The sequence below is a fragment of the Phaenicophaeus curvirostris genome, chromosome 6 (assembly GCF_032191515.1).
Source record: "Phaenicophaeus curvirostris isolate KB17595 chromosome 6, BPBGC_Pcur_1.0, whole genome shotgun sequence".
Lineage (NCBI taxonomy): Eukaryota > Metazoa > Chordata > Aves > Cuculiformes > Cuculidae > Phaenicophaeus > Phaenicophaeus curvirostris.
This window is the reverse complement of record NC_091397.1, coordinates 20131096-21143051: the sequence shown is the minus strand read 5'-3', so window position 1 is coordinate 21143051 and position 1011956 is coordinate 20131096. Positions and strand designations below refer to the sequence as shown.

Sequence of the window (1011956 nt, the reverse complement as noted above, 5' to 3'; positions counted from 1 at the left end):
TCGAAATTTTAAGCCGCTAGTGGAAAGCACCACTTGTTTTTTTTGTTGAAAGACCTCACAAAATAGGTGTGCATTTCTTATCTGGGAGTGATCAAGGATAAAAATGTCCAAATATTCTATTGTTCTTCATCCTTTTGCACAGTAGAGTATAGATGTTATTTGCTATTACAATTCAGAGGCCATAGACCTCATGTCAATTTAACAGTGCAGAATCCCAGGACTCATCAGAACCTGTCTTATCCTATTTGTGCTTGTTGTAACAATTTTCTACTGACCAATTCACTGTAGTCTTACCCCATTTTAGCCTAAGGTCTGTGATAACTGTTTACAGCAAATGTCTGAGAAAGTCTGTGGGGCTAGATGGGATCCATCCAAAGGTATTGAGGGAGCTGGCGGATGTGCTTGCCAAACCCCTTTCCATCATCTTCCAGTGGTCCTGGCTGACTGGGGAAGTTCCTTTGGAGTGGAGGCTGGCTGATGTTGTGCCCATCTATGAGAAGGGTCACAGGGAAGACCCAAGAAACTACAGGCCTGTCAGTCTGACCTCAGTGCCAGGGAAAGTCATGGAACAGGTGATCTTGAGTGCTATCATGAAGCACATGCAAGAGAACCGGGTGATTGCCCAGCCAACACGGGTTCACAAAAGGCAGGTCTTGCCAAACTAACCTGATCGCCTTCTATGACAATGCGACTCGGCTACTGGACGAGGGAAAGGCTGTGGATGTGGTCTTCCTGGTCTTCAGTAAAGCCTTTGACACAGTTTCTCACAGCATTCTGCTTCAGAATCTGTCAGCCTCTGGCCTGGACAGGCACACACACTGCTGGGTGGAAAACTGGTTGGATGGCCAGGCCCTGAGAGTGGTGGTAAATGGAGATAAATCCAGACGGGCTTTATTACATAAAGTTCAACTTTGTATTAATAGCACTGAAAGTGTGCTTTTCATTAAATCTCTCTGAAAATCATAGCTGGAAGTTTTCTCTATATTATTTTTAGAGAAATAGTATTTTTTGTATACCAAGATATCCCCTTATATTAAGTTTACTTAAAACTGCTGGAGAAAGGTTATTTGGGACTATTAGTTTCCATTTAGTCTTATTTATCAGGAGATATCAGAGCAATTCAGAAAACTTACCTGTTTACAGATGAGGAAATTGACATAAATGTGTATTTTGACCAAGAAAGCTTTGTAAAAACGTAGTTCCTGTATCTTTTTGAGGGGATAACTTCTAGTAATAAGTGGAGCAAGAGTGACTCCTGAGAAACCCTCCTCAATAGGAAAACTTGTTGAATACATTTATTTATTTTAAATCTGGTTACTAATAAGTTATGAATTCTGATACACACACAAAAAGAAGAGACTGTACTTGTAACTCCTTATTTAACAAATTTAGAAAATCAACTATGACCACCTTCAAAATAGTTCCCTTATCAGCTGGCACATAGCTGGGCACAATGCTGTTAATATTCGAAGTAAATTCACAGATCATCTTCTGAAAGGCTCTTGAAAATCTCTTTAGGTTTTTTTTTTCACATCTTCTAACGATAAAAAGCAGATTCCTTTAGGCACTGAATCGATCTTTAGGACCTCTTTAATGGAAGACTCGGTCGGTAATGATAAACTTCCCATCTTGGGCTTCTTCTGTTTCACAAGACACTTTCTGTAAACTCTGTTCATTCTTGCACACTGACATTTTCCAACCAAGAAAATGTCCACATTTGAGCATGCATCCACTCATTTTGAGTGAAGCAATTGAGTTGAACCTTGTCTCACTGTGACTGGTTAGAACAGGTTCTATAACCATCTTTTTGTCTCTTTTTCCTCTCACTCTTGGTTCCTGAACTATAGTGTTAGTCTTTTTTTTTTTTTTTTGTGCTCTGTTGAGACTCTCTCTAGGTCTTAACAGCCTAATTTCCAACTCTTGGGCACAAGGACATGTTTCAGGACTAAATATGAATATTGCTGTACTCACAGATCTGGTCTATAAGACTAGAGAAGATGAGCTCCAGGAGTACATTTAATACAGCTTGGTCTCATATTTGGTCCATGAAACCAGACCAGAGCTAGTTTGAGTTAAACACCTTGTGAAATGCATTAAGTCATATGATGTAATACTTCATGTTACACCACACATCAGGTCCTCGTCTCCGTGGGTTTCAGTTTACAGCTCTGCTCTTGTGAGACAGTGCTACTTGATAAATTAGTTACAGCTGAAGAGAGCTTAGAGGGCTGGGGAGCTGCTTATAGTAGAAAACAGAACCAAAATGCTTGTTGGAATGATGCGATAGAATAAAGACTTTCCTATCTGGAGAACAAGTCTTACGAGGAGTGGCTGAGTGGAGAGCAAGTCTCACAAGGAGCAGCTGAGGAAACAGGGGTTGCTTAACCTGAAGAATAGGAGGCTGAGGAAGACCTCATTACTCTCTACAACTACCTAAAAGGAGGTTGTAGAGAGGTGGGTGCTGTTCTCTTCTCCCAAGTGACAGGTGATAGGACAAGAGGGAATGGCCTTAAGCTGCATCAGGGGAAGTTTGGATTGGACATTAGGAAAAATTTCTGCACAGAAAGGATTATCAAGCACTGGAACAGGCTGCACAGGGAGGTAGTTGAGTCACTGTCCCTTGAGGTGTTTGAAAGCTGGATGAGCTGCTTGGGGACATGATTTAGTAGTAGACAGGTATGGTTGTGCTTGATGATCTCAAAGGTCTTTTCCAACCTAACGATTTTATGACTGAATTGAAGAAGAACATGTGGGAGCAGCATATGCTGAAATTTGTTTAAAGTTTTTGGACTGGAAAGTAAGTGCTAAGAAAATAATTATTTGGCTCTTGCTCCAATTTCTCTGAAGTAGATTGTAGGTAGGAGATAGAAATGGGGGGGGTTGCCTTATCGGAGTTACTTTATGTCAATTTAGAGTTTTGTCTTCTAACAGAATATTACTTTATGGATTAGAAAGACTTTTGGTATGGTTTTTTTTCCCCTCTTACTTTGGAGCTGAGAGAAGGGCAGCTCTGCTGAGCTTTTGACAATACAATTTTAGCACATGATACACATAGGGATCATATAAGTCTTTTGGGTCTCCCACTGATTATTTTTTCACTTTCCATTCTATCGGCACCTGTCAGCTCTTCTTGAATGTGATATGGTCTGTCATTACAAAGATAGAAATTATGCTAACAAAATGTTTCCTGAGGTATTACCTTATTTCACTCTGTATGATCTAGGACTTTGATTGACCTGATTTTATCTACCTCTCCACACCTTGCATAAATACTGTGGGGTTTTTCCTTCACCAGTTATAACTTCAGTGTTTGTGCTGTAAACTGATCAACACATTAAGTTTGGTTTTAACCTCTCAATTGATTTTATTAATTTCTTTCAGTAAATGGAGATGGATGGCAAGAATACTTACTCAGACTCCTTTTTAATCAAATGTATTAATATCTCAGTCCTCTTTCAAATTAACAACCGAATTAGTGCCACTTAAGTGGAAGTAGATGGTATGCAATTATTGCCTGTAAATTCTTGTTAAAAACTGATCAGTTTGGGGTTACTGTGATTGCTTGACTTTCTTCTGCTTTGTAGATGTCTTTCAGTTCCAATTTTGCAATTAACTAGAGCAGTAATGTGATAATATGAATAGCATATCTTTAGGACGGGGCTCTCGAAACAAAGGCTTGGGTAAATAGTTGTGAATTATTTTAAAAATATGATTTTGATGGTTTTCTTAATGACTGCGTAAAACTTTTCTTGCATAAACAATCAGAGAATCGTTTGTATTAAAAATAATAATGGTTAATAAAACTACACATTAGAAGAAAATGAGATAGATGTTAAAGGTGTATATATACTGATGCTGTAGTGTTCTCCACTCTGTTCATGTATAAAAATGTTATAATTTTGCCATTAAAAGGTTGTATTAAATTTAATGAAATTTTGATTTCTCTGAAGATGTGACTATGCTTTCTGTAAGACATTTTCTGAAAGAAAGTTAATGATGGCTGCAAAATTCGAACACTATTTTCAGATGGTGAAATTAATATCCCATTTTTGAGATCTCTCTTCTGTTTCATGTGTTGATAACTGGCTCTACAAAAACTTAATGAGAAATTACTAACTGCAATACATTTTCTGCATAAGCAGATAACTTTCTGTTGACATGAAAAATGGACTTAAAACGTAAAAATTTTCTATCCTTGCTTCAGAGCCTGTTTGAACCTCTTTATAAGACTTACCTATAAAGCTTAGATTAAATATCTGCAGTTTTTTTTCAACAGACTTGCTTAAACAAATGGAAAAGCTGAGAGGGCAATGTTTTTTTCGCTTACAAAAAATGAATTTTTTCTTGGCTTAAATGAAATGAGTTAGGCTAAGCAAGATAAATCTAGTTATGATGTAGATTCAAGCAGTTTTACTACTTTAACTTCTTTTTTCCTTTTCAAGTACTGCTTGTTTGCTAAAGTAAGTTTGAAAATAGACATAGCACCTTATTCTTCTTTTTCTCCTTTTAGTTTTTGATTTCTCTGCAAAATTTTTCTACTGTTTTCAAAAAGAAACAACTTGATTAATGCCCATTCTTCTGCTTTTCTGACATCCAGAATATTTTTACTGATTTATATATCTTCATTCTCTCTCTGCTCCTCTTTTTTCTGGATCTTGATTCTTCTTTCGGCTTGCAGTTCAGTACTTGAAATGCTTTTCCTTTTGACTTTCCTTGAGGGTCTTTTACAATAAGTTATCTTTTTATTCGTTTTTATGTTTCCCAGAGCCATCAAAAACTGTATTGTTCTTATTGCTAGCTGACAAGAGGGCTGACTTGTTGCATTTGTCAAGAAACTCTTCCTACTTGTACATAGCCACACACTTGCAAAAAAGACACCTTTTCTTTGGTCTTGCACTTTTTGTTTGATCTTCACTGAAATACAACTTTTTCTTCTTCACTAAAAATCCTTGGACAACATCCTAAATGCTTTCTGAATATTGGATAAGTTTTTCTTCTGTTTCCACTCATAACAGATCTTATGTTGATTCCGACTTTTTTGGGTTATGCAATTTTTCTTCTTATTAATGTTTTAGACCATAAAGAATAGAAATGGCTGAGACTCTGCTATAAATTACCCTCTTAGTCACAAATCTTGTATACAGATTTTATGCTACAGACAGAGTAGGAGAACAGCTTAGAATATTGCAGGAGAAATTTTAATAAAATGGGAGAGATCTGAAAGACCAGAAAACCCTGTCATTATGAAGTATGACAGTGTGAGAGGGAGCTTTAGAAGATGGAGGGAAAAAGAAAGAATTAGATGAAATATTGTATGTTGGAGAAAATAGTTTGGAAAATAAAACAGCTGAATAACAAAATATTGAAGACTTTAAAATGTGTTAGTATGACATACTATATGGAACAGGTTTTTTTGATGTAAGCTTCTAATCTAAGCTGTATGGAAGGGAAGCATACAACTTAATGATACACATTCTTGATGGACACTAATATTTATTTATATCAATGAACTCTTAACTCATTTATTAGTAGCTCTACTTTTCTTCAGAATGTTTTCCAGACAGCTCTATGGTCTGAGGACGAAGTGTTAAAATGAAGCTCATAAAGTGATATCCACAGAAGGATAGTGATGAAAAGGGTGGAGATGAATCAAATCAGCTGGAAAATGCTTTTAGGCAGAACTGAAACCTTTATTACAATAAACATATGTCTGCCTCTGGTGCTGGAGGTAATAGGAAGTTGTGTAAGACCTTGGACTGTTAGCCATCAGGCAATGATGAAAAAAAATCTTTGTACCCTGAAAAGAGATTTCTGACATTATGAAAATACAGATCTGCAGTGATTGATATGCCTCCAGACAGAGATGTTGGTTTTACTTTGTAGCTACTACAGCACTTGTGTTTCCTAACTAGCATACTTTACTTGCAGACATATACATAGTCTCAGTTCTGCTCACCAGAGCTAAAGTGCAAATTGAAAGTGTGCACAATGTGGGTGAGTAATTTGATCTTGGGAATTTACAGGTACAGAAATCTCCAGAGTTGCTGGCATCAGTTTCTTACTACAAACTGCCTACTGCACTTGGACAATTGTATGATCCTTTTAGTATGTAATACAACTACATCATAAAAACTGTTTATAGGAATAGGGGGATGAGTGCTACCAAGAAGCACATGCAAGAGAACCGGGTGATCAGGCCCAGTCAACATGGGTTCACAAAAGGCAGGTCTTGCCAAACTAACCTGATCGCCTTCTATGATAATGCGACTCGGCTACTGGACGAGGGAAAGGCTGTGGATGTGGTCTTCCTGGACTTCAGTAAAGCCTTTGACACAGTTTCTCACAGCATTCTGCTTGAGAAACTGTCAGCCTCTGGCCTGGACAGGTGCACACTCTCTTGGGTGGAAAACTGGTTGGATGGCCGGGCCCAGAGAGTGGTGGTAAATGGAGTTAACTCCAGCTGGAGACCAGTTACAAGTGGGGTTCCCCAGGGCTCAGTGCTGGGTCCAGCCCTGTTCAATGTCTTTATCAATGACCTGGATGAAGGCATTGAGTACACCCTTAGCAAGTTTGCAGATAACACTAAGCTGGGTGGAAGTGTTGATCTGCTGGAGGGTAGGGAGGCTCTGCAAAGGGATCTGAACAGGCTGGACCGCTGAGCAGAGTCCAATGGCATGAGGTTCAACAAGGCCAAATGCTGGCTCCTGCACTTGGGACGAAACAACCCTGTGCAGTGCTACAGACTAGAAGTCTGTCTAGAAAGCTGCCTGGAGGAGAGGGACCTGGGGGTGTTGGTTGGCAGCCGACTGAACATGAGCCAGCAGTGTGCCCAGGTGGCCAAGAAGGCCAATTTCATCTTGGCTTGTATCAGAAATGGCGTGACCAGCAGGTCCAGGGAGGTTATTCTCCCTCTGTACTCGGCACTGGTGAGACCGCTCCTTGAATACTGTGTTCAGTTCTGGGTGCCTCTCCACAAGAAGGATGTTGAGGCTCTGGAACGAGTCCAGAGGAGAGCAACGAAGCTGGTGAAGGGGCTGGAGAACGGGCCTTATGAGGAGTGGCTGAGAGAGCTGGGGTTGTTTAGCCTGGAGAAGAGGAGGCTGAGGGGAGAGCTCATTGATCTCTATAACTACCTGAAAGAAGGTTGTAGAGAGGCGGGTGTTGGCCTCTTCTCCCAAGTGACAGGGGACAGGACAAGAGGGAATGGCCTCAAGCTCCACCAGGGGAGGTTTAGGCAGGACATTAGGAAAAAATTTTTCACAGAAAGGGTCATTGGGCACTGGCACAGGCTGCCCAGGGAGGTGGTCGATTCGCCTTCCCTGGAGGTGTTTAAGGCAAGGGTGGACGAGGTGCTGAGGGGCATGGTTTAGTGTTTGATAGGAATGGTTGGACTTGATGATCTGGTGGGTCTCTTCCAACCTGGTTATTCTATGATTCTACGATTCTATGAAAATATCTAAGAGAGGACCAGGCTTACATGATTGTCATCTTAACTGTGTGCAGTTTTGACAGTCATTTGCCTTGGGCTAATACTATTGTAATCATCCTACTATCTCTCCTTCCTCTGGGTTTGGAGCATCTAAAATACTTAAAAAAATTCTGTGTTGCCTTGTGTTGCTACGCAGAACAAAACAAGTGGATTTAATCTTCTCACACAAGGCAGGATTTTTGCATGGGCTGGCCATCTCGCCACAATCATCCCCTCAGTCTGAAGATGCTCAGTCCATCCATGTAAAAGCTTTATCAGAACTGGTGTGTTTCAGTGAAACATAGTTGAGACATTCAAAGTTGATTTTGCATCAAAGGGATTGTAAGTCAGTGCACTGACTTTTGTCTCCTGTACTGAGTCCTTTTGTGCAAGGATGCTTTACTAATAGTCTCTGCTGGGGAAGCCCTGATTGGCTTACCATATTATGCATTGTAAACCTATTTACACAATGCAAACAGTCTTTTGGACAGCTTAATGAGGAGCTGTTTTGTTACCTCTGACTATACACTTCTTCTGTCCAAATGGAGTATTTCAGAACTAGTCATGCAGATTAAGGCAGGGGGAGATTTATATCTAATTCTACATAACCCTGGATAGAGGCTGAATATTTTGGCAGGGTAATATATCTGGGGTTGGTATTAATGTTGGTTTCCCTTAGCAAGGGATTCCTGCAATGGGCGGCAAATTATTATTGTTGTTGTTATTATTATTATTATTGTTGTCGTTATTGTTGTTCGAAACTTTCTGACTGTGCTTGTTTGTATGATGATATTGTTTGCTGGTCATAAGAATTCAGATACGTGGTCCTAAGTACCTCTAATTTTTCCTAACTTGGAAACTACTAGTAGTATCACACGAAATATGATTTTTCCAGAAAATACAGGAATCTAATATTTTCTAAAGTATTCATTAATAGGCAAACCATTCATGGATTTATGCAAATTGTGTTTGCAGATATGATTCCATTAACAACTAAGGACTCTAAAGTAATGCAGTCATTATTTACAGTTGTAGCCCAAGTCAATAATAGATAGATACCATTTTCAACTCTCGGCGTCATACATCTACAGGCTCTGAAAATTCTTTCCCTAGATAAGTCACTTATAATCTCTTTGATACAAAATCAACTTTGAATTTCTCAACTGTTTTCTAAATTCGATGCACAAACTCTTCATAAATTTTGTAAGTATTTGCCAACTCCCGCTGAGGAAAGAGAGATCTTTATGAATGTTTGTCACTTAATAATTCTACCCTGTGTCCCTGTTAGTTCCTTGTCTAATATATTTGCAAACTATCAGGCAATAAATCCACTCAATAAGTTAATGTTATACACTTGACTTGCATAGCATGGTCCAAATTTTTTTTTAGTCATAAAACAATGTTATAATTTAGTTAAATATTATCCAAAGACACACCAGTTTGAAAGACACTGCTTTGCAGAAGCCATATTTCCCTTAAGCTTCAGATTTGGAATATTAAGGTTCTGTGTAAAAATAGCTTTTTCAAAGATGCTTCATGACCAGTACTAGACAGTTAAAGTGACTTTCCTTTTTTCCATGTGAAAGCTTGGACAGTAGCATAGCCCATGAACATATTTATATGCTTCTGTGGTTTATGTTGCTTTACTCTGGCAGATATTCAGTTATCTACAGGAAGTGAATGTCAGCGTGATAATGGCTCCTCTTCTACATCTGGGGATCTGTGCATTTTCACCAACCAGTGTGAAGGCAGCAGTGATGAGAAACAAGGTAAGTCTCAGTAGGCTTCATCGTAAGTGGGATACAGTGTGGTAACTGAACACTGCAGCAGAGAGAACTGAATTTTTTTACTGTTACAAAAATAGTCTGGAGTTATTTTGTTTTTTCCCCACTCTCTTCTTCATCTGATTTTCTAAGACAGATTCTTTCTGCTTCGATTTGATTTTTCCTGCTTAATTTTCCGCCTCTGTACAGTACACCTCTTTCATGAATTTTCATACGGATATTAAGTAGCAAAGCAAGTGTTTCTTCATCCACTTAAAATTCACTGGTAATTTAACAAGTATTACTTTTTTCCTTAATTCATGGTAAAAGTTTTTGCTGAAAGTCAGGTTTCATCCAAAATGCATAACTCAAGCAACAACAGCTTTTTTTTTCCTTCAGTCAGGTAAGGGTGAAAATTTTCTCAAATTCATGAACTGATAGTCCTAGCTTATCCATTGTCAGCTTCAGAAACTATGAATATGCTTGTTGCTGTTTCACTAGGTGGAAACATGTAAGCAATGAGAGTGAATTTTACCTGCTACTGTCTGAGTATATTTACATCAGAGATCTATAGTATTTCCAGAATACTGTAACACCAAATCACGCTGCAAATAATTTCATACAATGCATAACATAGTCCTGCTCTTTGAGGATCTTTTTTTTTCTAGAGTGTGAAGAAGAGCTTGGATTTATGAAAAAATATTAATTTTAATTAAAGGCTTATTTAAGTTCTTCCATTCTCTGTACAGCAAAGAAGTTACTGTCTTTCTTGGGTTTTAGGGGTCTAGGTTTAAATTTAAAGCAGATGGTCTTTAAATGATCCTGTGTGTTTTTGTGCACACTTAAAAAGTGTAATTAGAGCATGTTAGTGATCATTGCATTCAGATGAAATCTGGGAGAAAGAACAGTAAAACACCAGATTCCTTTATTTAGAGTTGTGTGTGGAGCACAACAACCCTATGCAGTGCTACAGACTAGGAGAAGTCTGTCTAGAAAGCTGCCTGGAGGAGAGAGACATGGGGGTGTTGGTTGGCAGCCGACTGAACATGAGCCAGCAGTGTGCCCAGGTGGCCAAGAAGGCCAATTTCATCTTGGCTTGTATCAGAAACGGCTTGACCAGCAGGTCCAGGGAGGTTATTCTCCCTCTGTACTCAGCACTGGTGAGACCGCACCTCAAATCCTGTGTTCAGTTCTGGGTGCCTCTCCACAAGAAGGATGTTGAGGCTCTGGAGCAATCCCAGAGAAAAGCAACCAAGCTGGTGAGGGGGCTGGAGAGCAGGTCTTACGAGGAGTGGCTGAGAGAGCTGGGGTTGTTTAGCCTGGAGAAGAGGAGGCTGAGGGGAGACCTCATTGCTCTCTATAACTACCTGAAAGGAGGTTGTAGAGAGGAGGGTGCTGGCCTCTTCTCCCAAGTGACGGGGGACAGGACAAGAGGGAATGGCCTCAAGCTCCACCAGGGGAGGTTTAAGCAGGACATTAGGAAAAAATTTTTCACAGAAAGGGTCATTGGGCACTGGCACAGGCTGCCCAGGGAGGTGGTTGAGTCCCCTTCCCTGGAGGTGTTTAAGGCATGGGTGGATGAGGCACTGAGGGGCATGGTTTAGTGTTTGATAGGAATGGTTGGACTCGATGATCCGGTGGGTCTCTTCCAACTTGGTTATTCTGTGATTCTGTGATTCTGTGAGTTACGTGGGCTTTTTCTTCTCCCAATACGACTCCCTGTTTTATCCAAATACAATGCAGATATGTGTTTGGAACAGTAGTTTAGAACCTCCTCTAGGATATTAATTTTTGTTCCTCTGAAAATAAGACAGTTGCTAAGACTCTATTGGATATGAATACATTTCATAACTTTTTTTGTGCTGTACTGAAATGTATGAAATGTCAATGTCTGGAAATTATTCCAGCGGAATCCCCTGATGTGTGACTAACACATCTCAAGTTAGTACATTTTTTTTTATCATTTGCACAAGTGATGGTTATGCTACATTTAACTGTATAGCCTTGAAGTCCTCATTGTGCTTGGTGTTGGTTCTGCCAGAAAAGAAAATTTCCTCCAGGCAGCACTTTCTATTATGATTGCAGAATACGCAAGAAGAGATGCATTCTTCCATTAATTTTTATGGAGACTTTTACACTTTTTTGTTGAGTAAATACAGCTATAGACAAAAGCTTATTAGAAAGTTGAGAAATCAAAGTTGATCCAAAGAGTAGTTTAGAAAAATGAGCCTATAGGCTCTGTGTATTTAAAATATGGATGAGCAAGATGTGGAACCAGGCTCTGAGTGACAGCCCGTGGATGCTGGGGCTGCTTGGATAATGCTCAGGATCACTGCAGGGGAGAAGTTAGCTGCCTTGACATAAAGGTACAGATGAAGGTGTCAGTCAAAATTCATCCTGTTGCCATCCACTCTTCTATTTTGGGATTATTGCAAAATTATTTTTTCACTTAGGTTTCAGTGCCCCAATCTCATGTTCACGTCAGGCTCCCACTGTTTTCTCTGAATTGTATTCAGATTTAAGGATATTTCTGTGTTGAAAATATATCAGGGTTATAATTTAAGATGATGCATTTCTATTGCCATTTTTAACTTCATATATGCCTGATTTGTGCTTTTCCACAGCATTGAAAAAAGGAACAGAATAAAGCCTACAGTCATTTGGTACCTCTGAATTACTATTGCAAAATATTCACTAGGGGATGAATGAGAAGTAACTACTTTTAAAAATATTTAGTTCCCAGAGTACCCTAAACTGAAGTTTTAGTATGTACATATAGACTTAAAATAGAAACTTAAACTGTAGTTTGTTTCTGTGAGACTTGGAATTTTTCCACAGAGCTTATTTTAAATATTTGTTTTGTTCACAGGACAGTCTGCAAATAAATACCTAGAACATCCCACACACTTCTTCTTTCTGGTCTTTTCTTCTCTAAGAAATGACTTTATCTTTATAAATTTATCTTCCAGAAGATTTATAGTGCTTTGCTTTCAAGTCATATTTTCAGTGATAATTAATACTGCCTTGGATAATAATTGTGAATGATGAAGGAGATATATATATATTTAATTTAAAAAGGTACAGTTCTTGTTATTTTGTATGTATTGATTTTTGAATTGTATTTTTTGGCTATGAAGAAATTCCTGAGAAAATATTGGACATGATTTGGTGCATTTCATGTAGTGTGAAACAGATATGCCTCAGCAATGTCTGTGCTTTTGATGAACCACTGACGTGCTTTTCAGCCCTTTAAAGACCTGAGGAATAAGTGCAGCAACAAAAAGTTGGTTGATGAATCAACCAACCTGCACATTAACTTGAGTCTGTAATCCTTGTATGAATTATATCTGTTTTCCCCTCTTTTGCATTATAATTAATTGTTGCAGTAAGTTGATATGAATATGAAAACCATGAAATTGTACATCAGGGTGTGACTATAAGTGCTGCAGTTGCAAGTTTATTTAAAATGATGCATGAACTGTGATACTATAGAATTGACTGAAAGCATCAGCAAGGACCTGGAATGAGCACCTATTTCAGAGGGAGCTTGAAGGCATTGTAGCTCTTGTGTCTAGCCAGAATCCTGATTAGAAGGCAGAATCTTAACCTATACTCCTCTGCTGTTTAAGAGAAAACACGAGTGAACTGGAAGTTTCCACACTGTGCATGAAATTTGCAGACAGTCCCACATATCCACCTTTCCGCCTGGGAGGGAAGTTGCAATAAACTTGCTCTTCACAGTTGCATCTGATCAGACTGTTTTTAAAAATCCGTCCACCACTACACTAAGTGGTTCAAGGAACAGAGCTTTCCAGCTTCAGCCTTATGCAAGCTCTCTCACTCAGCTTTGATGCAATAGAAAAACAGCTGCCTGACACCAAAGCAGAAAAAAAAAATCTGTTCCTTCCTCCCAGTAAGCAATTATTTATCTGGTTGCACACCCACCTCAAATTCCTGAATGACTTGGTACATTGAACTGGGTCCTGTGACAGAAAGGCATGTTCTCTCTTTTCTGACCCATGCTTCCTTACAGGGGAACATGGAAGGGGTACAAGTAGTCCGTCTCCACCCCACTGTCAGAGATCAAGGTCAGAGGAAAGGCCAATGGGGTAACAACTGTCATTCCAAGGACTCTTTTCAGCTGTTCTCTGAGAGATGTGGTTTCTGCTTGGATGCAGCAGCTTAATAAAGTCAATGAGAACTGTTAAACTTTGGAGTATGTCAGATGATGAAAGCCTTGCCTTTCCATTATTATTAGGCCCTGGGGAATTTCTGGGAATGGGTTTATACTCCAAGTTGCCAAAAAATGCAGGCTGCAAAAATGGTGAAATAAAGAACAGTGGAATAAAAAAAAAATAAATAAATTGCTATTTGGTTCTTTCCTGGTGTTAAGTCTTTATTTTTCTATACATGAACCCTGGATAAACAGAGGATATACTGAAATTTATCAGTCACTACCTGCATTACATTTTAAGAACAGCCGCTGAGTATAAGCTATGATAAATTGGACTGTATCCTACAAGTAGGTAGCTACACAAATATTTGTAAAGAGAAAAGTGTAAGATATAATGATATAATTTAAATGGACTAGTTTGAACTCAGTTTTGCAAGAGAAGGTCTTGGTGGGTTTTTTTTGTTTTTTTCCAGGGTTCATTCTTTCTTTTCTCTTTTCCACTTCCCTCTTTCTCTTTTTTCAGGATTTAGAATTTCTGGAGCTTTTTACTTTTCTAGAAGGCAGTTCAGAGTGTTTCTGTGTAATAATTAAATAGCAAGTGATGGTGAAAACATATTCCTTTGCTTCTAGATTTGAGGTTTTATTTTTTTTTTTTTGGTTGGTTCAATTAAGATTTCTTAATTGAGAAGTGTGATTTTGAAACTGATCTATGCAAAGCTCTTCATGAACTGAATTTACAACATGGATGGATAAGAAGAAATGGACAATCTGGCATGGGACCACCGTATTCTGACCACAATGGGAATGACAGTGGTAAGAAACCTTATGTTCTTTGAAGGAGCCATGGGCATATACAAATCATGATGTTTTTTCTTTTATTTGGTTAATTTTACTAATTTCTTGAAGTTCAGTGGCATTCTGCCACTTTTTCTGAGCACTTCTGTCCAGGTTCTTAAATGATTTTAATTACAATAAACATGGATTCCAGAAAAAAAAAAGGAAAAATCCAGAAAGCAATGTTGTTGTCACAGAGAAACAAATATCTGTCATCAAGAGTTGTGCTTATCTATAGGAGTGACCTTTACCTGTTTTTGACACATCAGGTGATAATTTCAGTCTCGATGGTTGCGAAATTTAGAAATGAGTGTTGAGTCCCCCATTCTGAGACATATTTTAATCTCTTCTTGAACTAGTAAATGCCCATACTTTGTGCACGTGTTATGCCTGACTAATATTACTGCTCCAAACATTGCAAGAGAAGGTGGTTTTGCATCTGGGGATAGGAAGAGCTTTGATAGTCTGAGACAGTTCCTGCCTAAATTTTATTACGATCCCACTTTTCATCATAGGCTGTCTCTTAACTAAGTAATTCATTGCCCCTGTCCTCAGATAAAATATGTTCCTTATGCTTGTCTAATTGCCATGTTAACCCTGCTTTCTGAAACTGTTCTTCAACTTTTTGTAATACGTGATTTTCTTCATATCTTGTCAGTTAATTGGCATCACCATCTTTAGCAGCAGTAAGCTTTCTCCTGCTTTCCAAAGCTGTTAGAAAGCTTGTTTGTAAGAAGGCAAGGAACATGGGAAATAATTTGTTGAACCCTTAATCTCACAGTAACGTTGAGCTAGTTGAAGCCATCACCCTAAACTGTTTTATTCTCTTCTCAATATTTTCTGTTCTCTTTCCCTTTTTACCACCCACCCCTTCTCACCTCTCCTGTGCACAAGCAGAGGTGCAGTAGCACTCAAAGCAAACACCTGAAGGCAAAGACGCAGAGTTGAAGCCTGTACAGGAGTATAACCTTATGTGGGACTGAAATGTTGTTGTGAGGCTGATTAGCCTAGATGTTTTTCACCTTATTTCTGAACTATTTGGGGATGTGAAAATCTGTACTGTTCTGAAGCGTCACCTCCTACATGTTGCGTAAGCTACCAAAGAGGTAGAAGTTCCATACACTTATTAATGTGAATTGGTAGTTTAAAGTTGTATACATAGAAAAATAGCTTAGAAATCAGCAAAATGAATACAGTAAAAAACTTTAAAAAATTTCATGGAAAAAAACATCAACAAACCCCCAATATTTTACTGCAAATTCTCACTTCTCACATTCATGATTTTCACTCACGATTTTCATGATGCTCTGTAATTAGGAAACGTCACCCATGAAGTGTGCTGACAACTTCTTTTTTTTGCCTGTGTGTAGCATAAAATCATGTCCTGAAAAGCCAAAATCAATCTTTAATATGTGCAGCAAAAAAAAAGAGCATGGCACATATCAGACAAACTAATATCAAGACCAGATGAACTGATACCACGACCTGCAACTCTTAAAAGATATAAATTCCTTCTATTACACTCTGGTCAAATCTGTCCTCTGAAACCCTTCATGCCATGTGTTGAACTGTTGTACTTCGACTACAGCCAGAAACTAAGCACCACACAGCAGTGTGCTCACTCCCGCCTAGTGGGATGGGGGAGAGAATTGGAAGGGTAAAAGTAGCAAAATCATGGGTTGAGAAAAAACCTGTTTAATAATTAAAATTAAATAATAATGTTTTTTAAAAAAATTAAGGAAAAGAGAAAAAAATAACAGAGAGAGCAAAATAAAACCCAAGAAAGACAAGCATTGCAAGTGAAAACTATTGCTTACCACCAACTGACAAAGGCTCAGGCATGCTCCATGCAATGGCCCCCCTGCCACCCTTCAACCATGTTTTATCACAGACTATGATGTTATGTGGTGTGGAATACCCTTCTGGTCACCAGAGGTCAGCCAGCCTTGCTGTGTCCCCTCCCATTTTATCGTGCATACCTACCCCCCATGCTGGTGTTACAAGCAAAAAGGCCCTTGACTCTGTGTAAGCACTGCTCATCAACAACTAAAACATCCCTGTACTATCAACATTGTTTCTAGCACAAATCCAGAACATAGTCCCATACCAGCTACTATGAAGAAATTTAACTCTTTCCCAGCCCCAACCAATACACTGTACTTCACTTCTGAAAATAAATCTCTTTTTAAATTAATGTTGGTTTAAACTAACTTTAGCACAAAAAATAGAGTAACTACCAAAGTTTTTTCATTTCTATTATTTTTATTTCAAATATGTAAGTTGTGAAACACTTTAGAATAATAACAGCTTTTCTCATTGAAAAGCAAATAAAAGAAGAACACAGTGGAATAAAAATATAGTAGTCTTGGCTAGAATCATTATTAATTAACTAGGCAATAGAGTCATGCTCTAGCTAAAATGTCTAGGGTTTGTGCTTGATGGGTAGTGTACACCACATTAGGATGTTGCATTACCTGTATGAAATAAAAAAGTTTACCTTTATCTTGTGAAGAACTTGTGAGGAGGGGAAAATTTAACTTAAGCACACAGCCAAAGCCAGCAATAGATTGAGAAGCATCAACTTCGAGCGTTTGTTAAAGAGGAAGACAAAAGTCTGTTTGTTACAGGTGTTCCTTCAGCTATATATTACCATTGACTGTTTTAAGTGCTCAGTCACCATTGTATCTGCCAGGTCTACACAGTTAGGTAGCCATATTAATCTAAGTTATTTTGATCAGATGAAAGAAAGCTTGAATACTCGTACTTATTCAACTTCCTGCAAGTACTCAGGTCTGTGAACTGAATGGCTAAAGTGAGATAAGCATGTTTGGTTAGTTCAGTTTTTTTACTTGGAAAATGGCTAAACTGTACTTTCTTTCTCTGACTGTTGGTTTTAATTGCTACAACATATTTATCTCCTTATGGCAGCTATTCAGGTTTCCCCACTGATGATGACTCAGCAGACTGTGTAGTCAGTATGTTCATTTCTGCTTAAAGACTAGAAAATATATTGTATTGTGAAAACTGAGTGGAGTTTGTTTCATTGCAGAGTACTAAAGGAAAGAGTTCCTGCCATCAGTATAAGTAATTGCACACACATTAGTAGAAGAGCAAAGATCACTTGGTAGATGTAACTCCTCTGAAGATTTATGTAATCATTTACTAGAGCGTAGCAAGCTTTTTTTATCTCTGTCTCTCCTCATGATTCTTATTTTCACTGAAAATGCAGTTAAACAGACCAGTGACAACCATTAAAGAAAAGCCTCAAAGAAACCTGTTTTTGTTAGTTGAAACTTGTTACCTATGCAGAAGTTTAATGTAAAATCACTATTCAAATAAATTATTAAAATTATTATTTTGCCTGATCTGTGTAAGAATGAAAATTCCTGCTGCAGGTGAAATCTAACCTTGTTTATGAGTCTTAGATACATTTATCTTTAGGGAACTAAAAGAAAATATTCAAAATTTTATAGAAGTTAAAAGGCTGTGGAGTCGGGGATAGGGCTCTTCTGAGGTACCAAGCCATCTGTTGTGGGCAGATATCATATTCTTGCACTTGGCAGGGTCTGAAAGTGCTGTCTGAGCAGTCATGAAAGGCCTAAAACCTAAGGGGAGCATAGCTGCTGCTCTGGTAGTAAAATGTAAAATGCTTCTCTGTGGGGAATACTCAGCTGGCTCCAGAACTGAGCTAGTCATTGTCCTTTATCAGTGAATTTCCAATTGCATACAAGGATGACAGTTTAGAGTTGGGAGTTTTATAAAAGAAATATTTAACGTGCCTACATATCTGCTGATATTTAGTTTCTGTAGTGATCTTTATTTTTAGGAATTCTTTTCCTCTTCAGTCCTACTTGATGGTTTTGGTTTGCTTTTTGGTTTTTTTTTCCTTTCTTCATCTTTCTCCTTTCATTTACCTGGTAATGTCAGAGGACAGCAGTTTACCTAACATTGTTTGGAGTTTTAGAAAGGGTAAACAAGAGAGAGAAAGAAAAACTAAAGGTTAGTTGGTTGATTGGTTTGCTTTTTTTTCCTCTTGCATCCTTTAGCATGTAACAGCTCTGAAGTCTTCATGTTCAAGGGGAGCCGAATTTTGACAAGTGGTACTTGATATCCTAACATAGGATGCCTTCTGTCTTTTAGAAGATGTGAAACAATACTGTCAGGAAGAGGTACAATCAGTAAAAAAGCATCACAACAATCATATTTCACCGACTCCTGTTGAGCTGTTATACTTTCAAGTAAAGCTAAGCTTTAATTTGCATTTGTTTGGTAAATGGAAAAATATTGGTGTCCTTAATGGTAGATTCTGAGGACAGCTTTTCATACTGGGAGTGCGTACAGGGACAACGCAACTTCCTCTCTGTGGCAATGAAGCAGTTTTCTGAACAGCCAAAAATCAGACCCATGTCCAGTGGAAGAGAGGAACACCATAGCCTTCTCTCCCATCTTCCACCACCTCATTAACGACTTGAATTGTTGCAATAAATCTCTATTGTTGGTCACAATTGCGTTGTTGAGTAATGAAATACGCAATAATTGTAGATTAAGTTCTTAGGTCAGTTTGCTGAGTTAGTCTTATCTTTGAACCAAAATTTTGCATTTATTAAATATTCAAACCATCAGCACATTAAAAATTTTGGAACGCTATTTGACATTTAAGTGGGAATATGGAGCATACTATGTCAATATTTAACACGAAAAAAATCTTGGCATACAACAGCTGTAAGTATGATATGCATGTTTCAGGGTAAAACCTTCTAATTCACTTTTATTTATTAATTCACGGCTGGATATGTGCCTCTTCCTGTTTAACTGTTTTATTTTATATAACTTTTCTCCAAGCTTCTAAGATTTCTTTTTAAATTCCTTTTAATAGCTTACTTCCTCTCATTGTCCTCTGAAATGCAATCATTTTCTGCAACTTTAAGGACCAATGTATTCCTTCCAACTGATGAAGAACACATATGTCAGGTATTTTTATACATTGTCTTTGTATACAATTTTCTGTCATAGTGCTTCTCTGGAATAATCAGACCTATTTTTTCCTAGATTACATTTCATTATTGGGTCAGTCAAATGAGTGGAACACTGATGGTGGGGTTTCAAAAGCACTCTGAAGATACTATTACAAACGTCTGGAAAGATTCAGGAGAAGTGCAAAATCAGTGGATAACAAATACCATCACAATCAATAGCACTGAAAAGTATAAGGTTGGTAAATTAAGGTGACTGTAAATTGCACTTGTTTAAACGGTTTATAAGTGGTGGGGTTTTTTTAATAAATAAAAAGTAAATAGGAAGTATTATCATGAGGTAGAAGAGAGAAGAGTTTTTGAAGCTCATGGTCGGCATTAACAAATACCGCGTGTCTTTATCTCCTGTTGGTGTTAAAAATAATGCAAAAATCTTACTTAAACTGTGCGTGTTTCTTAAATGAAACAGTCTCCTTACATCATAAACTGTCAACATTCTTACAGGGATGATATACTGAGGTTCTTAATTTTCAGTACAGTATTCCCTTAAGCCTCAATCTAACTGTAGCAATAAACTCAAGGTTTAACCCACAAGGAATATGTATAGGAAGTACCATTAGAAATACTGTTCTATAGGGACACCTCAGGTGACAAATGCTGTGCATTGTCATTGCATCTTTAAGCCTTTGTCACAGAGAACATGTATACGGTTTTATTTTGCTCAAAACCGCTGAAAACCAGCATAAGTCTCATTGGATATGAGTCTCAATGTTTTTACATGTGCATTTACAGAAAACATTAGCACAGTAAATGTAACCTAGGGCTACGATATCGTGGATGATATATGCTCAATGTTTTGCATAATATTGGAGGGAAAGTGGGGAACAGAGAAGAAAATAAGAGGCATTTCTTCCTATAGTAGTTACTATGAAAATTTGGTCAGCATAAAGACCTCAAGGCAAGAAAGCACAACCTCTTTTTAATAAACCATATAAATAACATAATTACTTGCCTTGCAGAGATAACATGCTAAAGCATCTAACAAGATCTGGATTTTTTAAGTAATACTTGCCTACTTAACCCTGAATGAGAATGTGTGTTACAAAATGCCTATACCTAATTCAACACAAGTACCAGTGATGTTACTTATCAATAACTTTCTTTTACCTGATATACGTATAGCAATGTGAGATTGTACTGGAAGGGTTTACTTCTACATTTACTTTGCCACCTTTCATATTGTTTAGAAACTTGATTGAGTCTGATAACAGTTAATAGAATATGACATCTTCTTCCTCTAAATTGCCAGATCAAATCCTAATTATACTATTGCTTGCTAACCTTGTTATCCTTTGGCCTCTATCAAATGAAATGATGGGCACAGTCCAAGTTTAGAGAGGTATGTGTCAGAATTACTGCAGTTATCATTACAATTGGATAAGTAAATGTAGCTGCACACCTCACCAAGCCTAGAGACTGAAGCCAAGCAAACTTTCTTCTTTTGTATCACATTTTTCCTCAAGTGGCATCTTGCAAGATGCTGGTTACACAAGGGAATGTGATTCTCTTGCCCTTTTGCACTTGTTCTTTTGATGTGAGAAGGTCTATAGCCTACAGGGGTACCTGTAGCATCAAGCCATTCACTAGTGAAATAACTAGTAACCACACCGGTTATTGCAGCAGCATTTTGCAACATTTTGCAACATTTTGCAACATTTTTTCCTGTTCCAAATGTGTGAAATAGGAATACTTAAACTTATCGTGAAATGACATCCAAGTTTTCTTAAGAAATTGTTATGTTCATTGAATATTTTAATCTTATATTCACATTTCATAGTTATATTTCATAGTTATAAGATTTCTTAGTGGTAATTAGAGTCTATATGGGAAAAAATGTTGGGAAAAAGCCCCTTTTATTTGGGTGTAGAAATCTCTTTGAAATAGGGTTCTTGAATATTTTTGTCATTTTTGCAAGTGCATTTGGACTGTTTGTTTTCTTTGCCCATTTTGATGTTGTCTATTTAATAGTTTTTTGTGTTCCTGCTGAAAAAGAAATAAAAAAAGTCTTAATTATCTTTATGGGAAAAGGGATTTGGCTTTGGCTTTTAAAAATCTCCACCTGCAGGAATTCTGAAATAAAAAGATTACCACTGCTTTAGTTACTCAAAACACAACAAGGTCAGATGTCTGCTTTGGCTGATTTTTGAAGAACTGTGTAATGGTGTGCTCTCCTACAGTACTTTTCGCCATTTCTGTTACGAAAAAAAATTCTACCTCCCAGCATTCACTAAGGGAAATCTTTCTAGGCTTGGGGTTTTCTTTTGCCTTCATGCTTGATTCCTATGTTTTACTTTGGACTTCACTGCTGCATGGGGAATCTGTTCCCAAGGCTGCACTTTTATGGGAAGCCCAGTCTATATTAGACCTTCACCTCACTGGCACTACAGCTCTCCATATCATTAAGGGGACACCTTATCCTTCTCTACAACTACCTGAAAGGAGCTTGTAGGGAGGTGGTTGTCAGTCTCCTTTCCCAAGTAACAAGCAATAGGACGAGAGGAAACATCATGAAGCTGCACAGTTTTCTTTTAACATTGAGAAACTTCCCTGCATTTTTATAATACGAGGATGTGTTGAACGTCTACAACATCAGTCAGCAGGGAGCTCTTTGTAGAGACATTGATAACACAAACATTTAAAGCAAGCCTCTTATATCTATGATTTTTACTATATTGACCAAGTAAACAAACTTTTATGAAGAAACAATAGATGTTAAATGTTTTGTGTGCTCCAAAGGGTTACGATCTTCGTGCCACCTCTGATTGTGCCTGCTAAGTGAGATAGCACCTCTTTACACTGTTTCGCTTAAAAATAAAATCTGACTCTGAAGCCCTTACTGAAAGCTATATATAAATATATAATATAAATGAAGTTATTAATAACAAGATTCTGACTTCACAATGAAAAATCACTGTGAAAAGGTCAAATACTTGTTACATCCTTGATATGAAATAATATTTCTTTGATTTCTAATCATGAAGCAGTGCACTGGATTGCTTTAGAAGGTTATCTGCAGACACAATCATGGAAACAGTCAATATGTATATACTATTTGTCTTTCTACTGGTGATGTCATCAAAGTACATATTAACTATATATATAGTTGCAGCAACATTCAGCAATTCAAAATATTGTTTTCTAAAACAAATCAAATGAACAAATTTCCCAGGAATTGCTTTTCAGTCACATAAAGTTACTATTGAATGTGATGTGATTTCATCAACAATTAGTGTGACACAATTATTCTTTCCAAAAGGGCGTCAACATGAAATGAACAAAAATCATTATAATGAAATAATTTCATAGAATCATAGAATCACTAGGTTGGAAAAGACCCACTGGATCATTGAGTCCAACCATTCCTATCATTCAAACAGAAACTTATGTCAGTACTAACCCTATTTCTTCAAAACTTCTGTATTTCAACAAACTCCTTTCTTTCCATTGTGCTACAGTGGATCTAACTAGTATGAACACATAATGTGACTTCATTTCTTAACAATACCACATTGGAAAGATGCAGTGATCCATGTATCTGCTAACAGTGGTCCTTGTGGAGTAACTGCCAGAGAAAGTGGTTACTGGCTAAGCTTCTCTTTGCTATGTTAAAAATAATTACATATATATACATATAAATTAACAAGACATGGATTTCTAACTGGTAATACTGCAGTTAACATTACACCTCCCTCTGGTTATATAATGCTAGGATAAATTGACGTCACAGTTTGCCACACTTTTTTTTTGCAGGTCAACAACTCTTTAAATAAAAGAAATAAACAAGCAACCCCCAAAATCCTACCCACCCCAAACCCTAAACTTGTAACGTCGTGGTCATGCCCTTAGCTGAGTTGTGTCATCTTGTACAGTGTAATACCATATTCTTGATGTTAATTTATAGGATACATACATACAGGTTTTCTACTACAAACTCTTAAACTACATGCAAAATTGCCCTTGAACTCTAAAGTCAATGTTTGAAAACTTATTATTTGTTGAGGAATTTTTAGATCAAAATGGACACGGATATTTAGACGTGCACAACCCAGCTTTTGCACCTGAATAAAGTTAGCCTTGCAAAAGAATTAGTTACTGTAGAGGACACATTGTCTTTAAGGTTTCTCTCTGTATCATTAGAAAGTTGCTCTGTCTTGTACTCCTCTCATTTCTCACAGGAAGCTTTCCTCAGTAGTCCTTGACTTGTTATTTTGTGGACCAGAGTGCTCACATAACCGCTTCTCATGGGAAAGCATAATAATGTATGTGAACAATGATTGTTTACTACTAAAGGAGAACTGACGAATCAGCTTGTAACACCATGGCTTGCCTCAGCTAAGAGAGGTATAAATGTGTTGTGAACTCTGAATAAAACGGCTTCACTAGATCATATTGGTTGTGTGGTGTCCATATCCTCTGCAATTATTTAGCTAACACCATATAGTCTATTAAAAAATAAAATTAAACTAAATTAAATAATTATATGTAGATTGTGCCTCCAGGACTCTGGAAAAGCCTCGAGCTATAACAACCTAAGACATGGAATAGTTTAAGGGATGTTCATAATAGTGATTTCTTAGCTTGTTTTGATTGATATGGGTTTTTTTGGTTTTCCCAATGACTGTGATTGATTACACCACTGCAGAGAAACTGTGGTAGGCTCTACATTTACAAATGTAAATTGAAATTGGCCTCTATGATGGAAATGTAAAATATTTGTAGCATCTTGTATATAGAATTCTTTAGGAAAAAAATTATCAAAATACTTCTGTAATATTAGAACAGAATAACAGTTGACCTGAAAGGAGGTTGTAGAGAGGAGGGTGATGGCCTCTTTTCCCAAGTGACAGGGGACAGGACAAGAGGAAATGGCCTCAAGCTCCACCAGGGGAGGTTTAGGCTGGACATTAGGAAAAAATCTTTCACAGAAAGGGTCACTGGGCACTGGCACAGGCTACCCAGGGAGGTGGTTGATTCACCTTCCCTGGAGGTGTTTAAGGGACGGGTGGACGAGGTGCTGAGGGGCATGTTTTAGTGTTTGATAGGAATGGTTGGACTTGATGATCCGGTGGGTCTCTTCCAACCTGGTTATTCTATGATTCTAAGTACCCCTCAAGGTTTGTTTTGGTTAAAAACATGATGAAAAGCTTCTGACACTAATGGTGTTTGTTGCCCTGACTTTGTTCCAGTTGTCCGATAAATTTTGAAAACAATCAGAAAAGATTAACATTTCCAGTCTCTGGTGGAATAATGGCTTGATAAAACACAATATCATTTCTATTTCTTAGCTGCAGTGATCCTCGCTTAGATTTTAATGTATTTTATTGTGGTTTTCATATTCTACCTGTTAAATGCTACTTTATTCTTGAGTCAGATTGTTAGACTATATATCTGAGCTCACAAGCCACAGATATGTGAATAAACAAAGGATGGTAGTCCTCCAAAATTAAATGCACGATTTGAGTTCTCATATTTCTGATAGAAACTCTACCAACTAGACTGAGATTTGTTGCAAGTTTTTTTCTGTTTTCTGTGATGCTGGTTAATGACATTTCTTGTTGATTTGCTGTTAATCTCTGTAGGTCATCTTTTGGGGAATGGTGGAGACCCAGAGACAAGATGAAACTGTTGCCATTGATGATATTACTTTCAGTGAAGGATGTTCTCTGGCAAGTGGTAAGAATACTTGTTTTTCAGGAGGCAGATCATTTTACTTTGTCTTTCCCTGGCATTAGAAGAGAAAACACAAAGGCAAGCCTTTTGGTATACAAAGGCTTTGTTATCCCTTTAGGTGTTTTCATGTGGCTTATTTTAATTCCTCTAAACCATCATCTGTCACATTACATCTAGACGTAAAGATTGATAATAAATTCCTTAAGAAATCTGGTACAGTACAAATGTAGCTTCCTGCAGAGCACTTAAGCCTCACTGGGCAGAAAAGAACTACTGGTTTTGGCCAAAGAAATTATGTGTTCAACCACTACAGGAAATGCTTTAGAGGATACCCAAGGCACTTGTGTATAAGGTTAAATACGCAAAGGTCCTGATCCTTAGCTGTATTTTTTTGTTCTGCTCTGTTACATCCAAGAGCTGTAATATCAGGCTAATTTATGTCAGAAGCCAGAGCATCCATGAATGTTGAGATTCGTTAGCTAAATACTTCCTACTTCTCTTTTCAATCCAACATATTTTCATGGGAAAGGAATCTACCCTCGTATAGATTGCTTGCTGCTTTGTATTACACAAGAAGATTGCAGTGTGGCACCTACATCACATCCTCAGGTCATCACAGTCCTGATTCAAAGGACCCCTCTTTGTTTTCCTGCCTGAGTCATAGCACAGGACTGAGAGTTCAGTCTTTAAAATTAACATTGGGTATGGAATGCACTGTTTGTCACGGAACAAGCTAGGTTACTTGATTGGTTTTGTGTACTGTGGTCTAAAATAAAGCTTTTTAGATTTCCCAGTAGGAAAAACTATTGAAAATAAATGCACATGTTTATCAACGTATTAGAGTCTGAACAATTGTATGCAGATCACAGTAAAAGACAAATTCAGGCAGGCCTACATATTTTAAAGGGGATCTGTATTGGGGGAATGAAATTTCAGTTAAATAAACTTAGTTCTAAAAGACTTTCCATGTTTCAGTCTTACAATGGAGAATTATAGAAGCAAAAGTGGTATAAAGATTTTCTTGCCAGAGCCCATCTTGTTTTTCTGCTTTGTAGAGATTTTCTAGCAGTACTACTTAAATGAGCAAGGATGCTAATTTAAAACTTTGAGCGTACTTATCTATGAACTCAGGTAAATTTATTATGTGCTTTCTACGAAAAAATGAATTTTAAACTCACAATGAAAATAGGACAGATATGTGATACTCTCAACTCCTCTGTTTCTTGGAGGATTTCTGCAGATGAAATAGCAGGCTTAAAATGGGAAAAAAATGTATTGCTTGATTCTAGTAACCTGCATGATTGCTTAACCAGTTTCCACAGGAGGGTATAAATCCCTCGGTACAAATACATTGTTTTTTTTAATAAACAAAGTGCTTTTAAAGCAAACAAAAATAGTGATAATGAAGTCTGCCTTAGAGCTTAAATACTGTCTCAAAGAGATGAAGAAATAAAAAATTTGAACAGAAACAAAACCAGAACTTATAAAGGTGTTCAACTTACCTTACATGACAGCTGTTGAAGTACATAGTGTGGCATACAGATTAATCTGCCACACTGTTAAGTACCACAGGTATATTCTAATAAAAGCCAGCTCTTATCCTGTGCTTCCCTATTAGGAGAGTCATCAGGTGACACCTAAATTGCTCATAGCAGCCAAAAATGGGGTCAAAGGGTCTTAGCTTTCTCCCTGAAAGTAGAGTTCTACTATTGAATATTTTCCAATAATTAAAACAAAGGTCAGATTAGTGGTTGCTTGAATTAGAAATATTTTTTTCTCTGCTCCTTATGGAATGTCTAGGTAAGAAGACTTTAAGTGAAGACCACATTAACTACATGAAATTTGTAGTTAAAATTTGCATTTTTAATGTACCCATCATGATTATCAATCCCAGTGTAAACACACATAGGAAATTACCTGTGTATTTTTGTTCATTAGTATGATTGTGCTTTTAGGTTCATGAGCAAAAAGTGCTTTTATTTGTGCTTTTAGGAATTCCTTGATACAAACAGAGATAACGAAATATAAAATTAATTTCATTAATTTTTCAGCTTTTTTGTTCCTTTTTCCCATTCCCTGTCTCCCAAACTGTCCCCCTTCAGTCTCTTGTCCAGTTCTGTGAAGCAGTAAACTTTGTGCTTTTACAAAAATCCAACCAAAATCCTATTTTAATAGCAATTTAAGATACTTTACAGTTTATTATTTCCAAAACCTGCTAAATTGTTTCAGTTATCACTCAAAAACACCACAGCTTTTTAGTATATAATTGCATATGCACTGCAGAAAATATATTTTATCTGTAAAATAGAACATATAGAAGTTATATTCTAAAACATATGTAATACAAAATCTCCTTTAATTATACCTTTGGTAGACTTTCTATTAAAAGGCTTTATATTCTTATCCAACGGTTCAATTGCCCTGCAGAACTCCCTGTTGACTCCTGACGAATTACATATGCAAAAAGTTCCTTTATTAGGATTGTTGTTCTGATCTTGCCATAGGGATGAATGCAAAGAGACTCAAGGCATGAAAGCAGAGTGCTGTAAGGGAAAATTAGGGGTTTGTCCTCCTTAAATCACTTGTAATGCAAAAGTGGTATAACTTTTCTGCAAAGCTAAGGTGGTTTTTTTGTTTGTTTGTTTGATATTTGTTTTTTTCTGGAAAACTGGAGTAATTACTTATATTGTATAAATTGTGACAAAATTCAGTACGAATACTTCATCTGGAAATATCTCATTCTTAATGACTTAGATATTTCTAATCATGCAAAGATTTTAATATCAAAGGTGCAAAACCGGAGGCAGAGTCTTTCAGATGAGCTACTGCAAGGATGGGAGTCAGAAAACCCAAAATACTAGTCTTGCTGATGTCTGACATGCTGCAAAATTAAGAGCTGGAAAATGGGTATTTTGTTCCAAGAGGCTGAGATTATTATTAAAACACACAAACAGTAATTACAACTAAATTAAAAATACACATAATTAATAAACATATATTTAAACAGTTAAAGAGTCTTTAAAGAAGCGATTGACTCCTTTCTGTGTACTTGCAAATTTTTTCAAATACTGAAATTTGATAAAATGCATCCTTTTCTAGACCACTATAGAACGCTGAATTTTCCCTGGGAAATAAGTTTTCCACAATCGGTTCTGTCTTAATACATGTGGTTTAGAAAAAGTGCAGATTTTTATGCAACACAGGAACAAGGAAGAAATGAGAGGTTTGTAGCATCAGCTGGACAAGATCTTTTACAGACATGTCAGCACTATGAATAACAATAACTCTGAGACGCAGTAGACTAATATCTATGTATAACGACCTAAAAATATTTCTTCTGTACAGTTGGAAATCTTCATTTTTTCTGATTTACCTTGACCTCTATTTAAAAGTCTGTCTTAACCAGAAAATTGCCTTTCCCCTGCACTAACTTTAAGAAGTGGAACTTCCATTTTCACAGTACAGTCCTGCTTAAAATCATGACTTTCCTTCTGTAGCCATGATTAATTATACAAAAAATTGGAGCTACAATTTGGCATCTCAAACTTCATAGAATCACAAAATGGATTGCATTGAACAAGACCTTTAAAGATCATCAGTCCAACCCCACTGACATGGACAGAGACAACTTGCACTAGGTGCAAGGTTGCTCAAAGCCCCATCCAACCTGGCCTTGAATATTTCTGATGACACGGCATCCAAAACTTCTCTTGGCAATCTGTTTCAGTGTCTTGCCACCATCATCGTGAAAAGAATATTCCTTATATCAAATATAAATCTGCTCTCTCAGTTTCCCCTTGTCCTGTCACTACAGGCCTTGGTAAAATGTCTTTCTCCATTTTTCTTATAAGCCCCTTTAAGTGCTGAAACTCTGCAAGAACGTCTCCCCTGACCCCTCTCTTCTCCAGGCTGAACAAATTCAACTTGTTCAGACATTCTTCATAAGAGTGGTATTCCAGCCCTCCAATCATTTTTGTGGCCTTCCTCTGGACACAATCTAGTCCATGTCTTTCTTATGCTTGGGAACCCGGAGGTGGAGGAAATACTGCAGGTGGTTTCTCCTGAGAGCAGAGTAGAGGGGAGGAATCACCTCCGTAGTCCCACTGGCCACATTTCTCTTTACAGTCAAGGATGTGATTGGCCTTCTGGGTCACAGGTGCACATTGCTGACTAATATCCAGGTTTTCATCTACCAATATCCCCACATCCTTCTCTGCAGGATTGTTCTCAATCAAGTAATTCCTCAGCCTATATTGATACTGGGGGTTGCCCTGACCCTGGTGCGGGACCTTGAACTTGGCCTTGCTGAACTTCATGATGTTTACATGGGCCAGTCCTCAAAGGAAAGGTTTTCAAGTAGTTTAATAAGTATAATTCTAATGTGAAGTAGTCTCATAAATAATAACTTCTTAAGAAGTTAATTGATTGTTTTATTTGTCTTTTAGCACTGCAGACTTCCAGTTTTGAGCTTGGCATTTGTGTGTGGCGTTCAGATCTGCCTGCTGAGCCTGTTGTGTGGGCAAAACTGCAAGCTGAGCACAAGATTGCCCCCTATTCCTTCCTGAAAGACCGGATCAACAATACTGAAGGTGGGAAATTTAAGTTAATGCACAATTACTAGCTGTCATGAAGAATATGGTGCTTATTATGACAATGTGGGAACCCAGTGCAGAAACAGAACAAATACGTGAAAAGTAATTGTATGTATTTTGTACTTAAATTAGCTTTTACTTTAACAATTTAATAACAGTACTGTAAATACACATGCTGCTAAAACATGAAAGATTTTAATGTAAGAAATCCCAGATAAGCTCGTAATTGATTTGTTCTCCAGTTAATTTTTTGTACAACACCTATGAAATAATTTGGTGAAATTAAATTAAATCCACCTAAGCTCACAGCTCTTGTTTGTGTTTTTCTCTGGTTTGTTTTGATTTTGACCCTTAGCAGTTTTTTTATTTGTGTAGTACGAGTATGTTTGAGCATACAGTTAGGAATTCCACTTTAAACTTTTAATTAAGTAGGCAAACACTTATTATGCAAAATAGTTTATTACTCTTAGAAACAATAAAATAATTCAAGTTTCAATTTTCAGAGTAGCACCATGTGATTTTGTAGTCACAGTATAGCACTTGTCTGTGGATTTATGGGAAAGGTTTTTGAAAGCTTAATGGATATAAATGTCTAAGCATTTTAATTTGAATTAAATGTAGTAGTAGTCATGCCAGCTACATGTTTGGCATGACTACTGAGACCACCTTCAAAGGGCTTTTAAGTAGCACTAGTTGTAATGGTATAATTTGTGATGTAGCTTCTAGGAACTTAGAGCATCTAGATGACTGCTTGAACTCTGAGCCCCCACAAATGGAGTCTATCTCATCAATAGTAGCAGAATTGATGCTTAGATATTGTTTTCCTTTCAGAAAAAAATGTAAACCAAATTTAACATGCGTTTCAACATACTCTACTAACTAGAAGTCAAGTTATAATGGAATAGCAAGCAAAAATACTTGAACGGATACACTATTAAGATGAATTTTTGTGTGATAACATTTAGGTACAACAGAGAGCATATAGACTAATGAAGAAGATTTTTCTTTTCCACTAGGATGTCTAACAAAAATAAAACTTTTCATTTGTTTTTATTTTAAACACCTCCCTGAACAGTGTTGTATCAGTGTTCTATCAGTAACCTTAACATGTTGCCTCAAGGGCTAGTAATATGGATTCCCCTTTTACGGCAATATTGTCCTAACAGAAAAGATACTGAAATTTTATAAGTGGCTTAATGGAATTACAGGGCCAGGTCACAAGCAATGTGTATTGAAACAGAAGACATTTTGAAATGTCTGTTGTAAAGGTGCTTGGGCATTATTGCATAAATATGCACAGGTAGATGATTAGCACAGGTAGCCTGAACATAAAACGCAAACAACCGCCTGTGGGCATTTCCTGTGCTTCCACATCATAAAAGAGAAAAGTAAGTGTGAGAAGAAATGAGTGTCAGAACAACGCACATAATTTAATTCATAATTATCATTGAAAAATATCATTATATTGGAAAATATTGAAAAATCTGAACTCTGATTGTTCACCTTTCAATACTTCCAGTATTTCTATTCATACAGATTTGTTGAGGCATAAATGAAGCGGTTGAATATTAACTAAAATTCTAAAAACTAAAGAAATTATATGCAAATTGAAGAAATGCCATGCTCAAGGGCTCAAAATTGCAATGCAAATGCTTGCCTAAGCTTTAGTTTCTAGTTTTGGTCAAAGCTTTCACTACTATAAATAGAAGAGGGGTAAGAAACTAAATTATAAAACAGAGGTCTAGACAACTCTGTTTATAAAGAAAGGATTGCTTGTAGACTTTGACTAATCCTCCTTTCCTAGTGTTCTTAAATTTAGTAAGATACTTTCTGTCCTTGGTGGATATTCTTCCTTTGTTCTTTTATTGCTTCTTTTCTTCAGTGTTGTATTGTAAGCACTTTCTCTATGATTTTTCCTCTTAATTTATCTAGTGTCAAAAGTTCTTACAGAGGTTTTATATTCCCCTGTAATGCTGTTCAGAAAATACTTTGTTGTTGTTGTTTCCTTTATTGACATTTCCAGCATGTTACATAGTTTCCGTAGTTCATTCTTCTTACATTGCATTAATCTAGTTTCCTAAATCTGTGGTAACATTAATAATCATTAGATTATGAGATTCAATTACATTTGCTTCATAGAATCATAGAATCACCAGGTTGGAAGAGACCCATTGGATCATCAAGTCCGACCATTCCTATCAAACACTAAACCATGCCCCTCAGCACCTCGTCCACTTGTGCCTTAAACACCTCCAGGGAAGGTGACTCAACCACCTCCCTGGGCAGCCTGTGCCAGTGCCCAGTGACCCTTTCTGTGAAAATTTTTTTCCTAATGTCCAGCCTAAACCTCCCCTGGCGGAGCTTGAGGCCATTTCTTCTTGTCCTGTCCCCTGTCACTTGGGAGAAGAGGCCCTCTCCACAACCTCCTTTCAGGTAGTTATAAAGAGCAATAAATCTAAAACCTGATTACACAGCCACATACGGAAAATAAAAGGCTTTAAGGAAAGACATTACATTTTTCACTCTTTATCCTGGAAACAATCCCAGCATCTCTTGCAAGAAACACACATATCTCTGTGATTCAACAAGCCTACTACCACATCGGCAGGAATGAAGTAGCTTTTCTGGGGTTCCTGTTTTACTTCTAAAAACACGGGGAAGTTTGGCACTTCAGAAACAGGAAGTCATGAAAATTCAAGAGAACAGGACATAAATATCAGAGCAGAAACACAGTAGTATGCTATGCAATGTATTGGACTGAGGGAAATTCAGACCTCAAAGAAGAGCTGGAAAGTTTGTAATAAATGGACGAAAAACATTTCTAATACCATTGATCTTTAGAAAGCTACTCAATAGGTGTTGGCCAAAAGTAATAACAACAAAAATATCCCTCAAAGCATGGAAAAAAATAAGTACTTTAGTAGAGCACAGTTTATCGCCTGTCCAGTTAAACTGACACGGTTCTACTTCTACAGGCTTTGGTGAAGAGGGAAATGATGATGTTGTTATTAATGATGATGATGATGATAATAATAATAATAAGGTGTTTTTTTTGGCGTATTGAGGCACAGACTCTGAATGTTGATAGAAGACCTTTACTAAGCAAAAGCAATCCCTTTTATACCCCTGCCTTCTTGAGGCAGTGCTTCTCCACTTGCCCAAAGAGCTCAGTTTTGCTTTCTTGTTTTCCAGCCTTGCAAGGTCTGTTTTTAGCACAATTAGCTACAGCTCTCAGCAACAACTGGAGACTTGTGGACTCCTCCCTTCTGTATCCCAGGGTCTCTTGCCTACTAAGGCAATAATATCTTTATTGGTTTTGGTTAACAAATCACCACCTTGCCCCACAAAATACCACCCTGTATTTTCAGGACAGAGTTTCTGGAGTCTTTGTTTCTGAAAGCAGGCTTCAATTCATTTCTGAAGCATTCACAATACTTGCATAAAACGTATTGCCTGAAGAACAGTCAGTATCCCATTAGGACACACAATAACTCTGGATGTTTCATAGAACTTTTTTTTAATCTAGTGTTGTTCATTTGCTTTCTTATTGTAAAATCATGTCAGCTCCGCTTTGCCCTGTTTTTAGAGTTTCAGGAACTTAAGCTGAAAGAGGGAAAAGAATGCTAATTATCATTAGGCTAAGAGAATAAAATTGGTTGGTTTTATAATGGCATCAGAGAATTCTGAATTTGAATAAAGGATGTCTTTTCTAAATTCTAATCTTGATGTATATTTCTCTTCTGCACAAGGCAATAGTCAGAGAAGCACAGGTGCTTTGTTGATCTCTGTCAAACAGAATGCTGGGTTAAATCTATAATGTTTTCTTATATCAAGGTTAGCTGCTGTGGCATGAAATTACAAACCTAATTCAAATGAAATTGCAACCATATATTTCACTGTAAAATGTTGCATAACACAAGTAATAAACGACCAACAAAAGGAAAAACATGTGATCCCTTATAAAAATGATCATTTTCCTTGTGATCATTTCCCTTCAGCTTAAAATAAACTCTGTAACATCTGGATTTGAGTTAAGTTGCATTTAGAGACATGAAAACAGAAATAGCAGACTTAAGACAAATGAGTCCTTGTTTATTATTTCAGTAGCTGCTTCAGAAGGCAGCAAAACATTCAGTGATTCCAGAGAGGGAAAAGAAAACCCTCATACATTGGGTAAAAAAGTATTTAGCTTTTTTATTTCTGATAAACAAAAGACACTCTTGAGGGGATGGAGCATCTTAGACCTCTGTAGGAAAGCTTTTATAAGGGGCAGTAGGTCAAGAATAGAACAAATTGCTTTCTATTTCAGATGGAAAGACAATATACTTCCAACATTTTGTTGCAGAAATTCTGGTTGTGAAATAAAGACCTTAATAACATGGTGCAGATGCTACTGCCTCCTGTAGCAGTGAGGTAGAATACTTCCCACTTTCTTTCACTTTCACATTCCTGATTTGGTTGTTTTGGTTTTTTTTTTACTGTAAAATTACTGTAAAATGCATGTTTTCTGGAAGCTATAGTGCCCAGTTTCCAATTATTTTTGGAATTTAATTCAATTCTTTATTGAAGAGTTGCAAATATAAGGAGGCTGAGCTGAATGTTGGGGAAGCCGGTTAAAAGTGGTGTTCCCTGGGGCTCAGTGCTGGGTCCAGTCCTGTTCAATATCTTTATCAATGATCTGACTGAGGGGATCGAATGCACCCTAAGTAAGTTTGTGGATGACACTAAGCTGGGTGGGAATGTTGATCTGTTTGAGGGTAGGGACGCCCTTCAAAGGGATCTGAACTGGCTGCACCGCTGGGCTGAGACCGACGGCAGAACCATGAGGTTTAACAAGGCCAAATGCTGGGTCCTGCACTTGGGGCACAACAATCCTGTGCAGTGCTACAGATTAGGAGAAGTCTGGCTGGAAAGCTGCCTGGAGGAGAAAGACCTGGGGGTGTTGGTTGACAGGGACTGAACATGAGCCAGCAGTGTGCCCAGGTGGCCAAGAAGGCCAATGGCATCTTGACTTGTATCAGAAACGGCGTGACCAGCAGGTCCAGGGAGGTTATTCTCCCCCTGTACTTGGCACTGGTGAGATCGCATCTCAAAAACTGTGCTCAGTTCTGGGTGCCTCACTGCAAGAAGGATGTTGAGGCTCTGGAGTGTGTCCAGAGAAGAGCAACGAAGCTGGTGAAGGGGCTGGAGAACAAGTCTTACAAGGAGTGGCTGAGAGGACTGGGGTTGTTTAGCCTGGAGAAGAGGAGGTTGAGGGGAGACCTTATTGCTCTCTAACTACCTGAAAGGAGGTTGTGGAGATGGGGGAGCTGGCCTCTTCTCCCAAGTGACAGGGGACAGGACAAGAGGAAATGGCCTCAAGCTCCACCAGGGGAGGTTCAGGCTGGACATCAGAAAAAATTTTTCACAGAAAGGGTCATTGGGCACTGGCACAGGCTGCCCAGGGAGGTGGTTGAGTTACCATCCCTGGAGGTGTTTAAAACACAGGTAGATGAGGTGCTGAGGGGCATGGTTTAGTGGTTGATGGGAATGGTTGGATTGATGATCCAGTGGGCCATCCTAGTGATTCTGTGATTCTGTGATTCTGTGACTCTGTGATTCTGTGACTCTGGGGCTGCTTACAGCTTTACACATGCAATGTAACACGTTCAAGATACTGTCAACTGATATAGTTCTTAGTTGCTGGGTCTATCTGTGAGTCAAATGAAGATACATATCTATCTTTTTTATAGGAAATATCCAAGTCGTATCATCAACACGGCAATCAGATTCTGTTGTTTCAGGGACGAGTCCGTGGTTTAACTAAAGGAAAGCTGTCCTTATTTTAGTAGACTGAGAAAAGAAAAATGTTTTGTGAAAAAGTGATTATTCTTTTCTTCCAGGCCATTTTGAGTGCTTAGAAGCTGATGACAGCACATTGTATACAAGTGCTTATCTTAACAGCTCCACATGTCATTGCTCCAGCAAGAATTGCCGTTTTCAATTTCATTACTCCATGACAGAGAGCAGTGTTCTCAAGGTGGTACTGTTTACTAATCAGGTAAGGTGAAACATACATTTACCTTCAAAGAGTAAAGATACTGCAGCCCAGATGTTACCAGCCAAGATACAAGAAAATATGCCTGCTAGCACATGTCTGCCCCCTCTTGTTTTGTGCAAAACAGTAGCTTGGTATCATTCCACTGATTATGCAATTGTAAAACCTGGTATGCCATCTCAGCTATAAACTGATTTGATGGGTGGGTCTGCAATAAGACTTCAAGGACAAACTCCAGCTATTACAGAGTTGAATAATTTGGGGATTTCAGGGGAAAAATGTATAGTAGCATCTTTTCTAGCCTTCTTGCTCTGAAAATCAGAAAATAAGTGCCTTTGTCTGTGGAGTCACAGAAAAGAAGGAAAGGTGCTGCCTCAGGATGTCTGGAAATCCATTGCTTAGCCACCTGATTTGCTTTGCCCATGCTTTAGAGCAGTTATTTTCCTATTCTTCTTCCTATTAGTAGATAAAACAGCCATGTCAAACTGAAATAAAAATGCCAGTTGAGCAATAATAACTTCCATCTTTTCTACCTCCCTCACCTTGTGGAGGCTTTCTACTGTTAGATTGTTCCCTTTTGAAAATCTTATTTAATAACTTAAGAACAATGATACTGCATTGCTACTTAATGAAAGCAAGACCAGTACAGCTGGTCTCATTAAGTTAATGGCTCTCATATCTTGATGCTGGAGTTGAATTGTTATTACCCAACAATACTAGTATTTAAAAAGACAGGTCAATTTCATTCACAAAGATAAGATGCAAAGGAAACGTGTGTAACTCTATCAAGGGTCTAAATACATGAACAGGTAATAGAAATGACTTATTTCTTTTTCTTTGTTTCTTCAACTATTCACGAAAACAGCTCCAGGTCTTGCCCATTTTTCATTTATAAAAGGGTATAGTTGTATTTTTCTGTGACCAGTTACTGTATCAGGAAATTGTAGGATAATCAGCGTTCTGATTAGAATGCATGGAGATTTGTGGTATAGTACTTGCAAAAAAATTTCTAAGTATAGTGCACACAGCAGCCTTGAGAGAGTAGGATTACTGATTTCTATGGTTCACCTAAGTGCCATCAATGGTTTTGATTTAAGAGTTTTCTTTCCCTGAAAATAGAGCAAATATGTTTGCCAAAACTATGAGAAAAATGGCATTTGAATTTCCATAGTTCTAGGGGAATAAATGGAATTAATTGTTAATCGGTTCCTTACATATACATAGAAGAATGCTTTTGGCAGTTGTTATATCAGTTCAGTCTACTGTTTCCACAGCTACTCTTAGCCCTTTGATGTTTTTATTATTGAATTTCTCCTTCAGTCAGAAGTGCATTTATTGCTCATAGACCTATATCAAACTGATATGAGTTACTCATACTGCAAAATTTGTCCGAAAAACCTTCAGAAACACAAGCTTCTGCTGGAAGCTACATATATAAAACCCTACACGCTCATATTTAATACTTAAACTGAAAGAGAGAGGTAAATTTTACACATTTTACTACTAAATTTTTCTGTTGTTTGTGGGAAACAAATGAATCTTCAAAAGTAACCAAAGACAGAAACAGAAGTGCTGCTGCTGGCCCTGGAAGACAGCAGAGCTGCTGTCCTGGAGACCTTAATTCAAAACAACCTCTTAATTGCACAGTCCAGTTCCACGCACTTTCCCTATGCCCCCTTTCACTATTTTTATTGGTCAGAACCTCTTGTCTCTGAATAGCTCTTGCTGTATTCCAGTGCCAACAGGCCTGCTGCAAAAAGAGACTGGATTGCATTTAATTTACAGTTCTCAGTTCAGTTCTCAGAGGAAAAACACCACGGATGTTGAAAAAGTATCCCTAGCTTACCTCACCCTTTCAACAGGGAAAAACCAAACATGAGTGAAGATGGGGAATTTAAATTGTTCTTGGATATCAAGAAGTATAGGGAAAATGGATTATTTTTGTCAGCAGTAGTCTGTTGTAGACTTATATTTCTCTTGCAGTCCATGATAATCTGCAGAACTTTTCATGCTTTTTTTTCTGGCTTAGCAAAGTTGCTTTTCATTCAATAGTATTGCAGCTTACCATTTGATTTTTCTTTCCTAACTGTGGTACACATGACTTTGAACTTGGTGTTATTGGTTTGAAATTAGTTTTTGTGTAGTGAGATGATTTTGAATTTTAATGATATCCTTCAGAGTGCTTGTAATTCCTCTGAATTAAGTTCTACTCACTTTTTTAAAAACAATTATTTTTTTACTCCACTATCTGAGCAGTTAGGCAGTGCTGTAATTATATCGGGCCTTGTAACAGACCTATGTAAGCCTGATTATAATTTCATTCTAGTTTGAGAGAGAAATATTGACAGGTCCTGTTTTAAATAAAATTGCAGTACTATTTGTATATCCATTTGTACTCACAGTTTACAGTAATACCATCTGCACCAAGTGTCCTCAATTTGTTTAAAGGTTATCCTATGAGATTATGTTAAAAGCATTAACAAAGTAAATTAACTTTTACTTTTTCAGGTCTGTTTATGATAAAAAAATTTACACTGGCTGAATGTGTCTTGCTTCTCATCAGAAGCATCTAATGTAGGTTTTTTCACATTCTAGTTCTCTGGCTGCTTACAAGATTATTGTTAGCAATTTGTTCCATTGCCTTATGAGTTGTCAGCTTTCAGCAGATTGGCTATAATGGCATATTTTGTGTTTTTCCCTTAACTACAAAATAAATCCTTTGTTCTCCCACTTCTCTAGTTTCCCACATATTCTTCTCGGGTTCTCAGAGTTAGTAAGATTTTCCTTCCTTTATGTAATATTAACTTAAAACTTCCTGATCCACTTCAAGTTTCCATACTTCTGGCTTATATTTATTTGCAATATTGTTCTTCTGTTACAGTCTATGTTCACATTTGGCAATGTTAACTGTCTTAGTAACATAAAATATAAACAATATAAAATGTATATTAACTTTTCAATAACTTCAAAACTTTTCTGTGAAAATTAAAATAAAAGAAGATAATATTGATTTCAGTTTATCATTTGCCATTCATTATTTGCTCATTTCTCACATTAAGTATCATAGAATCACAGAATCACTAGGTTGGAAACGACCCACTGGATTATCAAGTCCAACCATTCCCATCAATCACTAAACCATACCCTGAGCACATCATCCACCCGTCTTTTAAACACCTCCAGGGAAGGTGACAGGTGTGGTCTCACCAGTGCAGAGTACAGGGCTGGACCTGCTGGTCACGCCATTTCTGATACAAGTCAAGATGCCATTGGCCTTCTTGGCCACCTGGGCACACTGCTGGCTCATGTTCAGTCCCTGTCAACCGTACCCCCAGGTCCTTCTCCTCCAAGCAGCTTTCTAGACAGACTTCTCCTAGTCTGAAGCACTGCACAGGGTTGTTGTGCCCCAAGTGGAGGACCCAGCATTTGGCCTTGTTAAACTTCATGCCGTTGGTCTCAGCCCAGCGGTCCAGCCTGTTCAGATCCCTTTGCAGAGCCTCCTGACCCTCCAGCAGATCGACACTTCCACCCAGCTTAGTGTTATCTGCAAACTTGCTAAGGGTGCACCCAATGCCTTCATCCAGGTCATTGATAAAGACATTGAACAGGGCTGGACCCAGCACTGAGCCCTGGGGAACCCCACTTGTAACTGGCCTCCAGCTGGATTTCACACCATTTACCACCACCCTCTGGGCCCGGCCATCCAACCAGTTTTCCACCCAGGAGAGTGTGTGCCTGTCCAGTCCAGAGGAAAGTAATAGGCTTATAATTCTTCCTTTTATCTTCTTAACCTTTATATCTTGTATGGTTTACAAAACAAACAGAAATTAAACAATAAAAGATAATTTTAGCTGATGTTTATATGTGCAAGCATATTTGTATCCTAACACAGCAAAATTTCTGGAAGTGTTTGCCAACACTTGCAAAAAATATCCAAAGACTCCCCTGCAGAAGTTAAATGTAAGCCATTAGTCATTGTGAGGGAGAACAAATAAGCATTTTTTCCAAATTATTCCCTGAAATGAGAGAAACGGGGAGAAAATGATGAGTGCTGTTTTACAGCAGTGAATGTGTCTGTAGTGATATGGAAAAAAAAATGTGGTATTTTATAAATACAGTTGATAAGGAAAAATCATGATTGTCTCTTCCATCTTTCAAATCTTAGCAGCATTATCTCAAATAAAAGAAACAAGTCTTGCCCATTTTAGCTTTACAGAAAATTGTTTACAAATACTAATATATCACAATAAGGGGAACAAAGTGAAGGTATTTTGAGCAGCTGCTTCCTTGCATCACCAAAATAAATCTAGAGGGAAAGTACTAGAAAAGCAGTACACTCAACACTTCATAAAAAGGCTAGAGATACAAGAAATGTGCTAGAGGGGTTATCTCGTTTGTACCAAAGAAGCAGAAGAATCTGACAAGCAAGATGAATACTATAGAGAAAATATTGTGAAGAAAGGAAATAATATTAGCTTATTGGAACTGTATAAAATGAGAAGGTAGTATTAGTTGCATAGAACAATAACAATAACAGTTTAAAAAAGTTGTTGTGTTTGAGTTGATTAACAGATTTTAGTATGAAGAACAGCATTAGAAAATCTGGATACTGGCTCATGCACAAAAACTCAAGTTTACTGCTACAAGCTGTTTGGATTAAAATAAATTTGGGAGAAAAAATGGTCATGGGGATGGGTATCTAAGCTGCTAATTGAATGTGAACAGAATTATAGTATCCAGATGCATCCAATAAAATAATCAGAAAATATAGAGTGTTCCCTCAAGGTATACGTATGTGTTTGAAAGGTTTGTATAGGTACGTGTTAGGGAATACATTAACTGAAATATTTCTGAAAGCAGGCCCTTAACCACAGGCTATGGTTTTAACCTGCTATGCAGTATTGTTCCTAGTACATCATCCTTTCCCGTGTCTGATATGTGGCTACTGCAGAACAATAGATTTAATAGATTTTCTTTGGAAACTGAATTATTCAGCAAAATGAAGCAAATTTTAAGCAGATGGAAATATCCTCGACATTGAAAGACTTTTTCTGAATATCTATCACATGAACAAGTCGACAAATACTCATACCCTGTACTGGTGTGGAAACTTAACAGCTGACTTTTATTTCTGAAATCAAGTGTATCATGTGGTTTATCCAAATCTGATCTCTCATGTCTTTTAGTTTCTGAAATTAGGCTATTGGCTTGGCCCCACCTTGCAGTTTTCCAAAATTGATTTTTGAACACATATTCAATAACAATTTAGTCTTCCATCTTTGTTAATACACTATAACAGTTGAACAATTGGCTGCTCATCACAAATCATATCTTTGTTTTTCTGCTGGGTCAGACCTCTCAATCAGTCAAACAGTAGACAGCATCTTCCTTCTCTTTCTCATGTATTACAAGACAGGAAAAAAGATAACTCTTTGTCTATAGTATTGCTAACATTTCACACACCTATTGTGTCCCCTTTTATTAATCTCCTGTAAGGTAGACTGTTTTTACTTTTCCAATTCCTCTCCGTACAGGTGACTTTCCTTATATTTTGTACTGCTTTGCATCTTTTTCTGAACTTCTTGTAATTCTATAATATTCTTTGTTGAGAAGGTATGACCAGTACTTTGCAAAATGTCCTAAAAGAAGTCTCACTATTCATAAATGCAGTGGTAAATCTGTTTGTATGTACATTAACTTTTCCTATGTTTTTTTCCTGTCTTTCTGGTTTTGCTCTATTTTGAAGCTAAATCGTTAAACTATTTTATTTAGGGATATGAAGTTCACATTGCAACATTTCTTTTATTTACACTAACCTCAGAATGTTCCATTTAGGATCATAACCAGAAGCAGAATGAGCATGAGCTGTTCTTGTCAGATTATTGGATCAATAAGGCTTGGAGGGCTTGCATAAAGGGATCCTTTCTGTAGTTGGCACTCTTGCTGTTATCCTTAGGATGTGGAGTGAAAATGGGAATCGAGGTAGCTCTGAACATGACAAGGACTTGTTAGGTAGTAGTCTGCCTGTTTGCCTTACAGATTAAAAAAAAAAAAATATGTTTTTAGCACAGTTGATATTGGGTAAATTTGACAGACCCCAAATCCAGTTCTAAGAAAACTAAGTCTAATTATAGCACAACATAATATGAACACTTATTTATGAAAAAGAAGCTAATGTAGAGAACACCATGGAAACATATTGTCAAATTCAGCAATAACACAACTTAATTTACATATTAATTCACTTCAATTCTATCAAGTTGACTCTTGATAATTATATTATTAGCTTGTTTAATCACAGCAAACATGTTTTGTTCACTCGCTCTCCCATTGAGTTCAGTGAAATGATTGCAAATGAATATTTGAAACTCTATTACTTTACATAGAGCAACTCTGTATATAGTGGTAATTTGGGCAGGATATGAACAAATCAAGGACAAAAAAAATCATCTCAATAATTTATAAAGGAATAAAAAATTAGCTTTATAATATAGTATCCTATATTTTACAGGAGGAACATGTCTTGTGGGAATCTAACTTCATGACTAAGAAGGAATGGGTCAAAGTGGATATACAGCTACCAACAGGGCTAGAAAAACTAAAGGTATAAATAAAAAAAGACACATAGTCAATTTTTGAAGATGCTTTACCTTATTGTTTATAAAGATTCTAGGACACTTAAAAATTTGTTAAAAATATATGAATGCTGAATGTCTTCCTAGTATTCATTCCTCAATGTGCATAAAGCTCTGGTTATACCTCAATGAAACATCTACACAAACATCAGGTGTTGAACTTTATTAACATGACAGAAAATGAATACAAATCTCACCATATTTTAATTAGATAACTCCATCCATTTAAATACAAATACTATTAATTGGGATGATGTGAATGTTATTTGTGGGATTTCAGTGAAATGAGGTAAACCAGTAATTTTGAAAGAATATCTTCTCCTTGAATTTTCAGGCAGAGAGAAGAACACAAAGTTGTAAATATTTAACTCTTAAATTAATTTATAAATTTCTATTTTAAGCAATTTTATATTTGCATGTATTTTTCATAGTTCTGTAATTCATCATTATATTTTACTGTTTCAACAACCACTTGAAAATATAATCTTTACATAAGGGCGAAGACTAAGCCTCTTGCAGGAACGGATACTTTGACATGTCTTAAAGTATTTCAGCAAGCTAGTAGGTTATAAGTACCTGCTGTTGTCTGTCTCTCCTTTTTCCACAAGGACAGGGGTGAATAAACAATAAGATATGTAGTAAGACTACCTATATTTTGTGCACCATCTGCTCATTGCAAGGGAGCTCTGTCAGAGAGAGAAATTGTCCTTTTATCTCTACGTCTATGCCAATAGCAGTAAAATAACCAGGGCCAGGACACAGGCCAAGATTAGGCTGTGATAGTCCGTATGATTAAGACATTAGCATGGCCCCTAGAAAGGTTTTGACCCAAGCAAATTTACTGTCTCCTAGACAGTGCCTGGAACTGTTTAAGTGTTGCCAACCAGCAGACAGGGACCAAACCCACTGCAAAGACTAGATGTAGCCATTTTATCTTAAGTGATGAAACAGATATCGGTTGTTAAGCTATGATGTGCAGTTGGTGTCCAAGAACAGTCCCTAACTCATTTTATTCACCTGTGAGTGTATCTAAAAATTCTTTTCTTGGGCAACTGCAAAATGACAATCCTGAAGAGAACTCAGAGCAGAAGATAGTCTTTAGGATTTTATATTTCAGGTCACTCTTCTAAAGCACAGGAGAACTGCAATTTTTTGCCAAATGGTTTTGAAATGAGGAGTTTTTCTTTAAGTGGACTTTTACTTAATTTCAATATTGGAACTAATCAAACCATTTTAGCTGAAAATTTGCAGAAATTTCAACCTGAGATAGTCAAAAATTTCAGCTGCTGATTTGAAATTTGCCATGGTTTTGTAATGGAAAGTATGCAGGCAGGATATCACTGTTTTATATAAATAAAAATCAGTTTCTCTCTGTTATCTCTTAATGGAAATATTTTGACTGTAACAATCCACAGCTTATGTTTAAAGGAACATTCCAGAGCAGGGAAGGTTTCATTTGTCTGAATAGCATTCAGCTCTTGGACACTACATCATCAGAGCCACCAGGTTTCTGCTCCTCTGAAGAATTCACCTGCAGTGATGGGCAGACCACAAAGCCTGGATCAGCCTGTGACTCTCACCCTGATTGTTCTGATCACAGTGATGAGGATCCAGCAGCCTGCGGTAGGTGAATTGCAATGCTTTAGAAGAACACAGTGCTTAAGTGAATTGCAAAACCTAAACAGGTCTATCCAACAAATGGCTAGGAAACCTGTATATAAGGTCTCTTTTCCTCAGAATATTTAATGATATACAGGCTAGTGACAATGTTCATAGCATTTTCTGTCACGCATTTTGCTTCTTCTCATTGCTTTCTATTTTTTTGTCTGTCCTCAGACATATATTTTGGATCCTGATAGTAATTTTAAAGTATCTGCAGAAATGCAACATTTTGCATATTTTTCTTGATTTGAGAGGGATGGAAATCTGCCTCAGGATTTGGGCAGTTGGTGAGTTATTGTCAGAAAATATGTTAGATGACATGATATTTGCATGGTGATACAAATTACCACACAAATTTGCTACAGTTCAGAAGCTCCTTCTTAGTCACGGCATTTTTGATTGAAAGTAACTTTGCTTGGAAGCTACAGTTTCTACTTATAATCAAAAGCAAAAGTAAGTAATTGAAATTACTGGAAGGTTTCTATAATAATTCTAAAATATCTTTAAAAGTAAGTTTAGAGATCATCTCACTTCTAAAATCAGTATTCTACAGTGTAAATCTGTGCATACTTTTGCCTGTGATACTAACACTTAAATATGTGTTACAGATTAAAACTATGCACATATTTAAGATATTGGTGGTGACATATATTGCTGCTGAGAGGTGCAAATTAAAATTTTGTGTGTCTCTAGATAGCAGGATGAAGAACACTGATAATGTTTTATTTCAAATTTCTTGAGAAGACTTTAGGAACTATTTGTGACTAGATTTATTTTTTTTAACTCTCAGTCTGAACCTTTAATTTTTTCAGTTACTTAAGTAACTATGCAAAAGCCATCTCATATATGCAAATGTTGAAATAACACTTTATATAGGAAGGTTTATAGAGTTTTATATATGAGTGGAAAATAAGCCAACATTCTAGTCTAAAGTGGCTCTCTCTCTGACATATACTTTCTTTTTTACAAGACTTGATCCTATTATGCTAGCCCTGTGTATTTGCTGGTAAGAGTGTGCAGTGTCTCCTCATGCTCTTCAGGAGGAGGGATGGAAAGGAGGAGAACAATACTTTATGAATTGGACTTTATTTTTCAGTGATTTAGTGTTCCCACTTCAGGAATAATGTGAGACGATTGTGGTGAATAATGACTACGCATACAGAGGAATAATTTTAAGGTTTAAAAGGAGAATAAAAAAAACATTGTCCCAGTAGAAAACATAGTTGTTAATAGTATACAAAGAGAAAATAAAGATAACTCTAAACATTACAGGCAATTATATTTTGCATGCAGTGCAGCACACTTTCTGATTTTATTTTTACTCCTGTGCCTCAGATATTGGACATCAGCACCAAGGAACCCAAAGATTGACAATTAACCTAGATACAGTCAGCATTTTAGAGTTAAACGAATATCACAGTGACTCTTTTGAGAATATTGCTTATGTCATGCTCATGTTAATGGGTCAGAAAAAATGAAGAGTGGGCAGAGGAAAGAAAAATCAGAATGGCCTGGGGTCTCAACAGCTTTGTGGCATCTCTGGAGTTAGGATGCTGGGACAAGGACCAGTGGTAGGCCGAGCCAATGCGAAGCCTTCTTCCATATTTTTGCCTAGTGCTCAACTGTCTAGCACTAATTCTTAGCTAATTCCTGGCATATCTCAATAAAAAAAACCCAAAACAACAGAACACCATGAAAACAAAACACACTCAGTTGAACCTGAGACATAGGGATTACGTGCTGCACTCTGTGTTGAGGCATTCACAGGTTGAAGATGTACCATTTTGTTGGAGCAATGCACTAAAACTATGCTCATGCTCTCAAAAAAAGGGCGAAAAAAGGTATTTTTCTAAAAATAAGAAACCCATAGCATTTGCATATTGCTCTTACTACTGAGAAGAAAGAAAATAAAAAAGTAACCACATTTAAAATAACAATAACTATTTTATAAGTTGGCTCATTTTACTGGCTAATATTGTCTTGGATACTTCACACAGTCCTTTCCAGGAAAGAGGACCATAAAGGTGAAATTTAGCTCTTCAGCCGTATATTCAGTGCAAAGAATTCATCTTTCTGTCGCTTTCAGTAGTCTTGAACAAAAGAGGCTTAAAGGAAAAATCATTCTGTATTTCTATCTTTTGTTCTTTTCCTCATATTATGTACATTTTCCACATGATCTTGAAATTGTCCTCGTGATACTTAGAGTAAATGATATTTATTAACACTAATTTTCAGTAAAAAATCCTATATGGTACAATGATGCATACTTTAGCTTCTATTCTTTAAGGTATTTGAGCACTTATCCTTGGACACATCCTCAGTAGTTTTCTTTGATGAAGTGCTCTCATGTACTCAGAGAGCTGACAGATCTCCATACTGAATGAAAACAACGGCAGGCAGCTGTTACTTAGCAATGTGAAGGATTTCTCTCTCGTTTGAGGATTTTCTTTGTTTTATTTTAATGGGGAAGGGAAAGTAATGTTTCTCCTTCCTTATGATAACTTGGCATGAGTGATCTTGCAATAACACATTTTTTTACAAGAACAAAACCATAGATGTCTTACAATGCTTTTGAAGTTTCTGTTTAATGTCTGCCCATTTATATAACTATAGTATAAATTTAAGTATATGAGACTTAAAAGCTCCAAAGAATTAGGAACTTGTCTCGGAAACACTGACTCATAAGAGTAACCACCTTTATTTGACTGCTTAGGTTGAAATCAATGCATCTAATGGAGTGACAAATCATGAAATTAATGTTTTTACTATTAAATTCTAGATTTTCACTACGTCTTATTTGACGCAACTTATGTGATGTCACTTATAAATTTCTTATTTTAGTGACTGATAATAAATTATCAAAACCCAGTAAATAAATTCAAAATGGAGAAAGTGAGATGCAGTACTCAGATCATCTGAAAGACTAAGAAGACCCATTTCGCACGGATGTCTTCTCTCTATTTCCCGCATAACGTAACAGAAGTTTTGTACTAAATGCTGTGCCAAAGAACAAATATTTCAAGCACTATACTTACTATTCTTATATATTATTTATATGGATCATACACAAGACATGTAAAAAACATCACAAATGAATCAGTAGCTAGCAACCCTAGCAACTTGGCAAGAACCCTAGCAAGTGCTTACTATTTTCAACTGGTTTCACACTTTGATGCAGTAGTGTTTCTGGAAATTGCCTACTAATCAGCATTCATGCAGATTCAAAATGATTGTGGGTGGGTCATCCTACAGCTGTTTCTCAAAGAATGTCACCTTCCATTTAGCTTAATTAGAAGCTTCCCTAAAGCACCTTTCCAGTTCCTCTAGTTTTAGTTTTGCATCTCTGATATTAGCTTAAATATTCTCAGCCTTTCAAGGGATTTGTACAATTTATGAATAGAAAATGTGAAGAAAGAAGGGAATTTGTATAGTACTAAAATCATGTACCTTTTACAGTACAGCAATTTACAATTACAAATCCTTGAAACCTTCTATAGCAGGTGGAAATCCTTTTATTACCATTCAGCTTTAAAGTAGAAGAAACGATTTTTTTAGTCTGAAACATCTGTTTTGCTACACATTTATGTGCTTCCTGTGATACATTAATTGCCTGGAATTGTCAGGATGTGTCCATCAATCTGGTATGTATATGTTTGAGGAAAAGAAGTTACTCCTGTATTATTTTCAGATTTCTTCTTTGCTTACGAACACTGTGTTGCATTGTGTTTCACAAGAACTGTTAACTCAAAGTGTTCCCTCTGCAGACCCAGGACTGACATGAGATTCTCGCAATACTACCAGCCTCTTAACCCTAAGCAAGGAGATGAGGGCATCTCACCTAAGGGACTAGAGTGTTATAAGAGATCTGCCTAACAGCTTCTCTGTGATCCTGCTGCATGAGTCCTTTAACAAATTCTAGAGAAATAAATTTAATCACAAGCTGATAGGGAACGTACACAATGAATCAGCAAGAAGGTACATGCGTAAGCCTTCCCTTTCCCCAAATGACATTAAACATCAGTCAGAAATGGCAAAATATTAATGGCAAACTAATCATACAGAGGTGCTTTGGTCACTAATCATACAGACAATTTATAACTCAAATTCCATAGGAGCTTGGGTGCTGCCACACTGAATGTGGGTAGCAGCCTTCCTCATTCAATACTGTTGGTCAGGGAAACACCTGCCTGATGGAGAGACAAGCTGTTTGTCCCCACTTGCGTTCATTTGATTGAACTTCCAGAGTAGGATTGAGAAGCTTCATCCAGCTTGATCCAAGCTAGCAAAGCTGAAGCAATGTTAATTGGCTGGTAACCCAGTGTGGCTAACAGGAATGCTTTGCTTTCACTCCAAGAAGATTAAGAGGAGTGAGGCTAGACAAAGTGGCAAAGCAAGCTTGTCAAACAAAAACATTTCCATTTAACCTCCCAGTGCTCTTGGAATATGTACTTTGTTTCCTGTTTCTTAAAAAAAAAAAAAGAAAGAAAAAAGAAAAGAAAAGGTTCGTATTAATTGAAAAATCTTTCCGATGTATTTTCTGGCTTTAGTGTGCTCCACTTATTTCTTGAAATGCAAGGACATGAGTTTTTGGACCATTTCTTTTTCTCAGGGTTACATCTCCAAATCATTGCTTTTGCAGAACTGGTCTAATAATTTAGTCCCTGACTAGTTGAGATATAGTGATATACTGATATAAGAAAAAGAAAGAGAATTATGTTTCAAGTTTGGCTTGTTGTTAAAATTAATTCAAGTTGTTGTTCCTTTTTAATTTCATTTCTGGTTTGCTGAATGTCCAAAGAAGAGAGTTATCTGGTTTTGCTTTCAGCTGTCACTTATTTTCCAACCATGGATACTGAAACGTTTTCTACAATTTTTTGAAAGTTCAAAGAAAAATGTAGAAAGAGGCTGTGAATAATAAAAATTATGCACTGTTTTGATGGGAAAGGAGCATTTCTCAAAGATTATTAATGTTCAAGCAATGAAAACATGCACTGAGATACTGTCTCATTTGGATTGGGGTTTCAGCCAAAGCGCAGAACTGTTTTTTGATTAAACATTTACTAGCACTCCTTAAGTTTTTAGAATTAAGTGGGGATAAAATTTAATTCAAACTTTCAACTCAGACAACTGGGTTTCACTCACCTTTATAGCCTAGCGTTTCTCTAACATATGAATACTTCTGAAAATGAAATATCACTTCAGGAATCTATCTATGGTGGAATATTTGGCCTCAGTCAATGACTCTGGCTGAGTGTCTCTGCACAATCAGATGTTTGTATAGAGTTTGTCATTTTAAAAACACAACTGTGGTGAAAAAAAGAAAATAGTTGCATGTAAAACATAGTTAAAATTCTCACATTTAGTGATCCGTAGCTACATTTCTTTTCATTACATTGCTTTCCCACAAAAAAGGACCCCAAACCCTAAAACCAAAACTGTAACATGTATCATCTTCCTACTTTTATAATTGTGTTCAAACTTGAATAAAATATAAAAAAATGACTGGGAAAAATAATTTGTTTTGAAATTGTGTCTTTTTGTGTGTGCATGTCCTTTTTTCCCACTGCTTATCTATTCAACTTAAATGATGATGCTTACACATTTCTTTCTAGATACGTAGTGTTAGAAGAAATTATAGTGGCTCCAATGTAAGAAATTATGATTTCACCAGACTTCTGTCTTTCTGTTGTCTATCAAGGGCAGTGATGGGCTTGTTCTGATCATAGCCTTACTGCCTCACCAATTCTTTTCATATACGATTTCCAAGTGCAGCTTCAACAGTCAGCATTTCACTACGAGCCAGGGGAAAACCCTGAATCACATTAAAAACTGAGTCCAATTAAATGTCAACAGAATTGGTGTCATGAGCACATGAAAGACCTTTTTCTTCGTATTGTGATAACAACTCTTCTTGTGGTCTAAGTACCCCTATTTAAAAAAGGAGTACCCCTACTATTGAGCTGTAAAATAATAATAATTATTAACATATTCATTTCTCTTTTGTTTTTAAACCATTATTTTAACTTTATCCTGGTATTTTTCCTTTGAAGAACATGTCTTTGGTTACTTAGTATACAACAGAGTAAGTTCTTTGTGTCTACACGGTCATTTATTGATGTCTTTTTGGATGTTACTCTGCAGCCACTGCAGTCAGCTTCTTATGCAGAAGACCGTTTGCAGGGTTTAGGGAAGCCTCATGAAAGACATGCTTAAGCAAAGTATGTTTAATTTTTTTGTGACATAGGTTATCTCAAGACTCCTTAGCTAAGGGAGGCACAATGCCTAGACATAGTATTAATTACTGTACAGTAAAACGGTGTTGTCTTGGATATCAATTTGCATATTCTACCTCAATGTATTAGGAGCTGAAGTTTAATTAACCAGGTACCTTGTAAAGAGCATGAGAATTTTGTAATTAATTAAGTTAAACAAGTTTTATGTTTAACTAATGTACTGCACTAAACAGAAAAGCATGCTCCATTCAATTTTAACATATACAGTGAATCCAGATAATAGATATTAATATCTGTTATTTATTTTGTGCCTTAGGATTTAACTATTCCAATAACCCTTTTATATCTGGAAGACAATTACTATGGGACTTTTCTACCATGGTGCTTCAACAAAAATGCATTTAATTTTGTTTTTGTGCAATCCAAAAATGGGAACAATATGTATAATCATTTCTGAGGCTGATATGACAGGATGAATGTGCTATGAAATCTGGAAAGTGCTAAGTAGAGTTCAAAAACAATTTTTACAACTGCAATAAGTGACCCAAAGAGTTAAGCGTAGCTCTTTGTGAAGCTGTTCTGGACTAGGAAAGAAAACTCTTAAATTATACTATTTTCTTATCAAAATAACTAATTGAAATGAAAGAGTATGTGAGACTTCTACAGGTTAAGTTGGTCTAATCCATGCCAACTGAGAAAATGGTCCTTTACTTTGCAGTAAAGTTTCCAGGAGACCTAAATAATTCATAAATTTAAATTTCATTTTCAAAAATAAATTAAGCAGAAACTTAATGCATCTTTGCTTTCATTGTATTTAAGGCACTAAATATATTTTATTTTTTTCCCATTTGTTAATAATAAACTTTCTGGTAAAATTAATCTTTTAAAAATATGCAATATTACTTTCATAATCTGTCAGCAGCCTATGTACAGGTCTCATCTTTAATATGATACAGTTTATTCTCTTATAGATGGTTTACTTCATGGTTCAGTTTAATTAAGAAGAAAAGGGCCCTGCCTGACCGGTTGCCTGCATTCTAGAACTTTTTGTCCATCTGAATAATCTGTATTTCAGTGAAATATAAAAGCACTTCATTAAGACTCTTTGTACATCCTTGTACTAAATAGTCAGTTCTGGTGTTAAATTGTTGCTTTAAATTCAGATTAATGATATTTTATTGCTGGTTTTCTTACAACAGCTAATTACACTATATGGGATTTTGAGACTGACCTTTGTGGATGGAAGCCACTAAGCTTAGGTGACGCTAACTGGAACATAATGAAAGAACAGGCTCTCCTTGATGGGAGACTCCCAAGTAGAGGTCTTACAACTAATATTGGACATGGTGAGATTTATTTTATTATTATTATTTTCCTATCTCTGTGATCATTATTTGTACATTTAAATGGTGACAGACTGATAATAATGAAATATTTGAAACGTGGATGCTATGTAGAATGTATATAACATAGGTACTATTAAAGATAACTAATCTTTTGGTGAGGCACTTTCTTAGATGTGATTTAGTTTCTATGCATTTGTTACCTTCATTTTCTGCTGGAACAATCAATGAGGCATGGGACTTGATGCAGCCTTCAGTTTTTTGAGATAGTAGCATTTGAACTGACAGCTAACTTTATTCATGCATATTATAAGCATCTTTCTACTCAATATTCACAAAGATGCCATTCTTAGAAGTGTTATTTGGACAAAATATCACTGTAGCTTTTTGTAGAGTACAGGTAAATTAACCTTTTTTGTCTGGAAAATAGAACAAACTTCTTCTTCAGCCCGTAGTTGCTACACAATGTATTCAGCTGGAAGGTGTTTACTCCAGTAGAGGGTTACTTTATTTTTCCAAAATGAAAATGTTATTATACTGCAATGTACAAAACTAAAACTGCCTAGCATATCAGCCATTGTCAAATAATATTGGCAAATATTCTGTGACTTTAATTTTATTAAAAATTTCTCTATTACACTGAGTCTAGTGGAGGTTAGGTTACTTTAAAATCTGATTTACAGTCCTGTACTGCTTTAAGTTTTTTTAATTATGTGTAGTCTCTTACAGCTAGACTTCCACACTTCTCTTTCATGTTCATGTTAAAGGAATTTGAAATACTAAGAACTCCATTAAAGAGTTACTCCATTAAAAAGAACTCCAGTATTAAAATTAATCTGAGCAAATGCTAGGGGGATGTGAGTCTGTGTGTGCATGCTATGTAACGATTTCAACTGCTCCTTCAGGTTGTGACAGTTTCTTGTGATACCACAGACTGCTTGTCTCTCTTCTCTCCTGGGGAGGGCAGCAGCAAATTTTGATTAATGAAGATCTTAATGAGATTACCGTAAAACCTTAGCTGCAAATTAAAAGAGGATCCTTTAAAGTATCCTTGCATTCCAATGAGGGGAACTTCGCTTACGTCACAGAGAGCAGTATGCCTGTTTGTACAAGGACCTGTAACGGTCAACCTCTTTGTGCCACTCTTGCTAAAGTGATGTGATTATTCACGTGGGGCTCGACTTAACCCCCTGCTTCATTATGTATCCATGGGAAATAAATGGCTAAGGAGTGTGTCTGTGGCAACACAATAGCTGATTTTCCAAGATGCAAGGCAATATGTGTAATATCCATGTGCAAACAAGAATGAGCCTTTAATGTTGTTTTGCATAGACTTTAATGAAAAAGTCTCAGTATTCAGTGAAGGCAGCACTGACGGCATTCAAAATATGCTGCTTTAGGGCCCCTTGAAGATGTTTATCCTTCCCTACCTTTGTCTGAAACACATCTGCTGTAGTTCACATCCAAAGGCAGTTTGTTTGCCAGAGTTCAGATTAGATCTTTAATTAAGCTTTCATCCCCACTAGCACAGACAACAATGTCAAGTCTGTGGACCCCATGAGAAAATATAGCTTATTCCATTGGCTCCCATGGTCTGCAACATTGTTAGCATGCTTAAAGCTGGCTGGACTGCACTGACAGTGAATACTGTACCCTAAAGAAAATTAATTTTTGTTCTAAATTCTGTTTGAAACATTACCTAAGCCAACCAAAATGTGCCCTTTGGGGATCCCAGCTGAGTTGTCTGGTGTTTCATCTACAGGGTACTCCATGCTGCAGCTCCTGCAGTCCCTTCACTCTACCAGCCTGTGCAGAGAGCATAAGGGCACTGTGCAAAGGTGATGGGAAGTAGTTGTAGCATTTGAAGGATGGAGGTTTTAAGGTTTTTACCTAAAGAGGACAGATAAAAAAATAAGCCCAGTGGATCTGCACACTGAAGCCCTCACAGAAAGGGAAACTGAATGTCTTTTGCAGTGCTCGGAATTCACTTCCTCAGGTCTAAGTGCTTACAGGTTCCATGTCAGGGTGGCCATTGCTGCCCAAATACCCTTTTTCCCTTCTTTCTCTTTCTTCATCTTTGGACTAAGTCACATAGATTTTTCTGTGGAAGAAAGAGGGAGGAGCATTTAGCAATTCTGTCTTTCCTTTGCCTCCATAGACACTGGCTGTCATAGCCTACTACAACACCTTCCTCGTTATCTGCAGAGACTGAACTGACAGCAAAGCTGCTTCATTTATGAATAAGTTTTATTTACCTCATGGAGGTCATAGTTAGCTCTCTGAGGTAACTATATTCCATTGGAGCATGACATATTTCTCATATTTCTTTGGTTTTTATTTACAGGAGCGTTCATTTACTTCAGTGGATCACCTCAGGTGAACACAAAGGTGGCCCTATCTCATCTAGGGAGCCCTTTCCTTACCAAGCTGTCCCCTGGGCTTTTCTGCTGTCAGGTAACAGTTTGATATTAACTGTCCCCACACTTGTAAGCTATCAGTCACCTAGTGGGCAGATATGGATTCTTCATGCTGTAAGTGCTGCTGCAGAAAAAAATAACTCCATTTCGCTGCCAGTAGAAGGAGTTACAGACTAATTCTTTGGGGGAAGGGAGGCACAGCAAACTCCCAACTGCTTTACTGCCAAATTTCAGATTATTATTCTGTCTAAAGCATCCACCAGGTGACTCAAATGTAAGACTCTGCTTCAGGATTTTGTATGGTATGACAAACTTAGCTGGACAACAACATTAGGGCCATATGAACACACAGTCTGCCTTTCGAGTGAAAGTTGGCAGAGTAATTCTCTCATCTGTAGTAAAGTAATACTTAATAGGGCACCTGTGGTCTGTAGTTGCTGTACAGTTTTACTACATTGGTGTGATCAGACACATTATATTTTAGTGATGGTTGAAGGAGGATGCTTTTTAAGCTGGTAAGCACAGTACTTGAGACTTTACCCTGAAGTGTCTTGATTTTTTTTGTGTCAAATATCTGTGACAAAAGCAACCAGTCAGGATGATGGTTGATCTGAAAAACTAGAACACTACCTGGATTTAAATGGGTCAGGAGGGCTAAAAAAATAGAAAAGTCTTACATGAAAAATGAAAAGACAGTTTTATAACCAGAAACTTATAATTTTCCACAAAATATGTAAATTTAAATCAGAACTTGAACAAATATATAGAATATATAGAATATATATAATTACAATATTAAAGAACACAATACAAGAAAACAGTCCTGATGGGTTCTTTATTAGTCTTTTTGTCCACTGAAGAAAATGAATAGATGCTGTACAGTTTTATAGGTATTTTATTTATATTATGAGGCTTTTTTTCCCCTATTCTGTAACTTTTCAAAGCTTAAGCCATACTGGGGGGAAGTTAAGTTGTATAGTTATGATGTTATGTTTTTTCTGCTAATGTGTAATGCCTCCTGATTTAAGAAGTAACAGAGAAGAAATGGAAAAGATAAGGAGAGCTTACTGAAACAATTTTATTGTGCTCAGTGGCAAAAAGAGGCTTTAGAGAAACAAAATAAAGTTTAGACTGTTTTCTTAATTTGTCAGACTCAATGTAGAACAGAAACTTTCATATCACTTAGGAAAACTTTTTTCAAAAATAAAAATGTCAGAAAAAACTGCATGGAGGAACTGCACTTAAAAAGCAGCATCTAGACTTCTTAGTTGTTGGATTATTTTCCTAAAACAAGTATTGGTTTAGATAAATCTGTTTTACTTAAGCCTGTAGCTGTCTTGGATTGTGCCCATCAATAAGTTACCAGAACTCAGCTGAATAGTTGCAACTTGCAGCTGAGGAGTAGAAGGATCTTAAATTATTTAAGAACAGCAACTTGTTGCTATTTAATGTACTCTGCCAGTTCTTAATCTTTGCATATCTTCTTAGCATTGTAAAGAATGAGAAATAAAATAGGTGCAGAATGAAATCAAGCAAAATGCTGCTGAAAGGAACACAGAAGGCCTCTCGGCATCCCACCAGAGCCCTGCATGTTGCATTACACTCAGGATACCAACAGCCTTTTTTCTCACAATGAATTTGTTCAGGCAATTCCATACCTCTTTTGTAGACTTTGATATTGAGTAAATAAGAACCTTTCAAGTTCAGATTAGTTTATTTCAGAATCTCTTGAGGTGAACTGGGCACAACTGCTATGCAAATCAACGAATGCTTCTGTTTAGATCTGCTGTAGAGTTTGGTCTGCATTCAAAATAAAAATAAATGCAGCAAGGATGCACATGCATTTCTGCAGTTCAAAGCCAGAAAATAAACTCTTTTTAATTTTGACTGTGCATATATTGAATGTATTTAAGTTTCCCAGGGCAAGTTCTTATCCAGCTATACATGTTTAAAAAGATATTTTTTTTGAAGACTAGAAGTCTGGCTATCTGCCACATTTTCCCCAGAGACTTTTGTTTTTGGGAAAAGCACCGAGTTTGAGTTGCTCGTTAGGGTCTGTATCAGTTTGTTATGCATTCTGTGTGTAAATGTGAGATGTTGTCCTCTGTTGGATGTCCAACTGAGAGGATAAAAGGATCCACATAAAGAGAGCTGTGTTTATTAATAGCTTTACAACTTCTTTGGCTCCAGTTATGTGAGGAAAAAAAGAAAAGAAAATTAGAGTTGAGGGATAACATTTTTATATTGTGCCTTACTGGCTAATTGAAGCTCAAGTTTTTGGAGTTGTAGAAATAAATTTCTACTCCCAGCTGTCTGTTTATAGTTCGTTAATCAAAAGAGTAGTAACTGTAAAGTAAAACATGAAAACACAGAGAGGGAGGGTCATTTAATTTCTTATGTAATGACAAGGTATTTTTGTTTGAAAAGCTGTTTTATAAACATACAACTTACATCTAGATCATTTAAGCTATAGTTCTTCAAACAGCTCATTTTGGAAAGTGTTTGCATTCCTCATGCTTTCCATTGCAGAAAAAAACAAGTTACATGAAAGTATTCCAATTTATTAATTCGTCTCGAGGGTTTGTTTTGTATAATACGTGTACTTTGAGTGGGAAATAAAAGAAACACTATCGGAAATTTAAAGACTAAGTCCTCCAGCCATGAAGCCATAAGATATTAAAAAGTAAGAGTGTGTTGTAATAAGAAGATTTCCACCAATAACAACAGATTTGCCTTGTGCTCTGTAACATAAGCTAAAAAGAAACTCCACTTTCAGACACAGCAGGAGTTGTTTCTTTGGTGTATTTACCAATTTTACCAATGAAATTCAGGGCCAGAACTGAAAAGTAATGAATCCATATGTATGACCATTTTCAGATTAGTCATTTATTTGAACAAGAGTTCTTAAATTCATCAGTCCTACTCTTCAACTTCCTTGGCACAATAAGAGTCTACAGCTTGAACTGAAATGTTAATATGATAATTTATTGAAGTAAAGACTTCTCTCAGAGTCTGATTACTCCGAAACAACTTGAAACTAATAAATAAATAAATAAATAAATGTTATGAAAAAAGATGTCTTGAGGACAAACAAGGAGGAGACATTGGGGACACAGCTGGAGAGGCACTTATGGAAGGAGGTGATCCATGCTGGAGGAGGTATGATTCTGAGAGGACTGCAGCTGCAAGTGACCTTTGCTGGAACAGAGACACCTCCAAGGGACTGTGGCTGTGGGTGACACATACTGGGGTGGGGACACCTCAGAGGGACTGTGGCCTATCAAAGCTCTGAGCTGAAACAGTGGAAGAAGGGTAAGAGCTGTGAGTAGAGGAGCGAAGCTCGTAGGGAGCACAAGGCAGAATCCATTGCTCAGTTGCCCAACTCCTGCTTCATCTGTTGCCTCACTAAAGGAATTGGGCCATATTGAGCACAATCTGCAACAAAATTTAAGGAAATTAAGAATAGGAGGGGGACAGGCCAAGCATTTCAATTAAAATGACCTGACAAAGGGGAAGAAAGGTGTTTGCTCAAGTGTGTGCTTAAGTGTTTGTTTTGTTCTTTCTCAGTAACCCAAACAGTGATTAGAAGTTCATGCTAATTAACAATGAATTAAATTATGTAAAAATGACACCACCGCCCTAAGACCCTATTGCCTGTTACAGTCCCTAATACAATGCCTTTCTACAACCTGTAAAGTCCATTACGTCAGCTATTTTTCCCAAATAAATGTATTTAATTGTTTAATGTCTCCCAGAAAGCTGGCTCACACATGCATCTCTGTCCTGAGGCTAAAGACAGTTTTTCTTGTATTTCTTATGGTCCTGCAAAAGAATACATAAATTTCATTTCACTGTCAACCCAAAATGATCTATATTCTTTAAGTCTGTTTGAAAGTTTATATAACATGAAAAAATAAAATAACTTTCTCACTGTAGTGTGGTGATCCAAAATTTACAGTGTAAGATCATATGAAGATGGCCAGAGAACTGTGTGGGAAGAGCTATTTTTACAACTCTTGTTTTATCTTGATGAAGACTCAACCATTATTCAAAACTGTTGCAGGGAGGTAAAGAGTCTGCAGTTGAAGAAATTTTAGTCTTTCACTATGTGAAGAAGCAGGAAGAACTCAGGGGAAATAATTAAAAAAAAAATAGCCTTTGAAAATCTTAAAATCTTCCCTGCAGTTCTCAGCTGAATTTTTGGTTTGGCGTTATTTAAAAAAAAAAAAAAAAATTAAGTGCATCAAATTTACTCTTTGTTTCAGGGGAGGCATAGTGAACTGGATTTCTCACTGTTTTGTGATCTTTGCTGCCTGGCAAGCATTTTTTTTGTAGCCTCATCCATCTACAGCTGTTATTTTTCCTTCATATATATTAGTCAATAAATTTATTTCAGGAGATCAATAGGTTATTTTAAACATCTGTCTTCAGATAACTTTCAATTGTGTTGCTTGTGGAAAATCATGAGGTTTCTTCTATATAAGCACCTCTACTCTTGCACTTCTGAGACTGAAATACCTATGAAGTTGTTCTATATTCAGCATTTGCAAAGAAAAATAATCTTTGAGAATTTTCTAAATCCTTACTAAGTTAAAAAGAGCTAAAGGAGGTCATATCAGTTGGTCTGCATCAGTTGAAACATACAAGTTAAAAATAAGTTTTAAAAATAAGTTTTGAAAATAAGCTTTACTGTTAACTGTGGTTTTATCTTTGGCCATAATACTGGTCCTCAACATGCCATAGTTTCATATATCATTTTCTTTTATGCCAAGGCTGTGTTTAGACCTGTGGTGTCATTCTGCGTTATAATGTATGTATATGAGTTGGTAATGATTTTATTGTAGATTGATGATATAGGTTTTAAAGTGTTTAATCAGAAACCCTTTCAACAGGTAAGGTTTTGGTACTGGTTATCTCAGGATTCCCAGCTTTCTGTCTTTAAGAGAACTGCATTGGATGGAAGTTTGGAAAAATTGCTTGACATTTCAGGATTGCCTGAAATGCAGTGGACAAAAGTGGAAATACTTGTAGAAATGGCAGCTGAGGACTTATCTTTTCAGGTAATTATAAATTACACTTACATTTCTTTCAAAACATTACTCTAAGTGGACCTTAATTTATTTTCGTAATAAAATATAAAAAGAGAACTTCCATTCTTTAATGCTCATGTAAAAAGATTTCCATTTATGTCTTTCAATGGATGTAGCTATTAAAGAACATCACCATTGTTTCAGTATTCTACACGTCAGAATCACCTTTTTGTAATCAAGTAGCAATAGTGCAGTAGCTTTTAAGAAAATGAACTTACTATAAAAACTGCTGAAGAGAGTGGAGGACTAATTGTCCCAGTTAAAGGCAGGAGAAGTGCAGATACTTCAGTTTGCAGCATTGATCACAGAAAACAGAAGGTTTTGAACTTAATTTTCTTTTTGCATAATCTCAGGCTGCTATGCTTTACTATAATTGAGAAAAGAACTGTCAGGGGAACGACCAACTTAAATATGAGGATTCAGTAAATAAATTCAGTTTTAGTTTTGAACTTTTTGTTTTAAGCCTCATCCCTAGAATAGTCTAAAGCGAAGGGCACTCAATTCTTCTTATTGGTATGTCATGACTGAACTTTCCATCATTTTATGAGCTCCTAAATATTTCCTTCTATTTAAAAATGCATCCTTACAATTCCTACATTTACAGTACCATGGGTAATGCGGTAGGACTATAAATATTCCTTCATATCATATATATATTCTTTTTATCATATCATCTTTAATGAGCTGATTTATTTCTTTGTCCTTACAGATTATTCTACGAGCTACTGTTCTTACAACAAATGCTACAGTTGCTGTTGATAGCATCAGTATAACAGAGGAATGTGGATTTGTGAATAAATCAATTCCTGCTGTCAACCAAAAAACTGAAGGCAAGTTCCATGGTTTTCTTTACATTTTCCCCAATGTCTGTTATGTATAACTGCGATTCAACTGATAACTTAAAGATAGTATTAAGAAAGTAGGGGATATTCTGAGGAAAATTATCTGCTGTAATCAATTATCTGTAATAAATCCTCTCATCTTATGTTACACACTAGCTGCTACCAGTGGTTTGCACTATCTCTGTGAACAAAGATGTGGTGGAAGCTTCCAGATACAACTTATTACACACTACCTCCTCACACTTGGAGGCAGAGACAGAAACAAAGCACCTTACACTTTCCACTGAAGAGCAAATTTCTCTGCACTATATTTAAGGCAAGACGGTGCTTCCATCTTTACTGTCGAATATCTAACACACAGTAAGTGCCCACCAAACTTGTCTGCATCCATGCACTCTGTAATCTTGAAGTGCAAATGGATGGAAATATAAAATACTTGTAACTTTCAGTCAAACTGCTACTTTTGGTCCACTTAAATATTAATAACTACTTTTCTAAAATTGCATGGGCTGATATGCAGACACTGTTAATACCGATGTGTTGTATCCACCACATATCTGAATTTCTTCTATACTGGAAAATTTAAAGGCATAATAGAGAATGTCAGTGTTGTGCTTTTAAGGCTACTCTGACCCCTACATACAGTCTGACTGATGGTAGCCAGATATTTGGAGAATCATAAACATGCTTTAATTATTGTCCCTACAAGTCCCTTATCTACACATTTGTCCTGGAGATATTATTTTTAGAAGAGAGGGCTTTTTAAAAAAAGCAGCATGAATATTAAAATAAACTAAGTTTAACAAAAAATGAAAAGTTGCATGACATTCTTCTCCCTTGTGCTCTTTCCAGGTATCTACTGAAGAAGAAAAGCAGTAGTTCTTGGCTTTTCATCTCCCCATTCATTGAAATTTGGGGTGTTTTCTAATGTGTATTTTGAGGTGTAAGCTAGTAGCAGTAGAACATTAAACTTCTGTATTCTTGGAAAATTCATTGTGAGCTGAACATAGAGAAAGCGCTGCAGGATTTTTTTTGAAAGAACTGGTCCCAACTGTGGAGCAAGCAGCAGGCCGCTGTACACAGTACCTTACCTCTGGACTGGAATTTGGCCGTGAAACATTAAGAGGAGTTAGACAATTTTCCACAGAAGTGTTTGACTGAATATTGTGGAGAATAATACATAATTTAGGAGCACTAGACACTAATTACAGCTGTCTAATTTAGTCCACTTCATAGGCGATACTATTCCATATGCTGTGTACATTATTAAATTCAAAGGAGACAAAAAATGCATCTTAGAATTTTATGTGTATGTGTTTTTACTTATATTTTCCTTTCTGATTTTTAAGGGGAAGCAGAATTTTCAGTTGCTAAAGCTCTATCTTTTTACTGTCCACCTGGACTTCTTTCATGTGGGGATGCACAATGTATTTCATCTGACAAATTTTGTGATTTTACTTCTGACTGTTCAAACAACCATGATGAAGCCAAGTGCTGTAAGTGAAAATTTAAAAATATAGGTTGCTAGGCTCCTTTAATTATGCTTGTTTGTCCCATTTGCCACAACTTAATAAGTTTATGAAGTCATGACTTTATGTTATTTAACTAACAGTAATAGCTCCTAAGATACATTTACTTCATTTTGATTCTATTCTGACTTTATCCCTTTTACTTTCTGTAGCACGTATTTCTCTCTTAGCATTAAAACCAGAAAAAAGGTCTTTGGATAACTGTTCATTAGCAAATGTTGCTTAAAATGCAGTATTTTACTTTATAACTCGTAAGATGCTAAATATCAGGGAAAGTGTTTTACTGAATAAAATATTAATCTAAGATATCAGAAACTGATTCAGGAAGGCACAACAACCCTATGCAGAGCTACAGACTAGGAGAAGTCTGTCTAGAAAGCTGCCTGGAGGAGAGGGACCTGGGGGTGTTGGTTGACAACCGACTGAATATGAGCCAGCAGTGTGCCCAGGTGGCCAAGAAGGCCAATGGCATCTTGGCTTGTATCAGAAACGGTGTGACCAGCAGGTCCAGGGAGGTTATCCTCCCTCTGTACTCGGCACTGGTGAGACCGCTCCTTGAATCCTGTGTTCAGTTCTGGGCCCCTCACCACAAGAAGGATGTTGAGGCTCTGGAGAGAGTCCAGAGAAGAGCAACAAAGCTGGTGAAAGGGCTGGAGAACAGGCCTTATGAGAATCAGCTGAGAGAGCTGGGGTTGTTTAGCCTGGAGAAGAGGAGGCTGAGGGGAGACCTCATTGCTCTCTACAACTACCTGAAAGGACGTTGTAGAGAGGAGGGTGCTGGCCTCTTCTCCCAAGTGACGGGGGACAGGACAAGAGGGAATGGCCTCAAGCTCCGCCAGGGGAGGTTTAGGCTAGACGTTAGGAAAAAATTCTTTACAGAAAGGGTCATTGGGCACTGGAACAGGCTGCCCAGGGAGGTGGTTGAGTCACCTTCCCTGGAGGTGTTTAAGGCACGGGTGGATGAGGTGCTGAGGGATATGGTTTAGTGTTTGATGGGAACGGTTGGACTCGATGATCCGGTGGGTCTCTTCCAACCTGGTTATTCTGTGATTCTGTGATTCTGTGAAGCCATTGCAAAGTAAACCAAACCAAACAGAACATGTGCACATGCTTTTGGACCCATGTTCTCACATATACAAAGTTACAATAAGAAATGTGAGGAAAATGTCTTACACTTGTACAAATTCAGAAATACTGTGGCACTGCTGTGTAAGATGCCTCTTCTTAAATGGTGAATGGTTGTAAAATTAGACCTGAGAAACAGTGAGACAGAAAATATTAAAAAGGTGGTGGTCACAGTCTCATGTACAAATCGCATGTTTTATGTACTTCATTTTGATGTGAAGATACCACAGCTGATCTAGTGAATAAAACATCTGTGTGCACACATGGTTAAAGATATAGTTTATGCTGTGTCAACATCATCTGCTCAGATGTGCCATGACTTCTGTCTGGGATATGTCCTGCATTTTCTCTACCTGGAAACTAACATGTGGGAAAATAGAGGGAGATTGTACATCTTGGATTTCCTCTCTACTGAATTTTCCCCATCAGTTATATAGAAGGATCATTCCATTGGATGTAGAAAGCCAAACCCTTGACACAATAAGGATGACCAAAAAAGATTAAGAAAAACTAGTAATAAATATTTGAAACACATGAGGAGCAGAAAGCCTGGCAGAGTCTGTAGGGCCACTTGAGGGTTAAAGAGAGCATGTAAGTAAATAAGAAATAGGAAGAAGGTAGAAAACAGAGTACTAGTGAATAAAACAGATCAGTGTGTGTGTGTTCACAGTGAAAGAGGTTATTGGACAACTGCGTAATTGAACTTCTATCAAGCAGCAAGAACCAAATGCATTTCATCTAGGCTCTACCAGCTTGCTCTGTTCTTGTGCCTTCCCTAGGTGTTAAATCGTTAGTCTGAGATAAGTTGAAGGTTTCAGGGTTATTTTATCTCAATGTATTTATCCGTGCTTAAGTTAAATGTGCGGTCTGATGCATCCTTTCTTTAATATTTTGTCTCTGCTACAATTACAGATGAAGGAAGTGTGAGCTCAGGTTTATGATTTTATTTGTTTATTTGCCTCTTTTGGTGTAATGATCTGTGTCCAAGGTTTGTCATGTTGTTTACTGTTGTTCTCCTGGGAATATGGGACAATTTCTTCCACTGAGCAAAAAGCAAATCAGAAATAACTCTCCATATTCTCTTATCATTATGTTCAGTTGGTGGATTCTCATTCATTTCCATCGTGCCTAGGTCCTTGAGTATTTGTACATGTTTTTAATACGCAATTTTATTCAATCAAAACATCCTTTTAAAAGTCTTCCTTCTATTTTTTTATTTGTCATATTTGATCTATGTAATTTTAACACTGACATTTCTGACCTACATACACCATATCTATAGGAAACTTACATTTTCTTGTGTATTTGTGGAATGATTTAGGTTTTTTTGTTAAGTGGCATTAATAACTGTGCATTTCTATGAGTGTTTCTTAATAATCCACAAAAACTTATATTTTTCCAAGCCCTAATCAACAACAATTTTAACTTATGTGGTTAATAATTTTTCATTCCTCTTGAAAAATGATATACACTTTAATGTGACACGATTCTTAAAGCAGAACAAAAAGAAAAAAAGAAAATCAACTGAAGAAACTACTGTATGAAGATAAACATTTATGTAGTTCCTGTTTCCAGAAGAATTAATTTGATTCTGAAATGTACATTTTCTGTAATATAATGGCTAGGCCACTGGAACTTGCAATAAGATATAAAATAATCATAGAATCCTGATAGTCACGGCTGAATATTTGTTTACTCGTTCAATGTATACAATCAATAAATTATTTCTTAAAAGTTCTTGAAATAATTTTCTCAGTGGTTTCCATTCAAGGCCTGCTATAATTACAGAGCTCAAGAATATAATTCTGTGATTTAAAGAGGATTTTTTTTAAGTACGGAAGAGGGAAACCTGATATTTCTTCATTTTATCATAATAAATATTTGTCAACTTACATTCTTTTGTACATGACACCCTTTCACTCCTTTCTTCCCTTTATTTTGTATTATACACATTTCCTAAAATATCACTGTTCTTTTAAATGAAGAATTGAAAAATGCAGCTGAATATGTTCTTCAAATCTTTTTCACTGCAGTAGTTAGTGTTTCAGAGATTTCATCTTTTTTTTTTTGTAAGTAGGGGAATGCTTTTGTTACCATTAGCATTCTTGCTGAGATTCAGGAAATAAGGGACTTGATTTCTGGCTCCTACATCACTTTCTTAAGTGATCTTGCAGAAGGCTTTTTACTGCTTTGTGCATTCTTCTGTTCCTTTTCTGTAACCTGAGGACTGTGAGGCCTGTTTTCAGTGCCTCCTTGTCTGCTTTGCATGCTTCGGCTGCAGTGCCTTTAGAAGGCAGCACTCATTTTACTGAATACATTGCATATAATGACCGTTTGGTTTTTCCTGTAGGACTGCTGTTTTACCCAGTTATTATGAAACAAATACCCTACCTTGTACTTTGTCTCCCCATCCCCCTTTCCCAGACTTCATAGAATATCTGTGAAATATTAGAAACATGTTATTTCCTTTTCATACTGCAAATCTTGTTCAGTAGTGTCATGTACAGGGATAAAAGAAATGTCTCTTTCCTCATTTCAGCTGCTGTATGTGACTTTGAAAGAGAAAGCTGTGGTTGGATTGAAACTGCAGATGCAGATGGATTTGACTGGGTAAGAAGTTCCAGTAGAGCTCTTACACCTGCTTTTCAGAAGCAAGCTCCTCTGCGTGATCACACCTTTAACAAATCTGAAGGTAAGACAAACCAGTCCTAGAAACAGAGAAGTGACACAGATACCTGCCTTTTAATCAGATTTAAAGTGAAGGCCATGAATGCTTTAAAAACCTTTAGAAACACTTTCTTTCTTCAGACTGAAAATTTGTTTTCTCTTTTATTTTGATAGGTCATTTTATGTTCATTCTGAAAAACAGCAGCAGCATTTCGCAAGTAGCTCGGCTACAAAGCCCGAAGTTCAGTCAAACTGGATCAAATTGCACATTGACCTTTTGGTATGAAATAATTTAAATTTAAAATTAATGGATCATTTCACATTGCTTGTCTTGGACTCAAATTGAGGTTACAGTTTGCAATAGAGATACCTTCTTCTCCAGTATTTATTTCTTTTTATTCATTATTCATATAGTCATCATTGTGAAAAATATATGGAAATAAACTGAAGTACTTAGAGAATGAAACAAAACCCTGGGATGACTTTGTTGCCAGACTTCAAGTAAAATAATGTTAAAGAATTGTGTCTGCATATACATAGACAAACACCACAGTTGTTTTGCTGATATTTCTACTTTGGTTAAGTAAATTTAAAAATGTTATGGAATTTTGTTCAGTAACAGGAAACAATCCAAAAAACTAGTAGCTTCTTGAGTCACCTATAGTATCCAAAATTAGACTGCATGTTCTTTAAGCTAAAGCTCCATTGCAAGAGTTGGAGCTTTGCTGAAAATCCTTTTTCTACATACATAGCGAACACCCTACCCCTTCCTTTCAGTTACTCTCTTGTCTCAGCCTCTGTGCAATTTTGTCAAACAGGGACAGAAATAATAAACTGAGATAATCTATGTGCTAAGGTGAAAAGTGGTACTACTGTTTAACGTTTTAGGACTGACTTTGATATTGAATGCAGCTTTTCTCAGTCATGTCAAGTACATTTGCCATAGGAAGAGGAAATACCTATTTATCAAAGACTCGAGACTTGAAATTGGAGTATGGGTCTGAAATTACAACTTGTTGGTTCTTTTCCTGCTTCTATTCCCAGTTTTATTGGATGATTGCTCATCTATATATGCATGATTTCTAAATGCTTTGAGATCCTCCAGTAACTCGGTAAAAACACAATGTGTTAACAATAGCACAAAAGATGTGCTTTTGAATTCAGTGAGTGTTCAATTTGTCCATCTTGAAACTTTACAACTGTGTATCGAATTAAATTTATAAAAAACATTATGCATCTGAGTGAGCAGTGTTTGTTGCTTAATATGAAAGCAAATGTTTCTCTTAAGTCATGGGTTATAATTTCATTAAGTATACTTCTCTCATAACCTTCAACTCTTGAAACAAGCTCTAGAGTGATGCAGCAGCCTACCCTATCACCATACAGCAAGTGGATTGAATTACAGGTAAACTGGAAATTGGCACAGTGGACTTCCTATGTTTCACAGGGCTATGACAGAAAAGATTTGGCCATTATACTTCATGTTGTCGACTCCCATAATTTACACCTTTTACTTTTTTGTTATCATTTTAGGTATTACAATTACGGAGAATCAGTTGGAGCAGCAGAGATGCATTTGTTTGTGGATGGGCTGAAACAGCCTACTGTCCTTTGGAGGGCATATTACAACAAAGGAAATCAGTGGCTGAAGGCAGTCATTCAGCTTGGACGCCTTCCACGTCCTTTCCAATTATCACTTGATAAAATCAGTCTGGGATTTTATGATGGTGTCTCAGCAATTGATGATATTACATTTGAATACTGTGCTCTTCCACCTCCAAAATCAAGTTGCGAAGGTCCTTATCATTTCTGGTGCAGACACACAAAAGCATGTATTGACAGTTTGTCAGTCTGTGATCTTGTGGATAACTGTGGGGATGGATCAGATGAAGACAACTGTAGTAAGTGCTTCCCATTTCTTCCCATTATTGCTTGCTTTACACTAAACCAAAATTTACTTGCCAAATGCATCCCTGGAGTAAAAACACACAGTATCATTACAGCCTATCAATGTTATAGCGAGTGATGATTCTACTGAATATAGTTACTGGAGAAAGACTCTGAAAATTTTTAGCTTAAATGCATATGATGAGTTACAACTGAGGGTAAATACAACTCAATCATCTCCTTTATTCAAGGGAGTCATATTTTGTTAATTTTTGTAAAACACACACATGCATTGCAAGTTTATTTTATCTGTATTGAGGATACTAATCACGCTGTGCGTAATTGTCCCTTTCAAAGAAAGAACTTGTAAGAACTGACAAAAGCTGTGCGTCATTCACATTTTTAACAGTCACCTTGCAGTGCCAGAGGGTGCTGTCTATGATATTCTCCCCAAAGCATACATTCATCAATTTCAAAAACTCAAGAGCATTAATATAAAATAAAATTAACTAGTAGTTGCTTTATCACATCCTGAGGTAAATAAATTATACAAATCACAATGTGTTTGAGAAACAGGATAACTTACATGCTTAAGGGTATAAAAGCCTATGCTGATAGTTGCTGACTATCAACTTAAAATTGATCTGAATTTAAAAGAAAGTGAAGGCTTTCCAGCCTATCTCAGTTTTCACACTTGTAAAATATCTATCTTCTTTATAAGACATTATGAGGTCTGTATTAAGAAAGTACTATATGACTTGCAGTTTTAAACATTATAAAAATAAAAGCCTAATAAAAAATGAATTTGGCTATTATGTCAGTTACTGTTTATGAAGAACAGGTGAAAAGATGAAACGCAACTTCTTCACCACTGATACATTTTTTATTTTTTTACATTAGAAGTAATTGGTCTAATCAATATGTTTTGCCTTGGTGTCAAATAATAAATTTCAGTTGTGTTATAAATGCCTCTCTTGAATTTAGCTTTAATAAAGCTATCAAGCCACTATTATTTAGCATAATAAACATCTAAAACTCCAACGGTATTTAGGACAGCTTCTGCCATTCAAAAACATATTGGGTCACTTATTACACATACTTAACAGCCTATATCCTGTTGTTTATTACGTACAATTAAACACAGTTTTAAGTCTTTTACTCAGTTAACTATCAGTTAAAGAACGTTGTGTGCTTTAATTCTAAAAATACATAAACTTAATGATATGAATAATAAAATGTTCTTCACAGTTCTTTTTATTCAATAAATTAATTATGTACAATTTGCCATATACATATATTAAAAAGGGAAGGTAATTAAGTAAAATGTGTCAGGATTTGTTTTTTTTTTGTCCAGGCAAGTGTATATTTTTATTTCAGAGATGAGTTTTTGCAAGGAGAAAAGTGCTTTTCTCTATATTAGAAAGAGTTTTTTCAAGGAAAGAATGATTTTTTCATAAGAAAAACTTTCATATCAGAAAGGTAATGAAAGTATATTAACGCATGATCATTACTTAATACTGCTTTTCCTTGATAGTCTATTCTGTTTACATTTCAGACCCTGACCTACAATGTAACTTCGAAAATGGTCTGTGCAATTGGGAGCAGGACTTTGAGGATGACTTTGACTGGATCAGAGTACAGGGGCCAACCCCCACTCTTAATACAGGCCCTTTTAAGGATCATACAACAGGCACAGCCAGGGGACACTATCTCTATATGGAGTCCTCCAAGCCACATCAATTCGAAGATAAAGCAGTTCTGCTTAGTCCTCTCTTCAAGCCCCCTGGCAAAAGACCCTGCATATTCCGCTTCTATTACCATATGTTTGGAAAGCAAGTTTACAAGCTGTCAGTCTTCCAGAGAACTGTGAGTAACAGCAAGGGATGGATGTTGTGGTACAAGTTTGGAAATCAAGGAAACAGATGGATCAGACAGACACTCTACATCAGCAGCTCTAAGCCATTTCAGGTATGATCCTTTCTGGGTTGAGAAGTGCTTATCTTCTACAACACATAGCCCTGCAAATATATAAATGACTGTGCAATCTCAAAGCTATTTGTAACTGTCTGATCAAATTGACATTGCAATATCTTTGAAGGGGTTTTTTTTGAGGAAATATGTATGATTTTTTTAATGTAATTTACTTTTCCTCCTAAAAAATTATTTTAATGTTATGAATAGGAACATGACATGGAACACTCTAGTGTATTGGGGTTGTGTAACAAGGCTTCGGCAGTGGGAAGGCAACTGCAGTGTCTTCTGTCAGAAGCTGTTAGAAGCTTCCCCTATGTTAGAAGCTTCTCATCCACCGGGATTCCCAAGTCCTCCTCTTCACGGCTACTCTCAATGAAAATTTATTGAAAAATACTAGCTTATGAAAGCTTATAAGCAAAATGAAACTGCAATTAAGTGGATGTAAAATGCATTTGCTATTTTCCTATTTTACAATTGGTTAAGAAAAGCAAACAACCAAATCCACTGTGGTTATTTTATTCTTATTATCAATTAGGTATTACTTTAGATAGTAATGGAATATTGACTGAAAATTAGAATGGTACATTTGCTATGAATATATAATAGCACTATGTTCTACAAATGCAAATATAAGGCAACCTTCTTTTTCCAGCTACTATTTTTAGTATGTTTTGTCTTATTTTTATGTTCTTCTCAGTGCAGAATCCAACCTGCTTTTATTTTAAGGGCCTGATTCTGAAACATTTATGCCCAAGTATGTTGATTATGGGGAATACTAGATTTCTCAAGCTCTTAAATAGCATTTTAAAGCACATATAATGGTCTAGCATATGACCAAACATGGGAAGACAGACAACTGAAGCACAGTTGACCCCCTTTCCCTTTGACTTGTACATTGCTATTTGTACCTTTGACACTCTAACATGATGTTTTCAGGTATAGTGGTCGCACCATTCATTGCTCATAAGTTAAAACAAGACAATTTTGTATATTCAAAAGTTTTAACAGTTTGGTGGAAAAAAAAATTCTGCCCTGAAACTGATCTCTGGTTTATTTAAAGCAAAATGTGAATTGTGTCTTCACTTTCTTCTAAAGTTCTGAATACCTCCATGTCTTATGCAGGCTGAGTTATAAAAGCGTAAGCTCTGACCAGACCTATCTCAGGTTTTCTCACATAAGGAACTTTAATGTTGGCATTTTACTGTGGGTTTTAAATGTATCAAAAATAATTAACTTAGTTGTCCTGTAAAATCTATTTGTCTCTTCTGGTGCTACATAGTATGATGTGAGTTGTCTCTTGCAGTATCTGCAAGGTAGAAATGTTCAGCATGACTATAGTTATAGATTTTTTTCTTTCTTTGTTTGTTGTCTTTCTTTTGCCTTTTGTTGTAGCCACCTGGTGCTGAAATGGGAGGCATTCCCTATTACAATCCCTGAGCATCATTTCTAGATCAGACAGCGGGAAATATATCTGAGAGCCACTAGGATCCCCTCATTCTTGCAGACATGAAAGCCTGACTTCAGGAAGGCTTTGTTTTACTTCACTACAACAAGATATTGTGTGAAATGTTACAAATGTCATCAGTCCCAACTTAGATGGAAAATGACCTTGGGAGTTTTAACCCTAATAGCTTTTAGTTTTCTGTTGAAAAGGAAACCTTGGGACACTTCCAAAGAAAACCGTAATAAAATTAATATTTTTTGCAATACTTTTGATGAAAGAGAACATTAGTTCTGAAATTATTTTCTGATTTAGTCTCAGCCTTAATCATGCTTTATTTGTGATCTGTATCAATATCATCAGATATAATACCAGTGGTATAGTTGTTCAAATGGGAAGGGTGAAGTGTTAGACCTAATTATTTCTGACACATAAATCCTGAAATAGACTTCTTGAATGATGTTAAATCAAGAACTGTCTTTATTTTCTATCAGCAGAATTTGTCTAAAAACACATAAGAATCCAAAGGAAGTTTTCTTCCTTTATGAGACACTAGATATAAGGTGTAGGGCCACGTAGCGATGTGTTAACCAAACCCAATAAAGATATTATTGCCCTAGTAGGCAGGAGATTGTGGGATACAGAAGGGAGGAGAACGCAGGACCCTGGTTGTTGCTAAGAGTTGTAGATAACTGGGCTAAAACCAGACTTTGCAAGGCTGGAAAACAAGAAAGCATAACTGAGCTATTTGGACAAGTGGAAAGGTACTGCCTCAAAGAGGCATGGGTATAAAAGGGATTGCTTGTGCTTAATAAAGTGGTCTCATTTGTCACCTCAAAATGGGGTTACTACAATAAGGTGATTTTTTTTAAAAATGTTATTTTAAATCTTCTTTTTTCATATTTTAATTCATATTATGAAGATATAGGATTTATTATACCTTTTCTTATGAAGATTTTTGAATTCAAAGGCAAATTATTGCACTCTAAACATTTTATTTTCAGTTGCTCTTATATTTCAGCCATAGAATCAGTTGTGGAGGTGCACAATTACGGATGAATTTTTAACCTTGGTGATAGGATTGTTTTAGGTTCTCCTTAATTATACCCAGCTGCTTCTTGTATCATGGTTCTGATATGCCCTTGACATAAGATCAATTTGATGTCAAATACATGTATAGTAAACTTATGTTATTTGCATGCAGGCTTTTACCACTCATCTAAAAAGAGAGACAGGAAGAGCTAAAATATATCTTTAAAGTACTACCAGGTAGCTGGTCACAATCACTTCAGTAGTATCTAAATTCTCACCCTCTACTCCCTCCCTTTTCATTTCTCAGTGAGATGAGATAGTGATTCTTCTTTGGAGGCTCTATAATAAAGGAAACAGGATCAGAAAGCTCACTCTGGTTATTTCTGCAGTTCTACCTGTTTCTTGCAATTACTTTTCTGAGATGAGAGCAAATAGGCTGATACCGCCATCATAACCATTTCTGTAGTGAGAAAAAACAGGATTCTAGTGGAAAATGGACTTTTTAGCATGATACTACTTTCTAAACAATTTTAAAAATGATTTTGAGTTCTGTTTCAAACAAAACCTTGTGCTATTGCAAAGTGTGAACTTTCAGAATTTAATGTTTTTATTTCATGCATCTGTAGTCGTGATAATTATATTTCATACATGAATAATATAGCAGGATTTGTTATACTCAGCTAAATACCCTTTATATCTATTTAAGAAAACATAATGACTTGCTAGTCTTCCTCGTCAGTTATAGTATGCTTGAAGTAAGTAAATTTCAGATTTCATTTCCTGCATAACAAGCATTAGAACTATTGAAATTACAGTTTCTAGGTCTCTTAACGCATTTCACATCACCTCTGAGAGAAATTTTCAGTGAGGTTTGTAATGTCAATACTTTTGTAGATAAGTGTGTGAGTTTTTCAATGTTCTCTAATCATTGACTGATAAGTGTCAGGCTGAGATTTCTGGTGTGAAAGGAAATGTAAGAAGACTGTTTCAGCCTGTTGCAGTTGCATAATAGCACATGTAGAGAGGACTTATAATTAACTAGTCATGAGTTGTTAGAAGAAAACTAGTTCTGAAGATTTTATACTCTTTGTTCTATATATCCTAAGAAAACAAATTAAATTAATTGTGTATTTGCCCTTATGGTAGAAATATTAAGGTGGAAATGTTTGACACTTTCTAGAATTCTTGGGCAAAGAGTGTTCCTCTTAGAGAGATGGTTTAAATGTGACAAAGGAACATTAAATCAACAGTGTCATAGAGAAGCTGCACGCAGAATGATCATTTACATTTTCTCTGAATACAGAGAATAAGAGGTACTCTGGTGAATTACTAAGCAACACAATCAAACCAAAAGGAAATATTGTTTTAGCATGCTCTGTTGTACAATTTATTGCTTAGGAAAGTTTTGGGTACAAGAAGGTATGAATGGGATCAAAAGTAACATGGAAAACTATTGAAAGAAAAGTCTGTTAAGGGCTGTTAGCACAACAACGAGGTTATAACCTTGTACGTGCAGCATACTGTCAAGAGTCTGGGAGCTACCACTTCATTCCTGGTTTGTTCTCATTGTGGCTGAGGCAGCAGTCCACTGGAAGACACACACTGCACACACTGAAGTTAGCTGGGCAGGTGGCTTAACCTCTAGTACATCCATCCTCATGCTGTGAGCCACTGCGCTGTAGAAGGCTTTCAATGCATGGAGAGCCTCACCCTTTTTGATATTCTAACTATGACTTCAGATTTCCCGCAGTTGCTTTCACCCTCACTGAACCAGGCTTATTGTTGCCAAGTGTTGTTAGCCTTGATTTCATTGTCTGTTTATTTCCTTGCATTTTCAGTGCATGCTGACATACCAGTAGGTGTTTGTTAATGTTTAGTTCATCAGATACATATCTTTCATTAAAATCTAGTGTTGAAGCAGCCCTGAATTTATCTAGGACTTCTCTGAGATGTTTATTATGCCTCTAATACTCACTTGTCATAATTTTGTTTTCATTTCTTTTGATCCATTCCCTAGTAGCAATTTTCAAACAAAGATTTAGTCATTATGGATTTTCACTCTAGCAACAGCTTCAGTTTCAACTTTCAAATTGCCTCATCTTCCTTTTCCTACTCTTTTCCTTTGCACTTTCCCTAATAATCTGCTGAGGCTAGTGTTCAGGGATTCTTTTTTTTTTAATTCTGCTTTTTATTTGTTTTGTGTCTTAAAAGTTTCCACATGCTTCTGCTGTTCCTTACTCTTCCAGTTCTATTCCAAATACATGGATATGAAGTCATATTTACTGCAGCTTGGTAACTTTCTTTCTGTGCATTAACTATTTTTCTTCAACTCTGACCTGTCTGTTGACTTCTTTCACCCTGATACTTGCATGCATGTTGCATGCTACTCCAGTTTTCAGATTTATATTGTGCTGTTGAATGCTGATCTGTTTATAGTCATCACTCTGTTTTATTTTCACTGTGGCAAAGCAAAGCCTGGGGTTGCTGGTTGATCTATACAGTTTGGTATGCAGTTCCCCCTAGAACAATTGTTTAGTATTTGGCTGGTAGCTTATTATTAGCAGGGAAATGCTACCATGTTTCTTAATCCTTCGTTGATCACAGTCTCACAGAGTCATAGAATCAAAAAACGGTTGGAGTTAGAACAGACCTTTAATGATGATGGAGTGTAACCCCACTGACATGGGCAAGGTGTCTTGTGCTAGATGCAAGGTTGCTCAAAGCCCTGTCCAACCTCACTTTGAACACTTTCAATGATGTAGCGCCTGTAATTTCTATTGGCAAATTGTTACGGTGTCCTACCAGCATGGTCATAAAAAATATATTCCTTAAGTCCAATCTAAATCTGCACTCTTTCAATTTAAAACTCTTGCTCCTTGTCCTGTCACTACTACCTTGGTACAAGGTTTCTCTCCATGTTTCTTATAAACCCCCTTTATATGCTGAAAGATTGCTTTTAGCCATAGAATCAGTTGTGGACTTGACCTGTCACAACAGACCCTGCTAAAAAGTTTGTCCTCATCATTCTCATAGGCTCCATGTAGGTACTGAAAGGCTGCAATAGCATCTCCCCAAAGCCTTTTCTTCTCCAGACTGAACAAATTCACCTCATTCTGCCTTTTTTCATACGAAAGTTGTTCTAGCCCTCTGGTCATTTTTGTGGCCCTACTCTGGAGTCCATCTAACATGTTCATATCTTTCTTCTGCTGGGGGCCCCAAAGCTCAATGCAGTACTGCAGGAGGGGAGGAGGGGTTGCACCTGAGGAGCACAAAGGGATAGAGTCACTCCTGTCAACCTACTCGCAACATTTTTTTTTAATTGAAAAATAAAATGTTGCTTAAAAAAAAAAAGAGTTGCTGTACTGCTGATGTTAAACTCACAGGTCTTGTTAAAATGTGTCTTGGCAGGGTATGATGCATAGAGATTATTACAGGATGTCTGGGGACTGTGCCAGAGGATACTGATGTCAGGACAAATCATATGTATTATTTCATTAGTCTGTACTGTGGAAGTATCAATGCCTTTTGATATGACAACTGCAATACCTGTGCTTGTATGACCTAGGCTCTTCTACAATGTCGTGTTCTCATGACCAGGATCAAGGACTGCCTTGAAGGGCTATAGAAGGCTAGGAACAAAAGCTGACATATCTCAACTACATCTCACGTCCATTCTTCATGCAGAACTTGTCTAGATACTGTCTCACACAATTCATGCTCAGGTTTTGTCACCAGTACACAGTCTAGGACATGTGTGGGAAATAGTGAAAAACAATCATGTTACTTTATAGTTGATGGTGAACTTTGTGTTGATTGTGAAGGCTATTAAGTGCTATGAAGTAAGTACAGAAAGCTTCCTGTCTTGAAAATGTGTGTATTTGAAATGCAAATGATATGGTCATTTTTTTAAAAACGTTGGTTTTAAATGTCACTATTTCCATTTTTGACAAATGGATTTCAGAGCATAGAAAACAATGTGAAAACAAGGAGGCCATATTAGAAGCCAGGAAAATATATTGTACACCACACAAACCATCAGGGATTATTTCGTGGTTTTAGTTCAGTTTTTTTTTTAAAGAAATTTCCCTTTTCTTCAGTTCTATTAAAATACGTAATACTATGAAGCTAAAATCCACTCTGTGGCAAGAGAAATAGTTTATTCTTTGTGCTATTGTTTTATTACTATGCCGTGTAAGACTTGCCATGATGTCGTTAAGTCCGCACAAAGCGGACCAAGTATACAAATTTGTAGGCTATCTTAACAACAACTTTTCTAGTCAATATTGTATTCTTAATTTCATATGTGTCATTCCCTTGCATTTTTTTCTGTGTAGAAAGAGGGCAGGACAAAGGGGACAGGTGTGGGTGTGTTTTACTTTATTCCCTGTTTACGTGGAGGAAGCTCAAAGGAAATCTCACAAGGTGAAAACAACCTTTCTATAAGCCAATAAACTGTCAAGTACTGCCCAGGTTTTAAATATGGAAAACTTGAAGTGGTAAAAGCTTTTCATCACCTTTCACAACCCACAACTCACTAGGAGATTGTGTTGAGTCAATTTAATCTTAAATTCACTGCTGACATTAATTTATTACCTATGACAAATTGCTGAAAACGAAAATAAGACTTTGATAACTTTGCAAAGAGAAGAAAAATGTTTGTGACTTTTTCCTCATTTCTTTACTAAATCTGGAAGCCAGCTTTGAAAAAGTAGCAAGAAGATCACAGGAAAGCTGTACTTTGCTGAAGCTTTAGTTACGTCTCTTCCCATAGCTCTATGCTTTACATCAAACACAGTGTGGGTTATGTTAGCTTTTGTAATCTTTTTTATATTTGTTGAGCATGCTTGTAGCAGAATTAAGAAATGATCCAGAAATTCTACACCCAATGAAGTACATAGCAGAACTCTCATTGTCTTTAATGAAGGCAGGATTTCATGGCAAGCCATATGTTCCAATGATATCCTTGTTATCATAGAATCATAGAATAGTTTGGGTTGGAAGGGACTTTAAAGATCATCTAGTTCCAAACCCCCTGCCATGGGCAGGGACATCCCACTTGATCAGGCTGTCCAAGGCTCCATGCAACCTGGCCTTGAACACCTCCAGAGATGGGGCATCCACAACTTCCCTGGCTCCATTGCCTCACCACTCTTACGGTGAAGAAATTCCTCCTTATGCCAAGCCTAAATCTGCCCCTCTCCAGTTTATATCCATTCCCCCTCGTCCTATCACCACAAGCCTTTGTGAACAGTCCCTCTCCAGGTTTCTTGTAGGCCGCCTTTGGGTACTGGAAGTTCACTGTAAGATCTCCTCGGAGCCTTCTCTTCTCCATGCTGAACAAGCTCAACTCTCTCAGCCTGTCCTTGTATGGGAGGTTCTTCAGCCCTCTGATTACCTTTGTAGCCCTGTCGTTTTCTCGCTTTGACAGGTGAAGGCCATATGCATAGATGCAGGAGCAGCAATTCTGTATAACATACTATCACAGTCAGGCAAAATCTGTTGCATAAAGAAAGGTCGACATCTCTAGGCAATATATTTAGTAGTGATCCCCCTACTCACTAGTTTTTGCTGCTAAACAGAGAACTGACTCGATTGCTGACACAAATGTTTTCATAAGCATTGAAAAGAATGTGATGCATGTCTTCTTTCAGGATACTCCTCAGCTCAATGTGAAGAATTGCTTTAGCAGTAAGCATTGCTTAGATCAGATAGAAGTCTGTCCCTGAAGACCCTATTCATGTTTGTCTGGATAGAGTTGTGGAGATATCTTTATGCAGCCCTTGACATCTAGAAATGCTGCAGGGTATGAGAGGCAGAGACAAAAATACTCAGGTCATAAGAAGCCATCCAGGACAACATAGAAGCCACCCAGGACAACGTAGGATGCATCTTTTAGGACTCTTAAGTCCCAGGAATTTTGTACCGTAATTCAGCCATAATCCTGTAATTTCATTTCATATTTGTTTGTTTGTGTATTTTTAAAATATGGGGAAATGGTGGTTGGGAGAAGGAAGTAATCTATGTAGTCTATAAGTGAATATGTGCATAAAGTACTGAACCTGAGTAGTCCTATTATGGAAGATCACCCTAGCAACAAAAACACACTAAGAGTAAAGGAGTGGTGATGAGATTGCATCTGAAAGTTCAGGGTAACATAATATGATTAGAGTCAATAAAAGTTGATCATGAAAGAGCATCATCAGTCTTGCCATTGCTTTGCTTTTCCCATACCACATCATCCATTTCCACTTGTATGTAACCTTGTCTAAACAGCCTATCAGTTAGATCCAGCCTTTGGATCCTTAAACTGTTTGCATGATTGACCACAAAGCTATCAGAAATGACTGATGGTCTACACCAAATCCTGCTCACCCCCGCCCCCCCTATTTATTCAGGAACACTAAAGGTATTTGTATTTTATATGTGGGGGAACATTTACAGTATTTTTGGCAGGGCAGGGGAGGGGGTTGGACTAGATTTGGCTTTGCTCAATTAACCATGAATGTTTTAGTAGCACCATTGAGCATATACTTAACTGTCAAGTGTATACATTAATTGGTCATTTTTAAGTAATTTTAAAAAACATATGATACATCCTGTTTAGAGAAGGAATTTATGTTTTTAATATTAGAAAAACTAGAATTGCTGATGGATATATATATGTCTTCTGGCCCCTGTAGCCAACTCAACAGAAATTAAATTAATTTTGTGATCAATAAATGTCTCCAGATTTAAAGAGATTTTTGTCCATTTTTCTGTGGTTTTTTCTGGGTTTTGACTTTTTTTTGGCCTTTTTTTTTAAAACTTCATATTTACTATCCGGATTGCTGTTGAAAATAATCTCATTCTGCCCTAATCTTGTGAAATAGAGGAGGCTTCTGTAAATCTTTGCAGATGAAGTCAAAACTAACCATGACCTTAAATTAGATTAAACATCGCTTTATCACTGAAATTACTAGATAGATGTTTCCCAAGAGGGAAAGCTAGCCAGGTTGTTTTATGCAGCTAGATAGTCAGAAATTTTTATGCACTGATATACTACTGCAATAATTCTTCTGTTAATATTACAGAGTGAAAACAGGAACTTTTCTCTTGAGGGAAGTTTTGTGGCCTTAATACTGAAAAGTAATGACTCCCACAAAATGTAAACAGTTATTAATATTATACTTGCCAGCAGTTCCACTGACATCAGCAAAGAGTCTGAAAGAGGATGGAAATGTGATTCTTCCACACACTTTAGAGGAATGCTTAGAAAAACATCATAAATCAGCATGAGGGTTCACAAGCTTATAGTGAAGCGTAATGAAGTGCTTTACTGAACTAGAACTAGTGTTTTTCAGTATCTTGTAAAGCCAAGCACTATAAAACATGAAATGTTTGACACAAGATTTTTCATATTCCATCTTTATGATCATCTGTGTGAAAGGATTTTCTTTCTACTTTTGAAATACTGAGACATGAACTTCTAATGTATTTTTGATGGGGACAAAAGGAAGGGGTTAATGGGTTTTGAAGACGGGCAGTGGAATCTTGAGCTTTTCTACCTGCATCGTTAAAATATTGTGATGACCTAATGTTGATAATTTTTCCAGCGGCTAATGGGCTGTCTCTACTTGTGCTTCCTTTTGGGGGCAGAAGGGCTCTCTCTATGCAACGGATAGTAGCTGTGACTGCTTGCTCATTCATCCCCTGAAGGGAAAGCTGGAACATACTGTGGCACCCCTTCTGCTAGTGCATCCAGGGTTTTTTTCCCCAACAGGAACCCTGGTGAGGAAGGTACAGAGGAAAAGTTCAGTGCTATGTAGTCAGAATGCAATTATGGGACACCTAAATGAGAGATTTGAGAAATGATCTCAGGTCTCACGATGCCTACTCCTTTGGCAGCAACTGTCAAGAGGGAATGGCTTCAAGCTCCGCCAGGGGAGATTTAGGCTGGACATTAGGAAAAAATTCTTCACAGAAAGGGTCATTGGGCACTGGCACAGGCTGCCCAGGGAGGTGGTTGATTCACCTTCCCTGGAGGTGTTTAAGGCATTGGTGGTCGAGGTGCTGAGGGGCATGTTTTAGTGTTTGATAGGAATGGTTGGACTTGATGGTCCGGTGGGTCTCTTCCAACCTGGTTATTCTATGATTCTATGAGGAAGCAAAGAAACAAAATCAGGGAGGAATAAATTCCCATGTTTGGACTCACTTATCAAAGAAGTCATTAAGTTTTATTTAATAGGAACTAATAACTCAAGAAGTAAAAATTAAATCCAAATTTCTTAGATTTTTTAAATCACAACTTCAATGCAAAAATATTGTTTGCTTCTTAAATGGTTTCCCTTTTTTAAGTACTTCCTGAAATATCATTATAGGAATATGTTAACATGTTCTTGAAAAAATCATCCTACAATGAAGACTTATTTCATGTGATTGTTGGATGAAGAGATCTTGATAAAAAAGGAGCTTTGAAGCAAGAAATTTTGACACAGATTTCATTCAATTCCTGGTTCTATGACTTGTCCTTTATCTGTAATTATAAAAGTTCCATTACCTCAAAAACAAATGTTACTTTTCTTGATGAAATGTTATAAGACATTTTCCTTATATTTATACATAACATTAAAAGTCGAAGTAGTTTACTTCAGAGATATGCAGTGAAAATTATGTGACTTTTTTTGATGACAAAGTGGTCCATCTGTTATTTTTACTGTTATCCACTTGCATGGTTGTTCTTTCCTCTTCCAACCCGATCACATTGTTTCTTTCCAGAAATAATCATAGCAAATATAGTCAAAATTAGAATGCTCTATCTACTAACAAAATCACTAAGCAACACATTGACCCTTCCTGTGACAAATCCGAGATATTGTTTGGATATATTACAAGACAAATACAGCAGAACTAATACCACTATTTCCTAAACATTCAGAAATATTTAGACTTTTTAAAAACTCACCTTTTTTTGAAGTAATTCCTTTCTAGTTTAAACTATGCTTGTATGGAAATTAAGATTTTATTTCGCTAACCTTCAGTGGGAATTGACTAGTGACAGAAATGAACATTTCTGTAGAAATGGAACATTTGTACAGAACAGTATTACCCATTGTAATTCCTTTTTTTTAACATTTGTTATAATGTTCCTTCACTTTTCAAAAACCTATTTAATTCAAAATCTTAAGGAATCAATCCTTTTCTGTATACATAGTGTCATTCCAATACATTTTGCATTTCTTGGAGTTATTTCACCCTTTTATTTTTCTGCGGTATACCTTTCACTACTTTCTTAGATTTCATTGAGACTGGATCTCTAGAATTCTGAAAACCGGAGAAATTAGTAACTATTTATCCTCATTCAAATAATAAATGAGTTGTGAAATGAGCTTCATGGTAGGTGAGTTCCCTGGAGGTTGTTTAATAATAGCTTATGAAGTCTGCAGAATTTCAGCTGGCAAATTAATTTAAGTGGTCAATGTTTAACAACAGCTGCAGAAAGTCTAAGTTTTGCACTGCAACACTAACTCATAAGTTGGTCCTATTTTCGGTCTATTCCTAAACCTCTGCACACTTTCTGTGTTACTTACTGAGTTCATGCTATATGCCAAAGTGTCAGACTACCCAAGTAAATACATAAATAAATTTAAAAAAAAAAAAATTGTGTGGGGACATTTTAAGTAATGCAATCATAATCTTCATCATAAGGACAAAGAAGTATTCTGAAGCAATTTACCCTTGCAGAACTGTGTCCTGCCACTTCCGTCTCTGAATACTTTTATGTCCTTCATAAAATTATTCCTTTTTAAGGTGCAGGAGCCCAGCCTCCTCCAGGGAAAGGTTGGTGGAAGATGATACATAAGGATGACTGTGTGAATGTCGTGGCTGGGGAAATGGGTGTGGGGAAATACAGGGGGGATTAGTCCATTCGCTTAATGACTAACATTTGCCAGAGAAGAGCACCATCCCATAGAAAAATAATGTACTCATGAGGGGGCTTCTGTTTGCCTTATAACTGTCTAAGTTGAGCTATCAACCCCCCTGCCTCTTTGTCTGATTTTTAGCTTAATTATGAGTAATTAATTGAGTAGATAATTGTTTATGCTTTGCAAACAAGGTAAAAATTTCATTAAAGCTGCAATATGTTTAATAGTCAAAACTACACTGAAAGGAATTTTTGAATAATAAATCTTCTTGCAGGGTATTTCCAAATTATAGATGTCTTTATTTATTCTGTTTCTAAGCCTTTTTATGTTATTTGTGCCAATACTGTAGCATTGCCTATATTTAAACCTAAAGAGGAAATGCAAGCCTAGGATAATATTTTAAAGAATTTTTTTTAACATTGTAATAAGAATCCAATACAGTGATGAGAGCAGTAAGAAACAATGCTGTCATTTACGGTTGTCATTCACATTGGATACATTTCATGCTAAGATAACCCATCTTCACCATATCCATAGTAAAGGGCCTATATCCATCTTCTTTTAGCCTACTCTTTTATTTTGTTTAATGGACACAAACTATAAATGAATTGTAATAATTTTTATTTACTCTGGTGATGTCAACTTCAGTAACAATTCTGCTGTTGACACACAGCTTTAGAATAGCACAAACAAATTTATTAGTGTTGCCATATTAAGACTGATATTACTCTTACTTTACAGTATTAAAGACATTCCTTGCACCTATTTTTTCCTCTAACTACATGTTAACAAATTTAAAGTATGACTTATAAAAGCCCTGTGTACATACCAGATGAACAATGGTTCTTAATGTGTAGACAAATTTTTCTGTTGAGAAACGTCTTACTAAATCTTTCCCTAATCACCTGCATGCATTTTTACCATTCAGTAGAAAAGAGGCTTATTCAGTCATCCAGAAAACATTTTACAAATACTTATGTCTTCCATTCCTTACCAGTAGCCAATTACAAGGAAGTAAGCATATACAGCTTTGGCAATTCTGATGAAATGCTAGAATATTTTTCTTTAAGAGGTTCTATAGCAAATCTCTAACCCGCTTAACTTTTTTCATCACAGTGGGATTTGTATAAGGATATATAATTTATTCACATGAATGTTATTATAATTAATCATGATTAATGTTATTACAATAAGTATCAAAGGAGCAAATCCTAACATGCCACTTATGATAATGTCTTGCTATCGTTTTATATCACAATGATGTTTCAGTGGACTGACACAGTTGTGAAGCCAACTATTCTGTTATGGTTCACTGTGATTAAAGCAACCACCACCAAAACCTGATAATAATTAGTCTCTATCATAAATGTGTCACTAAATAAAATATATCCCTTCAAAAATAATTTAATCTTATTTAAAATGTGAAACATGGTAAATGACTCCTTCATAAACTGATGTGAAATATTTAATGAGAAGAGGAAGTCAACTATACATTGAAAAACACTTTTGTAATTCTTGTTTCCCTAGATCTTGGTGAAAGGTACTGTAGGAGATGGTTTCACTGGAGACATTGGACTTGATGACATGTCTTTTCTAGGCTGTACTCTTTATAATGGTAAGAGCAGAGTTAAAGTGTATATCTCCTAGCTGTGAGCTGATTCTTTGCTGTCATTTGTATATATTGTTACTGGAAGAGCAGAAACCAGACGACTCATGCCTGACAAGGACATCCAGACTTGTTTCTCTGTTTCTCAGACCCTCATATCCAGTTATCAAGACAAAATATTTTCTGCTGTGCACATGAAGTCCAAAAAGAGACTCTCAGTAAGAAGTATGCAGCTTCGAAACTTTAAGCTAATCTTGATTCAGGGAAGGAAAAACAACTGTGTGTAAGCAAACTGACCTTTCTTTCAGCAAACTCAGATAGATACAGCCTTCCACGTAGCTCCAATAATTGTCCATGATTTTACTTTGCCGATTGCTCTGCCATTACAGCACAGGAAAAGCATAGATGATAGAGCAACCTGTCCTCAGAAGTCATTGCTACCTTAAGCAGTTCAATGTCTATAGAATTGTAAATACGATATCCCAAGATACGTGTATTTCGAGATACCAGAATTCAGACCTCTCACTTCCTCATGGAAGGGATTTTGAGAGGACTTTTGTTAGCTGAAGCAGCTGTTAATGTTATATATGGTGTGACAGTCACTGAAAAGTCATAATAGGGCTGTAGAACAGATAAAAATTTAGGACAGCATCTGAATATTTGTATCCTATTGCCAAAATGCCCTCGTGCAGATGCATTTTATTCTGCTACACCAAAAATTTCCTGTAGATATAATTAGGACTAAGAATATGAAGGCTGTAAGGCATGTTACTTCTGTAGATAATTATCTCACATTTTACCAAGTTTATATAGTGTACAATATTTATTACAGCATTTTGGATATAATTTTTTAAAATAGTCATTTGAAGTACAATGCTTTATATTTGAAGAAGAAAACCTTTAAAAAATAATCAGAAAATCCCTGACAGTTTTCAAACGAGATTAAAAAAAAGATTTTAAAAATAAACAAGAAAGTTGGAAATCTCAGAAAGTCAGAGTTTGAAAGTTGAATAATTTAAATATTAAAGCCCATTTTGTATGAAAATATAAAACAAAAATATTCAAGCAGAATGGTGGACAGAGCTGAATAGGAAACAGGTTTTGTGTTCTGTACATTTTTTAAATGCTTTTAGTATTGACAGCAAATTTTGAGATACACCAGGATCCTGCCTCTATTTTACTTCCTTTTCCCTATAAAAAAATCCCAGCAACCAAAAAAGAGTGAAAGTGACTGTGAGAATAGTCTTCAAAATTGCCAGAAGCTATGGCATATTCCACCATATCTAACACAAGTTGTACCAGGAACAAAGTAATGGTCCATGTCCCTGCACCCTAGAATTAGGCAGTAGCTACCCAGTTGCTCTTCTTCCACTTCAAATAACCAAATACTGACCAGGGAGTGACATGCTTGATATCTTGGTGGTAAAGTCTCTCATAAGTAATACTAAAGATGTGGAAACTTGCACATGTTGCTCTGATGAATCATTTGAACACCCTAACCAAACCTATTGAAAGATCCTTGATCATAAATTATAGAAAATTAATTATTTCAAAACAGAGGAAGGAGCAGATTCTCCTTTCTTTTTAGGTGTCATGAAGGTTATGGTTCAAAACTTCAGTGGATCAGAAGCAGGTACTTGAATGTTGTCTTTATGTTCAAAAATTTCTGACCAGTGAGGTCCTTGCTACTATTGTGAGTTGTAGGTTCCTTCCCCTTAGTCCTTTATTTGAGTCTTAGATTGTTATGGGAGTATCATTCATTCGAGTAGAGTATAATTAATTTGATATCATAGGCATGCTTTATACCTAACAGAACAGAAATTACTCCTGGTCATAGGGAATTTATTATCAGCCTTAGTACTCCAGGCCCCAGGGGAAAAAAAATTCTTTGCTATCCCAGACACATTTTATATAAAATGTCCTCACGCGTATTTTTTAATTAACTTAGGTGTATATCTCAGGTGTATTGTGCACTATGGCTAATAATTCCATTAATGATTAAATTTAAAGAAGGTGTTCCATAATGACAATTATTTTTTATGGAAAAAAATCATCAAGGATTTCAAGAAATGAGAGTAAGTCCAAAGAAAGGTGAACAGTAAAGAACAGGAGGAAAGACAAAGACAATTGATTTCAAACAAGTGGTAATGAGTTTGATTGAAACAAAAAGGAAGGGGCGGAACAACGTGATGACCTCAGAATAATTTTTCAAATGGGAAAAATATTAGTCTTTGCAATGTTGAAATTCCTAGGTAAGAAGGTTACACAGTTATTTCCAGTCATTTGCAATAACCAACATGTTAAAAAAAATCCATTATCATTGGAATAACCTATTAGTCATAGTTCACAGAGAAATTAAGTTATTGTGATTGTTCTGTCATTTTGCATGGAAATAGTTTTTTAAAATGACTCACTGGTTTAATCTAAACTTGAAAAACTGGTAAGAGGTACAAACTAATACCTACTAGAGTCGAGAATTGTATGAATGGTGGTTGGCTAGCATGACCAGCCTAGTGCTTTCCGCTGATGTAATGTTCAATTCAGTTCCTGCTGGGCACCATTTAAGTCATTCAACTTGGCCACTCAGGAATGTTTCCAATAAAGCTATACCATTGACAAAGGGTGGGAGTGGCAAGAAAGGAAATTATTACAAAACTAGAATGCTTCAGTCCCATTGCTCAGTGTTTTGTTGGTTTGTTTTTCAAAGGAAGCTTGCCAACAATCTCTACAACTGTTTCATCAACTTCAGTTCCTGCCACACTCCCCATGAACAACTGCACAAAGGAGGAGTTCATCTGCAGAGCCTCGGGCCATTGCATCCACTTGATCCAGAAGTGTGATTTTAGACCTGACTGCTCTGATAAGTCTGATGAATCATCTTGTGGTGAGCGTACTAAATCTTATACTTTGCTACCTTATTAGCTTGCAGCTCTTCAACACGTTGCTTCAACTGCTCTATATTTACATTTGCAACTCAGTGTTAATACCTAGATATTATTTTTAGTGCAATTTTCCCCATAATAATAATAATATTTTGCTCTTGAAGTGGGAATATGAGGTGTTATACACTTTCTGCCTTCTAATGGGCTGATTCAGATCTGACATTCTGATTCAACTAACAACTGAAATTGTGGGGGATGGGAATCCTCAGTTCCCCCATGACTGCTGATCTGTGATACATGATGATTTTTTTTTAAATGAGCGTATTTTCATATATTAAATGATATATGACATATTTAGCTTTTTTCAAATGTTCACTAATCCAGACTGGAGGAGTGAATAGCTTTGCAGTTTCATGTTTGGGGTGCACATCTGGGAGACTTGGGTCTCTGGGAGACTTCATTGAGTATGGCCTTGGGGTTTTCTTTTCTATTTAAAGTATTTTCATTAGCAGCAACAAATGTGAAATACTCCACACAGAAGTATGCCCCAGCCTGTAAATTCTTAAAACTCTGATGGTCAGATGGGAATGCTGGAACTGTGACAATGGGCAGGGGCACCACATGTTATCCATACGTCCAACATTTGTTGATTGCTTCTGAGTTGCAGCAGTTCACACCATAGAATTTTAGAAGAACCTTGTCAATAACTTCGTTTTGCCTTAAAGCACAGTTCTTGAAAATACTGCAGAAGATGGTTAATGAGGGGTGCAGACATCTAGAGACACTGACCTCATCAGCCTTTGCAAGCTAAACTATTCTCACTGAGGTTCAAAACTCTGCATTCATTACATGTTTTGTAGGGAAGTCAATCACCTCTCTCAGGGCTGAGAGCTCAAAGAGGAAAAGCAACATTAGACTCCTTCCGTTTCTTATGTGGCAATAAATCTCAAATAAATGAATAAATAAATATATATAAATATCACTGGGTAATTTGCTATAATGTGAAAAAACACCAGGCATTGAAATTCTGCACTGAAAAACTAATGGAGAGCCCTTTGGACAGAACTTCGTTTTTCCCCTCTCAGAAATGTACTTTACCTTGCAAAGCATCCTTTCATTCTGAGAGAGATAAATATTGTGGAGAATATAGCTTTACATATTCACTCTGCCTGAATCCTTCCACCACTACGGCAATAATGTCAATTTATCACTCGAATGACAATGCTGGAATAGGAGTTAGTTATGTCCTGACCAAGGGTAGAAATATGTTCTTAGCAGGATGTTTTCTTTATCAGAGGCATTTGAAACATAACATTTATAAAGCATGTTAAAAAAGAGGAATAAACACTTACTACTATGCCACTCATCATTGTCAAGAAACATCACAAAACTTTATATGGGTAATGCGTGAGATCACCGTAGCTGTGATTTCCTTCCTTATTGGAGATATACAATTAATACTCCCTCCTTAGTCCACCTTTTTGAGTCTCCAAGGAAGGAAGCGTCAGGGACATTCTGCTAATGCACGATGATTTCTTGATATAGAGGTTACCTCAGATATGCCAGCATATGAGCTTCATGGATTAAAATAAATTCTCGATTTTCTGCGCAGTTCTCACAGTGGTCACTTAAACTTGAGTATAACAATCTGTTTTAAAGTTCTGGAAAGTGACAAGATCACCTAGCAAAATTTCTGCAATATATTCAGAAAGATCTATTAGAGAATAAATCTTTCTGCAACATATTCAGAAAGATTTATTACAGAATAAATATTAATAGCAGAAATGGAAAATAAGTGGTTTTCTTTCATGTAGATGTTTTTAAAGAGGGATGCATTGTGAAGGAGGGATAGTAGAGAGCTCACTTTTCTTGTCCAGTTGCTCAAGCATCAAAAACTGAAGCACAGGCAGCTGGATATTTATTTAGTAAGATAATAATTCAGTATTTGCAACCAATACCAAATAGCTGTGTATTATCTGCCCTTCAGGTATTATGGCGACTACTTGAAATATTGATTATCTTTTTTTAGAGTTTTCATCATGGATTTTGTATGCAATGTGCAATGAGTTGCTAATGCCATCAGTCTACAGGACTGAAGAAAGAACCAGGCAGCAGCTGGCAGATTCATAGCTGATGAATTTTACATTCATTTCAGTGTATATCACAAGACAGCTTAGTAAAATGGCCTGAAAGTTGATCAGATCAGATATGAAGTTAGATACTAAGATGCAAATGAATTGGTATATTCCAAAATTAGAATATGCCTAATAGAAAATAACATAGAAAATATAATCTATATTTTATCTATAGAGGAAAAACTATGCACATTAGTGCTGTGTAAGTATTCAGGGATACTATAAATTGAATCTTTTTTATTGCCATATTGTTTATTTGATCATAGCAATAATTAATGGTTTCCAATTTTTATATAAACTTAAAGTATCCACTGTTCATCTCTAAAGTTATGGAAGTCTGTAACTTCGAAGACAAAAACCATTGTGGATGGCATCAACCAGCCTTGGAACAGATGTCAGGAAATGATTCCATCGATACCACAAACATATTCAAGTGGGAACTTGGAAGAGGGGCAGATCTCTACCCTGGGCAAGAAGAAGACCGCCCATTAATTGATCATACCACGTGAGTACAATTTTTCAGGTACTTGATTCTTTCTTGGACTGTGTGAGTTTAGCCATGTATGGATTGTCAGGGGTAAATCTGCTCAGTTCACAGCACTAAGGCCATTCAGTGATACAAATACAAATTTTCATCCTATTTTTATACTCCTATTCAAGCTGACTACTCCTTTTTTTTTGAAAGCTGTCTTTGCAATTCACTGGCTACTGTTTAATTTATTTGCTGGTTGTTATCATCTTGATCAGTTTGGGGCAAATATCTTCTCAGATAGTCTTTATTTTTCTACCTTACAAGATCACCAGGCAGTTTTGCTCAAGTGTGGGCAGTACAAGGTACCCCAGCAATGGGTCTTGTTAGTTCTGCTGCTCTTTAGTAATGATAATACAGTTCAAAATTACCGTAGTTAGAGATAAATTCAGTTTAGTTGATACTTCACCATTTTTCTGGTACAGTATCACTTCATAGTAAAATGAAAAATATTCCTGTTCTCTCAGTGAAGATTTCTATATTAATTTTAGATATTTATCATAATTTCTAACTCCTCCCAAAGATGTTCCTTTGATTTGTCTCAAGAAACAAAAATCAGCTTTTTTTCATGGAGATTTAGTTTATCCAAATGTATTTGCGTAGGTATTTGCGTTTGTTTTCCAGTAGTACGAACAACTTTCAATGTCATACAAATTCAATTCATCTAATAAGGAAATTTTTATACAGCGTCATTCCTCTGAACAGATAAATACTTGCCTAGTTCTAGTGAAAGGAAAGTTTACTTTCTGTGACAATACTCTGCAGAGTGCAAAAATGGACTTCGGCTTAAAATCATCCCAACAGTCTTTGGTATATTGTTGCTAGTTTAAAACTAGATTTATATTGCATCTACTTAGCCAAGAGTATATGTATAACTGTAAAAGAATCGGCTCAATGTATTGGTTTCACAGTGTACTTCATTAAAATAACAGTTTATTTAAAACAACACAAAACTACAAAACCTCCTTATTCAACAATAACCACAAAAAATTACAGTATGGTCTAATTGTTTCAAGGTCTCTGTATTATATAGAGACATTTAAAGGAAGTGTATTCCATAACAAAGAGTAACAGTTTATGATAAATTGGCTGTCAAATCTTTCATTGATTGCTATGTAATTGTTATATGTTAGCCAATACCACCACTGTATTTGTATTTAGTAAATATTTTCACTACAGATTTGCATTGACACAGGGATATATGACATTGTATTACTATTTTTCAACATTTTTTCAGGATCTAATGGAACTAAAAAGTACACTGAAAAGGACTGATGAGAAGAGAGCGTAAATGATCCATAGAGATTGTGGTTTTCAGACAACACTGAGACGTATTGCTGCTGTGATGTTTCACATGAGATGCAACTTGGTTGTACTGTGTCCCCATTCTCTTTGTTTATCAACCTATAGAAAAGAATGGGAACATGATACTTCCAAGACACAGCAGGAGATGCAGAGCAGTATTTTTGTTTAATTAAAACCCTGCAATCTTTTGTTTTATTTTCTCATCCATTTTCCCTGAATTCCCCTCCATTTAATGGAGTTAAATGAGAAAAGCTGTAATCCTCTGTGTTTGCTTCTTACAATAAAACATGCTGGATTATTTATAGAAATTATTAGGTTCATCCTAATGCAAGACCAGGTGACAGTGCAGCTTACACTGAATTATTTCAGCAGAATACCTGTGAATAGTTGAAAAGTCAAACCATCTGCTTCCCAGAGAATATGTATTTAGGCTAACCACATATAAGCTGATGAATTGTAAGGTGGAGGTCTTTGAAGCTGTAATTATATTAATTAGGCAAAAGTAATGACTTCAGAACAGCTTGTATGTGTACATATAAGCCCAAGGCTGAAGGAATAGAAGGCACTATGGGAGTCTGCTAAGGCAGCCTGACAGTCCTTGGCTTGACCTTGAGAAAGGCCAGCATATGTTTTGCATAGAACTAGGTGACACCAGCATTGTGCACGAAGTAAACCATTTTGCATACATGAATGTAGAGCTCATGTGGCATTTTTATACACTTAAAAAATGGGAATTCTCTATTGCAGTTAGGTTTTTAAATGCTATAAAAGTATCAGTTTCTGTAAGCTTAAACAAGTGCGCTCCTACTCACCCTTATAAGCCAATAAACAAAGGGAAAGGGGAAACAGCACAGTAAAATTACATCTCGTGTAAATGAATAGATGCCAGCAAATGGGTAACTCCATAAATTTATTTCCATTTTACAGAAACTGGTTAGTAATTTAGCAAGTTCTTTGACAAAATTAATGATACTTGCGTACAATTATAATCTGAAAACTTTCTAGGCACTTAATTGATATGATAAATCATATCCAAAACAGTCCTCAGAACTAATTAATAAACAAAAACTGATGTGGAAACAAAATTCTAATCTCACAAGATAGTTACTGCTGTGCAAATAGCTCCCTTGATAACCATATGTTTAACACAGCTGTCTTGATTTTGTGTCTGCTTTTCAGACAACAGTAATAAGAATTCAGAATTGGAAAAATTAGGAAATATTAAATGTTTTAAGTAATATATTTAAGACCAGGAATTTTTTTTCAGCAGTTAAGAATTGTTTTAAAGTTGAGAGTCTAAGAACTTCAAAATAAGTGAAGACAACTATAATTCTACAGGAAATTATTCTTAAAACATTGGAAAGAAGAAAGCTGAATTTAACTACTTGAAAGCACTTCTTTTTGTACTGCATTTCACTTCACTGATACAACAAATATCTAAAAATATTTCCAATATATTGTTAGTTCAAAGTGCCCTTTTTCTGTGCCACTGGCTGTAACAAAGAGACAATAAAAGGAACATTGACATCTACACTGAAATGCATTTTAGAATACATAGTAAACACTACGTTTTCTCCAAACTGGTTAAGCCCAGTTGAGGAATAGCTTGTGAATAAGTGAGAGACCTGATCGTGACCTGGGAATTGTTATGCAAGGAATATTAAGACAGCCTTATATGCACAAACCTAACACCCATTGTGATTAGAAATTTTGGTGAATTTTACACCTTGAGATATGTTATTTGAGAAAGAAACTTACTCCTCTTCTTTCCTTTTGCTTTCAACCTCACAGAATTTGCAGGGTTATGACAGAATGCTAATGAAATGTTTCAGGTTCATATGAGGCATGGAAACACCGTGAATTAGCCTCAGCTTTGTGTCAGTCAGAAGCCATCAGACTGAAATCTCCAATGGAGAAAATCCAACTAACAGCCACTGACTGTTGTGTTATGACCAAAACACGGATTCTTTAATCTCCGATGCCATTTCCTTTGTGTGGTCGTTGGTATGCTGCGATATTTTCAAGTGTCATTGGAAAATGTTGAGAGTGAACAGAGGGCCTCTGAGACCAATGCTGCTGACAGAATAAAGAAAAAAAAAACCAAAAAGGGGATTAGACTGGTTAATAACACACTAGTCTGTGCTGTACTGTTCAAATCTAAAGACCTATTTGTTTGCAGCTAAGTGTATTAGGCTTTAGCTATTTTAGCCTTCTGCTGGTTTAAGGTAGCCTCAAACCAACAATACAGTTCCTCCTCTTAAAGAATCCAGCATTTTATGCAGTCCTAAAGACACACCTATGCACTTTTAAAAGGCATACCCACAGCTCAGAGGTTTGAAGGTTTACAAAATTTGCAAATGTACAATCCATACAGGAAAGACACAACTGTATTTACAGGAGTATGTGGTCATATTTTGCCTGAGGAAGAACTCTAATTAGTCTTTTTGAAATGTTTGTTGCTACTTCCAAAATGTTGTTCTGCTCAGCTAGTGAAACAAGGAAAATGGGATTCGAAATACTTAACCAGTTTTGTGGTTCATCCAGCATTGTGCATTTTCCTCTGATTATAAACTATGTGTCAGAGCTGCAGTTCAGGTGTGATTCAAGCTAATGTGCGTATGGCTGCTCCAGCCCAATTTTGGCTATCATTGGTTCTGATTGCCATAATACAGGGAGTATGGCATTCAGCACTGTATACAAAATTGCCCTGCAGTGCTAAGCAAAGTCTTGGGTTTACACCTCACTAATCTCTGCTCTGCCGTGATTACACTACATCACTAAATAATCACTGAGTTGGAATCACTAGGTTGGAAAAGACCTTTGAGATCATTGACTCCAACCATACCTTTCTACTACTAAATCATATCTTGAAGTATTTCATCTACACTTTAAATACCTCCAGGGATGATTACTCAACCACCTCCCTGAGCAGTCTGTTCCAGTGTTCGATAACCCTTTCAATGAAGAAATTTTTCCTAATGTCTAATCTGAACCTTCCTTGGCCTGACTTGAGGCCATTTCCTCTTGTCCTATCACCTATCACTTGGGAGAAGAGATCAACAACCACCAACCCACCTCACTACAACCTCCACTCAGGTAGTTGCAGACAGTGATAAGTTATCCCCTCAGCCTCCTTTTCTCCAGACTAAACAATCCCCTGTTCCCTCAGCCACTCCTCATAACATTTGTTTTCCAGCCCCTTCATGAACTTCATTGCCTTTCTCTGGATGCACTCCAGTACCTGGATGTCTTTCATAGAGTGAGCGGCCCAAAACTGAGCACAGTACTTGAGGTGTGGCCTCACCAATGTCAAGTACAGGAGAACAATCACTTCCCAGGTCCTGCTGGCCACACTGTTTCTGATATGGGCCAAGATGCCATTGGTCTTCTTGGCTATATGAGCACACTGCTGACTCATATTGAGCTGGCTGTCAAACAACTCCCCCAGGTTCTTTTCCACCAGGCAGCTTTCTAGCCACTCTTCCCCAGCCCTGTAGCGCTGCACGGGGTTGTTGTGCCCCAAGTGCAGGACTCTGCACTTGGCCTTGTTGAACTTCACTCTGTCGGTCTCAGTCCATCAATCCAGACTGTTTAGATCCCTCTCTACAGCCTCTCTACCCTCAAGCAGATCAACACTTCCTCCAAGCGTCATGTCATCTGCAAACTCACTAGGGGCACAATCAATCCCCTCATCCAGATCATTGATAAAGATATGGAATGGAACTGGACCCAGCACTGAGCCCTGGGGAACACCACTTGTGACTGACCTCCAACTGAATTCAACACCATTTACCACCACTCGTTGGGCTCGGCCATCCAACCAGTTTTTAACCCAGCAGAGGTTGACAGAATAAACTGTAAAGAAGTTAATCATTGTGTGTGGGTAAACCTCTACAAGCACCTTTTCTTTCTAGAATTAATATCTATTATGTAAACATGGCATCAGCCAAAGTTGTTCTCAAAGCTTTATGTAGTACTCTTGCATCATGGTTAAAGAATTTAGCTCTTCTCTGTAGCAAGTTTCTTTTGAAATTTTGACTCTTACAGTCTGATAAGACATATAGTACACTTTGATTTAAGACAAGAATTCTTCCACACTTTCATGGTGATTTTTCTTCAAGTACCTTTCTAATTTTACTGTCCAATTACACATCTCTGTACGTGGCTAGTGCTTTGGTGGGTTAAACACCTTTCTTTCTGTTAAGTTTGAATTAACTATTGAAATTCAGTCCTGTATTCATATTCTAAAGTTTAGCTGCTCAAGATAGATAACTTTGCCTCTAGCACTGTGCCTTAGAATCCTTATACCTAATCCTATTTTAAAATTTATTTAGGAGACTGTGCTGACGTAGAGATGTTAGCTGGGAAATCATAGTAGATCAAGCAAACTTCTTCAGAAGCAGAACTTTCTTACTGGTTGGTGAAAAAGATTCTTCACAACTTTGGCAAGCAATACAATAAGTAAATAACGAATAATGCAGTAGGGATACCAAGCAGCAAATTTGTATGTCAGTGATACGCATGCAAATGATTATGTATACAGAGAGGATAATAAAAAGTGTAAAAAGAAGGTCTTACTTGTAATAAAGAGATAAGATCACTGATTTAAAGAACATTTCTGGTCCCTGTTAATGCAGAAAATTTTCTTAACTTACCTTAGCTAGGTAAGTAGTTTTCAAGAACGCTAGGTCATTTGCAGATGCAAATTTCTGAACATTGGTACAAGGAGAAAAGAAGGCAGTTGAGGTGCAGGAGTTTTTTGTCGTATTAATAAGATAAGAAAAACTTAAGTTCAAAATAATTGGATATGGATCTACATTTTAGTACTAATTTGAAGAAGTTGCAACTATTTTTATTAAATAATAAGCACACAGCCTGGTTCTTTGGTCCCAGATTTAAGCTGGGACTAATTTTCTTTTACAGACTTCCAACTTTTTTTTTAAAAAAGTGATCTTCCTCTCAGTACTAATTTCCGCTTAGTATATTCAGTTCCATGTCTTCTTCTGAATGCTTTGAATAGGGGAAATACAGTGAAGTATCTTTTTGTATGCTAACCACATTTTAAAAGATACTTGCAATATTAAGTCATTAATAAAGACAAGTATGACAATGTAGTCCAGTTGCTTATGTTGAATTTTTTACATCTTTTAATATGCTGTGAATTTCCCTCTGAAACTAATTAGAATTACTGCAGTAGCATAGGATTGTGTCTGTATATGGAATGATTGTGATACAGAGGTTAAATTAATTATTTTCAAAGGGTAAATATCAAATTTTTAATTGTATGTATCATAGCTGCCAACTAAAAGGTTTTCCTGGGGTAGTTTTCCAAATGAGCCTGAGATCTTGCAGCTACCAGCAAATGACAGTGCACGTATTTTATTGAATTTCCGCACTTATCCAAGATCTACATTGAAAGACCGATTTATTCACTTTTATACATGTTGAACAATATCTTGTTTTATACTTGTTCCCATTGACTTATTGAGGTCTCATTTGAAAAAAAGGAAAGAAGACAAGAAAGAGAAAGAAAAAAGAGAAAAAAGAGAACAGGCACCTTTTTAGAATAGGAAAGAAAGAACTTTATAAATGTTTGGATGATTACATCACACAATAAAGGAACTACTATCAGAAGATCACTAAAAAAGCCAAGATGAGGGGTAAAGAGGAGAACAATTGAGCAGAGTAAGACTGATAACGTAGGACTATGGAAAGTTTTAGAATACCTTGTGACTGAATATTTCTTACTGGTTTAAAATATGTGTAGGTCAGATAATAAATCTTTAAAAGTCACAGCTCAACAAACCGAACAGAAGATTGTATGTACATAAACTGGTTCTGCTACAAAAGATTTATACATAGAAGGTGCAGATACTCTAGCATGTAAACTATATGCAAACAGAATGATTTCTTTTTACTTCCTTCATACTCTTTCACATATACGATGTGCATCTCCCTGTAAATTCCACACAGGCTTGTATATGAGATATCTTAAGACAGAGAGACTTCTTTGCTCTTTGAGCAAACATTGTGCAAGTTAATGTCAGCTGCAGACAGTAGAAGAAAGCTTTCCTTTTAAATAGCAATGTGGTTAGGTCACAAGCATGTAAGTCTTGTACTCAAAGTGTAAAAATTTCTGTGATAGGATTGAAGATGAACAGTGATGCTTTACACATATCTACCCAGCCACTTCTGATCCTTCTGTTTCCTCTTACTTTCTTATGCATCCTTAATATGCTTATAACCAAATACTGTCACCATGTTTAATGTCTGTTGTTCCTTGATGTGTATTGTACAGGGGACTTTAATCTAATTTACTAGTTTTAAATGTGACATTATAGCGTATGCTGAAACAAGGGCAAAAAATTCACAACAATGCCCACCTTCTTAAGATGCACTATGGGACCAGTAGTACCTAGGCAGAGATGTGATTTTGGTCTGTCTTCCAGAAAAAATACACCTGACACAACACACCAAATAAGAGAGGAATGTTTGAATGTCATCATAGAACTGATTTTACTCCATCACAGTTTCAAACTAATCCCACTGAGAGGCATGTACCCAATACTGAATACTCAGGGAAGTATGAGGGCTCTATTGTTTTTCAGAGATCTTTATCATTCTGAATTTTATTCTAAATAAAGTGCTGACACTCTTAGACCTCATGAACTCGTGTCTGAAGGCATGAGCTCCCAGTAGAAGAGTAAATTCTGCATTTTAAAAAGTTTTTGCAAACCTTAAGAGAACTGGATTTTCTTTCACCTCCAGGCAACACTCTGGTAGAATACTCAACTTGGAGGAAAAAAAAAATATATATTGCTACATTGAAACAACAGGATTCTTCACTAGAAAGGAGAGAGATAAATGAATATTCCAAGTGCAGGCTTCTGTGAGACATCTGTAACACACATTTTTTCAAAGTTTTTAGTTATCGCTGTACATGCAGATTATTAGGAGAGATTGTTTTAACCAAAAAACTGTGTTTCATTTTTATTTGGGGATTATATTTACCTGATTGCCCTAACACTTGCATATATGTTACTCTATTCTGTGCTTATTTTCTGCAATAAGTTACTTCCAAATAGTTATACTACTCTCTCAAGGATAATGTAAATATATACAGTAATTATAAAGACGTCTGAGTTGCCAGCATACAGTGATAAAAGAAATGCTTCAACTACGCTTCTCTCATCTGTTTCTGTATGAAAAGAAAAATAAGATTCAGGTTTCCTCAGATGATTATGCTTCCCCCTAAAATCCCACTCAGCTGACTTTACTGCCTTTTGGCTTAACCAGCAATCCCCAGTGATACCACCTTTAACATGTCTGACTTACACGAAATAAAGGTCTGCCCCACGTTTTAAAATGTATTATTAGAATATATTGTTCCCCCTTCAAAAATATCTACTTATATGCAGCGGAGAAGGAAAAAAAATACTATAAACTGCTATTTTCTTTTACATGAAAGGAAAATTATAATTCTACTGAGTAGCTATTTCTATTTTATGGGTGCCAGTAGAAACGTTAACTCTTATCATGACCACTGTTTTCCTGCATGTATTTGATTTCTACCAAAAAACTATGTGCAAGAGTCTGTCTTTCAATTATGAATCATATGTACTTTATGTTCTCCAATTAACATGTAAGAAACTATCTGCAAAACTGTGTTATCTTTCTCAGCATATTTTTTTTTTTCATTTTAGGGGATATTTTAGTACTTCACTTTAAATGTAAATAAAAAAAAAAAAGGATTATATTAGTACTTTAGAGCTAAAAGTCATCTTAACTACAGAGAAATTATGGGAATAATTCTCTTATGTGCCTTTTGACATTTGCAGGTATTTTACAGACAAATCCTTACCAATATGTACACGTAATGGTTCTTTCATTCTTGCAGGATGGTTAAGGTTTTGGGAAATCTCTGTGTGTAATGATTACAGGATTGTGCTGTGGCTGATTAGTAAAATTATTCCTCTCACTTCTGATCCATAGAAGTGCTAGTGTTAGCCCTTCTGAAGGAAACAGCCTGGGATTTCTGTGCAAAAAGGTTTTATAATTACCAGAATTGACTTTCTATTTTCATCTACCAAAATATCTTCTGTAATTTCCAATGGCTATAGCAGTTGGTTTCTTGATCCTTTTTTTCTGGTGTGACACCAGCGGAGACAAAAACACTACTCTGCATAATGAGCAATGAAGCAGCCACTGATTTGCAAGGATTTTTGAAGGACTGCTTTGTGTCAGTGGTTCTTACTAGGTTTCAATTTTCCTATGAAGCAAAAATGTAATAGTCTTAAACATCAAGAAACAGATAGAGATGGAAAATTACTTGCATTTAAATGTACGCTTAAGATAAACCACAAGTTATAGGAAGGATAAAGAGATACTCTATGAAAATCTTTGTCCTGGTTAAAAGGAAGATCAGGCTGTTTGCCATCTATCTGTCAGTGACCATATTAGAAAAAAGTTTCTGCATATGTGATGCTAAGAATGAGTGAATTAATTAAAGGACTTCAGATCTGCAGAGGAAGTTGGTGTGTGAGTACAGAGATAAATTTTGCCTGTTCCTAGCCTACTCATAATATATCTTTATACTATGCACTACACTACTGTTCCTAAAGTGACTGAATAGACAATGGAATTCAATCTCTTCCTCCACTGTCAGTAATTGGCCTTAATTAGCATATATTAAAGTATATTGTGATTTTTGAGCGTAAATCATTCTGTACAGTAAAAGTAACCGTTTAGATTTGCTGTAATTTTACAGTGATAAACCTGTGCTAATTTGTAGTTATATTATCATACAGATCATTACCTGTTGAGTTCAATATAGACATTGCAATCTGAGGTAACGTGTTTAAATAGGGAAGATATTTCTTAAAATTTTATAGCATGTTTTAAAGAAACAGTTTTCTTACAAGATTTCAAAGATGCTTCACTAGATTACTGCAAAAGTTGCTTTTATAGTATTTATTTAATAATGCAGGGCTGTTGCAGCAAAAACTCCATCAAACTGAGTTCTTACACCACAGGCATCAAAGTCTTTTAGTTGTTTAGACTCTCTAAGTACAAAACCTTAGAGAGGGCTGGTGAAAAAAAACCCAAAAATAAACAAAACAACCCACAGTTCTTGAATCTATACTATCAAAGCCTGACTCTTCCCTTTCAGCAGGACATTGAGTCTGTAAACATTCTCTGGGCACTCAGTTTCTCTCTGCTGTGCTTGCTGGTTGTGGTCACTGCCTTCTCACAGCTGCAGTGGTGCAAATTTAAGGAGTGGGTGCTCAGACCTTGGCCAAACAGGAAAACTAAAAAGGAAGGAAAACTAACATCAGGACCTTTTTGAATATGCAGGTCCCGTTGTCAAGTTTGTAAGCTCTTTCTAGGAAAATTTTTCTTTTGAGGAGCACTGAGCATGTAGCAGGTCCAGTGAAGAGAATAGAGTCTTAGGTCAACAACTGTTTTTCATTTTGAAAAGCAAGCATTTTAGGAGCCAAATCTTACATATCCAAAATACTAAAACAGCACTTCTGGTCTCTCCATACACTCAGAATCTGATGCTTATTGTGTAGCCAGTCTCATCTTTCCCTGCAGCTCAGGAGAAAGAATTTCACTCTGTATCTTGAGTTTTCTTGACTGCAAGCCAGGATCAAACCATAAGTATCTCAATTTTAACTTTAACTAGAACTTAATTATGATTAAATGTTTTGTTTTAATAAAGAAAAACCTTTCTGTCTGAACAGGTGCACTGAAGAAGGCTGGTATCTGTTTGCAGACAGCTCAAATGGAGAATTTGGTGACACAACTGACATTTCTACCCCAGTCATCTCCTTTACAGGGCCCAAATGCAAAATCATATTCTGGAACTACATGAATGGTTTAACAATAGGTACTCTGGAGGTAACGAGGTGTTCTTTGGTTTGGGTTGTTTGGGGTTTTTTACTATCCGAAATTGCCGTGAGGAAAATTCATATCTTGTCATTCAGTTTCATTAAAGCCTAGGCTGCTAATAAATGAAAACAAACAATTACTAATACTCCACTGCTCTTCATGTGTTATAATCTGAAGGAAGCATTAGCTCAAGTAAGCTGGGGAAAATATAACTTTCCTCAACAATCAAACATCATTACTTTTATAGACATTTAATGATTGGAACTTCCATACAAGAAAAAAAAACTTGTACTGTACAATACCATTTGACACTGAAATGCATCAGTAGATATTTAGACATTGAGGTCTTTGGCTTAATTTGGGAGCATGACTGAAAGAAGTAATTGTATTAAAATTTGCTGCAAAATTTTGTAGAATCAGCTTATTACTCGGAAAGTTTAACATATACATTTCAGAGGTTAATTATATTAATGTAAGCAGCATTGAAGTATTTCTAGGACATAAAAGTAAGAAACTTTCTTATCCATATCCTTTTCTTCACTCTAAAATAAAAGCACTTCTGTAAAGGAAATGTAACTCATTCAGGAGCTTGTAGGCAGATCAAATGAGTCACTGCATAGTGAATGAATAAAACAGCAACACTGTTCTCAAGATTTTTTTGCCACACACTTGAGTAACTGTACTAGGATTTCCCATGAATATTACACAATCACTATAGAATCAGAAATGGACTGAAGCAAATACTCAGGATAAGTTGCCTGGTCATCTGTGCAGTCACTATCAAACTGGGTGTGCCCAGTGCATGTGGATTTAATTGTACAAATAAGTTCTTATTGCCTCTGTTACTCTGAATAACTGATTTTAAAAGCTGCAAGATTCAACTCTCTGAAGATGAAATTAGTATGTATGTTGATACTACAACTGAAATCTATGATATTGTGCCCTTCACCTCATGCATGTGACTTTCTAGATGTTTAAAGGAAGCATGTTCTGTGTTTTCTTGAATTATTCTTTTAATTTTTAAAAATATCACTGAATTTCCCATAAGAAAATGAAGGTCTTTCTAGGCTGCTTGGGAATTAGTCAAATTTTAATTAATCATAATTAGTGGGAAATCGGAGTATAAAGATGGTTTATCTTGTTTTAATAGTTGGAACAGATCAATTTGCATTGAGACTTCTTTGCATTTACTTTGGAACCTAGAGCTTTTTTGCAGTGTAGGAGTCCAAGTTAGTTGGAATCAGGTCCACAGAGTGTTTTCTGGAAATTAACAGTCAGTTTTATGTATCCATACTCAGTATTACCGCTGCAAAAGGCAAATGTGTATAGAAAATTTTTCCTCTGTTTCAACAGAGGAGACAATGATTTCTCTGTTTCCCTAAACTGATTCCCTCCCCACATAACTTAACTTATTTTAAGATGTACCAAAGGAGAATCACTAAACATTTGCATTTTAAACATTATAAATAATTACCTGGTTTCAATTGCTTAATTAAATAATTAATAATGAATGTTGAGAAGAACTTAAATATAAAATTATTTAGGTATTTTCTCATAATCTTCTTCATATAAATATTCATCTTTTCTGTGCTTAAAAATCATGAAAGGCCTTTTGGCCATCTCTTCCCCTAGAATGTCCACATTTTTATTTACAAGTTTGGATTTTTGCATGTTAGTCTGCATCTATAGCATTAAATGTCATGCAGGACATACTAAGACTTTCCTGCTGTTTGAATGAATTACTGCCTTCATATTTTTTTATGATATTCTTAAACATTGTCTGTCACTTAAAGATTAGCTGTCACTTTTTGTGTAACCTTGGTTTGAAAATTTGTTGGAACCATTTTTGCCTGGTTTCTGCCCTCTGACTTGGCATGGGCAACTCTACCAAAGGATTCGATGTACCTTTTCAATAACTTGTAATGTAATCAAAATGCATAGGGGTTCAAAGTGCATTAGGGTACAGGGAAGCTCTGGATTTTAATAGCAACAGATTTATGGGCATATTTAACTTTAAAATTATAGTGTTTATCATGGTATGATAGAAGTCATGGATTTCTAATGAAGGGCTTGTATTTATAATTTACTAGGTAATTTACAGTGTATGTAAAAGCATGTATATATTTAGCTATATAGTCATATATAGATTTATATTCATATAAATATATAGTTTGTATGTGGGTGTAAGAAAAGAATTTTCATATTCAGTGCCCTTTATTCTCTCAAATAATAACTGTAATTCATTTTTCTCTCCAATTCATTTTTTTCCTTAAAATTCATGTCTTCTGGAATCTATTCTTCTTGTCTATAAAGCCAGGTGTCACTTTGTTTTCCTTTTCAATTTAATGTATTACACCTGTTTCTATTGTTGCCCTGGAATGAAAGCTTTCAACAGTGAGGATCAGATGACTGCTTGGCAGAACTTACCTGTTATGCAATATCATATACAACCATGGGACTAGATAAATTTAAAAAAAAACCCCAACTTTCTTTTCATTAAGATGAAAAATGCCTGGGCTGACCTAAGAAGATTACACAGAGTAGCAATAAATCCTTGAAAACAGAAGTGGTCCAGACAACTGGTGAACTGATGTTTAGGTCTGTGAGTATTGGCTGGATATACAGCTTGATATAACTGATCAAACACCCACCTTGTCATTATTGTCAGCTCAGTTGAATTTGGGTGCCCAAGAGGTTGGAGCAAAGCATATTTAGCACTATCTGCTCATGTCAAAAAGTGTCAGCTTTCCCCAGTTCAATGACTATTCACAGGGGAAAGGGGATTTATGAGTCTTCTGTTGCTCAAGCAAATGAAATTTGGTCTTTGGAAGAAAAGAACAAGACTTTCTTTGTAGAAGAAACAACAAAAGAAAATCTACCCCAAAATAGAATAATTGAATGGATGCATGAACTACTATGTTTTTCAGTAACTCTTGTTGTTAATGTTGTTTCCATATTTTAGACATTCATCCCAACCCATTAGTGAGCTATCCTCTCTGAGTAAATTAATGGGATGTCATGTGCTGGCATGAGTATGTTTACAAAGAGAACAGAAAATCTTGAAGAATTGGTTTTTTAGAAAAGTCATTTATGCTGTCATATCCCTTTGTGTCAGATAGGACAATAGGAAAAGGTTCTTCACTGAGAGGGTGGTAGTTTACTGGAACAGGGGCCTCAGGGAAGTGGTCAGGTCACCAAGCCTGTCAGAGTTCAAGTAGCGTCTGGGCGACACTGTTACTCATACAATTTAGTTTTGGGTAGTCCTGCAAGGAGCAGGGAGTTGGACTCCACAATATTTATGGGTCCCTTTCAACTCCAGAATTCTATGATTCTATGATATTTAATGGTGATTTCAAGATAATTTGTACAAGATACTCTCATATTCTTGTATACCACTAGGGAATCTAGAGTGAGTTGGTAACAGAAAGATTTTTTGTGACCTAGAATTACTTCCTTTTTAGGTACTCTCTAAAACCAATAATAAGACTTTTAAACTGTGGACTCAAAGTGGCAGCCAAGGTCCACAATGGAACAGAGCAGAAGTATTCTTAGGAATTCGTTCAAATTTTCAGGTGTGTATTCCTATATTATTTGCTATCTAAACAGCTGGCTGTAGGTACTTTTATGTCATGCATTCTTTACCTCCTCATTTCCCCGTTTTTGCCCCATAAGCATAATGTACCTCCCCTTCTGAATAACAAAAGTCATCTTTTGTCTATCTGATAAGATCTCTGAGCTTGACACAACTTCTTCGAAATTTCTCACTCCATTTCAGTCTCAGACTAATATCCATTTTTAAGATGGAGAATCCTTCTATCTTTGAATCCAACTCAGGTCAAACTACCTCCCTGCCTTCTTACTACCTAGTAATATTACATCTGGTTTGTGAAAAAAGGGTCTTGAGCATGGTGTTTGCTTTGAAATATGAGATGATTCCTAAGCCTCCTAGAGATACTTAGTCATGGGTATGCTATGCTTAGTTGTATCATTATAAATAAACAGAGACTGTCAGGAACATATTTAAAAATGTGTTACATTCCCTGGTACTTCTGTCTTGGATGGCTTTTAATGAAACTTTAACATTCTTTTTGCATTAATGGGAATTGCTAATGGATGACTCGGACTTTACAGAAGTAGGTGGTACTCATGCTATTAATTTGGGAGAAGTGGGGACTAGCATCTGATGCATAGCTCTTTTTCTTTCCCTTTGTTTTTAATTGGTTGATGTTAGAAGATGGTCCTTTGATAACTGTAGTGACAGATCTGTACAAGCAGTAGTAGAAGCTTTCACAGGATTGTGCTATGACAATAAGAACTGACCCCTTCATAGTCCAAGATTTGCAAGGATTATTACAGTCTCATAGTGCCTCTATAGCATGTATAAGCTTTTTTATATCTTAATGGTGTCTTACTGTAATAGTTCTGTAATTTTTATTAGGTTATTTTCAGGGTAAAACGTGGTGTCAGTTACATGGGAGATGTGGCAGTGGATGATATTACCTTTGAAGATTGCTCGCCTTTGCTCAACACAGGCAGGCCTTGCACATCAGAGGAATTCACATGTGCCAACAAGTACTGCATTCCAAAGGACAGTCTGTGTGATTTTATAAATGACTGTGCAGATAACTCAGATGAGAGCCCTACTATTTGCAGTAAGTATGGTAATTTTTAAAATACAATTTTGATAAATGACTGACTGTTGTGAATTGTTACTGTTCGAATACTTTTGGCAGCTCATCAGCTAAGAAACCTAATAAGAAGGAAATAAATTCTTTTTTTGTCATTTAGGGATTTTATATTACATTCCTTACTTTGAAATCATGTGATAGAATATAAAAAGAGATGTTAGTGAATTTCTTAAAATAAGTAAGAAAGCAGCTGTCTTCAAAAGCAGAATAAAAATCTGCTTTCCACTTGAAAAGAATGTTTAATTTTGAAAAAAATACTTCAAGTGTAATACTTATGGGATATGAGGGACCTACTTACTTTGATATTTCAAGGATTTTCAAGTATCTTAACAAATAATTTTAATCCAAATACTGTACAATTTTGGATTTACAAGAGAGATCAAGAAACAGCATTTATAGTATCAGATTCAAAGAATGATGTTTCATATCAAATGGGTTCTCATCTGGAGAACTGGACCACATTATATAGTACTAATGCTTTCTTTTTCCTAGTGCAATTGTGGAAAAAGCTCACACAATCAAATCCATATGGTTTGGTATCATATGAACTCTTGCCTTATTTTAATTGAGATTATGAATACAGTTTAGCAATTCTCAGTGAACAGAATTCTGTGAATCTAAGGTATGTTGGTATCCTATGAAGCTAAGGTACACGGCAGACTGTTTTGCAGGTCATTTTCATACTATTAAACTTCTCAGTGATTTCAAAACCAGGAATAGCACGTGACTAAGCTTTATGGGGATCAGTTCAGATCTTCTGCAACTAAAAATCAGGATTACATCAAGTTGGAATTACTCTACTGAACATATTTTTGGCTTTTATTTTCTGAAATATTGAAAAGCTGTTTACGAGGGACTTTTTTGAGTTTTCTGGGTTGTCTGTATTTTCCATACAACACCATCAGCCACATAAGGAATGAAGCATTAGGGGCAAGATAGTTCAAATAGCCTCATGGGATTTAATTTTGCAACCTCCTAAAATATTTCCTTCTGATTCCCCATTGGAAAAGAAATTAACTGAAAGAATCCCACAAAGAAAATACTTTACTGTAAAGTGTTCTTTTTTAACTTACTTTAATCTTCTAACTTTAACTTTAATCCATTTTTAAGTTAAAAAATAAGCTTAAGAATTTGTTATAAAGTAAATTAGACAAGAACTTTCCTGGCTGCATTTTAACAGGAAGCTTTACAATAAAGCATTATGGGGCCTTATGAGCACAGTGGTGATTACTGGGATGAAACCTCTATATTAATATGCATTTTGCCTCAGATAAAAAAATAGTTCCGTTTCATTATGTCTAATTGAGCTGTAAAATGCTTGATGACCAATTAGGACTTCCCTTCTTAGGTCTAGGAGTGCTTTATTCAATAGCATTTTCAAGATCAGTGTCGGGAATTAGCCTAATTTTTCCTATCCTTTTTTTTTACTTTTATTTTTTCAGATTTGAAATAGATCTGCTGCTTTAAATTTCCACTGTGTGCTGGAGAACTTGGTTAGTGGTGCTGCCTCTGCCTTATATATCTAATAAAGTAGAAACACATGATATAGCACTCGCTGAAAATATTCCTCACAGAAAAATGCTAGTTCTGTTATGACAGCTTTTTCATGAGGTAGACTGCGTGCAAAGAGATCATAATAATAGGAAGCACATATTTCCACTCTTTGTGAAGTATTTTTTTCATTCCTTGCAGCCATGAGAGAAGAGTTGTTTCCTTGTTGCTGAATCATAGACGGGTAGCTTGAAAACCTCAAACTTAGAAGTCTGCGAAAAGCCTCAGTAGGGCAAAGCATGATATATCAAAGCATAGGAAACAAGAAATGAGCAGGTTTGTCCAGGCATTGTGTTTAAAAAACATGAAAACTGTGCAGCTTCAAGACATATCCAAAGTACTTTTCAGCAGCACGGCTTACTGGATCACTAGCTCTAAGTGTAGATGTTTGTTATGTGCATGAAGAGTCATCACATTTTAGTTAATTAAATCTTTCTGTTGAAAGAAATGAGCCTCTAATCTCTGTTCTGAAAGTCCAGAACATTAATAGGACTCTACCACATGATGATACTCAGCAAGTCTAATTAGCAATATCTAGACAAAGCCAGTGCTTCTGAGATATAATCTGTGTTTCATAAAGCTTTTAAATTACTATTGAGAGATCTGTGGCTTGGTTTTGTCGCTTTGTAGAGGGCTCTTTTTTAGCCAGATGCAAGATGCCAGTGCCATAAATAGATCAAGTACATATTTTAACAGATATACTGATTTGTCAAATGTTTAGAAGTGATTACATTAGACACTGAATGAGTGATCAATGCTCAGAGTTAAGTATAATGTCACTAGTACTATATTCTTGGTAAAAATATATGAGAACAAAATAAACCACAGCACTGCTGGAGAGGTAGGTAATGGATGGTAGCACTCTTTCAGCCTTGTTCAGAAACTGCTGAGGTTTGCCTCCTGTTGCTTAACATTATCAATATGTCAGAGGAAGACCTCTGAGGCAGCTCTGGTTATATTGGGTTCGTCATACCTCCATGAGGTAGAAATTATGTTTTATGAGATCTAGTAAATTAAATTTTCTAAAAAAAGGTGTGAGACAGGAATATGTTTGCAGTCTGAAATAAGGATTAGTGCCAGAGCAGGTGCTTGTACCTGGTAGATGTTTGGATTTATTTGAGCTTAGTTAATGTTTGGTTTAGCTCACCAATATTCTTCTGAAGCAAATATCTCAGTTAATCTTGTTTAGTAGGATTTTGTTTGCTCTGTAAAGTGCAATTCAAGCCTATGAACGAGGCTCTTTTAATTAGAAAATAAATTGAAAGGTGACCTCTAGCAGGAATTCAAATGTGTTCTAACCAATAGTGGTTACTCAACTCACAGGATTAGTCTATACGACCTCGGTTTTCCTTCCTCTGTCACCCTCCTAAATGTTAGCAAGTACCCAGCATCAGGTGTTTTGCTCTACAGGTCTGCTCCTATAGCCCTATACTGCTTGTTCATATAGGCATAGCTGTTTGGAATAATACAATTTTAAACAGTTTAAATTTTGCTCCATTTAATTACTTGATTTATTAGAAAGATTCATTGAATCCTGTGTGTTCACAAGACGCTATACCTACTGTAAGTGGTTTTCTTCAATTATTTATTTCTTATCTAATGCATTAATTCAGCAGCCCTGTGTTACTCTTCCACAGACTAAAGACTTACCTTTGCTTTTGTACTTCATTACTAATATTTCACAGTTATTCATAGAAACGTTGAGTAGCAAAGAGTTAATATGCAAGTACACAGCCACCTTCTGTAACTTGAGCTTCTAAGCAGGCAGCCTAAGTTCTCTTTTTCATCAGTTGAGTGACTCACTTACAGGCTGAAGTTCATGTAATTTAAAATCGGTTGTTTGTGTTAGATTAGATAAATGGTCCTATAGATATGACTATTTTTACTTTATTGACTATAGAAACCTTGCAAGGACATCTAAATTTAGATTAGGTAACACACAATATGTGCAGCATCAACAGGGATATTAAATGCTCATGCCTTAACATCTTGATTCTTGAAAACATACATTTAAAATAAAATGGTGAGTTGCATTGAGTCAAATTTGTAGGTAATTGAAGGAATTTCTTTACCCAGGATACTGAAATATCAAGTAATCTATGTTTTGCATAAATGATCAATGATAATCATCTCATTTAACACATTAGGTTTGGATTTTTTTTTAATTCTTATTTCAGATGGCATCATATTTGCAGAAAAAGGTAAAAGATAGTGAAGATATTTTTGCTAGATAGTCCATATTTTTAAAAGAACTTTCTAGCTTCTTCAACTTTATGACCTCCACAAGTTAAAATAAAAGGAAGAAATCTTTCTTCTGACTTAAGGCTGAAATTTTAGAGGTAGTTGAACGTATTGTTTGGTCCATGTGTAGATGCCATGGATTTTAGTTCCTTGGCCTCATTACTGATGCTTCTGATCAGCCACTGGCTAAATAAAGCTGCTTTTAAGTGCCTCAATTTTACCACATCACACCAAAAGTTCAGATTCTGTTTACCTTTCGTAAGAAATCTTTTGACATTTCTTATATTGTCAGATCACATTATCCATACAGTTTCCAAATTTGTCTTCAAAGCACTTTCCTTTCCAGCAATAATAATAAGAATATTCAGGGCACATTCAAAAGCCTCTTGAAGGCCCTGATGAAATTCCAGCAAGTTTAGTCTTACTTCACAATCATTATAAAGAAGTTATGGATGCGTAGAGGAAAAAATACGTGCAACTTATACTTCTGGAGCTGTGCAATTGACTTAACTTATATGAGCAGCTGATCAACCGTGCTGGCTGTTGTGACATTCAAGATTGAAAACTAATAAAACACATGCATGTTGTTTCATATAAAAATCAACCAAAATTATGACAGCTTTCTTTTTTCTTAGACATCATATACAACTTCAGGAGAAATGTAGATAATCATCAGTGTTTGTATATTGGCTAAGAAAATAAGTGTGTGAATTCTTCTACAAACATGCATGAGTAAATTAACTATGACTGTTATTCAGCTAAAAATTTGCACACCTACATTTAGTTTTTACCTCTATATGACTGTATGGAGGCTGTGTCTTTATGGTGCCCAGTATGTTCAATTGGATGGGTTTCTGTTTCCTGAAAAGAGAAATTTATTGTTTTCACCTCACCTTAACATGTTTCTCCTAAAAGAGTTTTCTGCAGATGCTTTGGATGCCTTGTGGAAGGCATCAGTTGACCTCTGCCTGTAAGACCCTAAAAACCACTTCAGCTTAACCTAAAATAGTTTGCTATATTAGGTTACTTTCATAACAAAAATTCTGTTGACTAATAATGAAATGACTCAATGATCCTGGAGGTGTTCCAACCCGGTGATTCTGTGATTCTGTGAAAGCACAGAGACCTGCCTTGCATATACACAGTTTTATCCTATCCCATTATTCTATCCTAGAGAATTAAAAAATGTTCTGTTTAATAAGATACATGTATATGTTTTTTCTCTTAAAGCATTGTTTTTTTAATGGATTTGAATACTAGGTTGTAGTGTATATACCTACTTAACTTCTAAAAAACCAATCTCTTCTCATTGTGTGCAACTGTTTTTCAGGTACATCTATTGGGCATTGCAATTTTGAGTTTGATCTTTGTGGATGGAAGCAAGATGAAAATGATGATTTTGACTGGAACCTGAGAACTAGCAGTACTACAAACATGGGCACTGGACCAGCTACTGATCATACATTGCAAGAGCCATCTGGACATTATATTTTTATAAAGACTACATTTCTTCAGTTGCCAGGACAGAAAGCTAGGATTTCTAGTCCTGTCCTAAGCAGAAGGAATAAAAACTGCAAGGTATGTGGGGTTGTGGTACTACCAGGAACAAAGAATTTGATTTTAAGTTTACATCAAGAAAATATTCCTAAAATGAATAAAGATTAAAACATTGAATAAACATTTCTTAAGAAAAAACTAACACATTGTAGAAGTGTTTGGGATTGATCTTATTTCCCTGAAATCATAAGGAATTGCACATCTTAATGGGGGTGAAGAGTGATTTCTATAAGCAAATAAGGACTCTAGGAGACTTGCATGAAGTTAAGCGTCAATGCAGCGCCTGGTTTAGAATAAATCTTATGTCACACTTGCCCTGAGTAGCGTAGAACTATAACATACTCCCACTCACTGCAGAGGGGTTGGGCTAGATTACCCTCATGGTCCCTTCCAATCCAGTGTCTTTACACTTACAGAAAATGTAAAATATTATTGGATATTATTGACAGGATATGTAATCATTTTACATTAGAATTTTGTCCTCAATAATCTCATTTTGCAAATTCACCTTTATTGTATTATTATCTATTACCTAGTGATTCCAAGAGGATAAATATGGTGGAGTAATTTTTTAAAAAAGATTTGATTTGAACTAATCATGTGATCACTGCACTATGCTCATAAAATGAAGATTGTCTTAAACTGAAATAGTCCTAAAAAGTTTTACTGTACATGCAGACGGCATCGCTGTTCAAAGTGTCATTTGCTTCAAGGTTCATTGGCGTCATGCTACTCAGGAGGAAAACCAAAACTCATTAAAGTTTGTCTGAAACTTGGAGTGTGTTTCTCATGCTTGAGATTTCTAAGCAATTCATTTGATTGATATTCTTCTGACTATTTGAAAACTCCCAAAACTCTTTATAGATAAGAAAGTCAGGAAGTATTCAACATAAATGACTTGATTTTATGATCCAGGCAAAGCTTAACTAATTTCAATGTCAGTAGCAAAACTTAATCAAGTCCTTATAAAATAGCTGCAAAATCTGATCCATGATCTCATGTTTGCTAAGTTTATTTTCTATCTTGCCTAAAATACATATATATTTTAAAAAAATCTGCTCACACAATCTTGGATATATTTGCTTCTTACTCTAGCACCATATTTAAAAATATCTGTTCCTCAAACTTATGTAGTTTTGATGCTTTAAAAAATAACACATCCATTATTTAACTTCTATCTATGAAAAATAAAACATATATGTATAGAAATGTAGAATAACTGAGAATAGCAAGTTCACATTTGAATATTTATGATGTTCAAAATAAATGCAATTCAATACTTGAAAAACAACTATTGGACACAACTAATTTTGCCACATTGAAAATTATTTACAAAAAACAGCAGGTGTATGCATCTTCTACAGACAAAACTTCTACATCCATGGTGTTGTATATTCATGAACTTTTTGAAGATTTTGACCAGTTCTGAAACTTCCATTTAGGCAATGCACCAAAGGATGTGAAATTTCTTGTAAACAAAATTGGACTAATTAAAAAACTACCTAAAGATCCATAACTTCATCTTAATGCATCGTGTGGTTCCTTAAAGTATTTTACTCCTTTCTGTGGGTTATTAGAGACGAAAATCATAGAATCACCAGGTTGGAAGAGACCCACGAGATCATCGAGTCCCACCATTCCTATCAAACACTAAACCATGCCTCTCAGCACCTCATCTACCCGTGCCTTAAACACCTCCAGGGAAGGTGACTCAACCACCTCCCTGGGCAGCCTGTGCCAGTGCCCAATGACCCTTTCTGTGAAATTTTTTTTCCTAATGTTCAGCCTGAACCTCCCCTGGTGGAGCTTGAGGCCATTTCCTCTTGTCCTGTCCCCTGTCACTCAGGAGATGAGGCCAGCACCCTCCTCTCCACAACCTCCTTTCAGGTAGTTGTAGAGAGCAATAAGGTCTCCCCTCAGCCTCCTCTTCTCCAGGCTAAGCAACTGCAGCTCTCTCAGCCGTTCCTCATAATGCTACATCATATATTAGAACAGATTTGTTTGGGATCTTAGGTCCATTCAGATCAATGAAAAGTGTACTTTTACATCAATGGAACAAGGGTGTTATGCAGAGAAAAGAAATATGCATCAGCAAGTACAAAGGGAGATACAAGAAATAAAAATGGGGCTTTTTTGTATATAAGACTTCCACAAAACAAGTTGGTTCTTCCAAAAAAATAGAAATCCAAAGGAAATAGTCTAATCAGAAAGGAAGTGAGACTTTGCCAAAATTAATCTGGGAATGAAAAGGGAGAATTCTGCATCATGGCATCAGTGATAAATAGTTATACTATCTGGAAATGTCAGCCCATAAGAAAACCATTAAATCTATGTATACTATTGTGAATAATAAAGGAATCATGTCAAAAATACTTAAAAAAATCTTACATACCTTATTTGGATTAATATTCACTGCAGGATATTATGTAGCTATACCAGCCTGAAAGCTGCTCCTTAGTACCAGTGTTGAAGCAGTCCTATTGCAGACTATGATGCCAAAAAAGATGTTGTTGGGAAAAAAAATCTTAAATCTAGTTGCAGTAAGTAACCAAAAGCACATGATATACATCTGGATTTTGAGGGAATCTAAGAATTAAGTAAAAGAGTTTTTCTTAAAAATAAGAAAGATGTCATTAATATCAGCAATTTATTTATAGTTTGCATAGTAGACAGAGGGCTGGGGAGTTGTTTGATTATTATAGCAAATATTGTATTTTTGCATTTCAGCCTTTCCAATTTTATTTCAGTATCAGAAAAGTAGTTACAAACAGAATCAATTGTTATAATTCTTTTAGTTTTCAAATATCTATAAGTTCTTCAGGATAGATCTGAAAAGATTAAGTAGCCAAGTGATGAATGACATGATCCAGAGAATCTTAAAGAACTAAGCCTAGAAAGCTAGTCTATGTTCTAATGCAAAGCAAATTAAGTATGGGAATGAGAACTTCAGATGGATTATAATTCAAGCCTCAGTAATGCAGGGCCCCAGTCCTGAAAGGACTTGGATGCTTGCTTATAGTTAAATTTGTGCATAATCAAAATTAAGATGACATTACCACTATATAATATATCTAGAAACCTTGAAAAGGGCCATAACTTTACATTTATCATGATATTCATTATTTTTCACCATTTCTGCAGTCCACGTAGAAGTTTTGCTCCCATATTGGGTTAGAGAAAATTATTTTCTAATTAGACTCCTGTAATCTATCCACAAAGACATTTAGAACCAGAAAAGTTTTCAGTAAACCTAAGTCACTTCCCATATTGTCAATACTACTACTCATTCTTGTTCATTCTTGTATATTTACATGCATAAGTTACTCAAAAGGATGCAAGATCATCTGTCATATTATTGTAACGTTGGCTTCAAAGTTTGGCTTATGGAATAGTTTCAAAATTTTCACTAGTAAGTCTTTTTGTGCAGGTTTTAATTAAATTGTTTTTGAATCAGTAAAATTGATCTGTCTGCTACTAACGATGCTAAATTTAATAATTAAGGTAAATACAACGGCAGAATGTTTCTGAAGTCCCCTCTTGTATACTTGATGCTATTGTTCTTGCTTACAGATAATTTTCTATTACCACATGTATGGAGCTCACATTGGATCATTGATTGTCTACCAGAGGACTAAGGCAAATCATGAAAAAATTCTCCTTAATCTTACTGGAAACCAGGGAAATTCCTGGCAGCGCAAAGCATTGATTCTGGCTGGAGATGGAGATGAAGATTTCCAAGTTGTCTTTGAAGGGGTAGCTGGACAAGGTCCTAAAGATGGCATTGCACTTGATGACCTCACATTTTCCAGGGAGTGCTTACCATCCCAGGAGTTTTTACCAGCAGAATCCACAACTCTGCCCCCAACAGGTATTTTCTTATTATGGAAAAACAGTCCATGTCTGTATATCTGGAAAGAATGGGTAGCACCACTGCTTTAATTTCTTTGTCTCTCCTTCAAAAGAGAAATAGAATACATAGTTTGCTAAAGACAGGATGAAGCTACTGTGCTTTCAAGTATCTCTTTGAAATTCTGATAAAATTATTTTATTAAATAATTCTTTGGATACTGATTCAACACATAAATTTGTGAGACTTATTGTCCAGCCATGTATTCTTAGACAATATCCTGCTTAATTCAGTGGGAATTATTTATCAATAGATGCAAAATATAGTGATTGTAAAAAAAAGAACTAAAAATAATGCAGAGTCAATAGAAACAGATTGTTGTAAGGCCAGCAGGCTTTAATGCTTTTTAGCTAGTGGGAGTTCTTCCTGATGCTGTTAAGGCACCATATCTAACTTTTTTCAGTGTGGTGTGGTGCCAGTGTTGGTGCTATTATTTACACCATTCTCACTTACTGCACAAGGGAAATAAGAGCCCCCAGATTTTACCGAAAATAATGAAGTTCTGATGGGGATGAAACCAAATAACCCAAAGGTAAGAGCTGCTCCTGAAAGCACTGATGTTGTTCATTACTAACATCTTCTTAGGCACACGTGATGCAGAAGAAATTCTTTGTGACAGAACAAGACAAATCTCTTTCCTCCTTCTACGTTTATCACCAGAGCTACTGAAATGTAAACCCCTAAACTGGAATTTAGGAGATGCATTATGATTCTGGGTCTAGTACAAACTTCCTGCATGGTTGCAACAAGTCATTTTATCTCACTTCTCTGTCTTTCTGATCAATAAAACAAAGTTAATATTTCCCCATGTCAAGGACTATTGGGAGAATGGATCATTAATTTGTGAGATGCCTTGCTTTGTTACTGTTACTAATGAGTAGCCTTCCCCTTCAGGATATCGTTAAGCACCACTCAGGCACTGGGAAATAACACTGATAAGACTGCATTAAACCTAAGGTATTACACTGTACTTTGTACACAAGATAAGCAGGAAAGATATGGGCAATGTTTTCCAGACATATCTCTGATAAGTTTCCAGTTACAGTGTGTAGTATTGGCTTTCTACTTCTGTCAAAACAGTCACAGAAATTTATTGCAAATGAGATTGGTATTTTAAAGTTCAACTTTATATGAACATTACCCCAAGAGGAACACTAGCAGAGATTTCTGCTTCTTTTATTTTTAATGTCTTCAGACTCGTAATAGTAGATGCATGTCCCTGTGGCAATGTAAGAAACTTTAAAAGCTTTGGTTTTGATAGTAAACAATGTTCCAAAACACTTTTCTGATGTGTGTAATAAAAAAGCTACTAAAATCTCAGGAAAAAGCCAGCAGACTGATTTCTTGGTGCATCCTTTCCGAGATGTATTTTGTGAACTTTGTAGATTCACAGGACTTTAAGATAATGGTGTAAATCCATCCTTATAGTGAACCATCTTTTCTGTATCAACCATTTTCATTTGTCCTGGATAAGAGTTTACATTACTCACTGAGGATTCCAACTTATAGCTATTATTTAACATTGGTATCTCTTTGGATCATTGCTTGAAATGTGGGCTTGGATACCTGAGTACGAAATCACTCCTGCCTACAGAAATTTTCTGAATCATGGTGTTCTGGAGATCGGAAAAAGTCCTTCATGAGGTGGCTTGATAAACTATAGTCAGCCAGAATCAGCAGGATGATCAGCTGCAAAACTCTGGAGTCGTAGACTTCTCTGCTTACATGTAGAGACAAAGGAGAGTTTAATTAAAACTGAAACACTTTTTTTTTTTTTTTTTTACATTTCTGAGGATGAGAACATAATGCAGCATAGAGGCAGCTTTTGAGGTCTATTCTCATTACATGACAACGCAGAATTGATACTGATGCTTACTGAATTTACTTAGTCTACTTTATTGGGGCATTTTTTCCTTTTCTCTGGATTTGCATGGAATGTTTCCTACATTTCAAGTACTCAGAATAGCACAGTGAATTGTAACTGTCATTGTGTTTTCCTCCCCTTCTCTTCGCCCAAATAAAGTTCCATTATTTCTCATAGTTTGAAAAGCTTAGTTTGTAACTTTTATGGCATATTGTTGTGGTTTAACCCCAGAGAGTAGCTAAGAAGCATTGCAGCTGCTCACTAACTCCCCCTGTGTGATGTGAGTGACAGTGACTGATGTGAGGAAGTCTTCCCAGTGCATAACAAGTTCTGAGTACAGTCACTTCAGCAATTTCATTTTCACAAAAATACTACTCCCGTTTTTCATAGTTCATGCTAGCTCATATCACCCAGAATAATTTCATATCATTAACAGAATTTCTTAACTCATTAGTCATGAACTTCATTGGTCTTTTATGAATAAGTATTAAAAAATAGAGCCTCAGAATATATTTTGGTTTGTGGTTGCTTTTTTGCTTGCTTGTTCCTCAGACCGACTTTTGAAAAATTTTAGTACAAATGGCTAATTCACAGGCATACATTCTCACAAAAAATGTAGAATTTAACAACATAACTAAAATTAGAATAAATAAAAGCAAAAGAAGAGAAGAGTCAGCAAATCAGGTTTACTGGAAGGTTTTTGTTTGGAATATTACTCAAAATGTAGAAGTGTACTCTAAAGATGGAAGGATAGTGTGTATATCATTTTTTGCAGATATAATTAGATATATAAAAATTTATAGACATATAAATACAAATAACCTTGGCAGTTATTCTAACTAATAAATAATTACAAGAACAATCACATTTTATGCTTCAGTGCATGTGATCTCCTACTGAAGAGTGGAAAAAATGTCTCCTTATGCACAACTAATTGAGTAAAAAAGCATATACATCTTCCTTTGAAGCAACCAGCACTGGCTATTGTCTGAGATAAGAGGATGTGAAACAAATTTAGTAGAATGTCTAAAGCACTTTAAATGGGTTCGGGAAAAAACAAGCAAATAGACAAAACTAACAATTACAAAAAAAACCAAAAACAAAACAACCAAAACCCCGGGCCCCTGAAGAGTCTTTTTAATTTCTGATGTGCCCCTGCACTTTTGGAAGATAAATACACCTACGTAGTTGCTGTAATCACATACAGCAGATAGCGAAATTAGTACTTAAACAGAAACAGACTCTCAGATGTATTTGGAATGAAATTTCATGTAAGCGTCTATTTTATTTTCACCTATGTAATAGTATGGAAAAATGGTTACATGGCTATAACCTAGACTTCTAAAAATAATAAATTGACAAGTTTAGTTTTTACTCTATCCTTTCTGGCACAAGATATAATCATTCCATACTTTTCAGAAAAATGGTGGAAATGCTGTAGAGTAAGTAGATTAATTTAGCGGGTGGACATAACGGCAGTCATGCATACAGGTGACTTGAGTTCAACTTCTATATATATTACCTAGCTGTTATGAAGATAATTATCCTTTTATTGTCAATGAAGGAGACAAAATATACAGCCTGATTTTTATGTTGTACTTCCTAATTCTAAGAGGCTTACTCCAGCTAAATTCCAAGTCAGTGCAAATATAATTATTGTGTTTTATCAGTTTAATTAGAAATATCTGCCCTTCTTTTTGTTTGGTGGTAGCTAGGACTGTTGGAAAAACTAATAGGACTATAGGACTATTACTTTTTTCTCACGCATCTAAAAGTAGAGTAATAATGTTGCAGTATGTGGCATTTTAAATTAAGTCTCGCAACAGCAAAAGTGATCTGAAAAAAAGTTATATTCCACATTATCAAGTCCTATTTTCTCTCTAGCTCAGTACCTCTCTGCTGGGCATCTGAATTGTCTAGAAATCCTGGAAAAAAATTTGCATGTGTGGTTAAGACTGCAAGCACCTCTGTGCTTACTTTCGCTCTACGACTATAGGATGCAAGCTGAACTTGAAGTGGCTTTTCAGCATATACTTATCAAGAGTCACTTTGGGCATTATTTTACTTTCCTAGTTACAGTGTCTATATTTTCAATATGGTGTACATTATATAAAGCAAAAATGTTATTTAGCATATTTGTAAATTTTATTTGAAAGCTCAGTTTAAATTTTGTTATTTATATCAAGGAGGATTTGAGGCAACTCACTGCACAGCTCCATTTTCATTCTGTGGTTTATTGTGTTCCCAAACTTTTCAACAGGATATGCCTCCCAAGTAGAATAGTATTGTAGCTTTCACAAGATACCTAACTATCACAAGCAGTGCCTGGATTGCTGTTTAGTGGTAGGATAAACAAAGTTATTAAACAAACAAGTGGTAAAAAGACTGTTAACTCTCAAAATGTATAAAGGATTCCTAAGCAGTGAAGGACCACATTTGGTTTATGCTCAAAAGTCATATCACCTCACGTGCATCACACAAGAGCAAGAGCTTGGAGAAATGGAAATTTTAAAGAAGTTCTTTTCTGATCTCTGGAAACTTCCAGCTATGCAGAATACAAGCAAAGTTGTGTCACCAGTAAGGACAGAAGTTGTCCTCAAGAAAAAATTATGGGAGGTTATTGACTGAGGCTGCATAGTCTTCACCGAGCACAGGGGAAAAACCACTAGATTTTCCTCTTCAGCTAGTCCTGAGAGGGAAGATATCAGTGAAATGGAGAAATCAAAGACTCTTTTATCCTTTAATATTTCTATGCTGCATTTTTGGATATCCGAAAAATAAAGTTTAGGGGAGAAGAGAGATAAATAAAGCCATCTTATTGTGCACACTGAACCCTTAGGCAAAGCAAATGCTAATTTTATCTCCACATTAAGACTTGAATCAGATGTCATGTATATCTAGGTGTATATCTTACAGAAGATGTATCAGGAATCTAAACTCCATTTATAGCAGATGTTCTATATTACTCTCTTGCCACCTAGCCACTCAGCAAAACTGAGTCGCACACATAAAGACATCTATTGTGATTTGTGATGCAGGCAAGTGTCTAAGGAATCCCCACAATCCTGATGGTAACAGGATGAATGGAAAGTATATGCCCTTCAGGGCTATCAGCTGGTGACAAAGAATGATGTCTTACACATTTTTAAAAGCTATGTGTGTGGTGAACCAAATCAAACACTAGGTTCTATTTTAGCACAATGTGATCACTCTTTGAAATCCAAAAACAGTTACCAAGATTCCCATCAGTTTCAATTGCAACTTAGACACTTAGCTTGCCTACCTGTGAACATAAAGGTATTTGTCAATTTGTGAGCCAAATGCCATGTAAGATTTTGCTTTTGATTTCTTTTTGATATAGTTTTATTTTTGTCACTTCTTACAGGTGTCATTCTTTTCCTAGGTTTAGATTTACTTTATCAGAAATATTTTTTTAGTTGTCTTGCTGCTAACTAAAGCAGAAATGACTGCCAAGTGATCAGTAGCTAGGTTGACAGCCTCAGAGTGCTGGAAGATATGAGTGTTTCAGATCTTCATCAGATCTTTCTGTTCTATTCTAAATCTTCTTCATTTTAAATTCTTTTGTTTCTTTCACCTGCTTTCACAAAGTGTCATCTCAGTCCCTCATCCTCTCCCTTTTTCACCTCTACTCAGACTAGATCATTGCCATTTTTGCATATGGAATTGCAGTAGAACTATTGTGCACCTAGATATTGCAAATATTCGAGAGTGAGGCATTAAGGAGACACTGATTTAGATTCAAGACATCAGAGTCACACTGAATCATCTCTGATAGGTAATACTATGGAAACTAACACCTCCATTATTATTGTGTAAAGATTTCACAGAAGAGGTTGAAAAGTTGATGGCTGCTACGAAGTCAGCTTCAGATGAAAATTTGAAAGGTCAGAATAATGTCTTCAAAATACCCGAAATTAAAAGATTAGAAATAAATAGCTGGCCTTCAAATATCCCTTCTTGTTTAGTGCATGTGTTTGTGTTCCTTTGGTTTTTTAATGACTTAGGTGTAATTGAAATGATGGACTAACATTCTGCTTGTTTTATGGAGGACTGCCATTTTCAACATACACCTAGTTAAAGATTTTTATCTTGATAAAATTCTTTGTGCATTGGCTACATAAAGCTTTATATTTCAATGCTTTTATAGTTCAGCTTGAGCAAATGCAAAGCATTGTTTACACATTCTGTTGAAGATGAGAATATGCCTTGTTTGACAGAGACGTTTCCAAACTACTATTTGTATTAAATGTCATTCCATAACTGAATTAAGTTACGAGGTGTGCTGCTAGCATAACAGTAGTCAAATGTCTGTCTTCTCACAGATTACTACGGTTGTATAGGATATGATATTTTCCAGGTTTCTGTTTATCATCTGGGTTTTGGGAGCTATTTGCAATTAAATGGAGTTGTAAGAAAAAAATGGAATCATTTTACAAACAGATGAAGTAGTTTCCATAATTCTACAGCTCAAATTCTACACTCTTTTTTTTTTATTCAATGTCTTTTCTCCAGTTGAGTATGTGCTTACATTTGTAGCACATTAGTGTTTACAAGCACATATTTCATTGAATATCACCTGAAGCAAATTGTGTAACTAGACAGAGAAGACAAAAACATTTAAAGATATGATATAAAAAATTCTTTTATTAACAAGATGAAAAATGTCTTGAAAAATTATTTTCTACAAAAAACAGCCTGTTGCATGCAATGAATTTGGGGAAGACACATTAAGATGAGGTGTCAGAAGAAAATTGCTATCAATTTCAGTGAATGAGACCCACAATATTAATGTAATTTTTCTCATAAGAATAATCCTAGTTTTCTGAAGAGTTCTAATAACATACTTCCATGCTAAGTATGCAATAGCTACCCAGAGAACTGAATGAAACTGGATGCTGAGATGCTGGTTTTCGACTGTGGTAAATGATCGTAGAATAAGGACCAACAAAAATGATTGAAAGTTTAGATTCTGAAAAAGAGTATGAATTAGTCCAAGATGTTTAGTGAAAAAAAATTGAGATACATAATTATTATTGCTATGCATAATTCATATAATTAATCAGTTAATTAAAACAGTTTAATTGTAAGCATTATTTATTTTTCTGTTCATGTGTACCAAAGATAAGAATGGAAATAACAAGATATTTTAACCTAGGGGGAAAGACAACAGAGAGATAGGCTGAAAAATAATGATGTTTAAAATTTTATAGTCTTCAGTTCTAGATGAAAGAAGAAAATGAAAACTAAATGCTTACTTAGAATAAATCTTTGCATCTAAATTTGACTGAATAGTTTTCCATTAGCAAATATCTCTTGGAATTTTTTGAAAACAGAGATGTGTCATTCATAAGCAGAAATTAACCATGACCATTTAATAGCCAGCTATCAAGTAAAAATTATCTATTTCTTGAGACACAGCTTGTCCACCATACCAGGAGTTGTATCTCCACTGTCCTTTCCTTTTGATTATGAGGTTTTAAGCCTACTTATCTCTTATTTGTAATTCCTATAAAAAATGTTTAGTGGGATATGTAAAATCGAAGTAGGATAATAGATAATAAATTAGTTTGTCTAGTGATCAGTAATAAGCAGTAGCTGATGTCATATAAAGTTTCACTATTTAAGAGGGAAATATTATTGTTATTCTTAGCATTTTTGCAGTGAGATAACAAATCCTTTATAAATACTGTCTTAAGCAAAAATCTTGCCTCTCTCTTCATACAAGGAGGAAAGGATCCTTTCTACAGCAGAGCTATTGCTGTTCTGTTGTGCCAGGCAGGGACAGAGATCGATTCATACACATCCTACAACTTACTCCCTTTGAAATCAATTTCTGTGAAGGAGGCTTATGTGATTCTGTGTAGTGACTTGTAGGAGATGTACAGATACATCCAAATGTAAATGCCCAAGAGGATGACTTCCAAGTAGGTGCTATACATTGGTCAAAATACTATTCCAGTCATGAAGATAAAGTAGTAAGGCTGCTATAACCAGCCCTACTGCAATTATTTCCTTCTGTCTGAGTTTTGAGAGAAAATTTGCTTTTTAGTGGACATAAAGGTTTCTAAGAGCTGAAATTGCTTATTGGAGAACTTGGATAGCCAGGCTATTATGCAGTATTTGAGTGCATGCAAAACATGATCTACTGATTTATGAACATGGAAAGACTCAGAGATCTATTTTAGATTTAAAAAAAAAAAATCTTGTATTTGTGTGCCCAGCTTCCAATCAGTGAGACCTAGTTTATTGCAAAGCAGAAATGCCACAGGAAAAGACTTTCTCACCATTTTTTCGATGACAGAAGGTATAAAATTATTATTATGTATTTTGAAGTTGTTTATGATGTGTAGCTAGGCTTCAAATTATGATTAGTATAAGGAAGTATTCACTTTCTGTCGGACTTGCAGATGAAGTTTTGGGTGAGGTAAACACGAAGTTTTCAACTACTATTGGGCTAGATTTCTGATTGTGCTTTCTTGTGGTTTTCCCTTACCTTCCTTTTGAGCAGAGGAAAGCTGAATGGCAAAGCTTGCATATAAATCAGTATAGCTGAATAAATTTATGCTAGAAATAAATTTATGCTAGAAAGGTCGCTTATCTGAAAACTGAAAAATAGCAGCAATGGAGAAATTAACTGGTTATACTGAAGGCAGAATTGCTTGAGGTGGTCACCTTTCATAAAATCACTAGACCTAGTGACTTGAGCAATATCTTTTAAAAAACAGGTTCCTATGAACTGGGATAAAATTACTTAATCAGGGCTCTCTTTCCAACAATAGCCTTTTCTGCTCTTTGCTTGTTTAGTCACTTGCTAAGCTGTGTGCTCCTATTTGCTTAACTGAAAGAGTGCTGCTAAACATGAATACATACTGAATCAATATACAGTTAATAGAGCTATTATTACTTGGGAAATAAATTATTGTGCTGGATTGGACTAATGGCAAATGATGATAAACAATAAAATATGCTTTTTTCTCTCATACTGACTAGAAAAAAAGTAACAGAACCACTCAATCATGTTAAGAGGGATTAACAGTACAAGTTACATTAGAGGCACAGGTTCCAAATGCAATTGTTTTTACTTATAGAATCTCACCTCCAACCACATATGCTGACGTATATGTATATTTTTCATCTTTTTCTTTCATTGTTGGAGGGCAAACATGACTGTAACACAGAAGAAAGGGGAAAACTGACTATTTTAAACTATGTTTCTTTGAGATACTGAGTGGTTAAAGACTTTGTTGGCATCTTTCTCTTCCATCAAACTTAATTCTCATTTTCCTATCGACCTTTCCAGTGGAGGCTCAAAGGTGTGTAGAAGGCAGTTTAAGACATCAATACAGTCTTTTAATCATCATGTCATCTTCAGCTCACTATAGCATTCTTTCTAATATAGATAGAAATTTTTGTAACATCACATGGTAAATACAGCAATTCTGAAACTTATTCCTTCTGAGTAGTGAGAGACGGAGTATTCATAGGAGTCATGAGATTCAATGTAATCAGTTTTGGAGGTATTTTTTTCTCTTGCAGCTGACTCTTATTCAAGTAGTGTTAAAGAGTTTAAACATAGCTGGTTTAAATGCTGTAACTGTTCAAACAAATTCTGTGTAAAATGTTACTTGCAGCTCTTTCTCACTGTCATCCCATCTGTACATAACTGAGAATATTCAAGGACAGATTCTTTTGTAATTTACAGTTGTGTTATTTGAGTATTATTACTGATTTAAGGGAATAGATAGGCATTAATAAATAGTAGAAGTCCCTAACTCATAATTGATACACATAATTTATCTTCCTCTTTGAATATTGGTCAGTCTTATGCCATTTTCAGCCATTCCTGAACGATCTCATAGTGTCTAACTTGTGAAAGAAAGTGCCAGTAACCTGGAAGAGACATCTGAGGTCTTGTGGGTATATGATACAATCATTCAGTGACTACTTTGTACTTTTATTGGTTTAGCCATGTGTTTTTTCATGCCTTTATTTGCCAGAGAAGAGGTTTCTAAAAGTATTTTGATTTATACTTCCAGCTGTGGAACTAGTATTTCTCAAGTTCTGGTCTCTATGTCCACTGCCTTCTCTCACCTAGGTCGGATTTTACTAGGAGAGTGTCCTTCCTCCTGATCTCAGAGTCAGGGTTGTGACTGTAAATGCAGGCTGTTTGGTCAGGCTTCAAATGGGATCTAAGGGAAGTATTTTCCACTTGCCACATTTACTGAGCGCAGTCCAGCAGTTCTGACAAGTTATACAGAGGGGATTTATCGCTGCACTGCAGCTCCACCTTCCACTCTATGCTTTGGTCAACAACTTGGAGTGTAATGGAAAACATGAAAAGAATGCACATTTCAGTGGAGCCAGTGCAGAGCTCTCCTCCTTCAGCCTGAGTTATAACGTTTAGTTTACTGTCTACCCGGCTTTCTTTTGGTGTCCTCATAGAAATTCCCTTCTGATGTACTTCAGCTGTTCAGAGTTTGTGCATCCCATCTAATGCTCAAACAGTTCCGATTTATGGGTTTCTGCTTTCCTTCAAGCCATCTTTCAGATTCAGTCTGCAGACTTTTCCCTAATCAGAGACACAAGCAGTGATGCCACTGACCAGATTTCACACTAGGCACCAAGCAATGCAAATGTCATACCTTCTTCCACCCTCCAAACAATCAGATAGTAATTGGACTGTTACACTGGAGGTCACAACTAAACCACTTTTGGCTCTAAGATAGATAAGATAGAGATGCCATCAGTTATACTTCAGTCTAGGCCTTGATAAAAGCACTACAACATTTAGCTGCTCAGTCAAGGAGTCAGTGCATATTTATACAATGTGTTTTAGATGAGCTGTTGATTTGTACTTCTAAAGTGCATGCTGCAACTTGGAATTGAGCCTGGAAATCTTCAGAAGGCAGCTTAACTGGTTTCCTTCCAGATCTGCTGTATCAGGATATTCTCATATGGCACAAGGCTTGTATGGCTGCCTTCTGTGGCGAAGAAAGCTGGAGATGCAAGACTGAGTTTAAATCTTTTGGCTTAAAATGCATAATACTACTAAAAGTCACAAATGAAAGAAAAAAATGTGATAAAAGGTTGGCTTATTTTAACATTGTGGTTTTTATACCTAAGGAACATCCGTTCTTCCTCTGCCTTTGCTAAGGAGATCAAGCAGTGAATATTTAGGTTGAATTTGTTTGAGACTGAACATGGCAAAACAAAATTTTGTTTTATTTCACTTTACTTATTAAAAGTAAACTCAGGTGAGTGAGTTTAGCTTTTCAGGTTAGTTACTATTTAATCTTTCTCATTGTAGTAAATGTATATGATAAGTTCTGTTGTTTCCAGAAAAGCTTTGCTTAAAAATTAAATGTGGATTACTTCTTATCTGAGCATTTCTTTGTCCACCCTCAAGAAGACAGGTTCTAAATTTCAACTTTGGGAAGGGAAGATTGTGTATAGGAATTAGTACATCCCTGTTCCCGTTATCCATAAGTCATGTTACAGCAGTTTTCCTTACCTTTTCGTCTCTTTATGTTGGAGACTTAAACAATTTTACTAACACTGGAATAATCATTATATGTATTGTGTCTTGTTTCAGTTTTCTAGCAAGGAAAAAAAACAGTCTTAAAGTTATCTCAATAGAAGGAGTATCTGCCAACGAGTCCAGGCATAGGTGTCCACCATGAGCATTTTCATCTGAAGAGATTAACCAAAGATTTCCTTCTAAACTGACCTGTTAGAATGTTTTATAGACTCAGTAGTGTAGAATTACTCCAGCAACGTGGGAAGGTATGCACTGTTTCTACTGCTGACAGTGGTAGTATACCACTACTGTAATAGTGGAGGAGTTAAAAAGAACTAGTAACACCTTCTCTAGTCAAAATCTGTTTTTTCATTTCTTTTGAGTGAATACACATTCAGATATGCCTAAGCACTTGAGGCTGAAGATTGTATTTTTATAATATTGTTTTTACAGTTTCCCTGTCCTGCCTATATTATATCAAATAAACTCAGTATGAAGAGGCAGTGTGTGCCCACCTTGCTTTCAGCAGGACGTGCTGGACGTGTTCCTTTATCAACTGGTCCCTGCTGGGGGTCTTCCTGAAGCTAGCCAAATCCTGTCCTACATTCAGCCCCTCTTATCCTTCAGAATTCATGTTAACGTTAAATAGAGCAAAGCACAACACTAGGGCACACTGAGTTCATCACAGATTGTATATGCCTTCAAGTGAATTGGGGGACTGATCCTTTTCTAATGAGAAATAATAAAGTACCAGTAAATGGAACAAAGAAGGTACTTCAATGCCCTGTCACGGATACAGGCGATAATGTTGAACAGGATAGGCTTATCTTGCTGTTTATTTATTTTATTCTTAATCGATCTGAGGATGAATATTACTGGAAAGAAATTACCTTGTGTTTACATGTAGAAATGAACAAGACAGAAGAGACTATTGTTGCTAGAGAAGCTTTCATCAGTGAAACTTAGAAGGTTAACAGTTTCTTAAAGTCCCTCTCGCAAATGAGCTCAAGCTGGGTTTTTTTGAACTTTCAGTTGCTCAGAATGCAAATAAATATGTCAACATATTTGAGAGGCTTACAAAACCAAAAATTCAAATATTTGCACTCATTTGTAAAAAAAAGAAATAGACTACTTACAAAGGAAGAACTGATAGTGTGTAGTAGTTTTTAGGTTTTAAGTCTTCTTTTTTCCAGCATTTCAACTTTTGAAAGGCTTTAAAAATTCTGGTAATTTCCAAAGCTTTTCTTCTGAAACAAGATGCATATTTCACATTCCTGTGCTGACAAGTCATTATTACTATGCATTACCAACTATGATGAAAGCACTTTATTCTGTCTCTTTGGGTTATACTGGTGAGATATTAGAGGAAAGATGTTCTTGTTAACAATGTCTTTCTTTTTTTTTTTTAAGGAGACGTACAATTCTGTTATACAGTAATGTCAACTAAGAGCAAGAATTATAATGGAGTAACTGTTGCAGGGAAAAACTCTGAAATCTATATTATCTACAGAGCCCCTATCCCTGGGATGCCAAACTCTGAGTCAGCTGATTAATTACTCTAGCCTCTATATCAGACTATGGTTCTACAGGAATTCTTGCTTTGATTTAGGAACAGATTTACTTCTAGATATGTGAATGTAAATAATTTCTTTTGAAAATATTTTGAAATAGATCTAGCTCTTCAAGCCTACTGATTTACTACTCACATACTTCTGACAATTGTAAACTATCCCATTAATTTTTATTGAAGCTAGGTTTGGAAAACGTAGAGGATGATACTACTAAATGTGATAAGTTTGAGAAGCAAAAGTTTGAGAATTTTTGGAACATCCTAACTACCAATCTCTTTCTTCTCATTCTAAAACATGAATTAACTTCTTGATTTTAAAGCACTGCTTATATAAAACAAGAACTGAAGAAAAAAAGTTCACATTGAGGTTCATGTTAAATGCTTTTGACTAGAGATGTAAGTATAGAATCATAAAATCATAGAATCATCAGGTTGGAAGAGACCCACTGGATCATCGAATAATACCAAATGCATTGAGTTTTCTAGAAGTTTTGATCTTATTTATCTTTGTCACTTTATGTCCAATAAGAAAAGGCATTTAAATTAGATTCAAAAGGATTGGAACCTAATGGATAAATTTAAGATTTTCATCTCTGTTCTGTAGCTGCTGTAGGTATGGATAAACATTAAGTTTATCTATCATAAATTCTCATAATTATGTAAGAAAATTAAGGTCTGCTACTGCACTTTGACTTTTAAAACTCAAAGACACTACATTTAATAAGTAAATTAACCTCCTGCACAGCAATAATCAGGTTTGCATCTAGAATTTTCTTTGATTTATCAAATGATCCTAAGTTAAACTAAAGCATATCTCTTGAGGAAAAAAAAAAATCAGTCTTTATTTAAAACCCTTAACTGATAGAGAATGTATTGCAGTCTCTGGTTATCTGTTCAATGGTTAATTACTCAGTCATTTTATTTTAATTTGAACTTCACTGACTTCAGTTTTCCAGCATGTAATGTTGAGGTTTTTAACTAATAGTTTAGAGCTTTCTGCTATCAGCATTTTTCTTCTTACAGGTAATTAGAGAATATGATCAAGCTAATTCTAATCTTATCTCTGATAAATTATATTAATTTGGTTTCATTTCATACAAGTGTGTAATCAGACAATTTCTTTAGGAATATTTCATGGCTAATCCAAGCAAATATGACAATATTTGTTTTCATTAATATTGAGTGGAAATTAAATTATTGCATACTCAGGTATAAGTCCAAACACCTTGAGAGAACTTGTAATGTATTTTAATGTATTTCAGAGAGGAGCTAAACAAACAATAATGCTATTACTATGATATAGAGTGATATAAAAATTAGCTATCTCATAGAAAAGCCCTGTTGTGATATAGGCTATGGTTTCAGAGATTAAAGAAAAATTTTTTCTCCTCTGAAATTACTTCTTTGACAACATAACCATTCTTGCCAAAGTTTGAAGCTTACATGAATAACACATATAGATGCTATTTCTTAATATGAATGTCTTTTCTGTAATTTATTGCTGTTCTGCCTCAATGCTGCAACATATATACAATGTTATTTTTATTATTACTCAAAGTTCATTGATGTGGAAAATAAATCTCATTTCCGCTCTGCTAGTGAAATTATTTTCTCTCTTGATTTCTACTTGAAAATTTTGTTCAAAATATATTTAAGAGAAGAACTTTTATATAAAATAATAGTGGTTAATCCTTGTCTGAATTACATATTTTAAAATATAAATGTTCCTTCTGTTGAGTTTTCTTAATGTATATAAAACAAGGGTATTATTGACTGGTGCAGCTGTTTTCCTCTGTTGTGTGAAACCTCCTCATTTCAGAGATTATTGATCTGAAAGACACTAAACGCTCCTCTGGGTCTGCTGCAACCTAGTGTGTTGATGCAGTTACCACATAAGGCAAAAAGTCTACTTGTTAATAATCTTTAAGAAACACTTCTTGGAGGAAAAAGTTACTGAACCTTGTTAAGGAGAATTTCCTCTCAATTAAATATCCCTATTATACTCACAGGCATCTATATAACAGTATGTTTGGATTGTTAGGGTTGAGAAAAATTAGAGAGGACAGGAAGAGAGCTCAAAAAAACCCTCATCGTTTTCTTACCAGAACTTATATGTCATTTAAAGAAAAAGCATACTATTGAAGTACATTCAGAAACAAGTCATGCTACAAACTCAGACAGTGAAATATCATTCATTACACATGCTTGAAAAGATTAATTCATGCTAGGATTCAAGATGGATTTTTTATTTTTCCTCAGAAAACAAGGAGTTCCATTTTTCAACTCTGTTTTTTTCTTTGACCTGAAATTGGAAGCAAAGCTACAAATGGACTGCAAAACACAGTAGTTACTGCAATTATCAATCATGATGAACCGTAAGAAAAAATATTTCCAACTACAGACCTCATCTTGAAATACAAATTCCTAGTTTTCTAACAAAATAATTTTTTGCTTAAATACTTAGTGAAATCACATAAAAGGTATCAGAATCATAGAATCATGGAATGGTTTGGGTTGGAAGGGACTTTTAAAGGTCCTCTAGTACAAACCCCATGCAATGAGCAGGGACATCTTCAACTAGATCAGGTTCCTCAAAATGAACCCAACCTTGAATGTTTCTAGGGATGGGGCATTTACCGTATCTCTGGGAAACCTGTGCCAGTGTTTCACCACTCTCAGTGTAACAAACTGTTTCCTTACAGTCTAAATCTACCTTATCTTAGTTTAAAACCTTTATCACCTGACCTGTCATAACAGACCCTGCTAAAAAGTTTGTCCTTGTCATTCTCATGGGCTCTATGTAGGTACTGGAATGTTGCAAAAACATCTCCCCAGAGTATTCTCTTCTCCAGAGAATATTCCATCTCTCTGATCATTTTTGCAGCTTTCCTCTGAACCCACTTCAACAGGTCTGTTTCTTTCTTTTGCCGAGAGTTCCAGAGCTGGACACAGTACTCTGAGTGGGGTCTCACCAGAGCAGAGTAAAGGGGAAGAATCACCTTCCTGGATCTGTTGGTCATGCTTAGTTTGATGCAGGCCAGGATATGGTTGGCCTTCTGGGCTGCAAGTGCAGTTTGTTGGCTCACATCCACCACTACTTCAAGTCATTCTCCACAGGGCTGCTTTCTGTCTCTTCATCCCTTAGCCTGTATTGATAATGGGGTTTGCCTCAACCCAGGTGCAGGACCTTTCCCTTGGCTTCGTTGACTCATGATATTCACATGGGCCCACATTTTCAGTTTGTCCAAGTCCCTTTGGATGCACCTCATCCCTCAAGTGTATCACCTACAACACTCAGCTTACAGTCATCTGCAAATTTGATGAGGATGCGCTTGATCCTGCTCTCTATGTCAGTGATGAAGATATTAAACATTACTGGTCCCAACAAGGACCTCTGAGGGACAACACTTGTTACTGACATCCATCTGAATATTAAGCCTCCGGATACAACCATCTGAACGATTCCTCGTCCACTCAGCAGTCCAGCCATCAAATTCATATCTCTCCAATTTAGAGAGAAGGGTGTTGTTGGGGACCATGTCAGAGTCCTTAAAAATGTCAAGATAGATGACATTCGTACCTCTTCCCCTGTGCACTGATGTAGTCACTCCCTCACAGAACAGCACTAGGCTGGTTCAACAAGACTTCACCTTTGTTTAGCTGTTCTGGCTGTCTTGAATGTAGATTCCTAATAGCTAGCTCCTAAAAATAGATGTCATTTCAATTAGACAGCAATTTTATACCATATATCTGTTCCCCTTTGGGAAACAATACAGATGCTTGAAATTCTGAAGCAGATTGACATAAAGACGTTTCTGACAGGCTCCAACTGTCTTATAGGTTTCAATAATTAGATACTGACTGATAACATCAATACAATTACTCCATTCTTTTGGCCAGGATCATTTTCAGCAATTGTGTATTAATAAAAATCACAATGATACTTTCATGAAGTTGTAACTGTAAACTAACAACAAGTCTTTCTCTTCCAGTCAGAGCCTAACAATTTCTGTCATTTTCAGGTCCTGAGACCTTTGCCTGACATTCTTGGCTTTCTAAGTCATTATCAGAGATTCATTCTGTCTTGTTTCTTTCTGTTCAGGATTTTTTTCTTCCTTTCTCTGAGCAACTGTTAAAAGCCAAATCATACACAGTATTCTAGCACAAACGCGATACATACTTTTATGTTACTAAGTAATCAGGCATTAAGAAATAATAATTTCCCTGGAAAATTTGCTAGCTCTTTCTGTGGTATTCTAATTTATTTATTTGTTTGTGTGTGTGTTTAAAATAAATATGCATTATGAGGATTTTTTTTCCTTAGAAAAGAGAGAGGTTAATGCTTTTTTTTCTTTAGCTAACATCTAATGATTCATGTCTTGTTTTCACTTTACCCAAAGGCTACAGCAAAGGACTGTGGCAATGCTTTTTCTCTCTCGTTTAGCATATTTGTAATTTAGAGTCTGGCATAAATAAAGTCCTCAGGAAGGAACTTGCCAACTCACTAACTGAATACCCCATCTCTTCTTTTCTTTTCGTTAATAAGTCTGTTATTCTGACCTATTAATAAATCCAGTCTGGTGTGAGTTCCATTTAGCTCCATCAGGTCCTTTAAACAAAGGCAGTAGGAATTGAAACATGTTTTTAACACCATTTGATTTTCAGCATCATTTAACTCAAATTCTTCCCATGTTTGTACAACTTTCATACATGTGCATATTTTAATTTTATGTCTGATAAGCTGAAACAGTGATACATTTTTTTTTGAATGAAACTATACTTGTGCTTTTATTTCTGTCAGAGCAGAATGGAAGAAGGAAAGCAGGAGGGCCCATTTCAGATTTTTTGTCCGTTCCTTACTAGAGAATGTACTGAATGGGCTAATTTTTATCCAAAGACCTGAAGAAACTGATCTGAAATGAATACGTGAAGCTTGGAAATGGGTCCTGTGAAATGAGACCTGCAACTTTTAGGCTGTACAATAACAGATTTATCCTTCAGTAATGCCAGGAATACTGCACAAAAAGGACATCTGAGTGGGGGGAAGGGGAAAGAAATCCATTAAAAGGCAAACCTCAGTAGTTAAAATAAAAAAGCTTTTTATTCCAAATTGAGGCTGCTAAACTAAGCTCAACTTTGCTGCTAAAATGAAATGGTTTAATCCTACACCACATGAAAGGAGAATGTCAGCAATTAAGTCAGACTAGAAAGCTTTGTTAGTGCAGGAATGCCTGGCTGGAACTTGCCCTCAAAAGCTTTAAAAGGGAAACAGTCATTTATTTAGGCAATCTCTTGACAAAGTACAAAAGAAATAAACTGATAATGGATTGGCACTTCAGGGGAACCAAAGACTTTTAGTAAAACTTCTCTGGACCACCCTCCTCAACCTCCTAAATATCAGACTCTCTTGAGATGTAACCTTCCAGTAACCTTGCTGGGATGCATGGCAGCGTGATTCACCAGGACACTCCTATTCTTCTCTTTTCAGGCTCCTGCTTACACGGCTATTGGCAATGTCAGAATGGCAAGTGTTACAGACCAGAACAAAGCTGTGATTTTGAAGACAACTGTGGGGATAATACAGATGAGAGTGAATGCGGAACTTCCTGCACCTTTGAAAACGGCAGATGTGGCTGGCAAAATTCCCTGGCTGACAATTTTAACTGGGTGCTAGGGGTCAGCTCTACTCAAAGTCTCAGACCTCCTGGGGACCACACGCTTGGAAATACAACTGGTATGCTGGCAGTTCACAAATGAGATGTAATTGTCTTCATGGACTTTCTCATACTTCCCTTCAGAGGCAATAAGGGGGTTCTAATGTGTCTAACCAGGTTATCATTTTTAATGAATTAAGTGTGTAACAATATCAAAATACTGATTATTGTTGTAAAAAAAAAATATTCTCAGCTGTTTCTTGTTTAAGTATTGCCGTATGAATCAAACAAGAAATTTCATTACCTGTCAAGAGAGAAGTATTTGGTCTAGCTGCAGCTTGCAAAGGTGAGTTAGATCAGCTCTGAGATCTAAAGGGCCCTTCTCCTCTAGAGCCTGAGCTCATTTCCAGGAAGTTCCAGCTCATGTTGGAACATGCTGCAATGTTCTGAATGGAAGAAAAATATTCTACTCTGGTATACAATATTTTGTATGCTCGATATTAATACAGCTGAGTTAGGACAAACTTAACAAAACATAATAAAAAATGTATTTCTGTAAAGGGTAATAATACATTTTAATCTGTTCCTGGGAATTTATTAGAAAGGATGCATGAATGTCTTTTTACCTTAGGAAAATTTTTTTTTGGATGCTTAATCATATCTAATGTGAGTCCTAAGGAAAGACAGAAAAAACTATTTGGGAGTTGAGAAACTGATTCAAAATTTTAATGTTACCTGTAATTCATAATCCACTTCTAGATAATTTCAAATAAATAAACCTCCTTTGTTAGTGACAGTACAGTTCCTGGCTTGTTTTGGTCAAAGCACTCAGTTATCTGTTCTTGTTCTTTCCACAAGCTCCATGCATTCATTCATCCTCTGCCTTTGAAGTTCTCGTAGGTCTAGCAAAGATGGTACTGAAGCTGAGTTTAGAAGTGGTTTTAAATTGAAGTATTCCACAGCACAGTTGCGCAAAGTCGTGGGACTTGTATTTAGTAGCTGTTATATTTACATGAACTACCAAAGGACAAAACCAGATAAAAGCAAAGTTTACTTGAAGACAAGTAGAAACTTAGGGGCTAGTAAATGCTTGCCAAGATAAATGAGGGTGAAACAGGCATAAATAATCACAAAGTTAATATGTTCATGTGTTTTTAAATTTGGAGAGAGTCGAGCCTGGCTGCATTTCACTGCTCTCAAAGTAAGATACAGTACAAGAGAAGTGCCTTTCAGTATGTTCCTGGCTTTTATTTGGCTTTCAAAATAACCAGTTCTGTTAGAACGCAGATTTAAGTATCTCTCCAGTATATATATTGAATCCTCTCAAAATACGAATAAAATGGCTGCTGATGTAACTCTCTAGCCTGGAAATTCACTCTATAATCTGAAGTTAAGTGGTTGTGTTGTGGTGAGTCACCAAAGAGGTCAAATTCTCCATTTTTTTACTCAAGAGCTGCTCTGTGGTCTTGAAATTATGCTCTCAAATAAATAAATTTATCATTCATTTCATTTTTCACAATTTTAATGTGATCAAATGTTGAAAGGTGATGTTGGTGTTTTGCCATGTCGTTATAACTGACAACACTTAATAATTGTGTTCATCATGAGAGAACCAAAAAAAACTCAGCTCAGTTTTTACATTTTTGTTACATGTTAAAGAACACTGCATACATGTTATAGGAAATAAACATTTGTTTATAGGAAATAATAATATATAATAATATATAATAATAATATAATAATAAACAAAATAATAAACAAAATAAAAAATGAATTTGATAACATGCAGAACTTAATATATTTCCAATTAAAAATAGAAATAGAAAACCTTTAAGAGCATAGCAATTTTGGAAAATAGTAACTGTGAGAATGTATTTTTGCAGTTTCTCCTGACTAAATAATTTAAATGTGAGTTAATACTAATATATTAAATAGTACAGATGCCCAAAAGTAATATGAATCGTTCAGTATACCTAATGATTTACAAATGTATGAAGGGGTTTCCTTGTCTGTTTCACATGGTTTTGTCTAATGTGGCTCATTGTTTTGAATGTTATCTTTCAGAAAACTTCCTCTTAAAATTCATCACAATTTGTCTATTTTATGATGCACTGTCAAAATAGCAACTAATGATGTTGGTCAAGGACAGGTAATCAGAGTATGTGGGAGACAACAAAGTACTCTCTCACTGCTACACAGGCCTATACAAATCATAAGCTGTTCCTAGAATATTCCTTATATGACAAGTACACAAAGAATGTGATCTGGTCATTTTTTATCCTAAGCAGAGGTTTCTTAGTATAGGGCGTATATGGGAAGCTTACTTCATATTTCTCTGCATTTACTTTGCTGAGTTTTGGAATCTAATTTGAAAGCCCAAAAGAATTTTTCAGTAGTATATCATTTAATTTCAGGCCATTTCCTGTATCTTGAGGCCACTACAATCGGCCTAAAAAATGAAAAAGCCCATGTGAAGAGCTCCAGATGGAAAGAATCAAGTAAGACTTGTATGATGAGCTTCTGGTACTTCAAGTCATCAAAAGCCATGGGACATATTCAGGTTCTGATTAAGGTAATTTTTTTTTTCTTTTGAATATCTGATATCTGTAAGCATGGGTATTGTTTAGCAGAGTGGTTTGGCACTATGATGTTCTATTATTCAGCTTGTATACTGGAAGATCTCCCACATACCACCTAGTTCAGTGCTGGTTTTTATTATTCAGATCCCTTAAAAATTCTTCTACCATTTCTCTTCCAAAAGAATTATCTCTGAAAAACCACAGAAAATCTTTTTCAAAGATCTTTCCATTTTCCCCCTTCACATACAGTAACTTTCTCTTTGATATTCTCCATGTGAGAGTGATTTTCATATTTTACTGCCATCTCTATTGCTATCAGTATTCAATCCTATTGTTCTGATGGAATTACATGCACCAAAAAAATTAATTAACAACCTGTAAAAAATAATAATAAAATACAAATACATGAGTCTATTATAATTATTTATCTATTTATATAGGCAGGCACAGAACGTATAATCAATTTTCTATAGAAATGGCATTTTCTTCCCTAAATGTGGGATCACCAAAAACTATTTAAAAAAAACAAAACCTATTTAGTTATTCACTTACAAGTGAAAACTAACACATTCCTTGAAAACTGGATGTTCCATTTATTGTTTGTTAAAGAGGCTTAAATGCTGTAATAGCAATCTTTAAATCATAATATGATTCTGAGTAAAATGTAGAAATTAATGAGCAGTGTAGAAAAACTATATATTTCACACACCCCTCCACTGTTGGATGCTATGCGTTTTAGGGCTGTCAGGCATCTTAATGGTGTGCCAACACAATGACAAAATATACCACTTCTAGAAAGCCTAGTAGAAACCTTTGCAAATGAGATTTTGTGTATTTGTGCTTGACAGTGTTTGTGCAGGTTATTCCGGTTATTCACGTATAAATTGTGACACAGTAATGCCAAGTAATGCAAGTAATGCCATGTCTGTTACCTTCTCTTTCTTTAATACCTCTAATAAAATCCGAGCATAGATATTATTCTGGTAAAGTGTGTTAAAATTTCCATTTTATTTCCAATGCACAAGTTGACTACCATAACATTTAATGATAAAATATATTTTGACCTTCAAAATAACCTCTTCAATAGCCTTCAACATCTAAAGATGCAACTTAGGCTAAGTCAGTTTGAAATATAAAACCAATGAACCCTTCGAAAACCATTAGGAGATTTTTTTCATGGGTTAGTCCAAACATGTAGAAATGACAACAGGTCACTCATCAAGTAGCTATATAGTTAATGAGATATATTTATACAGGTATTTTTCCTAGAAATGTTGAAATCCATAAAGGAGTCAAGGAGATTAAAAACATAACCTTATTGTTTGAAAAAAGCTTTACCTTCATAACGTATTCAAAAATTAAAACAAAAATAGATCCTATTACTTACAATGAATAAGGTGCAAAAATAAATGTTTATATTAACTCAAAGCCCAAATTATGTTCTCACCACATTTCTCAAAGATGTATCTCATAGCACGCAAATACTGCAATTATTAGCATTTTAGGATTGCTTAGTTTTAATTGTTAACTAATTTGCAAGCTAACTTTTCTGGAAAATAGATAGCACCTGCAGCATGTGTATGTAAGCAGCTTGCAGTTAAATCATCGTTGTTGATTGTGTACAGTAATTACCATATTAAATATGCTGCTGCATGGACAGTTGCCTTAAAAACTGAAAAATAATTATGTCTCATTTTATTATCTGCAGTAAAATTAATCATATGCATGCAAATACTTCAGCTAAAGAGAAAAAGTGAAATAAGTAAATTAAACAAACGTCAAGACCTAACATGAGTTTGAAAGAAACATTTATTCTCTATTGGAATATTGTTTCTGAAGGGTTTAAGTCCAGTAGTTAAAATTCTTAATTACTTTTTCCACCTTTAGGATGGAAAAATTATTTTTTAATTAATGTTTTTCACAGAATTGACATGAGCATAGTTTTATTAGATAGTTACCCCTGTTGATAAGAGCCTGTAAAGATTATTTTCTACTGTTCTCCTTAATATCTGTTTGAAATATAATGTTCATATATACGACTTTGATGGAATTTTCTACATGATAGGTAATATTTTCTTTCTCTAGGTTTTGGGAATATGCTTTGGTTTTTCTTTCTTTCATTCTTATTAGAGCAAGACATTGTCTTCTAATATTCACTTAATTTTACTATGCTAATAGTCTTTTCTGACATTATTTTTATCATGCATAAAATCCTTGTGTGCAGTGAGCTCAAAGACATTTTTAAAGACACTGTAAATAAAAGACATTTGATTAATGACTTATTATCCTGATTCAAGGCAAGAATTCTACATGGATGTAGAAAAAATTATTTTCATTACGGTATCTGGGGTTGTATGGCAGATTGACCTAATTTACCAGTTATGTTGCTTATAACGATTCACAAGTCAATACTACAACTGGAGTTTCTTTTTAGCAGTGTCTGTATGAACAGAATTTAATTAAACAACATGTAGTCATGAAAAGACATACTAAGGCTTCTCCTGACAGCTCAAACTGCAGTATCAGTACACCTCCATCCAGTTTATGTATCTACTCATTTAAGTTAACTCAATGTCGGTGGAAGTAGATCAGTAGATTATGAGTAGTTGAAAATGCAAGGAAGAAAAGTTGACCTGGAAAGGAAGTTTATGTCTCAAGTTTGACAGCTTAGCAAACTATAGCAAACTATTTATGAAAACTGCACATGCCATGGCAGAGTAGTGAACAACATGATGAGGCAATATTGTATGAGGGCAGTCTGAGGGAGATATTTATCCTCTTCCTCAGTATCACAGTGGCAGAAAAATGGTAATTAAGAGTTAAAAGCCTTTAAAAAAAAGATCATAGTTCATGGTATATGTTGGTGTCTTCCCTTAATATTTGCATTGCTTGCCCACTTTGAGGAAACTTAAAAACACTAGGGTCATAAAAGGGAGACAACAGCCAAGCATGAACTGGAGTATTTTCTCCTCAAATAGTATTACACACATTTCATATAAACCTCAGTATATGGAATAATAATCCAATCAAAAACATGGGTAAATGAATGACTTGTAGAAATACAGTATTCTTCAAATCAAACTCCTCAAGATTTATACAAATGAAAGATGTTGACAATACAGCTACTTATAGGGACTCACCATATCCAGCAAAATCCAACTCCACTATCCATTTAAATGGAAATTTCAAAGTATTTAATAGCAGTTCAAAAGTTCACCATGAGAACAACATATTACCAGAAGAGATTGGAATATAACTACTGCAATGACATCTTGTGATACTTCCAATCTTCTCTATGGTAGTTTTAAGAGAATACAATCTATTTGAAGACATATTTTGAGGCTAAAATGCAAAATATTCAGTATGCCTCTCTTAACAGTGATCATAGAATCATAGAATGATTTGGGGTGGAAGGTACATTAAACATCACCTAGTCCAACCCCCATGCAATGAACAGGGACATCTTTAACTAGATTGGATTCCCCAGAGCCCCGTCCAATCTGAACTTGAATATTTCCAGAGATGGGGCATCTACCACCACTCTGGGAAACCTGTGCCAGTGTTTCACCACACTCAGTGTAAAAAATTTCTTCATTATATCTAGTCTAAATCTACACTCTTTTAGTTTAAAATCATTACCCCTCATCCTATCATGACAGATCCTGCTAAAAGTCTGTCACCAACTTCCTTGTAAACCCCCTTGAAGTATTAAAAGGCTCCAATAATTTCTCCCTAAAAGCTTTCTCTTCTCCAGGCAGAACAACCCAAACTCTCTCTGCTTTTCCTACACAATGCATTCCAGGAGTCTCTTGGTTTGCCTACAGCTTGCCATGCTACTTTTCCAGAGTGTGTGGGGTGGTTCAAGTCCTCCAGCAGGATCCTTCAGCAGGCATAGAGCCTGTGAGTGTAATGACCTCTGTAGCTGGTGTAAGAAGGCTTTGTCAATAGCCTCTTCTCGATCAGGCATTCTGTAGTAGACACCAACAACAAGGTTCCCTTTGTTGTCTCTGTTTCTAATTCTTACTCGAAGACTTACAACCTGTTTGTGGCTGTTCTTCAGAGACAGCTCTTCACACTCTATCCACTTCTTGATGTAGAGGGCAAAGCCTCTGTCCATTATATGGTGGGGTTCCTCATTGACACTCAATACTGGTTTATTTTACGAATCAGAAGAAACCGCTATTTTTATACGTGCTTCTAAAGGGGTAAGCAAGAATTCTTAGCTGTAAGGAAGTATACATTTTACTGTTCTGCCGATGTGAACATCAGTTTCCTACTAGTGCTTAAGCTGTTTTTGTAACAAAGAAAGAAGCAAGTTTAAGATCTGACAGTGGGAGAGGAACAACAGTGAAAAGAAAGAACCATTTATTGAAGATAGTTTTTGTGGGATGAATGTTAATTGCTCTGCATATAGACATTGTAATTAAAAAAGCTAATTTAGGATTTAATACAGGTAGGGGAGGGTGTCTTTCAAGGATTTGGAATAAGCCCCTAGAAAGAAATATGTTGATGTATAAGGAAGGTGAAACCTGCCACTAGTAACTATCTCTGCTGACTGTGACAAGGCCAATATACACAGGCTCTCATATTAGGAAGTTCCAATGGACACTACTCAGGCATTTGTCATAGTGAATTAATTCCATCCAGTGAGAAATGAACAAAGATATACTGACGTTCAGGAGAACAAGAAGCCCCAGCTAGATCACAGCAGGTGAAATAGGGCTCCATTGACACCGCTGGAGTGACAGACTAACCTGGCTAGGGCAACAGGCAGCTGGAGCCAGTAGCCAGCCTCCTCCGGTTGCTCAGGTCTGATGCAGCATAGACTCTGTCACCTTGCTGCTGGGTGCTGCGCCTTCTCAGCAAAACCCAGAAACTGTCACAGTTGTTCCCTTGATATTGTTACTGTTTTTAGCTAGCCTAAGGTAGAGTGCAGAGGAGAGGGCTAGTGTTGTAAAAATATATAGCTTAGCAGGTGCCACAGCTCAGGTATGGGTGACTCTTGGTGGCTTTTGTAATTACCTGGTTATTTTTAGTGGAGCAGTCTACTGTCCTGAGCTGTCAAGAGGAAAGCTGAAAAAGAGATACTGCAGATGCCAGCAGATATATTCTGGACATTTGTATTTCTCAGATAGTGTAGTTTAAAATGTATTTTTCACAGATCAGTATAATTGACACTAAGTCTATGGGAAGCCACTCAAGAATAAAGTCTAAGTCAATAAATTATTCTGCATTTCTAACAATGGCTCTTCTCACTGGCTGTATGAAAAACAATCAACTCCTCACATTAATGTAGAAGCTATAGATTTCACTGGGTTCAGGTATTCTCAAAGCAGATGATCTGACCTCTCTGAAGCAAGAGGAAGAAGCTTTATACTTTCAAGGATTTGCTCAAGTTTTTTTTCTTAAGGATCCGCTGAACTTCGAAGTAAGTTCCAAGCAATGGAGAAAATAGATTTTTCACTAGGCACCTTAGACCTAATAAACATTTTAGAGAAATTCTTTAAATTAAATGCAGAAGTGTAAAGTTTTCTAGTATTTGTATATGCATGAAAGAGATATATGAACACATCTAGCTGTATGATCAGCAGCTTACATTTACCTATTTTTTTTCTTTTAAAACCTAGTATTTTGTTTATTTCAAATAATTTTCCTTTATTAAATCCAGTAAAAGATATATTCAGGAGAAGTTGGTTCCACATAGCAGCACATGAGTAATGGCTTTTATTAAACGAGTATCAATATAGTTCTCAAAAGTGACATAGTTTTAAGCCCTTTGCTCCCATTGTTGATCTGTGAACATCTATCAAAAGTTTGATCTGACTAATGAGTGAGAATAAGGGAGTACTACCTTAGTCTCAGGAGCTTTGAAGGAAATTAGTGGGGATACTGTGAAATATGTTATTCCAAGAAAGAAAGGAAGATTGATTTTTTTATGGCAGCTTTACTTCCCAGAGCAAGATAGGTTTATATTTCCTGAATTTAAGCAAAATCTGAAACAGCATTTTCCACCTTTTTAGGCATTGTGTCAAACAAACTTATTGTAGGTCTGGTATTGACTCCATAGCATAAGAATATCCCCAAGTAAATTGAGATTCAGATAATGATTAAATAGAAATAACTCAGTTTTCAGTGGAAGCATCATTTCTAAAACAAGGAAATACGTCTGACCATAGATAAGGTCAGACACCATTCAGGCCATTTTATTTTCTTAGAGAAGTACATTAGGAAATTATTTCAATCTTCTTAATTGCAAAGTATCAGAAGCATATAATTCATAGTATTCTTATACTGCAACCAGATGTAAGCATGCATTCCAAAGAGTGGGTGAGCTGGAATACTGCATTTGGACAAGAATTGAATGAAAAAAATTTTGCAGAATGGTTGAAGAACATTTGTATTTTGGAATCTTGCTCACAAGAGGATTTGTAATTAAAAATCATCAGAGGATTTCTAATTAAAAATCATCATGTTCCTAGAAACAGGTATAAGAGAAAATGTTTGAATGTGAATTAAGCACTTTTTTGTTTAAATTCTTTGAGAACTTGAACTTCTCCTCTAAGAGACGAGGACAGCAAGTGATAAAGAATTAGTGTGACTTAGGGCTTGTCTCTGTCATGTAGGGCAGTGTCTGAATGGAAAACTGAGCAGGCTGACTGGTTTAGACAGCACAATGCATACCAAATCTTTGTAGGAACACAACATTCTTCTGTAACATTACACCTGGAGTAATAAACCCTGCCTCTCAGAGCTAATACCACTCTTGTTTTCCATCCCAGCCTGGCACCATATTGCACAATGTGACATAGGTGAAAAATGAACTTTCAGTCTCCTCCACACTGCACTGTTTTCCAATGTTGATTCACTGAACTCATTCTCCAAATCAGAGATTTCTGGGAGTGATTTACTTTATTGATTTGTGGGCTCATAATCTCACAGAGTGATGATGGTTGCATTGCTGCTTTTTAGCACGTGGGGCTTTGAAGTATCTCTAGGAATTTTGACAGTTGGATTTCTTTTGCTCTTTTCTAACATTTTTCAGGGCAGACATGGCAAGTTATGATTTAAGAGTATCTGAGGGTAGTGTTCTTTTAAGGGTCACAGAGCTGCTGTTGAATGATTTTTACTGAAGAAATGTACATCAAAATTAGGTCTTTTTATATAGCAGTTGTAAAACAGACGTATCTTTATGAAGGCAAAAGAACTTTTTCTACATGATAGAGGAGTAGCCTTGAGTTTTAAGTATTTTTATTAGTTTTCCATGTCTCTTGTTCTAAACCGGTAAATTAGAAATTTAATTAACATAGTTTTTTTTTAAAAGAAAATAATTAATGCAATGTGTAGCCTGGTGCCTGCTGATATCTTTTAGACAACATATAGCATTGCTCCGATCTGAAATCTCAAAACAGCATCTAATTTTCATGATAAACAATTCTACTTGAAAAAAACAGTGAGCATTTCCAAGAGTTTAATACACAAAAGACGGAAAAAAATTCTATTTTGATTTTTTCCTTTCTCATTTTTTCTTACACCCCAAGATCCCATGGCCTTCCATCAGGAAAAGTATCTCCCTTTTGCCAAACACAGATTGAACTGGTGTTATATTAGCAAAACTTCAGCAAGCACCAATGATGCACAAGTGCTCAATAAACATGAACTTGTTTCAAGTTTTATCCTCCTTTAATGCAACATTTATTTTTAATTCACAGTTCATTTTTAGTGTCTTGGGGATGTTCTAGTTTCTGGTAGTCTTTGATCTTTGCCAGGCTTGCAATATCAAGCTGTAGTGTATTTAAAATTACTTTGATCAACCAATAAAGGGCCTTAGCGCAAAGAGTCTAATTTTTCTGCTTCCAGAAATCTTTTCAGTTTCTGGTCTACAGCTTTGAATCCACAGTAGTCTCAGAAAAAAAAAAAAAAAACCAAAACCAAATCCTATAACCATTCTATTTCTGTATTAGCTCTAATTTATTTCACAAAGATGGAAGTGTCTGATTATAATGCATTTCATGCAAAGGTCAGACTAGATATTTCTTTAGTATCTATATTTATTACCCTAATGTATTTGTTTGTGCATTGTGTATTTTTACACATTCTGTGTATTTGTTTGTAGGTCGACCCAATTAGTTTATTTAATGGTGAATAAAATGAAAGACAAAAGTCTTCTTTAAGTAGAACTGTCTAACCGTTGCATGCACTGGCATCCTACACAGTGGTAAGAGAAATTAGCATTTGCAGCAGAGACTTATAGCGTCAGTGTAATGGGAGCTTTGAGAAAATTTCCACTATGTTATTGTGGAGATGTACTTTTCTATAACTAGGTGTTGCTGGCCTATGAGAGTGCCAGTGAAGCTTAGAGATGAATTGCCTGTAAACTTATGGAAACCTCATAGTCCAGTAATAGGAGTATCTTAACTAGGTTCTTAGACACAAATTCTTATGACAGGTCCTTATGTTCACCTAAGGTTATCTGCCACCCTAACCACTTCCCACCTTTCCTAATTTTTTTGTAACTTGTTTCTACAAGATTTTCCAGGCTGTATTTGCAAAATTAAAAATCCTGAGAAACTCTAATAAGGAATTTTAGTACTACTCTTAAGACTGACAGCTTTTTCACAGAAGAAACCATGCTAATGCGATTTTCTGTTTATATAAATGAAGTAATGAGAGATGATACTATAGTACTACTAGAAACAGACATTAAAAAGACTGTTTGCATAAACACTTGGAATATGTGGGTATAACTATAGGGTCTGCAAAATATATTTGGTTTTGCCTTCAGTAGGACCACTAAAAGAAGGAAATTAACACTAAAAATTGTATTTCTTACCTCTCAAATGTCAGAATAGTTGAGGATCTTAAGCTACCTATAATACTAATTTTTCTTCATCTCTAGGAGTTTTAGATGACATGAAAGTTTTCAGAGGCCAATAAAAATGTAAAGGGAAAAAACCCCTCTATTAGAAGCTTGGAAGTTATGGAATTAACAAATCAAGAGAAATATTCAACCTTTAGCTATAATGCTGGACTCCAATCTGAACCAAGCTAATTGGGTATGTTCTAAATATGAGGATTCTGTTAGAAGAATTGTGCCTTGCTTTCTAGAAAGAGTGGAGACACTAGAAAAATCCCATAATGTACCAAACCCTGAGACTATACTGAAGAATGGTTTCTTCTCTTATTTTTCATAATAAATAAAAACAGTATGTGAAAAAAAAACCTCTTAAAATGAAGAATATTCTGCTGGGAAAAAATCTAGTAAAAATTATGTTTGATGGATGGAAGTCATTAAATAAAAATATAGTAAAATATTTTAAACTACTTTTAATTGTAGCACTCAGAATAACAGGAAAACAATTAAAACACAATGAACAAAAGAGTGCAAATGAATTTATTTTTGTTTCCTTGCAAAATTATTTATTTCTGCAAAGCAATTACTTTCACCACACATTTTTCATTATAATGGTATTAGGGAGTTTGATACCACAGGTGCCATTTCAGGATCAATAATTATGAACAATTCTGGATGCCAGTTGCTTTTACTCATTGAAATATAAGAAGAGACAGCTGTTGTGAAAAGGTCCTATGAAACCGCAGTAGAAAACTAGACTAATGCAATTGTACAAATACCATCCATTTAAAATAGCTAACTTCTCAATCATTCTATGGAAAACTGCATATTGTTATTTGAAATTACAGTGATATGGAACAGGCACTAAGTTTACATTTGGCTGAATCAATAAATCAAGGCACAAATATGAAGCACCTTTCACCTTTTAAAGAATTTGCTTAGATTTTTTTTGTTGTTGTTGTTCATTTATACTGTCTTATCTTGGTGGCTATAATTATTACTTGTTCTATGAAATGCTGGTAGGATAAAGCTACTCTGCCATTTATCCTATGAAAATCTGGAGTCTATATGTAGGTGTTATTTGGTGTTCTCCACAGCTACTCGCTATTGCCATTCACTGAATAACACAATATAGTATCTTACTGTTCTCTAGTTTAATTTGGCTTGATCTGTATGGGAGGAAAAGTTCTTAAAATAACAGTTTCCAATGTGATCCAGAGGAGGAAGTATTTAAATTTTAATACATGAGCCATCAAATTCATTTCATTGATCAGTGAACAGAAGACAACTCTTGTTATTTACGACACGGAAATACCTGAATACCTGTTAGATTTGAAGGACTCTGCTGTGCACAACATTATTCTGAGAATTTTAACAGCGTGATTCTGTTCAGAATGGAATGTTTTCAATGAAAATTCAGTTGGAATATATATCAAAAATTTTGTTAGCAGTCACAAAATTAATTAGGTGGATTTCCATCCCTTTAACACTTTATACACCAGCTCTGTTATTCAAATGTTACTAAAAGATTGAGAGTTCTCTTCTTTTATTACAGTCTAGCTGCTTTAGGATTATGTAGGCTACAGAAATGAATTAACAAGCAATGAGAATCTTCCTCAACTCACTAGCTTCATGTTTTTCACCTTAGATTTTGCCTTTCTCAATACTATTTTCTGTTTAAGTCAGTATATATGGAATGTAATCTCTATACAAATTGCAGTCTACTTGTTTCAAGTTGTACTAAGATTTGTTAAACAGAGAAAGGTAATCTCTTGACAACAGAGATGAAGTAAAATCTCTTCAAAGACACTGACCATCTTGACGAGAAGGATGTTAAAGAACCAGTCTTTTCAAGAAAAAAAGAAAGTTTTGCTCTGTGTAGCTGAAGAACCTGAATAAACTTACAGATAATATCCAGAGGTGTGGTCATCTGAAGAAGAAAGGTACAGGAGACCATGCATAGAGACAAAATTAGACACATAGAATCAAAGAATATTTTGGGTTGGAAGGCACCTGTAAAGGTCCTCTAGTCCAAGCCCATGCAATAAGCAGGGACATCTTCAACTAGATCAGGTTACTCAGGGCTCCACTCAATTTGATCTTGAATGTTTCCAGGGATGGGGCATCTAGCACCTCTGCTGGAAACCTATTTCAGTGTTTCACCACTCTGAGTGTAAAAAACTGCCTCCTTATATCTATTCTAAATATTCCCTCTTTTAGTTTAAAATCATTACTTCTCATCCTATCGCAACAGACCCTGCTAAAAGTCTGTCACCAACTTTCTTGTAAGCCCCCTTGAAGTACTGGAAGGCCACAGGGTCTTCCTGGAGTCTTTCGTTCTCCAGGCTGAACAACCCCAACTCTCCCAGCATTTCCTCATAGCAGAGGTATTCCATCCCTCTGATCATTTCTGTGTCCTTCCTCTGGACCCACTCCAACAGATCCATGTCTTTCCTGTGCTGAGGGATCCACACCTGGACACAATACTCCCAGTGGTATCTCACCAGAGCAGAGCAGAGCAGCAGAACCACCTCCCTCGACCTGCTGGGCATGCTTCTTTTGATGCAGCCCAGGATACAGTTGGCTTTCCAAACTGCAAGTACATATTGCTGGATCATGCCCAACTTTTCAACAACCAATACCCCCAAGTCCTTCTCTGCAGGGCTGCACTTGCAGTCCTTAGCCTGTGTTGGTACCAGAGGTTGGCCTGATCCAGGTACAAGACCTTGCTCCTGGCCTTGTTGAACTTCACTTCTTGAGTTTGTCCAGGTCTCTTTGGATGACATCCCATTCTTCTGGTGTGACAACTGTACCACTCAGCTTGATGTCATCTGCAAACTTGCTGTGGGTGCACTTGATCCCACTGCCTGTGTCATTGATGAAGATACTAAACAGTACTGATCCCAGTATAGACCCTTAAGGGACACTACTTGTCACTGATACGCATTGGGACACTGAACTGTTAATGATCATTGCATCACAGTAAACAGTACTAAATTACTTGAAAGTATGTCTGGTTTACATTTTCTGAGCATGCCAACCTGATGGCTTCAAATCTTACAATGGTGCATAAACGATGCCATTTCTATAGAAACTTGTTAGACCTCATCTTAAAATATATATTTTCCATACAAACATGATCAGACTGAATTCTGCTGTAGGAGGGATGGGGAAGGTACATTTTTCCATAAATCACTTGGAGTTCTCTTATTTTCAGTTGTTTCATCACTCAGTGGCTATATTTTTGTCTTGATTTACCTTTTAAAATGTTGAAATTGTTCCTTTGTTCACACAAAGCAATTTATATTCTTCTGATAAATAGCTCTGTGGTTATTGGCTGTAGGGAATATAACCATTTAGAAAATGCAGACAGATCTTCTGCACTGCCTGCATAATCTAGACAAAAGCTGAAGAAATTGAAACAGGGAATTGAGGTTATTATGTATACTGAAACTATAAACCTGAAGTGGATTATTTAACTGTGGCTGCACTGGGAAGAAATGGAAGGATATCTGAGTGATCTGAGGTATCTGAACAGCCTGGACTGCTGGGCTGAGACCAATGGCATGAGGTTCAACGAGGCCAAGTGCCGAGTCCCACACTTGGGGCACAACAACCCTGTGCAGTGCTACAGACTAGGAGAAGACTGGCTAGAAAGCTGCCCAGGGGAGAAGGACCTGGGGGTGTTGATTGACAGCGACTGAACATGAGCCAGCAGTGTGACTAGGCAGCCAAGAAAGCCAATAGTATCTTGGCCTCTATCAGAAATGGTGTGGCAGGCAAGACCAGGGAGGTTATTCTCCCCCTGTACCGCACCTCGACTAATGTGTTCAGTTCTGGGCCCCTCACTACAAGAAGGATGTTGAGGCTCTGGAGCGTATCCAGAGCAGAGCAACGAAGCTGGCGAGGGGGCTGGAGAACAAATCTTACAAGGAGAGACAGAGAGCTGGGGTTGTTTAGCCTTGAGAGGAGGAGGCTGAGTGGAGACCTTATTGCTCTCTGCAACTACCTGAAAGGAGGTTGTAGAGAGGACGGAGCTGGCCCCTTCTCCCAGGCAAAAGGGGTCAGGACAAGGGGGAATGGCCTCAAGCTGTGACAGGGGAGGTTCAGACTAGACATCAGAAAGAAATTTTTCACAGAAGGGATCACTGATCACTGGAACAAGCTGCCCAGGGAGGTGGTTGAGTCACTTTCCCTGGAGGTATTTAAAAGACAGGTAGTCAAAGTGCTCAGGGACATGGTTTAGTGGCAGATAGGAATGATTGGACTTGATGATCCAAGAGGTCTTTTCCAACCTGGTGATTCTATGATTCTCTTTGAAAACCAAAAATTAATAAAAAAGAAAAAAAAATGCCACTGCATTTGTTGATCTACCTTTGTTTAATTTTATTTGTTTGATAGGTTGAAAGTTATTACAAATTTCATTTTACATATTTGAAGTGTGTCTGATGCTTGCTCTTATGTTTATTTTCAGAGCTATCATTTTGCCCTTAGGCAACCTTAGGTGACCACAGGAAAGTCATTTTAAAAACAGATTTCTGTACTTTTCCTAGTCTGTAGATATCTTCTCTAAGATCTAAGTTCATATCACAGACATGCTAATAAAGCGTAATTTATCTCAATGTGGATGGGTTCCTGTTCCTTAAAGTCATAGATGACTCCTATGCAGCCACTGCAGCAGTCCCCTTAGCTTGTCGTTGTTGATGGTGAAATTTTATTCACTCTGTGAAAAAGATTTTTGGGTATGATTTATCTCATTCCAAAATAAGCATCCATAAGAGGAAAGGTAGCTATTGCTTTCCATGTAGCTTCCTGTAGACTGTACATACTAATATCCGATAAATATCATTGGGTTAATTCAGGAATGTTATTGGATAAATATCTGAATTTGGGGTGCTTCAGTACAAATTTTTGGATACTTATATTTCTTATCTGTGCTGGCAATGCAAACACCAGCACTCATGAATCAGTTTGCAAACATTCACCTTCTGCATTTTCACCATACTCTATGTATATATAACTTTGTATGTTTTTGAACATACAAAAGTGGTGATCACTGAGGCAAGAAGTAGGGAAAGAGAGGGAATCTGAAGTGTTTTGATATAACAAGATCTGTCATTTATAAGAGCCCTCAATTTGTAGAGAATATATTTCATAACTACAGATTTAAATTTTAAATGTGTTGTATGGCTCTTTGGCATTCTCTAAGAAATAAATAGTTGTATCCGTCAGATATTACAGAGACAGAGATTGAGGATTGCTCTTAAAGATGTCTCTTTCTTCACAATCAGTTCAGTGAAGATTAAAAATACATAATCAAGCTTTGACTACATAAAGATCTTACCATTTTTTCAGCCTTAGTGTTGTGATTCCCCCGAGCCTGCCCAGTACATCTAATATCCCAGAGGACCTGTTCTATATATCTACAAGCCCAAGCTACAGTCCAATTGAAAAGAATATTCTAACAGAATACAAATAGGCTGTAAAACTAAATGTCACAATGAAAGCAGTACAGATATACCCCAGTGAACAATCCACTACATCAAAACAGGGATGACACCTGACTGACAGTAATCACCCCCCTATACATCACAAAAAGCATAAGATCCTTTTTGACAATTAGTAGGGAATATTCTTGTCAATCCTTGCCCTGCAGAATTTTCACTATGAAGGAGTGACAGATGAAATATTTACATAATTTCAAAGTTTTTATGCTATCGTACAAGAATTAAAAATTACGTATGTTAATCTTAATAATTATTATTAGTCTTACCCTTAAAGAATCTTGTTTTGTTGTTGCAAAAAAAAAGTAGTTAGTTTACAGGAGATGCATGTACTTATTTTCCCTTTTCCTTTCAAATATTTTACTTTAGTCTTAACAGAATCCCCGTAAAGATATGTTTTCCCACTCCTTATAGTCAGTTTTATATACGGAATCAAGGTTATATTAGAGGTGAATTGTTAAACTAATTTAAAAATCCAAAATTTCTGAAACATTCCAGATGTTTTGTTTAGGTGAATTCTTCAAGACAGCTGCAGTCATAATGCTTTAAATCTTCAAATGCGAAATCCTCATATTTTGAAGATCTGGAAGGGCTTTCACCCAGACTGATTCTGCGATTCCCACCTCATGGAATTGATTTTTTAAATTATGTGAAACTGTGAATAGGAAAATGTTTCTGACCTTAGATACTAACTTTTCAGAGAAGAAAAGTTAGTCCCATCAGCACAGCTTCTACCTATCCACTGTGTCACTCATCTCTCAAACAGCACTTAGACCCATGTGGTCAACTAGAGTAACGTGTTCCAATTCCAAGCAGGTCTTTGCCCAGAACTGGGCAACACAAAGTCATAAATTGTTCCAAGATAAAATGTGTTGATGAACAAGGGAAATTTGCACCCACTGCCTGAAAAATCTGAAATTATTGTTCAATTGAATAAAATTGAAAATTGAATTTTATTGAATAAAAATCCAAACTAGTAAACACGTATCTGAGTCAAGCAATTATTCAGTCTTTATATTCAGTTTGTGTTAAACACCAATTCAGTGTGAGAACATCTAGACCAGATTAATTTCTTTCATTTTTAGGAGAGAACAATGTATTTTCTCTTGTTTCTGTGGCCACATAGAAGCCATTTCTTTGATTTAACTGAGCAATGTTTCCTGTCTTATCTGAAAGTTTTAGTCAGCATTCAGTAAAGGCAATGAAAGTACAAAGCAACTCTGTGCCATCTGACTTATTTCAGAAAATGTACATAAATGCATAAGCACAAACATACACAAAAAGAAAAGTGCTTCACTGTCTTCCTAGACGACATCTTGGACAAATATAGATTGGCAGTATCTGGTGCGAGCTGTGGTCCTGAGATATGAGTTCTGCCCATATCCCAGTTTCACCACGACCAGTCACATGCACAGACTTTCCAAAGCACTCAGCCATCTCCCTTCCTAGCTGGTGCTTTGAAGCCAGGATGACATATGGATGTCCCCACTGGTTGTAGAGTTATTAGGGACTTGCACCTCCTATTTGGACAAGTTTGTATTCTTCTCTCCTTCCATAATCCAATTGATAAAGGAGAACATTAACGGGGAAAAGATGTGTAGATGAGTTAAATGAGTTAAAGCTGCTTAACAAAAAGCTGAAATTTGACATATAATTTTGCCTTCTATCTTCAAACATGGGATTCAGAGTATTGTCTGTAGGAAAAAAAGCATAACAGATTTGAGGTTCTCTCATTTCTGCCTATGTCTTTTTACAATCTTGATTCATAAGCTGTTTTGTTTCATCTCTTACTGTATATGTTTTATGTTTAGACAGTCACCATAAGTAAAGTTTTGACTTTAATCTTATGATCCAAGAAATCAATCATCGCACAATGTTTAGAACACTGTCCTTAGGTTTATACCTATGGAGAGTTGTAACAGTCACCCAAAGTCTTCCTAAGAGTTTTTGTAGCTGTTCTCTTTCAAGCTTTCATTTTCCAAAGAACTACAGTTGCCTTGACTTTAAGATAGGAACAATCTGGGGAGACCTGTAAAAAACTATAAAAACAAAGGTGCGAGGAGTTTTGAGACAAGATGAAACTAAGTTGCTTTAAATGCTAATGGTCTTATAAAATTGCTTTGGTTACTCAGTCTTAGCAGTAGAACTGAAGAAAAAAAATCAAATTCAAGTGATAGCAACTGCATCCCTTAAGCTACCTAGAAAAACAAAATAAAATGAAGGTGGATTACACTATAATATGAAGAAGAAATCAGCATTTAAGGGGAAACAAAGGCTGGAAGGGGTAGAAAATGAAGGCAGAATGATGTAATACAAGGTGCCCAATGAATGCTCTTTCACAATGAATTGTTCTACTTCCCTGTTCTAATTTGAAAGCATAACATATAGGATAAAGATGTATTATAAGAGCCTAGGCACAAAAAAGTATATTTGTTGGAAAGAGTATAATGTGAACGTAGAAAGATGCAAACAAGAAATAGAATAGTTTTCTTGGTCATAAATGAAAGCTGGCTATAATGAAATCTAGTAGATTTAATAGTTGTGACAGGGTGAATCTAAGATTTAAGAAGGTGATACCCACAGGCTAATACAAAGAATATCAGTAAATTATTCTTCCCTTCCCAGTATGTAGTGCTTTTCCAAAATAAGAGGCTTAACTTATATAGAATTTCATCTTTGCTAATGAGCAGCTTAATTATCATTCCTTGAAATGCCTAACTGCTAGAAATAAAATCCTGTCTCTATATGAATTACCAGTAGCTTTTTATCAAAGTGCTTTTGAAACTTTTTTTCTCAACTCAGAACTTACAGCAATTAAGAATCAAGTGTCTACTATATAGCTCCTAGAATTATTGCAAGTGCTAGCACTCGTGACAGGATGAGCAGTTAATGCCTTCTGATGCTGTGAAGGAATTTACTATGAGATTCCAGACTTCCAAAACTGGTCCATTTTCAAAAAGGAATTTCATCAGTGGTATAAGCTTATTTATCAAATTTGTTCATTAGATGCACGTTCCTTGCTGAAATGCATATTCATTTATTACAGTGATGTTAATTCTGGGAATTGGAGAGAAGATTTTTTAGAGTGTGAAAATCATCTTAATGCTTCGCACAAAGGAGGAAATGAAAGGCATGGATGGATGGGCTTTGTCATTAACTCTTATTATGAAAACCTGCTGAGACTAATAGATGCAGACTGTCTAATAAAAGGCTTGAAGGCTGAAATATCTGTGTTTCATCTTACTGTTTTCCTTCTTTCTATAATGCACTGTGAAAATGCAATTATGTGATTTGCTAAGTTATCCTTAAAAGTGAAGCCAATTTTTCATGCATACTAATGTACTTACGCAGTACTGGATCAAATAATTTCTTAAAGATACCATTTGATCAGACTGATGTTTCTTTTTCAAGTGTTTTTATAGAAAGCAGATGCATACTAAGCAGCATTTCTAGTTCCAGTCAAAATAGAACTCAGAAAAATTAGAGAACCTCCTTTTTAGTATATTCTCTTCGGTGCTGATAATCATGAACTTCCATTGTTGATTCACTGGAATTTGAATAAATTAGTAACTTTCAGCTGTATATCACCAAGTAAAACTCACCCAGTAGTATTACTCATCAGTAGCACTTACCTGTGTTTTGGGACCATTACTCTGTAGACTGTTGTAGTTCTGTTATTTCCCTTTTTGTCATTTTCATCTTTTTTTTTTTTTTTTGCTATATCCATTTGTGGAATACTACAGAATCCTGCAGCATGCATCTTTCAGCATTTCTTATCTTAGTGAAGGAAAGTGTAAATTTTGAGTTTAAAATCTTTTCTTATATTGATTTTTTTTCTATTTATACCTCAGAACTATTCTAGGTAGACTTCATAATCATGTAATTAAGTATTTAATGCAAAGCTTCACCATTCACATAATTAGCAGCAATTTTCTAAATGTAATGGTAATCTAACCACAAGTGTCTAAGGGTTATTTAATATGAGAGACAAATTTTCAAAGCTGTAGCTAAGAGTAGCTTAATGCAGAATAGTAAATAACTACTGCTGTGCCTGGATTTTCCTACATGCCTAACAACATGTACAAATGTTTTATTTGGTTTGTTTGCATACACTTAACAACTTTGCACTTACAATACAGAGTATGCATCTTTCAGTAAAATAAAGTAGCCTGTCAAAGCTGAGATGAGGTATTATAATTAGTGCCATGATCAAGTGTCACTGAACTGTTTAGACTGAATTGTTATCACCTTGGTGACAGATAGTTTTCCATAGGACACATGACATAGAATCATAGAATCATAGAATCACAGAATGATTTGTATGGAAGTGATCTTAAAGAACATATAGTTCCAACCTTCTTGCCATGAGCAGGGACACCTCCCACTAGACCAGGCTGCTCAAGCTATCATTCAACTTGGCCTCGAGTGCTTCCAGGGATGGGGCATCCACAGCCTCCCTGGGCAACCTGTTTCAGTGTCTCACCACCCTAACGTGAAGAATTTCTTCCTCATGTCTAATATAAATCTTCTGCCTTCCAATTTAAAGCCATTCCCCCTCATCATATCACTACATGTCCTTTTAAAATGTCCCTCCCCCCCTTTCTTTTAAGCCCCCTGCAGGTACTGGAAGTCCACTCTAAGGCCTCCCCAGATCCTTCTTTCTCCAGGCTGAAGAACCCCAACTCTCTTAGCCTGTCCTTGTATGGGAGACATTCCAGTCCCCTAATCATCTCTGTGGCCCGCCTCTGGACCTGTTCTTTTGTTGGGGGTTCCAGACCTGGACAAAATACTCCAGATGAGGTCTCACAAGAGCAGAGTAGAGGGGCAGAATCACCTCCCCCAACTTGCTGGCCACATTTCTTCTGATGCAGCCCAGGATACAGTTGGTCTAATGGGCTGCAAACACACATCACCAGCTCATGTTGAGCTTCTCATCAACCAGCACCCCCAGGTCCTTTCCTACAGGGCTGGTCTCGATCACATCATCCCCCATCCTCTATTGAAAATACAGATTGCCCCAAGCCAGGTGTAGGACCTTGCACTTGGCCCTGTTGAGGGTGCACTCAATGCCGCTGTCGATATCATTGATGAAGATATTAAAAACCACTGATCCTAATACAACTCACATATTTTCTGCTCTCATTTTTCTTCATGTCACTGTGAAGGAAAGAGAGAAAGGAGAAAAGGAGAAAAAAACAAAACAAAGAAAAGAGGAAAGGAAAGAAAAAGTGAACTTCATATTCGAAATATAGGTGAACAGATCTTGACTTTGGTTCATTCCTTGACTCCCTTAAATAATTTTAATAATTTGTTACTGTATGTGGATTTATCTGATGTAGAGCTTTTCTGCTTGAATGAAATATCAGGCCTAACTCTGTAGGGTTAAGTTACTGTTTTCAAATAATCTAAGCAATATTATTTTAGGAAGTTAAATTTTGAGAGAAAATGAGTGAGAAAAGAAAAGAGCGATAGAATCTGTCATGTGCTTTGAAAATATCTTTAGATGAAGAAGACACAATAATTCACAGTTTTTCTTTTAAGATAAGAGATTCTGCTACACAGCATCAGTCCAGTTTTATTGCATTTTAGTGTGCTTTTTTTTTCAAGGTACATATGAGAGACAATCTGAGGAACTGAGATCTTTAAAAATAAGCAAGTATGCTGTGTACTAAGTGTTGAGGAAGCAACAGCCCAAATCTGTTAAGGAAATTGCTCTGAACCTTTTGAAAATAGGACTCACTCTGAAGCAATGAAAACTGAATAAGTAGATAGATGATATCAGAAATGTCAGCAAAGATATTAACTGTTCTGTGACTTGCAGAAATATGGCTTCATAGAAGAGGTCTTGGGTAAATGAGGAAAAACTGTGTGTTTTCTTCTTTCCATCTTCTATTTCTTTGATTTACATGTGAAAGTATAGAACTGCACAGTTGTTCTTGTTAAGTAAAAGGAGAAAGTAGGGAAGGAATATACCTCATCATGGGATCTTTAATCTGTAAATGACTTGGTCAGCTAGGAAAAGGCTTCAATGATGATACTACATCACAGAAATTAAAATTTCACTCAAATCAGGCTCATTAGTTAACTTCATTTGCACATCATGAAAATACACTTGATTCTAAATTAGAACAACAAGCCTGAAAAGTAAAATGCCCTCTGGAAAGTACTCTTGTAAAACAGAGGGTGTGCCTTGCATCAGAAGCCAGAGAAACGTGCAGTGACAGTTGTAGTCACATTATGTTCATTGTACACTATGTTTCTGTGCTTTGTATAACACATACCCTGTTTTTAAAATTCTTGATGTTAACAGCTTGCTGAGAGGACACTGTTTTCAAAGGAACCAGAAGGGGGAAGAGAAACCCTTTTTCCTAATGGTTTAAAAATTATGTAAAAAAATTTGACTTCTCTCAAAAGTCTGAAGGGTCCTGCAGGAAGAAAAACCTTTGATATACTGAATCTTGAAAGCCTTTTTATGGTATTAATAAAAAAAAGTTAATGTTTTTTGATGAATCACTTGAAAACATTCTGACTCTGATTAAAAAGTCTTCAAGTATATTTGGCTTGAAGAGTCCAGGAATATTTAGCAAACGTTTCTACTGCCTCCATCCATTTGATAAGCTCAATTTCATTTCCTGTGGCTCCGCTGAAATAAATATCAGATGCAAATGAACTACGGAAATATTTTGAACCTATCTCAGAACACAAATAGAAGGAGAGGTGCACATGAGGAACAAAATCTGGGTTTCACTGCTGTTTCACTGCAGATATAGCAAGGCAGATTGTCCCATAGTGGAACCTTTATAATTCCATATGGAATACCTAGAGTATTCTTCTAACAGAGAGTGTATTCACTAGAAGTTTATTTGTATTATCTTTTAATGATAAATTGTGTACTGCTCTTGCATGCTTTGTATGCATTTCTTAATATTATATTGATTGTATTGGAAATGTAACCTTGAGAACAAAAGTGGCCTCTGCTGCATAGGAAAAATATAAAACCAGGCCACAAACCAAAAATATTCAAAGATAGAAAGAAATCCTTCTCTCTCCTTCATTCATAGTATCTCCAGGTGAATTAATGAAGATATTGAGCCCAGTAAGATGTAGTTCTACCCTGAAGTTCTCAGAAGAGAGGTTATAAACATTTTAGATCATTCAGATGAAGACAAGCACGAAGAAGATTCAAAACTGCAGTGTAATGAAATCATTAAGAAATAATTCCCTTTGGACTATCAGAATTAATGATTCTGAATAGGAATTTTCCAGTATGGCTAGGCATGTAGACCTACAGATTTAAACATGTTCTTAGAAGTAATTCTGACATTTTCTGAGAGTCTTTATTACTTAGCACGATGGGATCCATTGCTACAAGTCAATAGAAGAACATGCATGTCTTCTACTGTTAAGATTTCCCTGAGGGCTCATCACCTCAGCTTGACCTTTGACTGTGTTCAACCCGTAGAGGGCAGTGACATGCAATTAATAAAACCTTTCTGAGCCTTCCATGAAAAGCACTTTCTTTCACATATGTTTCTAGTTGTCTCAGTGTGTGTTTTTGGCAAGAAATGAAATTTTGCTAGCTGATCTGTCAATAACATTGGACACTTATATTTTCTCAGGTTGACTTTAGAGGATTATAAAGTATAGAATTACAAAATAGATTGTATGTTCTGAGGAAGTTTCCACAGGTGTTGTCAAGTAGTATTCAGCATTAATAAATAATGGAACACCTACAACAAAAAAATAAGTCCAAAGTAGAAATATTTGTGAAATACTAACAGGTATTCCTCTACTGTAGCCCATGATCCACCCTGTAAAGCTTATGGATGTGACCAACAAATAATCTTCTTTAACAACTCTTATCTGTAACAAGTTTAGGTGATTATTAAGGCTATTGATACTGCTCTGTCCCTTCCCACTGTTCTGTGACTGAACAAATAAGCTTATTGCAATCTGGACTTATGATGAGGACACTATAGTTGAGTTTGACTAAATTTCTTTATTTTCTGCTATATGTAGAGATGTGTGTTAGAAGGTTAGCCTGTTTGATACCAAAATAACTTGTCTCTCAGGAGGCATAACTGGGCGACACGGTTATTCCGCTTCTGATCCATGGAAACATTTGGACTACGCTGGCTGCTGCAATTGTGTTTGTGTAGTGACACTTCTGCCTGCCCTTGTGACGATGTTCTGCAGCTCTTTTCAGTCTAGGATGTTCTAGTGGTTCCCTATGTATTTCCATAAGGAAAACATCTAGGATCCCATAGTAGATCGCATATAAAAGTTTTGAAAGGACACACAGGGTTTTCAAAGAAGCTATGAAATTCTCTTAGTAATGGCTGAGAGTCACAGAAGTGCATCCTCGACTTTGCTGTTGAAAAGATTATTTTCTAGCCGTCACTTGCAAAGGAAGGAGAAATATCTACAAAGTTATTTTCCCAGAATAGGTAACAAATGGACAATAGATTCCTGTACCATGAGTCAGACCAGCAAGGAAAGAACTTCTTAATAATAAAAAAAAAGATAAACCTGGTACTACAGTAAAAAAGGCACTTTAAAATAGTTTATTTTGGTACTAGAGATAAAATTCAGCTAAAGAATCTAAAATCAATCACAAAGATGTAAAATAATCAAAAGAATGGGCTGTGTAGATCATGAAACAAGAGTTGGACTGACTCAATGAGATGATGAGCATTTCTGAATCTTAACTTATGATGTTCTATAGGATGTTATGCAGGTGGAGTTTACAAAATATGAACATAAACTGCATAAGGATTTAGAAGGATTTTAGCAATGATAAAATTACAAGCTTGAGTGACAGGCAGATTGTGGGGCTGTTCACAAAAGTAGTGAAAGGAAGCATAAGAAAGAATGATTAAGCTATTTAAGCCACATTTCCCCTCAATTTAGGGAGACATCTGCAGAAATATGTTGAAGAGACAGTATGAGATTTTAGTCTGGACAGAAAAAAAAATATAGTGGTTGTCATGTGTTGATATTGATATAGCTGTCAAATGAGATCTCTTGCTAAAAAAAAAATAGATAAGTTTTTTGGGACAAAAATATTTTGCCTGTGCATTATGTGTCAGTGAGCTTTCAGACCTCCTCTCCTGTTTCAAAGACTTTTATACATGTAACAGACAGAAGTTATAATCGAGTCTCAGAGTTCAGAAGTGCAATTTAGATTTTTGTTTGTAAAGATAAGGCTTTTCCTTTCACATGCACTAGTTTTCCAGTGCTATTTTTTCATGTTACTTTGGAACACTCTCTTTGGCTGAGGATGACAGGCTGGTGGTGTAAGTGATGCAAGAATTTTATCTAACACTCTGCTTAGCTGGAGTAGAAATGCAGGCAATAAGAGAATGCAAATAGGAAAATAGATAATGACTTGATTTTAAGAATGCGAGTTAGAGCATGAGTGTAAACAAATCTGAACTGGAAGGAAGTCCAAGGCAAATGTAATGAGACATAAGGAAGATAATAATGAGGTTTTGATACAAAAGTGTTGGTGTGAGGAAAAGAGAAAATACAATTACATGCAATCCAGTGTACCAAAGAAAGACATGCAGAATCTAGGGTACGATGCTTACAATGCAGAAGAGAGCTAAAACTTGTGATATGGATGAATGGCAGCAAGGCAGATAACTTTTTCTTTTTTGTTGGTCAAGGACCACATGTAGCTAGACTCCCACAGGTTAAACGGAATATAGGTTTTCTGCCCTGACCAACAGTCAGTATGATCAACCCTCTCCACCCTGAGGCAGCACTGATACTGTCTGTCAAAGCCATAGATCTTAATCATCTTTTATCAATCTCTCAGAGCATAGAGTTAGACTGGGCCTTTTGCCAGCAGCCCAGGTTGAAGAGCAATCTGATACTCAGTATGACTATGTGTCTGTAGAAGAAAAGCCTCATAAAAACAGAAAGAAAGGTGACATTTTGTCCTCCACCCTCCTTTACACTGAAACATGTTTCTTCTGATTGTCATGTATCTCTTCTACATACCTCTCTTTTATAATAAGACATGCATATGAGAGTGAAAAAGATCAAAAGATTTCTGGACGGAATGGACAAGTCAAAGCACAGACTGATTATTTTCCTCTTCAGGACATATTTGTGTTTTGTTTTAGAAGCAAACACATTCCAAAGATATGAAAGAAATGCCAAAGCACCAGACAGATTGCAAAAAACAAAACAATAATTCATTAGACAGAATCTGCAAAGCTTATAAATTACGATCCTGTCATGCCAAGTATGCATCCAGAAGAAATGTGTAGCTTATACCCCTCAGCCAAGCCAGCATCATTGTCTGGGCCTTGGGAGGAGAAGAGAGCCAAGCTTCCTGTTTGTTTCTCCCTTTCCCACCTGTTTATTGGCTCTTTAGAGCAGACAATGTGCAGGGCTTGTGATTTTGAAGAGACTTTTCACTCTGCGATAGAACAATCTTCATGTAGTTATGCAGGGGATGAACTTGTTTTTCATTTTCTTACATAGAGTTGTAGCAGAGCAAATGAAAAATCAGCCTTTCCTACTTTATGAAGTACTGCTGTTGTATACAAACTGCTATTGTTAAATTCAGACAGGAAAAGAATTGTCTCTCTTCTGCATTTTATATGTGTACCCCTATTCAAGAACTTGTGAAGTGCAAGGAGGCTATGATTTCTGTTGTGAAATTTCTATCCGAAAAAAAATCTTCCTAGCAAAAAGTTCTCTCCATATTTCAGTGTCTCACTGTGAGAAAAAACACCTCATTTCCTGTAACTGCATAAATACTTGATATTTTTTGGTTATGACACTATATTCAAATTAATTGCTGCATTTTATGTGGATATGTCTAAAAAAAATGCGATTAATGTTACTTGCTACTTACAGCATCCTTCACTCCAAACTCAGCATGATAAACGCAACTTAAGTCTGAATAAAATGTAAAGTAATAAAATATAATGTGAAACCAACCAAAATCAGGCTAACAGTAGAATTGAGACTCGTAATCTGGTTAACTGTACTTCATTTAACATTTACAGATTTTATATAAATATCCATCTCTGTGAATTTTATGAAGTTCCACTGACTTCCATAGGTGCAAACTTACATGCATGTAATTTCTTTATAGATTTGTGGTTTAAAGTTGTCATATATACAAGTGTTTAATTTTTCTATCACACTTAAATGCACAAAAGGAATTCCCTCATAGTTTAGTATTATCATTGCTAACCACTTCAAGTCTCCTAAATATACCGCTAATACAGAGCACCAAACTATTTTTGTAAAATTAATTAGTAATTTCATATCAATAATGTTTGGAAAATTTTAACACTCCAAAGAGTTGTCAAAGGCAGATAGAAAAATTTCTATGGCAAGCAAACGAATTAAGTTTTAAAAAGTGTTTCTTTTCTAAGTTTTGTTTTGTATTCCATGTTAGTGACCATAAAGCCAAGTGTAACTCATCATAATTATTCATTTTATTTATATCATGGATAGATGAAAGTTGCTTCCAGACTAAACAAATCAGCCCAATAATATACAATACTCTTCTAGAAGTTATTAAAAAATATCAGAATTAATGGAATAGATGCTGTGGAATTACTGAAATAATTAAGTTGAATTGTTGACTATGTATTTGATAAATGAGAATAATACCATTAAAGTTAAGTTAGACTTGAAAAAAACTGTTTTTTACCACTATTAAAATCAGCTTCAATTACTGCATCCACTCTACTTTATCTCAGTGTTAATTTAAAGTCATCCATGGTGTTTCCAGGTTGAAATTTAAGTGGAATTTTTAGAAAGGTTATCCCATTGGTTCTGTTGTGAGTTCTCTTTAATTGCATTGATTATAGCCCTGAAAGGGGCTTGACCTACTTTATAAATTAATGGATCTCTGACATGAATGCATGTAAATAGAGTCAGGAGTCTTACTGGGAGAAATACATAGAGAAAATCATAACCTGTTGCCAATGACTGTGGAATTAGTGGTGCAAAGCACCAACAAGGTCCTGTTATATTATTTTCTCTTTAATGGGGTGTTTCATTTATTTAAACCAATGAGACATAGTTGAAGATGCAAGGCCTAAACTTGTCTCTGTAAGTGCTTATGTGCTCAGTTATTGTGACTTGTAAAGGGCTGCTATCATCACTGCTCCAACATGAATAGTCGTGTGCAGCAATAGAGTTGTTCTGTTGAATATCTCTGATTTTTCATGCAGTTATGGAGACCCTCCCCCATGTTTTCTTTCCTATTTAGGAATTTAAAGTCATCATTGCTTTCAACTAACTCCTTTACATTTAATAATGATTTTACAGAACACCATTTTTAAGCCACATTTCAGCCTTTCTATGTTTTGGTAGGTCTGAAGACCTCCTCCTAGAAGATACCAACAATTCTGTGGATTCTGTGATTCAGAAACAACTAATATAATATTTTTGTGCATGCTTGTTTGCACTTTACTATTCAGAATACGATATCTAAAGCATCAAGCTTCATTTTCTCGTCATAAATATGTATAAGAATTTTATTCATATAAATCTAATCTACCATGTTCACTATGTATAAAGAAATGTAATTGATTTGCTTATCTGCCTATTTTTACTTTTGTCTCTATTTTCCTTAGATTTTGCTTGTTTTCCTAGAACCTTCGTTGTTTATTACATTTAGCTGCCTGATGTATTGCACAGTCTTTTTATTAACCCTAGTTGGAGTACTAATGGGTTTTGATATGAAAACACTAGCAAAAAAAATCTCATTTACAGTTTGGATGATTAGTCACATAGTCATAAAGAAGAATAATTGAGACATATACAAAACGATCACAAATATTTACTTTCAGTGCCATCATATGTATGTGTCATCTATTCACAGCAATTGAAACTGGTGCATCTGCATTCTAGTACTACTATTAAAAAATTAAGCATGTTTACTGCTGACTTGCCAGTGAGATGACATGATTGGACATTTAAAGAACAGCTTCATAATTTATTAGCATATCTGAAAATCGGAATGCTCTACTTGCCTTCAAATAAATGATATGAAACATAAAATTATATTATGTTTGTCTGGGGGTTTTTTTCCCTTGTGCTACAATTTTCACAACTTTAAAAAGATTTTAGCTAGCTAATACACTGATTTTAAAATGGTAGACCAACCTTGCATCCAGTAACATATTCTAAACACAAAGAATGAATCTCAATGTTATGTAAAGTTAAATAAAACTCCACCAAAGCAGTCTATTTTGGAGTTCAATCATACACACAGTAATTTCTGTAGTGAGACTACTATCAATGTTTATGTGATTTGTATGGTAATCATCTCATTTCACTACTTTTCCTGTTCTTCTAGAACAGTATTTGGTTACCATTTCCTGAAAGAACTGAAGAGTTTTCTTCCAGTCTTTTCTCTGTTTTTTTTTTATTGTTGTATTTTTTTTTCCAAAACTGGTATTTGATAATCCATACTTACATGTATCTCATTGTATATGTTTTATTCAAAATTCAGACCGATGATGGAATTGTGAAAATTTGGAGTGACTCAGGAGATCATGGTGATGAATGGAACAAAGTTGAGTTACACTTGGGCAAACTGAGGAATTTTGAAGTTATCTTTGAAGGCATTCGTACCAGAGACCTAGGAGGAGGAGGAGCAATAGATGACATAGAGTACAAGAACTGCACCACATGTAAGTTCAAGAGGAAAGTTTCTAGAGGGATAATAAAGGAGACGTAAAATGCTCTTGCTTTAAATTCATCATGATGTCATTGTTTTTATTACAAAGTCACTGTTCATAAAAATTGTTATGAATACATTGTTTTCATTTTTAAGCCTTTGATACCATTTTCTATATCATTTTCTTCTCACCCAGAAAATCTTGTATTAGTGTTGTGTTTTCACAGTAAATTACTGCAGATAAATCCAAGAAATGCCTGAGATTTTGTTCTCTAATTTGGTTTTTGCTAGCATTTTCCTTCTTTAATTCTTTGGTAAATTATCAAGTCTGTGATGTTGTATATAATAATTTTATACAAATTATGTCAGATTATATCAAGTGAAACCTATAGTATCCCTGTTTTATTCTAAAGACTCTTGCCAGGAATATGAGTTGAGGCCACAGATGAACTATTGTCACTACTTTTTCCAGCTGAGTTCAAGTTTTAAGGTCAGCAAAGTAAAGAATACCTTTGACTCTCTCAGATGGGAGGAACAGAAATTTAAAATTAATTAAAAATTAATTAAAAAAATTTAAAAATTAATTAAAAAAAAGAATGTAGGAAAGTGTGTGACACAATATAAGTAGATTTGTTGAGTGAAGCATTCATTGTTGATATCACATATCAATTTTGGGGAAGTTATTTGGGTAAATTTTTATATTCTCAATGTCCATTATCAGTTGGAGCATGGAAAATGAACTTCCTAAGAACATCTTTTGATCTCGTTTCATCTGGAAAATGCCAGTTTTGTATTCAGAGATTGCTCTGTGGTGTAAAGCAAACAATGTAAACTGGATACAACTTGGAACCTACTTCAGAACTTCACTTAAATAAAACTCTAAAGCAGAAGGAAAAAATTCTTCACTGTGAGGGCGGTGAAACACTAGAACATGTTGCCCAGAGAAGTTGTGGATGCCCCATTCCCGGAAGTGTTCAAGGCCAGGTTGGAAGAGGCTTTGAGCAAACTGATATAACAGAAGTTGTTCCCTCTCATGGCAGGGGGTTTGGGACTGCATAATCTTTCAGATCCCAAAACCAAAACCATCCTATGATTTCAAGCCAAACCATCCTATGATTCTGTGTATCTTTACCTTTAAAAGCTTTTCCAGGCACATGAATGCTAGTGATTCCCTTGTGCTTTTTCTAAGTTTTTCATTGTCCATTGCCATGGACTTGATAGTTCTCCAAAGAACAAGGGTAGATGGATAAAGATGCCCTGGAAGGATATGGGAGGTCAATATTGTCCTGTCACCTTGAATAACAAAGATTATGCTATTCCCTCTTGCAATTTGTTGCCAAGTTGTGCTAAGATGAATTAATTCATATGGTGGAGTCTAGTTAAACCGTATTTCAGGGATTCTGTCCTATATGGTGGCTAGAACAACTTAGACACTTCATTTCACAGATTCATGAAGATATACAATAAATAAAAATACTGAGATTTATTTTTCAAGGAAGAAGAAATCTCCCTGATAAGTTCATAAAGACAGTATCAGCATATCTTCATGTAATAAAAAAATATTTTGCTTACTTTTAATTCCACATATTTTATAACCAGAAAATAGACATTGTACAAACATAACTGGAAATATTTCACAGAATTGTCACTGCAAGGAAGGAAATTATTTCTACAAGTAGTGGAAAAGCTGCCATTTGAAGGATCTTAAATCTCTTAAAATGTTAAGATTAATGAAATTTATATTAGTTTTACACTATGACCCTATGAAACTGAATGTTACTAGTATTTTATGACCACCCTTGCATTAAAATTCCTTTGTAGTGAAACAGTTCACAAAGTAACTTGGATTTATTATGATAGACCATCTATGTGTTTTACAGCACTGCTCCAGCAAGAAGATCTGTTGGGAAAGCTGTTGCACCATGTGCTCCAACTACTTTCACGCACTTACAGCTTTGCCATAGTAATATTCTTGAGTATTTTGCAGAAAATTATTGTTTATGAAGATTGATGATTAGAAGAGTCTCACAGAACTTTGAAATATACAGCTGAGGCTCAATATCATAGAATCATAGAACAGTTTGGGTTGGAAGGGACCTTAAAGTTTATTTGCTTCCAACACCCCTGCCACGGGCAGGGACACCTCCTACGACGCCAGGCTGCTCAAGGCCCCATTCAGTCTGGCCTTGGAAACTTATAGGGAGGTGTCATCCACAACTTCTCTGGGAAACCTGTTCCAGTGGCTCACCACCCTCACTGTGAAGAATTTCCTCCTTATCTCTAATCTAAAACTGCCCCCCTCCAATTTATCACCATTCCTTCTAGTCCTGTCACCACATGCCTTTGTAAAAAGTCCCTCCCCAACTTTATTGTAGGCCTCCTTCAGGTACTGGAAGTACGCTGTAAGGTGTCCTCGGAGTCTTCTCTTCTCCAGGCTGAACAACTCCAACTCTCTCAGCCTGTCCTCATAGAGGAGGTGTTCCAGGCCTCTGATAGTCTTTGTAGCCCTCCTCTGGACCCGTTCCAACAGCTCCATAATGTTCTTATGTTCAGGATTCCAGAACTGGACACAATACTCCAGGTGGGGCATAAGAAAAGCAGAATAGGTGGGCAGAATCACCTCCCTCAACCTTCTGGTCATACTTCTTTGATGCAGCTCAGGACATGGTTGGCCTTCTGGGCTGCAAGTGCACGTCACTGCTCATGTTGAGCTTCTCATCAACCAGCACCCCCAGGTCCTTCTCTGCATGGCTGCTCTCAATCACATCATTCCCCATCCTGTATTGAAATCATGGATTGACGTGATGCAGGTGTAGGACCTTACACTTGGCCTTGTTGAATCTCATGAGCTTCACATAAGCCTACTTCTCCAGCTTGTCAAGGTCCCTCTGGATGACGTATACAGTAAAAATAACTTCTTTTTTAAGATTTAATTAGAAAAATTGGAAACCCAAGATGCTAATCCTTTACAGATCTGTCACTTGTATGGTGGATGTTCTTGCACTTTAATAAGACACAATATATAATCAGGAAATGGTCACTTACAGCATCTCTGGTAGTGTCTGCTAGGCACAGCAGTGTTTTCATTGAAGTCTAGGTGTATGTCTTATGAGAATGGCTTTATGAATATCTCTTTCCTCTGCAGGAGAATCATAGCTCTGTCATATATTTGCTTTGTGTCTGTGCGTACGTGCATGTGTGCGAGTGCATATCTGTAAGAAAACCAAAAGAATCAAACCCCCAGAAAGCAACCCACCTTCCCACCATGATTTTCCTGTCTTTAAAATCATATTCGAGCTGAAACAAAAGTCAAGAGGGAATCATTACTTTGTCTTTAGCATCTTTCATACCACCTCCATGCATGATTTTCTTTTTTTTTTTTGCCTTCTACTCCACAAGTTGAGATCTGCTTGCTTAATTTTCTCAAGACTTTTGGTATGCTAACCTTCCTGTTGGCTGACGTGAAGGAGCCCGGTCTGACCTTTTCATTCTTGTTATTGATTCTTTTCCTTTGTAGAACAAACAAAATACATTTTGCCAGATTCTCAAAAATAAAATTTCCTGCCTGACCCAAGCCTGGGGCATTCAGGATAAAGCAAGCATGTCATGTCTAAATTGCTTTTTATGGAGCACAGTATTCCCAGTTTTATTGTGCCTGTTGTAACAAAGCTAAAAAACAGCAAACACAATCTTACTGTGACCAAACTCAAGGAGAAGAGTAGAATACAAACCAGAAGAGGTCATGGGTTTCTTCTCCAAAAAAAATACTTGATTTACAACACTTCTTCATGTACTATGTTTGTAGCTGTAGAATTGCTGTGCTAGACATATGACCAGGGTCCTCTGGGGAAGTGAAAGCCACGTCTATATTTTCCATTGAGACATTACATTAAGCTAAAATCTTATATTATATTCTGGATATGCTAGCCAAAGTAATCACATAAGCAGAGGAATAGACCATGTACAGAAACTGAAAATAATTAAAACTCAAGTAAAAGGTTTTAAATAAAAAGAAAGGAATGGAAATGAGAAAGCCTTAAATTTCACAAGAAAAAAAAAAAAATGCTTACTTCCCAGCAGATGGAAAATAGTGGTGGGGAAGGATTTTAGAGCAATTCTGGATCTTTCAGATAGTTTGGGATAGCCTGCTCCTCACAGACTGTCATTTTGGAAGCTAGAATGGTGTTCCTAGACCATGGTTTACAGTCAACACAATAAAATTTCTTCTTTGTAGAAATAATGTACTCAAGTGGAGAGAGTGAAGTGGGAGACAGTGTAGGGATTTTTAATGTGAATATTAGAACTGCTCTTTTTGCAGCATAGTTATATTGAATGGTTATAGCAGAGTTTGGTATTTTGGAAGACTTATTTTATTGTTCATATTTTTCCCTTCAGCTTGCTTTCACACAGTGTGTTACAGAACGAAGCTGTGCACATCATAATGGGACCTGCACAGAGATGAATTAGTTCTGCAGACTTCTTTGCTCTTCATTTACATAGCTGTGATTTACAGAGCTTCTATAAAGTGTGCATTTTCAACTAATAAAGGAGAACCTTTTCACAACTTCTTTAGTTAGTTAAAAGTTTCCATATCAGCAGAATACTACAGATAATGTTGTTTACTATGATCTGGGCTTCTGGGATCCTATCCTGCGAAGGCCATTTCCTTCAGGTCTCAATGATTTCTATGAGTGATGATCAAGAAGAAATTCTGGCTTTATTGGAAATATGAGAGGCTTTGGAAATATTGTAAGAGAGAGAAAACGAAAGGTGTAAAAGATTCTTGTGAGTTGGTAGCGAGAGCATAAGTTATGTTTTGATAGCAAAAATAATTTAAATTCAAAGTCTGATATATTTTTATTTTGCCAATTTAATTGAAAAATGTGAAAAATAATGGAGTTAAATCTCAGCCAGGGAAAGATTGCTGTTAATATTAAAATAATTTGCCAATTAATTATGTTTTAGGTTTTTTTCACCTTCCTGTACACCAATTCTTTATACAACTTTAGTGACAGACTATGTGATCTAAATGAAGTTTAGAGTGGTCATCTCTCATGCTTTTTAATAATTGACTTTGACCATGCATGAGGTTAACTGCAGGTTAGAAAAACATGCCTGCAATTTTGCCTTAATGAAAAGGTAAAATGCCTACGAGTATTGTACAGAATAATCCCCTATGATAATTTTATTTTTGAGACTTCTGACACCTCTGTCATGATAACATCTAAAAATCCTGTCAGAAATAAGCTATTCTCTGATAACCTTGAAGACAACTTCAAGCACTATTGATTTGCTTTTCCAGCTGATGGCTCTCTGCCATGTAATAGTGAATCAAGAGTGCAAATCATCACACATGTTGGTGCCAGGAGTTTGGATGTTTTACATTTGCAATTTTAAAGAAAAGGCATCTTTTACTCCGGGTACAAAACACACACCATAAGCATGGATGTATTACTTAGTCAGCTATGTCATGCACAGTAATTTTGGTGTCCAGGAGCACCACCTGAAAAACTAACAGTGTAAGACAAATGAAAATAAGTGAAACATAACTTTAAATCCAAATTAAACAGAAATTTCTGGTATAGTTGGTTATTTAGTTGATTTATGTATTTCTCCATGGTCTGTCAATTCAGTGTGATAAAAGCACAGGAGGAAGAAAGAGCAATTGCAGCTTCAGTGATTGTTGTGACTTCCCTGTTTGGGACCAGACTTCACAAGCTTTTCTTCTCATATTTAGGTTAAATAGAATACACATTCAGTCATACTTGAAGTGATATTATAAAGATGTTTGTTTTTTAAAAGAAAGTAAAATCAAAATGCTACAATGCTCCTATTAATAGGAAATTGTGTTACCATATAGAGCTGAACAGAAATTTTCTTTAAAATATAATAAAGCTTGCTTTGCCTGGTGGTAAACTTTTTCTTTCCCTTTCTCCTCATATATTTATAGTGCCCCTCACCTACTGTTTATAGCAAAGACCATAGGTGAAGGTACTGCAATGCTTTGAACAGCTTGGCTTCCATGCTCCCATAAAAATGCAGCTTTGAAAGCCTCAGCAGAGAAATCCAATCTCATTAGAATTCTATCCTAGCTTTCCAGATCACAGAGAAAACAACTAAAACATCCTAGTGTTTGGGTGTTCAGGTCAACTTTTTTCTTCTGAAAATAAGCCAGTGTTTCCTTTGAATCCTCAGCTATGTATCATGCAAAGCTTTACATTTAGTGGAGAATTTACCTCATTCCACTCCGACACTTGAGAAAATTCTCATAGGTTCAAACTCTTATAACAGAAATATTCAGTACAAACCTGGACCTGAAGTGAGTCAGTGAAGAGAATTTAGATAGAGAAAGCTGCCAGAGCTGATTTAGTCACTCAAGATATACGTTTTTATTCAGCCAGAATTTATGACCAGTTACCTGAAGGGGAGTGTGATCTTTTTTTTTTTCTCTTCAAAATATTATAATATTTTATGACATTTTTCACTTGTTTTCGTAAATAATTCATGTCAGAGTATTCTGATATGAAACACTTGAATTGCTAAAACTGGGACATTGGGTAAAAATTCTCAGTAAGTATACTGAAATTAATGGTAAAATTCTTATTTATTGTCTTGTGTTTAGGGTTTGCCTTTAGAAGGAAATGGTTCTTTAATTTCATGGTGAGCTGTCAATTTATGAACTGCTGATATCCATTGAATCTGCTTAACTGCAGAGTAAGAAAGCTTATTTTGAGAAGTCTAATAACTTTCGGTAGCTTTCACTTCATTTTTGTTCACAACACACTTTAACATGCATGCGCTTTATCATTTTTGAGTGAAAATCTTACAGAACTGAGATCTCATTGCATTCAGCAGAGGGTACAGATAACACACAATTTGGTTCTAGGCAAGAAATAATTTCCCTTCTGGAAATCTGAAAGTCAGCCCACAACTGCCTTCCACAGGACATCCTGAATGCCCTCATACAAAGGACTGTGGGGAAGGCAGCATACTGAGGAGGGATGTGGAGGAAGTACAGGCTCACTCAATCCAGCTTGACAGGGCAGACAGAGTTACACTGGGGGCAGATCTAAATACTTACACAAGTCATGTTATGCACAGGACGATGGCTTAAATGGCATTTCATATTAAGTCTTTCTAGAAATGTATGAAAAATACAAATTCATTAATACCGAAGAAGAATATATTATACACCCTGGCTTCAGAGAGTCAATCTGACAATCTCCTTTGAAAAGATTGAAGGAATAGGAAGAAGAGAAACAGCACCAGCCTAAAAATCACTCTACTCTGTATTTTTTATTGCACTGTACAGAAGTCATTTACTCACCTGAAATATTCCGATATTGCTTTTTCTGTTTGAGGTTATGTAAAAAATAAACCTGAAAGCTTAACAAATAGATTATTTTTGCCATCTTTCCTTCATTTTTGCAACTTTCAGATTGTTATTATTAAAACATTTGAGGTCATTTGCCACAGATATTGAATGAGAAACAAGTTCTGGCTTTTACTTAAATTTTCATGAAGAGACCTCAGTGGCTTTTTCAGTTTCTGTTTATTTCATGAGAAACTTTTGAAGACAAGTTGCTGACTTCAAAGATATTTTGGCTTGGTAGTAGGTGGCTGCAAAAGCAGCTTTTCAGTATAAAATTAAGTTCTTGTCATTTTTTCATTCACTTTACATACTGCTTGCTCTTCATATATGATTGTAGATGCCTTAACTCCATGTATTTCAAATGAAAGAGAAAATTTTTCATAGCTAGTAAAATATACAGGGTAGAGATGTCTGGATTTTAATTTTTTTAACCTTACAATCACTGTCTCTAAATGTGGTACTAGAATAACAAACACTGCCCCAGGCTGAGTTCCTTTTCATATGAGATTACTGTAAAAGGTAGGCTTCTTCCCATACAAATACACTGCAAATAAAGCCAGGATACACCTCCATGCAATGACACATCTAATGATGTGTCACATCTCATGATGATTCTGCAGAGCCAGGGAGGTCATTCAGCTGAGGAAGCGCCTCTTTGTTGTAGATAATTGCAACATGCATATGTGTGCTGTATTCCACTGCTCTGTCAAAACTCCTGTGAATTGTATCAGGACAATAATATGTATTAAAAGATAAAATATTCATAAGAAAAGCTTCTAATATATCTGTGGTAAGGAGAGAGAGTGTTATGATTGATTGGTTTGAATTGATTCTGCATCACAGTGGAAACAGCCTGACAGTAATTTTTTAGGGTAAATATCTTTGAAAAGCTCTAAAAGTAATATATTCAGCTGAACTTTCTGAGTTATAATGTAGCTCTACACTGGAATAAGGATGGAGAGGAGACAGGGAGGGCGAAAAGAGCTAAGTATTAGAGAACACATGTCAAACTTCTTCAGGAGATACTTTTCTCTGGTTGAACATGTTCATAATTACTAGGAAATAGAATTTTCTCCAAAAGCATCACTTGATTTGTTTTACCGTATCTCCTTTTTATCTTTCTTTTTCCATTTGCAGGCTCCAAAGAGATAAAGATTAGAACATCAGGGCCTCACTCATTTCTTAGTCCTCAGTGCTTCCCTATGGTGTCTTTTTTAGTATTAAGCAAAATATGGCAGCTCCGTGTATGAGGGTAGAGTGAGCATGAGCTCCTTATCCTGCTGGTACAATCTATGCTGTGGCTGGTCTTTCAGTCTTAATCAAATATAAAAACTTCTGTTCTTTCCTAGTGTGGGTTTATATACACCATAATATCAGCACTAGAAGTTGAGGAGAACCTTTTCCTACCTTTTGTATTGCTTGAGACATAGCCAGCTGCACATTTCCAGAACTAAAGATAGATTTTTTCATTCAGTTTATTTGGTGGACTTAGGCACCATAATGTTACTTGCTTTGTGGATCTTTAGGAAGTCCATTGGCAGACTTTTGTTATCTACATGTGAGATTCTCTCCTAAGAGTCAATATAGTTTGTTAGATCTGGTCTTTATGCCAAAGTCAAGACATATCTTTGAATTAAATGTAGCCTTTTAAATGATACATTCTGTGAAGGGAATACTCTATGGATTTTGAATTACAAAAGAACCTTATTTGGATTTATATCTTGCTTTCATGACTATAATCTTTTCATTCAGTTTTCCTGCAAAAGATTGCCAAGGTCATCCATGGACGGAAACATTATTGATGAGTTTGCTAGCAGAGTTTTAATGTTGTATAAAAAGCCAAGAAGAAAAGTGTAATGAACAATTGGGGTAAGCAAATAAAAACCTTGATGCAAATTGTGTTTCGTAATTTCTGAACTTCAGAGTACTAAGTATAGTTGAGTTCCAGTTCTAATGAAACCTTCTAGGAGCTTGTATTTTGTTCATTTTAATTTAAACAAAGGGTGAAACTTGGAAAGTGAAGTTCCTTTCACTGAATAATATTTTAACTTTTAATCTTTTTGTCTTTGGTTATTCCCATATATTGGGTATTGCAGAAGATGGGAGGGGAGTAATATAAGTACTTTCATTATACAACAGAATTTAAAGAACAAATAATAGAAAGAGGTGAATTTTCAACTATAATTTGAAAACATTGTTACTCAGAAAGAACCTTAATTTCTAAAAGGACAAATAGGGACAAAAAAAAAGAGTCTCATTTCCCTTGAATATGCATTACATGTTTCATTTCATACTGTTGACATGGTTGTAATATACTGTTGAGTGAGCGCATGCATTCCAGAGAAGGTGAGGCTCTTGGTAAAGAACAGCTTGGCGTACTTGACCTAGAGTTATATGTTGCTTTTCAAAACAGCTCAAGGTCTTATGCACTACAGCCTCTAACAACTATAACTTGAGATTCACCTTATGACTTTCACAAGATCATAGCACTGACAAAATATAACGTCTAATAACCAACCGACCAGTCAGACTCAACTCTTTGCCTGGGAAGATTGTGGAACAGATCTTCCTAGAAGCTATGCTAAAGCACATGGAGGACAGAAAGGTGACTAGTGGCGGCTAGCATGGCTTCACCAGGGACAAGTCCTGTGTAAACAATCTAGTGGCTTTCTGTGATGGCGTAAGCACAGCAGTGGATGCAGGAAAACCAACGGAAGTAATCTATATCTGGACTTACATAAAGCCTTTGACATGGTCCTCCACAACAACCTTCTCTCTAAATTGGAGAGATATGGTTTTGATGGGTGGACTATTTAGTTGGATCGTCATATTTGGAGAGTAGTGATCAACGGCTTGATGTCTAGATGGAGATGTGTGATAAGAGGTGTCCCTCAAGTGTCCGCACTTGATGAAATGTTTTCTTATGCTGGATATCTTAGCTTTCTTAAAATGTTTCATAGCATATTCAAAAATAAGCTTAATATTTATCAAAAGCATTTCAACTCCCTGTAATTCCTCTCATTTTCATTGTGCTATTTTACTGTTTTCCACCTCTGACATTTTCATACACAAAATCAGCTCATTCTTTTGCTTGCTGTGGCTCACTGATCCATTTTAATGTTGCATCTTCTTAGAGTTAACTTCAGAGTAGCACAGTGAGAAAAGTACAACTGATTTTTTTTTTACTATTAATTATCCTTATTTGCTTGGAGTGTATCCAACAGTATGATATTTTTTTTTTCTTCGAGTTTTCTTGAGCTGTTTTTAGAAGATAAAGGCATGAAGGAAAATTTTCCATGTTTTCTCATGCTGTTTCTGCTTAGAATAGTTTTTTTTTTCATGGAATGTTCTGAGTTAGACTATTGGGAAAGCAGTATATGTATAATATTACATGCTAGCATAATCAATCATTCAACACATCTTTCTGCTTACTGGTGTTCAGAGTACAACAGAGGAATATGATCAGTCAAAAAGCTATATTACATGCAATCCCACACAACCAACATACAAGAGGTAATGAAAATGTCTCATTTCATTTAAAATATCAGCTTTAGACATATCTTAAAGTGTTCATTAGGAGACGTCATTTTGCTATATACTGCAACTCCCGAGAGGGAGGTTTGAATACTGTTCTTGGAATCATCCTTTTCCAAATTCAGTAGTCAAACTCAGATTTTTGCACCTCTGTAATTTTGATGAAAAAATTAGAAATAAGCAAGACAATATTTTGGATGTCTTATCTTTTTCTTTGTTCAAAGTGGTTTCTAACACACATCCTTGTGAAACTGCAGCTCAAACCTCAGCATTGAGAACACATTTTCCAATACATCCTTCAATATATTTTTCTGATTAAATAGAACTGTTATATCATGTTTAAAGAATGTCTAGTAAAAACGAAACTTCTAAGTTGCAACTTGTCTGCGAACCTCTGTATAGTTATTGGCCTTGTTCATACTGAAAGCAGATTTCTTTGTTAAAACTCACCTTAATTCTTTTTTTGATTCAGATTTTATTTTGTCTACGAGTTTTGGTCAGAATAACAATGCACTCCGGAAAGTTTGTTTTTGACATGATTCTGAACAGGAATTTAGAATATTTAGTTTGTTCTTCTAATGCTAATGCTGTTATGTTTATTATTTCCATCTCAGCCAAAGGCTGTGGCAGTATCTCCATCATTATCATATACGTAACCTAATATCTCTAGAAGTGACATATAAACAAGGTCTTACTAAAAAGGGATAGAATTCACATATATGTGACTCACTATTTAGATGTCATGGTATTCATAGCTGTTGAAATATAAGATTTCATTATGACTGTGTATGGATGAGGTATTATTTCAGGACAAGCTAAGAAACAATTTTTCTTAAATGCTTGTTTCTGGTATGCTTGAAGTACTATAAAGTAGCCTATTAAAAAAAGAACAATTGTAATTAATATTAAGGCCTAAATATAAATGATGGAGCCTAAGTGTAAATAATGACAATCTCTTGATTAAAGGTGAAAAGAGGTAAAGGTGAGGAATACAATAAGTCACAAAGCCATGGATTTGCAAATGTCATTCCCCTGTACTACGTCTTTCATATGCTGTGAAATAAGATGAGAAAATTATTGTACCCTGATGGCTCTGCCATTCTATAATTTCTGTCATTATTTAACCTATTGCGTGACTTAAGGAAGTCACTTTATTTGCCAGTGCATCATTTCCAGTATGTGAGAGGGGATGGAGATAAGGGAATCAGGCTCTTTGCATAAGTGTCCCCTGACAAAATGGAAGGCAGTGAGCAAAAATTTAAAAGAAAAATAAAACAGGAAATTCCATCTACACACAAGAAAACTCTTTTATTCCTGTGAGAGTGATCAAACATAAGCACAGGATGTACAGAGAGGTTGTTGAGTCTTCATCTGTGGATATATTCAAAACCCAATGGGACATGATCCTGCACAACCTGCTGTAGTCCAGGCTGTGTGACCAAGGGGTTAGACTAGATGATTTTGAGAGGTCCCTCCCAGCCTCAACTATTTGGCAATTCTGTGGATTTCCAGTACTTAGAATAAGCAATATTAATCTATTTTTGGTAGTATTTTTAATCAAGTTTTATCGCATAGTTTGGGAGAGGCGTGAAAACTGCCTTACTCATACCAAATGCTTCAGTCACTTTTTTCTGAAGAGTCCACTCCTCTGCAAAGGGTGCTCTGCTACATGGATTCTCAGTAAAACGCAGCCATAGCTTTTCCTTGTTTTAAGGCAGTCATGGCAATGCTGTTGTCTCTGTATTCCCTGACACATAAACTGATCAAATTGAAAGTACAAAATTAAAAAACAAAGCAACAAGACAGGTATCAATTTAAAACCAGATTTTATTTATAGCAATACTCAGGGACATATGTATTCCAAAACTGAAAATTTTAGTAAGGTCCTGCAGGTAACTGACCTTAACACTGAGATTTTTTTGAACTATCCATTCTAAATATTTGAATTACATTTTAGTCCTGTGTTGTTGCTGTATTTAATATTACCTTGTGAGCATGTTTAAGCCAAATAAAAAAAATTAGTTCTCCTTTCCTATTTTTCTTCAAAGAGAATGTAATTCCTCAGTTTGTAAAATTCAGTAGTACCTCTGTTTGAGAGGATTCATACTCTGAAAACAATAATGTCCCTTACTGCAAATATGAGTCTGCACAAAGGTAAATATCAAGATGTTCTGTCCAGACGATGCTTAATGACGTGCTACATTTTAGTCATGTTTAAAGGAAAAAATTAAACATATTACAATGAATAGGGTCAAAATACATTATCCTAAATGTCTCTGTCCTAAATTTTCTCAGTTTGAAGTGTTCTTATTGTCTAAATGTTGTCCTACAACTATGAATAGAATAAAGACTTTAGCCTGTCTATTTTTCAACAGCTCACAGAACCTTTTTCAATGGAATATGTGTAACCAATACAGTGGGGAAACAGACATGTTGATACTAAACTGAATTTTCTTCCAGGCAAAATGTTGCACCCTGGAAAATTTGGCAAGGCCAATAGAGTTTGGACATGCATAATGCATCATTAAAAAGTGAGACCAAATAACATCTCTTAGAATCAGGAAATCAGTGAAGTCATGGTGTATAATGGCTAAACAAATAAAAAAGAGTACCCTTTGATTTAATTATAATATTGATTTAAATGTCTTCTTGGTTTCAGCTGGAGAGCATCCCAGGGAATGCCCTGCCCTCACTGATTTTGTGTGTAAGAATGAGAATTGCATAGACACTCAGTTTGTCTGTGACTACAAACCAGACTGTGAAGACCTATCAGATGAAGCTGACTGCAGTAAGTAACTTTTTGTGTATTTATGTAATATCCAGTTAAAATTATAACTTTAAATTCTATAGCATAGCTTAGGTGAATTCACACAGCTGCTTAAAAGATACTTCCAAGGAGGTTGCCTGCTCCCTCAACACAGCACTGACATTTTCATATCCTCAGAGATATTTGCTGCAAAAAGCATTTAAAAATAAACCCCAAAACAACAGAAAAAGCTCAAGGACTAATAGCATATTTAAGGAATAAAATCCATCAGTTATAATACAAATTAACTGAGAAGAAATGTAAACTCATTTATAACGTTGGCAGCATTTTGAACTGCCAACATTGAATGAAAAAGCTAAGTAAGCAAACTAATGCACCATAGCATTTAGACCCGATTCTGCTGTAAAATGTAGCTATTTAAAACCAGGCTTGTCTTTCATTTCAGATTAATCCTGTCTTTGTGATCTGAGTTGTGTCACTACTATGTACTATTGTTGTTTGTTCTTGCTGCTACTGCAAAGCTATGAAAACATTTTCTTCCTGTTATTCAATTACAGAACAGTTGGGTAAACTCCAGTTTGTTTATACTTTACAGTCCTAGCAAATACTGAGACAAAATTTGTCTGAAGGTATTCTTCACAATGCTGTTTTAGATGGAAGGACACAACTTTAATTTTGAAAATCTGGATCAAGTTAACAGGCTTTCCAATTCAGACTTGAGCCTCAAAAAACCAGTGGTTTTCTTCCTGCTCCATGGCTTTTTTTATTTGCACTCACTGTCTGGACCAGATTTGGGAGTAGGAAGATTAAGCAGTCCACGTATAAAGTTCGGTAATTAGTCTGATTCTTAAATGTTGAGCTGGGGGGCCAAATTCTGTTTTAATGCAGATATGATTGAAAGTAATCTTGGTAGACAGAGGAAGTAAATGTTTCACATTCATCAGTTCAAAACTCACATTATGTTGAAGGCCAAGTACTCAATTGAAATAAAGAAATACTTGGTGCTCCCTTGAAAATCAAAGGCATTTTCTCTCACATGAGATTGCTAAATGCTTGGACTTCACAGGATTACAAAAGTAATGACCGCTTACTGAGTGATGTAAATTACATTGGTTTAGCCAAAAAGCAGACTTACAACTTTGAATACACATGAAGATGTCACTATAGGAGATTTAACTTAGAGTTTCTCCCTCTTTATTGTTTTCATCAAAATAAATAACAGTTCTGAGGTATGCAGCTCATGTCTTTATTTCAGTTTTCTACCTCCAGCAGTGCTTTGTTTTCTAGAAAATTTTGTGAGTTATATTAATGGAAATTAATGTAAGTTGAATGATAACTTTAAAAAGACGGGTTTTTTTAAGTAGATAACATTTTAAGCAGATAAGATTTTAAGCAGATAATCTGTATTCCTTCTTTATAGTATTCATATTTTCTCCAGGAGTTAGACAAAGTAAGTGCAATAAAACACTCTGTAACTCACCCTTATTACATTTTACAGAACTAACAGAGACAAAATAAGTCTGAACCACTGTCCAATGTAAACTGCCCTCTAAAGATATTTCGAAAACTGTCAAGGCACTTGATTTATTCTGTAAATATTGTTATAGGACCTAGTAGCCTCATTGGGGGTGTATGTGTCTTGTGTTGTCTGGGAGGGTCATGATAGCAATAAATCTCTTTTCTTAGTCAGATAACGACAACATTTAAGGCTATAAATTAACTTGAATCACAATAATGCAAAACAGTCTTTGCTATACTGCACAAAAGCTTCTCTGAGGGGAAAAATACTCATATTTACTTTAAATAAATAGAGTGAAATACCTATTTATTGTCGATGGAAAAGCTATAATTACATCAAAAGGTTTTAATCAGTCTTTCGTTTTGCTTTTGCTGCAGAACTGATGAAATATCAAGTTAACATAAAGGAGAGATACTGTAATCTGACATACAGAATACCTAGATAAGCCTCATATATAATATTTCCCTATGTGCTATAACTTAGTTCCAACAAATAAGGCCTTATATTTGGATAAATACACCTTTCCCCTGAGCCTATATAAGTGGGAATAAACAACATTAATGGGCCCTTAATACTCTGTAGATGTGGAAACCTCATTTTTTAATGAAAAGGCAACAGGAGCTGCCTAATCAGAAAAGAGAGCAGAACAGTCACAGAGAAAGCCTTGCAGTCTAACCTGCCCTATAACAAGTGTTTACGGCCATATTTGTCTGTGATATTCTCCTTTTCTCTGAACTCAAGGTCCAAGCTTATTTCATATTCTACTGTAGTTTTATACCAGTGTAACTCCAAAGAAGCAAATGGACCATAATCTACTCTGTGCAGGATTTACAACAGAATCTGAATGAAATTAATTGTGTCCACGTAGGCTGGTGGGCATTTTTTTAAACAAAAAACGCAAACAAACTCACAGATATTATTTACTCTATGTTTTGTTCAATCCAGTCAGGCAATCTTGCAAAATTCTCATTCTCTTTCAGTAACCCACTGGAAGTACAGAGGTGAAAAAAGCACTCATAAGAGCAGTTTCAACTTTCATGAATTGCAGCCAATTATACACTCAGATTTGATTAACAGCAAACCACAGTATTGATGAAGCAACTAGAGGACTGCTTGAATTATTGAAATAAAAATAAAAAGTCATTTTTTCAGATAAATGGAACAATCCTCCTCTGGTGGCTTCACAATAGGTTCTGCTAACCCATAAAATATAATGTACCCAACAGGTGCAGATATGTTAGATGACTAAGTCAACACTGTAAGTACTGTTCATAAATATGTATTAATAATTGCCTTCAGAATGCACTGTAAAGATGTCAGGGTAAAATTTCTGAAGTCAGGTAATCTGTTATGAATAGTGTAAATTACAAATGCAGTTGGACTTTGGTCTTGCTAGAACTGTAAAAGAAAGTTGTACTTGCTGTTTCGATCAGAAAAAAAAAAATTCACAGAAAGGGTCATTGGGCACTGGAACAGGCTGCCCAGAGAGGTGGTTGAGTCACCATCCCTGGAGGTATTTAAAAGACAGGTAGATGTGGTGCTGAGGGGCATGGTTTAGTGATTGATAGGAATGGTTGGACTCGATGATTCAAGAGGTCTTTTCCAACCTTGTGATTCTGTGATTCTGTGATTAATTCTCTGCCTTACCTGCACATGAGGGTGTTTGCTGTTGGAGTTAGGCTTTATTAGGCTTACATTATGCTTGTAATGCAGCGTCAGTGTGGATGACCATTGCATGTGCATATTCCCTTCATGATTCCCTAAGGACATGCTGTGAATAGCAGAAACATAACAAGCACAGAACAGTTGAGGTGGGAAGGCACCTCTGGAGATCACCTAGCCCAACCTCCAGCTCGAAAAAGGGTCTACTGCAATAAGTTGCCCTGGACTGTGCCAGTCAGGTATTGAATTTCTCCAAGAACGAAGACTCCACATTTTCTTGGCTACTTCTGTTTGTCTAAGGTGACAATAAATAAACACAGCAGTTTTTTCTTAACCATAAAAAAGTACTTCCTGCATTTGTGGCCACTGCCTCTTGTCCTGACACTGGGCTCCACTGAATATTGTTTGGCTTTGTCTTCTTTGCACTCTGCCAATAAATATTTACACACACTGATAAAAATCCCGCTAAGCCTTCTCTTCTCCAGGCTGAACAGTCTGTTTTCTGAGCCTCTCTTCATGACAGGTTTTTTAATCCTTTGCACGAATACAGTAAGTGTATAGAACACTGTCGAACAGTACAGATCATTCTCCTAGTATAAACCAGGATATAGTTTATTCACTGGATCAAAATCATTCTTTTAAGATATTTGTCTTATACATTTAACCATGGTGACACAATTTTACAGAGAAGAAAGTCCACAGGTTTCCTGTCAGTGTATAAAGGTCTTTGTCATACAAAACAGGTTTATGATAAGGATAAGTTGTTTTTACAGAGAATGTAATGGTGTCAGTTGTTCTTGTAGGATCAAAGCAGAAAACTGGAAAAAATCCCAAAACAGATTACTCTAAGGGAATTAAATCTTTTTATCTGGATCCTTCATTCCTAAACAATACATGAATATTTATATTTTTATGAAGAATACTTCTAGATCAAGAAACATACTCTAAATCCTCAAATCCATTTGAGTTTCTGAAGAAGTCATTGTCACATCTTCTAAAATGCATGACTGCATTTAGTAGTTCAGCTGCTTTTCCCAGAGACTTCCCACAGGAATAGTGCTTGCTCTCACTCAAAAACCGCATTGCTGCCTATGCTTTATAGCTAAAGAAAAAAGCTTCAGAAGCCAAAGAAAAATTTGTGATGTTATTTGATTCATCTCTACCACAGCATTTTTATTATATTGTTGATTAATTACTTTTTCAAATCTACCTGAAACGTCAGAAGCAGGTCTAGAAATGGGAATTTTAACACAGACCTCATGAATTCAGTCAGTGGCTTGATCAGAACTTCTCTCTCATCTTAAAACAGTCTTCACGCATAACACTTACATGGATGAGCCAACCTATGTTTATGGAAAACACCACTGTGGAAGTGGAGTCAAGTTTTACTAGCTAATTTGCTGGGAATCATTCTGTTCATTCACCTTGAATAATAACTGCAATTGGTGGAGTCATTGGTTTCTCCTCAAGACTTACATGGGTATACACCTGTAATAACATTTTCGGTTATTTATACCTTCTCAGGAACTGAAGGATGAATTTTTTTTTCATTATTGACTACCACATATTGTTTAGGTTAGTTCACGTAACACCGGAATCATAGCAGGAGTCAAACAGAATCCTTTCCATTACCATGTACAGAATGTTCATTATAGCTTTTTACATCTATAAGATCTGGATTGGTAATCTACTTCTTGTTATATTTTCAGGTTACTACACAAGTATTCCTGGAAGCTGTAACTTTGAAACACAAGATCAAGAATGGACCACTGTATGTGGATTAATGCAAGACCCTAGTGATGATTTTGACTGGAATACTAGCAACAGTGCTATCACTGGGCAAATGAGTCCTGATACTGACCACACACCAGGTATTGGCATATGTTCCACATCACTTTTGCAAAAAAGTAATAGTCACTGAATTAAAAAAAAAAAAAATAATTCCTGTGTTTACCACCAAAGTAACTGCAAATCTCAGTGTGATTGGCTGGGCTTACTGTATGTGCAGAGAAAACATAGCAAGCAATTAGTGCTCCAACAAGCATTTAAATATTCTCTTTCATATTAAAACTACAATAGAGAATATGTATCACCAAAAATTCCACGCAAAAATATACATTAAATATCTCTGAAAGATCTTGTTGCTTTGTAGGCATGTTTATAAGTAGCTCCAAGAAAGTATGACTTTGTCTATCCAGCGTCAGCTTGCACACACCAAAGCAACATTAGGACATCTTGTTGACCTCTAGATAGCTCATGTTAAAGAACTGTTTTTTTCTTAGAGCCCCGCTAATCTGGAAAGATGTTAGAACCTCGTATCCAATGAAAACTGAAAAAAACCCACTAGAAGACAAATACAAAAAATTGATCTAGTTATAATGAAGGTGAATTCAGTCTTTTAGATCAGGATTTAGATCAAGAATTGAGCCATGGGGTTGCATCTTTCTTTGGAGCAGTTCAGCCACTCCAAAACATGTACTAAATCAGCTCTAATCTTCAGGTGTTTTTTCTTTTAGATTTAAGAGCATGTTGCCTGCTAAGGTCTTCCATGTGTTGTTGCTCAAGACAGCCCCTATAGATCCTCTCTTCTTTGTGAAAATTCTCTTCACCATAGAAGGTGTTGTCAAACTCTTCTCTTCACGCAGGATCAATCCTTGCTTTTACCGTAGCAGATAGAATTTAAGTTCATGACAAAGAAAGGGCTACTGCTAGTTAATTAAAAAAAGAATACAAACAAAAAAATCAGCAGCATGATTTGCCTCTTCAACCATGTGCTTTTGGTGGCACGTGTTCATTTTAGACAATAGACTCCGTTTGGATTGTAAGAGATTGGCACCTTGTGGTTCTTCAGCAGTAGCTGAACAATAGGAAATGTGGATATCTTGGCCCGCTAACAAGCCTCAGGCCTTCAATGTGTTCCCTTCTGCCATGCTGCATGACAGGGAATTTTCCTGGGTAAGAGCTATTAGCAAAGGTGCTCCTGACTCCTGCAATGTCAGCCTTCAATCGATCCTTGGAATCTGTAAGTGTCTCTGCTTGCAAAATGTTTTAAATTTGTTATTCAAATACAACTCAAGTGCTTACATAAGGACAAAAAAAAAGGCAGACTGAGCTCTGAGGAAGGTTAATACTGCATATAAAAAACAGAAATACCTGATGTATTAACATGTAAGATCTCTGTACACCCAAGGCAGGGTACAAGTGTACGTAGTAAATGATACCAATATGTATCTGTGTGGTATAAAAGCTTATACTGTGAAGCATCAAGTAGTACTGAAAAACTGTAAATGTTTTTTGTCTTCTTATTAAGGTAAAGGACAGCATTTTTTGTATGTAAACTCATCAACCCAGAAGGAAGGAAACAGAGCAAGGATAATTACTACCAAACTCTTCCCAGCTAGCCTTGGAGTCTGTAGGGTTAGGTTCTGGTTCTGGATGTTTGCTTCAAGGCAAACAGGAGTCCTAAAGGTAAGAGGAAGAATACTTCTACTACATTATGACATAGTAATATTTACTTCAGTAGTATTTGCATTTCTGTGTCTAGAATAAGCAAAATCTAAGAGCTTATATTAACAGTGCTTCATCACAACTCCTCTGCAGTTACACCTATATACAAAATTTTTGTGGACAAGATCAAGTAACGATTTTCTTTTAGTTTTAATTTCACTTGAAGTCCTTTTGCTACATATGTAAGAGTTGACATTGCATGTTTGACTACTATAATTAAACTTATGAAGCAACAACGCAGTTGTTCTCTGCACAATTCACTCTTTCGCACAAAATAGAGGCAGTTTCCAACGTTTAGGACAAACCCAAGATGTTTAGATGGTTTAAGTTTTAAATACATGAATGTCACATGTATGGAGGATGTTTGATTAATACAACTGGAAATAAAGCATTTGAACTTATCAACAATTATAGCTCAAGCTTCCTGAAAATGTCTTCTTGCTGTTCTCCAAGAATCTTTAATGGGCGTACTTTCAGCTGTTAACTAGCCTAGTAAAAGTTCAAGCAGTGATGTGAACCCTTGGCAAACAACACATTTCATGTGGGTTACTGAATAAATGTTACAAACTGCCTTTTTTTAGAGGCCTGAGTAAGACTTCTATCTGTGGGAGTTGGTTAAATTTTGAAATTACAAGTTATGTAAGTTTACTGCGTATGACAGATACAAAAATTTGCATATACTATCAGATTCCTGAACTAAATTAGTCTATGCTAAAAGTAAGCAAGAGCATTTTTGTGTTCTTGAGCATGGAATTTAGACAGGAAGCTTGGACCACAGTTTTTTGTACTTACTTTGTCTTTGGTCAGATTCTGCACTGTAAAGGACAATAATAGCAGGCTGGAAGGGCCTCAAGAGGTCTCTAGTCCAACCTCCTGCTCCAAGCAAGGTGAGCTACAAAATCACAATAGGTAGCTCAGGAATTTACCCAGCTGAGTCTTTAGAATTTCCATAAATGGAGACTACCCAACCACTCTGGGCAACCTCTGACACTGCTCAACTATCCAGCATGAAAAGATTTCACCTTATATCCAGCCAAAGAAAAATCTTAACTTGCATTCCACCTGTTGTCTATCTGTTTTTAAGTAATTTTTTTCAAGATGGGGTTTGCATCTTGGTTTTATCTCTAGCACCTTGTTCATGGAGACCTCAGGTATTGCTATAAGCTTAATCAATAACAACAAAGAAAAAAAAGCCATATTATGTGGTGTTAGCATAAGGAACAGATACTTCTGCTTTACAAACTGATTTTAAATAACTTTCAAGTTGTTACTTATTTTTAACATTTCTTCCTGTTCAGTAAATAAAAATGTTCATTATGTATTCTTCCCAAAGATACCTCAGTTATTCAAGATAACTTTTTAAGAAGTGTCTGCTATCTTGTGATTTTTTCATCAGAACAGAGCTTTTAAAGTATGCAACTATGTATTTCCAGTTTGAACTATTTATCTTTTCACACGCACAAACTTTGCATAATAGATTAAGAAAATTAAACAGTAGGTAAAGGTCGAGAGCAGTTCCACATTACATAGAAGTAAAAAGCAAACAGCAATTGATTTTTTGATCTGTTGGTGTCTGAAATAGTGTGAGATTATCTATTTTTATCTATTATCTATCTTGGGCATTGGAACAGGCTGCCCAGGGAGGTGGTTGAGTCACCTTCCCTGGAGGTGTTTAAGGCACGGGTGGATGAGGTGCTGAGGGATATGGTTTAGTGTTTGATGGGAACGGTTGGACTCGATGATCCGGTGGGTCTCTTCCAACCTGGTTATTCTGTGATTCTGTGATTCTGTGATTTGTTTAAATTCAAGTATACTGGACATTACAGCAGTCAAGATTTCAAGCATCACAGAACACTTTGAACTGGTAAATCACAAATGTGTATGGCCTATCTGTGAGTTAGTAGGCAGACAGCAAAACAGAGCCTGCTTTTTAATATTTTTTTTGCATTTCAAACAACTTGTTTAATTAAATCTCATTACCTAAAATTTCATAAAGATACTCATAAAGAAATGTCTTATTCCCACATTAAAATAATGTTCCCTGTTTATGGCTTTGCAACTTGTACTTTTAATGCAGAAACATATTAACAGCATGCATAACTGAATTAGCATCCTGTCATAGACCCAATTTATCTTCATGGACATTTTACTTTTTTCTAATAAAAAAAAAGAAAGGAAACACAAAAGCTACAGCCCAAAACTTCAAAGGCAGCAGCTTAGAGATTTCTGTTCGGGTCGCACTGGAGGTGGAAAAAGTCATAATAATAGAGTCATAATCTGAATAACGCATTTGAATATAAGAACGTGAGTACAAAAGATGATGTTATAACTTTTATCTGAAACACAGCTATATGGTCAACTCTAATTAAAAAAGAAGGTCTGCAGAGACCGAAGATACTGAGTTCTGGGATTAAAATTATATACAGAGAATCTGTAAAAAAGAAAAAGTAAAAATGAAGGATGCCTTGGTATAGGAAGTAGATATAGTAGAACTATACAAACTGATGTGAAGTTATGGGAATAATCCTATTTTTACCCAGAAGAGGAACTATTCACTGAGAACAGAAAAAAAGGAATTAAAAGTGCTTCTCTTCTGTGTTCACTATGCACATTTCAATTGCAGAATTCTACACTCATGAACTCTGTCATTTGTTCATAAGGAAACCAAAAGCATTTATAATTGTTATTATCGTTAAAAACACACCATGTTTTCAGCAACTCTTGCATTTATGGATGCTATTTAAAAGAAATCTGAGTAGTAATGCTTCAGGACATCTGTCAACTATTAGCCACAGGAGAAAAAAGTTGCTTCATAATGACTAAATACAAAACCATTAACTTTCCTTAGGAGTATGGTAACAGCCTTTGAGAGGTGAGTTAGTCAGTGCTAAATACATGACTGGTCTAATATATCAATTAATATGCTCTGAACAAGAACACTTTTTACTGCATTATGCTGCAAAAGAAAATTTAAAAAATGCATTTATCGTTACAATTTTATGACAATCTAGTTGCATTTAGTGAAGCAGCAGAGAAGTTTCAGCAAGAAATTAAGGGTTTTTTCATATCTGTTTTATTCCTGTGGTGATCATATTGGTCATCTGTCAGACAGACAGAAAACGTTCAGCTTTCAACTTCTGCATTCTGACTCTGTCCATTTACTTTGGGAGTTTGCCCTACAACTGACAATTAAACCCAACATTTCTGATGTGATAGTATAATTCTAGTATACCAATTTTCTGCTGTGATTTTTGTTGAACTAACCGAACTGAGGTATAATAAATTTTGGTGTATATTTTTTCTAAAATTGACTAAATTTTTCATAACTTCAAACTCACATTTAAAGAAATAATGGGAAAACAGGTAATAACTTTTTTTTACATGCTTCCATATTGTGACAGTGAATTGTGATACAATTTTGCTATTCTGATTTGTGGACTATAGAGAAACAATTTCAGTCTGGCTCTAATGTAACTTCAGCCCAAGGAAGATGTGCAATGATGACTGCTAAGGAATGTGAGGAGTTCAAAAGTACGATCTTAAGGTTGCAGAGCAGAAAACATGGTATCATTATTCACTGGAGTCAGTGGGAAGCTGACACAAGTCTCTGGTACCCAGTGAAGTGGAAATACATGTCCTCTTTTACAAGATTTTCCTGCTTCCTCAGATGGTAATTAAAGACTACATTTTGGGAATGATGGGACAATACACTTTATGCACCCTTCAGACCCTGGGTTGGCTTCTTGATTATTAGTTAGTTAATTAACTTTACAGATGGAATATAGTACCTTCCAGCATGTCAACTGCTAGAGTCAGGAAAGATCAGGAAGACAAAATGTTATCTTGAAATGTCAGCATGAGGGTACAATATAGCCACATGAGTGGTAACCGCTGATGAGTAAGTAGAAAATAGCTGTTCGTATTTCATGACCTTCAAAAGAACATGCATTTTCCTCATCTCCAAAATGAAATAGAAGTTGAAAAAAAGAATCCAGGAGTTCTGAATATACAGGACATGCTGTGGAGGATTAGAACTGAGTCATGATTTTAAGGAGGGACACAGGATTTGCTAAAGAATACTGTTCATGTATGGGCTACAAATAAACTGGTTGGCAAAGGCACCTTGGAGAAAGACCAGGAAGCAAGTATTAAAGCTTCACTCATGCATTTGTCTTATGTACATTATCATGCTAAGTTCTTCTTGAAATCACCAAGAAGTGTGTATTGGGTATCTTCACTTCAGACCTTTTCACTCTGCAGTGAATGAAGTCCTTGTGATTCTGATCGTGCATGTCATCTAGAAATGGTGTCAGCACAGAATGAGGAATAGACACATATATTGTGACTACTTAGTACAATAAATGCTTGTAAATTTTTAATTAAAACTATGGAATTTAGCCCACAACTAAGTGTTAGGTGGAACACCATCTCCCCAGACTGATAGATACACTGTTGTTCAATGGAACTTCACTACAGTTTTGGTTGGTTTTTTTCACTGCAAGCCTTACAGTGGGGGTCATCTTGCTAGCTTTTTCCTCTATCACATGTTAAATGGTTTCCGGTACCAGGGTAGATTGTATGCAATTCATAGGACAAGCACAACATAACGTGGCTCGCTAGGGAGATCATACCCGTGGGAATTTGCTCTGCCTTTCGTGTGCTGTATATGTTTACACAGGCCAGCAAAAATCTTGTATACACTAAGTGCATTTCCTGACCCAGAAGATGCTTCAAACTCACAGTAGCATGAATAACCTCAGTGAAGAATACACTATTGCATCTTCTATTGTTTCTTAAATTTTTCCTTAATCTCTTATCTGAGACAATATGGTCTGCATCCACAGGTAAAGAAGCAGTCTCCTTGGCCTCATTTTTCTGAAATCCTTTGTAATCTCGTTCAATTTAGCATATATTTTTAATTATGTATTGTTCTTCTAGAAACTTCAGCTAAATTTTTTTGAAGATGTATAAGAACACACACTCTTTCTTGACATTGTTATGGATAGGTAAAGACTTGGAGAAGTGAAATAAAAGTATTCAGGAGTACTTTGGAAGAAAGTGGGATTCAAGGGTTTCCCCAGGAGCGCACATAAGAAATGGGGCAGAGCTGTGAGCTCACCTGAGATTTCCTATGTAGCAGTTTAAAGAATTACAGTAAATGCTTTCAGTTTCCACAGGTTACCTATATGCTTGTTATGAGACAACATGCACCAGTTTTAAACTTTAGGAAAACCTGACTGAGGACGCAGACAGATAAATTACTACAATACGATAACTAATCCATAGAAATTGAATATTTGCATGCCCTTACTCAGTCCAGCAGCTATAAGGAAATCAACATTTAGAGATGAAAGGATAGCTTGAGATCCTTTTCAGACTTCTCTTCAGTGCTTAGGTGAATTTAGGGTTAGATCTTTATTCATTAGCTTCTATGTGTAAGGCCGAGACTGTTTTCCTGTTATTGATTTCCTGTTATTCCTGTTATTGATTGTATTAGCAGTCCTTTTTATTTTGTTTTATTTCCATATTAGCTTTTTATTTGCAGCTGAACTAGCATTAGCAATAGTATTCAGTAAAATTTGGTCACCACTAATGAAGTGTGGGTTTGAATCATATCTAAGGACCTAGGATCATATCTAATCATATCTAGGACCTAGCATCATATCTAAGACACCGAGGACCATGGTGGCCACCTGGCAGAAGATTAAAGCTGCTCCATGTGCTGCAGCAGGCAGGATGGATGCTGCCACCCAGACAGAGCCACAGTGGGTACATGCAGCTACCCAGACCCTGGGCTGCAGGCAGTGCCCCCCTCCCACACCAGCTCGTGCCTCTGGTACTGGCTCCACTTGTGAAAGCTGCGCTCGAGTCGGGGAACTCCTTCACATGGTGGAGGAGTTAAGGGAGGAGGTAAAGAGGCTGAGGACCATTAGGGAGTGTGAGAGGGAGATAGACCAGTGGAGTAGTGCCTTCTCACTAACTCAGCAGCCTGCTGGAGCTGGTGTGTCCAAACACCATCCACCTGCAAACTGCAAGGTTGCAGGAACAAGAGATGGGGAATGGCAGCAAGTTCCTGACAGACGAAAGAAACCTGCTCCCCTCACCCAGACAGCAAAACCCCAGATCCCCCTGGTGAACAAGTGCCAGGTGCTGCCGGTGGAATCCAACCCTGAGGATGAGGATGATGGCTCCCACAGCCTAGAATCTTTCCCTAGGCCGCACCATCCTCAGAGAAAGATAAAAACATCCTCCATTAAGAAGAAGAGGAGGGTGATTGTTGTAGGGGACTCCCTCCTAAAAGGAACGGAGGGACCCATTTGCAGACCGGACCTGCTCCACAGAGAGGTCTGCTGCTTACCGGGGGCATCAGTGAAGGAGGTAGCTAGAAAACTTCCTTCCCTGGTCCACGAGACAGACTACTATCCTCTGATAGTAGTCCAAACTGGTAATGATGATCTAGTAAACAAAAAGACCAAAACCATCAAGAATGACATCAGGGCCATTGGGAAAATGATGGAGGGCTCTGGGGCACAAATAGTATTCTGCTCCATCCCAAGGCTAAATAGAGAGGAGCAGGAAGTCAGGAAGAAGAACTCAATTAATGCCTGGCTCCGAGCCTGGTATGAGGAGAGGGGCTTTGGCTTCTTTGATCATGGGGTGGCTCACGCACCCCCAGGCTTTGTTACTAAAGATGGGACACGTGTGTCTCCTAGGGGGACTAAAGCCCTTGCTAAAAACCTAGCTAAGCTCATAAATCAAGCTTTAAACTAGATGTGAAGGGGGAGGGGGTTGAGCCCAGGCTAGACAGGAATGAGCCTGGACGTGGGGCAATGGAGATTCGGAGAGGGTGTGCTGGTGTGGACCACCAGTACCTCACCACACAGAAAGTGCTGGAGAACACACCTGAGGGTGCTAAGGGAGATACGGGCACTCTGGAGCTAGCTACTCCAGTTACCAGGCAATTGGGAATGAACTCTGTTCCCTCTAAGAGGGCTGAAGGCTCGGCAGCTCATCTGAAGTGCATTTACACCAATGCACACAGCACGGGGAATAAGAAGGAAGAACTGGAAGCTGGAGCCTATGATGTCGTTGCCATCACGGAAACGTGGTGGGATGACTCATATAACTGGAGTACAGCTACGGTGGGGTACAAACTCTTCAGGCGGGATAGGAAGGGTAGGAGAGGAGGCGGGGTAGCCCTCTTTGTAAGGGAGGACTTGGACACCGTTGAGATGGATTGTGGCAATGAGGAGATTGAGTGCCTGTGGGTTAAAATCAGAGGAGCCCACCAGAAGGTAGATTTTGTGATGGGAGTCTGTTACAGACCACCCAGCTAAGGAGAAGCAGCTGATGAGCTCTTCTATAAACAGCTGGGGTTAATCTCTAGATCAATGCCTCTCTTTCTTGTGGGAGACTTCAATCTTCCTGATATCTCCTGGAAGTACAATAGAGCAGAAAGGAAGCAGTCTAGGAGGTTCCTGGAGTGCGTGGAAGACAACTTCCTTGCACAGAGGGGGGACAGGACAAGAGGGAATGGCCTCAAGCTCCACCAGGGGAGATTTAGGCTGGACATTAGGAAAAAATTATTCACAGAAAGGGTCATTGGGCACTGGCACAGGCTGCCCAGGGAGGTGGTTGATTCACCTTCCCGGGAGGTGTTTAAGGCACGGGTGGACGAGGTGCTGAGGGGCATGGTTTAGTGTTTGATAGGAATGGTTGGACTCGATGATCTGGTGGGTCTTTTCCAACCTGGTTATTCTGTGATTCTGTGATTCTAAGAAGGCCAGTTGTACCCAGGCAGGTAGCTGCATGACTGGACTTGGGCTATGTTACTCTGGCTAGCTATCCTTCTCTGTTGCCTAAATCTGATTAATTTGCATCTCTTGGATTTCATTGTGGACAGGTATACACAGCTGAAGAACATGGAATGGATATTCTTATGTGGTCTTCTAGCAGAAATGAAGAAGACAAATGGATGTATGCAAATGTAGTCCTCTCCAGTAACAGCCCTTTCAGAGTTGCCTTTGAAGCTGAAGTAGGGTGGAGTGAACCCACAGAATTTGCTCTTGATGACATTTCTTTCACCCCAGAATGCATTTATGGAGGTATGCTCAATATATGTTTTCTTTTTAGAGGACAGAGGAAAAATGTGACATTTCATATTTCAGTGTATATCACAGTTAAAAAATCTGTAATTTTTTCTTTAGAAGTTATTGCAATACTGCTATGCTTTTACTTCATTCTGAAAATGTAGAAAAGAAATGGGTGTAGCACTATCATGCAAAGAAGTATGTGTTTTTCAAGGGAAAGAAAAATGTATAAAGGAATGAAAGACCAAATCTATCATATGTCCTTCATGGCAGATTTTTAACTAGAGCATTTTTCCCTAAATGAAGGAAGCTATTATACCCATCAGAAAGATCCCTAACTGTTTTTTTGCTTGAGTGCAGTATCTAAATGAAGATATATGCATGTGGATTTTGGAAAACAGTTTTGTGTTATAACTAGCAGTTGGACATATAAGTAAATATAGCAGCTCAGAATATTAATATCTACCAACCTGTCAGCTTCACTTCAGTGGCTGGGAAGATCATAGAACAGATCCTCTTAGAAGCTATCCTAAAGCACATGGAGGATGGGACGTGATTAATGGCAGCCAGCACGGCTTCACCAGGGGCAAATCCTGTATGACCAAATTAGTGGCTTTCTATGATAGGGTAACAGCAGCAGTGGACACAGGTAAACCAATGGATGTGATCTATCTAGACTACTGTAAAGCCTTTGACATAGTCCCCCCCAACATCCTTCTCTCTAAATTGGAGAGAGATGGATTTGATGGGTGGATGGTACAGTAGATAAGAAACTGATTGGATAGTCGTATTTAAAGAGTAGTGGTCTATGACTCAAATTCCAGATGGAGACCTGTGACAAATGCTGTCCCTCAGGGGTTCATACTGGGACCAGCGCTGTTTAATATCTTCATTAATGATATAGACAGTGAGATTGAGTGCACCCTGAGCAAGTTTGCAGATGACACCAAGCTGAGTGGTGTAGTTGCCACACCAGAAGGACAGGATGCCATCCAGAGGGATCTGGACAGGCTGGAGAAGTGGGCTTGTGAGAACCTCGTGATGTAGTAGTTTATCGTGCTCTATTATATATTGTATCATTACTGTTTCATCATAAAAAGAAACTGACTTTTCCTTGGACACTGGGCACTTTTAACTTAAATGCAGGATACTTGTCTTTGTACTCACTTGTAAGCTCCAGACAATTTCTATGTATTTTTAATGGTGATTTCTAAAGGCATAGGAAGGATCTGCACGTAAATTTTTTACAAAGCAGTGTTTTTATTAGTCTATTTCTATGCTCCTGCAAGAATGACATAAATTATATTGCCCTAAAAGCAGCCTAGGCAAGTCTTCAGGTGTGGCAAATGATGGATACCTAAAGAAATGTATTAGATTGAAAGAACACAGTAAATTCCATCCTCCACCAATTTTTCCCAATCTGCATTAATTTCTTAGAGACTTTCTGAAGCTCTGAAGGCCACACTTTTTGGTAGGTCTCAGCTGATTTTTCTTCTATGAACTTGCTAGTTCCTTCTGAACATGTACAAACTCTTAGTTATTATTGGAAAATCATTTATCATTTAGTTGTTCCTGCAAAAACATCTGCTGACAAACCCTGGTTGTAGAAGATGTTTTTCATATTTTTTAATTCACAATGCATTGTTTTTTAATGTCATGGTTTTTAATGCACTGCAGATCATCTTCCACTCATTTAAATTCATTACTGGGAATTCAAGTACAGAGTATTCTATCTCTACTAAGTTTTATTTTTCTTTATACGTACATTCATAACCTATACCCTGCATCAAATGTGCCTTTCTTCTCAGTCTTGATGCTTCTGCAGTTCCAAATTCTACTAATCCACCTCTTGTTCCTCACTAAACTGGGCATCCAATTTCTGGCATTCTATTCTTGCATTCCCCACACATTTTTTTGCCTCCATCAATCACTCCACAGTTGTATGTGCACTTTGACAATCCTGCCAGTTTCTCCTATCATCCATTCCCCTCCCCAAGTTCTATAGCCAGTCTTACTGTTGTATAATGGAAGGCAACCTCCTAATGAATTTATGCCTTGATGTATAAACTCCTCTCCCAACAAAAAATGGTATCTAGATGCTGTTACTTAAGTGTGCACTGACTTTCTATTATTTCATGATTTTGCACTGTCCAGGGAAGAGTCCTAGCCTAATAATACTTGCTGGCCAGGTAAGCCAAATCTGTGCTTTTGAAGAGTCAAAAGTACTACACAAAATTTGTATAATAAAATAAACCACAGCACTTTAAGATGAATACATTAGTTCTGACAAAGAGCAGTGACTTAAAAGGTGTTATCTTTTTACTAATAATTGTTTCTGAATAACCAGTTACAAATTCATACGGTAAAATTTGAAGATATTACCTGCAAATGGAATAAAATCACTGCTCTGTAGATATTCGGGCAAGAACTTTTCTTCTAACAAAAATAGTAGTAGTGTTTACTTACTGCACTGTCAGTGCTGCATTGATTTTTGCTTATCATGTTTATTCAGAAACCCAGCTCAAAGAGAAGTGTATTACCTGCAGTACAGGTTTTCTGCAATATTCTCCCTTTCAGAAGATACCTTTGCTGCTGCAGATCTTTCTTCTCTATATATTATTATTTTTTAGCTTCTCTTTAATTACTTTGAGTTTCCTGAGCAACATGTTCTAAACAGAAGCAATCATAATTTGACCGGTTGGGAGCTGTAAGCAATAAATCATTACCAGCACCTCTAATTTAGCTGAGACTTTTATTTGTTTAAGTAGTCAGCCCTCATTAGCCATGAAAATTTCTAAAGATCCAAGAAGAGTGGTCAAGCCACTCCCTGGCCTACTGCAGAAGTAACTTCTAGCTGTTGGCCATGCATGGAGAGCGCTGCAGTGCCAGCTGTCAGTGGCACAGGATGTTGCTCAGTTCAGAATAAACTGCTAAATGAGATGAACTCTTATACTTTTCAAGGTCTTTTATTCTTCTGCTGATAAGGGTGTTTGAAGATTTCATATTACAGGAATTAGTGCTTCTTGGGGACTTAAATATTTAGTTGTTACTCGGTTCTAAACATCTTCCTTAAACTTTTAAATACCCCAATCTCTTAAAAGATGCTTTATTTGTATTTAATCTTATTTTTTAAAAAACAAAAATTAAAACAAATTCCTTTTCATTTCTAGTTTCAGATTGACTAAGAATATCAAAGTACTGAATTAGAATTTGTTTTCACTATTTGTTTCCACTTGTCTCATAGTATTTTCTAGTTCACCTGAAATAGGAGACATCATGGAAATTCTTAACATTTTTGCTTCTACTTAATTTAAATCCCAACATTAACACAAATTTTATTCTGCTTATAAATCACAATGCTATGTTTCATCACTCACAGTAAGTAACAGTAAGAAAACAGTAAGTAGCCATTCTACAGAAGTTAATCCTCTTGTGATTTAAGATTAGAAACCACAGAACGAAAGTTACATATGCCTGGAAGTGCTCATTTCATAAAAACTTGACTAATTATTATTTGTTTCTCTTACATATTGAACTCTCTTTCTCCCTAATTTATCTCTGCTTCATGGAACACACTCTTTGAATCCTGATTGTCCATAAATCTTCCCTGATCTGCCTGCTACAGACTTCCATTTGCTTTGCAACAGGATCTCTGTGCTTATATACAATGACATAATCTTCAATCTCATTATAAAATCTCTATATCATTATATCATCTATGCCTCATTATTAAATCTGTTTATTTAATCTCTATTTTATTCAGAGCACCCTCTGGCTTTTCCAATACAGAGAAATTCTAAATCCCCGATGAGCAATAATTGAATGTTTTGGTTTTTTTCAGTGCACATAATGCAGATATACCTCTGAATGTAGAATTATTTATCTTTATGAAAATTTTTCTATATAGCATGCAGCTATACTGTCCAAGAATTTCAAAAATATTTGATAACTACTTCCATAATTACTTCTTATTGTATAATGCTATCCACCTGCCAACTAAAAAGAGCATAAACCAACCTCTATAATTCTGGAAATGTCCAAAATCTTTTTTGTTTTCAGAGTCATAAAAATAAAGAATCCTGAATTGAAACAAAAAGCAAAATAGGAAATGGCAAAAATGTTTCTCCTGCATTGACCCTAAACTGTCAGGCCAGCAAAGTATTACAGACAAAGTAGCCAAGTAAGCAGGCAGCCTAGAAATCATCCAGATAATTTTATATGCTCTCTGGCACTTTTGGTAGATCCCATTTCACTAGATCTTACAAGAAAAGCATAACTGACACCTGTATCTAATTAAGAGACAACAACTCAAAAATTACAAAGGGTGTTTGTGTGTGGTTTGTGGAAAAAAAAATAGCCCAGTGATGCAGAGAGGGACATGCTGAAGGCTGTATGTGTGTCCATCTGAGCATGCATGAACAGGAAGCAATAGTGAGAAAATTGTGCAGTGGAACAGAACTCATCTGACAAAGGTTTAGACAGTGTCAATGATCCATCCCTGAAACTCCCAGAGCCTGAACACTGGAGGTACTGGAAGGGTTAACTGTCTGAGTTGCTGATACTACAGTGTTAGATCATGGGGAAAAAACTCCAGAGGAGACTTTAAGCTGCAGAGCCAGGGGAATCACTGTTAGCTTGTCTGCTCATGCTTGCAGTGAAGCAGAAACCTCTCTCAGTTTGAGAGAGTAGGGAGTTTCTTTCCTCAGGGGCAAGGGATTATTCAGGAGGAACTGCTGAGGGAGGCTGCTTGTAAAAACAAAGGAGACGAAGAGGAAAGCCAGATTAGTAGTGACAGAGGACAGGGGATACCAGGCATATCTGTGAATAGTTTCTTTATTTAATTAGTTTCTCATCAAAAACAGTCAGGATAGGGTTTAGGTCTTCATTGCTTTGCAGAGGTAGGGCATTCCTGCAATTTTAAAGAGTAAAAATTCTGATCCAAGTCATAGTAGCTTAGAAACGTTCTTCAGCCTGTTTCAGTATCTTCCATTGCACAGACCTAGTTGTGAAGCCACAATTTTTTTGTGGATTTCATAGGAAGGGAAATTGGCAATAATTTTAAGATAAGATAGTTACAGTATAGAAGCTAGCGTAATTAGTGGCAAGTCCTGAATGCAATTGTCATGTATTTTTAAATAAAGAACTGTATTCTCTTGGTCCAAATGTTTCAGTTTATCTCCGCTTTCTTATATCTGTACAGGATACTGAAATCTGATTTAAGCTAGATGACTTTTGGGAAATTAAAAAATTTTGGATTTATTAATAGTGTATTCAAATACTTTCATTAATACTGAACCTCCAAAACCCATCTGTTTACACCAAAAAGTCCCAAGCAAGCTTCAAATCATAGAGATGATGTTTTGCCTTGCTAAGTTTTTTCATAAAAATCAACATATTTCCTTGGAGGAATGGAGAGAAATATTTTGGGGAATGAAATAGTTTCATAATACTATTCCAGAGAGAAGAAAATTCTTGGACTGTTCATTATGTGAAAGTTACCTGTCTCCTCAATATGACTATGTCACAAGTTCAGATTTATCTGAGAAACTATACAAAGTTTACCATAATTTTCTTCAGTGCTCTTCTCAGCTGATGATAATTTTGTACCTGTTGAAGGTATCTTTCTTTAGAAGTTCAGAAATAAAAAATTACATAGTATTGTGTTCCTACTCCGCCCATGAATATGTGTGTATTCAAAGAAACTGTTCCTTTCTCTGATCTAAATCTGTTCTTTAGTCATATCCACCTCATTTTGTAGGAAGATAAAGCTTCATGGCTTTTTTCAGTTCTTCATTGTTTCTAATAAATAAATAAACAAATAAATATATCACAATTGCAGGTATAGCTAACAATTCCTGGACTGTTCTTAGCAGAAACATGATAAATATTATTGTTTTCTGTCACAAGTAGTCAGTGTGTTCCAGACAGAAGTGGTAGTTTTCTGAGTGGAAACTGTAAATCATAGCTTGATTTTACTGGCAGTAAATTTTTCTGTTTTCCTCTATGTTTGTATGTTAGCAAACTGTGTTCATTTAAAAGAAATTCTGCACAGTTCTACACAGACATATAAAACCCTGAAGTTATTGGGCCAAGTTCTGTTTTCATTATTTTTGGCTTTGTAACTAGGTCTCTGGGATTCTTTTCAGCACCCTGCCTCATACTTCTGTGTTCTCACAAGAGGAAGGGATTTAAAAATTCAATTGCCTAGACTCAATTTACCCCCTTTTTCAGTTGTTTCAGAAGCTTTGAAATTTTATTTTCTGGTAGAAGCTCTATTGACACTGATACAGACTCAGTATTTGAACAACTTTAGTCCAGTTAATTTTCTTAACACTGTTATTTCCTTGCAACCAGCTTCAATGGGCTGATTTCATGCCCTGATCCAATGTTTACTAAAGTGAAAGTGAGCACTGCCACTTATTTCAACTTAATTAATGCATTGGATTCGACCTGTAATTAATTCATACTCTTGTCTTATTAAAACTGTTGGAGGGGGGTATTTTTGGCCTCTTTTAGCTCCATTTAATAGATCCACTGTTTTTATTAGACTTAGTAGGCAAATTACTTATGCAAATATACCAGACAGGTTGTTACTTTTCAAGGATCTGATGCAAGGCCCATTAAAATCAGTGAGTTTTCCCATTTACCTAAATGGCCTTTAGAGCAAGCTCTGATACAACTGAGTTGATGTCGTGTAATGGCACATGGTAACATTATTTCATGCTTCCTGATGTTGCCAGGAATACTAGCCATAATCAGAATTCTCTGTTGTAAGTGATATATAAATATAAATGGAGAACTGCTCTGCACCAGAGATCTTAGTACCTGAACAACAAAGGCGGAAAAGATGTAGATAAGGCGGAGGTGTTGTTTGATTCAAATTACGCATGTTTGTGTGTTTCTGGCTATGCTAATCACACACACAATTTATTTTATGTGTTAGCATTTTGGGTAATATCAGTTCTGTAGTTTCCCATGGCTGAATCCCTGTGATTCATGGGCAAAATGTTTACAGTGTCAACATTTAAAGTTTGGCATACAGTCAGGAAGCAGAATCAGTATCCTCCATGGATGGCAAATATATTAGTAAAACTAAGTATATGTGTACAGAAAATGTTCATTAAACAACAGTAAGCCTTTAAAAAATCCGTATCCCACAAATAAGTAAATATGTCCTTGACAATGAACACTTATTGACTCAACACTTTTCAAACTGTAAAGGTTCCTGACTCCCAAATCATCAGCTCATGAGCTCTATTTAGTGTAACAGATGGTCTAATCATCAGCATATTGAAATAGAAATGATTGGACTTGACAGTCTTAGAGGTCTTTTCCAAACTTAACGATTCTATGATTCTACGAAAAATATGTCTAAAAGGAACCATTTTATCTGATAATAATGAAATACAGACATATTCATCTGTAGTTATTGCAGCTCATGAAACAGTACATACCAAATTTGGCTTACTTTGCACCTTTACACACTGGTCTGATCTTTTTCTTTTTTTTAATCTACCTCAACTATCTAGTTTTTCTTCAAAGTTTGAGGATGATTGTACTGTAGCACTTCTTGATCCTTAGGTCATAACTCACCCAGCACAACTGCATGAGTCAGTTTCACAAAGGATTTGCAACAAATTACAATGTGATTTTTTTATGATATAATTCAAATGTCTTTTTTATGATGTACAAGCAGATGTTATACAGACATTTTCAAAATCTTTCTTTAATTTTGGTTATTTGCCATATGCAGTGTTAAATTTAGTGTAAAATAAAACACTGAGTGCAAAGTAAAACAAATATGGACATGTCCCCATCTTTCTATTTAAAAAATCATGATTGCTTTAGCTATAAGAAAACATCAACAATTTGCTGCTGTATTTCATGTAGCTCTTAATCCAAACTCACTGTTCTACACAGAGGAGTTCTTTTTCTCAGAAATTGTTTTTGATTGGTTTGCTTTTCATCTGTGTGCAAATACTGAATATATTCCTGAGGATCTCTAGTCCTGCTCTTCAGTGATCATGCAGCCTGTATACAGAAAGCTAAGCTTTTAGCCTGTGTTCTTTAAAACACATCGTTTTCAGTAGATTTATCTCCAAATCCTCAAACAGCTTCAAACAGATGCTACTTTTTTTTAAAAAGTAACCTCTACAATATCTCCTCTACTCTTGAATATGGTCTGAAAATGAAAGCACACAACATTCAGGAGATGAATACTGGGTTGGGAACATCTTTTCTGCATTTGGCAAAACATTTTTTGGCATGTCAATAATAGGCAATTGTTGAAACTAATGGCTTTAAGTAACTGAAATGGCTCCTGAGCCACAAACAGTCCAATTTGCATTAAAAAAACACGTCAGATTCTACTGTTTACGTAACCTTCATATATATCTACAAGAGTGGATACGGTCTTCATGTACATGCGTAAGCTGAAAGTTAGTTTCTAAGGCTTTCAGGTGAGTATACCGCTGGGTAACTCAGTGCAAAGGAGAGTATATATGATGAGTCTTTCATTAGTACTAGCTCATTTTTCACCACAAACCACATTGCAGCATTAACATTTTAGTTCAGTTCTGCCCAGGGGCAAGAAAACATGGTGAATATTGCCACTCTTTAGAACGAAACATGTCAGTAGCAGATACTGAAATGACAAGCTTAATATAAATAATAACAGAGACAGTAGCTATGTACACAAGGAATTAGTTTTGTATTAATATGTTGCTTGAGATTCCTTTTCAATTGGAGTCAGTTAATGACTTTCTAGATTTGTATATTCCTGATGACTAAACTTTAAATATAACCTAAGTGCAATATTTTTTTTACAAATTTTCAAAAATTACCAGGCACATTTAAATTATAGTTAAGAAAAGCATCTATAAGCTACTTAATGCAAAAAGATATACTGACCTTGGGAGTACAGTTTTGGCAGATCATGGCAACCGTTATGTTTCATATAATGTCAACAAGAGCACAGTTTTCCTATTGCATCTTAAATCAAACAGATATGAAATAATTAATACATAATGTCAGTTAATAAGCAAGGGGATATACTTATGATCTGAGAGGTATATTCTTATCTTATTGTAGTTCTGATCTAAAACAATTTTGCTGATTTCAGGGTATTGCTTTGGATTTTTATTAATGAACCGAAAACATAAAACAGATCTCAACACAATCCCTTGTCAACCTTACCACTAATTAAGCTCTAGTATAAATTTAAGATATCTTCACTGCTCTGAATGAATATTACCCACTTTAAAATAATTCGTATGCAAGTCAGGAAGAATTTTCTACACATTATTTTGTAACTGCAATAGGAAATAGTGATATAAGGTAGTAGTATTAGTAGTAATAATAATAATAATAATAACTAATTAATCCCCTTTTCAATAAGACATTCAATCATTTGCCTAATTACTGAATTTAGTATGGGATCATTTACATGCGTATGCATTTTATATGATTGGGACCATAAGGCTAAACTGATCCATGCTACTAAAGTCCAAAGACAGTTTAACACTCAAAACCTGATTTGTAATAAGCAATGCAGTTGAATATTACCGAGTTTAAGAGGGATTTTTTTTCTCTCTCAGCAGATTTGTGTAGAAACCTATAAGCAAACATATTATAAATATAACAGGTGTAGAGAATTAAACTGGGTCAAAAGTTCTCACAAATGTGCTTTAAATGCAATCTTTCCTAAAAACATAAACAAGCAACCATAGTAAAGCCAAATGTATTGGAGCTTTGGGGAATTAATTTCCACTGTATTCGAATAAACACAGAAAACTAAAACTGGACTACCCAGTGGCAAATATGCAGACCTAAACTGAACTGACTGCAGCTTAAAATACTCTCTAATATAATCATATCTTTATTTTCAGAGCAAGTGCAAAACAAAAATATGAAAGAATTGATTTCTTTTAAAAATCCATAGTGTAAGATTTCCCTTTTTTTTCGCACCCTAGTTTTGTATCAATAAGGAGAGAAAAATATTCTCCCAATGACTGCCCGTATATTTCATTGGTATAGCAAAATCATGGTCTTATACGTAAGTTCTTCATGATGAATTCATTTCTAACATTGTTACGTGCTACTGTTATCAATTATCTGCTAAAATATGAGATCAAAATCAGAAAAAACTGCAAAGTCTAAAGTGTTTTTAATTTCTTAAAAAATAAATTCACCATATGATTTAAATGTCTATCAGCAACTATCTAAAGACAATGTTCAGAAGTCTTTTGAAGTAGCAGAAATGAAAATAATTTTTTCATACTAACATATTTCTAAATATATATAATGGAAGTGCAATCTTTTCAATTGCATTTAAAAGTTTACATCTTTGATGGATTTATGATGTAATTCTGAATACAAACAACCCAAAAGATCAGTAGGTTAATGTTTCACTATGTCAAAATCCATAATTACTCTTTTATGCTTAGATTATATCCAGTGTATGTAAAACAGTAGCATGTAGTAGCATGATAGCATTTAACAACACCAGCAGTATGAAATGGTGTCAGGAATCTTCTGTTGTATGAAGCTTTTCAATTACGACTTTCTGACATGAAGTCAGCAATTCAAAAATTGCTTAGCTAGTAAGGGTCAATATCAGACTGCAATTTGAGCTCTTTTTTCTTGTGACTGTTTCACAAGTAACCAGACGGTAAAATATTTCTATTCTCTTTATCTGAATGCATTAGCAGTTCATTTTTGGTACAAAAAATACTATTGTTATTAATGATGCAAGTAATTTAGAAACTGAGCATGTTTCAGCAAAGTTCTCCTGCTGCAAAACCCCAGCCTGGTATCACACAAACATATCACTATGCACAGTGGATTAAAGGTAGTAAAATAATGCTAAAATCCATATATCTCCTTATAGCGTGTCATGCCTTAATGCAGCAGTAACATTTGACTTCTGAGGTCAGAGAGCAATGCTTGCACTATATCAAAGGGCAAGCTAAAACCCACACATAAATTTTTACATTTGATCTTCTCAGCTTCAGCCGAGGTCAATGTAAAAATTCCTCTGGTGACATTAATTTTTCTTTCCTTGTCTCTAGCAATCATAATATTATTTTCTTTCCTCACTCACTGCAAATTGACCTAGAAAAGATTAAATACATGGAGGCACATTCTGGAGATTTTTTTCCTTTCCTTGCACATAAAAGAAAAATTACAGGAATCCATCACATTGTTCCTATGGGAGACACTGTTGGTGTCAAGAACACACTGTGAGCATAAGCCAACTTCTTAGAACTCAGTTTGTTCAATTAGTTCTGATGCTTCTGCTGGTAAAATTCAGTTCCAATGATTTTCTTAGGAAGAAAGAGGGACTTAAGTGTCCAAGACAAATTTATTTGCATAAGTGATCACAGAAAGTTTTTTCCAGTATTTTTTTCCAGCAATGCAAGCAAGCATGGGATATTTCTTTTGTCAGCTGTCTGAAGTAGTTAAAGTCTGAAATGTAAAAATGTACTTTTTTCAGTTTTATCCTGGAAACTTTTCTCTAGTATTTTCTTTGATTTAATTCTGCATCTGATCAAACTAAGCTATAGAAACAGAGTAATAGTAAACTATCACAGTAAGAAAATTTTGGTTTTACTTTATGAAATTCTTTTTCTTACTCTCCTGAAGGTACAGACTCTATCACAGGGTAGTAACTTTCCAGGAAACAGGTTCCTTTCTGATCCGGGCTTACACAGACCTTGACTTTTGTTCACCCATTCAATATGCAAATAAAGAAAGGTTGTAACTTGAAGACTCTCAAGAATTTTTTAACCCTTTCCTGAAAGATAAGTTTTATTAATACTCTGGTATAAGCCCCTTTGTCCATACATGCTACAAGCAATAATAGTATCAAAACAAATGCTGAAATGCAATGGTTTTAATAGTGTGCTCTGTACTTTTGAGCTGTGGTTTTGTACAAGAGAGTGTTTTATTTATTTTTAGGTTTTCGTATTCTAAAATAGCTGCTTTCACAAAAGTCTCCATCTACATCTCAGATGCAGTAGAGAAGATTATCAAAAGAAGGGAATTGATATATATTCCTCCTGGGCTTTATTTTTCCCTTGTAGGATCAGCTGATCCACACCCTCCAACTTGCAGTAGTGACCAGTTCACATGTGCATATGTGCAGCGGTGTTTGCCTCTTTCTGCAAAATGTAATGGAGCGGAAGATTGCTTGGATGGAAGTGATGAAATTAACTGTCCCACAGAGATGCCTACCACCACATCTATGGGCCCCTGCAAGCCAACAGAGTTCCTGTGTCCTTCCAAAGGCTGTATCCCATCCCTCCTGAAATGTGATGGTGTGCCTGACTGCCACCTTAACGAAGATGAAGTTGGCTGCCGTAAGTTACTTCCATTGCTATAGATAAGGCCAAACTAAGTTCCTTTCCTAAAACAGTGTTGTGGAAAAGCAACATAGTGAAGTATTGTGTGAAATTCACTATTCCTTTATTAACAAAAATATTATTTGCATCACGTATGGTGTGATGCTCCAGAGACAGTCTACATTTGCATTAAGCATTGTTATTCCCTGGATATCAACTTTAATAAATGCCTAGAACTGTATGTATTGTATTTCTGTTAATAATTGAAAGCATTTCCACTTTTGTCTATAGATCAGACAGCTGCATTTGCATTGCCTCATCTCTGACTACAATATGACAGCTAGATAAGAGTTTTGCAATTCTGTAATTTAGTAACATTCCAGGCAATCCTGACCTTTCTAGGATTTAAAAATCAAGTCTGTTCATGCAGTAGCAGTAACCTCTGCTGCAATCAGGGAAAAGGGCTCAGAAGGAAACTGAAAGAACAGGATTTTGAACTCTGTAACTGCAATGAGATACCACAAAGCTTCAGATAGACACTAAAGTGAGTGTTTGCCCATTTCAAAATATTCCATTACTGGTAGATGAACTGAGACAAAAAAAAAAAAAGACCTTTAATTCCAGGAAGGTCTAAACAATTAGCTACTGGGAGTGGGGAAAGGGGGGAGCAGGGGAGTTAAAGAGTTTTTTTACATTTTAAAACATTTCTTCCTAAACTTTTTATTCTGCAGAAGTTTTTTAACATTTTATTTTTCATCCTTATCATAACCAACCAAACAGCAAAATATCAATTTCCTGTGGGCTAGAAATTTCAGTTCTTTAGTAATCTGTATCAAAAACACCAAATAGACATGCAGGCCACTGCATATGTCATTTCTTTTAAAAGATTACTCTATATAATTGGCATAGACCTTGCACACTACCTGTGCATGCCTTTCTAGGCAATTTGTTTAGAAGTGGGCTCTCTAGTTTTGTTGCAAGAAGCATGATTTTGGGTGATATCTTTTACCTTAAATTGCAGATGCCCTTAAGTTCAAATAAACCCCTCTTCATTAATCTTCATTCAGTCCTACCTCCTTCTCAATTTGTTCCCCACTACAGACCTCTCTTCTGTATCCTAGTACACAGACATCCCAACCACAGACCACAGCAGCTAATGTGTTCTAAAATATCAAAATCCTAAGGCCACAAGGTTTCCATGACTATCAGTACTCCTCAGACAACTGAGATATTGCTTCAGTGCCTTTGTCTTCTAAGCAACGCCCAGGGAATGAGGGAAAATTAAGGCATGGTCTGTTCAGAGAACAAAAATTCTCCCTAGACTACACAGCATGGGGTTTTGAGTTTGGTGGAAACTTAGTCAAATCTTTAATCACATTATTACTCCAAAATTCAGGTTTCACTGTATAAATATGCAATTTTTTTACAATTCTAGATAGGAATATAGTAGCAACAACTCATGTTTCTTCTCTGAAGATACTGGTTGCAGGGCAAAGCAAAAAGTTAGTGGTTAGTAGTAGTTCAGAATGGAATCAGTGAAAATCTATTTATTGACACAGTTCATTCTCCTATTAAATGTATATGCCATGAGAGTGTAGCATCCCCAACTGTCTACTTTTAATATGTAAAATGCCATGTAAGTTTATCAACAGAGAAAATTCAGAACAGGAAAAAGGAAATATCTCAAAAATCTGTTTATTTTTATTGAAATATTTGCATAATCTATAAAATCAATTGTTGTGCTAGTAGCTCCAGCCTATGCATACTGTAATGTTAACAAAGATTGGGAGTGCAGGTTTTTTAGATTTTAAATTGAAATTTAATTTTTTTTTTCCTAAGTTGTTCTGACACAGACTAGGACTTAAATTCCAAAGTTTCGTGATTTGGGGGTTGGTGGTTGGTTTGGGTTTTTTTTCCTTCCTGTTGATCAAATCTTCCTGATAATCCTGAAAAATTTCAAGTTAGGAATTACTGGCACCTTCCATTTTGTGAATCTCATGTCCCCTTGCAATTTCATTCATTTAACTGTAACAATAGATGGAAAAAAAGTGTCCTGGCTTCTGAATTCAGGAATTCATCAGAGAAATTTTTCTTCTGGGATGAAGATCTGTTGTCAAAAGGCATCTTGCATCATGCAGAGATTAAGTATAAAACCCAGAAGAAGCACAGAACAAAAAAAACAAGCAAAAAAATGCATTAGTCAGATCTCTGCTACAACCACAACTTCTGCCACAGAAATGCTTTTCTGCATGACTTTTGTGCAGACAGAATTTCCTGTAGAGTTCACTTAGTAGTTAGGAGATATAGTACTATGTTAATACAGTTTTATACTTACTAATGTGTTGGATTTTATTACTTTCTGCTTCTAACCAGCAAATCTTGGTACAGTTTTCCAGCTACAGATACTCTTCTTGCTCAGACCTCTTCTTGCTGTCAATTTTAATGAAGGACACTTTATCTCACATATTTAATTTAATTTTTCCAATTTTTTTTTTTTGCCTGATTGTAATGGTAACGGAATACAAGAAATATATAAGCATCAGTGAATTATATACACTACTTCTCCACATGCCCCAAACACCATCTCACTAATATAATAATTGCCATGAGTTAAATCCAATTTCTCAGTTCTCTGCAGTGCACCAAAATGCATCTGTTGTAGTCTGGTAAATTTTAAACACCTAGTAAATATTAAAAACTGTTTACTTTCAAAGGGGCTGTAATATTTTTAGCCTTTCTGCAGAATAATTTGGACTTGGAAAATGAAATATAGGCAAAAAGATATTTCACTTTCATTCTATGCTATTGTTAATGCCTCCATTTAATATCTTTATCTCAAAAACTACTTGAAGGCCTCTCATGAAAGTAAAAAATAACTAATTGGAGAAATTTGGGAATGCTTGTAACTGTGTTAACAGTAAGTATTATTAATGTTAGTTCCAATGCAATAGGAGAAAAAAAACCCATTATTTTTAAAATGTGCTCTTAACATTCTTCACCTCAGAACCAATACCTTAGTATCATTGCCCTTACTGTCTTAAATGCTGGATCTGTGCATCATATTCAGTAGTCACATCCATTGCTATAACTGTTCTCTCTGCAAGTGCTGTAAAAATCTCAGTGTAATGAGGTTGTTCAACGTAAAGGGACATACCAAAACCGCCTTGATGATCAGCACATGTAAATGGAACAAGAATAATTAACAGCTCTGTCTTACACTCGGGTATAAGTCCAGGGCTAGGGGAAATAATAAAGGCCTAAATGACACTTTCTTTTCTCACCACAACCCTCAATGCAATTTAGTGCTCAGGAACAGAATCTCTTCACTATTCGTAACATTTATGACACATTGTAAACTGTAGCCTATACACACAGTCTACAGCATCTTCAAAATACATGTGCAGGCCTAAAAGATCTAAAGCACAGAAGGATATTTTGTGTCAGATTTCCAACTTTGTTTCTGTAGACGTTATAGTCTGGATGTGTAATTACATTTACAGACTAGGTATTTATGTCCAAATGACCACTTATAAAACTGGTTCAAATGCCATTGAGACATCATCCCCCAGACTGCAAAAGTTGTCCAGGATTTTGATCTGATTGCACACAAAATAAATATGGGACTATCATTTGGTTAGGAAAGTGCAGCAAAGGGCATGAGACCATCAGTTACTTTCTGGAAAGGTGACAATCGTAAGAGATAGATGGTAGGATATGCTGCAAATGTGCAGTAGTGCTGTAAACTGCTGGACTTTTTCAGTCTATTGCAACCTGTTCCACCAGACTGAGTGATCAAGGGAATGGAAGGCAGAAAAGGCTTTTTTTTTTTCTTTATTCCTGTTGCTTTTATCCTGCTGTCACTGCCATCAAATTCCCTCTTCAATGTCAAGACTCTCCATTCGGTTGAAGAGATTTTGATACAAAGACACATAAAGAACCATATAGTGATAGTTAAAAATCAGCCAGAACTTTTAAGTTCTCATAAAGGTCAACTGAAATTGCAAACAAAAGCAAGCTCCTCTTCATAGTTACTGGTATTCTTTTACAGATTTTTATGTAGATGTTAGTAACTGGTCAGTGCATGCAATTAAAAGGTCTGATCCCACAAGCCCTACTCACAAGAGTAATTTCATAGTTCTGAAAGAAGATTAAAATTGGCAAGCACTGGCTGGCAAGATCAAAACTGGCAAGATTTGCTTCTATTGTTTTAGACTAAATTGAACTGCAGTATTTTAAATTTAGCACACTATTGCAGTCTGTACAGGCCAGTGATTTAAATTTTATCTAAGATAGGAACAAATATATCCTACAGGAACCTGGCTATCCACCCAGGAAGGCTTACTGCTTGTACGCTGGCTTTTGAAGCCAGGAACAGGATTGTGTTTATATATTATGTTTTTATAGTTCAAGGCAGCACAAGAGAACATTGTATGAGATAAAATGGCAAAAAACTGTTATAATCTACATGAGTCTGCAGGACCATCAGGTACATCCTGTAGATCAGCGATTCAGGAATAATTCAGTACCTGAAGGCTTATGTAATTTCAGCAACATTTACCCCTCATAATTCTTCTGAACATACATAGAAAATATAACTGAATGTCCAAGAATACAGAAGTACACACATTTAGATTTCTCAGCATATTTCTCTACTTTTTATATGTTAACTATCTCTTAGTACTTAGTTTCTTGTAACAAAAGAAAACTATAAAATGTCAATATTTTGTTTTATATTTAAAAATTAATTTCAGCATTCTAAAACTAGATAGTGAATGAGAGCTGATTACATTTTGTGATATATTTTATGGGTTTTCATTGAGGTTTTGCTTCTCACTCTGCCAATGTTTTAAGTAAATATACTCTCCTTTCCTTCACAAATACAATATGGGAAAATCCAGTTTCTGTAACATCTGTGCCCTGTGTTCATTTATTTATTTATCTATTCAATAGTAAAGTTGTACGTCTTTGAAGATGAAAGCTTGTAGAGGTCACGCAGACCCATGCTTATATACTACAGAACAAATCAAGTTTTCTGATATTTTTTTAATAGTAAGAAAAAGAAATATAGCTGCTCCTAACTGTCATGTTACTTTTTGTTTCAGCCGTTAAAGATTGTTTCAATGGTTCTTTGTTATGTGCATCAACTAGTCAATGCATAGCAATCTCTCAGCGTTGTGATGGCATTGTAGACTGCATTGATTTCAGCCTCGATGAGTCCAGCTGTTCAGGTATTCAGTTTTGCATAAAAATATCATTTGAAACAAAAAAATGCAGTAATTTTTTACTGAATCATTAGGCAGTTCACAAACTAAACTTAACTGTCTCTCCTAAAACTTAATCAAAAAATAAAATACATGACATTTATTTTAGCGCACTGCATTTCACACAAAATTCAGGTTTGTTTTGCAACAGGGAAATGCTGGAGAAAGGTAAGAACAGAATAATAATATAAATCCCATCTGAATCAGATTTTTATTAATGAAACCTAAGAAAAACATACATGATGATATACGTAATTAAATTTAAATTCAAAGCATGCAATTCTGTAACACAAAGTTACTGCAGGCCTTCCCCAAGCCAGTTAGGAACTCTTGGCCAGTTCTGTTAACAGTGCTCCCTTGACTTCATGAAAGTTATATTAGCTGAGAATTTAACTCTCTGGGTCTTTTAACTTCTTGGAAGTTATGTGATAAAGTTCACAATATATAGTATGTAGTATAATAATAGAATTCATTATAGTATGTTAGATGTTTGTGCACAAAAAAAAAGTTTAACTTTCAATTCTTGGGAGGGAGCATCCGCTGGTTTCTCTGGGAGCAGAACTTGCCTGCAAGTAATGTGTTCATTATATATGTTTATTTTACTTTTTTTTCCCAATGTGAGAGAGGAAATCACACTTTAACATAAAAAATTACAGTTTTACAATGCAGACAGATGCAGACAGAACATATGTCTGGCAAATTTGATTTATAAGAAGAATTTTAAATAAAAAGGAATATATTCAGAAGTTATTTCAATGTAGAAGAATATAGAACATATAAACTAGTAGGTTTACGTGACAGTAAATTACATATACACCACAATTTTGTCAGAAAGCACAGCTTTTAAGTAATATGTTTTCCACAATTTCTGCTTTAAAATGGAGCTGTCCACACTGAAGAGCACTGGCTTTGTGACTTAGTAAACAATTTTATGTGACATATACACAAAAGATGAAGAACTAGACCTAATTCTTTAGCTCTAATTTGCATTTTAGTTATTTTCTTACTAAAGAAGATTGAGGGGATTAATTATTGATTTTGAGTTTTTCTTACTATCAGGGTGTAATATAAAAATGTGGTAAAACTAAATCTGATTATGTAGAAATACACATTAAGGGATATCTAAAATTGATAATAGTATATTACTGATGGCCCCTCCTTCCTAAACACCTTCACTCGCTTCAAGATTGATTTTTATAGTTCCTATGAGAATTTGATTGTGTTAAAATTCTGGAAATCTCTAATAAGAAAGTTGGTGATACAGGAGTAGGAGTCTGTTCATCACACCTATATAAAGGCTATTACATAATATATGATGGAGTAGTCTTAGGTACTAATTAAACATAAGTTCAGGTCTTTTGACTCTTATTTTATATACTTCTATTTGTTTGAAATCAAATAAATGTCAAAAGCTCAATTTCTGGAGTGAAATGAAATTCTGACTTCAGAAAAATTAGAAACCTGTTCAAGTGAAGGACCAGGACTTCTATAGGACCAACAGGCACCCATTTAATATATTTGTGACTTTACACTTGTGTTAACAAAGTTATGGTCTAAAAGAACAAGTTTTGGAATTGTTAAGCACCCAAAATGACAGATATGAATGTTCTGCCATTTGAAAATCAGGCAATGACAAATATAATCACAAGGGAGAGAAATTTAAGTTATAATTTTTACTTTATGTTTGCAGTTTGTCCTGAAGAATATTGCAAAAACGGAGGAAGATGCATCATCAAAGATGACATTCCATTATGCCAGTAAGTTTCATTAGGGATTTGTTTGTGCTTGACATCAGGAAAAGAGCAATTTTGTTCCCCAAGGACTGAAATGTTGTTCATAGCAGTGTATTTTTTAAAATGTCTATATCTATATGCTATTATTATATACAGTTGCTGAGTGAAACCACATTTTGAGAATATTATTTATCAGATAGAATTTTCTGTAATTTTCATCTATCATTACATGACATAACCTGTTTGACTGACAGCTTAAGTTTTCTGTGTCCTGTTTTACACCAACATTTAAAAATATCTGTTTCTACAAAAACTGATGGCTTATATGCTGCAAATGTTGCATACCTTGGATGAGATTTACAGTAGGCTATGTTCTTATCTTTACCTGAACTTGAGATGTATTTCTGTTGCAATGTTATTTTTTGCATATATTTGGAATTTTTCCACTAACGCTAAAGAAAGTCTTAAACGTATACTTGTATTTTTTTCTGGAAATACTCTATACGAGAACACAAATAATGAAGAAAATTTTGATGTGGAATGTACAGGTCATTAGAAAGTGAATCAGGATATGCAAAGGGATTCATTTACACAAGATAACAGTGGTTCCCACTGGGAAATTACAAAACATTTTTGAAGTGCAAAGAGAGCAATGTTATACGTTATCACACTGTTGTCCTTCATATTCTCCAGTAGATCTTGCCAGAGAGTCTGCCAAATCACTGAAGAAGTGACTGTTTTATCAGAGTATCTATCTTAGCCAAGACCAGACAATAAGGTTTGTCTCCTAGTCTCTAGGAAACTCGCATTAATAAACCAGCTGGCAAAATTTCAGTTATTGTAGAATCTGTATCTTTCAAGATAGGTTTATCTTTTACAGGCTGAAGAAATGTGATGAATTACATACTCAGAATGTACAGGGACTTTCATATAAGGTACTTCAATTTAGACCTCAGAAAACACTGTTAATTACCTGTAGATTTCCCAAAGTACATCCTCTATAGAAGAACAGAAAAAGCTCTTTGCAAAAAGACTGGAATTTCATTAGGAGGTTATTTCAAAACTTGGACACAGAAAGAGAAATGGGACAAAGAAGAAAAGCATAGGGGATGGCTGTGGATGAAATGGAATGGTTAGCCAGCAGAAAATACATAAACCAAAATATCAGGTGTTCTTTATCCACAGAAATAAAAAGATAGTTGGAATAGTAAAATAGTAAATAGGATGCTTTCCATTTTAGTAAGAAACATGATATTGAGTATCAGATGCAATGCATAGGTAATTGGAGCCAAGCCACAGAAATGAAAATTACCTAATTGCTGAGCTAACATAATTTCAAGAGCTGTAAGTGCTTGAGTTAGAGAAATAGCTCATCTCTGTTCAAGAATACTAGAAAAGCAGTTCGTGTTGCACTAGTGGAAGGCTTTCTGAAAACTCTGCTATTAAGGCATGTGACTGGAGAATTACAAATGGAGAAGAAAGGGAATAGCCAGGACAACAGTTCGATATCAATACCATTTAAGGCTGTATAATATTTTGAAGGAATTATTGGTACATGTAACAGGAGAGTTAGCTTCTGCATGATAGTTGAAAATCCCACATGTCAACATCATGAAAAGAAAGAAAGGTATAAAAATGTACCTTAAATGATAAAAATTTAGAAGTATTCCAGTTTTCATTTCGTCAGGAAAAAAAAAAGAAATTAACATGGAAAACACACTATTTTTTTTAAGAAAACCATGCTTATTTTCAGTTCTAACCTTAAATTTCCTGAAAAAAAGGATGCTAGATTTACATGGAGATATCATCATATCTTGAGAGCAACTGCTTTTATAGACTTCAGGTTAAGTCAGGAGAAAAAACAGTGTGTGTAAGAATGCAGGAAGCCTGTGGGACAACAAGGAGACCCTTGAAAAGAACAAAGTACAGATACTGTCCTGAAACAGAACTGGCAGAGCGGGAGAGTCTTTTTAGATACCCAGAGGTAATTGTGTGGAGATTACAGTGATCCTAAAAGTGACTGAGTTTGACCAAGACTCTTCATTGATACAGTGGACAGTGGAAAATTTTGTTAACATATCCTTTTATTGCTGCTTTTTCTTATACAATGAATTCTGACCTTCCTCTGCTTGAGATGCTGGTGTTCTAGTTTCTATAACACAAAGCCTGAGACTAGAGTTTAAAAATCTCTTTAGACTCTCTGAGAACATTGGTTTCACAAAAAATTGCCAGGACAAGTCCCAAAGCTTCACTTGAATCAAGGTTCCATCCCATTCCATTAAAACCCAAAATTCATGCTCATGTTCCCTTAGTTTGCGATATACTGATGGAAAAGAATCCAGTCTCTGGAAAACATTTTTATTGGTGGTAAGGGGTGAGTTTTTCTGTGTTTTAAATGAAATATCGTTGAAGTGGTTAACAGTATGGACTCAACCTAGAAGTTTGATGTGTCAGCATGGGAACAGAGTGAATACTCAGTAGCTACTTAAACAAAAGAAATCAACTGCTTGAGGCGATTGAAAATGGACAGATTTTACACATTCAGTACTTCTCAAGATTCAGAGAAGCTGTACGTTTTAATATCTGTGCACTGCTACTGCTCAGATATATAAAATGCATACTTAGGATATCAACCAGACTTTCTTTGACTAGTAGATAATTAAGAGGAATCAGTAGAAGGTGGAGCATGAGCTCTGACACCCCTCTATGAAGAGATATCTGTACACCAGTTGGAAAAGATGATAGTGGGTAAGTCCAAATAAGTTTCAGAATACATTGGAATGGGTACCAGGGTTGGTACATCTGGTTTCTGTCATTTGTGTTCATGCTGCTGAAAACAACTTTTCTTAGCTCATGCATAATGATTGCAGTAACATCAAGTGAGAGGCCGCAGTATTTCAGAATGTGACAATTGACAAGATGGTGGATGTTCTCAGCAAGAGTTTGCAAGCAAATGCAGAGCAACGGTGCACTGCAGGGGATGGCGAGATTCCAACTTGAATGAAATGCAGCTCAATGGCTGTCCCGATCCTCTCTGATATTCAACTTTTGAGTTAGGTTTGAAAGCTGTTTGCATTTGATCCTCCTATTTAGTCAGGACAGTACTTGGATGGCATATCAAATATATTTATCTTGTTCTTTCTACTTTTTGAGTATCCTCTCAAGTGCTATGGCCACTCTTATTTCACAAAATGTTCTTTGTATTTGTCCAGAGTCCTCTTTTATAAAGCATGTACAGCCAATGCCTAGTACTGCCTATCAACTACTGTGACTGCACATGCAAATCATGATAATTTGAGCAATAATGGATAGAAATTTTGCAATTTCAATAGTCTTATTTCAAAATGATTCCTTTGATTACATGTGTACTTCCCCAATTGTTTGTCCAGTGTTCTTTTGTGGTTGTTTAGTTTTTTTAAAGTGAGATCACAGACCTCTAGAAACATAGGAAAGGAATATTGATGAGAACAAGCAAACTGGGTGAAGTGTGTTTGTAACACACTGAAGTGGAAAGGGCAGGCTTCAAAGTTCATACAAGTGCTGAGAAAAATGCTAAGAAGAGAAAAAATATTTTACTAGACTGATAATACATATTTTAACTATTACACAAGTCAGTAAAGATTAATACAATACATACAATATTTAAAATACACAAAAAATCACACAGAATATCTATAATACAGTGAAATATAATAAGTGCTTTTGTTAATGTCTGAACTGTAAGAAAGTCTCTATCCTTAAGCAGAAAATGTAATTACATTCACTGGCCTGTAATTAAACAATCATGTTATGAATTAGAAACACATCTTCATAAAATTTTAATTTAAAATTTAATTTTAAATTATATTGAATATGTACCATCTATCTAATTGAGCTGTGGAGATTAGAATTTCAAGGAGTCATTATATGTAGTTAACTAATTAAGTATATCTTTGTAGTTGTGCATCTAAATGCTGATTTGACCCAAAGTATAGAAACTGAATTATTTTGTTTGTTTTATGTCATGAAAGTGAAAAGATTACTTTCCTTTTTATGTTTTAGAACAGAATTGATTTTACAGGGTAATAATTCATTCAGAGGAAGGGATTTTTGCTTAAAAATGCTACAAGCTTATTTGTCCTCTATTATTCAACTATTTCCTTCTCATTTTTTAAAATGAACTTATTATTATAACCACAAATGGGCTTTTTTTAATGTACAAATAAAGTATTTTATCCCCAGTGGTACAATAACAAGTAGTATTCCACAAATTCTTTTAAAAAAATTTCTTTTCTGGCAGTTGAGATATTTTCTCACAATATGATTTTTTCTTCAAAACACTTATTTCTGGTAAGCAGAATACATTTTTGGGCAGAAGTCCTGTGAGGTGGCATGCAGTTTTAAATAATTTCACAGTGGATTCATTCAATACCTTTTCCAGTCAAGTATCACATATGTCAAAGTATGGAAATTCCACATCCTCTCTGGTCACTCTCTGGTCAATGTGTCCCAGTGAGGTATGCAGGATATTTTTTCTAAACACATTTGCCTCCAACTTAGTCTTGTATTTACTGTTTTACTGGAATTTTGAGGAATGGCAGTGGCAGTTATCTTTAGAAACTGTGTGAGGATTGTTTTAGTATCGCACAGCATGCCATGAAAATGGAGTGACAGTAGTATTCCTGCCTAATAAAATCAGATGCTTGGAAGCACCTAGCCTATGATTTGATGAAAATACAAAGCCTAGAGAATGACAACATAGACACATCCAATTAAGGAGTAAAGAGAGTTTACAATGGGAGAAGATGGCAGTTTCCACTTTAGTTGTTTGTCCTGCTGCTCTCAGAGATTCCGAACTCAGTTACATGGAGCTTTGCTGATGTCGCAGGCCAGGACAGAAGGGCTTTGAGCAACCTGGTCTACTGGGACGTGTCCCTGCCCATGGCAGGGGGATTAAAGCTAGATGATCTTTTTAAGGTCCCTTCCAACCCAAGTCATTCTACGATTCTATGATTCTCCAGTAACATTTTGATCACATTTCATAAAAAAAAAAAAAAAGCAGCAACCAGAGCTACGTAAACACAAGTATTGCAGTGAGAGTTGCAATGAGGTTGATAATTCAGTAAATTGACCTTTTAAAAGGATTTAAAAGGAGTCTGATCAAAATAATTGATGTTCTAGTATGAAGATACTATAATCATACTGAGAAGTGTATAGACAAATAAGTATAATTAACAGACACAGAGAAAACGACTTGGGCATATAAGTATCAGTACCGCTTAAGATGTTAAAGGCATTCAATCTTTGATAAATATCCTATATTTCTATTTTGATTTTCAGTTCTCTCTTCAAAAAGAGTCAAAGAAAATGAGGTAATGACAAGTTTAGGAAACTGATGAGATTTTGATTATTACTAATTTCAGTGTGACTTTACCTCATAATGACTTATATCCCAGAAATATAAGTATTATTACATCTAAAATTCAGAAGATAGGTTTGTCTATCATGGGGACAAGCTTAAGATTTGAAAAGTGTATCTGTAGGAAAAGGTACTTTTTGAGTAAGAGTTTTTTATATGGGAGAATGTTAATTAATGTTGGATATTGGATGTTTGCCAAAGTAGGGAGTGTTCCCTGAAGGGTTACTCCTACGAACTCCAGATACAGAAGAGTAGAAAACACAAATAAAAAGCTTTAAGTCACCCTATTTTTTTTTGTTTTGTTGTTCAAAAAAAGAGAAAGAATAGCTGTAAAATAGTAAATACTTTTCAAATGAGAGAAAAGTAGTGAACAATTTAAGAAATACATACCGATGAGGTAAGCAAAAACAAGAGAATTGTAAAGATTTTGTGCTGCACCGCCCTCCACTTTGCATTCATGTAACTAGCTTCTGCCCACAGAAATTTAAAAATACCTTTGGGTATATGTATTTATTAGCACATAAATTACTCTACGTCTTTTGGATTATATGACATCAATCAATAATTTACAAAGACACGGTTCAGATTGTCTTACTTAGCTTGAGTAACAATCTTCTTTCAGATTCAGTTTTCCTGGATTTAAATCAAATTAAGAGGCTGTACTTGGTGTGAAAATCAGTATTCTCATGCCTTAAGTTTGAGATCTGCATATTATCTGGATATCAAAACTTCATTGCCAAGAATCAATTCACCACTAGAGTCCTCTCCGTAGGAAGGAGCTGGAGGCTATTGGTTGGGAATAACTAATTACAATCCAAAATGTATCATAACAGTTGCAAGGGAGACTTTTGTAAAATATATATACCATCAAGCATGTTGGTAAGATTTTTGAACTTTTGCTACAGTGAGGAAGAATATGATGCAGATACGTCTGTGCTAACAGTAGCAGGAAATATAGGGATGGTGATCTGTATTTGAGAATCTGTGGGTTTGTGTAAGTTGTGTAGGAAACATGTACATCTTCTACTCTGTACTAACAATATGCTGATATGTGGCCTACTCAGTCTGACACACTAGACACACTGGAGTCACAATGTCCTCAAGCTATCTTGCATATTTGCAATATCCCCTCTTGTTCAGCAGTGTGAATTTAAGTCTCCAAGAATTATAGTCTTTGTGCTGTTGCTAGGTGGCTAAGGGATTGCCTAAAAGCAGAAAATTCTACTAAATTAAGGCCTTTTGATCTGTTCTTTCCAGCTTTTGCAGTGTTGACTCTTCTGAAAAGCCCCATGCACTTTTATTTTAAACACATATACAAACATAGAGAATTTTTTCTCAACACTTGGAAGGATCTTTTCATGTTTCCTATTTAGCTACTAGACTACATCTTTAAGAGGGAAGCAGTAACTATTCTCGCATAGATATTTGTATGTCCTTTGGGGAAAAAGCACATATACATTTAAGATAAAAATTTTGTCTGCATATAGTCTGCAAATAATATTCTCAACATACAGAAATATTTCTCTTTTAAAAACATATATTGGATTGTAAGACATATGTGCATACTGAAATATCATTTAAAGTCTGTCAGGTCAACTTGATTCATGTAAGAGTTACAGTATGAATCTCCACATCAGAATTACTCCAGGAATACACATCAGTCATCAATCTAGGCTTCAACTTGATTCATGTAAGAGTTACAGTATGAATCTCCACATCAGAATTACTCCAGGAATACACATCAGTCATCAATCTAGGCTTCATAATTTGGTAAACTGCAGGAGGCTGAGATTTTGCTTGTTTATTTTTGAATGATGGGAGTGAGAAAGGTTAGGATTTAAATGAATTATTTCTCTGTGGATGAGAATAGTAATTCTCCAGGATGCTTGATATTTTGTCTTAGTCTTCAGATGTAGTACGCATGTTTTTGTATCAGCAGACTAGATGATAAAAAATTACCATACGGCTTCCTAGCTGTGCTGAACTATACTGAGCCTTACCTCACCACATGGCCACATGCAAGCCAAAACTGTGTTGATTCTGTCTGTGGTCAGTGAGAAAACATTTTCAATGAGCCCTAAATGGCTTTTCCTCTTTTATCTCTAGTTCTCTAGGTACTTACAGCACCTTGTATAAATTCCTTGGATGGATTTCAGGTGTTAGCTGTGGATAAACACATACATTGCACCTTGGCTAATCCTTGACAAGTGTCTTTGTTGGAAAAGAAAACAAAATAGAATGGGAGCCAATGATATACAATGAGGGCTTCTTTGACGTAAATGCTAGGTGAGATTGTACAGTAAGGATTGTCTAAATTCTAAATTCTAACATTAAATTGTGAAATTCTAACAAACTGTTGTGAAAATAAACAAGAATTGCTCAGGGTTGTGAAATGAAGCTAACAACAAAAGGACTACCTACAGTTAAATGGAGCCTGTATCAAGCAGTCCTTGCATGCTTGAGTTTCCTGCACAAGCTACCAGTAGTGCAGATTTGCATGACTAGGAACTGAACAGAACATTTTAAAGCATTGTTATACAGAGCTGAACATCCTAACACTTGGGTTTTTACAGAGCAATTTTTAATTTATTAGCAGCTATTTCTCCTCTAGTAACTTTATTTTCAGATTTCACGTACTCTTTTGCAAACTGTTTTTTTTTAGTCAGGTGAAATAAAGTACATAGTTCAATTTCTACTGTAGTTTATTAAAAAAGCATCCATTATTAACAGCCTTCAATAGATGGAAAAAAGCATTTATTTCCTTTGCTTATTTTTATTTCTTCTGTAAACTAATAATACAGTTTATTAATGTGAAATTTCTTAGGACTTAGGAAACAGGAACTACAGATCTCCTAAAACTTGTTTAATATTTTAGTGCATGGAAAATACTGTGTCTACATAATCATTGAAATCCACAGAGATTACCTTCTCATCACTTTTGCTTCTAGAGGTGAAAGTGAAGTGATTTGGCAGAATGCATTTTGAGACTACATAGCAGCTATTCATTATTATTATAGTTCTAGTGTTTTTATAGGTGTCTCATCAGAGTTTTCTCAATTTGTCAGAGCTTCCCTTATGGCATCCGTAAACTCTATCAGTATATTTTTTTGTGATAAGATCAGCAAATAGCCACTAACTGAAAATGTCTGTAAGCAGCTGAGAATTTTTTTCTGATGGACCGTAAGATAGCAGAGGAAAGCTGAAAATGTGCATATAGCTGCATAACCAATAACATAAACTAGATTGTACCAGTATAGTAAGTATATTTCATTTAGCTTTCATATCTATCTATATAGATACAATGCTTCTACAAGTATCTTTCTAATACTCTGTACCTTTAGGATGCTTTTCAGCATGCTGTTACTACAGACAGAAAGATACAAGTCACTGTAAACACAGAGGTTGTTGATATACCTGATGCTTTATTATGACCTACCAAAATCACATTGCTACAGAGATATGAGCACCACATTTTGAGACGAGAATATACAACACAACTGTGTATTTAAATATAATACTGAAGTTGATAATTTACCAAATCACGCTTTCTTATCTTTCTAAAATTATTGTCATTAAAAAGGTCACACAGTAAAGCCAAAGAAAGACTTTAATAAGTGTCATAATATGACCCCAACAGTGGACCTTACAATATATTATTTCTTTCTATATATGGCAGAACCATTGTATATTTGAAAAAGACGGTGGAGATCTAATCATCTTTCTCTGCATAGCCTATGCCCATTACAAGGTCACTGCTACTTGAGCTTTTTTAAATCATCCTGAGATACTCTACAATTCTTCACTCTGAACTTTCACAGGCAGTTTGCATCTGTACCTCACAGGTTCTTTCTTGATTTTTCATTTTTAGATATGTTTTGACCTGCCAAACCTAACGAATATTCTACCCCAACTGTCATCATCAGGCATCTCAGTTAGCACAGCATTGCTCTTCCTTGCTTAGATGACTGCAGGGCTTTTAGGCTGATGTTCCTCAGAAAGCAGTGGCAGAGAGGCTTTGACCACATTGTTCTTTTTTGTGTCTCTGCTTGCTCTTTCTTATTGCATCAAATGTCAGTTATTGGTCCTGCTTTCAAAGCCTTCATAATTTATTCCCACTCCATCTATCATTCCTCATTTAGTAAGTATAATTTGAATACATTTCAAGTACTGGACGGTAATCCAAGGTGTAACATGGACAGCAGTGCACAACAATAGCAATAGATTTTATTTTTTTTTGACAGGTTTCTGCACCCTTCTTGAAGTTTATAGCACAATTTGACAAAATCCTTTATACTTTGTGAATAGAAATCAGGTATTTCTTTCAAAATAACTTCATTCTAAATGTGCATGAAACAAGAACTGAGGACAGGAAGGAATTAGGCATATGTTTTACTATAAATCCAGAGAACAAAAGTATAGTACCATAATCTTGCTTTTGACATTGAGCTTCTTTTACAATTTTTAAATTTTCAGTCTCTAACCTTCTTTTTTAATAACCTATTTTGCTAGTAGTATGAAGTCCTCACAGCTGATATTGGTGTGCAAAAGCTGGAGCAAATACTATGGTAAATTTTCAAAGCCATCTTTATTTGAATTTTTTTTCATATCACTGTGAAGAGCATACAACTATTCACCCAAAATACACAGTAGTGAATTGTAAAATTCCTTTATAAAGGCAGGCTAGACTGCAACATTCAAAGCTCATATGATGACATTTCAGACGCACACACATGTTGTAACACTAATCAAAATGAAAACTTTCTTCTTTCCTGGCTGGCTCAAGAAAGTAACTTGTAGTTCATAAGGTCTTCAGGAGTGAAAAGAAAAAAACAACAAAAATCCCCCAAGCAAATAACTCAATCAAAACCTTTATTAATGCCATGGGCTAACTACATTCATTTCTTTTTCTTTTTATGTGGAAGAATTTATATGCAATTTATAGGATACTAAGGACATAACATTATTTCTTAAATAAACAGGTAGATTTTACCCTAGTTGTGCAAATTCTAATTTGCTTAGATTTCGCTAACGCGATCACCTTCTATGACAAAGTGACCCGCCTATTGGATGAGGGAAAGGCTGTGGATGTAGTCTTCTTGGACTTTAGTAAAGCCTTTGACACAGTTTCTCACAGCATTCTGCTTAGGAAACTGTCAGCCTCTGGCCTGGACAGGCGCACACTCTCCTGGGTGGAAAACTGGTTGGCTGGCCGGGCCCAGAGTGTGGTGGGAAATGGTGTGAAATCCAGCTGGAGGCCAGTGACAAGTGGGGTTCCCCAGGGCTCAGTGCTGGGTCCAGCCCTGTTCGATGTCTACAATAACAAACATTTTAAAGTTTTCTCATTGAAAGCATAAATTCCAGCAAAATATTTTGCAAAATGCTGTCTAGCCAGAAAAGTGTCTACAAAATTATTTTTGAGGAAATCTATGGAGTAATTAGAAAGGAAGAATGCTTGTCTTCATTCTTGATTTCACCTTTCTGTGTTGTGGTTTGGTTTTGTTTTTACAAATTTTAAGGAAGTATCCAGTCAAGATTCACTGTTCTCTTCTATAAGCCTAGGCAATCACTGTACAAACACATCAGGAACATATATATGTTACATGATAAGGGGAAGAGGTTCACAGGAGATTGAGTACTTTTTCAACAGCTGAAAAATAATTTTCTTTGTTGTGAATCATGTGTGTCCTTATTACAATTTATTCCCAGCCATTATTCCAGAAGTCTGCCTTTTAATGTTACCAAATGCAGAAGTTGTCAAAAGATTCTTATATCTGTGGCTCATTTTCTAGTGTATCATCAGTGAAACAAGAAGCAAAGGAAATTGTCAACCTTTTTTTAGTGGTTTAAAAAATTACTGAACATAAGTATTCAGAGAAGTGCCAGCGTATACATTTTTCATGACTAATTCCACTCTTCTGCAACAAAGAACCCACATGGAATTTTTTTTTGCTTTTCTTAGGGGAGTTCAAGTAGTAGTTTCAGGAACAGATTTATGAAGCCTGGCAGGAAAAATGGCTGGACCTTTAAAAAACAAATTTCTTAAGTAAAAATAGTAAAATTCTAAGGCCACAGGTGAAAGTGCTTCAGCAACTGAGCACTTACTGTGAACACCCATTCATTCTGCTTCTTTGAGGGTATAAAACTAGTCCTGAGAATGCAGCACAAGTCTGGAATTAAGCATTTCTGATCTTGGCATGTGCAGCTCCCCTAATATAAGATCTTCCAAAGCACACAATAATTTAAAAGCCCATATTCTACCTATTTCCAAAAGGATTTTTATGCAATATTGCTTAAGTATTAATAAAGTTCATCCTTGTCCTCTCTGTGACTTATTTCTTCATCAGTAATGAGCTTATAACAGTGTTCCTTCTCCTGTAATTCTTTTGGTATATTTGTTTCAAGCTCTTAATCAGAAGGACTCTCTGGAGTTTTGTTTGTCTTGAAGAAATGGGACTCAGACATGATAGAAAACACAGGAATTGTGTTAGTGAATTTTAAGTACATAAATAAATGTTTAAGTTCTCCATGTTCTTTGAGACTTCTGAGTACCCTGAGAAGCCAGTAAAACAACCTCTGAAAAAAATCCTGTTATAAAAATTTCCAAGCATAATATGAATTCTTGCAGAACACTTAGGTTTTCTTATGTGCTTATTCAAAAAGTTGAAAACAAAATTAATTAACAGTACAGTTTTGCTATATATCTTTTAGTGTTACTGAGGCTTCTGGAAGACTAGTGAAAGAGTAAGGCAATAATAGATATATATACCAGTTTGATGAATAAACTTTGCTAGACTTTAATAATGAAGTACAAAACTCTAGTTAAGACTATTAAGTAAAGATTATTTTTAGTAATCTGCTAAAGCAAAACTGGAATGAGTTATTCTGCCTGGAATCACCTCTTAACTATCACCACTTTTACTTTCGTGTTCATAAAGTCAGACAGTATAGGCAGGAGTAAATCAAATATCCTTAGGCTAAAGAGCAATCAATATCTCTACATCTTTAATTTCTACTCACTCCTTCTATGTAAATGTTGGTTTATGTGTCCATTTCTGCTTCAGATAATTGAAGCTGACTGTGAACTAAACTCCTTGTAGGAAAATATCAATTATATTAATAGAAATTCCATATCTGGATCTAGAGAAGACTGCTAGCAATGAATGTATAAAGATTCATGTGTATTTTCCAAAGAATTAAATTGATATAGATGCTTTAGCTCTCTAAACAGTGCCAATCTTTCCCAGTAATAATTATTGAGCCTTCAGCCAGTTCAGGCAAACCATGGTTCTGTGCAAATCACAAAGGATGGAAAGATTATTGGCTTTTCCATCCACGTTCGTCTTGAAACCCTGTGTTTATAAAATGTCATGAGAAAAAGTTCGCATTTGCTAACTTTCCTTATGATTATCTAAGCTGGGGTTTAGTGGCCAGAGAATGGCTTTGTTCCATTGCATGCTTACCACAAAATAAGCACATATGCTGTAACTTTAAAAATGTGGATCCAGTAACACTTCCCTAATCACCATAGATATGGCACACAGGGCATTTCTCCAGTTCTTGGCTCTTGATTCCCAGTGAAGTCACCACCCACAAAGTATTTTCTGTGCAAGTCAAACTTTTGGCAGCAAGCTCAAGAGCAAAGTCTCAGACCCAAACCATAAGAGAAATGTCAGCAAACAGTTTAACTTCCTTTTTGCTGTGTGGGTGACCAGAGTAACAGGAAGGATGTTTTTATTGAATCCTCATGGAAAGTAAACTCTCAGTGTTTCTTTCTTGAGGAAGAAATCAAAGAAGAGCTGGAACGGAACTACTTAGGGACAAGAACCAAACCAGTATTAAATAATAAGGAAAAAAATAATTAACCTTAAAGGTAAATAAATCTGTATGACATGTTATTCACAAGAACAAGTGCATGAACACTAAGTGTTGGTCTCATATTAACCCTTAACCCTTGAAGAAAAGACAGAGAATAATCTGAGCTACTAGTAAAAAACCCAAAACTTAGCACTCAGTTTACAAACCTGAGTAGATCCTTCAGTTTACACTGATGTTCATACAAGATCTACTGATTGTACATGCCTGCAATAAATCCTGTTTTCACTCTTGTCAATACTTTGTCCCCATATACTTTGCATTTCTAGCTCCATTCTTGAGCACTAAAAGAAGTTCATAGTAGTAACACCTCAATAACAACTATACCATTTCCTCAGTGGATGTAAATGTTCTTATCTCCATCAGACATGTAAAGTGAAAAAGCTGAGCAACCTTTACCAATATTCACTCCACAAATTGGACAGGATTTTGTTAATGCCTTACCAAAAATTACTACTTTGAAATACAATTTTGTTTTAATTAGCTTCATGTCAGTCTTGAAGATACTGTTTTTAATTAAACCCTGGAGTTCATATTTCCTTTTAATTTTGGATTTGTTGCTAAATAGTTCTTCACAGAGTTAAACTTTGAAGTAACCAAAAATAAGATGTTGCTCTTCTCAATAATGAAATAATTTCATCAAGGTATTGGACTGTATAAACTACTTAAAGACAAGGCTTGACCATGCTTTTTTTCATCCTCTGATCTGAAGTTTATGGCAAAGCCCAGTTCTTCGATACATGTTTTGTGTTTGATTGGTAGCTGTCATTTTTGGAATATTCAAAGCCCATCATGCAGGATGTTTTCCTCTGGCTCAGCATTCTGCCACTTCCCAGCAACTGCACGTCTCCTCTTGAGCCTGGGCATGGAAAAACTCCTAGAGATGCAGATACTACCTGCGCCAGTGGTTTTTACTGGATGTTTTATCATGCCATCACACCCACAAGATGGGGTCCCAAAATGGAAGCTCCTGTTCTGTGGCTGCCAAGTTTGCAATATGTTATGATCTACCCTAAGGTCAAACCCAGGCTGAGAAAAACACATTTAACTTTCTTTTTTTTCCTAATATTATTCTGTTATTTTTTGACCCCTTAAGATGTACCTGGCAACAAGCTCTGTCTTAAAAGTAGATATGTCCAGACTGAACACAAAAAGGCTTTTAAACTAAAAGCCAGGTTTTACTGGAATCTGAATTAGAACACTATTTAAACTGAGAAAACTCAGTGTGGCTAGGGACAATAGAGTAGAAATAAAGGGATTTACTCACAGCTGTCTTCTTGCCTACTTGTCCTCAGAGATATGTCCTCAGTTCTCAGCTTGTTGCAATTAACTCAGACACTTTCTGAGTGGCCAAAAGCTCTGTTTGTTCTCCTCTGGCCCTGAGGAAGCATCCCCTTGGCTCTGAGGGCCTCTCTCTCTCTCTCCTTTCTGTTATTTCTCGGCCATTTCTATGAAAGCTGCTGGCTGGCAGCATTGTGCTGCATCTCCCTGTCCTGTCAAGCATGTTTTGCTCTGCAGTCTGCTTTCTCAGCCTCTTCTCTGTCTGCTAAGTAGTTTCCCAGGAAAGGAGCAACCTGCTTCTTCCATAAGAAGGTTCAATGAAGCTAATCACGCTAATTTAAGAGACTTAACATAAAGCTGAAAACGAACATGCAATCTATCTACATATTTATATTTGTAAAGAAACAGGCTGATTCTCAAATATTCAACATGAAAAACAAGCATTGCATGTGGTGTGGCAAAATGGCAAGAATGGCTACAATGCTAGCCTTCCATTAGCCTGTCATTATTTTCATGGCTTTGTGGGTATACTTGGTGCCCACACTGTATCTTCTGTACTTTAGTAGCCCAGGTCCAGACATAACATCAATTCTGATGTTGAGTTTTGTCTAATATCACAATATAACTAAAGAAGTTTTACTATAGAAGTTTTGGAAAGAGAAAAAAGGCACGATAGATTACTGAGGTCTAAAATTAAGAGTGCTTCCCAAGACAAGAAAAAGGACAGAAAAACTGGCAGGAAATTTTTAGATGACAGAATAGGCAACACTGTAAAGCAGGCCATCAAGTACATCACGAAAAGAAGGATAAAACTCTGGATTATTCTTGTTTTTACATCAACAGTTTCGAAAGAATTACTATGAGAAAAACCTTCTCGTAAAGAGTCCTTCTAGAAAATAAATTAGAAACATCTTATAAATGTGTAATCTCTTTCAAAAATGGAAAACTGTCATGTGCAAATAAATTCAGTCTCCTTCTATACATTACAGAGATGGGTAGCTCAGGCCATATTTGAGAACATATTTCAGAATATGCCATATTTTGATATGACATATTATCAATTTATTTATCGTAAATGTAAAAAAGTAATTGATGTGCAGTAATGTGATACATTTCTTTCTCTAATTCTCTGAAAAGATTTGAGAAATTAAGATATGTTTTCTTGATTTTCAGCTATTTGATGTGGAAGAATAAAGGCAAAGCATTGTATCAGTTTTGTAACTGGCTGTTTCAAGAGTAGTAAAACAAATGATCTGCTAGGAAACATGCAGAAAAAATTTACAATTTTTATTACATATGGAAAAAAGTTGCAATTCCTTGCATTCATAGAAGAAGTGAGTTAATTAATTCTGTTTTTTAGCTATACAAAAGCTGACTTTAGCTCATGTAAAAGTCTTAGTACTGTGCCTTAGTCCACTGAGAGTGTGCCTTTATGAAATGTAAATATGTCCTTTATTAAGACAGAATGTTTTTCATAGTTCCCTGCCACCTTATCCTAACAGTTAAATTAAGATCATCTGAAGAATAACAGAATATAGCAAAGATTCTTTGACCTCCAAGATTTTGGATGCTCTCTCTCTCTGTTAGGGCTGTTGACCAGCAGCACAGGTTAACTACATTTTTGTTCTGTCTGTTGGTACACATTATAGGATCATAAAGGCTGCTCTGAATTGTACAAATACAGTGATATATTGCACAGGCGCCCTACCATCAGGGAAAGAGTTCTCTGTTCTTCATTTGTACTGCATATTCCTTGGCTATGACCAAGGAAAGAGTATATTGAATGGATGCTGGAATGCTGGAATGCATAACAATATGTGATGCACTAATGATGATGGGAGATTTGCCTGAACATGTATGCATAAGGGTTTGAATTGAAATTGCATGGGAATCCTTAATTCCAGCCTCCCTAAATTTTCAGTCTTGAGTCTGTAACCATAACAACAGTAACAGAATGTGAAACTGGGAGAAAGGTTGTGATGAAATTATCTTTATTGCATCTGAAGTGTCAGTGGTTCTCATAAATTGTTTAAAGGTCATTTCTCTGAAGATTTCATAAATTTAAGTTGTTAGCAAGAAACTAGAGACTGAATTCCCCAAGCCTCTGTGAAATTCGTCTTTAATATCAGAAGAGACTGTGCAATTTATGCAAGGACAACATCCCAGCACTATTCTTTTTCATGAAGCACATCAACACATGTAGAACATCTTGCAGAACTTAAGCTTTTCTGGGGGATGTGTTATTCAAACGAATTTTAAACCACTGCCTTTGTATTACACAGCAGGTAAGCAAAAGACAGGTTTTGTGAGGTTTTTGTTTGTTTGTTTGTTTCTTATAGACATAAATTTCAAATACAAGTGAAAACTTTTAAATAATATGTTTGTGTTGATGTAATCTTAGCCTGTATTTGTGCACCTAACTTGTATAAAGTTAAGAAGAAGCAGCATTAGATGTTACTGTACAGTGTTGTCTCCCATGTGAGCAGATAAATTTGCGACTGTCTGAGAATGACAAAATTATTTTCAATCTCAAATATATACTACAACCCCCCTGCCAAGAGCAATTCCTTGTGTTGGCAAGCTCTGGTTAAAGCATATCATTTCAGCTGATAAAAATACTAGATTAATTCCAGAAAGGGGAAAGCAAATGATTTTATCACATTTTTTTCTTATGTGTGAGAAATATGTGGTTTAAATATGTGGTTTAATACAGACAAAACACTTCCATTGTTCAAGCTTTTTAAACAGCTATTTAATTTCACATGGACATTGCAGATTTATCCATATGAAAGCTATTCAGAGGGTAAACAGCAGTGAAAAGCTGATATGTGAACTGACAATACAATAAATATCTATTATTTCTTACTTAGCTTGTTACAGTGCAGATAATAAATGAGTGACTATGTAGTATTGCTGCAGTCTGATTAAAGGCAATAAGATCAAACATTTTAAAAAACCCAAATCCACAGTCTAAAAAAAAAAAAAAAGAAAGAAAAAGGAAGATTTTTCATCCATTTTCTACTTATACACAACCACATCTATCCTACCAAAATAACTCTAATTTAAGAATAAAGCATTCTTCTGTGAAATTAACGAGTCTAACTTAAAACTAGATGTCACTTCTATATTTTATTGCATTATTTCCTAATTGTACCTACATATGTAATTAGTGCCATTTCTGAAATCAAAAGAATTTTGCTACCAGCTGTCAGTAGAGCTGCACCATCAAGCTCTGTGTTAGGTCATTCCTTAATCTTCAGTCATTCCTCTAGAAGTTGCAGCTAGGGGCTGTATCTGGGACCTAAACATGTAAAAAGTGGGGTTTGGACATTTATGTTTCTCTTTCTCTCCTTGCTTTCTTTCTCTTTACACTCTTCCCTTTCTTGGAGTGTTCTTCAAGAGCAAATCAAGCATCAGCTCCAAGTCCATGTTCCTTAAGTAGCTAAAGGCAAGGAGGGAAAGAATAGATCAGAGAAACACAAGGGGTAGAGAAATAAAGGCAGGTAAGCTTGGACCAAATAAAACAGGAAACAATTACTGGAAAACAAGACTTGAAAACAAGATGGACAGGAAGATCGGAATGAAAGACTGGTTCTCAACTGTAAGCCAAGGCATATGTCTTCAATGAACTTTTTCTCTTTGCCTCATCAGTTCAGGTACCATGGTACTGATACAGACTTCTTGAGCAGGTTCACTTCATATTGTAAATTGTGATTTGTATTTGTTCAATCTCCTAGGTTTCTTAAAGACAGAATGGAGAAATATCCCTTTTCTTACAAGTAAAATGCACTCTTAGCTAGGCAAATCACTTGGAGTAGCCACACTAAACCACTCTCAGTCAGCAAGGTGTCAGCCCTACGCTCCCACTTCACTGTTTTATCCAAGTTTAAACTGGAAAGAGTTCTTTATGGACAAGTTTATTTATTCTGATGGTCACATTTTACAAAGCACAGCTCCAGACTTAACAGCAGTGGATTGAAACTCAGGACTCAGTCATAATTCAAACTCTGACCAAATGGTCAGTGATCAACATACCTACTACATTGTTTCAAGCTCTCTCTTTTCTCTTGTGTGAACTCACGTCGGCATTAGTTAGAAGTAAACAATAGGCTTTCTCTTGGTTTGACCTTTAAATAAAGTTGAGTCGAAATACTGTTTTTATCTTAGAGACAATTCTATTTTAAAAATAACTCTATTTTTTTAATGGAAGAAATTTTAGGCCTTTTCTTTTGTTTAATGACTAAGTGGATAGTCGTTTCCCTGTTGAATCTAGCACCGAATCTTTTCTTCAGTGCCAGGTGTAGCTCCATGATTTATCCCACTGGGGCTCTTAAACTTGAGTGTTATTTTATGGTAAAGAAAAATCTATTACCAGAAAACTGTTATTTCAGAAGGTGGGAAAACGTAGCATTTAAAAGACCATAATAGTTCAAAATGGCGAATTTCAAGTCTGACCATCTGTTGCAAGCACATACTTCTGCTTCATTGCTGTAGCTGAATGAATCTGTGCCATTAAATAGAGCATGCGCCACATATCAGAAGAATTCTGCTGTGGCCTGTTTCATTGAAGAGTAAAGGCACAAAAGCAAATGACACAGCAAATAATTTCAATAGAGATCTGCATTTTCTTGTGTCAGGATAAAATACACTGGAAAAAAAATATCTGTCATGTATAAGACTATCACACTTGTTTCAATCACAAACAATTTCAGTAGAGCCATGAAGTGATTTGGCTTTCAAATCACTGTAATTCTCAGAAGAGTAACTTCAAAATTTGGGTTTGTTCTGAGGTTTTTCGGATAGAAGCCAGACAAAAAAATTTAGAGAGGAGATCAGGCATATTTCAGACACTGACAGAATTTCTTTAAAATTTAAATTCAGATTTTCTGTGAGATATTATGTTTTTCATATATCAACTAATTTCAGTGAAGAATTAGTTGCTCTGAAATTTTCTGATCACCTCTATTTAAAATAGAAGCTGGAGATAGTATTACCTTTACCCTTCCCCCTTCAATAAACAGTTTGCCTGGACCTACTTGGATATCATTCACAAGCTGTCTGTGATAAAATGTTCATCTTCATGCTCCTACTTTAACATTAGACACTGCTTGTTTTCTGTTTAAACATTTAACAGCAAGCATTAAAACGTTGTTCCTCTAGCCTAGCTGCGTAACAACTAAATGCACCTATCTAACCTGAACTAGTCATTTTGACAATTATAGCCGATGATAAAGGGGCCAGATGAGGAGTCCTCTCTTTATTTCACATAGTCTAATTTTGTCTGAAGTGTCTCAAGGTACCTGCTTTTTCAGGTGGTAAATGCTTGAAAATTAAGTCCCACTCTAAACCTTACAATTAGTCACCATAGTTTCATTGTGTGTCTATATAAAAAGCAATTCAATACACTAAGTCCTTCCTTCGAACAGTTACATTTTCGTATTAAACACAGACTGTAATTAGAACCTCTCCTTGTGGCTATGAGAGCAGTGAGTAATCACAATGTCATGCTGAGGACCTGAGGATATCCTGGGAGCACAGAAAACAGAAAATACATGTCAATATGGGAATCTTCTTTCAAATTGCCATCAGTTAGCAGTTAAAGCTCTGCAGTCTCTACAATGTTCCATTCACTATTTTAAAGAGCTCTCTCCAGTACATATCATTAAGTTCTTGGCTTCTAAGACTCACTATGGCAAGGACTGTCCCAGATCAGTTAAGAATTTTGTGACAAATAGCTTCCTTATTATTAATTTTAAGTTTGGTTGAACATTCTAGAGAATAACAACTGCAAAAAATTTGTCTTCCATTTACCATATATCATCTTATTCACCTTCATTGCATCTGCTCCCACTAAACTTCTGTATAAATTAAATATGACCTTTTCAGTCTCTGACATATGATTTTAAACAGTGTAAGCTGCAATGTTTTCTGTCTTAAGCTTTACCCATAGTCATCCTTTTATGATACAAAGTGAGCAGCTGTTTTCATTGAATAATCTATAAGGATGCCCAGGTCCTTTCTCCAAGTGCTTGTATTTCATTTAGAATCTGTTTATAGCTCATAGTACTCTGCCTCATGTTGACCCTTTTGTATTTGCCAGTTATGGATTTTAGCAGTTTCCGGAATAAAAGCATATATTTGTGCCCTCAAAACCAGGTCCTTGTTATCACACACAGTCACATCATGTAATTCTGTTCAGAAGTTTAGTTAGCTTTCTTTGATGACCAATTTATTGGGAATCCTTCACTTGCATATTTCTTTCATCTTTGCTGTTTGTGTTACTGGGAGTTTCTTTGGAGTACGTGGTACCAGTGTCACAGTTTAGCATCAGCCCAGCTTGATTGACATATAAACGTGAGCAGCTGGGCTCCCAATACCCCTCCCTCCCATCCCCAGGGAAAAGGGAAATGAGAGAAAAAGACTTGAGAGTTGGAAATTAAAACTAAAACAGCATTAATGAAACATTAAAAATAATAACGAATGTGCTATTAATAAGAAAATACTAGAAGATGTACAAATATATGAAACTGCCCCCTCCCCCATCTTCAATGACTATATAACCACAGATGCTGTAGAGCAGGCATGGGGAAAAGGTTCTGGGCTGGGCTCAGTGGCAGAAGGGAGATGGACTCAGACAGTGGATTCAGGAACACGTGGATCTGGGATGAGGGAATAAAAGACAGATGAGGTCCTCACTGGACCTTGCCCATAAAAGAGAACTTGACCCTCATGATCCCTCAGCTTTATACTGAGCATGATGTACCTGGAATGGAATACTCTTGGTCAGTTTTGGTTCACCTGTCCACTCCTTCCTTTTTCACCCTTTTCACTTACGGCATTCCACCAGCTTGAGGTTTGCCTTGGTTTCTATATGAATTAGTATAAGCAATGGCCTTTCTGCATACCAGTGCCCTATGTTATCAGTTATAGAGAGAAACACTGCCTGAAAAACATGCAGTTAACATGAAAACTGTTTCTATTTCAGCTAAAACTAGAACAGTTTTTTTAACATTTTATTGGGTTCAACATAAAACATGAGGGCTCTTGAACAAAGTGAAACAAGTACAGTATATTGCCAAAAGCTAACAACTTTCAGAAATGAAAATGCAGAACACTGTTTTATACTGAACAATCTTAGTCACTATTGCAGGTACAAAAATGAAAGAGAAAAACCCCAAACACAAGAGATTTCAACATTCAGTTTTCAACATGCATCAAAGTCTTCCTCAAAAACACACCTTGTTGGAACTTTTTCTTCCCAAGTAGACAAGGAGCTACATTCATGCTTCTTCTCAGATGTCATGGACTTGATTCCCTATCGCAAAGCTCTTCTCTTGTCAGTTGCTACCCAAGAGGCATCTGTAATACTGATGCATTAGAGTGATAGCATTAATGTATTTCAGACTGGAGAAAATAATTGCACAAGTAAGGAATCAGATGCCAGGAGGAAAATGAGCAATCAAGTACACTTCTCTACTTATTTTGAGTTTTGCATATGCTACCTTTAACACAGTGCGAAGTTTGGTATTCTGAAATGCAGCAGCATATCAGCCAGACTTGTTCTTGTAAATTAAACCTGCCCTGGATAAACATCAAAACCAACAAAAATCTTGTCTGGTTTTTATTTTTCATTTTGTGTGAGATCAACCATAGCTGCAGGCACAGGATGCAGCAATACAGGCAGTGCTAAGTTCATTCCTCTGCATAACCAATATCTATATTAGGAAATAATGAGTTGGAAATCCTAGAAGAAAATCTGGAGGTTTAGCATTCTTCCCTCCAGGGTGACTTTCCCGTAAGAACTTGCTAATAGCAGAAGACATTTTGTCAGGCAGGATAGATTAGGATGTGCACTGGGATGGAAGTATTCAAGTGCTATTTCATCTGTCTTTCTCTCTTGCTCCTCCTGTTTCAACTATGAGGAGCTTCTTGTCTGAATGGATTGCAATGGCTATCTCTGTATTTCAGATAAGCTTAAGACTCATGTAAAATGTGCTGCTGCTAATTAGTCAAGATGTAATTAGTCTAAGGAAATTAATTGTACATAAATAACGTGGAATTTCAGTTTCATGGCTCAAGAGATAAATTCATAGCCTTTTCAAAGTTGTCCGTGTTAAAAATAAAATAGCAGAAAAGGATTATTAAGGAAGCTCTTCAAAATTCCCATTACCCTGCTAATGAAGATGTAATACATTGCCCAGAAGACATGGTTGATCTGCACTTTGTAAGGTCCTTCCACCACATCAGCATTTGCACATCCCCAACTGCTCTCATCAGCTAATAGTGACTTTGAAGAAGCAACTTATCTGCCTCCCAACTGAAAATAAAGCACTGTAAGTACAGTCCAAGCACAGCAGTGGATAGGTAATTAAGAGTGTTCTCCTTCATTAACTGGATTTCAAGTGAGCCATCTCTTGGGTGCATACCACAGGCTGTTCTGACCTACCTGGAGCTGTTAGAGTCATTAAAGTTCACTTCCGGATTCCACGTGTCAATGACTGCACAGTAGAAAGTTGAAGTTTAACTTCATTTCCTATAAAGCTGTCTAATTTTATTACTGTTATTCACTGGTACAGTTTTGCAGTAACTGACAAAGAACCAAGTCTGGGGGTTGAGACTGTATTATATGATTCCAAAGGCACAGGACTATGTATTCTATGCCCTCCATACAGGTGGCTAAGGAAACATCTTCCATATCCTCAATTCCACTATGAACTAATACCATGCTTGGTTTGAACTTGCCTTTCCCACATTTTTCCTGATTTTTTATTTTATTCCTTGATTAAAAAAAGGGAGGCTTCCGTTCTTTTATCAACCACCCAGTCCTATGTGCATTAGAGAGATTGTAAAGTATATGCGAAATGTCATTAGGAGAGAATAATTTCATTTTAACACTCACCTCTCACAGCTGCAAAGGACTGCACAGGTAGAAGGCTGCAAAGAGTCAGACTAAGGCAAGTGGGTACATGTATTTCATTCCTTAAGGTCAGTAGGTTCTTTTGCTGTATAAGTTTTGGTTAGCTTCCAAAATAGTTCTATTATTTGGTTACAGCCTGAAATGGCTTCTGAGTTTTGTATAGAGGTATATAGAGTTTTATAGAGGCATAGCACTTTCAGATCTGTAAACCTGTCTAAATCTGCATTTCTTATCAAAACCTCCCATTATCCTACTTAAGACCATGCACATAATATTTATTCATTTTGAAAATCCCCCTTAGCTTTTCAATGGAGAGAAATAACTAGATTAGATGTTTAGACTTATTTATATTTTATTTTAAATTCATGGTCTAGAAATGTTATCTTCTCTAATACGAGTTATCAGCAGATACTGGTGCTATTAAAAATCTCATTCCATTCTCTCCTTTCAAGTTAGAGAGCAGTTTCTCCATCACAGCTGTTGCTGTAGTAGGCTACTGTTTCTACAAAGGATATATATAAAAGGATCAAAATCTTGCAAGACATCTATGAAATAATATTTTTTTTATATAATTAAGACAAGTTTCCTGTATTTTGAGCACAGAAATGCTTGGCTTCAGTAAAAGCCAGAGGCAGTGCTTGTAACAGCTGAGAACCAAAGAAGCTAATGAACAATTTTCTCACTTTTTTTCTTACAGCTTACTGAAAGTTGCAGGATTCTCGGTGATCTGTAACTCTTATTTTCTCTTCTCCTTTTTTTCTTTTTTTCCTGAGAAGATGCCATTTTGTAAGTAATGAACAGCAAAACCGTAGGAAGAATTAAATGCATCTTCAAATTATAACCCAAATTTTTCTGATTGTCTTGTATTTTACATCAATATTTCTCACTTCTAATTTGTCCTAATTACCTAGCATGTTTCAGTGATACTATCTCTGTTCCTTTTTTTTTTTTTTTTAACAAGTCATAGCAATATTATAAGGTGACACTTTTGGTAGCATCTTATTTCTGCACAATGGGAAATCTTTTCACTGGGAACAATTATGCATGTTTATAGTCTGACTTCCGATTCCTAACACGTACATATCATGAAACATAAACTAGTACTGTTAGGATTTGGAGGAGAATAAATGACCAACCTAAAGTCGTAGTCGATTATAAAACCTGCATGCATGTATAAGATGATAAACTAGGTATCTGTACCACTAAAAGGTGCCTAACTTTTTTATCCTTAATTCAAACACAGCATGAATTTGTGGAAATATTTCTTCAATAAATGCAAATATAGCATATGGAGATATACTTAGTTATTATCAGGTAGTAGGATTTTGCCATATTCTTACCAGTACACACACTTGCTTTATGAGAACTACCTCTTTGCAGATCTGAGCTGAGCCATGCCCTGATGGCTCTAGAGCCGCGAATGCCCCCTCTCTTGCTACATCTGAGTAGTGCTTGTGCACAGCTGCAAATCAGTTTTCTCATTCTTTCTTTTACAGTCAAGAAACTTGTGCAGTTACGAGAAAGAGGACAATTTTGGTTAAAAGCGTATCTATCTCAACAGAAAATCTGGCAAATGGGGACAAGGGAAATTATACTATTGAGAGCAATCAGAAAATGATTTTGATGGGTGATTACTATCAGATTGCAATGTTTCTAGGTGGATCCGCAGGGGTTGGTATGAACCCAACTGCAATTTCACATTTATATAAAATCATCAGTCTGCATAAAAGAACAGTTTATGAATAACATGATTTTTTGTCGTATGCTGAAGAATAGGTACTGAAGGGGCCAGATATTTTCAGTCACTGAATACAATGCTTATCCCGACCCATCAGCTGAAATTATGACACAGTTTCTTTAAAATGAGCCTGTGAGAACATGCCACTGGCCCCCATCTCTAAAGATAGGATTCATTAGTATAGCAGTTGCTAACCAGGAATGAGGCAGCTCTTTAACGGGAGAAAACTCAGGTTTGTGGGTAAGGTGGATTAAATAAATCTCTCTGCCTAGTGTATTAGAGTAGGGCTGGTACTTTCCTCCCAGCACATACCCCACCCACTATTTTTCAATGGTCCCCTGAGTTGTAAAAAATCCCACATCAGCCTCTTTTGGTCTTTAGTGAAGCCACCTTCCTCCTGTCATGTCTGAGACTGGGATATAGATCTGCTTTCTAATATGCCCATATCTTTACAGGATTCCCCTAAATTTCACTGAGGCTGCAAACAGATGCTTATTGCTCCTATCACCCTACCTTTCCCCTTCCTACATTCACCTTGCTCAGATATTTTCTGGGAAAGTATGATACTCCCTTCAGAGTGCCTCATTTAACTTAATGTGTAACTGCTAGGATAAGGCATATATGCAGTACCATGTGCTAACCATGACAAACACAAAGCTCTCTCTCACATGTTTGAATAAAATAGCCTTAATATAAAGGCTTAATCATGTATATGTGAGATTTTGCATTATACATTTAAGGTCAAGAGAGGAAATCACAACTGCATAGCAGAAACTACCTTATAAAAATTGGTGGCTATGAAATAAATGTTGGTTTTACAGTGAAAAAGCAACTCAATATACAATCCCCTCCCCTTAACAGTTTGTGAAACTTTAAAGAGAAAAGTCATGAGAAGTGAAACTAGTTTCCTATTCATGTGACATTAGTAGGACTGAAACTGTACTACCACCACCACTCCATTCTGATGTTCCTTTAAAACAAAAAAAAGTTGAATATTTATGAAGCTTATAAACCACCAGCCATGCAGGTAATTGGAAAGCTGGTAGAAGTCATTCCAGTGCGACACTTAAGGTGGGTTTCAGCTCACCAAATGGGGTGCCTGAAAATTGAACAGCTTTACCTCTCACAACCCTTTACAATTTTAATCATTTAGGGTTTGCAAATGTAGGTGCCAACTACAATTTTTAGGTTCCCTGGGGTACCCAGAAAGGCTGTGTGGGGTGCTCCAAAATGCCACCTGTGTCAGAGGCAGCTGACTCTCACCTGTGTCTCCAAAGTCCCTTCATTCTGATGGAGAAGGCTACAGCCAAAGCATGTCACTGAAAGCTAAACTAAGACAAATTAAAATGAGAAATGAAATATACTTTTTTAGAAACTGTGCTTAGCTGCTAAGAAACAAGCATAAAGTAACACATAAAAGCTTGTGTTAGATTGTTTGCATTTTGGTTATTTCAATTAATGACTGATGTTCCTCTGAGATTCCTAGGTGAGATTTACTCAATGGTAAATGTGCTCAAAAGGATTTGCATTTCTTGTGTGCTTGTCATGGTTTACAATAAATGCTTCTCCCTTTTTGAAAACTTGTTGTTTTATTCACAGATGTAGAAAAGAATGGAAAGGAAACCGTTGCCACATAAGTGCTAAGCCTCTTCAGCCTCCAACTTCAAGTCTCCGTCAAAATGGTGGGTCTGTAAACAAGAAAGAAATATCCTTCAATTCATTCACTGAGTGTTTCCTTCTACTTATTTCTGCTCTTGATTGCTATGATTTTGCAGATCTTTGGATTGGGTTGGGTATCAGTTTCTTGCTGATTAAAACTACAGCGACCGCCTTGTATTTCATTTCAAAGAAGAAAGTGCCAGAAAAGTAAGTGAAACTTTTATTTTGTGTAATGCAGATAAAAATGTGGTACAAAGAAATGGATAACTGCCCAGTCTCTTTGGTTTCAGCTTTTAAATCACCCCACAGTCTGTTTGCCTTCATATGCAACACTAAGCATAAAACCTAGCTTTGTAACAAAAGCTGACCTTAGTGGACCCCAGTCTGGAAACAATGAGTTACAGCTTGAGGGCTTCAGATGTTTTGATCACAACACTGTATGATTATTCCTAAATTATAACATTCACTATTTATCCACCTTAACAGGAGTAGCCCTGATTTCTTTATATGACAATTAAATGTGAAAAATAGAAGGCATTTATGGTTTCTCAACACCTCCAAGACAAAATTATTTTTTTACAGTCAGATTCACAGCTCTTCCTGAAGCTACTGAGCGCTACATGCACCTGGGGGAATATGTATTTCACTATTAACACACATCTAAGGACTTTCTTTGTGATAACTGGATGGAATAAAAGTGGTGGTGGGATTCTATTTTAAAATATCACGGATTTTCATAAAAAGCTTTAATAGACTGGAAAAAATGCAAGCTGTGACACTGTTGAATTACACAACTTTTTTTTACAAAGGTTTGCTCTCTCTTTTAGTTACTACAGACACACCCATTATGTGAATTTCTGTTTTAATGTTTTATTAGGCATCTTAATTAATGGTTCTTTAGATGTGTCTCAGCCATGCTACCTTATCTGTTCCTTCCACACATTTGCCCTAGCACTTCAGCTCACACCCATTATCCACCTCTGCTGTATTGCACTAAGATCACACCAGTGCAGACCTCTTGGCTTGTGGTACAAGGACTTGTCTTACGCATAGTGAAGAAGTGCTCTAGATGGTTGTTTTGCGTTTTTTTCAAAATCTGTATTTCTTCCACCCAGTAATACGCTTGCTAATACTACTGTGCAAACAGCAATTAAAAATTATCTTCTGACATGCTACAGCACAAAGTGCATCCTCAGTAAAAGAAAAACAATCAGCAAAGTTGTTCGTGGTTTATTCCAAAATTTATTTATTTCAAATGCTTTGAGTAACAGTACTGGCAGTACTAGAGATATCTCTTCATCCAATTATTTGATTTCAGTGTTTCATTATTTCACAAACACTTTTTCCTAGCCCTTCCTGTCATCCCTCTGATAAACTGCTTTCTCTCTCCTCTCAAATTAAAGGTTTAAAAGCAGATGTTTTGCTGTTTCTTATTTTCCTCTAACATTTGTATTTCTTCCCTGCCTATCTTTTCACTTATTCTACTAGATCCTTCTCTGTCAGCAAGTACCTACCACTGTCCCTTCCCACTTTCAGCAATTCTTGTGCATTGCCTTGTCCATTTTCATGTTGTTAGATTTCCCTCACCCCTCATTTTCTTCTCCAGAATTCATCATCAAAGCTGTCTCTTTTCCTTTAAACGTGTTCTCTGCTATAGACCTTTCTCTCTTTAGGGATGTTGTTATCTCCCAATCCACTAAACTGTGCAGACTCCCATCCTGATGTTATTGCTGCTGACGTGTCTCCTAACACTGCATGCTACCCCTGACAGGTAGCTGTCTATGGACACAGAAGAAAAATGTTGAAGCAGGAACATTTAGTGGTTATGGTACTGTTAACTGAGTGCATAGCTTCATCCTCTTTCTTTATGTTTGCTTCCTCTTCTGTAAAGTGGGAATAATAGCATTTCTTTATCTTAATTCACAGGGGCTTTAAGACTTAATTAATTCACATTTATAAAACCTGTAAGGTAGATATATAGAAAGGGACCTCAGAAGTGCTAGATTAGTTGTATTATGAGAGCTACCTGATGGGATATTTTTTGTGATTTCAATTAATATTTTTTTAAAAAAACAAGTCTAATATTTTTTCTCAAAACATATTTGAAGGTGTTTTAATCAACAAATGATATTTTCTTCTTATTCCACTTCTGCACTCTAAACATTCCCTTCTACCTTTTTGTTTCATAAATGTCTGTTTAAGGGTTACTGCACTGCCAGCCATTTCTTTTCTACCCACAAATATGTATTCAAGGAATACTTTTTCCTTCCTTGCAATAAGATATGCTAAAAAATAGAGACTTTTTTGTCCATGAAAATGTACCTTGCTACAATATGATGCCAGACACTTAAGTGTCCTATTAGGTATGTAAAAAGAAAGGGATGAATGAGGATCTTCTTACTATGGCACTGAAAAAATATTACAGCCTTGAAGTGAAGAGAATCAAAGCTGTGAAACAGAGTATTAGATAGTTAACACAGGAAAGCTCATTCTGGTTCTCATGGTTTTCACTGGAGCTGCCCAAAAAGGTAAGTTGTGATGACGGAAGATTTTGTTCCCAAATTCTGTCTCTTAGGAACTAAGATTGTCAAATAATTTCACCCATGGAGTAGAATAAGAATTTTTATTTTAACTGTTTTTAATCACAGTTGACTTATCGTAAAGTTAAAACACATTTTGTAAGTATCATATGAAGAAATAATGTAGCTAATAAAATGCAATTTGATTGAAACTGTGGAAGAAATGAAACCTGAAACTTTGAATATGAGAAGATACGCTCATTCCAGCAGTTTGTCTCTCCCTCTTCAACTCCTCACAGCTGGAAACATAGCAGTAAATTGAGGCAAGTTATTCCTTAACAACTTAGTCAGTACTGAGAAGTGACTAGTCAAAATGCAGCCAGTGTTATCATACTGACGTTTGGATCTTTAAGGTAAAGATTTAGAATAAGGATTGACTTGTGTTTGCATAAGTCTGTAAAATGTACAATGTGACAGCACCACACAGAGGCATGAGGTATTACTCCCGATGTTTTTTCAAGGGCATTTGATGAACTCGAGCAATTTAACTAACTGTGCACATGAATGATACTTTCCTGCAACTCATTTTCAAAGGCTTTTGTCTGCTTTTAGCCTTCCTGGCTCATGTTGTTTTCTTAAAGTCATTAGGCAATAGAGGCACTCTAAGAGTGTCTGCTTGACCTTTCTTTTACAGGGAAGCTTTCACACACTTGAGCCTATATTTACTGCCTTTCGATAAATTCTTTTGCTGGGTATTTTTTAATAATTTATATTAGTGTCTCCTCTCTCCTTATTCTTATAGAACGACACATGCAGACATTTGCAGATGGTCCTCCAGCTGCACATTAACAGTTGAAGTTGCCAGCTCCCAGTACATTTTAAAATGGAGTACAGGTCTATCTATGCCTCAATGGAAATAGCACAGGAATGTGTACAAGAGCTGAAAGAGAAGTTTCAAAGTACAACAGAACAAACTTTTTCACCAGCAAACAAGATAGTAGGCAGTAGGGGTATGTTGATGACCCCTTAGACAATTGCTGGGTAGGAAGTTGTCCCTAGCAGAGACAAGAATATAAAAGTTACTTTTGTCTCACTTTTTCTTCACTGGAAAGACTCAAAGTGCCTTTACCTCTCCTTTCAACTGAGAAAGAATGTCCTGCTTTCTTTTTGCTTTCTCCGTCTCATCCTTCTTTAGCAAGAATTCCAGCTCTAACCTGCAAGCTTTAAACTCTTCAGTGCCCGAGTGGGTGTTACTGGAAGTTGTCATATTAGTTTATTTACTAATGGACAAAAGCAGCTCGCCACATGGTTTAGCAGCAGTGTGCTTCATTACCACGATGGCATTCAGATATGCAAGCTACTTCCCAGGTCCAGGCTGGGGATATATGAAACTTTTGTACGGAAACTCCAAATCAGAGGAAGCTAATAAATTTCTCACATTCCTCTTTGTGCCCTAGAGATGACATTTTCTAGTCCAGAAGGGAAGGCTGCTAGTTACTCCACTTCTTCAGCGGCATCTGTCCTTATTGACCAAACAGAAGCAAAGCTTCAATTTAGCTTCCATTTCATTGCATCTGCCTTCTCATGCTTTATTTTACTTTAAAAAGTGAGAATCAAACACTCTCCACCCAGCTAAGCTATGCTTCTTTGCTATTGCCTCCAAAGCACTCAATATCCCTGGATCCTTCCAGCTTGTTTCTTTTATATTCTTGATTTGTGCCATCAGCTGCAATGCTAAGGTACCACAGCTGCTATCAGTCCTGTCAGTCATAATGAACACAGAACACAAAATTTTCTGAAGTGTATTAACAATGTATCTTGCCACACTGAAAAATTGAGGTGCTCTGAGCTAATATTTTAAAACAATAGAAAATCATGGGAAAACAGGACCCACAGAGGCCATTTTTTTATTCCCGCCAGAGGACAGTCACAACTTTAGCACTTCTGGGTTTGCACTTGAAGACATCCAACAACACGAATTTGATGGCATCATCAGAGAATGTTAGTACCCTAGCTAGAAAGAAAGTTTGCTGTTAGATTTTTTTTCCCTAACTGTTAACATGTCTGTTTACAGTTTAAGTTCATTCTTATTCACCATGAACAAGAACACATCATTCCCTTCTTCCCTGCAAGAAGCTTTTTATGTACTTCAAGGCAGTTGTCATGTCTCCTTACAGGCTGCTTTCTTTAGGCTAAACAAGCTCAATGCTTTCAGCCTTTCCTCATGGTTAAAGTTTTCTTACAATTATGATGATTCCTAGTTGCCGTTGCCAGGACTTTCTCCAATTAGACCATATGCTTCTACAGATCTGGTGTAGAGGAACAGATATTGTATTCCAGGGGAGGCTCTCCAAGTGGATATGAAGGACTGCCAGAGGTCATTGCTGGCTATGCCTCTGTTCCTGCTTCCCAAAGTGATAAACAGAATGACAATAGCATTACATTTATTGAAGGTACTTCAGCTTCTGAACTGGAATGCAGATGGATACTGTTCTTTTGGAATGAGAGGAAAAGGTGCAATTTTAAAAGAAAAAGAGAAACAAAACTAGGAAACAGCATCCCTGTCATTTACGAGCTGTTTCATTAGTATAGTGCTGCTATCCAAATCCATTCCTTCCTCTGCAGAATATTTTTTTCTGAAGGAAAAGTAAGAAGTAAGTTAGCAAGTAAGAAGTCTTCAGTTTTTCTGAAAATGTACATCTCACAATCACCACACACTGCAAAGAAAGAAGAGGTGACATACTGAAAGAACAGAGCAAACCTCTTGGCCTACAACAAGATAACCAAAGTGAAAGAGAAGAAGGTCTGACTTTTTTTTTAAAAAAAATAATTAAGTTCCCTGAAGTGACTGAAAAGGTACAAAATGCAGACCTAGGAAACCAAGACAACATATTAATAGCCTAATCCAGGTGACTTGTCGATGAATCCAAATACAGCTTTTGGAAAGTCTGCCCTCTTTGCATCAAGCCTCCCATTTCTTCTGTGGGACGTGCAAATCAGCTTACTTCTGCAAACTTAAATTTAGTTTTAAAGTTTTATAAATGCTTTGGATATTGTGCTCTTGAGTTATAGTTTCTGTTTAGAACAGAAGCTTTAGAATATCTATAAATAATTCTTTTAAGGGATTATTTTAATTAGTAGCTTAACTGTAATTGACTCTTTGGCCTACTGGGATTTTGTCTTTGTTAAGGACCTGATGATAAACATTCTTCTAGTACTGTATTTCCTACAAATTTGTGTACTGTCTAAAAGAAATATTTGATTTTTCATTGAAAGGTACATTGAAAAGTACAAAATTCTGAGATAGTGCATACAAACAAATGAAATCTAGATGCTTTAATTTTCCATTAAAAAGCATGATTTTACTCAGCAGTTCCTTTACACACTTGCAGGAATTTTGTGGAACATACAGCTTTCTCCCATCTCTGTGAAGCTATAGCGGGCAAACCCATGACAAGGCAGTAGTTTTTGCTGCTAAAGAATGCTGATGAGCTTAGCAAAGCTATGACCCATATGACCTGATCCCAAGATGATTAAACCTTTCCTTTCCTACTGTGGTATTTCTGGTTATGTGAGAAAACCCATTTCTCTCTTAACCACATGTTTGATTCTTCTTCTTTTTTTTACTAAATCATCCTATGCCTGCCATTTTTAACACCAGTTCTGCCCCGTCTGGTGCAGTCTTCTGAACTTGGCAACTATGGGTTTTCTTCAAAAATGAGATTTATAAACATTTCATATGGATTAATTACTCTGGACCGTAATTTTTGTGAGGTGATGTTTCACTTACATCAAGTAACATTAAGCACTGCAACAATGAGCTTAACTCATGCAACTGCAATACATTTTGTTGAAGTGCCCGATCAAGCAGTTTAAACTTAGGGTGTAAACTGATGACCAAATGGCTAAATTCACCCCACAGTCTAACAATGCACTTTCATGCTTTCCTCAGCAGTATCTGTATTGGTGAGAGTACTGAAGTGGGCATACCATTGCTTTGCTTTAATAAAGAAAGCTTCATATTTCTAATTAACTGAAGATCTAATGTGTTGAGGTTTTTTCTATGGATATATGCACAACATGTAAAGTAATGTGAATATGTCATCTCAGTTCCCAAGTACAGACTTCTTGAGGCAGTTACCTACTCATCCAACTAATGGATTATAGCTCTTGTATGAAAACCTGATTAAATTTTCACCTGTATATTTTTTGGCCTTCTAAGTAATTTGAAAATATTTCAGAAATTTTTAAGGATAATTAATGTTATCCCTTAGAAAGAATTGTTTGCTGCATTCAAAAACAGGGTGTAACCTTATATATGTTTGTATAAATGCATTCATATCAGCATATATATATGTATGTACATGCATATATGTGTAACACATGTTATACATAATGTAACATATTCAAGGTGACTTCCAAAGCCCTGCTTTGGCAAAAAGTTTCCTAAGAACAGTAGAGAACTTAATAAAGCTCATTCTCCACTTCACTTAAATCTGGAGTACATAAATTCAACTAGTGCCAGTATTTCGGGACATAAAATTCCCGGTCCCTAAGATTAGGTGCCAAACAACAAATGTTCTTCCATGATTCAGATCTAAAGTGGAAGGACACCTGAAATTTGCTGGAGGACCTGAGTAACACTCAATTCTCATGCTTGGGAAAACCTCACATACACAGACAGGACCAATTTTACCACTAAACACAGTGACCACAGGCATACTGTGAAAGAACTCTTTTTGATGCCCACAGTTTGGCACAGTATCCTGCTGGTTAGTTATCTTCCTTGCAGAGGAAGCTGGAGATCTGTGTTCAGTGTCTTTCCTGTCCTCAGGACAGATCTAAGCACCCAGCATGTTCTTGCCTAGATTATATATATTCTTGCACAATAAGTCTAATGGCGTGTGGAGGAAGAAAGAGAATCAGATCTGTCCCTCTCCTTAGCATTTCCAATTGGCACATTAAAGGTAGCTCCCACTGTCAATTCCGTGATTTGCCTTGCCCTTTCGAAGTCTCTCCACTGACCATAAGCAGAACTGAACTGCTCAATTCCACATCATGCTGTTAGGCCATACAGCTGGTTTGTGATGCCTAAATGAACACTGAACTTAAGGCATACAAATCTGGCCTTTTGGGTAGTTATTTAGAAACAGAACAGAATTTCTTGGAAATTTCTTATCTGAGTTTCCTATTGGCTCAGGTTTTGTGAGCCATGGTGTGATCTCAGAGTAAAAACTCAGTTCTGCCTACATTTTGTGGATTTTATTCAGGAGGATTAGTATGCAAATATACACTTAGCAGACATATAAATAATCTAATACATTACAGTTTCACTAAGTTATCTAAAAGCATGAGAATATCATGATTTATTACAGTGAAGATTAGGATCAAGTGAACAAATCAATGAGTTCAAATATTCAGCTCTCCACAGTGCTGTGTCAGGTAATCAAACTGAATTATGAGGCTAGCATTAGAAGGAATTAATTTCTGTCACTCTTGTTGTAAAAGTTTTTAAGTCTGGTTTAACCCAAACCCAAACACAGTTTTTTTGCAATTATTTAACTCGTAAGGTGATAATTTCTGTAGCCCGCCTGTGCTTTCCTCCTAAGCATCCATTCTGATTTTATTTCTTTGCAAAAACAATCATGCCGTGTGTCTCCCCTGTGGTTCTTGCTAAGGAACAACTGCTTGCTTTCCCAATAGCTCCATCAGCTGTGTCTCAGTGACTACTCTTGTCCCCCTGGTCCTGCATACCACAGTAACAGAGTTCCTAGGGGTATGCTGCTTAAACCATTTGTAGGAGCACCTTCAGAATAGAAAAACTTCTTAATACAAGAAAATCCATCTCTCAATCACTGAGATTGAGTATTAGCTTTAGGGAACATTTTATTTTATCATACTGTGAAAACAGAGATTTCTAGGTACACAAAGGCACGTATATGCTTTATTCATAAAAGCCTTAGTAAAAAAACAAACAAAGCAAACCAACTAAATGCATCTCTTCAAAAGAAAAGATTAAAAAAAAGAAAGTTTGCTAATACAGCCATTGCTTTTTATAAGGTATTGGAACAGTTTTGATGATTGCAAGCATTATAGAATATTAGCAACCAGTGAATATGGGGGAAAAAATTAAACGTAGGCAGAAATTTCTATCCCCACATACCTTTTGCTTTAGCAGAATTAATGGGGTTAACTGCACAGGTCATAACTGCTTCTAAAAAAGGAATATGTGAAGGCCTCTGTCAGGAAAGCATGTCTTTAAACTTCTATCTTTAAACTTCCAGCTGAGGTAATGGACACGAGTCCCATAATTAGTACAATTTGTTCTATTAATCTATTATAAATTGCTTAAGGCATTGTGTTCATTCATGAAACCTTTACATTCCAATAATTTGAGTGATTCTTTAAATATTTCTAATTTTGCTGCAAGAAGTATAGGAAACTTCTATAGCTTTAAAATTAATTCTGATTATTTTGACCTAAAATGCAAGTTCTTTCTTAATTTGTTGGGAAAAAAAGAGTTCTTGTAACAATTAAATAACTAAAATGGTTTTGAACTCAGAGCCTAAACCCATGTTAATTACTGAATTGCTCATGTGATAGCAAAATACAGGAAGAACATGACCTTATTCCATGCAAACACAGTATGATAATGCAACTTTTTAGCTAATACCATGTTTTATTTAATGTTGAACACTGAACCTATATTTTATGAATACTAAATAGCTCTATGCATAACCAAAAGCATATGTCTTTTTAGCAGCAACAAATGAAAAGTTATTATTTTAACGTATCTATAGCTTACACAGAACATAGGTTTAAGTTAATTCATTTCAGTAGAGCTCAGTTGGAAACACATGTAGTCACCTATATTTTTTGACTCAAGTCTTTTCAACCTGAAACTGTTTGGTTCTTTGAGAAACTGTGTGATGTTGTGAGTGGTTTTGTTTCTTTGCTTGACTTTTCAAGGAAAGTGGATGAATCTGGTAATGTTTCATTTGCCAACCCATTGTATGAAGATCTTAGTTTATCTGGGAAAGTAAAGGTAAGTAGCAATAGCTGCTTTTATACATTCAGAAAAATGTGAAGCTCTAGTCCTGAAATAAGCTCTCCATTAAAACAAACGGTGTAATTCCTCACTGAATGCTATTTAATAAAAAAGTAAAAATTAAAAATTGAAGCATCACTCAGATGAGTTCCAGTGCATTTTCAAAACACAGGCAGGTTTGAAATCAACTCAGTTTTGAGAACATTTTGACGTTTATAAATAATACTGACTGAGGGTTGCTGAATGTGAGAAAAAAAAGTGATTTGAATGAAATATTTAGGCAGACATAGAGAAGAAAAAGCTCACTGATACTTGTCTCCTTTTCTTCTGGAAAAAAAACCCACAAAGCAAACATCCAATAACAAAAAAACGCCACCACCAACAAAAAGACAACATTCAGCTCCCAAGCTTCCTTTGCACCCTCACTTTCATAGAATAGTTTAGAAAACTTCCCAATACTTTAAACATGCATTACTATTCCCATCACTGTAAAATTCACCTTGATGCTAAACAAACACATCGTCACACAATTCCTTTATACTATTTGTTGATCATAATTAAGAGATTGCTAGAGTAACAAAGTTTATGAATAAAATAGATATATTTAAAAATTAACACATTGCAACAGAAGATTTCAAGTCAAGGCTTAATTATTAAACTTCAGTGGAAGCTAAACTTTGTATTTTACATTTAACAAGAGAAACATGTTTGACTCAAAATGCATCTGTCTCTGCTATTTGATTTGTCATTGAAAATAATATAGACAAAAAAACCTTGAAGGTAAAAGAAGAAGAAGAAAAAAGAATGTTTAAAATATCCTTCCTGCCGTCATTTTGTTACTACCCTTGTTAGCAGTGAAAGAACTACTCAGTATAAAACAGAAAATAAAACTTCCTTGTCCTTTTCACAGTCAGTAATGTGAGATTTTACTGCAGCAGCTTTGAATAAGATTAACTATGACATGCCATTTACTTTCTATAAAAGGTTCCTTACACCTGATTTTAGAGACATTAGATAAAATTAATTCACTTACAGGTTGGGATTTTTGAGAGCTCCAAGTTGGAAACATTCCCATTACAATCATGTCCAATTTATCAGGACATTTTTATTTTAGTTAAAATAGATTCCTGACAGGCTTCATTTAATAGCAAGTTGAAAAACAGAAGCACAGTGTCAGGAGAGACATATTCATAGAAGACAGCCCCAGGCACTGTGATTGAAGTCCAGTGCTGTATCAGATTTTCCTCTATTTTCTTTAATATTGGGAAAATATCTGTTGTCAGTAATCCTTCCTTTAAAAGAGACAAGATAAATGAGTTTTCCCTGAGTATGACGAGCCTTAAATCTGAATGGTATATCACCAATAAAAATACATGGTAAAACACAGGCAATAGCTCTTATCTCCAGCTGCATACCTACAAGTAATTCAGTTTGGGGCATCTATAAGTTTCATAAAGACAGAACCTTTCTGAACAATGAAATCTTGTGGGCCTAGTGTTACCAGACACTGGCCTACAATATTGCCTTATAGTTCTGGATATAGAGAGTGTACTACTCAGCCACATAGAAGAATATTTTCAGAACATTTTTTGCAGCTCACTAAAAAGATTCTGAAGCATCTCTTTTCTTTTTATAGTTGCCTGTGTATTCCACCTCACCCACTGTACAAATCAGTGTTTCTCCATGGCATGAGGTATGTAATAACATGTTTCTCTTACAAAGTAGGATACGTGTTGGGCTATTAAACAAAACCATTTGCAGAGGAAAGGGGAAAAAATCACTTAAAGTCAATGATATATTGCTTCTCAAAATGTAATCACCTCTAGAAATCTAAGAAAGATGACCAGGGTTGGATTGTCTGACAAGGACCTCATAATATAATAACCAGCTTCATTAATGTTGCTTACCATAGCTCATATTACACTATGCAGTAGTTCGACACTTTCCAGTGCAGCAGATGCTGAAGAAAATGTTTAGAACTACAGAAGTCCTTACTTGACGAGTTCATATTATCTCTTTTCTCATACATTCATCAGTCAAGAAAATTAGAACTGGTCATTTAAATTACAATGCCTTGTACCAAAATCAGTGACTCACTGCAATTATACTATTGTACACAGATTCTCCCAAAATAATACTTCATGTGTATTAGAGCAAGAGCTCTGGAGACAGGTAAAACAAAGTTGGGAATGGATGCAGAAGGATAAATGACGTATTCAAGTGTATACGGCAATTAAGGTTTTGGTGGAGCAAAGTTAATTTTTATTAGCTGAGACTCTGGTCTAAAAAAGTAAGGGATTTTATAGTTTTCTTTAAACTTAATATCATAAGTTACTCCTATAGTCAATCTACAGCTGTTGAGACATCCATTCTAACAAATTAACTGAAGTACTTTTTTTAAAAATTTCATTCTATGTTTTTTTCTTCTAGCATCCATTCAATGAAGATGTGAACGCTACTTCTTTTCCAAATCCTCTCTATGGAGTAACATCAGAAGACGCGGAGAAATTATGCAGTTCCTTAAAAATAGACATAAAATAGGATTAATATTGCTTGTAACTCTTCGCCTGAAGATTTCTTCTAAAATCTAAAAGTATGTCATAGAATCATAGGATTAGAGAATCATTAAGGTTGGAAAAGACCTTTAAGATCATCCAGTCCAACCACCAGGCCAACGTCACCATGCCTACTAAAGCATGTCACAAAGTGCCATATATACATGTTTTTTGAACAGCTCCAGGGAAGGAGATTCCACTGCCTCTCTGGGCAGCCTGTTCCAATACTTCACTACTCTTCTAGTAAAGAATTTTTTTCCAATGTTCAATCTAAAACTCCATTGGCACAACTTGAGGCCATTTCCTCTCATCTTATCCCTTGTTACTTGGGTGAAGAGACCAGCACCACCTTGCTACAACCTCCTTTCAGGTAGTTGTAGAGAGCAATAAGGTCTCCCCTCAGCCTCCTTTTCTTCAGGCTAAACAATCACAGTTCCCTCAGCCACTCTTCATAAGACTTGCTCTCTAGACACTTCACCAGCTTTATTGCCCTCCTCTGGGCATGCTCCAGCATCTCAGTGTCTTTCTTGTAGTGAAGGGCTGAAAACTGAATACAGTGTTCAAGCACTGAGTACATGGGCACGATCACTTCTCTGATCCTGCTGGCCACACCATTTTTGGTACAGGCCAGGATTCTTTTGGCCTTCTTGGCCACCTGAGCACACTGCTGGCTGTGTTCAGCTGGCTGTCAGCCAGCACCACCACGTCTTTTTCTGTCAGGAAGCTTTCCAGCTACTCTTCCCCAAGCCTGTAGCATCGCATGGGGTTGTTGTGACCCACGTGCAGGACCCAGCATTTGGCCATGTTGAATCTCATACAACTGGCCTCAGCCCATCTATCCAGGCTGTCCAGGTCCCCCTGCAGAGCATCCTGCCCTCGAGAAGATCGACACTCCTGTGCAATTTAATTTAATCTGTGAATTTACTGAGATAGTACTCACCTTCCTCATCTGGACCATTGATGAAGATATTAAACAAGACTGGCCCCAACAGCGAGCCTTGGGGAACACCACCTGTCATCATACTGTAGCATTTGCAGTATCAATGAAGAACTCTTCACAGAAAAACACTTTTATTAAAATAATTGCATTCAGAAAGAAACTTTACATTAAAAAAGAAGTCCATACATTAGTAAAACTACATATATATGTATAGCCTTCTGTGATTTCTGTTGGTGCAGAAAGAGATTGGTAACTGTAATTATGAATTGATTATACATTCACACAGTTCTAATGCTAATGTTAATAAAATGTTTAATCTAAAATATTTAATGTAAAATGTTTAATCAAATCCAGATTCTTGAGGTTTGGGAATCATAATTTTATGTCTATTATTTGAGAAATGATCACTTAAATATTTCTGCAATTTTGCATTATAAAGGGATTTTAAATGGCTATTTTAGTGTTTCAAGGGGCAAAAGCAAAGTCTTTGTATAACTAGAAACATATTGAGCTAAACCAAACATGGTCGTGAATTGTGGATTTGTGTATCAGCTCAGTGTATGAATGATCGATGTGGCATACTGGTATGCACATTTATTTAAAAAGAAATGTTTGTTATTAACCTTGATAGTCATGTCTGACCAAATTTCCTTCTGGTCAGCTCTACAGTGCTTACCACAGCGCTACTGATATAGTTACTTTAGTGGTTGACAGAGGGTGGAAACTAGCATGTTCAGGAAATCATATTTCTGCTGAATAGGTTGGCCTCCCACACAGCCGAAACTTGTATTGTCCCACGACTACATGAAAAGGATTTTGGGGGAAAATTCTGGATTGTCTCCTGATTTTGAGTGTCATCTGCAAGGAATAGCTTGTAATAGCGTTGACCCTTTGAATAACCTGACAAGATGTCATCTTCCATAATGCTCACTTGAATTATCTGGTGGTCCTTTTTAGCTTGAAGGCTTAAATGTTCCTGCTGTGCTTTCATTTTTTCCTCCCTTACTGCTTTTCTACAGCCAACATAATTTTAAACTTGTTGGCAAGTTTCAAAGATACTAAATTCCTTCAAATTCCATAAAAACAGACATCTGGATAGTAGACAGTATTTCTGTTAACACTTTCATTCAGAAAAAGCTGATATACTTGACAATTGTTAGACTTTCAAGACTCCAGGCACAATAGCACATTGAAGCCTGGTTTCATTCTACCATGCACACAACTGCTTGTTTTGGGTTTTGTTTGGGTTTGTTTTCCTTTCACTTTTTCTTAATAATGTAACAATAGTTGATAACTATAGCCGGGGCCACCAAACTACTTTTTGACTCAGGTTTTTATTATCTGACTGGCACATTTTTTCATGGGTAGCAGAAGTAACAAGTGACATACTATTTCTCTTTTCCCTTTTTTCTGTGATCCTCTGTAGTATCCTCAGTTCTTCCCCAAGCTCCACAGCCCACCTGAAAACTTTTCGTCTTGAGCTTGTTTCCCTGATATGTCCTAACCACTAATCAAAAAAGAAGCAGTAATCACTGTTCATAAAAGCAGTTCATATTGTCTTTTTATTTATGAAAAACATCAATTCATTATGCATTGGGGAAGAGGTTGTCAAGTTCAGAAAAATGTTTAGGCAATAAGATGAAGCAAAACAAGTTATCAGCCAGAGGGGAGGGTGGGTACTCTACTTTTCCAATGAAAATGGGAGTCTCTGAGGCAAGTCAGCAAGCATACTCAACTGGGTTAAATGTATTTAACATGGAGAAATGAGCACCAATTATTCAAGGGAATTCTTTAATCTTCTGTGTAATATTGTGATCATTCCCAGAACAAAGATTTTGATTGATCATAATGGAAGGAAAAGTCAGTTCACACTCAGCACAATGATTAGCATACCACAATGGAGAACAAAAAAGGAAAAAAAAGTGATAATCTAGTGCTTTAATATTTTCTGCATATTTTGAAAGTTTAGGAAACTGTCTAAATAATTTAAAGGTAATTATAAGTGATCCAGTTTGGTTTTATTTCCTCAAAAGAAAGCTGTTTTCACTTTCTCCATTTTAGTCTTTAATTTTGAGTCCTACTTCTTCAAGTCACACATTTTATTCAACCAGTTAATGCAAGTCATAAAACAGAATGATTCTGTATTTTATGACATATATGGTATGTGGATTTGTAAAACTTTAGTCAACGGTTTTAGTATCTAAAACTTAGAATAAAATTGACAGAGCTGCAAGGTATAGTTATGTTAGAAACATAGTGTACCAGCAGCATTGACATTACTAATCTATTTGGTATTTACACAGAAATGTTAGAAAGAAGTGGACATTAAGAAGCAATGCATTACAGGTGATCTCCAATGAAATTGTGTATTACAGCTACCTTAGTAGTTAAAGTATTCAGTATGATTTATTTAAAGTGTTGTCAGGGAATTAATAATGATTTGCTTCTTCTTGTAAAAAGCCGCTGTATTCATTGTAACAACATGATTAATCATGTAATAAATTAACTCAAGGAGGTAACTAGGACTCTCAGGGTTATGCGTTGCCTTGAGTTTATATGAAAAATTGCTACTGACACAAATAAAATTGAAAGGATAAAGGAATATACACCTAGGAATACAATCCTAGACACACACTCCTATAACCTATCCTGAATATCTGGAAGATAAAAAGGATTAAATTACTCTGCAGTTTCTGTTTAGCTGTCTTAGAATGCAGATGGTTTCTCTGGACTCCCTTGAGAAAATTCAGTGGCCAAAGCATGCTCAGGTTGAAAAGGTCTGATAACTCATAATAACTTCCTTTGCATATATTAACCAATCAGCTTTTAAAGGAGTGTTGCTGCATTTTAGCAACACTTCACCTGGTTCTTTAAAATCTAAAGTCTACCTATGTTACTAGTTTTGTGAACCATCTCTTGAATATCCGTTTCTCAAAGGTGAAAGACAGCATTGATGAACTTGTATTTAGTATCATTTTATTTTCCTATTTGAATGCCTTGTATTTCACTTGAAATTTTCTACCAAAAAGTAGATAAATGGGAAACTCTATTCAGTTCAACAAAACTGTCTTGGAATATGCATGCGGTAGAATTGTAAGAGGCAAGGGGGAGTGTTTATCTCAGTAAATATTCAACGTATTAAGGTATCTAGGAATCAATCTTTTATTTTCACATTTGTATCATGTTTGTGGCCCATTTCCTACTTGTAGATAAAAATCAAAGAATAAACTAGCATGCAAATCATCCTAAGAAAATTCTTAAGGCATCTAACTGGGGGGGGGGGCAGAACCAAACAAACAAACAACCCCCCTGAACAATTTAGACCAAAAACTGTGGATTTAAACAGTGGTAGGAATTTTTGAAAAAAACCTCCAGTAGAAGGTTGCTGCATAAATGATTTCCTATAAGTAGGCAGATGTAAGCTCACTCATATTTAGCTTGTCATCTTCCAATAAACAGCAATTAAACTCACTCACAACCCCATACATCCTTTCAAATCTCTCTGGAAATTAAAATTAAAAAATCTTGAATAATGTCACCTGATATTCAAGAGCTTCAACTACCTGTACGTCTTACTAAATCCAATGGGAACTGCAGCCCTGGGAACCTCAAGAAATTCCAGAAACGCTAAGGAACTCTTATTTAAAAGCCAAAATTTTGAGTGAAATTCCTAACTTCAGGCACCTTGGTTTCAATGTTTTAAATAATCACTTATATTTTGCTTTATCCCTGTCCCATTGCCTTTTCTCCTAGAAGAGACTTGCATCCTTAGATCAAATCACTTTCAGTGACTTCAGTTCAAAACCATGTTGTAGGAACTGCACCAAAAGCATACCATCACAGACATTATTGTTGTTCTTCTGTGTTACCCTATGCTACCTTGAGACAGTATGAGTGCAATGAGTGCTGTATCCTGCCTGATGTTTGAGAAGTTATACCTCTGGGAAAGAATGAAAGTCATTTAGTGGGGGGAAGAGCTCATTCCAGACAAAAATAATCTTCTGACACACCACAAAGTAAAGTAACAGTATAACAATAAAAAAGACAAGTTGTGACACTTTTGTTGCTTCTATTTGAATTAGCAATATGAGTAATACACTAACTTTCCTTTTCAAGTGACGTGGCTCTGGTGCTCATCTATCACTTTGATTTCTACCAGTTATCTTAGCATTTTGCTCTGCACCAGGGATTGGGAATGGCTGCCTATAAACCAGCACTGCCTAGTTAGCAAGATTAGATATAATTTTTATCTCTTCTAGTCAAAGAATACCACCTCAATGATGTTCAAAGACTTTGAGTCCCATTGAAAGACCATTGGTACCACCAACAGCATGGCATCTAGTAAAACATGGGGAAAAGCAAAGAACCTGGAGAATGGTTCAAAACAAGCAGTTCTGGAAGTGCTGGCAAAGTGACAGGCTAAGAAGCACTGTCAATGATGACATTTTTATATAGTCATTCCACAAAGCTGGATGCACGCTTGGTGTTCAGGTACCATAACTGTTGACTACAGGCCTTTTGTTAGTCCAATGGTAAGAATATAATGGAGTGAAGAATTTGCAGTTCTGAGTAGTTTTTACAAGTATGTTAATAATTTATCAGTGGTGTAATAAACTAGTATAATCTTTAGAAGCACAGAAGATGTAAGGAGTGATATTTTGTTTGTGTGATCATTTTTTCACTAGGTACATCCAAACCTTTCATAAGTTTTCATTCAGGAAGAAAAGAAGTACCTTATCTGTAATGTTATACCTCGCAGATCCTCCTCTCCTGAATGAAAAGGTCTTTGTTCACATGGATGAAAATGACAAGGATCTCTGCATTGTATAGTTTATTCATTTGGAATATCAGAATGTCCCAATTCACTCTCTTTTGAGAGTACATGCATCTATATATACACACATATATATCAAGTGATGTTGCTGTTGGAGAGCGTCAGGTGACACTGAAGAAATGTAGTCAGCAAAATAGAAGAATAGCTGGTTACTTGGGCCCTGTTGGGAGAGATGATTTGCAGGGATAAGAATGGGACAGATTGTTTTAGTTTTGGCTTTAATCTTTTCAAATTACTTAGCTTATGTGAAAGTTTGTCCAAATGGTCAGCAGCATTCCAGAGACCTACAACATATACTACGTACTACATAAGCATTTCTTTAATGAATGTTTTAATTAGTAAATTCAAATTCCTCAAAAAACATTTGAGGAAAGAGAAGGAACAATTAAGAGAAATTATTTTAATTTGAATCTTTGTTCTCTACTTGGCTTTAAGTTTCATGACACATTCTGACCCTAACTACACACGAAGAGGGAGCACATAATGGTACATCTATTTTATATTATGGGTTTATTAACTACAGAACTGTAATGCACCACAAAAATACATCACATCGTATTTCCATTTACATTTTGTTAAAGTGCAAATATGTTATGTAGAACCCAAGAACAGACTAACAAGAGGAGCCTGTATATCAGAAGATATTTTGTCCTTCTCTGACATGCACGTGACCCATTTAAAATACTGCCAGCACTATAAATCACACAGACAGCCTTTTCTATTTAACAAAGAAGTATTGCTATTCTAGTAAAGCTGCACTTTTTTTTTTGGTGATGGCACTTGCTACATTATGCAGCAGTCAACAGATCTCTGTATCAAAATAGATCATTGTGTAAACAGAAAGCAAACGTGCAAGTTTTCAATTGCAAAACCACTTCAGCTGCAGTACAGACACAACAGTTGCTTTCAATAGCTAAGGGGAAAAAACAGATTAATAGACATACCAGTCAAATTGCTGTAACTTCCAACCCAATAGAACAATGGCAAACTGCCCAAAGGAAATGGCCAAAATATTTGATCTGAACTATTATGAAGGACAGTGTATTATTGCTCACTGGGAACTTTTAACCTTAACAAACACGACTAAATTTAAAAAGAAGGATAAAAACCCTCTCCTACTGCTAAAGACACCTTGTCCAGTTTAAAAATTTAGCCAGGGACATTTTATATATACATATACTTCTGTATATGTTTAACAGCTCCCTATGAAATTATTTCCTTTAGTAATGTCCTCAGAATCTAAATTGTAAAAGAGTTGATTTTAACGTTTGTACATGCATAATATATAACTACCTTCCATTCTTGTTTATATTTGCACATTTTATATAGTATAAATAAACATTTTACAAAATATGTATTTTCTGTTATATTTAGGGGAGTGCATTAAATGTAATTTTAAGGTATAGTCTCATGAAAAGAAATACTCAGTTTGACTAAAATTTACTTAAAGTTATTTTATGTTAAACCTTATGACATAAAATTTTCTATATAATTTTTCAATGGAAAGTAACACTGCACATTGTTGCTGTTAAACACTAACGGCAGCCTTTAAAAGTTATGGAAATAGATCCTGAATTATGTTCAATGTTGTGATTTAACCCTAGCTGGCAACAAAGCATCATGCAGCTGACTGCACATTCACCTCACCACCACCACTACCCACAATGGGATGAGGAGAAGAATCAAAAAAAGTAAAACTTGTGGTCTGAGAAGAAAACTTTGATGGGACAACAAAGGAAGATTAGAAAAAAGATAAAGGAATATACAAAACAAGTGTAACAACAACAACACAATTGCTTACTACCTGCTACCAGTACTCAGGCCTTACCCAGCAGCAATCAATCCCAGACAACTCCCCACATTTTATCCCCACATTTTAAATACTGAGCACGACATCGTATGGTATGGAATATCCCTTTGGCCAGTTTGGGTCAGCTGTCCTGGTGGTGCTCCCTCCAAGCTTCTTCAGCACTTCCAGCTTCCTCATTGAGAAGGCATGAGAAGCTGAAAAATATTTGACTTAATATAAGCGCTGCTTAGCAACAACTAAAACATCAGTTATCAATGTTATTCTCATATTAAACTCAAAACACAGCACTATACCAGCTATAGGAAGAAAACTAACACTACCTAGCTGAAACCAAGACATTACACATTGAATGATCCAGTTTGCAGTGTACTTCTCCACAACATGTTTGTAATTGATCAAAAAAGAATAGATACACTAGTTCTGAAGCTAACACAAAGATGCCAGTGAATTGCCTTATCAAGCTTTCCCTCAATCACATTCTAACAAAGTGTATAGCTGGTGCTTAATTTTAAATACATCTGTAATTCAAGAGTATTCCCATCAAAATCAAGGTTATACAAATGATTTAAGACAAGCATGACCATAGGATTTTTTTGTGTGTTTATGGTCCTCATGCGCTGTAAGAAATGCTATTTGGCAAATCTACAATATCTTACTTTGTGATGACTTGGTATAGATTACAATGGATATCCTTATGTGGGACTCATTTTTTATCAAAAGATGTTATGTGAGTGCCAAAATATTAATATGCATTCTTAGAAACACAAAATTCTGAACTGTTCTTATAAGAAATCAGCTTTTTCTAAGTAGCAATAGATAAATATTGGCTAGCCTATCTAAATCCCCTAAAAGTTGTAATGCTTATCTATTTCTCTTTAATATCCATAAAATGGTGGTAAGCACAAGTTTTTAGTTATGAAGCAAAAGATGTAACTACAGTAAATGACAAAATTTGGACCAGTTCTGTTCAAAGGGAAGATTAAGTGACATTTTTAAGCACACATTCAACTTTGAAGCACCTGCTGAAAGTACTTGCTAAAGCTTTACTGGAATACATCCTCAAATTTCATTGCTGTGATTTATTCCTTAGCTGCCTTAAGCAATAAATGTCTGAGCCGGTAAAGCAGCAGTTCTGAAATGTTTTAAGACTGAATAGTTTTTTCCTTTTCCCTAATAGCTCCCTCACCTTCACATATCTCAGCGCCCTAAAACTCCTCACTTCAGCCAGTGGCTCACTATGACTTGGTAAGCACCTTGTCTGCACCTTGCATCTGGAAGTCAGCATGGACTACCATAGTTAGGTCCTAGTGTGCTTTGTGCAACCCAACAACACAAATGCTGCTTTCCAGCTTCTCTAAAGGACTCAGTTTGCACCCTCACTCTCTTCAGAAATGCCCTTCCATCTCTTGTCCTCCTCCATAACTATCCCTTGGCCTTGTACACAGAGATCTCTTCCCTTAACACAGCCCCAGTGCTGCATCCATTGAACCCCTGAGACTGCTTCCACAGAAGGAAGTATTGTGGAGCTTATGCGGGGCTGATACTCAGTCCATGCCCAGTGTGGAAAGAAAACAAGGAAAGGGAAATGACAGCAGATCCCAAACAGCTACAGTCACAAAATGATCCAAGGTTGTCTCCCACTCTACTCACTAAAAGCAAATGTCACACTGTTTAAGCAGCAAAGAATAGTAATGTCACACTGTTTAACCTGCTATCAAAGAAGCTAAATCTTCTTCAGGTTTGAAAACAATGCCACATAAGTGCTAAAATTTTTTAGTTTCACAGATGGAAATTAGAATTAATAATTACTGGACCTGAATATACAGATATTTTCCCTGAGTAAACATACTTTGATCCCTACTCTCTGCTATAGGCTTTGAATCAGGAAGCTCTGTGAAAGAAATCAGATATTCCATGTTCACTTTTAAACCTGCCACAACTGTCTAAAGAACTTACATGGCCCTTATGACCAGATTATCCAAACGCTTCTTCATCCTTATTAGATGGTCCACTCCTGACGCAACTGTCTAGTAGGCAGTCAGCAGCCGAGGTTCATCTTAAATGTGGGACCTGAGATAGAGTCCAAGGTCTGGATCTCCTTCTGCTCTTCATCTACAAGGGTTTTGATGTATGCAGTGCAGCATAAGGATTCAGATGACTTTATGCAAGCAAGTAAACTCCAAATACCCTGCCTTAGACCTGTGACAACTTTAGTGTCCTGCCTAATTGACAAAGTCTCCCTGCACCAGTCTGGTGAGCAGAGCACGCTTAACATCTTCCATGATGTACATGCTAGTACAATGGTCAAACATGGACCAATACATATGTTTACAAATATGAGCAAGACAAGTACCTGGTTGTTAATGTCCTTATCTCAGAATTAGTGAGATATGGATTCCTAGATTGTTATCCTCCTGATGAGATGCGATGAAAAGTACATAAGCAAGCGCAAGCTATATACGCTCTCCACAAATTTTCTGGCAAACACAAATTTTTAGAGTGAATGTGAGATTCACTGCCAGAGAATCAGAAGCAAGAGATTTCTGCACAGGAGTCTTGATTTCTGGTTCTTATCCTTCATGTATTTTCATTACTGATCCCTTGAAATAAAATGCATGTCCTTTCAGAGCTGGTATCAGACTCCAAGACCCAGTCCCCATCACTGATTAGAAGGGAATAAGCTTGTTATTCAAAATCAGCTCTAGGAAGGGGGTTTCATGCTATGAACTTAAATTTTACTGTCTGGGTTTCCAGGTAAGCACGTGGCCAAGTGCTAGATGGCACTGGGAAGGAACATAACCCTTTCTACTCAGGACTTCTCAGCAGCTGGCTTAACTGCTTCTCCCAACTGTGCTGCCTTGTGGGCAGCATCTTCCTCTGTACCTAGCTTACTTTTTTTACTTTACAGGGAAATTTGGTTGTTGACTTCTCCCACACCTTCCTCAGCACAGTGCCTTATTCATTGCATACCCTGCTCCACTGGCACACTCTTCATGAGTCGCAGACTTATGTGGGTTTGCCCAAGCCCTCATAAGCAGTACACTACAGGTAAGAAGATGAATCCGGGCACCCCATCTCGCAGGCTAGTGAATAAAAATATTTTTCTCTCAGTTCTAAGCAATCTTGGGTCCTGATGGAGCTGACCATGCACTAGGAGCTGTACATGCTATATGGTGAAGCAGTGACCACAGTGCCTTCCTCTGGCTCCTTTGAGCCCAGCACCTGATGAAGACCACAAACCAGTAAAAGACAACTTTCCGTTGGTTCTCACAGTTTATAAAACTGCTGTCTTCCATAAAAATCATCAACAGGTACAGCTGAACAAAGATTTAGCTTAGTAATAATAACTGACAAAGAATGTTTATTCCATCCAAGCTTTGATACTTAGAAGTGTGTGTCTGTTGCTAGAATAAACACCAAGTAGTCTGTGCACAAATGCTGCCATCCATCTGGAAATGGGAATCATGGAATCATAGAATGGTTTGGGTTGGAAAGGACCTTAAAGGTCATCTAGTTCAAACCACTCTGCCATGGGCACAGACACCTTCCACTAGATCAGGTGTCTCAAAGCCTCATCCAGCCTGGCCTTGAACACCAGGCATCCGTGACTTTTCTGGGCAACCTGTTCCAGTGATTCACTGACCTAACAGTAAAAAAATTCTTCCTAATATCTAGTCTAAATCCATCTTCTTTCAGCTTAAAAACGTTACCCCTCATCCTATCACTACACTCCCTCATAAAGAGTCCCTCCCCATCTTTCCAGTAGAATCACAGAATCACTAGGTTGGAAAAGACCTCCAGAATCATTGAATCAAACCATTCCAATCAATCACTAAACCAGGCCCCTCAGCACCTCATCCACCTGTCTTTTAAATACCTCCAGGGATGGCAACTCAACCACTTCCCTGGGCAGCCTGTTCCAGCGCCCAATGACCCCTTCTGTAAAAAATTTTTTTCTCATGTCCAGCCTGAACCTCCCCTGGCAGAGCTTGAGGCCATTCCCTCTTGTCCTGCCCCCTGTCACTTGGGAGAAGAGGCCAGCTCCCTCCACTCTGCAACCTCCTTTCAGGTAGTTAAAGAGAGCAATAAGGTCTCCTCTCGGCCTCCTCTTCTCCAGGCTAAACAACCCCAGCTCTCTCAGCTGCTCCTTCTAAGACTTGTTCTCCAGCCCCTTCACCAGCTTTGTTGCTCTTCTTTGGGCACACTCCAGAGCCTCAACATCCTTCTTGTGGAGAGGGACCCAGAACTGAACACAGTATTCGAGGTGCGGTCTCACCAGTGCTGAGTACAGAGGGAGAATAACCTCCCTGGACCTGCTGGTCACGCCATTTCTGATACAAGCCAAGATGCCATTGGCCTTCTTGGCCACCTGGGCTCACTGCTGGCTCATGTTCAGTTGGCTGTCAACCAACACCCCCAGCTCCTTCTCCAGGCAGCTTTCTAGCCAGACTTCTCCTAGTCTGTAGCACTGCACAGGGTTGTTGTGCCTCAAGTGCAGGACCCGGCATTTGGCCTTGTTAGAACTCATGCCATTGGTCTCAGCCCACCGTTTCAGCCTACTTAGCCCCACCTTTAAGTACTGGAAGGCTGTTATAAGGTCTCCCTGGAGCTTTCTTTTCTCCAGGCAAAATGAACCCACCTCTCTCTGCTTGCCCTTATACGGGAGGTACTCCAGCCCATCTTCATGGCCTTCCTCTGGCCTCGCTCTTACAGTTCCACATCCTTCCTATGCTGAAGTCCCATGAAATTGTGCACCTTCAGGTTCCTTAGATGGTTTTGCACCTGATCTCCTATAGTGGGTCATTCGTTCTCCCAGTCTCTTCCTTTGCCTTCTGCCCCTTGGGTGGTGTGGCTTGAGCCTTTGCTGGTGAAAGCTGAGGCAAAAATATCATTGAGTACCTCGGTCTCCTCCATATTCTGTGTAACCAGGTCTCCAGCTTCCTTCTGGAGAAGGCCCACATTCTCCATAGTATTCCTTCACCAGAGATGTAGCTATAGAAGTTTTTCTTATTGCCCTCGACATTCTGGGTCAGTTTTAATTCTATCCAGGCTTTAACATTCCTAATCTGATCCATGGCAGCACAGACAATTTTCCTGTATTGCTTGCAGGCTATTTGCCTTTGCTTCCACCCTCTACAGGCTTCTTTTTTGTATATAAGTTGTCCTGGAGTTCCTTGTTCATCCATACGGACCTTCTGGCATTATTGCCTGACTTCCTCTTTGCTGGGACACATTGCTCCTGAGTTTGGATGAGATGATCCTTGAGTATTAACCAGCTTTCTTGGGACCCTCTTTCCTCCAGAGCTTTATCCCACAGTACTTTACCAAGCAGATTTCCAAAGAGGCAGAAGTCTGCTTTCCTAAAGTCCAGGGTAGTAAGCTTGCTCTGCACCTTCCTTGCTGCCCTAAGGATCTTGAACTCCACTATTTCATGGTCACTGCAGCCAAGCAGTTTCCCTTGAGCTTCATGTTCTCCATTGCCCCTCCTTGTTGTTGAGAACAAGGTCTAGCATAGCATTGGCTCTTCTGTCACTTGGAGAAGGAAGTTATCATTGATAGGTCCAGGAACTTCCTCGATTGGTTGTGCCCTCCCCCTGTTTTCCCTCCAACAGATACTGGGGTGGTTGAAATCCCCCATGAGGACCAAGTCTTGTGAATGCTAGGCTGCACCTATCTGCCTATAGCAGACCCCTAATAAAATCTAGACAACACAACTTATACTTGCCTATGCCTTTCCCATTAGCAGAGATTGGATGTGCAGTGTGCCTTACCATGAAGGGTTAATACAACCTATTGTATAAAATCCACCAAATTCTGAAGTGCTTATTTGTGTCTGCAGAGATTAAAGATCTGTCTGTCCTCAGAGCAGACAAGATTATATTTGGTATCTGGATATATATTTTAAAAATGCAATTTGAGATACTGTGCTAGCAATATTTCTAATAGGAGATTTTATAAAGTGTTGAAAAGGTACCTTTATTTACCTTCATTCCTGAGCATCCAGACATTCTATTATGTTTTTATTCTTGTGCTGTACATTATATAATAAAGAGGAAGGAGGGGATTGAAGCCTAATTACATATTACTGTATAAGGAACAATGTTCGGCACAGGTTTTCTGCTATATATTTCCCCCAGAATGGTACATTTTGGGTCCTTATTAAAACAAAAATATGTCTCTGTATACCCAGCATAAAGATGATTTGTCTCACTGTCAGGCATTTTCTTCTTGTTCTCTTTCTAAACTTAGAATATACACACATAAAAACTCAAACAGATAAACAGAAATTTGCAAATGCTTTATACATTTAAAAATGCAATTACTTTCCTCACAGCATTTAAAATACAGTCAATTCAGAACCAAGATCTGAGGAAATAGCTTTGTTTTTATAACCACAGCAATCAATCAGAAAGTAGAATGAGATATTTTAGCACTGATATTTCTGAATAATGGTCAAAAAAACATTGATAGTTGAGATTTTCTTCAACAAATACATTTACCTCACCATTCTCCTGAAAGGTAAACACATTTATTTGTGAGCTGCAAACACAGGAAGATGGTTACATCTGATTTCAAGAAATCACTACTGAGACCAGTAATAATGCAGATCAATCACACGACGTCACTTTAAGATCTCTGTTCTTACTATCTTAATTTCAGTCAGAAGCAGAGCTTTAAGCAGATTTTGACAGAATGAATGTGTAACTTCTAGCTAGCTCTTATTTGACAATTAGAAACTTCTTCCCTCAGTTACACTGGCTGGAATGACCAAAGACACTACAGAAGAACACGCATTTCACTCCTTAGCAGCCATCTGGGAAGAGTTAATAACACCTCAGTCTGCTCTCCTCCCACTTCTTCCTCCTTACTCCTCCACCAAGCAGCTAATGAGGGGCAGCTGCTATAAAAGACCACGAATCATCTTGTGCAAATCTGATGGGAGAAAACACCGCAGGTGCCTCCAGAGTGGCTGTAGCAGCCTGGTGGGGAGAGGGGCCTCATCCACGGCAGGAGGCATCAGCAGGTTAACACATGCTGCAGACTGCAAAAGGCTGAACTCGGGTCTCAGTTTCTGTGCCCAAGGGAAATAATGGCTCCAAGATTAAAGGACTGATAATACAGGATTAATCCAGCCTCAATTTGATGTTACTCAGAAGTGTGTAATACGTTCTGTATGTAGGAGTAGTGCAGGAGAGACACCATGGAGCATGCCTAGATTTTGGCTGTTGGCACCCTTTCCTGAGATTAAAAAGAAACGCATAATTAGACTGAAATTGGTTAGAAGAAGAAATTGTTCAGTCTGGGTATTTTTCCTCTTTTTCATCTCAGAAGTCTCTCTTCAAATTCTTCTTTCTCAAAAGAAAGTGAATTCTGTACTATCATGCTGCACCAGTTCCCAGGACTAGGCTACATTCTGCTGTCAGTTGTAGCAATAAAACCATTAGGGAATGACGGCCCTAGTGAGGCATCACCTGAATTAAGGAGAGCAGAATCTCGTCTTCTGCGTCTGTGGTGACATTTGTTTTCACTTGAATAGCTTTTATGGCAGGGTTTACATTTTTTTGCTGATGTGTAGTGAAACACTTTTACTGTGGTTGGTTTAATTTTCAAAGCTTTAAAAAAATCAATTTGTTTCTTTGTACTCAGTATATTGGAGTTGAAAACCGTAATGTACTATTACTTTGGGGTCACTGCTTAATTTCTGTTGATCCTCTTGCCCATGAATATTTCCTGGAGTTTATTACTGCAGTCTATTTCCTGGATTTTTAAGCATGAACTTGCATTTCTTGTTCTTAAGTAATGACTATCAGAGTCTTTAAGAACAATGATTGATTTTAGGACAAAAACAATTGACCACATGCAGAAACACAAAGTCCATGAGACACTTCTCATGAATACCTATGTTCTTCTCTTTGTACTGTGAAGATTTTGAGAGGGGTGTAAGAGATGCAGATGTTTCAGAGCCAGCAATGCATGATAGGGAAAGAAAATGCAGCACATAAAGCAAATAGGATATATTAACAAATATTATTCTGTCCTTTGGGGCAATTGAATTAAAAACCTGCTATCCTGCTATTGCTCATGGTTCTTCAGCCAAGAGGAGGAAGACAAGGATGGTGCCACAACCATTGTTAAGCTTTGGAAAATACTTTGTCTGACAAATTACTAGAAATATTAAACATTTCAGTACAGGGAGGTCTTTAAGAGCAACTTAAGGTATTGCGAGTGGATTGGAGAGTAGCTCTGAAGGCAAACCAGGATTCCTGTTGTAACTGTCCAGGAAACGGTAGGCACACGGAGTTGCTTCCTTAAACACAGCTATCAGCAGAGCTGAAGACAACACATTACCCTGCTTACCTCTGTTGTTAAAGGGCAGTCTCTAGATTTTTTGACAGTTGTACCTATAATTACCACAAGGCAACTAAGTAATAAGATTTCTGTCTGAATATGTGCATGTCTATATTCATCTAATTAATTTGTTATGCTGTGTTAAAAACATCTAACTTTCTCCCCAGAAATAAGAAGCTGCTTTTTGTATAGGCTTCTAATGCCTCTCTTCTACTGGATTTTTTTTTTTATATCAATGTGATACATATAATGGATGACATCCCAAAGTTTCCTTCGCTGTAGATATCGTTTGGATGCTCTGTAACAGTATTTCTTATGAGCCTAATATCTCTGTGTTTTACAGGTTATAGTAATATAATGATGCTACATTAGTCACACCACCAATTCTCACCCTGTGTATCAAAGCAACCTTTAGGTAACTTCCATATGAGCCATGACAGTGGATAATCCATTATCCTCTTTGCTGGTCCTTTTGTCCTCTGAACAAAGAGCTTGATTCAAATTATTAAGCTGATTCCAGGATGCAGCAGTTAGGACTAGTGTTTTGAAAATGTTTTTTCCATGCTTGAATGGAATGAATGAGCCTCCTCTACTTGCTCTAGGGAAAGAGAGCAATGTATGGAGAATGAGCTGAATAACTGACCTTATTTAGCAGTGGAAAACTGCTGTAGGGAGAGATAATATTATGGGAAAAATTAAAAAAACCCAAAGCAAGGAAGCTGAATGCTACTTGAGGAAGGTGAGGGAAATGTTTTAATAATCCTGCTGTTTGTGTGAACATCAGAGGAGAAAAAGTCCAACAAAATATAAAGAAATTCTCAACACATGACCTGCAGCTTGACAGACACCAGGTCACCCTGGTTCCGAGGTGTGGGAATAGCACCATCTATTGCGCTGCTGCCCTTACCAACATGATGTCAGACACAGCCTTCCCATGTGGCCCTCACAGCAGCTTTGTGAGGTAAGGACACACTATTTTCTTAATTTAGGAGGGGGAATCAGCTTTCCTGGTGGCTTACAAATAGACAGTGATCATGCAGGAACTCAGCCCAGTTCTGAATGACAAGCTCATGCTGTAACTTCTGGCTCTATGCAGTTCCTCACCTACTAAGAAGTCACATCTGGTTGAAAAACTCGAAAAATTGGGCTAACAAGACCACTTGTGACTATATCTCTTTCCACTAATCTTAGGGAAGATACTTACTCTTATCTTCCCACGTATGAGCTATGCTGTGTTTCAATTAAAACTGCATTGCATTTTGTAGGCACTAGAAGAACCCTGAAAGTTTGTATTGGGCAACCATGTTTTGTAGAGTTGCAGGTACAAAGTGAGATAAAGGAAATTTATTGAGGGAAATGGAAAGTAAGAAAATATATATAAATACTAAAACTCTTTGAAGCTTGGAAAATAGCTGCCATTTTAGAAAGAAAAATAAAATTGAACAATTTTTTTCTTATTTTGTTGTAATCTGAAAGATTCAAGCAGATTTTGTGTCTACAAGAAGCAGGAAAGTTTCTTCTACCAAACAGAGTTTGACTTCTGACACCGACTGACCTGCCTCTTTGAGGTGCATTCCATAACATGCAGAAATTTATAGCTGCCAAAATACCAACTAAGTTCAATTTAAGATAAAATCCTCATAGAATCAGAGAATAGTTAGGGCTGGAAGGGACCTGAAAGATCATCTAGTTCCAACCCCTGTGCCATGGGCAGGGACATCCCACTAGATCAGGATACTTAAGGCCTCGTCCAACCTGGCCTTGAACACCTCCAGGAAAGGGGCATCCACGACTTCCCTTGGCAACCTGTGCCAGTATCTCACCACTCTCATGGTGAAGAAATTCTTCCTACTCTCTAGTCTAAATCTGCCCCTCTTCAGTTTATACCCATTCCCCCTCATCCTGTCACCACAAGCCTTTATGAATAGTCCCTCTCAAGCTTTCTTGTAGGCCCCTTTCAGGTACTGGAGGGTTCACTATGAGATCTCCACTGAGCTTTCTCTTCTCCAGGCTGAACAAGCCCAACTCTCTCAGCCTGTCCTCATATGGAAGGTGCTTCAGTCCTCGGATCATCTTTGTAGCTCTCCTCTGGACCCGTTTCAAAAGTTCCATATCCTTCTTACTTTGAGGATTTCAGAACTGGACACAATACTCCAGATGAGGTCTCACAAGAGAGGAACAGAGGGGCAGAATCACCTCCCTCAACCTGCTGGCCACACTTCTTTTGATGCGGCCCAGGATACAATTGGCCTTCTGGGCTGTGAGTGCACACTGCTGGCTCATATCAAGCTTCTAATCGACCACAACTCCCAAATCCTTCTCTACAGGGCAGCTCTCATTCACATCATCCCCCATCATGTACTGAAATCGGGGGTTGCCCTGACCCTGGTGTAGGCCCTTGCACTTGGCCCTCTTGAACCTCATGAGGTTCACACAGGCCCACTTCTCCAGTCTGTCCAGGTCCCTCTGGATGACATCCTGTCCTTCCGGTGTAGCAACTGCACCACTCAGCTTGGTGTCATCTGCAAACTTGCTGAGGGTGCACTCAATCGCGCTGTCAGTATCATTGATGAAGATATTATACAGCACTGGCCCCAGTATGGACCCTTGAGAGACACCACTTGTCACAGATCTCCATCTGGACATTGAGCCATTGGCCACTACTCTTTGAATACAACCATCCAACCAGCTGCTTATCCACCGTACCTCTCCAATTTAGACAGAAGGATCTTGTGGCGGACTGTGTCAAAGGCTTTACAGAAATCTAGATAGATCACATCTGTCGGTTTACCCATGCCCACTGCTGTGGTTACCCTATCACAGAAAACCACTAAGTTGGTCATACAGGATTTGCCCCTGGTGAAGGCATCCTGGCTGCCATTAATCACCTCCCTGTCCTCCATATGCTCTAGGATACCTTCTAGGAGGATCTGTTCCATGATCTTCCCAGGCACAGAGGTGAAGCTGACAGGTTGGCAGTTCCTAGGCTTGTCTTTTCTACCCTTTTTAAAAATGGGCACAACGTTACCCTTCTTCCAGCCACCAGGGACTTCTCCTGATTGCCGTGACTTTTCAAATATCATGGAGAGTGGCTTGGCAACCACATCGGCCAATTCCCTCAGGACTCTGGGATACATCATGTCAGGTCCCACAGACCTATATATGTTCAGGTTCCTCAGGTGGTCATGAACCTGATCTCCTCAACAGTGGGAGGGGGTTTAGACCCCTGGTCACCATCTTGCTGTCCCATGACTGAGAAGGGGTGAAGAGAGCAGTTATAGGTGAAGATTGAGGCAAAAAGGTTTTTAAGTACCTCAGCCTTCTCCTTGTCTGTTGATGTGTGATCACCATTCCCAACCATCAGTGGGGGTACGTTCTCTTTAACCTCCCTCTTTTGATTTATGTACCTGTAGAAGGTCTTGTTGTCAGTCTTTACTTCCCTTGCCAAATTTAGCTCCAGCTGCACCTTGGCCTTCCTGACTTTATCCCAATACAACCGGGCAGTGTCCCTATACATGTCTCAGGTTCCCTGTCTCTGCTTGCACTACCTGTGCAGTTCCCTCTTCTTTACTTTAACCAGCAGGTCTCGATTCAGCCACCCCAGTCTCTTCCCTTCCCTGCCTGATTTTCTGCATAGGGGGACTGAGCACTCTTGTGCTTTATGGAAAGTATCCTTGAATATTTTCCAGCTCTGTTCCACTCCCTTGTCTCGGAGGACCATGTCCCAGTGGATCCTCAGACTGTGTGCAACACCATTAGCGGCATAGACTTCTTGTTTTATTACTGAAAGGAAGATAAGAGAATTGTTTCTTTTGCATAATTTGCTTCCTTGATATTATCAAATAGCTACTTGTTGCCAGCATAACAGAATGGGTTCAGGAGAAAATGTGAGTTATGACTTCATGAGTTAAACAGCCTTCTGTTAACATTTTCATGTGTCGTCTGTTCCTAAAAATTCACTAAGTGCTTCCAAACTTAATGAAATATAGTCTCTTTTTTCTTTTATTTTCTAGGCTTCAAAACCTGCCGGTTTAGGATGCTATTTTCTATTTTAATTTTAAAAACCTTTTGGTTTGCAATCTGCACAAGCATAGTCAGTCTCCTATATACAATGTTCATCTTGCATTAGAAATAAAAGTAGTCACTGCTTATTGACGTTAATGGAGCAACTTTGACGGTTGCAGCTGGGCAACTCAGATCAGACTTCACAATGAAGCATAAAACTGAGTGGTTATAATCTCAGAAAATTCTTATATTTACTGACTGTAAAACTGGCTGGTTTTACTAGTCACTTATTTTGGAAATCCAGTCTGAGCTGGTGACATGACCATATTGGCAACATTTTTCAAACACTTATTTCTTCAGAATAATGTGACTGAAATAGATGCAACAAACTGAAATTGTAACCAAGCATACATTCAGAAACTTTGTACTTTGCCCCTGAAAAATGAGAACTCCCATTCATTAAGTGGCATCACACAAAAACTACTATAAAATTGTTTTTAATGATCATATGCAATAAAATTGTACAAAATTAATGTTAGGAGAAACAGAAGTTGACAAACCCACAAAACATTTGTGAATCAAGCTGAAGACCATGCTTCGACAACAGTAACCTCCAATTTTCAGCATGAGCTGGTATTTTGACAACTGATTATTTAAGAAAAATTAAGAAGCATATAATAACATGGGGGTCCTTGAAGTTGTCAGCTGCTCATCTTTTCCAGTGACGGGATCAGTTTACATTTACTCAGAGCTTTATTTTAAAATCTGGCTCTTGGAGGTAATATCCAGACAAAACATGGCACAGAATGATTAATTATCTAAGATTCCCAAACTTGTCTGAGTTCTCAGGCACCCAAAGGGTTTGTCAGCAATACCAGTCTGTTTGGGTTGCCAGAGAGAGAAGAACTTCTGATTTGTCAGAAGCTCCTGAGCAGATTTTAAACATCACAACAGATTAACTAGAAAACCAGAAGCTTTATTTACCAAAAGAAAAGGTTTTACAGAACTGAGAAACAGTCAATGTAGTCCTGAATCATGAAACCTGTAAGCTTCTTCCATACCACTTTCAGTGCCTTGGCTTACATGAGGCACACTTGGAACATTAGCATCTCCTGTTTTCATGTCTGGCTTATCTTGGAGAACCCTCAGGATTTATTTTTATTTTAAGGAGGTTGCTTAAGCTGGAATCTCCTTCTCTTTTCAGATCTCTTTTCTTAAGTCTATCATCTTTTAAGACTACACTAAGATAGCTCTTCAACAGTTATGACTACAATAACTTACTTTTCTCTTCCCCTGTTCAATACATCACACAAATTAAATACTGCAATGTTGGACATTTCCTGGGCTTATCTCTAGGATTTCATGGGAACTTCAATTAGCATTAAGTAAATACCCTTTCTGCAAAGGTTAATGTTTACATGATTCTTAAATGAGAAATACTAGCTGTAAAGGCATATTATCAAGTTCCTTAATCTCTGGGTCCATGCTAAAATCTACACAGGGACCATATGTGATCTAGCACATCTGTCATATTTATTATTCTAAATAGAAGTGGCTTTTTATCTGGAACCACGTTATTATCCTCCATCTTCCAATAGTATTAGACATTTGCAGTATCACAAAGCAAAGCAGTGTAAATAGGGTCATCCTGAGGTAAACATGTTAAGTGTGTTGAATTGTTGCAGTTGACTTTAAAAGAGGATGTAATGATCTCTCTCCACTGTCTAGACATTTCAAAGGGTTGTCAGGACTACAGCTACAGCTTACCAAGCATCTGCTTTTGCTCCACAGGGAGAGCTAAATCTTTGAGATCAAAGTCTCACGATAAACATTTAGCTGGGGCGGATTTCTGACATGAAAATTCATCAAGTAAATGCTACCCTTCAGTGGATTCTTGCTTACTGTTACTCTCATTAGGCATACAGCCAGGCTCCATGATGTACATGGAAGCCACAAAGAATCACACCTGGATGTTTATATGGGGGCTGAAGTGTTCAAGGGAATACTTGATGCAGGGGCAAATCACAGGCAAACTTTACCACAGAGGGGAGTGGAAGCTGTATGAGCAGGATATCTGCTTGAGGCAAGCACATTGTCTGGAAGATGGGTATATCTACCTTTGGAGAAACAATTTCTGTGTTTCTGAGAGACAGGAACCACTAGAGAAACCTTCTCAGTCTGCAGTATCCATGTAGGGACCACTTCAAAACAAGCTAAAAGGAAACATTCACCTGCTTTAGCCTCCAGCTGCTTCTGAAAAGTATTCCCCTACTTCAAGACTTCCTTGGCAAAGGAATTATTGCTAACAGTGACTGGAAAGAAGAAAACTTGTTAGGTTATACTCTCCTTTCAAAGTATATCCTCTCCTTAAACTTGTTATCAGCACAAGTTGCAGTGGCATTTTGTAAATCTGCTCTGAATTCCCACACACCAAATGTTTATCATGCATTTTAAGATGCTCAGTCACAACACAGGGTAAACACGCTAAGGCGAAATATGAGACAACATAGTTTCTAAATAACTGCATTTATCTATTTTCTTTATTTATTTTTTTTTGTTGCCAGATCAGCTCTGTACTAATGGTGATTTAGTTCAGTTTAATGGAAGCAATGTTAAATAAATATGTCTCTGGCAAACTCCATTCTTCACCTCCACAGGCTGCAGCCTCTGTGACCCATTTAACTGGCTCTCCCATCTTGGTGTGGTTCTGGAATGCCCATGCTGGGGATGCCCATGTGCTTCTGAAGCAAGTCTCACAGTATTAACATGCCATTCCTACATGAGGTTCTGATGTGAGAATCACTGAGGAAGAACATGCAGAGGTCATATGTGTAACTGGAGATCAGAGAGGACCCAAGAACAGGACTACCTCACTGTTGAAAATTCATTCTTTTCTCTTTGGAAGTGAGAAAGCCTCTTTCAAAACGATGCAGGTGAATGTGGGCCTCTAAATTCTCCTCTTTGTGCAGAGGACAAGGATACCAATGTAAACATAAACTTATTTACAGTCTAGCTGGCACCATCTAGCTATAGGGGTTTGCTGATTAGTTTGTTGGTTGATAAAGACTCTTCAAAACTGCTCCTTGAAAGCAAGCAAATTTCTCTCAACAGCTTTGCAGAAGAGATAAAAGTGGATACACAAGAGCGACACAGGGAAAAATCAGAGCTCTAACCTACTACAGCGAAACGCACATATTATCTAATAGGACTGTTGTGCTTGTCTAACCTATGTAAATATCACACTGATATATATATACACACACACACATATGTATAGGTCCAGAACAAAAGCATAAATTGCGTGTTTAATAAAGGAGGGGAGGGAGGAAGGGGAGGGGCATAGGCTGCAGAAATATTAAAGGTCAGCGTAAATTGTATTGTGGAGATGAGGATGAGAATAGGGAGTTCAGCACAGGATCTTGGATTTCAGGTATGTAATGCTACTCCACATAGCCAGACAATGATGTGGAATTGAGCTGAATGGAAAAAAGGTTGAATATATGTGAGAAGGGGCCAACCTTGAGTTGAAGGATAAAGATGACTTTTCCATGTTGGATGAATCAATGCAGGATAATCACCAGGTTTTGGCTCATCAGATATGACAGCTGTGCCTAGAGACAGCTGTCCATATGGTAGGGAAGAAGCCAAAGTGCTCTATTGCATAGACCCCATATTGTAAAGTGGCTGGTTGTTCAACAGTGTTATTTCTTCCAGGTATGAAATTGAAGAAAAAAAATGCAGTATATAAACTGTACTCTCACGTTGCACAATTTTGATGCCCATAATGGACTAAGCTGTGGCAATATAAACAATAGTGGTCTTCCTGACCACAAACTGCTACAGGAGTCTGTGGTGTGGTTTCATCTGCAAGCAAGCTGAGAAAAGGCAAATGGTCATTGAGCCGATGGATGTGCAGTAAATTGTTATGCTGCTGTAACTACTGTACGAAAATGTGATAGTTGTTTTCAAGACTTAACTCCTAAATTTTTGCTACTGGTTGCAGCTGCTCCACTCCCCCACCACCACAACCATGCGAAACGAGGCACTGACCCTTTCCAAGAGGTCTGTGCCACAGCTACTCCAGTGTCAGTTGTCTCAGCTAAGCACTGGTTAAGATCAGGCTTGCTGACCTGAAACCTAATCCTAACACATTTACTTTCTGTAACATCAGTCCTAACCCTTGACTGGCTTCCCCTGCTGTGCCCAGCAGTAGATTTTGTTCTTTGGTCTCAACCAATTAAAAAAAAGTTAACTCTACTCACAACTGTATGGGTCATAGTAATTACTCGGGCCCTACCAGATCCAGATCATGATTGAGGAAGGCCTTAGTATGTGACTGCTTGGTGCACTTCTGCAGATCCTAATAAAGGTTGCTTCCTTGGAAAACATGGCCACTGAAAAGCTATGTTTGAAATTTATTTGTTTTTAATTTTAGCTGACTTTTTTGTCCTATTTAAAAACTACCCTCAGCTTTCTATAAATGGTACCAACACATCCACCAAATGTGTCCATTCTGAATATCGTCCTGTGCTGAGCCCTGCTGCCCTGTCTGAATGAGACCTAATGGGTTATTCTGGCTCCCATTCCTCTCCTTAGCCCACGTCACCTTCACTGTGGCCATCCATAATAAAAGGCCTGGGCACTGTGCATACATGGTTCATCACACAAAAGTTTGCATCCAATATATATTCATGTGTCCATCACAGCCACAAAGGAACAGCACTGGCAAAATGGATTTTTTTCTTTCTCACTTTTATTTCCATGCTTCCTTTCTCTTCTGCATGACCATTTAGCCTCTTTCAGTTCTCCTAAGGCTTTAACTTAGCCTGCTGACTAGTGCTATACTAAAATATGAACTTCTCTGTTACACTTAGTCCTGTCACAAGCACTCAAGGGCCCTTCTGTTTCTTCCTCCATTCCTGGGCCCTATAGCTGTCACTGAACTAGATATATGTCGAATAAGGGTCACAACCACATCCTTTGCTAGACTTACAAGCATGGGAAATGGGACTTGGAATTCCCAGGCCCCATTTTGGGGTTTGCTGCTTTGTGGTTTTTAAAATTGAGTAACATTCTCAGAGCTCCTGATCACAAGCAGGCAAAGGCATTGTTTGGTGCAGCATTGCTGGTGTCTGTGTCAATGTTGTTGCAAAGACAGAGTCATTGAAAGAATATGAAGCATCTTTAGTTCAAACAACTGAACTTTAGCTGGAACTTTTTGGTTTCTCGTTTTGAAAGGATGTTGCATTTCAAAAACTATTTCATTCTTTTAACATCATTACAGAGCTCAAATAGGAATCAAAACTGGTTTGGATTAAGCTTTTTGTTTAACCTCAAACTGTATTATTCTTTCATGCTGCCTTGCTTGCTGAAATGTTTCTCTTTAATTTCCCCCCCTCAAATTGCCAGTGAACCACTTTATCACTATATGAGATAATGAGACTGAGCTCCAATTTCCACATCACAAAGTATCTACCACACCATGAATCCGAACTATCTCTCTACCCCCACAGAACCTCTTCCTCAGTCTATGGACTGAGGCAGAGGCGTAAAGCAGTACATATGGGAGGTTTGCCATGCTGCTGTACTAGAGATAAGCAGAAAGCTTCACTGAACAAAGCTGCACTAGCATTAACCATACAGCTCTTACAGCCAGAGTATGGGCATATTCTAATTAATGACAATTATGCAAACTCGTGTATTTGCATACAGCACTGCGCACAGAGTTACAGGGAATTTGGCAGATGTCTACTGGATGTACTCAGCCAGGAAGGGCATCTCAGTGCTTGCCTGAGAAAATCAAGTTGAGTTATGAGACTCGAGGTTCTCGCAGCTGGGGGAAAAGGGAAAGAAATAAACGTTCATTTAAGAACGTTTCTCTGGAAAGTTACTGTATTTCCCTATTTAATAAGGAAGCTATCTCTCTGCTTCATACTCCACATCTGAGTTTTGCATGGCCCTTTAGTGAGTCACATAAAATGCTGCGTTCCTCCTTTGAACTGCCAGAGTCAAAGGCAGCTGCTAACAGGGCAGCACTCTAAATTCACAAGTCTAACACCTCTCTTTGACAATACCAAACCTAATGCCTCAGACAGATTCCCATTAGCAATACTATTCACCTTTTTGAGCTCTAATCAGCTATCAGCAGATCTCCTAAGGGAGGCAGGTGAATCTCAAGTGGCAAAGTCATTCCAGGGTATTAAAGTCTATGTGCAGCTTCAATGTGTGATACTCACAACATCAGACTGTGAACTACTTGTCCCACAAGGGACAAATACTCAATTTTGTCCCTATAGGGTCTAATTCTGGCAGATCAAGTATTATTTATGGCTCTAAAATTATCTAGGTATTTTCCTTTCCACAGCTGAGAAAGTGGCTAATTTTTAAACATTGCTCAGTTACAGAAGATATTGTTGGTTGTAATCTATTTATTAATAGGTAGACACAATCATCTGCAGAACAACAGCAAGTGGAAGCTCACTAAACAGGAAAACTCATTTTGGTTTGTTCCTGGAGGAGAATACAGAGGTATTCTCTCCATTGTCATGAATGCTGCAATTATCTACCAGTTTCTTTTTCCCAAATGAAGCAAAAATACATTCCTGACTTCCAAAACTCAAAAGCAAATATCCTGCCAGGCCAACACTAAATGGTTACAAGAGCACAGCTGAGGGGTGACTCACTTGTACCTATCAAGGCAGAATGGATAACAGCATGTTAAAAAAAGACAGAGGACAGAAATGTTAAAACTCTTGCTTTTCATAATCAGATGCAATTAGCCCAGAATACATGTAGGTTAAAACAACTACGTTGATGCAAAAGGAAAAAAAGGCTGAAAAAAATTTAAAAAGCAGATTCTTAAATGAATGCGTGAATTAGAGCAAGCATTTGCAAGCACCATCAAAGTGGAATACAATGAACAAGAGAGAATGATTGATGTTATAATCAGGGATACTGGAGTGATGCAAGAAGAAAAAATATAAGGACATATTCTTGACAGTTGAAAACGAAAGCATTCACATTTATTTCTATGGAGCCACTGCTGTTTATGCTGCTGCATGATATACCCCTAAGAGAGGTGAGATAATGTGCAAGGATGGTAAAGATAAAAGCACATAACTGAAATGAAAACTTATCACAGGGACTGTGTTCACAGTAAATACAGCTCATAACCTCAGGAAGCCTTCAAGAAGTTGTTCTTTCAGTTTTACTTGTGCTTTATAAACAATGATGAATGCATACACTTCCATTACGAATGCCTCTGCAGCAACGACATGTTTTCAATAACCATTTTAGGATTCATTATTAGCTTTCATGTGAGGGTATTTTTCAGTGCATTTAAATGCTGTGCCTGTGCTTTTGCACACAAGGATACAAAGATAGCAACCATATCTGGCGGGAGGTATCCCTGCCCATGGCAGGGATTTGGAATTAGACGATCTTTAAGGTTCCTTCCAACTCAAACCATTCTATGAAAGACATAGCTATGTCCCAATTATATACTTTAATAGACGAAGGACAACGCACGTACTCTTCCTTGGAGAGCATGGTTTGATTATTACCGTGGAGCACAAGAGGTACTGAATGCAGTGACTGTATGCAAATGTCCCAGCATGCACACTGCAAAACTGTCACACAAGGGCATAAAGCATTACAAATTAGGACTGTGGGACCTAGTGTGTTGCTGATACTTTTATCTGTGACTCCATGCTTCAGCTGACTATTGCTAATCCTTTCCTTTCTTCAGCAATACAAAGTTTTTGTAGTCCTTCTATGAAGAATATAACTCTGGAACTATAAACCTCCATAAGACTAATAAGCAGACAATAAATAAAAGAAAACTTGAGTTGCTCTTATTTAGGCTTTTTTTATGCTATACATATGGGGTTTGCAGGATTTATTTTAGCAATGTGTAAACTTTTTTTCTCAAATAATTCAAATCTTCCATATTTTAAGGTTTACTATGAATTTATAACATGCTAATTTACGATAAAAAACTGCAAAACCATATAAAAATAGATTTTCTCCAGAAAAGTTCTCCAGACCCTACTATTCCTATTCTCATCTAACAATATTCCTAACAAACAGCTGAGAGAGAGAGAGGCAATCCTTCTTTAAGACTACCTTCCTACCCCTTCCAGTAAAGGCCAAAAGCTCAATAGCTCTAAGCAACTCCAGCAACACTTGGAGAAAATCAGGCAATTAGACAAAGCGTCAAGAAAACAAAATATATTCAAAGAGAATGAAGAAGCTCCCCCGTCTCCAATTTTGTTTAAAAAAACAGCAGTAGCTTTAATAATAATTTGACCAACTCTGCAAAAAATGTCTCTGGAATAATACAGGATTATCAAACTCCCCAAATTCCCACAGATTTCAGCGAGGACAAGATTTCATTCCTGCTGTTACTTACCAGAAGATCTTCAGTATCATGTCTTAGGAAAGATCTTCTGCAGTGATCTTTTAGCAATACTCAAATACCCTTTTACTGGGGCTTAAGGGGATGTGCAAAAAGCTTGGACTAGAAGGGCCCACCATAAACTCAAATAGATAAACCTCACAAGTACTAGTCTCCAGTATCGTACTTGAATATAGCTTGAAAACATTTTCGTAAATTTCTGCTTATACTTCAACTATACTTCCTACAACCACAAGTATTCTGTGTTGATTTACACATAAGCACTTCAAAGATTAAAGAGCAAGACAATTACAACGGAGCTGATTAACTCTTAATCTCTGAAACAGTGATAAATTAAGGGAAAACACAGCCTTGTTAGTGGTTGTTCTTTTGTGATTAAATATTAGTTATCTGCTATGTTTGACATTCTGCAGCCTTATTTATTTGATTAATTTAATTGTCACCCTAATTAATTGAATTATTTTGTAGTGAGGCTTGAAAGGCTGGGACATTCATGGTTCTCTACACGGATCTCAACTTATCACGAGCGCCACAGTTTGCTGAACTGGTAGAAAGCTGCAGCCTGGTGCCCTGTGCCCCTTTCCCTCGTCTGGGCTTGACTGACGTGCCCTTCGCTAGTTTCTGCCTCAACGCCGTTGTTCCAACATTGATGTAGGGGATGGGATTACTCACGGTGCGTTAAATTGAGCATATAATTTTTTTGCAGCAGAGCCCCCAGTCCTTGCACTTTTTAAATGATGAACTCTCCGGTTTGTGAAGAAATCGTGAGGAGAAATCGTGAGGGGAGGCTGGTTTTCCCGGAAGCACAGTGAAAATGGGGGGGTGGGAGGGTCGTAAAGCAGGGGGATTCGGGGCTTGCTTGAATTTGTAACTCCGCGAAAAGGACGCACCTTTGCATAGCAACTTTTGACTAGCAAGGCTCGGGGAGCTGGGCTCCGCGTCCCGCCGTTATCTGCGCCGCCGCCGCCCCCTCCCCGCGCACACCCCGCGGCCGCGCAGGGACCGAGCCTCGGCCCCGGGCAGCGCCCCCCGGAGCCCCTGTGCGGCTCCCGGAGGGGCCCCGGCGCCTGCGCCGCGTCCTGCGGCGGGGGGCGGCGGGCAGGACCGGGGGGGCGGCCGGGACCTGGCCCCGGGCGACCCCCCCCACCCCCACCCCGCGGTAGGCAGGGACCGGGAGCGCCCACCGCCCGCGGAAACCGCCCCGAAACAGAAAGGAGAACTTGCGCGTCTCCGCCTGCCACCCGCGCATCCTCTCCCACAGCGCATCCGCCCGCCCTCCGCGTCCCGCTCCCCCCGGCGCTCGGGGCTGGCCCGGAGACCTGCCCGCTCGTTCCCCTCGGAGGGCTTTTGCCGGCGGCGCGGTACCGAGGGCAGCCTCCGTCTCTAAGGCGCCCTGCGGGGGAAGGGAGCTGGGTGGGGGCAAGCCAGGAAGGGAGGATCTCAGTGGCTCTCCTAAAAATCTGTCGGCAGGCTGCGAGGAGGGAAGAGTTTGGCACTTGGCAGGCGAGGCTGGGCTTGTTTTCCCCGGCGGTGATGCCGCTGGACTAAGAGCGGCGCGGCCGTGCGAGTCGGGGGGACGGAGCCCCCCAGAGCCGGTCCAGCGCCTTCAGCCCCGGTGACTCGTCCGTGCCGCCCCGCTAAATGAGCGCCGCTCCGAGCAGAGGGCGGCTCGGCGCCTGCTAGGGCTGCTCTCCGTCTTCACGCCTGCCCCCCCCAACCCTAGGACTTCCCACCCCGACGAGGAGCGGCGCGCACCCCGCATCCCGGAGAGTTGTGTCGGCAGACGCCGTGCTATGGCGAGGCTGCGGAGAAGCAAACTAGCCGCTGGATTTCTATTACTTTTCCAGTGCCTGAGCGAGCGCTGCCAGCTCGCCGGCGGGGAGACGCCGAGGCAGAGCCGCGGTAAGCGAGGCCGGTACCTGCCGGGCGGGGCGGGGGGGCCCGCGGCCCTGGGGCGGTGCGGGCTCCGCGCACACGGCGGGGGCGAGCGCTGCGCGGGGCTTGGCTCCCCCTTCTCCCGAGGGAGACCTGGGGTGGCCGCGGTCCCGGCTTCTCACCTTTACCTCCCCCGGCTTCTCCGGAAAGAGCTCTTCATATATTATTTTATTTATTTATTTATTTTATTTTAACGGGAAGTCGGGACTTTACTCCTTTAATAAATCTGCACCAGGATGGGCGGGAGAGCCGGTGCCGCTCCCCTCCCCAGCCCCTTCGCGAGGTCCCCGGAGCCTCCTTTCCGGCCGTGCTCCGCTTAAGTGCTGGAAAGAAGGGACGGAGGCACCGGCGTCCCCGGGAGCTGGAGGAGCGGGGCCCCGGGGCGCCCCGGCGATCTCCCCGCGCTGCTTCCCCGGCAGCAAACCGCGCACGGCAAAGTTTCCCTGCAGATCCTGCCTGGGAGGACTGGCGGGCACTCTCCTCCCCCGCGGAAGGCAGTAGCTTGCAGCCTGGAAACCAGGCGTGTGGAGAAAGGAGCAAGATAACGCCAGGAGCCCCAGGGGGCTGTAGGACCGGTTCGTTAGGAGGGACAGGCTCGCTCTGTTGGCTAAGTTTGCTTGTGGCAGTGTTAGGGTCTTGCCAGGCCTTCTCGGAGACACCTGTTAATGTGTGACACGCAGCGCCCGGAGTGTTTTCTCTCGGACTGCTGTTTCCCACAGTGTGGGGTTCCCTTTTGATCGCTAAAGCTTTCTGTATTCCGCATTCCTGTGCTGTGGAGAGGAAAGCTGCTAAAGGAAAGCTTGGCACATTTGCAGATAGATATTTAAGGAACAAGTGAGGAAAGTCGTGGGTTTTGTGTGTTAGGAGACCTTGCTGCAGCAGCTTCTAGCTTATAGGTATTTTCAAAAGCTGTGCCTTTGAATTCGGAATACCAGCCAAATTATTATCTGATGAAACACGTCCACTGGCTTCCCTGCTGTGCCAGAACTGCCCCTTCTTCCTTTTCTGAGAGGTTTGAGACAAATGTGAACAGTTTTGTGGTCACAGCGTAACTGACCCGAACAAGGGAGGCTGGGGAGTTTTCTGAAATGTCCAGTGAGATAATGTGCCAGACAGAGCGGGGATTTTCCCAGGCAGGGGCCTACCACTGAGTTTGGGAATTGCTAAATGGCAAGGTAACTCAGCAGGTTGCTGGGGCTCACATGTCACTTGGAGCCAAAGGGAAAAAGCAGAAGGAGACTTTTCATGTGCAGCTGCAAAATTCATGCTGCTGCTCTGGGGCTTTAGGCAACAAATGCTGGTAAATGTTGGTTATAAAGAAAAATAAAGCGTGATGGTGAGATTAGAAAAAGAAAATTACTGTGTTGTGTGGCAGTAGACTGAGCTCACAAAGTTTATTAATCTTCCTGCCATTGTACTGTTCAAGAAAATTTCAATGTTGACTAAATGAAATACAATTTTATTAGTGGGCAAATAATGACTGCGCATCACAGATTTAGGCTAGTAAGTGTAATAAGTTGTCAATGTCTGCACCAGGAGGTGCTAAATAGAAGGTATACCAACGGCTTGCTTATCTGTAAATCATTTATTAATACCTTGTGTCGTCCTGAATGTGCTGTGAAGTGTCAAGGAGTTTATAAGCAGGCAAATATTATTTTGATATTTAATAGAGTCTGAAGAAAATATACCAAATGACTGTGTTCTTCAACTACTGAGATGGACAATCTGATGTCAGCTTTGACAGCTATATGATTATAACCTTGGCATCCTTCCCTTTTGGTTAGAAGACTGTATTATGACAGCAAGAATTAAATGTCATTAACGTAATCAGAGTTGTATTTAACATGTTTTCATCATTCCTGCATGGAATGATGCATGTTTTCATCATTCCCCATGCAGTGAGGGGCTGTGTCAAATTAGTAACAAGAGGATCATTATTGTGTAAAGATGGAGAAATTCAACTTCAGTCTCTGTTAAGTCAAATTACAAAGTGCTATTTCAAAGTTTTACTCTATTTAGTATCTACTGTATAACTCAGATAGCTCAGATAAAACCTTTGAAGAATTAAAGTACAAAATAAATCTTTGAAATAGCTGCAAATTCTAAAGGGAGACATTTTTTTTGATATATTCTTGTAATGGTCAGTAGCAAAACACCTTATCGAAACTGAATGACGTGACAGTAGCAAGAAATGCAAACCATTAGCGTGCCCTGGCAGAGCTGGAGCCAGGGAAGGATTTTTGAGGATGCTACTGAAGGGATATGTCATGATTCCAACAGAGAGAGAAAAAAAATGCAGAGGTGTTTTTTGCTAGCTCCTCAGAATTACTTTGCTGGGTAAAATCGGATCAATTGAAGTCAAATTTTCTAGGCATGCTGGAACTTGTCTGGCTACCTCTGGGTTTGTAAAATACAGGGGTTTGTGAGTAAGCTGTGAGCCTGTGAAGCTGCACTGACAGAAGGGGGGCTGTCCCCACTAGAGGGCATGGTGACAGCTATGCAGGATGCGGCTCTCTTCCAGGAGTGCTCCATCCGTCCCTCCATCCATCCATCCATCCATTCATCCATTCCTTCCCAGTGCATGAGCAGAGCTTAATTTTTGCTGACAAAAATGCTATAAATCAAGGATGAAGGTTCTTAAACATAAGGCTTGTTTGCATGTGTGTTTTATACTAACCGAACTGAATATGATGTGAATTTAGTGACTGAAGCAAATCAACTTTTGACAGGTCAAACAACAGTTAAGGCTCCCATTTGTTTAAGAGAGAGCTCATTGCTTGTTGAAGTGTTGCCACAAGAAGATTTGAAAATATTTCATTCTTTTGCAAACACCATCAGTCAGAATTAGGAGGCTGTTATTGTAATTCTTCTTCTGTCAAAGCATATTCCGGAACACTGGTATAATTTCTGTTCATTGAACTGCTGCAGTCTTCAGACATCAGCATTCAGAGAGGGGTAGAATTATTTTTATGAGATAAACTACTATAAAGATTGTTTATCTAGCATTTTTGTACTGCTGAGTAGTCTTTCTGTATTGTCTGAGCTTTACTCTGTTTAAAAAAAATGAACAACCAAGACTCAATTTTTGTCAGTACACATTAGAACCTTCAGCCTTTGTGGAAGTATAAAACGAAATACATTATTAGACAACTTGTGTGTCAGGCACCTTTTTCTCTTTGCATTCAAAATTACATATTTTTTTTCTGTACATGATCTGTAAATGGTGACAATCAGGTTGGAGGGTCCCAGTGACATTCAGGAGTAAATCCTATTTACCTATCATCTGTATTGTTTTAAGAATTTCCAAAAGAGTTATGTTTTTTTTAATGTTCATACTGGTTCTTCCTTTTGGTTTTTTGTGCTTTTTGTTGTCATTTCCTCTGAAAGAGTGGTTTGACATATTGCTAGTAGACGGTCAGTAAATTAAGACTATGATGAAGTTGACTTAGGAATTAAGTGCAGTTTCACAGAAACTCCTTTCTACAAATTTAGAGTAAGATCAACACACATAGTTCATTGAAGGTTTAAAAATCCCTTGGGAAAAATGATGGGTTTATTTGGCTGTAAATATTCCTTTTAGGTGTTTACATCCTCAAACAAACACTTAATTTCCAGCAAACACTTGACTTAGGTGACAGATTTTGTCTGACCCTTAGCTTAGAATTCATGATAAATAACAGGGAAACTAGCTCACAACACTGTAAACAAGTGTAGAAAGTGAGGAAGAGGTCTTTATAGCTGGAAAATTCTTTTGCTCTGGGCAACAATTTATTAACTACGTAAACAGGCCACTTAGACCAAAATTCTGGGACAACATCTACTGCATTGCTGAATAGCAGATTCCTCTAAATAACTGCAGTTTAACCTTTAGGGGAAAACGCTCCTGAGACTATGAAGGAGGTAGATGAGGAAATTCACAATGTCAGGTGATCAGGAAGGCTCACTGAGGAATATAGTCACAGGCCTATGGTGAGTTGGAATTTTTATTAGGGACTTTGGGGGACATTTCTGGTGTACCAGTGCTGTATGTCCCTGCACCTGCACAGACCAAGAGATGGAGGGTTGGACTGGAAGCTTGCTTCCTGCAGGGCTACTGTGCAGTGATGCCCAGAAAGTTGCTTTCCTTTGAATTATGCTAAAGACAGCTAACATACAGGAAACATGCTTAGTGTAATTCTACTAAGTTTCTCCACAGAGGAGAGAACAAATTCTTGTTAAAAGAAGTAAAAATAAAAGCACCATTTGACTCTGGTTTTGATAAAATTCACCAGTTTCACTGGACTGTCTGAAGGACTGGGCAATTCTGTTGCCGGTAACATTGAGAGCACTAGCAAAAAGAAAGCTCCATAGCAGCCTGAGCTTAAAAAATTACGGAGTGTCTTAGACTGAGAGCACATCTAGGGTAACTGGTGTGCATGTATTTTTAATTACTGGTGGTCATGCTTCCGAAGGAGAATGAATACCAAAGCGACTTAAGAAGGCAATTGTTAAGGTAAGCATGTGCTGGGAGCTCCTTATAGATTGAACAAAAGGTAATTTGATGTGAGCGTTTCTTATCCAGTAAAAAGAAATGTTGCAAGCGTGCCAGCAGTGTGAAATTATACTCATCTATTAGATTTGTTGAAGATTGAGCTTGTAGTGTTAATCATAGAATCACAGAATAGTTTGTGTTGGAAGCGACCTTAACGATCATCTAGTTCCAAACCCCCTTCCATGGGCAGGGACACCTTCCACTAGATCAGGTTGCTCGAAGTCTCATCCAACCAGATCTTGAACACTACCAGGGATGGGGAATCCATGACTTCTCTGGGCAACCTGTTCCAGCACCTCACCACTCTTGCAGTAAAAGATGTCTTCCTAATATCTAATCTAAATCTGCCTTCTTCCAGCTTAAAACCCTTACCCCTTGTCCTATCACTACATCCCCTGATAAAGAGTCCTTCCTCATCTTTCCTGTAGGCCTCCTTAAACACTGGAAGGCAGCTATAGTGTGGTGCAATTGGCAGATGTCATGTTTACTAAACTGGAGAATTACATAATCAGAGCAGGAACTGGAGGAACCCAGGAGATTACTTTCCATGGATAAGTATGCAGAGAGGCCATGCTAAGTAAGTGCACATGGGTTTTGGTTTTGTTTGTGGCTTCCAAGAAATAAGCGTAAACCATTGCTCCGAGGTAATGTCTGTGAGTGCTGGGTACTGTGTTTCATCATGGAACACTTCCTCCACTTTTGTTTTAGTTCATCCAACTAATAAACATAGCTTCTATTAGCACTCCTTGCTGTCAACATTGAGCAATCAGTTGTGCCAAATGTCCTTGTAAATCCTGGATTTGAAGGAGCTTTTGTAACATTTTCATTTCCCTTGACCGAAAGGCAGCACGTAGGAGTTTTCAAGTTGGATTTGGCCCAACCTTCTTCTCCTCTGAAACAGGCAAATGGAGCAGGTTCTCAGGCTAGATCCAGGGTCAGGCTTTACAATTGAGTTGAATACCTAGTTTCAAAAGTAGCAGACATCTTGATGGGATGATACATCCTGTGTTACAAGATAAATTTAAGGATTAATTGAAGATAGATACATGACAAGATATCACAAGAGTGTTGCCTCTGCTCGACTTGACAATGTTAAGATCCCAACAGGAATATTCCCTCCAGTTTCAAGCACTACACTTTAAGAAATATGCAGACTAATTGAGGAGTGATATATGAAGAAAAAAGGGAAAGAACACTACTACAGAGAATAAAAGTGAGAGGTGACATGGGAACAGTCTTCAAGCATGTAAAAGGCTTCCATGGAGAAGAAGGGAATAATTTGTCCTCAACAACAAGTAATGACTTAAGTTGCAGCAAGGCAGACTTCTAAATGTTAAGGCTAAGAGAGAAGATTAACTCTCGGTAGTCTTCATCACTGAAACAGGTTAGATAAACATATGTCTGAAATGTCATTCTCTCTAGAAAGGCAGCTGTTCTGCCTTGGAGCAAATGGCTGGGCAGTGTGACCTTCCAAGATCTCACCCAGCAATCTTAAATCTTTCTCTGTGGGTAACTTTAAGTACACAAGGATCCAGCTTGAACTCAGCAGCTATATAAAAGACAAGCATGAATCCATGTGCTCTCTTAGCTTGAGGACTATTTCTGTCATTTGTCAGTGATATATGTGGCTTTAATATGATTTTAACATAGACTTTCTCTGGGTGCAGACAAGGTAAATACATATAAAATGCTGCTTTAGTTAGAGTTCTCATGTCATGAAATAAAGCTTTTAAAGTCAGATTTTGTTCTTACTTGTTTTAGGACTTTTATCTTTTAATACAAAAGCTATCTAGATTCTATTAAAAACAGATAGAGTTGTTTTCCTCTTTTTAAGATATTTTTATAGTGACTTTTTGGACTTTAGGCAGGCGTCACATATCCCATGTCACTTTACTGAGCAAAACATCCTTGACTTGAATAATGAGAGTTTCACAAGTGGAATAAATAAACCAATCCATTTAACCTGTGTCTGGTAATGTTTCAAGTGCATGTTTCAGAGTTGATACTTGGAGCTCTGGTCCTTTTCTTTATAGATGTTATTGAACTATGTCAAAGGGCTACTTATGTTACAAGGATGCAATGCCATTTACAGTTTTTACTGTAGCTTTCCTTTACTACTGTAATTAGTAAGGCAGATTCTGCTGGAAGTTTCATCTGCGTTTTGAAGCAGTATAGGTGCAATGGTTATCCAGTAATAAGCACTTTAAGTCATAATTATTGTTACTTCTATTCAAGCATTACCTATTCTCCGCTGCCCCTTCCGTCCCCTCATATGAATCATAATGTGAATCCTGCAAATATTAAATGGGCAATCATGCATCTGGACTGAATAATTACAGATTTTCTCTTTTCAAGATTTGTTACTAGGCTGATTGTAAAAGGTGGGTATCATCCATTGTAACTTCAGTGTTTTCTGAAGGGTGAAGTGTTAAAGAGTGGGGAGTTTATTACTATGCAGGTTCTTGTTTTGGTGAGTCAGTAGCGAACTTAAAATCTATCGGAAAACACTTTCTTGGCCTCAGTAGAGAACAGGAGCCAGCATGAGTCTTTATTACTATAGTTATTCCATTCTAATCTTCAGCTGCATGTTTCTGCTTTCCTGTGTGGTTGTATGTGACTCTCCTATTGAATTTGCAAGCCTGACAGTATGTATTAGCAATTTAATCTCAGTCACCCTGGGATATAAACCCAAGGCCCTTTGTTAGGAGTCCTTCCTTCCATGGCAAGACAGGTTTCAGAGGTCTTAGGCTCCTCTCTCCTGTCCTTCATCTCCTCGTTGTCCTTCCTGCCTGCTTCAGGGATTGCTTCTTCTAACTTGCACTGTTTCAGTAGTTCATGTGGCTGTGCTCTAGGTCAGATGAATCAGACCTTCTCTCATTAGTCAAGTGAGACTTAAAAAGAGAGACAGAAAAGACTACAATTTGAAAGAGTTACAGGAGGTGAAGATAAAACTATAAGGAGAATAAATGTGGTGTTTTTAAACTCTGAGCATTGTATTATAAATCCTCTTAGAACAACATAAAAACTCTGGAAAAGTAGAATTCCTGACTTTTCTTAATACTACCAGGCATTATGCAGGCTTAGTCAAAAAATGTTCAAAGAAATAACCCACTGAAATTGGAAAATTATGTCAAAGTTGATGTGCTCTTGTGAACTATTTCAACTGGGAAGTGTCAAAACAATTTTTAGTTTCTTACTTTGATGATGAAAAAATGTCTCATTTCAAATATTTCATTTTGACTTTTAGGTTAAAATCATTGTATTAGTATGTATAAGTATAATTGAAAAACATTTTGTTTTGGAGTTTGTGTGTGTGTTTGTGTAAAGTCCCTCCCACAGTAAGGGAAGATCGGGTTCTTGACCACCTGAGGAACCTGAATGTTTATATAAGTCTATGGGACCAGAAGAGATGCATCCCAGTCCTGAGGGAATTGGCCAGTGTAGTTGCCAAGCCACTCTTCATATTTGAAAAGTCATGGCAGTCAGATGAAGTCCCTAGTGACTGAAAGAAGGGAAACATTGTGACTATCTTTAAAAAGGACAAAAAGGAGGACTTTGGGAGCTACAAGCCTGTTGCCCTCACCTCTGTGCCTAGGGAGATGATGGAACAGATCCTCTGAGAAGCTTTGCTAAAGCACGTGGAGGACAGGGAGGTGATTCAAGACACCCGACACAGCTTTAATGAAGGCAAGTCCTCCCTAACCACCCTAGTGGCATTCTGTTGATGGAGTGACCACATCCATGGAGAAGGAAAGAGAAATGGATGCCATCTATCTGGACTCCTGTAAGGCCTTTGATGCAGCCCTCCCTTAGCACACTTCTCTCTAAATTGAAGAAAGGTGAATTTGATGGGTGGACTGTTCAGTGGATAAGGAATTGTTTGGATGATCACAGCCAGAGGTTAGCAGTCAACGGCTCGATGTCCAGATGGAGAACAGTGATGAGCAGTGTCCCTCTGGGGTCTTTACTGAGACCAGTGTTATTAATATTTTGATCAGTGATACAGACAGGGAGATCAAGTCCACCCTCAGCAAGTTTTCAGATTACTTCAAGCTGCGTGGTGCAGTTGAGACTCCTGAAGGATGGGGTATAATGCCAGAAGGATTGGACAAGATGCAGAAGTGGGCCTGTATGAACCTTATGAGGTTCACCAAGGTCAAATGCCAAGTCCTACACCCTGCTCAGGGCAGTCTGTGGTTTCAGTACAGGCTGAGGGATGATGTGATTGAGAGCAGCCCTGCAGAGAAGGACTTGGTGGTACTGATTGTTGAGAAGCTGGACATGAGCCAACAATGTGTGCTAACAGCCCAGAAGGCTAACCAAATCCTGGACTGCATCAGAAGAAGTATGGCCAGCATGTTCAGGTAGGTTATTGTGGCATCTAACTCAGCTCTCATGAGACCTCACCTGGCGTACTGCATCCAGCTCTGGAGTCCTCAGCACAGGAAGGTCAATCTGTTAGAGTGAGTCCAGAGCAGAGCCATGATGATCAGAGGGCTGGAGCACTTCCCATACAAGGACAGGCTGAGAGAGTTGGGGCTGTTCATCCTGGAGAAGAGAAGGCTTCAGGGAGACCTTATAGTGGCCTTCCAGTACTTAAAGGGAGTCTACAGGAAAGTTGGGGACAGACCTTTTAGCAGAGCCTGTTGTGACCAGACAAGGAGTAGTGATTTTAAACTAAGTAAGGGCAGGTATATATTGGCTATAAGGAAGAAATTGTTTACAACGAGGGTGGTGAAACAGTGCAACAGGGAAGTTGTGGATGCCCCATAACTGGAAGCATTCAAGGCCGGGTTGGATGAGGCTCTGAGTAACTTGATCTAGTTAAAGATATCCCTGATCCTGCAGGGGTTTAGACTAGATGACCTGTAAAGGTCCATTCCAACCCAAAGTGTTCTATGATTCTATGATATATATTTCATTCATATCCCACAGCAAACACTGCCTATTTATTTTTAATCAGAATAAGATAAAAATTTGACTTAGGCTGGGAAATGAACTTCCCAGTCATCTCTAATTGAGACTTAACCATGGTTGAGAATTTGGATACATACTGTAAGCCCTATTAAGAACAGGCCATTTTATCTTGTAAAAATCTTACTTTTATTTGATGACAGGAAGGGGCTGAATGAAACAGTCATCTTGGTCATCCAGTTAGCTGGTTTTAACTTTATAAGATATTTCTCATTCAGGTTGCTTCTTGGTTAATATGATATTCATGAGGCAACTAAATTAACAGAGAGCACATTTTCCAGATTGCAGCCGCTGTAAAGCTAATAGATTTATGGTTTATTTGCAGTGAAGGAATTTATGGACTAGAAGCTTAGCATTTCGTCTATTGCAGAAACCTGAACTCAGTATCAGCACAATTTATTATTGGTTCCTATTTATATATATATATACACTAATCTAAGCTGTAGTTCCAAAACAAAGAAAATTGATTGGGTGAATCACCGTTTATAGATTATCATCAGTTCTGTCTTCCATTTACTTTTTATTACATCTTTTATTAATTTTCTTTAAAAACATGTTTTTATAAATTATATATGTAGTGTATTAATTATTTTTAGTTAAGTCATGCATGATTTGCATAATAAATAATTGAAATCATACAATCACAGTATCACAAAATGGTCGAGGTTGGAAGGGACCTCTGGAGATCATCTACTCCACCACCCCCCGCCCCGCCCCGGCTAAAGCAGATTTGACTAGATCCGGTTGCACACAAATGCATCCAGGTGGGTTTTGAGTATCTCCAGAGGAGATGGTGAGACAAATGCATGTGGGACTACACAGCTTTTCATGTTTGCATTCAACCACAGAAAACCAAAGGGATCTTTCTTCTATCAAACGTCAAGCTAAGCTAAACCATAATGGCTTCCAGTTTTGCTAATATTAATGTATTTACCTTTCCCAAAGCTTCTCATTTCACTTCTAATACTGCAAGCTTTTGGAGGAGTTTCCATCTTTCCAAGGCACATATAAGATAATAATAGTAGTAGCAAGTTGCCTTAACAATTTCTTTCCTAGGACAGCATACCTAGAAGTGACTACTAGGTCAACAAGTCTTTCCCTGGGGTGAGAAGCTGTTGTCTCGTGGATGTCTATTCCACATGCCCCCATGCACCGCAGGCCGTCAGTAGTGCTCTTCTGTATAACAATCTTCAGATGCATGGTAGAATAGCAGCAGCCACAAGAATAATGTGCCACACAAGGTAACGAAGGCATTGATAAAAGTTTAAGTTTCTGCAATAGCGAAAAATTACTAAGTTCAGTATTTTTTTGTTTGAAAGCTTGTTTTTCTTTATCTGTTTTTTGCTTAGCCTGTTTTTCTGTTAGGTTTTTTTTCTTTTTGTCTAAAAAAAATAATGTACTGGGCTTTTGCAGTCTCTGTTTTCTCTTGTGCATGATTGCATGGATGAATATTGCAGGGTTGGTAATACTGGTCTTGCTTCGATTCAGAGTAATTTTCTAGAATAACATAAATGACCTGCAAAATGGCTCTTTCCATAGTAAACGTGTCAGTTTGAATGGAGAAAAGGAACTACCATTATCTTTTGTCAGCCTCTTGAGCTAGCCGTGTATATATGCTGAAAAGCAGTCCAGTGTTTAGAAGGAGGCAAGTTAATACTCTGCCTCAGCTGAGATGCCTGAGGATTGGCAGTTCTGCCATACCAGGGTTAAACTTTTTACTTACTTGTGATTTATTTGGGGAGAGGCTGGGGAGAGTTTGTTTCTTTGGTTTTGCTGGGTTTTGGGTTTGGTTTGTTTTTTTCCTGTATATGAATTTGTGCTATTCCTATAATCATAGCCATGTACTTTATAATCATTAGCATTCTTATTCTTGGAAAAACTTGTAGGAGTAAGGTAATATCCTAATTTTACAAATAGGAAGTTGGTTTTGAAAAAGTGACTGCCTTGCCAAAGTTCAAAATGCCTCATTTGGGTCTCAGAACATATAAGTTGCTTTTTTTCTTTCTCAATAGCCCATTTACCTTTCAGATTACCCCTTGCTTCGTCAAATTCAGGGCTGTAATTTCTCTCTTCATTCTCATCCATGAATTCTGTAATCTAAGATTTTAAATCCCAGTTAGACCTTTAATCAAATAACCCATGTCTGTCTGGAAAAAAAAAATCCAGATTAGAGTTGACTAAGCGCTCTTGTGAGAGCAGAGACAACAAGGCTTAGTTTGGGACTGCTGTACATTTTGCCATTTCTGATGCTCCTCTCTTAGGTTTGCAGCAGGACAGGGATCTGTGTCTCAGTTGTTTATACAGTAGATCTCAAATAGCCACATTTTCTAGTCTAATGTAATAATAAGTCTCTTTCCTTTAGGAAAAGAAGTGTGTCAGAAGCGTAGACAAATACTAGATCAGATTTCTTCTGGCTGGCACTTCAACAATGTGAAAGGATTATATCCAAATAATTTTGGTTTTGCCATTGGATTCTTGGAGAGAAGAAAACAGTGGTTCACAACAAACTGTAAAATTATTTTTCCTGTAGTTATACTTGGAGAATAATCATCCAGATTCAGATATTACTAGTCAGAAAAAAAAATTCCAAAGCAATCAGTTTGCAGCACTGCTGACTTGAATTCTTTGACTCTTTAAAAAAGTTTATCCTCTTCAGAAAATGAGCGCTGCAAGTAGAATATTATTATTTTACTGGACAAATATGATAGCACCCTTTACTGGGAGTGTGTCTTCATGAACTTTTAAGCAGAAAGGTTACTGACAGATGCTGTGTAACACATATTTGTGCAGTCCACATATACTGCTGTGCCTCTGATGCTATAAAGCATGCTGAAGTTTCCTATAGGGTATCTGGCTGAAAACAGAACTCACAGATCTTCTAACAGTCAGTGTTTTTCAGCATCTGATGTTTTATCACCAATGGTGTTATTTGTTTGTTCTGCAGAAACAGTGATAAGTTTAAAACATGGATTTAAAAAAGCTGTTATGCTTAGCTTACACAGTATAGGGCTTTCCCTCCCGGCACCTAATTTGAAAATATCTTTTGCAGACTAATGAAAACATCAGGGGAGGGGGAGGAATTAAAAATACAATGTGAGCAAATACTAACAAAAACAGTATTTATGCTTTTAAATATTTGGGATTGAGTCGCTAGGCTCCAGTTGTGGAAAACTTCCCTTATTTAGAACTGAGCTTAAATGTTTGATTAACAGTAGCAATGCATACAAGTGGTGTCCTACAGATGGGTAGACTGGAAAAGATGGATATATTTCAAAGTTTTCTCTGATCTTGGACCTCGGAATTTAATTGGCCCAAAGGCACAAGCCATTTGCAACAGTGGGAATAATTTTTGCAGCTTTTTTGCAGATACTGAAGAATTTTCTGGAGAGAAGAATCTTTCAGCCTGCAGGAAAGACTGACTGTCCCCTTCCCATATTGTTGTAGTAGATAACTGCAGAGGACTACAGAGAGTAATGTATCCTGTGATGCATGTTTTAATCCCCTTTAAGAGATGGACATTGGGAATTTATCTATCTATCTATCTATCTATCTATCTATCTATCTATCTATCTATCTATCTATCTATCTATCTATCTATCTATCTATTTCCTATGATGTGCAAGACACATTTAGGAAAACCATAAACTAAATATTCACTTAAGTTTTATGCTCTGTCTCTAAGGGACTGAAATGTGACCAGAGTTTGAGAAACGACAAGTATATCACATTTAAGTATAAACACTTATTACATACTACTTCTTGAATGTGAATTTATGGTTTATTGCTCTACTCTCTACACAAACAAAATTGTTGCTGGCTTCAAGGGATGACCCAGAAATGTTAATAAATCACATTCTTGTCCCCAGGCAGGCAAAGATAATAATCTGAAGGTGGAGTCTTCAGGGTAGGAAGTTATGTCCAGTTTCATCTGTACAGGTTTGCTGTAGTTAGTGTAGGCTGTAAAATAAAAACAATTATTCTAGGTTTAGCCTTGATCCTTCCCTGCCTATATTTGAATTTCATTATTTTATCCTAATTGGTCTGTTTTATGGAATGCCCATTAGTGGGGGTGCATACCAAGCCAGCATTCCAACTGAAATTTGGAAACTGAGGCCAGAGAGATTGCCCAGTGTTTGGTTATGTATGCCTATACAATCATGGGCTTTTTATGCTGATATGGTTGTAAAGCCAACCAGCTGGCCCTCTGTTGCAATCCAAACTGGACTCTCCCAGGTCACTGGAGCCCTGGACACCTAAAGTTCATAGAGTCCCTCCATCATACCCTCTTTTTCCAATAAGGGGATGTAAACTCATTATGAAAAGAAATAGTTACTACCTTTGCAACTTGGTATAGCACTTAAAAATGCAACTGAAATGTATGCTTGAAGAAAAGTACATATGTAAAGTCTTTATTGAACTGACTTGTGCTAGAACATGCTGGTAGGTGTTGCTAAAAAATTTATAGGGACTTTTATATCTAGAATTTAATTTAGGAAAAAGGAGGTTAAATTCTGCCCTCACATACTTCAACAAAGCCACAGTTTACTCCTATAAGAGCAGTCTGGGCCAGTTTGAAAGGAGTCTTTAGCCCACAAAGCCTTCTCTCTAATTCTGTGTTATGCTCAACAACCCTTAGGGTACGTGAAATATTGCAGTGTGGTCACAGTGCAGCTAGACATCACTTCAACATGGGCAGTAAGCATGATTTGTACACTCCTAGAAGGAGAATGAATGGGAGTGATTTTTACCTTGGTACTGAAAACTGACTGCATTTTCCAGAGTTGTTCATTGTACTTTTTGAAGGTATTTGGGATTTGGAGACTGGAAGGTTCTTATAATGTATGAGAAAATAATTTGCTTAATTGGAGGGGTAAAGGAAGTGTATTAGCTTTCAGAGTGTTTGAGGCTCTTGAAACAGGAAAAAAGGAGCCCAGAGTCTGTGGGTTTACTGTGAGAGCTATCACAGCACTTGCTGGGTAGAGATGAAAGGCCTGATTCAGTTTACCCTATACATTTCAGCAGCCGTATTAATTCTGTGGGGGTCTTCAGCCTGGAAGTCTAGAGGAAAGAGATAAAAACAGCTGTGTTGATTAAAAAAGATAGGTTACTTTGAGAACAAATATTCTCTCCCTTTAATTTAAATCTGTAGGGAGCCAGAAAGCTGAGAAAGGAAAGTATATGTGCAGAAGCTCTGTAGGGAAGCAGTGTCCTTTCAGGGGAAAATACTGTATATTCTGTTTGGTTTCTTTTCCAATGGAGACCTCTGATTCTGTACTCCTGAAAGTCACAGAAAGGAGGAACTGTCTGTCGCAGAGTTTACGGAATGCCTGAAACTTCTTAATTATATAGGACAGGTAAACTCAAAAAGGAAGTTTCCAACCTGTATTTCTCTGCCAGGTGACTGCTTTTATCAATGATTGCCTCGTAAAAAATACCTGAAAAGGTTTTTGTCCAGATCTGTGCTGGGCTATGCTTCTAGGCATTCAGGAGCAATGCTTCTTTTTGCATTCCTGAACACCTGTTTTAACAAGGCATTGCAGGATGCAGGGAGGACAGGCTGGGAAGACAGAGTGAGGGCCCTTCTGATCTGTAGCACTGCTTCAAAGATCCATATAACATGTTTTTCTGAATGGGCAGGAGGAAAAAAATGAGTAATGATGGTAAAGATAAGTACAGGCTGAGTTTCTTTGACCCTATGGTAATTTTCTGTATATTTACAGCTGTACTGTGGCAATAGTGGTTTAACTTGTAGCTTGGCAAGAGAATCCTCTGACCATCATTGTGGTTCTGCAAATCACAGCAGAAAGCAATGAGATGTTGATCAAAATAATAACTTCATTATAAATGGGATGCTGAACGTGAATGTGTTCTGTTCTCACAGTGCATATCCCTCTGCAATTGTGGGCTGTATTTCCATAACATGTTAATTGACATGGTAGATCATTTATTTTTGTTTGCCAAGGCAAATTGCTCCAGTCTTCATCTTTCCCAGGAATTCTAAAGCATGTTTCTGGTTCAGAGATACTCCCTTCCCCTACAGTTTGCTCTTTTTATGAGTAACAAGGCATCTCTGGTTTTACTCACTTAGGGATTTTGATACCCACCTGCCAAGATATTCGTAGAAAGTTCATTGAACTATAGCTGTTCCTGCTGTTCATATTTATCCAGCCAAATGGCATTTGAAGAATAATAGCCATCATTCTACAAACACACTGTGGAATCCCATGTGCGTTTCATGGTTTAAAGTTGTGTTGTGCTTTTTCTTCTTCCCATCCCTCTAGATAGTTATGTTGTGATCTATTTTACTTAACATTTGTGGATTTAGAATGGATGGCTTTGAATTTTGAAATAACTATTTATAAGCCCTTCTATAGGTTTCATCATCATCATATATTAAAGTACTTCGTAAAGATTGATGGATTTATCCACAAAACTGCCATATCTAATAACTGCTATTATTTATTTTCATTTTATCAGTGGAGCAGTGGAGTATTGAATGATTTGCCAAGATCACACACAACAAATTTGGTGTAGGTGCAAGAAGAAATCTGACAATTCTAGTTTGTGTTTTCATGTTTAACCTTCAGAGCAGACACTGTATACTTTGTAGTGGTGAAACTAAAGACTTAAAATTGAATATACAAGAACTACTCACTGAAACATGAGCCAATAGTCTCTTTGCAGTTTCTGTCCATCCTGCCAACAGCTCTTTAACATCATTTAAATATTTGGCAATCCAAGACACTTTTTTTCCTTTCTCTGTTGCTGCAAGATGCCATTCAATCTTACTGCTGAGTGGATCTGCAATATCTTAATTAGGAAATCTGCTTTGCTTTCATGGGAATACTAATACACACTTTACAAAAAAAACCACAACAAAACAAAAACCCAATAGTAATAAACTTCAACACCCCTCAAAAAACCAAACAAAAAACCAAATTCCAGCTCCAAAATCCCTACCCCTGTGTGAAGTTATTAATTTACTTATGGATTGTATTTTTTTGCCATTCTAGATTTTTTAAAACCTTCCTACGATTCTGTTCTCATCTTACTCATGGTTTTAATTTTTAAGTTTACTTTCAATGCTATGAGTAAGAAGTAAAAGTGGAAGTTAAGTGAGTCCAAAGGAGCAGGCAGAGTTCTGCGCTGTTCTGAAGTGGACAGAGAAGTGGAGGCTTATCGGAGAAATGGAGGCCTAAAGGGCTTGAGGCTTAGGTTCAGCTTCTTTTGTGTCTATGTGAAGGAGATATTAAGACCCTAGAAAACTCCTTTGCAGACTACAAATGTGGAGAAATGCCCAGAGCCCAAGAATAGTTACTAAGACATTTTTCCAAATGGTCCCTTCAGATGCATTACTAAGAGCATGAGTTTCTCTACCTCAGCGTGCAAAGACATAAGCCTCCCCCCTGATTCCCCTCAGTGTGACTCCCTAAAATTTCTTCTGGGCCACACATGGTCTTCCACTGAATTACACTACATATTTACAGGTAACAAATAATTGACTTGATATTGTGACTGAGCAGATTTTTTAGGTTCTGTCATTGAACTGTAGATTGTATAGTTTGTAGCCTAGAAATTAATGTATAAACCTTTCATCAACTCAGCTTACCTTGAAAAATGTGTGCCAAGTTGCTGAAGAGTTGTTCCCAGAGAAATGATGACCAAGAAGAGGCAGGTAAATGAGAGCTGTTAATTTTCTTGTGCAATATATGCAACTGAGCATTTAATCTAATTTATAGGTCTGTTGCAATATTAAATTAATGACCTGTTCCATTTATTTTAAGGTTTGCTATAAATTAAATGCATCAGCTGGATGTTTTTCTTTTCTCTGAAGAACAATTATCTGGTTTGGAAATTCAGTCAAGTCATCAAGTAAAGTTATTGTCTCAGTTCTGAAAGATATGCCATTGTCTGAATGTTTAGGGCAGATTTATAGGAAAAATGATATTACAAGTTTTATAATCCTTTGCTTAATAACTTCCATGAAACTTGTGCTTCATTTAGCTTGGAATGCCTGGCTTTACAATGACCATGGTACATTTGGAGCCCTCTCAGCAAAACTGAAAACATGAGAATGTAATTAATAAGATAAAATTAGTTTACAGTTATTCCATGCAGTTCTCTGAGTGTTTCTTTATGGCTTCCTAATTGCTTTATCTTTGGCATTTAGCACTGATGTCAGTGGGAGCTAAAAGCTCAAAATTTCCTTAAGCACTTCTAGAGGTGCAATATACAAGGTTTTATTTTGCATTGGACGAGGTTATTTTCTGTTCACTTTTAATAACACCAGGTAATGAGAAGGTTGTGCAACTTAGTAAGCCTTTCACTTGGGAGTAAATTGAATTCCAGTCTTTGAAACCAAAATCGATAGAAAAGATATTGTCTTGGGATACAATGACTTCTGATCAGTAGTCCCATGCAGTCACAGGGTATTTGAATATCCAATCAGTTCCTGAAGAGCTCAGCTCTGCAGCTGTAACTGGCCTGTGAGAAGCTGCTGGTCTGGGGAGCACTGAGCAACTGCCAGGTCTTACAATCCTGGTTGTCTTTGCTTTCTGGTGCTAAATATTATTTAAAGAAATGTAAAATGTCACAACTGTGTTGGAAGAATGTAAAATAAATTAGGAATATTTAGAAGGGATTGTGGATTTACATTGTGACAATGTTTATGAACACATTTTGACCAGAGCCCAGTTGCAAGTCATTTTGTCATCAATGTGTAACCTTTTGTACAAATGTACAGGTAGAAAGGGATTATGTAGGTCCATGTATATAGCTTCTCTGTATATAGAGATGTATTTTAAGACAAGGCCCCATATTAATAATACATTGAATTTTCTTTGTCTTCATTCTTTGCTTATTTTTACGCTGGTTTTAATGGTCACTATAATAAGGATGTTATTGTGAGCACTTGTTGTATTTAATTCCCAGAGATACCATTCCTTTTACTGTTCTAAGAGTGTATTCCACTCTGAGTTTTGCTTTCATTTATTTATATAGTGTGTTGTATTCAGGAAAGCACAACCCTATATATCCTAACTTAATTACTGGTTTTGGTATTTTACATTTTTTTTAATACTCAGTACAAATCAAAGAGCTAAATCAATAGAAGACTGCAAACAGTATCTAGAAATTATCTGTTCTTGAAGTTTTCTTTCATTTTTTAACTTTTCATTTCTGTTATTACCTTATACTGTTTTCTAATAGTACCTCAGAGCACTTTCAAGTAAAATTATTCTATGAGGGTATCAGGGTTCTTCTGATCACTTTTTTTTTTTTGCTAGTCCTTATGCAAGCATCTTTGCACCTTGATGACCATTGCACACTGCTAATACTTACATGTACTATTCTAAATTTGCTTTCCTTTCTCTGGCAAAAATGTCAGTGGCTCCAGTAACAATTTGCCTGTTAAGGCTTAAAGCTACCCCTGATGGAGCAGCCTGGGTCCAGCTGCTCACAGTGACTGTTCGGAGCACAAGCGGAAGAAGGCACGTGAGACTCATGGACTCTACAGCCAAGGAGAAGGAAGGGTCCACAGTGCAGTCCAGTCAACTGACTTGTGACACAGCTGTTAGGAGCTGGATGACTTCTCCCTGAGCTTTACGTCTGTGGCATAATAACACACGGCCTTCAAAGGTTGCTAGCATCAGTAGCTAAAACGTTCATAGACGGAATCGTGTTATCAATACTGTAGAAGGTATTTACTGCTTCAAAATTCTCCATGGGCTGCAGGATCACGTTTCAAGACAGAAAATCCCCAATTTACTTATACATCTAATTGTTTTCTCTGTAGCAGGTGGATATTTTTTTTGTGTTTGGTATGACTTATAAGCTTAGCGTATAAAAGCAAATATCAAGAATAAGCTTATATTAAAACAAGATTATTTGAGTTTACTGCTCTTAAAATACTATTTTCCTATTTGAGGAAGCAGGAACAGAAGAGACTGGGAATGCCTAATGACTTCTCATAAATAGACCACATTGGCAGATATGCCCAAGTCATTCATTTCCTGCTCTTGAGAGTTTTATGACCTCTTCAGCCCGGAGTCTCTGTCTTTTACTGCAGCCCTCCATCTGCTGAAGAGAATGAATCTTGCAAAAAATAGTTTTAAGTAACAAGGCAGCTTTGTTGCTCTCCCTGAGCAAACTATTACCAGCTTCCTTCATTAGGACACCCGAAGTGATGTAATTTTGACAAGGGTTTAATTATAGGTCTAGTGAAACGTGAATAAAGAAGGAACTCAGCAGGCCCACAGATGTTAAGGCAAATTATACGAAGCAGTTTGTTGAAAGAAGAAGCTTCTTAAACTTAGATGTTCAGAAAGATCTCTCGAAACTTTATCCAAGAATTTTATCAGAGAAATTCCCTACTGTCTTTACCCCATAATGATAATACAAATAAAAACCTTTCTCAACTGAATATCAGTGCAGGCTCAATCTACATATTAGTAGAGGGGTTTATTTTGCAGATGGCTTTGTAAGAAATTCATTTGTTCTTTTGGTTTTTTTTAAGGCTTTGCTGAATCAGGAAAATGTAGTCATTCACGAAAGAAAAGAGGTTTCACTTTTTCACCCTTTGATGTGTTTCACTAGGAAAAAAATAATTTTTTTTTTGTTTTGGTAATACATGACATTTTGCAAATTGCTCAGAATGAGGAAAACAGTTATGCAGGCAATTACATTCTTAGGCTTTAGAACATATTTTGAAACAATAATTTTAAAATTTCAATTATATACTGACATAATGATTTACCATTGAGGGTTTTTTTAAGATAGAAGGGATGGAATTTTTGGGAAAGGGAAGATTATTCTCCTCTTTAGTGAACAGGACTTGTGGCAGATTTTATTTTTCTTTTGTTCCCAAAGGCATTTGGGATGGTATCACATGGATGTTGTTAGTTCAGCTAGGGAAAATGGTTACTAATGGAAGAATTGTAATCGATATGTCAAGTCTCTGTGAAAGAGAAAGTAGGATTAACTTCCCTCCAAGCAAATAAGAATTCTCATAAATTAGCTTAGAGACTGATCTTTTTTAGTATTTCTATAATAAATGTGTCATAAAAAGTGGGAGTGTGCCAGTAAATTCTGCTGTTATACTGATGATTCCTTTTAATTTGTGTCAAAGGAGGACTGCGAAGTCATGTGAAAAATAATTAGGAGATGGTGGAGCATGAAAAAGGCATGAAATAATACAAAGTTAAAATTCACACATTTGGTGATTGATAGCCATAATTTCTGCTTCTAAGCTGGAAAAAACATCATCTGCCTCCTTGCAGCAAAATAATGGACTTTAAAAATGTGTGACAGATGTGGTGAATGTACTGCTAAAAGATATGAGAGCCAACTTTTTCAGCAGAGAGAAGGAAGTACACTGGTATAACTGAGTGTAAAATACCACATAAAGTTCTGATCATTCATTTGTGATAAAAATTCATTCAAATTGCAACAGATGCAGATGAAACATATTTGGGATGTAAAGGGACAACTTATCCTCTGAGGTAGGATAAATTTATATAGTCTCAGAAAGCAAAATCTGGGAGAAGTTGTAATAGCTTTCTATAAATATATTTAGGGAGAGTAAAACAGTGAAGAGGCAATATTTGAGGTAAAGAACAGTTATGCATTGGTCATAAATAAATTTATGCTGTAAATACAAAAATCAGTAACCAATGTAGCAGTGATGTTCTGAATAGGCTTCCCTTTCAAGTCAAAAAGCTATCTTAAGAGTGTGTGCTGAAAATTTATGAAACATTATACAGTGGATACATGTGGCTGTAAGGTACTGGAATCCTGACTCCCATATAACCACTGCATAACTTAACAGTGTTCCTTTCAGGTCCTGTTGTGTAATACTGCAGAGAAAATTGTTTCATCCATTTTGGGAGGTGATGAATGAGCCCTCCAACACTCCTCAGGGAGCCTTCCACAGATAAACACCTGCAGGAGCAGTGCAAGGGGAGGATGTTGCCCAAAGTCTGCAGTTGGAGATGTAAGAGAAGTAGACGTGTTCAAAGACAATCTACTGCTTTTGGCGTGTTCTGGCCTTGCAATTCCCCTTCTGCCATGATCCAAAAAGACACTTACATTATGTGTGCTATACTGTAAAATGAATGCTGCAGCTTCTGCTGCCTGGAGTGGACGTTCTCCAGGAGCCTCAGCCTACAATGTCACCAGCAATGCTGTCTGCGGGCACAAGTTGTATCAGAACTTTGTTGCTTCTGCTCCAGCTGTCCCAATGAGAGCAGTTTCTTAGTGTAACAATTGTGTGTCTAACCTGCTGGCTTCTGCACAGCCTTTATGGCATGGCTGGTTAACCGTAGGTTCAACTCTAGGTTTTTCTGTAACGAAACCATGATAGGTACTTACATGGACCTGCTATACTCCTTTGCAGTCTGTTCAAGCCTTGCAGCATGGTTTTAAATATAGAGAGGATGCCTGGTCACTGAGTATTTAAGCCACTGATGCCCTTGTGTAGTAGAGTATTGAAAATGAAGTACCATACCACTGTGTTTGAAACCTTCCAGCATCCCTCTGCAGGGATATAGGCATGTCATGCACATCAGACAAGCCGTTCTGTAATCCTGTAATTAAGTTATGCTCAGGTACTGTGTTTAGATTGTGTTGGCTCTTGAAGGTGAAATAATTTCAGTTATGTGACTAATGCATGTGTCACTGCAAGGTTGGCGTGATAACAATTAGTAAAATTTTATCTGAATGAGACTTTTAACTAGCAAAAACAGTTTAAATCTAAGCCAGAAATGTAATGTCATTAAAAGAAATCTAGAGATATTAAAAAAAGAAAAAGAGAAGAAGGGAAAGGGTGTGTGTCCCAGCACACACTGACAGGAAAAGAGGAATCAGCCTTTGAAAGGACAAGTGAACAGGGCTCTGACTTTTGAAGTTAGCGAGAAGATTCCAGCTCTTTACTCTGTGACATTGATAGAATCACCAGGTTGGAAGAGACCCACTGGATCATCGAGTCCAACCATTCCTATCAAACACTAAACCATGCCCCTTATCACCTTGTCCACCTGTGCCTTAAACACCTCCAGGGAAGGTGAATCAACCACCTCCCTGGGCAGCCTGTTCCAGTGCCCGATGACCCTTACTGTAAAAAACTTTTTCCTAATGTCCAGCCTAAACCTCCCTTGATGGAGCTTGAGGCCATTCCCTCTTGTCCTGTCCCCTGTCACTTGGGAGAAGAGGCCAGCACCCTCCTCTCCACAATTTCCTTTCAGGTAGTTGTAGAAAGCAATGAGGTCTCCTAAGCAAAAGAAGTCTTAAAGCTCAATGTAAGGTTCAGGACTAAAAAGAATCTTGAAAAAGTGAACTGATAGCCAGGAGAGCTGTCTGAGAAAGACCAAGCAAACATCTCTCCAAAAGCTTACTTGCCTGGTAGACTTGAGAAGCTGACTGGTCAGTCTAACAGAGCAACTGTACTGTGGGAGGTGCTGACAGTATGTACTCTTGTTTTTGTCTTCTTGAATATTGCTTCAGTCTTGTAAATGTGTTTACAGTCGATAAAGAGCACTAAACCACTCTTACATTGTCCAGGGTCTCAGTGTCTTTCTGTGGAGTACCCAAGGGATATCAAGGCTGTACAGGCTAGTTTAAAAACTGGAAGAGAGGTACGGGAATATACAAGTATCTACCCATCATCAAAGTAACCTGAAAAACTCTGTGATAGGCAACTAAGTAACAGAGTGTCAGTTCTTAGAGTTCTCTGGGCGTTTGCAGTTTTGATATTGTATTGTAAGGCCTGAGTATACCTGTGTTTTAAAGGAAATGTGACTTAAAGACCCCAACACACAGTTTCATCCTACAGCTACAGGATAGTCACCAAACGAAATTAGCAGGAGATCCAGTTCCAATCTCAGTTCTTTCAAGTATTGTCTGTGTGAAAGGACCTAGCCGCAAATCCATTTCTGTGCCTGGTCTTCAGTTTTGAGAACGGTGTTTTCTTCTTTCTGCCTTTTGTCTTTGAGAATGGTTACAATTTTTAATACATTTGGATGATTTCTATAGCAAGGAAGCCTGTACCCTCATTCAAAACACAGAGGGAGTGAAATCATGACTGTACTGTTTGGACTCCAGGATTCATGCAAGCTTGTGTTTATCTTGCTTGTGCCTTTCCACACAAAAAGACCTGTGTCCAAAAGCTTTAGCAAGAAAGGTAGGAATGCCTAAGGAAACTTTGTACCCTGCCTCATCAGAACCAATTGCACACATTTCAGCATTATGTGAAGAGGAGCTTTAGGAGTTTATGCTACCTGTACCCCAAGAGCTTCCAGGAACACCATTGCAGGAATGGTTTGAAAAAGAGTTGTGATTCAGGAACTGATTTGTTAGTACCTCATTTAATAGAAAAAAACATTTTTGTACTGCATATCAAGAACATATAGGGTAACAGGAACTCCTGAGAACCCAAAATTCCATTCCGTGTTAGTTTGATATTGAATTCTCTCTTTTGCTTCCGATTCTGACTTTCTCTAAGGCTTGCTGAAGCACTGATTAGATGTATGGTATCGTATCCCATGTCAGTATTAGCACCCAAGCACTGAATATAGGGCAGCAGATGTCAGAAAAATATTATAGTAATAAGTTCATGAACATAGCAGCCAAATTTTGCTCTGGCTAGAAGTATCCTCCTTATGAGGAACAAGTGCTGCAGTTGTTTTGTCTGACGCTAGTTTAATGTATTCTCCAAAGTGATTTTTATCAATCTAATTGGATAATATAGGAATGTGAAATTTTAGTGTTTCTTCAGTAATGTTGGAATGTATATGTTTCCTACTTCAGTGTTTAGACTGAACTCGCAATAGATTCACACCGGTACAGTGTTCAGGCTTTTTCAATACCGTTGATGACAGACTTGTGCACGTGCTTTCATGAATGAAGTTTTACCACACAGCTATATACCACAACTCTGTCTTCAGCTGTACTGACACCAAAATGAAATGCCATGAGTCTCGAGAAACTATGGGATTCATTAAGAAATCATCTATTGGCATTTTTTGTTTGTTTCTTGTATAATTTCTGAATTGGCCAGACTAATTTTTTTTTTTTTTCTGCTCTAGAAGCTTAAGTGTAAAAGCTGCAATCTTTATTCAGTGGCAGGACTTTTGTAATTGATCTTTTAGAAAATGAAGTATGTGTGAGCTAATGACACTTACGGATGAGGGCTCAGTAGTATATTAAATCTATTTAATCTCCTGCCATTATTTGGCCTCCTTTGCCCACTAGGTCTCAGATACTCTGAGTAGTTTTTATTGCTTCTTATTTGAAGTTCTCTCAAAACACTTGTCAGCTCATGAATTAGACTGTGCCAGCTGGCATTGCCATACCCTAGGCTGATAATCCTCTTTCTAGGCCTTCCTTGATGGTACTGCTCCTTGCTTCAGACTGAGATGATTCTGCATCCCTGTATGATGCATGGTGTGCTTTCTGTCAAGCTTGGGACTGACGAATGGCTAAAGTCTTTCATTTAGGCAAAAAATTGCATCACTTTTTCTGGCTGCAGGTTGGTATTTAACGAGTGCACTGGTTATATGTAGCATGAAAAGGCAAATGTTGATAACAGATTTCAGTCACCGCTGTCCTCTGACCCTAACTTCAGAGCAGCAGTGACAAAGTTCATTTGATGGTGAGGGAACTTTGAAAGCAAACAATAAAGGTAGCAAGCAATTATCTGCTAACATCTGGAACAGGAACACAGAGTGGGATCTACTCTTTGAATGAGGAATATGAGACTCTCTTACTATTGTTATTTTAGCACTGAATGCCCTTGAGCGCTGTCAGGGTGACTGAGAAGACCACAGATTTAATTTCAGTACTGATTCTGGAAAAAAAAAATTCTTCTGTTTTCTTCTCTTTCCAGTTCTATGGCATCATAGGATTTATGAACTGGATTTTTAATTCAATAATACCTTTTCTCCCCCCTGCTACAACTTCCATAAAATATTTCTTGCTGTTAGTGAGGGAGTTGTTATATGAAAATTGTCAGGCTGTGATCTGCATTGTGAGTCTGACTTCTGTTTAATTTTCCATTGGTTTAAAGTCATGGATTGTGGCTATTCACATGGCACTGCTATGACATCTGGGATGTTTATACACACCGTGATGTTTCCTTTAGGAAATTTGCTTCTGTGTGATCTTGAAAAATGTGATTAAGTTCTGAAAACTGCAGATATCACAAAGCTCTTAAAACACTGCTAAGATATGTGAAGATTCTGGACAGCCCTTTCAAAGGGGAATTAGGATTTCTGAAAACATGAGCTTTATTTAGGTATAAGTTTTGTGTAATAAATTTGAATTTGCATGCATACATGTGCAAGTACTCAAGCATAGTTTTCCCAAAAAAATGTTTAGACATTTTATTTTCTTCTCTTTTCTTTGCTTATGTCTCACCATTACCTTTATATCACTGCATTGTATCTTCTTTTCTGATGGATTTTATTTTTTTGTAACCTGGGGATAAGTGTTGATGAAAATCATCAGTGTGGTTCTACAGCTTCAGTTATCTCCTGTGTCTCTGCTTTTGGAAGCATACTTTCTTAGTTTCTGAATTCATGAGAAGCTTCTGATTGAGTAATAGCCTTCAATTCAATTAGGAATTCCATAGTTTTTTGTGAGCAAAATATAGAGAAGGTAACTATTTTCCCATAAGCAACCTGTTTAATTTTCTTGTGGTCTATCTCAAATTACACGTGCTGCTCCTGTTGTCATTTATTAACTTCCCTTCTGAGATGCTTGTTCAGCCATTATTTTCTGCCAAGTACTGAAGAATGTATTTATATTGGGTTTGCTTTCAACTCCTTATTCTTTCTGTGAATTAATTACAAACTGAATAATTTGCTATCTACTTGTCTATGTTTCAAGCAAATGGTAGCTGGATGTGCGTTTGATTTCATCAGTTATTATTTTAAGTATTTCAATTTCTGGAGTAATCATAGTTTGACAAGTGCTGTCCATTCTTCTGCATCTCACAGGCATAACACTCAGAGAACGGAAATTACAGACAAAACATGCACCACAGCTGAATGTACAATGTGACTATCCATTTAAAGACCAGTACAGCTTTTTTCTTTAGCATACAGTTAACCTGTTGAAATTAGTCTTTATACTACCCTGATACGGATTAGGGAAATGGGTCTGTATGACTCCGTATAATGTTCTGGTGGTTTTGTAACTGTGATTAAACTATATAGCTACTTTTGCAGGCCTGTTGTAGAATCAGAAGCATCTTGGATTTTGTTTTGAAGAGTTTTTAATGCTAATGGATGACAGCAGAATCAAAGAAGCAGAAACTAGTAGAGTTATTAAGAAGTCTGAGCTGTGGAACAGTGAACTGTGATGTCTCTCTCTAGCATCTTGGCTTGCCACACGGAATTTGCCTGTCTGCATATTTTTTCTGTCACTGGCCTCTTTGGCAAGGCTCTCAACACACAGAATAATTGGGAGTGTGGAGAGTGGGTTTGGCTCATGTCTTCAGAGGTATTTAAGCATGCTACGGCAATGGGATTTTGGTAGCTAAATACTTTTAAGGATGTAGGTATTTCTCATTTTTTTGGCAGTACATGTGCATACATAGAAGTTCACCAAGAGAAGCATAGTGCTGTTGGTCCCAGTCCAACATAACCTTCAAACTTGTACTCAGTTGTCAAGCTCTTGGGTAGTCCCATTGAAATAACCTGTGTGAGTCCTGGAACAGAATAGGCTTGGCATACTTTATCCTGGCACTGTACAAAACTACTTGTCTAGCCAGAAATTGCTCATCATTAGTCCAAAAATGACTGAGATTGCCAACTCTTCTTGTGTCCTTTGGGTCACTGAATAGTTACTGGACAGTAATGATATTTTATATCTGATGACCCAGAAGTTAAAGATTATGTCACCATTACTAAACTGTCTCTCTAGTGGGGAAGCATTGAGCATTCACTGGTGTGTGCTTATTACCTTTTTGGGTCAGTGGCTGGTACGTCCTTTCAGATTCAGTGAATTGTTGGCAGTTCAGGTTCTTTTTATATAAAACGTCGTTGTGCCTCTCCTAAAAATGAACAAATGGGAAGCTATTGATTTTACGGCCTGTTCACTTTACTGAGCCTGATGGTAGATGAACAGAAGGAATGCAGTAGGTATACTTAATCCAAGGTCTCACTAAGTATTTCACATAGCCTAGTGAACCGCAGATACCGTGCTCTGCCGAATCTGGACATGGTATGTTGTCTTTTTATACATTGTAGGTGCCAAAGCTTTGGCATCTTGTCACTTTTGTACAGCTTACTTTACTTGTAAAGCTGAGCTACAGCTGATTATGTTATAATTATCTTGTGCCATGCTACTGGGGTTTCTCTCTTCTCAGTCTTGAGTCACTGAACTCTATTTTTGGTATGCCTGCTGCTGCCTGGAAAAGGGTCTTGGTTGTTGTTGCACACAAGTAAGTAAAAGAGGGAATATTTTGAGTCTTAGCATTACCAGGGATGTAAAATAATAATGCTGTACTCTGCATTGCCTTGAGTGGACTGATTTTATTTGAAATGTGGTAATTATTTAGTATTTTAATAATTGCATTTTTAAATTATTTCAATATTTTGAACTCACTCTTATGGAAAAAGGCAACATATTTGCCTTCAGATGATAGTGGGTTTCTTGCATGGAACCCAGAGGAAGCATTGTTTCAGTTTTGAGGTCTGATGTTTCATAGATATCTTCCATATTTTGGAAAAAAAGAAGTGATTGATGAGAGAAGGTGTTAGCTGAAAGTGCCAGTACATGTCTGCAAACTACAGCCCAAGCAGTGCATGACAACAGAAAATGCTCTGTGGTTTGGTTTTATAAAATTTAACAAAGCAATGTCCCCTATGCTTATGTGGGAAAGTAACTGGTTAGGAAAAATACACATAATCCTAAATAATCATAGCTGGGTTGTGTCTGCTTGTTGTTGTTTTTCATTTTAAATAGATTTAATTAATGGCTTTATTATTTTCTTTCAAGGCTTGATCATGAACCATAAAAGTAACTGGGCTTTTTTCCAGTGACTTGTATGTGACTTGCTCTACAATTAGCTTTAAATTAGCAGCTAACATAAGGCAGTGAAACCAGCACTGGAGGCCAGAGTTGTTCTGCTGTCTCCAAGAGAGATATTAAGGAATTTCAAAGAGTTTTTGTTAAGGGATGGTTTATACCCTCACAAGTCAGCCACCTGACTCTTCCACATTTCGAAGTGCAAGTGGATGTTGCACTAGATCCAGATAATACAGATATCATTTTACAAACTCACATGTATTCATCCTCCTCCAGCTGAGGACAGAACTTGCCTTCTGTGTTTCGAGAGAAGTCTCACAAGGGTCATGTGGAAGCAAGCAGAGTAACTCTGTTCAGAATGATGTTATCCTCTGAAAATATAAACCAGTAAAACACTTTAGTCTGATATTCTGCAGCTTAAGCACCTTACAACAGCCAAGACATAAAATAAAATGATTAAGGGATAGTATAGACTTTTGGCTCTATAGATCCCAAGTAAAATTCAGGGCTCCTGGCAGTAGTCAGGGGCAGCAGGAAAATCTGTTGCTATTGCTTCAAAAGGCAAAATTACCATTGGTCATTTAGTTTAAAGTATGAAAAACAGCGTGAGCAAAACTGTGTTTTAATATGACTTAAGAAATAGTTTTGCCATCTGTTCTTACCATCCTAGCTCCATTTAGTCCCATCTATATGAAAGCTTTTTTAGAGAAAAGTCCCAGTAAACTCTGAGGCAATTTATTTATGGGTATGGATACTCATTTCACCTATTATAGATCTTTGGGCACTACTGAAGTAGCAGTACACAAAATTAGAAATCACTATTAGTCCTTCTAAAGCCATAGCTGGAGTAGTTATAGAATACAAATGACTATCTTGAGGTGCAGTCAGATCCAAATGTGTGATTTTTTGTCCGATGTTATCCCTAGTCATCCTGATGTGTACCATTCTAGGGCTTTCTGTAAAGGTGCCTTTCAATGTTGTTGCATTTTCTGTGTCTTTGAGATTGCATATTAACCATTTCTAGAAAAAACTCATTCTAGTCTTTATTTAAGCTAAGTAGCCACCTGGCTTGCCTTTCTGTATCTGTTCTGGGTATGATGTTCTCTGGGCTTTTTTTCTCTTGCTGTTCTCTAAAGATATATCAGTTATTCTCCTTTGATTGAATGCTAAATTCATTTAGGGTCAGCCTATGAGAAATCAAAAGACAAGGGCTAGAAAATAATGCAGGATTAAAAGACCTGCCCAGATGGACAATATCTCTTTGTTTGGACTCTTTAGTTCTGAAATGCACCAGCTGAGGAAAGATGGAAAAACTAAAAAGGACAGAACATGCAAACAAAACACTCTGCTTCCATCTTCTCATATGATTGGAAAGCCATATCCAGTAAAACTGAAAGTTTCAAATAAAAAAACTGAAGAAAACAAGAAGGTGTGATTTTTTTTTGGTCTGTTTTTCTATTTCATGTGACTCACATTTAACCTATAAGAACTCATTGCCTGCTGAAAGTTATCGAGTCTGAGAGCTCTGCTGAATTTTGAAGAAAGTAAGTCACTTGCAAGGATAATGTGAACATCCCCAACATAGGTGATAAAAATGTGCTTTAGGGGTATGTAACGTTCTTAGGGCTGTGATAGATAAAATTCTTAAAATCTGTTATTTCACAGAAACTGAATTTTCCTTAGAAGTTACTAGTTTCCCTTCTTTCACGATATTCTGCAGGGGAGCATTAACTGTTAAACAACTTCAAAGTTTTAAAAAGTTTGATCAGAGCTCCATTTGCTACCAGTTCAAAAAGGGCTTATAATAAAAGGGTTATAATAAAACAAATGGAAGTTGTGGTGTCTATGTAAGGAAATGAAAAGAACTCATTTCTTACATTTTAACTCTACATGATGAAGTAGTAGAGGCCTGGTAAAGGCTTTTTTTTTTTTTTTTTTTTAAATAATGGTTTCTTGGACAACTGCCAGGCTTGTTTTGGCTGTGAGATGATGTACTGCTGCATTCATTAGTGTGACTATATCAGTCATATATTTTAAAATTTTGTTAACAAAATTATAATAATATGTGATCTTCTGATTAGGCATTAAGATTTTTCTTTTTACCTAGAGCATGATCAAATATTGTAATAGGATGCAAAGAGAGGTTGTGGTGTCTCTATCGTTGGAGGTGCCCAGGACTTGCTTGAGCATGGGTTTAACAAGTCTCATCTAAATAGACCTGCTTTGAGCAGGGGTCGGGCTAGACAGTCCTGGGAATCTCTTCCAACCTCAGTTATTCTGTAATCTTCTGAATCCATTTACTACTTTGAAGAAATTAACTCCTTACTGTGCTTTCAAAGAAAAGGAGTTCTCTCCCTTTCCCCTTTCTCATGATGTGGTGAGATTAAAAAGGTTTCTAGTAGAAGCTGTGTTATACAACATCCATATATAAGCAGTTCCTGTCTCCATAAAATCTGAGGAATTATATCCTTACTGAATTATTAAGAAGGTTATTTGGGGATTTATATGAAGCAATGCAAGAAGAAAAAAATATTTGTAAGACTTACTGAAATAAAAATTAATTGAAATAAGACCATCTTTCCTGTGAATGCTGTGCAGTCAATGGAAAGGAGTAAGTAACACTGCGCCTCTATTGATTCTGTCACTGAGCAACTATTATTCAATGCATTGATTAGACTCCCCATTTCTGAAATGCTTCAGAATTTTGTTAGCAAAATGTTTTTTACCAGGCTGACAGTTTATGGGGAAAGAAGGAAGGAAAAAGACCTTTTTTGGTGGAAAAAAAGGGCAACATAAATAACAGCTGCTCTTACAGCTGGTGGATGTGGTAAGTAGTGTAATATTTTCAAAAATGAGTAAGCAATTCTGGACAGCACGGGGCAGGTGCAAATCAGTTTAGAATGAAATCACGTCAGAGGAGATTTTTCAACTTAATAAATTATTACTTCTGTGACGCATGTGGTTCAAGTACACAATACTCCAGATCCAGTTATATTTTCATGGATTAATGGCTGGTTCCTGGCAGTGTGCTTTGACACTCTTTTTGGAAGCAAAGTCAAGGATATTGAAATGGAAACACCTTTGCACCTCTCTTTCTTTGCTGTTGGTCATGTGTATGTTTATCTCCTCTCTCTGTAATGCAGCTGATCAAATACAACAACACTATTAAAAGGTGCATTCCCAGCTACAAATTACTTTCTACAGACCACTTGTGTTAATTTCCTTTGCAAATAGCCCCATTTCTTGATCTTCCCCCAGATGCCTGGATCAGTACTATTCAGCGTTCTGGTTTTCACTTGATTCTCACTTGTAGAATCCTTTAGAAATGAGTAGCAGATGCCCATCTTGGCGGTGCAGGTCCTCTGATCATTGAGCACATATGTTCTTTTGTCATTCTGTCTCACTAATTGAAAGTACTGTCAGATGAGAAAACAAAACCCTGCTAAGATCCTAAGGAAAAGTTGTTTCTGCCTAATCAATTGGATGAATTTTCAGTTTACAAACAGTTCCTCTTCACATTTATCATCTTCTGTTCAGAATAAGTCTGTCTGCATTGATAATTATCAGCATTGCTTCCCAAGTGCCTAACCTCAATCACTATTTTCTTCTTTGCCATCATCTTGTATTTCATGTAGAGAGTTTTTCAGTTAGTAACCTAACTTCTTACTAATGAAGAATTTCCTTCTTATCTCTTTCCCTGTTTGGTAACAATCATGGTATTCATGTGAGTGGGAATAGTTAACGTCTGACCATTTTGCTTTGTACTATTGAACAGAAAAAGAGTGTTGATAGAATAAGAAACTTCTTTGGAGCTCTTTCAAAAGTGATGGTTTGCATCTTTGGCAATTGCCAGCCTTGTATTTGCATATTGAACACACTGAAATGGATACTAAGCTTCTGCACTAATGCATGTTTAGTCTCTTTGTTTACTTCAGTATAAAGATATATTTCATTTAAGACTACTTCAGTTGATTCTTCCAAAAATACTGGAGTTAAGCCCTTTATCTGTTTGGGTATGAGGAGTCAAGAAGGAAAGCTAGAAGAGAGCTGAAATACGGTGCAAGTAATTAAAAGGTTGCTTGTATCTGCTTTCATTGTACAGCATGGAAAATTTCTGTCAGAGAATACTTCACAGCTGATTTTCAATGGCATGTTATGGTATATTGTTAGAGAAATATCTTCTGGATTGTATCACTCTTAGACAGCACAAGGGTCAAAGGAACGATCTGTACAGAAGGCAATGAAAGAGCAGTTTTCTAAAGTTATTTTCCTGATTCAGCAGCAGATAATACAGAGCAGGGTGAAACACAAAATAATGAATGCTAACTTACAAAGTTTTAACTTGGGGGATTTGACTCTTCTGTCAGAGCTGCATAAGTTACTAGTTAATGAGAAGTGATGGGACTTGAAGTGGTGTTTGAAAGAACTGTGGGAACAGAGAGACACTGACTCCAATTACAGAGTTGGTAGCAGTTTGGGGAGATGAATTATGGGAACATGAAAGGTCTGATGTTTGAGGATATGAGAGGAAAATTTTTCTGGTAAAGTTAATTGGTTCTGATATATCAGATCAATGAGATCCTTTAGAGCTTTCTTGATCTGATGAGAGCTGTTATCTACACAGAAAATGTATTATGGAGATGAATATTAGAAAACTTTTTTTTTTACAGTTAGCTTCTTCTTCCCAGAAAAGTTAGTTGAACAAAAAGAAACAAACTGTGTGCAGTAGCTTATAACTTTGTTGTTTTGAATTACATTTTATTTTTTTTTGTGATATATAAATGTAATGGATAGGCTTAAGAACACCCTTGTTTCTTTTTGAAGAGCATTCTGATCAATTACAGGTTGAACATAGGTAGATACTTGTTTTCAACTTCAAAAATAGTTGTACAGGAGAGACAAGCGTAATATCAGCATGGATCTGTTCATGTTTCATCTCTACTGATTCAACTGTCCTCAGGCTTTTAAGAGATTTATAACCAGACACTTCAGAAATGCTAGTGAAGTATGCAGTGAAACAAGAATAATAATTGCCATGAGAGCAACAGTGAAAAGGCTTGTTGCCAGTTCTACAGACGTCAACTAATCAGGATAATTTGTGCCTTGGACACATTTCAGAAAGGCCATTTATATAACTATTCCAAGTGAACTGTCTAGCTTAGGAGCTCTGCTCTCTGTTGCTAATTTTTCAGCTTTCATTCTGAGAAAACAGAACATGCTGCTAATAGTTGTAAAGAATTCCGTAGTAAAGACCAGATATGAAATGCTTTTTTTAGCTAGAGCTGTGATTTTCTAACTGATGGAGGGATAGTTTCTGTTTCTTACCTATGTGTCATACTTCAGTGACAGTAAAAATAGCTGTGTTTCACACTCCTGTTGTTCAGAAACTACTTTCTGCAAAGATCAGTGATTAGCCTGAAATGATAAAGGTGATGTTAATGGAAAACACCCTTTCCATCATCCTGAAAGTTTCCGTAATTACATCCCTTATTTCACAGAACCTCCCATCTGAGATGTCTTTAGGCTCCCTTGACACTTTAGTTAAGAGTATTCACACCAGAATAAGATACATTCTTGAAATTATTGACTATTGAACAGAGCCCATCCTCCAGACCTTTGCTACAAGAAAGATCATTAGAAGCAATTAATTTTGTTTGCATGAAGGTTAAGGCTGAAATTTAGTGGGCTTCAATGTGACATGACTTCATCACAGGCACATGAAAAATGGAGAGTTGGGTACTGCGTATACCATGATACTACATGATACAGAGCATCCTAGTAGACTAGGCACTTTGTCCAAGAAACATGTATGGCTTTGCCCAAAAAATATGCCATGAATATTTTTGTATTATACCTGTGTTAACTTTAAAACCAAGCAAACAAAAGGCTTTTTTTCTTAATCCAGTGTGTAACTCAAATGAACAGCTGCATTGACCGCAAGCAGATTAACTGCAAATAGTAATGGCTACAATGCCATGCTTACACAACATAAGAAACATTTAGACTTCTAAAAACAAATAGACAGATTGTATAACACAGTTACAAAGAACAGGAAAATTACTTGGGTGACAGTATACTGGGGGTCTCCGGGCAAGAGTTCAGAATATAGTGGAAGGGAAATAGGTATATTTTGTTCTGTAGCTATGGATTCTATAACATTGAAAAGAAACTAAAGAAATTAACAATTCTGTGCTCTCATCTGAGAACTCGGATACTATTTCACATGCTAAACACATTTACTAATAGGTTGTCAGCTTTGAAAAATCCACTGAGAAATACTTACTAAATTTGCAGATGAGCAAAGGTGAGAGTATTAAAAGTACGTTGGAGAGTTGGATTCAAGATGATGCTGACAAATGAGAGGAGCATTGTGAAATAAATAGAAGCTGATTCTATGTGGAAATGTGCAAAAGTGTGTTCCTCAGAATATTGTCTGAACCGTTGCAGGAATGAGAAAAGACAGGCAAAACAGAGGATTTGTATTAGAAGTTTTAAAGTCTAAAATGGATCTGGAGAAGAAGAACTGAAGGCTGTCTGTTTTCTTATGGGCTCATACAGCTTCAGCGGAAATGCTGCATCTAGGTTTGCACATTGCAGTTTGGGAAGGACACAAACCCACTAACTAGACCAAAGAAGAGGATAAAGAAGATGCAGCAAATGTGACCTACATGTCTGGAAAGTCAAGAGAAACATTAAAGGGGCTTGGTTAGTATAACAGGCATCAGAAGTGGAACACAAAAATATTTTCATGTGCCTGAAAAGTAGTTGGAAAGGGAAAGGCAGTAAGTTTCTGTCCCTGACCATTGTGGATCGGACAAGTAGTGCTGGGCTTGGGTGGCAGCAAGGTAAATGAGAGTAGGAGGTTAGGAAAACCCTTGTGACTGTAGGAGCAGGTAAGCTGTGAAGTCAATTGCCTAATGACGTGGAAAATCTCTACTGGTAGAGATAGTTGAGAATGTATGAGACCAATGTCTGGCAGGAATATCTGAGGTATAATTGAGCCTGATTCCATTTAGTGGGATGGAATAGATTTCTTCTTGCTTAATTTTTTGTGCTTTATGTGAAATGCATAGAAAGATACTCACTTTGTCTGTCTCCAGAGAGTCACTGATGTTTCCCAGATCGTTTTAGTTTGAGGCATCTTAGTTGGTTCTAATGCTGAATGACTACTGCTGGCCTAATCTTGCCTGTTGTTGCTTAGATGGGTCCTATGACTGAGGCAGAGGAATCCATGTATTCACCCTGGAAATCATCTCAACAGATCCAGATCAAAGATTAGTTGGAGAAGTTACAGGTGGGAGTGGATTATGGGCTTTCACTGGTACAGTCTTTTGAGACAAAACTGAGCAACAGTTTTTTCTTTTTTAGAAAAGAAAAACATCTCCGGGAATTTTTATTACTGGTTTATTACAGACAGTCTTTATGAGATTAGCATACTAAAATGTTGTCAAGAAGTCAGTGATTCTATCAATACTGAATGACAGAACTGAATGACAGAATACCACAACTGGAGGAAAGCATAACAGTATTTCCTTCCAGAAGAAATAAGCACAGCAACAGTTCAGGAAAATTTGCAGATATTCATTTGGTTATCACTGTGTTTGTCTTTCATTACATTTTAAAATGTCAGCTGTGACTGTCTTTGTCCATACATGCTGACAGAAGGGCCTTAGAGGAAAGTTTGGGTTCCCATGAGTCAAGGAACTTTGCCTGTGTCTTGCATGAGATCAAGACTTTGTGTAAAGACTTCTGTTTTTCTCCTCCTGTAATAGTGAGAATTTACTTCATTTGTATTCTTCATGCAGGATCCTAGATGGAAGTCCAGGGCCTTTATGAAACCTGAGACTCATGGGAATTTTTCTTAAAGTAAAAAGAAACAAATCAGAACTGGAGCAGTGTTATATCAATGGACTTCTGAGAGCTGGCTACACTAGTGGCAAATGCCTTGTGCTTATTTGTGATGTGATCTGACACTGGAACTCAAATGTTCAAAACAGCCAGATACATTCATGACTTTTCCTTGGAAGAGTAAATAATGGATATGTTTGTGAGTGTCCTTCAGATGCTCAAAATTCCAGATTGTGTGATCACCCTAAGTTTCAAGCCTGAAAACTGAAGTACTCCTCTGTGATAATTGTTGTCTTGTTGAACAAGAATTTCATTCCTTTGGCTTCTCAGCCAATCCTAAAGTATTAAGCATTTTAAATAAAAAATAAAATGATTGAACTGAAATTTTATTTAGCAAGTGTGGTGCATTGTATAATCCAAAATGGCTTTGGTTGGATTCACGTTCTGTGCTGTATTATTCAGCATCCCCTCTGGGTCTGAATCCAGCCAGCTGCCCTGGCTCCCAACCTTTACCTGGCAAACGTCCTTCCTCAGAAAGCCAGTGTTTGCAGGGACTAAGGAACAGGATAGAACAGCTGCAGATCACGACATGTGTGTCTCCTAGATGTAGTAGTATTTGAGTACTTGAGAATTTAAGAAAACCCTAATCACTCATGCTTCAGTAGATTTAAAATTTTTTTACTTTTGAATGGATGACTTATTCAGCATTTGGTAGGTCTGTCCCTAAGCTGAGACAGATGAAGCAAATAACTTTCTTAACATTTGCATTTAGCTTATTTGCTTAATTACTATTCCTCCCACAAACAAGTTGTTTTCATGCAGGTTTTCTTGTTTGCACTTTGATTGTACCAAAGAGTCTTCAATTATAGCTCTTCCAAGTCTTTTTTAAGTGTATTGTTTCATTTTGATCTTTAATCTTCATTTGAAATCTTTTTGTTTTCTATAGCTTACTGAGGCCTTCTCAAGGCAAAAGAAACCAAACAAAATACGAAAACCACAACTATTTTCCCTCCCTTAGAGTCTGGTGGCTAATTATGTCAATACATTAAACTCTTGAAAATTAATCAGAATCTGAGTGCGCAACTAAAATCTAGGCAGATTTTTTTCTCTATCACTATTCAAGCCAGCAGGAGTATGGAATACAGCAAAACCTGTGCACTGTGGTTATATATCTGGCAACCTAAAGCACAGCATCTGCAGGATCTATAGTGTCTTGCCTAGTACTTAGTGGGACACATACTGAAGATATTAGGATATGAACTGACTTTGTGAAAGAAATTGGATTAAACTCTTTTTTAAAGGAGAGCATGAAAACGCTTGAGTAGGAAGTGGCTTCTGAAAACCTGAGTTAATGAACCTACCTCCAGCATGTCTAGCTGTGCTTCATCCTCATGCTGCCATGCTTCAAATTATGCAATTCTGTAAAATAACTTCTTCAGACCAGACAGGGAGCATGTGCTGAGGTGTATTGCACTAAAAAGTTTTTTCTTACTTACTAGGCATTATTAGTGGTTTGATATATTAAAAATTCTGCCTGTAGATGCTTATGCCTTTCTAGGTTAAAGCATACAATTATTTTACTCCTTTTTCTACCATTCTGGCAGAATGAAATTTTTGCAAAAAATATTGAAATACATTCTGTCTTTCTGAGAATAGCCTTGACTGTAATACGTATCTGAACCATTCTGTCCTGTGGAAGAAGCCTATTTGTATCTCCTGTGCTGTCTGGCAGTTTCATATGCCAGGTCAAATTGCTCCATTTTTTCCAGGCAGGAAAGCTGGCAATTTGGGAACATCCTTTCAAATTTCAGTTTTGACAGAGATGTGATTATGAGCAGGTAAGATGCTGCTGGATGGAGAAACATCAGTTTTCTTCCAGAACTATGTTTACAAGCATTATTTAAATAGCAAATCATTCAGTCTGCTCAGAAATGCGTTTGGAAAGAAGATTCATACCACTAAGAGCACAACAATCTACAGGCACATATTTTGTCTGCTTTGTGCATGAATAGGGAAGTCTGTGTGAAAAGCTGATGTCTAACATTCCCATCTTTGTTTATCTCTGTCTTCTTAGAATACTTAATGCTGTCAATTGGAGAAGATACACTTTTTTAGGCATGAGTGAAAGATCTTGAGAACACGCCAAAAAAAATTCTGTAGCTTGTGTTCAGTATTTGGAGATGGTTGGTGCTTCACAGTAAGAATTTCTGCCTGTCTTCTCTTACCTCTGTTCTGGCTGGATGCAGAAATCTCGTGTTCTAAAACAATTGAAGGCTCTTAAACTCACTAAAAAAAAATAAAATTAAATCTCCAGCTAATTTTGCCTTCTAGAAGATTTACTGACTTGATTGGTGGTTTTGTGGCAGTTTTCCCTCAATTCCCATACTTTTTAGAATTTTGTGGTTCTGTGGGGGCAGGGTTTTTTACTCTTGCATAACCATTTCTGTGTAGTTGATCAATGATGGTCATTCTTTGCTAATTCCTATGAATTATTACTTCTGTCCACTAGAGTGGCTATCATACAAGAAAAAGAAAAAAATCATTTTCTTACCTGTATTTTTGCCTTCCCTCAGTATTGATTTATTACTTAGTAAAGACTTTTCTCATACTAAATTGGTAATCTGTCTTACATTTGGCCTGGCATAAAATTCCTGGGTTTTTTTTGATTTGTCTGAGTGAAGACAGGAGTGAGGATCACATAAGGTTAATCTTCCACATATTGGCATTCTGCTGCATCCCTTACATGCTTGGTTCAAATCTGTTATTTGTGGACAAGTTATGTGTGACTTCTGCTCTGAATGTCTGCTTTTAGGAAATCTCCACTGGTCAATTACTGTCTTAAAACTCAAATAGCATTTTTTTTTTTAAAGAGATAGGAGAATTGCATAAGCCTCTACTCATTGGGTCATTCCTGTAACACCTGAATTTGAAAGTGGCAAACCCATCATAAGAGAGAACAAAAGATAAAAAAAAGAGAGAACAAATTTAGCTTTTTCAGTATGAATATGCTGTGAAGAAAATGCATCTCAACATTAGACATCTGAATGATTTTTGCTAGTATTAGTCCCAACCTCATTATATGCCAAACTTGATGCGATTTAAATTCCATTGTTTGAAAACAATATTTATGGAGAGAAAATAAACAACCTTATGGCAGTAAGATTGTAGAGAATAAAATAGAAGAATGTAGTCAAAACATTTTATATGTTCATTGGAAATCTTTCTGCTGTTTCTTTTGGATATTATTTTATCAATGCTTTTTTTCACATTTGGGCTTTGGATATTAAAGACTTTTAGAACCAGGTTGAATAACTGGTGCCTATACCAACTGCTAAGGCTTCCTAGCCTTAACCTATATTGCTAATTGATTTTTGTTTATATGAACCTGTGAAAAGTATCTAATCTGCTACCTGTTTCAGGCACAGAGAGAATATTTCGTGAGGCAAGGGATTCTTTCTTATGTAAAGGCTAGCAGGAAAATCTATGGCTTAAATTGCTTAACCTGGAATAGCTCCATATCCATGTTATATTCTGTTTTTTAATAGCATCTGAGGAAAAAAATACAGAAGTTTCATTGTTAAAGAAATTGTTGGTTTGTTTGAGGGTTCTTTCTCTTTGGCTTTCCATTCATTGTCCCAGGAGCTACCTTAAATTATTTTGAACATGCTTGCTTCACCCTCTGTTAGATGTTTGTGCTAAAGTTTTTATTGACATAAAGATCTACATACATCTCTGTTCCAAAGAATACATAGTTGAGGGAATTGTTACAGAAACAGCTGCCAGGTGACATCCTGTTACTATAAGTCTGGAGTGGCTGGCATGCACCTAACATTTTTCCCTTTCTGCCTGTGTATGGATCACTGAATTGGCCAGAAACTGCATTTCATGTGATGAAGGGTGAAAGATCGGGCCATGTATTCTAGACAGCCTGAGTGTTACTGACTCCTCAGTAATTATTCAACATGGTTTCGCTCACTCACTGTGATCATTCTTCATCCAAAAATATTAGGAATTTGTACAAAAAGAAGCATAGAAGCACTGTAACGTCCCTGTGCCTACAAGCAAACAATGGGGGGAAAAAAAAGGTAATACAGTAATTGTTAGTCTTGTCAAAATCTATCACCTTGCATAGTCAGAAGCACTAATAACTGATAATTTTATCACTTTCAATACTAAGGGTAAAATTGCATTTTTTAAAGCAATAACGTTTAATTTTTGTAGTTGCTTCACTACCTTCCTTTCACTTTCCAGAAGCATGTAAGAGGATACTAGATGGGTCAGAGATTTTGAGGAGAGAGAAAGAAGGGAGAAGATGTCTATTTTTTTTTTTTCCTCTTAACTGAAAAAAGATTAAGAAGTACTATGCTTGGGTTTTGTACCTGTCTTGCAATGCCAGGAGAACATTCTGTTTTCACTGATGTAATAGTGGGAGAGACATCAGGCATTTCTGCTCTATATGCTAGTTAAATCCAGGAATTTGATGGTATGAGAAACACGACACTTGTTTTATTGAATTTTATAATTTACATTGTATTATTGCTGTATTCCTTGGGCCCTGGCATTTTTACGTAATACATAGAGTGAAGGGCAAGGATCTCATATAGACCTAGATGATAACTGCCTAATAAAAGTTTCATTTGCTGCTAACACGGTGATTGATGCTTAACAGATGAAACAGTTGAAGAAAGAGAGTGTCCATCAGTGCCTTTTAAAATAACAAAATATATGTTTATGTTCAGTTTTCAAAGCTCAGGATGATAGGAGATACACATCTGTTAGATGGCAATATATTCATGGGTTATGTATGTCTTTGTCATAAATGACTTTGTAAAAAATCAATCAGTTATTCACATGTACTTTTGATGAAAAAATAATAAAGCGTGTATGATTCTGTCAGGGTTGTTTTTACTTATCCATTCTTTCAAGGGAGGGTAGAATGCATAGTCAAGCATCTAAGTGTATCCCACATTTTGAGTTTGTTTTTTGGCTTTTACAGGTCATACTGCATGTCTGAATTTGACAATGTGAAGACTATGTGGGAAATAATAGCCATAGGATACATCTGTTTCACAGGTGTTGGGCTTGAAAATTACGAAATTAGCTTTCAAAAGTGTGCACTAAACAAAACAGGGCTTTATCTGATAATGATTGATAATCAAATACTGTATAGATCTCTCAATCAAAGCATTCACAGTGACCTTACTTCACTGAATTAAGTTTATTTGTTTTTGGGTTGTTTTAAAGCAAGGTAATTCTGAACATTGCCGTCTTTTGACACAGTGAGGGCATTTGATGACAAAATCATTCAGGATCCATTCGAGATTACATTTTAGCCACTCCAGACCTTTTGCAGACCTGTCCCTTCCCTCTTTTAGGTGTCAGTGCTCTAAGAGCTCTACTGTTGCATGGGCAGCATAGTGCAGAGGTTGGAAGGACTCTTGGCAGTAAAGTGGTGGTAGTGCTTCTGAGGAGAGAAAGTTACATATTACCTAGAGAAAAAATACTGTAGCATTGATTACTACCTATGGAGCAGTCTTTTTCAGCAGAGACTTGCTATGGCTTCCTTAGGCTGATAATAGACTGAGCCGATGCTTTTATGCTCACCTTCCATCTACTCACAATGAATGTAGTAGCCCTGATGTACATTGCAAGGCACCTTACACTTACCTGTGAGCAGCACTTTATGGCTTATACTGTCTTATTTATTTACTTGTTCTTCTATTGATTTATTTATTTTACAATTTATTTACAATTGTAATAAGTAGAATAGTACCAGTTGGAAGGGACCTACAATGATCATCTAGTCAAACTGCCTGTTCACTTCAGGGCTGACCAAGTGTTAAAGTGTGTTGTTAAGGGCATTGTCCAAACATCTCTTAAACGCTGACAAGCTTGGAGCATTGACTACCTCTCTAGGAAGCCTCTTCATGTCTATGACCATCCTTTTTATTAAAAAAAAATTATTAATTCCTAGTTTTGTTTAAAAGCAAATGAAAGCTTTATGGCAGTCATCTAAAATAAGCAACATGCTAGTGTTGACTAGTTTTCAGCAGAATATTCTCTTTGTCCCAGTAATGAGAAGGTATTTAACAACTGAGTGAAAATTAAATTGTGCTGTCATTTTCCTTAGAAAGTGAGCTAATGAAGTAACAGGATATTGCAAGTGTATACTCTCCATGGCTATACTGCTGGGCAGCTGTTATTCTAATACAACTGAGAAAAAGTTATAGAGGCTAAACAGTAGAGAATCATAGAATGGTTTGGGTTTGAAGTCAACTTCAAAGGCCACTTAGCCCACCCCTTCTACAATGAGCTGGGACATCTTCAACTTGACCAGGTTACTCAATGTCTCATCCAGGCTGGCCTTGAATGTCTCCAGGGATGGGGCATCTACCACCTCTGGGGGCAATCTGTTCCAGTGTTTCACCATGCTTATTGTAAAAAATTTCTTCTTTATGTCAAATTTCTTGTAGTTTAAAACCACTACACCTTGTCCTGTGACTACAGGCTCTACTAAAAAGTCTCCTCATCTTTCTTATAACCCCCTTTAAGTATGCCATTGGCAAATAGGGTTATAACACAAACCTTTGTGAATAGAGTAAAATATAATGATGCATTGCACTTATAGTTTTCAGAAAACAAGATAAAAGTAATCTTTACAAATTTTGCGGTCTGCTCCGCAAATTTCAGGAGAATTTCCTAAAGGTTTTGTTATATTTCTTATGGACTTCTAAGAACCTATCAGTTTTGATCCTTATGAAATAGCTGGGGTATAATATGGGGTTAATATACAACTGTGGATTTAAGGGCTCAGAAAGTAGTTGTTAATAGCTGTTTAATGATGCGACACTGTACCCTTTATGCCCACGCTGTCAGGTATCGGACAGCAACATATTAAGGCAGTTCTGAATCTGCATCCCTCAACAATATTTGGTTCTGGATCATGTCCTCTAGCTCCAAGTCTGCACATTGCTAGTTACAAATGTTAGCAATGAGCAATTAATACTGGTGAATTGAAAAACTGGTAAAAATATTGTCAAACCTATATGCTGATCTGCTGACTTGATAATAAGTGCTAATCTTGAAATACAATACATCTAATTTAAGTCTTGTCTGAGAAAGCTGAACTAAGACAATGTTACAGAAACTGATGCCTCTATAAGGTGAAACACTGAATAACTTCAAGGATTCTCTTGCTTTCTCCACAACCTGATAAATTAAAAATCAAAGCAAGACATATTGTTTATGGTATGTGCTTTAAAAGAGGACTAGTGGAAAGTCTACCTGTTTAAATCATAGAATAGTTGAATCATAGAATCATAGAATAACTGGGTTGGAAGGAAACATTTTCAACTAGATCAGGTTGTTCATCTTGACTTCCTTCTAGTGTAATATTATTGAACACCAGTATCCTAAGATATGTTAATCTGCCTGTACTGGACTAGAATTGTGACATTCATTCCCATAAACAGGCAAACTTAAGATCTTGTCTTGTACTTCGGAATTTGAGGTAAAGCTTCTGGATGGAGCTTGTCAGTACACTCCCCTCTTCTTCACACACTCTCACACATGTATGCACACATACATGCAAAACCCATCAGCGTAGCTTTGCCGGGAAGACCTCAGTTCCCACTGTACACTATTCATATCTTTACCTTTCCATATGCAGAAAGTGCTCTGAAGTGACCATGGTAAGTAATAATATTTTATGGTGCTTTCAACGGCAGCACCATATCTGTCTCCTGTGGCGTTTTCAGGCTCTGCTACAGAAACAGGTTAAAAGTAGAATGTATTACAGTCCATTGACAAGCCAGGAGGGTGAGATGTTACAAGGATGTCTAGTTTAACATATGAAGGACTTGATCTGTACGAAGTTAGTCATCAAACATTTGTTGATCTGTTTTCTTGCAATAACAGATTTGTGCATTATCAAACTGTCTGCAATAAGTGGTGTCTAATCACCAAAGAACACAAGGGATTTTCGATTTATTTGTATGTATGCAAATATGTTCCTAAAAATTATTGAAAAGCAGTTTTTAGGAGTCAAGTTGAAATTTATAGTTTGGTGCCATATAAAAAAGCTATAAAAATGCATGTATTTATAAAATAAATGAAATATAATAAACTATAGATAAAAGTTTAAAGTAAGTCAGAAAAATGTAAGGATGATAAGCACTTCATTTTGCAGAAATGTCATCTAGGAGCTCTTGTGCTGGAAGAAGTATTGCAGCAGCAAACATTAGTGAGGGCTAATGGAAGGGAAGGGAAACAGGAACTGACGAGTAAAGGAAACTCTTCTTGAAGTGTCCCTTGATTTTTATTGAAAGAAAATAATTAGCAATGAGGGTAGCAGAAGGAGGAGCGAGCAAGCTAGATAATTACAAGCAGGAAAGGATGTTTTTGAGATACTTTACTGTATAGAATACTTTTTTTACTGAATACTGCCTTGATGAAAGCTGGGAAAATAAATAAAGCGAAAAATCCAAAAGGCAAGGTGTAGGTATTATTTTTGCTCTTAAAGACTTAGGCATTTTCCTTTAATTTGGCAAATGATAGCCATTCATTTTTTTCTGAATAATCCTTTATCTTCCTCGATTTGAGTACTCCAACACAAAGAGAGAGGCAGAATTTTTCATTGTCTTATTTCTTGGTGGTAGGTCTTTGAGCTTTTCCTAAAATATCCTGACAAAGTCTGTCTGATCTGTGATGGGATCTGGACAAAAGCGGAGGTTTCCACGTTATCTGAGGTGTCTATAATAATGAGTTCCACAAATCATGAGATTGCTTTATTTGTAATGTGATACCTCTGTAGATCCAGCTCATGCACAGATTTATCTGGCTAAAAGGTTAAGTATTCAAAATGCCAGTCTGTTTTGCATTCTTAAACATCAACTCTTTCTTGAGTTCTCTGAAGTGGTGAGCTCTGTCCAGAAAGAAGGGCAGAATCAGACTGGAGGACAGCCTTCTGTGCTTGTTTTCTGTTGTTGATAATTTCCTTTTATATTAATCGTGTTGACGTCAGGTGTGGACGCTGTTGGCTGCAGAGGAATCAAAGCTGTGAAAAATGGCTAGTACATTGCTCAACTTAAATTTAATTCTCTGTTCTTATTGGAGCAGGCAAGAAGATCAGCAATACGCATCTGAAAGTATATAGCACAGTACAATAGTAATCTCTGGAAGGTCAATGTTTTATTTGTTTGCCATGTTGTCAAGTTCTTCACAAATCAACAGAAATTATCACCATAACTGATCATCAAAAAACTCCTAGTGCAGAGAAAAAATTCATTGATTTCATTTAGAGAAGTGAATTTTTTTCCTGAAAATAAGGGAACTAATGAGAAGGTTCATTCCAATTAAATCTGTGAAGTGTTTGCTGATGAAAATGCAATTCATTGTTTTTCTTGCCTTTCACTGTGCACACATTCTGAAAATGTTACCTCACTCAAAAACTTTTTCAACTATAAAGTTTTTAGAAGTCACATTTCATGTAAGAAATGTGAGTTGCTTTAGCATAGCTTGGAATGCCCTTTGGGTATTTTCCAGCTCAGGCTGGTGGTGCCTCAAGCTTACGGTCAAGCTTATTTTTCAAGAGGATTGATAGCTGGGGACTGTTGGGAAATTGCTTTCTTTCTTTCCCAGTGTAGGGTACAGAATCACCTGCCATTTAGAATAATTTCCCATAAAGAAGTCTAGATGAATAATGGACAGGGAAGAAAAGCGAGGATTGTATATTGTGCATATACCAAGGCTTTTCCCGTCTTAATAAAATCATATGCATACTGGGTCTCTTCCTTAGCATGTGAACTTGAGGCCTGACTGCTGGGTCTCTTTATACGCCTCAGTCATAGCCATCATACCCCTGAAGGTCTTTATTTAATCATATGTTTCACTTACAAAAACCAATACAAGTAATAAAACTCATTCTGATTACAAAGAAAAGATTTTCTGAAACTTTAGGTGTGTTGCACTTTGTCTAATACTGTGTTCTGGTGAATCAGCCATGGAGTGGTAGTAAAATGGCAGTCTATTGTTTTTGAAGCTTAGTTATACTGTTCGTCTCTAATTCCTTATACCTGGAAAACCTGAATGCAGTGTTACAAATGTAGTTAGGACTTTGGTTCTTCATATTTTTAAGCAGCATAACACCTCTTGGGAGGTCCAGTATTGAAATCTTGACCAAATTTCCATGATGCGCTTTTCAGGGAACTTTCTACCCTCTTCTGCAAGTCTGTTTGCATAGGTGGCAGCATCAGTTGGTGCCCCAAGGCTGCCCAGCTCCAGCTGGCATCTCTTCCCGAGCTCTTGGTTGAGTGGGGCTTGCCTGCCTGCAATTTAGGTGTCTGGCTTTTAGAAAATGGGCAGTAAGCACACCTTTGAAAATGGCATTTGAAAATGGTGTTGGGCACATTTTCATTTTTAGCTATTGTAATAGAGCAAACGGAAAGCAAAAAATCAAAAAATCTAGACTGCTTAGAGGGCATGCTTAGTGAGAGCGTTCTTGGTTAGCGTAATAGAAGTGAGACTTGGTTGGTACATTTCATCATTTGCCTTTAACTCAGAAAGCAGATGGTTGATTATTACTAAATGGCTAATAAGGCAAGTATATCCCTCTACTAATTTGGTGAGAAGGGATGTATTTAGATTGGATGGTAAAGGTATTTTTTTAATGTTGAGATGCTTGTGAGCTATGGCTCACACTGTCTGTTCTTACACCAGTGATTTTGATTGATATTTATGTAGTTACTGTGGTATGATTAATGTGGAAGTAATGTAAAAAAGTTTTACTGCTTTTTGCTAATGGACTCCTAAATACACTGCAGGACATGCAAAGACTTTTAATGTAAATGGAAATAAGCATAAGGAAGTTTAAGAACGCCCTCCAATATGCTCTCTTTAAAAGTCAGCCATTGGGTTAGTTTGCCAAGCCAAAGAAACTCTGGATATGAAAAGAATATATCATAACTGCTAGCAAACTTTTTCTTTTATAATAAAGGGCATTTTTTTTCTTTTTAATTTTTGCTGGAAAAAAAAGACATTATTAGGTAAACATTGTAATGACCCTGGTCAGAGATGGACTTTGCAAAAGTCATCCACACCTTGTTTAAACTCAAATTTGGCCATTGATAGTTGATAAATAATTGAATTGTAGGATGTCATTTATATCCTAGCAGATAAGCTGCAGGCTTTGGTATATCTATGTTACAGTGTTATAGAAAAAAAGCTTAGACTTTGACAAAGGCATAAATATTTATTTCTAATGTTTCCAAGGCAACAAATAATTGTTATTGCTGCTTTTGGTCTTAAAGCTAGTTAATAAAGCAGGAAAATGCAAGGTGTATTAGCCAGCATTTCTGCAAAGTTTGGCTATTCAGTAGAACAAATCTACAAAGAGGAGGATGAAGTAAAAGATAAATTCTTTATATGTTTTTGTGTATTCATTTGCCATTTCTGTATGCAGTTTAGGAAAAGTTTCAAAAGGCAGAATTTGTTACTGTCATTGATTTCTTGATCAACTGTTGCCAGCATCTGACAGAAAGGAAAGAATAAAATTTAAAGGATATATTTTGCTCATAGGTTTCTTCCTGGCAGTGAGGCAGAGGTCTTAGCACAAAATTAAAAGTATAAATAATATCTAGATGCTGTGGAAAGGGATAGAAGCATCAACTGTTGAATCAGATAAATCCCCAATTCTCCATCTTTTTAAGTCTCATTTTCATTGAACTCACCTCGCCAATAGTGAGAAAAAAAAAGATGAAAAAACTTATTTCCTCTGATAAGTCTTGAAACTATATATTCTGCCACATTTATGGGACTATTGGGATGTTTGGAAGAGAAAATTAATTATTTTCTATTGCAGAGGGTTTCAGAAAGGAGACATGTTGATCTTGTCCTTTGAAGGGTAATTCTGGTTAGAATCTGATTCCTAGTTTTTCTCAGTTAAGGTGAGATCATGACCAGTTTGGAGAGATATGGAGAAGAGAGGTAAGTTCCTAGAAATGTACCCCTGGGAGCAACAGGGTGAACAAGTTGCCAGTGTGGGAGTGTCTCAAAGGATGTGCTGTCTGAACAGGCTGCCCTGTTGCATGGAAAGCCATCCTGATTCCCCTGGGGTTTTCAGGTTACACAGGTGTGCGTAGCTGTTTCAGGTGTAATGTCAGTGTATTGTTAAACCACTTAATAAGCCTTTTGTTAATCTCTCCCTGCTGTGATTTCCACTAAGAGTAGTGGTTGCAACCTGAGGTAGTAGTTCAGAGACGGCCCTTGTTAGGTCAGCTATGACATTGCACATAATAATCCTGCTTGCATTTGCATGCCTGCTTGCCCAAGCATGGAGTTTCTCAGTCTATGTGACCTTAGCCCTGCTGCATTATGGTCACGAACTCTATGAGGGGCTTGCAGCAGTTTTAAGAGGGAGAACTTGAAGTAGAGTTAAAAGCAAATAAAGGAAACTACAGGGAGCAAGTGTGGACCTTCTAAATAGAAAAGTGGTTACAAACATTACATATGCTGCATACATTTGCTCACAAACATACATTTGCTGCATACATTTGTTCACAAATGCATATATACCTTCTGGGAATGAGAGTTAACTCCATCATTTCAAAAACTCTGTGGAAAAATCTGAGAGTGTAGTACAAGGTACCGCAAAATCAGCCTGTGCTTTTAGAAGTAAACCTTCATATCCAAGGCTTTGAAAATTTATATCTGAATAGTGTTATCCTACATCTTAAATAGAATACACTTTGGGTGCCACTGGATTCTATACTGAAAAAAACCATTGCCCTAGACTACGTACATTTTCTTTGCATCTTCAGTGTGCTAAGTAGGCTGAATTGAAAAAAAATACAGATCTTGAAAGAATATGGAAAGTTGCAGTCACGCTATTGTGTGGGGAATAGTATATGGCTATAAGCGTGGAAAACCCAGAAATAACTGTAGGTGCACTGAGCAAGTATGCTGTGCTGGAGATAGCAAGAAGGTCCTAGGAGTTCTCAAGAGTAATTTTTTGATACCATTGGCAGCAATGTGGAAAATGCCCAAGAAACAGTGTTAAAAGTTAGGGGTTTTAGCAGCTCTAATTTACAATTCGAAGTGTTTGGAGTGGAGACTTCTTGGCCAAACTAAATAATGGCAACAAAGTGAGATGAGCATAGTAGAAACAATAAATTCAGTAACAGCAGAGAGAGACACACGTAATTAGTACATGTCCACCGTGTGCACTTGACTCTGCACAGACAGCTGAAGCTGACACAAGAGATTTTGGGGAGCAGTCAGGCATCCTGTTAATTCCCTTAGATTAATTCTTTCACCTTCTGCACATTCATTGACCACATCATCTGCTCCATCTGGCAAAGTATGCACTGCTGGTTGTAGAGACTCTTTGTTTTGCTCTTTCCTTTGTACTTCGTGGGTTATCTAATGGCTTATTGCCAAATGCTAAACCTAGAGGCAGGAAAATATGGATATTAACATGTCATAGACTGTGAAAATGAAAATCTATGCCTGCTGTGTGAAATCTACAGTAATATATTCAGAAGAATATGATAAATGATCTTTTTTTTTCATTTACCTTTCTGAGTATACTTCGTTCCCATTGACATTAGTAGAAGTTATGCCTGTGGATCTGAGGAAAACTATGCCAGAACATTACTGGTTAACACTTGTCACCCATCTTGAGTTACCGACCAAGACTTATGTGTCTATGAATGGAATTTTAATGGTAAAAGACTTTTACAAAAGTATAATTTCTCAATCCCAGTGTTAGCTGCACTTCAGATTGCTTATTGTCCTATGATACCCAAGGGAACCTTTATGTGACCACAAGACACACAGTACATAATTCAGAAAGGCATAAGGAAAAAGAATGTATGCATCTCAAAGACAAGAAGCAGTTATATGGGAAGGCTAATACTACATCATGATGTGCTCAGGAGTAGGCTGGTTTGGGCATGTGGCTGTGCTTTATGTAATCCAGCAAGCCTGGTCTCAGCAGATCCCACTTTATGTTCTCAGTGTTCTATAAAATGGGACAATATGTTTTTTAAAGGTTACTATCATATTTTGCAGAGTAATTTCAATGTGAGAAGTAGGTAAAAATAATGCATTTTATTATTGTGTAATTAGCTGTAGTGTTTGGTAGAGATTACTAGATCTGTTGGGGACTTTTGTCCACTCACACTTCAGCTAAATCATGGCTATTTATTGCACAACAACGTGCAGAATAAGATTAATCAAAGAAACATCTGACCTAAAACTAAGGCCTACTTTCTTGCTTCAATACTGTATGTGACTCTTGTTGAAGACAGAGGATAGGCCACACTGCTTTAGATTGGTTTTATCTTCTCATTTGTAGAACAATCTTACCCTGACTTCAGTCCTTTTGAACATTTTAGTAGATCCATTGTTTTCAGTAGGTGTTTTTATCTGAATAGAAGTTATTTCTGTGAATAAGCATTTGTAGTGGTGAGTTCTTAATCAGTCTTGCAATTGCCAAGTGTTAATAATGCACAGCGTGTTCTGCATGACATTTGCCCTCAGCATCACTGTTAAAACTCCTCCATTGCAAATTGGCAGCATCCTGGCTTACATGACTTGATTTACTCTTTTTACCTCTTTAGAATTTCCTGAAGCAATGCTTAATTGTAACAAACCTTGATTGAAGCCTTCCCTAAATTGAAAGGATTGCTTTGAGATGTTAATCAATGAGGAAAAGGAGAACTGACCTTTGGCTTCCTCCAGCATCATGTAGAAGTCATATGTTACTGCACTCTTTCTGTTTCATGTAGATTCTCTGATCGCCTTGGCTGGGTGGAAGCTCTGAGTGAGTGAAATCTGGATGATAACAAGTCCAGATGCAAACTGAAAGTTTGTGGTTTGCAGTCATGTCTGGCCTGCTGGCTGCTCAGCTTCTCCTTTCAGTATTGCTCTCTGTGGAATTGTGTCACTCATAGTTCAGCAGTAAATAAATGGGGTGATTGATAGTCTTATTTGTGGTTTTTATAATTATGTAGTGACTCATTTAGGAGTAGGGATTGATCAGATCTTTCCAGCAGATGTATTTGGACTGTCAGAATACTACCATTTCAGTGATATGTTAAAGCCGGTAGGAGAGCATTTGATTAAAGAAACTAGTGACTCCCAACCTTCAGAATATAATTAAGAATGTACAGTGTGTCAAAGTATGAACTTTTATTACTCCAGTTGGGATAAGTGTAGGGAAACGTGGCCCAATAATAAATGAAGATTGCTTTTTGTTTACACTGGAAGAAAGGAGTCTCTTCTTTCCTCCATTCTACCTCCAGGGCTGCTTATGTTCTTATATAATCAGAAGTCTGACATGCCTCTGATTTACTCACAAAAGAAATTGCAGAATTTAGTTATCTTACTTTGAATTTATCTCCTCTGTTTGTAGTAGCATTGATTTTTACATTTTTTATTTGAAGAGTAGTCAAATTCCCTGAAAGTGCTGGGGTAAAAGGTAAGTAAAAATGCTGCTATTTGGATGTCTTCAAGTACTCAAACAAGATGTCTCTCTCCATTGTAGCAAATGTCAAAACTTTGATTGTTTGTCATATTGTAGTATAGGGTAGGGAAGGGGAGATCACTCTGTCTTCAAAAGCGATTCAGTAAAGACAGGTAACTTGCTTTTCTCTGTTGTATCTAAAGCTTTTTCTCCTTTACTTTTTAAATAATCCTGCTCATCTATCTGATGCACTAGACAATTACAAACCAGTAAGGTAGAGTTTCTTAGCACTGTAAATTTACAGGCTGCTAAGTTTTTCTAATGTCTGCTGATTTCTTGTGCATCTAATCTTATTTTACTGAAAATGGGTTTGCTTTTGTTTATTACCTATTGAGAACCACTTGGATGGACTTCATAGAGCTTTAGACCCAGAAACTATGAATTCAGTTAATTAGCTGAGCCAGAACTAACATAATTTATTTACATGGAGCTTGATTCTTAGTACATTTTCATGAGAGATAGAACACAACGTGGTATAATATTTATAACATAATAATAAATCTTATCAGATTTTCTCTGGAATTATTTAAGATTGCTTAAGGCTGTGTTTTCGTATCCAGTCTGCCTCTGTTTGTGTAGTTATCTTAGGAGAATAATCAGCATTCTCATGTTCTCTCAGAGACATTCCTTATTAGTTTGCAAGGTAGGATTGTAGAAATCTCAAATATTTTATTACATTGGTTTTGGACTAAAGAGAATTTGGTTTGTTGACCTGCTAAGACATTAAAAGCTGTCATAGTTTTCAACAGGATTGGCTGGAATTTTGCTCTTAACACAGTGGTAATATTTTGTTTTTTAACAAATAAGAAGTTTATATTTTCGGTTTGAGTTGACGTTGTCTTACAGTGGGAGTAAGCTGCTTTTGCTCCCAACACACAGAGCAGTATGGGGAGTTCAACTGTACTTTTCATCTGGGATTGTCAAGTAAGTACTACTGGATACAAAATAGCTTTAAAGCTTAATGTTCTATTACAGAACAATGTGATCTTAAACTGAAGACTTGTATGTAATTTTTACTAGATGTATGCTTCTATGCTCGTGTAATAAGCCACACTTACCAAGCCATATATGCAACTGGAAAATTAAAATCTCATCTAAGTGTTTGTCCAGTCATTTCTTTAAAATGAAAAGAGGTTAGTAAGTGCTGTTAGGAAGCAATTGCTAAAATATTGCTAAAGAAATAAATCTAAGTAAGGATGAGCACTTCTGTAATAGACCAGACAGTAAAATTCCCATGTTCTTAACATCTATAAGTGCAACTTGATTTATAGCAGGTATCACTGCTTGCTTACTGAGGAGTACGTGCCTTTTTCTGCAAGCAGGATATGGCAATGCATTTAAAGTCTGAAGCAGGTTGCTTCTCTATTCTATGCTGTTCATAGGCTTCTCAGAATGACCGTGCTGTGCAGAAACTGCTATAGGGAAGCACAAATGGATCTTACAACTTTATCTGCAATGTATAATATGTAGTAAAATGCATATCTTATCATATAATACTGAGAAAGAGTAGTTCTAAGGGATAAAATGGTGAACATCATTTCATCTACCATGCTACTGAGAGAAAACCTGAGCAGTTTGTTGTACCAAGTCTTGTTCAGAGGATGGACAAAGCCAGGGCACCTAAGTGCCAGGGTCATACAAGCAGCATGTCTATGCTTTCTACTTTGCCCGTCCCACAGGTTAGGAGGACCTGGAGGTCTGCTGCACCATGTGAGGGACAGTGGGAGCAAAAAGCCCAGCCTTCTGAGACTGTTGCCCTTTCTCCCAGGCATCCCAGCTGAGTCCTTTGATTCCAGAAACAGGCTCTTTATTACTGATGTATCAAAGCTGTGTTTTGCTTTTGTTGGCTGGAAGCCTTGGGAACACTATCAGAAAGGGATGGCACCAAATCTGCAACTAGTATGTAGCTTAGGTTACTGTAACACCCATTAAAAAAATCTAACATTTTTCTTTTTCTCTTGTTTCTAGGGAATACTAGGCTTTAAGGAGAGGATAAATAATTAGCTTTGAACATACCCTAGGAGTCAGAATGCCTCTGGAGATGTGTTTAGTCATATGTGTTGCTGTACATTGTTTTCTTCCGTTGTTTTCTCTTCTTACCATTTACACAGATCTTAACACTGCTTCCCCTGTGCACTGTAAAATGGAAATCCTGACACTGGTCCTTACCTCTTGTAGAGAGTGCTTATGAGCCAGTTGGATGGGAGGGGTTTCTCCTTCCTTAGCTAAGTCGTGGTAGTATGATTGTGCGGCTCTAACGTGTTCTTGTCCTTTGTTCTCTACCTAAAAGTAGGCTGTACTTCAGTCTATCATATGGCAACTTATTCTACAAACTGTTACTAGAGATCCTTGGGAGACAGGCTTATATACAATCTGTTAATTTTACATGCAAAACAATCGCTCCATTCAAAACAGAATTTGGGATAATTTATTTTTTTTTTACTCTGTAGAGAGCACGAATGACTCATTAAATCAATTACTTACCTTCCTGGTTTACCTATATATAAGCAGTATATCAGATAGTGGTTTTGAGAAATTTTGATATTCTAAATTCCTGCCTGATTTTAAAATATTGCAGTGATAGGTTCTGTATTACAGAAATTCCCTGTCCCCAGATTTGTGAGGATTTAAGTAAATTACATGCCCTTAGGACTTTCTGCCTTTGGTGAGTGTTGTTCGCAGCTGAGTTTTGCAGCAACTAGAAACCCTACACTTGCTGCTCATCCTGAGCAAGCTCCTGTGCAATTTGTTTCAGTGTAAAGCACAGGTCAGCACCACCCAAATTCTGCATGGGAGTGCAGGAAGAATTTGGTTTCTGAAAAGCAGGACACAGATGCCAGGGTTTGTGTAGTCAGAAGGTGAAGTCCTTCATTCAGGAGCATTTCTGTTAACACAATACCATTCAGCATCAGTATGGGGAGTATATGTCTCAGGGAAGAATGAAGTACTCTCTTGAGTACCTGTTATCAGGCACAGATACCCAGTTAGCACAGGGTTAGGTGAGCCAGGGAAGCTGACATGGTGGCACACGTGCTTTCCTTCTTCTCACTGCTTGCCCCCAAGTCCAGATGCCTAGTCCTTCTTCTCACTGCTTGCCCCCAAGTCCAGATGCCTATTCACAGTCCCTCTTGTGCATTGTCTTGTGTCAGCTGGTTTGATGCTTTAAATCAGAAAAAAAGAAAACTCCAACAGAAATACTTTGCAGCTTGGGGAGGTGATTTGATTGACTGAGTGATTAGACTAAAGTTAGAGTCAATGTTAGGGTCACCTGGCAGGACCTTGCTGCGAGGAGAAGAGAGAAAAAAGTGACTGATGGCTGTCGTCTCAGGCTTTGGGCTATGTAAGTTCCTGTGGTAGGCAATGGATGCAAGTGGCAACAACAAAAACCCAGTTAGCTCTTTGGGGAAAAAAATCACAGTATGGTTTGTGTGAGGGATTGGACCACATGACCTCCAGAGGTAGTTACTCTCTGAATGATTTTACCAGGTCTTCCTATGTTATGTCATGTACTGATGACCTGTTATATCTCTCTAATAAATCTCACTGTCTCCTTCTGCTTTTTTTTTGAGCCATAATTCTCTTTAGTTTCTTATCCTTTCTGCTGGTTTTGGTGATTGGTATTTATCTTTTTTAAAAAAGAAAAAAGGGGAAAAAAAAGCAGTTTGGTTTGGGTTGCAGTACAAATCTTCTAACTGTGTCTTCTCACACTGTAAATTGATCATAATAATTAGTCACAGCTAAGGTCTTCTCCACTGCAAGTCTTCCAGCTTCAATGTTACATAATATCAATTTGCCAGGATTATTAGATTGCACACATCCGGCTCACTGAGTTATGGTTGTTTGTCTGACAGATGTCCTGGACACTATCCACATTCCTCCTGTTCTGAAAAACAGAAGACATGAGTCTGCAAGTCTGCCGATTCAAGCCTTTTCGTAACCTTTACATTTATTTTCATGAAATTATTTTGGAAAGACATCAACAAGATGAAGTTTGTGTTGTTGATGACAGACATATATGCTAAAATCAGAATATAAAGTATTCAATACTACCATTTTATTTATTCATTAAATATTCACAGCCTGATTAATTATACAGTGGCAATATAGCCCAGTTCACTAAATTATTTTGAAAAATATGGCAAAAAAATTGCAGGAAATAAGTAAAGTTAATTTTGAGAGTTCAAATAGTTAAATAACTATTCTCAATTCAAATAGAAAACTCAGCTGTTTTAAATCTCTGATTCAAATGTGATCTTAATTTAAAAAGGAAGAACAGAAAACATGGAAAGAGAAAAACAAATTTTTGGCAGGAACATGACAGTCACTGGAGTAGAAAAAAAGGGAGTTCACTGTCTCCAAAATATGGCATGATCTCACAAACATCTCTAATTTCTTCATCGTGCATTCTTTCGAAGATGACTATACGCCAAGGTTAGGCGTGCTGTGGAAGACTCCCCATAGACTAATGATAAGCTACTTGGAGAAATACATTCATGTGTGTATGTTAGAAAAAGGCTAGAAATATCTTTGTGAGATTCATGTGTTTTTCATGACATTTCCCTTGCTGGGAGTAAATTTCTGCCATGGACCCTGCACAGATGTTTTTCTTGATATGCAGAGGAGGGATATCTCGATACCTCAAAAACACCCTTTGCTTTTGCTGAACACAATCTCCCTGTGCTCTCGGAGGGTGGAGGAAAGTCTTATGCTTAAAGCAGGGAGAAGGCCTTGTAAAATATAATTTAGGCCAGTGTTGAATCTCACGAGACTGATCCCTTTAATGTTCATTACCAGCCAATTCACATGTGAAAGCTATTCTAATGCACCTTATGTACCTATGTTTTCTAATTTTAAAAATAAATGAGGTTTGTTTGATTATTTTTTTCCTGAATCACATCTCACATGTTACTTTATAAGGCCTTTATGCTTACTTTTAATATTTTATTTTAGTGGCTCAAATAACTATTATCTTTTTGTCTAAAGATGAAAAAGTGAAAAATAAACCCTGCAGATCTAGTCTTGGAAAGAAATCAGGACACCTGGCTAGTAGCTGTTATAACAGTAATATTTCTTATAATTTTTGCCCTCCTGTTTGTACCAGAGGAAATATGCTTTGGGATATAAATAACATCCTAAATATAAGTTAAAACACATGTGAAAATGTCAAACCTTGTGCTTAAAGATCCCACTGTGATAGGTAAAGCATAGCTATGCTTTTTCCTGAGCTCTGTAGGATTTTTAGGGGTTGTTTTTAGCCTACTCCTTAGCCAAATGCTTGCTATATAATTACAGGATTTTTTTGCTAATCATTTGCTAATACTTTCATCAATTGTAATCTCTGCATTATGAAAATCAGAATGAGGTCATCCAGTGGTCAGAATAAATATGTACAACTTCTGATACAAAAACATTGATGTGCTGGCATGAAACAAGTTCATTCTTAAGGCTTCATCTGAGATCACTAAGACATATGTTTAAAAGATGGATATGCCATATCCATCCTAGACCATTTCAAATACTGCTATGATCTATTAAGTCCTATGTTGTAATACTTGTGGACATCTCTCTACTTTATTTTACTAAAATGTAGTCTCTTATTTGTTTTGCTGCTGAATATGGCGTAGACTTCATCACTGAGTCTTTGTGAGACTCGAGTGTGTGTATTTCACATATTCAAAGTACTGGCAAAACTATACAAATGACATATAATAAGAACTGTTACAGTGTAGATCACCTTAACTTGTCTGTGTTTATGTCCTTCACATGAGTTTCCTGGGTTTTTTATTTTGCATGTTGATGTGAGAGGTGCAGAGAATTTCTTTCTTGCAATAAGGTTTTGTAATTACCTATAGGCTTAATTAAAATGATTTTTTTATGTTGGAACTCTTTTTAGGTTATACTAAGACTCTCCTAAACTAAATAATTATTTCTCTTAATATTAGGGAAAGCCTAAGTTTCCCCTTAATTTCTCGCCTCTTAGCCGTCATCACACTGCCTGGAAGGCAGCTGCTATGAGCAGCAAAAAGGTTAACACGAATTGAAGGAGCTTATGCAGAAGTGTAAGAACAAAATAAGTAAAGAATAATTTTGTGGTAGAAAGGAAAAAAAAAGTAGCTTCTTATAACCATGGTTAGACAGCTCTGCCAGGGCATATGTCATTTTGAAAGAGAGTTAAAGCTGAAGCTGCTAAAGGCGTAAGACAAACAAGGCATTTGGGGTCTAACATTATTTCACCCCAGCCTATGCTCTTTCATGTTTAATTGCTTAATTACAGTTTACTGTACATTTTAATGGCATAGACTCTGAATCATTCAAGATAAAGCTGAGTATGATGCTGTGGTGGTCACTGCATTTTTCCAGTCTAAGTGGAATTCATTAATGTGGCTAGTCAAGCAAATGAAATGATCTTTTGTGCCCTTTGCTCTAGTTCCTTACTGGTTTTCTCAACTGACTAGCATCTTTGGGGGGGTTAACAGCTTTACAAGTAAAAAGCGTAAGGAATAATAAGTGACTAATGGGCTACTTTTTTTTTTGGTATTGTAGATGGCAAAAATGTTGGGGGAGGATACTGGTTAATGCAGCATTTAGCAGAGAACAGCAGTTTTCCATTTTTCAAACACAGATCCCTGATTTCTTGTCTATTGATTTATCTCGGTCACCGAAGCATGCTATAGTCTTAACACAATATTGAACTTCCAAATACTCCTTCAGGGCAGTGTTAAAACCTTGTTGATGTTTATTTGACCATTAATTAAACTGTGAATCAGTGAGTCAGTTCCTAGCACTTTATTTCCTTTTCTGATTTTCCTTTTCCCTTTTCCTTTTTTTCCTCTTTCCTTTCTCCCTTTCCATTTTCCCCTCTTTCTTTTGCATGGAACAGAACACAGAAGCTGCATAGCTTGTTTTGAAATTTGCATGCTTTGGGTTGTAGTGAACCTATGATTTAAATATATATTATTTACTACTACAAATAGCTACATGAGTGGTAGGGAAGTACTTTTGTAGTATTTTAATGAACTCACCGTTTTTTTCTACACTTTGGTACATCATGATGTCTGCATGATAAATTACAAATGGGTTACAGTCAGATTTTCCTTTTTCTGGACTGTAGTGCTTTTTTAAGTGCTTTAATTCAGGACGTCATCAGTTGCATTCAAATTAAAGCTTGGCTGTAGTCAAAGTGATAAATATTTTATAGATGTTCATTAAGGGTGTCACCAGCTGTATGATAAGCTTCAGTAAGAAACAAGACTTATTAGCTATGGAATGAGTAGCTCCTATTTTATTCCTCCATCAGGAGTGCTTTTATCAAGTGAGGAAGAGACCATTAAGAACAAGCATCTCACTGAAATGAGGCATGGAAGGTAAAGTGTTTCAAGCAAATTGGTAGTAAAACCATATTTGATTTCTATGGGACCAGTTTGGAATAGCAAATGCCAAATTCTTTTCCTGAGTTTTCTGCAGAGGTGATGAGTGGTTTATTGCAGTTGAGCTGGTTCCAGACCAGACCATCTTCCTTGCTGTTCACTGGGAACTGCCTAATGCTTGTAGACAGCATTAGATTGTATTGTCTGCATTGGCTGCTTATTCCACAGTAGCCTGTGGACTGGGACTCTGCTCAAGTCCCAAAGAAAAGCAGAGGGTCAAAGCCTGATGAACAGAGCAGTAAGTGGGGCAGGGCTGGAGGCTGCACTTTAGTCTAACTATAGGAAGAGCCTGCTGCTGCAGTGGTTCAGTTAATGGGTGTTAGACTTGTTCCTGTTTACATCAGGTTTTGGACTTGTAGTGCAGCTTTTTTTATACTCCATAAGCTGTTATCCTGTTGCTATCAGGCCATATGAAATAGAACATGGTTTTGGACGTGTTTATCCCCTCATCAAGTCCCAAGCGCCCATGTGTCTGCAGTGAGCTACCTTGTTTTCATAGGGCTGTTTCTTGTCAGGGAAGCCTTGTTGTGATAGCATCGTGCCTCTCTAAACAGATCGTAAAACCCTGTGTGTACAAAGGACAAAGTCGCAGAAATGTGTCCTGTGCATGCAGGAGGCAGTGATGAGGGTTGTGATGGTCATTCATGTTGCCTTGGACCACGCTCTGAGAAAGTTTCTCCCTAGAGACCACATTTAGCCTTATGGTAGAGAAGCTTTATCTTTGCTGTGTCAGGATCTGACCTGCAGACTTGTACTACTGAGCCTGGTGCTGGCATGTTTATTTTGTTCCCTTAGGGTCAGGGCAGGTGTTGTTAAATGGAGATACAGAAAATAGGGGTTTATGTTAGTGCCACATGTGCAAATGAGAATTTTTGCCTCTATTACCAAACTGAAATTGATGGCAGAAATGAGTTGCTGTTAGAAAGACCAATTTGCGAAAATATGTTTTCTGTCTTACCTAGACATCTCTTTATTTTCGCAGCTTGATCACTGCAAGAATGATTTTTCAGTGCCGTCGTTATTTTTCTCCCAGGCCAAATTGTCGAGTGCCAAAATGAACAATTTTTTCACTTTGAAAAATATACAAAGTCCTGAAACTGGAGAGTTAAGTGGAAGTGAGAACAATACCACCATGCCAGGCATTACTCACAGATGGCTGTTTCAAAACGTAATCTATTTCATATAAAAAATACACCCTTCTCCTTTCTTAAGAGTGAAATTATGGTGGAAGCAGAGAAGAAGGGATAAAACAAAACTCAGTGAACTTCATTAAATGGCCTCTTCTGCTGAATAGAAGACAAAGCAGCAGCAGAGTGCTGTGTTGAAAGTATTCTTCATTTATAGCTATATGAAAAGGGGTATTCTGCCCTGATCCTGTGGGCAGGCAAGGTACTGAAATATGTAGTAATCCTGTCATACATACTGTTTTGAAAAATAAGGCTTTTTCACGTTTCAGCACCATGCCTTTTGAAATAAACCAGAAAGATGGAACAGAGAAGTATTTCATCATGTGCAGAGACATATTCAACATCCACTAGAATGCAGCCGGTGTGGCTAGCCTTAGGTTCCTATATAGAGGAGTATATAATCTTCCTCTAGTGAATAGCCTGTTGTCATGAAGTGCCCTATAGCAAGGTATTAGTGAGCAGTTATGTTTTTTCTCTTAGATGATTTCTGCTCTGATGTGATCACTAGGACTTAACTCCACAAGCAGAGACAAGAAGTTATTTTATTCATTGAGCCTTTTCTGAGCAAGTAAAGCAATTAAATATTCAGATATGTTTGAGCTTTCTTATGCTATGTGTCTATATTCACCTTTTCACAAACAGACTACAAATTGTTTCTCAGATGTAAATGAACATACTGTAATTTTTGGCTCATGGGTGTCTCTGAAAGCCCTGTTAGCTTATGAAATTTGAAACACACTTCCAAAGCACAGAGCGGGCAGCATGTGCTGAGTGTGTTCATCTCTGATCATACCCATAGCAGGAAATATCCAATCAGAGAGTCCAATCCTGTGCCCTCATTTCACATACATTGTCTGCCCACTGCCAAGAGAGTTAGGTACTGCGGGTCTCTGCTGTTGCCTCACATTCCCCCTGTAACTGGCTGTGCTGGAGTAGCCCAGGCTTGCCCTTTCCTTTGCCCCGGTGTGCTTTGAAGTCCAGTCTAAAGGTATGCCTGCCTATTTGTCTCCATTTTCTATGCAGAGAATGCTCTTTTATATAAAATACTATCTTTTGTGTAAGACTGGGCTTGTCATTTGGATTTAAATTGTCAGGAACTCACATTAGGAAAAAAAATTTAAAAAGGATTATAATTAATTTCTGGGTTTAGTTATAGTGATGATGATGATCAGTGGAACAGAATAGCATTTCCAACATACAGTACAAATCAAGTTCAAAAGCACAACTTGCACTAGTGCAGCTGATGTGGCTTGTTTTCTCCGTACTGAAAATATAACTATTGCATTCATCTCAGATCCACTTAATTGCTGCTTCCCGTTTAATTTTTCTCTGTGATCAAAGTCCAGTTCTGCCTCCACAGTGTAATGCTGGCTGTTACCAGGCATCAGCAAAAGCAGGATTCTTTCAAAATTAAGGTTCTATTCTAGGAAACCCACGCCTGTGCTCAGGTGTACTAGGGCAATTTTATTGGCAGCTGTAAAATGCTGTTTCTAAATCCAAGCATTAAATTCTCTGCTGTTAAAATCATTCAGTAAATTAATGTGAAGTTCCTCTGTATATCTGTGTAGCTATGAATTTACACATGCTCAGTTTTTGTCAGTTTTGAAGCTCATTTCTTAGCAGCTAAGAGGAACCAATGATATTGCAAAACTTCCATTTCTTAATGCCAATATGACTAAAGTACTCCTTGACTTCCTCTGTGTCTTGTGAGTCAGGGTTGTTCTGTTAAGAAGAGGCTGGTCTGTTTTATCTTCTGCCCTAAGGGACCAGTCCTGACCTTCCTCACTATGAAAAGCGATAATCCTGTTTTTTGTTATGACTGACAAATGCAATCATATCTTACTGGTCACACTTATATAGGCTTTCAGCAGGGCTGACACAGAGGACTGATTTCACATGGTCTCTCTGGAAGCTTTTTTTGCAACAAGGATAGATTTTTGCAGAAGCCCAGGTGTTCATGTAGCTTAAAATTACAATTGAATTCCTACTCGTCCTAATCCTTACACTGTACTGCCTACAGGAGGATTATATGCTTTTTCAAGAGTGGGGCCACATTAGAAAAAAGTACCTGGTCTTGTTTAGACTTACTGCAGTTAGTTTGTAAATGGAAACAAAAAGGATTGTTCCAGTTTGCTGCCAAAGCTCAGCTAACTGTTCAAGGCATTATGGTAGTAGTGAACTGGAACCACTGTTTTTACGGAAAGGGTTTTTTGGCTGAAGAGAAACACATATGACAGCAAATAATATTGCAGCCCATGTCATCTATTTTTCCTGCATGACTTTGTTTTGCATTTCACTATGTCTTCATTGACTTATTTGGATAGCAATTACATCATGTGCCAGAATGTGTACATAGGAATCGTTCTCAAATACAATTCAAAGGCTACAGACTTGTTCCCAAGATCTGAATACATTACTGAATGCATTAACACAATCAAATTGTAAAGTGCATTAACGAACCTACAATCTCTTTTAAATTTAAACCCTCTAGGACTCTGGGAATCTGTAACAGTGAAATCAGTTGTGACAGCATTGCTGTCCACATGTTAGCAAAGTCTCAATATCAGCATAACCTGAAAGAAGTACTTACACTAATGTACCAGAACAATTGAAAAGAGAAAGGGAAAACTAGGAAGAATTGAGAAGCCAGAGAGAAAAAAATGCATTAGCTAGAGCAGAATAGATGTTCAAGTCATGTCAGTCTGCCAGGATGGGAAAAGCTCTAAATCTAAATCCACATAATTCTCTCAGATCTCTTCTCTACAAATTCACATTAGTCATGAATACCAAATAGACTGATTTAAAAAGTACATCTGTAAGCTAAGTAGGCTAGGACAGGAATAAAAACACTGGTAAGACCATCCATGGGTATTTGTGATGACATAGTTTCAAGACCAAGCAAACAAAACAAAACAGAAAAAAAAGGGAAGAAGTGAAATCTGCAGAAATCATGTCTCATGTACAACCTCTTAATTGCTAGCAGGCTTTTTTTCCTGTGGTTCTTTAGAGAACAGATGGTTTCCCTGTTATTTGTAAATTGGTTGCAGTACTGCAGAGATGAATGTAATACTGCAAGTTATTACACTTAAATTGTACTATTCCATTGCACCAGGGCTGTTGTGCATTGTAATATCCATAGCCAGCTCTTTTCTGATTGTTTTTAACATTTTATTCATTATTTTTCTGTCTGAAGTAAGAACTTCTTGGTGAACGAATGAATGCCCTGCCATGACTGGTGGTATGTAATGGAAGTGAACTTCAGCATAATCTTCATTCTTCTGAAGTTTTTTACAGAGATAGTTAAGTCAGGAATTTCACATCATGCATATGCTGCGAATAAATGGGAATATTTGTAGTGTTTAAAAAAGAATGATTACATGATGGACTACATTATATTATTTCAAATTAGAGATAATGTTCAAATACATACTGGTACATATGAGCAAGCTATAATGGTATTTCCTGGCAGTTCAGAAAGGTATTTTTGCCCATTTGGAAATGAAGCTTGCTTTCTTTTTTTTTTCTACCCCATGCACAGACTTCTTTTTCTCCTCAATCTCCTCAACTTCAGCACCAAATACATATAAGAAAAACATGACTTTATGATGGATTTCAATCTGAAATACGTAAACTTAGAAACCAACCAAATAAACAACAACAACAACCCCCCAATGCCAGTTAAAACACAAAAATAGCCTTTTTAGAAAAGGAGTTGTTTTCAAAAGCAGTCACTCTACAACAGTTTAAGAGCCTCGATGGTGACCAGTAGAATATGATGTGGTGAGGGGACTGGGAAACCAAACACCATCTGCAGATGCATGAACCATCTAGAAGGGACTAAAAATAATATGCATCATTAGTGAGGTCGTCACCCTGTTCCTTCAGAAATGATACTGGTAAACTTCAAAAGGTTGTCAGAGGTGATGATTCTCCCAGCGAGAAGCTTGATCTCATTAGCTTATCAATGAGAGAGCAAAAGGGTGACATTTCATGTTCTAGAGAAATCCTGTGAAAATATTTATTCTAGTAGAGAGCCATCTAATTTAGCAGAAAGGTGTACAGTGTTCTAATGACTGAAAGTTTCAATCTAATATATTAAGACTTTAAATGAGATACGATTTCAAAATAGTTAAAATAATTAACCCTGAGAACAGCTTGCGCAGGTATTTGGTAGATTCTTCTTCACACAAAATCTTCAAATGGAGTTGTTTGCATGTCTTTCTGAAAGCTATGTTGTAGCTAACAGGAGGTTACAGACTTGATCCTGAGAGAGAGGCATGTCTGCACATAGAGCTAAACCTGGGCCTTTATCCGGTCTCCATCATCCACAACATCCATCGCTGAATCTGGGCACATTTGTAGCTTGAACTTTTATAAAGAATTGAAGAGTCAGGTAAAATCAAGACCTTTCAGATAAAGTTCTTTTTGGTGCAAGGACAGCCTGTGAATCAGGCTGAAATTTGGTGATAGGCATAAACCACTGAGAAGTGGTCAAGAGCAGCTTTTTAAATTGTGTGAGTACTTCTAGATCTATTAAAATCGGAATCTGAGAGGACTGTCTTCATCCAGCAAAAATAGAGAGAGTATATCTGTGTGGTGACTGATAACTGAGAGGTAATTTACAAAGGCAGTGGTTCTCATCCGTCCATTGCAGCCTTCGAGATTAATGACCTCAGGCCCAACTTGCTTGTGGGGAGGACTAGGAGTGTATTAACTCCCTGTTAAAACCAGAGGGAACAAGGCACAGTCCCATTTCATGTGATGTATTAAGAAGGTTGTGCAGTTCCCTGACCCACCTGCCATCACAGGTGAGTGGTGGGTGAGACTGCCCTGTGATGTGGCTCTCATAACATGCTGAATGGGGCAGGAGCTCCCTGATCACACAACATGTGTGCAGGTTATTTGCTAGTGGAAACTCTTCCTTTCCCTTTTGTTTTGCCCATGCCCATCACAACTGCATCTTGCCCCAAGAAGAAGATTTCTAGCACTTTTTATTCCCTTCACTACTGAATGAATGAAGCACAATCTTGTTCTCATTTTAATTGCATTGTTTGAGGCAGCATTAAATGATGGTTTTGTCCTCATTCATTCATAAAGGATATCTTGCTGCTGTGTGTGGTGCTTGATTGTAAGCACTGCTGTAGAAACTTGCATGAAGCGTAGTGGGAGGGCCGGCTGTGGAGGGAAGAAAGCTTGGGAATACATGCACATGGCTTGGAAGCACACTGTGCATGCAACTCTTGAAGTGAATAGCGGGCTTCATAAGAAGCTACCTGTTTCTCCCTTCATTACAGTGTTTCCTTGTTACCTTGCTAGCACTTCCACCCTTCTGGAATCACCAGAAATGATGTCAAAAATTGCTCTGATCTAAAACTTTGTGATGTAATGGCAGGTCATTTTGAGTTGTATAATTTTGCCTTCGACAATAAAAAGTCTGATGAGATAACCACACACAGATATTACCAAGCACTGAAAATACCAAAGTGCTGAGTACAAATGAAATGTGAAGTTAACCCAGTGCAGTTTGATCTTCTGTTCCTCTCGGGATGGTGGCAACTGCGATGGTCCTGGGTGGTTGCCATTGTACAACAAAGTACCAGGACTATTATTTGGATGTGTAAATACAATCAGAATACTCACTGGCTCTCGCAGCTACATGCATCCAAATTGGCATTAAAATTACCATCTGGGAGGATATCTGCAGAGCAATTTTCTGCTGTATATCTTCCTGTGCAATGGACTGGGAGTAGATGTCATTCTCTGTGACTACTAATTCCACACTAGCCATGACTGCAGTCATGCCTTTGGTTTAAAAGGTAGTATCAAGGTGAAACTTTTTATCGTAGGAGCAGAGTGGAAACATTAGGGAAGAACAGTCTCAAAGAATTCTGTAAATGAATTAATAAAAATATAAGAAGAAGAAACAAGGCTGCATCTTGATTCTGATTGGCTTTTACCATGTCCCTTTCAATTACAGAAAAATGTAATGTTCAGCTTTGCTCTGCAAATATTGTCAGGATCATTCATTTACCCTTTTTAACTTCTTAGAAGGCATTTATGCAATGGATTCCTAATTAAAAAATAAAAGGCAAGGCTCAGCCTTTTTTATTTGAACCATTTAATTTGTATTTCAGTCTTCATTTTAGAAGACTTCTTGAACCCTTACTTGCATGTCTTTTACAGTCTCTGCATCTCACTTTTGGCATGATTTGAAATGAGATAGTGGAGCTGTCTCATTCAAATTTGACAGACATTTCCATCTAAAAATTCCCACACACCTTTTTCTGCAACCCAGTTATACAGGAGCAAAGAAGTACCAACAGAGGCAGCATTCATGTGAAAATGAAACTAGGTGCTGATTGCAGGAGATAGAGCCCACAACAAGCCACTCTAAGTTATATGGTTCTCACTGATTTAATACCTGAAAGAGGAAAAAACTCACAATTAAAACTGCATGGAAACTGGAGGGTCTTCAGGGCTGTCTGTGTCGTATGCAGTCTCAGAGTTATGTAGCTGCATTTACCTCCCTGCTGAGTTTTTACTTCCAAGCAGTTTACCTGTACATATGTGTCAAGTTTATTGCTTATTTTATTTTTCTTTGCCTTTTTTGCTTTCCCCAACCTGGTTCCCAGGGATGTTATTTCTGGTAGCAGGATGCAGGGTTTGGATGAATGACTCTGCAGGGGTTCTCCTGCTCAGTATTCTGCAAGGGTTCTCCTTGAAACCCTTTAAAGCCCGCTGGCAGTGAGTAGGCACCTCTGACGTGTGATCTCACAACAGCTTTCCTCTGGTGCTGCACAACACCCTCGGAATATTATTACTAATTCTGCTTTGTTAAACTCTGGCACTGTGTCAGACTCAAATACAAAGACAGTTCTGGTTTCAGAGAGCCATAGTCCAGAAAGACATAGAAGGATAAAATACACAGGGAGACGAAGAAGCAAAAGAAATTTATATGTAGGTGTGATGTGTATGTTTAATGCATAAGCATGCTGTCAGAGTTCCCTGGTCACATACTCAAACTTCCAAACAGATTTATAGCAAGAGACATGCAGTAGTTTTAGCAGCAGTGCATTTGTACCTGAATAAAGACATTAATAACCAAGAGGAAAGATGCTGGAAGAGAAGGAGCTTAACAGGAATAAGATGAGCTGGCAAGTGCTCACTTAATAAGTCTAAATCAACTGACTACAACAGCACAGTTTTCATCTTTTTTTAAATGGGAATGACCTTCCTGTGACTGTTGAGGCTCCTTTCATTTAGTCAATACCAAAAGCTGATGTCTTGGCTTATTATAAATCTTTCATTTGAAGTTTAATACCCTGTATTGCCTTCTTTCCGAAGACAATCAAAGTATTGCCTTTAAGAAATGACTGTGCACAGAGTTTATCAGTTCTGTAATATATATTTATCACTTTCTGAATGAACTTTTTGCAGGGGCCTAAGTAATGACAACTCTTAGTCCTTTATAAAGAAAGGCGTTTGCCACATTTCCCTTTAAATAATTTATCCTCTCCCCTTGTCTGCTTGGTCTGTTAATATTTTCACTCCTCTCATTATCAGGAAGTTTCTCTCTGCCTTGCAGAAACATGCTAAGCACCATGACTAATGGTTGTCATGTATGGTACATTCTTTTTCTCCTTTCTCCAGGTGGGAGACTGTTTATAGAACATTCATTTAGATTTAAGGGGCTTTTGTAAATGATGTGTATGCCATATATATGCTATAGAATACTGTTATCAATATCAAAGGAGTCCTTATTGCACTGGGGATAAAACAAGGTGGTGAGGTTTTCATCTCCCACAGAAGCTTGTTCTGGTCTGAAAATTGTCTTCTTCAGAGCTGAGCTTTTTTTTTTGGCAGGGGGATGATAGAGACTTTTCTGTCTGTAGCTACAGCAGTCTTGTTAGGGAAGGAGATAATTCAATTTCTTGGCTATAAGAAATAGCACGTGGAAGTTGAGATGGCACTTAAAGTTTATCACTGTAGAAGCAAAGATCACTATCATATTTGGCTTAAAATTTCTTGCCAGTTGATTGCTCAATTTGCTCTGTTGTAGACCTGCTGGCAAGAAACAAAATTGGGTCATTGTGGGGGAAGAAAACAAAGTGCCAGTTTCTGTGATTTTTTTTTTATTTATCTCAAGTCATGGGATATGCCTAAACATCCCTTCCATTGTCCATTGCTTTCAAAGTGTCATATGTGCTTAGGAGATGGTTATTTTAATGAGTATCACTTCCACGTTCCTAAAATTTAGAATATTTGGTTTATGTCTGCATGATTTGTAGTTTTCTATTCATTCTTCATGGGACATAAGCAAAAACTTTAGGGAAGCTGCAAATTTCCAGTTCTACAGTATCAAAATTCCTGTCAGTTTTCTCATTCTCCTCGTACATGATAATGAGATTTTTTTTTTTCTTGTGCTATAAGAAGCATTGATTTTAACTGTTATTGAATCTTCTTTTTTCATAGTGGTTCATTATGAATCCATTCAAGCACCTGGAAAGGGGAGGAAGATAAAAAGGAAAGGGGAAAAAAAAATAACAAAAGAATTAAAAAGATAACTCTAATACCAGGAAAAGTCAGTCCACATTTAACTTGCAGAAGAGAATTTACATGAAATCATTTCTACACTGGAATGTTTCAGTAATTTTTTACATTTGTTCAGGATTTTACATTTTGATCTGTAGGGCAAGGTTGACAGTACATCTTATATGCCTGATGCCAGTAATTCATGCAGAATGAATGGTCTGTGATTGATTGCTTAGTTTCAACAAGTGAAGTAAACAGATGATTTTTTTTACCTTGAAACTTAATAAGAGATGGTGAATGAGAACTTCTGTGGAACAAGAAGTAAGGTGTGCTTTCCTAGGGCATACCGTAATTCTGAGCAATCTCTGGGAATATGATGAAAAGCAGGCGTGCAGCTACATGGAAATACACACTTTTCCAAATACAGATAGAGAGGCACTCAATGGAGCATGATTTTGTATGAATTGGTCTCCAAGATGATAATAGCTGCACTACACAAGGCTTCTCTTTTTCCTGGCTTCTAATATTTCACTCTACTTGTAAGACTGCAATAGAGCAGATCTTCTAAATCTCATACTTAATTTAGATGGAACTGAAAAGGTGTTGGCATTGTTCTGCTTACAGACTTTCTCTCCTTTGCAGGGAAATGATTATCGAAAGTGCAGTTTCAGGCACAGAATTTCTGCTAGTTCCAAGCTGAGACATCATGACATTTTAATTTTAGGCTCTGGTAACCACTATGTTGCAGTTCTCAAGTCCATTGAATGTTTTGATAGGTTCGGGGCTGGCCTAGCTTTGAGAAATTGTTTCCATTTATAGTTTCCTCAATGCAAAATATGAAAATGAGCATTGTTAGGCTAGCTCCTTACTAAAGACATCTGACCATCTTTTTTCTTATTGTAACAGTCTTGTGTCCTTGAGCTGGAAGCCTATTTAAAGAGGTTAAAAGAATTTGCACGTGTGTAGTACTCCCACTACAAGTGCTATTAGTTTAAATAAACACTTGTTAATGAGAGCCAAAAGTACAACACAAAGAAGTATACCAGATTGCTTAGAGCAATATTAAAAGTGTGCAGGCCTACGGTATCTCAGTATAGATGGGATTTACTTAGTTAAATCAATAACCTGAAGTCCACGCTCACAAACTGGCAGTCTCCATTTAATGAATCAAATTGTCTTTCTTTTATTCATCAAGTCAGACACACCGTGCACAATGAAATTACTTCTTTATAGTCATCTCTGTCTCTTTTCCTTCCTTCTATCCACACCACTTTTTCTTATTTCTCTGTAAATTTGGTGAAAGAAATTCTGCCTCCTTCTTGCTGCATGTGCTCAAGAGGAACAATGAGGCTCTCAATCCCTCTTGGAAGGCACCACAGAATGAAAACCAGCACTTGTACTTCTCCCCTTGGTATTTTTCTGATTGCCTGTGCTATGCTCTGGAATGTATTAAAAAACACTGCTGGCAGAGAGACTGCATTCATTTGCACATACAACATTTGTAACAGCGTTTTAAATAGAAGATGTATTCAGCATGATGCTCCTCTAATTAATGTATCTGAAATCGCCAGCTTTACTGCAGCATTGTAAAATGTGTATTCATTAAAAAATTTAATATAGCTTTAAGTGCATGAGTAGTTTAAATACACAGACATGTCTACCTCCTGAAAGTCAAACCTGGGACACTTCCAGGTGTTCATAGTAATGTGTCCTGCTTTTTTTTCTTATGTTGTTGAATCCAAGGCTGCTGGAATTTTCTGTGTAAGCACAATAGCATTTCAGAGATTTTAAAACCAAGTTTAAGCCTGTGGAGTGCAGGAAAATGAACTGTGTGTGGACTGTTTTGACAAATAAGAAGAGAGGGAGGTGGGCAGGAAGAAGAAGGGTTGCCATTGAGCGTTGTCTATGCAGCATATCAGGATACACACCTGACTGTCTTGGGGCTGTGATTGATCTCTAGCAAGGTAGCATTTTTTTACAAGTTCAACAAAAGTAACACTGGATATTGCTCTAAGTGAGTTTACAGAACCTTACTTTATGTGACATGCTGGTTAAGAGGGTTGGTAGTAATAATTAAACCTTGCATTCTGATTATCTCTGCATACCTCCAAAGTATGTTCCAGCCCTGTTCTTACAAAACAGAACCTGATTTCAGGTCTTAAAATTGGTTTTAAAAACACTATGGGAGGAAAAAAAAAAAAAGGAAAAAAGGTGGGGTTATTCTTCCTGAGCAGAGACAATTTGTTATTGCAGTAATGTGAAACTCCACAATTCCACCTTAGGAGTGTACTTCTACTGAGTAAATGCCTGATTTAAAAGTGTGCACAACTCTAAGAGGGAGGATTATCCAATGAGTAAAATACTTGGATTTGGTATAACTCTGAGGTTAGCTTTGTTGCTTTTTCCCTGTATGAAGTTTACCACATAACTGTGGTCAAGATCAGCAAGTCCATATAACTTGGGTGCATAAATTTATTGATAGGTAGGAGTCTAACTTACTTTTTGGAAATGGTTTCACGAAACCTAGTTTCATGAAACCTAGCCTATGGAGCTAAGCTTGCCTGCATCTAAACAGTTAATTGCCTAGGATCCCCTTGTAACTGATGGGGAGAATTAAGTGCTTCCATGTTCATTCAGCCCAATCTAAAGTGGATGTGTGACATACTGGGACACACGAACTTCTGGATGTGCTGGTGTGTTATCTTTCAATATTGTAGGAGCTGAGACATCTAATTCAGACTAAATCTAACTGGCAACTTGGAGTTGCTGAAGTTAAGTAACATGAATCTTCAGCCCTTTTTGTTCTTCTCTATGGTCAGGACACTAGATGGATACTGTGAAGATAAAAACACTAGAAACTGTGAAGCGCTTATATCAGTTACTGAGACTACTGTTTTCGACTCCCTGGCCATTGTAAAGTCTGAGCACCTCTAAGTCGTAGCTTTAGAGATGCACAAATGTTCACTGAGTTTTAAGAAGGGGAAGGAAATATTATTTCTTGAGGCTGGTTTAGCTTTAACCAAACAATGCATGTAATTCAAAATACCTGATTTTCTAAAACTTAGAAAATAATTCTCATTTGTCTGTTTATATTGGGGGGGGGGGGTTGTTTGTTTGTTTCTCTTTGGTATGTCTTAGGTAATTCTAAGTAGGATATCCTATAGGGAAATGCTAGTTTAGTATCTTAGCCTGTATATCATTCTCAGAGACCAGGGAACATTTGGGGAGGCTGACTCACAGAAAATACAGTTGTTTGTTTTTTCAGCATTTTTTTAAAAGATACTCTGTGATAATTTTTTTTTGCTTTGAGAAGAGTATTGCAGCATAAAAAAAGTTTCCTTAATGATTGCCTGTCACTGTATTATGAGATATATTTATCCTAAGTTTCAGAAAGTCTCCTAAGCTCTCTTCAGATTTTTGTGCTGTTGTAGAGGCTGGCAGAATAGGTCAGCTGTACAAGAGTAATGTTTTCAGTACATACAGTATTTAATACTTGATGCTTCATTTAAAAGAATGTTAGTAATTATGTCTTTAGGATGTGCAAGATATTCCTGTCACAATTATGTTACATTACACCTGCATTGTAACGTATTTCCTTTGCTCATGTTTAAACTGTGGCTTTATTTTTCTCTTTGCTTTTATTTTTCTCTTGTTTTTGAGGGCTGAATCTAGTAAAATGCTGCCGCTTTTAAAACAACTGAAGCTAGCTGTGATTGTTGATGCTCAGACTGTGACTGATGGTGCTTAGCTCCAAGCAGAATTGGCTCTCCTGCATGTGCTCAGTCTCCTCATGGACTATTTAATCTGCAAACAGAGCTGTTATCTTTCAGCAGGAGTTTTCTCTAGGTTCCATTCCTAAAAGCATCTGCAAGAACAGATAAGGAATGATACCAGAGAGAAATAAGAAATGGAAAAAGAAAGAACTGAGAAAAAAAATGAGATCTGTTATAGAAGAGCAGATAAATATTTGAAAGAGAACAGTTATAAAACATTAAAATTGACATTCTTATTCACCTAACTGTTACAATCACAGGAAGTCTTATGTATTCCTATTATTTAATATGTAAATTAGTGTAATACATAGAGGAGCTTCAAATGAGCTAATGATCTTGCTACTTCAGCCAGTGTGCAAACACATGAGATATAGTATTTACCCTGAAGACTTGAAAGCTAGACAATGAATCCAGAGACAGAGAAGATATCTATTTAAAAAATTGATTTCTTTGTTTTGTTTTTTTTTTTTAATTTTGTTTTATTTTAGAGAGGAATGACAATGGATTTGTCCAAGTGTGGGGTTTTTTAATTGTCAGGAGCCCTGATGTTATACATTTGCTTTTTTCAAGTTGGAACTATCACAAAGATGTTTAATACTGGATGACCTACTATAGGAAAATCAGCATAGGTCTTTCACATCCTTAGTTGGTGCTTTTGTGTTCAGTCCTGATCAAAAGTAACTAATCTGCAACCTTGAAGCTAATGTAACCCGCAGATTGCCTGTAGTACTAAGGTGTGATGTAACATCAGTGTTACCAAAAAATTTCCAAATTTTTTTTTTTTTTTAAATTTTTATTGTTTTACACTTCAAAAAATTATTTTTCCTCACAGAAGTTGCCCATCTTGGGGATAATGATGTGGCTGGTCTGTTATTTCATGCTTTCCAGGTTTTCCACCTTATGTTGGGACTCCTCCCTCAAAACCCTGTGATTCAAGGACAAAGGGAATTGATACATGAATCATGATCATTCCCAAGGCACTTTATTAAAGACAGAGTGGATGAAATGTGGGTTAAACTCTCATTGGTGTTGCCTGTTCATTTCAAGGAAAAAATACTTCTGTCAATATAAGCAATACTTTCTGAATCAGGGAATTAAAATGCTAAAATATTACGTGTCTTATGGAGCAGATGTTTAGGTCAATATGGCACTCCAGAATTACCCAAGAATTTTGTTCTTAATTTCAGTGGAATAAGATTGAAGAGTTAAAGAGCAGGTACTCCTACTGGAAAATTGCTACCTAGAGAAGCATTTTTGGATACTGAAATTGCACTATATTTATTTATTATTTGATTTACATTTCTTTAGCTCTGGACACTTTATTTCCAAGGCAAGAGACATGATTTAGAAAGTATTTAATACTTAATGCCCTGTAGGAAAGAATAATGCAAGCAACTACAAAAAATATCAGTAATGTATAGTCCTACTTCAGTATCAGATCTGCTCTGTGTCATAACTGATGAATAATGGGGAAAATCAAGGCAGCATTTAAAAGAGTTATGAAGACGGCAAAGACACTCAGCAAAATTAATCTAGGGAAGAAAAGCAAAATACAGGAGAAGGGTTGGAAAGAGGAAATTAGTGTAAGTACAAAAACATTTCATTTTTCTGTACTTTTAAATGACTGGCTGAATGTTTATAGGACATTCTCAGTGAATTTTAGGTTTACAGAAAAGCTTCTCTATGTTTCCTTTGCAACACAGAATGAAATACAAAATTTCCAAAATATTACCTGATTTAAATCATCTTTACCCAGACAGAGATCTTACACCCTAGCTTTTCTAGAATGGTTGGTTGTGAAACCGTATCTCTTGCTTTCCTTTTCCCTAAGTTTTGTTCTGGAGGCGGAGTGGTATCTAGAGATGGACACTGCTGTTCTCATGTCAGTTTTGTTCACTAGCAGAAGATGGGTAAAACCACAATTTCTTGCATGTATATACTTATTAAAAGGGATACGAACTCTTGATTCAAGCTATCTTATTTCCTCCACCTCATGAGAAGCCTGCTGCGAAAAGTGATTTTATATAATTTATGCCTTTGTGAGCAGTGTTGGAGAACATGAGGTAGCTGTATTTGTAAGGCTTTCATATGGTGTGTTTGTTGTTTGCAATACGATACAGGTTTTGCTACCACTTACTTTGCATTGTAAGCAAGAATCTATTCTTCATAAAACTGCAGCCTCCTTAAAATTTTGGCAAATAATGCTTTGCATCATGGCAGAAGATGCTAAACACCTGACCTGCTGGCCAGTGTTCTTAGCACGTTGTCAACACAGAGTCCCTCATGACATCCATGTTCTGTTCAAAATCTGTCTTCTGATTTAATAATAAAAGAATTTTGTTAATGTGTACTCTGTTCCCTGAAGAAGCAAAGTATGGGATGATTAATAATCTCAAATATCTGTAAATATTTCCTCTTGAGTATTTGCCATTGTTTTGCAAATAATAAGTTCCACAATATTTTCCTAGCATACTTTAAATATCTTCTAAATATCTTTTGTATTTGAATCCTTCCTGCTATATTGTTTGTGTGTCGCTAAAATGAATCACCTAACATTACCCATCACCTACACTCCTTGCATTAAGCTTTGGATATCTTGATGCAGAACATGAAGATGACTGTCCTATTCATGGGCATGAACAACTTCAATTTAATCTCAATGGCTCCCATGCCAGCAGAAGTGCAAGTGCAGCAAATGCTCTCTACCCAAGAAAGCACACCTCTGCAGCTACCTTGACTTTGGTAACCTGGCTGATTTAGAAGCTATCTCATTCCACAGCTTTAGACAGAAATTTTCATGAACCGAATGTATTTTCTGGGTAGACATTTTACCCACATCAGCTTACATATGCTGTTAACCCATAAATAGGAAGTCATTCAGATGCTAATATTTTCCTAGTAACTTTATTATTACTATTATTGCTGTTGTTATTAGAATCATAGAATCATAGAATGCTTTGAGTTGGAAGGGACCTTAAAGGTCATCTAATTCCAGCGCCCTTGTGATGGGCAGGAGCACTTCCCACTAGATCAGGCTGCCCAAGGCCCCATCCAGCCTGACCCTGAACACCTCCAGGGATGGGGCAGCCACAGCTTCCCTGGGCAACCTGTTCCAATGCCTCACTACCCTCACTGCAAAGAAATTCCTTCTTATGTCTAGTCTAAATCTTTCACTCTCCAATTTATAGCTGTTGCTCCTAGTCCTATCACTACATGCCTTTTATAAAGTCCCTCCCCAGCTTTCTTGCCACAGGGATGGGGCACCCACAACTTCCCTTGGCAACCTGTTCCAGTGTCTCATCACTCTCATGGTGAAGAAATTCTTCCTAATCTCTAGTCTAAATCTGCCCCTTTCCAGTTTATACCTGTTCGCCCTCAAACTGTCACCACAAGTCTTTATGAATAGTCCCTCTCCAGCTTTCCTGTAGGCCCCTACAGGTACTGGAAGGTTGCTATACAGTCTCCTCAAAGCCTTCTGTTCTCCAGGCTAAACAACCCCAACTCTCTCACCCTGTCCTCCTATGAGAGGTGCTCCAGCCCTCAGACCAACTTTGTAGCCCTCCTCTGGACCCATTCCAAAAGTTCCACATCCTTCTTTGAGGATTTCAGAACTGGACGCAATACTCCAGGTGAGGTCCCACAAGAGAGGAATAGAGGGACAGAATCACTTCCCTCAACCTGCTGGCCGCGCTTCTTTTGATGCAGCCCAGGATATGGTTGGTCTTCTGGGCTGCCAGCATGCATTGCCCGGCTCATGTCGACCTTCTCATCAGCCAGCATCCCCAAGTCCTTCTCTGCAGGGCAGCTCTCAATCACGTCATCCCCCATCACGTACTGAAATCGGGGATTGCCCTGACCCAGGTGTAGGACCTTACACTTGGCCTTGTTGAACCTCATGAGGTTCGCACAGACTCATTTCTCCAGCCTGTACAGATCCCTCTGGATGACATCTGTCCTTCCAGTGTGGTAACTGCAGCACTCAGCTTGGTGTCATCTGCAAGCATGCTGAGGCTGTGCTCAGTCTCGCTGTCGGTATCATTGATGAAGATATTAAACAGCACTGGTCCCAATACAGACCCCTGAGGGACATCACTTATCACGGATCTCTATCTGGACATTGAGCAGTGTTTGGTTTTTTACAAAGCAAACTGTGTCATGAATTTAATACACTTGGCTCACAAGCATTTTTGGGCACTAAATAGGTTTTTATCCTTAGTACAATTTATATAGTAGTGTGTAAGTGTTCAAGTCAGTGCCAGAAACACAATTTGAGGACAGATCTAGAAATGAAGAAGATAAGATGATAATATAGAATCTTAAACAATATATGCTTGAGTGAAATCAGAGCTTGCCCCCAAGTATCAGAATGATGATTCTAGATTTTAAATTCAGGTTAAATAAAATTTGGACCTTATAAAATATGATTAGTTTAGAACTTTCTTAACAAAGACTGTTATATTTTTCACATTTATGAAAGCAGATTGGGCCGTGCTATTACCTGATAAACCTCAAAGCCATATTCCTGGCTTCAGATTTTTTGATAGCCTGGATCGCAGTGCACAAAATGAATAAAAAAGAGCTGGGGAGAAAAGGAATGTGGGTGGCATACTTACATAAACATCTCTTTTGTATTATAAAAATACTATATCTGTGCTGAGATATATGTGGCAGATAATCCATTCAGATATTAGCCTTGGCATCATGTAGGAGTGGTTAACCTGTATAGATTACCAGCTCAGCAATTTTCTCTTCCATTTATTTATTTATTTACTTTCACTTTGTTGTCCAGAGATTTGGAGTGTTAATAGCTTAGAAGCTATTTCCCTTTACTTTTATTTTTTTTTTTTACATATAAGCATTTTGATAAAATGTGTATTTGTATTTAGTTCTCTTACTGTCCATACAAAGTGCAATTCCACTGTAAAGTAAATATACAAAATAGAACAAGATGACTTATCTGCCTTGCTGTTGCTAAAAGCAGCATGCAGTGGATAGGTGCCAGGGAACACTGAAGGTCTCAGAACTGTTGCCAAGGGAACTCCAAGTTGCACATAGTAAATGTCATTTTTTTTCCTGAAAAGAGAAAAAACATCTCTTGGGTACTTTAGCTGCCTCTTTGCTCAGAGCTATGGTGAAGTCTTAAACTGGAGAACTCAAGAACAAGCAGGCTTCCCTATCAGTCCTGGAGTTAGCGTGTTTGATGCCGAATTGGGTTTACGGCAGATTCTAGGTAATAGCATTTACAGTTCACATCCCCAATGCCATTCTTAGTTTTCTGCCTCTGAATAGGGATTAATTATTGCTGATATTTAGACCCTATTAGAAAACCTGCAAGATGCATTACTTCCCTCCACGTGGCTTGGTTTTGTCTTTCTATGCCCAAGTATTTTCATATTTATAAATTCATATATAGACCTATTTCTCCTACTTTTTTTTTAAATTGCATTTAGGACATTCTTATTAACTTTCAACATTTCAAGTATTCATGGTGGAGAATCTTTTGAAAATAAACTGTAGAAGATGTTATGGAACCAATTAACTAAAAGAAGCAGGTCTCAAGAATGGAAGTGTGTTCAACAAAGAGGTCTCCCAGAACTCATGAATGAGAACAGTGAGAGTTCCTAACCTCTTACTTAAAATTGCCTTGTATTCTGAGGACTAAAGGGAAGCAAATGTAGTGCTGCTTATCATATTAGACTCTTGGGTACACATAGGGAACTACAGGCTTGATATCTCTGGTCATGCAGAGACCAGAGATGTAGATGAAATTCAGTAAGTGTAAAGTCATGCTTATGTGTGTAAAAAAAAACCCCAAAACAATGCTAACTTCACAAATGTAATGATGGATCTTAAGCTACTGAGCATTACTGCTGAAGAGTGAGGTATCAGGGTAATGGAGGGTAGTTCTATGAAAGCTTCAGCTAAATTTACAGGAGTGGTCCAAAACCAAGTAGAAATATAGGACTTCTTTGTCCTACAGAAAACTGATATGACAGCAAACTAGAAACACAAACCTAGATATGACAGCATCACTATGCAACTGTAACATTACACAAGGCAGTTGTACATTGAATACTGTGTGTTGCCCTGATCAACCTGTCCCCAAAAGTGTGTCGTAGAATTGGAGAAAATTCATAGAATGGCACCAAAGATAATCCAAGGTTGTTATACTTGTTTTAATATTTTCATTGTCTAGAGTTATCACAGTGTCTACAATGTGATAAGAGATCAAAATGGACTACCTCAAAGCCAAGAAAGAGGTTATTTTCTAACTGGTGTTGTGTCATATTAATTTTACGATAGAAATTCTTCATGTGTTTTTCTAGACAGAACTGACAATAAATAACGTCTGCAGTAGCTTCTCAACTGAAGTATTTGCAATTTCAGGTACCATACATCAGTTTTGCTTTATCCTAAACAAGTTATCACAACCCTATCCTCCTCAAGTAGGATGTTTCTTTTATTCTTCGTCATAAAAAAAAGATACATTCCTCTGTTTTAATTTTCATCTGTGAGTAGAGAGTCTTTAGTAACCTTGCATAAATCTTCATTTTATTAATACGGCTTACTAAAAGGGTTTCCTCTGAGATTGTGAGGTTTTAAATATCTGTGTTTGCACAACTCTGTAATAGACAGAGAGGTCTCTGTTGAGTGGTAGTGGTGGTCGTGTGTGCTTTTAATAAGTCTAGTTTTCCTTTTAGCCGTAAATTTGCTGTGAGGAGAACAAGTGTCCAAATAGCACTTTATTGTCTATAGCAGCACATCATTAGCAGAACACCTCAGGGGCGGAAGAGATGTGATTTTCTACTTAGCAGAAGCACCAGCAGGCAAAATTCTCAGTCTCTCTTTGTTGTTTTCATTTTCTTCCTACAGTGCTTTCACCAGACATAGGAAACAATAATCAATTACTAACAAACACTGTTTTAATTGTTCATTTTAAAGTTCTGAAAGAGAGGTGAAATACATGCTTTACGTTTTTTCTTTCTTCGTATAGTTTACAAGAAATCTACTAATTTGTTGCTGTTGGTTTTGTTTCTCTCTAATACTTTTGTCCCTGAGAAACATGTAAAATCTTGAAGAAATATGTGTTCTCTAGATGGAACCTTGTGAAGTGAAAGTTGTAGCATACTTATTTTAACTCTGGCTTGCATTTTTATAATGACTAACCATAAAATTATAATGAGCTGATACGTTGTTATGCATGAGTACTTTCTGAACATTTGTTTTGCCTTCAGCTAACTCCTAGCACAACAACAAAAACTAACAAACAGAAATAAGAAAAACAACAACAACAAACCAACATATTTAAGCACACTGCGTTTGATGTAGACACTTTTTAGAAAGGCATCTGAGTGAACCAGTGGAAACCATTGACCAATTACCTGAAACATAAGTTTGCTGAAGTGCAAAATCAGTTTCTGACAGAAATATCCTGATCTTCATGGGAAGTATTTGATTTCAGTTTATTCAGTGAGTTCTGTTCAGTGATTTATTCCCTAAAAATTAACAAACAACTTGAAATGGGAGAAGGCTGAAAGTTTGTCATACTTCTGGTTTTCAGTCTATGTTTAAAATACAATATGAGTACTACTTACTAGTTCTAAAATTTTAGAGTGGGCAAGCCAAAATAAATCTATTTAAATTGCAAACTATAGATAGTACGTCCTTTGCATTTGAAATTAGTTATTAAATAATGTATGTTTTGATATTTCTTTTTGTATTTCTAGTACACTTGAGATTAAATGATACTAATAAGAATCATTTCACCTAGCATTAGCTGTTCAATTCAAAGCAAAAAGTTGACCTTCCCTTTTTAGTCAGTGGGAGAAGAAAACCACTAAAGATGGCAAGTCACGTCATCATTAAAAAGAGGAATCACTCACCAAAGTGGCCTCTTATCACCAGTGACTGCAAACAGAGCCTCAGTTACTGGCTGAGACTGAGTGCTTTACTTTTAGATGCATGAGGTTAAGTGAGATTACTCCCAGATTGAATTGGTTTAATATTTTCTTTTTTGTTGAGCTTAAACAGAGAAACAATTTTCCATCCCAAACAAGTAATAAAATTTAACCTTTATCTAGTTAGTAAGAAATACTACATTCACTGTTTTCATATTTAATAAAAAGCAAAAACTAAGAATTTGAATTAGTTTGTACTAAGTAACACAATTATATTGGTCACTGTTTATGATGATATTGGTCTAATACTCCTTAGTTGCAAGAAGAGATGAAAAATTATATCAGCCGAAAGCCTCAGTTTTTCTTTAAAGAAAAAATCGTACAAATTAAAAACAAGATTAAACTTGAAGATTTACATCAAGCTCTTCTGCTTACTGATTTACCTCATCAAATTTTGTGATTCCAATCATTTTGATTTAAATCTGCACACTCTGACACACAGTGAATTTTTCCATTAATTTTAATGAGTCTATTTCATGTGCAAAGCAAAGCACCTGTGGAAGTCTTTGCATGGAGTACTCCTTGGAGCATAAATTTTCTGGTTTAATTCTTACCTAGCCTTGTTTTTAGAGTTAATTTATAGTTTCATATATTCTTTAGAGGGATGATACACAATCTGAAAGTTATAGCACAGAAGTGGGATTGTTGAAGACTTTATTCTCTAAGCGACAGAGTGAGTCACAAGATTTTGCTCAGTTCGTTCAACAGCTGGTTTGTGAACTAGGAAGAACTTAAGGAAAGATGAGAATAAAGAAGGGAATATTTGTGCTTTTAGACAACTACTTCTTCAACTTCTAAGCCTGTTACTAGGGAAAGATGCATTTTTTTAACATCTATCATTTTAATATCTGTCATTATACATTGCCTGTATCAGAAACAGAGTGGCCAGCAGGACCAGAGAATTGATTGTGCCTTGTACTTGGCAGTGGTGAGGTTACCTGAAAGGAGGTTGTAGTGAAGTGGATTTTGGTCTCTTCTCCTAAGTGATAGGCAATAGGATGAGAGGGAATGGCCTCAAATTGTGCCAGGGGAGGATCACTTTAGACATAAGGAAAAATTTCTTCACGGAAAGGGTTATTGGGCACTGGAACAGGCTGCCCAGGGAGATGGTTGAGTCGATATCCCTGGAGGTATTTAAAAAAAGGGTCGATGAGGTGCTTAGGGATATGATTTAGTAGAGGACAGGTGCAGTTGAACTCAATGATCTCAAAGGTCTTTTCCAACTTAGCGATTCTATGTTTCTATGATTTTGGTAGCTGGATTGCCAGTACCAAATGGCTATGGAAATTCAATTTCAAGCTAGGACTAGAAGCCAAATGAATTTACAGCTTCTTATTGTATTTCTGATTCAAATAAATTCAGTAATGATGTAGTGTGTTTTGCTAGATTTTCCTTTAGTCAAAGGACTAAACTGGTGACAGCTGACAGAATTGTGTGTTTTGTCAATATGTTTGCTGGTGCTCCTAGCAAGCGTGTTCAATTATAAGTCACAATTCATCTTCTGGAAATGTGAACTCTTTAAGAAACCTTCAACAAATGTACTCACTTGTTGCATTGTCCTGAAATATTTAAGGTTAGCGTTTTCATGCTGGCAGTGAATAATCTAACATGCTAGTTTATTATTCCTTTGAAAATAGGTACATGCGCAAGAGTAGGAATGAACAGATCACTTTAGCAGAAGTCCAGACATCCGGTAGGTAAATGTGTAATAGTATTCCCAAAACCGCATGTAAAAAAAGTAGGTCAGGAAAGAAGGAATAAGAATTCAGAAGAAAAGGCATCAATGATTTAGTGTACATGTAAAAAGTAATTGAAAAGCATCAGGTAAAGTTCAGCTGGACAGGATTCCACTATTGGGTTGAAAAAGACTGAAGGACATGCCTTCAGTATGTCAGCATGACTTTACCAGGAAAAAGAAAAAGCACCATTAACTCTTAAACTGAGACAAAAGGGATGTTTCATTATACACAAAAAGGATTTAAAAATTTGCTGCTATCTAGGTGTGAGACCTGGCCATCTGAATGTTATTTTATTTTATTTTACTTCACTTTATTTTACTTTATTTTATTTCTGAAACTGTCACTTTTTAATGACACACCATGACCAACCAGTCTAACAACAGCTCTATCAGAACTTGCTAATGTTTCATCCTCAGCCCACCCATGTGAATGAATGGGTTTTTCCCAGCTCTTGGTTCCAAAGGCAGTAGCAGCTGATGTGAGGAACTATATTTTTGGGACCTTACTCTGCTTTGCATGTGCCGCAGGAAGGAGTTATTCCTCTGCCTTGCCATCCCTGAGCAAGTTCAGGTCATGCAGCAGTGCTCTGCTCTGCTTATTTTTACTTACTCATGGACAGCACTAGAAGTGATTGAAAGAAAGGCAAGGGAAATAGTCCTGTTTTATTTTCTTATAAATCCCCAAAATGCTCAATAAAGATAGTGTGATGTTTAGAGAACACATGCTGTTGAAGTGTGGGAATATCTTTAATTACCAGTGCTGTGGGATGAACTACAGAGCTTCCTCCTGCAGCATTCCCACACACAAGGAGCAATGTCACTGCTCCTGTGTATTAGAAATGGTCCTGATTTCGTGAAGTGTTTCTGTTCACATTTATGCCTACTTTGCAACATTTTAAACTTTGTTAAAGAACATATGAATTTCCTGCTAGTTAATCTTCAGGAGTTATGATCTGCATATGTGTGTGTATTTGCCTGTGTGCACATGAAATGAAAATCTTTCTGTGTTTTTTAGAATGCAGGGGTTATTTTATGTGACCAGCATTTAATCATGATCATGCTTGAGCCTCATTGAAGTTGGCAGCATTACAGGTGTTACTTTATGTGACCTGCATTTAATTACTGATGATCCATGAGTCCTGTTAAAACATGGCAGCATTACAGAGATCCTATTTTCACATTCACCACAAGAAACTTTTGTGCTGGTGGGACATATACATATGTTTCCTGATTTCCTGCATCTAGCTGATTAGTTTATCCTGGAAACGTCATGTTTCCATTCCCTATCAAACTCCTCCTATTTCAAAAATCAGAATGAAAATGGTTTACATTTGGAGCTGATCCAGATGCAAATATTCTCTCTCTGTCTCTCTATCTCTTCCTCCCCATCCCAACAGCTCTCTCCCTTTCTCCTTTTCTCTCCTTGTCCCCTTACATATGGCTGAAACCTGAAAAAAATCTGTTATAGAAAATATTATTTTACTTTTGTCATGTTTAAAAAGAAACATACTTTTTGTCTGAACGATTCAGAAAATACAGAACTATTTTTACTATTTAGTTTTCTTGTTATATTTTGTTGATTTTAGTTAATAATGGAAAAAAACCCCAGCATTTTCCCATAAGAAAAGCCTTATTAACTGTTCCTACTTAAATGACCTGAGTATTGCAATGATATTTATGTATCACTCTGCACTGCTGAAGCTGTGGTTGACAGCAAGTTTCACTGTTTTTTTTACGATTCTCTGTCACAAGTCAAGCTTAATGTTCTTTCTATAATTATCATGCTCCAGAGGTTTACACCAAGGCTACACTCCATGAACAAAGTCATAATCCTAGGGCCACATTGATGAGAAGTCCAAATTCTTGGTGGCAGATGCCATTTAGGTGTACGGAGTAGGAACTTTCACAAGTCAGGGTCCTCAGAAGCTAATTTAACAGTGGTGAGTAGCTGTCAGCAACAAATTTGATAAAGTTAGCCTCTCTTCAGAAAAGCCCACTGACTTGTTGCATACTCCTGTAGGCAAACAGTGTGTTTAAACATATTCACCAAATATTTTTTGAATTATTATGTGATATCGATCAACAACATATATTGCAAAAATCAGAGTATATTTCTTATCAGACCATTTAATCAGATCGGTGTCTTTTAAAATGAGATAGGGACAGTTAATATTTCTATTCTAAGTATGTCCTGTATAAATATTTTATCAACCATATATTGCGAAGTTTTTAACATCACAGGTCTGGATTTATAGAACAAAGGAAACATGCTTGTATTTTTGACAATATTTCACATTCAAACACTACCATTTTTAATTCTCTCAGGAAAAAAAATAATTAATTTTGAGGGCATATTGATAAGCGCAGCTTTAACCTGGAGTGGTTTTGGAGTATTTGCTGGCAGAAAATGGTTTCTTTTTTTTTTTTTTTCCCCAGAGCCTGCTGCAATAGTTAATCATATTTAGTTTTTCAGCATTTTTCTTCATATTCTTTATTTGACATTACATACTTTACAACTAATGAAAGCTTGTTAAATGGTATTTGACAATCTAAATTAAAGTTTCACCTAAGTTGATTGTACAGTAATTTATACTTTCTCAGGTAAGAGAGAGTATGAGTGTTCATCACCTCTCCACAGCTTGAGATATTCCTCAGTGTGTGTCTGTCTGTGTGTGCACATAAGCATGTTTGCAGTATATCTAATGTCTGAAAGTAAGAGTCTCATTCCTAAAATGAGAACAAGTGTTTGAAATTATAATAGATCTTTTAAGCAAATTACTTGCCTCTTAAGATATAAACCAAGTCAGAGTGGATAAAAACTTGGAGATTAAGTTGCTGAATCCTATGTAGGCTTCTTTCATGTTAATCCTTTGCCTTATTTTATCTTAGTTGCTTCAGTAATTGTCAGGACTTACATCCGTATTGTCCTTTAGCAGTGGCGGCTTCTTCCAGCTGGACACAAAAAGAATTGCTTCTTTTTGTAAAGAAGTAAGAGAATAATCAAGACCAGTACTCACTAAATTTTTTGAACTTATTTTTCCACCAGGAACGCTCAGTTTAAAATTCAAAAAAAGTTGCCAGTGTGGCTTGTTGAAGTCATCAGGGGATTCCCATGCCAAGAGGCATTTTCATTCCTTAGTGGGGAAAGTGAACCACAGGCATACTAACACTTGAAAAAAAAATAGCAAGAATGGGAAACAGGTGAGAAGGGGGACGTACAGAAGAAAAAGAAAATAAAGAATAGGCTGCGAAAGAGGGATGAACATGGATGAAAGGAAAACGTGGCAGGAGTTGTGCTATATAAATGGCAGGCATAGGCAGCCATCTATCAATCTGCAATAGTCAGAGGCCTCATAGAAGGATGAGATTGGACAGGCTGTTTACATGTGCGGACATAAACCAAAGCTAAACCAAGCTCTTCTTTTATCTATGTTTCCATGAATCAATTGTATTTATGTATGCCCTGTATCTGCATTTTGATGTTAGCAACAAATAATTATTATATTTAGTGATTCCTTTTATTAAAATTAATTCAATTTACCAAAAAGAAAAGATCAGAAATCAATTATATTTGTACGTAACAAATAAGCAATAAAATAACTGGCATAGACACCTGGACTTTCTGTGAGTGAAGTGACAGAAGGACAGTGAGATCAGCCCTGACAAGAGTTTGGAGTAAGTGTTCATATCCTAATTTTATATCAAAATTGGGAATTCTTCTTTTTTTGTTATTATACTTCATGTGCTGCCATTTCTCAGATGGAGACGCAGAACTTACAGCAGACTGTTCACTTTTTCTTTGAGCAATGTGTATTAAATAAATACATTTTTTTGTTGCTGTTGTGTCACAAATACTTAGTATAACTTTACCTGCTTGATATTATTCAACAGGATCAGTCAGAGTTGCAGGCAAAGCTGTTCAGAAGAAACAAGAAAAGACAGAATATTTTAAATGAATTGATGTCACCAAGAGAAACAGGAGGCCCTATGAAAGTAGTGGCAGCGCTAATAAGAGGCAAATGTCAACCTCAGTCCAGGTGGGCTGACAAGATCATAAAGCTTAGGACTGAAAGAGAGAGAAAGCTTTAAAGTGTCTCTTAACCCAGGAGAAAAAAGAGCCTGCTAAAATTTTTGGAGATTTTTCCTGACACATTGCAGAAATACTGTCACAGCAGGGTTATGATTCTTCAACTCTCACATTTTCTTAACTACACTTGCAACAAAAGTACAATATTGAAATAAGAACTTATAGCCTGAATCATTAAATGCATTCTTAATTTCAGGGGGAGTTAGAGAGGCTAAATAATGAATCTTTTAAGTATTCCTGAGGCTCTGTCCAAGCTGTTTTATCCTCACTGAGCAAATAACTAATGTATTATTTTGGTTAAACACTTTCAGAATTCTTAAAAATCTTTGTGTTCTGGAGAGAAGGTTTTTTCAGGTACAGTATCTGTGGGATCTGTCTTATTTTCGGGAGTAGTGAATTCTTCCTGATCCAGGCCAAGAAAAATCAATTCGCAAGGGATCTTACCTTGGAGCAAAGTGGAAGTGTCCAAACCTACAAACTGAGATACATGGTAGGTGAAGAGTGAAAGGATCTAAACTAAAGCTGTGACTTATCGAATAAAGTGTGTTGATGTACGTGAGTAAACTGCAGAAGAACCATGCTGATCATCTCTAAAAAGAGGCAGTCAGTATATCTGAAGGGTGGTCATGTCTTTGAGAGAGAAAAAAGTAAGACAGCACTTACTAGAATAACCCATCGTTTTGAGCTGTCTTGATTTCAGGTATTCAACATGTATGTTTTGAACAAGTCTGTTCATAAATATTAAAGATCTTCTTTGTCCCAAGTGGTTTTTGGCCTAGTTTAATAGCTTAAGCACAGTGTTCAGGAATCATCAAAGAATAAAGCAATTTTTTTTATTCGGGAAATATTAGATAAGACAAACCTGTCGGCATGGCTAGTTTCCTCTATCAGCCCTGCTAATCTAATAGTGCTTTTGAACACTGGAAGCACAGTTTGTGTTTTCTTTGCTTTGGCTTAGTTCCACCCATCTGAGAAATGTAGTGCCTTGCTCTTTTAAGTGTATTAAAGTATTCTTGTGGAATGAATTATGTTGATAGCTTGTTTTCTTGGAGGAGAAGCTAGCAATAAAAATGACTTGTGGCTTTTTTTTTTGAGAACATGGACTTCAGACATCTGAGAAATTAGGATTTGTTCAACATGAAGTGCATTCACTTGCTCAAGTAGACTGCTAGACTGCTGTTAACCCTTACCATTGTTTGGTTTTGTCAAACATTGTCTCTTTTTTATAGACATTCTGGATGTGATGTTTAACAAAACTCCTGAAAAACGTGGCAAGGGCATCTGAATCACTTCTTATAAACTGATCTTTGGGACTTGTGTGAAGGAGGAAAAAAAAGCTGTTAATATATGTAGAATTAATTCTGATTAATTATTCAGCGTGTAGGAATATAGTGTATAATCTCTTTGAATAATGCTCCCATCGTGAAGCCTTCAGTTATTTTGCGACTGAATGATGCTGGCTGATAGTACTGATCATTGTAATACGTTCTGATATGTCCTGCCTTATTTTAGAACAGGTAAATTAAGAGCAAATTTATTTCTAATTAGCCAGATGGATTGCTCAAAGGACTAGATCTGCTAGGTAGTGTTCAGGCTTTTAATTTCTTGTGGTCCAATGTTAAGATTGTATATCATTGATTACTTGAATGCCTGAAAAATTAAGAAAATCTTAAGCAAATATAATGGACAGTCTGAGAAATGATGATAGCTTGTGTTCAGAGCAATTATAAGACAGATGTTCACCTCGGTGTGTTATGGCATTTAAATAAAGATGCATTTTTCCCTATCTTTTCTGAGCAAAAAGTTACTAAATACCAGATTATCAGAGCTTTCAGAGTCTGGTATGCAGATTCCTTGGAAAAATCTTTTTTGTGTTTTACCTCACTTGTTTGGCTTTTTTTCTTTGGACTTGACTTGAAAATATGGCAATGCCATCTTGCTGGGATACAAAGCCCATTATTTTTTGTAAGTAAATCAGGCAGCTCAGAACAAAACCACAGTGCAGTATGTTAGGTTTTGCCCTCAGTTAATCTGCCATTGTTCATGAAAGAAATTTCAGAATGGTCATAGAAATATCTATGCTCCAGTGGTGATGTGATCATTAAGTGTGGTATTTGAGGCACTTTTGGTACATGGAAACTAGCTACATTGTGCAGATGACTGGTAAGGCTTTTTTTCTGTGGTGCTGCACAGAGCTGTGGTCTTCCATCTTCTGGGGAGGTTAACTAAAACTGGAGTAGGTATTAAAGAAAAAGCAAAACTAAATAAATAGTGGTCAAAATAGATAAGACAAAGAGGTCTTGGCTTGTTTAGGCATCTAAGATGCAGGCTGAGCTGCCTGATCCTCATGCATGATTAGCAGGGTAAATAACATAGAGGAGACTTATTTAAAATAAAGAATAGCATTGGCGCAAGAATAAATACACATGTACAATTTAGGAATACATTTAAGTCAAAGTTTAGGAGAAATATATAAGGCATTTTTTGATAATTTTCTGCTTGGTTAGTAAGACCAAGCTACTGATCGACTATCCATATGATCAGTTTATGAAGGAGGTGTTTTCTACATTAGTGATCCAACCAGTTTTTGGTGACCAAAAGAGAGAATTATACCTGTAGGCCATCTTTATTTTTAGTATATACTCAACTGGATATATTAGGCTTGAGATGTCTCCCATAAGAGTTTGCTGTTCTATCAAAATTACTACAGCTTTACTTTACTTGAGAACTACTCTTTTATTCAGGCTGTAAGTCTGTTGTACCCTTGAAAACACTCCTCTGCTCTTATTCTGCACCTCATCCTACGGTATGGAAGTGCCTTTCAGAAATATAGTGACTAACATGATTATAATGTGTCATGCAAATGATTTGTCCTCTCCTTCATTTTCATATTCTTCAGGCAAAAGAGCTGTGATGCACAGAAAAATAGGTGGAAAGCATACTGAAAAAATGGACATTCTTATAGCATGTGTGGATGAGGTGCAGAGATTAAGCATCCTTTTATTCTTTTGTTGAGATCTGCATTTTGGTCAAGTTACAGAAGAGAGAGGTGTGGAGCATCCCAACTGCATTCCTCAAACTAACACGTGAGGAAAGATTTTTAGATACTCCAGCAATCATTAAGAGTCATGTTTTCAAAGGGAGAAGTGTCTGAGGATGCAAGCAGGCATACTGGGATTTTCAGAAGCATTTCTGTAAGCCTTTCATTTCAATCAGCTGGAGCTAAGTGCTGAAAATTGAGCCAGTATTCTGCCTCATTCAATATGTACCTAACCTGGCAAATTTGTGACTGAGATCCTTGAAGACAGAGAATAAAATCAGTCTGACCTGATGTTTTATAAGGAATTAACATAATGAAAGCATAATGCTTGTAAACTTCTTAGTTTTTAAAAAATTATATGTTTGCATGTAGCTTAGTGCAATACTGGCCATTGGAGTAATTGCAGTCTAATGGCACGTGTTTGCCGCAATCTGTATTGCAGAGAAAATGCAATATTTGCATTCATAAAAGCTGTAATCTCTTGGAGCATGTAGTTTCATGTTTCTCTGGGTCACAGTGCTGTGGGAAGTAGAAATGTTAATGCATATTGTTAAGCCCAAAAGATTATTTGTCAAAATGGAAAACAGTCTCTTAGGCAGCATAAGTAGTAGGATATGTGGCTTCCAAAAGGCAGTACAGAAAAACGTTAAGAGTCAGTTATGTGATTTAATTCCACGCTGACCCAACCAGTTTTTTTTAAAGGATAGTGACTTTTAAAGATAGTGGCAGTACTGAAATGTCAGAAGAGCAAACTGATTGTGAGCACACTGTTTCAGACTATCACAACTGAAACTGTCATTTCTGGTTTCTGTACATTTTGAGCATGTATTCCACAGTAGCTTAGGGCAGCAGCCTTAGGATTAATTTTCTAAAAGGCTGGTGGAAACAAACTGATTTAGTGGTAAAAGAAATACAGGTACTAGATAACTGCCATAACCACCATTATGATAAAGATTTAATAATGTATAAGACTTCATGGAGGATACTAACTCTTCTGTAATGTTCAGAGTTAAGTAGTACAGCTGGCAGTGGCTTCATCCCGAGCTCAGACATCTGCATGTCTAACTGCAATGGCATCTGCATGTCTTCTGAGAGCATTAAGGGTTAGACTTAGAGAGGCAGTAAGTGCCAGTACTTAAAATAGTAATTTGGGTTGTACTACGGAGATATAATACTTATTGAATGAAATTAAATGAGCAGCACACCGGAAAAAAAATGTTAACTCTCTTCCTGAAGGATGAATCATTCTGTTTAAATCTGACCAGTGACAGCAAAAGCTGAAGTGATAGTGTTTCATTAACTATCTGTTAATTGGCTTTATATTCAGTGTGTGGTGGATATAACTGCAGTTATTTCAATTGGTCTTGGCAAAATTTCTATGATAACTGATACTAATTGTCACCCTTTTTAGCTCACTCTATATTGCCAAAAATCAAATGGATGTAAATTGAATGATCTTCTGCTTCTAAATCTGAGTCAAGATGCTGTGGTAGGTAAACTTGCTTTTCTGCTGCTCCTCCTTTAAATAAGGGGCACTGTCATTGCTAATGCTGACAAACTGGAAATGCCTCTTCCTCTGGAATTTGGAGAAAATAATTCAAAGTGGTCAAGTAAGACAAAAGCGACAAAAATCCACTAGATGTGAGGTTCCTTCTCACTCTGTAGTTTCTGGTTCCTGTTTTTAAAAGTAGAATAAAATTAGATCAGACAGCTTATCACATTTGCTCTTAATGTGAAATTCTGTGAATCTGCTGGATAAAGTGATATTTGGGCAAGGCTTAGCAATTGTGTGCAAATGTAAGTCAGCACAGCAAATAAAGTGATAATTGAAACTGTGGTTGTTCTGCAGACAGTGTTTGAGCAGCATTACAAAGCTGACCCAAATCATGAAATAAGTGGAAATATTTTTTCTTTAAGAAAAACCAAAGCACAAGAAAACTTACATTCCTTTCAGCTCAGTAGAACATATCTGAAGCAAGGGAATTACACTGTTCTCCTGAAGAGGTGCGTAACAGTCACAAATTACTTCCCAAATGTCTGTCCATCCTCATCTTTACTACTTTACTACTACATAGTATTCAAACTCTGGAAGGACATTGGTGCTGAGTAGCCCACCATACTAGTCTGGTAACGTTCTGGTTAATTGAAGAAGCTGCAGAACCCCTTATATTCTGATCTTGAAGAGCAACAGAGCGCAGTAAAATGCTTCACACTAAATTAAATCATCTATGTATGTAATAATTTTAGACTTTGTGTTATTTCATTCCCTTTATGCCTGTTATGCTCATTTAATCATCCCAAGAAAATGCCCCACCATTACAATAAAGGCCTCTTCAAACAATTCATATTTCTTCCACCTCAGTCAGCAGCTATTTTGAGGTTTGAAATAAGCTTTTGTTCTCAGTTAGTTGTCCACTAATGGCGGTAACAAAATTACTGCTGACCTCACAGAGAGTAAAACAAAGTCCTTAAAGCTTCCCAAATTTTGGAGTCCTGTTGTAGCAGTCACAGATGTTATTTTGTCTCTGTTTTATGTTACATAATTCACAACAGATAATTGGTAAGACAGATGTCACTGTTACACATGTGCTTCCAAGTCCTTTTCCTTCATGTGCAATATAATGCATGGTCTTGGGAAGTACATGCTGCAACATTTATCTTCTGTTTCAATAGACTTTGCAGAAAGAATAGTGCTTAGAGAGAAAGTTATATGACCAGTGCTAGAGCCTGCTGTCAGCACTGGCCTTTCATCAGAGCCCATTTCAGAAGCAGAATTCCTCCCGAAGAAGAGTCTATTTCTACTGAGATGAAAAAAGAAATCATACTGCCTGCCTTTGGTTTCAGTAAGATTCACTTAGGATACACTTAAGACTAGAAGCTGTTCACAGCAGAATTAATCAGGCAAATTAGTGTTAGGTTACACTATTCCAGCCTTGAAATTCCTATATAAAAAGCTGTATAAGAGCTGTTTTTTTAAATGGGCATTGCATTCTCTCCTGTGAAAAAATTTATCATACAAGGGAATACATCCCATGGTTCTCAGAGCTGCATATGCCTGCATGACTTTGTTTTAATGATTTCCTAGCATAAAATGGAAGAGAGATTCTACAGCAGATGTAAGCTTAGCCTATCAGTGCAGTCAAGCTATTTCCTTCCAATCTGTAATGCTCTAGATGTCAGTCTGTAGCTTGTCTTCCCACCAGTTAAGTGGAATATCAGTGTTGACTGCTATTTTGGGAAACATTGCCTATTATTGTCTGCCTCTTACTAGTACTATGAGTTGCTTTTTGAAAAGTTGTACTCATACGTGTACAAGTTACAGTATGATGGCAGAATCATAAATGTTGTGTCCGGAGCAAAAAGCCTGTTAGACACCAGAAATTACTTTGCTATTTCTAGGATTGTAGCATGCTGTGATGATGAAGGGCAAAAGCAGGAAAATGAAACACTTAAAATAACAGAAGATGCACTTTTGTTACTCAGGCATGGTTCAGAAGATCTGAAAATGGGTTGCATATCTATATTTTTAGTGTGAGGAAACCTGTATTGAGAATGAGGTTGTGACCATGACTATGGAGCATAGACCTTATGTGCTGTGCATTTGCATTTGAAGTAAGCAGGTTTATATGTTCTTATTTTGAGACTTTCTCTTATTTTGAAACCCATTGGTTTGGAATTTCTTTATTCTGTTTCAAACACTTCTCCTCTGAGACACAGAATGGGAAAATAAGTTATTAAAAGTCAAAATAACAGGCAGTTCAGAGAACATACAGCCTGTAGTGCAATGCCTTCATACATGACCTTACACTGCCGTTTCAGTTACATACAGACTGCAGCAGAACGAGGATTGCCGTGGCATCCACTCGACGAACCACAACTGTCCTAGTGTTGTCAGGATTGCTAGCAGCAAGGATAGCCATTGTAACAGGCTGAGTCTGGACCAGGGCAAACACCTGCAATGCCGTGTCCCACTGCCGCCTGGCCACTCCACACAAACAGTTGTCTGCAGGCTTCACTATGCCAATCACAGTTCTGCTCCTTCATCACCCCATCAGGCTCAGGGTAGTCTGTTATTATCTTTCCTGTGTTAAGCATGGCACTTTTTACTTGTCAAAGTCCTTTGAATCCTCAGATCACCTTTATTTTTATGAAAAGAGAAGAGATACTTGCATCCTGCAAATACATTATTTTTTCATTATGAGAAAAGAAGAGAGGAAGCAAGAGAGAGATGTCTTCTCTCTGGCTGCTCAAAAGGAAACTGCAAGCTTTATCCATGTAGCATTGAATTCCCTAACTCTCTTCAGCTCTGCTTCTTTTTCTTCTTAACCTTTTAGTAAGTAATAATGTACTGTATAATTTATACTGAAGAAAAAAACAATACAATAAAGATGGGATATTAGGTACTTTGATATATAGCCTGAAGAAGTCAAAGTCCTCTATTATTTGGGATTATGGTGGCAGTAGAAAATAGGAACTTGCTGGGAGATGCTGGAATAAAGACTGCAGTAGAAAGTCTTCTGTGCTCTAATGCTCTTAATCTTGTGATGTGTGATTACCAGACTTAAACACAAGGGGCTCTTGAGCTGCAAGGGAAAAAACGGAAAACCTGCTTTGCCTAGAGATTTGGTTGCAACCAAATTCATAGTTCAGAGCTCCTGCTTCATCAGATGATCTCTTCCATCACTACCCAGCAATGAGCTGAAATTAAGGCCAAGATAAACAGGATGTTAAAATAAAATGCTGCGGCATACCAGCATTACAGATGTCTGTGTAACCCACACCCCTCTTCCTTCCCAGCAGCTGGACACAGGATCTTTAAGGCCAAGAGTATTCTGAGTGTAAGACTGCCTCAATGATCTTAGTGCCTAATATTTGTATTGCTTCTGGTTGTTCTCTAGGGCTTATACCAGGGAGAAGAGAAAGTGTGTTGCCTCTTGTGTGTGTCTGAATAGTCTTGTATATTACTAATCCCTTCCCTGCCAGCACACAGAAGTGAGTACCAAAATAAAGCCCTGGTTGCAGTTATACCTTTGTTCCCATTTGCAGAGAAGGGAGCAGGAGAAAGGCAGGGCTAAGAGCAGCAGCAAATCTTCTCATCTCAACTGAAGTGGTACAACAAAAATGTCATCTCATAGCTTTTAGAATTTCTGCATCACAGTGTTGCATACATAGTCAGAGGTCTGTTTAGTAAACCAGTTTTACATGGCTACAGTAGATATTATTTCTGCTTAATCCAGAAGTTGCTGTGAGCCAAGTTGCTCATTATAGGCTCTCACAGTTAGTAGTTGAATACATTTGTTTTCAAAAAGCTCCATTACTTTTGAATTAGGATAATTATTTTATTTTAATTTCTTGAATGACTGGTATTATTATATTCCATGCACTGCTTTTTAATTTAAAATGCTAAAACAGATTACTTCAAAGTTTATTTATTATAAGATGCTTTCAGATTGAGCAACAATATAGTTAGTCTGTTCCAAGAGAAGCTAATTGTTACCATCAAGTTAGACTCTTCTGCAGGTAGGAGAGGACAGGAAAGAATAGTTTCCTAAGATACTGAAATGGAAGTAAGACACCAAGTGAAAAATAAAATATCAACAATAGGGCTGTAAGATTGTGCTATTTTGTTTATATTTTCAGGACAAAACTAGAAAACTTGTTTCTCTTGAGAAATTCATTACAATGAACCATAAATCAAACAGAGTGACAGGAAGTTTCCTTATTCTGCAAAGACTGATAGACATTTGTATCATTTCCATTTTATAGTTTAGAATTCTTAGTATCCTGGGCAAACTTTTTGCAGGTAAATCTGAGCATCATAAATGTAAAGATCTCCAGATATTTGAATCTAGAATTGTCTTACGTCAGTGGTCAGTATGCCCATTGTGAACGCACTACATGTATTGAGGTATTGTTTGCTTTTTCCCTTTCTATTCCAGTTGCTACAACTCCGCTGGCTTTCTTTCTTTTTCCTGGCAAGAAACTGCCGGTGAATCACTCTCTCCATTGGTCCCTAGTTTGTTCTTTGATGTTTCTTCGTGAAACAGCAATTAATGCTGGCAGTGTGACCCAGCAGAGACCTTCTTATGTTCTTAACATATCCTTTGGGCGTGAATGAAAGAGGCAGCAATCTACTTGCAAGGCTGCATTCTCATTTTGAGAACATAGCATGGATTCTTTTAGAGTGAGAAATTTACTTGATTTTCCCTTGTAGAAAAATGTTTTAAAGAGATAGGGAGATGTCTGTCATCTGTAGCCTCACATCTGATTCACATGAGGGATTTACTTAAATCAGAATCTGGTGCATACAGACGCCAAAATATCAGCAATCAGAGGAACTAAGATGCTTTAGGAAATACTACTCCTGTTGAACGATCACTGAGAAGCAGTTTGTTAGCAACAATTCACTGTATTAAATCAAACAAAGTATATTCATTTTTCAGTCAGTTGCATTTAGGAATTAAGATTTACAGCTTCTGTGTAGCTCTTGACAGGACTGCCAATTTACCTGCAGGACTGAGCTTCACAGTCCGACACAGCCTAAAAAATATCATCTCCAGATGAAAGTGGGTAGAAAAATGCAGCACTTATATCCTGAAAATATAATAAAACCTAGATGATAAAACCTGGAGAATTTTTTATGTGACCACTGGATATTTGTTTGGTTTTTCTTTATTTTTGCATATATATGCTCTAGAAATATTTTATTTTGAAGGAAGTGCTTATCCACTTCTTCCCTGCAGGATTAAGGAAGTTGCCTCATGAGAATGTGGTCTTCAGGTTGATTTTCCTTTTGCAGGATGTTTTCAAATTTCTTTTTTGGGGGGAAGCATCCAATCAATTGAGATTCTCTGTTTGGGCAAGTTTTCTCCTGTTTTTGGACACCATTTGCATTCTTGTTTTAGCTGCATAGAATAAAGTACATGTGAGTACATGCAGAACTGATAAATTTCCAAAGATTTGCTATGTGTTTTCATTATTCAAACTTGTGGATGTGTCATGGGAGGGTGAAGGTTATGCCTATCTGCATTTTCGTATGCTGAAGCACAAGACTGTTTTGAAAGCTAGAAAATGACAGGGTGTAGATAAAATACTTACCTTATGTTATCTAAAATAATTCTGTTCTCTTTTTCCAAACTACTGTGAGAACTAATTAATGTTCATGGCAGATAAAGGTAGTCTCAGTGCATGTCCAAGAAACCTCACTTCTTACAGTACACTTATACATGTGCTACTGCTGATTCAAATTCATGCTGTGTGGAAGAAAATAGAAATCATCTTGAGTTCAGATACTTTCAGTATCCTTTGCACTTGCTCTTCAGGGCATAAAATGCCACCTTACAGCTTCACACTTCGACCAGGCCATGAGGCAGTAATCCATATCAGGGAACTGTTTTCCAGCCCAAAATTAGACAAGGAAGATACATAGTGATTTGTCTGTCTCTGCAGAGGACGACTGAGGACAGATAGTAAGTGGATTTAGAGTAATTTTAGGATTATTTACAGCTGTCTATTAGAACAATTTCCTTGAAAAGTGGGAATGCTAAAAACATGCTTGGTAGAGTTCATGGAGTTTCACTGTCTCTCCTTTTAAAGTATCAAAATCTCAGTATTAATTTGTCAATTTTTTTTTTTTTTATATTACTCCTAATAGCCTGACTGTGTTTTGGATACATTTGAGTTTTAAGACTGCAATGGTAGTTGTCATGTTAAAGCTTCTCTTTTACCTCTGGAAATCTAGTGAATAACTCTTGTGTTGATATTCTGCATGCACTGAGTTTTCTCTCTGCTGTGACAGATCTTTGTTTCTACTCTGGTATTTTACAACATTGAAGAGGCTAATGTGTAAATATAATTATACTTTTTGACACCTGTGAAATCCACAAAATCACTGAGGTCACACTGAAGATTAATGGGATAATTACTGGTAAAACTTGCTTAGCTTGCTGAAGGGGTTTTGCATCCTGGAGAATATGGTTTAAAACATTTTCTAAAACACAGCTAGGCAACTAGATAGTAACCAGAAAGATTTTCCCATGCTTTCTTGAGGTAATTTAACAGGCAGTCAATTTACACTAATCTAGATTAATTGCTTTACCAAAGGAGGGAGAAAATATTTTAAAATAGGCAAATGTTACTTCATACAAATTCAGTTAACAGACACAAATGATGATCAAATTTCATATTCTCAAGATATTTTGAAAAGGCAACAAAACTTCTATCTTTCACAAGGAAGAAAATACACATAAAACTGGTTAAATATAATTAAGAGAGTAACAAAAAGCTGGGTTTATGTTGCCCTATTAATTAATTCTGTTTGTAATTTCCTTATAATGAACAAAACCTAAAGGACATACATTTTTAATTTGTTTTTCTGTCCAGTCACAAGCTTTCTATTTAGACATTATCTCTATATCACTATATGCTTATATCCAGGTTTCCTTAAGAAGCTGAAGTTAGCTACTTGGTTTATGTGTTATTTTAAGTTACTTATTCACTGAAATCTAAAGTTTAAAGGACTATTATGAGGCTATTACATTGTAGATTTTTTTGCAGGAATGGTTTGTATATGAAAGGAATTAGCTCTTCAGCTCATTTTTTGGGGGGTTTTTTGAATCAGAACACAAACAAAGCTGTTTTTTGAAAGCCCTCTGCCACCGTCATTGGTCTTATCCTACAGGCCTCCACTGTGAAAACAGCATAAATCTCACTCTGAATTAGGGAAATACAGCTGAACTTAGTGACTGTATTAATGTATAAACTCCTTCTTGTTAGACCAGACTATATTGTTTTCATTGCAGTTACCTTTCTGTTCCATATTCTGGTAGAGAGCATTAGAGCTCACAGTTAGATAATTTATGCTTTTAAACTATTTGTCTGTCTCTTTTTGGCTATGTCTAAAATCTGAACTTGTTTTTTAAAACTCTTGTTTTTTCTATTTGGTACTACTTGGCCAGTGAAAATAAGCAAACCATCCGTGTATCTGTTATAGCCTTCTTAATTATCTTTGTTTTTCTAATCGAGAGCTGCAGTGTGGAGGTGCAAAACTGTATAAATCTGAACAGCTTGAAACCTCATCATTTTTTGCATCTCCATTAATAGTATAGCTTTCTGAACTCTACTTGAGAAAACTTACCCAACCAGCAGACGAAAGGGGCATCTATAGATAAAATCACATTAAGGAGCTAGGTGTGAGTTTTTGGAGAAGGTCAGTAATGTGAAACTCTTGCAGGCAGTTTTATAACCTAGAACTGGTTTAAAATCCAAATGTAGAGCTGGTGATGAGGTGTTTACCTGAGCTTCTCCCCCAACCCCCTTCCAATTTATCAGGAGGTGCTAGCTGATCATCTGATTAAAAACTTCTTTCATCCTTGTGTCTGGCATTACCCAATTAACTTTCTAAATTTGGTGGCTTAGTCCAGCTCTTGAGTTTTCTGATATTAAACCATGTTTATCTGTATAAACATTCATATTCAGTTTTCTTACTTCAGGGGCAGAGGAAGAACCCTTATTATCAGAACAATCAGTGCACCTTTGTAGACTACAGAAGCTTAAGACAGAAATTATTTTCATCCAAGCAGAAAGAGTAGGTTCTCAAATTTTAAATAAATAAATAAATAAACAAACAGGTAGAAACTATGTTCAATGAAGAAAATAAACCCTTACAGTTCTAGATGATGCTCTACATGCAAATTCTTCTGCTCCAAAGTTTTGCCTTGGTAATGGAGCAGGCAAACTAGTTTTCTTCACCCTGGGCTGCTACATGCAAAACTGTAGGTCAAAAGAGGGGTTTAAGCATGTTGGAATAGATTATAAGGAGTTCTTTACTGAGTTGTAAGTCAGCTGCTTAGTTTGCTTACTTCTCAAGCAGTATCTTCACTGCTGATGTGGAAGCCGTAACTTGTGAAAGGGAGTTCTGTGGTAGGTGGGGCTTTTGTTTAAAAATTTTGAACACTAAAGGGCACGTCAAATTTTCTTCTAGACAAAGAAATAGGAGGGAGTAGACCTGTCTGTGAAACTTCAGATATGCTAGCAAAAATCTGTGTGTATATCTGCATTTTCCCTGTGATTTTTCACGTTTCTCTACTGAAAAATGTTGATGATGCTTTTATTTTCACATGCCAACTAATATGAGAATTAAAACCAAAATATTTGGCATGTATATATACAATACAAAATGTCCATGTGGGTGCAATAGTTATACTGGTCTAGTGAAAAAGTTGCTTTCACATTTAATGGGCAGAGTGAGATTCTGTGATTTCCCTCTGAAAGGGGAGCTTACGGAGAAGTTGCATAGGGATCCAGATAAGTAGAAGCCCTGGTAAAAGTGAGACTTCATTTGTGTTATTAAGGGCTGGCCCAGAGCCCACCAAAGTCAGCAGACATCCAGTTACTGGATCTTTTCTTGGATCTGTGTGAGTGTTGTCTTCTTGGCTGAAAACTTAGCTGCTAGCTTATTAGTGTATTTTATTTAGCCAAACCAAAGCAAAAAAGTAAATGCGAATATTTCTTTTTCTGGCATGGGCTTTTTTTTTTTTTTTTAGTTTATAATTAAAATGTTTAGTCTTTAGAAACTTCCTTTTTTGTGTTCTACAGTTATACTGCTGAGTAAGAAACAGGGGGTCTTTGCAAAGAATGAAGAGAATTAGTTTTAGCTAACTGCATCTGAAAAGTGGAGCACCTGATCTTTTGGCCTTGCTCTGAGAGTAATTCAGCTAGCATTTTGGACAGCAAGCTCTCTGAATATCAGACCCAGGAAAAAATGTCACAGATTATTAGAAATGGGTGGACAGGAGCAGGCTTTACTGGAAACATTGGCTAAGCTTACATTGTAATTGCTGTGCTGAAGCAGTAAACAGCTGCTGATCCTGTGATCTTTCTGGTGAAAAACAAGCATTTGTTGTAGTTATTTTTCAGATGTATGTTGTTGTTTGCATGGTATTTCAAGTGTCCTAGTTGGTATTTATATTATTAGCTCAGTGTTCTACATTACAATAAATGTGTTTACTTATTACAGAAGTACTGACCCTTAAAACATCTGCTTCTCAGCTGAACATCCATGGCTCAGTGGGTGTGGATAGCTTCTGTTAGCCATTCTTTCATAATATTTTGCAGTCTTTGGCAAGCAGTTTGAGTCAGATTCTGACCTCAGCTGCACTCTTGTACAATGGGAATAACTATGCTCCAGTCAACAGCATTCTTCTAGTTTTATGTCAGTGTTAACTGCGGTCAGAGGATGTCACAGTGAGTGGGCCACAATCCTGTCTAATTTTTGTCTGGCAGAGTTCTTTAAGCAAAAGACATAAAAACTCTGGTGGCTTCAGACTGATGCCAAAGTCGTCCTTACTTTTCTAGAGATGGAGTGATGGAGTGATAGCAAATTATATGGCAGAAGGCTAATCAAATTGTTATGAGGAGTAAAGGGTTCTGTGTCTATCAGCATCAGCACGAGAGTCGTAAACACAGTCTGACGAGCTTGGAAGAGTGGTGGCAGGCTGGAGCATGCCTTTCAGCCTTGTGATGTCTCTTGCCTCTACCAATACTGGACCTGAGGGGAACAGCTCAGAAGCTTCTTTTGGAGAGAAGGAAAGAGCTTCAGTTGCCTCATGAACTGGGGATGAGTTGAGAACACACATCATTTGCTGCAGAAGGGACAAAACTGTATTGAAATCCCCATGGTTGGTGTTAAAATGGGAAAACAATAATTTTAAGACCTTTAGTGTCTTAGCAAAAAGTCTTCGTTTTTAAATTCTTCTTATTCCCAGCCTTAGGTCAATATTTCTTTGCCCAGTCCCAAGTGATTTTCCCCTCCCAAGTGATTTTTCCATGGTCTGTGATGCATGCCCACTCTGCTCTTCGTGCCTGTGGCTGCCCCTTCCAGCCCTGATTCCACCCCTGATACCCTGCTCCAAAGCTGTGGAAGGACTGCCCATCTCAGACCTCACCCCCTCCCAGAGTCCTGCTGCTTCTCTGCTGCTGGGTGGCTTCAAGAGAGGGAAGAGGCTCAGCAGTTGGGAAAACACAGTGTTTGCAGGCAAGATGCCTTCAGTCTTTACTGGTTGTGGTTAAATCTGATTAAAATGTTACAGGGAATCAATAATCCTCTATAGGTTATCTCAGAGCACAGCCTTTAGTGCATGCTTAACTCATTGTGCAGCAACAGGAGGGATGGGACAGTCTTTTTCTTCTGTAGGTCATCTACCATCCTGTGTCTTATCAACAGCAAGGGCTCTTAGCCATTATAATCATACAAGGAAATGATCATAACAACAAATCACTGTAGGCCAAGTGGGTTGGTATCATCTGGGATTTCCATAGTGGAAAGAGTCCACAAGTGAAACAGTGGTATGTATTTAATATACATAGCATACCCTAGAGGTTTGTGCTACAACTTAATGACAGGATATTTGAAATTTTTTTTTTCATAGTTGACTCCTCTTAGCAATACCATCTAGTAATCATTATAATAAGAATTCATGTTGGAATTAGTTTTTAGGTGAGACATAGCTTAAACAATATTGTTGACATATTTTGGAAAATGATTCTCATTCTGAAATAGAAAAATGTTCTGCAAAACTATTTAGCAACATTTCCCTTGCAGATTGCTGGAAAGATTGAGCTGTTTTGTATTTCTGTTCATTGCTTTACCACCATAAAACTCTGTTTATTTCTGAAGTGTATATGTTGTCCTTCTAAAATTGATTAAAATGTTATATTTTCTAATATATATATTTTTTTACAGCACTGTTACAGGGACTTGAATTGGCCCTCCTAAAGAACTTCACGCCATAAAAAGTATTTATGCCAGATAACGGATACCCAAATTAAAATGCAGTGAAAGTTGGCCTGTAACCATCTCAATATGGTTAATTTGATATATAAATAAACCATAATCACACCCTGAATGAGAACACTTAGTAAAGAAAAGTTATCGGTGTTTCATCTGCAGATTGGTTTTGATGTGGAAGACAGTTTTCATATTTCCAGGATATAGTATTTAGTATGCCTCATTGTGTAAAGGAGGAAAGCTCCTGATAAAGCTATTCTAATGTTGTTGATGTCCTGTGGTAACTGGTGATTGACCATGGAGAATACGGCAACAGATGGTATAGCCCTGCACGAGGTCAGTAAGCTGTGGAAATAGAAAACTGCCAATCCTGAAATTGAAAACAGGTGGCAAAAATTTCTCTTGGAGACTTGGCATCTGTAAGTAATCAGTTACTGTAAGAGCCTTGGTCAGACACAAATTAACTTCATTGCTGATTGCATTTTCAATAAGTAAAGAAGAAAGCAGCTGTGTTTGTTTAGAATAACAACACAGAAATACATAGAAAGTGTTTAAAAACTCTTAGTTTTAAATTATTTTTATAGTCAGTTACAGTCTCTACTGTTCACTAGGGTTTTTTCTTTTTTTTTCCCTAGTATTTTCGTTGAGAAAAAAAATTGTTTTACAAAAGTTTTCTAATAGTGTTTCTGTGATCAAGGCTTTTTCTCAGAGCTTTGAAATGAGTTCTTACCATTTCTGCATCACTTTTTGCTTCTAAAATATTTAAATAAATAAATAAACACAGGACATCTGGATTTCATTTGAGGGGATTTAATTTCAAATAAGGAAATAAAAAAGCTATTTGGACTAGAACTGAACTATGCTAATGAGGGATGTTGTGTTCTTGAACTTTGTCCTTTCTTTGAAGCCCTCCTTCCCACAAATAGTAGTTACCTAACTGAAAATGCAGATGCCTGACACTGACCCAATGGTGACTTTCCTGGCAGTGACAGGAAATTTCAGAGAAGGCAGTGTGTTAGTGGGTGCTGGTTTGAGAAAAATTAGGTTACTTGTATGCCAAATTGAAGTTTAGAACACTGACTAAACATCTAAACAGAGGTTGTTATCATTGTTTAGGCACCGGCCTTTCTGAAACATCTTCAGGACACAGGGAGAGGAACCTTTGGTCTTGATCACCTAGAATATTTCAGGTTTAAAGGATTTCAGGTTAGCCAGGACAAAAAAACATGGGCCGTGGGGGAAACTAATGCAGTAACACTAGAGCCAGAACAACCTTTAAAACTGCAGTGTTCAAGAAGGTTTAAAAGCTGAGGAGATGATCTCCTACACCTGATGTGTTATGAGGCTTATAGGTTTGTGTGAAGGTAGCAGTACCTGTTTCCATAAATTTGACTGTCTGTTACAGCTGAATTCAACTCAGTTTTCCATGGCTGGATGACTCAGAGAGGCTACTGCCTCCGGTCAGACACCACACTGTACTGGAAGTGGCTTGACATCAAAGGGATTTTGAGCATCCACAACTCTACTGAAATCATTAGATCTTCAGGAAGTCCCACGTTTACATTTACCAGAAGTGATTATAATTCTAAGTCTTGAACTGTGTGGGAATAGTGCTAATATAAGCTTAGTCACCAAGGGGGAGCTGCTCCAGAGCTGGCCTCATGCATGGCAGTGTTAGATCTCGGCAGATCTTGGCGCAGAGGGTTTTTTTCCTAAGGCAGAGAAGCACCAAACAGTGCAGAGACCCACCAGGAGCTGGCAGCTCATGCAGCAGCTCTCACAGGAGTCACTGATAAGCCATGAGCATTGCCAAAGCGCTGGCAACACCCTCCATCTGCAAAAGACAGCCCTAGGAAATGCTAGTGGCCAGGAGCACTGCAAGCAGAAGGGGCAAACAGCCAGAGTGTGGTGCAGTAGTTTGAGCAGCAGTTTGTGAGGAAGGGTGTGCAGGAAGGGTGCACTTACCCTGCGAGTCCAAACGGTGAGTTCATTTCACAGAATCATAGAATCACAGAATCACTAGGTTGGAAAAGACCCACAGGATCATCGAGTCCAACCATACCTATCCATTTGGCAGACATCATCCTCTCAGAAGGAGCCCAGATATGGTATCCACGAGGCAGAAAGCTTTGTCCTCTACGCTCACCAAAATGGGTGTGGCAACCTAGACAGAGCTCCCACAAAAGCATGCAGCCATCCAGGTCTCAGGCTACAAGGAGTGCCAGAGCCTGTCACTGGCATGGAATGGCAGTAATGAAAATAGCTGCTTGAGATGTGACTAGGTGGATGATCTGCTCAGCCTGGCAGCAGAGCTATGAGAAGAATTAGAAAGGTTAAGGAGCATCAGGAAGTCTGAGAAGGAGATAGACTGGTGGAGCCAGGCTCTGCCCTCCATGAGACAGGAACAGGAACAGCCACCAGAAAAAAAGATAAGATGAAGAGGATCCTGTATCACTTTCCCAGCAGGCTGGAAGCAGTACCTCAAAGGAGAGGAGTGAATGGAGGACAGTCCACAGTTGCGGTTGCAGACAAACACCCTCCTTGCCCACCTCATCTTCCTAGGTACCTTTGTGCAACAGGTATGAGGCTCTGTAGGTGGAAGGCCAGTTAATGAAAGACACCTGATCTCATTGGCAGGGAAGGTTATGGAGCAGATCATCTTGAGTGACATTACATGACAAATACAGAATAACCAGGTGATCAGGCCCAGTCAGCATAGGTTTAGGAAAAAGGCAGGTCCTGCCTGACTTACTTGATCTCCTTCTATGACAAGGTGACCTGTTTTGTGGATGAGGAAAAGCTGTCAATGTTGTCTACCTAGAATTTAGTAAAGCCTTTGGCACTGTTTCCCATAGCATTCTCCTGAAAAAAATGGCTGCTCATGGCTTGAACAGGGGTACCCTTTACTGGGTAAAAAAACTGGCTGGATGGTCAGGCCCAAAGAGTTCTGATGAACAGAGTTAAATCCATCTGTCAGTTCATCACCAGTGGTGTTCCCCAGGGCTCAATGTTGAGGCCAGTTCTGTTTAATATCCTTGTCAATGATCTGGATGAGGGATTCAAGTGCTCCCTCACTAAGGTCGCAGATGACAACAGGTTGGGCAGGAGTGTCAGTCTGCATGAGGGAAGGAAGGCTCTGCAGAGGAACCTGACTACTGAGGAACAAGACTCCATGACTCGCAGCCTTGTGGTGGTGTTGTATGTTAGATATCATCAGTAAATTACCTTCTTTTCCTGGAATCTAAACATCCCACTGGACTCAGTGTGCATAGCCCTTTTATTCTAGTCTCTATATGCATGAAAACTAGTTTGCTGTTTTGCTACTGCCTTGACTACGTGATCTTCTTAGTGATTTATGTTACATTTATTCATGGAAGAGTAAGTAACGTATAATACACGTATTGACTGCTCTGTAAATTAAAACACGTAAGTTCATTGTCCACAGGTCTGAAGAGTTTGAAATAAGCCTAATGCAGTTGCTATGTACTCACAGAGTAACACATTACTGCTACCAAGTTCAGATACAAAAGGTCCTAATTTTAAAATTTTAAAACCAGAAATAAGATTCCTTTTGTGATACTGAGAAAATTTAGGATAGCAAAATAGAGTTCAGGCTTGTCATGTTGCTTATCAGAGCAGTGATTTTCTGACTCTGTGCAGAGCTGTTTTATCTCCCTCTGGCAGGTCACTTAAAAGGATAACATCTAATTTCAGACAATAAGGTTGGGAAAAGTTAGCAGGCAAGTAGGGTCGAAGCCTATGGATGAGGCTATGAAACAGTCTGTTCATGCAGCATCACCTTTTCTGCTCCACTCTGCCCCTCCTCCTCCCTGGCAGTGGTTCTAGGGGCTCGTTTAGAGTGAACAATGTGCCTGAATGTACCAAACTATGAGAAACTTCCACATAACTGACAGAAAACCTGAAAACTCAGATGTGATTCACAGGCTACAGATGCAGATTTAGTCTTTGAAACAAGTAGGCATTTGCTGTCAACAGTGATTAATGTTTAACAAACTCTTCCTCCCAAATTTATTTAAGGTTACAAATGTGATAACGGATTTCAGCATCTACAAATCAGTGTTTTCATGACAAATTTGTAGGTTTCTAATTCACAACTGGAATTAAAGCCTTGTGTTAGTTGCTTATGTTATTACTTACATTGCAACCTCAAACACCCAATTGTTTTTCTGGGAGATCTGAAAATGAGAAACAAAACCAAGCAATACCCATCTGCCCAATGTCTGAAATTGTGCTTCTTTCTGAGGATTAGCTGCCTGGTTGAGGGCTGGGAGAAGATACTTCCTTGCCTCTTGATCCAGCATGCGCAATGCACTTCTGAGAGTGCCAGCTGCAGTTGGTCTTCACAAGAAACAAGAAAAGCTCTCCGTTTATCTTCTAAGCCCAAGTACTGTTGTCTTGTATTTGCATAGTATCTTAGTGGTTATGCACTCTCTAGGGAAGTGGGACAGAGTTCAAGGATACCTTTATCCTGGAGGAGGTCTTCCGCCTCCTGGCAAGATGTCTAGCTTTTGAATTTTTTTTCTGAAAATATTGAAGACTGTTTGAAGCAAAGAGAGGGGGCAAGATGGATCTATGGAGGCTGCCACTAGCCCTGATTTAAAAATAAAAGATTTTACTCTGCATTTTGAGAGACAGTTTTGTCACAGTGAGTACATGCTTTCTGAAACTGGAAAGCAGGAGTAGGTGAGCTGCTCAGGCTAGGAAGGAAAGTGGCCAAACCTGCTCTTAGTAAGGTGGGGACATGCAATCTGCCAGTCTTTTACTAAGCCTGACTTCATCGTTTACTGCTAGATAGCCCAGTTCTTACATTTATCTGAAGAGAAGATACTATAGACCAGGCCTGTTAACTGTAGTGGATTTGGAAGCTATGGGTCTGTGGCACATACTGTACAATGACAGTCAGCTTCTGCAAGCTCAGCAGTTGATTGTCCAGGATGCACAGACATCCGGGAACTGGTAATTTATCCCTCTATAATTCAGACATGGAATAACATATCCGTAGTTACCAAACTTTTGGTCTGCATGAGTAAGTGAGGTGTACATGTTGAGGAAGGCAGTCAGTATTCAGTAAGAAGTTTAAGATTAATTTCTCAGCGGAGTTGAACTGATAGCCCTGTGGAAGATGAGCAATTCTAGGAACTGTTAAAGTCCCATTTAAGTTGACCAGGTTAAGACTTGCACGAGATTTAAGTCGTTTGACAGTGTGAATACTGAGGTACAGAGGTCTTGCTATTTCTCTGCATTGGGCTTACTACAAATAAAATCAAAATTACTATGAATATGTCTGGAGAAGTTTAAATATGATTTCTAGGGTCATATTCAGTCCAGAAATCAGGTAAACATTTACACTGTACTCTTGCAACACTAAATGAAGTCTAGCTGTTGTTGAATGAGTTCCCTGTTGTGAGATGTAAAGAGTTGGTTTCCAAACCTTACTGTGGCTGCTGTGGTTCTGGACGGGCTGTCAGCCAGTCTGTGGGTTAAAACCTTGGCAGCAAGATGCATTAGCATTGCTGTAAAAGATGTCTTTTCGTGCAACTGGCTAGTGCTTTACTGTCATTGAGTCTCAAAGACAGGGTATGGGGAATCATAGCTGACTGCTGGCACTGTGTTTCATTTGGAAAGAAAGAAAGATAGCATGTTGAGATGACATTAGTACGTGCTTATTGGGAATGAAATCTGTAGTGGGTAGAATGCAAAGAAACCCAGGTGATTTTTCAAATATACTATACAAATATATCAGTCTCTGTCTAACAAGATAGGCTGGCTGCATTTTTTACAGACTTATTTTCCCAAATCATTCTGTACATGGAGTGATCCTGTTTTAGATTAATAAACCAAGAGGAGGTAAGCATTCAAATTTCATTATGTCCAAAAACTTTTAAAACCTGCTGTATTATTACTATTATTTCCAGACATTTTTCCCTCTTTCTTCTTTGAATTTTCCTTCTAACCAATAATAATAAAGAACCTGAGCAACAGCTTGAACAAGTGTAAATGCTCTGGACCACAGTGACTACCCAAGAGAAAAAAAAAACTCTGTTATGACTATCTCTTCCTCATAAAGCCATCTCTTCAACTCTCTTAATGCATTGTGCAATGGCTGCATGCATCTAAGTCAGGGTCTACCAAGTCTGAGCCCTTATAAGCACAGCTCTATTTACAAAATGAGCCCTTCCAAAGCACTTAAGCTCATTCGTGTGTGTGTTTGTTTTTTTTTAAATACACGGAACTGTCTTGTTCTGTGTATTGCCTCTATTCTTTTTTTACCTCTGATAACATACTCTTCATGTGATGATCAATGTGTAATGATCTTCACACATTACACGATATCCTATCTTCCACTTAGAAAAGCACAGGCACAGCAGAGTGTTGTGAATCTGTCCTTTCAGAATTTTAAAGTGATGTCATTTAGGCTGTCTTACCTCTGCACAGCATCTGAAACACCACGTGCTTTGCAGCATAGCAGTATCCATCTCTGCAACTTCATTATGAAAATGCACAGGTGAAACATATGTACATGGCATACTAGCAAAGCCACGCCAGCAGGAGTACTGCAAAGCTTTTAATGTTTTTTTCTTGGGCATGTTGTGGTAGAACTGGAAGGTGTATAATAAAGAAAAAAAAAACCCATAGCACATGTATTCAGTCTCTTCCCAGAACATATCTATCCAAATAACTAAGTTCCATGTAAGTTCCTTGCATTAATAGGAGATGCCAGTAATGCAGTTTCCTCGTTTTATTTAGGCGCAATGGAAGTATGTGTAAACACTGTCAAAAGTGTTATATATCATAGAATCTAGAATCATAGAATAATCAGGTTGGGAGAGACCCACCGGATCATCAAGTCCAACCATTCCTATCAAACACTAAACCATGCCCCTTAGCACCTCATCCACCCGTGCCTTAAACACCTCCAAGGAAGGTGAATCAACCACCTCCCTGGGTAGCCTGTTCCAGTGCCCAATGACCCTTTCTGTGAAAATTTTTTTCCTAATGTCCAGCCTAAATCTTCCCTGGTGGAGCTTGAGGCCATTCCCTCTTGTCCTGTCCCCTGTTACTTGGGAGAAGAGGCCAACACCCTCCTCTCTACAACCTCCTTTCAGGTAGTTATAGAGCGCAATGAGGTCTCCATATATATATATATATATATATATAAAATTATACTTTATTTGTAAATTAAATTTATTTATTTTATTATTTGTAAATTAAATTGTAAATTCTAAAACCCCTTTATAGGAATTGGGTCCTTCCAGTCCTCTTTGTTAGTTAAAAAATGTGATACTGTTTTCATAGTTGTGAAAATGTACCCTTCCTGCACTTTATTCCCCATATTACCACAGTCTACAGTACTAGTTTGCCTGTCTTTTAGGACAAGAGAAAGGTGATACTCAATACTCTATATATATCAGGCAGTCCAATTAAACATTTGCTAGATAATTTCATTGCTTTGACAAGTTTCAAGAATGATGCAATGTTTTCTCTTCTCTTTCCTCAGTGTCTTCACCAGTTTTCAAATGGCTTATTTCTTTTCTACCAAACAAAGAATGTCTTTCTATTATTTATAGCTCTAAGTGGCTTAATTCTAATCTTTCGGTCTCTGCTTCTGTATAGTTTTAATATAGCTGTTATTTCACTTTAAATATATATCTACAAGAATTCTTCCTTAATCAAGGATTTATTTATGTTTTTGTTCCACATCAAGTCTAGAAACGCAGATTTTGTGCCAGAGCTTAAGAACAGTCTCTGCTCTAATTTTCTTCCACTAGTGTGCTAGAAACATGTTTTTCTCCAGTAGATCTCCTGATGAAGCTAAAATGGGATTTTTTTCCTGCAAATAAGCTGAAGGCATTTAAACTCATTTTAATTTCAGTAACAAATAAAATCTTCATTTGGTAAGACAGAAAATATTTGCCCTGTACACTAACAGAGTCTGAAATAAATAAATAATGGCATTTCAGTAACAAAATTGTACATAGCTATTATCTAGTGCTTGCCACCAGTAACACAGAATGTGTATAACAGAAAAGCCAGTATTAATTATCTACATCTTACAGATAACAAAAATGAAGCATTGATTGAGCTATTATGCAAAAATACTCTAAAAAATTAAGTAAACCAGGGGTTTCACAGTTGGTTCCTTTTATAGAATCAGTCTCTGTACCATATATTTGTACTACAGTTACTTAGTTTCTTCTTGTGCTTCCTGGAAAGGAAAGCAACAAAGATGAGTAAGGAACTGGAACATCTCTCCTATGAGGAAAGGCTGGGAGACCTCAGTCAGTTTAGCCTGGAGAAGAGAAGACTGAGAAGGTTTCTTGTCAGAGTTTATAAATATCTGAAGGGCAAATGTCAGGAGGATGGGGACAGACTTTTTTCAGTGGTGTCCAGCAACACAACAAGGGGCAACAGGCATAGACTGGAAAGCAGGAAGTGACACCTGAACATGAGGAAAAACTTTACTGTGAGGGTGACAGAGCACTGGAACAGGCTGCCCAGACAGGCTATGGAGTCTCCTTCTCTGGAGATATTAATAACCCATCTGGACACATTCCTATGCAACCTGCCGTAGGTGAAACGGCTTTAGCAGAGTGATTGGACTAGGTGATATACAGAGGTCCCTTTCAACCCCAACCATTCTGTGATTCTGTGAAAGCTGGAAAGTTCTAACTTATCTAGTGGCTGGTCTTGCAGGGGGGCACATCTATGGTGCCAGCTTACTGCATTGGGATAGGCTGAGGCCCTTATTGTTTAAAATCACAATTTTTAGAAGTCCTGGAAATACCTACTGTACCTACTTAATGCACAGATATTAAAATGGAAGGTAATAAGTCTTCTTTTTTGAAGTTTTGTACTATTGTTTCAGAATGAAAGATACGGAAATTAGGAAACTCAGTAGATACACAAAGAAATTTAAATGGAATGGTAATTGCAGGTTTGAAAGAACTTCAAACTCTTTTAAAAAACTATCATTATTTCTTGTTCACTCCATCTGTACATAAAAAGCTTCAAGAATAAAAAACAGTAAGCATAATTCAGCGTGCCTGTAAAGCCAAGAAAATTAGGTCAAAAACATATTGAAATTTTAAAAGTACTAATATTTAATGTATTTCTCAATCATTGCTGACCTAAACATGTAATCCCACTACATAAACTCAGTAAGACCATTTTTGATTTTCCTGACCCTTGGAGCAACTCCATGTCTGAATGTGCCAATTTACTACTTTTACTTGTTGCAGGACATTTTGTTAGAACCCTGTCTTGACACCACAGTGTAGTGAGTTCTGGCACTAAGCCTTCACTTTTTATTAAATCAATTAATTAATTCTACAAACGATCAATCTGTTCACTTGGACCTGGCATAAACTTTAAATCCTGAATCGCTCTCGGTCTAGGAAAACTTCGTGTGTAGAAGATTAAAGAAAATAAAGAGGTTTAAATTTTCAGTTCTGAAATCAGTTTGTGTATTTAGCATTGAGCTGAAGGAAAGCCCAAGCAATGTCTCCACAACTATAAATTTTAACCTTCCCACTTCAAAAACTCTCCTTTACTAGTACAGTGGAAGAAAAGTCATGGAGCATTTTTCTTTAGCTTTTAAAAGGCCAGATACTGTTGCATTCCCCACTACACATTTCTGGACAGTTTTCCTAATCCTGAGCTCTGTGAGACATCTAATACTGGAAACCACTTCCTTTCTACTCCTGCCAGGGAGGGGAAGAGGGAGCTGAGGACACAGCAGAAGAAATGTGTCATGTTTCAGTCGTGCCAGGGCTATGTTTGAAGGTGTTCAGGCTGGTTTTAATTTAATATGGCAGTCTTTATGTGGGCTATATTTTGACCCACTGCCACAGATTCAGTAAGAAATTAACTAGGAGCAAGTAAGGGGCTCAGGAATTTGTCCCTAATTGCAAACAAAATTTTTAACAAGGTGATTACAATGTATTGGGCACTCCTGACAAGTAAGAGGAGGAAAACATTTGGTCCGTGTGTGTGTCAGTGTCTGTTGTACCCAACAAGGTGTTGTTCCATCTTTCTTCTGTTATATCCACTGTGCTGGGTTGCTCAGATTTTAATCCATGCCAGCAAGGTGGTGTTTTGTGTGTATATATATATATATATATGTGTTGTGTTGATATGTGAGCTTTGTTTTCCTGTCTGTATCTTTTGCTTGAGACACTAAATCCAGCATGGTTGCCTTGGGTGTGAATGCTGACATTGATCCCTGTGCCTGACTCAAAGTGAGCCTGACAGGGCTACCCAGGAAGCCAGTTACCCTTTGGTGCTGCTCATGCACCAGTGAGTGACAGGCCTGTGGAGAGATAACTGATGTTGTCGTGGCCAGAGCGGTGTCCCTGGAATTGTTGCTGTTTGCCTCTGCAGACTATTAAAAGACTAGCGCTGCATGGGCTAATCCATTTTTCAAGCAATGGACTCTCATCTTTCTTCACCTCTGGCTTTTACTCAGGCTAAAACTGGAGATAACTCTTCTACCAAAGTTGCATTTGCCCTTGACTGCTGGGAAGAGGATAAATTAGCCATGCTAACACACTTCAAATTTTGCTCACTCCAAATTTTGCTCTTTTCTCCTCAACAAGTCATGCAGAAGGAGTTCCAAACATATGCTACAGTTATGAATGACTTTAATTTTTGTATGCTTTACTGCACTGCTTAGAAAGAGATTTTTTTCCTGAGAAAGTGACTGCAAAATTGTTCATCTAACTTCTTAACTCCATTTTTATTGTCTACATATTTGTGCACATTGGTGCACATTCTCTAGCTGAATGGAATCCTTCCTTGTTCTGGTTAAGCCTGAATCTAGAGGAGAAGCTGACCCACTATAGGCTTACATCCTTGGATTGTTCTAGTGTACATTTGCTCAATCCTTCAAGAAGAAGAAAGATACTTTGAAATCAGGACTGTGAGGTTTACACATTGACAACAGCTCTAAGTGCTGGTATCTGATATTGGTAATTGTGCTCTAATCCAGTTATCAACTATTAAAAATCCTTTGTAAACTTTTGTCCAGGGCATTTAAGTAAGGTACAGTTGGTATTAGTATTCTCTGGAAAACCTTCAAATCTAGGTTGGAGAAGCAAAAAATTTGCATTTGAATAGATTCTATTAGAGAGATCTCCATTTCTCTTGGTAGGACAATTTTTTATTGAATTCTTTATGGAATCATAGAATCACCAGGTTGGAAGAGACCCACCGGATCATCGAGTCCAACCATTCCCACCAATCTCTAAACCGTGCCCCTCAGTACCTCATCCACCCGCACCTTAAACACCTCCAGAGAAGGCGAGTCAACCACCTCCCTGGGCAGACCGTTCCATTGCCTAATGACCCTTTCAGTTATGTTTTGCTTTTTTTTTTGCACAAATTATACTGTGATTTAGGAAGAGTTTGTGATAAATTTTGGAGAGAAGGTGCATAAATTACACATGAATTAACATTTTGACATCGTTGCTTTGAAGATTAATCAGAAAACCTCAGGTTATATAAAGCATTAACTTTGTGCTTTTCTATTCTGTAGTTTTATAATCCACAATTAAATACAATTATTTATATTTTGAATTGTGAGCCAGGGACATAAGAACATTACAGATATACTTCATTTTGCTTTATGTGGAAACTGAGTTTCTGATAAACATTCATCTAAGTACAGTTGGGTGTCTGCATTGCTAATAATTATTGGAAGTGCTATTAGGAAAGTGGATGTGAAACCTACTTGTGTGGTGTGCAAACATTAAGTGATGGTAACCATGCTAAATTGGGTAGCTGAATGTAAAAGGCCAGAAGGAAGAATCCCAGCATTGTTCAGTGTATCAGAAAGTGCCTCCTTTCTGTTCGTCAGGTGAGATTAGAGAGTCAGGCTTCCCTCTAAAATGCCAAATTGTGTGATGGAAAGAAGGAAAGGGAGAAATGGGAACTATTCCTTTAATTAGACTTAACTCTAAACTCGAGTAGGAAATTTTTAGTGTTGTTCAGCTGAAAAAAAAATTGAAGGCCAGTGTTAAAAAATGGTTGTATGTATAGCACACATCAAAGCTTTGTGAAGTTACAGCAGCTGAGACAAGCAACGCTTAAGAAAACCCTTTAATTTCTGATTTGTCAATTACAGAAACTATTTCACCTGCACATTGTATACTTAGTTTAGGTGGGCACTACTAGCATACTTTTGAATTTTCTCCTCTGTTCCATGAGGTCCAGCTCTCTGACCTGATCCACATGAAAGTTCTGGAAAATATCACATTAGTAACAGCACATCTGTGGATTTTGAAATTAAATCAGAATGGCAGAATTTTGGCTTTTCTGGTTTGTTTTTCTTTTTGCTAGTAGGGATGCTGAGTAGTACTCAAATTGAATTTGCCCTGGCCAGGTATCTAAGCCTATTAAAGTGTCTTCTTTTGCAAGGAAAGGCTGAACCAGGATCACTTCTATCTTCATTTTCTGTGGTTTCCTTTCAAAGTGAATTAGTCTCCCTGTCGCAGAAAGTGGAGGGTTGCAATAAAGGATTATAGTCTGTATCATTAGAATAAACATAATTGGGGTTTTTGCTGTTCCAAAAATAATACAAAAGGTCTGCACCTTTAGGATGCAGATGTCCATGAGACATGTAAGTGCCTAGTAACGTGAAATGTTACACGCCTTTAACTCCTGTTACCGTCAGCATTCCCTAGTCTCTTGTCACTGTTTAAACCACAGTTGTGAAAGCAACTTAAATCCATCTAGATTGTGTGCATAAAATAATTCTAAACACATCAAATGTTAAGACATTGATTTTTCCTTTTTAAATCTTATTACTATAATGGCTTCAAAATCTAGGAATTGCTTAGATTTTTTTATCATGACTGATATCGCTGTTTACTCACCAAAACTCTGTCTCCCCTCAAGACTGCAAACCTTCTTTGAGGCATGAGTTGTCTTTTTTTAATTATTATTATTATTCTACATGTACCCAGTTAGCAATAAATTTAGATATTGGTCCCCAAGTGGAACTGACAGGAAGAGCAGCAAAACAAATCCATAATACATTATAAAGCTGTAATCAGATTGCTTATAAATTCAACGTGCATGTTAAATTATGTAGCTGTAGAGTATGAATGAAGCTGGAATTAAACAATATTTCCTCAGTGTTGAGGTATGATAATGAAAGTTGCAGTATTATTACCAGTGAACTTGGACTTGTGGCTCTACTAATACCATTTTAATTTACATGATTATGTAAATAATTGCAACATGAAAGTAAACCAGACAATTAAAAAACCAAACAAGTCTGAATTCATATTTTTGATAAAATGCATATATAAGGAAACAACTAGTTATGTTATTTCCCTGCCATGGTACATATTACTATTGATACTGACTCTGATTAGACAAGAGTCTTAGTAGCTGTATATTGTATAATTTCAAGAGAAGCATGCATCAAACTCATGTTATTCTTTTAGACATTATTTGTTGTTCTGAGCATACACCTCAACAGCAGTAGTTTCAGTACTGTGATCATAGTCTGTCTTCATTCCGAATTTTATTTTCATTAACCTCTGGCTCCCTTTGCGCACCACAAAAATTCTGTTCCCTGTTTGACCAAAATAGGACCATCATAGGCATCATTCTCACACATAACATGAAAAATCTTTGAGCAGTCTCAGACAAACATATTGAATGTGAAGTATGTCTGTTATTTCTTTCCTAAAATAAGGTTAGAAGGATGGAACTGGTCCTAGTCCCATAAATCAGGTATATCAGAAAAAGAATTCTCTATAGGGTTGAGTGTTCATAGGCAAAGATAATTTAGATTGGAAATTCTTATTATGAGAAGTATGATTGATATTACTGTAATAGTGGGCATTCAGTATATGAGTCCTCTACTTGGAGAATCATTTCAAGGAACATACATGTTTTGAGAAGTTTATCAATTCATGGGTCCAGTATTCATATCGTCCACCAACATTTGGTGGTGTCTCATCTTTATAAATAAAGTGGTCATAGTAGAAATAAAGGCTTATGAGAAAGATTCTTAAGTTAAAGGAGTATGATGGCATTTTCATTTCCTTGATGAATAAATTTGATTTTGCTGGCATTTGGGCTGTGGCATATTTAGAAAGATGATACTATATCTCACAAGCAATCTGTAGAACACATTTCAATATGTGAGTATTTCTAGGCTTTGGAAAAAAAAGGTCTTGTTGATTATGGTGCATTTATGGAATCAGTCAAATTACAGAGTTAGCCTAAATATGTTCAATCATGAAATGTAATTAACATGTATTTTTCAGAAATGTAATTCTGAAATTCTGATGTACTGAAACATTCAACAAAACTTTGTTTGACCTCATGGAAAAGGGAAAAAAAAAACAAACCCAAAACAGCTGAGTGGTAGATAATTTACTTATTTGGCTTTTTTGCTTCAAAACAGGATTCCTTTTTTGTTTTACATAGCTGTCCATACAATTTCAAATGTTTTTCTTTTCTTGTAAAGTAAGAGGTACATCTTCATTCTAAACAAAGTGTTATGCAGACCAGACCTCCCTATTACGTCAGAGGTGTCTTACTTTTCAAGCTCTGCTGCTTCATTTTGGGTTTATTTACTTAGAATTTTTCCCTTATTGTTTGAGGGCAGACTTGGCAAAGCAGAGAACCTGTGCCCTCACTGAAGTCAAGCAACCTCTTCCCTTTCTGCATATCATTCTTGCATAGCCCAATACACACTTCCAATCTGTAAGATCTGCTTGCATAATTCACAGTATTGAAGCAGACAAACTTCTCTACATATTCAGTTGTTGATTTATGCTAATGATATAAGTGTTATGGAGTTCTGTGATACTTTTTTTTTTTTTTGTATAGGACATGCATCTTCCTGTCAAAACCCTCAGACTAGCAGAGAATCCTCAAAAGTCAGGTCCTGATGTACAAGAAGACACAGATTTTGATCATGTGTCCTCCATCAGGTTGACCTAATACAATTCAAAAGCTTGTTTAGTATTTGTTAGAATGCAGGCTAGGGTAGTCAAAAAACTATTATCTGGGTACACAGTGGTTTGAGCAATATATTCCAAAATATTTTAAGTCTTTTTCCTGTGAGCATGTAAACCTTTACAGAAGGAAAATTGAAATAATTGTCTTAGATGTGAGTCTATTTCTAATTTTCACCCATTCCCCACTTTCCTTTCTAAATATTCTGCATAGGTTTTTCCAGTTTATGTGAAAGATGCCCCTGTTCACTGAAAGCCTTTAATGATAATGCTGATCAATCACATCAATTACAAAGGTCTGAACTGGCCAACTGCAACAAGAGTTGTTGAACTTGCCAATAGTCAGTCATTAACTCCACATTATCTCAGAGCAGTGAAAGCTTTTTATAGATTTGTTTCCCTCACCCCCACCCAACTGCATTTCTAGCTTTATTCAATATAGAGTTGGAATCTTAAATTTTAACTTAACCTAAGGGGGAGAGGAGCTTTGCACATAATGATTTTCATTGCTAATTTTATGAAAATTTCATGGACAAGAGCCAAAAGATCAGACCGAAACACCAGCTTAATTATATATATACACCTTGGAAAGTCCTGTAGTCTATTTTCTTTGCCTCCAAAATGCTACAGTAACATATCACTCTACAGACATTCACACTGAGGTATTTGCATGTCAGTGACGGAACTATATATAACAGTCTTGTAGTTTGCACATGAAAATATTAGTTGAAATCTGTAGTTCCCATTTTAATTGATTTGAAGGCTTTCTGTAGTTCCAAGTCTCTGTTCATACACGTTGAACAAGTTACTACTCGACTGTGTTTTCCAATATTATGAATTTATTATTAATCAGATATTACAGCATTTGGCTGCTTTCCACTTGATTTGAATGACATTTTCTCCTTCAGTGTTAATTAGATGTGAGCTCTGAGATCTAAAACAAAAGGTCTGTAATACTTTGATTCATTTCCTCTAAAATGCCTTTCATGTGATTTATTAGCTCCATAGAAATTTCAGCCAGAAACATGAAATAGTTGTAAAGTACTGGAATTTTAGGTCTGTGAATACTTTTTCTTCATGAGCTGCCTGTGTTTAGAACTTGGAAATTAATTTATCTATCAATTATGTGAGAATTTATGTTATTTATTTCTATTATAGTCACATAAGAGGAGCAGAAAACACCCTGTGAGTCTTCCTTTGAAAAAAAAAATCTTATTTGTCACTTTCTCAGCATTAGAGATACATTGGGATAAACTAGAGACACCACACTGGATCAGAGCTGGTCTGTCCAGGCCCACCACAGCTCTCTGTCCATCCCCACCACAGGTCTCTGTCCATCCCCAGTAGCTTATGGAAAATGTTCAAGATGGAGGAAGCCTACAGTAAATTTCTCTATTCCCTGAAAACACATCCAGAATTTATCTCACCTTTTAGCTTCAGTATTCCCACCGTTCCTGTCCAAGACAGCTAAGTAGTCTAGTGGTAACACTGGTTGAAGCTTTCAGAAATAATGGTGAAAAAAATCCAAAGACTAGTTTTAAATGGAATATGTTATCAGTTCATGATTTTAATTGTTTCTGCTGGTAAATGCAGAAGGATCTAATGCATTCTGAATACAGTTAGGTGATTATAAAGCTTCCTTATGTAAGTATAGCTTGTACCTGTAAAATAATATTTATCAGTGTAATGATGGAGTAACAGCATGGTTTAGAACATTTTCTATATTTCAAGAGAAAAATAATTAAACAGTTGAAGCAGGATAAAAGTTGAGCACTGACAACATCAAAGATTTCTCTAATGGGGAATGATCTGTGCCAAATTTTGCAGATGTCATGACATAATTATACTCTAAAAGAAACATATGGAGAAAAATGTGTAGATTTTCCAAGCCAGTGGAAATACCTGAATGTACTTATCTCCTTCTTCTCTCTAGCACTATATTACTATTATTATTTTTAAAAGGACTTTATGTTATAATGCCTTAAAGCTTAGATACCGCATTCCATTTCTATTTAGGGTGTAGGAGAACAAAGTACAGTTGCTTTCCTTTACAGACAAGGCTCAGCCTGAGGTGAAGCTGGTGAAGGGGCTGGAGAACAAGTCTTATGAGGAGTGGCTGAGGCAGCTGGAGTTGTTTAGCCTTGAGAAGAGGAGGCTGAGGGGTGACCTTGGAGGTTAGAGAGAGGAGGGTGCTGGCCTCTTCTCCCAAGTGACAGGGGACAGGACAAGGGGCAATGGCCTCAAGCTGCACCAGAAGAGCTTCAGACTAGATATCAGAAAGAAATTTTTCACAGAAAGGGTCATCGAGCACTGGAAGAAGCCACCGTCCCTGGAGATATTTAAAAGATGAATAGACAAGGTGCTCAGGGACATGGTTTAGTGGCAGATAGGAATGGTTGGACTCAATGACCCAAGAGGTCTTTTCCAACCTGGTAATTCTATGAATAGGATTTAAGGCAATCCCCTAATATTTACATATTCTATTTGCTCATTTAGGTGATTGCCTGAGCAACTTGATCAATTGCCGGAGTAGGTTGCAATGGGAGCACAAAATTGAGGGTAAATACACTTTTTGCACCTCTGAAAGTGGATTTTGAGCCACCAGGGGCAGCCAAGGAAGATACTGGAGGAGAAGGAATCAGGGTCCTGCAGATAAGTAGCTTTTGCAGCTGCAGCCTGAGACCCGTTTGTGGGTGTCTAATGCTCCCCATGCCTTGCAGAAGGTATTTGTTGCCACAGACTTGGCTGCAATGGGAGGGCAATTGTTGCCTCAACAGATCCAGCCTTAGGCATTGTGTATTGCAGGAGGAAAGTGCTTATTTGTGATAGTATCTGAGAAGCTGGCCATGTCTGTCAGCTTCCTGATGCCCTTATCCCCATAGCAGCATGGTGAATGCCTGCAAGCTGAAACAGGCAGGGCAGCTTTGAATAGATTTTGATAAGGACTGTGGAGAAATAAGTTAATCTGCTGAGCTGTCCCTCTACATCTGGCAGCAGATTGCCTGATAAAACAGGGATAGCAGTGGCAATTTATTGAAGATAAGTGTTCTAAGGCTTTTAAGAAATGCAAGGAAACAGGTTTCAAAAGGCCACCAATTAAAACAAAAGAAGCCTGATTGCTTGGGTTCTGAGAAAAGTTAAGGCTCAACATCACTTGTTTTGTGTCTATCAAATTTTTATTTCTCTAGGTGGCAAAACACCTTCAGCTCACATTAATTTCAATGTGATTGAGAATTTTCAAATAGCTTAGGAAGTAAGTTTATTGGATTTGGGGGTATTTGATGTAAAAATGGAATCACACAGAGCCTAAAGCATATTAGACACTGTTCCTGTATGGTAACTCTTTCTAGTCTGTCAAGGGCAATATCTGGCAGATTCTTCTATATCCACAATTCCTATAGCTGTTCCTGCTATGATGCAGAAAAGTCTTACTTCTAATTTATACTTTGATAAATGATTCTCTATTTTTCTGTCACTCCTGTACCTAGACATGCAATGTTTAGTAAGGACCTTGGAAGTGGCATCTGTCTTTACTCGGAAGTTTCTACCAGACAGAAGCAATTGAGATATTTCTACAAATAATTCATTTACCTGTCTGTCCTTTCTCTCAGTATTCTTTTACTTTGCCACTTCTCTTGAGAGTTCATTTGGAACCTCATAGTTCTGGTTTGTGAACAAGATCCCATTCTTCCTGGCACATGAAGAGCACAGCACGTCTCTACTTCTCGTTTTAGACCCAAAGACAGTATGAAAAGCATATCAGATTTTTAGTGCAAAATATGTAAAAATACTCTACCGTCTCTTCCTGGAGTTAAATGAAACAAATTAACAAAAATACTTTGACTGGCTTCTGGACTGGGCAAACTGGAGACTACTGAGGAATTTATGGGTTTGTCCTGGTGATAGTTTTACTAGCATGAAAAAGTCATGAATGAGCATGAATAAAGTCCAAACCAAATATGTAAAACACACCATCCAACTTTTTGCTGGGGATATAGCGGGTGTCTGCAGACTTCACATGTCATTTGCATTTATCGCTTATAAAACAGAACAGCTTAATTTTTCCACTGGAACAAATACATGTGGGATTTTCATGCCTTTCATAATGCTTATTTTGCTGCCTTTCACCATGACTTCCAAGCTCTTTCTACATAAAATTAGTAGCAAAAGCTAAGTCCATACAGTGTTATCTGCCTATAGTGTTTTTCTTTTGTTAGATGATTAACTGATTTTTTTTTCTTAGATTTATTTTACTTTGAAAAGTGACACCTTTGGATAGGCAAGCATCAAAGTTATGAAGCTTGCGTGGAAAATTGAATTTTGCAGAAGTACAATATGTTATCTATTCTTTAATCTCTTATGCTATCATAGAAGCTTTATCAGAGATATAACTGGCTCTGCTATAAAGCGGTTAAAAATATTTAGTAGAAGATTACTATTCTTTTTTCATTTATGATTAGTAAACTAAAGTCCTATTCACTTATTATCTTGTGTGTTTTGGGTTTTTTTCTGTTGAACAGGTGTGTTCTATGAAGTTCTTCAGAGCTTCCCTAGAGTGGAGGAAAATGTGCGGGTGGATTCATATGTAAGCAGCCACAGGTGGAGAAGGCACTCAGAATCTCTCAAATCGGTTGACACCAACAGAGCCAGCACGGGGGAGGATTTCTCTGAGCCAGGAGGGTTCACAGACCTACTGCTTGAAGAGGGACATGACAACACCACCCAGATTGAGGTAGAAATTACTTCCATCTCTTTTTTTTCTTATTCAATTTGTAATCTTTGATTGAAGTTAAGTAAAAAATGAAGACGTGTACTTCAGTGCACTGAAGCATTGAGAAGAGAAGAGAACCTCGTGGTCTTTGTATTTGTGACCCTGTCAGCACATGGAAGCCGAGGCTGAAGCCTGTTCTGACTTTTGAAGATAGTCTCTTGAGTACATTTGTCTCTTTGCTGGAAAACAGTTTTGGGAAGTACCATGTTGTAGCTGTTCTCACAGAAGAACTGTAAAAGATAGTATTAAAATCAAATAAAATTTAATTCTCCCTTAGAAGTTGGTGTAAACACCTCAGTTTTTAAGATTTTATCTGTTCTTTATGAAGAGTGATATCCAGACAGGAAGGGTGAAAGGCCCTTGAGAAACTGTAAAAATAATCCAGCTTGGTCATTGAAAGAATTTGCCCATGCTATTTCACTGTTGATCTTCCAAGGAAGAATAACATGGATCAAATCCATCTATATGAAAGCTTTGGACATTCTCCCTTTATTTTATATTTTTATTGAACCTCTGATTACTTGCTTAACTGCCAGATTGCCCTCATGTGGATATAAAATAAATTCAAGTGAGCATTAGATTTGTCTTTAAAGCTGCTCTCAGTTTCAGGTAGAGTAGGGACAGCAGAAGTTGACTATGATGTTGTCGCAGCCTACTTTAAAAGAAAGTGAATTTTCTTTTCCCAGCGTGGTGCCAAAGTAATTTAAAATCACTCAGAGGTACAGGTGTACACTATGTCTTTTACTAAATAACATGCATGCTCTTAAAACACTGGATTCTAACAATTACACTGGGTTCAAATGATCAAACAACCCACAAGAGCCAGAGCACAGAGAGGAAAAACCACAGCCGCAAAAGTGATGGAAACAGCCCGTCAGTCCAATGTTTCACAACAGTGTAACAACCTCTTAACTGAGCCCCAAACAGCACCACAGTCCTAATGCTTCCTGGAGTCACACCTGAAATTAACCAAAAACCACCCGCTGCTGCCCGCTGCAGCTGCATGTGTTGCAAAGAGAAAAGGGGAAAAGAAGAAAAGGAGAAAAGATAGGAAAGGGTAAAAGAGTTCACAAGAGACAAATAGTTGTAAGAGGTGAGAGATAGTCACCACCTTAGGAGCTCCACACGTAGCAGCACGTGTTTCTTTGTCTGGCGGGTCCAGAAGATGGTGAGTGTCCACACACAACACGCAAACAGGAGACAAGACAAACAGAGAGAGTTGCGGAGAGAGAAAACAGAGAAACAGAGAGAGACAAGACAAACAAATAGTTGCACAGAGAGTTGTGCCTTTGCGGGAATTTTTAAACTCTCTGTCCCCGTCCCTCACCTGATCAGGTGAGGGAGACAGGTAACAGATTCAGGCATGTCCCTCCTCCCTAGATAAATCCAGACATGCTCTCTAGCACTTCCAGCCTTGCCACTGAGGCTGGGGTCCGTACACCTGCTTTGAGCCATTCAACTCATGCTAGGCCAGGTCCACACAGATTTCGTGTTGTGGTTGACTGGTGCAGAATGTCTCCACCTATGATGATTTGTGAGAATTCTGCTATTCTATCTTAGTAGTTTTACATAAACACTCTGACTGGCTTTATTTTTGTCTTTATATACAGGTAGTAAGTGTCAATACTATAATTTGTGTATTTTTACTGGTTTTTTTAAGTATTAGGTTTAGGTTCTTATTAATAAAATCTGCATCCAATTTTGCAAGAAAATAAGGCTTGGAATAAGCTACGATTAACATTTTGAGTCTTTATATTAGGCTTCCAAAGAAGCAGTGCTGTATGTTTCAGTTCTGAGGAGCTCCCTCTTAGACAAAGAAAAGACCATTCAGATTTTGGGTTGTTATCTTACACGATAACAAAAGAAAAGCAATTTAAAACTCATCTGTAGAGTCAATGGTGTCTCTACAGCATGACTCAAAAAAATAATAGAACTTTCTAAGAGGTATGTTTTGTGTTTGTTTTTTTTAAGCTTCCTAGTTTGCACAGTATTAATTATGATTCTTCTTGCATAAACATGGAAGTTGCTAGTTGGTAAATTATATTTTTGAATAGCATGTTGATTTTTATGATTTGTTTTTTGCCCCCTGTAATCTCTACCTGGCCATTCTTGTAGCAATTCACTCAGGCATGTCGCAGATCAATCCTCCTAATTATTTTAGCAGGTGAAGTAAATGATGTCTTAGAACTGTAACTGATTATTCAATGGCTTACCAGGAGATCTCTATGCAGTCTCTCCATTCAGTTGAATTCCAAACTTTTATGAAGCAAGATGGGTCAGAACTCCCCCTCTAGCACTCATATATGGCAACATTCAGGAAAAAGAAAAGTTAATGTTTCCAAATAGACACATATAGAATAGTATTTTTCCAGGGCTATCTTTCCTCTCAGATTAATGGCATTTTAATGTCTTTAAAAGTACCTCAAAAGTACATCACCCTTACTGAGTTTATTGAATTCAGGTTTTGTGTTCTGTCACAGCCTTCTGTTTTTCTAAAGTCTTCTCAGCATAATAATATAACTGATTTGTGGTTTTATGTGTTATTGGATTGTGTTGTAAATCCCTACTGCAAGACACAGACATTTTACAAAAAACCTTGATGCCCAACTTTGTACAGGAGGTAAAGAATACAACAGATATTCACAGCGGAAGAATCCATATTTCACAAAGTCTTCTGCAGCTTGGGAGCTTATCGGTAGTGCTGGAGAGCATATTGATTTGTGAAACCATTCTTCTGTGTGTGTTGCAGTTCTTGCTGAAGAAAATCCAGAGAATGAATACTACCTGCCACTCATACTTAATGATGCTACAGAATTACAGCATCCAGCACACAGACAGTGTGTGCCATTTTTATGAACAATTTGTCTTTCTAGAGTGTCTGTTTCTTAAATCTCTGGGATTTCATAATTTTGTCATTTCAAGTGTAGCTTTCTTTCTTTTTTTTCTTTTTTTTTTTGATCTCTCTTCCATTTTTTGGGGACTCTTCATTCCCATCTTGGGGCTTGGGGTTGGTTTTTGTTTGTTGAGTATCCTACCACTTTTTTTTTTTTTTTTTGTGCCCAGGACATTCAGGAATGCCCTTTATTTAGAATAAATATAGCTTAACTCACTGTTATTAAATATATTGCTTTGCATATATTAAAATTTCTAAAATAAACTCATAGTCATGGTCATGGTGTGACTGACCCTTCTGTTGATCCCTGAAGCACTGTAGCCATAAAGGCAATGAAGGTGGGTAGCACCTGTTTCTCTTTTGCATTTACTGGAGAAGGAACTGATTCCCAGAACACATCTAGTATGGATATTGGATTCCCAGTATGTGCCACTAAGTCATCCACAAATGCATTCCTGTTTTGTTGCAGTGCTTGCTAATGTAGGCATGGCCACTGAGCACTGGAAATGGCTGGAGAATGCATTAATATATGCTTGTGCATAACACAAATGTTGCATGATGATATTTCCATGGTTGGAAATGTTAATAATTCTTAAGTGATATCCTGCAATTATGGTCATGTAAAGCTCTCTACAGATGTGATTCTCCTTTTTTATTTATAATATTTATCTCTTTATCCCAGATAGTCTGTAAAGCAGCTTCAGCTGTAGGCTTTGTAGAAGATTTCTACATAACTTGCTTGGTCCTTTGCTTCACTCTTCTGTGTCCCAGATCCTTGTGACTGCTTAACCCCCAGTGAACAGTGCAACACTGAAAATTGATACAGAGAAATTTAAAAGGAGCGGTCTCTAATATATAGCTTGCATTGGCATTAGCAGAAGGTTGCAAACTTTGTGAAATAACTTTGGGATATGTGAATTACTTTTGAATTTGTTACCACTGTATAGATATACTAGGTTAAAACAAGTGTCTGTCTCAAAACTTCCAATATCAAAAAGAAATCCAGCAATAAAATAGTAGATTTAATCATAGTCAGGCTTCAGCTGAGTGCAGCCATGCTAGCAGTGAAGTTTTATTGCTTTGCACAATGAAAGAAGTGAGGAAGACATAGTTTTTCATATAAAGTCTTAGAACAGAATGGATGTTTGCAAGTGCATGGCTGAAAAAAAAAGTTTTAGTTCCAAGCAAGAAACAGTATGCTGACCATGCTATGTCAAATTAAACTTGAATGTATATTACTTCTCCACTCCTCCCAAAATAGTACTTGTGAACATAGAAAATTTTGGCTATTTTGGTGCAAAACAATTTTGGGGGTTTTTTTAGGACAGGTTTATTCCTGTGGATGTCATTCATATTTCCTTCTGTGCATTGCTTTTAACCGACATAGAACTGTTGCTAACTGAAGACACTCTCTTTCAAACTCTCCTTTCTTTATTTTTCCTAGATGTTGTTTGAAATGTCAATTTTAGCAGTTCCTGTAGTTTAGACCTGGAAAGTGTCTTGCCCTTATCAGAATACCACCACTGGACTTCTTACTGGCAATAATATTTTGCTGAATTTTGCATTTTCTCTCAGAGTTTCTGGCCAGAGGAATGCTTCTCCCTTATCCACCCCAGTCACTCATGAAAGTGGAGAGATCTGATTCTAACTGGCAAAAACAACAGAAGGGATTGAGTTTTACAGCCCTTGGGATTTGAGAGTAATTGCTCTCAGCTACTGAGAGCAGTGTCAGTGTGGCCACTGCTGTGTTCTTACTGCAAGTCTGAGCAAGTAAAAAAAAATAATGGTTAAGATTAAATTTCACTCAGCTGGAAAAATGGTAAGGTAGTCCTGCAATTACTGCTCTAATGCACTGTATTAGAAGTAGAAAAACCTGTCCGTGCATAACTGAAGCCTTAAAACTAAACAATATCATAGTTCCATAGTGAGCTGTCAGTTTAGCCAAACCTGCTTCTGTTTTATTCCTTTTTTCTCTTTTTTCCTTTTATTCCCAATGCTTTAGTGCCAGTGAAAGACTTGGAAATGGAAAGGAGCATTACAAACATTGTATTTTGATACCACAGTCCCTCCAAGTTACTAAGAAGAATATTCTACATTTAAGAAAAAATCCTTAGTATCACATGTTTAATGAATTTTTCTGTTCTCTTTCCTCATCCCAAGCTATGAGAGTCATGTTTTACTTCTAAAGTCTATTTTCTGACTTGCTATCCTCAAAACCTTTAATTATCTGTGTAGAGGTGTCTGCTTGTTTAGCTTTTGAATTTATATTTCAATTATCTTCTTTAAATAGTGTTTGTAGCTTCCTCTGCCTTTCGATGATCTTCAGCAATGTAAGAGTAACTCCATGGACTAAATTTTCACATACTCATTCGGTGTAACAAAATCAGGAATACTAAACATCAGGACAGAATTCTTTTTTAATTCAGTCACATTTTTATAGGGATTATAAGGTATCAAATAATGCATATTCAGTACAAAGGTTTAACCAGATTTTAGGCTTTTAATTTTTATTTGAATTAAAGCATTTGACATATAAGTGGGGAGGAATTAAGTTTTGCAGAACACAGATTTGTCACTGAAGTGAGCTGATTCTATAGAGAGCAAGAGAGCGACACTTTGGTTCTGAAATCTGTATTTGCAAAAGGCCTTGTGTGAAAAAAAACCCCACAACAACAAAAACAAGAAATAAGTTTTATCATTGATCTCTGCTTTCTAACGTTGCTTCATTTTGCAGACAGGTCATAGACCATATTATTGAGCTCAAATAATATTGAATCCTTGCCCAAAATAAGGGAAACAGCAAATTTTGGTTTAAGATCATTTTAAGTTCTAAGTGAAGAAATCCATTTTAACTGGTTTAGTGACATGGCTGCAGCTAACCCAGTCTACTTTTGATATCTTTATCCTAACAAAAGTTGCATTCATTCTTATTTTTAATTTTAGGGGAGTATGGTTGTTTCTTGTTTACAGTTAATAATTACTACACCATGTGATTTTTTTGGTCTCTGTAAAGGGTAGGGAGGGAAAATTTGGCCTATTCCTGTACACTTGCAAATGTTTTTCCTAAACTTTTGATTAACCTTTGGTTGACTAGTATAGATGAAGCTTAGTGGCATTTCCAGAGCTAAAATTAATGTACCTAAAATAAGTGTTTTTGCAGCTGAAGACAGTATTACATCAGGTTCTCTGCCATTTCATGTTCAGTTGTATTTAAAACACAGTTGTCTTGCTGATTTTAGGTCAGTGTAGTTTACGCCCAGAAGTATCTGTTTGTATGCTGTTCATGGTTTTGATGTTTCCATAATATTCTTGGGGGTTAAACAAGTGTCCCATAGGATTTTTCTCTAAGTCATTAACTGCTAAAGCTCTGGAGCTCATTGACACAATGTTGCCGATGCCAGAAGTTACAAAATCAGACAAATTCATGGAACAGAAATTTGTCAAGGATTATTAAACACAAAGGGAGTTTCTGAAAAACAAATTACTGGAACCTAGGAAAAATGGGAAATTGCTGCCGTTTGCCTTGGGTCTTTTAGTCTTCCTGGGCACTGTTCCCAGTCAGTTCTGGGGAACAGACTATAAGGATGTTTGCCCTAAGAGAGTACAGCTGTTCTTGTGCTGTTATATGTATCCACTAAGTTAAGTAAGTAAATTTCATATTATTATTTTCATAATTAGAAGTTTGAAAGCTACAATAGAAATTTAGGATGTAGTTGAGAAACAGTCTTGGGATATGCTGTAGTTGCACTGAAGCCTTCATGGATGTATCTTCTGTGTTTCTATGCAGCAGAATATTGAGATGTAATTTTGTTGTAAAAGAGCTAAACTTTGCTGTTAAATGATACAGTAATTGCACACTAAGATGCATAGGATTTTCTTGCAGTGTTTCTAAACAACTTTTTTTCCTTCCCAAAAAAGTTGTTACCACTTTTTTAAAATGTTTTTATTCACACTTCCCAGTAGCTTATTTTAGAATATTGGCTTGTTACTTTGGAGATTATGGAGATGGAAAATATAATTTATTTTCAGAAAAATCAAGTTTCCTTTTTCAAACTGAATCAAAGGAAAAAAATATTCCTTACTTCTTCATGTGATTTTAGGGAATGTATTTGAACTGTCTCAAAAAACAGGCTGCTTCCTATGGCACCCTAAGTCAAATTAAAATTTCTGTCAATTATTGCTATATCCAATATTTAACTGATTATCTTTAATAGTTATAAAGGAGAGCCAGAAAGAGACTTGATCTGGAAGCAACACAGGTCACATATGAAACATCCTAGTCCTCTGCTCTTACTCACACCAAAGAGTATGTCAACTAGAAATAGTATGCAACTAGAATTAGAATCTGGGACAATCATTAATGTACTCATTTTTTTCCCCCTTGTCCAGTTGAGTTTTCCACCAGTGATGTCACATTTTCTAGCTGGCCAGCAGACTAATATATCATTGTCCTGTTTTCTTTCAGGCTTTCAACTGCAAAATGGAAGTCTAGACAAAAGGCTTATATATCTTTTTGTATTGAATTTATTAATTACTTACTTAAATCAAGGCAGTCTTGACACTTGCACTGGGTCTTTCTACGGTCTTCAGCTGGGCTGATCTCATTACCAGCTCTGCAAGAGGCATTGTAACAATAAGCCTGTCCACATTTGTATTATTCTCAATCTAAATTCAAATGTTGATGGTTCTGCTAATAAAACAGATGTAGCTGAAAAGATAAAGGCAAAGTCTGGAGGTGGGATTCATTCTCTATATCTTTAAACTTGTGGGATGATGTCAGGGGGAGGAAAGAAAATAAAAACAAGTTTTCCCTCTCCTAAGGAAGGGAATACATTGTTCTCCATGGTAATCCTGAGTTCATTTCCACATGCTTAGCTATGTTGGCACTCAAGGAATTTAATTTAACATGCTGATGATAATGAATTTTTATAGCGAGGAAGGAGACAGGGGATTCAGAATTTAATGGAATCTGCCTTTGAATTTTCTTGATAGTAATATCTTACATTTCCATATCCTTCTTCACCTCCAAGTTCCTAAAGCACATTACAATTACTACAGAATCACTGAAATTTTGACCATAAAGAGCTGTCAGTGGTATCAACAACAGACTTGATACTTTCTTTCAGAATTAATTATTTCAGTCATACATGCCTCAGCCCTTGCCTGCAGAAGTTGGCTGAGAATAGATTCAGCTGGTGAAAAGTGAATATTAATGTGGCCATGAAGGTTGTGAAAGTCTCTCCTTTCCAGACACCTTCTTTCTCACCCTCTTCACCATGTTCACCTTGGAGTGTCCTCGCAAGGGAGACTTGTATTGATTGTGTCATGGAAAAAGCAGGGAGAGATATTCATTTCAACCCATGCAAAGCAAACAGCCCTAACTAATTTAACAGCACATGACAAATTGTACATAGCTGGTTCAAGCAGGGAATGAGGGTGAATACATTACTGAGTTGTTAGCGCAGGGGAATTTGGGTATGTAAGTAAAAAGTTGTTACGCTAAACCACATAATTCCAGTTTGGATAACATCATTCCTTTGGGATAGATTTTCAAAGCTGCAGGAATCCTGCTGACACTGATGGATTACTCCATGCCACTCTGAAAATATTTCATTTTTTTGTAATACGGGAGACTCAATTATCTGTTATTATAATAGTAACAACTTGGCATGTAAGCAGATGGGTACATAGTTTCAGCTTTGGTCAGACACTTCCCTTGATGGTCTGTAAATTTAGTAATTACAACTTGAGAGCTTTCAGGATCTATCAGGAAGTCAATGGTCTGTCTTCGTTGTGATTGCACGAATTATACAGACTTTTGAAAGAGAATAGTAAATGGGCCAAATCTCAAAACTCATATCAAGAGGGGGACCAGAGTTAAGAAAGTTCCATTTGTGAAATACACATTTGTCTTTCCAAAATTGCAAGCTAAACCCTACCAACTACTGAGGAAAATGCAAGTGAAATACTTTTAATAGCTGTAGTATTTCATACACAGAACAGAAATGAATAAGTAATGAAAATAACAGATTTTTTTTCTTCTGTAACACTGATATGCATTCATGTGCAGCATGTCTAGCTTTTCACAGACCATCAGTAAGAAACAGTGTATTTATTTCTAGAACACAAAATTGGTGATGGAGGTTTTGGAGATTTTGCATCAAACTGCAGTGTGAATAACAGGGAGAAAACCAAAAAGAACATCAAATTTTCACATATTTACCAGAGTTTTTAGTGGCACAACATTTAACAGAAGTAGAGAGATGTGCCAGGGTTACTGAAAGTTCGCTTCATGCATTTTTATCAAGCTGCCTGTCTTTTCAACTGTTTCTGTGGAAAAAAAAAAAAAACCGTAACTTTCTTAAAGTGTTCTCTCTGTAGCTTTAGCAACAAAAGAAGTAGGAAGAGGGAGGAACTGCAGTTGGAAATGCTGTCTTTCTGATCTCATGTAGGTGGAACAGTAAAATGCCATGATCTCTCAGAGGCATTCCACTTTTACTCCAGTACTGACAGCAAAGCAAGCAGGTTCTTCCTGCTTCAGGCAAAGTGTGGATGCCTCTTTCCTGGTGTATGAGAGGAAAAGTGCCTTCTAGTGTTAGAAAAGGTGTAATCAGTCTCCAAAGTGTTTGCACTGAATTTAGCCATATCCATGAGTGTGTCAACTATGGCTTCTAGGCAGCAGCAGCCTGGTGGGTGCTCATTTGAGGGGTATAACTGACTGGATGGCACAGTGGTTTACAGTAAATTTGGTGAAGGTGTTTGTGACATCTTCCCTCCATAGTTATAAGCAAATTCCCCAAGTGTCCTTATTTGTTTAGAAAAAAAGAACAAAATCCAGTTCTTACAGTTGTACAATTGATGACTATGCAGTTGAAAGAAACAGCAACTAATTTCTTAGAATGTTCATTCTGCTGAAAAAATACTTCATGTGCGCTACATCTGGACTACAGTTGTATCAATGTAAGTGAGAAAAGGTTTTGGGTTTTTTTTCAAAAAACTGATGGAAATAGAAAATTTGATGCTATCATATTCCTTATATTGCTATTATCTTCATGATCTGTCAGGCATAGTACTGCCTCATCTTGGAAATCAAAGTAATTTCTTAAATACAATGCAGAAGCTTGTTTCTTACATAAACATTCAAGCAAGGGTGGTACACATCTGTATACTACTCTAATAATGTACATTAATTCATATAAAATACTAGGCTACTGGAATATTTATGAAAGACTGGAATCTGTAGAGGTGGTTTGCTTTTTTAGCTATACTCGATATTGAAATCAAAGGCAGCTCCTCAGTTTAGATACCTAGGTAGATTATGTATGTGCAAGTTCTTGCATATAAGGTAAATGGTGGAAGTTCAGAGTGAAATTTAGTTGCTTAGCTATAGGCATGTGGTATCATTTTAGGCACTGTTGTTCTACTGAATGGTCTGTTGCTCCTCTGGAATAGGGGTCTGCTGTAGGTCCTGGATCATGTCTGCAAGTCTCAGACGGCCCTGGGTGGGTATTCAGTTTGCTCTAACGTGGACCTCAAAGCTTGCTAAGCTGAGCTGCCAAACCTTCGTTGACAGCATTTACTGGGTCTGTGGTTCCACTAATGAGAGCTTAGAAACATAGTGCTTATGCAGACAGCTACACTGAATGCCATCCTTTTATTTGTTTATCTACATCTGAAGTGGAAAAGCCAAGCTTTCATTTTTTTTTTTTTTTTTTTAGAGGTATACTAATGACAAATTTATCAAGCAAATTAAAACCGGCCTGTTTCTGGTCAGGGTCAGTTGCCCTCCCACCCCCCCAACAATTATTTGGAATGCAAATAAAATCTCATGTCTTCATCTTTTTAAGTTTTTCAGTGGTTAGGAGGGGGATATGCATGCTTGTAATCACTGTTTTGCTTGAAATTGAGAAAAGATCCTCCAAGTAAAAAGTAATTTTGTAGCACCTTGTGTTTTATCTTGTCCTGTTGTGTGTTTAGTTGAAAGCTAAAAATGGAAATACAAGTTTAAAAAACTTTGAATCTCTCTAATTTTAAAGACCAACATAAAGATGGAAATTATACACAAGAAAAAGTATCATCTAACAAAAATAATACTATGTGTTAGTATTTTTTGAACGATTTGAGAATATTGAATCAACTGGGCACTGTTAACTTGAAGTCAGTAGTGCTTTTCAGAGACTGCAGAGGAAGGATATTTAGCATCTTGATCTTCTCTGAGTAATAGCAAAATGCTCAGAATATCCCCCCTGAAAAGAGTAAGAGTGCAAATTCTGCAGAAAGCTTGTTTGGGGCCTTATATTATGCAAAGGGGGTGACTTGGAAGTGCCTGTCTAACCAGCATGTTCCTTATCAAGTATGTCAAGTAAACATGATGTCTTACAGTTGTGACACTTACGTTAAAGACCTCTCAAGGGATTTATGTGTATTTCTGAGTGTGACTGCAAGATCACGTAAAGAAGCATTTCTGTGACTAATCCTTGAAAAATGTGGCTGGTGAAAACAGTTACAGTTTGTATATAGCATTCTTTTCAATATACTTGCATTGAATATTCTGAAAATATTTAGAAAAACATATCTGAACAAAGCAAAATGCATACATCTTCCAATGCAAAGAGCAAGCTTTTCAAGGAGCAGTAGAAATTGGGGCTACAGTCTAACCACAGTAATAATCACTATCTTAACCCTCTAAGACGTAAATGGTAATTTTAAAATTTTGCATATTGATTGTGGATTTCAGCCAGTAGTCCTATGTTTTAATAACTAATGATTCAAGTGTATTTTATGTGAGAGCTAAACTAGAAAGTACTCTGGTTAAATACCAGTTCCGGTTGCAATCTGTTTAAACAGAGTGCTCTCCAGAGAAGCCATGCTGATGCAATTTGTCCTTTAATGCCCAGGCTCTGTGATGAGCATGCTGCTGTCTGGCTATATGCTGAATGGCACAGCTTTGTCAAAGACAGGTGCTGTATAAAGTGAACACAGGACACCTTTAGAGCCCTCAAATTAGGCTTGATCCCTAGAGGTAAAAAGCTACTGCATTAATAAACTCGTGTTCCTGTCTATATCAATTTAATATTGGTTGTACATGTTCTTACCACTGACTGCCTGTAAGGCTGATTTCATCTGTGACTCCTGATAGATCCCTAAGACACAGTATTAACTGCTCAGGAATTATGGAACACACCAGTGAATATGGAAGCGGCTTCCTGTGCTGTGCTACATGAAGTCCTGATCAGCTAGAAAGTATATCTGCTAACATTAATTTAATCCTCCTTGTCTGTAGCACTTTTCATCCTGATGTAGATTTGTTATCGTCCCTCATTTTGTTTATAAAAGTATATACACTCAGTAATATGTTGTTCATTATATTCCACACAGGAAGTGAATCTTTAAGAGGCTACAATGCTAAATCTTTCAAAGATAACTTGCAAAAAATATAATAATTTTTGGCATTTCCTGGAGTCATGAGCCCCAAGAATGAGGCTAGTAATAGGCGTGGGGTCATAATCATTGATGGCCTGTAGTCTAGGCCTTGCAATTACTATTTTATGTTTGCTAACAGTCATTTTTAGAGTTTCGATTTTATGAACACTTTAGTCATTTTTGCATATTTAAAATGAGGAAAAAAATCCCTCTCTATCATGTTTCATAATTACACCAAAATCAAATTGCTGCTAGGTGTTTTCATGATGATTTTATTGCAATGGTTTCTGTTATTTTCTTTTAGTGGAAATGATGCTGCAGAGCAGTTAATAAAGGCTTATTTTGAGAATGTCATTTCTCAAACTCAATTTCTCAAACTCCAGCAAATCAGGAAAAAAAAATGCATAATAAATATTCCCCTACTGTAATTGGGTTTTGAGTGACTTAGTAATTTGGCTTTTTTCCTAAGTACGGCATTGCAGAGACTTTTGCTTTTTTGAAGCTTGTCTTTTATGACAAGACAGTCCAAAGGGCTTCATAAGACTGCTGTAATGACCCCTAAATAGGCTGACAGTTTTATAGCAGTCCCCAAGAGGGAAGCTTCCTTTCAACAGTGACTAAATATCATGAAAAAGGCAGTGGCTCCACGTTGACTTTCCACAAAGACAGAAAGACTAAACGGCTTTTTGAATTAATAACAGGTTTATAGCCGCCTTCTCTGCCAGACTGTCTGTCAATATGTGTGACTCTCCATTACAGGTGCTGTCAGGCACTCAGAAAAATGGGGTTTAAAATCCTGGGAGTTTAAGATGTTTTAGAGCTGTGTAAAACCTTGTGTGTGTGTCTAGGAGCAAGAGCTGTGAGCTAAATGCCTTTGTTTCATCCCAGCTGATGAAAACATCATTTAGTGTTTACAATAACAATTTCCAGATGTAAACCTGTGAGATTGTGGGCAAAGTGACTTCCATACTGGCCCTAGTGAAAACCCAAGTTTGGAGACTCCTGCACAGACACAACAGGCTTTCAGGGCTCTGCAGAGCACTCCTGGAGCCTATTGTTAGAGGATATAGTGTGAGATGCAGTTCTTAACCCTAGTGCATGCAAACAAAGGATTTCCTCTTTTGTTAGATTTGTTTCCCCTCATTCATAAGACATTATATTAGCTGTTTAAAATGGATTTTCTAAGGTTTGTGTAATGTTTACAGGCTGTTTTCAGATTCTGCTCAGTGTTGATATGGAATATCACATCAGATTAAAAAAAAAAAGAAAAGGCAATGAAAGAAAAATAACCCACAAAAAAGAATAGATTGTAGTTTTCCTTAGTTTTCCTGTTGGAAAGCAGAGAGGCAGTTTTGTGAATTATACGTTTCCTCAGTAGAGATTCATACAGAACAAATGCTTCTATTAAGAAAGTGAACAGCAGAGTTTATCCTTGATACAAAGTGCTTATGAAATGAAATCAGTATTTCTGAGCATCAGAGAACAACCGAGCTTCCTAAGCAGTAGCTGCTATATATATATTTATACTCTGCGAGACTTTCATGTAGTATAGCTTTTCTACTGAAATTAGAGCTTTCACATTTTGAGAGGTTAATTCATATTAAACATTCTTTGGGGTTCTGGAGTTATCAGATCCTATAAAACTGTGGAATTGCACTATAACATTGCTATATTGTGATTATAATTACAGTACTCTATTAAAATGCAGTTACACAGCACCAGCATGCAAAGTGTCTCTTTCTTTGTTTCCTCTGGTCTTAATCTCCCCCTTAGGACTTCATCTCAGAATAGATGATCTTTTCTCATACTGTTTCATCTCTTCTGCTAATGGCTGTTAGACCGGTGATATTCTCCATGTATCCTTGCCACCTGCCTCTGCTTCATTCAGTGCCTGCCTAAAGAAAAGGTAAACAAATGAGGAAACTCAATTACATCACCATGCATACATGCTTCCTCTATCCTGGTAACAGAGAGTGTGACCGTACATCTCTCCCAGCCCTTCTCAGGTCCAAAACATGTGCTGGCTGGAAAAGCCCTTTCATCAGCTGCAATGCAGAGCTAGCTCAAGTCCTACATAAGTTGTCATTTCTGATCTCCTCCTTGTGCTGTTTTTAGCTGATGGATACTAAAAATGTTCAGAAATCTAAGAACAATTGCTTTAACAAAAATCTGAAACAATTCAGAAGTCAATTTTAGCCGTATTTTATTGACGGGGAAGGCACAGATAAGTAAAAGAGTAATAAGCATTGAGCAGATAAGAGTGCAAATGGTTTTGACAAAGTTGGATTTGTAGTATGTGTGCAGGGCCATCTTGTTGCTGGCTTATTTTAATAGAGAGGATGTTCTTTCCTCTTCTGCAAAATGAATTGCCTGAACTGTTTTATTTGCTTCTTCATTAGGGAAATACTTTTAATTGCTGCCTCATTTCCTTCCTCTGAATTTCCCTAGAAGTATTTATTATTATCTTTGCTTCCTCCCTGAAAATTGTCTATTTTAAAATATATAATGGCCTGGTTTCTTATTCCAGTCTGTACATTCCAGTCTCTACAAATGCAACTTTTAGAGAATGTAACTGTCTGATTAATTTCATATGTTATTCATCTATAAATGCTCATGTATAATATAATCAGAGTTAAAGATAACTTTCTGAACTTAGTATTTAGTAACAAACTTCTTCAGTACTAACTTTCAGGGCAAATACCAGCAGCACTTTCAGTCAATTTAAACATATGTCTATTCTGTGATTTTAGTAATATTTAGGCAATTTGTTAATGTGTTTAATTAAAAATCAGTTACCAGAGCTTCCTTTTACAGTGATAAAATTAGGAATCCATAAAGTCTAACTCCATATCCTTAATACCCTAAGAGTTTGTTCATTGTGGTGTTATCTCAATGGAAGTCAGAAAATGCAATTTCAATAAATAGAATTTTTAAAAGGAAAATTATTATCAAATTAAATGCACTCTAATTGTCGTCTGTTGAGTCTAGCAATAATTCAGTATGTTTAACACAGATATTTGAAGATAAGGAGCCTTGGATGGCTTGGTTTTTTTTTTCCTTAGTTGGGCATGTCACAATCTCTCAGGACTAGGAGAAGGCAATGAAAACTTAAGCTACTGAAATGTAACTGCCATCTGAATAGCTGGCTGATCAATAATGGTTCACTTTCTGAGTGTCTTCTTTCAACTACAGAGAAAATAAGAATTTGTCTACAGTGCACTATTTTGCAAAAGTAGTTCTTATTCTTGGATGCTAGCTGTTTATACTCTGGTTGAAGTTACGGGTTTGTAATTTTTTTCAGTTATAGGCTTACAGGTATATGTATTTATGACAAACTTTTTGTTCAGTAACATCTGTAGTCTGTATCCAATTGGATCTAATATTTAAAAGCAAAGTATTCAAGCAGTAAGATTCAACAGAGGCTCTTACTCTCAACCTAAATCCTCTGTCTCCTAGAGATTTCAACTACTTTTAAATTCCTGTTAAAAAAAAAAATGTGACAGGAGAGGAATTAAACCTGTGAAGTCCCATGTTTACATATGTTATTGCAATATCATTGAATCATGATGCCTTATTTCGTTGAGAGGGAACTTTATTGTTTCATGTCTGTTTCAGTACTATTTTCATCTTTGACCAGAATCCCAGTTAGAAATATGAAAGCTTTTCAGAACTGTAACATATTTGGTACGTTTAAATATTTTATGTAGTTACAATGTACTATCTTGATTGCAACACCTTACCTCACACGTTTGAAACCTTAATCTGTAAAGGGACAGCAGTTATTGAGGAAATGGGTATGTGGTCTTTGGACTGTATTTGGGAGTACCTGTATATGTTACACATGGAATGGTTGTTCAGTCACTGAATTCAACAAATACTGAATACCAAGAATTTAAACAAAGCCTAGTATTCGGTTCTGCTGAGCTTTCAAAAATAGTGCATACATTTAGCTCTTCCAATAAACTTCAGTTGTAGCTGGAGACATATGGGAATATATCCAAGGTGTCATCAGACAATATCCCTCCTGAGAACTGTAAGAAATTAATTTTCTTTACAATCTACAATAAGGTGGCAACTTGGCATCAAGGATTGCCTCAGGTAAAAAATAACTTCTTTCCCCAAAAGGGGAGAGTTATGAGAAAGGTTCTAATAAATATTCCCTTTATACTCACAAAGATTGCCAACAGTAATCCTCATAGCTAGTGCAAAAAGGCCCTGGAAAAATCCTTTACTTGAAAGCCGTGCTTGTCAATAGAAGAGAGGTGCTTCCTACTTATATATAGAAGTATTTTGACAGGACTGTACATCTAAAGAAACAGTGGGAAATAACTCTCTTATCCTCAAAATACCTGGAAAACAAAGAAAAAAGGTGAATTTTCTTGAAGTAGTAATGACTGGTTTCTGCTTTCTCTGCATGCTCTTTCACTTGGTAACATGCTTCTATGTCATTAAAAGATATTGTAAATTTTATTTCTCTTCATGCTTGTACTTCATACTTGTACTTATATGTAATTCTACCTGTCTGCAAAACTCTACAAATGCGTGTCATATAAACATTGAAATTATTTTCTTAATTCAGTAGTTTACATACAAATACAGCATAATTTCTGAAACATTTTTCCATCTCTCTATGCATACAGTACCTGTAAGGGATGGAATGTATTATGAAGCAGGTGCAATCAACCAAAGCCGATGAACAGGTCTGTCAGAATGAAAACTCATAGGTATCTATTGATGCCAATATAATGTTTCTCTACAGCTTCAAAACTTGTGGAAGACTCCAACAATTTCATTTCCTTGGTAATGCATTTTAAAAACTATGAAGGCAGTGATTTGAAATACCAGCATGGATCCTAACCTTACTAAGAGCTCCCGAGCTGCTCAGTCTAACTTCAGTAGTTACCTGTATGTTCCTTTTTTTAGTAATATTTTAATAATTTACAGATAGGATTAAAAATGCACTAGGATATGAGAGAGAAATGTTTAATGGTATGTTCATAAAATACATTTGCATGAAGGTTATGAATCTTTTCAAGAGCAATATGAATTCTATTTTCTTTCTAACATCCAAGTAGACATGAAGTATGTAAGGCTGTTTAAGATGAATTAAAACAGTACATGGGGATTTTTTTAAACAAAATTTTGTAATTTTTTTACATGTAATTCCTCACACATTGATAAAATTGTTGAGCTGAAGGCTGTAATTTAAATGCATGATTTCTGAGATGTTTGATGAGTCTGCTTTAAGCATGGATCAAGATACCATTTAAAGCATTCTTACAGAGCAACAAACTAGGCTTGGTGTTCGAGCCTTCTAGTTGTGGGGGCAGTGGCTTAGCTACTAGCTGTTAACTGAAATACCTTTATTAGCTATGAAAAACTGGAAATGCAAAACCTCTGCACAGTTAATTATAGTTTCAATATTCCACATTTATCTGAAACAAGCTGTTTTAGTAACTATTTCTTCTTCTTTGTCTCTCAGAGCTCTTTCCTTGAGATTCTGTGTTGCCGTCAATATAACTTTTAATTTTTACGGAAATGCTGTCAGAATGATGAATTAGACTCAGAAAATAAATCTGTGTTATCAAAACCCTTTAATTTAATTTATCATTTCCTTTGTGTACATGACAGTAATAACTGTTTCTGTTGACCGTTAAAGAAGGAAAGAATTCTGTAAGGTGGTTGGCTTTTGTTACCTTCCTGAGTGTATAGTTTTAGTTATGTTTACTTGTGTAACTAAACTGAGGTTGTTAGAAAATGCTTCGAAAGCGTCACTGGACAAGTAAATCCTGGCATGTGAAGTATAGCAGAAGATGGAGAAAAATTTTCTCAGGGAGAAAATTAGCTGATTATATCTGTAGCAGTTTAAGTAAAATGCATCATTATTGTGGTAATGTAGGATGAGTTTCAGCTGACACAAGATTTCTGGTGAATATATTTCCCCTAGAATATGAAGCGCTTAATCTAGGAGATAAGCCCTTGCCAAGTAGATAGTCAGCTCAGGACTACATGAAGAGGAATGAGTTGTGTATGCTCTGGGAAGTGGTTTGTGGTGGGGGGGTGTCAGATCTGCATGACAGTACAGCATGATGTAAGAGTAGTCCCATGCTGCTTGGTGGGTATAGGAGGAGCTGCAGGAAAGGAACTATTCCAGCATGAGGGGTAATTCTAAATTCTAAGTCCTCTTGTTCCATTTTCTATGTCACTGTTTATTTTCAATGTTTATTCTCATTTTAAAACTCTATCATTGAGGCTTTGTTTATTTTGCTTTGAGCACAGAGGAGAAGGAAGGAACTCAGAAATACCAGCATGTACTTCTTTTACAGTATTACTTGTAGCTACCCAGTAGAAAGCTGGAAATGCTGTTGATTTAAATATTTTATGGTTAGAACAGCTTGAGATGAGTCAAGAAAGACTGGAATGTTTCATCTCTCAACTCAGATCATGCACTTTTTGTTCCTTTCACTGCCTTTGAAGAAGGTACAGACCATCATAGCTACTGACATTGATAGAAATATTAGAATTTCCTATACTTAGATTTTTAAATATTTACTAAATTTTGCATGATAAGATATCATTTTTTAAATCTTTTTAATCTGCTAAATGTACACAATTTTAAGTGTAAACCAGTTGTAGAGAGGTTGAGTGGCATATGGAGTATCTTGAGTGTTGGAGTCTCAGCTTTGTCATTGAAATAATCAGAAAATGCCAAGACTTTACTGTCTTCTGAACCACTGATTGTGGAATTGGATATCTACAACCTGCAATATTTCATGGACCACTAGCAGAGTCTCCCACGGCACATGTAGGATTAACGTATTTCACCTCTGAATTTGCTGTCACACATGAACGGGACTGCAACTACTGTCATTTTCAAGACTGTAAGAACTAGGAAGCTTTCTTCCACAGGTGTATACATGTATATCTCTCTCTGAGAGGCAAATTTACAGTAAAACAATCTTTTGGAGATTTTCAATGAAATATCTATTAGAAATTTTCTGGATGTTCTCATAAAGGGTATTTAATAAATTATGTTTAGAGAAGTTAAAATATGCAACACTTTTTAAGGTTTTAGCTGTGAGTACCAGTACTCACTTTGTAAGAACATGGCAGTTGTTACAGCAACTTACTGGTCTTCTTGCCTGGAAAGCCATCAGACATTTTGACATAAAATTCACTGGTGTGGTTACAGGAACTGTATGATTAGGAAGTGGGGGTGGTGAACAATATACTCATAGTATAAGGTGATTAAATGAGGTAACTGTTTGCCTTGCCAACTGCTTGTAGTTAGAAGCAGAGCTGTCTTCTGCAACACTTTTGCACTTTGTAGGTTTTTTTTTCTTGTTGACTTGCAGTGTAATCTTTTCTGCTGCTCCCAGGAGCAAAAGAACTCAATATTTCAAGGGTGAGTTTTACTTAGAAGTAAAATGCATCTTCCATTCTAATCTGTACTTGCTGTGGTTTTTTCCCCCACTTTTAGGAGGATACAGATCATAATTATTATACTTCAAGGACATATGGCCCATATGATTCTACCAGCCGAGATTTGTGGGTCAATATAGACCAGATGGAGAAAGACAAAGTAAAGATTCACGGGATCCTTTCCAACACCCATCGGCAAGCAGCAGTAAGTTTTTGTACCTTTTTCTTCTTTGACAGACCTGGATATTTTTCACCAGTGACCAACACAGTAGTATTACTATGACTACTGTTCACAAACCTCTGAATTTTACTTAATCTATGAAAGTCTTCAAAGTGTTGCTATGGAATTATTCCAGGTTGCTTTTTGAACCTACTATGAGAGTCCTTCAGAGACGCCTTTATAGATATATCTAAAATTCACCTCTGTTTTTGAGGATCAGAAGCTATCAAATGCAAACTAGTTATGTTGCTGAAGTTGATGGTAAAATTTCCTTCAACTTCAATAGCAACAGAACTGGATTCAGGATTAAGTAGCTGAATATATCTGTATTTGCTCTTCCATTTCTCTACAAGGTGTCACACTCATTTTTTCTTTTGGGAGAACTGATAAAACTCATGAGAATGTCATATAGTAATGGAAATAATAGATGTGATCACAAGTTCAAGGTATCAACAAGGAAATACCACAAAGTGATAAATAACGACCTTGTTTAAATTATTGTAATAATGTTGCCTGGTAAAATAAGTAAGAAAATAATGGCCTTAACATGCTTATATGTGAAATTAAGTGCTGCATGATTTACAAGTTTTCTTCTCAGATCTCAGTGTCTGTAAACTGCATACATAAAAGGGCCAATATTAGTACATACAGAAAATTACAACTTGAGAACTGTGTTTTATGATGTTCTTGTTTCATCCATTCACCAGTTTTGCTCAAACAAGAAGTCCTTTGATTTTGCCAGTTTAAAATTAAAATCTAGTTAATACCTTATCTATGATGAAATACATATAGTTTTTTTAGAGATACAAGTGTTTTTAACAGTTTTGAAGCTGAGAGAAAAGCCACATTTGTTTCATCTTTTTTGATAGTTTATCTGTTATCTCCCTAGCACCAGCCAGCTTATGAGCTCAGGAATACATTCCTCATTCATGCCTTGGAAGAGGCAGCAAGAAGAAATACTCTGGTATTTAGTTCAGAATACAAAAAGCAGAAAGGATGATAAATCCACAAGTGACTAACAGAGGGTCCAATATATAAAATTTATTCCTCATAGCCAAAAAGACTGTAAAGAGCCAGGGATAATGCAAATACAGAGGATTCATGCAGTTATATATATTTTGGGGTAGATTTAATAGCACTGTATCAGCTATTTTAAGACACTTTGTTCCTAATGAGGAAAAAATCCTCAAGGGTACCTGAAAATGAGAACACGTATTGTCCATCTTGCCTTTTTCATCTGTGATCCCACTTCTCTCCTGTGCGCCTGTGTTGTGGGGGATAATGGAAACATGCAAAAAAAAGAGTTAAATAAAGGAATTAAAAATACCTATATAAAGTAAAATATATTTCCCTAATAAAAGTAATTTTATGAGGCTTGGGTAAGGCTTTATATTTTATTTATGGGTCGATAATTGATTCCTTGTACGTGTCTGAGCAAACAACGCCCATTTATACTACAAAAAAAGTTGTTTTAAAAAAGAGAGATATTCTCTAAAATTGTATAACAGCTGTGAAGTCACATATTCTGAGCAGATCATACATAACTAAGCAACAGTCTCATCTGTTCTCTTCCATAAACTTTGCCATTACTCTTTTTAAAAGGGTATTTTGCACATCCTTCTGTGACTTGGTTATTTACATTGTCACAATTTCTAAAGATTATTTTCCAGTTTCAAAGGAGAACAAGGAGTTAAGTTGCTATATGTTAAGTATTAGTTATTTTTTTTCTAATAATGTCAGGGATTCTTTGAATGCTAAAAATTCTACACTGAATTTGTTTGTTTTCCTTCATTTGGAAGTGTGTAATCCTAGGAGTTCCCAAAACCAAAAGCCGCCAGTTGGTTTTGCTTGTACATGAAAAAGTAGTAAAGACACAGTCCCACAGTCCATGAGATGGTTTGGCTCTATAAACAGCATAGTCATTGTTTATGAATGATGCACAGATATTAACAGAACAATTAGAATGTCTAGCACTTTCGGATTTATATCATTAATTGTGATGGGTTTTTCTACAATACCTTGCCACCATTTTCTTAAATGTATAATAGAATTTTAGTTGTGGCTTGGATGCTTAGACTGTTTAGATTAGATATGTAATAGATGACCACTCAAACACTGAACTAGATATAGGTTTGCCTCATACTTGCAAACTCAGTTCCCTTTCCTGTCAGTCTATTCTATCATTTATGCATGGAGAAAATGATTCTTATTCCAGGGGCTTGAAAATTCTGATATCCTTTCTGAAAAGTGAGATATGCTTCCTAGCAGCAAAAGTAAAAACGTTTGTTTCTAGTGGCTGTTACAATATTACACTTTAAAACACCCCTTAAATCTTATTGGTTCTGTATTATTACAGTATTACATTAAACTATTGTCTATATTAAAGATTTTTGCACTGTCAGAATTTCAGACATCACTCTTCAAATTAAGTCAATGGGAGATGTGTACATGGCTTGAGTGGGCATAGCATCAAGTCTTTATTGCAAACATCTTTATGCTAATATTTATATTAGAGACATTTAGAAGGCTGTTAAGAAGGCACAATTGTCTTTTGAAGCAGCTTAATGGCTGTTTTGTTTTTTGAAAAATTAATGCTAATATGTAAAATGGACAATACTGTGTAAAGGAAAGAGGGAAGGTTTGGTGAGAAAATTGATGTTTTTCAGTCTTTTGTAGAGCAAGGGCATAATTTAAATAGAGCACATACATGGATATAGCATACACCTTAGAAGTGAAAACATGGAAAAAAATCATTTCTTTAAGTTAATGCATAAGCTGTCTTTTGCATACGTCATTTTGATTAGAAATGTTAAGTTGTATACCCATATTTCTGTATATGCAGAAGGTCATTAGAAACTACTGTGTCCAATTAACACAATACAAATGGATTTTGCATTCTAATTAAAAACAAATGAAAAAAATGCTAATAAATTCTGTCAAAATTCACTCTTCCACTTAAGTGGAAAGAAAATGTAATTTAAAGTTACTGTAAATCTTCAATGGTTAATTTCATGCTAAATAACTCTTTAAACATTTCTGGTGGTTTTAAAAATAGTTCTTCCTCAGAGAAGAATTACCCAGATATGATCTGAAAATAATAAACATAGGATAGAAATAATGGTAGGGAAAATAAAGACAAAATGCCTTTTTACCCCCCTTTTTTTTTTTTTTTTACTGTATAAATTGTTGGCCTTTCTTAAGTGGCAACATGGCAACATCAAAGATTAGGTTTGAGAGACAGTCACCAAAACACATCATCATGCTAGTTTTCACTGTAGTAACTCCTCCTAAATAGCAAATAATAATCGGCTGCATACCCAGTTCCTGTTTGGACTTCAGACCATAATGGAAGTGATGTGGTTTTGATACAATATTACATTTAAACAATGAAAAGATCTTACCGGCATTTCAGCACTCCCTTCTGTCATGACTACTGATCTGTTCAGAGTTTAACCAAGAAGGGCACCAGGTGATCATTATGGATGGTCACAATAATCAATGAACTTTGGGAAAGGAGTGGAACAGATGGGAAGGGAGAGTGCCATAGGCAGAGATGAAAAATGAGTTTGAATTTGAATGGTGTTTTATAGAGAGCTTTGGTGAGAAGAGTCTGTTCTCCAAATTACAGTCCTCTGCTGTGAATTCAGCTCAGAGAGGATAGTCATCTATAGGCTGACAGGGGTGGGAGAGTTTTTTCTCAGTTTGTTATTTTGCAATAAATACGTTAGGTAGAGATTGTTAATTCTTCTATGGAATATTCTTTATAAATCGTTTCAGCTCCTAGTTATCAGTACAGAATGTTTTGGGAACTGGTGACATGGATTAGGTAGAGGAATTCCAGTGACCAGCCTTCATCAGATAAGCACACAGGTAGCAGTAGGATGTCAGGGAGTGCACTTGAATCTGAAGGAGCATTTGATAGAGGAGCGAACCCACCACAGCCAAGGGAGCACGCATCCTGTGAAACACAGGTATTTCTAAAGCCTTAAAGATTGATGGCCTCCCTTAAGAAAGAGGTTAAAGTAAATTTTTTTAAGGAAAAACTCTACAGGTATTATATTATTTTCATTCTTATGGGAGAGTTAGAATGTCTGCTGATGCATTTTATTTTCTGAAGTCTTCAGTTATAAAGTTCTATTCCTTTCACGTGTTTAAGTGCTCCACAGAATTGTTTCCAGTTAGCTACAGACAATTCCAAATTAAGAAAAACAAGGTTGCAGAGAAACATATAAAGCAATGAAACAGATGTTTGAAGTGGAGGACTGTTCATTTTGGGTTTTGTTACCTTTCTGCATGGTATTGATTGTATTTTCTGGTGTTGTTCCTTTCAGAGGGTGAATCTGTCCTTCGATTTTCCATTTTATGGCCATTTTCTACGTGAAATTACTGTGGCAACTGGGGGTAAGTGGCTTTCTAACCATTTACGCTGAGCAATATGAGAAGAGTTTCTTGCAGCTATTCAAAACACCTCTCTTTCTAGTATATGTCAAGAGATAAACTGCAGCATTTACTTAGAAAAATTTGCTTTCCACAAAAAGGAAATTACAAAATATTGATATGATTAAAAACCTTCAGCTGCTCAAGTTGTACTGTTATAGAACCATCTCAGTGTAAGATGTACTGTTATAAAACCCTCTCAGTGTAAGTCTTTATAGCATCGATCATTTTCTTTTTAGGTGTTTTCCCCAGAATTTTTTTGTGTTTGTGTGTGTGTGTCTGGAGCAGTTGCACTTGTGGAGGCAATGCTGGGGCCAAAACAAGAAGGGAAACTTGTTTTTTACCTGCACGAGAGCAGAAGATTTACTATCCAAAGATAAGAAGTGCTGCTAAAAATATCTAATTTGTTACCTGTAAGTCAAACATGTTGTACTGTGTTGCATTAGTGTGGTACGGTGTCTGCAACAGTACCAGGGTGTTTATCTCTGGCTTCTGTCAGGTAAGATGGGAAGTATGGCACAGCATGAGCTCCTGATCTTGTAGCTCTGGGCGCCACTGATGTCTCATGATTGGAGTTCTCCCTCCCATCACTGCTGGCTCCTGCTTGCACCAATCTCCTGCAGCAGGAACAGCCACTGACCCTTTCTGTTCCCCTCTTGCTCCACCTTGAAAGAGAAAGAGGAGACCAGAGGAAAAATATTAAATGAAAAAGAAATGACAACAAATGAGAAAAAGAAAGAGAAGGAGTAATGTTCAAAAAAAATAGGTAAGCAGAGGGCAGCATTGTAGAGGGCACACCCACAGCATCCTCTGGTCCTTCAAGAAGTCCCACAAGATCAAGGACCTTTGTGGGTGATGCTCTGCCTGGACGTGTAACAGGGCAAGCAAATAGAAATAAGGGCCAATCCTACCCTATCCCTGTTCAAGGTTTCTCCCTCTCATACTAGAGGTTGCCAGCTAGGCAGGATTAGGGGATGCCTATGTCCCATTGGAGCTCTGAATGAGGAGTGTATGACTAAAAGATTAAGGAAGAATTGCAATCAGTGTCTCAAAAAGAGTAGGGGCTCCGTGTCAGAATCTCCATTTTGCTTTCAAGAATACAGGAGATGGACAGAGGTGAATAAAGGCTGATATTAAATGGTTGATTTGCAGTCAGAATGATAAAAATGGATGCAGAATTATGGGGTGACTTCAGTACCAAGATTTTCTCTTGATCAGCAGTGTCATTTTGACAGATGAGCCATGAATTACTGATTGGGATTTTGTGACTTTTCTGATTTCAATTCCACTTTGCATTTAGTTTCATTCTGGGGCTTGATCATCAATACACAGTTCTGTATTAGACACTTCCATGATTTTCAGCCTGAAAGTTAAGTATAAAAAAGTAAGATCTAGTCAATAATCACTTTTAAAAAATTATCCTGGTAAGCCCCGGTTACTGTAAATCATCCTGTCAATCTAGGACAGGATACACTCTCTTCTGACTTTAAGACTCCTAAGCCCATTTAGCAGGAAAAAGAGAGATCTATTTCTGTCCTAACTCTCTGATAAATGCTTTGCATGGCTATATTTGCAAATTTTGTTACCTTAAATCATTGGTAGTGCAGTGTGGCTCATAGCCTATCAAATTATCAAGACAGATTCCAAGTGCTTTTTATACCATATGGTTTACTATTTCCTAGTAACCAAAATTTGACAATGGCATTTCTATTATTAGGCATCTGGAACACTTCCGGAGGTTATTTTGAGATCAAAAGAATGACAGAGTTAATGTGTACAGGAGTCCCTCATGACACATGTTCACTTCCTGTAGAACAGGATATGATTAATTCTACTAATGAAAACACTACAGACTGTTTTAACCTCCAAATTATAAATTGAATAACTAAGTTAAAAGGGAAATTGAGGACAATGGCACATTACATCCCTTGCACAATAAAAAATATCTACCCAAATGATTTCTGCTATTCATCATGGAGGGTACATTGTGGCATGGTAAGGTTTCCAAGTTATTTAAGGTGACTTTGAAAATGCTAAGGTGTAAAACTCAACTTTTTCTGTTATTTAACTAACAATTTATTTTCTATTCCAAATTATTTTGCTGAGTTAATTGAGTTTGACAAAGGAAAGGAAGAATAGGGAGTGAAAATAACTTGTCTAATGGTTTCATTTGCTGTTGTCCTAAGCTTGTATTTGATAAGACTAATTCATAACCAGGAGGTAAGACAACTTATGGTATTATTAACTTTAATTGCTAATTAATGGTTCTTTGGGATACAGGCATCTACTGTATCTCCCCATATTCCCATAGAGAGCATTTGAAAGCAACCTCTGAAGAGCTCCCAAAGCTTTAATAATAGTAGATAACACAAGAAGAAGATGAGTTTTGCTTTTTGTGACGCTTTCTAAAGTTTGTGCTCTACAGGCCACAAGTGCAGTTATTTCTGTAATAAATGGCTTGTGAATTAGTGAGTCATGTTGCAAATATCAGAGAGTTAAGTTCATGAACCCTGCTTAATTGCCTGTCACTGATACCTCTAAGAGACCTCAGTGGTTATGGAGGTGCAAAAACCTTCTCTGTGCTAAATTTCACCAGGCAGTAACACAGCCCTTCTCATGGGAATCTTTGAAGCTCTGTGGCCTCACATCCTACTCAGCATGCAGCAGTGCTTCATACTTGGTTGTATTAATTTTCCACTGGTTGAAAGTCACTCTTGTTTATTCCCTGTGGCTTATTTTTTAGTTGATCAGTCTATGTTTTGTAGTACAGCCTTGTATCAAATACTGTGAATTATTTAGGATTTTTTTTCCTTTCATGTCATCTCTCATCAACAGAAAATTTCTCTATGGTATTGCTATGCCTGTAGCAGCATTGCAGAGGACAGTGGTAGCTAAGCCAAATTATTGTGGATTTTCAATAAACAATTTGTTGCGCCTGTCTTTACCTCATTCTTTTTTTTTTAGTAAAAGCTGGGGATTTGTGTGGTATATAGCAGATACAGAAATCAAGGCTAGTAGGTTACTGGAACTGAGAAGTCAATAGAATAATAGAACAACAGCAAGTCATTGACCACAACTCATTGAGTGGGACCATCCAGCCAGTTCCTCATCCACCAAGTCTCTTCAATTTTCAGACAAAGATGTCATACAGGAGGGCCACATCAAATGCTTAGCATAACTCCAGGTAGATGATATCAGTTGCTCTTCCCTTAGCCACCAATGCTGTAACCCCATTGTAGAAGGCCATGATCAAGCATGACTTGCCCTTAGTGAAGCCATGTTGGCTGTCACCAATCACCTCCTGATTTTCGTGCCTTAGCAGTTTCCAGGATGATCTACTCCATGATCTTGTCAGGCACAGAGAGCAGACTGACTGGCTTGTAATTCCTCAGGTCTTCCTTTTTTTTATTTTAAAAAATGTGTGTTGTTTCCCCTTTTCCAGTCAGTGGGAACTTAACCGGACTGCCATGGCTTCTCACATATGATGGATAGTGGCTTAGCAACTACATGCATTCACATGCATTTTCCTTGCATTTCTCATTAACTTACTTTTTTAAACATTCAAAACCAGTGGATAGGTGGAGCAAAGTTTGCTTGGCTCCCTGGATTATCACTGTACTGAGTGTAGTGTCTTGCTGGAGCCTGTCAAGCAGTCTTGGTCAGGCTGTTCGGGTTGTTCTTGCTGCTCTAGCCCTTTCAGCACAGATTCAGCAGGAGATGGATTCATCACTTAACAAAGGGATCTCTGATAAAAATTACCCTATGTGCAATATTTGTTAAATGGCAAAGTTGATATAAAGCTGAGTGAAACACAGTATTACTAGGCAAAATCATTGACTCAGACTACCTTGTGTCTGTTTCAAGGCATTATGCTTGTCGTCACCAATGGGCAGCTCACTCTGTAAGGATGGTAGAGTTCTAGCCATTGACTGGCAAATATCAGCTCACACAATTGCCATCTCACATTCTGTCCATATCTGATATCTTACATTTCCTTACAGCTGTTACAAAAAAAATAAAAAATCTCCCTGTAAAACTTCCTTTATCTTTCATTCCTGTCAAGTGTCCCTTCTTGACCTACCTTTCTTGCTTCTGTAAGGGGATAGCACTTCTGTCAGCTTTTCCCTGAAACTCTATTTTGTCTTCCTTTCCATCAATGAACTCTTAAGAACTCTTTCTCCTCCATTCTTTATGCTTCGTCTTTACAAATAGGATCAAAAACACATAGAAGGGAAAGAATGATAAGGTTTAAGAAAAAAAATAATTCAACTTGCCTTAACATCACTCTGACCTTCATATAGGAAGGCATTTGCCAACATTGACTGTGAGGCTTATGGGCAGTAGTTGTACTGAAGCGGTAAGAGGACTTAAAATTACCACATTTGTGTTTATCTGTAAAGGTTCTGTTTCACAGAATAGCAGCTAAATAGCCAACGCATTTGCCCACACATGATGTCAAACAAGCACTTAAATATTTTTGCAGATCAGACCCTTAATAATAAACTAAATGGCTTAATGTTAAGGCAAAGAGCCTTCAGGATAGCCAGAAATTGCTTCACTGGGAAATAGGTATCAGCTAACTACTGACAAATCCATCACTTTCTATTGTAGAATTTTATAGTAAGCATGTATCTTATGCTCAGCCTTTATAGCAGCATTGTAAATTTTCAATAATATTGTGCTTTTATACCGTAGTAAAGATTTTTAATGCATGACAAGTCTTTATACTCTGCTTCTCCTACAAAATATAATGTTTATTTGGTTTGCTGCATGCTTATAAGTTAAAAAATAAACTTCAATTCATATCCGCCTTTTTACCAATTGACTTGTAAAAGCTACTATGTATGTCCAGTCTCATAAAATTTTATGTGGTTTTATTTTGTCTTTCCTACCTTACAACATAATTTTAGCATAATTCTCAATGTAAAAGATTGAGCACTGCAAACCCTAGTTGAAAAGTTATTTACTGCTAACAACAAAAAATCATTCCTGAACTAAAATCAGGCAACTGGAAGATGAGAACAATGTATACTGTATTTAGTTTCTAATTAAAAGAATAAATTCCTGATTAAAAGTGGGAAGTATGCCTTTTGTTGCTATATGACAGTGTATCATAAAAATGATATATTAGTGTGGAAGTCCTGGGCCTGATAAAATATACTTGGTCCATAAAGGTTCTAAGGTTTGTAAAATAGTTCTTGTGTATATCTGTTTCATAAAGTCAAAATAAAAGACCTACTGACAGTTGGTTTCAAACATTTGTAAAAATTAAGTGCTTCAAAGCATAGAGCATTTAGAGACCAATCAGGCTGTGAAATGCATTGAAAATTCATCTCAGAGTCAGTGTTAATTATGATACATAAGGACTACTGTAAGTTGCACTAGTTCTAATATTAGGTGTGGTCTCATCAGTTTGAGTTTTGTCCAAATATAACTTGAGTTGTCCTTTTCCAAAAAGTTAATGTCTAACTTTGCGAGAAGGTCTATTTCTTATCCTCTTAAGCAAGTTTCTGGGTTTTTTATTTGCTGTGTTTGTTTTTGTTGTTTTTGGTTTTTTTAATATGTTGAATTCCTAATGATGGAAATTTAAATGCGAAAGGCTATTAAGAGTTTTCAGTAAGTTGGACCTGTGTCCAACAGGAAGTAAGTTGGACCTAGAAATATTATATTTGGAAGAACTCATAAACTGTTATGTCAATTCAACTAAATGGTGTTTTTAAATCTGTGATGAGGTGACAGTCCTATATGGTCTATAATATTTTGTTCTAAAAATTAATGGATCTTTCCTCACTTTTACACTATCCATATTGATACCTTAAGTATTCAAATATGATGATATATATGATGATATATAACAAGGTATTTAAGCTAGTTCAATGTTAGTACAATAGTTAAGTATTTACGCCATATCACCTTTACAACTTAATCTAGTACCTCTGCATTGCATTATATTAGCTTTAATATCTCTAACAAGATGCAATGATACATGCATAGGTGTGCTTAGAAAGATCTGATAAAAAAAATAAATAAATAACCTGAAGGCCATCATCCAAATAATTAATTTGTGAGGAAGACAAATTGTAAGAAAAAAGAGAAATTTAAAGCCTTGAAACAATGTCCTCATTTGCAACTTGTAATATCTTGGAAGAGCTTATTTCTTCCCCTTTTATTTCACTTCAAGCTTACTAATACATTGGGCCACTGGCAATACGTCCAAAGCAATTTTAGCAAGTAGGTTTGGTTTCCAGCTGCATTAGTAAGTGTGGAGTTTTTTGTTGTTGTGCAGTAAGCAGCTTTGTTGTTATCTCAGAGAAGTCTGGAAGCTTACACAGGCTTAATTAAAATCAATGAAGGATTTAAAAGTGAACACTGAAATTATTGCTGGAGAAATATAATTAACAAAGTAAATTGCATCCTAAAGTGGTTCCAGATCAACCCACAGGGACCCAGTGCCTGTCCTCACTGATGAGGAAATGTTTGTGGAGCTGAAAGGAGGCAACGACAAAAGAGTCTGGAACTATCCTGTTGATGGCACAGCCTCACATTGAGAGGAGGCTATTTAGTCATTTTGTCTTACGTGTTACCAGCAGCATTATTAAAATATATATAAATAATTCTTCTTGCTCTTCAGTGTATCTGCTTTGTTGTATCCAAAGCTAGTAATCACCCATAATTTGCATTTCCTATCTGTATGTCTGAAGAAAGACTGCTAGAGAGGATGAAAAGCATATAAATCCAGCTAGGTAAGCCGTTGTATGTTTATTACTTCAGATAAAATACTCTAATTTCTCTACTTGGTATCTGTCAATGGCAGAGGAGATGTCTGCAACTGGAATTTTGGTAGCATCTCTTACAGAGAGTATAGGGAATATATATTTTCTTAATATCTCTACTGTGTTGCAGTGTGGATGTGATGACTGTCCCTATGTAACTCTTGGATAGTCTTAAGAAAAGCAAATGTTGCTATTTGGTTTGCATGCTAAACAGTTGGGAAACAGAGTGCATGCAACTGCTGTCTGAGTCACAATATGAAAAATCACTTGTCCGTTGCCAGCTTCTTCAGTATAACATCGTGCCTTCCTTGGCAACAACCTTCTCCCAAGTTATTCCTTGCTAAATTCATTACCCTTGTAAATTGTTCAGATTGATATCAGTCTGTTTTCTGAAACCAAGGCCATTGAAATAAACAGGTTCTAATGGATCTTCTTAAGTCTTGAACTGGGACTTAAATTTCTTCACTTGCTTTCCACTCTTCCTTTTTTTACTTGCTGCATTTTGAACTGATAATTTTGTCACAAAGGATCGAAATGATAGTGTCCTGAAAAACTGAACAAATAGAAAATAATTTTTCTTGTTTTCATGGAAAGCTAACCTCAAAACTAGACATTTGTTTTCATGAGTTGTAGTTCCATTTCCTTTGAACAACTTGTTAATGTTCTAGCACATTGCAGTGACTTTTCTAGACAAGGCTTTTATCTTAGAACTACTACCACTAGCTCATAATATAGTAATAATTTCACGTTATGTCTGTTGTTTTGATATTAACATTCTAATAGACTCCTACTTTAGTCTGGAAAAGCAGTTTGTTGTATATTTCTAGTGTGTCTCTGGGAAATTATAAGGTAGCCAGAATCACTAGCATGAGGTTCTTTCCTTACCTCACTGAACAGTCCTGGTCTCAGCTTTTAAAAATCAGGATGACTAGCTAACAAGTTAGGGCCATCAGCGGAAATGCTGCTTCTCCTTCAAGTGTTAGTGGGTTCAAAGCTGCCCTGTGATGCCTGAGACAATGTTGGTATAACTTAGTAGGGAGAAACTGCTCTGCTATTCCTGTTAGAAGTGTTGTAACTTCACCTATTACTATACTACCAAATCTGTTCAAGCTGAAGGATAGCCTGTTTCTGTGCTTTTAACCAACCTGAAAAAAAGAAGCCAGACATTGTAAAACTGCATCATGACCCTTGATGCCTGGGGCCATTCACCTTGAAAAATCCTTTTGTGACTATATGCTTGAGCAGAAATGGTGACTTTTGATTTTAAGCCTCCACGTGTGGCAGTCTGATACGTGCCTGCACATTTGAGAGCAAAATTAGTCTAAAGGCTGTTGAAAAGAACTTGAATGGTGGCTGGTTTAAGAATAAAAAGACATAAGTGGCTTGCTAAAAATGCGTGGCATTATCTGATTATTTCTTCAATGAAATAAATGCTTTATTAATTGGAGTGAGCTAGCTACTTAATTGTTATATCCTGAGCTGAATGCAGTAGATGTATGATTTCACATATATTACTGGTTAGTTGCAGTGAAGCCAAATAAAAGAAGGTGTTATTTGGCAATGTTCTGCTTTCATTTCTTGCCTTATGTGGGGGAGGCTTGAAATATAAAGGAATACAAATTTCTGTGGAGTGTTGACTAAGATTCTAAATGCCATCTTTCTCAATCCTATACACTAGAATAAAGATTTTCCTTCTTTCGAGTAGATTTCTAGAAGTATGACTAGGAGGCATTATTTCTAATTCCTACCCTCTAATTTCTACCTTTCTCACAACAGACAACACAACACATATTTTAAGGGCAAAATTGCATTTCTTGACCAGTGACCAAGATTTATTCCCTGATGGTTATTCTGTGAGTCATTAGACCCAGGGACTTTTGGGCCTCCTTAATGATCAGAGCAATTGTTATGTGAACTGTACAGCTGCTTCCCTGTCCAGCTTATACACTCCTACCTGTGACTACTGCTTAGCAGCTCTGAGCTGTATGTGGTTTCAAGCGTCAGAGCATGGTTAGGACAGCAGCGGGATTATTCAAATCAGTTATAAAAATTTATGTCCACATTTTCAGAAAAAAAAGGGTCTTCAGACCTTCTTCAAAACAATTTTTGTTCTTAGACATCATAGGAAATTATTGGCTTTTTTAAAATTGTAATGTGAAGGAGAAGCTATTTTTTACTGTGGAGGACATATTCTTGCACTGCCTGTAAACAGCCAGCCAGCAGCCTGATTGGATGCATAAAAATTTCTCTTTAAGCAGAGATTTTGAGTTTCTACAAATATTCTTTTCATGCTTCTGCAGCTGTAGCTTTTATGACTATTTTATTTATTAATTCCAACTTCTAGTCTGAACATGGGCTTCTGATAACACAGACATGAGGAAGTTGTGCATTCAGCTGTGAAAATGTCCAAGGAATAATATTTGACATTTGTTCGTATGTATTCACTCAACAAATAGTGGAAAAGTCTGGTGGAGCAGCTTGCATCCTCTCATACTTCTCAGAACTCAGAGTGCTTTAAAATCCAGCCCTAGATCTCCAGCTGAAAAATGCATTGATTCCAATGTTTATAAATATGTTTTTCATAGATTTCCATTGTGGGGGGAGAGAACTGGACAAATGTTTATGAGGCATACAGCTGGTTTTAAACTGCACAAAGAGTAACTCAAGTATTTTTTATCAAGCAATCTGGACATTTGGAAGGAGTAGTTGGGATCATTTAATTATTTGAGGCCTGCTGTTTTCACTGATACTTAGATGGGGTTTATTCTGTCATCACTATCATTTATTGAGAAAACACAATTTTGCTTGAAATGCAAATGGAGCACAAGTAATATTTAGCTGTAAATGTATATCCTAAAAGAGGGACACTGACACATTATAGCTGTATAATTATCAATTATTCCAATAGATCTAATCACATTTTACACAGACCGGAAAGAATGGTAAAATGTGGGGTTTTTTCTGTAGTAAAATATGTATTTGGTTTACTTTGAAATAAAAAAGTGAAAAAATTATGTGTGGATTACTCTTTTTCCATAAAAATATATTTTTAAATCGTTGTGATGTGCAGCTTTAAGTTTGGAGACAAGATTTTCATTTATATGTTTTATTGACCAAAACCTAACATATTCACATCATGTGTTCTTGTTAAGAATAGGGAGATGGGAAAGATCAGAATTTTCATGAATCTCATATGACTTGTTTTGCTTTCACAGCTGTTGAAAGTTTCAGGCAAAACTGCTGTACTGCCTAAACGGTCAAACGGATTCTCATATTTCTGAAGTTGAAATGTACTTGTTGTGAAGTATAGCAGTGGTGGCATTTTGTTTTCTTTTAAATTTAGCCATTTTGGCAGTTGGTATAGATATTAAAGGTCAGTTCCACTCTCAAAACTTATCAACTACTTGAAACTCATAAAGGCATGTTTGCTTATTCAGTGTTTTCAATTTAATTCTTTTTTTTTTTTCTAATGCATTTATGGTTTGGATTTTCTACTTTCTAGTCATGTTATACGGATGACACAGGTTTCTCCTGGTTTTGTTTCTGGACATCTTGTGAAATGAAATGTAAGCACCATTAGTGACTTGCAGCTCCTCTAGCATCACTCAGATTTTGCTGTTTGCCATCATGCTTCTTACGGAAAAACAGTTCCCTGGGAAAAGTCCTTTTCAGCCTTGCTTCTTTGGATGAGAGATCGCTGAAAATGAGGACATATGATAGCTTTTGTCCCATCAATAGTGGCTTGGGAGGTCTTCTTGATGTGGTCTGCATGAAATTGCTCATCTAATAAAGACACTTTTGCACTTGCAAATTCAATAATCACAGATGGCCAGGAGCCATGTTAAAATTGTTCTTCTTTTACGTAGATGAAAAGTGTTCCTTTTAGAAAAACTAGTGCAGTCCTTAAGATGCAAAAGGAAGGATAGAACTCTAGGCCTTCAAAACAGAGGGCTACTGTCCTCTTCTGTCAGAGGCTTTGCATTAAGAAGGCATGGTTCCACTTTGAGGAACTTATGAACAGTTCTCTCTCTATTGATGATTTGCTCTGTATGGCAGGTAGTTGGATGTTTGGAGACCACTCTGTAGCTTTTTGTTAAGAGCATGCTGATTTCTCTTTGTTCTTCAGCACTCCTTTGACTACTGCAAAAGAAAATGCTAGCCCAGGGTTGGCAGGTGGCTCACTGGTGTATTTGCACTAATGCATAACTGTCTGATATGCCAATTAATTATTGCAACTAAAAAACAGTTCTATAGGAGAATGAATTATGGTTGTGTTGCAACAATTAAGCTATAATAACATGGCAAATAACTTTGTCACCTCAGTACATTGATGTAAAATTGGGACAATGTAAAAAAAGATACTATTTAGCAGGCAGTCAACTTGTCCTTTAAGCCAGCAGGCACTGAAAGTATATTTATTGGACAGCAATGCGAAACAGGTGGTGTCCAAAGATAGCAATGTACTAGGAGAAGCTTCAGTCAAAATAAAATGTAACAAGTAGCAGAAAGCAGAGCCCATTTTGACTAGATCTGGTGTGACTAGTCCTGATGTGACAGAAGTCACAAGATTGCATAACTTGATGGAACCACTTCCCTATAAGAAAGCCAGCACAAAAGCCCCATCCAGTTCAGATGGCATTTTTTGTGCCTTGGTATCAGATAAATGGAGGTCCCTCCACGGTTCCTAAAGGCAGTGTGTTCAGTGTGTTCTGAAAAGTCTATTTGACCTTAACATTGAATGTCCATCCTTTTGTGGGGAAAGAGGCAATAGCTGATTCAAGCAGATAGCCTGTGTCCAGACATAGCTTACAGAAATTTCTGTATTCGTCTCAGTATTGAAATGTGTCCTGTGGCCACAGTAAGATTAGAAATTCACAAATAATTTTATTGATTTGAGTAATTCTTTGTTAGAGGTAAAGAAAAAGGAAAAAAAAAAAGCATAATACATCCATTTCTGAGATTGTGGGGAAACGTATCTAATCGTGCGTATCCTTATATATATTTGTTTATATGACATCAGGACTATGAAAACTGCAAATTACTTGTTTAAATTTCTGTAAAGTAATCATGCTCAGCTGTATAAATCTGTCTTTAGGAGCATTATAATTGTTGATGTATGACTAGACAGAAGAAAGGGTTGTGCTTCTAGATTGCTGCATATCATAAAACGATGATGAAAAATTTCTGAGTTTTCCCTTGAAACTGAACTTCTGAAAAAGACTGAACTTCTGATTGTGGACTCTGCAAGGGACAGCCATATAAATAATCATAGAAATACTGAGTACTTCAGATCGAGAAGGACCTTCAGAGATTACTGTGTCCAACTCTGTGCTCCAGTCAGGGGACTAATAAGTTAATCTTGCCTGAAATATGCATTCCTTCAATGTATTTAAGATATACAAACCAGGGAGGTAGATAGTTAATTTAAAATCAGTGTTAGAGTTACAATAAAATTTGCTTAAAGGATTTCCTGTAGTATTGCCAAGTTAGAACCACAGAATATGCTTTCAACCAGGGACCAAGGAAAACTCAGTAGTACACTGATATGTGAAAAAGTTTTTTGCAATGGGAAATGAGCAAACCATGGGCTTCATAAATATTCAACTGAACTTCCAGTTCAGCTGTAGTCAGAGGGTAAAATCCCTTATAGACTCAGTGAACCAAGGCAGATCACTGCTAGGGGAGACAAGGACCCCTTACATATCTATTACTGCTTATTCTACTTAATTTCCATAGGATTGCAGGAACTTCTTTAGTCACTAAAGTCATCTGATCTTATAGGTCTTTTCCAACTTTAATGATTCTATGATTCTATGTTATTAGCCTAATTCACTATTTTCATCTTAATCAGATGTTATATGATCTTTAAATGAAATTACAGAGCTGAGCACAACTGTGTGAAACTGCTTTCATAAACACAGGAATTTTCAGGTGATTTGTTTTGGGTTTTTTTCTAAAAAGAAACAAAATTAACTTCTGCCTGTTATTCCAGTTATTCTGAGCATATATTGACTAGTCCTTACCATACAAATAGTTAAAAGCCTGACTGCTTCCCTGATTGACTTCATGAAAGCAAATGCAACTGCATAAAGGATTTTTCCTTTCATCTGCTCAAGAAAATGGGTAATTTAAAAGTCCTGGTCTAAAACCCTATTTCGTGTTACAACATATAGAAGTACGTTCTAGCTCAGCAGTTTCACAGCAATAAACTTGAGGAAGAAACAAATAAAAGGTTGCCTATGTAATGAGTCAATGGAAGAAGTTTAAAGAGATATTGAATAGAAGAATCTCATTAAAAGAGCTGATTGATATCCATGGAAACCTTCTCAACCTTGTAAGAAGGTTGAGAAACTAAATAGCCATAAGAAAAATTACTGAATAGGACCCAGTGCATTATCAGTTATCAGTTAACTGGATGATTAAAATGAAGGAGCATTTAGATTTGGCCCTTCCTCTAACCCATCAACAAAATGAACAAAGTGTATGTATGAATTTGTAATGCAATGTGTATTTTTTTGTGGGAAAAATTTCCATGGTAACAAAGCAGAAAATCGATAAAAGAGTTGTGGTGTGAGCTAAACAGTGCCTCACCTCCAGGTAAAGTTTGATGCAGTACGAAAACAGTATAGTTATCAGCAGACTGCAGACAAGTTTGGGTAATTCAGCCAACGACTTAATTTTATTCATGGATGACTCTAACTTCATCCTGTAAGATTGCCCTATTCTATAACTCTAGTTTCTCCAACAGTACAATTTAAGAATGAAATTGTTGTGTCCCATGGGGCAATTGATAACAAGTTAAGACAGCCAGGCAGTAAATACAAGGAACTATGATTAAATAAGTTTATCAGGTCTGCTACTGTTTTAATGACTTTGATCTCCATTAAATAGTCTGTTACCTAGTATATCAGCTTGATCTCATTTAAATGCTGAGTTTAGAAACATAATTAATGAAATACTCATTTATGGAATGATGGGTTTTGAGGCAGAATATCTTATTAGTCTGAAAATTAATGGATACATCACAAAATATGTATATAATAGCCTTGCATGCATTTGCCTTTAGTGAGTCCCAGATAAGGTGTTTTTTAAACAGAAAATAATCACAGAATCACATAGGAGTTGAGTTTGGAAGGGGCCTCTAGAGGGCATCATGTCAACACCCTACTCAAGCAAGGCCACCTAGAGATAGTTGTCTTGAATACTCTCCAGACAGCTTCATCTTTTTGCACCTTTCCTTCAGGTATCTATATAGCTTGACGAAATCCACCCTGAACCTTGTGTTCTCAAGTCTTAGCAGGCCCTTAATCATCTTCTCTGTAGAGTCCTACACTGAACTCTCACCAATAGTTCCATATCTCTGTTCTGCTGGGGAGCCCAGAGCTGGACATAGCACTCTGGATGTGTCCCACCAGTAAAGGCTCGTGTTCATCTTGGGGTCCACCAGCACCCCTAGGTGTCTTTCTTCAAAGCTTGAGTTGCATGTGTCCATGTTGGTGTCATTGAACCTTAAAACCATGGCTTGCCAAACTGTATTAATTTAATGGCAAGGTCTTCTACTGTGGCCCAGAAAGGTCTGAAGTGGATAAAATTAATTACTCCACTTGAGTTACAAATTTCAATGTAAATGGCATGATATAAATCTATCTGCAGACTCTTGTTGTTTTAGAAATTAAAGGAAAGACACCTAACTGCATCCGCCTGTGATGAGACGGATCTCTTAAAGCTTTGTGTCAACTGTTGGTGCTTTGTTGCTGTCAGCAAAGGTAGTATATCCATCTGACTTTCATCAGCTAATTTTTTGAAAACAGACAAAGAGCAAAAAACAACCGGCAGTAGGATATCATAGTATATCATTCCACTAATTCTGTGTACATAGCACATGCTCTTATGACACCAGAGAAAGACTAACAATTAAAATCCATGAAATTAAAAAACCCTAAAAGTTCAGATCAGTGGCCTCTTTTTTCTTCCAAAGAAAAAAATTTTTGCTTTGTGCTTGTAAAAGAATATTGCTGGTGAGGTTAGGTTTTTTGTTTAATTTCTCAAGTAGTGTTGATTGAGGATCCCTTTTTTGAAAAAGTTTAGCTTTGCACTATGTCTATATCTCAACTCAGTCCAGTTTTATTCAACTTAATTGCATTTGGAAAGATATTCTTCATGTGAGGTCCTTCTACTGGGGAAGAGATACAATTGTCACTATTATATATAGTAGAACCTTTGTTATGAGCACTGGTATAAAGGAGAAGGGTAGGACACAGAGCTAGCAGGCACCTAAATGAGTAACAGTTGGTCTCAGATGAGGATATAGTATGACACAGAGAGCAAAGGTCATTTCCAAACAATCTCAGTCTCTAGGAACAGGTAACCTATAATTGGATTCTCCTCAGCCATCTAGTGGAACAAAAGCTTGACACAGCAAAAAAGCAATATGCAGACCCAGGAGAGCTTTCTACAAGACTCTTTATAACAGGGTAAACATAAAGTAGTGCCTGAATGTGAGAGTATGAATTCTTAATGTCACAACAACTCCCTTCCCTGGAAAGTCAAATGATAACATGGCAGGGAGGTTTCTTATGCAGTCTGATAACAAATAACTTACCAACCAGGACACAATTTTTCTTCCTGTTTATCTGCTATTTCCGAAGTCACAGTCACTGCCCGAAGTAAATCTTTGTAGCAGAGCATTGTAACAGTTAAGCACATTTTCACTTTGCTTCTGGTATAGGAATTCACTCCCATTAAGAGTCTGTTGATGAGAAACCAAGAGCAGGTCATACCTGATGAGCTAAAGGAATGTATTACCAGCAGACCTTCACTCCAAGAAACAGGGTAAGAGAGAAGAGTTACATCTGCTGAAGATGATTTATCTTAACCCTGTAAGGTTCTCAGATCTCTAGTAGCAAGGACTGTAAATCTGCCAATAAATAAAATAAACAGTCCTTTGTTGAAGTGTAGTGTCAAAATACGTGAGATGGAAGATGTGATCAGCAGGAGACTTAGCAGGATAGGAAAATGCACAGCAATTGGACCTCTGGTTGGGGCAGCAGCTAAAAGCAGTTTATGTAAGCTAGTAGTCCTCTGCTGTTCTAGCTACTTTTCGTAGCATGCTTGCTACAAGAGGAGGAATAGGCATTAAATGTTGTAGAAAACAATTAAATTAAAACCCTCACTGTTTATGATACTGACAAAAAAAAAAGTGAGGTGTGCAGGCTGCTATACACAGATAATTAGCTAAAATCAAAAGAATTACTCTGTTATGTACAGAATCCCTTGCCCTGCTCTTTTTGCAAAAGTCCCTCAGTTAGAAATATGTAGTTAAAATTAAGCACTGAAGTTCAGATAACATATCAAAATTCTTACAGAAAAGAGTACAATTCTAATCTGGAGATCAGAAAGCCTGTCTCATGGGGAAAGACCCAAAGTATTGAAAATACACAGCCTTGAGAAATAAGAGAAGACTTGATTACAGAGTTTAGGTATTTAATAGACCAATGCAAGTGCCTCAGGCAAGACTGCTCAGATTAAGGAGGGATGACAAAGCAAAAGATTTTGAATAGTGACAGAAAAGGGAAAATTTATCTCTGAGCACAAATGGATCAGTAGCAGTGAAAAGTCAAGATGAAATATTCAATATATGCAACTGAGTAGTAAGCATATCCTGCAAAAGACTAAATCTACAGGACTAATATCTTAAATTCCTTTCTTCATCAACACTAAAAGGAAGGTGAAGCAGGAAGCAATTTGGTAAATACTGCCAGCTTTTATTAAGGTATCAAAAGATCAGCTGAGGACTTTGTTTTCTGGCATCTTGTTCAGAAAACATTTGGTTGACGATGCGTGAGATTAAAGAGTGTAGATCCAGTGAACAGTTGCACCACAGAACAGCATGAATTAGATAAATCAGCTGTTGCTTTTGCCCTGTGTTCTTTCTATACAGTCAGTTTTGTTGAAAGTGGATGCTATCTGTTATGAATAAGAAAAGTTCTACATATGTATGCATATTTTTCCAAGGAGTTATATAAACACAGCATGAACAAATTGGTTTCACGTATGAAATTCAGACAGAATTATCAAAAAAGGCCACTTTTCCTCTGCATTCTCAGGGAAAAGAAGCACCATTATCATGAGGGGCTAGGTTATCAAAACAGATGTCATTTCCCGGTCGTAAAAGCCAGTGAGATTCTAGCTTTTTTGTTGTTGTTAAAGGCCTGTCAAAACCGTGCCTGGGATATCCAGGAAGGAAATTTTTCACTGATCAAAGTAGATTTCATTAGAAATTCCTTGCTAACATGTGATAGGAGAACTTGTGAACTTTCACATTCCTAACTCAATGGGAGCTCAGCCATGCTGTCTTAGGAACTAGCTATATCAGAGTGTGAGTTTTGGGTGCTTTATCAGGATAGATGCTTCTCTAAAGGATGTATCCATCAGGTCTAAAGTGGTTTGCTGAGCTTGGATGATGTATACTGTCTGGTAGTTACACTTCATCCACTGCACTTAAAAAAAGATGTATCACACAGCAATTCCATTGCCTTGGGCTTCACTAAGAAGAGCTCCTACTAGCTGATACTGGTACTTGTTCTACAATGTACAAGATTTCCTAGCTTATTAATTTGCAGGTCAAGTACAGGGGCACAACTCAGATATCGTATAAGAGGATGCAATGCACAAAACCAAGCAAATGACACATTCCCACATAAAAGGTTAAGTGTGACTGAAAACCATGCTCGCTTCAGAAGTGTTTTTTACTGCACATTTCTAATCACTTTGAAAGGGAGTTGTACTAACAAGAAGATGTGTGAATAAGTTACGTTTTAGTGGAAAAAGTACTGCACTGTTTACTATCTATGTGGTATCTTGATTTTCATAAAAAAGCACCAGTGTTTTAAGACAGTTAACAAGGGAGAAACAGAAGTAGAAACCAAAGCAATGATAACAAAAGCTAATGTATGAACCTGTAAAACCCACACACAGACTGACTAGTGCAAGCTATATGAAAAATAGCCAACTTTAGGATATGAGATGAAATAAAGAAAACCATTTGTCATCTTTCATTCTCAAAAGAAAGGTAGCACTATCCTTCTGGCCAAATTAGTCTGCCACTTTTATTGGCTTTTCTGTGTTGATTCTTTTGAATATGCTCTCTGCTTGCTCATTTCAATAAATCCTTGGGAAGAAAGATTGAAAGAAAGAAAGAGAGAAAGAAAGAAGGAATAAAAGAAAGAAACAAGGAAAGAGCGAGCGTATCAGCAACATTATGGAGTTGTTGTCCAGCTGTATAAACATGACAGAAAAAGATTTTTACAAAATGTCTTTTCTACCTAAGATGTAAATGTATGATCTGAGCTTTATGGACCTTCAATTAAATATAGTGCACAAAAGATTATTTTTGTTATTGTGATGTTTAAAGAATTAATTACCTTTGTGCAATAAAAGTTCTTCTCTTTCTGAAGGTGGAAGGAAGGATGGAAGAATAAGAGACATGGCAAGGGATATAGAGTTCTCTTTCAGTTAAGACACATTTTTACTTATGTAGTCAATGGAATGAAAGAGGCAATTCAGAGCACTTAATTTAGCCTTCTCAGATAGATGTCTCTTAAACTCTGCAGTAGGATTCCCTCCTCAGAGCAGACCTCTTCCCCCTCTGCAATCTGGAAAAGTACTGTGAGAGCAGCCAGTGCCCAGTGTGTAAGTATTTCCTCTCTCATGCTTGGGTAAATGTGTAGTTTCCATCTGTTAGAGGTGTAAGTATAGTTTTTTCTTGTGGTTATATGGAAGGCCTGGAAGCAGCCTGAGGCAGAGAAGTCCATAGGCATGGCTGAATTCTTTTTTTCTATGAGGCTATTCAACAAAATGTGAAACACTGTCCATGGCATTCAGCCACTGGTGCTGCAGGAGATATTTGACTGCCAAGAGGACTGTGTGTGAATGTCTCATTAGTTCTGAAGGGCCACCCTGAATTGGTGCTCCCAGATATCCATGCAGACCTTTAAGGTAGTAATTTAAGTGTGTAGAATTTTAAATCTGGTTTCCAGTGCTGTGTTCATATGTATCTGAATGTTAGTTGTAGACTTTTCTTGAGGGCTATGGTAATATTAGCAAAAGCTGTAGAGATAGGCATTATCCTTTGTCAGAAAAAATGTATATAGGTAGAAACCAGACTTGCTGTAAAAACTGTTAGCCCTTTTGCACACTGTGAGCACCCTAAATGTTGACTGAATTCAACACGTATTGATGATCCTTCAAGCCTTCACAGGCTCAAGCCCTTAAATACTTTTATAATTTGCTAAATGTGAAAAGCCATGACTGAAACTGGTAGAAAATTCAGCCCTTAAGGCTTTTCATTTGGTTGTGTTACCAGGCTTTGCTGAATAACTGAAGGATTACATTTAGTCATAAAATACATGGATTGCTTATAAGCTTCACTATAAATAACATGTATTTATTTTATGAAACATGATTTTCATGAGTATATTAAAAACTGTATTAAAATTTAGGTTCAATACTTAACATAAATTGAATAGTTGAATTCCCTCTTTCAGTGATTCCATCTTGTAGACTCATCATTCTTATTTTGATAGGTATTTTTACTGGAGCTTGGTCCTTCTATGTTACTACCGATTTATATGTGACTAGAATTAAAGAAACATGCCTGCATTTTTTCTGTAAAGTAATGGTTTGGCATTAATTTAAATTAAATTTCTAAGTCATTGGTTTCAAGATGATGGAGTTTCATGAGTTTTCAAAAGCTGAAATGAAGTATGACGCTAAGATTTCTTAAGAACCACTGTGTTTTTCACTATAGAGAAACATATCTAATGAAAGATAGATTTATGATCCTTTCTAAGTATTCTGACTGAGTGTTTTAAAAAGTTTTCTTGTTTTAATCATAACATGCCTCATCACTGAATCTGTGCATTTGCACATGAGAAGAAAATCTGTCTCTAGGGCATGTCTCTTCTACTGTTAGATGCTTCATTCAGTCACTGTTGAGAAAGGGGTTTTAAGCTGTCCCAGACCTACAGACATGGAGCTTCAGTTCAGGAAGAGGCTATTCGGTCATACTAGAACTTAAGAAAAAAGGTAAAGTTTAACTAGCAAGTTTACACTTACTTTACACTTGCAGAAGCAAAAATTTTTGCTAAATGTAATTTAGGCCAAAAATTTTAGAAGTCTGAGAGGGAGTAGATTAGCCCACTTAAAGGCTAAAGTGGAAATTAAAAGTTCAAGATTTTCAAAATAACATGAATCATACTTACCTGTCCAAGGCTGGAACTTCATATACTTGAATTGGCTTAGGCCTGCATAGCCAACAGAAGAAGCAGTTTCACTTGCCTTTGACTCTGCCTGCTTTTCTTTCAGTATTTTTGCTGGCTTAGTTTTCAGTCCCTTGGTAGGAGGAATGTGAAAGCATGTTGTGAAGCTGAATTTCAGTTGGGAAGTGTGAGACTAGTCTTGAAGGCAAAAAGGCTGTGGCGTGAAGATCATCAGCACCCGGTCAGTGACAATCTCTTTCAAGGTTATAAACATATAGTAAGCCTTTATTTTGGTGTAAGGCAAGGGTCTGGTGCCAGCCATCCGTACTGGATGCAAAGGGAAGGTAGCCCTCTTCCATAATGGGAATTTCAAGGCTGTTTCCCCAAATATGTAGGAAGAGGAAAGCTTTCACTAAGGATACCAGCCATCATTTCAGCAAAAAGCATCAGAGAAAGCGATAGCCGTGGTGCTCTAGTGACCGCTAGTGTTGACTTTAGGCACTGCCAGAGCAATTCTGTTTCAGCCTTTCCTTTGCGCAGCTGCAGAAGGAAGAGGAGCAGCAACAGGATGCGTTTCTGCGTAGTTGCACTCATGCGGTGGTATATTTGTAACAAGCTTTCCTGCACTGAGAGGTTTTTTTTTTCCCTTGCATTTGCTGATTATAATGGGTGCCTTAAATTATTTGCTTGGGCACACACAAGTAGAGTCAATGTAAGTCACACCAGTCACATTGGTAGAAATGTTCAGCAGTGTGGGGGTTTTTTTGAGGTATTCTGCATAATACCAAAGTTTGTGTGAATTGTAACAGGCTGTAGTTAAAGTTCATCTGCAGACAGAGGAAGTTAGGAAGTGAAGAGAGAATTTACGGACAGAAATAAGACTGCTGTAGAAAAACCCTGTTGAGCTTGCCTCTTATGCAGTGTTTCAGGTGACAAGATAAAAGAGTTGATGTGACCGTTTGGAAACTGCCTTTCCCTAAGACAGATAGCTTAGTGCAGAAGAGACGACAAGCACCAGTGTAGTTCAGGAGATTATATCCTTCAGCCCTCTAGTCCGGTATTATCACTGCACAGGAGATATGGTGGTCTTCATAGTGGGTTTGACTTGATTGTTTTCTCAGTATGTTGGTCCTGTTGATCGGACCTATTGCAGTCATTATCCTCTGTGCCAAGAAAAAATATTATTCTATTGTATTGTGTGCCATTGTAAATCACACTCAAAAGTTTTCCTTCCATCATTTTGATAGATGTAGGAAGTTGCATGGCATCCTTATCTTGCACAACTCCTTCCTGGCTGATACTGTACAAGAGAGTCGGGATGTTCATGATGCAAGGTCTGTTAAGATCAACAAAATCACTGTGCTGCTCTTGAGTATTTGGGGTTTTGTTTTCCTCATCGCCAGACACTGAGCTCATGAAGCTGTGCACTAGTAATGTCAGGAATTACTGCAACTCCACTACTTATTGCTGTAGTGATCGACTACAGAGAGATTAAGTTCTCAGATCAAGCTGGGTCTGCCTCCTGATTAGGATACTGTTTTTCTGAATTGTCTTATATAATGTTTGTGTAGTTAAAAGAGAACAGATAGTACCAGGGAGGCAAAAGCTAAACATAGGATTGCACTATATTTAGTACTAGCTGTTGCTTCTTTACATTTCCAGATGAATCAAATTTCCGGGGATCCTTTACATAGTCTCAGTTACAAAATCTTTGTTACTGCTGGCTATGACTTGCACTTCATATGTTATAATTAGTAATAGAGGGTACAAGCTGGTTCTCCCTTGCTTCATTTAACCAAATGTATTTCTGTTCAGAACAAATTACAATTGATTTTATGTATTTGTATGTCCATAGTGAATTTAAAAAATTATAGCGATCAAGTATTGGCTTGATAAGCCAGAGGGATTATCCAAGGAGTACATAAAAAAACTGTCCAGTCGAGTGTATTCCCAGGATAGGAACTCTTCTGGGCAAAGGGCTGGATCGTGTTATGCACTGCTATGCTTATAAAAGCCCTTTTGGCATGACAGATGCAGAGGCACAAACTTTTTGGTCGATAATGAGGCAAGGGAGCTGAGGTTCAGTGTGACTGGCTTTGGAAGGGAGAATACCCCCAGTGGTTCAATGGTGTCCTGCTGAGTAGTGTGGCTTTTGCAGGTGTGGAAGAGGTCTGGGATACTTGGTTAACATCCCCCTTTTGTCTAGTGACTCCTTTCCCATGATAGTCATCATCCTCTGAATCACCTTTAACCTACTCTCAACCTTTACTCTAATTCTTTTCCTGATATACCAAGGCTTGTTTTTTACAAAGGATGCAAGAACACTGTCTGGAAGTCTGGGATCAGAAAATTTGCATAATTTTTGCCTCAGTGTATCTCCTGGTAATATCCAGGCTTTTTGCTGCTCACACAGCTCTTTCTGTTAAAAGGCAGAAAGCTTTTGTGCCTCTGTGTTCTTTAGTTTGATTGATACAGCTAGTCATGTCTTCAGTGTACTTCTCAACTCACTTGTCTGTATAGAGTGGCCAGCTCTCCCCTGCAGCCGCGTCTACTTTTGCCAATCTTATTGTTGTCTTCAGTGCATGTGTGCTGTGTTCAGTTTTGGTCCCTGTTATACCAAAAATGATTCAGACAGGTGGAGAAGGTCCAGAGAAGGGCCACTAACATGATCAGAGCACTAGGAAACTTGTCATATGAGGTAAGGCTGAAAGAACTGGGTTTGCTCGGCCTTGAGAGGAGAAGGCTTAGGGGGGACCTTATTACCATGTACGAGTACATAAAGGGTGTCTTCCAAGAGGATGGAGACTCCCTTTTTACGAGGAGTCACATGGTAAAGACAAGGGGTAATGGATATAAGCTGTTTCTGGATTCCAACTGGATTCCAGAAGAAAATTTTTCACCATGAGAATGGTTAAACATTGGAAAAATGTCCCCAGGGAAGTGGTAGGTTCCTGTACTCTGGACACTTTTAAGACAAAGCTTGACAGGGTTCTAGGCCATCTCATTTAAACTATGTATCACCTTAAAAGGTTGGACCTGATGATCCTAGTGGTACCTTCCAACCTGGAATTCTATGATTCTATGAACCGTACGATAAAAGCCAAACTGCCTTGTCTCAGAAACTACCACAAAATGTCCATTCTCTGGAAGCAATAAGAATTCCAAATAAGAAGCATCTGAACACACCCTTCAACTGCTACACAGGGAGGCAGAGAGCAGATGAAATGAAATCTGTATGGGCAATCACTGTTCCTGCAAGCAGTGTTTACAAGAATGCAAATGAATATCAGCTTTACTAACCTCTTAAGCATAAAACTCCTGCTCAAAGTAGAGGAAAAGTCCAAAATTGTGGGTTTAGTTTTCCCTGGTGTTAGCTACTTATGCCCAAACCACCCCCCTTTTCTTCCTGTTCCATTCCCATCACATTCATACAGAAAATAAGAACACTTTTAAATGTTTCTAGCAACATTTGTATTTGATTCTTAATATATTAACTGACTGAAATCACTGCAGTCTCATCAGACCAAAAACATCCAATTGAGAATTTCTAAATGTTCTGCCATGACCTTAACGGGGAGCAGTCTGTGATTTTTAAAGTCTGATAGTACAGATATAGCTGGAGAGCATGCTGTCCTGTAATGGTGAGGAGTGACCAGGCAACTGAGTCCCCAGACCAAAGATGGTGGACACTCAGTTGTGTGAGCAGATTTGCAAATAATAAATAGTACTGATATATAGCTTTGAAAATGTTGTTATTTAAGTGCCCCAAATAGTATACTCAGAGTGGAAGTTTGAAATCTTTCCACACTGTCTTGTTCTTAATTTCTTGACCAAGATCATCAAATTGTGGTGGAAAAAGACAGTATGACCTCATGACCTCATCAGGAGTATTGTATCCAGTTCTGGAATCTTCAACATAAGAAGGATGTGGAGATGTTGGAACGGGTCCAGTGGAGGGCTACAGGGATGATCAGAGAGCTGAAGCACCTCCCATAGGAGGACAGTCTGAGAGAGTTGGGCTTGTTCAGACTTGAGAAGGCTCCAAGCAGACCTTACAGCGACCTTCCAGTACCTGAAGGGGGCATACAAGAAAGCTGGGGAAGGACTTTTTACAAGGGCATGTAGTGATAGGACCAGGGGCAGTGGCTGTAAATTTGAGAGGGGCAGTTTTAGACTAGACATAAGGAGGAATTTCTTCACGATGGGGGTGGTGAGGCACCGGAACAGATTGCCCAGGGAAGTTGTGTCTACCCCATCCCTGGAGGTGTTCAGGGCCAGGTTGAATAGGTCCTTGGACAGCCTGATCTAGAGTGACATGTCCCTGCCCATCACAGAGAGGTTGAAACTAGATGATCTTTAAGGTCCCTTTCAACCCAAACTATTCTATGATTCTATGTTTATTTATTTTCCTCTGATATGGAATAACAGTATACCAATGTTACCAAATGATATTATATACTCTGTACAAATAATTATGTTCATCAAAGAAGGAATATTTTAGAATGTACTCAGATTTGTCTATTACTTGGTTCATGATTTTGTTTGATCACTGAAATATAACATATTGGTAAATATGGCTTCAACTTCTGTATGTGATATAAAAAACTTGTCTTTTTTAATATTCTCTATTTTATGCAATCACATAATCACTAGGTTGGAAAGGACCCGCTGGATCATTGAGTCCAACCATTCCTATCAATCACTAAACCATGCCCCTCAGCACCTCATCCATGCATCTTTTAAACACCTCCAGGGATGGTGACTCAACCACCTCCCTGGGCAGCCTGTTCCAGTGCGCAATGACCCTTTCCATGAAAAATTTTTTCCTGATGTCAAGCCTGGACTTCCCCTGGCAGAGCTTGAGGCCATTCCCTCTTGCCCTGTCCCCTGTCACTTGGGAGAGAGGCCAGCTCCCTCCACTCCACAACCTCCTTTCAGGTAGTTGTAGAGAGCAATGATGTCTCCCCTCAAACTCCTCTTCTCCAGGCTAAACAACCCCAGCTCTCTCACCTGTTCCTCATAAGACTTGTTCTCCAGCCCCTTCACCAGCTTCGTTGCTTTACTCTGGACACACTCCAGAGCCTCAGCATCCTTCTTGTGGTGAGGGGAATATAAGTAAATTATCACTATTATGAGGGTAGTTATGGCTGTAAACAGGAATGGATAATACATATTCCAATATAGCTGTGAACAGGACAAATAAATAACAATATTACAAATACACCCAGTAGCATCAGTTGTGTAGGAAGAATTATTTTCAGAAACTGAAATATTGTAAAGTGAAGAGGCAGTTTGCTCAAGAAACACGAGGAACTGCTGATCTGTTGTGGTAACTTCATGACTTTATCCTGCTATTTTTTTTTTGGTTTTTTTTTTTGTTGTTCCTTGTAGGCTTTGCTAATGTCAGTCTGAAGGAGTAAGTTCCAGATGATTGCATATCCAAGCTGCTGCTGTTTTCCACTCATTATTGCTGGGTGTCCTGCAATTCGTGCAGCACCACGCTGTTGTTTTGAGCCACTCGGAGGTCATGCTCATGTCTGATTCCTTGCCTGGCCTGCAATCTTTTAAATCCAGTCCATAGCCCTCTTGCTTAATCTCCAGCTGGCAGAAGTGCTCTCTTATTTTCCGGTTATCTTGTCAATGACTTGATGTGGCATGCAGGAAAGACAATTCATTTCACCGTAGCCATGAATGAGATGCCATACTAATGGCAACTTGTGAAACTAGCAGCTTTTAGGGTAAAAAATTTGGACAAGAGTAGAAGTAATAATGAGTTCCCCAATGAAGCCATGGCAGCCATAACAACAGCCATCACGGCAGCCAGAAGGATACCAAGCCATATGTCTATACACTTTCAAGAGTAACAAATAGAATCTGCATTGTTTTGTACAAGCTGAATGAAGTAAAAAAAAAAAAGTGTTCTTCATTTTAACTCTGCTGCCATTCATGGCCTCTAACAGTGAAACAGCTGTGAGTGCAGGTGATAGCTGAAAGCAGTTTTGTTCCTGCGTATGCCTGTGCATGCTTCCTGAAGTTAATCTTTCAGGAATTTTATTTCTTAAAAAATAACGAAAGGTGAGCAAGACTGTATTTTGCCTTCTGGGACTTCATGGAAGACAGGATTTTTTTCTTGTATATTGATGATTTAATCCATATTCTCCATTTTGTTATTCATTCAAAAGGAAGTGGGTAAAATGCTCATGGAGGAAACTGTCATCACTCTTCTATAGCTCTCTTCTGATGGGAAGAGCAGCTTGTTGTGTTTCATGCAGCATATAGACGTTTTCTGCCACAGTATTTTGAAATACCCTTATCCTCATTACAGCTAATGTCTGTCTAAGGCTTCATACATTAAAAGTAGTCTTCTAGCTTTCCTGCCATAACTTTTATCTTTTGGATGAGTGGTGAGTCATGGGGCTACAGTTGTGCTTCACCAGCTCACAGTGTTGAAAGGAATGAGTATATTTTCTTTGGCCAGAAACATAAAGGGCTTTTCTTGGCAGATACCATCCAGCCGCATGTGATGATTACTTTTAGTAAGTCTAAACATAATTATGTTGTAACCTGCAGTTTGGTTTAGGAGGAAGGGATCACTCTTTATGTACCCTGCAATTACAAGGTATTTACCACAGATACCCTACTGCTCCTTGTAACTTTCCATATGATTATATGACCAACATTTATTGTCAGAGTGAAGTGTGTGTTGCATGACACATCTTCCACAAAGTAGGACAATATTGTAACTTAAATTATCAAGCCTTTTAAAATTAATTTTTTTATGTAATTTAGTCTAAAGGCAGTTTGGCTTTATTTCTTATGATTCTTGCTCCAATAGTCAAACTCACCAGGTGATTGTTGGAAACTTAAACAAAACATTTGAAATCTGAGTCATTCTTTCAGAGTTTCTTTCAGATCATGCGACATTGCATATTGAATTTATGAAAGGTTACTCTTCCAGTCATTTGCAAATGTCTGAAAGATACAAACCACATGTGTTTTCTTATATATTTTACTGAAGTATCAAAACACAAGCCCAGTTTCATGTTTGTGTTAGTTCAAGCTCCCTCATGCTTTGAGGCATTGGGGTAAGAGTTTACTTATTAAAGGCATCTGCCTAGCAGGGTTAATGCTAGTGTAAAATGAAGTGTCCAGCCAACCCATCACAGCATGTGCATCCCACAATGACAATACACTTCAACCTGATAAAAATAACAAAAGGAGACATGAGACTCAGCAGAACGTTATTTACCAAATAAGCTTGCAGTGACTGCAGTCAATCAGCTTCTTCCTGTCGTCTTTTTATGCCTATGACAAGTGAACTCTAAACAGCACAGCTACTTGCTACCAACTACCCAGCCATGGCCTATTTCCATACTGACTATATGGAACACAGTGGTTATTAGAGGTCTGAGGTCTTCAGAGGGAAGAATTTCTTTGTGCTCCTACACCTCCGCATGCACAACTTCAACTAAGGCTCACCTGTGCCAAGTTTCTTTTTCCGCAAGGGGCAAGCCACATGAATTGGAACCAGAGATTTTCTTCTTGTTAAGACCATAAGATAAATCATTTTACTCTTCTCTTTAGAGCCCTTATTCACACACAAAACCACTCTTTTTAATGTTGCAAACATGCTGCTGTTACTTGTACTGAACTCTTTGAGTTCAAAGTTGAGGCTAGTATGCTTCCCAGGGCAGAAATTTTTCATCAGCTGGTTCAAAGTATTTTTCATCAGATGGTTCAAAGCGGCATTGATTTTTTTTTCCATTCATTCTTTTTGATCAGATTATTAAAAATATATTTTTGATTTTCGCCACTTAGATTTTTGCCTGTTTAATTCTTCCTGTGTTGCTCTAAACCAGATGTTTTCATAGGTTCATTCCACAACTGAAGAGGGTAGCCCAAAGTGATAGTGAGGTGGTGAGGGGAGAAAGGAGGCAAAGAAAAGATGAGCTGAAAACTATCAGCTTCAACTTCAGGATACAGTGTGCCTGTTACAATTCTTGCTGTGGATTGCTTTCCCCGCTTGCTGTCCATTTCTTTTCAGCTCATCAGCACTCTTACCCTCCCCTGCCCACATAACTGTTGTCTAGTGCAGTAAGAGTTAGACCAGCAAATTGATCTTGGTTAAAAATATTTGATTTGGGTTGCGCTTAAGTTGTTTTTTTTTTTACCCAGGGTAGGGAATCTCATCCAAAGCATTATCCCCCATTACTTCACGAAGAGGGGAAATAAATTGTTAAGTGACATCTGATGAGTGGTGTAGTTCTATGCATCAGAGTGAAGTCATGGAAAGGGGCAGAGCCATCTGCCTTTCCCTTACAATGCTGGCATTAGAGGGTTCCTCTCAAGGCCAATGCAGAGTTGAACTAGAGACCAGGGTCTCACGTTTATGTATGCCCAATCTTTAACTGAGAAGCATGTCAACAAGAACTTCTTTTCAAATAGAAACACATGACTTTGCTCCCCTGAAGCCCAAGTGGCACATGAACATCTACCAGCTTCTGTCTTACTGTTTTGAGCCACATGTTTACTGCTCACTGCTCTTGTGTGAAGCAAACCCATACTACTGCCCCTCTCTGAACTCTGTGTCCAGCATGAACAAATGTGGTAGGTAAAAAAGGAACTGGAGAGTGAGTAGCCATGGTAGAATGTTGGCAGTAGAAGACAGAGTTAAATTCCCTTCTGAAAATTCCCCCTAGCATGAAGAACTTTATGACATGCTATTTAAGTGTTAGGTTTTGTGTATGTAAGTGAAATGTAATTGAATGGCTTCTCTGAAGCATCTCTAATCACAGAATCACAGAATAACCAGGTTGGAAGAGACCCACTGGATCATCGAGTCCAACCGTAATGATGCACACTAGCCTCTGCAGTCTTCCTTCCTGTTTTGTGTGAATCGAAGTATGTGAATTTTATATACATAGGATTTGCTTTAGTAGTCTAGGAAAGATTAATAGAAGTAAGATAATAGCTTTATGTGATGGGTGTGGAATTAATCCAATACCTAATAATGTCGAAGTTGTATTTCCAATTACATTGATTTACTGCAATAGAAATCAGGCATTCGGCAAAGTTTCTTTTTTACGCATAAATTTTAAGCAGACTTCCTAAAATTTAAAAAATAATATTTTCTTCTTCTGCAACATTGTTTTCTTTTTTGTTGCAAACTTCTATGACATTATTGACAACCCAATTTGATGACAATTAACATATTCTTTTCCTTACAGATTTTTTTTTAAACTTTGGAGAGTAATGTTTTCATCATAACCTGTAAGTCTTGTGTTTTTCATGAAATTCATACGATTTATGTGAGTTACATTTCATGTGTTTTATCCAAGAAAGAACTTGTTTTAAAAGTTAAAAGGAAGAGGAGAATAAACAAGTCAAGCAGAAAAGCTTTACAATAGTTATTTTTAAGACTCTGCAGCAATACAGGAGGAAAGAAGCACAGCAGCAAAAGAAAAAAAGATGTATTGATATTAAAACAGTTTGATTAAAAGATGAAACCTCTCGTTTGATGTTTTCAAACATTAAAGACCAATTTCCTTATTTCCAGCCAAACTTTTTTTATTCATGACAAGAGCTGTTCAACCATGGGGATATTTTCCCTAACCAGTGTAAGAAACATCTATATCAGAGATAGGCTGCAGAATTAGATTTCCTCGCAATAGCTTTATTCAGACCTCATTCTAGGATTTAGCAGTGCCAAGGTTACTGCAGTGGCCCAGCTGCTAAGATATTTGGCCCAACTGGGATAATCCTGCCAACCCCTTTTCACTGGTTCTGGGCTGTCTAGGAGCCACACTGGTCTTGTTTGGCTGGAGCTGAGAGGCACTGAGAGGCACTGAGGTATTGCATGGCTGTATCTCACCGAATAGATACTGTATTTCATACCTCTGTCCAAGAATTTTCTTTGAGGAAGGATGTGCCTGATCTGACAGGAACTGATGCAAGTCATTAGATTCTAAATAACCTTTGGGTTTGTTTCTCCTGAACTTCAGAGCATTCACAATTTAGAGTCATTAAATGCATGTGAACAGATGCTTCAGTTACAGTTACATTTGCAGGCTGTTTTAGTTAGTCACAGTGTCCTTACTCAAAAGCACTTCTCTTCCTCCTGTAGTCTTCCTAGCGATATCTAGGAAGCTTCTGACAAGGAATGTCTTGTAGCGTGTCAGAAGAAAAACTCTTCTGAAAGAGTTTTATACTACATAATCCCCTAAATCCCATTGCTGAATTGAATAGGATATTCATCAGAATAGGTTACATCCCACCAGATCCTGTAGTTTTCAGAACAGCCATGAGAAGAAGGGAAACAACAGCAAACTGGGAAAATATTGGCATTTATTCAGTGACATACATTACACATTCTGAAATTTTCCACATAATGCTTTCACTATTATAAAAGCAGTGGGAAAAACTAATCTTCTGGCCTTAAAATATAAGATAAAATATAAGATAAGATAATACAGAAAGATAATACAGAAATGCAGCCAAGTGTATAAGGATCTCTGGCTAGCTTTTCTGTTTTCTCTGATGCAAAGACACGCAAGAAGTCCTTGTAAGGTTATGCGATTAAGAAATAGCGTTATACTTATATCCTCTGAGGTTTAGTTTTCAGATAGCCCACTATTCAGGCTGAAAGAAGAAATGGGTTGGTGCATTCAATCTAGTCAAGCAAAGGCAAAGCAAAAAATGTGTATAATCTGTCTCTAATTCATTTTCCCCACAAGGCTGAAAAAAAGTACAAAATTGCATGAGAGATTGGTTCATTTTTACACTGATCTTGAAAGCCCATTAGAGTATTTAACTTTCATGGATTGTCTGAGGGATCTGGAGTTGCTGTTATCCTTTTGTTTAATTACACTGTAACCTTCATGCAATTACAGTGATGATAACATTCTTCCAAAGACATAACAATAAATTAGCCATCTGGGAACAAATGACATTACTTAAAGCTTACTTCATTGAAGTATCAAAGAAATATTAATATAGCTGTATAGGACAGGGTATGAAAGTAAATGAAATTATATTTCTAGAATTCAGAAATCCAATTTACTTTAGGGACTTAATCACATAACATATTCTTGAATTTTCTTCATTACAAAATAGCTGGTGGGAAAATACCAGGGAAAAACACAGGGAAAATATATTTTAGCATAGCTGAAAAATACACAGTGCAGAGTTTTGTGGGCTGTGCTTTTATGTAAATAAATATGTGAGCAACACTATTTCTGATATGTTTTATTTTCCCCATGACAAATCTTACAATTTTTCCATCAAATTTAGAAGTGTCCTTTGAGTTCTCTTGTAATTTAATCCCAGAAATGAGCATATATTACTTTCATTTTTACCTTTTCTGGTGAAAAGAAAGATATCGTAAGATGAAAATAAGCAGTTTGTCAGAAACAGTGAGATGGAGAACAAGGAATATCCTGAAAATAAAATGAAAGCTAAAATTTTGGAGCTGTTCTCTGCAGCTCTGATTAAAATAATTACCACGAAACAGCAAATTACAGGGTTCTCAACCAATGAGGAAATTTGCAGTACTGACTTTTCCCAATTGTGGTATCAGATATGGACATAAACTGATAAAAAATATTTTTAGAATACGCTCTGAAATGGAAAAAATGTGATAACTTTACAGACAGGAAGAGAATTTTACTGACTGGTAAAACTCAAATACTGTTTTACTGATTAGGGAGCTGACCTGCTTATTCTTAATTCATTTCTATGATATTGATTATAACTGTACTAAAGTAAATTAAAGAGTGGAATTAAACTGATGTAATAACTGTTTCAAGAACATGTTTATACAGTATCAATCTAAACAAATGTTTTCCAACCTAATGAGAACGTGCATCTGAAGTAGTTATATTCTATCACACTGAAAAGAGTAGTTGTTATAAGGGGACAAAATCTTTCTCTACCACTTAGAACAACTACATGTATTAAAAAGAAAGTGGTGAGCAAGAAGTGTATATGTGTGCAGAAGAGTCTTTTTGCCATAGTCTCATTTTTGTTTGGCACAGATTTAATCTCCTATTTGAACTGAACAGAGGGTTTTGCAAGTCAGTTGTTGTGTGCTACAATTGAAATTAATTTTCTTGAATGGCTAATGAATAAAAGGATGTCCGGATTTCATTAGATGCTAACTCTTAATAAACCTTTGTTTAAAAAATGTCTTTCAGAAGGGAATGACCGAGTGAAAACCAGTTGCTTAAAAGGTGGCGTTTTCCAGTGGTAGAACAATTCGGAATTCTCTGACTTTGAAAACACAAATGCTTATCTTCTTGAGTTATGATCATGTTCTTTGTCGTATATTGATCTCAACTGATCAATACCCTAGAGGCATTTAAAAGACAGGTAGATGAAATGCTGAAGGATATGATTTAGCCATGAATAGGTATGGTTAGGCTTGATGATCTCAAAAGTCTTTTCCAACCTAATGATTCTATGATTCTGTGCTGATTACATATGCCTAAGTAATAACACTCCTAAAATTTTTTTGGCCTTCCTACTAGGCAAAGCTTGGTTGTTTGTGCGGAAGGCAGAGAAAGCTATGGCTTTGCCATATGATAGCTGTGTTCTCCACCATCGTACTAGAGAGAAAGCGCAGAAAGGATTTTCTGCTCACATTGTGAAAGATTTTAATGGTTTGGGTTTTTTTTTTTCCTTTAGGGATTTGTTTTTGTAGGTATGTATTAACTTGTAGCTGGCAAATGAAAAGGGATCTTAAAGGGATGTCTGTGGGCTGGGCCCACTGAACTGGGCTCAATAATAGATTTGTACCAAGGTACGGTAGTGATTTGAGCAAGAGAGCATATGAAACAAAGCGTACAAAGCATGGGGTGGTCCAGAGGGGAGAGGCTGCAGTTCCCTTCCTGGCTTTGGCAAAGCTCTAATTTTTACAGAAGGTGCAGATAGGTTTCACTAGCTCTTATTTCACTAACTAAGTCTGGGCTTCCTGACTACAAATAGCAACAAACAATACTCTGATCTATTTACAGCTTTGTATTTACAAATGGGAATATCCAGAAATTGCTGTAATGGTGTTTAAGGCTAATCTCATGTAGATACACTGAGATGTTGCTGGGTAGAATTATATACAATATTTTTCTCAGGATGTGCTAAGTCTGATAATTTTTTTAAATTTTTGAAATTACTATTAAAACCTCAGTCCTACAGGATGTTTATATAAAATCTCATGTCATATTTCTCAGTCCCTATCTCTGGTCTGTTTTTCCTACTGTCCTGGCAAATATTAATCTAACAAGAGAGATGACTGCACCTTTTTGCATTACCAATGATCATAGCTAGCAAATTTGAGAACTCAGAGGAAGAATTTTTGATCCACTTTACAAAATGGTTTTTGACAAGACAGTATTTCTGGCAGCTGGAGACATCAAGATGGCATATGAATCAATTTTAGGATATAAGAGCCTTTTACCCCCACCCCCAGTAAATTGTGAGCAGCCTATCTTTGTCTTGATCAGTGATACTAAACTCTGCTTGATGGAAACTAGGCATTAAATACTTCCTTGGCCCTACAGCTGGTTGTGGTGGGTGTTTTAAACAAGCCTGAAGTAAATCTCTTACCATTTCTTTCCTACTATCTTTTTCAGCAAGGATGGGGAAACAGAGCCTAAGATGAGGTACATAATATACTCTACTTTATGTTGGTCTTTTGACAATATAGAATTGCTAAGTACTGTCCTTGTGCTGACTCTAGCTTCCATCGAAAATTGGCAGTATGCTAGCACTGGATCTAATATGGTAAAAAAACAGAGTAGAAGCGCTGCTACCCATTCAGGTAGCTTTGGGGTCATATGAGATATCACCAAGTGCCCCGCAGCAAGTCCTATCAGAAGACTTTGATTGTGCGGAGACCAAAAGAGAAGCAGCCAGAGAGTTGGGAATCTCCTGCCAGTTTCTCTGAAGTGTTCTGTCTTGGATGCACAGTTTTCAGAGTGTTTTGGAGGAAAATGAGCTGTAGAAGTCATGTACTCTAACCCTGTGTAAGTAAGAAGATGAAAAGGGAGAAATGAAAGAAATTATTCCCCTATGCAACAAGACATTTCAGGGTATATGTGAGAGTATGTTGTCACATATCTACAAAGCTTGTTACGTATGTGAATCTACAAGCTGAAATCGTGGCTTTCCCCTGGTCATCTGGACTGGAGCCTACCTCTTAGGGAAGCCACTTTCCTCTGGTTCTGTTTTTTTTGGAAGCTGCTCTGCTATTTTCCCTCTAGTTTATATGCTGCAAGGGCATTTGAGTAAACCCACACCGAACTGTATGCTTAAATGGTACCTCTGCCTTTGCCCAGTGATAGTCTGTCTCATGCAAAACCTTTCACTGTTCAGCTGCCGCTGGCAGGCAGTTCATTTTCCAGCTAAGTAACCACAGCTTGTTGTATTACTGAGCATTTTAACATATGGTTTTACTTAACATTAGCTGCATGATAAGAAAACATTTTTTTTCCAAAGTAGTCTTATTTCTTTCTACTTTAATACTTTGTGTGATATGGTTAGATTTGTTCTTTGTTTTGAGCTCCAGGTTCTTATACCACTCCATGCATTGTGGGGGTGAGGGGTAATGTGGAGGGTGGGGGAGGGTTATTTGGTTTTAAATTCCAAGTATCATCTTTTCAATTCTCTGATCAGAAATTAAATAACCTGTCCCAAGAAAAAATGTGCATCGTATCTTTTGCTTCCCTATGCGTCAACATCTTCAGGCACAATGTATGGGCAGAAAAAGCCTTTGCTGCGGACTCTGACATGCTTCAGGTAATCACAACTGATGTGTAAGGGGAGCAGTTAGTTGCCTTTAAAACACATCAGGCTTCGTGGATCATAAAAGCAAAATCAATATCTGTACCTCAAAGATGACTGCTACTGTGCAAAAGGTGCATGAGCCAACTTGTACTATGATAGCAAAAGCATCTGATAGAGTTGGTTTATGGAGCTTCAGTGGAACGTACCTGCCATTCAGCCATTCAGTCGAGCCCTCTAATTCTTCAGAACTATGAAAAGAATGGAAAGATAATGACATGGTTTTTTAAGGCTTGTATTAAACTGCTTATTGACAGCTATACAAAGTGATTTTGAGCATTTCTGTTCTTGTCAAATGTGTTGTTTGGTATTTCAGGTTGAAAGAAATGGGTTTTCAGGTGTTTATTTCCAATAAAGATTGTTTTGGAGAATGAGCAAGATTTTATATGCCTTTTATGAAAGCAATGTCACGGCCACAACAAGGAATAATTCGACATCAATTTATTTCATTGCTGTTATATAGCACTGTTAAATTAAAATGATTCTTTTTCTCTAGATCATTTTCTTTTTGCCAGAATATTTTCCCCTTTTTAGAAGACAGAAGGTATTATACAGTGGGAGCGACTTGATCTGGGAAAGAGCTAGCAATTGTTGAAGGCAACAGACTGCAAACCACATTTCTCATCCCCCTGTGGAATGAAGGGGTGACATTGAGACTGGGAGAAAAGAAGGGGTATGGGAAATGTGGTTTAATTTGTCTTTGTTACTCACACTTCAAACCTACAAGTATATAAAATCGGGCTTATGTTTATGTAACTTGTTCATGCAGGGTCTTACAAGGGAGAAGATAGTTATTAATCTAGGTGTTTCATTTTTATGTTGCATGCATATCCCATATGCTGTCATATCTTTGTAGACGCACAGTAGCAACTTCAAAGGACTCATTGCCTTTGTTGCTTTGAACCTGCATTCTGTTATTCTGCACACCTGGCAAAAATCATCAAAAAACTTTCTAAGTGGTACTAAGTTTGTGCACAACTGGGAGTAGAAAAAAGAAACCATTGGAGTCTTACGTGCAGATTGTTGTGATGTAGTAGGTTAAATTTTATGTGTAAATCTAATATGTTAAAATGCAACATATATGGAGCATATTTTGGAATGGATAAATTCAGATGTGTAATGCGTTTTAAATCAAGTCAGGTTTTTGCATCAAGTGGAAGTTTGATTTCATATTTATATAGTTTTCCCCTCTTTTTATATAAGTATGCAATGAGGATTAGGAGTGAATATACCCCCCTTGATTTATACGTGGCTTTCATACTAGTTCATTCTTCATTCTAGTCAGATTTATTTATACATATAAATCTTAAAAAATGCTGAACTCTCTCTGATTTGTTTTCATTCCAGTATTTAGGAGCATAGTATGCTTCTACATATAGTTCTTGTGGTGAATTTGGGAAAAAAGCTCTACCAACCCCTCCCACAAAGGAGAGATTAAGTGGTTCAGGAAATTGCAGGTCTGAAAAATTCTTCCCTGACTAAATGAATCAACCACGGGCATTTACCACTGTCAGAAAATTAGGTCACAGATAGTGTAAGCCAATTTTCTGCGGAAGTCTGCTCAGGAATTAGTTAATTTTACATTTGCTGCTTTCTTTAAGTTGTAGTGGCAATGATAAAATGTCCATGCTCAACAGTGGCTTCAGCCTTTGAATCTCTGGGATGATTTGAAATGACTTTGTGTTTCTATTCAAGTTATTCCAATGCATGACTAGAGTTCTCATTAGAATGATCTTCATGCAAGGCCTGCCTGCTTCCCAGCTATCATCCACCTCCTGCTTTCCATTTTTGTCTAAAGTAAAGCTGCATCTGCCAAACACTTGGAAATACGCTCTGTGGTTACTAATTACCTGAGCTGATTTACTTAGTTATGTGTTCCAGCACAATTAAGTACTTTATTTTCCTATTGTATCTGCCTCATTATTAGTTATAATGTTGACATTTATACTGTAAATGGGATGAAAGCATGAAAGAGAAACTGTGTGTGAAGATAAGACCATTGTGCAAGGGATGAATAAGTACAAAAGTATTAAGACCAATTGCAATATATGAATATGGAGCCAAAGGTTTTGTTTATATTGTCTTCAAAATATTTTTGAGGAGTATTTTCAAGGTTATAGACCTACCAAGACTGTGTCAAAATATGTGTGTGCATGACCATAGGGGTAACAAGTGGCACAAATATTCTATGAAAATATGCATATTTAAAATGTCTAAATAAGTATGAGGGAGTACTTATCAAGGAAAAGAAATTTTATACACACACAGAAATAAACAGGATATAATAAAAATACATTTCAAGGACTATACTTTGGCAGGACTGTTTATTATCCTAAAATGGTGAGTAATAGAGTAAAATTACAGCTACAATTCTATATTCTGAAAGTTTGGGTTTATACGTGACTTGTAAATATGTGCAGGCAGTTTTATTTTTTAATTGGTATTTCTCTCACCTGTCAATTAGCAAAAAAGAGAAATGGTGTTTAAATATTTAACTGAAAGAATCTTCGCCCCCTACCCCCCCACCCCCACAGTTGCAGTTTAATTGTAAGGATTATTTTAATAGTTTGTAGGTGTCTAGGTATTAAAATACTATATCATTTTAATACATAAGTATGTTTTAAATGAAGCTAAGAGAGCTGACAAAAGCTATCCCTTTGTCAATGGCAGATGTTACCAGCTGAATCTTCTCTTGTATTTTCTCTACACTTGGCTTTTCTTTTGAGTTGGCTTCATGGTACTTGACCTTAACTGCTAGCAGTCATGCAGGAAAATTATTCAAAACAACCACCTTTGTTTGTTTACAGCATCTTATGACTTACAGAACTGAGAAGAAGTTAGCAAGTATTTACCAACGGTTTTGAGAAAGGACAGAAGTAGAAGGATGCCTAAAGCACTCCAGAAATTTGTTATTTTTTATACTCTCATTGATTCTCTATGTCATATCAAACAAGCCTTTTAACAAACCCGTCTCACCTCACAGTGGTTAGGATGGAGATACAATCATTAAGAAAGTGGGGTTGCGCAGTAATAGGTTTTTTTAATATCATATATTGACTGGAGTTGGCTGAAAAATAGTGTTTCTACATTGAGAATAATTCCAGTTCTTAAGGTTTGTGTTTGCTTCTGGAATTTCACAAATGTGTTTTAGGGGTAGATTTATGTTCCTTTATAAAATCATTGAATAGTTTGTCTTGGAAGGGACCTTAAAGATCATATAGTTCCAACCCCCTTGCCACAAACCTTCCACTGGAACAGGTTGCTCAAAGCCTTATCCAGCTTGGCCTTGAACACCTCCAGGGACAGGACATCTACAACTTTTCCATGCAGCCTGTTCCAGTGCTTCACCACCCTCACAGTAAAAATATTCTTCCTAATATCTAATCTAAATCTACCCTCTTACGGCTTAAAACTGTTACCCCTCATCCTATTGCTGCACTCTGTGATACTCCACATGTGTTGTATTGCAATAATACTAAATAGGAGAAGAAAGGACCTCTTGGGCTTGATAGTAGGAAAACATACTCACCAAGACTTAAGAAGGAAAAGAAAACACAAACCAGCATAAATACTGTTGCAGTGGATACTATCATATGCCAGTAAAGAACTGAATTTTTGTGAGATGTCTGCTAAATAGATTTTTTTCTGTTAGAAAGTTTTCAGCCAACTCTAATATTCTTGTTATTAGGGCATTAGTTTTACTGTTGGAATATACTTCCTTAAATCAATAGGAAGAGAAAAAGGAAATACTTCAGCATAAGGCACCAGCTGGTAAACACTTTGAGACCTAATATGCAGACCTTAGTTTTGAAGATCTACCTATAACTCAAATCAGCTTAAAGACTGTTAGTTTTGACTAGCAAGGCAAAAGCTAAAATAAAACTCAAGAAAAGCCTCACTCTAGGCCAACAGGAGTTTTTAGTCAGGCTTTAGGTTTGGGCATCTAAAGAAGTCAGTCCCATTAGTTAGTTGAAGTGGAGTTCGCAAACCTAAACAATATAGGTTTATGTCTAGGCATCTTATTGTTTAAAATGGCTGGTGTTTCCTGGCATTAAAATGTAGAAAATTTTACTTTGAATAGAACTGCAGCATTACTATATTCACCATAGACAATTGTTCTTTCTTGAAGGAAGAAATCCAGTATGAGGTTTTGGGTGAGCACTTCTGATGGAAGCAGCCCACTATTGATCTGAGGACTACTGTTGGTTCGGGGATGAATAGCATAAACTACAGAGACATGACACTGCATAGAATGTAGCAGAAATACTGCTTTGCTTATAATCATCAAAAAATCCTATCTGTTCCACTCTCTGTCTGCCTTTTTTTTTTAAAGGTTGTCACCTCTTCTTTTCTGAAATAGTCTGTTACTCTGTGACTCTAGAAATATTAAAAAAAAAAATATATTAAATTATCAAGAAGTAATGGTTGGAAGGAATAGAAAGCACTGTTGGATATGCACAGTGATAAATGGCTTATTTTGTTAATGCCATGTATCGGCTTTGTGTCCACGACTGGAATTATTCTTCCTTGTGTTTGCTCTGGTTTTACTTCTGTATGAAAACTTGCTTCTCAAAATAATTGTTCAATTGTTCATCTTGGATCTTGTTCTTCTGGTAGCCATCATGGAAAATTCCTGGAAATTTTAGCTCTTGCTTAACGCACTATAAAATTGGTGGTGGGATTAATTTCTCTCAGATGAGCCTTTAATGCTTTGGTGATGCCTGGTTCAGCTTACCATTCTATTAAATCTTTCAGAAGTTACTGAAATGGTCTCAATTTATTTTGTTTTATTGTAGGTTTCATATATACTGGAGAAGTTGTGCATCGAATGCTAACAGCTACACAATACATTGCACCCTTAATGGCAAATTTTGACCCCAGTGTGTCAAGAAATTCAACAGTCAGATACTTTGATAATGGTATGTAGTAGTCCTTCACAAATGAATATATCTGTGTCCCTTGGCTCTTCACATTTTCCTAAGTAACTATTTTTGAAGGAAAAATCAAAATTTTTTTGTTGTTGTTCTTTTTCTAACTCATGGGCCATATGAAGCATGTGGCTAGACATCCATAAACAGTTCTTATTTTAGAACATGGTTAAAGAGTCATGAATGCCTTTTCCAAATTGAACTGATATATTTTGGCTGTTAAAGTACATAAACTCAAAATAGCGATGAATTTTATCAGTTTTAAAAGGAAAAATCTGTCTTGTATAACAGTGCAAGTCCCTGTTACTTCAAAATATATATAGTAAATACCATCTACCCCCAAGCTAAAATGAAAATAACATTCATGGAATGCAATATTAAGAATACACAGAAACATGGTAGGTAAAAGTTTAATAATCCTGTCAATAACCTAAGTATGCATGGAGTCCCAGGATTGGAATCCAATACGCTCATCTACACCACAAGTTCTGAGTAGTCCCTTGTACAAAAGATTGAAAGGGTAAAAGGCAAACTGCAGTGTTATATGCATGAAGCTCTGGAAGATATCTCAAAGGCCTTGAAGGTGTGGATATTTGTCTCATAAAGTCAGTTATAATCAATATTTTGAAAACAACCTATATGATTAAAAGGCATCTAGTGCATTACCTCAGGCCTGTAGTAATCAAATACAATGCCAGCAATTCTCTATTCTGAATTTAAACCTTAGAGAGTTTAGTATCATGACTTACTATTATGAGATCTATGATAGTTTCAAATCTTCCTGGACAAGCCTGTGCTATTCAACGTATATTTATTCATAGTGAATTTAAGACCAAATTATGAACATGTCCAAACATCTGTCACATTTCTAGCCAGGTGTGTTAATTTTTGTTCTTTACATCAGGGATCAAAATGTATGCTGTAACATTTGCACCTAGTCATAACCTTCCCTTTCAGTCAAGTCATTACTCACAGCATTTATTGGTTAAAAATCCAGTAAATTAGACTTACATGAGAAAACACTACTTCTTGCATGATTTTTCAAACAGAAGAAATATTATTTTCATTTTGTAAGCTGACATTGTTGCCTGAGATTTGTCATCTTTAATGAAAGTTTCTGAGAGTTTGGGGAAAGATGTTACTAATTCTCATTGTATTCCTGACTTCCAGTCTTCATACAAAGTCTATCAGTCTGTATCACACTGCTTTCATGACAATGTTGAATACTTCTTTGGGATTTTGGATCCTTCTTCATGTGTAAGGCATGAAAATCTTTTGGACCTTATGTGTTTTATTACAAAGAATTTGCTTTCTTACCCTAAATAAAAAGGAACTGAGGAAATTATACCTTCAGCTCTTTACCATATTTATCCATATTTTATTCCTGTGAGTAAGTGTGCTGCGTTAGAGTGGGATCTGTAATGAGCAAGCATAGAGTGCAGTGACCCATCAAAGTCTTGATTATGCAGTTCACTGCAAGGTGCACACAAATCTGCATAAAGGCTCTGGGATGTTCAGCAGGCAGCTGACTTCCACTTCAGACTGGGATTCTGAGATACACATAGATTTGAGCTACTTAAAAACTGACTATAAGCAGTTCTGGCTATTTTTTGCTCCAATACTTTTTAAAGTCCCCTAAATTCCTTTAAAATGAAATTTAATACGCTCAAATAAATATATAGAAAGCAATTAATGAATATGGGCACAAAATGAAAAATGCACTGTGAGCAAACTTAATAAGCATGTACGATACTTATGAAAGACACATGGAACAGTAATGTGGTGGACTTAGTGCAGTATGCACCAAACATTTGCATGCTCTTAGTTTTGTGACATCCTCTGCCAAGATGTGTTAATGTAAGTTACAACACAGTACAACAAAAGACGTTTCAGCAATATATCAAAAAGGCATTGAACTGGATGGCTACTGACCCACCCTGAATGCTCCAGAAAGAAACACAAGCGTTGTGAATCAAAGCACATGATTCTCATTAGTGCCAAAGAGAGAAGTATGTTGAGGAAGGCATATAAAGATGAAGAAGTCATTTTCAGTAAATACAGATTTGGTGATAAGTGTCTTTCAGCCAAGCTGCTTAAATGTGTCTATAACCCTCAACATCTGTAAAACATGCTTGTAGGGTATGCAATTCAATTGGGGTACATTTTTAGTGCAGTGAGTGGATATTCAGCCAGAGAACTCACATGAATATTAACAAGCCTCTTGCAACTAAATCTCTGCACACCAGACTCAGTGTTTACCCTGTCTATGAATTCTTAGTGATTTTAATTTAAACTACATTTATTTATTGCCAACACCTAATATTTTTCAACTTGCAGAGCTTCAGCAAGGGGTTGCACCATGTAGAAGAAAAAAAAGGTATTTATATTAATGCATAGTTAATGGAAGAATCTGAATTCCACAAACAATAACTTTTACTAAACAGGCAATGCTATTAGCACTTCACATTTTAAAGTTCTCGGAGTATATACATATAATGTAAAAAAAGCTACAGTAGAGCAGTGATTGTGGCAGCAAACCTGAGCTCTGAATGCTAAATCGTACGTTTAAGGATTATCAACTCCTTGTGCAATTCAAAGCAAGTTAGCTGACCATGCTTGCTTTATCAAAATTTTGTGCAAGTGGTTGAGGTAGTTATTTGTAGCATAGTGATGTCTACCTTTAAGAGGATTTCATTTGCAACTCGTGCTTGTAATATGTTTGGCATTTCAAGATGCTGGGCTGAAAGTTGCTAAAAAGAGACAAATCACTGTTCTTGTTTCAAGTAACTGTAGTTAAGTAATTTTCCTACAGTCAGCTAATATTTTTCTCACATTTTTTTCTTCCCTTTGCCTCTCTACCCCCACTCTGGGGTTCACAGGCACAGCACTAGTTGTCCAGTGGGACCATGTCCATCTGCAGGATAATTACAACCTGGGCAGTTTCACTTTTCAGGCCACCCTTCTCAATGATGGGCGTATCATTTTCGGCTACAAAGAAGTAAGTTTGGTCTGAAAATTGTCATTTCAGTAGACAAATTACTTTATACCTGGCAGGAATTTTCCCTAAATTTTGGGGGTGGTGTGTGTGTGTATATTTGAAAGTTCCACTATATAAGATCATTTCATTATATTGCTTATAAGATCACTGTTTTGCTGAAAAGAACATTTTATTGGTGGTGTTCATGTGATGGACTTGAAAACCATCAATATGACTCAAATGCACTACTCCCAGACTTCAACTAGCCTTTTTTGGCTGGTTTTAAGTATTGAGTGTTTAGTAAATTCTTGGTTGTTTAGTAAATTGCTCTTGGGTTTTGAAACGTAGAGTCCAATTTTCTCAATTAGTTCACCTGGTTTCGGCCTCTTTGAAAATATTCTAGAATCAGTGGCTAGTAATAAGAGGTTACCTTTCTCCTGCAGCTGTCATTTCTTTGCAACTGAAGTGTTTTGAAGTTCACATATTTCAAATAAGAAATATCTGATTTTTATCTCTAGCTCTGTGACATTCTCCATCTATTTGGTGATAACACTGGCTAGATTGAGGCCATTTGGTTTGCCCTCATAGCACCAATATGTTGTTTTCTTGCATGGGCTCTTCATTCTGCAAGTGTTTCAGACTTTCAGTTGTTAATTCAGGCAATTATTTTTGGGTTTTGGGTTTTTTTTGCTAGAATTGCTACAATCCTGGAGCGTATGGCCTACAGGCCATTCCTCCAGTTGAATTTTATGCAAATGAGTATCAGAGGGTAGGTAAACTCAAATCTTTGTGGGCAAAGAACAATTTCTTTCTTTCTTTTTATTTTTTTTTTGTTATTTTAATCTCAGTTTGGCATACGAAATGTAAGTCTCTCTGTTATCTTCCTTGTATTAAAAAAATGAAATCAGTAACAATTTATTGTTCAGACTTGGAGAAATCTGGGTTCTCTTGTTTCTCTGCTACAGACCACTTGTGAGCCATCAGGCCTATATTGAGTCTTGCACCTGAATGAAGCTGAAATAATAGCACTCCTCTCCCTTTCATTAGAAAGCTGATGAGGATCTGGGTTGTTGTACTAGCTACAGTCATACCTTCAGCTAAGATAGATGTCTTTGCACCTTGCAGACAGGATTGCTGCAGGATACTCTCACTGGATTAGTCTTGTAAACACAAGAAACTTCTCATCCGACATGCTTGGCTTTCCTCGTCTTACAAAAGACGTGCTGATGCAAGGTCTGCTTTGGCTTTCTGGATGTTATGTACAGGCTAGCAGAATTCGTCTGTTAAAATGCAGTTTATTTGTATTTTGACTCCAGCTGCATGAAAGCTTTGTGCCACTTAGCACAATGGAGCCTATGCTTGATCAAAGGAGTGTGCACCAAAGTATTTTTGATCTTCTATTGGAGAAACCTTTTGTAAAAAAAAAAATCTTTTTTAAGACTATAGAAAAGGTCCTGCCTTCAACACCCAGAGAAGACAGGAGGGGCACTACCTCAATTTTTAAGATAAATATGACAAGAACTAGATATGCATTCTGACATTAAAATGGTGATATTTTCAGGAGACTTCTATTCTTGGATATGTGACGCTCTGTCCTGTCTGCTACTGTCCAGTCCAGTGCAAAATGAATCCAGTATGGGTGGTAGAAGCTCTTGTTCTAAATTCATAAGTGTCTTGCATTCATTTTGCATAAATGTAAGTGACAATGCAGACTGCTGGGCAGTGGAAAACTTTATTCATTTAGGAGGACAGGCAAAAATGGGCCCCTTCATCAATCACATACCTAGAATTGCTTGCAACTATGTCATTTTCTCTATGGATAAACAAGCTATATGCTACAATAGTGTAGGCTGCTTGCTTTCACTGCACTACTGGAAGATTCCTCCAGAACCACAGTGCTTTTGTGGGGAAGCATTAGTACTATCCTTTTCATTAATCCTGAGACAAAAAGAACTGGAATTTACAAATGGGAAAACCTGAGGGGTTTCCCACTGCTGAGTCTTTGAAGTCCCCAGTCATGAGTTATTCTTGTCCTGAATGAAATTACCAAATATCACGTTAGGTCTATGGCACATAAGTAAGGAAAGAGACTTTCTAAAATGGTACTATTAACATACTAGTGCTCTGTAAATCTTTTGACAAAAAGATTTATGTAAAATCACAGAATGCTACAACTAGTGCTTGCCATTGGGAATTTATTGCAGAATGGATTTGGAGGCTGAAATTTCCAGAAGACTGCAGTCTTTATTTGCAAGTTGCCTTGCTCCATTAAAACTACCTTAGTTTTTCACCTAAATGAGTAAAATTGAATAAATTTTCCAGTCACTGATCAGACACAAGTAGTCTGAAAAGAAAAACTGAGACATTTGTAAATTTAAACTTGATTCTAGTGCTTATAAGTCTAGCTTGGAATTTATATACTTTCCAGTGCTGAATCCATTGCTTTCTGAAGAAGTCCCTTCCTTCTAGAGCCATTTATTTTGCTGGTGAGTCATGTTGTCAGGAGCCCCATTAACTACAGTAAGATTGGTTGCGTGAGTGCTCACTAGCACAAGTAAAAGTTGCACAAGAAGATTTCTACCATCTTTTTGGTGCCGTTCTGGTTTACTATCACAGTTCATCAAAAATGACAGTGATGTATGACAAATCTGCAATGTCTTCAGTGCATTGTCCTTGAAAGTCTCCAAGCTGAAACACCAGGTAAGGAATGCAGCAGACAGTTTGCCAGTAACTTTATAAAGCATCCCACAGGGGCTCTGTATTAGTGACTGATCTTGAAGAATCTGCTTATAAAATTATTGTGGTTATACATTTAAGGGAGGTACAATAGGGAATTCTATGCCTAAAGAACTTCATGTAAATTTTACCATTTATTTCTTATTTATTCAAACCATTTGAGATTCCCCTTCTCATATCCTTCCTGCTTCCACATCAAGTTTGCTACCTGATAAACCTGGTATTGACCACCAGGCTTGCATCTTGGCTGAAGTTTGCTGAGTATCGAAGGAGCTGTTCTGTCCAATCTTCTGTGTTTTGTCATTTGCCCAGTAAGAAGCAGTCTGGTATTCACAAGTGTTATCCAAAATCCAGAATAGTTTCTGAAAAAAGAAAAGAAAAAATTAGAAAATGAGCTGAGCAACCAGGATAGTGAAATCTTGCAACATCAGAATATCTTTCAGAAGAGTTAATGGGTAGGAGAAGGAGCTGTACAGCAAGTTTTCAAAATGTAAAAACAGTTTGAAATATAATGAGGTCCTATAGCAAGTCAAATGTTTATTTATTTGACAATTTACTGTATTTATAATGCATACAACTTCCATTTTATAATTTTGCTTACACCAGCTGTTAGTGTTCTGACAAATGGTCAATACATGAGTGCAAACTAGCCAACAGAACATAGTAATAAAGATAATGCTCTGCAAAAGCTTGCTTTTTATGTATTAGTGGTTAATACAAAGGGCCAGAAAGATGATCAGAGGGCTGGAGCACTTCCCATGTGAGGAGAGGCTAAGAGAGTTGGGGTTGTTCAGCCTGGAGAAGAGAAGGCTCTGGGGAGACCTTATAGTGACCTTCCACTACTGAAAAGGGGCCTAGAGGAAAGCCGAGGATGGTCTCTTTATCAGGGATTGCTGTGATAAGACAAGACATAACAGTTTTTATCTGGAAGAGGGGAGATTTAGATTAGATGTTAGGAGGAAATATTTTTACCATGAGGGTGGTGAAGCACTGGAACAGGTTGCCTGGAGAAGTAATGGGTGTCCCATCCCTGGAGGTGTTCAAGACCAGGTTGGATGAGGTTTTGAGCAACCTAGTCTAGTGGAAGGTGTCCCTTCCCATGGCAGGGGGGTGGAAAATTGATGATTTTTAAGGTCCCCTCTGACCCAAAACGTTCTATGATTCTGTGATATGTTCTGAATTTCACAGAATTTCAGTTCTCAAGGGCTTTACTTCTTTTTGAAGAAAATAAATATTCCAGTCTTTTCCCACTATGCTTATAGCTAATATTCCTTAGTGTAACATTTAGGGTTTTTTTCTGTTCATGGTTTATACAGGACAAATTTCGCAAAGCTACCAAAGGCTTTATTAACATTTTTCTTAACTTCCTTGACTTGAAGTCATCATTTAAATAGGAATGACTCTCTATTTATGTAGTCATCCAGACACAATTATTAAAATTGATATATTTGTTCAGATTGTCCAATATGTGAAGTTGGAAAATAACTGTTAGAGACTTGAAGTAGAATTTCTTTCTACTGTGAAAGGAGGCTGAATTGAATAGAACTGATTAAGTAGTAGCAGTTAGATAAAATTGATGTTCCTGCTACACGTAGTGGAAAGTATTCTGTTTTCAGTAAAAAGACTCCAAACCTCATGATTGTAAAAAAAAATGTGACTGGTATTATTCTAGTTAAAATCCGTCCTCCAAATATCGTGCCATGAAATCCCTACCATCCATTAACAACCATTTGCACATGCCTAGCCTACTGTTAAACTGTTCGACACAGCAGCCTGTCATGTCATATCTTGCCATTCAGGTGAGAAATTCAGAACTGCAGCTTGCTGCATGTGTTTTGCTGTAATTTTCAATAAATTATTTGATCATATAATGCAAACCTTCTATCAAAAGGGCGTATTTCCTTATAAACCATCATGTGGTAAAAGCCCATTTTATCTTCACATTTCTTTCAAAATATTTCACCTATAAAATGACAGTCGGTACAGTCATCACTGAGTGACAGAAGTATTCAATTCTGTAAAATTATTTCTTCACCACACTTTACAAGTAAATATAAGTTCTTGAAAATGTAGGTGTAATAATGCTATAGTTTTTCAAGAGAATAAAAGAGGTTTCCTGGGTTGCGGATTCCCCTCTGACTGCTTTTGTGTATGACTAATTGCTGAAACAGGCTGTACCTCAATTTGAAGAGCTGGCTATACAAACTTAATTTATGTTTTCCTCACGTTACGCAAGCATTGTTTCTAAACCCTGTTTCTAAAACATATATCCAAAATTTTGTCTGCTTCTTATATCTTAAATTCTGCTAGACTTGACCCTACTACAACTTTTTTATTTGGTTTAGAAAATGATTCTTCAAGTTCTTTACTCTCACTAGAATGCCCAGCACAAAAACATCTTCAACTGCAGGGATTTTGGCAAAATCTACTGAGATATTTCTGCTGCAAAATTTTCTGATTTCTGCTGAGGTTTTTGTTTATATTTTCTGTTCAAATTGGATACTACCTCCTGTTTTAGTAACAGCTATCAAAGTCATTAATATGTTTTATTAAACAGTGAAACTGACAGTGAATTTCCAGCTCTGAAGCAAATTGTACTGAAAATAAATTTTTTTAAAAAAAAAAAATTATACCACCTGCCTCCAAAAAACACACCTCTCCCATTTTTGGCATTTGTACTGCAAGAACCCATCACTCCTTCCTGCTCCTCCCCTCCCTGCCCCACAAGAAAGGAAGAGGAGTTATTTTGCTGTTATCATAATTTTTTAGAGAAAGATGCAGATTGTTCAAGTATTCACAAATACAGAAGAAATGTGAAAAGGTTCTAGAATTAAAATTAAAGCACTAATGCTCAATTCAAAAACCAGAAGTCATGCCATTAATTGGCATGTATACAGTACTGAATCCTCATTCATTGGACATGTAACCAGCTTTTCACTTTGGCATTTTTCTGGTAAGAGAAAAATACTGACCAATGGTATAATTTTAGTAGTTTTACAGAGGTAAAGCCAGGGCAGGCTATTAGATTAACTAGGACCATGTATCTGAGTTTCTTACACTTGATCAAGTTTCTTATGTCTTCAGTCTAGTAATTTCTGGTTAACTGAAGGCCAGCATTGAAAAATAAGACATCTACTTATGTTTTGAAAGCAACAATGGATAGAGGATCATAATTTTCCTTGGCAGTTTATCCCAGTGGTTAGTAAAATTCAGTCATAGAAACGTGCTTTATTCTACTTTGCAGATATCTGCCTGCAGCTTCTGGTTATAGCTTTCTGTGCTAGATGAAAACACCCTTTAGCCCCTCAGTTATTTCTCCCCATGGCAGTACTTGTTTATGGTAATCCAGCCAACTTTCCATTTTCACTTTGAGAATCCAAACAGATGGAGCTCTTTAGTTCTTCGATTAATGGCATTTGAGGACAGCAGAGGTTGTCAGATTGTTTTTATGCCTCTTTTAATCTTCCTTGTTCTAAGTTTTCAGCATCTTTTTAAGAAATAGACCCTCAAAACTTTGTATAATGTTTCAGTCATGATCTAATATGCAGGTATAAATAAAATAGTTGTGATGTTCCTTCTAACAGCTGCAGTTCTTCATCCACTACAACCCTGAAATTCCTTCAAGAACTGCTGGTTCCTAGAACACAGGTCCAAACCTCCACTTTGCAGTCTTTATTCTCTGAATTATGAATTTGCAGTTTTTGCAAGGTCTAACTTTGCTAATTTATCTAAGCATTTACTTATTTCTCCTTTGTCAGTATCACCTGCAGAACAGCTAGGCAGTAAATTTGTGTTCCATCCCAGTCTTTGACAAAACCTTTGATACTAGATGCAACGTTTGGAGAAGCAAGATGTTCTGTAAAGACAGACCGTCAGTCTGAGCTGCATCTTTAGTAATGGCTGCTGTTTGTAATCAGGCAGTCTAATTAACTATATTAATATTGTAAAAATGCTACATGTTACTAAGTCAAACATCTTACAGAATACTAAAGCTATAACATCTACACAAGTATCAGCCAAAGCTGCAACTATCACCAAAGACTGAAGTCATACTTGACACCTACTTTCATACAACCACATTGTCTAGCATCAATATCTCTGTTATGTAAAGATGAACTGGTCTATGGATATCAAAGGGGTTTTTATTTCTTCCTCTAGCTACTGGCAAGTGAGCATCTGTCATTTTCCACCTTTTCCATTAATTCCTCCTATTCCAAGATGTATTAAACATAAGTATTTTTAGGCTGGAACTCTCTTCAGATAGCTCTTCAAACATTTTTCAGTGTAAGTTAACTGATCCATAAGCTTTTAAAAACGTCATGCCAAGCTGAACTTTCACATTCTGTATGATCAACAGTAGATAAGGGGTGGTGCCTCCTTATCCTTGTCTCATACTAGCATATCATCTCAATTTTAGTTCAGCTGGGGAAAATAAATTAGTGAACATTACTGCTCTTTTCTATGTCATCAGTAAGAATTTTTCCACCTCAAAGTGTTGATGTGAACATTGTTATATAAGAAGCAAAGCAAACTGGAGTGAAATAAGATTTAAAAGTCACTTCAATCTTCAGTAAATCCCTAGTCATATTATGGTGTACTTTACTATATATTTATTTTAGAATCATAGAGTGGTTTGGGTTAGAAGGGACTTTAAAGATCATCTAGTTCCAGTCTCCCTGTGATGGGCAGGGACATCTCCCACTAGACCAGGCTGCTCAAGGCCCCGGCCAACCTGGCCTTGAACACTTCCAGGGAGGGTTTATCCACAAGTTCCCTGGGCAACCTGTTCCAGTGTCTCACCACCCTTATCATGAAGAATTCCTTCCTAGTGTCTAGTCTAAATCTTCCCCTCTCCAATTTATAGCAATTCCCCCTAATCCTGTCACTACATGCCCTTGTAAAAAGTCACTCCCTTGCTTTTTTTACGCTGCCTTCAGAAGGCTGCTATAAGGTGTCCTTGGAGCCTTCTCTTCTCCAGGCTGAACAACCCCCTCTCTTTCAGCCTGTCCTCATATGGGGGTTGCTTCATTCCTCTGGTGATCTTTGTTGCACTTTTCTGGATTCAAACCAATAGTTTCATATCCTTCTCATGCTGAGGATTCCAGGACTGGACACAATACTCCAGGTGGGGTCTCACAAGAGCAGAATAGAGGGGCAGAATCACCTCCCTCGACCTTCTGGCCATGCTTCTTCTGATGCAGCCCAAGATACGGTTCGTCCTCTGGGCTGCCAGCATGTATTGCCAGCTCATGTCGAGCTTCTCGTCAATGAGCATCTCCAAGGCCTTCTCCATAGGGCTGCTCTCAATCACATTATCACCCATCCTTTATAGAAACCGCAGATTGCCTTGACCCAGGTTGTAGGACCTTGCACTTGGCCCTGTTGAACCTCATGAGGTTCACACAGGCCCACTTCTCCAGCTTTTCCAGGTCCCCCTGGATGACACCTCATCCTTCTAGCATGGCAACTGCACCACTTAGCTTGATGTCATCTGCAAACTTGCTGAGGGTACACCTCATTTCGCTGTCAATATCATTGATAAAGATATTAAACAGCACTCATCCCACTTCAGATCCCTGAGGGACACTACTTGTCATGGATCTCCATCTGGACATTAAGCCTTCAGACTTTTAATTTAGACTGCTAAATATTCATTCTGGCAGTGCCGTTATTTTTTTTCTTCTTTTTTTAATTATTCAATATTTTATGCGTATTTTCCTGTTTTGTCTTCCAGATTCCTGTTGCTGTAACACAGATAAGTTCAACCAACCACCCAGTGAAAGTGGGACTCTCAGATGCATTTGTGGTCGTACACAGGATCCAGCAAATTCCCAGTATGTAGTATAGTAGTGATGCCAATGGTTTGGAGGCTAAGAAATGAGTATAAGCTGATTTCATCAAGGATTATTAGCTGCACAACAAATCACTTAGCTAATTTCAGCTTGTTAATTCAAGTGTAATTTTATTTGCTTGATAATTCCCAATGTGGCTTTCTCTGTCATTGTTTCTCTTGAGCTGATAAATTAGGTAAATAAAACTAAATGGGCAGCCAAATAATGTAAAATTAAATTGTCAACCAGCACAATTTCATATTCCATAAGATACTCTATCTGGATATCTCCTTATCCATAGTATGGAAGAAACAAACTGTTCAAAAATACACTCAGGCTGGAAATTCTTGATAATTTAAATTCTGAACTTCAAATTCGTATACAGATTTAGTGAGAGAAGAGGACATGTAGTCATTAAATAACGTCTTGGGCATACATAGTTGTGGCAACAGCAATGTAGCTGACATTTAATTTTCTCTGGTATTAACTATACTTTATATGAGTTGACTGGAAACGAAGAGTAGGAAATCAAGTGTAATTTCCTTAATGATTTGTTTTAAGCTTTACTGTGTTCGGAACTGTTTCAAGTTGTTTAAGCATTAGAGAGTATGCTCATTGTGTGCTGGTTTTATTTACACTTCTGGAGTAAATTTACGAAGTTTAGTTTTCTGATGATCCCCTAATAGTAGGGTATAGATGGAAGGAGCTGCACTCGAAGCAGTCCCCAAGAACAGAGTCCAGGCAAATTCTCCTAAACTGTACTTTGACAGAGGTGTAGTGCAGATAAAGCTCACAAGGACTGACACATTCCAGCATCTGCAGATGGGGCTGACACTGAATGTGCAGGTGCCATTTCCTCAGCTCATCCTGTCCCCTCTTCATCACATTTCAACAGTCTTAGATATGAGGAAGCATAAACGCCACATCTTATACGTCCTGCCATGGGGAAGATGGAAAATTTCTGTACCATCTGTTGCTTGTTGTGAACTCAGAGTAGTGTGAATGAGGTTGGCATGCCCAGATTTTTCCTAATAGATAGATCTTGGAAAAAAAAAATATTTCCGAAATACAGTAGTTGTGATGTGCCTATGATCGCATGGATTGCTTCTGAGTGCTTAGGCACAAATTAATCTAAGCAACTGATATCAGCAATTTGAGTGATGCTTGCATGTGAATGATCTGAATATTTCTGTGAGTCTTCAGCATGTGAGAGCTCCTAAAATGGATTCAGGTGGAAATTAGCTTAATTGACTTGTGCAAATGTTTTATGAGAATAGTCACAGAGAAATACAATATAAGAGATGGAAGCAGTATGCAGCTCTTTTGGCATGAGGGTTTCCATCATCAAACAATACTAGAGGACTCTAAAAGAGTTACGTATTTTTTTTTTTATGTAAAATACCTGGTATATAGTAGTCTTTATTATAGATTGAATGTTTCGTTTTGTAGAAATATTTCAGACATGCACGTTGTTCTACTACCACAGCATAATGTTGGTTTAAATTAATACACAGTTACTTACTAATTTCTAGTTTTAGTATTTCTGTAAACCTTTTTGTGAATGATACTTTCTGCCAAGTGAAGCGACTAATTACCAGAAAATCTGTCTAGTGTTTCATTTTAAACTTACTCTGCTCATTAAGTTACATTAAGGAGTGGCAGATATGAAAAACAAAATGGGGATAAAGAGTTTCAAAGTTGCCACTGACACAACTGGTTTGATAGCATTATTTTTTGTTACTGTATATAAGGCACTGTTATGCTCCTTAACAACTGCTTCTATGGATTGAATGGTGGTAATTCATGATTATTTTTGCTAGTTTGCAGCTTACATTAGAGCTAGTATTAATCAAGGGAACCATCAGTTTGCAGTAGATTTTCGTGAAGCCAAATTGTGCTTTCAATGAAACAGATTTATATTAGTATGTACAGGCAACATAATAGCACTCTGACAGAACTGGTAAATAATGCTGGTCCATAGAGACCTAGTGTCAGATGCTCTTCAAATATACATGTTCTTGCATTGTTGTTTTTCAGAGGTGTTAAATCAACCATAGCTCTAGTCAATTACTGAAAAAGTGTTATGATAGAATTGTTTTTATTTGTTAGTTCTTTAAAATGACAAAAGAATATAAATTGCTGTTTGATTGTTTGTCCCAAAATAAGGGAACAAGACTATCCTCTCAGCTTTCAGAAATACTAAATGTCTTTAGTGCACCCTATATATGTTCACTGTTCTAAAATTTTAGTATAATAGTCCTAGTTTCATTGAAGACAATTTGGAAGACTTAGAACTAACTATTGTATTTATCAGATTGTTTCAGAAATTCTCTCCAAAACATTAGTAATAACTTCTTTAAGACTTCAGAAAGGTGAATTCTAAAGCCATGCAAACCTATTTCATTCTGAGGAGAGAAAAAAGATGCTTTTTGATTTGGTATTTCATTTCAAAAGTGCATTTTAATAAGTCCTGAAAAGGATCATCTTGAAGAGCCAAGTGCAGAAAGAAAGGCTTTTCTGAACTTTTTGAAATAGAGGACCTTGAACATTTCATGTCTATTTTTGTTAATATACTCCTACATATAAAAGCTTTGCAGTTATACCTCTTTTATCTGTCCCTAAAAGAATACAGGTACTTACAAATTTTTACCATATCTTTTAAGAACTAGAGCATGGAGATAGGAAATATTTGGTGGGTTGCATTTTGACTGTTTTCTATGTTTGATATTTTTTCTTGATCTGCTACTATTGCTTATATATAGCTGCGAACAGGACAATGACTTTATTTCCAAGCCTATATGTGGTACTATTATGTTAATGCAGAAAGGCCACTATTTTGCATTTATAGTTATGTGCCTATAGATACATATGCCTGTATATGCTCTGGTGGTGCTTTGAATGACCAGCAATGTGTAAGGAAATTGAATTTTTGCTTGACACCAAGGTTAACAAAAAAAAGCCCTAAATTCTGAGATTTATATGGCAGCAAAATGACAAATTAATTCCCATCCATTAATTTCAGAGGAAAAGTTTCTGCTTCTCCCAGGTAATTCAAATGGAGTGAGCCAGGCTCTGGAACCCTTCTGATTTGTCTAATAAGTTAGAAGGACTACCCTGATTTCTTCTTCTGCAGACAAACTGAACATTTGTATATGAAATGGTTTTCTTTGTGTAACAAGGACACTAAGAATGATTTATGAAAGTCTTACAGTTAGGCAACACATTGTTGGTGAAGACAAAGCTGGAAGATAGCTTTCTGTGTTCCTTCAGCAAGACTTCTCACTTTTTTTTCAGCATCTTTACTGAACCAGAAACCTTGTCCCAGTGCCATTGCAACCACCCTCTCATCCCTGTTTCCTCATCTTTCATGTTTATTCTTGTCCTTCCTTGTCATTCTGTTCTTGGTCTTTCCTTCAGTTGTCTATAGTGTACTTTGCTCTCGCCTTTGCAGACTCTCAAGATCTGCCTCTATTTTCATGATCATCTTTCTTCCCCTGTGTCTTTCCCTTCCTGAATGGTTTCTACACTTCTCTCGTTTGTTTTAGTGCTCTCTTCCGTTTTGTCTTTCAATTAGCTTTTCCTGCAAACTACTATTGTATTTTAGCAATGAAAAAGCCCACCCATGAGCTTGCCCAGATTATACTTTGTTTTCCATGAAAGCATTAAATACACTGGTAAAATTAGAGAGTCCCAGAATCAAGGGTTATATGTACTGAGTTATTAGTTTTGCACTTACAGATAATGGCTACATTTTTCTCCACAATGAGACGTACTTCTCCATGATCTTGGCCTCTACCATATTAGGTACAGCTCTTTTAGGAAATCCGTGCCTTGGCAACTCAACATTTAATGACACCGAAATTACACAGCAACACTGTGTACATAAATAAAATTGCAGCAGAGCTATGTATTAAAAATATTCCAGTTTCAGTGTAATTAATGCCCCTCAATATGTAGTGCAACTCAAGCTTGTAATTAAGTGGCAAATCTGCATGTTATAGCTGTTTGCTGAAGATTTCTCTCTAGTTTGTTTACAGTAGTGAGGCCCCTGAAAGAACCTTAGCATTACTAGCATTGAGGTACTTAATGCCTTCTTTGCCTCAGTCTTTAGTCGTAAGGAGGGTCGTTCCGCCTGTGTACAAACCCAGGAGCTAGAGGAGCAAAATGAGGCTCCCATGATCCAAGAGGAGGTGGTCAGAGCCTTGCTAGCCCGACTGGACAGTCACAAGTCTATGGGGCCGGACGGGATTCACCCTAGGGTACTGAAGGAGCTGGCGGATGTGCTGGCCAAACCCCTTTCCATCATCTTCCAACAGTCCTGGAAGACTGGGGAAGTCCCACTGGACTGGAGGCTGGCTGATGTTGTGCCCATCTACAAAAAGGGCCGCAGGGAGGACCCAGGAAACTACAGGCCTGTCAGTCTGACCTCAGTGCCAGGGAAAGTCATGGAACAGGTGATCTTGAGTGCTATCATGAAGCACATGCAAGAGAACCGGGTGATCAGGCCCAGTCAACATGGGTTCACAAAAGGCAGGTCTTGCCAGACTAACCTGATCGCCTTCTATGACAAAGTGACCCGGCTACTGGATGAGGGAAAGGCTGTGGATGTGGTCTTCCTGGACTTCAGCAAAGCCTTTGACACAGTTTCTCACAGCATTCTGCTTGAGAAACTGTCAGCCTCTGGGCTGGACAGGCACACACTCTCCTGGGTGGAAAACTGGTTGAATGGCCGGGCCCAGAGAGTGGTGGTAAATGGTGTGAAATCCAGCTGGAGGCCAGTGACAAGTGGGGTTCCCCAGGGCTCAGTGCTGGGTCCAGCCCTGTTCAATGTCTTCATCAATGACCTGGATGAAGGCATCGAATGCACCCTTAGCAAGTTTGCGGATGACACTAAGCTGGGTGGAAGTGTCGATCTGCTGGAGGGTCGGGAGGCTCTGCAAAGGGATCTGAACAGGCTGGACCGCTGGGCAGAGTCCAATGGCATGAGGTTTAACAAGGCCAAATGCCGGGTCCTGCACTTGGGGCACAACAACCCTATGCAGTGCTACAGACTGGGAGAAGTCTGTCTAGAAAGCTGCCTGGAGGAGAGAGACCTGGGGGTGTTGGTTGACAGCCGACTGAATATGAGCCAGCAGTGTGCCCAGGTGGCCAAGAAGGCCAATGGCATCTTGGCTTGTATCAGAAACGGCGTGACCAGCAGGTCCAGGGAGGTTATCCTCCCTCTGTACTCGGCACTGGTGAGACCGCTCCTCGAATCCTGTGTTCAGTTCTGGGCCCCTCACCACAAGAAGGATGTTGAGGCTCTGGAGAGAGTACAGAGAAGAGCAACAAAGCTGGTGAAAGGGCTGGAGAACAGGCCTTATGAGGAGTGGCTGAGAGAGCTGGGGTTGTTTAGCCTGGAGAAGAGGAGGCTGAGGGGTGACCTCATTGCTCTCTACAACTACCTGAAAGGACGTTGTAGAGAGGAGGGTGCTGGCCTCTTCTCCCAAGTCACAGGGGACAGGACAAGAGGGAATGGCCTCAAGCTCCGCCAGGGGAGGTTTAGGCTAGACGTTAGGAAAAAATTCTTTACAGAAAGGGTCATTGGGCGCTGGAACAGGCTGCCCAGGGAGGTGGTTGAGTCGCCTTCCCTGGAGGTGTTTAAGGCACGGGTGGACGAGGTGCTGAGGGATATGGTTTAGTGTTTGGTAGGAACGGTTGGACTCGGTGATCCGGTGGGTCTCTTCCAACCTGGTTATTCTGTGATTCTGTGATTCTGTGATTACCTTCCTGAAGGGTAAGAGAAGAGTAGCAGTTTGTGTTGTGGTATTTATTGTAAAAAGGTGCAGCAGCATCTGGAAAACTGTGAAGTCAGATTGGCTGCTGCCTTACTGGTAATGTTGTAATTTACCTCTGTGCAAAGTGGCCCCCAAATTTATCACTCTAAATTCACAGTTTCTATTCTTGCTTTCCACTAGTTGAACTCATTCCACAGAGTGCTAGTTGCTCCAGCCCTGCATGTTCTTCTGCTGGTCCAAAAGAATTTAGCCAGGCAGCTGGATTCCTTGGCAGGCCAATTCAGGAGCAATGAGGAAAAGAGATGGGCATGTTGTCTATCTTTGGTGGCATATTAGCACTTCAGGTACTGGTACAAGGTGATCAAAGTTTAAAATGTTTTCATTTCAGCCAAAGCCTTAACTGGCCAGTGACCAATCTCAGCATTAGGCAATTCAGTGCATAATGGCTTATGGGGATAAAGCATGCTTTTCACACATAGATCCTGTACTAAGAGTGGCTCAGCTGGCATCAGCAATTGAGGTAAATCTGAAAGGGCATGGAGAGTTTCAAAGTAAATAATGTATGGTAGGCACAGAACAGGTTTTTCTACATTTTTCGTATTTTTAGACCCTACTTCACTGATTTTGCTATTCACAGATTATACATATTTCAGGTGAAGCTTCCAAATTGTAAAGGTTTTTTAGTAGCTTTTAAGAGAATAGTAAAAGTAATGCAATTATTGAATCTGAATTTTTATCTAGATTCAGAGATTTGTAATGACCAAGAGCAATTGTGGTTGTGGGTTTATTACAGATGTGTTTGATCCCAGTGTCAGTGCCTCAAGAAATAATTAGTTGATGAGTGATTGCTTTGACATTCTGATTCTCTTACTTTATGTGGTGACAGCAATCAGACGTACAAGGCTGGCAAAATATATCTTTACATAAAGATTTTATTTAGCCAGTGGTGGTAAATGAAGTCCCTATCAAGCAAAGCCAGTGGCTGCATAGACCAGCAGCTGTGGCCCACCCCTCTGTATCCCTTATATGTTTCACAAATTGCTTGCAATGTAAGGTGGATATGCTTCATAAATTGTTTGCTTCAAATTGACTTCTCCATAACCAAGTGCACCCTCTTACCATTTGCGGTTTCTCTATCAGCTAAACTTAAAAATGAAAGTGCAGCTGTATGAATACATAAAGCCTTGTTTAGCAAATTTTGCTGGGTATAGGGCTGATCTCAATTCCCTAGAAATCTTTCACTAACAAAGATTTTTATTTGTGGACTGTATAATTTAAAAAGTCAGACTGACTTCTCCAATATTTTCATATTTCACCAGGCTGCAGGTTTCAGATAAGGAATGTTGTATAAGGAAAAGTGATGATGTGATGGAAAAGTACCAGAGAGATTGTGCATCTATTGGACACATATTTAGAATGGTTTATTACTAGCTACTGACCCTTCAGGTGTGTTATGAAGTCAGTAGTGCTCCTCTGGCATCACTGCATCTCCAGAGCACTCTTCCCATTTTACTACCTTTAGTTGACTCTGAAAATTCTGTTTCACAGACTATTTATTTGCCATCATTTATTTTAAAACTACTGTGATAAAACTATATAAAATGTTTTATCACACTAGAATCTTGCACATCTATAATTTACCAATCCATTACTTATTCCCTTGAAAGTATTCTTTCAATTGGCCTTCTGACCGACCATATAATCTCTCTAGGTCACTTAGGAATACACTTAGTTCAAGTAAGTATGGTGTTATCTTCAGCTTTTTCTACTGGGATTGTTCCTTTGGCCTTGTATTCAAAGATGGCACATGTACATGCCACAGAAACAATCCAGAGAACAATTTGGACCATCCTGTAAATAAAACCAAAGGTAAAAAAAAGAAAAAACAAAACCAAAAACCAAAACAACAAAAAACAACAGACATTGTTAGTGAAGAAAAATAAATCATAATTTATATCATTCAGTTGAAAAAGGTGTTCGAAATACTCAGACCTACAGAAAAGTAAAATATTTTCATGACTGGGAGAAGAATTTATACCTATTTTCTGAAATTCAGAAGCAGGAATGATACTTCAAAACTATACATACATGCAAAAATTCTTCCTTTTCTCCACCCTCTGTAGTGCCACTTTTCAGTAAATTACCTGCACGTGGTGCTCCAGTTTTTGTCTGCTACTACATCAAATTACTTCACTTGTTTTTGTGAAGTCAAGGTGCATACTGAAGGATGTGAGCTCATAAGCTGTTTGTGATTCTGTGCTTGTACTTGTTTGTAAAAGAGCTAAATAGACAGCAGAAGTCAAAGAAGTTCAAGTTCCACCTGAGTGAAAGGCAATGTGTGTCTTGAGTTACAGCAGGAGTGTGTGTGGAGAGGTTGAGGGAGAAAGTGTCAGGGGAGATTATTCATGTTTCTGTTTATCCTCTTGAATTTAGCTTTTCTACCCGGTTTTGTTAAGGGGATACAGGCTCAGAATTCTGTGAAGTGCATTTTGAGGAGCTAAGCATGACATGTTTCAAGTTAGACTTTCAAAAGAATCTACGCTTGGATTTTTTTTACAACCTAACCATGCAGATAAATTTGAACACTTGTTTCTAACAGCCTGCCTGCAAGTATATACAAAGCTGTTAGAAAAGAACTATGCAAATAGTTTCTGTGCTTGGGTTTCTTAGAGTAGATAAATCCCTTGTATATATACTCACCACCTGTGGTTGGCACAGTCTTCTTCCTGAAGAGGAAAAGATCAAACCTGAGTCTACCAGGAAGTGGAATTCAATGGGATCGAGGGTCATGATTTGTGCATAGTAAAAAATATCGTTTGATAACAATCTTAATTCTCTTAAAATCAGTGGGGTTTAGAAATTTCATCCACTGGGTGAAATAAAAGTGCCTGTGACCTGATTTAGTGATTCTCACTGGATTTTTGGAAAACTAGGAGCCCCTGATTTCTTGTAAACCCTGTGAGGAGTCTGTTAGGAAGGGTTTAGAGTAAACAAGTTTAAAGCATGCCAGTCTGTACCACTACTGATGAGATGAAATTGAGTTCCATTTAAATGCCAGCACCCACCATTCTAATATAGGTATTCATCTGCTTATTTTTTTGGACAGAAGGATAAAGATTTCCGTGGAAACAAATTAAAGCCTTCAGCACTGACAGAGTTCATTTCAAACACAATTCCTGATCACACTGATTTGGCAGGTGCTTTTATCTGACTTACCATCCTGGGAGCATAAACTTCCCACTGCTGACAAGAGATTTTCCCCACCCCAGCACAAGATTAACTTTGTCCTGAAAACCGTTTTTTGACTAATGAGTTTGAAGTACGTGTCTAAAGGCTTTTATTGAGGCAAACATTTGGCACATCCGTATACATGGCTTTTAACTAGGCAGAATGATTTTGCAGGTAAAACATAAAACTAGCTCAATTATAGGTGCATTTTACACCAAAAAAAGACATCCACTATCAGGAGGGGTGAAGCTATAGCAAAGTCAGCTGCAAATAAATGGCAAGAGGATCTGCATTGCAAAAGTGCTGATTTGGAGCTAAATAGGAATATTATTGTTTGCAAGCTACGTAGTCTACCTGTACCTGGGGGCTTACGCAATGAGAGAAGGCAGAGAAGCTGCTTCCCCTGCAGCAACCCTGGCTGATGCAGAAGAGTTATCCCACCCAGGGCAACTCTGCTTTTGCCTCCCCACTCCTCCTCAGAGATTCCCGTTTATTCCAACTGATACCAATAGTTCACTGGTTATTTTCTGTATAGTGTTAGGATTCCCACACTTGTGCTTTTAGAGGTTGAACTCTCATTTCATAGAATGAGCCAAGATGCACTTTAGCCGCTGGACACCTTAGTGCACTTTCCCTCTTCCCTTAAAAATTAATATTTATTGCTTTATTGATTTTAGTTGAGGTTCCATTTTCTATCTGGAAAAAACATACGACATCCCTTCTAGCCAAAGACTGTGAAAAAACACCTTGCATTTGATGCTATGTGATCGCTTAGCAGCTGGGAAGCCCACATAAGCCCACTTCAATCTGCAGAAACACAGCCTTTATACTAAGCAACAAGGTGTGCCCTAGTTCATAAATGGCTAGCAACACAGATGACCACATAAGGTTGGGTTTGTGGCTGTCTGCAATTCCTTTTTTTCTGTTGAATGTAGACTTAGACCAGCCATTGACCAGAGTAACCGGTTAATCCTTTGTATGCAATTCTTTATTCTCTTTGGCATGATTGCCCAGGCTCAGTGATTGTAGTTGGCATTGATTTCAATTAGTTTAGTGGGCCTTCAAGAAGGACTTAAATTTGAATCTGGCACACCAAGAAATCATCATTATTGTATCAGATTGGCAGTATAGGCTGTACTTATAATTTAAAAGTGTATAAGCTTGCCTGTCTGTATTGCAGTTGTGTACTTAAAATCTGGAGTGTTCAGAATACATGATAAAATATTAATCTGGGAACTAAAAATTATGTGAATTTTTCATACTTGTGCTTGAGTCTTATGGGTCATCTGTATGTGCAAAGCCCATAGGAACAGTGCCTTGACTATATTGAACTTCTGCTTTGAGAAAATCACTGCAGTCAGCTTGTGTAAAGGTTATGCATAACACTGACTGTTTAAGACTTGTCTTCTCTAATGTTAAAATATGAAAAAAGTTCTAGTCCATTTGGATGTGAGCTAGCTTGTAGCTAACAAATTTGATTTAAGCAATGAAATCAGTTTTGTTTGCACATCTTGACAACTGACAAAGTGAGCATATAAAGTGTTTCTTTCAAGTCTGTTGGCTGAGAAATGTCTTAGCAAGGCAAGGATCTGAAACGTACCCAAAAATGCCTGATAGTATACTCTCTAGCATTTCTCCTTAAATAAATTACTAAGATGCTTGAGAACACACTCAGCATTTTCATAACACTTTACTGGGAATAGGTAGCTATTCTGTCAGCTCTGATAGTGTCTTAACTGAAAAATTTTCTGTCTGTATGTTTTACATGTTCTTTCATGGTGTCTAAAGTAAAAAATATATTCATGAGGAAAATTGGTGTCATGCATATGTACACTTAAGAAACAATGAAGAATCATTATACTGACTATTCTTCGCAGCCTACAGACTGCAAAACAGTAAAGTGTGAATACATTCTTATTTTTCTTTCCTGGCAGATGTCCGCAGAAGAACAATTTATGAGTACCACAGGGTGGAGCTACAGATGTCAAAGATAACCAATCTCTCAGCTGTTGAAATGATACCTCTTCCAAGTAAGTAAACCATAACATGGGCAGGAACCAGGTCTGGGAAGAGCCCCCTCCCCCTCTCAGCAATTTTAAATATTTTGTTTTATCTGTGGACTTGAAATCATGGACAGATTCATGTATTCTCCCTCATATTCCCATGAGGACAATACATTATCCAGTGTATCCTCATGTATCTCAAGTTAGTTTATGGATATATAACTCCCAGTAGGCTTTGAATTTAATCTATGCCAACTATTTTTTTCAGAAGAATGATTATATTGCCTTTAATTTGTTTCCTCAAGATAAAAAAGAAGTTTTCATGCTTGCAAGGTAAACACAAATTCTTCGGTGTACTGTGAATCACATTGCAAAAGAATATTCCCAAATGCATTTTGCAGTTCATCTGCCTTTTGTCCAAGGTAAAACTGCATTGTTTAGAAATATCTGGACTTAAACTGCCAGCTGTATAACTGTGAAAAAAATGGAAACAGCTGTTTTTCTTTGTTCTAATCCAATTTTAACTCTTGCACACTTTCCTGCCAGTTGTATTATCTGCCCATGTCTTAATGTTAGCAACTACAAGGAACACTGGAGCCAAGGAAGAAAGACATTTAAAAAAAATTAGTATTAAGCAAAAGATAAAAATTTAGCAGTGAAGCTGTATGAACAGATGGGGAAGTGGCAATACATTTACCAATGGAATCCTAAAATGGATAAAATATACCTCCTCACTTCAGCTGTGGAAATGCATTGTAATAAGCTGAGTCTTATTTTGGACAAGTGTGAACCTGTTGAGTCCCTAAATATATACTATCAGAAGATTCATCCTTCTTTTATGTGTTTTATGAGAATTATTTGGTAGACTAATGTAATAATTTGTGTTTGTTTACATCCCAGCTTGTCTCCAGTTTACCAGCTGTGGTCCCTGTGTCACTGCCCAGATTGGTTTCAACTGCAGCTGGTGCAGTAAGCTCCAAAGGTAAAGAAAAATATTTTCCTTTTTTTTTGAGTGGTTGTGCCACTGTGCTCAAAGGAGCACCAAAAATGTTACCCATAGGTTATTCAGTCACTGACCTTCATTGACCTTCATAGCAAGAATTTAACACCAGTTCTCTGACGCAAAATGCAACATCATAATGCATATTTATTATTGTTGTGTTTTTCAACACTAGTGATGAGATTCAGAAATGTTGTTTATAATGTGAATGCATAATGAAAGGAGAAAATTATATTAGCAGTCTAAACCAGTGTAATAATCTGATACTATACTGAAAAACTGAAAAATAGCTGATGAACGTGGTAGAGAATTAGGAACTTCAGGTCACTTTTATCCTGTTTTCTTAAATTTCAAAACCCTTAGCAAGTCATTTGAGGAGTCACTCTGTTGTCAGTTTGTCTTGCAAAAAAACTCTTGAGTGGAATTAGAGCTAAATTAAATCATTTCACAGAAATCATATCAAATGTCTTTAAGAGTAAGGATACTTGTAGACAGCTGTTCTCAGCAAGCATGAAGAGTTCCAGTATCTTACTTTCGAGCATTTCTTGATTCTACTTCCATTAATAAACATTGTAGCACTGAAGATTTGCTGACTTCATTCTGCGCAAGGTCTGTTGCTTTCTGGCCAGTGTTCTTGATTCTCTTTGGATAAACTCAATTCTAGCAGTTAAGATTTGAATAGATTATAATGTTTGTGAAGAATAGGCAAACCTTGACATCCTTCTGATATGCAGTTTCTGAAGAACTAAGTTTCCTGAGTTCTGCAATTGTTGGAAAATTTGTTTTGCTCACTGAGGTGCAAATTCACTATGGAGATCTAAATTAATTTTATTCTTCATCATTAGCAGGAAGCAACATCAGACATGTAGTTGCACTGCATTCCCTTCCACTTATTTGTGACTGCCCTTTCATGACTGGCAAGGTGTAATTTACTGCTGAAAAATACACAGTCTCAACACATCTATTACTGCTCAATTAAAGTTTGCAAAAAAAATCTTGCTTTTCGTTTTGCCTATGAAGATCATACTGCAATCAAAGATGAACCTACCATGAGGCAGTCTTGTGCTGTTTTACCTAAAAAAGGTGGCTCCATGCTACAGCACCGTTGTGCCTTTGACGAGTTGCATCAGATAGAATGAACAGTTTTATTGCTGTTAATTAGCCCATTACTGACAACAGTGAGACTGTCATTTTGTGCAGGCTGTTTGGACGTTGTTTGACTAAAAGCAAAAGCAGGAACTTTTCTTTAAAAAAAAGGATGGATTCAGAGAAGCAAACTAAGATTATGCCTCTACACGGGAATTTCAGTAGTTTAAAAACAGTCATAGCATCTAATTTGCATCTATGAAGATATGTAATATTCAGTCAGGTTTAAGCAAATTGAGAATTTTGTATAGAATCATAAAATACTTCAGAATGGAAGGATCCACTAGAGGACATTTCATCTAAACTGCTGCTCAAATTAGGGCCAGCTGTGAGATCAGACCAGTTTCTTCATGGCTTTGTTCAGCTGGGTCTTGAAAACCTCTATGGTTATTATATAGTCCCCTGGACATCTTAATCTTATAGTAGATTTTACACCTTATTTTTTTAATTGTTATTTTCTCAGGAAACATGTCTTTAGTGATGGTGTCTACCTCAAGGCCCACTACCTTTCCTGGCCACTTTCCAGATTCTAAAGTGAGCAGCTTATTTCAACTAATTCAGTTCTACAGAGAAACAGATCTGAAACAATAAGTGGATGCATATTTTGTGAAAAGAGGCAACTTGCTTTCAGCAGGACTGAATCAGTTTATAAAAAACCTGTAGCTACACAAGGAAAGCTGACCAGCAGAACCACTGCAAAATAACTGTACTCCCCTATGTGGGCAGTCTGTGCTGGAATGAAGATAACTTTGTTCTACGACAGTGTTGTTTCCAATCTGCTGTGCAAACTCTGCAGTCTTCAGAGAGGCACATTCTTCTTGAAGGTTATTCAGAGCAAAATCCTCTATTTCTGTCACTGTCTACAAGCTTAAATCACAGTTTCCCTTTTCATATGGGGTCATTAAACTCTGAAATCCAGCATGATATATGTCATACAGTTTCATCATGATTAAAGCAAAGGCACATCATGATCTTCTAACTTCAGCAGATAGGGGTTCCCCTAGGAGCTTATATTTTTCTAACTATGTATGATCCATAAGTAAAAGTTTTCCATAAGTAAAAGAGACTAACTATAAATATCTAAGTTAAGAAGATATCGTAGTTTTCTTCTACACAAGGACCTATGTCTCTAAAATGCATCTGTCTCGTAGTAGTCACTTGTGGCTGAAACTTGGATTATTTTCTCTTCATTTTCTCTGACTTTCCAGCATCAAAAAATGAGAGAATTCATTAATGTTATCTCTGTTTACATCTTTTCATGCTCCTTGGAATGTTTCTATATTTTAGGCACTTGTTATAATCTGCCTGTTAGAGGTGTCATTTTCAAGGAAAGTTTTTGGAATCTTTAAGGCAACTTTGTTGTTATATTATAGGTTCAATGTGTACAACTTACTCAGTGGAATTGTGAGTTCCTTTGGAAATATTTGAAGTTAATTGACCAAGAAATAAATTGTGTTTATTAACTTTAAAAGTATTGGCACTGAAATACAATAGGAATATGATGCCTAAATGATCAATGAATTTTTAGAAGCCACCTTTTGTATAAAGTTTTGAAGGATTTGCGTTCAGATTCTGTAGATATTTATGGTTTTGGTTTGATGAACTTCAAGAAAGTCTCAGATTTTGGCAGTACAGGGATACTGATATTTCAATGAGTTCAGGAATAAGTGAAGAGCTCACTCTTCCCACCTGTTTATGCTGGAGACTCAGGTTTTGAATGTGTCTCGTGCTTCAGTTCTTTAACACAGGCTAAAAGTATCTCCCAGTCCTTGCAGCAACTCTCTAGTTTAGCGTGGTACTGGCATCCCAACACTGGAGATAGGGAACTGGAATACTGAAGGACTAAGGACAAGAGCTGAAAAAAGTTTAGTTCATAGTTTTATTCAGCTGTCACTGTTGGTATTTATATTCAAATTTCAGATCTTCAAAACTTATGCCAGGCATGCCCAAAAGCCTAATGGCTAGATCTGCAAGGGTGTTTTGACGGCTGACTCACTTAGGTTTTCAAAGGAATTTATGCAGAATAGAAAAGCAGTACCAAAAGTGTCTTTTCCCCAAACTCTGTAGTTAAGTATCTAAGGCCAAAAACATCTCTAGGCCTCAAACGCTTTGTCTGAGGAAATACCTGCAGCTACTTGAGTCTAATCAGGGCTCAACAGTGAAGTACCTGAGCCACGTGAAGCTCTATTCATGATACTGCCCTTCACACAACAATCGCACTATGAATGATCACAGAATCCCCTGAGGCACAGGGGGTAAGTAAACTTAGGTCCTCTGAACACAAGTCACAGAATCACAGAATCACAGAATAACCAGGTTGGAAGAGACCCACCGGATCATCGAGTCCAACCGTTCCTATCAAACACTAAACCATATCCCTCAGCACCTTGTCCACCCGTGCCTTAAACACCTCCAGGGAAGGTGAATCAACCACCTCCCTGGGCAGCCTGTTCCAGTGCCCAATGACCCTTTCTGTAAAGAATTCTTTCCTAACGTCTAGCCTAAACCTCCCCTGGCGGAGCTTGAGGCCATTCCCTCTTGTCCTGTCCCCTGTCACTTGGAAGAAGAGGCCAGCACCCTCCTCTCTACAACATCCTTTCAGGTAGTTATAGAGAGTAATGAGGTCACCCCTCAGCCTCCTCTTCTCCAGGCTAAACAACCCCAGCTCTCTTAGCCACTCCTCATAAGGCCTGTTCTCCAGACCCTTCACCAGCTTTGTTGCTGTTCTCTGGACTCTCTCCAGAGCCTCAACATCCTTCTTATGGTGAGGGGCCCAGAACTGAACACAGGATTCGAGGAGCGGTCTCACCAGTGCCGAGTACAGAGGGAGGATAACCTCCCTGGACCTGCTGGTCACGCCGTTTCTGATACAAGCCAAGATGCCATTGGCCTTCTTGGCCACCTGGGCACACTGCTGGCTCATATTCAGTCGGCTGTCAACCAACACCCCCAGGTCCCTCTCCTCCAGGCAGCTTTCTAGACAGACTTCTCCTAGTCTGTAGCACTGCATAGGGTTGTTGTGCCCCAAGTGCAGGACCCGGCATTTGGCCTTGTTAAACCTCATGCCATTGGACTCTGCCCAGCGGTCCAGCCTGTTCAGATCCCTTTGCAGAGCCTCCTGACCCTCCAGCAGATCAACACTTCCACCCAGCTTAGTGTCGTCCGCAAACTTGCTAAGGGTGCACTCGATGCCTTCATCCAGGTCATTGATGAAGACATTGAACAGGGCTGGACCCAGCACTGAGCCCTGGGGAACCCCACTTGTCACTGGCCTCCAGCTGGATTTCACACCATTTACCACCACTCTCTGGGCCCGGCCAGCCAACCAGTTTTCCACCCAGCAACCAGTTTTCCACCCAAAGTCATCCCTGAAGGGTGGCTAATTAGATCTACAGAGGTACAGGTGCTTAAGCCTTGGCACTGAAACTATCCCCTTGCATGGTTCCAGCTCAGAGCACCTCCACTACCACCAGGCAGTGGCTGCTTGGAGACTCAGAGTGTGCTTCTGCCACTGCTGTCCAATCAGCCCTTGCTGGGCGCTTTTCTGGGTCTGCAAGGAAAGAGATTGAGCTTCAGGAGTCCAAGTTCACAAAAAGATCTTGCGCATGTTATGTGCTTAAATGCACATTTTCCAGCAGCAGTCTGTTTTCTAGACTGTATTAAATAATCTGATTTGAGACTGTGCAGTTTATGGTATTGACCCATGGACTACAAACCCTCAGTTTAAAAACCACCCTGCAACAGACCACACTAATTCCTATGTTGGACTTTCTGTGTGTAGTGATGAGTTGGGACACTCCATGCACTCTAGACAGATTTATTCTTCTTATGCACGTGTACACAGCTCCCAAGGCTTCTTGCAATCTTAAAACAGTCCTGAGGTAAACATATGGAAGAATACCACTTGTGATACGTTTTCCTTCAGTGTTCAATCCCACATGCTAGCAACAGCACTCATTGGCTAAACCAAAAGGTTCTGGCTGGTACTTATGGAATGTGTTCTGAGCGAAGTGAAAAATCAAAAATGTGTCTGGGAATGGTAGTAATAATGCAGTTTAAGTCTTGATACTTCTTATCTCTTATATGGTAATCACTGTTCTCATCTAAGCAGGTAATAAAGAAAACTCATTTTGCATTCCATGCTGATTAACTGGAAAGCAGGGAAGGGAAAAATCTCTAGGCACTTGCAGTTCTTAGGAAAAATTTTTGCAGTTGAAATATAAAGTGAAGAAGAAAAAATACACAGAAGAAAAATAAATAAATAAATAAATAAATATCATACAATGTGACTAAATGAACACCCTGATTTATAACTGAAAATAATCAAATAAAGATTTTTTTTACTTTTAGGGTGATGAGGGACTGAACAGGTTGCCGAGAGAAGTCATGTGTGCCCCATCCCTGCAGGTGTTAAACATCAGGTTGGATGGGGCTTCAAGAAACATGATCTAGTGGAAGCCACCCGTGTCCATGGCAGTAAAGTTGGAACTAGATGATACTTAAGTTCACCTTGAAATCAAACCGTTCTATGATTCTATGAAATCCATAAAAGAAACACGGGATCTTTCTCCACACATAGCTTACTGTTCAGTATCTACATTTCCCTTAATAATAAAAGATTATTATTAACAAAAGTTGTAGATTCGTTCTGTTATGGAGCAGGGAAAGACAATGAACAAGATCAGGACCAAAAATATTCATCAGCTGAGGCTGGAAATACATTGGCTTAATTGTGCAGTGAACACATAGTGCTCTCCTGTTGTGACATGTTTTGGTCTAGGCCCTTCAGCTTATTTTACCAGAACTGTGACACTCTTAAAAAAGATGTCTTGAAATCTAGACTTCTCAAATGCTCTGGAAGTTCTTATTCTGCAAAGAAATTACAATGAACACATAGAACTGAAGCTACTGTTGGTTTGGTGAGGTAACAAGCTGGGGCATTGCAGTGCAAAGTGTCAAAACAGTTAGTGCATTGCAAGGAAGAGAGTTTTATCTTGTGAGCCTGAAAGTATTTTTATTCTGCCCCTATTTTATAAGCAATCATGTGTAGAGCTGAATTTTTATTCAAAAACTCCGGTTTACATACTTTCTGATTTTAAATATTTTAATTTTCCGTGTTTGTTTGCTTTGGGGATATTATGTATTTCAGTTCCAAATTTAAAGATGGAGGAAGACTTGCTGATTTATACTCAGTCTGTCTATAGCCCAGCACTATAGTGCACAGTAGTGTGCTGCTATTACAAAATTGTCCACAGTATCAGAGCCATTGAATTTAAAATAAATAAATAAATAAATTTTAAAAGGAGGCATTTGTATGGATTAAGTAAACCACCAGAGGTAGTATAGATAGGTATAAGTAATAGATTCATATAAAAATAACAAGGAAAATCCCACTTTAAATGCTTTAGAACTGTTAGAGATTTAAAATATAGTATATTCCATAAAATAAATTCTGTTCTATCAATGTGTATAACTTCGTGAATTTGCTGATCATACTGCTGCTTCAGGCAAAGTGAAATAAATGTGCCTAAATTCTACCTATCTCTAGAATTTGTATTCCACCACAGCAATTCTTTATGCTGGAGTGGTTTTATATGAAAACATGGCAGTGATAACATCTGAGTCTTAACAAGCAGATTGTTGAATTAGGTCAAACCTATCCTGAGATAAATGAAAATTAATGTCAATACTGTTCTTCTAACTTGTATATCTCTGTATAACTCTACCTGTCCCAATCACATTGAAAATCTGAGAAGTAGAAATTCTGACCTTTTGTTAGAGTTTGCTCTAATTAAAATGCAACATATTTTTCTTCTGTTTTAAATGTTGTCTTGAGACAGCAACTGGATTTTTAATCAAGTGCAACAAATGTATCAGCAATGTATAAATTTGTCAGCTCTGATGCTTTACTGATAAGAATGATAGGATAACTAGATCTAGACTTTATTGAGCAGAAAATTGCTCCACACCCAGCTTCTTCAAATCCTTTCCAAGCTGCTCACTCTTAATTTGACAAGCTAATTTGAACATATGAATTGCAAGAAACTTAGGAAATTAGCATTCAATAATTGAGAATTTTGTATGCATGGCAAGCCTGTTGGGAGTAAAGCAAGAAAAGAAAGTGGCACAGAAGTGCTTAATGAAGAAAGCATTGTTTCCTACCAGAATGAGCCCAGTGATAGTACTGTTTGGTGAAAGAAGCCTCACAAGATCATAGTAGTAGATCTTCTCGAGTGGGATGGCAGTTCTGTTTAGAAGACAATGTAAGCTTCAGTGAGCCTCCAGGTACGTTTAAAAATACATAATGATAAAGATCTACATGTCAGTAAAATCTACATAATGATACACTTAAAAGTATAGATGTTCCTGAACTCTTAACCTGCCTTTATTGAAAGCTAGTCTGCACCAAATGAACTAATTTTTCACTGAGATTGGTACAGGGATAAATAGCAGATGAATAACCTTTCTAACCTGTTAATAGCTGAATTCCTTGGAATTATTATGGAATTTCTGTACTTTCCTGTGAGCACAGATTGTCTGGTATAATCCCTATGATTAATACAAATAAACATAGAAATTTCAGTCTTTGAACAGAACTCTAGAGAAGGTGAAGTAGCTCTCAGAGGCCTGGGACATGTCAGAGTAAGACTAGCCAATTCACTGTGGGGGAGCAGAAAGCCTGCTAGAGCAGAATCATCCCCTTGTCTGCTTCAAAGCTGATATCTTAAAATGGACAAATACTTCCTGAGGGCTTCTTCAGGGCAAAGCTTTTTCCTGCACTACTGGATAACTTTGTCTTATGAGCATCAGTCCTCAAGCTTCCTTTCTCCGCACACTCTTCTGCAATGCTCTCCTTCCAGCTCACTAATGTTCTCATGATCCCTCAACTAGAAAAAAAAACTATCATTATCCTATCATTAATACATTTGATATCTACCCAACTGAACTTGAATCCTGCTTTCATAGCCAGTTTTCTTACAACTGCAGCATTAGTCACACTCAGTTTACATATGTATGCCTTGGCTTGTTTTCCTAAATAACTCGGAACAATATGAGTACAACAGTTACACTCATAACTGATGCAGCTTGTTAAGAAATTCAGGGCTGGGTTACAAAACTTTAAATCATTTATATAAAATGGGAAGAAGATTGCTACAGTTCCCATTACTCTGAAATCTTAGTCTTTCTGTTGAAATATTTTCTATCAAATCCTGGACCCAAAAACTGGGAAGTATTTTGAAGTTTCTTGATCTAAATACAATGATAGATTTAAGCCGTTCACACTGTATATTTCTTTTTTATACCATATCATTTGCCTTTCAGGATCTGAGATTGGTTTCAGTAGCTATTACTTCTGTTGCCAGAGATGTTGCTGTGTCTTCTGGACTTTAGAAATGGCTCATTATACACTCTGCAGACTTCTATGGTATCTAATTTGGCAAAGACATAGATGTCACTGTCAATACAAACAGGACCACTGCTGGGACTGTTTTAAGACCTTTATGCAATGTCTGTCTCATGTAGGTCTATCAAATATTTCACATTCCTGAGGTGTTTTATTAAAAAAAGTTATGAAAAATACAGGGGAGAGTTAAGCACTTAAATCCCATCAAGAGGGGGTTAACTAGCCATTCGTCTGTTATTTATACCTTTGGGAATGTTTACTTTTCCTGATTAATTTGGAATAAAGATCACAAAGTCTGTGTTTAATTTCCATGTTCAGTTTAACAGGTACACCTAACATGCCATAGTAGTAAAACACTATATAAATAGGTAGGTAGTGCAGCTCTTTTCTCTAGAAACATCTTTGGCAATCCTTTGACATAGTAGTAACTTTTTATTCTTCATTTATTGTATTAGAAAAATAAGACAAAACCCCACTCAGTCTTTGATTGATGATTTATATCTAGAACTGCAACTTCTGTGCCAACTATAAATCTCTCAAATCCCAGCAGACTTGAGTTCAGACTTAATTCTACATTGTTTGTTTATCCTAAGTGCTACATCCATAGTAGTGGGGTTTGCCCTGCTGTGCTAGATGGGCACTCGCTCTGGGATTAACAGTCATTTGGTGGCAGAACTGCACCACATTCAGTCACACAGCAGCCCTAGAGTCTTTTCTGTTTGGTTTCATTTTTATCTATTCATTTCTTCATTGATAGCTACTGCCAGAAATTTTAGATTCAATCACATTACTGCTTCACTGGTGAAAGATGTGAAAGGGCTCTACAGACAGATGCCTCAGAATGCAATTTATATGTATACTAGACATTTTAAGAAACGTGTCTCAGGCTTCTAGTCATCATTCTGTGCCATGTGATAAGCTTTCTTAGGACTGAATTTCTATACCAGGCATTGTAGCCTGTCTGATTTCCAAATAAATGTCTGAAATGGTGGTCTAATGCAACTATTAGACTTTAGCTGTATAATCAGAAGATTGCAAGGAATGAATCTCAGAGAGAACAGGTTTTCCTGATAGTGCAAGTAAAGTGCAAACCAGTTAGGTTTTTGATTTGCATGGTATGGCAATGTGAAATATGAGTGGATGATAATTAGGTGAATACAGAACAGAAATGAGAAGAAATATAAAAAATTAGATACTTAAACATGAAAGTAAAGATAACTTCAGAAACACTGACAGGGAAGTTGCCAGGTAAGACAGAAATTTTACCTGCTTTACCTGAATTCAAAGCCAGAGCTTCAAGAAGGTTTTGACATATGCAGATAGGAACCTCCTTGTCACAACCCAGATCCACGAGCCACACGCTTGTGTCTGGCCCTGACTGGGGGGGTAAGTGGATTCGTTTGTCTGTGTGGCGATCCAGAGACCAATAAGGTCACTCCCAGGATGAATATCGAAACAGTATTTATTTCTGGCTCTAGCAAACATAAACACACCAAGATGCCAAGGCGCACAGCAAAGACACGGGGGGGTGCAACCACCCAAAGATACAGAAATGAATCCCTGAAAGCAACCCAGGTCCCTGGTTTCCAATCCAACAAGCACACCATGAGATAATGGGGGGAGAGAGAGAGAGAGTGAGAGAGAGAGAGAGAGAAAGAAAGAGAGAGAAGGAAAGAAATCACCACAATGAAGGCAGCAGATGATCCCGGGAACACGTGGTCCAGGCTGCTCTGATCGAAGTGTGTGAGTGAGAGCGAGCATGGAGGTGAGAACGAGACTCCCCCCTTGAGAGTCGTTTTATCTGTGTCTTTTTGGCGCCCCGGAAGCGAGCAGGTTGGGGGGTAGCGGGGGCAGCAGTGATGGCTGCATCCCCTCTCCCCGCCAAAGCCAGCTCTGGGGCCCGACTTCACCCCAGTGAGGGAGAGCTGTGCCTGCTCCTGCACTGCCCCCACTGAACCGCGGCACCACAGACAAGCTGGTGCCACAAGTGGGTAATCCTCAGACAAAATGTTTAAGGCAAATAGATAAACATAGTCTGACTTTACACTCCTGTATACACAGAGGTTCAAAGACAGAGGAATGCAGTCATGGTCCTAAACTCTTCCTTGGTTTTCCCACTAAAATATATGCAAACAGACTGAACTAAATCGACTTTACTGCTGACAACATCTGGACAACTTGGAGATTTCTTCTTTTGATTTATTAAAGTTTATTCAAAAATACACAAATTTGACCAATCCAAGTTTTATGACTTCAGGACAATTTGTTAGATAAATTCAGTTACAGAAAAAGCTTCATTAATGGGTTAGCAAAAATAATGATTGTGCAATAGGCACATTTTGTCCAATAGGCCAAATTTTAGTGAGGAGCAAGGTATCAGATCTCTTCCCTTCATGTCTGAGATTTATTTAATTTGTAGTCCCTGAATCCTTCCTTGACCATCAGAAAATGGTATGTTGTGAGAAATGAGTTGCTGTGTATCTTTTATTAAATATCTGTATGTTCATGATATTGTATTACAGAACGCAGACACCACCTCCCCATTATATCTTAAATTGTTGGACTAGATACTCATTTTTGCAATTGCCTCTTTCTTTCTTTATCCTGAGGGTGTATAAAAATTGAAAGAACAGAAGCTGAGAACAAAGCATTTCAGAAAATTTCCAAGTTCAGGATAGAAATTCAGGATGCATCTGTGGAGACAGGAAGCCCCTATTATCACACCTGACTTTAGGATACCTTATAGCATGAATGTTATTCTACTTTAATGGAAGCATTCGTTTTCTTCCCTTCATATAAGCAATCAACTCACTGCATTATATGCAGAAATCTGTCTTCCACCAATTTTGTGACTCTTACTCTTCATTTACCCTACTGTCATTACAATGGGAATAAGTAAATAAGGAATTAAATAAATCTAGTATTTTTCAATGGAATCAATCAATATTTTTTTCAATGGAATCAATTTTTTTTTCAATGGAAACTTTTTGCACTCTATCAAATTTTCTTTTACTTTTTCTGTTTCCCTGAAATGCAGTGCAAAATGGCAGGCCCGGATAGATTTATTTGATGTTCAGTGGTCACACAAAATAATACAGTACAGCTGTAGTTCATCTTCCCATACCAAATATTTGTTGACATAAAATTACTTGCAAATTAAACTGAGCCTAGGAAGCTTCCTAGGCATTGGAAAATTATTATCTGTGCCATTCATTAGTAGTTATGATGTTCCCTGACATTATTTCAGTTCATGCCTGGGAGCATTGTGCTGAAGAGTTCCCAGGCATGGTGCAGCAGGAATTCAGTTGTTCAGAGATTATTCCCAGCTGGCAGTTTATGTACAGCCTCCTCCTTTTCAGAGTTCAGTGAATTTGCTTGTTCAGGCATAGGCCATTCTGTGCCAGGAGTCTTCAGCGCCAAGGAACTTTTCTGGGTATGTTTATTTTACTAGAATAGAAACAACCAGAATGATCACAATAGTTTTAACTGCCTACCAGAAGAGTAACCACTTATTGGTTCACTCCTCAATATAACTTGAGCATCACCAAAATCATATTTGTCTTATAGACTCCTAGATATTACTTTTTAAGGAGGGGCCATGAATGAAAATTCTCCTTTTATATAATAAAATAAAAAAGCATAATATTTTAAATTTTTCGTGTTGCTATACACATACTCGTGTCGTGTTGCCAAAATCTTTATTTAGACAAATATGAACTGTGCATGTTTCTCCATAAAAGTCTGGATAATCTCAGATTAAGACCTGCTGATGCAAAGTGGTCAATTTCTTAATGTAGTCTACTGATTTTCTGTGGCATTTATATTTTGTCACTCTTTCCAGTCACCTAAACAGCGGGGAAATCTGTAACATTTCCCTGTAGGAGATATTCCCAATTTCAGGGAAATAAAGTTTTCTCAGTATTCTTCGAAATTATTAAGGCTTTTTTGTGTGCCATTACATCTTCAGTTCCCCCTCTGTTCAGGTCTATTAATTCTTCCAGTATCTGCATTGTCATATAGCTTTAATGAAGCCACATGCATTCCAGCAGATATTGCAACAAATATTAATATGTACAGTTAATTAAGAAATTGATGATCCTCAACTCTTCTGTAATTCTTTGGTAATCTGTTTTGCAGGCTGTTCTAGCTGAAAGTTGACTCTAGAATTTTACCAACTTCTAGCAAAAGAAAAATGAGGTGCAAGTAGAACACTAATTTGGGAAACAAATAACTTCCAAGTTCTTTTGAAAATAACCAGTTACAGGATAATTCATGCCCTTCCTTTGTTTTGCTCTATAGCTGAAGAATTCACTGAGCCTTTGCAACAGGTGTTTTCTTAACCCTAATTCATCCATACTTCCCACAAATGCACTAGTATGAATATGTAGCTTCAACACTGTGTTCTTAGTGCAGAATGCCCTCGTGTTTTGTCAGCCTACTTTTATAAGCATATAAGCATAGCTTACGTAGAGTCAGTTTAGCACATTATGCCTTATTCTCCTTTCATAGCTCCTGCTTCCTTTGCCTTCTTGCTCTTTTAAGATTTGTGGATCGGATATAATAGAATCAGTAACCTAGACTGAACAAAACATCTCTGCACTTCTCTTTCTAGCAGCTCAGAGGCTGGTGCCCAGTAGTACTGAAACAGCCACATTATCTATTGTGCAATTGCCAGGAGTTCATGTGTGGAAACTGAAATGTGAACAGCCCTATTTCCTACTTTCTTTAGGCACCAGCCAATTTCATCCTGTCCCAAGACCTTTACTGCTTGTTAATGGTATTGGTGGGATTTTTTTATGAAAGAGTAAAATCATAGTAGAAGTATATGAGTGCAAAGGGAGCTTGACCAATGTGTGAATGAGAACTGTGCCTTGGTGCATGCCACCTGACAGCTGATGTTTTCTAATATCATTCCCAGTTCTGCAATTCATAAGTCTGGGAGTACTATGGGATGCATAGGAGCTGTGAATTACTGTGTGCTCTTCTGGTTTGCAGCAAAATCCGGGCTTAACTTTAGGTTCTGTTACAGAAGTCTGTGTTATCACAGCTGAATCATTTCCTAAAGTGGAAAAGAAAATATTTTCTCCAAAGGTGACCTTCATATTTTAGAAACTAGAGGCAGAGCAAGAGGTATGTGAGGCTAACTGTACTTCTGAGGGTGTCACAGAATCACAGAATAACAGAATCACAGAATAACCAGGTTGGAAGAGACCCACCGGATCACCGAGTCCAACCGTTCCTATCAAACACTAAACCATATCCCTCAGCACCTCGTCCACCCGTGCCTTAAACACCTCCAGGGAAGGTGACTCAACCACCTCCCTGGGCAGCCTGTTCCATTGCCCAATGACCCTTTCTGTAAAGAATTCTTTCCTAACGTCTAGCCTAAACCTCCCCTGGCGGAGCTTGAGGCCATTCCCTCTTGTCCTGTCCCCTGTCACTTGGGAGAAGAGGCCAGCACCCTCCTCTCTACAACGTCCTTTCAGGTAGTTGTAGAGAGCAATGAGGTCACCCCTCAGCCTCCTCTTCTCCAGGCTAAACAACCCCAGCTCTCTCAGCCGCTCCTCATAAGGCCTGTTCTCCAGCCCTTTCACCAGCTTTGTTGCTCTTCTCTGGACTCTCTCCAGAGCCTCAACATCCTTCTTGTGGTGAGGGGCCCAGAACTGAACACAGGATTCGAGGAGCGGTCTCACCAGTGCCGAGTACAGAGGGAGGATAACCTCCCTGGACCTGCTGGTCACGCCGTTTCTGATACAAGCCAAGATGCCATTGGCCTTCTTGGCCACCTGGGCACACTGCTGGCTCATATTCAGTCGGCTGTCAACCAACACCCCCAGGTCCCTCTCCTCCAGGCAGCTTTCTAGACAGACTTCTCCCAGTCTGTAGCACTGCATAGGGTTGTTGTGCCCCAAGTGCAGGACCCGGCATTTCGCCTTGTTAAACCTCATGCCATTGGACTCTGCCCAGCGGTCCAGCCTGTTCAGATCCCTTTGCAGAGCCTCCTGACCCTCCAGCAGATCGACACTTCCACCCAGCTTAGTGTCGTCCGCAAACTTGCTAAGGGTGCACTCAATGCCTTCATCCAGGTCATTGATGAAGACATTGAACAGGGCTGGACCCAGCACTGAGCCCTTTATAATGTCAACATTATAAAGCAATTTTCAGAATACAGCTGGACACTCTCTTTCGTTTGTTTAACCAGAAAGGAATGCAACTTGTAACCTTAGGAAAAAAAAGTGTAAGATTACAGGAGCATCCACCCTAAAACTTAAGAGAACAATTTGTACACTCAAAAATAGAAAATGGTTCAGACAGTCATGTAAAGGTGAGGAAGGGGGGTTAATTTTGCTAGTCAGGACCATCAAGAAGAGTGTGAAGTACACCCACTAGAGCTTCAGAGCTCTTTGCCTTGAACTCCGGATAATTTCTTGTGTGCAAAACAGGTAGCAATGCCAACAGATCAGAATTCTCTGCTAACTCTGTTGCTGTTAGCTCTTTATACCCACTACATGCAGGTATAAATGAACAAAGCCGAAGCTGTGGAGAATGTTATCTAGTATCAGAGACTAATTTCAGTGTGTCTCCCTCCCAGAGAACATGTTTGATTGTTATTATTTTCTGCTGACTCTGTTGGAAATTCTGATGCCATAATCTCATAAATTCAATTTCTCAATTCAAATTCTCATCCTATTCTGAAGTACAGTTTAATTAAGCAATACTTTAATGTAAATGATAAATACAGACAACACACTTATGCTTGACTTAAGATATGTGATTAGGCATGTTAAGGCAGGTGCTAAGCACAAATTCCATTCAAATACCTTACAAATTCATACTACAGTCACTAACAGTGACACTTCACATGAACATCATGAGCACTTCAAGCTGTGATAAAGTCCCACATTTTTGACGGGGGAAAGTGGAAAATAACAAAGGGAGGAAAATACAGTCTTTTCCCAGATAGCAAAGTATGACATGAAAGCGATATTTGAAGGATGGAGGAACCAAGATGCAGCCTGTTCTCTGGTAAATGCGGGGCAGAGACAGACTGAGCACAAAGATATTCTTTTTCTTGAGTACCCTCCAAAAATCATTCCATGATATAGTTTTTTTCAGCTGGACAGTCATAAAGTTCAAGTCTTCCAGTAATTTTATTTTTTTAAATATATTTTATGTGTTTATTTTTATATTTTACTTGCTATCTCCCTCAACTTGGAAAGAAATTCCACTTTGAAATGTTCCAGTTCTTTTTTTTAGTAATTCAAACAATTCTGCAATTATCTTTATCTTTTCCTAATGTTATGAGCCTTCCTTAGCTGTTAAAGGCAGAATAGAGTTATGTCTGTTCAATTTTTCTATTTGATTTCCCGGTAATTTTAAGATTTAATAAACATTTTAATTGAGCTGAGTAATTACATGATATTTAAGAAATCATTTCAGATTTCTGGAATGTTCTTCAGTTTCCAGAATTTCATTCTTCATATACTTTTACAGATATCCGGGGGGGGAACCAAACACACAAAACAACAACAACCTAGGGAGCTGGTTTAAAGGGCACGTTGTGCATTTTAATGCTCTTGCTTGTTTTATAGCAGCTCAACCTGGTGAAAAGTTATTTTCATACAAACTTTGCCCCTTTCTTTCCCTGTAATGTTCCAATATGTTTTTAGCTTTTATAGGTTCAACCTTGATGAATTATCTGTTTACAGGGTGTCTGATTTATTCTTGTTATTAAACCTGATTGAACTCTTTTAAAAGAAGCAAAACGTTGCAGTTCATGCACTGTAAGGACACTGCTTGCCATTTAAAGATTCTGTACCAAATGGAGGTAAATGGCATCTGGTAGATCTCATGAAATCTCTATCTTTTCTCTGCCTACACACAGTTTACTCAAAAGATTCTGACATCTTTCTTGTTACCCAAATTCAGTTGTATTAGTTAGACCAAATTGTCCACACAAATCCTGAAATTCCTTACATTGCATAAATGTCCCTACTCTCATTTCCTAGAACATCTTTGTTATTGCTTGGCCAGGAGCTGATTTCATTCATCACTTGAAAATGAAGTAGTTATAAAATGGCTGTGTTGACAGATGGCATAGATGGCATAGTTAATCAAATCTGCTCCAATATTTTAATCACAGCGGGGAATTATCACTGTGCTCCTATATGAAAGTCTAAAAAATGCAGTCAGTGAGCGAATGGTGCACTGAAATGAGTTTCCAGAATTCTAACTCAATGACGCAGCAATGATAGTGTCTGCTATGGGTGACATCCCACTGACGCATACCTCAAAAGAAGTTCACAAACCGGGTGGGTTGGAGCCTATCTAGTTCTTGATAATGCTGCATTCTGATAACATTGTTTGGACTCACCGTGGTATCAATAGAAAGTATTAAATTGTGTCCAGGGTTCAATGTGTTTTTCTTTAAAGTAGGGTCATCTGTCTGAGATATTAGAAAAAGCCATTTGAAGTCCTTGCATGTTGCATTCAACTTCTGGGTGGTTGTTAATTTCTGTGGGAAAATCAGCCACAGCAATGTTACTTGCCACTGTATTTCAGCAGTTTATTAGAAAAGACTTAACTAAATGCACTGTGCCTAGGATAAGCTTTTAATCATTTGACCTCTGGATCGTTAAGTTTGACACCATTTAGATACAAGATAAAATCTAAGATTTAAAAAAAAAATAATCACTCCAGTACAGTTGGGTTTGAATTAGCATGGATATGTAACTGTAGCAGTTGCCTCTATTGTAGGAAATTATAGATTGGCCTGGTGTCATGTGTAACCAGTGGACTTAATTTTCAGACATGCAGAATATCCTCCAACCCTTTAGGTTTTAACTAGGGCAGTGTGACTGAAATGTAATGTGTCCATGAGTATCCAGTTAATCAAAAAATTATCCCTGTTCTCCTTCAAGATGGGCACAGAAGTTGCTAGTGAAGCTCTTGAAACTTCAGAGAAAAGCAGGAGAGACTGACTTCTAAAAAAAATACATTCTATTCATACCTGGAATGTCACTTCACCATATCTTTCTGTTTAGCAAGGTTCTCCTTGTTCTCTCAAACATCCAGAGAGGCAGAATACCCCAAAGACAAGAAGACGGCACTGAGATCCCAGCATAGCACTGGTTTACTCACCCTTCAGCAATAAGAAAAAACTGTTCGTGGTAGCCTTTATTCCCACGTTTTGAAAAGAAGGAGACTATTCTTTGGAATACATTTCTGATTTGGGCATCTTTTTTCTTCACTGACATAGGGGTTTGGAAAGGTCAGTTGCTATAAAGTGAGTGATAACGACACCTGTGAGGGTTGATATTTGGTGGTTTTTTTAAGTAACATTGCAAAGGATGGAATGTGGATCAGTACATGTACAACTAACAAGGGCATCAACATTTTCTCAAAATCTTTTGTCAAAGATACTGTAGATTCTGCTCAAAATAATTACATGGAGAAATTTATTATCCTAAGTGTGTTGTTGACATTGTTTACAACCTCTTGTAACACATTCTACTGTAAAAATTTTTCCACTGTTCCATTCTTCCGAATGTGCCTGTTTACCTCATTTGAAGTTGGGTAATACTTGACATATCTTGTCACCTTTCAGTTCACTGGGAACAAAAAATTACCTAATAATTACTGCTAAACATAACAGTGGCCTTATTTGCTTGCCTTGTCTCATTAAAAGACAACAATAATTTTATTCACTGTGCTGTCAGGTAAGTTATGACCCTGGATACCAAATGTCATCATCCTGTCTCATAACAGAATGCTACAGGAAGTGAATGCAGAAAACAAACAGAACAAAAAAAAATTAAAAAAAAACTAGCAGGAGAATCTCTTTCAAAGTCAAATGTCATAGTAAGTTATTTGCTTGCCATTTTAATAATGCTCTCTGTTTGCAATGCTACTTGTTGTCTAGGAAACCCTAAGTTACTGTATAAGTACTGATAAGACTCTTGTGAGATGGGAATCACCAGGGGAATAATTATATTAAAATGTTACAAGTTGCTTTAAAATCTCTTTGCTATGTATTGCAAATGAGAAAGGATATTGCAAGCAGGTTATTAACCTCATCCAATTTGTTAAGAAATATGCATTCAACTTAAGTTTTTTTGCAGGTAGTGGAGAGGTAGAAGCAGCTGTGTAGTAGTATCTAATTGTCATGAAGGCTGTTCAGAGGAGATGTTATATATATTTGTGAACATTGATCATGTCCTTGTATGTGTATTTTGAGGTCTCAGATCACCTAGCTGATAAAAGTGGTGACCAGTTCACTACATTCTTTGGGGATTAAATTTTCCTGGCTATGAAGCTGGGACAGAAAGAATTAAACCAATTTACATCCATATGGCTGACATCAAACTTGAAACTGCTGTGACTCGGTACAGTCTTAAGAATAATTATCTGGTGGAAGGGAGACATTCTTATTGAAAAATTATGATTTTTTTTAAAAAAAAACCTCCTAAAATAATAACTCGTTCATTGAAATGCCTTTCACTGAAGTGGATTAAATGATTGATTCATATTGCAGGCAACAGCCTCTTGAATATAAATAATATCACATAAATCATATGGATTTTAAAATAAATCACATCATTTACTTTTTCTTTCTGTCATTCTTTTCTCTTCCTCTCCCTTTTCTTCTTGTTCTTGTTTTCCTCCTGTTTCCATCTGGACACCTTCAATCTATTTCAACATTTAAAGGTGCTCCAGTGGATTTGACCGTCACCGGCAAGATTGGGTAGACAGTGGTTGCCCTGAAGAGGTATGTGAGTATTTGACATCCTCAGCCAATCAGAGGCCATTTATATACTTATGATGGTTTTGATTGAATTCTTCATATTATGAAGTGTGGTTTCAAGGCCAAAGACATGCTATGTTTGTCTCCATCATTCAGTGGAAATTCTGTGAGGCATAAATAAAGAATAATAGGCTGAACCATTTCACTCCTCATTTCAGGGAACAAAATGGACACAAACTAAACATCTATAGAAAATTAAAATACAAGAAATTCTGCCCCAAAACAGAGGTCTCTTAGACCTCTGACTCTTGCCAGAAAAGGGGAAGAAACCATGGTGCACTTCATCTCAGAAAACCCTGTGCCAGAGCAGTGTCTAGTGAAAAACAGACATCGCGTGTTTTGCATTTTGGTTATGAAATCAAGCTGAAACATTTATAACAGAAGAAATTCCATAGATGAATTCAAAGATCTTAAAAAAAAAAGAAAAATCAACTACAAGGTATTTGAATGTACTTTCCTGGAGAAGCAGTGGGAGAATGAGAAAGAGAACAAGATACCTGAGTGTGGTAATGCTGGACTGACAAGCAGGGACTGTAAGCCTCCTCTAAAAGAGGTACTGAGGGTATTCCTGAACCACAGCAGTTCATTTTCAAGACACATAAGTAAATGTATACTGCTGGTTCTTTCCCAGTGTCCTCCCTCTAGAAAGCTTTATGGTTTGAGGGGTTTTTTTGAGTGGGGTTTGGTTTTTTTCATTTTGGGAGTGTGGTAATAGGAAGAAATTAATTTATGACACTTATAATCTCCCAATGGCCATTAAAAAGCAATTACTTTTCCATTTTGCCTGAAAGGGCTACATTTTGTCATAGTTTCACCAACACAGCCCTTCAGAAGTGTAATGTCAGGTGAAACTGAGGGCAAAATTTAGCCCCAAGTGTCTAGTTAGAAAACCAAATTCTGTTTTATTCTCAGTAGAAACAAAGCGAAGTAATGATATAAATCCAGGCTGACTGAAGAATTTTTTTCTTGTTAACTGTAATTGCAAAGTAACTGCATGCTACATACTAACTTGTTACATGGACTTGAAGCTTCAGATTTGCATTTTGTAAACTGATGATTTAAGAATGGAATTTCTGTGAGATTTTTTATCTCTGAAGGACAACCTTTTCAAGAACATAAAATAAAAGTTTGTGGGAGTGTTTGTTGTTATAGTACACAACTTTTGTATTGATTTACTCCAGATTATAACTAGCTAGGACTCAGTTGTACTTGCAGATGAAGTTATCCAAAAGCTGCTCTCTGCATGATGGTACCATCCCATCCTGCATCTCCCTTCGTCTTTTAACACAACTAGTGCTCCAAGGCTTATTACATGATCTGACAGGAAATTATTTATACAGTAAGTGCATCTGAGAAGCACAGTTCCAGGCTACTTGATTGGTGTTCACAGTGTAATTTTCAGGCTCTCTGGAGCAGAAACAACAGCTTACTTAGCATCTTACAGAATGATGCCTTAGCTGACTGTTGAGTCCAATGAAGGATCAATAAGCAGCACATAGAGGTTGATTTTAGATGCATTCGTTCAAGACGATGAATAATGAAGATTTTTGTAGTAATGTTTCTTTCTTTGTAATATAGATTTTGAGCTAAATTTTGATTAAATGGCATCAGTGAAATTAACAGGGGCTTTGAAGCTAAAACATGTAGAAATTTGTGGAATCATTATACTGAAAGTGCTGATACCTTTTTTTAGGGTAACATATTGTTTCTGATAAAACAAAGGACAATAAAATACCACACATATTAAAAGAAAAGCAACACCCACTGAGTTTTGACAAGCAGATGTCAATAAAATGAACAGGTTTTGCGGAATTGCACTTCTCATTAAAATGAATGGGGACAGCAGGAGTTACAGGCAGTTGCCATATTCTTTGCTTGCTAATTGAATGCATTTTCCCACAGGACTTTGTGAGCCATAGAAGAAAATATTTGTTACACCTGCAGAATTCTAAGTGTCCATAAATTAAGGAAAAAAAACCAAAAATGCTTGAGATTTTAATCAAAATATTGTATGATTATTGTATTTTATAGTTTATATAGAATTTGTATTTTATTATACTTATGTATTATAAAATAAGTGGTATATTAACACATATAATATGTGAAGTTTTAATATTATATAGAATTAATAGGCATGTAGTTAATGTGTATTATATAAATATTCTATAGGCTGAAAACATGCACACATTCTACATACATAGGCATATTTTTCTGTGATATCTGCATATGTATATCTTAATTAAATGCTCCAGTTAACTACACTTTAGTCACTATGAAGTGCTATAATTTAATTCCCACATGTCTTCTATTAACATATGTTATGGCACCCAGACCAATAGCAGCAAGCATTCACAGTAGAAGAGTGAAAATATGAATGATGATCTCAGTTGTTCAAATCTGTTTGGGGAAAATAGCATGTTTGGCATTCAGGGATGGCTTTGAAGCCTTGTCATTAACAATTGAATATAGTAAGTTTTGTGGCTAAATGAAAAATACATGGTGCTGAATGCTATGTAGAGTACTTCAAAGGTAAAAGAAAATAAGAGTGAAATAAAAGAAAAGGAAAAGCTCTTGAAATTCCATTTTCATTCTTTTTATCCTGACAGCTTGTCCATGCTTAAATTCTTCATTTAGTGACAGTCTCTGCAGAGAATTAGTTTTCTCTTCATTTTTATTTTTTTCCTAACAGTCAAAAGATAAGATTTGTGAGAAGAATATAGACACAACTGAAATACATCCATACTCCACCACCACCTTGCAGACAACCACCACCAAGTTCAAAGTTCTAACAACTACCAGAGAATCCACCACTTCCCGCCTGCCAACTAGCCTGCCTACAGAAGGTGAATTGTGTAAACTTCATTATTCTGTAGTGCAAACATGTAATTTACAAGTCTAAAAGAAATTTATTTACTTTTAATATGTGTTCATGTTGACCTTTTCTCGTTGAAGCCGTGGGAAGAATGGGGAATTGCAGTGGAGGAATTGTCTACTACTGCTTTTAAATTGCAACTCATTCTCACAACAGTAAGGTGCACAGTAAGGTGCAAAGGGAATGAGCACTCGAAAAGGGGGCAGTCCTGGGGGCACACAGAAAAGCCAAACAGACTTCTGGAGAACTTGTGGTTACAAGGAATTGTATCTGTTCCTTTAGCCATCAGGCCACAGTCCTGAACCTGTTGAGAGAGTAGATGGAAAAATACTTGCTAAAGTTAGTGAAGAAGTTCTTGTTACAGATGTGATGAATTTTAAATCCTTTTTTTGGTATTTGACTTATCAGGTGAAAATTAGAGATAACCCGAATTAAAAACCCCTTTGAAATTTGCCTGTTTACTTTTTTTCAGTTAGTTGACCTTGTTCTTTTCATGTAGTGCTCACTGTTGTGAAATAGTTTCTGTAGGCTTCTGAACCTTCCTGTTGAGATATCCTGCTTTGCTGCTCCTGGAGAAAATTCAGCTGTGTTGAAAAACTAACCCAGATTAATCAAATAACATACATAAAATAAAAGGAGGGGTGGGAGGACTTTTTGGTTGGAATTGTATGTTAACAGAAGGGAAGGTGCCAGGTGCTTGCAGACTTTTTTAAGTGGCGTGTGACAGGAAAATTTGAACTGAAGGCGCTGCAAGGTGGGAATCTACTGATAAGAAAGTCTGAGTTTGCAGCAAGAGAAGGTTAGAAACTGTCAGTGCAAAATTTGGACTGCATTAGCAGCATTATTCTCTGGCATTTTGTTCATTAATGTTTACAAAAAAAGAATATGGAAATAAATAGAATTTAAAACTGGTAAACCTTTCTTGATTCTTAGAAGAGGAACTAGGTTGTTGTTTCATTTTATTGTCATATGTTGATTCATGTAGTCCTTAATAGGATAGAATGCTCAAGCTGTGTATGAACATGTAACAGAAATTAATTATTTGTAGCTGTTATTAGGCAGATTTTAGTATTTTGAATCCTCCTTTGCACTGTAACACTCTCATAAATGCAATTTTAGTAGTAAGGAAGTAAAGCATTGCTCAGTGTAAGTAAGAACACCACAATCTAATTCTCACTGAGTACCAAATCATTTTCTAATTGTGGAATTTCTTTGACATTTGAAAGTCATTCCTAAAATGACTCATGACCTAGAAAAATACCTTTTCTTACAACTAACTTTGAATTTGCTTTATAGATGACACCAAGATAGCACTGCATCTAAAAGATAATGGAGGTAAGAGATTTTTTTTGTCTGTAAATAATGTCAGTAGTTAGTCAAATTACACTCCACCGAACTTCATTAATCAAAATCAGATTGGAGAAATAGCTTTTACTAGACTCTCAAGGGACTTTAGCCTTCCACGTCTATGTTGAAGAGCAGCAGGGCAAATAAGCTTGGCAACTGCTTAGTAAATTAAACATTTACAACTCTCTTTATAACTCTTTAATAAAACAGCAGGTTTAATTAACTTCCAAATATGGGTGTATTAAATATTTTTATTGTATTAATAAAGTTAAGTGCATTATAATAATATAGCAATATTTAACTGTGGTAAGAGGGTATGGTGGTGGTTCTAAACGTATCTATTTTATATCTGTGGTTCTATACTAGCTGAAATCCTCTATTTCTCCATGCACATTCCCATACAAGTTAAGAAAATCACTTTATCTCACTGATAAAGGCCTCTGTTAAATGAGGCTCTGCAGGGGGCTGCTTTTGTCATCTTCTTTATGGTGCAAGGACTGAGACCTGGTGATTATTCCTTCTCCCTTTGAAGCTGATGAGAATTTTGCTATTAGAACAGGACTGGGTCAATAGATATAGGCTGCGTCTGTATTCAGAGCTGATACAGAGTTCAGCGAGGAAAAGGAAAGATTTGGATTGGTTGCTGTAGGGTTCACAATGCTTTATGAAAGCAGAGGATGGTTTGGAGAACAAACTGAAATAAATCAGATTTCCACTGATATAAAAGGGAATATAATTGCCTCTGATTGCCTTTTCCCTGGGAAGGGAGCACCAAGATTTCTTCAGGAGCAGGAGAACTGGCAGCCAAGCATGATAGCAGGCACAGGCAGGGTGCAGGAGGAGTCCAGCAGCTCAAGGACAGCTGCAGGAGTCAGCCCCAGTCTAGTGACCATCAGTTGAGTCCGCATTGACAAGGCAGGCACGGGGTCAAGGCAGGCAGCCAGGTAAGCAAGGCAAGGCTTGGAGCGGCAAGCGAGCAGGCTAGCCACAACAGCCAGAAGCACATTTCAGGCAAGGACCAAAGCAGCTGTCAGCAGTACCAGAGAAGGTGATGTAATGAGCCAGGTCCACACAGGGAGTCGAGACAGCGACAAAAGGAAATGGGCACAAAGATAAGGCTACAACACAACTTCAAGGTCTATCAAAAGAGACATGGCCCATGGACAGGACTAAAGAGAAGCTACCTTCAGTGTAGATCCAAGGTTGATCCAGGAGACAAGAACAGAGATGGGACTGAATACAAGTTCACCTACAACATAGCTAGGTTTTGGGCTTGAGCTTACATGGAATCCCTGACCCCATGGGCAGAAGTCTCAGGTGCAGTGGATCAAGACAGCTGGAGGCATAGTGGTCTCACAGGGCCCCCACAGAGAACTATTCGAGTTTTGAAAAAGCATGGTGTATAGATGCCCTTGAGCATTTTTGTCTGGATTTTGTCATTTGTTTTTCAATAATATTCATCTGTTATTATCTCCTTTCCTCAAATTAGTGATCTGCTCACTCCACAGGAGGCAGTGGCCATCCCTTTCCTTGCTAGTCGCTCCTCTGTCATTTTGCTGTCACTAAGCACAGTATAGCTGGTCACAGGCTGTACTGGGCATCAGATTGTCTGGTTGTTGGCAGTGGTGTTGTTTGACATGGCTTTAACACCTAAGTGATCCCTTGGAATGCGGGCATCTCTAAACTTAGGGTGGTACTTTTAGTTAGGCATTTGGTCTAAATGTCAGGGAATGTCCCTGAATATTTCTTTTTCTTGTTCTTCTTGAAATCCAATTGCTTTTTATTTTATTGTGAAAAGCACTTCAGTGCTCTTAAAGATCTATAGACAAGGTGAATCAGTCAGCACTTCACTCTCACATTCCATGTCTCCTCTCTTCGTAGGGCATGTTCCCAGCTGAACTGTGCCCATACTCTGCCTCATGAGCCATTCCTCCGTGGCAGGCAGGAATAGGCAGCTCTCTGTTGTGAGCGTTTCATAAACAAGTCAAAATAATGTGCTATTATATAAAAAAAATAATTCAAAACGTGGGCTTTAGAAACCACATTGAAGTTTCTTTCAGTTTCAGAATTGCAGCAGGATTGGTTTTTTACTTGTCTACTCTTCGCCTAAGATCCAAGAAGAAAACTCTGTGAAAGCAAACAAAATGTTGAATACTAGAGCAAGTGAGGGATGGCTGTGGCCTGTTTGGCAGAGTGAGGTGGTAGGGTTTCTCGCATCACTTATCCTAATGATAGAAAGTCGATTTCCATGCAGAAAGCACCTGCATTTTAGGAGGACAAGCCAGCACCTGATGTGATTATTCACTTTCCTTGAGCTGTTTCTTTTATTCTTGAAATTTTGAAAAAGAAACTCACTTCAAACAACATGGAAGCAAAGCAACACACCAGGATTTCTCATTCACACAGTAAACGTACCTTTTAATGTGAGAAGTTCTTTTTGATGAATCTTCAATTATACATTGAATTTTCCAGTGACCCCTAGATTAGGCTCAGATAAAACCTCTGCAGCCGTGGGCTTGTTCTTTGATTCTCTGTGATTTGCCAGCCTTTCATAAAGAGTAGATTATTTCAGGTCACAAATACAGGGTCTTTACTTTTGCACACAAGATCCTTTAAAACTCTAATGAAAAGGAACCTCTTATAATGGAAAACCAAAGCTATATTGGATCAATGATGGCCAGTAGCTTGATGTGTCCTTGGAAGATAGCAGTCAATATATGGTAAGGCACAACAAAAGGATTCTATAGAAATTCTGCATCTCACATCTGCCTGGAACTTTTGAAACTAAATGTTATAAAGCAGCAACTAAGCTTAAATTAAATTTCAGTTTCAGGTCAAACTACTTTGACCTTTTAGTATGAGAAAATCATTTGCAACTTAGTGCTGTAATTGACGACAGTCTTCTGACATAAATGTAAAAATTTCTTGTTTCTGTTTCTTCATCTTTCCCTTTTCTTCATAGTTATGTGATAGATGCCCAATATATAGATGCCTAAACCATTTTAAAATATAGCTGGCATGTCATAATGATTCTCATCAAATTTAATGCTGTTTAAAATAATAAGCACTCTGTAAGTTTTAAGATATGTGAAGCACTAAAAATCTGCATTTTTGTTATTAATTGCAGATTCTGTTGTTGTTTTCATTTTTCTTATAACACAGCTGACTAAACAGTTTACAAGCCTAATTTTTCACAAAAAGTATGAACAATTAGCTGTGTTTTCCTGTTGAGAATTCTTTGGTGGATGATTCAGATGATCTGCCAGCACATCTAGACATTTTATTTGACCTTTTTAGACCCCTTGTTTTGATGATTTGATTGCTATGAGTCTGTCTCATCATTCAGCTTTATAACTCAAAAGAATAGTGCATGTGTGTTGGACAGTAACTGTCAGAGAGATTGCTACACTTCTCATTTATCAAGATGTACACAAATTACTGTTAAGAAAAAATAAAGCTATGCAAAAAAAATCTACCCGTGGGAGAAAGCTCTTTTATTTATCTGTGAACAAGTTCATGCTGGCATATGTAGTGCTAGGAAATGTCTGTGTCCTGATACTTTCAATCCATGGCGGACTTTTTCAAAGGTGGCCCAGGCATGAAATTTGGTGATGTACAGGGTTAACGTTACTGTTATTCAGAGCTTAATTTGAGCTAGAAAATTTTGTTAACTCTTTAAGGAATGACCAAAACGCAGACCCAAGTTTTGAAAAAAAGAGTACTTTTATATGCCTCACATGCAGTGATAAGTTTACTCAGGGCTCAATTTTTCATTTTTTTATCAGTCCCTGATACCTGAAAACTTGCTCCCATTAGTCATCTGTCATCTTAATTTCCCTTAAAACTTGCAGTCTGAGCTCTTCTTGAGAAATTATGGAGAATATTTAGTCTTGTTTTTCTTACATACGCTGAACTCCATCTGCAACATGTTCAATGGTTCATGCCTGCTAATACTCAACTTATTTCTTTCTAATTTGTTAAGTTTCTAAATTATACAGAAAATGAGATCTATTTCAACAAAGAGTCAAACAAACCTCTTATGGAAAAGAAATATTTTTGACATAATAAAACTTATTATGGCCACACAGTCCAAAATAGCTAACTCAAGTTAACAAGTCACTGTGGATTAGTGGTGGTTTAAAAATAATTTAAAATGAACCTTGTATGGAATAAAATCCACGGGGTATGGCTTTGTTTTATTATCAGATCTTGGCCTAGCCAGAAGAAATGACCTTCCAGAGGCTTCATCTCATCTGGTGTCAGCCAGGAAGCTAGAGGCTCTACTTTGGGGCCTCTCTCATAATGAGTGGCAAGCAATAGGCAAGATGAAGTATTCGAAGTGGAATAAGTTGCTTTATAGATGTGCCCATCTCTGTCAGCTACAAAGAAAAGTCTAAATGATGTGCTAAGAGGAGGCATCATACTTGTAGGTTCCCAGTGTTTCCTTGTATTAACTCCCTTCAGGGTGACCTGGCGAATGCATTCCATTTCCATTCCTGCCCCAGGACCTAACAGGCCGAGATTCAGACTACTCCTTCCACTCTCCTCTCATGAAAAAGGGAGAATTTAGGGGTTTTACCATTACTGCAAGAATCCTGTTGATATTTGGTTATGGATAATATATGTTTACTTCTGTGTCTTGCACTTACTCAAAACTACTGATGTTCCCCAAAAACTGTAGGACTCATACAATTTGAAGAGAGCAAAGATTTCCTTGGAGGCAACTTTTCATAAAGGTTACTTTATCTATGTTTTGCTATAAGCTGTGCTTGTATAATTTTTCTTTTCAAGGAGCAGCTTTGGAGTGGTTTTAGTAGTGGTGGAAATAAAAGACACAGAGAAAAGTAGCTGAACTCAGAAGTCAGCAAAACCAGTGGTAATGGATAGAAATCTGTTAATAGGATAAGAATATGAAGAAAAGTAGATTCAAGAAGAATAATTAGCCACTTTGATTATCAAAGAAACCAGAAAGAGCCTTATAAACAGAGTTTATCAGATTTTTTTATCCCTTCTCTTCTATTTAGGAAGGGGCAGATATTCCAAAGGGAACAAATGAAGTCAGCAAGCTGATGCATCTCCACATTTTATTCTCTGTTTCTTCCTGAACATTTCCAAGCTGTTCCTCCTCTGTCATTTCTTAGCCATCTCTTCTCAACAATCATTAGAGAAGTATTAAGGTATATTAGAGATCTTTCCTGTTTTCTTCAGTATGATCAAAGCATGATCAAAGTTGAACTTTAAGACCTCAAGCAATTTGCTGAATGCTGCTCACTGCTTTCTGCAAGTTCAGCTATAGTACTCAGAATAGGAAAGCATTATTCTTCTGAAAAAGTGTGGAATCTACCATACTGTGTTGCTATAATAAACTTGAAATTATATGCCCGGTGTAATTCATGTTCTTCCTTCTAAGGAAATCTTATGACTTAAGGAGAGCATATGCTGCCTTGTTGGTGTTAAATATGATGTTACATCAGCGCCTGCTGGCAAATATGTTATTGAAATTGAGCCTTCCAAAGCCAAGAATATAAGCTTGGAAGAGCAGCACACTCTGATGTAAATATTCCCATCTTCCTTGTGCATCAGCCACAGGAAGAAACGTGTTCTGCATACTTTGTGCAGTAGACAGTGGACTAAATGTGTGTTTTTTAAAGCAAATACAAATCAAAAGTGCTGAACACACATGTTGTGGGTCAAAAATAGAACAATGGAGTACTTATCTTTATTCTTAGGAGATATAAATTGGTAGCATAAATAAACTGTGTTATTTTCTGTTTGTTTTGTGGTATATTGGATTGTGCTTTAATGTTATCGAGAACAAGACCTTTATGCCTTTTCCAGAATTTCTTGCATCTCCACTGCATCCTAGATTTTCTGTCCTCATCTTATTATAGCTTTCATCAGAAAATATGTAAAAAACACCAATCAAAATTTGATTGACAGGAAGTCAATCAAATAGTGACAGAGGTTTTCCTTAGTGGTACTGGAATGCATCCCCTAGAAAGCAAATGTCACTTCCTGCCTCTAGTACAAAAGAGTATTTTTATATCATATTAGGCATTATATACCACATGAGGTTAAAGAAGCATAGTGTTAAAACAGTTTAGCTACACAAGAACTATTATGTCTAGGCACTTCGACTTACATTGAAGTCTAACTTACACCATTTTAGTTCTCTTTGGTTTTCTAAGCAGGTATAAAATGATCCATGGTATCTACTCGTACAGTTGTCATGACTTGGCTGTAAGCACACATTTAACTGATTTTGTTAAACACACACAATTTGTATACTTTGTCCTAGCTCAAAGGGTTAAAAACTTAATGTAGATCTAAATGGATATCTTATGATGGGCTAACTGTAATAGACTGATCTTATCACCTGCTTCTTTTGCTGTCACAGTGCTGTGGAAGTGTGACAGCTAGGGTACGCAAAGCTCCTGTGATCTTCTGTCTTTTCAGCTACCTGTTCTACATGGTGTTAACCCAATAGTTGCAGTCACTAGCCTCCTGCAGTCTCTGCAATCTCCTTTACATTTCTTACTCATCTTTGATATCAGTGTGCATGGGTAACTGTGAAGGATGGGAAAAATGGAGGTTAAGTGAATGTAGATTAATATTAGTACATTTTACATTGAAGTACCTGTAATTGTTCTGTCTCCAAAAGCGTGGCAGGGGACATGGCAGTAAGTAACTGGAAGCATTAGACCTAGCTTTAGAGAGGAACAGCCTGTTTGACTTAATGGTCTTGTGTTTGCTTTCAGTAGGGCTAAGAGGTGTCAATGGGCTGACTGAATCAAAATTCTTGTAATCTGTTAATTTTTTGCTCTTCTGGATTTAGCAACTTGTGAGGCCAAATGGAGTAGTACAATATGGCACAATATTAAGCTTCACCATGACCACTGCTTGATACCAGCAAGTATTGTAACTGCCTATATAGCCTTAAGCAACTCAAACTAAAATTAATACTGATGACAACTATTGTGGCATTAGGTGATATTTTAGAGCAGAATTAAAGTCCTTAGCTAACATATTTGGAGTGCTGTCATCCTATAAACAGAGGGATATGAGTTTAGTGCACTCTCTTCCATTTACTGCACTAAGCAGTTGATCAGTCTTGGAGAGACTTAGTGAGTCACTGTTGGTCCTGGAGAAAATTGATAGCAAGGCCTGAATTCAGAATTTGTGGGTTACAGTTAGTAATATACTCAGTCAAAGACCACCTAACTTTCCTTACATGCAATCAGAAACCAATTTTAAAGCATTAGCTGAGCCATAACTTAATAAAGCATCATGAAACCAAATAAAGTATAGCAATGGCTTAGCCTCAAAATGTTAACAAATACTTAAGGGAATGAACATACAAATCAAAAAAATCAAACTCCATTACAGCGAAGAAGCTGAAAAGTCTAGAACATACTGTTCCTAAAAGAGGCAGAGAAAACATTTTCATGGTGGTTCCTCTGAGCCTCAGGAGAATCCTTCCAACTGTACATTCCCTTATTTGCTCCCACAGTCAGTCTATGTAGGTCATTCATTCAGGAATCTGCATATGTGCAGGAAAAAGGAAAAAGATTTGGAGAACTATATACCTGCCCCATAAAAGAATCAGTCTCCTGATAGACTCATATTCCAGATCTAAACAGAGGCACAAATTGGGGAAAAATCCAGTGGCTCTACTGAGCTGACTGTAGGCTGTAACTCTTATGTGCTTAGCTATCCTGAATGCTGTGTCCTCCCCTCTCTGCAGGAGCATATTAATTCAAACCTACAGTCATGCAAATAAGGTGATACAGCTTCCTGGCTAGCGATGACATACATGATAGAGTAGATAGCCAAGAATGGCTATGGAAAAAGAACAGTTGCAAGTGTTAAGGATGGTCAAATGGGATTAACATAGGTACAATATAGTGTACCAGACAGGTAGCAGAGATAGTAAGGAGAACAGATGGGTTTGACTTGCCAGATTCACCTGATTTGCCCAAAATCAGAATGCTCCAGCTTTGTCACTGGCAAACAATTTTATTACCTTGAAATAAAACTTGGAGAGGAGTGAAAATTGCTTGATTCCTTGCTTAGATGATTTTTAAAAAGATAGGTATAGATTTTTTTATACATAGATTCATATATTTACATATATTTATACATAGATTTTTACATATATTGATACATAGATTCATATATTTATACATAGATGTCATACATTTTTTTATACAACAAATAGCATCTATCCTAAGCAGTACATGCATTTGTTTATGTATCATATTTATGTCACTTGCAGAAGTAGCACCCAGTACACAACCAAGAAGTAGAAATGGGCAGCTAAGAAATCAGCTTTCAGTATATCTCACTCTTCTCTACAGCTCAGGACTTCAGACAAATATATTTTTACAGAGTGAATTAGAAAATTTGTAGTCTCTGATGGCATCCCTGTGAATAATATAAAAAAAAATTCTGTTGTTGCAGCAAGTTTTTAAGTTACTTAAATGCTGCATTCTCTAAGGATCCTCAATTTTCTGTGATTCTATAATAATTTTACAGTAATAGTAATAATAATGGTATGTAAGAATATCTGACTTTCCTAAGCTAGCATTTGAAGGGTAGTGGGGTTTATGCAAGAATAAGATACTTGGTTTGCATTAGTATTAATAGTATGGCAAGATCTACTTTAATCAATAAACATATTTTTATAAAACTGGACTTGATGCAACTTCTAAATCATCACCTATACCAGAATAGTCGTTGTTACCTAAGATGTACATTGCAGAACACAAGGGAAATTCTGCAGTTAACAACTAAGCTACTAAAAAATGGCATGTTTGCATGGAGGCTCTGATAGTATCATCCATTATGTTTCTGTAATGATTAATCTATGTAGCACAGACTCATAAGAGAAAGACTACATAAATCTCTACTGTTGACATGGCTTTACCTGAATCTATATGCTACATGTTTTTTCAGTCTGCCTCGTGTAGGATCTCTTTTCATGCACTTATATCCAGACTTATTTTGCCGTAAAACTAAAACTATGCCAGAAACACTGTCAGCTCAATAAAACAGCATTTCTGTACCATGTGCTGCATAGGTGCTTTCATACCCATATGATAGTTTCATATTTATCTAACCAACCAGCTAAAAAAATCATGGGTTTTGATGAACTCACCCAACTGCTGCCACATGACCTCAAAACAAACACTGATTTTGTCATAAAGTATTCCTATATGAGAAGCAATCGCAGAGTTCATTCTCTGTCTTTTTGTGACAAATTTGGGGCTTTAGCATGAAAATTGATTCTTCTGATAAAAAGAGGGGAGAAAAGAACAAAGCTCAGTACTGAGTTATCATCTTTAGGCTGATTGCTGCTATTTAGGTCATATATATCCCTGGCTTTGCTGGTATAGCTGTGTCAGTTGAGGGGGTGAGGTAAGGTATTGCATATTATTCCTAAAAGCTGCATGTGCATACAAGAAGTGAGTTTGAATTGGATCTTTTTACCATCTGATCAAAATGCAGGAGTAAAAAGAAATGGCATGGCTGTGGAGAGAAAAAGCGAAGCTTTATTTTTGAAGTCCATACAATGAAATTCTACTTTTTTTGTCTGTCGTTTGCGCTTAGTGCCATGTCATTTTATAGAAAGGAAAGTTTCTAGCCAGGATTTACCAGAAGTTCACTGGTATTTTAGCATGCAGGTTTTTTGTATCTTTTCTCACACAGAAAGAGATATTAATCTCTGGTAAATTAGCTCTTTTCCATCTCATATCATGAAAGGTGTGCATGTTCATCACAATTTTGTTTTCGCACATATAAAACTATCACAATTAGGAACTTTGTCTAAGCCTTATATTTAGATAACAGAAAACAAAGCATTTCATTATTTTGCAGATCTCAGTGGTTAATATGCAGTAGGTAGAGAAACAACGTTGAGAAGTATCCGCAATATGTTTACAATCTCTCTGGAGAACAGTCCGAGTTTGTACACATCTTTGTTCCTGTTAAAGTCATCATCACAGTCCCCATAGATCAGAACAAGATTTTCATTCATGATAATTCTTTGAGGATTTTTTGGTTTTCCTACATCAAAAGAATCTAACCTGACTGGAACCAGAGATGTAATATAAGACTATGAAAACAAAGATTACGCAGTCTTTATGTGTTTATTGTGCAAATAATGAGGGCATTTTTATTGTGTTTTCACTTCTACTTTGCATTCTGGCAGAGGAACAGTTATTTAATGTTTGCATGTATGCCTTTATATTTGGGAAAAAAGGATATTTGCTATTCCTGTCCTGTTGTTCATCACCTAATGGGAAGCAGACTAACTTGGTTGATCTTAAAATGCTCCTTCTACTTAAAACATTTATGCATGTAAGAATTTGGTATGCATGCAAGAATTTGGGGAGGAGTTATCAATAGACCATATTGTATGCAACAATTGCTTTTTTAGAGCAAAAGAAAAGGAAAGTTTGGGGAAAGTTCCACTGAGAAAGCTCCTTTTGGGAAAGGATTGGTTATAAGACAGATATCCTCCCCTGGGTTTAGCCTTGCCTGGAACAGCAGATGTTCTCTGATAATAAGATTTCTGCACCTAAAAATGTTTCTTAGTTTTTTTTTCATCTATTCCCCTTGGTAGCTTTTTAAGAGAACTGTCAGTTGATGTTGCAGCAGTGAGAATTTTTATAGTCGACAACACTGTTTATTGTCTCTCTGTGAAGAGAGTGAAATCAATTTCTCATGAGTATTTGAGCCCTGGAGTCAATGAACTGAATTTTGATTATGGGAATTACAAGTTACACTTGTCATTTAAGAAAAGCATTTTTTGTATTTCATTATTTTTTGCATTTGGTTTTCTGATCGCTGCACTGATGTCCATACACTGCTCCACCCTAAACTGGTAGGAAACTGGGCACGCAGTTATCACCTGTGTTATTTGAAAGAGACAGTTTTCTCATTTCCAAAGCTAGATGCTAAACACTGAGAAAATACCAACTCAAAGGGGATTAATTTGATGGCCTTTACAGGATGATTAGGGCTTTGCTGAATTCCAGGTTTTTTTAGTATTCAGAATATGATGTTCTGCCTTCAACCATAACATAGTAACAATACAAATTACTCATTTAGTGCAAATCGGCCTGAAAATGGGTACAAGTGATAAAGTAGTTTGTGATGCACCCATATGGCATTGAAGGGAAGAGTCGAAGAATAGGAAGCTGTCAAAAAGACAATTATGAGACAGACAAACTGTGGATCCCTCGCTCCTTCTGGGGAGCAGTTACTTCTCAGTAGAGTGACTTGCACAACTAACTGCTCATCACTGGGAATTAACAGCCCAACCCAGAGCATGTACAACAAAGCAGGCCTTTTCTGATGGCCTTTCAATTGTTTAATTTGCATTTGCTTGGTGATTTGAAATACATGTGCAAGTGCTAAGTATTTTTACAGTGCGTGAACAGAAAACTGGAGCTTATATACATTCATCTATTCTCTGCTGAAAGTTAATAACTATTTAATAAATTATTAATGCATATGTGAAGTAAGAGACTGTGCTGCCTGAAAGTTAGAGGGACCTTTTTAGGGTGACCTTTCTTTCCTGTCTCCACCAGGAATTCACATTTTTGCTGCATAGCGCTACAACTGCCAGAAAGTATGTTAAATGCCCTTTAGGTGGGAAAACATTTGAAAATTCTAAGCATATCTCCTTTCTTTCACTGCAATGTGAAGAATGGCCTGTAAATTTTCACTGTATGTATTGTGTTTGGCAAAAAAAATCAACTAGGGTTGACACTGCTTTCCTTTTTAAAAGTTCCTGCACATCTGTGTGAGCTAAGCTTTAAGAAAGCTAAGTAAATCCCTTTTTAGGATTTAGAAAGGGAGGGGCCTGGTTCTGGAATGCTGTTCATGGCTAAGCTCAAGCTTGATGTCCACAGCCAGCAACATTAAAACTGAAGTACCTGTGTGAACAGGTACTCATGAACTTTTCAGTATAAAGAAAGATAGTTTCAGGATTAGGCAGTACCTGAGTGGGAGTGCATGCTTGCAATTTTTTATTGGATTCATTAATGCCTCTGAAGTCCTAGTTTATCATTTCAAATTATTGAGGTATTTTTCTTTATCTTCTGATTCTGTAACTCAGCTCCTTACTCCACGAACTGTCTTACTAAAATCATGGGAAAGAGCAGAGCAATGCTCTGGGGTTTCAGCCATCTTGACTCAAATTTGAGGAAATATGGACTAAAGCCAGGGAAATTTACATGACTCTTTTCACTCTCCCATAAATTCGCTTCCTTGTTACAGTTAGAAATACCTCTTGACTAAAATAGTACATCTTCATTTTCCTTTTCTCCCTGTTGTTGCAGTGGTACTGTGCCATGCAGCCTTCCTTAGTCGAGTGAGAAAAAGCACTGCCACGTGTGGATAAGCTGTTATACTGAGGTTAACTGTTCCTATTTTCTTTTATTGCCCCTCCTGCAAGGCATTTAACACTGTATAGTGACATGGATCAAAGGGTGTACCCTTCTTCCATTATTTTCTAGTTCTCTTTTTTAATATTAGTGTGGAATGCTCTACTGTGGTGGTGCGATTATTGTCCCCCTGCTAGGCCACACATGCCATTCTAGACTACCTGACACAACCTCTGATGCATTTGGAACAACACCTTCCCTCCCTTCTCTGGGCTGCTGTCTGAACCAGACGAACACAGGCTTCATAGGGATATGAAGACTATTCTAGAGGCAGTCATGCAGGATACCAAGTCATCCCCCTCAGCCTACCTGAAACTATTTGTGAAAGAAACTCACTTATGTGAAGAGAGGGACTGATAATCAGTCAACTCAACCAGGCGCACTGCAGGAGAGAATACCAGTTGTCATGATGCAGTGATCCAGAGCACTTGGGCACCACCAAGGAGATGGTCTTATGTCTTCCAAGTATGGCTAAAGTGGATATTACAACATCGAAATAAATACTCAAATATCGTACAGAAGTCAGTTACCTCAAAATCCTAAAAGTATGCGATCACATGGAAGACCCTTTGGGCTCTTCTGGATCACAGCAGGGTGAGACCAGTAATTCCCCCCCTGCATTGGGACACTTCTAAGGCATAATACCCAATCTCATTGGCTAACACAGTAAATGAAAAGGTCTTAGGTGAAGTCATTCCCTCTCAAGAGCTGACCGTTGCCTGCCGGGAATGCTATGTGCATTACATGTGAGAATTCTCACTAATCTTAAGAGAGAAATTTTCAGGCTAGCCTCACTAGCTCATATGAGCAATACTTTTCTTATGCTTAAATATTGATATGTCTTTGTGTACACATATGTCTCTGTTTCTCTGTGCTCACATATATACTTCTTATACCATGTAGTCAATAGGAGCAAATCTCATAGCTTTCAAGTCTGATTAACTCACTGATTAATTTGATTATAACACATACATTGAATAATTTTAATTACTTTGTTAATCAATCGATAAATAAGTGTTAATATGAATTTTACAGCCTTACCTAAATAAATTCTGAATTCCTGATAAACAGAGGTTTCATAAATTCCTGTCTGAAACATCTACTTAAAATCTGAAGAATAGTAAAAGACTATGTACAGTTATCATTATTTTTGTTACTGTTAGTAGTAGTAACTTGTTTGAAGTGGTACACATAGCTCAACAGCTGTTTTCAAAGAATCTGACCTCAGAGACCAGGACGCTTTAAAATAACCAAGCAGGGGGTGGCACAACAAAAAAGAATAACTGTAGAAATCAACAATTTTTATTATATCCAGCTATAATCGAAAGAAAATTTCCCATAAGCAAGATCAGAGACATGTTCTTTGTGGAGTAAGGCATGGCCGTGATTTGAGGGATTGCCAGAAAGGCAGAAAGCAGTGGGAGCATTAGAAGAATGATGTAAGTTTGTGAAGCCAAATGGCCAGTATTCTGCTGATGTTCCTTAAACTTAGAGCTTCTGAATAACTTTTTTGTCTGCAACAGAGGGTAGAATAGCATTTCTGCTTTTATGCATGAGGATACTGAACAAACATTGCTTATCATCATGTTTGTGCTCCCTGTGATACTCCAGGTTGTCCAAGGTAGAAATCATACCATAGCACAAGCAGTTCTACAGATGTTGGCTAATATTTTGAGAGATTTTTTTCCACAAAGGTTACGGTGCTGTTAAAAGGCTTTCAGTCATGTATTTGGAAGCACTGCTGACAAGTTGCTTGTGTGACAGAGCTATACCTCTTTTCTCCTGACAGGTGCATAGCATGAGCCTCCTCTTGGTATCAGGTTTAGTAGATGGACTGTCTTCTGTAGTACTTTGGCATGATGAGTTTTTCATTCAGACCAAGATTAGAATATTGCATTTAACATACGTTAAGCTTTTGGCTGCCTGATTCAATTGCACAGGGTGATTCGAAACCCATCTCTGAACTAATGCATCAGACTTTCAGAACGTGTGTAGTAGCTAAACCTCACAATGGTTGGTGGCATGTCTCAACTTGAAGCTTTTCATGGTTTAGCCCTGGCCCAGCCTGATGGGCAGCTAAAGACAAGCAGTTGTGATCGTAACACCTCCCTCCTCCAGGGAAAGGAAAATGAGATAAAGACTTGCTGGAAGGTAAAACTAAAACAGCATTAATGAAACAATAATAAGAAGAAAAATAAATTAATAAAAATATATATAAATATATGTATATACTTATTTATAAATATATATACACACACACACACACTTCTGCTGGCAATCAGAAGTCCTTGGTGACTGGAATCAGGGTAATGTTGTGCCCATTTTTAAAAAAAGATAGAAAAGAAGACCCTGGGAACTACTGACCTGTCAGCTTCACATTCTGTGCCTGGGAAGGTCATGGATCAGATCCTCCTAGAAGCTATGCTAAAGCACGTGGAGGACATTGAGGTGATTAATGGCAGCCAGCATGGCTTCACTGGGGCAAATCCTATATGAACAACTTAGTGGCTTTCTACGATGAGGTAACTGCAGCAGTGGACAGGGGTAAACCAACGGACGTGATCTATCTAGACTTCATTAAAGCCTTTGACACGGTCCCCCACAACATCCTTCTCTCTAAGTTGGAGAGATGGATTTGATGGGTGGACAGTACTGTGGATAAGAAACTCATTGGATGGTCGTATTCAGAGAGTAGTGGTCAATGGCTCAAAGTCCAGATTGAGATCTGTGACAAATGGTGTCCCTAAGGGGTCCATACCGGGACCGGTACTGTTCAGTATCTTCATCAATGACAGTAAGATCGAGTGCACCCTTAGCTAGTTTGCAGATGACACCAAGCTGAGTGGTGTAGTTGCCACACCAGAAGGATGGGATGTCATCCAGAGGGACCTGGACAGGGTAGAGAAGTGGGCCTGTGAGAACATCATGAAGTGCAACAAGGCCAAGTGCAAGGTCCTACACCTGGCTCAGGGCAACCCCCAATTTCAGTACACAGTGGGGAATGACATGATTAAGAGCTGCCCTGCAGAGAAGGACTCGGTGCTGCTGACGGATTAGAAGCTCGACATGAGCTGCCAATGTGTGCTGAGAGCCCAGAAGACCAACCGTATCCTGGGCTGCATCAAAAGAAGCATGGCCAGCAGGTCAAGGGAGGTGATTCTGCCCCTCTATTCCTCTCTTGTGAGACTTCATCTGGAGTACTGTGTCCAGTTCTGGAATCCTCAATGTAAGAAGGATATGGAACTGTTGTAACAGGCCCAGAGGAGGGCTACAAAGATGATGCGAGGGCTGGAGCACCTCCCATATGAGGACATGCTGAGAGAGTCAGGCTTGTTCAGCCTGGAGAAGAGAAGGCTTCAAGATCTTATAGCGACCTTCCAGTACCTGAAAGGGGCCTACAAGAAAGCTGGAGAGGGACTGTTCATAAAGGCTTGTGGTGATAGGACAAAGGGGAATGGGTATAAACAGGAGAGGGGCAGATTTAGGCTTGACATAAGGAAGAACTTCTTCACCATGAGAGTGGTGAGACACTGGCACAGGTTGCCAAGGGAAGTTGTGGATGCTCCACCCCTGGAGGTGTTCAAGGCCACATTGGATGGGCCTTGGGCAGCCTGATCTAGTGGGATGCCCCTGCCTGTGGCACAGGAGTTGGAACTAGATGACCTTTAAGGTCCCTTCCAACCCAAAGTATTCTATGATTCTATGATTCTATGATAAATATATGAAATTGCCCCCACCCCTTAATGACTACATCAGCACTCATGCTGCAGAGCAGGCACAGGAAGGTCCCTTACTGGGCACAGCAGCGGATGGGAGCTGGTCTGAGGAACTGGAATCAGGAATACATGGAGTAAAAAGACAGACAAGGTCTGTATTAGATGCCAGACATCAAAGAAGAGAGCTTGACCCTCATGATATCTCATTTTTATAGCAAGTATGATATATATGGAATGAAATACTCTGATGGTTAGGTTTGGGTCACCTGTCCTGTCCACTTCTCCCGGCAGGTGTGACCCTTTCCCCTGCTTTCACTTACAGCATTCCACGAGATTGAGGATGACCTTTGTCTCCTTAGGGACAGACGTAAGCAATGGCCTTTCTGCATACCAGTGCCCCATGGCACTAAGACAAACACTTCTGGAAAGACAAACATTGTCTGGAAAATATGCAGCTAACTTTCAGAAGATGAAATAATGAGATGAGGTTTAGCTGAAAATTTAAAAAACTGATTCTACTTTAGCTTAAATGAGAACAAGGCTTTTTTTAAAAAATGCAACATTCAAAATGTATTTTATTAGAACATTTTCCTGTAGACCAAGTGCAGTAGTTTTATGAGAAAATCAAAGCAAAATTCATTATGAAAGTAATTAGGAACTTCAGAATGTCCAGAATGTATTTAAAAGAAAGGATATTAATTTTATTTATTGAATTAGAATTAGTAAAATATTTGGAAATGTCTGATCACGAAGATTAGCAGAGTATTCAGTTGTGGAAAAGAGACATCTACCATCTTTTTCTGGTTTAGGTTGTGGAATACGAGGAACACGTAGCACAGAGAAAACGCTCAATTGAAATGCAGTGGATAAAACGTAAGTCACTGTGCTAATAAGTGTGCTGTTTGTGCAGCTTCCACTGATGACAGTGCAGCAGAGAAGAAAGGTGGAACACTTCATGCCGGTTTAATCGTTGGAATTCTAGTCCTGGTCCTCATTGTGGCTGCAGCCATCCTTGTGACTGTCTATATGTATCATCATCCAACGTCAGCAGCTAGTCTCTTCTTTATAGAGGTAAGACAAAAGTAACATTTTTGTCACTAGTCTTGTCACTTGGCTAGGAAATTGGAGGCTCCAGAACAGAACTTTCTTAACTTAATCTAGAAAGTATTCTTGTGTTTGTAGTGTAAGCCTTGAAGAAATGAATGTACCATACCTTGCAGATGATGCTCTCTTGTTCTTAAGATGTTTGTCAAACAGCTGCTTCTTTAACTGCTATTGTTATTACTTTTCTTTTATTTTTACACAGGACATATATCTAAAACATATATCTCAGATGCCCCTCCACCTCTCTTTCCTTTTCTTCATTGTCCTCACCATAGCATTTTTTTCCATTAGCTGTCCATTAGCACTGGCATCTTATTTTGGGACATACATTTTTTTCAATTATTTTCCTGTGGGAAAAGAAATATTTCCATTCATTGAATCTCCAGAAGAGCTGACTTAAAGTAAGATATTAGCTGGAAATATGTGTTAGCTGTTCCATACATTCATTTGTAGAAATCTCTTAATGCTTGTCCTCAGAGGGTGGGAAAGATCCTTTTCACCTAATTTTAACATCTAATTTTTGTATCATATCCCTTTGCTTTTTTTATTAATGTAAAGAGAAACACTCTTTCAGACCATGATTCATCTGACCTACTTGAGACATCTCCTTTAGGCTTAGATAAGTTACCATTTTTCTCCCCAAATATAGATAGCTACTTCAGGTGTGGACATCTACATTGCAGATGCTGACATTTAGTCAGCTCATCTCCACATATGTGACAATACAAGAGAGGAACATTTTTCATAGCTGTTTGATTCTACAGTAAACTGTGAATACCTACGCCTGCTTATGTTTATTTTCAACTCAGCAGTGTTTCTCTACTTTATCATAAGTATAGGGTTGTTAAACATGAAAGAAAACACTAATTTTTCATAACCCTACGTGAGGTACTCCCTTATTTTTAGGAGCCTGAACACTTTCTAATGGACAATAGTGAAGACGCAGAACCACTGAAAATGTCACTAGGGACCTATCTAGGCATTGCTTAGGAAGATATAGATTTTTAGTGACAGCAGTGTGAATTAAAGCGAGATATGAACAGGAACAGAATGATTTATCTTTAAAATTATATTATAGAAAATATGCTGCTTAGGTGCAATAGTAGTGACAGAAATCAAAATGAATTGTTTATTAGTATTCCAGGCTCAAGCGATGTAGCTGTGTTAACCACTGGTGAACAGCATCCATATAATAAAATCAATAGTTTTCTTTCATGTCTATGCAATGTTTCAAGCCAGTTCTCTATTGATGTAGACAAACAAAACTTCACTGAAGTCCTTGTACAAAAGAGAAGGATTTGCCCCTTTTGTTTTTCCATGCACAGATTGAATTATTTTCATTCTATTAAAAACATTTTTCTTATCTTTTATGATTTGACTGAAAAGGCTAAGTAGATGGCAAGGTCATTTTTAAGAAGGACAGATGAATACCAAATTAAAACACATATTTATATATTTTTGTTCTCAGTGTAGTAAGGATATGTTAATTTATTTCATTCATTGATATCATACTCATCATGCAACCAGTGGTGCCTCAGCTCTGTTAAACCCATTCTGCTGAATTTAATCTTCAGGAGGCATTAATCAATTTCTGCAGTCAAAGCTAAAATGTCTTTCAGCAAGCAATATGGGCTTTTAGAAAAACTAGAAAAACATAACATTTTTGTTTAAAATAATGGGAAGTAGTTGAATAAGGTCAGGAGAAATTAAATCAAAATAAAATCAATGCAAAGTCCTCCTTTGGTTACTAGGAAAATTGTGATACTTGTGAAGAATCAACTATTTAGCAAGAATTGTAAGAAGTACAAGCCGTGAAGGGGTGGCCTTTCCCTATGAGTAGTAAAACCACTGATGGAGTGGTAAAATCCCAAGTGGTGGAGACTCTATTTCCAAACATTTCCACAAATTCCAAAACTTAAAAGCCATTGTTGATATCATAAGTATAGAAGAACAGAATAAGATAAGAAATAAAGACTAGAATGTATTATTCCTGTATTCATCTGATCTATAGGATGAAAGTGCCTCCAATACAGAGGAGACCATGTCTTCTCAGATTTGCATTTTTAAAAAGTACAAAAAATGATGAAGCATAACTGGTATAAATAGGTCACAGTTACAAAATAATATTCCTAATTGTATCTGCAGTTGAAAAAAATAAGCTGTTGCAGAGAACATGGTACCGAATATAAGGCAGCAGACAATCTGCATTATTTATGGGAGATAAATGAGATGTGGATCTGACATTACCATTCTGAGAAAGGAGCTCGAGGGTTACCATGGGCTTGGTCATGAACTTTGAACAAGTGCATAAATATTTCAGAAAATAATATTGGGCTATGTGAGTTTCTTGATTAATAAAGTAAGTTACACAGTTAAAACATGATGTGACAGATGGACAGGCAGCTGCCTCATGCAGTTGTCTAAAAATTTACTAGTACGCTGTAGTCTGTCATCAAGTTCTTCTAGCCAAATCAAGATCTGCATCAGTTTATCATCAGTAATTAATATAAATCTAAGCCTGGACAAAATAGAGAAATGGGAACCTGCCCTATTTATGTTTAATTTCAAAGAAGCACCATGTTAACATAAAACATACCATTTGTTCAAAGCTGTAACACAACTAATGGAGAAATTTCTTTTACAACTAAGATTCTTGGAGGCAGTCATGATTTTGTAAGCAAAGCATCACTTTCAGTCAGATTCTGTTGGATTTTTTAGGCAAAGGGCTACATAAGAAATTTTGTGTTGATTTGGTTTGTAGTCATAACTGGCTACTGAATAAAGAAAAGTATAGTAAACTGAACTCATGTATGAGGCTTTGAGTCTCCTTCTCCTCTGTCTTCTCTGCAGGTATCATTTAGCACCTCACTCAGGATTTCACATAGATAATTTCAAATCTCACTCGTGATGCTCTTCATATTTATCATGTCACTTTTCTCAATGACCTCCCTGGATAAGGATAAATACACACACACTTTGACTGCACTGTTTAACTTTGCACTGATAAATGCCATCCCTTCTGACATCTCTGAGCACCATTAAATGATATCCTGAGAGTGCATTAGTTGGTTCAAACAAGCGATACGCAAAAGCCAAGAAAAACCCCATTTATTCCAAAAGCAACTATTGTTCTAGAACAGAATAACATTATTCTGTGATTTTTTCTTATCCCAAAAGTCTGAAGAAAGTGTTCCTTCTAGTGATTTTATCCATAGCTGTTGAGCACAGTGCATATGTGCTGCCCCACCCAGAACAAAACCAGCTATTATGAACAAACAGCTTGAGAGGTCTTGAATGCCAATGATATTCAATCTGTCCATGACAGTGTATCATTTTAAAGGAATACCATGCTAATAATTCAAAACATTTATAAAAGAAAAATCCCCTTTTTGTTAAGTGTGTAGAAGATTCAAATCAAAATCGATGTTTTCCTGTTTCTTCCAGCCCCCATGCTATTCAACATGTGTTTCATTGTTTAAGTTGGACTCTTTTCTGGTGACTTGAAGACAAAAAGGACTATCAACTTTTAAATTTAAGGGAGTTCCAGTCAAAATTCCAATGAATGCAGGCTGTTTTTAAAAACTGAGTGTAAATGTTTATGAAAGATTAGCTTTCAGAGTGACAGAAGAGATGTTGTATGCTGTGATCTTTTATTTATTTATGATTATGCCTGTGGTATTTTCTCCTCTTTGAATTTGATTTTGTTGCCAATAATTTCCCAGTTTTAATCAATTTATATACCGACAATTACCCTGAGGAATCTTGTCTCTTGAGTATACTCTAAGCTTGCTTACACTGATTTCTTAAAAAGCAGCATCCATGTCAAATAGTGCTCTTCCTATTTTTTCCAGCAAAGCAGAAGCTTATGTCAGAAATCTAGCTGTAACATGTGTAGCTATACATTAGCTATACCACCATTAAAAAGTAACTAATTTATTCACTAACCTATGTAGTATACTTGCATTCAGGAGTTGGTGTTTGATGACCAAGAAGCCAAGCATGATGCCCTGATTTTAGTGGATTGTATGTCTGTGATGTAGAAAAGAGCAAAAGTGATATAGATATGTGGAGCTGAGTGTAAATAGGGGTAAAGAAATTCTTAGCTGAGTCAGATGGATTTGCTGAAATTTCATTGAGTTGTGGGCCAAATAGCAGTTTCAATAGTATTTTGGATTTTACTTTTCCCTTCTTTTTCTTCATGTTCTTTTTTTCTCATATTTTTTACCTTTGTTGATTTGCCTTTGTGTGTGAACCTTAGCATTGAGAGAAATTATTGTCTGGGCAACATTCAGCTAATTGAAAAGCAAGGCATAAGGCAGACTGTGTTTTATTCAGATGTCTTTTGCCTGTTTGCACCCAGTTATTTGTGGACAGATGGACTGCATGAGACACAATAAGTTATCCTGCACATGCTTTTTTTGTGGTTTTCTTACCTTTCTTATATGTTGGTCCAAAGTCCTTTCAATGTTTGCAGCTTACCTCAGCTGTCATCCCAGTGCCCTGCCTTTAGGGAACAAAGGCATCATGATCTGGCTTAGAAGACAGCAGAGGAATTGCTGGCCAATATGAGGGCAGGGAATAAGACTTTGCAATGTCTTTTCCCAGCTGGACACAACAATGTCATTGCCAAAAATGCTTATGTAAGACTTTACAACACCAGAATATAATTCTTCTGTGGCAGTTCTCTGTGGGTAGGGGATTTTAAGGAGTCTAAACTAATGTTGCAAATTGGGACCATCTTAACCTCAGGGAAAGAGCCTTTTTCTTGCATGCAGCTTATAGGTACAAAAAGAAAAGCAACATATTTATATCAATGAATTCAGAGCCTGTACCTTTCATTGTAGCTATGTATGTCTTCATAGTACTTAATATGTTGCACATGGATGGCTAGTAGTGTGGTTGTTTCTGGTTACAAGTGATCATTCTTTTGATTTAAGATCCCATTTTAAAGGTCATAGCCTTTGACTTCATGTTCCCACCCTTCTTGGAGGTTTTTCAAAGCTTTATTGTGCTGATTCAGGTGCTTAGAAACATGCATGTGCACTCTCACACACATGGACATACCTATGTATTTTTTTCAGTTGTTTGTTTTACTTCATTTTGGATGTTTAAGCTGGATAATTTCACAAAAATATTTTTTTTACAAATGGCCACACAGAGAGTTGAACTGGTGCTGTGGAGCCAGGAGGTGACCCTGCAGAGAAAAAGAGCAAGGGAGGAATGAACAGCTGCGGATCTTCAGCAAATAAAATAATAGTCCATGATCCGGGCCTGAGGGATGCACCTCAGATGTTCCTGATTTAACTTGAATTATGTCTTTACTAATAAAATAAATAAGCCTGGAACTGTTTTTTAGCATAGAGACCAGCCAGCGTGGAAGGGTCTGCATTCCTGTCATTTAATTCTGTCAGCCTCACAGTGAGATGATGGCATGCAGACAATTAGCATGGAGTGAAGGTGGTTCCTACATGCTAAGCCATAGCTGGGGTGGTCTAAGAAAGCACTAGTTGTTGTGTATTTTGCTAACAGTCGAGCAGTGCATAGTGTTACAGTATATGGAAACATTCACTGGCATGCAGATATAGCATGAGATTTTCTTCAGATTTTAACCTTCTCATCCCTTATCTGCTTAGAGGAAGGAAACAAAAGGAGAAAACAATCAAAAAAGCCACAAACAGTTCTTAATGTTTTAGAGCTTAGGGAATTAATGGACATTTCTGGTTCACTGTTATACATCTCTGCTTATAGCAGCACTTCATAAATAAGAGCCGGAATTTAACATGCAGTCCTGTTCTCCATGCACCATTTCCAGGTTTCTGCATTAATATCACAAATGCAGCATATGTCTTCAAACAAATGAGAAGTAAATAGGAGACAGACGATAAAAGGAAGGATGGAATGTTTAAAAGAAGAGTCAGATCCTCAGCTGGCTTGGACAGATGATGAAGTTCACACAGCTCTACTGATTACTTCTGGGATTTGTCCCATTGTTTTTATTATAGATACACATTTTACAGGGCATTATACTTCTAGTTTGAAAAAGGATTGACATGGTAATCAATTTGGTTTCATTCTGAAGTTTGAGATTAATTGTTTTTCATGAAGGTGATGATTAAAAAGAAGAGAACAAGTATCATTCTTCTCTTCTTTCAAAGTCCTGCAGTGTCCTGGCATTTGGGGTATTGTCATTGATCTCACTGTCATTGCCTTGTACTGACAGCAAAGTTATTTTTCCAAAGTTTATCCAGCTCAGCAGGAACCAGCAGCTCAGCAAGGGAAACCTACATTGCTACATTGGCCACAGGGGAGAAGCACTAAACTAAATAATCAACACTGACAATAAAAGTCAAAGGTGGGGAGGAAGTAGGCATTCTGTTTCTTATCCATCAGCAGCCAGCTATTTAGATGAATCTAAGACTGCAGAAACATCGTTATAACAAAAAAATACTTTAAACAAGGACTTCTATCAAAGAGAAAAATAAATGAAGTCATTAAATGATCCTACTGAATTTTAAGTCTGAAGCAGTCTTTGTTTCAGAACAGTTTCTTCAAAATATTCAATTAACATGGTGTCAGGCAATTGAGCCTTTTTGTTTCTGGAAATGCATATTAAAAGTACAGTTTCAGATATTTGAAGCTTCATCCCTTACTGACTGTAATTTGCCAAGTAAATTGGGTTGTTGTAGAAGAGAATAAAGATTGGTGTACAAATTAGAACTGCCTAAACAAGATTTCAGGTAATCTTTAACACATAAACACATGCTATGGGCAAGATAATTGGTAACAGAAAGATCTTTCCTTGTCATGAGAAAGTAGAAGGCCTAGGTACCCAGACAGATTAAGAGTGGACTAGTGTACTTAGACTAATGGGTCTTGATGATATCAAGATAACGTGTGGTCATTTAGTATTAGACTGTACTATAGGCTTTTTTTTCCCCTTTTCTTAACAATTTGTTGAAGTCATTACAAGTTTTTTCTGGAGTTTTGACAACTGATCTGGAATTTATGTAACTCTGTATTTACTTATTATTATAGACCTTGTTGGCAAGGTATAGTTAAAAAATACAAGTTTTAAATAGATTTAAATGTCATAATGTCCTTTAATTAGACAAAGAAGTTGACATCAATGGAGATGTAAGATGCAACCTTCAACAAACATTGAAACAGTCAGTCCTCTGAAAGTCTGGAAGATTTGAAATATGGGAAAATAATCAATAGAGAAGACAAAGTTGGATCAGAGCATTCAGCCTAAAACTTATTCAAGAACTTCAGACTTTGTGTGGGAAATCAAGTTCTCTACAGAACTCTGGAGAGTCTTTCAAAACTTTGAAAGATTTACCTTCATATTCTAATTCAAGTATATGTATATATCCTCATGTAAACTCAGTTTGGAAAGAGAATGTGAAAATCCATTAGTGAAAATCCTTAGTGAAATCCAGTGTTGAAGCTTACCTCTGAATAGTAGTGAAGAGTTGATCTATGCACAAGCACTCTGGGATTTTGTGCTGGTTGAAAGGAAACAAAGGAAGTTTTATTAATCTTCTAGAAAATCTTTCCTACCTTCAATAGGAACTAACTTATTTTAATTGGTAGCGTAAGTCATTCTTCTGCATCCTGTTCATGTGCAGTCAAAAGTGCTTTTCCCTCCACCTATTTGCTTAAAATAATGAACCCAAGGAAACTTCAGTCCCATGAGAAAAAAACCCTAGGCCTGTTTTTATGCTTTTTGGTGAAAGGAAGCAGCAGGGTTAAAACTCTCCAGCCACAGCTCAGAGTATTTCCTCCAAGAGTTCTAATTCCATAGGAAGAATCATACTTTTTTTTCAGTTAAATCGGATCACAAAGTAAGGAATTAGTTAAAATACTCAGCCTCCTTTCTCCTTGTTTTCTTTGGCTTGGATTGGACATTTGGGCTTTTTATTTGTTTGGTTAGTTAGTGTTTATTGAAAGCTAGGGAATTTCATATCTTCTTATTATTCTGCTTCACAGAGGATAACGGAGAAGAATGCGTTAATTATTTCCTGAGCTGCTTCAGTAACTCTAGGAGCTTTGCATCTCTCCATGTTAATTAAGTTACTTTTGGTTTTATGAATTAAACTGTAATATCTCTACAACTTTTTGGGGGTCAGTTCACAAGTCAATGAATTGATAGCCTGTTAGTGCTCTTTTTTAAGACTGGCAAACACTTACATTATCCACATGCACACAAAGAAGTTGAAATTAAACAACCTACCAGTAGGAATGAAAAAGCTCACATCAAGCATGAAGAGAAACCATACAAAGCTGTAATTTAATAGAAATGACCTTCAAATCTGTTAATTTCTGTAACAACAGCTGATGTTTGTGTTGTATGGCATTGTTTCATTAGAACTGATACACATCTGTTCCATATTTCATCATATGGAAAGGCCAATTAAATAGAGTAGCCCAAAATGGTAGACTTAGTTTCTAACAGCAACATAGCAAGGCAGTAGTAACTAATCATAGACACATCTTAAAATGAAATCAGAAAGCAACATAAGGATGAGCTGAGTTTTAATCTATTATATACTGCCATTTGAGACTGTTTCTAATTGCTTTTTCCTATTTGTTTTCCAATGCTTTTTCTTTTTCTCTTCTCATTAGAGACCTCTCACTCAAATTCTTTTCTCATTTATACCAGTATAAATCTGGAATAAGTCCTTTATATTTAAGCGAATTATTCTTTATTTACTTAAGTGAGTCTGGGAAGAGAATATGATCCTTTTTCTTCAGCGGTAACCAAACTATCCTTTTTAATTTTGAAACCAAGCTGAATCAAGCTTATATAGAAAAAAAGTCTCCAAAGTTTGACTAGATTAGGTTTTCTTATTAGGAAAAGACATCCATTAAATGGGACGGTGTTCTGCCATCTGACTTTGTAGGAAGATGCTACATTGAAAGACCTGAGATTTTAAATTACCTGCCAAACAGAATTTAACTTTGAATGCCTCAAAAGTAACCCTATTCTGCAATAGGAGAAAAAGGAACTGGTTGCTTTTATATTGTATCTTCCTAGCAGAGAGTACTGAGGAAGACTTTGTTCTGTACTTGGCAGGCAGCAGTGGTCCCCTAGGAATACTTTAGTGGCTGCTGTGCAACAGCACCGTGAGTCCCAGCATAATGTCATGACTGTTGCTGTTCTGTTGTGTGGTCCCCAACACCACCCTTCAGCAACATGAAATATTCCTAGTGATTGAAAGACAATCAAGACAGGGTATTATGGGACAGAAAATCAAATGCATTCTTTATTTTCAGAAGAAAGTCATAAAGTAAAATTGTCTAGATTTTGAACTGTCCATGAAATATAGGCTGTAACTTATCTTCATAGTTTTTCTTCTCATTTTTCTGCGATGTTTCTGTGTAGGATGCTATATCTTCTATCCCTCCTTCCAGGCAGATTGTAACTGTTGTCAGTAAAGAAAAAGAAATATGTATCAGCGTATTTGGTAGATAAAATTATCAATAGGCAATAATCATTTTGGGAGAGCTTTTTCTGCTGAACAACTTTAAGAAGGAGTTTCCCTATTTTCCTGAAAACTATTCCCTTTGACAGAATCTCAGCTTGGTCACCCACAGTCTGATACTCTCCAGACATTAATTAGTTTAGAAATATGAGATTTTTTAAAGCACCTTCCCTTCTCAGATTCTTCATAATCATACAGGAAGTGTTTTATCTGCTCTAGAAATGATCTGTTTCTTTTCTCTGTTTATTTGCTGGTTATAAATCAGCCACTAAAGATCTTAATGAAAATTGGTGAGGACTTCTTAAGACTCTTCTACCCAAAGGTCATAAGAGTTTAAACAAAATGGTTACTTCTGTTTGAACCACCAAAGTAAACTATTCAAGTAGATAATATGGCACTTGAAATACTGGTTATTTTGGCAGTCCTGCATGAGCATGTGAGATTTGTGTCCTAAATAATTTTTTAAAGTACAATTTCTATCAAGTCTGATACACATTTCCCCATGGAGTAGAATATGCTAGATAATTCCATTGCAAAACTAGGAAGGAAGAACAGTCAATGGATCTTTTGGGGGTGGTGGTGGGAGGTTGGATCAATAGGTCTCTTTATGACAAAATTCACATATCCTCTAGGCAACAGATTTAGACAGGAGCTAGTTCACCATCTTCATTGCTAGGACTAGTAATTATTTAGGTATTTGCGAACAGCCATCACCCACAAATTTGGAAAGAGGGATTAATTCCTCTGACTTCTGCTGCTGCTAAACTGTGCTTCTCCACTCCTGGAACAGCTACACAGAATGGTGGTTTTATTGGGTTTTTTATCTAAAACTAAAATGTATGAGATATCAGGATTATAGGGAATTAACATTTTCTATTAATAATTTATTGTTATACCTTTCGTATTCTGAAAGTTTATTTTCTTGTTGTTGCTGTTACAGCGACGTCCAAGCAGATGGCCAGCAATGAAATTCAGAAGAGGATCTGGACATCCTGCCTATGCTGAAGTGGAGCCAGTTGGAGAAAAAGAAGGTTTCATTGTGTCAGAGCAGTGCTAAAATTTCTAGGACAGAACATTAGTACTGGCTTACGGGTGTAAGACATTTACTTTGCCTCTCTTTAAAGAAAAGGAGCCCTAAGCTGCTGTAGCCTGATAGAAAGAAGATTTTGGATAAGCTTTGTCCAAGAAGAAAAACTATCAAAGATACCAGATTACCCTTGCACAGTAGTTTTTTGTTAATGGACTGACACACAATGATTCATGCAGAACACTTGTCAGTGGACATCTACGGTATCAGGACTGTGGCACAAGTGCCATTTTATTGGTTTTAGGTATGGGGATGCACAGTAATTGAAACTATAATAAAGCTTTGGTGCACTAGGGTGTTGCCCTTTGGTTTAAGTGTTCTTCTCTGGTATCTCAAAGACTGAATGAGAAATCTGTACTCTTCAGTGCAAAGAGCGCTGAACAGTTTTCACAGGTGTTTGAGAAAAATATCTCAATACCAGTAAGGAAGAAAAAAAGCAATTTTCCAGTACTTCTATAAGTGGATGTGAAATGCACTCACTTTTCAATTCTAACCTTCCCACCTAACTGAGTGAGTCACAATATGTATGCTTTCTGGGACTAGTACAGTGATTCCTGACATTGCTGATTTCTGTCCTTTTAAACAACTTATGATATACAAATTGGTAAGAAATGAAGACAAAAGAGAATTTTTACAGTAGTGAAATTATTTTATTTCAAGGGATTTCACAATGGAATTTGACTTATTTTCAGTTTCAGTGTTCACTATGAAGTAATTAACAAGTTTGTTTCAACAGATACCTTGAATTTCTGAGCAGTAGGTTGAAGTAAAGGCAACAGATCCTTTCAGCTGCCAGAGATCTTATGGAATATCTCTTAGGCAATGTGATATGGAAAATAAGATTTAAACCAATGGGTTTCTATCCTTTGCCATTTCATTGTGAGTCCTTACTGAGAAGCACTACAGACTTCAATGCACCCCTTCCAGAGATTCAGATACAAGTGTTATTGAACCCTGCTGATTCATACAGTGATTTTGTTTAATGCACATAGTAGTTGCATAAATATATATAAAAATATATTTTTTTTTATAGCTAACACAAGGCGGGCTCTTGTGACTGTTAAGACTGCATTTTTGTCATCCAGACAAAGGAAATGGGTTGCATTACTGCATATTTCCACTGAGTTGTAAAATAATCCTTAATATTAGAATATTTTTATGTTGTGTAGGGAAGGTGGTTCATGTAGTTGCAGTGCCATAACCTTTCTACATATTGGAACCACTCTTTCTTTAATATTGACCCTTTCCCTCCGTGTACAGGGAAAGACAATACTATAAATTTATACCGTCAAAAACAATTACTCTTTTCATGGAAAGTGTTAATGTATACTGAGACCTAGACCTTCCATGTGGAGTGGGAACTTAAATACTTTGATGATCTGGGCCTGAACTATTGAAATATTAAATTCACATATCCTATTTACATTTCATCATTGTCATTAACTACCAAAATTTTTACATACTGTACAAGGCACTTGAATCATTTTACAGTGAGGTATAAAAGATTTGCAGTTTCCAATCTCAAGCAGTTAAAAAAAAATTGTAGATACTACCTTAAGAGTACAGTTATTTACATTTCTTGTTGATGCTTGTATGGTCTAAAGTTGATTACTTAATGCTGTTTTAAAAGAAAAAGCAAATGCAATTTCTACTAGTTATTTTGTTCAGTAAATCATACAATACTGTATCTTCTGTATTCTTTTATTTTGTGTAACACATCTGTTTTAAATCATCTAGCGTAAGAATGAAAGTGTTCAAGACTTAACTGGTATTAACCTGGAGTTACTAACAAACACATTGTCTTGAAGCCTTGTGAAAAGCCTGTGGCACGCATTCATTTCAATTTGTGTGGGTCTGCTGAGCCCTGTTTCTAATAGGCTGGGATTAAATTGCAGGCTGTTAATTCTGATAGCAATAACCATGTGTATGCACATATATATCTGGTGACATTCATTTTTACTAAATAAAAAGGTATCAGTGCACATCATTTAGACATGTATTTGGTGTGCAATACTTAGAAGTAGTTTTTCTAGGAATCTTGGAAGCGATCAACTAGGGTTCATTGGCCAAATGAAGCACTTGTGCAAAGCTTCCAATTCAAGCATGCTGGAATCATGTTTGAAATAATTTTTATTTCAGAACATATATTGGCAAATTATACTAAAAAATTTACATAAATCCACACAGTACCGCAATAATCAGAGAATCATAGAATTACAGAATCATAGAATGGTTTGGGTTGGAAGGGACCTTAAAGCTCATCTGGTTCCAACCAATAAATTCAAGGGATATCTCATATAAGTAAGGAATTTTTATGTTATTATGGTTTTACAGGTCTGCACTTTGGCCGATCCACTCACATTTTTGCCCACGTATGTAATACATGTCATGCAATGGAGCTGACAGAATGTTTGTAACATGATTAGACAAGTGAATCATTTTTAAGTCCAGTATATTGATTACTTTTGTTCTAAGGCCCTCTTGCACAGCTGGAGGATGTTTGCTAGTATTTGCAAACTAACTCAAATTTCATACTCCATTGTAAAATAATAGCAAGGGTTTTTTTCACTCTTTGTCCACCTTTCAATTTGGTGGCAGATTTCACTGGTCTGTTGGGAGCATCATAGTGTACTTCTTTTGATTTTTTTGCCACGATGTTATATGCTATGGATCACAACGTGATGAGTTGCTGGGTTTAATAAGACTAATAGGCATATGCTTATGTCTGATAAGAACTGGTATCCGAAGAGAAGACCTCCTGCATACTAATGAATGCATACTGTCTCATTGGTGTCTGCTTTGATATATTCTGTTGTATGTTCTATTTATCCCAGTAGGCAAAAATTAATTAAGTAATCTGTCGCTGTTTTGTAATTCCATCTGGTTTTCTAATTTTTTAATAACTAAAATTGCCACATTAAAAATTATACAAATATTAATCCATAGGTGTGATGAAATATTCAAATTAACTGAGAATCTTATTATTTTATAAAGCACCAGTATAATTGATCCAAACTGAAAAAGTGTCATATAAGTCCCTCTCAGAGATCCAGCTGAGATGTTATTCAATAATTTATAAAGAAATTTCCATCCAGGTCTCTGAAACAGTGGCTTCACATTCCCTCTGGTCCTTCATTTGAAAGTAATTCAGAATATTTCATTTATTTAAGTGCTTACTTCATTTGTTTAAATGCTTCCTTATAGAGTCATTATTCTAACAGCTTTTTTAATTCAAACTTTCCTGTAAATTTGTGTATCTAATGCATGTAATGATTGCAAGATCTCCCAAAATTATAATTTATTATTTTCTATTTTAGCGTTAAACATTCCATAACACCTAACACTCCTAGTGCTATGCTTCAGCTCATTCTTTTTTACAGGAAAGAAAGAAGAAAATTTGAGCTACAAGAACTCAAAGCCTCAGTAAAATCAAACAGCAAGTTAGATACATGTATCACAGAGATCACTGAAAAAAAACCCCTTACATTTGCAAAATTTTATTCAGACATTAAGAAATTCTGAACTACAATAGAATTGGAAATGTAATTTCACTCCCATGTGCGTACATATAATGATGCGGTCTTAATTAATTGCCTGTTATATTTCTCAGTGCACCCTATGATGCATTGGATGTGGGGAAGGCAGGCAGTTCATAGGAAGCAGCTATTCCATATTTTTCTCCTCCTTGCTTAAGTTTTGTTGCACTCTGTTACATACTGTCCAAACCCTGCTCCTAAGACACTTTTATTTGCTTGGACTTTTCTTTGTGGCCCATCATCATTATAGTTGAGGGATACACACACCTGATTTATTTGTGTTCTGAGCATTCCTGTGAAGGGAGACAACTTTCCAGAGAAGGCAAATGTAAAACTGTTCTTCCTTTTCTTATAATTGCCTTCCTCATTCTCAACAGCTTCTGCTGCAGATGACATAGGTGGTTTGTAAGTAACAATATCCTTCATTGTGCCATTGTAATTTGCCTTCAGATCATTCTACAAATAATGTGTGACAGAATTCTGGAAAAAAAACATAATACATTACTATATTTTGAAAAAATTTGGAAGCCAAATTAAATTTTCACAAGCTAAACAGAATATTAGACTTTGCAAACTTCTCCATTTTTCCTTGGTCAAAAAAGCTGAAACCATAAAACTCACTACACAAATATCTGAACCAGCCAAAGAGTTGAATCACTGGTTTGCCATCCAAATGTGGACAGCAATGGAAAAAGGAACTGGTGAGCCAGTTTGCCAGCAGACAGGGAAGAGATTTTATTTACAGAAGAGTAATAAGTCTTCTAAAGAAAACAACAGAATATTTCTATATTCTATTAGAACACATCTAGGATAAGAAAAAGAAACTCTAAATGACAATATCCATCTCTTTTGTTTGTAGAGAATCTCTAAACGTACTCTGCAAGCAGTTGTCATGAGCCAACAGTATTTCATATAGTAGATGGGTGTACAGAGCATGCAGATTACCCCATGTCCTTCATCTTCCAGCTCACAAAACATCAAAGGAAAATTTCACTTTGAGTGGATACAGTGGCTGAAGCAATGGCTATGTTGTTATTTTCTGACACCAGCGACAAAGCTGGAAGAGAGAACAAATTCAGCTCAATTCAACATTGTTGCTCCTGGGGAATTTATTGCTTCTAGTGGGGTGAAAAAAATGCAACAAGCACTGTTGTCCAGAGTAAGATCATTGGAATCCTTATACCTGTGTGACTTCTTGCAGAGAACTACTCAAACCTGAAGACTAAAAACTCTGGAATTAAATACTATTGAGCGATAATGTAGCACACACCCTAGTTCTCAACTTTTAGACAAAGATTTCAAAAACTGATACTTACTATGACTTTTATTTATGAATGTAATGGTAAGTTGGGCTTGGGTGTTGGTTTTTTGAGGTTGGACTTCTTGCTATATAAGAGGAGATGTGGAAAATGCAGAAGGAAGGGGAGGAGTATCAGTATTGCCAGATGTTCTAGAGGCAGGACAGAAAACTTTGTGTAGAGCCTTGAGAGTAGCAGCACCATGTGCCAGTGGCACTAAGTGAAAATACAAGGTCTTCCTTCATGTCCAGCTCCATCACTGAACAATCATAAATGTCACCAGAACCACTAGCTTCTGTCTACATCTGCAGGAGTCCATACTTCACCCCAGGGAGGGTTTATGTTACTTCTGGGGGTAAAAAGCCTGAATTACAGACAGCATTTTGAGGTGGAATAGTGTGCCAGTAGTACTCTACTAGGAGCCAAATATGACAAATCAGGATGCAGCTTGCATAAATAAAACTGAAAGGGACAAATGAGATTAATTTTATCCAGAGAAGCCAAAATCTTTATGGCTGTAGCACGGAAAAAATACTCGCCTTGATTTAGACAATATATTTTTTAAGATAGCCTTTAAAGATAGCATGAAATGAAAGATTTACAAAAAAATCTTAACAAAGGTCTGAGGGAGCATGTGATGTTATCAAATCTTAGGAGAGTTTCTTGACTTTTTTATTTTCTTATGGAGATGAAAACAGTTGAGGAGGCCAAGTGGCATAAGGTATATTTCTAATGAGAAGAGAGTCCCATCTCCCAATGCTGTTCTCTCCTAATTTGAGTGGATGTTCCCTTGTGCATAGCTCATTTTAGAGGGTCTCATACTGACTCCAGGGCCTTTCTCAGGACAGGTTTCACACTTCTAACTCAGTTCTCTTGCAAGATTTTACAATGTGTGTTTCCTGCCTCACTTTTTTATTCTTGTCTTTGGTTCTTCTTTTTTTCTGATCTAACTCTTTTTTCTTACTGCACTCGTCTAAGACCTAAATTACATGCCAAAATGACTGCTTTCAGTGTCACTCAAAATAAGCCTCAATCTGAAGAAATCTCCACTGGATTTTTCTTCTGTATGTGGTTTCTGATTAATACAACTATGTGAAGATAGATTTTCCTGTTATTGACTGAATTTTGTCCACAGAAGTTAAAAAGCTAAATTCTGAATCTCTTTGGAACTTTTTATTTAGACACTTTGTTTAAACTACAGGTGTCTTCAGTTTTTTTAAAGCAGCAAAGGGCTTTAAAAGCAGGGCTCAAGACATAACTTGTATTTACATCCATTTAACTAAGCAGATATTTTTTCCCAATTAATTAGCACAGATGCCTTTTGTCTCTGTGGTCTCTCTGGGAGGATAATGTTGAGGGATGTTAATTAAACTCTTCCCTTGCAGTTTGCATTATTTCCTTTGGAGTAACTCTTAACCAGAAAGAAAGAAAAAAACCCCAAAGATGCCATTTTATTAATTGCTAATGTTAGTTTGAAAGAAACTTACTTTATTGACTGCTTGGATGGCACAATGGTTCTTCGGACACCTAGAAGCTGTTAGTAATAAATAGCACTTGTGCCTGACTAACTTAATTTGGTCTGATGTTTTTCTTACTAGATCATTTTTTTCAGTTTCAATAAGTCATTAAATTTTGGTTTGGGAGGCAGCAAATGATACTGTATTCTGATTGCCACATTTGACTACACATCAGCAATGATGTCCTTTCATCTAAGCTTTTCAGCTTAGAGTGTTTCAGCTCTGCCTTGCCTACAGGGACAACAGGATCATGCCACAACCCCACATTCCTGATTTAGGAAGAAAATACAGCTTCCCAAAGGAAAAATATGGTGTGCCTCTCATAGACCTGCATATTTTCATGAAGACCTCTTTCCAGAAGGAATTCTGTTCCTAGAGAGATGATTCTGGCAGTCCAGGTTACAAACAGAATGCACCTGAAAATAACTAACTCTGTAAAACATAAACCATGTGCAACTGCACTGCCACTGCGTGAAATTACCTCCAGTACTCACCTGGGCCACAACCCTTCTCTAACGTGGGCTGTGGTCTGGGAAGAAGGCAGGGTGACATGCTTGGAAGACTGCAGGTATCGTTCCTGCCCAGAAAGTAAAGAGGCAGCAGGCACCCTGCCAAGATTTCTACTTTCAAGAAAAAGAGTGTGACTTTGTCCCACCCCCTGAACTGTCAGCACTGAGCATGAGCAGCCCTGAGTGTCCTCAGCAGCCCCATGAGGAAAACAGAGTGGGATGAGATGTGAAGCATGAGCATAGACTTGTTTCTGCACAGATCAGTGCCCTGCAGCCATGCACAACCATGCTTCCACCTCCTCACACTCAGCCACTACTCCGGGCTACAGTCAACAGCACATTTGCGGATAGTGAACAATATGGATAATACAAAAACAAGAGCACTCTGTTACCATAAAAGATGACACAAAATCATTTCATTTTATCTCACTTTGTGTCTCTCATAATGACAATACATATCTTGCTGTGAGGACCTGACAGTACTTCGTTCTCCTCACCAGAAACATGAGTGAGCAAGTCAGTGAAAGGTGGCCAGCACTCTGGGCTTGATTTGGCCTGTGGGCTGCTTCCTAGTAGGAACAAGACATGACAAAGAATCTAGGGGGAGCTGACAATCCATCTTTTCTAGAAGATCTAACATCTAAAATTTTAGCTAAGGATGTAAATTTTCTTTAATGATTTTACTTTGGTATGTAAGATTGTTTGACACGTGACCTGCACTGGCTGAGTTACCCTACAAAACAGTTACCTCAAGGGCCAGAGCAATGAGGAGCATGTGGGGTATCTTTAGAACTCACCAAGAGCAATGGCTGCAGCGGAGACCTGAGTAGGTGTGTTGACTTGTACTTAGAACTAACGGTGATCTCTGACCTCTCTTAGATATGAAACCTAGCAATTATGTCATTTGACCATGAGGTGGCTCTCAGCCTGGGAGATAAGTGAAGTCTCATCCAGGAGAACACTCAACTAATGACATGTATATAAAGCTTCCCCAACCCCTTTATAAAGAAGCTTCCCCTCACCTCAGTGCAGAAAAGACACAAAACTCTTTTGCCCCAAAGTGTAGTGAGCATGGGACAGGACTAGTTAGTGAAAAACTGTACAAGGTTGATGAGAGTTCCGTGATTCTATTCTGGAGGTGCTGTTTGAATCTGTAGAAGTAGCAAGAAGTTTCAGTTTGTGGCTCTGACTCAAAGATGCACCTTAAATCAGTGATGTTGGCCCCTCAAAATCAGTAAATCGTTACTTTTCAGACATATGCTGCTACTTTACTAGCAACAGCCTAGGAATAAAACACCCTTTCCTTGCATGTCATGTAATTTTTCATCAACCTCATCCTCAGGTATCCAGTTCACCATAGCATAGATTTAGGTATACATTTGCTTAGGAACACAGGCATGGGAATTCAATTCCTGGAACTGATGTGGAAGTGCTGTGCATCACTGTATGCTATTCCTCAACTTGATAGGTGCCTTAGGAGCGAGGACATGTAAAGCAGTACTGCAGGATGCTGAGATATCAGTGATGGGCATCACTAGGAAAAAAGAACACAGAGATACATACACACACACACACACACAAAGACAAGTTCTCTCTGCTTCACAACAGGAAATCCTGAGCAAGATCCTAATGAAATCAGAACCCTTCACTTCAGAAGCAATGAAGTGCTGTGTGGAGTCCAGTTAAGCCACCATCTGGTTTAGCAGAGTCACCTTGCACTTTGGGGACTAAATGATGTATGGAGCTTTAATTTTTCTGGCTGTGTCTTCTCAGTCGCTACCTATTGTAGATTGGAAATATATCTGGTTTTCTTCTTCTAAGATGGTGTATTTACAAAATGGAGGTTTATAGGCACAATTGTTTAAGTAAGTTTTATCAGCTGTCCCACTATTGAATAAGCAATGATACTTTGACTTTGAGAGAGACTCTGAGTCCTATGATTTTGCTCCTTTTTTCTCCCTGCAGTGGATATTAGTAGTTGCCCAGCACGTAGAGAGGTCAGCTTAACTACTATGAATAAATGTCAATTACTACACATGGTAATAGGAAAAGAATGCCTAAAACTGCACTCAAAAAATACTCCTTGCTTCATCTATAATGCTAATACTCAGGCATTTTCATGAAAATTGTCATGGAATGATTCTGAGTGTTAAATAGGAAGCAGTACATTTAATCTGAATAAAGGAGAAGATGTCTTTCATTTTCCATGAAGTTATAAAATAATCATCAGCTAAAAATATAAATAAAAGGCAAACCTTTCTCATTAGGATTAGAAATATGAACATTTGCCCAGATTGATAGCATTAGCATTTGGTTTTCTTTTCCTAAATGATTACATGTAGGATATCAACCTGTTGTGCTGTGTATTAACAGCAAAAGCATTTCAGAAGTTTGAAATTAATTTTCTATATTTAATTAATATAATCTTTGACATCAGCTCTAAAACCACAGCAAATATTTCAAATATTGAAAGGAGAATAACCAAACATTTACCTGCAGCTTGTAAATACTACTAAAACCTTATAGATAAAGATCCAAAATACAGCTGTTCTTTTACACATTTTACCCAAAAAATCTCCAAAGTGTGGAGGAAAAAAAAAAGTGAGGGAGTGACATTCAATTACACTGACAAGCATCTTTCTTTTTTAACTATCCCACTGATTTCAGTGACAAAATGAAGAGCATCCTACAAAAGCTAGATCCAAAAATGGCTATTTCTATGGCAAAGATTTAGTTCCATTCTACTGACATTGCAATGGAACATGGAAACGATTAAGAGTCGTCCACTCGTTACTGAAATGCCCCAAAACAGGGAGCTTCTGCTGACTGACACCTCCTAAGAAGGCAAAGCAATGCACAGCTGCAGAGAAAGAAGAGAGCTTAATGGTATGCCCAACCAGCATATCGAAACTTGTGAATACCCACATCAGCTTAAACATTGCTCTTTCCTGCTTTCTTCCTTTAAAGCAGATACATGAGCTATTATAACCTGCAGGATGGCTTCCCCCCTGCCTCTACATAGCAGCCGATGTGGTTGTGGTCCACCACTTCCCACAAAAAAAACAATCAAAGCATAATAAGAAGAAAGCTCAGCTAATTCATTATAACACATGAAAGGAAAGATTTACGAAAAAATCTTAACACAGTGATTAACCAAAGGTCTGAGGGAGCATGTGATGGTAGATTTGAAATGAGAATTTTTGGACAACATTAGCATGGCATTCTTGAAAATAAAGAGCAGATTAAGCATCTGTGTCAGAGAAGCATTACAGCCTAAACAAAACTAATGCCATGAAATACTGCTCATAAATGTAAGTGCTGTGGTAGCTCTTGCTCCTTTTTTTTTTCCCCTGTTAAGGCGTTATGTAACACAATACACAATTTTACTCAGGATGATTGTTTATATCATGCTCATATACGACTTTGGCAGAGACAAAATACCTTACAGGAAAACATTGCTACCAACCAATAAAGATCCCTGCTTTTAAACATATGTGATTGCATTAGAAACGAAAGCAGAAATCCAGCTCACACAAGGAATTTTCCGGTCTGATGCCTGGTTACACAGACATCAATGGGGGAGCAGGTTGCTGTGGAAATGAGTGCATTCTCACAATGACAGCCAGTTGGTGAAGTGTTCACTGGGAGCCCAGCAGGGGAAGCAGCTGAGAGTTGCTCATCGGTCTGGGTATGGGTGAGAACAGGGGTTCAGGAAGAGGGACACGTGCCACCAGCTCACCTCACTCCAGGCCACCCCTGAGGCCATTAGCTGCCTCTGCTCTTGTAAAAACAAAGGCAGAAGCCTAGGAGGGGAAAAAAGTGCTCTTCCCATACACCACAATTTCTAGTGGTGGAAATTTTACTGATGAAAATTAAGCACTCCCCACCTTCAGGGAGTGAAACCCAATGATGAATGGCCACACAAACCCCAGTTCCTGTTAGTAACAGACAGGCTTGTCCTTGGTAAGACTTGGATCCCTGAAGTGTGTTTCCAGTATCAATCTTTTTGGCAGACTAGTGGAAAAAGAAGAAGCAGAGCAATTGTGCACAAAGAAAGCACAACAAAATGTGCTTTTTCAAGTAGAAATAAGTAGAGGTGTTATTTCCTGCCTGCTTACAGTTTCTTTTCTCTGATTCTTGTTTCAGTGCTATATAGCACAGAAATATTCAGATTAATAAAATTCCTGGTGGGAAAGTACATATACCCCTAGCCTACTCAGTAGGGCTGAGTGGACAATGACACGAGTGAAGCCAAAGCTACAAGTTGCTGAGACCAATGGGATGAGGTTTAACAAGGCCAAATGCTGAGTCCTGCACTTGGGGCACAACAACCCTGTGCAGTGCTACAGACTAGAAGAAGACTGTGTTCACTTCTGGGCCCCTCACCACAAGAAGGATGTTGAGGCTCTGCAGCGAGTCCAGAGAAAAGCAATGAAGCTGGTGAAGGGGCTGGAGAACAGGCCTTACGAGGAGCGGCTGAGAGAGCTGGGATTGTTTAGCCTTGAGAAGAGAGGGCTGAGGGGAGACCTCATTGCTCTCTATAACTACCTGAAAGGAGGTTGTAGAGAGGAGGGTGCTGGCCTCTTCTCCCAAGTGACAGGGGACAGGACAAGAGGGAATGGCCTCAAGCTCTGCCAGGGGAGATTTAGGCTGGACATTAGGAAAAAATTTATCATAGGAAGGGTCATTGGGCACTGGAACAGGCTGCCCAGGGAGGTGGTTGATTCACCTTCCCTGGAGGTGTTTAAGGCACGGGTGGACAAAGTGCTAAGGGGCATGGTTTAGTGTTTGATAGGAATGGTGGCACTCGATGATCTCGTGGGTCTCTTCCAACCTTGTTATTCTATGATTCTATGATTCTATGATTCTATGATTCTATGATTCTATGAAGAGTGACTAGAAAGCTGCGTGGAGGAGAAGGACCTGGGAGTGTTGGTTGACAGCCGACTGAACATGAGCCAGCAGTGTGCCCAGGTGGCCAAGAAGGCCAATCGCATCTTGGCTTGTATCAGAAATGGTGTGGCCAGCAGGCCCAGGGAGATTGTTCTCCCTCTGTACTCAGCACTGGTGAGACTCCACCTCGAATCCTGTGTTCAGTTCTGGGCCCCTCACCACAAGAAGGATGTTGAGGCTCTGGAGCGAGTCCAGAGAAAAGCAACGAAGCTGGTGAAGGGGCTGGAGAACAGGTCTTATGAGGAGCGGCTGAGAGAACTGGGGTTGTTTAGCCTGGAGAAGAGGAGGCTGAGGGGAGACCTTATTGCTCTCTATAACTACCTGAAAGGAGGTTGTAGAGAGGAGGGAGCTGGCCTCTTCTCCCAGGTGACAGGGGCACAGGACAAGAGGGAATGGCCTCGAGCTCTGAGAGGGGAGGTCAGAAAAAAATTGTTCACGGAAAGTGTCATTGGGCACTGGAACAGGCTGCCCAGGGAGGTGGTTGAGTCCACTTCCCTGGAGGTGTTTAAAGGACGGGTGGATGAGGCACTGAGGGGCCTGGTTTAGTGATTGATAGGAATGGTTGGACTCAATGATCCTGGAGTTCTTTTCCATCCTAGTGATTCTGTGATTCTGTGATTCTGTGAAATTGTTTCTGTACCTGAAGAACTTCAGACCTCCAGTAAACAATTCAACAGGGACACATAAATGTAACCACAGAGATTTAATTTAAAAATGCTTATTCTCAAACTGAATTATAATGGGGCACCTGTAACTCCTCTTAAGGAAAGGTTACACAGATATTACACAGTAGTTTCACGGACACTGTGCATCACATACTCAGCTAGCTCACATTTATCTGAATTGAAATATGGGTAAAGGAAGCTCCCCTCTGCTCACTTGTTACCATGGAGCAGTTGTAACCAAGCCCTTTACAGGTACGAGATCTCTACTACAAACCCAGAACTTTTCAGTGCTCGATTTTATATTCTCTGCTGTTATGGGGACAACACTATAAACTGCAAAGTGCAACCTTCTTTCTAGAGAGCAAAGATGAGATGCCAAGCTTTAGAAGTTTTATTTTCCTTGCAGGAGGTGAACAAGTCAAAGTGAGAGTATGGGCAGATAAATGCACACAAGAGATATGTGGGTAGAAATACCAGGAGAAAGCAGTGTCTGATTCAATATTAGACTCAAAAGTCAGGTGTAATTTGAATAGCAACAGAAAATCTGAGCACTTTCTGTTTCCATTCTTGCAAGTGTGCCGGAAAGTAATGAGATCTCTGTACAGGACAACAACCTTGGGATAAATGCTGAAGTACTGGCTACCAACACGGCTAGGGTTCCAACAACCTACTGGCAATGCATTTTATTGTTAATAACTCAAGCAACTCTGTTTCCAAACATTGTAATCCAAGGGTTAGTCTTTTATCTGAACTCAGAAAAAAAGAGCTAGTCTTTCCTTGTAAGGTTTTCCTAGTACAGAGTAGCAAAAGTCACTTTATTTCCTCCACTCTCCAATGAAATTCAAAATTCAACATCACCAATATAATTTTGACCAAAATTCTAGTTGAGTTCAATATACGCTAACTAATACATGAATAGGGATCCATATTGCAGCTCTGAATATTGCAGAAGTTATTTCCAAACAGTGGTCAATAATCAGGCTACTAAAGCTAAATGGAGATGGACTTCTAATGTTCCTGGACTGCTGCACTGATGACAAATGGGAATTAAAAAAAGTAATCCTCTTTCTCATTTCAGTGGAACTAGAAGTGAGATAATGCATCTGGCATGTAGGTTAATAAGAAATGGGGCAAAGAAAATGCTGGACTTGGTTTTGGACCTAAAGATACCTAAATAAATTTCTAAATTAGTTTATCATAAAATGGAATCTCTCACTTTAGTTACACAGAACATATGAGAAGAGATTTATCTGGAAGGAATTCAGTGTAAGCTAGTGAATACTGTTAAGGCTTCTGTTAAAAAAAAAAAGTCTACTAATTTTATAAATATTAATAAAAATTATACCTACTTTGTTACATATCATAATCAAATGTTTTCATCTTTTGACAGAGGCCAGACATCACATCAGAAATCTTCTTTTTTCTCTGCATATTAATGAAGTAATGCTGCATTTGTAGTCTTTTGTCCAATTGTATTCTTCTCTCCCTTTTCACTTTTTTACCTCAAGACTTCCAAAACTGTTATGAAGTAATATCTTTTTTTAATCCTATATTAAATATATGAAACATAAAATTAAATTTCTTTGTGTCTTACTAGTGCCAGCTACATGTGAAAGAAGAGCACCATAATACCTTTTATTTAGACTTTCTGGGAGTCTCAGCCTGGCATTATTTGGCTTTCTTATGGAAACCTTTGAGGTATATTTTTAACTATTACCTAAAAAAAGTGCAGTAGCATACCAGACAGGGATTCATACGAGTCTACTAGAAATATCAATATGATATCATGGTTGAATATGACCATCAGTTACGTTGCCAGCTTCAAATGAGATGTGGTGATCTATACAGCTGAGGTTACGAACCAGTAACTTGACAAGAAAAAAATCAATAAAATTATGTTTAGAAACTATCATGCTGAACTAATATGGAGTCATAATACAGAGTGTCTACTACAAATGTGATTGTGGGTATATTTATATATATTTTTTCCCAGGTACTTCCAAAAATAATTATTTTGTTTTACAGGGTATGAACCAAGTTATGTCTTTGACTAAGTATTAGCCTGGAAAAAATCATCATAGAGCCCTGAAGGTCAATATGACCATTTTCCTCCCTATACATCAAGTCCAATAATACAGGTCGCATAAGGCTAAATGCTGATGTCAGAGGCCTGGGCAGGCAGATTGTTTTTCTTTTACTGCCTTGAGCAATACCTGTGCATTTTCAATGCCCTTGGTGGATTTGTTCACGTCTAACACTCACCCAGGAACTGGGCTACAGGAAACAATCTACTGATGAGATGTGAGCAGAAGTACAATCCAGCTCAGTCACTTGGCAAATTGTGCTGCCTGGAGCAAATGGATTATTGCAAACCCATTCTACTCAACCATATTTATTAATATATAGACAAGATAAACAGGGAATCAAATCTATTGAATAAGAAGGGATCATTTTCACACCAGAACTTACATGATCATGTCTTATTTAAAACAAGGAAAATTACAGGAAAAGTATTATACATTTTTAATTGGGTTTTTCAGACAAGCAGAAGTGGAATGTCCTGATGAGCTGATTTCAAAAATTCACTGCTTATTTCTACTAAACCTAATAAACATGTGGACCTATGCCTTCTCCTTTTTTATCTATTCACATTTATTATAAGCAGACATTTCAGGCTGAGCATTTCATGATGGTTATCTATAGCAATTCTGAGGTGGCTGAAGTCGAAGGGCTTTTAGTGTCGTATCTTTTAAAGCTGGCAGGTTTGCTATAATTAATCTGTAATAAAAGGCCTATTAATTAGTTGGCAGAACAGAACAGGAGTTACAATGGGTTGAACATCCCAGATTCTCACACATATTGCCCAATGGGTGCTAAGCTCTTTGCAGCATTAGGTTCACTGGTTGATAATAAATAAAATACAGGTGTATCAGTGTAGAATTTGGTCTTGGTGTAAAACAAAGTTGTTATCTATTCTTTGCCTTCCAGTATAGAACAGCAGAAGAATGACACAATCGCAATGTAAAAGTACTGTGTGATGTTCATCCCCATGCACATCTTTCAGTTCTACTGCAGCACATTTTTCTAGCCACAGCCATTAGTGGACATAAACACTCTCAGTTCTTGTTGCTATTACCACTAACTGTGATTAAGATTGGGGTGCAGTAAGTCTTCTTGTGATTGCTATAGATTGTTCATTTCAGGAATTTTGGCTTTTCTTTCAAGGTTATTTCATGGTTACTGTGATTGAGCTATTGCAGATACACTGACAATTTTTAGATATTCTTCTTACCATAGGCCTTCACTCATTCCAGCTCCCTCCAAACAAAATCAAAGCATTAGCTTGTCCAAAAAAAAAAAAAATATATATAATTGCTATGATAGAAGTGCCTCTACTAGTTCCTACTATTTTATGGAACAATTTTCAGAAACTCTTACTACATCTTGGGAGTGAAAAAAAAAAGTAGTTTTCAGTTTTGACACAAGTTTACACCCAAGGAGACCAAAGAATTAGTATGCAAATACTTATATCAGTAGGTTTTGTTATCCCTGTCCTCACCATCACATCAAGTCTGAAACCACAAAGGACCACTAAATTTGCCGGTGTACCTCTTATATATTTGTGGTCAATACATAACAAGCACTTACCCACTCAGGTGAGCGTTGTCACATTAGTCTGTCCAAAATCTGTAACAGTTACCTGTAAAGCATATTTTCCTTTTTAAGTATCCCATCTTAATACAAAATTTTCTTTTTGATAGTTGGAGGATGCAATGCACCTTGAAAGCATTTCACACTTCACATGTACAGTGATAGAGACTATCAGTGCAACTCCCTCTGAACTGGTGTGTACATTGTGTGGAAAAATATCACATAGAGAAACTACACTCCCAAAGCCATACAGATATGTCAGATCCTATTGCCAGGAAAGCTTCCCCACAGTGGAACAATTGTGCCTCAGCAACCCCATGTAATGTCCTCAACATCACCATAGATGTACATGTTTCCAACTGTGGTTGGAAAGCAGAGATCTTGCATAAGGAACTCCAGGCAATACTAGCTATGCTGAATTTCAGAGTAACTCCCACAGCGTGCATGCTCATGTTACATTCAGACTTGAGGGCAGACCAAACTCAGACCACTACACAGCCAAACCACCACAGTAGTCTTTACTGCAATCATGTGTTTGTTCTGTGTTTCATGCACAAGAAGTGCAGCACAGAGTGCATGTATTAGAAGAAATAGTACAATAGAACAAAATAATTTCAGAGAAAAATTTCCATACAAATACAATATCAAAGTTACTATTATGACAATTTTCCTCTATCACTGGTTCATAGTCTAAGAAAATAAATTGGGATAAAAATTCCACATCAGATGCAAGACGTCATTGTGCTCTCCTAACTGCTGGTTGGTGGCAATCTCAGCTAGCAAAAAGGAGTTTTACAGTACTCTTTGTCAATAGCATATCTTAACTCTGCAACTGAAATGAATTACAATGTACAGAAGAAATCTTGTCCCCTGCATTTAAATTTTTAATCTTTTTTATTGTTTTGTTTGAGCCTACTGTGTCTTTTCTAGTGTTTTTAGTTGTAAGGATCAAGACTGTAAGTTACAGGGATGGACTGGGAAGTGGGATGAAAGAAGTTTCTCCATTTACTAATGACACTTAATCACCCAAAAACTGTGTAGCTATTCTGAACTACATATTCAGGATACAGTATCAGCAATGAAACAGACAAACAACACCAGACACACATAAAAGGTTAACGAGCGTCAAATTTCTTATATCCTTCTGTAGCTAATTCCCAAGATGTGAGTCCCTCCCTTTTACACTCAGAATGGTCCATAATTGTTTTCAAGATGATAATCTCTTTATAATGCCCATGTTGCTGTTTCATCATTATAAGGGAGACTTAAGCAAATTTTCTAATTGTTAGCTTTCTGGTTGTGTTACCAGTTTTTGAGCAAATGCTTTCTCAGAATGGACAAGTTTTGCAATTCTATTCACATACAACATTTACATTCACATAGGTACCAGATCATCTGTTGTCATCTGGGCTATGTTGTCAAACGAATGCAGTGCAGATTTTCTAACATCATCATCATCATCAAAAAATAATAATAATTATTATTATTGTTATTGGTGGTGGTGGTGCTGCTGCTGCTACTCCTCATCCTCTGCCTGCGGTATGTACTTATGTAGCTCTTTTTATCCTGAGCACCAAATTACCTTTGAAGTGTTGAACTGAGCCCCTAAAAATATAAGGCAGCTTAGCTTGATGCCAGATATCTGTGGGAGGCAAGAAAGGATGCTAGATAGCACCATTACAAGAAGTAGTCTCAGGTGTCAGCAGAAGCCAATGTTAAAATCAGAAAATGAACCATGGTCCCTAAATCTCATTCTAAGACTCCAGTAATTCAATAATCCTTTCTCCCTTCACCCTACTCTGCTATGAATGTAATGGTTTTATCCTTTGTAAATATAATAAACTTTTTTTGTAGCCAAATAGGATGGTGCAATTATTTTTTTATTCTGTTGGAAAAATAATCACTTCTTGATTTTGCCTGTGATGCATATTACATATCTCATATCCCACATTTAACTATTGTTATTTACGGTAGGATCAGCCTCCACGATATTGTGAAGACCAGTTACTAACACTATAGATGTATTGTTAATTGCAGTACGCATGACTATGGATTTAGCACAGGAAAAATGCAAGTCAACTAGCATGTGATATTTCCTGATGTAGGAAAGTTTAACACTGTTGCCAGATGACCAGTTATATCTCCAGCCAGAAGTTAAAGCTTGCAGAGCCATGAATCTTCATTACATGTTTTTCTGAGTATCCCAGAATTGTGTTTAAAATCTTGATGCCATATTGAGAACCAATCAATTGCAGGATGAAATCAACGCTTGAGCTAGTCACTTAAAAAATGTAAACAAAATTACTTCGAGCTCTAAAAACTTTGCATATGTTGTTTAGGTGTGTTACACATAAAGCTATAGCTGCCAAAGCAAGGCAGTCTTGATGGCTACTCTGGTGGAATGAAGGATAGTATTTATTAAGTGGGAGGTGGCGGTGTCCTAGTTTACTGTGTATGCATAACAGAACAATGGTTTCTCTGTTATCTTACACAGTTTTTAGTATGTGTCGTCTATTTTTCTGCTTTCCTTTATGTTGTTTTCAGAATTCTATACAAACCTCAGGGCAATATAAAATAGTTTATCACTCTCAACCTTCAGTTTCAGAGGAAGATGGAGATTTCATGTCATGACCACTATAAAATGATGATTCATTAAAATTCAATCATATGTATGTTGTAACACTGACTTTTTTTATAGCTTTCTGCAGGCTTCTGCTAGGAGATTTATAGCATGTGTTATACCAATTTTCAGTCCTTCAATGTTCTAGTGTTAAAAATTTTCTGACCTTTAAAGAGCTAAATTTGAGGGGTTTATTGACACTTAGTCATTTTCACTCATCATTGCTCCCATACTCATCACTATTTTTCTTCTTGAAATACCTACATGAGTGTCAAAATGGTAGCCAAGGTTATTTTATTTCCAAATGTCCTTCATACAGATATTTAAAACTCTTCCAGAATGTCAAAGGATTTTCTTTGCACTCGGTGTTGTTCCTTTCTTCTCCCTCTGGTGTTCCACACATTCATTCATCCTGATGTATGCTGAGTTTCCAGGGAAGCCCAGGAAGTGCAGTCAGTCACTTCACACACAGAAGTGAGTGATGACCTGAAATGTGCACACACTCATCTCAAGGAGCCTTATCCAGATTATACACTGCTGTTATGTTCCAGTTAATGTGACTGCTGATAGCACAGGTATAGCTTGGTATTAGTGTCTGCTACAGCCAAATGCTTGATAGTTTAGGGTGAAGTTAAGAACTGTGTGTGTCTCAGAAGAAAAAAACGCACAAAATAAATCAGTGTAGTGTTCAAGCTAGCCATCCCTCAGCTTTAGTAGCCCCTAGGCAACAATCTAGGGTAGACAGGCAGATGTAGGCAGAATCATACCACATTCACCCTATCAAAATGGTCCAGAATGGGGCAACTTACCACAGCTGAGTCATGGTGGCAAACTTTCTTGATCAATGCACTACATATTGCCAAAGATCTCTGATTAGGGACACCTCTTTAGACACAAATAAACCAAATCTTATTAGTTTTAGTCCATACTTGGGGGCAAAATAAAATCTTTTATTGCCTTAACTAGTCTTTGTACTCTCCTAGAAAAAAAAAGAAGGGACTTGAAAGCAGCTTGAAGAAAATGACGGCAAGACATAGCATGACCTCAGTTCATCTGTACAAGGGTGAACTGAGCACTCAGTTTTGATACTCTTGTTGCAACAAAATTTTTAGCAGGCAATGGAAAACTTTCCAATGCAACATCTTTTCTAGTGCCAGTCAGAGTTCACATTTTCTTTAGAATTACTGACAGACTTTGACCCTGCATTAAAAAAGAAGGTGAAACTACAATACCTTGTATTACACAAAAAACTTATCACTTCTCTGTATTTCCAGCATTCTCCCATACAAAATATTTTGCAATTCATAAGCCCATCTTCCAGTTTTGCCAAATAAACAAAATACTTGGAGAAAATTTTCTTCCTCTCTCCTCCCACAATAAAATTTCATTAACAGCATTCAAAATCCCTGAGAATCCTTTAGGCTTAAATCAAAATATTTTATTCAACGACTCAAGATTTATTCCTCTTAAATACGCGATTCAGTTGAATATTAATTTCAGCCAAAGGAACATATTACACGAAGTACTGCTGTTTACCAGCTAAAAGGAGTGACAATGACCTTTCTTATTGGTGTAAAGATTATTTCTTTAATGGATGCATTATGAAGGCTGGTAGAGAAAAACTGTTATCTGATTATAGTTGATTATTTATGGTTGGTACCTTCTTGAAATGGAAATCTGAAATATCTATTACCCAAAGCCAAAGATGTTACATATAGTTAAGGGAAGAACTCCCATAGAAAGCTGAATATAGCTTCTGAGTCTCCTTTCACACAGAAGGTCCTTTTTCTTCAGTATGAGAGACAATGAGTATATAGTTCTGGATATTAATAAGGATTGATTTTAATAGGCAAAGCCTTCTGGATCGAAACCTTGGATAGAAATTCACTCACTGAGAACATTTACACATAAAACATAGTACTGGGAGACTTATAAGTTAAATACCAACCACTGAACAAAGCCACTAAAAGTAAAATCTTAGATAGAAATTGTTCTGTAGTATTCAAGTTAAGGGGGTGATGTTGAATTTAAATTGCACTGGCAACAAGCAGTGTTAGCACTTGATCTTTGAAAGCCAAAAGATGACTGAAGACCCACCTCTTCCAGCTTTCCAAAAAAACAAACAAGCAGGTGTAAAAAAGTAACCAAGTGAACTCCTTGGGAAGATTGCTTAAGCATTTGAAAACTCACCTTCTTGATGACAACTGAGTTCAAAATCAGAGCAGCAACCACCAGAACATCCTTTCTTACCAGCTGTGCAGAAATAGGGGAAATGTATTTCTTCAATCTCTTGTAGCATCACCAGCCAGAATACTTTTCCTGATTCTGTATTTCACAGCAGCTAAAACCCACTACTCTGGGTGCATTGCTGAAAGCCAAGAAAAGACTTCCAGCGGCTAAAATTAAAAAAAAATGAAACCAAGACCTTCAAGAAGGTCTAGATTTTTAAGACAGTACATTACATATTTCTTATGAGATATTATAGGTAGGACCTACATGTCTTACTTTCTAAAGACCAAAATGCATTTTATCATTTGAGGTGGTAATTTGAGTTGTGTTGTCTCACCAGGTAAAACTTTCTTAGCTTGTGCTTAGCCTGGCTGTCTGGGGGAACAGGGGAATTCACTACACCTAGCTGTCATAGAATCATAGAATCATAGAATAAACAGGTTGGAAGAGACCCACCGGATCATCGAGTCCAACCATTCCTATCAAACACTAAACCATGCCCCTTAGCACTTTGTCCACCCATGCCTTAAACACCTCCAGGGAAGGTGACTCAACCACCTCCCTGGGCAGCCTGTGCCAGTGCCCAATGACCCTTTCTGTGAAGAATTTTTTCCTAATGTCCAGCCTAAATCTCCCCTGGCGGAGCTCGAGGCCATTCCTTCTTGTCCTGTGCCCCTGTCACCTGGGAGAAGAGGCCAGCACCCTCCTCTCTACACCCTCCTTTCAGGTAGCTATAGACAGCAGTGAGGTCTCCCCTCAGCCTCCTCTTCTCCAGGCTAAACAACCCCAGCTCTCTCAGCCATTCCTTGTAAGACCTGCTCTCCAGCCCCTTCACCAGCTTGGTTGCTCTTCTCTGGACTCTCTCCAGAGCCTCAACATCCTTCTTGTGGTGAGGGGCCCAGAACTGAACACAGTATTCAAGGAGCGGTCTCACCAGTGCCGAGTACAGAGGGAGAATAACCTCCCTGGACCTGCTGGTCACGCCGTTTCTGATACAAGCCAAGATGCCATTGGCCTTCTTGGCCACCTGGGCACACTGCTGGCTCATATTCAGTCGGCTGTCAACCAACACCCCCAGGTCCCTCTCCTCCAGGCAGCTTTCTAGACAGACTTCTCCTAGTCTGTAGCTCTGCATAGGGTTGTTGTGCCCCAAGTGCAGGACCCGGCACTTGTCCTTGTTAAACCTCATGCCATTGGACTCTGCCCAGCGGTCCAGCCTGTTCAGATCCCTTTGCAGAGCCTCCCTACCCTCCAGCAGATCGACACTTCCACCCAGCTTAGTGTCGTTTACAAACTTGCTAAGGGTGCACTCAATGCCTTCATCCAGGTCATTGATGAAGACATCGAACAGGGCTGGACCCAGCACTGAGCCCTGGGGAACCCCACTTGTCACTGGCCTCCAGCTGGATTTCACACCATTTCCCACCGCTCTCTGGGCCCGGCCATCCAACCAGTTTTCCACCCAGGAGAGTGTGCGCCTGGCCAGGCCAGAGGCTGACAGTTTCCCAAGCAGAATGCTGTGAGAAACTGTGTCAAAGGCTTTACTGAAGTCCAGGAAGACTACATCCACAGCCTTTCCCTCATCCAGCAGCCAGTCAGTTTAATACTTTCAGTAAACTCACTTATAAGAGAACATATCAAGACAGGCAAGATCTCCATTCTCTCTGAAATACCATTATTCTTTCATGCTTGTTAGTTTAAGATTTTTAAGAACACTGAACAGGGCTATTTGTACAAATGCAATCTTGGGATTTCAATTGCTATTCATAGAATTTTATCAAGCATTAGATTATGGTATGAGAGATTCCTTCCAAAAGTAAAGAATGACTCTGACATATAAGAAGTTATAGGAACACAGTTGGTAAGACTTCTGTATAAGCTAGTAATGAGCTTGTAGAGTTGAAGCTAAGATTTCACTGCTTATTTAAAGAATACCAGGTTGCCTCTGATACCCACAAATTAAATTTTCACTTCCCTCTTTCCTTCTTCACCAACTTAAAACTTTTTTTAATAAAAATAATCTCTCATTTTGTTCATGACTAGGAAACAAATGCATAAAAAAATTAAATGCAAAGTCAAATAGAAGGTCTCTTGGAGGGTTAAAATTTGACCAGCTCTCCAGAGTCCCATCTCCTCTAGAATTTAATGCAGACATGTTCTCTCATATAATTATTTGAGAAACTTTGTTCCATAATTAAATTTTACCCTATCAGTGGATATATTTAAACTAGACTAGACACAGTCCTGGGGAACCTGTATTAGCTGGCCCTAAGCAAAGGGGCTAGACTAGATAATCTTTTCAAGAGGTCTCTTTTGGTTCCTAAGCAGAGAGGTCATATATGTTTGCCACTAATGTTTACCTCTTGTGGTCAGAGATATATCCAACTGCCAAGTGGTGTTTGACAAAACTGAGTTGTTGTCTGTGGAGTTTAAAGATCACCAAGGAATTTTCCAAGTAAAATCTTTAACTGTGCCGTGAATTAAAGTCTAGACTAGACCACAGGCACAGCCTATACATTCTTCAGCTTCAATTATATCTTCATAAGTTAATCTACTTCAGAAATTGTTTTGAAGGAGTTTGCAATCTTTTATAGGTTCATCAGCTTATGGACAGGAAGATGTTATAATAGTCTAGTCTGATCTACTGACTAGTATATGAGAAAGTAGCTTACTGAATGATTACTGTATCCCAAACAAAGTTTCAGGTTCAGTTAGACCTTACCTTTCAGAAAGACTTCAATACTGATCTGAAGACTTCAGGTAACAGTGAAATTATGCAATTCATTGGTAAATCTCTTTGATCATTATTAAGCCTTAGTACTACATGTCCTTATTTTATTTTTTCATGGCTGACCATACTTAAATGGCAAAAGAATGGTTTCTACACAGCTTGCATGCTAAGTAAAAACCAATTTTGTATTGCATATGGATATTACTTTTCAGGATAAAAAGTGAAAAAAAGAAACTACCTGAAAATACCAAAAAAAGAGAAAATAAAACACAGGAAATTTCTCATCAATGTTTTGGCTAGTGAACACCAAGAAATAAGGCCAAATAAAGAAAACATAGTCATAGGAGACAGGATGGACGATAGTGATGGATATGATTATCCTAAACTATGCTAAATACACCGGAACAAACAACACTTAAATGCATGGCAAAATCTCATATTAAAAAGGCCATACTGTAGATGTTTGTTCTGTCAGGAAGTCCTGAAATTAATACAGGAAGGAAAAAAAGAAAAATTTTCACTAATGGAAAGCCATCCTGGAAATTCATAGCTTTGTTGTAGCAATGCTGGTACAGCTGTGTATGAAAATGTCATTGATAAGAGGGTATCCAGAAGAACCTCTTTTTTGTTTTTATTAGAAAAGTCAGACTACAGTTGACTGTTTCTGCTCGTATCTAGGAACTCTTTTAAAATGTAGAGTACTGCTGGCATTCAATCTTGCTTTTATCATTCCAAATAAATATTATCAGTGACTTACCTTGTGCACTTTTTACAGCTGCTTTCCTCAGGCTATTTCACTTGACAAATAGACCCATCAAAATCAAACAAACATGCATGCAAATGCATGCTACTAGGCAAGTTTCATTCTTATTTACAGCCTTTGCACAGGTGATAGTCTTGCTGCATACAGCAACTTTGGGCCATTTTGTTGCCTCTTTTGTACTTGTTATTTTCTCTTTCCTTCATTAGTTGGGCATATGACACAAGCACTCCTTTCTAATTAATCTTCTCTGATCTGTCTGATACTATTTGGTTTTGTTAATCTGCATTCTGATTGCTTTAAAATTGCTGTGCTATAACACGACTCATGCTAACTTACACGACTGTTTAAATTTCTGTTTATTCAAGAATAAAGCCAACGATAGTTACTATTAATAGTTATTTATTAATATTAAAGCAACTATGTTGTTTTAAGCAGATCTACTGCATTCAGTTGTAAGTTGGTGAGCATAAAGAAATTTTTTAAAATGTTCATCCTTCGGCCCACAACCCTCTGAAATGATTATGTAGTTTAGAATGGGGATTTTTTAGGGCAGTGAAGAAGCTCTCATACCTCCTGGCAAGACAGAGCTCCCCATCTCCAAATACTGCTATGTGAGTGATTTTGCAGTAGCCTTATGGCTACCTTACTATGGCAGTAATTATTTCAGTTCACTGAACCACTGAGTGTGCTGACTGCAACATCCTGACAGAAACAGTCCCAGGTAATTTAAGGCTGCTAAGAAGTTATTCAACAGCAATAACATTCCGGTGTGTTATGTAGCAAAGCAGCTCTGGCCCTCAACCTCCATGAGAGAACAAAACTACAGCTGGTTACAAAGGTGTCTCCACTTTTGTCCACTTGACCCTGGCATCTCACGTGGCCAGAGAGGTGATGGTGAAGGACTGCAGGCCACACAGGAGGGGAAGAGCCCAGCACTATATGATAGTTGAAAAGACCACTATTAAGTAGCCATCATTGGACAACAGAGCCTTACATGATGTAACAATCAGGCAGTATGGCCTCAGATGCCCACAGTCTGAGACCTATGAGCATCTCCTGCTCAAAAGGTTGTGGCACAGGAGGTGAGTTTCTAGATGCACAGCCTTTACTCCAGCGCACATATGTTGGCTTCTCACTCTTTTTCCTTCTCATTCATTATCATTTCACATAACCTTGCTGCATTAGTCCCCAGCTGCTTCTTCTCTTTATATTATATTATCTTGTAATGCAAATTCTCAGAGCATAAGTCATCTGCATCTGTCTTGAATTGTTTTAGCCATCCATTAGGCTTTAAATAATTCATGCCTTTTCTTATTTAGCTACATCCTTTCTCCATCACATACAGCATTGCTTTCATCTGTTTTGTCTGACTTAGAGTAATATAACTCAGAACATTTAAAATAATTTACATCGATTTTTTTTCAGCAATATATCCTTTCTGCTTCAACAGACAGAAGCAGTATTCCTTCTTCTATTAAAGTCATCAACACTGTTATGAGTGACTGAAGGAAATGGGGTTTTTGTCCTTGTTCTTTTTTATTCTGCCCTCAAAAGTTATATTAGAACACAATAGACAGAAATCATTTCATTGCCTATATGTTTCTGAATAAGCAGAGTGAAAGAGGAGAAGACATACTTATCAGCTTCTTTTGCATAAGGCAAAGATGGATCTGCCTTTGTTTTAAAAAGTACAGGAATTGGCTGGAAGGTTACTCTTTACTTTTGTTAGGACTAATAGCATGATGAACATGGTGTATCCACCCTGGAGAGTCACATATAGCTGCCAAAAATAGTCAGATGACAAGAAGTACGTTTAGTGGCCACTACAGATCCAGGAGATTTCCAGGAAATTCCTTAATTGCTTAAGGCTTAAACTTCCCACTTGGGAAGCTGAGGAGAGGACTCTGTCTGAAACATTCCATTTTGGCAGTATACCTAGTACAACTCTGGGCAGACATCTAATGGAAAAAAGAAACTTTAAACCCTCTTATCTTCCCTCATGTACTTAAATGACCCCTTGAATAACTTCTTTCAGCACATAACTTTGCTAAATACTGTTTCTCCTTGCTGCCTTTGTCCGGTAAAATTGCCAGTGCATTCTAAACTGTATTAAAATGAAATAAAAAAAATTGTTTGAAAGCAAGCCATTAGGAAGCAGAAGATTTGTGATATCTTTATGCAAAATTTTCTTTAAGAGCTGAAAGTCTTAAAGGTGACTACAAAGACTACTCTTCTACAAAGCAGAAGAGGTCCATTTTCCATCATTTAATGCTTATTATCATGTATAAAGAGCGTTAAAAAATTTATTTTTCAAAGTAATTAGACTTATAGTTAATGGTTTTAAACTAAAAGAAGATAGTTTTAGGCTAGATACAAGGAAGAAATTTTTTTAAAGTGAGGGTGATGAGACACTGGAACATGTTGCTCAGAGAGGTGGTAGATGCCCCATCTGTGGAAACGTTCAAGGTCAGGCTGAAAAGGGCTCTAAATAACCTGGTCTAGTTGAAGATGTCCATGCTCATTCCAGGCTAAGGTTCTTTCCAATCTAAACTATTCTATGATTCTATGACAATTTTTCTTAAAGCACTGTCTTCCTTCTAGATGATAAATATTAAGTCCTCTTTTTGTTCTCTGGACTGCAGGAAATCTTAGCATCTTTGAAGAAAATCCAAAGAGAGGCTTCACAGCTCCACTGTTTACTGGCTAGCTGGCTCCCACTGGACATACACGTACTTTAACATTATTTCATTAGTTATTAGTATTAATTATGATTCCTTTTGGAACTTTCAGACAGAACTTAGATATCCTAGATGTGTCACATGGGTAAAGTCGATTCAATTTCTTTTAAAGGTACAGAGGGAGAGTTGAATCCCTATTTAAGCCTTGCTGGTGGATGGTCCAGATGACTGCATAAAGTTGGAATGAGCCCAGAAGCTGTATTTTGGAGTCATTGTAGTCAACTCTAATATAATTCTGGGATGTTCAGAAAAGAAGTTATTTTCTGTTGGTGACCTGTGTACAGTAATCAAACCTAAATAATGATTAACTGTTATTTTCTTACTTTTAGTGAGATTCAGACAGTCTCTTCTCTGCTGATTTTAAAACATATACCCTTGAATGAAAGTCACTATGCTGGCAAAAATACTATTGCAACTGTCTTGAAAATATGAATTCATAGACAGATAGAAAAATCATGGACTTGTTAAATTATCACAGTGTGTTCTTAGTAAATGAGAACATTCAAATATGCAGTTTAGCATGAAATAGAGTCAGTAACAGTAGCAAGCACTGTCTTTTTCTTAGCATTATCATTCCTCTTCTATGTGTGATATAGGATTTGGAACAGTATAGATAAAGACGGGGTAACTTATGAAGATAAACATCTTTAAACTGGGCACTTCTTGATAGCACTGAACACTAACATTGTGGTCTGTATGTTGTCTCCAACACACTTTAATTCCTTATGTTCATGAGGAATTCGAAGTGGATGACTAGACAACTTAACATTTTGACACAAAGGAGATGAAATGTTCCTCCCTGGTTTTTTTACAAGCAGTATAACACAAGGGTCTCAGCTCGCAAGTGTAAGAGGTCTTGAAGGTCAGCTGCTTCAGAAAAATAAGGTAGTATTCCTCCCATTGCAGTAGATGTAATCACATGAAAGGTCTTACTATAAGTTTAATCCTTTTGCCTAATATTTCACACTATTAAAAATAGATATATATATTTTATATATATATACACATATATATACATATATATATATATCAAAAACACAAAGGTACCTTAAATTAATTTCTTTTGCCTGTTAATGGAGAAGGATTAGGGCATTTACCCACTAAGTTACTACTTCAGATGATCTTAAAACACATGAGAAACCTCATTTGTGAATGGATGGCCATGCACAAACGTAAAAGCAAATCCTAGATGGGAAGTGAAGGATTTATCTCGCACCACTTTTTTGCATTCTGAAAGTGCAGGAGTATCTCTTTTATTATCTCTCCAGGGCCAAAGTATGGCTACTGAACAGAAAATGGCACTTACAGAGGAAGATTCTCCTTATATGACTTAGAATAAGTTGAAACAGACTCTGGAGGCGTCAGTCTCTCAACAATCACTCTAGGGGGCTCTGAAGTTATTATCGTAGTTAGAAACCCATCTTTTCCTAGTTAAATGGGATGAATACTACCCAATTTATCTGGATAATCTTGCTGTCCTCAGGACACTGAATGTGGAAGAAAAAAACTTAAAACTATCCCTGAAAACATATAACAGGTGTCCTGATTGTATAACATTCTTATAATTACCACAATTTTAAAAAATAAATAAAAACAAAAAGAATGCAAAAACCTGTCTGGTACCTACTATCTTTTACGTAGTAAAGTGCTTAATTTCTCATTCAAGTTGTGGTTAAGTTTGGCCTGTACACAGAGTATAAAATATTTTCCTTGGAGAACTCAGTGCCCTCAAGTAGTGGTGTCCTTGGTTGTTTTGGCTTTATTTTCTGAGGGAATTACAGAAATAAAGCATTGGATATTGTAATTTATATTTTAAACTCATGAACCAATGTTTGAAGTTTTACAGTCCCTCTTGAAGTTATTGCTTCTGATCTGGAATAGCATTGACCTTGCTGGTTTGACTACAAGTAACATCAGAGGTATGGTGAATAACTGTTAAATTCGGCCTAATTTCGTATATACAAATTCCTAATAATTTAGGAATTAATTCCTGTAAATTTCCAAAAATTTCCACATGAAACAAACCTGTTCATTCCCAATTAAAACAAGCAGCTTTCTAATTCTTTTAGTTTTTACGGAAACATTTTCCAAGAGAGCACAAACTACATTGCATTTATCATTACCTGTAAATATCATATCAGGAGTATTGGTTTAACAAATATTTGCAATAATTTAGCAAACAGAGTTAACAAACTGATATCCTACTTTTCATTACCCATCAGTACAAATATAGGGAATGCTAAATGAATTTAAAAATAAACAAAACAAAGTGCAGAGAAGTAGTTAGGAAAGACAAGCTATAATGAAGCCGTAAGAAAAGACTGGCAGTAAGTCTGTAGGCAATTATATCTCCCTTGACACTGGTGTAAGGCATGAAGGGCTGCAAGCTAAGCAGCTTCAACCACCTGTAAAAAGTAGTAAAATCTCTGGAAGCTCGGTCTTGACTTTCTTGCTATTACAATGGGTATTAATTTCTTATGCTTTCTCAGTTTCCCTCGGCTGAGGTACTGTCTAGTGTCTGTAGAACAGAATCAGCCAAGAGTCCAAAGCAAGGATGGAGAGACAGGAGTCATCCTTTCTCTGCCCCTCTCTACACTTGGTACACTTACCCATTCCTTCCTACTAAAAATAAGTATTCCTCCCTCAGTATTTGTCAATACTAAGGCTTGTTTGCTCATTTGATGGTTATTTGAATTAGTTAAAACTATTTACAAAGCACTTTAGCTGTTGTCAGTTAGTACATCAACTTTGTTTTCAAGCTGTTAAATTGATCCTTTTTGGTTCCACTAGCTCCACGTGTTCATCCTGTCCTCTTGCCCCTGAAGATTTCACACACTTAGAGTATGCCAAATATCTACATTCTCACAGGCTCCCCATAGGAGCCTATAGGCTTCCCTTGTCTTATACGCTGCCCAAGAAATCAATGGGATCCAAGAAAGCGTCAACACAGCAATTAATTAATTGGTTTACGGTCTTCTGCACAGTCTGTGTTCCAGCACAAAGCCAAAAGACCATACTGCACAGAACAGAACATGAAAAGAATTACAACAGTAGCAACACAGTTTTATATTGAAGATCACTGTAAATAAAGGAAGCCTTAGACTGACTTGCCAAATAACTTCTGTAATTTCAATATTTACCAAACACAATGTAATAAAATCATCCAAACCACCAGTTTGATTGAAAGTGTTGCTTATAGACGACTATATTTATCATTGCTACACTACATTCCTCAAATAAAATGATGAATGGCTACTATAAAAGCTATTTTCCCATAAGTGCTTATCAGGGAGATGTGTTCATTCGTGGCTCATATAGTCTGCTTTAAAAGAATACATAAATGGAGGATTGTAACTGAGCATGAGATCAATTAAGTAATGGTCACTGGATTCTTTCTGTGCACATATGCCCCTAGGTAAAGGCATCGCAACAGGCATTAGCTGTCAAACATCAGTCTTGGCTTGTGGAATGGTAACTTCATTTACAGGCTCTCACTGATGGAGTGGATCTGAATTGACAGGGTCCATGACTGCTAATGCATTTGGAGGGTATGCCAAAAGCAGATCTGTTGCTCCATTGGACAGCTGATCTGCAAAGACATTGTTGAGAGTAGTGGTGATTTTCTGGTTGTAGCCAAGCTCTGAAGAGATCAGCTTCCTGGGAGCTAGGAGGTGCAACTCTATGTCAGCAGAGGATGCACCTCCATCAAGGTGAACTGTAAACTGCCGCTTTCCCTCAGCAAAATAACACTTTATCCAAGAGAAGAAAAGGGTGCAGAAAGATGTGTGTCAAGGTTGAATAAACAATGCTCTTATCAGATCTACTGTCCATGATACACTTTGGACTCCAATCTTTCATTTTATTGGATGGCTGGAGAGACTCAAGGGCCTTCACAGATCCTTTCCAACTCAAGATGTTCTATGATTTTGCATGTCTCTTCTCTTTCACTGTTACTATTTCCTGATCTATCACTGGACTCTATTACACATATTTAGAGTTAGTCTGACATCAGCTATATTGATGAAAGTGACAAAGTTATTCATGATCATATGAAACACCTCAAATCACATAGTCAATATGAATAGCGTCATTAATCAAAAGGTATTTAAGTAATATTTGTGGTAAATCTAAATAAGATGCAGTTGAAATCCTAAGTCCTTGTAAAAGATCCTATAAAAGAAAGCAAAAATAAATTCATTATTTTGCAAGAATAACAATACAAATTACGATAGTAATAAACTGAAAGACAGATGTTAACTTCCAAGAAACTAGAAAGGTTAAACTTCTTTCTCATCCATATGCAGTCCTGGGACAGTAAGATAGCATGAGATTTTCCTCTGAGCTGGGTTAATTCAATGCAAATAGAAGTTTAGCCTCAACTAACATGCACAAGCTTCAAACAGATAGGTCAGTAATAAGGCCACCCACTAGTTTTAGAAAGGAGGTATTCGATGTTTATACTATCAGTCTACAGGGCAGACTCCCACTAGGACACTTGTCAGACCATAACACCATGAAGAAGAAAATACCTAGGTTTGTACTGTTAAATTAAAGGTGGAGGCAGAGAAGTTTTCTAGATCTTTTTCTCTAGTTCTCCTCTAAGTGAGCTTCGTTCCATCAGCTTTGAGAGGGAGAAGATGGGAAATGTATTGCATATCAGATATTCAGCTTTAGAAGTCAGTATTATCCTTTTTACCTAGGTGATTCTGCTGATTCACACAAGGATCTCATAGTCCAAGTTTGAGCAGAAGTAACCAAAACTCTTCACTAACATCAATTACTAAAGATCAGTGGGACAACTGTAAAAACTTGTGATAAATGACAATTTTGGCTCACACAGAAGTGTAAACTGGGGGTAGCTATGGACACCAATATGCCTGTTTCTGCATCCTGAGCATCCACAGATCCCACTGAAAGGCTCAGGGACAGAGAGGTTTATTACATCCAAAAACTCACATCCAGAAAAAAAAAAAGGAATCTAGAAAATAAAAAGTATAGAACCTATAAAAATCACAAGGGGAGAGGGAAGTCTTGAGAGAGATGTGACATGTTCTTCAACTGAGCAGTAGAAGATGTTATTGGGAACAGAGTTGTTTTGTTAAAACAGAGTTGAAAGAGTTGAACAGAGTTGTTTTGTTAAAATAAGTAGGCTTTAAGCCAGCCTGCAATCCTGCTGGGACAATTTGATGTCCTGAACTAACTGTGTAAATAGTTATATGCCCAAATTGAAAACTATTTCTAGCATCAAGGAAAAATATATAATTCTATCATGTAGGATATTATTATCTGAGAATATTGCAAAAATGTGCTGTTGTGGCCTCCATTTAGACAGAGGTTCATGTACAAATAGCTTAAAGCTTAGCAACTGGACTGAAAAATGCATATTTTTAAACTCTAAAATATTGTATTCTTTCAATTACATTGTTCTGTGCTTTGAAATAAATATAAAAGCTACCATGTTTTTCTAAGTTTGAGATCATATTTCAAAGTTTCAGTTTGTTTTATTCATGATCAACTGGACAGTGATGTATAAGGCTTCATTTTCACTGAAAGGAAACATGATTAAAAAGAAAACTAAGAGTAAGCAAAGCTCTTCCATTTCCCTCTAGCAAATTGTGTTAGTAACAGATGAAATATCATAGTAACTTCTGATAATTTTTTTTTTGTTTATTATGAGCTTCTACTTTCAGAATTCTGTTGCTTTTTGAAATCTGCGTTTCTGTTTCAGTTCAGACATTACCTTTATCAGAATGTGTTAGAATACTTTAATAAGAAGAATTGACTAAATACTCTTTCCCTAGCAGACCTGATGCCATTACACTTACGGTGGAAAAATAATCCAGTCTGCCTGAAGGAGCTGTGGGCTTATGGAGGAAAATAAACACAGATAACAATTTCCTTGAGAAAGGAAAAATATTTACAAAAGGTTTGTACTCTTATGAATAACTTATTAACTTCAGGATAGTATACATTTAAATGTCTACACCATACATATGGATTCCCTCTATCTATATACTATTTATCAGTGGTACACTACTGAGTTTGAGAGCTTAGCGCCTCCTGAACCGCAGGCTGGAGCTACAACTCCTCTTTGTGTGTGTAGTGTTCTGGGAATGTAGTCAGGAAGAAAGTGCATGGGTTTTGATAGTGTGTAGCCAATATATGATTTTTAAAATTATTTATTTTAATCTGCATTGCATCCTACTTATTATTGCTGTCATGTTTCAGTTTACATAAAAGACATAGCTAGATATTTTACATGAAAGTTATGTATGATTTCTTCTCTTAGACTGAGTAATGATATTACAAATGAGAATTCAGAAACTACCACGCATATGTTCAAATGAACATATGCTGAGAATGTACTTCTGGGACAGTACTGGATGTGGTGAAGAACAACCTTAAAATGAAGCAATGGGAATAACTTGCTTTTTGCTGCATGTCCAAAGTTCTTCAAAACATTCATTTCTTTTTTGACAAAAAACAAATGTCAAAAAGTAATAACCAGCATCTTCTTCTGCAGCCAGTAAGTACTGCAAGTTTCTTTAAAGAAAAAATGCAAAGTAGTAAGATTGAAACTAGCATTAGTAGAAACACATAAAACACCCTCTAAAGCCCATGATGTAAATAAATGATGATAAACTCACTGCTGCCAAATTGATCCTTGCACCACATGCAGCCTCTTTTGAAGGTTTGTTTGTAAAGTGATGTGCAACTGAGCAAGAGTGATGCTTTCAGAACCTGAGTTGTTCAGATTGCTCATTAGTCCCTGTTTGGATAGAGTCACTCTCAGTCTGAAAATGTAAGTGACTTATTGCCTATCTCTAAGGTATTCATTCTTATTGCAGTCAACAGGTGAAACATCAAAACCAAAAGAATTTATGTGAGTAGATTTATGGAAAGATCAAAGAAAAAAAAGAGAGGGGAGGGTCACTTACTTGCATTTTTTCATTTCTCAGTTACCTTGAAAGAAATATCAAATGCATAGAGTTTCTTCCCAATCCCTTGAATACTGGAAATACTAGCAGAGTAAAATATACAACCACACGTGCACTGGAAATCTTTAATCCCTAATATAGCTCTGCCTGTATCGTATATGTCTTGTATGCTTAAACAGAAACAACCTGGAGAAGTGGCATGCACTTCATCACCTAAAGCAAATGACCACAGTAAATTATTCATGTATAAATGGGACCAAATGTGTTCCAATCTGCAATTTACTTCCTCCTGTTTGCATGTAGTTTCATAAGCATCAAAATCACTTTTATGTATCTTGAAGTATTCTTTTACACCAGTGAGTCTAGAGAGCTCATGAAATGATTCAGCACGTGAAATCCATCTGGATAGTCTTTATTGCCCTTTTTTTACATAAGCTTCTGTTTGGACACTTAATTTTCACTTCAATGGCAGACATTGCTAAACTCTTACTTCTTCTGCGTATTTACTTCCTTTCATTGGAGTATATTAACAGGAGTCCTTCTTTAATGGAACTCTCTTAGTTGTCTTCATTTTTAGGTCTAGACATCGTAAGAGCTGCATACTCAATTTCTGAAATATATCTACAATTACAGGAATTGAAATATTATTTATAATGCCTGCTCATTAAAATGCATAAAGAAACACAAAGCTCACCAAGTTATTAGCTTATTTGGAGAGCATGCATAAACATCTAACAATACCGACATTTTTCTGAGCTGATCCAGTTTCTGGCATGTGAGGTTAATAAATCCCAGGTGACTGGCCTCTTCCATCAGGACTCTCCCATTTGCACTAGCTGCATTGAACCAAAAAGAGAAAGTATCTCAATATTTGCTCATTTCTAAGTGTTACATGAAGAAACATGATCAAAAAAACATTTTGAATCACAATACTGAATGAGATCAGTGCAAGTCTAAAAATGAGCATTGACAAAATAGACAAGAAGTTTATGTATTGCACAGAATACTTGTACACAATCCCAAATTTCACTGGTGCCTAGTCATAGATGATTTTTAAAAAAGTACTTTTTTCTGACAATGGAAATTCTTTTTAATGTTTTTAAAACATTGTCATTTAGTGCATGCTTCCAACACCCTGCTTTCGATTAAGGACAAGTCAATAATTGTACCATCATGGTGGAAACTATAAGTACATTAAAAATATACAAAATCAACTTTATTGAACGAAGCCTTACAGACACAGTATACAAAAGATGGGTTATAAAAATGGCATATAAAAATACCATATCAAATAGAAGCTGTATTATGTATGCTGAACAAAAGGACAAAATATTCAGAAACATTTAGATGCTAAACATGTGGTTACTTGGTTTTTCAAAGTTAATTAGATGCCCATCACCTAGTGAAAGTACTAAGTATAATACTATGTTGTGCCTAACCTAATCAATGCACTAAAAAAAAAAAAATCTCAGCTGATACCTCACTCTGGTCTGTGAAGCCTCCTGTATACATTAAACTTGTAGCACTAGTGCCCATCTTGCCAGCCCGAGATGTGACAGTCATACCTTGTATGAGTGCAGCAGCCTTTCAGCCACTGGGAAGCAGACAAGATGTGGCTATTTAGCACAAAGCATAGCCCCTAATCAATAGACTAGTCTTAGCAGAGTTACATTTAGAAAAGTTCAGATTCATTTTTGCAGATTCAATTTGCATGATAACTGCACAGTTTTTAGTCTCTGAAGAATCTCCAAATAACATCATTGGCATTTCAACCACTAGTTTGTGTGTGGTAACAGAAAAACAAAGAAACTATTGAGATGAGAGACTGGACACCCATAAAAAGAAAAGTCAAGACAGATGTCTGGATTATTTTTTTTAATCATCTTAATTTTTAGCTCAGTTTTATAAACAATGATGTAAAACTTAGAGCGTAAATCTCTCAAATCAGTACAGCTGGTCTTGACAGTTTGTCAAAAGTAAGTACAAGTCTCTAATGAAAAACATTTGAAAAAGAAATTTTTAAAGGTATTGCCTCTGAAAAGTCAGGTTAGAATATCTAGTCTCTGTTCCACAAATTCCTCTGGAAACTTAGAGAGATGCAGGAGCAGACACTGTGTGTACAGAACACCCTTTGTTCTTGTTGTTATTCACAGCTGAATTTAGAGACGGCTGCTTCTTGTTGCTTGTCTAAGGAGTTAATATTTTGTAATTTTTCCCTTCCTCCCCGTATTACTTGCACTAATGGCAACAATGAAGAAATCACTTTTTTTTAAAAGATGTTAAGAGAATTTCTAATCAAAGAATCCTTCTGTTCAAGCTTCCTTTTTGGCATATTTCAGTGTCAGCTGTATTTCAAATCTAACTGAGAACTTGTTTATGGAAGAAGTACAAGGAGGGAGAGGTTTTGGCTTGGAGTTTCAGGGTTCTGGGTACATAGATTTTGGCTAGAGTTGTGGAAATGTAAAGGCACTACAAAGACATTCCTGGACCCCTTTCAAAAACAGTTGCTATTAGTCATCTGGGATAAGCAGTTGAGGACACTTAGGATAGGTTTTCCTTCAGACAGTTTGGGGTTGTTGGATAATTAACAAGCAGCCAGCAAATTCTGAGCCAGTTATTACACTACTAAGAGTTTTTGCGTTGAATTATGCACTCCTCATTACATCCTTTGGTGCCGAGCATCATGTGTTCCTATGTAGCTGCCAAAATCCCAATTCCTTTTCTTGTCATCAGTGGTATCATTTTGTGACACCGAAATGGACTGCCAAAACATGGCGTAGTTCAATGATGATTTCCCAACAGAGGCTTGGCTATGGAGGGCAGGAGCCTTGTTGAGAAAACGCAAAGGCCCAGCAGATGGTAACTTTATCTAGGGCTTCTTGCCAGGCTACTTTCTTCATTAAGGAAAAGCAGTCAGGCATGATAGCAGGTCATGCAGTTTTTTTGTGTACTAACACAGCAGGATAGCGACCTGTCCTTCTCTTTGGCAGTTGTGAGACTGGCAGAAGAACAAAACTTTACTTACAGAAAGAAAACTTTGAATTTTGCATGTGTCTTCTTTTAAACAGCATGTATATAAACATCATCCCTTTGATGCATGTTTACTGTGTTTACAAGCAGTGGCAGAAGGTATTTTTCCATATCAACTTCAACAATTAATTACTTGGTAAGTAATTTGGCAAGTCCTTATAATTCCCAGTTAAAAATTGATATATGTTTTTCCTACCACAGAGCTTTCATCACAAAATCAAATTTAAAGAATGGAATATATTTAAAGAGGGTCAGGTGTAAAGTCAGTAACATTATATTTATTCACAGAGTCATGGAATTGTTTAGGTTGGAAAATACCTTTGAGGTCATTGAGTTCAACAATAAACCTAATATTCCAATTCCACCCCTAAACCATATCACTGAGTGCCACATCTACACACCTTTTAAATACCCTCAGTGATGGTGACTCCACAACTTCCCTGGGCAGCCTGTTCCAATACTTGGCACCCCCTTCAGTGAAGTAATATTTCCTAATATCCAGTCTAAAGCTCTTTTGGCACAACCTGAGGCCATCTCCTCTCATTCTATCACTTGTTACTTGAGAAAAGAGACCAGTATCCATCTCACTACAACCTCCTTCCAGGTAGTTGTAAAGAGTGATAAGGTCTTTCCTCAGCTTCCTTTTCTCTAGGCTAAACAGCCTCAATTCCTTCAGCCACCTCTCATATAACTTGTTCTCTAAACCCTTCACCAGCTTCATGGCCCTTCTTTACACACACTCAAGCACCTCAATATCTTTCTGGGTGTGGGTGGGAGGTGGGGGGTGCAAAACTGAACACGGTGTTTAAGGTGCAGTCTCACCAGCACCAAGATTTCCTTTCCAGGGAAAAGGAAAATCACTTTTCTAGTCCTGCTGGCCATGATATTTCCCATGCAAGCCAGGATGCTAATGACCTTCTTGGCCACCAGGGCTGCTCATGTTCAGCTGGCTGTCAACCAACACCCCTAGGTCCTTTTCTGCCAGGCAGCTTTCCAACAATTTGTCCCCAGGCATTGCATGGGGTTGTTGTGGCCCAAGGACCTTGTTGAACCCCATACAATTGTCCTAGTCCAGATCCCTCTGTACAGCCTTCCTATCCTGAAGCAGATTAACACTCCCACACAACTCGGTGTCATCTGCAATCTTACTGAGGGTCACCTTCTGTGTGGGACAATAATCCAGATTCCTGCTAACATTGCATATAATGATTCCACCAAAACAAGTTATTTGTAAATGAAAAGAGGAAACTAGGGAGACAATGGAATCAAAGATAAGAGTACCATTGTTAATGAAGAATAAATATGCTTGATTTCCTCATTGAAGGGAAACAAGGACTTCTTTGAGAAGTGGATAGAAAAAAAACCCAATTGTGAATAATGTAGTATGATAATCAAAATAAAGTGCAGATCACAGATGAGGATATTTAGAGAGAATTACTCAGCTGGAAAGCAACTGGGAGAGAAGAGAATCTAAAATCATCAGTTAGAGGTTTGCAAACATAAATCTTCTGCTTAGAAAAGGTATGCAAACAATTCAGAAAAGATGAATTTAACTGAATGCTGTCAAGATTAAGAGTTTGTTAATGAAAAATATTGTTATAAAGAGCTCCAGCTAAAAATTAAAGTTTGTTTTCCCAGGATTTGAGAGTAAATGAATTGCATTAACTATATTAATAGTAATAAATCATCAAGCACACTGAAAGTAATGATAGAATTCCTCGAAAACAAGAAAGATGAGAAATTTTTAGGTTATAAAGAGCCATCAGGTAGGAGACATAGATGGCACAGAGAGAAAAGCTATGCCAAAACAATGAGAAAATGCCCGCAGTTTAGTCAGGTAAATTACATTGCAGTATACAGCAGTACCACACTGATAGAAATTTGCAAGACTGCATTTGAATCTTTTAATGGTATCAATTATTAGAACTTAAAACAGACTGTACGTGGAATGGACTGATACAACAGGAAGAAAAGGGTTTAAGAAAAGCCTAGTGTGCTCTTGCTTAGTTCCTTGGTTGTTTTTTTTTTAGGTTGCAATTACTGAAATGTATAGGAAATGTCACTGGAAAACTAAAAGAAAAGACCAATTTCATAGAATCATAGAATTGTTTGGGCTGGAAGGGACCTTAAAGCTCATTTAGTTCCAACCCCTCTGCCATAGGTAGGGGCACCTTCCACTAGACTAGATTGCTTGAAGACTCATCCAGATTGGCCTTGAACACTACCAAGTATGGTACACAACTTCTCTGGACAACCTGTTCCAGTGCCTCACCACTCTAGCAATAAAAAGTTTCTTCCTTATATTTGTTCTAAACATACCCCCTTTCAGTTTAAAGCCATTACCCCATGTCTTATCACCACACGCCCTTATAAAAAGTCCATCCTCATCCTTCTTTCGGGTCCGTTTTTGCTACTGAAAGTTTGCAGTAAGGTATCCCCAGGACTGAACAACCCCCCCCCCCACCTCTCACAGCCTGTCTTCATAGAAGAAGTGCTCCAACCCTCTGATGATTTTCATGGCCCTCCTCTGGACTCACTCCAACAGGTCCATGTCCTTCTAATGTTGGGGTCCCAGATCTGGATGCACTACTCCAGATGGAATCTCACCAGAGTAGAGTAGAGTAGCAGAACCACCTCCCTCAAGCTGCTGGTCACACTTCTTTTGATGCATCCCAGGATACGTTTGGCTTTCTGGGCAGCAAGAGAACACTGTTGGGTCATGTTGAGCTTCTCATCCACCAACACCCCCGGATCCTTCTCTTCAGGGCTACTCTCAATCCATTCTGCACCCATCTTGTATTTGTGCTTGGGATTACCGTGAACCAGGTGCAGGACCTTGCGCTTGGCCTTCTTCAGCTTCATGAAGTAGAAGGTCACCAAGTTTGTCAGCCATGGTTTACCTTTAATGAAGTTATGTTGGCTATCTCAAATCACTTCCTGATTTTCTCTGTGCCTTGGTATACTTTCCAGGAGGATCTGTTCCTTTGGGAACACATTCTAAGAACCTCCTAGTTTTTTTATGCCTTGCTGTGTTATCCATCCAACATGTATTAGGACGGTTGAATTTCCCCAATGACGACCAGGACTTGCAAATGTGAGGCTTGTCCTATCTGTCTCTAGAGGTCCTGATCCCCTCAGTCTTCCTGGTCAGGCAGCCTATAGCAGACCCCCACTGTAATGTCACCTGTCCCTGTCCCAATCCATAACCACTCAGTCAGGTATTCATCCATATGTTTTATAGATCTTGAAAATATGTAGGTTTTCCTTGATCTTACTTCCTCAGTGAAAACTTTCTGAGATTTGAGAGCTAGTATTATGGTTTATCTAATTACAATATTTAAAATACTGAAGGGAATTACACAAATACCAGAGCATGGGCAGTCCGGCAATGTAGATATAGATAACTTTGGACAGGAGTAGGAGAATCGTGTTATGCTAAGAAAAAGAAGAAAATAAAGAGTATTTTAAGGGAAATAGATTAATGCTTAGGGTCACTTAAGGAACTACAAGAGTCACCCAATTAGATCATATGACTGGGATTAGTGACTTGGTGAAAAGTGGATTTAAGGGAATCTGACAGGAGCAGCAGAAGGAAGTTAGCAGTGTATGAACCCTGGCCTGAAGTGACTTTATGTTGGCATAAAGTTTACAGAAGATGAGATCAGTGAAGGAAGTCAGTGAGTAATGACAAGAAACTATGAGAGATGGACTTACTGGATCAAAACCAAAACTACCTGAGGAATATACTATTTCTGACAGTAAGTCAGAAGTCAGGCAACAGGAAGAGATACCCGGGCAGAAAGAGATGAAAAAAACCCCACATGGAATATCTTTTATGAAACTTCATTGAATAAAATAGAAAATTACAAGTGAGCTGTCAAAGGAAGTGGGACAGAACAGTCTGAAGTTTTAAGTGTGGCTGCTCAAAATAGGTCATTTGCATGAGATACATTAGTACAAAGACAGAAGACTGATGATAGGGAAAAATGGAATTCAGACAATAAAACGTGTCACCTGGCCTCATTAACTGTAAATCAGCTGTCTGGAGATGAGTATAAATTCTTACATCAGAAAGGTGCCAGTAATGTGCAGCAAGAAAGGATTATTATCTTCATGAAAAAGCATTACCAAACTTTTCAAATGTTGCTGTTAATGGAGTTGGAATAAATGTAAGAAGATCAGACGTGGCAAGAGCAAAAAAAAGCCAAGATCCTTATCAGATTGAAAGTGCTGAAAGTATTGAACAGTAAAAATCAGCAGAGAGAAGAATTGGAGAAAAAATGGGAGATGGAAAGAAGAAATGGAACACCAGTCATTTTTAGTGTAATGGGATTTTATCATAAGGATAACACATTAGTACTCTGTAAACTGGAAGTCAGCTGTATTGTAGAAAGTCTTTTTGCGATTAAGGACAAAAAAATAATATCACCCAAATGGCAAATGATGTCTTAGTATTAAGGGTGTAATCCATCCTATGTATGCTTGGTAAATGGCTACAATTGTCCTGAAGTCAGGATTTTGTGGTTGAATAGAAGAGGGCCTGCACATACACGCACATACACGTATATATAACTTATTTTTAATAGGCAAAAGCAAGGGTAAGTGTGTGTGTGTGTGTTTTGTTTTATAAAAGAAACTTTTAAAATTTAAAATGCATTTGGCAAGACTGATAGAAATTATGTGAAATAGGAATGATATATGCAAGCAGTTAAATCTCTGCTCATGATATTCTTATGAGCATAAAAAAAGCTTAGATATTCTTCTGACAAAAAATGGGCTAATTATTAAGGTATGATGTACTCTATGGAACAATAACTTAAAACTGAGCACAGACCTAATTTTTCAGGGACAAGAATTCAAGGACTGAGCTCAGGTTTTAAGAGTGCTACAAACTTCTATTTGGGAAGATATAAGGAGCCGCAGCCTTTTGGGGGAATTTGGGAGTAGACTAATCTATCACAAGTCTTCCAGAAGGCAAATCTGAAACACATCTGTGAGATAATAAGGACACTAATAACATATTAAACACATTGATCTACGGTATATTAATATTAGCAATTAATAGGCTGAGCAATTTGGACAGGGCATGAAAACCGACTGGATGAATTAGACCTGAGGAGTCCTTGGATGTGACAGATAACAGCGTGAGATGCTATGAAAAGTTAGAGAGAGTGCTGCAGGAGAGGTCTGAATTTCGCAAGTTGTTAAGTGGGAGCAACTTGTGATATGGCTAAACTTCATAGATAACTGGAGAGGAGCACTGGCAACAACTTGGGTAGTCAAGTTTTGCAAGGTCAACAGTGCCAGGATTACCAGCTCAGTAATGTCATACAAGATGAAAATTACCTAAGTAATGGTAACAGAAATACCAAATATGGGTATGAATGTCCCAAAACTGGAACAAATAGGGAAAAAGTAGTTTTTTAGGGAGAGGTTGTTTATCTGGGAGAAGACTGGAGTAGATAAATGTAGATGCAAGTGTGGAGAAAGGAAGGAGCAAAAGAGGGGGTAATAAGGTATACAAATTACACAACCAGTACTGTCCAAGGGTCTCTTTCAAGCAGTTCTGTACTTGACCACCACAGCCAGAGCAGCAAAAAAAATCAAATGCACTCTTCTGAACAACTGATAGGAGTTGAATATGTCTCTGCAGTCAGGAGGACAGGTTGGGAAGGTAAATTTCTCCAGCAGGAAAACCAAAGAGTACCAATATGGATGACTGAAGTACCATGGCAACATGCTGTGGGTGACCATCTCAGGCATGGTGACATCAGCAACTGCCCCACACTTTCTAGAACTGAGCTTCTGAGATGCCATGTCATATATCTCACTAGCTGCAGTCATACAGCAATAGTAGATGATAAAAATTGCTGAAGTTTGTGTTCTTGTGCTATTAGGTAAAGCAAGACAAGTGTATGCTAGTCCTGGTAAAGATGCTAGTATTCCAGTATGAATTTAAAAGATATTCACTGCATTGCTTCTTCTGGAGCACAGTTCTAAGAAGAAGAAAAAGAAGGAGGGGTGCCTCAACACAGTAGGGCCTTTTGCTTATTTATTGTTTATTATTTATTCCAGGCCCAAAGAGTTGTGGTAAATGGATTTGACTCCAGCTAGAGGCCAGTCACAAGTTGTGTCCCCCAGGGCTCAGTGCTTAGTCCAGTCCTGCTCAATGTCTTTATCAATGATCTGGAAGAAGACATTGACTGCACCCCAAGTAAGTTTGCAGACCACACTAAACTGGGAGGAAGTGTTGATCTGCTGGAGGGTAGGGAGGCTCTGCAAAAAGATCTAAACAGGCTGGACTGCTGGCCTGAGACCAATGGGATGAGGTTTAACAAGGCCAAATGCCGGGTCCTGCACTTGGGGCACAACTACCCTGTGCAGTGCTACAGGCTAGGGGAAGAGTGGCTAGAAAGCTGCCTGGAGAAGAAGAAGCTGGAGGTGTTGATCGACAGCTGACTGTTCATGAGCCAGCAATGTGCCCAGGTGGCCAAGAAGGCCAATGGCATCTTGGCTTGTATCAGAAACGGCGTGACCAGCAGGTCCAGGGAGGTTATTCTCCCTCTGGACTCAGCACTGGTGAGACCGCTCCTCGAATCCTGTGTTCAGTTCTGGGCCCCTCACCACAAGAAGGATGTTGAGGCTCTGCAGCGTGTCCAGAGAAGAGCAACCAAGCTGGTGAAGGGGCTGGAGAACAAGTCTTATGAGGAACGGCTGAGAGAGCTGGGGTTGTTTAGCCTTGAGAAGAGGAGGCTGAGGGGAGACATTATTGCTGGAGGGAGCTGGCCTCTTCTCCCAAGTGACAAGTGATAGGACAAGGAGGAACGGCCTCAAGCTGTGCCAGGGGAGGTTCAGACTAGATATCAGGAAAAAAATTTTCAGGGAAAGGGTCATTGAACACTGGAACAGGCTGCCCAGGGAGGTGGTTGAGTCACCACCCCTGGAGGTGCTTAAAAGACGAGCAGACGAGGTGCTCAGGGACATGGTTTAGTGGCAGATAGGAATGGTTGGACTCAATGATCCAAGAGATCTTTTCCAACCTGGTGACTCTATGATTCTGTGATTCAATGATTCTATGCTTGGCTTTTCTAGGGTCTTCTGAATTATAGATGCATCAAAGCATGATGTGTTTTTAAAAAGTTAAAGACTTTGATTTCTGTTGCGATTTAAAATGAATAAAGCGCCACAAATTTTGTTCTGCTGTTTGTCAATCTGACAGCATTTGCCATTATGCATTTGCTTACATATTTACCATTCTCCTATGAAAGTCCCAGGAGGCAGGGATTTACTATATTTCAAAAAGTTCTAGACCTCATCAAAAACTTACCAGTCAGGAAGATTTTCCTGTCAAAGTGTAGTTATTGTTTTCTTGTTACTTTGACGGAATTTCTCTTTATTGTTATTAAAGCAAATTTCTAGCAGTTATGCAAAAATTATAAACCAATACTAGGACAATGTTATATGGTGATTATTTTAACAGAGTTAATAGTCTGTCTCCTACACAACAATCTTCTATCCCAAGAGATTTACTCTTTTCTTCACTTTCATTATCCTAGAAAGTTCTGTTACTTCTCTGTGTTCATGCTCATTAAATACTGGAGGACCTCTTTCACTGTTCCAGTAGCCATTAATCACTTGTCCAAGATACCATATGCATGTGTGTCTCTTCATCTTCTCTAGTTAGTCAGTCCCTTTGTCTCTTTGTCTCCTCATCATTATAATTTCTTTTCTCAGATCTCCCACCAATAATTCACACAGAAACAAGGTGTTCAAAATGCAGTGTTGCAGTACAGCTGTTTTGAAAGGGAATGTTACCATCCTGTTCTTTCATACAATGCCTTTTCTTATGATAAATAGATCTTCAGATCCTGTTATTCATCCAGTCCAGACCTTTAAGCAGGCCAGCTTCTAAAGAGCATACACTTCAGCACATGTAGGCAGAATAATTTTAATCATTTCATAGTAAACACTTTTGAATATGCAGAACTGAATCAAGTGACTTTCTCTATTTATTCAGCCTTAGGTGACAAAACCCTTATTATTCCAATTGGCAAATAGTGCTGCGATTGCAGACACAACTTGGGATCATTTAAGTTAGTCTCATAGTTTTTTCCTTTTCATTACCTATTTCTTTTTGTGACCTATTGTTTATACATTTTAGTCATATTTCCAGGCATATTCAGAGACTGTGCTGAGCACTAATGAATAATTTTGAAAAATGTTAAACTCTATTCTTGCACATCTTGGTCAAAATATGCCCCTAACCATTCCTCTAACAGCTCTTAGCTCTCCGGAGAAACAGATAAAGAAGTAACAAGTTGACACTTGCTTGGTAATGCAATGGATTTGTTCTAATCTCAGAGGAAGAAGAGTGTCTACATGCCATATCTGGTTTGCGAAATTGTAACCATGCTTTTGCTGAATAAATGTGGGCTTGAAGATTCAAGTGGTGCTCTGACATGAGGCCACAGCTTCTGCATGCTCTCTGTTGCATAGAAGTAAGTATTTAAAGTAATAGAAATGTGAATGATACTGCTTTTATATTCACAGCAACTCACTAGCAGCTACCTCAGATTCATGAGTGCCCCAGTGAGGATTTCCTATTTAGTCTACATAGTACTGGTAATAAAATATGATGCAGACTCAAGCTAACAAGCTTCTCAGGTAGTAAAAGAAGGCAACACCAGTCTGGGTAGGTGTTTCTTTTATGCCTCAAGCTTCTCCTCTGAATGTACAAACATTGTCCCCTGCATATCAGCAGCTGCTTGACCATGGGTGCTACAGATCTGTTGGGAATTTTTGTAGCTGGAAATCCTTTAAGATCCTGAGTCCTTAATGAGGAAAGGTGATAAAATTGTGTGGACTTGCCTCCTCTCCAGGACAGAGATTTCATCATACTGAGTTTAAATATTGTCCATAATAAAATATTTAGCCAGATTTCTCTGGACTACTATCACTTCCTAGAAAGCATGAAAACACAGAAAGACCAAGAACAAAAGAAATAATGAACTTCATCCAGTTGATTCCTTTCCCTTTAACTTCAGTTTCTAAAGACATTGTGGGGTTTTTTTTTTCAGGTTTAGAAAATCTGTGCATTTAGAATTTTCTGATAGGACTGTTTCCAGTTATCTTTTCTGATGATGCCAGGTTCACTTTAAGGTAACAAACCGTAATTTCTGTTACAGTCATCATAGAGATTTCCATTTAGAATATGAACCTTGATCAAATATAGCCTTTAACAGTAGGAAATGTAGTTTAATCTGGTAATCTCTGTCATGTCTGGGGAGACATACGCACCCTCAGAGTAGTAATTCATTCCATCTTCCGACAGGTGTCCAAGGCAGGCAGTCTTTCATTCTCTCTTAATTATCGGGAGATCCCAGTTGCCTTATTTTTCAGAAGACTATTACTGGGTGGTATGAATATCACTTTTATTCATGGATGCTAAATATTTAAGAGCTTTACCAGTCTTTTCACAACATAAGGACAATGATGGACACGGCCGTGTGTGTGTGTATGTTTGTTTGTATACAGACACACCTGATCAGGAAGCAATAAAAATCCCATTTTACCCTGAAAGAACTGTGCCAGAGAGGGTTTACTGCATTTCTTAAAGAAAGTTAAGAAAGGACTACACAGCCAACACCAGCTTTAAGCTATTCTTAAGTATCTTACCCACTGAACTATCCTGCTGTAGTTTGCTTGCCGTGGCTGACTGCTATTCAGTTGGATATTTCAGAAGTGGAACTATTCATACTAGGATTTACCCAGGGACTATAAAAGATTTAGCTAAATTCTAATGCTTTCTTTATCCAGAAATCACCACTATGGTGTTTAAAAATCCCAAGAACTTACTAAGGGGGTTCACAAGGGTGTTGTGAAAGTTTTACTTCATTGTTAGCATTATTGAAGCTAGTCCAGGCATCACTACTCAAATCAAATTCATGCACGAAAGATTCCTAGCTTATCAGAAAGGGTGTTTAGAGGGCACACAAGACAAAGGTTTTGGCACTCCATAATTTCAATGGACAAGAATTCATAGGAGAGGCTCATACTAACCCTACAAAATCAAAGAATTATTGTCATGTGAACATGTTGCATTTTTATGCAGTGCTTCTTACGCTGTGTAAGGCAGAAGCTTTTAAACACTGTGATTGTTATGATTTGCATACCTCCATGTACAGAGTCAATGCAGAGGGAAAGGGAAAGGAAGCAGTACAGGACAGAAAATAATTCTTTTAACAGAGTCTACTTCTGAAGTACTAGTACTTTGTAGAATTATTTCTATTTAATTATGTGTTTCACAATACACACTTTCAAAAGAGCTGACAATGGCAGTGTGACAGTGGGAAGAATGAAGAATGTAAAACAAATTAAGTGCTAAAGTGGGAATAAAATATTTCTCACCAAGCCACTTCCATAATTTCAAAGTTTAGACAGAAATTATGCAGATAAGTGCAAGGATAAGGATAAGGATATCAACAACACAGAGATAAAATAATGGTTGATGTTATTCAATTCAGACTACAATTGACATTTATCTGCAAAAGAACAGATGCTCTAGCTAGTTCCGAATTATGAAATTGTAGCTTCAAAACACATTCCTCTCTCCAATTAGCAGATTTAAAATTTAAATTAACGTCTCTGTGTTGTATACTGGTCAACTAATTTTTTGCAGGCAGAATAAACTCCCATGATGTCTAGCAAGGCACAGGTCTCAGAAAATACATTCTATCTACAATGACTTGTGAGTGATCACTTAAAATAGATCCTTTACAGTCATGCAGGTAGGGGTAACACAAAAAAGCGTAGAAACTCACAGTGATAAAAGAACATACACAGTTCTCTCCCTCACTGATCTACCAGAAATTAAGACATTTACTGTAACTGATTCCCTGACATGCGACAAACCATAATGTTGGTAATCCTGAACTAAAACACATGGTATAATAGGTATTAACTACATCAGAAGCAAAGCACGGTGAAAATACTGATTTTACAAAATAAAAAAAAAAAACAACTGATGTCCAGAAGAGGGGACAACCAAACACTACATCATTTATTCTTCAAATTCTAAAACTTTTCTTCAGACAGGTTGAGAATGTCTACTCTGAGAAGTCTCAACTTCCTGCTGACAAAGTTGTGAATGGTAAGTCATAAGAATACTGCCATGTTTCTTTTCTATTTCACTCATTAGGATTGCAGAAACACAGAGAAAGAGCGAGAGAAACAGAATATACTGGATAATTTTGTCTTAATTGCATATATAACATTATTTATGCATTTATGCAATAAGTATTTCATCTGTGGAGGAGATGTCAATATCTCACAAAATCATGAAATCAGTAAGAAATCATGAAAGATTCCTATAGCACACTGTTACTTTGAAAGATGTTGCCATAATAAGAAGCAGACTAAAATAAGCATGATGTTGCACCATTGGCATTTTCAAAACATTTGTGTCTATAAAATTACACTCATTGATGTATATAGGCTGTGGCTCCATTCTGTATCCCCCCTGTAGTTGTCCCACTGTGTTTAGAGGAACATCGTAATGACAGTAGATTTACTTAGGGTGACATGAGAAAGGGGAAATTGAAAGTAGATCAATACTAAGGCAATCACAGGAAAAAAATCTTAGTCTTGATTCATAACATTGTAGAAGTTGAAGTGGAGTTAAAGGAGAACTTATTGATATAGACAGGAGAACTTAAGGAGTATACACACAAAAAACACCATTACCAGTGAAGTGGAGATGACCAGAGGAAATCTTTCAAACTGGCAGGCAAAAAGATGAGAAGAATACAGTGACAAATGAACTAAGAAAGACTGTTTTCTGAAAAGAACAATGGGAAAGGGAGGCATCATATAACCCTTTGGCAAAGCAGATAGAAAAAGAACATACGAATTGAGTGATGTGATTAATCAGAGTGAAGTGGAGATCATGGAAGAGGAAGTTCAAAGAAGACTGAGAAAATTACCTAATCTTAAAGCACCAGGAAAAAGAACAGAATCACCAGTCATTGGCTAACAAGCTTTACAAATGAACTCCTTCAATTCAAAATACATACATGAGAAGCTAGAAAAAGATGCATTTAGCTAGACAATGGCAAGAAGGATTCAATTATTTAAAAATATGGAAGTGTGTTAGATTAAAACAGACTCGCGTGAGTGTTTAATGCTGCTAGAGAATGTACGCAACACAGGGAAGTCATAATACATTACTTATCCATTTGGAATGGACCTCCGTTAGTCCATGGAGTAAAAAGGCTTTCTTGGTGCACAAAAGCAGGTCAGGCTATCCTAGCCATTGCAGAAACTTGACAATTTCTAGCAAACAAATTCTTCTGTCAAAGATATAGAGCCCGAGGAAACAAGGCAGGCCTGACAGCAGGGCAGAATAGCCTTTTGCAGGAAAAAAGGAATACATGTTTCAAAACCTCACCAGAGGGGATTCCTCAAAATGTTTTGAAGACGAAATTTATCTCAGACCAGAAAAATAGAAATAGTGTGATGAATCAGTTTGAACAGGAGAAAGCTGGGGAAAGGACATTTTTTTATTCCTTGTAAGACCAGTCAAAGCTGACCTCAAATCCGTGTCACTGTAACCCGTTATTGTTTTATTATTTCATTCCTTTATTCACCTTTCCATGTATTTCAACTGATTTTCCTTTTCCACTGCATGTAATTGGCACCATAATATTCAGTAAGAATTTTTCTTTGATTCTGGTATACTAAGCATCTATAAATTCAGCCACTTGGGTCAAATATTTTTCTGATGTGACAATACAGATATTTTATGATACTCTGAGATTACTGCCAGCAGAATTCAAATTCTGCAGGATTAAAATATTTTGTTTAAATGTAGAGATCTTATACAAGTTTTCTGAATCCCATGTACTTTTAAACTGCATGAAGTCTTTCAGTTTTTCTGTTTGATGTGCATGCTCAGGTTCCTTCCCACACATTATCAAAAAAACCCTGGGATTTCAATGTTATTTTAAGTCAGAAAAAGAATAGAATCACCAATCATCAGCTAACAAGCTTTACAAACTAACTTCTTCAATTCAAAATACATACATGAGAAGCTAGAAAAAGATGTACTTAGCTAGACGATGGCAAGAAGGATTCAATTAATTAAAAATATAACACAATGTAGATGTGTCCAAAAGTTTGTGACTTTTGCTTTGAACTTGAAATTTTTGGCCAAATATTACTTTGTATCACTATGCTAGAATCAAATTGAATAGAATTCTAGTATCATCTAAAAAAGGCAATATGTCAGATGATTAATTGCTATAATGATGAAAAAGCAGGGGAAGAATACTAAGTGATTATTCAGGTTACCTTGAGCAAATCACTAATCTTTCATTTGCAGCTGGGCGAACTGGAGATGATAGGTGATTTGGACACAGTAGAAGGCAAGTGTTACAAGGTTGTAGATGCTAGTGTATCTTTTTTTTTTTTAATTATTGCTATGAGATCACACTAGGAATTTGGCAACAAGTGAGAGTCTGCACTAGAGCTCAAAACTGATATAAAAAATTCTGGCTGACTAACTGAGAAATTGTTCTTTTTCCACGTTGTCTAGTGGTAGTAGGGGAAACAAACAGAGGTAACAGTTCAACTATAGTTGATAGGAATTCATTCAGGCAATCAGGTGGTCTTCAATTAGATGAACATATGCAACACCTGGACTTATAATATTCTAAGCATGTGCTCCTCAGTACTTGCAAGTTTTCAGAAGAGATGTGAATAAATTTAAGCCTTCAAAATATTGCTGCTTTTTTTCTGATTAGTGAAGGATTAGCAAAAAGCAAGCAAAGGATAATGAAAATAGCTTGGATTGCTTCTTTGGTAATACAGACTGCCAGTAGGCATAACTGAAATACCTCTCCTTCTCTCCTCTGCTTTGGAGCCAAGTATGCCTGAAGTATAGCAGCTTAGCTGCTTATATCTGAGTCTTGGCAACTTCGTCCCTACGTTCTGCACACAGCAATATGGAGGCACTGGAACAGGCTGCCCAGGGAGGTGGTTGAGTCACCTTCCCTGGAGGTGTTTAAGGCATGGGCGGACGAGCTGCTAAGGGGCATGGTTTAGTGTTTGATAGGAATGGTTGGACTCGATGATCTGGTGGGTCTCTTCCAACCTGGTTATTCTATGATTCTATGATATATATTCACACACCAAAGGAAGAATGTGAATGAGCTTAGATATATCAAATACAGGCAGTCCACTGTCTTCCCTCCAAAATTGCTCAGTATTAGAGCAGACTTTGAAGACCTCTTCACAGAGAACTACTTCTAGGCACCTGCATCTTTACATCACCAGTCCCCCACAAATTAGGCGACAGAAATGCTAATCCAAATCTGAAGGGGGTTTAGACATCAGTATTCTGAGCTCATCCCAAAAGTACCACAAACTCATACGTAACTCTGCACAGACTTCTCTATCTCATTTTAGTCATTCCTAGTCTCCCCACCATCTACAGCTGCCAACTAACACCATAATAATCAGATCCCCATTAAGATCTTATTAGACCACTGTGGGAAAGCAAGGGAAAAATGTTTACACAGAACTGGGTCTTCAGATAGAGGCTGGACCAGCAGCTACAGCAACCTCCCAGTTGAAGTGAGGAATACTTCTTCACAGGATGCAACACAGCTGAAAAATTAACCAGAGCCCTGAGCAGAGGAATGAGGAGATATCAGTACATCCACACAAATTGATCTTAGAACATGTCCAAACCAATGCAGTACCTATGCTGCTTCAGTTTCTTGCCTTCTGTAGCCTCTTCAGGTTTAAGAGTTGCTAATAAAAACTTTTTCCACCATTTATTTAACTATGGCAACATTTATTGGAACATGCAAATTTAGAAAACAGATTTCTCTGTCACAAAATCTCTGGATGTCTTAAACTTTCATCTTAAATTATATGCTTCTCTTAGCACTCTGAAAGTGGCCCTTTGATTTTCATGTCTTCTGTAACTATTGAAAAAAAAGTTTTTTCTAAAACAATGCATTTCAAAACTACTACAGATTTGCACCAGCATAACTGAAAGCCAAATTTGGCTTTCCATTTGTCATTCCTTACTGAGTTTAGGGATGGCCGACCTTATGTGATCCATAATTTATGACATAAAATATTGCTGCACATAGCCAAATATTCAGAATGCTTTGCAGATATCATTGGACTGCACAAATGGCAGGAACATTTAATTCAAACACAGATACAAAAATTAATCTGAGTTCTCTGTCAAAGGAAAGGAAACAGATTCAATTTTTTCACCCCTTCATAATAATGTGTGCTTTTCCATTATCTTCCAGCATGCTAGTTAGCTGTGGCTATGTGAACAAGTTCCTCTATGAGATACACTTTTTCAATATTTACTGCCTCTCCCAAAATTGTGTACCTACTGAAAGAGCAGTGTTTGTGGATCAAATCAGAGATCTTTCTCGTATTTTTCTATTCAGGTATATTCCTATATGGCTACAGTAACTCCTCAGCAATCTTCTCCTTGCCCAGGATGCTCTGGCAATTTGCAGCAGTGAGATGTCATGGAGCAGAACACAGAAGATTCTAGCAGCTTTCAGCTGTAATGCTGTCATGCCTCTTGGTACAGCAGCCTTGAACAGAGTCCATTAGCTGACTCATTGAAATGGTCCTCTGAGACACGTAGAAATCCATGGCCTCTCACTGAGTTTTGATTCTGGGGAAAAAAAATATTATTATTAATGAGAAAAATATTATTATTAAGATTCCCTGCTGGTAGTTTGGTGTCTTCATTCTGGTGAGAGTTCATCCAGATTTGTCTTACTCCACTAGCAGATATTGAAGGAGATTATTTACAAAAGAGGTCGGGCATTCTTTGGTGTATGCATAGCTCAATGTTTCATCTCTCTCTTGAAAAGCAAGAAAATGTTAACAGCAAGTCTTTACAAACTTGATTCCATTCTCTGTTGCCAATTTGTGCTTTCAGGTGTCAGTGACATGTAATTGGTACGAACCAAAATGGAAGTTTCCACAAATACGCATGAAAATCCCTTTTTTCCTATTTTCCTGGTTCCTTCTCTGTGCCCAGGCTATTCCTGCTAGACTGGCTGACTGCTATGTAAAGCAGGGCTCTCTCTGTGGGTTTTGCTTTGAAGGTGTAAGCACTGGACAGCTAGAAGCAACCAGGTTCTCTTGAGCTCCTGATGGCTTATTTGTTATTGCAAGAATCTTCGTGAGATGTTTGCTTCTAAAGAGGATTAAGTTAAAAGAAATATATTTTGGAGGATGATGTCACTGTTCCTTTTGTTATCACAAAGCAAGTAACAAGCAAAACAACATTCTATAAATTAAACCATTGGAAAATATCTTGCAGTTTTTCAAATGTCAAAAATCAATTTTTCATGCGAATACTATAAAGGAGAATAAATTAAATTTTCTTTCAGCTGAGTACTATGCACAAACTCCAGAAGATTTAAGTGTATTTATCAGGCTGGCCAGAACATGAAATAATAAACTGAGAGACTAGATTCTTATAATTACGGCCTAGTTAACTAGTATTCACTCTTACCTGGCTTTATGCTATTTTCTATGAAGCACAGAGAAAATATATTTACATACAGTTATCATTCTTCACTCTCCTGATTGCTTCTTAAAAAGCTTATCATTATTTCAGAGAACTAGTTGCAAAATTGAGTGCTCGCAAGCTAAGAGGAGATTTATGTCAGGAATAGAGAAGTTGCTAACAGGTATGTGCACTTCCTATCTACAGGTGTTTTAGGAGAACACCCACAGGTAACCTGACCATATAAGTAGAATCATAGAATCATAGAATCACAGAATCATAGAATCATAGAATAGTTTGGGTTGGAAGGGACCTTAAAGATCATCTAGTTCCAACCCCCCTGCCATGGGCAGGGACATCCCACTGGATCAGGCTGCCCAAGGCCCATCCAACCTGGTCTCAAACACTTCCAGGGATGGGGCATCCACAGCTTTCCCCGGCAACCTGTTCCAGTGCCTCACCACTCTCACGGTGAACAAATTCTTCCTTATCCTTTAGACATCCTTTATACAACATCACATCTTTCAGACAATGCATTCCTTTGTAAAACTGTACCATGTTGCTAACTTCTCAGAAGAATTTTTTTTTGTTTAGGAGTCCTCAATGCGAAGCTGAGGAACTGCAGATGATTTGCACAATTTTGCATAGCGCCTTTTCTGTATTTCTCAGTCTGTATGACTTAGTAGGTGAATTTTGTTCAGTGCCACCTATGGCTAATGCTGTGTGAAAGACATGACCTTGCACAAACAATGTTATTTAAAGGTTTCTGAAGGACTCACTGCAGTTTGTCCATTGAAATCAGTACAGATTAGACTATTTGAGCCACTCACTTCAACAAATTCTATTTACTGCCTGAGAGCTCTCTCTTGCCTGCCAGCAAACTGCTCTAGGGATGTACTTCTTACTTGTTTGCCATATGCCAAACTCACTCTTCAGAGCTTTACAAAGTGAAGTGTTCACTCCTATCCCACCTCACATTCTTGTTCTCCAGAAAGTAAAAGTCCTTAAAATCCATGGCAAGTATCTAGCAGGTCAACTGTCTTTTCTCCTAGAACTGAATTAACCTCTTCTTCTCTTCTGGAAAAATAAATAATACACACTTCTTCTGGAGTCTTTTCTTTGTTTTTTTTTCATTTGCTATAGCTTTTAGAGTAGCCATCTAAGAGAACTTGCAACAGCCATGGGGCTTTTTAAGATGGAAATTTTAGTCACTTTTTTAATTGAATTCAGGTACATTGGGTTTTTTCCTCTTCCCGGATTAAAGAGCTGGAATTCTTCAGTCACCTCTCCACTTCAACTTTACTTCTAGGCAAGACAGAATTCAGAGAAGTCAATACATGCCATTAGATTCAGTCCAGTCTTGAAATCTAATCTTTTATTTTCCTGTGATGGAGCAGCAAGGAAGTCTGACAGTCCAGCTAAAGTATTTATACCACTTTCCTTTTCAAGGAAGAAAAACTTTGGTACAGAATTTCATCAAGACAAAATGTCAGGTTTCAGAGGGAGGGAAATGTTCTAGCTTATATGTTCTATGCTACATCTGCTGTGTGTTCCTGCTTGACTTGGTTCTGATAAAGAAATTGTACTGGAAGTTTACTGCACCTAGGAGAATTCATCTAGACTTGGAAGCACAGAAAATCACCCAGGGGATGTACTTCAAATGTATTATATTTCTATATAAAAGAATATTATTTTCTTCTTTTATTAATTACTGTAGCGTTACGTCCTTTACCAAAGTGGTAGTTTTCCATATGCTGTCCCTCTTTTAAATCAATTTTGTTACCTCCTGTGACAGCAGCCAATATGTCTCATAGTAAATGCTAAATTTGTTATGACAGAAGGCATGACAAATGTGGCACAATGTGTACCTGATCCTCGATAAAAAAAAATATTTTATTTAAAACATTATTTTACAATGTAACAAATCTCTGCAAAATGAGTTTTCATAAAATATGCCAACATTTTCTTCCACAAGGATCTTACCTAAACTTTAACAGTTCTGTGTTCAAAAGAAGCAGGAATAATCATTGGAGCAGAGACCATAGCTTAACCTTTTCCCTTCCTATGTGTCAGCAGAGCAGCACAAGGCTTACTCCTTCTTGTCCTGGCCCTTCCTTTCTGCCTCCCTCCTGTGCACTCCCAATGCATCCCTGGTATGACACTGGCTCTCACAATCACGGGCTGCAGGGCTGGGAGAGAATGTGCACTGGGGCTTCACCTCTGGGTGCCAGCTATTGGATTAATTTTGCTTTAAAGGGAAACTGAAGCTTCTATCACTATTCTGAGAGATAAGACAGGTTGGATTTGAACTATGCCTTGTGCTGAGCTTAGTGCTTCTGGAGCCTCATATACCTGTGGATGTCAGAGAATGCCTGGCACTTTTTTTTTCCAGGAGAGCAAAGAAGAGTACAACTTGGAGCTAACCTACAGCTTCCAATCATGGCCATAGATGGGGATTCCTGGTGAACATGTAGGCTTTATGGAGAGTCACTCAATGAACTGCAGTTATTTCAAAGCAAGCTACTTACTGGTGCAAGCACTTAGTAAATGATAACAAAATTACTGTGTAATTAGTAACAAAGGCAAGGGAGATAAACAAGAAGCATGGAAGACTATTTAGGTGTTACAGATACTGAAGTCAGCAGGGCCTGACAAAGTGTCCCCATGTGTGCTCACAGAGGTAGACAGAGAGGTCTCAGAAGTACTAGCACTGATTTCTGAAGATGCTTAGAAGACAATAAGATCACAAAGGACTGTAAAGGGGCAAAGAGAAAATCCTTTCTAAAGAGTGAAAAGGTGACTAAGGTGTTGGCGACTATTCAGCCTAACTTCAGTACCCCAAAGGATAGTGGAACAAATTATTAAATCATCTATCAGTTTGTTAACACCAAGAGGGTAAAAAGAACCATATAACATGTATTTGTCAAAAACAAATTATGCTTATGCAGTACTATTTCCTTCTTTGACAAAATGGTTGGACGAGTCAATGAGTGGGAAGCATGAAATGAGTCATATCTTGTCTTTATTATGGCTTTTGACACAGACCCATATGATATCCTCATAATCAAACTAGAGAAATATGCTCTAGTTATAACTACAGCTCAGAAGGTTGAATAAAAAATAGCTCAAAGTCTGTTTTCTACTGAAAGGAGATCAAACGAATTCTCACAGAGATACATCCTGTGTCTTAAATTCTTCGATGTTTTCATTAAGATGAAATATTACACAGAGAATACATTGGCAAAATTAACAGGTGACACCAAATAGAAAGCTTTCTTTCCATTTTAAATTATCTTATCAACTTTGAGACATCATCTGAAAGGTGATGTCAAGGCACATGACAAGGCGCACCATATGAGAAGGGAAAGATTGAAATTATAAATGCAAAATATGTAATAAAAAGTTTAAAACTACTTCAGGAAAATACAAGGAGTATGTTGTAAATCACAGTACTGGTTCACAAAATGGAAATCTCTTTCTAGCATATGCTAAAGCTTCTTTTGGATCTTAATCATTTTGCTATATCTGGGACTATGTGTCTACTATACATATTGAGCAAGATCTCTATTTTTAAACACTACACATGAACAACACAAAAAATTCATAAGAAAGGAAAAACTGTAAAATATTACAGGAATTCTGAAACTAATGTGATAGTGGAGGTGGCCCATCAATGAACAAGAACAAAGAAACAGTCTGTGGATTCCATTTTCACATAGACAAAAAATTGATATGCTACTCCCATATATATTTCTGCTGTAATATCAGACTGTATCTTGTTTAAATGGCAAAGGAGAGAGTTGCAAATCTATCACTTTCTACTCAAGAATGATTATGCTGAAAAGGCAGAGTTTATAAGAAAAAGTGGTGTTTCTTATCAGCCTGATTGATAAAGTTGGAAAAAACAGCTATATTTTGGGGCTGTCAGGCTATGAACTATGTTAATTCTTTTACTAAAATATACTATCACCCTAAAACCTTGCATATATAATACATTAAAGTGCTGCACAATTAGAGATTGTTTTTGCTGGAAAACATTGAATAATTCTTCTAGATAATCTCCTGAGACACAAGATATATCAAGGCAATTTAACAGATCTCATCTGTAATTTGAAGTATTCTTTATTCTGAAAGCTTGAGTTTATTTAAGGATATACTTCAGGTTCCCTAGTTTCAGTGGAAACAAAACTCTTCCTCTGTTGATTTCCTGAATGCATTAAATCCTCTTCTAAGTTGGAGCCTCTGGATGTCTCTGCAGTCCTCTAAAATTCAAAAGGTTTCAACAAGTATATGTACCAAAACACTGAAACATCTGGAACATTCCAATAGGTTGTAAGGAAATTAATTTTAAAAAGATATCCAGGCAAGATTACATTTATACTGCTTTAGGACAAGCACCTCCAACACAGCATTCAAAGAAAACTATTCTGGTTTATGTCCTGTTCTGCCTGGAAAACAGGGGCATGTCAGGGGGAAGAAAGGAAAAAAAGAAAAAGCTCTCATTTTGTTTTATCTACCTCATAGAGACCTAGTCTCTACAAAGACTATGAGACAGATGGGTGGGCATTCACAGTCAGCTATCTGTCATCTCAGAAGCAGTGGATGGCATCTGGTCCAGACAGAGGCAAAACATTTCTACCTTTGGGGCACTTCAGCATACAAGGAAACTAACATTCTGTTTTCTTCCAATCAGCAGGGACATCCTCTTAGTGGCAAGATACAGTCACTAGCATTTACTGGGTGATGTTACAAGAGAGGAATGATAGTTCTGTAGCAAACTATTAACGACCGTTTGAGTCCTAACACGTTGTATAGCGCTGGGCAGCTGTGCAAGGTACCAGTAAGTCCAGCTTGACATGGTGTGACTCATCCTGTCTAGAGGAAAGAGTCTCTGCAGCCATTATGGGCTTTGATCTGGAGGAAGCTTGCTGGATAGTTGGCTCCAAAATAATTCCCATGAGTGACATCATGCTTATAGAGATGATCAAGAAATCCGTTTCAAAGTTCACTTCCAAGCAGTATTCTGTCTGTCAATGCCACTCCAGGAAGATCAGCTAGTGATTCCTGAACTCTTTCTAGGTAGAACAAAACTATACTATATACAAAACAAATAGGAGCAAAACTCAAGGCTCTGGACTTACTGCAGTTTTCAATAAACTTTGACCAATATTCATTTGAATAATCAAATATCCATGCCAAATGCCTTCTTCACATAAAATGTCAGTGAAAATAGTATTTTAAGCAAGTGCTGTTGTAATGTTTTACTTTTCAAGCAAAACATGACTATCTAGATGTCCCTGGTGTATGTTCTGGGATATCTCACATTTTACAGCTGTTTTAAGTGCTAAATGACACCGCTCTTATGGATCAGGACTACTGAAAACTTTTAAAAGTAAATCCATTCACGTGTAATTTATTACAATAAAAAGAGAGCTAAAAATATGTATTTATACAAATCAAACTACAAGGAAATAAATGAGGAACAATCTGAACTTGGCACTGGTGAGACTGCACCTTGAATACTGTGTTCAGTTCTGGGCCCCTCACCACAAGAAGGATGTTGAGGCTCTGGAGCAAGTCCAGAGAAGAGCAACGAAGCTGGTGAAGGGGCTGGAGAACAAGTCTTACAAGGAGTGGCTGAAGGAGCTGGAGTTGTTTAGCCTTGAGAAGAGGAAGCTGAGGGGAGACCTTATTGCTCTGTACCACTACCCGAAAGGAAGTTATAGAGAGGAGGGAGCTGGCCTCTTCTCTGAAGTGACAGGGGACAGGACAAGGGGGAATGGCCTCAAGCTACGCCAGAGGAGGTTCAGACTAGATATCAGAAAGAAATTTTTCATAGGAAGGGTCATTGGGCACTGGAACAGGCTGCCCAGGGTGGTGGTTGAGTCACCATCCCTGGAGGTGTTTAAAAGACGAATAGATGAGGTGCTTAGGGACATGGTTTAGTGGCAGATTGGACTCAGTTATCCAAGAAGTCTTTTCCAACCTGGTGATTCTGATTCTATTAATAATACTTCCCAGTTCCCTTCTTATAGACCTAACTCCTGCTCTTCTTCAACCCTTGGGCAAGGAAGTTTGCATTTATTTAAGGGATCTTCACTAGCCTTCTTTTTGAAGTATATCTTTGATCAGAAGTTTCCCTTAGGTATAGAAAGCAATGAAGTACATGGAATGCTACAAACTTTCCAGGTGTCCTTTCTTGCAGGAAATTAAAAGAAACCGAAGATCTCTTTGCAGACATTCATCTTTATCTTTACTGTATGGTAAGATCTGAATGAATAATGAAATAAATCTGAAATAGCTTTCCTGTGCTTAAAGCTTGTAGAACAAACATGATAGCAAATGATAAGCACTATGTATCTCATTAGTTCCTTTCCTTGCATAGCAATTACACATGACAACTTTTACTAGTAGACCTGAAATAATGTCCTTGGGAAAAGACACAACATTGACTTTCAGATGGTTGTTATTTAAGGCTGAAAAAGTTATTTAGTAGAAAGCATCATTCACTTACAACATTGCAGCAATTTAAATACATTTCAGCTTTAGTCAGCATAAATTTACAAAGAAAAATATCCTACATCAAAAAGAGAAAGATGCAGACCCAAGAAAAGAATAGTGTCCAACACAAACTTCATGATATAAAAAATATACTGAGTCATGAGTGGAAGAACATATGAAAATTAAGCTGGCTTCACTTTTTCCATGTCCTGAAGTCTTCTGCTCTGAATTTGGAACAGAAAGGCTTTGAAAGCAAGAGGAGTATAAAAGCCAAGATCTCAGGATCAGCCCAACTCCATACATTTTGCTAACATCCTGTAGTTTAACTAATACTTAAAACAGAAATTTGGTCTCTCATAAGGAAAAAAGGGTCTACTGCCTGTAGTACTCAAGCTGTCAAGAGAGCTGTCTATTGCTAAACCAGAGTCCCCAGAATGAAATATCAAAGATAGAGAAATTTTTTTCTTTGAAAACAGAGATGTCCCTTGTGCTCTAATTCCTTTCTGTGAAGAATCCAAAAACTGTGTGTATTTTACTGCAGTTATTAAAGAAAACCTTGCAGAGTCAGGAAGCAGATATTTTTCAGCTGGACAGAATGGATTCCATCCAGGAAGACCTTGACAAGCTTGAGAGACAGGCCTGTGCAGACTTCATGAAATTCAACAAGACCAAGGGAAAGATCCTGCACCTGAGTTGGGGCAATCCCAAACACAGGTATAGACTGGAAAGAGAACAGATTGAGAGGAGCCCTGAAGAGAAGGACTTGGAAGTGCTGGTGAACAAGAAGCTCAACATGAGCCAGCAATGTGTACTTGCAGCTGAGAAAGCCAACCTTATCCTGGGATGCATCAAAAGAAATGTGACCAGCAGGCTGAGGGAGGTGATTCTCCCCCTCAACTCTGCTCTCACCAAGAGGACTGTGTTCAATTCTGGTGTCCTCAGTATAGGAAGGACAAGGATATATTAAAGCGAGTCCAGAGGAGGGTCACAAAGGTGATCAGAGTACTGTATCCCTATAAGGACAGGCTGAGAGACCTTATAGAAGTCTTGCAGTAATTAAAGGTGGTCGACAGGAAAGCTAGGAAGAGGCTCTTTATCAGGGAGTGCAGTGATAGGACAAGGGGGAACAGTTTTAAGCTGACAGAAGGTAGGTTTAGGTTAGATACTAGGAAGGAAGTTTTTATTGTGAGGATGTTGAGGCATAGGAGCAGGTTGCCTGGAGAAGTGAATGCCCTATCCTTGAAGTTGTTCACAGGCAGGTTGGACAGGGCTTTGAGCAACATGGTCTAGTGGAAGGTGTCTCTGCCCATGGCAGGGAGGCAAGTCTAAATGATCCTTAACGTCCCTTCCATCGCAAACCGTGCTATGATTCTGTGACTGGTGCCTGAAATCCCATTTGCAGCACACTATCATCTCAGTCATCACATACCAATGCTTAGAGCAATGCTCTAACCGGAAGTGATAAAATACATTTTAGAAATAGCTCTTCAAGCATGGCTAGATACCACAGAGTCAAATGTGTCACATCGTGAGTATTATATACTCATGATGATACATAACGTAATCCTAATCTTTAAGTCTTGTGTAACATGAAAAGCAATATGAGTTACATGTCCAAGCATTTTTCTAAATAGACAAAATCCATTGCATAACTGATTTCCAGTGCTAGATGGATTTCAGGTCCTTTTAAAGATCTAGCCTATTACATTCTTGTGTATTCTTTGTCAATGAAAAATTTCACTGGTTTAGTTAAATGCTCATCCTATTGCTGCTCGCCTTAAAAGATGGCAGTTTTGCAGCAACTTGCTGAGTAAATTTTGCATCTGGAATATTATCTGTAGCTTTGACACAGCAATATTTCCCTGCTTCATTTGAGCATATGTTTATGCTCAGTTCAGTTTGAAGACTTAGCACATCATCATCTGGCATCCATGTATAAATATAGATTCTAAACACTTTCAAAAACATTCATATGAAAAAGGAAAAGCTGATTATGTAGATGGATTAAGAAAGAGGCATACACAGAGTTACTGACCCTACAGCCTTAAGACACAACTCTGTGATTTCCTGCAAGCTGTGGAGCATTCCCCCTTCTCCCAGCAAAGCTCACAGGTGGCCTGAAGACCCACCAACCTCTCTTCTTCTGCCCTCCCTTTTCTTCAAGTGCCAAACTTCTCTGACAGTACACCAGTTCCCAAACAATGGTATTAACTGCAAAGAGGCCTCTGAGAAGAAATAAGTGATTTTTAAAACATGGCTGAGAAGGGAAATTCTAGTGAAATATGTGTGCCTGAACAAACTGATTTATTGCATTCTTATTCTTTTGAGCTTCATCTTTCTTCATACATTAGTGTTATCTCCTTTATCTCCTCTTGCACTGCATACAAAATTAAAGCATTGTCTTTTCTTAATATTGTTACATTTCATGATAGTATATTTTATATAAGTCAGAGGGTTCTTTTGACCAACTGCAGGGAACAACTTCAATATATGTGGGCACATAGCTATGCATGTACTTACCTGTGACTTACCTCACATGGATTTCCACAGATCAGACACGATAAAATATAAAATAGACAATAAAATAAAGATATTCAGAAATGTTTCCTGTTGGCATCACTATGTTCTTCTTGTTTGTAGTTTATCAGAAACCTGAGAACAATAGCAAGGTTTATTATCATGACAATTATAAGGGGCACAGTGTAGATGTTTACTAGCCCTGTGTTCAGTCAGTCATGTCTCACCTGCCAGTGGAGTTAGAAGACTCTTACCTACACAGTTCACATCTCCAATCACAGCCAAGGCGCCTCCAGTCATCTACCACCCAGGAAGATGTCTTAGTGAATACAGTATGTCTGTAATCTGAAGACTGGCTGTTCTTTCTCCAATACTATCAGGATAAAAAGATTTTTCATAATTTTAGTTTTCTCTGCCTCTCTGTTGTCCATTTGCTGCATTCCCCTTCCACGGTCTCTCAATGAAACCATGCCCCTGCCTTCATTTCTATATGATCATCTGGACCACAATAAATGGATGACTTCTCTCTTTTGGATATTTATCCCTCAACAAGAAGCATAAATTTTTTCTTCATCTGACATCTTGAACATGACTTGCTCACTTTCAACCCATCTGTTCTTCCCCCTCCCAGACTACAGCTGCAACTGTAAAGCTGCATATTGCCTAAGCACATGAAAATGAGTGAGCTTCACTGCTTGCATATGGGGGGTAAATTTAAGAGCACAACATTGTGTCAGGGAGAGATACCAAAGTGAACTCGTAATAGATTAATGTGAATATTGAAAATAGCATTGCGTGCATATTCCCTGCTGTATTATTTACAGCCAACATTGCATTGCTTTCAGGACTCCAGTCAGCATCTGAGAACTACTATCTGCACAAGCCCAGCTCAGCTGCATCTGTAGAGTCTAAAACTAATCCCATAGAGACAGGGACTTGACTGCCAGCTAATTATATGCAAAGATGAAGTTTCCCTACATCCTCCATTTTCATTGATTAGTACTCCAGTCATGAAGCCCTCAGCACTTTCTACTTCCCCAGTAGCTGTAGAACAGGCAGACTGCCCAGCATCCTGGTGAATGGCTCAACAGATCCCTGTTAACAGCCCCCAGGTCTCTGCAGAGACAGTTTGGATGAACTGTACTACTTCAAGTCTCATCAGCATAGGCATAATTTTCTCCATCATTCTATCCCAATATCTGCACTATCTCATCCTTTGAGAAAACACTGTCCATCCTGCTGGCAGTAATTTCCAGACTGGAGTATTAGATTGCAGGGGTTTTGAAACAAGCTATAGGAATCTAAATCAAGGCATTCTGCAAGTTTTTCCTCAAGAGGTGGCTGTCCCCCGTAGCATTTTCCATATCTTAATATCAGCAACAGGAAAAGACACTGTGCTTAATGGTGGTGGGCTGTTTTACTAGCATAAAGACCTTAGAGAATTAATTTCCTGTAAATTTGCTGTAAGTCACTGTCAGCGACTTTGAAATCAGAACATCAATGACCAGCTCAAATGAGAATTTCCCCTGAACCACAGAAAATCTACTAAGACTCTTAGTAGATCTATTCACATATAAGAAGCAATCCAGGATCCTGAGATTGCTGTAGTCTGATGTATCAATATATTATGTAGATAAATATAAACCTCATTATGTTCATCCAGCAAGCAGTATCCACTCCTCATTTATGATTCACAGCGCATTATAAACACCTGTTTTCACTGGTTTCTTTCAGGGCATCTTTTTACTCTTCATAAGCAGACTCTTCATAAGCAGACTCTTCATAAGGTCAGAATGTGATGTGAATACCAAATAAATCCAGATGAAAGGCCACAATGACCTCTAGGACCACTGGACCTATTTTATGTAGGTGATTTCTTGTTCATCTTGTGACTGTTCATCAACAGGTACATTTCTTATGAGACAGAACATTTCCTGTGATCTTGAAACTGACAGGCTTGTTTCTGTAACTGCAGTAATTTATTTCAGGATGACAAACATCTATTAAGCCTTTCTGATATATATAAATTAAATCCCAGGTATTAATTGTTAGAAGTAACATCTCTGCAATTCATCAGTACACATCTTTCAAATCTCACGTGTTAATACATGTTTGTTAGGTTCTTTATTCTTCTTTTCTACATCCAGTACTGATTGTCTCACATGCACCCCCAGATGCCATCCAAATTAACAGTCCTATGTTCTTTCCAGCTCCGTTTCTAGAATTTTAAGCATGTCTTGAGTCCTTCTTAAAGTGATAATAACTGTTATAAACCAGGATTTACCAAATCTGGTCCTCTCTTCTATGAGTTTTTTCTTACAGACATAGATTCACACTACCATGTAACCATAACTATTCCAGCCGTTATATTATATTCTATGAAGTCATACCTCCTATAAAATTTATTCAATTCTGTGTATTGTTATAGTTGTTAGTAATTCATGTTGAAAAAAGAAAATAGGCTTTTAGACGGTGAGGGTCTCAATAAAATAGGGCTTAGTCTCAACAAAAACTCATACTTAAAAACAGCCAGAACTTTACCAGAAAAGAGTCAAGCAGTGTTTGTGACAATTTGAGGTTGTTTTCTCAGTTCATAACTTAGTTTTGATTAGTAAGTTTTTATTCTGCCTGTGGAATTATCTTTCTGGAAGAAGAAGTTCGCAACAAGCTGTTGAAGAGAAAAAGCAAAATAAAAAAGGATAAGTGGATTGTTTATATTACAGCAATATTGGTCACAACATTACAGTTCCTGCTGCACAAGCATTTTTACTGTAAATGACTGTCAAGGGTTTGTAATTCATTTGCCACGTTTCTTTCTGCCCTTAGACAACATTCTAGGAGAATAGCTTTTTGATTTATCTGAATATTTAAACAAAAACACACAATCACATAGTTTTGACAGCCAGCTCGTTGTGAAAGACATAAAATAAATATAATACTAAAAATGGACGTACTTAAAATATGCTCAACAGTTTGATGACACATGCTTTAATCACTTATACAAAGACAGAGGCATATATTTCACATCACCATGAAGAGTAAAGCTTGCAGAAAAATAGAATTTTTCTGAGATTTCAATTCAGCGTTTGTCAGAACTGTTTTACTGCTGCTGAACGAAATACTGTAGACTGGAAAAGCAAACAGCTGTGTTTGTTAGCTGTGGGTTAGCAATTGGCATGCAGTAGCTGTTCCAGCAGGTTCTTCACCACAGCCACAAGCAGTGCCTCCCTCACAGCAGCATGTCCTCATACCAGATGGTATCATCGGTGGCTGTTACACACCCATTTATAACATGGCCAGAGACAGTCAATGGATTTCATTACAGTTGCAAGCAACTTGTTTGTAAGTTATGTAATGTATTCTTGCACACTGTTCCCCTCCTGAGGCAATTTTACATTGTCTGCACTGTGGTTTTCTGAAATTCCTTTCATGACAGTTGCACCGGCTTCCAAAAACAAGGACAATTCTAGACATCTAATTGGAAAACTACATTTGTACTCATTATCCTTTGCTATTTCAGTTAAGGAATAAACTAGAAATTAGATAAGATTTGTACTTTGACTCAGAGAACAACCAATTTTTGTCACTATTAGAAGCCAACCATCTTCAGAGTGTTTGTTTAAAGAAACATATCTGCATATCTGCCTTGTGCTGGGCAGTATTCTTAGGCTTTCTTCCAAGCTTGTTTTGAACTTAGTTCTATCATCATAATTTATCAAATGAATATAAGAAAATTCTTCTTCTGAAAGTATTACACTTTACAGAGGGAACAGGGTTAGGAGAACCTAAAGGAGTTATATATTTTAAATCTTCTTTCTCTGGTCACTAAATATGACCTTCCCTATCCATAGTGCCCACACAAGGTTAGAGACAAGGCTTTTTAATGATTCATACATATTGACACGCACTCTAGGCAAACACTTCTCTGATCATAGCCAGAGTAAGTTGAACATAAAATGTCTCTGGTGAAGAAGCTAAGCACAGCATTATGAGAGCAGCGCTCCCCAACTGAGCAGCCAAACCTTCACCCCAGCAGTGCCCTTCACTCTGTCCCTGTTCCGATGGAAATGCTGCATTAAGATCCTGCACAGCTGTGCCTTTTGTACAGCATGTCTCTGTCCACTCACAGTCCAGAGTAAGTGCAGACATACTCTAGAGTGCACATACAGTAAATATAGGGTGGCATGGAAACATACACACCGATATTATTTTTCCATACTTTTAAGTTATTGCTTTTTGGCTCCTAATTGAATCTGGCTGACTTCTCACAGAAGCTCACAAAGAGAATTTGCTCAACTCACTCTGCCTTCCCTGACGCAGGGACAATAGCTTCTAGGCAGCCACATAAACCTTTCAAAACAACACAACAATTTCTGCTTTGGCCATCTGTTTGTGGAATCAGATTAAAGAGCTTTTAGAGAAAATAATTCTTTGCCCTATTTTTATTATTATTCTTATTCATTCCTTGTTCCCTCTCCTGAGCCAGGGACAACATGATAGGTTAGATTTCTCATACATTTCCTATGGTTTCAAAACAAAAAAAAAAACCTCTCACCAAGCCATCAAAAAAACCTTTAATCCTTAAACTAACAGTGTAATTATAAATCCATATCCCACAGAAATGTTCCCTACTAGCTACCACTGTCAATAGTAAATAATTCATGTTGAGAGGCTGTAATGGCAAACACTCCACTTAAAAGCTCTTCACAGCAGACAGCAGGATAACAGTGTAATTCAAGCCCAGAAGTGAGGAATGTTTGACTCTCATGCAAGTTCTTCACTGACAAAATCCCATGGGTCTTCTTGCTAGAGGAAATGTGCTTAGTGCAATAGAACTGTAAGGGTGCAGGCAAGATGTTTAAGTGCAGATATATAACAGTCTCTTAAAATGAGCTCTGCCTAGCTCTGTGCCATGTGATGCTTCCTGGAATAAAGCTGGGGAAAGTTTTATGAATGAGAATACCTTTTCCCTCACATTAGGGACTTCATATCAGTATCTAGCATGGCATTGCTGGGGAGAAGTGCTGGAAGGAATTCATCCCCATTCTTCACCGTCTCTGCCCCACGGAACAAGGCAGGACCCTTGGGCTGAGCCAGCTGACAAAGACATGGCAGACATCAGCCCTGCATGTTTGAATCTTTCCTCATCCTGCAGGGTACAGGATTACATGAACAGGGGAAAGATTGAGAAGCCATGGAAATGGAATGGAAATATCTGGTTTTTGAAGAGCAGCAGAAAGAATAAATATGTTTAAAAGTAAAGCTGCTTGCAAGCATCTTGTGTTTAGCACTGGTCAGTTATCTAGTCCTGCTGGAGTAACACCCTTCAGGTGAGTGGACTGCCAGGACTTCTGGTCCAGCTGTTCCCACACTGCACCAGGTTAGGTATGGAGAGTCAGGACAGGTACAGCACAAAATTGTCACTACCCTGTGACAGAGGAACAGGAGTCTGTTATTCTTAAACCTTCAAATCAGCAGGAAACTTTTGGTATTCCATGATGGAAAAAGTCAGGACCTTAATCTGTCAGACTCAGATTTCATTTCTGAACCCTCCTTTATTGTAAGCTTCAGCATCCTCACTGTTTTCTGTTGGAAAGAATCGTATCACAGAAGACACACTAAAAGTTAAATGTAAATTAAGAATATTGAACAAGCTTAAGGCAATAACAAACAAAAAGTACTCTTTAAAAATCACAAAATGCTACCAACAAAATAGCTTATTACATTGCCTTGGTCTTAACAGACATATATTACAATCTGCTATTTCATTAATGTTCTCCATATGAAGTTGTACAACCAGCAGAAAACCATCTCTACAACTACCTGAAAGGAGGTTGGAGAGAGGAGGGTACTGGCCTTTTCTTCCAAGTGACAGGGCAATGTCCTCAAGCTGCGCCAGAGGAGGTTCAGACTAGATATCAGAAAGAAATTTTTGACAGCAAGGGTCATTGGGCACTGGAACAAGCTGCCCAGGGAGATGGTTGAGTCACCATCCCTGGGGGTATTTAAAAAACAAGCAGACTAGGTGCTCAGGGACATGGTTTAGTGGCAGATAGGAATGGTTGGACTCAGTTATCCAAGAGGTCTTTTCCAACCTGCTGATTCTATAATTCTATGATTAAAGAGACAAAGTGTTGCTACCTTAATATGTTACTTCCTCTTCCTGCTTGTCTTCAAGTTATAGCTTTTTCTTTCTTGTTTGCATTCCTGAAGACTGATCCAACATGATCAAATTTTATGTCAGTAAAATGTATTAAAATGAGAGAGATTTTTAATTTGCTAATTTTTTATTCCTGAAAAAAGTCATATCAGTAAAAGGAAAGGAAATTGAGTAGCATATATTATTTGCTTGATACTTTCATACTTGAGGTATGAAATACAGATTATTTACGCTTGGGTATTTCAAGGAACAAAAAAAAGCTTAACTGCTTGAAAGTGTCTTATAAGTAATACATGTAATTTGACAGGGTATTTTAAATTACACTGATTTCAAGCTGAACAATTAAAAAGGAACAGGATTGGAGCAGAGCTATCTGTGTGTGTAATATTAACAGAGATTTGTATATTTAAAATAATCTGGGCAAATGACAATGTAGTTTACTCATTTTTTTTTCTGGAAGCATTTAACATGCATCCCAAGAAAGGATACTGAAGAAAATTATGGTTAAATGTATAGTTGACCTGCATCAGTCCATGTATCTGTGTTCTCAGTACCAGGAAAAATCCCTTAAGAGTAGATGGTAAATTTAATCAGAAAAAAGTATTGCAAGAAAAGCTCATATTTTGATTTGCAACTGCAAATGATGTTTCAGGTATGCTCCAAAAGCTCTTAATGAGCTATGGTAGTTGAATACAGTGATCACAGGAAACGCATTCAAATGTGCTGAGATGAAGAACTGGGGTAAAGGCCATGCATCTAGCAAGTCACCTCTTTTGCCTCTTTTGATCAGGAGATGCTAGTAGGTCTGAAACTTCAGGTCTCTGAGGCCATACTCCTTGACTGATAAATCACGTCCAGCTCTGTGGTCTAAAGTTGCCTGCTTCATATCAGGCTTTCCAACAGCTGTACAGCACTGGGCTCTCTCTCTCCAGTGAAGTCCACAGTCCTTCCCTATCACCTCCTCTGGCCATGTGAGATGCCAAGAACAAGTCACTTGAATGGCACTGATGCAGGAAACAGGCTTAATAGTCTTTGTCAGAGCCAATATTGGTATCTTTGTCTACACTGGCAAAAGAATCCGCTTTTCTCACAATTATTGGCTTTCCATATAGTAGTGGCCCAAACATGTGGATCTTTTTCTTGGTAGTTAATTAAAAATGTGGCCTAATAATCACTCTAGATAGCAAAATAAATGCTTCAGATAAAACTCTTATAATTTCTTCTTAAATCAAGGATTATGCAATAAAATGCTGATATTCCATTGAGTGAATGGATTTGATAGTAAATGAAGATCCTGTAAACTGTCCCTATATGTAAATCTAGAACATAGTATTATACATTGGTTTAAGAACAATCTTCCATCTTCAAATGTATGTAACTCTGTAACAATTTGCTTGCGGATGCAGCAAGTCTATGTATTCTGCAACCACAGAGCTTACAATCTTGCTTTTTGGTGGGAAAAGGTATTGAAGCATCATTTTCAAGTCCTGCTACTTGGTGGTTGTCTTTGATCTAGCAATACTAGCAGTTCAACATTTAATCTCCACACCAAGATCTGGAAAATGGTACTGGGTTAAAAAAATATGAATATAAAAAATATTGAAAAGACATATAATTCTATCATCTATTCAGCTCTACTTGGGCAAGCTTTTTTCCACGCCTGAAATCTCCGTAGTCTAAAGACTTCTGAGATTTGTTTAAAACCTCCAGACTTTCCACAGGCCAAACATCTTCACTGTTTGTGTGTAGGCTTGAAGCCAATCTGAGCTTCATCAGTCTTCGGGTTCAGTGAGAAAATGGTGATTTACAGCCCTAAGGGTTTCTGTCTGGGATTTCTGAGACTGAAATATGTGCTCAAGAACTGCACAGTGGCTAGACAGTGAGTTCATCATTGTGCAATGTCTCAGACTTCCATGCACGTGCTAAAACAAAGGTCGTCATCACCCTGGTAATCACCCGGTGCAGTGAGCATGCAGCAAGGTTCATGGGAGCCAGGCACATAAACCACAGTTCATCCGCAAACAAGACAAGTGTGTAGATGGCTATGGGAGTATTTCACTCCTTCCCACTGTAATTCCTGAGGCAGATGAGCTTAAGCTCAGCATGTGATATAAGTTACCTTGTCCATTCTCACAAATGAGTTTTGAAAAGGGTAATCGTCAGCATAGTGTCAACTCACTTTCTTGCTTCGCTGCAATTGCTGCCCTTTCAAAATTAAGTCTGGATGTATTTTCTCTTGTGAAAATATCTTTGTTACTGTTCAAGGCTTACGCGAACAGCTAGTAGCCCTAGGTATTCCCTAAACCAAGTGAAAAGTATGTTGACTGAGTTTAGACACTCCAACCCTGCAAACTCCTCCACCTACTTGAAATGAGAACAGATCCCCTTTGCTGGATGAAAGACATTGTGGGTGTTGGTCTCTTCTCCCAAGTGAAAAGCAACAGGATAAGAGGAAATGGCCTCTAGCTGAACCAGAGGAGGTTCAGAATAGACGTCAGGAAAAATTTCTTCACCAAAAGGGTTACCAGGCACTGGAACAGATTGAGCAGGAAAGTGGTCGAGTCACTATCCCTGGAGGTATTTAAAAGAGGAGAAGGCAAAGTGCTCAGGGACATAGTTTGGTAGTGGACATGTAAGGTTGGATTCAATAATCTCAAAGGTTTTTTCCAACTGAACAATTCTATGATTGTATGACTAACAGAAATCAGAAGAGTCATCAAAACAGCTTTTGATAGCAATTTCTCAGCACCTTGCAAAGTAGGATGATGCTATGCATCAGTGTATATAATAAATTTCATTCCCAGTACTTAACGCATTTCAGACCTTCCTTGATCTTGGTTAAATATAATCCACAGAAAAAAATGTATGTCTTACAAGTTCCTCCCATTTCTACTTTTCCATCCTTGAAAAGACTCATAAAAATGCAGCTCTTCAGTGAGCAGTTTTCTTACTAGATATGTCTTCAGTATATACGGTGTGACTTCTCCATTCTCCAGGGCTGTGGCAGGTCCTAGATCCTTTAGTTTTCATCTTCAGCCTTTACTCAAATAGCTGAACACCCCTTCATTGCTTTCTTATGTCATTCCAGTGTGGACATCTCAGTCTGGAGTACTGTCTATATCCACACTGCTGGTGCTTAGGATGCCACACAGCCAGATATGTACATCTGTTTATCATGTGGACAGGACACCCATGAACACGACAGTCACTTACCTGCTCAGAACTGGTCATTTCTGTAATTTACACCACTTCTTACCTGCACCAACCTCAACCCATAACTTGACATGATTAGTGAGAATAATTATCCTATGCGCTCATGGTGAATGTAGTCCTGCCCTAACAAGGATGGTGCCAGCTGGAATGACTGCAATGATTCCTGATCCAGGGAAAACAAAAGGGAAAAAAAATGATGTATAGGTACATACATTGACAGCCTTTCTCAGTGGGTCTAGCAAAACCCGCAGGACTCTCAGAGTACATAAAGGACAGTTATTCTTACAGCATTATAGACAATGATGGTCTATATCACAATTTCTTCAAAAAAAAGCCAGACCTTCACCACTTTGGAACATATTTAACAGGCTTTTCTCGTATAAGCAGGCTTAGTGAAGGTATCTCTTTCCTGCATTGTGGATTCATAACTAACCATGACACGAAATACATGATTATTATAGCCATGCTTACTACACTTTCACTTCCATATTTACCGTTGTTAAATGCACCAGATTTTTGTATTAGACACACAAGATTAATTAATTGGCTTTCAACTATAAAGATTTCTTGTTCATTTTTTCCTACAGATGAAGTGGGATCTTTTTTGCATACATGTGAATTCAATAGTACCATAACTCAGATGGGATATGATGAGGAATAATCTAATGCTATTGAAGCATCATCAGGCTATGTCTGATTTTAATTATGGACTCCAGACATCTAGACCCAATTTGGACCTCAAGACTTACATTCACAAACCAACATAAGTTGCCAAGAAATTCCTTTATTTCTGAGGAATTTTCAGTAGAGACCTATTGTAAGTTTCCATAAAAGCTTTTTAAATTTTGCATAAGCAGATTTGCATCAGGTGTATTTATTTATTTTAGTGAAACAACAATTTAGCACAGAAAGCAAAAACCTGGCTTTCAGAGGGGCACCAAGATTAAACGCATCTGAGATTAGATCCCAATTTGTCAAAAATATGTCTTTTAAAAAATATATTAGAAAGGTGGGGGCCCAACTCTGAATTGTTCCTTATTGAGCTGATCATATGCTGTTTCTGTGAGGTTCGATCCCAGTGCAGAATACAAATGAAGTAAGTCTGGTTTTAGGGGAAGTGTATAGGCATTTTTTGCACCACTGATAGTTGTGATTTCTTGCTTCTATCATTTAAAAAAATGCAAGTAATAACATATAAGAAAAATAAAATAGAATTACTTTCTGCTTCTTTCATTTCAGTTTTACATACTTTCATTGTCTATAAATAAATTATTTAATGGTGTCAGGCAATGTAAATTGTGGGCAACAAGAGCAAAGCTCTTCCCAAGTCTGAGAAGAGACATTTTTCCAAGTAGATCAGTTGGAATCAATCTTCCTGTTAATTGCTTCATTTTCTCTTCCAGATTCTCTGATTGATTTTCTATTTCAGATACTGGGAGTTGGCTCAAATCTGCTGGTAGCAAACACTGTCAATCTCCATTTCCTTATTTATCTCAGCCCTTGAGTCTCAGTTAAAGAGAGCACAGTATCTTACAAAGGGGTTTTTGTGCAAGAGTTTTCTTCAAATATATCTCATGTCACAATAAAAATCGGTACATCAAGCTCTTGCTATCAGCATATTCACAGTAGCCATCTCTCGACCACGTTTCCAAAGGGATTAAGCTAATGTTTCTATTGTGCATAGCTCAACAGGAATCTCATGGGCCTCTAACTAGTACTGTAATAGAGAGGAGCATACATACAAATGCACAGAAGATCTTGATTCCATTAAATCAGAAGTAAAAATCTAATAACCACTGCCTCCATGAACAATATATGGAAAAAATTCATTCTTACTGTGGCTTGTAACATGTTCTGTGCTTCTGTCTCATAACATTAGTGTTGCAGATGACTTTTTCATTCTCCTAGAGATGCACCAAATTCCCATCTTTTACTTTCTACTAAAAGTCACACTGTTCAAAATATTTGATGGTGCTTTATGAAGAAAATTGTATTTATTAATGAGACTTGAGTGAAAGCCTGTTGAAGCTTTTCAACTGACTTTCAGAAAACTAGGATTTAATCCTGAGTTTCTTAGGCCGAAGAATAGTTTTTACTATGTCAGAAGACTTGCAGACGTCAGGGGAATTTCCTGTAGGGCAAGCCTATTTGAAGAACTGGTATCCAGCAGCCAAGCTCACGGGCTTAAGGATGCATGTTTCAATCTACCCAACAAAGCCAAGGTTTTCCCAGAAAATCTCTCTTCCTTTTGATAATTTTTAGCTCTGTGTGTACAGTAAATTCACAGTTTGAAAGAAATTTTTATATTTAGCTGCTTTGAGACTCATACACATAATTAACAGCATAATCCACTGAGGAAAGTGATTTGCTACAAAAAAATGAATATTTTCCTAAATTATTTCATTTCCATAAAACTGCATTCCTTAGTTTTCGTGATTAAAAAAATAAGCTAAAAAAAAAAATGTTAAGAGAGCTAAAATACTTTCCTGACTAGTTAGCTCCTTAAATTGTGCCACAAAGTAAGAGAGACAAGGAGCAACAAGGACTGACATCCATATGTCAAATAATATTTCTGTATGACTAGAACTGTAAGCCCAAGCATCCTTCTGGAAAGTATGCATTTAACATATTTATTCCAGTCTTTCCAAAGTCAAGTCTTCTGTTCACTGAAGATGACAATGCATCCCCCAAAGATTAAAATTGTCATCAGAGACATATTTATTTCTTGCAATTGACTATATCAAGAGTTTAAAACAATAGCATTTCTAAATTTACTGCGTGCAAAAAGTGCCAAACTTAAACTAAGATGCAGTCCACTAGAAACCTGAAAGAAATACTACCTTCTTAGAAAGGGTTCATTGTTTCTCAAGTGCTGGGTGAATGGGCTTATTTTTTCTCGAGTGCTGAAGCAATAGAAGCAGAAGAGCAGGGAGGAAGCTACATCCTCACCTAAGAAACTAGTCAATGTGAAGTGTCTTCAATTTTATGTATTGGGGAACCCCTGGTGCCAATTCACAATTCTCTTTTCCTAACTGTGAGTGCATCAGACCCCAGTGCAATGTGGTGTGGCTGGGCTGGAGTGTAGAACATACTGCTGCAGAGTGCTTTGCAATTAATAGAGAGCATGGGGCACTTAAGTTGGCTAACAGAGTATGAGTATGACTGGACTGCTAAACCATAAGATGGTCAATAATATTCTAAAGTGTTTCATCACTACTCAAACATCTCTTTACTATTGGTTTGTTGACGTGTGTATCAACTTACCATATGCTATCCTATGCTTTGACTGTAAACTCTGTTTGGCATGATTGTTTCCATTATTTCTTTTCATTTTGGATGATGATTATCAAAATTTGTACAACTTGAAATTAATTTTCATTGTAGTTTTCATAAACAGAGAACAGATAATTGCTAATCTCTTGTATTTAATAATAGATAATTTCAATATAGTCAGGAAATATTCATCATTCTACTTATTTTAAAATCTCACAGAAGCTCACAATTCATAATTAGATTTATTTCAAGAATATTATCTTTTTGGTAACTATAAAATATCTGTAAATGACACTTTTCTACTATATTTTATATTGGGCATTAGTTCTGGCTAATTCTAAAGCTCTGAGATTTTTTAAACTAGGGCTAAAATTGTGGTTAACTTGAGAATCTGAGCAGCTGCAGACAACGGCTGGTTTCCAGAGAGCTACGAAAATTAGGCTCACCGTCTCTAGCTCTTGAAGAAGTCACATGAATTCTAAACTGTGATTCTGATATAATATGCACATGAATGTCAGAAAAGAGGTTATTACAGTCACTCACAGACAGGCAGGAAAGGTTGGTAATAAATGCACAAATGCTGATATTAATGATTCAATTCGTACTGGGTTATTACGCCCAGAGACAAAAAGTTCTTTCCTTCCACTAAAGTGAGACATTTATCTTTGCACTAAAAACTAACAGCTAAGTTCTCAAAAGTAGTTTGTTTGGGAAAAAAAGAAAACAATTGCTGAAGTGATCATTACTGACATTGCAATGCTCTTTTTAATGTCTGGTTTTTAACCCCTGTTAATGAGAATATTGACCATACGAATATTCCTTCATCACTAGAAAGAAGCAATCTTTACTTTACTTGGACCATAGATGAAAAGACAAATAACTTTCTAGAGAATTAGCTCCAGGAAAGATTGTGTAATTGTCATATGCACTGAGAAAAATCTATGGAATAAAGCAGGCATCCAGTTTCATTTCTTACAGTAGTCTAAAAAAAAAGTCATTAAATTGCTTAAAAATATTGTTAAGATAATTAAATAATTATTATTGGTTTTGTTACTGTTATTATTATTATTACCAGGCTAGTTAGTGTATTTATCTTGACGATATGTACTCTGATGTGTTCAGAATAGGAATTTCCACAAATAGTGCATTTTTAATGCCACCAAGGGGAATTATTTGCAGTACTAAAAATCATATCCTTTGTTTTCAAAGGCTCATATCTTACAGCTTTTGGTCAAAGTAAGAAGTTGGATCTCCAGGGGCTCCAGTGTTGCCATTAAGATCTGTAATACTGGTTTCCCATTTCTTTCTTCATGTGCCAAGTGGCAAAACAGGGCAAGCTAGTGGTGGTTTTAAAAACTCTCTCTTCTTACTAGTTTTATGTAGCAGAGAAAACAGAACTTGAATTTAATGGGATCATATTCAGGATTGAAATAAATCCTGCCCAAGGAGGTTGCAAATCTATTAGAAGAGGGTCATGTGTTGTAAGTGCTGCTGCTGGTACACTGCAACGCCACAGAGCGGCATCCCGGAGCCTTGGAGCATCAGGTCTCCAGCATGACACAGACAGATTGGCTGAACTGCATCACCAGAAGTGGTTTTAGTTTCACAGAAGAGAAGTTAGGTATTCTCTTTGACAGTCCCACCATGTGCAGATCAAGGCAGTTGTGTGGTCTTAACACCTGTCTGGTTTTAATTGGCTTTTTTAATCACTCCAAGAAAGGTAGTCTGGATTTATCCGGTTACACAGCCTGCATGACACAACATTAAAGTCATATAACTATTTTATGTAATAAGTTCACAATAACCAGGAGATATTTACTCCTTGAAAAGCACTTTCAGGTAGTCATCTGTATTCTTCTATATTTGTTTCCTTTCTTATGTGCTTGGACAACAAGATTTGGATAATTATCTTTGCAGCTATATCTATCCCATGGAGACAAAAAGAGTAATTTATAAATAAAAATCAAGGCAACACTTTTAAGAAATATGAAGCCATTTACAGCAGGCCATCAACAAATATGCCAAGCACAGAAATTATTGGTTGAACAAGTCTAAAATTTCAGTGGAATTGAATTTTTGTTCACTTTCTGCCTTCCTTTGTCAGCACAATTTAACAACATCTTATTCTTTTGCTCTGAAAAGCAGCCACCTTAAATCAAATAAAAGTCCTATTAAATTTCCCACACCTTCCTTTAGAAAAATGCACTGTAATATGGCATTTTCTATTATCTGTTTTTAGTGTTGCTTAGCATGGCCATTGTAATGACGCTAATACAGCAGTACAGGTAGATGCAGAATGTATTAATAACAAAATAATTGGAATGTCAGCCCTCATGAATTAGTACTTTTCAAATCCAACTGCAATCAGCAGATTATGAGTTTTGTGCCTTACTCAAACTATAAACACTACAGTTCATTATATGCACATCCAATCTTTTCTTCTGCAGGCTTCTTTGCCACTGAGCACTAAATTAAGAAATTAATCTTTCAGAGGTCAACGAAAAAGAGTTTATTGCTATTCACAAAATCGAATACTCGGAACAACAAACAGTTTGGGCAGCTCTCCTAGCCCAGTATATCACCACTCCATCTGTGCCTAGCATTCCTTCCCTAGACACTTGGAGAGGAATTTTCAGGCTGAGCTGAAAATTCAGACAGTTCTCAGCTATTGCTCCTTTCTCGTGAAAACTGACTTCATTATATCAGACAAAATATTAGTTCTGTAGGAGGAGAATGTGGGCATAATTAAGGTTTAAAGCCTTCCTCCCTGGGCCAGTCCCTCTGGACTGATCCTTTCTTACTTTGAACATAGTGGTTTTTGCTGAGCCCTCTTCCACTCCCATATGAAGTAACATTACTTGCATACAGGCACAGATACCAAACAGCTTTGTAATACTACAATGGACAATGACATATACACGTAAGCCAACATCTGTTTAATTTGTAGACTAGTGAAAAATAAGTTGGGGAGGCAGTGGGCAGTAAAACTCTCTTTTGTTGCTCTACACAACTGTGTAAGACACAAAATAAAAACTAAACCACACCTAGTCATTGTACCTTTTTGATGTAGGGTTCTGTTGGAGACATTGGTTTCTTCATCTGGTGTCACACAGAACAGATGGAAAGTTCAGTTCAGGTAAAAATTATTCGGACTAGAAATGTAAACTACTTTTGGTTTAATTATTTAAAGGATTTTTTTTCTTACATAGAAAACCTAATGGAATGATTCATTCATGAGTTGCCCAGAGGAAAAAAATCTTTCCAAGAATGTCTTAACTCCTTTATACAGCATCAACAGTTCAACCCTGTGTTCCTCTATATCATTGATTCTTCTAGTCTGTAGAAGTGCCTACGCCAAAAGAGCATAGCCTCTGAGAGTATATAATGTGACATGTGCTTAGATTGTTTTCTTAACTCTATCAAAGATGACAGCTTTTTCTGTTTAAAAATACCTCTCTTGCTATATAGAAACACTATGTAAATTGTTGCATAGGAAAATACAGAAACGGTAACATCAGTGCAGTTGTACGGCACAGAAACTCGAATTTGTAACTGTCTTGAGCATTAAAAAAATCAGACACAAAAAGATTCTGCTTTTGTGTCATACAGTAATTTTACTTTTTCCCCCTATCACGAAATGTTCATCAGAAAATAATTCCCTCTTCTCCATCTCTCAGCGTGACCTGGGCTCTTCCTTTGCTATGATAATCCCTTGGAGCATCTTCCTCTACCGATGCTAACCTGCTTTTTCTCAGTCTCTAATTGAACATAAGCAAGTTAAATTCTGAGCGATTATTCTCCACTTGTACTTAGCTTTGAAGGTTGATGCCTTATATTTCAAAAGTGTTGAAAGGTTTTCATGCCTTTAAATTTGTCTGCTTTTTTCTAATGATATCAGCTGGTCTAGTAAAAGGTTTTACTTATCCCCACAAACCTTGCTTAACCCAGATTGCAAAGTATCCCATTCATTTTTACAGGTTTTTAAGGGATATTCTATGAAGACCTTTATGTTTGCAAATATCAAACACCTTGCTGAATGTTACAAAACTGACTTCTTGCAGCTGCCACTTAATTTATTTAAATACCAGAAGTAATGCATTTTATATTAAACAACTAGTGAGGGAACAAAAGAGAAAGCACTCTTTGTCTTTATCTCCCCTACAGCATTCTAGCCCTGCCTGTGGTCCTCTCAATTTAGGGAATACATAATCTCTCTGTAAATTCCACAAGTGAGTGCTGCCTGGTGATTTTCTTTCCATAATGTCCAGCAAGAGGAAGGAAAGCTTGCAGAGGGATAACAGAGTATCCAGATAGCTTTGCATAAATATTGCATAATGGCTTCCCTCTGAGAGATTTGTAATGCTCTAATATCAAAAGACTTATGCATTAAAAATAGCCAGAATGCATATCAGATTACCCTTTTCACACTTTAGAATTATACAGTTTGAAAGAGCACAAACCAAGTGACAATGCAACTCCCATTTCATACATTCTGGACCTCATGTGAAATAGCCTTTTCCAAAATAAAATATCCAAAATAATTTATTAAAAATTAAATTATTAGTCTATTTATGAATGTATTTCAATTTCTTCCTTATGAATATAACCATTTAAATAGGCAGTTGGATAGTGAGTTTGTACAATAAATTGTGGATCTGTGGAGTTTTCAGTCAAAAGACATCAGCCCATACCACTTTGGGAAACATTTCTAGCATGCAAACAGCAGGATCAGACCAAAGAACTTTGCCAAGTTTTATTTCTGTACTTGCCTTCTTATATTGATCTCACATACTGATGTCACAGACATGTCATTTACCCAGCAGACAGTATTTCACTCCACAGAAGGCAGAAAAAGCTAAGATTTTTTTTTTTTCATTGCAAGGTTCTTGCTCTGAGGAAGGTCTCACCAGCCTTGTGTAAAATGGTTTAGCAGTGGGACTGACTTCATTCCCCTGGAAAAACACAGTTCTCAGCCTAGGAGTGCTTAATGTTGCTGAAATTCCCCTGATGAACAGGATACACTTTACTTGGCTCACTATATATTTAATTTACAGATATTAAACTGCAGATCCTGAAAGACACTGAAATTGAATACAATCTTGCAACAGGACAATTTATACCACAGTCATTTGACTCTTTTCACTTTAGGAGTGAATTTCCTGATAAATTTATGCATGTTCATCCACAGTTGACTTCTAGACAGCAAACGTTAGCATGGGAGGATTCCCTCTTGAGGGAGGTTACAAAAAACAGCAGCCAGGAGAAGACTTCCAGGTGATAGATCTCCTCTGCTGAAATGCATTTGAGACGGAGCCAGGTAACACCTCAAGGGATGGCGACCTTCAAATATAAAGAAAAATATCCCCATACTCATATTTTCCTGATCAACTCACAGTTTGAATATGACCCAATGACCCCAATATACTACTTTATTCACTGGACAACATTGGCTTCTCTCTCTACCACACTTACCTCAGCCTGATGACCTCTGCAGAAAACAGCAACAAGTGAATTCCTGTTTATCTGAACCCTAACTCTCTTACCAACCCTAAAGCTAGACTTAATCATTATAACAATATCTTTATCTGAAGTTAAACAGATTTCTGTTCATAGATTTCTGCAAGCATTCCATTTTAGTTACTTAGGACTTCCCAATCCCATCAGTACAATGAGATCTTAAGCTTCTGGCAGCAACAGCCCCTTCCCTGATCTCTGTTCTACAGTTCTCTTCCTCCAAACACCTCCTCTGCCTCTTATCTTCTACCCAGCTATCCTGACTGATCACCAGTCTTCCTAGATTAAACAAGAATTAAAGAACTTATTGAGTTTAAGCTACTTTTCCCCACACCCTCAGATTAAGCTAATTCAGTTTCAACATTACACCATCACTGTGACCCATGCCTAAAAATGTACAACTTTCACTCCTGGCAGAATATGTTCCCTGAATCTGAACAGAAATCTCTTTATACTACTTCAGAAAGCAAGGTCTACGGGGCTTCGTAATGAGCTCTCAGGCAGGTTGATTAACTGATTTGGACTGGGGAATTTAATACAGTAGCATGAATACTAATCATGGAAAAGATATGGCTGGGATTAGGGTAATGCTATGGACAGAAGTGGTTGCAGAATTCAGTTCATTGTTAAATTCTGCAAGACAGGGTGTCTTAATAGGATGACAGTGCTTGCAGTGGTGTCTCATGCTTATTGCAGGGTAAGACTGGAAACAGTCAAATGTAGCTTTGGAGTTTGAGCTTGAGTAAGGGTGAAAGTTTAGAGCTCCAGGTATTAATGAACAGTTATTTCAGCATTTCAGCATTTAGGATACAGTCCTTCAAACCATTAAATTCCAGGCAAGCAAAATTTCACAGAACCTGCTCAAACACAAGATAATTCACTGCACAAGTTGGATAGAAACCTTCTTTCTAACCAGAAAAGGAGAGATTGGGTAACCTGATCTAGTAGGATGTCCCTGCCCGTGGCAGGGGTTTGGAACTAGATGATCTTCAAGGTCCCTTCCAACCCTAACTATGCTATGATTCTATGGTTCACAATGAGATAAGTCAGCCTGGCCTACACAAACTGTCTACCTACTACCCTGCCATGGACCATGGACCAGGTTAGAACAGAGACAAGAGAAGAAAGAAACTTGCTATGGGGAAGTGTTCAACTGAGATTTGGGGTTTCTCTTCAATGCCTTTTGTGCTCTGTAGTAAATAAAATTGTGTCAAAGCAAACCTACAGCCACCATCCTTTCATCTCTACCACCATTTCATTTTAACATAGTGCCTATTATACTTTTAGGTCCTAACAATTAGAACTCTCACAAAAAAAATATCCCAGACACAAACTCCGGGTTAAAGCAAAAATAGATGAGTTAAGGGTAAAAGAATTTAGCTCTATGGATGTAAGCTGTGCCATATCAGTTAGCTTTTGGACCAAATGGTCCCATTTGGATGCTTATCCAAATTTCATTTGATTCACACAAAATATTTGGTATGTCCATCCCTCAAATTTCACTGGCTCTCATTAAGGAAATTACTGCTCAGGTCATAAAACAACATGGACGCAAGAAGTCCTGAAAGTCTTCTCTCACTTCATCACTGGATGCCTTGATTTGAAGACACTCAAGTTTCACCCTGACACCTGGAATCTTTGAGTAAGTTTTTCAAGCCACTTGCAAGAGGCAGGATTGTTTCTCTCTGACCATTTCCAAATTGGTATAGCTGAGGTCTTTGCCAATTGGCACAACAGGCATAGATCAATAACTACAAAAACTAAGCATTACTAAGAGTCACTGGTCATAAAGTAAGATTTGTTGCAAAGCCTGATCTGTTTTATGCAGATACCTTACTGCAATGGCCAAGGGACAAGGATTTCTATTACCAAGTATTCTATTATTGATCTTTTTTTCTAAGAGTTTTTCCCTGCTTTTTCCAATATATCTGCTCTACCACATAAGGGACATGCTGAAAGCACTAGGTGTCCAGCTCATACACTGTAAAAAAAAATGCAAATACAGGAGAAAGGAAATCCATCACTATCATTGACAGCACTGTAAGACTAGAAAATCAGAGAACATTAATTAATAGAACATTTCTTACCACATACAAATTTACAATTAATAAAAACACACCTTAGACAAATGCCACAACACCCATGAAACAGACTTGTTCTGGAGCTTCACTGCTGTGCTCTATCCAGATCTCTTGTATGTGAATTAATAATCTTCATCAAATATTATCAAGTGACCAAAGGAAACTATGTAGCACCCCTAATTCCGCACGTACTCATACCTATGCTTGATTTCATGTGCATAAACTGTCTCATTAATGTCAATGGGATAAGTTATTCGTGCAAAGTTAATTCTGAGGATAATGATTCACAGCATTAGCAACTTTTGTAATATGAAGAAGCAGAGATCAAAACTACAGTGTTGCTTATAGCAGTGTCTTTGAAAGACACTTTTGTACAGTTTATCCTTATTTTTTCCTTACATTTCCTGCTGTCAGTACATCCAGAAACTTTTTTTGTTTTACAATAAATCTAGGACTTTTCATACAATGAATTGTGGGCCAGCATGTATGTCCATATGGACATGTACAGGAACAAATATATATTTTGTAAAGAAGCCATAAATCAATTTCTATGCATGTTCAGGTTTTGGTCTAATCTAATCCTTCTTTGTTATCACATTTTGTATAATACACATTTTATGGATAAACTTGCTATAGTGTTATCTAGAATTTCTACCAGAACTCCTTATGGCCTAATCCCAAAGTTTACAGGTTTTTCTGTAATGAAAAGAAAAAAAAAGAAAAACCATATGAGAAATAGAGTCTTTCAGTCTCAAAATTTTATTTTCTGGATTGTAACTAAGCATATCTGATATATCTGATGTCTGCATATACTAGGTTTCCTCCACCTTTGACCTTCAGGTGGCTTGATGTTCTCAAGACACACAGAAGAAATACTGTCAAGGCTTGTTCCCTACAGCTTGTGGCTGTCTTTTTTGCAACTAATTACTCATTATGGCAGTCATGGAGGGATGGGATGGTTCCTTGTTTTGCCTATGAAGATCCAAATGCAATTCTCTCCTGCAAGTATCCTAACACTTAACAGCACTTAAGCCCATTATTTTTCCTTACCGTGAGTGACTAATGTAAGATAACAGTCTAAAAATCTAGACACTATTCTCAGGAATGAGCATGACAAGCATTAGTCTACAGGTCTATAATTATTTTATCTTTATCTCTTTCTGTCTCTTAAAGTATCTTGAATTGCCATCACCTACCAAAATTGCCCAGGAGGTGAGAGCTATCTATTTGAATCTTCATAGCCTGAAGCACTTCCAGAGTGACTAGTCTAGGAGGCTAGTCTGGAAGAAATATGCAGCTGCAGAAGTAATTAATTTTCCTTCTTGTAAGGAGACCTTACTCCTCTGGGAGAAAGATTATAGGTACCTGTCTTCAAGTGCAGATCTGGCTTTTGGATTCAAAGACAACAGAGGCGTGCGCATCATGGAAGGAGATGACATTGCAGAAACTTGTCTGTGCTCAGTGTTTCAATTTGGCTGTTTCCCACCCAAATAAAGTGATGCGTTTGCATTTTATTCTAAGGTACATGTGTTCTTGTAACTGTTGTAAAAGGAAACTTGGGAATGGATCAAATTTTTCACATCCAGAGCTGTTGCCTAAAGAGTGGATTGAACAGCCTTAGGCTTGTAATACCCCAATATTTGCAGATCCACTTCAAGTGTTTTACTGGATTTGATCTCTATTTCTTTTAGAAATTCAGCACTGTTCTCTCATATTTAAACATCCATTTTCTTTAGCATGCAAACAGGCATACTTCCATGTGCTTGATAAAGCCTGTTAATGTATATAATTTTAAATTAAAAAAATAAATGAATAGAATAACAATTATTATTCATTTTCATAGTAAAAACCATCACCACGGACTTTTCATGAGAAATGAAGGTCTCTATTTTTTATTATCAGTCTCCAAATACATAAAAATCATCTTAATACTTAGTTTTTATCTTTGCTTCATGGCAAATTAAAAATGCAATCTATTTAGATCTTCCATGGTAGCACATTTTTGCAGTAGAATCACTGAGGCAATAGATTCAGATTTTCTCTCTCCTTGTAAGCAGAATATTTCATATGAATGTAATTAAGACCTGACTGCAAAATCTATGCAATTCACTACAGCATATATGAAACAGGATAGAGATCAATGTTTGCATCTCAGTAAGGATGGTTGCCAAGGTGTAACAAAACAGCAGTCTTTTGAAAAATGGAAGGAAACAACCTTGCAATACAAATGAAAAAAGAGATTGCATCACATGGTCTATTGTATTAAGATAGAATACCATTTTATATACGGTATCAAAGTTTAATTTAACTGGCTATTCTTTCCTATTATTCATTAGCATTTCAAAGTTTCAAAGCCTTCACTTTTTTGGTTTCAGCATTGCTACTAAAGAAGACTAACGTGGCCTCTTGTTTCAGCCTTTCTTTAATTTTCTCCTGATAGATTTTCAATGCAGTTCTATTTTTCTGCGAGTGAAAGCAAATTACCCCTCATCCTTTTTCATGCCACAGCATCGATCATACTGAAGGCAATAAATTTTCTTAATATTAATTTTGTAAAACTCATTGAGCAAAAATGACACAAATTCATTCATATATGTAGATCTAAAGAGGCTGAACAAGTAATTAACTTTCTGGGCAGTTTTATCTGGGTTCTGCATACCAGAAGATTGCCGCCAATGTCTTAAATAATTTCCAGTATTTAAGGCTTAAGACTTTCTCCCAAATTATACATAAGAGCACTTCAGTATTGCCTCATGAATCTGACATTCATAATGTAATTTCACATTCTAGATCAGGTTGGGAAAAAAATCCAACAAAACATTTTCCTTTAGAATTTGCTCTTTTCTTTTTTGGGGCAGGGGAAGGGAGGGCACGGACATGGAAGAAAACGCTTGAACCATGGAAATGAGGGTCCTGACATCCTGCCCCTTCTTTATCTTTTCAGCCCCATAGATGAAAACTCCCTACACAGCCATACACACTGAGTTAACTCGATGACAATAGTGTTATTGCTTTCAATCACTGGAAGGAAGAAGTCTCCACTTTTCAATTGCAGAATCCCTTGAACAGGCGGTTCATCTGATTTTTCCTAGGAGGTGAAGTTCTAGCAGTAATTTTTATAGGCCGAGAGTTCTTCACTTTTAAGAAGTCAACGATCAATGATCAGAAAAAAAATTAGGAGAGAAAAATCTTTTTCCTATCCTGAAAGAATTCATATTTCTGCAAAGTATGCTACTATATTATCAGGTTACTGGCTGAAGCACAGAAATTCACTCCTTATGTCAATAAAAGCAAAATCACAATCAACCTATATCACATTAGGTTGGGGCAGGGTGGATGGGAGTATTGATTTTTTTTTTTGGATGAGCTATATCAGAAATATATTCCTCTTGTTTACTTCCCATATAAAGGTATGGAGGAATGACTTTAAATTCCTGTTCAGTCTTGGATATGGAGCCAGAGCACTTTGAAGAAAATGTGGCAAAACAATGTACTTTCTCGGCCATGCTGCTGGACCCAGAGGTGTTTTGGCTTAGGCAGACATCTAGTATGGAATATATTAACCTAATTGAGTAATGTTTTGGCAAAATCACGAAGTATTTGTTACTTGTCTCGTAAAAGGGAATTAGACGATGTCAGTTAAAGCAGTACTTCCATCTCTGTCATAAACACAGAAGAGTGCAAGGAAACTTTTTTCCTTATATCCAAAACCAAGAAAGGAACCTGAAAGGAACTTTTATTGATAGTAAAATTTTGTTCCTTACTGACATTTTTGCTCCTGACAATTTGCTGTCCTCATCTTTATTCAAATGAAAATTAGGTAATTTGTGTGCAGTTAGAATTGTATAACTTTGCTGCTGCTTCCGTATAAGACTGCATCCTTTCTTACTCAGATCAATAAAAAAATATAACTTAGGTATCACTACTAAGACTGAAGACCTAGCTTTTAAGAATTGTAGTAGTTTGCTACAGATATCACAATACAGTTGTGCATTTCTAATGCGAGCTTTCAAGTTGTACCATTCAAAATATATAGTAGAGATGAAACAATGGGAAAAAATTATCACAGAAAGATGTCTGAGTAAATCTTTGAACAATAGATATATCTTTTTATTCAAGTAATTTTAGAAACATGTATACCAATTGTATGAATGGTATATTAATCAGGGGTATGGAATTCCATTAATCTATACACAGATTATTATTATCAGTGCTAATGGAACAAGCAAATAAAATGCAAGCATTAAAAGGAAGTTTTATTTTTCACAGAATCACAGAATCACAGAATAACCAGGTTGGAAGACACCCACCGGATCATCAAGTCCAACCGTTCCTATCAAACACTAAACCATATCCCTCAGCACCTCGTCCACCCGTGCCTTAAACACCTCCAAGGAAGGTGAATCAACCACCTCCCTGGGCAGCCTGTTCCAGTGCCCAATGACCCTTTCTGTAAAGAATTTTTTCCTAACGTCCAGCCTAAACCTCCCCTGGTGGAGCTTGAGGCCATTCCCTCTTGTCCTGTCCCCTGTCACTTGGGAGAAGAGGCCAGCACCCTCCTCTCTACAACGTCCTTTCAGGTAGTTGTAGAGAGCAATGAGGTCTCTCCTCAGCCTCCTCTTCTCCAGGCTAAACAACCCCAGCTCTCTCAGCCACTCCTCATAAGGCCTGTTCTCCAGCCCCTTCACCAGCTTGGTTGCTCTTCTCTAGACTCACTCCAGAGCCTCAACATCCTTCTTGTGGTGAGGGGCCCAGAACTGAACACAGTATTCGAGGATCCGTCTCACCAGTGCCGAGTACAGAGGGAGAACAATCTCCCTGGACCTGCTGATCACGCCGTTTCTGATACAAGCCAAGATGCCATTGGCCTTCTTGGCCACCTGGGCACACTGCTGGCTCATATTCAGTCGGCTGTCAACCAACACACCCAGGTCCCTCTCCTCCAGGCAGCTTTCTAGCCAGACTTCTCCTAGTCTGTAGCACTGCATAGGGTTGTTGTGCCCCAAGTGCAGGACCCGGCACTTGTCCTTGTTAAACCTCATTCCATTGGACTCAGCCCGGCGGTCCAGCCTGTCCAGATCCCTTTGCAGAGCTTCTCTACCCTCCAGCAGATCGACACTTCCACCCAGCTTAGTGTCGTCCGCAAACTTGCTAAGGGTGCACTCAATGCCTTCATCCAGGTCATTGATGAAGACATCGAACAGGGCTGGACCCAGCACTGAGCCCTGGGGAACCCCACTTGTCACTGGCCTCCAGCTGGATTTCACACCATTTCCCACCGCTCTCTGGGCCCGGCCAGCCAACCAGTTTTCCACCCAGGAGAGTGTGCGCCTGTCCAGGCCACAGGCTGAGAGCTTCTCAAGCAGAATGCTGTGAGAAACTGTGTCAAAGGCTTTACTGAAGTCCATGCTGCCAGGTGTAGTGATCAACGGAAAAGTATTTACAGCACTGAAACATATACTTGCTGTTGTGGAAATGCTGGCAATGGATCTAGAAAAAACAGATCATTAGGATGGCAGCATTTTTTCCTTTTCAGGAAATCAGGGCAAGGAAACCCTTTATAGAAATTTAAAGTACATTTGGTGAAAGTGCATAACATCACCAATCTTCATCAGTCCTCCAGAAGACCTCCGTAATATGACTTACGGGGAGAAAAATCACCACCAACCACATGCAAGCATGCTGAGTTCAAGGACTCTTCTGAAGTTTTAACCTCAAAGGCAAAATGCATTTCTCTGCACCAAGGAGACATGCTATATTTCTACTCTCTCCTAGAAGCCCTACAGGCCTCTGAAGTGAAAGCTCAACATAATTACTAATTAAGTATTCCAGCTATGCAGAGAAAAGCAGACAGAGAGATTTCACTAGAACAGAGAGCCAGTAAACCATATACTCAGTTTAATAAAAATTCCCCAAATGTGCATTTTCTCTCTTGTTCCATTACTTTATCAGATTTTTGTCAAAATAGATTAAACAATTAACATAACCTTCAGACGAAAAGTCTCTCTTCCTCCAAGCAATGATTAACTAAGCAGAAGCTGCATGTTCCTCCTGGGCTTTAGCCCTCCATGTAATACTCTCAACAGCTATTGGGATATGAGCCATTTAGACTGATATCTGTTTGTCAGAATACGGTTTTTGATGGTTCCCTGGTGTTTTTGCTTAAATAAATAGCTTTTACTGATAAATGATAACATTATGTTATACACATACTTAACACTGCCAGCAAGACACAATTGAGCCCATCACAAAAGTGCTAAGCAATGATAAGATCAGGTTTGAAGCTGATTTGCAGGGAAAATAGATTGTGCTTGGCCAGCCCTTCATAAAATGTTTGGGAAATATTAATAGAAACATACCAAAAACATGACCCTGAAAAAGCCACTCGTCATGCATTCTCAGATGACATAATCCTCCCTGAATGTTATTGATAATGAAGCCTTTTTCAGCCAAAACTTTTCGTATTCTTGTGGGAGTCCATGTATCTTTGCAATATGTTTTCCCAAACAAAAAGCCAGAAATGTCAGAGCGTTGTTTAATACATAAACCAGAAATCCAAAGAAACCAGTTCACGTGTATATACCTAAGCACAAAAAAATATGAGAAGCTGAGGAAAATAACTTCATAGCAAATGTGCAGCACATCCCTCATGAGAAAATACATTTTTAAATAAGTGTCAGGAACCACTTTTTATCTATCTCTCAGGCAATGTTTTGGATATAACATGTCATTCTGAGAAAACAAAGTTCAAGATTAAAAGGTGAGGTGATACTTTCTTAAGTTTTCACTTTTTGAAAACTGGGAGTAAATCAGTTTGTTCTCCTCTGCCTTATTAACAAAAGAAGGCAGTTTTAACCATCCTATCTAATTTAAATCCTCCAAACTCCCTCCACATTATTTTTTCAACTGTTTCTTTTCTTCCATAAATTCATTACTTTTATATTAAGACAGATATATGAGGACATTAAAAGTTTCAGAAAAATCTTTGGCTCCCATTGCAAAACTTCCAAAGGACACTAAAACATTTTATTTGAATTAAAGCTGAACTTGGTGGCATCTCTGCATAAACCAAATGTTTACAACTAAAATATTTGCATTTCCTCTAAATAAGTATCTTAATTTTTCTTTCTTTATATTCATCAAGGCTCTAATAACTGTTTTTTGAAGTCTCTCCACAACAGGAGAATAACAGCAGGAAAAAAGTCTTATTTGCAGAATAGGCAATTTTGCAGAATCTGCATTTACACTTTTTTATTGCTTAATTTCTTTTTCTTAGGCTAGGATCAGAATTGTTTTGGAACTAATACTACAGTGATCCACAATCGAATTTTTGAGTGGCTGTGACTCCTGAAACAGGAGACACTTCAGAAAGCTTTAAAACAAGAGAAGATAGTTTAAATGTTTAATAACAAATTCAGGCAACAGAGCAGAAAACTAGAGCTTAGGCAAAGCTACCAAATGGAGGTGCTTTCAAATCAGGCTCCAGAGAAGGTAATTGGATCTATGGAAAGTAAGGGAGGAAAGACCTTATGTTCTGCATAGATACAGGGAAAAGGTCATGAACTTGAAATAAAAGCAACATACCAGTTCAAGTTGAATACTAGAAGATAAGCGGTCTCACCACTGTTTCCAAGAGGTCAAGGGAACGAGAAAATGCAGAGAGAGGTATAAATGTCAGGCAATAGCATTCATTTTAGTTTGCAGAAGTTACAGTACTATACCCAGAGGTAAGCTTGGAACATTAAAGAAAAAAATGTTTGGAAAAAGAACAGAGATTAGACACAGTGTAGCTGGTGCAAAATTTGAAATAACAGGAAAGACTGCAGTCAAAGTACAGCTGGTGCAAAATTTGAAATAACAGGAAAGACTGTAGTCAAAGTACAGCAAATTTAAAGTCAGTGATTGAAAGAAGAAACATTTCTATAGAAGAAGAGGACAAAGTCATATATTTTAAAATGTTTTTCATGATACTAGGAGGAGGTCCCTGTTGGACAGTGAACAGATTACAGCAAGGGGTGTGTGTACAAGTAATGTGCAACCTTCATGCTTATAAATAAGGGACAGGTATCAAGCGGATTAGGCCAGACTCTTCTCAATGGTGCCCAGTGACAGGACAAGGGGCAATGGGTACAAACTGGAACACAGGAAGTTCCACCTTAATATGAAGAAAATCTTCTTTACTGTGAAGGTGACTGAGCACTGGAACGGGCTGCTCAGGAAGGTTTTGGAATCTTCTTCTCTGGAGACACACAAAACCCTCCTGGACACGTTCCTGTCCAATCTTCTGTAGGTCAACACGCTTTAGCAGGGGGTTGGACCAGATGATGTCCCTTCCAGCTCCTACTGTTCTGTGATTCTATGATAGTATAAGGGAAGTCCCTAGCTAAGGGATTGCCGCTTTTTATTGTGCAGCATTCATCTCCAGGATTAAGTGCTGCAAGAGTCCAGATACAGCAGCTCTGGTGGAATCTAAAAAAGCTGCAAATTCTATCAACACTTATAAGTTTTAGAAAGTTTGAAATGATGCCTAGGGCTGTCAAAATAGAAAAGAAATTAAATTGTACCCATTTATAGTCTAAGCAGAAAGCAGCCTTCCTCACAAGGATGCTCATTCTCCTGCCTTAATTCATAAGCACTGAACACCTTTAATACAAGACACAGCACTATATCACAGTTTTGCTGTGAGCCAGTAGGAACTTTAAGCACTGTCCACCCTGAAGAGTACTTAAATAGGCTGTGAAGCGTTGAGCTCTCAGGGTCCCACTTCATTTTCCATCATGGTAATCACAAAACTGCCATGAACTTCAAAACTTCTGGAGCTTTGTAGTAGGAATGTCAAGTCAGGACTCCAATCCTGACAAAATAATTCCTGCCTCTGGCATATATATGAAAAGTCATTTTTATCGTCGTTAAATCAGTTTATTGTTTTACAAGAGCCATTTGCTCCTAATAGTAACACCTCATCGCTGATACTATTATCTGCTTCAGGAGCACACTATGGCTTTTTTTCAGACTTGATTGCTCAATGTGGCTTGAAGGAAAATATCTCCACATTTTTAATTTGATTGAACTGCTCTTTATCTTTGAGAAGACAGCTGAAAATGAAATATGCTATGTCTGCCAGTAGCAGCTTGTGCTGTTCTCTTGTACTTATGTTATCTACATCATTATGTTTTCTTTCAGATTGAAATTTTAATTTTTATAGACCGTGATTTTAGTAGTTTAATAAATCAAGAAGAAAGGAAGGAATGAAAGAAGGCTAAGGACTGCTCAGAGAATGAAAGGAAACACAAGAATAACTTTCCTTACAGATGGCCTTTGAAGTGAATGAGCAGTTGAGATCGTGCCTGCTCAGAGGTGCCATAGCATAAAAATATAGTGAGTGAAACAAGCAGGAAGGGTCATACTGTGCCCTCAGATGTACTCAGAGGACTCCCAATGACTCCAGTCAGAGTCAGATGCCAAAATCCTATAGCAGAATTTAACCCCAAGCAACCTTTTCAAACAACAGACCAAACTGTGGTTTTGATACACACAGAGTTCCCAAAAGAGCAAGAGATTGATTCTAAGTGCTTTGTGTTTCTTACTGGCTTTCCAGCTATGCTTGTCTTCACCAGGGATCTCTTGTTGGCTTAAGTATCAATTTTGCTCATAGAATGCATTCCTAAGTAGTTTATCACTGCTAAGCCCCCTATCACACACTCACTTCTCAAAATCAGAGAAGTGAATTTTATTTTATGAAAAAATACTACCACACTTCTGAAATACCTCCCATGGCTTTCATAGCTATGTAAATAACAAGCAGGTCCACTGTAAAAAACTACTTACCCCAGGTGCCACACAACAGATTAAAGGGGTTGAGTTTATTTTTCACATACATAGTATTTTTGCAATTAATTATGACTAGTTTGGACTGGGAGATTTGGACTTCTGAACAGAGCATCCTACAAATTTAACTCCACCCACGTATTTTTAGCCTAAAAAAAGTTCCCCTTAAGAAACTTATTTTGCACACATATTACACTAAAATTCTTCAACATTTAGTGTTCCCGTAAACAGAATAATTTCCAATAAACAGGAGAAGGAGCAGGTGCTAGCCAATTAGTCTTCTTAAGGTGCATTGACCAGCTTGTCGATGGGCTTCTCAAAAGACCTAATGAATTGTTCATTTTACCCCAAAATGCTACATTAATATCAAATTATGGATGCATTTTACAGTATTTGATGTGCAGCTTTTCCATCTGTCTCAGTTGCTACTGACAGTGCACATGTGTCTATTTGTGTTTCATCTCATACTTAAACTATGCTTGGAAGCTGAAAATCACTAAATATGCAGGTGGCATACCATCCATGGTACCAGTGAACAGATGTGGGAGCTAAGTACTCAGGATCATGTCATGATTCATTATCTGAAGACAAACTGTTATTGCACAGCTTTATGAATATAGCAATATTTAAAGTAGTTAGCTTCAAAGTAACATCACTTTCTTTATTTAACTGTAAGCAAAATTAATAGTTCCATTGTACATTTTTTTACGACTAGAACACAAATTATCCACTTCAAAATATCATTAATTACTTCATTTCCATCTTCTGCCTTTGTTCATAGAAACGAATTTGGATGAGCCTCATAATCTTGTAAGTTTAGCTATTGAAGAGCTTTTGATAATCTTCAACAATGGAATGAACCCACATATGCCAAGAAATCCAGTAGAAAGTTTTTGCCCTGTAACAGTATGAGAAAAATTCCTCATATGCTATGTTTTCTGTAATTTTTGCTATTTAACATGGTCTCTCAAAGCAGCAAGTAACAAGTCAACAATAATTTATTGTAGTCACAGAAGATACATTTGCTCAAACAAGGTGATTTATCAGTAAGTCTTAAAAAATTGTGTATGGAATTACATATTTTTTAGGATGATGTATGTATGTTTAAATCTAAGGTACGTATTTTTACATCTAATGTTTCCAAATCTATTATACGACTGCTTCTTATTTTTACTCTTACTCAGAACTGAACTGACTTACACTGAATCTTCCCTATACAGATTTTTTTAAAAGAAAATAATACCATATCTTTCTAATCTTCTAGATGGAATTTTATAAAACTTTAGCATCATAAAAATTTCTCTGAACTCCACACTTATACATTCAGGAAATATTTTTTCTGTTAATCAAGCTATGTTAGTAGAATTCTCTACTGCTAATATGGAAGTGATTCTCCTCCCTCTCCCCAAAGATATAAATCAAATCAGCAACTCTTTGTGAAGTTTTCTTTTATCCTTCTCTTTTTTTTTTAACAGTTTCTATCATTTTGATTTATACCCACAGCAACTCACAGTAAAGTTATATTTACAGTATAACAATTTAACAGCTTAGCAATGCCACGTGAATACTCTGGGCAGTCTGAGTACTAACTCAAGACATCCTGAATTCAAAGCCCAGGAATCTGGCAAGCTCTTGGTCTGGACTTTAAGCAATGTAGATTCTTCTTTTTTTTTTTTTTTTTTTCCTGATACCTGGGTTTCAGGGTGAGAAGTTAAAACCAAAATTGAGATTTTCACAGATTACCAGAGAAAAGCAAGTACCCCATCCCAAAACCCAGTGCACTAGCGAGCAGAATGTGTCTGAGCTGTGACTCCTCTTGGGAGCTCAGAAACCCATATTTCATCTCACTTAAGCATTGAGACTAGACAGCTGAGTGAACAAGCAAACTATAGTAGCCATAAAAATCTTCAGTAAAAGGACAACACCTTGGACCACATACCCAATCTCCTCTCAATGCCTTCTGGCCACCATGTGTTTGCTACATGATGTCAAGTTTGCATGGTGGGAGGCAGGGTACTATACTCTTCTCCTCCACCCCAGCTCATGCCTCCAGCATCTAGGCTGTCTCCACGGAGGCCTGTTTGAGCCTACTGTACACAAAATTAGGGAACTAATGCTGTTGGTTTTTAATTGAGTGGTCAGATCTACTCCTGTTTGCAGTGTCTGTTGTGCTCAGAGGATTACCTAAGAGATGGAGGCAATTTTTCAGTCACTCCAGTTGACTGAGCCGAGCACTGACCTCAGTACGTGCCTTTCCCTACCAGGGCATCAGGTGAATGGAAAGAAAGTCCAAAAGGCACATCAAAGATTACCAGCCATAGCCCCTTACATAAATACCAGTGTTCTCATCTTTATCAAACCCTTCCAATTTGTTTGAGGAGTCCAGGCAGTCTGTGGGATACATTGCAAAGAAAAATGAAGATGTAATACCCAAAGGAAGCTCAGGCACATCCCAAGAGTAGTCTCGGATCTGTATTTGTGCTAGGACTCACTTGCACCAGTGCAATCTTCCAATATTCCAGCGCTGCTCAGACTTGGCACTCTGCAGCTCACCCTATAGTGGCTTTGGTGCAAGGGGTACCTGAAATTAAAAATCTACTGGGAATTGCAAGTAGTAAATTTAGTTTCTCAGATTGTAAGAGTCTTTGGGGAAAAGAAACTCTTTTTGGAGAAAAAGAAACAAAAAAAATCCAGCTAGCCATTTTTTAAAATGAAAAATAAACTTTTAATTTATTCCTGTTCCTGTCTCATCTGTCCTGATCTGATATGCTTTTTTTTAATTTCATGCTGAACAATCTAGCATTACTTAACCTTAGCACTTCTGCAGTTCACTTACTTCTAGTCAATCACTTCATCTAGTCAAGCACTTCACAGACTTCAAATTTCACTACATGGAGCATGGACAGATTTTCAATTCCTACAGTTCTTAATCAGATATAATTCAAAGCACCGTTACATGCACTTCCAACTCTAGTTTTAAAAATGAAAACAAAATGAGGTGGCTTATCTTTTTGGATGCTTCTGGCTATATACATTTAATTAAATCAATATCCACAAAGGGAAATACATTCTTAAGGTAGCTTAGAATACACACAGATAAGAACAGCTCAATAGATCCCGAGGGCAAATTATATTAGTCATAATGGACCAGCTGGCAATAAGTCAAGATTCACTTGCTGTGTTTTATTTTTAGAGATAGTGACAAAGGAGACCCTTCACAGAAAGACTGTTGTCTGAATGAAATTTATAATATTGGAATATATCATCCATAAAGAGATTGAATATTCATGCAACTTCAGAGACTGGAACACATACTTAGAGAGTTTTTGTAAAATATCCTATAAATCTTTTGAGTAATAGTAAAAACTCTAAAATACTCAATTTTCAAAATATTCTGAAGATATAGTTCTAGAAAACCAAAATTTTCAAGTTAAAAAAAAATTTTAGAAATCTCACATTTTATCTTCAGGTGATCATTTTTTGTTATGCTAAAAATATCAAATTTTCACCTGATTACATAAAATTGATTTGTGTCTTCCTTGATAAGCTCAGCCTCCCAGCCAGATCCAAGTGTGACTTTCCCCAAATAATTGTCACCTGCTCCCTTCTCCTCAGAATCCACACCAACTAATTGTTATTAATACAAGTGTTTTATTCCTGATGCTTGATGCTGGTTGATGCTAACCCTCAGCTGCTTTTCAGAGGAGAAGAGACATTTGAAACAGAAACTAAAATTGAATTTACCCCATCTCAATCTGGTCATTTTGAAAGAATTTTTCTTTTCAGTGTTTAGTGACTTATAATATAATTCTAAAGTAAATAAACACATTTAAAAATTGAACAGAAAATGGCAATTTTCCATACAGAAATATTCACCAAACCTTTGAGGTCCAAATGAATCCTAATATCATTGCAAAAAAGAAATCATATTTGACATTTTTTTGTGAATTTTTTTTTAGTTTTCTTAGAGAAAATTTGACTTTCAGTAGTAAGAAGAGAGAAAGAATTCAGACTAAATTCCCTCTATTTATTTTTCCATTTTCTGGATTTATTTCACATAGGAAAAATGTTTGTAGCTTTCGTCTAATCAAAGAAAATTCATTTTCTGAAAGGTCTAATTTTAAGAAATAGAAGTTGCTTTTTCTCTTTCTCACTTGCTCAGGAGATGAGAAGGTCTAAACAGATATTATTCTCCCACTCTCAAGCCAAACATTTCCATAAATACAGGACTGTATCAGGATTTTTCTAAATTCACTCTCTTTTTAAACACTTAGAAGTGGTGACTTTTTTAAAGAACACTGACTCATACTCCCTTTTTTCCACTGAGAAAATCTTATTCATGGAAAAAAAAGAGTTCTGATCGGGACAGAGATTCCCAGCAAGCATGTTGAAGAACCATTACCCCATTTTCATCCACATAATGAATTCTTAAGGGGACAATATTATTCCATTTGACACCATATATTCTGCAATTCAGATCTATACTACAGGTGTAGTTTCAGACTCTGGAGTCACATAGGCATTATGAGTAATTCATTTCTGTTGAAGGGTCAGGAAGAACAGACATTAAACTAAAAAACAGAAATCTCTAGTCACAGCTCACACTTACATAGAGCTGGTTTCATTTTTCATACATCCAGGAACAGAACTAGCCCCTTATTAAAGATGATATACACACAAAAATAAAACATAATGCCTGAGACTATCCTTATTGTTAGTGTAGAGAGAATTTGCTACAAACATCCTCATAGATAATGTTTTACTAACTATGCATGTTTAAGTCCTCTCAACGGTTAAGTCTTTTGGAGTATGCTACGGAATGTGAGCAGCCTGAGCAGTTTGCCATTCTATATTGCTAGCATCACCAACTGAGCAATTGTTTGCAAATGTGACTACACTTCCAACAGTTCTCAAACCCCATGTTTTCACAAGACTGAAGGCCTAATGAGTTTAATAAGTGGGTTTGTACCAGAAATTCAATCATTCCATGGCAATCCGGAGTAAAAGGCATTGATTATTTTGGAGAAGCAAATTATAATGCATAGATGGCTGTTTGCATAGGAATTACCTTATTTTTTGAGAAGTATTTTGGCAGTAGCAGGCAGCAAAGAAACAAACAGAGAAAAATAGTAAGGGAAAGTTTTCAGTGAGAGATGGACAAAATAGTCCAGGTGGCCCATCGACCCATATGACAAAACAATCATGGACTTCACTGATAAATTTTATTGTGAGGTTAGAAAAAGTACAGTTAAATTCTTGTTTGCAAATTGCACAACTCTGTTTTCTGGCATCAGTTGGAATCAGAAACAAAATTATAGGAATATAGAAAATTGGCTGAGATAAATAAAACACTGCTGACCTCAGGCTCTGTCCAGAATCAAGTGTTACAATCTTAGAAACATCTGGAAAGAAATCAACTTTAGTTTCAATGTTCTTGAGGGTTACGTATTTTTCTCTTCCTGCATAATCCTGAGCACATTAAAGAAGTGAGGCATTTTTTCAGCCTTAAGTCTTTTCTGTTCTTTTACTCTTTGCTGTTTTTATAAAAGTCGGAAGCATTGGTTTCAGAGAGAAAGAGTGAAAAGAAAAATGCATATTGTTCAGATAGAGCCTCAGAAGAAATCACAATGATAGACTCATTTGGTGGGGATTTTTGAGGGGATTTGCAATGCTGCTCTGATCTATAGTAAGTAGCTAATTATAACAAGGAATAACCCAAGATTAACAGCCTGTGGTTTGAGAGATTGCAGTCACTCTGTCCTAAAAGGGCAGGATACACCTTTCTGTGTCTATGTTTCTCCACTTGGTAAATTGTCCAGTTTGCTCTGGACATTTATTGGAGTATAAATAAATAAGAGAGTGGTGTGGACAATCAGTTGTGTGAATTCAAGTGCAAGCTGGACACCTAATTTAATGAGACAGTGCGGACTGCAGTAAAGTCTGTTCTGGAGTAGGGTTTCTTAACACCAAGCTCAATCCTATAACTAACCATGTAGATTCCCACAACAAATCTACCCATAAAGTTGCACTTTGGAATGTTTTATCAGTGAAGCATTAAAGCTGCTGTCAAAATTTGTTAATCTAGAAATTTCGTACTATCCTTTTCAGTTTTCTGTTTGCATTACAAATGAAGTGCTACTACCCTATCACAGTTTAGCCCCAGCCCAGCCAATTTCAGCAGCTAAAACCAAGCAATTAAGCTCTCAATTGCCATCCTGCCTATTCCCAGGAAAAGGGGAAAGGGAGATGAGAGGAAAAGACTTGCAGGTTGAAAACTAAAACTAACATAGATTTAATGAAATAATAAGTAAGAAAATACTATTAATAAGAAAATAATAAAATATAGACAAATCTATGAAATTGTGCCTCCACCTCTCGATGACTATACATCACCACAAATGCTGCAAAGCAAGCCTGGGGAAGAAGGTGAGAGACAAGAGGGAGCTGGGCTCAGGAGCTGTATTCAGGAATGCACAGACATATGTTCAGGGAAAAGAGACAGACAAGGTCCTTACTGGATGTCAGCAGTCAAAGAAGAGAGAGTTAACCCTTGTGATCCCTCAATTTTATATGGAGTATGATGTGTATGGAATGGAATACTCTGTTGGTCATTTTCAGGTCATCTGTCCTGTTCACCCCTGCCTGCAGATGTGACCCTTTTTCATCTTTGAATGACAGTATTCTGTCAGCTTGAGGATGTCTTGGTTACTATAGAAATAAGTATAAGCAGTGGTCATTCTACACATCAATGCACTGTGTTATCACTTCTAGAGAGAGACATTGTCTGGAAAACATCGTTAACTTTCAGAAAATGAAGTTACTTAGACGAGATTTAGCTGAAGTTAGAAAACTGATTCTACTTTAGCCCAAACCAGAACATACCCTTCACTTATACCTGGTTATGTAAATAGCCAAAAGAAAATGTAAGCAATATTTTATTTCAGTTTCTTTCTTTGTGGTGTGATAGGCAAAGTTTGCTAGTGAAGAAATTTTCCTGTTGTTAAAGTAGGGATTGGATTAACCTTTGTAAAGCCATCAAATACAGAATCACACAGATATTTTGGAGTTACTCCCACTTCTTTGCACCATATGGTATGGATAATAAATTGATCTGGTATTACCTCGAGAGCAGTGGATCACTATCTATAACATGGCAAAGCAATGTTATAATGGCTGGTGAGGAAGGCCTGAGATGAGGCAATGAGTAAATTACAAGCACAGTCAAAACTGTGGAGCCCTTCACCTGTCCACTCTTAAATCATCAGCTTCACGCTACTGTCAGTATAACATATACTGCAGCAGACTTCTAAAGCAAGTACCTTACATATAGTTCTAATGAATGCTTGCAAACTTTGGAAGGAAATATCACATCCAAGACTTCCAGGGTAGACATTACTTTTTGCAGCACGCCATTGCTCAAGAATTGTTTCCCTAATTCAAGATAACTTTAAAATATTTCACTTTCAGTACTAGTGATGAATACTTTTGACAACTCAGACCCTAGTTAATACACAGCTAGACTAACATTTGTAATATCTGTTAATACCCAAATAATATGCCTAAATAGAGAAAAAATCTGTTTGCCTGCTTGCTTACCATTACTCTTACCACCACCATGTCAGACCTCTCCTGTGCCAGATTGTGCCTCTTGTGTGAAAGGCCAAATGGAAGACTGGATGAATGAAAATTTTCATAAAATATACTCCTCCAAGAGCCTTTCAAGACACACTGTTCTCTACAATAGTGGTTAGAGAAATGCTATCTCAGAGAAGAACAAATCTGCAATATTTCATAGGGAAGAATATTTGCAGACAGGACTCCAGTTCCACGCCAGTGAATTCTATGATGCTCAGGCTATAGTTACCCTTGTTAAGGTGGACCATAATTCTTTATCTATGATTTTTACTTACTTTCCGATACAATTTTTATGGTGTCATATGAGAGAGAAAATTTCATTCTACTCCCCAGTCCCATCTTTTGTTGGTCTGCAAATTTTCTGTTTCTTAGAGCTGCGACCATAAAGCATGCCAGTGCAGGTTTTACAGAGTTCATCTGTGAGAAATGTCCCTGCAAAGGCTTCAGATCCTTTTGTTCTTGTGCCAGGGAGGATCTGTCCTGTCCAGGCAACTGCACGATCAACAGGCAAGTAGATACTCACCAAAGTGACAGCAACCTACAAAACCTACTCCACTAAAGTAGCAAGTAATGGCATTTTTCATCACAAGAGTATTTCCTACTTCCAGATATCTCATAAATATTCACGTTTACTTTTCCAGACTTTAATTTGATCACAGTGCTCATATCCTTCAGCTGAGGACATCAAATGATTCTGTGTTCATATCTCTCTTAAAAAGGAAGTCATACAAAATGATCTGGTGCACAAAATTATAATTTCCTTTTATTTCTAACTCTCATCATTATAAAAACCTCTCTCCCTTGGTTCAGCAAATCTTTTGGGGTCACTCAACACATTTTTAACCTAATATAAGACATTGTTTTGTTTTAGAATGAATTAATATAGTCCTTTAAAACACTTCTTAGATAATTCTGCCTGTTGTGTGACAGATTTGAATGAATATTTAGCATAATTATTTAAGGTAATTTATGTTTGTCATCAATTAGTATTAAAGTAAGTTACACAAAAACAAAGTTAAAAAAATAAACCATGTTTAGTAACAGCACAGATTAGTATGGGAGACGGATGAAAGTTGTTATTGAACACATAATACACTAATTAATAATGATGACAAAAGGTCCCTTGCACTCTTTCTCATTTGTTTGCCAGCTGTGAACTGCTGGTTAGTCTTTGGAGGATATAATTCCTACCACTACAACGTAAAAACCAAAAGTATGACATTTAAGGCTTACAGTTTAAGATACTGCTTCTTTCATATCTAGGATTAATAAATACCAAATGTCGTCTGCTCAGCACTTTTTAAAATTGAAGGTGACTTACTGATGCCTCTAGTTTCCTTTGTGACTGGCTCCTAATGAAAAACGAACACTCGTCTGTTTTACCAAGCAAAGTGGCTCTATAGTTTCAGAAAGTTCTCAGGAGTAAAGCCATGACAAGTTAACTTGTAAGACTATTAATGGGATCATCTACTGTTCATATACCGTAAGTCATAATACTGCTCACTCTAGGTTAAGTGAAGTAGCCAGGTAAGAAAGAGCAATGTCAGGCCCTTGGAGGCAGAGAGGTGTTTCTCCTCAGTTCTTCATTGTAACAGGTCTTCCTCACAGAATGGTTCCTTCTGCAAGAGTGACATCCTATAAAGATAGAGGTGACATGTGAAAATGAAAACCATTGTGGTGTAGGTATACTATATTTCCCATTATGTATGTATGAATTACATTTGCTTTGTGCAATCACACCAGAGTAGCACTGAGGTAGCTATATACAACTACACTTTTTTATTTGTAAACCATTATATTTCATTATGACCAGAAATATCTACTGTCCCCAACATCAAAATGTGAATAGTTGCCTCCATGCCTCTGTGGCAATATATGTATCTCATTTTTCCTTTCTAATAACATCCTTGGAACTAATTAACCTGTTCCTTTTCTGGAAGTCTCTACATTGGAGCAAAGGGTCATCTCGTTTCTTCATTATCTGTCATTTTAATCCTGCTACAGAAAACTGGACTGCAACAACCTGCCCCAGCATAACCTTCCCTGAATTTACTCCTTAGTCCAGGCACACATACTTTGTTTTTAAAAACACATCTGCTTTACTGTTTTCTTAGTTGTTTTTCAAAAACATAATCCAATAAATGAAATCTAATTTATATCTGATATTTGAGCAATAACTTTGCTGAAACTTTCTGTATGGTAGACTATTGATTTTGGGGTTTTTTTTTTCCCTAAGGGCCTTTGAAGTTGTCTGCAAGAGCATTCTGCTAACCTATCTGATACTGTTAGCTGATAAGCAATAGACAGAGTGTGCTTACCTGAATTTCTCCTTAGGTGTATTTGAAACTTCACTAACAGACAGAGGACCTTTATCTGAAATAGTCTCTTCAAATAACCCATAAGCAGCAAAAGGCTATGTCTCAGCTCACCTCAGCAGCTGAAATACTAATTTTGTGGATTGGTTTGGCCACCCCAAACCCAATTAGGCAGTCGCTTACACTTTTCAGGTTCCAATTCAGTTAGGGCGGAAAGGAACAGGCTCTAACCTGTTTGTTGGGTCCTAAATAATTTATTCAAGTATGGTCAAGATATCTCTGAAAATATAGCCAATTCAATGTTGCCATTATTTTTCTGGAAAAAAAATTTATAGGATTGTTTTGTTTGTTTCCAAAGTGCAAAGTATTCCCTTGCATAATATGATGATGATAAGTATAACGTGCTGCTTTAAGAGACAGTCTTAAAATATAAGGTACAATGTGTTAACCTATCACAGCTGTCTGAGGTGGAGAAAGGTTCCCTTAAAGTTAAAAAAGTCATCTTATCTCCATGTTTAAAGTGTTACTATATTCAACAGACCCTCTTGTTAGCATATTTGGATTGAAGCTTATTAAAGAGCATATAAACACAAACCCCTAAATAACGGAAAAAATTACCTTTCACAATTTATTAATGATTATCTCTTCTTTGGCTACAGATAGCCTTTCTTCCAACATGCTGAAGGTTAAAGGATTATTTTTTTTAAAGTGTAGAGGGTAGGCTTGTTTCAAATCAACTAGTGCAGCTTGTTCCTTGGCTGACCAGCTCTCTCCTCTCGGGATCTCTTTTATCACTAAGAAAAACATTTTTCACTTTTTCCACAGAAACCAGTTCAAGAGGGAAAGGAGCTCTTGGGATTTGTTAAAGATGGCTAGAAAGTCTAATTTTTCTCTCATTTCTCTCTTTAAATTAAGACAGTCTTTCACCTATAAGGTTTTTGCTAGATCTTCATAGTTCATTTCATCCTGTGACTAGAAAATTTAAATGTCTTCATAACATAAATGTCACTTTTCCCACTAGAATTCAGGTAAGGATTTTCCCTTACTGCTGTCTCTGTAAACACATGTATAAAAATACTACTGCATGTCCTGAAATTGTGTTTCATATTCTTGCCATTGTCATTAAATTGAAAATCCTCCATGCTTTTTTTTGTCCTTTCTACTATTGCTATTTTTATTCTTGTTTAATAACAAGCAGTCTCTCACCACTTCTTCACTTTGCTAAGCCATTTGTTTTCACATATCCCGATCAGCAAATTGATTATTAAAAAAAAATCCCACAAAATCAAAACCAAAACAAAACAAAAAAAACCTGTCTGGGCCTAACTTTATTCACAGATTACTTTATAATGGAGAAAGAGGTAAGGACAGCGCAAGATTACAGTACACTTTAGAATTACTCTTTCATTCCTCTGTTTGTCTCCTGGTTTGACTGGGAAAATAGCTTCCCAGCTGTCCTTTGCCAGGGTAGCACATGATTTGGAGATCTCTACCTAAATCCAGGAGCCAGTATTCCCAGTGGCTGTGGGAAATTACACTTCCAGATGTCCTGAGAACTTGGTGAAGGTGGACTGTTCAGTCTTTTTATTTTCTGTTGATGTGAAGCGGTTAGAATTTATTCCGGCTGGAGCCATTTTTAGGGTATTGGGCACACTGGAAAATTTTTGCCTAAGCCCACACATCAATCTAAAATGTTAGACTTGCTCACCAAAATAAAATTATTTTACACTGCATGATCAATGAAATAGGATGCACTATGTGAGATGTAGAACTCCTTCAAGTAACTGGAAAGACAGATAATTCCAGACCACCTGGCATTACATCTTTGTGCATGTATTACTTAATGTACTGTGGGAGGCCTGTTCTGCCTGGAACATTAGGATTCAAGCTCTGTGGGATCAGATCTTGAAATAGCATTGGTTATTTCCAGTGCAAATAATCTCACTTCTCTATATTAGTTTTTGTCTACCTCATGGGAAGATATTTCCACCCCCATCATGCATTCTTCTCCAGCTACAGGCATAGCCCACTTGATATTCCTTTCTGTAATCTAAGAGTCTAGAGCAGGAGAACAAGTTAACCTGTACAGTAATTGCTCTTTAGCAGTGGGGATATCATGGGAGTGTATAAAAAGTGGGGGTGGTGTTTAGTGAGTGGCATATTGGCATCCATGTCCTCAGCCACATGTCCTGCCATATGCTCTCTACTTTTTAGAATATGCACCATCCCCACCTGTTGCCTGGTGTCCTTCGGACAATGTGCTGCCTCTGTGCCATGGAGCCCAGATGCCCTCCTGTCTAATGAATGCCAGCCTGTATACCCCAGGTCTCCCTGTGCCACCTGATCAAACTGTGCCTACTGTGTATCTGTTGTTCTGTCTTGCCTGGTGATGCTGGGGGAGGACAGAAAGAGAACAGAACAAAATAAAATACAGGTGGTCAAAGCACAGGGCTAGGATGAGGAAGTGCGTCCAAACTATCCATAATGGAAGTGAGAATTACAGTCGTAATCCTGTTAATGTTTGCTCTAAATAAAGGAATGAATCATAGAATCGTAGTATCATAGAATCATAGAATAACCAGGTTGGAAGAGACCCACCAGATCATCGAGTCCAACCATTCCTTTCAAACACTAAACCATGCCCCTTAGCACCTCGTCCACCCGTGCCTTAAACACCTCCAGGGAAGGTGAATCAACCACCTCCCTAGGTAGCCTGTTCCAATGCCCAATGACCCTTCCTGTGAAAAATTTTTTCCTAATGTCCAGCCTAAACCTCCCCTGGTGGAGCTTGAGGTCATTCCCTCTTGTCCTGTCCCCTGTCACTTGGGAGAAGAGGCCAGCACCCTCCTCTCTACAACCGCCTTTCAGGTAGCTATAGAGAGCAATGAGGTCTCCCCTCAGCCTCCTCTTCTCCAGGCTAAACAACCCCAGCTCTCTCAGCCACTCCTCATAAGGCCTGTTCTCCAGCCCCTTCACCAGCTTGGTTGCTCTTCTCTAGACTCACTCCAGAGCCTCAACATCCTTCTTGTGGTGAGGGGCCCAGAACTGAACACAGTATTCGAGGATCCGTCTCACCAGTGCCGAGTACAGAGGGAGAATAACCTCCCTGGACCTGCTGATCACGCCGTTTCTGATACAAGCCAAGATGCCATTGGCCTTCTTGGCCACCTGGGCACACTGCTGGCTCATATTCAGTCGGCTGTCAACCAACACCCCCAGGTCCCTCTCCTCCAGGCAGCTTTCTAGACAGACTTCTCCTAGTCTGTAGCACTGCATAGGGTTATTGTGCCCCAAGTGCAGGACCCGGCACTTGTCCTTGTTAAACCTCATGCCATTGGACTCTGCCCAGCAGTCCAGCCTGTTCAGATCCCTTTGCAGAGCCTCCCTACCATCCAGCAGATCGACACTTCCACCCAGCTTAGTGTCGTCCGCAAACTTGCTAAGGGTGCACTCGATGCCTTCATCCAGATCATTGATGAAGACATTGAACAGGGCTGGACCCAGCACTGAGCCCTGGGGAACCCCACTTGTCACTGGCCTCCAGCTGGATTTCACACCATTTACCACCACTCTCTGGGCCCGGCCAGCCAACCAGTTTTCTACCCAGGAGAGTGTGCGCCTGTCCAGGCCAGAGGCTGACAGTTTCTCAAGCAGAATGCTGTGAGAAACTGTGTCAAAGGCTTTACTGAAGTCCAGGAAGACCACATCCACAGCCTTTCCCTCATCCAGCAGCCGAGTCACTTTGTCATAGAAGGCGATCAGGTTAGTTTGGCAAGACCTGCCTTTTGTGAACCCATGTTGGCTGGGCCTGATCACCCGGTTCTCTTGCATGTGCTTCATGATAGCACTCAAGATCACCTTCTCCATGACTTTCCCTGGCACTGAGGTCAGACTGACAGGCCTGTAGTTTCCTGGGTCCTCCCTGCAACCCTTCTTGTAGATGGGCACAACATCAGCCAGCCTCCAGTCCAGTGGAACTTCCCTAGTCTTTCAGGACTGTTGGAAGATGATGGAAAGGGGTTTGGCCAGCACATCCGCCAGCTCCTTCAATACCCTAGGGTGAATCCCATCCGGCCCCATAGACTTGTGGGTGTCTAGTTGGGCTAGCAAGGCTCTGGCCACCTCCTCTTGGATCATGGGAGCCTCATTATGCTCCTTTAGCTCCTGGGTTTGTACGCAGAAAGAACGACTTTCTTTACAATTAAAGACTGAGGCAAAGAAGGCATTAAGTACCTCAGCCTTTTCCTCATCCCCTGTCACTCTTGTTCCTTCTGCGTCCAATAGGGACTGTATGGTCTCCCTAGTCCGCCTTTTATTATTTATATATTTATAGAAAGATTTTTTGTTATCTTTCACAGACTTTGCCAATCTGATTTCTAGTTGAGCCTTAGCCCTTCTGATTTTTTCTCTACACAATCTCAGTTCCCTCCTGTAGTCCACTCAAGAGGCCTGTCCCGTCTTCCAGAGCCCATAAACATTTCTCTTCTTCTTGATATCACTCAAGACCTCTCTGTTCAACCAAGCTGGCTTTCTCCCCTGCCGGCTTTTTTACCGGAACATGGGGATGGCTTTCTCCTGAGCTGCTAGGATTTCCTTTTTGAAGAGCTCCCAGCCCTCATGGGCTCCCTTGCCCTTAACTACTGTCTTCCATGAGACTTTGCCAACCAGCCTTCTGAAGAGATCAAAGTCTGCCCTCTGGAAATTTAATGCTACTGTCCTGCTAACCATCCTCTTCACTTCACCTAGAACAGAAAACCCTATCATCTCATGATCGCTTTGTCCTAGGCGTCCCCCTACTGCCACATCCCCCACAAGGCCTTCTCTGTTCACAAAGAGCAGGTCCAGGAGGGCACCCTCCCTTGTTGGTTCATTCACCAGCTGTACAAGGAAGTTGTCTTCCACGCACTCCAGGAACCTCCTAGACTACTTCCTTTCTGCTCTATTGTACTTCCAGGAGATATCAGGAAGATTGAAGTCTCCCACAAGAACAAGAGGCATTGACCTAGAGATTAACCCCAGCTGTTTATAGAAGAGCTCATCAGCTGCTTCTCCTTGGCTAGGCAGTCTGTAACAGGCTCCCATCATAAAATCTAGCTTCTGGTGGGCTCCTCTGATTTTAACCCACAGGCACTCAATCTCCTCATCACCACAATCCATCTCAGCGGTGTCCAAGTCCTCCCTTACAAAGAGGGCTACCCCACCTCCTCTCCTACCCTTCCTATCCCGCCTGAAGAGTTTGTACCCCACCATAGCTGCACTCCAGTTATATGAGTCATCCCACCACGTTTCTATGATGACAACAACATCATAGGCTCCTTGCCCTGCGACAGCTTCCAGCTCTTCCTTCTTATTCCCTGTGCTGCGTGCATTGGTGTAAATGCACTTCAGATGAGCTGCCGAGCTTTCAGCCCTCTTAGAGGGAACAGAGTTCATTCCCAATTGCCTGGTAACTGGAGTAGCTAGTGCCAGAGTGCCCGTATCTCCCTTAGCAACCCCAGGTGTGTTCTCCCCCACTTTTTGCGTGGTGATGTACTGGCGGTCCTCACCAGCACACCCTCTCCGAATCACCATTGCCCCACGTCCAGGCTCATTCTTGTCTAGCCTGGTCTCAACCCCCTCCCCCTTCACATCTAGTTTAAATCTCAATTTATGAGCTTAGCTAGGTTTTTAGCAAGGGCTTTAGCCCCCCTAGGAGACACACGTGTCCCATCTTTAGCAACAAAGCCTGGGGGTGTGTGAGCCACCCCATGATCAAAGAAGCCAAAGCCCCTCTCCTCACACCAGGCTCGGAGCCAGGCATTAATTGAATGACAGAGGGCACAGAATAAAACAAATATAAGCTTGGATAAAAAAATAAAATTTTTATTTCCTTTCTCATTGTGCTCATCCATTTTATTTTACTAAAAAATGTGTGTTCTGAAGCAACATATGAAGTACGATGTTAACAGAGATAAACATAACAAGTGATTTGCCTTTTTTCCTGTCCTTTTTGTAGGATAGGTAGAAAGGGTATTGTGCAAGCACCTTGCCAAAATCTACTTCTGTCTTTTGTCAGGAATTCCAAAGATTTTGATGACTGATTCATTTATACTTAGCCCATGGCCAATAGTTTTCTTCCCTAGTAAAGTTCACCTTAAAGCTCTTTCTTGGTTGTTTGAGAACTTTTTAAAGCAGAAATTATGTTCCACAGAAGACTGAACCTTTAAAGGAAATGGCTCTCCACACCCCTAATTTGATCAGAGGAAACAAAACTGTGAGGAATACTGACAACAACTTACAGACATGCTCAGCTGAGCACGACTGCCTAATTAAGGTCTTACCACCTGGTATGTCACTCCAAATAGGTAGAGTAGAAAGGACGGACTACATTCCGTGTATTGTAGCACACAAGAATCTAAGTACACAATTTTTACTGAGGTTTGGTGACTAAGAAGGGCAACCATGTATACCATACACATGTCGCTACCTGTTATTAGCTACTACCAGCCAACTTTTCCTTCACTCATCCTTACAGTCTGAGGGTAAAGCAACACATCACAATACTACAAGCTTAGTACTAGCATGGCTTAGTAATAAAGTGGATTTATAATTAGCTCTTTGCTTTCAACTTTCCCATTATTTATCATTCACAAGAATGATCCTTGCTGAATGACACTACAAGTTTTGGCTGTCTAGGGTCCAATACATAAAACTCTGTTCAATTTTCTGTGTATGTCCCAGACAATAGACCGAAGCACCCTTTTCAGTAACAGAAACACAGGTTTTTGACACCACAAAACCCGTCTTCCCCAGTAGTTGGCCTTCTACTACCACTGTGAAGACCTCTGTTCAGTATAACATTTAGGGAGAAATTACTCAACAGAGGTGATAGGATTCTGGCTGAGGGATGCGTACACTGCCTGGAGCTCATTAACTGTGCATCACACACGTCTGTGCATGTGCTTGTGGCTGCGTTACAACAACAGCTGCCAGTACAGTGTATTATTGTAAATAAATAAGATTTTCAAAAGTGTTCCTGAAGTCTGGACTTTACAGAAACTTTCATCTTCTTTGTTTCTTCGCAAAAGTGTTCTAGGTGTTTTTATAATACACAGTAAATCACTGGGTTTGCCACTTCTGTGAACTGGATTTGCACCCATGACAAAATTCTCCCTAAAGTCTACTCAATAATCCAAGCGCACTTGCAGGCTATTACAGAATCACAGAATCACAGAATCACAGAATAACCAGGTTGGAAGAGACCCACCGGATCACCGAGTCCAACCGTTCCTACCAAACACTAAACCATATCCCTCAGCACCTCGTCCACCCGTGCCTTAAACACCTCCAGGGAAGGTGACTCAACCACCTCCCTGGGCAGCCTGTTCCAGTGCCCAATGACCCTTTCTGTAAAGAATTTTTTCCTAACGTCTAGCCTAAACCTCCCCTGGCGGAGCTTGAGGCCATTCCCTCTTGTCCTGTCCCCTGTCACTTGGGAGAAGAGGCCAGCACCCTCCTCTCTACAACGTCCTTTCAGGTAGTTGTAGAGAGCAATGAGGTCACCCCTCAGCCTCCTCTTCTCCAGGCTAAACAACCCCAGCTCTCTCAGCCACTCCTCATAAGGCCTGCTCTCCAGCCCTTTCACCAGCTTTGTTGCTCTTCTCTGGACTCTCTCCAGAGCCTCAACATCCTTCTTGTGGTGAGGGGCCCAGAACTGAACACAGTATTCGAGGATCCGTCTCACCAGTGCCGAGTACAGAGGGAGAATAACCTCCCTGGACCTGCTGGTCACACTGTTTCTGATACAAGCCAAGATGCCATTGGCCTTCTTGGCCACCTGGGCACACTGCTGGCTCATATTCAGTCGGCTGTCAACCAACACACCCAGGTCCCTCTCCTCCAGGCAGCTTTCTAGACAGACTTCTCCTAGTCTGTAGCACTGCATAGGGTTGTTGTGCCCCAAGTGCAGGACCCGGCATTTGGCCTTGTTAAACCTCATGCCATTGGACTCTGCCCAGCGGTCCAGCCTGTTCAGATCCCTTTGCAGAGCCTCCCTACCATCCAGCAGATCGACACTTCCACCCAGCTTAGTGTCGTCCGCAAACTTGCTAAGGGTGCACTCGATGCCTTCATCCAGATCATTGATGAAGACATTGAACAGGGCTGGACCCAGCACTGAGCCCTGGGGAACCCCACTTGTCACTGGCCTCCAGCTGGATTTCACACCATTTCCCACCACTCTCTGGGCCCGGCCAGCCAACCAGTTTTCCACCCAGGAGAGTGTGCGCCTGTCCAGGCCAGAGGCTGACAGTTTCTCAAGCAGAACGCTGTGAGAAACTGTGTCGAAGGCTTTGCTGAAGTCCAGGAAGACCACATCCACAGCCTTTCTATTACAGACACTATTTCTGTCTATTACAGACACTATTGCCAGTGTCTGTAATATTTTGTAGTGCCTATGGGTGCCAAACAAGGGAGCTAGTTACCTATTTCTTTTTGGGGACCTTTCTAAAATCCCAGACATAATTCCATCAGCCTGGGACATGGTATACCTACAGGGCCACAGCAAACCATTCAGTGCTTCTTTGACACACGAAGTAACCAGAACTAGAGGCATCTAGCAATTTCTGGTTGGAACATCAGAGCACTTTAATAATTACCTACAGCATGTGAAAAAAAAGCTGCTAGGAAAGGTGGTGTCACTTACTAGCTATGCATGGCTTTGTCAGCACTTCCTCTATAACTGCTGTTTTACTTGAGATGATATTTTAGCTAAAAGCTGGGAAAGTCTCTTGCCTGACAGGAAGTGACTTAACAAGTTTTGAACAACATAACCTATGACAGTATTGAAGTGAGAGTGCATGAAAGGATTTGCTTGGTTTTGCTTGTCTACATGTTGACTTGTTCTTTTTTAAATTTTCTCTTCTGGATGTGCATATATTGAAGACCTTCCAATATTTGCATTCTGTGAGACTGCTGAGATGCTTGAACCAAAGGTGCCAGATAGGGTACCTACTTGTCTAAGTTCAGCAAAAACACACAGAATTTTTTGCAGGGATGGCAAACACAATTCCTGTCACCTTCACTTGTAACATATGTGGTGAAGGTCACCATATAGTCAATAGACCCCTGTAGTAGTGTTCACAGCCAGCAGAAGAGTTCAATACTGTGTCACTATTAGTATTGCAGCATTTTACCATGGTTAGAATTAGGCCACATTCTCTTTATTTTATTCCTTGTAAACCAACTGTAACTGGTCACACAAACATTTTCCCTGTTAAAAATTAAATTTTATAGGCTATCTCAACTACTAAGCTCTGCTTGAGGCAATTAGCCTTGAATTTTGAAAACAAACTTATGGCTGAATTTACAGCTTAGTTCACTAATGAAATGCAAAGATTTTGTGTAATGGAAATCAGCCAGGTAACGGAAAATAACCAGGTAATGACTATTCATAATTATATTACTGATCTCAAAGGGGAGAACGGTAGCACTCTTATAAATATTTAATTTTAGTGGCTTTGTTGAAACTAGTAAGGGAAAATCTGGAGTTTAAAAATGGAATAGCCTAACAAACCGTAAGCTGATAATGAGTGGAGGGAAACATAATTTAGCATTGACAGGAAGTGTACCAGCTCTATGACAAATTAAGTTTTCAAGTTGATGTGATGCATCAGTTTGGGAAAGAATATCTTTTTACTAGTTGGAAACAAAAATCATTTTGATAGTTGTAAATGATATTTGATGGGACAACCTATTTTAACTGAAAACAGTGTGTGCATGTGTATGTGTGCATGCATGTACACAAGGTTAAGCGTAGATGATACTATAACTTAACGTGTGAAATAGTGTTTCACAAATGAAGGCAAGCCAATGAAATATTGCATATCAGATTTGTTGTTGAGTTGAGAATCTTACAGGTATTTAATGAAACATATTGATGACTCTATAATTAACTTGATTTTAAGTGGAAATGCTATTAAAAACAACATACAGAGCTTTTCTACAAGATGATACAACAGGGCTCACCATTCGTTTTTTTTCCAACTCTCAAAGAGTGCTGAAAAACACTAAATTTTGCAATTGACCTCTATATTAACAGTAAAGGTTATCTTTTCATGGTTTTCTCCACATCAAGAATACAATATAATGTAAAGAATTTCGTGGGGCAAACCTAACAAAAACAACCATCGTGAAAAATGAGGGATTTAACAAAGAAGTTCTAGCATGAAACTCTACATTTTTTTTTTCTTCCCTAAAGGAAAAGGAAGGTTTTGTTTATGTTCTTAAACTTACAGGCCTTATTAAACTTTATGAAAAATTTTTATCACTTAACGTGCAATCTTCTCTTTTGCCATATAGATAACATCAAGAAAATGGGCAAGAATTTGGTGCTCTGCCGACTCTTAGGCTATGTCTTCATTCACATTATACATAGACAGATTTTTTCTCTAGCACCAATGCTAGCCAAACTAGAATGGATTTAGACACATAAGTCTCCTACAGAAGGCTGTCCTCATTCAAATCAGCTTTAGGCATCACTACAACAATACGTGAGACCATGCTAACTGCTTACTATTATAGAAATAGTGAAATACTGGCAGAGGTTGTCTGGAGACATGGTAGATGCCCCCACCCCTGGGAATATTCAAGGCCAGGTTGGACAGGACTCTGAGCAACCTGATTTAGTTGAAGATGTTCCAGCTCGTTGCATGGGAGTTGGACTAAATGACCTTTAAGGGTCCCTTCCAACTCAAACTACACTATTAAAACAAATTTATTCTATGATTCTGGCCTTTTCCTGTTTTAAGGCTAAGAATTTGAGGAGATAAGTTGTTTGGAAGTGATCGATTCCTTTATTGTTAGTTTGATTTTCCTTTATTGTTAGTTTGTTTATACAAGGTTCACATTTCCTAAGTAGTTCCACTGGGGCTTGTTTGTGTTGTTTTGAGAAGACTCTGCTAATGCTACAGTTTGAGACCAAGCAGCTTAGCAAGAGACACTCTGATCTCAATCCAAATATAGGCACTCAAAGTCATCCAAAGGCACAGTACACCCTCATCACAGGTATTTCAGATCCCTGGGACATCTCAAGGACACACTAGAGAGATCTGTATTTCAGAAACTGAACTGACACATCCAGTTTTCAAGACAATGTTTAAACATAAGGGCTTTGCATGCATACAAATAAGTAAAACATGCTACTTAGCAAAGATTTCAAGATTTTCATGGAATGCTTAAATATATCTCATCAGGTTTACGTTCCAGAAAGCAGACTTCAGATGGATAAGGTTTAGATATCCTGGGAGTACTCACAAACTTGCCTGAGTTATCTTACCGAGAGAATTTCATTTCACAGGGGTACCTCCTTACGGCATTGCTTGCATTTTCTGAAACATGATTTCAATAAAAATCTTGAAGAAGAGGAAGTCTCTGCCTGGAATGTGCCTGCTATATTGTTTTGACATGACACCTGTGTAAAATGCACCCATCCTGGGAACATAATGTGAGGAAACAGGTGCCTCACCTCCAGCATCATGTCACACAGCCTTGGCCTCAAAGTGTGTCTAAATACAAAACTTTTCACTAAAAAAAGCAAGGAAGATCAGTACAAAGAATGGAATATGCTACAAAGACTGCATAGAGTTAACTCAGGAAATACAGTTAAGGATAACAAATGATGGATCCTAGTAACAGAATACCATACGTCCTGCTTCCTGTACAGTGTTCAGATTACATTGCTTTATGCTTCAGCAAATTCAACAAAGTTGCTATTACAATCAATCTACAATTACTATAAAATATTCCATATTTCAAATCAGCATAAAATGAGAATCCAACATCTTTAACTGAAGAAGTTAAAAATTTAATAGCATAGCTAAACATTATACAGCTGCTATTTTTCCTTTTTAAAATGTTTAATTCATAGTCCATAGGATAATGCCGCAGCAGATAGGACTTAGTATTCAATACATTAAGAATTCTAATTATGTATTACATCTAGTACAATATTTCCTGTATGCCTTAGTATTGTTTATTTCAATGACAGTTATAGAACAAGAAAAAAAGAAGGTAATGCAATATATTCTCAAATACAAACAAACAAGACCAAATCTGAAAGATGATAACTAAAGCTCTTGTCTATAAGCATCCTATCCCATTTCTAATCTCTAGGGACAATCCTATGAAGAAAAAGACATTTTCAGAAAGGGTGCTCAAAAGACAGGTGATGAAATAAAACAGACCAAGGCCTGACAAGAGTAACAAGAATGCTGAGGATGAGGGTCTTTCTCTGAACCAAAAAAAAAGTGAGATTTTGAAGGAGGCAGAAATCATGTAGATAGATTAGTGTCTTATTATATGATGTCTCAGTCAGTCTAAATAAGCTATACTTTGCTTCCAAAACTCTGTGTCACTGGCAGCACTTGAAGTGCAAAGACATAGAAAAGAATATTATGCTTTTACATTTTTTTTTATGTTGAAGTCCATTTGCTCACTTGTTTATTTTAAGAAAGATACATATCAGTTTTCAAGGCGTAAAGACTTCATTAGAAATGTTTGCTGGAACTCAATGTGGCTTTCTCTGTAAAAATCCTGAGTTTACACCTCATCATCCAGACTTCAACAATCCCAGAAAATATTGGTCTGATGCACTTGTACCTCCATAGTCTCATAACCTACGGGAAGATGAGTTCCTTTGGAAGCCTTGGAGGGCTCAGCAGGAGGCTAATTTCAGAAGCTCATTCTTTATTCAAAGTAATCAAGACTCACTGATTTTGCATATTGCCATAGAATTCAACTGACTTCCAATGCCTGCTGAGATCAGATGTAGGACTGCTTCGGAGTCCAGTTCCTGCTGAGCTGGAATATCTTCCTTCTGGTTTACTACATGCTGACCCCTGGGCTTTGTCTACCACTAGCACTGCTGCAAGGGACAAAAGTGCATGCAAGGAACTAAGGCTTGCTGGGGTTACCATTGGGAAAGAACTTCATTTGAGACTGGTCTGTGGGAGTCCTCAGAACAACAATAGCAAAATACCATATTTTTTTTCCATTAAAGTCTCAAAATATATGGAACATGGTACATTCGAAAGTTTAATAGAAAATTGGTACCCATATGGCAGTAATTTATAGTATTTCTTCAGGCTGGCATAGCAATTCAGTAGACAAAATATTATCCATAATTCAAGTCCCCCAGTCCTGAGAGATGTCAAGCTCCTGCTGACAGATAGAGAGAGAGAGAGAAGGGAAAAAAGTGAACTTGGGAATGAAACAGAACATGAAACTCATGGCTTCCGTTCACAGTTGCACAGTCAGAATTAGGGAAGGTGAGGGGTGTGACCCCTGTGCTTCTAGGGATGCAGTTTCACCAGCTGCTATTACTCCTTTCTGTCCAAAGGCACCTCATGTCCTCAGACATAGCCATAGTCTTCATTGTCTAAAAAAATGGAGCTTTAACAAATATTCTCTAAGGAATTAAAGCTGAGAAGTCAAACAAGATGTTCATGTAAGGAATTTGAAGAAGAGGTCAAGAGATACATTTTCTTCAAGTAGTTTATTCATTTACTTCCTATCAACTACCAAATTATTCATAAAAAAATGAACTTGCTTTATAAGAGGCCTGATTTGTATGATTCTTGCATAAGCAAAACATATTTGGCTGCTTGAAACCTTGGAGAGCCAGTGTAAGGCTGCCAAAGCACCGGTTTTCTCCCATCTCAACTTTCTGTCACAAACAAGATATCACAAACATACTAACAAGGCTAGTACATTAAGTCTTTCTTTTTCCTGAGAAACAAACTCATGGCAACTCATAACAACTAAACCCAGGAAGGAACAAAGCACAGCCAAAGCAGAGACAGCAAGATAAAAGATGTTCCCCAAGTGAACATGAAAAACAGACTAACTGTAAAGAGGAAACAAATTATTCTTATAAGATGCCAGCATGCAAATTAAGCCTGCCTGGGGAAAGATGAACTTGTGCATTAATTTTATGCAGGTTTTCAACATACAGTTTGTGTACAGTTATTCACTCTTCAAACACCTTCTTCCAGTACAGCGTATATATGCTACCTGTGTTTTGAAAAGAACGAGGCCTCAGCTATGAGAAAATACTTACAGCATAGTAATTGTGAAAACTCTGAAACTGGTCTATTTCAAAATCATTTCATATGATGAATACTTACATGTATCTGTTTGCCACGTAACCATATTTTGTAATGTATTGCCACGATTGATTTGTAATCTCCTCTTAAAATACGATAATTTTGCTTTAGTGATATAATAATCGGTGGACTTGTAAAAAGCAATTGTATGATAGGAGTGGATAATGTGGGCAGTGAGGAGCACAAATATCTCCTGATTCAAGGGTCCTGAAATACTCAAAAAGAGAGAGTCAGAGAACAAGGAGAGCCCCAAAAAAATGAAAAATATGTGACTTATGGGATATCAGAGGCTCAACATGGGAGGAAAACTGTTATACAGAACATATCTCAGGAAGAGAAGATGAGAGAACTTTATATAAGGGGGAAAATAAGGTGTACATGTAGCCCTTTGCGAGGAAAGGACTGCAAACAGGTTCTGAAATGGGATGTGAGGACAGTGTCATCTGAAAAAATGAAAGCACACATACTGCATGAGTGCAGTAAAGCATCCATCCCTTTACTTATCTAAGACATTTAGTTTTATTCTTATTGAGGGTGGAGAACCACATACACAGTGTTTCTGATTCAGCAGATTTTCCCTTCAGAAACTTTACCACCACTTGTAAAGAAGAGTTTCCCTTCCCTGTCCTGAGCATCAAGGTGCAGCAAGGAGGGTGTGGCTCACAAGGATGGGGAGGCAAGTGCCAGCCAGGCAGAGGCCTCAGTGACAAGGTCCGGTAGTGTGCGAGTAGGGCACACAGAGCTGTAACAGCATGGTTGATCAGCGTTCACCATGCATGTCCCCAGCCCTGAGATGCATCCAGGATCAAGCCAGGAATTCAGTCAGAAGCTTGGGGTCTAGAAATAGAAAAATAAATCAGGTGATAAAACATAGGGTGCCAGCTATTTATTTTTACATACAAGAGTCAGGACTGCAGTGCTCCACAGAAGAGTTAAGAATATTTTAAAAGCTGTTTAAAGTACACTAATGTTCTTAATGTGAAGGATTCTGATGTACACACCAAAACAAACAATTAGGAATACTGATGATTCAAGTTACTGAAAATTAGATAAATATCTTCAAGCTTTTAGATAACTATTTGAATTTAATCCTGTATCAGTAATGATTACCTATTGTACTCGGCAGCTTGTTTGAAATTCTTAGGGTTAGTTTTGAACACTAAGAGGTGGCATTCATCTGCCTAATGCAGACATCCATATGATCTAATCACCAAGGTTTTGCCTACGTTCAATGGAAATCTGTCTAGTCAGTGCAGCAGAGACAGGATTTATCTTATCTAAAGTACATTCATAGAACAGTTAAGAGGAATTGCACCCACAGTGCCAATTTTCCTTCATCAGCTGTAAGCGGATACTTAAGAGACCAGTTCCCATATAGAAGAGGACACTATAGACCTCTGAGGTCAGAAGAAATTATTATGACTCTATGGGCTCACATTACAAAAGAATATTGCTTATTTCCTGAAAATAGAATTGGCTGGCCAAAGACACAGCACCTGATCCAAAACTTACTCAAATAATTGAAAAAGTACACCTCAATAACTTGGATCAGACGTTCCAAGTGTCTAAAACCTGAAACTGTCATTCACTGTCTAGGGAGATCCTTCCAGAACATGCATACTACATATTTGAGAGGTAATTTTTAAGCTATTAAACAAGGTTTCCCAGAATATTAAATTCAAAGAGTTTTTCTCCTTTCTTGTATGCAAATGATAATGAGATGTTTTCCATCAATTTACTCTATTTAACTGAGAGAAAAAAATATTTACACTCACATGTGCAATTCTAAGTAACATACAAAGATGCTGTGAAGATAATTTTGCTATGTATTACTATTCTTAAAAATATTTTTAAAAATTAAAAAAAATAAAAAATATATAAGAACCAGAAGCAGGGCTGTACTGAGGAAAAGGGCAAACAGGCAGATAAAAGCCAGTAATGAGGCACAGTCACTTTTGAAGATTCATTTTCATATCATCACTACCTAGGTAAATAGTTTTCTTTGTTACTTTATATTTCTAAAGCACTTAAGCATACAACTAAGGCCGTGGTAAGTGGGACTGTTGCTACTAAGGCAGATATCCTGATCACTGCTTGTCCACTGTAGTGCTAGTTGAAGTGTCACCACATGTCAGATAATAATCAGTGGCAGAAGCATTACTGCTTGCAGAGGCTATAACTGCTGCTGGTCTTTGTGATTATATTTCATGTTCATAAAGAGAAAAAAGGATTTATTTTTAACGGGTTTTCTGTCAACACTTCCCATTTAATTTGATGTGAAAGTGGTACTTTTCTCAGACATAGATATATTGTAGATAATCAAGAATTACAATGCCACACTGATATCTAGACATTAAGTTCAAGTCTTAAAGTTTGTTAAAAAAAAAGGAATCAAATTTAACCAGATAAAAATATTCCTGTAAAGCCCTGAATCAGAGTGATTGTGTATGACTTTCTAGGCATAGTTTGATGAGACCACCTGCACGAGCACAAACACACAAACCCCTTTACCAGTTTCTAAAACCTCCCACCAGCTACAGATTTAAAAAGAAATAAAATATTTCCTTAGACTTTTTTCTGCTGTATGCTCCTGGGTAAATAAGATTCCAGGTATTTCTCAGAACCTTCTAAAGAAGACCTGCATAAGAATATAAATAACAAACATAAGTCACTTTTCCCTCTTAATCACTCAAAGTGCTTTAATTCAGAACTGAGGAACTTCAGCTCTACTGTGGAGTCTATTATACTGTCTTTTCTTTCTGTCAAATTGTTGAATAAGTCCTTTTTTCCATCATCAAAGCTCATATTTTACAAACGTATGTTGTCACTATGTGCTCTCCGCTTCTCTCTTACCTTCCTGACATTTTTTCCTTCCTGAGGACTTTTAGCAGATTCTCTGCATCGGGTCTTTCCTGCTTCCAAGATATCTGTTGGTAGGTTGCCATTGCCTTCAGCCTTAATATATTCTAAATATTTCCATTTTCATTTCCAGGCAGTATTAAAGTATCCTTGAAATATCTAATAAAACTGACTATTGTAGATTCTTTTCTTCCCTGAGATCTTCACTTTCAAACCATTTAGTCATGCATTTATCCTTTTGATTTTCCCAACTTTCTTATCCATGTTGAAGTGGAAAGAGTATCTTGGCTGAAGATTTACTGCAGTTGTCTTACAGTTGTACATTTTTCTCTGAACCAGTCTTATTCAAATCAGTATATACACTAGTGCCTTATCAGCTTGTGATGGTATTTTTGGCTGAATTACTCCCTTGTCATATGCATCACTGTCAAAGCATGTGAAAGGACACACCCTTTTTTGACCTTTTCCTTCTGACAGAATGCTTGAGTGTTCCTGTGACAAACCTTTGAAAAACTGAAAGTTTTAGGTGGAAGTGTAGATTGGCTGAAAGGAATTACAACCATTTCAGCCCCATTAGTCTCTGTAAGTGCCTGCCAGTGGAGAAAATAGTACAGGGCAACACCTGTCTCTGGACCACCAGCCTTGAAGCTGAAATTATAATAGAAAGTGCTGATATGTTACTTGTAGCTCTTGGAAGAGCCAATGAAGTCTGAGTGGTCAGTTACACCAGGCAATCCTTCTTTAACAGTCGTATATTTTGGCACCAGCCCTGCTATAATCAAATTACGAATAATACTGAGGCTTTATACACCATCAGTCTGATTTTCCACAAAAAGTACTGCTGGAAACTGCATTTAGTCAACATAGTTATAGTACTCCACTCCATTATACGTCTTCTATTATTTTTCAATTGTGTATAGTATTTTGTAAAACAGATTATAACATATCCTCTGATGAAAATTTAGTTCATTCTTTTACACTGTCCTTAAACACAGATGTAATGGTCCTCACTAGTTCTATTACTACACAATAAAATACAAAAGTTAACAAAGCCCCTAGACTGAGGCCAATAGCCTTTTCTTAAAATTTTGCAAGAGAGATGTGTAATCCAATGAGACTAGTTTTAATGAGGAAAGCATTTCATTTTGGCAAAATATGTTTTATGTAAGTTGTGTAATAATGGATGTTTGATGATTCCAGTACATCCCTGTTCCCCATCAGCATTATTTTGTGTTCTTTGTGTAACATAGAACTCCAAGCTTGAACCTTGGAGGCTGTTAAGCAGGTGCAAGAGGGGTGTTAAATCATTCTAATGTTGAAACTTTTTTTTAGAAGAAGATAAATATCAGCCAATCATCCTTACACTATTCTGATATGTCACAGGGGACTCTAATTCAAAATAAAGTTTTCCTTGCTAAGGACTAAAACGAGGTTCTAAGTGTGCTAAAGGAAAGATACGATAAAGTCTCTGCGGTGATCTGAACCCCACCATGGGCCCCATGAAAACAGCTGTTGAGAAAGAGTGCAGTATCTGCAAACCTAACTGCAGCAGGCTAGTAATCATACACCTCAGAAAGCAAAAGAAATAACCTCCCCTTCTCTGACCAAAAGGATTTTTAGTCTCAGCTCTAACTGCAGCTGTAGGCACTCTGAGAAGCCAGCCTAACACTTCCTAGTAACCCTTAAAGAAAAGTAAACACATCAGTAACAGTTTTCTTGATTGTCTAAAATGAACTAGCAAGGGTAAGAATGATCAGTTGAAAGATGTTCTGCTGAGGTATATTGTCCTTTTGCATCCTACTGCTGCAAAATATTTCTTCATTCTCTTCTATTTCTTTGCTTTTGCAAAGTTTGCTACAACTTAAAAGCTATTCAAATATATTCAGTGCTTGAGATTACATTAAGCTAACCATGCAGTACACTGGCTATTACAGTCACTATTGCTCCAGCCAGCAAGTCAGGCACTCTAGGCTCCTTGCTATGCGATAGTTGCTAACAGATGATGACTCTTTGATGGCAACCACTGTAGAAAGGATCCGTTATTCCTGTTTACTTTCCAAATCTCATGCAGAGCAATTGTCACTCCAGCAGCGGAATCCAGCTTCCACTAAGAATAGTACATCCATTTCGGAAATGTTACCATGTAAGTGCTCTTTTATAAGGATAAGTAAACTTACCTCACCAACTCAAGCTCCAGAGGAACAGAAGGAAACTCATCCATCTAGTACACATAGAGCTACCACGCTGCCAGAAACAGCATATCTGTGAGCATATCTTGCAGGCTAGGTAGATTTGCTGGGAATTGCATGCAAAGCTGAGTTCTAAAATGCCTTAGATAATAAATTCAGAGCTAACATGAGCATCATGGCACTATGCTGCATATACGCACAGTCAGCTACCCAGAAAAAGGATAACTACAAATCAGAAGTGTGAAACATCTGCTCATTGTTTTAATCTTTTAATTCCTAAGAAGTCTAGTGAGGTACCTACTTGATTTCTCAGATGTTCTGGAATGGGAATTATCAACAATTTCTGCCACCAGTGCAAAGGTATGATTATTGCTCTACTACTTCATTCTGGTTTGGCATGAAATAGGTCAGCAGACATATCTGTATCAACTGAAAATCTTCACTACTTGTAAAATTAGCTATACTTTTTAGCATAGTTAGCAACAGCTTCTAAACTATTCTGCACATTGCTGTATATTTTCAATCTGTCATGCCAAAACCAGTTTTAGACACAGGAGTAGTAATTTAATAAATAGTGAAAAGTCATGCAAATGTTACAGATATGATAATTTTGCTAAAAAGTCATGCAAATGTTACAGATATGCTAAATTTTGCTAAAAGTCACATCCACAGTTTCTACTTCTTATTGGTAGGCTAGGAGACACACAAGAAAGGAATGATTACCACAAAGGCCCAGACACTTGAAAACAAAATGGCATGGACTGTTCAGACAGCTTCATAACTTTAGAATTGTGCAAAGACAACCTCACCTTTGTTCTGAACAAACTAATCAGAAACAGAAATAATATAATTTTTCAGTGTTTGTGAAGATATTTTCCTTGATATGACATCCAGAAGACTAATCACAGTTAAGGAATCATGCTAAATCTTTATGCAAATTGTGCAAAATCAGTTTAGTCCAGATTTCCATGGAAATCAAAGCAACTTGCAAAACTAAATTTGGCTTCCACTGAATCACTCACTTCTCATGTGCCAACAAAAACTCCAGGCTATGAGAGGCTGACAGTTCTGGTCTTACAGAAGAGGACTGTCTCTAAAGTTACCTTCCCACACAAAGCCTGAATAAGTCTAAGTGATTGATACAATCCCAGCCTCTGTAAAATATTTTCTGTTTCCAGATTGAGAAAGAAAGAAACATAAATGTTTAATTTTTAAAATACAATGCGAGGATTTGAATTAGTTTCTTTCTGGGAATCTCATTAAGTGTCTGCTGTCCTTGGGAAGAAACGCAGCTCTTTTCCTCCATATGCTGGGTTTGGCTGGAGTAGAGTTAATTTTCTTCACAGCAGCTGTTATGGGGCTATGGTTTGGATCTGTGCTGGGAACAGTGTTGATAATATAGGAATGTTTTAGTTATTGTTAAGCACTGCTTACACAGAGTCAAGGCCTTTTCTGCTTCTCATACCACACCATCAGTGAGGATTCTGGGGGTGCATAAGAAGTTGGGAGGAAATGCTGCTAAGACATCTGAACCCAACTGACCAAAAGGATATCCCACACCATATGACATCATGCTCAGCATAGAAAGTGGGCAGGAAGAAGAAGGAAGGAGAGGACATTCAGAGTGATGACCTTTTTTTGTCATTTGTGATTTGTCATTTGTTACACATGATGAAGCCCTGCTTTCCTGGAAAGGGCTGAACACTCGCCTGCCAATGGGAAGCAGTAAATGAATTCCTTGTTTTGCTTTGCTTGTACAGGCACCTTTTGCTTTACCTATTAAGCTGTCTTTATCTCAATCCACGAGTTTTGTCACTTTTAACTCTTCCAGTTCTCTCCCCTATCCAACCAGGGTGGAGTGAGTGAGCAACTCTGTGGTGCTTAATTGCCAACCACCGTTAACCTATGACAGTGACAGTAATAACCTGGCAACAGGGAGAAGGACAAACAGTGGATGAATTGGCTGGCCAGCTCTGGCAACATGAAAAATGTCTCTCTCTTTCTCTCTATGGGCCTGGATCTTGGCTGTGGAGAAACTGTCCTGGGAGTTCTAGAAGTTTAAAAAGGATATGTCCTACTTCCCGACTGTATAGACTAACATCTCAGTTAGGAGTAAGCATTCCTCTGCTCAAGTAAGAGAATATAGAGGGTACACACCAAGGGCCATCCTGTGGTTTTACCTGTGTGACCACAGAGAGAATATGAGTAAGAGGGCCAGAAAATCTACCTCAACCCTCGGAGAATGTGTATGTGTGTTGCAAGGAAATACAACCACAAAAAGGGAAGAGGTTTCTTACAGAAAAATTGCTGCTCCCCAGACAGACTAGAAGTGCTGATCTTATTTCTGATCTTAATAAGGGGATTTAAAATTTTTATTTACAAAAATGAGTAATGAAGAATATGACCAGGACTAGAGGGGCCCTGCCTCCATCCAGGTGGAGGAAGTGAACAAACATGTTTATTGGACTGTGTGGTTTTAATGCCCTGCCACATCAGACCCACAGAAGTATAAGGCTCTAGCAGACACTGGTGCACAGTGTACTGTAATGCCATAAAGATATAAAGGGGAAGAACCCATCTGTACTTCTGAAGTGACAGGGGGATCCCAATAGCTAACTGTGTTGGAGGCCAAAAAGTGAGCCTAACAGGGAATGAATGGCAGAAACATCCCATTGTGACTAGCCTAGAGGTTCCATGCATTCTTGGCATAGACTACCTCGCAGGAAGGTATTTCAAGGATCCAAAAAGGTACCAGTGAATTTTTTTATATCTGCTGTGGCAACAAAGGAAATTAGACAGCTTGCAGTGACAGGACAAGGGAGAATGGGTATAAACTGGAGAAAGGCAGATTTAGGCTTGACATAAGGAAGAATTTATTCACCAAGAGAGTGGTGAGACAATGGAACAGGTTGCCAAGGGAAGTTGTGGCTGCCACATCCCTGGAGGTGTTTAAGGCCAGGTTGAATGGGGCCTTGGGCAACCTGATCTAGTGGGATGTCCCTGCCCATAGCAGAGGGGTTGGAACTAGATGATCCTTAAGGTCCCTTCCAATCCAAACTATTCTATGATTCTAAGTTTAGGCTCTCTGATTTATGCATAAAAAAGCATAAGAGATCCTGAGCAAAATAATGAACAAGAATTCTCCCTCACCACACACTCTAGAGGGATTTTGCAAGTTGTACAGCCCTTCAAACTCTCAGGAGAATCAATTTATTTTAAGAGAGATGGTGTCAGAGAGCAAATTCTAAACTGTGAAGGTTAACAAGGAGTTTTTCATAGATGTAAAGGGAAGTTAGATGCATAACTTGCATTAAAAGTAAGTAGGAATTGAGCATTTATTCCCATCAGTGCCTTGGAAAAGCTGCTTCTGAAAAGAAACTTTTATGCTCTTATTATATTTCGAAGAACTATTCTGAAAATTCCTGAGTGGACTTGAGTTCTAAGTTCCCTGCATAACTGAGCAACAGTTAAAGGAGGTTTTTTAAGCTACACAGCAGCTGGGATAAAATGCCAGATACATATGAGGTGTTTTCACCCACTAGCTGTCCTCCCTTCATATACTAAATACCCTGCTATGTGACAGCTGACCCTTCTTTCATAAAGACAATTTATCACTAGTGATATTGCTCTCCTTTCCCCTTACCAGACGTTTTCCTTCCTTGAGCATTGCCTTCTGATGAGAAAAATGTTTATTTTACCTTAGTTTGCCTTCAGCATAGTGCTTGCAAACCACTTTTTCCTATCACTTAGGCAGACTCATGTTTTCTTTATCTGTGTTCATCCACAGCCCTCCATAACAAAGGGCTGATATCCATTTTGTAAAGTCAGCTAGGCAAGTTTTCCCTGTTATTTACAAAGTTTTCCCAGCAAGTTCTCTGTATTTACTGACTACAGTTTAATCCATCTGAGCTCACATATCTCTCATTGTAATACCATAATTGTTACTTAGAGTTCTGAACTTGGAAGATATTTATTTATCTGGATGCTGTCTCAAGTTACTTAGCTTAAAGAATATATGTTCTCTGACATTGACTGTTTAGAAGCCAAAGTTGGAAATAGATAGCATGAAGATTAATCATCTAGATTTGTCATTTCAAGGAGAAGGAAAGAGGACATCCAATCATGACCCACATTTCTATGCTACGAGAATCAATTTTCTCTAGTATAATAAAATATTAGATATTCTGAACAGCTCAGGGATGCTGAGACATAAGATTTGGTTGAATCCTTCAGTTTGATGGAGCAAGGTAAAGAGATCCAAGTATGGTGCTCCATCGAAACATGCTGCTGCATTGCTCAAAAGCCCAGGAGCAGTCCCTAAGCAGTAGAGCATTCCTATTAAGGAAAATCTCTCTAACAGGTTTCATACACCTACCACCAGAGAAATCTGTCAACGGAAAGCAGCAGGGAAAAAATTATACATCCAGAAGCTGAAGACATCCCCACAGACTCAGCAAAGTGAACAATTCAAGACTAAGGAGTGTGGCTGCAAAGCAATGTCCCAGAACTATCGACATGTTTTCCACTCTACTTACTCTCTGCAGCATCTCTCAGTGATGATACATCCATGACTTATGCACTGTTTGCAGTCTGATAACCTGCATTTGACTAGTCCTCATTGTGCAAGCAGGCACAGCTCCTTTTCATTTGTTGGTGACTATGCCAACAAAGGATTACAGGCATTAAGAGTTGCACTAACATTTCAGTAAAGAGAAAGGTGGGGAGCAGAAAAGAGCCTGAGAAAGGGACAAGTCAGTCATATAGATACACTTTAAATAAATACCCCTGAATCTTAAATAGCATTCAGTAGATCCTGCTGAAAATTAGCAAGTATTTTTCATGCTGTCCTCAAAATACCATCAGTAAGAACAAATTTGGTTTTTAGAGTCCCTTATTTTAATATGAAGAATTGGAAGCACATTTTAAAAGTAAATAAATAAACTATTCTGATTTTCTCTTCCTTACTTTCTTGATTTCTTAGTGAGCAAAAGAGGAAGAGAAGAAATAAATGTTTTCCAAATTCCCTCCTTTTTTCCTATTTTTTGGTCTTCCCAAGTAAGAAAACATAAATTGATGACAAAGACTGTTGTCTCCACCATGCAGCACTTAATGCTTTTTCCTCTCTCTTTCCTTCTATCAATGGAAAAATCTGAGTATAAAACCAGAGCATAGGAATTTTCATGTAATTTTGGAAAAGTTCTTGTAAAAAAGTTGCTTAAGAGAAACGGTCTTGAATTAATTACATTTCAAAGTTTGCATTCCAGATTTGCCAGCTGAAAATACTGTGTCTCACTTAAGGCTTATCTGAATGAAAATCAACACATTGAACAAAAACATTGCTGTAAGCTATAATTTTTGCCAAAAAAATGCAAACCAGGGATAAAAACAACAGTTCCTACCAGGTGAAGTACTATTTTGATAGAATTCTGCACATATAAATGTTTAAATTTTCTATCAATCATCTAGAAAAGGAAATAAATTAAAGTTAAGGAAATGTAAATGTTGAGACTAGTATTATATACAAATTTAATTTATAACTATTATATATATTTAATATATGTAGTACAGCATAGAATTTTATAATATAAAAGTTGCATTTAATAGCTTTGAAAGTGCAGCAAAAACTATTTGTGGCAAAGAATTAATACAGAACAAATCTGGAAATTATAGAAATAAATTATAAAAATCCCACAAGTAGATGCATTAAAATAAATGTATGCTCTTGAATGGCTATTGAGAGGAACGTAATCTTATAAATCAAATACTGTATATAAGTGAAAAATGTGAAAGTGTGAATGCTATAACTGATGTTTGAGTGACAGAGCATTACATGTAAGACATACTTGCAAGGAGATGTAACTACAGAAAATACTTGAGGAGTTTTAGAGTGCCTAAATAAAGGCATCATACTGCGATACAATAGTAGGGATGCATGAGATTAGGCATGCCAGCAAATCTGTAGGTAGTGTAAACTGTGATGGCTTCATTGCTTTTTTCACTGCTGACAGCTGGCATGGCTGCAGGATGCATTCTAGGGCTATTGCACTGGAGCAGTCCACTTAACTGGGGGGGCTTTATCACCTTCAGGGGGGTCTGTGGGAAGCTCAGAAAGTAGAAACAAGAATGTTCAGAGCACAGTAGGACTGCAATATAAGGAAATTAGAAGAGCTCAGCACATGTAGCTTGGCTAAGTGTACCATTAAAGGGCAAGGAAAGGGAGTATAGCCGAGGATTGTGAGGCATCCTTCAGTATGACACATGAAAATACAGATATCAGCAATGATATGAATTTAAGAAAAGGAACCTCAGACCGAGGGTCAGACAAATATCCTTCTTGGTGTTAAGTTCTGTAAGACTAAAATAGTTTCCAAAGGAAATCAGAGAAACTTCAAGACTTTTCAAGTCAAGCTGGACAAAACACTTGGAAAATGGAGAGAAAAAAACAGTCTTACCAAGAACATAGACTGGATTTTTTAAGATTTTTTTGTCACCTTTTGGTAAGACTTCTATGGAAATAACACTGTAGTGTTGAGAATAACAGATATTAGTCTAAAAATACTGAACAGCTAAAAATATTCGTGAACTAGATTAATCTAAACAATGTGAAGGAAATTTAAAAGAACTGCATGTGAAAGTGTACTTGGAATTTAAGCCACAAGTCAAAACCAGTTGTGAGTGGAAAAAGTGCAGTCTGGCTGCACTCTCCCTCCAACACAATCTATTGTTCTGGCCAACACAACTTCATAGTTTGTAATGCTTGTAAAGTTCAGAAGAAGGGCAGTACTACTGATCCAAGGACAAAAACATATGAGAAGAGACCATAAAATCTGAATTTATAGACTATAAAACAATAGCCTGATGAGATTTAATTTTGGTATATAGAATCTCAAAGAGTATAGTTAATGCCAAATACACTTACTATTTTTTTTGCTGCGAGACAGATAAGAGGACAAAAGGCATAATTGCAAAGTAAAGAAAAACAAATTTGAAACAGATGTCATGTGTCCCATTTTCTTTGCACAGAGCCACAAGTGTATGCAGAATAGCTTATGAGTCAGAGGCTGAAGCTTAAACACTGGAGGATCATTCAAGAAACAATTATGGCAAATGGCATCCTGAGGGGATTAGAGTAATAAAAGAAAATGAACCTTAATAGACTGAATAAACTCCACTTAGTCCCTGAAATTTATTATGTTCACAAACCCCACAACAAACACAGTAGCAGAAAAAAAAAAGCGAAAGGTAACCCACTTACTTAATAGTATTGTCTTCCTTCTCTGTATTTGAGAAAAATTCTGTTCTTCAGTTTTCCTGTTGAATGGTAACAGAAGTATTAAATGCACATAAATACATTAGAAACAATTAAAGCCATTGAGAATTTGCTTCAGGCAAAATTAAGAAGAGCATTGCCTCTGAAATTTGGAGCAGCTGTTACTAATAAGAAAGCTAGTACTGCAGGCTGAAACAGCTGGGGATGATAAGTGAAAATAGAATTAAGGCTCAGTAATGCAGGTCTGCGTTCTGGAAGGAATTCTAGACAAAACCTGCATGTGGACTCAGGTCTGATGAGCTTGTTCTGTACAGGACCCTGGTGACATGGCACACAACACCCCAACACTGGCCTCTCTGAGGATGCCCGTGCAAGTTCTGGCAGATGGGAGGTTGATGTATTCATCTGGAAGATCCATATGTTCAGACATGCATGAAGATGAAAACCTCCAAGTCAAATTTTGTCCTGAAGCACAATTCCTTCTTCCCTGCTGCCTGCCTTTCCCACCTAGGAGACCACTGGTCTTTTCCTCTTCATGTTAAAACAGTCACCTGCCTACCCTAAATGTTCTGTGTCTCAACCACTTTCATGTGCATGGCTGGTCTTCCCTGCATGCTGCAATGCACAGGTATTGAGAAAAGCAATGTCACACAGCTTTAAAGTCCTGTTTTAGCTGGTCACCTTGCTCTACAAACTCTTCCAATGTTTTTTACAATGTTTTTCAAGACTGGAACCCTCCTACAGTGAAAAGCAATATTATATGTGCTACAGGCCCTTCCTGGACTCTAGGTGAGAATGGACATCAGGTTCTTCACCTCCAGCTGCCTCAGAGGCAGTAAGAAGGGGAATAAAGGTGCACAAGTTGCCCTGGGGCTGTCGAATCTGATATCCTACTCTAAGAATGGTAGCCCCACCTGCTTCAGAAGAAAATTCAAAACAAACATATAATGATATACCCTTGAGAGGATATTTCTATCTGACCCCAGGCTACTTGTGATTGCCTGTTTCTTGCTATTCTCAGAGAATTTTACAATATTCTGCTGTGCAAGTGCAGCTCAGGACTAACAGGGTATGCCTTGTACCAGAATTCAACTTGAAGTGTTCCTTTTATTCCTCAGGAGCACTCATACTGGGGAACTTGGCACAGAGGTCTTCAAACCTGTATAAAATAAAAAAACTTTGGGAAGTGTATGTAACAGAGTATCAGGCTGCATAATGTATCATCTGGATCTGAAAACAGTATAGTCATGCTCTCCAGGTTCTATTAGTGCTGGGACAGCACAGACCCAGCCAGGCTGTAAGCAGAAGTAGCTGAGACAACACCAAGTACTGATGACCACATGAAATAAAACCTAAATGTAAATCTTGATCAATTTCTTTTATATCTAGCCTGAGGCTGATTTACAGCCTACCAGGATGAATTTGCCTACTATCCATTTCGGGCAGCTGCTCACTGGTCCCGACTATTTTCCTTCCTATAGACATTTTCCATACCAGTGCAAGGGTTATAAGGGAAAGACAAATTCATGACCACCCTCTCCTTGCCTTTATTACCACTCTTGTTTATCCTCAGCCACATACATATCTCCCAGGGCCCTACTCTCAAGTTTGATGAAAGCATGTCTCTTTAATGCCTGCATTTTTTGCATTGCAGCCATGACCTGAAAATGACTGAACAGAGTTTAAGACTTAGTGCTAGCTGAAGCACAGCAATTCCACATTTCCAGGCTGATAGCACTGTTTTCTGCTTAGAGGAAAGCATCTGTCAACATTTTTTCATAAGCACACACAGAGTCCACATAGCTTATAATAAACAGAAGATATTGCATAGTTTTTCTACATGCAACAGATTTCTGTTGAGAATCAAGATGTCAGGAATAATTTATACACATCTCTTTTTGTACCACCAAGCAGGCATAAATAAATTTCAGACAACCTGCACAGCTTTCTTCCTAATAAATACTGTTTATTAACAGCTGTTAAAATTAATTTTTTTTGTATCCTCTCAACATTAATCGTTTTTAAATGTGCTGTGTTTGTTGTTAGTGTGGCATGATCGGCAGTAGAGACCCTTCCTCTCATTTTAATCTCTAGAAACTTACATTATAGTGGAATCCTTTGGGACTGCAGTGTTTTGGATACACCAGCATTCCCTTTTACCAACAGCCGTTTTCATGCCTAAAATTATACACTGCAATGGCTTGACACTCTGCACACAACATCTTATATCATGCATTTGATTCTCAAATATTTTAAATGTGTCCTTTCTTAACTTACACAGCAGGCAAAAAGAAAAAAAAAAGAAAGAAAGAAAAAGAAACAAAGCCCACAGGTGATTGTAGTGTAAGATTTGAGCTTTGTACAATTCTGCATAAGAAGGTCTGTGCAAGCATGCCTAGATGGAAGAATTAAGGCTTGTGTTTCAAATAATATCACTAAAATCAACAGACTAAAGAAACTTCAATCATTAGGAAATCTAGAAGGAGTCAACCTTAAGCCAAGTTTTGCAGTTTCTCAAAATAAACCCACAATGAAGCATATGTTCACCACAACTGAAAAATGTATTCACATTCACTACTGCTCCCAGAACCTCTCCCAAGTCACCTGCTGCAGCTCTTGAGAGCTCAGTGAGGATCTATCCTCCAAAGCAATCAACTACACACACCAAATCTGTACTGGATTTGTGGGTAGAAAAATACACTGCAAACAGCAGCCCTGCAACAGTGAGCCTTTTTTAGCTGAAAATTAACATAGTCCACAGAAATAATTCAAACATATGCAAATATTTTATAACTTATTGCTATATAATTCTATGTACTTCTCTTACAAGGGGCTCCAGGCCTGTGGTTGCCTGTCATTTGCAGAGCAGCAAACAGTGATCTGAGGCTACAGAAGAATATGGATACAGTTACTTGAGGAACACTTTACAAAGGATTAATTAAAGGCCATATTGCAATGCATATGCTCCCCTGAGCAAAGCAAGTGCTGTTGACAGTGTTCATGTCTCCAAACAGAAGGAGACTGAAGGGATGCAGAAGGGTTTGTTTTTTAGTCCTGGAACATGCCCAGAAGCTATCATGTTTACTCTTGTGCTTTCAGAAGCTTCTAGAGACATTGTATTGCCTGCAAAACTAAATCTGCAGCCACTTCAGATGATTCCTTCACTGCTGTTGGGAAAACAAAAAAAGGGAAATACAGTACATAATCCCATGGTATAGTTGCTGGCCTGAAGAGACCTTCAGTTCCCATCAGACTCTATAGAAACTGAGAACGCTCTATGGATCACAGACTCAAATTCTTGGACATTGAATAGGGCCCAATAAATGTGGCTAATACAAAAAGAGGGGGGAATACAAACCCTGAGCAAGTGTATTCTCTTTATAATCCCAAACACCTCCCTTCTGCAATCTATCCAGCTACCAGAAGCTAGGGGATCACAGACACTTACACAAAGCTGTGACAAATACAGTAACAAGGAAAGCTTCTATTAGTGATGCCAAAGCCACTTATACTATATTTTCTTGTGGATTTTTTCATATCTCATTCCTTCATTTTGTTGAATTGACTGTTTAAATAGCAAAATAGTATTTCTTTTTGAGGAAAATCACCTAACACAAACAAGGCCAGAGAGAGAATGAATGTGCTGTGTGTCAGTTACTAAGATTCAAGATCAACCCCCATCAGAATATAAAAAAGGAAACCTAGGAAACAAAAAGGCGACTGTTTTCTACAGCAACCTATAGAATCCCAATAAACTTTACTATAATTAATGTTTAATAGAGGCTGAGCAGATATTCCAGAGATGGGAAACAGTGTAAAAATCCATCTCAGAGGGAGTTTGAAAAGACTTTTGCTGAGAAGCCAACAGTTTACTAGCCAAGATCCAGAGATGGGCAGAACATGGACATGAATGAAAGGGACATTCACAGTGCCAGTAATTAATTTTAATGAAAACTGCGGGGCAAAGAAAATTTTTTTGTCAGAACTTGTTAGATATCCCCATAAAGTTTAGTGTTAAATACCTACCTTCCCTCTGGTCCTGAAACACCTCCAACTGACCAGAGGAAGAACAGGGTGAGGTACCACAGGTCTGAGCCAGTGCTAAAATTTGATGACTGACATCAAGCCCACAACAAAGAAGGCATTGTTCTTCTTGAAGTCTTTCTTTTAAACATTATATAGAGATGCTTTAACCCTGAAAAGTGTCTCCCCCCATCCCCAGTCTGGTGGGGAACACACTGATTAACCTGCTTTTGGGTGAAAAGAGATCAGGAAGCCTGTGTGTGGGCACCTGTCAGTAACTCTGCCCATCTGTCAGACCCCATCCTCCTCAACTTTCTCTCACAGCTTTTGAAATGTTTGGCAATTCCAGCTGTATTTGACAGAAGATAGTAAGTCTCAGTCACTTGGGACAAGAAAGTAAATGGACATCAGCTTTCCAAGGCAGAACAAGGTTAGCTTCAAATGCCAGCATTTACAAGTGCCTCTGATCTTCTCCAGCTGACACAAAAGGTACTGAGAGGGAACTACCAGGTCCAATAACTCTGAGGACGTGGCTGCCTTCCCACCAACGTGTCCTCTGGACTTGTGATTAATAAGGAACTGAAGCAGACGCTCCATTTGCTTTTCAATGGGAAAAAATCCAGTAACAATTATAACAAAGGAACACACACTCAACTAATTATAGCAGGAAAACAGAGATTCTTCATAAGTCACTGACATCATACCTGTCACCAAAGTTCTTCCTAATTTAAGACAATGCTTTCAGTTCTTTTATCATGGCACATCTAGAAAGGTTTATAACTTAACCAAACTGATTTCATCTTAACAAATGTAGGTACAGATAAAGTAATTTTTCTACAATACTTTATTATCTGGACAGACAGTAACATAAATTAGAGATGTGGGCACAGAACATTATTGTCCATGTACAGAAATGCCTATCATCTGGCAGGCAATGAAATAAATAATTATAAAAGCAATTAAAAAAAATAACAATAAAAACATGTGAACTGCTGCAAGTAAGATTTGCAGGATATGTTTCCAGTCTCATGAAATCAGGCCATTAGAGCATGCATACTTGGGGAAATTGATTGGTATAAAGACAGTGTAATTTAACAGAATAATATATTCTCCTTCTTCTCCTTGGCCATCCCAGTTTACCTACTCCACGTGGATATGATTTCTGATTGAACTGATTTTATTAAGCAATATCTTTATTAAAAATAAAAGACTATTAATCTGTCAGTTTCCTCAAGTGGAAAAATTTCTAAGAACATTTATGAGATAACCAACTTACATAAAATTAAACAAATGGCTTCGTCGGCTATAAATACAGAGTTTTTGCCTCACATAACATCACATTTCTGAGGGCAGAGCGTGCAAGCAGGCAAGAAGGGCAAAGCTGGGCTTAGAGTTCCACAACATATATCTACTTAGGACACAGCAAATGTATAAAGTCGAGGTCTGCTTTTAATACAAATCAGTTTCTACAAATTCACCTGCTGTAGCAAGACTTGGAAGTCTAACATGACAGAAAAGAATCACTGAGGATACAAGGAACCAGTAACTGCTGTCAGTTGTAGCAAAACAAGTGTAACAGAAGTCCAGCTTTTGCATGCTCTAAGGAGAGTTTTTGTCATTTACTTTCTTTGTCAAACATTAATATGATATCTGTCTTTCTGTAGTCTTGTATGGTGGTCTGTGATAAGCAGGAGCTGGTTACAGAGGAATGGTAACTAAAAGGTAAGCAAGCTTACACAGAAACACTAGGGCTGCACTTGATTGTGAAGAAGGTCTGGACATAACTCATCTTGGTTCAAGCATTTACCTGTAGTGCCTCTGTTGAACATTTAGTACACCTGTACATTATTGGAAGTACCAGGATGATTCAGTTCATCTAAGAGCTAAATTACCTTTTAAAAATTAGATGTCACAGTTCAACTTTTTTTTGTGGGTGATTGCAGCAATCCATTGGGTGAAAGTAGGTCCTCACGCCTACATTAAAACTTTGTTGTCCTTTATCTGTACCGCTACAATTACCTCAGCAAACCAACCACCTCTCACCCAGAAAAACAGCTATGCTTTTATGAAAGTATTCACACTGATACTCTCCTAATGATGACAGCATCTCCCCAAGGGGGGGATCTTACCCACTTGATGATGTAAATCAAAAATCTTACACCTCTGCATGTAACCGATATTTCCTTAGCATAAATTCTATCTCAGTGACATTTGGAAATAGGTCACGGATTCCCATCTTACTTTGTGTGTTAAAAATGTTTATGACTTGACTTTAAAAGCATTTATCCAAAGTCACTTATACAGAGCATTGTTTTAGCACTGCTCTCTACAGCATTCTGAAAAATGGAGGCTGTCTGCTGCTCTGTTGCTCTTTTCCCTCCCAAGTGCAGCAGTTCCCTGCCATGTATTTTTCTGTTCCAAACCTGATCATTAGACTGGACAGGAGTTTAATAATAACTAATTGCTCATGTTATGCTTAGTATTATATTTTCATGCAGCACAGCTCCAGATTACACTGTATACAGTACATACTTAATTTGTTTTGCTGCTTTTGGAAGCCCAATGTGACAGCAAATTTTAAATAGTTGTCCATTTTACAGAGATTGCCTTTAGAATTTTGGGAGGAAGGATTAACTCAGTGAATATCGACATGATTTGATTATATGTGCATGTATGCATCTTTGTAATCCATATATTTCTATATAATTTGCTATGTTTATATTTTCAAAACCAAGGTAATTGGCAGAGTAGAATGGTTAGAAGGTCTCACAAAGGATCTGTAACACAGGTCTGAGCTTCTGCTGAGGACTGCCTCCAAATAAGCAAGGACTAAGTGTGTCCTGGCTTGCTGAGCTAAGGAAACAAAGACAGCTAGACATGCTGTATTATTTTACAGATGATTCAGAAGTAACCATACCTTAACCACGTTAACTTGATAGGTCTTGGTCTGACATTGCTGCTGAGAAATTTTATGGAAGGCTTGAAAGACTGTAAAATAGAGGAATAATTCAGTTAAGTGTTTTGTGTAATTCCTTAAGGTCTCTGGAAAATACTATTTGCTCATTCATATCTAATGCTATACAAATTTGCTACAAGGCATGTCTCCAGAGAAATATTTTCTCCTCTCTTAATACACATGCTAACCTAGCTTTTCTGTGTTTTACCTCTTACCCTAGTGTCCTTTTCTGAGCTCTGTTGTTCTTAGAAAACCTACCATGCTATAGCTCCTTCCTTGGTGTAGGTCACGTCTGACCTGAACCCAGGATAAGGGATCTGGCGTTTAATGCCAAGCGTAAACCCTTCTCTCTTCCTTCATCATCCAGGTACAGAATCTAAAATTAACTCCACTGGGGAAACCAACAGACATGAAGTAATCAGATTTGATAGTCTGCTCCATATCTGATTAAACGTGTATTTTATAGGAGGCAACCTCAAATTTTATGGAATCACCCAATTTATGTCTTTCTCGTGGCGGGAATTGGGAATTCAGCAGTATTATCCTTCACTCCAGTTTATGCCTCTGTTTAATATGCCTTTACTAATATCCTAGTACTTTTCCATCCATCAGAGAATCTGAGGAAGCTAGTGGGGTAGAGAACATAATGTTTTTTCAACATGGAGGACACCTTGTCTGCTCATGAACTCTGTGACAAAGTGACCCAACAAATTGTTCTACCAGTTCCCACTGCAGCTTAAGTCTAAGTGTACCTTATTATGCAGCCTTGATATTTGTATTAAAATCAAAGGGCTTAATTTGAGTGATTATACATTTACTTCCCAGCCCAACAGATGCATTGGTATTGGTTTCTGCTTGTTTGTAAAGAAATACTGTGCTAGCTGCCAAGTCATTAAAATGTTACAGGCTTCAATCATAATTTTTTAGAGCATTTCTTTGTTTACATTTTGCTGTCCCGAAGGTGATTAGCTCTTTTGCTGGAAGGTTACTTTGTTATTCTCCTGCAAGGTTCTGGAATGGAATTCACATGGCTTTAGAAACAGCCACTTGCAAGTGTTGCTTCTATGCAAGCATATGACAGCATTCAAGCTTTGGCCCTAGTGCTGATATTCCTTCTGCACCCCCTTGTCATGTACTCCTATTTGCAATGTTTCATCAGACTTCATTCACGGACCATAAAAAATAAAACACTAACTCATTCACTGCTACTTCAGCTGAATAACCGAAGATTTCTGGAGAGTAAATCCAAAAGGTCAGCAACTTTGTGTAGTGTTTTAAATCAGCATTAACTTAAATAATATGACAAGGTAGTATAGAGAAAATTAAAAAATAATACATAATTGTTTCTATGAGCTGAAAGATTAAAAAGCTACTCTAAATCCACTGGTATGCCTAGAATTGCTGATTCCTGAGGCTTTTGTACAATCACCACTTTATATTCTGTCCATACTCTGTATGAATAAATGTGTTTAGAGCCTTAAACTAAGCTGAAACTCAGTTTGTACAGGCACACAAAAATATGTTTGCTCATCTAAACTATTACTTATTCCGAAAATGAAGTCAGAGCCTTATTATACTCTGAAGCGAGTAGATTTGGGCTGGAAATCTCAGGAGAGAAGATATTCTTAGGTTTTAGGCTTCCAGTTTTTGGAAACAGCCCAACAGCAAATATATAGAAAGGCAAATATAATGAGGAGAAGTCAGCCAAGCTAACTCAAAGGCTCAAAAAGAATTGAACTTACTTTATAGTTGAAGGCTTTTATTTCATGTTCAGTATTGGTATGTTCTGAGATATTTTGGCCTGAAACTCAGCATACATAGGGCTTCACCAACACACACTTAGAGCACAAACACATAGATATATTTATGATCCTTTGAACAGATACTCATGTTTTTTTCTCCTCAGATCTGTCTAAATCAGATGAAGAATCTGAATGTACAAGTCCAACCCAAGAAAAGAAAATATGAGACTAAACCTGTAGTTTAGGAACCAAGAGTGGGAGGGGAAAGACAGAGAGATGGTTGTTAAACATGTTCTAACGTGCCACAGTGTGACAAGGCTCAATTCTACTGTTCCATTAAGTACAAGTGGATGCTTGTTCAAATATAGATGTTTTCTTACCCTCAGCTGGAAAATGTCAATGTGTATCAACCCACAACAATTTATCTGTGAAGAAGTTTTTAGGTAGTAACAATATCATTGTGCTTGAGCACCCATCCTATTTGCCAGACCTGGCTCCCTCTTCCCAAAGATCAATTTAGTGCTCTAAGGAACTTATTTCATTTTAGTAGAAGATGTGGAAGCAAAAACAATGGAGATCCTCAACAGCCTTTTGGAAAATTATCTGCAGAATTGCTTTGAACATTGGTAGCATCATATGCAACTGTGTGCCAACTCAGAAGGAAACCAGCTTGAAGGTGATTATAGCTGATTTATTAAGTAAAGAGTGTTACAGGCACAGTCTCAGGAATTTTTGTTAGTCCTTGTATTTCATATGTCATGTTAGACATTGAAGTGTATATGAATCTTGAACTGAAAGTTACCTCTTTAATAATCCAAAAATGTAGATTAGAAATTAAGCAGGAAAGAATAAAAAAACAACTTCAAAACATTCCAACAAAATTTCAAAACATTGAGTATCATGTCATCTGACCATGGATATGTAAATGCTTAGTACATGCATTGCTTATGATCTTTAGGCATGTATTCTCAACAGAACTTGTATTCTGTTGTTCTATAGCAAAACGTTTCACCAGAAGTGCTTCACTGTATCTTTCACTTCTTTCATAACTTATTACTTCAGGTTTAGAAGATTTCCTGCAACACACACTCCCCTGGCTCCTGACTGAACTGAACTAGACTAGCCCGGGGAGGGTCTCTTTCACAGGCAAAGACAAGGTATTTAAATGAAACCCTCCAGGCAGAAAAATGCCATGTTTTATGAAGACTCTAGGAATCACCTCGATTATTAGTACACTGTAGCCATATCAACAGAAAGTAATCATTTCATCTTTTTCTTAGAGAAACCTTTTATTTTGAAGGGGATAAACAAAATGTTTACTCTGAAAGAAACACATTCAATATTTCAGATTGAGCACTTAATTAAATTATACTGAAGAGCAGAAAGGAACCGTATTTTGAAGCTATTTCATCTAAAAGGACTTATATTAAATTAACAGAAGCCTAGATCTTGAGGTCATTCTTTATTTTTTAGTCAAGCAAATGTTTAAAGTTGCAGTGGAGATGAGCCTATTTAAACACAGGTAAACAAAATCACAATCTGGATGGTTTGAGCTAAAGCTGAAATAAAACAGACACAATCCTTAGCTGGTGGATAACTCCATTGCTTTTAGCTAATGTATTTTTCATTTATACCAGGCAATTTCTTCTCTCTGTTTTGTTTGTCTTCTTTCTCCTAATCCCCTGCAGATCTAAGAAAAACATTTTTAATTGAATTCCAGTCTAAATGAATTTTGCCTTAGAGAAAAGCAAGGATGATTTCAATGTCTACTCCATGGAGAAAGTAAGCACAGATCTGGGATGGAGTCAGGGACTGCAATGATCAGGAATATATTGCCTAACATTAACTTAAATTATAGAATTCACAGTCCTATACATGATCAATGAGAAGAGAGAGAAAAGCAATTCAGAATTAAATGCTTATAAACAGGTTATAAAGCAATACAAGTCAGCTAACAGGGAAACACCGAACTTAAGAATATGTCCTCAACCCAAACCATCTCTGAGGCATTATTTCTGTAAGATGAGGTTTAGTGAGACAGATGAGCTTATGTCAAATTTAATTGCCAAGTGCTACCATGAATGATGGTCTTACTCCTCTTTCTTTTTTCTTCCTTTTTCCAATTTTGACAATTTTGATGAGCTGAACTCATTAAACTACTCATTTTATTGCTGGGGCAGTTTTCTGCCAAATTCAATCAAATGAATCAATGTTCTGACAGACTCCAGAACTAGTGTAAGGTACAGGGATGGAGCATGCACATAAAGCAGGAGAGGGGACAAGGAGCAGGACGGCCCATTTTACAATACCAAATTATTAGATCAGCCATGCTTGGCTCATCTTTTTCTGAACTTCAGGAAGAAACCTTCATTTGATCAAGATGCAAAGCCCAGAAATCTGAAGTCCATGGAGTGGGGTGAAAATAGGTGTTCAGCTAATTCTGTTACACATTTTTGACCAGTGATTTTCACTGTGTTTTATTCATACCCCAAACTTTAGACAGCTCTAGGATTAGGAAGCCGCTCACTGAACTCATGAGGACTGTAATTTTAGACTTCAATGTTCAAGTCCTAACAGCAGTATCTGAACAAGGCATAGCCTTATAGTAAAGGTTACAACTTCATTTCAGTGACAATAATTTCAGATATTGTATTAAAACCAGTTGTGTTTCTGAGGCCTTTAGCCAACCACCACTCTAAGACTACATTTCCTCAGTGAACTGGGATGCAGCATCCCTCCAGGCAGGGCTGCTTGGTTCCAGCTCTGTGAGACTCTGACTGTTCAGACAGCACAGCATTAATGACTCTTGGAGTAACCCACGCAAGGTTTATGCAAGAGACAATAGCAATGTAATAAACAAGATACAAGTATCTAGAGAGAGAATAATTACAGACCCCCTTCAGATACTCTTTTAAATCAGAGAAGGAGAGCTGCAGAGAAGGCAGGAACCATGTTATGGTGATAATGCAGAAAGCATTTGTACTAAAGTCTAATAAAAGCCACAGTATATATTGAGTAATTTAGTGGCTGAGAATAGAACAAAGCTATCAACAGAGGAAGAATAAGATGAACCTGTACAGCAATGTGTTTCTTAAGATACATGATTTAGTCTGTTACTCTGCAAAAGGAAAAAAAAAACCACTGTTCAGAGGCATCACTCTTAGTCTTGGAATGAGCACGTAGCATTTACAAAATCTCTAAATAGCTTTATCTGATTCAAAGAACTCCCACTGTCCACTTGCCCTTCATCACTAGTATCTTCTTTTGTAGGGAAATAAATGTGGTACTAGTTCTTGTGTATGAATCTTTATATGCTATGTGTGGTAGTAGGCTGGCACAGGAATCTCAGCAACTCTGTACAGGGCGTGTAAATAAGCAAATGTGTAAGACCCTGAATAATATGCTGAAATACCCATTGAGAAAAATGCCCCAAGGATCCCTATTTCAGATCAAGGGTCTGACACCTCATAATAGTGCAAGCTAGCCCCAAATGAGGATATTGTCTTAACCTGAGATTTTTTGTTACTACATTCTCAAAAACTTCCTCATTAAAAACTGGAACACAATTTTGAAATAAAATATGATAAAACTGCCGAGAAACACCCACCTGGATTCTAGGCATGAGCAGCTGCATGAACCATCTGCACATACCATATGTTTAGTGCTTGATTTAGGGTGAATTAACAGGGATTGGAGAGAGACTGAATGTCTACAGTGCAGTTATGAAACTTCTTTCCTTCACACTTTCTCACATTTAAATCTCCCTTTTATTTTACTTTGATGTAGTTTTGTTCTCCCTTGTGTATTGGTAGTAATCAGTGCATACGAACAAAAACATTATCCAATCCCAGTCTGGTGTAGATCAGACACTGACTGTTTCTGATAATCAATAAATTCAGTTATTTTGAGATACCCCATTTAGTTCAATGGTTTACTCCTCTTCCACTTCTGAATAAACAAATCCTATAAAAAATATAGAAGAATTTGTTAATGAAATCAAATGCAGCATACTTCTGCTTCAAGCCGTGCTCCTCTTTACAGGCTGTGAACAGTTCTAAGCCAGTTTTTATAGCGCTGCAGCTCTATTATCTGGCTCCAGAATGTAAGCTCAGGTTGACCCAAGAGTTTGCAAGCCACATGTCAAAGTTGGCTCAAATTTCCCATGAATGCAGATCAAAAGCTTCAAGGACCTGAAAGAACATTTGAAAAAAAAACCCAGCTCTATGGATCCAATGGAATTTTAGTTTGCTTGTGGAGATTTATTTAAGTCTCAAGTGTATTCAGAAATGCCAGAGTATGAACTTACACGAGCAGAAGCCTATAAATTTCCTATTAACTTTGAATTCTCTCTCTCACACCAAATATCAAAATGCTTTTTTTTTCCATCAGCCAGGATTGTAGCTTGTTAGCAACATCCTGAGCCCAAGAGCTGTAGCTGAAGCATTTATTACTCTGCCTGCAAACTAAGAGAGCATTGTGAATACCTTCAGAAACAAAATAGTCATGTTATAGGTACATATTGGTACTAGTATTGGTACTAATGATCCACCTGCAAAAGAACTAAAACCTAGTCCTAATCTCTACAGTGTCTGTAGCACCAATTAATACTTTTGTAAACTTATGGAACATCTATAAAATGTACATTTTAAATCATTTCAATTCTTGCTTAGTTGCCTAGTACAAACCCCGAGCAATTAAATTCAGTAGAAAAGATAAACCAGACAGAGTAAATAGTGTTTAGTAAACATGACTTTTCAAGATGTTAACAAGTTACAGCTGTCGCTTTGGGTGAGAAATGGCTTGAAGATTTGAAAAAAAGCAGGCTATTAGGTGCACAATAAAGTGTCAAAAAACATGTGTATAAAGGTGTCTACAGATACGCTATTTTGAAAATTTTTAGAATGTACATGTCAGAAATCTTCTTACCAGGAATTTTATCAGAAGTAGGCATCAGCAACAGAGATGTGTTTTCAGAGATAAGTGTGTGTTAATTCTAGCCATGTGTGAAATTTTCAGTGTGTTTGAGAATGAATCCAGTCTATAAAAGCTGTGCTTGAAATCTCTTCAGTAATTCTTATAAGATTTCCTTTGTGGCATGATTCTTGGAAGTCTCACAACAAAAATTTTCAAAGATTTTCACCAACCTGAAGACAACAAATAGCGCAGCACCAGCAGGTTTCCCTGATTGTAATAATATTAAAAATGAAACTTGGAAAATTATTATTTATAAACTAAACCCAGAAGTGTTATTAGGTGCATTTATATCTGGATATTTGATCCTACACTTTAATCTTCATATAACAAATCAGAGTTTTTTACCATTTTTTTTTCATTGTGAGCACCCTACACTGACAGAATTTATTTGAATTCTTTTATTCATCCACAAAGAAAACTACATAGTGGTGTGACTTCAAGAAATGCAAAATCCAGAAAGTTTAGTAGAAGGAAAACAATTAAATTGAATGCTTCGTGCCCACATTGTTCTATCATTATATCTTAGTTGATCAGATTGTAGTTTCAATCAAAAGGACTCAAACAGGTTTCCTCATGCTTCACATTTTTCTAGGGGCAGTGGGCTAGCACAACTCCATCTGCACACCAAAGGGTGACACTTTTCAACAGTCTTTTGAAGATATATCCCTCTCTCAAAAGAAAATGTTAATTGTGTTAGCCTGCATAACTTGGTAATAAGAATGGACTCGTTATCATTTGTTATCCAGTAATTACCTTGTCAGTACTTTACATCTTGTTGAAGTTTGCTGTGAACTCAAAGAACACAAGCTTCCATCCTTCGTCTCTATTTTCTGATCCCAAAACACCCTAAACATCCTCTCATGGATATCTGCACAAGTATTTAATGTCAAGACCAATGCATCTCTCATCATCACATTAGAATCAACAAGCTGACAAGCAGCTGCAGGTGATGACTGCTACTGAGCTGAACTGTTTTACAGCTCAGCTTTTGGCACCACTCTTGCTGCCTGGGCTTTCAGCAATAGGTAATGGCAGATTGCCATGTTTAGAAGGCTCAGTTAATTCTTTTGCATGTATTGCAGACTCCAGCCAAGATTTTGAAAGTTAGAATCCTAAAAAGAGTTAGGCAACCATTTCCATATGTGAAAGCCTAAGCAAATGCTTTAAAATCTAACTGATTATGTTGATTAATACAGCCTACTTACCTTTATGGTCCTTACATTTCAAATCCTGGTTAGCTTCATGGCTTGAGACATTACTATACAGGATTCCAGCCACAATATTAGACACTGCAGGCTGTGTCACATGCATGACAAAGACCACACCATCCTGGAAATAGAAGGTACACATGAGGGCTGAGTCCAATGGCATGAGGTTTAACAAGGCCAAGTGCCAGGTCCTGCACTTGGGGCACAACAACCCCATGCAGTGCTACAGACTAGGAGAAGTCTGTCTAGAAAGCTGCCTGGAGGAGAGGGACCTGGGGGTGTTGGTTGACAGCCGACTGAATATGAGCTAGCAGTGTGCCCAGGTGGCCAAGAAGGCCAATGGCATCTTGGCTTGTATCAGAAACGGCGTGACCAGCAGGTCCAGGGAGGTTATTCTCCCTCTGTACTCGGCACTGGTGAGACCCCTCCTCGAATCCTGTGTTCAGTTCTGGGCCCCTCACCACAAGAAGGATGTTGAGGCTCTGGAGCGAGTCCAGAGAAGAGCAACCAAGCTGGTGAAGGGGCTGGAGAACGTCTTACGAAGAGCGGCTGAGAGAGCTGGGGTTGTTTAGCCTGGAGAAGAGGAGGCTGAGGGGAGACCTCATTGCTCTCTCTAACTACCTGAAAGGAGGTTGTAGAGAGGAGGGTGCTGGCCTCTTCTCCCAAGTGACAGGGGACAGGACAAGAGGGAATGGCCTCAAGCTCTGCCAGGGGAGGTTTAGGCTGGACATTAGGAAAAAATTTTTCACAGGAAGGGTCATTGGGCACTGGAACAGGCTGCCCAGGGAAGTGGTTGAGTCACCTTCCCTGGAGGTGTTTAAGGCACGGGTGGACGAGGTGCTGGGGGGCATGGTTTAGTGTTTGATAGGAATGGTTGGAATCGATGATCCGGTGGGTCTCTTCCAACCTGGTTATTCTATGATTCTATGATTCTTTCTTTGACAGAAGTGGCTTAGGGAAATTCTCAAGAACAGAGAGCCGAAGACATGAGTGGCATAAATGTCTATGTCTAAACTGTCATTCTTAAAACCACATTCAGCTGACAAAATAGACCCCTAGCCAGCCGCCTGAACTTGTAACTTCAGAAACTCAAGAGGATTCTTCCAAACCAAATAATTTTGTTATTCTATGGTGCTTTCTATATAGGTACTGAAAAGAAAGGATCACTAAGCCTTGGTTACATTCATAAAACATAAATGACTAGCAGAAATCTGCCTATTTGTCATCATCCATATTCTACATTTTTATAGCCAATTTTTTTACATTAATACAAATTCTTCTATCAATTAAATCATATCTCTGAATTAAAATAAAGAAGAACATAAATTTTATTCTCCTTACTAGAAAATTTACCATCCATTACTTATTTCCCCATATTAAAAGCTATTTCAAAACCAGAATTCACTAGTGACAGACAATATAAAACCAGAGATTCAGGTTAAAGAAAAATATGAACAGTCACATTTATTCTTCTCAGCTCAAACTATCAATTAATAAATTCTTGCTTAATTGTTATTTTTTCTGGTAGGATTTGAAATTTAATCAAGTAAATTACCATTTCATGTCAGTTCAGCCTTCTTTAGCTTGGCCAATAAATTTTTATGTCATGTAATTTTTCCTTTATTTTTTCTCCAGTTTGCTCACCTTTGTTACTCATTTTCTCATATTTGCTGAAATATTTATTTTGCCCCTTTCTTTTCTAGACAGATTTTGCAACATTTTTAGTTATTTCTACCTTTCTTCTTTTTAATCCATATGCGCTTTATTTGTCTTACTTATCCAGCACATCCTTCTTTTTTCTGCTGTGGAAGTATTTACCTACTACAAATAGGAAAGTATAAAAAAGTAAACAGCCCTTCTAATTAGTTGGACAGAACTTTTGTCATTTTCTTGAGAAAGCAAAACTTTAAGGCTATCTTTTGCAGGAATACGTTTCTTCTTGAAAGAAGAGAGCTCAATGCTTTTACATACCAGACACATTTCAACAAAGTAGGAATAGTTTCCATAGGATTCAGTGTTTTCAGAAGCAGAAGATATTAGTGGTGCATCTAGGTAACTTTTTTCTGAACATTTCATTTTTGAATGTGCCAGAGGAACTAAAAGAATATGTTGTTTATGAGGGAGTGGACACATACAGAATTTCACTTTCAGACCAGTCCGAAACAAAGTCAGATTTTACCATATTTGCCTTTGACAAATTTACCAAAGGTTCGACATTAATCTTTAATATCCTGGTTATCATAGATATTTTCTACTGCACTGATTCAGAGATTTTATATTGCCATTAATTTGTGTGTAGTTTGTCACGCATGCTTTGAGAGTAGATCACAATTAAATGCTCATTGGCTTATTAAATCATCACAGCTAACACTGTTTGCAGAGCTTAATGAAGCCATTGTGAACAACTCATGTGACGAATATTCTATGAAAATGCCCATACCTGATTACCATTCTTTGGAAGTCAGTTATTATGCTGCAGCCTAGAGTCTAAGGGTTGGGTTTTTTTAATGCACATTTCTTTGGAAACTGCTGCCTTGAGTTTGTTTTGCAGACCCAGTGAGAAATCCATTTTATTGATTCTAAGGTTAATAGCCCACGGGTATAAACAACCACAGCTTTACATTACTTCCCAAATGTTTAAATGTCAATTTTATACAGAGAGCTATATTTCTTAAGAAATCTCTTGGAGGAAATAACTTTTCTATGACAGTATTTTTAAAAAGGCTACACACCACCTTGGACAATCAATCAACCTTGGTATTTTAGCTTCATGTTCATCCTTACCTAATATATGACAAATATTCCCACTACCTAACTGGATTACAGATAGAAGAGCGAGCGAGATATGTAGTTCATGTCAAATTACACAGATGTGTGCAACAAGATGGGAATGCAGAATGGACAGAAAAACATGTCAGGCACAGAGTGCAACTCCTATCCCCAAACATAAATGTGTTCAATGCAAATGTTTGGCATTCACTTAAGAACCTGCCAGTCAGATGCCTTTTCATGTCAACAGGGAGCTACATCTCGATTGAAATTCATCACATCTGAAGATCTAAGACTCCAAGAAATCTAAAGCAGGTCAGTTGAAGCACATCCCAGAAATGTTCATTATTTTCCATTGACCACTAGCACGAGTAAATATTTCTGCTCTAGATGTCTAAACTTAGGCAAGAGCAATTCCACTCTGAACATTCAAACACTTATTGCAATTCAAGTTTAACATTTCAGCTTCCCCAGTGCTGCTTTAAATTAACCTCGCACTTGCACTCCTCTTATTATTGGCAAAGTTCTGGCAGAGAGATAGTGACTAAATTAATCAGTGATCAGAACATGTCTAATATCTCATGTCCAGAGACAATTTTATAGCTTTAGAAGCAGAAAACAAAGTAGGAGGAAGCTGTCTGCCTTCAGTGACAGAAGGTGAAATACAAATTTAAAACTTCTGACTCTTTTAAAGTTCTAGAAGCACAAAATGAAGATATAAAATACCTCCATTTACAAATTTCTTCCAAGCAGGCAGAAAACAAAGCTTGTCGTGATTTTGATAATATATACAGCATGTCTTCTCAATCTGCAGTCTAACATATTATCTTCTTTTTGGTTGAATTTTTTACAGGGTAAGAAGAATAGCTGCTGCATTTTTCACTTCTTCATGTTTCCACCATCATGACTACTTTAACCAGTCAAGGGACTCTTTTTGCGTTATACACTGTAAAAGCTGTACATATGGTAGAGATGTGTCATTCAAAATAATGTCGCACAGATACATCACTTGAGGTAAGAATAAGGCTTTGCGCGTATTAAACACTTCTGCTTGCATTGGCAAATATATTAACCATAATTTCACAAAAAAAATCATAAATGTACATGCAAATATGTACTTAGCTGTCCAAATATCAAGCAGTTTATGACTTTAGATATATCCTATAGAAATATGAACCAAAAGGCTGCTCCAAAGCACATAGTTGACACAAATCACTCCAAAGTCTGCTTCCGTATACTCACTAAGTGACACTTGTAAAGTGAATTGTCACTCCAGTACACTTCAGCCACTGGGAATAATACAGGCAAAATTCTTGAGTATTTTGAAATGAAAGATAAGAACACAAATAAGAGATTATTATTATTTTCATGAATTAACAAATATACACTGAATTGATTTCGTAATTGATATGCATTCTCTGCAAATTTTCCATGAAAATAATTATGTCTCTACAGGGTGGTGCCTGACTCACCACAAACAAAGAGAATTAAGATTAGAGAGACTTTTTTCCTTAGCAAGCACAAATCACAAACCTTTGGGGAAAAAATAATAAATAAATAAACAAACAACAATGTTAAAAATTGTTCTTTTATGTCTAGGATAATAAATCTGTGAAATCCCAGATAATCTGTTTTCCACAGCAGCAGTGGAATAGGGAGGGCAGTAGAAAACAACAGAAATCAGAAACACAGAGCTTGGAGTTTTATGATGGGACTCTCAAAATCACATCAGTGCCATTACGCTCTTACCACTGTAAAACTCACGAGCCTTTTAACTAATGAGTGTGGAAGCTTGTTATCACACCGAGTCAATGATCCCTGCTCAGAAGAATCCTTTTGACTACCAACAGTCCATACTCCCATCCTTCACTGCCTCCAATAATTAGAAGAAAAGAAATTCCTCAAATGTGCAAAGATGATATCAAGTGAAAAACAGGCAGGCCATTCATTCTTACGTAAGGCTAGAACTGAACAGGACGCTCTGCCCTACAAATTTTACTGTATTTTGGGTATTTATGTCCCCAAAGGCAAATGTGGAACACAGAGACACATGGTTTTTCTTATCCGTCCTTGGCACATACATAGGATGCAGAAACCTGCTCCCTCTGTTTTCAGCCTCTCATGATTAGTGGTCTCTATGGAGAACCTTAATACACAAAGGATCCAGTGCAATACTTATGGGCAGGGATGACAAGAACAATCCTTTTCTCTTTGAAGAATTTTTGATGGATAGGACTGGTGACAGCTCTGTGTAGCTAGGATGTCACATCTAAAGTATTCATTTTGCACTTTGGATTTTTAGGAAATAATATAGTAAGAAAAATCATTTGCATTCCAACCAACTTCAAAAACATTGCGTGCAGAAGACAAAGCTCCTCTGAAATGCTGGTAGCTTAAGTCAGCCTTCCAAAATACTACTGATATACAGAACCTGGTATAATTAACTAAAAGGGTCAAAAACAATGCAATCCCTTCCTCACAATCTGCCTTGTCCCACCGCTCTGGGCTGGAGAGGCAGGAGGAAACTTTGCTTACAGCTATAGTGCACACATACTAACTCATGAGGGAAAGCATGCATGGCTTAAAGCAGCTTTGTACTCCTCTGATCCCAGGCCATCTGTGTAGCAGCTGTCCTCTAGTGTAAACAGGAGCATACTGAATGTTTGCTGTGGGGCTTTTCACACATTTCTTTGCCTTGTCAGCAAACTTGTTTTAACATGAGAAATTTGTCCCCCACCTTACTCTGTTTCTCTCTCTCTCTTTCTTATACATGTACATACCCACACAAACACCCTATCTAACAGGCAGAAGAGAGCATTTCAGGACAATTACAAAAGAGACATCAGAATTATTAACTGCCCATCACTACTTCATCTATTATCTCACACTCCGTATCTATTTCTAGGTATCCAAATTACTTTGTGCAGTATTCAACCTTTTCCTGTTTACATTGTCAAAATGCTGTTAAGAGTATTCTTGTATGCTGGGTAATTTGTGTTGTTGGTGGAGCTTTTTCTTGCTGTATTTTCTTTCTTGTCTTATTTGTGTAGATTTGGGGTAAAAAGGATTTCTAATGTGGAGAGGTTGAGGCCATCATTCTCGCCATGTTAGAGAGAGGAACGTTATCCAGCCAACTCCAGAGACCACACAACACTTGATCCCTCTGTCCTGTTCTAAAATTTAGTTTCATTTTTCATTCTTATTTTTCAACAGAGAAAACTTTGATCCAGGTACTTACAAACCTTGTTCTTATTTTTAAGTCTGCTATGACACTTAAAAATCAAACAGAAAAGATCCTTTAAAAATAACCAAGGTTTGCTGCACCAATGGCTCTGAAGACTGAATCAGGACACTTAACAGTCACCAGGAGTCCAGCAATCACTATGGGAACTGGAGTATGTGGTAGCCTGAGCCATATTGTGTACCAGCAGGAAGAGCATTATACAGTAATCCCAATTGGAGCTGACAAATGGCTCGCTGTGACAAATGTTCTCATTCAGTATTTGCTGTGGATAGCTCTTTGCTCAAAAAGAAGGGCTGTTTCTTGAGAAGCTGGAGGTGAGAAAAGGCAATTTTAAACACTGACATTTTCCAGTAACCCCAGCTTAGTGAGGAGGCCGGCAAGATGCTGTGTGCTTTGATGAATGGGAGCTTTAGAAGAAAAGAATTAAGGTCCCAGGTAGTTTTCCAGAGCCTTCTCTCTCCATTTTAGTTCAGTTTAGTTGAAACAGCCATTGCTCAGCCAAAAGATGATTTCTTACAAAGTGACTTTTCAGAGCTGCCTCATTATTGTATACGAAAATAGCTGAATGTTGACAGAGTTTGTGGCTGTTAAGTTCATTGCATTTCATCCTATCTCTAAACAAACCAATGCCTGTTCCAGGATAGCATATTCCTGCAAGAGATTTTCAAAGGAGGTGCTACCAGCCTCCAGTCTGCAGCACAGCCTGCAACTGTCAGCATCCTCCACTTGGAGGAAGTCTATTAATGCCACTATATAGCTCTGTCTCCTCAGCTCACAAAGCAGCAGTTTAGCAAAGGCAAGAGAGAAGATCGACAGCATGAATTTAAAGGCTTTGTCCACACCACTGCCTGTAAAGAGGATAAGTTCACTGCACAGGAATTCACAAACACATATGACATCATTCTGGAATAGGAAGCAAATATTTGCAGAAAAAAATCTCAAGGGAAAGTATAAGTGAGTTGTCCATGTAACAAGTGGAACTCAGGGATTTTCTGCTGGGTCACACACAGCTTTGGCATCCCTGTGATTTCAGGTCATGGAAATGCCACAGAAGAATAAAACAGCACTTTGGTGAGAATCAATGTAGAAAGGGTTGATACACACAGAGGTGCTGTGTTGGCCACTTCAGACTAGAGAAGCAGTCATGAAAATAAGGCAGAAGCACCAGAGGTAGAGGCTTTTCCCCTTTATTGAAAAATGCTCTCTCTCAAGAGGAACCTAGTCCAAAGGGATTCCCAGCAAAGAGCTCTGTGAAGCAGAGAAACACTGGACAGGACATAAAAAAAAAGAGGAGAAAATGTAACCTTAAGTTTCACCGCAAGTCAGTTCAGCTCTAGCACCAGAAAAGGTTTTCTCTGTCTTTTGATACCTTTCTTTGCTTCAAAGGGAAACAAACGAGAAACAGGCCTTTAGAAGGGGCTCTTAGCTGTGTATCCAGTAAAGAATAAAATTTAGCAGCTTTTCTTTGCCAGCAGTCCAACCCTAACGTTACCAAACATTGTTCACGCAGTTCACATTGAGGTCATTCACAACAGTCTTGCCACTACCAGCACCAGCAGACTACTAAGTATGTAGAGCCAGATTCACCAGTGGATACTGGCTGCTTTGTACCACTCCAGTGATGCGAAGCCGCTGTAAACCAGGTTTAACTGGCCAGTTAAACCAGCTTTATTATTGTTTTGTGCTGCTGACACTATACAAAGCTGCCAGAGCAGCCCAAGGACTCTGATCCCCTGAGTTCTTTTTGTGACAGAGCAGAAATGTTAATCCCAACTTTGAATCCTGTCAAAATATTTCATGAAGTCCACTGGGAGGATTTCATACATTGACCGGTTTAAACTGAATTCACTAACTCTTCCCTAGATAAACTATTTCTTTCAATCTCCCTCCAAACATTGGATATGTTCTTTGTGTGAGGGGCTATTTAACTTTTTGCAGTAACATACATTCATATATATCAACAACTTAAAAATTAAAATCTACCCTCATTGACAGTAGTTATTTTTATTTTTATGATGTAAACACAAAACCTTGTGATAGCTGCCAGCATCATGACATGTGGTCTATTCAAGCAAGACAGTGATATACAAAATTATCAGTGTGTACACTGATAATTGCCCGTACTTACACACTAATCCTGAAACAAGAAGATATTGTAACAACACATTTTAATTACTTTTATTACAGACCAAGAAGCAAGAGTGCAGACCTCCTTTCAGACTCATGATGAAGCAAACTCCTGTTCTATGAAGCTATAAATAACACAAAGTTAATAGATCTGAGGCATCAAAGGCAGCTGGATGTGTTGATAGGCACAGAAAACTGGCCTTTCAGTAGCTCAGTGGGACACCTTGGCTCAATCAGATGTTCAACTTTCTGAACTCTGTAAACAAAGGGTTGAAGAGAGTGCTCTATCCAAAGAATCCTGTTAAAATGGATGATCTGTAGATTTAAATACTGAAGTGCGGAGATCAGTATCGTTTATCTACACAATCTTCCAAATCTCTGCTAAATAAAATCTTGCCAGACCCCACTAGAAAGCAAAAGCTCTTCCTTTCATTGTAAAACTGCATTTGCATAATTACAATCATTCTCATTACCTCTTTCAAGATTTACTCATTCATTTTCAGCTTGAAATAAAAACTACTGCATAAAGTTATAAGGTATTTTTTGTGGAATAATTAATAGTCTTCAATATAGCTGTTAAATATGCTATTATCAAAGGTGAAAGAAGACCGTCCTTCTGGATTAAAAATTATATAACTATGCAATATCACTCTGACCAATAGTGTTAAAACTCTTCTATAAACCCCCAGTCTGGCAATCCATTAAAAATATATGTCTTACAAATTACCTGTAACATCTACATCTACAGAACATTTGAACTCCCCATTTCAAGGATAAAACCAGCCACTCAGAAATCCCTAGACACCTGACATTAAGATTTAAAGAATGACAGACACATTTTTTTTGTGTACTGCTTTTCCCATCAGTGACTGGAATAAACCAAATTGCACTAGGCACCAAGAATGACATTTTCTGTATGCAGCAACTGACATGCCTCAAAATAAATTTCCAAATAACCTGTAAAACAGCTAAGAAAATAAGATTCTGCTACCAAAAAAACTCTTAACTTGTTATTCTTTCTCCATTTCCATTCTCCTCTTACCTTTACCTTGCAGAGAACAGGAAGATTCACATTCGTTAAGGTACTTGGGAATCTGATTTTTTTCTGGATGTCTAGCTTTCACTGAAACGAGCATTCAGTGGGAAATAGGTATCTAGTCTCATTTCTGGGCACGGACATATATTTAAGAAAGATGAGAGCATTCATGTCCAGAGTAAGTTTCACCTGGGAGACAGTAAACAAGACTTCTTTTCTCTTTCCTGGTGCAGAAGAGCTACACCAGCAGACTTTGTTGGTGGTGATATATATATACACATTTAGATAGTAGTTACAATAATGTTAGAGAAAGAATACCATCTAGTCAGTGTGCCCTTGTGGGGTGAAAGGTGCAGCTTGGCTTCCAGGTGAATAGTACTGGGACAGGAGATAGCAGGCTATAAAAGGAAAGGGAACAATTCTGTTCACCAAACTGTTCCCTTCTGCCACTGCTGACAAACCAGGGGGCTGGCTATGTGTAGTGCTCCACAAGCAGCTAATAGTAAGCCCAGGCAGGAGAAGCAGGTGAAGAACATTAGATGGCACAATTAAGGGTAAGTTATCCTTAAGCACACCAAACAACATGGCTGCAGAGCACAGTGAGGGAAAAGGGCAAAGATTATGATAACTTTAGACTATCATCAGCCGTTCATATTCTCATAAGTATTAGATGATTTTATTTTCCTCTTCTCCCTTCTTCAATAAAGATCTGTCTGTTAGAGACAGTTATTAAATACCTTGCTCATTGTGCTTCAAAAGTATTCTGGATAGGACTTGAGTTATTAAGATTTAAAAGTTTGAGGCACAGAATGATAGAATCATACAATGATAGAATCATTGAATCATAGAATAACCAGGTTGGAAGAGACCCACCGGATCATCGAGTCCAACCATTCCTATCAAACACTAAACCATGCCCCTCAGCCCCTCGTCCACCTGTGCCTTAAACACCTCCAGGGAAGGTGAATCAACCACTTCCCTGGGCAGCCTGTTCCAGTGCCCAATGACCCTTTCTGTGAAAAATTTTTTCCTAATGTCCAGCCTAAACCTGCCCTGGTGGAGCTTGAGGCCATTCCCTCTTGTCCTGTCCCCTGTCACTTGGGAGAAGAGGCCAGCACCCTCCTCTCTACAACCTCCTTTCAGGTAGTTAGAGAGAGCAATGAGGTCTCCCCTCAGCCTCCTCTTCTCCAGGCTAAAAAACCCCAGCTCTCTCAGCCACTCCTCATATGGCCTGCTCTCCAGCCCCTTCACCAGCTTGGTTGCTCTTCTCTGGACTCGCTCCAGAGCCTCAACATCCTTCTTGTGGTGAGGGGCCCAGAACTGAACACAGGATTCGAGGAGGGGTCTCACCAGTGCCGAGTACAGAAGGAGGATAACCTCCCTGGACCTGCTGGTCACGCCGTTTCTGATACAAGCCAAGATGCCATTGGCCTTCTTGGCCACCTGGGCACACTGCTGGCTCATATTCAGTCGGCTGTCAACCAACACCCCCAGGTCCCTCTCCTCCAGGCAGCTTTCTAGACAGACTTCTCCTAGTCTGTAGCTCTGCATAGGGTTGTTGTGCCCCAAGTGCAGGACCCGGCATTTGGCCTTGTTAAACCTCATGCCATTGGACTCTGCCCAGTGGTCCAGCCTGTTCAGATCCCTTTGCAGAGCCTCCCTACCCTCCAGCAGATCAACACTTCCACCCAGCTTAGTGTCGTCTGCAAACTTGCTAAGGGTGCACTCAATGCCTTCATCCAGGTCATTGATAAAGACATTGAACAGGGCTGGACCCAGCACTGAGCCCTGGGGAACCCCACTTGTCACTGGCCTGCAGCCGGATTTCACACCATTTCCCACCACTCTCTGGGCCCGGCCAGCCAACCAGTTTTCCACCCAGGAGAGTGTGCGCCTGTCCAGGCCAGAGGCTGACAGTTTCTCAAGCAGAATGCTGTGAGAAACTCTGTCAAAGGCTTTACTGAAGTCCAGGAAGACCACATCCACAGCCTTTCCCTCATCCAGCAGCCGAGTTACTTTGTCATAGAAGGCGATCAGGTTAGTCTGGCAAGACCTGCCTTTTGTGAACCCATGCTGACTGGGCCTGATCACCCGGTTCTCTTGCATGTGCTTCATGATAGCACTCAAGATCACCTGTTCCATGACTTTCCCTGGCACTGAGGTCAGACTGACAGGCCTGTAGTTTCCTGGGTCCTCCCTGCAACACTTCTTGTAGATGGGCACAACATCAGCCAGCCTCCAGTCCAGTGGGACTTCCCCAGTCTTCCAGGACTGTTGGAAGATGATGGAAAGGGGTTTGGCCAGCACATCCGCCAGCTCCTTCAGTACCCTAGGGTGAATCCCATCCGGCCCCATAGACTTGTGGGTGTCTAGTCAGGCTAGCAAGGCTCTGACCACCTCCTCTTGGATCACAGGAGCCTCATTATGCTCCTCTAGCTCCTGGGTTTGTACACAGACAGCACGACCCTCCTTACAACTAAAGACTGAGGCAAAGAAGGCATTAAGTACCTCAGCCTTTTCCTCATCCCCTGTCACTCTTGTTCCTTCTGCGTCCAATAGGGACTGTATGGTCTCCCTAGTCCTCCTTTTATTATATCATTGAATCATTGAATCATAGAATCATTGAATCATAGAATAGTTTGGGTTGGAAGGGACCTTAAGGATCATCTAGTTCCAACCTCCCTGCCACGGGCAGAGACATCCCACTAGACCAGGCTGCCCAAGGCTCCATCCAACCTGGCCTTGAACACCGCCAGGGATGGGGCAGCTACAACTTCCTTTGGCAACCTGTTCCAGCATCTCACCACTCTCATGATAAAGAAATTCTTCCTTATATCAAGCCTAAATCTGCCCCTCTCCAGTTTATACCCGTTCCCCCTCATCCTATCATCATAAGCATTTATGAATAGCCCCTCTCCAGCTTTCTTGTAGATTCCTTTCAGGTGCTGGAAGGTTGCCATAAGATTTCCTCAGAGCCTTCTCTTCTTCAGGCTGAACAAACCCAACTCTCTCAGCCTGTCCTTGTATGGAAGGCGCTCCAGCCCTCGGATCAACTTTGTAGCCCTCCTCTGGACCCGTTCCAACAGCTCCATATCCTTTTTACGTTGAGGATTCCAGAACTGGACACAACACTCCAGGTGAGGTCTCACAAGAGAGGAATAGAGGGGCAGAACCACCTCCCTCGACCTGCTGGCCATGCTTCTTTTGATGCAGCCCAGGATATGGTTGGCCTTCTGGGCTGCAAGCACACATTGTCAGCTTACATCGAGCTTCTCATCGATCAACAGCTCCAAGTCCTTCTCTGCAGGGCAGTTCTCATCACATCATCCCCCATCGTGTACTGAAAATGGGGTTTGCCCCAACTCAGGTGCAGGACCTTGCACTTGGCCCTCTTGAACCTCATGAGGTTCACACAGGCCCACTTCTCCAGCCTGTCCAGGTCTCTCTGGATGACATCCCATACTTCTGGTGTGGCAACTACACCACTCATCTTGGTATCATTTGAAAACTTGCTGAGGGTGCACTCCATCTCGCTGTCAGTATCATTGATGAAGATATTAAACAGCACTGGTCCCAGTACAGACCCCTGAGGGACACCACTTGTCACAGATCTCCATCCAGATTTCGAGCCATTGACCACTACTCTTTGAATACGACCATCCAAGCAGATTCTTATCTACCGTAACTGTGTCCTTTCAGTCTGACTGCTGGAGTCATCAGCTTCCTAAAAACTCTTGATGAGACCCTTATTAAAAATCACTGTTATCCAAAAAAAGCCAGTCAAAACAAGCAGAAATTTGCATAATTTTCTCCACTGATTGTAAAGGAACTCCAGCATGTAAAGCTCAGGTGTAGCCATCCACACCACAGATGTTTAAAGTTAGCTTATAATGAATTTCAACCCTGATGTCTAACAACATATGAGCAACAAATGACACATTTTCAAAAGAGAGGACAGCCACTGCTGTCTCTGTTGCATGTGGAATACCTGGTGTCTCTGCAATCTCTCTCAATAAGGATATAGTAAGACATATCTTTTCAGCCTGGCTGTACATTTTTTAAACCATATAGGAAATTAGGATTCCTCAGAGCACTTCCCCTTTTTGTTACATTGTACTCATCTGGAACAAGATTTGGAAAACTATGCAGAGACATGCAGTGTGTTACTACAACCCTTCTTCCCCTAGGAACCAGCACTAAAGGTATGTTAATTAAGAAGTCTAGAAAAAAAATAAGAAATCCATTAGAAAAACTGTAAAACAGCAGTTATTGTTCTATGGCAAGCCTCCAAACAACACCTCACCTTTAATAAGCTGCCTTTTGTCTTATTTATTTTAAGGAAAATCAACAATTGATAAGTGAACCGAAGCAGAGCCCATTCTTCTCTGCACTCCCAGCAGAAGAGTCGACAACACCAATAATTCATGTAAAATGTGTCATACAACACTGACATCTGCAAGGAGCTCATCATTCTTTGATGTTGTTTTCTTTTATAAAGCTTCCCTCTTTTCTTTAGCCTAAGCACCACACACACATGTCAAATGAAAATCTGACAGCATAGAGTACACTAAAGCATGCTAGACTGAAACTGAAGACAAGCTGGAAGAGTCAAAGACTAGAGAACTTGAATATTTCCCACAGCTGGCCATCACTCTTTGTAAATTAAGGCTCATATTTGTGAAACATTACCAAGACAAAAGCACTAGTGGAAATCTTTCACTGACCAGTACCTGAATATTATTCTCTTCAGTAACTCAGAAGACATAGCTGGTTCTCTTACAGCAGACCCAGAGGAAATCTTTGCCAGGCAGAAGTTTAATTATCAAGCAGGATATTAAAATCCTTAGATCAATGTTGTCAACATTTCAGTAACGAGTACTGTTCCAAGAATCATTGCTTCTTGGAATATATCTTTAATCACTCCCAATGTAATAATCTCTCTTCAGCAAGGCCTGTTAATACTGGTTAAGTTAGCACCCATATTACTCAGTGATACAGATGGATAAATGCTGACAGAAAACAGCAGCTGAACTGATAATAAGTTCATAGAATCATGGAATAGTTTGGGATGGAAGGGACCTTAAAGATCATCTAGTTCCAACCCCCCTGCCATGGGCAGAGACACATCCCACTAGATCGGGCTGCCCATCCAACCTGGCCTTGAATACCTCCAGGGATGGGGCAGCCACAACTTCTCTGGGCAACCCATTCTTGCCAACTTTATGCAGAACTACCTTGATTCTGAACTCTATGGTTAAAAATTCCTCTAATTCTACAATGGCCAAAAGAGAAATCAAAATTTCCTATAGAGCAGTTGAGTATACTATACCTAGAGAGTATTCTGACTTGGGTGCAGGAGGGGTTCTGTAGTTTAATTCAGTAAGAGCGCAAAGTGGTGTCCCAAGAAACCAATAACAAAGTGATAGATCAGCTGCCCCTAACTGCTCAGTCACGCTCAATGATATTTATGTGATTAATAACACATGTGTCCTGTGTAAATTCACCAGAACTAGCCTTCTAGTCTGCTTCAGTCTATGGAGGATGAGTTAATGCACAGCAGACTCCAGGGTGCGATTCTTCTCATCCTAAGGGAGGCATTTAAAATAGGTCAGATGAATCTCACATCAGAATTCTGCTCCATACATTGCCTACAAAGAGAGTAATATGGTGACAAATCTAGCTGAAGCAGGCATCTTCATGGATGATTCTAGGGCAGAGTTTATTTATTTAGGGGTATAAACAGGACAGGATCTGGCAGCTGGAGGCCAGGTGGGAAATGCTAGGGCGTGTGAGTGAATACAAGTCATAAACTGAAGTAGAATTAATCTTATTCTCATCTCTCCTTCTGTGATAGGACAGAGACTAGAGCTCCACATCCAACATAACTAACTCAGTTTTGCAGCTATTCATGAAATAGAATCATAGAATCATTTAGGTTGGAAAAGACCTTTAAAACCATCAAGTCCAACAGTCCGTCTCTCTTTCAACAAGGAGCTTCATATTGCTCTTAGTTTATTTGGCACCTGTGCAGAAGTATCACCAAGGAAGCAGCATGTTCATAAATTCCTCACAGCTTCAATCCCAGTCCTTCGACTCTCTCATTACATGGCCTTGGACAGGCATTTGCCTTCTTAAATATGTTGTCTGCCATAAAAGAATAGTGCTACAGTCTACCCACCTGCCTCATAAGGATGCTGTATTGACTAATTGAGAGCTATGAAGTGCTATGTATAAAAATATCACGTTATTATTAGAGTGACCAGTTTTACAAATAATAATACAAATTACAAATAAATAATGGAACCAAAATCCATTGTATTTGTTTAAAATACTAGTCAGATGAGTCAGTGCGTTAAAAATTATAATGATCATATCGGAGTTGAACTTGATTTTCTGCAGCGTAGCCTGGTAACTATGGCACCTTCCTCACACTTTGTTTCCAATGGCTTTGTCACAACAAAATGGCACCCTATAGGTGACCATAGGCCAAACCTAGTTGCAAAAGAAAGAAAGATAATTGTAATAGCAATATTACTAACACATTTTATAATGTACACTCACCTATTTCCACTACATTGTAATCCTGTAAGAAAAGAAAGCTTTGCTTTTCCACTGCCTGATAGATCAGTGACAACGTAAAGCAGATCCTTACTTATTAGTGCACACTGATAAAGCAGAACATGAGTGTGAGATAGTGCTAACACTGAGGTGACACCCTCAGTGTGATTTTATTTTCCAGCGGCTGATACAGTAATTTTGTCTGGTTTCATTATAAAGATGTTGGTCCTTTTGCATTTCACAGCACATTGTGAAACCTGGTACCTGATTATCACACAGTACCACTTAAATTATGCAGCTGACTGGAAATAAATTCATTATTATTATTATTATTATTATTTTATAATGTTTAAGATAGTGTGGTAATTATCACACTTCCAAAAGCCATCTCTATTTACTATCAAAAGAGGATGCAATGAGGCAGAAACTATGGAAACAGCTGTCCAGAAAAGTCATCTTCTGTTCCTGGAATACTAATGTTTTAGCCGTAAGTTAAAAGTGCTGTCTAGCATAATACACAAAAAAAAAATTACAAAATTTGGAATTTATCCTTCTTTAGTGCTCTCTACATTAGATTGTGCCTGGCTCTGAAGCTCTTGGAACTTAAGTAAATTCTGTTTCCCTGGAGTTAGCTGCAGCATTAAATCTCAGATTGTTACAATATGTCCTATCCTTGTTTACCCTCCAGATTCTATTACCTACTGCTGTCTCTAAAAGTGCATTGTTATTATAATAGTTCAAATATCTTACTGAAGTATGCTGCCCTTCTAGAGCTAATGAAAAGTATTTTGACTTCACAAAATTTAAATTCAGGCCAGTATTTCCCCCCTGCTTCCTAAAACATATTTCAAAAGCTGCATTGTGCTGCAAAAGGATTTAGAGGTTTTTGTGGTTTATATACTATGCCTCTTGTCAGCCTTCTAAACTGCACAGGGCTCAAGGCTGCATTTTCAGAGCAGTCTGTAAACTTTACGCTATCCCTAATAGCTGTACGAATACCCAGCTGCTGCCTGATCTCCAAGGCAAGTGAAGAGTTATATTGAATAACTTGATCTGATAAAACACAGAATTCTTCTACTGATAGCAGGACAGGGGATGCTAACTTTGGCCAGACTCCCCTTCTATGTATAAAGTGAATATCAGAGTGATAAATTGTAGGAATAAAAACTACATGTTTTGAGTTTGCAAAGGCATGCGCTGTTCATTCTTTTTTTTTCTATTTGAAAAAGCCTGGCTAGCAGAACTAAGGTTTCAAAGATCATTCAGTCTTTTTTGCTGCCTGCTTCTCACCAGACCTTTAAAAGAAAAGAGTGACTTGGTAGTGTGCATCCAATTAAGTCATGTTTATAAATAATTTCTCACTATCTGCCTAGATTTAATGATGACATATGGTCATTCTGGAGATGCATACTAAGTTTGAAACTTTAAATTTCAGACATAAAATCTGAGTCCTGGTGGTTTTGTTAAACTGCAGTCCTTCTCAGAGGAAGAACCTCACTCAGTCTCTCTCAAGGGACTTTATATCCGTTATGTTAATTTTCAGATTCTTTAAATATATTTAAATATATGCATTTCTGGGCTCTTTTGGCCATAGTTTAACTGAAAAAAAAAAAACCAAAACAAAAAACCATGAATGATTTATGAATACATGGCACTTTCTTACTAGTATGGGGGAAGGGGGAGAAAGAAAAAGACTTTTTAAAAGTCTTGCTCTCCTCTCTCCTAGGACACAGGGATGTGCGGTGGATGTAGTCAGAATTACTCTAGTACTTGTTATTTCAGATTTAAAATTAAGACGGGAAGACTTCATCGTCACCAAAGACATTTTACGTATTTGCCTTTTTGCTAAGCAGAAGGGGGAGGGGAGCACCTAACAGGGTTACTGCGATGGGAAGGTTGGGACTTCTCCTGCACTGAGTGCCTGGGCACATACAATGGGCAAAGGATAGATGAATTCATACAGCTAATTCACCAGCTGAACAACTGCTCAGTGGGTTGCTCTGATATACTAAGACTGTATGAAATTAGGAAATGTTGTTACTTCATGCAGACTTGAATAGAAAGAAGCTTCCTGACATATAAGATGTAAGCAAACATTGTGTTAGGACTAATAGTGGATTTACAGGAGTGAAAAGAATTATTGAATATATGCACACAAAAGCATAATTTAATGTGTAAAGTGTCTTTCTCTTGATGAATAGGCTAGAAATTCAATAGTAAAAAAAAAAAAGTGAATGTCCATAAGACTTTTAAAGGGCTAAAGATTGAAAATTGTCTATCTTTTTTCATTCTAATAGAGTTACAATCATAGTCTTCCCACAAAGTCAAAGCTCCTTTATTGCTAATTGGGCTTGCTTGCAGAAAGCTGAGGCATTCAAACATGGTTTCATTTCCTTCCTTTCTATAATGTCTTGTTTTATAAAGCAGTCACTCTCAATCATTATCTTTTCATAATACAGAAAATATATTTAGATTCCTGTGGAGGAAGAAAAAAACACTGAAGGTAACAACTCTATTATTGCTAATGAGTTTATGCCCCCAGGTTAGGAACAAGGAAGGGAAAGAATTGTCATCAAAGACAGAGGAAATACCCTACCTGTTTGTCAATACCTGTGACCAGAGCTGGCTCTGTAATTTGCATTATTTCAGATCTGCACAGGAAAACAGGACACATGCAACCAACATTTATAATTTTCTTGCATTCTCATCTCTGCTGAACCAAGCAGAAGAGGTTTATATGCTTGTTTCTAAACACAGACCACGAAAGCAATGAACACTAGTGTGAAATGATACATTACTTGTTTTTAAAGATATCTCTAATGTTAGCCCATTACTAATAAAGGGATTAGATAAAACAATATGCAGATATTGTTGGCACAGAACATGTTTCTGCTGCAAGGCCACACATACAGAATACATACATACATAATGACAGATCTTAATAAAACATACATCTATTTCCTGTAACAGCCTGACAAGTTTGCTCAAGTTTGCAATGTAGCTGAACATTGTTAAGAGAAAGGGCACTGATTTTCCAGGTAGCCCAAGAATTTTCTTCCTCTTAGAAAAGCAAAGTAAAGTGGACTTTTTTCACAAAAATGTCAGTCTTCCTTTCCTAAGCACACAGGACAACCTCTGTGCTCAGCAAACCAAGGGCAGAAATTGATGTTCCTCAGTGAGCTCTATAGTGCTTGAATTTGTTTAGTGTCTGTATATCTCAAGTAAAATCAAGCTCTGGACTACCTTGCTTTTGGGGCTTATTACATCCTTGTTTCTGTTCTTCCCCTTGGACATAATCAAGGGAAAGAGCAAAGCACAATTTCCTGCCCACAGTCTATGCTTTGCCTAGCACACTGTCATCTCAAATTGCAATGTTTTCCCTAACCTCATGAATCCTGTTCAATTTTGCTGACACCCGAGCCCTAATTGTTGTTTATCTTCTACTTTGCATTATAGTTTCTCTCGTATTTGCTGGAAGTACACATGCCTGCTCGAGTCCCTGCTGTTCAGGTAAACGTGTTCAAGTTAGCTTTGATGTATCTAATTCAGTATTGACAGCTACGGTAGCATAGAGTTCAGCACAGCAAAACACTGAAGTTCTCACCTTGCTCCTTGATCAGGTTTTACTTTGCATACTATGGCTTCACAGCTAGCAGGATCCAGGCTAGCTCTCTTAGCATACCTCAAATACATTTACCCAAGCTGCATAGAAAAGCATTCTATATTTATCTTAAGAATCCTAGCAAACTTCCTTCTAACAGCAGGTTGCTTGGCTTATAGAGTGGGAACAAGCTCAAAACATTGACAGACGAATTTAAATTCTTATGGTTGTGTTTCTTTCACACAAAATTTGACTTTAAAATTCTTAGTGATATGAGATTATGTGAATCAGCAGCTATGCTTTGTCTCAAATCTCATCTACATTGGACAAATATATCATGGCAGTAACATGACGATCTCCAGTGAAACAATACAGCACAACAGAGCTTCCTGTATGTCTGCATCTGATGAAATTAAACTGGTGTTAGCAAGGTAGGACATTTAGCTTTTACAAGGCCTGCTCCTATTACTGTTCTTATCCAAGACAGAAACTTCATTGCTCTTTATTGTAAATACTTTAAGAGATAGGAAAAAACTTTTACAAAAAAAACCTACATAAATCTAAGTAGATTTTCTGGTTTTTTTAGAAAATAAGTGTGTCCTACAGTCTGGAAAACAGCAGTGAAAACAATGCTATAATGTCACTGAAGAAAGAAATTCATCTTCTACTAATAAGCTTTGACAGGTTTTTTGCTCTTTCCTGGCTGACCTCTGCTACTGAGTAGCAGCTTGCATTCATCAGCCATGCCAGGACCTGGGATGGGGAATTGATCAAGGTTAAAACTAACTTCTTTTGTTTGTGGGTTAGCTGTAGTCTTGCTGGATTTGGTTTACTGTAGGGCTGTACAGACACTTCTGCTGACCTAATAGTGAGGAGGTTACAGGGCAGAAAAAAACGGCTGGTCGGGCAGGGCTGGGTCTTTTTCTCACTGACACAGATCACATCAAGTAAAACAACCTACAGAACTGCAGTTATCTCAGCTTTTCCACTTTACACAAGCAAAATTAAATTCTAAACAGCAAAGTCTCTGTTAGCTTTTCATTTATCTTTTATAATGGTGAGAGGTAGCTATATATATACACTTCAAAAGAAGCTGAAGTCAGAGCTTCTAAATAACAACTAAAGTAGCATGTTTACTACAAGAGTTTTTTAAAATATTGACAGGCATGTTCCACTAGTTTATACAAATGTAAGCAACTTGCCCGATTTGTATACAAGCTCTTGGTAGGAATAAGAACCTAGGGAAAGTAAGAGTGTCAAAACTTCACCCCATAAAGTTCTTCCAGCAGACAATCATGTAATATCCACTTGATAATTACAAATGAGAGCTGAAAGATATTGGTCACTGATGAATATGTTTTGCATCCATGATAAGCATTGCCAAGAAAAGCTACTCAGTCACTAATAACCTGTTAATAAATTGTGATTATTCTCCAAATTCTCGGTATTTCTTCAAAGAGAAAGCTGACATAAGACACTTCAAAAACATACTAAGACACTCCTGATCTTCGGTATCCAACATATTTTGTCATTGTTTTTTACTTTTTGGCATTACTTTAGGTTTCATTTTAGACAGCACAGATCAACTTCCTCATTATATGAACAGAAATTAAGGATACTTGAACCTCAATACATACAATGGACCGTCTTTTTATGCCATTGTAGAAATTGTATTTAATATCTGGTGCACAGTGCTCTTAGAACAATCTCAGTCAGAATGTAGAGATGTAAATGTGTTCTTGATTTCACAACAAATTCACTGCATGAGCAAAACGAAGCACTGACTATTTGGAACCAAGAACTGGAAGAGATATCCAGAGGCCATAATATTCTTTTTGGTTCTGGGCCTGAAATGAGTTACCGTCTCTGATAGTTGTTTGGCAGTGACGTTTTCAGCCAGGGAAACAAGAAGCGAACTGTAAGCTTTGCAGTGCAACTTCAAAACACCTGTCAAATCCTCTTTGAACTCAGCTCCATGGAGTCAACAAGGCTTACAGAATGAAATCCATTAAATTATTTGACAGGAGATGTTTGAAGATCTACAAAAAAAGCAAAATAACATCACAAGCACTTCTCAACTGTTTAAGACCAATACATGTTCTACTGTCCTGTTTTCTCTCCTTTCTTCTGCCTGTCACTTCTCTCAGAATTTAATCTGGGGCTGGCTGAGAAGATCACCTGTCTTCTTACTCAAGAAGAGCTATTCAAAGTACATATATAAAAAAAAGGAGAAAGAGTCACTAAAATCTTCAGGAAACAAATATCCAAGTTTTCTCGTTTTGCTGGAAAATCCAGTATTGTTTCATCCAGACTTATTTTCTAGACATTGCATATATAAGCTTCTCATGGCATGACTTCTAAGTCATAGTACCATCAGAGATAACTTTTTAAACAAATGTCATTAAAAATTATCTGCAGATTACTTGTTGCTTACAAAATGTACTGGCAAGCCATCTTGGGAAGTAACAGCATTCTAGTGTAATATGGAACTCAACAGCCTGGCTCTGTACCATAAAAATCTGGTCAGTGTAGCAGCCTGGACCCTACCTAGCATATCAAAATTGAATACCAACAAAATCAGTGTCCTGTCCACTGAAATAAATAAATTATTGTGGAAGTAGAAAATAATGACACAAACACAAATTGGATCTGGATGCAGGGAATAATACTCCTCCTATTCCAAATGTATTATAAGAGCATATGCACAATTTTAATGACTGATTTTACACACGGCAGCATATTGCTCTACAGCACTCTGTGTCAGGATCTTTGAACAAACCAGCCACAGAAGTCAGTCCTTTCCTTAGTCACCATTCATAGCTCCTACAGCATGGACAGGCAGCGGAGAAGTATTCTTGATTTGAGGAATCGTAGAATCATAGAACCGTTAAGGTTGGAAAAGACCTCTAAGATCATCAAGTCCAACCTTCAATACCAATATGGCTACTTAAACTATGTCCCAAAGCACCACACCTACACATTTTTTTAACACCTCCAGGGATGGTGACTCCACTACTGCCCTGGACAGCCTGTTCCAACGACAACATGTCTGTAAAATTGTCTGGTTTAAAAGCTTCACCCAGGTTTCCTGGGATAAAACTTGTTTGCTTTTTTTCTCGTGAGGATAAACAGCTATTACATTTAGCCCAGCTTGTGTTCATTAGCTAATGTCTAGCTGTGAGATGTGCTGAACTTCAGCACTAAACAGTCATTAGCCGAACATAATTTGGTGCTTTACAAACACTCAGTAAATACACTAATGTTTCTCACAAATCTTCCATTAAAACTTAGGAAATGCTTTTTTCCATGTTTTGAGAGGGCAGAGGTCAGAAGCAACTTGCACAATATGCCCGGACAAAGATGATCAGCCTAAAAGAATGGGTTGGCTAAAACCAGCTGTCTTGCCCAATGTAGGTTAATAAACACCAACAACTAAAACTTGAGATAGAAAACAAACTAGTGTTGAAAGATGAAGCAGAGAAATTGTTTCAATGACAGACATTTCCTTTTCACAGACCATAAATTTAGTCTTCATCAAAGCAGTGGAAATGATCTTGTAAATTTTGTAAATAATGTACAAAGCTTAAAATTACTTGTACAGTGTTAGCATGTTTCCTGTGGGACTGGATCAAGTTGCAAAGAAATCACTTTTAGCCCAGGTTTACACAGCAGGAAACTGGAACTTAAAAGATTATGACATGCCAAATAACTTTATTTTAGTACCCAGCCTTCATGCTTTCAGTAATGTTTTGGGTTCTTTTTATTTAAATCAAAATGTCTCTATAACATATTGGCAATGACATAGCTATAAAAAAAAAATCTGGAATTAAACTTAAGCTCTCATATCTTCTGCTCTGTTCTTTATTACATTCACAAAACACAGTGGAAGAATCCAATAATTCCATAGTCAAAATTAACTATGTAAATTGTTGTCTGTAAAAGAAACGAAAAGCAGCATAACAAAAATAGAAGTTGCAAGCAGCTTTGGAAGCCTTCCTAGTAAAATTATGTCAAAAGTGACAGTTATTATGACTGGAAAATAGAATGTGTAGAAAAATGTTAACAAAGGCATCCCAGTGATATTCAGGTTAAGGAGCCAGGGACATAACTAAGGAATTTATTGAACGACAAGCATTAACTTTTGAATACTCAAGACCATGGAGATTCCTTAAAAGTAACATAGGCCCGAGTTTGAATTCACTTTCATCCAAAAAATGCTTTGATCATCAGCTATATTTTTACATTGCCATGTTATTCAATTCTACATCAACTGGACCTCCAAGACCAGGATACACAAGTACAGGGAAGAGCCACAAAGGACCCAGGTTCATGCACCTAAGGTGGAAGAAAGTGGTAAAGGAGATGTAATTTTACAGAGCTAATAAATATCAGGGAACAAGTGGAGCTGTAAGAACAGTAGATTTCCTACAGAGGCCCAAGGGGAGCAGAAGCCAAGCCTTCACAGTCTGATGGAGGAGATGCTGCCCAGACTCTTTGTCATAATCAAGGGCCTCAGCTAGGCCCTACAAAACTGGCTTCATATGTTCGGGCAAAGCAGTTCTCCTTCTTTCTGTGCTTCTGCTAAACCTTTCTGAATTCTTGCACTCATTTTAGGCAAAGAGAGAAACAAAGAGAAAATAGGAGAAATTCAGAGAAAAACTGAAATTAATTGCAATTGGCATATGAAGAAAAATTTAAGAAAATACATTTGGCAACTGTGGAAGAGAGACTAAACTTATGCTTATCTAGAAAGCATCTATATAAAAGAAAGCAAAGGAATCACGTTATCATGTCAGTTTTACAGGTCAGTAGGTAAAATGAAGAAATTAAATATTTAGAGACCATCAGTCAGGGATGACCCTGACTGACAGCTGTCAACAGTTTGGAAAAGAACATCCTCATTTTTTAAATGGAACAATCCAAGTGAGGCTGAGAAATGTGCTTAGAAGTATGGGAGGCATCATCTACTCGCATCTGTATTATCTCCAGCTGAACAGAGCCCCCACTGCTGCAAGGCAAGTTTTAATCATCTGATGGCACAATAACAATAAAAAGTGAGATTTTAAACAGTCTTGAGTGCTTTTTCCTTCTACAGAAAAATGAACATTTCCAAACGAACACTGAATTGCAGGCTCACCCTGTGTACATATGTGTAAATAGCTTATCCTCTTGCACTAATTCCATTAATTTCAACCCAGCCACAGTGAAGTTCTCATTAAATACCCCTGTTCTTTCAAAGTTTCATCTTGCCTATTGAAAAATTTCAGATTAATCTAAATAGAAGATGATTTTTAAGTTAGCATTGCTTGAGTAACAAAGTGTTATGTTAAGCCCAAGTCCAGCCAACAGTAAAGGTTCATTTTTAATGAATCACATGAAATAAAATTACTCCTTTTATATCTAGCACTTGAGGGGGTTTTTAATTTTTTTTTAAAAGTATCAAAAATATTAATTAGTTTTGGATAAAATTTGAAACAGATCAGGTAATGAAGATGCAGTGCACATCACACCAAGGAGAGGTTTTGGGAGGAAAATCCTTCACTGCATGAGTATTTGTCTCTACAGCAAATTAATTTGTCTTAATAGCATAATGAAACTACTGCTGCTGTAACATTTCTTATAGTAGCTTTTTCTCGACTGTGCCTGCTGCACTGGCTTTCTTTTTGCAGTCTTATACAGCATTTTATACACATATTTAACTTGATGAGCTCCTAAGACATCACCATAGGCACCACCATAGGCTTCTAAATAATTATCACTGTTCAGGGAGCACATACACATTTTTACGTACTAGGACACCTTTAAGCACCACAACAATATGGTGCCACTATGTTTACATTTTAAGTGTTTAATTATGACATGGTTCATCTCATCTGATCCAGTAAAAAATATGAATGAAACATATTTTTTCCCTAGCTGTCTCTGCTATTGATCTGGAAATCAAATTTTGCGTTGATAAACCCTTTCACTTTCATGTAGAAATGTATTTATTCTAATTAAATATACGGTACAATTTTACTGAAAACACAATTGACATCATAGCCATTTACGCACAGAACAAGATAGTTACCGGACTCCATGCTGTTGTTAATTCTGATCATTCATGAACACGATTTTAAGCTTGAAGGCTCTTTTAATGGTGCACATCTGCCCCCTAGTGCCACTTTTACACGACTACTGCCCTTATTGCTAAGGGGACTACCGAACTGTGGCTCATCCAGTCTTGCAAGGCTGTTTTAAAAGCTCACGTGCAGGTTTTTTGCTCCACAGCTTCCTTTTCGGCAAACAGTAGAAAAGGGGAAAAGAGATATTATTGGATGTTTCTATCTCAGATCCCAGATGGGGTTATTTTTTCTAAAACTGCAGAGAGATTTAGAAAAATGTGACTAGGTACAGAGCTATCGGTGGTCTTTGTAGCAGAAGGATTACAGCAAATAACTGTGGCAAATCGCAATTTCTGAATGTCTTCACTGCACCAGGTGAGGAAACCTTTGCTTGCATCACATCAGGAAACTATCCAAATAAAATAAAAAAATGAGAAAGCTTGCTCTGCACTTCAACAAGAATGAAAATAAGTGACTATGAAGGTTGTTTTTCAAGGTAAACCCTACCACGCTTGAGAAATGGTAGGCCAAAGGGAGGCATCAAGTGCTTTCAAGGATAATTTCATCTGAGGGGAAAAAAAAAAAAATTTACCCTAGGAATGCCCCTTCTGTTCCTCCAAGTTTTGTAGTTGGCCTGGAGACTGTAAAAAATAGTGCTTATGTAAATACTTAGGAGAAATGGTCCTCGAGCATCCACCCCCCTTTCCTTGCCTCCATGACTGGGAGCAAGTGGTGGGGCTCAGTTCCCAGGTGACTCAGTCTATTCCAGTTCAGTGGGGTACCTCCAGCTCTGCACCTCCTCCTGCCTCCCCAGGGTCTGTATATGCATCCAGCACACACCTCCACCAACTCTATAGCTGTGCTCTCACCCCGAGATAACATGTCGCTGTGTGTCTCCTGCCACAGCTACTGATGAATGGCACAGCTGAGCCTGAAAAGGCACAGGTTTTAAAAAAGGTGTTCGCAAGGCCACCCATTCAAGCAACTTGTCCCAAGGAGGTCTATGCTCAGGAGCTGCTACTTCTGGCAGAGAGATACCACTAGCTCATTGGGGGCAAATCTTTCACCTCCTTGGAGCTTTATGAAGAGCTCACATAAGAAGCTGGGCCATAAAATTAGGAACTGAGCCTCATTTTTTTCTAGGTGGCCCATTTCTGCCCTGTCTGTTGAAGACTAACATGAGCATTCTCTCACTCATTCCACACATGATTTTAAAATTCCTCATGACATTTTCAGCCACACAAGATATACCGAGTCAGGGTTATATGCTATGTATTGACCCATCATCAATTCTTGACAGTAGTTAGGAAATGCTGAGGCCAAATCCAGGTCTCAGATACCTCTGAGCTTAAGCACCTCACCTGGAATGGCACAGGTACCCACCCATCCCAACTCAGGTTTCACAGCTCTGAATACCTTGCTGAGGGTGTACCTCAGCCCTATTACAGAAAATCAAGAAAAGATGGTCTTTTAGAGCATGAATAGGGGACATACTCAGCTCCCTTTTAATCCAGTAACTCAAATCCTCATCCAGGATTTGTTTATTCTTCTCAATGTCAAAGGAGTTCTGAGTATGTCCAAGAATAACATCTTAACTGCTAAACCTTGGAGAATTCAGAACTGACATCCATTTCACTGACGCTGACCCATTTCATTTAACCTAATTAAACATTCCTTAGACTAAAGAGCTGGAAAAGGTGTTAACGTAGCTCTAGCTTAGTTGTTAGATACTTGGTTTAAGGGTAAACAAAATTTTTGTGATCCATAAATCAATATAACATTTCACTATTTACAGTTAAGTCATTAAAGGATGATTGATTTTTTTTTTTCTAAAGCACATTGGAGTCTTAAAATGTTGAGTGAAATTTCCGATGTTACTCTGTAACCAACACCAATTATTTCAGCTGTAATTTGAAAATCTCACCTCTCATCTTCTTGATCCTGAACCTAAAGATATTGTAAAAATTTGCCCCTTCATCCTTGTTTTTGCCTCAGCTGAACACACAGCATAACACAGACAAGAAATGTAGCAAATTAAGAAACCTTAGTGTGGACTAAGAAACAAGGTCCAGTACTCTGATATGATCCATGGCTACCCAACTTTACCTTCCAAAACCAGATATAACTGTTCAGTCTTGTACAGAACACTCCCCTGCATATTTGTACAGAATTCAAATGAGAAGGTAGGCTTGTTCCATCTACCTTATTGAGCTGCAAATTTCTCATCCAGGTGTAGGCTCCTTATGATCATCAGGGTTAAAGAATTTTGCAATAAGACATGAAAAGCCTATTGTTATTTTATCAAGAAAAAGTGTGCTTATCAGATAGGATTCGTGTAACCCTAAAATATATTGTCATTAGACCAGCAGTATTTAAAGAAGGAACATTTTTAGGCACACAGGACTGTGTGTGCCCCATGGATCACGCATTCAACTTACTGGGCAAATTAGTTCGATTGTAACCAGCGAATGTGCCTTTGTTTGGAGACATTGTATACCAGCTCAGATCACAATTCTGGTCTTCTTGTACAAGGACAAGTACATTCCAGCACATATCCTTGGTCTTTGAGAAACAGTTTGCCAGTTCTGGGGAAAAGAATAAAGGCTTAAAATAAGAAAACATACTTCTTTGGACTGGCAGAAGATCCTCCCATCACCAAGTCTGACATATTCTTCCAGCTCGGCCATCATATCCCAAGAAGTAGAAAAAGAAAGCAGTAGAACACCAACAAGAACATAAGCAGTAACTAGTCAAAATAAAATGTAAAACCAACCTGTCCAAAAGCAGCTGCACCTGTATTTATTTGATAGCCTCTGGAAAATAAAACAAGTTGCAAAATTACAGCTTTACCGCTCTTGCAGAACAGTGATACCACAATGGTGGCTAATTCTTTCAAAGGAGTGATGAGCTGAGAAAGCTCTCACAGGAATCTTTGTGAGGTGCTTGGTCTGATGTCAAGATTGTAGCTAGTGTCATTGTAACATGTCCTCCCTTTCATAATAACCACAGCTACGCAACAGAGCATCATGGCTAGTGGTATGTGAACAGTGAATACATTGTTTTGATCCATTGCTTGAGGGATGAATAAATGGCCTTGGAATGGAGGATATGTCACAGATGTTATTTAGCATAGCAATTAAAAATTGCATAAAGAGAGTTATTTGGTGTAGTCCAACTTTTCTGGTCTTTTTCCCTTCTCACAAAGGTAACTGCCACAAGCAATTCAACAGTGAAAGTACAATACAGTAAACAAATTTTAGTGGGTTTGGGGGGCGAACAGAAAATGCAGAGGACCAAAGTAAAATTTCATTTAAGTAACAGGACCTTAGGAACTTCAAGATTTGAAAACACAACTGTAAAATATTGTCTTCCAAGACCTCACTCATGCCTGTGAATCTATTCTTCCATTAAAAAGTAACGTCCAACAGCATGTTAAGTCATGCTGGGAGGAGCAGAGCTTTCCCATTAGTTGGGGGTTTTTTTAAGTTAGAAGGAAATATAAAGGTTGGAAGGACAAGCACACTGCACAGCAGTCCAAATGTCTAGTCTGACATTCAAACTGCTTGTTCCCTCCAACTTGCACATGGTTTGTTAAAACTATCCAATTCGCTTTCTTCACTTAGTGTTCATGGAGGAATTGTTTAAGCAGCATAGATAATTACCTGATTATAACTAATTGTAACCTAATTCTTGCATTTGTTTTCAGCTGCTGGAGTAGAAATGAAAATGACAGTTTCTTGAATAGCTGGCTCACTCATATAAACACATGAACTCAGATCTCAGTTGAACCACTTGCCAGCAAGACCTGATATGCCTTTTATCTCATCTTGAGATATCCACACTGTATAATAGCTGCAGTCATTAAGGTCTGTCTAAACAGACCCTTAGAGCCTAATTCATCTAGCTCATTTTAGATACGTGCTTCCTAAGGTCAGTGCAAGCTAGAAGATGTCAATGTCATTTTGAGTCAGATGAAACACAAGTCAGGAAAAGTGTTTATTTTTTAATGACATCTTTATTTATAGAAAGGCTGGATTTTGGTACAGATAAATGCATCTAAAAGAGATCCTATCTGATGACTTCAGAATAAGCAGTGCTAGGAACTGAAAGGTTCCTGTAAGCAAGGTAGTGCCTTTCAACAGAGCTTCCACAGTGAGAAACACAACAGCTACATGGCATTAGACCTTCACTCTGATGCTGACAGAGTGCATAAGACTCCTGAATCAAGAGTCCATCCCAAAATCAGCAATAGCATAATGGAGATGCTAATCCTCTGAAGAAGAGAAGTCTTATGAGGAGCAGCCAAGGGAACTGGGGTTGTTTAGCCTTGAGAAGAGGATGCTGATGGGAGATCTTATTGCTCTCTACAACTACGTGAAACGAGGTTGTAGAGAGGAGGGAGCTGGCCTCTTCTCTCAAGTGAAAGGTGATAGAACAAGGGGCCTCAAGCTGTGCCAGGGGAGGTTCAGACTGGACATTAGGAAAAAATTTTTCACAGAAAGGGTCATCAGGCACTGAAATAGGCTGCCCAGGGAGGTGGATGAGTCACTATCCCTAGAGGTTTTTAAAAGACAGGTTGATGACGTACTCAAGGACATGGTTTAGTGACAGATAGGAAAGGTTGGACTCAATGATCTAAGAGGTCTTTTTCAACCTAATGATTCTATGATTCTAAGAGAATGAAAAAGAACTGACATAGGTATTGGCAAGATAGCGAAAAATGTGATCACCTTCTTTTCTGAAATCAGAAGCTGAGCTCAGAAAAGCCCAGAAGCACCCAGAGGCAAGGAGGGACAGTGAAAGCACAATCAAGAGTGCTCTTCACAAAGAATTGTTCCCAGCTGAACCAACAGAAATATAACTTTCTTTGGGGCAAACAGGAACATAAGACCAAGAACATAAGTTCTGCTCAAAGGTCTTATAGAAGAGTAAGTAGGTGAGCCATGTCAAAGTTCCAGTCAGGAGCTACAGATGCTAGAGAGTGGTCTGAAGGCCCCAAGCCCATTTGGTTTAGTGACAGAGACGTTAAAGGCTGGTTGAAAGAAGAGGAGGCAAAAGGCCAAGACGTGTAGTGAAGGCCACGTACAACTGCTGGGGGAGGGAGAGCTTAATAGGGAGATAATGCTAGCATTTTTCAAGCAATTTAAATTCTTCTCAGTGCCTTGTGAAGCCTTTTAAAAACGTTTCCTTTGGGTCCTGGCAAAGCTGCTGTTCAAAGCAACATAGTCCCAGAGGCTATAAGCACATCAAGAGAGGAAAGGTGGAGGAGGAAAAACACAAATTATGGCTTGAGTCAATGAACAATCACAAAAGCTACCAGCTTTTTGTTAAATCATTGCAAATACATATTTATATGCTAAGCAATATTTTAAGTGCCAGATGTTAATACCTGGAGATTTCTCTTCGTAGATACAAGTGTTCAAAGCCACAAGGCACTAGTCTTCTGCATGAGAAGAGGCCTCTCTATATGTATATTTTATCAACAGCAGGCAGGTGGGAAAAAAGCAAAGTTAAAATATATAAAATCAAGGACTTCTCAAGACTCTGTTTGGTACATAGTGCATAAATATGAATCTCCACTTTCTGCTGCCTTTGTTAAAACATGTGCCCACCACATAGCACATCACGCAGTATCAAATTTGTGGTGGAAGTGAGCTCTGTGGCACGTCATCTCATCTATGTACTTACACAGTTCAGAGTTGTTCTTGCTGCAGTGCCATGGGGCTCAGTCTTCTAACTGTATATGAGGGGGTTATTTCCTGCAGAGCACGAGAACATGAAGTTTTAATCAACTGACAATTCATTCCCACTGTACTACTGAAGGCTCATTTTCTGGAAAGATAAATTTGTCCTCACTAATACCATACGGTAGTGGATGGCCTGCAGCTGGGATTCAGACTAATTGCTCAAAAGCTGAGCTAGGTATCTTCACTTTACCCCGTAGCCACTTCTGACACTACAGCACAGACATATGCACAGAGACAGGTCAAGCACAGCTACGCAGTATTGCTCATCTTATGGGTTAGTTAGCCAGCACTCTCAGACATATGGTTGATTTGTACTAACCTCTGCAGCAAAACCTAAGAAATCTGTCGCTTATCACTTCAGCCATACCTTCCCACACAAATCAATGCTATCTCTTTCCTTATGCTGATATTACTGTTTTGCAGATTGTGCAATAAACAGAATCACCAATAGAAGGATTATTTGGCAATACCATTTCAGTGTCCCACAGGTAGCTTCATGTAAAAAAAAAATAGAGGTACACTGCAGGACAGGATTGGAAACATGGGTAAGCTTGGTGGTTTGAGAGGGAAGAAGGACGATAGGTAATACTTGTCACAGTTAATGCATTAAGCAACTATTTCCTCCGTACAGAGAACTCTTCATAAAATTAGCTTACTCTTGCTACTTAACACAACAAAGAAAATCAAAAGCCCAGTCTGTGACAGAGCAGAAATTAGGGCATCCTAAAAACATTAGGGCATCCTAGAAACCTTCATCCTATCCAAAATACAGCATGGAGGGTCTCCACAGGACTTGCAAGTACCAGTACATAGATTCTTTTGATAATGATACACTATTGGGTCAGTCAAGACAGAAAAGCCACCTTCATTTCAGTTTTTTGTTAGACTTGACAATCTTATTGAACAAGGACATAATCCTTCAGATGCCCAACACAGGACTCCTCCCAGCTTCACAGCAGTGTCTCTCAGGAGAAGAATCTTCACCTGAAATTCATATTTAGTATAGAAATAGAAAGTCAAGTCCTCCAGTTGCTTTAGTAAATAATGGAAGAATTTACAAATAAAACATATTCCAGGTGCTTGAGGTCCATTTTGGCAGCTCTTAAATCTTTTCCTTATCGACAACTGCTGTTTGCTACAGTATATAAGGACTGGATTTTTCTATACTGACATACTGACAGCATTTCAATACATAAAAGCACCACAGAACACAGAATCAAAGCTTTGTAACTAGTTAGTTACAACCTTCATAAAAAACACTACTATGCGTTTCTTAAGGCAAAAATTACTGTGGTAGCAACTATACCTCACTCACCTAGAATGAACCAGCTCCATTTGTAGCTGCCATTTGTCTTCATTCATTGTTACCAGCCTTCTTCAAACTAACAGAATTAAAAGATTCTAATGCAGTCCATCGGACTCTACACTCAAATAAATACATGTCCCTAAGCATTATAACCTTCTTCAACTACAGGCAATGCAGTTCCGAAATACTTCTGTATTTTATTTTAACTTAAAATTTCTTACAATATTGTAAAAATAATTTACTTGTGTAAGTGAATAAAAACAACCCAAAAACCACATTTGTATATAAAATTGTCTCAAAGAGACGAGTAATCCAGTCTGTTTTCATTGGTGTTGCACTGAGAGCATGTCTAACCAAATGCTCACTCACAGACCCGCAAATCAGTATCAGTCAAATCAACAGACCTTCTTCACTTACTAACTTTGTTTGTTTAAACAGGGAGCATGGAAAGTAACTTGCTGTTCTATTAAAGGGTTAAAAATACAGACTGAAAAAGCAAATTAACCCTCTGAGGAGAGGATGCTTCTGAAATAAAATGGTGGTTTAGGAAACTATTTTCTGAGATCAGGCTTGAAGGGTAATAGTGCTAAACATTCTACTTAAGTTTGAAAACTCAAAGCTTCCTTAGTTAAAACAAAATACATCTTTCATAGTTTAAATTACTGGGTATGGTAGCTTTGCAGAGTATTTTTTATGAATATAATACATACATAGTGCTGGGTTTAATATTTTATTTCAATGATGTTTAATGTTACGCAAAATAAATTTTATGTTACATCCACTGTGACATCAACTAAAATGTGAACTAGCTTGCATAGGTTAGTACTTTGGGCAGCATGATGTTGCTCCAGTCCACCAAGGCTTAAATATTCACAGTGTAGAGGAAGAAACAGGAATTAAAGCATTTCTACTAAAATATATTTTAATAGCTGGTGTTAACTTTCTGCATAACAAAACGCCAAATTAAGATGTTACATCATATTATCCAAGAGTAAGTATATCTGTCCTTTGAAAAACAATTGTTACCTTCATAACTACATACTCCCAGATACAGTACAGTTTTGCAAAATAACTAAAACTTTACGCACTTTAAAGCAAACATAAGCCAAACTGCACAGCGGTTCATTTTTGCTTTTTATATCACATTGCAAAAACCAACAGCTGAGAGAGATTCCAAATCATGCTAATCAGTTTCAATAGTCATTGCTGTCTTCCAACAATCTAGCAATTCCAACAGTCTAGCAATTTCTAACAGTAATATTAAATACACATGATTGAAATGCTACAGTATAGCTTATTTCCCCCCTAAAATAATTATAATTAAACAAATGTCAACAACAACTGGATTACAACTTAAGTACAATATGCAAATTTTATTTATCAGACACAAGAAGCATATGAAATTCCTTTGAATATACTGTTGTAGTGCAGGCAGTTTAGGAAATATAGCTTTCAGATTTTCTTTCGAAAGGAGAGATGGGGCTCCTATGGCATAAAGCTGGAGAAAACCACCAAAGCATTAAAAAATATATGTTTTTCTACAGCTCAACAGTACTTTGCATCTGCCAGCACATCAGTTTGGAGATCTTCTTTCAATAGCATCTTTTGCCTGTTTCAGTACATTATTTAAACATTTACTGACTAAAGCGTATCCTGTATTTTAAATGGAGTAGTAATCAAAATAATTAAAATCTAACATTTTTTACCCTGTATCACTTTCTGTCAAAGACTTCTGTATTTGTCATTTCTTTTTCATTGTACAAGATGACGTGCAGTCACTGTTCAATAAAAACAAGAATTATTACCTTTCCCAAATATTGGAGACCTTCCATATCCCTAAGGAACACTTGATAGGGACACATTTGTCAAAAATATAATCCATGGGAGGTGATTCCCTGTCAAATCCCAGTCTGCTGAAGTGGTTTATGGTATGTCAAATGTAATCAAGAAAACCCTGTTTCATCAAGATTAAATGCTAATGTTCCATAATGAAAAATTACAACTGCAGTATCCATAAGTAGCTTTGTTTAGAAAATGAAGATTAGCCAGGCAAGAAAGCATAATGAAAAGCAAGGCACCCATTTGTTCTTGTATATATGTATGAATATGCTCTGTGTTGTTTTCTACATTTATACTCATGTTAGCAAAAATTACAGCATATTGTATCTTCTTTACTTCTAAAATGATTAAAATGGGAATGTGTGAACTTCCAACCTGAACTTTGGAACATCTTGGGAAATTCGGCCCTTTAAAAGCTTTCCCCTTCCTCCAGAAAACTGTTGTCTACAGGAAGAAAGTACAGCGAGGGGAGCATGCTATGTTAAAAAAGAATATATACTTAAAAGGTTACAAGACAGCATATAATGTCTGTTCACTCCTATATCCGACTGCGTGTAATAGACTCCAACATATGCCTTGTAAAACCTGTGCTGGTGCAATTACTAGTTGACTTCCTTTCCCTACCTTATGAACTTCAGATCTTAAAAAGCATTTCTTGTATTTACGCTCTGTTAATTTGACACCTTTGATAGCATTGCTTAGAACAAAGCTGCATAATGACACTAAAGTTTGTTCTATATCAAAAGGCCATCTGAACATGAATTACTAAGCATGTACAACATAAAAACCTGACTACATGAATAACTTAAAAAAAAGATCTTAATTCTGCTGACATACCATTCTCAAGAGAAATACAATACTGTTTTGTTTTGTTGACCTTTTTTACTTTGCAAATTGCTTTCGCTGCTCTACCAGGCTAATGAATATTCAGAATTCATAAAGGAAATTTTATTTTCATTGTTTAGCATAAAATAGTCCTCTAATGTCATCAAATGCTTGTTTTCTGATTTACTTTTCACTATACATAGTGTTCAACACTGCAAGCTACCTCATCACTTAGGAAGAATGCTAGTGTAGTCACAGGCGGAGGCTATAATTTTCGTAAGTCACTAAAAATTGCAAATTCATACAATATATCTATTCCCTGTATTTTCTTTTTATTCATATCTCATTAACAAACTGATAACTTGTTTTTATTGTTGTCAGCATTACATGGCTAACGACCAGCACAGCAGCAAGCTTCTCCCTCAGGCATCATCAGAAAAATTTGCCAGCCATACTAAGATGGGGTTCCTCTCCTTGCTGTTGATGGCTGGTGATGCAAATCAACACAGAAGCAGACTGCTCATTTCAGAGTTTCTAGCTCAGCTTACCACATCAGCCTTTTGAAAAAGCCATTTGACTTGCAAAGCTTGCTAATTCAATGTGGAAGACACCAATGCTGCAGAAGGGTATGTTGCAGCAACAGCTCTATATGCAAAAGTTTCAAGAATTTTAAAATTACATCAGTGTCACCCATACAGTCTGCTTATTTACAGTATCACATCCCTGGTTTTAAATTACAGTTTTTGAATTTAGATGCTTCTGGTCAGCTTTAGCCTTGAAATAAGGTAGCTGACAAGTAAGTACAGATGATTCCACAATCATGAACATTTTCAATTTTTTTTCCCCAACACGCCCTCTTTGGCAGCTGAGATCAGCCCCATGTAGGCAATACCTAAATAAGAATTGCACGAGCTTTCCAGTTCATAATTGTGTGCAAATAATAAAACTAGCAGGTATTTGCATTGACAACTTTCAGTTGACATAACAAATGCATACTGCCTCCCTTCTTTATTCTTTAAATAGATAATGCAGGCTCGTCTGCTTTGTGAAACTAGAAGTCATCTATAAACTCTACATTTCATTCTGCTTTTAAAATTTCAGAAATGGAAGAAAGCTGCACAGGCTCAACATTCTGAGAGCTACTCCCAAATTAACTTCTCCAGCATGCCTGAACCCCACAAATGATACTACTAGCAAAAACATTTTCTTCCTTACACATGTATGCATTCTCATGGTAAATTCTCACGTGAACTCTGTTTATCCTCCCAGAGTTTCTCCCTGGGAGGAAACACAGCACCCTCCTGGCAGGCAGTCAAAGCAAAAGCAACTTCCCTGTGACACAAGCCTGCTGACTCGGTCCTTCTTACAGGTCCATTATGTCACCAGTTATTTGATCCTCTGCTTAGCCTCAGAGAGTGAGACTTGGATGTCTCAGTTCTGATCATAAATTAATGAACTGCAAATAGTGTGTGTATGTCAGCAAAACATTTTTACTGTTTTCTACAGATGGCTAAACTGAAGCATGATGGCATAAAGTATGTTGGGCTTCGGTTTCATTCATTTTCCCTTCAGTGTCAGTTATGAGAAAGATTAAATCAGAAAAAGAAAACAGTATTTCTCCATCATTAATCATTTGGCAAGTGTACAACTCACTGTTAGTTCACCAAGATTTTTGGAGAAAACTGAAGCAACAGGCCATTGGGCTGAAATGCACTACAATAACCAGAGCTCTCCTCCACTCCTCAGTGGAGGTGCAAGTATTTCTGCAGCAGGGGTAGGTATATTAGCTCATTAGCAAAGCAGCCATTAAGCGAGTTACCTGTGGTAAGTAGGAGGAATGTGACTGCAGGCTTTGTGCGACCGCACAGCAATGGGGTATTTATTTACAGCAGTACAGCAGAAGGTAAAGGAACATGAAGTATTGGTTGTACACTGCCCTAATGGAAGTTTAAATACTAAGTATTATTAGGAAGAAACAGAATAGGTGACAGGTTTTATATTCTAAATAGTATTTGCAAGGAATTTTCTGTGGAAAAGACAACAAAGAGCCACAAATTCAGGCATGAATCTAACTGATGAACTGGGAAGGAAGCAAAGCTGATAGAAGAGGTTACTGTTGGAAACAAAAGAAAATGGTAATCCAGGAATAAATGTGGGTATGCAAGAATCAGGAATTTTTTTCTGTCAGAACTGTTTATGCAAGGCTGCCGAACAGCAGGGGTTTTTATTTGATGGGGGTTTTTTACTAGCATATTATTTGTCGTTATTTCAAATGATTGAAATATCTGCTAAACATTTTTATTTTTATTAGGATGCTAACTGTTCAAACATTAAACACCTTCATAATAATCTGAAGATGTGTTCAAACTCAGTTTGTTAACCTCCTATGACTTCAGAGTGCCATAAGAAGTAAATCAATTTTAAGGTTGTTATTACAAGAGAAACAATGTCTTTGAGGTGTAGGGAAAAGTTATTTCCCCTTTACAGCTAATTGACTGAAGTCTTTGTAGGATTGGCAGCACCGGGCTTCCATATGTTTTTCAATTTGAGGGAGAACTATCACAAGCAATGCTGTTCTCAAAGCTCTGAGCTTCTTGTTGATTGTTTATCTTTCATATAAGGGACTCTAAATTGTATTCTGAGTGAGAATGCAGACTGTTATAGCGGTCATAAAGTAATGAATGTGTACATTTAAAAGATTCTTCTTTTCTAAAAGATTAGATTTTGAGTAAACCATAATAAAGCTCAAAGGACTACAGACAAAAATTAGTTAACAAACTCAATATAATTTGCTGGAAGCATTCCTGTTTTCCCAGTTCTCTGAACAGTGCCATACATCCAGCCATCATCAATTGGTTGCACATTGATGATATAATCACCATCCCTGAAGGAAACTTCATCTTCATCTTGAGCACTGTAGTCATACATAGCTCTGTATGTTCTCTGTTGAAGGAAAGAAAACAAGGCTGTAAAGTCTGAAGCCTAAACAGAAATAGATTCATTGTCTTCTTCACACAAAGAAAATTAAAAGAGCAGGAAAATAAGAACACAGTGAGCAAGGCCGAGAGAAATCAACAGTTACCTGTTGAAAACCAACAATACACCCTCGACCCTGTCAAATATACAGTGAATACAGCCACTTTTTCTGAGTAACAAAATATTTTTGTGATTTTTGTGAACCTACATATTGTCCAAAATCCTCATACAAACAGATTTCAAGCCATTCACTGCCTCTTGAAATATTCCAACTGTTGTTTTATATATTCACTAGTAACAGTTCATTGCACCCTGCCATGGCTAGCTGTGCTTCTGCTCCCTATTTGCATGATTCCCAAACAGCTTCTCCTGTGCCTTCACCACAGAAAAGAAACACAGTCTTCATCCAGACCATTAACTTTGTCATTTCACTGACTGTCCTTCATTTCATTAGCATTTTACCCTGAATTAGAATTAGGAATATATTATTACCTAACGAAAAAACAACACCAACAAGATTTCAAAAAGTCTGCAAAAATTAATCTTTAGAATACTCATTCTAGTATATTTAGATAAAAGACAGAATACAGTTCTAAACAGAACACAAAGGCCTATCATTAGCTAAGCGAAATTTCTCTACACCTCTATCCACTGCAAGCCAAGATTTCCATATTCTTTCTAAATAGAGTACGTATTTCCACTCATAACCAATAAAATGCAATCATTTACTTGAATTCAAAGTGGATTTTCAAACTCAGAGGGAACAGTCTTCCCTTGTATCTGAATGCAAAAGAAAATAAGCCCATTTTAAAATTCCCATGAGTACTTTCTTTTTCTTACCCTGTCTCTCACCAGAAGTCAAAAGCAGTTCAAGCGTCACTGATAATATTCAGTTTCCCTAGCAGCACTTTTTCATGTGTCACCATATCTAGCTGAATTTTTCTGGTACAATGATTTAAAGAGAAAAAACAGTAAAAACAATATTTGAGCTAAATACCTAGTACTGTGGTCTGAACCTCTTTAGAGACAGCAAACTTTGTTCTGCTTCCCAACTGAGAAAAACAACTCTGTATTAGTTTTAGTCCATCTCATATATGTTTTTTGAGGATTTTTAATGATATTATTTCCAGAAAAGATGGAGATTCCTCCTCACAGAGTGAGTAGGCCATTTGTCACATCTTGGAAATGTGGGATTATCTAATCCAAACACTATAGGACAACTCATTATTACTGTACCCATGCTAGAAATACACTTTTTTTCTTGATTCTGCCTTTATCATTGGCAGTGCAGATTAAAAACTACCAATAAATCAACTTCTAGTTAAACACTGGAGACCACTCCTGACTAGTCTACTCTGAACTGTATTCGAGTCTTGCTCTTTATAACTGTTCTCTGCCATGCATTGTAATGTTGCTGTCCTACAGGGTATGACCCAGTATAATTTTCAGACAGAAGTTTGTGGTTTCTTGGTGGTTCCTTAATGTCTTCCACATGTTCATGGAAGGCAATGAAAAAAACCACTGTTATTTATACACTACATGGAAGCAACTAATTGGGAGTGTTCTATTGAAACAAAGAAATTTACACTCAATAACCAATGTGGTTATTAAGTAGGGATTCTTTTTATTCAGCGTTGGAGCAGCACTGGGATTTGTCCTCAGAGTGCTTCTACCCAACAGGGATTTCAGAGAACTTCATATTCATAGTTTTTCCACAAAATGACAAGCACACCTTATTCCTGAAACCTCATTGCATATCCAGGGGGTTAAAATTAATCCCATACAGAGTCATTAAAGCTTGGCCACATCTGAGCGGTTAGTCTTACAACTCTGAAGGACAAGAAGGTAAGGAACCTTATCATTATTTTAGTTGTTAATCTTTTTTTAACAGTTGCAGATGACATTCCATCTCACCATTTACAAATTACCATTTCACTATCATCACCAAAAATTCCCAAAAGATCCACAAAGCAGAAAACTCACAGTCAGAACTGGTTTCTGCCTTTGAGAATCTTGGGTCTTTTCCAACTATTTCAACCAATTTCTCTATTGCGCCTTTAAACTAACTCAAAAGAAAAAAAAAACACAGTGAAAAATACACTATTACAACAAGCTCAGCAGTAGTTAGACCTTTATACAATTTATTTCAAAAAAATGGTCCATTTAAGAAAAATGGTAGTAAGTCAATACCTGACATAAGGTAGAGAATAGATTTTCCTGTGAGCCACGCTTACATGTCTCCCTTAAATGGGCAAAGACTGGGGAAGAGATTAAATGTTTTACTAAACTAACATATAATTGGAGAAAAAGAGAGAAGTTTTCACTCACCAAGAAGGATGTTCACTCATCTGAAGAACTTCATGGTACAGGACATACAACTGCTGTGTCCTTTAAGGCAGTTTGACTACATCACTATGGTGGCACAGTTGAGAAGACAAACTGATAATTTCAAACTTTAAAAAATAAAATTATTAGGGCCCTAAATGCTGCTGAGAAACCTAAATTTATGGCCTTAACACCTAATTAGGTGTTCAATGGCTGTCAGGAGAAATCTCCATAATAATCCTGTTAGCATTTAACGCCTAATTATCACTTCAGAGTGTAGTCTGGGCTATATAATTGAGAATTACAATGCTTAAAGGACTCAAAGCAGGGATTTTTAAAAAGTATTTTAGTGAATTATTCCTCTGTCAGTAGTGAGTTTAGAGCACAAGAGAGTATAAGAAAAGGCTGGAATTAAGACAGTCAAACACCCACTTATATCCAACCTCCTCATAGGTCTAACTTGCAGCTACTGCTTAAACAGAACAGTAAGTCTTGTGCATATGAAACACTGAAGCCCAGGTTTCATATTCCCAGCTACCGATCCAGATGTGAGCTGACAGATGTACAGCTCCACTTCAGCCACCAGTTTGTACTTATTCTATGAATTGCTCCTTACAAGGAAAAGTACCTGCTGCAGAGTCCTTCACATAGAACAGCCATCTAGGAAAGCCAATTTGCAAACCTAGGTTTTGGTTTCCTACCACTTGTAGTTATCTAAAGAGGTGAGAACACTCTCTATTATCTTGCAAAGAGACAAACAGACTGCAAGGGTCCATTATAAAACATTCAGTACTCTAAGCAACAATTTAATTCACCTTCTTATGCAGAACTGTTCACAGAAAGTAAGTAAAAGTTCAGAATCAGAAAATTAAACAAGTTAGCCATAAACAAAAAAATCTACTCAGCAACTGTGGTAGAATGATGTTCAAAATTAAAATAAATAAATAAATAAAACCACCATAATTTGAAAATTTAGAAATTAGAAAATTTATATTTCTCAGTATAGAAAACTGGTGTATGTGGTTATAAATTTAACTCATGTCACTTGGGAATCCTGATTTTATAACAGTGCAACAAACCAGCCAAAATGGGTAGGTTTTACTACAGCAGCTAACTCCCCAATCATCCTCGCCCTGAGATAACCCATGGGATCTTAATCACTCTCACCCTAGAAATGTCTTGGCCAAACTCAGGCACTTATGGGTGATTTTGTCACTTCCACTGCTTTAAGTTAAGTCTCAAAAACTGCTTGTGTTTTGAGACTACTATTCGGGCTTGGATTTCTTTTCTTTCACCTCTTCACCTTCTTACTTTCTTCTCTTAATTCTCTCTTCTCCCTGCCTGGCTTAGCTAGACAAGGCTTCATCTCTGGCAGTACTACTCCAAGCCCAGAATCATACAGGCAGACAAAAGGAATGAACTTAAAATTGTCTGAGTTAGTCAGGTCTCCTAGGGCACGTCCACACATTTGAAAAGCACTCCAATGCTGCCTTCCACCTCCAGTCTGTGAGAAACGCTACACTTAAACCCATCCCCAAACAGAGGCTTCCCCTAGCACACACTGGGAACCCCTTGTGCCATCCCAGCTGCTGAGTATAGCATGCCCAGTACGCCTGGATAAACTGCACAAGCTAAAGAGTCTTTTGATGTGAAAAACAGGGGAGCATGCCTGGTTTCTAGCTGCATAGAGATGACTTATTTGGAGCAGAATCATTGTCCTAGGTGGGGTGATAAGATCACACTCTGACTTTCTCACCAGCCTGGCAAGTTAGCAGTCAGCAACAAGCCAGCAGGCCTTGATTTTCTCCTTCTGTACATGTTTGGATCCTACTGTCTTCAAGAAAACCCAATCAGTTTTTAACAGCAACAAGATCCATTCAAACTAGGGCATTTTCTGTTTCATTTTTTCCACCATAAACAGCTATTATCACTTAAAAGAATATCAAATTACAACAGTTTCATAAAAGGGATAAGAAATTCTGTTGAAAGGAGAAACTTGGTCAATTCTTTATTTTTCAAATGCTTTAACTTCACTCCCTTCCTTGACCTATTAGCTTTGCATTACCAGTTCTGGAGGGAGAGGCAAGTGATTATTCTCAAGATGATTGAAACAATTTTCTTTCAACAGGTAAGCCAAGTAAGTCACTGGGAGATAGAAATATCAGGGAAATAGAAGCCATCTACCTGTCCAGATAGCTGCAAATGCTGCTACATGCATTTCAAGATTTGCAGGCATCTCCATTCTCTATCTGCTGGATTTGAAGGCTGCTTTGCTCCTCACTGACTATCGAATGTGCTGCTAAAGCCCACGCTTCCAAGTCTCCCACTTTATGGACTCTGGCCCTTTTGGAAAGCAACCAGCCCCTCAAATGCCTTGCAATAGCCTTCAAAATTAATGGTTGATTCCATTTACCAGCTGCCTCACGGCTGTCATGCAGATGTCCAAAGAGTTTCCCAGGATATTGGTTCACCCAAAGATGCAGGTATCTGGAACCCAGACTTCCAAACAAGTCAGTCCCCTCAGCCTCCAAGCAGCTGAGAAACTGACAAGTCTGAGAGCACCCAAACTTCCCAGAAAGCCATGATCTCTATAACATAAAATGTCATGCAGTTTCAGTCTTAAATAAAATTGCAAGATTCAGCTAATCTTTAAGACAGCATTTTTCAGTTCAGCAAGCTCCAAGTTTGGTTCATATTTAAATACTTCTTCAAGGTGACAGAGGTAGTAAATATACTTCCATTCAAAATAGTTTAAAATTCAAAATTATGATTCAATATTTTTAAGGTAAAACATGACTGTATCTGAACTATAAAATCTCTAGGCAGTGATAAGATAAAAACATGGTAACCATTAGAACTGAACTTTTCTACAGAGAGTTCGAAAAGAAAAAAGAAGCTTGATTTCCTAAAAACCCCAGCTGCATACCCACTCAGCACTCCTTCCATGACAGCTACTTCTAAAATGAAATATTCACTCCAGCTTTATATTCCCATCAACGACAATTATGAACCACAGTCATGGTTTCACGATAAAGCTTCTTCTCAGTCACCCAGCAGTAACTCAGTTTGGATCAAGCACGAGTGGGTGCATGACTTGAATTGGGAAGGGCACACCAATACGGATTCTGAGCTAGCTTTATAGAAGCAAAGACAAGCAATGTGGATAGGTACAAAGCCTGCAAGTACAAAATCAGCAAGTCAAAAAATTTAAAACCAGTTTCAATCAAAAGACTTCTCTTAAGAGATCTGTGGCTTTCACACAGCGCTAGGAGCCTGAATTCATTGCAGAGCATAACATCAAATCTCAGCCTATGAAATACTGTCCAAGTATTTACTATTTGTTTTATCAGGTTGAAGATTCAGTTCAAAGATTCTCCAGCCTTCTGGAGATCATAAAGGTGGTGGGGTTTTTTTAATCCATTCTGACATAAAAAGTTCTTGCCATTGCCCTTACTTAATCCTTCTTATACACAAGGACTATTACTTAGCGTTTAGGACTAGGATGGTCAAATAGACTACTATACAATCCAAAGGGGACCAATTCACTCATATTTAAAAGACTTCACAACCGCCGATGATGTTGCTTACCAAATAAAATTGTTCCTTAAATCAAATACTCACCAGACTTGCTGAATGAGGCTGTGAATGCATGGACCTCATGGATGACATACTGGTCTGGTGCATGTATCCATATCCTTGGGACTGGCTTTGCTGATATGCCCCAGGGAGAACAGGGGCTGTGTGTTAAAGAAATAGAGACATATAACTGTAAATATTTTTTTAAAAGTCCTTACCTAGCATTTTGTTGAAATTGCAGATTACTTGCACTGTAAATAATAATTTATTATGAAACAGTTCAGAAGTATTTCCATATACAACTTAAGGTTTTCCATGGGTTGATTCACACTTAAATGTAGCCAAAGATATAGCAATAGATCCACATATGCTACTAATGCTAGTTGAAAGGGAAAGTTTAATGTAGAAATCTGACCATAAAATGGCATACAAAAGCTTGCGACATCATTAACTCAATTTTGACACTGCCATAGATGACACACTAAATATCAAGTTCCATAAACTGCTACTTCATAAATAAAGATTTTTGAGAAAAGCTATTTACTAACAGAGTTTTGAAATGTTACAGTAGAAATTCCCTACAATTAATTCCCAAATTATTGCAAACCAACTCTTATCTATTGGGCTATGGACAGAGAAGGACTATAATTCACAGGTAGAGACAGAAATGTAAAAATGTGAGACCACAGTTGAATTTCTTAGTTTATTCTGATTCAGAGATCAATGGCTACTGAAATCTTTCGAAGTCCACCTCTTCCAGTATCTTTCTCTTACCACACAATTGTTCCACCTCTTTCACAAATATATTATTCACGTTATTTTAACAAGTATAATATTTTAACAGTCCCATAGGTTAATCATCAATATGTTGACTCATATTGTACCAAGAGCTGTTGAAAGAGTTAATACAATCAACAAGGTCTTCCTGCTTCTATTGCTTAGTAGGAAAGCATTTGTGAACCTTCCACAGCTATTGAAACATCCTACTTCATAAACAGACCAAATCAGAATAGGTGAAAAACATGTTCAATCAAAAATCTGTGAGAAATAAGCACAGCATAGTTGACTATCCACTATTTTCCCAGCTAGCCCAAGAAGCATTTTTAAAGTAAAATTAAGAGACTGAATTGCTTTTCAAAACATAACAACTAAAAGTTTAGTCAACACACATCTATGCATCTATTGCATGACTCTGGTACACTCCGAGAATAAAGATTTTTGGTATGTATAGAGGCTATTAGCCCATCCCCCACTTTTCTTTACCAGAATTTTACTAATTCAAACAGAAATTCATTTGGTTACACTGAAAAGAAAATGCATTTCTGTGGATACTTCTTCAAGTGGTCCATTTAGCTGGTATTCTGTCTAACCCTGCTGACAAAAGCTGTCTTCTGCTTACAGAAGATGGAGCCCATGCAGCCCATGAGTCAAAAAATCTTCAAACATGGGGTCAAACAGCAGTCTGATACTTTGAGATACAACTCAAGGGCTTGCTAGGAACTGGAGAAGCATTTCTGGAATAGGCATCACACACAGATTCCAAAAGGGAAAAAGCTAATGTACGATTTAATGGGGTTCACAAAGTATGGAAGGACCCAGGACTTGTGAAATTAAGATACAGGTGAAGCAGGAAACAACTATTAAAAAAAAAAGCTAGTAGCATTCATATTTGCAGTAATAATAGTTTATCCTTTTCTGCTTCTTGAGTGAAAAGGACAATAAATGCGTGTGAGAAAGGATGACAGAGAAAATGTTTGCTGAATTTCAGAAAGGTCAATCTTGCGCTTTCAGCAAGGTGTTTTACCTATCCTTCTTCCCCAAATAACAATATCACTTATTTCAATAAAGTTTTTTCTTAAAACATCCATTTAGTTCTAGTTAGAATGTTTGAATGCACCAAGTATGTCACTGCAATTCAGGATGCTATGTTTTGCTCCACTCCACTTATAATGATAAGTAATGCTGTATATTTAACTAGGGGGTTTCTGATTTAGAAAACGTTTCAAACTATTGTAATAAATAGATTTCTTCGCTAAGTGGGTGAAATTAAAGTGATACACAGTCAGATGCAACACTGGAACATGATGAATAATGGATGTTTTAGAAGTGCCAAGTTCATTCAAATGACATATGAGTACAAAGACATTTTAAAGCAGTTTAATCATCAGAGAATTGCTGCTCATTAACATGTTCACAGGATTATCACACATTAAGTGTGTCCTAATAGTCCTAAGTAGTTCATCAAATAATTTATGTTTCAGTGTTGTTACAAGCTCTTCTACATGACCAGATGTAGCCCTTCATGAGAAATCAGAGAAAAACATAACTTAAACAAAGGTTCTGCAATCAAGCTGGAATTAATACATTTTGCCTAATTCAGCACCAGCATAAATGTGGGTCAGTCCACAGAAGCAAATGGAGTTTTGTCACCTCATACCACTAGTAAATTGGTCATGTGGGTTGAAAACCAAGCACAGCTTGAATTTTCTAACTTAATGGGAAGTATTATCTTAAGCTGATATTGGCCACTGATCAGTCAGCACCCTGCTTGCTCCACAGTGACAAAGGGCTGGTAGCTTTTCCCTGGTTCCTGGCAGGGGCAGACACTCTAATAGATCCTTCTTCTTCCTAAGACAAGTGAAGATGCTGGTAGAAACTTTTTTACTCTTGCTTCATTCTCCTCAAAACAGATCTTTCTCAACTCCTGCCAATCATTCCTTTTCAGTGAAGGCGGAAAGACTAATGAAGGTCAGCTTCATTATAGCCTCCAATCAACAGGCTTATTTCATGGAGGATAACCCATGCCTCCCACCTCCATGACAACTGCCAGCAGCAGGTCTGATATGTGCTTTTCTCTTCTGCAATCAGCTTCTCGCAAGCTGAGAGAATTCTATGAAACTGCCTCAGTGAACCTGTTTGCTAATCTACCTGCAACAACGGAAACTGTAAGCCCAGGGAAATAAAGCATTCCATCCAAAGCAGGAGAAATTCTGGGAAGCATTAGAAGCTGAAGTATTGGAAAAAGACTCTATACAAACAAAAAGAAAGAAATTCTAAGACTAGCTTTGCTAATTATCTTCCAGTCTTTTATTTAGGTGTTATACATATGAGCACATATATCAGCATGTATCAGTGTTGAAGACATTTGACTGAATAATTCCACCCCTTTTTCCCCATTAAAACAATACTGTAGTAGGGCTGTGAAAAATTATCAACAGTTTTTAACGTTTTTTGAGCAAACACAGTTAAGAAATCTCCAGATAGTTGTCTATTTGGGAATCACACAAATAAGCAGATTAGTGAAGAGACAACAGATCTGAGCTATGTTTCTGGTGACAATTCAAGGTGAGATTAAAAGATGCAGAAAGAGAGTTCGACTTTTCATCATCATCGCCCATAGTTAACTCCAATCTTTTGGCTCAAACCAAAGAATAAAGTTCTATAACATCACTGACTGCAACAGCAGTAAAAGCAATGGCTTAGTTAACCTAAGGGAATGATAAAACACTGCTGGAACACAAAATTCATTTAGCTGAAGCCAGATTTATTGGTGAGGGAGCTGAGGGCTGACCATTGCTCTCAGAAGTACAGGTGGATGTTTTCTCTTGTTGCATTAAGACTTCACCAGGTGCATTCTGATGTATAAAACCTTACTTATTTTTTTCCTGTCCCACTTACCAACCAAGCCAGATACTCATTTTAAATTATCTACTTGAAGGAATTTATCATATTTCTTTAACCATATCTTTATAGGCTTCCCCAGTGAAAAGAAAGACAAAAATGAATGAACTTAATAAAAGGCAAACAGAGAGGAAGACTCCAAGAAAAAGAGAAAGCTGAAAGAATAATAGCAGGTATCAACTGGCTGCAGCAGACAACGGAGTCAGCAGAGCGTGTACCAACCAGGACATGCTTTCAGCAGAGCCTTGATAATCCATGGTAAAAAACAATGTATCCACAATACTAACTACTGTGTTTTTGCCATTTATTACAATACATGCCATTTAATGGACCAGATGTAAAATAATAATCACTTTATTTACTCGTACAGACATCATGCACTTTTAAGCATTTATTTCACTTTACATGTAGAAGTTATCTCAACTCATGTTTTCACTACCAGGCTACTAAGATGTCAGAGAAGACATAAGAGTATTGCAACATTTTGTAATAACGAAAACAACATGAGGGAGTAGTCAAGTGAAAAAAAAAAAAAAAAACCAAAAAAAACCCAGAAAATTATCATTATGTGCTTAATTCTAGCATCTGTAAGAGCATGATCAAGCTGTAGATTTTCTTGGGAGCACAAAGGTTGCACTAAAGCCAGAATATAGCATTATCATACACCTTTGTGTTACTGACATTATGACTTGCTCACCTGAAACAGACAAAGCTGCTGATTGGAAACATTTGTTCCACAAATACTGAAATCCTTCCCTTGTTTTGCTTTGCTGCCGCCTTATTTTCTATAGGTTGCAACATCTAAGGCAGCCCTCATGGTCTTACTTTACAAAGACTCTCCCATAGCTTTAAGTCCCTTCTTTCTTTTGCCCTTCCCTTAGAAATTACTCAGCTACTTCCCGTGCAGCAGAAAACACTGTCAAAGGAGTGGGCTATAGGCAGCCCATCCCCGATTCCCACTGCATATCTGAGGCTGATGCTCCATGAGGTGGCTGAGGCAGTGTAACATCCCTACCACTCTTTCTCTTCCTCTCAGCTGGATTGTTTTTCTGCTGGCTTGGTGACCTAAGCCAGCTCAGTAAGGGATCAGGCCAGCAACAGATGTAGTGCAAGGAAGGAGGCAGGACTGGGTACCCAAGGCCACAGGCAGCAGAAGGCAGTAAACTGCTAGATCAGCTCGGTTGTCCCAAGGTATGTACCCTCAAGCACCTCACTTCTGCCCAAGCTCCCTCTGAGTTCAAACCACAAAAGAACCTCTCATAGATGCTTCCCTCCAGATATTCCAGTATCTAGCTCAAAACAATGCATCCTGTGTAATGCAGAAAGCCATTGTGTGCTTGCAGGTGGCATGCACTGCTCAACCATGTGCATCCTATGTCTTCAGAGTATTTGAAAAAGTCATAGTGGAAGTTTAGAAAAGATTAAGCCTAATGCAGCCAGCAAGAGCTATTTACTTGACAGTAAAAACAGATAACAGAGAACTTAAAGTCTACAATGAGTGTGCAAGGACCGTCCAGATATAGAGATGGTGAAGGGGTTGAGATGAGGTACAGAACTCTGAAACATGCCCATTGTACAGAGCATGTGGATAGTCACTAAAGGACAGCATAAAATGTAGTCACGAAGTACAGAAAACAAACAGAAGAGTGCAGATGTTAGATACAGATAACATCAGGAAAACCTCAGTTATAGTTTTCACTGTAGAACTGTTTGCCAAGAATGCTCCTATCCCAAATTACGATTAAAAAAAACACAAATATGTCAAAGGTTCATAGAAAAAAGAAATTTTAAGTATCAGATAAATAAACAATTCTATGCCAGTAATTTCAAAAGACCTACATTTAGTTTTTATAATTTTCAATGTTTATTATGATGTATGGACTCTTTAAAATTAAACATGTTTCCACATAAAGCCAGATTCTTTGTTTCAAAAATGTCAAGCTATAATCTTAACAATCTCAAAACTGAATCAAACTGGGGGGGAGGGTGTTGGCACTGAGACATTAATCACAAGTGATGCATTCCTATGAAGAAGTTTGGCATTAAGCTGCTATCTTCTGATGAACAATATTGAAAAACTCCCAGCCAGCTCTAAAGTAAAATTGCTCAGCATTAACTTTTCAAATAAGCTAGGAAATAGACACACATACTCTAAACTGATTATAACTCTTATCTATTATAGAGTTTTATTATTTTCTAGCCAGAAAAAGTAGCACAGCACAGTCAAATTTAGTGGGAATAGGTCAGACTGCATAAGAATATAAAAAGAACTAACCTGAAGATTGCAGATGGTGAGACCTGATACAGAACAGTGCTGTTTTCATAACTGTAGAGAACAACATTGTAAAACATCTTGGCATTTTTTCTTGTGACAGTAACTTTCTCTTCATTTCTTTTCTTTCCTTTTTTTTTTTTTCCTCTTTTTCTTGCCCTTTACTTGTCAGTTAGGCTGCTTTCATGGATGTTTGAGCTACTGGGCTTGTTGCTCTCAGTGGTGCTGTCAGAAGCAGCAGTTTGTCTGCATACTATCCATTACAAGAGTCAGTAATAGTTAGTAAATTGGAATATCAAACCCAGATATAATTAGGTTGTTAAAATAACAACCTGAAAGTATGGCCTAATTCACACAGGATGCTAATAAATATCTGCCATGCTCACTGACCTCATTAGAATTGAAGCTCTGAACTACTTGGAGTCAGTGGCAAATTCAGAGCACTAGAAGCCTAGGAAGTTTCCATAACCTAAATTATAAAGCTATAAGAAATAAAATATGCACTCTTCAAATCAAGGTGAATGCAGGGGGTGGGAATCAACAGAATTATTTATTTTGTATTAAAATAACTAACAGTATTATTCACAACGCAAAAATCAAAATGCTTACAACATTAATTACAATGGATAAAATAAAATGTTTTAAACTAACATTTGTGTCATGATTAGATTAATTTGTGTCATGATTAGACTAACAGACTGTGTTGAGTGCCATTATTTTATAACACCATTTTATCAGCTAGCAATAATTAAGCCTAAATATATGTACCCACTATGTAAACTGAAGTAGATTATTGTGGGAATGCAGAATCATACAATTATAGCACTTAACAGTAGCTTCATTGTAAGAAATCAAAATTTGATTCTGAATTAAATTCGTAGAATCATAGAAACTCTTGGTTGGAAAAGACCTTTGAGATCATCAAGTCCAACTGTACCTGTCCACTACTAAACCATATCCCCAAGCACCTCAGGGATAAATTACAGGGAACTTATAATAGAAAATCACACATACCTGTTTAGCATTGTCAAAGAAAACAGATTTTGAAAGGAATGACAAAAACAACATCTAATGTATTCGTGCCACGTGAAATGCTGTATTTTGTTCATAATTTGTTCTCCTTTTAGAAGGGGGACTACCTCATATTTCAATTACACCAGAGAGCAAACACAGTCATAAAAGTCTGACCTGTTACAAATTTCCTGATTTGTATGAACAACCAATAATATCAATACTGTTTACACCTGTCCTTGCTGTATAAGTCCATCACGCATCGAAAAACAGATGGAGTGGGAATTTGGGAAGTGTTACCTAGCCCAGGGGAAGAATGGCTGGCAAATTGCCTCTAGTATATCATAATCTATGTGTCTGGTCATTTAGGCCTTCTTAATTCATATTTTGACAAATGGTGGACCAGTCAAGTCAATTATATTGTATTTCAGGGCAATCTATTTCTTGAAGTACATTCTGGTCTCCCTGAAAGGTCTACATCTCTTTAATGCAACCAAAACAGGCTCTTGTGGACATTTTGCCTTTAAATAACAGCACAGCTTTTATCCCCTTTCACAGTACCTGTATGAAAGCCCCATATTCAGGGAAAGCCCAGGCTAGCAGTCTGCAGAAGTCATGTCTGCAAGACATTAAATATCAGAGTCCAGAGAAAAATGAAAGAAACCAAGGATGTCCTGTTTTCTGCTGTCAATGTTAAAAGAAATAAGGACAATCAACTGAGTATTTATCCTCTTCAGCAAAAGAGGATGATACACGGAAGATTTTTGCCAAGACATGCTTGTGGATATTCCTTAGAGCGCCATTTCTTCTGAAAAACAGGTGGTGAAGGGATACCAAGTCACAGATCAAAAGCTTTGCAATCACTGACAATTGTAGTTGTAAAGCACCACAGAGTTTAAAGTATTAAATACTCATAATATTGTGCTCTGCCAAAGGAGAGGAGAAGAAGCCACATCCCAAACAACCCCCCTGAGTCCCTGCCTGTGACTATGTATGACTGTCAAGCAGTGGAGGTGGTGAGTGGCAACTTTACAGCCTGCAAAGAGCATCAGCTAGCCCTGTCCTGGCAATGTATACAGTTTTGATGAACCAAAAATGCCATCAGCTTCCCAAGACTGCCTTTGGAAAGGCTATTTAGGACTTACAGGCCACAAACACTTAAAAGAAAAGATTTTATAAATGTAATTCCATAGCAGCCCCTTAAAACATAAGCTTTTTCACAAATAAGCTGAAGGTATCTGTTATAAAACAGGGTGGTAAATGATCTCCCATGAAATTCAACAAGTAAAATGTTTCAAAATGTTACTAGCCTTTAAAAATATAGGAAGAAGCTGTTTGTATTATTTGCTTATACTGACATGTTTTTGTGGGTTTTGCTAAACAATAGGATAAAATGGAAGTGAACACAATACAAAATTACAATTTAGAATTAATGACAACAATTATTGTCTTCATCTGTATCTGTCATTTAGATTTTTATGGGCAATTACAATAATCTACATCACTTACAATTTAATTCACTTAAAATACAAACCATAAATCCCCCTTCCAGATCCCAGTGAACAATTTTTACTACAGCACCGTTTGGCTTCTAACCTCAAACCTAGAGTCCTATTTGTCTCTAGCTTCAAATCCTAAAACATCGCTTTAGTGTCATGATGATGAACAAAGAATATTCTAAACCAGTTAAATGTAGTGCAACTGACAAAACATTACATTTTTAATATTCAACTACAATTTTTTTTTCTAGATGTTTAATTCACTCATTTTCCTCACAAAAGCAGATTTAATACATTAAATACTCTACTGCAACCCAAGGACAAAATAACTTCTAACTAGGACTAGATTTATATACTTGGGTCATTTTTTATATGTATATTTGGAGCACAATTTATACAGATGCTATAGGAGTGGCTTGGCTGGTTGGTTTTGCTTGGGTAGAACCATTGACCTATCTGGATTGGGAAAATGATTTTTTTTTTATTATAGCTTCTAAAACATAATGTCTTCAACTCATCTCTACATCCTCTAATGCATGTACTTCCAGATACATGTCCTATATTGTATTATGGCTTAGGAAGTGTTGCAGCCCTTCAAATATAAAAGCAGTGCCTCCACTCATTTTCTATAGATTATAGCATAAATTGCTATTATTTTGTAATTAGTCTTCAATGTTAGCTGTACAGTCTGAAGACTTTAGCCTATGTATCTATTAGTTACTGATGTATTATAATACTTACATATACCTCCATTTCTACCACTGGTATTGTAACTGGGACATAATCATATCACAGGGCATCCTGCTTTGAAGTTCTGAATAAGAATTACAGTCAGGATTTGGTGTCACTGATGAATAAACCTTATTGCCAGCTGTCCTTTTTTGGCTGTTATTCTACCTAAGCTGCAGCACATCTCAGCTCAGAAAACACAGTACAATACGCCTTGCCTTTCCTCACACACCGCACCACTTTCTTTTACTTATGATGGCACAAATGTCTGAAAGCTAGCCTGAGGCACCCCCAGTCTTGGTGGGGCCACAGTGCACCACAGGAAGCTGCAATTTCTTCTTAAATTGTGAATAGACAGGTTTTTGCTCTAGGCTTCCTCACAAATGGAAAGAGTTAGCAAAATGTTAGCATGTTATGCTACTCACATGCCTTCAATTACAATTTGAATTCACATTTATTGTCCATCGACTGTTTCCCATTTGTTTTAAAGAGAAAAGCCTACAGGTTCTTCTCACAGAAGGTGTGCTTTGATTTTTGTGCAGCTATTTATTTGCATAGTGGGTACAACCAATCTGAGCAATGGCAGAAGGATAGCATCAATCAAGATAAAGTATGTGACTGCATATAATGTTACTAACGATATTTATTGTCTGCTGGATATAAAATTCTCTGAAGTGTACCAAAAGCTGCTCTAGGGGACCACACTGAATAACTGAAACAACTGCTTGCCAAGGGAGCCATTAACACTTCCAACTGTTGAGACACAAAAATTCCACTTTCTGCTCACTAGCTGTTTAAAGGAAATGGGAACATCAAACTCAGCCAAGTGGCAGGACAAACAGAAGGATCCCCTGAACTGCTGCCACACTACCTAAAAAGGAAACGGGATCTCTTCAGGATTCTCCTTCACCTGGATGTGTGGGAATTAGTTTTCGGTGCTGCCAGTTCCCAAGGTTATGGGAGACAAGCATGGGAATCAAAAACAGGCAGAGGGAATATAAGCAGAAATATTTTGGAAGTGTGAAATGTAAACCTCTCCCTAGAACACTAACTCATCCTCATGAACACACACTGAATGAAAATGTGCTTTCAGACTAATCACAATTTATATATTAATGTGGGTTATTTAGTTTTATTTCCAGAGGCCCGAATTGAACCTTACTCAAAACTTAACTTAGCCCTCACTTGGAGTGCCATAACTTGGCAGCCCACCTTAAATGCCTCTATGCAAACACACATAGCATGAGGAATAAACAAGAGGGGTTAGAGATGCGTGCACACCTGCAGGACTATGAGTTTATTGACGTTACAGAGATGTGGTGTGATGGCTCCTGTTACTGCAGCGTCAGACAAGGAGGATACTGGCTCTTAAGGAATGACAGACAGGGGAGATGAGGAGGGGGTATTGCCATCTGTGCCAATGACTGGCTGGAATGAATGGAGGTCTGCCTGTGGAGAAGATCAGGTTTGAGACTGTCTAATGAACCTGAAGGTGAACAAGTCCATAGGACCTGATTAGATGCACCCCCAGGTTCTGAGGGAACCGGCAGATGATGTTGCTAAGGTACTATCCATCATATTTGAGAAGCTGTGGCAGTCTGGTGAAATTCCCACTGACTGGCAAAGGGGAAACATAGCCTCCATTTTTAAAAGGTAAAAATGAAGACCCAGGGAACTATAGGCTAGTCAGTCTCACCCATGTGTCTGGAAAAATCATGAAGCAGATTGTCCTGCAGACTATGCTAAGGCACATAGGAAATAAAGAGGTGATTGGTGATGGCCAACATAGCTCACTAAAGGAAAATCAAGCCTAACAAGTATGGAGGGCTTCTACAATGGGATGATAGTATTCGTAGATAAGAGAAGAGCAACTGACATCACCTACCTGAACTCGTGTAAAGCATTTGACACTGACCCGCACCACATCCTGTCTCTCAATTGAAGAGACAGAGATTTGACACATGGACCGCTCAGTGGATAAGGAATTTACTGGATGGTTGCACTTAAAGAATTGCTTTCCAAGTGGAGACCAGTGATGACTGGCATTGCCCAAGGGTTGCTATTGGGACTGGTGCTGTTTACCACTTGTGGGCAACATGGACAGTAGGACTGAATGCACCTTCTGCAAGTCTGCTGACAACACTAAGCTGTGTGGTGTGATTGACATGCTGGAGGGAATGGACGTCATCCAGAGGCGCATGGACAGGCTTGAGAGGCAGGCCTACGTAAACCTCATGAAATTCAACAAGGCCAAGTGAAAGGTCCTGCCTGGGGCAACCCAAAGGAGAAATACAGGAGATTGTATTGAAAACAGCCCTGTGTAGATGGACTTGGGGTTACTGGTGGATAAGAAGCTCAACGTGATCCAGCAATGTGCCCTTGCAGCCCAGAAAGCAAATCATATCCTGGGCTGCATCAAAAAAAGCAGCATGACCAGTAAGTTGATGGAGATTATTCTGCCCCTCTACTCCTCTCTGGTGAAACCCCACCTGGGGTATTGCATCCAGCACTGGGGCTCTCAAGATTAGAAGGACATGGACCTGTTGGACAGAGTCCAGAAGAAGGCCACAAAGATCATCAGAGGGCTGGAGCGCTTCTATGAAGACAGGCTGAGACAATTGCGTTTGTTCAGCCTGGAGAAGATAAGACTCCAGGGAAACCTTACAGCAGTCTTGCAGTACCCAAACAGAGCTTCAAAGAAAGATGAGGAGGAACTTTTTACAAGGGCGTGTGGTGATAAGACATGGAGTAATGGCTTTAAACTGAAAGAAAGTAGATTTACATTAGGTATAAAGAAGAAATTCTAAACTATGAGGGTGGTAAGGCACTGGAACAGGTTGTCCAGAGAAGTTGTGGATGCCTCTTCCCTAAAAATGTACAAGGCCAGGTTGGATTGGGCTTTGAGCAACTTGGTCTAGTGGAAGATGTCCCTGCCCATGGCAGGGGATTTGAAACTAGATGATCTTTAAGGTCCCTTCCAATCCAAACAGAATCACAGAATCATAGAATAACCAGGTTGGAAGAGACCCACCGGATCATCAAGTCCAACCGTTCCTATCAAACACTAAACCATATCCCTCAGCACCTCGTCCACCCGTGCCTTAAACACCTCCAGGGAAGGTGAATCAACCACCTCCCTGGGCAGCCTGTTCCAGTGCCCAATGACCCTTTCTGTAAAGAATTTTTTCCTAACGTCTAGCCTAAACCTCCCCTGGTGGAGCTTGAGGCCATTCCCTCTTGTCCTGTCCCCTGTCACTTGGGAGAAGAGGCCAGCACCCTCCTCTCTACAACCTCCTTTCAGGTAGTTGTAGAGAGCAATGAGGTCACCCCTCAGCCTCCTCTTCTCCAGGCTAAACAACCCCAGCTCTCTCAGCCACTCCTCAGAAGGCCTGCTCTCCAGCCCTTTCACCAGCTTTGTTGCTCTTCTCTGGACTCGCTCCAGAGCCTCAACATCCTTCTTGTGGTGAGGGGCCCAGAACTGAACACAGTATTCGAGGAGCGGTCTCACCAGTGCCGAGTACAGAGGGAGGATAACCTCCCTGGACCTGCTGGTCACGCCGTTTCTGATCCAAGCCAAGATGCCATTGGCCTTCTTGGCCACCTGGGCACACTGCTGGCTCATATTCAGTCGGCTGTCAACCAACACCCCCAGGTCCCTCTCCTCCAGGCAGCTTTCTAGACAGACTTCTCCTAGTCTGTAGCACTGCATAGGGTTGTTGTGCCCCAAGTGCAGGACCCGGCATTTGGCCTTGTTAAACCTTATGCCATTGGACTCTGCCCAGCGGTCCAGCCTGTTCAGATCCCTTTGCAGAGCCTCCCTACCCTCCAGCAGATCAACACTTCCACCCAGCTTAGTGTCGTCCGCAAACTTGCTAAGGGTGCACTCAATGCCTTCATCCAGATCATTGATGAAGACATTGAACAGGGCTGGACCCAGCACTGAGCCCTGGGGAACCCCACTTGTCACTGGCCTGCAGCTGGATTTCACACCATTTACCACCACTCTCTGGGCCCGGCCAGCCAACCAGTTTTCCACCCAGGAGAGTGTGCGCCTGTCCAGGCCAGAGGCTGACAGTTTCTCAAGCAGAACGCTGTGAGAAACTGTGTCAAAGGCTTTACTGAAGTCCAGGAAGACCACATCCACAGCCTTTCCCTCATCCAGCAGCCGAGTCACTTTGTCATAGAAGGCGATCAGGTTAGTTTGGCAAGACCTGCCTTTTGTGAACCCATGTTGACCGGGCCTGATCACCCGGTTCTCTTGCATGTGCTTCATGATAGCACTCAAGATCACCTGTTCCATGACTTTCCCTGGCACTGAGGTCAGACTGACAGGCCTGTAGTTTCCTGGGTCCTCCCTGCAACCCTTCTTGTAGATGGGCACAACATCAGCCAGCCTCCAGTCCAGTGGGACTTCCCCAGTCTTCCAGGACTGTTGGAAGATGATGGAAAGGGGTTTGGCCAGCACATCCGCCAGCTCCTTCAGTACCCTAGGGTGAATCCCATCTGGCCCCATAGACTTGTGGGTGTCCAGTCGGGCTAGCAAGGCTCTGACCACCTCCTCTTGGATCATGGGAGCCTCATTATGCTCCTCTAGCTCCTGGGTTTGTACACAGACGGAACGACCCTCCTTACGACTAAAGACTGAGGCAAAGAAGGCATTAAGTACCTCAGGCTTTTCCTCATCCCCTGTTACTGTTGTTCCTTCTGTGTCCAATAGGGACTGTATAGTCTCCCTAGTCCGCCTTTTATTATTTATATATTTGTAGAAAGATTTTTTGTTATCTTTCACTGACTTGGCCAATCCAATTTCTAGCTGAGCCTTAGCCCTTCTGATTTTTTCCCTACACAATCTCACTTCCCTCCTGTAGTCCACCCAAGAGGCCTGTCCCTTCTTCCAGAGGCCATAAACATTTCTCCTCTTCTTGATATCCCTCAAGATCTCTCTATTCAACCAAGCTGGCTTTCTCCCCTGCCGGCTTTTTTTCCGGACCACGGGGATGGCTTTCTCCTGAGCTGCTAGGACCACCCTTTTGAAGAGCTCCCAGCCCTCCTGGGCTCCCTTGCCCTTGAGTACTGTCTCCCATGAGACTTCACCAACCAGCCTGCTGAAGAGATCAAAGTCTGCCCTCTGGAAATTTAATGTTCCAAACCATTCTATGATTGTATGAAGTTTCAAGTTTTACATTAAAAAATAAGGTTTTACAGGTACTTGATACCTCTTAGTAATGGAAGAGAATAAAATCCAATTTCTGGAACAATTTCTCTCACATTCTGCATTAACAAAGCACTCAGCAGAGGACACTGAAAGTCCAATACTCCAGACTAGGACAGATAGATTTGATAATGCATGAGTTAGTACATAAATGTAGTTCCATTGCCATTCTGGATTCTTAGAGTTAAATGGCTAAAAGGGCTGAAATAGATTATTCAGAGGAGACCAAGTTACATACTAAGCGGTCAGAAATGGTCTTTTCACAGTAACTTACACAGAACTTAGCACATGTAAGATACACACTCACTCTATTTCCAACTGAAAACTGAACGCACAACTAACCTGTATCTAATTTTCCTTCTTACCACAAATCTAGAGATGAAAACATATCACCTTTCTAACACCAGGAAACCTCCCACTGTTTTCCAAAATTCTTCTATCTGTAATATAGTTATTTTTAATCAGAAATAAATAATGCCTTTTTGAGTATCAGGAATCACTGCAAAACATGAGGCAAAAACTGAAAAAACAAGATACTTCTCCTTCCAATGAAAACTGCAGTTTCCAGAAGTGAGAAAGCTCTGTCTTGCTGCCTGAACAAGCACTGTCCTTTTGGGGTACAGCATGGTTATGGCAAAGTCTTACAAAGGAAACTATAATTTCAGCAAAAATCTACTTGAGAACAGAAAAACGGGATTCACTAGTTTTGAAGAAGCATAAGCCTTTTAATAACAAAAACTGTTCACGCTGAATTTGTGTTAGCAGAAAGTTACCAAACATACGCATGCACTTGTGCCCATATTACATACACAGAGAACTACTTAGACAAGTACAAAAATATTACATTTACGAGTGATGTATTCATTATTCGACTACAAGCATTTGTACTACATTATACACTTAAGAACAGAAAATCATCTGATAACCAAGATGGAAAAGCACAGTTTTCCCACAACACTGTTGACTGGAAGAATATTTACTCCCACACACTATCTTTCAGGTTGGCAAACCTGCTGAGGGCTTGCATGTAAAAGAATCAAAACCAAAGCACCATCTAGTTCAAAACAACAACAACAGCAACAAAACCCAAACAAACTCAGAAACAGATGTAAAAGTCTGATGGATAAGGGAAGTGTGGCTGTGACCCCTACCAAAAGGGAGTACACAGAGCTTTGTTTTAATGTGTTCAGCCTTCTGTTGCAGTGCAAGCCTGCTGAAATACTTGAAAGAGGACAAGAAACTCACAAGAGCCTATAGTTTTTCCCATAAAATCTACAATTTCTCTTCCTCCAAATGCCACGTTTGATTACCAGAATCTAGGGAACATTACAGAAACAGAGTTCAGCTATCTAGCGTAAAAGAATTATTCTTCTTTGGCTGCCAGAGAAGAAAACATAACTGCTCTGTCATTCTGCTTGACCTCCTTAAAATGACAGAGCTTAGCAACTGAATATGAATAGGAGTGAAGAATTTCTGTATTCCTGCCAGCTGCACATGAATTCTCCATATTACAATATAAAGAGCAGACAGTTATTAGTCTCTCTTCTTAACTTTGCCTTGTCTTTTACTAAGGGTGATTTTCCCCCTCAAAACCAGAGGTGTCTTAAAAGAAGTTAAGTGAAGGACAGAGCAAGGAAGGAAACTAAATCCTGTTTCCTCTCCTCTTCTACCATATATCAGCAGAAAAGAGTATTATCACTGTTCCAACACAAGTAAACTCCCTGGCCCACGAACAGGGGAGCATCTCTGCAATTCCAACACAAGAAATGAAGAGCTTTTTCCTCCATTTCATCTAACTAGTTTGTCTTATGACCAGACTGACCAGGAGCAGAAGCATAGTTTCTTGCTCTAAGATTTTCTATGGTACATACAGGTGTCAAGGCCTCAGCGAAATCTTACAAATAAACATCCTGGATACAGAGTCACAGATATTGGTGTGAGCTGGGGGGAGAAAAGGAGAAATCACTGAAATCACTGTTTAAAATGTCCGTGTCAGGCTGAGGAACAAAAGCCCTCCTCATGAGCACATACGCAGTGCAAGGCTCTTGTCAGTGATATACAGTAATTCATAAAACATATGTTTACTCTTTGCAGAGCTTGTTTAGACTATAGTTCAAACAATACCACTTCTAATGGCCTACAACACCTTCCTGTCTTAGTGGAGTAAGGAGAAAGATAACCCCTGGAGTATGGTGAAAGGGTGAGGAGCAGGCACAGCTACTCTGGAGCCTTTCTTCTGCAGAAGCCTCATATCACACAAAGAGGACGTGCCACTAGGGAGAGAGATGAAAGGACTTACTGTTTCTCATTGACTTTATTTCCATTACAAACTACATAAAGACTTCAAAACCCATATCCCACAGGAAGATAACTGTGGTTCTGCAGTCTCCATAGACTTTGGAATCAAATTGACTGCACACCCCTTTGCCATATTTACTGTTCAAAGGCTGTTTGCACTAATCTTTTCCGGGTTTGACTAATAGTTATGCAGTGTCAATGAAATCTCTCTTATGAATTTTCAGTTTTTTCATGGCAACCTACAGGTTAATTTTAAGGTTGATGACAAAAATTAAGACTGTATCAAGATATAAATGGAATTTCATAGTTTGTTGCGATTTTCTATTTGGATTGCCAGTGTGAGTGAAAGAATGTAGCTTCCCAGGTAAAGGAAAAGTGAGTGACCTGAGTGTTAGCTGAAGACCCTTTTCATCAGAATAAAAAAAGGAAGACTTAAATCCTCATATCAAGGCCTCTTTACACTAGTTCTCACTACCTGTTTGGTGGCATCAGGTGAACTGGATCTGAAGAACTTAGGCTGAAGGAGACAAGCATAAATAGTGAACGTAGAGCCATCAGTAACACACTGGCTCCAAATAAATACATTAAATTTTAGCACTCGTTTTTAAAATGCAACAAAAGGCACTTGAAAGTTCTGTCCTAATGTCCACTAAGGTTTCCTACATAACATGAGATTTTTGGGAGCACAGCAAACTTGATTTCTGCTTCCTACAGACATACTTCTACATAGATTTTAAGATATGAAAATTACTTAGAAAATAACCAAGAAATAAAGTGTTTTTCCCAGCAGAGAAACAATATATTCATGACCAACAGAAACTGATACTGACCTTTGACTTTTCTCCATCTATAGGCTATATATAATTTAAAATAAGAACGAAGAGACACTTCAATACCCTTAAAAAATCGTAACATATGGTAACGAAAAATTTATATACCATGTCTATATACTGATGCATATCAATTAAACTAGAAGGTAGGAAGAAATAAAAGACAAAAAAAAAAAAAAAAAAGAAGAAGGTCAATAGCATAAGAAGAGAAAGCCAACCTAAACGGTTTCAACTATGAAGAAGAACAGGGACAAAAAAGTTAAATTCATCTATTGCAGGATGTTCATTAAGATAATATAAAAGTATAAACTTTCAGACTGAAAGCAAAACTTGGTAATCTTTAAATAGAATCCTGCTGATTTAAATCAAAGAAAACCAGGAGTAAGCTAAATAGAAAGCCGCACCGAGATACAACAAATTGAAAGATGATTAAAGTAAAAATTGAGAGAAGGAAGGATATTAGAGAGTTGAATGAAAATATTCTGCAGTTGAAACAGGATTCAAGGAAAGCAGCATAAAAGGACTTCGATAACTAAAACAAAAGGAGAAACCCTAAGGAAATACTTTCACTGAAATATAATGAAAAAAAACCATGCATACAAATTGTTGCATAATAAGAGAGACAGACATACAGACAGTGAAATGAGAACAGAAGTGATAGTCTTGCAGTGCAGATGGCTCTTCTCGTTCCAAACACAGCAAGAGGAATTCTTCACCTCAAAATGAGTCGAAGACTGATGCAAAACAGAAGTGACAAAAATGGTAGCCCTAGTAGCAGTGCCATGGCTCATTTGCTGTCATCCGGCCAGTGGTCAGAACGCGCTGTTCTAGTAATACTGAAACGTGCATAGTTACTTCCCTGCCATCACAGTAAAGGCAGTAGGAGCTGACTGACCCCTATAGACACTAGGCAAACTCTCTTAAGGACAAGTTTCTGTGCTTTCAAAGGCTTAAATTGGTTCACATTTTAATACTAAATCAGAATTTACTCTGGTTGTAGTACTTTGTTTCTCTGCTTCCTACAAAGAATAGGCCTTAAGAAAAATATTAATTAACCTTAAAGGCTTCCTTGCAGACTTCATTTTATCTTGCTACTCTCTGTCTATTACCTGCACAGACACGGCTTTGAGCAACTGAGCTTGGTTTCTATGACTGACATTGGATCATATACCACAAATTAATTTACGCATCTTACACCACACCACATGGTAACACTCTAGAGTTAAAAAGTCTTTTCCCTGCCTCAGTCTCCAGAGATGGAAGTACTGAGAAGAATATACATAGGAAGTGTGCTAAAATAACAAGCCTTTAAAAAAAAAAAAGTCTCAAATATTGTGAACCTGTGCTACCTTCAAGGATCTTACTCTTGCCTTTGGGGGTATTTAACTAAACAAAAGAGTCTTGAGCCATGGAGAATGCAAACTTAATGCCATTTTCCCTTACTTAAGTTACTAGTAAGAGCAGGTAGATTCATTTTATATGGAGACCTTAAAATTGAAGGATCTTTATAAAAAATGCATGCTTCAGTACAACTTCTAAGAAACACTAGAAACCATGTATACAAGAAGTTGAACTAGGCGATACCTGTGTTCTCTTCTGTCATCGGACACTGAAAAGTCCATAGTTATATATAAATGTGAGTTACACATAAACACAATTCATCTCCTTCATGGAGAAGATGGTTGAAATACAAATACAACTGTTCAAAATAATGCAAGGTGATTGAGCCACATGAACAAGAACATCCCCTCCTGGTGCCTGAATGCAAATTTAACAGGATGAGACCTTACATGTAGGGAAAGAAGGTGAGAAAGACAGTAAGTGTGAAAAGAACTGGGTGAAAAGTAGTGCGTACAACTGCACAGAAAATCAGGACAGAAAGGAAAGTCTTTATAAAGAAACTCAAAAAAAACCACTTGATTTTTTTTCAGACACAATGCTGTCAAGAAAGACCTGAATTGAAAGCAAAGAAACTGTCTCTAGCTTTTTTTCTTCTACAGTGTTCTGTGAAGAGGGAACTGTTTGGTCTGTCTTTATAAACAAAAATAAATCTGACATTCTTATATCCCAACTTCCCTTTCTAACAGAAACAATCCAAAAAAACCTTCACAAAAATTAATTAATAGCTCCACATCTGAGAAGTTGCAACACCAGTGTTATAAGCAGGATTGAAAGACAGAAATCATTACCTTTTGTTCCTCTTTAGCCAGGCTGAAAATAACTACTTGAAAAACAGCTGAGAATTTTGCAAGAACTAACGTTGCACCCAAATGCTCCTGGGAAGTCCTACAGAATGGCTTTCAGGTAAAAAGGAAATCCTTTCAAGGGTAGTAATTAATTACAAATCATTTAGGCAGACTGAGAAGCTCTAGTGCAACACCTTCTGTCCAGTATGGCAAAAAAATTCAATGATACCATAAGGCAATAAAGACAACCTTGAAAAACACTAACAGAGAAGCTGCAAAAAGGACAGATAATACTGAAAAATCATTTGAAAAATAATATAAAAATGAATGTTCATTGCCTCCATCAGGTTTCCTATACAGTCTTATCTGCAGAAGTCTAAAAGGGAGATCAGAGATTTACTCCGAATTTACATCATGCAAAAATTTACCAATTTTGTAAGTAAGCTCCCTGGGAAACTCAATGTTTTCATTGAAACTAATGGTCAGGGGAATCAAATAGGAAGAATTAATTCTACTGAACAATGTTAGTAGCCCTGCTGTGATGTTGTTACTGAAATTCCCAAAGACAAGAGAGAGCATTATTTAAAACTGGATAAGCCTTTAACATCTGGTATGAAGCCAGGAATCCAGCTAAGGGCTGGAAGAGGTGGTTAAGGAACAACTCCACAGGCAGCAGCAGTGGATTGGTGAAGACTTGAATTGTGGGTCAAATATCAGTAACAGTATCTACAATAAATAAGCAATCGAAAAACAAATAAATACCTGAAAGATAATGAGACAAGGCCAAAGACACTTAGAGGCTGTAAAACTGGTCACAGGTCTAAAATTCTTTTGTGCTGGTGCACCACTGGATTGAACAATTGCCAGAGAGAAACACTGGTAGATCTAAAAGTTCAAACTCCATGAGGAATGGCCATGAAATCTTAGCAAAATGGATTTGGTTCTCATTCATTCATTGTGGTACATCATAACACACAAAGTATAAAAGTCAAGGGCAAACTCATCTTGTGGTTACATGCTAAGTAACATCTTAGATGGGATGCTGCCATGGTTGGTATTTTTGACCAAGGATGCTATCTTCTGCTGGGTTTTTTTTTGAGTGTGTACACAGAAACGGCATTTTCTTATAAATCATTGGGATTATGTCAAATTACTTAGCTCTGGCTCTGCAATGATAACTGTCTGCAAGTGCTCAAATGCTGGCTAGCCAGCTGGGTCAAAAGCAGAAACAATACCTTGCTAAAGTATGTTCATCTTGGCAAGGATCTCTTCAACACATCACCACAACAACAGATTTAAATAGAGACACGAAAAGCAAGCTTGCTAGTGCCAAAACAATCACTAAAATAAAGCCCATTTCCTACTCTTAATATAGCAAGTAACAAAAATTATCTGCTAACAATCAAATCAATCTGACAAAGCAACGCTGAAATGGTATGGAATAGAGCCAAAAAGATCAGAACAAATACAGAGAAACAATATGCACTGGATTGTGAAGCCCACTTTGCATCATCACAGGAAGAGACATAAAAACCAGCATGATGTGCATTATTGCTATCCTCCATTAAAGGAGCTGGGAATATGGTTAAAATATCAAATAAAGATGAAAAGACATGATATAAGGAATTACAGTACTGTCAAAGATGTGTGTTTCTTTCTTTGTTCAGGGTTAGTTCTTAAGGCTGAACACTTTCTTTCTCACCTGTTCTTAATCAGAGCTGCTTGTATGTATTTACATGGCACCTAACACAAAACTCTCTAAACACTAATCACCCCAATAATTACTCAGGTGGGTAGGAGAACATGAACAGGCACAGTCTACAATGAAGATGCCTTAAAATCTTCTAAAAGTATGGGTAATTCAAGGATGCTAGGTAACTAAATGGTAGCAATTTCTTTACTCTAACACTTTCTTTAAAAAAAATAACCCTTTGGATAAACTTTTCAATGCACATTTTTTCACAGCTGAGCAGTGGAAGTCACAATTTCTTTAAGACATAAATTTAAAATGCCATCTTGCTGATTTACAAGATGGCATTTACAATTTGCCAATCAAGTCTAATACACATTGGAATGCTAGCAGGATGACTAGGCCCTTATTCAAGATTTTCATAAATTTTATTCTAATCTACAGCATGAAACAGATGCAAGATCTGTTTTTGTAGCTGGGAATGGAGATTCGTCAAAGTATTCTAATATTAATCCATGTTAAACAATATCAGACTATATGTTTGCCAGCTGGATATTACCCTTGTTCTCAAACTACTGAGACTATAAGAACGCTTCTGTAAGAGAGAAAGCTGCCAGTTGATACTTCTTTTTTTTTCTCAGATGGAAACAGAGCCACAAGCACCTGCACACCTTAATACAGGAAGAAATAGCTTCAGTCACTAAAATACTATTATATGCTTTATTTGCCCAGTTAAAAGCACAAGGTAAATTTTTTTTTTCAGTTCAGAGGTGAATTTTTTACATTGTGTCTTTCAAGAAAAACAAAACCCACCCAGATTTATACACATTTTGTATAAACACAATACACCTTCTCTTAAGCACTGTAAATGGGAGTTAGCAGGACTTTTGGACTGACCGCGTTACCAAAATAGTGAATGAGATCTTGAGATTTTACTTTGCTTCTTTAATCAAGTAATAGCTTACACAGTTTCTAATGAGTTGTGACTACACAAGGATATGGGGTTAATACAGGCCTGTGAGGTCTCAACACACTGTGATAGTGTCATTAGTGAAAAAGGTGGGAATAAGGAGTACCTCCTCCATCAGATGGCCTTGTTACCTCACTGCAGTAAGAAAACGCAGGGTTCGTGTCAGAGCCATCTGACTTATAATCTCCCAAACTGGTAGAATGTAAATGCTGCTTACTGTAACGGCTTGCCCTTTCTACAAAGGTAGAAAGAAAGAATTTCAAAGTAAATAGATAACACAAGAATGAAGATGAGCAGCAACAAAACCCCCAACACTGTTAACATTGATTCATACACAGATGGCATTAAAAGTAGAGAAAAATTAACTCATCACGATTTTGTATCCATTTTGAATACCATTAGTTCAAAAGTTTTTTTAAAAATCAGACACAACTAAGCTTGTTCTCTGCTTTAAAAGAATAGTAGAAATGGAGGCAGGATTGAGACACTGGGAAAAAAAAAGGATGAAGATGACGCATGTGAAAATTTCCAGTGGAAAATCAAAACACTCTTTAACTCAGCATGCATATAAGAGCCTGTGGAAATACTGCTGAATGAGAGTCAAAATAATATTTTATGATTCCACTATCAGTAGCAAAAGAAAAAGACATGCAAAATTAAGCATTCAAAACAAATATTTTGTGGTGAAATAAAATCCTAAAGCCTGGAGAGACAAAACATGGCTGTATTAACTTCTCTCCTTTTCCATCTACCCTTAAATTATGAACACCTTGGAGTTTTAAACAATAGTACAAAGCATAATATCATGTGCCATATAAGCAAAATGTGCAAAGTAATGAAATCAATTTCATAAATAGTCCCTCTTCTATATCTCTGAAATTTACTAAGGTCCAATTATTTGAAAATTCTACTTATAGCGATGGCAAAGAAAGTCGATGCTTTTCAAGTGACTCTTTCTAAGTGGTATGAATAACTGCTGTTTAGGATAAGATTTCTTTCACTATTTCTTATCTGCACATGTGATTACAGCTCAAATACCTATAAAACACTAGTTTTAAAATGTGACAGATATATATATGAAAATATAAAACATATGGCTGGCACATCCACCTGAAAATTTACTGCATCAACTTAGTTTTGTAAACATTAAAAGCTATTTTGGGGAAAAGTCAGGATATAAGCAATACCAGAAAGCATATGCAGACTCCTAGACTGAATATTGTCCTCCAGAGGATCAATGTCGAAGATGGAGCCAGGATCTGTGCGCCAAACTTTAAGGTCTTTTCCCAAAGCACAAAAAAGATGAGACAGACAAACAACAAAGGAAGTAAAAGCATGAAAGGAATAAGTTTTAACAATCAGCGACCAATTTCCTTCACACAGAAATTAACCAAAAGATCTAAATGTTCACCTGAAAGGTCCAGAAAACATTAATTTCCTGCTTAAAAGAACTTGGTGCCTTTGTTTCAAGCACTGACATTTTAAGAGGAATTCTTTCTCCCTGTTTTTCTTGTCTTTTGCTAAATATGATCATAGCAGTATCTTAAGTCTAAATAAATGGAAACAAGTTAAGTATCAGGCACCAGAGCTCTTTTTCCACTAGCAGAACTAAAATCATCAGAGTTTAAAGATCATTGCCCCAGCCCATCACCAGCATCCTTACTCTATGGAGATGTCACAGTATAAGTCCCTACAGCTGACAGTTGGCAGCATAGATCCCTACAGCTGACAGTGGCAATGTAGGCCCTCCTTTGCATACAGAACAGATCAAGTCAGCCTAACAAGCAGAATCAGTTGTATAGGTGATCTTACAAAGAATAAACTTCTTGCTCAATTAATTTAAACTCAAAAGTATTCATCTTTCCCGATTAATAAAAAAAAAAATAGGCTAGGGTGACTAACTCAGCTGTAGAAATCTACATTATAGAGATCTACTGTTAGGTAAAATGAAGTCCACTCCTGATCTTCACTAATAATTCCCCTTTGTCTTCCAAATATCTACACAAGCTGGGACACAGATTTACTGTTAATCCACTATCAAAAAGCATTTTTTAAATTCATTGTGTAGGTTCAATAACAGTAGTAACAGTAAGATCTTCAGGTCTTATACAAGTAAGTTACTAATATCTCTTGAATTCACAGGTCTGAACTAGATATTGAAGGAATAAAGAGTCCATAAGTAATAATTAATTTCATGTCAGAGTTCAAGTTATAACCACAGCAGAAAAGCAAATACAGATTCCACCATGTTTTTTAATAAACTTTTAACAATTACAATGTTGTACAAGTTAAAAGGAGGTTTATAACAAATGCAGAAGTAGCTACAGTTTAAATTCTTGATCTATGCACACAATCTAATATATACAACCTGTATCTGCTATATTTAAAAATATAATAATGATTTAATCTCTCCAAAGTAGTTTAAAAAAAAAGGACTTGACTTAAAGTACAGTCAGTTAAACTACAAATCTACCAGGTCACACCTTTTTACCAGTAGTTTGCTTCTTGGGCAGACACATCCGCAAGATTTACTCAGTGCATTGGAAGCAGGAAAAATAATTGTCTTCCCAACTCAGTCCTTTTTCTGTTGTGAGTGGTACCAGGCTAAATAATGGGTTGGTAGGTAAAGTAGGACTGTGGGGACCCCAAACATGTCATGTTTAAATTATTAATAGCCTAGAGGCAATGGAAAGAACAGGCAGACCTAGTAAAATAAACCCCATGGTTTTAGAATACATTCAACGTATGTACGTTACACGTTATCTACTGCAACTCCCATAAGGTGAGGCATAGCACTAACTCCCTCTTGACAAGATGAATAAAAGCCAATGCAAAATCTTTTGATAAATGATGTGTTATTCCTAACAGTGATAAACTATGAAACTACGTAAAGCATTGACAGGCATGAAAGGGGTGGGCAAACTGCTGAGCTCAACTGTTCCTGTTTGGTCATGCCTTAATAAGTAAAAAAAATAACTACAACTCCATGGCAGCATCAGTACAGCAACCACTGATTTTTTTATTGATTTTATCCATCTCTGTAATCTGAAACAACATACACAGAATCAGAATCTTGGCAATTTATAGCATCAATCAATTTTAACTTCCTGGTAACTTTTGCTAATTTAAAATAACCGTATACTTGCGTGAGAATCATGGAGCCTCTTTAGTCACAGATCTAATGCTCAGTTAGATTAAATTATCTTACAGGTTTAAAATGGCTTTAGCAAGGTTAACGCTACTGCCTGTTTTACAAAGCAGTGGCATTACTTCCAGCAATCAGACATTTGAAAAAGATGTTACTGCTTTACAAATAATACTTTTAAAACCAATCAAATGGTCTCTAACACAAAGGTGCTTTTCCTAACTGACTGAGCAATTATCAGCTAGGAAAAATCTCAAGAGAGTCATAGTTGTTTTTTTCAGTCTGTGATATTTTTTTCCTAGCTGCCAAGGACATTCCATGAGCACTGAGCTCACTACTTCTTTGTAAATAAGCAGATATTATAATTGCAGTTCACTCTGAAACAGCATTAGCTGAAATATCACTGGATATTAGGCTCACAGGTTTGTCATGGCCTCTTTCCTTTAAATAGCTGCACTATTTTTTGCTATTTGGCAAGTATGGGGAGAATTCCTGTGTGTTTTGATAGAGTATTTTAAGGTGACAAACACTACTAATATTTCAAGAATTTATCGCAGGGATGTTCTTAATCCTAATCTTTTTGCGCACCAAGCCTTCAATTACTGAGCATAGGACTGCATACAATTTTTATACAGGTCTACAGCACACTGCAAACTGTATATTAAATTTCGGAGGAGTTTTTCTCTTGTTCTTTGGCTGCACCATTTCTAGGGATGGAAGTGAGTTCAAGTGCTTTGCTCTCTACAAACAATGATCTTCTGAACAAGTTGTTGCCCTAGATCCAGAACGTGTGATCCTCTGAGACCTGCATGGTCTTAAAAGCATCAGTACCTTCACAGAGAGCTCTGTAAACATTCACTCATGAGAAATCTCTTCTGACATAAGGTTGTCACTACAAACATGTAAAAGGTGGCTATACAAAAGGAAAGAAATACGCTTTTTTATGTAGCAGAGACTCATTTGAAGACTTTAAGCAAAAGACTGAAGAAACATCTGCCAGGAATGTTCCAGATATAGTTAACCTTACTATAGGCAGGAGGATGGACTATATACCTAATGATGAGTCCATCTGACCTGCAATTTCTCTGATTTCTGAGAAGTAGACTTGAAGTCAGCCCCTGCTATTATTAGTATGCATGAAGGATTTTAGAATGCTATCTCAGCATGCTTTTCCACATGCAGACCCTCTGAGGTCTAGTGTTACAAAGCAAAAGAAACCTGACAAAGGACACATAAAGAAGAAGAAAAAAAAATTTAAATGTCAGGTTACCATTTCTTTTACATAGCAGACTTGTTAACTTCTATGAGATTTCAAGTATCCATTTTGATTCTGAAAAAGTGTGTATGATGAAGACCCCAAATGACATCTCAATGCAATACTCTGTCTCTATGTACCAAACCAATATTTACTGTACCCTCCAAATATTTGGTCTTATGTTGGCCATCAGAACATCACTTCTTAACACTGGTGTTTGATCTACCAGAGACTTAATGAATTACAGTTTAAAAAATATTGAAACCTGTATGAAATTCTAAAACAAGAGGTAAATAGAGCATGTGTAGCTCTGGAAAAATTGATGACTGACAGACTGGTCTCCAACGCTTAAACATTGAAATCTTGGAGAACCGCAGCTTTAATCATCTCTCTTCTGTGCAAAATGAAGACTACTGCAGATATTTTGGCCATTCATTCAAAATTCAAACTTAAAGCAATAACAACGATTATCCGTATTCCAGAAAAAATATTACAGAGCAAATGATGATGTATCTCCCAGTCATTCCCATCATTACTTCGCTAGAAGTTGCCATTGAACCAGTAGTTCAACACAAGTTTCATGCTGAGAAAAGAATGAAATCTTGGTTATAATGGAGAGCAAAAGCAAAGGCTTTCATCTTCCCCACAGTGTTTTCAATAGCAATGTTTTTTAACAACTTACCAACAATTATTCCAGGTCTTCTATCCATTTCAACAATATGTGGATGCACACCTTTATATGCTGCATCACTCACAATTTGGGTGTTCTTCCGCACACGTTCTGTTATAGGATCATCTACCACTGGGGTGAAGCCTCTGCCCTTTGTCCTCTCAAAATCTTCATGGTATTTTACCTAGGAAAACAAGAATTACATTTTTCCCCAAGCTGCAATTGATAGCGAACAGTTATCCTATGCACACGTTAGTTTTATGAAACACTTATGTTCTTTGGGTTGTGCACCATAACAGAACTGTTATACACATAAAACAGAAAAGTCTTGGCTGGCCATCCAGCCTATCCCCCTAATTCATTTCCTGTCATTTTATTATCATTTTTGCATTTGTTTTTTGTTGCCACTGAATTAGACACTAACTCAAGCAGCAAAGCATCATCTTACAGTCACACGGGACAGGAAAAGCCCTCAGGAGATCATTTGGTCCATTCTCTTTTTCTCTAAGGTAAGACAGGTCTCCACTGCTATAGACAACTACATCTGTCAGTAAAAAAAACCTTCCAGCAGTTAACAGCCCTAAAGAACTCAAGAACTCAAGTATTTCCATTCACTGGGATTAAGATTTTGATTATACACACAGTTTCATACTAAAGATACTCTTTTGCTCTTTTGTATTATCATATACCATCTGACTTTAAACAGAGGTTTTTAGAAAGAATTGCAGTTATTCTAAGCAGCCTGTTTTCAAAAACAAAAAAGTAAAAAAATTAAAACCAAGGACAGTAGGGTAGAAGTGTGGGAACAAAACCAGTATTAGTAAGAGTTATAAAGGTAGCACCCTGCTAATACTACTTTTTATATACATACTTAGTAAATAAGTAATTAATACATCATTACTTTTTAAACAGTCTTAAACATTCACAAACATTCTCACACAAGCAAATGCACACAAAACAACTCATTTCAAGAACAAAAGTCACGCAGAAACCAGGAACGTGCACAGGCACAGGGTGAAGTGTGTCACCTAATCCAGTCAGACTGTGCGATGCTCAAACGAGGTGTGTATTTTTTCAAAGGAAAATAAAAACAAAACAAAACCCAGATATTTAACTGTTAGAAAGCTGTTTATTAGTATTTTGAAAAAGTGCATTACAGTCATATGTAGTTAGCAAACACTCCCTCAACAGGCATAAGAAGAAAATATTCCTTCTATATTGAGCAGAGAGTTTCATTAGTTACCCATATTAATGGAAGACAAAATCCAGTGGAAGTCAAGCGCCATTCCTTAGTATAATATAGTTACAGAAAGTACCCTACCATTGAGATGTTGTTTTGTGTTTCTTTAACATGCCTTAGCTCAGGTGTGTCTAGAAGCACACTACGTCTACCTTTCATTTGCCTCTGATCAGTGCTGTACTTGACCTGCAACACAGCAACAACAGCACACATGAAGTTTTTTCACAGTAGAAAGGACGGTGAGAATCACATCATGCAATGTTATCCTTTCCAAACCACAACAACCAACATTTTTCTTGTTTCTTTCTATACACTCATTTTCTAGTAACTTATTTCAGAAGGAGAATATAGATGTGCAAGCATATTGGCAAGGCCAAAGGGGATGTTTATTCCATCAACCACTTACTCAAAAAAATACTGTTTACCTGAAAGCTGAAACTCTTGACTGTTTAAAAGGCATAACTGAAATAATTCATTTATCAACTGAAAAGTAAAATAAATAATACAAAAACATCACTGTGACTTGGACATCTTTAAAACAAATTTGTACAGCTGCTGATAGGCTACCTTCTTACTATCCAGATAGACCCATATTCTGTCCTCAGTCTGCTTCCAGGTCAGGATTAGCTGAGAATCCCTGGGTTCCCAGGGAATTCAACTCTTACAAGCATGTTAGTCCTTGGGCAGCCTTCTTACTCCTGTTTGGAAGCTGGTCTTTGCTAGCAGCACAAAAGCAACGTCTGCGACAAATGTGAATATGCTGTTTTCAAAGAGAACACTTGGGCTCTGTGCTTTGTGCATCTGTGAGTACTGAACCTCCTATGTCACATTTATCCTAATTAGCTCCTTTTGTGGCACTTCAGAGACTTGTAAAGATGCAAGGTTAATTATATGTTTTTAAAAAAGGCAAAAAAAATCACATACTCAAAATGCTAAAACAGTAAAAGTAGTTGGTCCTACTTGTTGGTTCTAGAGCAAGTACCCTTACAGTTTCTTCTGGCTGGCTGAATTCTACTAATGGACTCTCTTAGCTCCTACATTGCATTGTAACCTGTGCACTCAGTGTCAGTAAATATTTTAGATTTACCTATATACTCCAAGCATTACTTTTCAAATCAGTTGTGCATATCTATTTCAACATGCATTTTTGATAAGAGAAACCAAGTATTGAAATTTTCTAACTCTCCTTACAATTATGCATTTGCTAAGCACAACATAACTATGAAAATATGAGTCTTGGTGTCTATGTTTCATAGGTAAATTTGAAGTAATGTACACAGAAACAGAAATATATGGTACTGTATATAAGGCATTTTCAGGACACAGAGCCAACATAATTCAGTTTTCATCTAGCGCTTATTAACATTTATCCCTGTAAATCTTGAGGGAAAAAAAGCTAAGGAGTCAGTTGGGGAAAAAAAAACAAACCTTCTTTACTTTTCACTTCTACATTCTGAAATGTTCACTACTAATTCTCTTTCTGATCTTGAAACAGTCACTGCCTGAAATCTGTTCTATTTACCATATGCAGGACTTTGTCACTGATGTTGTTTCAGTGAGGACACAGATTGTAATGTAACTAGTCTGGTCCTTTACTTCATTATGCTGTTTTGACTTCCCCTGGCTCCTTATTAGAACTGTCTGCTGCTTCTTGTACTGCTGTAGTGGCAATTAAAAAAAAAGAAAAAAGGTAAGCATGATCATAAAAGCCAAGAAATATATAGTATTTTACCCTTTATTGTTTAGTAATCAGACTACTCAGCTCTAACATAGGTGGTATGTCACAGAGGGGAATGGATGACTACATATTTCTGTTCTTTGAATCATAAAACCAAAAAAAAATTGCAATAAAGTATAACTCGTTTCCTTTATCTTTACTGTAATCTACTCCTGCAATATAGCAACTAAAAACTGGTAACAAGAGATGAATATTCTTGAAAGAATGACTGACCTCTACTGACTCTCCCTGAAAAAACATTAGCACCATCACAACCACTTACTATTTTTGCCAGAATAATCAAGCAACTCTGAATATTTTTGTTGCTCGTATGTCCAGTGCATGTACTCAAAGGATAAAAAAAAAATCCAATCAGTGGATAATGCCGTTGGAGTCATTTGACACATCACATCTAAACAGAAAAGCATATCTGTGTTATATTTCTACAACGACAAAAATCTAAACAACTTGCCGAGCTGATATTTTCTTGATTCTTCTTGACTCTCTCCATCTCAGGAGTGACACTCACAGCAGTAGCTTTGCCAGGCTGCTCTCTGTAGTGAACCTATTATTTAGCAGAATAAAATGGTACATACTATTTCAGTTAAAGCAGCATTACATTGCTTTACATTAAAATGTATGATTTAAAAGGTCATCCAGGAAATAACTGAAAAGCTAAAATGCATTTGAAGTTTATTAAAGCTTATAAAACTTGGGGTTTTTTAAGCCTAACCTTGAATCCTTTCTGCATAGTCTTTGTATTACTACATTTGTATGGATATATATGCACATATGTACAAAATATCTTGACGTGTACTACACTGGTCCTTGGCTGTACAGAGAATTATCTTATATTTGGAATGGGGTAGGACACAAATAATGCATTAAGGTCAAGTAAAGCGCATGAAAAGCTGGATTTCAGCAGTCATACATATATTTTCCAGACGCAGAGATTCCATAAGCATACCATCCATGTTCTAACTTTTCTACTATACATTCAAAGGTGATTAAACACACTGAGTGCAATACATCTGACAGCTGCAAATTTACTCCAGCTGCCTAAATTTCACCATGTGTTTATTTAGATGCACTGTAGGAATATCCCCTCTATCGCTTTTAAACAAAAATATACTTGCAGCAATGATAAATTAACCAAATGCACACTCAAGGCAGGATGGGAATTTAAGGCAGATAAAGGATAGGATGCGGTTGACAGACCAATCAGTTTAACATTAACCCTAGCCCCAAACACTGGGAAGTCAGATATGATAAGCATTTAGTAAATAATTAAACACTCTTGTACAATTTATGCTAATCCAAATAAATGTTTCCATACAATCCCCTTTTTTTTTTTTAAAAAAAAAAAATAAGCTCTTGGTTTTGTGCAATAAGGATAACTGTGCTGATATGTTATGCTAATAATTCTGCAGTGCATTGCCACAGTAACACATGCATTGTTTGAACAATTGTCTTCCCATGCAACACAGTTTTGGCCAGTCCATATGAACATACTTCAATTGAAAAAATTAATATCTGATATCTAATGGATATCAAATGGATTAAACTTGCAAACTGACATTTGCAAAGGTAAAATGATTATTCAAGATTTTGTATATCTAGACATATCCAAAGTTAAAAAATCTTCATTCAGAGCTGTTCCAGTGATCTGAAAGAAAATTTAAACTTTCCAATTAAAATTTGTACAACACAAAAGAAATGGTCAAACGTAAACAATGAGATGAGTAGAAAACTACACAGAATGGCATGAATCGCTTGGGACAAGAAGTTTGTTTGAACAGCATGCATTTTAGCAGGGCTAGACTTATCAAAGTAAATATCCTGCGAACAGAATGACTTTCTAATGGTTATGTCAGCCACTATATACTAAACTCTGATAGGAAGGTTACTGCAGAACCTGAAAGAGACAGGTAAGAGAGCTGGAGTTTGAGTACTACTGTAGCTAATTTTTTACAAAGCAAACTAAAAGAAATCCGGAAAAGGAAATTTTGTTTACAAAAATCTGCCAAGATTTCCCACAAACATCCAAGATGGAGAACAACATTTCTTTAATTGAATATGTGATGTTTCATGCTCCATTTCCCAAACCAAGCAATGGCTCTTCACAATTCATAGAATCATAGAATAACCAGGTTGGAAGAGACCCACTGGATCATCGAGTCCAACCATTCCTATCAAACACTAAACCATGCCCCTTAGCAGCTCATCCACCCGTGCCTTAAGCATCCCCAGGGAAGGGGACTCAACCACCTCCCTAGGTAGCCTGTTCCAGTGCCCAATGACCCTTCCTGTGAAAAATTTTTTTCCTAATGTCCAGCCTAAATCTCCCCTGGTGGAGCTTGAGACCATTCCCTCTTGTCCTGTCCCCTGTCACTTGGGAGAAGAGGCCAGCACCCTCCTCTCTACAACCTCCTGTCAGGTAGTTATAGAGAGCAATGAGGTCTCCCCTCAGCCTCCTCTTCTCCAGGCTAAACAACCCCAGCTCTCTCAGCCGCTCCTCACAAGGCCTATTCTCCAGCCCCTTCACCAGCTTTGTTGTTCTTCTCTGGACTCGTTCCAGAGCCTCAACATCCTTCTTGTGGTGAGGGGCCCAGAACTGAACACAGGATTCAAGGAGGGGTCTCACCAGTGCCAAGTACAGAGGGAGAATAACCTCCCTGGACCTGCTGGTCACACTGTTTCTGATCCAAGCCAAGATGCCCTTGGCCTTCTTGGCCACCTGGGCACACTGCTGGCTCATGTTCAGTCGGCTGTCAACCAACACCCCCAGGTCCCTCTCCTCCAGGCAGCTTTCTAGACAGACTTCTCCTAGTCTGTAGCACTGCATAGGGTTGTTGTGCCCCAAGTGCAGGACCCGGCACTTGTCCTTGTTAAACCTCATGCCAATTGCGTCTTTAAAGAGTGTTTTCAAGTAACTACCTTAGTGAATTATTTTTGCACACAAAAATTATAGAAAGGATTAAACAAGAGCAACTTCCCATGCTGACATTCTCTTGATTCCTCTTGACTCTTTCAATCTCAGGGGTGACACTCACAGGTGTAGCTTTGCAGAGCTGTTCTTTGTACTGAACCTAACAAACATTGCAGAAGATGTTACACAGAGATTTCCAAGTAACACAAACATAGCAGTGTTAGACATCATTTAAAAGCACACTACATTTCAATGGAAAATACCATTCCTTAGTAAACAACCCCATCTTTCCTAATGACACTAAGTACTCACCTTCTTGTAGTTCTTCTATTTCAGACACAGACAACTGATACTCCAACAGGAATACTTCACTTTAATTGATGTTAATCAAGGTGCAAGGCCAAGGAGTTATTATTTTACTGTTAATTGATTAAATTAGTCTTTGTGGACAAACAGGAACTAGCACAAACACCACAAGCGTATTCACATAAGCACAAACACATTTAATACAGCAGAGAGATGTGTGCAAGAAATGAAAATGGGGCACACATTGCTAATATTCTTCTGGTTTTCCTTGACTCTCCTTATTTCGGGTGCATCAGAAATAGCTGTTGCATGCTGAATCTCTTCCTTGTATTTAATCTGCACAATAAATATTGCAAAATATTAGCAATTAAAAGATACAGAAAAGCATTAAACACAACAAACATTTTGTTATCGCTCCATTACATATACTGTACAGTTAGACCACACCTATTGACCTGAAAAGGAACACTCGAATTTCTGAAACAGTCTGCTAGGGACACCAATGCATTTTGTTTGATACAATGCAGCAGAGAGTGCATGTAACAAGCCTAGTCTCCTAGAACTCTTACAGTGGGAACATACATCACATGGCATTGTGGCTACCTTCACGATAATTGGGATGCTGCATATACTCCTTGGACATCTGCATCACACAATTACTTGGTCTTGCAGAAGATGCAATTACTTGGTCTTGCTATTAGTTGGCTATAGAGTCTACCAGTCCATTTCAGAAGTTAAACATTCCACAGATGTGTTCTTTAAAGGGCATATGACTTCAAAGTCTCATTTAAGTTTTCTAAAAACACACAAAAACACATCAGGAAGAATGTAGATGTTTGGATGGATGATGCCTTTGAAGATGCTGTCTGACATTTGCTGTTGGCTTTGCCACATTTAATCTCTTCTGAGCAGCAGTATGTTAGGAAATGGTAGACTCCATAATTTGAAAGATGAACAGAACTAGAATTTTTTCAATTGCACATCATATGTACCAAAACTGGAATTCAATTTAATGAGAAAGAATTGTAAGGATAAGTGGATGTGATACTAAAAAGAAAGGCGTTTTTTTTTTCCCCATACATTATCCAAAAGAGTCATCTTGGACAAATGTGTGCATTGTCTGAATACTGTCTGTTACTAAATACCTATCCAAGAACTCTGCACATTCAGCTTCAAATTTCTCACATCACCATAAATTAAATAATACTTATTGACCATGCCATCCTTTACAGTGATATGGCATGCTTTCTTTTTCTTTACAATGGTCGTAAAAAAACAAAGTTCACAAAATTATTCCAAACTGGGGGGTCTGTGTGATATATAATAATTAAAAATATTTTTCATTAACAGAACTCAAGGAAGGAAAAGCAGAAGAGAACACCATAATGAATCAACTTGTATAGTTTCATATTAATGTGGCATACAAAACTTCTATTACATACATTTTCAGGTTGCAAAAATCAACAACTCAAAATCCAGAGAATGACACAACTCAAATGTAACATTAGTTCCACCCCTTGTACAGATACATTTTATATTACTTCATTCTTCTCATATTTAAGTGCTTTATAATCTTCTTTATCTATTATCAGAACATGTTTTTCTTAAGAATCCTGCCCCATTCATTACACATAATCAATGAGCCTTAGTGAATAGTTTGCATGTGAAACATTGACTGATAGCTTTTTTTCTTTAACTGTTCTAAGGTCCTGCTCCGATGACAGAATTACTGATTTCTTCAGAAACTTTTCCATGTTGCTCCTTGCTAAAGCACCTGAGTTTTTCATATGCATTAACTCACTGATTTTGCTGTGAAATGAGGAAAAAAGGAACTGTGACAAGTCACTATTTATACTAGAAAGCACAGACAAGTGTCACCTAATCTGGCTACATAATTTTTTAAAAAACACAGAATTATACAGCATCTGCATTCAAATGTGAATTCGTATTGAAATCTAGTTTATAAAGGAGAAGTTCGCCTCTACGGCGAAGTTTAAAATCATATACTTTGGCAATGAATCATCAGATCTAGACACAGGGATTTCAATTCAGGTTCTTGCTTCTGAGTATTGACTTAGTGAATTCCCTAAAGGTTATCTCTTGGAGAGGCAATTTCTCATGATTTAAAAAAATGCAAATGTACATTCCTTCATGTGCCTGCTTGTTTAGACTGACTACACAAACCCATGAGAACAATCATAGTTGTGGACAACATCATTAAAACACAGGAAAAAATACTTGACCAAGGGCACCTCAGATACATGCTGACAGTGAGGGAGTGATGAACCTAAATGACCTTGGATTCTCGTCCAGCTCTTCTTGAAGGAAGCATCTATGCACAGAAGCACATCACTCTGCTCTTTTTTTCTCATATTTGGTCTGTCCTATTCGACCAAGCCCTTCTACACTTTCAGTTCCTCATTCCTGACCTCTTTTTTTCCCAAATCCACTTTGTCAAATGTCACTTAGATAATTTTCAACTCTTTTTCTCCAAGGCATGGTACTTATGAGGAGTGCCAAATTTTTTAACACAGACAAAACAACTTGTTTTCCTCTAAGGTCATACTTGGAAGCTGCTTTGGCTGAATTTTATAAACAAATAAATAAAACCAAACCAGACCAAAGCACAGACCAGGAATGGAAAATTTCAGTTCAGACAGTTTAGGATTGGCAGAAGTACTAAACCACTGCAAAAAGGGTCTTTTAGTAGAGACTGTTAGGTATGATTAAGAATTGGCAGTGCTACTAGTCCTTAAAATGCTTCAAAATGTTCATTGCTTGAATCTCAATTAGGCCCCAACTTTGCGGAGCTGATTGACATATCATAGGGGTTTCCTCATGGATTTCATACAAATAAAAATACGATTTCAATCTTCCCCAAAAAACTTTCTTCCCAGTACTGTGTCCAGCCCAGCTTGTCCCACAATATAAACAAATTCTTTAAAATCCTTTTAGTTATTTGTAGCATCTCAGTTTTGATCCAGTTACAGTCCACAAATCTGATGTTTGTTTTTAAAGTTCTGTGAGATCTTAGCTCCAACTATTTGGGAGGCTGCTTCTTCCAAACCAGTCAACACAACAGGTGACATGAGCTCAACCATCTTATCCGTCACCACCTTGTTTTTAGGATGCGAAAACAGACTTTTCTGAGCTTTGTTTCCAATATATGTCATCTGGAAGAATTTGATCACTTTCAGAACATGATGCAATGAACTTTTTTGCACGTACAGTGTTATTTTGGTTTGGTGTTCTGGGCTTTTTTCCACTGCAGAAGCGCTTCTCATTTATAGATTTATTAAGCTTAGCAAATAGCTTTAAAGCTGTCCTGAGTCCTTCTGCTGAAATTCAAATATACGCATAAAATGTTTAAATCTAATGGATTTAAAAATGGTGTAATATACCCTTCCTTTGGGAATCCTGTAAATTACACAATATAATTTCCTTCTTGTTGAAATACAACTTAAAACTTTCTTGCACATTGCCTTTAAATTTGGCAATTATAATAAATATTACACAACACTTAAGTAATCTCAAGTACACTACATGTAATGAAATATTTTTTGTAAAATATGAACTCTACACACAGGCTAGCAGGTAAAGGCCATGCTACTTACATCATACCACTAAACCACTAATGCATTCTGTGTTTCTCTTTATATGCTTTTGTTCAAGTGTGTCTACTGGCATACTGATCCACCTTTCATTTTCCCCTCTCAACCACTGTCTAGGATTGCTAAAACAGCAAGAGCACTGCACATTGTTTTTCCATTTCAATTTGCAAGTTACTGAGAAAAAGCATCAGAGTAAGCCTAATAAGCCTCTGTGTGTGTGTGTGTAACTAGTCTTGAAATAAATGTCTGTGGTAACTGAAAATCAAATAGGTAACAGGAGATCACATTTTTGTTTCTAGAATTCCATTCTGGCAAAAAAATATTTAAAAAATAATTTTTAAAACAACCTTAATTGCACAGCAAGGGGTAACAAACAAAAAAAAATCGAACAATAACAGCAAGAAAACCTACTCTCAAATCAAGAAAACCTTCAGCTTCCCAAAGAAAACCACTATTTCAGTATTTATGACACATGATAGCTTGCACTGAATTTTTAAATTGCATTGTGACTCAAAATGACAAGATGAAATGTGATGAATGGAGCAGAGAAAAATTCCAAGGAAAATACGATAAAAAAAAATTATGGAAATTCCCTGCCTGATCTTACTTCGGTGGGAAGTGCAGTATTTATTAATACTCAGTAAACAATTCTAAGTAAAAAAATAAAGTAAACTATTCTAATAGAATTGGTGACCAGAGTCTCTAATATGAATTTCAACTAATATTTAAACACAATCTAGTGTCATGTCTATGCTTTTCTTTCAAACTTCATTTTTAGAAAAGCATCTAATAACCAAAAAAGTCATGTCACAAATACAAAGAATAGTTCCAGAGAAAACACTTATTTTTATATTTTATTTTTATTTGTGCATTAAAGTGCCAAAGACATTGGGCATCCACAGATAAACATCAATTCAGACCAGTCTGACCAGATCTACACATCAACTTTTCATCAGCAGGTAAAGAGCCACAAACCCTCCACCTTTTCACATAGTTCGACTTTGGACACAATTTTCCCCTTCTTGAAGTTCAGACTATAGCAACTCCTACGTAATACATGTGGACTCTACAGTAACCTTACAGATTTTCTCTTTCCTGTTATGGTATTTTTCTACACTGCAAATTACAATTGTTGTTAAGTCAGTCATGTCGGAATACATTTCATATTTCTCACTCTTGAAAGAGAAAACTTTTCCCTCAAATATTTAGTTAAAAGTTTTTCCTATTTTTCATGATGCTTCAATTTGAAATTCTACCTTTGTTCACAGAATAACTACACTAGAGTGGAGCTCTATATCCAAAATCCAGTGGAGCAGTATTTGAATGAGATGAGTGATATGAAAATGTATAATGTTTAGTAAACAAGACAGAAATAAAATTGGACCACCATTTACTCTTGTAAAGACTAATTAATGTTAATAACACTTACCGAACTAATATTCTGTTGATTTTTCTTCACTCTTTCAATCTCTGGAGTTTCTTTTACAGCTGTGCCAGCTCCTACTTCCTTCTTATAAAACACCTTCATTTCCCCAAAAGAAAAAGTAATTATGAGACTGTTAGCAATGCAAGTACAAATTCTCATAACAGGGCTGGGCAATTTTCCAAGTTCCAAATTGGTCTGACTGTAACTCTCGCTAAGAAAGCAAATACTTTAATTTTTCATAAATCAAACCAATTATCAATAACTACAATAATATTCTGTTTTCAATTGTAACCCAGATCATCTATTATTAGACAGATCTCAAACATTTGGAAGTATTTGTAATGATAGGTTTAACTTGGAAAGAAACTAATAAAAATTAGACTGTAATCTATACAGGTTTACAAATGGAACTTTATGCTTGAGTATCTCTTTTCAATGTAATTGAACATGCATGTACATGCAAGATTTAAATTGTTTTTTTAATCTTCAGATCTTAAAATACTCTCATAAGTGAACAGATATTATTATTTCTAATTTAATAAACTAGAAAATTGACATATCCATGATAAAATAACCAGAACGGCCAGAATTACAATCCAAGTCACGCAATTTTTTTATTTCTGGGTTCAAGCCAGAAAGCTGAGGACTGCATCTAAAAACAAAGCTCACTTCTAAAAATATACGCATGCTGTTAATATAATTCTCCTCTTTATTTCAGTTATTTCAGTAAAGGATAAAACACAAAATGCATCAGCAGAATCAATCATTCAAAGTTACTGAAAGAGACAGTAAATAACTGCTCCACAAGTTCCAAATGTGGCTTTGATTTAAAAAAAAACAACAACAATATGGAGCACCAGTTCATGCTGAAGAACTCCTTAAGAAGTTTTACTTGAATTTCAGTTTTCGGTGCCACAGCAGTTGCCGCTCCAGTAAGTATTTCCAGGATGGTAGTGTAAAAATAATTCCAGTCCTGGAGTTTATAAGATAAATCTTTAACATTTAGTATTTCTGCCTTTCTTAAACCAAGATTGATTTAACTATTTTTTCTCTATCAATAAACCTTAAACAATAAAACTTCATTCTTGATGCAATCCTCTTACTTCCTTGAAGTCCTTTGCAATCTAGTGTGACCAGCACTGCAATATATTCCAGAGGAGAGTGAATTATTTCTGTCCATGACTAGTTTTTTAATTATTCAGAAAACCTTTAACAATTTAGAATTTTGTTTTACCATGTGAGAACAGAGATGGTTTATGAATAAGAACTTGAAAATTCTTCTGCACCAATATGTCACTACGAGGTAGAAAGATTTACATAGTGGACTGAACTAAAATATACTTTTCTACTCTACCAAGGAGGGAGTGGTAAAAAACATTTGAGATGAGAATTTTTCTGTGAAAGAGATGACTGTGCACTAAATACCCTATTGTAAATCATCTGCCAAGTAAGCAAGTGAGCTAAAAGCAGCACTGATCTTATCTGCAGAGCCAGCCACTTTTTTTGTCTCTTAAAGCAGGAAAATACTTGAGATGGAATCCAAAAACTAGAAGCCTATTAGAGGTCATTATTTTTTTATATTGGGGCTGCTCCCAGTTATATCTTAACTTTTTTGAAGGTAACTTACCTTTTGAAACTAAATTGCACAGAACGCTGAAAGATTAAAAAGTAAAGAAATTTAAAAAAAAAAAAGGATAATTGAATCACAGCTATAAACTGCTTTCCTACATCCGGAGGATCCAGTTCAAAAACAAAAGAAGGATGACAACTAAATAAATAAAACAAAAATCACCTCAAAGACAAAATGTTTATATTTTGTATTACATTAACAAAGAGGATGATTGTCAGCCCTGTCACTGAAAGCTCAGACTGTTCTGCAGGGCTGCAAGGGGTTCAGATATGTCAGAGGCTTGTCAAGGCTTAATTATGCAGTGGAAGCTTACTATGTGCCTGGTACCGAACTGTTAGTGAGTCCACCCTGCCTTACCCACTGACCTATTTGAGGACTCCTTCAAATGCTATCAAAGACTAGAGCAGGGAGGAAAGCAGATCAGTAGATGCTAGCTTGGATTCCCTCTGTCACATGGAGTTTCAGCACAGCATGTTAGGATGCCAGTGGCATGAGATACGGTGCCAATCATCATCACACTGTGCAGCAGGGCACTGCTTAAAACCAAGAAGAAACAGATTACAAGAAATGAAATTGGGGCCAGTGTGCCTGTCAATAGCTCCTGTTAGAAAGATGTAGCTTTGAGCTACTGTAATCTGAAGGAAGAAAAGGAGCAGGTAATGGCAGGCAGATGTTACAGGAGAGATCACTACCCAGGACAGCCACAGAGACTTTTCTTCTCTCCTTTCTCTGCAGGCTCTTACTCCCCTAGTGAAGCTGCAGTGCTGTGGGATAGCCGCAGGTGAACCCCTCTGAGAGAAACTAACTGACCTTGTACTCTTGCAAGCTGGAGAAGATGAGAAAATCTCTAAGCTGAAGAACAATATCCTTGTCAGATATTACTAAATATTTAAATAACTCATATTCCTTTCTCTCAAATCATTGGCTTTATTAGTATTACTTTGTCTGCCATAAGAACAGACAGTAACTGGACAGTCTTTCATTCCTGAGGCCATATTTATTCTTCTCCTCTGTCACATTACAAGCAAAGCCAGAATTACAAACAACAGAATGAACTGGCCCAAAAGGGAAATGGAAACAAATACATCTGAAACTGGGCAATTTCAGATATCCAAGCTCATATTTTATATTTAGGAATAAAATTAAATTTAAATATAGTGTAAAATTAAAAAACATATCCAGTATAACATAAAATCATTAGATACATAAACTTATGAAACCTGATCTGTCCTGGATCTTGATGTTCTGTACATATGTTAGGAAACAGATGAAAAATCTTATATGCACAGTAACAAGCCTTAGGGATTTTTTGTCCTTTTAAATAAAGTACTTCCTGGAGATTGATGGAAAAAGAAAAGAAATCTTAATTTAAAAATAACTGTGGCTTGGCAAGGTGGTCTAAGTGGTTTCGCAGTTCAAAATAACAGTGTCACACCTAGAAAAGCTGCATATTTTTTTTACTGAAAGAAATGAGTAGTACAGGTTTGCCAGGAAAATTATGCAAATGGTTCAAAAGACATTTACTCATAAGTTCCCTATTTCATGCTGTGGGACAAGAGAGCCTGTTTAAACTGAAAAAGACCTGAAAAGTTGCAAGCGAAGAGAGAAGCACTATTACTCACTGAACTGATGTTTTTCTGAGTATTTCTTATCCTTTCCATCTCTGGAGTGTCTGGGACTGCAGAATAGTTACAGAGCATCTTCTCTGCTTCATTTTTGTACATTTTCTGAAAAATAAACTTAAAATGTCAATTTCCTGCATTCTTGCATTCAGAATATCCAATCTGCAACACAGGATGTTTATTGCTGATTAGCTTCAACATCCTTGAACAGTATTTACTTCAACCTCTCTCCTACACGATATTGTTATCATTGTCTGTGTGGGACACCTGACACTGTATCCCACACTGAAAATACAAAATACATATATACACAATGTATTTCCATATATATTACATATTTTGCCTTCACTGTCAGGATATATATCTCCTTCTCATCGTGTAATGTAAAAAGACCTGCAAGCATACATAAAGAATTAAAGTCAATCTACATGACATGACATGCCTAAATACAAGTAAGAATCAGGCTGTAAGATTTTTTTCAACATGTGAATTAATTTAATACGGATATGAAAGCCTCTACAGAACTAAACAAGTATTTTGAGCAATGTTAAGCACTCATTGTTACACAGAATTAAAACGTGCGGCCTTTGAACTATTCCTACCTGGCTTGCTATTTCTGAAGCCCTTTTGACCCTCTGTATTTCAGGAGTATTTGGGCCAACTTGCATCCCTTTTCCAATAATTTCAGTCTCCAGATCCTTTTTGTATTCTTTCTGAAGAAGGAAACAAAAATTATAACTAATTCTACATGTATTGTATGAATCGTCTTCAAAGCTAATCTGATGGCATTGATCAGATTTTAAAATAAATTCTTCAATTTCTTTGATTTTTTTACTGTGCACTACTTATTCCTTTTAGCCCAAGTATGTTCAAGAAGATTTTATATTTTTAACATCTCGTTGTGCTCTACTTCCAACGTAATCTTAAGAGATTCATTCTGTACTCACCTGGCTTGCAATTTCAGAAGCTTTTTTGGCTCGTTGTATATCAAGGGTATCCATGCCCACTTCCATTCCGTTTCCTTTAATTTCATTCTCCAAATCTTTCTTGTATTCTTTCTGAAATGAATAGCATTAGAAATACTCATGTCTGACAGCCAAATTCTTAAGTTGTTCTTACTTTAGTCTGTAAGTCCTCTGAACAGCATTCACATTGAACAGCTTTTGAGACAACAGTATCAACTTTACAGGATCTATCTACAAGACACTTACGCTGTAGCTGCTGACCAGTTAAAAAATTCTTTTAATAGGCTCCTTACTTCAAATCTGACATAGTCTTTCACATCTAAATGTCTTTGCAGCTTTGGTAGCCACAGAGACACATGTAGATGAGACTTTCTCACTCGGGTGTGCTTTGCAAGACAGGGGTCATGAGGATTTAGCATCTCTTTAACTGTTTATTGTTTTGCCCTAACTAAACAAGCAGCTATTTAGACTTAAAAGCAGTAGGGCCTGCAGCTACTGAACACAGCCCAGGCCAGGTGTACTTCATGAAGAGCAAATCCCATCTGCAAAAGATGAACTGCAAAGTTCCAGGAAGTCTTAACTTTCACCACATACTGATTATGCAAATTTTAAACTCTATGCAGCTCAAGGTATTTGGTAAAATCTGTGGTATTGCTACTGTCTAGATTGATCAACATCTCGAATTCTCAATTCCCATAATTCACTGCATTCTGTCAAATGTACTGACCATGCTTGCAATTTCAGCAGCTTTCTTGGCTCGTCTTATCTCAGGAGTATCTGGACCAACTTGCATGCCCCTTCCTTTAATTTCAGTTTCCAAGTCCTTCTTGTATTGTTTCTGCAAAGATAAAACTTCATACATTATATTCACAATAACTTAGATATTTACACGTAGGTTTTTGTACAAGAAATCCAATGTAAGATATAAAGCCAACCAAAAATCTTAAATTAAGAGCTTTTGTCAGAAAAACACAAAACCAACTACAGGAGAAAAATTTGAGGAGATACTCACTGAATGTACAAAACTCCACAACTGATTTTTTTAATTTGGCAGATGTGTGGGGAAGTTAGTCCATACAGGTTGCTACAATTATCGTCTAAAGTACAAGGGAAGTTCAGCTTTGCAGAACATGGTGTAACAAGGTGGTACTTGGTGCTAGCCTAATTGAAACACATTTTACTTTTAAGAAAACATTTTATTTATGAAAAGATTGTATGTTAGAAACTTAATATCATATGGAATTGTTTCCAGTGAACTTTCAGGGCAGGAAGTTGTCATTTATTCATCTAATAGGCCTTTCCTGAACCACAGCCATTAGACAAGTGGCAGCACTCATCCATGATTACTACTTTTTCCTCACAACGTAAATTATAAATAACCAATAACCAGGAAACAAAATTAATATTTCATCTTCAGCTTATCCAAGCAAGGATGCATGTCTTGCTCATCAGCAAATTATATTAAAATGTAATACTGAAATATTGTATACAATAATTGTACCTTTCCTTTTAATAAAAAATTAAAAGATTAAAATATTCTCACGCAGTGCTATTTCTAGTAGTGATCATTCTTTTCTATTATAGTTTACCTCTGCCTGTGGAAAATGGTTATTTTTTCCAAATAAATACATATAATTAAAATATTTTCTTACTTTTCCTGTTCATTAACTATTTTTCAGGTTGCGTATTAGTTACAGGAAGGAAAACATCCTTTTATTCAACACAACAGACTGATCTTACAGCATAAACTTACAAGAACAAGAGCAAAAGACTTTCAGTTTTCCATCACTGTCTCATTCTGATGTGGAAATAAATGTGATAAAACATGTCTCAATTTCCCAAATCACAGGTTTTTGCAAAATTTGTAAGCTAATATTTTTTTTGTCTCCCCACATCCTCTAGCTCCCTGCTGCTTCCCAGGCAACCAGTGCAAGCTCATCTACAGGAGCTGCAGCTGTGCCAGCTTTGGAACTTACAGCTCTGCTGAGCACACAGGCTTACTGAGCAGAAGCTCCTCAGGTTGGTTGGTCTTCAAGAGACAGTAGACAGATCAAGGAGTCTTTCATTTTCAGCCCTTCATAATGGCACTAGATCACACACTCATGTTCTCTCATGCAACCTTCAGAGCAACTTAATCCAATGAAGTTCATTTCTGAAATAAACTCTGGAAGGAGCCTCCACCTATCTACTTGCATCGGAAGAATCATAAGCTCAAGAAAAGTAATTTCTTCTGGAGCAACTCTACTTTTGGAAAAGTCTTTCACAAGTAGAATAGTTTGTTTATATAAAACATCTTCCCAAAATTCCTGGCAGTCATTAGCAATATTTATTTTCAGATGGCAGGTACATGGTTCCAAAAAAATCAAAATCATTTCATTGACTTTTCTTTACAAGTCCATCAACAGTCAATGCTTTCTCCCTTGCAGTATAAATTATACTAGCTGAACAAATAAACAGATAGAAAAATGAACCCAGTTTTAAATGCTGCATCTACTGACCCCACTAACAATCCCCACTGACCTTTTAATTGCCTGAAAACCTGAAATATTTGTCTAAGCAGGCTTTTTTCCAGTGCTTTTCTATACTCTCAAACCAAAACAGAAATAGCCTTAGTTTTAATACTTATGTATTTCAAAGTAGATTATGTAAAAAAAAAAATGGAACATTTTCAGTACAGTATAACGTGAAGAGTACATTTTCTGTGACATCAATAACATTGACTAGTATTACATACCTCATTTAGTATCTGAGCTGCATTTTTCACTCTAACCAAATCCGGTGTATCTTCAAACACTGTCATTCCTTTTCCTTTCATCCCTTCTTCCAAATCTTTTCTATACTCTTTCTAAGGATTTACAAAAAAAAAAAAAAAAAAAAAAAAAGAGGGGGGGAGAGAGAGGGAGAGAGAGAGATTTCTCCACTTAGTATTGTGTGCAAAATCTTGAAAAGAAATACCATTTATTAAATGTCTGAAGGGTTTATTTGATATTTCTATGAAATATGAATTAGCTGAAGTACAGGTTTTAGAGTTAAAACAGAATTGGAAATTATGAACTCAAAAGGTACAATGATGAAAAAGTTTTAAGGTAGCAGTATATTTTCCTGCTCTACTCTCCTACACAGCACTAGCGCATTGTTTAGAAGCTTCAGGTGCATCTCTACAGACATTTTAACTGCAGTAGTGTTTGCATTTACAGACCAATATATGCTGTGCTGCCATTTTTACCTGTGTTTCACTAATGGCATCACAATCAGCATGGATACCCTAGTGTTATTATGAACGCTAAACTAGGACCCATTAAAATGACTGCTTGATAAATTATGAAGTAAAAGCAATATTCCCACCATATCACTTCTGGGCCCGTTAGCCACTGGACCACTGATATGATCCATCAACATTTAGCAACTTCAGTCTCCAGAGTACTCAAATGTTCAGTATAAAATTAAAGACACATTAGAATGTGCCCATGGACATTTGGGTCTTTTTCTTCCCAGTTCGTGGAGTGCTGAGGTAAGCTCACTGAAGTTGAAGTTTTTTTAAGGATTTTAACTGTTTTTCCCATGTCCAAGTTTGGCTTAGTTATTTTAACCAAGGAAACTAGGAAAAAAAATTTCAATGTATTTTTCAGAAGGATTTATATAGACATGAACTAACACTCCTAACCATGTATTACATTTCATAAGCAGTACTGAGCATCTTTGTCTCTGTATAAGCTCTTTGTTTAAACAAAAGGAAACTAAGTATTTTTAAACAAGCTTCTACTTATCACCAGAAGCACTTCCTACAACAAGCCAGAAACAATTTCAATTAATTTAGAATTATTAAATTTAGCAATCTCTTCTAAAAGAGTTGTGAATGTGGTTCCAGAGAGGAAAGTTTTTATTGCTAAAAAATGCAATTATTTTTAGATTTCTCTACAGTGGGAAGGCAACAGAATAACCTGGAAAACATCTGACAGTGTTTTGGTGGTTCTTTTTTAAAAACAGTTGAACAAATAATTAATTTTTAATTACTCCAAGTTCTCCCTGTTTCATGAAGTATCTAAAGTTTATTATGAACCTTCACACAAAAAATACTGAGATACATCCTTGACTACGAAGTAATAAATCACCTTGTCGTTATCTTGAAAGATAATAAATATGACCTATGCAATCTTTGGTTTTTTAATCTTTTCCTTGAATGTAGAAATTCTTGCAGTTATGCATTAAAATACTATTTCCATTTTCTCATATTCTTCCCATCTGGCTTATAAGCATGGTTTACTCCCTAAGTAATGAGTCATAAAACTTGAGGAGGTAAGAATAAGCGAACATCTTAATGCATATAGCATACAGTACTATGTAGGGAAGTTACATCAGAATTTTCAAAGCTGAACATTTATATCACATCTGCAACTATGCATGCACTAACTGCTTCTGTAGACATGAAGAAGGCAGCACGTTTAATTCAATGAAATGCAAGCATTTGCATTTTTCCCTCGTCAGTAGGCATACATGAGACATGTACACACAGAATGGTACCGCACAAACTAGACCTAGTTTGAGACTTGTCTACCTAACAGCCAAGCCAAATTATTTATAAGGGGATGAAAAATTAATAAATATATGCAAAGAAAATCTTTTTTTTTACCCATATGAAATCTAGCATAGACTGACATAAGTTGTTTAAAGAACAAGGAAAGGAACAATGTTCAAAGGTTTTTCATTCTAAAATCGTCAATTCGTTCATCTGGAAAACAGCAAAAACATCAATTCTTAATAAAATAAATATGGAAGGATTCTCAGTTAAGGGAAAAAATGATTTAATTTTTAATGCCACAAACACAGAAGATCATTGGACAAACATTAAAAAAACAGTGACCATACAGAAAATGCACCCCTTCTAACAAAATTTGCTTGGAGCAGATTATGTAATATCACAGCTATATTATGGAATTTTGGTCTTCTTTATTTTGATCCATAACATGTATAATAAATAATGATTTCAATTAAATTAATTATTAGTGTCTACTCACAGCATGAGGCATCCATATAACCACCACAGACTATCATAAACCTGAAATAATTACTCAAGAGCAAAAACGGCCATCTGGACACCAACAGAAATCCTCCTTTCCACTCCTTCATCTGTCTGGAAAGCAAGCCCTAGGCCCTCTCCTAAATGCTATCAAACAGATGTCTTTGCAGCATGCCTGGAAGGTCACCAAATCGGGCTATTTGAGCCCAGGGGAAGAACCAATTCCAAAACTGAGGCCCTCAAGGGAATGTTCTGACAACGATCCATTTCCGTGGAGTTATCCGACTTCTTCATTAACTCTGTTTTTCTGGTTCAGACTTCTATCATTTCCTTACATTCATCAGGAAACTTCAAAAAATGTTGATTCTTACTACAGGATTTCAGAATATAAAATGACACACTACTACGTTGACTCATGAAGTCCCTCTTTTATTTAGCTATAAAGCTAACTCTAAGTTGTTCAGCACTCAATAGCTCGTAGTGATACTGTTTATTGCTCATTTATAGCTTAACAACATCAACAAAAAAGAAATAAAAATCCTCCACCTCTTTCAGAAGGCTAGTGACTTGTTTTATATGCAGGAACTCTGGAGTCTTGTCTAAATCCATTGAGGGTCTTCCCTTGATCTCTTCTTCAAAATCTCTGCGATACATTTTCTGTTGAAGCAAAGACAGCAATTAGTGGTACGTACATGCATATTTCCAAGTATATTTCAGAAAGAACACTGTAAACAGACCCAAAAATGAGCCATGCTATAAATGAGTTTCCAAATTAATAAATAACTTTATCATTCATTTTTTTACCTAGATAATCTCTACAAGACACACCATTTAGACAAAAATACCTATGTATAATATTTATAAAAAGAATTTTTAACAGTATCTATGAAAGAAACAATTTGATTGGTAGAGAAAAGACAGGACAAATGACACACAAGGTAACAGCTGTAAACACATAAAAGTTTCTGCCAAGAAGATGAAATCATCTGTTTTCCATGATACACAGCAAAAAAAATGAACTCAAACTGCAGCAAGGGAAATACAGTCTCTCACGACGGGTGGTGAAGCACTAGACTTGATTGTCTGGGAGGTCACAAAACCTCCAGCACTGGAAGTTTTTACTAACAAGTTAGAAAAATATGGTCTGACTTATGACAGACAGAGCTGTTCTGGAGCCCAGGAACAGTCTTTCCCCATTGCTGAGCTTCCAAGGCTGAACAGGCAGCAGAACATTTCAGTTAAGGCGGGGGATCAGACTGGGCTTTGTGGCTTCACTCACCCCCTCCCAAGAATCCTCCATCATTAAACATGGAATTAAATGCAAAAAAGTAAAAAAGTACATACAGTCTCTGCCTAGTGTTAGCGCCGATGGCCTTTTGGAAACTAAAAATAAAATTAAACCAGAACTGAGCTACCAAATAGCAAAGAGAACCACTGCTTCATCCATTTTCTTAACCTTAGTACAAAATGTCTTAGCTTCACTGTTGATCTAAATTTTGCTAGTTCAAGCACACAGTTTTACTAACCTCACTTTGCATCTTTTGAGCCTCCTTTGAAACTTGATACATTGGTGTATCCACAAACTCCAGCATTGATTTGCCTTTCAGTTTTTCATAATTCTCTTTATACTTGACCTAGGAAAATAAAATAAATGCTGTCAGCAGCTGACACAATGTGAGATCTGATTGCTTGCTATTGGTGATAGACAAATACCGTCTCAGCCATAATTGGCTTTTGACTAGGAAGACTCCTCCCAGATTTAACCTGTTGGAGAAATAGGGCAGCTAGACAATAAATTTTTTTCTGGAGTCATTTATTCCTTTTCTTCAAAATGTCAGACCTATAAGTGGCAGCAGAAGTTAGGGGCATCAATCACAGTCCTATGAACTAATTGTATGATTTTGATTGAATGACCTATGTCTGAACAGGTGGCAGTTTTTCAATAGGAACCTTTGTCATGTTTCCATTAAATAAAACCTGTTTTAGAACCAGGTCCCACAGGCCTGTCTTTCTGGCTCAGAAGCACCATTCTGAAACACACTTTTGTTTGCACCTGTGGGAAGGCAAACTACTTACTCAGTAGAGTCTGCTATTGCACTAACTTTCCCCTCACAGCTACTAATAAAGCTAGCTGCTGCAAAATCACACTAACGGACACAGGGTTAAGACGCCAGCACACAACTTTTTGCTAAGTCACAATGCAAATACACTTTGCTTGGAGAAGACTTCTGAATTCATTCATTCCCACTCTTTTGATTAAGACGGGCAAACACATTATTCAGCTTTAATCAATCAGTCTGTGATATGGTGGAATATTTTACAGAAGCCATAAAGAAAACTAATAGCTACAAATTTAAGTAGGAAACTCAGAATGAGTAATATTTTGTCTCCTCAAAACTAGTAATGTCTGAATTTGAGAAAAGCATTAATCTCTTTTTTGAAAGCCTCCTGCATTAGGTTCGGGTCCTGCAAAAACACTGTCCCGTTACTGGGTGCTTCTGATGAAATATGCACTGTGTATCATTGTATTTTTTCATGCAGTTCTGTATTTGATTCAACCATTGTTAGAAACACTGCATTTTGTCTTTGCAATAAGCATTTATGATTGCATATACCTGACTTTGAAGCACTGCATTTTCTTTGTGATGGATTTGTTCAGCTGTATCCGGGATGAAATGATAGAAGCCTTTGCTTTGCTTAAATGATTTCTTATATTCATACTGAAACAAAAAAATACCCAAGAATGTTTTCACAAACAAAATCCAGAAGATTACAAAATTTAAATACCATTTAAAATAACTATGGGAGAAATAGCATCAAAGAAACTATATTTTAAGCCTCCCAACTCAGGAGTTCTACTGCTAAATTTGAATTTAAAATATTTTTATGAAATTAAAAAAAAGGATTAAATAAAAGAATAACTTTTGTAAGTTCCTAGAGAAAATGCTTGTCCTGCTCATCCAAAAATCAAATGTTTATGTTCACTAGAAAATAACCACTATCATTTACAGTTGAAGTTCAAAGGAACACATAAGATGGTCTAGGTTTGCCTCCTAGTGGAAATAATTATAAATGTTACACAACAAAATCCTTTCTGTGGAAAAGAAAATTATCTCCATCTACAGATATGGACTTCATACTTCTACTCCATTCCCCAAATAATGACATAAAATTTGAAAAAAATAATTCTATAAAATCAAATGAGGTAAATCACACAAACTTTTGCTACACTAAACTACAGGCACCAGATTCAGTCTCTTAAATCCTACTTATTCACCCTGTTCCATAAAATGAAAAACACCTAGGTTCCCTTTTTTTCCGCCTGTAGTTCACTAGCATCTCAAAGTCTCTACAATAGGAACAGATATAAAATGTGCAGAATAATAAACTAGTCGTTGTACATATATCAAAGTTTTAAATTTTATGTCTATGCATTTCATGCGAGAGAATTACATGTGTACCATATGAGGGGAAAGTGCCACCTTCTGAATTCTCTTCCTCATGAATATAAAGAAAATAGGATGAGCTTGACCTGTCAGACTCAGTCTATTTGTGTCAAAACATGCCCATCAAGCTTCCCTCTTAGCTGTTGGTATTTATTTCCATGGAAGTTGACATGTATAACAGCTTTGCATTGGTATTATCGTATGTATGTTGCATAAAGTTGCACACACTTCTACACTCTAGGTCAATCAGCAAACCATTTCAATCAACCATATTAGTTTATGAGTTTAACTAACACGTTACAAGGTAACACACTGGAGCAGGTGTAGCAACATTATGCAAAAGATGAAGAGAAGCATAAAGTTCAAGGGAGAAAAGTATACTTCAAGAAAACAGAGACATACAATCAATCTTCGGAAACTAGTTAATGGCACAGTCAGCAAGACTGTTTCACAGAATGAAAGCAGACTTCAAGAAAGATTTGGTATGAGCTGTGGAGAGATAAGGAGAATAGAAGGAAGGTATTGGAAAAGCAAGGAGAGAGGCAGGAGAGTAAGCCATGTTGAAATCGGAGACATGATATCAGGAGGTCAAGTCTGAGAAGGATTTTGAAAATGGCATTTCTGTAGAAGACAAACAGCTAGTGGAGACCTTAGGGATTGATAAAGCATGCTCCTTCCTGCTTGCAGCAAGAAAAAAAAACAACACCAACACTTGGACAAAGCAGACATCAGAGACTTGGTATTTATGCTTTCCTCAGAAAAGGGCATAGACAGTATGAATGAACCCTTCCTGGGCAACAGAAAGAAATAAATATTGCAAGAAGTGAGCTGCCTTAAAGTGAAAGTCCAGGTTTCTATCCCATTAGGGATAAGATGACAATTTTATGAAGTTCATTCTGAGGGTGGTCATTTAATCAGCACAAAGAATGCTAATCCTACTTTACACTGAAAGAAACTAGAATTAGGACAAAACATACATGCAGAATGCAGGAAGTAAAGGCTATCAACTCAATTATTACAAGTACAAAAGGGGATAGTCAGCATTAGGTTCTCATATTGGAGTGAGACAGATAAAAAGCAAGATTCAATTCACCAAAAAGCAACACAAAAATCAAGTACAGATGGGAAGGCTGGATTGTTTTGATTTTAGACATAAGCTTTCATAAGCAGGCACTGACTCAGAAGATGAACCAGTATGTTCCAAGTCTCTAGGGCTAATCCTTTGTGTATGAAGCATTTGCCTCCTGTTGATGGTGAGCAATCTTCTTTCCCAACACCACCCACTCACACCTTTCCCACAGCAGTCCTGTGGCCTTTTTGTGGTTCTTGGAGTAAATACAAATGCAGTTAACCAGCCTACAGGCACTGGGCATGTATCACAGGTGCTCTTGGAGTATGGGAGAAGCTTCAGCATCTCACAAAAGTAGGCATTTCTTACCCATTTCAGCATCGCACAGAAGCAGGCATTTCTTACCCATTTCAACCCCCATCACTGTCCCATGTCAGACTACCAACCACATCAAAGGGCACCTCTTATTACATGGCAGAATGGAGTACATCTGTTATCTAACACAGAGTAGGAAGTGTCACACATTTAAGAGGGGAAAAAAGTTTATACAGAGAAGCTTTATGGGAAGCTAGCACTCAAGAGGCTGTTTAAAGCAGAAGTTCAAACATTAAACTAGCCTAATGGTCACTTCTGTACAGAGGCTTGCAGATGAAAGCAATAACTAAGATCATAGGCAAAATGAGATTTGCAAGGAAAGAAGTATCTTAGATCAACAAGGGAAAATACAGGCATGGTTTCAGACACATAAGAAGAAATGTTCAAGTACCGTAAGTCTGTGTGATTTTTACGCAGTTCATTAGTTGTTCTAGTAAATGACCTATCACTCCCTAAAAGCAAGTACCAAAAATGTATGTATTTTACAGTGCCTATATATATTGCATTCGTTACTACATACTTTTTTACAGATCACTCTTATAAAGGCAACTTACATCACTATGTGTTTTGCTGATATTTAAAGCATGGTTTAAATATAGCAGGTTTGGTAGATCAGAGGCTGGATCATGTAGGCTTTCCAGATCTTTCTTGTAGTTCACCTGAAAAGAGAACTCCGGTTATGTAAAATAAAGATTAACAACATAATTCACTGCTTCGTATTACAGAATAGCCACCTGAAAACAGAAAGCATTAAGGGCTTGCCTGAACAATCTCTACCAGCCACTAGATGGCAGTAATTTACTATTATTGGGAGGAAAAGAAAAAAATTGATTCTACTGCTCAAATTTTTCCGCAAAAAGGACACTTACAACAAAATCATACTTTGCATGACTTTTCAGACTAGAAAAGAATTATTATCATTAACCTTTTTCCACCCCCAAAAACCTTAAATCAAGGGTATCTTCCGCAATACTTCCGAGTTCACTCATTTTAAACACTGTTGATTCTCGTTCTTTTTCTCTTGATTACAAGGAATTACAATAACTGTCCAAATAAAAAAAAGTTGTATGTAAAACAGTTAAAGGGAAGTTCTCTTGGATATTTTATTTAATACAGATTGCTTTCAACAAAGATGGGCAATACAGTCACCTAAGGCAAAAGACTTGATGAAGTAGCAGAAGATAACTTCCTATGAGACTACAGTAAGATTTTCCATACATCTGATTGCTGGATGTCCATCTTTACAGGAAGAAAATTAGCCACATCACCTATCTTGGCTGACAAATCTTTTAAACCAACAGCTTTAGTCATTTCCACATACATATGTTCTTCACTGATGTAGGCAGACTACAAATAATCAATACTCAATTTACAAATTTCTTATAATAATAATCACTTCAACTCATTTTTTACCAAACATTTAGATTTTGGAAACAATTCCATATTCTGTTAGACCTTTCCCAGACCTGGCCTCTGCTGTTCGCATTGCATAGTACCCTAAACTTTGGAAACACTGGACAAGAAAAACAAGACTTCTGTCCTGGCTACCTGGGATCACTGTCTCAAAGAACAGCTCACAGGTTTCAGCATTAGACACACTGTTAAATATATCACTCCAACAGCATTATCACTCAATATAAATGTTTTCTCCAATTTGGCTCTAGCAGCAGGTACACACTGCTGAATCTAGTCAGTGCTGAAATTCATAATACTATTCAGAAGATCTACTGGTAGAATGAAGTCTAAAAGATGGACATAAAAATCTGAGCTATTCATGTAACCTCCTTCTGCAACTACTGGAGAGCTGTTAGTACTTCATTTCTCTAAAGACAGGCATCTACAATAGGTCAGAAGAATTGCCCTCTAGACACGTTTATTTCTTTCCCAAATACAAAGGCACTGAGTACAAGGCAATTAGCTTAGAGTAAGCAGTCATACTTTTTGACACAAAGTTAAGTGAGGTGAATCTCATCTAACATAGTTGTGAACAACTCAGTAGGTCCTTATAGAAAGGCTTTGTCAGAAACAGAGGAAGAAATGGATAACGTGCTGTACCTGCTATACAGACACACTGTACAGCAGAGACTGCTGCTGAAAATAATTCGTAAAATGGAAAAAGAAATTATGCTTGAGGACAAATGCTATGTTTTTCAGGATGTAAATGCATGCAAAATACAAAGCAAATACACTTACATCACTTGCCAAGGTGGACGCAATCTGTGCTTGCTTGAAGGAAGCACTCTCAAGAGGATTGTACTGGTGGCTCTTCATTTCCTTACTGAACTGCTCTTTGTATTTCACCTTCCACCAGAACAAACATATCTAATATTAACATGCAGCTCTTACATAAGGCACAGATAATTCAGACTACAAAGGAGTTTATTAAAGGCAATTGCCTTATCCATAAATCTTTAAACAATGAAGATGTTTAAGGAAGGTCCGTTTAGCACAGCTGTAACTGTTTTGTGCTGGTTTCAAAGTGCTTTTTATGTATCTGAATTTTACTGAAATAAAAAATAATATTAAGATTGTCATATGCAATTACTCAAGCTGAAAGATTTATAAAAACAAAACGGAAACAAAACTATAGGATTCATCCGATTAATCAAATAAATCAGAACTATTTGACTTGCAAGTTATCTATTCACAGAGAATAACTCAATTAATAATTAACATTGAAATTGTGTTTTTAAAGAAAAAAATCATAAGATAAACTTCTTGTAAAACTTGTAAAATCATTTGTAAATTTTTCGGCCATTTGAAAGCAGGAAGTCAGAATCATACTTCCCACTCGACCATCTTCCCAACACCAGGTCCATGTGTCACTTGCACTGTGCTCGGCTGTCACCCAGGTCTATTTTAATTCTGCCAGAAATTTTCCACAAGACCTTGAGGAATCTCTCTATAGTACAATCTCTTCTTGAGGACAATGCCCACCTCATTACAGTGTTAGAAAGCATAACTAAATCACTGTCTGCCATCACTTTCACTCTCTTCTTATTCAAAAGAAAAAGGGGAAACAATAACACATGTAAGAGAAAATAAGCAATAAATAAACGTTGAAGTAACAGCGTTAAAAGTAAACAAATCACAAGAATTCCATAAAACATGATGAAGAACTTAATTCAGAATCTGAAAACATGAAAATGAACAAATACTGAATCGCCCTCATTTGCACCCCTTGTTGTGCATGATCATCAAACACCTGCAGACTTTGCACACACACCTTGCTTCTTTCCAACAGCTGGTCATAATAGAGGAGAATAAAGTTCGGTCTGAATTATGCTGCTTTCATTAATGTCAATTAGACATCTGATATCTGAGCCTATGCAACATACATTATAATTTACCACACTCTGAATTAAGTAAATACATGGCTTTTTCCTTATTTCTTTTTTCTCAGTTCTCACAAGAATGTTTGATAAAGTGATTAAACCACCTCAAACAATATCCTTCAAAAATCATTTTTTCTCAGCTTTAGTTGTGAAAAAAAATTTCTTTTTCGTTTTTAGTTTTCTTTGCCTCAAAATACTCTTAGCATGATTTAGCTTACACAATCTCATTATGTTTAGCCACAATGCCCAATATTTCATCAATGTGGATAACAAGAATCCAAAACTAAGACACTCAAACAGAAACTAACTGTATATGTTCAAGATCTACATTATGATTCCAACATGTTAATATTTTAAAGGAAGGAAATTCTAAAACATTGCTACCTTTAAAGAGGAAACTTTACTTGAACACATGATGAACTTCATACTCTTTCACACTAGCACTAGAAAAGAATATCTATTGCTTTCTGATATATTCACCTGGTTCATATTGTTTGATATTTGTCTTGGCTTTGGAGCAAGTGCAAAAGCATATATCTGAATACAAAGACACTGCCTTTGTCAAAGGCAAATCCACATTCTGCACGACCAGTGAAGGAACAAATCAGAGGATTTTCTCTTTAAAAAGTTGTATCCAAAACTTGTCTTCTAATAAAAATCAGGCAGTGGTGGCATATGTGATTCAAAAAGCCTCCAAAACTAGGGATCAAGTTAGTACCATGAACAAAACTGTCTTTTACTGCTTGGGTATCAGCTTACATAATAGTAACATGTTGCAAAGAGTTTAAGTATCCAGCTACTACAGGCTGTCTACTTTCCAGCCAACAAATAGCCACAAAGTGTGCACAGAGACTGAACACACCATGTGGTCCTTCATATTCTTAAGTGCAAAAGCACCAGTGCTGAAGGGACCTCTCCTCACTACTGGCTTGCCATCTTCCAGCAGCAGCCGTTTCATGCCATTTTTTTTATAAGATTCTTCTAGCAATACATTTCAATCTAGAGATTCCAGCAATAAATCCTAAATAGTGTCACTTCAGATCACATAGCTGCTGAAGGGAAGCCAGTGAACCCAGTCTTCACAGGGCCATGTGTCCTAATGCCTGTGTGCAGGAGAGTCTCAAATTTAAGGACATCACCCACCAATCCAGTTGCAAATGTTCCTGTTGCAGTGAGGAATGTCTTGGTACCTCTAGGCCCTGCCACCTTGTCTGGCTGCTCTGTTTATTGCTTTTGCTCTCATCCTCAACACCACTGCACATGTCGCTCTGGGGCAAAACGGAGGCTACACAATAATATCAGATGACCCGGGCAGTATCTCAAGAGCACTTCCAGCAGTAATTTAACTCTGACTTGTCATAGGGGATTCATCTCATTCAAAGCCACACAGGCATTCACTTTCTCTTTTATCAGTATTTCCCTGTTTCTTTCTCCCTTTTGAAACAAAGCATGCGGTGGGAGAGGGAAAAGAGAGAAGAGCAAGCCCATGGATGAGTCACAGCGAAGTAACAGACACAGTATTTATCCTTCTTTTGAACAGGAGAAAGTTATGAATGCAGTTAAAAGAGGAAAAATACACCTGAGAGAAAGGGTTCTGACTGAAAAAAAAGGAGAAAAAAGTACTTTGGTGATTTCTAAAACATCTGAAGGGGGGAGGTCTTAGTAATGTTACAAATAGTGGAAGAGCAAACAAGAAGTGGGAGTAGAAATGACAGTTGTTAGTAGAAGCTTATCTACGAATTTCATCATTAACCAAAAGCTTTACTTTAATGAGAGTTTGAAATGGTGGCAACTTATTTACCAACTTAATTAAAGTCTTACATTTGTTTATTTTTTTTAGAGAGCACATAGTGGGTGTTAATTTAAAAGAAATGCGTGGAGGTTGCTCTCTAATTGTTGCTGAAGAAAGAGCCGACTTTGCAGGCGTTTAACACAACAACATACCCGAAAAACCAAACTGGAATTAAATAGGGCATGGATAAACAAACTTCTCATTGGCTTTGTACAAAACCTATAAAAGTCAGAATTGCAGCTGGACAGAGCAGTGTCTTTGAAGTTTTGCAGCAACATTCCTAAATCAAATCTGTAGTTCAAAGCTGTTCACACAGGGAGTGTTCAGTTTCAGAAGTGGATGACATCACCCACTGTTCAGATTTACAAAGAAACGACAAAAATTGAATCATTCAGCCACTGGGATCCCAGGATGAAGCAGAGGCAGCTAAAGCGTTTCCTCACAACCATATGAAAACAGATCAAAAAAAAGAAAAAAACTGTCAGAGCACATAGACATTGAAGGAAATGTAACATTAAAAAGCAACATAGAAAAAAAGCGCTAAATTAAAATACTGGTTGCTAAAAGTACTAGAGTACTTAAAGCAAAGAGTGAGAAAAATCTTAGACTCATTGTGTTGCTACTGATAATCTCAGCAAAGGTACATTTTGAAAAACATTCTACCTCTCACAATTTTATCCCTGAAACAATAAGCACTGGATCCAGCATAAAATACGAATATCCAAAATTATTCATCATAAACACAACTATTGAACACCATAAGGGGAATACTTCATATAAGCAGCTCTTTGAAAAAGCTAATTAAATGCATTAGAAGACAAAAAGAAGAAACAAACAAGAGACTGTTTTCATGAAAAACACAAAAATAATCCTAAATTATAAAAGGTACATTCAGCAAATTGACAAACTTCATGTTTTCACAAGGGCTAACACAGTTTCTGATTTAGATTTGGTTTAAAACCAACAGAAAGGGGTTACCGCATGCTGTGGGTAAATATGCTAGTCCTAGGAGCTATTATTTTTGTTGCTGCTGTTGTCAAAAGCTTTGCTAAACAAAAAAACCCAAAATTTAAAGAGAGGGGAAAAAAAAAAGACAGAGAGAGAGGGTACAATGATTTTTTTAGAGCCTTGAGTGCCAGTCAAACATTAACACTATTTTCTTCACATTCTTTGCCTTCCTGCTTGCCTTGATTGCTTTCTCCCTTTGTTACACCCACACTGCCTGACCTCTTCTTGCTCCTGTTCCCTATACTCCCTAAATTACCTACCCATATGCACCACATTAAAACACGTTATCATCTTCTCTTCCCATTACATCTATCAGAATTGTCAACTTTGCAAATTTACTGTGAGGGTCAAATAACCAATATTTCTCTGCATGTCGCAGCTTATAGATTCATGCTATTAAGGGAGATTATCAACTTTCAGCACAAAAAGTTTATAATGCTCCTATTTGCTGAGAAACAAATGGAAATCCTAAAAGCCAGAACGTCTGGAGACAATAAAAAGATCATTAACTTCACTATTTTTTAAATTTTTTAATTGTTACAATCCTGCTTCATGATCCTTGCATGAAGAGGACAGACATGACTGACTCACATTCAGGGCACCACAGGTGCGTTCCTCATCCTGCCCCTCCACCCTGCTCTTTGGACACTGGGGTCATCTTCATTTTTCTGTGCTCTCGATTTATGACCAGTGTGTCTAAGTGTTATAATGATTCAAATAATATATAAAAACATTAGACAACTCAGGGCCACTACCTTCCCTCCAGAGGAGCTGGGGAATTGCTAGGTGCAACGCCCCACTTCTGAAAGCATTTACAATCTCCATGTTGTATGGAGGGGGGTGTCAGACTGAAGCACTGCTTCTCTTTCTAGAAGTATATGGCCCATCTCACACACTACAACCAGCCACAACAGTGGAGAGCACAAGAAAAGGAAGGATCCCAAAACTTGGATCCAGGCCCAGTGGCTGCAGAGTTTGGACCACCAAGGTTTAGTAAGAATCATCTTTACAAATGAACTGCAAGCAAGCCACACTTTGTCAATTGCTCCTCTCTTCCTGCAACATCTTCTGCACTATTTGAACTCTCTAAAGAAGTTAAAAATGTACACCAAATGCTCTCTTCTGCAGAACTATCTCAACTGGAACCGCTGCCTTCCCAGTCCCTGGCAGTGAAAACACTCTATTATAAAGCTTTTGCAGATGCAGCAGGCGTTGTCCAAGGGGAAAATCACATCTAATAAAAATGAGATAAAAAGTGCATTGCTGAAGCCTGTGATGCAGCTGGCAGGTCACCAACCTGCAGGACCCCATGATTCAGCTGGTATTTTTTGACTGTTGCAATTGTTGTCCACAATCTCAGGGCCCAGTGAGATTGAGACAGCTATTGGAAAGGGATCCACTTTGGTTCCATTTGTGATGACAGGCAGCTGCAAGCTCACTAGATTCTAAAACAGGCTGCAAGGAAAGGCGGGCATAGGGTGCCACTGAGGAGAGATAAAAGATACCACACACTAAACTCAGATCTGATCTCTTTTAAAAATCAGACAGCTCCTTTTCCTCTAAGTGACAGCAATGTAGCCCTCACTCTTCCGAGAGAGCACAGGTTGACTTACAAGCCTGCACAATGCTAAACACAAAAGAATTTCTAGCAGACTTGCCCATCAGCAGAGGAATGAGCACATGATCAGAAAAGAAGAAATCTATTTGGAAAACACAAACCAATTTTGATTCTGAACACATCATTAACAAAGCAATAAAAACCTGTGTATTGTTTTCTTTTTCACTTTGTGCAGTATTAATGCTTCCAAGTTAATGATGGTACAGAATGAAATAGGAAATCACCTACAGATGTCTAAGGACAATGTTTGGTGACAGCAAAAGGAGCTCAATCTCTTGCAAGCAGACACTGTACTGTTTTGCAGCTTGTTCTCAATTATACATTATGCTCATTTTATTCTGGTTCTAGGGTAGGCATTTACTACCTTGCAAAATCACAAGTATTTGTTACCCAATACCGATTTTCAGATGTTCTAGCGTACAGGTAGGAGGTTCTAGTGCTGAGAAGACTGACATGGCCTACTCCAGTCAAAGGGCATTATACTCCTACAGGAGGACAGAATATTTTCCTGGGTTTACAAAAGCTCCAAGTGTAGCTTGACAGGATTACTAGCGAGGATTATGCTAGGCACTATTAAAGAACTATTCTAGAAAAAAAAGAAAGAAAAAAGAGGTCAGCAGTCAAAAATCCCCTCTCGCAACAGGGTGAGCTGTAGTAGAGTCTTATGAGTGGATCTTATGAGTAGAAGACTCATGAGAGGAAAAGAGGGAATATTTGCGTTTTCAGCTTTCTTTTTAGTTATGGACTAAAGTAATACCTCTTTTTTTTTGTTTTTTTGGTTTTTGTTGAGGTTAATATATAACAGAAAGTAGTACGTAAAAGGTTCAACTTCAAGGCTGATGGTTTACATGCCAGGCCAAATTCAGATCCCATTACTCACATTAGCAAGCTGTAACACAAAAGATCCCAGTTAATTCAGTGGGATTAATCACAGGTTCCACTCAAACTGAATGAGTAGCAGAATTTGCCTCTAAATTACACACAATTAATATATTATAAATTCTAGACAAGCTGTATAAATACACACCATCTCCACAAAATATGAGTTGTAACAGTCAAAGTTCATTGTATTTTTGCATAAAAATTTATTTTCTGTTTCCTAAGAATCTTGAATTTAGTAGTTATTGCAATAATACATGAAAAGAGTTTGAGAACATAATCTTTGTGTAATTAGAGACAATCTAAAAATCTCAACATTTTCGTGCATTACTAGGAACAAGTAATCTGAATTAAGTCATTGTAAAAAGACATAGAATCTTACTTGGCTTAACAGTTTTGAAACTCCTTTAGCATGTTCAAAATCTGGTCTTCCAAGTACAGCCGGTTCCTTATGGATGTTTCCCCTTCCTTTCTTGTACTCAGCCTTAAAAAAATTAATATGAATCACTATTAAATTGTTTGTTTTTGTTTTATCAAGAGAAATGTAAGCATTAAAGCTACTAGAAAAAGTTCCATTTAGTAATCTGCATAGACATTACTTTCAAAGCTGTTCTGATCAGCTCTAAAACAAAATAAAAAAAAAAAAAAAGCCATTCTCAAGGCTTTGGCACCTTAAAAACGTAGTATTTATTGTAAACCACAATGCACAGCATTCATGAAATTCAACTTTAACCAAATGCATAGCTTAAGCCCAGGAAATATTGTTCTCCCAAACAAGGCAGAGTGAGTTACAGTGGCTCAGCATTTCTTAGGACAGGGTCTGCATTTCACACAAGATTATTTCCAGCAGCTGAAAGTAGTTTTGAAACAAAACTAGGTTGAGCTTTTTTGAAATGTAAGGTCAAATTTCATTCTCAGTTTTACCATTGCAGTCATGCTGTATATCGGTGAGGTTGCAACAGTGTAACAGAGCGGAATTAGTCCCATAGGACTGGTGTTACGTGATCTTTCCAGCTGAACTGCCTCCCATGCAAATTGCTGCAATTTTTTTCCACAATGCATTAGAAAATAGCACAGATTAATTGACAATAGGTGCTTTGCGATATCACAAACTAAATTACCCGTTGCCTAAAATAGGCTTCTTGCATTACTCAGGCACTGTGAATCAGCAAGGACACGTCATAATAACAGACTGAGAGAAATTAAAGTCCCCAAACCATTTTAACTCAAAGGAGGCTTGAACAGCAATTAGTAAATTTAAGTGTTGAACATAAGACTTAGTAGTAAGTCTCTGGTTTTCAGAAAATCCTGAATATTCAAAATGTGAATCTCAGGTCCTTAAAACTGTCTCTCTGTGTCTAGTCAGTCTCACATGAAACTATCAGCAGTTGCTTAAAATCTTGGTTCAGGGCTTTTAACATATACATTGTTCAAATTGTCTACAATAAAACATTGACCTGCATCACACTTTGCTGCTTCTCAAACTGCTCCTTGATCTGTCCATTAGCAGATGTCACAATGGGAGAGAAAATAATTTGAGAGGGGAGTTTGGGGAAAAGAGCCCCCATGCAAGAGGCAGCATGTTTGCACATTTCTCAGAAGGACAGCAGGGAATTGCATTTCCCTGTCACTGTCTGTCGAGATGGGAGGAGGAAGTGGAGTCCTGGGATGCAAATTTCTGTTGCACTGAGGTGAAAAAAGCCTTGGTATGTCTTCTGAAGTGCACTATAGCATACATGCCTATAACTTATTTTGAGAATTCTTATAGTGAATCAAGCTGAAACAAAACCAACTTTAGTAAGCTTAATGTTGTCTTTAGATCAATAACCAAAAAATGCAAATGTCTTACTGTCAACACCAAAACAGAAGAAACGTATAACTTCATAGCATACCAGGTAAGGGGCCGGGGGGGGGGGGGGGGGGGGGGTGTTGGGTTTTGGGGTTTTTTTCAATCAAACTTCCATTTCAGATTTGGGATTGCAGATTTTCTGCCCAGGACATTTGAGAATCTCAGCAGCATTCTAGACAATCTTACTGAAACTGGAATAAGTAAAATAATGTCTAAAAATTACAAATAGAGTGACAAGAGAACATACATCACTTATTATCTTTGTTGTCTCAGTTGCTATCTTTACGTCTGGCCTATTCAGCACTTCAGTGTATCTATGAGTATCTTGCACATCCTTCTTATAGGATACCTGTCAAAACAAAACCAGTTTTGTTTAAAACAAAAAAAACCCAAACAAACAAACCCATTCAAAGTTTACAAATAATCTTTAAATTATTTACCTACTCAGCCATCAAATTCAATAGAACTTGGTCTAATGTATTCCAACACAGTACTGCTGTACAGGGATTATTTAGTAAGACCCACATGTAGGTTAACAGGATAAGGGAAGAAATTCAGAAGCATAAAACACAATATTAAAATGAAAAATAGTTTTGCTTATAACCATAGCAGAAAATTAAAGCACTGTAAAGACGTTTTATGATTAAATTTCAGAGGACTTCTAAGAATACAGCATTTTTATTATGCTATGCTCTTTTTTTGTGTAAAATACGCCCCCCCCTCCATGATAATGAGCACTGCAGCCTAGGAGATTGCAGCTACCCACAGTGAATGTCTTTCTAATAGGCAGCACTGTAGCTGATACGTAATTCAATGACATAACTCCATCCTAGCATTCCCTACTTCCCACAACTCCACTTATCTGCTCCTTTACACAGTCATGGAAACAAGGAGGCTGAGTGTTCCAGCACGTGGAGTACAACATTTAATCTTTCTGTTTGTCCAACAGTCATTACTATAATGAACGGGCTCAGAAACTTTGGTCAGAAGGCTAAGCTGCAGGTAGGAGAGTCCAAACATTCTCTATTTAGAAAGCAATCAGAGGAACAGCACAGATTTGAGGGATGCTACTGAGCTCCAAGACCACAAGTTATCCTTTCTCTCCCTCTCCAGGGTCTGCAGACCTTTCCTCTCCCTTCCTGTAGCACATGTGCCAATCTAAGCTAATTTCCAAGAGCTCTTACTGAATTACTCTGAATTATTAAGAAAATCATCCTGGTATTCAAAAGTGTCAAAGAAATTGAAATTCTAGGCAAAAGTCAGAAAACAAAGTCTACAGGGAACAGAAAGCATCAGAAGAATTCCTGCTTTACTGGACTGTCTTTTAGATCTTCTGTTGTTTAACAAAGTTAATCAGCCTCTCAGGACTGTACTTCACCATCAAGTCCTCAGCCCAAGGCTTCATTAATAACCTCTGCATCTAGCTCCTGTTTCCAACATAAAGTTTTACTCCAGGAACAATGCCAATGAAGAAACTCAAATATAAATTGTAGAAATGTTATTGTGAAAAGAAAAAAGAAAAGAAAGGGGAAGAGGAAGGGAAAGAGGACCTTACTTTTTGGCACATATTTTACAAGCAACAGGAGAGTAACTTTGCATCCATACGGCTTCAGGTAAGTAGACAAGCTAAACAGGTTTCTCTGTTGGCTGCTTGCCCACAAATACATCTTATAATTTTTAGCCTACAATGAGTGACACACAAGTGTATTCACTGATTAAATAAATAAATAAATAGGTTGGATGAATACAGGCCAAAGTACCATCTACCAAGAAAATAGAAACTGTTTCTTATAGCTTGTTAAAAACGCTGGAAGTTGTATTTAGACTTCCTCTATTTTTTTAAGAAACCAGATGTAGAGACAAGCATTTACAATTCCGGACTTTACATTAATTTAGTTAATTATATGCTGTTCATCCTAATGGCCACATGAGGTGAGGTGAAAACCACAAAGGCATCAGAAACAGGTTTCTGAATAGCACCCTATCATCCATGTAAATTGCAAATTAAAGGCCAGCATATGTGCTCAAAATAGAAATTAGGAATGGAGTGAATTTAACAACAGAGAACCAAGAATAGTGGTGATAAAGTTGAGGAAATGTGGTCACTTATTGCTCCCAAATGACATGATCATATAGTACATGAAATAATGGATTGTGGTTAATTTCAGGAGGAAAGGAGGTGGGGAATAAGACAGTGACAGTCCTTTATATTTCACCATTTTCAATTATATTAGATGCAAGGCCAATTGCTATAGCTTTCCCTGAGTGAATTATTATTCTTCCTGCACCTAAACCAGTATACCTATTACTTATGTCTGAGGCAAAGTCATCTAGCATTTTACAAATGTCTGCAATATATATTTGCTCCATTCTGCAGCTTGTCATACTCCAGTGAGAATAAAAATGTTATGCAGCAGAACAGTAGTTTGTCAGAGGTAGGCCAAAGAAAGAAAAAATATGTTTCCCATTTCCTGAATAACCTCAATCCCTGGATGTTGACCCTTTCCCATTGGGACAGTGTGCTAGCCTCTATTACACAGCTGCTATACTGTTTCACCTAGTGATATTTTTTTTTTCAATAGTGATATGTTACAACAGTAAAACCAGAGCTATTCCAGGAGACGCAGACAGGGCAAAGCAACCAGCTTGGCATGTGCACCCATGGTCACCAACAAAATGTGGAGAAGCCTATGAGGGGGGAGAAAACAAAGTCTGGTCAAGCAACAAAAGAAAGGAAACAGCAGAAGCATCCGCAGAAGGGGTTATCTTTTCTCTGGAGTTGGTTTAGCCTCTTACCAAGAGGCTCAAACTCTGACTGGAACCTCCACGATGCCCGTATTCAATCTTCACGTTAAAGGATTGCTCAGGCTCTACCAAAAAAAAAAAAAATCACTAAAGCCTCAAGAATTACTCCTTTCTGTGAGGTCTACAAAAAACCTGCACAAACTAGTCTTTGTATAGGAAAAAGTAACTGAGAGGCTGACAACTGAAGAGCAGCAGGATAAGACCTAAATGGAGAGTTAAAGCAGACCAGTGGAAATGTGAGTAAGAAAAAAGCTAGGATAAAAGGTGAAAAAAATTGCATCATCTGTAGTTTTGAAGTTGTAAATAGTAAATTACAAATAGTATCTCAATTTAAAGTGTTTTTCTACCTCAATTTGAAATTACAATAAAAAGTGGTTACATTGTTAAATATATTTTTTAAAAAATAACCTGAACAAAACATTTCTCTCATTTTTTATCCCAAATGTGATTACATACTCTAAATTGCCAGTACTTTTTGCAAAGCATGGAAAATATTCAGGGTTTGCTCATAATTATCAGACTAATTGTAATTGGGCCAAACCTCCAGCTCTTATAAAAAGGCAGAAAGTCCACTGAGAATAAACGTGCCCGTCTCTCCACTCCAGCTGAGGCTCCTGAAGATGTTTCACCTTTCATGATGGTGCCAGTTCACCAGAATGCACTACAATGCTGCAATGTAAACAGATTTCTAACAAGGCTGCAAAACATCTCAAGCTGTCAACAAAGGGAAACTTCTACATAACCCCAGCACGCTTAGGTTTAAAGGACTCGGACTTTTCCTGCAGTTTTTTTTCTTCTTCAATACTCCATTTCCAAAACTATTCCAAGCTATAGGGAATAAATTATTAAGATATGCAAAAGTAGTGCTGAACGTGTTTCACCCTCTTCAGTTGCACACACAGAAATCAGCAAGGAGCTCGGCATGACTATCTGCAAGAGAATTTGTCTTTTACTGTTCATCCCTCCTTAGTATTTCCTAAGAGCTGGAAGTCCACTAACTAATGGACTCTCAGCTGTGTCTCTGGTCCTTTTTTTCTCATCTGCACCTTGGGGTCCATCAACACTAAGAAAATTACTAACTGGTGACAATCATCATTGGCAACAGCTTTTCTGATCCCCACTCAAATGGTGTTGAAAACTGTTTCCCAGCTCATGCAGGAGAGGCAAATACATTTCTGGCCCATTACAGATTGACGCAGTCATCTTCTCCAGTAATGATCAGTCCCAATTACACCAGGAGTAAACACATCATTTTCCGCACTGGTTGGAAGTGGTCCAAGGGGACCTGCTGTTGACAGCCAGTGTCAGCACAAAGTTAGTCAGTGAAAGGTGATTTTTCTAATGCAGATGCTGAACAGAGAGCCAGGAGGAGCTTTAACATGACTTGCATCAAAACTAACATCAACATTTTGGTATGCTATTGATCAACTTTAAGATTTGCTGATTAGATCTTATCGGAACTAATGTAAATTTTGTTTGTGCAGGTTGTGGCTGCACAATATCCTGAACACGATAAAGAGCTTGCTCCTTAAATAGATTTCTTAAATATTCAAATTTAGATGGTCAGTGAAACATTATAAATTACTACCACCAACATCATATGGACTGCAAAGAGCATAAATATACATCGAAAGTTTGCCCAGCTAACAACTAACAATTTTAAAGCAGTAGAGTTTCACACATGAATGTAAGATAAAAGATACCAGGGCTCCAATCTCAAATCTGGCTTTTCAATGTGTACAGATGAGCCTATCGCAGTTTCTTATTTGTAAAATCAGAACATCACTTGCTTATTTCATACAACGTAAAGCTGTGAGGAGAATCAATCATTTGAACCAAGCAGAACATATAAATCACTGTGCAAACACTTAATATTGTTTTGCTATTCATAACGTCCAGTGATGGACCAGGTCATGGAACAGTCAAAACTTGATCCACAGCTTTGAGTACCTTCATTAAATGCTACGCACAGCTTCTACCCAGACACAATGTGGCAACTGTTTTCTTTGTTTTAGAAGCTTAATCGTCATGTCATTTCACTGTTCAGTTACTTCCTTCGATCCATCTGGTCCACAGCTACACATAAGGCAAAACACTATTCTGTGACCTGATGGTTTTCTAAGGGCCACCACCTAATTTTAATCCCAAGTTTGGAAATATCCAAATGAGCTAAACTACATCAGCAAAGCATAGGCATAAAGTAGGCTCATGGTCCCTATTTCACATTTCTACAAATGTCTTTGTGTGCCAAGGTCACATCATTAACATTCATTTCACAAAACAGAACACAATTTGTAGAGAAAAATATTCTAGTTTGGATAAACATGCACTTGTTCAAGCACCATGTAGTATTCGAATTATTTTTCAAGTAAATTCCCTATCATTAAAAAAGTCACTTGCGTTCCGAGAGCAATTTTCTTCAGTCTAAGTATTAAGAAAAGAAAATGTTTTTCTTATACATGATCACATTGTTCAGGAGATTTTACAGTACTTTCCTATTATGCAGCTTCAGCCCACGCTCATGCAGCATGTTAATTATATTCGAAGTGGTGTGAAGGCCTACAGCACATGACAGTTTCAAAATGTCAGCACAAATGTATTGTAAGTTGAATACTGTCTTAATTTTTAAAGGAAATTGCACATTTCACAAGGCTGAGTATAAATGTCAGCCTTATTTTAAGGCTGAGTAAATAGTCTTAAACACATCCTAATCCTATTAGATGCAAACCCTGCTTGTAAAGGTTGAATTGAGTTGGCAGAGCATTGTAGGTAAACATGCATTCTGCTCCCATAGGTATGCTGTACTGAGTGGTGGATAAAAGAGCTTTGTCCTTCTATTCCCCAGTAGCTTCCCTTCTTTTTCCCTGCATTTTCAAAGCTGTGATTCTACAAATAGCCTGAAATAGTTTGGCAAGACAAACGCTCCACATTTGGGATGCTCACTGTTCCACGCTCTGATTCAAAGACAAAAACTCATAAAGCTCTTAATTAAAGCTGTACTTACAAAACAAGAAATCCACAGCGATTCACAATGATGCCCCAACAATTACCTGCATGACCTGTGTAACTCTGCTGAACAATAACTGGACTTACATAACTTGCTCCTTTATTTGTGATAAAGATATATCCCCATTGCACTGCAGCTCCCCACAAGCAACCAGAAAGAATCTGCTCTTGAGTAGATGAAACTAACTCGTTAGAATTTTATGTTGGATACAGAGGGTTTGTTTGATTTTTTTTTTTTTGAAGTTTGCTCAGGCTGAAAACAATTTCCTTCATATTTTTTTCATTATTTCTAACATGCTGTTAAAAGTTCTCATTTATCAAAACATCCTTCCCTCCTATGTTTGCCTTCATTTCCTTTTTTTTTTGCTTGCTTTAAGGGTGAAAGAAGATGAAACAACTGAATTTCATTTACCCTCACATCTGTACCCTGCTCTCCTTAATTCTGTTAGCAGGTGATGTACAGATGTAGAAGGTGAATGGGGTTTGCACTACCATGCTAATCCTCAGGCCATGATGAATTTGACGGAAAAAACTTTTTTCATATTCCTCCTGGTCCACCACCTTCTCTAAGAGTGATTCAAATCTCTCTTCCCAAAATTATTTCCTTTCTTGTAGTCCAACTTTATTCCTACTGCTTATAGGGAGAGAAGTTAGCATTCCAAGCTCCTAAACCCTGTCAATCCAACATCCTGATGCTTCCAAGAGCAGAGGCGGATGGAGTTTGACAGGAAGAGGGAATTCTGTAATCAAGGCAGGTTGCAAATTACTGCTGGGAGTTCCAACACAGGTATTTCCCAGCAGAAGAAAAAAGTTATTCTTCAAACATAATGCTTCCCTGAAGTTTTCCAGCAGCCTTTTAATCAGCGACCAGCTGTCAAGATTCTGCACAAACAGGCATACATCTAACACTGACATTTAGCTTTCAGTCTACATAACCTAAGAGTGTTTGTTACATTGCCAGTAGGGAAGACAGGGTAAATTTAAATTAATTCAAAATGAATGCCCAAGTTTAATTTTCTGTATTGTTATCAGCAAATCAATATTATATTTATCTCAAAACGAGAGTTATAAAATCACATAACTACCTGACCTGAGTTGCTTACCTAAGAAAAATGGAAGAATGGAATCATAACTTTAATAGCTATGTACATGTCAGCTTCTCTTAATGGTTTTGTGTACCCTTTAAAATGACCTCGATATTTTAGCCAATCTTCTCCTAAAATTTACTTTTCTCATAATTAAGCTTTTACAAAACTTAAGATACTTTTCTTCAAAGTTGTGTTTCTATAATTCAAAGCACTAATCTTGGCATCATTTACACCTGTAGAAATTGTCCACTGAGCTAGTAAAACCTAGCTCAACTGTGAAATCAAACCTGACTTGAAACTTGTAAAAAATGTAAATACCATTATTAGGTTTTTTATATTGTGCAAACCTAAAGAAATACAAGAAGTTAACAAGCAGCTGTAAAAACAAAAAACCCACCATTTAAAAAAAATATTGCTAACTGCTCTAATTTAGTTGTAAATTATTTAAGTAAAGCTACAAGAACAAATACCTTGGTCAACGGCATAAGCTAGTGCCACGCATCAAACTGAACTCTATGGCTCAGATTCTATAAAATAACTTATAAATTGTTCTTCGGAACTCATTCGATATGTATTTATGAGACAGGAACAAAGTTATTCAGCTACATAAGTGTGCAAGACTGGGGCAGAAACAGATCCCTTCTCTTCTCTAAACAGAACCCATGAAGAACTACCCAAATGCTGATAGTTTAATACACTGAAACCATGCTAGTGTTCATGTAAACAAAGAGCTTTACACACTTTTAAGTAAAAGTAGGTGCACATGAATTCTGAGAACTTGTCTTTGTGAATTTATTTCAAACTAATAGCACTTAATAACAAATACTACCAATAAACAATAACAACAGCTTTCCAATACAGTTTAGAATGAAAGTCACATACAAAACTCATAGCATATTTTAAATAAAGACCGTGTCCCAAATTACTTTAGAGCAAATAATGTAAAAAATAATCAACTAATGAAATATGAAAATATTCATCCCCAATCATTTCAGTTAAGTATAAAAGATTTATCTACCCAAAATAAGTACTTACATCGCTCTGGTATTTACTGACTTTCATGGCATGCTTAATATCTGGAGGCTCCTTCATATGTGCATAATCTGAAGTTCCTTTCTCAGCATCGTGCTTTCGCTTGTAGAGAACCTGAAAAAAAGCAACATTATACTCCTGTGACCTCGACAAAGCAGGTATAATAATAATATAAACTGGGTTAAACCTAGTGTCATAGTGCACCTGTGTTAATGAAAAGATGTAATAAATAATTAAGCTCCTTAATGGAACCAGAACCCTGAAACAAGAGCAGCTTCTACCAAAAACAGAGACATATGAGACACAGTCAGCAGAGAGATTTCTCTGAGTCTGTATTTGCAGCAGAGGTATGAATAGGCAGGAGCAAGAAAAAGAAATATACAAAACAGCAAATTAACCTTATCAAGTTAGGGAAAGCTTTTTTTTGCTCAAAACACACTTGAATTTGTCAGCTGAGTAATATTTCCTCAGGTTTCTTTTTTATTTTTCGTGTTATCAGAAATAAAAGAAAATATTTTGTGTACTCCTCATAAATAAACAGGTTTACATGAAATACTCATAGCCCAAACACCTATTTCTTCCACTGTCAGGAAATTACTAGCATAATACATTTTTTTAATAGCCCCCAGGTTCACAAAGAAAAATAATATTTACATTCAATTGTCATCATGGTAAAGGAAAATAGAATTGGATTGTGAGTTCATTAAAAAAATTATTTTTTTAATAGAAACTGAGCTCAATGTTGGGCATTCATCCAGCTTTCACTGTACTGTGTTATACTTACACATACACACACTCACATACTAAAACTGCCTGAAAAGCTGATCTTGCACTTATCCTTGTCAGAAGCTTTTAGGCTTACATCAAGAAAATTCATCAGGTTTTGATGCCTGAAGAAGCAGCAAGCAAATTCATTTTCTAATAGCTCTCAAGAGTAAGCATTAAAATAATCCCCAAGAAAACAGCAAATATGAAATAAGACTGAGAGATGACCAGGATGAGGAGAAGGAGGATTTGACACTAAAACCCTCGATAGCAATGAAAGAAAACTCTAAAAGTTTTGAGGTGGGGGGGATCTAAGAAAACTTCTTGGGACAACTCTACACGGACAACTCTCCATAGGGACAACTCTACACAGACAGCTCCCCAGAGCGACAACTCTACATGGGGAGCCCAAACCCTAACATCTAACCCTGACCGTAATTCTAATCTACACCTCCCTGTGTAGAGTTGTCCCATGGAGAGCTGTCCATGGACATTTGTCTCACTGAGAGTTGGCCACAGAGAGCCAGTCATGGAGAGTTGGGCTTTTCTGCAAGATGAGAACTCTTGACTGTGGTGATTCGGACTGTTTTAGGACACGACAGAAGGACTGTGAGAAAATGTTGTATCTCTCCGTATTTAAGGCAGCAAGATTGCATCTGAGTCATAGATCAGGGTGCCCAAGACAAAATATCAGTATCTGCCCTATCTCAGATTACAAAATTATATATAGGCTGAGAGATTAAGACAAAGGTTGTTGCACTTTTTTGTTGTGCACTGATAGTATATGAATGAAAGTATCAAACTAAGAAACTTTATAAGTGCCATGTCCTTATACAGTGTATATTCAACATGATCAGCCCTCCGGTGAAACAAACGCAACTTAAATTGAAACAATAGGAGGTCTATAACCTTTCTGTATTTATTACATCTTGCAACTGACACAGAAAAAAATTATTTAACAAGACTGAAGAATCACTGACAAATTATCCCCTGCAAAAGTGTAATAATGACTATATAAACATAAGCTACAAAAACTCTTTTCCTAGTTCTCCCGCTTCACATTATGAATTTTAAGATGTTTCCCACTTAATACTATTCTGAAAAGCAGACCCATACAGTTACTTCCAAAATCTAGTAATTTACAGATACCTTACTACATTCCTACTTTGCTGGTTCAACATCTATATTTTTCTGTTGGCAGATGGGCTATGTAATCAAGACATCAGAAACTAAAAGCCCATCAACTCCCAACCTGAGAAAACTAACAGAAATTGCAATTGAGTGTCTGCTGTCTTGGGAAAAGATGATTTTTCTCTATATTAATGTAGGAATATTTGACTTGCTATTTGACAGCTGTGTTATTCCTATCTTTTCACATTATTCTCATTAAATGACTTAAGTAACTTTGAAGCAATCACAGCCTAGGAGGTTATCAATAGTTGTCTTGCTTAGTTTTGGACAATTTAGTGAAGAACTTCTCCCAGGTCTGTAAATCAGTCCCAAAGAAGCATGAAAAAATGTTTATGAGGATTATTTCATCAATATTGTTAGACCTATTATTTTACATGTTAGCACGTGTAAAATCATTTCTCACTTCATGCTAATTTTCAAGCTTTAGCTAAACTGAATTTTCTTTATCAAATCTACATTTGAAACTACTCTACAGAAAGATCAAGTATTATAGGTCACTAATGTAACTTCCACTCTGAATTGTCACTATTTATTAACTTCAGAAATACAAGGCAATTATTTAAGTAGGTATGACTTCAGACTGTACTAATTTGTAAGTACTCGTGTTTTATTTTTCTTCTCTCTCTTGTGCACCAGTGTGTCAATAGGAAGCTGCATTAAGGAAAGCTTTGTGCTCCTTTACCTTAACTCTGACTAATACTTCGGTTTAGAATACTTTAAGCACTATTAAATTTTTGTTTTCCTATTTCCCTTTACAATCAATAAGCTGAGCTCCAAACTTAAAAAATGCAAGGTAGGATTTTGTAGTAGGAAACATTCAAGAACACAGAAAATGCCATTTTAGTATCTAGATAGAGAATTAGATTTTCTGATGTATCTGTGTAAAACAAACCAAGCAAGTCTCAGAGACTAACACTTGCTACCATAAAAAAAAATTAAAAAAAAGATAAAATCTTGAATATGAGATTAAATACCATAAAAAACATGCAGAATTACATGAAAAATTCTGATAATGCGTAATGTAACTGTAAATGATGTAGTAAACCACACAAATAGCTTTATCATAGTAAATAATCTACATGCAAGTAAAAGCAGGATTCTGCCTACAAGTTAGCAAAAAACTCTGAAACTTTCTCTGGAAGTTGAAATTATTGCTTAAAATTCACTTGGCTCACCATCTTTACAAACAAACAGGAAATACTGTTGAGCATTGACATATAGTTACTATTTGAGATATTGCCCTGTGCAAAGGAGAAAATTAAACTGCCTTCAGTTTGCTTTAGATTATTCCTTTCAGATAAGAAGAAAAACAGTGCAATCTCTTCTCATGGCAGAAATAAAGTGATGAAAAAAGTGATGAAATACGTAGTTTTTTTCCAAAATTGTTTCCCCCTCAAGCAATTTTAAATACCTTTATCATTGTTTGTGACACCTTATTAAAAAAAAAGTTCTGTGTAAGGAAGAACTCAGTACACTGGTCTTCAGACAAGAGAAAGACTTGGCACAAACCTTCTAAGGATCAGAATTTTTCCTTCAGAAATATCTTCCACAGGAAAATTGCAATTTTTCTCAAAAATGTCCATTTCCTCTCAGGAAAATGAAAACAAGGTCTCCCCGCCCTTATGCTTATATTGCAGAGAATAGGGAAATTGGTGACAGCTTCTTAGGCTGGTAAGGCAGGTGAAATTATGTGTTGAGGGCAGACACTTCTGCTCTCTATAGCTTACCCTGGGGACAGCTATGACAAAGGAGAGAGAGGGAGGAAAATCTGGTTGCTCAGGCTCAAGAAGGCTATTTAGAAGGCAACAGTCAAACTTTCCCTGTAGATGAAAAGCTGAAATTGATAAAAGCCACCCAAGTCCACATGGCTCTGAAACTTCTTTTTCATTCTCCCGAAGTCTTTTTTTCCCCAAAAAATATTGTCATTATTTTTTTGGTCAGAATTTCAGAAGGATTTCCTTCTCTATGGGTATTTATTTCCATTTTCGTGCCAGTTCTACATAAAACACAAAAGAGCAAATATGGCCTTTATGCAAAAGCCAGCAGAGGTAGTCCTGGTTTAGCCTTTCCTCTGTATCTTGAAGAGGGAATTGAGCATAGAATCATAGAATAACCAGGTTGGAAGAGACCCACTGGACCATCGAGTCCAACCATTCCTATCAAACACTAAACCATGACCCTCAGCACCTCGTGCATAAATCAATATAGCCAATACGGGGACAAAGCTCCACAGGAGGAGAACAACAACCATTAGGTTGTTATACTCTCCATTAGGGCAAGATTCTGTCAGTGCTGACATTGTAGAGCTGGAACCCTGCAGAACAAAGTCCTGCCTCTGTGGAAGTTAATCACACTTGCCATATCAGTTAGAGCTTGCATAAGTGATAGATGGTACTATGGCAGCCTGTTTGCTGTGGGAATGACAGTGAAGGGCAGCTATGAGTGGAGAATAATTTCTTGTGAGAAAAAAGAAATTTTCTCTAGTCGCCTCCAAGTTCCTAAATCCTAAGCGTGATTTGCAACAGTGTACAAGATCAATAAATTGGGCCAGATCTAGGTAGCCTGAAAATGGAGCTGCTGGGCAGCAGCAGTGCAGCAGCACCATTTCAGAATTAAACATCAACTCATGGGAGAGACCATTTGCCAACTATGTAAAGAGAACACCCAGGGGAGGCATACCAGCCTCAGCAGCCCTGTGCCAGCAGGCTGTAGTAGGGAGAGCCAGTGGAAATTTTTTTTCATACTGTGATCCTCTAGTCCCTACAAACCTGCTTGGCAGGTGAGTCTATGGATCCTGCCAAGAACATGGCATCACAGAGCGAGAAAGCACTTATTGGATCTTATTGTAACTGCAAAACAGACTGCAGTTCTGTGCTTGCAACAGCCTTTTTGCAGGAGAGTTGGCACAATAGCCAGCCAGTGCAGTTCTCTCTCCTTCCTATAGCCTTAGACTCCTCTCGCTGAAGTTATGACCTGTAAATTCACAACCCCAGATAGATAGATGCAGTAGAAATCCTCTCTGCCATATCCTGACCCAGTTGAAATCTGAAATCCTTGTATTAGCTACTTAGGTACCGCAGTGATAGACACAATACAGATTAGATTTGAATACTGCAGAGAAGATTTTCCACTAGAAAATCCCCTAGGATGCCTCTCAAAGTAGCATTAAATTTAGGTCCACTGCAACACTAACCACAAGTTGGAAAAATGTGTCAGCATATATTTAAGTTTTATGGTAGATTATGATTTATAATGCATTTATTCCCATGGGGATGGTATGAATTTTACAGGAAAAGTTTTCACTTTAATAAAACTCATCCTATATGCATATTCGTTTCTCTATGACTGTTGGATGACTGCAGAAAACCTTCAAAAATATCAAATGAAAATGTCAGTCTTTTCCTTTAAAGGGTTTTTTTTTGATGAATCAAATGGTTTCATTTTTACTCTGAGTTATTTATTTTTCCCTGGCACATCACCAATGTTAATTAACCTCATTTGCGTAAACTAATGTAGAATGTACTCATATGGAATTAATCCAGGAGTAAATTTGTGGCAAACTACTTAACTACTGTTTTATAAATCAAGCTAAGAGTTTAAAACTGTTATACAAGTTTAATTCCCAATTTATTTCTACTGTAATTCTTCTAATCACTCACTTTGCAATGAAATATCACATTAATGTCATTCCAGCTACTATGTTGCTTTAGCTTGAGTGCATATATGTTCCACTTCAAACTATGAAAATTAAAATATATTTTATGTTATTATATTTGCTAAGTATAGCTCTGATGAACACATTGTTTTAAACAAAAGCAAGCTGCATTGAGATTTCGGTGTTCTTTTTTGTTATGAATATCTTCCCTTGTTTGAAAAAAAAAAAATCACTGCATTAGAAGAATGCATATTGAGATAAAATGAACAATATGGATTTAGGACAGTGTTTGCTTCACTGACTGGTTATATTAAATTATACATAGTTAATATCTTTAAGAGAAGAGAAGGGCAAACCATGAAAAATGTGGAAATGCTTGGTGGATAGAAAGTCATGACCATCTATCAACTGTAATTCTCATGAGTAACAATGAAAATCTGTAACTTCATTCATATTACACACACTTAACATTTACAAGTCCACTGAGATCAACGGAAGTGAAGGGTCACCTGCCTACAGGGTATTATATTCTTAATTACCTGGAGGCAACTGAACTGGAATTTTCAGTTTTACCGTGCTTGCATGTTTTACACTACATTCAATAAATTTGATTTCGTATTTTTATATGTATAAAATATGTTGTGAGTGGTCGTACATAGACCATCAGAAAAACATTTACTGGTACAAGGAAGTGCCTTTAAAATTCATTAAAATATTTTTTTCCCCTTCAGCATCAAACATTTTATAAACCTAATATAACACCCAAATTTAAATTGTTGTTACCTAAGATTCACCTGTTCTATAAATGCAGTGTAGTGTCATTGAATTCATTAATTCCTTACTGCATTCATGGATTTCTAATAGATTTCATTGGATTGCTGAATGCACTAGAAGTTTTTAATTTTTTATTTAATAAATATAACAGGTAAGATGGTCAAATTTTAAAAGTGAATACTTCTTGAAGTTAAGAAGTTACAGTGATAAACTCCAGATGATAAACTTACCCAAATAAATCAAGTCTCCATTCAAATATATTGTTTAAATTGGTCATATTCTGTCATACAATTCATATAAAGATCATTTTTGTGATTTAAAGTTGTACCTTGCTCTGAAGCTGTGTTAATTCTTTTGCAAATACACTGTCAATTGTGGCTGGCATCTGCTGATAAAGAGAGTTGGAAAGGCCTTTCTTAGCAGCTCCTTTATACTTTACCTAGAGGGGAGAAAAAGGTGACATATAATGCAAAAATTAAGACACAGTAAGCACACTAACTGCTTTTTCCTTACAAATGAAATAGCATAGATAATAAGAACTGGAAAAATCTAATGCTGTCATGAACTTTCAAGCAAAACCAGACCTTTAAATATTAACTTTAAAATACTTCAGGTGGATGTGTCTAATTTACGAAAGAATTAAAGTATCTCCTAATGAAATTCAGTCATTTTGAAGAAGTATAAAATACGGTAAGCAAGGCAGTTATTTTTCTATCCTTCTTAAAATCATTTCCAAAGAACAAAATTATCTTTTTCTTTCTGTTTTCCCAAGTTTTGCCCAATGAGAGCAATGAGAGGCCAACAAAAAAAATATTTCGCTTTTTGATAAGTAGTAACAATTAATTGTAACTGGAAAGGACAGGAACACTCAAGTTATCACGTCTGCCATCATTTCCACTTAACCTTTTTATATGAAAGATTAATTTTTAAATTACTTTTTATTTATCCTGTACTTTCTCCAGCATTCAGTACTACCAGTACCTTACAGAAGGAATCTCTTAAAAAAGATAGGCCAGAATAATAGTTAAAAATCTGGGAGGATTTGCTTCAGATCTACGTTTTTCAAATTCATAAAACAATACTGAGTATCGCTGTGAAAGTAATCATAAGTATCAAAGATATCTTAAATAATACTGCCTAATTATATTGCACAGTAAATTAAATACCAGATGTTCATTACAGACTAGTTCCCCATACATATTTTATATATAAATAATTTGCTGTAATGTTTATTGCTGTCTCCTAAAACAGAGGTCTCTCACTGCAGTAGACATGCTGTTAAGAATTCAGTGCTCAAGTTTTGCAAAAACAGGTTATGGGACACTAGAGGTCAGTAATTTACAGGATACACCATCCATCACATCATTGGCTTCAGGTAATGCTGCAATAAGCAGAGTGCCGAACAATGTGATAACATAAAATATATGGGGTTCAAAATTTTGAAATTTCTATCTCTAAATCTTTGACTATTAGTTAGCATCTTTTCTTTGGAATCATACAGATGGATTCAGTAAATACTCTCTTCATAGTGTGCTTTTGTAGGCTACAATAGTCTGTCTGTTAGAAAGTATAATTTCAAAAATTTATGCTCCTTGGGATGTACCACTTTCTTATAAAATATGAAGATAAATATTACAAAAATATTCAGTAGATGCATCCATATTGAATGTAGCCACAGCAAATTGATGTATATCAAGAATAGAATGTAGACTGTATAAAAATTACATAACTCAAGACAGATATATTAGGATGTTCTATATCACAATCATAAAGGTAGCACACAAAAACTGGCACCAAAAATTTAAGTCTTCTCATAGTCACAGTGACAGAAATATCACTCAGAACCAGCAGTTCCTTAACAAGAGCAACTTTCTGCCACGGAAAACTTCTGCTGCTGTTCTCACCTGTGGAAAATAATCAGAGATGCAATCCCGCAGCACCTTGTATCTGGAACATGAAGAGCTATCAGTAAACTCTGCTCTGGCATTTTGGAATTTGCCGTTCTTTGCCACTACAGTTGTGTTTGTGTGCACATGAAGACCTAAAAACTCTGACATGGGTATGTATATATGTGTGTGCAAGCGCTCAGGGGACCTTTAGATGACATTGACCTGATGCCTGACCCAGTCCCCTTGCTGAAGGAGGCAGGGGTGATAACATGCTAACGGTTTCCTTGTGTCGTTTGGTTTGATATCAGACCATGAATTCTCCACTGCAGGGAAACTATGCATGTGTAGAGTTTGCAAATCTCATCACTGCAGAATAAGGAAGAAGAAATCCTTTTCCTATCTTTGTTTATCCATCCATAATTGGGACAGTTAGGACTACCTCAGAATCATCAGTAAAATATCTTGGAATCCGAAACTAATACTGTTGCATAATTCCAAATTTTTATCACACACAGTATATACTAATAACAGCACTTTAAATCACTTCAGCTTTAAACACGATTGTTATTTGAAATAAACCATCTTTCCCCTGATAAAAAACACCATATTCAATTGAGGGAGTTTTTAGGAAGGATGAGAGGCAAGGAGAATTCTTCAATCTTTTAGATCTTACCTCAGATATAAAAGCACCAAGACTTTTCACATGTTTTAGCTGCGGGGTGTCAGGAACAAATATGCACTTGCCTTTAGATTTTTTAAACTCTTCTTTATAGTGTATCTACAAAAAGTAGGAAAAAAATCATTTTCTTTAAAAAAAAAAAAAGAAACAATGGCTATTTTTATTTAATATTCTTAATTATTATTTTTGTTTTATTTCATTTATGAATACCATGCTGAGTGGCTTTCAAATACCTCAGGGCTGGATCAAATTAAGCCATAAGGGGAAACACCCAGTTCTCACACACAGTACCAGGGGCTATGTAAAAGTCACAGAACAATTTAATAAAAAAAGTGAAACAGATATGACTTTTCTCTACACCTACAGCACATTTTCACCAGTGTTGCAGATGTTCCAGTATCTCTATAGAAAGGAGAATCAAATAATAGATCTCCTTGATCTCAAAAATAAAATTGTTAAACTAACTTCTAACACAGATCTGGCAAACACAGAATCTGAATAACATAATCCAATGCCTCTTTATGAATCCAAGAGATGAGAAGGATACTACTCATTCATTGGCTACAAAGCATCCAATCAGTCATGATATGCAATAACAAAATTTCTTTAAGATCAAACAAATTTTAAATTAAGCCATTTTTAAGTCATGTGTATGCATGAAGGAAAACATTTTTGAAGAAAAACACAACATATTTTGAAAAAAAAGCAACACACCAGCCCTTTGTGGTTTTTTTTAAACAACCAACCTTTTTCTTACCACAAGGCAAACAATATGGGCAGGTAAAACAATCACATGACTGCTGGTGAAGTTAGAGTTACTGTTCATATTACTGAGATTGCAAAAAGATAAAATCTATGGACATGGTAAATGTGTAGGTACCTTTATTATGTAATACTGCATGAAGAAAGACAGTGCATAATGATGAGATGGGCTACATAAGTTTTAAAGATAGACATTTTACATTAATAGCCTTAAATGTTTTTAGTGACATTTCTTTCTTTGCACATAGAGTAGTTCAGTTCAATGCAAACTGAATTATTTAGTATTAAGCTTTCATGGTTATTATCTGCTACCATTTCTCTAACCTCATTTTCACATTCTGCCTAACAGCAGCTTGCATTTATGCACTCTAGACTTGCTGACAAGCACTGACAGAAGCAATATGATCTGCATCTGAGCATTACAGAAATACGCAGCCTTAATTTCCTCTTTCTCTGAATCGTTAATGGATATCACAAGTTCTACGGTCCTCTACAGGGACTTGGAAAATTCATGAGAAGGATGGCAGATTACACAGAAGCAACTCCTGTACTTTCTGATGCAAATTTTTCGACCACCACAAAATGGATTAGATAACGTCAAATTCATCTCAAACTGATGTCTATATAATTCCCACACAGGCAATAATTTTGGTTCCTGTTGAGTTCATTCAGATTTGTATTGCCGAAGAAATCTACATCTAACTATATTGTCTGCCTTTGTGGATTACAGTGTATTCTAAATAAAAACTTTTTGGTGAAAAATGGGTGCAAAATTTCCGTGTATCATGATTTTACTCAGACACCCACAAAATCAATGTTTCATGTAATTTGTATGTGACACTGTATTCACAGAATTATGTTCATTCATAATTACAAGGCTGAGAAGGGACATGGGAAATCTACAGAGCTGATTGTCTACGTATGGTTTATGTTTGACGTGTGCTCCCAGTTGAAACTCCTGTTAAAGCTGAGGCTCTGGTGGAGGAGATGGAGAGTCTTTCTGCTCACAATTTAGATAAATCACCTACAGATATCTGAGATCTGATTGTAACTACATCCATTTTAATTAAAGAACAATAATCCATTCAAAAATCAAACATGAAAGCTTACTAGAGTATCCCTTAATTGGGTGGGGGATGACAAAACATGACTAGAAGAAACAATCAGAGCTATTCTCCTGTTGAAGTCATGCTTTCAAAACAACCAAAAGCGGCAGAAGACTAATGCCACCTCCTTGCTCCTTTATTGTTCACATTTATTATACTAATCCCTAGAGGCCACAAAACGAAGGCAGGCTCACATGAGCAGTTTAAAGAGGATATATAACAAAATTCATGGTCCAACTCTGATGCAACACACTCCATTCTGTTACACAAGTGTCTACATCACTTGGAATCAGAAAGATGGAAGATGACATGGGACAAGTATAATGAAGTCATGACATCTGCACTTAAAATGTGTATTTATTGTAAATGACATTAAGCTTAAGAGGTTGGCTATGACTGAACATAACCAATGGTTGGAAGGAACATGCAGAGAAGATAATATTCCTTTTAGAAGTTTGGGCTTACAAATCTAATACCTAAAATACTGAAGAGGAAATTTTGCCTGTGAGTGACTTACCCTTCACCACAAAATACACTGTTTAGGTTGACTGGATGCGGCAAGCCTTTTGAGAAAAACAAATAATAGGAAAAAATTTGCAAATGATGGCCTGGAGCCACCACTGATATACTGATACACTTTTGAAGTCCAATAGCTCACTAAAGGTCCAATTTTTAATAGCTCTCTTCTGATCCATTTCTTCTCCCTGACTCATCATAAAACTACTACACTCTGACCAGCAGCACAGCTTTCCAGTACAAGTAGATTAAAATGTCTAGACAACCACCAAAACAGTAAGCTTCAATTCCATTTTTTTTTTCTTAGTGGATGTTTTATGGTGAGACCAACTCTATAAAAGAAGGGCATCCAACCTTTAGGCTGAAGCTTCCTAGCTTGCCAGGAAAATTCATCTTGCCCATGGTCTGTTTCATCAGCCTTTTTCACAGGGGAAACACAGGAGGAAACCGTGTGCTAAAGGAAAGGCTCAGATAGTAAGCCATCTTTCCTTTATGTTCAGGGGCACATATAAATCTAACTTGAATATGAATATACTTAAAAACCTGTCCTTAATAACTTAACATGAATGATGTAACTTTGTCTACAGGTAGCATGCCAAGGTCCATTTTAGCACTGTCGTCTCTCAAAGATCCAATTAAGTTTAGAGGAGCCACAAAAAGGTCTAACCTTCTTATCTTACTCTTATAACAGACCAAAAGGGAACTTCTACCACTAAGGATTCCCTTTCAAACCCTACACTTCTAAATTTATAATATCTCATAAGACTGAGAGCTGTGTCAGATCACAGATCTGTGGCTGCAGAAACCTAGAAGAAAGCATGAGAACAGGGCAAGCATACAGTATTTTTGCCTCCCAGTATTTTACTACTTTCCAGCAATTTGGACCTCAAAGTCCTCCTGGCTGTGGCTACTAATGGTGAGTCCAGAGGAACAGCTCCACCTCAAATTAGGTGGTCACAAACCTAATGGTATGAGTGGAAAGACACTTTGTTTCTGCACTTGACTCTAGGTCTCTTTGGTCCTTGCTTTATAACAGACATGCTAAAGCACATGTGGACTCCATACAAGGGCAGTTCAATGGCACATAGTATTACTTCTTGCTATAAGGGAAAAGAAGCACTGCTACCATACACTAGCAAAATTCAGCAGAAATCTTCAGAAGACAAAGTGTCTGCCTGTCTACCAGAAAGGATTATGATGGTTTGGTCAGTGATGATTTTACTGATACACTAATTCCTGTCTCTGCTTAGAACAGTATTCACAATGTCACACCACACAATCAAAATGAAGAAGAGAGAAAAATATACCAAAATGTAAGTAAAACAAGAAAATAGACACACTTAATTTTGTTACCAAAGACAAAAGGCCTGGAAAACAAGGTAATTCATATAAATCAAATACATATGACTGTTTTGAAAACACCTGTGGACTAAACTTGCATAATGGAGGGAGATTAAATAAAATGGCTTTAGGGAGAAACAATCCAGGGGGTATTACAGCCACAGAACAAATGTCTGCCAACCTCCAATGAAAACAGGGATTTCCTCAAGAACCAGAGCACATAAACATTTCGCAGCTTTCCCTATGTACAGTTCAAGGCTGACAGTTAAGCACACACTCACAGCTGCCATCGTAACACTTTTTAAAAAACATATTGCCAAATTAAAGTCAGCCTGAAAAGAATGCAGGGCAAGTGTAGTGCAGCCCTAATATCTCAGTCATGAGCACCATTGGCACTGTGTCCTGATGGAGAAGCTGTGCTGACAGCACCACTGGCAGGAAAGGACAATAACTGATTTTCATGGTCAACAAGGACACTGTCTGCTGTCCCAAGGTCATTTTAGGGCCAAACTTCAGGCCCCATAAAATTCTCTTACACACAAAATGTACAGATTTACTCCAGTGCTACAACCAGACAAACAAACAGCAGTTTGTGTAAAGATTCAAGCTAAAAAGGATAAAGGATATGTAAAAAGGTCTGAATGTAAATGAGTTAAAAATCAAAGGCAAGAATGCTAACTCCTTGTAGACTATTAACCTCCACAATGAAGTATGCACGGTGAGAAACTTACTTCCCAATACAAAGGACTTCAGTGGTCACAAGACATACCAATTATAGCAAAAATTCTGGGAAACAAAAGTTGCCTCTCATACATACACACATTCCATTCAAGCCAATGAAGAAATACCTACTGATTTGAGTAGAGGCTCAATAAGTACCCAAAACTGGATACCATTTTTAAAAACAGAGTCTCTTCATTGAAATTGGTCTGGGCCATTACATATTGCTACTGCTCTGAAAGCATTAGTGACACTTTGCTATAATGCTTTATATATCTCAAGGAAAATCGAGCGCACTTATAGCCTAAATGCTTCACAAGATTTCAGCAAAAGCCCACAAAGCTGAACCATTATAGCCTTCAGAAACCTGGCTTTACTTAGTTATTCACTTTAGCTCCCAATCCCCTGCAGAAAATCAGAAAATACAGCTACTCCATTTATCAGTTAATTAACAGCCACATCCAACATTACTCCTAATGGGTACACTGCACAGTAATAATTCCTTTTCAATTAAAGAAAACATTTCTTCAGCATTTTTCAAGGAATTTTTGCCTTTAAGAACAGCAATCACCTTTAGAAACAAGTTGCATGGAAGCCATAAACATATTTTGGGTCAGATAAGTGCTCCAGGTCCATTTTCATTTTGGCTTTTATTAAAAGGCACTTATTGTACTATATACCACTACATAATGTTTACACAATGTCTATATCTGATAGGCAGTTATAAAAATCTGTAGTTACTAAAGTCAAGAATTTGCTAGCTGAATGTTTTTGAAGATATTCTAGCATTTCAGTGGATTGTTTCTATAAGTGTAAGTAAATAACAATATACTAAGTAGCTTTGAGCATTTATCACCACAGACCAACCGATAGCACTCAAAATTAATCTATTCTATTTTTATCCTCCCTCCTTACAGCTATGTATATTGGCAACCAGTTCTGTTCTAACCAATCAAACTTCACAGGATTAGGCTATGACTATAAAAAAATACTGCATTTTTCTGATGAAATCATCCAAGGTGTTCTCATGGGAAACATGCTCCAGGTGAAACCCACATCTTCCTCCCTAGGGCCTTCATACCATCCAACTGCTCTAAAAAGCTCATTCTTCACCGGTTGATGATTTAAAGTACCAGAGTAGGCTGTGCTTTTCTATTATTTTGTGTGCTTTATAGTAAAGCCTTGGATGGGCCCATGCTACATTCTACATATCTGAAAAAATACGTATGGTAAATATAAACTTACTTGAAAAGAGAAATGCAAATGTAAGGATGCAAAGAGTAAACATCACTTACATCACTTATTAGTTCACTGCATTTTCGGGCCAATTCCATATTTCTATCCTCAATAACAGGCTTGAGGAAGACCTGTAAAAGAAAGGTAATCATTGAAGGTTTATTGTCCTAAAAGGGTAACAATAGAAGGACGTAAGTATTTTCCAAAGCTATTGGAGTTTAACTCACCTTTTCTTCTTCTTCTCCATCTTCATTTTCATCTTCCCTGAAATCCTGAATGACAGATACTCGCATTTTAATACTTTGCAGAAAACAACAATGTAAAGTCTAAAAACATTCAGCACTACAAGAAACAGCTTGGATCCTACAGCACGCCTGGAATCAATGCTTCATTTGTGTTCTCCACTGCACTTAACTCTACCAAGGCTCCTTCTTTATTTAGGCAGCACTTGACAGTCTTTATCTGAACAATTCAGTGTGAGTGAACTGAAAGGCATTGCAGATGGCCTTGTTAGCTATCAGTCACAGCAGAGCTAATGCCTTCTTACAGATAAAAGATAATTAAATGACCTCTCTCAGTAAACTATTTCTAAAATTAGTATGAACACACTTAATTAAAATACTGCTAATTCATAACATAAGTAATTAAGTAAAATTACAGGCTTAAAAGGGGAACATTGACTCTAGGGCTATGTAGGAAAACAGCCCAGTTCTAAGATTCAAGGCATCACTGACAACTGATAAAACAAAACTTTATTTTGTTGGTCCAATTTTTTTTTCTTTTTTTAAAAAAGCACAGTATTTTCATTTTCCAGTAGATGCAACTTCTGGTATATTTTTCAGGAAACATTCCTTTTCCATAAAGCAGCTGAAGGTAAAACCTGTGTATAAATAGATGCAAACACATCTGCACACTTACAAGTATACATGGTTATGTATTTAAACAAACATGAATGTTCCTTCAGTGTTAAAAAGTGTCATGGTCTGTAGTCTGAAACCAACCTTTTTCAGTATGAAGTAATTGACTTGAGCTGCAAGGAAACTGAAAGATATTCTTATGCTGATGGATATAGTGTCACCATGTTTGCTTCTGTAAAACAAGCAGGGAAGTATTACAGGACCAGTTAAAGTAACCATTATTTTAACATTATTTTGCTTTCCAAACTGTAGCTTGCGTGCCTCTCATTTTATAGAGGTGATAATTTTTAACTTGATCTAGCAGAGTGGGTCACCACTACATAGCTTTGCAATCAAGCAAAGATATAAAGAATGTGTGCTTTTAAAAAAATTCAAAGAACTTTAAGTACATGTGCCCAAACACAATGTCCTTAGAGCTTACTAAAAAACACATATTTCATTAGAAAAAGAAACATTTTGAAGAGTAAAAATGGATCATTTGACTTAGTTAAGTTCTGAAAATTTGGAAGAATAAAGGCACAAATTCCTTCCAGTCTGTAATAATCAAGAGACAGAATTCTTTCTATATTAATAGTATGGAAAGTTTCAATATTTTCCATTCTACACAACCATTTTATACGTTGCCTAGATTGTTCACAGAAGTACACTATTTGCAGTACACAATCTTCACTCACTATGAACTTTTGATAGAGAAAACAAGCTTTCTAGAAGCAAACTATATGATTGATCCTATGAAAGGAGACCACTGAACCTCCCAACACTTACAGCCATTATTTGATTGTGTCTATGTACCATTTTCAGACACTGAACATTACTCAAGTACTAGGTCTAAATGCATATCTGCTGAGGTAGCAGAAGGGAAGAAACACGGGGTATAAAGGAGCCCAGGTTCCCATGAGTATGAGTAGGCACTGCACACAAGTGGCTTAGGCACACAATTGTACAGCTTTCCTGCTTTGATCACCCATATTTTGTGTCCACATCTGGCCAAATTCTGCCATCTCCTCATCTTTTTATCAGCCTGTTAAGAAATACATTTGGAAGATGTTAGCCCAGAAAGTTAAAAGGCTTCATCTCATTTTGGTCCTGACACATGTAACAACTTCGCAGCTGTCACTGAGCAAACAATACTGTTGGACTTTTTTTTGGCATAATCCCAAAAGCCTTCCAATATCTGCAATATCCGTATGCACTGTTGAGCTGGAAAAACTTCTTTACCACTTCACAGAACAGCAGAATCTGTGCTTGTCCTAGAAAAGGTACCAGAAACATCATAGTTCCAAACCTACTTAGTACAGTTCCTCATTGAGTATTTGAACATAGGTTGCAAGTTATGGATCGAGGTGTTTCAGCTGGAAAATCTGCACAGCATTATACTGAGAGGTATATACATGTTATGAGCACACTCCTTCCAATTCTGGACTGAAAACTCAGTAAGAACAGAGGCAGAGTTTTCATGCTTTAACTATCCTGCTTCCAATGAGTTAAAAATCAGCCCACAGACAACCCTGAAATGAAAACATTATTTTCTATTCTGGACAGACACACGCATCACTGAAATAAGTACAATTAATTCAATACAATGCAGCTGGTGGTCTCTTTTCAAAAAGCACACAAGACATTTGTAAGCGCTGAGACTCAATTACTTGGCATTTCTAGAAATACTCATCCATCAGACTGGATGTTACTAGCAGCCCTGCACAAGGAAGTTCATCGTCAGGCTATCAGCACCACAATCACAAACAGAAAGAAAGCGAGGGATCCCAGCCTTCCAGTTTTAATGTCCCCTGAACATGAAATACCAATTAACACTAACGAAAGAAATTCAAGAGATGGCTCAATTAGATAAAAAGCTAACTCATAAGCTTGCATGTGTCAGATCACTGCATTTATCAACAACACTCCAAAACCTGCAAATATCTCATGGTTCTAAGCAAAGTTTTTCATTCAATTGAAGTTATTTTATTTAAGGTTTTGGTAAAGCAGAGAGTGACAATGATATTTTTAAAGACAAAGAGAAACAAGATGTTAGAATCCTGATTTGTGTATCCCAGAAAACTTAATTAATGACCAATGCTTAATAAATACATAAATACAGGCATTTTTGCAAATACATTCATGGAGATATATACTAGCCCAACTGGATCTTGAGGAGCATTTAAGACGCCTTTATGGTACAACTAGTTCCACATAATAATATTCAATTCGATCCATTTACCAGGAGCACTGTAGCTATGCTAGCATGACACTGCCTGAGTTAATAAACTCTTTCCAACAGCTAATTATCCTGAGAAATGAACTCATTCAGAAGTGGAAGTATTTATCAGGGCACAAGACTGTGCTGTGCAGATGTAACCTTAACCGTCATCAGCAACAATACACTGAAATAAACCAACACAGAGCTCTTTCAGATACGAGTGTATTCTAAAAAACCACAAACCCTCAGCTTCCTTTTCCTGTCAATACTCCTAATTATCTATTTCATTTGCACAACAGTTTTTAACACTTAAAGACAGTATTTCACTCAAAGACAGGATATGTAGTTTCATCTATTTTTTTCCTCATTTTTCATTTGTTAAGAAATTAAATAATCAACAATACAGGAATTTGGCCTTTTCACAGTATTTTCAGTTTAACCAAAAGCCTGAAAAATCTATCTGCTCCTGCAAGTCTCTTCACAAGTTGATGCATCAGGAGCTGAGTCTAGAATCAGCCACATTTGACTGCACTGCAACTGTTTGATCCACTCTTCTTGATATCGCTGCAGCACTTCCATTTCTTGCCAAGTGTCGTGAAATCCCTCTCTCCTTATGCAAGTGTCCAACTAGGTATGGGAATCCCCCAGACAAAACAGATCTGGGGCGCAGCAGCTGAGGCTCTTCAGCACTCCCCACTTCTCACTAATGCTGCTACAACAATGAACTGACAAGACACTTATTCCTATTAAATACAAAATTGGAGCCCTGATACTAGCCCTGCACACCAGCAGTGAAGAGACCTGCACCGCAGTCCCCTGTAGCCAATGCAGAGCAGTACACATCCAAGCTATCCCTCTGCCCTGCAACTTGTGGCTCAGATTTCATAAGGCTGTTCTACAGAAGATGGCTAGAAAATGAAATTATAATGGCATTATCAGCTGCCTGGGTTACTGTGAGGTATCCATAAACACAAAACCACATTCAGCAGAAGAGGTATTTGATAGAGAAGTTACAGCTTTTCTCTTCAGAATCCTTAAATAGAAAGCTGCCTGGAGGAGAGGGACCTGGGGGTGTTGGTTGACAACCGACTGAATATGAGCCAGCAGTGTGCCCAGGTGGCCAAGAAGGCCAATGGCATCTTGGCTTGTATCAGAAACGGCGTGACCAGCAGGTCCAGGGAGGTTATCCTCCCTCTGTACTCGGCACTGGTGAGACCGCTCCTCGAATACTGTGTTCAGTTCTGGGCCCCTCACCATAAGAAGGATGTTGAGGCTCTGGAGAGAGTCCAGAGAAGAGCAACAAAGCTGGTGAAGGGGCTGGAGAACAGGCCTTATGAGGAGCGGCTGAGAGAGCTGGGGTTGTTTAGCCTGGAGAAGAGGAGGCTGAGGGGAGACCTCATTGCTCTCTACAACTACCTGAAAGGACGTTGTAGAGAGCAGGGTGCTGGCCTCTTCTCCCAAGTGACAGGGGACAGGACAAGAGGGAATGGCCTCAAGCTCCGCCAGGGGAGGTTTAGGCTAGACGTTAGGAAAAAATTCTTTACAGAAAGGGTCATTGGGCACTGGCACAGGCTGCCCAGGGAGGTGGTTGATTCACCTTCCTTGGAGGTGTTTAAGGCACGGGTGGACGAGGTGCTGAGGGATATGGTTTAGTGTTTGATGGGAACGGTTGGACTCGATGATCCGGTGGGTCTCTTCCAACCTGATTATTCTGTGATTCTGTGATTCTGTAAATGGAGAAAAGTTTAGGTAATAGATCAAGGATTTTCATTTCATCCAAACCTAAATCCTATGGAAGAAAGAGCCAGGACTATATAATGAGAATTTGGAAATTTTACCTTGCTATAAATCACAGCTGCAATTACCAATGATTGTAGGTAAAAGGTATGAAGCCAGTTATGTTTCATTTTGCCTCAATGAATGCTTACAAACTAAAGACACTCCCTTTCTCCTTTCAGTGACTATATGTTCATATATAGTCTAGTGTAATCTGAAATAATAGAAAGATACATTTGGTTTATATACAGACTCTTGAATACACTTTCTTAGGTATAAAGACTAGGCATGTGTACTTACCAGGAATTTATCATTTGGCATTACTTCAAATTCAACTGCCTGAACTGACAGCATCTCCCAAAGCAGGAAGAGAAAATTAGACCTTTCCTATAAATTTAATTTCAGTTGTAATTACATCCACTAGCCTATAACCCTCACTTACTTAACGAATGCTCTTTTTTCTAGAATCTAAAGCCACAGTGGTTTATTTTACTTCTATTTAATTGAGGTTTTTCTTCTCCATATTTTTGCACTTCTTGTGTTTTGGTAGACCAAATACTGTAACTTGTCATACCATCTCTGGAAGGAAAAAACACCCTAAGTAACACATACCTTTTAAAAAACCTGTATAACTTTACTCTTCTGGAACATTTCATGTTACTACGATTCTGAAGTAAGTTCAATTTGCATCAAATTGCTACAGACAGCTAAAAATAAATGAAAACTAAGTTCTTCATTGAAAGTTATTTAAAACAATAGCTTTTAAATGTCAGAATAGTCTTCAGAAAACTCTCCAAAACAGAGAAGATTAAATCAAACATGCTAGGATAAAAACAGAAATATAACAAACATTTTTGAAGTAACAGAAGTCACTTGTTCAATGATTAAAATTCAGGTTTTGAGGGTTTAAATCTAGATTGCCATACTCAAGCTTCCCTCCCTCTTAGCCCACCATTCTATGCATGACAGGTTAGCACAACTATACAAAAGAGCTGTACTGTGAATTTAGCAGTTTATTCAAAGACAAAGCACTTACAATTTAAAATTCACATTCAGAAAATAGCCATCATTTTCAAGGTAGAGAGTTTATAATGACTGACAGATAGCTCACTCTTTCAAAAAAAAAAAAAAGCTGCTGTGGCAATATAATCTGCTTGAATACAGTAAATACTGGTTTTGTGATTTTTTTAATAGGATACAATGGATTTGGAAATACAACTGTTAATAACCCTGTATTAAAAAGAATCTTACACCAAAGAACCCTACACTAAGGGCTCTCTGGATAGCCTAATCCTGCAATTGAATTCATGGTTGTAATTCAGGAGAGCAACTTACAAGTTCTTAAGCATTGACTATAGCATTGAAGAAACACACTAAAAATACAATAGTTGACAATAAGTCACGGGAATGTTAGATCCTTACAGTCTATTTAACAATGATATACAGAAGTTTCCATGACAACAGTGACACGATGATAAAAAAAAAATCCTCTTTCATCATCCACTGAAAAATACATTTCTGCTTATATCATTGATGAACTGGCAAGCACTTAATTTAGAAATGTCGACTTGCATTTAGTTACTTATTTTTATATTCATAGAAGTGCACATCATATTTTTAAAGGATTTAACTGAAAGTCTAAAGCAGAGAAAATTACTCATGATCTGATTTTTTTATCTTTTAAATCAAGTTACATAAAACTTTACTTTAGTCATTGCCCATAGTTTAGCTGCAAATTTCAGCTTAACTTTTTTCCCCTCATTGAAATCTATTATACATAGATTAAGTAAATGCTGATCTAGCATTTCCCAGATAAATAGTGCAGACTTTAGCAGAAGAATGCCTTATTTTTAAATTGGCTTCTTTTTGCTCCATCATTCACAAAAGATGATGATAAGGCAGTTCCGCTTTATTAGTTAGTTAATTTGCTTTTGTATTACAATATCATCTTACTTCTGTTCTGCATTGTTTTCTTCAGAACAGCAATGGACACAAAACTGTCATTTCTTCCTTCAACTACTTTATCATCATTCCTGGGACCTGGTTACCCCTGAAAACAAGCAATTCCAATGACATCAGTGGAATAACTTGCAGTTACCTCAATAATGGTACTTCTAGTTGAGCATACTTCTCAATCTATGTAATACCATCACAATACTTATTAAAATGTCAGTTCTCCCATATTATCACAGGAAAAAATAGTTCCTATAAATTAATAATAAAAATTTAGCCCTACAGTGCTCTTGATATAACAGTACATCTAAATTACCACATTAAAAGCACACTGAATTATAGTTCTTCAAATCAAGGATTGTTAATACCTGCACCATGTGAAATAACACTGCAAGTACCTTCTAGAAGAGGAATGCAAAGGAAATAATATAGCAATGTTTTGTACACTACAAATTATACAGAAATAACACCTTTGGGCATAATGACTTGTTATTGCTCTTAAATGGTATTAACAGCAGCTACTTTATGCTCACACAGCTTCTTGTGGATAAGATTTTAAAGAAAGTTATAAATACAGAGCTAGAGCCTTTCATGGACAATACTGACACAGAGCAGGCCAACTGTCCTCAGGTATTTGAGGACTAGGCTGGAATCATGCTTAAGATCAGTCATGGGTAACTCTAATTAAGCCTCACAAAGAAAAAATGCTCCAGATCATACTGCTGAATCACATCTATTTGATAATCACAGTACAGTCAGAGGTCTGTGAGGTGCAGCAGATGAGATTTGGGGAACAAGCTGTCTTAAATCTCCTTCAAACATCTGGAATTTTGTAAAGACGATTCAAACCAGGATAAATAACCGCGCCATAGAACTGCTCCTTACTATATACCTGAAGATATATGATCATCCTATAATTCTGGTTTACAAGTTGGAGAACAAGGGGTCATGAAGTAAAGCAGCATCTCCAAAGTAAGAAAGGAAGCCTGTGATGAATCAATATTTCTTGACTCCTAGTCCTACAGTTTTAATGCTGATACCATAGAGATTCTCACCAGGATTTTTCCTAGCTCTTTTTTCAGTGACATTTCCGTTAAGTCATTTCCAAATTATAGTATTCTACTTACAGCACTGCAGATCTGTTTTTTTCTAGAACACTTCACTGAAAAAAAAATTAAGAGCAAATTTTAGTGCTAATATAACTTTAAGAAAGGAAAAAGTAGGAGGAGAACAGAACACAGAATAGTCTTTAATTTCGAACCATATACTAAATTATAATTAGTAAGTGACTGGGTTAACATGCAGCACAGTTAGAATAATAATGTAGTTACTGTTACGCAAATCAATTTCAATGTCTATTGAGTTATGGGTAGTAACTATTTGGCATGAAACAAGCAAGATAACCTCTCCGAAATTTGGCATACAGAAAGAGAGAGAAAATGCTGTGTTTCTTCTCTGCCTTCTGAAATCTAAATTAAAGTTATAATAACATGTTTTTATGTTGAATTCAAAAGAACAGGTGATACTAAAAAGTTAATTTCAAGTACAGTTGGGTAAGGTTCTATTTAAACTGCATTTTTGTAAATATTTATTCATTTTTTACAAACATAAACCATCACCAGAGAATTAATTTATGTTAGGGCCTAAGGTCTAGCTTTGAAGAGCTTTTAGTCTTTTTATCTCTCTGATGATCTCATGGGAAGTCTGAGCCTGCCTTTCAGAAAAAAAAAAAAAAAAAAGCCTTCAAAGCCTGAGGATGCCTCTGGAAGAAATATATTTGCCTTCAGGTTTGTAGTAAATGTATTTTGGCAGCTTTACACTACAGCTAAGGAAATTTCTCAATCTCATCAGAAAAGGGTACGCAATAATGATAATCTGTAATACAAAACTGCAAACCCTGGGGGTGAGAAGTGCCTAATCTTACATACATGGGACACTGTTCTACAGCCCCAGAAGCAACTACACGTTTCCCTTCCTTTTAACAATTTTAAACCATCTCTTTGCAAGATGAAGTTGCAGTTCTAATATGCTCTCTGTAGAAATTCAAAATATGTCAGACTCAGCTTCCCCAAGCTTATATTTAAATCCTAGGATATTAATACCCAGTACAGCATAGTATTTGACTAATGCTACCCGCAGGGATTTTTAAGATGTTATAATTTTCTACAGCGGAAAATCAAACTGAGGTAAAAAATGAATATTGGAGCACAAGTTATGTTCATCTCATGCTAGCTGTAAGACTAATAATGAGTTTAATCTTACTGTTTGATCATCATTAAACACACAGACAGCCTTTGGAGAAGCGGACAGAAACCAGGAACCGTGTCTCTACCGTGTGCTAAAAGCAGAACTTGGCCAGAGAGCCCTGCTCCCTTCCAAGACCCTTCTCTCCTTCCCTGGCCCATGAACTTTCTGTTCTTGTTTATGCCACGGTACAACTTCACCAAAATGCCTGTTAGGACCCCATCATCGTCTGGGTTTGGTCACTCAACTATGGGCTCAAACACCTGTTGGGCTGGAAGCAATGTCTGTCACTTCCTAGAAGAATGCCGTCACACCTGAACTAATAGAAAAATAGGCTTATGAAGGCCTTACCCTTTCTAAACACTTGGCACGTTTGTGACACATATGATCTAATTGGAGAGGTAGGCTCCAAATTAGATCTCGACACTTCAGATGGGGGGCTCTTATAAGCAACAGGCAGATGAGGGACCATTTGGAGGGATCATGCTGAATACCTGCACTATGCTGTAACAGATCTGCAGATTCTGCTCACACACATTTTGAGAGAGAGTTTTGAAAATGACATTCTGTATAAGTCTCACCTAAGCAACCAAACTTTTTATGGATGCACAATCTTCAACTTCTTAATTTAATAAGTCAGATTACCAGACCTCATCTTACAACATAACTGTAGATGGAATATTTTTAATATCAAAACTCTACAATGATGGACCAGTGGACCATCTTCAATAGCCTTCCTGAATTGTATTTGGATAACTTCATAATGCCATAAAAGTAGATGTAGATATCATTTACCAGACTGTCAGCATTTAAAGTTAAATTAAGAAACTAAAGTGTAAGTTAGGTGCTCATGAACTTTGCTTGACAAAATAAAAGCTGTTATTTGCCAAATACAATACAAACTGCCCTACGTGAAACTGCTAACAATCTTAAAATGGAGAATAAATACTTAATATTTTGTCAGGACCAAATCCAGACAAGTGAGATGCTACCCTGAAAGAAACTCTTAATTTCTGAGACTCAGTTTTAACAAAGCATAGGGTTACTTCAAGGACAGAACTCCTGAATCTCAAAGTAATATAAAAGCATCCTTAAATGCAAACATAAGACTCAAAAAAAGACAAGTAAACCAGAGAACAATACTAAGTCTACACTCAGGTTTAATGATCCTGAGACATATGTCCTCTGTCACATCTTGAGACAAACAAAATAGTAAGATTTAACTTCCTAAACTTCTTTGAAGGCTGCTTCTATCCGCAATTTAACTGCAAAGATGTCATCTTTATCCCAGCTATGACTAAACAGACGTACAGATACAAGTTACACAAACAGGTAAGTGAATTTTGTCCTTATGTATAAATCTAGATGAATCTGCAATTTGTCCAACTTAATCAAAATCAAGCTTTATTACATAAAATTTGCATTACCTCTACTTCCTGCTCAAATCTGTCAGACATTGCTTTTTTGAAAAGCAGAAATTCTGCCATGATTTGCTTCCTCTAGTGTAAAATGACTTCCAGACAATGTAAGAATATGGGCATACGTCACAGATTTTCTGTCCGCCACAAATTATAATTCATTCTGCTGGAGACTGAAATTATTAATCTACTACTCATCCCTTGTATTCTAGCCACAAAAGAAAGAAAGGAAGGAAAGAGTGTTTAAAAATAAACATGTTCTATGTTCTAAAAACCCCAACAATAACTGTTTTCATCCCATATAGACAGTCATTATCTTTCCATCAAGGAAAGATAGGAAACACAAAAGTAATCCCTCAGCATACAGTCTTGCCAAATCAGTTATGTTTAAAACTAAATACATGAGAAGTTCTCCTCCATGTACCATTCTTATGCATTAAAATGGCAGAATCCGTATGAAAAATTACAACTAGACGAAAATATTACAGGTGCTCAGCATTCACTATGTAACAATTTCCAAGCCATGTAACATACGATAACTGGCTAGGATCTACATTATTATGTTTGAAGAAATGGTAGCTTAGTTGTTTTCTGTGTTTCAATATGCCTATTTTAATCAAAAGCATGAATATTTACTTGTACAATGCAAAAGCAGTGTTAATTATATTTAGCACAAGTTCTGTACACAGTGTAACATAATCTCATCTCTTTTATAGACTATCCTGAATTAAAGATAAGTACTTTCAATAATTCATTAAAATCATCTCATATGTGAAAAACAATTCTCATTATTAACAAGTTAACTTCATGTGAGCTTTGAAATTACTCACACAGATTAGAATAATCTGAAGAACACAAGACATCAGAAAGTTTTATGTTCCAAAAGTATCTGTTTAATACCATTTAGTACCTTTATCAATAAACAAGAACCAGCTGAAACCACTGCCAAGATAATTCTTATTTTCAAAGCCCCTTACGATAGGATCTTTTCAGGTGAACTCTAAAGAGCGATACAGCAGTGATCTGTATTCAATACCAATGCAATTAATATAAGTATCGCAGAGTCCAAAAATGGGTTTGTTTTAATTTTTTCGGAGTTGAGGAGAGCCTGGAAAAAGGCTAAAATTAGCTAAGCTTTAAAATCAATTACTTATAAATAGAAGATGAACTTATTAAGCAAGTCTCAGTTTATAATTAAAACACAGGATTTCTTCTTCTACAGGATGTATTATCCACAGTATAGTTTAGTTTATTGCATTCCAAATTGCAGATCATTCCCCACAAAAAACAGTAAATGCACTCGCTGGTATGGAAGAAGTCTATTCATATATTTGCCATACACAGGAAACAAATATTTTGGAATAGAAAAATGTTCCTCTATCACCTATTACATACTGAAATATGCATTATTTGTCTTGATACAAATCTAAACAGAAAAAGATGAAAGGTTTTCATGGTTTTGCTCATTAAGAAAGAGAATGTGTAGGTTTTGAGTCAAAGTATGCTAAATATTGTTTGCAGGTATTTAAGATTCACAAAGATGCAGAAATTCCTTCTTCTATCTCACTCTTTTCAAGAACCAAAGATTGTTTCAAGAACCAAATCCTGGTTTTAATTGGACAATCCTGTGTTTTTCTACATGGTGTCTCAGTTTCCCATCACCTCCTTTCAAGACACCTAGATGTCCTAATCTTTCATTTAATATATCAAAAGAAAAATACTTTGTCTTTTCAAATAACTACAAAGTGTTTGTTCAAAATATATCAGCATGAAGAATTTGTTCTGCATTCACCCTGGGCAGTCCAGTGGAATGAGCGTTCAGAATGATGGACGGTGTTCAGAATAAAGTGAAAAATGGAGAGAGAGCTGACATTAGTAAAGCTTTTCTTTTGTTCTGAGTGAATATTAATGACTCCTGCTCAGTCTTTTATCAAAAATTCATTCAGAATGCTATGTTATTGGGAAAAAATTCTCTATTTGGAGAGACATGCTCATGTCATTGCTGAATCAGAAGCTGGTAACAGCTACAATGCACATCTTCAAAGCACATCTTTGTCTCCTGAATAAGACTTCTACATGGTAAGCTTAGATAACGTGCCTCCAGTGCCCCAGCCTTATGATTTTGAAAATGTCTCTTTGCAACTCTACTCTCAAAACTCAACTCAAAAATACAAAGTAAAGTGATTAATGCAAGAATTACTGAGGATGGCAAACAAAATATTTCATAAAAAACAAGGGAAAAAAGGAAAAAAAAAAGAAAGAATGCCCATATAAAAAGACTAGAAAATACTTCATAGCTAGGGACAGTTCTGAGCTCTGCCACATACCATTTATAATTTAGTTTCAGTAAGTTTTCATATTCTTTTTCCATGCATTATTATTAGTACTTTTAGACTGCAGACAGTACCATAAGAAATTTAGCCTGTATTTAATTTTCAACCATACTGTTATATTCCCTTCCATATATTTGTTTTAATTCCCAAATTCATCTGTAATGAAAGATTTTTTTCCTCAGGTGAAACAGTTCATTAAATGCTGTATTTACATGAGGCAATGTCTTCTGTGTATTGATGTTAATTTCTTTCAGTATTCTACCTGCCTTAGCTCCATATTTTTTCCAGATACAAAAATATTTTTGTGGGACAGTGGTGAAAACGATGCTTATTTTTCCTACAGATTTCCTCCACACCACTGTGGCTTCTCATTCTTTTTTCCAACCTCCATTCACCAGTGGAGCTTGGCTGCACAAAGTCCCCACTATCATTTCAGATTTATTGAAGAAACAAACAGAAGGAAAAGCTTGCAGCACAGAACCATTCTTCTTCCAAAATCTGAAGCTGAAAACATTTGTGAAAATACAGCACTGTTTGATAATCTCAATAACATATTCTTGTATTGTATGGTGCAGTTAAAACAGTTTTTTACTTAAATCTTGCAGCCAGATCTTATCTGCCAAAAACTGCTGCCACACACTCAACTTTGCACAGGACATGGTACAAAGCAATTCAAGATGTCAGAGTGACTATTACAAATACTCTGTCTCAGCCTCCTCATTCTGCTTCAATCTTTGGATACCCTAAACAATGCTAATTTTCTCCTTGCCACTGAATGAACCTCAAGAATCCCTGACTTCATGCTTCCCTTCCCCAAGTCCATTTAATGTGAATTTCACTTATGGGCTATACTAGTCCATTCTCAGACAATATTACAGCAGCTCCATACACCTGTTCAGAAGCAAATTCTGCTAAGATCACCTACACAGAAAACATACTGTATATCCCACAAGATGGTGAAAATCAATACCTGCTCTAACAGATCACATCAGTAATATCATAAGCATGCTGTTCACACTAGCACAAGGTTCCTGTGACGAGGAGCTGAGGAGGATGAAGGGTTAGCTTTCAAAAACCTGCCAAGATGAAGACAGCCACAGTGAAAACTGCAAACTGCTTTCCAGAGGTGCCCCAGGCTAACCTCTTGTCTGTTCCTGTATTATCACTGCTGTCATTCTTCCACTGGTGACACATGCAAGCCTCCCTGCGTCTGAGTTAGAGCACATTCTCTATGGGCATGTGAGAATTAAAGACTACAATCTTTATATACCAAATATGCTCCAGTGCAAAGTCAACCAGGGTATTTTTATTCCACTGTTTTCTGGTCAATGACCTCCTGAAAACTGTCTCTAACAAGAAGATGGTGACATACAATAAGACAACTATCCCTACAAAGAATGTATGACCACAACCAGAGCCAGCTATCTTACAAAAACATACTCTATGGACCTTACCTGAGTTCATATCTCATAAAACAGAGTCAACACCACCAAGATATAAAGCAGCAAATATTCATTTTCAAATTAAATCAGTAAATGATTGAGTACACAAAAAGCAGATGTGTTCAATCTCAAGATGTCAGTTTTACATTGTCACTTCTCAGATGAGAGCTCTCTGCTTTTTTCACAAAAGCATTGGGAAAAGAAAACATACTTCTCCAGAAAATCTACACATTGTGAAGAGCTATACTGCTTTCATCTGTATTGTTGGTTTTAGAAGAGAACTTGCTTAGCACTGTTTTGAATACATGCACTACTTAACAAATTTTATTACTTTACATCAAATAAAACAAACAAATAAAATTAGTATTTGCTTTCAGTTCTCACTGAGTTACAGACACAATTTCTGTAGTCTATTCCTATCTAAACCAGTATATCCAACAGTAATACATGCTGGTTTGGCTGACCGTCATTATTTCCAACAAAAATAAAATCTTGGCAAGTACTGTGACTTCATTCACAGTCTTTTAGTAAATCACATGAAATCCCGGAGAGCATAAAAGTAAACCCTATCATCACTGGGCATATTAAACTATAATTACTAAGATTGACACTGTGATTTAGGGATATTTCATTTATCATACTGTACTACTAAACCTCAGGAGAACCCCAGAAGGTATTTTCTCTTGTTAACAATATGCTTGTTCTCAATTTAAACAACAAAGCTGAAGATTGTCCTTCTGGTTACAGTTAGTGCTTCTTGAGTATGTCATATTACTATGTACAAATGTAGCATTATGACAGCAAGAGACCAGAGTCACATCAATCTAATTCTAATCCAACACCTTTGGTCTTCCTCCAGCCCTCTCTCCCCACTTCCTCTCTGAATCTTTCATTAACTACTCTCCATTTTCTTTTTGTCCTTTTAAAAAAAAAATCAAGTCTGAAAGCTATGAATCAATAATGCTTCAACATCAGTGGGTTACCACAGTATCTCTGGAAGTGGTTAATTTTCCTGCTTTGGCACTATTTCCTACTTTTGGTACTATTTCTCTAACTATGCTTATACTCTTTTTAATTGGTGTCATACTCATTGGCTGAATAGAAAACTGTGCTTTCAGATTTTATTGAGACATTGCTGAGTGGTCTTGTTCTACAATTAAGTCCTAACTCCCCTAGATCCTAAAAGTTGCCAAAATTCCCCTCCCACTGAGCAGGAAATACTCTTAATATACATTGATGTCATCCTTTATCAAATCCTGAACTCCAGTACTGTTTATCTTCTGTACTCTGGAAATGTACTACACAACTTGGGTTCTGGTAAGAATAAACATGAAAGTGTAATAACCCATTTACATTTCTATAGCATTCCTCATCTTATGATGCCAACTCCTTTTAGATGTGAACGGCAGCTTCTATATCAGATTGGATTTTTTTTCCTCAACTAGGAAGGTTATGATTTGTCCGAGGTCAAAGAAAAGTCCATGGAAGACAAGCAAACGTATGAGTCCTTGAACAAAGGACTGCACTTCTTTTCTCAGTATATGAAATTTAAACTAAGAGCTTTATTCAAAGCATCCCAGAGCACAAAGTCCATCTATATGCCTCCCATTACCTACTAGTTTGGGATCTTTTTTGATTTCTGTCCAGACTCTAGTTCTGATTTGAAACAAATTTTCCCTGACTTACTCTCCTTTTACACTTCTAAACTGCTATAAAGTCAATGGAAAAGAAAAAGATGCAACGAAATGACCTAGAGTGCTCTGCCTTCTCAGCAGTTTACTGGTGTCCTTGAAAACACAAGGCAAAAAGAAGATGCTCTTAATGAACTAATGTCAGAATAAATCCTATGTCTCTGCTGACTAGGTTCCAATTTTTGTAACATTTTTCCATACATACAGTGGCATATGAAACCAATTCCTTCTTCATAATTCTACATAACACCACATTTTCCTCCCCCCCCCCCCCCCTAAAGTAAATACAAAAAAAAGCTTCTCCCAACTCAAAGAAGTCTCACACAAGTTAAATTCAAAATTAAGATCGGTAAACCGTGGGTCTCAAAAGTGCTGTTTCATTTCAGAAGCTATCATATCAGCAGCTTCAGAATACCCAGGTAGGAAGTGCAGTTTTATTAACGTTCCACAGAAACAGTTAGACACAAGTATCACACACTGCCCAAAAAGCAGTGCAGTCCTTTCCCTTAGTAACAGGGGCTGTTTCAAGCTTCCTCCATGAAAAAGAAATTTGGACTGTATGCAATATTCAAACTGCACGCTGATATTAGAACTCTGTATTGATACTGTAATTTCTCTAAGTTATAATGCAGGCTTACTTTCCTCTCTAGACGTCTCTCTAAGAGAGTCACTGGTAATGATATTTTCTATAGAAATGCCAACTGATGCCAAAATGACACTGATTGACCCCAGACTGCCAAACTCAATTGAAAGATCAATGAAGTCACTAAATACTGCAAAAGTTGTGTTCCATTTCATTCATAATTCAAAAGATTATAAATACATGGTTAACACTAACACTACTGAAAAGGAAAGCAGAAATTATACTTTCCTGGTTTTTATATTTGAGTTAGTATAGATGCACCTTAAAGCAGTTGCTTTTCCTTTGCTTTGCTGTTAAACAAAGAAGTTCTGAAAACCTCTACAAAAGCAATAGAAAAGAAACTGCCTCAAATCTGTGCTCAGGTAACAGGCATGAAAAACGGACACAGTAAACATGCATTAACAAGATTAATGAAATACTCAATGTGGGGGCTGTTCTACTGACTACCTAAACTTCATCCAGTAATGGAAATGACATTGCTACATTTTCACAGTCCCCTGTCAATGTACCTAACTTGAGGGGAAAACACTAGAACTCCCTAAAAGCAAAAAAAAAAACACACAGTACCAAAACCCTCACGTTCCCAGGCAAAGTTGTATTAAACTGGAGACATGACAGAAAATTTGTATCTGTAACTTAGGAGTAAACTGATTTTTTTCACAAGTCCCAGCAATGAGAAGGTCTGATTTCCTACTGATTTTTGTTCTTCAGAAGCACCATCCCTACTAGCTGTGACCTAAATTCTCTGAAGACCTCCACGCCTATTTGCATCTCCGGACCTACGCCAGCCTTTCCCATATCCCATTCACAACTTAAGCAACAAACAGCCAGTGCTGTGCCTGGTCCACATTTCTCAGGGGGATTATGTAAAAAGAAACCCAACAACAACAGCTCTAATTATCCCAAAATAAAATATAAACACAGAATATTCAAATTTACTGTTAAACTTAAAAGAAATCAATCCTGAAATTTTGAATTTTCAACCAAGATCACAGTGATATATATTCTTAACTTTTGGCCCATGAAAACTCAAAACATTTCATAGTAATTCCTGCATCACAGAATATAGCATAAATAGATAACTGCATTTTTCTGTAACTACATAAAAATGAAAAGCCTTAATCTAGATTTATTTTGTTATCATTTAATGCATTTTGACCTGGCAGCGACAAGGGCCACGGAATTGGTAGACAAAATATTAGGGCTGAGGAATTTATATTCATTCTGTCCATTTGAATTACTATAGAGTTTTTGCTTGGGGGGAGAACAAGAGAAATTTACTTCTTGTGGCACGGTCCTCATATTTTCCAGCAATCTCAATCTATTTCCATTCATTTTCCAGTATTTTCTTTGCAAAAAAACATTTCATAAAGAGGAAACTGAGCTTATGGCTCTAATTCTGCTTGGAATTCTGCGTAACAACTTTTTATGTCCCTAGGGAATTCCAGCACTGTCAGTGGAGCACAGTGTAAATACATATTCTCATGAAGAAGTGTACGCATCAGCAGAGATCAAATTACCTTTAATTAAAGGGATTTCTACTTAACCATAATCATATCAAGTATGCAGAACAGAATACAGCCAAGCATCTTTAGAGTAACTTAAAGCATGTAATTACTTTGCTTTATCTTTAGAAGGTGGCAAAATATGATTTTCTCACAGAAATTATATACAACTTCTGTTTTCATACCGCACAGGTATTTTAAGTTAGTCTTTACAGCTACAGTCCTGCAATGAGCTTCACACATTGCCCTTATGCAAAATACTAAAGACTTCACAGTACAGGCAAAATCATCTACCCATATGAATTTCCTAGGAGCAGTGCTTAACACTATGATCAAAATTGTACACCATGGAAATTATCTGATTTGAAGGAAAAAATAATGTCTATCATTGGCATATACTAGAAATTGTCTCTATCATTTTGAATTATCGAGAGATTGCTCCATGGACAGGAAAATACTCGGTTTAAGGCTCTTTAAAAATATAAAACTTATATTCTACTTATTCAAACTACTTGCAGGTGATACATTACTCAGAAAACAATGACTTGCCTTTTTGAATAATTATGTATGAAGTTATGTAGAGTGCAAACAAGCAGAGACTTTGGGGGCATCCTCTCACTGTGCAGAAAATAAAAACCTGATGTCTACTTCTGATTCCAGCTCACAAGAAATGAATAACCACAGCCATTACCACATGGAATTTAATTTATTTTTATTTGTGTCTGAGAGAATGCTTTACATTATGGACAAAATGCAATGGATGTCTCAATGTTTGCCACTGATTCTATAAAAACACTGTCTTTATTGCTTTCTAAGGGAAAATTTATATCCCTACGAGCAATTAAATTGGTAACAGAGAGTCAACACAAGCATCTATTGACATTGTAACACTTATAAGCACAATAAGCATCTCAGCACACTCTTAAACCACTTCCTCTCTCTTCTTGGAGAACATTTTAATTGCATAAATTCAATACTTATGTATCCATTCATTCTGAATGCTAATCTTTTGAAAATCAGAGCTTGTACTACAAAAGCCACATTTGATGAAAAGGTAATTTGCGTGAAAAATGCCAAAAGGCATACACAAAGTGGTATTTCATATACCAAAAAAACCTCATGAAGTCTCTGCAAAATTAATTTCATCCATTATCTACATAAAGCCAGATTATAATAGAAGCATTTTTCTCTGTAGTGAAATGCACTGAAATTGCAGCATAACTTCAGTGTAAGAAGTTTACTACAGTTCCAGTATTATCTCACTTATAGTCTTTGAAATGACCAATTAAATGCTAAAATTCTTCTTTCTTATTCTTTATTACAACTGGCACTTAAAAAGTGCAACAAGGAACTGTGTAAATACAGTCACTGGCAACCATTTTTTTTATTTCCATTTTTACCACTTAAAGACATGAAAAAACATTCAGCTTCTATTCTCTTTTATCTCCCTTATTTTCACCATTCATGAAAAGAGAGGAAAAAAAGAGGCGCACTTTTGCCTGAATTTTATGTTTTTCTTATAATCGTAATTTTAAAAACTCAGTTAGAAAAGTATAAAAGTATAAAGACTAAGTGAATAAAGGCAAAAATGACAAATGTAACACTATTAAGGTAATATTTGAATGCCCTTCTTAACTTTAATAAAGTGTTTTCTTTGACACTGAGCAACCAGCACCTACTGGTGATTATTTTTTTTCTTAATGTAACAAACTAGGAATTGTTTCGAAAATGCCATTAGAGCTTTAGAGCACTTTGAAAATCCTAATTACTTTTCTACAGAGGATAATTTTATCCTAAGTGGCCTACCTCTATTCTCCCATGTCTCGGTATCCACTGCCTAAAGAAACCCAGTCTCAAAGACTTGTACAGCTCTATAACCCCTATAACCATGAGAAATATCATAGTTTCACTAATGTACGGATCATCTCAATTATACAGCAAGTACTAGAAGACACAACACCCTTTGAAATTGTAGAAATGTCCAAAACCAGAAGTTTTCTGTTACTTCAATGTGCCCTCAGTGTGTCTATCGGAGAACTCCAGTCCCATGCCAGGGCCAAATTTTGCCTACATGTGAAAGGCAAGAGAAAGGCGAACAGAAAACTCTTATGAATTCACAGTTTTTATAAGCAGGACCAAGATTTAGCCCGTGAAAAAGGAATTTTAAAAAGACCAGACCATATTTCAGAAGAGTTCCTTGAATACCCTATGTGAGGTTACACATTTCTCTCATTTAGCATTAATTCTGCACACAATGATGCACCTCACCTTTGGTACAGCTTGAACCAAAATTCTCAAGGCATTAACACAATTTCTTAAAACACAAAAATAAGGATGAACATTAAGAGTGGAGTAGCACTAAATGTTTTAAACTTTTAATTATTTGTCTGATATGCCTCTTAGGCCTCCCAGTGTTTTACAGAAAGGGAGTAGATCATACTTTTCGACCTTACCTGTTGTGAAACCGTCTCCAGATATACAGCAGTTGTATTAGTTCAAACATATTAAATCCTAATTTAATTGGATCAGTGTGAAAAGTACTTTTGCTACCCACCTCCATCAGCTTCCTAGCTCCTCATAGATAAATATATGAGTGAACTTCACAGTTTTCTTAAAATCAATTCAGAATTCCTTTGTCCCTCAAAAGAGCAATGCTGTCCTCTCCCCATCTTGCCACACAACTCACAAGTATTAACTTCCAGCATAGATGGATAGGAACTTATCTGGCACTGTCACAGCAGACAGCAGTAGCACCTCTTCAAACAACAATGTAATGACATTGGCTCAAAATGACTGTCACACCACAGCTGGAAATGCATCCTTCTGGTCAACCATCAGCCCTGCTCGCACAATGACCCCTTGTAGAATAGTGTCTCACTTCTATAAATTTTGTTCTTTGCCATCCCTAATTTCTGGCAAATGTATGCAAACCCTTCTACAGTTTACCTACTCTGTAACATATTGACCACTTTTCAAAATCCCAAAACTGCTGTAAAACATGAGCTTTTTGCTCAGAGAATTATAAGCATGACTTCGCCCTAGCAATATCAAATACTAACTTTTTCTGGCAATCCCCATGGTTAATTATCTTTACTCTTGAAAACATGAACTTCACTTTCTAACTTGGACTCATCTTCCAGATGCCAGATTTTGGATTTATTTTCTTTTAGTTATACAATTTCTTTCTCCACTCAAATATCCTCTGTTGTCATAAGATCCTTCAAAATTATCAAACATTTTCAGTATTTTATTCAAAACGAAAAATTCAGTATTTCATTCAAGAACAAAAAGAAAAGGATTAAGGTCTAAAATCTTGCCTTAAATCAGCCCTCTAGCTTTTCTCCAAAACTTGTCTGGATTGTTGGACTTTTCAAGTGCATCCATCAGAACTGAAACCACTGTTTCTACAGAGGAATGTTAATACTAATACAGAAAGAGATGATATCTATAGGCTTACACCTACAAGGATTATGTTAATGCTTCTAGTCCATGCACAAGCAGCTGACGCCCATCTTTTACATTATTTTACCATCTTCCCTACAGAAGTAGCCACATCCCAATCCATATTCACACAGAATCACAGAATAACCAGGTTGGAAGAGACCCACCGGATCATCGAGTCCAACCGTTCCCATCAAACACTAAACCATATCCCTCAGCACCTCATCCACCCGTGCCTTAAACACCTCCAGGGAAGGTGACTCAACCACCTCCCTGGGCAGCCTGTTCCATTGCCCAATGACCCTTTCTGTAAAGAATTTTTTCCTAACGTCTAGCCTAAACCTCCCCTGGCGGAGCTTGAGGCCATTCCCTCTTGTCCTGTCCCCTGTCACTTGGGAGAAGAGGCCAGCACCCTGCTCTCTACAACGTCCTTTCAGGTAGTTGTAGAGAGCAATGAGGTCTCCCCTCAGCCTCCTCTTCTCCAGGCTAAACAACCCCAGCTCTCTCAGCCGCTCCTCATAAGGCCTGTTCTCCAGCCCTTTCACCAGCTTTGTTGCTCTTCTCTGGACTCTCTCCAGAGCCTCAACATCCTTCTTATGGTGAGGGGCCCAGAACTGAACACAGTATTCGAGGAGCGGTCTCACCAGTGCCGAGTACAGAGGGAGGATAACAGAGGGAGGATATTCAAGCATCATACATCAGATTTTCTATTTGTTTGTTCTAGGAACTGACTTTGTTGAGCGAAATGGATAGCTCTAATAACTTAAATGCTGAAATACCAAGAAAGTGTGTTCAAAAGTAGAGTTAACAGTGAATGAGAAAAGAAGGTGGTATTACACCATAATATGTCGGCTTTGCTTAAATAAGAAAGCTAAAATTACATCTATATGAGAATACATCATAGAAGTAACAAGCTGATTGGAATCTCTTTACTCACAATTTCTTTGCTTTATTGATTAATTTATCTTAGCTAAGATGATAACAAATGTAATATTCATTGATCTAAGGCATCCTACCAGTAAGCAATAAGTGAACAAAACACAGGATTATCCAGAACCTAAGATAATAATAATTAACTTCAGGTATTTATATATTCTCAAAGTAGTTCTGCCACTCCTTAGAGCAGAATATAAATGATAAGGAACGCACAAGCACTGGAATTCAACAAATACTGCTTAGCAAAATATAACAATTTCCCCATTTGCAACAAAAAACATAACCAAATTCCAGCTCAGCTGCCATTACAGTGGTTGGCAAACTTACAGTATCTGTGAATATGTTATAGGACAATCACAAAGTCAAAAGAGAAAGCAATCTAAGGGCAAAAATATAGGGTTGCTAACAACAATAAGGTTGGACACAGAAATTACAGCCTTTTCTTAACTTTTGTTCTTTTTTAGACTCTATGCTGGGTTCCTTGGAGATGGTCTCAGAAACTGTACCTCTTGGACACCACAGATGCTGTTAATCTCTGTGCAAGCCATTCACGCTACGTTATATCTTCTTAACTTCTACACAGTCAGCAGAATTTCAAAATAGAAAGTCAATTTTTTATGTGCTGAAAGACCTAACAACAGTGTACATAGAAAAGTCCTTATTAATAGCATACATTTCCCCAGTTCACTTGCTTTGCCGTATATATTAAAGAAACGCGTAAGCACTGGCAAGAACAAGTCAGACAGTTTAAAGATGAGATGCTCTAGAGATTTTACAGATGCTCTAACAATTACAATCCTTCCTAATTCTAAAAGGAGCAGTAGCAAGGGAAAAGGAGTAAGTCTCATTTTATATACAGTGCAAGCCACAGTGAGCACATGGAGAAGACACACATAAAAACTCTGAAAGACAAAAAAATACAATAGTCATAGAAATGGGACAGAGTACCAGGATGATGAAACTCTTGCCTTCAGCAGCCAAGAGCCTCTGTTTCTCATATGGATGTACACTTCATGTGTGGCTTGCTTGCACCCCTCTGCATAGCACAAGACTGCATTTGGTACTCCAAAATCCTTCACTGAATTCAAACTATTGGGACACATTAAAAAAATTTCATTCTGAGGATGGTAAGCAAGTTGGCACAGACTGAGAAGAAGATACAACCACACTGCAGAAGAAGAAAAAAGGCCTGAAGTCCTTTCCAGTATGTGTGGGGAAAAAAAACATCTCCACATCCCAAACCCAGTTAGCCTGAGGCTGAACTGAGCAAAACACAACAAGGCGGCATTTAAGATAGCGTTCTCTGTAGCACTGATCCAGGTCACCTCATCTCTAAATAAAAATATAAACTGCATTTAACAATCTTCAGGAAGCTACTGGTTATTTAATATTCCTTTTAACAGGTCATTTATGACCATTACCTCTTAACCAAGACTGATTCTGCCTGGTGTAATTTTGCATTTCATATTTATATTACAATTTGATTACATTTACACTACATAACAATTAACTGGTTTAAGCTTTGCAAACAGGATATTTTAGAGGTCCAAATAAACAGTACTGCCTGGAGTCATGGTCTGCTCACACATAAGAAGTATAATCAGATCATAGCCATAAAACCAGCTAATTTTCAAATATTCACTTAATTCTCCTCTGTCAGTGGAAAGACTGATATCAAGTAACACATATTGACTAAGGGACTGGTTTAAGAAGCTGTCACCTGTTAAATTTATAAACTGACCTCATATAGGTTAAAGTTGGCTATTAAATTCTGCTTCCAAACAGTGACAAAGCTTTCAAGTATCCAAAAAGTTTCCTAATGAACTTTACTTTGTTCATGCAACCTTTCTACACAACCTTGCATACATCCAGTCTAATGACCTAAACAGCTGAGATAATGGTTATTTGTGTGTGCAGATGCTGATGTGAGGGACTATTATAGACAATGAACAAAAGCATTGCTTTTAAGAAACAAAAAAAAAAGATTTTTTTCACTACTCAGAAATCTCCTACACTGTCAACATCTCTATTCTTAAAACACATTTTCAAAGTGAAGCTTGCAGGCAGAAATCTCTGGGTTCTGCAAAGCAAAATTCATCCATGATGTTACACTCTTCATATATGTAAGACCTCTTTATAGATTTCAAAATAAAAAAACCTTGCTAGTATTAAATTATTATTTAGGGATTTTTAATTGTTTTTTCAAGACATCACAGCCTGTCACCACATTGACTATAAGTACCTTTAAATTAGCATTAATTTATTTTCATTAAGGCTATTTTTAACAATCTGTCAAGCAGGTTTCCAGAAAGCAGTGTAGTAGGGCATTCTCATCATCATTATATATAGCATTACCATAACAGAATTCCAACAAAATTTACTGAATTAAGACTGACCAGAAAATCCAAAGAAGAAAAAAAAGTCAGCTTTTAAAAAGCCTTGATTTACTTTGTTCTGACTTAAGAGTATTTCTACCCAACCTGCCAAAGCTACAGATATGTGAGGGGGAAGTATGGAAGGCATCTGTGTGGGGAAGCACAGACAAAGCAGAGATGTTGGCAAAACCATGTAGAAGACTTCCAGGCTACTAAAAAGAAATATAGTTTAAACGACTGCAGAGTCTTTATAAACCATCATTTTAATATGCAGCAACTTTTTCCACTTGTAAATAAAAAACTAACTTAACCAAGAATGTAATCAGGAAAATATGGAGAGGGAGAAAAAGGAAATAAGGGAAAAACACTGATTATTGCTAGCCATGTGGTAGCAGACTTCTTTTTGAAAAGTATTATCATTAAGGAAAAGGGAAAACCTAAACAATTGTTTGAAATGAGTAACTAACTTAAGAAAGGATCCCACTAACCAAATTAGAGCAAAAAATTATGTCTATGAAGCCATCAAGGTTCACTGTTGATAAGAAAGATTAAATAGCTTTTTGTACAGCACTATTACTAAACCTAACAAAAAGCATACTTGAAAATACCTGTTATTCACCTACAGAGTTCAGGCATCACCATTATCATTCAGAAAGTTATTAGCTACAGGACACTGTAAATTGTTAAGGTCATTTCAAGCACTGACTGTAACATAAATAAACTTTGCTTAGCAAAGCAAAGGGACATTAAAAATATATTGACTTGTAGACAAGCATGGGTTGAATGACTGCATTTGAATAAAGTACACTTTCTATCAACAGGCTAATAGTGCTTTAGTATTATATAAATGCAATAGTCTTTATGTGTCAGTGCAAGAAAACTTCTGAAAAATTTAAAAATGTTTACAATATTCTACAGTTCATTTCAGGAAAACTTTTCTAGATCAGACTTACAGCACTAAGCACACACACCCAGACTTAAAATACTACAAGTCTGCCAAATAATAATCTGATATAACCCTAAAAAAAGGTTTGTAAAAGCAACACAGAAGATGAAATAATGTAGATCCAGTTTAGCAGTGAAGCACACGTGACAAAATAACACCAAAAGGAGTAGGCATGGCATCTGGAGCTGACCACACAGATCTACCAACAGGTTTGGCCTCCTGGACTCTGATAACGGGAAGTCTTTGGAACAAGTATGCAGATTTATTGTTTCAGGAAAGCAAACTGAGAACACAATTGTGCTTCTACTTTTCCTTTTTTGTAATGAAAATAACAAGCTAACATTAGATTAATCCCATCCTGAGAAACACACTCCACTCCAGTAAGATGTCGCCAGAGAGCATCAGAGAATGCCACCAACCACCGAACTGGCAGAGGAACGTCCAAGTGAAAAATGAAGACAGAACAATCAGAGGCATGTCAGTCCACCTCACTGGCAAAACTAGCCTCCAGAGAAGAAATCACTTTGCAATCCATTCATGAACTAGATAGAGCTGAAAGGACAAAAGAAAAATAGGAACTTTGCTGTGAGGGCAAACTAGTTGTGGCCATCTAAATTTCTTGTCTTAGACTGGGCATCAGCAGAATGGGAGACACACAGAGACCATACAAAAATTGTGAATTACTGGCTAGTCTCTGTCAGCACATTACGGATTCCATGGTTACGAGGATTTCAGAATCTATTTTTTCCTGTAGCATTTACCACCAGCTGAAGCAAAACACAGTAGTATTTCATATTTTGCTTTCCTCTCCCCCATTAGCTATGCTTGCTTTACAATTACCCTATTGGCAGTTGGTTGGATTAACTTAGCATTTCTACTGCTGCCTGCTATGAAGGCAGGCAAGCAAGAATGATGACAGGTAAGGAAAGAAAGGATAACAGGAAGAGATAGCAAGGTTCCTCAGTAAAATGTGCTGCATAAGTACACTTAAGAGACAGCACGGAAGTAAGTCCATGAAAAAGGGCTAAAAAGTGTCTATTTCTTTTGCAGAAGGCAATGTTGGAGAAGTTTGTTCTGATCCAGTGGTGCTGGTAGAAAAGTCGGTAGGAACAGGTCTGCTAAAGAGAGAAATGAAAAGTATTGCCCTGTCTTAGTACAAATCGACGACTGTTGATCCATGCATTCCATCATGTCTAGGAGAAATTGGCTAACAAACAAGAAAGATCTCAGGTAATACCTGGTCAAACACTGAAGGCCAAAAATCTCAAAGCTTTCAAGAACAGGCTCAAAACATGCACGACATGATTTCTGTGAGGAAGTGCGTTAACAGCTGAGGACCTGACTCAGTGGCCCTTAAAATGCAACGTTCCTAACTGGAGCGAGTTAAAGTGCTCATTCAACAGGACATGCTTCCTAAAACCCCTCTCTTCTGCCCACTCAATGCTAGAAAACAAGTCCAAGACAGCACTGAGCAAGTGGCCCTGTTTCTTGTAGTACACCCTCAGAACAGAAACCAAACACAGAGCAAGATACACAGGTGAATGAATGCCAGATCCACAGGATGCATTTTAACAGCCGAATTTATTAGTTTAACAGAGAAGGATTATGTGCCTCAGCTCTCAACCCTCTATTTGATTCAGAGTTGGTGTCAGGAAAGGTCGTATTGCAACATATAAACAAATTGCTAACATGGAACAGATTTCCTTGGATTGCCCAAGTTCCTCAAGCTGTTCTGGACCGTAGGAATATCTTTTCCTGCAGACCTTAGCCTACCAGCTAACTTCTAAGTCTCATTTACACCTGTGGAATATGCTCAATTCCCAAGTCTCATTTACACATCTGGCATATATAATACTCCTCCCAAAGCAACAGCAACCAGCACAGCTACATTTCTGGCTACCTGCCTTCCCTCATGTATCACACATACATACACGTACACAGAAGGACTGTGCACCTATCTTCTGCTGATACAGACACAAAAATCATGGCAAAAGTCAGTTCCAGCATCTGAGAGATGCAGTATGCCATCTACCAAGTTCAGGCCCAGTATATCAGATGTGATAACTCCCAAATTTATCTTAGTTCTCTATCATTAACATTTTGAGGCTCTATCAGATGCAGCCTGGCTCAGTGCTTATCAACTAAGCTTCTCTGTCAGGGGTCTCTGACCAGGCTGATTTTGCATGTGGCAATAACCACCTAATCAATCCATGTCTTTCAAAGTCCTAATGGAGCACCTGCACATCCAGACATGAATCTCCCTCCTGACATCCTCCACAAACATAAATTACAAGTTTACTGCACACACCAGACAAGTTTCAGTGACCCCTTGACAGGGCAAACAGAGGTCATGCAACAATCCTATTTTCAGGATCCACTATTTCCACCCTTCATCTTTCTGAATTTCAAAGCCTGTAGCTGTAGTTAGTATCGCTCTCCATTCTCAGAGGAACACAACTTTGAAGCAAGGACTGGTTCCTAAGCTGGATAACATAAGCAACGTTTCCACTAGCACTGCAGCACAATGAGAGCAGATCTCTAGAATGAAATGGTTCTGAGGACATAACGTCTGTATTTTACAGCAGGAGGGAGTAGCTATGGTCTAGCTCTACTCCAGCTGAATGGGCTGGATACACTTTGTTGTTTGAAGTGCATCATTCAGTTTAGTTTCATCTGGAATTAATCCACTTTGTATATTCCAAGACAGTCCTGTGATGCCAAGGGAGTGTGGTAGGATGATTAAATCATTTTACTCTTCACTAATACTTGGTCCATCAACTGGCCACAGCAGTGTAACAACACTTGCATGTACATAAGGAATATCTAACATATTCCACTTACCTTTCCACCTCAGCCACCTCTTAAAAAATTTACCATTCAAGGCTCAAGAAAGGCTTTCTGGTTTGTGACAGAAAGGCCAGGAAGACATTCATATGTCATGAACAAAGGCTGGTATTAGAGAGGGTATAGGGTCAGACATATACTTAATAATCCTTTTTAACTCTGACCCTCTAAACTCAATCCAGACATGTATAGCCAATGAAGCAACGGGTTGATCACTGCTTGATCACAAGTGTGGCTAGAAATAGCACAAAGCGCTAGGCTAACTGATGGAGTCATTGGTCTCATCGATGACACCATCATGGCTCTCCTATTGCTCAATAATGCATGCTTCAGAAAGTACCTGTGAAACACAGTATTCCCTTTGCTAGCATCCTTCTGGTTTACAGCATACCAGAGCCTTCCTGACGCTGTCACTAGGTTTGGGTCACAACAGTTAATATTTCCTGATGGATTTAACTTTCACAAGCTTGTCTAATCCTTCCTTTACCATATTTTATATTTTCAGACTTCACTGTCTCCTAATGAGTTTCATAGTTTGATTGTCTGCCACAGTTTTGTTTTTCCGACAGCTATACTTCCTCATCCTAGTTCTTGCCTTATAAGGAACAGTATAAAATCACGTTCACTTTTTCAGCTCTATGCTACCTATAACTTTATACACTCATTCTGCTTGGCCTTTTTTTTTTCATACTGAAAGCTCAATTCTCTTTGTGCCTTCTCAGTGTCTTTTTTACCCATTTTCAATAGAGGCTGATCATTTAACCTCCAGTACCTCAGTACTGAGAAAGCCTTCTATAACTTTTTGCCACCATCTTCATTGATAATTCTGCTTAATTTTCTATCACAAACAAACTTTTTTGAGCTTTTCATCCAGTTCATTTATGTTGAAAAGGAACCCGATTGCTAACTAAAATTCTCAGTTCAAAACAGCATACCATTATCTGAGTCAGAAATACACACTGCACAGAAAGAAATGCTAAACAAAAGGCAATGCCAAAGAAGTGACCTCTTTCCATGTCTGCTGCCCTTGCCCTGGCCATTATCTACAGCTCTCCTGGCACAGGCAAAGAAAGCCTTTGGCCATTTCCCTTGGGCTCACAACACTGCAGCCAAGGGCAAGGCAGCCCAGCCCACACTGGAGAAGGTTTGACCAGACAAGAAAACATTAGAGATGAGATGGAGGCACCCTCCCAGATTCTTTGAATCCTTCGCTTCCCCTCAGTGGTGCCTAAGGGAACAACACTACTGAGTGGTTACAGCTCTGCAATGAAATGGTAGTCAATATTATTCTAGATAAAAGGTGGCAAAGTGCCTTTGTCCCACGAGCTGAGGAGAAGGAGCAGGATTCCTACTCAACATTGGTGCATTGAGGCACAGCCTGAAGACAGTCAGATGTTGCCCTGATGCAAGAAAGTTTTGCCCCAGCTTCCCTGTAAGCCAATCTTCCCTTTTTCACCCCAAACTCATCTCTGCTGTGCCAAAACCCACAGCCACACTATCTTCCCCAGCTGCTTACACACTCACTTATCCTAGAAAATGGAAAGAGCTCCCCTACTACATCAAGCCCTACAAAAACTAGTAAACCGCAACAACATAAGTCAAACGCTCTAGAGTATATTTCCCTTCTAAAAGCTGGAAAAGGGCTGGACTGGCCAAACTGGGCAGGGGTTCATTTTACACCATCATTTCCTAATGAAGAAAAGGGGAAGCCAACATAAAGCAGGGGTGCAGCAGGAGTGAAGCTGAGAAAGGCTGAAAACAAGCAGCATTGTAGTTCAAAACAACCACCTCTCAAATAACATTTTCCTCAGACTAGACTTCCCTGAAATTCAGTATTTAGTCATCACAGGACTAAGGTTCAGACTCCCTCTACTTGCTGCCTGTGGCTTGCTTAGTGAAATATTGTGTCTGCCCCTTTATACTTTGACTTTCTGAAGGACTGAACAGGGTCACTAACTTACCAACTGAGCAAAGATAGAAGCGAAAAAAATTAACTCAAGGCAGATCTGGGAAAAAAAACCAAAAAAATATCCTTCAGTTCCATTGGCACATCATGGTTGCTAGCAGCAATACTATGTTGGTGGGAGACAGAAAAAGAATCATTCAAAAAAGTATACAAACATTTCTGTAACTAAATTGTCATTTGAATAATATCAAGAGCAGAAAGGGTTAGAAAGCCATGCCTGTGTCACTCTAACCTGGAAAAGTAAACTCCTATCCTCCAAGATCTTTGTAGGCACAAGCAGAAATGCCATATGCAAACTTCTGCTACTTCCCCTCTTGTGTAAGAACAGTAAAAAAGTTTAATCATTACACTTACTACAGTGCTGGCTTTGTCACAACTAATGTACCTACTGACAGGTGAAGGGAATCACAGACATATGTGTTAACATGCAAAATAAATAACTGCATGCCACAGAGGACCAGGTATCCCTGCTGTCAAAGTCAATGAAGTCTGTGAGCATCACAGGATTGAGACATTCAAATCTCCAGGGATCAAGATTAAAGATGGTATTAGCTTTGGAAGAAGCAGAGCACCTTGTTCTTCAGCAGGAAGTTTACTGCCTAAGATGCTGCCCTAGCAACTGATGCACAGTACAAAATCAGATATGACAGAATTAAAAGCTGAAAACATAAGCAAGCAATGAGCAATACAGGAAAACAAGGAAATTAGAAATTATCTTTTTCCTTGCAAGCATTTAACTACTCAAGGATCTCTGGAGGTGCTAATTCCATTTCTCAAATTTTTGGCTAATTAATTTTTCTCTCATTCCAAAAGCCTCATTATAATTAGCTCCCAAGTTGAGCTACTAATAAGAGTTTTCATTTTCATCCTCTTTTTAACTATATGTAAAACACACTGGCTTCAAAAATATGTACTCATTAAAAATAATGAGTAATTTTGATAATGCTTGAATATATTCAAGAGATTCAGCAAAAAGTTGTCGTTTATTTTTTGTCATGCTTTAGTTGCTGAATACCACAACAGAATAAGCCACATAGTTTAATATCACAAACCATCCAAGTCAACTAACATTTGAAGTCACTTGTAGAGACTGAAGTCCTTTAGTCAGATGACAGACTACTGCTCACAATATTTGCTAAAAAACACTTTTTATAGTTGCCTTCGTTACAGGTTGGGATTTTTCATTCCAATAAACCACAGTACAGAGGCATGTACAATACAGTCAATACTGCAGCAAAACATCAAAATGGCATAATTACTACAATTTATTGCTCATATTTACATAACTGGTTTAGCCTCCAATTAGGATGTTCAGTTTTCTATTGAGCTAGAGGTTTACTTCTGTATCACATGCATCTGTTAACAAGATATGGTAACTACTGTGGATTAAAAATTAAGTCCCTGAAATGTTACGTTACATATTTGAAGATTATGTAGTAGTTTCTTAAATTACTGATGCCTTTCAAATAAGCTTTCCATTGCAGTATGAATTTCATACCACAAACAGAAGATGAAAAAGATAGAAATGTATATCTTTACCTTTTCTATCTCCTAATTAGATATTTCTATTTTACTATTATTTTAACCAGAAAAAGCCCAAGAGGTATTTTTCTACACTGGATTGAATGTTTTGATCATCGAGAATTCTTTACTGAATTAAAATGTAACTCATGTAAAGCAATCAATCCAAATACAGGTTTAGCAAAGTACAGGTGTAACTTAAAATTCACCAGTGCCAGTAACATAAATTAATATAATGCCTTCGATTTTGGAGTTGAATTACACTGTCCTACTGCTTCACAAATACATGTTTTAATTCTTTCTGTATACTTCTACTTAACATCTATAGTTTTGCAACCAGTTTACAATTAGCATTCATTTCTCATGCATGATTTGACCCACTTACACAATGCAGTAAATCCCCTTTGGGGATTTTTCAAGATGGCTTATTTTACTTCCACCATACAACCCATTTTATTTTGTCAATATTGTGAGCAACGTTGTAGTCAACCTGTCAAAAATATTTAGCTAAATTAGAATTAGAAAAACTAAACTGTTCCCTGGGGAACTTCACTGAAAACTTTTTGAAACTTTGAGACTTATTTTAACATCATGAAGGCTCTATAACTTTTGTAATCAACTAATTACATATGAAAACAATTACACAGAAGAACATAAACACTAGTTACAGGACTTTCTTGTATAAACTTATTTTTAAAAAAAAGACTTCTAAAAGACTTACTAGAAAAAACATAATAAATGACAAAAATATATATATCATATTATATTTGCTAAAAAATGAGAGAAAAAGAGGTTTTTCTTACCAAGCCTGTAGAATAAGGCCAGATGGAATAAAACCATTTAAGAGGCAGCTATGTGGGTGTCGCATCTGCTTGCTTTGACTGCCAGAGATCCACTTAACCTAAAGTATTTCTCCTTTATGTCTCTGTGGACAGTTTCAGATTCACATTTGTAAGGGTTCTTTTGAGGTCACCTACCCATCCTCACTGTGGAGCTGCTCAAAGGAAACTTTCCCCAAAAAGAAATCATCCCAAGGTCACATGTCACTCAAGTCCAAATAGACATGTGTCTGAAAGACAAGCACTTCCATTTTATACACTGTCATGGTGTGGTGCTTCTCTCACACATTAGTAGCTTACGAGAACTTTAGTACAGATTTGGGGTTAGTGTTTCAATTCATTTACCCAAATGCCTATCTGAATTTATGCATCTAATGCTATTACGGCAAATATGGGACATAATAGATCAAATAACTCACTAAGACCCATTATAAATTCCTATTTTTAATGCTAATGGTGTTTCCAAATGCAGTTGCCTCTCCTGGGCATGAGTTTCTTTTCCAGCTTCTCAATGGTAAAATGTTCCTGTTCTTTCTGGTGAAGATTTATGCGTTTTTCCACCTGTGCAACAAAAATAAAATAGTCTGATAACAATGTCATTGATAGACTCTAATGCTTTTCCAATTCTGGACCAGGAAGTTGATTTTCAGCAGGTGAAGAATGTCACCATGATAGGGAAATCAGTTCTAGTACTTCCATGGAATATGACCTAATGCGACCAAGTTATATATTGCTGCAAACTGAAAGTCCACATGGTCAGTAGAACTTTTCCACTCCTTAAAGTCAACTATTATAAATTATTCAATTCTACCTGTACTGACAGATTCATACAAAATAATAGTACTGAGTATATAATATTCCAAAAAGTATCCATCGATTTGGCACTTTGTGGTCTAGAAATACTGCTTCTTCCCACATTTTGAGAGCTATTATCAAGTATATCACAAAGATTAAGAAAGGGAGACCAACAAAGAGAATCTTAAAACATTACGAGGACAGAAAAAGAAGTCAGTGCCACTACTGATGAATCACAAAACACACTGCTCTGGATTTCCAGCAATCTTTTCCTCCACAACAAACAGCTGTAAAATTCCCCAGCAAAGGTTGTGCCTTCCTCTACCTCTTATGGAAGAAGATACGGGTTTGCTCTAAGTGCCACTTACTGGATTAGCATGAATGTTTTAATCTCTGTGCTCTAGATCTTCATGTATATAAGGACTACAGAAAAGGGGGTTCCAATACCACCTTATTTCTTAGAAAACTCTGAAAACAATTTCATTCAATACAGATTAAGAAGTGAGAAAGAAGCTTTGAGGAAAACTCCACAAAGAAGTTACAGGTTATTTTTACAACATTTTATGATGTGTGGAATATCATACCACAAAGTAAATAAACAGTAAATTAAAGAAAACATTACAAAGCTGGATGCATGGTGACTACTATCCTACGCAGGGATCAAAGCAGGAAGAAGTACACAATGCAACATGCCATTAAATAACTTTAGACTTTTTACTGAAAGTACAGGTAAAGATTCAAATACATAAGGGCTAATTTAACATTCTACTCTTCTAACTTTGCATAATACTTTGATAATGATGGTTAAAGAAAGATTTTCTTTTTCAAGTAAAATACACATTGAGGTTTGAAGTGCATTCTCAAAGGTTTCCAGTTGCTCATTTAGAATAAGTTGTATCTAAAATATTACTACATTTCCTCAAACTCATCATTTCTTGATCATGTGTTCAGATATTTTACAAATTTCTGAAACCTGTACAATATACGGATGCTACGTAAAAATCAGCAAACAATACTCAGTCATTGAAAATTAATGTGATTCTTTTCCTAAGTCATTTCCAAAGCATTTATTAGGACTTTAAATTTAAAGGCAGAATTATTTCTGCTTACTCAGAATGAGAAGTCAAGAAAACGTAGAAAGCTAAAGGACTTGGGGCTTCTCATTTTATCTATACAACACAAGATTAGAAGATAAATCCCAAAAAGGAACAAGGTTGGACATGTATGCATGTATTCTATGCATGTATGTTCACTGCACAGGAGCACAGAAGGAACTCTACCTTCTTGCAGAGATACACTTGATAAGCAACAGGAATGATTTATTCAACCTTCTAGCTCCCCCAGCCAGAAAAAAATGCTGTTGAACATAACTCTCAGATGCTTAATGATATGAGTTATATGCAGCACATTTGAAATGCAGTTGTGTGGAACTAATCCTACATCATAACAAAAAATGAACAGTTCTTGGAGTTGCAGTTCATGTTAAACTGTCAGAGGAACCAATGTGAGCAGAAGGTAAATGGTACCATGGTGCACTGAGCCTTCCACACCTGCTACAGGCATACAGCACTTCATACACTGGTAAGCAAGTGCTCTTCTGTCTGTTCCTAGACACAGTTGTCATAGAGGACTAAATGCACATTTTCCAAATGAAACAACAAAAATACTTAGGAATATAAAGAAAGTTAGACCTAAGTGTCAATCACTTCAGAAGCAGTGAAAATCCAAGCATTGTCTAGAAAATAGAAGATCTTTTTGTATGCGATTTAATATGCTTACCCAGCATCTCTGTTGACGTGCCATGGCTGGTTTTATGAAATGCAGACACTGATGTTGCAGTCAATTTTTCTTGTTCCCTTTCATGCTATTCTCCTTCATATGAATTCAATGGAGGGAAAAAAGCTATTAGAGATGACTATCTGCAAGCTTTATACTATGAATCCCACAAATGGAGCTCTAGGCCTTGTTAACATCTTCTGCTACCAATTTTCTCTACCATCTGTTTTGGAGAGACCACTTAATGTTTGAGCAAGTAAACAGGTTGAACAGCAGTGCCAACAGCTTCCATGGCTCAATGTCTGTTAGGGACACTTTCTAATTTCAGATGTGAAGATGTGCACAAATACAGTAGCAACATCGTTTGTTTCCTCCTTTAGTTGCTGCATGAAGTAATATTTATATTACACCTGAGGTAGCACCCAATTCCTTATTCCTGTCTTTCTCCAGAAAACAGGTGTTTAGTTGTTTCAAATTACAAGGGAAATCTTGTCCTCCACAGCTTCCCTTGAAGCTGTATAAATTTAACTGGAGTAGAGTGGGACCCTTGATACATGAAAGAAAACACGAACCACATTTATTTAAAGACAATTAATATATACCTTTGCTCATTCAAAGCCACGTACACTGCTTCTGAGAATGTTACAAGATTTTAATTTATAAGAAACTTCTATTATATATAATCAAAAATTATATCTAAAGAAAGTGCAATTCTACATAGTAATTCAACAAATGTTTAGATATTGTTTTCACAAAAATATGCAAAAAGCTCTGTTAATTTACTTCTTGGAATCAAGATCAAAAAAAAATAAAATTAAATTTAAAAAGATTGGTTGTCTTTATTTGCAGCTTCTTCAAAACCACTGGAGTTCCAAGCTCTCCCTCTGCATCCAATACAGGCTTTATTAACGTCAAGTGTACATGCGAAGACACTCTCATCCCCCCGGAGTGATTCAGTGACCTCTTTACTAACTCTACTGTCCTTTCTAACTTAAGATCATCACCACATTAGGCTACCTTAGAAACGTGTTTTGTAAACCAAATTTAATGTTTTTCCTATTTTCCTTTTTATCCTATGGCACAGTTTTCATTTCATATACAATTCAAACCTCCTGGAAAATGAGTTCAGATACATATAAATGAACTGTGTGCTCTCAAAGGGAAGAAGGGCACAGATGTGTACTGCTCCTTGCTCCCATATGACTTAAGCTCATAACAGCATGAATGTGGAAGTGAGAAATGCTTACAAAGGCTCTCAGTGTAATGGGAGTAACCACTGTGAAAGCTTCCATACACCCTTCCAGCCATACAACCAAGCCAGCAAGCTCTACTATCCAAGCACTGGCCTTTATCTCAATGAAAGCTTCTCACTCCATCAATTTGTATGGACACCTGTTTTGCTTTATACATTGCAGACATTTACCAGGAACAGATTTAAGAAAGAGCAACTTATTTCACATGGATAGAACACACTTCAAGCCATATATCTAGACATAAAAGTGCAGTGGCAGTAAGCTGCAGTTCATTGCTGCAAACTGCTGGAAGTGTTCCATTTCCCCAAAGGAAATATCATTAGACTGAGTTCCATTTTCTTCATTTAGCCATGTGTCATGATAGCTCAACAAATAGACTTTTACCATATTCTTTAATTATTCTTTTCCTTTTGCCACCTTAACTTTTTCCTTGTAACATCAGCTTACACTTAGCTTATTAGCAAAATCACCTATAAAAATACATTCATTTTGAGAATATTTGCATTCAGATTGAAAATCAATTTCAAGATGGACAAAAAACACTGCACTTTCTTTTAACAAAACTAACACATTTTTCTGTGTGAACAGCATAAATTTTGTGCATATTAACTACATATTCAACACCAAGAAAGAGTGACTTCTGCAGCAGATGTGATGGAAGTTTTATATTTGGAACAATTGAAAAAATACTAATAAACTTTTTAAATACTTATAAAGACTTTCACAAGTATAAATTTGTAAAGTCTATTTAAATTTTAAAACGCCTGCTCAACCATGTAAAGGGGGCAAAAAATCCTGCAATCAATCAGAAAAGCTGCTTAGTTTATGCAGTCTTCCTTGAATCAATCTAGAGTAGCATGCCAGTAGGTCTGGTTTACACCTTTAAAGGTAGCTCAGTGCTAAGAAGCTGTAACAGTTGTCCTTTACGGCAGCTAAACCTGAATGTCCCAGAGAGGTTTCACAATTCTGTCTAACAAGCATGTTGCACATGTGCAGGATTAGGCTTTTAATGCCAAAGAACATGAGACACTAGGGTAAATTTCATTTTTTAATAAGGGACTCCGTTCTGGCCTTGATACATTCATCGAGCCACAAAATAAATTCCATAGTTCAGCCGAAGTCTTCAGAGGTGGGATTGCTGCTGGCAAAACAGCAACCCGAATCCAACATATTCCATCAACCCACTCTCCTTCCACTCTCCCCACTATCTTCTTTTCATGCAAGGTTTACACTGATAGCATTCTTTAAAAAGTAAGAACACTGTGCTCACATTCATGTATGCTGAAAACTTAATATCAGGACAAAAGGAATATTTTCAAAGATTTCTGCTAAATAACATCTATTATCATTAGTTTTATTTTGTTATTTATCTTCAACAGAAGCAGCTACATGCTTAACTGTGCTCACTTACCCCTTCAATGAAGTTGTTACAATTTTGTTACAAACAGGATCTTTGAGAAGTTTCTAATATGTCAAGATGAAAACAAAACTGAAAATTAAATATATAGATTAGTATTCTTCCATTTTGCTACATATTTAAAGTAAAACTATTTTAGAATTATTAAAGTGCTTACCTTTCAGTGCCTTGAAACTTTAATTAGATCCTTTGTCCATGATGTATACTGTTTATCTGATGTATACAGAAACTACTCTGTGTGGAATGCATTTTTATAATAAAGGAGTTTTCTAGATTCAAGTTGTAGCCTATGCAGAATTATCTTTCTAGTATATAATGCTATAAATCATATTATTATTTTAGTGTAAGTATAAATGAAATGCAACTTCTTTTATCATGTACATTTTAAAATTCCATTTTACCCTTCATGATTAATTATGTCAAATGGTGTCCATGACTTGGAATCTCTGTCAGCTCCATACATCAAAAAAAGAAAATAACTCTGTGTTGTTAAGATAGAATGGAACAAATCTGTGTTGTTAAGAATGGACAGAACAAATCAATATTGTTAAGTCTGGGTGATCAGGATGAAGAAGCAGCAGTGGTACATTTAACCACCAAAAAAAAAAAAAAAAAGCTGTAAAGAAAAACACTTTTCACGTTTTAAAGATACTTCTGGATCTCAAAAGGTAGGTAGATACCTTTAGTTCAGAAGCCAGATAGCATCATCAATTGTGGGAAGAAAACTCTCAGCTCACAAAACTTCTTATTTGCTTTTTCCCTTTCCACAACAGAAAACCAAATATACTTTGAACAAGAGTGAGGGAAAGAGTATGCAAGCAAGCTGTGTCACACTATCCCATACTCTATCGGGTACTGGGCTTAGGAGATCTAATTGAATTTCTTGTAACAGACTGGTATCGAAAACTGAGTACCATAGGTCTGCTGTACGGTATTACTCTCAGACTCTTCTAACAGAGCAGACCCAGGCAAGGGATTAAGTATTCATCAGAGTACTGCTCATTTCATCACCTTGATGCATTGCAGGAGTACCACACACAAAACAAAGTGTCTTGCTTGAGAAAACTATGTAGGACATGAGAGGACCCAAGCTAAATTTCTGGTCTGAATAAAAAATGCATCTGATTAAAATCAGGGACTCATTGAAGTTTCCCAGATCCCAAGTGGAAGTCTTAATGGCTATGCTTTTTGCTACTGTAAAAATACATCTTTCTCTCTCTCAAACCAGAAATTTCAGTTAGCCCCAGCAATAATCTAAGACATGAGCTTTTGTTCTCGTCTTATCTACCAAAAGAGCATTTGCACGACTCTTAAATTAACTGTCCTCCCCATTGGCCACAGCTCCATGAAATGAGTCCAAATCTTCCACCTCAAAGACCAGCTCTGGACATAAAAATCTTAAATAGCAAATGCTCCTGGAAGAATGGTACACCTCTATTGCTGTGATAAACTAGTATTTTTCAGTGGCTTTTTTTTCAATAACATCCCAACCAGAAAAAAGGTTTCTTCTTTCAAGTAAACAAACTCCATCACTTTCTTCTGACCATACTTACGCTGGGTGCCTCTGATGCCACACTGTTCTTTTATTACTACAAGGAAAGATTCAAAAAACAAATAACAAAATAATTTAAGAAGACAAGTTCTTGCAACAGAAGAATGATCAGAAGGGAAACCAAGACCAGCTAATGGTATTGATCCTGTATAATTTCTAGTTTCCTATAGTTCTTACCCATTTCATACATATCATAACTTGCAAAGAACATCATCACCCAAAACTGCATCATGCAGTGAGTTAATTGTGCTACAGGGGAGATAATATAAATAAACAACTTTCCTAGTGAAAATCTAAGTCAGGAAATGTCCCATTTTTGAATATCCCACTCCTGAAAGCATTCTGTATTCACGCTCTAAGCTAATGAAACATATGGTTAACTTTTGCTATTTGTCATTTTTTTCTCATCTTGCAGAACATTGTCTCACACATATTTTCTTTTAAAGCTCAGTATCAAAATCTCATCTGCTTCTAGAAAATGCCATCTTGCCAGTTAAACTAATTTTGACAGCTCCTGTTAAAAAAAAGACAAAACTATAGTTTACATAATGCATAGAGTTTACATGCAAATAAAAAGTTACAATACTATTCTTACTTGCTGGAAAATCCATTTTAAAAAAAGGCAAAAAAAAGTGTCAAATCATTTTAATACAGAAAATACTTTGAGCATACTTGCTGAAAGCTGGAGAGGTGAACACACATTGCCAATGTGCCGTACAGGTCCGTGGTACAAAGTTACACACACTTCAAAATCTGACATACACAAATCAGTCACCAAAATCAGATTCTTCACTCTCACAGACTTCACTAGAAACACCAACAAACATGCCTTTTCTTACACACACTATTTCTCCATCTACAATCACTTTAGATGGCAGTCACATACATTACTGATTTGTTCCTGAGTCCTTTTCAGTCTTTGCAACTCGGGCGTGTCGGTGACAATACTGAACCCTCTTCCTTTGCTTTCTTCAAAGTCTCTTTTGTATTTTACCTACAGAATAGAAAATACAGAAGAACAGGGTTGTTCTCATTTTCCACAATGTGCCCTTAGCAATGTGGCGATTCTCTTTTACTGTAAATAAATCATTAGGAAAAGGCTTTCAGCCTTTAAAGGGGAAGCCTTCCTTTATCCATGAACAGAGATAGGCAACAACTGGGAAAAATTCCCCAGTGTCTGAGGAACTGGCTCCTTTGGGAGTGCTGTGGCCTCACCACACATATTGCAACTGCAGAAAGAGCACTCTACATAGTCATTTCCTTCTCAGACCAGTAACCACAGAATTACAGATGCCAACACAGCATCAAGCAAATGCTTATTTTCACACACAAAAAAAAAAAAATTAGCTATAACTAAATCTGGAGTCTTCTCATTCCCACTTCTCTCTTCCTAATGAGCCTATCCCTCTCTTCCCTAGTTGAAAAATAAATTACACATTAAAAAAACGCTGCATGAAAAGAGTATTTAGAAGACTGCAAAGTCAAACATTCATAAGTTAGAGAATTACTGCCTACACAAGCTTAATTTGTCCCTCTAGCACACACGTACCAGGATACTATCTTCAATCAGGTATTCAGATACTACCCTTTGACAGGCTCCCCACTTTGTTCTGTACACAGCAGAGATGGTTCCATGTGTGGTTGTACCCTTTTTTCAGACCACACTATTCAAATCCTACTGTCAAGGTAGGGATATTAGCTTCCTTGGAGGCTTTTTTTATAGCTGTCATTACAGTCATTAATCAATCTTCACAATGCACCCTGGAAAGTAGTAATGGCATTATCTGCACTTCTAGGACAACCTGCGAACTGATATGAAAAAGCTTAATTCCCAACAACATACAGGAGTCTCAGGGTGTTCACTCTCAGATTCCTAATGTTCACATTACAGACTTTAGTTACTTGTACGAATACTCAGTAACTCTGCAAATCAGTCTTGAGGAATCTCAATTTCAGCATAACAAAACAAGATGAAATCTGAAAATCTTAAGTCATTGTTGAGCAACAGACAAAACTCTGTAGCAAAGACAGAGTCGGGACCCATTTCTCCACGGATGGATTCAGCTACCTTATCTGTAACAACTTCCTTTTACCTCCTATGCTTTATTCACTACACACATCCAGATTTTGCAAGGCATGGGAGAGCAGTAGTACAAACAGTAATATTCTCCTTTACACAATTGATATCCAGAAAATACCCAGTTTATGCGCCAAACTTTTAGTTGGTTTAGGCTTACTTCACCCGCAAGCAGTTAATGTTATGATGGTAATATACACAAAAAACCCACCCTAGATCACAAAACAAAAGCATCACAAGGCTACAGAAAACAGTTTGTCCTGCCTATCCTAAACCTTTATGTGTATGTTTATAACCTTCGTGTTTTCTTTAAATGGCATTTTAGTGTATATAGTTATCATTGCATACAGGTCACACACAGGCCATCATACAAATCCTTGAGAAACTGCAGTAAATGACCACAGCAACAACCATTCTTCCTGTGAAGGCAGCTGAATTTCATTCACAAATGACTGTAGATTTCACACACGTATATTCTTTTCAAACCACTCTGAGATTATGAAAATGTTCCTCCCTCTCAGGCTTTTGAGGACAGCATACACTGGTGGCCCATGCCCTTCTGTTCATCTCCCTGAGGCTCAACTCCTTCCTTTCCATTTGACCACCATTATCACATATCACTTTGTCTCCAAGCTTCTAAACTATTCTAGTCCACCTCTCCATGGCTAAGTCCCTTTGCTTAAGGCACTTCAAATACCTTTCTCAAATATGCTTTTTCCATTGCCTATTACCTCCCTTTACTTCTACCAAATGTTCTACAACTTCCCACTGACACTCAGAGGCTCCCTTGAACATATTGGACAGACAAATATTCCAGGACTGCCTGGTGCTAAGAAAGAGCTCTTACGAGTATGTATGAACTTTCTTTATTTGAAGTTATACAAAACCTTACCAAATTTGGACAGACTTTTATACCCAAAGACACGTCTCTAGCACAAAAGACTTCCTTCCATCTCAGCAAGCTTTAACACTTCAGCTCTAAATACTAAGACAACAGAGCTGTTCAACAACAAAGAAAAACAAAGCATCAAGAATTTAAAATAAGGGAATAAAAGTCTGTCATAGTGTTGGCCTTGGAAACAGCTGAGTATTTTGCATAAAAATTCTAAATTTGGCCTGAGGCAGAAAGCTGACATGGAAATGTTCAGCCTTACTGCTTAAAGTTTATCAGAATTATGAGCACGTGAATACGTCTTATAATGGGAAATGGACCCAGCCCTGCCTATAAGAGACACTACCTATTGTTAGAAAGAGCTGTATTTCCTACAAAAATGGTTTTCAGCAACTCAGCACCAAAATCCCAGCCAATGGTTCATGATGCCTCCTTCTTGGCTCCAAAATTCAGTGCAGTCTCACAAATGTAGAGTACCCTCTGTCGTGAGTGCCCTGAAAAATTGATCCTTTGAGAGACAATGTATGGCATAAATGATAGAAATAAAAGCACCATAAATGAAAAAGTTTCAAGTGAAAACACTTTATGAGAAGTAATTCTGCACAGACCCACAGGGAAAGGAATAAGTGATCCAACCGATCTTTAACAAATCAAACTTCTCAGATTCATGACATCCACAAGATATTTGAGAGGCTCAAAGACAGGATTGTGTAAGTGTGTTCAAGAGGTCAGCACGAAGCAGCCAAGGACAGAGGGGCCATCTTATTCTCTACATAAAATCTTATGCTGGAGAAAATGCTGCTCTTTTTTTATTTTGCAGGTATACTTGGTACTTGGCAGCAAAGCCACCTATTAGCAAAATAAGGTTAATTTTTCCTGGGAAAAACACACTGAAAATATAAATGAAGCCTAACAGATTGATTATTCTTTGGGGGGTTTTGGCACCTACCCTTTGCCCAGACTAATTTGCAATAACAGAAGCACATACCGGTTAAACAAACAACATGAGAGTCCAAAAAGACAAAAAAAAAAAAAGAGCAAAAATTCACCATGGTAGATCCTGGAGAGCTGTAAATAATGCCACCTTCAGGAACACTCTTCACTCCATCTCTGTCTCCAAGAGTTATTCAGCCACTACGAAGCAAACATCAAATTCCCAAAACCTAAGGTGATGTCAAAGCTGGTTTCCTGTACAGTTCCTCCTCCATTTCCTTGTACAGACTAGGTAACTACGTCAATAATCTGCTTCCAAAATACCCTCTTTCCTTACTCTGATACATTACATAGCCCCACAGACTATGGCATCATCATGCATGATGTCCAGCAAGGAAAGAGTAAGCAGGGTGGAATGAGAGGACAGGACCACGTTTTCCTCGAGAGGAATGTTCATAGACCTAAAGTCTTTACTACAACCTGAATATTTATGAATTTGTTTCAGCATGTTGTATTTAAGGAGCCATCTGCTCCTTCCATGCCCAGCACACACAACTACTTCCCAAAGGTCACCATCTGCTAATACACTGGTTTTCACAGACTGGCAAGAAATCCTCTCCCATAGTACAGGTCGTAGAAGTGCATCTTGGCAAAGATGCCTTTGTTTTGATCTGTTTCTTCCAGAAAGCACCTGCGTCTGTTGATTTTGCCTTGATTTATCTTCCTTCTTACAAACTTAATGGCAAGACAGAAAAGAACTACTCTGTAAATCAGGGGGTTTTTATGAATATGATTAAAAAAATGTATACAGGTAAATCAAATGTAAAGAACAATTCCATTCCAAACTCAGTAAGACTTCCTTCTAGTTGACTCAGCTCTCTTATGAAGGATTCCTAACATTATTCTGTCTGGCAAAGTTAGGTTTCAGTCTTCACAGCATCACCTGTCTTCTAACACTGCCCATAACTCTAAATCTCGTTAAGCTCTTGCTCATATTAGAGGTACATTTAAGTCCCATCCAAGACACAATAACAGTCAGTATCCAATGTGCCCATGCACTGCTTTTGTAATGGCAATAAAACATGGTCCTCCCACTGTCACTCAATTAGAACTGTTGGCCACAGTAAATCTAAACAGCCATCTGAGATGCAGGAACAGAGAACAGTTCACAGGGCAGACTCAACTGTCTTCATGATTTTTATATGAACTGGAAGCTATAGGTTGGGTGTTCCTTAGAGAAGTCAAGGAGCCATGGACTTGTGAAAGGCCCCTGATTAATTAATTTTGCTGGAACAAGGGACTGCAGGGTTTAAGATTTCATCACCTTAGTTTTATTGCTCTTAGGCAGCTAAAGGAATCTGCATTGAAAGAAAAAAATGAACGTGTAGGGCGTAAAATAAATAAACAAACAAATAAATAAATAAATATCCTGTGAGACTGCACTTTGCAATTTTTTCAAATAGTCTTTAGAATGCATACAATCATATTTTAGATAATACAGTAAAAAAAGGCCATTTTCACAGCTCGCTGCTCTGAAGCATTCATTGTAACAATTGAAAGAGAAGAAAGTTTCTCATTCAAAGCTGTTTTAAATCTGGGAAGACCAGCACTCCAACACTACAAAAATATTTGCTATACAGAGCAAAAAGTGCCATCACTAGCATCAAATACTTCTTTCTCAAATACATCTTTCCATACACATCATTCAAACACTAGGCAAGTCTGTCTGCACTATTCCGTAGAGTACATCTGAGCAAGTCTCCAACAATCTCTGTGTTATAATTCCCTGAGGACTTCCACAGTTTTGCCAGGGATCTACTTCAAAAAAACAAAAATCATGGAATCCACGTCAGAACAGTTACAATGTTAGATGGGTGCAAATTAAAATGTATAAATAGTACTTCTGGAGATAGATGTCTATATAATGTGGTCTCTTTATACTGAGGATGGCTCACAGAAAAAGCACAGGGGAAAGCATTCCAATCCCCAGGATATGTAGGAACAGGAAATTGGAGGCAGTGAGAGATGAATAATTTCAAAATGAGAAGAAGATGGAGTCCTCAGTTTGGATGCATCACAACAGTATGTGAACAGTAACTGAGATTCAAATAAAATTACAACTGAAGAGACAGTAATCTGAGACTGTTTCTACAAGTTTACGTCCAAACAAGTTGCTTAGGCTCTACTCCATCAAAAGTTATCACCATTGAAACTACTTAGGTAGTTCTGATCAAGAAGTCATTTTTATGCCATTAAGTACGCTGCTCAAGTGCCTTGCACCTTGTTTTGCAACCAGGCAAACTGGAAGTCGGTCATACATTTTTCTGTTAAAATACAGCACTAATGTTCTCCAAAGAACAAACCAGTGGCAGATCAAGCTGCTTCTCCCTCCACTTCTACCAGCAACTACCACCCATTCAATTTGTGAAACAAACTTTTTATCAACATTTTAGAAACAGAAAATAAATTCCAAGCAAAATTGTAGCTGAGGAGAGAGAAGGCTACAATCTTCATACCAGAGAAATACTGTCAGATTGTCTGTCTATTCCCTATCACTTGGTATATTCTATATTTTAACTACTTTACCTCCAAGGAACAGAAGTCTGAGGAGGTGGAGAATTTCTTACTCTGACGCAACAGAAATAGACCTGCCTTTACCATATCTCATCTCCAGGCAGAAAGTGAAAGGTCTATTACACATACAACCTGAGTGCAACCTGATAAATTACCAAAAATTTAAATAATATCCTCATAAATTAAATCAATGACAGCAAACTCCCCAAAGCAAAAAGATAACTATCAGATGTAAGCATAGTAAGACCAAAACAAAGAAAAAAAGCCCACAATAAAAAACCCAAACAAAATTTAAATGCCTCTGATAGAGATTTGCTAAATCCTGGAATGCGGTTTTAAATCCAGAGTCTAAACTAAATATATAGTCATGGTCTTGCTATTCCCTCCATCAGAAAGAAGAGGCAACTAGCAGGAAAATTATGAGCTTTCAACGAAGAAAATTATGTACTCTCAAGGAAGTACACAGTAAAATCACAAGCATATGTGAGCTTGCTCTGCCTACTCTCCAAGGTGGACAGAAAATGCATAACTGCTGGTTGGCTAGGGCATCTAGACTGAGCTACGTCCTGCTGAGAGGCAGGATATGTAACCTTGGGTTCAGCGCCATGCACACCATGGTCATGCAGCCTTTAGTTGGCTCATAGTACCAGCAGAGAGCTCAGAGGCATCTGCCCACCGGGTACCAGAAAGATATAACACAAAAATGCACATCCACAGAAGAGACAGGCAGCCACAACAGATTGGGGGGAGTAAAGGGAGAAAGCCCCAACATTTTGCCTCCTGCAAAAATACACCAAATAAAAAACCCCAAAACCTACCTAATACATCTTCCAAACAACAGAAGGGCCATATTGGTCCAAAAAGCATAGAAAATTCCATGGAAAGAATAAAAGCCAAAAACTGAACTAAAAAATACAGCATGAGATGTAAAGAAGATTGAGCCCAGGAGGGATGTAAAGAAAACTGACCTCAGAAAACAGTCATACAGACCAAGGGTGGAAGTTGTAGTCATATATTACAAAAGGTAACCAAAACAAACACTAACAGGCAGCAGAAGCCAGCACACGGCGGGGGTAAGAGGGGAGAGAGCCTGTAAAACCCTCATGAACAACTGCCAAAAAAACAGGGAACATTCGCTGCTGTAGCAGAAAAGGCTGAAATGTGTCCAACTGAGAGCAATCAGAATGCAGAGCAGAACAAAATGAAGAGAAAAAGTATCTGAAAAATCTAGATTTGAGCAACACAGACATACCGGCACAAAGGCATTAGAGAAAATGGGTCATGGTACAATTATACCCTCCAGCTTCTGCTAATGTCTTAGCAAAACTTGGGGTGTCTTACAGCTGCCACTCAGAAGCCACGTAGCCGGTACCTTATATACCACTCTCATTAGAAACTACCCTCATGCCTCTTTATCCTACAGCTCCTTTTGTCTACTTCCTTGGTAAGGACATGACATCTCTTATTCCACAGAGTTAATGGATCTTTTGCCTTAAGGTGCTCCTATAGAAGCTCCTTACAACTGTTCTTTCTGTTTCTTGGTTATTTCTTGGAAAGTGATACAAGTGGAAGCGTGTAGTGCAACTCTGGTTGCAAAAAACGATGTCCTTTGTACACAACCTCTGCTCCCTTTGCCATACTATAGTCACCCCATGCACTCAGTTCCTATAGCTCTGCATAACCAAGGGCAGGGCAGAAGGACTCCCCATCTTTTCCATTTAAATGTAAGCAGATGCTGAAAATTCTCAAAAATTTTCTGCCCTTCAAGTTATCTTTCTGCCACTCCATAATGAAAATAAAACTCCAAGCTACTGAAGCCACCGTGAAGGTACCCTAGGGCATTAGAAGGAACTTCCTTTCTAAAAGTTGGAAGTAAAAATGGGAAAAACATGAAAGTCTATGAAATCAACTTCCACTTAATGTGTGCAGCTTGGAACCCACAGATTAGTTTTAGTTAAACCCTAGTTAGAACATGACAGTAAATCCTCTGTTTTGTTCTCCCTTTTAAAGTGGGAAGGAAAGGAAAGAAAGGTGAATGGAAAATAATACATTTAAGAAAGGCAGTTTCATATGAGAAAATACATAGACAGCTCAGCCTCGTATGTTTAAATTTTCATTTATCTTCAACTCTGAATGTCAGATATTCTTAAGAAATTTCAGCTGCAGAGGGGAAAAACACAGAAAATACTATTTTGTTCCAAGTAACAATCCAAAAACTATCAAAAGAGGCATTTGTGAAGACAAGTGAATCACTGCAAATTTTAATATTTGGAGTAGTCCATTAGCTGAATCACTTAAGAGGGAATAATTTCTTATAGAATTCAGTATATAGGCAACTTCCTATAAATGCAAATCTAATATTTACATCATCAGCCTCTCAAATATCATGATAACAAAAAGCAGAGTATAACTGTCAGAAACACAGGAAAGCCATACAATTCCAAAATTACAGCAACATGAGCTGAGATCAGATGATACCAAAGGCTATCAATAAAATCAGTGTTACAACCTGGTTCTATCTTTTCTTCATCCACTCTGATGCTTGCACCACCTAAATATATGGTTTCCAATACCTCTCAACTGTTGCCTCTACACCTAGAAAACACTTACACAAGTAATTTACCTAATTCACAAAGAGGATACATGCTCATGACCCCAGGGTCCCTGGTTTGAGCCCACGTGTCCCCATGCACACCATGAACTGGACCCCAGTCACGCCACAACTCACTGGGAAAGAAACATAGGTTATGTCACACCCCTGAAGCTCCAGATTCATGGGACACATAACAAAAAAACTCAGCCACATGCTCAAGGGAAAGCAGCACAGAGAGAATATTGTAACTTAAGGACAGTTTTGCAGTGTTGATGGTAACAGGCAAATTAGGCAACATCATTTGTCAGTTAATCTAAGTAAAATGTGCGGTAAAAATACACCCAGCCCCTTTCCCCATTCAAAAATATTTGCTGCTTAGGCTCTCGCTCTAATACCCTTAAACTGAGATCAGATAATTAAGTCTGGCCTTCAATTTTAGGATCTTGTTTAGGAGCCTCAACTAAACCTTGTTACCCTTAATAGGAAAATTCTGAGTAATTTCAGTTTTCCCTGAACACAGCCATTAATCCAGTGAACTCCTCAGATGGTGATAACTGGCCAGGAGTAGTGGGCTCTTCAGACAAAAAGCAGATGTCTCCAACACAAACACCTACACACAACCTCATCAACCAACCTGCATTTACAGTGAGGGGAGAGGTACGAGTCATTTTTCAGGAACAACTGAGCTCATCCTGAGTAAGATATTTAAAACACCTTAAAAATTCCTATATTTAAAACATATTAAAATACTGTAAGATGTAAAAATACATCTTAAAAATAGCTAAAATACCTTCAGATATCTTAAAAAGGCATCAAAAGCTAGGTGAAATTAATTTTATCCAGGGTCTCAACACTTCCCAGCATGTTGTATATACATCTCCAGTCATCCTATATTTTTGCAAGCTGCTTCAAAGTAAATTCGTGACCAGCTTTCTAGACTTGTAGAATTCTAGAGTGACACGTGGATGTTGGGACAGAGTTTGGTGTGGGATCAGTTTTCAGATGCAGTTTTCAGCTGCATCCCGCACAGTTTTTTAAATTGAGAGCTGAAACACCAGATTTTTCTAAACTGTGCCTGTAGAGCAATATGTAAAAACAAACTAAAAGAGTGGTTATTTATGATGTGCAAAGGGAAGAGAAGGGCAAGGTACCCTTTAAATATATCCATTATTCATTCCTACTGAATACACATGACTTCTGCTTCAAACAGCAAGGGATATGTTGTGAGAGATGCCCTTCTAATAAAAACAAGTCAGGAATGTTAGTACCAGAAGGTTCCCTGCAGGCTAAAAAGTGACAGTTGGCTGGGCTAGAGTCAGAGCAAAAGGTGGGGTGTAGCAGCATGGCATGCCTACACACAGCAAAAAAAGCAGAAAGAAAAGTCCACAAATTAGAGGAATTATTCCAGAAACAAACTAAAAACTTCTAAAGAAAAAAAAAACTGTTTCTGAAAGGAAAGAACAGGCATCCTGAAGGACCAGATAGGGACATTTCTTACCAGAGATGTTAGCTAATAACAATGAGTAGGAGGGGAGAGAGGGAGGGAGGGAGGGAGGGAGGGAGGGAGGGAGATGAAAGAGCACAGTTACAAATCATCCCAGTTGTAAAATCTGTTCCCTTTGTTATATGGCAGTTAGTGGACAGAAGGTGCGAATTTAAAAAAGGATCTTTGTTATTTAAATGCTACTCTGCACTACTTTTTCAAAACTTCCTTAGAAATGTATAATAAAACCAACTATTTTTTACTTCCAAGCACTAAAGGCCACAGGTCTGGGTCAAGAGTTGGGCATTTTTTCCTTTACAGGAAGAACTAGGAAAGAGACCATTGCCTCTTATAAAAGACAGGAACGACATTCCTAAATTTGTATAAATCCTACCTTCTGACTGCTTTTAGGTTTTTACAACATCTACACAGACAAGCTTTATCATTACTGTAAAGACTTTCTACTTGTGAAGCAAAGTACACTCATGGGAATAATTTTGTTATAACTTTCAATACTGTTTATTTTTCTTTAATAAGAAAATGTCTCACCTTTAATAAGCAGGAACTTTTCCTTCCCCAAGACATTCTAATCTTTTTATTGTAGAGAAGGGACAGTAATGGCAAGGATAGTCTGACAGTAATGATACAAACGGTGTCATTTGTATGCAAGGAAATAGAAGGACTGGCACACAATGTTAAGAAAAACTCTGAAATATGCTAATTTTCTTAGATATTAAATGGCTTGCCTATTTTTCAGAAATTTGTTTACCTGAAAGTGTAAACAGCCTCTGTTCAGCCAGCATGCTATCCCCCTTTTAATAGCTAACAAAACATCATATCCTGCAGGCAAGATGCAACAGGGATTTTGGTCTATCCTGTTTAATTCACCTGTGCAAGGAAGTATATTCCACAGAAGCAGCTACAGCTTCTGTGAGTAATACAGTCAGCCTGCACAAATCAAATAGGCTGAAAAGAAATCCCATTTAAATGCGCTGAAATGTCCATTAATTGCAGAGAATTTCATCCAAAGCACACAGGACTCTTACACACTGGCATAATATGAAAAGGCACAACTTGGGCAATTGCACAATGTGCTTTCCAACATACTTACTTGAATTGCGTGCTTCTGTGTGAATTACAAATACAAACTTCCCAGATTCCAAACAATGACTGCCTTTCCTTGATAATTTTTAATATTTTCTGTTGCAAGGAAATTCATTTACTCGTGGCAGTAAGTTTGATCCCCAGATCTCCTATCAACTTCAATGAACATTCATATATTTTGAGAAACAGTAAATATGGCAGAATTAGTTCCAATCTAACACAGAAAAGAAGTCTGAAGACAAACACTGCTTCTTCACAACAGAAAAGCCCCCAAAAGTAATGTCTCCGTCACTCCATGCAACAGCCTCTGCAAAGCACATTTGAATCATGCATGGTTGCTAAAACAGGTAACAAAAGCAACTCTGGGCAGGAACCTTATAGACATTATTATCACTTTTTTCATTATTTTTCTATCAAAAAACTTAAAAATATATTATAAGTCCTGCCTGCTGGAAAGATAAAGAGTATTTTCAATTTTCCAAGGGATGTGAAATTTTCAAGGGAGGCCATTCCACTATCCTTTCCCCAAAAGATCCAATGCTGCTGATCTGGTCAGTGTGTGCTGTAATGGGACTGTACACAACCTTCTGTAGCCAGCAGGAACATAGACCTCTAGAAACCCAGCGTCAACTAGAGTCAGTGTTTGCAAGAGATTGTTCTGCATGACAGCTTGTAGTCAACTAGACAGAACACATTATCAATGAGGCAGGCATTGGTAGAGCAATAGTGTAGCTCCAAACCTGCCAAACGAAGGATGAGTGCCTCTTCCGACACTTGAAGAACATGCTGGAAACAGGTACATGATGTAAGACGACAGTGAGCAAAGAAATACAGACACCATATGCCCAGCACAAGACAGAGAGCTCAGAGAGGAAATTTCAATCCTGCCACAACCACTGCCATCCCACACCCCACAAAAGAAATCACAGGAAATTAGTAGACACAGGTATATTATACACAAAGCATTACAGACAACCATTTGTTACTCTGCCAAATACCTCATCCGTTTACATCCTTCTCCTGGCTCGTACAGAGTATAAGTTCTTTTCGGGCAGATACTGGTATTTTCGTGTGGAATTTGTACAGCTCCTAGCGTAGCATGCTAGCACTAGAGCCACTAGGTACTGCATTAACCTGGGTATTTCCTGACAGCTAACATTGTGGTAACTGTTCTCTCTGCCAGAATTCAGCCAGGGTGTTCAGGTGGACACCGACACTCACTGAGCCACAGCACCCAGCCATTCACATTAGTGTCATTCAAGGGATTTGAGGTCTACAAACCAGCAGGGTCCAGGAAATGGGCTACAAAAGGCAGAGGAAGGAAGGAGAGGAGGCAAAGAAGGACTAGCAGTGGCTAAGTGAGGAGTTACGCTCCATTCCCTAACCCAGACCTGTGTCAATATGGTGTGTTAACACTGCTGGTGTCAAAGACATATCAATACTGAAACAGGCACTGCCTATACCAGACTTCTGAAATGTGTAAAAAGCACAGATTTGAACAGCTTGTCTGTCACCATGCACATGCTGCAGCTCATCCCAGCATATGGCACTGGCATGGGGAGCAGGGCGTAGAAGCAGTTCGTACCAGAAAAAAAATATTTTTGGTTTGCTTAGCCTAGCTCCTGCCACTCAGAACAAACTGTGCACTGTGTGTGCACTCTTGTACCCTCAGTCTATGATCATGTCAGTCTCAATTCATGCTGTCACACCCCCGACAACAGCTTTAGTTCAGATTTGGTCGTCAAGTCAAGAAGGCATCAGATGTCGACCCACAGGCTGGTGCATCCAAAACACCCTTCCTTCAAGGTGCTTTTCCACTTGCTTACTATGCATTAGTAATAGCCCAAGAGTGGGGAGAAGCTCTTGCTGGAGTCTTAGTAGGTTCACCCTGTAGGATTCTGCTTGCAATGAGAGCTCCTTGTCCAACCCCAGCGGCGTGGGTGGCTGCAGAGGTGGCGGAGTAAGCAGTGGTCAAACAAGGTCAGGCGTTCACCTGCAGCCTCAGAGAGGCACCTCACTGGAGCAAGGGTCTTCAAACCTGAGCACTGGCAGCAAAGAGCTTGAGTGGGAGATGGGAGGGGGACAAGAGAAAGAGAGAGTAAGATGGAGTTACCTGAGAAAAAGAAGAACAGGGAAGAGAATTATAAAAATAAACAATATTGGGATATTTGTCTGGCTGCATGTAAACATTTCTTGGGATCCTCAAAAAATTCTGGACCTGTCTCAGTAATTTTATAAAGAAAAATGGAGGGGAAAGTATATTTGGCATTGCTGGAATACCAGGTGGCTTCACTGTTTGGCAACCATCTGGTCTCAGTTTTCTCTTTGTTAATAGCACCAGCATCAAATGAGACAGAAATAGGAAATGTTAACTATTAAAATGTACACAATTAGACAAATAAAAGCTACCAAAAAGCAAAGAGAAGCCAGCAAATGGAAAGCAGTGTTAAACACATGGCAACTCATTAGAAGAAAAAAAAAATTAAAGGCAAGACCATTCTGAATTATAACTAAATAGCAGTTAATTTAATGCTTGTAATATTACACATGAATTATGATATTTTTGCTAATGGTTTATTATTGTCCTCCCCTCCAGCTCCTTCATATGCCATGTAGTAAAAGAGATGCAGAAACAGACAGAAATGTTCAGATTACAACGAAGGCAACTCAACACAGTATAAAAAAACTAGAGGAAGGAGGGAAACAGAAGCAAGGCCAGAGTCGTAAATGAGTAAAAAGGACCGAAGGCTCACATTTATTAATCTGTCATTTCAAATTAAATTGAAAGGAAACCATATTTGATTTTCACATGGAATTTTTTTGTCAAAGATAGTAGAAACTGCACAAAGCACTTAAAACTTCTCTGACGTCTCTTTATTTCAAAATGGTTATTACTATTCCAAACTAAGATCAGTTATCACTTCAAAATATGAAGCGTATGCAAGACTAGTTTTTCAGATGGGGGAGAGCAAAGACAATCTGCAGGTTCTTTTCCCTCCATGAAAAACCTCTTGTTTGCACATATGCAGTAGGCAATTACATGACATGTTGCTGTTGCACATTACTAATCTACACCCACAACACATCTAATTACAATTTTGCAGGCTGAGTTTAAAGACTTCGGGGCTAAGTGTTTGCTTTTTTATTTTATAGATTAAATAAACCACCAAGTATAAACAGAATTGAAACAACTGCAGCAAGCAAATCTCACTTGAAAATTGAAGCAGAGAGACAGTTCAGAAACCGGAGACCCTTACAGCCTCTGCCACTTGACTTCATGGTCTTAGTCAAGATGTTGGAGAAAACAATAGCTGAAAACAGAGCAAGAAGATTGGGTATTCTAAAAAAATGCAACTATGTCTCATAAATGCCAACATGTGTAATGTAATCATTGCCATAAAAGAATAGTCCACTTATCATGGTATATATGCAGAAACTTGTCACCACAATCAAACTCTACACTAAGATTAAAAATAACTCTGCCATGAGATAACTCTTGATTTGCAATTTAATTTTTTTTATTATTCATTTATTTTTATTAACTTCTCCTTTTCACCAGCATTGTATTGGGCAATTTTGTTTTGCCCATTTCAACCTGCCAGCTAAATTGCTGACAAATACTTTATGCTCTGAAATTATTAATTACTAGTAAATGCCAACTGAGGTATTTATTAGTTCAAGCTAATAAGAGCAGTCCTGCTGAACAGAGATCAAAGGGCACACCAGGCACAGAGTGAAAAACGATAAACATCGGGAGCCCTGAAAATACAGTAGTGCTGCCACAGGGCTGCATCCCCATGGTATCCAAGGGGAATCCAGTTCAAATCTGTTATCAAGGGCTCCACAGTAGCACCTTTTATCAAATACACAATGCAGTGTTAATTGGAGCACCATAGCCTCAGTACCCTATCTACTCTCTGATACCATGACAAAAATAAATGAAACTGTGGAAACACTGGTTAAGAGGAGACCAATGACCCAGGCTTTTCTCAGCCACCCATCAATTTGCTAAGTGATTCAAGACTTTAAAATTTAAAGCATAGAAAATACATGACTAAGTGATGATGTAGACAGATCTGCAGAAAAAGAACTGAAAATTGTATTTTGGCATGGATTTAGAGTCAATTTGGTAACATGGAAACAATAAATTTATATCAAAGGTGGATTGTTTAACTAAAACTCCCTATCATGCACACTTAATCTCCTATAATTTCTTGCTTCTGGTCTCTTTGATGTGATAACTGCTAAAAGACTATGTGTAAAAAAATTCAAGTCTTTACATAGTGTTTTCAAATTCAGGGCACATCATTCTTTCAGAACAATTCAAATTTGCTATTATTTTAAATGCTAAGAGTAGTACATAAAGAAATGGAACATGCTGAATTGCAGGAACAAAAATGTTTTGAGTTATTGAAAACATATTTGTTACCAAGATGCAGAGGGTTACTGTTGCGTTTTGTCTTAGGAAAGCCATCCTCAAGTAGCTGAAATTGTTGCTTTTTTAAAGTGTCACTAGGTATTTATATCACAGTTCATCATAATCATCTACTACAGTCTCTGTCTCTTTAGGAGTAAAATCTGTGAATTTAGTTTTTCTTAGATTTATCTACAAATCAACACAAAGCTTGCAATTTTGACTAGAAAGGAAATCGGTTCAGCGAATATGGAAACTGTTCATAATTTCTGTTATTACATGTAATACATAGTAGTGACTGTCCACATAAACCGCTGCAGATGTCATAAGCCAGGCTGAGTAATCAGCCTGGTAGCACAACAGTTTTCTGTAACATTTCCCACATTTAAACCTTGAATTTAGAAACAAAGAAAACTGTACTAGCTGGTGGAAGGAAAACACAAACAGATCATGTTCTGTTTTTATTTCAAATGGGTCGGTGGTGATCAAGCATCTTGTACTTTAGAGGTCTCCAAGTCCTTGCCTACTAATTAAATTCAGACACTGACCAGTGACACATTTGAGTTTGACCTCAGCCACCCAGTGCTCTGCAAAGAATGTGCAGGGAAAAAGGTCAAACAAATCCCAACTGACTTTTAACTACAGCCTGAAATCCTCTGTGAACTCCATACTACATCGTGCTTCTTTAAAAGTCAAAAAAAGCTTCAGAAGAATCCAGAGAAACACCATCTTTCCCACGAACCTTTTAATGATTCCTTCAGCTTACACTAAAGGAATTCCATGACGACGGTAATTACATACATATCTCACAATCAAAACAGATTCAGTAAGCAAAAGAGTGCACTTCTTTCTCAAGAAAAATGCAAAAATTCACCAAGCACAGTATATATTATCTACTCCAAAATGACATACAGCCTTTAAAGTTAGCACTGATTTTATTGAGAGTTCCATAACTAAATCCACATAAATCTGGAGTTTAGGTCAGCCATTCCTTTTACCATAGTTTGATAGAAGGGCCAGGTGCAATTCTTGCTGATTCAGCTGGAATTTCTGCCCGGAATTCAAGGGAGTGTACATGACTACAGATGCTCAACCACATTTTGAATGGATGCAGTGTATGCTTTTCACGTGCTTAAGTTGCTTTGCCAGCTAGTGCATCGGAGATGGTGCCACAATCCCAAAATCACGTTTCCTGCTTCAAAGCAAATACTGCCAGATGTGCTATCTCCATCCATACAGAGATGCACAGGGACTGTGGATGAGTTTGAGAAAAACTTCTCAGGCCCCTGCTGAGCCATCACTTACGTTACTGGCTGACCCTCAGTGTAAAGAAAGCAGAAGGCAGGAGCAGAGATTGCTTGTGGGTGCTTTTTTGCAACACATTCTGAAATACCATCTATTTATTCTTTTTTCTTTGCTGAAAATAACATAGGCCCAGTGGAAAACCCACATTTAAGAATAATAAAATTTCTTGTAATTTAATTATTCTTATTGAAGACCTAAATGTACAGGTTAGAAATGTATATATAATGCTCAGTCTTTCTTATCATGCAGTAGAAAGCACTGACCATAATTAGTATTAACTAATTATGACTGTAAAAGATATTCACCACTCAAATCCTGATACTGTAACACTGCAAAGGATTCAAAACGCTCCACAATAACCCAGAAACACTATGAACCATTTTTAATACAAATAAGACATCAGACACTTGAGAAACTGACTGAATAATAGAAGGTAGATTTACCTCCATTGTAGCTATTTCTTCAGCCCCTATCACATTAGCGTACAAGTATTCCACAATAATTAGCAAGAACACAGAACATGTTCTAAATATGTCTGTTTGCCATAGTCCTTCAAATCAAAATTTTTAAGAGGTCTAAATGTTCAGGGTTTTTTCTTCTTAACCTTTTCGTTCTCTCATGCTCTCCTGCTTTTTCTTCTCTTTTTCATCTCCCTTCCCCCTTAACCCAACAGAGATGGAAGTTTTTTCTTTACGCTCATAATCAATCCCTCCCAAGCTGGATTCCACTGCATCTTGACATAACAATCAATTACTTTCCGCAACCAATGGTTTTCAGAGAAAAAGAGCCCAACATAAAGCTTTACTTATTTGTTTTACAAAAGCAAACTTGAACTTTTGAACAAAATTTTAGGGATGAAATAGCTAAGAGTTTGACAGATAACTATGTCATTCGAGTACATGTAAAATTCTTTTCAGAAGAGATCAGAGAAAAATTTAAGAGACAAAAAAATATGATAAGGGGAAATCTGAAAAATTAAGGACAGATTATTAACAGAAGACTAGAAATAAAAGGAAACAAACTTAAAAAAAATTCATGAAGTAGCAAGACCAAAAATTTTAATACGAAATAAATAACAGATGCATTACCTTCAGGACCTTCACAGCATCAGTCTCATTTACAAGTATGTTTTTCCTTGCCTAACTCACAACTCGGGCTTTTCCTTGCTGATTCAACACTATTTCTCCCCCAAGCCCTGAGACTGTAAAAGAAATATATAGGCAATACTAAATGGTAAATGTTTTAAAGAAGAAAGTAGGATCCAAAACCCATGGATTCCCCTATTCTTATGAAAATACAAGTGCTAATATTTAGTTTCCTAGTAAAAGCTACTATCCATATACTGCTCAATACCAGCAGGATAAATCTGAAGTCACAAATGAGCGTGCTTATAATGCTGAAGTAGGAGACAGCAATATTGGTTTCTCTGTTCTTCCTACGCATCAGCAAAAAGCCAACAATGTGTTATTTCACAACTGCAAGACATTTTCTCTCATTTATTTTGTTATATCCTGAAACACAGGAGGTCAGTACTGCACTATCTTAAGAGTTTTCTAACATCAGTTACCACAGAATTGAAAGAAAGTTTTCTTATTTTCAAACATATAGTCTAATATATTTCCCAGGAGTGAAGAAGTCTACGGTTAACCCTCTTCCTTTTTCTTTATTTGTATTTCATGACTAAACCCATTTTTTAAAAAAGAAGTTGCTCTAATCTGGAGGATGTCTTTTTCTTCCCTTTGGAAATATTACATCTGTGAACCTTATAAGGAACCCTGTACAATTATTGCAATGCATCCACATAATTCAGGTGCTTTAATCCACTCTACTTTTGATGAAGGACAGAGCCTAATCTATTGCCTTGCTTCAGTTTATATTTTAAAATAAGACAAATGTTTGTAGCATATATTGCTTATACAAACATGTGATTGTTACCTAATCATCTTGTCACAATTTTTACTTTTAGTTTTCCTATTAAACCCATATAAAGCCATGCTTTTACAAATGTGCTACAATAAATGCTCATCATTTTTCAAAGGACAAGATCAACACAAGGGAATATTTTCACATGACACTCTCAGTGAACTCCAGTGAACTCCTCCTTCCACTCCTGACAGTATTTGTCTGATGGTTTTTGTTGCATTCACAGTCTGTGCCCCTTGAGCGGTGCTATCAGGAACTGCAATACAAAAATCAATACCTATCTATTAATATCAGGAATATATCTTTATTGACAGATTTTATTGCTTCTTTCAAAATTCCAAAACCAAACCTTTTTTCCTTTTTTATAGCATAATTTGAGCAATCTCCCTTCAAACCAAAAATATACAACCCCAAAAATTTTAGGTAAACAGCAACAGAAAAATGTACTCCTACAACTTAAGTCCTGGGAGAGTTTGTCTCCAATTTAAACTTTAAAATTAGCCTGTTTCACCAGGCACAAAACCCAAGAAATTTCACTGCTCTTTTATGCACCAATATATTTCAACCCCAAATGGCTTGTCCCTGAGGAATATCTGCTAAATTCAAAAATGGTTGGCTAAAAGCAAGTAAGATTTTAAGATTTTAAACTAAGTGTTTATTGGATATTATTTGTCTAGTGTGCTAAAAATAAGACAACTACCCTCATTTTAGAGATCACAGAACTGATAAATGAGGAGAAACCAAACACTCCAGTTACCAGAGCAGTGATAAGCAGATCTTAAAAGACGTTGACTCATATGAAGTGTACTGTTTACTGAATTATGTTTCCTTTTCAGTTGTAGGAATTTCATTTGTTTCAAAATCCCCTGGAATCTATACAATGATATCTTACATATTTATTACATTTCAGCTGTGTTGAGAAAACTATTTAAAAAAATCTCCACACCAATACTCCTTGTTTTCATGAAGAATCATTAGGAAGCAGTTAGGAGACCATGTGGGCCAACCTTCTGTGGAAAGCGTGGCCTTGGACCAGGTTATCCAGACCCCTATCAAGTCAAATCTTGAATTATTTCCAGTAAGGGAGATTTCACCACTTCTCTAGGGAACTTATTCCAACAGTTAATTGTTCAGAAGGTGAAGACATATTTTCTTATAGCCAGAATAGAATTTCCCCTGAAGCAACTATTCCCAATGCCTCTTCTCCTACAACCACACAACCTTGTAAAGAGAGAATCTCCACCTTGCCTGTAGATATCATTTTAGTTATTGCAAGACTGTCATTAGATTCCCTGTTAGCCTTCTCTTCTCCAGGCTGAGAAAACCTAGTTCCTTCACACCTACTTCAGAGGTCAAGTTCTCCAGCCCTTTTATCATCTTCGTGGCTTTACTGGGTCTAGTTGGGATGTAGTTAATTTTCTTCAAAGCAGCTTGTATGGTGCTATGTTTTATATTTGTGACCAAAACAACGCTGATAACACATTAATGACCTAGCTGTTGCTGAACAGCGTTTGCATAGCATCAAGGTCTCCTCTGTTTCTCACTCCGCACCTCCAGTGAATCGATTAAGAGTGTGCAACAGGTTGGGAAAGGACACAACTAGGCAGTGGGAGCAGCATATTCATTTTAAGACATCATGTATCCCAAGTATAATACCTGATTTTATTTTTAAAAAGGTACTGGCTTTTATATACTAGTTATTTTAGTACTGTTTTTTACTTCTAATTAACCAAATCCAGCGGCCAAATTATATCAAAATTATGGAATGAAATTACTAAAACAGATTTCTTAATGTAATTTGGATTTTTTTATTTTTGAATGATGACCTTAGGGCAGAATATGCTTTTCATAAACCTATTACATGACTTAATCTTCTAAGTCTCAAAAAGCAAATTAATCATTTGAGTCCCTAGGACTGATTTAAACATTCAGATGTTCTGGTTGTAATGAACATAAATTGGACGTAGGCACTTGGGGGAACTGACTCTTTGGTTTGTATGTCAGAATGAAATTAGATAAATGAAAACCTTATCTTATGTTTCATTCCTCATAACTTGAAGGTTACCAAACATCATTTTTAGTCCCATAGAAGTCCTTCCACCATCAAAAAGGACATCTTGCAGAATACAAGCAAAGAAATACAATCTTTCTTAGTCTCCTACTTTGCATTTTCCTAAATTTATGTCATATAAAACTAATAGCTTAAGGCATTTGGAAACAGCTCACAGTCAGTTTCCTGTAACTAGGTGTCTCAACAGAAAAGTAAACGGTAGCCTAAGCTGAAAAGCAGGTCATCTTAATACATTGTCATAGTCTTGTCATTAGGCATAGACTGCAGATTTGGCTGCTCTACATACAGCATTTCACATTCCTATCTGTAAGTTGGAGCTCTGGAAAGTTACAGACATCCAGGATTTAATCAGTTTGTGTTACTGTGAGTGGAGATCCCAGTAAAGGTTAAGATACCACCTCAGAGCGGCTGGAGAGAGGCCCTGGAATGTTGCACAGCTACAAAAGAGAATCAGCAAAAAGCTAAAGTTGCAAAGGAATCATTTTGGCTCTAGCAATAAATTTAACTTGTTTCAGAAGTGGAAGTTCCCTGAAGACAGGCAGAGGTTGAGAACACGGATAGAAGAAGTTCTCCTACTTCTGATTTGTTGTTGTTACCTTCAAAAGTAATAGAAAACAATTAAAAGATGATGCCTGAAACTAGGGAACAGAAGTCCAATAAACTTTGGTGCAAGGTAGTCTCAATTGTTTCTCACTAAGCCTCAGATCAGGTGCAAAAACATGAGGGTAAATTACAGCTGAACAAGAAAAATCACTACTATTTGGTGTTCAGATGAGGGAGGCGGAGATGGTACAGAGATCTCAAAATGTGCCAAAACAGCCTTTTGCCTTTTAATGATTAGGTTTGCAAGAGACACATAACTTTTGGCAACAGCCAAGAGTTATTTAGCATACGTTCACCAGGGGCTTTATGATTTTATTCAGATCTGGACAGTAATCATGCCAAAACAATGGTAGAGCTAGTCAGTATAAGGGATGTGGGCAAGAAGGCAGCCTGCTTTCTAGAGGCAAACCAACCATGCCTAAGAGAAAACTGGATGTCTGAGAAACACGGGGTTAGCTCTGGAACAATAAATGGGATTGGTGGGGCAGCCTTCTCAAAGAAAGATTATGACTGGTCTTTTAATGCAGTCACACACGGGAATCATGAGCAAAACTACTTTGATGGAAGAAAAGGTACTAGGCATTCCAAAAATACAGCAGTTTGCGTGTTCTGGATTTTCAGAAGGGCTGTTCTTTCCAGCCTCTCGGCTCCTTGCAACAGCTCAAAAGAATCAAAGAAAAATGCTCTCCTGGCTTCGGCATCCATGGGGACGATTGCAACTGCTTCAAAAGCAGAGAAACTTAAGTTAATGTAAGATCTCTAAAAGCCTCTTTGAACTCCATTAGAAAACAGGATAAGGGTATTCAAGAAGCATTATAGACCTCAGTATAGTAATCTTTACACAGTTAACAAAAGGTGAACCTCAGCATAAGAAAGATTCTGTCCTCATTTTATAACATATCAACTTCGCCTGCATGTACAGGTGAGTTACTGGCAGTGTGATGTGGCATCATAGCATAAGGTTCAGCATATGTCACACTATCATTTGTAAAAAGTGCTTGTTTTCATTTGTGTCAATTCACAAATCCAGTAATTTGCAATAGGTTGTTCCCAAAATTAGTACAAATTAGCAAGGTTCCACTTAATTGTCTTTAATTACTGGACTGGAAAAGGCGATCATGTACACTGAGAGATAATTAGCTAAGTGGACATTCACCATTTTTGTGTATGTGAAAATCTCCCATCATTCAACTAGACAGGGACTCAGGCATTTCCTTTTGAGATGGATGTTCCCAATGAACCCCATTAGCTCCCCAAAGCTGCACAGTAACAGCTGGAAATCACTGTAGGCAACACTTGAAGAAAAATGGGCTGGAACAGGAGAAGCTATTCCCTTCTGAACTGGACTGCCTTATACTAATTGAGAACAACTTCACAGGGCTGACAGGGCCTGTAGCTTCAACATGATAAAAATTATGTTTACAGTCCCAGGGGGTACTAAATAGACGCCTGTCTTCATGCAGAGGAAACATATTAGCGATTGCATCAGTTGTGAAAAACAGCTGCCTGAGCACCACACACACAGACCAAAAATATTGGACAGCGACTGTTAGTTCAGAAAGAGTAAAAGAAGCCACACAGTCAAACACAAAATATGCACAAATGACCAGCACTGGACTGAGTGGCACATGAGTGGCCAATGCTATGGTAACAGAAATCAGTTTTAATTGAAAGAGAGGTAAGAAAGGATAATAACCTCTGGTTTTCAGCAACACACATTCCTACGATAACTGAAACACCCCTAAGACATAATATGCTTTAGTAAATTATTTCCACATCAGGACAGTTGTTAATATTTGTTTCACTTCTGCTGCAAAGAACATATGCCTTGAAAAGAAAAACTGGCAAGTAAAGGAAGATACGATTAATAGACACCAATTGTAAGTCACATGTTTCTTTCTGATTAGCTCTTTAAATAAAATATCAAACAGGAAATATATTTTCCCAACCTTTTCTTTTGTAGGTGACATATGTATTTTTGCTTAGACAGACAACATCTCCCCATCGCTGTTGTAGCTCATTACCAAGGTAGTAACAACAACCAGCTATTCAGCCACTTACATAGCAAACATGAATCAGCCTGGTAAGCACAATGAACCTCAGCGATCAATTCAGTACAGAAACAGAGTTTGCAGATGAATAATTTACTGCTGTCAGTCCAACAATTACAAAAAGGAAATGGTCTATTTATTTGTAAAGCAACATTACTGATAAATGTCCAGTTTAACCCTGGGATTATATTACCTAATGTTTTACCCTCAAAGTATTATTCTACTGTAAAGCTACTTTTTTTTTTGCTTACAATACTAGTATTTTTAATAGCCAGCTGGCACAACAAAGACTATTTGCTTAACTTCTTTAGCACTGTATTTCTAAGAACATCATCCTACAGCTGAAAAAAGAAAAATCTCTACTAAACCAAATATCCAATATGAAGTTCCTATTCTATAGTTTGATTTTCACCACTTAGTGAAGGCTTTTGCAGTTGATTTATTTACAGACCCAATGTCTGCATTGCTCCATACAGCCTCTCAGAGACGTATCCAAGACACTGAAGCACTGCTGTTTAACTGCATTTGCAATACAAACTACTCCGCTGAATAAACTCACTCAGCTGAGGATCCACACTACAGCAGCAGCTACATTGCATCCAGTTCCCAAGGAGCTACAGATCACTGCACCATGTAAGGGAGGTTCCTGCTGCGACTACAGTGTCAGCTTGTTTCAGCAAAGGAATATTGTGCTTTGATATTGGTAAAATTCCAAGTTCTAATTCCCATCACCAGTGATGCATTCAGATTTGAAGCAGAGGAAAACTAATGATAATTTAAAACTGTATTGTTTTTAAATAGAATATGAGCTTTCTCCAACATACATTAGAAACAGATCTGACTACTACTGAAACACTCCATTCTAGAAAAAAAAAAAAAAAACTTCTCTGTTTTAACTGCATCAGTGGCAAGATTTACAGATATCAAAAATAACTCATTGGACCAAAATCCTTCAGGCTTACATGACTTACAGAGTAAAAAAAAAATTGCTAAGAATGACCTAAATTAACTTATTTATTTTGTATTGCAATTATTAAAAGTAGAGAAAACTAATGTTCATTTAATACGCTTGACTGAGTCCTACAAGTTCAACTTCCCAGATTATTATTTCTCCTGCTGCTAATGATTTGTATCAGAACTAAATTTTCTATAACAAAGCATATGGATGACCTTAAAATTAAATGATACACTTATTAAAGAAATTTAATTTCCATGCTGATAACACTGCAGTTCACATTGACAGCAAAGGTTGTCACTCTCTTTTTAACTAAACTGGAAAACAAAGGAAATCGATGAGATAAAGTAGTTTTGCACAAGTTGAGGACTTAGTTCAGCGTGTTTAAAGGGGAATACTTAAAGCTTTGACATTTATTCCTGGAAAGAGAGAACTTAACTCTCTGAAATATATGTTGTCTATTTTTATTGAACCTAGGTGTTGAGAGAAGAGAAAGTGGCTGAAAGCCATTAGTATACAGAGGGAATCAAAAATATCTAAGCCTTCCTGTTGTCCAAAACAGAGTTGAGTGAAATGTTTACATAAATATTTTCTAACCACATCTACTTTTTAAAAAGGGAGGTGGTGTATCTGAAAACTCAGAAACATTTTATGCATCAACTCTAATTCTTAGTATTTTTCACTTCAATTTTTCTCCCTTCTTTTTACAAAAAAGAATAAATTCTAAAAGCATTTGTTCAGCTTTTGAATTTCCACTGTTTACAATTTCTGGGTCAATGTTTTTGAAAAAAAGTCCATTCAAAACAATATTTTCAATTTGTTATTTCCAGCATATGAAAAAACTTAGTCATTCACAAATCAGCCTTTCAACCAATCAGACAGATCTGGAATAAGTTTAAACCAGTGATTAGTTGCCATTTTCTCAATATATCTGAAGATACACCTAATCTTTTATACTATCTTATCCTACATCTTCTTCCTGATTATGTGGTTAGTCATATTTAAAATCAACACCTTCTGTTTTCCTAATACTAGGCTCTGTAACAACAGCTGTGGTACCCAGTTAGAGTACTTCTCCCCAGTTAAAGGTTGTAAGAGGAGAAAAAACTCTGTTCAGAGTTATAATCAGAAAATTTAAATAAACCGGTTTCTCAGGAGAGTAATAAAATAAAAATTTTAACCACTAGAATTGTTTACTCTTGCCAAAAGAAAAAATCATCTCCCTGTACTCTTTGTACATTAGATCTAGACATTCTTCCTTCATCAGGGAAACATAAAACCTAAATGACTCTAGAAAGCTCAGTAACAAAATTAATGATGAAGTCCCCAAAGTATATAAACTCTTAATTAGTAAGACACAATTTTCTTGAAAGTAGACAGGAGTGATGAGTCAGAAACACTTAAATGCTCCAAAAATTGATGCTTACATCAAATCACTTGCCATTAAACAAAGTCTAAAGAAAAATCAAACAGAGAAGCCCATTAAGAACATCTGCAAACATCCACTCCTCGACTCATCAGAAGCAGGTGGAACTTGAAGGTCAGGTTGGATGTGGCTCTGAGCAACCTGATCTAATTGAAGATGTTCCTGCTTCTGCAGAGGAGCTGGACTAGATGACCTGTAAAGGTCCCTTCCAACCCAAAACATTCTATGTTTCTGTGATTCCCTCAGAACAAGGGAGAGGTCATATTGCATAGTTCTGCACATTCAGTGCTTCTATTTAAAATAAATACCCTCTACATCTATGGTCACCAGGAAGTTTCTTTCCATCCTTTCTGAACACGAGAAAGCAGCAAAGTTAAAACATTAACTGAAAATGTTTTTGCTGAGCCCCTTCACTATGTTTCTGGGTACAAGAATGTGCTATAGGATGCTATAAAATAAGATGACCACCATAACTTTCCGCAGCTTGCTAGTTGAGGACAGCAGATGTGCTTTTCACTGGATTTCTCCTGTGCCCTATGGCTCTTAGGTGTTTTTTTCTTACATTTGACTCCAATCACCTGCAAAGCCAAATTTGGTCTGGTTATTATGTCATTCAGTATTTGAACACTGCCTCCTATTAACAAGGCACCAAATTCTACCCTGCTTTAGAAGAATTTATCCAAGACAGCCATCTGACACTTCCTTCATAGTTAATGAGCAGAAACAGCATTTTCAGGGCCACTGTTCATATAACCTGGTTTAGGTGTTCTGATCCATCCAGGTCATATTCCATTGCAAATGTCAGTTAAATGGCTTTACCATTTATAAAAGCAGAGGGAATTATAAAAGTTTTCACCTACTAGTTTAATCCATCATCAATACGCATGTATTTATATCACATGTAATTATAACTCAGAGCACAGGGGTGTCAGAGCGAAGTCCAGAGGGGCAGTTCTCTGCACAGCCATGCACGCTGCTTAGCTCAGTTATCCACGTGCTGAAAGTTTCTCTGATGTCTGACTCTACTTGAACTGAGGCTCTGCCTTAAGCACAGATTTTTACCATTAGTCCTCCCTTTTTGCCTGCTCTACACATCCCTTCTGCTTCTCCATAAGCAGCTGCTGACCCATTGAGCTCTGCTCTCTCTCTGGTGCTGAGCTCTGCTGACACTTCCAGGGCTGCAGCAGTTTTTCATTGGTATCACTCATTTCAAAATATTCCAATTCCTTTGTGCTCAATTCGCATATTATTGAGAGAACCTGGCAGTCTGGACTGCAAAGCAGAACTAACACAAAGTAAAAACAAAGACCAAAAGTAAGAACCGGGCTAAAGGCTGTAAGATGGCATGAGATATAGCAAAGGATGAACTTTAAATGAAGGAGATAGTTAAATCTAAAAGAAGAGAAAAGGAAGAGTAGCTTCTGTTGCAGTAGCTGATGGAGACAGCAGCAACAGTATCACAAGAGTCCAGTGCTCATTTTATTCCATACAGAGCAACCATGGGCTCAGGTTGGTGGCAAAGGCCATCATGTTCACAAGGCACGGTGCTAACAACATAAGGGTATACCAGCCAACAGCGTAGGAAAAAAAACCCACTGAATTCAAATAAACCATTACTTGATTTTTTTTTTTCTCTATTCTCTTCTTACGCAGTGATCAAAACGTCTTTTATCAGAACAGGACACATACCCTACTTCTTGACCTGCCTCTGCAAAGGGTGCTCACATTCCAGCCTTATCACCCAGGCATTGGAGCATCCTGTCCTCGACACTTATCACTCTTACTCCCTTCTTGACAGGCTTGAGCAACTTGCACCATTCTTCTGACCTTGTTTCCCCATTGAAACATATATCAACAATTTATTTACTGATCATTATGCTGTGCTATTAAAATGTTATCTTATTTGCAAAAATGAGCACAGCTGTTGATGTACTTGGTAGCTTCATTCACATTTGCATTTCTTCTTTTAGAACTTTAAAGAAATTTACCTGCACTTCCTGAAAAAAAATTTAAGCAAGAAATTTATGCTTAATTTTATCCAGTAAAATTATTTTCTTTCAAGTGAAATTCAACTATTTTTAATTCACAATAGATTAAAAGTTAATATAGTAAATGTATATTTATATATTAAGGTTTAAATGTTAAATAAAATGTAACTGAACCATAAATTTATATAAATGCAGAATATTTACATTTTTTCATTGATATCAAATTAGCATTTTTAATTTGTGTTTCTGATCTGCCTATTTAATGCCAAAGGACCAGAAAAGGCAGTAGGCAACAGATTTTTTATTTTTTTTTTAAGTTAAAACAGCTTATGTATTTCGCCCTTCAAAATTTGCAGTCTAGAAAGATACTGGGGAAAAATAAAACTGTGCTCCAGGCAAATTCTAACATTAAATCTTTGGGGAGAAAAAAAAAATCTACTAAATTTCTTCAAAACTCTAATACTTGGTGCAAAGAAAGTATTTAGTATTTTCTTCTACTCACTTTGTTTTGGGCAAGGTTAAACATTATACTAATCCTACTCTTTTTCCTTTCTCTTTCTTTCCTGACCCTTTCACTTGAAAGCTCATCAACATAATCTCCTGCAAGCATAGCACTACCTGACAAACTATCACCCTGAATAGACCTCAATCCATCCTGCGAGGCAGCAGTTACAAGAAATCACTGAACTCTGAATGGTCCCTCCACCATCTAAATAAATCAGGAGGACAATATATTTCTTGGATCTAAAATAGCCCCATCAATAAGTAACCTAAGCATCAAGAAAATGGACCAACTTAAATGCTGACGAACACTCATGGCCTTTTATTGGGGTCAGGGGGTAGGACTGCCCAGGAACCCTCCTGCTTTTTTTCTTCTTCCAAATCCTCTGAAAGGCCTAATACCACGCGATTTCCGATTCATATGTTGTTTTGGCCTTGCACCACCAGGCAAGCCAAAGCTGGTTTCTTCTTTCTCTTTCTCACAGTCACACTCAGATTAATCCAAGTGCTCTTTGCACCATAAGAGAGCTCCGACTACAGACAGCCAGAAATTCTGAAGAACTGAAAAACAAAGTTTAAGAGAGAGATAGGCAGAGAGAAACATCCACAAAGCTTCCGAGTGCAAAAAGCGTCTCTGGCTGGAGCAGACAAAGCCCTTCTGAAGCTATGCAAAGTCTAGGAGCCAGCATACTACATTTTGTTGGGGAACGCAGTGGGGTGAGAGAGATTTTTATTCAGTTTTTAATTTCTCCACTAAGGCTAAAGCTCTCTTTTTGCTGTTTCACTTGCTTAAAGCTTCCATTTTGTAAGACTTCCAATTAAGACACTGTGACACTCTCACCAGGCTTGGATTTCTCCTATTAAGCAGCTTTGCTGGTCATTTTGTTAAGGCCACCTCCAGAACAAATGCTGACTGAAAACAGAATTAATAATGGATTTAAAGGGTACTACTCAGTCACCAACTCACACAATGGGGACAGCTGTTTTACACAAAGGAAAGATACACATCTGGATAGACTTTTTTGTTACATTAAAAAAAAAAAAGAGAAAGAAATGCAGCCAGTCTCAAGTGTTATATGGAACTCTTTAACAATTTAAAATACTTTAGCAGATACAAGTAACAGCTAAAGTAAATGCATACTTATAAAGGCTCCTCAAAAGCAGATTTTAATCACAGTTAATCACATGGGAGAAGTTTGTAGGTAAATAAATATTTTCCTTTTATTCAATATAGATCTAAAAGAGTGCATGTATTCTATGAAAAAAATCACTGCATCAAATATGCTCATATTCTCTAATTCTACACTCCCATCACAACAGAAATATGCACATTTACTGCATGTCAGGGAAAAATGTTCAACTACTGGAAAAAACTAAATATGTATTTGAGGTAACTTCCAGAGGTATGTTAGAGTAGGATTTGATGCCTCAATCTCTTGGTAAACTCAAATATTTGTTAAAATGTTCCATTTGCTTTCTCCTTTGAAAAGGAATCATGGTTGTCTACAAATCAACACAACACTGCGAGTAACAATGACTCTCAAGAATCGCTTGACCTAGAAAAATTGACAGGTTGAGCTTGTTGCATCAGCAGGAAAAGAACTAATGTCTAAAGATTAAAAGTGGCTCATCCTTGTGGAATAAAATTTTGTACAAGGATAAGGACCAAATTCAAAGCATTCTCAAAGAACCAATAGGAGAAATAGGAAAAACAATTAGGAGAAATACAATCATTTATCATACTCTTTCAACACATTAATGTGAGGCCAGGAGAATAAGGACAAGAAAAAATGAAGAAAAAAATTAACCTTACCTCTAGAAATTCTCAGTCCAAAACCTCTGAAATTTGTTAAGAAATTGCCACAGATGAACATAATTGGTTTCATTATAGCAAGATGGATGACTAGCTTCATTCCTTGGCAAGAAACAGGTCAGTACTTCTGAAAAGGTATGAGCTTAAAATAAAGAACTAAATGGAAGCCATTAATTGTCACAATCTGAAATGTCAAATGTGTTAATTCAATGCTTTGATATACAAAAAATTCATTGTTATAATCTCACACTGGAAAAGACAATGTTGAGCTTTTAATTTGGATGAAAGGATATTAACAAAAATACTCATATGCCACTTTCAAATTATTAAATATGCCAACCACTACAATTTACCAGGGGAAAAAAGAGTTAATTCTTACTCGTCATTACACAAATGGAAGTCTAGTGCAAAGACTAAGAAATTCCTGGAAGAAGACACAGGCAACATCAAGAAAATTTAAAAAAAAAAAAGTTCTCCTAATTCAGTGCATTGACTAAAAATATATTTCTGAAATTTGTTTTTTTATATCTCAGGGTGAAAAGTAAAAGCATGTTCCTTAGCCATCCATCCTTCTAATTCTGACATTAGCAACACTCCACACTGGATCAGACCACCCATCAAGTCAAGTTTCTTCTTGCTGATCACAATAAGTATGAAATGTTTCAGGAAAAAATGGCAGTGTCAGCAATAGAAAGTGAAACTACACAGACCCTATTGATTAAATATGGCAGTTCCAACAGATCACAGAATCACAGAATAACCAGGTTGGAAGAGACCCACCGGATCATCGAGTCCAACCGTTCCCATCAAACACTAAACCATATCCCTCAGCACCTCATCCACCCGTGCCTTAAACACCTCCAGGGAAGGTGACTCAACCACCTCCCTGGGCAGCCTGTTCCAGTGCCCAATGAATGCAGATGCAGATGCAGTGCTCAGATGCAGATCTGAGGCTGAGAAAGGAAAGAACGAACGATGTGATCTCATATTCTGGCTTTGACAGACTTCCACAGTACAACTACTCTCCTAAATAGGAGAGGGCGAGGGAATAAACTCAGTACAGACATCTCAACACCTTACACTGCTGAGCATGTTCCCTGCTCTACTGTCATCCTCAAGGCAAGACCAAGCACAGCTCAGTGTCTGCTCCATTTGCGAGAACACTGCTGGAAGGCCACACGGACATGCTGGACCAGTTTCACTCCCTTTGACCTGAACAGCCATTCCACACAACCAGGAGGACACTGACCCCACGAACTCCCCATGCGCCATCAAGTCTCACAAACACTTGGTTTCATGCTTCACAAGTGCCACTCTGATAGGCTGGTATGCAGCCCTCGCATTATCTCAAACAATATTAACTAGAAAAAGGTATGTATCCACTATAAGGGGAGCAGCCACATACAATGTGGACATAAGCCAGTACACACAACCTGTCTTTGGGATCAGGAATTTCTTCCTGGCCGTCTTGTACCTAGCAGTATAGATGTCCTCAGCACCTGATTTGCAGCCTCTGGATGCCTCACTTTCTATGACAATCGTTCCTGTTCTCCATCTTAAATTCTCTACAACTGAACGTATTTTTCCTTAGGGTGGATTTAAATACCATGCAATAATGCAACAAAAATATAATTAACAGGAATCACAGCATCCAATTTCCTGCAACAGTGCTGCATAAAGCAACCATTACAAAAATCTAGTTCCAAAAATAAATAGCAGAAAGAACCTCAAGAGAATTGGAAGATAAACTTGACACGAAAAAGAACATATATGTTAGTATGACCCAAGCTCAGTGAATGTTACCCTTTCCTTCTCCACCCAGAAAAAAAGGACTTTTTAAAGATCAAAAATAAGATGTTCAGTAATTTTTAAATCATAGAAAGTCTGATAACATCTTAATTTTTAATTTACATTTTTATTAATTGTTCTTCTACAAAGTTATAGATATTTCAATACTAGTGTTGATGCAGTTAAGAATTCCACAATTCAACTTACAAATAATAGCTATGTGGCTCTTTTGTCCCCTTTCCTATTACTGCTGTTTGTACAAGTAAAGGTGATCTGAATGCTTTCGCTTTTATTGATCCTAAGGTTTTCTATGAAGGATGTCCTACTTGCTGTACACTGATTCAGTGTTATAAGAAAGTCTATAAAAAGGGTTCTGCTCAATAAGTATTTAGTAATAGTGACCACTCTGCCCTCACCCTACCAGTAAAACTACCTATATTTCACGTAAATGTGTTATCCCTTCACTTTTTACAGTTAAATATTATGCGCATCTGAAATGGACACATGAGACAGAAAACTTACAATTTTTGTTTTCCTCATCAACATATGCTAGAAAAACGGATCTCATTATATGCATTTATTTTGCATCCTACTTGTGAGCCTTAGCGCTGGGAGAGGAGATTGTTCTCCTGTGGCTCTGTATTTTATAGACAACATTTTTTTTTGGCCAGAAGGAACAGTTTGCACTAGTTGTTTCTGAGTCTCTGCAGATGCTATTGTGCTTCCTTACACGTAGTTCAGTTCTGGATTTCCCTAAGCAAATTACATCAGGTTTTCAAATCACTATGGATATTAACAACAGGACAAGTACTAACGCAAAGAAAATGCTGGCACTTTTACTTTTGTATAATCAAATCAACAGCGAAAAGCTGAAAAGTTAGATTAGTGTTCCACAGATGCGTGTGTGCAAGTCTTTTCTAAAGTTTCCTCTAAATGTTGGGCAAGTATTCATCTTCACTTTGCAACATGCTCCTTCCATCACTACCTTTGCAGATTGTTTTCCAGAGAAATGAAGAAACAGTACAAAAAGATGGTATAAAGCGGTTGTTTTGTTCGTGCACTGAAGCCTGTAATTATGCCCTTAGATATAAATGCAGATACACAGAATAACATAGGTTCAGAACAAAGGAAGAGAATGTATTGCTTTTATCAACACAGCTTAACCTACTGATGTTCAAGGCCTGATATGGCCCAAAAAAAAAAGAAAAAAAAAAAGGGAAAGAACGCTCAACATCATAAAATAAAAACAGTTATTCTTACAAACAAATAAAACAATGACAAATAAAAAGCTTCTTTCTAACCCCTTTAGACACGCAGCTATTGCTACGAAGACCAGAACATTAATACTGGAATTACTACTAGCTTAAAATTCTGTAGAATTATACAAGCTAATTCTATTAGATAAAGAGAATTAAAACACCTGAAGGATACACAGTATAAAAATTAATAAAATTAATAAAAACACAGCAGAAAATTAATTAAAAAGCAGCAGAAAATTAATAAAAAGGGAGAAGCAGCATAGATATATGGTAGCACATACAGGAGCCAATCCAGTGCAGACAGGATGTAGACAGAATCCCTCGTGTACTCAGCAAGATAACAACCAGAAGAGGTGACAACCATTTCCCCAGAAGACTGAAATCCATTCTGACTCCTGTACTCCTCTTGAGCTTCGTATTATTCACATCAAGAGTTAGTTTTATGCCTTTGTCTCATGCAGATAAACAAGTCATTTACATATTCTTCAGAGGAGAAGAAACCACGAGTTGGGGAAAAAAAAAATAAATCACATTTAGTAGGTATGATTTACAAAATGCTGCTGTGCAGGTTCTCACAGGGGAGCAAGGGAGAACTTTCCATAGGCAGTCTTAGTTTATTTTAATGCACAAACCAAATTCTCACTCACAAGTAATAGCAAGATGACGACTAAGAAACCTGCACTATTTTCATTCTCTCATCCCTGTCTTCATACACATGTGGTGGATTGAGTTCAGATCCTTGGAAAACTGGATAGAGAAGCAAATAAATGATCACTGCCTGATGGCTATCTGGAAAAATCCCATCTTTAGATTCTATTCCAGGGTCCCCCGGCACAAGTTAAAAAACCACCCATAAAGCTATAATCAGGCCTCTCTGCCTGCAATCCCATATCTCTTCCTCCTTTCCTCAGCTAAAAGAGGATACTTCTATCTTTGCCTCTAGCTCCCAGGACTGTTTTCTCCGTGACTTCTCCAACAAGCTCACTCAAGGTACCCCAGGAAATCCATTAAATGTCTGCTTTAGTAATCCATCCAGCATTTCATTCCCCTACAGCATTCACTGTGTCAGTTCATTCCAAAGACTTCATAAAAGCAGAGCATATAAACTGAAAAAGCTTTTTAACAATTCAGGGAAAAGAGCTAATAAAAAAAATCTGCCTCAAAGTTTGCTAACATATACTCTTGGAACAAAGAGGCAAAGAGAAGGAGGCAAGAAACAACACAACAGAAATGGTCAAAATGAACCTGAGGAAGGACAGGACAGAGAGGAACTACAGAATACGAGAAAAGCTGAAGCTGGAAGGGAACTCTGGAAATCACCTAGTGCATCACCCTACTCGAAGCACAGTCAACTACAATAGATTGCTCCGGACTGTGCCCAGGCCTCTTCTGAAAATCTCCAAGAACGGACACTCCACAAACTCTCCAGACAACCTGTGCCAGCTTTCAGTCACTCTCACACTGCGAAAGTTTTTCCCTGCATATAAACACAATTTTCTGTATTTCAGTTTATATCCATTGTCTCTTGCACTTCCACAGGGAACCACTAGGCATCTAGTGGTTCAACCTAAACAGAGAGGAGTGTGACCATCCTGGAGACAAATATCTGATTATAAAGAATTTTATTCCCTTTGCCAAGCTTTTCTCTCTTCCAAATGCTCAATATTACCATGTGTATCCTGATAAGAGTAAAGACACAAACACAAGCAACTGCTGGGAAAGCAAGGACTCTTAAGGCATTAGACTGTTAGGATAACAGGCTGATTCACTTGGGTGTGTTTTCCTAAGGAAAGATTATACTTCTTGAAAAACAACATTTTATGAATTCTTTTTAACAAGAAAAACGGCAAGTATGTATCTTCCTATGGAAAAAACACCTCATACACTTTCTGTCATCCAAGCTGCTGCAGAAGAAGTACAAGAAAAGTATTTTCTCCCATATGAAAAAGAGCACTGGGAGTTTCCAAGGACAGCAGCCTCACGGTGTCACCAGAGATTAGGACAGGAAGGCAGCAGGACAATAGCTGCAATTTTGTATCAAGTCCCCCAAGACTTACTGGAAAGTAGATCTCCCCAGAAAGTGCTGGAATACAAGAACCCACCTTAAACATTAGCCATCCCTTTGATCTGGCACTTCTATCCTTCCTGACCAGAACTGCTACAGAACATCTCTGTTTCTTTCTGCAAGTTCAGCTAGAGTTGTCTCTTTTGATCTACACAGTATTGCCACAGACAAGATCTAAAGGCCACAGAGCAAATTACACTGTTATAAAGTTAGATCAGTAGCTAAGGTACATGAAGGGAATTCCCAAGTAAACATAGCTGAGATGAGCGTATCACTAACTTCTATAATTCAGTTCATCTGGAACAGGCAACTGAATTTGGAAAGTATCCATTGTATGCTATGGAGTAAGAGAAGGCACTAACTCACAACAAAAAAAAAGATTGGAGTGCTTTATCAGAGAAGCATAAAGAAAAATCTTGTATAAGACACCAGGTCCCTGTCTATACTCTTTATTTAGAGGATGCAAGACCTTCAAACTCATTTTCCTTCAGTCAAGAGGCACATTGAACTGGGGAGTTTTCCAGAGTGGAAAAATCAAACTTGCAGCCTCTCCTAACATGTATTTGTGTCTCCTTCAAACTACAGAGTAGAATGAAAGCCTGTGGAAGCAAAAGGATAAAGGAGGGAAAAACTCTGAAATTATATTGTATAGAAGGACAGCATTTCTCTAGAAAGCTTTTAAATGTTGTTGTTTGTCTTCTTAACAACATAATTTTTCAAGGGTTCTAAAGAGCAATCCATTTTCTATTGACTGCTCCAGAAAACAATATTTTGGTTTTGTTTGTTTTGCTCATCATGTTATAGCAACATGACAGCCTGGCACCTGTTGCTGACCTTAATGGATTCTTGATAGAGGACCCAGCACTTCAACTTAAAATGCTGTCAATTATTACTTAAATGAAAATCAAAACAACAAATTTACAAAAACATTCTTCTTGTAGCTTATATGACAGTTAATGGTGTTTCCTTTACCAGTTCTTCCCGCTTTGCTAAGATAAACAATAGTTCTAAAGCTACGGATTTTGAAAATACACTTGGAGTCCTGCAGTTAAACACCGGGTTGTGTCTTTTCAGAACTAAAAGCATTAAAGTGTTTACTTGGAAACTAGAAAGCAGCTGTTACTGTAGAAAACTCACCCATAGTGTAACTAATAGCCTGGGGATAAGCAGACAGAGATAGCAAGGCCAAAGCATACACCTGACCTGCTCAGATTTATACATGCCCATGTGAGTGCGGGTGCATGCACTGATATACAAGACAATTCAGTGAAAACCTGACAGAAAGAGGACTAAAATTTCATTATTCTCCTGAAACCTAACATTTTCTATCAAAACACTAAAAAAATCACGGGCTTAGAGTTTATATTCTTTTAAACAAAGCTGTAAAATTATAATTTACAAGTTATTCTTAATTCTGCAACAGAATGGTAACTATGGTACACAGAACCACAAAACTCTGAGAAAATGAAGCAACTCCACTCTAAAATCCACTGAAGCCAAGCAGAGATGTGCATTCTACAGACTCTCCTCTTTCCAGATGGCAGAATCTTAGCATGAAAGAATTTCTCTAAGTTTTGTAATCAATAACCGTAATGGAAAAAAGTAAAGAATTTTAAAAAATTTATATCATGCTCAATATCTGTGCTAGCATTTCTCTTTAGCACTCCTTTGAGTTTTCTGCTACAGGTTTTTATTACTCTAATTGACAACAATAATTATCAATTTCTTACGAAAGACTGCAACTAAATCCAGAATAAAACCAAAACAGTAAAAAAAATAAAACAAAAAACCCCATATTTATTTTCAGAAAATAAAATGCAATCAAACATTATCAATTGTCTCACACAGCCAGGCCAACTTCCAATGTTGTATAAAATCAAAAAATAGAAAAGTGATACTGTGGGGAGGAGAGGAAGAAAGGAGTTGTCCAAATACTAAGGAATTAATATCAATAAGAACTGTATATTATAGACTGCCTAATAACAATAGTAAACAAACATGTTTGGGTCACATAACACTTCATTGGCATATTCTTCTTTTTTCTCGCTTTTCTTTTTACATGTTAATTTCAATATATTTCTTAGTAACCTACATAAGTTTGATTGATAACATATTTATCACAACTGACTTAGACTGCTACATATATGAGTTCACAGAGGACATAACAGATCCATAAAATGATAATTCAGCCAGTTCAGCATTGACAAGTATTAAACACTTCTAAATGTTTGCTGATGACAAATTAATTGTCTGCTAATCACAAAGCTTTTTTATTATGAAGTTGGATGCAATCTAACAGTGACAGTTTGTCTAAGGCAAATGAATCCTCTGGGTTGAGCTTCAGATATTAAAAACTACTTCAATATTTCATACACTGTTGAAAATTAAGTGTTTCAGTTAATGTCAATGGACTTACAATAGTATGGTAGCTAGTCTAAATGACATCAGAAATAAAGCCCTGAGTTTTGCCTACAAATACTTTCTACAATTACATTACAGTACTACTACATGTTAGTATGAAGATATGCTAATGCTACTTTAAAAAAAAAAAATAGAGAAGCGGACTGACAGTCTAATACTAATGACACGAAAGAATTATTTTATTTACCTGACTTTGCAATTCACTTTGTTGCTTCAGGCGAAGATTTTCTGGTGTATCAGCCACTGTAGTGAACGACTGCTTTGGATAATGTCTAGAAGAAGAAGCACAAAGTCGAACGGTAAATATTTACACAAGCTATAAAGTCAAATGCATCCCAGCACTCTTTCCTACAATGTACAGAAGTCTTTTGTTTACTGTATTTGTGAGAAGTATTTACTCTAAAAAATATTGTGCCAGCCACGCCTTGCCTAAATAACATGAACAGGTTCCTTTAATGAGTCTAAATCCCACCCATTCAACCTTTTCACTGACTGCAAATACTGAGCAGCCAAAATTTATTTTCAACACAGTGAACAAAACTATGTTTAACTGCATTGCCTTGGTAAAGTCATGTGCTAAATAAAGACTGAACTAAAAGGCCTTAAAACAGAAGTGTTCTACAGAAACTGAAAAATTGTATTAATGAGTAGAGCTGCGATGCCATGGTGTCTTAAATCCATTAGTGAAGAAACTGGAAGGATCAAGGCAGGTATATTCCAGGGACAGAAAGGTTAAATGCTTTAATGGTAAACACATCAATACAGTGCTGTAATATCCAGTACCAAAGTCTGTAGTGGCTCAGAACTCCAGTATCAGGCATCATCCTTTTCCTTTGAAATTTTACACCTTTACAACATGTTCTTACTATCTGCTTTGGCACTTTATAGACAACTTAAATAGCCAAATCCTACTCATTTTCAGAAACATGACTTATAGATTTTTATGGATTCATCCTGCAACTTTACAGCCAAACAAAAAGCTTTATTATAGGAAGGACCACAAAAAAGAGGGAAATAACAAAACTGAACAGGCCATTGCTATGAGCCAGCAACACCATCAGGAAACTGATTCTTACTAATGACTTTCCAGTATCTTCAGTCTCAAACCAAAATATTCACCTTAACAACTTTGTGAGGGACTTAGGCATTCAGTTACCGCTCCAGCTTCCCATGTCTGCCACCTACTGCATTTGTTCCTCTAACATTTCAGACATACAAGATAGCGGGCATAGCATTTTAGACACAATAACATTTACAGCATAATTTCTACAGAGAGAGTAAACGGTAAATAAGTGTCTGAAGACGAAGGCTACGCAGTATTAAACATTTCTATGTTCTTTCAACAACTCATTCAGTTGCTATAGTTCCTCATAACATTTCTGCGCTTTGTAAAGAGAATAATATATTTTCATTTAAAACTGTGTTTTGTTAGGTTTTATTTTCCAAGTATAATATCCATGAAGGATATAGTTTCAGTAAAACATAGTTCATTTTAAACAAAAAAAAAAAAAAAAATAAAAGCACCCATAAAAAAATCAAGGAAACTTTTCCATTCTTAGTCAAAAGCTAAATGTTTCCTGTTCAGAAATGCAAAAGCAATACTTGATGAGAAATGCTGCCTGGATTTCATACAATCCACTTTCTGCTATGGGCCTGATTACCCTCACCAGAAAGTATCTTGCATTGCCAGATCTCTGTACGGCATGACACAGTAGTATGATGCATCAATAGAGTGTGGAACATCCCCTAATTTATGGTGTCATTACACAGGGAAAACAGAGGAGAATTACAGAACAACCTGGGGATTTCAGGCCTTACTAATAACTGCACAGAAAGATGCAACACTTCTATGGAGGGATTTTTTTCCTGACAGCAATGCAAGAGCCATCTCAGGCTGGACAGTAGAAGACAGAGAAATAATGACCCTGTAAGCTTAAAAAACTTGCAGTGAAATGCATTCCCACCCATTATGTTAGCCACTTGTCTAGGATAGCTCATGTCACTGAAAACTAGAAAAAAAAAATTTCTAGGTGTGTCATCCTCTAGCCTGGTCTTTTGTAGCTACAACCAAGTCCTCCCTAGTCCCACTTAGGCTGTAGCTTTCACCACAGAAACCACGGGGAGTGTTGTATATGTCTAAGGAGGCTGCTGCCTGCCTTCCTCCCTTTTCAAACTAGAGGCTTCCACCACCACCATCACCCTCGCAGCCAGACAATGCTGGGCAGCTGAAGGGCTTAGCCACAGCTCCAGCAGCACACAGGGAGACAGAACAAGGCTTTGCTTAGAGGACATCAGCTGGAACCAGATTTTGCATGAAGCAGGTCGCATCAGCACAATGATACCTTGGGACAGGCAGACAACTTCCAGATGGGCTTCTTTTTTATTTTTCTTTATTTTACCTCTTCCATCTCATCTTCCTTCTTCTGTACAGAGAAGAAAGACAAATGCCAGACTGACAACAAGGAGGGTCATGAGCCCTCTTTGGAAAGCAGCAATGGACAGATGGGGAAGGCAACAAGCCACCTCACAGTCAAGGCTTGCTGTTATCCAAGGAAGACTGTAGCTATGAACTCTGCATAACCCACACCTTAAAGAACAGCAGACTTTCAGACAGCAACTATGAGATACCCGTGGGTAACTCATGTGGATGACAGTATCCCTGTCCCTAAAAAAATCAACTGTGACACATGTAGTTCAAAAATGATGTTACACGCATGTTGAACGCCAAAAGAATTCCCATAAACTTTCATAGCCCTGCTTTTCATCATAGTTCCATACTATGACCCTGGTACTACGATCACAGCAACCTCCTGTACTTGTCCCTTTTAATATGGAGAGGACAGAGTTGGAGTCAGCCCGGATGGGTTTTTTGGCCCAGCTCCCTTGTGAAATGCGTGGACAGCACCAAGGCGCGTGTCCCAGCCACAGCACCCAGGGAGCACGTTAGCAGCAGCAGCAGAGAACGTGTCTCTATAAACTAGGGCTCCCAACTTAGACCTTTTCTTTGTTTTGAGGCATAGAAACATTATGTATACCTTGTGCCTATCATACATCAGCTTTTACTTCTGATCATTTGCAGAATAAATGGCTTCTTCCACAATTCGTGTTCAGCAGTTCACAGGTATTTCAACAGTCGGAAATAATCATTTAAGAACCAATGTATCTAAGATCGCTACTTATTTCAGAAGCAGTAGTTCCGCCCTTACAGTGAAAAAGGTATACTCAGCCTTGAGCAAGCAGTGCTCTATTATGCTCAAAATTACTACGTAAACTGATTATATCAATGAAAAGTACTTATGCTTGACCATGGAAGTAAACAATCCACATGAAAGAAGTGAAAAAAACCTGCTGAAATTTAAATTGGCCTTTAAACTGATTGTATTAACTATTTATCACAATGTATTACAGTGGTTTGAAAAATAATCATTTAGCAACATTAAATTACCAGAGCATTCTACTATGAGTTGATACTTTAACTGCAGCTGATTTATGAAACCACCCACACAGTATATCAAACCAGAAAGACTCAGTTTTAGATACAACCCTTCTAATTTATGGAAACTCTTGCTTCAAAACCATTCAAAAGACTAGTGTTAAATTAAAATCCCATCTTCAGCATCCGCATTTGTTTTAAGCCTATTGATGATATGTCTTCAGGATCATTAAAAATACCAGTATTTAAGATAATATAATATCTGAAAACTGTCTAAGATGCATTATACCATTGGGTACTTCTGACTGAAACATAAGGCTTGTTAAACACAAGTGTTAAAATGATCAAATGTGCCTTTTAACTACCAGTGTAAGACTATTCTGCATTTTTTTACAACATTCTGAATAAGGACAAGTAACTAGATGGCAACACTGTTTAATTCAAAAGGCTGCCAGTGCTATCACGGTCTCTGGTAATCCATTGCTCAGTTTCCCTTTTGTCTGAGATAATGTCTGAGAAAAAGCAGGGAACTGGTTAAAGGTTGATGTCATGTCAGCTATTTAGCAGTAATGTCCAAAGGATTTTTGTGTTTGTTTTAAGTCTTTGTTAGTAGTCTAAGTCTACTTAGCAATATGTCTTACTACGCTAATGCTATTAGGATTAATCCTGTATAAAGACCTATACAAGAAGCTCCAGAACAAATCAGTACACAGTATGGTGTCTCTGCTGTGGGTTACTGTATTGCCTGCTTCAGCTGCACAGCTTGATTAATAAGTTAAATCACAACTCAATCTCTGACTCTTTGTGGGGAAACTGCCTCACTTTTGATATCTGGAAACAATAACAGTAAAACCCCCAAGGATTGAGGAAAGTAACTGGAAGTTTCTTAGCTTTTCCAATAATTACACACAAAAATTTTCCCAACTACTTGTTTAGTTGTAAGGTTTTCATTAAACTTTCCATGCTTTCAAACCAACAAAAGGAATAATAAAAAAAAAAAATGTTCTGAGAGATAATGAAGACTCAGCTTTCCCCATTTTGAAATAGGTCAGATTCAAAGCCCGAGATAAATTTAAGCGTGTACTGAAATTAACTTGTTCATACTTCACTCTTGCTCATTCTGATTTACCCAACATTGAAGATATGATCAAGGGACTAGGGTTTTTTTGGTGTATATTTTCTAACTGTAACATCAACTCTTTACATTTACAAAATTACAGTCCTTATCAGAATTACTAGATTTCTGTCAGCTTATCTCTCCCCTGGAATACGTATTCAGTAAATGGCCCACAACATATAATTTGTGATATCGTTTGAACATAAAACAGCCACAAAGTTATTCCCTTTCTCCTAAACAGACAGTCAGCCCCATTAAATCTTTGATAATACCGATTACCGTCACGGGCTCCCACATTAGGCTATATCTGTTCTCTCCTAATTTTGGTTTGTAATAACCATTCTTCTAACTAGGAGCAGCTTTAGAAGATAAGGAGGTTAAAAAAAAGAAAGAATACACTTATTTAAAGTTGTTGTAAATATAATGTAGTTGTAGTAGTTCAGTAATCTGAAAATTAACAAAGTAAGATTAAACCAATCTTACAAGAATTATGAAAAGCACATGGAGTGATTTTATAACAAGCAGTTCAGTATAGCATACACAAGAGTTTCAAACTGCAATTAAATAGTGGTTAGTGATGTAGCAGTTTGGATGCAACCCAAGTTCTGAACAACTGATGAGCAGGTAGGGAAGCTCCATCTCAGACCTGCAAGGGCCCAATCTCCGTATCATTATCGGAGCTTACATCCACAAACAGCACTGAACAAAAACACAGAGGAGAAATACAGATCTCCAATTAACTCCCACATAAAAGATGTGAGACAAAATAATTTACTCAGGGAAAAGGAGACAAGTTATTAAGCTGTGCTCAGCCAGAGAATGTTTAAACTAGCAGCTTACTACCAGGTTTGAAAAGGCATAGGACTGCTTTCCATTCCCTACCTTGAAGCCGTGCCACTCACAGAAAGACATGCAAGATGTGCGACAGCAGAGAAAGAAGCAGCATGAGGGAAATCTTGCCAACAGCTGACTCTTGCTTTGAAATTCTTGTTCAGTTGCACTTTCTGCTCAGAAGCTCTAAGGAGGGATTTCTCTGGGTTTTGTGCTTTGTTTTGAACTTTCTGTATATTATCTCATATTTGCATGCAAATTGGAGGAGGAATTATATAACTAGTGGATAACACAGCTTTGGTACAGCAGAACTCAGCCAATGAAGCAGACAAGAACAATTGCACAATTCCCTACAAGCAACCCTGAAGATGGCATTCTCTTTGGCTACTCGCATCTACTCTTAAGTATGAAGAATATACTTTGGCTGCAATTAGTATGCTCTGAAAAATATTTTCCCATCTTTGTTCTATTGTTCAAGGAATTTTCAGATATTCAATTGTACATCTGTACTTGTTTGAACTAAGAGTGAGGGTTGCTCCAGTATGCCAGTTAAATACAAATTCCTGTTTATGAGAAAACTCCCCTAAAGGGATGAGAGGGAAAAAAGTGTTACAAGCAAGGATATTCTACCTGCTTGTTGAGGTAAGCCATAAAATCCTTGCTCCTGCACCAAATTAAAGGCCACGTATCACACCATCATACAACCAGACATGTTGCACATCATTATGTTACCAGACTTGTACTTGATATCAATCTACAGAGACCCATATCTCAGGCTTCAAAATCTAAAGGTAATTATTTCAACTGTATCTGTCCCCAGGACACAGGTTAGTGCCTTAGTGTCCTCTGCTAGAGGTTGGAAAAACAAGCCATCTACTGAAAAAATAGCAAGGTAGAAAACACTGTTTATGTTTCAGAGAAAACTGAGGAAATATTGAGTAGCCAGTCCTAATATCAAATTTCATTACTCTTACCATTTGAAACTTCATACAGAAATTCTACTGCATCAAAATAGTGGAGTAATTATCTCTGCAACAACATGTCATATGATGAACAACATCAGAAATCACAGAGAAGTGGATTACATACTCGTCATCACCGGCAGAAGTGGCAGTTGAGGAAAAAAGGTCTAGATAGAAGATCTAAGGTATAATAGCTTATTTTAGAATTTTAAAAGCCAATTTATTTTGAAAAAAAAAGAAGTAAAATATTGTAGATGTTCAACATTTTCACAGCCTATATCCAAAAGTATTAACAATCCTCAGATGGCCCGTATCGGCCAAGTTTTAGGAAAAAAGTGCAAGGGTAACATTAAATTACTTTGCACTTACAGTATCAAAGATGACAAAGAAACCTACTCCAAATACATTTTCATATATTGGTCAGCACATAAATGGGTCATCCAAATTTGCGGTGTTCCCATGTTCAGACCTTTATTTCAATCAGCTTCCTTGAAAATTGCACTAAGAATTCTGGTTTTTTTCTTCAGAATCAATAAGTCCTCCAGCTCTTAGGCAATACTTGTATTTTTCCCATTTCTTATGTTTTTCTTTTAACTCTCTTTCTTAATTCCATATTTATTATATATAGAAAGCTATATTGTTAAGAAGACAGGTGAGTCTTGCTTCTTGACAAATTCAGGTCAAAATCTTTTCATTTTAAAGATCTGAAAAAATACAGCAGAAAGGACACAGTTCATATTTAAGAAACTTAGTATATAATGAACTATTATAGTACAGACCTTGCCAAGTGACATCCTGATTTAGAAAAAAAAAGAATCAAAAAGAGTAAAATCCAAGCACCCTAGATGTCAAAAGCAGAACTCACATGATTTTCAGTGCAGCCGGGCACTCATCATTTCAATAATTTACTTATTCCTCAGCTAAGGGATGACAATGCTTGGGGAAAGAAAATGAATCAGTAGCACATGGAGAACTACAGAATAGCCTGAAGCTCTGCTGGAACCCATTGGCAGCACACTAATTGGCATTGACAACAGATCAAAAAGTGAGAGCCACTGCTAAAGAAGTATCCACAAAAGATGTACAGAAAGTTCAGGGAGACTTGGAAGGCAGAGGCAACTGCGGCCACACAAATCAATAAACAAAAATCTGATTGCAACAGCAAAATCTGTCAGAGCATAGGAAAATCAATCAAAAAGGGAGAAGATGCACACATGTAATTTGCCAGTGTTACACCAGTGCCAGAATATCACCTGGTGCATTTACCCAGACCTCACCTGGGTTTCTAAATTACCTATATGCAGAAACCCCAGAGATGTTTAAGAAAACCTTGCTTTTAAATATTTTAAAGCAATTACCAGTGGTACAACAAAAGGCTGATGCCTCAATATTTCCAAATTCTTTTTGTCCAGATGGTGTGATTATTATTTTTTCTTTCAAAATATCCGAGACGGAAAGTCCATGAATATGAGTGGCAAGAAAACACACACTGAAGCTGAGTTTCTCATTAACTTCACTTGCTGCTTTACAGCAGCAGATCTAGAAGAGTAAAAAAACACATAGTACAAGCCCTAGCTGCTATGGCCTACAGTTTTTTTTTATCCTACGAACATCTTGCTGTCCTCTTTTAAGAATGTCGGCAAGAGTACACAAAGGTACACCATAAAAGTAGTATCTTTTGCACAGACCTAAGTGCTTGGTCTGCCTACTTCAGCATACTTCTGACATGCAACATATATAGATAATTATCAAACCTCTACAGTGCAGGTTTGTCCAAGTTCTAGGTTTCACTGGGCTATAATTCATGCATACAGCAGTGGCAAACTTTCCTACTAATTTTCCCATATTTTCCTATTAACTAGTCTATCAGCAATAGACACTGAATTACGCAAGCAGTTTCTAAATTCTGCTCTTAATTACAATAAGATAAATGTGCTTTTCCCCATACCCCAAATTCTGAAATGTTTTGAAGTAATAAGAACTTATATGCAAAAATTTACACATTTAAATACTTCCTCTGCTAACCCCAAGCTAGTATTTCTGTATATGACTAACTCTAAGAGTTCCTATCTTGCACAGCAAGACTATTAAATCCTGCTGGAGTTACAGTCAAAAGTTTTGTCGTTTCCTTTCTTCCATATGTTACCATTTCATCATCTGATTTCTCATCACAGACATGTATACTTAAATCATTTATGCAGGTCTTCCCCAGGTAATAAAATCTATTTGTATTCAATTATATGTTTCAAAGACCATATAGGTAATTTTTTAATCATTTCATTACCTTAAGGAATACCATGTTACATTAAATTATGTCTTCACAAGTAATGTAGCTTAACCGACATTATTTCTCTGATGTTCCAATAGCACACCTAGCCTATTCCTATCCTTCATATACAGTAAAATACTTTAATAGAAAGTCATCACAACATCAGAGCAGGATTATACCTCAAGCTTGCCATATTTACAAAGAACAATTCGTTTCGCATTCATACAGCAAGTCAAGCTTTCTCACGACTGAAGAAGACATGATAGGCCCTCCCAAGCATCAATTTAAGACATGCTAAGGTGACCTCCCTAAAATATTAATCAAGAAGTATTTCAAAAGACTTATTCACATTAAATATCATGGCATAGCATAGAAATTATATCAGATAAAAACTATATTCATTATATGAATACTGGAGAAGTACTTGTTCAGTACTGCCAATTGCATATTTACAAAGGCAAATTATAGGGACAGTGAACATCACAATCCACCTGGTATAGAAATTTACACAGCCCTACATAACTGCAAATTCTGACAAGCAGATCATAAATCAAACTCACAGGCTCTACATCGAATTCCCCTCTTCTCTGTGCCGAAACATCTATCCAGTTGGGTAACATTGTCTAAACTCCTTCTATTCACAGAAATTAAACTACTTTGTGAATATCCCACAGTCTTTGCATTGCTGTCTGGAATTAAGAGTCCCACCCAATTATTGAACATAAAGAAAATGGTTTCACGCTTGAGTTATTAATTTTTCTATGCATTGTTATTAATGTTCTCTGCAGCACACTGATGGAGTTCAAGACAAAGTCAAAACACTGCAGTCAAGAAATACTCTAGTTTCAGCAGTTCATTTTGTCACACTAAGGAAATGTTGCCAATAACCACATCTTAAAAACACATACTTAAGACCAGATCAGACAGCTTCAAAAGCTTCTAGGCAATCACAGGCAAGCAGTACAGGGATTTAAATGCAACTTTCATTCTAAAAGTTCTAATATCAAAAATCTGTGACAACAACATCAGAGATCCAGAAAGAGCAATTATCCACTGCTTACTGCTTGTATTAAGCCTTCACCTTCCAAGAAAGCATCGACTGAAAGAGCAAATACTGAAATTGCTACTCAAAAGTGAAAAATCTCATTCATGTTCTGAAAAACTTGTAGGCCATTTGTCAGTGTATCACAGTTGTAATGAAATTGGGAGTGCAGCTGTTGCATTCTCCTAAAACTGAAGGAAGAAAACTAATTCTAAGCCCAAGACCTGGGAAACTGATTATGGACTAGATTTTCTTCAAGCTCCCAGCTTCCATGTTTTCTGCTTCTTAGTTCTTTCATGTAAGCTTACTGGCTTGTAATCTTTATGCATTTATTTGTCTCTTTTACAAAGATATAAAGCCAAGCTGTATCAGATACTTCATTCGTGCTTTTGAATTCCAAAGGTATCATTAAAAGAGACGGCAAACAGGAACAAGGGGACACTAAAAAGCCACCTGGAAGACAGAAGATAAATAAATGCTAGAAAATCATCTTAGGGTATTTTTGACCATGCAAAAATTATTGTTTAGATGGCTATCAAGAAGGTAGGAAATCTAAGACCCCTAAAAGCCACAAGGCATCAGCCAAATCAGCAAACAGCCTGCTGAGCTTGAATCATAACTGATTGGCTACGAGTGTCATCCTGGAGAGCTTGCCATCCATGTTATACACTTCTCCCTTCACAGAGACTGCTTCTACATCTAAATATAGAAGCAGACCTCATACACTGTATGTATATATATACAGTAGTAAAAAACTGGGGAAGGAGACCATAAGGGAGATGGAAACAACTCATCTCCAATGTCTTAACATTGCTACCTCTTTAACCATAATTGCAGCATGTTAAGCATCTGTCCTCTAAAACTGTGCCAACATCAGCAACTCCAAGCAAGCAGAAAAAAAAAAAGGCAAATTAAAGAGAGTTATGTTTACATGTTGCTAGAGTTAAAAAAAGGAAAAGTTGGGGTTTTTTTGCCAAGCAAAATATGACAGAATTAATAGGCCAGTGATACCATTCTAATTTTACATTTCTAACAGGGCTGGTTAATAATAGTGTATACAAACTCACAGTTGATAAGAAATATTCAGTATTTCATTTTTCAGCCTCAAAAATAAAGAACTTTATCTTAGTGCCATTTTTATATTTTATTCATTCAGAAATTATTTCCTCTTTGGAAGGGTTTCCAGGTTTTGATAATACAGTACAAGTTTCAAATCAGTTAATACTACAAAGAAATATTTTCAGAAAGCATGGATTTGTATTTTTACATTAAATACATATTTCTAATAATTTCAAAAATTTACTAGCTGCTGTTCATACGTTGTAAGTTTTAAGCAGCTATGCTACCTTTATGAACCTTTATGAACTGTCTCTCCTTTAACATATCTTTTTGTATAAAACTGGTATTAGTAGAAGAAAAAGATGTTATACCATTGTATACAAGTATTTTCTATAAGAAAGGTTACATGTATAAGATTTCATATTATAGTACATTTATCTACACAAAATTATTGGATGCTACATGCTGCTTTTGCTTACAAACAAAGAAAATCCCGAGTAAAGCCTGCTTTGCTCTATTATGCTGAAAGGGTGAGGGAACGTAAAAGCAAACAATAATTTTTCATGTAAATTCTTGGCAAAAGTCAATATATTATTACATTAAGTCAATGCAGTTCTATGTAACACTTCATAGTCCCTTCACAATGACCAACAATTACAGCTCAGGGTCATACTCCATAGAAGATCTGCTCTACAAGTACTAAATTCTAGAGCCTCTCTAATCAGGCCAAATCACAGATTTTTATTTTTTTTTTTAATTATTTACCATGAAAAAGCAACAGCCAGGTAAGATTTTCACTAATATCCTACAAACAACTCTACAAATGCCGCATATATTATGCTCTTTGCTTCTCACAGACTGTTAATTATTTTGAGCAGAATCAGGTGCAGTTGCCATTGATAATTAAATGCTCCATCAGTATTGCTACAAATACTGTACTCTTCCCTCTTTGCTTTCTCTCTTTTCTCTCTATTTGAAACCTCCTATTAAAGTAGAGGGGCTGGTGTCACAGCTCTTAATATTTTCAATAAAGCCTTAGGCATATGAATGAACTTTCGGTAACAGATAGAGCATGGGCTTTCTACTAACTTTCTTGGACCCAGACCCTAAATTCCACCCAAGCTGTTCCAGAGACCAAAGCAACTCCACTGAATGTCATCTCAGGTGACACAAGTTTCCACACAGAAAGTTACTCAAACAAGCAGAATTTGATAACATCTCCTGAAGCTTTTTACTCTTATAGCCTGAAGACTTAACTGTTGATCTTGAACTTCAGATCAAAAGGCAAAGAGACATTTTCTGTCTTCCCCCTTAGACAGAGGAAAGCACTTGATGAATGGCTACCAGTATCCTAACAAATTAATCCTTTAAGGTGTAATATAGTCACAAACAAAACCATTTTAGCTGAATAACATACAAGAGGAATGCAAACAATTCCCAAATGAGCTTACAAGGCTGACCTTCCCAAAGCATAAACCAAGTATTTCAATTAGAACAAAATGCAAAAGAAAACATAATTTCCATAAGCTATATAAAAATTCAGCCTATAAGAGCAGATGCAATGTCACACTGTTAGATCAAGTGCAAAAAGGTGAATTACAAGATAGACGGAGAAGAAAAGTCACTGAACTAATCATCAAAAGACACATGATGCATGTAAGATGAAAAGAAAAGCTTGTGCTTGAAATCACATGGCTTAGCCATTAAACAGCATTTACACCACAGGAATACAGAAGACCTAGGACAATATTCACAATCACAAAAAAAAAAATAAATCTGTCAGATGTCACTCTCTGATCCCCTTCTGCACCTAGTGCTACGTTCCCACAAACCCATCAGCTAGATCCTCTATGGCCAGAACCCTCAGAAGGCAACTGAATCCATGCAGAATGAAACTGAAAATGTGTCTTTGAGTGAGGGATGAAGAGATGATAGGAAATGCAAAGCAAACTATTTGTAGCTGCTGTATTTAAGTTCACAATGACTTGCTGAAAATATTCACAACTGAAGCTTGTACATGAACATCTAAAACTATTCTCAGGATTGAAAGGCTATTATTCTGTACTGTAAATGGATGATCAGTACCACCTCATTTTCCTGCTAGCATAAAAGAAAGTTAAACCATTAAATGATCATCTTGAGAAGTTAATAAATCCAGGTTGCAAGGCCACATAAATTTCTTTAAACTGACAGTTTATTTCAGCTGGTAAATTATTTTTTGACAAAAATATTTTTAGTCCTTCTGCAATTCCACTATTGCACTAAAGGTTTTCTCATCAAATTTTCTTCCTATTACACCCAGATTACTACTAATAAAAGCATTCACAAAAACAAAAAAATATTTTATACAAAGGAAGGAAAAAGCAATCAGGAAACTATTTATTTATTTATAAGCAACTTTAACTCAATTTCCAAAGAATCACTAACTTTTCTGTTGAAGGTTAGATTACCTTTTTTCCCTACAGATTTATTGATAATCTGTGCATACAGCGAGCCAGCCAATCCTGTCTCTTCATAGAAACAAGAAGGATGTTTCCATCAATTTCTTGCAACTTAGTGAAGAAGAAGCCTGAAGCCTCTGAAGCAGTTCAGTGACTAAAATCACCCCAGTATCACCCAGTTTGCACCAAACCACTGGTAAAGCATGTCTTCCACTATTGGCCCTTCGTAATTTATTATTAAAAAATCTTTTAGACTCCAACAACTCTGTATTTTCTGTATATTTCAAAACAAAAATACTATTTTAAAGCTTAACAAGACATAAACCTCCTGCCAAAACTGAACTGTACTGAAACATCTCTTGGATTCTATTTCCTCACTTGTATTGAGATTACTTCATATGGGTGTTTAGACTGAAAGAAATCTACTACTAGACAGAAGCATAGAGTTTCTTCCACAAAGAGCTTTTAAAATAAGAACAAATGCACAAAATAAAAACAGTATCAACATTCTTTCTAGAGCATTTCCAAGTACTTAAAGCATCTGCTTAAAATGGCAAAAACTGACAACACATTTAAAACAAAAATGCATTTCTCAAGTCTGCAGAAGAGCTCAGTTGTGCCATGCTCCTTCATCTGTCTGTCCTCCTGCACCAGCACACATGAGTCTTCGACTGACTGCACTCTGTATTGTCTACAAAACCCAGAGCTAAAGATTGCCAAGATGTTTAGCATTATCATTTCTACTTAAGGTGAGGAAGACCTCATTTGAGAAAGATGAGGAATCTGTGGAGCAGATGGCCACATGGCCAAGAAAAGCAAAGGAAAAACTTCTGTACACCACAAACCAAGTTTGCCAATTATGTTATCCAAGTGAGAACTAAAATATGTGGATGACAGTTGTCCATACGCCATACATAATGAACATCCATAGTTTCACTGAAATCCAGATGGTGAAAGTCTAGGGTGGAGTCCAAAACAAGTACCTGCAGAAAAAATTAATCTGCCTTTGTCAAAGTTGTTAAAAACATAAAGGCTGTGCATTGCTCATCTTTTTCCAAGCCTTTTAATATGTCTTTAATGTCTTCTCAGGTCTTGTAAGGTTCTTTGTTTTTTTATAAATGAAGCTATCACTTGGAGCACAATCTCTGGGTGCTTCTGGCTCAGATATCATAGAATCATAGAATCATAGAATAACCAGGTTGGAAGAGACCCACCGGATCATCGAGTCCAACCATTCCTATCAAACACTAAACCATGCCCCCCAGCACCTCGTCCACCCGTGCCTTAAACACCTCCAGGGAAGGTCAATCAACCACATCCCTGGGCAGCCTGTTCCAGTGCCCAGTGACCCTTTCTGTAAAGAATTTTTTCCTAATGTCCAGCCTAAACTTCCCCTGGCAGAGCTTGAGGCCATTCCCTCTTGTCCTGTCCCCTGTCACTTGGGAGAAGAGGCCAGCACCCTCCTCTCTACAACCTCCTTTCAGGTAGTTAGAAAGAGCAATGAGGTCTCCCCTCAGCCTCCTCTTCTCCAGGCTAAACAACCCCAGCTCTCTCAGCCGCTCCTCATAAGACCTGCTCTCCAGCCCCCTCACCAGCTTCGTTGGTCTTCTCTGGACTCGTTCCAGAGCCTCAACATCCTTCTTGTGGTGAGGGGCCCAGAACTGAACACAGGATTCGAGGAGCGGTCTCACCAGTGCCGAGTACAGAGGGAGGATAACCTCCCTGGACCTGCTGGTCACGCCGTTTCTGATACAAGCCCAGATGCCATTGGCCTTCTTGGCCACCTGGGCACACTGCTGGCTCATGTTCAGTCGCTGTCAACCAACACCCCCAGGTCCCTCTCCTCCAGGCAGCTTTCTAGACAGACTTCTCCTAGTCTGTAGCACTGCATAGGGTTGTTGTGCCCCAAGTGCAGGACCCGGCATTTGGCCTTGTTAAACCTCATCCCATTGGACTCTGCCCAGCGGTCCAGCCTGTTTAGATCCCTTTGCAGAGCCTCCCGACCCTCCAGCAGATCAACACTTCCACCCAGCTTAGTGTCGTCTGCAAACTTGCTAAGGGTGCACTCGATGCCTTCATCCAGGTCATTGATAAAGACATTGAACAGGGCTGGACCCAGCACTGAGCCCTGGGGAACCCCACTTGTCACTGGCCTCCAGCTGGATTTCACACCATTTCCCACCACTCTCTGGGCCCGGCCAGCCAACCAGTTTTCCACCCAGGAGAGTGTGCGCCTGTCCAGGCCAGAGGCTGACAGTTTCTCAAGCAGAATGCTGTGAGAAACTGTGTCAAAGGCTTTACTGAAGTCCAGGAAGACCACATCCACAGCCTTTCCCTCATCCAGCAGCCGAGTTACTTTGTCATAGAAGGCGATCAGGTTAGTTTCGCAAGACCTGCCTTTTGTGAACCCATGTTGACTGGGCCTGATCACCCGGTTCTCTTGCATGTGCTTCATGATAGCACTCAAGATCACCTGTTCCATGACTTTCCCTGGCACTGAGGTCAGACTGACAGGCCTGTAGTTTTCTGGGTCCTCCCTGCGACCCTTCTTGTAGATGGGCACAACATCAGCCAGCCTCCAGTCCAGTGGAACTTCCCCAGTCTTCCAGGACTGTTGGAAGATGATGGAAAGGGGTTTGGCCAGCACATCCGCCAGCTCCTTCAATACCCTTAGATGAATCCCATCTGGCCCCATAGACTTGTGGGTGTCTAGTCGGGCTAGCAAGGCTCTGACCACCTCCTTTTGGATCATGGGAGCCTCATTTTGCTCCTCTGGCTCCTGGGTTTGTACACAGACGGAACGACTTTCTTTACAATTAAAGACTGAGGCAAAGAAGGCATTAAGTACCTCAGCCTTTTCCTCATCCCCTGTCACTGCTGTTCCTTCTGCGTCCAATAGGGACTGTATGGTCTCCCTAGTCCTCCTTTTATTATTTATATATTTATAGAAAGATTTTTTGTTATCTTTCACAGACTTTGCCGATCTGATATAGTGTCTAGTCTCCTGGTTCCCTACCAGTTACAAAAGATTGATAAGGTCCTGCTCTGAAAGTGCAGCTGATTGATGAGCCTAAAAGCATGGGAATTAGACTTGTCAAAAGATACACTTCTTCAGGTCGCCAGCTATGGATCCAAGCACCAAGACTTTAAGGTTACATCTGTGCTAGCAAATTAAACAGCATCTAGCAATACTGTCCCCTACTGAGGCATGGAGCCGCCCATATCAATGCTGTTCAATTCTCCTACTGTCCAAAACAGGGTCACCACATCTAAAGTGCCTGGGGAGAGCAGAAGTTAGTTTGGTCATGGACAGAGACATACCTAGGAACTGCCTGGGAGAGAGTAACTAGCACAGGCTAAAAAAAAAGCTATTGTGCCTGGCATCATTTTAGAAATTTAACAGTGTAGTATACAGAGTTTTGTAACAACCTTTAATTTGCTGGTACAGATGAAGCAAAAGAGTCCAAACTAGAGTTGTATCACTGGACTCCCAGCCTCTCTGCTCTCCAGGAAGAAAATTCAGGAACATCTGTGCTAACATTTTAACAGTACAGGTTCTTCTGTATGGCTTTTCTAAACGCTTTTGCTTCTGCATTTCTAAATCACGGAACCAAAGAAGTATTGAGGCTAGAAGGACCTCTGAAAATTGTCAAAGTGAAGTCAACTAGAGCAGGTTGGTTGTGACTGTGCCCAAGGGTGGACACCCCACAACTGCTCTGGGCAATCCATGCCAGTGTTCAAAAACCTTCATACGCAAAGTCACCCTCAATTCATCTTTGTGGCCCTTTGCTTCACTCCAGTATGTCCCAGTGCTTCACGCCAGATGGGTTCCTCCAGGGCTGAACAGAGGAGGAAAGAGCTCAACTTGCTGGCAGTGCTCTTTGCAGCCCAGGAGGCTGCTGGCTGACTAGTTGCTCCCTCTCAGAGACAGTACTTGACATTTTGTTTTGCTGTGCTTCATAAGGTACCTGCCAGCCCATTCCTCCAGCCTGTTAAGGTCCTCTGGGTGGCAGCACAACCCTCTGGTGTACTGGCCACCCTTTCCAGTTTTCTGTCATGTACCAACTTGCTCAGGGTGTGCTCTGATCCGTCACCCAGATCCTTAATGAGGGCTTTAAATTATACTGGACCCAGCATCATCTCTTGAGGTACATCACTAGTGACTGGCCACCAGCAGGACTTTGTGCCACTGTTTACAGCCCTCTGAGTCTGGTAGTTCAGCCAATTTTCAGTTAATTACAGCGTCCATTTAGCTAGTGGATATTTCACTGGTTTCCTTACAATGATGTTATGGGATACTGTCATAAGGTGCACTAAAGTTGAGATAAACATGCACACATAGCCACAAACTTGGATTAGAAATCTCTTCGTAAAACTAATCCTTCCTTACAGAATTAAAACTATGAACACTGAAACAGTCTACATCAAGATTTCCAAATAAATTCATTTTTTCTTTTTTCTTTTTTTTTTGACTTTTTTAATTTTCCTTAGGGGCTAACTTTTAAAGAATGAGGGAAGGCAATGTTTTTCTTTTTTCACCCTCATCAATTGGCATACTCTTATGGGAATGGTAGACAAACTCCTCTTCCTTCTTAACCTTAAGTTAAGAATAAATCAATAATTCCTTTCTGTGTAATCCCCCTTTAAATGTCCATTTTTTTAATGGACAATTTTTAAAAAGAATCAGACAATCCAGAACTCTATTTGAAGGACAGAATGACTCATTGTTACAGTTTCTATCTGCTTACACATATTGTTACGGTTTGATTTCACATGCATGTTAATGATACAATGCACTTGAGAGAATATACCATCATTTATTTACTCATATAAACAACAGATAAAATGGCAGAGATTGCAATAATAATGACGTGCTTTTCAGAGACAGCTATAGGTATCCACCCTCCTATTCACAACTTGTGGGCTTTCTGAGATGCTGCCACCTTTATTCTGATATAAGGATAAATATTTAATATCAGGTTCAAAATCCTATCTTTTTACTTATGGTTTAAATGTGAAAGAAAAAAATGCATAATTTCATATTTAAGCACTCAAATTTTGTCATGGTTGCTAGTTTCTTGGCGCTATTATGCCTTTATGGCAAATTTCACACTATTGAGAGCACTCATACACAAATCATGTAATTTTTTTCTCCTCAAAGCCAACAATTGTGAAGTAAGGTAAACGAGAACACAGCTGGAAATGTATATCACCAAAGTAAAACCAGTAGTGGAATGAAGGCAAAATCCTTCCAATAGTCAGCACTGCAGCTGCCCAGGGAAACACAACTCAAACTCTCTCAGAGCTTTCACTTCTTGTCCCTTTATTCTCTTGCTGGCCTCTTCTCAAATCTCTACTCTTAAAACTTTGCCTATTGCTTCCTGGCTGAAAGTGCTGGGACAGAAGCAAAAAAATGAACAAGGTCACTAACATGCCAGAAAATGGCTCTGTCTCCAACAGTAATTCTTGCAAAAAGAGGCAGCAGTAAATCTAAACTTGTGGTTTTTCTCTACGTAGTGCTGCATACAATGATAGCCTTCAGATGTCCCTCTATAGCTTGCTCCACCACCTGCCTGACAACAGATGCAGGCAGAAAGAGACATACTAATCACTACTAGAGAAGTCTCAGCCATCTGACTCCTGCCAGTTGCATGACAATGCAAGCTGCAGTTTAAAACACTTCTGTTTTGTTAGATACCCTTAGGCCTCTGCTCAAACCCTATGTGAGGCAACACGGCTCCTCTACACACAGGAGGATGCCTGGGGTTGTATTAACAGGAACACAACTATCAAATTGTCCCCTGCCTAGCTCTCATTAGCTCACACCTACAATGCTGCATCCAGCACCGGGCTTCCAATATCAGAAAGATCAATAAAGTAGGGTGAGATCAACAAGGAGGGCTACTGAGATGGTCAGGTGGCTAAAGCACTTGCCCTGTGAGAACAGGCTAAGGGAACAAGGCTTGTTCAGGGGTAGAGATGGTTCTGAAGGTACCTAACAGCAGCCTTCCAACACTTGCAAGGAGCTGGAGAACTCCTGAAAGGAGGAGTAGCAAGAAGAGAGAGACAGGCTCTTTACAGTGGTGTCAGTGGTGCCTTGTGGGAACTCAGCAGACAGTGGGCACAAGTTGAAACCAGAGAGGTTCAGGCTGGATATAAGAAGAAATTCTTCCACCATGAGGACAGTCAAGTAGTGGTAAAGATTACCCAGAGAAATTACACAGGCTCCATCCTTCAATGTTTCCAAGACGTGGCTGGTCACAGGTGACTCTACTTTGAGCATATGGTCCTACTATAGCTTCCATTCACATTTTTAAAGCTCTGTACAGGTATCTTTGAACTGGGATGGCTCTTATATTGTGGATACTTGGTTCCATATCCAGCAGAACTTTAGACCCTTGGTAAAATCTGAGTCTTACTTCACTCTTAAACTAAACAGGGAAAGTGCACCTGCTAGCACTGTACCCCTGCACACTGAAAAGGCTCTGAACAGGAAATGTACTGTGCTTGTGCAGCAGCCCTCAGCAGGATTTTCGCAGAGTTTTATCAAAGTCAAAAACAGGTGTGCAACAACCAGGCAGAGCACAAAGAAAACGGCGCAGAAGTTAGGAGGTGCCAACACCCCAGCTATCTCAGAACCCCATTTGTGAGTTGACCAGTGAGAATTTATCCATGCATGTATTTATACATGAAGCACATGTACTGCAGCCCTTCCAGGTAAAGTGAAGTTGAACAAAATTGATTTTCTGTCATGAAAATCTACTTCAGTAAATGTACTACAGCGTACCCATGCATTCATGTACCAGCTCAGAGGCCCTCAGTTGGAATCTTATCAGTGCACAGAGATGGGCTGGCAAAAACTTGGACTGAGCATACCGGAAAAAATTTACAAAGTCCTGGTTCCTAAGCCATTTATTCCTTTCCTACACTTGTGCCGCATTACACACATCTACTACAAAATACGCCACTGAGATTCCCACCAGTCCAAATGCACTCAAGCTGCAATTTCCTTTGAAGGAAGCAAAGGTGACCCAGGCTAAGAAGCAGCTGGTCTTGATGCCCACAAGCAGCAGGGGCTGTTACTGGAACAGAATGAAACCGAATAACAGTAGCAGATGAAAGTGGACTGTCTGCTGTATGTAACTGCAACACAGTCCCAAAGAGCTCTGAGAAACACTTCTATAGGAACACAGTATAGCTTCCCACGGCTTTGCATCCCACTAACAGTTGAACTTGACTTAAGGAAGGAAAAGCCTGTTACAACTTCTCACTGCAGTGCCTTTTGTAGATTACTACCTGAGGAAAAACCTCATCGTACGAGTCTGACAGCCTAAACCATCAGATATCTGTGCAGCACCTTATTTATTCCCTGTGACACAGACCCAAGGTGCCAGCAAAAGGCAAAATGTTAGAAATAAGAAGTAATTCAAAGATTAAGATGGTGATTAAGATTAGCTGTTTATTTGAAAGACTTCTTCATTTATATTCTGTTTTGAATGAGGATCAGAGACCTCTTACAACTAAAAAAAAAGGAAACTTTCCTAACTTAATATTACTGATTTCTGTTGAGACAGAAAAAAAAGCGATGCTGCAGAAATTAAAACAGTGCACCACTTTCAAACAAAAACCAGTATATGCAGTTGGAACAGCGAATGCAAAATTATCTCCTGTCTTTGGTCAATGTGGTAACTTTAAGTTCTACCAATTACTTTTCTATTTAGTTTTGCAGTGAGTCTGAGAGAAGGGACCTAGTTAATGGATGTAACTCAGAGATGCACACTCTTGCCAAATGTGACCTAATCCATACTAGCCTTAGCTACAAGTTGCAAGCTAAAGCAAGTTTTGTGTTTCCATTTCCTTTCATTTGAGTTGATCAGTTCAACTTGAGCTGGGTCTGTTTTTAAAAGACAGATTTCACATAGATTAGAAAACTAATCTTTCACTGAGAAGCAGAACCACGTGAACTGAGAGTGTACAAGGAAATACAGACAGGGAAAAGTTGTGCACTGTGATAAAAAACAATATTGTATCCCCAGGGGAAAAAAAGAAAAAAATGAAAAAAAAAAAAAAGGGAAAGGTTCAGGAAAAGGAGCATCTTTAAAAAACAGTGTTTCATAACTGAGGGAAGTAGAGTAGAGCTGCTGAAGAATAGGGCATGAACTGTTTTCGCTCCTGCCAATGTGCTATTAACTGACATAGTGACAGAAATAGATGGAAAATGGGTCAACAAAGCTAGAAGAACAGAGACTCCATATTGCTATCTCTGTCCAGAAGAAAAGAGTACTATATGGTCTTCTAGAAACACACAATATGAAATGCAAGCAAAGTACAAGCAACTGTCTCTTGTTTCCTATCATACGATCTGCCTTGAAATGTCAAAAATCTGAACACGACTATTTCTGTCACTGGGAAAGAGAATGCACTTAGAGATCAATGGGAGCCACTCCATGATTTATGGATCTCATATAGAATCACAGAATCATAGAATAACCAGGTTGGAAGAGACCCACCGGATATCCTTCATAATAACTCCTATAAACATCATGAATCCATATGGTGTCCAAGTGTTACATTTTCTGTTTGATTTAGTTAAAGTACATTTAAAACAAACAAAACCAAACCCAAGATGTTCCTATGCAATTAGAAGGTTCCCCACTGACTCCTCCTTAGCTGAGTCTCAGGAATGTACAGTGCTCTTCGTAATTCAAGCACATTAAATCAGATCTAAAGAGCTTTCCATTTATAACAGAAGATAAGTTAGAAACAAGATGGGCTTTATTCAAAGATTCTCAGAAAAATCCTGCATGGAATTGCAAATCTGCCCTATGTGGATTTTCTAGTGACACATATCCTGAGCAAAGTGACCATTCACTGTCCTGTAAAGGCCTTTCTAACACCTTTTATTGGGCTTTTTTTAGCCATAGTTCACAACTTTGAGATTTTTGCAGGTGGACAACAGCAAACTCACAAAAGCCAGCAAGAGGAAAAGGCAGCATTACCGGCAGCACACGCACAGTGCCACAATAGAACTCTGTAATAAAGAATAAGTAGATGGGGGCAGCCAGACCAATAACATAAAATATATATCTACACACACACAATTCATAAATATGAAGTGACAAAGGAAAAAAAAAAAAGACAGAAAAGAGCAAATTAGCAAGGGAAAAAAGAAGGCAGAGCAACAAAAAGCGACATTTTATTGTCATTCAGGGAAAATGACTCAGCATTCTGTGAGCCTACCATCCAGCCTGCTAAAGTTTACAGTCTCTCAAGTTATCGATTAGGTTAGAAATCATAATCACAGCAACTGCATAGCAGGGAAAACTACTCCCTCACAACTGCAATCAGAAAGATTTGCAAAGAAGGGAACAGAGAGGAGGGCACAATCATCATCTTTAATAAAAACCAGCACTGAAGCAGTTGCTGGAAGAAAGCATGTCATTGTCAGCACATGACTGCTGGCTGAGCACAAAAAGAGAAGAGAAAAAGAAAGAGAGAAAACTGTAACAAGAAGAATTGTCAAAAGCTCATCTTCAGATCATCACATAATGGGAGTCGGAATACGGAAAACTCTTAATGACTAATAATTTGCTGGACAGCTGCTACACAGAAAGACAGTAAATTAATATAAGGAGCTGTTTTGATTTGGTTTGGTAGGGATTTTTTTACTTCTATACTATTGCTTTGGAGATAACCGATTGTTCTCTAAAAGGTGTGATGCCAATTGTGAATAAAGTGATGTTCTGCCTCCACAGTAAATAGTAGCTGTCAGTTTGTTTCTGAACCAAAGCGTGGGCTCTCTCCTCTGCAAAGGCAGCATCACATAATGGGTTCTTAGTTTATTGCTCAGACATCATTATATGGAACAAATCACTAACGTTTTTTAAGCTCAATGAAAAGAAACAACAATTTACATTGCTACAGCCTACAGCCAACAGTTACATGAAGTAACATTTTGCCAACAGATCCTCAATGCTGATATCCAAAACAATCATCAATAGCTGTGTGTTTGAATAAGAACAACCTTAAAGCATACGCACTGCTTATACTTTTTTCAGTGCATGTTTATCAGGTTTTGCTGGTGGGATCACATGGATTTCTTCAAGTCCTTATAATTTCACTGTCAAATTTGGCAAAGGCATAACAACATACAAGTGCTGAGAAAATTAAACACAGAATCATCTTCACCCTGTGAAGTCCCTTCTCTCTAAAGCACACAGGTATGTGGGACTTTATTTTTTTAACAGTTTGTTTCTTTCTTTGTGATCGCCAGCCAAAAATCTGACACTGCATCAAGTTTCAGCTGAACAGTCTTCTGGTAACTTGGGCTAGGTCCTGCTCTTCTGAGAGTTTTGAAGGCCCAAGTGTATCTCCTGAACAGTAACCTGAACATCAATAATAGTACAATAAGTTGTATCGTAGGACTAAAACAGGTACAGATAGACTAGTTGCAAGGGAACACAAACCAGGATTTCCTCCACAAAGGAACTAACAGACTGCAATCCATTTGTCAGTCAGGGTGGAATGTAAATCAGCAATCTCATTTAAGTAACCACCAAGGCTGCCTCTAAACATCAATGGGGAAAGACAGGCACGTCCAAACAGTGACACATCACATTCTCATACCAGCTAATGGATACCACTTGGCTTTTTGAAAACTTCCCAGCAGACCAGCAGCACTCTCTGAGACTCCTATCTAATGCCATAGTACTGCGAGAATCATCCCATTTCTTCTTTCACTGTTATCAGGCCATCATTTATCCTACCCAACCACTGTGTATGTACTTCTTTCCCTCTTCGAAGCCTGAAACTGAGAACCTTGAAGATCCTGAGAGATACTATGATGATTACTTGGAAAATTATTACTTTGTGGACAGAAGTGGATGTTTATTGAATGAGATAATCTTCTTAACCAATGAGAGCAGTGTAAATAACTTCATTGCTAAAAGAAACCCGAAACTACTTTCACCTAGATTTTCACTACTGTGTTGGAGACACAGAAAAACACAGTGTGAAAGAGTAGATCCAAACATTCTTTAGCATTTTCAGCATTTCCATATGCATATAAACTACACAAGTACATGAAAATGGAGGAGTTCTCCCAACCTCTGTCTGCGTGAGAGTCTGCTATTCCTAGGCACTGATGATATTTATACTTCACATGTGAAAAATACAGTAAATGCTAAAAAATATTTAAGTCTTCAGTTTACTTGGTAATATTTGTTCAAGTGGGATGGTGAACTTTGGAGCATTGCTGTTAAATGGAAATACTAAAAAATAATTATTAAAAATTTTAAAACTTATTTTTATAATTGTTGACAGTATCGCTATGAGCTGTTGCATGCAAAGTAAGTGGAAACATTATTATCACTCCAGAGGAGCAATATTTTGAAATATATTATATTAGATTATATTAATCTTTATTATATAAAATGCTAGTTACTTAATAAACTCCTCACAATAGACAAAGATGCATCAAAAAAATGCAAAAAAAGGTACTAAATCAAGCATACATTCCTAGAATCAACTATTAGGTAACTGGGGAAAGGCACTGGGTTTCGATTCATGTTTTTTAGTACAGCAAACATTTCAGAGTTCACGTGTAAATAATACAAATATTGCCAAGGCAGTAAAAACTGAGATTCTCTGTTCAGGTTTCTACACCAAGGACAAAAACAAGATACTTGCTGCAACAAACTCTCACTGACCTTCAATAACAGGGGATGGAGTCCTGTCGATAGCAATCTAGCACAACTGGCCCTAGGAAGTCCATCAGTTACTGAACCCGAATGAGATACTGATCAGTCCTGACACTCCTTCCTAAGCAATAATCACTGTATCTTACCCCCTATCCTTGCTTGTTATCAAGGAACGCTGCTGCACAACATTATTTTGGCTGCAAAGTCAACCTAAAGATAAGCTGCCCTATTTGGAAAATCCTACACCACTTTCCATTTGTGGGAAAATTACAGTCTCCATCAGCAACATAACATCAAAGACCTCCTGGATGTGTAACAACATATTCACACCGTAAGGACGGGATGTCATCCAGAGGGACCTGGACAGGCTGGAGAAGTGGGCCTCTGAGAATCTCATGAGGTTCAACAAGGTCCTACACCTGGGTTGGGGCAATCGCCAATTTCAGTACACAATGGGGGATGACACAATTGAGAGATGCCCTGCAGAGAAGGACTTGGGGTTGCTGGTCGATGAGAAGTTCAACATGAGCCGGCAACGTGCACTCACAGCTCAGAAGGCCAACTGTATCCTGGGCTGCATCAAAAGAAGCATGGCCAGCAGGTCAAGGGAGGTGATTCTGCCCCTCTATTCCTCTCTTGTGAGGCCTCACCTGGAGTATCATGTCCAGTTCTGGAATCCTTTACATAAGAAGGATATGGAACTATTGAAATGGATCCAGAGAAGAGCTAAGAAGATGATCAGAGGGCTGGCAGACAGGCTGAGAGAGCTGGGCTTGTTCAAGCCTGGAGAAGAGAAGGCTCCGAGGAGATCTTATAGCGACCTTCCAGTACCTGAAAGGGGCCTACAAGAAAGCTGGAGAGGGACTATTCAGAAAAGCTTGTGGTGATAGGACAAGGGGGAACGGATATAAGCTGGAGAAGGGCAGATTTAGGATTGATGTAAAGAAGAATTTCTTCTTCATGAGAGTGGTGTGACACTGGAACAGGTTGCCAAGGGAAGTTGTGGATGCTCCATCCCTGGAGGTGTTCAAGGCCAGGCTGCATTGGGCTTTGGGTAACCTGATCTAGTGGGATGTCCCTGCCCATGGCAGGGGTGTTGGAACTAGATGGTCTTTAAGGTCCCTTCCAACCCTAACTATTCTATGATTCTATGGTTGTTGATCCATCCAGGAATTTCTCGCCAAGCAGCTTCCACTTTCACAGAAATTTCTCATGGCAATTCAATAACACTCCATCTTTGGCCCTTTTTCCTTCCTCTTTCTTCACAACTTGCTAGCAAATTTCTATTCTGCTCAAAACTTCCAGCTGTGATTTTGCTGCCAGCATCTATTCTCTCAGGTAGGGGGTTTACCTAATTACATTCAGCTAATCAAACACAGACATCTACAGTGTATGTGTCTAAATCTGAGGTTAGTCATCTAGACACCATTAATAGTAAACACAGAGGCATTTCTAGATATCTAATATAGCTCAGAGGAGTCGTGTCTTAGAAGGGACTATTCCTCTCCCAGTACTACAGACAGATTTCAGATGATACTGATACCTACGGTATAAAAGTTCAGTTTACTGTCTAAGCTCTACTTTTCTAACATCTCTTCAGAAATAGCCTGTTGTCCATCTAAGACTTAGTATTCAACTCCCAGAATCCGTTACTATTCTTCCACCTCCAACATTTGTCATAGCTACCTACTGTTTCCATTTTATACTTACAGTATTTATAATTTACCTATAATATTTGACCTTCAGATTAAAGCTACTAAAAATAACTAATGATGGACACTTTTTTCCCAGGCTCTCATCAATCAGCACACTGAAGTCCTTCCCCGCAGGGCTGCAAGGGAGAGACCTTTTACAAAGGCCTCTGAAGCAAACATTCTGAGATTAAAATACTGCTGTCATGCTCAAAAATGCTCATTTTCCACCAGACATATGACATTATGCTAGAAAGCAATAACTTATGAAGCACTTAATCATTACTACATCTAAGCTGAAAGATTAGCAAAACTTGGCCACAAGAATCATCATCAATACAAATACTCACTGCTTGGAACAGCAAGGATATACTGTTATATAATATAACGCTCTATAATGTGATATATAATAAATGCAGCATTAGATCCTGGCATTAGCATAACTCTTCCAAGCAACTCATTCTAAAGTTTAAATTTATTTTACTGCTCTCTTACTCAAGGTGCTGAACAAGTCTTATATTAACATTTGTGGAGAAGATTATCTATTAAATACAACTGTGGAAGGAATTAGAAACCACTCAATGGCTTTCTTTCAGAACTGCTACGACAGCAGTCCCTTAGAAAAGCAAAAGGTAGAAATCCTACAGCTCCAGATAGTTTAACTTCTAAAGTGAGCACCAGTTCACTTGTTCCCTGAGTTTCTTCCTAAGTTCTGCCAAAGCACAGGCTTCAAAATACTTTGGCTTTGTCAGCACTTCCATAAATCTCTGCAGAAGCTTTCTGGAACACATGATGAAGATACATCCCAGTTAATGCTGTTCAAAGCTCATGTGAACTTCAGTGATGTAATCACCCAGGTGAATGAGAAAATGTGCTTTCAGCTATGATTCTCAACAGGGAAGTTTGTGGAAATGAGTGTGTACAGATATTGGATTTAGTTTTTCTTCAATAGTTTTCACGTTAACACAAAGAACAGAAATTTAAAAAAAGATTTGTTAATAACTAAGCCAAGCCTTCATCTTCAAGAACACCCTTTTATCTTCTCAATTCATGCAAAGCCATGTGCCTTTATCAAGACAATAGCCCATGAGATGTCAGTGACAACCTGTATGCCCTGTCCTCGACTGCTGTTACTGTTAATACCATCACTAAGTTATTCTTCTTAAATGCCCATGTTGAGGGACATAACCATTTTGGTTCAGGCTGATGTCCAAGAAATCTGCCTAAAACACACCACAGTTAGAATGCAAAGTGAATCAATTTGTAAGGGTAAACCTGCCAACTAGCTAGCAGGAAGGCTGCACCCTTACTTCTCTTCCAGTACTGTTATCTAGCCAACAATCATAGCCTTGCAGTTTCTTGTGACAACTGCTATATAGAGTATAATGTTGTCCTTTGAAGTAGTGTCATTTACAGTGATTTCATTTGGTTGGGTTTTTTGAGTTCTAGTTCAATGAGCATCTTTTTGCCTTTCTCCCTCTGGTTTAGATGACCACAAGCAGAACAGGGGCAACAACTTCTCTCCTTCCACAACCTCCGGGATCCATTGCCAATGCCAGTTTTGACCTTGGTTTTAAGTCATTAATAGATCAGATCCTACTTACGTTAGGTCACGTCTTCACAAGCAAGTACAATTAAGATCAAAAAGAAACAATGAATAGGTGAGAGTCATGCACACTCATGCAAGGGGATTCTTCCAGGGACTGGACTCTCAGAGTAACATTGCCTGCGCTCAATTCTTTTTTAAAATTAGTAGTTTTGCGTAGCACTCAAACAGAAACTAGTATCCATAGCGCACACAAGAAATTTCACAGTTTCAATCTATTTTTTGCATAAGTCCTGCTGCTGCTAAGGTAACTGACTCAAATACGAGCCATAAAGATAGCACCAATTCCTGAAACTCAGTGATCCTCAGTGTTTTGGTGCCATATGCATTCTTGCTTTCACAAGCACTGAGTAAATTGTACACATTTTCACATTATCCTACTATCCTGTTTTATGTCACTAGTAATGAATAGCAACACAGATTAAAAAAAAGGTTAAGAGTTGTATACTACTACACAAATAAACTACTCGAAGGGAAAACCAACTCAATTCAGCAGGCTCAAGAGCAGCTGGCATCAACTACAGTATTGGTATTTCAAAGCCTCAGCTAGGACCCCACCCCCATGTCCTCCCTTATCTCAGTCTGCATACAGGGGATATGGCAGGTGACCAGCTCCACACTTCTTCCTGCTTCTCCTCAGTCAAAACCAGAGCCCTTGATTCTACCATGTGTCAAAGCACATCTGCCACTACCAACGTTGGGCTCCACAACCACCCTCTCCTGGCCTCATGCCTGCTACCTTCTGGGTGTTGAGACGAACAGGTGGAAAGTTGGGACCTCTGGGCTGCTTGTGAGAGCTGCAGTGGCACTGCCCCATGGCATGTTAGAGAACCTTGCTCCAGCTGCCACTACACCCCATCAATTTAAAATAGATCACTTACCACCAGTGGTATATACACTTCACTATGGGGATCATTGGCCTAAACAAAATTGAAGTACTTTTCTAATAGAAACTTCTCTCTTCTGTGTCCATTTTACAATGGCCTTTCATTAAAATGTCATTATCCAGTCAGTTTTGTACTAACATTAGTTTCAAAAAAAAAGCTTGGCATTTCTATTCAAATTTTCCATAGACTTAAGCTACTCTGAAAATTTCACTCAGCATCTAGACACATGAAAAAGTACAGAAGAATTAATTGAAAAATTCAGTATTTTGGTTTGACAGATTTGTTCCCATTTCCCCTCTCAGACCTCTTATGAATCTCATGGATATCAGTCTTGGTGCTTCACAGAAAAGACCATACTTTGCCATTAAAAACAAGTGTTGTGCATATTTGCTTTTTTTTTTCTTTTTTTAAACAAAGAAAAGGCTAGGTGAGCTTTTGTTAAACTCAATTACTATTATCTGGTTATCACATACACAAAACAATGGTGCCTGAGAAGCTGACAGGATCCTGGCCTTAGAACTCCAGTTCTTAAAGTTCAACAAAATAATTGCATTGCAGTGAAGGCCAATTTTGATACCAGCAGCTAGGTGTCCAATAATTTATGCTTCCAGGTTTTTTGGACTGAAATTTTATACATCCAGAACAGCAGTACTCTAAGAAATTATGTTAAACAGAATCATCCCCAAAAATTATTGCAGTTCCAAAAGATCTGAGTATTACTGGGGCTTCTCATACCAATGATATGATTCCATGTCACATTTCTAGGAGTCTTTTGCCCTTGCAGGAAGAATTGTCATTTCACTCAGTATCTAAAATCTGCAGCACAACAGAGCAATTGTGCAGCACAAGGGAACTCTCCTTAGTCAACAAAAAAATATTTCATGATCATGAAACCTACCATCCAAGTGGCTTTCATTGGTCCTATTCTTTTAAAGTACACATTATCCTCACAGGTAATATTTTAAACAATTTCTAAATAAAAATACTGCTGCCTAACAGGGAACTTTCACTTCAAAACGCTGAAGAGCTCCATGTTGCACATAAAATGCATCTTTGCCAACACTTTTCACAGATGCTTCAAAAGCTTTGTGCAGGGAGATTTAATGTTCATTTCCAGTCATTACTGGATTGGTCAGTTCTGGTCCTTTCTTAAACTTAATTGCCAATGCTAACTGTGTACCTTTTTGTAAAATACCCAAAATTAACTTTTAATACTCACAAAATATATATATATATTTATCAGGAGTCTGTACTGCTTTATTTTATTTTCTAACTGGTTTAGGTTACACATTATCAGTATTATTCTATTAAATCTGCAGTAACCAGATCACTTTATAGTATAAATTATCTTCTCTTTTTCTTAAGTTTGATTCATATAAACAAGTTCAGTACATACCAGAAAAATAAAATTTAATTAAGAATTTTGTGCTACTTTAGCTAATAATAAAGCCTAATAAAAGTAATTCAATATTAGAAAGATAGGACAGGGTACTGTAGTTGAGAGAGATCTACCAACTTCATCAACACTAACTCTCCAAGATATAAGAAAGAACAGAAAAAGAAGATAGTAATCTTCCCTAGACATGAATTACTTATTGTGTAATAGTTGAAGGTTCAGCTATCAAGAAAAGCCAACAGCTTGTATGATTTGATACTTTATTCAATGAGACATTATCCCATATTTACATAAGAAACCTGACACTTCTTCAAAGATTCTTCCCCTCATTCTGCAGTTAAAATGCCTGTCCCCTAAGCATTCACCAGATATTTTATCACAGATTTCAATCACAACTTGTATTTCTCACTCACAAAAAATATGCACTACATGCATACAAGAATAATACGTCAAAGAGCACTCTCCACAACATAATAGCTTTCCCTGCAAAGTGCTACTCAGTTAGTATGATTACCACTAGTATAGCCAGAAGAGTGCTGTAGCAACAGCTAAAAAATATTTACTTGTACCATATGCTTTGCATTCACCACAAACTTCTTCATAAAACGTCTATTCAACTATTTATTCATCCACTGATATTCCCAATGCACCTGTCCTCATTATGTCTCTTTATCCATTTATCTTGCACTTACTGGCCATAACAGCAGCCCATAATGACCTTATTGTGCAGAGGGATCCAGCTGATGCGAAGGCAACAGAAAGTTACATGCATTGCTATTAAATATGGTACCTAGATCAAAATTTAGAAGAGTCAGGCAAAGCTTCACAGTTAGCCTTTTGCAATACACCACGTAGTTACTGAAATAAAAACTGGTCAGTAATTAGGCCTCTCTGATTTGACCACCTCACATCCTTAAGCATACTTCTGTGAAAAGCCTTGCCTAGCTCCAAAACTTAAAAAGCAAAACCAAAGCTAATGATTAAAAAGCTCATTAAATGAATGCTTAATGCTACCAAGTTACAATGTGTTGCAATGCTTTTTCTTTTCTCTCAACAACGGCACCAAGAATATTTACTCTTCAGTTGAAAAACATTTTCCTCACTTGAATAACATTCACTGGGCACTCCATCAAACAAAGCCAACAACATTACAGCCCATTAATTTCTCACTTTGGTCTAAAGCCAGAACCAGTTTAAATACCTCACCATCTTTCATCCTGCAAGTAATCACTTTAATACAGAGTCTCCCTTCCCCCAACCCAAACAGTACCACACACATATATATACATAATATCTGTTACAAAAGATACACCACCACCTCCCCCAAAAGGGAATATACTAGCCAAAAGAACTCTCCTTAAATCTCAGAAATGAGGTCACAGTGTTTCCTATTATATTCTGAATTTTACCAAAGCCTTCATCAGCAAGTAAGGAGAGGAAGAGATATTTTAGAAGACAATTTTGAGATGCTGTTTTTCAGTCAAAAGTAACCAAAAGAAAAGCTGATAATAAACAGAGTTTAATAGAAAAGTTACAATGAAATGTGGCAGAAAACAAGCAGTTGCAAGAACAGCTGAGATTTGGAGTTCTGTAGATACAACTTTGGAAGACAACACTGAACGTTGTCCCAGAAGCGTGAATTCTTCAGCTCTATCTTAAGCTTTTATCCGGGTAAGCTTTTACCCATCCTCTCCCTCTTCTCTTTGGCTGCCTTTCTGCAAAACTCACACAAACCATCAAAGGTTAACTAGACCTTCCCACAAACAGAGCAAAAAGCTTAAAAGCTGCTGAGGAATGACCAGACAGACACGTGGTGTGTATTCAGCATAACGAGGAAAGTAGACTGCTATCAGGTTTGTCTGAACAAAGAGAGAGCAATGGCACAGCTAAAAAGTCAAAAAAGTGACAGTGTCTTCTTACTAAACATAGTGTCCTCAGAGATCTGCTTATGAACATGGCATGTATTTGCCATCTAAATTCATCTCAAAGTCAGTCCTTAAACTAGGCATGCTATTTCCTAAGTGATCCCCAAAAGCTTTCCAAAAAAAAGAATTCTCCATGTCAATGCCCAACATATAGTCTTCATTTTCATGATGTAAAACTTGCTAAAACCTTCTCTTAACGAGGTTTAACAGATTTATTTTCAGATTCTCCGATTCCTTAAATTTTTTGTATGAAACAGAAGCTTTTTATGATTCACAATAAAACCCTGAACAAAACAACACGATGGTGGAGTGCTACAGGAAGGACTCAGACCCTCAGCATCTGTCACTGGCTAAGAAAGGCAGTCTTCCTAAAATCCTGCCTGCCAAAGTCACTCTGATTTACAGAGAAGTCCATTACAGCATCTGACAGCATTCTGCTTCCTGCTCAAACATTTCTGATGGGGAAGTTCCCCTAAGTAGGTCTTGTTGCTAGTTTCAGTTGATAACTCAAGGAATAAATGAAAATCACTGTATTTACTATGGTGCCAATGCAAAATATACAGAAATAGAACTTTTGATTTTAAACATCTTTCAACAACTACATCGAAAACTACCATCTAAAAAAAAAGCCTGCCATTACACATAGCAATATTTTATATACTTACGTATATTTGCTACAGTTTTAGAATAAATCATACAGATCATAGAAAATACTGGAAGAATTTGTCAAATAGTCAAGAATGTATTTATATTCAAATAGCAGTTTCATCTATACTTCCTACTGGCAGGATATGCTTTACTTTGGAACAGACTTAAATAGGAATTATAGTAAGTCTTTCACTTTGGTGCTCAAAAAAAAAGAAAAATTCAACAAACTACATCTTGTTTTGATGTTTCTTTTTTGTAAGACCCAAAAATTCTCCCCTCTCATTTCTCCATCTTAATTTTTTCCCAGATAGCTAATATACTATTCTTTCCTAGGAGTTTCTGTGCAGGGGAAATAAATTACTTCTGTAGCTCTTTGACAAGACAGTTGATTTTTGTGGCATGTTTACTCCCAACATGAACTCCAAAATGTCATATTGTGCTTCATTTAGCCTTGACTGTTTAAAATCGTGCCAACATGACAACTTGCATGCTTTCAGCAAACTGTTGTATTTATGATGGCATCACTGCATATGCGCAGTCAAAAATATTTTGCTTTTGTTTTAAGTTGCTGACACATTCCAGTTCTGCTTTGATTAATACGTGCTTGATTACACGTCATCAAGAAGTTACATTAAAGCGACAGGACTTGGAGATACACAGCTCTGTGTTTAAGTTCACAAATTTTCACAATTGAAACTAAAATTTCTCAAAAGACACAACTTGATGTATCTAAATTTCAATTAAGAGAGGGAATTGTAAATTCAACTTCTGCAGTGATTTCCTGAATTGCTCCTTCCTGTGTAAGAAGGAAAACCCCTTCTGGCATCCATGGAAGGTAGCCCTGCCCTTGCAGAAGCAACCAAGAACATGGAGATGTATGCTCTCTCCCTCTCTACTTCCCATGATCTCAAAACAAACGACAATTTTTCACACCAATCTTTGAGTGCCATTGAGTAAATCATAAGTACAAAGACTTTAAAATTAGCCACTAAAGAAATTAGCTAGACATGACTGGGTTTCCACTAGCTAGGTCTGGATAAACAACCACATCCTTTGAAGAAAAGTTCACAAATTATAATCACTTTGTGATTTCTATTTTGCTATTAGAAATTTGCAGAAAGTTATCATCTGCATCTCACTACACCTTTTGTTATGAAAGGAAACGCCTGTCAAGGATCACTGCAAACTCGCCACAGGTATTTTTAGTATCCATAACACATCCTCAAAGCAAAATGAAATCTGAATTATTTTGCTGTTATTGTAAATAAAAGGAATTATGTTTCCCCTCTGAACTCCCCATGTAAAATACATAAATAGATAAACATTTAAGGTTTGGTTTTGCACAGCCAAGATAAGCAGCTGTAACTTTTTCTCAAGGGGAAGGTGCTTCCTTCCCAGCAAAACAATCCAGGTCATCTGTCACTATAACGGCATCAACTCAATGCAGCAGTAATTTATTTTTAAAGATTTACTAATTTGAATGTACTGTACTGTATTTGTAAACTCTAGGAAAAAAAAATTAAAATTTCTTTTTTGTGACCATCACCCTTTTTCAGGTTTCCTGCTCACTGAAAGGCAGATTATACGTCTCTGTTACATCTGCAGTTCTGGTTTTGACCCTTCTATGTAAACTTATTTCTTCAGTGACGTGCTGACAGTTGCCAGCAATATCAAAGAATTCAGCAATTTCAGGATCCTGAAGTAACGAATCAGACTTCTTGCTTCATTCTGCTGCTTTTTTTCCTATTAAAGCCTTTGCCTTATGCCTTCTCCCTGCAGCTTCCATAGCCTCCACACACAGATGTCCCCCAGCTTCCCAGCACAGCTGTACATCAGCTGACAGCAGCCTGTCCTGCAGCCTCCATGCTCCTGCCCAGCCACCTTCTGGCTCCATCCCTTCCTGCCAGAGAACCCCTGGCAAAGAGAAGCTGCTTCAAAAGCCATGAAATGCAGTTCTGAGGCTGTAACTCAAGGCAGTGCTTGATTGCAAGCAGAGTGCCAATGATCTCAAACACCGTGATTTTTTTGCTGCTGCTGCTTCCCATGCTTCAACAGCTATACTGTGTGGTTCTATTTGCATCTCTGCAAGGAATAGACTAAAAGAGCAACAATTATCAGTTACTTCAATCACACTTCACCAGTTTTGTATGAATATGGTTTGGCCACTAGCATTTACAGACCCAAAACTTCTCCTATCACTATTTCACTCATATCACGCAGGAGAGTTGGAGAGACATGGTAGGTGTTAAGCTATTTGTTATCAACCACAAGTGACTCTGCATGCATACAGAGCAAGTACGCCTTAAAGCAAACAGCTAAGAATATGTCCAGGTCTAGTTACAACCACACCGTGCAAAAGATGAGAAGAAAGGGACAGAAGAGGTGCAGCAATACCATACCTGTAATGTCATATGACTTGAATCTCACATACAGTATGGTTCAATGCTTAGGCTAAAATTGCTTTACCAACAACCTCCCTTCAGGAGCAAAACTATGCCTTGTGGCCTAGATGAAAGATAGGTGATTTACGATCCTTAACCAGACATTATTTGTGACTTTATTTTATAAAACTCCTAGCAATACCATTTTCTTTTTATATTAGTACTGCATAAGTCTATGGCAAACACTAATGTAACTGACAAAAATTACCAAATAGCCTGTTCTTTTCCACTAACCCTGCTCTGCAGTGTAAGTATAGCTCTCTACCACACTTATTTTACATACTTCCTCTGCAGAGTTAATTACCTTGGGCAGATCTTTGTGCTAACACAGCAGTATTGCTTTTAGCACTTGAAAAAGCTTGTTTAGAGCCTCTTGAGTGCATCTCTGCATAGCACTGCACTGTGCCTCAGAGACATATCCTAAGAGCTTCATTCTTAGAAGCACCTTGAAGTTGTGCACCAGCTCCCTAAATGAGAGCTGGATGCCTATATCCATCCTCTAGGCACTTCTAAAACATCTACTGTCAGCTTTGTTTTATCCAAAATAATAATAATAACGGTCCTTGCTTCTGAAGGGTGAGAAATCCTTGAATGAACTTAATGATTCTCAACTGCAATTGCTTTATTATAAACAACAGCTCTAAATAGGCAATAAAATACTCAGGTTACAGACACATATGTATGTACAGGTTGTTGTTAAATCAGTAATTTCTTGTCATTTCCTGGAAAAAATATCACATTGTCAAGATAGCACCTGAGTGTAATTTTTATGATGATACTACTAAGAAAATTTTAGTGTAAATAATTGTCCAATGATAATATATACACAGTTATTCTTGCTGCCTTCTAGATAAATTATAAAGAGCTCTTATGAGGACTTCAGTTGACTATCTAGACTCCAAGACAGTTATCAAAATGGTATAGTCCTATCTAGATTATTACGGACATCACCAGGATCACACATACATATTCTGTATTTTAGGATATCCAACTCCATTTATCAAGAATAGGTTACAGTAAATTAAAAATATACATAAATTTATAATCAATCACAGTAGAATATTGAAAATATTAACTGTCCCTCCGTTGTCTTAGATAAGCTGCATTTTACCACACTTAACACATATCGCTAAGATCTGAATTCAAATTCTTCCAATCTACCAATATCCACAGAATGAGGGCTCTCGATTTTTGTTCTTGAATCCAACAGCCCAGTTTAGTCCAAAAGTCCTTAGCGATGTTTTATAACACCTACACAGGACGCACCCAACCCTGAAAAGCTGCAAGTGAAATAATCACTCTAAGTATGAATATGAAGTAATGAAATAATCATTCTCTAAGTCTGGGGTACATGCGTGTGTGCCAACCATCATCCCTAGGCACTAGAAAAATATTTAGGAGAAAAAAACCAAACCTCATATAGGCCCTCAACTGAATGGGACAGGGAACCTGGTAACAAAGGAACAGAAAAGGCTAACATATTCAGTGCTGCCTCTGCACTGGTAAGACCCCCTTCACAAGCCCTAAGACCAGTGACAGAGGAATCCTGGGTAACAACACAACCCTCTCTTTATTCCCTGCAAGATCACAATCCTCAACTCTTAAAACAGAGCTTGGTGAAATACAGGAGTAGAGGAACAGGAGTTTGGAGACATTCTTCCAATTCATAAATTCATCCATGCGGAAAAGAAAAATACACAGTATGAACAGTGTCTATGTCACTAAGGGACAGCTAAGAGCACTGGTGCAGGATAGTACCTTAGCCCTGGATACAGGTTGCTGTTTCAATATAGCTTTCAGTTTCTTTCAATTATTCATATATGTATAAAAGGTGTTTTCACAAACTATGTCCCACGGATGTTCTTAATTTCAAGAGTGTAGCTCACTTATCTAACTCCTTTGGCACACTGTAATTTGAACTCTGTTCAGGTTCCTTTCAGGAAAGAGCACAAGGGGTAATCTTTGTTCAGATAGGACTAAGCCATAAATCTTTCACTGTTGTGCAAAGCCAAGTAGGAAAACAGTTGTTTTCTTAGTATGAGACAAAGTAACATTGTATACAAAACATATAGGGGCAGAGCCTCAGCTGGTTTGAGTATTCTTGTTTATAATAACAGCAGTGGAACAGCGTTAATTTACATACACACAACATGCCACCAAAAGCTTCCAGTGGAGGCTGCGTGAAGAAACACCAGCAGTGCTTTTTTTACCTCCCCCTCCAATTTCAAGTCAACAAATTAAAGCAATTATTTGCAGCTTTAAAGTCAGCTATAATTTGCATGTTTTGCACAATTTTGTCTCTCCTGAATGATGTAATTTCCTTTCTACTCCCTACAAACAGGGCATACCCCTGGAATTAAACCTTCTGAAGCTGAAGCATGTGAACGGAGCTCCTAAAGGAATGGCAGCTTCAATCAGAAGCCCGCTTCTTTTAACTACCAAAATTAAACTCTTCCTTTTTATTAACTGATGAAGTGAGACGTACAGCTGCTCAAAGCAAACAGAACACAGGCTCTAAAATCACTGTGTGTTTTTGTAATGGGAGCATATATAATTCCTGCAAGGAGAAAAAAGCCTGAGAATAAAATGTAGCAAAATACAATCTCTTGGAGCCATCACAGAGCACACTCCTGGAAGATGCCAACTGCAGCAAAGGGCCAAATGACAGGGGTGGAATTCCAGCCTTCTTATCAGCAGGATGTCGGAAGGAGGAAAAATGTATTGAAAGACCCTGAACGGCAGAGCATCTTCTGTTAGAAGAGCACCAAAAAGCTGAAAATGGCAACAAACAAAACCACACAACTCCAGATCAAATAACCTCAATTCCAAAAGCCCTGTGTCCTGACAAAGGAACAGTAAGCAGAGGAGAGGTGACAGAGAGGCTAATTTCCATGTTGGCTCCCATTCTGTATGCATACAAGGATGGTAAAATCATAGAATCATCAGGTTGGAAGAGACCCACCGGATCATCGAGTCCAAACATTCCTATCAAACACTAAACCATGTCCCTCAGCACTTCGTCCACCTGTCCCTTAAACACCTCCAGGGAAGGTGAATCAACCACATCACTGGGCAGCCTGTTCCAGTGCCCAATGACCCTTTCTGTGAAATTTTTTTTCCTAATGTTCAGCCTAAACTTCCCCTGGCAGAGCTTGAGGCCATTCCCTCTTGTCCTGTCCCCTGTCACTTGGGAGAAGAGGCCAGCACCCTCCTCTCTACAACCTCCTTTCAGGTAGTTAGAGAGAGCAATGAGGTCTCCCCTCAGCCTCCTCTTCTCCAGGCTAAACAACCCCAGCTCTCTCAGCCGCTCCTCATAAGGCCTGTTCTCCAGCCCCTTCATCAGCTTCATTGCTCTTCTCTGGACTCGTTCCAGAGCCTCAACATCCTTCTTGTGGTGAAGGGCCCAGAACTGAACACAGGATTCGAGGAGCGGTCTCACCAGTGCCGAGTACAGAGGGAGAACAGCCTCCCTGGACCTGCTGGTCACGCCGTTTCTGATACAAGCCAAGATGCCATTGGCCTTCTTGGCCACCTGGGCACACTGCTGGCTCATGTTCAGTCACTGTCAACCAACACCCCCAGGTCCTTCTCCTCCAGGCAGCTTTCTAGACAGACTTCTCCTAGTCTGTAGCTCTGCATAGGGTTGTTGTGCCCCAAGTACAGGGCCCAGCACTTGGCCTTGTTAAACCTCATGCCATTGGTCTCAGCCCAGCAGTTCAGCCTGTTCGGATCCCTTTGCAGAGCCTCCCTACCCTCCAGCAGATCGACACTTCCACCCAGCTTAGTGTCGTCTGCAAACTAGCTAAGGGTGCACTCAATGCCTTCATCCAGGTCATTGATGAAGACATTGAACAGGGCTGGACCCAGCACTGAGCCCTGGGGAACCCCACTTGTCACTGGCCTCCAGCTGGATTTCACACCATTTACCACCACTCTCTGGGCCCGGCCCAGATTCATTAATCACAGAAGCAAGGCATCCAAGGATCCAAGCATCAATATTAATGGCATAGTTTGTCAAGAAATAGAATTTCTCCTTTGGAAATTTAATCACATTTTCTGTTCAAAGACATTTTGTGTAATGTTTTGAATATCTCCAATTAAAAGTGTGCTGGGGCACATGCCAGAGATTCGCACCTGTGTGTGCAAGTCACTAGCAATAATCCTGCATAAGATACTGACAACAATTGGAGTCAAAGTACAGAGATACAAAAGATAGAATAGGACACTGACTTTCTACAGTGAAATAGAATCTGATCCAGTAGACAAAACTATCCATACCTTTAATTGGACAAATATTTTTGTACATCCATTTAACAACACAAAGTAAATAAAAATTTCTGATAACTGCCTGATATAGTTGTTTAGTACAATCAGTTACATTCTTACCAGTGTTAATGTCTCAGTTTTTATAAACAAAGGCATTTATTATTTGCTTCGTATTACAAAACATATCCCAACAAGATACATTTTGAGAATTATGTCAGTTAAAACACAAGCCAATTCAGACAATTAACAATGCATTTAAGCAACTTCTTACATTCACTTCTTACATTCTGTTGCTGTGCGAAGCTTGGCATAAACAGCAACATTCCTTCCAACTACTGCACATTAAACAGGCTATATAGAGTGAATATCAATTAAACATCAGGGCTTCTCATCTTCTTTTTTTTTTTTAGAGGGCATTTGTTATGTACTGAAAAATCAACAACAGCAGCATAGCTTTCCCTTTTCTCAAAACTTCCATTTTAACTGCTTGCTCTCCTACCCACACCATTATGCAAAATCTCTTCCAGGGAGAGGGGCAATCTGAATCCTAAAGGCTGCAGTAGTTGTTGATCTAGTTATTCAGCAGTAAAAAATGAACCATCCTATACTAATGAACAGCCTGTCCTCTTCTGCTGCAAGAAAAATAAAGCCCTTGCTACTGGCATTAAGGAAAGTCAACAGTACCTCAAATAAACTATCAAATCCTTTAGAGGAGTCAGAAAGGTAGTTACAAGTTTATCCACTATTTATTGGCACCATTGTTTGATGATACTAATGCTTTTTTATCCCAGGTCTGGGTCTGACCTGAAATTCAGCAAAACCAAGGATACTGTCTCAAGAGAGTCACTGACTGATGAGGCCATCACAGCATGCTCAAAAAGGCAAAGTTTGCTAATAAACCAGAAACCAATGTGGTTTTAAATTTTGCTGAGTCACTAGTCACAGACAAATTCACACTCCCTCCACCCTGGAAACCCTTCATAGCCCTTTTTGTGAGCCTCTTTCAGGATAGCCAGCATCTCCAACTGAATAAAACAGTTAACTTCATTTAATAAAGGCAAATTGTTCACTTCCACTTTAAGAAGCCCCAAAGAATGCTGTCTGGCTCCTCCTAACTATCCTAGTAGGCCTTTCTGATGTTCCATTTAAAAAGCCAGGGCACAAAAACTCCAGAAGTCAGTCTGGCATCTGGGAATTAATTGGAAATGACAAATTGAAAGTCTCGTCCTTCCCTTTGGGCACAGCTTAGCCAGCTGAGTCCAAGAGGCAACACAGACAATTCCATGCTCCAGAGCTCCACTTCACAGCAGAGAAACCCACCAGACACTAGGTCAGGCAGGTTAAGACCTCTTTGTTCCAGACAAGCAATGAAAAACGAACTGAGTCAGAATCAAGCTTCTGGATAACTGAATGTGTTTCGGTGTTTACATCTACTTTTATGACTCCTTTGAGAAAAGACACAATACAGTTGCTGAGAAAATTCAACAACTTCTGTCATCCAGTTTAACAGGTCTCCTGTCAAAAAATTATTTGCCTGGCTCTCAAGCTAGCACAATGACAGAAGAGGGTTAGAAAGTGAACTGAATTCTAAATACCCAAGTTCAAGGAAGAACTTATTGTCTTAATGCTAAATAATTTCATATAAGATTTTTTTTTTTTAGCTGCAACAGTGCATCTGTGCAGGAATGAAATGACGAGATGGACTCCAGATAGATGTAAAAGTGGAGACCTTTATTGTTGGAACTGACAGGTTTATATACCTTTGCTCATCTGTCCACACGCTTCCCATAGCATTCTGACTGGCCCAGGCCTATTGTCCATGCGCTCGCAATCACCAGCATCAACATTTGGTTGGTTGACCCTCCAAAACACCCCACACGCTGCCCCTACCCTGATTTGCATCTCTGATGTTCACCTCTTTGTTCAGCTTCCCGCTCTTACAACCCAAGGTCAGTTCAAGGACCCCAAGTCAAAGAAGTATCAAACAGGTCTACCTTGCTATCACTGATTCCTACACATCTGCACTATTACGCTGCTCGCCAACAAAATGCTTGAAACCGAAAAGATGAAGTAGTCCTGTCTTGAAATTTATTGTGTGAAAAGAGATATTGAACTAGACACCTTACAGAGATGGACACAAAGGAGCAATCTGGGTTTATTATCTTTTCAGCACTCTAAATAGTGTTCTCCCTTTCCTAAAAGTTCTTTTTCTTCTTTGGTAGAATGTTAAGCCCAGTGAATGTCTTTAGAAGATCTCATAGCAGACAGCAAAGGTCTAATCTGTTATTAATATCAAGGACAGTCAAACACAAATGGACAATACAGAAAATGATGAAGGACAGTCCCCACAAGAGCAAAGTAACAGGAGAACAAAAAATGTTAGGGGAAACAAAAGCCAAGTTGCAGATATCGCCTCCAGAGTTATACAGAGCTTGAATGGAGCACTAAACCTTAACACTAATGAAAAGCAGAGATACACAAAGAGAAAAGCACCACAGTCTGATTAACAAGAAAAGACACTAATCATCATCAGACTATCAGCACTCTTCAAGCTGAAAACACTACCTCTACCCAAGACGAATGCAAATTCATGCATTGCAAGCAAATCATAGAATCATAGAATAACCAGGTTGGAAGAGACCCACCAGATCATTGAGTCCAACCATTCCTATCAAACACTAAACCATGCCCCTTAGCACCTCGTCCACCCGTGCCTTAAACACCTCCAGGGAAGGTCAATCAACCACCTCCCTGGGCAGCCTGTTCCAGTGCCCAATGACCCTTTCTGTGAAGAATTTTTTCCTAATGTTCAGCCTAAACCTCCCCTGGCGGAGCTTAAGGCCATTCCCTCTTGTCCTGTCCCCTGTCACTTGGGAGTAGAGGCCAGCACCCTCCTCTCTACAACATCCTTTCAGGTAGTTATGCACTTTAACATTTAGGAAGTCAATAAAAGAAATTTCCTCAGCTATATAAATACAGAGGACACAAAATTATAGTAGGCAACAAATTCAGGACATTCAACATACAGTTCAGGACTATTGTTCCAATAGTAAAAGGATAGTAAATTTTAGGCCCTCCCTTTCACAAGTAATTCTGGCAGCACTTCAGCAGAAAAGCAAACCAACAACAGAAAACACAAATCTCATTGATTTTGTTGCAAAAATATCTATAGTTACTCTAAATCATTCCCATGCCCCCAGTAATAAATACAGCAATTCATCAAAACCATTAAAAGACTGCTTGGAGGAGGACAATAACACAATTTTTTTTAAAGATCAGAAACCTAGCCAAGCCATGAGTATGAAAAATAAAAAAACCCTCACATCTCTCTCATCACCATATAAACACTTTTCTGACTATGTTACAGCTTGCTAGCAGTCCTGAGAGATCCATTCAATACAGAAATGTAATCAAAAAGGAAAAGTGAATGTGTGGGCCTGCATTAATCCTTCTCTTTGTTACATACTGGTGCTATTAATTTACAATTAGTTCTTAGATTAGAAATCTAAGACTTTATTTCATAAATACCACTGGGAATTAGAAGAAACTGCAGATGGAATTAATTGGATTTGGAGGAGGAGAAAGGAAGATTGTGCCTGACTTGTCAGCTTAAAGCAGTGCCCCATCGTCTCAGTGTTTTCTATTAGAATCACTCCTATTACGGTCTGCACATCTGGTCAAGTCAAGCCACGGAATCATCAGTAACAGCATACAGGGTAGTTAGAGAGCCCATGATCTGGATAGATTACAGTCCCTTATAGTCAGAGTCCCTACTTCATTGTAGCTGCTCCTGAGGCTGTCTGTAAAATCCTGTCCACCTGCTCACTCTATGAAGTATCACCTAACATGGAAACAATTCAGAAAGAACCAGAAGCAACACAGTAGTTCAAAACCTGGTCACAAGGCGGTGGAGTGTTCAACACACACCGTTTTAAAAAAAAAAAAGTTACTCACTGCTATCACAGCACATGCTTTCTGTGAGCAGGAAATAATTAAGAGGCACATTGAAATGAATAGAAGGAGGGCCAAAAAGATCAAAAGATGATCAGATGAACTTTTATTTGCTGCTTGCTTTGACCGAATCATCTTCACAAATGCTGAAGTTATCTGGACCACTATCCCACTTGAATTTGGGGCGGGAACTACAAGCTAAACACTTATTTCAACTGAAATCACAAATAATTGAAATAGACCCAAAGTAGAGTCTCTTAATCAGGTTGGTCAATGCAAGAATGTAACACCATGTTACTAAATAGCCCAAAGACTATACTGGCTGGGAGCTACTATGAACAGATGCTTATGGTCTGTGGTCTTTGACATCCACAAAAGCTGATGTCTGGATATCCCATTACTATAGCTCATCTGCCTTGCAATTATATGAAGAAAAACAGATGCTACACAGTTAAACAGTAAGAGATTTAGTTCTTTGCCTTTTAAACAAGAGCTAAGGTGAATCAGAAGGCTACTAGAACAGTTTGCTAAAATGAAGTTGTTCTCTTCACTCAAACCTAAGTAATGGGAAAATCAGTTCCCAAGAAATTTGCCTTCTGAGAACAGTGAAATCAAGGAAAAGCTGGCAAAGACAGCAGAAAGGGAATTTCAAAATATCTGACATTATAAAAGCAGAAAAATGGCTACTCACGACTACAAAACAAGTGTAATTTGATAACTAGAAAATGCATGTTTAAAAACCTGATATTTAAACACCACAAAATGTAGCCATAATTTATGATCTTTTTAAAAGGATTTTAAGACTACTTACTACAAACACACCACATGGAAGTATTTTATCAGTTACTTCTATAAAATAAGAAATCAGCAGTATTAGTCAAGATCCCCAATGTCACCCTGATTCAGATACAGTATAATAAGAATCATAGAATCATTAGGTTGGAAAGGACCTTAGAGATCATCAACTCCAATCGTACCTGTCTATTACTAAATCATGTCCTCAAACACCTCACCTATCCACCTTATAAACACCTCCAGGGATGGTGACTCAACTAGATCCCTGGGCAGCCTCTGCCACTGCTTGATAACCCTTTCTGTGAAGAAATTTTTCCTAATGTCCAACCTAAACCTCCCCTGCTGCAGCTTGATGACATTTCCTCTCATCCTATCACCTGTCACTTGGGAGAAGAAATCAACATCCACCTCTCTGCAACCTCCTTTTAGGTACTGTAGAGAGCAATAAGGTCTCCCCTCAGCCTCCTCTTCTCCAGAAAATACAACCCCAGTTCCCTCACTCACTCTTCGAAAGACTTGGTCTCCAGCCCCTTCACCAATTTTGTCGCTTTTCTCTGGACAAGGTAACAATTATTCTAGATTTACATGCTTACAAGAACAGACAAAAAAAAAAAACCAAAAAACCAATAAGTAAATATGTACACAAGCACTTTCCCAAAATCCTTCTTCTCAGTAACAGAAAGAGCAAGAAAAAGGAGCCCCACACCAACTCTGTTCAGTATCCAGCTTCCATCCCTTCCACTATATTCATTCACTAATAGATAAAAGCTTGCAGATCTATTTCTGGGGCACAAGGAAGGAATCTATATTAGAAATTGCATCAAATCTTTTTCTCATTTAAAATTCTGTTGGCATATCTGCACAGGGAAAATTGTGAACACTGAGCCAAACTGACTTGAAGTGTGAGTAGAAAATGTGTTAGTTAAAACATATTAAACCCCTATGTGGACATTTTCTTTCCTAAGTAAAGTGGCCTAGTTTAATCTGATTTAATTAATATGTTACAAATTCACCCTCTTGTTAATTAAACTTCACTTTCCTGAGCATGCCCATACCATGCAAAGGTCTGTGAAACACGAGCACAGAGAGCTTCCCTCCCACGTCATGCACTGGGCTCTGTGTAAGTCAGGACCAGTGTAGTGGGACAGAACTGTGCCTGCAATTGGAGCAAAACCTGGCAGCGGGGGAGCTGGAGGTAGGAGGGCATAAGGACAGTTTCAAACTCAATGCGCAAATCTGGACAAGCCCAGACAAGACTCACCAGAATAAATCTGCTGCAGAATAACTGATGTAGTATGGTGTTAGGCACAGGAACAATTGTTAAGAATATGGAAAACTATATTATCTGAATGCTCAAGAATAGTAACCTAAACAAATACTGCTTTTATTTTATGCATGTTTTATACAAGATTCCAATTTATCTGCTTTGTTTTTTTCTTATTTCTACTTGAATATTTGCAGGACAAAGGAATTAAATTCAGAAACTACAGTCAAACAAAGCACACCACTGCAAATGCAATTGGAAAATGCAAGTTCTAAGCCACAATAATAGCCCTAGGTTTTTAAAAGCATTGGTACCACTCATACCAAGCTCATAAAGAGTAGACAAAAGGACTCTGAGATAACATATACATCAAACATATTTCATCTATTACTCATTTCTCTACAGAAGCATCTGTAGTATTCCAACTTTAGTGTCATGGGTAAAAAATTATTCCATGGTGTAAAAACAATTGAGGTAAACTGGAAACCTTTTCCATATGTTAAGACATTTGGTGGTGAAAACTGGATCTTTCTATCCTCTCTTTGCTCAGCTGCAAACAGCTCCTATCTAAAGCAATACTAATTCACTCTACTGATGGTTGTCCTATGGCCTAGTGAAAGAGTTGGTAGTTTCTGTTCCTACTGGGCAGGTATCCAAGCTGTAAATCTACTGCTCACTTGGCACTAATTGATACCCTCAGTAGTCCATTAGGGAAACTATGGAATGAATAAGCACCTCTCAGCGGTAAAAATATGCTCAGGACATGGTAAAAAGATTGTGGCTCCCTGGCAAAAGAGCATGAGAAAGGCTTCACTGCTACTCATGCTCCATCCATTCAGAAGATAAATAGAGGGCTTCATTCTTCAGATCTGTCACTTTGGCATCTTTCATAGTAATAAATTAGCATTTAAGAAAAAGCCACAGGAAAATGAATTCTTCTTGCTGGTGACAAAACCCAATTCTCACGCATAAACATAACAAAGGACAATCACTTCATAAAATATTCTCTGAAAAATAATGTATTATTCATATGCTGAATCATACAAAATTTCTTTGACCTTTTGTATATAGCTTTTTCTGGATGTCACCTACTGCTTTATAACTTTCTTGGAGTTCTCACTGTTTCAAAGTAATCCAAGTTAATGTTAAAAAGTGATTTGATCTTACATTTTAAATCATCATAAAATCATTCTTCTAAAAATCTGAGAGGGAAGCAATACTAACTCTTCTCCAGTCTCTTCCAACGTCTATTCATGAGAGATTCACTAAATGTTAAATAATCCTCTAGTTTGATTTTTAACTTCTTTTGCATAATGTACTGTTAAATTACATTAACTTACTGAATAAGCGTTTCAGCAGAGATACTTAATTTCCTTTGTAACTGATTAAAACAAGACAGGCAGCATTCTAATTTACAGCATCAAACAATCTCAAAAATTAATGCTCAACGATAAACAGCTGGAAATAGTAATATTAAAACTGTATCAAACACACAGAGACAACTCAAGCATTTAAACTGCAGCTATTAAATTTGATACCGTGACGGCACATTCCTTTTACACTATAAGACAATCATGGTTTCTCACCATCACTGTCAGTGAATAGTTACACTGATCAGACTTTGCCCCAAATGGAACATGCACAGGTTCCATCAGTTTTGCATCTAATTTTTGTTAGACATGTAATGACAGAATTTTGCATCTTTTTCCCCAGGCAAAACGCAGCAACCAATCTGGCCCATGCCTCTAGTCTCTGTGCCAAGGCTCTAACATTATCTCACGCCTGAAACCCTGTTCTTCTCTGATATCAGTTGAAAATGAGAGTCACTGGAAGATGGTCAAATGCAGCTCAGTGAATTACACCCTTGCAGTTTCTTAGTGATACACCCAATGAGTAGCAAGCCATGAATCATAGCAGTTGCCTTAAATCACAGTCATGCAGCAAGCAGTGTTTAACATAAGTTTTCCAACAACACAGTAGATTACAATTGCAGACAGAATAATTTCTAAAGATTCACAAAAATAAGTTCTGAGTGTGGCAGACAAAGTTGGGAGAGTTCAAAGTCATAAGCATTCAAAGTGTGTTAAAAAAAAAACAGTCTTCATCTATTTTTACAAAAGAAAAAATGAAACAAAAGGAGCTCAGTTTTCTTTTCAGTAAGAGTGGCTTAGAAACTTTTACAAATGCTCTGCCCTACTGAAATAATACATCCTATTGTCCCAACTGCTGAGCACCCAACAGTAAGACACACTCAGCAGGAGCAGCAGCTTTTCAGCTTTTCTCACAGCATGTCAGCTATAGACACACCTATCTTTTATAAACCTTTATCATTCAAGGCAGCTCAGCAATTGCCAAGGCTTTCCAAGAACTTCCAATCCACATAGGCAGTATCTAAGCTTACAATACAAACATCACATTCAGAAATAGAGTTAATCGTTCACTAGTCTGCATTTCTTTGCTTTGTCTTCTCCCAGGCTGTGGCAACTTTAATCTAGGATACCAGGAGGAAAAATAGAGAAAATAATATTCCACATTCAATATCAACTCAAAGTCACTTTCAGAATGAGAACAATAAAAATCAAATGCATAAGTTCCCAAGACACTGGGGATAGACTTGCACTTGTTACCGTGTTTAATGTGAAAATAACTACTTTCTCTACCACCTTTAAAACAGCTGATGTTTCCTTGGAGTACGACACAAAACTGCAAAACTCAAGACTTGGAGTGTTTTGGCTTATTTGAGTCACTGCTGGAGAATTCAAATTACCTAGTGGCAATTCCCTTCAGGTACAATTTCTTTTCGCATTTATTATAAAGATAAATAAGTAGGGCCTACATTTTACAGAGTCACACACAGAATAAATTCTGCAGGATTTTCATCTTACTACAATCTGTTTTCCACCATTCAATAGTTACATTCTGGTAGAGATACTGGCACAGTATTTCAATTATTCTCCTGAAATGAACAGCTCAAAGAGCCACAGAAGCGATGCAAATCTACATGTACTTATACAGTGACATCTAAAGCTACATCTCAGCCCCTGTTTGAGCATGACAAGATGAAGAAACATATCAAGCATACTCTATGTAGGACTGTGAATATAATGCTACTACAGTGTGTGGGAGGCAAAATATTTCACTGTAAAAAAAATCTGACAGTGGAAATTTCCATTCCTTGCATACTTTAAAGGTGAACTTGGATCTTACACATGGAAAGTATTCAAAACTGGAAAACAAATTCAGTCCACATACCTGTACCAATGGAAACAAAAGTTAAATCAACACCTTGATTTTGCTTTAGGAATTAGCGAAACCCTTCATAACTTGCAAGTGTACACATCTCACAGTCACAACATACACAAAAAGCTTACCAGCTAGGTGAAATATGTGTGTTCAATGTGCCTTCACTAAAAACAGCTTATTGCAGATAAAACAACTGTTCTCAGACATGTTGCAGCCTGACTCCATTTCTGCCTGAATTTTCACCTGTTTTTCCCTATGCTACTCTTTTAAAGTCATCTCTAGCTTTAGCTGTCTTGACCTCAGATACACAAATGTTGCTTCTGTGCATTTTAACGTCTACAGAGAATGTAGATAACCCTTCCCATTCTTATCAGCCCCATTAGCTTCTACATGCTTCATGAACCAGTTGAACTTTGTAGTTCTCCTCCTAGACTTTCTTGCTGTCTTTGACGTAGAAGTGGGCTTTCCCCAGGCTCCACACTAGTCTCTCCAAATCCTAAACAGATACCTTACTTTTCAGCAGGAATTAACATTTGAAACAAACACAAGTATTCAGCCATATTGCACTGCTTATAAGCTCTTGTCCACATCTAGTGAGAGACATTCAAACTGAGTCCTTGATACAGTCTGGAAGCTAAATACTATCTTATAACACACTCAGGAGCATCTCAAAGTTCAATAATAAAGTTATTGCACTTTATATGATTTCGGAAAATTCAGCTTGTGAAACTTAACAAAAACTGAGAAGAGAGAGGGGATTTGATAAGAACATATAAGCATGTTGTTATCAGTAAGATGAATGGAAAATATACTATTCCTAAAAAAAAATCTAAACGGTAAAAAGAGTTTTAAATCCATATACTCCCATTGCAAAGTGCATAATGCAAGAGTCATTCTATTAGATGAAGCACATGCTAATCGAATACTTAAAACCAAAAAAGAATCTGTCAAACATTAAAATGTATCTAATTTCAAAATCTACTACATTTGCCAAATCATCATCACCATCTTCTCTTTACAGAATACCCACAGTGTGCCAGTACTTCACAGGTAAACTCGATCTTTGATACAGATGTTTATAAACTAGACAACACAAGAAACAGTAATGGTCAATGCATTTGGAAGATAGAATAAAGCAGGGATGTTGTATTAATCCAAGGTTAGAAGGAGTTCTTTATTTTTTCCTCACTTTCTGTGTTTTCTTAAGTCATTTTACTTGAAGTAAGCTTTAGTGAAGATGCAACAGGAAACCCAGAAGATCCTTTGAATGCTTGTTCATAAGGGAGGGATTTGAATGAGAATGGAATCAAGATGTGAAAGACAGGGGTGAAAGTGAAGGGAATGAAAAAGGAATTAATAGTTACATAGCAACTAGTAGGCACAATCAAAATCAGAGACAAAACAGGGCAGCTCCTAGTCACATTTGCCACCTTTAGAATGGCCTGAGAGAGCCAAGAGATTGAGATCTGGACATTCAACTAAAATAACCCGAAAACTAACCAGAAAAAAAAAAAATCAAAGCCAAGACAACAGTTTCAAAACAGAAGTGGAGAGGAGGACACTACTGAAGATGCAATAAGTGAAACAGTAGGAAATTACTTCAAGTTGAGGGAAAAAGGAGAGGTGAAATCTACATACCACACTTTTGCTTACACAGGACAGGAAGACAAAGCAGTGGCTCTTGAGGAAGTGGGGAAAGTACAAGAGCATGGGGGAAAATGGTTGGACAGATTTTGCTACTATGTGTACAGTTTGTTGACAGAACCATGTGGAAAAGTCTGAGGTAAGGATGGAAAGAGCATCGCTTATGCACACCTATCATACAAAGTCCCAAAATGAGATTGGATTACCTGGGGATGAGTTACCAAGTTAGGCAAGGAGAGGCATGATGGAAGCTCTTTCCCATCATAAATAAAACAGCACATAAGGCACTAGAACAGAATAGAAATGCTGGCAAAACCCATGCTCAAACCTGGGAGGAAAAGAAAGATGGAGAGAGAGGAAAAAATAACATAGAAAAGCCTGAAGAAGAAAAGCATTTTCTGTGTGAGTGATTAATGACTCTGATATCATCAGAAATAGAGGTACTGAAAGTGTAAAAATGTCTCTTACAACGTGGCCAGGTAAAAACTGTTGTTGACAAGTCTAAAGTACAATTTTCTGAGTAAAGGAGACCAAAGAAGATACTGTCAAACAAAGAATTAACTATATTGCCAAGGATAAGAGAGATGATAGCATTTTCAAGTATCACAGAAGCAGAATGGAGAAGGAAAGGGCAATTGTAGCTGCTAAGGAAGCTGTAAAAAAAAGGTCTATGTTGCCAGCTCTCCATTTTATCACACCCACAAAATTCTGATATTAAATGAAACTCCTAACTTGTCTGTATCTATATAGAAAAGGGCAGAAAGCACTCCTGGTGATACAGACTAATTCAATGTTGTCTTAAATAAAGAGAAATGATAACTCGGTCAGTTTATGAGCATAAAAATTTGCACAGAACTTGCTTATTTTTTCTAGTTCTCTCCTAATAAGAGTTACTATGCCATTCTACTATGAAGAGTATTCTGTCATAATTACTGCATAACTGTATTTAACTGTTTCTGAAAACATTCTGGAAAGAAGTGAAAGAAACAAAAACAGTGCAGAAATACCATCATCACTGTTGTGCTATCTTATTTCAACATTATTTCACTTGGTTAAATTTTAATCCCCAAACATTCATCCTGGAGATGAAGACATCCCTCTTGTAGCAGTTCTACTTCTCTGTATGGGCTGATTGCTCTAATCACATCCTCTCTTTACATTCTGCAGTTTTCCTTCTCCAATTTTACTCTTCTCTTTTTTTTAACTTGGATCCTTGCTCACTCTGAGCCTCAACACCCTTCCTTTATTTCTCATTCCTCCTCCGCAGTTTCCTTGCTTTCATTCTGCCTGCTGCCCTCTTTTCCAGCTATCTGTACACTGTAAGAAATATTTAAATAGAAGATCTCACTTTGAAAACTCATCTCCCCTGGCAGGCTCCCTGGGCTGGGGCGGCCGCTGGCGCATGTTGCTAAGCAGCACTTTAGCACCCTGTTTGGGGGACTGGGACTCGGCTCTGCTTCGCAGTGCTGATGCAATGCCCTGGTTTGCAGGGAACAAGCAGCCTCATACCTCAGTCACAGGAAGATCAAAGTCCCACTCATTTTTGGAGGCACATAGGAGGTCAGAGGCAAGAGTATATTGTCTTTTTTAAATGAAAATGTAAATAAGCTTTCAAACATGCCCCCTCTATGGTATTCTCACCTCTAGATGATAAGAAATATTTTGCAACTAAACAATTTTCAGATAATATTCGCCAAGGTCACAGAGAAATATCTTTAAAACTAAACCCAACGTCCAGTCATAATCAGCTCACCAAATCAGGCAGCCTCTTGGCTGCTTTCTAACTGCACCTGATGTTCTTCTAGGTCCATTTAAGCCCACAGCATGGAGAGGCACTGTGTATTTTGAACACTGGGTGCAGTACTGATACAGTCCCCAGGGTAAACCTTTCAGTGCAAAGCAGCTTAAGAACAGCCAGCCTAAATCTGGTCAAAGTTGCTGCACATGCTCAGGTAAACAGCACGGGAAGGTCCTGCTGCAGGATCTGCACAGTGGTAGCATTAGCTGGGACTACTATTGCTATAAATGGCTACCTGCATATTAAGACATATATAGCACAAGAGCCATACCCTAGATCCTGTACCTGGTTTGAACCTGACTCTAGATGGCTTTTCTTACTAAAACCCATAAATCCTAGGTACTGACTCCCAGGACAGCAGACCTGTATTTTGGAAAAGAGACAGGATGAACGTCGAGATGGCAGTGTCTTCTCACTGAATAGCACAGATTACTCCTTCATCTCATCTTCCTGGTTCAAATCATATTCACTGCCTCACGCATCATTTTGTCCCAGGTGGGTGAGGTCAGAATGTTCAAGTCCTGAGGTGGATAAGCAGAAACTACTGGACTGGGGAGTGATCACAGCACTCATGATGCACATCTCAGGATTTCAAGCAGCTCTGCCCCTCTACATGATAGATGTCACCTAGACTAGATAATAACCATGAATGGAGCTCTCACCTTCATTCTGGCACCAGAACACAAACCAAAGAAAACCACTGCACTTAGTTCCCTAGTATATAACTAAAAAGGCCAGGCAAAGTACCTAATGTTAGGGCCTCTTTCAATTCCAAATGTACAGCCAAAGACCTGAGGTAAAGTCAGAAATAAAGGCCTGATACCCATGGTCCTGTTTTGCCCTAAGACTAGCTAACCAGTCAGCTAATGGCAGACCATAGACATGGAGAAGCCTTGACAGCATCTCTTACTTTGTCACTATATTAAATAGAAAGAGATGCTACGTTTAACAAAAGTAACAACATTTTAAAATACACCTAAGGCAGTTACAGAGAAGAAAGTTCAAAGACAATGAAGAAGATGAGAAAGTTTCCATGACAGTAGCAGGAGTTTATTGGATTCAATGTAGATTTGCTGACAGAACAGTCTTGTTGAGAATAAATAATCTTTGCTTGACTTTTGAGAACAGTATTCAGTAAGCTATGGGACCTATCTATTGTGTAAGGAAGATCATAAAATAGTACATGCACATTTGCTCTATGTATAAGGTAAATGACAGTGAAAAAAGGAAAAGATGGATAACATTTATTATATGTTATTTCATTAATATTTAATACATATATACATATGTGAAATTATAGATACAGTGAATCCAAAAGTTACTTGAATGACATCAAAACATATCATACTTTTTACTTAAAATCTAAGAGCAGTCTTGCACACTTTGTTGAACAACCTGTACCACTCAGCACATGACAGAAACAAGCTGGGCAAGTTACATGACTGGAACCAAGGCTGAACTGCACGCTGAAGGTAATATAACTGCTGTTATATTTGCAGTTATGAAAGTTTAAAAAATTAAAAAATCTTCACTCGCTTCAGTTCTCAAGTTCTGTAAGCCAAACATACTTTACAAAATGTAGGTCTCCAGGAATACTGGCAAAGAATTGCTCTTCCTTAAAAGTAGAGATTCCATTGAAAGCACCTCAATATTTCACCTTTCTGGATAGTCTGATCCCTAATTACTCGGTAAATGAAGTAAATAGTAATTCTTATCAGAAAACTGCTGCTGAAACTGTTCATCCTCTGAGCATTTTGGGCTGTTTCTCTCTGATGTTTGTAGGGTTTAACATTTTTCAGTACTAAATAGTAAGCTGATACAGTGCCAAATCCATCCTTTAATGTCAGATGCTTCCACCGCATCTTCTACAAATTATGCAATCATGCAATAAAACTGTCCTCACAATGTTCCAATCCCTCTCCAATGAATGCACATTGTAAACAGAAGACACAGGTGCCAAATAGTGTGAAACATTGCTTCGGTTATCTTGAAATGAAGCTATATTTAAATCTGTGCAAGTCTGCAAATGCATTCAAGAATATGTCCTTTATTTATTTTTTTACATGTAATATCCTACCACATAAATTCAAAACACATTTGTAAGAACAAACAGAATGTTCTTACAAAGTGCTTCTCATGAGTGTAACAAGTATCAGTCTCCTCATTTAACCGATTAAAAAAAAAAACAAAACAAAACACACTTGAGTGCAGAGAAATTAAGTAATTGTCCCATGCACTAGCAGAACCAAGAACTGCACACAGATCTTGGGTCTCCTCAGACACTGGCAGTCATCTAGCCACTGCACAGGACCATTACCTTGGGTAGCCATGGTCCTTCCTAATGTACTGTAATGCTATCATGGTCACAGCCTGATGGTATCACCAGCCAGTGATGATTGTCGCTTCTCCTGACATCAGTTGCATTACTGAGTCCAATTGATATGACAGAAGCAATCATCTAATCAGCTCACTACAGATAGTAAACAACTTGTTTGTCTCTGGAGGTGCCTGTTTGAACCACCTTAAATGTATTCCCTCTTCTAAATACTTTCTCGGAAATTTTCTTGTGTCACATTTTCCATTAGATCATTTTTGCCTATGCAGCAATTGGGAAAAGAGCCTCTGGGAGTGATAGAGAAGACAGGTTAAATAAAAGTCAGCACTATGATACTGCTTTTAAAATGTAAACGTCACTTGGGAAAAGAAACTTGAGAGGGATCTGTAGAAAGTACCAGGAATTATAAGAGTACCTGAAAGTCTAATTTATGAGAAAGGACTACAGGAATTAAGTTTTTTCAGTCTGAAAAGACAAAATCTGAGGTGAGCCATGGTAATGGTGTTCTAATACATAATATGTAACTAAAATGTTGCAGACATAGCAATTGTTCTTCACATCCACTAGGAAAGAAGACAAGACCTAAGATTAAACTGCAGAAAGTAATATTAATTTCAGGAAAGCTATGAATTGTAAGGACATGATAGAGCAAGTACTCTTAAGAAAACTGAATTTTAAGAACAGATTATGCAAACATATTTCAGTGTAATTTAAACTCAGTCCTCCTCCAGTGCAACATGGGCTAAAATGTTCTGAAGTTAGTTTCCAGCCTTTAGCTCTTCCATGCGCTACGCTAAGATCAATCCATAAAAAGACACACAGAACAATAAGAATAATTATAGTGATTTCTCATTTAATTTTTTATGAGTGTCTTCATAAATATTTATTTTCACTTAGGGCAGACAAAATGACATTTCTCTACCTCTAGATATTATTACCATATATCCTTAGCAGCATACTCTGCAGTCTCCTAGCACAGACCTGCATTGGGTACATACTTGGACACAGGCCAGAGAGCTGAAATAGTGTCAGGTCTCAGATATAATGCTAGGTACATCACCTCCTTGTGCGTCTCTTACAACACAAATTTTTGTCTTACCTAGGCTACTCCTATAAGCCAGCTAAAGCAAGGACAAGGTTTTGGCCTCTCTTTCTTTTTAAGGACTAACACAAAGACACCTGAAAAACAAGAAGCCCTGTTTCCAGAGAATTTCCCTTACCCAGCACATCCAAACCCATCACCTTCCAACTATCACATCCTGTTTTTCTTCTCTCACTACAGTTCAGAGCCCCTCCAGCAGTGCATTAGAAAAGTACTCAACACCCCATATATGGGTCTTTCTCACTCTCATAATTACCTAAGGCAACACTCAAAACATGAAGAGCCAGGTATACTTTTAGATAGGCAGGGTCTTATCAGCAGTAAGGAAGCTTAATGTTAGAGAAATGCTGTCTTCTGGTTTTACATATCATTATATTAATTGACACAATGGAAATTAACATGTAGTGCCTAGTCAGAACAACATGACAGTTCAGTATCTAAACAGATTCGCAATTTCTTCCCTGTATTTTATTTACGAAAAATATTAATATGGGGCTAATATACTTCCACCAGCCATCCCTGCTGGTCAAAGAACTATATCAACAGTCAAAAGATTTTTTATTATAACGAAACTGGTCTATGAAAAAAAGAAAATCCTAATTTATATACAGATTTAAGTACACTTCTTATACGAAATACTATAAAGGCTGAACAAGACGCATATTCATAACTTTTTCTTTCATTTCACAGATAATGTTAGAAAAATATTCATAAGATTATAGGCAGATCTACGACTAGCCCAGAAACTTAATATTAAATGTCTATCTTATGGAAAATTTACATTCACAAGTAAATAAGAAGGGAAAGGGTTCTTCAGAAAAGAGTAAGTAACAACAAATCAAATGGATTTTTTTCTCATTAGTTAAACTGTCACATAGTCAGATATTTTAAGCATTAAATCTTTAAGAAACAAGGTTTTCAGTAAAGAATTTTATCCTCTTTCAAACAAAGAAAACACTTCTGTGGGCTCTCTCACACTGATATTACAGGTCACTGTGCAACCTCTCATGGGCCAACTGTTAACGTCTCTGTTATATATGGGTCTGTGTATTAATTGGACAGTTCATTCACAGCAATTGCCAAACTGAAACAAAAGGAATGTTTTGTAATACTGTTTTTTTTTTACTAAGATACTTTATTGTATGTGGTTGTATCCGGGGAAATCTAAAAAGTAAGCAGAAGGACCTTCATAAAGTTGCATTTCTAAAATATTAATAAAGGGGCTTGCTACTTCAAAATATTGCTCACCTTTGTTAATCAAACAGGGAAAAAAAGCAGTTTTAATGTAGATAAGAGCTATTAGATTATTAGTTTTTCAAAAGTTGTAAGGCAATGTCACCAAGCAGACTCAGGCAAACAGCTAAAGGCAGCAGCAGAAAGCAGTCTCATGTCTCGACACAACTGCGTAGCAAACATTTCAAAAACCAGAACAAAATGTGTACTCATTTGATGGAAATTGCACTACAATTGAATGATTTTGTGGTGTAATAGGCAACATGATGCTTTGCTGTGGCTAGAAACCCCACTGAATAAAAAAAAAAGGAGAATATATGCAGGGTGTCACAACATGATTTCTTTTTTCTTTCTAAAGTAAACCCAGCCACTGTAATGCTAGAGCCACAACTTCACATAATGAGAAATGCGGTCAAAGGACTATGCTGGTGTTGCAGTGCTGACTAAAAAGCACAATTAATGCCAACTACCACCTCCATAGAGTCTGGTAAATAAAAAAAGTCTCATGACTAACCAGTGTAGTATTTTTTAAAAACTGCTATCATTGCCTACAAAATTATCACCAAAATAAGCAAAAAGCTTTGAAATTAACTGAAAAAGTTACATAGTATTCATTTTTTTCCAATTGCTATCCAAAGAAGTCTAGGACACATCTTTGTTAAATAAATTTATACGATTTACGAAGTATATAGGATCGTGAGCATAGATGTTGTGTCCAATAATCTGTGTATGCCTTCTTTTATATGTAAATAAAGATTTAATGAAAGACAGACAAGACACACAAGATTATCAAAGAGGGCCAGAGAAAGGTGATAAATTGCTGACTTAGATGTAGCAAATAATTTTTTTTTTCCCCAGTGGAAGACCACAGAAAGCATTTTCATACACTGAACACAAATGAATCAAATCATTCTGATAGGGCAAAAGTAAACTTTTGGGAAAAAAAGAAAAAAAAGAAAAAAGAAAACAGTCATCCAGCAGATCTTCCACTAAAGAGTGCAGCCTTTATTTTCCAGCTGGCTGCAGGGTTGCACCAAGTGACTGAGATTCTCTGTCTTGAAAGGAAAAGGTCTCTCTCTGCTCATTGGAGAGCCTACCGTACAGTGTCACTGTGTACTTCTAGATGCCATAAAAGCTTTTACCTCACTGTTCTCTGTATGTAGTCTCAGAGATCAGTTCATTTCTGTGCACTTCTCTTTTAAAAAGTACATTTAGAAAAATAGTTTTTAAAATAGCAGAGATACTTATTGCTGAGTTACTCCACATTTCCCATTAAGATTCAAAAGAAGCATACGGTGAAATTCAGACTTTTTGTAGTATTTTTATTGACAGCAAAACATTTTTTTTTCCTTAGGATATATGACTTATTTTTTAAAATGTCAACACAATGTGCCAAAAGATACTTGATCGAAAGATATTTTAATTCAAAATTCAAAAATATCTCAGCTGAGTGAGTCCTGCATTGCCAAATTAACAGGCTTCATAACATCTCCATTAACTCATCAAAACAAAATAAATAATGTTTGAACTCATCTAATTTTCCTCATATCTATGCCCAAGGAATTCACACCTGCACTTGCTTATTAGAACCAAAACAATACTGCCATAAATTTCAGATCACTCACAGAATCACAAACAGCTAAGGTTGGAAGGGATCTCAAGAGATCATCTGGTCCAATCTTATATGGGAAAAGGAGCCTAGATGAGATTCCCTACAAGCCTGTCCAACCCTATTTTGAAAACCTCCAACGATGAGCTGAACACTCATGAATTAATGAACACTCTACCACATCCCTGGAGATGCTTTCTTACTTTAAAAAAAATCTTTCCTCAAGATAAATGTTCTCCTGATGCAACTTCTATTCACTGCCCCTCTTCTTCTCCATGTTGCTCCTTGTGAAAACAGAGCCTCATTCCTCTTTGCAGCTGCCTTCTAGGTATTGGAATACTGTGATGGGGTGCCCCTTCAGTCGACTTCTTTCTCCAAGTGAAAAAGACCTAAGGCCTTCAGTTTTTCCTCACAGAGTAGTTTCTTCTGTCCTTTGGTCACCTTTGTGGTCCTCCTTTGGACCTTCTCCAGTCTGTCCATGTCTTTCTTGAATTGTGGGGACCAAAACTAGACACAGTTCTCCAGGTGTGGCCTGGAGATGCAGAACAAGAGACCATCAAAAACAGAAGTATTTTCCCTCTTAAACTGGGATATAAACATTTTGAGATAAAGAATGATAGATTTCTTTTTTTCAGTAGTTGTTTTTACACTATTGATGGAGGCTTGGATAACACAAGAATCTGAAGAAGTCAATGGTGCTGGGATTCAGTCTCCTAGGGCTCAGCCTGCAGTGAGGTGAGAGGCAGAGCTCAGAAACAAGTTTTAAAATGTAATGGAACAACTGAAATCTTTCCTCTCCCACATGTTTCCTTGAGTGCCTATGGAACACCAAAGAACTAGAAACACGAGTTGGTAGGAGTTCCAGAAAATGAAGATACTTGGTTCTGAAAGCTGTTCAGGGCCATCATAAACCGTCTCCCTCACACAAGAGAAGATCCACTTCATGGAAGGTAAACCTCTGTATCTGAGTCAGTTCATGAAGATTAAGTTAACATAACTAAGGATAAATAAAGTCTGTTTCACCTGTCATAAAATGAGTCAGATGAACTGAAATCGTACAGCGTTTTTCTCCACTGACTACAAAAACACAACAAGAACAAAGAATAGGCACTTCAGCCGGGCTGCCGATTGCATCACCTTCCTGTTGGACCCCTTATTATATAAAACACCTTATAGGTAATAAAGGGTCCACTAGAAAGGTGATGCAATCAGCAGCCCAACTGAAACGCCTTTACACAAACACACGAAGACTAGGTAACAAGCAGGAGGAGCTGGAAGCTACCACACTACTAGAAAGCTATGATCTAGTTGCCATCACAGAAACATGGTGGGATGAATCCCATGACTGGAGTGTGGCTATCGACGGCTACAGGCTGTTAAGAAGGGACAGATCAGGAAGGAGGGGTGGAGGCATTGCCCTCTATCTCAGGAAAGGGGTAGAATGTGAAGAGCTGTTGTTGAAGAGTAGCCGCAAACAGGTTGAAAGCTTGTGGGTCAAAATTAAGGACAGAAGAATCAACGGGAACCTTGTGGTTGGTGTATACTACAGGCCATCCAATCAAGGAGAGCCAACCGATGAAGTCTTCTTCCTCCAGCTACAGAAGGCTCCATGCTCACAAGCTCTCATCCTACCTGGGGACTTGAACCACCCCAACATATGCTGGAAAAGTAGCGTGGCAAACTGTAGGCAATCCAGGAGACTCCTAGAGTGCACTGAAGGTAATTTCTTAGTCCAGATGACAGAGACGCCCACCCACGGAGATGCAATACTGGACCTGATGGTCACTAATACAAGCAAACTCATCAGTGATATTAGGATTGGAGGCAGCCTGGGCTGCAGTGATCGTGCACTGGTGGAGTTCAAGGTCCAGAGGGATATGAGACAGGTGAGTATAGTCAGGACCCTGAATTTCAGGAAAGCAGAATTCCAGCTCTTCAAGGAATTACTCAGTAGGATCCCCTAGGACATGGTCCTTAGGGACAAGGGAGCATATCAGAGCTAGCAAGTACTTAAGGATGCTTTCCATAAAGTACAAGAGCACTGCGTCCCCGTATGTAGAAAATCAGGCAAGAAAGGGAAGAGACAGGCATGGCTGAGTCGAGACCTGCTGGTTAAACTAAAGAAGAGGGAACTGCACAGGCAGTGCAAGCAGGGACAGGGAACCTGGGACATGTATAGGGACGCTGCCCAGTTGTGTAGCAATAAGGTTAGGAAGGTCAAGGCGCAGCTGGAGCTAAACTTGGCAAGGGAAGTGAAGACTAACAAGAAGGGCTTCTATAATCTCAAAAGAGAAAGGTTGAAGAGAACGTACCCCCACTGATGGCAGGGGAAAGTGACTTCATATCAACAGACGAGGAGAAGGCTGAGGTACCCAGAAACTTTTTTGCCTCAGTCTTTACTGATAACCGCTCTCCTCACACCTCCTGGGTCATGGGACAACAACATAGTGACCAGGGTGGGTAAACGCCTCCTCCAGTAAAGGAGAACCAGGTTCATGAACACCTGAGGAACATGAACAATTACAAGTCAATGGGACCTGATGAGACGCATCCCAGAGTCTTGAGGGAATTGGCAGATGTGGTTGCCAAGGCACTCTCCATGATATTTGAAAAGTCATGGCAAGCAGCAGAAGTCCTTGGTGACTGTGAGTAGGGTAACATTGTGCCCGTTTTTCAAAAAAGGTAGAAAAGAAGACCCTTGGAATTACTGACCTGTCAGCCTCACCTCTGTGCCTGGGAAGATCATAGAACAGATCCTCCTAGAAGCTATCCTAAAGCATATGGAGAATACAGAGGTGATTAACAGTAGCTAGCATGGCTTCACCAGGAGCAAATCCTGTATGACCAGCTTAGTGGCTTTCTATGATGGGGTAACCACAGCAGTGGACAGGGGTAAACTGATGGATGTGATCTATCTAGACTTTTGTAAAGCCTTTGACATGGTTCCCCACAACGTCTTTCTCTCTAAATTGGAGAGATATGGATTTGATGAGTGGACTGTTTGGTGGATAAGAAACTGGTTGCAAGGTCGTATTCAAAGAGTAGTGGTCAATGGCTTGAAGTCCAGATGGAGATCTGTGACAAGTGGTGTCCCTCAGGGGTCTGTACTGGGACCAGTGCTGTTTAATATCTTCATCAATGATATAAACAGCAAGATTGAGTGCACCCTCAGCAAGTTTGCAGATGACACCAAGCTGAGTGGTGTAGTTGCCACACCAGAAGTACGGGATGTCATCCAGACGGACCTGGACAGGCTGGAGAAGTGGGCCTCTGAGAAACTCATGAGGTTCAACAAGGCCAAGTGCAAGGCCCTAAACCTGCATTGGGGCAATCTCCATTTCCAGGACAAAATGGGGGATGACATGATTGAGAGCTGCCCTGCGGAGAAGGACTTGGGAGCACTGGATGATGAGAAGCACGACATGAGCCGGCAATGTGCACTCGCAGCCCAGAAGGCCAAACATATCCTGGACTGCATCAAAAGACATGTGGCCAGCAGGTCCAGGGAAGTGATTCTGCTCCTCTATTCCTCTCTTGTGAGACCTCATCTGGAGTATTGTGTCCAGTTCTGGAATCCTCAACATAAGAAGCGTATGGAGCTGTTGGAACGGGTCAAGAGGAGGGCTACAAGGATGATCAGAGGGCAGGAGCACCTCCCATACAAGGACAGGCTGAGAGAGTTGGGCTTGTTCCGCCTGGAGAAGAGAAGGCTCCAAGGAGATCTTATAGCAACCTTCCAGTACCTGAAAGGGGCCTACAAGAAAGCTTGAGAGGGATTATTCATAAAGGCTTGTGGTGATAGGATGAGGGGGAACAGCTACAAACAGGAGAAGGAAAGATTTAGCCTTGATATGAGGAAGAATATCTTCACCATGAGTGTGGTGAGACACTGGCACAGGTTGCCCAGGGAAGTTGTGGCTGCCCCATCCCTGGAGGTGTTCCAGGCCAGGTTGGATGGGGCCTTGGGCAACCTGATCTAGTGGGATGTCCCTGCCCATAGCAGGGGGGTTGGAACTAGACGGTGCTTAACGGTGCCTTCCAACTCTAACTCTTCTGTGATTCTATGTTTCTATGATTTCAGCTGATGTACATTGGCATGGGATATATCAAAGTTAAGTGAGATAAATGCCACCCACATTTTTCAAGTCAAGGAATACAATGGTGGAACAACCATAGCAGCTTACAATCATTTGAAAGCAGAAAGCAAAATATTCAACTGAATAGAGCCATGTGAAAGGCACTTTTAAAATAATAATTATTTCCTCTGGATTTTTGCATTACATATCAAAAAAAAGATTTGAAAAAGAAATTAAGACATATCAGTTTGTAAATTTTTTTAAGTTTTGGGGGGCCTGATAAGAACCTGAATAACATCATTGCACAAGGAAACTGAAGTAAATATAGGAGGCAGAGAAGCAAAACTGTTACTATTTCATCATATAACACTGTGTCTGGCCCTGCATAAAGCATCCAGATATCTGGCCTAAGAGTTTTTTTAAGTGTTCTGAGCTGAAGAACACAAGCTTTTATGCTCTAAAACACATACAGAACAGCAGACTAAATTCTGGTCTCATCGTAGAGTACATTTAGTTTTGTTTCATTATTAATTTGTTAGGTTTATTTGCATTTTTTCATGGGGTTCGGTCTGCATTTAAAGCAGGTTCCAGGATTTTAATAACACTCCATCTGTCTCAGAGATGTTTGCTTAGCTTCTGCTTTTATAGACATTTTACACAATAAGCATGCTAGTGTTAGAAACTTCTCAGTTTCCAAATTCTTCTGCAATATTTTGCAGAGGAGGCAAACAGAGTCTTGAACTCTGTTTGCAAAGAAATGAAAGACCTTAAAGATCTAAGGAAATCTTAAAATACAGCAACTGCAAGTAAACGAAGACAGGCAGCACAACAGCCAACACTTCTCTAGATGCTTCCTTAAACTGTCAAAAAAGATGTTTTACAAGTCTCATGATGTTTAATCTTTAACACATTTCTCTCTCCTGGGACTGAAAGTGTAACACCATGTAAAAACGGACCATGAGCCTACCTCTCTCTTATAGCTTGTTCCTGATATATTCTTGGTATCAATACAAGTCTTACAAAGTAGCTGTCACCTTGGGATCAATGTCCCATGGAAGTAAATTGCTAAACGTCAGGATTTCAGACTTGCCTACAAATTACAAATGAGCAGCATCCAAAACTACCACCAAATCAGGTACAATGGTGTAAGTCAGATGTCAGGCGAGTTATATAAAACATCAGCTCATACAAAGACACTCACTGTCAGGTACACTGTGAGGGCAGAGGTTATTAGAAACATTCAGCTGAAATACACACCCACATTGTGCAGTTGCTTTCATTACAACATCTTTAGTTATAAGGATATTGTAGATGTATTATCATAAATCAACAAATCTGTTTCCACAGCATGTTACTAAGCAACTGTAACAAAGAACTTGTGCAAATGAGATCAAAATTCCAAGGTAACGATAGTCAAAATACAAACGAGAGCTGAATGCGTTCATATTAAAAGAAAAAGGTCTGTTTAGTTTTATGGTTGCTGAAATAATTAAGACATACAGAAAACTTAAATCTGTGTACGTCAGTTTTTGGCAATGAATCATGAAAAGATCTAACAATCTCAGGGGGGGGCAGGGTTCAGATAAAGTAACTAGAAACTTTTTCAAATGAGTTTCATTATTCATCACATGCATTTCATTCCTCCACTTAATGGTATTCAAACTATATAAAAGTCAATACGACTTTAAATAATGTATTATTAAAGCTCCTAAAAATATCACCCCCACATAATCAGTACGAAGGAAGAATACTGTAATATAGTAGTTAATCTTTTTTGCTGCACTTACAATATAAAAAGGCCTTCTTTCCAGTCATAAAGTACACTAAAGTATAAGCACCTTCCTAAAAACTGGCTGCACCCTGGTATGCATGTCCCCATCATTCCAGCACTCAGACATTCACCGGGCATATGAAGTAAAGTGAGGAAACTCTGGTGCAGACGGAGTAGACCAGAATGTTCTCTAAGCAAAAGAGGTTGTCATAAGTACGTGAAGCCTTTCTGCTACTGTCAGTGCTTCCTACCCCCAGAATTTCAAAGTTCAAGTTACCTGATCTCATCCTTTTTCAACCTAAACGATTATATCCTGAATATGACTAAATATTTTCAAAGGCAACTCAAATTTAAGGGAGGATGGCTGTGGTATTACTACTTCCAGCCCACGAGAAGTCTCTGCAACAAGAGTAGTAGTCATCTGCAATGGAGACAGAACCTTCTTGGGGGTAATTTGTTCCTTGTCCGATTCAGTTTCCAGGAACTCAGGGCCACCACAAGTCCTGTCTGCTCCAAACACATGTTCCATTTCTTTGACATTGTCTCCTTTTACACATACATGCGTCTTCACAAACAGTATCGTTTTCTTTAAACCTATATAAAAAAAATAAACAAAACCAACCCGCACTGTATATACACACCAACTGATGGGGAGAGAAGATGAAAGAATAAACATGTGACAGGCGTTAATGACGATGCTTAATGCACTTCTGCCAGGCTCTCTGCTACAACAGCAAGTAGAATCATTTAACAACCTGTGTGGATGGAGCAGAAGCGTAAACTTGCCAGCTTTATTCGCTCATTACTTTCAAGTTCTTCTGCCTGTTTTAAACATATAAAGAATACGTAAAATGCGCAGAGCCCTTTCCATTCTGAACTCTCCTGCAGTGACAACTTTGTCCATATCCCAGCCTTCCCGAACTTCTGTACCTCCCCACTTCTTTTTCATCCAGGAATACTTTAACACACCACTGCTTTGTGCCAGTGGTACCATGCAGTAAGAACTTTTCTCCCCACTGCTATACGTATGTCTTGTCTTACAGAAATGGTTATGAGTCTTTACTATTATACATCAGTCAAAATATAAATTAACCACATTCTCCACTATCCTAATGTGTACATTCTTCTTGTAACACCAATAAAAGCTGCTCTGATTACAACAAAAATGAAATCAAATCATAACACTGAGCACGTGGCTCTCTCTCCTGCTAGGAAACAGGTGACAAACACTCAAAGAAGTAGAAAAGGTTGTATTTCTTAATTTATTCCATTGCAAAAGTAGAACATAGTGGCCAACTTCAATTACTTTTTTCAATTACTCTTTAGAGTAATTGGTGCGTCTTCAGAGGCACCATCTACTATACTGTTTTCCTGTGATGGGAGAAGCTTAGGAGATATGAGCCACAGTTCTAAGCTATTTGTAACCACACCTAAAAAGCACCTTTAACTTTTAAAAGATCTTCTTCAAAGCAGTGTCTGAAAATACTACCACCCTACAACAGTTCAAAAGGTATTTTTGAGTATTTAATTCTGTTTCTCTTCCTTTAATACTCTACACTTAACGGCAATTTTCAGTCAATTGTCTTCCTTTTTACTGGTCAGTCCTCAAAACGATGCTCTAGGTCACAAAGAATTCCAGTCCCTCAAGAGAGAAGTGTACTGTTTTATAACATATTGGCCCATCAGCTTTATATAACTAACAACCCCTAGGGTAAAAGGTATTCAGCTATGGCAGTATTAGGCACTTCACAAACAAATTAAATAATTTAAGATAATGCCCTTCAAGGGTTTCACTTTAAAAATGATGGTGCAGAGGATTATCTGACTCTGCAGAATCTTCTTTTGTGCCTTCAGTGCATTACTATTTCCATAAAAAAATCAGACCTTAAAAAAGTGAGTATTTTCTGCTTTTTGCTAGTCTCTGTTGCAAGGCTAAGGCAGCTGAGATTAATTCCTATGCATCAACATAATTGTTCATGTAGGACTATTTAGTATAGACTTCATGAAGATTGTCACATATGGAAAATCCTTCCAGCTCGGATGTCTATTTCTAACATTACTCACTGGTTTCATATCCAGCGTCTTCCACGTACTGAAGGTGTGATCAAGCCTCCCCTACTCGATAATGATCCCTTCACTTCTTTGGGGAAATAGATAGCTGCTTGACTGTGTTAGGTTTATGCTTAGACTCGATGACCTTAAAGGTCTTTTCCAACAAAAATGTTCTGTGATTCCATGCCTTTGTAGAGCTACAAATGCTGATGTCTTCCCAGCTCTTGTCCATCTACTCCTTAACTTACTATAACCGAAACAGATTAATTGCTAGTATAGTTGCTTTGTAGCAGGTATGAAAATGGTACCATGAAGGCTTACAGCGTTGTTTATTTTTTTATAGAAAGTGCCAGATTATATCTTCTCCCTTATTTTGCTTTTAAAAAACAACTTTTGAAAATTAACATAAGCATTCTCACAAGCTATACTGAGACAGGAAAAAAACCTGTAAGAAGACAATTTACTATAAAATTGTCTTACTGACCCCAATTGCCAAAAATAATAATGGCAAACAATGTATATACTGAAATAACAAGCATAGATCTTTCCAGAATAAGCATTTTTAAAGTAATAATATATTTTACAGCTCAGTATACTTTTTCACTACAATGAAAATAGGAAAACAATACTGTTAATATATTTTTGTTTAGCAGTCAGAGATGTATTTTTTCCAAGTCTAGAATTGAAAAAAAATTTGCTTTGGGTGAAAGTATGCATACAACTGTGAGGAAAAGTAGAGGAATCGCTTTTATCTAAACTTTAATTTGCTCACAGTTACCAAACAGTTATGTTGCAAAAGAAAATCTACATAAAGGATCATTTAGCTGCAAAGAACAAGGAAGCACAAAGCGGTCAAATTTAAAATCTCTTCAACTAAGTGTCAAGATAATAGTCAGAGCACTACCTTTGAAAGCAGCCCTGCAGAGAAGGACTTGGGGGTGCTAGTCAATAAGAAATTCGACATGAGCCAGCAGCGTGCACTCGCAGCCCTGAAAGCCAACTCTATCCTGGGCTGCATCAAAAGAAGCATGGCCAGCAGGTCCAGAGAAGTGATTCTGCTCCTCTATTCCTCTCTTGTGAGACCTCATCTGGAGTACTGTGTCCAGTTCTGGAATCCTCAACATAAGAAGCATATGGAGCTGTTGGAACGGGTCAAGAGGAGGGCTACAAGGATGATCAGAGGGCAGGAGCACCTCCCATACAAGGACAGGCTGAGAGAGTTGGGCTTGTTCTGCCTGGAGAAGAGAAGGCTCCAAGGAGATCTTATAGCAACCTTCCAGTACCCGAAAGGGGCCTACAAGAAAGCTTGAGAGGGATTATTCATAAAGGCTTGTGGTGATATGACAAGGGGCAATGGGTATAAGCTGGAGAAGGGCAGATTTAGACTGGACATAAGGAAGAATATCTTCACCATGAGTGTGGTGAGACACTGGCACAGGTTGCCCAGGGAAGTTGTGGCTGCCCCATCCCTGGAGGTGTTCCAGGCCAGGTTGGATGGGGCCTTGGGTAACCCGATACAGTGGGACATGTCCCTGCCCATGGCAGGGGGTTGGAACTAGATGGTGTTTAAGGTCCCTTCCAACCCTAACTCTTCTACCATTTCATGATATTATTGACTTCAAAGACAAATTCTAAGTCTGTTTCTGAATGTCCGGTTCTGATTTCTTTTGTACAAGATGTATAGTTACTACTAACTGCACGCATTAATATCTGTTATCCCAGCTTTGAAGTAGTACCTTATTGTAGCAGTCTTTTTGAAGATACACATCAAAAGGAGACTCTGAAACATTCATACATGAGTTTCAAGATGAATACAAACAGTGCATATGGAAAATGCAGGGGAGAGACACCTGCCTTTCACCTTGGGCACTGGTCACAACACAGCAGATGCTGAATTACTGCCACACCTGAGGCATGCAATGGCAACAAGAATCCTGCTGGAGCGATCTGACACCCAACAGCACCGTGGCTTTGCTGATGTACAAAGGAAAACAGCAGAGGAAAACTAACGGGCCTGTTTGCTCACTGAACTAAGTCTGCCAGAGCCTACGTCTCCAGCACAGCAAAAGTGCCAGGATGGAGTAAACTATGAAGAAAGAGGGGTTCGTTCCATTATCCTCTGGGTGAAACAGGCAATTAGAGAAAAATAACCATTTTTACTCTGTTTGCTTCAACTTCTAAAAGCACATTATAGTCTCCTTCACATCCATACCCAGCTTGACAAGGCTAATTTTTCCTTTTTTTAATATATTCCATATACAGTATTATTCTGCGTAGGAGACAATCTGTCATTGCCTTTTGGGCAGTAGGATAGACTCCTGCTGCTGACCCAAATGAGGCTTGAAACAGCAATAGCATGGTCATGAAAGTTAAGCATTTAATCAGTACAAGAAACTGAATGCTACTCTTTGGAGTCTTTCCTCCACAAAGACAAGAGTTATCCTGTAAGAAGGTCTTTAGCACAAGGAAGAATTAATACAAGGCTTGACCAGCTTGTGTTCAGACTTCAGAATGTCCTTCCAAATCTCCTGAAGTAACAAGTACAGAAAGCTCTATTTATAAATAAATTTTAGAATTTCTGAGTTTTACAAAAATACCCTCAGTTACCGAAGCAGGTCAGTAGCCCTTGGAACCAGATGATCTCTTAGATTTCAAGAACTCCAAAAATAATTTTCTGGCTATGCTGAGTTGTTCATAATTGATAAATGCAAAACATTAATAGCACCAATCTAAGTTATTCATCATCTTACTGGGGGGAAAAAAAGTTTGCCATGTACCCTCGCTTGCATTAGATTGTCAGCAAAACTACTCACATATGCTGATCTCCTTTTCACACAACTCTTACCATAATCCTTTGCTTCTCCCTCAAGCTTTTGAACTTCTGAGGACACTATTTGGTAGCCTTTTGCTTCAGTATACAGAAACATATCTCAGAGGGCATATAAAATTTCTCACTTAATTTTTTTTCCAATTGTCCTGATATTTCTTATGAATTACTAACTTCATAATTTTAAAACCTCACTGCAAGGAACAGTGCTCTTCTAAACACATCTTTTTATATTTTTTCCTCCAGCCTAGTTTTCCCTTTCACCCTTTCTCCTAACAATTTTGTGCTAACACCACAGGGTTTCAAGAAGTTATGCTAAAAACTGCTATAATCAACTTCATCTGTTTTCCAATAGCCTGACAAATTCCTACCAACTACTTCAAAACAAAATTCTCAGATCTTCCCATATTGCAGAAAAAATTATATCAAATACGCCTACAGGATGGTCCATTCAATAGCCGTTTTTTAACAAAGCTTCTTCCAACAGGCATTCCTTCTCTTTATTCACCCCTCATCAATATCACTTCCCTATTAGCCATGAAATACAAACATCAACAACACACAAGCATCACTGTAGCAAACACAAACAATAGCTTCCAAAAAAATAAATTGGAGTGCCTTAGGAAGCTTTGCTTTTCTATGTATATATTTTCAGGCAAGTTCTTTAAAATATGAACTGCAGTCGCCCTGACAGCAACATACAAAGCATGCTGTCAGTTCTAAAGGTGGTAATCATCTCATAGTCCACCACATACTGAGCACTCCTGTTGCTGGAAATCCTCATATTAGGCCCTTTTTGTATGATCTAACAAATCCAGTCAGAAATTGCTTTCCTACTGCATTCATAGATGCACACAACCATGTGTGCTATGCAACATGTGAACATCTTACTGTGTCGAACATATGCCACTCTACACTGTTCAGTATAAATAGTCCATGCTTTTTCATTTAGGCAATTTATTTCATCATAACACGTTTCCCTTCTACAAACGCAGCCACTTGCATTTTAACTAGGTCTAAAATCGGCATCTTTTTTAAAAAAACTTTCCCTCAGTATTTCTATTTATAATTTTCTGATGTTAGAAGGAATTGCATAACAAGTATGAACTCTTCCAGAGTAGAACTGGAACAAAACAAAATAGCTATTATAATTCAGTTTGCTGAGTTAAAAAAAAAGTATTAAATTAAAACACAGCATGAATTTATTTTTAAATTTGTTAAATTGGCATTGCACTAATACACCTGTTTGAAAAATGCTGTCATTTAGAGAGGCAGAACATGATGGACTACCTCCAAACATTTGCTCTCCTAAGCGGGGAAAAAAAAAAAAAAAAGAAAAAATCTAGCATGATTTCGTGAAACTGTGAAGCATGGAGAAAACTTACAGAGCTTTCACATAGTTTTACATTTTAAGAAATCCTGTTTCAAGAGTAACTATGCATTACCCAGCAAAGCCTGTGCAATACATGCTTAAATGATTACTGGCAAAACTACTATTAGTTTCTCATTTTTAAAGCTAAGCTGCTGTATTTTTTCCTCAAGCATAACACTGATCACACATTTTAGTGTTCTACTCATATTAAGATGTCATGGGATCAGCTACCACCACAACCAAGAACAGGAGGATTTGGAGGATAGGAATGGGAGAGACAGGTGGAAGCAGAAATACGAAAGACTAAAGATTAGTCTGCTAATAGACTGCTCATCACCTAGACTTTCCCTCCTGGTACAAATAAAAGTTACGCTGGCAACACAAAAAGCAAAGAAGAATACCTTGGCCAATTTCAATACAACATCAACTGTAACATCAGAAGAAAAAGGGAGGCACAGAGAGAAGAAACTCATTGATCTGCAGATTCTTTTGTTTTTCACAAAGTTGCTGTGTGAGATGACATAACAAGTGGCAGCATGAACCGATAGATTTCATTTATATTCAAGCAGACCTGTTTTTCAACAAGTACTTCATCCGCATCTTCTTACAGCAAATTTTCCCCTTGTGAGTCTTGCCTACTGTCTCCTTTTCAAGGAACCTCAACATCACACAATGAGGGCAGAGTTTGGCTGTATATTCTACAATCTCTCCATTTAGCACGGTTTCTGTAAGCACCCCTCACAGCCAAGATTGTATGTTGTCTGGATAATGATGGCAAGCTTCCACTAACATTATACACAAACAGCAAAACATGGTTCTTGACAACAAGCTGACTGACATGATGTTGTTCTCTATTGACATCTCTGACTCTGAAAATTCAAAGTGACATGAAATATTGGAACATACACTTACTTTTCTTCAGCAGGATTACTTGCAACCATCAATACTAGCAAAGCTACACAAATCTTAATGCTCAGGAAAGTGAAAATATTTTTTTTTTTTTAAGCTCTTTGGCAAATATGACAGAAAATTCTATGGCTTAGAACACTTAAAACCCCAAATGGTTAAATCACAAAGCTGTTAACAAAACATATCATCAAGATTTCACAGGGTTGCTACAACTGGTTATTACCTCTTCCAAAGCTCAAGCTACACAATGCAACTAAATAAATTATTTGGAATCACAGAATTTCATCTATTGTTCTTGTTCCGTGGCCTAAATATTTTAGTAAAAATAATGGAATAAACTTCATCAATCTTTAAGAGTGAATACTGAAAGTAATAGCTATTAAGAAAAAACAAGACTATGTTGAACATCAATAGTGGCGAAGATACTAGCAAGCAAAGAAAATACCACTTACTGAAATTACTTCTCAGTAGCTACAGTCCCCTAAGAATAGACCATAGAATCACAGAACAGTTTGAGTTGCAAGAAACCTTAACGATAATCTAATTCAAACCCCCCTGCCATGGTCAGAGACACCTCTCAGTGGATGAGGCTGCCCAAGGCCCCATCCAACCTGGCCTTGAACACTTCCAGGGAGGGGGCAGCCACTGGGCAACCTGTGCCAGTGCCTCACCATCCTCATTGTGAAAAAATTTCTCCCAAAGCCTTGCCTAAATCTTCCTCTCTCCAATTTATAGCCTTTCCCCCTAGTCCTATCACTACACGCCTTTATAAGTCTCTCCCCAGCTTTCCTGTAGGCCCCCTTCAGGTACTAGAAGGTTGCTATAAGATCTCCTCGGACCTTGTGCTCAATATATTCCATGACTACAGGTACTGTGAAGATGAACATGCTCATCCTTGGAAAAAATTATCTGCAGTCTAAAATGACCAATGACTACACAAATTACAAACACATTTATTTGAGCAAAGATGTAAACTGGCAACAGATCAAGATGCTACACTGCAAGAATTTCTACAAGCGTTTCTTGCAAATAGCTTTAAACATCATGTTTATTGCAGTCTTGCATAAAAATAAAAAGTATCATTCATTTGCATATTTTCTATTTATTTGCCTCAGCAACATCCTAAGTAACATTATGTTCTAATTGTCCCTTTGGAGCAGTTACACCAGGCAGAATATGGAGACATATGAATTCCAAACACAGACCCTATGCTCACATAAGATACTAGACATGGCAATACTGGCTCAATGCAATCTGAGAATTCACCTGTTCAGAGAGAAAAAAAAGGTAACAACTCATCTCCCTCAGGGCAGTTTTTCCACTCTATTTGCACCAGCAGGGAAGCAGGCTGGCTGCAGCTAAGCTGTAGCAATCCATGGGGCTCTTCAGCTTGCACCAGCGCAAACCAAGGGACCTGTTGGAACAGAGTCCTCTTCCTGCACACCCACCAGCACAGGCATATAAGGTGTCACATGCAGGACTTAATCAAACATAAAATCATGACATGGCCAATGGAACATGCTGAAAAGGAACGCAAGAAACATTTTTGCATCTCATTACTCAGACACAGTCACAGCAATCAGAACACAGCCCAACTCTTCACAAGACCTGTGTGTCAGTGATGATTATTGTTTAGTAATCAAACTAACCATCATGATTCATGCACTGTATTCAGCAGCTCTGACAAACTGTTCTCATGTGCCATCTTCAAGGAGTTTAAAGATACACATCAAACACCTTCCAGAGACTCAAATATATTTTGCCTAAGAAGTTCCTTAACTGTTCTAGCAAATAAGCTCGACTTCTTGTCCTGCATTCCTTTTCATTAGTGGTTAACACCAACACTAATTTGGAATCAATATTCAATTAAACAAGTAAAATATCACAGCACCGAGCAGCTTCGGAACATGGTTTAGTGTTGCCTTGGCAGTATTAGGTTCAGGGTTGGACTCAAGGATCTTGAAGAACTTTTCCAAGCTACATGATTCTATGATTCCATGTTTCCTCTACAAGAGCACTTGTAGCTGTCCCTCATATTTAAGCAGAGCTTTTATAAATACTCACAATGATTACACCCTTTCACAATTTTCTGTCTTACACAAAATTTAACACTTAATCTAGCACTCCATGAATAGGTAGAGAAGATAAAGTACTTCACTTCCACCACTGCTCACTACAAAAGGGAAGGCCGCATCAGAGGTACCAGAGTTACATACCCTTCCAGCTAGCCTTCAGCTAGCTATCTGGGTGATGAAATGAAGATTATACTTATTAAATTTGCAATGTGCTTACAGGCTCTCTGGTGGGAGGGTTGATAGGTTGATAGAAGGGGGCTGCAAGCACATTAGAGAACAAAATTAGAATATAAAATTAACTTGACAAATTAGAGAAACAGCCTGCAGAAAAATGGAGCTTTATCTCAATGAGAACCAAGTGGAAGATTCCGAGTTTAGCCAAGAACAATTAACTACACAGATACTAGAAAATAACAACTGCTGAGGTTGCATTCTGCATAGAAAGATAGAACTATAGCCAATAACAACTGAATGTAACTTAACAATAGTTTGGGGTTTCCAACAGCATAAAAAAAAATAGGCAAAGACTGTACTGAGACTTAGGAGTAAAATTATGTAAGAGTTGCATAGGCTCACTTGCTTTTCCAACAGCTCTGGTAATGCTCCACCGGGCACTGCAATTCAAAGAATATATATACGTACGGAGCATTTGGAGATAATTGAAAGCAGAGAAACAAGAATTACCAGAAAATATGATCTATGAGGAAAGAGTTTGGGCTTTTTTGTTTAAAGAACAGATGGCTGAGGGGAGACATGATAACTGTTTTCAAACACCAAAGACCATACTTACGGGATACTGAATAAGAAATAACGGACTTAAATTAAGATAGTGCATTTGGCTGTGACTTGAGGCCCTTACCAGCTGTTTTTATAGTCATTCTGTAATTTGCATTACTCAATACTATTAAGAGGAAAGTCTTCAACACACAAAATTAATACAGTGATAAAGTGCAAATCCTTGCCTTCTAAGAAGGTCTGTATGGGAATTTCTGGCTTGTTTCTGTGTTTCTAAGAATGACCATTTCAGGTTGACCTATATAACAGTTCACTTTTGATCAAATCTAATGATCAGAAACAGCTGAACAGCCCAAAACAAGGGAAAAAAAACATGGAACTGGCTGTAAGGTTAATTATGCAATTAAACAATCTTCCGCTTCAGACCAAACCCAGTGTTAGCCTTTTACACTAAGCTGCTTTTCAGTAACAGCTGAAGATGGAGAAATAGAAAATAAAAATTTGTTTCCTTGTGTGCTCCCTCTACTGCCGTTCTTAGAAGTGGCTCCATCATATTACTCTTGCTCTTCCTTACTTAATCATCTTCTTTCTTCCTGTCATATATTGAGAGCAGCCCTGCGTAGAAGGACTGGGGGGTGCTGATTGATGAGAAGCTCGACATGATCCAGCAACGCATGCTCACAGCCCAGAAGGCCAACCATATCCTCGGCTACATCAAAATAAGTGTGGCCAGCAGGTCAAGGGAGGGGATTCTGCCCCTCTATTCCGCTCTTGTGAGACCCCACCTGGAGCATTGTGTCCAGTTCTGAAATCCTCAGCACAAGAGGAATAGGGAACTGTTGGAACAGGCCCAGAGGAGGGCTACAAAAATAATCTGAGAGCTGGAGCACCTTCCATAACGAGGACAGGCTGAGAGAGTTGGGCTTGTTCAGCCTGGTGAAGAGAAGGCTCTTAGGAGACCTTACAGCAACTTTCCAGCATGTGAAGGGGACCTACAGGCTGGAGAGGGACTTTTTACAAAGCCATGTAGCAACAGGACTAGGGGGAATGGCTATAAATTGGAGAAAAGCAGATTTAGATCAGGACAAAATTCACCACAATGAGGGTGGTGAGGAACTGGAACGGGTTGCCCAGGTTGCCTTTGAACACATCCCTGGAACTGTTCAAGGCCAGGTTGGATGAGGCCTTGAGAAGCCTGATCTAGGTGTAGATGTCCCTACCCACGGCAGGGGCACTGGAACTGGATGATCTTTAAGGTCCCTTTCAGCTCGAATCATTCTGTGACTCATTCTATGATACTTAAACTGAGAAATAATAATCTGCTGAAATCAACACAGAAAAATAAGATAATACTAGCTATTTTTAGTAAAAATATCATCATCACACTCCTAGTCACCTTCTAGAAGTTTTCTGACGGGTAGAATAAAAACCCACTCATGTTTCACAGCTAAAACTAAATTTCTATACAGCAGTTCGCCTTTCAGGACAATGGCTTCCGTGTAACAGCCATATTCATCCACTGATTACAAAAAACTGCTTGCAGTTCCCAGCCCATCTGACCATCCAGAAAACTGTACCATGTTCTTACCAAGCTGGTATAAAATAAGTAACATTTTTCATCCCTCCCCAACAGTATCTTAAAATGTAAAGTTTGACTGCACTTGCAGATTGAAACTGTAGTACAATTCCTCTAACAATATTTCAAATGTATTTGCATATCTATTTCCTATCAAAATAAGTTTAAAAGAAATTAAATCTAGAAAAAATAAAGCAATAATGAGTTTTCCTGCCTGTCAATAATACACATTAAGACTGATGACAGTAGATTCAAATTTCAAAGTTATGTAATCATTCCATATGGTGACTGTCATAAATAAAAACTTTAATGAAGCTACTCTGTGTGCAGGCTACTATCAAAACTTTAGATACTAAATATTTCAGAAGGATTTATTCCAACAGTGAGGTTGCCTGCCTTTGGCAAAAGGGTATATCAGGTTTGCATAAGCCTAAGCCATTAGGTTTTGCAGAAATTGAAAAACACGTCACTGTTGGATGCGTTCACACATGCAAGCAGTCTGTTTGCATCAGCAGGTATAGCTAATGCACAGAGAACATGCCAAAAATATGCATTTCAGTTTCTACATTTTGGAAAAAAAAAAAATAGTAGTCTTGTGTTTTGGTCTAGTAAATCTGCCAAAAAAAAGTATTTATATGAATATTCATAAGAATAAGTTACCATATAATCATCCTACATGATTCAATCATTTAACAAGCTTAAGAACTAGTACACAGATGGTTAGTTGCCAAAATGCCATTCATTTCCTTGCATTGCTTTGGTTATTTGCAGCTAGGAAGAATGAGCTCTGAGTTTGCAAGTAATAACAACAACAGCTTTTCTTCTTATCATTTCCAAGTATATTAAATAAGTATTAATAGCCTCTATCTGGATATATTAAAGGGGAACAGAAGCTCAGATTTACATTAAAGCCACCTTGATTTAACAAATCATCAGATTACCCAAGCCATTTTAATCATTCTAACCCTTCTTTTGCTACCTATATGCACATTCAGAGAGACAAGGCATGGCTCATTCACCTGTGTTGGGCAGTGCATAGCACCTGGCTGAACTGCAAAACTGGGGTATAAGTCCGAGTCCCAAGTCTCATCAACATTACTTAACAAATCAGGCAGCCCTCTGGCAATATGGCATATCTAAAGTTACAAAGCAAGTAAAAGGCAAGAAGCTTCAAAACGTTGAGTATGAGGCCTTTCAGATTAAATGTGAGTGTACGTAAAGCGAGAAACACAATGCCATAAGCCATGAGAATACTATACTACTTGAAGGTCCCAGCTGAGATCAAAGTGCGATATTCTAGGCAACATGTAAACAAGGAGAAACCATCCTGATGCAAACAGCTTACAAATTATGTAAATAAAAAAAAAAAACGGAGAGATTGTATAATCTTTTCTCTACAAGTAGGACAAATTAGATGTTTAAAGAAGACAAATCAAGGAACTTCATAGAAATTGTGATACAAACATCACTCTTCAAAGCTATATGATACACAAGCACATCTAAACAAAGTTTCCCCTTACAACCTAGTTGCAAAATCTGTCCTAAATTTACAACTTACAAAAGCAGTATCAGAAGTACAATACTAACTCAGCTTCTTGACCTGCACCAGTTCTATGATACCAGTAGCCTAGTCATCACTTTTGCTATCAGGGCATCCTTATCACAAGGAATATATAGAACCATTTAACTGGAAACTTGACAGGCTGCCCAAAATAAAACTTGTCCTTAAAAAAGCCAGAATCCTGCATTTACAAGTATTTCTGGTCTTCTTTAATGGACACCGAATTAAAGTATTTTACAAGATATTCCCTTCTTGGTATGCTAGTCACTGCTAATCCATTCAACTTTACCTTCCTCCACCACAACTATAGTTTGAACGCTCACAAATCAATATCTTTTTCTCATATTAATGGAAGCAGAACTATGTTTTACAGTTAAAAGTAACTTCTGATCTTTTCCAGAAACGCATCAAAAAGTATTAATTTCAGCACCTGAAAAAAATAGATCGGAATATTTTACGTTCAAAGGCCAAAACATACTCAAGTGCATTACCCAAACTGTGAACTAACAGATACAGAAATTATTGAAGATACATGCTTTTCAACTTGTCCTTACAAAAAGCTAACTACGGCCTCCAAACCTAATAAACAACTTCACGATATTGCTCTCCCCTTCAACTTAGTGGATACGTCTTTACTTTTGCCTACAAATTACATTCCCATCGATGGATGGCCTCAATAACCAGTTCAACAGTAATTGCTTGTTGTTAAGTGCTTGTAGGTGTTTGTATCACTAAATTTGCATACTTTTTTTTGCAGATTTTCTGATCAAGCAGTACTTAACATAAAAATGGATTTGCCTCTTATTAATGAATACTGGATAAGACATCATAATTTGAAACACTTTAATGTTGTCTGCTTTGCAAATAAGTAACCTTTGAGATGCAAGAGTACTGTGACTGAATACGATAATTTAAATCAACCGTATTTTCAAAACACAGTTTTGCATAAACATCCCTCTCCTGAATTATTAAAGTTTGTTGGAACCACAAAGCCCACCCTGGTCTTCCCTTCGTGGTTCCACAGAGCACTTCAGATTATTTACATTATTTGATTAAAGTTTCTCTTAAAAAAAAACACCTTAAGTTTACCAAAATGTGAGAACAAAATACACAGTGTTGATACTATACATTCAATATTGTATCTGCTTTAGGAGAAGAAATACATTCACAGTTTTACATTGTTTCTTCCCACTTCATAGACCAGGCTTGAGGGACATTTCAGAGGTAGAGATTATTTTTTCAGGGATCACTGTTCTAAAGCTCATTAAAGCAATTACGAGGAAGAACAGAACCCAGAGAGTACGCAACATATCCATCATCTTTACTCCCCATCATCTGTAAATATAAGGACATACCACATAGCATAACTACATAGATGAAAAGCTGTTCCACAACAGAAGTTAAATATGCACAGCATGGAAACACCAACGTATAGCATAAAGACTTTGTGAAAAAAACAGCATTATTAGGTACAAGTGAGTATCTGATTACCAAGGAAAGACCAAAGTAACATTGTTGAAATTTAAGCACAAAAATTTAGGTTAAAGTATTATCAGAGTTTTAATCACTGTAAAGGACATGAGCCTGTACTTCAGCTCAAACAGTACCACAAGAGTCCCATCTAGGGCAAATAACCTCCAGGGTGGTCTCAATTTGTAGCGTGCTACCTGCTGAAGCACGAACGCCATTCCTACAGAGTTTTTTCTACAGTACTTAAGACAGGCAACCAACCACACTTTATTACACCGTCATACACTGCAGAGCACTTCAAGGAAACCTAGAAATGTATGTGTGTAACTCCATATGTTCCTAAAGCAATCTAAGTACAACTGTGCACACCGAAACACGTGTTTCGAGTTTTGGCAGCACAGTAGTCTTTACAACAAAACTTGTATTTTAGACATATAGGCACTGACTAGCTTCAATTTTAGCCTGGAAGAAATGAGCATATGCTGTTGAACTATTCTGTGACGGCCAGCCATACACTGTCTACCTCAACATGAAACAAATTTGAGTATAAGAGAATATTATTATAAAAAAAAATCCAACATGCTTGCTTGTAGTTCCAAAATTCCATTCCTTAACATATGTTTTAAGAATGTAAAGGTGAAAATAATAACATATGAATAACCCATAACATAAAATAAAATTTTACTCCACATTCTTTAGATATATCCTCCTAACAAAGCATGTCATAACTGCTTCTAAAGATTAAAACATACTGAAAGGCACCTAAGACATTTTAGGATTATGGTACAAAGAATACTAAGTACCTTTCTTCTATATGTATCAAAATGTTCTTCTACAGTATTTGCACACCAAACATCAAAGCACTCTTCAAAACCCACACAACAACAACATCTAAAAGTGGAATACAGCATGATTATACTCTACACCCAAAATTAATCTATTTTCCTTATCAAAATCTAAGAGAGAAGCAAAATACAAAATGGCATGAAGCACTAGAAGTAGAGATTTTCTCAGTATCTGGCTTAGTAATCTGAGATATTTGAACAATGTAACAGTTTTAAAAAACAAGTTGTTGTGATCTCTAACAGGATATTATCTCTAGTAAACTGCACAGCCCAGGAGCACATTGTTTGTTTTCCTATCGCAAAATGCTGATCAGATCCACAACCCCGAACAGACCTACATAATGGATAACTGCAATCCAGCAGACCAACAGCCAACGTAACAGGAGTCAGCACCAGATCTGACACTTTCTGGGAGAAAAGGACCCGTATCCTGAGACCTGATATTAAAACTCTGCCTAAACACATCATAATCAAGTAGTTCTGTCAATTCAATGCAAGTCAAATAGCGAAACAGTCTAGACTGCACTGCTACATGTCTCGATGAAGTTTTTTATAGCACAATACTTATTTAACAATATCCACAGCAAGGTTTTCTTTTCGTGTGCATTTCTGCAAGACTTGACATTTACAATACTTACGCATTGCAATAAGGTTTCTTTTCATATCCTTTGTAGTTATTCATGTTCAGAGCCATTTTGCAAACTTCACAGTGGAAACATCCTTTATGCCAGTACTGTAAAAAAACGTAAAGTGGAATTACTTGCGATGCTGATGTTTTGAAAGCCATGTTAGGGTACAGTGGGTATAGAAAACGCAGTTTCACATCAATATTTTGGCCGTGCGTTACAGATCTCTGTGAACTAAACCAAGAGAACGACTTTCACTCAAAACCAAGGGTGCTTCTGAAACACTCTAAATTCTCTGATAAGGCGAACGCCAAGACCTCAGCACGCTGACCTTCCCGGGATTATTTTAAAGGTAACCGAAGCAGGAGTTTGACATTTTGCCTCACTGGAGAAGCAAAAAAAACGACGCTGCTCGCTGAGAACACCCCGCCACGCCAATAAAACCACTAACCGGTGTGACGCTGGCTTTTTGGTGCGCCGAACAGACACTAATATAGCGCATAATCCCCTATTTCCCCCCCTCAGCAGCTCCCACCGCCTCGCCTCCCCGGGGCCGCCGCAGCCTCGCCGCGGTTATTCGCGGAGGGAGCGCGCTCGGCGGCGCCCGCGGGGCCGCGGCAGCTGCGGGGGGGTCGGCTCCGTCCCCCGGGGAGCGGCGGCAGCTGCGGGGGGGTCGGCTCCGTCCCCCGGGGAGCGGCGGCAGCTGCGGGGGGGTCGGCTCCGTCCCCCGGGGAGCCGCGGCGGCAGCTGCGGGGACCGGCGGCCGCGCCCGGGGCTCCCCCCGCCGCAGCGGCGCTCCCGGGAGGCGCATCCCCGCCCGCACCTTGTCCAGGCAGTTGACTTTCTCGGTGGGATAAACCACCTTCCCGCAGCGGGCGCACTGGGGGTTCATCTTGCGGCTCCTCGCGGCTCCCCGGCGGGGTCCTCAGCGGCTGCGGGCGGGCTGGGAGGTCATCGGCGGCGGCCGCGGAGGGAGGGAACGGCGCTCGGGCTGCCGGCGGCTCGGCAGCATGTGCGGGTGGGTGGGCGGGCGGGGAGCAGCCGCCGCCGCCGCCCCCGCCGCCTCCTCCGCGTGCCTGCGCGCTGCGCCGCGCTGCCCTGACTCACGGCGAGAGGAGCCGGGGGGAGGGAGCGCGGCGGGGGCGGCACCTGCCCCGGCGGCACGGGGGGAGCGGGGCTCGCTCCGCCAGCCTCGTCTCCACCACCCCCGAATCGATCGGGTGTCGGGGTGGGCGCTGCTGCTTTCCCGAGGTTGGGGCTCCCCCGGGAACGCCCGCGGGACGGCCCCGCCTCCGCCCCGTGGGTTTTTCGCGTGCTCTGTTACGGCCGCGAGTCACGCGTGTTTCTTTCCCCGTGGGTTTGTTTGAGCCCCCGGGAGCCGGGGCGCTGAGCCCGCTCCGAGGGCAAATTCTGCACATACTTGGGCGTTATTAAGTAATCAGAACGCAGTCAGCTGAACGGGAACACTTGGCTATAATTCCTCCTTAGCAACGCCGCTTTTATGCGCTGCCTGGTTAAACGCGTGGGGAGAAACGGTAATTTCATTGGAATTGATAATATATGCGATTAAATGAGAAATACCTAATCATGCAGGGTCATCGGGCACTGGAACAGGCTGCCCAGGGAGGTGGTTGATTCACCTTCCCTGGAGGTGTTTAAGGCACGGGTGGACGAGGTGCTGAGGGATATGGTTTAGTGTTTGATGGGAATGGTTGGACTCGATGATCCGGTGGGTCTCTTCCAACCTGGTTATTCTATGATTTTGTGATTCTGTGCTTTAAATATTGCGTGATGGAAGTTGTAGAGCTGCTTCTGCCTCATCTAGACAAATATCTGGCACTCGATGAAACCCATAATGTTGAGCTGCTGGCTGCGCTGCAGGCGACAGGAGAGCAGGTTTGCGGGAGCCTTGTCAACGCGCATCGTCTGCTTTGGCCGTTTGGCTGTCTCTGGGGACCAGCAAACACGCAAACTGCTGACCAGCTCCAGTGCAGTCTGCAAGCTGCTCTGTTTTGGGTCAGCGCTAGCTGTCTGAATTTCTCAAAAATTTTGAATTTTTTTTTTTTTTTTACTGTCATTATGAACCGAATTAGTTTTGATCTGGAATTTAAGATTTGTCTTCTCCCTGTTCATCACTGACAATAGCATGATAATTTTTCACAAACACCAGAAGACCAGTCTGGCCTCAGTATAAGATTTCCCAGAGAGAAATTGGTGCATAAGCACCCTGCAGTGCCCATGCAGTGAGTCTCAAGTCTCATCATCTGCTACCTCTGTGCTGTACAGATTACCTTACACTTTTTGTTGGACAGTCTTAACGGGTGACAAACAATGGCTTCTATTCAAGGAACTAGGCATCTGAGTACGTTTTAAAGGAAACTTGAATAGATAACTGTTTTCTGCAGGAACTGTAATTAATCTCAGATAGAGGGCAGTGAATGATACTTATATGGAGAAAAACAAAAATTCTTTCTTAGCTGACTTGATTCTTCCTTAGCTCAGAGTCAGCCTGAAGGCTTATGGGTGAAAAGGCCCTGTTATTTCTCATTAGAAATAACTAGAGGCACACAGCTTCCCCAAACCGCTGATGTGAAATCCTTGATATAGAGGCTTCATTCCAGGAAGTTCCAAGAATGAAGGAAATCAAGTTCAGAGCCTTCTCCTCAGTGTGCTGACAAAAATCATTTGGATATTCCTTTCTGTATTGATGCCACAATGAATCTTCCCCCTTATTCTTGAAGGGAAAACGTTTATTAACCAAAATATCAACACTAAAAATGAAACAGTAAAATCAATAGGAGTACCTGCAGTTATATCTAAACTGAGTGTTTTAGCAGTATAAAAGCATTCCAATATTTATCATTAATTCAGGATCCTTTTATTCACTTTTATTATTTTTCTCTACAAAGAAGGAAAATAGTGTCTGAATCACCGTCTTCATGGCCACAGCACAGAGCTCCTTCCTCATCAGCCACAACTTTTTTTCCTAGTGTCTGTCTGTTTTCTGTAATGAAATCAAGTTCATTTGCTCTATAAAAAACAGTGGGGCAGAAAGATCTACTTCACCTGTGCTTGTGAGAAAGCAATGCAATGTTTTTTATCAGTAGTCTTTACTTTTTCTGAGTAATAATGCAAATGGTGAAGTCCAGCAAATCAAAATACAACAACCTAGCGATGTCATAGACTGAGAGGGTGTAAACCAAAGACTATGAAGCACAGAAGGGCCAAAACCTTGTGCTCCAGCTAAGTAACTTGCCACAAGCATGAGACTGTAGTAGGGGGTGGACCTCTAGACAGGATCCAGTATTGGTTCCCAATTAGTATGTATTGACAAGTTATAAGTTGCATCCCAAGAGTTTAGGCTGTTACATTTACCTCATATGGTGCATTTCAGGACCATTTATCTAACTAATGTGACTGAAAAGTGGGTGCCTACCTGAGCAATGCAAATCAGCAACACTTGCAAATAGATTTTTTTTTCAGCATACAGTGATCCGACTGAGAAAGACCTTGGGCAGCAGTGTTATAGCATTGGGTTATGACTAGGTAAAATGGTGACTACTGAAGTTCCTATTTCTGTACTATCATCAACTGCATTTATATTTATTTATTTGAAAGGAAGGTTTTCAGTGCTCCTTCCAGTTTATTTGGATGGTAAACATGAAAATGTGTGCTGCAGAAAAAAAGATTATGTTGATATGTGATTTCATATATTGATACTGGATTTTACCTTAGACAGAAAACTTTCAAACACTGTTACACTAGAAAGTTACCCTGTGTTTTTGGAAGTGACTTGAAAGCATCTTGAAAGAGATGACGAATACAATCTTGTTTCTACGGTCATAGGGATATATGTTTTAAGTCGAGTCGTTCTAAAACGTTACTCATGAACTTCCTCAGCAATCTTTCCCATAAAATAGGCTCCTTGTAATCCATCTCTTATGGCTGTGGTTAAGACCTGTTGGAGCCATCAAGTGACCTAAGCATAGTAAGAAGGCAAAGGCTTCTGTCTTGCAGCTCACCGAGCATTTCCCAGGCCACATATAAAATGCCTGTGATCACATGAAGGCATTGTCATTTCACCCATATTCCTACAAATGGAATCTGCTCACAGTACTATGGATGTATAGAATCCTGTAGGACAAAATAGGAGTTCAATTAAGCATAGTGATCTGTCATTTTCACAGCAAAGAACGTGTTTTTCTTTCATTCAAGTATGTATTCATTTAATCGTATTTTGTGGGGGAAGAAATGCTGAATGTAGTGTACCTTGATTAACAGCTGATGCCCCACTTGCAGTGTCATAATTCAACCATTTTTCTGGAATAAATTTGACAGTATGTTCCTATAATCTGAAGTATTGTTGTAAAATAATGTTTGATATATTTTACTGATTTTTCATACCAGTTCTATACCTGGTATATAAGGTGGGATAGCTAACAGATCATGGTAGTGCACACAAAATACGATCTTATTGCTGTAACTAGCTCATAACATTTCTGTATGAGCTCCAGCAGATAACAGGAATTATATTTAAGTGGAAGGATGACCTCATGGTTAGGGCACTGAATTGATAATTGCAGATGAAGCCTCTGAGCAGTACTGCAATACAGATAAACAGCGCTGAAAGAGGTTTTGTGAAACTCTGGGGCTGTAGAAGGGAAAACATTAAACCTGTATTAGTTGGTACAGGAGATGGCAGTCAATTTTTGACCCTCACTGTTAGAGCTTACATTTAAACACGGAAAGAAACTGCACAGTTAGATTTCAAGCAGGAACAATGCAACTTTAATGTGACCTTGTTTAGAGCTACCCAGGGTGCTGTTAGAGAATTTAAAAGCACATTTCTCTACTGTGAAAGAGTAATTTATACTGCAAGGGTCGGTGGAATTTTGTTTCCAACTTCAGCTTTAGAAAAACAAAACCCGAAAGTGAATGTTTTCCTACCAAAACCGAAACAAAACCAGCAAGGGTTAGACTTTATTATTTTCTGTAACAAACCCAAACAACACTCTGTAGTGGAGTCTCAATATGCATTTCCAGGCAATTTTTAGCTGTTCAGATTAATCTAATAAAGCGAGGGGAAAACTAGAACAAAAATGCTTAGTCAATCACCAGCGGTGCTTTCTGTTCGTAAGATTTCTGTTCTTCACTCAAAAATTATCCAAATTGAATACTGCATTCTGCAATAGTTATATGCTTAACAGATGCATGAAAAAGCAGTAATGAATAGTCAGCGTAACTACAGAATTATGAAGATGAAGTGGCTCTTATTCTCTCAGTCTTAAGGTTGTAATGGAAGTTTCTATTGCTTTATGCATAGGATCAGGATTTTCCCCTTTTAATGGGTCTTCCAGAATGCCCAGCTGATAATTTATCTTCAAATTATGAAAAGAAAAAAAGGAGAAGAAAATATTTTTTCTTTGTGTTTGCCTGAAGGCAAAAGCTAGCTGCAATACAGCTTAGAAAAAAATTAGCTGGCTACTTGGATTACGCTGAACAGAAGGTTGTTAACCTACCTGCTTTGGTTTTGTTTAAACCTAAAATAGCCGATTCATGAGCAAAGAGCAGATTGAAAGCTTCATTCTGGTGTAAATCTTACTACCTGTGTGCATATGTGTTTCAGAAAAAGCAGCTGGCATCAATGAAGCATATGGACTTTGTAATTCAGGTGCACAATGCAAATAGAGTTCTGTGGACAGCGATACACAGGGAGTTGGGAGAATTTGGCAGTGCATGCTTGAGTGTTAGCTTTTTTAGCTGGCGTATTCATGGATGGGGGCAAATGAGCACAACTGGGAAGCAGTAACCATACATCCAGTATTTTGTAAGTTGTCTTCTATGATTTTGGAGCACAGAAACAGTCAACCTGACTTCGGGCCTACCAATATATTCTAACATCAGAGGCTGGGGTGCCTGTGCACGCTTCACATTAAACTTGCATGTGTATAGCTGTAGCGGAATGAGCAATGTAAACAGATGCAGGCAGAGCACAGTAAAAGCTGTGTTCCTCACTGCCAGAGCTACACTGCTCCCAGTGCCTCAGCTCAACCTTTCAGTCTATCATTTCATGTGCAGACCAAGGTAAGGAACTTGCAGAACCCAAAACAGTGTTTGCATACAAAGCTGTCTGAAATCTGAACACTTTCAAATAGAATTTCCATATTCAGTGACAGTGCTTAGAAGAAATATACATTATTAGTACTTCTTTTTATTCCCTTCTCTCTGTTACAGTCTCTGTTATTTTTCAATCCAGTTACAGTTTAGAGGATGTTCCAGCCACATAAATGGAGCAAAACTTTCTATTTGATGTATGTTGCATTGAATGTGTTGGGAAAATTTTTACCAGTTGTGTTTCTTCCCTTTCTAGTCAGAATCAGAGATTCCTACCATGTTTTGCAGGAATAAAAACAACTTTAAAAGAAATAAGGATTAGGGGAGATTAAAAGTCTATATACTTCATTTGACAGAAGAATTATTTTTCATGAACAAGTAATTGATACAGGAATGAAAACCATCATCAGAGCTCTTGGAGAAGCTGAACAAGATTATCTTCAGTCAACTCTAGTAGACTGTGTCAAGAATCAAAACTAGTTACTTAATCCCAGTCCAAAGAGATTTTCAAAAACTTTACCACAACAGACAACCGGTCCAACACAGTCCAGGCAAAAGGCTCTGTGCTGGACCGTCAGCTGTGGAAGGACAAAATGTTAATTACTCATTCTATTTTAATAGCTATCACTTTTTATTTGCTGTGTTGAGTAAAAATGCAAAGCTAATTGGTTTTGCTTATGAAGATGAAATGGAAATAAAAGATTCTTTAATTGTAGATACCGTTTACTGGCCTATGTTTAGCCTGAGAACAAAATAGGAATTTAGAGGTAGAATTAGGGTTCTAAACTGAATTTTAAAACTTAATGAGAGGGTTCTGGTGGCTTTGAATAAAATGACAACAATGGCATTATTCATAGTCTTGTCTATGCAACTACTTTTCCATTATTTCCAGAAATAGTAGTTAAGTAGCTTCCTGCCTAAATAAACAGCACATGTAGATGGAACTTGATCTATAAAGCTTTTTAAAATAAGGTTTCCTTTTTAAAATTAACAATATAGTGAAATACCGGAAGGGTTGGGCTGTGATTGGACTGGATTCTTGAATTTAATGTTTTAAAAGGTTACGTGACCAATCCAGAGTAACTAAATATACTTAATCTGTAGATGGCCTGGAAGTAGCATAGGGAACACACTCTCTTCTTTGCCAAAAGAAACAGCTTCTTGTAATAAAGATACAGAATCATTAACAAGCCTGACTATGTGCTTCAGAGGTAACTTTATTTCCAATCCTCCCAGCAAGATTTTGAAATTACAGCCTTCACAGTGCAGACCTGTCAAATCTCACACATTGTGAGGGAGTCTCACACATTTGGCTCCCAACCTACCTCCCCTGCAGCTCGACCTGTATCACACTCATTTGCAACACTGCATCGTGGCTCTTCTCTCATCCTCTGAACCCCCATGCCAAGCACAGCTGGATGGCCAAGCCTGCAACCTGCCAAACTGTTACAGCTATTGTGGGGCATCAGGGAGCAGCAGAGGAGGAGGGAGATGCGCAGTCCAGCATTATTACATTGCTGAAAAGAAGGATAAATTCCAGGAAAAAAACTGGAAATACTAGCAAAATCCCTTTCCAGAAAGTGAGAGGTAAAATATCTTCATGATTCAATGTTAGCATTTTTCCAATATATGTTGCTTTTTTAGTCTTCTGTTTTGAACATGGGTATTGTGAGCGTCAAGGCTATCAAATTAAATGTTATAAACTTTCTAAATTATGATCTGTAAGTAAAAAAAGAAAAAACACAGTTTGGATATGTTGCAAGCTTAGGTTAGCAAGACAATGACTGGTGATAGCCTTCTCCCAGCAACAACAAGAACAATGGCTTCTGCATTACCATTCCTGGTCCCAAGCTTGTAGAACATGCTAATAGAATAAGAGACAGTATTGAGGAATACTCACTTTCCTCAACATATTTGGAGATTAACTGATGAAAGCAAAAGAAGCGGTAAGTTTAGCAAAGACCATCTCACTTTAAACTCGGCTCAGGTACTTTAAGGATGTGGCTGTGAGTTTTATCTTATGCCTTAATTTTTAACAGCAGAGTTTCAAAGGACTGAAAGATTGTGAACAGCAGGACAAGACAGAGACCCAACCCTCACCCTCACCACCATATGGATCTCTGGTGACCTGAAGGGCACCATTTGTGGCCTAGTGCATTGCTGCTTTCGTTGAAAAGTCAGGGATAATAACTTAGAAGCAAAGCCTCTCTCCAACAACTTTTTGTGCCTGTTTTCATAAGCTCCTTTACCAGGCCCAGATGAAAGTCTAACTTGAACCATCTACCCAAACACAGAACGATCTTATGGGCTTATATGAGCTTTGGATGGGGAAATACATAATTAAATGTTCTGTTTGTTTATTTTAAATTAATTATGACTGCTTTAGAAAATTAATAATAAATCCATTGCAAGTTTTTTAAACAGCTTGACTATTTTAACTGATAAAGTTACGTTGTGTATGTAAATTGTGTTGTACATACAGGCATTTTGTCATCTGTGTCACCTCTTTTGTCTGAACCTTTTATTTTTATTTATTTCCTTTCTGCAACAGACAACATAGAGAATAACAGGCCCAAAGATACAAGTGTCTTTCTTTTCATCAGATCTCTGCACTTACCCATTAATAAAAAATAGAGAAACAAAACCATAGTAGTTATTCAGCAAAAAAATCATCTGAATTCTCTAGAGTTTGAGTAATATTCCCAATAAAGTTGCATTTTGGAGGAGTTTCTTTTTAGATACCATACAAAGGCATATACAAATCCAAGGGGAACTTTAAAAAGGGACTGCTTAACTTCTTTTCCATCCAGCTTTAGAATTACAGCTACACATTAGCTTTAGTCTCAACAAGTAAATGGAGGGCAACATTTCTCATAAATGGAATTTTCTGACATGTAATTGAGGATTTTCAGTGTGAAGTTCTCATTTTCCCTGACTGCTTTCTATGAATTATCTTAAATGTTATCTTAGAAAAGGCAATTATTATGTGGAGCATTAAGCAGAGCACAAATGTTGGTGCACTACAAAGATACCAGTTAATTTTCCTTTGACTCCTGAGCCATAAATAAAGGTAAACAGCATTGTTAAATGGTTCTAAAGTTACATTGTGGCAAGCAGTGGTTGTGTTGCAGTGTGAAGGATACAGTTTTGGAACACACCATGGAAGAAATTATGATGAAGTTACATTATACAGAATGTTTTATTTATTTCATTCATATTTTAAAAAGCCCTAATGATTTAGCCATGTCTGCGTCTTTCCCGCAAAATGCCCCAGACCAAATTCCCTTGACTGCCTTCGTTGGTTTGGCAGCAGAGTATGTTTCACATTATCATGAGTGACCTACTTGGTCCATCAAGGGAAGGAGGGAAAACTCCAGAGGATTTGGTTTTCAGAGTCCTTGCTGATGTGATTCATCAGGCAGCAGTGACCTGTACCAGCAGTAGCAATTGTATGAGTCAGTGCATCACAGCCAGCAGCATCCTCATTTCCTGCCACAGAGCAGAGAACTCTCTTATGAAAGATCAGCAGTGCAGCCCTGAAATAACCACCCCAATCTTTTTTAAGAGAGATTCCCAAGTCAACCAGTGTCACTAAAGCACCTGATCTTCCCTGGTTTTCCAGCTCCCTCAAGCCAGGCCCTTGCACTGACACTATTAGCTAGGTACAAACCCACCGGTGGCCATCGACTCACATTTGCCTCAGAACCAGCCCCATGAGTCTGGGATGACAGCGCAGTGGCATGCTCTGCTGCCTCTGACCATGCACACTGGTGCATCTGATCCTGTTTTTTCCTTAGAAGCTTCTGTCTGCTAGGTGGTACAGAGAAACATGGTTCAGAACCACCAGGTTTTCCAGGATGACATTGCCTGGGACAAGCAGGAGGGAATCCTTTTAGCTCTCCTTCCTCCTGCCATGACCCAACATAAACACATTCTCCTATCTAGCTTAATTGCTTCCCCATCCCTACCATGTGCATTTCTAACCTAAGTACAGAGCTAGAGCAGGATGAAAGCCTTGCAACCATCTGAGCCAGGCAGAACCTGAGTTTCTGCCTTCAGTCTTTCTGCTAAGAGAAAGCAATGACTAATGACAAATATCAGATAAGACTGTCTCTGTTTTTATGGAGAATCACAAATGAGAAGCAAAAAAAAGTGAGGCAAGGGCTATGAAGGCCTTGTCTTCTGTTCTACAAGGGCCTGTAGGATAGTTGCTGTGCCCAGGAATGTACATGTAGAGGTTGAATATATCTAGGGACAAAAGTTCAAGACTCCCTCCAGAGGTAAGTCTTCAGACCAAAGAAATGTTGATGTAGTTTGCTAGTCTGATTGGACTTGATCCAACACATGTTGAAACCAAGTGAGAGACTCCCACTAACAGCTGTGTGTGCTAGATTAGAGCTTAAATACAATAGACTATTTAATTTGCACTAAGAAAGAGGTTCAGCATAAACAGAAAACAGTGTGGTTGGTTACGCGCTAGCACCACACACCAATTTTGAATGTCATAAGTTCCTTTCACAGCACCCATTGGTTCAGGTGGACAGGAAGCTACTAAGGCAATGTTATGCATAGCTACCACTTTTCTCTTTGTCATAGTTAACTCTGATGAAAGAGAGGCTGGCTTTCTGAGAGCTGTTTCAGATATTATTATACTGAATTAAACTCTTGAGCTGTTTCTCCGTAAAATCCTGATAAATAGGTGTTAGCCACTCCAAGTCAACTTTCAAAGAGGTTCTTAGTAAAAAACAAATTCTTCATGCTCAGATAAGGCTTATTAAATGGTGCTTGACCCTGAAAAATTGTACTAAGGGCAAACTTTCAAACAAAACATAGAAAGCAGCAAACTTCTTCACTTTGATGTTATCAAATTATTTCAAGAGAGAAATGTCAACTGGACATTTATATTTTTTTGGTGTAGTGAATACTTGCCCCTCCAACAGTCATTCGGAAATTGTACCTCGGTCCACATTCTTAAGGCCACAGCACATACTGTGTCCAGCTCTTCAGAAGCAAAAGAAAAGATGACTACCACCTTTTCTATACTTTCTGGATCAGTGCTTGGCTAATTTCCTTTGCTCAGCTTGTATTCCGACTGGGATAAATATTGAGGTCAATGTATAAATATAATTCTAGATAACAGCTTTGTTAAATTACAGTACATCTGCTCTGTAAATCTGCAGATCAAATGTTATATCCTATCAGAAAACTTTCCTCATAAGCCAAACTGAAATTGCACTTGTGCCTATCTAAACTGATGTAAATAGTATAGCCAGCTCTAACATCAAGAACATCTTATCACCAAATCAGCCACTTAGTCCAGCAGATATTTGTAACTCGTGCATTCATGCTCCCCCCCTTGTAACTTCTGAGTGCCTTTGCACTGGGAGAGTGACTGGTATGAGGAATCCAGCATATTACTTAATATTATGCAGTCCTACTCAGTAATTACTGAGATCACAACCCTATTTTTAGAAGAAAAAATAAAGTCACAATTCAACAGCAAGCATAAGGACAAGAAAAAAAGAAAAAATGAACAGGAAATCTGCACTCAAAAGTCTGTTACATTTGATTTGTTTTCAACTCAAATATGCTCCTCTTACTAGGTACAATTTTTCTAAAACTTTCAACACTCTGAAAAGTTCTTCATGATCCTGAAATGGAAGAAAATATAAAACCTCATTAAGGAAAGAACTGAGTTGCATATGAGTTACAGTTGTAAGACTAATCCACTCAATTAATGATAGATCAGAAAACCTACCAGCTGTCAGGTTTTCAACTTATACCAAAATTTGTCAAGTATATCCTCATAATTACATGTAATAACTGTCATGTGAAATTTCTTTTTATTCTCTTCTGCCATTCTTATCAACTAACCCTCAAACTGTTCCAAACATAAGTCAAGACTTTCTGCTAGCCCACCAAACCGCCTGTAACACAAACCACACATTTCTTTTATTTCCCAAAAATATTTCCCAAAAATAATTTCTTATTATTTCCCAAAATAATAATAATAATCATAAAATGCCACTTATAGATTTAAAATATGCAGTAATATTGGTAATGAAGAAAAAAATTCCAATACGATAGTATAACACACTTGTTACAGAATACTGCGATCTAATGATAATGAGAACTCAGCTGATATCAAGCCCTCACAACTACAGCAGATTAAGAAAGGTCTAAGCCTGGCAAGCTTTGGGCTACATCATGTGGAGCTCGCTGTTCTTGTAGAACTGACACCAGATATTTTTTCCTTCCCAGTCAACACTTTTTTTCTTGGACTAAGACTGAAAAGTTCATAAACTTTTTGTTTTACTATTAATTAATTAATTACAGGTTAGATATTAAAATACATATATATATAAAAGTGAGGACAGTAAACCACTGGGATAAACTGCCAGTGGGGAAGTTGATACAGGCTCCATCTTTGCTGGGCGTTAAAAGTAAGTTAGCCAGTGCTGACATTAACCCATGTCAGGTGGGAGGCTGAATGAGGTGATCCGCTGAGGTCACTTCCAACCTAAATTGTTCTATGGTTTTAGATTTATATTGAGAATGATACAGATAACACTGATCCTGCCTTGAGACAAGAACTTGGGGCTACTCAAAACTTTGAAGCACCTTTCGAAGCACCTTTCAGCCCAATGATTTGATTAGGGGGTTTCTCTATGTTGATTGTGTCTGAACATCCACCCAGCTTTACATGGGAGGGAATTTCCTTTGCATTTCATGTGCCTTTTTGCTGCAAATGAGCCACCAGTGTGGCTAGACTGAACCAGAGGAGAGCAAAGAGCCCCATCAGCAGGACAAGAGTCTGAGGTGACAGAAAAGAAAAACTGGGTAGAAGCAGGATCCCATCTTGCAAAATTTATAGTGATCTTTAACAATGAGCAATTCTGACATTGGAAAAAAGAATTTTCAGGCAAGAAAAGGCCTAAATTGAAATTAAGGATGTGATTCTCTCTTGTCTAATGAATGGGAAAGTAATACACGATAATATTCTCTTCAAAAGACTTCAGGTAACTATTTAAGAAGACATCAGTATTTGGCTCTACTGATACACAGGGAAGTGAAAGTCAATCTAAATTTTAGAAGAGCCTAAAATCCAACTGGTCTGTGAACAGACCATACAGACCATACAGACCATACAGAGGTTTAGCAAGATAGCTTTACAATTTTCCAAGTCACTGAAGCAGTGAAGGTATCAGTTGTTTGAAGAGATGAATGGCTGGTAGCTTTTTTAGTCCTATATTTTGTTTTATTTTATTTTTTAGTTGTAAGGAGGCAACAACAAAGTTACCTAGGTGATTTCAAAGGTATGTTTACATTTCTGGAGCCTTTAATAAGTGTAAAGAGATTTCTAAGTGCATGTCTTCCTGGAAAAGATGAAAACATTTTATTCAGAGGCAAAAACATATTTTAAACTTGTTTTTTTTCCATTTTTACTATAATGGTCCATGTTTGCATTACTGAAGCAGCTTCCAGGGTTCACTGAAGATGATGAATGACTCCTTAGAATTAAAGATTTCACAGGGGTTTTTTTTCTATGCAACATCCAACTTTGAAAATTGCAGGTTTACTATTGCCCAGCATTGCTGCTTTAGTGACAGATAGGAACATTATTACTTAACATGTCAAGGATAGCTAATATTTTGAATTGCTCTTTAACAGAAAATGTTTAGCCAAAGGAAATCCTGATAGAAGAGAATATTCATTGAATATCATCTGTACATAAGTAGAAATAGTAGTAATAGCATTAGTCTGCAGAGAAGGTTCATAATGGAGCTTGAATGAATTTATTTACCTCTCTCCAAAATGATGAGTGCTCTCTGCATAAGATGTCCTGAATAACCTGAGAAGGATGCGTATATTTAAGTACACTAAATTTGCTTAGGAGAAAATATGGGGCCATTATATTTTACTTACTGCTTGATTTTATTGTGATGTTTAAAGCTCTTTTCCTTAATAAATTAAAACATTGGTGAAATTCAGGAGAAAGTGAAGGAGGAACAGGTTTTTTTCCATTTCTTTTGTCTGCATGGAAGAAACATTAGCTTCCAGAGCAATTTATCTGATATGAAAATGCCTCTCTCTAAAATGCAGTAAACACTACAGACCAGAGTAGGCAAATTACGGCAAAAAAAACCAACAAAAATCAGAACCTATCCTTTTGTTGAACCAGGTTAGTTCTAAGAAAATAATACAAAATTTGAGAAAGGGCTTTTTCGGAGAAAAAAAAATAATTATATTGGGTGCAGAACCAACTTATTATTCCAAGATTTTGAATTGATCAGGCTGTTATTTGCTATCTAGCAAACACGTTTCTCCAGGGATGCAAAATTGCCATGGTACATGCTCTAAACAGAATGCTGAACTGACTGCCCAAAAACAGACTCATATTGTGATAGATCAGTTTCCGCTGGCACGGCCTCTCATACTTATTGGAGGTCTTTGAAAAAATAATGAGATTTAAATGGCTGCCTCATAGAAACTGTCTTTTGATAATTGTTAAAAATCATTTTCTTCTGAATAAATCTATGAGAAAAATTATTATCATTTTCTTAGTATTTTTTTGACACCAAGAAATCTGTCTATGGAAGCCTGCAAACTCAGATTGATTTGATAAAAGCTCTGTATCACTGAATGTTTGCATGTAGGCTAAATCAGCGATTTGCTAGGAGGAACTGTCGCACACTGCACAGAAGCCGTGTTGCAGGATTATCGAATCTTATAACTGTGAATAGGACTGTCTTACTGCTACAGGGAGCTGAAGCTGACTACAAGGGGTGGCTGAGCAGCAGGAATCACATTTTTGAATCTGCATGTCAAGTTGATGGTAAATTTGAAAAATTCATTAGATCTCAATAATCCTGAAGGGAAGCTTTAAGGATGATGGAAAATAATTGGAACATTGTAGCAGAATAAGATTTCTTCTGAGTAGCTCTGCCTCAGCAACCAGGACACAAAAAGAATGACCAAAGAACAGAAATGAAGACAAAATGAAGAGTTTTTATACATTAAGAGGACTGAAAAAAACTGGCAAGGCTTAGGTGTCTGCGGATACTTGGATGATATTTTCATGTGTATCTGCAAGTCTTCTGTATTTTCTCTGTAAGTGAAATTTAGGTTAGAGAGAAGACAGCACTTGCTTACATAATAGAGCCTGTGCTGAATCTGCATGCTAATAACTTCTGCTGTTGTACAGTTTCCGAAGAGTGAAATATAAGCACTGATTTCCAAGAAGAGGCTGGAGAGACCCTTAGCCCCTGGCTTTAGTTGCATCTCACCTACCCCATTGTAACACTGATGGCTCCTATAGAGTAGAATAGTACTGCAGCTTCTCCCTGGCTCCACAGCCAAAGGGAAGCTACACTGCTGTGTTGCAGCCAGGTGAACGTGTGTGTTTGTGTTTTCTTTCCTCTTCTGACTGTTGGCATCTCTTTCGTGTGAGCCAATACAGATGCAGTGGCTCAACACAGGGCCTCACATCACCCATTCAGGGCTGCATTTGCCCTTAAACGAAATGGCACAACATTTCACTGCACCTCTGGTGAGTGCCCAGCAAGGAGCAAGACTGAGAACATTAGTGCTAGTTTCAGAGTAATTGGACTGAAACTAATGCAAAGATTTCATTTTTGGTAGCAGCTGCATGCTTTCAGAATGTCGCTGAGAGAGCTCCTACGTCTGATACTCCTCCAAAAACCATGTAACTACAGACACCCAGTCAGTAGTACATCAACTAAATCCTGCCCAGTCCAAATGGATCAGGAATACGTGCACTCAGGGTTTGGGTAAAACATTCTCAGTAGCCAGTATGTGGAGAGGCACGAAGGTATTCATCAAGGCTTGATGAGATATTGTGCTGGACATAAACATTACCACAGAAAGTTATAAAGTGGCTTTTATAGAAGGCTTTGTTGAAGAAAAGGAAAAAAAATCTTATTCCTGGACTGAAGAATAGAAGTGTATCTTACTCAGGTCTCAGAAATTGTGCAGGACAATTATGATGAATAAGTACGGCCCAAGAAAAGTCTGTTCTTGAGCTCAGTAGCCAGCAAGGTTCGCCTCTTGCTGATCACAGACATTCAGGGCATGTGTCTTTACCCAGAAGTTTGGCTGATTTACTTGTTTCAAGAGGACACCTCAAAGAGATCCCAGTTCTCCTCGAGACGTGGCGGGGGCAAGGAGGTGCTCTGCATGGGCAGCTCAGCTTGGCCCAGGAAAGTAGACGATTTGAAGACAGTTATGAATACCAATATGAAAACCATGAAAACACAGAGGCAGAGCCTCTGCAAGCACAGGTAGTTGGTCTGGAAAGCTGTTGTTAGGCAACCCAGCTCTCAGCAGGGATAGAGTTGCATATAGTAAATCCAGAGGGATTGTGGGTGCTCATTAGTCGCCCATTTTAAAGAAGAATTGGGTCTAAGCAAATTTCTCTGCCTTTCAGGAAAGATCTAAAGGCAGCTACATTTTTAAGGGACAAAAAATCTTGAGAATTATGGTTAAAATAAGAATTAGGAAATTTGGAATAAAACCAAGTCAACAAACCACTGTAATTTGATTCTGAGCTGATCTTCAGACCGGCAATATTCAGAAAATGCATAGTCACAAAATGCAGCACATCACAAGGGGATTACCTCCTCAAATGCTTACATTTGTTACTGCAGTACATATTTGTGCTATTTACTGATCCAGGTTAGGTTTTATGAGGTCCCAAACAAATACAGAATCAGAAGACATTCAGTTTCATAGATACTTGACAGTCTAAGGCAAAGGACAAGAAGCAGAAAAAGGCATAAGAGAAACAGAAAAACCAGGATGAGATGATTTTGGTAACTGTGATCAATAATACATACACACACACACACAGACTAGCTTAAGTTCTTACGTGATACTCGAAAGGAGAGTTCTGAAAAGAAAAATTTACCTTGTAAATATCTACATAAGCTTCATTCCAACGAGAGAGAAAGAACAAAGAAACTTCATTTGAAAACTTTACAAGTGGCCCACACAGGCAGTGGATTTATCTGAAGTGGATAATTTGTCTGGTAGAAATGGTAGTATAGAAGTAGACAATGAAGAACCTGGAGAGCAAAGACAAGTAGCTCATTACATAACTCACTAACCAACTACAAGGATTTACCGTTGATGCCTCTCCTTAGAACTTTCAGAGTGGGAAAAGCACTACCCTGCAGCCCAGCAGTGAAAAACCATCCCAGATCCAGCAAACTATAAGCCTTGAGAACATTCTTTAAAGTATGAGATTGTCCTTGTAATGACTCACTGGCCCACATCTGAGATTCCTTTATCTTAAAGTGTTTAATAGAACCTGAAGAAAATGCTAGTAAATTAATTAATAATCCTTTAATAACATTTCTTTGTTGCCTCAGATCTGATCTACTGAAATGCCAGCAACCCCTTGATCCAGCAGAGCCTATTACTTAATTCTAACAACTCCACGTAAAACTAGGTTTTTTGTTTTATTGGCATTTCCAACAGGAATCCAAGAATCCAATTTGGTTTTTTTCAGGACAAATGCAGAAGATTTTGTAAGGATATTTCACCTACATTGTTAGGCTTCAGATGGAATCTCTGGTCCTCTTGAACCTTGAGGCTCTGCGGGTCTCTTCCCCAGCAGCAGGCAGAAGGAATGGGAGATTCAGGGCTGGGGAATTCTCACCAAGCCATGGAAACCCTCCAGAAGCTTGGTAGCCTTCAGAAACTTCTGTAACAGTCTCTCTGAAGATTTGCTTCACCGTTTTGTGAGGAGAGTTCCCTCTGCTCCCGCAGCATCAGCCTCTTTCATCTGATTAGTTCAGTCACTAGTTAGCTTTCCAGTGAAATTTGACTGTGGGCTTTAACATTCACAGATGTACTTTAAAATCACATTTGAACAAGCATATGCATCTTTTTGCTACATGCTGAGATATAGGATCTGTATTTCACTTGCAAATGTTAGTTACATTATCATGACCAGCAGAAGCAGCAGCTCATGATGATATAAAAGTCCAGAAAGGAACAGGACATTTCTGTGAAATATAAAATAAACTAGTTTTAAACCAAACCAAAATTTTAAAAAAATAAAGAATTTTAAAGATTTACTCCAAAATTGAATAGTTTTTGCCTTAATAAGTTATGCATCTAGTGAGAAAAATAAAAAGGCATACCTAGGAGATTTCTTTCCTCATCAATGTTCACTCAAAATTGCTCTGACTGTGCAAAATAGCTGTAAGAGGCAAAGTCTTGCTGAAGCATGCAAATCACCGTGTGGTACACTTTAAAAATGCTAAGGACATGTCCTTTAGAATTTAAAACAGGTGTCTGCACAGAGAAGCACAATATAGCAGAGAGCGATGATCCAATTCCAAATCAGCAGATAGTTACAAGAAATAAATTATGAGTAGCTATGGGAAATACTTATAAAATAGCTGAAATCAAAGATAATGCTTTTATTCTTAATAAGAAAGCATTTTGGGAGTACCATGCCATTTCACTAGTCTCTTCTTTATTAAAACTCCAGACACTGAAATCCAGAGATTGTAAAATTGCAATAATTTCAATTTTATTAATTTTTATTTTGTAATGTATTTCTAGTCCTCTAGGTTGAATATTTGTATTTTATGGGCTTTACAGACATTGCAAATCATAAGTAAAAGTAACAATTTTTTATATATCTGTATGTTTATTCATCTATCATTCAAGACTTCAGAATACTATGAATTCAGTAATGCAGGGTAACATCTGCATGAGTTGCATAACTGTAATCAAAGTTGGAATTAAGTACAGAGAAATATTTCCTATTCTGAATTTATTTAAAATAAACTTTAATTCTAAATTTTCTTATTTCCACAGAATCTACTTCTTTTCTATCACTAGTTTTTTCACAAGTGTTTCAAGGCTACCCTTGATGGTAGCCAGTAACTGCAGAGGACATACACGGTACAGCATAAAGATTTAGGAAAACTTGCCTTCAGTTATACACTGCATTATATATATATTTTTTTTTACTTGAAGGCTTTGTAATTAATCATTAAAATGAAGATGACAAAACTAAGTGTTAAGCTACCATTACCTAAAATTTATTATAAAGTATGAGTTCAACCTTGCACATTGTCCCAGTTTAGCTTCAATATCAAATTTTACAGCTTCAGGACCTCATAGATAACAAGATTAGCACATACTAATCCCTTAATCCTTTCTCTAATTGCTATGAAATCTAGAGTCATTAAAAACTAGAGTCATTCCTGACCAGCTTTTTCAGCAGGCATCAATTTTTGTCATCTATGCCTAAATTTGTAGGCATGAACACTGCAAAATGTGATAAAGCTAAGGTAGGAGGACACAGACACTTCAGACAGACACCAGGAATATTACATGAGCAGGGTGTGCGCATCCCTCTGTGCTCCACAATTGTGCAGCCCCACCTCGACTATTGTGTGCAGTTTTGGGCATTGTGGTATAAAAAGGATACTGGAGAGTGTCCAGAGGAGACCACAAAGTCGGTGAAGGGTCTGAAAGGGAAGTTGTATGAGGAGTGGCTGAAGCCACTTGGAGTGTTCAGCCTGGAGAAGAGAAGTCTGAGAAGGGACCATATAGCAGTTTACTGCTACCTCATGAGGGAAGGAGGAGAAGCTAATCTCTTCCCCCTGGTGACCAGTGATAGGACCAAGGGAATGGCAGGAAGATGTGCCAGGGGAGGTTTAGGTTGGATATTAGGAAGAGGTTCTTCACTCAGAGGGTGGTGGAGCACTGGAACAGCTCCCCAGGGAAGCACTCCTGGCGCCAAGCCTGACAATATTCAAGAAGCATTTGGACAATGCGCTCAGTCACATGGTATAAATTTTGAGGTTGTCTTATGCAGGGATAGGAGTTGGACACAATGATCCTTGTGGGTCCCTTCCAACTCAGGTCATTCTGTGATTCTGTGATCTATATAAATGCAATATTTTTTCTAAAACAGTTTACTATGAAAAGAAATCACTTTGTTCAAGAAGAATCAAGAAAGAAATAGTCAAAACTTGCTCTGCTTTATAACAAGGTTTTCCATATAGATTCATTCTTGTATGTGCTTCCTTTTAGTGCTGTTTCTGGTGTTGCTTCAATACTTTTCCAAGGCTCTGAGTTTTATTTTATAACTCTGGCTGGTTTACTACATCTTTAGTCTTGAGCCAAAAGTAGTTTAACAGCTATTTTCTTTTGAATAAAATATTTGCACTATTTAAATGCCTGAGGAGAAAACTTATTCTAAATTTGAAGATTCTACAAGTGGAAGTACAATTTAAGTTTTTGAGGAGGAAAATAAACACTTTGTTGATGTTTCTTCGGAGGGTGGCAGCAGTCTGGAAAATTACTGAGTCCTACACAAAAGAAAATTATTAAACTAAGCTAAAATTTTTAAATGTTACACAGTCTTACACTGACATTTTAACGTATGCTAAACAAAAGACTCTGTGTTGTCAATAATTGCATGAGATGTAAGGATGCAGAAGATAGACAAATGCCATCCTTAGAACAGGTGCTTGATTTTTTGATCGTTTGAAGGAAAGAAACAGCATAGACTCTGTACTGAACACTAGGTGCAAGATGAACAAGGGTAGTGGAGAGAGATAATTAACCTGTGTATTCATCACAACATAAAGCAGTTTTACCTGGGCAACCTCATTCATACAAGAAAAACAAAGCTACAAAGCACTCTAAGGGGCATGATTTAATATAGCTCTTTTTACTACCCCAGCAGACATGGTTCAAAGGAAGCTCTTATATCTCTGCATGGTATTGGCACATACACCGTGCTTAAATCATTAGGCACTGCGTCAGCTGACGAATTCAGGCTCAGAAGAGAGACAACATGGTCTGTTTTCTGCTCTAGAGGGTCATAAATCATCTGGGGGCAGTAAGGGAGGCAGAAGACTTGGAGGTTCTCTCATAGTAGGAGGAGACTTCCTTCATATCACCGGAGCTGGCCAGCCAATGCATCCACTGTTCAACTCCTTCTGTCTTTCCAGGCTATTACTGCCACTGTCATGGTCTAACCCTAGCCAGCAACCAAGCACTAGGCAGCCACTTGTGCATCTCACCTGCTGCCCGCAGTGGGATGAGGAGAATGAAAAAAAGTAAAACTTGTGGGCTGAGATAAAGACAGTTTAATAGGACAGCAAAAGGGAGATAATCATCTTCATCATCATCATCATCATCATCCAACATATATCAGCTACCAGAAAGAAAATTAACTCTGTCCCCACCAAAACTGGGAGAGATCCAAACCTATGGGATGAATGCCCATTTAGTGTCTATAAAGCACCTTCATTATCTGTCCCTAACAGCGTGGATAAATGGCACACTGCCACACACTAAGTTTGGTTTTAAGATACCTTTCAGCTCACTCCTCTTTCAAAATGGCGTTTTGAATGTATTTTTTATCGTGGTCACAGTGATCAAGTAAATTCCTATGTAATCATTAAGGAAGAGGATGAACTTCATTACAGAATATATTGTATAAATGCTTGTAACACAAGGAGCAGGTAAGCAACCAGGACTCACAAGAAATGAATCAACTGGTGCTTGGCAGGTGAGAAGAGGTAAGATATGACCACAAAGACAAAACCTTCTGTAACCTCCTTTATATTTCTGGACCTGTTATGGAAGGTGCAATTAAATTATGCGAGAATCAACCCTGGTTTTCTGGATACCAGTTCATCTTATGGTAAGCAACCTGCCCATGGCCTGAAGATCAGTGGCATGCAATAAGTGAAAGCTATCAAAATTATTGTGTGAGTTTCTGTTTGTCCATTTACACTTTTCTTGGAAAAAAAAAAAACAGAAAGAAAACCTTTCTCCCCAGTGTTCCTGATCAAGAGCGTCAGCTGTACAACCAATAGCTGTTGCCGGTCTACCACTCCTGTAGACTTCTTGCCAACATTACTAAAGCTGTTATTTCTTCTGCAGCCATGGGAGTTCTACTCCAAGTTTGACTTCATACATATTTTTCAGTTACTGTCAGATTATATATTATATTTAGCCTGGAGAAGAGGAGGCTGAGAGGAGACCTCATTCCTCTCTACAACTACCTGAAAGGAGGTTGTGGAGAGGAGGGAGCTGGCCTCTTCTCCCAAGTGACAGGGGACAGGACAAGAGGGAATGGCCTCAAGCTCCGCCAGGGGAGGTTTAGACTGAACATTAGGAAAAAATTTTCACAGAAAGGGTCATTGGGCACTGGAACAGGCTGCCCAGGGAGGTGGTTGTGTCACCTTCCATGGAGGTGTTTAAGGAACAGGTGGACGAAGTGCTGAGGGGCATGGTTTAGTGTTTGATAGGAATGGTTGGACTTGATGATCCAGTGGGTCTCTTCCAACCTGGTTATTCTATGATTCTATGATTCTATTTAGTGCATTTTACTATAAAGCAACATTTATACCTGTCTGTGAAGTTAGTAGCAGCCTTCCCTTTGTCTTCAATTTGGATGAGACCAGACCCATAAAGGAATATTTTCACATATCTGTAGATAGAAACATATTTTCTAGTTGTAAATGTTTTCATACAACCACAATTTTTTGTCCATGATAAACTTGAGCAGTCTGAATCATCTCTCCACTGCAGTAGTGCAAATGCAGGCTTAGCCCATGGAATCAATCATAGGCACAAATGCCAAAATACTTTGAAGAAGAATAATGTTGCCTTTGCAGTCTTGAATACCAATAAGGTCTTCTTATAAATTTGTATGGATACACGTCCTGACTGGAAATCAGTAAACAGTCCCAAATCTAGTGGTGTCTGGTCTCCCAGAGGCTTGTATCCTGCCTCGGTAAATCCCACTAAAATAACTGTGACCTCTCTGCAGTGCTTCCAGTTCTCCTTCATACTCTGTAAAGCCTCAAGTACCTTGCTTGCATCTGTTTCTCATGTCTGTAAAATACCTGCTTAGTCAAGAGGCAACATTTGTGGTGTCTGAGACACATAAGCACTGACTGACCAGCCAGTGCATGTGCTGATGGGCTAGATGGCAAACTACACTGAAAAGGTAGTTCTTGAGTTCCCACTGCAGTTCTCACTGAAGCCAGGACAGTAGATAAGACTATTTTTTTTTTTAGACACTGATTTTCATAACTTTGAGACTTCTTGATTTCCTGTCATATTTTATTGTATTTAGCCAAGTTCAAAAGCTACTGGCAGGAAATGTTAGGAAGACTGATGGATGGACAGACAGATAGCACGCTCACATCCTTGCTTCCTGGGGAAACCAAGGTAAACAGGGACAGATTCATAACCTATTATTATAGGCACTGTCAGCCTACATATGTGAATCATTACTGTTTGCTGCCTCCACTCATCTCTCTAACTGATGCTCATATAATGAGGAAGGCATTTGATATTTTTATCCTTTATTTTTTAACTAGTAGAACATATTTCTTTCCAGTGACCACTCAATGCCAGCAACTAATGCAGTTACTTGTTTCCTCAAAGCCCTTTTTACAGTACTTACATTTCTTTGTGCCTCACAAATGTATAGTCTCTGCCCCAGAGTAAAAACTTTACTGTTTTGATAGCACAAATAGGTAAAATGAGCTAAATGTCTGTAGATACAACCTGTTTTGGAGCTGGGGCTGTGATTTCAAGTGGATTTCAAGCCAGTGTTTTTCTCTACTGCACATTGCCTGTTTGCAACAACCACTGCCCCAGCACAGCCACAACTGCTCACTCCTGACACAAGCCTGGACACAACACACCTTGTCTGGAGGGTTGATGAATCCAAGGATCTTGGTCTTGCTCTCCCTCCCTGCTTCCAGAGAGGTTATCTGTTCTTCTCAGTGCCACTGTGCTTCACGCTTGCACAGACTTGGTCTTAGATGGGATTCTTCATCTACCTGTTGTTTTCAACAAGCTGTTGACTATGCACCTAAAAAAATCATTTCCTTCCTGTCAGACTTATTCTTTCAATCAAATGTGAATGGAATTTCATATGGCAAAACCAATTACCTCCTCCAGTCACAGGACTTTCTCCCCAAAAAATTTCTAAGGGCTTCCACAAAGCAAAACCATTCAGAATTTAAAGGAAAAGAAAAAAAAGAGAGAGAGAGAGATAAATTAGGCAACCTAAATAGAGAGACCACAGTTCTTAAACCCATAATGATATTTATGGACAATTTAATTTGATATCCTGGAAAGATTTCACCTGCACCCATCATCTGGCTCAGAGATGGAGCTGAAGAGCGTCCCCGGTAGATCCCATTAATCTTACTGAGCAACTTGGGCTGCTTTTGAGGACTTCCTTCTCTTTGTAGTGTTCCTGTAGGCTGACTGCATCACATGGAGTTCACAATTTGATGTCACCCTTCCGGTGCTGGATCAAGGCACAGTAGTCAGCGTTAAAATTATCCTGTACTGAAGTCAAGGAGGTTTACTGTTTTATAAACCTGATTTCTCCTCTCCTTCCAATTAATACTTACATTTTGTAAAGATCTGGATGGGAGAGGAGAAAACACAAACTTTAAAATTTTAGTTCTCATTCTACAATTTTCACTTAAATTGCAACAGGAGAAATAAAGTTTTGTCTTTTACTTTCACTTTTCTTTAAAAAATCAACAGGTTTTAATATTGTGTTTGCATTATTCTTTTATTGGGTTATCTTAATGAAATTAATAAATCTTCTTTTACATTACTGAGAGTTAAAAGCTGCTGTGGAAAATAACAGAGGTTAGCACTTGTGTGGGTCAGTCCTTCCGTGACATGCCCAGTTTCCTCTGGCTCCACCCCAGCAGTACATTCAAGATTGCTTGTAAACTCCAGGGCCAGAGTCCAGCTGGACCCACATCACATTTACCCTGGTTTTAATTTCTCTGACTTCAGAGAGTCTATTCTTTATTTTCTCTACTATACCAGAGCAGGATCACACTTCTGGTCTCCTGGGAGTGCTGATCTTTGTCTTTCCTCTGGACAGACACTGTAAGGAACTCCTGCAATTCTTTGTTGCTTTATTTTTGTGCATAAATGTCAGTGGCTCAAACAACCTTTCGGTGTCTTGAAGAAAGGAGTGTCTTAAACTAGCATGAAAGGCCTCAAAGTCCCTGCAAGAAACCTCATACTCCGTATGACAAAACAATTGTCAAATCTAGATTTCTCTCTACTTTTTATTCTGCTCCAAATGTGGAAAAAAATATGTAACTACATTACACAAACTGTCCCCTAAGGGTGCCCTTATCTAGGGGGGATACTTGTCTGTGGGTGATACGTACTAACTCTTATTTTCCTAACTCTCTTCCAGTCTTCTATGTGGTTTTTTTGTGATCACTACAAAGAATTAGCAATTTTTTAAATAACCATAACCCTGAAATTGCTCTTGTCAGTATGGAAATCTTCTTTTATTCACTTATTGCAAATAAGCATGCTGATAAGATGCATGCGCACACAGGAATTTGTGTCTGATTTTAGCATTCCCTTATTTTTAAAATACTAGAAACTTCCCTGGAAGAGAAGGATGTTCCGACTTCAGCCTGGGATAAACGGCAACCTACAAGGCACCACTCAAGTGAATTACTTTTTCATGTAATTCTGCGTTTTTAATAAAGCAGCAGTCTAACGGCCTTGCTGTAACGGAAGGTTTCCCCAGCTTATACAACAGCTCACTCAGACAGACAGACCTTCAGAGGCTGCCACTGCAATTCAGACAGAACTAGTCCAGTCAAAAATACCATCAAGCATAATAAGCTAACAGCCCCTGGATCTTGAATCTAAACATGCCTCCCTCCCCCAATTCTGTTCTTTCTTTTCCCCAAGGATGTCCCTAACTGTAAACCAAAATCAAAGCACTAAAGGGAAAGAAATACTGCTGACTTTGTCTTATTAACATGGCATGCATGCATCTGGCATTTACGGAAACCTGCTATGAGCAACTCTAAACTCTACAAATAATTGTCACTATGGAAACTAATCAAATGAGCACAAGTATGAGAGAGATCGCCCCAGGAAAATGTCTGCGAGGGATAAATATTACTATAAACAAATTCTTCAGCTTGAAGGTCCTCAGTGAAAATGTTTAAGAAGCTGGCCAGGTGTCTCAGGGCTCTGGAGCAAGTTCATGACTTTTTCTTACCGAGTCGACAGCATCCGGGAGCATTATGCGTCTGCAAAGGAAGAACAGAGCCTGCTTCATTCCTCTGTGCCCTGGAGCTCTTGGCTTAGAGGAAAACCTTGCTCATATCCTCCAGGAGGATAGCTTCTTGGCAGAGTGGTTCATCCCTGACAGCTCATGAGGGTCAGGACAAATAGCTGGGGAAAGTGGCAACTCAAATACAAATCAGAATTAAACATTTTGAACATGCTAAGCTCATTAGACTGCAAGCCAAAAATATGCTTTATTTCAGATAAGTATAAAAGTTACAATACTTTCCTTTCGCAGACTTATCTCAGCAACTTCTCTAAAGCAAACACCTTTATATCTTTCCTGCAGTTAGCATAAGGATCTTTGTGTGCACATCTCACATTGAATGATTCGTAAAATAATGTGCCAGAAAGAAACTGTAGTCATTTAAAAGCTAATAGAAAAATTCATAGCTTCTATTGACCCAAGACATATGCCTTTATATTCAAATATGTGCTGTTCCACTCCATGCTGTATTTCCATATGACATTGTGTGGCGTTATAAATAGTAAGTTTTTTGACAAAAAGATGTCATACCTGGAGTTTGCATGGAAGGCAGTAAATGCGCTTATCCAGACTCAGGGTTAAAACAGAGAGGTAAACATGTAGTCTCCTGACTTTGATCATGCAACACCTTCAGGCAGCTATGACCTACTACTCTTTAGATCACAGCAGTGATCTTTAAAGCAGAACATCCAGCAGATTTGGGAATACAGCAGAAGGATAGTCAGCAGCTGTGTCTGATCACAGTCAACATTAGTTGAATAAGACTGAAATATGAGATAAAATATAATTATGCTGAACACATCCAATAGGTACTTCTCAATTTTGCCCTGTGAATAAGAATTTTTAACCCAAGTGTGCTCCAAAGTCATGTACATTTACTACTTATTTAAGGTGGTTTTGGCTGGAAGTCACCTGCGGGAGACCTGTGAGTAGTTCTGAGTATTTGAATCATGGAATCACTGAAATGTGCCAGGTCACAACATGCAGAAATAGTCACTGGTGAGATTTTCTTGTCAATGATGGTCCAGCTCAGGGAGATTGACAGACTGCAGCTTTGAAAGCTTTATAAGTCCTTTGGTTTCCAGTAAAATGAGGTGGAGGGAAGTATATGAGAATTTTAAAAAGAGATTTAATCAGAGAGGTGACTAAGATGATAGACAGATTAATTGACAGACATTTTTTGTGAATAAAAAAAAGTGAGTTCAGTAGGCATTGTAGGTGGTAACGATTGCTCGTTCTTTATAGTTGTGGCTCCCCGAGTCCTTCAGTAAACAGAGCACATGGCATAGAAAGCCTGTGCAAGATTTTTTATGCCGCTTTCTTCTCTTACTGACTACTTATAGTAAGCTGTTGCTGGAGACAAACTGCAACAGCATTAAAGTTAAAAGATCTGGTGTTTGTTCACACATATATTTAACCATGACATTTATTCTAAGTTAAACAACTAGTTCTGCTTCACTTTTTTCCACCCAGTGTTTTGTGGATCTAGTTCCACAAAATATGGAAGCAGAGGTCTGGCAGAAAACTTTCCTTTAGAATGCTTTAATCCTGCCACTAGTCAATGTAAGCTACCAGGAGATTGCTCTGAAGCTGCTGTAGAGAGCTGTGGCTCGGTGTAGGTTGAAGAGTGGTGGGTGGATGTACAAATCAGTTCTGCGCACCAAAGAATGGAGAGTGATTGGGCTGCTCCAGCCATAGCTTTCCTGTATCCCAGTCTCTTCTCCCCTGCCTTGGATGCACATTATGGGAAGGGAGTAGATATAAGCAGGCTCACACCGAGCGTGAAGGACACAGGGCCTCTCTACAAGATCATCCTTACAACAAAATGTCTTCCTTTGACTCACAACAATGAGTTGTGTTGTCAGCACCATGCAAAGTAGCCACATTGCACAGGGGGACTCAACTTTATAGTGCCAAGGCACATGATCAAAAAAACAGAGCTTTAGTAACTAGAAAAATTTACCTTATTCAATTATTTGGGATTTTGGCAGTTCCTTTCTCTTTTTTATTAACACAGATAATGGAAGTACCATTACAACGGCCTGCCCTCCCTCCAGGCCTGACTTCTTGGTGTCGAATATAACAGAAGAGAAGAGTTTTCTGCACTTTATAGAAGCGCTGAATGCATTTGCATATCCAGTAGTGCACATATTATTTTTAAAGTGAAAAGTTATATCAGAGGTAATTGTAGGTGGAAAGGAGAATAAAGTATCAACTGCTTGATGGAGACAGCACTTAAGAAGCCAGCTTGTGTAACAGAGCTCCTTTGTGATTCTTTTCAAGGCTCTTGCTCCCTTCGGTTTCCATAGAGCAGAGAACAATTAATTTAGGTAAGCCAGGCAAAAGAAAAAAAAGTGTAAAAGCAAAAAAGGCTTTTGTAGATTGTCAGACAAATAAGGCACGTCGCAGGTTGAAGGGTGCATCTGAGAACCTGAAGCCTGTCCTTAGGAAAAAAAAAAGAAAACTTTCCGTGTGCTTGAGACGGGCTAGCTCCCTCAAACAAGAGATGCTGGCTTCTGCTGAAGAGTGGCACCATCTGGTGGACGCAGCAAGTAGGACCTGCCCGTAGAAAGTCGCTTCTGCTCCCCTACTTGGGAGCCGTTACCCTTTCTTAATGCAGACAGATTGCCTTAATGCAGAAGTCTCCCAGTGTCACCATAAGTACCACCTTCTGCTGCTGAACTTGTTCCCATATTGTTATAGGAGTAGAGCAAAATAATGTTGAAGCATTCCACTGGCATCTTTCTGCATTGTTCTTAAGTTACTACAGATGCTAGGATACATGTTTTACATCAGTGTGCAAGACTAAGGGTTAAATAGTTTAAATTTTGTTAGAAAGACAGGTTTATGTTGTTAATACTTTTAATTAGAGGGTGAGGTTTCTATAGGTGTCTCATCCCTCTGCAGAGCTGCAGAATTACAGGACACTAAATTGAAGGTAATTATCAGAAATAATAACAATATGAGCTAACAAGGAGAGGGGCATAAGTCAAAAGTAGAATAATTTTAGTATTTGAAACTTTTTTTGTTAATGTCCTGGTTTTATGCCTCTTTTCTTTTTCTTTTTATAGTCACAAGCTTTTTGCCTCAATCATCTCAGAAAACTTTAGAAAGGAATTTTGCTTTTCTGAAAAATACAATCTATCTTATACTTCATAATAATGCTTCTGATCACATGGAAAACTGTTACAGGCAAGAGAAAAAGCATAGAGAGTTGTGGAGAAAATCTGGCTATATACATTTAATCTAAAGGAGGGAAACAAATTCTCACTGTCTGAAAAAGCGGTATTACTGGGCCCTTCCCCGCCCCCACATGCACAATCTGTGCTGCAGGCAACAAAGATTTCCGGACAGCTCATCTATACCTAAACTTGCATTCTCTTTAGGCTTTGAGCCAATTGTTTGAAGATTTTAGATGAACGACCTTATGAGCTAAAATATCTGTGCTGTTGTCATTTCACTTGTGCAGTCACATGCCTTTCACTTAGCTCTTTCCTCATATTGATGTGGAAATCAATCCCAGTCTAAATGAAAAGTATGTGCTTCCTTGATGGTTTTATGCTTTGAATATATTTCATTAAAGTTATTATAAAAAGATAGCTTATGCAGGATGCCTTACACTGTACCGGCTAGAAGCAATTTTGGAGGACACTATAAGGAGTAAGTCTTAGGGAAGTTTTTATAGTCTTTCAGCTTGCATGCTAAGCCTGTCCTGTGCACAGGTTTCTGCCTTGTGTAAGATAACATCTTCTAGCCAACATTATCACAGAATCACAGAATCACAGAATAACCAGGTTGGAAGAGACCCACCGGATCGTCGAGTCCAACCATTCCTATCAAACACTAAACCATATCCCTCAGCACCTCGTCCACCCGTGCCTTAAACACCTCCAGGGAAGGTGAATCAACCACCTCCCTGGGCAGCCTGTGCCAGTGCCCAATGACCCTTTCTGTAAAGAATTCTTTCCTAACGTCCAGCCTAAACCTCCCCTGGCGGAGCTTGAGGCCATTCCCTCTTGTCCTGTCCACTGCCACTTGGAAGAAGAGGCCAGCACCTTCCTCTCTACAACCTCCTTTCAGGTAGTTATAGAGAGCAATGAGGTCACCCCTCAGTCTTCTCTTCTCCAGGCTAAACAACCCCAGCTCTCTCAGCCGCTCCTCAGAAGGCCTGTTCTCCAGCCCCTTCACCAGCTTCGTTGCTCTTCTCTGGACTCGTTCCAGAGCCTCAACATCCTTCTTGTGGTGAGGGGCCCAGAACTGAACACAGGATTCGAGGAGCGATCTTACCAGTGCTGAGTACAGAGGGAGGATAACCTCCCTGGACCTGCTGGTCACGCCGTTTCTGATACAAGCCAAGATGCCATTGGCCTTCTTGGCCACCTGGGCACACTGCTGGCTCATGTTCAGTTGGCTGTCAACCAACACCCCGAGGTCCCTCTCCTCCAGGCAGTTTTCTAGACAGGCTTCTCCTAGTCTGTAGCACTGCATAGGATTGTTGTGCCCCAAGTGCAGGACCCGGCATTTGGCCTTGTTAAACCTCATGCCATTGGACTCTGCCCAGCGGTCCAGCCTGTCCAGATCCCTTTGCACAATATTAAAATTAAATTAAAACACAATAAAACACAAATTAAAACACAATAGTTCATTAAACACATTTGCTGTATTGCTCTCAATCAACTCCCAGAGTTAATGTAAGGACATCGCTTAAGTAGCACAGTAAAGCATGGCTCAGAACTCCAAACTGGCATGGTGAAAATCACCTAAGGATGAAATAAAGAAGCAAATGCCACTGTAGAGTGCATGATTTAAACCAGCGCTTCACTGTTCTCCTGCAGAACTGAAGAGAGGTGGGAGTCACCACACACCTTCCCAAAGTTTCAGAGCCAAACACTGACAAAGCAGCACAAGTTTTCCAGTCCTTGCAAGATTCAGTCTTGCATGCTCTTCTCTAAAATTAAATATGTAGCTTGTCTACTCCTAACAGCCTTGCTTCTCCCTTTGGTCACTGTGTCCCACGGCGGCTGTGCCTCACCGTGGGGATAGTTGGCTTTCCGGGGCACAGGCTGCCCTGGAGGTTTTTTCTTATCCATCTTTTCCAAACGCTAGGTTTGACCACCTTCTGGCCACCCACAAGACTCAGCTTATCACTTGACCCTCAGGCTTCCCTTCTAAAGAGGTAGAGAAGACAGCACTGGGACCTGTGCCCCAACTGTACCTTGCATGAACCCATCCATCCAACGGTTTAAATCACTCCAAATGATGAACTGGCTTCAATTGTGACCCTGATTTCCCCTTAAAAGTATTTGATTATGTCCATTATGCTGTGTCACATGTTACTTATTGCCTTTTATTGTATGCCCATCATACATTTCTCAGCTGGTTAATTACTTTATCCAGACACTAAGTATATAATCACATTCCAGTCATTAGTACTGCACGTTCCGTTCATGCCTAAGCCATGTTACAATGGGGACTGTATTTGGATGTTTCCCAAGCTGCATGCACTTGTTATGTATCCCGTCCATGGCTGACATCTCAGACTATGAGTAACTCCTGCAAAGCTGTCTATTACTGCCATCCCTTCAAGAATGTCACACAAGGAAGGAAACTCCTAAAATTCAAATGTCTGCAGTTATGACATTCGTAAACTCATCTGGACACAATATTTCAGGACATATTTTCATTCTTTTCTCATTTCTTTCACCTGAACTGTAGTCCCTTTTGTAACATAGTACCTTCCAAGAAGGAGGAGTAAGTCAGAGGGAGGTACAGGAAAAAACAGAAAAGGCATGACTCAACAGCCTTCTCTACCTTGCAAGTATTCCTGGAGAAGGCTGTAGGTAATTAGCCACAGAAATCCCTGAGATACTGAGGTCATGGAATCATGTGATAATTCAGGCCAGAAGAGACCTTGGGAGGTCTCTGCTTCAACCCTCTGCTCAAAGCAGGGACAATTCTGACAGAGCAGATTGCTCATGAATTTGACCAGTGAAGTCTGGGGAAGCTTCTCTGGAGCTTGGTTATCCTCATGGGGAAAATGTTGTCTTTACATCCAGTTTACACAAGGTAGGTCTGCATGGGCAGACAAAAAAACCACACACAGTATCTTCCTCAAATACAAGCCACTGAGCCAGAAGCCCTTTAGACAGGGCAGAGGTTTATTCATAACAATCACCTGCTCAGTCCTGCTGCAACTCTTGCCTCCTTGCACACAAATATGTCACCATTTCAGGCTTGTGTCCACCTACCATTGGAGACATGTCCAGAGTTGCACCACAGAGCTGCTAACTCGGGCACCTGACAGCCCACCCCATCACTATAGTGAGTGCTGCAGGGCTTTCTTCCTCTTAGGACAGCAGGTCTGTTAGCAGTATGAATGAAATCAAAGGAATACAAATCAGCAGGCAGGAATTCTTGGTTAAAATTATGTATTTTAATTTATTTTGAATTTGTGTGGCTTACTCTTTTTGCTAAAGAACACTGATTTTCACTGTTTAGTGAAACATTATTTGGAGCAGATTATAGCTTTCATCCTACAACTGGTATTTGTCTAATTCAGAAGGAGGAGCTATACCTTATATAAATATATATACATTTACTTAAGAAATTGTCCTTTCATTAATTTAAATACAGCAAGGGTACTTCTTTCTCAGCAATGCTGCTTTTGATCTCACAAGTGCTTTTTTTATCTAACACAGGAATGATCAAGAGTGCAGGAAAACTCTTACATGAAAACAGGGCAAAAATTTCCAAAGAATTTTTGGTTTGAAATATCCTACAAAGAGAATGAAAAAGAAAGAACATAAAAAGATGTAGGTTTTGAAGAATAGCACAGAGATGGAATTTTTGGTCTATCATTCAAGTATAACAATGAAAGAACATTAGATGGGATGATATGATGTAGTACAAAGCAGTAAAATACATTCGTGTTAAACGGTATGTATGATAAAAGTGCGTAGCTTCTGTCACAGGAGGTTAACGAAGGAAGAGAATTTTGAAATTCGGAAAGGACTGGATATTTATAGAGATTTGGAAAACCTCCTGAATCATTAGGAATGGAAGACATAGGACTGAAAGGCCATGTGGGTTCATCAGTCCAGGCCTGTGCTGTTACAGGAGTCTATAGTGCTTGCTCCTCAATTTATCAAACTTCATTTTAATAATAGCTTCTGGAAGGCAGTTCTAAAAACTGGTTCTTCTAAACATTAAACACATTTGCATCATTTCTAGCATAAACATGTCTGCTTATTCTTATTCCAGCATTCTCCATCAACTTAAATACCTCCCTTCCTTTGCCAATGTTTGTTTCCCAGTCATTTCTATAGACACGATTATACCCACTCCCACAGCATCCATCCACACTGTGCACAGTAGTGCTGAGCAGATACACCACCCTCTCAGAGGTCGTCTAACCGCAGGTGTGCAGCCGTGATAGCAAGACTGGTGTTTGGAAATTCACCCAAGACAGGGTGGATGTGGACTCTGGTCACCAGCTACTTGTGCACTTTCCATTCAAATTCAATTTTCTTGCATAAGAAAACAGACATATTTCCTAATGGATGCTCTAACCATTGGGCTACTGAATAAATATGTCTTTCTACTGTCCCTGAGACCTCTGATGTGTACTTGTAGCTGTGTTTAACTTACAGCAGTGGACAAGCAAGCAAGCAAAGTGTGAGCACCCACAGAGGTGGATAGAAAGAACTGAAAATAGCGTTGTATGCATCAACACTTGCACTTGAACTGATGTTCTCTGGTCAGCTTATCTCAGAAAAGACACGGAAACTGCAGAATGGCTTTAGAGATGGATGGCAAAGGAGCAGAAGCATAGGAAAACCTCTCAGAAATTGGACCTATTTAATTGAAAGAGGGAACAGGAGAGAAGAAAAATGTACAGAGGAAAAGAGCATAATGCATTTAGTACAAGAGCAAGAAGACAGGCAGTGACAGCAACAAACAGACCTCATGAAAGAAAACACTTTACTCAGAAAAATATCATGTATTACTAGTTTGAGAATTAATTCACAAGGGCAGGTAAAGCACTCAGAAAAATTGAAAAAATTGCTTAGGAGTACTGCATGTATTCAATAGGAATCATTCACAAATTAGAAGGGAAAAAGTTTATTTAAAAAAATGAGGCCATAAACCTTTGTTCTTCGGGGAATGAGACTGATTAGGTTCTACAGGGAACTGAAAAGTAATTGTGTAGTCTCTAATTGTTTCTCTGAAGGTGGCCTCGATGTGTGACACTAAATTGGGCCAGATGAACCTTTAATGTGGCTGCCACAGGCAGGAACTAAATATTAGGAGCTTATTTACCCTGGGAAAAGGAAATTGAAGCAGAGAAGAGGAAAGTAAGCAAAAGCAGACAGAATACAAGAAAAGTAATAAATGATAAAGTGTAAAGAAAAACAAATAATAAGTCAGACAACAAATTTTCAACATTATACTGGTCAATGTGTCATTGGACTACTAAAGTGAGATTCATGAGCATGCATTGGGGCAGGCTCAAATCTTCATACTGTGATTTGTTTCTTCACAGAAATGCAGGTGGTATTGGTCAGTTTTGGAAAATACCAAGGCACATTCAAGCACATTAAAACCATTTGTAAACAATGTAAGTGTACAAAAAACACTGCCACTTTTTCTCATGGCTCAGCTGGTCCTTTGTTCTAGTTGTGTAGCAATTCACTGCAATGTAACAAAACCATGTCAGTTTTCTGTATGGGAAAATCTCACAATTAAGCAGTAAAATTAAAGGAAAAATATCCCCAGTCATGTCTCTAAGTGGAAAAATTGAAATTTTAAAAAAGGAATCTGGATTCTGAACACTTAGAGAGAAGAAAGCATCTAACCATAAATACAAATGAAAGAACCAGGTGTCAAGGTACAATAAACAAGGGGGAGGACAGAGTGAGCCATCTGCCTCATCAAAGAAAAATTTCATACCCTGCAAGACTACAAAACATAAACACTCGTTGATAAGAGGGAAGTTTTGGCTTTTCAAGGAGAAGGTAGAAACTGCACCAGTAGTGGTGGGGTTTGTGCCAGCCAGATAAGAAAAGATCAGCCTACCCAGAGCCACTGGCTTCTCCCATCTGATGACCTTCAATTAGAGTATGTTACGCTGGAAGAAGAGTCAATCCATAACAAAGAAATCCACAGGGTCCTCAATCCCAGCAGTCCTTCCTCAGTCATACAGGGAGGAGTACCCCGCCAGGTCAGGTGGGAACACTCCCTAGAGTGAAGTCTGCTCATGCAATTTGGGCCGGGAAATCCAGCAGGAATGGGAAAAGCAGGCCTGGAAACATCTAACAGGAGAGTTGTAAAAGAGGAGACGAGTCATGCTGAGGGAAGAGGCCAGCTGCTCACAGATGGGCTGCGTCCAGCCCCATCAGTGCAAGGCAGCTGGGTGGTGAGACAAGGGCACCAGCACCGAGGACTGTTAAGCTGGTGTCTGGTGGAGGGCATCAAAATAAGAAGAAAAGACAGTGTATGTGTGTGAGGCTAAAGAGGTGAAGAAGGAAACTATTAAAGGAGACATTTTACTTCAGAAATTAATTTTGAAAAACTGTGAGCTCTGTGTAACAACTCAATAACCATTAGACTTCTTTGCTTCTCATTAATCCAATCCCTTACACTGTGTCAGTCAGGTCATACCTACAGTTAGGATGTCTGTTCTCCAGCTAATTAAGCATGGTCAGCTTACATGCCTGCAAACTGCCAATGTATTTTCTGTATTACTGTGCTATAGATAGTAAGAAATCCCAGAGGTAAATATGGAAAATACTAACTGCATTAAAGGGAGAGGATGCTAGGTGTATTAGAGTAATTCATTATAACTATACAAAGGATTAGAAAGAAGTTGGTTAGTGCAGTTCCTCGACAAGTGATTGAATGCAGAGCCAGACAAAGCTAATAGTGCTTATATTTAACTTACTAATGCTTACTTACTAATGCGACATCGTGTGCACCGCAGGTGACCCCAGGCAATTTAATCAGAACTTAAGCTCTCTTTTAAGGATGAAAAGGAAAATCCAGCCCTCACAGTTGTGAAAATAGCTCCCTGAATGAGAACTACTGTAGTTACATGAATGACCTGCTTAATTCTACTGTCAGCTAGAAATAAAAAAAATGCAAAGAAACAAAAAAAAACCTAACCCTCTTGCTTGTGTCCATAATTTTCCTTGACAAATTTCCATGCTCTTTGTCACTGCACGGTTGCCAACTGGGCAGACACATGACATTATGCTGCAAGGATGTTGTATTTGCTGGGGATGTCAAATGAAACAGGCAGTTCAAACATGCCATAAGGACAAGATCATGAACTCTCTTAATAGTCTTCTAGCAAACAGAGAACATACAAACACTGGGTGAAGTTACTACATAGCGATTAGCAGAAAGCTGATTTTCACAGCTCCCCATTAAGAACAGTAAATAGCATTGTAAGTATATTCTTCAAGGCATGAGTGGGGTTTCTGGGAGCTAAACAGCACCTAAAGCTGCAAGGAAGAAAACTTAAAAGCAGATAAATCTACCTAAACACAGTGCTATTTGAATTGCTTTGTATTTCCAAGACAGCCCCAGGAATCTGACATATATGACAAAGGACTTGTATGAGATTTGTGTGTTTCTGGGCTGCAACTGGACACCAGGACAGATTTCCTACTGCATACAAAATGACACCAGTGCCTACGTTTAAGTAACTGAATCTTGTCCTCTGTATAGGTTATATATGTGGTTAAATGTGGATAATTCAGTCTTGCCCATCTCTGAACATCCTTTTGGAGCAGAACGTTTTATTCTCCCAAGGGGGAGCTTGCTCTCGTTTCTATAAAGGTATAACAATATTGATCACTTTTCTGTGCATGTGCAATCTAACACCATAAAGCTGTTATAGACAAGTGTCTTTCAAAGGAATAGAAAAATTCTGTATTTTTCCATCCAGTGTGTACTTATTTGCATTTACCAACACTGAAGTTAATTTACCGTCTTTTTGCTTGTTTTTTCTAGCTGGTTTAAGTCTCAATCAACTTCGTCACAGTTTTCTTTCATAGTGGTTAACCTACATACGTATTTTTTTCTTCAAATTCCTCTTTCTCCTTTTGTCTTTCTTCTATCCAGATTACAAACAAATACCTGAAACAGCAGAGGGGTTTGCATGGCATCTCAAAGCACTTTACTGTTCCATGCTGGGAGTTGATTTTCCATTGCACTCTTTGGTTGTTGTCAGCTGGCCAATATTAAGTGTTGGATGTCTTATGAAATACAGGAAATCCTGATATAAAAAAAAAAGTTCAACAAAATAACCTAATCATGCCAGTATGGATTCTGAACATTTGTATTTTCATTTCAGCTGCTGCTGGACTTTGTGAGACCTTATTGGTGGCACCCAATTCCATAGCCGAGATTCAGAAAACTAGGTAAGGGTCAGAGCTGGCTTTGTCTGCCTCCAGCTCTCTCCTCACTCCTCAGAACCTGCCGGTTCTGCACCGTGCCAGGACTGCTGTCAGTGCTCTCTTATGTTGTCCCTTAGGCGGCTGCATGGTAGCCAGGACTGCAACATTGCTCACAGTCCTTCACCCCCACCTTGGCTTCTTTCTTGAAAAAGGACAGTATGATCACACCAAATGTGTTTCTACCCTACCCACCCTTACCTTTCAGCCAAAATGCAGTTTGACTCCACCCTGTGTTCTTCAAAGCCTGGGATTCTGGGCAAGAGTTAAAAATTTCATTTAGCGGTTTCTTTTAGTAGTTGTGCTTTTGTTCCCAAGTTCATCGTTTCCCAGCATGGCTCACCAGGAGATGCT

General features: G+C 37.6%; 3 protein-coding genes across 8 annotated transcripts; 2 read left to right on the top strand and 1 right to left on the bottom strand.

The window, feature by feature from the left end:
* Positions 1-9074: 9074 nt before the first annotated feature.
* MALRD1 (MAM and LDL receptor class A domain containing 1) lies at positions 9075-249767 on the top strand. Its single transcript, XM_069860437.1, has 40 exons — positions 9075-9237; positions 14078-14218; positions 19116-19210; positions 19289-19450; positions 24852-24945; positions 29388-29531; positions 35417-35574; positions 42083-42175; positions 43622-43829; positions 51301-51447; positions 53789-53898; positions 58754-58921; positions 59661-59781; positions 64987-65139; positions 65289-65394; positions 66648-67015; positions 68557-68969; positions 82878-82965; positions 85664-85840; positions 88301-88478; positions 99551-99707; positions 103160-103270; positions 104137-104350; positions 109509-109756; positions 113306-113603; positions 132103-132348; positions 134683-134840; positions 162695-162875; positions 176428-176556; positions 181426-181587; positions 183027-183184; positions 191127-191328; positions 203397-203672; positions 208757-208882; positions 210606-210672; positions 237454-237536; positions 237630-237720; positions 247002-247077; positions 248717-248773; positions 249511-249767. Exons 1-40 carry the CDS (start codon positions 9075-9077, stop codon positions 249619-249621), a joined length of 6438 nt encoding a protein of 2145 aa, XP_069716538.1. The 3' UTR covers positions 249622-249767.
* A 29644-nt stretch (positions 249768-279411) lies between these two features.
* PLXDC2 (plexin domain containing 2) lies at positions 279412-544590 on the top strand. The gene is made up of 14 exons (XM_069859523.1): positions 279412-279891; positions 401869-402080; positions 421916-422062; positions 426409-426478; positions 466178-466300; positions 469189-469307; positions 477757-477856; positions 488793-488888; positions 489762-489843; positions 509120-509180; positions 511906-512059; positions 513385-513423; positions 530514-530674; positions 541133-544590. Exons 1-14 carry the CDS (start codon positions 279783-279785, stop codon positions 541247-541249), a joined length of 1590 nt encoding a protein of 529 aa, XP_069715624.1. The 5' UTR covers positions 279412-279782; the 3' UTR covers positions 541250-544590.
* On the bottom strand, positions 404075-816691 carry NEBL (nebulette). 6 transcript variants are annotated; one of them, XR_011337639.1, is made up of 29 exons: positions 816293-816690; positions 815519-815563; positions 815351-815422; positions 809605-809709; positions 807371-807481; positions 800661-800771; positions 792974-793075; positions 791260-791361; positions 784439-784546; positions 782800-782904; positions 779971-780075; positions 778882-778989; positions 777902-778012; positions 775073-775183; positions 773066-773176; positions 772321-772431; positions 771976-772086; positions 771374-771478; positions 768125-768217; positions 763328-763420; positions 762847-762938; positions 760322-760415; positions 758214-758318; positions 756905-757076; positions 753010-753102; positions 751929-752057; positions 729490-729605; positions 722814-723510; positions 404075-404090 (listed from the first exon to the last, which is right to left on the bottom strand). XR_011337639.1 is itself a non-coding variant. In XM_069859518.1 (28 exons), the coding sequence occupies exons 1-28, from the start codon at positions 816425-816427 to the stop codon at positions 723334-723336; spliced, it is 3033 nt and encodes a 1010-aa protein (XP_069715619.1). In that variant the 5' UTR covers positions 816428-816690; the 3' UTR covers positions 720020-723333. The 6 variants fall into 6 exon arrangements, 5 of the variants coding, with proteins under 5 accessions (XP_069715619.1, XP_069715620.1, XP_069715621.1 ...); XM_069859518.1 differs by lacking the exon at positions 404075-404090 and having other exon boundaries at positions 720020-723510; XM_069859519.1 differs by lacking the exons at positions 404075-404090; positions 792974-793075 and having other exon boundaries at positions 720020-723510; positions 816293-816691.
* Positions 816692-1011956: the final 195265 nt, after the last annotated feature.

Coding starts and splice junctions, on each gene's coding strand:
- MALRD1 (XM_069860437.1), top strand. CDS start 9,075: ATGAACATATTTATATGCTTCTGTGGTTTATGTTGCTTTACTCTGGCA. Junction 88,479..99,550: donor CCATTAATTGATCATACCAC/GTGAGTACAATT, acceptor CTGTCTGAACAG/GTGCACTGAAGAAGGCTGGT. Junction 113,604..132,102: donor CACAACTCTGCCCCCAACAG/GTATTTTCTTAT, acceptor TTCTCTTTTCAG/GCTCCTGCTTACACGGCTAT.
- PLXDC2 (XM_069859523.1), top strand. CDS start 279,783: ATGGCGAGGCTGCGGAGAAGCAAACTAGCCGCTGGATTTCTATTACTT. Junction 488,889..489,761: donor TGAAATGATACCTCTTCCAA/GTAAGTAAACCA, acceptor TTTACATCCCAG/CTTGTCTCCAGTTTACCAGC. Junction 489,844..509,119: donor TGGTGCAGTAAGCTCCAAAG/GTAAAGAAAAAT, acceptor CAACATTTAAAG/GTGCTCCAGTGGATTTGACC.
- NEBL (XM_069859518.1), bottom strand. CDS start 816,427: ATGGTTACTTTAACTGGTCCTGTAATACTTCCCTGCTTGTTTTACAGA. Junction 778,990..779,970: donor ATGCAGTGCTTCAAAGTCAG/GTATATGCAATC, acceptor TTATTTTCCTAG/GTCAAGTATAAAGAGAATTA. Junction 775,184..777,901: donor TCACTAGCCTTCTGAAAGAG/GTGGAGGATTTT, acceptor GTAAATCCTTAG/AAAGAGTATAGAAAAGATTT.